The 1,153,433-nt window shown below is 40.0% G+C and overlaps 7 protein-coding genes and 2 long non-coding RNA genes across 25 annotated transcripts; 2 read left to right on the top strand and 7 right to left on the bottom strand.

Moving 5' to 3' along the window:
* Positions 1-244,721: 244,721 nt before the first annotated feature.
* On the bottom strand, positions 244,722-342,361 carry LOC148107400 (uncharacterized). 4 transcript variants are annotated; one of them, XR_015722430.1, is made up of 7 exons: positions 342,198-342,361; positions 301,252-301,411; positions 298,056-298,175; positions 277,965-278,077; positions 277,303-277,412; positions 274,282-274,349; positions 244,722-273,082 (listed from the first exon to the last, which is right to left on the bottom strand). It is a non-coding gene; the product is annotated as an uncharacterized LOC148107400 (long non-coding RNA). The 4 variants fall into 4 exon arrangements; XR_015722431.1 differs by lacking the exon at positions 342,198-342,361 and adding an exon at positions 305,560-305,690; XR_015722432.1 differs by lacking the exons at positions 298,056-298,175; positions 301,252-301,411; positions 342,198-342,361 and adding an exon at positions 282,202-282,314.
* Positions 282,477-349,324, top strand: PTER (phosphotriesterase related). 8 transcript variants are annotated; one of them, XM_045787755.2, is made up of 7 exons: positions 282,477-282,587; positions 284,622-284,762; positions 311,464-311,709; positions 315,722-316,192; positions 317,526-317,791; positions 342,585-342,725; positions 348,489-349,324. In XM_045787755.2, exons 4-7 carry the CDS (start codon positions 315,761-315,763, stop codon positions 348,697-348,699), a joined length of 1,050 nt encoding a protein of 349 aa, XP_045643711.2. In that variant the 5' UTR covers positions 282,477-282,587; positions 284,622-284,762; positions 311,464-311,709; positions 315,722-315,760; the 3' UTR covers positions 348,700-349,324. The 8 variants fall into 8 exon arrangements, with proteins under 8 accessions (XP_045643711.2, XP_087713788.1, XP_045643701.2 ...); XM_087857662.1 differs by lacking the exon at positions 311,464-311,709; XM_087857663.1 differs by lacking the exon at positions 311,464-311,709 and having other exon boundaries at positions 282,486-282,627.
* A 97-nt stretch (positions 349,325-349,421) lies between these two features.
* Positions 349,422-360,569, bottom strand: C1QL3 (complement C1q like 3). The gene is made up of 3 exons (XM_045787825.2): positions 360,469-360,569; positions 357,954-359,337; positions 349,422-352,137 (listed from the first exon to the last, which is right to left on the bottom strand). Exons 2-3 carry the CDS (start codon positions 358,539-358,541, stop codon positions 351,958-351,960), a joined length of 768 nt encoding a protein of 255 aa, XP_045643781.1. The 5' UTR covers positions 358,542-359,337; positions 360,469-360,569; the 3' UTR covers positions 349,422-351,957.
* A 50,894-nt stretch (positions 360,570-411,463) lies between these two features.
* On the bottom strand, positions 411,464-597,369 carry RSU1 (Ras suppressor protein 1). Of its 2 annotated transcripts, none has more exons than XM_045787797.2 (9): positions 597,210-597,369; positions 596,853-596,964; positions 562,721-562,771; positions 545,307-545,427; positions 537,834-537,952; positions 536,102-536,184; positions 535,715-535,829; positions 492,851-492,983; positions 411,464-412,078 (listed from the first exon to the last, which is right to left on the bottom strand). In XM_045787797.2, the coding sequence occupies exons 2-9, from the start codon at positions 596,959-596,961 to the stop codon at positions 411,976-411,978; spliced, it is 834 nt and encodes a 277-aa protein (XP_045643753.1). In that variant the 5' UTR covers positions 596,962-596,964; positions 597,210-597,369; the 3' UTR covers positions 411,464-411,975. The 2 variants fall into 2 exon arrangements, 1 of the variants encoding a protein (XP_045643753.1); XR_015722428.1 differs by lacking the exon at positions 411,464-412,078 and adding an exon at positions 515,569-515,728 and having other exon boundaries at positions 492,862-492,983.
* A 7,261-nt stretch (positions 597,370-604,630) lies between these two features.
* CUBN (cubilin) lies at positions 604,631-861,636 on the bottom strand. Its single transcript, XM_045787715.2, has 67 exons — positions 861,318-861,636; positions 860,797-860,926; positions 859,807-859,902; positions 859,202-859,240; positions 856,430-856,531; positions 855,661-855,764; positions 849,816-849,942; positions 848,696-848,858; positions 846,277-846,408; positions 845,074-845,169; positions 842,944-843,062; positions 842,565-842,751; positions 841,297-841,409; positions 838,467-838,701; positions 830,857-831,038; positions 828,865-829,027; positions 827,717-827,904; positions 809,851-809,995; positions 809,445-809,623; positions 806,789-806,954; positions 806,227-806,443; positions 803,644-803,774; positions 796,405-796,597; positions 794,926-795,086; positions 794,348-794,529; positions 793,443-793,599; positions 790,018-790,205; positions 771,671-771,821; positions 751,238-751,419; positions 745,579-745,753; positions 743,941-744,110; positions 724,932-725,091; positions 722,854-722,967; positions 721,099-721,209; positions 719,572-719,700; positions 718,432-718,564; positions 707,545-707,750; positions 706,442-706,626; positions 704,355-704,547; positions 697,924-698,121; positions 693,183-693,329; positions 690,861-691,051; positions 690,523-690,706; positions 686,528-686,702; positions 685,235-685,413; positions 683,820-684,029; positions 683,042-683,182; positions 682,225-682,406; positions 676,247-676,418; positions 674,985-675,191; positions 672,327-672,476; positions 670,431-670,552; positions 669,662-669,887; positions 667,793-667,980; positions 662,503-662,659; positions 660,184-660,333; positions 650,744-650,944; positions 648,172-648,301; positions 644,755-644,972; positions 626,635-626,843; positions 618,013-618,175; positions 617,242-617,447; positions 614,180-614,327; positions 613,090-613,271; positions 609,728-609,893; positions 607,772-608,007; positions 604,631-605,101 (listed from the first exon to the last, which is right to left on the bottom strand). Exons 1-67 carry the CDS (start codon positions 861,428-861,430, stop codon positions 604,994-604,996), a joined length of 10,863 nt encoding a protein of 3,620 aa, XP_045643671.2. The 5' UTR covers positions 861,431-861,636; the 3' UTR covers positions 604,631-604,993.
* An 11,421-nt stretch (positions 861,637-873,057) lies between these two features.
* Positions 873,058-935,964, bottom strand: TRDMT1 (tRNA aspartic acid methyltransferase 1). 6 transcript variants are annotated; one of them, XR_006777740.2, is made up of 12 exons: positions 935,205-935,356; positions 908,777-908,886; positions 895,403-895,479; positions 892,813-892,884; positions 892,136-892,201; positions 891,299-891,368; positions 889,594-889,677; positions 887,861-888,204; positions 885,788-885,845; positions 884,588-884,717; positions 879,124-879,274; positions 873,058-878,636 (listed from the first exon to the last, which is right to left on the bottom strand). XR_006777740.2 is itself a non-coding variant. In XM_087857658.1 (11 exons), exons 3-11 carry the CDS (start codon positions 895,438-895,440, stop codon positions 879,174-879,176), a joined length of 963 nt encoding a protein of 320 aa, XP_087713784.1. In that variant the 5' UTR covers positions 895,441-895,479; positions 908,777-908,886; positions 935,942-935,964; the 3' UTR covers positions 878,762-879,173. The 6 variants fall into 6 exon arrangements, 4 of the variants coding, with proteins under 4 accessions (XP_087713784.1, XP_045643607.1, XP_087713783.1 ...); XR_006777741.2 differs by having other exon boundaries at positions 873,058-878,598; XM_087857658.1 differs by lacking the exons at positions 873,058-878,636; positions 935,205-935,356 and adding an exon at positions 935,942-935,964 and having other exon boundaries at positions 878,762-879,274.
* Positions 935,965-936,628: 664 nt separating this feature from the next.
* LOC148107399 (uncharacterized) lies at positions 936,629-958,731 on the bottom strand. Its single transcript, XR_015722427.1, has 2 exons — positions 945,521-958,731; positions 936,629-944,955 (listed from the first exon to the last, which is right to left on the bottom strand). It is a non-coding gene; the product is annotated as an uncharacterized LOC148107399 (long non-coding RNA).
* Positions 958,732-959,193: 462 nt separating this feature from the next.
* VIM (vimentin) lies at positions 959,194-967,172 on the top strand. Its single transcript, XM_045787631.2, has 9 exons — positions 959,194-959,910; positions 960,574-960,634; positions 963,466-963,561; positions 963,648-963,809; positions 964,291-964,416; positions 964,774-964,994; positions 965,440-965,483; positions 965,883-965,968; positions 966,813-967,172. The coding sequence occupies exons 1-9, from the start codon at positions 959,348-959,350 to the stop codon at positions 966,852-966,854; spliced, it is 1,401 nt and encodes a 466-aa protein (XP_045643587.1). The 5' UTR covers positions 959,194-959,347; the 3' UTR covers positions 966,855-967,172.
* Positions 967,173-1,015,384: 48,212 nt separating this feature from the next.
* Positions 1,015,385-1,148,845, bottom strand: ST8SIA6 (ST8 alpha-N-acetyl-neuraminide alpha-2,8-sialyltransferase 6). The gene is made up of 8 exons (XM_045787618.2): positions 1,148,690-1,148,845; positions 1,148,120-1,148,218; positions 1,090,961-1,091,050; positions 1,060,905-1,060,991; positions 1,028,825-1,028,969; positions 1,025,024-1,025,136; positions 1,022,399-1,022,491; positions 1,015,385-1,020,798 (listed from the first exon to the last, which is right to left on the bottom strand). Exons 1-8 carry the CDS (start codon positions 1,148,788-1,148,790, stop codon positions 1,020,330-1,020,332), a joined length of 1,197 nt encoding a protein of 398 aa, XP_045643574.1. The 5' UTR covers positions 1,148,791-1,148,845; the 3' UTR covers positions 1,015,385-1,020,329.
* Between the last annotated feature and the right edge of the window lie 4,588 nt (positions 1,148,846-1,153,433).

Below are 1,153,433 nucleotides of genomic sequence, written 5' to 3'. Positions count from 1 at the left end.
CAAGTCCATAACGGTGGACTACCGGAATAAGACTAGAGCTTCTGGTGATAAATGGAGTTCTGAGACAATTTTTAGGAGGCCTAACATACTGCAAGTTATATAATGAATATTATTCAAGTTCCTGCATAAATAGATGGAATAGTTGCCCTGAACAACTGAAAGAATCCCTACGCTACCTGCCTGATTAATGGAATAAGGAATATTGTGGTAGAAAGGATAGTGGACTTATCCTTACCAGTCTCATACGTTTACCAAAATCGCGTTTAGTGTATTTCAGCAGGCCAGCACTAAACAACTAGAAAATGGGCATATATTTTTTAAAATGATATTTGTTAAGATGCTGTAGAAGTTGTAAGAATTTGGCTAATTAAAATTCCACAGGGAGCTCTTCTTGTTTGGGCTGATAATTGCTAGCCATCTCCTGCCCTGGAGGGATTTACTGATTCTAAGGGCAGGTGAGAATGCACTTGACCTAGGAAAAGGCACCCTGATGAGGAAAAGAGAAGCCAGCAGAGTTTTGACAGATGTGATGGATTGGAAGCTGGAAGACTCCCAAACAAGTGACAATTTTCACCATGCAATGTTAGCTAAATTCTGGGATTGTGCAAGACACAGAGGCGCAGCCAAGAAATCTTATATAGATAGAGTAAAATCTCCCGCAGTGCACAAGAAACAAGTCTTGCTATAGTAGGAAGTCTGACACAAATACACAGTGTTTCTCAAGACATTTGCCAGATCTTAAATTGGGTGGGATAGAAGCTGAAGAGCTAAACTCAAAATCTCCAGAGAATAGAACTGATTTTTATGTAAATTTTAGGGCTGAGGAGAAGAGACAAACCACAACCCAATCAAAAACCAAGGAGGGCCAATCCTGGAGAACAAGAATGAGCCACATTTGAACTCAATTTTATTAACTATCACAGAAGACAGGATGACTTAACCTGAAGATAATTTAATTGGAAATGTCCAAAACAGAAAAGAAACAGAAGTTAATAGAAAATATTCAAAACACGAAGGAAAAAAATAGAAAGAATAAAATAGAAATTAACAAACATGGAAATGAATTATCAGAAGCAGAAAAAAGAATGAGACAGAAGCAATACTAGAAGAGATAATTTTTTAAATTCCAATACTGATTAAAGATATCAACTCAAAAATTCAAAAAGCTACGGGAATAAAAAAAAAAAAAAGGATCAACATAGAGAAAACCATACGATGGTCAAACAAATGAAAACCAAGACCGAATGGAAAGTCTGAAACAGCCAGGGAACAAAAGACACATCTTCACAGGAGTAGCACTAAGATATTTATTTGGCTGCTTTCACAGCAGACCTATGGAAGCCAGAAGACAATATAACAATATCTTTAAAGTAGTGAAAAAAAAGTGCTGACCTAGAATTCTGTACCCACTGAAATATGCTCCCGAATTGCAACTGAAGCAAAGATGTGTTCCAAGACAATCGAGAGTGGAGAAACTTTATTTTTAGCAGACTCTCACTATAAGAAATACTTTAAGAAATTTTTGAAGTTAAAATAGTCCCAAATGGTAGCACAAACTGTAGAATCTAATGAGGTGAATGCAAGGTTTGCTCCTCCTTTTTCATGTAAAACATGTGCTGGTTCAAAAGCAGTAGCTCAGACCCTGAAAAGCTTAGAAGGAAGTTGTGCTTTGATTGCCTATTAATGGCTGTAAGGAGTCATAGTCAAGATCAAAGCCTCAGGAGGTCAACTGGGGTCTTGAAAAGGCAAGTATACCTAAGTATAAAGATGAACTTGGAATAGATTTACCTCCAGAAAGACTGAAAACCAACCTTGGTAATCAAGGAATCCTTGTTTGCCTTAAAGTGACATGCTTATACCTTAAATGCCTGCTTGAAACAAAACGAAGTCCTTTCTGAATAAAGATATCATTATCCAAAGTCTCAAATTATCTCTTCAAAGTTTCATTAATAATGAAGTTCCCTGGAATTCAGGAAAAGACAAATAGGCAAAGAAGATGATGAAAAATGATGAACTGGGGAAAAAACCCAGAGAATTGAAATAGACTCGGAAGAAATCCAAATATTGGAGTAATCAAGCACAGTTTTTTAAACAGTTATGAATTTCGTCAGGATTGAAAACTATAAAAAAAGAATCTGATGACAACCCTGAAACAGAACAATGTAACAAATTATGAGCTAAGTCAGTGAATTTAACAGCAGATGAGACATAGCCGACACACGGTTGGTGAATTGAATTACAGATATGAAGAAAACATTCAAACTGAAGCAGAGACAAAAGAACAAAAATACAAGAAAGAACATAAGAGATGTATGGCATATGTTTAAAATTTCTTAAAAGACATGAAATCGGAGTCCTAGGAAGGACGAGAGAGGGAAGAGGGCAGAATCAATACTTGAAGAGATGATGGCTTAGAATACCACAAAACTGACAGAAGATCCCCATAGGTTCAAGGAGCACTACAAACCACAAGTAGAATCAAACAGAAAAATCATTACCTATGCTTATCACATTAAAGTGTTGAAAGCAAGAGACATAGACACTTAAAAATTGCCAGGAGGAGGAGAAGCAGGATCTCTAAAGGATCAACATTAAGACAAAGCTCTTCTCAAGAGAAGCAGAAGATCCTATGAGTCTGCTAGGGCTGTCACGACAAAGTATCACGCACAGGATGGCTTCAACAGAAATTCATTTCCGCACAGTTTTGAAGGATAGAAATCCAAGATTAATGTGCCAGCAGGGTTGGTTCCTTCTGAAGCCTCTTTTCTAGGCTTGCACATGGCTGTCTTCTCTGATGAGGGAGTAAAAGGCTGGCTGAAGACAAAGCACAAAGTTGACACCCTGCAACCTCCCCCCACCCCCATTCCTGGGTGGGACCTGTGTGACATTCTTCCAGGGATCTCCCAACTATCTTAATGCTAACCCTAACCCTAACCTTGCCAGAGGGGAAAACAACCTTAACTTGACAATGGCAAGGCCTCTGGTGTCTCCTAGGTAACTTGTAGGTCAGTCCTCTTTAGCATATGAAAGTTCTTTTCAATCCCTTTCCTTACTTCCCCCCAACTCCCGAGTATATAATCACCACTTCTCCAGACCCTGATGCAGCAGCTCTTTCTGCCCACTGGTCCTGTCCCCGTGCTTTAATAAAATCACCTTTTTGCACCAAAGATGTCTCAAGAATTCTTTCTTGGCTATTGGCTTTGAACCGTAAAGTCTTTCTTACATCATTCTCTATGTTTTCCTATGTTCTTTCCTCAGTTTTTGTGTCCAAATTTCCTCTTCTTATAAGGGCATGAGTCATATAGGATTAAGGTCCAATCCATGACCTCATTTTTAATTTAATTTAAATTTTTTAAGGATTTTATTTATTTGAGAGAAACAGCACACATGAGAGCACACAGAGGGAGAGGGACAAGCCGACTCCATGTAGAGCATGGAGCCCAACACATGACTCCATCCCACCACTCTGAGATCATGACCTAAGCCGAAATCTGGAGTTGATGCTTAACTCACTGAGCCATCCAGGATTGCCCTCATGACCTCATTTTGACTTAATTACTTCTTTAAATACCATAGCTCTAAATAGAGTCACATTCTGAGGTACAGGGAGCTAGTGATGTGGGAAACAAAGGCAGAAGAAAAATTATGAAATTTCCTTACCACCTACAGCCCATTGACAAGTCCTGGAAACAGGCAGAGTGACATTCCTCTAGGGACTCAACTGCCTCGATGTTAATACTTTGCTAAGGGCAAAAGGCAATCCTAGCCTGACCCCCTCCCCCCACCTGGATCCTGTAAGTCTACTTTAACATATAAAAATTCCTTTGGGAACTTCCTTTATCTCTAACCTCCCCCCCCCCCAAATGCGTGTTGGCAATCATCCCCCAAGCATATGGCCCACCGATATACATCTGAAGGGTCTCATGACTAAGGTTTTATTAGACGGTAATAAATGACCTTTTCCCAACAATAGCCAGCCCCCTCAAGATCCTGGAAACCTTGCTTCCAAAAGTCCTTAGAGATTTATGCTATCCCTAACACCCTCCCAACTTGAGGGTATATAATGGGCCATTCCTCATGCCCCTGGTGCAGCTCTTTCTGCCCATGGGTCCTGTTTCTGTGCTTTAATAAACCACCATTTTGCACCAAGGGTGTCACAAGAATTCTTTCTTCATCGTCGGCTCTGGACTCCACCCCACCTCACCGATATCCCACAACCTCATCACTAGGACTTTAACCTACAAATTTGGGGTTGTAAACAATTCAGTCCATAATAAAGATAAAGGACAAAAGTTGAAAGAAAATAACTGCCCATCTAGAAGTATAATCCCCCCCCCAGTATCATTCAAAATTAAGGTAAAAATAAAGAACTTTCCAGAGAAAAATTGAAAAATTTAATCAGCAGCAGACTTATGATAAAATTCTAAAGGAGATCCTCAGGCAACAGCATCTACTCTTAAGGTACAGAGAAGAAGGGAGAAAAGAAGAGTAAAAGAAAGGATAAACAAGTGGTAAATCAAATAAATATTGACTGTAAAAGAACAATAATCTTGGCTTCCAGCATTCAAAATTTACGTAGAATTAAAACATGCATTAACAATAGCACAAAACAAAGCATGGTAAACAGAGTTCAAATGTTCCAAGGTCCTTCAATTACAAAAGAAGTCATGAAGTGTAAATTCCTATTATAGCTTAATCAGGTAAGCATGTTGTAATATTTAGAGTTACCATTAAACCAATCAATTGGGAGAGAGTAACAGAGATGCAGTTAAGATTTATGCATGTTTATATGTATAAAAATATATAGCAAGGGACTTTGTATATTCAAATAACTAACAATTTAAAAATGAAATTTTCAAAGGTCCCATTCATGATAGCATCAGACATCATCAAATATCTACAGATAAATATAGTAAAAGATGTCCTAGACCTCTCCATAGAAAACTTAAAATACTACTGAGAGAAATTAAAGATCTAAATAAATGGAAAGAAAAAAATTTCTTATACATACACATCCTATCTAAAAGGAAAAATTTATCATTGGATTTAATTAACTGAAGAGCTTTTCTTCTTCAAAAGACACCAGTAAAGGGGTAAAAGGGCATGCCACAGGGTATTAAAAGATATTTACAAGATGAACACCTGACAAATGACTCATATTCAGAATTAAAAAAAAAAATAAAAACTCCGTCAAATCACTAATAAAATGTTTGTCAATCTAAAAGGAAATTAATGAAGGACACAGCAGCCACTTCCCAATAGTGGATATCCAAGTGGCCATTAAATATATGGACAGGTGCTCAATCTTATGAGACAACAGAGAAATGTGAAAACCAGAAACCTAACCTATGGTATAACCCATTGGCATAGTGGATTATGGGGACGGGGAGAAGGGATTATGAAGGGAATGTGAAGGGCATTTGGAAGGATGAAAGCTTCTCTGCATTATCTATGTGGTGGCTATCCAACTATGCCCACTTTGTGATAATTCACTGAGCTCAACACTTATAATTTCTGCACTTTTGTATTATACTCCCAGGATAAGTTTATTGTCAAACTGTGAAAATGAATGAACTAGAGCTGCATTCACTAACATGACTAAATCTTAGTAATGTAACGAAGTGACAAGAGCAAGTCTCAGAAGACTATATAGCATATGATATTCCCTTTAAACATTCAAAAATGAGAAAAACTGCATTATTTAGGCCTATACATATGTGAGTAAAAGCACCCAAGTAACTAAGTAAGGAAATGAAAAGTACAAAAAAAAAAAAAAAAAAAACCAGAGAAAAAATGGCCATCTCTGGGGGATAAATAGATGATGAGATAGGGGAGTTTATGTAGGTTAAAAGTTATTTTTTTTTAAAGATTTATTTATTTATTTTGGGGGGAAGGGCAGAGGGAGAGAGAGTCTCAAGCAGACTCCCGGCTTAGCTTAGCGGAGCCCAATGCAGGCTCAACCTCACCACTGAAATCACAGCTTGAGCTAAAATCGAGTCTGATGCTCAACCCACTACACCAACCAGGTGCCCCTAGATGTAAGTTATTGATACTGAAATGTGTGCTGGGTATATGGATGTTTGTTATTAAAATGGATAAATAAAAATAGGCCAGAAATGAGTGCAATGACTAGAGGTGATGGGGTCATGAAAAAGGATTATGAGTTAATTTTATGCCTTTGTGAGCCAAACACTAAAAATGTTAAAAACCAAATACGGTTCAACTAATTCTGAAACTAGTCACTTGGAGAGCAAGAGTAGGCCAGATCATCATGAGAAAACTATCTTGCCGAAGTGTATTTAATAATATGGAACAGAGAAAATGCATTTGACCGAGGTATAGCTCAGGAATTCAATAGCACATTCATTAAAATAGAAAAATTATATAATCATGAAGTCCAAAGTAGAAAAAGCATTTGGTAAAATTCAATACCTATTTGCTATTTTTTAAAGTACTTACAAAGTGTAAATAGAGAAGTAAACTAATAAAAGACTTCAGGACTGCAAAGGAGGAATGAAACCTCTCTTCACTTTCAGACAATAAGATTATCTCAAAGATAATCTCCATACAAATTATTAAAACTTCTGGGACCATGATTCAACAGTTGGATATAAGATCAGTATTCAGAAATTTTATGAGCAACAGTCAGAACATGCAAATTAAAAAAAAAACCGATACTTTCAATTGCAATAAAAAATAAATTCAGAAATATATCTAGCAAGAGATATACAGTACCTTTTTGAAGAAATTGTAAAACTTCATTAATGGACTGTAATAATTTTTTTACTGCACAATATAACCACAAATTTAGCAGCTTAAAACATCAGTCATTTATTATCTCATAGGTCTGTAAGTAAAGAATAAAGGCATGCTAAGCTGACTTTTCTGCTTAGGGACTCATGTGGCCAAAGTCAAGGTATCAGTCAGGGTTGGCTTTTAGTTGGAGTTCCTAGGAAATAAACTACTTCCAAGCTAATCTCAGGTTCATGGTAGAAATGAGTTCCTTGTATCTGAGGGTTAAGCTTCCCGTTTTCCTACTGGCTGTTGTCTGTGGGGATGGCTCTAGCACTAGAATCTGCCTTTAGGTCCTTGCTCTGTGGCTCCTTCCATCTCAGTAATGAACCTCCCTTACACTGAATCCCTGGCAAGCCCTGAATCTCTGCGTTCCTTCTCTGCTACCAGCCAAAGAAAACTCTCTACTCTTAAAGGGCTCATGTGATCAGGTAAGGCACAACCAGGTAATTTCTCTACGTTAGCGTGAACTGAGTAACCTGAATTATATCTACACAATCCTTGTGTGTGTAAAAATAATAATCATCATCATCATCGTCATGGGGTTAAAGTCATTTCTGCCTGATATGGGGACCTTAACACAGAAAAATCGATGGAAAGATATACCATGTTTATAAAAATGGTGACTCAATATCAAAATGATTTTGTATTTGTGACTTGATTGAGATACAAATAACAGAAAATCTCCAAATAGAAGAAACTTACAGAAAAAACAAGCTATTTATTTGTATTTCTCTGGTTTTAATCATTTATATCTTTATCTCAATACCATTCTGTATTAATTGTTGTAGCTTTACAGTAAGTCTTGAAATTAGGAGTACAAATCCTCAAACCTTTTTCATTTCAAAATTGTTTTGGCTATTCTAGAAGAATCTTATAAGAATCTAGACTTTTTTAAATTTCTTTTTTAAATTTCCCTACTGCACCAGCTAGCAACTCCAGTAAATTTCAGATAGAAGGGGTGAGAGTAGAAGCTGTTGTCATATTCCAAATCTTAAGAAAATGCTAATCTTTCACCATTAAGCGGGATGTTAGCTGTAGGTTTCATATACTTTAATTATTTATAAGTCTCTTCTAGTCTAAGAGTCTTGTATGAATGGGTGTTAAATTTTATCAAAAGCTTTGTTAAAAATGTTTATTGAGAAGTGTTTTCTCTTTGTTTTGCTAATGTGGTCAATTACATTGATTGATATCTTGACTGTTAACCTTAATTTCTGGCATAAACCATACTTCTTCAAGATATATTACCCTTTCGATGTATTGCTGTATTCAATTTGCTAATTTTAAAGGATTTTTATATCTATTATTATGATCTATAATTGATCTGTAATTTTCTGATAATATTATTGTCAGATTTTGGCATGGGGATTATTTTGCTCTCAAAGCAAGTTGGGAGGCATTCCTCTTCTCTTTCTGAAAGTGTTTGTATAAGATGTGTATAATTTCTTAAATGCTTGATGAAATTTATCAATCTTCTGTATTTTTTTTAAAGATTTTATTTATTTATTTGACAGAGATAGAGACAGCCAGCGAGAGAGGGAACACAAGCAGGGGGAGTGGGAGAGGAAGAGGCAGGCTCATAGCAGAGGAGCCTGATGTGGGGCTCGATCCCACAACGCTGGGATCACGCCCTGAGCCGAAGGCAGACGCTTTAACCGCTGTGCCACCCAGGCGCCCCTCAATCTTCTGTATTTTACCAGGGTATGAGTACCTGTTAAAATTCTAGCTGGTTTCTCTTTGTCTCAACAAAGTTCTTCCACCCGTGGCAGGGATACTTCTTCCTCTGCCCATGCCCTGAGATTCTGCAAATATCCCAGCAATGGAAGCAGTCACTGGTCCCCCTGCTTACCAGTGAAATACCTCTCACTCCAGAATTTTGTTAGTTTAGACTTCTGTACATTCACAGCTTTTTTTTTTTTAACCTTTAAAGGAAAAAAAATGTGATATATATATATTTTTTAAGTTGCTCTGGTCCTTTCCTTTTGTTACTTCAGTAATGAGGACCTTTTGTGACCATACAGAACTTCAGAAACACAACTCCCTACTTTTTAATTTCAGGAACCTGATTGCCCAAAATTCTCTGGGCAATCAGATTTTAAGATTTAAGGGATATACTCTTGCTGTTTCAGATCCCGTTTGAAAGATAGGTACACATAGGTAGCCTAACACAGTGCTTATAAATTCAATCTCTAGAGTCCAACTACCTAGGTCCAAATTCAGGATCCATCACTTACTAGCTTGGGGCAAGGTACTTAAATTCCCCAAGCTTCATGTTTCTAGTTTATAGAATGAAGATAATAATAGTATTGCATGTGGTAAAAAACACAGTGAAAAAGACTAAGAACAATATACGACACAGAGAAAATAGTCAATAAATACAAACCAATTTATGAAAGACATTTGGTTAGACCTAAGATCAGATCTACCAAGCAGTGGTCCTAACTAACACTTGATTTCCTATGATTTATTGTCATTTTTGAATCGGTGAATCCATTCGATAATTTCTTAAATTTGTCATTGCTATTAAATGTGGGATTCAGTTTGAAGGTCATCTCTATGTGGCCTCCAACCTCATTTGGCCCTATTAGCCTGAGAGCTCTGTTAGGAATGGGGTTTAGAGTGACATGTGAAACTCAGTCTAGCAGTACCTTATAGTGACACTGTACTAAGTAAGACTGACATTCGGAGTGAGATGGCAGATTACCTCTGGTTGGACAGCTACCTACACTAATCCAAGCATCATAAGATTTCAAAGTAATGTTGCTTGCAGATATTTATTTTGAATTTCCTACATGGCTAATGATGAGGATATTACATTTGTTATTATAATTTTTTTTTAGTTGATAGCTATTCCTTCGAGCAAATGACCAATGTCAAACAAATCACTTGGCTGACTCAAAGGATATTGCTTCTATGAGGCATTTCAACTACCTGAGGCAGAGGAGAAAAGAATAGGATTAGGACCTAAAAGAGATTTGATGGCTATCATTTCCACAATAGGAATGTTGACAGGGGGAATAAATAACTTTTGGAGAGCAACTTGTTAAACTGGGTTAAAAGAAGGTCTGTACGGGCATGGCCGAGTCTGATGCCGCCTGCCAATCTGATTATATTTTATTACTCAGCTGAACTGTATTCTATGATTCAGTTTGTGGTTATCTAAAGGGGTCACAAGCTGCAGTAGCTCATATTTCCTGAACATATTTTGGCAGAAATTGTAGATTGTTTTAAGAGAATGCCAACTAGTGCGAGAGATAAAGACAAAGGGCTTCTTTATAGTAAACATTATCAAACCACAAACCAAGGAAAGGCAGGTAGCCTCCTCTGTGGGATTCCAGCGTACATTCAGGCACATCAGAGACAAAGAATGTCCTCTGTACTAGAAAACCTCACTTTACATCCACAAGACTTATGCTTATATACCAGAAAGCCCTGTCTTTGAATCCAGTTTCTCTGGGTAACTCCACATTATCTTGTTTTAAGCTCTCCATCCTTATTCAGTTTCAAGAGTCTCCCCTAGCTCTTCTCATCTTTCACTTTTAGTATATTCCTGAAATTATTAATTCAGATCTTTTATTTTTTCCTGCTACCTTATTCCCATTCTGATCTTACTGTTTTCCAATTCTTTGGCTTTTCTTTTCTGTCCCTAAGCAATTATAAGTCTCCCCCTGGGTTCACATATTTACCTATCTAGTCTAGATGTCATGCTTAGCCAATTTATTCACCTCCTCACTAGCACCATCTATCCTTCTTTTCCCTTAGTCTTTAGCAACAATTTTCCAATCTTGGGTCAAGCTAACTATTCTCCTAGTCTTTCCAATACTGAGGCTGCTTATGCAGCTGAGAAGTTTGGGGACACGGAAACGCACAACTACTGGTACCTAAAGTCTGCTGCAGAACCCCTGGTCGTTATTCTAAACTTTCAACATTCTTCTCAAGTTCTTCCACATCATATGGCCCTCATACCCTCTCATACTTACATATACTCTCAAAAATGATCTCTCTCCTCCCAAGGAAATTAAAAATGATCGGGATTCAGCAGTTTCAACTTAGAAATTGCCTCCACTGACTTATGCATGTGAGAAGTAATTTAGCAGTGTGATTTCGACCTGAGTCACGGTGGCAGCAATGTCTCCTGGTACCACTGGTTATGTGTGACCTTCAGCAGATTTGTAACCCTCTAATCGCTGGTTTCCTTACATATAAACTGATAAAAATAAAGGTACGTACTTTCAAGTAAGAAAGCACTTAGTATGATGCTTACCAGTTAGTGAGAACTCAGGAAATGTTCACTATAAAAATAATTTCTATTACATCTCTATCCTTCTCTATCTCACAGAGTTGTTCCTTGTTATGCCCAAGACTAGTTTCTCCATATTCTCATGTTTCTTTGATACCACCTTCCATCAGTTCTGTCTCTCTTATCCTGTATTTTTATTTTTCAATCTCTCAGCACATAAATTCATACACACAGAAACGTACACACAAACCCATACGCACACCGTGCAATCCTACATTCTGCTATGCAATCTTAGTTTTGACATCTTTTCTTTTCACAATTATACGTCTATAAAAATAGTTATCATTAACTTGACTTGTTCAACTCCTATTGCTCCACACACACACACACACACAAATGACATTTGACAAAGTAATCAATAACTTGCACGTTGTTAAGTCCATAGACATCTAATGCCACCTTCAGATGACCATTTACTGAATTTATGTGCCTAACATCGCGTGATGCAGTTTTGTGCCTATTTATACATTTAATACTTACAATAATGCTAAGAGGTAAGTGTCATGATTCTTATTCGGTATAGGATGAGAGAGAAGCTAAGGCGTGTCACCCTTCCAAGTGCACACCATTCACTAATCACTGTTCCTGCTTTCCATGGAGCTTACAGTTTGGAAAGGGAGACGGATTATAAACTGGTTAACAAACAGCTCTACTAACCCAATGGAGAGGAAAGCTCTCAGGAAAAATAGAGTTCTGTGACTGACAATGACAAGGGGAGACCTGTTGCAAAGGTCAGGAAGACCTCTCTGAGAAGATGCAGTGAAACTGTTACCTGAAGATTGGAACGTGTCTGGCAGGCAGGCAGAAGTGGAAGAGAGGTCCAGGGAAAGGAGAAGCCGTGTTTGAATCGAATGCCGTGACTGGACGAGAGCTTTGGGAGCTGGAGTTAGGTTTCGACTTTCTCTAATGACCTCAGGCAAGGTAGCCATCATCCTCTCCTTTGAGACTGTGTGTATCCATTCCTCTATTTTTCCACTACATCAAAAGCTACCTGAGAACAGGTGTGCAGCCTTAGCTCATGCTTAGCATACAATAAATGACAACAAGAAAGAAATGGTTATTGAACTAACTAGTGGCGATGTACTCTAATAGGTATTACCCACCTATTTTTTGGCAGGGAGACTGACAGCTTAGTCATTTCAAGCAGGGTCTTCCTATCCGATGTGGCCACTCTATGCTCCTCAGTGTGCTTTTACCTGGTTGGTCCAATGAGTTACGTGCAGTCAACTGCTAGAATCTACGTGATTAATGAGGCTTAGTGACTGAGACCTATATGCTATCTCAGCATAGTCTGAAGAGATCTCTCTTATTACAACCATTGGATTTTATATCAAATGGCCACCAATTAGCATCAAAGTTGGGCTGATGAAAATATTGAGAAATGCTAGATTTTTCTTGGGAGACTTATGAATATGCATGTTAGAAGCTGCTCTTCCTTCAGTGTGGCTTTCTGGAGAGAATACTAAGCTGGAAGGTCAAAGCCCTGAGTTTTATTCTTGGCTTCGCCACCCACTGCCTCAGTGACCTTGGACAAGTTGCTTAGCCACTCTGCAGGCAACTGTTTCCTTGTGGATAAAGATGTGAGTGATGATAGCTGAAACTGCCTTCCATATAGGGCAGTTGTGAAGATTAATGAGATTATTGTTTAGAAAGCACTCTGAACTCTCTGAAAGAAAGGTGCTGTATAAATACAGAGCGTTGTTATTGTTATTCAATAACATCTTTGCTGCAAATTCTCTGTATATTTCTTAAAAGCTGGGAAGGGTGGTCAAGTCAGAATGTATGGATTATTTCAGGCATGCACCTGTTTCCACCTCTGGTAAACTGTCCACTGAGTCTACCTCTATCCTATTTCTTACACGCATAGTCTTTCCTTGAAATAAAAAACAAACACAATTTTAAAAAATTCAAGTGGCTTTAGAGGAAATCATCTTTGGTTGTCATTTGTAGACCATTTGTAGGAACTTTTTAAGAGTGAAAGCCCAAGATCCTGATTTTCATGATAAGTTACTCAAGGGACAAGATACAGGTAATATTTTCTGATTAATAATGATTTCAATCTGGCCCTGCATCCACATTTCCCGAATCAGTAATTGAGCAACGAATGGGAAACCAAATTGCCTATTCTCCTTTATTTCTTCTCCCTGAGCTTGAAGGTCCTTTAGTGGAAGGGGCAACAGAAACAGAAGGGGAAAACAAGAGAGACAAAGATCCTACTCTCAATGATTAGATGGAATAATCAAGAATTGACTTTGCTGTGGTCAGACTTACTGAAAAAGTGAGACTGGCAGCCATTCCTTTCATTTGTCTCCATTGTACTTCAAATACTGTGTTCTTCAGAACTAGCTACTGTCTTAAATGTGATACCTTAATATTCAGAATGTGTGGAATGTGGGAAAATTGATGTTCCTCTGAGAATCTCAATCTTGCATTAGCAGGCTCTTTTGCATTTAATTTTGTCCCTTGTTTATATTAAAAGCAGAAGAGGTTTCTTTTGACATGAGAAATTTTAAAATGTATGTAGGTAAAGTCCTTTGGAGAGTTCTATTTTTCATCTGCTTATTAGGACCGATGGGAACAGCTCTTTTCTCAGATTTTAAAGTTCCAGATGATCCACAGTTGTTATAAGTGCATTGGCCTTATGGTGTATTTGTTTCTAGAAAAGAACGGGAACAAGTAATCTGCTAAATGCATGCAGTTGGAATTATTGTATAAGCTTTTGAAAACTACTGAGTATCCCCTAAGACATGTTAAAATTTAGGAAAGAATATGTTCAGCTGTCAAAAAATTTTTTTTGAGTTTGAGGAATCCAGCCAGAATTTGATAAAAAGAAAGCTAGAAAAATAATCCCATGTAACAAATTATTTTGTTTTTACTTTACATGGTTGCATGTCTTTCCCCCCCCCCCATGGCAGATTTATGTTTTTGAGGTTCCCTAAATGATATACGGCATACCGATGTATTAGAAAATAATATTATTATTCTTAAAATTTAGAAAATATGAGGTGTGATCTTTGTATCATTTCTATTTTAGACCAGTTTTTCCCTGAAGGAGAGAGGATGGGATTGATATATATTTCAATGACAATAAAAATGCACCAATCATGCTTGCATTTTAGATTGATAACAGAATACCGAAAGTAGTGTTTTTGAGACTTTGATAACAATGGGAGAGTTACAACCGGGACCCAGAATTTATAATTTGTCACTCCATGTACTCTTTCCAACACTCTGAAGCCCACTCTTTCTAGTAGGATCTGATCTAATGTTGAGAAAAAGAGGGAGGGAGAGGGAAAGGAAGGGACATGGGAAGGGAAGGAGGAGAGGAGGAAGGAGAACAAGGAGAGAAGAAGGAAGAGAAAGAAAGGAAAGAAAAACAGGCTGGGCTATTTTATTCTTCTACCAGTTTTGCCGTCAACATTAGAAAGGAGAAACCATTTGTTGTAGGCTGAAAATAGTTCCCCGATAATGTCCACATCTTAATCCCTAGGACCTATAAATATGTTGCCTTATATGGTAAAAGGGAATTGTTAAATGTGATTCAGTTAAGGATCTTGAGATGGGAAGATTATTCTGGATTATCCTGGTGGGTACAATGTAACCACAGCGTCATCATAAAAAGGTGGCATCTTAAGAGTCAGAGAGAGAAGATGACAGGAACAGAGGTCAGGAAGGAGAGAATATACTGTATTACTGGCTTTGACAATGAAAGAAGTGGCCATGAGCCAAGAAACTTGGGTGATCTCTAGAAGATGGAAAAGGAAAACACACACACACACACACACACACACACACACACACAACCCGGATTCTTCCCTGGAGTCTCCAGAAGGAACATGAATTTACTGACACCTTGATTTTAGCTCAATGAAAATGATTTTGGATTTCTGACCTCTGGAACCGTAAAATAATAAATCTGTGTTGCTTTAAGCCAGTAAGTTTGTGGCAATCTGTTACAGTGGCAAAAGGAAGCTAATACATCATTTTAAGGTGATCTAGCCAGTGTCATTCCTGCCTCAAAGTGAGTTAGTGAGCAATGTTTCAAGTGAACTGTGATCAGGGGGCAGAAATCTATACTTTGATCCTCATACTTTAGAGGAAAGCAGGATGCACTGCCCTAAAAAGTACCACCTAATGCCTAGAATTCTAAACGTTGGCCAACTTGCCCTAGTTCTGGAAGGAACCCACTATGCCTGGAAACTAAAAGGTGCTCGGGAAACACTAGACACACCTTCCCTCATTGCCCCAAACTTCTCAGATTAATATAAACGAAGAAACATTATACTGCTTTGTCAGTTCTCATCTTGGGATTTTAAATATGACTGATAAACGATGGTAGAATCCTAGAAAATAGCTCAATAGAAAGCAAGCATATTTAATAGAAAGGCATAATACAGTATGAGTAAACTGTGTGGGAGAATACATGTGATGGGGTGAGAGAAGCAGATGCTAAGGGAAAATACCTCTCACGAAAACATAAAGTATACATATAAAAAAGCACAAGTACAAATTTCTAAAATGTTTACTTAAAGACTCACAAAAACCAGTTTTTAATGATTCCCAAAGTATTCAGGTAGGCCTTATAATTATGTAAGGCATATATAATTATATATAGTATGATATATATTACAGTGCCTTGTAATTTTAGTAAATTTCCACTGAAAATAATATCCCTAATTGCTGAATTAAATTTTACATTGGTCCCCTGAGAACTTTGTGAAGGTGTTTCACTAATACTGTTTACAACCAGAAGGAATTTAGCATCGTACAGAAGAAAGAGCACAAGATTAACAAGCAGGAGGATTCCAGTTAAGAATAACATTTAGAGGGGCGCCTGGGTGGCGCAGTCGTTAAGCGTCTGCCTTCGGCTCAGGGTGTGATCCCGGCGTTCTGGGATCGAGCCCCACATCAGGCTTCTCTGCTGGGAGCCTGCTTCTTCCTCTCCCACTCCCCCTGCTTGTGTTCCCTCTCTCACTGGCTGTCTCTGTCAAATAAATAAAAAAAATCTTAAAAAAAAAATAAAAATAAAAAAATAATAACATTTAGAAAAAAATTCAACAATATTGTTGAGTTCTGGCCCTGTGTCTTTGGACAAGTCAACTTTTCTGAGCCTTGGTTTACTCGTCTCTAAATGAGGGTAGCAAATATCTCCTTCACAGGATGTTAAAAGGATTATAATAATGAATGCTTATAATCTTCCTTTTATTTTTTCATTTTTGTTTTTTTTAAGTAGGCTTCAAGCCCAGCATGGGGCTTGAACTTACTACTCTGAGATCGAGAGTCGTACGCTCTACCAATTTAGGGCAGCCTGGCACCCCAATCTACCTTTTAAAGTTGACCCAGAGGCCACTTAATTTTCCTTTTCAAAAACTTGAGAAGTCAACAGGGAGAATTTCACTAGATCACAATAAAATAAGCCAGATAGGCAGGAACAAGGATTTGAAATTAGACTAATTCTCTGAGTCAAGATAAGGGGAGCCAGGGAGAGGTGACCTGGCTGCAAATGCCCAAAGTCTGTATCATTTGAAATGCTAAACATTGCTTCCCAAGGGCCTCAACATTATGCCAGTCTCAGTCCAGGTAGGCAACATGGAATCCAAGCTGATAAAACAAGCTTAGAGATGTCCACAGGCAGGAAGAGAACGATGTAGAACTGATACCCATCAAGACAGGGTCGAGTCAGGACACAAGACAAAAACCAGGCAGTTTCCCAGAAAGAAAACTGAGAAACACAGACTAAGGCCAAATCGTACTTATAAGAACAGGGACATCTCAAGAGGAGTGAGGGTCCTGTTGGACCTTAGGAACTAGAGGGGAGTTTGTTTATATCAGGTTCAGAATAGCAGCAAGGGGATCTTAGATCAGGTAAAACCCTCCTGCCCCTGGCCAGGATTAGTCTAGACAACAGGGGAAAGAGTCTGGTCTGCAGGTGGTATCAAAGACAAATCACACTGGACAGAATTTAAAAAGCAACCCTTTATTCAAGACTATTGCAATAGGGGGGAGAGAGTAAACTGAATTCCACTGAACAAGAGGTGGGAGAGCTTTAAGCCCCGGGAAAGACTAGGGGAAAGTACTAAAGAATGTTAGTGGGGAGTTAAGGTCACCAAGATTTGCTAATTGGTGTTTATGGAAATCAAATGCTGGAAACAGTGTGCTGTTTTTCTTGAGGATTACATGTCAAAGGGAAGTCTCCCAGGTTTTTGAGAAAGATGTCCCTGGATTAAAACTGGCAAGAGGCTGGGAGACTTAGATCTCAAAGGGATAGAGAAAGAATTTACAGTCGCAACTTTCCTAAGTAAATGACAAAGAAAAGGGAGGCCAGGGGCTTATAGCCAGGAAGAAAGCTTGCCCCAAGTTTAGTCAAGCTGAGGAGAATGCTAGGGCTCTTTTAAATAGTAGAGAATGAACAGCTACAGCTATAGAACTTTTAAATATGGTTCCCTGAAGACCTGAATGATACCCAATGATAACATCCTAACATGGTGAATTAAAAAACAGAATGGCCTTTCCAGGGTCTGGTAGTCAGAGGCATAACAAAGACCAAACATAGAAATCTTGACTCTCTTTTGTTTTTTGTCCAAAGGACCACCCTATTACATCTTAAAGATTTTTTTTTAATTCCCAGGTCACATCATTCTAAGTGTAAAATGGGGCCACTTAACAATATTTCCTGGGCTTTATTTCTACAACTGTGAAACCCCTGGAGCACCTTTTATTCCCCTCAAAGTCTCTACTTCCTTCCCCGGGCTATTTGCAGGAACCCCTGGGGATCTGTTATTGTGTACTCAGAAAACAAATCCTCTGAGCTAGCAAGAGGTGCCTCCCGTTCTCTTTTGCTCCTGCTCTGATCCCCTTTGATGATCTGGCAGCTGAGCCCTTGCTGGAGGTCCCTGCCGAGGAAGGTCTGAGACAAGGTCATCCCTTGGTCCAGCCTCCACCACCATCAGGCACTGCCTCTGGCTGCTGCTGAGGTTATGGGTGACGGATAATGTCAAAAAAACCACAACACAAACAAAAACCTACGCAGACCCCAGCTCTCATTATAACTGGAGTCATGGTAGGAATCATGGGCTGGAGCCCACCGTGGGTCAAATCCCTGATGCCCCAAAGAACAGAATGCCTCACTTTCATTGTAATCCAAGGTGCTTTGGGCTTCCAATGACTGCAACGAGCTTGTGAGAAAACAGTTTATTCAGTTTATTCTGTTCGTTCTCCCCCTTCCAGGTCTCAAGGACACAGAGGTGGATGAATTGGCTTGGGAGGATACCAGTGACAAACAATGTACTATATTAAGGTTTACCCTGCTCTCCAATGGCTGAGACACCTTATAGAACCAAACTTAGTATGCAAGTCTCACTCTGCCATTAGGATGGGATCTCCCCCAAAAGGCTACTCAATTCTTACCCATATAAACATTTCCAGGGCCTGACCTGCCTGCCTTGTTTACCCAAACAAGCCTAACTGCCAGTGGTGTTCTCAGTCTACACCAGTGATGAGCCACTAGAGTTCAGGATAAATACAGGCCTCTCTTGTGTCATAACTGTTGACTACATGGTAAATTTTAATGCCTAGAGTTAAGTGGCAAGTTTCATTTTGGCGTTGTTCTATTTCGTTACGCAGATCATTTTACCTGGAAACATATAACTTTTCCATGGTACTCAATGTACCTATGATCATTTTTAATTCTGGGAGAAAAACAGTATGTCCCGTTGAGAGTTTCCTTTTTCTGAAGGTAATTTTTGCAGCAGGTTTGCCTACCACTCATTTAGAACCAAGCATCCTCTGCTCACACCTTTGTATTTTCTCAGAAGATTGGTTCTAATCAATCTGGGGAGGAGGAGAGAAACCTTCAAGACAGTTGACTGAAGAGCCCGGTGCCTTTCAGAGGGAAGTATTCAGTAGCTCATGGACAGTAAACGTTCCTCTTCAGATCTACTAGAATTTCTTTCCTTTAGACAGTTCAACTAGATTCTCACCCTTTTTAAAGTTCAGATCACCAGCCTGGGTCCGAGAATCACAGAGTTTTTTCAGTGTGTGGAAGAACATGTATTCTAAAAGTATATGCTTTTATTTTTAATCAAGCACCCTTTTTTTTAGTTGTCGTTAAGAATGAAACAAGTGCTTGAGGGCAAGTTAATTGTCTAATATTAATTTTCTGTAGAAGTTGAAAAGATTGTTGAAGATAACCCCTAGAGGATATGCCTGTTCATCAGGTATCCCCTAATGCCTCTAATAGCACCTGGGACATAGAAGGGTCTCAATAAATAAATAATAAATAAATAAATGACCAATAAAAGCATGGATAAGTGAACTTCAGGGTTTATGAAAAGATGCAACTGTCTTAATTTAATAAGATTCGTAGCCTGGGGTCAGCTCTGAGTTCCGTTTTGTTTCTGTACTTTATCAATCTGAAGCTGGTTAAATGTCATCTAGGACCTTACGTCTTTCAAACCCTTATCGTTTCTCAGTTTGCTGTGTAAAGTGCAAGTTTTGCACAAGTAAGCGCTAGGATTCCTGCAAGCTCTATAAGGCTAAAATTTTCAGTTTCAAGGCTTATAACTACTAATGACCAGAAATCAACAAATCTGTGCAATTTGAATCTCCCCTTGGGCAAAAAAAAAAAAAAAAAAAAAAAAAAGGCAGATTGCAAATTGCTTCAGGTCCACTAGGGGGCAGGTGCTGGGACACATCCCTGGTTAAGAATGACCAGAAATACAAAACAGTACCACGTGAGTTACTGTGGCACGGATACGCAAGCCGTGTGACGCTTCACCCTTGAACCTCACAAACATTTTACAAGGAGGAAATATTGAGCCTCTTTGGCCGGTATCAGAGGCTGTGGTATACTCTCGGCAAATGACTTGCCCGAAAGCACAGAAATTTCACCAAAAATGCCGTCTCAGACTCTAACATCCCGTCTCTTAGCTTTGAACAGTGACCCTCACTCAGCTGAATTACAGCACGATGGAGCCTGAAAGTTGTCGAGAAACCTAGACATGGTTTCACCCAACAGGTGCCGTAGACTGAGCCCCTCCCTCCTTCATTTTATCTCCCTCAACACAGTCAGCCACAGAGCGGCCTGAGGAGCCGAGCTGGAGGTGACCTTCATGGTGGCTTCCTTTGGAAGCACTCAGAAAGAATTTTTAAAATCAAAGAAGAAAACATCTTGAAAAAATTGGCTGCTGGTGGAACTGTCTCTTCCAAGTTGACATCATCAATCAACCAACAGTGTAGGAGACCTGTCAAATCCCAGCAGCATGAGGGACAAGAGAAATCGTCAGACACCTGAAAAATGGAGGACTGCTCCACAGCACAGCCAGAGCCGGTGGCTGTTACTGGGGGGAAACAATTTACTGGGGTGGGGGGCGGGGAAGGAGAGGGTGTTTGGTGGGGGAGGGGAACCCCATCAATTAAAATGTGCCTGATTCATAATTTTCTCTATTTCTCAGCAGAATAACTTTCTGCCCTGCCTTCTGCATTGTGCCCAGCTATCTCAAAATTCATTTTTCAGCTGTTATTCATACTTCAGTTGGGTGTTTCTGAATGTATTCTTCCTCACAGTAACTGTTGACAGGTCCAGCCCTGTAACCATCTGGCTCCTGAAGTAATGAGACCAAATGAAATGGAGCTTGAAGAAATTAACATTCTTTCCTTAATCTATTAATAACTGAAAAGTGTTGATTTTGGTGACAGCTAGATACTTTATTATGAGGCATATTGGTTAATTAAGAGCATCATGATGAAGGTTATAGGAATGCATATCCCTCCAGAAATACACATATTTTTAATAAGCATAATTTGATTCTTCTCACAGGCTCAAATAAAGTCAGTGAAAATGTTATGCACAAAGAAAATCTCAACAAAGGGTAAACAGACAATTGTGTATGTATGTACCATGATTATTGTTGTTTTATTATGTTAAGTGTGCCCGTGTGTATCAAATACCGCTGCTGTGCATCAGTAGAAGTTGCCAATAATTACAGGTCTTCCAACTCCATCCACCTACTGTCCCTTGATTCTTCTTCCCCCACCTATTTACTCTCAGATGATATTTACAGCTTTGTGGGGTCCTTATGGGGGTAAGGAGATCCTCCGATTTTGCCAAAGTTGAAAATGCATAGACTTTTGATATTTAGATCATGGATGATGAGATTTCCTTGCTCTGCTTTGATGTTTGCAAACATTTTCTTTATGCCCGTAAAAACTTTACCAAAAAGATACTTTACCGCACATAGAGCTGTCATTAATCACAGACTGCGTATTTCATCTTTTTCCCTCACCTTTCCCTCACATTGAGCTCAGAGAAGTTCTGGCTTCCCCTTGCTGCTGTGTTAACTTGCAGCCACAGTTAGTCTAAGAAGTTACCCCCAAATCTCATCAAGAAATTATTTTTTCGGTGTTTCCAGTCTTTGCTCAACTTTACTGTATCTATGTACGGACTTTTAAGGGAAGTCCAGTATCATTTTTATCCGTGACTGGTATTTCATTAAAAGAATACCAACAAGTAAATTCCCAAGGTTTCCTCTGCTAAGAATTAAATGATGTGTGTGTGCGCTCATGCGCGCGTGCGTGTGTGCGTGCGTGTGTGCGTGCGTGTGTGTGTGTGTGTGTGTGTTTCACGGCACAAGTTTGCTGCACTATCTCCTTCTTGTTCTCTCCCTCATTTTGCCATTGTCTTTCCACCAGCTAGACACACAGTCCCCAGGGAATAGGGGATTTTTCTCTCTTGCTATTTCTCTCCCAGGGCAGACCATCCAAGACTGAGTGGAAAAGTAACGTAAAGGTCTAGATAATTCAGGCAAAAACAGGGCATGTGTTTTCCTATTTTGGGCCTCAGTTACCCACTGTGGTTGTCAAAGCTGAAAAATTACTGAACCAGGACCAGACCTTTACTATAAATATTGACTTTCTAAAGAGCGAGATTGTACTTCCTCCTGGTTTTCCCATTCTCTTTGCTGGGTTCAGTCTCCCTTAGAGCTCTTCTCTCTTATTATCCGGACCCCTCCTCTCCCTTTTCTTCCCCGTCCTTTGTACTGTCGATGCCAGATGAGCGCCAGCACCTTTGTATGACTGCACTCTCAACATTAGACTCAGGAGGCCCGTGGGGAACACACGTCCTCATTCTGTGATAAGCATGTCAGTTAATCCCTGATGGGTGCTTAGTCCCGTTTGTTTTGAGAAGAAATTCTATTTTCCAAAATACAGTTAAATTGCATTATTAAGCAGAATAGTAGAATCAACTTTACATAGGCTATAGAGTACTTTGGCTGGCCTTCTAGAATCCCCAGCCAGAGCTCTGCATATCAGGATCACCAGGCTCGGGATTGGAAACAGATTCAAGGCCATTGTGAGGTCTGGCAGTCCTTATCTGCTGTGGCCACGGTGAGGTCTGATTCCCAACCAAGGGCAGAGGATTCTCTAACCTCGTACTCTCAGCTGCCAGCCAGAAAACTCGTAAGGCAAAGGCAAAAACCATGGTGGCTAGGTCAAGGTCATGCTTAGTATATCTCACACCCCCAATTGGAATACTGGTGCTCAATAGTTCTTTCAAAAGACTGGGGATAAGAAAAAATAAAGAAAAACTTTGTTGGAGGCACTCGACGGTGGCCACTGCGCAGGTCAGACCTTGCCTGCTCCCACGCCTCCCTCTGCTTCCCCTGCAACCATATCTGACAAACCCGGTTTGCCCGAGAGTGAGAAATTCGGTAAGTCAAAATGAAAGAAGACAGAAACACAAGAGAGAAATTCACTGCCTTCGAGAGACGACGGAACAGGAGAAGCAAGGAGAGGATAAGGAGGCGAGCGTCACCAATGCGCACTGTCCGTTCCACAAGCACTGCCTTCTCACTTAACTCGTTTAGCTGTTTAACTTTGTAAGATGCAAGGAGGTTGGATCAAGTTTAAATGACTGCTGCCCCTTTGCACATCAAAGAATGGAGTACTGTGGACCTACCAACGGGGAAGGCCACGCCAGCCTCTCCCATCTGCCTGTCTGGCTGGCAGGGAAGGAAAAGAACTTGCGCGTTGGTGAAGGAAGAAGCTGGGTGGGACGACCGTGAAATCGAGAGTAAAAACCAAGCTGGTCCCAGGTGTCCTACAGGCTGTAAAATGCAGTGTACTTAGAGTGCCACTTTTGTGGCTGTTGTTCAAATGATTTTAATTACTGGAATGCACAAGTTTTTAATATGCAAATAAAAAGTTTCAAAACCTGGGGCGGGAGGAACTTTGTTGGAGAAAGTTCTATCTAAATCAGTGACCCCGCCATTAATGACAGAGAGTGGAATAATAAAAAATATTCAGAATAATCCAAAGCTACACTTGTCTTTCTTTTAGTTGTGCTTTTAAATGGGTCCATCCGTCTCACACAAACACTGTTACTGACAGGGTATAAAAGTTCAACATCAGGCACAGCTCCCTGTCTGGGAGTCTTCCAGGCTTTTCCACCCTATTTTCCTACTACCGTCAGACAATAGCTACTTTAGACCTTCTTGGCTCTCTTATTTCTTAGCTTCCACCCTTCCTCCCAGCTGCTGCTTTCTGTCTTCAGTTCTCTGTCCTGACAATCCATTTAGACACCTGTCTCTGGTTTGAACCCTCAGTGTTACCTTTCAGTCAATATTTTCTGGTAGCACCCTAAGCACTTACAGCTAAGGGTAAGAAATGTTTCTGCTCTTGAATAAAACTTGAGAAGATTTATACCTACCCCACCGGGTAGTTGCCTCAGGTAGCAGTCCCTATGCATCTGCTTTAATTCCAGACTTAAAATATTACTTTACAGTTTGTCTAGATCTTCAAAACTAAAAAGAACCATGTAGCAAACATAAGGCTTTTATAGGACTTGCAGATGGCTTGGGACACGTGGTAAAACACCAATGTATTCCCGTAAATGTTTTCCTTATTCCTAAGGTGAAGTGGAAACACTAGATCACTTTGTTGTGTTACAGGTGAAACAGGGTCAATGGAAGTCTGCTAATATTAGGGTAGAAACCTAGACCCTTGCAGGAGATAAAAATAAGTTATGGTTAAGTCTATAAAATTTGCCAAATTCAAGCCAAGAAATTTGAGACCAACGAATTTAGAAAAAAAATGTATGACTATGGAACCACATGGATTTATTATGACTAGAGCCAAATAATTATTTGAGAATTAGAATAATACTCCTTAAACACGTTAAACATCACCAATGCTATCTATATCAGGCCTAAAAATAACTATTAGAACTATTTAGAACTTAGATAAGTTTAATTTTTTGTTCCACACTACGATTTGTATTTTTCTGAAAACATTTTGATCTTACTATGGAACAAAGAATATATCCCAATATTATAAATGTATAATTTGAGTTATAAAAAGCATAACATAGCCTTGGCAGGATACTAATTTACTCGATGGCCAGAATTTTTTTTCCTATTTTCCCCTTTTTATGAAGTAGAATATGTGATATATTCATTAATTCAAATCTGTTAGAGAGACTAACAGAATTAGGGGATGTATTTTAAATGACATCATATCACTTTTAAGTACTTGCTGTAAGTTATCTAAATAAGTAACATTAAGGTGAAATTATCCTTTTTTTCATGGTAAAGATTTTTCTATATATTATGAACAGCATAAGTGGAGAAAGTAATTTTTCCTCTCAGGAAACTATTCCCTGTAAGACCTTGGTTTACTCTAAGTTTACATGGTATACGCTTCTTTCACAAAGTTACATCAATGTCCAATGAATGAAGTACCATTATTTCCAGAGTCAATCAGGTTTTTGCTGTACCTAAAACCTTATGATGCATCAGAAACTTTGATTTTATTTCCCAAAGGAATGCCAGAAGTCTCACATTTTATACTAATATATACAAGCCTGTGTGTCAAGATTCAATCAGGGAAGCCAAGCTCCTATGAGTATCATAGCAGAAGAGATTTATTCTAAGAACAAGGCTGGACACAAATGTGGAGAAGCTGGGCGAATAGGAAGACCACTGTGCATCTACTCTGATGAATTCGTGTGAGGAGGCAGATGGGGCTTTGCTGAGGAATCTAGGAAGCCACGCAGGTCCAGATGCTGGGGTGGGGCCATGAGAGAGGCTTGTGGGGAGGTCCACTGCCACATTCAGAGGAAGGCTGTTGCCTCTGCATCTGTTGGAGTATGTGGGGGGTCACTGCTTGTTCAGAGGGGGAGGGAGGACGAGCTGGAATTGCCCACAGCTCGCTCTGTCAGGCTCTCAGACTACCTTCGAGCCTGCGAACCTACAGAACGAGGGGACTGCTACTCTCCTTCCATCTTCCAAATTTAATGTGAATTTCTCTTTTGTACCACAAACTCAGACACATACAATAAAGAGGATGCTGGGAAATGTAGTTCCGCTTAGCCTTGTTGTTACAATACAAACCACCACAGTCCATTTGGGTTACTGAACATTGTGTGAAGGGGGTGCAAAATCTGGGGGGGTGGGGTGGAAAATGCACAGCATACATAGCTCGTGTTTATAAGCAGGACATCATTTCGAAGGAGAGACCAAATGGCCCATGCAACAGTGTAAGGAGCCTTTCCACAAAGCACCAGAATAAATGCTACAGCCAAAAATTGAAAACGCCGAAAAAACGTTGTCTTAAAAAAGAATGTTTTTCATACCAGTTTCGTTTCTTACTCCCTTCTTCCATTCTCTTAACAGCTTTAAAAATTCTATGTAGGAAAAAAAGAAAAGGGCTACGCTATGCAGACAGGCATCTGAATAGCCTGTCTGATTTCATTCATTAGAACTAAAGAATTCATAAACTTTTATGATTTCAGAATAACCTTCACTATATCACATTTGCAGAACATATGCTCTGTGAGTAAATGTGAACCCATTTTGTTGAAAGAATAATGTCTTTTCTGAGTTCCAAACCTTTTCATTCGTATCCAAGAGAAACAGACTAAGAATCATAGAGTAAACTGCATTGAAATCTGTTCTATTTACCAGATGGGTAATTTCCGAGGCTCTCCCTTCTTAAAAGTACCTCCAGGGAGAGGCACATCCTTTGAGAGAGAAGCAGGAGAAAAAAGATCAGTTTGAATGATAATGAGGCTTGCAAGGAGAGACCTTTACCTTTTTCAATGGGACAGACAGCTTTTTTGATGTCAGTTTAGAACTCCCATTAGCCCTGATAGGAATTATAGGTTTATCAAGAGAAGAATATACCCCTATGGATTAGGTAGCAAAGGTCTCCCTCTTTGAGCTTCATTATTATTACAAAAGCCTCATTCATACAAGGCTAATGGGAGGTAGACACATGCTTCAGAGAATAGATCTCATGGGATGAAGTACCACTCAGCTAGTTTCTAATTCAGGCACATACAGAAAGAGAAAGATTGTTGCTGTGTTTTCATGTAAATTGGTCCCCCTTCTCCTATTCATCACCACCCCCCTCTCTTTCCATCCTCTTCCACCCTGGGAGAGCACACTGATGGGGTCCAGTCATGGTCTTAGGAAAGCCCCCTAGACCTGCCAGATACAGCATGTCTGTCCTGGGCTGTATGGATTATTCTCTGTTCCTAAGAAAATCAGACACAAAGATATATTTGTAGATCAGATCCTTGGAGTATAATGACCTCCTGGATGTTTCAATATTTGGACAACTCTTTGACAGAGTCAATAAGTCTTAGTATTATACTTTATTTGGATTGGGGAATTGGTTGACATTATTTATCACAATCTGGAAAGCAGTTTGGGAGCATTTCCAAACGACACCCAGGAGAATTAAAATGATTTCTTCGCTTTTGGGCCCTGAAGGGAGAGTTCAAAGTTACCAGCTCTTATGTAACCACAGTTCCAGGCACCTTGTAGGAAATGAAGGTGGGGAAATATTTTGGCACACTGAGAACTTGAGGATGGCAAGTTTACACCTTCTAGAAGGTTTTGCCAAGCAAAACTGTTTCTTTTTCCCCCCCCCTTCAATCTCAAAGTAAATGTCTCTGGTTTAAGTGATGCACAGTAATAGCAGAGAGGGATCAGCTGGAGAGCGCATATCAGAGAGACAGTCAGAACCCACAGAATTAATTGGGAGCACAGAGGCCTGAAACACCTGTACATAAAAAGAAAAACAAATATATGATTATTGGTGCAAAGATGCTAGCCTGTCTGACAGAGGATTTTACTAACTGGTCTATTAACTGTTGTGTCTGGTTGCACATTGTGCCCTGTTCTGTTTCTTTCTTTCTTTTTTTTTTTAAAGCTCCTTTATATTTTTGAGTCTGTTCTTTATAAGGCCATCAAAACAAAGGCACCTGATTTTAACAAATGATAGCCATAGCTCAGATTTGGGGGAAATCTCCTGGGTTTCTCTCTGAGCATGCATTCTCCGTCAAGAAAAAGCTATTTCCAAAGGTCAGAAAGGAGATGCATATTTATGTTACATCATTCATGTGTGTCTCTAACCATATAAATACTATAAATGTATTTTATGGGAAGACAGGGATTATCTTCTATTTAGCATTTTCCATTTTAGTAGCTTTCACTTTTACTAGTTGAATACTCATCGTGCTTCCTTTATTGGGGCTACATTCAACTTAATTCTTTTTGCAGACATAAAGCTAGCAGGGGCTTCAACAGGTCAGCAGAGCTGTGTCTTTTCTACTTATTCTTTTCAAATTAATATCACTCATGTTGAGCCTTAGGTGAGCTTCTTACAGTTCTAATCTCCATAGAGATGGGGACTAGTTGTAGGTCATAATTATAAATAATCTATCTTAAAGTCCTTGATTTGCTGAGAGAGGACTCCAACTACCTCCATATTGACCTCAGTCTGTAGTTTTTAACTGATTAAGTTCTTCTTTCCAACTTCTCTCTCAACTCAGGCAAAAAACCTGGCAGGCACAGCATCCGTGATGGGAACCAAAACTCACCCCTCAAGCGATAGGCACTGCCCTGAGCTAGCAAGACCCCACGGGACAGATCCCACAACAAAGATTCATCTGACCCTCACTGCCCCCCTGTAGGTACCCTCCAACTTCATCCCACGTTTTCCCTATATAAACCTGGAAGTATTTTTGGCACTCTGGAGACATTCTTTGAGATGCTAGACCACTGACTTCCCGGTGTTGGCTTCACTGAAATAAATTCCTTTTTTGTTTCACCCCAACTAATCTCTTTGCCTTTGGATTTTTGTCAACAGCGAGTGGCCAAACCTGATCTGTTTGGGACCCTGGGGCCAAGTGCTCTTGCACTCCTGTGTTGTGGCTACAGTACCATCTCCTCTTTAATCTACTATTTTTTTTTAAATTTTTGTCTAGAAGGCTGATTTCCAACCATCTTTCTAATTCTTCTTTAAATTCTCCACCAGGCCTTGGGACGCCTGAGTGGCTCAGTCAGTTACGCATCTGCCTTCAGCTCAGGTCATGATCCCAAGGTCCTGGGATCGAACCCTGCATTGAGCTCCCTCCTCAGCAGGGCGTCTGCTTCTCCCTCTCCCTCTGCCACCTTTTTACTATGTCCTCACATAGACTTTACTCTGTGTTTCTGAAGAGACAGGGCCCTCTGGTTTTTCTTCCTCTTCTTATAAGGACACAAGTTCCATTAGCCTAGGACACTGCCCTTGTGATTTCAGCTAACCTTACTTGCCTCCTTCAAGCTTTATCTCCAAATACAGTCACATTTGAGGTCAGGGCTTTAACATATGAATTTTGAGGGAATATAATTCAGTTCATAACATTATCTGTGTAGTTTCAAGACTATTCTCTTTGTGCCACTACCTAAGTCATGGACAAATGTGCCACAGATAAAGACTCTGGCTTGAATTACCATGACCCAAGCATGTCCTTGAATTATGGACAGAGAACTGACCGATATTTGTATAACTACAGAAATACTAAAAGATCAATTGACATAGAACTTTATCTGCGATTTTTATGTCTACTCTGTGGTTAACCACTAGAATAGTTTAAATTATGTTTGAGCAAATATACATTCCAAACTCTTCCTACTATGGGTAGAATGTGCTTCCCTGACCATTGAGTTTGCTTTGGCAATGAAACATTAGCAGTCATGATTTAAGTATAGGTTTGAAACATGTTTGTGAAGAGGGCCTTAGCTTCTCCTATTTCAGCCACTGCCATGAGAGGAACATGTTGGCCCAAAGAGGGTAGGAGACATGGGGAGCAACATACCTGGGCTCAACCTGCATCTTGGAACCAAGGCCAGCTGCTTGATCCAGTTTAGATCAACCAAATCCCACTGACTCCTATGTCCATAAATATTACATAAATGATAATTATGTGCCATTGAATTTGGAGGGGTCTTTTTTGGGGTGGGTGATAATGAACTAATCTAGATAGCAGCATCCTCAAGTGGGGTCCTTCTGTAAAAAATAATCCTAAAATAGGTGACATAGGATTGAGGTAGAGGTGGTGGGGAATGAAGAAATTACTATAAAAGACCAGATGAAAAGTGACAAAACCTTCTGAAAAAGTGGTCATCTATTATAGCAGTAAAACTTTGGTTAGAGTCACCAAAAATAACCTAGAAAATAGAAATTATACAGAATACACTCTTCTCATTGAGATTTTCAGACAAAAATCTTGAGTTGGGGGGCAGTTAACAGAAATGGCCAACTAAATATATTATCTAAGAAATAAGAGCCCTTCATTTGGGCTGGCAGAATTATTTTTCTCCAGTAGTGTTATCTCTTTCTGTATATTGGTATGTCACATTAAATACAAAGAGAAAGAAAAAGTGTGCCCTCTCCTCCAACTACATGTTTATATTTCTCCTGAAAATTTAAAACATTTGCAAACGAAACTCAAAATCAAGTGAAGAGGTCTAACTTGAGAGCCATATAAAACATTATGATCATAAAAATATACAACAGAAGTTACACAAAGTACTTTTGTGGTACTCTATTAAATAGAAATAAGATTCTGGACTCTCTTTCATCTTTCTCTGGAAAGATCCAGGAAACCATGGATTTATTCATCATGGTATCAGTGTTGGTGTTTTTGACAGATAATGAAAAGTTGCCATGAACCTTGAAGTAAAACATTCAAACTATGAGGAGTAACCAATACTATTAACAGGGAACTTGAAACTAAAGTAGGAGAGAACGGTTTTCTTAGGGTACTTTTCATGGCAATACGACTCAAACCCAAGACAGGAAAAGGGCCTATAAATGTGATTGCAGAATCACCACTCAATGTCTAAAATGCAGAAGATGTCATAATGTCTTTTGAAAATAAGAACGTTACCATAATCCTGGGAGAATGATTTAAAACATGGGGAAATAACGCAGAAACTATAAATCAGAAATATTAATAGTGGACTCCTGTACAGCTGTAGAACTATTCAACAGATGGTATGTGAGAACTTAAAAGAGAAAACAATCATTACTAGGGTTGGAAGCTGTGATGATAGAAATCATTTTACGCTTTTAAAAATACCATCTTTCACGAAATGGAGGAAATCTTTAATTACGAGGAACATCATGATTTTACGTGCTATTAAGAAAGAAAAACATTACCACTCGAACAATGACATGTCATCTATTTTAAGATTTATGTCCATTTCACATATGTTTAAGTGTGAGATAAATGTACACCCCAGAGTGGGAGAAATACGATGCCACTGTCTCTTCTCCAGGTGGCCATTTCTTGGGGGCTGCCAGAGGAACAAAGGAAGGCTAGATTAGGGGCAAGGGAATTTCTCCTTCTTGTTTTGCCTCCTATTTCCTGTTTCATTTCCAATTCTTTTGCATCCTCATTCCGGCAATACAAGTTCATTATCCTGGATTGGCATTTTGTTCCGGTAGCAGCCACTGTTTGCAGTACGCTGGTGCATAGCATTCATAACCAGCACGACTGCCCTCTCTCAGAGCCATCACCACCAGCCACGTGACACTCCTTTCTCAGAGGCCCTGGTGTCAGCTCCATGGGGCTCCCCTCTAGTAATTCCAATTCCATCTCTTTTTCTCTTTTTATCTCCCCTAGCCCTAGGGGTGATAGCTGATCCTACAGCTCCTACTCAGTGATACCTACGTGGTCAGTATTTAATGCCTACTGCATCCTCCAGTACCCAGTTAACAATAATATACATTAAGTTATCTGTTAAAAATAATTCACGTGGTTTCTGTCTACTGATTAGACACTGATCGATACAACATGTGTACATGCACATACAAATGATAGACGGAGAGAAAGAAACTGAAAAGGGAGAGAAATAAATGGGTACATTGTTGATCTGGACAGAGAATTCTGGTAGGTTATGGGGAAGGAGACTTCTATGCTGATTTAGTTTAAATGTCACCACACTGAACAAAATTGTAACACTGGAGCAGCAATAAAACAAGGGACAATCCTTTCTTAAAGCAGCCTCCGCTGGCCAAAAACTGGGTGTGTTTTTGATTAATGTAAATAACTACCCATGGATAATAAGTTGAGTATAATTATGTCCATGTTATGTTAAATGTCTACTACAAGGTGGCCAGTTAGAAAAAAAATCATATAGCAAATACCGTGGGTGTATATACCTGCTTTATTATTCTCATCCAAATTTGTGACTATGAAGTCTAGAATGAGAATGACTATTATTCCAGGATGGACCCCACTTGGACGAATTTCCTCTATAGCTTTCAATTAAAAATTACTAGGTATGCTAGAAGACAGATGCAATATGAAAATACTAGACAGGGAACAGACCCATAGGTGATGGGAAATAAACTTTACAACTATGATTTAAACATTCAAGAACATATACGAAAAGATGGACATTTTCAAAAAGAATGTGGAATATATAAAAAGTTATAATGTGGAAATCCTAGACTTGAAGAACAGGATTGAAATGAAGACTCTTATCTAATGGCTGGAATCAATAGCATATTAGACATAGAAGGAAGGTTTAGTGAACTGGAAGATAGGTCAGTGAAAAGAATTCAAATTGTAGCCTAGAAAGAAGAAAGGAAGGAAACATAAAGAAAAAGAAACATAAGTCACATATGAGATAAAGATAATGATTTAATATGTACATTAACAAAATCCTAGAAAGAGAGAAATAATGGAACATAAGAAATTATGGAAAGAATACTGAGGCCAAAATTTTCTCAAAACCATGAAAGCTATCATGTTACATAATCAAGGAGGGCCGCGAAATCAAAACAAGTAGAAAAGAAAAATGTAGACACATCAGGTCAAAATTGTACCCTCCACTCAGGAGGGAAGGAGGGCAGGAAGGAAGGCAGGGATGGAGAGAGGGAGGGAAGGAAAAGAAAAGAAGAAGAAAAAGAAAAGAAAAAGGAAAGAAAAGGAAATCTTATAAAGAGAAGATTTTGACAAAGAAGCAAAGGCAATACAATGGAAAAAAGACAGTCTTTTCAACAAATGGTGATGAATGACTTGGGATATCCATACACAAAAGGGAAAAACACAGACCTTACATCCTTCACAAAAATTATTTTGACATGGCTCATAGGCCCAAATGTAAGATGCAGAACTACAAAACTCCTAAAAAACAACAGGAGAAAATCTAGATGACCTTGGGTATGAGATGCAGTTTTAGATGTAAACACCAAAAACACAATCCGTGAAAGAAATAAGCTGGACTTAAAAATTTGCACTCTGCAAAAGACACCATTGAAAGAGTGAGAAATAAGGCACAGACTGAGAGAAACTATCTACAGAAGACACACCTGATAAAGGACTAGTATCCCGAAAATATAAAGAACCTTATGAACAATAAGAAAACAAACAACCCAATGAAACCATGTGGAGACCTGGGCACATACCTCCCCAAGAAGATACACAGACAGCAAGTAAGCATCTGAAAAGGCGCTCTGCAGCATATGCCATCAGGGAATCACAAATTAAAACAACGAGACACCACTACACACCTGTTAGAATGGCCAAAATCCAGAACACTGACAATACCAAGTGCTGGAGGGGATGGGCGCGAGAGGAGCTCTCGTTCACTGCTCTTGGGAAAGCCAAGACGTACAGCCACTGTGGAAGATGGTTTGGCAATTTCTTATAAAACTGATCATGACTAAATATTTTAACCACCTGTATGCAACCACATGAATATATCTCGCAGACACGCATGGAAGAAATGAGACACAAAAGAATAACAGCTGCCGGATTCCATTTACATCAAGTTCAAAAACAGGGAATACAAATCTATAACAATGGAAATTCTAACAGTGGTTACTTAGGGGCTATAATGACTGGGAGAAAACACAGAGATGCTCTGGGGTTACTAATGTTCTATATTGCGATTCGGGTAGTGGTGACGCTTTGTAAAATGTTACGGAGCTGCACATACCAGATCCATACACTTTTATGCACTTATACTAGGGGCATAGGGATGAAATCCTTCTGAAAGTGCTCAGTGCTATACAATTTGCTATACAATTTGGTTTATATTAGTTTTGTATTGTATTTGCACACATCGAAGTAATTTTAACTTTAGGAAGATCAAAAGATTATGCAGGGAAGAGAGGAAATACGTCAACTGTTAACAATAACAACATAGTCACAGGAAGTTAAAAAAATACTGATTTAAGCAAAACGGAAGTGTTTGTGTGTCAGTTTGGGGCATTTGTGTGTGTGTGTGTGTGTATCTTTTAACATAGGATAAGAGATAGTGATACACATGACATTTACAAATGTAGAGTTAAATTCCAGAAGATACAGCCCAAAGAGTTCTAATTTCTGCTTCACAGATAGTGGAGAAGGATGTAACAGAGTAGTGACTGACAAACATTTACTGTGAAGGACCACATGCTAAATATTTCAGCCTGTGTGGATCATATGGTCTCTATTACAACTAGTCATCTCCTTCCTTATAGTGGTAGTGAAGGCTAGTAGGAGTACGTGAAAGCTACTTTGGACAATACCGAAACAAATAGGCACAGACGCTGTGTTCCAACAAAGCTACATTTTACAAAAACAGCTAGAGAAAGTATTTTGCTGACCCCTGGGAAAAGAGGACTACTTTTCATTAGAATCACAATATTATTATTTAAAGATTAAGTTTCATGTTCCCTTGAGAATACAATTATTTCAAAGAAAAAAATCACACCATTAGCAAGTTCTTGATAGCCTTTATAGCAGAAGTCTTCAAATATTCTTCTCTGCTATCCCTTAAAATTATCTTGAAAACCTATGTATCCTTGGCATATTTTTTTAATGGTCATCTAAAAATCTTGACAAATCGAGACAAATGCTGCATAATCTCACTTATATGTAGACTCTCAAAAAGTTGAACTCATGAAAGCAGTGAGTGGAATGGCGTCTGCAGGGGCCAGGAGGAAGGGAAAATCAGAGTTGCTCATTGAATATAAATTTCCAGTTATGCAAGATGAGAAAGTTCTAGATATGTACCACACACCACTGTTCTCACAGTTTACCACACACTTAGCAATCTGTTCTGAGGGCATGTATCATGCTTAGGTGTTCTAACCACAATGAAAACAAAAATATATGTATCCAATGGACTTCAAATGTCGTAAGAATTTAATACCTAAATTTCAATTTAAAAAATTCATGGCTCTTTATTAGGAAAAACTTTACAGTATGATATTTTCTCCTTCATATTCTATTTTATCTCACTTTCCCTACATTTTTTCCTCTTGTAATATATTTTTATTCTTGGGTCCTGTGTTAATCTTATAAAATATACATCTGCTACAAAAATATGCATATACATTGAAATTTTATGTTTGTTAAATTTTATATTTGTTAAATAGGTCTCTAAATGTTCAAAAATAATTTTTCTGGATCGAGTTATGCAAATTATTAGTAACATATTGACATAATTAATACAATAAATATATTGCAAACTTAGTGATGTAAAGAAAGAGTAAAGTTGAATCATAAATCAATCTCTTGGTGAGATACTAGAGCTGTTTTTACTTCAATCAGTTCATATATTCGTGAACGAATATTATTTATTGCTGGAATGAGATGGGGCACAATAATGATGCTTTTTAATTCATTGTGTTTATTATTGTAAAGCCTGGGAGGACTTCATCTAAATAAGTAGGTAGGGAACGGAAGGAATTTTATAACCATGTTACTTAATTCTTCAAATTTTTCTTGAAGTATATGTTAAATATCAGATAGTGATATATCATCAAAATTACTTTTTAATGATGTATGAGCTGACAATTTGAATAGGTATTCCTTCAAATATTTTAGAAAGGAAGAAGTGGAAATGACCTGATTTACAAAAGCATTTGTTACTCAGTCAATAGAAGCTTTCCATTTTTTAACTTCTGGGAAGTATACCAAAGGCTTCACGAAGAGTTAGCAGTTATTAATCATGCCTGCTTGAGGCACTTTGCATAACCCAACAGATTCAGAAAGAGTTGGAAAAAATCTAAACATGGATTAATTAGTTCAGTACATCTTTGCTATAATGTTTTCTATTAAATGCCTTTATCATATGTCTAAGTAACTTTTTCAATCTAAATTTTGGAGCTGCAAAATAAGCCTTCAATTTGTGGGAAATTGGCTGGATACAATCTAACAGGCAAATCTAGTTCCATCAACAATTGGTCCAATCCAACTTCCAGAAAAAGTCTGAGTTGATTTTTTCAATTCGGATACATGTCTTAAGGTTCATATCAAGGAATGAGAACAAAAGGTCATACAAATTAAAATTGTCTAATATAATTTACTTATCTGCATCATACTCATTTGTAAAAAAAAGAAATTTTCTTCCTCATTTTAACATTCCTTAGTATAATCCAATATATTGTCTAGTTAAGATTATAATTTGTTTATGAAGTAACATATGGCATGCCTTCAGTAAATCTGGTTTAGCACGGATGCTTAGCACATGAGGATATTTAAGTAAAAATCACATTTTAAAGCTGAGATAACAAAATCAATATTCTGAAACATTATAATTGTACTCTCCCTCTTTTTTTTTTAAGATTTTATTTACTTATTTGCAAGAGAAAGCGAGCTGGAGTGTGTGTTGGGGGGGCAGAAGGAGAGGGAGAAGCAGACTCCCTGCTGAGCATGGAGCCCAACTGGGCTCGATTCCAGGACCCTGGGATCATGACCTGTGCTGAAGGTAGACGCTCAATGACTGAGCCACCCAGGTGCCCCAATTGTACTTTTCTTCAACATTCAATGAAGAGAAAAACTATTGCTAAAAAAAACCTGGTTGACTAGTTAGAATATAATTGTACTTTTTGTAATGAAGTGGATAATATCAAACATTTTGTAAAATGAAATAACTTGGTGATGGAGCACACTTCGAATATTTTACTATAGTATAATTTTTTGTACAATTCTTTTTCTTGTATAGTGTGTTGGTATTGTACGATCCTTTATCTGACTTGACAAAGTAAGTTTTAAGTTCTTTTTTAAATAACATGCATAGATTCTAAAGAAAGCATGTAAAATTTTATCCATGGGTTTTATTCAGAGTACCTGGAAATTTTTGATTGGCCCAGAACATAATTCAAATAACTTTTAATTGAACCAGTCTCATTAAGCTCCTTCAGATAAAGATCCATTTCTTTCCTGCTAATACCAAGACCCAGAAATAGAAATTGAAAATAACTTTTTTAAATGGTTATATTTAAATGTGCAGAAAACAAGCAATTCTCAGGTTTCCTTACTTCTTACTAGTGATATTTTTTTAAAAATTGGTTTTTTGCCTTGGCCTTTGTCGCTCCCTTAAACAAAAAGGCAAATTTCCTGTGACAATACAGAAGCAGAAACATCAGGGGTTTGCACAGAGATTTCCCAAGTCCAGGCCTTGGAAGGGCCCAAGCACTGTGTTCACATGGTCATTTTATTTTCATAAATGTGTAACTGTAAGATAGATTAGCCCTAACGGCTGCCTCTTTTCACTTAGACCCCCCCTTCCCTCCTCATTCCCTCCGTGCTAGAGTGCCCTCAGGCTTTTTGGATGAAGTGACTAAGAGAGAGTTGAGAGTACATTTATTTTGGGTTTAACAGGATATTTTTATTTCATTCGCTGTCATGTTAGTCACTACCATGTGCCCTGATTACCCTAGCTGTCCTAATAGAGAAGTCTTTCAGGAATACTCCCCTTATTGTGAATTGATGCGAACTTACAGACCCACCATGGGAACCTGTCTGATGAATCTTGCTACCAGAAATTTGTGGATAGTGTAGGAGAAACAAGACAGTATGGGGGAAGTTCTTCGGAATCTTACAGCTCACATATGAAACTTTATAGCGATTGTCCCACGTTTGACAACAATTCTGAATAGTCACCAAATAGTACCAATAACAAGTCCTAAAACTAACAGAAAACTTTCTAGGTTATCAAAACCAAGATAAAAATTTCCATCAATCATGCCAGACGAAAGACCAATTATCCTTCTATTGTGCCCACAGGAAATGACGTCAGCAAACTTAAATGAAGAGATGCTTAAAATACATGCAGGCAAAAAATGGAGGGAAAAAATGAGGGATATTTTCATTCAGTGGTTAAGAAAAATGTTATCTTTCTGAATTTTGTGTTATTTGTCACATTTGTCAGCATTTTCAAATTTGAAACAAATATATTGGATTGTTTTCTCATTCTTAATAAATCATCACTTATATACATAATTTGGTAATAGTAGTTTTTTATTCTTTTTCATAATAAGGCTCCCCCAATTTTATAAACTTCAATCCCCCAAACGTGGATGGCCCCTGTTCAAAGAGCAGTACATCCTTTTTCAATAATTGAGGAATGGAAGAGGTGCGATCATTAAACAAAAATTGCCATTATTCCCAGCACTCTCACACCACAAAATGATCAGCTTCAGAATATCCCAAGAAGGATGGAATAATCCACCTCTAATATTTTTTCAACAGAAATACGTGTGAGACGAGGGTAAGATTAGAAGGCTTATGATTTTATGGTGACTTGACTGATCATTAAAAGCAGATAGATTCTCCACAACGGTATCTTGAATTTTCTTTTTATTTGGCTCCCTGGTTTGTTAACACCTCCAGGAGAAGCATCATTGGAAGAAGATTCAGGAGGGGATAGGGGCAATCTCTCTTCTATAGATTAGGAGAAAGACTGCTGTAAAAGGGAATACAGGAGAGGAGGAAAGGGGACCCTATGTGACATTAGGAAGGAGGATGAATGCATGCTAAAAGACCTAGAAATTGGGGACTTTGAAGCCATGCTAACCAGTGAATCCTTTGGAAAGTCCATGAATAACTTTCTAGGGCAGTCATGCTCCAGTTCGAACTCCTCTACTTTATAATAGCAAGACTGGGGCTGTAGACACACGCTGGCCTCATTCATAAAGCCATGTGCTAGTCTCCAGTGTGACACCCAGTGGGCACTACATCAGTCCCTGCTCCCCCTTTCTGCCGGTCTCTAATTTATGTGTTCTTTCACTCTCTTCTCTCTCTGGCTTTCCCTTTCTTTCCCCACCGTTTGTCCTTCTGTTCAGCCCCTTGGTTCACATGCCTCTCATCCAGCCGCAAGCCTGCTTGCCTCTTCCTTTCGCCACACCACGATGCCTCCCACCTTCCCTCTTCCCCTTGCCTTCTTGCTCTTTTAAAGTTTTTCAGTGAGTGCAAATTTTTTTAGAGCGCTGTCAGGTTTACAGAAAGATCATACAGTGAGTTCCCATAAACTACTCTCCCCACCACAACACACAGAGTTTCTCCCATTAGTAATACCTTGCATTAGGACATTTGTCATAATTTATATACCAATATCGATACATCATTAACTAAAGTTCAGAGTTGACATTAGGGTTTACTCTTTATTTTGTATAGTTCTGTAAGTTTTGTTTTGTTTTGTTTTGTTTTTTTAAAGATTTTATTTATCTGTCAGAGAGAGAGAGAGCACAAGCAGGGGGAATGGCAGGCAGAGAGAGAAGCAGGCTCCCCACTGAGCAGAGAGCCTGATGCGAGGCTTGATCCCAGGACCCTAGGAACTTGACCTGAGCCTAAGGCAGACGCTTAACCAACTGAGCGACCCAGGCATCCCGGTTCTGTAAGTTTTGACGAATGTTATGTATCTACCATCATACGTAATAGTTTCACTGTCCTAAAAATCTCTTGTATACTACCTACTCATCACTCCCTCCCTTCCCCCCGAAATCACTTTTCCTTAGAAACATTACAACCCAAACCAAAATTGCCCTATGCAGCCATCAACAAAAAAGAAAATTTATTCATTCACTGCCTCGCATTCTTATAGATGTTTAATAACAATAATTCATATACCATTTATTTCATTTAATTATCACAATAGGTATAATTATCTCTACTTAGAAATAAATTATTGAGTCTCGGAAAGTCCAAATGACTTTCTCAAGCCTATGTGGCTAATTGAAGATGGACGTGAAAGGAGCCAATATCCATATTCCCTGGTGGTTGACCAGCGGCATCTTTACCACTTCTTAAAAATTCCTTTGCTTTATCAGAGATAATAGGTGTGTATTAAGGGGGTACTGGCTTGTGACTGCTAACTTCTGAGGATTCTCTCAGTCCCCATCTATGACTCATTTATCAGAACGTAGAACTTGAGTGCCTTTAAACAGATTTCAATAATGCATAGAAATACTTAATAACATCTATTCCAAAAAGCCCACTCTGAATGAACTTTCAAATATTCTATTTCATTGTCTACAGACTAGAATAATTTTTCTTATTCCCAACCTCCCCACACAGTATTTAGGGCTATCTTGCCCCTAGAGAAGTGTTAGTGTCATACATTTTAGCATCAACTTAACTTCAGCTAGATAACATCTCAGGATTTTCTGTTTCAACTGTCGTCTTTCAGTTATGTATTTTTATTTCAAGTTTTTCAAACATTCTGTACACTGCTTACACAAATGATAACTTTTAAAACCTGTGTAGAGACAGACTCAGCCATGGTTATGGTTTAGTTTTTATAAACACGCCCTGTGTGATGCAGAGAGCACAGTTTTGTTTGCGCTGACAGCTGTGTGTGAATATTTTTACTATTTTGAGAAGTGAACAGGTTGAAATTTTGGGTGTACAGGCAAGTTAGTACATTGTTATTGGCACAGTAGCACTTCCTTGCAGATTAATAATAGATTTTCTTCTTAATTCTAACTTTTCTCAGTGATACTACAGATCACGAAATATATAAGAATGTGTAAGTTCCAAATTTTTTCACTAAATGCAATCATGAAAAAAATTTTAAATCTTAATTAGTTAAGTGATTAGTCAAATTGGCAGGCAGCATTAAGGGTGGGATGATGCAGGAAATAATATTTGAGCCAGATTTTTATTCCCAGCTTTCTTTTTGTTGTAAGCCAGGCATCTTTAGGGGCTGCTGTTAATTTCTTCCAGTGATTAGTACATCAAAATGACAGCTACCATGTTGCTTACTGAATGTTATCAATCGGTTATTTTATCTTAAATTTCAAAATTATACCATGAAAACAATCCAGCGTGTCCTATTAGTCAAGGAACTGATTTTTTAAAAAATTATAGACTTTTCAGAGTAGCTTTAGCATTATAGAAGAGATTCCATATATACCCTTTGCCCACTCACCCCACCTCTAGACACCATTTCCCCTACGATTAGTATTGTGCATTAGTACAGTACATTTGTTACAACTGATAAACCAAATGTGATACATTTTTAGTTTCAATGAGGTTCACTCTTTATGTTGTACGTTTCTGTGGGTCTTGACAAATGCATATCATAGCATCATACAGAATACGTCCACGGCCCTAAAACCGCCCAGAGCTCCACCTATTCATCAATACTCCCTCACCCTGAATGCCTGGTGACCACCTATTTTTTTACTCTCTCTCTAGTTTTGCATTTTCCAGAACATCATACAGTTGATTATTCTCAAGGTAGCCTTTTCAGGCCAGCTTTTTTCACTCAGCAATATACATTTAATTTCCTCTATGTCTTTTGTGGCTTAAAAGTTTACTTGTTTGGGGGCACCTGGGTGACTCAGTCAGTTAAACGTCCGACTCTTGATTTTGGCTCAGACCATGATCTCAGGGTTGTGAGATGGAGCCCACATTGGAGTCTTTGCTCAGCGTGGAGCCTGCTTGGGATGCTCTCTCTGCCTCCCCCTCTGTCCCTCCCCAACCCTGCTTTCTCTCTCTCTTAAGAAAAAAAAAAAAAGTTTACCTGTGTTTATGGCTGAATACTATTCTATTGCATGAATACACCACAGATTTTCCATCCATTTACCACCTATTGAAGGACACTCGGCTTGATTTTATTGTTGGTAATTATAACTGCAATAAATATTTTTGGGATAATTAGTTGTAACAGCCTAAGTTTTCAACTCATTTAGGTAAATGCCCTGAAGTGCAATTACTGGATCCTATGTTAAGACTAGTTTAGATTTGTAAGAAGCTGCTACCCTGTCTTCTAAAATGACCATACATTTTACATTTTGACCAGCAGTGAATGAGTGTTCCTGTGGTTCCACACCCTCTCCAGCACTTGGGGGTGTCAGTTAAATGGTTTCTAACCATTTTAATGAGAACAGTGGTATCTCATGATCACTTTGATTTTTCTTTCCCTGATGACATAAGAGGTTAAGTATCTTTTCACACACTTACTTGCCATTGGCATATCTTCTTCAGCAAAGTGTCTGTTCTAGTCTTTTGCCTATTTTTGAATTGATTGTCTCACTGAATTTTGAGAGTTCTTTGCAGGGGCACCTGCCTGCCTCAGTTGGTAGAGCATGTGACTCTTGATCTTGGGGTCATGAGGTCAAGCCCCATATTGGGTGCACAGCTTACCTAAAAAAACTAAAAAAAAACCCAAAAAGTTCTTTGTGTAGTTTGGATAACAGTCTTTTAACAAATACATATTTTGTAAATATTTTCTCCCAGTCTATGACTTGTATTTCATTCTCTTAACAGTGTCTTTCACAGAGCAGAATTTTATAATTTTAATGTAGTATGACACCAGTTTTTTCTTTCATGCCTCCTGCTTTGGAAATTTTGCCAAGATTCCACTGCCAAACCCAAGGTTACTTAATTTTTTATTTTTTACTTTATCTTATGAACGTTTTATAATTTTGTATTTTATATTTAAGGATGATGAATTTTGAATTAATTTTTGTGAAAGGTATAAGGTCTGTGTATATATTTCTCTCTTTGTTTTTTTGCATGTGAATGAATGTTCAATTGTTATAGCATTATTCGTTGAACAGAATATCATTTTTTCCCCTGAACTATCTTTGCTCCTTTGTGAAAGATCACTTGATATCTTCATTTGGGTCCATTTCTGGGCTCTCTGTTCTGTTCCACTGATCTATTTGTCCGCTCTGGTAATTCCAAAATTTCTGCCATATCTGAGTCTGGTTACGACGCTTACCTTGTCCCTACTGACTTTGTTTGCATTTTATTTTGCTTTGTACTTTTTTGTTGAAAGATAGCCATCATGTATTGGATAAATGAAACTGAGGAAAAGAGGCTTTTAGAATGAGGTTTTATGTTTATTTGGCTGGGAGTTAGGTTGTGTTTACTGTTTCCAATGGTTGCAGGTGGTAGAGTCTATGATTTCCTTTACCATTCTTGTTTTTGTCTCACCTGTTGGCTTTGGGTTTCCCTGGAGGCCCCTTCTTAAACAGAGTCTGAGCCTGACAGTTCTTCCAGCTGCAAACCCCTGTTACTATACAGGAGCCCTGTTGATGTGGTGGGGAGGTGTATAGTCCATGGTCTACACCTATGATAAGGACTCATGCTTTCAGTGGACCCACACCTGTGGGCTGGGACCTTTACAAGTGCCTCCTGGGTCCCCACTCCCTGCTTCAGATCACACAAGAAGGCTAGAGGAGCTGAAGCCCCGTATTCCCTTTCCCCACATCAGCAGGCTCTGCCAAAACTCATGCTGGTTAGGCTCTGGTAGTGTACTTTTCTGAGGGGGCAGACCTTTCTAGGGAGAACAGTATGATCTGGATGTATTTCAAAATAATTACTTTTCCTCTACCTCGTTAGAAACAGAAGGGAATTTTTCTCTGAACTTCACCCTGAGATCCTAGTGGGGCTCCTAGGGATATAACTCATAAACGTGTGGGGGCCCTTCAAGCCTAGGATCCCAGGCATTTTTATCTCTCAAGCTGGTCCACACTCAATCTCCAAAAATGAATCAATTACTGTTTAAGTTTTCCTACCACCTGCTGACTCCTGGCAGTTTCGGCTCCCAGTTATCTGTGATCCTCACTGTCTGTCCATCTCTCCAGTTTTCAAGGCAGTGATCTGCCCTGTGATCTCAATTCTCTAACGGATCTAAGTCTTTCAGTTTGATGTTTAGTGTGTTCCACTCTTTTCTTATGAGGATGAGAATGACTTCTAAGCTCGTTACAGATCAGACTGGAAACCAGGAGTTGACTTTTTTTTTTTTTTAATCCCCATCAGTCATGGTGCCATTACAGAAAAAGGTTGCTAAAAATCAAAGATGCTCTATCACTGAGAAATCAAATTTTTGTGTCTTGGGGGTCATCATGGATCAAGGGTCCCCAGACTTTTCCAAGCCTAACAATTTTCTAGTATTAGTTTCTTAGGAGATAAGTTTGGGGACAACTGAGTCACATTAACCCCAAGACAGGAGATACTGACTTATAAAAGGGAAAGCTGACTTATGAAATAATAATTAGAAATGTAGCTGTCAGAATAGTCATGTATTTAGAGTACCTGACCTGAATGGATAGGTTACCATAGGAAAACCAATCATAAACTAGGTTAATGAACAAAGAAATAAGAAAGAAGGAGTTGTATATTCATTCTTATGGCATATTTCCAACAACTTCAACCATCATGAATTACCCATGCCCCTCTGAAGATACTTCTGTTCAGAGATGACCTATACTATCCATACTGGGTCATTTATACCAGAGTGCCACTCTCTACTCCCCATTAGTGTTGACATATTACTTAGACAATTTCTGAGCTTTACATTCCTTTTTCTGTGTTCAATACAGACTATTACCTGTTAAGGCAACATCAATTTTGATAAACTTAATTAAATAGCAGTTTATCTTATTTTCTCTTTAGTCATGGTTATAAAGTCTATGTCTTCAGGTAATATTTGGGACTCCTCTCTTTTATCGTGACCACATGAACTGATGAGTATTTATTGAGTGACTGGTATTTGCCAGGTGCTATGCAAGTAGCAAAGATGAGGTGGTAAGAGAGACCCATCACTGTCCTCAAAAGTCTACTGTTTACGAACCAATTCTTTAAGAAACTAATACATCTATTTTCTGCTGCCTCTTATTACCTTCAATTTTAAAAGATGACATTTTTTTTCACCAGGTATTATATTTATGGAAATATGTGCTATGTTTCCTAAGTACTGCCTTATTACTGAGGACCAATCCATGAATTCATATTCCTTTTATTGAGAAATGAAATTGTATAAATTGTAACCTTATTGTATAAACTAAATTGTAAAATTGCTTCATTTGTTGCATAAACGAAATTGTAAAATGAGGATAATGCCAAATCAGAGGTTGGCTTCTAGTCTCCCCAATGGGCAGAGGTTCTCATTCTTTTTCTTCTCAGTTATTAACTAATGAGTCATCTTGAAATCAAAATTATACTGGCCATGAAGTCCTCTAAAATAGAAATACACCAAAGCTGAAATAAATCATTGATCCAAGAGTCAGAGAAGTACTCCACCTCACTTTTGTAATTGATATTTGTAACATATTTGTTATAATTTGTTTCAATTTCTCTGCCAGGAATCATGATGTTAAGAACAGTAAGTAAAGGGTGTTACGATCTTCGCCTGATAGACACTAAGCATTACACTTTTTATTAATAGTGTCCTATTTTGCGAATCAATTTCTTACTTTCTTTAAAATTGAGATAAATGCTTATTGATGCAATATCCTTCTTTCTTTTTATACAAGAAAGGTTTAGAGTATACAGGACTCGGTAAATTTCCACAATTTACTATTTCCACAATTTGTCTAATAGAAATAAATGGTTATACAGGGTTCACTCTTAGGAGAAAATAATTTTTATAGACTTTCGTTTGGGCTAAGCTTCAACTTATTTTCAGGCAGTGAGTCACTCTGATTTGGAATGTTGTTGTATGTCCCAGGTGGGATGGTTGCCAAACCCCAGCTTAGGATAGCAAAGCAGTACCTTATTCACTCACCCAAAGCATAGGGCAATCGAAGTACAAATGCCATCAAAATTGGAATCTTTTCCCCAGCTTACAGTTGTTGTGGCTAAGTTCAGATTGCAGTGAGCAAAAGTGCCTGATATGATTTCAAAGGGCAATGAAGGAACAAACTAAGGGTCTGATACAACCCGTGATATAGTTCCCTCAATGAAAAAAAAAAATCTAGAGTAATACTGTCCAACAGAACTTACTACAATGATGGAAATGTTCCATATCTGTGCTGTTCAATGTGATAGTTACTAGACACATGGGGATAGAAAGTGTTTTTATTGTAGCTAGTACAACTAAGGAATTAAAATTTTAATATTCCATTTTAATTTATTTGAATTTAAATCTTACTGCTCCTTATTATTAGTGACTATAGTATTGAACAGATGTAGAGAGAAAATCATCACATATAATGGGATCAGATTTGTGGATAATAAAGTTACTGAAGAATTATTCAACAGAATGAGAAATTACATATAAGAGACTCTTGAAATGAGTAAAAATGGTTATGTATTTCCAAGTCAGCTAAGTTCAAATCTCAGTTCTATTACCTCCTGATTTTGTATAATTTTTTAGCTGATTATGTCTCCCTCAGCCTCACTGCCCTACTTGGTAAAACAAATTAATAAATATATAGTAATCAATAAACTCCTATTCAGGAAGTGTAGCATTTCCAAAATATTTTGCCCTTACTGAAAGAAAAGAAATAGTTGACACGTGCAGTTTCTAAAGACACTTTGAAGAGAAATTCATTATGAATAGTGATATAGCTATACAACACTTAATAAGTTCTCAGGATGTACCAACCACATGTATTATGTATTATCTTGTTTTACCCTCACAATAACTGTATGAATTGCATATTATTACTATTAGCTCTATTTTCCCCTGAGGATATCCAGACTGAGAGATCAAATAACATGTTCAAGGTCATATTGCTATTAAGTAGTAGAAACAGAATTTGAATTCAAGTCTCTTCAGGTCCCAAGAAAGTGTTCTTTGATGTGTGTGTTTGACTGACTTCACCCAGTAAAATAGTAGGATCTCTCCTACTACAAAATATCTAGATATCCCGGCAACCTCTCCCACTATGAAGTATCTAGAAAAGCTATGATATTCTGGCAACCCCTCCCACTATAAAATATCTAGAAAAGCTATAAAAAATACAACAAACCTCCTATTAAATGCGTACCTGAGCTTGCACAAATGTCAGAGAACTCCCCGAGGGAGGGGAGGGGAGGGGAGGGGAGGGGAGGGGAGGGGAGGCGAGGGGAGGAAGGAAGGAAGGAAGGAAGGAAGGAAGGAAGGAAGGAAGGGAGAGAGCGTGCGAAAGAAAGAGAGAGAGAGAGAAAGAAAGAGGTTAAAGCATAACTGGCAAGTGAAAAAGCAGCCCAGTGGTTTCTTAAGGATGAGACCCAGGGATGCCTGGGTGGCTCAGTCAGCTGAGCATCTGACTCTTGATTTTGGCTCAGGTCATGATCTTAGGGTTATGGGATAAAGCCCCTCATCAGGCTCTGCACTCAGCGTGGAGACTGCTTGTCCCTCTCCCTCTGCTCCTACCCCACCACACACAAATAAATAAATAAATAAATAAATAAAGCCTTAAAAAAAAAGATGATACCTAGAGTATAAGGAATCAAACTGGACTTCATTAAATTAAAACATTTCTTATTTCAAAGGACACTATCAAGAAAGTAAAGACAACTCACAAAATGGGAGAAAATATTTGCGAATTTTGTATCTGACAAAGGATTGTCTTAAAACTCAAAAATAAAGAGCCAATCCAATTAAAAAGCGGGCAAAGGTTTTGAATAGATATTTTCCCAAGGACAATATGCAAATGGCCAATAAGTATATGAAAAGATGCTCAATATCATTAGTCAATGGAAAATGCAAATCAAAACCACAATGAGACACTATCTCACACTCACGAGGATGGCAGTAATAAAAAAAACACTAAGAGTAAGCAAGGATGTGGAGAAATTTCTACTTTCATACATTGAAAATTAATGCAATAAATGTAAAGTGATAAAGCCACTTTGTAAAACAGCTTGGGGTTTCCTCAAAATGTTAAAGATAGAGCTTATAAAGATAGATGTGAACCAGAAATTCCACTCCTAGATATACATTCAAGAGAAATGAAAAAAATTACGCCCACACAAAAAATGGTAATGAACACGTATAGCAACGTTATTTACAATAGCTCCAAAGTGGAAACAATGCAAATGTCTATAAACTGATGAATGATAAAAACATATGTGGTGTGGTCACATAATGGAACATTATTCAGCCATAAAAAGGAGATACTGATACATGCTACAGCAGAGAAAAACCTTGAAAATATCATGCTAAGTGAAAGAAGTCAGACACAAAAGTTTTCAAGAACATGATTCATTTTATATGATATGTCCAGAAATCACAACTCCATAGAGACAGAAAGGAGACTAGTGGTTCTCAGGAGAAGAGGTGATAGCATATGAGTGCTGAAGAGCATGGGCTTCTTTTTAGGATGATGAAAATGTCTTAGAATTGCATGGTGGTGATGGTTGCACAGCCTTGTGAATATATTAAAATCTACTGAATTTTATACTATAAAGTAAGGGTTCAAAAGAAACAAGAGATACAACCTCAGGAAATCGGAACTGAAATGTTCGCATAAAGTCTGGGACATCAAAAGCGACGTTTTCATTAAAAGAGGGAACTATAAAATACATACATACTGTCACTACTTGTGTGGCCTGGAAGAGGTAAAGTCAAGAACTTAATTTTGGATTATGGTGCCATGGGAGCCTGACAGAAGGACATACATAAACTCTCAGGAAGAAAGCATCCATAAGCCAGGTGTCCCTGCATGTCCACAGATCGAGATAAACCAAACTTAAACTCCAAATCTAAAATGACTCAATACATAAAGGAGTTAACAATTTTGACTGAAAGTCTTTAGGAACAACCAAAGGCATAATTAGAACTCCAAGGATGTCAGGTATTGGGATTATCAGACATAAACATATTGACAATGACAAATTTAAAGAAATAGGTAATCTAAAAGTAGTACAAATAATAAGAACTATAAAAAGTGACCAACAAATGTGAGAAATACTTTCTAGAAATAAAAATATATATCATCATAAATTTTAAAAAAATAGTTGATAATTGGCAAGTTATAATTCTGAAGAAAAAATTTGTTAACTGAAAGACAATTATGGGGAAAAAGCTACTTAAATATAGCATAGAAAGATAAAGATATAGGAAGAAAGAGACAATTAAGGGATATGGAAGATGGAATGAGAAAAGATATACTATACATCTACTTGGAGTTCAATGGATGGTGGAAGAATGGCAAAGAAAACATATTAGTAGCTGAGAATTTTAAAAAACTGATGAGATTTAGGAAGCATAATTATTTTTTTAAAATAACCTTAACAAGTATAGAGAAAAAAAAGAAAGATTGCCTTCTGAGAAATGACAGAGACAGAACAGTTGCCTTAAGAGCATCTGTGAAAGTTCGAAGTGGCAGACTATTATCATCAAAACACTGAGTGAAAATACTGTCAAATCAAGAACTCTGCTCCATTCTCAAGGACAGATCATACGATATGATGGAAGTCTTAGCAAATTTAAGAAGGTTGAAATCAGGGGCCCCTGGGTGGCACAGCGGTTAAGCGTCTGCCTTCGGCTCAGGGCGTGATCCCGGCGTTATGGGATCGAGCCCCACATCAGGCTCCTCCGCTATGAGCCTGCTTCTTCCTCTCCCACTCCCCCTGCTTGTGTTCCCTCTCTCGCTGGCTGTCTCTATCTCTGTTGAATAAATAAATAAAATCTTAAAAAAAAAGAAGGTTGAAATCATACCAAGTATCTTTTCCAGCTTCAGTGGTAAGTAACTAGAAATCAACAGCATGAAGAGAGCTGTAAAATCTACAAATATGGGGAAATTAAACAACACTTATGAATAATAAACAGATCAAAGAAAACATCAAAAGGGAATTCAAAGAATATTTCAAGACAAAGGAAAATGGAAACACAACATACCAAAACATATGGGACACTTTGAAACGAGTTCTGAAAAGGAATTTTGTATAGTGATAAATGTATATATTGAGAAATTAGAAAGCTCACAAATAAATAATCCAACTTTATACCTCAAAGAATTAGAAAAAGAACAACAAATTAAGCCCAAAGTTAGCAGGAGAAGATAATAATAAAGATCAGGGTAGAAATAAATGAAATAAAGACCAGAAAAGCAACAAAAAAGAACAATGAAACTGAAACCTGGTTTTTCAAAAAGATAAACAAAACTGACATATCCTTGTGAAACTGTGAAAAAAATGAGAGAAGATTCAATAAATAAAATCAGAAATGAGAGAGAAGAAATGACAACTGGCACTACAGATAGATAGATAGATAGATAGATAGATAGATAGATAGATAGATAGATATGATCATAAGAAACTACTATGAACAATTAATTATACAACATAAACTACATAAACTAGAAGAAATAGGTACATCCCTAAATTACAGAACCTACCAAGACTAAATCAGGAAGAAATACCAAGGCTGAAAGACCAATAATGGTTAAGGAGATGCAATCAGTAATCGAAAACCACCCAACACAGCAAAAGCCCAAGATGGCCTCATTGGTTAATTCTACCAAACATTTAAAGAAAATTTAATGTTAATTCTTCTCAAACTCTTCCAAAAAATTTAAGAGGAGGGAACATTTCCAAACTTAGTCTATGAGGCCAGTATTACCCTGATATCAAAGCCAGATAAGAACACTACAAGAAGAGAAAACTATAGACCAATATCCCTGATGAACACAGATGCAAAAATTCTCAATACAGTATTAGCACACCAAATTCAAGAACTTCTGAAATGACTATTCACAATAATCAAGTGGGATTTGTCCCTGGGATGCAAGGATGGTTTAATATATGCAAATCAATAAATACAACACACAATTAATAAAATGAAAGCAAAATCAGATGATTACCTCCATAGTTGCAGAAAAGGCATTTGACAAAATATATCTTTCATAATAAAAACCCTCAATAGATTGGGTATACAAGAACATGTCTCAACATAATAAACACCAAATATGACAAACCCAAAGCTAACATTATACTCAATAGAAAAAAACTAAAAACTTTTCTTTAAGACCAGGATCAAGGGGGCGCCTGAGTGGCACAGCGGTTAAGCGTCTGCCTTCGGCTCAGGGCGTGATCCTGGCGTTATGGGATCGAGTCCCACATCAGGCTCCTCCGCTATGAGCCTGCTTCTTCCTCTCCCACTCCCCCTGCTTGTGTTCCCTCTCTCACTGGCTGTCTCTATCTCTGTCAAATAAATAAATAAAATCTTAAAAAAAAAAAAAACTCATTAAAAAAAAAAAAGACCAGGGTCAAGACTATAGAGTGCCCACTCTAACCATTCTTATTTAATATAGTGTACTTGAAGTCCAAGCTAAACCAATTAGGCAAGACAAATATATATATATATATATATATATATATATGTATGGCATCGAAATAGAAAGAGCAAATGTGTTGTTATTTGTAGATGACATGATCTTTTATACTGAAAATCTCAGAGATCCAACTAAAAAACTTGGATCTAATCAGTGATTTCAGTCAAGTTGCAGGATATAAAATAAACACACAAAACCTAGCTGTATATCCATACACTAAAAATGAAACATCAGAAATACAAGTTAAGAAAACTGTTTCTTCACAATAGCATCAAAAACAATAAGACACCCAGGAATAAATTAAACCAAGGAAGTGAAAGATCTGTACAATGAAAACAAGACTTTGTTGGAAGAAAGTGAAGAAGACACAAACAAATGGAAAGACGTCCTGTGTTCATGGATTGGGAAAGTTAACATTGTTAAAATGTTCCTGCAATCCAAAATCATCTATGGATTCAACATAATCCTTACCAATATTTCAATGGCATTTTTTACAGAAAGAGAAAAACAATCCCACAATTTATATAGAACTACCAAAGATCCTTCTGTAGTAATTCAAACAGTATGGTACTGGCACAAAAATAGTCACATAGACCAATGGAACAGAATTGAGAGCCCAGAATGAAACCCTCCATATATGGAAAAATACTATTTGTAAGGGAGCCAAGAACATCCAAAGGGGAAAAGACAGTCTCTTCAAAAAATGATACTGAAAACACTGGATAATCACATGAAGAACAGTGAAATCGGACATCTATTTTACAGCACTCAGAAAAATTAACTAGAAACGAACAAAGACTTGTACATAAGACCTGACACCATAAAACTTCTAGAAGAAAACTCAGGGAAGAAGCCTCTCGACATCAAATGACAACAACAAAAAATCAACAAATGAAACCAAAAAGCTTCTGCAAAGCAAAAGAAACAAACAACAAAATGAAAAGGCAACCTACAGAATGGGAGAAAATATTGCAAACCATGTATCTGATAAGGGGTTATATCAAATGCTTATTAAAAACTCACACAACTCAGTAACAAAAACAAAGCAAACAATTGGATTAGAAAATGGGCAGAGGAACTAAATAGACATTTTTCCAAAGAGGAAACAGCCAATAACACTAACCAAAAGTGCTCAACATCACTAATCATCAGGGAAATGAAAATTAAATCCACAATGAAATCTCCTCATCCCTGTTACAATGGTTATCATCAAAATAAGAAATAAGTGTTGGTGCGGATGTGGAGAAAAGGAAATCTTTGTGCACTGTTGGTGTGACTGTAAGCTGATCAGTCTGCTATGGAAAACAGTATGGAGATGCCTCAAAAAAGCAAAAATAGAACCACCAGAAATGATGATCCAGCAATCTTACTTCTCAGTGTGTGTCCAAAGGAAATGAAAATAGGTTATCGAAGAGATATATGCATTCTAATGGATATTACAGTATTATTCACGGTAGCCAAGACATGAAAACATCGTAAGTGTCTGTTAATAGATGAATAGCTAAAGGGGTATGTACTATCATGCTCGAGAGGAAAGGAAATCCTGCCATTTGCAACAAGGATACATATATCTGTGTTATATATGGATAGAGCTTATATGTAGTCTGTAGTTTGTATTATAAACCATGTTACAAACTTTACACTTGCTAAGAGAATAGATCTTAACTGTTCATATCACTAGACGAAGTGGTAATTACGTAATGCAATAGAGGTGTTAGCTAATGCTATGATGGCAACCGTATTACAATACAAATACACCAAGTTTTTTTTTTAAAAAAGAATTATGTTCCAGTTAAACTATCAAGCCAGAAAAATGGTGAATAAATATATATCAGCATACGAAAGCAGATTCACCACCAAGAAAACTTATTTAATAGAATTTCTAAAGTATGTATCTCAAAATTCCCAGAAGCAAGGTCTGAGATACAAAAAATAATGTACAGAAAAAACAAGAAAATTGCTAGACATTTAAGTAAATTAAAATAGAGACATCCACTAGTGGCTCTCCAGTTAATGCGGATTGATAGGAATTCAGGAAAGATTTTTCTGTTATCCCCAGAACTAAATTTTGTCCTCAATATTGACATCGGATACCCAGGATAGCCTGCGTGTTTTCAGCCATGCCAGTGTGTGTGTGTGTGTGAGTGTGTCTGTGTGTGCATATGTACACACATGCATGTTTCCAAAGGCTCATAAATGTCTGATAATATTTTCATTTAATTGACTGATTTCTTTGTTCATTTGCCAGAAACTTAATGAGATCATCTCGTTCTGAATGGGCAGTACTGGTTCTGCTTTGCACAAGATTCTATCTACTAGGTGGTATGGCCAGTGACAGATATTTCCAGGCCTCTGAAAATCAGATGATCCTAGGATTGTGGAATCAATTAGTCAGTCAAGCTTCAGAGATAATTGGAAACAAAGACTATATTCAAAGTCACAGCCTCTTTCTACTGAGGAATAGTCATTTCATTTTTAACATTAACTAATAATTACCATGAACCTGTCAGTTTTAAGACCATTAAATCCTAGACTTGCTATATAGGATATGTGGTCACTGCATTTACTTATTTTTTGTTTTAGTCCAGATTCCATGATTTTTTAATGGTTAATGATTTATTGATAAAATGAAAAGACTGACAGAAGAATCTCTTGACTGTTGGGTGGGGAAATCACCTTTCAAAATCCACAGAACTCATGATAAAGCAGATCCTAATGTGAATTAAGTTTTCTTTAAATTAGAGGTACTGCTCAGACTGCCTCTTCAAGGTGGACAGGAACAAAACAGATGATTAACTCAAGTAGAACTTTTAGCTTCTCAAAAATAAAAGTATATAACAAAAGGTTATGTTCTAATAATTATCCCAGTTCTGTGATGTAATTTTATTATTAATTTTTTATTTTTTTTAATATTATTTATTTGAGAAAGAGAGAGAGAGCGCGCAAGCAGGGGGAAAGGCAGGCAGAGGGAGAAACAGGCTCCCCACCGAGCAAAGAGCCCGATGCAGGACTCAATCCCGGGACCCTGAGATCATGACCTGAGCTGAAGGCAAGACGCTTAACCGACTGAGCCACCCAGGTGCCCCTCTGTGATATAATTTTAGATATGAAGTCAGAAATTTCATAAATTCTGCTATTGGCAAGACCACTTCCCACCATGAACGAATCAATCGATAAGCAAATAAGTAAATAATACAGGCAAAATTGACTGTTCCAAATAGTCAAACTCATTTCAAAGAAGTTTCCTTCTTACTAACTCGGGCTACTGCACTGCCTTCATGCACAGGGCATTCAGGATACATGGAAAACATTTATTTTTATTAGCCTTTCATTTAATTTCTTTTGGCAGTTGTGGTTTTTACAGCATAGACCGTATGACTAATTTATGTTTTCCTAATTGGACAGCTAAATATTCTTGTATATATTAGTTTTGCACAGTGCCTAGATGATTCCAGAGAACTCTAATAAACTAATTAAATAAACCAACACACAAGCCAATTTATGACTCATCCATCATTCATCTGCTACTGATTTCAATATCCACTCACATCCCTGGTGTGCATGAGTTAGCAGAGTATATAAGGAGAAAAATAACACTGTAATAATGCTTTGTATTAGACTTTCTGTGCTGGCTGATAATTAATATTAACAGGTTATATTTCCATTAGAGAAAAAGCTATACGATATGCTCAATGCCTTTCATTCCATATTTTGAGGTAGACAAATAGTTGAGTTACCAACTTACTGATAATGGTCTGTCAGCTTCTTTACGTCCTACCCAAGTTAGGGACAGCTGCGTTCAGTGGTCGGTAAGGAGCAGAGAAGACCCCATATCTTTTCTAATTTTTTGATTAGAGAGTGAGTTTGAAGGGAGAACAGTGTTCAGCCCCTCAGTAGCCTGAAAGCATAGGCATTTGCTTTCATTGATGCCTCTGTTGAAATAACGCAACTCTTGCAACAAACAACCAAATATTCCTCTTACCAGAATCTTAGTGGAAGATTCTGAAATATTTTACAAACGGGTACATTATACAAATATCAGAACACATATGAAATAAATTGATCAGGAAGTTTAATATTACTGTCCTGAATTTTTATAATTCTTCCTAAAACCTTAAACATGGCGATCTACTCAAAGTGTTTAAACATGCTTTAGTTTTACTTTGTAATCAACCGCATTCCAAAGAGTTATGCTAAAAATCGGAAGCTGAAAACCCTGGTGATTATTATCTAATACATAATCCCCAAGAATTAGAGAAAATGTAAAATTACCTACAAAAAATTATTGTAAACACCAATAGATAAAATTTGCTTCCTCTCCTTTGTTTGGTTTAAATATTTCCTTTTCCCAGAATTTCTGTAAACTGCCAAACTAGGTCGTAAACAAATTCAACAGTCTCTTATACGATGGGCAATCAGGGGAGTCTATATATTGCCATCTGCTGGTTGGTTTTCTGAGGTTTCATTATCCATCGAGGCTTTTGAAGGTCACGTTCAAAACACAAATCTCCACAAATAAACTTCATTGTACAAAGTGAGAAATAATCCGTTTTATTAATTTAGATTTCCAGATCACAGCTTGTAAATTGGAAGTATTTAGCCATGTCAATGGATATAGTAGCTTTATTAAGTGGCTTGTTAATCTCACCTCATTAATTATGGCTCTTAACTGTAAGTTGCTGTGTATTTGAGTAGCCAGACCAACGGTGAACAGACCAGGGGCAGGGGAAGAAAAAAAAAAAAGAACTGCTGGCTAGCACCTGTAGGGGGTGATACCACTTATATATCGTGAGGCATTTCAAAGTATTCTTGGCAGGTGTAACATAAACAGATTCTCAGCCTATGCCTGGGTGCTTGGCCATTGTAATTAAAGTTACATTATAAAAAGCTCCTGCTGTTTCCTTCTTCTGAAAAATGCTGACAGAGACTTCCTCCGACAACTATGACAATATTTCCAACACCTCGGCATTTGCTATTCCTATGGCTGCAAACAACACCGTCCGCCTTTCCATTAGTTACCATGCAAATTAGAGCAGTGAGATACAACCAGCATAATTGTGCATGAGACAGGACAGTGTGCTTTTGGGTCAGAGGGCAGCCTCTTCAGAGAGTGACCGGGGAAGGAAAGACCATTTGGTTTTTTAAATCCTCAAACGGAAAGCACTTCTCTGAGCTAGGAATGAACTCAAACTATAATATCACAGGTAAGGATCAAACAGAAAGAAGATTGCCAAAGCTTCCGAATGATACCAAAAGAGGTTAGGTAATTTTATTTCATTTTATAGAAATTTTAAGAATTTGGAAGAGAACTATGTGTCTGGAATGGCAAAGTACCTGGAAAAAGAGGAATAATTAAATGACTCTCTTAAGACTCGCAGTCGTCTAATTGTAAATGATAGATGCACGCGGTAACACTTCCGTACTCTGTACCTAAACTTAGTAGTTGTGAGAACTAAATACAGTGACAAAAGGTGACAGCTGCTTTACAGATCAAAAGACCAGCTTTCCCCATCGCTAAAAGACAATATTAGATACTGTTAAAAATAGTGCAGATGTGCTACTTATGGGAACATAAAACTAATAGCAAATATTGTAACCAGGAATAGGACAGGAAAGAACACTGAGAATTTGCTTTCATAATTCTGTCTCCCCTCCTCAGTCTTGACATGCCCGCTTTCCTAACCCTTAGGGAGGCTCTTTACAGCCTCATTTTAACTATGTGTTCACAAAATCTTGCATTAAAGGGAGTTGTCTTAAATTGTTAAGCATAAGGTACTTCCCCTCAGATTAAGTTGCTTTAAATAAAGAATGTTTTCCTTGTCACCGTGAGCACCAGGTGATGTACGCAATTGTTCAATTACTATACTCTACACTTGAAACTAACATAACACCGTACGTTAACTGGATTAATATAAAAACCTAAAAAGCCCCCCAAAAATAAAATTACAAGGAGCAGCAGCACAAAAGAGAATATTTCCCTTTTAATTATTTTAAAAACGCCTCATTCTTCATCCTTCCGTGCGCTTGTGAAATTCCTTTCAGTGGTCACGTGTTCATTTATTCCCACCAGTTTACTGGGCACCTATTCTCTGTGCCAGAGACATAGCAAGTACTGGATATAGAAAAACTGAACAAGTCAGACATAATTTCTCCCCTTATAAAATGTATTCTCGTGGGCAGTCAGATAATGAAGAATTAAACAAATTGATGAGTAAATATATAGCCGTGAAGATGAACAAACTTGTGGAACAAAAATATTGAACAGAGCTAATCTGGGATATTACAATTCAAAAATGTGTACATACAATCCTACAGTAAATAAGTAATATAGCCTTGCAGAAAAACATTGTGGATGCATATATGCACTTGAGCCTAAAGGGGGTGATCTTTAATGCTTAACCTCTGTGCATACATTTTCCCTTCTGTAAATTTAAGATAATTTTTGCACATATTTTATAACCAGAGTTATGTGACAGGAATATTCAGGATCATGACAAAAAAAAAAAAAAATCCAGGCTTAGCCTCCTGGAAGTTACCTACTTTGACCCTATAGACTTCTGACGTTGTCCTACCACCACATCTGGGTCCCTTTGTTGGAACCCAGAGGCCCCGTGATCATGGTGCTGTCTTGAAGGACTGTGTACCCTAACTTTGCATGGTGAAGGGAAGGCTAAAATTCTAGACATGACCAGAGAGACTTGCTATATAAAATGCCAATTGTTTGCAAGAGAAATGGAACTTCATACCCCATTAGTATGACTGGTATAAGGTGTGTACAGTCATGCCCCCTTGGGAAGACTGACGGGCAGAACCCACGCAGCGTGCTCAACCAAGCTGAACGTGTACATACCCAGTATGACCCACCAACTCTACTGATAGCAAAATACCCAACAGAAAGAGAATCTCTATTTTCAACAAAAGACATGTATTAGAATTTTCCCAGCAGCACTGTGTGTAACAGCCCGCAACCAGAAACCACCCAAATGTCCATCAATAGCCAAATGGATAAACTGTGGTATATCCATTCACAGGAGGCCGTACCACCCAGCAGCAAGGAAGAATGAAGTACAACCACGTGAAGAATATGGAGAAGCCTCACGGAGGTAATACTGAGCAAAGGAAACCAGGCACAAAAGAGTAAATATGGTAGGAGTCTACTTGCAGGAAGCAGAAAAGCAGGGAATAATGAACAATGGCAAGAGAACACAGAAAGGTGGTTATATTTGGGGGGTAGATGGGACTGGAGAAGAGAAAACTGGGGGCTTCCAGGTCACTACTATTTTTATTTCATTTGGGTGCTGACTACAGGAACATATTTGTACACTTATGCATAGCAGATATAAAAGTTTGTTGTACTTCAATTAAATATTTTTATAAAAAACAAAACCAGGAAATACTGAGAGGCTTCAGAATGCCTGGATGTCCCCCCTGTCTATCCTCAGAGTTAATACCTGTTGAGTCAGTCTCAATGCCATAGGAACTTGATTCCTTCCCCTGTATCCCCAGTCACCTATGAAAACCAGCCAGTTCTGGAATCATTGGCAAGTTTTTCTTTGCCATTGTCCTTCCCTTACCCTTACCATGCTTCATCCATTCACTTTAAAGTCAAACTGTGATAACGATTTGTGACTAAAGATCCATTATTTTAATTGACAAGTTTCCGTAGCAGATTGCAGTGTGTTACTATTTCTGAGCCTCGATGGGGAGACAGGAGGGCTTTGGGGGCTCTATTAATAGTAGTTTTAGAAATAGCAGGTGAGCCACTCTACTTCTCCTGGGAGATAAATAGTAACTTATGGCTGGAACAACTTTTGGGAATTGGGGGCCAGGGTGAGGTGCCAAGCCAAAAGAAATGGAATAAACCATTGCCTTAAAGTGTCTGCAAGGTTACTTAACATGGAAAACATTTCTCCTCTCTCTCCCCATAAGTCCCTTATTGATTTCCTAGGATTTTTCCCCATTCAATTTTCCTTCTCCCAGACTTAACTTCAAAATGTACTTCATGCCATCTCTTTACAGTCTAGTATGATATTCAAGAGGAACAGTCCCTCTGTTCTGTAATCTTTAGAAGCAGGACTAGCAGTATTCTTTCTATCCTAACAGTTCATACTTTGCATTACAATTTCACTTCTATTTACAAGGATTCCCTTAGGTAGCATGGTTAAGTTATGAATGGAGAAAACACCCTTTCAGGCTATTTTTCAAGCCATGGGTGTCCAACCCCCATCACTCCCTCTGCCTTCTCCATCCATTTTCCTGTTTTCTGTGGCATCATTAGAATGTTATGATTGAACTCCAGTTTCACTTGAGCTGGCAACCCGTGAAGTTGTTCCTTACGAGGCTAAACACCTGCCCAGGTATTTCCATGTTCCATTCTGCCTACGATGTTATAGGGTATAAAATATATGTGCCACTAAAGTTCTTGTTAATGAAAACAGCAATTTGACGGATGGAATGAGCAATCAGCAGTCACAGGGTTCCAGTATATCATTAGCTTTTCTGCTCTTTCTGGGGATAAAATTTAATCCAATTGGGGCAATTTGAATTAAGACTCATACCTGAACACGCTTCTTAATTCTAGGGTGTATTAAAGGCAGTGCTTTTGAGGACAGCCTAATATAAGGAAAAATATGTTCCCAGGTGAGTATTGATACAAACTATATCGATATAAGTCAAATTTTGGGACTAGGCTTTGGGGCCACCTGTGTCAACATGATTTAACCGTTTATTCCAGGGAGAAAAAAAATCTTAAATTAATATATTGTTTTGCTGCTTGCTTCAAGAAATTCTTGTGAACCAATTTGACCAGACTAACGGTTTGCTTCTGTCCCTATAGCTTTCCTATAGGGACAAAAGATGGCCAACTTGAACAAACAACTCACTTTTTGGTAAATAGTTTACTTATCAAGTCTTCCTATGAGACCCTCCCTTATTTTACTGTCTCCACAAATCCTAACTATTTATGTCACAAATCTGTCCAATCCCATTTTCCCCCCTCCTTGAAAGACTTGTCTTAATCCACTTGAGCTCAAACTTGAGTCATCTCCTGACTTCCTGCTTCTGGTATGCTCCTGAGACACTGTCATCCATCTACCCATCCACCCACCTATCTAGGTGCTATTCTTTCTTACTCTAGCAAATCTGAAAAACCTAGTCTTGCTTGATCATTAAGTTTTGCCACTTGGCTCTTTGGAAGACTATAGTCAACAAGCAGTAGAAAGGAAAGTTACTACTTATTATTAAGGCTGGGTTATCGATAATAATCATTGTATTGTAGCTACAGCAAATGCATGTTCAGTGAATTTGTTTCTTGCATATGTCTTCATCTTATTAGTCATAAATATTTTAGATGTTAAAATTTGCTAGATACATAAGCATCACCCAACTATTCAAATAGTTTGACAAAAAAGAAAATGTACTTTTTGATTCCACAGAAAGCATCCTAAGTCAAAATATTTGTGAAGGTGGGCCTTCATTAGCATGATTAATCAGACTTTGGTTACATGTTTCTTCAGGAAACTCCAGGTGCAACTTGGGGAAAATTTAAAGATGGTCTCCTGTCCTTATTCATGTCTACACATCACCCAAGAAGAGAATACTCAACTCTGATCTAATGTAATCATCTACTTGCTCATATATGTGATAATACTAGCGTACAAGAAGGGTTTTGAATACTTAATAGGATTATGATTGAAAAAGCAAATCTGCAAACATTAGCTCACTGAACAGTTATTTTGAGGGGTCTTACTCTGGTCTAGGACACTATGGCAGATTATTCTTGGAAAGAGTTATTTTTAAGAATTATCCTGCAGGTCTCCATAAACAACCTGATGGTTTGAGCACACAAATATTTGAATAGTACACCTGACATTTTACTACTTAGGACTCAGGAGAAATGTTATAGTAATATCTATATCACAATGTCAGATTTACCAAGAACTAAGTCCCCATTAAAATCTTTTGAAATGACTGAACTAAATATTTAGGCTCTCAAAAGAAGTTCTTGTGGTGATACTATGAAACCTTCTGCTATATTTTAAAGAGCTAAAACAATATCAATGCAAATTCAGTAAGGAAATCTGAAAAATGTCAGAATTAAAATGATAATATATATAGGAACGTTATTATATATATAGGAATATTCAGCCATCAAAAGTGAAAAAATCCTACCATTTGCAACAACATGGATGGACTCTGAAGGCATTATGCTAACCAAAATGTATGACAGAAAAAGACAAATACTGTATGATTCTACTTATATGTGAAAGCAAAACAGAACAAAGCACCAAACTCATAGAAATAGAGATCAGACTTGTGATTACCAAAAGCAGGGGTTGGAGGGAGGCAGAAATTAGAGGAAGGTGTCAAAAGGTACAAACTTCCACTTGTAAGATAAATAAGTAGTAGAGATGTAATATTCAACATAAGGACTGTAGCTAACACAGCTGTATGATACATGGGGAAGTTGTTAAGAAAGTAAACTCCAGGAGCTCTTATCACAAGAACAAATAATTTTCCTTCATTTTTCTTTCTTTTCTTTTATTGTATCTATATGAGACCATATTTCCCTAATGATTAGTGATGTTGAACATCTTTTCATGTACTTGTTGGCTTCTCACCTATCTTCTTTAGAGACATGCCTAGTCATTTTTTTTTTAAATTTTATTTATTTATTTGACAGAGATAGAGACAGCCAGTGAGAGAGGGAACACAAGCAGGGGGAGTGGGAGAGGAAGAAGCAGGCTTCCAGCAAAGGAGCCTGATGTGGGGCTCGATCCCAGAACACCGGGATCACGCCCTGAGCCAAAGGCAGATGCTTAACAACTGAGCCACCCAGGCGCCCCCAGTCATTTTTTTTAAATTGGGTTGCTGTTCTTTCTTTTTGTTGTTTTGTTTTGTTTTGCTGTTGAGTTTCAGGAGTTCTTCGTAAATTTTGAGCATTAACCTCTTCTCACATATATAGTTTGCAATTTTTTTTTCCAATTCTGTAGGTTGTCTTCTCATTTCATTGATGGTTTCTTTCACTGTGCAGAAGCTTTTTAGTTTGATGTAGTCCCACCTGCTTATTTTTTATTTTGCTGCTTGTGTTAGGTGTCATATCCAAAATATCATTAACAAGACCCATGTCAGGGAGCTTTGTTCCTATGTTTTCTTATATTTAAGTCTTTTATCCATTTGAAGTTAATTTTTGTGAATGGTGCAGTGAATAGAGAGTGCAGTGAATCTATAGATGACTTTTGGTAGTATCGACATTTTAACAATATTAAGTCTTGTATTCATTTGTGTCTTCAATTTCTTTCATCAATGTCTTGTAATTTTCACTATAGAGGTTTTTCATCTCTTTAGTTGTTTATTTCTTTTTTTATTATAATTATATTATGTTAGTCACCATACAGTAAAAAACATCCCTGGTTTTTGGTGTAAAGTTCGATGATTCATTAGTTGCGTATAACACCCAGCGCACCATGCAATACGTGCCCTCCTTACTACCCATCACCAGTCTATCCCATTCCCCCCCTCTTCCCCTCGGAAGCCTATTCTACTGTTTTCGATACTACTATAAATGGGATTATCTGTTTTTCAGAAATTTGTTAGTGTATAGAAACACTACTGGCTTTGTATGTTAATTTTGTATTCTACAACTTTCCTGAATTCATTGCCAAATTACTTTTTTTTCAAATCAAATTATTGACTTGCTTAGACAATTAAGAGCACCTTGCTTTGCCTGGAACATAAAGTTGCACTTTAACGGAGTCTACATGTTGGAAATAACTACAAACTCAAATATTCTTGATATATAAGTTGCTTCTACTAGTGCTGTTTTAGTAGTTACAAACTGATATTTTAAAAAATTCCAGTGAAGTTAACACACAGTGTTATACAAACTGATTTTTAATGAAAGAACACGAGCATTAAGAAACAAATGTGATAGTAATAAGTACCCACTTCAGTGTTCTAAAATGTTCTCATATGTATATCTTCTTCATTACCCTTAAAAGTACATACAAATAAGAAAGATCCTTCAAATATTTGCTTTTTCACAAGCACAGTTTCTGCATCCATAAATCATTGTTGCCTAGAGCTATTATTTCCTGAGGGATGAAAAAAATGGTGATTTTCTAACTTCATCCTATCTGAATTTATTAGTTATAATTCTTCTGTAAAGGAGAACATTCCTTAAAAACTCCTTGGTTAACATGAAATATACTTTTATATGATAGGCAGAATAAATCCTTGGTTATCTCTTCTTAATTATCATTTTTAATAATTATGAACTAATGGCTTATTATTTTTGTTGTGTTTTATCCCATTCCTAAAATTAATCTTTTTGATACTCAAATTGTTTCATCTTAGAAGTCCCTTGTTATTTGCTATGCCCTTTTTAAAATACATTTCTTGCAATAATTATATATATATATATATATATATATATAAACATATAACTTACTATTTAACTATTTTTAAATGTACAATCCAGTGGCATTAAGTACATTCATAATGTTGTGAGATCATCACTCCTATCCATTTCCAGAATATTTTCATCATTTCATCATTCAAGATATTTGTACCCATTAAACAATAATTTGCCATTGCCCCCTCCTTCAACATTTAGTAAATCCTTTTGAGTCTCATTTACTTCAATTAATATAAAATTTTTATGGTTCATGTATGTTTTAGCGTACATCCCAACTTTCAATCCTTTTTGAGGCTGAATAATATTCCACTGTATTGCTATGCAAATTTTTAAATTATTATTTACTCATCTGTTGACAGACCCATGGGTCATTTCCACACTTGGGCTATTGTAATTAACACTTCTATAAAAACTAGTGTACATTATTTGCTTTAATCCCCGATTTTAATCTTTTTGAAATACACCCAAGAGTAGAGCTACTGGATCATATGCTAGTTATGTTTAATTTTTGAGGAGCCATCTACTTGTTTTCCACAATAGCTGTACCGTTTTACATTCACACCAGCAATGCACTAGGGTTCCAGGTATTTCAAATTCTTGCCAACATTTTAATTTTCTTTTTTTACAAAGTCAACCTAAGAGGTGTGAACTAATATCTTGTTGTGGTTTTGATTTGCATTTCCCTAATAACTGGTTATTTTAAGCATCTGTATGCATATTGGTCATTGTACATCTTTGGAGAAATGTCTATTCAATCCCTTGACCATTTTTTAATTGGGTTGTTTTTCATTGTTGAGTTTGAGAGATTCACTATATATTCTGGATTTAATCTTGTACCAGATTTGTGACTTACAAATAATTTTTCCCATTCCATGGTTGTCTTTTTTCCTATTGATACTGTTGATTTTATGCACAAAATTTCAAACTTTTATTAAGTCCAATTTGTCTATTTTTTTGTTTTTGCCTGTGACTTTGGTACCATGCCTATGAAATCATTGCCAAATCAATGTCATGAAGCTTTGTCATTATGTTTTCCCTCTAAGAGCTTTACGATTCTAGCTCTTCCATTTAAGGGTTTGATCCATTTTGAGTTAGTTTTTGTGTATATTATTAGGTAAGGGCTCAAAGTCATTCTTTTACATGTAGACCTCTAGTTTTCCCAGCATCATTTGTTGAAAAGACTGTCCTTTCCCCCATTAAATGATTTTAGCGTTCTCATTGAAACCCATTTGACCATATAGGAAGAGTGTATTTCTGGGCTCTCTGATCTATTCCATCAATCTATATGCCAGTACCACATTGTTTTGGTTACTATAGCTTTGTAATAAATTTTGAGATCAGGAGTGTTAGATAACTAACTTTGTTCTTTTTCAAGATTATTTTGACTATTCAGGGTCCTTTGAGATTCCACAGAAAATTTAAGACGGGTGTTACTATTTCTGAAATTAGATTTTTTATATGTCTGGAATTTTTGTATTTCTGGAATCACAACATTGTTAGGAGTTTTAATAAAGATTACACTAGAGCTGTAAATTAGGTAGTATGAACATCTTGACAATATTAAGTTTTCTAATTCATAAAAATGGAATGTCTTCCCATTTATTTGTTTTCTTCAATTGCTTTCAGAATTTTTAATTTTTTTTTTAGTTTTCACTGCACAATCCTTTTTATGCCTCCATTAAGTTTATTCCCAAGTATTTTATAATTTTTGATACTATTATAAATACAATTATATTCTAAATTTCCTTTTTGGGTTGTTCATCGTTAGTGTATAGAAATGCATCTGATTTTTGTGTGTTGATTTTGAATCCTGCTACTTTGCTGAATTTGTTCATTAACTTTGTTTTTTTGGGTGTGAAATCCTTAGGGTTTTCTACATATAAGATCATGTCATCTTGTGAAAGGAGACAATTTTACCTCTTTCTTTCCAGTTTGGTCTTTTCTTTCTTTTTCCTAGTTGCTCTGGCTAGAAGTTCCAATACTATGTTGAACAGAAGTGGCAAAAACAGACATCTTTACCTCATTCCTGCCCTAAGTGGAAAATCTTTTTCCATCATCTTTCACCATTGAGTATGATGGTAGCTGTGAGTTTTTCATATATAACTTATATCATGTTGAGGAAGTTGCTTTTTATTCCTAGTTTATTGGGTGTTTGTGTCATGAAGGAGTGTAACATTTTTCAAATAATTTTTCTGCTTCAGTCGATATGATCAGGTGATTTTTTTTCCCTTCATTCTGTTAATGTAGATTACATTAAATGATTTCCATATGTTGAACATCCTTGTTTTCCAGGAATAAATTCCACTTGGTCTTGGTATATAGTTCTTTTAATATACTGAATTTGATTTGCTAGTATTTTGTCAATTATTTCTGTATTAGTGTTCACAAGGGATATTGGTCTAATATTGTATTTCAGATTTTTGCATCAGTATTTATAAGTAAAACTGATACCTAAAGTGTTTTTTTTTTATGCCAACTTTGTCAGGTTTTTACATCAGTAGTATTATTTTAGCCTCATAGAAAGACTTTGGAATTTTTCCTTATTTTCCTAAAAACCGATAACTTCATATATATACAAAAAAATCTTTTCTTTTACAGAACCATCAACTGTCTTTATATGTCTATCTCCATTATCTTTCATCCATATTTTTAAAAACTGTTTCCCATTTTCTCTTGCATTCTCAAAGTTTTAAAATTTATCCTCCACATCATTTAACTATGGTTTAATTCTTTACAGTTTCTATTTTTATGCCCTCTTGATTCTTTTATATTTACCACCTTCCTTTATCCCCATATTCTTTTCTTACCCCTATATTTTCCTTTTTATTGGTGTCTGCTTTTGAGCAAACTTCATTTGTTATCCCATTCTAAAACCTTACCATCTTAATTTCAAGTAATTATACCATAAATTTCAAGTGTTCTTAAATTTTATTGAGAACACTAAGCAGAGTTACTTTTGAAATTACTTATTTTCTTGTGATTATTTTTTTCTGAATTTATAATTATCCTATGTGTCGTTTTCATTTTTTTATATTGCAGAATGATTTCATAAGCTTGTATTTATTCACCTTAGACAAGAAGTCTTTCCTCGAAGAGGATTTGTCCATAAACAGGTTTAGCTGACTCTTTTGTTCCCTTTCACTATCTATAAAGATTTTCATCCGGAGAGGATTTTTTTTTAATGAACTTTTATAAATTATCATTACCAGTTTAGTGAATCAATATTTTGAGGAGAGTAGATAGAAAACTGGAGTCCATGGGTATCTTTGCAGTAAAACATTTAAGAAATAGAAAGGCAAAGAAAACACAACTGACTGAACAGTTAAACTGAACAGAAAACCACAACCTACAGTAAACTGTTCAAACACAACCCGTTTTTCCCTGCTTTACCTAATGTTTTAAATGATTTGATTACCTGCCAGAGGCAGTGCGTGTAGGTTTTCCCATTTTAAAGTTCCTGCCCACTTCTCCACGCTCTAGTCTTTGGAAGGAAGTCATTATACTGAGCCTAAATGAAGTAGAAAGTTCTCCTTGAGGACCATTTATCTATATGAATTATTTGGAATTCTTTTGCGTGGGAGATTCGTCTCTCTTTAGCTTATTTACTTACCCAATTATTTTATTTATATCCATATGGACTTGTGGGTATTTATTTTACACTTAGGGCTAAATTCAAATACTTTATTTATTTATCAAATTATTCTAGCTTTGGCAATAGGGAGTGCCTTCAGATAAGCTTGTCTCTGTGGCATGCCTCCACCATTGCAGGTTTTTTTTTTCTTAGTATATCCTTACTTTCTGGTACTACAAAATACTCCAGACTCATCTTGTGTATTCCCTGTCCTAGTCCTAGAATCAACCACTTCTTCAAGGAGCCCTGCCCCCTTTTACTGGAGAATGGTATCAGAAAGTGAGATCTGGATATGACCCATGCTCATTGTTACTGGGCCTCCAGATTATAGAGCAAGAAATACATATATGTACATTGAAACACAGTATATACATTTGTCTATAAATATTTCTACATGAACTTGTGTTTATATTAAGACAAACATGACTTCATACCAATGTCTCTAAGTCTAATCAGCTAGCGCACGGATCATTCTAGGCTTCTCCCCTTGGTTATCTGTAAATTCCCACTCCTGAGGTGTCTTTTTAATCATCATCTACTCCATGAAGGAATCATGCTTGATCTGTCCTGATGTTGCTGTCCGTCATGCGTCTAAGCGAAAGCATGATGACTTTCTACTTGGTGTGGTCACTGCTTAAATCCTAAGCCTTTGGTGCAGTTCCTTTCCATAGAAACTGATTGTTGGTGTTAATATGTTTCCAGCCTCTCCAGGAACCCACCCTTGTCTCCAAGCCCCAAAGAATGCTCACAGTAGAATTCTGTTAGAAAGTTCTCTATTGGGGGCGCCTGGGTGGCACAGCGGTTAAGCGTCTGCCTTCAGCTCAGGGCGTGATCCCGGCGTTATGGGATCGAGCCCCACATCAGGCTCCTCCACTATGAGCCTGCTTCTTCCTCTCCCACTCCCCCTGCTTGTGTTCCCTCTCTCGCTGGCTGTCTCTATCTCTGTCAAATAAATAAATAAAAAATCTTAAAAAAAAAAAAAGAAAAAAGAAAGTTCTCTATTGATTTCTGTGATGCTCTTCTAATTTCTCAGGAAAAATAGTCTCTTGGTGTTTTATCTGTGGTTCAACTTGTAGTTGAAGGGTTACCTCTGGGGATTATGTTGTTATCATAAGATAAGTCTACATATATCACATGTCATTAGGCTTAAAGCAGAATGGATTCACGTTGCTGGTTTTTGTGGGTTTTGTTTGTTTGTTTTTGTCTACAACGTCCAGATGCATGTAACCTCTGGGACGGGCTACATTAAGGGATCAGGAATATAGGAAGAATCCCCTCTGCAATGAACCAGCTTATAATTATCTTAAGTGAAAGGCAAATGCATGCTGTTGAAATATTAGTTCATTGACTCTGTAGGTGGGATAAGAAGGTTGGACACATTCCCAGATTTATTCTGGGAAGCTACATTCAAATTTCAATTCAATTCCTAGTTAATAAAGAGAAAAATGCATGTGAGGAAACTGTCCTACATTTCAACTTATATTATTGGTTGGATTTCTAGTTCTTGTTCCTTGTGTCTTTCTTTCAGTTAATCATAGCAGCGACTAGTTTCCTACTTCCTAAATCGCCTTTCTCTTTTTCTCAGCATATTATTACTTTTACCAGCTTTCTCTCATGCTTCTCTCATGAAGCTCTAACTCTACTTACCTATTTCTCACTTTCTGGGTTCTCTGATGAACAGGGCCTTTTTTCTATATCCTTAGAATTAATTCTTGTTAAGTAAGAATAACTCTGGTAGTCCCAAGGTGCAAGTGAGTAAGTACTCACCATTCCTACTGCCTCACTTAGTTTGGAAAGATTTTATGCTCCCTATTCCTCCGCTTTGTTGCAACACACCATGTGGCTTTTGCTAATGTTGAAGGTAACAATGTGTTTTTAATCTAATTTACTAATGTGGAACAGCTTTCTTCTGAATCACAGTGGTGTAACCATTGACAACCAGAGCTTTGGCTCATGTTGAGTGTGAGTGCGTAGGATCAGGAAATAAAATTTTCCAGTATCTCACTATCCCAATTTAATCTTTATCAATCTTAGTGAATTAATTAGCAAGTAGTAAGTGGTGCTATATCAGTAAATGTTTATGAACAATTATGTAGTTTCTTTGAATGCTTGTCGTCCAAAAGCCATGCCATCGAGTTCAACCAGGCTTTTATTGTTGCTCTCACTTACTTTATTGGATTATTTTTAGACATTCTTCTCCGCATCCTCCATTTCAGTCTCATGCTAACAACTGACATTATCCCTTATTCACCTAACACTCTTTTGTCTCCCCTCTAGATATATGCTCTTATGCTTCTTTTCAGGGGAGCGGTGTCTTACATTCTAAAGTGAATCTCCTCTATCTTCATTCTTTCTGTCATGAGACCCTCCTGGGGGCATCTACAGCATTTCTGTCTCCTCTCTTTTCTGCTTTAAAATAAGCTCAAGTCTCCTTTCATTTAGGAAAAAAACAAACAAAAAAACAAAAGCATGACTATTTTGTACTTTGAGGCTACCATCTTATTCTCCTTGTATTTGTTGTCAATCTCTTAAATCTTCGCTTTCCATATCCCACCACCCATTCTCGCTGGCATCCTGAAATCTGGCTTGCCTCCCCATCACTGGACCGATAATTCTTTGCAGAGGTCACCAATAGCCTTGTCATCAATCTCATGACATCCTGAGTGTTTATTATCTCTGTCTTGACATTGTCAGATTGAGCTTTTGAAATACTTTTCTTGGTTGGTTTTCATGACACAATAGTGCCTTGTTCCCTTTACTTCATTGTTTCCCCTTTTCCAATTTCTTTCTTTTTTTTTTTATCTCCCTACTCCCTAACTACAGTATTCTGAAAAATGGTCCTCATTAACTCTGCATTCTTTTATTTACACTGTCTTCTACATATAAACTCATCCACACTCCGCAGTTCAACCATGGTGATGATTTAAACTCCTTATCTGTAGGCAAGACCCATCTCCTGAATTTCAGCCTTGGATTACCTACTGGCCATTTTCAGTTGGTTGCACCTCTTCATCTCGAACTGAGAATCTCTAAATTAGAAGTAATTCTCTTTCTCTGGCCCCGAATTTGACTCATCTTCCTATTTCTGTATTTCTGATAATATTTTTATCATTATGCTTGATTCACAGGCTATCCAAAATGTCAGATTTTGTGTGTCTCCATTTCTCTTTCTGTCCATATCACTTAGATCTCTTCTTTTTCAGTCTTACAGTGTCTGCTATTGCTCATGACTTGGCTTACCGTGCCTGGTTTATTGTCTTAAACTCCTAAGCAAAAGCCGTCTTTTACAATTTCTCTTTGTATCAAAATGCGCTTGAAAACTGAGAAGATCCTAATTTTCTTAGAGTAACACTTTTATCCCAAAACAAGCTCTCCTCAAAAAGAATGCATGGTGTCTTTATGGCCTGCACAGGAAAACACCTAACTATAAAAGACTTTGAATAATGACAGATTAAAAAAAAATATGGGAAGATTTTTAGGGGTCTTTAGTTGGGAAGCTATGTAAAAATAATGAAGAATAAAAAAATTCATTTGCTTTAAGTGTATTTTGGTAGATGGGTTAGTTGGGTCGAGCCTGGAGGCAGGAATACCATTTGGAAGTTATTTTAATAATCCTCAAATGAAGTGATGGGTAAGGACTTAAAATGATATAGTGGACCAAACCAAGGAAGGAGAAATCATCTAGCATTAGAGATTGATGTACGGGTTGTGGGGATGACGGAAAGGAAAAAAAAAAAAAAAAAACTAGAAATAACTGCCAGTTTCAAGGATGGTGATATGTAAAACTGTGGGAAAATTAAATTTATAGGGAAGTAGGAAAATAGAACTGTATGGGGACAGAGAAAGTTTGTGATTTCCATTTTAAATATATAGTGCTATTGATACTCTCAAGTTATACGTCAAACAGACAACCTGAGCTATGTTAGGAACTTTTAAACATGGGATTCCTTCTCTGAGCAATTTTCATGGTTTTTCCTAAAAGGAAAGATCATAGAGCTATGCATATATGGGTAATAGTCCTTTAAGTCTGAAATGACAATCTGCCACTTTACGGCAAGTAGGCCCTACAGATTTCAATCATACATCAGGTTCAGAAAGAATAATCACACACAATAAATCATCAGAATTAAGATAAATATAAAAAAAAGATTCCTTTATGCATGACCATATTCCTATCTTGTTTCCTCTGGAGTCCATCAAGGAGGTGAGGAAAAGAGAGAAGCTGTTAATTCACTCTCATTATTTATGTTCCAAGAAGTGTCAGTTGATGTTTTTTGTCTGTATCATGTTCACACTGAACTACCATTTCCAACTGATAATTCATTTATTACTCCCCTGTTCACTTTATCTTTATTGGTATTGGGGTTTCAATCATGACTTTTTTTTTTTTTTAAAAGCAATGCTTTTGCTAAGAAACACACACACACTCCGATCACCATCACTTCCATGCAGAGCTGCGACTCTGGCTTTATGGACCCTTTCAAAATTACTTACTGTTTGATATGTAAAATTTCAGCAATTTTACACCTGCCCAACTCAAGCAGACTGGTTCCTATCTAGGCCTCAGAGAATTTCAGCCCAAGTGCTAGGCAAAGAAAATGATGACAAATGTGACAAAGGCACATAATAGAAAGTCAGAGTTGATGGGAAAAGAGTAACAGAACCCAGGCTCTTAGGCCAATATTACCCATCCCGCTGTACAGGACGCTCACAAGCAGAACCTGGGTCCTATGAGAGCAGTCCTCCAGTCTAGGACCCGCTTTAAGATAGGCTGAGACACATACGTGGTAACTTCAAGGCTTCAACATTTTCACTTCTAGGAAGTGAACTCCTTATTGGGAGTGGGACTCAGAAGCCTTCCAAGTGCCCAAATAGCTTCAGTAAGGCCATCACCTATCCCACTATTCAAAGTAGGGTTTCTATAAAAAATGTTTCTTTCTGGTCACCAACATTTGCCCAACTTCAGTGAAATGGCACAGAAAGTTGTTTGGAGACTGATATGCTCATGTCTATATGCGTAGATGTAGACATATGTGTTATCCCACACCTCGTACACAGTACTTTTTGCCTGCTTCAAGTCGTGGCTTTACTTCTTTAACATTCTATAGTCTGGTTTTTGACCATAGCTAGCTAGACTCTCTTGTATCTTACTGCAGATGAAGGATAATGACGCAAGAATCAATACGTCTCAACAGAAGTCACACTTCAATCTACACAAACTCATCCAAATATCCAAAGAGGAACAAACAATCTGGAAATGCCATCAGAGATTCAGCATAAGATACAATTGTTCCTATTTCTTTGCCCTGCCCTCAACAAGATTAAACATTGTGTACCCTCCGAACCTCCCTAACATTTTCCCTCACAGCAACTTGACTGTTCTTTGTCCCATCTTTCAGGATTCAACTAATACAGTAATATAATAACCCTAAGGTATTATTAGCTAATATTTACTTGATATTTTAACCTTTAAAAACTGTTAAGAGATCATAATGTCTCAATTAATGAAATCAATAATATATATATTTTTGGGTTATCACTAAAAATATGTAGGTACAAAGACCATAAATTCCTTTCAATTTACTCATATGCTCCTAATATATCAGTTTTGTAAATGGTATTGACCTTCTTAAAGAAACATCTTCTGACTGCATTGATTTTTTTTTCTATTATTTTTCTTTCTACTTGATTGGTATCTGCTCTGTTCTTTAAATATAGGTGGCCTCCTCCACCTACATGCGAGATTGTGCATTTGAAATGTTGTTTAAGTCTGTAGCTCACGCTTGCACCACCCAATACCTTTCTACTAGGCTAGCAGATAATGTGAACAAATACAAATATTAATATGAACACAAGTGTATGGATTAAAGTTCATCAGAGCAAGTCGGGTCTTGAGCCTCTCAGAACCCTCCAATCCACTTCACTTACCTTTTCCTCTAACAAACTGGGGAGCTTTCAGATATGCCCATGAAAGACAAACAGATCTCCTACCTCTTTTCGTAGAGGTTACGCAAAAAGTATTTCACTGTACCCAGATAAGAAAATGGGTTTCTGCACAATCTTTCCTGGGCCCATGTGACTGACTTTGTGAACTTTGCAGTGGAAGTGAAGGCGACACAGGATAAGCATGGTCTTACCTCACCCTTTGGACAGCCAACAGGATTTCAAATTATGGCAAGGTCTCTCCATGGTCAGGTTCACTGTGATTTCAAATGAAGTTGCACGTCTCTTTCCCTTCAAGTTGAATGAACAAAAAAAAAAAATGTCAACTTCCGATTATTACTCGGCATCTTTTAAAGAACAAGAACAAACATTAATTACATGCCAATTATGTGTCAGGTACGGCCTAACCAGATGCGTGATTTCCTCCAGTGCTCACTACTTTGGTGGGGGAGGTTGACTCATCGGGACCCACTTTCCATTGTCAAGGCAATTTGTGATCTCAGTAATTTAAAAGAAAAAGACCAATGTACCTAGAAATAACTCCGGAGGTTTATATTCTGTGAATAGCCAAAGAACTACATGGGAAGCTGTCAATGCAGATTTTAATAAGCCTTAGATACACCACAAAAACCCCTTCCTGTACCAAAGCATTACTCAGACCTTCTTTCCAATTTCAGCTCCTTGCCAAGACAACATCATAACCACCCACAGCATATGACAGGGGCTGGAGGGTTTACACCAGGAGAGACAGGTCAAGTCACCTGCCACTGCGCCATTTGTCTGCTATGGGAAAGATGCTGGATCTTCATGTTGTTATTTCTTAACATTTCTGACACTGTTTTACAAGACATTATAGCACCTGAGTCTCTCCCCAAAGCCCCCCTCAATTGATACAAATGTCCAGAACCACTAGATCCTACTTATTGAGTATCTGAAAGACAAAAAGAATTTTAAGACCAAATAGGAGTATAGACTACCAACAGAGGCCTTTATTGAAAGGATAAAGAAAAATAGAGGAACATACTATTGCTCAAACCAAAAAGGCAGGAATCCGAATTGTTGCTTAAACCCAGAACAGCAAAGATTCCAGACTCCCACTGCTTAAATGGGAAGTGCAAAATATACGCTCAACTCTGATGCAGGCCCTTGAAATCTACTTCAACTACTTTTACTATGACTGTAAATTCTTACTGTAATGATAAAAATTCATACAATTTATTTCTAAACCATCAAGTGGAATTTTGCCCTAAAGAATGAAAGCTCCATTTCTGGGTAAGGACTCTCTCTCAGTGAACACTTCATACAGAGTTTCACACTAAATTTCATTCTGAATTTCAGATTCATCTTGCATAAAATTTTTCTTAATGAGTCTCTTTCTTTTATTCCAAGTGCAAACCTTAGAATTCTTGCCTAAACCTCTGTTGTCTTTCTCCAGTAAGCACCACTATATACCTGGCATAACCTGATTTTAAATACTCATTTGACTCAGTAAGTGAGAACTCTGCAGAGGAAAATCTCACCAATTGCAGAAAATTTTTGCATTTTTCTTCTACTTCCTGTGGTATCTTTGAAAACGGTTTTCTTCTCTAGCTTAAGAAATGAATTTTTAGAAGAATGAGGACAGTTCCATGGACCTTTTATTTATATCATACATTTGCCCTGGGCTGGATATAAAGTGATAAGCTTTAGCTCTGTTTTCCCCTTTACAGAACTTTGGAATTGTTTCTTTTGGGGGGGAAAAAACAGATAAAACTCTGGAGCTTCTGTGTCTGGGGCCTATCCACAGGGGATATAAAATTTCAGGAACTGAGTATGAGAAGTTGCATTACATCCACTGTTCCAATCAAGGGAAGGTTATAAATGGCAGGTTTTCTGTGTTGTTGGGATTTGTGGATACATTTCTGTCCAGTTACATAAAATAATTTGTTAAAAATAAAGAGAATGTTGTTTATGGTTTTGATGGTTTAAAAAAACAATAGAAGCATACGTTGGAGAGTGAAATTCTACTCATGACATAATCAATGACCCTGAGATAATTGACTATTTCCCTAATGTCCTGAAGAGAGAAATCTAGGATCTCCAAGTGATATTTTTTCTCAATTTATCATATGCTTGATGAAATTAATATATGTCTGGGCATTATTAAAGAGATAATAGGATTATAGCTCTTACCAGGCCTCTCCCTTCACTGGGTAGGTGAAGACGACTATGGTTTCTCTGTGTCTCCAGTAACAAGAGTTTATTGAATGCTTTCTATAGAATATTGGGTAAGAACACTGTGAACCTCCCAGAGGCCCAGAGCATCACATTGACTCTTGGTGCCCAGCACCTAGCACAGTTTCTGACAAAAAGGACTACTTAAGGATTTTCTTTTAAACTGCTTTGCGATAACTGAGAAGACAAGTAGATTTCTCTCACTGAGTTTACTTCTGTGGATCAAGTCTTGCTGTTCCTATATTTAAAAGTGAGACTTGAGGTGCCTGGGTGGCTCTGTCGGTGAAGTGTCTGACTCTTGATTTTGGCTCAGGTCATGATCTCAAGGTCATGGGATGGAGTCCCACAGTGGGCTCCACACTCAGTGGGGAGTCTGCTTGAGATTCTCTCACTTCCTCTTCCCGTGCCCCTCCCCCGCTCACTTGCTATTTCAAATAAATACATCTTTAAAAAAATAATAAAAAGCAATAAACCTGAGCCTCTAGAAACTTAACTCTAAGTGGTTTGGGAACAGAACCAGATCAGACTTTTAAGACTACAACCAAGTTTTAAAGATCTTTCAAGAAAACAAACATGTTACTTGCTTTTTGGTAAATTAATGTATTTGAAGTGTCAACAGTAAACAAAATGAAGGGAGGAGGTAACATTTATCACTGATCTGGAAAGAAATCCAAGCGTTGAGCGTTGGTATCTCATTATCTCTTAAAATCTTTAATTTGTTTGTTTGTTTTGGCAAACAAGGGCACATTCATTAAATATCCAGGCTATCAAATTCCAGGGGCACTGGGTATTTCTTGAGAAATTTCAGGAGGTAGAGGGGGCAAGCTGATTAGACATTAAGTATCTTATTATACTGAAGACTTCCAAAGAGAAAGAAGTTGAGTATGGTAGCAATACACGGCACACATAAAGCAATACAAACACTCAGAAATGATCTAACACAACTCTGAGCCAAATCCCTTAAAATGACTTAAAGTCCTTGGCTTTTTTTAAATGATACATTTATTTAGATGATATTTATTTAGATTAATTAATTCATACAAGTAGCACAAAATTTTTAAAAGTTCAGTCTCCCTCACCTCCTTCTATTCCAGAAGTGACATCTCCTTCCCCAGTTTTTGTGGACCCTTCCAAAATATTTTACGCATACCTAAGCGCATTTACATATGTATACATATACATACAAATGTGGATATATATTTATCTTTAAAATTTCTTTAAAACCTAAAATATTTCATGTATACAGAAATTGCGTAATATAGTAGATAGCCTGTACTCAACACCTATATTTTTTTTAAAGCTGAACATTTTTGAGATTTTTGTTTCAAATACAATTTTTTAAAAGATTTTATTTATTTATTTGAGAGAGAGAGAGAGAGAGAGAGAGAGAACAAGCAGGGGGAGAGGTAGGCAGAGGGAAGGGAGAAGAAGGCTCCCCGCCAAGCAAAGAGCCAGACTTGGGACTCAATCCCAAGACCCTGGGGTCATGACCTGAGCCGAAGACGGACGCTTAACCGACTGAGCCACCCAGGCGTCCCTCAAATATAATTTTTTAATGAAATAGGATGCTGGAGATACAGCTGAATCCACCGATAACCTATTTTCTTTTCCTTCCCTGAGGTTAAAATTCCCTAAAATCAATGTATATGCATACTATGATGAAAGAGTAAGCCAAATACCTCTCCAGTCTGTTGCTGTACCGGATTATTATGATTTCCTGGCTGTTCTTTGCTGGTTTTAGCAAAGTATTACAAAAAAAAAAAAAAAAAAAAGGATGCGTTCAGGCAAGAATGGACTTTTTTCAAAGGCCAACTAAGAATTCTTTTTTTTTTTTTTTTTTTAAGATTTTATTTATTTATTTGACAGAGATAGAGACAGCCAGCGAGAGAGGAAACACAAGCAGGGGGAGTGGGAGAGGAAGAAGCAGGCTCATAGCGGAGGAGCCTGATGTGGGGCTCGATCCCACAACGCCGGGATCACGCCCTGAGCCGAAGGCAGACGCTTAACCGCTGTGCCACCCAGGTGCCCCCCAACTAAGAATTCTTAGTTGAACAGAAATAAAGCTGGGGCAAACATAAAATTAAGGGTGTTGTCTTCCCACCCAAGCTTAATGTTTTAGGTGATCTTAATCCAACACCATTATATTGAGGGGGAGGACAAGTAAAGCAAGTCTCTCTAGGAAGCTGGGGTTTGTGGAAGCTTTATGCCTGATTGAGGGGTATATTTTTACCACTGACAATGTTTAGAAATGCTGGGGTATACAGAAAATAAATAAGAGTCCAACTTTTGGTCTACCATTGTTTTTAAATTTTCTATACACAGTGCACCGCCTCATGACCTCTACCCTGGGCAGACATTCCCATTGCCTCCTCTCCTTTAGTGTGTCACTGGACCAAAAAGTCAGGAAATAAAAGAGGTAAGGTTTAAGTACCGCATCCATAAAGAACTTTGAATGTGGCTAATGAGACAAGATGTGGACAGGAAGTAAGCAGATACACCTTACAAAATTCTTCAAAGAATTGCACTTTCAAAAAATCCAAACTCTAACTTGCAAAATTCCATGATTGTTTCACCGGTGACGTCCCCAAGAATGGTTTAATCTTGAACACAAACACCCTCCTTAGATGTGTCCCAAGGTGAATAGACAAAACAGAAGCTCTTAGATGGTAAGACAGAGACCATTAAAAAAATAAACAAGGGAGCTACCCTACAAGAGAGTAGAAGCAGAGGTAGACAGATGCTCAAAGTAAGGAACATACTTCTCTGCCAGGGCAAGGAATGTCTCTGATTACTGAGCACCAATGTTTGGTAACTTCTATGGGTCACTGAATGGGGGGGGAGGGTTACTGTAGTTCTTCATTCTTGTATTCTGGGTGTGTCTATGTCATAATGTAGGAGGGTGCATGAGCAAAAACTTGTTTTCAGAAATTGCTAGACCATAGAAAGACACATCCAGACCTAATGGAGACCACCCCATCTAGCTGAGAAAATGTGGCCAGTTGTTTGCCGTACTGTCTGGAACTTTAAATGGTCTGTCTTGTGAGGATGGTGTTCTATGGGAGAGAAGAACTGTGTCTAGAGATATTTGGATGGCCAGTAGGAAAAAGTGACTCACCTTGTTGGTTGGTTGTCTCCCCAAATCCTTTCTAGTTTTCTTCCCAAGGTTATACCTGCCCAGTGAGAGGCTTCATTTCCCAGCTCTAATATAACTAAGGTTTTAGAATGCTAGCAGAAATGAGTAGAACTCCCTCTCACTTTCTTAAAAGGCAATGGCTATCCTATTCCTCTTTTTTCTCTCCCCAGCATTTTGTTTATGATCTCGCTCATGATCCAGCTTTGATCATACAGACGAGGACAGGAAGGGCAAACTAAATGACAGGAGTCTGAAGTCCTGGATGACAGATGTCTAACTGGACTGATCGCACTAACTGGACTGATCACACAGACTGCTCCATGTGAAAGCAATGAACTTTCATGGTATTTAAGCCACAGAATTTTAGGTTCTCACTGTTACAGCAGCTTGGTATTTACCCCAACCAGTGTAATACGCTTAGTTCCAGTTCATTCATTTTAACTGTCCTAGAATATACCCAAATATACTTATGTATTTCCTTATTTATGACCAGTTACAATATTCCTAGCGTTCAGCTCCTGCAACAAATGCAGCATTGAACACCTTTCTATGTCGAATGAGATTTTTCTAAGGCCATGTTGTCCAAGACAACAGTCACTAGCCTCATGCTTTAAGTGAATTTAAATTATTTAAATATTAAACATTAATTTTCTCACACTAGCCACATTTTAAGTACCCATTATCCATTTAGTCACTTACTGGGCTATGGCTACCACATTGAACAGCATGAATACAAAGCCATTTCTATCATCACAAAAAAATTCTTCTGAACAGCACTATTCAAGGACAAACGGAGTGGAAGGACTTCTAGGTTGCAGAATAAGCACATCATCGATGTTACTTGATAGCGTCAAATAACACGACAACATGATTAGGACAATTTATAGTAGTTCGTAAGAATTTCTGTTTGCTGACATCCTTACTTAAACTTTATATTCTCAAAAACTTTAACTTTTGCCATGCTAGAGGCTGTGACGGGTGCAGCTGAGGAATTCTCCTTGTTCTATATTGTCCATGACATTTACTCTATCTGTGCCCATTATTCTATTAGATGTCTAGGCATTTTCTTAAATATTCCAAGAGTTCTTGTTATATTCTGGATACTAATCCTTCTTGGTTGTATGATTTGCAAATATCTTTTCTTCATATGTGGCTTAGATTGCTTGCCAATTGCAACAGGTATGGATCTAAAGAGTATAATGCTAAGTGAGATGAGTCTGAGAAAGACAAATACTACATAAATTCACTCATGTGGAATTTAAGAAAAAAGACCAAAAACATCACACTCAGGGAAAACAGTGGTGGTTGCCAGAGGGGAGGTGGGTTGGGGGATGGGCGAAATAGGTGATAGGGATTAAGAGTACACTGATCATGATGCATACTGAGAAATGTATGGAATGGTTGAATGACTATATTGTACACCTGAAAGTAAGGTAACACTATATGTTAATTATACTGGAATTTAAAAGAATTAGAATTAAAAAAATACATGAAACTTTGTTACTGGTGTTTTGGCTTTGAACCAAAGAGGTTTATAATTTAAACATAATTGCATATCTCATTTTTCCCCTGTAGGTATGTTATTTCATTTCTTAATAAAATAATCCTACCTTATATCAAGTTAATAAAGATATTTTCATATAAAAAATTTGCTTTTAACATTGAGATCTTTATCTGAAAGTTTCTGTATCATGTTGAGTAGCAATTTAGTTTTAATTTCTATCATATCATTAATTGTCTAAATATCATGAATTAAATAATCCATGTTTTGCACTTTAACATGTAATGCCAATTCTATCACATGCCAAATTCCCTTATCTTCATGGGTCACTTGCACAGCTATCTATTCCACACCATTAGTCTAACTGTCTATTCTAGTAATAACATGATGTTTCATTTCTTAAAGCTTATTGAAATGAGATTATCTTAGATCATTTGAATAAGCCCTCATTGTAATCATGGATCCTAATTAGAGAGGCAGAAGGAAACTTGCACATGTATGCATGTGTGTGTGTGCGCGCGCGCGCACACACACATACACACACACACACACACACAAAGAAGAATGTGATATGAAGACAGAGCCAGATATTGGAGTGTCGCACCCACACGCCAAGGAATAACATGAAATAGGGAACGGATTCTCTCCCAGAGCGTACAGGAAAACAGCACTGTTAACACCTTGATTTCAGCCCAGTGATACTTCCAGACTCCAGAACTAAATTTTCTGCTCTTTTAAGCTGCGAATATTGCAATAATTTGTTACAGCTGCTACAGAAAACTAATTCAGATTTTGATATGTAGAAGAGATCCTTCTGGAATAAATAATCAAATATTTGGAAGTGGCTTTGGAATTGGATAATGGAAATGGATAATGGTACAGAATATTGTAGTGAATAGAAGGGGCCTCAATGGCCTTAAACAAACTGTTGATAAAATATGGGTGTTAAAGGAGCTGTTGGTGAAGACACAGAAGGAAATGAGAAGCACAGTAGTTAAAATCTATGTCATCTGAGAGAAAACAGATCATCATAAACAGAATGTTTGTAGACATACGAATGCTAAAAGCAGCGCTCGTGAAAATTCAGAAGGAAATAAGGAGTGTGTTATTGGAAAGAGGAAGAAAGATGATCCTTGTTTCAAAGTGGCAGAAAATTTAGCCAAAATGTGTTCTACCAAAAAGAAGTCCAAAGGTATGGTCAAACTTTTGTTAGTGCTGAAGACATTAGATACAGGACTCATGGATTACCTCAAACATCTCAACAGAAGCCAGGAATGGAGATGGGATTATCCATGAAAGATCTGTGAAGGTCCTTGTCTGGTGGTGTGAATGCCTGTGACATACACAGGGTTCCCTAGAGGAAAAAAAAAATAAGAAAAATATATATAAGGAATTTGTTCATGTGATAATATAGAATGGCAAGTCCAAAATCTGCAGGGTAGGTCAGCAGGAGAGAGACCCAGAATAAGTCTATGTTACATGTCAAGTCCCACATCCCTCTTCTGCAGAATTCCTTTTGCTCAGGGTGAAGGTCAGCCTTTTGGTCTTAGTCAAGACTTCATCTGATTAGACAAGGCCCACCCACATTATAGAGTGCAATCTGCTTCACTAATTTTTTTTTTAACTGAAGTAGCGTTGACATCTATTAATTTCAGGTGTATAACAGTGATTCAACAACTATATACATCACAAAACGCTCACCACGAGAAATATAATTACCATGCATCACTACACAGAGTTACTACAATATTATTGACTATATTCTCTATGCTATGCTTTTTATCCCCATCTTATTTTATAACTGGAAGTTTGTACTTCTTAACCCTTTCAACTATTTTGCCTATCCCCCTCCCCCTCTACCTCTGGCAACCCCTAGTTTGTTCTCTATGAATCTGTTTCTCTGTTGTTGTTTGTTTTGTTTTGTTAGATTCTACATTTAAATGAAGTCATATGGTATTTGTCTTTCTCCGTCTGACTTATTTCACTTAACATAATACACTCTAGCTAGATCTGTCCACGTCTGTTTCACTGATTTAAATGTTAATCTCATGCAAAAACACCCTCACAGAAAGACCCAGAATAATGTTTGACTAACTATCTGGGCATCATGGCCCAGCCAAGTTGACACATAAAATTAACCATCATAATATTATCCCAGAAGATAAAATCTGGACTAAAAGCAACAGACACAGGACAAAATGAAAGGAGGTTTTCAGACTCTCAATATTCAATAGGCTGGAAAATGGTTGATAAAAATACTAAGCAGCAAAGAAATGCTACCTTTCCAGAAAAAGGGAGGATGACTCTGAGAGCACAGCCTTGGGCTCAGAGGCTGAAGCTGCAGGTGCAGAGGCACAGACTAGAGTCTCAAGCCCCAGAGACTTGAAACCTAATGGAATTGCCCCCACCGGACTGAAAAATTGTCTAGGATTAGTGACCTCTTAAATCCTTCCATTTTCTACCTTTTGGAATGTATATGTTTATAATTAGTATGTTACGCTTGTCCCATCATTGTATTTTAAAAACAGGTAACTTGTTTTCTATTTTCACAAGTCCATTGGCGGAGGCAAATTCTGGACCAGGGTGGATCAGATCCAGAGTCTCACCCATCCCAGATTTAGATAATTCAAATGATGAGACTTGGGAGTGACGATAATTAGATGAAAGTTTGGGCTTCAGTTGATACTGCAATGGGCTCAGACTTTTGGCTACGTTGGGATTTCTCACATGGGAAGGACATGAATCTTTGAGGGCCAGAAAATGGTCCCCACAAAAGATGCTCACACTGTAACTACTGGAGCCTGTGAATGTTATCTTATTGGAAAAAAGGGTCTATGTCAATATGATTAGGTTAAAGGTCCTGAGAAAGGGAGGATTATCCACATGGTCCCTAAACACAATGCCACATTTTCTTGTTAGAGAAGACAGGGATATTTGAACACACACACACACACACACACACACAGAGAGAGAGAGAGAGAGAGAGAGAGAGAGAGAGGGAAGAGAACTCAAGTAAAGATGGCGGTAGAGAGCAGAGGAATACAGCCATAAGCCAAAGAAAGGGGGCAGGCAACAGGAAACATATTCTTACCTAAAGCCCCCCAGGAATACAGACTTGTCAACACTCTGATTTCAGCCCAGGGATACAGATTTTGATTTGTAACCTCCAGAACTCTGATAAAAATTTTTATTGTTTAAGCCAAAAACTGATAATTTGTTACTGAATCCATAGGAAACTAATAAATATATTCTTAGAATTTCATTGAATTTAGAAATTCATTTGTGGAGGACCATTTTTAAAATATCTCCCCATCTGCCAGCATGCGTTCACCCATCATTTTCTTTCATCTTCGCTTACATCCCTTTAGTTAAAATTTTTTCTTGCTAAAGGTCACGCACATCTGTAGTTTACGCTATTTCTAGGTTACTTACAGTATTTGTTGCTATTGTGAAGTGTATCCTTTTAGCATTATTATTACATTTTCTATTTATTACTCTTTGTGCCTACTGATTTTAGCATGTCAGTATTATATCCAATCTACTCTAAAAACTCACTTTTTTCTATTAGTTTATAGACTTTCCCGGATTTCCTATTTAGAGAAGCCCTTAATATGCAAATGACAAGATTTTAGGATTCTTTTAATTCTTCTATTTTTTTCTTTCTTCCTTAGGACTAGGACATTACCTAAGACTGCCATGACTTTGTGGAACAGCCATGGCAATAGAAAATATCCTGTTCCCCCATCCCCCCACCCCCGTTGCTTAAAGAGACCATTTCTGTTTCACCATGAAATATGATGTTTCTGTACCCTTATGATGGATACCTATTATCAATTAAGGGATTCTTTTTTTTTTTTTTTACTATGTTTACTAGGGAATTTTTTTCATGATTGGGTTGAGATTTATCAAATTATTTTTTCTACTTGGAAATGATTTAAGTTGTTATTTATTTATTTATTTATTTATTTTAGAGAAGGAAGGAGAGAGAGAAGGGGTGGGGAAGGGGCAGAGGGAGAGAGAGAGAGAGAGAATCTTAGGCACAAGATTCACACCCAGGCCTGAGCCCAAAACAGGGCTCAATCTCCTGACCCTGAGATCATGAACTGAGCTGAAATCAAGAGTCAGGTGCTTAACCAGCTGAGCCACCCAGGCAGCCCTCTGTGTATTTATTTACCCTGCTTGGGGTTCTCAGGAGTTCTTGAACTGTGGCCTGAGATCTTCCACCAGTTTGGAAAAATCCTTAACTATATAAGGTCTTCAACTGCTGCTTCTCTCTTCTCTCCTAGAGATTTCCCATACTCTAAATTTTCTCTACATATTCTCTACATCTTGTACCCATTATTCTATTATTTTCCATCAGATTTTCTATGCTTCATTCTTCATGTATTTTTGTAAGCTGTCATCTAGTTCACCAACTCTAATCTATCATTACAACCACTTAGCTCCATCCATTTAGTCAACCCATCATTCTGTTCTAGACTTTCCATTTTTTTTTTAAAGATTTTATTTGTCAGAGATCAAGAGAGTGAGAAAGTGAGAGCACACAAACAGAGTGGTAGGCAGAGAGAGAAGCAGGTTCCCCCCTGAGCAAGGAGCCCAATAGGGAGCTTGATCCCAGGACCCCAGGATCATGACTTGAGCTGAAGGCAGATGCTTAACTGACTGAGCCACCCAGGCGTCCCTAGACTTTCCATTTTTAATAAGTTCCAATTCTCTGTTCAAAATCTCAGTTTCTTATCTCTTTTAACAGCTACTCATTTAATCTTTTAAATATTAATTCTTTGAAAGAAAGAGAGAGCTTGCAAGTGTGTGGGGGGAGGGGCAATGGGAGAGGGAGAAGCAGACTCACCTATGAGCATGGAGCCCAACATGGGGCTCCATCTCAGGACGTTGAGATCATGACCTGAGCCGATATCAAGAGTTGGACACTTAACTGACTGGGTCGCCCAAGCACCGCTACTCATTTAATCTTTTATTTTTTTTAAAGACTTTATTTATTTATTTGACAGAGGTAGAGACAGCCAGCGAGAGAGGTAACACAAGCAGGGGGAATGGGAGAGGAAGAAGCAGGCTCCCAGTGGAGGAGCCTGATGTGGGGCTCGATCCCAGAACACCAGGATCACGCCCTGAGCCGAAGGCAGACGCTTAACGACTGAGCCACCCAGGCGCCTCTCATTTAATCTTTTAAAACATATTTTCCTGTCTCAATTTTTTTCAAAAATTGTAGGCTGTGTTCATCCTATTTTCTCTATTATTTAATGTCCTATATGTATTATTTCCTTTTTTTTACTTTCTTTGGGTTTACTGTACTATTTTATTAAAGTTTTGAGTTAAACACTTAGGGCATTCATTTTTTCCATCTTATTTTCTAATATAAATTTCCTAAATTTACTGTCTAAAATATTATACATGATTTGCTGTATAATATATTCTTTATTTCATTCTGACAGCTTTTATTTTTTTCTCAGATCTTCTAGTTCCAGGTTTTTAAATTTTCAAACATACGATGTTTCAGATATATTTTTATTAATTTCTAAATTATTTTTTTGCTATGGTCAATGTGTTCTAAATTACATTCTTTTCTATTGTTGAAATTTTGTTGATGGTCTAGCAGGTGATTATTTACCATAAAAGTCCTTTGTCCTTTAGAAGAATATATATTTATAGTGGAGGTTTTACATGAGTCTGTTGATGGTATTATCAGGTACTGGTTCATTAATAATTTTTGATGTCCCTGCCCTAAAAATTACTGGGACAGGTATGTTAAAATCTCTCGTTTTGATTTAGGTTTGTTTCCTGTGCTTTAAGGCTATGTCTTGATAGGCATACAAGATTATTTATAATGACTCCTTTATTTTTAAAATGTTTTTTGTTGTTCATTTTGTTTGGCTGTATTTTCTACTTTGCCCGATCTTAATAGCCCTGTACGTTATTACCCCTTTCTGCACGCACTGGCATCTTTTTCTATCTCTCTCTTTTTTTTATCCCTTTACTTTTTAAAATAAAAAAAAAGGCACATGCTGTTGAGAGAGATGCATCTAAATCTCTTTCTTTTGGTGAGTGAATCTGTGCACATTTACTGTGATCACTGATTTGGTTAAATTCATTTTGTGCCTTCTTTTTATCATATCTCTTCTCCCCCAGTTTGCTATGATAATGATTAAGTTCTCTGTCTGCCTTTGGTGAGATGCAACTTCACTGGGATGGGTCTCAATGTAGATTTCCATTTCAAGTCAGGGCGTTCTACGATTCTGTGAATCTCTGTCATTTTGTCTTTCCCCCACGAGTCTATTCTGTGTTTGGGGAACTCCTATCACTCAATCTTCCATAGCCCTCAACCATTTGTAAGGGCTGCATTCTGTATAATATCCTCCAATATACATCCCAATTTACCCATTCTTGTAAAATTGTATCTTATCCACATTGTGAAAGCTTCTTTTATTCAATGGCTCAATGAACATCCATTAATCTCTGTTATTTGCCAGTCTTGTCAATGTACTATATAGTCTATCACTGAGATTTGAGTTATACTTTCGTAATGTTCTGAACATTTTTAAAGCCCTTTTTCGTCTCAGACTGTTCTCTTTTCTCAAGTTCTTGGGATGTTAATCCTCTTTGTTTTCAAAGTGGCTATGTCTGAAGGAGTCCCCGATTTTTCGTGTTATGGGAATGTCCCAACAGAGTGGTTTTGCATATGCTTCTGTCAGCTGCCTCACAAAGTTCACTGGTCCAGCATCGTCTATATGTTTATTTCTTGGCTTGAAATTTCTGAACTCCAAGGTCACTATAAGTTCAAATTCCACACCTGCATATGCCACCTGTTTGGGGTTTCAACTATTAAGGCACTTCTGTATTTTTATCTACAATCTTAAATAAAGGCAAAATTTCTGATTCTCTAACTTTAAGATTATAATCTCCTAGCCCCAAAGAGGCACCAGTTCTAAGATTATTGAAGGGATATCATGCCCAGTTTATTGACTTGGGGGCTTAGGGCAATATTGCCTATCCTCGCATTGTCATTAAGACCTCAGACCCATGTCCTTAAAGCCCATTTCTATGTCCACTATTCCCACGAATCAAAGGAGCTTTCTTAGTGAGACTCCTAACCTGATTTCTATTCCATCTTAATTTCTAGCACCTGGGTTGGTTTTTTTTTTTTTTCTTTTTTGAGCTTGCTATGTATAGAAAGCAATTATGGTTACTATATTTTAGTCACCATTTCTATGTTTTGGAGTGAGAAAAGGGAGTCAGTTTTACCTAAATAGGCCTTGTTTTTTCTTATTCCTTACCATAGTCACTCATTGTTTTGTACCTTACTTTTTTCACTTAATAATCTTGTGATTATTCTCCATCAATAGCTCTAAGTTGCTCTTGTCTCTGAATCGCTGCACACTATCCCATTGTAATTATGTGGAAAATTTATGTAACTAGACACTATTTGCAATATTTTTAAACAAAACGTTTTCACTGCACAAGAAGTGGAAACGATAGAACATGGTTGCATGTTTCTAGCTCTTTTCCTTTCATGTGTAATTTTTATATCTAAGCATATGACTTGGTAACCCACACTATCATTTGAAAATACTGAGCACCCTTGAATATTCCATAAATGCCCTTCAGTAACTACCATGACCATCTCGTAATGTATTTAATTATTTAAATGTATCTTTGTATATTGAAGTCATTCCAAACTATTCACTAATATTAATAATGTCGTGATGCACATTATGACATGTAAATATTTTTAGGTCTATTACTGGCGATTTAGAATTACTGTAAGGGATAGTCAGTTCTAAGGTATAAATATTTTTTTCTTTTGATTCATACTACAAAATTGCCTTCTAAAATTGTATTCTAAATTGCTTAACGTCCCTCCAAAAGAGTATAAATGACTATTTCCTCATATCTTTTTCCATGTTTTCACATTTTTCAATTTTTGCTAAAATGGTGGGCAAAAAGTTGGCATTTCTTTGTTTTAATTTACATTTCTTTAGTGGAGCTAGGGATCTTTTCATATGTTTACTTTTGTTTCCTCGGTGAATTGCCTATTTATCCTTTTACCCATTTTTCTATTGGAATATTTTTTGTCATATTCATCATTTGGTTGCTTATACTACACCATATTTTCTGGAAGAGCACATAGGTGTTTCCTTATGAATTCTTGCATTCCTTAGAATATCTATTTTTATTATGTAGGATTGACAATTTGCTTGGTATGTAATTTCTTAGGTCCCATAGTGAAGCAAGACAAGTTCTTCCAGACTTCCCTGATTGGGCTTTTCCACTTGTCAGGCAATTGTGTGCTCCATGAATTCCCTCACAAAGTACACCCATTTGCACTTATAAACTGCCTTTGTGTCTTAAAATGCCAAGCTGATTAATGTAATTTTCAGTTCAGTCTTCACTTGGCCTGTGTAACTATGGATAAAGCCTGAAATGTGAGTGTCCCAAGCAGAGGAATCCTATCTTGGAGTAATTTTTCCTTCGTGATTGTTATCAAGTAAAACTGTTGAGCTGGTGCTCAAAATTTTGCCTGGGCCCCCATGGTGTCACTTCATACATCTTCACTGGAATGGTGCTTTGTCTACCTGTCATGATGTCCTCATGCACAACTAACTTTCCATTAGCCATCACCAAGAAAATCCATGCAACTTATCCGAAGTGGTAGACAAGATTTCATATCTTATATTCTGGTATCAACTTGCCCCCTGTGCCCCATGTCAGTGGGTATTAGTGGAGCTTTGCTATGACTTTTTTCCCCTTACCCTAAAACTGTACTGCTTTCTCTAGATGCTGAGAGGTCTAACATCTTACTTCACTGTGTCTCATTTGCACAATATCTCACAACAGTTACTAGAAATTTTTGACAGAGGACTGACACCTTTCTCATTTTCCCATCTTGGGTGCAGATTTTTCATTCTTTACTCCTTTGGTCATTTACTTAGAGATTTGAAAGGATGAAGTAGAATTCAGACAACTGAATTTCATCAGCTCACCAAGAAGCTCAGAGTTTGACTTTTTCAAGTAAAGTACTGTGACTTTCAAACGTGGATGTGTACAGAAATTACCAGAGGTAATTGTGTACAAAGGAGACCTCCAGAGATTCAGATTATCTCTAAGAGGCACCCAATAATCTTTATTTCTAATAAGAAACTCCCCTTCCAGGTGATTCCAATTTAGGCTCCACCACTCCTTTAGAAACCCCAATATAAACAAAAAAGGATTAAACCAGTGGTTTTTCCAAGCATGGGTCATAAATTGGTAAGGCATGCCTATAGATTAACTTCTCCTGGGAACTTGTTTGGAAAGTAAAATTCTAGGCTTCAACCCATGAGAAACTCTGGAGGTGGTGCCCAGTGATCTGTGCTTTAACAAGTCCTCCAGGAGTTTCTAATGCACGCTCAGTTCTAAGAACTGCTAAACTAGTAGGTGAGTCAGAAATCCCACCCACGTTCTAATCTGAGCTCTGTCTTTAGATAGCTCAGTGACCAGAGGAAAGTAATTCACTCTCTTTGGACCTCAACTTCTCTATTTAAAATATAAAGATGAGAGGCCAAGTATCTCCAAGAGTTTTGAAGACTTCATCTCAAACTATTCTGTAGTACCTTCTATGCTATATTGCATTCTTTATGAAATAAATTGTAGGTGATTGAGCCTTGAGTACTATTATTTATATTACATAGGGATGGCCCAGGATCCACCAGCAAATATTTTCACAGAGCTAATCAATCAAGTCCAGAACAATTTAAAAAACAGGTTTAAACGTTAACAATAATTCTGAATGTGGATTGCCTACAAATAGAGTAGTCCATTAGGAAATTGTTGCTTTTCTTTCCCCCTCAGGTTTTTTGTTTTTTTTTTAATATAAAAAGGCTGGGCTCCATTGGCGTATGGTTCACCAGCTCATTTTCTTCATCTGGCTCATTTGATCTTAATTACTAGGGTTAGTTCTTGAATTGCAGCAGCTTGTTTTAAGGAGCATATGGCAGAAGGTGCTAAGCACAGGCAGCAGACAATGTGTTACTAAAAGGAGAAGAAATTTTCCTTTACATAAGAAGCCATATGCAGTCCAAATTTATCCATACTGTATCACTGAAATGTGTATTTTAAAACTTCATGTATGATTTTTCACAGGTATTGGTTTCATCCTTTGCATATTCAACATAGACCCTGTAAAGAACATGCAAAGATTTTGAAAGAGTCCATTTCAAAACACTCCCAGATTGTTCCTGTGACTAACATTAGGGACCCCCTTCCACTGTCTCCTCTTGAAAGGTTTTGTTGAAAACCGAACACAGTCCTAGGGCATCCTTCTCCCCCACAGCATCATCACTCTTCGGGTCTCAAAAAGGTCCTGATGGGAAGGGGCTCCATCCTTGAAAACAACTAACTGTGAAAGTTGCCATATTCCTACTTTACAAGAAAGGAAAGCAGAGAGTTGGCTCTATTCTCTCTGTCTTGACTCCTTTGTCTCTCTCTGTGAGAGACAGTGGGTCTCTGGAGCTTCTCCCTTTTACGCCTTAGAGAACACCTGTGAAGCATCAAAGCCATGGAACGTGGCAGAGTGCCAGCCATCTGAATGTGGCCTTCTGCAAATTTTCTTTATCAACATACTTCTCCACTGCAGTCTTGTCTCAAACACTGCATCCCTTTCCCCTTCACCTGGCTTCATTTGCTGTCACCCTTACTCAGCAACAGACCTCTGAGGGCACACATTAGACACCCTGTCTTTACTGAGATTTTCTTTTCCAACAACTGCTCTGTCTCATAATCATCCTTGGAGCTTTAGATTCCCAACTGTGGCACCTCCAAAATCTAATTGCTTGGCACCACATTTCTGACATCACAGTCTGTTGCCATGGAAAGTGCCACTAATTCAGCATGATGACTTCCCTGCCAGAAGGAGAGGATGCACTGAGAGGGAGACAACATTTGTTTAAGCATAAATATCCTTGATATTTAGCAAAGAGGCAAGAGACTATATGGAAGACAACAGAGAAGGCAAAAATTCCAATTTATAGGAGGCTTTGAGTTCAGGGATCTTCTCTGGTAAAAGTCAGGCCTCAACTTGTGTGAGGTCTTCATGTTGTACAAGACCTTCAAGGTGATGATTTCTGTGACTTTGGGGTTCATTGGGAGTAATATTGGAATGTGAGAGCATTTAGAGTTTGAAAAGCAGAATGTCCCTTCAAATGCTACATCTGCTTTTTTGTGTTGCAATCAGAGGATTATCTTGGTGAAAAGATGAGCAGCAGCCATTCTAAATAGAATTGCTCATCTCAGCACAGCCCTTCCAATGAAGCCAGTTTACAGACAATTGAAGCTAGCTTCTCCCTCGCGCATTGCTGCTAAGATGCGGGCCCCCATCTCTGCCAGGAATAAACCCTCCTAATAATGTCTACTGTCGATTTTACAGAGTTTCCATGAACAGTTTTTGCAAGGGCCTTGCCAAAACTCAAAATCTGCTCTTATGGCATAGATATAACTTAAGAACACTGTGTCTTGAAACTTATGAAATTTATAGCTTGGTTTTTACCATGATCTAATGGTACACCTCATAATTTGTTACTTAGGATTCTGCATGAGAAAGCAAATTGGCATGCAGGTGCCTACCTCTCCTGTCCTTTTCCTAGATTCCTATGAAAATGGAATTTTTAAAAAGAACAACTGCATTCTTTGCTTGACATTAGATACTCCAGATCTACACCAAGAACACTGACAAATTTCTGCAGATGGAACCGGATGGAAGACTAGGACTATCCTGATCCTCTACTGTTGCATGAGAAGTAACAACATGCCCTAGAGACCCTACAGTGGAATTCTACCAACACCCCTGAAGTTCAGGCAAAGTTGTGCATGGGGTAGGCTATGGGTCAATTAGGAAGTTCCTCTTAGTCTCAGTAGGCATGGGAATGCACCAGGCACCACAGGACATACCTAATAGGAAGCCCAATGTGATGCTTACTCAATTTTCATTTGTGGTTGAGGTTCCTACTGACAAGTTATAGGGGCCCTGAGAGGCAAGTGGGTTGGGTGAAGACTATCAGCTGCTACATCAAATATGGCGGGGGGGGGGGGGGGCTTGAGCAGGGAGGGGAAACCCTTGCTTGCAAATCTCTTACTTCTCACTCTTTCTCACAAGTTGTTTGGATATCTGAGGGATAACACAACACAACAATAAGCCCACAGTTCCTCTCTCCCTTGGTCTACTAAGTCCAGAGTCTTTGAACAGGGGTCACAAATTCTGGGAGAAACCACATTGGGTGGAACACTAACCATGGATATATCTTCCCCAGTAAGGATTCAAGAAAAGTAATGGCTTATGTGAAAAAGACTCAAGTTCAAAGGCAGGGAACATGCTGAAGAATCAGCAGAAATGTCTTCTGGGAATTGGTTAATGCAGGAAACAAGAACAATTCAGAGGTATTCTAATTCTCTTTCTCAAGAAAATCAAGAAAGCATTTCATGTAATGTCAGGCAATGTAGAGGAATGGTTAAGAAGGGCTTTGAAAAGTTCAAATCACAGCTCTGCTACATATAAACTACTTAATACCATTGATTTATACTAAAACTATCTTGTCTCAATTTTCCCATTTGTAGAGTGGAGTGGTAATAGTATTTACCTGGGGGAGGTGGCCCAAGATGGCAATACAGGAAGACCCTGAACTCACCTCCTCCCCAGGACAGACTGAAACTCTACCTATATACAGAGCAATTCCTCCTGAAGAACAGGGCTGACTGAGTCACTTCTGCATAGCAAATGGTAGAGGGACCACATAAAGGGTAAAAAACAAACAAACAAACAAACAAAAAACAAAGAGACACAATAAAAATGTGAACACCATCCCTAATGTGGTGACCTGCAGTAGAGAGGAATATCACTGAGGGGTTCACAGGCAGACTCATCCATCTTGATGCACAGCAAAAAATCAGCAGTTAAGAGGACAATTAGACTATAAGTGAAGGAAATCTCTACTAACTATGGAGAATTCACTGAACGGGCAGGGAACTGATTGAGTTCTCTCTAGGTCAGAGGAACCCAAGCACCATTTTTTATGTTTCCCTTCCACCTTGATAGTGCAGATAGGAGCAGGATCCAGGCACATTTGCAGACCTGCTAGGGCCAGCCCAGCAAACCCTGGACCCTTGGCCCACTCCAGCCCCAGCTGTACCACCTGGGTGGCCCCAGCATGGCACACCCTAGGATCCCTCTGGGCAATGCCTACTCTAATTCCAGCCATCCACCAGGATAGCACTGGTGAAGGGCACTCTGAGACACCTCCAGCCCATGCCCATTCCACCCATTGCCATGCCACTAAAGTAGCCTAGGTACAGCAGCCCCAGGACAACACCCACCAGCCCCCACCAAAGTGGTCTTCAATAGAGCATGCTGCAAGACCCCAATGACATTTGCCTGACTTTAGCTGCCCCACCAAGGAATCCCAGGTGTTGTGCACCCTGGTACTCCCAAGACTGCACCTGTTCTACTTCCACAATCCCACCAGGGCAGCTCTGAGCTGTACCAATACCAGTTACTCCAGCAACAGGTATCGTAGGACCCTCTAGCCAGTGCCTACTCCAGTTCCAGCCATTCCATCAAGGCAACCCTGAGGGAGTACACCCTGGGACTGCCTGGCCCATGCCCACTTCAGCTCCAGCCAGCCTACCAAAGCCATTAGTCATGTGCAGTCTACACAGGCGATGTTCCTACACAAGGTTATTCATTCAACACTAGCATAGGTGGCTGTTGTGTTTAATTCACAGAAATAAACATAGGAATTAAAACAAAAAGAGGAGCCACAGGAATATGTTCCAAACAAAAAAACAAGATTAAACTCTGGTGGGCAAAGGACTATAAAATGGAGGCAAGTAATTTATCTGACAAGTGATTGAAAGTAATAGTCATAAAAGGGATGCCTGGGTGGCTCAGTCAGATAAATGTCTGCCTTTAGGGTCCTGGGATTGAGTCCCAAGTCAGGCTCCTTAAGCAGGGAGTCTGCTTTTCCTTCTCCCTCTGTCCTTCCCACCTGCTCATGCTTGCACTCTCTTGCACATGCTCTCTTTCTCTCTTTCAAACAAGCAAATAAAATCTTGAAAAAAAGAAAAAAGAGAAAGTCATAAAGATGCTTACCAAACTAGGGAGAAGAATGTAGGAATGCAATAAATAAATAAATAAATAAATAAAGAAGAAACATCAGAGCTGAAGAATATAAAAACTGAAATGAAAAATACATGAGGAGAAATCAACAGCATATTGAATATAGGGAAGAATGATTCAGAAATCAGGAAAATAGAATACTGGAAATCGCCCAATAAAACCAGCAAAAAGAAAAAAGAATTTTTAAACAGATAGCTTAAGAAATCTCTAGAACAACATCAGGTGGAGTAACATTTACATTATAGGGGCCTAGGAAGGAAAAGAGATAAAGAGGCAAAAGGCTTATTTAGAGAAATAATGGCTGCAAACATCCATAACCTGGGGAAGGCAACTGACATCCATGTTCAGAAAACCCAGAGAGTCCCAAGCAAGATGAATCCAAAGAGATCCACACCAAAACATATAATTAAAATGACAAAAATCAAAGATAAAGAATCTTAAAAACAGCCAGAGAAATACAAATAGTCCAATACAAGGGAAACCCCATAATACTCTAAGGCTTCAAGTGATTGGCAGGATATATTTAAAATGCCAAAAGGGAAAAACTTAAAATCAAAATTACTCTACCTAGCAAGATTATTATTCAGAATTAGAAGAGAGTTAAAGAGTTCCCAAACAAGAAAAAAACAAAAGAAGTTCATCACCACTAACCTAGTCTTACAAAAAAATGTTAGAGGGTGTTCTTAAAGCAGGAAAGAAGGGCATAACTAGAAATAAGAAAGTATATGAAAGAAAAAAATAACTGGTAAAGGCAAGTATAAAAGCAGAGTATTAGCTAATGAAAAAGCTAGCATGTAGGTTAAAAGACAAAAAAGAGTAAAATAAACTGTAACTAAAATAAGTACATGAGAGACAAAATTAAAAGATATATAATATATCATCAAAGCATAAAACATGAGGGGAGGGAGAGTAACAATGTAGTGCTTTTAGAATGCATTCAACCTTAAACAACTATCAGCTTAAAACAAGGCACTAAACAAATACATATATGTATATGTGTGTATAAATATATATATATGTCAATATATACGAACTTCATGGTAATTAGAAATAAAAATCTATAATAAATACACAAGAAAATGAAAAGAAAAAATAAATGAAAACATACCACTAAAGAAAACATCAAACCACAAAGGAAGAGACCAAGGAAAGACAAAAAGAGCAAACTACAAAAACAATCAGAGAACAATGAAAGTGGCAATTAGCGCATACCTATCAATAATTACTTTAAATGTAAATCGACTACATGCTCTATTCAAAAGATCTAGGGTGGCTGAAGGGAGAAAAGAAAAAAATCTATCTATATGCTGCCTACAAGAGACTCACTTCAGATCTAAAGACACATACAGAGTAAAACTGAAGGGATAGAAAAAGATATTCCATATAAATGGAAAAAAGAAAGCTGGACTATTACACAAAATAGATTATTAAAAAAATTGTAACAAAAAAAAAACAAAGAAGAGCATTACACAGTGATAAAGGGATCCATCCAACAAGAGGATGTAACAATGATAAATAACTGTGTACCCAACACAGGGGCAAATAAATATATAAATATAAACAGACAGAAAGAGAGAAATTGACAGCACTAAGAGTAGGGGATTTTAACACCTCACTTATATCAATGGACAGATCATCCAGACAGAAAGTCAACAAGGAAACACTGGCATTAAATGACACTTTAGACCAGATGGACTTCATAGATATACACAGAACATTCCATTTAAAAAAGAAAAAGAAAAAAGAAAAAGCAGAATATATGTTCTTTTGAAATGCAGATGGAACATTCCTCAGGAGAGATCACATGTTAGGCCATAAAACATGTCTCAATAAATTAAAGAACACTGAAGTCATATTAAACATCTTTTATGACAACCATGTTATGAAACTGGAAATCAATTACAAGAAGAAAAATAGAAAAAAAATACAGACAGAGGCTAAACACCAAAAGTCAATGGAGAAATCAAAGAGGAAATCAAAAAATACATGGAGACAAATGAAAATGGAACACAACATTCCCAAATCTATAAAACACCACAAAAACAATTTTAAGAAGGAAATTCACTGTGATACAGGCCTGTCTCAAGATATGCACAAAATCTCAAATAAACAACCTAACTGTACACTTAAAATAACTAGAAAAAGAAGGAGAAAGTCCCTAGTGGAAGTAAAAGAAATAGAAGCTTGAAAAGAAGCATCAGTGAAATTAAATGTTGTTTGAAAAACATCAACAAAATCAATAAACCTATAGCCAAACTCATCAAGAAAAAAAAGAGGGCACCAAAAAATGGGGGGGGGGGAAGAGAAGTTACAACTGACAATACCACAAAAATAAAAGTATTAAAAACAACTATTACAATTATATGCCAACAAATCAAAAAGCCTAGAAAAAAAACGGACAAACTCCTAGAAACACACAAACTTCCAAGACTAAATCAAGAAGATGAGAAAATCTGAATAGACTTTTACAAGTAATAAAATTAAATCTGTAATTTAAAAACTCCCAGGAAACCTAAGGCCAGGACCAGATGTCTTGACTGGTAAATTTAACCAAACATTTGAAAAGAGTTAGTACCTATCTTTCTTAAATTATTCAAAAAAAAAAAAAAATGAAGAGGAAAAAAATAGTACCAAACTCATTTTATGATAGAATTACCCTGATACCTAAACCAAAGACACACACATCAAAACAAAAACAAACAAAAAACCAAGCTGATATCTGTACTGAACATAATGTAAATATTTCAACAAAATAGTAGTGAACCAAATTCAACAATAAAGGGAGCATACACTCTAAGTGGAATTTATTCTTGAGATGCAAGGATGGTTCAACATTCACAAAACAATCAACATGATATACTACATTAATAAAACAGGATAAAAATCATATAATCATCTCGGCAATTGCAGGAAAAGCATCTGACAAACTTCAAAAGCCATTTATAGTAATAACTCTCAACAAAGTGGGTACAGAAGGGACATACCTTAACATAATAAAGATCAAACATAACAAACCTATACCTAATATCATACTTAAAAGTGAAAAACTGAAAGCTTTTTCTCTAAGCTCAAGAACAAGACAAAGATGCTCACAAGACAATCACAATTTTTAGTCAACATTATACTGAAAGTACTAAGTGATAGCAATTAGGCAAGAAAAAGAAATAAGAGGCAGACAAATTGGAAAGGAAGAAGTAAAACTGTCACTTCTTACAGAGGACATGATACTTTATATACAGAAACCCTAAAAACTCCACCGAAAAATTATTAGAATAAATGAATTAAAGTAGAAGACAAAATTAACATATAAATAGCTAATAAATAGCTAAATGAACACCAAATGGAGTAGAAATATTAAGTAAGTCTATGTTAAGAGCAGGTAGAAACTGAGATGCACGTCCTGAAGAATAAAGGGAAATAAATGTATACCATTAAAGATGGAGAAAATTTATTCTTTCAACTCTTATCAACTACCCAGTGAACATGGGGGACTATTTTGACTAGTGGATAGGAGGAAGAAGAAGAAACAACTAATGGGTTTTGGCAATATTATCATTCACAATTGAAGGAGAGGTCAAGAGTTTCCCAGACAAAACTCAAAGGAGTTCATCACCACCAAAGCAGCCCTACAAGAAATGTTGAAGAGAATTCTTTAAGTGCAAAGAAAAGGCCATAAATTGAAGAAAATTACAAAAGGAACTATTTCAAAAGTAAATGCCAACATAGAGTAAAGGTAGTAGACTAATTACTTACAAATCCAGTATGAAGGTGAAAACACAAAAGTAGCAAAACCAATTATATCTACAATAATTAGTCAAGGGACGAATTTTATTTTACACAAAATAAAAAGATGTAAAATATAATATCATATACATAAAACATGAAGGGGGTAAAAATTTACTGTTTAGAATGTGTTCAAACTTAAGCAACCATGAACTTAACATAGACTATTATACACATAAGATGTTACATATGGACCCAGTGGATCCACAAAATCAAAAATCTGTAAGAGATATACAAAAAATAAAAGGAATCTAAGCATAACAGTAAAGAAAGCCATCAAACCACAAGAGATGAGCGCAAAAGAAGAAATAAACGGAGAAGACCAACAAAAATATCCAGAAAACAATGACCAAAATAGTAGTAAGTACATACCTATCAATAATTACTTTAAATGTAAATGGACTAAATGCTCTAATCAAAAGATATAGGATGACTACGTAGATTAAGAAAAACCCAAAAAAACAAAAAATGTAAGACCCATACATATGTTTCCTATAGGAGAATCACTTCATACTCACAGCACATACAGAGTGAAGGGATGGAAAAAGATATCCCATGCAAATGAAAGTGAAAAAAAAAAAAGCCAGGTAGCAATACTTGGACAAATCAGATTTTAAAATGAAGATTCTAACAAGAGACAAATAAAAGCATTACACAATGATAAAGGAATCAATCCAACAATAGGATATAACAATTGTGGGTATATCTATGCACTCAACATAGGAGCACCTAGATACATAAAGATAATGTTAACAGATATAAAGGGAGAAACTTACAGTAACACAATAATCATAGGGAGTTTTAACGTCCCACTTACATCAATGGATAGATCATCCAGACAAGAAAATCAACATGGAAACAATGGTTTTGAATGACACATTAGACCAGATGAACCTAACAGATTTACACAGAAATTCCATCCTAAACCAGCAGAATACACATTCTTTTAAAGTGAAGATAAAACATCCTCCAAGACAGATCACATATTAGGCCACAAAACAGTTCTCAAATTTAAGAAGACAGAAACTTTATCAAGCATCTTTTCTGACCACAATAGCATAAAACCAGAAATCAATTACAAGACAAAAATGAAAAAACACAAACTTGTGGAGGATAAGCAGCATGCTATTAAATAATCAATGAATATATCAAAGAGGAAATTTAAAAATACATAGAGATAAATGAAAATGAAAACACAGCAGTCCAAAATCTTTGATACACAGCAAAAGCAGTTCTGAAAGGAAGTTTATAGCAATACAGGACTACCTCAAGAAATTAAAAAACCATGCAAATAAAAAATCTAACCTTATACCTAAAGAAAACCTTATACCTAGAAAAAGAAGAACAAACAGAACTCAAAGTTAGCAGAAAAAAAGAGGAGAATAAAGATTAGAGTGGAAATAAATGAAACAGAGACAGAAGGATGGAAGGAGGGAAGGGAAGGGAAAGAAAGGGAAGGAAAGGGAGAAATTATCAATAAAACCAAAAGCTGGGTCTTTGAAAACATAAGCAAAATTGGTAAACCTTTAATCAGACCAATCAAGAGAAACAGAGGACCAAAATAAATAAAATCATAAATGGAGAAGGAATAACTGACACTACAGAAATATAAAGAATTATAATACTATGAAAAATCATATGTCAACAAATTGGACAGCCTAGAAGAAATGGTTAAAACCTAGAAAAATTTCAACAGACCAGTTACTGATAACAAAATTAAATAGGTAATCAAAAAACTCCCAACAAACAAAGTCCAGAACAGATGGTATCCTACAAGTGAATTCTACTGAACATTTAAAGGCAAGTTAGTACCTTTCCTTCTCCGAGGATTTCAAAAAATTGAAGAGAAAGAAATGCTTCCACACTCATTCTATGAGACCAGCATTACTGATACCAAAACTAGATAAAGACACGATGATAAAACAAAACTACTGGCCAATATCCCTGAGGAACATAGAAACAAATATTCTCAACAAAATATTAGCAAACCAAATTCAACAATACATTAAGAAAATCATTCACTATGATCAAGTGGGATTTATTCCAGGGATGCAAGAATGCTTTAATATTCACAAAATCAATATGATACATCACAATAACAAGAAAATGGGTAAAAAACTGTAGCATCATATAAACAGATGCAGAGAAAGCATTTGACAAAATACACCTGTTCATGATAAAAACTTTCAATGAAGTGGGCCTAGAGGAAACATAATAAAGTCCATATATAAAAGAAAACAAAACCCCACAGTTAACATCATTCTCAGTGATGAAAACAGGAAGCTTTCCTTCTAAAATTAGGAACAAGAGGAATATAATCACTCTCAGCACTTTTATTCAATATAGTACTGGAAATCATAGGTGCAGTAATTGGGCAAAAAAAAAAAAATGGATGCAAATTGGTAGAAGTGAAACTGTCACTCTTTGTAGAAGACATGATACTATGCATAGAATACTCAAAAAACTTCACCAAAAAATCTATAAAAACTGATATGTGAATTCAGTAAAGCTGCAACCTTCACAATTTAGTTTGTTATTTAGTAAACTTACAAGATACCCAATACACAGAAACTTGTTGTGTTTCTATACTTTCATAACAAAGGTAGCAGAAAAAGAGATTAAGAAAGCAATCCCATTTATAATTGCACCACAGAGAATAAAAATCTAGGAATAAATTTAATCAAGGAGATAGAAGACCTATACTCTGAAAACCTTAAGACACTGATGAAAGAAATTTTAGAGAACACAAACAAACGGAAAGATCCTCCATGCTCATGGAATGGAACATCATTAAAATGTCCATACTACTCACAGGAATCTACAGATTCAAAGCAATCTCTACCAAAATACCAACAGCATTTTAACTGAACTAGAACAAATAGTCCTCAAATTTTACAGAATCACAAAAGAACTCAAATAGACAAAGCAATTTTGAGAAAGAAGGACAAAGCTAGAGATATTGCAATCTCAGATTTCAAGCTATAGTAATCAAAACAGCATGGTACTGGCACAAAAATAATCACAGAAATCAATACAACAGAATATAGAGCCCAGAAATAAACCCACACCTATGTGGTCAATTAATCTATGACACAGGAGGCAAGAATATACAAAGAGGAAAAGATCGTCTCTTTCACAAATGGTGTTGGGAAAATTGGATAGCTACATGCAAAAGACTAAAACTGGACCACTTTCTTACATCATACATAAAATAAACTCAAAATGGATCACAGACCTAAATGTTAAGACCTGAAAACATACAATTCCTAAAAGAAAACATAGGCAATAATCTCTTTGACAACAGCCTTAGCAACATATTTATGTATACATATCTTCAGGCAAGGGAAACAAAAGCAAAAATAAATTCCTGAAACTACACCAAAATAAAAACTTTTCAGAAGCAAACCATCAACAAACTGAAGAGATCCTATTGAATGGGACATGATATTTGCAAATGATATATCGGATAAGGCATTAATTTTCAAAATATGTGAAGAACTTATACAACTCAACAGAAAACAATAACAACAACAACAACAAAAACCCAATGTGATTAAACAATGGTCAGAGAACCTGAATTGACCTTAATTTTTCCAAAGAAGACATACAGATGACCAGCAGACACCTGGTAAGATGTTTAATATCACTAATCATCAGGGAAGTACAACTCAAAACCACAGTGAAATACCAAATGAGACATTACCTCAGTAAGAATAGCTAGAGTCAAAGCCAGAAGAAATAACATGTGTTGGTGAGGGTTTGGAGAAAATGGAACCTTCATACGCTTTTAGTAGGAATGTAAATTGATGCAACCATTGTGGGAAAACTTCACCTTTAAGGAATGAAGTTTCCTTAAAAAGTTAAATATAGAAATACCATACAATCGAATAATTCCATTACTGGTATTTACCCCCCAAAAACCAAAATGTTAATTCAAAAAGATAGAGTCATGCCTATGTTTATTGCAGCTTTATTTACAAAAGCCAACATATGGAAGCAACCCAAGTGTTCACTGACAGATGAATGGATAACGAAAATGTACTATCTGTACACACACACATACACACACACACACACACACACACACACACACACACACACGGAATATTACTCAGCCGTAAAAAATGAGATCTTGCCATTTGCAGCTGCACGGATGGACCTAGAGAATATCATACTAAAGGAAATAAGTCAGACAAAGGCAAATATTGTGTGATTTCACTTATATCTGGAATCTAAAAAACAAATAGACAAACAAAACAGACTCACAAATACAGAAACAAACTGGTGGTTGCCAGAGGATAGTAAGTGGGAGGATAGGCCAAATTGGTGAAGAGAACTAAGAGATATAAATTTCCAGTTATACAACTATATTTCAATAATAAGATATTTTTTTAAAAGCTAATTGGTTGGCTCAGTACATGGATACAAGCCACAAATACACAGCACCTCCTGTAAAGCTGTTGTCTCAATTGAGTGGTGGAATGGACTGTTGAGAGCGCAGTGAGATGCCATTTCAGAAACAATACCCTAAGAAGGGCACCAGGATGCGGTGTATACTCAAAATCAATGATTATTGCATGATTCTATGTCCCAGTAGGGAGAAAATATGGGTTGAAGAACAAAGGAGTGGAAGGAGTAGTCTGGCTTATCATCACTTCCAGTCACCCATTGAGAATTTGGACTTTGTGTCCACAGAATTCTGGCCTCTACAGATATAGAGGACCTAGTTCCGAAAGGGAGGCCCCGCTTCTCATACAAGTGACAGCAAGAGTATCACTGAGCTTTAAGCTATAGCAGCTACCTAGGTACTTTGGGCTTCTCCTGCCAAGGAATGATCTGGCAAGAAGATAAGTCAAAATCTTGACAGCAGTAACTGACTGGGATCATCAGAAGATCATTGATAAAACAAAGGAAAGGGTCTAAATATATCAGTAACAACAGTAATAGAAATAGGATAAATTTATCTGCTGAAAGGTTCTCAGGATAGATTTAAGAGCAAAAAAGGATATCTGCTGTTCTGAAGAGATACACCTAAATCAAAACTACAGCCAAAAGTTCAAATAAATAAATACTGGTAAGACAGGGAAATCGCTTCAATGGTTCAAATCTTCTGAAAAGATATCCAACTGAAAAGTAACAAAATGCCAAATGAAGCCTGACAAAGATACTGAAAGTTGTATTGCAGCATTCTCAAAAATCTAAGAAAAAAATACCCCGAGGATTAAAACAAAACAAAGCCACAAGATCATTAAACCAGACTGATAAAGGATCTTGGAAAACAATAATACTCAGAGTGAATGCCAGAATAAAATTGTAAGAATTCAGAGATTAGTGTGCAATGGGACAGAAGATGTGGCAATGAGCCCTTGCAAGGAATGTACGTGAACCGGATACCACTGCATAAAGCTGGGAACTTCCAAAGAAAGAAATTCACCTCCTATAAAGAAGCTGGACTAGGGGGTGGGGGAGTCTTCATGAGGGAAACAAGAACCTCTGTCTCTGACATAGTTCCAAAAGACAAGGAAGTTTCCTCTGAGAAGCTACAACCACTGGCTGTTCTCACATGCATCTAGTTTCATATTTATACTTCCTATAAGGTCCAGGATACCTCAAAGAGACTAACTAAAGTAGTCCTCAATATTTGAAAATCAATGTGATTCACCGTATTAACAGACTAAAGAAAAAATGTCGAGAGTGATTTTAATTTAGGAGAAACATTTGACAAAATTTGCATTATTTCAAGAAAAAGCTCTGAGAACCCTAGGAATAGAAATTACCTAACCTGATAAGAAACATTATCAAAAAAGTGACAGCTAACCTCAACCTTAATGGTGAAAGACTGAAGGCTTTCCCATAACAACATAAGGATGTTCTTATTCCTAACTCCTATTCGAGATTGTACTGGAATTTTAGATAGTGTAGTACAACATGATAAAAAGGCACCCACATTCAAAAGGAAGAAATAAAAAGTCTTTATTCATAGATGACATGACTTTCTATGTGGAAAATCCAAAACAATCTACAAAAAGCTTCCAAAACTAATAAGTGATTCATCAGGTTCTCAGGACAAAAGGTCAATATGGAAACAGTTTAGTGTAATTCTGTATACTGGCAATGAAAAAAATTAATTGAAAAAAATTTTAAGGTACCATTAAAATGTCACCACCCCCCCAGGGGAAAAAAAAACCATCTTAGGTATAAATATAACAAAATATGTGTAAAGTATGTATATTAAAAACTATAAAAATCCATTAAATAAATCAAAGATCCAAATAAATTAAGACATTAAGCATGTTCATGGAATGGAAAACTCAATATTATTAAGAAATTAAGTCTTTCCAAATTTATCGATGTATTCAGTGCAGTCTCAACAAAAAGACCAGCAGATTCCAAAATCTCTATGAAGTGGAAAAGTAACTAAAATAGCCAAAATGATTTGGAAATTTAAGGATAAAGTTTGAGGGCTCACACTTCGTGACTTCAATACTTAACTATAAAATTACAGTATACAAGACATTGTGAAATTGACAAACGGACACATAGATCCGTAGAACAACATAGAGTGTCCAAAAAATAAACCCACACAAATACAGTCAACTATTTTTTACAAAGTTACCAAAAACAATTAAATGAAGATAGTCTTTTCAATAAGTGATACTAAGGGGGGGGCCTGGGTGGCACAGCGGTTAAGCGTCTGCCTTCGGCTCAGGGCATGATCCCAGCGTTATGGGATCGAGCCCCACATCAGGCTCCTCCGCTATGAGCCTGCTTCTTCCTCTCCCACTCCCCCTGCTTGTGTTCCCTCTCTCGCTGGCTGTCTCTCTCTGTGTCAAATAAATAAATAAAATCTTTTAAAAAAATGAGTGATACTAAAAACAATGGATTTTCATATGCAAAAGAAAAAAATCAACCTCTGTCATATCTTATACAACAATTAACTCAAAACTGACCAAATGTAAAACATAGAAGTATAATCATTCTAGAAGAAAAATTCAGTGAAAATCTTGTCAACTTGGGTTTGGCGAAGGATTTTTAGATATAACACCTGAAACCATTTGTAAAAGAAAAATGTGGGAATTTGGACTATATTAAAATTTGGACTTTTCTTCATGTTGAGACTGAATAATCAAGCTATAGATGGGGAGAATATATCTGCAAATTACATTTATGATGAGGGACTTGTAGCCAGAATACATAAAGAACTGGCAGAACTCAACAATAAGAAACCAAACAATCTAATTCTTTTTTTTTTAAAGGTAACTTCTGCCAAGATTAAAAGTAGGAACAAGATGTATCTTCCCACAAGAAATTACCAAAAAAAAAAAAAAAGAAAGAAAGAAAAAGAAAAAGAAAGAGAAAAAGATATATGAAATAATGGTTTTCAAAACTTTGTATCTCAGTAAACAAAATACAGAAATTCCTAAGCAATGAAAACAAAGTGAGCCCTAGAATTGTCCCGCTTACACCTAAGAGTTTCCTGGCAGTAGTGCAGGGAAGGAGAACACAGGTGGAGCACATCAGACTCTTCGTTTGACATGTGCCAGACAATCCAGGGAGACAGAAGCACTTATGGTTTCCAGGACAGAGTACCAGAGAAGAAAGAGCTATACAGAAAAGAAACATAGAGGTGTGCATAGGGTCCCCCTTGAGTATTCTTCAGAGCGCTAATTAGTGAGTGTGCTAAAAGACACTCCTGGAGGCTGGGAGAAAAACCATCTACATGGATCAGAGTTAACAATAGAACTCACAGAAGATCTGGTTGGAATAGTGCCTGTTTCCGCAAGCCAGACTGGAAAACCTAATAATCCATGGGGCACTGAGTATAGTACTCAGATAGGTAATGCCTCAGTAGTAGAGAATTAGCCATAGACTAAATCAGCTGCTATGGTCTCATCTAATGAATCTTTAAACCAAGACCCAGAAGGATGGAGATGTTTCCAAGTAACTCAACTGCATGCCAGATATAATGTTCAAGTATTTTTATAGGAATACAAAAATATCAGCCCCCCCTCCAAAAATAAAATTCTCAATGTTATCATCCAATTAAAGTTTATCAAGCAAGTAAGAGTCAGGAAAATATGACCTGTAATGAGGAGAAAAATTAATCAATAGAAACCAACCCAGAACTGATATAGATGTTAGACTTATCATACGAGGACATTAAAAAATTATTATATCTATATTCCATATGTTCAAAGAGGAAAAAGCCATGATAAATATTCAAAATATTTAAGTATACATAAACATATACAGCAAAGATGACAAAAGTAGGAGAACATGTGATGAAAAACATGTGAAAAAATCTGAATTTAACACAAATTTCTAGAAAAAATAAGGCTTCTAAAATGGAATCAAGAGGAAGTAGAATACTTTTTGCCCATTATATCATAGTAGCTAAATGTGCAGACTCTGAACAAGATTACCTGAATTCAAATCCTGGTTCTACAACTGTACCTGTGTAATCCTGGACACCTTAAAATTTCTGTGCCTTGGTCTCTTCATTCTAAAATGTGGATGGTAAATAATACTTCACAGAGTTATTCTGAGAGGTTAAATGAGTCTGTAAGAGCTATGTAAGGACTAGGTCCTTAATAATATTATTATCGAAGTCATCATGCCTCTTACAAGGAACTCCATTTCTTGGTACAAAACCTAGAGAGGGGTACCTGGGTGGCTCAGTCGTTAAGCGTCTGCCTTCGGCTCAGGGCGTGATCCTGGTGTTATGGGATCGAGCCCCACATCAGGCTCCTCCACTGGGAGCCTGCTTCTTCCTCTTCCACTCCCCCTGCTTGTGTTCCTTCTCTCGCTGGCTGTCTCTCTCTCTGTCAAATAAATAAATAAAATCTTAAAAAAAAAAAAAAAAAACCTAGAGAAACTCACCTGTGTACCAGAAGACATGCAAATGAATATTCATTGCAGAACTGCTTTATATTTGTAAACATTTGGCAAGTACCTAAATCTCCATCAACATAAAAATGGATACATGAATAGAGATTACATTTACATAACCGTATGAGGCAGTACATTAAAATGAAAAAAAGAGCGGCAGCTATCGTCATAGAAAAGTCTTAAAAACAATGTGGGGTCAATGGAAAAAATAAGGTTCAGAAATATATATATGTAATATGATTCCATAATATCTAAATTCAGAAAATGCAAAATAACATGTATGTGAACTCATGTATACTGTGTAGTATAGAGAAATGTATAAGAAAGATGGACACAAAAATCAGAAAAGTGTTTACATTTAGGCTCAAGGGGAATGGGATAGTGGAAGGACACACAAGAAAGTTCAGCTATAGCTGTAAAACTTAGTTGTGGCATCTGTAGCAAACTATTACAATTTACTAAAACTTAGTGGTAGATATAGGGGTATATATTTTATGTAGTTCATTCTCTTTTTCTTGTGTTTTAAGTGTTTTGTGATAAAAACAATTTTCTGACTGGAAGGAACACTTGAGTAATAAAATGGAAAGAGGTCAAGAAGTACAAACAAAATTAGAGAGGAGACAGATATTTACACATACTTTGATGAAATTTTTGGAAATCAAGGATAAAAAATATTGGAACCATCCAGGCATAAAAAGTCTTACTAACTAAAGGGAAAAAATATCTTAGGAGACTACAAACAGCTCTGCAACACTTAATGGCAAAAGTCACAGGGCAGAGTCTAGGGAGTTTTGAAGAGAGACTGAGTACAAGAGCTTCATGCTCACATCAGTTGATTATATGTCAGGCAACAAGGATATTCTTAGTCATTGAAGGACTCAAATTATGCCTGAATTCTTCCTGAAGTATCTAGTGAAATACATTTCCGCTGACCAAGAAATCAATCCAAATAAGGATTAAAATAAGGTATAAAAAACTGAGGATGAACAATGTATGTAGTCTGTAAAACATAGTTAATCCCAAGTAACTGTTGACAAGACTTAATACATTATCAGTAGTAACATTTGACGAATGGATTCATGTTCCAAAAATGCAATAATCTTATAGGATCTAAACTCACAGTATGAATCAACAAAAAGTATAAAAATGGGAAGAGAGAGATAATGGAATTTGGAATTTCTTATATAGTAGGGAGAAAAGAGAAACTTTCATTTTCATCACTTGTAGTTTATTTTTCTTAATTTTTAATTCTCAGTAAATAGAATGACCTAAAATATAACCAAAATTTCTGGTTTCAACTCAAATATGTAAACATTTTGGAAGTCATTAATCCCATTCTTACAAGAAAAAGGTGGACAAACTCAAAGTTAATGCCTTTTCCTGTACCTATCAGAGAACTGAGTTTGTAAGTCAAACTGATGCCTTAAAATCTGGAAAGACAGGTGAATCCAGAATTGTAGCCCAGACCCGCCTAACTGGAACACAAGCCAGAGGAGTTAAAACTGGCAGGAACACTAAAATGGTCATTTGGAAGAATTGCTGAAGGCCGAGTGTTGACTAGCCCAAGTGTGAGAAACTCCTGGGAGCTGCAATCTTAGAGAAACATCCACATTTCCTGAGCTTTTCCTTGGGGAACCCCACCTGACAGGGAAGATCAGAAAAAGAGCCATTCATGGCTCTGGCAGGGGAAAACGAAGAGTAAATCTTATGAAATACGCCCTGAGTTTTCTCAAAAAGAATGACCTATTCTCCAGGAGGAAAGAACTTACCACAGCGCTGTTCAAGAGCCATGGGGGAAGGCACTGACCTCATTCCAGCCTCCTCTATCCCTCCTGTCTCACAGAAGGGAAATAGCAGTAATCTATATATTATGGGCTGAATTGTGTCCCCTCAAAATTTCTATGAAGTTCTAACCCCTAGTACCTCAGAATATGACTGATTTTGGAGGTAGGGTCTTTGAAGAGGTAATTAAGTTCAAATGAACTCAGTAGGCCCTAATTCAACAAGATTGGTTTTCCTATAAAACGAGATTAGGACAAAACACACACACAGAAGGAAGAGATAGGGAGACGAGAGCTAACTACAAGTCAAGGAGAGAGGCTTCACAAGAAACCAAGCCTGTAGACACCTTGGTCACCGATTTCTAGCCTTGAGAATTGTAAGAAAGCAAATTTCTGCTGTTTAAGCCCCCTAGTCTGTAGCACTTTGTTATGGCAGACTTAGCAAACTAATACACTACCCCAAAATTAATTCATTTTGGAAATCATAGGTCAGAGACATTGGCCAACTCAAAGATTGAGATTTAACTGGAAGATCATAGAATCCTCTCCTTATAACTTATCCCCACACCCACAATGACACAATTTAATAATAGTAGATTAGAGCCACAAGAGTTTTAAGAGAGTCTCTCGGAAGAAGAATACTTAGGGATCCCCAAAGTTAAAAGGGAAAAAAGGGACACTAAAGGAATTTGAAACTTTTAGTACATATACCTAAAGAGAGCATGAGATGAAACCCACCTCCTAACTAGAGGGACATAAACCTCACACTAGAAATCTATTTACCTCAAGTCCTATTACACAATACAGGTCCAGCTTTCAATCAAAAATTAAAAACATGCCAAAAGGCAAAAAACAAAACAAAACAAAAAAAACAATGTGAAGAGAAGAGGCAAACATCAGAGTCAGATTCAACTATGACACAAATTGTGGGATTATCAGGCAGCAAATTGAAAATGACTATGATTTATATGGTAAGGGCTCTAATAGAAAAAGCAGACAATAGGCAAAAACAGATAACATAAGCAAAGACATGGAAGTTTTGAGAAAAGAATCAAAAGGAATAATACTAGAAATTAAATACATTGTAGCTGAAATGAAAAATGTCTTTTATAGGGTTTCTGGCAGACTCAACAGGCTAAGGAAAGAATATGTGAGTTTGAGGATAGGTCAATAGAAACTTTGAGAACTGACATGCAGAGGGAATAAGAATGAAAGAATAGACTATTATATCTAAGAACATGGGACAATTTCAAAAGATGTAACATGTGCATAATTAGAATATTAGAAGAAAGACAGAATGGAGTAAAATAATGCTTGAAGTAATAATAGATGAGAATTTTCAAAAAGTAATGATGGACATCAAACCAGAGATCCAAATATAGTTTTAAAAAAACTATACCTAGAAAAAAAAAAAAAAACTATACCTAGGCATATTATATTGTAACTCCAGGAAACCAAAGACAAAAAAAAAATCTTGAAAGAAGCCTTTGCCTGTAGAGAACCATACACTTTGCCTATAGAGGAACAGAGTAAGATTTACAGAAGGTCTCTTATCAGAAATCATGTGAGCAAGAAGGAAGTGGAAGGAAATACTAAATGTATTGAAAGAAAAAAAGAGAAATGCTCAACTAGAATTTTAACAAAATTCTGTTTCAAAAGTGAAGGAAAAGCAAAGTCTTTCTCAGACAATCAGAAACAGAATTCACTACCAGCAGGCCCACCCTGCAGGAAATGGGAAGAGATTTTCTTCATGTAGGAGGAAAATTATATATATAATTTATATATATATAAATACATATGTATATATATAATATATATATAAATTATATATATAAATATATATTTATATATATGATACATATAAATATATATTTATATATATTATACATATTTATATATATTTTAATAATATATTAATTATATTGATTATATTTAATATATAATTATATACAATCACATAATAAATATAATTAATTATATTTAATAATAAATAATATATATTTATATTTCTATATTATATATATTTATATATATATATAAAATTTGGATATACATAAAAAGGAAGGCCATCAGAGAAGGAATAAAAGTAAAATAAAACCTTTTACTTTTCTTACTACTAATTGATATAAAATATAACTATTTAAAGTACTTATAGTAATTATGGATGGGGTTATTATAACATATTGGTAAGTGAAATGAATGATAGCATTGTCACAAGAAGCAGGAGAGAGGAACTAGTAATGCTCTATTAGAAGGCCCCTGCACTGCACTGAAACAACAGTGTCATCTGAAGGTGATCTTACATTAATTAAATTCAAATATTTTAAACTCTAGAGAAACCATTAAAAGTATACATTCTTAAAAGTGTGACTGATATGCTCAAAAAGGGGACAAAATAAGATCATACAGAATGCCCAAATAAAACCAGAGAAGGCAGAAAAGAAGCCTCTGGCAATAAATACAAAACAATTACAAACATAATCAGTACTAATTCAAATATAATAGTAATCATTTAAATATGAATGGTGTAAATAAGCTAAACAAAAGATGGACGCAGAAAAAGGAGAACCCTCTTACAGTGTTTTTGGGAATGCAAACTGGTGCAGCTACTCTGGAAAATACTATGGAGGTTCCTTAAATAGTTAGCAATAGAGCTACCCTACGAGACCCAGCAATTGTGCTACTTACTCAAAGGATTTAAAAATGCTAATTTGGCCTCTGGAGTTAAGATGGCGGAGGAGTAGGAGACACCTTTTTCAGCCGGTCCTCCGAGTCGAGCTGGATAGCTACCAGACCAGCCTAAACAACCACGGAACCAGCCTGAGACGCAGGAAGATGCATCTGGATCTCTACAAATGAACATCTCCAGCGCTGAGTATTGAGGTACGAAGCGGGGAGCCATGAAACTGTGCACAGATATCGGAAGATAAACAGAAAGGGGAGGGAGCCGCCGCGTTCGGGCGCCGGGAAGCTGTAGCCACTTGCACGGGAGAGCGGGCGGGGCTCGTGGACGGCACCTGCGAGAGAGCGGTCCGGGAGCTGAGTGCGCGCCACCAGGCATCTCGCGGAACACCGGAATCCCAGTGCGCTCACAGGATCCAGACTGAGACCGGGAGATCCGGGAGCGCGCGGGGCAGCTGGCGGCTGGCGGCGTTAGAAACACAAAGGACAGAGACGCGCTGGCCCTGGAAGTGAGGGCTGGGACGCCGGGTGTGGGGCGCACATCCCGGGACGCTGCAGGGTTGAGCAGCACCAACAGTAACAGAGTTAAAGTGGCCAGAACATTAGTAGAGAACGGGCCGCAATCCCTCTGTTCTGTGACAGAGGCTGAAATTTGGCCGCTGCTGCTCTGACCCTCAGAAGAGGCACAGCAAACCGCCAGGGAAAGCCGCCAGAGAACAAAAGCCTGGAAATACCGGCTCAGGGAATGCCCATCCCCATCCCCCCTCGCAGGGGACGCGGAGACTCTACCCAAACAGGGTTGCCTGGGTATCAGCGCGGCAGGCCCCTCCCCCAGAACACAGAAGGCAGGCTGAAAAATCAAGAAGCCCACAACCCGGGCGTCTGGGTGGCGCCATCATGGAGCGCCTGTTTTCGGCTTAGGGCGTGATCCCGGCGTTCCGGAAAGGAGTCCCTCATCGGGCTCCTCCACTGGGAGCCTGCTTCTTCCTCTCCCACTCCCCTGCTTCTGTTCCCTCTCTCGCTGGTTGGCTGCCACATAAATAAATAAATAAAATCTTTAAAGAAGAAGCCCACATCCCTAAGATCCCTATAAAACAAGGGGAACGGCCTGGGACCCAGTCAATAATTTGGGCTCTGGACAACCCCGCAACCTCTCCTCATCAGAATGACAAGAAGGAGAAGCCCCCCCCCCCCAGCAAAGACAAGAGAGTGAGTCTGTGGCCTCTGCCACAGAAATAATGGATATGGATGTAACCAAAGTATCAGAAATGGAATTCAGAGTAACAATGGTCAAAATGATGAGTAGAATTGAAAAAAACTATTAACGAAAAGGTTACTGAGAATATAGAATCCCTAAGGACAGAAATGAGAGCGAATCTGACAGAAATTAAAAATTCTATGAGCCAAATGCAGGCAAAACGAGAGGCTCTGACGGCCAGGGTCGCAGAAGCAGAGGAACGGGTTAGTGAATTGGAGGATGGGTTAATAGAGGAAAAAATGAAAATAGAAGATGGTCTTAAAAAAATCCACGCCCACGAATGTAGGTTACGGGAGATTACTGACTCAATGAAATGTTCCAATGTTAGAATCATCGGCATCCCCGAGGGGGTGGAGAAAAACAGAGGTCTAGAAGAGATATTTGAACAAATTGTAGCTGAAAACTTCCCTAATCTAGCGAGGGAAACAAACATTTGTGTCCAAGAGGCAGAGAGGACCCCTCCCAAGCTCAACCACAACAAACCTACGCCACGTCACGTCATAGTACAATTCGCAAATATTAGATGCAAGGATACAGTATTGAAAGCGGCCAGGGCAAAGAAATTTCTCAAGTACCAAGGCAAAGGCATCAGAATTACGTCAGACCTGTCTACACAGACCTGGAATGAGAGAAAGGGTTGGGGGAGCATATTTAAAGCTCTTTCAGAGAAAAACATGCAGCCAAGGATCCTTTATCCAGCAAGGCTGTCATTCAGAATTGATGGAGAAATAAAGACATTTCAGAATCGCCAGTCACTAACCAATTTCATAACCATGAAACCAGCCCTACAGGAGATATTACAGAGGGTTCTATAAAAAAAGGCCCCAAGAGTGATACAGAAAGTCACAGCCAATACAAAGACTTTACTGGCAACATGGCATCATTAAAATCATATCTCTCAGTACTCAGTCTTAATGTTAATGGCTTAAATGCTCCCATAAACGTCACAGGGTTGCAGACTGGATAAAAAGAAATGACCCATCCATTTGCTGTCTACAAGAGACTCATTTCAAACCCAAAGATGCATTCAGACTGAGAGTAAGGGGATGGAGTACCATCTTTCACGCAAATGGACCTCAAAAGAAAGCTGGGGTAGCAATTCTCATATCAGATAGATTGGATTTTAAACTACAGACTATAGTTAGAGACGCAGAAGGGCACTATATTATTCTTAAGGGAAGTATTCAACAAGTGGATATATATATATGCCCCCAACAGGGGAGCAGCAAGATACACAAGCCAACTCTTAACCAGAATAAAGAGACATATAAATAAAAATACATTAACAGTAGGGGACCTCAACACTCCACTATCAGAAATAGACAGAACACCCTGGCAAAAACTAAGCAAAGAATCAAAGGCTTTGAATGCCATACTCGACAAGTTGGACCTCATAGATATATATAGAACACTACACCCCAGAACCAAAGAATACTCATTCTATTCTAATGCCCATGGAACATTCTCAAGAATAGACCATGTTCTGGGACACAAAACAGGTCTCAACTGATACCAAAAGACTGAAATTATCCCCTGCATATTCTCAGACCACAACGCTCTGAAATTGGAATTCAACCACAAGGAAAAATTTTGAAGAAACTCAAACACTTGGAGACTAAGAACCATCCTGCTCAGGAATGACTCGTTAAACCAGGAAATCAAAAATCAAATTAAACAATTTATGGAGACCAACGAGAATGAAAATACAACAGTCCAAAACCTATGGGATACTGCAAAGGCAGTCCTAAGGGGGAAATACATAGCCATCCAAGCCTCACTCAAAAGAATAGAAAAATCTAAAATGCAGTTTTTATATTCTCACCTCAAGAAGCTGGAACAGAAACAGAGGGACAGGCCTAATCCACGCACGAGGAAGCAGTTGACCAAAATTAGAGCTGAAATCAATCAAGCAGAAACCAGAAGTACAGTAGAGCAGATCAACAGGACTAGAAGCTGGTTCTTTGAGAGAATCAATAAAATTGACAGACCACTGGCAACACTTATCCAAAAGAAAAGAGAAAGGACCCAGATTATTAAAATTATGAATGAAAAAGGAGAGGTCATGGGGCGCCTGGGTGGCACAGCGGTTAAGCGTCTGCCTTCGGCTCAGGGCGTGATCCCGGAGTTGCGGGATCGAGCCCTACATCAGGCTCCTCTGCTATAAGCCTGCTTCTTCCTCTCCCACTCCCCCTGCTTGTGTTCCCTCTCTCGCTCGCTGTCTCTATCTCTGTCAAATAAATAAATAAAATCTTAAAAAAAAAAAAAAAGAAAAAGGAGAGGTCACGACGAACACCATTGAAATTGGAAGGATTATTAGAAATTTTTATCAACAGCTATATGCCAATAAACTAAGCAATCTGGAAGAGATGGAATCCTTCCTGGAAACCTATAAACTACCAAGATTGAAACAGGAAGAAATTGATTTCTTAAACAGGCCAATTAATTATGAAGAAATTGAGTCAGTGATAAACAATCTTCCAAATAACAAAACTCCAGGCCCAGACGGTTTTCCTGGGGAATTCTACTAAACATTCAAAGAAGAAATAATACCCATTCTCCTAAAGCTATTTCAAAAAATAGAAACAGAAGGAAAGCTACCAAACTCATTCTATGAGGCCAATATTACCTTGATCCCCAAACCAGGCAAAGACCCCCTCAAAAAGGAGAATTACAGACCGATTTCCCTAATGAATATGGATGCCAAAATCCTCAACAAGATACTTGCTAATAGAATCCAACAGTACATTAAAAGGATTATCCATCACGATCAAGTGGGATTCATACCTGGGATGCAAGTGTGGTTCAATATTCGCAAATCAATCAGTGTGATACATCATATCAACAAGAAAAGACTCAGGAACTATATGATCCTCTCAATCGATGCCTAAGAAGCATTTGACAAAATACAGCATCCTTTCCTGATTAAAACGCTTCAGAGTGTAGGAATAAAAGGTAATTTCTCAATCTCATAAAAGCCATCTATGAAAAGCCTACTGCAAATATTATTCTCAATGGGGAAAAGCTGGAAGCCTTTCCCTTAAGATCAGGAACTCGACAAGGATGCCCACTCTCACCACTCTTATTCAACATAGTACTAGAAGTCCTTGCAACAGCAATCAGATGACAAAAAGGGGTCAAAGGTATTCAAATTGGCAAAGAAGAAGTCAAAATGTCTCTCTTTGCAGATGACATGATACTCTATATGGAAAACCCAAAAGAATCCACTCCCAAACTATTAGAAGTTATAGAGCAATTCAGTAACGTGGCGGGATACAAAATCAATGCTCAGAAATCAGTTGCATTTCTGTACACGAATAACGAGAATGAAGAAAGAGAAATTAGGGAATCCATCCCATTTACAATAGCACCAAAAACCATACGTTACCTTGGAATTAACTTAACCAGAGACGTAAAGGACCTATATTCTAGAAACTATAAATCACTCTTGAAAGACATTGAGGAAGACATAAAAAGATGGAAAGATATTCCATGCTCATGGATCGGAAGAATTAACATAGTTAAAATGTCCATGCTACCCAGAGTAATCTACACTTTCAATGCTATCCCGATCAAAATACCGAGGACATTTTTCAAAGAACTGGAACAAATAGTCCTTAAATTTGTATGGAAACAGAAAAGGCCCCGAATCTCCAAGGAACTGTTGAAAAGGAAAAACAAAGCTGGGGGCATCACAATGCCGTATTTCAAGGTGTACTACAAAGCTGTGATCACAAAGACAGCATGGTACTGGCACAAAAACAGACACATAGACCAATGGAACAGAATAGAGAGCCCAGAAATGGACCCTCGGCTCTTTGGGCAACTAATCTTTGATAAAGCAGGAAAAAACATCCAGTGGGAAAAAGACAGTCTCTTCAATAAATGGTGCTGGGAAAATTGGACAGCTACATGCAAAAGTATGAAACTTGACCACTCTCTCACACCATACACAAAGATAAACTCCAAATGGATGAAAGACCACGATGTGAGACAGGAATCCATCAAAATCCTAGAGGAGAGCATAGGCAGCAACCTCTACGACATCGGCCAAAGCAACATTTTTCATGACACATCTCCAAAGGCAAGAGAAAAAAAAGAAATAATGAACTTGTGGGACTTCATCAAGATAAAAAGCTTCTGCACAGCCAAGGAAACAGTCAAAAAAAACTAAGAGGCAGCCCACGGAATGAGAGAATATATTTGCAAATGACACTACAGATAAAAGACTGGTATCCAAGATCTACAAAGAACTTCTCAAACTCAATACACGAGAAACAAATAAATCAAAAAATGGGCAGAAGATATGAACAGACACTTTTCCAATGAAGACATACAAATGGCTAACAGACACATGAAAAAATGTTCAAAATCATTAGCCATCAGGGAAATTCAAATCAAAACCACACTAAGATACCATCTTACACCAGTTAGAATGGCAAAAATAGACAAGGCAAGAAACAACAATTGTTGGAGAGGATGTGGAGAAAGGGGATCCCTCCTACATTGTTGGTGGGAATGCAAGTTGGTACAGCCACTCTGGAAAACAGTGTGGAGGTCCCTTAAAAAGTTAAAAATTGAGCTACCCTATGATCCAGCCATTGCACTACTGGGTGTTTACCCCAAAGATACAGACGTAGTGAAGAGAAGGGCCATATGCACCCCAATGTTCATAGCAGCAATGTCCACAATAGCTAAATCGTGGAAGGAGCCGAGATGCCCTTCAACAGATGGCTGGATTAAGAAGTTGTGGTCCATATATACAATGGAATATTACTCAGCTATCAGAAAGAACGAGTTCTCAACATTTGCTGCAACATGGACAGCACTGGAGGAGATAATGCTAAGTGAAATAAGTCAAGCAGAGAAAGACAACTATCATATGATTTCTCTCATCTATGGAACATAAGAACTAGGATGATCGGTAGGGGAAGAAAGGGATAAAGAAAGGGGGGTTAATCAGAAGGGGGAATGAAACATGAGAGACTATGGACTATGAGAAACAAACTGAGGACCTCAGAGGGGAGGGGGGTGGGGGAATGGGATAGACTGGTGATGGGTAGTAAGGAGGGCATGTATTGCATGGTGCACTGGGTGTTATACACAACTAATGAATCATCGAGCCTTACATCGGAAACCGGGGACGTACTGTATGGTGATTAACATAATAAAAAATTAAAAAAAAATCTTTAAAAAAAATACTAATTAGAAGGGATACTTACACCCCCATGTTTATAACATCATTATCTACAATAGCCAAATTATGGAAAGAGCCCAAATGTTCAACAACTGATGAATGGTTAAAGAAGTTGTGTGTGTGTGTGTGTGTGTGTGTATTCATATATATGTACTTAGCCATCAAAAAGAATGAAATCTTGCCATTTGCAGTGAAACGGATGGAGCTAGAGAGTATTATGCTAAGTGAAATATCAGTCAGAGAAAGACAAATACCACATGATTTCACTCACATGTGGAATTTAAGAAACAAAACAAATGAACACGGGGGTTGGTGAAGACAGAGACAAACCAAGAAATAGACTCTTAACTATAGAAAACAACCTGACGGTTACCAGAGGGGAGGTGGGGGTGGAGGGGAAATGAGTGAAATAGGTGATAGGGTTTAAGGAGGACACTTGTCATGTTGTATGACAGCAGCAGATGTTGTATGTAAGTGTTAAACCATTCAATTCTATGCCTCAAACTAACATTACACTGTAGGTTAACTAACTGGAATTTAAATAAAATCTTGAAGAAAAAAAAAATCCAAGATGGAGATTCTGAGAGTAGTTTACAAAAAGAAAAGACAAAACTCTGTTACTTGTAAAAACAAAAACAAAAACAAAACAAAAACAAAGCCCACTTTAAACATGGACAGGCTTAGAGCAAAAGGAGAGCTACACCATGCTAACAGTAAAGAAAAGAAAGCTGAAGTAGCTATATTAATAGCTATATTAATTTCACACAAAGTAGATGTAGCAGTCCTAATCATGTATGCACCTAACAATAGAGGAACAACAGTGAAACAAAAACTGATAGAACTGAAAGAAGAAATAGACATATTCACTGTTATAGAGACTTCAGCACCTCCTGTCAGTACTTAATAGCTCAAACAAGGAAAAACCAATGAGGATATAGTTAAGCTAAACAGCACTATCAATCAACTTGAATTAACTGACAATTTCAGAATACTCCTTTCAAAAAAAAAAAAAGATCACTTCGCAGTGATCACTTCACAGTATATATATCAATATGTTGTACCCCTGAAACTAATATAATATTATGTCAATTATGTCTCAATAAAAAAGAAAGGGTAAGCAAACTAAAAAAAAAAAAAAAAAAAGGCAGAATGAATGCTCTTCTCAAGTTCTCATGGAACTACCACCAAGACAGACCACATTCAGGCCATACGACACACCTTAACAAACTTGAAAGAAAGAAATCATACAAAATATGTTCTCAGATCACAATGGAATAAAACTAGAAATCAGTAATAGATAGCTAGAAAATCTCCAGATATTTGAAAATAAAGAATATACTTCAAAATAAGACATGGATGAAAGAAGTCTCAAAAATAAAAATTTTGTAAACTAAATGGAAACTGAATGTAAATTACCAAATTTCTGAGATGTAGCAAAAGCAGTGGCGTGAAGGAAATGTATGGCATGAAACACATAGATTATAAAAAGAGTAACAACCTAATCAATAACCAAAACATCCACCTAGGGAAACTAAAGAAAGAAGAGCAATTTAGACATAAAGCAAACACAAGTAAAGAAATTACCACAATGAGAGAATATGGCAATAAAATTGAGAACAGGAAAATAATAAATCCAATAAAAATCAAACCTTATTTATTTAAGTGATCAATAAAATTGAAAAACTTTTAGCTAACAAAGAGAGCAAAGGTAAATCAGAATTGAAAGAGGGGCCAATGTTTACTAATCCCATGGACATTAAAAAGATAATAAAAAACTGTAAAAAACTTTACACCCACATATTTGATAATTTACATGAAATGGACTAATTTCTTGAGAGATGCAAACTAGCAAAACATACAAGGAGAAATAAATAACCTTAATACCCCTACATTTAGTAAAGACATTGAATCAGTAATTCTTAACCTTCAAAAAAGAAAAAAAAAAGACCAGGCCCAGATGGATTCATTGGTGATTTCTACTAAATATGTATGGAAGCAATTATACCAACTCGTCACCATATTTTCCAGAAAATAAAGGCAAAGAGAACATTTCTTAACTTACTCTATGAGTATGCTCTATGAGGCCAGCATTTCCCTAACACCAAAACCAGAGGGGGAAAAAAAAACATTACAAGAAAGGAAAACTACAGACTAATATCTTTTATGAACATATGCATAAAATTACCACAAATTATTAGTAAATAGAATCCAACAATGCATAAAAAGAATTTCATACCATGACCAAGTGTGATTTATTCTAGGTATACAATCTGGTTTAACAAAATCAATGTAATCCATTACATCAGCAGACTAAACAAGATAAATTATATGTTTCTATAAACTGACACAAAAAAATTTTACAAAACCAAACACCCATTCATGATTAAAAAAAACAAAAACTTTTAGCAAACTAGGAATAGAAAGAAACTTTCTCAGCTTGATAGAGAGTATCTAAAAGAAAATCTGCTAACATCAAACTTAGTGATGGAAATTGGATGCTTTCCCCCTAAGATGACAAATAACACAAGAAGTTTCCTCTCACCACTCCTATTCAACACTGTACTGGAAGACCTACTAGTGCAAAAAAATAAAAATAAAAGATACGCTAACTGGAAAGGAAGAAATAGAAGTATCTTTCTTCACAGATGACACAATTGTTTATGTAGAAAATCCAAAGAATCCACCACCCAAAAAAATCTCCTGGAACTAAGTGATTACAACATGGCTTCAGGGTACAAGGTTAATACACAAAATTCATTGGCTTTCCTACACACCTACCACAAATAATTGGAATTTGAAGTTAAAAACACAATACAATTTTAGTAGCCCCCAAAATGATTTATTTAGGTATGAATTTAACAAAAGATATATACAGATCAATAAGCAGAAAACCATAAAACTTAATAAAGACTTATGAAGACCTACATAAATAGATACTTTCTGCTCTTGGATTGAAAGACTTAGTATTGTAAGACATTTCTTTTTCCCAGCTTGACCTATAATTTTAACTTCAGCCCCAGCAAAATCCTAGCAGGCTCATTTGTAGATCTCAACAATTTGATCTAACATTTATTTGGAATATTGAGGACTTAGAGTGGCCAACACAGTCCTTGAAAAGAATGAGTTTAGAAGACTCACAATACTTGATTTCAAGATAGCTGTAAGTCTACAATAATCAAGACAGTGCTGTATTGGTGAAAGGATGGACATACGAATACATGCAACAGAATAGACTCACATGAACGCCATCAACTGATTTTTGAGAAAAGGAACAAAGGCCCTTTGATGGAGAAATAAGACTTTTAGACAAAGATACGAGAACAATTAGATGTCCATATGCAAAATAAATAAATAAATAAATAAATAAATAAATAAATAAATAAATCTAGGCACAAACCTTATATACATAATTAATTCCAAATGGATCACAGACCAAAATCTAGGATGCCAATCCATAAAACTTCAGGGAAAAAAAACATGGGAGAAAATCTACATGACCTTAGATTTGGTGATGCATTTAAAAATACAGCACCAATAGCATTTGGGGGAAAAAATAATGGATAGTAGAGATTGGGTTGCAGGCCTCTCATGGTTGCTGTGGGAGGTTACAGACAAGGGCAGGACGTAGGCTAGAATGCTACCGTGGTGATGGATCAGAGACATCTGTATTAGTTCATATCTAGCTTTATACAGACACAGATGGTCACATACAGAAATATTTGCAGATATGCGTACAGACGTAGGATAGTACGCACACCTATTTCCTTGCTCTGGCCACTGAGAGGGCCTTCGAAGAATAGCACGGTAATGATGAGCACACCTGGCAGGCAGATCTTGATGTCTAAAGACTGTACTCCAGTAAAATCACTATAAGGAACCCAGGCTCCTTGGAGAAACAGCTGGTTCAGACAGAGGCAGGAAGTGTACCAGATAACTCTAGAGCATTTTGTAATGCTGAGAAGTGAGAAAATACCAAGAAAGAAATGGCACCTACCATGATGTCCTGTGTCACAGGAGCCCAGTGAAGGAGTTCCCAATGGCCAAAGCTGGAACAATTTAGCAACCAAAAAAAAAAAAGTCAGTACAGGATTACAGCCCAAAGTATAAAATAAGTATCAATGGATTCATACTGATATGATTAAGAAATTAAGACAGTAGACAAACCACCTGTGCAGAAGAATTCAAAATAATTTCTGTAACTACTCCATTCTTAAGGAGGTACAGCCTAATTTCATACTTCTTATGTGTGGTCTGTGCATAGTGACTTCCTTTTTGAGTATAATATGGAAAGGAAGAAAGAGAAGAGTAGCAAAAATAGACAAACTCTACCTCAACCAAGTGATCAAAATTAACCTCAACAGTAATAAAACCTACTGATGGTACACATGCTCTATGTAACGTGATGAGAAGGCATTTCACTTCTGTGATCTCCCTCCACCAAACTCGTCTTGAGAAAAACAGCAGACAAATCTCGACTAAGGGACATTCTAGGCAATACCAGTACTCCTGAAAACTTTCAAGGTCGTCAAAAACAAGGAAAGTCAGAGAAACTGTCACAGCCGAAAGGAGCCTAAGCAAATACGGTTAATGAATGTAATGTGGTACCTTGGATGACATCCAAGAACAGAAAATGGACATTAGGGGAAAACCGAAGAAATCTGAATAAAATATGAGCTTTAGTTTATTTCTTAATGTGTCAATATTGATTCATTAATTGTGGCAATGTACCATACTAATGTAAGATGTTCATCACGGGGAAAACTAAGTATGGGATATATTGCAAGTCTCTACAGCATCTCAAATAATTCCATAAATCTAAAATTATTCAAAAATTGAAAATTTACAAATATATAAATATAAATATATAAAAGCGTGTTTTTTGTATTGTTTTTAAAAAATCTGGTAACATCCAATCTTGGCAAGGAACATTCTTATTTTGCTGGTGGGAATGTAAAACGGTACAACTTACTTTATACAGTCTTTTCACGCTTATGAAATTTTCCAGGAGTGAAGAAAACATAGGACTAGCAAAAGGCTAGTACAAGAATGTTCACAGCAACGTTACTCATAATAGCCAGAAGCTGGAAACAGTCAAATGTCCCTCAACAGGAAAATAAATAATTTATGGTATCTTCATACAACAGGAGATACTTAGCATTAAAAGATACTTAGCGTCTATCTCAAAAACATGGATGAATCTCAAGACCTCTGTTGAACAAAAGAAGACAGAAAAGAATATACACTGTAGGATTCCGTGTATATGGATTTCTAAAACAGGCAAAAGGACTCCACAGTGAAAGGATTCACAAAAGCTTTGAGGAGGTGTGGACTTAAAAAGGTCTAAGGGAAATTTCATGGGTAATAAAAATGTTCTACATCTTAATAGGGGTATAGGCTACATAAGTATATACATTGTTGAAATTCACTGAGATGTACACAGAATTTGTACATTTCACTCCATGTAAATTTTAACTTCAAAAGGAACTGTAAATACACGAGAAAAGCAATGTCAGTGTATCCATTTTGGTTAGTCCTTGAAATAATGACCCCCAACCATATTTTGATTGGCTCCTTAATGTTATACTTGCTTCCAAATATGGTTTATGATTTAGATTAAGTTGCAGATATTTTTAAAGATTTTATTTATTTATTTGACAGAGAGAGAGAGCACAAGCAGGGCGAGCAGAGGCAGAGGGAGAAGCAAATTCCCTGCTGAGCAAGGAGCTCGATGGGGGGTTTGATCCCAGGACCGTGGGTTCATGACCTGAGCCAAAGGTAGATACTTAACTGACTGAGCCACTCAGGCATCCTTAAGTTGCCAATTGAAAAAATAATTTAAAATTCAATAATTAGCATTTTTGGTTTTTGAAAGTTTAAAAAAATTTGTTTTGAGTACAGCTGATACACAATGTTATATTAGTTTCAGGTGTACAACATAGTGATTCTACTTCTCTATACATTATGCTATGCTCACGGCAAGTGTAGCTACCATCTGTCACCATACAACCGTATATTTAGCATGTTTAAATGTTTACTATGAATCATCACTGGAGCAAAACACCTATGAAAAAACAATTATTGCCCACTTCACAGATGAGTCAATTCGGGCTCAGAAAGAAAGGGGGACTTGTTCAAGATTACTCGGAAAGGAGAGGCATAAATCCCACTGACGACCGGTATCTTTGGGGTTTGTCCTTAACCCGATGGGGGGAGGGGGAGTAAAAGCCAAGGTTTATAATGTAATTGAATGCGAATTCAGCTGAGTTGCCAGGAGTTCAGGGCAAAACCAACATGAAAATGAGATGTGGAATTTTATTGCCTGAGAGAAGGAAGTAAGGTAGTTCACCAGGAGAAGCAAGTGTTTTTCTGACACCAGATTCAAAGAGGACTGTGGCACTCAGCCTGGAAGTCCTTGGGTAAGAGCCGGGGAACAGTATCATGCACAATGTATCGAGTAAGTAGCAGTTTTACAGAACAAGCAGACACGTCCTCCATCTGACCCTTTCTCACCCTGATGTTCCTTAAAAACTGAAAACGGGCTGCAAGTGTCTTGCTCGGCTCACAGCTTCATGGTTGGTATGGCCCACCGAGGAGCTCAGTTCCAACACATCCTATTTCATTCACTGTAGCCTGCGTTAATCAGCCTATTAGTAATCATGCTAATTGAACTATTTGTTGTGAGTTCAGTCTGATCTGCTACTGAGGAAAATAAACATCTTGGTTTATCCATGGCATGTGTTCTCAAGAAATGCTTCACTTAGCACCCAGCTGTAAATCTGAATAAAATTGAGAAGAGAAATTTCCACAGACAAATGTTTTGGCTAACTGTCTCCTATGGCATTTCAACTGAAATCTTCTCTTTAAAAAATATAGCTGCCATTTGAACCAATATTTCTTCAGTTTATTCCATTTCCAATTAGTGGCTCAGCTTTGCGTTGGCATTTCTGTTCTAGCAGCTGCGGTGAAATCAATGGGCCAAATGCTGCCTCCCCCCCCTTTTGCCTACATCGCCACTTCTACTGATACACACAGGCAGAGCGCAAGGACCAGGGGGCAAAAGCTGGCCCAGAATAGCTACTGTCCTTATCATTAATGCCTCAATGAGTCGATGACAGCAGAACTCAGTCAGATGTTTTCTGAAAGACATACATAACCGTGCTATGGCTCAAACGAAGGGTCTTAGAAGCGAAAGGGTTATTAAAAGCAACCACAAAACAGCAATCCGAGGGGGGGATATGCTTTCTTGCCTCCCGATATCAAGAAATCACATCTCATAATAAAGATAATCCTATTACAGGAAAATCTGAGGACTCCCTTTTTTAGAACACACATTGCATCTAGTTAGTAAGGATCTCTCAAGGAGAGACTCAGCGCCATGCTGGTCCTACAGGTGTTCATCAAAAGCAAGTTATTCTCCTTCTGCAGTGATGGTAGAAAGATTTGCAATGACTAGATTTTCAGAAGAAATGGAGTGAACTCCTCAAGAGCAAGGGTCACGGCTTTTGCCCAAGGGCTTGAGGCATTGTTCTGTCCCCCAGATGCCTTTCATTTCCATTTGAGAGTGTGAGGTTTATTTCAGAGCATTAAGTTAATGACTGCAGACTAATTCTAGTCTTGGGATGGAGGGAGATGACTGTATTTTCTCTTCAGATGGGAGGGTATATGACTCCTTACTGCAAGTAACCGCAGCCCTCCACACTGCACTGTCCAATATGGTAGCCAGCAGACAGATGTAGCTAAGTCAATTAAAATTTAAAATTAAAAAATTCAATTTCTTACTTGCACTAGTCACATTTTACATGCTTTGACAGCAAAAAATAGACGGTTTCCATCATCATTGCGAGTCTTATTGAATAACCCTACTCCACATAAATGAAAAGGCTCCTGAAGTCACTGCCATAGGTGATTCTGGTTGAATTCAAGATTGTCCCATTATAGAAGACCTTGATACATGATACAGTCTGACTGCAAACCCACTGATGCTTAATGGGGGTGAGCTCCTACTAGTCACAGTCCCAGCATGGCTATACGAGATCACATTCAAAAGCAGCAGTGTACTGGAGACCTGAATCTTGACCTCAGGAAGCTTACAACTCAAGACACTGCTCTCCCTCTCGCCTTTCTGTCCTCTCCCTTTGTCCATGTACATCTCCCTCGGTGTCACATGCCCTCCCTCTTTCTCTGATCTTTTGCCTTGCCTACTCATTAATGAAAGAACTCTAGGCTCATTTACGCCCTGGAAAATTAATGATTTAATATGAGAAGACTGGTTGCTAGGTTTGAAGACAGAAGTTTTGACACCCTAAGTCTGCTTCTCAATGACTTTTTGCATATTGTTATAAAAATATTTCCATTTCCCTTTGAGAACCAATGGCATCCACCAGGATACAGCGAAACTTTTGGGTATGCAGCCATGTCTTGCCAGACGGATGAACTGGTAACTGTCCGAGCTTATCAAAATGCTATTGTGATGTCAAGACAGCTGCAAGACTGTTTCCGGAAAGCCTAATTACAGTGGCTGGGAGACGAGCTTGAAAGGAGAAAATGCTGTCCCTAAGTAAGATAAGCAAATGGAACTTTACAAATGTATATTCTCGTCCTCCTTGTCTCCTCTGTTGCCAACAGGCAGCCAAAAAGCCAGCGGGGTTCTTTCAAAGGCTGTCTCTCCATTAGGACTTCAATGGCATCGGTGATAAAAGGTGAGACAGAAGGGCATGCAAAATGGAGCTGAATGCCACCCTGGAACCACGTTTATTATGCTGAGAACATACTTGTTGCTATGCTAATGGGAAAGGATTATATTTCTCTGACTATTTAAAATTTTCCAGCACAAATGAGGCAGTGTAGTGGGGCTGTTACATCACGTAGTTTCTCCAAGGGCTCATGGCTCCTCTCCATTTACACCTCCTCCTCTTGCACATGGCCCCCTTTCCTGGTGAGAAGACGCTTTTGCTTTTTACAAAGTGGTCTCATTTGCTTGGAAAACATCATGAGACTCACTTAGGATTCATAACAGCCAGATTTCATCAAGACTCCACAAAGGTAAAGATGTCTTGGCCATGTTCCAAATGTGTTCGAGTCCTCCTCCTTCTACCTCTCACGGCTCCATAGCTGCTCCACCAAAAACAGCAACAGAAAAGAAATGGACCATTCAGCTGAAAAGAAGCATCAGAGTTTAAAGGTTTGGTTTAGGTGGTTTTTTTTCCCTCCAAGTCAAATTGGGTTCCACTGTGTGGATAAGACAACAGCAGAGGAAGGTAAAGCCAGGGGGTAAGAAAGGGGAAGAAGAGATAAACTTGGGTTGGAGAAGTTTGTCCTTTAAGGGGGGTAAAGCTTAAAATCAATGGTTAACATACAGTGCCTCAAAGAAAGAGTAACTCAGAACCAAAATGTGTGCCTTTACACCCCCCTCCCCCAGTCTATGCACTTGTCTTCATTACTACGGACTAGCCTGACCTAAGCCAGCATCTTCCTGCAACTGGAGTCTACGATCTCCCAACCCGTCTGCTGGTACCGGCGCTCTTGCTTCGCTCCAATGAATTTATTCTCCTCCCTGTAGACAGAGTGATGTTTGAACTTCTGCTTAAGTATCTCTAATAGTCTGTAGTGCTTTTAACGTAAAGGCAACCTTCCTTAACGTGGTTTACAGGTTCTATAAATCCCAGCTCCTCCCCACCCCTCTGAGAAGTCCCAGCTCACACGGCTGTCATAGGCTTTCTCAGCCACAGGCTTCCCTCAGTGTCTCTCAAGTATCATACTTTCAGACGGTTTCCAGGTATTCTTATATACCTGTCTCCTCTGTCTGGAACCCTCTTTCTTCCTCTCTTTACCTGTGTAACCCCAATTTCACCTTCATTTCTCAGCCTGATAGATCTTCCCTGACCTTCACCAGAAAGCCTTCCCTACCCTAGCTGGGCAGGAAGACTTGAATATGGTCTGTGTTTTCCTTGTACTCTGCTTTTACCTTTGTAATTGTTACTGAGGTTTCATTTTCACATTCATTGTATGCATATTTAATGGATGCTTTTGCTTCCTTCCTAGCTTTGTGAGGTCAGGGAACAGGTCTTTCTTGCTCATAATTATATTCTTGGGACCATGCTGGCACCTGGCACTAAATGGCACCTCAAAATTATTTGAGGGACTAAGAAAGGAAGGAGGGAGGGACTTACCCAGACATAATACAATACATTCTCTGAAGGCATGGGACTGAGCCTATGACTGTTTGTGTTAACTTCTTGATAAATAATTGTTGCTTTTTCTAAAGCAGTTAGCAACGATTGATTGGCGCAGCAAAGGGTTGGGTACAGTAGGCAAGTTTCCTAGGTACTGCAAAGAAGACATCTAGGAGGAGAGAAGTACACATGTGAGGTGCAGTAGTGGAGATCTAGCCTGGATCTGTCTTTCCTTGATTCGGTGGCTTTCCTTGAGCCAGACTTAATGTGTTCTAAGACACATGGCCAAAGTCCATTGTAAACCCTTTCCTTTGAGGAACTGGACCTTGCTGAACTTGCTTTCATCAAACACTGGAGGCAAAACAATGGACCACTTGGCATCTGCCAAGCCCTCCAATCCCAAACCAAATCATACAAGTGTCACCAGGGAGCTTACTGAAGGGTCAGTTGGAGGGTGTTAAAAACCTTGTAAAAATTAGACAAAATAGGATGCTGACTCTATGGTCATTTTCCCAAATGTAGACATTTTTGTTCACCAACTACGGTCAGCTGTCTATAAAAGATCCTAACACACTGCCTGCTATGTTATTATTTCATGATAATTTTTATTCAATCTGGTGCATATTACATAACGGTATTCTGTTTAGTATTTGCTGAACCTAGTAGCACCTGCCCCAACATTCCTATTAGGTCAGCCTAGAGCTCCATCCAAATCCTAGTGTTCCCTTTGCAACATTCCACTTGTGGTTGGGGATGTGCTCTCCTGTGTATTATTGGAAGCTTCAGTGACCCCAAGTTCCTGATAAGACGGATGTTATCTTGTTCCGTCCAGACATTGTGCTAAATAGCACATTTCTGTATTGTCAAGTTGCTGTTTCTAAATTGTATGAGCCCAGCAAAGATCAACAAAATTTTAACTGACAATACTAAGTCCATTATTACTCTTCCTTAGTACAGCCCAGGGCTAAGGCAAAAAAAAAAAAATTATATATATATATATATATATATATATATATATATATATATATATATATATATATATATATATATAATGTAACAAAATTCATGTCTGTATGTTCCATTCTAATTCTGGCATTTAGCCATGAATATTGAATATTCATGAATACCGTTAAATAAAATTTTCTCTATCAGCTACATGCAAAAGAACGAAACTGGACCATTTCCTTACATCTTACACAAAAATGAACGCAAAATGGATTAAAGACCTAAACGTAAGACCTGAAACCCTAAAAATTCTAAAACGAAACAAGATACTCTTGAACATCAGTTTTAGCAGTGTTTTGTTTTTTTGTTTTTTTTTTTTACCTGTCTCAGGCAAGGGCAGCAAAAGCAAAACTAAGCAATCGTGGCTACATCAAACTAAAAAGCTTTTGCGGGGAAGGAAACTACCAGAAGGCAACTTATTGAATGGAGAAGATACTTGAAATGATCAATAAGGGGTTAATATCCAAAACATTCATTTATTTATTTATTTATTTATTTATTTATTTATTTATTTATTTATTTTTAAAGGATTTTATTTATTTATTTGACAGAGACAGCCAGCGAGAGAGGGAACACAAGCAGAAAAGCCTTATGTGGGGCTTGATCCCATAACGTCAGGATCACGTCCTGAGCCGAAGGCAGACGCTTAACGACTGTGCCACCCAGGCGCCCCAATATCCAAAACATTTAAAGATCTCATTCCATTCAATACCAAAAAAGCCCCACAAACAATTCGATTACACATGGGCAGAGAACCTGAACAGACATTTTTCCAAAGAAGACATACAGATGGTCAGCAGACACATGAAAAGATGCTCAATGTCACTCATCATCAGGGAAATGCAAATCCAAGTCACAATGAGATGTTACCTCAAACTTGTCAGAATAGCCAGTATCCAAAAGACAAGAAATACTGAGTGTTGGTGAGGATGTGGAGAAACAGGAACCGCTGAGTGCTGTTGGTGGGAATGTAAGTTGGGGCAGCCTCTATGGACAACAGTATGGAGGTTTCTCAGAAAACTAAAAATAGAGCTACCATACGATCCAGCAATTATACCCCTCAGTATTTACCCAAAGAAAAGAAAAAACACTAATTAAAAAATATATATGCAACCTATGTTCATTGCAGCAGCATTTACAATAGCCAAGATGTGGGAGCAACCTAAATGTCTATCAACAGATGAGTGGATAAAGAAGATGTGGCATGTGTGTGCAATGGCATATTATTCAACCATAATAAGAAATGAAATCTTGCCAGTTATAATATGAATGGACCTAGAAGGCATTATGGTAAGTGAAACAAGTCAAAGAAAGACAAATATCATATGATTTCACTTATACACGGAATCAAAACAAAACAAATGAACAAACAAAACAGAAATACTTACAGATAAAGGAAACTGGTGGTTGCCAGGGGATAGTGGGATGGGGGATGGGTGAAATAAAAGGGATTAAGAAGTATTAACTTGCAGTTATAAAAATAAATTACAGGGATGTAAAGTACAGCACAGGGAATATAGCCAATAATAGAGCAATAACTTCATATGGTGACAGATGAGAGCTACAATGATTGTGGAGGACATTCCATAATGTATATTAATGTCAAATTGCTATGTTGTACACCTGAAGGCAATATAATATTGTATGCCAACTGTACTCCAATAGAAAAAATTCTGGCACCCAGATATTGGATTTAACGAATGATTTTGTAAGTAAAGTTGTCCGAGTTAAGAAGGATGCTAATTTATTGTGTTCTTGATTTTTACTTAGCAATTTTATAAAAACATGAAAAAATAAAGGGATGTTCAGATTTGTTTCCATCATCCTTAGGTGGTTAATTATAGTATGAACACCATGATTTTCTATACTGAAATAGAAAAAAAAATCCTTAGAGACATGTTTAATCATTTGGATCTAGTAGTGCAGTGTTTGTTCATTCATTTTGAGTCCATTAGAGTGTAAATTAGATTTGATTTGCTTGCTCTGATTGGCTTAATTGCCCCAGTTACAGCTGAAGTACAAATAAAATTGTAATAAATTGAACAGATGTTTAACCTACTCTACCAAGATCTTTAATAGTCAATTCCAATTGCAATTTACATTCAGCAATTTAACAAGACCCTTAGGAAACGTATTTGATTATTAAAACAAGCTGTTTGTTTCTATGTGTGATGGAAACAAGACCATCGTGTCACATGTTTTGGCCTGATTCAATTCTTTTGTATTTAATTTTGTTTATCTCTTGTTAGGGGGAAACGCATGCGCGCACAAGTACACACACACACACACACACGCGCGCGCAGTGAAGGCATGGCTTCAGAAGTTAGTTCGCCAGCTTAAAAAAAAATGGACACCACAATTGAATTGATGCTAGAAATTTTACAACGTTATGAAATATTTTATAAAGAAAAAAATCCTATCACATTTTCCATAAGCATCTTCACCAATAGATTTTTTTTAATAGCCAATGGGAGAAACTCACCTTAAGTAAAGCATCAATTAGAAAACAAATAACCAATTCCATTATTTAGATTCAGCATGTCATTCATCCACAGCTCATGTAGAAATAAAAAACTACCCTTACAAAACACACATGTATTTCATTGTCTTCTACAAGGCTTTCACTTTAATTTAACGTGACCATTAAGATACTGTGTAACTTTTGTGTGATATGTTCTTAAGAATGCTTGGCAGAAACTGGCACATTGCAGCTCTTGTATTTCCTCAGAAAGGAATTCAGGATGGATTTTATGTCTAGTTCTATAAATTTATAATGGGAACTTCCAAAGAGATTTCCAGTTATTATACACTGAGGCCATGTTTTGGTAATAGGAAAGTTAGTTTACCAGGAGGATAAGCTTGTAGTATGGATAAAGAATCACTCAATCGAAAACCAAATAAACATTAAGAATCAGCTAATCCTGGAGCCAAAACTCAAATGCCTACAGGAATCAGGGAAACAGTCTGAATGAGTGAAGCTCCCAGTAGGCACAATGGTGAACTGAAAGGGCCCATCTTCTTTACAGGGATTGACACACTCAGCTCTAGCCAGTCACTGTGGTGACAGAATGTAAGCCAGGGATGACAGATTCTGAGTTTTCATGAAACATTCAGAATTCAGATTTTTGTAAAAACTCTCTTGATTAAAAAATCTGTTACTACCACAAACGTTTTTTGAAAATATTTTTCATGTTCAACAACAAGAATTTGTGAACCAAGCACATTCCCAGTTTATATAACGTTGTTTACTCATTGATCTATCTAATCCCAATATTTATAGTTGATGACAATAAGGCCCTGATAATTCAAGTGATCACGATCCCTTAATGGTTAAACTATAAACTAGAACCACTTCTTCAGTAAGTTACAAGTTCAAATCCTGATTATGGCCCAGTGTAGCTACACAACCTTGCACAAAGTACTTAATCTCTCAAATCCTCAGTTTTTCAATTAATAAAATAGAGGTAGTAATAGTATCTATAGCACAAACTTGTTGAGAGAATAAAGAGAGATAATACGAAAAGAGCACTTGGCAGAGTGCCTGTTATCTGGTAAGTACTCAATAAATGGAAATTATGATTACTGTCATTAGCATTATCATCCCAGATCTTTCTGAAAGAAAAAGGAAATAATCTTAATGATAAATCCCAATCTTATGGATAAGGCATTTTATTAAAAACACATTTCAGGGGCGCCTGGGTAGCTCAGCCATTAAGTATCTGCCTTTGGCTCAGGTCATGATCCCAGGGTCCTGGGATCGAGCCCCACATTGGGCTCCCTGCTTGGCGGGAAGCCTGCTTCTCCCTCTCACACTCCCCTTGCTTGTATTCCCTCTCTCGCTGTCTCTTTCTGTCAAATAAATAAATAAAAATCTTAAAAAAAAAACATTTCAGATAGAAAACCATAAAATTCCTATAGAAAACATAGGATAGAAATTTCTTGACATGGTTCTTGTCAATGACGTTTTGGATAGGACACCTAAAGCACAAGGCAACAAAATAAAAAACAAGTAGGACTACACCAAACTAAAAAGCTTCTGAATGACAAAGGAAATCATCAACAAAAAGAAAAGGCAACCTACCAAATAGGAGAAAATATCTGCAAATCAGATTATCTGATAAGGAGTTCATATCCAAAATATATAAAAATCTCATACAACTCAATAGGGAAAAAATGATTTAAAATGGGCAAAAGACCTGAATAGACATTTTTCCAAAGAAGATATATGAATGCTCCACAGGTATATGAAAAGGTCCTCAACATCACAAAGCATAAGGGGAAATGCAAATAAAAACTGCAACGAGATACCACCTTCATGCCTATTAGAATGACTATTTTCAAAAAGGTAAGTGACAACAAATATTGGTGAGGATGTAGAGAAAAGGTAAGCCTGTGTACTGTTGATGGGAATGTAAGTTGGTACAACCAACATAGAAAACTCAACAGAGGTTACTCAAAAAATTAAAAACAGAACATATGATCAAGCAATTCCATTCTGGGGAATATATTCAAAGGAAATGAAATACTGTGTCAAAGAGCTATGTGCACCCCCATGTTCATAGCAGCATTATTCACAAGAGCCAAGATATGGCAACAACCTAAGCATCCATCAACGGATGAATGGCTAAAAAACGTTGGTATGTATATGTAATGGAATATTATGCAACCATAAAAAAGGATATCCTGCCATTTGTGACAACATGGATGGACCCTAGGTCATTATGTTAAGTTAAATAAGCCAGAAAGACAAATATAGTATGATCTCACTTATAGGTGGAATCTAAAAAGTATATATATATAAAAAATAAAAAATAATAAATCCAAACTCATAGAAAAAGAGACCAGATTTGTGGTTACCAGAAGGGGCAGGAGAATCGGAAGAAGGTGGTCAAAGGCACAAACTTCCAGTTGTAAGTACTGGGGGTGGAATGTACACTATGTTGCCCACAGCTAATGCTGCTGTATGGTATATGTGACAGTTGTTAAGAGAGTAGAGCCTAAGAGTTCTCATCATAAGGAAACAAACATTTTTCTTTTTTCTTTTTTGTATCTATATGAGATGATGGATGTTAATAAACTTACTGTGGGAATCATTTCAGAATATATGGAGGTCAGATCATGATGCACCGTAAACTTTCACAGTGTTTTCTGTCAATTTTGTCTCAATAAAATGGGGAAAACGTACCTCAAATGTATCTCAGTCTCACTTCCAGGAGATTCGGGGGCCTTGACCAAGCAATACCTCCCCCACCCAACCCTCCACACCTTTGAAAAAGATCATAACAAAGAACTACTAATTCAGGGGGAAAATGTTTTTCTTACTAGGTGGTTGTGTTCACCATTATGAGGCAAAGTGAAAAGCAAAACACAAATAAAAAATCTTAAGCCAACTGTTTATTTGGAACCTGTTTAAATTAATCATGTCCTTTTATTCCATCTAATTCCACAGTGACATAACCCTTACAGAACCTGCCTTCGTTACAGAGGACTGTTTTTTTGATATCCACTATGTAAATATGACAATTTCTTGCCAATTTTTAAGCTACATGAAGCCCAGAAGTTATTTCCCAATTATACCATTCCAGTCAAAGGAAAGGAAAAATGATATGCTTCTAACTGGAATATCAAGTATGATCTTTTGGTTATTTTCCACATGATCAAAAAAGAGGAGATCTGAGTAAATGTGTACAAAATTTGCAAAAGGAGAAAAATACAGAGAATTTGGGATATTACACAGCAAAACTCTCTTCACTGAAAGCCCCGTAAAAAATTCAGCTGAGCATTAATCGCGGTGTGCCATAGTTAAAATAGATGAAAATTATGTACAGAGTTTAAATCTGTGTGAGTTTTAAAAAGAATTTTATGTTTTCTCATTAGAAGTGAAATATTTCTAAAAATTGCAGCACTTTTGCAAATAACATCCTACGCTTTAAAAAAAAATACTTTCTATGGCTTTGCAAGTAGTTCCCTTTGTTTGGTTTCACTATACAGTGAAAAGAGCCAATAACCTCATACGATGCGATTTTTGGCATGATCCTTGGCAGAGGAAGGCTCTGTTGACTTGCATTAATAAGGAAGCATACGTTCTCCTGGTAGCCCACAAGGAATAGTTAAAAAAAAAAAAAAAAAAAACAACTAAAGAGTTAAATCACACCCTGAGCAAGTAAGCTAGAAATTCACGAGATTTTTCCTAGCTCCCACATAAAAATTCCTTTAAGTAAAACTTGAATTATAAATGATACAGTTATTTTATAATACCAAGGGATGAAATTTTGGTGAAATGACTGAATTGGTCTCTTTTTTTCAGAAAAATGTGTCAGGAGCCCTCTCATACCTCAATTTCCATATTAGTGAAAAGATTGCCAAGAACCTTAAGATGCGATTTTTGGCATGATCCTTGACAGAGGAAGGCTCTGTTGACTTGCATTAATAAGGAAGCATACGTTCTCCTGGTAGCCCACAAGGAATAGTTAAAAAAAAATCAACTAAAGAGTTAAATCACACCCTGAGCAAGTAAGCTAGAAATTCACGAGATTTTTCCTAGCTCCCACATAAAAATTCCTTTAAGTAAAACTTGAATTATAAATGATACAGTTATTTTATAATACCAAGGGATGAAATTTTGGTGAAATGACTGAATTGGTCTCTTTTTTTTCAGAAAAATGTGTCAGGAGCCCTCTCATACCTCAATTTCCATATTAGTGAAAAGATTGCCAAGAACCATCTAATTGTGCTTAGTATTTTTGGCACCTTTCGTCTCTAGAATACACTACACAGATCCAGGACAGATCCAGGGGATGTGACCGTCTGTCTGCTAATAAGAGGATTCCACAAGGCCTTCTCTGTGGATTCAGGGCAAAAAAGTCTGGTACCTCCAGATCTTCCCAAACAGATCATCTGCTCTTTTCAGGTTAGCCACATGTATCTAGAAACCATTAATAAGTCCTTTTAAAAGGACTCTCTACCCTTTTGTTCCAAATGAGCTTTTAATCTATTTCCACCCTTCTTCTAACACTTCGTCTCCTACTTCAACTCCCGGAAATGTGGGAATTCAAGATGGACAGAAAACATTTTGCCTCTGTGGGAAAGGAGCCCGTTTGAAGATTTCCAGAGATCCTTCACCTTGACACTGACATAGTGCATACCTGCTCCCCTGGAGGCCCACCCAGATAACTACACGAAGTTGGGTCGTACATGGCAGGTGTCCTTACACCCATCTTTTAAGCCTGAAGTTCAATAGAAAAGACAACAAGGTGCAGTTATGAAGGTCTGGGCCTGAATTACTTGAAGGAGTGAATCATTACCCATGGATCAGAAAAGCATCCTAAAATGATCAGTTCCTTAGAAATTAAGGAACTACTTATACAGTCCTCCCAACTTAGGTCAATTTACAAAAAAAATCTCAAGTAGTTGTCGGCCTGCAGGAATTCCCAAAGCCTCTTGGAATGGAAACCTGTGGAGGCCAGTCCGTGTACAAGTCTACAAGCATTCACACACTAGAGTGGGCAGAGTGGTGGGGCCAGCTCTTATTCCTTAATGCAGCTATATACTGTGTTAGCCTATCAATAATGATGAATCTGCCACATGGAGAATAGGCCACATGGAGAATAGGTTTTAAAACAAATGAGAATGTTGTATTAGTTTCCTACTGCAGTTGTAACAAATTACCTCAAATTCAGTGGCTGAAAACAATACAAATTTATTATCTTAGAATTCTGCAGTCAAAAGTCTCATGGGGCTTAAAGTGTCAACAGGCCTGAATTTCTTGTGGAGACTATAAGCCTATAAGGAGTTATTAGCTGAATTGTGGTCCCCTAAATTTCCTATGTTGAAGCCCTAACCCTTTCCCATGTAGCTGTACTTGGAGATATTATCTTTCAGGAGATAATTAAGGTCAAATGAAGTCACAGAGGTGTGGCTCTGAGCTGATGGGACGTGACTTTATAAGAAGAGGAAGAGACACCAAAGATCTCTTTCCATGCATGCACAGAGCAATGATGAGAAAGCGGCTGTCTTAAGCCAAGAAGAGAGACTTCAACAGAAACCAGCCTTGCCAGTACCTTGATCTTGGACTTCTAACCTCCAGAACACTAAGAAAATAAATTTCCATTGTTTAAGCCACCAGCCAGTGGTAATTTGCTACGGCAGCCTGAGTGGACTCATACAAGGGGAGAATCTATTTCTATTTTCAGGCTTCAAGAGGCTGCCTGCATTCCTTGTCTCATGGTCCCTGCTGCCACCATCTTCAAATATCTCTGATGCTGACACTCCTGCCTCTGAGAACCCTTGTGATTCCATTGGGCCCATCCAGACAATCCAGGACCATCCATCCATTCAAGATCCTTCACTTAATCATAACTGCAAAGTCTTTTCCAGGTAAAGTAAAATATTCACAGGTGTAGGAGATGAGTATAAGGACATCTTCGGGGATTCATGATTCTGCTTACCATTAGGTGGAAATTCACAAACCAACTCTGCAAACTGGAAGTCTTCTTGCTGGTGCAGATCCCTGCCCGGTAAAAGTAAGCAAGGCTCTGAAGCCCTTTACCGTGAATGGAATGACTTTCAATCCAAGGCCAGTTCACTTCAGGCCAAATTTGGGGACGGGATCAAGATAAAATGCTTTAGGATATAAACTGACAAAGTCCCCAAGTGTTGCCCAGCCCTGAAAAACCTAGGCTGTGCCCACAGCGGGTCCATCCATTGGCTTGCTGAAGTGAAAGAGTAGCCTCTCAAGAAAAGGTCCTCTCTGTACATAGGACCTTCGATATTAAGAATAAGGTAAGTTAGTACATATAGATCCTTAGTCCTCAGATGAGAACCCAGCCTTAGCACATGACAAAAGACTGTTTGCTTTTAAAAACGTCTTGGTGGTGGCATTGCTTTTCCTCAAGTCTTTTGGAGTCACGTGAACCTCAGTGTTCACTAGTTCGGGGGTTAAATCCAGTTCTGCTACAGTTTAAATAATTGCATTTTCTTTACTGTTTGTCCTTAGATTCTATCTTCCAACTTAAGTTTATTTTCTCCCTTGAGCCATAATTTCTCTGCATCTCTTTTCATTATAAATTGCACAAAATAGGAACCATATTATGCTGTCATTCTCCTCCTGAAGTTATTTCAGTGCATATTTTTTTAATCAGTGGGATGGATTTGCAATAATTCACCACAGCTGGGCCCCCTTTTGCCTTCAAAAATCTATGTATTTGCTTCCTAGAGCTAGAGATGGAATTGATGGCCATGGGATAAAGATATATTAAGACTGAACTGTTACTTTGAGTCTCCTGCAAAATGCCCCACCCTTCTACACCACGGGTACGTATGGTTAGCTTCCAACTAGCCCAAATCTAGTTTTTCATGAATCCCAGCATTACCACAGTCCATACAGGCAGAGGAAGAGCCTCTTGAGAAGGAACTAGTCTTGGCACATAGGACTTTAAAGATCATGTGAACAACTTTTAAAAAGATATTTCCGAGGATCCTATTCAATGGAAAAGCTTTCCAGCACGTATTTTGAGCTAAACACATGCCATAGGCATATGCCCAAAGTAAAAAGCCCCGCAACAGTTAATAAAAACTCAAAACAGATTCCTTCTTTGATCTGTTTCAATTATCTGGCTTCCTCCATTCCTATGTTCCGCTAGAGAAATTATGTTTCTAGTCTTAAAATACCTCAAATGTGAATTTGAAAAGTATTTACCTTGCATTTTCCTTAGTTTGTGTAACATCTTCATTGAGATAAAATTCACAATCATAAAATTCGCTCATTTAAAACTACACCTCAGTGGTTTAAATATATTCACAAAATTGGGCGGCATCACCGTAATTTTAGATTTCGCCACCCCATATTATCAGCAGTGACTCTCCACTTCTCCATAATCCCTCAAGCTCTAGGCAACCACTAATCTATTTTCTGTCTATATATCTGGCTATTACTGACATTCTCTATAAATGCAATCATAAATATGTGAATTTTTTGTGACTGGTTGCCTTCATTTAGCATAACATTTTCAAGGTTCATCAGTATTTTATTATCCATTAGTACTTTATCCCTTTTTGTTGCCAAATAATATTTCATTGTATAGATTACACCACATTTCTTTTATCAGTAGATGGACGTTTTGGAAAATTTCTACTTTGGAGTTATTATGAATAAATGTTTCTGTGAATATTCATGTTTTATTCATTTTATTGTGGACATATGTTTTCATTTCTAGTGGCTATAGAACCACTAAGCATGAAATTGCTGGGTCATATATTAACTTTCTGTTTCACCTTTTGATGAACTGTCAGATTCTCTTCCAAATCATCTACATCATTTTATATTCCCATCAATTGTATTAGAGGTTCTTTCTCCCCAGCACTATTGTCTATCTTTTTGATTATAGCTATCCTAGTGGGTGTCAAGTAGTATTTCACTGTGGTTCTGATTCACATTTCCCTAATGACTACTGGTGTGCATTTTGCCAATGTGCTTACTGACCATATCTATTCAGATCCTTTGCCCATTTTTAATTAGGTTATTTGTCTTGTTACTGTCTTAAGAGTTTATATATATTCTAGATACAAGTCCCTTATTAAGTATATAATTTGCAAATATTTTCTGCCATTCTGTGGGTTGTTCTTTCACTTTTGTGACAGTGTCCTTTGAAGCACAAAACTTTTTCATTTTGATGAAGTCAAATTTATCAATTTTTCTTTTGTTCTTGAGCTTTTGGTGTCACATCTGAGAAACCATTGCCTAATTCAAGGTCATGAAGATATAGGTCTATCATTTCTTGTAAGATTTTTATAGTTTTAATTATTATCTATGGCATTTGACCCATTTTAGTTAATTTTTATGTTTAGTATGAGGTAGGGGTCCGACTTCATTCTTTTACATGTGACTATCCAGTTATACCAGCACCATTTGTTGAAAAAACTATTCTTCCTCCCATTAAATTCATCTTGCCACCCTCCTTAAAAATCAATAGATGGTAAACCTAAGAGTTTGTTTCTTGACTCAGTTCTGTTCCATCGATATATCAGTTTTTCCTTATGCCATAGTTAGTGTATGGATCTCTTTCACAGAAATCATAGTTCAGGGAAACAGTTAAGTATTTTAAACCAAGACTATCACCAATAAACAAAATAAACAAAAAATCCAGGCAGAATGTTTGCCAGGATCCCTACTTTACACAACAGTAAATGAGTTGGAAATATTAAATGACTGCCTGTACACTGAAAAGAGTGAAACTAAAGCAAGAAGTAGACTCAGTAATTGCTACATCCTGGCTACCTGGTCTACAGATAATGAAATATTGCCTGCATGTGAGTTATTTTTACCTAATCGTCATAGCAAATTCTCTTAGTCATTAAAATCAGTGCTTATCGTAAGTTAGGTAGAAATATTAAAACCAATACAGAATCTAAATTCAAACGTATAGGGAATAGTAAAAATTCGAGAGCGTATCATACTGAAAGGATCAAAATAACAAGCATTTATTATGAACCAGACATTCTACCTTCATTGCTGCATTTAATCATAATAATCCCATGATCCAGATAAAAGGAACTGCCCAATTTATAGGAGATAAAAGTAAAGGTAAAGTTTGTTTCTCAACATCATAGAGGTAGCTGTGGACAGGTTGGGATTTGAGCCTGGATTAGTCAAAACTCAAGAGAGTTGATAACAATTACACTTCGTTTTCAAGTCTCCAAATCCAAGGGCTCTATAATTGTTCAGCCTAATGGTTGAGACCCCACATGACACTGACAAGTGGATTTCTACTGTTATTTTAATCCAACGATCCTATCAAACTGTCGTTAATTATAGTGTATAGCAAATTAGCTAGGAAGATTAGAGCAAATTTCAAGTCTGGGTTCAACAAGGATTTATAGAGCTTCTGCACTGCTAGCTCACGGACAGTCCACCTAATCCAGCTATTGTTTCCCACCCACAGGAACTGATTCTCACAGGGATTACAGGACTCATTCAAAAGCTCAACATGCTACTTAGTGGTGAATCCCAGCATAGATTTCACATATTGCATTTTTTAACCTCTGACGCCACTGTACGAGGCATGTGTTATCAATTACTATTTGATATAATTCTGAGTCTCATGCTTTAGGATCTGAAACCTTCCAGTCTGTGCTTTCTTTTGAACTGTTCTTACTTGAAGGCACCTACCACAGACACTGATAGAACACTCACTGATCCAACCCTTGCTTTGGATGACCATTTTCAAACTTCTCAGCTCCAAAGTTCTTCTCTTCACCAGTCAGTGAAGCAGCTTTTGTCTTCTACTTTTTCCCCAACTACCATCCAAACCCAACCAATTTTCTGTGGCTTTCACGCTCAATGTGTGCTTGGTTCTTCTCTTTCATTGACAACCCTCCAGCCCAAACCCAAAAGGAAAATACCCGTAACGAAAGGTAACTCACCAAGTGGCCATCATCCTTCTTACATTCAAAATGACATATATGTATCTCGCTCTGCTTTTAGCTCTGAAAATCAAAGCCAATTTTTAAGCTTTATTCTAATAAATGTTACAATAGCCACTTTAACAAAGTTCTTTTTTGGAGTCATTTTGTTCTATTCAGTTTTTGGTAGACAAAGAAAAAGTGTCTTGCTGAAGAGTCTAGGTTTTTGTGCCTAAATAGGATATACATTTAAAAATCAAACAAAGTTCGTGGTATTTCTTTATCGATTCACAGAGATTCAAGAAAAACCCAAACTCTGTTATTTCTGCTTCTCTTGTAAACATAGTTAACTTATATTATTTTTTAATCATCAGCTTTCCTGTGGGGATATTATTTCCATCAAGTCACTTTTGTATCAGAATCAAAACACAGGACATAACAACTACTGTTAACTCAGATGTTCAGTTGTCTTTCCACAGTTCTGAACTTCATTCTAAAATCTTCTGCGTACCAGGTAATACCACTTTAAAAAGAAGCAAGCATTTTATTAAAGTGAGATTCCTACACATGGGGAACAACATGGTAAGCTGTGATCTGAGACGACAGTTGGTTTACTCTTACCATTTGATCACAAAATTTCTATGCCATCTGTGGGAAGCCACACAGGCAAATGTGTCATCACATCTAATAATGAAAAGAAAAAACAGACAGAACGTGCTGGAGAAACAGACTGCTTTAATTACCCCCTCACAATGCTCCTTGAGAATTTGGAAAAAAAGCATTGTGCAGACAAGTTCTTTATATAAAGAAGTAGCCAGTATTAAAGACTTTTAAAAAAAATTAGGGTGAATTGCCCTAATTCCAGCATGTCCAGTTGAGAGTGGAAAACAATGAATGGTCAAGGTTGAGGGGAAATCTTGTAAAGAGCAAACCTTCCAGGAAAATAAATAGTATGATTACTGTCTACAGTCCACTATTTATATGTTGAAATTTCAAAATTATATTCCTTTATCTAGAATATCTCCTTACTACAGTTCTACAGTGGGAGTACAGCAGAAGACTGCTCCAAGACACAGGGATCTGACATCTAATGGTGACATTCATTAGCTTCCAACAATCACCCTCTCTTCTTTCAAGCCTAGACCAGTGATCCATGTTGAAACAGGGTTCTGAATTTATCATACATTTTCTCAGAAACATAGGAGAGCACTGGGGTCTTTTCCTTTAAGACTAGGAGTTGTGTCCTGGGCAGGTAAAAAATAAAAGGGGGGGGGGATAGAGTGACTCATTGACTTGACCCTCATCAGTACAACTACTGTAACTCAAGACAATTATGATCACTTCCCCTTCTTCACTCTGAGATTGGTACAAGTTCTAATTCCCCAAGCAAAAAAGAACCATTTCATTTCTGCTCACTTTCCATTCAATTAGTGTTCACTTTCCATTTTATTTTTGTTCATGTTTACCCCAGTTGTCTTTATACTTCCACTAACCATCACTCCTACCTCTCACCAGTCCAGTGATGTCTATGCTCAGCAAGGGACAAATCTTCTCAAGACCACATTTCCAACTGACATTGGGACTGTGGTGTTGAAATGAACAAAGAGTTCCCAGTAGAACTGGGGACGTGACTAATGAGTGACCTCTGGACACAGTGACAGAAGTGCAGTCAGACGTTAGGCTTATAGCAAAGGTATTAGAGTGAAGCCTTGTGTCTCTGTGCCCTGGGAATTCATTCTCACACTAACTCACGTTGGCCCCCTCTGACACATTATCATTTATTCATTCAGTAACTATTTTTGAGCATCAACAACGAGCCAAGTTCTAGCAGCACTAGAGAAACAAAGACAGAAATGTTATGAATAAGTATCATTAACCACAAAAAGTCACAGTCTAGTTAAAGACAAATGTCAAACATTACAACACACACTTTTCCTAGCTTTATTCCCCATTTGTTACACTTTGAAAGCAATATATAGTACTACAAACGCCAACAAAGATGGTAACATGAAAATACGTATAAATATCAACAATGGCAAATGATATACAATTGTGTTTGAGTAGAAAATGTTTCCTGCTAGATCAGTACATTTTAAAAAATATTATGAAGCTATAACTTTTTCAAAAATACTGAGCACCTGCTAAGGGCCAGATGTAATCCTAGGTACCATGGATACAATAGTGCATGAGACAGAGAAGATCCCTGTCCCCCTGGAGTTTATATTCTGGTAAGTGAGATAGATAATAAATGATATTTTTTAAATAAAATGTATAGTATATAAGAGAGTGAAAAGTGCTGAGAAGAAACTAAACCATGGAAAGATGACCAGAGGAGAGATGGTAGGGCGTGTCTTACAATTTAAATCTGAGTGGTCAGGAAAGGCCTCGCTATAAATGTGACTTTTGAGTAAAGACCCGGAGTAAATGACTACGAATCGTGCAGCTATCTGGAAGAGAAACATCAATAACATTCAAACTAAGTACAGATAAATTTTGACTTGTTTTCCATTTAACACATGGCACAAGTGTTTCATTTTACTTTAAATTTCCCAAGAAAAAGCATTATCTGTCAACACATACATTTAATTATGACAAGTTTGGTTTGAGAACATATATTAAAATGCAATATAAAATTTAACTAAATGGTAAACACTCTTTAAAAAGGCAAAATTGTTTTCACCATCTTATACCCGGTAGTTTTGCATTTTGTGCTTTAAAAAAAAATAGGTTTCAGACTCCTATTTGCAAGTACATTTCTGTAAATAACATATTGTGAGTGGGGATAGTCTTAATTCCCAATAAATAAAAATCAGATTGGAAATAGTCATCGGTATAGCTTCTCCTTTTTAACATTGGATTTTGAAGTATTGGTTTTTGCTGAAAGCTCAATGTAAAACACTTGATCACATGAGTGTGATTAATGGCTCTAATAAAGTTTACGTTGAGGCAAATTTGTAGATGTCATATCATTTGCATCTCCCTATTAACTTATTGGATTTCAAAACCAGGTTTCTTTGTATTCCATATAATTTATCAAGCCTGTTATAGATTTAAATTAAACAATATACAGCCTATAGTAACAAAAGCACATAATTTAGAGTTGTATACTGGTTATTACCACAAGATGGGTGTAGAGTTTGACCAAATTCTAAAACATCCGAATTGGTCATGGTTACTAATCTTCAGGAATCATCAATCCTTGGAAACTTTCTAACGAATCAGTTTCAAAGGAAAGAAAAAGCTTAGATAATTATTTTACTGCTTGACAGCTTGAATGATTATTTTATTGCCAAATGGACACCATTACTCTCTTGAACACTCTGAACTGTCTGTGGTATTTGGGGAAACTTAAGTTGGGAAATACTGCAATTTGGCAACTTGGTCACAGAGAAAGAGCTCGAGTGGATGGGAATGCTCAGTCCAGTGGGGGCAGAGAGGGAGGACCCACACTCATTAAAGCCTTCTAAGAAGAGTTCCTCTGAACGTTAAGTAGCAAATAGGCAGTGGAAGAAGAGGAAAGAACTTCCACACAAAGACATAGAGACATAAAGAGGCTCAGTAAGTTTACAAATAGCCTGGGATTCAGTGTGATGAGGCCAGATGTAAAGGAAAGGAAGAAGTTGAGGGAAGAAGTCTGCAGACTAGAAGGGCCTTAAACAACACACAAAGAAGTTTGGACTTTCTCCTGAGCTATTGGGGAGCCATCTAAGTGTTTTATAATGGAGATAAAGTATTCTAATTAGCATGAGAGGTAGATCCTGGGGGTGTGGGGAGGGTAAGGACGAGATACGACTAGGACGTTGCTTTCATTCTGACACCTAGCCTAGAGGACTTACACAATTTCAGATGAAGAGAAACCTTGCTTAAGTAGTACCTTCTTCCTTCTCTTCCATTCTCTGGTATATTCCAATTAGAGGAATATTGTTCTCGTGCATTCTTGGTTGCAAATCACTAAACTTACCAGTATGAGACAGTAAGAGTAATTAGTTTTAAATATTTTGTGGACTGTTTTTTTTCCTAGGACTATTTTTTCCTAGAGAAGCCAGCCAGTGAGGTAGAGGTGAAGGACGATTTCCAGAGGCTTGGTGCTGAGTAGCCTATTCCAGGTAAATCATTAGTCAGGAGAAAACAGGTGGTCTAGAATTTCTAGAGGTACTAGAACAAGGAAAAAAAAAAGATACAAAGGCAAGAAATTGAGGAAGGTGGGAAATTAGGGCTGGATATGGTAAAATGGAAAGAATATAGGCCAAGAGTTTGGAATCTTGAGTTCTGGTTCTGGCCCCTAGTGGATGACAGCAACTATGAAGGCCCCGAGACTTTACCCTATGTGCAAGTTAACAAGTTAACCTCTCACAGTCTCAAGGAAGCTGCCGGAAGACACGAGACTTCTGGATCAGAGACAAAGGACGATGTGTTACTAACAGCAACACATACAGTATCATCTTCACCCCAGTTCCTCAACCCCCAGTTCCTGTGGGGCAATACAAAAGGCCCAAGGATACCTCTATGTGCTGACTTACGGGAGAGGGACCATGAGCTTAGCAAACTCCAGTCTTTTACATTGGGCAGCAAACAAATTGTCCAGCCTTTGCTCTGGAAGAAGACGTTGTCTGCCTGCCATTACAGTTCACTATACAGTATCCTTGAAAAGATGGTCTAAAACAAAAGACTCTGTCTGCAACACATGCAAAAATGCCAGATCCATGAAGAGTTGTCTCCCAACAGCATAACCCTAAATTCTTGGTCAGGTTATTTCTCTTTACTGTGCTTGTGTCCTTATCAATAAAATGAGGACATCATTACTCAATTCATGGGAGAGTCTGAAATAAAATATTATTGCAAACTCACAAAGAGCCAAAATGCTGAGTACTTAACTTTTTTTTTTTTTTTAAAGATTTTATTTATTTATTTGACAGAGATAGAGACAGCCAGCGAGAGAGGGAACACAAGCAGGGGGAGCGGGAGAGGAAGAAGCAGGCTCACAGCAGAGGAGCCTGATGTGGGGCTCGATCCCATAACGCTGGGATCACGCCCTGAGCCGAAGGCAGATGCTTAACCGCTGTGCCACCCAGGCGCCCCCTGAGTACTTAACTTTTTGATATGTTGTAGCATTTTCTGATAGCCCTGCTGAAAATGTGATTCTGCTACTATATATTGTACTAAAAATCCACAACTAATAAAAACACAGCTAATTCTAGTCCAATAAGACTGAAGGGTAACCTCTGAAATTGGAAAGATGTAGAAAGTTAACTAATGGTTTGTCTAATTTAGCAATTATACTTGCAGACACCTCTTCCATCTTCACAAATCCCTATTCCTAAAACATTCTTTGAACCTGCTCTTTTGTCTTCTTACTGGTTGCCTCAGTAGGTAATTTAAATATTTTATGAATGCTAACAAATAGGTTTTAAAAGTTTGTAAGTGTCATTAGGGAGTGAAATGAGATAATATAAATAACTGTCTGCAGGTATCCAGAGCATACCAAGCATTCAATAAATACTAGTTCTTTCCTTTTATAGTTCTAACATTCTAGGATTTGAGGGCACTGAGAATAAATCATACCAAATTTATTATTTTGTAATTAAAATCACAAAGTCATGTTGTTTCCTCGTAGTTTTAATATAATGACCATTTTCACTCTCTGCCATATATTTTCAGGATCAACATAATTTTGATTGCATCTACTGCTAAAAAATGGTATTTAAATGCCTCCATTAGCTAAAACACATTTGTAACTGGAGCATTACTTTTAATTATCTCCCATTTCATGTTCCTTTTCAGGAAGCCAGTTTCTCTCTCTCCCAAATCAGTCTATCACTTTAGTTTCAGAAATGGAGGGAGAGAAGACATAATTCTGGAAGAGGGTGGATACTATTTAGGGAATTAGCCCACCCAGGCCAAAAGAGGAAGGTAAAAATGTCTGCCCCTCCGTTCCAGTTGTTAGTAGGAAGAAAAAGAGCAACAGAGTTAAGAGTGGGATGCAGTCAGACACATGCTTGGGTATCTGCAGTGCAGGGCTGGGAAACCAGGCCTGAGGACATCAGTTACACCGCTTAAGGGCAACATGGAAGGCAGAGGACCTCTTTTCCAGTTCCCTCTTTGGTGGAAGCCTTGAAACAAAGGGCTCTGAGCTCATTTCAGATGGCCTCAACATACCCGAGTGGGCATGGCCAGAAAACATGAAGAAGGGGTTTGCTAATAGTTCTTTGTTTCTTGTGTGGCATGGGCATTTAGGCAAAAGGCAGAGAGGATGTTATGGAGCCCACCATGAGCAAGGTAGTCAGCTGTGGCTTTTGGGGTAGTCAGCATGACCCAGGGGCCCAATGATAGATATGGTGGTGACTCAAAGGAGTCTTCAAAACTGATGAAGGTTAACAGGAGGCTTAGTCATCAGGGAGTTTTTTCAAGTTCTGAGACCCTGAAAAACAATATATTGTGCATTTATACACCAAAGACGTCAATAACAGATATCAACAGATTACCTAGGATCAGGCCTTGCTGGGTAGAACCATAATGGAGCTAAGTTGACATTAGTTATCACACCCACCCACCTCTCCCAGTACCATTGTCTTGTGGTCCCTGCTTCATACTCTTGACTGCCATCTTGGAAAACAGCAAAGAGAATGTAGGAGAATCTGAAACACTGAAGAGTTGTCCTAAGAATGCTTAAACCCTTATATAGATAAAAATTATTTTGTCTTACTTGTTTTATATGAAACTAAACTGAGCTGTTCTGTTTTCTTCTCTATCCAACAGATAGCCACTTGACGAGAAAGATCGGTGTAAGTACATTTGTGACCCGACTACATATTTTCTGTGCTGTTCAAACACTTTCCATTATTACTGGGGGTGGAAGCAGTTAGAGAAGGCTCACAGCAACGGAGGCTCAGTCTTGAGTTTTGCTTTTTTTAGGATGTCAAACACCAGTATTGTGTTATTTTTTCATACAACGTCAACTATAATAGCTTTAGAGTGCAAAGTTACAACGTTAAATAAAAAGAACTATGAGTAGCTGTACAAATTGCTCATTAGAGTTGCTCACTTTTTTTTTAATGCCAGTAAAGCTCTGTAGACTAGAGAATAACCCAGAAAATGTACAAGTGATGTCCACAGCATGAAAAGACTGGTAAATACAGCCTTCAGCCTGTCAGGTAATAGCGTCAACCTCATCCAGATCAGGTAAGGAAAAACTGCATCTGACTTATGAGTAATGCAAAGCACGGCTCTTGGAAAAATGGAAAGGTTTGTAGTGATTTAGAACCTGGTCATTTGAAAACTTGATTATAAGGTAAAATATGCAGAAGCTCTAAGAAAGGTATAAAAATGTCATGCAAATAGGGGAGCAGTCAGGGAAGAGCTGCAATCAAATAAAATTTTCTCATAAGGTGCGCCATTTTATTTTCGTGCACTGAGAGACGGTCTATTGTGACAGTTAAGGGCACAGGTCCAGGTGCCAGCTTGCCTGGTCTCAAATCCTGCTCTTCCCCTTACTGACCTGCAAACAGTCACTCAACCTCACAGTGCCTGGGTTTGCTCCCTTGTACATGGGGATGATAAGAGTACTGGTTTCACTGGTTGTTGTTAATGTGTGTCAAGTGCTTACAAGAGTGCCTAGGACACAGACAACTATGTAAGTCTCAGCTGTCATTATCATAGTCAATAGCAGCATTATTAAAGGACACCACCTAGTGTGGGGTGCGGGGAGCGGGACTCCTGCCCTCCCAGAGCTCACAGTCTTAACAACTGGTGTAGATGATAGACTCAACAGCCTGGAATGTCTTCCAGTTAACAGATCAACAGGTTCTAACCAAAGTATGCATTGCACTTTAAATGTCAAGTGCAACATGTGTTGAGAACATTGGAAATTACTACAAAGTGGTTTTCAAATAGTCTTCTGAGAAGCCATGGGGTTTGAGTGTTGATTCTAAAGAGAGAGGGACAAGAGGGAGAGAAGGATGAGGGAAGGAGACAATGAAGCTTACTGTATCTTTTTCAAGATCAGTTGTCTTCTCAGAGATTGGCAATCAACCAATGAGGTGTATAAGTAACCAAATTGCAAGGGACATGTATATGTGTCTAAAAGTACTTGGAAAATTGAAAATCTTACCTAGCTTAAGAATTTTCCTTCTGCTCTCGCTACTAACGCAATTAACAAGCCATTTAGACCTTAAGAAAAATAACAAGTTCAAACTGACTCTTCTATTATTACAAATTCCTGAGATCCAATGTAATTATATTTGATCCAACAGCAATGGCCCAAAAATACATCTTTTGAGAGGTAGATCGGGGTATTCCATTTTCCAAAAGAAGAAAAATCAAATAATGGTGGTGATGTGAGTATGTAACAAACTTCTGTATCAAAACCTCTCATTTAAGTTCTCTTCCCGTAAGTTTTCTTCAGTGGTTGGTGCCTATTACTGATAACAAGTGGTAACAGAATGAAATCAATAAATAAGCAGTGAATCAAAGTTAATGAAAAGCCTGGTAACTGATTGAGCTTGGCTTATTTTCAGACACTTGGACTATGATTTTGTAGAGCATATTACATTGTTCGCTTTTTCTGGCAGAATTGCCCGTGTCCGTATGTGACGGAGTCCCCACACCCCATAACTTTCAGTAGTTCATGCATCTAAGGGAATCTGAAATCACCACGGGGCACGGTCTTAGAGCTTTAGTACAACCTAACAGAGAACCTAAATTTTCACGCCCAAGGGCTCTCGTGCCAAACCTGCAGGCTATTTGAGAAGCTGCTGGGTGATTAGCAACCATTAACATCAGCTGTGCTGTTTGTGATCCCTAGCGACTCATCCAGGGGGAACGGGACTGAGAACGCTACATCCAGAACATTGCGTCCTTAGTCTCCAAATGAACAGCAGTTCGATTTGACTGCAAAGCATAATGGAAGAATTAGGAAAAGCATTTTGCAGCTTTAGTTCCACGGAGCCTGTCCACCTTTCCGACACCCTTTTAATTATTAGGAAGGACCTACCACGACGTAGGAGAGATCACACGGCACGTCGGGAGGCAAGGCTAACTTCCCGAGACTGCTTTGTGACCTTGGGGGAATTACGAATCCATATTCCGTCGAGGGGGAGTTGATAAGAAGGCCTTTCCCAAACTTACTGGAGAGGAATTTGGGGAAGAAGGAGGAAGTTTTATCTATGCTAAAAATCTCCAGCCTCAGCAGCCTGTAACAAGAAAACGAGGTTATACTTGCTCCTTTCCAGAAATTTGCTCACCTCCAAGAGTTCCCACAGCTTTCTGGAGCATTTTCCAGGGAATCTTTCTCTTGTGTGCCTAGGAACCAGCCGCTCAAAGCTCTTCAGTTCCACTCCCTTGCTGTTGACTTGCGAGATATCCCCTCCACACTGCAAGGCTCCTGGTCTGTAATGCCCCAGCAGCAAAGCCCAGACCAACTTATGATTTTTACCACGAATTTCCCCTAGTCAGGGAATCATTAAAAGTGCCGAGAGAACCAGCTACTCCAACAGCCTACAGAACCAAACTGGCCTTGGGTGCTGTTTGGATCCCACTCATTGGTTCCAGCTGTCCTGCTTCTCTGAACTCGTTTCTTCTCCTTAACTAGGCATTAATGAGGGCCTCTTAAAGTGCCAATGTATAATTTATCTCTCAGAGCTTCCAGAAACTGGAAACCTTGAATGTATGCACTACGAAGTCAAACTAAATGGGATACATTATTCATAAATGCATTTTAAAGTATGAGAGAAAAAGAGAGGGAATTACAGGCCTATACCTATTTCTAAACAGTGTCCCACACATGATATGGTTTGAACATTCAGGAAACCTAAGGGACATTCACAATCCGGCTCAGTCTTCCTGTGAACTTCTGATCTTTACAGTCTTTCCAAGATCATAGCTGTGGAAATGGAGAGTCTGCCGTCTGAAAGTGCGGGAGTTATCTGGATCTCAAACTCAAGGCCAATTTACATGACACAAGCTGCAGCTTGAGTTTCAGAAAATGATATGGGATTAAGAAAAGATTTCAAATGTGTGAGATTTACTCACAACCCTTTTGCATTTTAGAATTTTTAACATTTTTCTTGTTTTATTGTCTGTCTCATATTAAACTCTAAACTCTTGGAAGAAAGAAAATACCACTATTTGCTTATTAATTTTAACCCAGAAATTAGGTCCATCACCTAGTTGGCACTCAAAAAAAAAAAAAGGTTACTGAAAAGACTAAGAGGGAGCTCAGTAAGCAAGGTGGTGGGTGGGCAAGCACCGGGCAGGTCCCCGTTCTGTGACCAGTCCACTCAGGTAACAAGATAGTGCCCGAGAGTGGAGAGACAGCTTGGGCAGGAGGAATTAGGAATTACAGAATGTTCTAGTCGAAAGGGATAGGAGATGAGCTTAGTGACTTTTTGGCACTCGCAAAGCCAGGTAGTAGCCAGTTTAGGGGAGAAGCGGGACTTCCTAACTCCTGGTTTTAAGTGCCATATTCTCTCAAGCAGTGGCTGCAAATGGAGGGATGCGAATGTCGGAATATGCTGGAGCTCCTGGCAATGGACTCGCCAGGCTTCTTGTACCTCCTATAGATAGATACAGTGGCCTCCTGTTCCAAAGACTCAATTTAAAGGACTGAAAAGAGGCAAAATTTGCAGAGTTGATCCCTGAGCTGACCAAAGGCAAGCGAGGTGTGGGGGGAAGACAGTGTCAGGGGGCTGGCCAAGAGGGAGTGCACCCAGGGGTGCAGTTGGTGGGTTGGCAGGGAGGACGGTGGGGGAAGGTTCTGGGCTTTGAGGAGCAGCACACACACAGAGGGAGTACTGTGCTGTGTTGTCACAGCGGCAGCTGGCGAGTGTGGGAGGGTGTAAAGAGATCACAGAGGGGGAGCTGTGGGAATCACGGCGGCAGTGAGAAGCCACTGTCCCCCTTCTTCAAGCTCTTGACTGCTCAGCAGGGTGGTGGGTCTCCAGGCCCTGGGAGTCTCCCTCACTCCCTCCACTGCGCCGGCTCCAGTCAAGAGCTCCGGGCCCTTTTTGTTAGGGCCAAGCGGATATTCCCGCTCCTCCCAGGTCAGAAGCTGGTCCTCTCAGGGGCCCTTCACCCCGTTTTCTCAGAAGTCTAACTCAGACATCTGTTCCCAATAGTGAATTTCTAACTCCAGAAGTCGAAAGGCTTCACACCCACTGCTGCTTCTAGTCTAACACTTGCTGCTTAACCTGAAGCTAGATAACTGTGCAGGAACAAGCACAGAACTTCCCTTATGTTTAAGAAAAATAAAAATCTGACACCAAGTCTAAAATGGAACAGTGAGCAAAGGGCGCATTTCCTCGGGCTTCGCGTACACGTGCCCGGCGACAGCATGACCCTGCTCGTTTAACCTTTAAGCTACGGTTTCAACTTGCAACGTGATTTGAAGCCACCTTTGCAGACCTGATGGTGACAATTTGGAAATGCAGCCAGATTCCGTGGTTACAAATAAGCTGCTTCTGGGCACGTGGCTCTCCCCTTGGACGTCTGCTCTCTTTTGTGATCTGCACCAGTACGATCGCTACGAGCACCTTGGATTTACCCGGCACGATTCTTCAGAAATACCTCAGGATGCTTTCCACAAACGTCATTTCTTTATTCTTTCAGGACTCTCATGGAAAAGATCCTTAGAGGCAGGCATTAAATAAGAAAACCATTCTTTCCTTCAAGAAAACTCTATTACCCATTTCCTATTTCAATGAGCTTCTCTTTGAATTTACACACATTCTTCTTCCCTTTCATGGCTGTGATTTTCCTCTTCGGTCTTCTACCTGCACTCACTGTCGTAAGCTTATTTGCTCTTGGACGGTCACTTTTTTGGTTCCCTGGATCTCACCATCACTACCCCTTTGCCGTGTTCTTCCCATTCTTTTCCTCTGCCTGAAGAGTATCTGGTGGCGAAGACTTCATCACATATTCTTCCCTCTGCTTTTTGTTGTTGTTGCCTTTTGTCTTCTTCCCTCCTGAAAGCCAACTTCTGAAAATAATGTAATTCCAAAGTGAGCTTCTGGACTAATTTTCAGCTTACTTGCTGGCCCCACATTTCAAACCTATGACCTTATTTCAGAAAAGCAAGCATAACTCCAGTAGGGATGGCACCCAGTTGCTTGGTATAATTTTTAAAATCAGACTTGAAACTGTTTGATGAGTCATATGTTGCACTACATGGATTAATGTTCTTTTTTTCTCTTTCTTTTTCATGCTCATCTCCAAATGCTTAGTGAGAATCATGCTGTGTAGGTAGCAGCAAGCGAGTTAATAACAAGTGTAGGGGATTTCCTGGCTCCAGAGAGGTTACAGTCTAGTCAGCTACATCCAAGCTCTGTGCAAGCACTATCAGTTTTTTCTTAATAAACACACATGCATCCATTCTTTGTATTCATGTGACAAAAAAACCCACAAAACCATGTGTTCACACCTACCGTATGCAAGGACAGTGCTCAAGTCTGGTAATGGGGTGGTAACCAAGCCATTCAGTCTTACTGTTTCCTCGTGGGGGACTAATCTAGTCACACTTTTAAATCTGAAACTACAAACTGAGAGAAGCACTCAAAAGGCAAGAGACAGGGCTCACTCTCGCAGATCATGGAACAAGGAGGCAAGACCTAAAACAGGAGCAAATCAGACAAAGTGTCACCAAAGAATAACACTGGACTATGATCAGTACGCTGTGCACTCGACCTCTAGAACTTACCCGTCTTCTAGTTGAAGTCTGTGCCCTTGAGCACTATTTGCCCTAAGCCCTGATGCCCCAGCCCCTGGTAATCACCTTCCTATTCTTTTTTTTTTTTTTTTTTAGATTCCACATATAAATGATATCACACGATATTTGTCTTTCTCTGTGTGTTTTATCTCACTAAGCACAATGCCCTCAAGGTCCATCCATTTTGTTGCAAGGGGTTGGCGCTCCTCCTTTCTCCCAGCGGAATACTGTTCCATAGTATACACACGCCACATTTGTATCCGATCACTTGTTGGAAGACAGAGGTTATTCCCATATCGTGACTCCTGTGGCCAATGCTGCAATAAATGTGGGAGCGCAGACGTTTTTTTGGCATCCTGTTTGCGGTTCTTTGGTTATATACCCAGGAGTGGGATTGCTGGAATCTATGGTAGTTGTATTTTTATATTTTGAAGAACCTCCATAGGGTTTTACATAGTGGCTGAATCAAGTTACATTCTTACTAATGGTGCACTAGTGTCGCCTTGTCTCCACATCCTTACCACAGTGTGTTGTCTCTTGTCTTCTTGATGAAATCCATTCTAACAGGAGAGGGCTGATAGCTCACTGTGGTTTTGATTTGCATTTCCCTGATGATTAGTAATGTTGAGCATCTTTTCATGTACCGGTTGGCCATTTGGATGTCTTTGGAAAAATGTCTATTCGTGATTTCTAAGAGACGAGATTGTAAATGTTCTCACCACAAAAAAAGAAATGATAATTATGTGATGTGATAAAGGCGTTAGCTAAAGCTATAGTGGTAATCATATTGCAATATATAAAAGTATCGAATCAACATGCTGTACACTTTAAACTTACACGATGTTATATGTAAGTTATAACTCAGTAAAAAGAGAAAGAATTACAGTTGACTTGAAATTTGTCAGAATGGGAAGGGGTTAAATAGGGAAGTGTAGGGGAGGAAAGTCCGGTCTGATAGAATGGCTCATATTTAAGTCCACGGTGTTAAGGGAAGTACTCTGACATTTTGAAGAGAAAAGGGTAGTATGTCTAGACATGGAGAGTTAAGATGATTAAGCTTAAGGGGCCAATCCGCAGAAGCAATGGAAAAGTTTTGTGGGGTTTTTTTGTTTTGTTTTTAGTTGTTGGGGTCTTGGGGTTAAATTATTTTTGCTGATGGGGCAGGTGTTTAATTGGTGGGGTGAGGTTTATATTTGGGAAACACCCTGGATGCAGTGTGGAGAAAACAGTCAAGGTGGTCTAAAATAAATAAGTGGGGATCTGTTCGAAATCTATTAGAAATCTACGAAAATAAGGAAAGTAACTTCATTAGGATGATTATAGTTGAGAGACAAACCATTGGATTACTGTTAGAAATGTGCAGAAGGTAAATTTGAGAACTTGGTAATGGATTGGACTTGAGAGTAAGAGAGAAGGAAGCATCAGGGATGGCATGTAAGTCTTAAGATTTCACAGTTAACAACCGGTGCCAGATTGGGGGAAATGGGAATATCACATGTTTTAATTTGAAGAGGCTGAATTGTTGTATTTTTTGAGATAACTAAGAGGAGATATAGAATTGACAGTTGGATGAAAGTGTCTAGAGTTCAGAGAAGTCTGGGATAGAGATATGGATGTAGAAGTCACCAGCATATAGATATGATTGAAGTTCAGCCCTTGTTGAGGTTCTCCAGGAGAGAGTATGTAGGGAGAAGAAAAGATAAACTATTACAAAATTTTGAGAATATACAACATTTAAAAATACAGAATTTGAAAAAAAAAATACTGGAAAAGACCATGTGGAGGGTCAAGGAGAAATGAGAAGGATATGCTTTCCTGAAAGCCAGGGTAAGAGAATTTTTCAAGAATAATGGAGTCCCCTGCCTCATAACATGTATAAGAATTAACTCAGAACATGTCTAGGACATAAATATCAGAGTTTAAAACTATAAACCTCTTAGAGGGGCGCCTGGGTGGCACAGCAGTTAAGCGTCTGCCTTCAACTCAGGGCGTGATCCCGGTGTTGTGGGATCGAGCCCCACATCAGGCTCCTCTGCTATGAGCCTGCTTCTTCCTCTCCCACTCCCCCTGCTTGTGTTCCCTCTCTCGCTGGCTATATCTATCTCTGTCGAATAAATAAATAAAATCTTAAAAAAAAAACAAAACTATAAACCTCTTAGAAGAAAACAGAGGAATATATCTTCATGATCTTGAATTAGGCTATAGTTTCTAGATAGGATAGAAAAAGCATGAGCAACAACAACAAAATAGATAAATGGAACACTATCAAAATTAAAAAATCTTATGCTTCAAAGGACACCATCCACAAAGTCAACCATTGAGTGTAAGAAATTTTCTACACATCATATATTTGGTAGGGAACTTACGTTTAGGATATATAAAGAATCTGTATAATAACAAAAACTAAATAACCTAATTAAAATGTGGCAAATAATCTAAATAGATTTTCTGCAAAGAAGTTTTACAAATGACCAATAAGCACATAAAAGAGTTCCAGCATTAGACATCAGGAAAATGCAAATCAAAACCGAAATGACAGGATACCTCCCAGCACCCAGCTCTAGCTGTGCCAACAAGGCAGCCTCAGCATGGCATGCCCTGAGACTCCTCCCAGACTGGGTCCATCCCAGCTGCCCTGCCAAGGCAGCAGTGGCACAGCATGTTCCAGGCTCCCCCTGCCTATGCCTGCTCCAACTCCAGCCATCCCACCAAAGTGGTCCCAACATCCTGGGACCCCACTGCCCATGTCCACCACAGGTCCAGCCAGCCTGCCAAGACTACCAGGTAAACACAGTCTATAATATTCTTAGTGGACATAGGTGCAAAAATCCTCAATAAAATATTAGCAAACCAAAGTCAACAAATCATTAAAAAGATCACTCACCACAATTAAGTTGGATTTACTTCAGGAATGCAAGGATGATTCAACATCTGCAAATCAAACAACATTAAATGAAGGATAAAAATCATGATTATCTCAATAGCTGCAGAAAAAGCATTTGGCAAAATTCAAGGTCCATTGTGATTAAAACTTTTGACAGAGTGAGTATAAAAGGAATGGACCTCAACATAATAAAGTCTGTATATAACTGGTGCACAGCTAACGTGATACTCAGTGTTGATAAGCTGAAAGCTTTTCCTCTAAGATTATAAATAAGTCCAGGTTGCCCGCTCATGTCACTTTTATTCAACATAGCATTAGAAGTCCCAGTCACAGCACTTAGGCAAGAAAAAGAAATAAAAGGCATCCAAATTCAAAAGAAGAAGTAAAATTGTTATTATTTGCAGATGACAGGGAACTATATATAGAAAACCTTAAAGACTGTACCAAACAACTGTTAGAATTAACAAGAGAATTTGGTCAAGTCACAGGATACAAAACATACAAAACCTGTTTGGATATCTATACCCTAATAACAAGCTATCAGAAAGAGAAAATAAGAAAATAATCCCATTTACAATTGCTTACATAAAAATTAAATACCTAAGAATAAATTTAACTTAGGAGGTGAAAGACCTGTACCCTGAAAATTATAAGACACCGATGAAGGACTGGAAGAATAAATATTGTTAAAATGTCCATATGACACAAAGCTATCTACAGATTCAATCAAATCCCCATCGAAATACCTTTTTTCACAGAACTAGAACAAAGAATCCTAACATTTGTATGGAACCACAAAAGAAGAACAAATCATCTTGAGAAACAAGAACAAACCTGGAAGTACCATATTCCCAAATTTTAAACTGTAGTACAAAGCTACAGTAATCAAAACATTATGGTACTGGCACAAAAACAGACACAGAGATCAATGGGATAGAGAGCCCAGACATAAATCCTTGCATGTATGGTCAGTTACTCTATGACAAAGGAGGCCAGAGTATACAATGGCAGAAAAAGTGTCTTCAATGAGTGGTATTGGGAGGACTGGACAGCAACAGTCAGAGTGAGGCTGGACCACGCTTACACCATATAAAAGGTGACTTCAGGGTGGATTGAAGACTTGATTATAGAACCTGGAACTGTGGGATTCCTGGAGAAAGGCATGGGTGGTGAGCTCTCTGACATCAGTGTGTACGATATTTTTTTGGACTCCTCTCCTCAGGTAAGGGAAACAGGAGCTAGGATGGGCAAGTGGGATCACATCAAACAGGGAAACTTTTGCACAGCAAAGGAGACCATAAATAAACAAGATGAGAAAGCAACCTACCGAATGTGAGAAGATATTTGCTGATCATGCATTTCATGAGGGGTTAATGCCCAAAATGTGTGAAGAATTTACACAACTTACTATCAAAGAAACAAAAACCCAATTTTAAAATGGGCAGGGGACTTGAATGGACATTCTTCCAGGGAGGAAATGCAGATCAAAGCCACAGTAACATATCACCTCACACCTGTCAGATTGGCTATTATCAGGGAGACAAAAGATAACAAGATTTGGTGAGGATGTAGAGAAAAGGGAACACTTGAGGAATGTGAATTGCTACAGCCACTCTTGAGGGTAATGCGGATTTCCTCAAAGAAATGGAAATAGACCTACCATATGACCCAGCAGTTCCTCTTCTGGGTGTTTATCCATAGAAAATGAAAACACAAATTTGAAGAGGTGTATGCACCCCACGTTCATTGCAGCATTGTTTACGATGTCTGCGATAGGGAAACAACTTACGTGTCCACTGATGGATGGATAAAGAAGATGCGGTGTATATATGCAGTGGAATGTTACTTAGCTATGGAAGGGAATAAAAATCTTGCCATTTGAAATAAGATGGATGGACATGGAGGGTATTGTGCTGGCTGAAATGGGCCAAAAACAAATACCATGTGATTTTACTTATATGTGGAATCTAAAAAAACCAAACAAATGAACAAACAAAACAAAACAGAAGCAGACTCCTAGATATGGGAAGCAATCTGTCAGCTGCCAGAGCGAGGAGAGGTTGGAGGATAGGCAAAGTGGATAAAGGGGATTAGGAGGTTATAAACTGCCGTTTATAAGAGGGATAAGTTATAGAGATGTAATGCACACCATGCGGGTATGTAGACCATAATATGATAACAACTTTGTAAAATGACAGATGGTAACTAGACATATCATGGTGATCATTTCATAATGTATAACCATATTTAATCTCTATGATGTACACCTATAAAGAGGAGAGAGCATGTCAATTATTCAATTTAAAAATTAAAAAATTTTTTAAAAACTGAAATGAGCTATCACTACACATCTATTAGGATGGCTAGAATCAAAAAGTCAGATAATCACACATATGGGCAAAGATGTGGAAAAATCAGAATTCTCATCCACTGTTGGTGGGGATGTAAAATGGTGTAGCCTCTTTGGGAAACATTCTGCAGTTCCTCTAATAGTTAAACACAGTGTTACCATATGGCTCAACAATTCCATTCCTAGATATAAACTCAAGAGAAATAAAAACATATGTCTACACAAAAACTTGTGCACAAATGTTTATAGCAGAATTATTCATAATAGCCAAAAAGTGGAAACAACCCAAATATCCATCAACTGATGAACAGACAAAAAAATGTGGTCTATCCTTGCAATGGAGTATTATTTGACAATAAAAAGGAATGAGGTATTGATATCGATGAGCCTCAAAAACAGTATGCTAAGTGGAAGAAGCCGGTCACAAAGGACCACATATAATATGGTTCCATTTACAGGAAATGTCCATAATGGGCAAATCCACAGGGACAGAAAGTAGGTTGGTCGTTGCCTGGGGTTGGCAGTTTGGGGATAAGTGGGGGTGACTGCTAAAGTCTAAAGTCTAAAATTGTTTTAGAACAATGTTCTAAATAGGAAATGTTCTAAAACTGATTGTAGTGATGTTTGCAAAACTCTTAGAAAATGCCAAAGAAACCACTGAATTTTACACTTTAAATGAGTGAATTGTATGGTATGTGAGTTACTTAGAAAATAAAGCTTTTAATTAATAAAAGAATAATGGAATCCTCAAGAAAGTTAAAAGTTTGCTAAGAAGACCAGTAGATAAACACGGTAAACTGCCCATTGACTCTTGGACACAGACATCAGTGATGACCTTACTGAGAGCTATTCTGGTTGCTAAATTGGTGGGGGTGTGGGATCCAGATTGAGTGAGTGGGATTACTGAGGAGAAGGTGAAAAACTGAATGCAACAAATACAAAAAGTGTTCATTCACGAAATTTGGCTGTTAATAAGAAACAGTGCTGGATGAAATGAGAGGTCAATAAGAGCAACGGAAGAGATGTGGGCATGTTTGATGTTGATGGGAATGATTCTGATGAGAGGGAACAGTTGATTAAGCAAGGTATAGAGAGGACAGTTGTATTGTCACTTTCCTAAAAGGAAGTATAGTATTGTTGCCACCAGGCTGCCAGGAAATAAAACCTGCCTCCACCAGTTACTAGCTGGGTTACCTTGGACAAGTTATACGATCACTCTGTGCCTTAGTTTCCTCATCTGAAGCATGGGAGCAATTATGGGATCAATTCCTAGGATTGTCAAGAGTATTATGAGTACAGTACTTTGAGCAAGACCTGGCATATGGGGAGCACATAGTGTTCACATGATCACGATTAGGAGCCAAAAGAGAGGTGGACAAACATGTCTTGGAAAGAAGGAGGGACACTCCTTCTAAAGCAACTGGAGTAAAGAAGAAAAAAAAGAAGAGGGCACATGTCAGTGGTGTGCATGATTAATTGTAGAAAATTTGATGATTATTTAAATGACAACTTCAATTCTTCCTGAAGAAGAGATGAAGCCAACTGATAAAAATGAGAAGCAGGTGTGTTTATGAGTTAGGATGGTGGGGCATACAGAGAGTGAGGCTGAGGTTGAGAATAGGTAGAAAGTTCGAAATGAGTGTCATGGATCAAAGGAGCAAGTTGACTAAATAAATGGAACAGGAATATTAGCCAGCATGTGAGACATGTTTTAAAAATCATGAATATTAATGGTACTTACCTGCCATTTGTTGCAACCTTCTCCAGCAAGGCTCAGCTGGTCATGTACAGACGAAGAAAAAGTAGTAGAGTTTTATGAGATAAGTAGTACAAAAGGAAATCGAGAGGCGTATTCACAACACTGTGGCCAAAAGGCCAGATCTAGGACTCTCTCTGATAAGGAAGGGAAGAACATCATAGTACAAGGCTGGCAAAGTGTCGAGGTCTCTCCGCTGATTGGGGGATCCACTAGACCGAAGAACAATCATAGTGGAAACAGCCTAACAAGAGGCCAGAAGAAGGGGGGACTGCTGTCCAGAAGTAGGGTGTCTGAATGGGTGGCTGTAGAGGTGGAGCAGTTCTGATGACAGAGCACGTAGTGTGACTACAGGAATAAGCGACCGCATGAAAGTGAGGGCCCTTGGAAATGACAATGACATGGAACTGAGGGACCCGGACGTTGGAAGGATCATCCACATGTTGGAGTCCTGCAGGCCTCTTCCCTATTTTCCCTCCTTTTCTTCCTCCCTTTTTTCCTTTTCCTTTCCTTTCCTTTTCTTTTTCAAAGAATGGTCAGAGAGCAGGAAACAAAAAGAAATTTAATCCACTTCCAGAATTTAGGATCCCAGGCAACCTTAAAGATGTTGGAAACAACCCCATGCAGATGGAGGTAAACATCCCCTCACCTCCATCTTAAGATATAGTTAATACATTTGGTGAATTTGGCTCCAATATCCACCTGTAATTCCATATTGCCTCTTTGTTATGCAGATTTTTATGTCTATTCTTGTCCTCCTTTCATTTTTGCATCAATTCCAATAGTAATTACAATGGTACTGTAAAGAGAGTTATCAGTATTTTGGTTTTCTTGTGTGTACTGTACTGACGTTACAGCTAGGAACAGATCCTGCATAATGGTCTACTGGATCTAGAAATGAAAATCTGGACTCCTAATCAAAAATAACTTGGATTTATATGGACTTTTCAACAAAAGAAAGAATTATCAGAATAAAGATCATTGGCTTAATGTTTTATGTGCAAATAAATCATTATTGTTAACTTGCTTATTATACCTAGTGTTTATTATTTGGCTCCGCTACTAGAAAATAAACATTACAAAGGCAGGAATCTTTGTCCACTTTCCTCATAGATATGTTCCAAGCAGTAATAAGAATATCTAACACATAGTAGTCACATAATAAATATTTGTTGAATGAACAAATAAGTTCTTCTAAGTAGCAATCAATTGTTAAGTCCCTGCCTTTGGCAATGCACTGAAATTGTCATGGGTGAACTAATGGTCTAATTGGAGAGACAGAACTTGCACACATAGAAGAGTATTAGAAAATTCACAAAACAACAAGGCAATCTACTTGAGCTTCACTCGATGAGAGTATGATGCAACTTGCCGGAGAAAGCAAGAAAAAGGAAGGGGTGAAATTTAGCCCAGTCATCTTTAGCTCAGGGGAGCAAAAATAAAGACCAGAGAAATAATGGAGCCGGTGCATACAGGTATAACGTATAGTGTAGTATAGCAGCTCCCAAAGTGCCATATGTCAATATTAAATCGTATGAGAACGATGGTCGGTCAAGTGAATCCATGAAATGATGTTAATGGGATTTCAAGTTTCTTCCAGGAAAGCCTAGCTATAGAAAGTTGTAAGAAATGGGAGTAAGAAGAAAGAAGACATGATACATAGGACCCTTGGGGAAATAAAGAGACCCACAAAATGGCAGCTTTCCCAGTCCTCCCCACCATGCATGCATTTTCAGCTTAGCTCAAACTTCCCCTCATTCATGATTTTCCTCTCATTTCCCTATGGTTAGGAACGTACTGTCTAGTTAAGGTGCTATAGCATACATATGGATAACCATGCAATACCCTTTGTATCAGTCTCAAGTCTGGTTACTATACAGACCTCAAATTACAAGAGGAAAAGTTTACCTACGTTCCATAAGAAGACAGCACACCCCTGCAGAAGCAGTTAGATACATGTTAATTTAGAAAACTAAGTTCTTAGGAGTGGCAACAGCAAGATGGTGGAATAGCTGTCATTCCCCCACAGAATCATCAATTTTGAAGACAACCCCCACAGATAAGAGTGCCTTTGTGGGATCCTGGGAGTCCAGTGGAGAAGCCCCAGGACCCTGTTAGAGCAAAAAGTCTGGGAATAGACACATTGAAGAGAGTAAGAATTACAGTTTAACGTTATCTGCATCACCATGTGTCTGGGCAGCACAGCTCAGGTCCAAGAGAGACCTCTTCAGACTGATTTCTCCCACATGGGAAAGTGAGAAAATGTGAATGAGTAACCTGATTTCCCCAGTGGTGTAGAATGCTGCTCAGGATACCCAGTTTTTTTCTGGAACAAGACAAGGATACCCACTCATGACACTTCTATTCAACATAATACTGGAAGTCCTAGTCAGAACAACTAGACAGAAGGGAGGGGGGGGGGAAGGAAGGAAGGAAGGAAGGAAGGAAGTTAGGAAGGAAGGAAGGAAGGAAGGAAGGAAGGAAGGAAGGAAGGAAGGAAGGAAGGAAGGAAGGAAGGAATAAAAGGCATCCAAATCAGAAAGTAAGTAAAATTTTCTCTGGAAATAACCTGATTTACACATAGAAAAAAACAAAACGCTCCACCAAAAAACTGTTAGAATTACTAAACAATTTCAGGAAAGTTGAGGATATGAAATCAACGTATAGGCATATATCAGTTTATTGCTCTTCAAAAATACTATTTTTTTCACAAACTGAAGTTTTGTAGTAACCCTATGTCTATCAAGTCTGTTGGCCCCATTTTTCTAACAACATTTGTTCACTTGATGTCTCTGTCACATTTTGGTAATTCTTGGAATATTTCAAACTTTTTCATTATTATATTTGAATTGCTGCAATCTCATGATAAAACTTTAATGGATGAGTTACTTCTAATGAATGAGCAAAGAAAGTGATGGGGTGAAATCTTGAGATGGAAGCTACTGTTGAAAATGCTGTGACGACTGTTGAAATGACGACAAATGATTCAGAATATTACATTAACTTAGTTGAAAGAGGTTCTACTGTGGGCAAAATGCTGGCAAACAGCATAACATGCTAGAGAAATTATGGGTGAAAGGAAGTCAATTGATGTAGCAAACTTCATTGTTGTCTGATTTTAAGAAATTGCCACAGCCGTCCCAGTATTTAGCAATCATTACCCTGATCAGTCAGTATCCATCAACACGAGGCAAGACCCTCCACTTAAAAAAGATTATGACTCACTGAAAGCTTGATGATGGTTAGCATTTTTTAGCAATAAAGTATTTTTTAATTAAGGTATATAGATTTTTCTAGACTGATGCTTTTGTGTACAAAGCATAAATAATACACTATAATATAGTATAAACCTAACTTTTATATACACTGTGAAACCAAAAGATTCATTTGACTTGCTTTATCATGATATTTGCTATGTTATAGTGGTGTGAAACCAAACTCACAATATCTTCAAGTTATGCCTGTACAAAAATCAGTTCTGCAGTTTTCCTAACATCATTTATTGAAGAGACTGTATATAAGTGGGTTTGTTTCTGGCTCTTAATTCTGTTCTGTGGTTCTACGTGTCTATTTTTTTGCCAGTATCATACTTTTTTGATTACTATAGCTTTGTAATATAGTTTGAAATCTGGGGTTATGATACTTCTAGCTTTGTTTTGTTTGTTTTTTTTTCAAGAATGTTTTGACTATTCAGTCTTTTGTGGTTCCATACAAATTTTAGGACTTTTTGTTGTAGTTCTGTGAAAAATGTTATTGGTATTTTTATAGGGATTTCACTGAATCTGTAGAATGCTTTGGGTAGTATGGACATTTTAGCATTAACTCTTCCAACCCATGAGCACAAAACACCTCCATTTGTGTCATCTGCAATTTCTTTCATCGACGTCTTATAATTTTCAGAGTACTGGTCTTTCACCTCCTTGGTTAAATTTATTCTTAGGTATTTTATTCTTTTTGATGCAATTGTAAATGGGACTGTTTTATTTTCCCTTTCTGCTATTTCATTATTAGTGTACAGAAATTCAACAGATTTATCTATATTGATTTTGTATCCTACAACTTTACTGAATTCATTTATCAGTTCTAGTGGGTTTCTTGGTGGAGTCTTTAGGGTTTTCTATATATCGTATCATGTCATCTGCAGTACTTCCAGTACTATGGTGAATAAAAGTAGTGAGAAAGGACATCCTTGTCTTGTTTTGGTCTTAGAGGGAAAGCTTTTACTTTTTCCCCAGTGAGTATGTTAGCTGTGGGTTTGTCATATATGGCTTTATTATGTTGAGATATATTTCTTGTATTGTTAAGAGTTTTTATCATGAATAAATCTTGAATTCTGTGAAAGGCTTTTTCTGCATCTATTGAGATAATCCTATTCCTCATTTAGTCAATGTGGTGCATCTTACTGATTTGTGTATATTGAACCATCCTTGCATCCCTGGAGTAAATCCCACTTGACTGTGGACAGCTGCATGAAAAAGAATGAAACTGGACTACTTTCCTACACCATACACAAAAATAAACTCAAAATTGATGAAAGACCTAATGTAAACCATGAAACCATAAATCTCCTTAAAGAAAACTTAGGCAATATGGGGTGCCTTGGTGGCTCAGTCTGTTAAGCATCCAACTCTTGATTTTGGCTCAAGTTGTGATGTCAGGATGTGAGATTGAGCCCTGCATTGGTCTCCATGCTGGGCAGGGAGCCTGCTTAATATTCTCTCCCCCTCTCCCTCTGCCCCAAACAACTTGTGCATGCATGCACACACATGCACTTTCTCTCTCTCAAAGAAAGAAGAAAAGAAAAGAAAAAAAGAAAGAAAGAAAGAAAGAAGAGAGAGAAAGGAAGGATGGAAGGAAGGGAGGAAGGAAGGAAGGAAGGAAGAAGGAAAGAAAACATATGCAGTAAAATCGTGGATGTCAGCCTTAGCAATATTTTTCTGGATATGTCTCCCTAGGCAAGGAAAACAAAAGGAAAAATAAACAATCAGGAATACATCAAACTAAAAAGCTTTTGTACAATGAAGGAAACCACCACCAAAACAGAAAGGCAATCTAGTGGATGGGAAAAGATATTTTCAAATGATATATTCGATAAGGAGTTAATACTCAAAATATATAAAGAACCCATAACTCAATAGCAATAATAACAATAATAATCTGATTTTTAAAAATGGTCAGAGGACCTGAATAGACATTTTTCCAAAGAAGACATATAGATGGCTAATTGGCTCATGAAAAGATGCTCAGTATCACTAATAATCAGGAAAATGCAAAACCAAACCGTCATAAAGTATCACCTCATACCTGTCAGAATGGCTAGTATCAAAAGATAAGAAATAACAAGTATTGGGGGTAATATGGAGAAAAAGGAACCCTGTGCACTGTTGGTGGGAATGCAAATTGGAACAGACACTGTGGAAAACAGTGGGGAGGTTCCTCAAAAAACTAAAAATAGAACTACCATATGATTTAACAATTACACTCTTGGGTACTTACCCAAAGAAAATGAAAATACTAATCTGAAAAGTTATCTGCACTCCATGTTCATTGCGGCATTTTTCCCATACTCAAGATATGGAAGCAACCCAAGTGTTCCTCTGTAGATGAATGGATAAAGAATTTGTGGCATATCTACACAATGATATATTATTGAGCCATAAAAAAGAATGAAATCTTCCCATTCTCAACAACATGGATGGACCTAGAGGGTACCATGCTAAGCGAAGTAAGTCAGACAGAGAAATCCAAACACCACATGATTTCATTTATATCTGAAATCTAAAAAGCAAACAAACAAACAAATAGCAACAACAAAGTAGAAACAGATTCATAAGTATAAAGAACTGATGGTTGCCAGAGGGGAACGGGGTGGAGGGATAGTCAAAACAAGTAAAGGGGATTAAGAGGTACAAACTTCCACTTATAAAATAAGTCATGGGGATGTAACGTACAGCATAGGGAAGATAGGTAATAATATTGTGGTCATTTTGTACAGTGACAGATGGCAACTACGCTTATCATGAAGAGCACTTTGTAATGTACATAATTGTCGATCACTATATTGTACACCTGAAACTAATATTTTGTGTCCACTAAGGCTCAATTTCAAAGGGTCAGATGTGTTTCTATATACTAACAACAACATGACAAATCAATTAAGCAAACAATCCCATTTACAAAAGCATCAAAAGAATAAAACACCTAGGAATAGATTTGACCAAGGAGCTCAGCCATCTGGATGATTCTTCTTCTGGATGATTCACTCATGGGGCAGCAGTCACCTGGCAGCCTACGAGTAGCCTAGATAAGGCTAGCTGGTCTAAGACCCTCCTTTATGTGTCTGATGATAGGTTCTGGCTGTTGGCTGGAAGCCTCCACTCTCTTCCATGTGGCCCTTCCTTCTCCTTTCAGTAGGCCAGCCCAGACTTCCTTACATGGTAGTGCTCAGGCAACATTCTACAAGAGTGAGGAGGGGAGCTGCACCACCTCTTAAACCCTAGGTTCTGGGGCTCACATGATGTCACTCCTGCCACATTCTCTTGGCTGCAGCAACTCAAAAGGCCAGCCCAAATTCAAGGAGAGGGGAAATAGACTGCAACCTTTGTGGGAAGAGCAGCAAAGTCACAGAGCAAAGAGCCCTGTGTACAGACATGGAGGATTATTGCATCCATCCTGGCAAGCAATCCATCAGAGATGTGTTAACTTCACTGTCTGACTGTTGGGTAGGATCCACTATTGCTACCCTGTGAGACCCAGGGCTGGTCAGAGTCACGTTTGCTCACTGTCTTTCTCACAGAGCCCTGTTTCTTTTCTGCTAAGTTCCTTTCTCAACTGGAGGTTACAGATTGGCAAATGTGATCACTATCTCCCCACCCTGGGAGCAGAGACCAGTTGTTTGTTTTTACTTGCTCTTTTATCACCAGCACTTACACTGTTCATATAACATAACGGTCACTGAATAAATTCTGTTGAATTTCTGAATAAATAAATGAATGAATGTCAAAGTTATGACAGTGGTAATACATAAGCTGTATTTTGAAGGATTGCTTTGATTGCATTAGCCGGAGAAGAGTCAGAGGAGTGTACTAATTCATATGAAAGAAACAATGTGCAGAACACTAAATGGCTAAGATTTCAACATGAATTCCATTCAAAATCTTTTAAAAATGATAATTGGGTACAATGATTTTAATACGTTAATGTACTAGAACGAACAGGAAGTTATTATAATAGAAAAAATTAAATAACCTCTTAAAACAGAAAATTATGAAGCATTAATGATAATTGCATACCTAAGAAAAGATATTAGTAACATACTATAATGCAATACATAACATACAAAATGAACAAGCTGAGATACACATTTTTAAACTACGAGCATATATCAAAAAGGGGATCTACCATATAAATAAAGAGGAATAAAATTATTCCATTAAAATATGTATTATGGAAAATATCTTTAGGAAATACATAAAGATCATCACAAATTATACCATTACATATTAACGTATTTGTAACAGCTATGTAAAAATCATAAATGTCAGCAACTAGGCAGACAGGAGCTCTGTTTCATAATTAGTCTGCATGTAATATGCAACTACAGAGAAAATATTTCAGGATATATGGAAAAAACAAACAAACAAATGCATATATTTCTCTTTTAAAGAAACTCTTATGAAGATTCTACCCAAAGAAATTCCAACAGAAAATCCCAATAACATTAAGAATATCTTTAGCTCCAAAAGATCTTGTCATGCTGGAATCTAAGAATAGAGCTATCAATAGATGTATGGAGATTTTTTCATCCTCAGAGGGAAATATGCTACACAAAGGAAAAAGAGATGTGACAATTTTATTGAAATCTGAAATCCTATTTACAACCAAATGGAAAATAAAAGTTTAGATTAATGGCACAGAAATTTCAAAATAATACTCTTAGAGATAGGTAAAAAATTGTTTTTAATTCCTTTTGGCTAGAATAAATAAGATCAGGGAAATAGTGTAAGCAGCATCTTTAAAATAACTACACACACACACCTGTATGTGCTCTAAGTTAATAAGAAGAGAAGAACTGGAAGCAGAACCATCTTTACCATCCATGGGACCCAGGGTACACTGAAAAATAGAGGCCCATATCATACATAGATATATTTGGAAGTTACAAATCATGGTAACAAACCATTAAATAAGTTATTTCTATCTATTTACCTTGACAAAGTTTCCATTTTGATTCTGGGATTCCTCTGAACTTCAGATCAGAACATGACCTACCTGTAACCTGCACCCTGGACTTTCCACTGCCAGCCCCATGGACACCACAGGCACCTCACATACAGGCAGGTCAGTGCCCCCGCTCAGCGGTCACATCCAGTCCATTCACATCCTCTCCAGGTACTATTTCCTGGCCACCCTTTGAGCCTAAGGGCATGCATTCCAAAAAAAGAACAGACGTGGGAAAGACATCTGCCTAGTTCCTGGAATCAGACATGGGGCAGACCAAGCAGACAACAGAACATGGACCGGAAGGAGGCTGTGCAGGATCAGAGGCGGGATCTGCCCCCAAGCCCCACACCAGCTTCCTGGACTCCTCACCTCATGAAAGGACATGCCACAGTTAAGGCCAGAGCAGGGCATTGTCTCGCCCAGTTCAAGGTGGAACTAAGCAAAAGGAAGGCTGGGTCGCCAATAAACACTATGGAATCATGCAAAGAATGTTCTTGATTCTCACTACACCCATTTTTCACTTGTGTTTTTTACTATTTAAACTTAATTTTAAGTCTTAGAATTTCTGAGTTTTAAAGTTTTAGTATGGAAAATGTCTGATAATCCAATCCAACTCAAAAATATTAATGGTAGAAGAGGCGCTAGTTGCCAAGGCTATAGAAGCGAATACATTCCTCCTGCTTCAAGGATGAGTAATTTGGCACACAGACTGTCACATACCTTCAATAAAATGTTGTAACAGCAACAGAATTCATGTGAAATAGCAAAACTACATGATGTTTCACCATTTGAATGTGACCTCAACTATGCCAGAGACTTTTCCATTTGTTTATTAATTTATATAAGCAGCTAAACTAATACCTGTCCAAAGCAGGTGGTCAATAAATATTTGTTGACTGAGTAAAGAAAGGAGAAAGAGTAAAGGCATCTGCTGTGTCTCAGGAACTTACATAAATCACAATGGCTATTATCTCTATTTTGCAGATAAGGACCTGGTGACACAAAGGGGTAATGTCCCTGAATCCCAAAAACTGGTAAAAGGCGGAGACCATTCTAGAATCCAGATATGACGTCAAAGCTCCTGCTCTTTCTACCTCATCCATATCAGACCCAATGCTCTCTTTCTATAATAATTATTTGTAGTATCTCCTTTACTGAAATTCACAGATAATATATATTTGCCTATACGAGTCCAGAAAAATGTGTGTAGTCTCCTGGTTGTAAAATAAAGAAGGAATAAAAGGAAGATAACTTATGATAAAATAAAACATACATAATAAAACAGACATCATAGACATAATATGATGCATTGTCCCTCTACCTAGGTTCTCCTTGACTGCAAAAATTCCAAGTGCAGAATGAGAGAGGTGACAGGTGCTGACGGCTCAAATATCACAACTGGCACTGCCACTGACTCAGTAATATTTCCAATAAAACAATGTGCAGTCTTCTCTCAATCTACATGGCAAGCCGAACTCTTGGAAGATGCACCGCGCATTAAAATTATGCAGAAATGCTGGACACAGAATACGTCTTTATTGTATGAAACCAGCTCCCACCCACTACATGCCAACAGTGCCTGCTATCCTCCAACGAAAACTCCTTGAAGATTTCCAGAATGCTCTCGAAGGCAGCACCACCTCCAGGGCACCACTGCTTTGCTGGTCCTCTGTAAAGAGCTACGAGAGCCCACAGAGAGAGGCTTTGACTCTACCTTGCCCAGTCTGGGCTGTGGAGGTCGTAAAGGTTTCACAGTGAAGGCAAAGTAGAAGCTGGGGCTTATCAGCCAAGGACTTCTCCAGGCTAAGACCCTGAGAGCACTTTCCAGAAGAAAACCTGCAGAAAAGGCTCAGGCAGACCTCCCACACGCCCAACCTTGTTGATCAGAAATAGAATACAATACAAAGCTCCAGGCTATCGTCAAGTTTTTGTGGGGGAAATGTAATTGTTAACTTGAATATATTTTAATGACGTCAGCAGCAGGAACGAGGGAAGTCACGCTCTTCCCCCAGAGCGGTACAAGGGTATTAGCAAGTGTATTCCGTATAAACAGTGTTCTCTAAGTCTCCTTCTACAGCTCTGCGATGATATAGTTCCTCGGTAACGGTATGAGCACCGAGCTTCCTAAGCTACAGATTTAGAAGGAGAAGCATGACTGACTATCCAGGAGGACTGTGGTTTTTCTCTGTGTGCTGGGTACTGTGTCTCTCATATTTCTGGAACACAGCCTCCGTTCTTTGACGCCTTGGGCATACCTTAATCATGATGCTATGCTTAATAAATGTCTCTGTTTGATTTGAAGTCTCATCTACTGTATTGAATCAACATAGCCCTGCCTTTGTGCCTGCATGTGTTGGAGATGCTGTTCAAGCAGCTGTCCAAATTAGCACACTTAGCTTCATTTCCTTCCTTGGGGGAATCCTGTAATTTTTCTTACTCTAGAGTTTTTAAAGAGGCCCTAATTGTTTATATTTCTTGTTGTGAATGAGTCCCTTGGAGCTGCTAACTAATGACTCATAATAAGTTGGACTAGATGATCTCAAAATTCCCTCCCGGTTCCAACATTCTATGATTTTATAAGTGGTCCATTAATTTCCCTAATTTCTCGAGAACTCAAATATCACAGGCAGAGATTGGGAATATAAAGTGATTCTTGGTGTACTGTCACATACTCGCACCATTTGAATACAAGTTACACTGGGAAGGGTGTTAAGGGACAAAGGAAGCACTTTAGGTTATTAGATCAGGGTAGTGTTTCAGAAGATTTCAGAGTAGGATTATCCATTAAACGTTTGGAGCAGGGAAGACCATCATTGGCAAAGAGGCGTAAGGAAGTTCTACTGGAAAAGCGAATGACCTAGAAGAGAAAAAGAGAGCACAAAGCAGAGACATTGGAGAGGTGAAGTTATAGATTTATGTAGCGGACATTGACATTTGAACTCCAAAAGTAACTTTGTTTCGGTCCTAGTAATTTACATGTAGACAAAGAAAACAAGCAAAATCCACTTCAGATTGTTTCCAACTCCCCGGTATTGGACTTGCTGCTAGTAAATGCATCAAAGACCCTGCCCCTGTCATCTTAGGAGAATTTGCCTGCTTTATAGAAGATGTCCATGTTTGGGGAGAGGCCCCATTTTCCACAATTTTGCCATTTTCTATTTTCATGAAACATATAAAGTGATCTAAGTTACTTTGATTTTTATTCTGGTTATTGGAAAATAGAACTATTTCCACCTATTTTTGTGTATATATGTATATATATAGTATATATACTAGTTATATTTATATTTGCTGGTTTCACAGAGCTATTCTATCCTCAATTCTGAGACCTTCATTTTTACCAGATCTTTCATTCCAAAGCAAATAAATAATGAAAATTTACATCTATTTTTTTTATTAGGACACTACTCTCTAGTGCATTGACCAATCCTCATTGGATTTCTATATTTCCTCATATCAGCTGCATTTCCAATTTTCCTTTTGCTATGTTCATCTTTTGTCCTGCATATTTCTGAGATTTCCTTAAATGAACATTGGCTCATTCTGTTTCATACTATGTCATTCACCTAAAACAATCTTCTTTTCCATGTCTTCATTATTTTTATAAGCATTCCATTTGGGGAGGTGCGTCTTATTGGCTCTCCCATTGGCTCTTTATTTCAAGATCAGCCACATCTCTTCTCAGTCCTTCTGTGCCACTAGTTTACTTAGGGAGTTTTTCTTTTTTTTAATTTTTTAAAAGATTTTATTTATTTATTTGAGAGAGAGTGTGTGTGTATGAGAGAGAGAGAGACAGAGAGCATGAGCTGGGGGGAAGGGGCAGAGGGAGAAGCAGGGAGCCCACGCCGGACTCATTCTCAGGACCCTGGATCGTGACCTGAGCCAAAGGCAGATGACCAACAACTGAGACACCCAGGTGCCCTTACTCTGGGAGTTTTTCATCTCATTTGCGTTTATGATGTTGTTTCCTTTTCAATAACCCCTTACTGACACCCCCCCGCCCTAATTCTCTCTCTGTTTCTATACACACACACACACACACACACACACACACACACACAGCACTGCCGCTGCATTTTTCTCTCTGCCAAATAGACTCAGGTCCATTTGCTCCCCCAACGTCCAATATGGAAATTCTTCCTTCTTACTCCAGTTCCCCAATTTAACTGTCATCTCTCCTCCTATCCTATAATCCAACTCCAGATACGCAGCTCTTCCTCCTGTCAAGAGATCATTTCGGTAGTGTTTATGAGAGCATTTTATTTCCCACTTGGGTGAAAACAAAACCCCCGAATCACAATTCAAAAATTAAGACACAAAATCGAGTAGAACGCACTTCTTCATTTAACAAGTATTTGCTGAGTCTAGCACTGACGTAACTCTGGCTTTGGGACAGAGAATTATCAGACTTGACACCTACCCTCAAGGAACTCTCTGCTTTCTTTTAAATCATAAAATCACAAACTGAACGCGATTGCTCTAAAATGTCTGAAATTGGGGAGCTTGAGGTCTGAGCTCTCTCTCTGTCTTACGAATGTTAAAGTATTTGAGACAGAGGAGACGTCCCTTGGCAAAAGGGAGTTTTCATTAAAGATGCAAATTGGTATTATGAATCCCTGAAGGAAGTCACTGCAGACTGAAAAGGAATGAAGTGAAATATATCCAAGTAGGATGGTATGGAGAAATAATGTAGCTTTTAGGAAAAAGCTAAAACGCAAACCAAACAGAGTATTTTTGAAGATAAAGCAACATACCCAGAATGTACTGATTTAAAACAAAAGGGAAGGGTCAGTAATTATAGATGAAGAGGCTTTGAGAACCCTATTTGCTGAAATCAGAGCAGCCAGCCATACCTCTTCAACGCCACTCCTCTCCAGTCTTCAGAGGCTCTGCCAAGGAGAAAATGTGTTCACTTGATTAGCCTCCAGGGGGCCAGTGCGACCTCTGAGAACTGCCAGTAATTTACCGTGATACCTGCCCTTCTTCCTACATGACCTCAATCCACACACAAACTCAAGTTTTACTAGTGAATTAGTTTCTGGAGAAGGAGGTAACATCATTGTTCAAACTGATAACTGCAAGGTCATTACTTGAGAGAGTCTAGACATGATTTCCAAAGTCTGTGGAATGGAACCCCATGAGCTCCCAGGCCAGAGCCCTGACCAGATCACAGATTAATAGGGTGTCTTGGAAGATAAAACACTTCCTGTCAAAGGAAGGTTTCAAGCAGATGGGAAATGATTGCTTGACAGGGACACTATTAAAGGCATTCAGGCCTCGCCTAAGAGGTTCAGTTAAATGACTTCCAGGGGAATTTGTAGAATTTTATTTCTTTCCTTGAAAGTTCGGTTTTTCTGACTTTATAGAATGAATCTAAGTAAGTTTATTAGATACTTATATACTCATAACTCATTTTGTCTGTGAAATGGGAATATAATAGTTATTTTATAGGTTGTTATGTGGATTAATGAGAAAAGTGCCTACTAGAGAGTTAATTATAGTCCATAATTGACATTTTCCTTGACTCTGATGTTTGCATAGTGATAATTTTAACATATATGAAGTAAATGATTATTCATGGAATAAAGCTGTGCTTCAGAAGAACTTTCAATACGATTCATTTGGTAGAACGCAGTTACATTTTATACCTGGCACGAAAAGCAGGCAAAACTGAAAATTGGCTATAAAGAGGGGATTTCTAGTAAAACACAGATCAAAGCTTACAGAAACGAAGTTTTCTTTTCCCAGCGTTCCCATGGCTCTGGGTTTCTTCTTGTTTTTGTTCCTGTTACGAAAAATTTGTTTCAATAAACCATCAATCATAAGATCTTATAGGAAGAATCTCGCAGTAAAAAGAAATCTGTGAGCGGAAGTACTATTGTTAACATTCTTTCACTGCAAGTGAGAAGATAGAAAATGCGGAATCCATGAAAAGAATCTGCAATATCAAAAAATTAGAACACTGCCCTGAGATAAAAAGAAAAAAGTACATTTGAAAGAATTATGACAGGAAATAGAAGCATACTGCATGTGATGTGTCCCTTCAAGAAAAAACAAAGCTGTGTTTATCAAATAAGAGATGAAATATTCAATGATGAGATAATTAGTAACGGGGACAGGGGGAAAAATGGTTGTGAAGCAGGTAGGAATAGAAAGGAAGCAGAATGAGACAAGGAAGAAATGTGATGTGAAGGACAAGCTTGAGTCACTAGGCTCCAATGCAGCAAAAAAGAACATTGAATTCTCTCTGAATCAATATCACACTTTTAATTATTACGACTTTAGAACAAGCTTTAATATCTGGTTCAGTTACTCATCTTTCCGTCTTCCTTTATAACACTGAGAAATATTTTCATATGTTCTTCCTTTTGAAAGGATTTTTCAAGATCTAACAAATGAAATCACCGCTCTGCTTTAATGCCAGCAACACACATATTAATTTGAAGAGAACTTGCATTGAGCCAATTTGGTAAATGTGTCCGTTTGTTTAAATCTTGTTTTTCATCCATTGACTAAATGGTATACCTTTTTTCATGTAAGTACAACACATTTTTATTAAATTTACACCTATGTATTGTAACTGTTTACCTAAATAAGGACCCTAAAACAACCCACTGGTAAAGGTGAAACACTGGGATTATATATGCTAATGTCAGAATGGTTTCACCTTTATAGTAAATGTCATTTTAGAAATTTTATCCAATAAACTAAGACTTCTAAACAACAGTGCAAGGAAAAGAAAAGCACTGCAAGTATAAATATTTAAAATGACAGAAAAATTTATAATGAGCGGATTCATGGAATTCTACTTTCAGGAAAATCAACTCAAACTTACTATAATAGAAGGGGTTTTTCCTAAGATGGTAAATTGCAATAGAATTAAATGAAATTATAAAGTACTTGGAACAGATAGCAATGTTCAGTCTTTGTTAGTTTTTAGTGATATTTCCTCTAGCTAGTAAAAAGTATGTTTATCTCCTAAACAATTGCATATTTGGAAGAATGCCTTGATAATGCTAAAATAGGAATTCACAGGCCATAGACTGCGCATGTTTTCAACCTGACCAGGTATTGACCAATGGCTTACTGGCTTACATTCCCACCAGTTCTTCATGTATTTTAAATAAATCAAGTTACACATTAATCAATCTTTAAGATCTTATTACTGCAAAAAGAGAGACACACCATTCTGCTACAGTAGTAGTTGAATACTTTAATAGAATTCTCTATTTATTATTTTAAAAGATTTTATTTATTTGAGAGAGAGAGGGTGAGAGAGAGGGATCACGAGCGGGAGGGGGGTGGTTAGAGGGAGAAGCAGACTCCCTGCTGAGCAAGGAGCCTGATGCAGGATCATGATCTGAGCCAAAGGCAGACGCTTAACCAACTGAGCCACAAAGGTGCCCTAGAATTCTCCATTTAAACATAACTTTTTAACAAAGAAGGGTATACTAACTCTTCTATCAGAGATGAAAATGTATCAGGGTCCAGCCTGACTCAATTGAAGGATAACTGAAAAACACTAAAACACATACATTTTCTGGTTGAGTCTTTTCCAACTCATTAATACTAGAACATATTGAGTTCTATATATTATTTATATAGTTCCATATATAAGACTATATATGGTCTTTTCTCATTTTATGTACTTTGTTCATTTACAAGCTCAGTGTAAACTGAAGATTAATGTTCAGAATTGCCATAACAATTGCGTGGGGAAAGAACATGTAGGAACAAAGAGGAGGGAATAACTTGTCAGGCAATGAAGAAGGGAGAATACCATTCCCATCAACATTTCAGTGAGGAAACCCTATATACTATACAGGCAATATAGAAATATGGAAAATGCTGACCTAGATGCTGATTAAAGCCTGGGCTAAGGAGTCCCGAACTTCGTACACAATTTAAGTAAGATACGAATCCCTTATCAAAAGCACAACAAATGGAAATGCAGTCTCTTTTCTGACAATGGAAGAAAATTCATCTCAGTGTCTTCCCTAAGACCTTTGGGTTTTCCTCTATAGCATCTCAGGATTGGAACGGATTAATGTGAAACCATACCTGCGACCCGCAGCACTTATATGGAGTTTCTAGGTTAGAAATCGCCTACACTTGAGTACAGAAGTGGAGCCAGCAGAATGGTGGTCTGGTGGGTGGCATGGGTGGCTGGTAAGGAAGAGCAGAGCCTGGGAGAAGGGGTCCAGGAACCTATGGTTAGGATGAGTAAACCATGTTTGGAAGAAAGTGCGAAGATAAATGTGGGCACGGCAGAGCTTCTCAGTTAATTAGAAGCACAGCCCAGGTCAGAACCTATGCCCCCAATTGCCCCTGCAATGCCTTTTTAGCTCCATGCTTGTAGTGAGGCTTAGTGAACGATTGGATACGGAGTCTGGGAAGAAATAAGAATCAACGATAATTCTGAGATTTGCGATTGGAAGAACCATGGTACTGCTCTCATATACTTATGACTATCAGGAGGTAGTCCTTCCTAGGGCTCCTTGGGGAGAAGGTTTAGCTCTCACTGGGGAGGGAGCAGGCTCAGATCTTAGAGAAGGGATTTGTCTGTGCCTGGGGCAAGCTGGCTTTCAAGTTTACATATCAGAGTGTAGGGATTGCTGGAAGGTTGGTGAGCGAGTATTGGTAAGCCCACAGAGAAGAAAGACACTGAATAATTAGACTGTTCTGTAAGAAGCAAACTCTGTGAAAAAAAAATGAGTGAAAAGTGCTGTTGAGAACATTATAGTGAATGTATAATATTTAATAAGAATGGTTATGTATAATTTCTGGGACATAAAGCAGTAATTTAGAACTTTTTTTTGTCCCAGCAAATAAATGTACTGCTATTAAAATATACTGTTGGATCATTAGCAGAAATCAATTATTACCTTGGCATAAGTAGCAGGGTGAGAACAAGTTAAAATTAACAGGCAGAATGTGATCCCATAAGAGCAAGCAGATAAGAACTGAGGTGGTTTAAACACATACGAGGCCCTTTCCTATCATTACTGCAAAGTAGCTGCCAAATTACTTAAACTCATCCAGCAAGAATGGTTCAAAGCATAATTGACAAGAAAAGTAGAGGGGAGGGGAGGGGAGGGACAAAGTAATTAGAAAGGAATCATTAGAAGGAAGTTTGGGAGGGTAATTATTTGAGGTATATTCAAGGTATCTAAATCAGATGTGTGATTAAAACCCAGAAAAGGTCCTTCAGATATCTCTGTGTAACGCAAGGACTCAGAAAGCAGCGAAGTCCCCTAGACTGTAGGAATCCAGTGAAGCTGGATTCAGCAGCAAGTACACATGTCAGGTGTCTATGGTCAGACCATGTTGGGTTGTCTCGGTGCTGAGAGGTTCAAAAAAAAGCTTCTATTGCCCTCTGGTCAGTGTCTAGCCCTATCTGTGAAGTTATGCTGACACAACAGCAATGAACCGAACTGCACGCTCACTTAGAGGCATGATCAGGAGTATACATGGAAATTAGTTACAAACACTTCTGGAATCTTTCAAAAGTTAGGAGGACTCAAGAGGGTCAGCTTTGTGAGTCATTAAAAACACCTATGAATCTAGTTACCCATGACAAATCCAAAGGCGAAATTAAATAATGATCCTTAATAGTTTGAAAATTAAATTAGATCCCAGGAAAGTGGGAAAAATGAAATGTTGGTCTCTTGAGATTAAATAAATATAATAAAAAATGGATTTTCCAATTTAATGTCTATCTCATAACTGTGTTAGAAAAATATCATTCGCTTCAAGAGAAAATAGTAAACTCAAGAAGGAATAAAAACAAATGGAACTTTATTAAATATTTCAATGGATTTTTAAATACTAAAATTTTTCAATTCACAAAAACTATGGTAACAGATCATAAATCAGATGAAAGGAACCCTAACTTGTGTGTACATAGGGGCAGAACTCACAAAATCAAGCCACATATATTTGCTTATAGAAGAGCATTCTAGAAAATTTCATCCTCGAAATACTGGAGCTCTGAACCAGATAGCACAAATGTCAGTAATTATTCTATGTTATATTGCTTTGAATCTTCTTTAAATTAATACCACTCAAACATGTTTCAGGGAATAGTGAATCTTTACATCCAAAAAAGTTGATAAGGATTTTAGAAATCAATGTATATTTTCTGTTTTCACTCTTCAAAAAAGACATATTACAGTATCTAATACCAGTGATTGGAATCTGTGACCAAAAAAATAAATAAAATAATAACAGAAGTCAACAAACAAAAATTTCATAAAAGGTTTTCTTTTGACTTTGAAATTAGCCATTCCCCAACACGCAGAGTGTGAATCAGGGGTCCTGTAGAAAGGATGCTTGAAACGTTATTTAGTAGTAGGCTTTTTTTTTTTTTTACGTCATGTTAGTCACCATACAGTACATCATTAGTTTTTGATGTAGTGTTCCATGATTCATTGTTTGCATATAACACCCAGTGCTCCATGCAATATGTGCCTTCCTTAATAACCATCACCGGGCTAACCCATCCTCCCACCCTCATACCCTCTGAAACCCTCAGTTTGTTTCCCGGAGTCCAGAGTCTCTCATGGTTCATTTCCCTCTCTGATTTCCCCCACTTCATTTTTCCTTTCCTTCTCCTAATGTCCTTCATGTTATTCCTTCTGTTTCACATGTAAGTGAAACCATATGATAATTGTCTTTCTCTGCTTGACTTATTTCACTTAGCATGATCCCCTCCAGTTCCAACAATGTCGATGCAAATGGTGGGTATTCATCCTTTCTGATGGCTGCGTAATATTCCATTGTATATATGGACCACATTTTCTTTATCCACTCATCTGTTGAAGGGTATCTTGGCTCCTTCCACAGTTTGGCTATTGTGGACACTGCTGCTATGAACATTGGGGTGCACATGCCCCTTCTTTTCACTACATCTGTATCTTTGAGGTAAATACCTAGTACTGCAATTGCTGGGTCATAGGGTAGCTCTATTCTTAACATCTTGAGGAACCTCCATATTGTTTTCTGGGCTGGCTGTACTAGCTTGCATTCCCACCAACAGTGTAAGAGGGTTCCCCTTTCTCTACATCCTTGCTGACACTTGTTGTTTCCTGTCTTGTTAGTTTTTGCCATTCTAACTGGTGAAAGGTAGTATCTTATTGTGATTTTGATTTGTATTTCCCTGATAGCTAGTGCAGTTGAGCATTTTTTCATGTGTCTGTTAGCCATTTGTATGCCTTTTTTGAGAAGTGTCTGTTCATGTCTTCTGCCCATTTTTTGACTGGCTTATTAGTTTTTGAGTGTTGAGTTTGAGAAATTCTTTATAGATCTTGGATATCAGCCCTTTATCTGTAATGTCATTTGCAAATATTTTCTCCCATTCTGTGGGCTACCTCTTAGTTGTGTTGACTGTAGTAGGCTTTTTAAAGATAGAAACCTGCATAAGCACTTCTACTTAAAGATGAAAGAAAAAGCATGATTCCAACAGTGACAGAACCTTTCTAAACTATTCTGAACATAACCACTCACCAGCTTATACCACAGAGTTTTCTTCAAGAGGTTAAAACACTGATCATTTCTGTGCCTTTGATAATCAGAATAGTATACTGAAGAACTGAGCCTATTGGGTCTTTTGAAATTTATGTTTAAAAAAATGAATATGGTTCAAATGAAACAGTTTGGTGGACAAGGGCTATATGGAAATAGCCATTAGGAAGTGGTGAAAATGAGACTCAAAATTAAATTGGTTCAATTCAGCAAATGTTTGTTAGCTTTATATGTAAAGCTAGAGAGGTGTTTTAAATGAGAAAGATAACAGAGATGAAAAAGACAAGTTTCTTTCTCTCAAAGTCTTCACAGCTTAGAGTTGAAGCCAGATATGTAAACTCTGTAACAGAGGCATAAACCACAGTGCTATAACAGACCTACAATCCTCAGAAGAGATGTCCGACTGACTAGGAGACCTTTAGGGAGAAGGAGAAGACCTCTAGGGGCAGTAAGATTTGAAGAAGCCCTTCAGTGGAAAGAGATGAGAGATAAAGGAAAGAGAAAAGGAAAGTGCAGGTGTGTTCTTGGAGTGGCAGGTATTCAAATAGGATGGACACAGAGGCATGGCAGGGGATAGAAGTCTGACCAGAGTGTGTGGGAATAATTGTGTAGGGCTATTAAGCTCTAAGCCAAGGGTTGGCACTTTGTTCTGTAGGCAACAAGGAGATAGCACAGTCTTTTGAGTAGAACAATATGATTAGATCTATATTTCAGGCCAAGCATTCACACAGCCATATGTGGAGTGGATGGCAGCCAGAAGTGACTGCCTCAGGAGGCCAGTTCCAGAGATTGTTGCAAGATTCTAGGTAGGGGATATGAAAGCAAGCAGGAACAGTCAGTGGGGTATGGCCAGAGGGAAAAGAAATGAGGCAATGGGTACAAAGTCAGATGACAAACTGAAATAATTGGACTTGTGATCCTATTAGCTTATAGGGATTAGAAGAAGGGGTAGAAGTAAACATGCCTGAAGTTACTGCCTTTACTTCTTATTTGGAAGTGATTTCATGCTTACAAAAGTTATAAAAATTAATTTAAAGAATGTTTATGGCTCCTCACCCAGATTGCCCAAATGTTACATTTTATCATTATTCCTTTTTCTTTCCCTCTCTCTCCCTCACACACATTGCTATATTATTTTTCTGGAAAAAAAAATAAACCCTTGACCTCTAAATGCTGAACGTATCTGAACTTCTGAGCTTCAAGGTATTAGAAAACTTATGACAACAGGAATCTAGAGTGTGAATATAGAAGGTCAGGATGGGCTGTGGACAATACAGTGCAAAAAGACTAGAAAGGAGCACAAAAAGGCCCTGAAAACACTTTCTCCTCATGTTTATTTCACCAGTGGGTGTTCCTGTCTCTGATTAGAAAGTTTATCCTTTTCTAGCAAGTGTACAACTCTGAAAGGACCTCAGTCAGAGCAGTGACTGAGATGGAGGGTTAGTTTAGCCAAATGCAATCTGGTGATCAGATATTGTAGCAGACCAAACTGGACCTTATACTAGATATCAGTCTTCTCCACAACTCTGAATCTTTCATTCAATCAGTCACTCAACAAATAGTTATTAAGGACTTAATATGTCAGGCACTTTTCCATACACTGGAAATTCAGCAGTGAACAAAACAAAAATCCCTTGCTCTAATGAAATTTATAAGCCTAGTGGGGAGAAAGAGACAATAAAGAAATAGATATGCATCATGAAATAATAAGGGCTATGAAGAACAATTGAGTTAGATTAAAAAATAGTAACAAACCAAGTTTAGGCAGCCACCTTAATTAGGAGGTCAGGAAGGGCTTTTCTGATAAAGTGGTATTTGGGCAGAGACTAAATAAAATCAGAGAGTGAACCACGTAGATATTCACATAAGGAGAGCAGAGGAACTGAGAGAACAATGGCACTGGACTAGGAGCATGTTTAGTAGGTCTTGGAAACATTAGAAAGACTTCTTTTAAATTGGATATATGCTTAAAGCAACCACCAAAACAACAAAATGAAGAATTACAATTAATTAGCTAACAGAGGGGATTAAATGAAACCATAACAAATCCTCGATCCCAAAGAAAGCAGAATCATGGGAAAAGGAAAAAATGAACAAATGGCACAAACAGAAAACAAACAGTAAGATGATAAGCTCAAGCATAATCACACCAATAATTACATCAAACATAAATGGTCTAAACCCCCAAGTAAAAGGTAGAGATTGTTGAGAGACAGAATCAAGGTAGTGCAGTAGCAAGTTCCTGAGCTCACTCCCATTCACAGATACACTAAACTACAATTACATATAGAACAACTACCTATGAGAACAAATTGAAGACTAGCAGAACAGACTTTACACAACTAAGGATATACAGGTAAATCTCAGAGATACTGTATTTTCATTCCAGACCACTGCAATAAAGCAAATGTCACAGTGAATTGAGTCAAATGAAGTTTTTGGTTTCCCAGTGTATATAAGAGTTATGTTTATACTATATTGTAGTCTATTGGGAGTGTAATAATATTATCGCTTAAAAAAAAGTATGTACATCCCTTAATTAAAAAATACTTTATTGCTAAAAATTGCTAGCCATTATCTAACCTTTCAACAAATTGTAATCAGTGAGCATAGATCATCACAACAAATATAATAATAATGAAAAATATTGAAGTATTGATAGAATTACCCAAATGCGACATAGAAACACAAAGTGAGCAACTGTCGAAAAAAAAAAAAAAAGATAATGACACCAACAGATTTGTTCCATGCAGCGTTGCCACAAACCTTCCGTTTACAAAAACAGTATCTGCAGGGGTACCTGGGTGGCTTAGTCAGTTATGCGTCCGCCTTTGGCTCAGGTCATGATCCCAGGGTCCTGGGATTGAGCCCCACATCATCCTCCCTACTAGGCAGGAAGCCCACTTCTCCTTCTTCCCCTCCTCCCCACTCATGCTCTCTCTCTCTCTCAAATAAATATTTTTTTAAAAAAGCAGTACCTGCCAAGTGCAATAAAGTACAGTAAAGTGAGGTTTGCCTATAAGTAAGAAGCCACATCAAGATGGATTGGAGGGATGGAAACATGGTTTAGTTAGAACCCACAACTCCAGCATGGGGTAACACATAAGCAGAAAGAATATCACAACCACAGAGGCGTTCCCATGAGAATAAAGGGTCTGAGCCCCACATTGGGCTTCCCTGCCTAGAAACACAAGCACCCATAACGTCTGACTTTGGACTTGTGTCTGGAAGAGCCAGAGGGCAATGGAAACCAAGACTTTGCTCTTAAAGGGTGCACACAGATCTCACTCACTATGAGTCCCAGTGCAGAGGCAGCAGTTTGAAAAGTGCCTGGGTTACAGATGAAAGAGATTCATTGACTAATTTTAGGGCATGTGCCACAGGGACAGAGATTTGTTGGAATGTTTTCCAGAGGCTGAAGTGCTGGTAGCCACCATTGTTTTTTTATACTCCTCTCTACCAAGCTGGCTCAATTGCTGGTAGAAGCCATTTCTGACATTCTCCATCTAATGTGCTAGCACTGCTCACCTTACCTCAACATTCCCTTCCAGATTTCCCAAACCAACCTGCCAACCTTTGCCAGGACCCCTCCCAGGCAACCTGCTCACCCCACCACACTCAGTGAGTGGCCTCAGCTTGCACCAAAGCAACCCAAAAGTGGTTCACTGCACTCTAGAGTGCTTGTGTCACTTGCAGCTGGGCCTGTCAGCCAGACAGGTGAGGGGTCAACCCTTCTCACCAGTGCACCTATAGCAGGCATGGCCAGGCTCACAGACAACCACACCAGGGGGCAGTCTTGCACATCGGTGAGTCCACACCAGCCCAATCACAATAGGGGGTACATGCAGGTCACACAGGGGACACCGCTGGGGAATCTGGCTTGGCTGACTTGGGGGTTTTGTTCTACTGGACCCCACAGGACAACTTTTACATAAGCCACTACTTCAAAACCAGGAGATGTAACTGATGTACCTAATACGTAGAAAGAAACACAGAGAGTCAGGCAAAATGCAGAAACAGAGGAATATGGTCCAAGTGAAAGAACAAGACAAACCTCAGAAAAAGAATTAGAAGGGAGATAAGCAATTGACCACATAAAGAGTTCACAGTTATGGTGATAATGGTACTCATCAGACTTGAGAGAAGAGTGGATGAACTCAGTGAGAACTTCAAAAAGAGGATACAAAATATTTAAAAAGAACCAGTTGGAGGTGAAGAATACAGTAACTGCAATGAAAACTACGTCAGAGGAATCAGCAGCAGATTAGATGATGCAGAAGAATGGATCAGCAATCTGGAAGACAAGGCAGAGGAAATCAGTCAGGTGGAACAGAAAAAGAAAAAAGAATTTAAGTAAATGAGAATAGTTTAAGGGGCCTCTGAGACAACATCAAGGATACTAACATCTGCATTATAGGGGTCCTAGAATGAAAAGAATTAGATAAGTGGATATAAAATCTATTTGAAGAAATAATAGCGAAAAACTTCTTTAACTTAACAAAGGAAACAGACGTCCAAGTCCAGGAAGCACAGAGTCCCAAATAAGGGGAAATCAAGAAGAGCTACACCAAGATACATTAAAATCAAAGTGTCAACATTAAAGATAAAGAGAGAATCTCAAAAGTGGCAAGAGAAAAACAGCTAGTTATGTACAAGGGACCTCCATAAGGCTATTGGCTTTTCAGCAGAAATTTTGCAGACCAGAAGAGAGTAGAAGGTATATTCAAAGTACTAAAAGGAAAAGACTTACAACCAAGAATACTCTACCCGGAAATGTTATCACTCCAACTCAAGAGAGATTAGTTCATCACTACCAAATTAGCCTTACAAGAAATGTTAAAGAGAATTCTTCAAATGAAAAAAAAAAAAAAAAGACCGTAACTAAAAGTGAGAAAATTATGAAAGGAAAAAATCTCATTGGTAAAGGTAAACATATAGTAAAGATAGTGGACCAACCACCTACATAGCCAGTATGAAGGTAAAAAGACAAATGTAGTAAAATAATATAGACCTACAATTACTCGTCAAGGGATACACAAAATAATAAGATGTAAAATATGATACCAAAAATACAAAAAGTGGAAAGGAAGTAAAAATGTACTGCTTTTAAAAAATGCTTAAACTTAAACAACCATCAACTTGAAATAGACTGCTATACATATAGCATGTTATATAGACCTCATGGTGAACAAAATATATATACCCCCCAAAAAAGCAAAATAAAGAGAAAAGAATATAAACATGACATTAAGAAGAGTCACCAATCACAAGGGAAGAAAGCAAGAGAAGAAAGGAGCAGAAAAGAACTACAAAAACATGGGGCGCCTGGGTGGCTCAGTCGTTAAGTGTCTGCCTTTGGCTCAGGGCATGCTCCCAGCATTCTGGGATCGAGCCCCGCATCAGGCTCCTCTGCTGGGACTCTGCTTCTTCCTCTCCCACTCCCCCTGCTTGTGTTCCCTCTCTCGCTGGCTGTCTCTCTCTCTGTCAAATAAATAAATAAAATCTTTTTAAAAAAAACTACAAAAACAACCAAGAAAAAAAATCAACAAAATGTCATATCTACATGCCATATATACATAAGTGCATATCTATCAATAATTACTTTAAATTTAAATGGACTAAATGCTCCAATCAAAAGACACAGGGTGACTGCATGGATGAAAATACAAGACCCATCTACATGCTGCCTACAAGAGACTCATTTCAGTTCTAATGATACATACATACTGAAAGTGAAGGTAGAGAAAATAGATACTCCATGCAAGTCTAAATGAAAAGGAAGCTGAAGTAGAAATATTTATATCAGTCAAAACAAACTTAAAACAAAGACTGTAATGAGAAAGAAGGGCATTATATGATTAATAATAAAAGAATCACTCCAGCAAGAGGATGTAGCACTTATTAATATCTAGGCATCCAACATAGGGACTTAATGCATACAGCAAATATTAACAGACATAAAGAGAGAAATGTTCAGTAATAAAGGCATGCTAGGGGACTTTAACACCCCTATATCATAGGATAGATCACCCAGACTGAAAACCACTAAGAATACTCAGCTTTAAATGACACATTGGAACAGATGGACTTAATGGAAATATACTAAGCATTCCATCCCCAAACAGCAGAATACAAATTCTTTTAAGTGCCCATGGAATGTTCTCCAGGATATATTACATGAAAATCAAAATATTGAATTCTCAATAAATTTAAGAAGACTAAAATCATATCAAACATCTTTTTTGATCACAACAGTATGAAACCAGAAATCAATCACAAGAAGAAAACTGGGGGGTAAAAAAACCTGTGCAGGGTAAGCAATATGATACTAAACAACCAAAGGATTAATGAAGAAATCAAAAAGCATTAAAAAATACCTTGAGACAAATCAAAATGGAAATACAACATTCCAAAATCTAGGGTCACAGCAAAAGCAATTCTAAGAAAGAAGTTTATAGCAATACAGGCTGACCTCAGGAAACTAGAAAAACCTCAAATAAATGATCTAAATTTATACCTAATGGATCTAGAAAAAGAACCAAGACCGAAGTTAGTAGAAGAAAGAAAATAATAAAGATCAATGAATAAATGAAACAGAGACTTAAAAAACACAATAGAAAAGATCAGTGAAACTAAAACTTGTTCTTTAAAAAGATAAAATTGATAAGCCTTTATCCAAACTTATTAAGAAAAAAAGGGTGGGCTCAATTGAATAGTCAGAAATGAAAGAAACTACAACCAATACCACAGAAATACAAAGGATTTTAAGAGACTAATATGAGTAATGATAGGTCAACAAATGGCTCAACCTAGAAGAAATGGATAAATTTCTAGAAATACACTATCTTCCAAGAATGAATAAAGAATTAGAGAATCTGAACAGACTGATTTACAAACAATGAACTTGAATTAGAAAAAAAAAAAACTGCCAACAAACAAAAGTCCAGGACCAGATGATCTCACAGATAAATTCACCAAAAATTTAAAGAAAAGCTAGAACCTATCCTTCTCCAAATATTCCAAAAAATTTAAGAGAAATAAATGCTTCCAAACTTATTCTATGAGACCAGCATTACACTGATACCAAACCAGACAAAAACAACACCTCCCCACACACAATTACAAACCAATATCCCTGATGAACAGAGATTCTCAACAAAATACTAGCAAACCAGAGCAAAAAATACACTAAAAGGATCATACACCATTACCAAATGGGATTTATTCTAGGAATGCAAGGATGGCTCAACATCCACAAATCATTCAGTGTGATACACCAATGAACACAAAGAAGGATAAAAATCATGTGATCATCTCAAAAGATGTGGAAAAATCATTTGATAAAACTCAACATACATTTATGATAAAACCTCACAATAAAGTGGGTATAGAGGGACTATATCTCAGTGTACTAAGGGCCATATGTGACAAGTCCAAAGATAAGATCATACTTAATGATGAAAAGCAAAAAAAGTTTTTTCTCTAAGATCAGGAGCAAAAAGGATGCCCACTCTCACCACTTCTCTTCAACATCATATTGGAAATCCTAGTCACAGCCATCAGGCAAGAAAGGAAATAAAAGCCATCCAAATTGGGAAGTAAGAAGTAAAACTTTCACTACTATCAAATGACATGATACAGTATATAGAAAATCCTAAAGCCTCCACCTGAAAATATTAGAGCTAATAAATAAATTAAGCAAAATTGCAGGATACAAAATTAATATATATAAATCTGTTGTATTTTTACACACTAATAATGAACAATCAGAAAGAGAACTGTAGAAAATCATCTTTCTATAATTGCATTAAAAAGAATATCTAGGAATAAATTTAACCAAAGAGGTGAAACACCTGTACTTTGAAAACTATAAGACACTGATGAAAGATATTGAAGATAACACAAATAAATGGACAGATATTCTACACTCATGGACTGGAAAAATATTGTTAAAATGTCCATATTACCCAAAGCAAACTATAGATTCAATACCTATCAAAATACCAATGGCATTTTTCACAGAACTAGAACAAAGAATCCTAACATTTATATGGAACCACAAAAGACCCCAAATAGCCAACACAATCTTGAGAAAGAACAAAGCTGCATGTATCATACTCCCTGATTTCAAACCATATACAATGCTATAGTAATCAAACCGGTATGGCACTGGCACAGAAACAGACACATAGATCAATGGAACAGACTACAGAGTCCAGAAGTAAACACGCCCTGACATGGTCAATTAATCTTCAACAAAGAAGACAAGAATATACAATGGGGAAAAGACAATCTCTTCAATAAGTGATGCTGGGAAAACTGGGCAGCTACATGCAAAAGAATGAAACTGGACCCTTTCATACACCATTTATAAAAATAAACTCAAAATGGTTTAAGGACTTAAATGTAAGACCAGAAACCATAAAACTCTTAGAAGAAAACATAGGCAATAAGTTCTTTCACATGGATCATAGCAACATTTTTTGGACTTCTGTCCTCAGGCAAGGGCAACTGTAGCAAAAATAAACAAAGGGAACTAAATCAAACTAAAAAGGTTTTTTGAAGGAAACCACCAACAAAATGAAAAGGCAACCTACCGTATGTGAGAAGATATTTGCAAATGATATAACCAATAAGGTCGTTATCTAAAATATATAAACCTATGTGATTCAGTATCAAAAAAAAAAACAACAAACAATCCAATTTGAAAAATGGGCAGAGGATCTGAATAGACATTCCTCCAAAGAAGACATCCAGATGTCCAACAGACATATTTAAAAAAATGCTTAACATCACTTATCATCAGGGAAGTGCAAATCAAAACCACCATAAGATATTATATCACATCTGCCAGTATGACTATTATCAAAAAGACAATAAATAACAAGTGCTGGCAAGGATGTGGAGAAAAGATAACCCTCATGCACTGTTTGCAAGAATGCAAAATGGTGCAGCTACTGTGGAAAAGAGTATGGAGTTACATCAAAAAATTAAAATAGAGGGGCATCTGGGTGGCTCAGTCAGTTAAACGTCTGTCTTCAGCTCAGGTCATGATTCCAGGGTCCTGGGATTGAACCCCACCTCAGGCTCCCTGCTTAGCTGGGGGGTGGGGGGATTGCTTCTCCCTCTCCCTCTGCTGCTCCCCCTGCTTGTGCTCTCTCACTCTTGCTCTCTCTTAAATAAATAATCTTTTAAAAAATTAAAATACAAATAAAATCCAGCAATTCTACTTCTGAATATTTATCCAAAGAAAGTGAAACCACTAGTTTGAAAAGATGTATGCACCCCTATATTTATGACAGCATTTTTACAATAGCCAATTATGGAAGAAACCTAAGGATCCATCAAAAATTAAGTGGATAAATATGTGATACACACACACACACACACACACACACACACACATATGATGTGTATACACATACACAAGAAAAAGAAAGCTGGAGTATCAGACAAAGTAGATTCCAGAATACAGTTTATCTTATGAGAGAAAGAGGATCATTTCATAGAGAGTAAAGGGTAAGGCATCATGTCATTGAAAAGACATAGTAATCCTAAATGTTTAGTCCTCTAACAACAGCTTCACAGCCCATGAAGCAAAAACTGATAGAACTGCAGGAAGAAATAGAGAAATTCATGATGTAATTATATATTTTAATATGCTTCTTTCAATAATTGTTTTAATAAGTATTGTGTTGAACAAAAACACAGTAGATTTGAACACCACCAACTAACTTATTATTTTTTTTCCTTAAATGTTTTATCTAAATTTCAGTTAACATACAATGCAATATTGGTTTCAGGAGTAGAGTTCAGTGATTCATCAAATACATATAAAACCCAGTGCTCAGCACGAGCTCCCTCCATCACTCATCTAGCCCATCCCTCACCCACCTCCCTCCATCAACCCTCAGTTTGTTTTCTATCTCTAAGAGTCTCTTATGGTTTGTTTCCCTCTCTTCCCGCCCCCCCATATATTCATCTGTATTGTTTCTTAAATTCCACATGAGTGAAGTCATATGGTATTTGTCTTTCTCTATTTCACTTAGCGTAATACACTCTAGTTCCATCCACATCATTGCAAATGGTAAGATTCCATTCTTTTTTATGGCTGAGTAATATTCTTTCACCACATCTTCTTTATCCATTCATCAGTCAATGGACATTTGGGCTCTTTCCTTAGTTTTGCTATTGTTGATAATGCTGCTATAAATATTGGAGTACATGTGCCCCTTCAAATCTTTATTTTTGTATCTTTTGGGTAAATACTTAGTAGGGCAATTGCTGGATCATAGGGTAGATCTATTTTTAACTTTTTGAGGAACCTCCATACTGTTTTCCAGAGTGGCTGTGCCAGTTTGCATTCCCACCAATAGTGCAAGAGGGTTCCCCTTTCTTCACATCCTTGCCAACATCAGTTGCTTCGTGTGTTGTTAATTTTAGCCATTTGACAGGTGTGAAGTGGTACCTCATTGTGGTTTTGATCTGTATTTCCCTGATGATGAGTGGTTGAGTATCTTTTCATGTGTCTGTTTGCCATCTGGGTGTCTTCTTTGGAAAAGTGTCTATTCGTGTCTTCTGCCCATTTGTTAACTGGGTCATTTGGTTTTGGGGTGTTGAGTTTGATAAGTTCTTTGTAGATTTTAGATACGAACCCTTTATCAGATATGTCATTTGCAAATATCTTCTCCCAGTCTGCAGGATGCCTTTTAGTTTTATTGATTGTTTCCTCTGCTGTGCCAAAGATTTTTATCTTGATGAAGTCCCAATAGTTGATTTTTGCTTTTGTTTCCCTTGCCTCTGGCATCATGTCTAGTAAGAAGTTGCTATTGCCAAGGTCAAAGAGATTGCTGCCTATCTTCTCCTCTAGGATTTTAATGGTTTCCTGTCTCATATTTTGGTCTTCCAACCACTTTGAACTTATTTTTGTGTATGGTATAAGAAAGTGGTCCAGTTTTCCCAACACCATTTGCTGAAGGGACTTTTTCCATTGGATATTCCTTCCTGCTTTGTCAAAGATTAGTTGACCATATAGTTGTGGGTCCATTTCTGGGTTCTCTATTCTGTTCCATTGATCTATGTGTCTATTTTTGTGCCAGTACTATACCAACTTGATGACTACAGCTTTGTAATATAGCTTGAAGTCTGGAATTGTAATGCCTCCAGCTTTGCTTCCCACCCCCCCCCCCCCAGAATTGCTTTGGCGATCCAGGTCTTTTGTATAAAATACAAATTTTAGGACTGTTTGTTCTATCTCTATGAAAAATGCTGGTGGTATTTTTTTTTTTAAGATTTTATTTATTTATTTGACAGCCAGCCAGCCAGCGAGAGAGGGAACACAAGCAGGGGGAGTGGGAGAGGAAGAAGCAGGCTCCCAGTGGAAGAGCCTGATGTGGGGCTCGATCCCAGGCCGTCGGGATCACGCCCTGAGCTGAAGGCAGACGCTTAACGACTGCGCTACCCACTGCTGGTGGTATTTTGACAGGAATTGCATTAAATGTTAGATTGCTTTGGGTAATATAGACATTTTAACAATGTTTGCTCTTTCAATCCATGAGCGTGGAATATTTCATCATTTCTTTGTGTCTTCTTCAATTTCTTTCATAAGTGTTCTATAGTTTTCAGAGTACAGATCTTTTACCTCTTTGTTTAGGCTTATTCCTACGTATCTTATGGTTTTTGGTGCAATTGTAAATGGGATTGATTCCTTGATTTCTTTTTCTGCTGCTTCATTATTGGTATATGGAAATGCAACATATTTCTGCTCATTGATTTTATACCCTGTGACTTTGCTGAATTCGTGTTTTCTGAATTCGTGGAGTCTATTGGGTTTTCTATGTAGAGTACCATGTCGTTTGCAAATAGTGAAAGTTTGACTTCTTCCTTGCCTATTTGGATTCTTTTTATTTCTTTTTGTTGTTTGGTTGCTGAGGCTAAGACTTCCAGTACTCTGTTAAATAGTAATGATAAGAGTGAACACCCACCCTGTTTTGTTCCTGACCATAGAAGAAAAGCTCTGAGTTTTTCCCCATTGAGGATGATTTTAGCGTGGGTCTTTCATATATGGCCTTTATGATGTTGAGGTATGCTAGCTCTATCCCTGCTTTGTTGAGGGTTCTTATCAAGAATAGATCCTGTATTTTGTCAAATGCTTTTTCTGCACCTTTTGAGAGGATCATATAGTTCCTATCTTTTCTTTTATTAATGTGGTATATCATGTTGATTGATTTGCAAATATTGAACCACCCCTGCAGCCCAGGAATAAATCCCACTTGATCGCAGTGAATGATTCTTTTAATGTACTGTTGGATTCAGTTTGCAAGTATCTTGTTGAGACCAAATAACTTGATTTAATTGACATTTAAGAGTACTCTATGCAAACACAGCATAATGCACATTCTTCTTGAGTGACACAAAACATTTACCAAAATTGGATACATACCTCATTTCCATCACTCCACGTAAGAGAATTCAATGATATACATGGTACATTCCTCACTCTGGCTCAGGGGGAGCCACATAACTTCTTATGTGTTCTATTTTTTTTTAATTTCATAGATAAAAACAAATACAACCACAAAATTCTTTAAACGGTTACAATTACAAAGTTCCCATTCTGTTAAAAAAAAACAAAACCTCTGTGGTCCAGACCAAACCTATAGATCAGTCCACACATCTTATTCTCCTTGTCTGCTTTGTTTGGTCAGCCAACCAAACTGAGCTCACTCTGCTTCTTCACTCTAAGGTGTGACAGTCACTCTTAAATCCTTAACTTCCTCTAAGTTAAACTCTGAGTTTGCCCTTTATTGCTATGCTTGAGGAATTTTCAGTATTCAGTCTTATGGAGTTCCAATAGTCACCATCCATTTGAAATAATCACATTTAACACCATCGAATTAGTGAAAATACCACCTAGATGTAGTGCTATCAGATTTAGGAAATAAGAATATAGAACAGATGCCCAGTTAAACAGTAAGTAATTTAAGTGTAGGTATGTTCCAAATATTGCATGGAGTCTATTATTTTAGGTGATCACCTGGAAATAGCAGTGAGGACCACATGGTAAGTTCTTAGGGTGGAGGATTAGAAAGCCATAGTGCCTGTATGTGGCAGGGAAGTGAGTAACTAGGGGATATAAAACAAAACCAACCAACAGGACAGAGGGATGACCAGAAGCACGGAACCAGAGCCACCGAGATGTGGCACAGGAATAGCCTCTGTGACTTTCCCCAAGAGGTAGCCATTTGGCCCCAGCATGAACACTGGTACAATTAGCTAGAGTGTAGCCCTTAAAGCCTACAAGCTACAGTGCTGTATTTGTCTTGAATCTTTCTTATGCTTTTACATGCAGTAATTAAAATAATGCTGCTACTGCTATTTTTATGGATGTATATTGCTCTGACTTTCAAAATGAAAGCTTTAATCTATAATCGCACACCAAGGCTCTTGAGCAAAGGATACAGTCTTTATTCATAAAACCATTCCCTCAAGTAACCACTCTGCATGGGTTAGATTAAGGGAGAGAGGAAAAAGGAGGGGGATAAAGGAGGAAGCAAGTGAGGAAATATGAATAAAATTGCTTTTGCTAATAATGAACTCGTAGTTCTAGGAGGCAAGGAAAATGGATATGCTTTAAGAATTCCACGGGGCTAAAGCAATCGTTATTTTTACATTTTCAACCTCTAATTTGAGATCTTTCTTATAAAAAGAATAAAGCCGTGCAGTCTTAGAATAGTAGTAGGCTTATATAGCATTGAGCACACTACATTGACTGCAACAACCGAACCTTTTGAAAACAGAGACACCAAAACACCATTTGGTCCTCTATCTTCAGACAGGACTGTCCTGATATCTCTCAGGCCAAAGAGAATTGATTCTAATTTGGGGGGCGGGACAGGAAAAACTCCTAGGGGAACAAGATCATATATCTTCTTCGCTTAATTATTTTGGTCTTTCCTGCCAAAATAGCCAGGCACGTTTTTTCTCATAACTCACCCCAATAACTCCTATTGTAGTTCAGGTTGACATTCTTTGAGATCTATTAATATATTCATTCCCTAGAGAGAAAGAAAAGCTAGCTACTATCTTCTGGACAGTCCTCATTCAGGCACCGAAGAATCCTGACTAAATAATTCCATCAGCCTTCTTCCAGATTTAATTATTTCAGGTCTTGTAACCTTTGTTAATAAGTCCTATTTTTCAAGTCTTTGTTCATTTTTAATCATTAGTTACACCATTGCATAAAGATCAGTGCATAAAGCCTTTGAAAAAGTGAAAAACTCAAATAATTCATTGCAACAAATGAAATGCTAATGCTGTTGCTATGGAGCAACGCTAGGTTCATTAGATGCCTTTGCTCGGCATACCATCTGCAGATCTCCTTCTTTTATCCCACCAGCCTTGGAACATTTTAAAGGGTGGAATGTGTCATAACCCATTTATTTTGACTAAATACCAGATCACATCTCTGTTTTCTATAAGACAAAATGAAGCTTGTCACACTTGGACTAATAGTTCTTAATGAGGATTATGTGCTTTATCATTATTTTTTAACATTCTCCTAAGAGAGACATTTTCAATTTGAGTAATTGTTTAATTAATGACTATAAAGCAACTTGATGAAACACAAATAGCATGTAGCACAAATTCTAAATAACGACGATTGCTATTTTGAGCCAAATGGGCTGCATTTTCATTGCACGAGGCATGTCAATAAAATACTTTCTTGTAAGCCTCAACAAGAATCTGGGCAAGTTTATGAAATAAAGCAAGCAAGTCAATGTGTCCTATTAGGCTTGTATTATTTACCTGTGTCTTCTCTCTTCACCTTCTGAACTGTGCCCTCCGACCCATTAGAGGCACTCAAAGCTCTTCTGCCCCTTCTGAGAGACAGGACTGCTCCGACTGCACACTTCATCACTCTCCTGTCATCACCCCATGCCTGAGATGGCCCAGCCTGGGTCAGTGACCCAGATATTTGCCAAATCTACCCCTCCTCTCATTTGTCCCCAAAGACTCTTCTCTGATGAATTTTGTATAACTACTCCAATAAATTTAGCAGCTCTAGCGACAAAAAAAAATCTCTAAAAGAAAAAACTACAGACTGAGAGAATAATGTCAATGATAGGGGGAGTATCCCTTGACCATTAATAGAAATATTTGGGGCCATGCTTTACTAACTCAACTCATGAATCCACAAATTCATCTGTATTTCCATCTTCTCCATTGTTTCAGCACACAATCCAGATATTACTTTAGCATTTTTTTCAGAGTGGACCGACATACAGATAGACAAATTTCTTCTTCCTTTTGCTAGAGGTACTGTATTGTTGATCCATCAACACTGAACTCACAGCCAACACGCTAACTCATGCCCAAATAAAGTATATCTAATACACATTTTTCTTTGTAAGGTATATCACAACCTTCTTACACTTAAGACCACTAGCACTTCAGCGTTATGTGTAGTGGCCATTTTATTTTATTTTATTTTTAAAGATTATATTTATTTGACAGAGAGCAAGAGAGCACAAGCACCGGGAGTGGTAAAGAGAGAGGGAGAAGCAGACTCCCCACTGAGCAGGGAGCCCAACATGGGGCTCGATCCCAGGACCCCGAGATCATGACCTGAGCCAAAGGCAGGAGCTCAACCGACTGGGCCACCCAGGCACCTCGCTTAGTGGCCTTTTTAAACAGCAAAATCACCAAAAAAACACACACTTTCTTGTGTTCTTGAGAACACACAGGCACAAAAATATGGAAATATTTGCCACTCAATAGACCATGAAAAGAACGCTTGTTTATAGTATGAGTGCTGAAACAGGAAGGGAGAATGTTACCTGGCTCAACCTCAGCTGGAGGGGAATGGGTGCATTAGGCAACTCACATTATTTGCAGCTCTGTGGTCTCAAAACCTCACAAGCACTGATTTTGGGGTAATATGCATCAAATATAATAAAATACTTAGGCATAGTTTAACCAAGAAGGTGATGGATCTGCATACCAAAAACTATCAAATATTGATGAGAGAAATTAAAGCAGACACGAATATATGGGAAGATACCCAGTGCTCATGGAGTAAAAGACTTAATATTGTTGGGGCACCTGGGTGACTCAGTCAGTTGAACATCCGACTCTTGATTTCGGCTCGGGTCATGATCTCAGGGTCCTGAGTTTGAGCCCCGTGCTGGGCTCCCCACTCAGTGGGAGTCTGCTTGAGGATTCTCTCTCCCTCTCCATCAGCCCCTCCTGCTGCTCACATTCTCTCTCTCTCTCTCTTTGTTAATAAATAAATAAATAAATCTTTTTTAAAAAGACAATATTGTTAAAACATCCATAACTACCCAAAAAATTCTACAGATTCAACACAATCTCTATTCAAATCCCAATGGCAGTTTTCACGGATACAGAAAAAACAATCTCAAAGCAATCTTGATCAAGAAAAAGAAAACTCAATCTCAAATTATATCACAAAGCTAACGTAATCAAAACAATGCGGTACTGGTATACAGATATATAGACAGATGAAACAGAATAGAAAGCCTAGAAATAAACATGTATAGACAGTCAACTAATTTTTGACCAGGGTGCCAAGAACGCACAATGGAGAAAAGATAGTCTTCTCAACAAATGGTGCTGGGGAAACTGGATTCCAGATGCAAAAGAATGAAATTGGACTTTTACCTTACGCCATACAAAAAAAAAAAAAAATCAATTCAAAATGGATCAAAGACTTGAACTCAAGACCTGAAACCATAAAACTCTTAGATGAAAACAGCGGAAATCTCCATAACAGTGGTGTTAGCAATGGATGTGGCACCAAAGCACAGAAGACAAAAGCAAAAATAAACATGTAGGACTACATCAAAATAAAAGGCCTCTGCATGTGAAAAGAAACAATCAGCAAAATGAAACAGCAACATGTAAAATGGGAGAAAATATTTGCAAACCACATATCTGAGAAGAGGTTAATATTCATAATACACAAGGAATTCATACAACTCTTTAACAAGAAAACCCAAATAGTCTGATTAAAAATGGACAAAGGATCAGAACAGACATTTCTCAAAAGACATACAAAGGGCAACAAGTGCATGAAAAGATACTCAACATCAGTAATCATCAGATAACTGTAAATCAAAATCACAATGAGATATTACCTCGCACCTATTAAGGTGGCCATTATTAAGAGAGGGAGAGAGAGAGATAACAAGTGTTAGCAAGGATGCAGGGTTAAAAGGAAACTGTTAGACATCGTTGGTAGGAATGTAAATTGGTACAGCCATTACAGAAAACACTATGGAGTTTCCTCAAAAAGTTGAAAATACAACAATATGAACCAGCAAACCCACTCCTGGGTATATATCCAAAGGATTGAAATCAGGATCTCTAAGAGATACCTGTAGTGCTATGCTTATTGCAGCATTGCTTATAATAGCCAAGATAGAGAAACAGCCTAAGTGTCCATCAATGGATGAATGAAATTGTGGTATATACGTACAACAGAATATTACTGAGCCTTAAAAAAGAAGGAAATCCTGCCATTTGCAACAACGTGAATGGACCTGGAGGACATTATATTCTGTGAAATAAGACAGAAAGACAAATTCGGTATGATCTCACTTTTATACAGAATCTAAAATTGACATTCCTAGAAGAAGAGAGAATGATGGCTGCCAGGGGCTGGGGAAATGAGGAGACGATGGATAAAAGGCAGGTTTCAGTGCTACAAGATAAGTAAGTTCTGGAGATTTACTCTACACTGCAGTTCTAATAGCTAACACAGTTGTATTATAGACTTAAAACTGCTAAGAAGGTATAGCCTATCTTGCACTAAAATAACAATGCAACAGTAATAATGATGATGGTGGGAGAAACTTTGGGAGGTAATGGATATGTTTCTGTCCCAGATGGCAGTGATGGTTTCACAGGTGTATACTTATCCCCAAACTTATCTAGGTGTATGCAGTAATATGAACAGCTTTTTATACATTAATCATACCTCAAAAATGGTTTAAAAATACAAATTAGTGAGTACACAAATTTAGAAATTGAGAATCCATGAATAATGAGAATTGACTATCTTACCTTCATTGTACAGACATGGAAACAGAATTAAATGGGGTAAATAATTTGCTTAAGGTTACCTCGCTGGGAAAAGAGTGGAAGTCCTCTTCTAAAACTTTCCGGATCCAAATCCTGTAGGCTATGATGCCACAGTGGCTTCCATAAGGGTTTCATCATCGTTACACTGTCCTATTGCATGACATCCTTTGCCTGGTCTTGGTGAAAAGTAACAAGAAGCATCGGATATCCCCAAGCTTTATATATCACGGAACGCTAATCTCATCACTTAGAGATATGTTCTAGCCCCTTTCTTCTCTGTGGCAGAGGAAACCTGTCTTCTGATGAATCTACATTCCTAACAGTAAGTTCAGAGCTGACGTTGCAATAAATTAAGGGTTTTGGAGTCACACATTTGATTTTTAAATCGGCTCTTCTCTATACTAGTTGTGTGACCCTAACGATCTCATGTATCCTCAGAACAGGAATTGTAATGCTGATTTCATAGGATTGTACTGAAGATGAAATCAGGTAGCTAGTGTAAGGAATCTAGCTCATAGTAAGTGCTTGAAAACTAGCATCTATTACTCTCCAGTATTTGTTCTGGGGCCTCCCGGAACCTATTCAACAAAGGGACTTCGTGTCACTTGGTTTCTGCTGCATAGAGGCTTTTAAAAATCAAAAGTGGAAACAACTGTCGCTTCTACCATAACTATGATCATAACAGCCACATTGCTCTGCAAAACCCTACAGCTCAGCTCTAGCTATGCCCCCCTCTTTGTCAAGGGCAATATAGATGTGAGATACATATATAGTAGCTCAAGGGGGGAGATTCCAATATTCCATCATCAAACAGGGCTTGAAAACAAACCCTAACCCCCTTAGAATTAAAGCTAAGTCTGCCATGAACAGTTGTTTCTAAACTTCCACCTCTTTAAAAAGCACTGTGTTTTGATTTTCAATTCTAGTTCAGAAATCACTCCATCTGGCCTGGCCAATCAGGATGCACAAGAAGCACCGAATTTAGTTTATTTTATTTATATATATAATACCAGAGGATGTGTTAATGTAAAAATGAAACCAGGTTTGCAATAATGCTGGAGAAAAGATGGAAAGATTTCATGAACATCTCTCTAAACCCAGAGGGTTTGGTCAAGATGGGAGACTCGGGTGACTTCAAAAGAAAGATCACAATAGCTTCTGAAGGTGATGCCTAAAAAAATTTTAATTCATGGCAGGCAAGGTTAAAAATAAGAATGACAATGCTGTTTTAAAGTATGAACCAACCACACCAGGAGAGGTACCTACGTCATCTGCTTTATCCATATACTCTGCGTAATGGAAAGATCATTTCGGGTTTCAATTGCCACTCTTTTACTTACTTTGTGACCTGTGAAAGTTATTTGATCTCACTGAGCCAACAGTTTTGTTTATAAAAATGGTGGCAATAATATCAGCCTCACATCACTGTTGCCAGAATTGAAGTTAGAAAAGATATGTGAAATTTCCTACAACAGAGGTCTTAATAAATCTCAATTTTGTTCTTTGAAAATGAAGAAACTGTTAACTGGCAATAAAGACTTGAGAGGAATTTTTTTCATCAAAATATTTCAACCATTTATTCAAGTTTTACTGACCTCTTCTGTGTGCCAGACAACATGCGAAATCCCCCAAGTCAGAAATCCTTGCGTTGTGTGTGTGTGTGTGTGTGTGTGTGTGTGTGCGCGCGTGCGTGCACGCAGGCAGGAGGGGAGTGGGTGTTGGTAGAGAAGGAATATGATACTCCGTGGATGTCTCTTCAGAGATGTATAAATCTTATCCTTTTATGTACCGTGCATTTGACATATTAGCAAGGACTCTACTCTTAAAATAATCCTAAAAGGGAATTAAATGTAATTTCTCCCATTAAACCTTTTCCCTCAACATTCAAAGCAGAAGCAACCACCTTATACTCTAAGTTCTTATTATACCTCACTTTTTCATTTAATAAGAATGAATGTACTCAGTTTTTCATTTGATAAATACTTACTGGCTTGTCCTATAGGTGAAACATGAAACAGACACCGTGAAGAAACAGTATAGCTCATATTACTTCCTGCCGCCATTCAGTAGGGTAATTAAGATATACACACCAATAAATATTTTAATTCTACAAAAGCAGTAAGTAGTGCCATGAAACAAGAAAGGGGAAAAGATCTCTTTTCAGCAGGAGCTAAGGAGACTTCTTGGAGGATGGGCTTTAAAGGATGGATGGTATTTTGATAAAGAGCACAAAATAAAACAGGAAAACACAAGTTCTTTTAGTTTCTGCAGAGACTAAATACGGCCCTGGGTTGTCCGTTATCTATTCATTTTCACATCTTATCTCCTCACCTACTTGACAGCCACAGAGACTGAATTTAACCTTCTGTTACTCCCACATCATACGACATACAAGGTCATATGTACATGTATCAAGTGGTTGAATTTGAGGTCCAGATTGTACTAGCTTACTGCAAAGAATACTGCAGGTAAGAATCTATTCTGCTTTCCAATATTTAGGGAAGGGAGCCCTACAATGCCTTCCAAGTCAAAGTATTTCTGTTAGGGTCCTACAGTTACCTCCAAATCCCAAAGGATTGAGTCACCAGTCATGACATGTCTGCATGCCAATACCGGAATATGTTTGTGTCAAACTTGTCATATGTGCCTCTTCTCATATTCTATATTCTTTGTGGCCTCTCCTTTCTCAAGCATGACAAGATGCTTCAAAGGGATCTTGTCCATCCCTGGCCAGGAGATGGAGTCCTGGGCTTTGATACAGGCAGTATCACTTACCTTCCTTGTTAGAATTTGCCCAGAGGGTCCAATTCAAACCCTGTTTCAGGGCTCACTTCATTTCTAAGGCAGTATCAAGTCATGAAGTTACTACAGTACTGAATTAGCATATGCTGTTGCAATTTTTTGGCATGAACACAGTTTTTATGTAGTTAGAAAAGGTTATTACTATGGTTTTTGGAAGGGAAAAATAAATGGTTGGGGAAATAGATATGATATCATTTTTTAAAAAAATATACATGTTCCAAATTCCCAGCACCTATCTCAGCACAGAAAATATGGCCCTGAATGTTAATGCATTTTGGACAAGGGCCCCAGCTCTCTGTGTCTCAGCAGTCTTAATGTCACATCCTCTAATTCATACATGATGTGTTAAGAGAACTGGAAAATACTTTTCACTTCTGGAGATACTCTAGGATTGTTTTTGTTTTATTATTTTCACACTATCACATTGCTTTTTTGGTTCCTACTGGGGAGCCTGGAGATGAAAACTGACTTCCAAGTCTTGAAAATCTTTTATTATGGAGTACAAACCAGTCAATTATTATTTCAATGGCATATTCTGGTTTTAAGCAAAGGTACAATGATCTCACTGAATAAATGCAGACCAACTTTCTAGCAAAGTCAATGTAGGTCAATAGGTAGGTTGCACAGGGAAACTCCATTGGTTAGAGTCAATGTAACTACCACTTCTGGTACCATAAAAACATCACCACAACTCTTGACTGTAATGTGTTACAGGTAGTATGGGAAAGATATTGGTACACTGTGGTCCTAAGTTTTGAAACTTTTCCACTGAAATCATAAATACATAACAGAAATTCTGGTCCTTCTTCAGAGGACTAAAATTTAAAATGCTTCCTCTACCCATGAAAATAATTACTGTCTGTCCGAGTTAGAAGAAAATTCAGAGTTTGGCTGGAATAATTCTTGCTTTCTCAAAGTCTCATGGCTTGTTGGTGATGGAGGAGCTCTCAGAATTCACACTTTCTAATTTAAAGTCCCTGAAGTCCTTGGTAATATTCTTTACCCTGCCTCTGTGTTTGTGTAGTGACAGAAGCGTAATGTTTGGTTTTATACAGTTCCAACCTCTTTATAATGTCAAGCTTTATCTATAGGCAGAATAATGGCCCCAAAGGAGTCAAATTCTCAGTCCCCAGAAACTGTAACATTATGTTAAATGACAAGGGCAGATTAAGGTTAGGAATTAAGGTTGGCAATCAGCTAGCCTCTGGCTTAGGAGAGTATCCTAGATTATCCAGGTGAGCCAATGAAACCACAAGTGTCCTTATAAATAAAAGAGGAAACCGAACAGTAGAGTCAGAGTGATGCTATGGGAGAAACATAGTGATGTTATGTTGGCTTTGAAAATGGAAGGAGGCCATGAACCAAAGAATGTGGCACCTTCTAGAGGCTGGACAGGACAAGAAAATAGTTTTTCTCCTAGAAATCTCAAAGGAACAGAGCCATGCTGACATGTTAACTTTAGCCCAATGAGACCCATTTTGTATTTTTTACCTCCAGAGCTCTAAGATAATAAATTTGTGTTGTTTTAAGTCACTTAAGTTTCTGGTAGTTTTTTTATAAGAGCGATAGGAAACTAATACACTGTTCAAGGCTATATTCTGTTCAATTTCCTTTTTAGCGTATAGAAAGGCACTAAATTTCCTTCCCCCTGCTAGGCACAGAGGGGAAAAACTCCCATCAATTATTTCCCCCAGCAAATGCTCTGTAGAGCTCAACAAGATTGGTACTTAAGATATAAGACCCATCTGACTCCATCAGTTCCTCAGTGTCTCTGCACCCACCCTAAGGAGCACAGCACCCAAATAAAGGGTACAAACCACTCTGTATCAGTCAGTGGTGTAACAGGGAACAGATGGCTCCTTCAAAAAGAGTAGCTGAAGAGAGCTTTATTAAAATGGTTATTTGCAAAAGGGTAGGCAGAGTTAAAAGTAGTAGTAAAGAGGAGATGATAAAACACACAAGGAGGAGAAATGGAGAGAAACCAAGCCTTGGACTAAAAGGGCAAAGGCATGGGAGCCATTCCCCAAACTCAGGGAGACCTAATGCTGTAGAGAGGATGGTCCAGCAGGAGCTGTACGCTCTATACACAAATGGAGCTCTTGCCAACCTCAGACCATGGAGAGAGGATGACAGGGGAATAAATACCTTGACCTTTCTTTCTTCCTACGCTCTCATGTCCTACTAGTTCCTCCCATTGGCTGAAACCTAACGGAAGTCTGAAGGCATGCAAGAGTGTTTGATGCAGTCAACAAAGGTCTACCCTCCAGGGCACAGACCTGAGAAGGAAGGGAGAGGCATGAATCTAGAAGACCAGAGAAACAGAACATCTACTTCCCAACTCAATAGACCCTTCTCCCCTTTTCCATGATATGAGAGGTCAAACAGGCTTGCTGTTATCTAGTGGAAAGATAATGTGTGAAGGACCAATGAAAAAAAATATTTCAGGAGCATTTAGATAAAGCTCTTTCCACTGTTATCAATAGATAGTATGATTTCAGAAAAAGTAAATAGTAACACAACTTCCTGAAGCTAAAAATATTTTTGGCACATTTGAGATTGGCTTAATAAAAGGGCACCACACTACACTCTCCTCAGAAACTGTTGGTCAGAATCACAAATGTCAAAGATAAGATGCTGGCTGGATGCACCATTAGTATGACCCAGCTCACCAGTTCTTACAGGGCTACAATTTATGGGATTATAATTTTTTGGCCGAGAAACAACAAAATATTTACTAAAATTTGTTTACTTGGCCTTCTGATGTGGTAGTAAGACAGATTTCCATGGACTTTTCTGTTATACTTACAGAAAATAAAAGATAGACAATGAACTCACCTAAGGACCAAGAATGAATCCAAGGAAGTAAGCTTAAGGCATTTACTAGCATTCTTAAACTGACTAGAATGCATTTACTCTTCCTAATAATAATAATAATAATAATAATAATAATAATAATTTAGATGTCTCTGTAGTCAAAAGTGCCATTGATCTAAAGAGACTACACAACTTCTGACCAGCATTACTGACCTGTATAAAGAGAAGTTCAAGAGGTGGGAATGTGAAATCAGTACACACAATACCATCATGCTGAAACATGAATCCTGGATTGTAGTTCTTTCCACTTCAGCTACTGGATGAAAGCAGGAAGCTCTGCTGTCTTCAGTCCCATCACTCATCCCTTCCTAAGTGCTAATAAACACAAGAGAGAAGCAGCATTAAGATCAGCATGAGCCCTGAAATCTTGGAGTTCTTTCATCATCCAGTGGCCATGGTGATGAGTGAAGTCATGTCTCGTAATGTGTGAACCCCCTGTGGGTTGCAGCCAGTGAAAATAGGTCATAAGCTTTGGGGCCTAGCAAGTTACCCTCCAGTTTTCCAGTAGTTATTCACGTCCTTGGTGTTAGAGGTTGGACATAGCCTAAGGTACATTTACACATAGTAGCAAAGGACCCTGTTCTGAGTGTGAAATTTGTGTAGGGGGTCACTGAGGACAGAAGCTGGCTTTGTATCAAACATATACAAAGAGCCAAGTTTACCCATATTCAGCTTCCTAATTATCATTTGTTTCCAAATCGGCTATTTTTTTTTTATTCTGCCTTTCCAAGTAGAAGAATCAACAATATTATCATATAAATGCTACTTCTAACATCACTAAATTTTCTTCAAACTTTGATTTGACAATTCCACAAGATTTTAAATAATATCCAATACTTTCTAGAATGCCTGCATTTCCCATTGCCAAAATATCTGGAGATGATACTCCTATCCAAATATACAGCAGAGTAAATAAGGCAGAAAAGAATGTTTTTGTATTTAATACATAAGGTGCTATTAACATTAATATGTTCTGAAGGCGTTTGGACCTTCACTTTCTCCCACACACTTTGGCATAATTTCAGATACAAAAACTTTTGACATTTAATCTACTTAGCAAAAATCTTAATTTCCTACTAAAGTGTTGGTAGTCATTAGTGCTATTCACACATATTTATAGTTTTCTTCAAAACGGGTACATGGCAGGCTACATGTCCCCCTTGAAGTCAGATAAAACCATCTGACTTACTTTAGCTACCGAAGAATGAGTAGAACTAACGTGTTTCAATTCTGGGCTGAAGTCTATGAAATGTATGCATGGTCTGCTTTATTTCCATCTCCCCACCAGAGGTAACAATCAGGGCCCCTGCTAATCTGAGATGAATGTGCAGAATGAGTAAGAACCATACTACAAGCACTCAGCCTACCTTCTCTGCTCTCTCTGGAAATGACTAAACCTTTCACAGAATCACACAAATGCCCACATGGCCTTAAGGTCTGAACACTCTATCACAGCTGTGCTATATTTCACAGCCCACACTGGCATTTAACATACTTGAGATTATTGGGGTTATTACCAAACGCAGCCATGCCTCTCCTGATAAAGATAACTTTAAACTTGCCACAATTTACGTCTCTCACAACGAAGGGTCAATTAAGAGTAGAGACAGTGTATTTGGGTGAAGGAAGCGTCTTGTCATCTTGTTCTGGTTGAAGCAGAGAATTCAGCACTTATCGCTTCTATGATCTAACAAAGCCACTTCGCTTGAACAATTTACTTTTCCCATCCGTGAAATGAGATAATAGTATGTCTTTGGCAGAATGCTATGAAGGCTAAATGAGATAACATCTCAAGGAACTAGCTCAGGATAAGGAGTAACCATCAATGTCTATTTTCTTCTTCCACTCTGATCTCTTCTGATAATGAAGTATCGGAAGAACTGACAAGACCAGGGGCGGACAAATTGTAACCAAGAGACCAAATCTGGCCTGTTTTTGTAAATAAGATTTTATGGGATCACTACCACATTCATTCATTTATGAGCTGTCTGTGGTTTTGCAGAGCTGAGTAGCTGTAACAGAGACTGAAGGGACCGCAAACCTTAAAATATTTACTATTTGGATTTTTTCAGAAAAAGTTGGCTGACCCCTGGACTAGATTCATTTATAACTTGGACAACTCAATTTCTCATACAAACCTAGTCCTGGACTAATTTTCCCAAGACAGGTCAATATTGTGTTGTGTACTAGTTGTAGGTTATGGAAGCTTGAGGTCAAATGATCGCTGCCTGGTGTGTGACATTACCCAAGATTTTACAGTGAGTCATGAAGCATACTAAAGGGCAACCAAAAAGGATGCTCTAAGTCTACTTTTTGAATGTCCTAAATAAGCACTTGTGTTTTCACTTAATAATTCATTTCACAAGTATGTGTTTAAATGCCAGCCATATGCCAATGAACTATGCTAAGCACTGAGGGTATGGAGATAATTAAGGTACAGTCTTGCAATCCAGAAGCTCCTAGTCTAGCAGAGTGGGAAATACTAAATAAAGAAGTAATTAATTAATTACAATTCAATGAGATAACAGCTAATAAATATATAAGTGTGCACACATAAGCAGACTGGAGCAAGGAGATGAAAGAAGGTGGTATCTGAGCAGAATATACCAGATTCCTTGACATAAAGTATCCCAGTGAGAATCTCTGCCTGTGAGCATGAGGAAGCAAACACTAGCTGGAGTGCCAAGGACACCAAGCAGACCCCAGTGTAGGGAGAGTGTGCACATTCAGAGATTTCAGATAGTACCTTGATCTGGATCCTATTCAGTTCCCCAGCTTTCATTCCTGGGGAATGTCTTGTGACATTTCTCTTGACCTCAGCGTTGGCGCCTTAATACCACCACCACAATTTATTCTTTGTTAGAACTGACTTGGTTCTTGTCTCCTAGATCTGGACTTGTCCAGAGCCACAGTGACTTTTCCATTTGGCTCAGAAACCTCACCTCAAGCTTTAGATCTTCTCTTACTGGCCTTGCTATGCTCACTCCCTTACTCACTTCTGACCTAGAGGTGCCAATACTTTGCCCTTCTCCTGATGTTACAATCCCAATTTGATTCTGTTGAGTGGAGTGTTATCGAAAAGAAGGATTTTTTTTTCCCAAGGAGAAAATACAGACAGTTCTTACAGTTCCATGGGACATAACATTTAAAATTACAGAGGTGTGAAAATGTAAGGTGTGTTTAGTTACCCAAATAAATCTGATATGGATAGTGTGTACTACAGAGCAAAGAATGACAGAAGATTAAATTAAAAAGTAGTCAAGATCCAGATTGTGGAGGACCTTGGAAATCACGTAAAGGAAAATGCCCTTCATTCTGTGGCTAGTCAAGAACCACTCTCAGATTTTAAACAGAGAGGCATATGATCATATTTGTGTCTTAAAATACTGCTCTGGAAGCAATATGGTATATGATTGCTAAGAAGAGCATAGAAGCTTTAGGAGAAAGAAAGCAGTTACCTACCAATTGTCATATGCCAGGTAAGAAATGAGAGCCTCACCTGAAAGAAGAGAAGAGAACGAATTTGAGATATATTTGAGAAGGAACTGCAGAATTGATGCGTCCCCGGATAGATGGTGAGGAGAAAAAAGCAGTCTAGAACAGTGCTTCTCAAACTACCTTAGTCAAGCTCAATTTATAGAATTCATAACCACTGAGGAGCAATACTTTCGTAAAACGAAACAAAAGAAAATGATCATGTGCTTGGATGTTGCAGAAATGTCAAACTGCTATAAAAGTTTCTAACGCTTACTTTCAATTTGTGTATTTATCATGCCACGGTGCAATCTGGGGTACAGACCACACTTTGAGTAGCACTGTGTTAGAAAGCCTCCAGGGTTTCTGGTTTGGATGACTAGATGGATAGAGTGGACGTTAGCCAAGTTAAGGAACAGAGGGAAAGTGGATTTAGAGGTTGAAGATGAGTTTCATTTTAGATATGTTATTCTTGATGTCCCAGTGGAACACAGATGGAGAAATCCATGAGGTTGCTGGCAATTCAGCTTGTATGCGTTTCACTTGTAGAGAATGTCTCACATATGGTAGGTATTTAGTAAGGTTTTTTTAAATGCATAAATGGAAGCAAACTTCCCATTTAATTGTCTGCAAGGTAAGTACACTGTGCCTATTAGAACAAGCAAGACAGGATATTGGAATAAATATCATCTAATGAGAGAATTCTAATAACAGACTTCTGTGATTACACCACCATCAGAAAATCTGAAAAAGAAGACCGTTAAAACAGTTCATGACATGAAAAGTTGACTTTCTGCACTAAGGAAAAATGGTAAAAGGCAGTCATTTTTTCCCCTCTACTTAATTTATTCATTATCAGTAGCATACTTCATGTGTCTACTACATGATGGTTGACGGGATCCAAGTTTACTGAAGAATCACAGAAGTTGGCCAAGTTGTTTTGGTAGAAGGTACAAATCTCAGTCCATGCAACTCAAGTGCATAAGGCGTGTCATGTTTTCTGTATGTGATATTACTTTCATTTGTAACCCATATTCTTCCGGGAGGAAAAGAATTAATCTGCCTTTTACCCAAAGTTGCATCTACATCACTGGGGTCCTATAGAGTGCTGGCATGGTGTGGGCTGTCAGACTGCTGGTGGTCAACACTGTCTGATCCCTCCCTGCCTACGTAGACTCAGTTACTTCAATGACCCTCATTCCTTGGGTCCCCATCACTGATCACAGCGTTCACTGCTGTGATACCCTTTGCTCTGACTTCACAATCTCTCGGCCATTGCTTAGCCCTCCTCTATGCTGGCCCTCTGGTCAGGGAACTTCATGGGACTGAGACCTCCCACTGCAGCTGTGCTTTTACATGCTTGAGAAATCATTCAACTGCTTCCTATACTGTCTTTGAAGGAATTCATTCAACAATCTCTACTGGCAAGTATCTTCTGAGCACCTATTTTGTTCCAGGCCCCTTTCTAGACTCTTGGAATACTTCAGTGAGGAAAATTGACTCAAACCTCTGGCTTCATGAAGTATGTGTTCTAGGATGAGGAAATAAATGATAAATAATAAGCATAATAAATAAGTCTAATATTACAGTATGTTTGAAGTTGGTTAAGTGCTAAAGCAGAGCAGGGTAAAGAAGATTTAGGAGAGCAGGCTAGGGGTTGTGGCTTGAAATTTTAAATAGGCTTGTCAGAATGGAACTCATTGAGAAGGCAATATGTGAGCAGAGAACAGAAGTGAAGAAATTCATCAAATGGTAGTTAGGGAAAGGGCATTCCAGGCAGAGGGAACAGCAGGCGCAAAGGCCTGGGGATAGGAGTAAGCCTGCTCAGGGAATAGCAGGGAGGTCTCTGTGGCACAGCAAGCAAGAGTGAGAAAAGCAAGAGACACATTCAGAAAGGGAATTGGATGGGCTTTTACTCTGGGTGAAATGGGGAATTCATGGAGAGTTTTGAGCCTAAGAGTGACATAATCTGACTTAGATCATAAAGGGACTACTCTGGCTGTTATGCTGAAAACACACTACAGGAGGAAGGTTGGAGCAAGGGGACCCATTTCAGTAGCAATGGAGGTGGGGAGAAGTTTTTGGATTCTGGATGTATTTTGAAGGTAGAGCCAACAGAATCTCTTATTGCATTGGATATAGGGTGTGAGAAGAAGATGAGTTGAAGATGATGTCAAGATTTTATCCTGAACAGAAGAGCATTGAATGACCATCAGCCTGGCAGGGCAAACTGTGGACAAAGAGCTTTGTTGAACAGTATCAGGCCCCACACTTTTGCTCTTAGGCCATGTTTCTACACACTGGTATTCCCATTGCTAAATCCAGTGTCTACCACTGGGTAAGCAGAAAAATAAATGCTGAGTGGGCAAATGAGTGAATGCATAATTAAATACATTTCCCACAGAGCAGGCAACCTGAGGTCCTGCTGCTTTCTTGGGTAGTACCCAGGAAGCACAGGGCAAAATTACTCTCTGCTTGCAAATTCCTAAAAACCATCTGAAGTTCTTTCACCCTGTTTCAGGGTGGTATGGGGGGAGAATACTGGGTCCATTCTCTGAGACACAACTCCCAGCTCCCTTGCTTCCATTCTAGCTATCCTTCTCCATCCACCAGTCCAGACAACTTTTATCTATTTGCAGGAAAAAAAAGGCTAATTGTATATATCTTCCACATCCAAATGTTTTATGCTTGGGTTTCAGCTTTGAAAACACCAGAGTTAAGAATCATAATCTCAGAGAACATGGCTGGTTCAGTCGGTAGAGCATATGACCTTTGATCTCGGGGTTGTAAGTTTGAGACTCATGTTGGCTGAAGAGATTACTTAAAAATAAAATCTTTAGGGGCACCTGGGTGGCTCAGTTGGTTAAGCGTCTGCCTTTGGCTCAGGTCATGATCCCAGGGTCCTGGATCACGTCCCGCACTGGGCTCTTTGCTCAGCAGGGAGGCTGCTTCTCCCTCTCCAGCTTCCGCTGCTTGTGTTCCCTCTCTCACTGTCTCTCTCTGTCAAATAAATAAAATAATCTTTAAAAACAAATAAAATAAAATCTTTAAAAACAAAAAGAATTGTACTCTTATTCTCTGAGTTTAATTCAATTGATCCAAATGTGGCAGGATAAATATTTTAATGTATTAACCAGTGGCATGGCACGGACTGAATTGGGAAAAGCGAAGAGGTTCAAGGGAATGCCAGGAATGAAATACACCAGTTAATACATCAAATATTATTTTGTTATTTTTTTGATCATTTAGATGAAACAGATTTGCCCCTAGAATAGTCTCCGTCTGCACAATCATCTTGTAATTGTTATCAGCTTGCCCATTGATCCAGAGTAAATTAGTCTGATGGTATTTAAGTAAAACAGATTCTGTTCACGAAATTATGCAAAATGTAACAATGTTGACACTGGTCATACTGTGCAAGCTAATAATTAGACATTGTGTATGTCATTTTCTGAACTTTCAGAGAGAACATTAAACAGCAAGGCATTTGTTAATGGTAGAACATTTCCAGGGGAAAATGGCTGGCAGGAGAATTGAGGGGCAGGGATCAACAGTGCACAGTAAGGACAGTGAATTGTGAAGGGGGCTGAGGAAAGAGCAGAGAAATAGATACTTCAACAACAGGACAGAGCATCCCCTACCTTGACATTCTGCCAGTGCTACCATCCCATCTAATTAATTCTTTTTTATAAGTTAATCTCTACCTCTTGCTTATGAAGATGCCATCTTCTTGTGCACTCATTAAATAACAACAGATTCTTTAACTCACGAGGGAGAGTTTCTGAAACCCTTGAAAATCGCAAATTTGTAAAGATCACCATAACATATCATGTTCTCTATACAGCGTAGTTTCGTCTAACTGCAAAAGTAGATGCAAATGACCCAGCTCTCACTTGATGATCAGCTTCTGTCCTGGCTGCAAACACTGAATCCATTTCACAAATCTCGCTTTTTATAATTTTCCTAAAGAACATATGGCTGGCTTGTTTCTATCAGAGCTTCTAGTCACCAAGGAATTTAACATTTCACTCTTAATCCAAAAGGTCTATTTTCTGGTGAAAAATGAATAATACTTTTCAGTCTCCTTCACCTTCCTTGTCATTCTAGAAGCAGTTTTTATTTCAGGCAACATTTTATAATATTTTCTTGCAGAAGAAAAATATTTTCATGTACACACAAGGTCATAAGTTGAGCCCCACCCCATACCCAATGCACACACCCTGGGCTGCACCCTGGCTTCTGGCCACATCAGTCTCTAAGAGAATGAGTCCTGTTCACCAACTTCTAGGATCAAATTAATCTCTCAGCAAACTGCAAATTATTTCATGTCATGAACTTATGCACTACCTGCAAAGAGATAAGCACAAATGTTAAATTTATGAAGACAAAGGTTTTACTCTTGTTTCCTTTGAAAATAGAGCAATTTATTTGAAGTGAGCTTATACGAAATCATGGTAGCACAGGCTAAATTTGAAGAGCTCTTCATTCATAGAATAAAAATCTAACATAATCTCTTAGGTACTATGAATCATGCAGAGATGATTCTCTTTTGGCCCCTGCCCCCAAAGAGCGTATAGTCTGCCTTGAAATTTAACCAGTCATTCAACAAATGTTTGTTTGAGCAGCCGCTATGTCCCAAACACTGTCATAGGTACTAGGCATATAGCAGTGAACAAGACAGGCACCACTCCTGCTCTACTGCAGGAAGATAAACAATTAATAAACAAACACACATATAAAATAGTAGGTAGTGATAAGTGCTAGGGTAAAAATATAGCAGGACATTGTAATCAAGAATGGCCAGAGAAGTTTCTTTAAATTAAATCAGAGATCAGGCCAACCATGGTCTGTGTCTATTCCTGCCTGCCGTCTTGTCTCTGTATGGCCCATGAGCTAAAAAGTTTTCACATTTCTAAATGCAAAAAAAGATCATTCATTTTACATGAGAACAGTTGCTCAAAGCATCGAAGGCATTGCCTCTTGGCTTGCAGAGCCTACGTGCTTCACTATCTGGCCCTTTATCAGAAAAAGTTTGCAGACCCCCAGATTAGGTGGCCTGGAGAGGACTTTCTGTGGAGGAGATGCTCAAACTGAGAACTGAATGGCAAGGAAGAGTCAGCCATGGAGGGATGTGGGAAGAAAAAATGCCAATACAAAGATCTCAAGGTGGAAATGGGATTGACATATTCCAAAAAGAAAAAGAAAGCAAATATAGCTGGAGGGTAGGCAATGGAAGAGTTCAAAGATAAAGGGGGGGGGGATGGGGAGCTACACAGTACAAACCAGGCCTGAGTGAACAGAGATAATTCAATTTAAAATACTCAAGGATTGGAAATGACAACCCTTGATGGCTGCATAATACTTCATCATGCTGATGTTTCCTGATTTATTTTGATTCTTTTCAGTGGATGGTATTTCAGCTATTTCCAGATTTCCAATTTATAGACCAAGTTTCTATAATAGCCCCATGTAAGTATCTTGACAAACTTTTGGAAGTAAATCAGTGAGGTAAATTCTTGGTAGTGGGTAAAATACCATAGACATTTGAAAATCCGATAGCAAAGTAGGTGTCATGGACAAGATTGGGAGAAGAGAAAGAGGAGGGCATTTGTAGTAAAAATGATGTGAGCAAAGGTTGGGAGTGGGAACTTCACTGACATGCATGAGACCGAGTGCCAACACTGGGTGGGCTGGAGCAAAGAAAGTGTAATTTAATTGGGAAAAGGATAACGTAGGTTTCTAGAACGTAGAGAAGATCCTGATATCCATGGATCCAGATAGAGTAGGATGGAGAACCATAATGCTTACATGTTCCCTGCTTCTGTGACTGATCTGAGAAAAAGAGGGAAGAAAACGTAGTTGTTCGTTTGGGTCTCCTGACACTTCTCTTAAGAGTTGTCTTATCTTCAGAAGTTGTGGACTGATGGTAGTGGGGGAAATGGAAGCTGCTCTGAGTAAAAGACCAAGTGGAAAGTGCTTAGATTGATTATGTAAATTTAAATGATGACCTTCCTTGACTCGTCTTCCTCAACTTCCACAGTTTGGCTCACATGTGTTGAGCTTCTATTGTGATGTGAAACTGAGATTTCCAAAGGGAGGAGGGAAAAATAAACGGAGCTGCTGCCCTCAGTGAGCTTCCAATCTAGTTGATTTCCCCAAGAAGAGTTAGAGGTTTCCTTCTTGGTGGGGTCTCAGCCCATCTGTACCCCTCTGTCACAGCACTTCTCACACACATTTTATAACTAATTATTCAGCAGATCACCCCCACTGTGAGAATCTGCAGCGTATTAATTCCATCTTACATATATCCTCAGTACCACATGTAGTTGTTGCTACCTACAAGGGGGAAGGTACGTATTGATTGAATACATGGACAAGCCAGTGATTAAATATGATCCCATTCTACGGAGGCCATAGGGGGGACACACACACACACACACACACACACACACACACACACACACACACTTGTTTCCTATCAATCTCTGGCTTTCAGGTGACAATAAAACCACCTGTCAACTCAGTTAATCCTGTACAGGTCAGGGGATGGGGGTGGGGATCAGCTCATTAAACTTGTCAAAGTGGATCACTCTCTCCATTTAAACTGCAATTCTAGTTTCACGAGAAGATAAATCTCTCTGGGCTCCAGATTCTCATCCTGAGAAGCCCCACGTGCAGTCGGAATAGCAAATGTTGGGGAGCCAGCCAGCCAGGACTCTGAATCTCGGCCCCACCATTACTTCAGGCAGCTTTCTCTGTGCCCCAGTTCTTAAGTAAAATGAGAATAAAAACATCAACATCACAGAGCTGTCTGGAATAAAAGAGAATATGATTAACTCAGAACCTAGAACATAGGAGATATTGAGTATCTACTTAGCATGGATGATTTTCATACTCAATATGTATGTCCTTCTCCATTTCCTAACTAGATTGGAAGCTCCTTGAAGGCAGAGCCCATGTATTTCAACTCTGTATCCTGCCTTGATTCATAGCACAGGGAAGATGGTAGCTACTCAGTAAATATTTGCTGAATGGTTTGAAGAAAGGATTTCAATAAGCTAAAGAGTTATTTGTACATTTCTTTTAGAAAATGGAATTTACTAATTATAAAACTAATGTATGATCATTGTAGGTAATTTTTTAAAATACAGAGAAGTATATAGAATTAAAATTGCTCATTATCCCAAATCAAGAAATGGAAATAATACCTGAAAATGTTTTCGTCTATTCACTTCCAGTCTTGTTCTTTTCCTATACACTTTATGTATGCACATGTTTTTCTTAAAAAAAAAAAAAATAGACTGGATATTGTCCCTATTGACTTGTAACCTGTTTTTATTTCTCTGCTTTGCAATGGATTATAAGTATTTTCAAATGACTCTGTTTTTTGAAAAACACGATTTTTAATGGGGTAATAATATTCTCTTGTACCATAAATCATTTACCATTGTCAACGGTTAGACATTTATGCTGTTTCTAATTTTTCACTATTTGAAATAATGCTAAGATGACTAACCTTGTACATAAATATTTAACCACATCTCTGATTATTCGGTGACATTTACACATTCCTGGGAGGCCATCTAGCATAGCAGTAAAAAAAAAAAAAATTCCAGATTCTGAAGACACCCCATCCTAGGTTAAAACCTGAGCTTTACTACTAACTACAGCTATGTATCCCGAGGCAGTTACTTAACCTTTCTGAGCCTCAAAAAACGTATAAAAGGAGAAGACATTCCCATATATGCTTATTTGTGAGTACAAGTTTACCATTGTGTGATATAATTAAATAGAGTGAATACATCACGTCTACACAGATTATGTCTATACATGTACTTCACATCAGCACGCCTATTCTTAGCGCAGTTGAAGCATAAGTTAGGTACACATTCCAGGGTTGTAGACGCTTTCTTTAATGTGACTACTGTTTATGTGTTCAAATAGATGAGTAAAGGTGAGAAACAAGTGGTGTATTTCACTGAGGGCTGTTAATTGAGTGATTTTGCTAATTAATATACTACATCCTAACTGTGACTAGATAGAGATGTTAATTGTCTTCTTTATTACAAAGATGGAGTTAATGCCAAGGATTTGAGACAAATAGCACTTAACCCCCGAACTCTGGATGAAGAGGGAGATGGATGTTTGCTTTTGATCATTCCAGTCTTTTCATGATCTGAATCAATAAGGACTCCTTATAGCTTTGAGTCATGGTTCTAATTAGTAGTTCTCCTGGTCCTGGTTTACAAAGTAAAATATAAATCAAGGATTATTTGTAAATTCCAACAAGCTTTCTGGGCTCACGCCATCTTCATAAAATAGTTTAAATGCCACCCGCTTGTTAAAAATGCTTTCTCTATGCCAAATATTTATACTAGCAAATTCAAATTACATTTGAAAGGAATGGGTATTTTAAAGCTATGGATGTATTACGTAATGCTATCACAAATAATGGGGTATATGATAAATAAGTTCATACCTAAATAGAGAAAATGTATTCATATATGTTAAGAACTTCAAAGCAAAAATTAATAGGAGAGTGTGATGATTATGAAAGGATCGTGTAGGTGGCATGTCTAATCCAGAAAAAAATATTCAGAGGAATTTTCACCCACAAAAATCCCTTGCTTTGCCAAGGTACAGAAATCAAAACACAGCAAAGTGAACATTGGCCCTGAGTTTTGCCCAAACATCTAAAATTTAAAAAAAAAAAATTAAAGGGAACATTTTATTCCAAAACTGTGAACTCCTTTAGATGAAATAGAGGAGTGTATACCATAGGTAGGGTCAGGTAGGAACCCATCCTTTGCCTGTGAAAGGTGGGTGAGATATTTGAATTGTAGATTAACAGTTCAGTTTAAGAATTGCCCATTCTCCATTCCAGGTATAACCACAGTGCCTACTCAGTGCGCTGCCTGAATGAGTCACTCATATTTGATTGGTTATTTGGTGTATTGTAGGGATCACCCAACCTCACTAGACCAGCAAGCTCATGGGAGAAGGGCCAGGTCATCTCCCTGCCTCTGTAGCTTCCGCATGTGGCACAGAGTACGTTCTCAGTGCATATATGTTGCATGAATGAATAAATGCATGAATGAGTTGGTGTGTGTCTTTCACCCTCCCTCCTGTTTAAGTCAGTGAGAAGAAACTTCTATTTCCTGTCTCTTGAAGTTTGCAGATTCAGGTTCCTAGTTTCTGAAATTGCTGCCTGTGTTTGCCCTAGTACCACCCCATTTTGTAATGGACCTGCAATCTGCTTCTGCAAAGGAGTCATGGAAGCGATCAAAATGATTGCTCAACAGTCACAAACGTTTTGTTGGTTTTTTTTAAACAATATTAGTGTGGCACAGTGTATTTGTAGTACCTGATACGACTATCACAATATTATATGTAAGTACACACACATGTCGTTGAACACCTACAACTTCACAACTCAATACAGACTGTCAGTACTTTATGTCTTTCTGGTATCCAAAGTGAAGACTAGGTTTCTACGGGATCTGAAACTCCTACAAATTACTGAGTGCTGCCCCCTCCCCAGGTGAGAGATTTTCTCATGAGCAGGCATTACATACCCACTCTTGCCTGATTTGTGGCTCTGGAGGCCAGGAGGCCTCAATTGCATGGAGGTTTAAGTCAGGAAGATTGAATGAGCTGGCTCCCCGGAATCCCTAGAGCTACACAAAGCCTAGAGGGAAGCTCCAGGCTCCTCTTTAAAAGAAATCCAAGCCACCACCACTTCAGCAGCAACATGTTTGCTTCACATTCTTTACAGTCTTTAAGCTCTTATACTGAGCAAGCAGAATAATGAATGTGAACCCTAGCACAATAAAAACTATCACACAAGCATAGGCATTTCATTTCTTCCCTTCTCGTGTCATAGAGACCCGCTTATTGTTATGATATCTTTCCGAATGTACTTTCATTGTCCAAAAAGTTATTTATAAATATCCACTGATTTTACTTTTTTTAAATTTTATCTGTTTGCAAAGAAACTGCAACATCGTATTAGTTTGAAGTAAGGACCTGATAGGAATCCTCCGCTTCAGCAGGGAGAGCAATGGTTTCTTGGACTCAGGGTGGTAGGGAGGGTTATTGGGTTTATTCTTATTTCTCATTTTAATGTTCACCATGAAATAGCATTTTGCAAAATCATTGTGTTCCTTGGTGTCTCAGTCTCATTACCTCTTAAATGAAAATGAGATTATTCTCCCTTGTGTCACAAGGGCAAGAGGGACTCTGGGAAGACTTAAACTGCCTCTAGAAAAGTCTCACAAAAGACTACTTTGTGCCTCTGAAAGGCACACTGTAGCCTCGTGGCCAACAAAGGTGCGGGACTGAACAGTACAGCAAATTAAACTCAAGTTTTTGCAACTATCCCACCTCCCACCCCTCACCTTCTCTCCAGTTTCAGAAATCTCTGGTTCTGTTGGCTCTATTTGATCCTAACGTTTAAGCTCTCAACTTCAGTTGATTACGTAGGGGGCTCTATAGCCTAGGCTTCAGTTAGCCAAGCCATGTTCAAATCCCTATTCCTCAAGGCTTAGCTTATGGTGTGACTAAACAGATAACCAATCAAAACCTCAGTTTCCTCATCTGTTAAATGAGGTTGCTCATACCCAGAGGAGTGTAGTGATTACTGAGTAAATGATAACAATATTAATGTCCCTCATCTAAGGGAGCTGGGCATAAATGATCTAAATACTGTTGGGATAATGAAGGGTAAATGGAAGGTATATTTTTCACTACCTGGGCCCATGGATATACAGGTATCCTACTTGAGTGGAAACAACTATATGATACAACAGTCCAAGTTAAAGTCAATAACAATGGAATAATAAAAACTGCAACCTATAACTAAAAGTAAGGGTCCTATTTTTTTTCTCCCCTACTTTTTAAATAGTCTGGACCACTATCAGCTACATGCTGAATATCTATATGCTATCCTGCTGCCATGGTAACTGTGATAGAGAAACAGAAAATGGTATAAGGGAGTTTCCCAAAAGGAGCAGATAAGGCTGATACACATCAAATAATTAGAAAAAAAAAAACATAGCACCTACAATAAGGTGGCTAAGACTCTAGAACAAACTATACTAGTTGGAAAGGACTTTTGGGTTTAAACTTGACCACAAATGGGCTCAGAGTGAACAAAAAAGGAGGAAGAGTATCTTTAGCAAAAAGAACATCATAACCAAAGATTTGGAGAGAAACAGCAACATGAAATATTTTGGGACATAGGTTGGAGGGGTGTGATGCTGACTGTATGTAGATTGAAGGTATGTTGCAAAGTTGTGGGGACCACGCCTAGATAAGTGGGCTAGCACAGCATCGTGCAGAGCACTGAATGCCTGCAATTGGTGCACCATTCATTAAGAATAGGAAGTGAGAGAATAAGCAAATGTTTTAAGAATTCCTCATATGCACAATGGGATAGCAGCAAAAGAGGCAGGAAGTGGGAACAGTCAGTTGTGGGGCTGCACTTTTCGCACTCATATCATAACTCTTTTATGCAGAAAAACAGTACCCCTAAGTTGGTCTTTAATTAATTTGGCCTTTTTACACCTGCACATCAGTGGAGCAAAGATAAACTAAATGCCTAATCTGGTTTAAGACACTGTCCTATCTAATAACCATCTACACAGTCCTTACATCTCTCACTGAATATCTCTTGGACGATGGCACTCAGTCTCTAAGATCATCTCCGTCTCCACTTGTTTTCTAAGACAATGTTCAAGTGTATGAAGGGAAGAGGGTGACCTCTGTGTGCCCGTGGACTTGGGGAAGAGGGAAAGGTCTTTGTGTTGGTCCTCTGGTGAGCACTGGTCTGCATCCACTGACCTCAGCCCTGAAGTCTTTTCCCTAAGATGTCACTTCCCCAGCTAGACTTGCAGCTGCAATCTGCCTTTTATACACCTTGTAATCTGATCTCTCTCAGTGTATCTAGAACTTGGGAAGACACCCCAGCTGACCTGACCTCATTTTTTATTTACTCCAGCCTCACACAGTGCCACACCATCCACCAATCTGCCTGCCTAGTGATCTGTCTCCAGCCTCTGCTGCCAGCCCCTCTCCCTGCCATGCTGTACCCAGTCGCAGGGTTTGAACCAGGCCAAAACTGAGAATACCTATGGATAGACTATGGAAAACATGAGAACACTAAAATGTAGATCCTCCCTCTGTCTAATATGTTGTGCCACCTAGTTTAATTCACTGTGGCTGCACTCCAGGTTGACACATGGCAGCTCTGCCTACTCCTGTCAGAACTTAAACTAGAGAAGAAAAAATCTGGACTTCAATTATTTTTTTGATGGGGAAACTTATAAAACTTTATTGTGTGACATTAAAGACTACCAGATAAATGGCACAGTATACCATATTCATGGATTGGGAGACAATACCATAATGGTATTATTGCTAAACTGTTTTATATGTAAAATGCAATCAAAATCCAAATATAGCAATTATTTTCTGAAACTTAGCAAGCTCATTCTAAAATTAAATCATCAATGAGATATTAATTAACACAATCAACAAATTAGCCAAAATTAAGATGTCTCACAGTAATAAATATTGGAGAAGGCATGGAGAAATGCAGTCTCTCAAACTCCACGGTGGCAGTGTTAATTGGCACAACCATTTCGGAAAATATTTTGGCCTTATCTACTACAAGTAGTAAATACATGTTGTGGGTTGAATTGCGTGTCCTAAAAAGATACATTCAAATCCTAACCCTGAGCATTTGTGAATGTGAACTTATTTGGAAATAGTGTCTTTGCAAATGTAATTAAGTTAAAATGAGGTCATACAGGATTAGAATGTCCCCTAATCCAACGGCTGATACCTATGTAATAGGAAGGAGAGAGGGTTTAGAGAAGAGGCAGAGACCCAGGCACCCCAGGAAGGTTATGTGAAAAAAGGGAAACAAGATCAAGGTTTCCGACGACCACCAGAAGCTAGAAGAGGCAAGGAAGGGTTCTTCCCTAGGGTCTTAAGGGGGAGCCTGGCCATGCTGACACCTTCATTTCAGACTTCTAATCTCCAGACTGTGAAGAAATAAATTTCTGTTGGCTTACATTGCCCAGTTTGTGGTACTTCATTATGGCAGCCACAGGAGACTCATACAATATGCACACCCTATGACCCAGCAACTCCACTCTTTGGATATACTGTATAGGATGTGTGTGTGTGTGTGTGTGTGTGTGTGTGTGTGTGTGTGTGTGGCATGTGTTACACATGTGTGTCATGTGTAAAATGATATTTATTGCAATTGTTCGTAACAGGATCAGACTGGAAACAACCCAAATGTTCATCAATACCAGATGGATAAATTTTATTCAGTCAACACTATGCATGGAGTGCTTACTAGACACTAAGCACTGTTCTAGTCCTTAGAATTTATATTCTAATTGGAGAAGACCGATGATAAAAAATATATAATTATGAATCAAATTATCTGATAGAAACAGATCAGAGCTGCAGAAATAAAAATGTACAATAAGGTAATGGGGATTGGAAGTACCAGGTTGGTGCAAATCTCAACATTACACCAGGAGTCAAGTGTTATGGATTGAATTGTGTCATCCCAAAATTCATACATTGAAGCTCTAATACCTAATGTCTCAGAACATGACTATATTTGGAGAGAGAGGCTTGAGAGAAAAAGCTTCCAATGAGGTCCTTAGGGCAAACCTTAATCCAAATGATTGGTGTCCTTATAAGAAAGGGAGGTTAGGACGCACAGAGAGACATCACGGACGTGCAGGCACAGAGAAAAGACCATGTGAGGACACAGTGACAAGTGACAATCTATAAGCCAAGAAGAAACCAAACCTGCTGACACCTTGATCTTGGACTTCTGGTCTCCAGTACCGTGAGAAAATGGTTCTGTTGTTGAAACGACTCAGTCTGCGGTATTATTTTATTACGGCAGCCCAAGCAAAACGATGCATCAGGTTAGGCCTCTCTAAGAAGATGAGATTTGCACAGATATTTGTAGGAGAATCTGAGGGAAGAATGTTCGAAGCAGAGGAAACAGCCACAATAAAGAATCCTGAATCAGAAGCTTGCCTTATGTATTTGAGGAGCAGCAAGGAAAGCAGGTGTACAAAGTGGGTTGGGGGACACTAGGAAGAGTTGAAGAAACAGAGGAATGAGAAACAGTAAGTAGGGCATAGCATACCATTATGAGGACTTTGGCTTTTGCTCTGAATGGGACAGGGAGCCATTTCAGGAGGCGATGGAGGAACAAGATGGCTCATAAACTGCTAAAGGCGATGGGCAACGCGCATTGTACAACCATTTTGGTCAGACTTAGATTTTAAAACAATCATCCTTTCCTTCCTCTTTCCCCCTCTTCCTGAACAAGTAGTCCAAAAGCCAGCAGGTAGCCCAAAGCAAGGGAGGCATTCGTACCTGCAGAATAGAGGGATGGGGCCATGGTGACCCAGAATGGGTGTCAGAGCCCAAATGAAGTGAAAAGGGCAGCCACAGGGGCAGGAAGCCTGCCCAGCACAGGGTGTCGGAGACCGAGCAGGGTGAGGAGGGCATCTATGTGGGGGACAGGCCTGACGAGGGTCCTGGAGCCCAAGCAGGAGGAGAACCACCACTGGGGAGACCCAGGATGAAGAATCAGAGTGTGAGGGTCTGTGGAAGGCACTTCTACAGTGAGGTGCTTTGGTGTGGGAATCAGAGCATCTGTGTGTGGGAGGCGTGGGGTGCAGCCCAGAAAGTGCTATTACAGCCCAAGTTGGGTGAGGAGGGTGTCTATGCTAGGGAGCGGGTGGTGGTGCAGATGGAAGAGTGGTTACAAATAGGGAAATATATTAGAAATAATGGGAGCCAAGTTTTTCATGGTTACAGAAGCGAGTTATAAATATGAAGGGGAGAAAATCGGAGTAAATCCTGTGGTGATGGAAGGTAATTGGTAAAAAACAAAACAAAAAACAAAAAACAGAAAAACCTCTTTCTTTTCAATACACACACACACACACACATACACACACATAAATACACTTATGAAAATAATCTGGATGTGGATATATGTGCATACGCAACCACACACACACACACACACACACACACACACACACACACACCACACACACACACACACACTCCCTAACTTTGTTCACAGACAGAACTGGAAAAAATTATACCCCAACAGAAATGAGCACTTTTAGCACCCAGATCACGGCTTCTAAATGCTGTATTTTACCATAAGGGAACTAGGGGTCCTTGGAGAAGTAGCTGATTCCAAACCCAGTGCAAGCAATGCATTTGATGCATCAGGGATACCCCCCTTGTACTAGAAATCACGTAAGTATTAAAAGAATATGTTAAAAGGACTCAGAAGTTAGCTTGAAGGGCTTGCCACCAGCCAAATATGTGGCAATGTGAGCATGATGATAATACAAATCAATTATAACTCATTAAATAAAATAGGAAATCATGGGATGCCTGGATAGCTCAGTCAGTTGAGTGTCTGCCTTTGGCTCAGGTCATGATCTCAGGGTCCTAGGATCGAGTCCTGCGTTGGGCTCTTTGCTCAGCAGGGAGCCTGCTTCTCTCTCTGCCTGCTGCTCTCCCTGCTTGTGCTCTCTCTCAATCTGACAAATAAATAAATAAAATCTTTTTTAAAAAATAGGAAATCATAAGTTCATACATTAAATTAAATAGCTGTAAAGTGTGATGATAAATGGGATATTTACACCGTTTCAAAGCACCTCCTCCCTGCAAAACTCTTGATAATTACAAACAGGAAAAGAGTACACACTACCAGCAGCTGAGATCATGTATCATCCGAGAGCACACAGCACTATTTCTATGATATCCTTGACCAAATGTATAATCTGAATCTAATCATGAGGAAACATCAGACACCCTAAACTGAGGGACTTTCTAAGAAATCACCTGCCTATAATCTTCAAAAGTGTTATGTGAGTCAAACACAAAGGAACTACTTCAGACTAAAGACTCTAAAAAAAGACAAGACAACTAAATACAACACACAATTCTGCTCCGAATCCTTTTGCCATAAAGGATATTGGACAACTGGCAAAATTTGAGTGAGGTCTGAGGACTAGATGGTTGTAATGTATCAGTTCTACTGGTGGTGTTAGGAGAGCATCCCCGTTTGTAGGAAATATATGCTACGGTACAGAAAGACAGCAACATACTTTCAAATGATTCAGGAAAAATGTCTTTGGTGCTGTTCTTTTTAAAAAAAAAAAGAAAAAAGATTTTATTTATTTATTTGTCAGAAAGAGAGAGCGCAAGCAGGGGAAGTGGCAGGCAGAGCAGGGAGAGGGAGAAGCAGGCTCCCCAATGAGCAAAGAGCCCTATGCGGGACTCAATCCCAGGACCCGGGATCATGACCTGAGCCAAAGGCAGACACTCCCTTTTGTACTGTTCTTGAACATTTCTATAAGTTTGTCGTTGTTTCAACTTTTTTTGCTCTTTTTAAGTTAAATTCAATTAATTAACATATAGTGTACTATTAGTTTCAGGGATAGAATTCAGTGATTCATCAGTTGCATAGAACACCCGGGGCTTATTCCGTCACGTGCCCTCCTTAACGCCCATCACCCAGTTACTCCATCTGCCTACCCCCCTCTCCAGCAACCCTCAGTTTGTTTCCTACCGTTAAGAGTCTCTTATGGTTTGTCTCCCTCTCTGATTTTGTCTTACTTTATTTTTCCCTCCCTTCCCCTATGATCATCTACTTTGTTTTTTAAATTCCACATGAGTGTAATCATATGATAATTGCCTTTCTCTAATTGACTTATTTTGCTTAGCATAATACCCTCAAAATTTTAAAACAATTAAAAATAAGAAGAACAGGTACTCAAACAAATACTTGCACACGAACATTCATAGCAGCACTATTCACAACAGCCAAATGCTAGAAACAAACCAAATGCCCATCGATAGATAAACTGAAAAATAAAATGTGGTGCGTACAATGGGATATTATTCAACCATAAACAGAAATGAAGTACTGATGCATGTTATACTTGGATGAAACTTGTAAATAGTGTAAGTGAAGAAAGTCACAACAGGTCACATATTGTATGACTCCAGTTATATAGAATACCCAGAATAGGCAAAACCATAGAGACAGAATGCAATTGGTGGTTGGCAGGGCGTGGAAGGAACAGGGAGGAGAGTGATTGTTTAACGGGTGTGCGGTTTTCTTTTGGAATGATAGAAATGTTTAAAAACAAAAAAGGTGGTAGTTACAGACCATCATGAATGTACTAAATGGCACGGACTTGTACACATTACAATGTGTTTTATGTTATCTTCATCCAAATAAAAAATATTAATCTCACTCTTAAAAAAAAAACGTCATTCCAACTGCTGTATTGAAAAAATTCTGTGTAGTGGGATATAAACATAAACTTGAGTTAGCACCCTAAGGCAGAAAGCCAGTTTAAGTGGTAGAAATAGAGGTGGTAATGGTTCCCTGGGTGATGCAGTCGGGGAAGTGTCCGACTCTTGATTTTGGCTCAGGTCATGATCTCAGGGTCATGAGATCAAGCCCCATGTTGGCTCCGGCTCAGTGCGGAGTTTTCTAAGTTTCTCTCTCCCTCTCCCTCTGCCCCTCCCTGTGCTCACTGCTTGTGTTCTCTCTCTTTCTCTAAAATAGAGAAATAAATCCTTAAGAAAGAAAGAAAGAAAGAAAGAAAGAAAGAAAGAAAGAAAGAAAGAAAGAAAGAAAGAAAGAAAGAAAAGAAATGGAGGTAGTAAGAAGTAGTTAGATTCTGAGTGTATTTGGAAGGTAGAGCCAACAGAAATTCTTTTGGGATTAGATGTGAGATGTGAAATATAGAAAGGAATCTCTAATAATTCTGAGGATTTTGGACTTAGCAAGTGAAAGAATATAGTTGCTTTCAATTAATATGGAAAGGTGGCAGCAGCAGCTGAATAATTAGAGTTTAGTTTTGATCAAGTTGAGTTTAAGGCGATTATAAGATAACTGAGTAGAGATTTGAATAGGCATTTGGATGTACAGTCTGGAATTTGAGAAATTCAGGCTATAGATATAAGATTTGATAGTTATTATTGTAGTGATATTTAAAACTGTTACAGAGGTTGAGAACATCAATGAAGACCCAGAAAAGAAGAGGAACAGGGACCGAACCCTAAGACACGTCCATATTCAAGGGTATTCCCATATTCAGGGAAGAGATGTTCACGAAAAGGTACTGAAGAGTTATTAACCAGTAAGAAGTATTAACCCCTGGAAAACCATGGGAATGTTGTCCTGGAAGCTATGTGAAGAAGGTATCAGGGAGGAATGTGTGATAATTTGTGTCAAATCCTGCTAATATCTCTCATAAAACGACAGAGATTTTTTAAGCTACATATTAGATGCAAACTAATTTGAGATTGTTATTGGTTTCTGAATGAAATTACCCTTTATCATTTTGAAATGTCTTTCTTTACTTCTGATAAGGCTCTTTATTTTGAATTATATTGTGTGATATTAACGTAGCCACATCAGCTTTTCTTATAGTGTTTGCATAGTATAACTTCTAAAATCATTTTACTTTTAACCTATCAGTGTCCTTTTATGTGAAGTGTGTCTTTTTTCTAAACAGGACATAGTTGGATCTTGCTTTGTTATTCAGACAAAACAGAAACCGACAACAGAGTATTCATTCCTTTTACATCTAATGCAATTCCTGTTATGATGTAAGTCTATGAGCTAACTAATCTCTAGCTGTCCCCTGTCCTTCGTTCAAACTTCTCTGCCTTCCTCTCAACAAAAATTTTATTTTTTTCATTTTAGTTTTTCTTTTTAACTATATACTTTTGCGTTTTATTCAGTGGTTACTCTTGACATTATTATATGTATATGCAACATTTTAGTTTACTTTGAATTGTTCAATTGCGTATAGGAACCTTACAAATTATAATTTCACTAACTCTGCCTATTCTTTGTGCTAGTTTTATCATGTATTTTACTTTTACATATTTTCCATATTTTACAAAGTACATCAATAGAAAATATTCAAAAACCTTCAAAATTACTTCTTATGTTACTCTTCATTTCTGTAGATCTATTCTTCAATTTGGGAATATTTCTCCTTTAACCTGACAATTTTTCTGTATTATTTCTTATAGTATTGGATCATCTCAACCTATGCTTGTTAGAAAACACCTCTATGTTAGTTTCATTAAAATGAAGTTTTATTTTTTTTCAAAAAGTTTATTTTTGCTGAGTAGAGAATTCTAGGTGAGCATAATTTTTACTCAGTACTCTAAAGAAGGCATGCCATTGTGTTCTTGCTTCCATTGTTTCTGACTAGAAGTCAATCTCATTTATTTGTTGTTCCCCTGAATGTAATGTGTCTTTTATCATTTAGCTGCTTTTAAGATTTTCTCTTATTCTTTGCTGTTCAACAATTTGACTATGATGTGCCAGGGTGTAGCTTTCCTTGTATTTTTCCACATTGGAGTTTGACAAACTTCTTTAATTTGTAGGTTGATATTTACCATCAATTTTAGGAAATTTTCAGCTATTCTCTCTTGAAATATTTATTCTGCCTCATTTTCTCTTTCTTCTCCCTTCAGGGGTTCCAATCGCAACTATTAGACCATTTGTAATTGTTCTTCATGTCACAAATGCTATTTTTTCTCCATTCTTTTTCACCTTCTATTTCAGTTTAGATCATTTCTATTCTTCTTCACATTTATTGGTCCTTTCTTTTGTTGTGTCCAGCTGGCCATTAAGCCTACCTGGTGAGTTTCTAACTTCAGATAATGCATTTTTCCGTCCTATATTGTCAGTTTGGTTCCTCCGTAGCATTTCACTGTTCTTCTAAAATTCTCCATCTTTTCATTGATTTTTTCCTATCTTTTCATGTATTTCCTTTAAAAGAATCATAATGGTTGAAGTCTTTAATCTGTTCATTGCAACATCTGAGTCATCCATGGGTCAGCTTCTTTTAACTATTTTTCCTCTTGGTTATTTTTTCATAATTGTTAGAATGTCTCATACTGTTTTTACTGTATGTCAGGTATTCTAATAAAAGAACTGTAGAAACTGGAGTAAGTAGCGTTTTCCATCGGAGAGGAAATGCACTTTCTTGTGCCTGGCAACTAGTGTGAGTAATTGATTACCTGGGTCCAAGCAGGAATAGCACTGGGTTGAAGCTGAGTTCCTCCATTAGTTTTGGTTCACTTCTGGTTTCAAATGTTTTGAAGGCAAGATCTGCTCCATGTGTATTGATCCCTTTCTGCTTTGTAGGTCCACCTTCAGCTTCCCAGGTCTACTTGTGCTGAGCAAAATGCTAGAAAGATGTACAATAAGCAGGAATTGGGAAGAACGAGCACTGAATTTGAGGTAGCTCCATGTTCCAATCTGTCACCAGATGGTTTAAAGTTCTGCTGGGCTCTCTTTACCCCAGAAAGTCCATCTCTCTATTGCAAACTCTGCTATATATAATTGACAGTTTGCCCCGGGGATGAAATTGGCTTTACTCACTTAGAAAAGGCTTGCCCTTTTCTGGAATGTATTTCCTTTAGATTTCTTTGTATCCATAGCTCTCTGCTAGCTTTAAAATATATTGAGATTTTATAGTTACTTATTCTATTACGGCAGGAGTAATGGTCTGTCATGTACTTTTCATCCTAGCTACAAGATAAATTTTTGACTTTTATCTTCTTATTTCACTTTCCTCCCTTTCTCTCCCAATTTCCTTCCCACAACCCAGGGAACAGAGGTGTTTTTATACACCCCCTTCTTTCCAATTTCAAATGGCTGCCTAAGCATTAATCACAAATACTCATATTTTCTATATATTTTGAGAGTATTCTATGACCCGAATTCCTGGTTTAGCAATTTATATGCCAAAATGCAGGGGGATTAGTGCCAAAAGATTTTAGTAAATTCTTTTTCAACTAAATAGATAGGCTTACAAGATAATTATCTTGACGGCAAAGTTGTACCTTGAATGTCAAAAGCTGACATTATTTCTATACCTGTAACAAATCCTAATCCCCAACTCCCACAACCAGGAGATGGATGTCCCAAGCCAATTAGGGTCAATTTCGTGGACTTGAGAAAGGAAAAAAGATTGGATTACATATTTAAAAGTATTAGTTCTGTACATTAGAATCTTATATAGAGCAATAACGATGAGAATTAAAAAGAGAGAGAGAGCAAATACAAAGGCTGCTTTAGTGGCAAATTCTTTAGGAAAGAGCAAACTTACTTTATTTCTTTTTTACAAAATATGAACTTTTATTTATAGTCGTACCTAGTTGAACTGTGTCCCCCCAAAATTCATGTCTACCAAGAAGCCCAGAACGTGACCTTCCTTGAAAAGAGATTCTTTGTAGACGTAACCAAGTTGAGATGAGGTCATACTAGATTAGGGTGGGCTCCAAATCCAATGACTGGTGTCCTTAGAAAGAGAGGGAGATTTGAAGGTGCACAAAGACACAGAGGAGACACACGGGGGAGAAGACCATGTAAAGAAGAAGGCAGAGATTGGAGTGATACAGATATAAGCCAAGGGATGCCAGGGATTGTCAGCAAAAATCAGAAGCTAGAAGAGAGACATGGAGCAGACTCTTCAGAGTCCTCAGAAGGAACCAACCCTGGCAACACCTTGATATTGCACTTCTAGACTTTAGAACTCTAAGAGAATAAATTTCTGTTTTTTAAGTCACCTGGCATATGGCAATTTGTTAAGGTAGTCCTAGCTTCCTAGGGCTTCTTTTCTTTTTTTCTGTCTGATATTGTTAATAACTTGCAGTATGGGGAAAGGATTATTTGTTTATTTGTTTAACACATGTATCTATAAAGAAGAATCAAATTTCTCACCGTGAAAACAAAAATAAATAAATAATAAAGAGTCAACGGTGATACCAAGGTGCTTGGCTGAAAGACTGGTGACAATAAGAAAATGTTTCAAAAATATCAGGTAAAGAAGACTGACAAATTAGCAGGTTGATGAATGCATCAGGCCTGAGAGGGCAACATGAAGTGAAGAAATTGCACATGTAGTTAAAAATAACAGAAATTCAAATTGCTACTAATTACAATGGTACCATTTATTAAGAACCACCCCGCACTCTGCTAATTACTTTACATCATCTAATTGGAAAAAAATCCTGTGTAGTAGATATTATGATCCCAATATTCAAATGAGAAAAACTGAAGCTCTGAAAGTTTAACTTGCATGCCACACAGGTAAGCGGTAACCCCCAGTTTTGAATTTCAAGTCCATAGCATTGCAAAACCTTGGCTCCAAATCTTAGCTTCTGTGCTCTACTATCTCATTTCGGGGGGGGGGGGACTTCTTTTTTTTCTGAGTATTGGTTGAGATGGAAATTTCAGACTCTTCTGATTTTCTTTGGACAGTATTATAAATGATTTATATGATCCTTCCCCAAATCTTTCCTGAAGCCATATCTGACTTGATATTTGCTTTTTAACTTCTAATTCTCTTACAGAAATAGGAACCTTTACTTATTATGGGGCATACCCAGAGTGCTTGACGGGTCCATTCTTAAAAATAATTACGCTGAGTGATGCTTCTCTGGGTAAGCTGATACTGACAAACTGATATAATCAAGCATTTATAACTCTATCTTTTCATCAGAGAAAACTTTTGCAAGAAAAAGCTGCAATATTGGAAGGCAAGGAAAGTCATTAATTAAAACTCAGTTGCAAAGCAGCGATTCCAAACAACCTACTAGTTTGGAAATCAGATATTCTCCCTAGTCAATTTTCTTATTTGGTCTGAAAAGGAAAAATATGGAGCTAGAAGAAGGGCTTACTTTGGATTCCTTTAAGTATTCTCATCTTTCTCAAAGCAGGAATGTCCTTTCAAGTTGTACAAATGACAAAATGCAATTATGTATCTTTTCACTGAGTGTGAGACCTTCTTATGTCTGCGGAGGATGTCCCCCCAGACGGCTGTCATGACTGATTGTCAGTCACAAGCCCTGCCTGCACTGATTCAGCGCCTCAATTGACCAGACATTGAAACCTGCCACCATCCAGCTCTGACAAAGGGAGATAAATGGCTGAGTGCAGTCAGTGCACTGATGATGCCAGTGCCAACAACATTTCCTCATTGCTTGAGTGGTATCATAGCACATTTAACAGGAGAGATGGCTGGAGATGGATCCCTTGTGCACTCACAGAGATAGAGCCTTCTAGATCAGAAATACCATTGGCAAATGTTAGAGTGTCCAATTATCTGGGGCGCTTTCTCCGGTGTTGCTATTGCCGTGATACCTAGGCAATTAAGCAATTCTATTGGCGTGGAGTTCTACCATCCTTCTTGTGCTTAAATAGATGACAGAATTGATTGTCTGAGGTCACACGTAAGGTCAGTACTCAACGATCACTACACAAATACTCGATGGTGTTTGTGATGAAGTCAAGTGAGGAACAAATTGAAGAGTACAAATCTCTTCTTGGCTTAGACTTTGAGACAGACTTCTAATGCAACCCTTCCTCTGGGAAGCACAGAAGGAGAAACACAGCTCCAGACAATTAAAATAAAAGTCACTGAATCTACAGTTATCTAAAAGTTAAAAATTAATTTTAAAAAGATAGTTCTGAGGCCCTGTTTCTGTCGGTGCTTGCTATATTGCTGTTTTGGTCATTTGAAACTGCTAATCAATACTTTATTTCACTTTTTGAATTCTTATCTGTTCATTTGACATTTATTGCTGTTGATGTTAAAGATGTTTGAGCAATAGTACATGGTTGGTCTGCTTTATGGTTATTTATATTTCTAAGAAATCACTATACTGTAAAAGCAGACAATGGCCACATAAAATGTTAGGTCAAAATGATATGGCTGGTTATTAACTGACTATTAATTCCTATCACATGCATTTTAATGTGCCCATGAATTAGTTAATGATTATAAGTGAAAGGTTTAGGATTAAGAAGAACACATTTTAAAAAGGCCACATCTTCCTATTATAATAGTACCACTAACTTTTGTTGAGTTTTATTTAGAATAAAATTCCTTCCATACCGATCATATAGGACACTTTCACCCGCATTAAGCAAAAGGCAACTTAGAATAGCATGAACAGTAAGGACATTCATCGCAATAGTTAAAGTCTAAAGGTAGGTCTTTTGAAGAGTTGACTAACTTGGTGGCTAGATGGTATCAGCGAAGACCCAACCTTTTCTTTTCTAAGGTGACGAACTTGTACCAGTTTGCCTGGGACAATCCTGGTTTTAGTATTTAAAGCTCAAAGTCCTGGAAACACCCTCAGTCCTGGACAAATGGGATGGTTGGTCACCCTATTAACCCCGCTGTCCTTAAAGTGTTAGTGTTAGTCCTCAGGCTGCACTCTTGTTCCTAAAAATGATTACATCAGCTCTAATTTTCCAAATGCATTCAGAGACAGAAAAGAACCAAGTCTATTTCTTTGCCTCTATATAAGAGCAAATGAACTCTTAGAACCTGTCCAACAGACTTCCCCAACATCCCGTCAGTCAAAACTGTATGACATCCCCTTTCTTCAACTGGCATTGGCAAAGGAAATGGAATTGGCACGATGGGCTTAACCTGATCAAGATTCAGCCCCTGGGACTGGGAAGCCATCTTCTCAAAACACAGTAATAAGGAAAGTAAGGAAGAAAGGAACAGGGTGCTGACGGATTTGGGTCGTGTCTGTGCAGCAGATATTACTGGATACCTGTGGATTTTATTTTTTCATTGATACCTGCCTCTCCACCCCTGTAGATTCCTCGAGGTAAGGAGACCCCTTCCATATCCACATTTTAGAATATTGGGGGAGGGAAGGAGTGGGACCTTCCTAGGGGATTCTAAGACTCCTTCTCTGCAATGTAGTTAGAAGCCATAGCAATGAAAGTTGGACCTCCGTGACTTCAGACGAGTGGTGCTAGTGTGTTTATTGTTGCCACATTCCAGGAAAATCAGACTCCAGCTTGAAGACCCTTTATAAATAAAGGATTGCTTATTTCTTTACATTGCACCCCCATATTTCCATAGTCAGTAGCATCATTACCTCTATCTATCATCAAGAGTTCGAAATGTCACCTCCTATAATCGTATCAGGGGCAGAGAAGCCATGTGGAGTGGGTGTGGGACAGGAGTCTTTCACATGATCTAGCGTTTCTTCAAGAAGCTACCTTAATGTTTGTATCACAGAAAGCTAGTCAATAAAAGGCTCACTAGTAGAACCATCAATTCATGTATAAAATATCCCTCAGTCGAAGGGAATGTTCTGCCTTTTCTTCCAGAGCCAGCAACACTCATTTAGAATTCATTTTCAATTTTTTCTCCAGATTCTCCATAGCCAAAACATTGGATTTGAGCCTCAATGCTTTTTAGCTGTAGCATTTCAAAAAGGTAGACTGAAGTAACATCTAAGTTACAGGTTAAAAAATTTTTTTTTAAACCAAAGGTGTCAAACATTAAAGTAAGCCATTTTTCTGCCTAAACTGGTAGATATCTTTGTGAGATTTAAAAATGACTAAAGTAACACCTCCAATGTTTTCAATGAACTGCAATACAATGACCCTGTTAGTTGCTTTTTCAGAATGTCTGTGCTGAGGGTTTCTGTCTACACTAATTCCCCCTCCACAGAGGACCTTATATGCCAGATCTGCCACATCACATCAACAGTAGCGAATGTCCTTTGCAAATGCAAATATTTGTAAAATATTCTCAGAGTAGGTGGGGACAGAGTTCGCAGACAGTTTCAAATAATTAAAGGGGCTCCATGTGCAAATGTCAAAATAGAAAAAAATTAAACAGAGAATGAGGCAAAGTGACAATACAAATGGCCAGATCTCCCTATTATCACTTGCTGTACATCTCACAAGACAGCTGATTCCCCGCTCTGTATGGGTTCCAGCATCCAGTGATTTATTGGGTAATTCAGCATTTGCCAGTATGTCTTGTGCTAATTAAATGCATCGCACTCTATTCAGAAATGTCACAATTGATTTGTCTTCTGCAAGCACTGACTTTATTTCAATCTTCTGAAAAAGATTTTATGAGCCCCAGATAACTTATCCTGGCACATTCATCTCCCAGGGTAGCTTCTGTGTGTGAGGGCAGTAAGAGCGGAAACCCTCCGTGAACATTCAATACAAATACGTTCGCAGACATCTTATTTATCTGTTATGTGCCATATTCTGAGAAATAGCATAGGTAGAGTAAAATTACACACCACCTCATTAGCCTATAAAAGCATTTAAACATGACAGAAGTTAATGTAAAATGATATTGGCGGATCTTATTGAATGATGTTAGATCCATCCCAAAAAGACGCACTTTGAAAGTGTGTTATTTATTACGAGGTGTTTACTTATTCATAAATTGATTTTGACTGAACTTAGCTATTAACTAACTCGCATACAAGAGGAAATCACATAAAGTCATTTCAGGGGCAAAGGAGAGAAAAGGAGAAAATGCAGTGTAGTGGAGTTTTTTAGGAGACGTAACACATCTCACACTCGTGTAGAATGACAAAGGTGGACCACTGACTGGTCGCCCTTAGTTAATTCCTGGTAGGTTTCCCCACCGCACTCCACCCTCTGGACCCAGATATAGCCTCCATGTTCAGTGTCTTCGTTAAGGAGGAACCGCCAGAAAAATATATGGCTTAGTCCAAAGGAAATAAAAATTCAGTCCCAAACAGTCATTGCTTATGAGTTAGTAATCTGTGCCACAGGAAAAGAAAGAAGACCATATATGTCTGATTGGAAAAGAACAATCACTGCATCTATGTGACAAGGAAAAGGTTACTCAAAGAAAAGACACTATCCCATCTTTAGCAAGAAAGTTTTAGAGGGCATTTTTCTGGAAATGAGTAACTCACTAGCTTGTATTATTCCATTTTTCTCCTTGTTTATATTAACATTTGGGTTTGGGTACAAAAATGCATGACTGAATAGTAAAAATATCAACTTTCAGAGTTCATTTTCTCTTCTAGTGAAGACAGTCTCTTTTTTTGAAACTAAATGTAATGCTACTCCTAAGGACAGAGCTCTTTAAGGGGTGCAAGTAGGTGAGCTACTGAAATGTCCATTGTCTTTTAGCTTCTATCTAATTTAGGTAAAGTTAAATCTAAGTGAGACTAATTAATTTATTCAGAGGTCCTTAGAATTAACCATTTTACCCAGCTTCTAAAATAGTGCAGCCAAATATTTTTAAGATTTTATTTATTTATTTATTTGAGAGAGAGAGAGAGAGCACACGCGTGCACACGCATGAGCAGGGAAAGGGCCAGAGGGAGAGGAAGAGAATCTCAAGAGGACTCTGCACTGAGGGCGCAACCAATGTGATGTGGGGCTAGATTTCATGACCCTGAGATCATGACCTCGGCCAAAACCAAGAGTTGGAGGCTTAACCGACTGAGCCTCCCAGGAGCCCCATATTTTGAAAGTCGCTCCATGAGATTGTGTTTCTAAATAGATAAAGTAAATCTGCAAATGACTACAGAGTGTTCTTCAACAAAAACACAATAGGAATGTATAATGCAGCAGTTTACCAACTAATTTCTTATGCTTTTAAACTTTAAGATACATAGTTGACTCTTGAAAAACATGGGGGTTAATGTCACCCACCCCACACCCAGTCAAAAATCTGCGTGTAACTTTTGGCTCACCTGAAACTTAACTCCTAATAGTCTATTGTTGGCTGGAAGACTTACTGATAATATAAACAGGTGACTGACACATATATCATATGTTAAATGTATTATATATTGTATTCTTACAGTAAAGTAAGCTAGAGAAAGAAATTTTTATTAAGAAAGTGAAAAGGAAGAGAAAATACATGTACAGTACTGTACTACATTTATCGAAAAAAATCTGCATATAAGTAGACCTGCGCAGTTCAAACCCATGTTGTTCAAGAGTCAACTGTACGATTCTTCTCATTGACTACAGTAGGAATTTGAGATGCAGATTCCTTAAGTGACGCTCCTTACAAGTATACAAAGAGCTGCAAAATGGCAGAACCAGAATCAAAAACAGCCTTCTATCTCCAAATTCTACCTCTTTCTATCGCAGCACATCGTAGTACAGTTGAACCTATGCTGCAGGGCACTATATAAAGAAAATGAGAACATTATCAATGAAGATGGATGGATTGACCCAAGTCTAAATCATTTGGTTTAATATCATATTTTCTTAAACACAGAACCATAGTGGATGTTCTGGTGTGCTGTCCAGGTCTCCCCTTCAGGATTGAGGTTCTCATTCCCCAGATGCTGGAAATGTTGGTGACTGGATTCTTAGCTCAGTCCCTCTCCAGGAACTGCCATTAGTCCAAGGTCATGTGCCCTTCCAGAGGGAAGTCCATACCCAATAACTGGCCCAGAGATGACTTATAAAGTCAACCACTTGCCTCGAGATGAGAAGACTCTGAAGACTATTTCAGTCATAGAAGTTCCTGTAGAAATTCCTGAGGCCTCAGAGATGACATGAACAAATGGAAAGATATTCCATGCTCATGGAGTAGAAGATTATTGTTAAAATGTTCATAGTATCTAAAGCAATCTACAGGTTCAATGCAATCTCTGTCAAAATACCAATAGCATTTTTCACAGACTAGAAAAAAGAATCCTAAAATTTGTATGGAACCACAAAACCTCCAAAGAGCCAAAACAGACTCAAGAAAGAAGAATAAAGCTAGAGGTATCCCAATCCCAGATTTCAAGATATACTTCAAAGCTATAATAATCAAAATACCATAGTAAGAGCACAAAAACAGTTACATAAATCAATAGAACTAAGATAGAGAGCTCCAAAATAAACCCATATTTATATGGTCAATTAATCTATGGCAAAGGGGTAAGAGTATACAATAGGGAAAAGACAACCTTTTCTTTTTTTTTTTTTTTTAAAGATTTTCTTTATTTATTCGACAGAGATAGAGACAGCCAGCGAGAGAGGGAACACAAGCAGGGGGAGTGGGAGAGGAAGAAGCAGGCTCATAGCAGAAGAGCCTGATGTGGGGCTCGATCCCAGATCGCCGGGATCACGCCCTGAGCCGAAGGCAGACGCTCAACCGCTGTGCCACCCAGGCGCCCCAAAAGACAACCTTTTCAATAAACGGTGCTGGGGAAAATGGACAGCTGCCTACAAAAGAATGAAACTGGACTGCTTTATTACACCATACACAAAAATAAACTCAAAATGGATTGAAAACCTATATATAAAACACAAAACCATAGAACTCCTAGAAGAAAACATAGGCAGTAGTCTCTTTGACATCAGACTTAGCAATATTTTTCTACTTGTGTCTCCTTGGGCAAAGGAAACAAAAGCATAAATAGACTATTAGGAATACACCAAAATAAAAAGCTTTTTCCCAGTGAGGGAAACCACCAACAAAACAAAAAAGCAACCCACTGAATGGGAGAAAATATTTAGAAATGATATATCCAACAAGGGGTTAATATCTAAATACATCAAGAACTTATACAACTTAACACCAAAAAACAATCCAATTAAAAAGTGGGCAGGGGACCTGAATAGGCATTTCTCCAAAGAAGGCATACAGATGCCCAACAGACACATGAAAAGATATTCAACATCACTCACCATCAGAGAAATGCAAATCAAAACCACAATGAGATATGACCTCACACATGTCAGCTATTATCAAAAAGACAAGAGGTGCCTGGCTGGCTCAGCTGGAGGAGCATGCAACTCTTGGTCTTGGGGTCATGAGTTCGAGCCCCTCATTGTGTGTAGAGATTACTTAAATAAATAAACTTACAAAAAAAAAAAAAAGACAAGAAAAGCAAGAGTTGTCAGGATGTGGAGAAAAAGGAACCCTTGGGGCACCTGGGTAGCGCAGTCGTTAAAGCGTCTGCCTTCGGCTCAGGGCGTGATCCTGGCATTCCGGGATCGAGTCCCACATCAGGCTCCTCCGCTGGGAGCCTGCTTCTTCCTCTCCCACTCCTCCTGCTGTGTTCCCTCTCTCACTGGCTGTCTCTCTGTCACATAAATAAATAAAATCTTAAAAAAAAAAAAAAAAGGAACCCTCATGCACTGTTGGTGGGAATGTAGCTTGGTGCAGACATTGTGGAAAACAGTATTGAAGTTCCTCAAAAAGTTAAAAATAGAACTACCATATGATCCAGTAATTCTGCCATGAGGTATATACCCAAAGAAAACAAAAATACTAATTTGAAAAGTTATATGCATACCTATGTTTCTTGCAGCATTATTTAAAATAGTCAAGATACGGAAGCAATTTAAACATCCATGCATAGAGATATGAATAAAGATTATACAGTGGAATGTTACTCAGCCATAAAAAAAGAATTAGATCTTGTATTTGAAATAACATGGATGGACCTAGAGGGTATTATGCTAAGTGAAATAAGTCAGGAAAAGACAAATACTATATGATTTTACTTATATGTGGAATCTAAAAAACAAAACAAACAAACAAACAGAGGCAAAAACAGATCCATAAATACAGAGGATAAACTGGTGGTTGCCAGAAGGGAGGAAGGGAGTAGGGATAAGCAGAAATGGATGAAGGGGAATGGAAGGTACAGGTTTCCAGTTATGAGTGAGTAAGTCAGGGGGATGAAAGGTACAGCACAGGGAATACAGTCAATGGTATTATAACAAAGTGTTGTATATTGACAGATGGTAGCTACACTTGTGAGCATACCATAATTATACACTTGTCACATCACTATGTTGTATGCCTGAAACTAATGTAACATTGTATGTCAACTATATTTCAATAATAGAAGAAAGGAAAATCACTGAGGTGTCTGTTGTAACTGCATCACATTCAGACTTCTCCATTGATCCAATTTGGCTTCCCTCACTCCTTCACAGGTAAGGTTTGTAATAAACCTCTGGCTATCTACTCTCCGCTTCAAGGCCTGTTTATGAGGGAATGTGACCTATGACAATAAGCATCAAATTGATCCCCAAAGTCATCAACAATTCTACATTTTGAATGCATACAAACTAGTGATGCAGATATAGGTTTTCAAAAGATCATTATTGCCAATCATTATTTCCCCACTTCCAGTCACATATAGTTTATACTTATTTTGTTAGCTTTATTTGTTCTAAAATTGCATAAATCATTATTTGCATTTTAGGTTCACAGGAAATAACACAACTCATACAGACTGTAATAGATTAAAAATGTAGGGGCGCCTGGGTGGCACAGCGGTTAAGTGTCTGCCTTCGGCTCAGGGCGTGATCCCGGTGTTACGGGATCGAGCCCCACATCAGGCTCCTCCGCTATGAGCCTGCTTCTTCCTCTCCCACTCCCCCTGCTTGTGTTCACTCTCTCGCTGGCTGTCTCTATCTCTGTCAAATAAATAAATAAAATCTTTAAAAAATAAAAATAAAAATAAAAATGTAAGTAGTTTTGAGAGCTTAAACATATGTTTTGGGGTATTTCCCATAAAAAGAGTACATGGTTTTAATCAGCTTATAAAAGTTATAAAATGTGAATTGAATAAACATACTTTTGTTGTTGTTGTTCTTACTCAGAATATCAAAATAAGGGTTTTCCAGAGTTTGGGGGAAATATGCAAATAAATATAAGAAAGCATCAAACTAAACTATCCAAGTAATGATAGAGTCAGGAAATAAAAAGCAGGTTATAAAAAAATTGAGTCTGCAAATAACAAATCTATAAAAAGTGATAGAGAGATAATCATCTAAGTAAGTTCCAAAAAAGCATTTGTGAAAATGTAGTACTCGTTAATGACAACAAAGAAACACCTAAAAAGTAAAAATAGAAGGGACTTCTCTAACCTGACAAAGAATGTCTCCCCAAAATCCATATTTAAGTGTGAAGTATTCAAGCTTTTCTCAAATTGAGAAAAAGACAGGGATGCCTGCTAATAATTCTACTTAAAGTCATATAGTTCTAACCAGTGTGATAAGGCAAGAAAAAAAAAGCCTAAGAATTAGAAAGCAAGAAATGTGTTCATTATTTGCAGTTAACACAATTTTTGCACATAGAAAATGCAAAGGAAAAAAACTATTAGAATTAGTAAATTCAGCAAAGTTGCTGGTTCCAAGGTCAGCATTTTTTTAAAGTTTCTGAAGATCAGCAACAAAAAAATGGAATTTTAAAAATTATACCATTTACAACAGCAAAACCAAACACACGGTAAGTTGGAGTTAAATGTATGCAAGGGTTTTGCAAGATTTCTACTCTGAAGACTATCAAACATTACAGGGAGAAATTGAACAAGATTTAAATAAGTAGATAAATATATTACATTTATGAATTATAAGAACAATATTAAAAAGATGTCATTTAATAAAGCTGAACATATACCTGCCCTATAACCCAGCAATTCCACTCAGATATTTACTCAAGAGTAATGAAAACAAATATCCACCAAAAAAAATCCAATTATGTTTATACCATCTTTATTCATAAAAGCCAAAATTGGAAATAACTCAAATTTCCATTAACAGCAGAATGGATAAACAAATTGTATTATGCTTATATATTAAAATATTGCTTAGCAATAAAAAGAGAACCATATATACTGTATATTGCGATTTATATAAAACTGTAGAAGGCAAAACTAATCTGTACTGTCAAAAGTACGTCGGTTTTTGTCTGAGGTTGAAGTAGGGAAGAAATAGACTGGAAAGGGGCACAGAGAACTTTTTGGTGTGATCAAAATGTTCTTTAACTTGATTGTTGAGGTAATTACACAGGTATATACTTTTTTTTCCAAAACTCAAACGTATACCTAAAATGGGTGTAATAAATTTTTTTTCAAAAGTCAAATTAAAAAAAAAAATCACTAGCTACAACCATATACAGAATGAGAACTCATTCTAAATAACTCGATGTATTCATAAGATATACAGCAATGGGCTATCACCAGGAACAAAGAGATTCCGCAAATTTTAGATGAATATTTTGAACTCCACATCAGGACTCCAACAAAAGACCTGACACATTCAGATAATTTGAGGCCAATTTAATAAGAGACTTAATTATTAAATAAAATAACTATTTCAAAGACATGGGCAGATAGAAAGAAACTGTAAGAGAAGGCGCAGGAATCCAGAGGGTTATCACCTCAAGACCAAAGGGACGAAGAGGGGAGTGGTTTTCAGGACAGAGAAGAGACTCTTATGGAGAGGTTTGCCTTGACTGGACCTTGAAGAGGGAGGTCACCAGCTAGAAAAAACCTGTAGGGATGTGCTGGGGGGGGGGAATAAATTCCCAGACTCACCCTCCTTCTTTTTTCCTGTCTTCTTCTAGCCCCCCTCTTTGCTGAACATGTCTAGAAGCCAGAAGGTAACAGAGCTCAGTAATGTTTGTACAGAGCATGGATGTGGAGAGGCGAATGGAATACATGTAGCATAACTTCCAAGTCCTCCAATCTTCTCACTGCCCCCCACTTTTTATGTGGTAGGTTAACAATGGGCCCAGGAATTTGAGTTTTTTAAAGCCATACAGGTGATCCTAATGACTAGGACATGCTTGGATCACTGCACAAAACTACCTCTCTGCATTGACCAGCAACACAACACATGTATAATGTGGGCAAGACTCAAATTTCATAAGACCACCTATAATTATACTCATTTTTTAATACTTATTTGTAGGTTCCATTCACTTCAGAATGTAAAAGGTACTGAATATTTATAATGCACACTTTCTGGGAGTCTGAAGAAACCAATAACACAGGCAAAAGACACTTCAATGACTATCAGAAAATTCAAGTACTGAAGCTGGGACACCTGGAAAGGTAGAATTGGGCTCCTCCTTCTCTGGGAGAAGGAACATACTCTCTGGGAGTTAAGGAGCTTACTACACAGGCCCTTACCCTTGACGATGCTTTCTGGAGGACAGCCCTGAAACAAAAAAAACACAAGAAACAGTAAAAAAAAAAAAAAAAAAAAAAAAAAAAAAAAAAAAAAAACAGCAATGTCAAGCTATTCAACTGTTGAAGAGATAAAATGATATAGTCATCAGATAGTCATGGGCAGGGATGTCTTCCAGAAAGGCAGCAGCTGCTGGGTGTAAGGAGTCAGTTTTGCTCAGTCATCCTTCACTTATTTTTGCCTGGGGAAGTGGGGTGTCCAGGAATAACTAAGACAAGTCAACTCACTTTCCCGGGTTGTTTAACTCTACCTTCTTCAACTCTGAGCCTTTCCATAGAACGAGAGAGGCCAAGAGGGAGGAGAGAAGGGCACTTGCTCTTAGGCGCTAGGCAGAAAAATTGAAGACCTTTCCCTGATGGCAAGTCACATGGCCTGCACTTAGGACTCTGCAGATTAATTTCACTGACAAAATAGAGTAAGGTGAGAAAAAGTCAGCAAAAATCAACATCAGCACAGACACAGTCACATTTTCACAGATGCATTTTTTTGGTAGTACAAAAATCTCTGTTTAAAGTACTTAAAAGGAAAAAAAAACACAGAACTGAAATTATAATATAAATTCTGTAAAGAATGCACTTTGAGTTTATTTTTATCTTGAATTCACGTAATAACAGTATGATGCATACCTCATATGAGAAGACAGTTACTAATGCACGGACAATGCTTCCTTTTTCGTTTAAATACCACAGTAAGTTGATGCATAACGTTTTTGTATAGGAATAGTACATAAATATGTCATCCCCCAAATGACACAAAATGTAAGCATGATTTTAGGTAAAATGACATTTTTTTAAGTGTTTCTAATTTTTCCCACAAGAAGACATCAATTCTTTTAGAAGAGTGGGTATTATTAATTCCATGCTCTAATTTCTTTTTGTTCTCTAGATCTGTGTTTGACATAGCTCGACTAGCAAAGGAGCTGGTTCTGTAGACAAAGGCTGGGAGATAAAGAGGGGCAGCCACAGAAATTTCTGAGATCAAGGAGCGTGAATATGGGACCGAAATTAACTGACTCAGAGGGATGCATGAGTCAGCGTCTAGGTAAGTGCAGAGGAAGTGATTTCTGTGTGTCCACAAAGGTCATTTCTAGAAGTCATCTCTAGAACTCAGGAAGGGAATGAAAGTTTATGTTTCCCTGTGGGTGCTCCACTCTGCTTTGGTAGAGACCTACCCCTAACGTTTGCAGGATGGGGGTTAAGAGGACAAAGGGAGACATAAATTTGTCTGAATATGTACATATTAAAAATCAGGTTAATAACTAGGAAATAAAATAGCTTCTACCACCTTAAGAAATATACCTTTGTAGTAACAAAAGGGAAAAACGCATATAAAGCTCTGGCTTTTATAACACTGAAAATCAATAAAATAGCGAATGACTAAATTTATTTCTGTATATATTGGGATATTTTGTGGATGCACCAGTGAGTAATAAGATAAAGACATATTACACATAAATTATCAATAATTCCATACAATTTTTCTAATTGTCCTTTCCACAAATCAATAATTACATTGTTATAATGAAGATATTCATATAATTTTTGTCAGTAAGCACCTTAAGAATTATTTGCTGTAGTGATTTTCAGTGATAAAATTTGAATGTTTTCATGAAAATGTAAATTAATGTAAATGTAAAATATACAAAAGCATTTTTCATATACTTTTTATTTATTTATTTTTTATTATGTTTGGTTAGCCACTGTATAGTACATCATTAGTTTTTGATGTACTGTTCAAGGATTCATTAGTTACATATAACACCCAGTGTTCATCACAACAGATGCCCTCCTTAATACCCATCACCCTGTTACCCTCTCCCCTCTGAAACCCTCAGTTTGTTTCCCCGGGTCCATAATCTCTCATGGTTTGTCTCCCCCTTCAGATGTCCCTTCCTTCCCCTATGGTCCTCCGTGCTTATGTTCCACATATGAGTGAAACCATGTGATAATCGTCTTTCTCTGCTTCACTTACTTCACTTAGCATAATCTCCTCAAGTTCCATCCATGTCAGTACAAATGGTGGGTATTCGACCTGCCTGATGGCTGAATAATATTCCATTGTGTACATGGACCACATCTTTTTTTATCCATTCATCTGTTGAAGGGCATCTTGGCTCCTTCTACAGTTTGGCTATTGTGGACATTGCTGCTATGACCATTGGGGCACACGTGCCCCTTTTTTTCACTACATCTATATCTTTGGTGTAAATACCCAGTAGTGCAATTGCTGAGTCATAGGGTAGTGCTATTTTTAACATCTTGAGGAACCTCCATATACTTTTTAAAATATATTTTTTCAATAACATTAATTAAAATAAAGGGAAAATATAGAATACATTAATGTATAGCAACTTTTTTAAAAAAGGTTTTATTTGTTTGAGAGAGAGAGTTAGAAAGCAAGCATGATCAGGGGAGCAGCAGGCAGAGGGAGAAGCAGGCTCCCTGCTGATCAAGGAGGCAGATGCGGGGCTCAATCCCAGGACCCTGGGATCATGACCTGAGTTGAAGGCAGACGCTTAACAACTGAACCACCCAGGTACCCCAATATAGCAACATTTTTAATGTGATCAATTTAACGGAAAGTCTTAAGTAAAATTATTTAAAAATTCATTTACTTATTGAAAATGTAAATCTCATTAAACATATTTATAAAAAATAAAACTATTTGTAATTTTAGGGTTCACTGTTCATCTAATTGCCATTGTAAAGAATTGGTACCATGCTTCACACACCTAGACTTACATATGTACAAATGTAAGAGTGCTCCAAACTATTTAATATCACAAAATGTACCTCTGTCAACACCTGCAACTATTGTGAATATTATAACACTTTGTGTGTAAATCCAAAATCAGGGATTAGAAAAGAAAGGAAAGCAGAAAACTAGGTTCTACTGGGAAATTACATTTATGTGAGAATCTATTCGATTCGTGCCATCTTAAAAGAAAGATTTGGTAATTTAACTAATTTGGCTTTCCTTTAATTAAGCATTTCTATTCAAAACCCACCTCCAGCCCCCAGCCCATTCTGCAACCCAAAATTCCAAAGTCAGGAAACCCACAGAACCTTGAGGGTGTTCAAGTGCTATCACCTTTCGTTTTGAGGTCAAAGAGCAGGAAATAGAAATAAACTTCCCCTGGGACCTGAAGGGTGTGAGTCACCACAGCTGATGTTTTGGATTATGGATGAGCTGTGCCCACGCTGAGCCCCAGCATTTACTCGTGGTAGGTATTTGGGTATTTGTGATTACATGGGGTCCCCTAAAGTTCAGGGCTGGAATTTAACTACAACCCCATTACAACCTTCTCCACACACACACACACACACACACACACACAGCAAAAAAAACTTAAACCGATTGGTTTCACTAAATACATAACTTATTTTTGTATGAGATGAGGGATTGGAGAAATATGGGAAGAGGGTGAAGGGTAACACAGTAGGAATGGTGGAGTCTGTGACAAACTAGAAAGATCATGCCTACCTAAAGGCATTTAAATTCAAAAGCTATTTGTAAACATTTTAGTGTAAATCTTGTGTTCTCAGCACACACACACAAATGGTAACTAAGTGAGGGATGGATATATAATTAACTTGACTATGGTAAGCATTTCACAATGAATACATTGAAATCGTCACCTCATATAGCTAAAAAAAAAAAACACTTGGTACAACCTAAACAGATACAATTTTTGTCAATCATACCTCAATAAAGCTGGGAAAACAAATTACCTGGCCAAATTGGGCTCTTGGCAGCCGGTTTGAAACCACCGTGATCCATCCTATGAGACTGTTACTGAATTATACAAAAGAATTTTCTAACAATAACAAATATGTATGTCACATATTTGATGTAATGTAAGATGTAATGCTTAGAGGTGCCAGGAAATAACTCCCATTTTCCTGTCTCAACAGAAAAAACACAATTCAACCAATATATATACTTCCAGAAAAAAATGGTGAATGTTTTTAATCACTCTGTAAATTTGAGTTTTCAAAGATACTACCCAGAGGCTATTACCTCTCATTGTCACTGCCCCGGAAATTCAGTAATGTTACTATCAGGTGGGCTATGATGCCCAGTTTATGACATCATATTCCAAACGGCTTAACAAAACTAACATAGGATCTTTTAAGTATCAACTCTCCTACAGGTAAGCTTACATAGAAGGCACTATCTAATATGATACATTATTTGGTTAAGATTTAAATAAATTTAACCGGGGATGTACTGTATGGTGACTAACATAATATAATAAAAAATCATTAAAAAAAAAAGATTTAAATAAATTTAAAAATATCCCTTTGGACTATTATCAATTTCTGCTTATATTGACCCTGCTTATATTTTCAGATTAGGAAAACATTCCTTTATTTACTCTAAAACTTCTTGATTCAAGGCTAATCAGTATTTAGCTTAGGCTAAATTTCACTTAGAGTAATGAAAAATGGTGCTTCCTGTACAGTCAGGACTGAGTTTTATCTATTACTTTTTTCCCCTAAATGTGGGAAGATCTTGAGTCATATCCTTGACTCCTAATAGGCATTCTAAACAATCAAGAGAATTTTTTCTAGATTTTAAACATACATAAAAGCAGAGCATGAATAATAACCCTCCCCCCAATAAAATATTTAGGAATGCTATGTGCTAAGCATCCTCCTAAAATGCTTTATTCATTTATTCCTCAGAACTGCCCTATAAAGCCTATGAAGTATTATCATCTTCATTTCACAGGCAAGAAGGACAAAGCAGAGTAGTTGACTTTCTTGTCCAAAGTCACATAGCTCGTAAGTGGCTTAACCAAGGCTCCAGACTATGCTAGATTTCAGAGCTCATTCTCCTTATCTTCCCCCTTTTGGCTTGCAGGACATAACCGTGTCTTTGATTTTCTACTCAAATAGCTTCCCTCCATTAACTCCATTTGTGTTTCAACTTTTTCTCCATTCAAATTATTCTTTTTGTCATTTTTAACTTGAGGACAATGTTTGATCCTATTTATCAAACCAGTATAGCCTCCTCTGATATAGATTGATTTTAAAAAAATGAACTTTTTCTACATCCTAACATTTGAGACATATTTCAATAGAAATTAACAAGGAATTTAAAGAGATATAAACATATTTCTCCACAGAGAAGAACTCATAACAATAGTTAATATCTCCTAAGATCAAGAAATGACTTGGAAGATTAATGGAATTAACTTTAAAAAGTGATGAAATTTTCATTAAGTAGAGATTCTCATAAGGTATAAAACAAACTTAAGTATGATTTAATGAATTATTAGAAGCAAAACTTCAGGGCTATCTGAAACTACCCTTAGTCCAAGAATCCTTTGACAAAGAACTAGAAAGGTACATTAAAAGAAAACATTTACTGAGGACTGCAAATGTCAAGGACCACTATAAAGTAATTTTTACTACATTGTTGATCCATTTTTTGGACCTGTACGTTACTTTCTGCAACTTGACTCAACCAGTGGTTTAACCCAGACCAAATGGTTGACTTTTACTTGAAAAGTAAATAATCATTTACAGAAGTTCTTGATTCAGAGATGACTCACTGGTGACTGCTGTCCATGAGCACTGTCCCGTATGGATGGACATCTGCTTCATGATTAACCTCTGCTATGGGCTCAGTTGACTTGGAGACTGAGCAAATGATTAATGAGTGAAGAATTTGTGTTTTTTTGTCTGCTACTTATAGTTTCAGCACCAAGGGAGAATGCTATGGCAACCAGAACATAGAGAAGTGGTGGCAGGATGTTGCTGAGCGATGACAAAAGCATTTTGCAGGAAGTACTAAAGCTATGGGAAAATGAGTATCAAATAGAAATTAAGTCTTAGGAAGGAAACAATAAAGATAAAATGAAAGGAGAGAAAAGAACTCAAGAAAGCTAGAACTTCAGGAGAAAGAATAAAACTTTACAGACATCAAACAAAATGAGAGAAACTTCTGGATAACCCAGAATAAGTAATAGCAATGAGATCCACAATTCAAAGAATTTTGAGGCCATCAACTAAAATTAGGTATTTTTCCAACCATATTTGTACAGGTGTGATTTGCTAACCAAATGTCATAAACCATCACCATCATCTTTCAGAAGCATCTAGTAAATGTCAATTGTGCATGACTGGTGAGGTTTTGTGTTTTTTGCAAGGAAAATTTCATATTCTTAGTTTTTACCTAGGATGTCACTTTGGTACATTAAGCGCACAATAATTTGCTAGTTGTTTTGTTAGACAAAGATTATTGTATATAGGAATATAGAATAGGAAGAAATAATCAGAAATAGTCCAAAATATATCCCTGAGTAGTTACTCAAATGAATGCTTCTTGGCAACATAAACAAAGACATACATAATCAAGATGGCATCAAGCAAAGTAGCCACTAAGTTTAACATGCTCACTGTGAGGGGAAATAGTGGGCTCTATGCTTATTTCTGGGGACCCTGAAGAGAGAAGGGCATTCAAGAGCATCTTAGCAATTGGGTGAAAGAGGAACAGCGCAGTGTCCTGGAGGAGAGGGGAGTTCGAAGCAGCGCATCAGCCAGCTGAAGTAGGTGAGTGAATGACCGACCCTCCACATATATACCTGTGATACGTGGCAGCCATGACTGGGGTCTGGGAAGATATTGGGGAAGATGGGGTAACACTGTATCACTGCAAAACTCCACAGGGGAGGAGGGGCTTTGGCATTGTGGATTAGAATCTTCCAGAACGTGATGCTCCTTTTCTTCGTTGACAATCTTATTTTCTTTTGGCATGGAAATCCCAGTAGGAGAAAAGCATTTGGACTTAGGGGTCAGCATAGTTGGGACTATTTCAGGTGAGCCCAGTTCATACTAAAGTTGGAATACCTAAGCAGAAAAGAATAGCAATCAAGGCACATGAAATCCTGTGACCCTCAAGGGCATTTGGCCTAAGCCAGAAGACCTTTAATACTAGTCTTAAAACCATTCTCCAGTTGGCTGTATGACCACTCAGGACAAGTCACTGATGACTCTTCCCTCAGGGCCTAAAAATACAACCTAGAACAGCATGCACAGAATGGCAGAGAAACTAACCAAGCGATCAAGCCTGTGTATCCCCCTAAGCTCTCATTAACAGCGTAAGTCTTCACCCAGAAATCACCATCAACAGCAGCAGGAGCTCCCAGAGCGCTGTGGTATTCAAACCCAAGAGGGATTTTCTGGTAGCAGAACAGGGTTGATTAGGTAATGTGTGCGTAGATGGGGGTAAAGTTCTTAAGGTTCAGAATGGTGCTCAGGAATGGCTAGTTCTCTGTGGCACAATCGCAGCCAGAATGGAGGAGGGAGGGAATGTGGCCTCCAGCTGGGCTGATGTCTAGTAATTGGTCTCTAAGAAGCAACAATTACTTTTCAGGTGTCCTGTCAATGAAGACCTAAATACATGCTGTACCCTAAAAATGTCCCAACTATTTGTTATCTGCAAATCCATTACTTGAAAATAGCCTCCAACTTTAGGCCCTAAAACATAAAGATTCACCTCCTTCCTGCTAAATGTCTAAAAAGGGAAGAAAAGGACAATGGAGCAGAATATGACTAACCCATCAGTCAGGTCACTTCCGAGACTATTTGTGCAGACCCTTTGTCCCCTCTCAGTCAGTATTAACTATACAGTCCAATTAAACCTAGTGCTGGTTGCCCACAGGGATTCCTTTCATACAAAAATGCAATTCTCTCCAAGATTCTCGGCATTACCTAATGGCCCGCATAGAATCAGTGTGATGGTCTCCGGCTGGTTCCCGGGCGACAAATTGATCACCATGGCAATAATCAGAGGCTCTCACCCTATAGAGGGGCAAGGTAAAATCCACGGCACCATAGGGGAAGCTTATCTGATTATCTCAGAAGGGCTGTCTCTTCAGAGGGGCTGCTACTGCCGGTCAGGCTGTGCTAGGCAGGCCTGTGGGGCCCATGCCAGAGTGTGGAATGAGGCATATGGCTGGAGATCGAAGGGGAAAACATGCCAACTTCGGATGCAGCCCAGCTGCCTCTGCTCAGGTGCTCTGGGTCTGTGAGTACTGTGAGTAAGACCTACTCAGCCCCAGGAAAGGGTACCGACGGATCCTTGCAGAACCACCACTGGACTCAAATCAGTCAACCACGTTGCTAGCAATACAGGAGGGGCACGATCCAGGAAAAACATGAGCCTATGAAAATAGGAAAGAGAGTAATGGGAGCCTAACTGTGATTATGAACTGTCAGATTTTATAATACTTTTGTTGAGACCCTAACGACAAAGGGAGGAACTATGCCTGAGTAGTTTTCCTTCTATATTGCCCCCAAATAGGTTTGTGACTTTTCTTTGAGACATCCTCTGACATGAATTAGCAATTACAGAGATATAGATGAGGAGAGGAACTATATAAGAAAATATATATCTGCATTGTATAATCTCTGTTGCATAATAAATACCCAGTGTGCCAAACAAGGCCAAAAATCCAGTTTGCTGCTCCTGTGTGAAGCTGGCGTGTTCGCACTGTACAACAGGCTGGGATAAAACCGTTCCAGGCAGAAGTTAATGTATGCACTGTAAGGCACATACATACTTCTCTTTATTACTCTACACATTGCAAGGCCTTCAAAGGATGTACTCACAAGTGTTACTTTCAGCGTTGAGAACAATCCAGGGACAGCTCTCTATAGATAATCAAGGGGGAAAAATATTTTCTAAGCGCTCATGGAAAGTTCCCACCCTTGGGAGGTCAGAGGCTGACACGGAGCCCCAGAAGACAGAAGGATGTGGACCAGCAGTCAGACTGCTTCTCCGGGAGAACTGCAGGCAATCCGTTCTGGCTGGAGAGACGGTCTTCCAGGACTTTAATGAGCTTACTGAAAATCACACTGAACCCCAACACCAAATGATTTCACAATTAGAAGTTGCAATTGTCTATTCTTTTACTTTTCTGTCATATTTTTGTACTGGGTGTGAATAGGTCCTTCAAACTCATTTTAACTAACCCCTTAAATAGACTGCAATTTAAGAATTTCAAGCATGCTGTAGCATATAGGATAAATCGTCTTTCATCTCTGTGAAAATACAATTCATCTTCTTTTTTTTTCTTGTTCCCCCAAACCACTATCTTGCGTTAAATTAATTTGTATAAAATGAGCGCGGATTTGACATGGTGTTTTGTAGAAGTTTTCTTTATTTTAAACTGCTGCCGTTTAAAATAATAGCAGCCTCTTCTTTGCTGTGATAGTAGTATAGATTTAACCTATTTACTTAATCTCTCAGTCTCAATTCCCTCAATCATGGAAGAAACTGAGATTTGTGTGTTTATCCCGTGGGTTCACGGTAAGGATTACAGGCTCAGCATGTAACAGTTTCTCAAAAAATGAGTTACCTCTCTTTCCTATTCACTAAAGAGCTTCTTGTCCCAACTTTATGTTAAATATCCTTAAATAATAAAATTCTATTTCAGTTCTATTTGCTATTTCATGAACATAAAGTGTAAAAAAAAAAAAAAGTAGTTTTTAAATCCCCAGACTCATAATGTAGTGAATCTTCCGGAAATTGATCAAAGGGACTGGGGCAGAACATACCCGTTTATAAACCTCATCAAAGACATAACTTTCTTCTAGATCAACCAAATGTTCTTTCTCACTTCAAATTTCTCCATTCTTCTTCACCCTCAATTCAAGGTATGTGGGGACATCCTAAAACAAGTTGCCACCAAAACCAACAGCAACCGGGAGCCATGGGCATCTTTCATGTGAAGAGGTCCATTGTTACATGGGGGTTATAACCTTTGGAGTGAGGGGGGTCTGGGTTCAAATCCCAGTTCTACTGTAGTTGGCTGGGTGATCCCTGGCAGGGTATTCAAACTAGCTGAGTCTCAGTTTCCTCAATTGTGCCATGAGTTAGACACATCTACCTCTTGGCATCGTTGGAGACCCAAGTGTATTTGCAGTGGAGCTACAGAAAGAGTGGGTCTCTTTGAGACTCCCTGCCTAATACTGTATTTGGACTTGTTATTCCTTTCCCTAAAGAAAACGTCTCAACTTCAGGCCCCAGAAATCTCGCATCTACCCTTGTACGATGATTAAACATAATAACTAAAAAATAAATAAAAGGTACTGGCCCATAGCAATTGTCCAATGAATTGTATTATTCTCACCAGATTCACAGGCCATATACTTGGATCTGGCATCAGATAAATGCAGAGAAGCCTACTACATAGTGGTATTGTTTGCAGGTTATACAAAGGTTAACCCTTCTTAAAATATGCCGCATTAAAGCCTGGTGAGATGCATGAACCAACCAAATGCAAGACATTTGGTTTCAACCTTAATATTAAACGTGTAACCATATTTCGTCTGTTAGAAAGTGAGGCTCTAAACAAAAGCATCACAGGATGGGTCAACTTAAACATCAAGAAAGAAGTGCAAAAGTCAAGAGCAAAGGATGCCATCTGCAAGCATCCCAAGGGGCAGGCTCCTGGAGGGTATGGGGGAGATAATGAACAAGAGCCAAGATTGACACTCTCCATGGACTTAGTAGACACTGTTTGTCCAAATACAGCTTGTCATCCATTCTACATTAGGACCATCTAAGGAACCTCAATGAAAACACAATTTTCTCCACCCTACGCCAGCCCACTGAATCAGGGTATCTGGAGGTGGGGCCCAGAATTCTACCCCCACCCAGGTGATTCTGACTTCCATTTAGTTTAAGAACCCCTGCTTATAATCGAACCTGGAACAACTGGTTGGGTATTTCTCAGGATTCCACATATGTTCCTGCCTGGCTCAAAAGAAGACCAATTTTCTATAATCCTTCCCTTCCACACATAGAGATGAGATCTGATTTGTACATTTTCTTACTTCATAGGTCTACTACAATTATAGATAAAGAGCATGCTATTCAGACGCATATGTCTCTTTTATCAGGATTTCAGCAAGATCAGGTGTGTCTTTAGATACCTGGGCGTAAGGTAGTTTAATGCTGGCTGAAATGTGGGTCTACCACACAGAGGGATACAATCCTCCTGCAGAAGGTGCATTAGCAGCCACTGAAAACTTGAAACCAAGTTCCCAGTGGAAAGACAAAATGCTTGCTCTCCGGCTCTGTCCTGGTCAAACTTGCGATTATTAACCTGGATGGAAATTTAGGAAGCATGCTTATACATATGCAGATTATGCAAAACATGGAAGGAACAAATGCTCAGAAAAGGATAACGATCAAAGTACAAAGTAATCCCAACAACAGGTTGGAATGAGAATCAAGAACAAAAAAGATCATACAGTCTCTGGAAACATGAATGAAAAGAAAAAACCACAACTGTTTCAGGAAGGTATCACTGATACAAGTTTTGTTTGAACCAGCAGTAAAATACTGTTCAATGCTCTTCCTGCTACTCTTACCCATACATTTTTTTTTCCAATTCTTTTTTTTTTTTTTAAGATTTTATTTATTTATTCGACAGAGATAGAGACAGCCAGAGAGAGAGGGAACACAAGCAGGGGGAGTGGGAGAGGAAGAAGCAGGCTCATAGCAGAGGAGCCTGATGTGGGGCTCGATCCCAGAACGCCGGGATCACGCCCTGAGCCGAAGGCAGACGCTTAACCGCTGTGCCACCCAGGCGCCCCTTTTTTCCCAATTCTTGGAAGAGAATGGTTCTACTCTATTCTGTGATGGTCAAACTGTATATATTATTTTGAAAAAGAGGCATTTCTAAGCATGACATTTTAAGAGAAGGCATTCTCAAATTATTATGCAGCCAAAAGGGGATTGTTAGCATGGGGAAGAGTCTACAAACTAACATAGACTCTCTGTGATAGTTTGGGGGAGTGGGGGAAGGGATTTGTCTTTCTTCAAATAATGGATTGTCTGTAGGCTTACACTGTTGGAGCTAGGCAAAACCCTGAGTATGTAGAAAACTGTAAGAAGGCGTATTAAGTTAACTATAAGACAATGAAACAGTTAAATAGTTCCAAAAATGTAATGGAGAGCTGATAATGGAAGTGCGCTCCCCAATGAGAAGGTCATCAAATACTAAGTAATGTCGTAGTCAGAATCGCTACAAAATAGATTCTTTCTACTGAGATTGTTGGGAAAGGGGAGTGACAAATCGGAAACGTTTTCAACTCCAAAGACAGATTTCTGTGCTTTGTTTTATCTTAGCTAGCTCGGGGTTCCAGCAGCAAGTTGAAGCAGAACACAGTGCAGAAATCAACCACAAGCAGAAAGGGAAAACCAAAAGGGGATGCAGACCCACAGCGAATGCGGATGGAGCACATACCCCGTGTCAAGTGCTATTCCAGGCACTTGGGGATGCAGCAGGGAAGAAACCCAACCCCACTCTCTGCCCTCATAGAGCATATATTCTACCAGGAGACAACTATGAGAGGGGTTTTGGCAATTTCCTCACTATAAGAACACAGCAAAAAGTGAAAGGGGATATGGGGAGTGAAAAGGAAGCAAAATTGTGTCAAGAAGGACTTATTTGAATGAATACTTTTCAGTCTAAATAAATCCCAAGACCGCTTATCCATGAAATCCCTCCATATTAAGATTTCACCGGCTTCTCCATTTTCTGGCCCCATCCCCCCTTTAAACATCCCCAAGTGACCACCTAACTCTATCAATATTGACTTCTTCACAGGAGGTCACCACCTACCAGATGTTACATCCATCACTGCAAACAGCTTCCCCTTGACATATTGATTGCTTCGTTTCTCTTGTCTTTTGGCCGGAACCTCCTTTCCAATTAATTTATTGTTGGTGCTGTTGGCGTGTGCATCCCTGATGTTCCTGAGACCAGACTATCCACCTGGATCATCTATTCAGCTGCTAAACTCACACAGGTGCTGCTGCCCATCTCTGACGAGCTGATCTGGAACACCAGCTCTGTTTCCCTTGCTTTAGGAAAACTTCGAACAACTTGCCAAATCTCAACTCCAACTGCGTCAGTTTACACTTGTCTAAGGTAGACTGTCCCTTCCTTGCCCACAGGCATCTGGCAGAGAACGCTCTAGTTCTGAGTCATACACAATCGGATCAACTCTCTCCTTTCTCTCTGCTTTTATTTCTGGTTTCTGCTCATTTCTGTTCACCTCCAAGAACAGAGTTGGGCTCTGGAGGTCAACCGGGGAAGGGGAGGGGGTGTTGGAGTTAATAACCTCGCAAGCCACTATGCACTGATCTCCAGTCTCCTCGTGCACTCATATTTCTCTCCCTGCAATTAGATGCTCAGCTATCTGCCAGGGCACCTCTTCCCAGACAGTCTCTGATTTGAACTATCTGAGGGCTCCTCATCAAGCTGTTATGGGAGACTAACAACCCACATAGCTCATGCTATGTACTCCAGTCTTGGTGAAGGGTGCCGCATGCTTGCCAAGCAATCAAACCAATACCTCAATCATAGAAGATTAATGTCCCTTTGCTTACATCCTTGAAGCAGAGAAATGGCTAATGTGATTCTCTCCTTCATAAAGGCTTCTATGCAGTAAGTGGCTGGGATTAAATTATACAATCACGTCATCTATCTGTTGGAAAGGCTGTCACTCTTACGCTGCATTTGCCAACTTGTCCCTTCAGCAGAGGGGCTCGGTACTGTGAGAAGTGGAAAAGGGAGCATTATGATGCCGGGTAATATAATTCTAAATACCATCAAGGCCATAAAATGGGAAGTAAGTGATAAATAATTTATATTTATCAGAATGACTGAATCTTATTAAAAGCGCAGCAATATGATATCCTTTCGTACAGCACAGACGCGGCTGGGGGAAGAGATCAGAATTTCAATGGTTTGCTCGAGTTGGTTTGAATTCCTGTTTTAAGTCCTGTGAACCTGGTGTGAACCTCATGATATTTTTTTCACCAGTCCCTAGAAAAGAGAGTTTGGTCTTATAAGCAGGGAGTGAGCAAGAGGAAAAAAGAAATCCAATTCAATAAGGCAGTTTGGAAAAGATAAGAAAATACGACAATAAGCAACAGGGCTAAAATGTTATCATTGTTTCTGTTCTTTTCTCCATTTCAACTCTCCCAACATAAAGCAGAAAAATCCACCCATTTTTTTTAAAGATTTTTAAAGTAATATTTACACCCAATGCTGGGCTCAAACTCACAACCCCGAGATCAAGAGGCACATGCTCTACTGACTGAGCCAGCCACGTGTCCCCCACCATTTATTTATCCTTAATTTATTTCTTCAGTCATTCATTCATTCCCCGTCAAACACCTAGAGTGTGTAAGATACTGTCTTAGGAACTGTGAAAGAACAAGGAAGAATAGATAGGATTCTCACCTTTAAGTCATCTACACTCAAATACAGCAGCCGGAACTTGGTTAAACTTTGGGAAGTGTAACTCCAGCTTTATAAAAGAAAACTGAGCATCTGTCCAAGTGAAATATTAATGAATTTTCTTTTTTCTTCATCTTCCTATTTTACTGGTATAGGTCTAAGGAGGAACTATTCCCACTTGAAAATGCTGTCCTGGGAACCATGTCCCTGGTTGGAAATGCAGACGTTCAAATCCCCTTTCATTTCTTAAATAGTATAATCAGAGAAAAGTCATTTCTCAAATGATCAATTAGACTTTACCCCAGTTTTTATGATGGACACAGAAATAACCAGTGATCAGAGCAGCATATCTTTCTGAAAACAAACATACTTCTACACACATGACCAAAACTTATGTTGTCTTTTTATGGCAGGATGCATCTCATATAAGCACAGCGTAAGGTATACATTCATATTCGGTAAATATCTGATGCTTGATTAGAAACATCGACCCCTTTTTTGCCTTTTCTGCTTAAGGGTCAGAGACGTGCTTCCAGCAAAATAACAGTGTAGTTCAGCGTGTGAGCGCTCCCCAGCCCCTGGCTATCCCTTCTTTTAGAGCAGGCTCGAAGAGTTTAGTTTTGGGTCCAAAAGAGTTTAGTCAATAAATTAGCACTAGGATCTGAATACACTTTTTGCAACATTTCTCCCCATCCCTGCTGCTGCAAGCTGCCCTTGGGGGGCAACTGAGTTGGGAAGACGGAGGGTCATAGCACAGCCTCCGGCTACTGAATTTCAGCAACAGTGAGCAGAGGGGCTGGGTTGGTCCCCTTTTCTGCAGCCATGACATTGAGAGCTTTGGGGCCTATGAGAGAAGGCCACATCACTTTACTACCACAGCAGGTTACAAGTGTATCCCCTGCCTCTCCACACACATGCTACCTCATTCTTTCTCCATAGCCCTGCTTGCACAGAACCTTGCTGTTACATCAGCCAGTGAGTTAGCAGGTTTCCCCACACTGCCCAGACACACCAAGCTCTTTGTGCCTCCGAGTCTGTTTTTGCAGACTTTCCTTCCTCACCCCTCTCCCGCCTCCAGAACACTAAAGTGATCTTTCAAAAGCCAGTGCAGGCACCAGCCCCCCAAGATCCTTTCTGTGTCCCACCCCACCTGAGAGGAAGGAACTCTTCCCCCAGTTAGCTTCCTATGGCGGCTGTAACAAATATGATATGTTCAGTGACTTACCGCAACCCAAACACCTTCTTAGCCGTTCTGGGGGTCAGAAGTCCTCAAATCAAGGTGTCAGTAGGTCTGTGTTCCTTCTGGAGACCACAGGGGACACTTGGTTTCCTTGCTTTGCTCATCTTCTGGAAGCAGCCGGCATTTCCTGGCTCATGACCTCTCCCTCAAATCACTCAGACCTCTGCTTCCCTCCCCTTCACAGACACTCCTGCCTCCCTCTTTCCCTCATTAAGACATTCAGATGACATTGGGCCCACCTGGCTAAATCCAGAATAAGCGCCCCATCTCAAGATCCTTAAATTAATCACACCTGCAGAGTGTCTTTGGCATGAAAGGTAACATATTCCCAGGTTCTCGGGATCAGGACATAGGCTGCTTTGGTGGAGGGTGCATTAGTCTTTCTACCACACCTCCTTTTGTTTTTGTTGGGTTTTTTTTTTAAGACTTTATTTATCTATTTCGAGAGCGAGCACATGCAGCGCCGGCGAGAGTGGGGGGAGGGGCAGAGGGCACGAGAGAATCCTAAGCAGACTCCACACCCAGCACAGAGCCTGAGGCGGGGTTGGATCTCACGACCCTGAGATCATGACCTGAGCCAAAATCAAGAGCCAGATGCTTCGTGGACTGAGCCCCCCAGGCGCCCCTACCACACCTCCTTTTGAAGCCCCATCCTCTTGTAAAATGTCCATGTCAGCCGCATGACACTCACATGTATTTTGTTTATAACAGCCACTCTAACAGGCTACTGTGTCACAGAAGATGCTACTTTAAGTTATTTCTCCAGTGCCAAGAATTCTGCTATGACTCAGCAGTTATTCAATAAATCCAAATGCATGTTTGCGGGAAAGAAACTCAGGGGGAAAAAAAAACCAGCAAGGACAACCTAACTATAAGGCTATTATTTGACAATAAAGTATAATAAATGAAGTTTTATATGCCAAAACCAATGGTTGGAAAAACCACCAAATTCAGCATTTTGACATAATGTTTCATAGATAATCTCAGAACTAAATCCAACTGGTCTAGATCAGGGGGTGGCAAACTATAGCCCGTGGCCCCCTGTTTTTGTAAATAAAGCTTCATTGGAATGCAGCTGTACCCATGTGTTTGCATATTGGCTGTGGCTGCTTTTGTGTTTCAGTGGCAGCGTTGGGGAGTCTCAACAGAGACTATAGGCCCTGCAAGACTAAAATATTTCCTCCTTGGCCCTTTACATAAACTGTTTGCTGACTCCTGGTCTAGAAAACGAAAAATCTTAAATCAGAATTTTGTCCCAGACAGGTTGGATGGACCATTCTGAAAGCTGAATTCACATACTCAACCCTCATGGCAGCCGAATGCCCAACTATTTAGCTGGGCTCCCTCTTACCTATTAGATGAGCGGGCTGATATTCTAATCCAGTTATGAAATTATAAAGCTGGCCAGCTGATTTATTCTGAATGTCTAAATGATAACTGAGATACAATAGTTGTGTGTCCAATTTTTTATGCAGTGATCAAACTTCAAACCTCCTAATTCCTTCCTTATGAATGTGGACCGAGTCATCTTGTCAGCACTTAACGTAAGTGACACCCCTAGAAAATTATTTCGGTGTTCAAGATGGGTTATTTTTACTTCCTACTTGCCTCTCTGAATGCATTCACGAATACTAGGGAGAAACGGTCTCTCAAATCTCCTAGTAGAAACTGACCTATTTGTAATGAGGATGAGAAGAAAAGTCAGGAAGTAAAAAAGTAAAAAAAAAAAAAAATCTGAAATATTAACAAAAGCCTTTTAACAAAAATGGCTTTGTAAGCTAAAAAAACAAAACCCAAAAACCAAAAAACCCCCAAAATAAAAGCCATTATTTTGATATTTCCATGAACTCAAAACATTTAGTATGTCTGGTCTGAGAGAAATAATTCTTGGTCAAATCATTTTGGCCATACCATTTTAAAACAATACCCTTTTAATTTTAAAAAAATGTGAGACTGGGGGCACCTGGGTAGCGCAGTGGTTAAGCGTCTGCCTTCGGCTCAGGGCGTGATCCCAGCGTTATGGGATCGAGCCCCACATCAGGCTCCTCTGCTATGAGCCTGCTTCTTCCTCTCCCACTCCCCCTGCTTGTGTTCCCTCTCTCGCTGGCCGTCTCTGTCAAATAAATAAATAAAATCTTATAAAAAAAATGTGAGACTGATGATGAGAAACCACAATTATAAAACTACTCACATTTAACCTATCTTCTAATTCCCAGGAATTGAAATTAAGAGCTTCGGGTCCCAATTTCAGTTTTGTCCCTGGACTTGCCATGTGAACTACAAGTCACATACATTTCTGTGGCCTCAATTTCCCCATATGTGAAATTATTCTAACAATATCTTCCTCGCTTAACTCACAGCACTGCTGTGATGATAAAATGTGATAATGTTTGTGAATTTGTGCAAGCACTATACCAGTGAAAGATATTATGATTTTCTGATTGTTGCCTTAATGTCTTCCCAAATTGTCTATGGCATTAAAAATGTTATGGTCATAAACATCTATAATAATGCTCCACTGTTGACTATGAAATTCTCCTTTGTGAATTCCATGGTTTAGATTTTATCTTGATGTAATAAACGAGCATAATTAACTTTTATAGTGTGCATTATTTGTGGGAATGTTTGAACACGGTAAGTATAGCCATCTATCTCAGCATTACACAAGGATTACCAAACTGAGAAGTGCTATCTTTAAAAATGGGATGATTTCATTTGGAGATTTGAGTTTGGTTTTATTGCTGAAATTAATAAAATGTTTCTGTTTAAAATGAAACTGTTTTCTTTCCAGCACTTCATATTCTTGCTTGGTTAAAGAAACAGCAATAACATGATTAGATGTCAGTAATTAAATATCTTTGTGGAACAGTATCTTAATAGCATATATTTAGAACACAGCCATACCAAAAACATTCAATTACATTGTTCCAGCTTTAATATTTAACAGCTTGTTTCTTAACTACCGTCCTTCTGGTGAACTGATGTTGACTACGTATAAAGGAAAGCAAGCAGCTTAGTGTCAAATTAAGAGAAGTAGAATATATTATAATGGTACTTTTTATGTTTTGCTATTCTAACATTCAGCCAAGTATAATGTTTTTATTTAATACATTTAACTATCAATTCATCTCTCTTATTTTTAGCAACAGGGGCCTTCAATTTCCCTAAGCAAAATGAAGGTTTAACCAGGGACCAAAGAAGGAAAACAAAACAAAACAAAACTTCATTTAAGCATCACGGGAAAACAAATATGTCAGAAGCAATACACAGTAACCCAGCACCCCCCACACCCAGATGCCAGAAACTAAAATGTGGAAATCCCTGAAAGTGGAGAAGAAAGTGACCTCATAGCTCTTTCTCAGAGATGGGAATAGCAAGAAAGCCAGGCTCTGGTCAGGAGCCCCTGTGTTCCTGTTCCTCTTTTACTTCATGTTAATAAATGGAATTATCCCTAATTTCTTCATGGTGCACTCTTTTTTAAAAGAACTCAACATTTTCCCAACATTTTAATTCTGATTCTAGTTTCACAACTCCTTACTGTAAGTCAGGGCTCGTTCTTTCCACTAAAAATTGATTACTCACTCAATATTGTTTAAGTAGGCTGACCTTCAACCCTCCATGAGGGTTGGGATGCGGCTCCTACGATGTCTAGGTCCCCGTAGGGATAAGGACCAGGATGGGTCTGAGAGCAAGATGTCCATCTCTCTGGTTGTGGGAGAATAAATAAACCAGTCTGTCTGAGAAGTCGCAACTATGTCTGGAGTGAAATCACAGGGGGTCCAAGTTCAGCGCCATCACTTTCTCCCTGTGGGACCCCGGGCAAGTCGCTAACTATCCAAATTGAAGTCTCTTACCTACGAGATGAGAGCTAATAATAGTATTTCCCTTCTGGAAATGTCCTAATGTGTAAGCCGAGCGGGCAGTTCGTGCTCAATAAATATTAGAGGAAGAGAGGTGAAACTCGGCTACAGAACAATGAAGCAGAGGGGCACATTATGCGGAGAGAGAGCTCCTGTCCGATTAGAGCAGGTCTTTCGCCGGTAGGGGGATGGGGAAGGAGACGGCACACACAAGAGCGACGCCACAGTACCTCCCTACCAGGTCTGGCGCCCTCAGATCCGCTTTGGTTCACGGGGTTACCCGGAAGTGAAAAGTTTCTGACTTCAGTGCCATGTACTTCCTCTTGACCTTTGATCCTTAAAAGAGTTTCCATGCTTTGCAGCCTTTTGAACTTCGTTATGACAATAACATTGGGGGCAGATCTGGAGCAAACCACGTCCTTTGCCAGCGAACGGTTGGACACCCATTGTCACGACCTCGCTTATTAGTGAGCGCTTGATAAATATTTATTGAAGGGCTAGCTGATTTTCCCGACAGGCTTGTAGCTGTTGCACTCCATTATCTGCGGGACATCAAGCACCTGCTCTAGTGATGGAGGAGGCCGGAGGGACTGCTTGTGTCCCTTCCGGCCGATGAGGACACGGAGGCCCCCAGTGACATGCCACCGGGTGACTCTGCTTTGTGAAGGCGGTGGGTTGTCTCAGGGAAAATGAGCCACACAGCCGAGAACGGCCCCTCCGTCTTCTGCTCTATTCTCCACCCAAGATCATAATCAATATCCTTTACCCTCAATGGCTATCAGGGGCTGACATGGAAAAAAACAAAAACAAGATAAAACTTTATTTCTGTTCCATCTTCAAGAACTCCAGAGGAGGGGATTTTGATAAGGAAGAGTGGCAAACATTCTCCGCGCCTTGGAGCTGAGCGAGGACAAACACTGCTTTCCTTCAATCTGTTAGGATGGGAACTAAAGCTCCGCCAAAGAAGCAATATTTCTATGAAATCCTCCCTGATCATTTCCACCAGGGTCTGCCCAGCTTAAAAGCCACACTATTTAAAAAGAAATAAGAGCGGGTATTGCTATGAATAATGTGAGCCTGTAAAGGGAAAAGCACGGGAGAATAAGTCAGAGAGATAGCATTAAAACGCCTTTTCATATTCTATACAGAAGAAACCTTATCTTAAAAAAAAAGACAGAAAGAGAGAAACCTGATGAATATATGAGCTGCTAATACTCTGCTCGATCTAAGATTCCATCTTAGAGGGAAAAGCAATGATTTCATTGTGGTGTTTTGAAAAGAAACCCACAGAGAATGAAGAGGAAGTGTCTCCACTTCAAGACTGGATAGTGTGATATCAGGTTCTGAGAAGTTGTCTCCTGTCACCAGCCAAAATAGCATCCCGGATTTCTATAGGATTCGACGAAAACAGAAGACGGGGTGCGAAGAAGCACTTTTTTTTTTAACCTCTGCTTTAAAAACAATGACAAGAGTGAGGATGTTCTCTCCATCATAGACAAAGCTGAGTGCTCTTTTTAAGTTAGTAGTTACTTCAAAGTCATGAGGGTCAAAGAACATCGAGAGGAGATAGATTACTGAAGACTTTCTGTCTGTAGCATAATAGCGAATCGGCTTTCAACCCATCAGAAATGAACAAGCTGAAAATTGCTTCATTCATTTTGAAATAATTTAAATCCTACTCATTGCACATAATTAAGTGAAAACAGTTGGCCTCACAAAGAAAGATCAATGCAATGAAATGGACCCTAGTGAAGCAATATTCTCCCACTCTGATACCTTCAAGTCACCCTGGCCTGGGTTTTCTAGCTATTGACATTTGGGGCCAGATCATTTTTTTGGGGGGGAGGGGGACTGTCCTGTGAAATTGTAGGATATTTAGCTGTATCCCTGGCCTCTAACCCCTAGATGCTAGTTCCACTGCCCCGAGTCGTGACAACCAAAAACGTCTCTAGACATCAACAAATGTTCCTAGGTGGGGCGAGGGGTGAATGCAAAATCACCACCAGTGCAGAAGTACAGCCCCCAACCCTACCTGGCTTCTCATTGATCTGCAGTCTGTCGTCCAGATACCCGATAAGACTCATCTGACATCATCACCAACTTCTCAGATACCTCGGGCCTCACCTCCAAATGTGTTAATCCATTCTATCATTGCCTTTTCACCCTTCACTTCCTCTTAGATGGTTCCTGTACAGACCATTTTGCTTTCCTAGGCACTGGGCTGATAATTCCACCAAGGTCTCTATCTAGAGGGCGTGGCCTAGGGAGAAAGGAGGGGAGTACCTGTTGCAAAGTCCGCTGGCCCAGGCTTCAAATCCTGCCTCTGCCACTTAGAAACTATGAGAACCTTTAGGCAAGTCTTTTTCTTTTCTGAGTCTTGGCTTTATATATTTATATATATATGAGAATAATTATATCTGCTCTATAGCAGTGTTGCTGATTAAATATTATATGTAAAGTCTCTGTCAGCATCTGGAGGTACTTATTTCATGATAGCTTATAAAATTGGAAATATATTGCTTAGACACCAAAGAAACAATTTGAGGCTAACAACAGGAGGTCCGTCGGAGCTGAAATAGTATTCAATCAACTAGGGCAAGAATCAAAATCAGCAGTACTGGGAATGAAGGGGTGGTCAGGAAATATAGGCAGAAATATAGGCGGATACAGATTACCCGGGCATTTGCCAAAAGGTTAATGATTATGATGGTCAGGGCCAGGAAATACCAAATTATAGCAAACCAAGATGGGAATAAAAATAGCTGGAGTTGAGAGAAAACACTGACCCGTGCCTAAATTAGACACAACTGCATCAAGGGGCAGATTGGCCATCAATCCTTTTTGTTTGTTTGTTTCATTGTAACTATTCCAGTCACATTGATGTTCTTGCTAGTTTTGAAATGGTTACCTGTTTGTAAAAGAACTATTTCCTTTATTTTTTTTTAAGATTTTATTTATTTATTTGGGAGAGAGAGACAGCCAGTGAGAGAGGGAACACACGCAGGGGGAGTGGGAGAGGAAGAAGCAGGCTCCCAGTGGAAGAGCCCGATGCGGGGCTCGATCCCAGAATGCTGGGATCACGCCCTGAGCCAAAGGCAGATGCTTAACGCCTGAGCTACCCAGGCGCCCCGAACTATTTCCTTTAGATTAATTTATACCTGCTCAGTGTTTATCTTACTGGTTCACCACTTCAAAATCAAAACAAGTTATTGATGAAATGTGACATTTCTATAGCACCTATTTTTGTAATACATGCAAAAAAAAAAAAGTGCCTGAAAATGCCTCAGTCACATATAGTCATTCCAGTCTATGTATTTTTTTAAAGACTTATTTATTTTAGAGAGACGGAGAGCACGGTGGGAAGGGGTAGAGCGAGAGGCAGAGAATCTTAAGCAGACTCCATGCTGAGCACGGAGCCTGACGTGGGGCTCCATCTCACAACCCCAAGATCGCGACCTGAGATCATGACCAGAGCAGAAACCAAGACTCAGATGTTTAACCGGCTGCTACACCCATGCACCCCCATTCCAGTCTATATTTTTAAATGGAAGATAAGTATTAAATACCCAACAGGAATTAGATTTCAGAAAAATAATACAAAATGCATCACATTGTTCAATCCATTTCTAAAATGGATTTCTTTATGTTTAGAAGAGTACACTAATGAAAATTAGATAGGTTTGGAAGATAAATGCATTTGCAATCTTCCCTTTAAATCCAATATCAGTATAAAATTTCACTGTTGCTTAATTAGGAGCTGAGAGAGTAGGCCAATATATCCTCTTATAACAACAGCTATGAGAGAAATTATTGCATAGCATCAAAATAATAAAGCACTAGCTGACAACTGCATTTTTCTATCAGAGGCATTCCTAATAGGGCTATACAATCACTATTAGACCAAGCCTCAGTGAGGACTGTCAGGAAAATTAAAACAGACAGGCACCTCTTTAAGGCACTTGGTACAATTTGTGACTTAATAGGGTCTTTCTTTGGGAGTCTGAAGAGAAATATAAGCAATTCCACCCAAATTTTCAGGTCTTATTTGTGTTAGAAATGTCAGCTGCTTTTCATCACGTTGATGATGGGGCCCTTTAATTTGACTTGCACATAAGCCTGGGCTCCTACAAGATCTTATCTTATTTCTCTATGCCCTTAACAGTTTCTCTGCTTTCATTTCGCACAGACAAATGGGCATCCGGTAATAACCCACCGAATTAGACGGTTCCTCAAGTCGGGATTCCACGCACATCTCTTCAGGCACGCGTCTTCAGCTGCTAAGTGTCTTCACATCCATTTTTAGGCGTCATGTATGTTAGCTCTGTTATATCCACTTTTACCACCCTATTTTTGAACAACTACAAAAAAGACCTTGCTTTATAAAAATTATGAATGGAGAAAACTTCTTTTCCATCTTAATAGAAGAGCAAACTTTTAAATTTTACCAGCAAATGCTACCTCTGTTTTAAATGTTTAGAACAACGATGAATTTCACTTTCATTGCATTGTCTATTCCATTTTTGAAAACAGTTTAGGGTGCATATCCAGACTGTGAAACTTTCCATAGCAACAAGATATAAGAAAGGATATGGCTTTCTTTTGCATTTTCTAGGATAAACAGCTATGAGCTACTCTGATTTTTGCCTTTTAAATGCATTTCCATAGCATTCACAGATAGAATAGGCCCCCATATTTATTGCGTGTCTCAAAAAAGGGCTGAGTAAATTATTTCTATTTTGTAACTACATCTTTAATTGTGATCTGTGTTAGATGCCGAATTTCAGGGAAGCAAAATTCTTGTGCTGTGCGCTTATATGAGAGATGAGATTATTTTCTTTACATGTAATCTGGGAATGGAGAAGTTAGACATGCTTCAGGAAGCCATTCTCTCTCCCTTGCCCTCTCCCTCCATCTCCCCTCTCCCCCACCACGCACACACAGCTACGTGATCTCCAGGACCTGAATCATCGCTGGGATTTAGTGAAGAAGGGAGTGCGGTAGGGTGGGTTTGTATGTTGGGGAACATGGTGGTCAAGGCTGGTGGCATTCAGCCTCGGGGGAAAGTTCACAAGATCTAAAATCTTGGGCCTGGTGCTGTTTTGTTTTCCCTACCTCAGAAGACATTTTATCTCCTATGAGCTGAGAATCCTGGCCAACTTCAGTAAAGGGGCATGATGACTAATTTAACATTTTCCAAAGCTGCAAAATCACTGATCTACCAGCAGGAGACTCCTGGGTTCAACAGTGTGGCCAAGAAATCCAGACTCAACATTCACACAAACGGGTGTTCTTTTGAAGAATAGTTCTTGCAAAGCAGTGCCTGGATAATGATATTTAAAAATGAATCATTGCATTTATGACCAAGGGGACGGGGAAGAATAAGCCATAATTTTTAATATTTGTGAATAAAAGAAACTTGCACTATTTAAATGGTAAGGAGCTAATAATAGCTGTAGAGGACGATGCTCTGGAAATCTGGCACCACATTTCTCTGCTTGCAGAAATGCATGCCTTACACAATCCATGTTTATACAGTTCTAGTTTACATTAGCAAAGGTACCTGTTACATATTTGTTGATGTTCTCTTACCTTGTGTTGTTGATGCTGTTCTGTTTTTACATGAAGAACTTCCAAAGTACAGGGTTCTGTTTTAGGTTTCTCATGAAAGATCTATTTACTTAAACATGGAAGTCTGTAAAGAAATCGAGTAACAGCACAGAAGCACACACAGTAGAGGAGACAAATTTACTATATGTCAAAATAGGATACGTTCCTGACTTATTTGTAATTGTTTTCATTAGAAACTGATTGGTTACAAAAGAATAATTATAACATGTGTATAAGATATGATGAGTTACAGTAAAATGGACGACCATGAAACCCCCACCCAGGATAAGAGATAAAGTGTTCTGGGCACCTCGGAGGGCTCCTATGTGCCACTCCATCACGTCATGGGGCTTCTCCCTAGGGAAAACCACTACCCTGAATTCGGGGTTGTCATTCCCTTGCTTTTCTTTGTAGTCTGGCATGTATGTTGATATGTTCAAACAATGTGCAGTTGAGTCTTGACTGTTTTGAGCTGATATAAATGGAATCCCTGAATTCTTCCGCAACTTCATTCTTTCCCCTTAATATTATTTCCTGAGATGCATCCAACTGGATGTGTATTTTATTCTTTTTCATTGCTGTATGGTATTTTTACATAATTTTTTTTTTAATGTAAGAAGGAAAATTGGCCATGAAGCATACAACTTCACTATTTGCTGTTTAAGGGAACTTCTACCTTCATTTCCATTTTCATCTTTTGGTTCGGCTTTATGCCGCCCCTGCAGAAGAAGAATGATATTTCGTTTATTAGTGCTCAAAGGGAATGAAGAGATTATTTGGCTCAATGGTGTATGAGGTACCTGAAACCCAGGTAAAGGAAGGGATCCTTCCAAGGTTACAAAACTGTCATGTCTTTGGGCATCTAGTTCTTGCCTACGTTTCACACCTCCTCAAAAGAAAGAGGGGCTCACCTCTGCCAATCTCTTGTACCTTCTCTTTCCTTCAGGAATAATTCATCAAGATACTGAAAGAGAGACTATGTCTAGACTCACTTCAAAGCGACCACAGGTCCTGATGTTGAGGAAAAAATAATACAAGGACTTGATTGTATAATGCATGTTGATACTCTTAAGCATTTGTTCCATTTTCTGCCATCTAGAAAATAGGCTCTTTGTGGACTGCAAAGTTTTCTTTTCCATTTGCAATAAGAGACACTAGTGAGAAAAAGTAAGTTGAAAAAAAATTAAGCAGCTCTCGAACTTTAGTATGTGCAAGAATCTTCTGGAAATTCAGATCCTGAGGCCACACTCAGAAACACTGATACAGAAGGACTACAGAAGGGTCTGGGAATCTTTGCTTTTGACCAGCACCCAGATGATTGACATGGTCATCCAGTAACCTTGAGAAAATATATAAAGGAAACGAGCTTGTGCACTGTATTGGAAAACAGGCTGCCAAGAACATCTTGGTTCCCATGAATAGAATGAAAAAAAATACAGAGAAGCAAAAAAGGAAATAATAGGAACAATTAGAAGCTTGATTTCAGCAAATGTACGGAAGGAGGATGGAGAATAGCGAGAGTGTAAAAAGGTATTATTTTCTTTTTTTTCTTAATTGAGGTATAATTGACATGTAACATGATATCAGTTTCAGGTGTACTATGTAACAATTTGATATTTGTATACATTGTGAAATGATCACCCAATAGGTCTCCTTAGCACCCATAACCACACATAGTTACAAAACTTTTTCCTGTGATGAGAAATTTTAAGATCTACTCTTTTAGCAACAGGCAAATATGCAATATAGTATTATTAATTATAGTAAACATGCCATACATCATATATTTTATAACTGGAAACATGCCATACATTTTATAACTGGAAATTTGTACCTTTTGACCACCTGCACCCATTTTGCCCACCCCCTACGCCACAGCTTCTAGCAACCACCCAATCTGTTTTCTGTGTTTATGAGCTCATTTTGTTTTATTTTTTTAGATTCCACATATAAGTGAGATCATATGGTATTTGTCTGTCTCATTTCACTTAGCATAATGCCCTCAAGTTCCATCCGTGTCGTTGCAAATGGCAAGATTTCCTTCTTTTTGCAGCTAAATAACATTTCATTTTATATATACCACATTTTCTTTATCCATTTATCTGTTGGTGGACACAGGCTGTTTCCATGTCTTGGTTCTTGGAAAGAATGCTGCAGTGGGGTGGGGGACTTCTGCAAGTCAGCAGTGTAGGAAGACCCTGAACTCACGCCCTCCCACAGACACACCAAATCCACAGCTCCGGCTCTGAAAAAGATCTGAAAACTAGATGAATTGCTTCTCCACAACAAAGGGTAGAAAGACCACATCCAGACCGGTAGGAGAGGCAGAGATATGGTCTTACCACAAACCCCAGCCCTGGAGTGGCAACATACAACAGGGTTTGGTGACCCACATCAGGTACCCCAACTCCTGGGATCTGCACTGGAGACATGAGCCCCCAAAATGTCTGGCTTGGAAAACCACCAGGCCTGATGTCCAGAGGACCCAGAGTACTGCAGAAAACTGAGATTCCCCTTGTAAGGGGCTCAAGTGAAGCCTCACTTGCCTCGAGACCCAGTGAAAAAAACAGCAGTTGGAAAAGCACCTAGACCATACGTGGAAGGTACTAGATGGATTGGTATGTGCTGGCATGGGGATGTGGTTTTGTCTTACCATGTCTTTCTAAATAGAATAGCTTATTTTCTTTTTTCTTTTCTTTTTTTTTTTAAGATTTTATTTATTTATTCGACAGAGATAGAAACAGCCAGCGAGAGAGGGAACACAAGCAGGGGGAGTGGGAGAGGAAGAAGCAGGCTCATAGCAGAGGAGCCTGATGTGGGGCTCGATCCCATAACGCCAGGATCATGCCCTGAGCCAAAGGCAGATGCTTAACCGCTGTGCCACCCAGGCGCCCCAGAATAGCTTACTTTCTTAGAACTTTCCCTTAAGAGCAATTTGAATTATAATGATAGTAACTTTATCTGCTTAGTATTTTTCTATTATAAAATACTTTCACATTATTATAACCCATGAAATTATACACCCAGTCTATAGTCCCTTTTACAGAGGGGTAAACTGAGACTCAGTGGAATTCCTTAAAGCTATCAGTTAGTTGAGTACTGTACATTTTTAAATTTATATTTCAAATTAAAATTTTTTAAACTACATTTTTAAAAATTAAGCATTTCTCTAATCCGCTTTCATGAGTAATGTTTGAAATCTCTGAGAAATATTTTTAAAAAATCATGTTAAAGCTAAGGAAATGGAGGGCGCCTGGGTGGCTCAGTTGGTTAAGCATCTGCCTTCGGCTCAGGCTGTGATCCCTCCGTCCTGGGATCGAGCCCCGCTAGGGTGCCCTGCTCAGTGGGGAGTCTGCTTCTCCCTCTCTGTCAGCCCCTCCCTCCCCCTGCTCTCCCCCGGCTTGTGCTCACTCTCTCTCTCAAATAAATAAATAAAATCTTACAAAAAATAAATAAAGCTAAGGAAATGTAGACAAATACACCTTTTTCATTGTTTTAGGACAAATATTAAGAATCTAGTGGTATGTCTTTTTCTCCAATTCTTGTTTGTTTTTAACTTGTTTTAGCTTTGGTCTGCTTTTGGAGAACAATATCTTCCCCTATAAATTCTCAAATGATGGCTTAAGGGACAAATCTTCCTTTTTTTTCCAGTAAATTCTTAGAGCATTATTTTCTTTACAAAGCCGTGCGTACCACTTACTTTTCAACAAGAAATCATGTATCCTACAGTAGTTTCCACTGATAGCATTTTGCTTCCTTGATGTCCCTCTTTCCAACGTCTCTCCAACTTAACTTACAGAGGAATGAAATGATTGAAGACATCTCCAAGAAGGTTCGGATTCACCAGGTGACGTGAATCCCCGAGGTAAAGACTTGGAGCACAGTCCAGAGTTGCTGATGGGATGGTACAAAGGGATCCTAAGTGAAAAGCAGTTCTGCTACTGCTCTGCCCAAGGTCGGGGAGAGATGTGCTGTCCTGCAGACGGCCTCTCCCCTCTCACCCCAAATAAGGCAGAGAAACTGCTCCCAATAAAAGCAAGCCTCTCCCAGGCAGGCAGACTTGGCCGGTTCTGCTCTAAAGTGGCAACTTGACTCCGTCAGAAGCAGCTTCGGCACCACCCACACGGCTTCTCCAGCAGAGCCGATGCCCGGCCGTGAAATGTCTGTCTCAGTTTTCTGCACGACGACAAGAATCGATCACTGGTCTTGCAGGATTTGATTTGGTGGGAATGACGCGCTTGCAGCAACGATCCTTAATATCACAGACTCCCTCCACCAGGTGAAGAGAAATGGTCAAAATAAGGCAAGAGGAATCAAAATAAGGCCTTTGTTTGTAGACAGAAATTACACTTTCTCTGTAGGAAGCAATATGCACTGCTCTTCTTGAACGAGCGGCTGAAGAGAACTTCAGCCTCAGCGATGACGTCAAGAACAGGTGAATGATTCGTTTACATAAACGTACAACCAGCACTGATCACACATGACAGTGAACTGGATAAGACAGCCAAATGCTCATAGGTGGAGGAGACAACGATAAGACAACTCTAAAGAGACTTTAGAAGAATTGAAAGACAATCGAACTCCGGAACACTCACTCAAGGTGCCACCACGGTATCTGAAATTCGCACCGTCGGACAAATCCCTACTTTGGAATACTGAAGCATATCTCTAAGTGTGTTCTCCATGGAGACTCAATAGTTGTTATACTAAGAAAAGAACACACACAGACAGATATGTTCGTTAGGGCTCCTAAATTTGGGGAAAATCTCAGGTTCAAACAAATGGCTCTCTCTACTTAGAACGTACCTGTGCTTGGAAAAACTACCAAGTGTTACGAATCTCCAATAATGGACTGTTACATATGAGGTTTTCCCAAACTTGACTGGCCATAGGCACCCTTTTTTAAAAATAATGTAACCTACTGAATTTTTAGGTTTTTTCTAAGATTAGAAAATGCATCTTTCCCTGATGACCCCCAGTAGTATGCAAATGTCCTACCAGATGGACAAGTCATGAACTCACTGTCATTCATGAATACTTGAGCATGGCTTCCCCCCCCATCAAAATAAGTAGCTTCAGAGAAGAGAAACTTGCAGCCACAAGGGATGTATGTTTGGGCGTGAAAGAGAATGAGTGCTACCTGGAGGGGGCTGGCGGGTTGAGGAGGGTTGCCTGGCAGGCAGACTCAAGTGCAGCAGACTAAGAATTACTCCCCCTCTCAGAGGGAGGAGAGAACCATAATGGGGAGTCCAGAGAACATGAGAGAATCACCAAACAGACCAGAATAGAAGTGAACAGGGAAAATGGAGAGAGGCATTAAAGGCAATTTTTGTTCATGGAAATCTTTTGGTTCAGACTGTGTTAACCAGGAGAAAAATTCACTATTTCTTATTTCCAGGGGGCAGCCAGCCGTTACAGCCCTCCCTGCTTCAGAGTCCCCCAAATGTCATTCTTTCTGCTGTCAAACATAAAGGAGTATGATTACGGTGTGCCAAATGGGGGAGGCCTCCAGCAATGCAAAGTTAATCCCTAACATGCAATAGAGTGTGACCCCCAGTGCTCTGAACACCAGATACATTCGAACTCCTCCCTTGTTTTATGGAAAATGGGTTCATTCCACTCTTTTAAACCATTACTCAGAACCACAGAGTTTTTATAAGGTTTCACTCATATGTTGAATTTAAGAAGCAAAACAAAGGAACAAAGGAGAAAAAAAGAGACAAACCAAAAAACAGACTCTTTATAGAGAAGAAACATGGTTACCAGAGGGGATGTTGTGGGGGGGGGGGGGTTAGGGAGACAGGTGACGGGGATCAAGGAAGGTCCCTGTTGTGATGAGCACCGGGTGATGTATGGAAGTGTTGAATCACTATACGGTACACCTGAAACTAATACAACACTGTATGTTAACTTCACCGGAATTAAAATTTTTTAAATAAAGATATAGGAAAAAAAACAAGGGCATGAGTTAAACGTGTATATATTGGAATAACGAGAAAAAAAAAACCCCGCAATTTTTAATTCTCTATTTAACATGTATTCCTGTGATGAGAGTTTTAGATTCTATTCCTAGGGATATTAATTTTGCTGCATGAGATATTAATTTCTCCTGCATGAGATATTAATTTCTCCTGCAAAGTGAAGTGTTAGTCAAGGCTTCTGAATTAATACATAAACACCATTCTTATTTTAAAATTAAAGTTCTCAGATATTGCAATGGATTAGGGATTCACTTGAACCTAAAAGCAACTTTTGCACATTGCCTCTCATTATAGCTGAATATGGTTCAAAAGTGGTGACAGACCTATTTTGGGAGATGAGCACGTCAGCACCATAATTCAATGAAGACACGATGGACTGTTACCTTGAACCGCATCCTTTCCCAACTGAAGGAAAAATGTGTCTTGCCACAGCAAGAGGGCTTTTTCCCTTCTTCCCACTTCAACTCATGTTTTCCACCTTAATACTCACATTCGATGAAATATTTTCATGTGAGGTTTCCACCGCCTGTCAAAAGGCTCAATCTGTCTGTTATGTGATGTGCTAAGATATTTGTACTTTATCAACTGTTAATTAGACCTGCAAGTTTTGTCTTTTTTTAAATTTAGTGCAGCTCTTGGCGTCTAGGCTTAGGTTAAAAGTGCAGGCTGACATAACTACTCTCCTTTTCACTTACCCCATGTTCTCTGAAGGCTGACAGAAATATTTGTTATGCTGATAAGTCAGGCTGTCCTGTTATCTGAAAGAGGAAAGAAGGCAAGCAAAAAAATTAGGGAAATAAACATTTCCATGACTTCACCCATGCCAGAGGAAAGTAATAATCCCACCTCTAAGAGCTCTGATATCTTATTCCTACATGATTTATTTTAAAATACTGAATGTCTGATGTTAAAAAAAAAAAAGTATGTTGTTTTCTATGAGCATAATCAATGATGTGAGTGAAGGGTAGCTTGTCCCTGATTAATCGCAAATCCTGCACCTTCCACCTTTTTTCCTCTTTACCTTTCTGTCTTCCCCCCCAACCCCCACCTAGTACAAAGTCATCTTCAAATAAGGCTGCCTGTGGATCACACATCTGAGCCACAGGAATGACTCAGGGCCGGTACATCTGTGAAGTCAAGTGTGAGCAAGGAAGAGTCAGACTAGGTTTCCATGCAATTCACAAGCAAGAAACAAGTCCCAGGCAAGATGAAGGGACTTCTAGCCACTCTGCTGATGAGGTAGAGGCATTTTATGGCACATTCTCAAGAGCACGTGGCTGCTTTTAAACAAAGCCCAGCACACACAGCGGTCCTGGGGCAGGCACATATTAACCAGAGGTATCTCCAGTGCCATCACTGAACACTGTTTCCAGAGCACACAACCGAAGGCACCTAGAAACGCACCAAGGTTTATGCTGCAACGTAAGACCGCCAACATGACGTGTCAGACCCATGATACTGAAGACCACTCCCATCAAAACAGTGAAGCAAGTTAGTTAACGTCATTGCCTTGGGTGTGTTTAAGCATAAATAACTCCAGCCGTTCCTTGCATGGTCTTCTCTATTCCACTCGCTGACAAAGCCACATGCCTTCCTATTTCAAATAATCATTGGCTCCAGGGCTCTAGTTACCAGGTTTCTTTCTGTTTAATGACCGGGTCAGGATGTTTAGTAGGGAGAGGCCAAGCAGAATGGAGATGGAGTCCCTACCATCGGTGGTATTCCTGGGACACCATGGAGCTGACCGAGGTCCAACATGACCTGTCTTGGAAGTGAGTCCTTCCCGGTGCCCCCAAGCTCAGGCTGTCCAGACCTGCCCCTGTCCTAATTCTAGCAGGGAACCCAGTGACGCCGGCACTAATGCTATCAACTTATGATACTCCTGGCATCATTTCCTCGTCCCACACCACACGGTTAGAAAGGGGGTGTTTGTGAGAAGTGTCACACAGTGTCTCACCAGAAATGCTTCGGATCCCTGATTGAGCAACAGGAGCGAGCCAGGGGGCCTTCCTCTTCACCCCAAATCTGCCAAGTACAATACAGACTTTCTCACAAATACATATTTCGTGACTTTGTTAAGCCTCTGTCTGTATATTCATGCTCTGAACATTATAGGATTTTGAGTATTAATGTTCAAATCGTCTTCTCGATATGCACCTGTTGCAGACATCATTCCTTGGGGAATTATAATCCCTTATTATAAGACTGAGACCAAGTCAACTTTATTCATTTGTTGTGGAATTTAGCTAGCATCCTATGTGCTTAATTCTGTTGTGAGAGAACTTTTATAAGTCATTTCTACCTTATTTTCTATGTCTCTGAGAAGTACAATCATTAGCTAATTTTCAAGACAAGCTAAATTTGGCAAAACTGTGTTAAGAAGTATGGCATTTGCTGTCACTTCGCAAGTCTGATTTATAACAGTAATATTTTCCCTACCCTTTGGAATCCTGCATCCAGGATATGGTGCCGTGGCAGTGCCTGAAATATTGAAATACTGGATATCTTAATAGTAGGAGAGTGGTTGTCTCTAGCAGGGGTAGGGGGTGGGGAGGTAATGAGACCAGAGAGGAAAGTGTGGGGCGTCTATGGTATTGGTAACCTTGGGTGGTGGGTTCACAGATGTTGATTTTATTATCAGGCTTTATATCACCTGTAACGTTCACTGAATATATTCTTCTGTATCAATTAAAAATATATGTGCCTGGGGCACCTGGTGGCTCAGTCGGTTAAGCATCCAACTCTTGATTTCAGCTCAGGTCATGATCTCAAGATCTTGAGCTCAAGCCCTGAGTTGGGCTCCGCACTGGGCACGAAGCCTGGCTAAGATTCTCTCTCCCTCCCCCTCTGCCCCTCCCCCACTTCTCTCTCTCTCTCTCTCTCTCTCTCTCTCCCTATCTCTCCCTCCCTCTCTAAAAAATAAGAAAAAAAAAATACCATGTGCCTGATATTCAAATAGGACTATCTGTTAAAGCGTCCACAAATTTATGCACCTTATGTTAAAAAAGATAGTTCTGTATTAAAATGACCACATCATCCTCACATCCTATTACCATGAAAACATCAGCATAATAAAATGCTCTATTTTAAGGGACTTTAAGAAAAAGAATGTCAAAATCTAATATAGATGTTTTCCTATTACATCAGTTACTATTAACACAAATTCTAACCTTAATCTCACACATATGCCACAATTATGGAGTGCTTTCTGACTCACTAGCTCTGTTTTTGTAACGTTAAGACCTTTCTCTGGGACCTCAGATTCTTTGAGTTAAGAGCGCTTTTGAGTTTGCTTATTTCTCAGCGGTCAGCGATTTTTAAAAATCCCAGCAAATGTCGTTTACCTCCTCCCGAGAGAAGAGAGTTGGATACTAGATTGTTTTAAGATCTTCTGACTCTAAACATCTGATTCTGTGACGATCCAGGGAAGCGCTAGCTTGCCTTTCCAGCTTCCCTGTTCTCTAAGCATCTGGTTCCTTCTTTATACAATTGAAGAAAAAGAAGAATGCATGGGATCCGGACTTATTTTGCTCCCTAACTTCTCACTTCTTTACTTTTCAATGGGAATCACCAGCCAACCACCTCCTACGTCATCCCATCTCTGCTACACACACACACACACACACACACACACACACACACAGCATATAAGGGGTCTGGCCTCATGGAGTCTCTGGCTTAGGTCCAATTTTGCTCCTGCCGATGTGTGCCAGTACTCATTCTCTTGTCAAGGTCGGAACAGCTAACGTTTCTTGATGCCTTTGCTATGTCCTGTGCTAAGCACTTAACTTGGATTACTGGGTCATTATTTCTTAGCATTTGGGTTTTGGAGTCAGCCAGTCCTAGATTTACATCTCAGGTTAGCCCTTTATCAGCTATGAACCCTTGAGCAAAAAGAATTCACATCTCTGAGCCTCAGTTTTCACATCCATAAAATGGGGGATTATATAAACATAAAATCTTAAAAATGGTGACAAAAGGCTACTGGAGTAGAGACTGGCACACAGACTGTCATAAATGTAAAAAATGTTATTTGCTGTTATTATTATTAGCGTTACTGCCAGCGCCATCACACTGACCAATATTCCCAAATCCTTGCTCCTAGGCTCCTCTCCTGCAGCTCTGATACTTGATTTTCTTGCCCCCAGCCTGCATGTCAAAGCCCTTCTCCTGACCTTCTGGACCCTGGGCTCGCCACAGGGGTGATTCCTTAGAGTGCTGCACCCTGAGGCCCACCTACGCAGTTTACTTTGTTCTACTGCTGTGTCTGACCTCTCTGTACTGAATCCCTCACCGCACCTCCTGCCAAGAACACTCCCCCGGTACCGTTCCAAATAAGACACACACAGAGCCCTCACCCTTAACCCACACACAATCCCTACAAAGGTGCAGGGTCTCTGCCATCCTCCACACACAAATTCCATCGCTGGTCCCAAGACAGCCCCTTCAATTCCCATCGCCGCCCAGCCGGAGGGAGCACGTATCAAATCTGCTAAGTCACGTGGCCGAGCCGAGCTGCCAGAGAGGCTGCAAAGTGGATCCGAAACAGGGTGGCCGTGAATCCTGGTGAATTATTAGTGCGAAAGCAAAGAAGCACAGATCTTTAGGACAGCCAGCAAGCTGCCCTAGGTGGGCCACAGTATTTTCATTTCCCATGACTCAGGGAAATTAAGTGGTCCCACAGCCCCAAAGTCAAGGAGCCAGGAATTGAAATCGGGGCTTTCAGACTCGGGAGCCACGTCTGAAGGTATCTGGTTCCCCACGTTCGCTGAGAACGTAGCTGCCTTGGCACCCCCTGTCAGGAGATGTGTCCCGGATTTCCACCCCCATCCTACCTGGAAGAGTGAAGCAAACTCTGCTCTTTGATTATTTTAGCCGCAACATGGTTTTTATATACCCTCCTATAATTTTAGATATCCCAGTGTAGCGTTACTTCTCTTAATATTTACGAGGTGACACGATCTAGCCAACTACTCACACAGATGAATTCTTTAAGAACTAAGGTTGCAAAGGCCGTATTCCTCACACCGTGCAAAATACTTCAAACCATGATTTCACCAGGTCTCTGAACAGCACTTTAAACTAATTCTGTGGGGAAACACACACACACACAATCAAAAACATATCTTGAAATGATAACAAGGAAATTATCCACACTCCTTAAAGAGAAAACAGTCAAATTATTTGAATTATAAATTCAAGCCACTGCTTTAACGTTTCCTTCAAGTCCACATTGCTTTTTTTTCCAACATGGAGACAACGACTATTTGGTATTCTTCATGGACACGTATGCCTGGGCTTACAGTTAATGAATAGCTTCCCTGCTGACTTTTTTGGGCTTAATTTCATTCTGTTTCACTCAGCTCTCAACACTGTATTTATTAGAGATCAATAATCGCATTATTGTGTGCTAACAGATGCCACTCACACTTAAATGATTCTCTCAAGGATTTGGGAAGCCATTTAATATTAGTTATTAATATTAGCTGGCTAAAGGTCAGTGGTTTTCAAGTGGCCTACGGAACCACCCCGTTCTCTTACCAGGACAAATACCATATTAATCAGGGTCGACTATCTGCTGTAACAAATGATCCCCACATCTCAGTGGCTTTAGACAATAAGAGTAAATTTTTCACTCACATTCTCTTAGAGTTAGGGTTGGTAGGGGGGCGTTCTGCTCCACATGGCCATTCAGATACAGTCTGCTTCTCTCCGATGGCTCCATCTTCCAGGTCCTAGGCATTCTCTCCGTCCTGGCCATGAATGGAGAAAGAGTGGAGGATGCTGGGTGGGTGGGAGGTTTTTGGATGGGCCCTTCTGGGTGTCACTTCTACCATATCCCATTGGCTGGCATGGACCACACGTGCCTGCAAGGGAGGCTGGGAGGTAGCAGAGCTATACGCCCAGGCAAAGGAGGAAATGGCTTTCGTGAGCACCTCGCCACCAAATAAAACTGAGTCTGTGTTACAAATACCGAAAGAAACTGCTAGGCAAGAACAAATACTAGGGAATTCAATTTAAAAGGTTTTTTTTTTAATTAATGATGATATAATTGAAAATTATGACCTCTTATGCATACTAGCCAATCTAGTGAGAGTAATAGGTGTTCTAAATTCAAGTTAACTTTTTACAAGTTATTTACAAGCAGCTGTCTAAGGTCGAAATTTTTTTATTATGGTAAAACGTTCGTAACATAAATTTTAACATTTTAACTGTTTTTTAAGTGTATAGTTCAACCACATTAAGTACACTCACACTGCTGGGCAACTGTCACCACTGTCCACCTCCACACATCGAAAGTCTGTACCCATAAACACTGAACTACTCCTCATTCTCCCTCCCCCCAGCCATCCCGGGACCACCATTCTACGTTGTGTCTTTATGAATTCGACCATTTGAGGCACCTCATATAAGTGAAATCATATAGCATGTGTCCTTTTGCATCTGGCTTATTTCACTTAGCATAACACCTTCAAAGTTCATCCATGCAGTAGCCTTATCAACGTTCCCTTTAAAGCTGAATAACACTCCATTGTAAGCATCCACCACATTTTGTTTATCCATTCATCCACCAATGAGCCCTTGGATTGTGGCCACCATATGACTATTGCGAATAATGCTGTTATGAACATGGGTGTACAAATATCTGTTCAAGTGCCTGCTTTCACCTTTTCTGGCTACACACCCAGAAGTGGAATTGCTGGATCATTTGGTAATTCTGTGTTTAACTTTTTGAGGAACTGCTCCACTGTTTTCCACAGTGCCTGTGAAAGTCATAATAGCTCTGCAGACAAACTTGTAATTGGCTTCAACAAAAGGTTGTCAATGACTCATTTGTAAAGGTACAGTCCCCATTAAAAAGTTTCCTGAACTGGGGGACTAGGTGTTTTCAACTAGCTCTTTAAGAACTAGACAAGTTTTAATTTCATTGTTCCTTTGTTTCTAAGTGAAGTAATAAAATATACTGATTAATTAGTTGTATTCTCTGGGATGGATAAAGAATAGGAATTTGATCAGAAAGCGTGTGTTGAAAGCTCTGTTCTAACCCTCTTGTGACATTGGTATCTAATAGATTTCCTGGAAATGATGGGACTAGTTTATCACACTATGACTAAGAATTAAACCAAGAAAATCTCTGCAGCGCTGTCAATTTTAACTTCCAATTAACAATTAAAACCTGACAGCCACACCATTTGCGAACTGATATCGTTGGTTGTGCTTTGTTTCTGTGGCTCATCTGATAATTATCTGGATTACTTCATATTTTGACCTCTTCAGATTTTTTTCCCCATACACTATTTTTGTGTAAATATTTAAAACAACTAACTAGAGTGATGAAAACCTGAGTGCTTTCCAGAAGTCTCATCCAAACAGTGAGGGGTTTTGGATGTTTGGTTTTGATATCATTCTCTCCGCCAATTTCGGGTTTCTGAGTACAGGTACTGTCAAAATTCAAAGATACTATAAAAATGAAAAGCAGGTACTGTGGAAATGAGAGCACATTTGAACTAAACCCTTCTCTGAGAGATTGATTTGGAAACCTTTGGTTCCTTAATAATATGATTTTTAACTTGGCTATTTCATCACAGGCGTATGGCAGTACATTGATATTCTAGGTTTCAAAAAATATCTCCAAGTTCCGCTTTTCCAGGACGAAAGGCTGAAAAATGAAGTTGGGCACAAGGTTTGATACCAGATTATCATTTTTGACAGCAGAACATCACAAAAGACCCCTTTCATCCACTCTTGTCTGCGTATCCCCAGGGCTAGTGGATACTGGGGGCCAGTACTGGAGAATGCTTATTTTAATTATTTTTCAATAAGATAGCACTTGGTGCTTAGCCAACAATAGCACTTAAATCACTTATGATGTGAAATGAAGTATACAGTATATCCTCTATGCCACCAACATCGTTCACTGTGGTTCACTGGATTTGCATGGATTTCTCTCCCCTTGTTTGTGCACATGTGCTCACAATAGTTTCATAAAGTTCCTGATATAAGACACTTATATTATTGGGGCACCTGGGTGGCACAGCGGTTGAGCGTCTGCCTTCGGCTCAGGGCGTGATCCCGGCGTTATGGGATCAAGCCCCACATCAGGCTCCTCCGCTATGAGCCTGCTTCTTCCTCTCCCACTCCCCCTGCTTGTGTTCCCTCTCTCGCTGGCTGTCTCTATCTCTGTCGAATAAATAAATAAAATCTTTAAAAAAAAAAAAAGAAACCTATATTATTAATTTGAAGTTTCTTTGAAGGTATTTCAAAGAGAAATAAAATCTAGACTAGTTTCTCTTTAACACTATCTTTCAAGGAGTCAAGCCAAAGAAAGTAGGAGCCTGCATGTGAAATATATCACAAATCCTGCAACAATGAATGCAATAAGAGGAGTGGAGAGTTTAGTAACTTCCATAAAAGAAGAGCTCACGTCATTTTTAAACATGGATCTTGTGTATAATGTCACATCTGGCAGCACAGACTACCAAGATGAAGAGCATTATAAATAATGGACTTTGAGGTCTCCCCTCAACAGCCATTGTCAGGTACACCTTTATATGGCTTCATGGTTGCAGCATGAACGAAGTGTTAGCCAGCACTGAAATCACTCTAGAAGCTTCCCTCGATCCAGCTAGTCATTACATAATCTCAGTATGAGCCCCAGTTATTCCTAGTGCTATCCAGCTCTCTCAATACTCACCCCTCCAGAGTTCTTAACCTCTGCATTTATTCTCGTCTCTCCTCCTCTTGGGCCCTATTTTTATCCCCTTCCGTGTTCCTAGGATTTGAGCAGCGACCATCCTTAAGGACCATTGCTCTCCTTCAGTTCTGTCTCCCTGCCTAGCCTTTACCAACCAACTTCTCATAGTTTTACCCTTCCTCATATATGTGCACACACACACAACATCATTTCCTTTTCTCTTCATTCTCTGACTTAAATAAATCGATTACCTAGCCTTCTATCAAAGTGCCCTGCTCTCAACTAAGAAGGTGTGGTGTACTGACATCGACCAAAATGGGTTCTAGTCCTGGCTGGGCACAAGGTACTTCTCTCTTGGGATCTGTTTTCTCATCTGGAATTGGAGGAGAAAATGATCCTACCACAAATAGGTTGTTCTAAAAATCAAGAAAGATAACATATATGCATCCCCTACAGTAGCGGAATTGGCCTCACGAAACACTATATATTCTTATTTATTATTATTAATTATTATTAAATGTTTACCTTCCTTTCAAATGGCACCTGGATATTCTTCCCATCTGAGTCCTCATCCTCTTTTTCCCAGAATTCAGGATAAAATGAATTGAATACATGTATTGCATGGTGCACTGGGTGTTATACGCAACTAATGAATCATCGAACTTTACATCAAAAACCAGGGATATACTGTATGGTGACTAACATAATATAATAAAAAATACGATTATAATAAAAAAATGAATTGAATACAGTGTAATACTTAAAGGAATTACTGTGTATTGACAACTGTTTCTAGCGTGGTTTTTATGACAGATGCACTCACTTTCACTAAGCCAGCTGCCACAGGCGGTGCTAAGGCCAGTTTAAAAACTATTCGGTACGGACTTTGTAAAGATGAGAAACCTCAGGCCCCGGGCCATGAAACAGTGGAGAAAAAAACCCAAAGTTGCTTTGTATTCAGAATGATGATCCAAGTCTTGTTTGAGATACTACATTGCCAGTGCACCCCTCTGATTAGTAATCCTTGGAGGAAACTAAAATCGCTACTAAAGCCTCCATGTTCCAGGCTTTTCTATAAGGCCTACAAGGCCTACTATCCTGGGAAAATGCAGCCGCTTCCTTTCCCCTTGGGGATTCCAGCCCCTAGTCCTTTTCCTCCCAGGGCATTTGGGGGGTACCTACAATAGACGCTTACACAGAGAAAGCGGGCTCCCAACTCAGCCGCTGATCGGATCCTGCGGGAACCAGCTCTTTCCCCACTCCAAGGTTAGGGCAGGCCACCTGCCAGACTGATTGCGGACTAGGCCTGGAGGCGGGCTGGGGCGGGTCCTGGCCCCGGCTGGGCGTGGCCTAGGGCCAGATGGGGCGTAGCAGGGGCCGCAGGGCGTGACCTAGGGCTGGGTGGGGCGTGGCCGGGTCCTGCGGAACTTGGACCAACGACCCCGGGGCGGGGAATAGACTAGGCCAGAAGGGGAAGTGGGAGGGGAGTGGGGAGACATTGAAGGCCTGCAAGCTGGCCCTGCTGAGGGTCCCGGGGGAGAAGGCGGCGCGCAGCGAGAGAAGGGAAGGTGCGCGGGAGCCGGAGCGGGCGCGGGAGCTGTGGGCAGGGTAGGAAGGCTGAGGTCCGCGGGGAGCCGCTGCGGCTGGGGTCCCGGCGGAGCCTTTCGCGCTAATCCCGGGGGTGGGGGGCCGCGGAAGTCCCCCTGGGGAAGGGAGGTTTAAAGCAGCCCGCTCTTTAGCAAGCTGCTGCGTTTCCCCAGATGCGCAGGGAAAGCTGCAAAGACGGGGATCGCGAGGCTCCACGAAGCCTAGGGGGCGGGCCTGGGCTTAGATGCAGCTAGTAGCCCCAAAGTGTAAAGTCCAGCGAAGCCTGTGTTGAAACCTGAGGCCGAGAGTCCCGCGCGCGGTGAGGCCCGAGGGCCTCGCGTGGCGCGAGCTCAGCGTTGCTCGACAGAAATGCTCCACAGTTGTCCGTCCGGCAGCTGCGCTGGGCTGGGGGCTTCTCTTCCATATTCGTCCTCATTTGATAAGCTTTGAAATCATACCTCTAAGCGTGGGCCTCGGCCTTGCCCTTTATTTTATCGTCTCCTTGTCTTTCTATCATAAAGATACTCCAAACACACTTAAGTGCGCCTGCCTTACGGGTAGGAACGCCGTATTTACAGCCGCAGTGTTGTGGTATTTGTGAAGACGCCTCAGGTGCAGTGACCCCTCCGAGAGGGACACATTTATAGAAGAGAGCTTCTGCCTTGTATAAAAACGTGTCCATTCGTCCTTAAATCACCGCCACAGTGGAGGAAACTGACAAGCATTTACTTCTATCCTGAAAGATCATCGCTTTCATTGTCAAATAGAATGAACGTCAGGGAGGAAGGAGCCCTGAGACTTACGACACCGCCTTGGCCAGTTACGTTTTATTTTGCATAGACAGCAGGGGTGTGCAGCAGTTATCCTAAAGTCCTGATGTAATTCCGGAAAGAACTAACCCCCTTTAAAAAGAAATCTCCATGCGCACTACAAAGAAAAAAGAGATCAAACAACTTGCACTGGATAGCAAGATAGCAACTTAATTTTAAAAAGGATAATTCGAACACAAAATTCACAGCGTGCTACTTTATGAAATTATGTTTTTCATTTGTGGAGGCTAGCTGTTGTCTTATTGTTATAAAAGTTATTAAAATATCTGTAATATAGATTTAGGGCATAAAATAGCAAAATGCATTTTATTTCCATTCCTTGATCTTAGAATCATAATAGGAATGCCCAAGCCCCCCCCATATATATTTATTTATTCCAGTTCGTAAAAGCGAATCGCCAGGGGTCTTCTTTGAGCTCTGTGCACCCTAACACTTCTCTATGACTGTGTTCTCGTGTTACAGAGGAGGAAGGTAAGGCACAGAAGGTTAAGCCACACGGCTGGAAAGCTTAGGGAAAGAATCCATGTCTTCTAACTCCAAAACCTGTGCCACCCTGTACTTCTGGTTTTCACAAGTCTGCCCCTGTCCAGCAGGAACTAAAGGTACACTGGTGGAGGGGGCAGGAAGCGAGGTGGCTGGCTTAAAGAACTCTGAGGACCCATGAGTGGAACCTAATTCTATTTCTGACTCCAGTTCTGTGACTTTGTACGAGTTTCTTGTCTTTTTTGGCACATAAAAGTAATTGCTCTCTAGGTCTCTACTAGATCGAAAAACCTATAGATCTGTGAAAACAAGGCTCTGCTTTTACCATTTAATGATATTTTTGGTCACACTTGGTGTCGAAATTACAGAGTGGGCAGGAAAGGTTGGTTTAGTCATTCAGTAAATGTGTAACGTATAGCTGGACACGCACTGGGGCTGCTACGATACAGAACAGGACAGGTGAGGATTCTAGCCTCTAGGAGTCTATATTCTCGTTGGAGGCACAGAGACCTCAGGAAACAAAGAAAGAACCAACAAACAAATTAATTAACCAACAACTACAAACTTTAAACAGAAGGCTGTGATAAGGGAAAATGGAGCGGGGGTGGGGGGCACTTTGCATGTGGTGGTGAAAAGGAGTCCTCACCAAGACCTTCTGATTTAGAAGGACGAGAAGGACCAAGTGATGTTCATTACTTTCAGTGGGACCTGCTCGGGCAAAGCAGCCATGAAGGAACTTGGCATTATCTAGAAATTGCCAGAACGTCTTTGTGACTGGAGCTGGGGCGATTGGTTCCAGATGAAGTTGGAAAGACAGGGCAGCACGAGATCCTGCAGGGCCTGGTAAGCTCTCTGGATTTTCATCCAACAGCAATGGGAAGCCACTGAAGGGTTGTGGGCAGGGGAGTGCCACGGAGGTGGCTATGATGTAGCCCAAACGAAAGATGGTGGTGGCTCAGGCTGGGGTAGTGGCGGTGGAGACGGGAATGTGGAATCTTCAAATGTCACTTTACCAGTGGGGCCTTCCCGACAACCACATTTAAAATAACATTCTAACACCCCCCGAACCCCCTGGCATTCCCGTCCTTCCATTCCTTTAGTTTTCCTGCATACAACGTGTTCCCATGTGACATACTATATATTTTGTTTATGCATTCTTTACTCCTTCCTATAAGAATGTCAGCTATGTGAGGTCGGGGTTGGCATGTTTTATTTATTGCTGTTTCTTCAGCCCCTGATCCTATGCCTTATGCAAAGTGGGCTCTTCATCCATTTTGTTGTAAGGATGGATTTGATAAATGCTTTGGATTTTGATTCTATAGAACTTGCTGATGAATGGGAGGCGGTAGTGAAAGATAAGGAGAAGCCAAGGATGATTCTCAAGATGCTGGCTCAGAAACTGGGCAGATGTAGATGTTAATTAAGAAGAAGAAGGCTAGGGAAAGAACACATTGGGAATTGGGGTAGGGGAGATGGAAAGTTCCATTTGGTGCATATTAGTCTGTGATGTGTGCATGAGTTATCTATTACTACACTTAAAAAAATTATCCTAAAATTTAGCTGATTGAAACAACAGCCATTCGTCATTTCAGTTTCTGTGGGTCTGGAATTTGGGCATGGCATCGTTGGGTTTGTTCTGGCTCGGGGGTCTCTCATAACGTAACAATCCATCAGCCAGGGCTGTGGTCATCTCAAGGCTTGACTGGAGCCATAAGTTCTGCTTCTTAGCTTCTTCACATGGCTGTTGACAGATATCGGCTGGCTGTTGGCCAGAGACTTTAGTTCTAACCATAGGGCCTCTCCGTAAGGCTACTCATGATGTGGCTCCCCCTCAGGGCAAATGTTTCAAGAGGGAAGAGAACCCAGGATAGAAGCCATTCTTTTTTTTTTTAAGAAAACCTGATCTCAGAAGTAGCATACTGCCACTTCTGTTGTTTGCTGTTGATTACACAAACCAGCCCTGGTGCAGTGTGTGTGTGTCTGTGTGTGTGTGTGTGTGTGTGTGTGTGCATGTGTATGTGAACAACACAGGGGTATGAATACCAGGAAGGATGGAGTCGTTGGGTGCCATTGTAGCATCAGCCTTACCACAAGGTCTCTGAGATGTCCCAGGGGAAATGTGCTACAGGCTGGTGGGTATATTATACTACAGCTCACGGGAGAGATCTGGGCTATAATTACTGGGGAGTCATTAATCATGATATATGAAGCTGTTGGAAGTGTATCACAGGACCCGAAGAGAATATAGGTAGAGAAGGGAGGAGGACCCTGGACCCAGTGCCCAAGAGCCCATCGTTTAGAGGTCAGTGGAGGAAGAGGCAGCAAAGGAGATGGCCAGAGAGGCGAGAGGAAAACCAGCACAACGTGTTCTGGGCGTGACTGAACTGAAGGACAGGTTTCACTGGACAAGTTTCCCTTCCCCACATAGGGCAGAAAATAGCTTGAAAATGGCTGAAGTGAAAAGAATTTCTGAAAAAATGCTATTTAATATAGTTTGAAGTGTGACCCAGATAAAAACAGAGAAAAGGAGAACACATATATGGGTTAGAACATTTAGAGTCTTGAGAAATCTATGTCTACATCCTCAGTGCCCTCTTGGTCTGGGAGTATAGTTGGTAGAGAGCCTCTGTGTGAGGATTTTAGAGGTTACTCTCGGAATGAAGCTTGAAGACAAAATAATGAACTATATAACATAGGAAGAACTACTGACCTCAGAAAATGCCCTTTCTTCCTTCCAAATGCTTCCTTCCAAAACCATATGGGGAGTCTTTCTCCTCAAATTTTTTTTTTTTTTTAAAGATTTTATTTATTTATTTGACAGAGAGAGAGGCAGCCAGTGAGAGAAGGAATACAAGCAGGGGGAGTGGGAGAGGAAGAATCAGGCTCCCAGCGGAGGAGCCTGATGTGGGACTCGATCCCAGGACTCTGGGATCATGCCCTGGGCCAAAGGCAGACGCTTAACGACTGAGCCACCCAGGCGCCCCTCCTCAAATGTCTTAATAGCCCAGTGAGCCATCCAGTAACAATGGGAAAATTAATTCCAGATTAAGTGGTGTCTGTGCTCAGTAGCCCTATGAACTCCACTGTTAATAGAAGGACCTACGATGGTTGAATATATTTTTCACACACCAAATGTTCTTTAGGGTGTATTTTCAGTAGTCCAAGTTTTTCTAAAAAGACTTTCATTTTTTAAAAAAGACTCTCATTCATAGACATCCTCCCTCACTTAAAAAAAAAAGGAAGAAGGAGAAAAATAAAATACCTGCTCCCACCTGACCACCTGGCCTACACTGGCTCTGTGGTTCTGAGTCCTCGTTCATGAAAGCAGCATCTGCCTGAGTCCACCTGCTTCTGCCTGCTCTGCATGGGAGTCTGTCTGTCCCCTTCCAGCGACATATGGCCATGTGACTTGCTTTGGCCAATGAAATGTAAGTGGAGTGACACGTCGCTTCCAGGTAGATGCTTTGAGAGCCAGTGAGAGAGGTCTGTCACACTTTCCTTCCCTCTGCCACAGTGGCCACCAATTTTCTAGATAGTGGCTGATCTGTCAGCTTGGATCATTACAAGAGGACACTGAGCAGCGCCCCCTGTCGACCTGTGTTAGACATGTAGTAAAAGCTAGAAATAAGCTTTTGTTGTGTTTGTGCCCCAAGATTTGGGGGTTAGTTTGTTACCACAGCATTACCTAGCCTGTCCTGACTAAGAGACTCGGGTGAGAGCTGAGCCACATGCATCCAGGGATTACTGATTTCCAGTTGACCAGACACAATGGAAGCCGAAGAGGGAAGGTGCTGTGGAAGGCTTGCTGTTCTGACTAACGCTCCCCTTGCTGTTGGGGAGACCGCAGGCATACTTGTTTCCATCATGCTCAACTCAGCTTCATGATTTTAATCAAAGGGGGCAAAATGGCATCTAAGTGTTTAGTTACACCCTGTAAGGGCAGCCGTTATTAAAATGTAAAATACAGAAAGGCTCAATGCCGGGCGCCTGGGTGGCTCAGTCAGGTAAGCGTCTGCCTTCGGCTCAGGTCATGATCCCGGGGTCCTGGGATCGAGCCCCACATCAGGCTCCATGCTCAGCGGGGTGTGTGCTTCTCCCTCTCCCTCTGCCTCTCACCCTGCTCGTGCTCACTCTCTCATGCTCTCTCTCTTAAATAAATAAATAGAATCTTAAAAAAAAAAAAATAGATGATTCTTCCCAAACGTGATTATCCGTGGTTGCATTTCAGAAATGATCTTGTCACCAAAGGACATTTGAAATGCATCATCCGTAAACATTTTTTAAAGCAGCTTTGATGATTTTAAATATGATTTCCTGGCTATCTTATTTTTGAGCTAGGAGCATCAGACCTAGGTTTTGCTCTCAATGTCCTAGAGGCAACGTGTTCACACGTCTACTCTGAGCTAAACAGAAGCAAAGCAGGGAACATTTTGCTTTGGGCAGAGCCAGGCTGCATTCTTAGGGATGTTGGCTATAAATCCATTTTCCCTAGAGGTTAACAATCAAAGTTCTCCCCCTCTCTTACTCAGACGAGTGATATGATGATGATAAATTGCTTGGACATGACTGCCCCAAGCACTAGTGTGATGAATTATGTTGTTGAGGGCATGACCACAGATTCTCCATTGTCAGTCTGCAACATTGAATATTGGCAGGATTCATAAATAGCCTTCTGCCAATTTTGGTCACCGCTTTGCATATTAAGTTCTCTGTTTTCACAGGTCATGGTTCTTAGTTCTTAATCAAGTCTGTCTTTCCCTGAATTCACTCAACTAATCAACCTTTTGTTTTTTTTCTCTTCCCTACACGCTAAATGGATGGGGTGTTCTCACAGTTGTGTTCAGTAAACATTGAGACTTTCTTCACAGAAACTGTTAAAATAGTAATTATTAGTCCTTTTCACTAAATCCAGAGTAATAACAGCTTATCTTGCAGTGGCTTAATTGGGTAATTATTTAGTGTTTGAAAAGCACTTTGAAGAGAATATTGGTAAATACTGTTGTGAATTTAATGCTCTTTTGTGTAATTCCAAGTCCACTGCAACCAAAAACTCCTTAGTATTACTGTGTAGTGACAATGATTTCTTAATACTGCTTACTATTTTCAAAATTACATATGTACTGATTTTTTATTTTTATTTTTATTTTTTTTGAGAGAGAGAGAGAGCCTAGGGAAGGGGCAGAGGGAGACGGAGAGAGGGAATCTTCAGCAGGCGGGGGACTCGATCTCACGACCCTGAGCTCATGACCTGGGCCAAAATCAAGAGTCAGACACTTAACCAACTGAGCCACCCAGGTACCCCCTGATTTTTGACATATTTAGAATATTTTCATAAACTCCTCAAGTTATCATGTTTATACCGTCACATTTCTACATGTCTTATCTATTATATTTGTTATATATCTGAAAAGTTCAGTGTTATTCGTCTTGCTCTCTAAGGTTTGGAGGAAATATGAAGTCCAGCCCCCAGTTCAGGGGTATTTCACATGATACATCTGCTACATCATCTGTGTGTGGTATCCGCTTAACTTTTCAGCAAGCTATCCTATTAAACCCTGACAAATAATTGAAATAAATAACTCTTCATCCATACTCAGCTGTCACCTGATTGTCATCAAAATTTGTCACAAAGCATTAGATTGACTTACACGTGCCTGGCCCGCTCTTTCAACAAATTTTCTACTCTGTAGACCCAGATCCCCCAGGTGTAATTAAAGGCCACCACTGTAGCTTGGATTAGCGACCTCCATTACTGATGCTATTAGTTTGCGAGGGTTGCTGTAACAAAATATTACCAGCTGGGTGACTTAGACGACACATATTTATTTTCTCACAATTCTGGAAGCCAAAAGACCAAAATCAAAGTGTTGGTAGATTTGGTCTCTTAGGAGGCCTCGTTTGGCTTGCCGGTGGCTGCCTTCTCCGTGTGTCCTCCCACGGTCTTCCCTGTGTCTATGTTGTGTGTGTCCTAATCTCTGCTCATAACTACATAGGATAGTCATATTGAATTAGGACCCACTTCCAAAACCCCATTTTAATGTAATTATCTCTTTAAAGCCTATGTCCATATCCAGTTACATGCTGAGGTACTGGAGGTTATGACTCCAACATATGAGGAGAGGGGAACATAATTCAGTCCATACTACCAAACTGTACTAATAATGGTCTGTGGCTACCATTTTTGGAGTTCTTTTCATTGATTATCAAATTTGAGCAACCAAGTGATGACTACAAGTCTTTCTTTGGAGGGTCTACTTGGCTTACAAACTTCTTAACACAGCTTGGAGAGCTTTCTGCTCGTGACTTAAAACAATGACGTCATTAGATAAAAATTGTAGCAACACGATTACGTGACTTCTATGTACTTGATTAAGCGGTTAACCAGAAAATGTACATAATTAAGTATACCTTGCCATCCGAACCACCACCATCCAAATATTTGTTAGAACTCACCAACGTTTTTCCTCAGAATTTCCTCTCTGACCCAACAACTTGCTAATGTTAGTCCGCATACTTGTGCCACCCAAAAGGGCAACAGGAGGTAGAGGACATTGTGGTCCTACAGCTCAGATCTCCCCGCTAGAGGGGAACGTCCTGTGCTCACGTTGTTAAATGTGTTGTACATTGTCGCCTTCGTGTCAACTGAAAATGTCTAAGAGAGATGATGAGCGTACGAAGCTAGAAGCTAGAAAAGCTCGTGCATTTGAAACAAATGTTGGGAATGTGAAAGCATCCGATACCTGAGTTTGACTGTCACCTGTCTTCATCTACCGTGGGTACCATAGTTGTTTCTGGAAAGCTTTACAGCGTGCATTCAGAATAGAGTAAGAGCGTTTTCTTAATTCCACACACACAAAAAAATGTCTTTTGCAGTTAATTAACTGCAAGGAATCCTTAGAAGATTGTTCTATGGGTCTATAAGAGTATGTTAGTAATATTTGGAATAACTGATTGGTGGTTTTGAATGAGTTGCGAAACATTAATTTTCCCCTTAAAAACTATTCTTATTGGAATCTATCGTTGAAGCTAGGTGATAGATACGTAGTGGTTCATTATACTATTCTCTCCACATATGCAAGCTTTTGAAAAGGCCCACATTAAAAAGTTTAAATGAAATAATTTTTTTTTAAAGAGAAATGAATGTAATCTATAACCTCCTGGCAATGCAAACTTCAGTACCCATCATGTTTTCAGGGAGAAATTACATTTGAATAATGAGGTATGCGTGCATAGGTAAGACAACACACGTGTAAGTAGAGTGTGGTTTTTATTCCCCATCGCTCCGTAGAAAAGTAGCATTGATACGCTTAACCAGGAAAGGCTACAAGAGTGTCTCTGCTAGTTCTGACCTAGATTATATGACACATTTTTATTTATCACTCCCTGGCGTATGGCATGTCTGTCACTTCATGAGTCTGCCTTTCTACCAGTCCTAGAGCTGCCCAGGCTGCATTTTCTCCAAGTTGAGTCTTTAACTTCAGATACTTTCCATTTACAGTTGCACAAATCCATTTCACACGTGCATTCAAGAAGAGGGCGCTGGCTTCCAATGCACCATGCCTGGCCAATGCCTTCTGCCTCGTACTTTCTATAAAAATGTCCTCTGCCACCGCAGGAAGGGGCTTTCCAGGTTGCCACTAGGCAAGAAAACATCTCTGCCTGAGTGTACTTTGAGGACTGTTACTCCAAAGCCCTGTCTCCGTCCTGTCACTGCCATTGCCCAGCCAACTTCCCGCAGCTTCCACAGGTAGGATTAGGGACTGTCCTAGACCTCTGTCTGGAGTCTCGCTCACAGTTCTGCATAAGTCAGAGACCTGACATTGATTCCCTTGGCTTCTGGGTTGCTTTGAACTTGCCTCCCCCCACCCCCACCACGTTCTCATTCAGAGACGTGCATCTTCAAGGTTTTCCTCTTTGTCCCGTATAAATACTTCGGAGCAGCTTAGCGTCTAAGAAGTAAAGAATCTGCTGTTTTTAGCACTGACATTACTGAGCCTTTGACCTTACAGCTGTATTTGATCTGGTGGGTGTTCGGGGGACAGGGGATAGAGAATGTTCCTGCAACCCGAGCTGCAGTGCCCCCTTTTCCCTTTTTGACATAATTCATTCTTCCCAAACATTATTTTTTTACTTTTTGTTTATCAGTATATTTCAGTGGAAAGATCAAAATATTTCAAGCTAAGAGATCCAGGTTTAAATGGTCTCTGTGAAGATTCTGTATAGTTCTATATATTGCCTATTGAATTTCATTTAATTGTTAGATTTAAAATAGATACAAGAACATATACAGTTTCCAGCATTGGGGACACTGCGTGGACCTTTGCTACTACTAATTCTTGCTACGGTGAAGTCAAAAGGATTAATTTCTAAATTCCTTTGCTTTTTGATAGACCAAATCAGAATTGTAAAAGGTTTTTTATATGGAATTTGCACAATGCATTATGTAGGGATGGTGTAGTTTTTTGTGAACCTGTTTTCACGTCTTTATTTTTATCTTTGTGTTAGAAATACCTGAGTAAAATAAGATTTCATTAATTATTCTTATATAATCTAATGATTTTATACCATTAGCAGAAAGGAAAGTTTCTTTATCTACATATTGTTTCTATACAAAGAATGATGTATTCGACTTCAGAGTTTTATTCTATTAAAATTGGAAAGCTTACTCAGTAGCTGTACCGTGTCTGACCACAATGTCTTGATCTATATTCTTGACACCATATATCACATTTATATCTTTAAATCAACATCATTTAAAATGATGTCAACAATTATAGGACCAACAAAAAGGTCTGAGAGTTATAATTGGATGACAGCTTTCTCTGCCTCATTAGAAGTCATGATTATATTTCTGATGATAGGAGGATGTTACCCCCAGAATAGGAGTTAGCTCTTTAATAGGCCAGAGAAAATAAATGTATTACAAGATATTGTAGAGATGTTAAATGCCTTTTAATTTTCACAAACTCAGCATAATATTCATCAGAATGAAAGAATTCATCACTTATTAATATTAATCAAATTTGTCAAATTTGATTCATTCTCCTATAATTTTTAAAGCATGCTTGCAGGGCGCTTGGGTGGCTCAGTCAGTTAAGCATCTGCCTTTGGCTCAGGTCATGATCTCAGGGTCCTGGGATTGAGCCCCTCATTGGGCTCCCTGTCCAGTGGGGAGTCTGCTTCTTCCTCTTCCATCGCCCCTCCACACCACTTGTGCTCTCTCTCAAATAAATAAACGAAATCTTAAAAAATAAAATAAAATAAAGCATGTTTGCTATGCACAGGTACCACCTTTTCTAATTACTTAATATTTTTTCTTTGAACTAACCCACTTTTTTACTTCAGCCTCCTCTTAAGCAATAATATCCATAAACTCAGAGGTTTACAACATTTACTGCTTTTTTCCTAAAATGCATTAAAATAAACACACTGTTTTCCAGAGTGGCTGTACCAACTTGCATTCCCACCAACAATGTAAGAGGGATCCCCTTTCTCCACATCCTTTCCAACAATTGTTGTTTCCTGCCTTGTCAATTTTTGCCATTCTAACTGGCATAAGATGGTATCTCAGTATGGTTTTGATTTGAATTTCCCTGATGGCTAATGATTTTGAACATTTTTTCATTTGTCTGTTAGCCATTTGTATGTCTTCATTAGAAAAGTTTCTCATTTCTTTTACAGAAATGTTCTGCCTGATTTTCTACGACCTTAATATCCCCATTTATCTAATGTCTAAACAAGATGAACTCATGGGGTGCCACTGCAGAGGTCGGTTAGAGGTCAATTACTGCCTTTTTGCCTAGAATCTTGGAATTTGTATCTGGAAGGAAATTTGGAGGTCACCTTGTTTAACTCCTTTGTTTTATCTGGGAGGAAACTGAGGCTTGCATGCTAAGTTTGCCAAAAGACACATTTTTGGTCATATCACCTTTTTGAAATCTTTATGCTACTGATGAAGGTCTAGCATTTCTCCCTGTCGGGGACATAGTGATATGTTCATAGGAGCATTCTGTGTCCCATCTCTGTGCCTTCTTCCATTTTTGAAATATAACAGTTCAGCATTAATGTTTGGAGGCACTCCAGATAGTAAATAGCTACTGACTGTTTGTATCAAATAAAAGATTAACCCTCTTGAACATGATCAGGACTGCTTTCTGTTGCCTTTCATACATTTGAATGAGAAAGGAAAACAAGGACATTTTTGTAAGCGGCATCAAGGTATATTTTGCAAAATAAATAAAATTTGTGTTCGTAGGGGGAGTGCATTTGGATTCAAACATCCCATCCTTGATTCTTGACTTTTCATCTGTATGTCTCATGACAAAGCAAATAATAATAAACACTGGTAATCAAAGGCAATAAAAGTAAATTTTGATAGGACTTCACAGTGGCAGATGTCACTGTGAAGAATGAGCCAGAAGAGCTTAATTACATAGGATGCCTCAACAAGAACTCAAGGAAGAATAGGGTAGCAGGTGTCATAGACTTTACCTATGAAATTAAAAATAACTTCTAAAGGAAGGGCAGCTAATTTTGTTTATGTAATAAGTTTAAATTGCTTCACAGCTTGTTGGTAGATGTGGTTTTGAGCACTTAGAGAGCAATCTTTACCCTCATTGTGTTCCAATTAAAAAAGCAGTATTACTTCTTTTCGGAAACGGAGCCACTGAGTAGTTCTGAGATCTCCCAGGACCATGCGGCTCAAGAAAAGGGAAATTAGCAAGCATTACTCCTCAGAATGCTGTCATCTACCAGAACAAGAAGGCAAGCAGGTCTTTCATAATCCAAGAGACGTTGCCAGTTGTGAATTCCTCCGCTGTTGATGCTATTGGAGCGGACGTATGCCCAGTCAGACCCACGGCAGCTCTGAAACCTGCGCGATCCTTCCAATCGTACTAATTTAGTCATGCATCCATTGTCAGCTCTTGCCACGCGGCTGCTATGGGACAGTCAGGGTGCCGATGGCTGGCTGTGACGTTGTTCTTGCCTAGACGCGGAGCAGAGAGGAGTCCTTGAGCGATAGGATCCTCCGTTTGCAATTCTCCCGTGGTGTCCCCAGACAGTACCAGAGGGTTAGAGGCCCCTCCCAGGCACGCAACACGCTGCCAGTCTCTGCAGCGTGTGCCATTTGTCACTGACACAACGGAGTCATTTTACACTGTGGCTTCAACCCAGGGAGAGTATGAGGGGCTGGGCAGTGCTTTTCTGAGCAGGCATTTCCTTCCTTGGGCCCTCGATCTGATGCTTTGGTAGACCATCTGTGCTTACTCGCTTTGCAATGACCCGAGTCCGGCCTCCCTCTCTCCACTCGAAGCGGGAGTGATGCATACAGAGGAGGCGCTCCCTGTCCCTAAGCTGTGCTTTCGGCTTGCTCCGTGGCTGGGACTGGGGCTGTGTCCGTGTCCACAACTGGTGACTAAGGTGGCCTTCCTTCTGCGCAGGCTCGGTGAGGATAAAGATGCCAGCCAGACTCTTGTGAGCCCTGATAACGTGCGCTCCGTTTCTGCCACACAATCCTTATGTTTAATAGGTTTAACCCTTAAAATAATCAACCATTTCTTCTCAACCTTGTGTGGTTTGCTCTCACAGTAATGCCAGTTACTTCCAAGTACTTTGTTTATCCTATTTACTTCTTTTTTTTTTTTTAAGATTTTATTTATTTATTTATTTATTAGAGAGAGAGAGTGTGAGAGCAGGAGAGGGGTTGGGTCAGAGGGAGAAGCAGACGCCCCACTGAGCCAGGAGCCCCACACGGGACTCGATCCTGGGACCCCAGGCTCCTGAGCTGAGCGGAAGGCAGATGCTTAAGTGACTGAGCCACCCCGGCGCCCCATCCTATCAGTATTCAATGTGCTGACCTATATGCCGCATATAACTTGTTGCAAACCTGATTAAATTGTAAACTCCTTGAGGACAGGGACTACGGCTCTTTCTTTCTCTAGCACAGAGAGGGGCTGACCTAGTGATGACTGTTAGAGTCCTAAGCAAACAAACAAGAAGAAAAACAGACCAAAACAAAAAACGTCCATGGTGCGAAGGGAGTCTCTTCAATGAAGGGTTGTGTCACAAACCTTAGTGCAAAATGCAGTGACCTTTGGAAAAGTGACATGCTTTCTTGCCGAGCATCATTTTTTTTTAAAGCTTTCATACCACAATTAATCTTATATGGTAATGCAGTGACGATGAGATGATTTCTCCGGAGAATCTATGCTAATACTATTAAAATGCTCTTACAATGTCAAAATGATTGCGGTGGAAGCATGTGGGGACTGTGCTTATGTGATTATGATATTATAGTGATGGGCGATTACCATAGGAAACTACTAATTCAACCCTGTAGGGACTTGCATTATGAAGCCATTATAACATGAGATTATAATGACACAATAACTTGCATGCACACTCGTGATGCGAAAACTAAAAGCTAATTTGAATGCGAGTAGTATTTCCATTAAATTGTAATTAAACACTGAAAGCAATGCTTATTTAAATTTAAGACGGAGACCTACCATCCAGAAATGGAAATCGTGGGTAAGGGATGCATGCCAGGTACAAGCTAAGGATGGGAGAAACATTCCCAACTCGGCCCTTCGGTCCTTCCTGGGTTTGGCAAGCTCACAGCAAAGTGGCCTCCCCAGGCTTTCTCTGTGTGTGCTGCCTCTCATTACCCAAAGCCACCATCAGGACATGGGGACCTCGGATCCAGCCACGTGTCTAGCAAGACCACTGCCTTGCATTGCAAGCCCTCCTGTTTCTGCCTCCTGTGGCCATCATAGTCCCTAACTGCCTCCACACAAGAGACCAGCAAATTTTTTTTCCATTAAAAGTAACCTCTTAAAAAAGGCAACAAAATTAATTCACATTCTAAAACAGATAAGCACAAAGGAGAAAAAGAAAAAAATATTTTAAAATTCCATCCCCTAGAAATGACCCGTATTAGTATCTGGCTATTTTCTTTCCGATTATTCTTTCTGTAAAGTAGATACATTTTCCTCTACAAAAATTTGTGTTATACAATGCTCTTCAAGGCTACTTATTCATTCTTTCTATCGCTCCCAGTTGCAAGATCTATTTTTTTATCCAAGAGAATCTGGTTGATAAGTTTTTGTTTGTCTCTTAAAGGTCAGCTTAGGCTAGATGATTTTACGTGTCACCCAGGAAACTATAGTTTACTGTTAGGGAACAGTACTCGGTAGGGTTTATGCTCTGCATATATCAGCCACAGGATGATTCTATAGTAAAATTTTCTGATTCTGTTAGCAACACTATAGGCAGTTTGTTAACACTTCTCTCTGTTAGAAGCGGGGCTCATTTTAGAAGTCAAAGATTCCTCGTTTATTCTCAACTAATAATTACTATCTGGCTTAGGTCATCATGAAGAAAGATGATGAAAAACTAGGAGCTACTGAACTTGTTAGAAATACCCCTGCATTAGCTTTTTCAGATGTTATAAGGACACAACAGCTAATACATACTCCCTCCTAATTACGACTAAAAGTGGTTATTACTCCTTGGTTTAAATGTAGTGCAGATAAGTTTTTGCTATTAAGTATTTCGTTTGCACTTAGATATGCTGTATGCTTTAGAGTTATTTTTATTACTACTTATTGCAACAACCAATTTAAGTAGGGAAGTCTAAATTACTGGAGCTCTTATTTTTATAATTAGGAAGAGGAAAGCGCCGTGCAATTAAATGGCTTGCTTGATGTCATCCAATCAACAGTGGAGTTGAGATAGGATTTTCTGGTCCTAGATAACTGTAGCTTCTTCCTTCGGCCAATGAGTGATGTTACCTCTGAATAGTACTTCCACACTAATGGACACAGGATAACATAATGTGATGTTTATAGTAAATATCTGCACGGTTAAAGAAAAGAAACACTTGCCTGACAACTTGGGAGACTGGTTCTAGTCTAGGCTGTCTGGCCTTCAAAAGATTAAGCATCAGTTTGCACCTGAAAATGAAGTCATCGAATTCGATAATCTCCATGGTCTCTTTCTGCTCAAAAATTCTGAGATCAAATTGCATTTAATATTAACCAAAATTTATATATGTTAATTAAAAATGTTTATAATATTTAATAAATTATTGATTTTACTTACTTTACAGCTATTAATCTAAATTCAAAACTGTACCTTATATAGAGGGGCCTGTGGCTCAGTCTGTCAAGTGTCTGACTGTTGATCTTGGCTCAGGTCTTGATCTAAGTGTCGTGAGTTCAAGCCCGGTGTTGGGCTCCACGGTGGGCATGGAGCCTACTTCAAAGCAAAACAAAAACACATACCTTATTTAGACACATTTCATAATTTGACGTGTTTTAGCAGACTTGTAATTTGACTTGAAAATGTTTTTTATTTAGGGAATTTACTGAAATTATTAAAGCTACAAAGATAAATCTATCCAAAGAAGAGATTAAAATTATAGTCCTTTGATACACTGGCAATATTGTTGAAATAGGTCAGAACTACAGTAAAAGGAAACTTTTGCTTGCATACTTGTAAATAAATACATAGATAAATACTTGTATTGGACAATATTTAAAAGACATGCTTTCTGTGAATTCTTAGGAAGCAGGTGACAGTAATGATTGAGATGCCAAATTAAAATATAGTGTTGGGGCACCTGCGTGGGTCAGTCGTTTAAGCGGGGGACTCTTGATTTCAGCTCAGGTCATGATCTCAAGGTCATGAGATCAAACACGTAGGTGGGCTCCCCGTTGGGTGTGGAGCCTGCTTAAGATTCTCTCTCTCCCTTTGTCCCTACGCCCCAGCCTGCTCATGCACGTGCGTGTACTTGCTCTCTTTAAAAATAAAAATAAAATAAATAAAAACAAAATAAACTTTAAAAAATATAGCACTAGGTAAATCTTTCTAAATCTTTTAAGGCACCTTATTTTTATGGGGAAAATACATAAGCAATTACATTCCCTTTATATTCAAATACAGATATGTGACTAGGGCTTGCTTAATTAAAAATGTGTTATTTGGCTATAGAGATTTTTCCTAATTTGGTAAGTCTTTTTATCTAGGGAATTAATTCCATTAGAGCACTTTTCTGTTCCGCTGCCATCTCAAAGATTGGGAAGGAGAGATTATTGCTCTATGACCCATGAAGTTATTAGATCTGCCCTTAATCCTATTGTAGTAAATGCACTTTCCGGAGTAGAAATAAGCCATTTGTTATTTTATTTTTAGTACAGCGAATACTAGTCTTTCCCAAAAAAGAGGTTTCTGTGTCAGGTGCCACACTTTTTTAGGACCAGGCAAAATCTGTCATCTCGCCTTCTTCCCTATTCCATTTAAAAAGTGTGTCTTTTAGAGACATTTTCCCCCCACTTGAGGGTCCACAAGTTCTCATCAAAATTTTTGATTTTGCCTTCTCAGTTTTATGAGAAACCAAACAATTTTAAGCATAGTCTGGATCAATATAACCATCTTACAACCAAATACTGCCATAGGATTTCATTATTCATATCTTCGTTTGTTTTTAAGACTTCAGTGATATGAAATTATTGCCTAAAACAACAGCATTTACCTTTTTCATGAATTTTTTTTTTTCAAACTGGGATCTCTGTTTTTCTGGGAGCCATGACTGCATTCTCTGGGACATCAGGAGGTGGTTAGATTGAGACAGCGGCGTCATGGTCTGGTAAAGTGGTGTGAGCCCTTTCAGTTCCTTTATTAGAAGTGGAGTTGGTTTATAAACAGGAGCCTAGATGATAACTATATGCATGTATGTTTTTCACCCTCTGACTTCTGAATCTATACGACTACCGTAAGGGTAGAACCAAGAGTCGGGACTTGCTCTGTTTTCTACTCTTTTCAATTTTTTCTAGCCCTGCAATTTGTACTGTGTTTTTAACCCAACCAGCTCTACTTCCAGGATTATCTCCTAAAGACCAGTGCCCACTCTTTTTTCCAGTGTTGCCTGGGGAAGCTTAGGGATATAGAGAAGGAAGGTACGGAAAGAACTTAGCCAAACTTCTGGTCAACTAGTCCATTAAAGCTAAGAGAGTGGACATGATGATAAATTGGGATCCTTGTCTTGTGTTCATTTGCAAGAAAGGGGCAATGTATATTCTCTTTGGTGCACATTTTAGGTATCTATTCATAAACGTTGGTTGGCTCTCAAAGGAGAAACCTCAGAGGTCACGGTTCTTGTACGATTTTTAAAGGTCTTCCAGCAAATGCTTATAGAGCCTACAGCTGTGTGTTTTGCCTTTAGTGAAAATGGAGGATAGCTCATCTTCCTTCTCGGAATAATAACTCCATTTCCTCATTGGTGAAATGGGAACAATAATAATAAAAGTGGGTTTCATCTAAAAGTAGGTCCTCTGGTCCAGTCTTCTAGTTGGATACTTTTCGATGACTCACCTTCTGCTGATCCCTTGCCAATTTCACAAAAACATTAGGAGATTTAATTAAAGTATGTACAGTGCCTGAAGCTCTTCAGAGAAACACACAGCATTAGTACTGTAGATAAGACTTTGGATAGTCCATAATCTCTTAAAGGGAATGAAACCAGCAATATAGAAAGCTAGGGCTTCAGTACAGTCAGAGTTTTATGAAGACCTTCCTACGATGTTAAATTAATCATGGTCATCATGTGGCTTCGAGAGTGCAGAGTTCAATTACTGTGAGCTTTCTAATTGCAAACAGTTTGATTTAGCGTTTCCCCATCAATAAATAACACATTTTGAGAGGTCGAAAAGTATTCAAGTCATACTGTTTACAGTCCACTTTTAAGATTTACGTTTTCTTTTACTGTTTTTTCAACATTGTGTTTTACAGTATGATTATGAAGAGTACTTTACACTGCTACCATGATAATACTTTTGTAAGCGAGAGGAGGGGGGAAAAAGAGAATGTTCTTCCAGGCTTCCTTTGCCCTGAAATGTTGTTCTCTGGCTCTTAAAATCCCCAAGGAACAATGAAATTTGCTTTAGTTTCCTAACTCCTCCCCTGGCCTCCTGTCTCCAGCATTCAGCCTATACTCACACTGCCCACTGAATTACCATCCTAACACAGACCTCCTTCTCTGGGCCCAGCGCATGCGCCGATGCTTTCACCGTGGACCTGCCGTGTGTCCTGTGTATGAGTCTCTGCAGACTGCTTACAAATCCCAAACAGGCCCTTCATCGCTCATGCCATTGCCTAAATGCCACCTCCTCCAGAAAGCCCTCCCAGTCCCTCCAGTACTGGTGAATGTTATCCAGAAGCATCTGCCCAGAACATTTGCTTTGTACCTCTTTTCCGACATTACTGCATTCACTTTACTATTATAGGTGTCTCACTAATATAGAAAAAATATCAACCCCCCTTGAATGCTCACCGTGTGCCAGGCACAGTGTTGGGGGCTCTTCAGCTTCCTGCAATCAGATTATTCCTTTTTCGTCTTCGTGTCTCATAGTATCCTCCTTTGGTCTTACTGGAGCCTTAGCAAGTATTTGCCACATGGAATTGGAATATCCTCAGGTGAAATTCCTGGGTGCCTGGAAAGCAAACGTCTTTACATTACCTTCCTATGCTTTGGAATTTAAAGTCCAAGCTCTCCCCTCAAAGAATGAATATTCTATATTCTATAGATAGCCACTATAGCAGTGGCTCTTCTTAGTGGTTCAAGGAGAGTAACAATAGCTGCTCACAAGCCTGTAAAGAGGCCAGGATGCTAAGGAAGATATCAGAGTGCTTTTGGCTGAACTTGGATTTCGTCAGCGTGGAATTGAAGGTGGACAGAACGAAAACCGTTCATCGGCTGAACAGACACTTATGAGCATTTACTTCTTGCCAGTTGTTCACGTGGCTCCTTTGGGACCTACTTGTCCGCGTGTGGGCGTGGAATTAGAGAAGTTACCAAAACAGAAGCTAGTTAGACCTATGCCTCTCCTTTTCATCAAGCATGGCATTTCTTATACAGTGGATCAGGTTTTGGAAATCACTAGAACAAGACAAGGTGGGCCAGCATCAGGCTCGCTCTCCTTGCTGTGACTCTCAGCCCCTCTGCTGCTTATTCTTTTTTACACCAAGCAGGAGAGGCCTGACAACGTGAAAGGACATACACGACATGGGTTCTTCGTAACTCTGAACTAGCCAAAGTCAGGACTCTTCTAAGCGGGTCTACGGTGGGGTCTTCAAAATAAGGGACCTGAGGTGATTTTGTGGGAGACACCTTCTAGATACATATTGATTCGTGTAACTGAAGAGCTCCCTTCAATTCACGGAAGGGTGTTTTAAAATTAAACTGCCTTAAAAAGAAATTAGTGTTGGAGAGTCGATACATTTAAAAAATTAGCCTTACGAGTCATCATCTGATTTTAGTCCTTGTAGAGGGACAGCTCCCGCTACGAATCACCTGTGCTAATTTTACCAAGTGCTTTTAGTTTTCTGATTTATGCTTCTACCAGTTTAAAGAGGAAATGTCTTTGAAGATAAAGTTGCTTGCTGTTGTATTTATGTGCTCAAGAATCTTACCCTGGGGCTCCTGGCGGGCTCAGTCAGTGGAGCGTGCAACTCTTGATCTCTGGGTTATAAGTTCGAGCCCCGCCCTGGGTGTAGAGATTACTTAAAAAAAAAAAAACTTAAAAAAAAAAAAAGAATCTTGCCCTTATTAATAAGGGAATGTTAAAACAAACAAACTTAGGTATTCCTATGTAGTACGGTGCTGGGTGCAGAAGAACTCGCTAAAATGGCATGTTCCCTATTCTCTGAGAGCTTGGCATGCAAAAATAAAGGGAAAGTTGTAAAAAACAAACATGGCTTCAGAATCCCAAGCCCAAAAACTTTTGGGAAACCATTTTCCATGCTTTTTAATAATACCTGCTTGTTTTGATTTAGGGAAATAATGTGATGTGCCCTAAAAGGGGTGTGCTATGATCTCAGTATTAGCTATATTCAGAAATTGATTAAATAAATATCCCAGGACAATTTTTTTAGCCCTTTGCCAACAACTGTTCACCTGTTCCTCCTTTCCGGTCCTTATTCTACTTAGATTTTATAATTTCTTTGCTCCTGCTTTAATTTTTTTTTCTTCACTTTATATGTTTTTTGTGCAAGTTCCCTCAAATCCTTTGCGGAAGAAGCCTGGCTCAAAATGAGCAAGCTTATGAATGTTAATTAAGTCCTAACTAGGGGCCAGGCACGGTGGGGGGCTGAGGCCTGGCAGAGGAGCCAAGGACTCTGCCCTCAAGGAGGTCAGAGTGTGAGGGAGGGACGTGAACCATTAAATTAAGAAGCGAGTTTCAAAGCAGAAGTCTGCGGGCTAGAAGAGAACCTAGAATCGGCAACAAGGAAGAACATCAAGGAAAGCTTCTCATGATGCCAAAAGCCCCATCATCAGTGCCTAGCAGCAGTCAGCCAGGACAGGAAAAGGGTGGAGTGGGTTGGGTTTGTAAGCTTAGGAAAAAGAGGCAGAGACACGTTCAAGGACCTCGAGACAGGTGTGAACATCCTGAGCCCAGAGAAGGGCAGGAGGGTGAACGCGGCCAGAACAGAGCGGCTTCACAGGGATCTATGGGTTCCAGGTGCAGATTTGTTTCTGAAGGTTCGAAGGATGACTCCGGGGGAGACCTATTTGAATCTGTATTTTAGAAAGAACACTCTGGGCATGCCTGGGTGGTTCAGTTGGTTAAGCATCTGCCTTTGGCTCCGGTTGTGATCCCAGTGTCCTGGGATCGAGCCCCACGTCGGGCTCCCCGCTCAGCAAGGAGCCTGCTTCTCCCTCTGCCTGCCGTTCCCCATGCTCGTGCTCTCTCTCTTTCTTATTCGGTGCTCTCTCTCAAATAAAAAAATAAAATCTTTATAAAAAAGGAAAGACAGAAAGACAGAGGCTTGGTGAAGGCGGAGCAGACTGGCAGGGAGACCAGGTCAGAAGCTGTCACAGAGGACAGGAGGCATGGACGAGCTATTAAAGTGGTGGTGTTAACTGCATTTAGAAACCGAGTCCCTGTGGGCGAGGTGGGAATCTGGGATGACACTTGGCTTAGTTGTTGTTGTTTTGTTTTACCTAGACAGTTGGAGAGACGTAGTGTCGGAGAGAGTGTAGAGAGACCTCTAAGTCCTGCCTGAGGACTACATATGCGCGGCACCTAGTAATCATCCATTTAGGGCTGCTATCATCGTGATCATAGGCTAAACTCATCGGATGAATTCTGATGGAACTCTCTAGGAAGTGCTGTTCAGGATCGGTATTTGGCATTCTCTAAGCAGACTCGTTCAAATGGCAGCTTTTCCGCTCTGTGACTCTGAGTGTCTTCACTTGTCCTGACCTCACCTTCCTCCTTCAGTATCAGCCCAGCAGCGTTTCAGTGGCAACCTGAGATCAGAGATATTAATTGCTTTGTGTGGGCCCGATGCGTGGTAGCAGCTCAGTAAATGACAACCTAGTGAATGAATGAAAGCATCACTGTTGCTTTGTGGCCTCCAAGTGAGGGTGCGGGTCTCTCACTGCGAGCACAGGGTCTACGCTCGGTGGGTAGCCAATACATGCTTATTGACTCTATAATAATAATACTATTTCATCTTTTTGATTGTCTTTCTCCTAACCGGCCAGAGGTTGTTAACCTTCTTTCAGAAAGATTCTTTTTATGGTTTTGTCCTTGTGTGGTTTATTTTTACTTAAACCTTATTTCGTTTGATCCCCCTTTTCACTTACAAACGACCCACATTTCATAATTTCTGACATTTTCCTATAAAATGTCTCCTTGGCAGTCCTCCATCTGCACGCCTAACCTCATACAAGAGTGTATTCAGTAGTGGGATCTTGGTCCTTGTGTGACTGGACTGCGATAAGAATTACTTAGAGTGCTGAACCTTTTCTAAAATTCTCATGGGGCTCCTGGACTTCAACTAGCAAAGATCAGTCCATTAAGGACTTGGTGAAACAGCTTGAACCACAGTCACTGCAAAGACATGTAATTTGATCAGAAATATTTGCACACGAGCCTATCAATTCTAGGCATGACTAGAAATTAGCAACTCTGTGATAATAAAGAAGAATTTGAAATAGCTCTTGAGTTCATGAAATCTTTGCCTGTCTGTGTGTTTCAGTTGGAGGATTCAAAATATATATTCTATTATTTTCCATGTAGCATTAGTATAAGCATTGGATAAGTTTATACCGGTGTCCTTGATCTTTTCCCATTTACTCCCTTTTACTGGTTATAAATGAAAATAGATAAATGTAAACAAACAAACAAACAAACAAACCCAGAAACTTGCCCTGGAAAATACATCAAATTGTAATGAAGAAAAAATGATCTATTTTGGCTCCTTCTACCACCCAAGGATACACATAACATTTTAGTATTTCGAGTTAAGCTCTACCTATATGTAGATAAAGGCACTCCCCATAAACTTTATAGTACTTACAATACGGTTTCGTATTTTGCTTTCTGAGAAGTTATAATAAGAGCATTTTCCTGAGTCATTAAATAGTCTTTGAAAGTAGAACTTGAACGTTTGCATAATGTTCCATTATACATGTAAACATTCCCATACTACGAGATATTTCGGTCGCTAGTCTCAATAATGCCATAATGAAATCTTTGTGCGTAAATATGTTTTGCATGTCTCTAAATATTTCCCTAAGACAGATCCCCAGCAACAAAGTAACATTTTCAGACTCTAGATACATACTGCTAACCTGCTTTCCAGAAAAGTGGAGCAAATTTGCACTTTGGCCAGTGGTGTTTCTCGGCTGGTCATGGGATCCCCACCCACTAGGATCTGTCTGATCTTTCACAAACCAGACGGGGCACTGGTTGGTCGGATTTGCTTTAACCGCCTCCCCAGTGGTTCTTTCTGTCCTATCCCCACAATGTGACTTTTGGACACTTTTAGGATAACTTGCCATTTAAAGGGGAAAGCTTTTTTTCCTGAAGGGTAAAGCTAGATTTCTACTCGTGAAAAATTTCAAATGGTTGTTTGATGCTTACAATGTTGCAAGTAAAGTTCCTTAAATATGGCACTCATTTTAAATGTTTTCATTATTTAGCACCGTTCACACAAAACTAAAATCAAGCATCCCTCTTCCCCACCATGTTTTGGGGCTTATCTACCAGCAGCAGTAATTCCAAATAAATATTCCAGTTAGTTGATACTTGGACATTTGGACAGCTCTTTGAAATTTGGGCAGTTTTCCATTATGGTGCGCCTTCTGAAAATCATTTTTTAAAAATACATCATGCTTTAGTTTTAGTTTGTAGACATGAGAATTTTATGTATGTAGCCACTGCTTTCCTCATTTGTCACTAAAACTGAATATTTTAAACTAGATGGCCACATTTGTTTGTATATAAAAGAAGACATAATTATTTGTAAGATATTCTAATCCAATGGGATTTGGGTATAGTTCTTCATTTGACTTGCCTGTTCCACTTGCAAACTTCAACCAAAAAACAAAAAAACAAAAAAAAAAAAAAAGAAAGAAAAGAAAATTCTTTTTTTTTTTTTTTTTTAAAGATTTTATTTATTTGACAGAGATAGAGACAGCCAGCGAGAGAGGGAACACAAGCAGGGGGAGTGGGAGAGGAAGAAGCAGGCTCATAGGGAGGAGCCTGATGCGGGGCTCGATCCCATAACGCCGGGATCACGCCCTGAGCCGAAGGCAGACGCCCAACCGCTGTGCCACTCAGGCGCCCCAGAAAAGAAAATTCTTAATATTATTGGAATTTTAGAGTTAATGGCAAATTTACTTTATTCATTTCAGAACAAAACTTCTGACTCCCTCATTCTTAAAAAAGCATTATTTTCTTTCTCTCTCCTCAGTTCAGTTCAGGTTCACAGATGAAAACCAAATGTGAGATACTATGTAAGCACAAGGGACACGTGCACACGTGCGCGCGCACACACACACACACACACACACACACACACACACAGAGAACATAGTGGAGCAGAGACAGATCCCTGACCAGATCAATGCAGTACAACATGACGGGTCTGCTGGAACACACTTTTGATCACCTTATGTGATATACTCACCAGGAGAGCCCCTCTCCAGTGAACAGGCTACTCAGCTAAACCACATTTGTGCTCTTAGGAACTGACCGTTCTCGACAACCTATTTCCATTCACGCATTCCTATTTCCCCATGCGAATTTCTTTGCCTGCCTCACATTTCAGCCTCTTTTTCTTCATGTCTGTCTGGTGGTTGTAAATATCGATAAATATCAAGAAATATGATGCAAGTAGATTGCAAAGTAAAACTGAAAACCTTAAAAAAAAAAGAGATGCGGTTGTTGTGAAGTTGATGAAAGTGATATTGGAGGAAAGCCCAGTGAGAATGTGACAAGTCAGGCCCTTAACAACAGAGGAGGAGAAACTGACAGAGATAGTAAATCAGGATAAGTGCTTCACAAAAGAATAGGTTGCATAACAGCTTCTTAATCGAGGACCCTGGTAAAAAATGATAAAGCCTTCAGAAATATTTTTACAAAAATAATCTTTTTCACCACTGGGGTGCAAAAGTCAAATAATGATGTCATATCACAAAATTTTGTCACCCCAAAATCCAACATTCAATTACTTCTTTATTCTAGAATTAGGACATGTTTATAATTATGACTTATTTTTTAAATGATGATTTATATTGATAATACTTATTTTATTTTCTAATTTGCAATCTTAATCAAGTCTCTGAATATAACTTGTTACTTGATGTTGGTCTCCGTATATTTTGGTTATCTACTGTTGTGTAACAAGCCTGCCCAAACCACAGGTTTCAAACAACCATTTTATTATGTCCCCATAATTCTGCTCCTTGGCCAGATTCTACTCAGTTGCCTGTAGCTGGGCTTATAGTCATGTGGGATCTCGGCAGGGTTAGAATGTTCAAGATGACTCACTCTTTCATCTAGTAACTTCTCAGGGACAGCTGCAAGGCTGAGCTCAGGAGGGATGCTGGGGTGACTGGCTCTCTCACTCCCCATGTGATCTGAGGGCCTCTCCTTCTCTACATGAGGGGTAGCCAGACTTCTCCCATCACAGTTCAGGTTTCTCTGAAGTATGAAAGCAGAAGCTACTTCCAAAAATTTGGGTCCCAAAGACATGGCGTCACTTCCGCCATATACTATTGGTTCAAGCGAGTCACGGGCCAGCTTGGCTTCCGCGTGGAAACGGTCTGCCCACAGATGTGAATATTGGAAGGCATGGTTCATTGAAAGCCGTCTGTGGATGCCAGCGAACACACCGTATTAAGCGCGTTCATTTAAAAAGGCATTTCCAATACTCGTTACCCATGGAAAATGAGGACCCCTATAGCTGCAATCGCTTCGGTGGGTCATTTCCAAAAGCCTAATGAGCTGTGATGTCAAGCGCAACAGTCAGTCTGCTTTTAAGAATCACAGGTCTCGAGTGAAGGAATTCATTTGTAAGCAGATTACAGCCTTGGTTTGATTCATAAACTTCAGCCCCTTATTGTTAGATTTATGAAAGAACAAGTTTAGGTGTATTTGCCTAGGGATACTCAGCAAATGTTTGGAAAATAATTTAACCTTTGGTGTATAATAATAATTTTGAACATTTGTATGGCTTCATAATTTAGGTAGTGCTTTTAGGTATCACCTTATTTGCTTTTCATTTCACATCTTACATGGTAGATCAGACAGATACGATTCAGTTTTCAAGTGAGGAAACGAGTAACTCATGGTAAATTTTAAATTTTTTAAAATGTTTAAATTTTTCAGTTACACAGGTAGAAAACATTGGAGCCAGAACGCCAAGTTCAGGGTTCTTTCCAACCAGTCATCCCTCCTAGAGTTCTTTTAAACTGAGAAGGATCTCAAATGGAAACCCATTCATTCTCTCTCCATGTACATGTGTGTATGTATTCATATGTATATAAACTGTACATTTAAAAAAATCTTAATAAGTAAAACCTTCACTGATAGTTAATGAATAAAATGGATAGGTAATGAATAAAATGGATAGGTAATGAATGAAATTCATTCTCATTTTATACATATATATATATATATATATATATATGCATGCACATGTATATAAAATATGCATTTTAAAGTACACCTTCATGGATAGATGAATATTCTTCACTAAATGATCTTTAGAAGGACATTATATCCATTTCAAGCTAAAGAATATTACAGAAGCATGAATGTCATCTGGAAGTCATCTGGTCCAACCCATTCATCTCACAGATGGGAAAAGAGGCTCAGAGTGGTTAAGTTACTTGCCCCAAATCACACAGCTATTTAGCAGAAGAGCTCTTGACTCTGCACCTACTATTCCTGCAACTGAACCAAGCCACCACAAGAACAGCCTTCCAAATGAAGTTGCGTGAGGAACATGATACTTTACATGTTTAAAACATTTACCTGCGATTCACCTGGAATTCAAAGGAACACAAACTGTAAGCTCTTTAAGTGACTAAAGGCAGTTAAGGACCAACTGTGCAATTTGCTGCAAATATTCTGCAAGATAGCCTAGTACTAAGAATCCATGGAAGAGAAGAGCTGAGAACTAACTTCAGTGTAGAGAGTTCCTTAAGAGGAAAAGGAAACTATAATCGTTGTATCCAATAACTTGCTACATGTTCTTCTGGGATTATGCTGGTAGCAAAATCAAGGAATTTACATCAAACAGTCTCACAGAAGTGAGTGTGGAAACTTTTTTTGAGAATGAGGGGTTGAGATGAGCTAAATCTTGTTTTTTCAAATGAAAAAAAAAAAAACCCATAAAGGTCAGTTCTGTAGACAGCATTTTGACAGCATTGCACTTGTCCCAGCTCCAATGTTACTGTGACAAGTAGTGAGTAATGTTGCTTTTTGACCTGAATAGAGATCCAGGGCTTCATTCCCTCTCCTTCCTCCTTTCCCTCCTTCTAACTCCCCTCCTCCTTTTTTCTATTAAGGAGAAAATGTTTTCAATTTGTTGATTGAACAGATACATTCCAGAAGCCTGTCGTAATATTAGTAGTATTTACCAAAGTCTTAGTGTATGTGACTTGAAGAGCTGACCAGTGAGCATGTGTTTGACCAAAGTGTCAATTTAAAAATGGGCCAAGGACCTGAATAGAAATTTTTCCAAAGAAGACATGCAGATGGCCAACAGATGCATGAAGAGATGCACAGTATCACTAATCATCAAGAAAAGGCAAACTGACATGATAATGAGATCCCCTTCACCTGCCACAATGGCTGTTATCAAAAAGACAAGAAATGACAAGTGTTGGCGAGAATGTGGAGCAAGGGGAACCCTTCCTCGCTGTTGGGTGGGAATGTAAGTTGATGCAGCCACTACGGAAAACAGCGTGGAGGTTCCTCAGACAATTAAAAATAAATATGTCATATGATCCAGCAATTACACTTGTAGGTGTTTCCCAAAGAAAATGAAAACACTAATTCAAAAAGACATATGCACCCCTATGTTTACTGCAGCCTTACTTACGCTAGCCAAGTTAGAGAAGCAACCCAAGTGTCCATCGATAGATGAATGGGTGAAGAAGATGTGGTACCATGGAATATGACTCAGCCATAAAAAACAAGGAAATCTTGCCATTTGCAAATAGATGGACCTAGAGGCCATTATGCTAAGTAAATAAGTCAGACAAAGACAAACACCATATGATTCCACTTATTCTGAAATCTAAAAAGACAAACAAAACCAGAAACGGACTCATAGATACAGAGAACAAACTGGTGGTTGCCAGAGGGGAGTCAGTGGGAGGATGGGCGAAATAGAAGGGGATTAACAGGTATGAATTTCTAGCTATAAATCCTTATGTTCAGCATAAGGAACACAGTAATAATGTCATAACCATATGGTGACAGGTAGTAAGTACACTTACGGCAAGCATTTCATAATGTATACAATTGTGGAACCACTAGATTGGACACCTAAAACTCATAATATTGTATGCCAACTGTACTTCGATTAAAAATAAAATTTTTTAAAAAAAAAGTCAATTAAGCTACAAGCTCCATCCCAACAGCTGAGCAGCCCAATGTGATTTCTGACTTGAATAATTACTGGACTGAACTGACTTATCATTTTATTTTTTTTAAAGATTTTATTTATTTGACAGAGAGAGACAGCTAGAGAGGGAACATAAGCAGGGGGAGTGGGAGAGGGAGAAGCAGACTTCCTGCTGAGCAGGGAGCCCGATGCAGGACTCGATCCCAGGACCCCGGGATCATGATCTGAGCCAAAGGCAGACGCTTAACGACAGAGATACCCAGGTGCCCCTGACCTATCATTTTAGATGAACTGTTCACATTATGTTGCTTGAGACCGGGAAGGCCTGAGCCAATGCAGGGGAAGGGACCTTTCCCAGGCGCACCCATCTGTGAATACCTTTTTCCAGAAGTGTCACTTCCTGGGTACATCTTCATCACCATCTTCATATTTGTTATTTGGAATTTGGAAATACGCTCAGATGTCTCTCCAACTTCCTTAAGTCAAATGGGGAAAAAAAGCAAAAAAAAAAAAAAAAAAAAGCTTGGGAATGAAACCCACCGTTTCCCTCTGAATACAAGAATCACGTTGTTCGTTTGTATCTCTGAGTGGTTTTGTTTTATTTATGTCACAGTGTGAAGAACTTGCTGGGTCTCATTATTGCTCTGTGTACCGAAGTGGTCGGATGTCTTCCTCTTTATGCCGGCATGGTTATTGATTTTTTGACAATGCATAACGTGAAAAGTCATAAATCTCCAAGCGGTAGAGCCCTAGAACCATACGTATCTGGACAAGTGGACATGTGCTGGGTGCGAGAAGGACATCCTGTGTCACCATTGTTCAGCCGGACCGATGCTGTCAGAGAGAAGACATATCACAGGTTGGAACCTGCACGTGATAGAAGTATTCAAACAAGATTTAAAAACTATGATGTGGTTTTAAAAATATTTGGGTCACAAATCAACTGTCAGTTCCAAGTGCAGTGTTTATAGAGTACTGCTGTGTGAGGCAGCCCGGAAAAAGAGAGAAGCGCCTGCGTATTTGCACCAGAGGGCACTTTTTTTCTTAGGAGCCCTTTATTTCGGGGGTACTTTTATAGCACCAGCAAGTCCAGTTAGAAACTTCCAGCATCTCTTACTGCTTCTGCTTTCTCACCATCTCCACCGGTGTCCTCTCAGTCCAAGCCACCACCTGATTTTTTTTCCAGGTTCTAGAAACAGCCTACTGGTCTCCGCAGGCACACTGGCCCCCCTTCATCCATTCTCCATGGGGCTGCTAGTTATTCCGTTCAGATCTTCTCCTGCATAAAACTCTGAAATGCTTTCCTGTTTTTGTTTTTGTTTTAATCAGGTAGGGTTTGATCAGGGAAAGAAAACAACTATGGGTGAAATGGAACAGCATTTATTATAGAGATGCAAACGTACGCAGTTCTGAAAATCAATTCACCCAACATCAACTTGCCAGTTTGACCGCTGCATCTAAAATTGCAAAGCAGGTACTTTCAGCCAGGTCCAGGACCAGGTGTGTCAGAGGCAGGGGCAGGAAAAGGGCATAAGTCTATGAAATCTGGAGGACACTCATTCGTATGTAAAATTTTCAGGAAGTCCTATCCTCTGAAATGTGAAATGTAACCGAAATGCATATTCAACTCGGGGAGACAGAAAAATCCTAAGTATAATGGCCTGAGTGAAATAACTGTGGCAAAATCTCGGGGAAACAACACAAAAATTGCCCCCCAAACTACTCACCCACCACCAAATCGCCAACAGTTTGGCAAATTTGCTCTATATTTTATAAAAGTTAATTTATACATGTATTTTCAAACATGACACATCCTACATATTGTCTCTGGTTTCCAGCTCAACCCTAGAGTACTGGTTCTCTTCTCTTGTCTTTTTTTTTCTTCTTTAAAGTGTGTGTTCTTTTCTGATTCTATCCCCATTGGGGTTAGAAGCATTGCTTCCTTTGACCAGGCTGTACCAGTCATGGCAGACTAGCCCCGGTGTCTCTGGCTGCTCAGATTTCACATCTGAAGCCAAACAGAGCTTTTGGCAACTGCATTTTTGGCTCCGCTGTCTCTTTTCCCACCACGTTCTGTTGCAGGTGTGTGCAGTGCAGAAGCGTCCCACGGATGCCCTGCAAAATGCCGGGAGCCTGCTTTTTTTGGTGCCGGTCTCTCCTGTCTGTACCCCGGCAGCTCTCAGTGTCCATTACCCTCCTCCGTACTCTGTGAACTCTTCACTCTATGGTGGAAGGCCAAGGGTAGCCCCTTGCCTGTACCTTGAGAAGAGAACAACTTTCAGGCCGAATGTGGGCGGAAGAGCCACACGGGAACGGCACGTAGCTGAGCTGGAACCATGAGCGCTATACACGTATTTTATTGGACTACAAGACACATTCCAGCTTAGAGCAATGTCCGCTACAGTTTCTTCTTTCATCCTTTCTTATCCTTTAAGTAAGGGTTACATTGTTTGTGATCATAGGAAGCAGCAACTCCTGCTGCCTGAGGAATTTCCCAGGAGAGATGACATTTCTTAAGTATTTTGTTATTTTGTGTTTTTTTTTCCCCACAGATTCGCAGGTTGTGAGCTTGAAACTTACTAACACTGCTCTTTCAAATCTGTATCAATTAACTATGCAGTTTGGGACTTTTCTAGTAAAAGTGCTAGTGTTGTTGTTGTTGCTGTTTTTCCTTTTTAAAAAATGAAAGCATAGTTGACATGCACTGGTAGTGACAGCGTTTTATCAGTTTATCCAAGGTTCTGGGCCCCATCAGCCAAAAGGAAGGAAAGAACAAATTAACCCATATGGAAGATTGAATCGATCATTAATGGAACTGTGATTTTTGTCAACAGAAAGAACTAGCTACGTATTCCTTGTTCTCAGTAACAGGGAATAAGGCATTGAACAGTGAGGTCCTGGACATCACCAAGGAAAATCATTGCCCTGTGCAGTGACTGGCAAGCACATAGTGGCTCTCTAAACAGACGGCGGCTTCTGTCACCTTGTGAATTATTTAGACGATGGAAGCTTGGCTTGCGGAAGAGCACTACCAACCAAAAACCAATGGCCATGCGAGCCACAGGTCCTACGGTTGTCTGTCAAACAGTCGAAATCAATTATTTACACATTATGGGCCAATGGATATCAAACCCCTCAGCTCCAGATAATTGCAGTGGATTCATGTCAAGCTGCCTTTGGCTCGGCGCTCCTTTTTCGCCATCCCTGGTCTCTTTTCACCTTGTCTCTTGAATGTACTACTGCGAATCGTCTTCTACCTGTTGCTCCCCCAAATGTAAGGAGACACTTCCTCTGAAAAAAAAAAAAAAAAAACAACCTAGGGAATGCATAGTGGTTCCTACTGCCAGCAGAACAGAGCTCTCATTTGCTAAGTGCCGTGTGCCAGACCTGAGGGAGCTTTGATACTTGGTAGCTCATTTCATTGAATTCCTGGGACAGCCCAGGAAATGTGTTTTTGTTATTCTAATTTAAAGATAAGAAAACTCCTGCTCAGAAGGTCAGGGAGTTCAGAATGTCTTTTTAAGGAACAGCTTGAGAGCTTCAGACGCCTTTTCTTTTACCTGGTTCCCAATTTGTCCCCATCCTCCAAATGTATGCGGCTAGCATTCCGTGTAGACCACTGTTTCTGGCAGGGGCTTCGCTCTTGGCCACGAAGGTGTTTGTCTTCACACTTTCAGTCGTGCCTTCTTCTTTCCAAGAGAATCCCTTCGTTTAGGAAACATACGGACGCATGAAAGCTCTGGAACTGGGGTTCTTGTTGTCAGTGATGGAAACTTGGTGAATACTTAGTATGTGTTACAAATGAAAAGAAATAGGATAAATAGAGAGGTTTTTACTCTTTGGAGACAGCAAATTTCAGTTTCAATAAATTATAGTCGCTTTCATTATATCAAAGGATTTTTGCTTCTTTTCAAGATTTATTTATTTGAGAGAGTGCACGCGCGCATACTCATGGGGGGCGGGGCAGAGGGAGAGAGAGAATCTTCAAGCCAACTCCCCCCTGAGCATGGAACCCCCACCTCCGACATGGGGCTCAATCCCAGGATCCCGAGATCATGACCTGAGCCGAAACCAAGAGTCAGACGCTTAACCAACTGTGCCACCCAGGCACCCCGGATTTTTGCTTTTAATGATTTTCGAAGTGTTTCTGGCTATGTGCCCTAGACAAAAGAAAACATCTAGAGCAAGAGAGGTTTTTATTCTTGTTTTTTTATTATTAAACCTAGGCGTGCCCTCCGCCAGTTGTTTTTTGGGGGAATAATCTGTGAAATCATCAAGGTCACAGATTTTTGTCCTATGTGTTTTTGTATCTACAATTTCTGGCACGTGATGGACCTTCAACAGAAGTTTGTTCACTTGGATAGTGAATGACTAACAATCAGTAGCCTCAGTATATTTAATTTATTTGAAAAATGACAAATGAAAAAATTCTGATACAAGGCTGGTTTTGATATAAGTTATTGATTATGAGGAGTTTTTTTTTTAAATGGAGATATTGTTGAATTAAGCAAGGAAGTATAGCCGTGACTAATGAGATAAAATTAAGCAAAAGGAAATTGTGAACTGAATACCAAGAAATATTTTCAGTAGATGAGGATGGGATTAAATCAGGCAAAGGAGTCACAGTGGAAGTGGCCGGGGGACGTTTAACACCATGCACGTCACTTAAGGCTGCAGTGAACGTCAACGATTTACTAAAGACTGACTCTGGCTTTGGCAGGGTGATAAGTGGGATCATATCTCTAGTTTCATTGATTCTCTTTCTTACACAGGTTTACATTCACAGTCTCCCATCCCGGATGGACAGAATTTATGTGTGTGTTAAATTTTCTGATTATTGTTTTCTTTTCTTTCTTTTTTTTTTTTTCCAGAAAACACTCTTTTCGGAGCATCTCCTGGTATCACCAGAAATGTCTTCCTTAAGTGGGAAAGTCCAAACGGTTTTGGGCCCCATGGAGCCCAGCAAACTGGGCCGTACTCTGACCCACGAACATCTGACGATGACCTTTGACTGCTGTTACTACCCCCCTCCTCCATGTCATGAAGCTACATCTCAGGAACCTATTATGATGAAAAACTTATTCTGGATTCAGAAAAACCCTTATTCCCATAAAGAGAATCTTTGGCTGAATCAGGAGACGGAAGCTGTAAGGGAAGAATTGTTGTATTTTAAAGCCAAAGGTGGAGGGGCTCTGGTGGAGAACACAACCGTTGGGATTAGCCGAGACGTGAAGACGCTGAAATGGCTTGCAGAAGAAACAGGCGTCCATATCATATCTGGAGCTGGGTTTTACGTGGAGGCCACTCACTCTCCAGAGACCAGAGCCATGTCAGTGGAGCAGGTGAGAAGCCCTGAGGACTTCGACAATATTTGCATGTAAATTCAGATAGGCCTGAACCTCAGACATTGGATTTTCCCTACGTGCCATCTTCATTGGGGAATGTCACTGACTCAGAGGTAGCTGGGCACGCTACAGAAATTTTCTAGCTAGCAAAGACATCTGCCAGTGGGGACCCAAATTAGGAACATTCCATCTCATAAAGAAAAAAGCGTCAAGGGAGGAGAGCTTAACCCACTAGTCACTGAAAAATCCCAAGTGTTAACGTTTAGATGTGGATATCTGGTATCCCTTCTCCACAGTGGTGCTATAGCCTGTTTGTAAACCTCATTTTCCCATTATAAACTTCAGTTATATAACCTCGATTTTCTTTCTGGATTTTATAATAACCAGCAATAAAAAATGCACCGTAGGGTGAGACTTGGCAGGCAGAGACTTGGCACACGGGCGAATATGTTTCCTTCTTTTACAAAACAAGGAGGGTGGAAGAAAACCCATTCCTGTTTTTGTTATATGATCTTAAGCAAGAATGGGCAGAGGGAAGGAAATCTTTCAGAAAGAAACAGAAAGAATTAGCCACAAAGCTTCTTTGCATATATATGTGCTCCCTTCTGAACAGGTCTGTTCGTGTTTATACATGTTTACCCTCTTGTCTATATTTATATGTGTCTTCCATTGCCTGCTCGCTAGGCAGACAACGTCAGCTGCAGTCTTTGCAACGATTCAGTTAATCATTACAATCTTTGTATTGCAAAACTTCATGGGCATCGTTTTCCAATCAGGCCTTTACCTTTTTATATGCTTATATTATTTGAAGACTATCCTGAAGTCAGCTGTTACACATTCTTCCAACCACTCTTTGTAGTAATATCCATATGAATCAAAAAATCATATGAGTTTTGTGTGCTGTGAATCTTCTGTGCTGTACGGGATTAAGGACTGCATAAATAAGGGAGAATTAAAGGATTCGTTGATACAGTTGATGTATATTCAAGGGTAGTCTTTTTATGTTCTAGATGCTTCTCAGGTTAAATTATAAATTTTTTTTTTCTCATCTGAATGTACTTTCATGAAGTCACATATTTTCCCCTATAGCTTCCTAAAGCCACACATTTCTTATTAAATAATCACAGTAAGATATTGAATCTTTGATTTAGAGTAACTTATTGAATTTGAGATTTGGCCTTTCTCATCGACTTGTATGAATTGAATGGATGGCAAATACATTTTTAAAAGAATGAATGACCGAATGAATAAATCCATTCACATACCGTGGTGACTCTGGGTTGATAAATTTCACAGTTTCTAAAACATTTTCTTTCTCACTCTTTCTTAGCTTACTGACGTTCTCATTAATGAAATTCTCCATGGAGCTGATGGAACGAGTATCAAGTGTGGCGTCATCGGAGAAATCGGTTGCTCCTGGCCTCTGGCTGAGAGCGAGAGGAAGGTTCTTCAAGCAACAGCTCATGCCCAGGCTCAGCTGGGCTGTCCTGTTATTATTCATCCCGGAAGGAATCCAAGTGCACCATTTCAGATTATCCGAGTGTTGCAAGAAGCAGGTGTGGACATCTCCAAAACAGTTATGTCCCACATCGATAGGTAAGCAGACGATCTCCAAAATCAGTCCAAGTCACCAGATGATTATGGATGATCAAATAAATAATATTAGATGAAGGAAATACTAATCACCTAGAGAAAACCACTAACCACCTGGATGACAGTATTTTACAACAGACATTAGTAAAAGTCGGTGCTGCCATTTCTGTGTCCTGACTCTGGGTCTGTTAGTGTTCTAGGTGTTTTGTGTAAATAATTTCTCTTAATTGACTTAACCCTTCATAACCCTTCCTAGTAACTGCCCCTGTGTACTTCACTTCTTTGCCTCAGGGTCTGATACCACAGTAGCTGCCCAGTCTAGATGCTCTGTATTTGTTGCTGGTTGGGAGTGATAAATTTATCTACAGATATAAAGGGAAGGGAAAGTGAATAGTTTCCCCCTGAGAAGAAAACCACAAACGTAAATATTCAAATTTGCTCTTCTGACTGGTGGTTTGAGTCATCTGAACTTGAAAAAATGTAATTATAAAACATAATACTGGGGCATAAGCCTGGGTGGCTCAGTCGGTGAGTGTCTCACTCTTGATTTAGGCTCAGGTCATGATCTTGGGGTCGTGAGATCAAGCCCTGCCTGGGGCTCCAGTCTCTACCCTGAGCCCGGAGTCTGTTTGAGATTCTCTCTCCCTCTCCTTCTGCCCCCCCCTCCCCTCCCCTGTCTCTCTCTCTCTCTCAAATAAGTAAATGAATCTTTAAAAATCATAATAGTAATGGGTATATTATTTGTTTGGTAGTATTCTTAGTTTCCCATGGCTACTATAATAAATTATAAGGAACTGGGTGGCTTAAAAGAAGAATTGCTTTCTCACAGCTCTGGAGGCCAGAGGTCTGAGATGAAGGTGTGGGCAGGGCTGCACTTCCTCCAAAGGCACTGGGGGGAACATCCCACCTTGCTTCTTCCATTGCCTGGTTGTTCCAGACATTCCTTGGCTTGTGGCTACATAACTTCAGTTTCTGCCTCTTTCTTTACATGGCCCCCTCCTGTCTGTCTGTGTCTTCTCCTCTTTTGTTTCTTAGAAGGACACATCATTAGATTTAATGCTGACCCAGATAACCCAGAATGATCTCATCTTGAGATCCTTAGCTCCACCACAACTGCAAAGACTCTCTTCCCAAATAGGGTCCCTTTCAGAGTTTCAGAGCGCTAACACATGGACATATCTTTTTGGAGTCCACCATTCAACCCCCAACACATTATATTAGATGTGTAGGGGCCCACAAAATAAGTGACTATCTGACCAGATGTTGGCTGCAGTTCATTTTATGAAGAAGCCTAACGTATTGCAAAGGCTAGACATTAGCCTTTAGATGAAATTAAGGAGTTAACACAGTACAAATGACACCTAATAATATATTACAATTACTTCTATCTGCATATTGGAATAAAGCCGTGTTAACAGACTGGTAGCTTCTCATTGTCACACCTGGCATTCTGCTACCAGTCCTACAGGATGTATTGATAAAATGCTTCTACTTAATAGAAATATTATAAAATCCTGTGCTAAAAAAGAAATTAAAAGTTATAACTGTGGCAGAATGAAGAAGCCGATATTAATGGAGAGACTGAGAACATCAAGGTAAAGACAGTTTTCCTGGCAACTGGATTGGTGTCAAGATCAATACATGGCTATTTTCAAGATCTTCTGGTTGTACTGATAAAGTAGAGGGATGCTTCTAGATCCCTGTCTTAGAGGTAGTGTGTCCTAGTATGAAGAATAGAGTCTTTGGACCCAGAGACTCCTGATTTTAAATCTTGACTCTACCATTTGCTGTGAGATCTAGGGTAAGTTCGTATGAATTTAAAATAATGTATTTGATAATGTTACCTTGTAGGATTTAGAACATATGCAACATCTTTAATCCAGAAGGATGATTCTTTTTTTTTTTCTTTTAAAGATTTATTTTATTATTTATTTGACAGAGATAGAGACAGCCAGCGAGAGAGGGAACACAAGCAGGGGGAGTGGGAGAGGAAGAAGCAGGCTCATAGCGGAGGAGCCAGATGTGGGGCTCGATCCCATAATGCCGGGATCACGCCCTGAGCCGAAGGCAGACGCTTAACCGCTGTGCCACCCAGGCGCCCCCAGAAGGATGATTCTTTAATACTTTTTAAATGGTGTGTCATGCAAATGAATAAGATAATATAATATTTTTAAATTTTATAAATATAATAATTATAATATTATAATAATATATTATAATATATTATAATATATAATATAGTATATATTATAATATATTATATTATAATATTATATATAATGTATAATATAAATATTATAAATTTTATAAATATTTCTTGGGTTTTTGAAAACATTGTATTCTGCGGTTATGCTCTCTATAGGTCCATTAGACTATAGTCACCATGTTCAAATATTCTATATTCCTGCTGACTTTGTCACTGCTCAATCTATTGGTTACAAAAAGAAGTATCTTAAAATCTATTATGATGGATTTTTAAATTTCTCACTGTACACATTTCAGTGTTTTCTTTATATATTTTGAAGCTACGCCATCACACGCATACAAGTTGTTTCACCTTCCTGGCGAACTAAAACTTATTTCAACATATATTGCACTGCTTTATCTCCAGTAATTTGAGCAATGCTTTTTGTTTTAAAGGCTGTTTTACCTGATATTGATGTGACTATCCTGATCTTTCTGTGTTAGTTTTATAACTTAGATGTGTCTTACACACACCCAGCATGTGGCTGGGTTTGGGTTTTATCTTGTCTTTTCTTCTATATGAAAACTTCAGTTTTTTTACTTTGACTAAGTTTACTAAAATGTTTGTTTCACTTTTTCTTTCTTTCTTAAGATTTTATTTCTTTATTTATTAATTAGAGAGAGAGAGAGCATGTGCGTGAGTTGGGGGAGGGGCAGTGGCAGAGACTCTCAAGCCAACTCCTAGATGAGCATGGAGCCCAAAGCAGGGCTCTATCTCATGACCCCAAGATCATGACCTGAGTCAAAACCAAGAGTAGGACACTTAACCAACTGAGCTATCCAGGCACCCCCTCCCTCACTTTTTCTTTTCGTCATAGCTAATATCATCCTTGATCGATTGATTTTTTTTCACCTTCTTATTTTATCTTTCCCCTTTAATACTTCGGAAGGTATCTATACTACTTCTATCCTATCCGTGGTTATAATAGAAAATGTAACATGTATATTTAACATATCAATTTTTAAATATAATAAATATTTTACCAACTTCCGGGTAATACAAAGATCTTAGAATCCTTCGACTTCAATCACTTACCATCTAACTTACATACTATTTTTCCCAGGATGTGTGTCTATTTTCTTTTTTTAATCCCACTGATTAGACATTATCTTACTATCATAAAACATTTAGATGGTCAATGTATATTTAGATTAGCTTTTCTGTTTGCTATTTTCTTTGCTCACCATTCCTCTTCATGCCAGCTCTTCATCCTTGAATTTCCTAAAGTACATCATTTGAAGTTCCTTCAGCGTGTGTCTGTTTTGGTAATAAACACTTAGTATATATGTATCTGAAAATGCCTTCATTCCTTTATTCGTAAGAGATAATTAAATAGAATAGGTAACTTATAATAATTAAAATAGATAATTCTCCTTAAGTTATTTTTTCTAAGTGCTTTAAAGAGATTCCATTTTCAACTGACATACGTTATTGCTGTTCATAAGTCAGCTGAACCTAGTTATGCTTCTTTGGAAGGAAGCTGCCTTTCTTTCTGTTTTTAACATCTTTGTCTCTGGGACTCTGTGTCTGCACTATGATCTATCTCAGTGTGAATTTCTTTTTATCATGTATGCTTGGGATTCCTGGATGTGAAGATGTATTTGTAATTTGTTTCTGGAAAACTTCAGCCATTGTCTCTTCAAATAGTGCTTCATCTGTATCTTCCTATTTTCATCATCAACGCCAGTTTGATATGTGTAGGGTCTGATTACCTGTCCTGCGGATCTCTTAACATCTCGCTCATATTTTCATCCATTGGCATATTGGACCTGTTTTCTTAAAGTTCTATCTGCCTATTTACTACTTCTCTTTCCAGCAAAATCAATCTGTTGCCTCATTTTATCAATGTGGTTTATAATATTAAGAACAGAAAACTTAAAACCATAGTCCTTTTATAAAAATTTCTATAAATTCTATTTGTTTACTTTTTTAAAAGATTTATTTGTTTATTTTAGAGAGAGAGTGAGTGAGTATGCATGGGGGGGGGTAGTGGCAGAGGGAGAGAATCTCAAGCAGACTCCCCACTGAGCGCGGACCCCTTCATGGGACTCCATCTCCATACCCATGAGATCATGACCTGAGCCTAAATCATGAGTTGGATGTTTAACTGACTGAGCCACTCAGGCACCCCTCTATTTGTTTACTTTTTTTTTTTTTTTAAGGTTTTTAACATGCTTCATTTTGGATATTTAGATTTAAGGTGTTGAAACCTACGTGGTTTTGTGGGAAGGAGACAGACCGGCAACGCATTATGGAAAATCTGGCTGTAATTGACAAGAGGCTCTCTAGCAAACCCATGGACATGTCATTTTGATGAGGGTGGGAGTTTCTCTTTTTTTAGAGAGAGAGAGTGCAAGTGAGAGCTAGCCTGGGGGAGGGGGAGAGGGGAGGGACAGAGAGAGAGGGAGAGAGAGATTCTTTAAGCAGGCTCCACACTCAGAGCATGGAGGCTGACATGGAGCTCTATCCCCCCTGAGATCATGACCTGAGCCGAAATCTAGAATTGGACACTTAACTGACTGAGCCACTCAGGTGCCCCTATTTGTTTACTTTTTAAAACTGCTTGGTTAATTTTGATCATTTCTTTTTCCTTCAGTATGTTTTCAATTCAATCTTTAAAAACATATTAAACATATAATATATACCTTGTGATTAACAAATCTAATTTCTAATGTCTTTTTCCCCCTGATATTTAGTTTGTTGGTTCTTCAGGCTCTCATTCATGTGAGGTTATTTTCGTGTTAAAAAAAAAAAAAAGGTTATTTTGATCTTGGATTCCTTGGAAATTATTACAAGTCCTAGGCTGGAGGATTTTTCCCCCTGTTCATTTGTGTGTTTGTTCTGTTTGTTTCTGGTAGGTAGTTAGGGGGCACTACCAGTCTGGGACAACTTTAAACTCAATTTTTAAAAATTAAAAAAAAATGTTTATTTATGGTAAAATAGTCATAATATAAAATTTACCATCTTACATCTATTGTGAAGTATAGGATTCAGTAGTGTTAAATGCATCCACGTTGCTGTGCAAGCAAACTCCGTAACTCTTCATCTTGCAAAACTGAAACTCTACTCACCGAACAATGGCTCCCTACTCCTCCTCTGCACCGACCAAGGCAACCAGCATCCTACTGTTCACCTCTGTAATCTGATGACTCTACGTACCTCATACAAGTGGAATCATACAGTATTTGGTTTTTTTGTGACTCTTAATTTTTTTTTAAGATTTATTTGAGAGAGCGAGAGAGTGAGCAGGAGGAAGAGGGAGAGAGAATCTGAAGCAGATTCCACACTGAGTGTAGAGCCCAATGTGGGACTCAATCTCACAACTGCGAGATCATGACCTGAGCCGAAACCAAGAGTCGGACGCTCACCCAACTGAACCACCCAGGCGCCCCTTTTCCTGGCGCTTTAAACTTTTGACTTGAGGGGTTTAGAACCACACAGGTTCTATGAATTCTGGCTCCTAAACTCAGTGAATGTAGGCTTGCAGCTTTCGATTCTTACTGGAGATGGTTTTTCTCAATCTGCTTCCCTTTCACCAGAAAACAAGACTGAGAAAGGCATATAATATCCAAAGACCCCCTCTGTGGACCAGGTGTTTACCTCCTCCGCCCCCATGGGTGTTGTCTGGGGTGAGGGAGCACTCCTTTATGTGCTGATGGGAACTGTGTCTCCAGTTTACCTCCTAATTATCCAGGCTGGGCTCTGTCTTTGGCCCATTAACCTACCCTCCACCCACCCGCCAGGCAAATGGACGCTCTAGGTCTCCCCTTACCTCTCACTTTCTCTGCTTTCTTTTTCTGCACCAGGAACAGGTCCTTAACTTCCCCACCAGCCTAACCAAGCATTTAAAAATATGATTTTTTCCCCTTTAATTTTATTCAGTATTTTACACGCACTATGTAGGAAAGGCTTTCTGTGAACATTTCGTCCACCCTACTGCTTGAACTGGGTCATAATGATTCTTAAAGAAGAATCTTTCTAATTCTCTTTACAGTTAGACATGTAGGTAAGTTAGAAGATTATGCTTGGCATTAATAGAAAGTAAGCTTTTGTTGGAAATTGTGAAATAAATCTTAATTCCAAGTACAGTAGTGTCCTACTTGCTCATAAAATCAAACAACATATATATTGTACACATATGTGTATTTTCTTTTAAATAACAAAGCTACATTCTCTGATTTTCAGTGGACACCTTTCCAGTGCCTCCCTCTAGAATGGCTCAGGATAGAATTGAGAGGTTAGCCTGACATCAGACAAATTCAGAGCATCCTAGGAAGTCCTGAGACTGTTCCTAGAGCAGCCCACCCATTCTGTACCTCCATTAGGGACAATGCAGGGTTCCAGTGCCCGAAAAAGAAATACATACAAGTAGGAACATTTCAGGGGAGAGGCAACTGGGCAAAATGGCTACAGAAAAAAAAAAGTGCATTTGGAAAAACAAGTGGAATAAAGTAACAGAGAAAAAAATAATAATCAGGGAGGCAGATGCAGGCAACTTTGGCTTTTTGATGTGGGTGTTCCCAGCAAGACAGTCGCCAGGCTGACGTGTGACTGGGTCAGCCTTTCACAGACTCGCAGAGGTCTGCTGGGCTGCACACACACTCTGATCTGTATTGAAAGGGCGAGGATTTCAGCTTTTATACTGGGGACAAACCACAAAAGGGCATATATTTCGTGCAACAAAATACACAGGCAGCACACAAAAAGTAGAGCGTTCTGAAAACAAGACCTCCAGGAAAACAAAACCGAACAAACAAAACACAGAGTCCCTCATTTCTCCTGCCATGCCTTTTAGGCATCCAGAGAAGGCTCTGAACCCACGAGCTGTCGTGGTGGCGAGGTGACAAGTCAAGACTTCAGCTCTGCCCTGCAGCTGCTTTGAGAACACTGGGCTCTCCACCAGGACCAACGCTCAGCCTTGAATACCTATCGGATTGGTGCATTTAGCCCCTTAAAGGCAGGACTTCTATCATTTGAGAATACAAAATAAAATCCTCCAGGATGTCCACAGTCACATTAAAGCAATGAAATATTTTGAAGGTATATAAATCTTCACTAGCATTCATGCGTAAGGCATTTTCTCTTAAAATACGTGTATACACACATACACACACACACACAAACACCACAGCAACAACAGCAAAACTGCTATCTACTGCTTGGGATGCTGAGAGGGAAGAGTTAATGAATGGCGGACACCTCAGGACACCTCTGAACCACATTGTTGTCATGTGACCATTTGTGACCTGCTTAAGGTCATTTACCTGGAGATAACAACCTTGACAAGATAAATCTGCTTCTGTGTCTAGGCCCTCCCCTAACCATCTGTTCTCTTTAAGAAATATGGGCCTGTGGACGTGCCTGGGGACGGCTGTGGATCTAGCCCTAGGGAACACTGCAGGGGGCTGCCCTTCACAGTTCTGGCCACCCAAAGTCAACGGTTATTGCAAAATAACACCAGCCCTTAGGTGTCCCTGTTTGGGCTTTCAATCCACAACGGCTTTATGCCTTTTAATCATTTATTATAATTTCAACTACCTGTTAAAACTCTCTCTACATTTCCAGTTGGCATGGACTCACAGCACGGTCTCTGCCCCGGTCGGATACAGGGCGTGTGTGGTTCAAGAAGATACCCCACGGAAGGTCTTTTCGCAATTCATCTCCAAGGAAATTTTATGCATCGTGTACTGGAGGGTAGCCGTGGGTATTTTTGTGACAATATGATTCTTTCGTTACCAGTGAAAGCTGGGTAAGATGACAGGGCTGGAAGGCATTGGGGCACTAACTATTTCCTGATTAAGTTTTGAGTCTCCGGGAGGACAAAAGACAGGTGCTATGCCTCCATCTTTTGTCTTCGTGGTTATCTAACAAAGCACAGGGCTTTGATGGAAAGCCAGGGCCTAGAGTTTGATGAGGGGCACAATAATAATTAGGCGCAGGAATATAGCCCACCTCTCTTGTTGAAAATTGCTCCCTGTGGAGGGAAGAAGACTTTGACCCAAGGGTTTTGAAAAAGAAGTGAGAACACCAGGGATGGGCTGATAACCCGTTTTATTCTCTACCTCTGATGAGTCATGCCAAATTCACCTATCTCTTTAAAGGGTACAATTTTGATAAGTTTTTTCATGCTTTTAATTAGATGAAGTAAGAGGGTGGAATATTACTTCATTCATTCATTTATTCATTCATTCAACAAATATTTATCAAGTGCGTCATGTAGCAGACACCAGGAGATAGCAGGGAACACAACACATTCTCTGCCTTCGAACTGATGCCTGAATTATAATTATGATGACTTTTAATCTTACAGTTGTCTTTGAAAAGCCACAAAAAAATTAGTATCTGGTGCCCCCGGAACTGCACACTTTTAATTCCTATGAATACTAGTGAATTAACATGAAATCACTCAAAATCAATTCCAGGCGAATGTTTGGCAAACTGAAACTGTTCAAAGCATGTACTTAAGTAGTATGGTAGGATTTTAAAGAAAGAACAATTGGTATGTCATGCACACGAAATGGTTTATAACATCTAGAATCCTGTGTCTACAATGCAGTATTTAACAGTTTATTATTAGTGTTATGCATATGCATGCATGATGTGCAAAAGTGGAGTATGCCTGAGAGAAACGAGGACACGTTGTGGAGTGTATACACTGTGCACATTATTTATAGTAAAGACAACTTATTTAGTCATATTGGCTCCGATCCGACCATGGAGTGAAAAACTCAAGAAATCAGTTCAGGCAACAAAGGAGAGTCCTGATAAGCAAGTGAGAATCTTTAAAGGAAAGTATGTACTTAGAACACTCCCTTTTTGGGGGGCGCCTGGGTGGCTCAGTCGTTGAGCGTCTGCCTTCGACTCAGGTCATGATTCCAGGGTCCTGGGATCGAGCCCCGCATCGGGCTCCCTGCTCGGCAGGAAGCCTGCTTCTCCCTCTCCCACTCCCCCTGCTTGTGTTCCCTCTCTCGCTGTCTCTCTCTCTCTGTGTCAAATAAATCAATAAAATCTTTGAAAAAAGGAACACTCCCTTTTTAAAATTTACTAATGTCCACTGACATGTCTTCTGCTATCGCTATGGCAGAGGATAGGAAAGAAAAACTAGAAAGAAAAAAAAATAGCCTAGATGCTTTTAAACATGTCATTATGGCCGCTTGTCTATAACTTGTCACACCGTGGCCAGATTTTATATAAAGATCTACGCTGGTTTGTAGAGAGTACTCACTCACAGAGAAACACAAACTCTGAATACATTTAAGGTTAAAATTGTGTGATGATATTGGCAGCAGCTTTTCCTCCATCAGTGCAACGTATATTCCTTCTGTGTATGTTCCATGCATGGGATGACAGACAAACGGGGTACTCGAGTCACACTGCTTAATTTCTGGTTCTGACACCAGCATTTTTGTGTGATCTTGAACAAAGTCACTTAAACTTCTGGTCCTTTGCTCATCTGTCAAAAGGGGTTAAGAAAAATTACTTCTAACCCTTAAACGTTATGTGGATTTCCCCCCCTGTTATTGTTGATCATGGATTTCCTTTATTTGTAGGACCTATTTAATAAGGAAAAAAAAAGAAGTCCAGACAGAGGTATGACAGACTGAAAGGTAGCAGAACTTCTTAAAATACAGAAAGAATGCCAAATAAAATGCAATTAAGTTATGCTGGTAATTGATATTTGTGAAGTACCCCAGGTTGTACTCTTTAACAGACACTTGCGCAGACCAGCCCACGTCGGGGCCAAAGAAGGCACTGGTCCGGTATCCTCTCCACCACATTATACCCACCCAAACCTTCTACCAGTAATTTTTTTTTTCTAAAGCAATTTTTCATGACTCTGACACCATTCCCATGAAATGTGACATTTTAACAAATACGATTGCCGTGTCTATGAGATTTATCTTCACTCTTCTCAATACCATCATTCCCTGAACTGTGTACCGCCTTACATGAAAAACGCAACCTCTTTTGTGCTATGTGGCAGCTGGAAAGTTCATATGGTAAAAAGCTCTTCCTAGGGTATATAAACTGTGAAATGTATTTTAAAATAAAGTTTTAATTACGCTTCACAATTCAGAGCCAACTTCTGGTTTTAGTCTAATTTAAACAAGGGTTTTTCTCTCTTGCAGCCATCTGTTCCTTTTGCGTAAGTCTACACTTAAGTCATAATATTGAAAGTGTGACATCATTCCTTCTATGATGTCATTAAACATCTCTGTAAGGTGGGGACCTGTGCAGTCAGGGAAGTGAATAATGTAGGAGGAAGATGCTTATTCAACTGTAGATAATGGTGAATACAATTAATACAGAACAACCTGAATTATTTTTTCTATTGCTTTTCATTCCCAGTTGTTTTCTCATGTTGAAAAGGCTGTTGCATTAAAGCAATGCCTTAATACAAAAAGATGAAGTGAAGACTTTAAAATGCTTACATATATGGAAGAAATGAGTGTGTTCGTGTGAATGCACCATTCTAATTGCAGGTCTGCCTTTGTGTGAAACCAAAGTTTCTGGGCAATATTTAATTGAAATAACAAGTTATACTTTGTAACCATAGGCAATGTTTAGACCACACATTATGAACCTGGGGGAGGCTGGAAAGATGACAGAGTAAGGGGACCCTAAGCTTGCCTTGTCTCACAGATACAGCAATAATGCATCAGCGTGAATAACCTAGAAAATGACCCGAAGCTATCAGAACAAACTCCACTGCTGAAAGCCGAGAAGAGGCCCCATCAAAGAGGGCACAAAAGGCAGAGACCGCAGCGTGGACAGTGGAGAGCGAAACGGGCTGGCTGTCCTTGGGGGATGGGGCAGCCCTGGGTGAGGAGAGAGGAATAGACTAATACCTGGGGGAGTCTGCACAGGGAAGACAAATCTCCAGAACATTTGGCTTTGAAAGCAAGACGGCCACATTTTGTGAGTTCTTACCAGAGCTTAACCAGAGGAACTTGAAACCTGGAATTTTAAAAACTGGACGGCTCAGTTCTGAGAAAGCCAAGAGGGGAATAGGAAGCTGAATTCCTGCCTTTAAAGAGACAGCACAACAAACAGCTCACAGAGATAGAGCCTAGAAGCAGAAGTTTGAAAAATGCCTGGAGTATGTGGGAGGGAAAGATACTTATTCATCTCAGAGCATGTCTGGAGGGGCAGAGATCATTGGAAGACCCCTTCAGGAACAAAAGAGCCGTCAGATGTCATCTCCCCACCTTGCCCCTCAGCATAAACACACAGCCACCTGTGGGAACCAGCAGGACACCGCCATCCACTGCCTAACTTGTTTACACCAAGCCCCACTCACCTAGGCTTCAGGGGATCTGCTCGGAGAGCCATGCCAAGACACATAGTAAAAATGGTAAAAAGTACTGATTTTTAAAAAATCTTAAAAGCAGCAAAAGGGGCACCTGTGTGGCTCAGTTGGTTAAGCTTCCAACTCTTGATTTCAGCTCAGGTCATGATCTCAGAGTCCTGAGATCGAGGCCCATGTCAGGCTCTGCTCAGTGGGGAGGAGTCTGCTTGAGATTCTCTCTCTCCCTCTGCCCCTCCCCCCTCCCTGAAATAAATAAATAAATCTTTTTTAAAAAGGCAGCAAAAGAAGACAGTTACATACAAGGGAAATCCCATAAGGCTATCAGCAGATTTTTCAACAGAAACTTTGTAAGCCAGAAAGGAATGGCGTGATCTCTTCAAAAAGCTGACAGGAAAAATTCTGCAGCCAAGAATACTCTTTCTAGCAAGGCTATCATTCAGAATAGAAGGAGAAATAAAGAGTTTCTCAAACAAGCAAAAGGTAAGGAGCTCATGACCACTAAACCAGCCCTACAAGGAACATAAAGGAGACTTTTTGAGTGGAAAAGAAAGACCATAAGTAAGAGTAACAAAAGTAGGAAACATAAAAGCAGTAAAAGTAAGTCTATCTGTAAAAATCAGTCAAGGAATTCACAAAATGAAAGGATGTAAAATATGACACCATATACCTAAAACGTGGGGTAGGAGGGAGAAGAGCAAAAAATGGGTTCAAACTGAAGTAACCATCAACTTAATGTAGACTGCTCTATGCAGAAGATGTTATATACAAACCTAATAGTAACCACAAATCAAAAACCGGTACTAGATATACAAAGACAAAGAAAGGAAACCAGCTAACCATTAGAGAGCAAGAGAAGAAAGGATCAGAGAAAATCTACAGCAACAGCCACAAAACAAGTAACAAAATGGCAATAAATACACATGTATCAATAATTACTTTGAATATAAATGACCTAAATGCTCCAATCAAAAGACATAGGGTGACAGAATGGATAAAAAACCCAAGATCCATCTATATGCTGCCTACAAGAGACTTATTTTAGACCTAAAGACACCTGCAGATTGAAAGTGAGGGGGTGGAGAAACGTCATGGAAATGGATGTCAAAAGAAAGCTGGCATAGCAATACTTATATTGGACAAAATAGACTTTAAAACAAAGACTGTAATAAGAGACAAAGAAGAGGGGCACCTAAGTGGCTCAGTCATTAAGCGTCTGCCTTCAGCTCAGGGCGTGATCCCGGCATTCTGGGATCGAGCCCCACATCAGGCTCCTCCGCTATGAGCCTGCTTCTTCCTCTCCCACTCCCCCTGCTTGTGTTCCCTCTCTCGCTGGCTGTCTCTATCTCTGTCAAATAAATAAATAAAATCTTAAAAAAAAAAGAAGAGAGAGAGACAAAGAAGAGTACTATCTAATAATAAAGGGGACAATCCAACAAGAAGATATAACAATTGTAAATACTCACGCATCCAACATGAAAGCACCCAATGCACAAAGCTATTATTACCGAATATAAAGGAAATAATCAATAGTAATGTACAATAATAGAAGGGGACCTTAACATCCTACTTACATCAATGGGCAGATCATCCAAACAGAAAATCAACAAGGAAACGATGGCTTTGAATGACACACTGGACCAGATGCATCTAACAGATACAGTCAGAACATTCTGTCCTAAAACAGCAGAAGACACATTCTTTTCAAGCGCACTGGAACATTCTCCAGAACAGATCACATATTAGGCCACAAAACAAGTCTCAACAAATTCAAAAAGGTTGAAGTCATACCATGCATCTTTTCTGACCACAATGCTGTGAAACTAGATCAACCAGAAGAAAATATCTGGAAAGAGTACAAATACGTGGAGGTTAAATAACATGCTACTAAACAATGAATGGGTCAACTAAGAAATTGAAGGAATAAAAAATTACATGGAAATGAAAATGAAAACACAACAGTCCAAACTCTTTGAGATGCGGCAAAAGCAGTTCTAAGAGGAGAGTATGTAACAATACATCTATCTCAAAAAGCAGGAGAAATCTCAATGAAGCAACCTAACCTTACACCTAAAGGAGCTAGAAAAAGAGGAACAAACAAAACATGAAACCAGCAGAAGGGAGGAAATAATAAAGATTAGAGCAGAAATAAATGACATTGAAACTAAAAAAGCAATAGAACAGATCAATGGAACCAGGAGCTGGTTCTTTGAAAAGATCAACAAAATTGATAAACCTCTAGCCAGACTCATCACAAAAATGGGCAGGGGAAGGAGGGAGAAAGGATTCAAATAAACAAAATCAGTAATGACAGGGGCAAAATCACTACCAACACCACAGAAATAAAATGATTGTAAGAGAATATTATGAAAAATTGTATGCCAACAAATTGGAAAACCTAGAAACATACAACCTACCAAAACTCAAACAGGAAAAAACAGAAAACTTTAACAGACCAATTACCAGCAATGAAATTGTATCATTAATCAAAAAATCATCAACAAATAAAAGTCCAGGACTGGATGGCCTCACAGGTGAATTCTACCAAACATTTAAAGAACAGTTAATACCTATTCTTCTCAAACTATTCCAAAAAAAAGTAGAAGAGGAAGAAAAACTTCCAAATTCATTCTATGGGGCCAGCATTACCCATAAACCAGATAAAGATACCACAACAGATGAGAACCACAGGACAATACCTCTGATGAACACAGATGCAAAAATGCTCAGCAAAAATATTAGGAAACTGAATCCAACATTTTTTTTAAAGATTTTATTTATTTATTTGACAGAGATAGAGACAGCCAGCGAGAGAGGGAACACAAGCAGGGGGAGTGGGAGAGGAAGAAGCAGGCTGACAGCAGAAGAGCCTGATGTGGGGCTCGATCCCATAATGCCAGGATCACGCCCTGAGCTGAAGGCAGACGCTTAACCGCTGTGCCACCCAGGCGCCCCTGAATCCAACATTTTAAGAAATCATTCACCACAATCACATGGAATTTATTCCTGGGATGCAAAGGTGGCTCAGTATTCCCAAATTAATCAATTTGATTTATCACATCAATAAGTAAAAGGACAAAAACTATATATGATCAGTTCAATAGATGCAGAAAAAGCATTTAACAAAGTGCAACATCCATTCATGATAAAAACCCTCAACAAAGTCGGGGCAGAGAGAACATACCTCAACATAAAAAGGCCTTATATGAAAACCCCACAGCTAGCATCATACTCACTGGGGAAAAACTGAGAGCTTTTCCCTTAAGTCAGGAATAAGACAAGGATGTCCCCTCCCACCACTTCTATTCAACATAGTACCAGATGTCCTTAGCCACAGCAATCAGACAACAAAAAGAAATAAAAGGTATCCAAATTGGTAAGGAAGAAGTAAAAGTATCACTATTTGCAAATGACATGATACTATATCTAGAAAACACTAAAGACTCCACCAAAAAACTACTAGAACTGATAAATGAATTCAGTAAGGTCGCAGGATACAAAATCAATATACAGAAATCCATAGCATTTCTATACAGTAATAATGAAGCAGCAGAAAGAGATATTAAGAAAACAATCCCATTTACAATAGCACCAAAAATAATAAAATACCTAGAAATAAACTTAGTCAAAGAGGTGAAAGACCTATACTCTGAAACTATAAAACACTGATGAGAGATATTGAAGACAACACAAATGGAAAGATATTCCATGATCATGGATTGCAAGAGCAAATATTGTTAAAATGTTCATACTACCCAAAGCAGTCTACAAAGTTAATGCAATCCCTATCATAATACCAACAGCATTTTTCACAGAACTAGAATAAGCAATTCTAAAATTTGTATGGAACCAAAAAAACCCTCAATAGCCAAAGCAATCTTGAAAAAGAAAAACAAAACTGGAGGCATCCCAATTCCAGATTTCATGTTGTATTACAAAGCTATAGTAATCAAAACAGTATGGTACTGGCACAAAAACAGACACATAGATCGTAGAACAGAATAGAAAGCCCAGAAATAAACCCATAATTATATGGTCAATTCATCTTTGACAAAGGATAAAAGAATATGCAATGGGAAAAAAAAAACAGTCTCTTTAACAAATGATGTTGGGAAAACTGGACAGCTACATGCAAAAGAATGAAACTGGACCACTTTCTTATACCATACATAAAAATAAACTCGAAATGGATTAAGGACCTAAATGTGAGACCTGAAACCATAAAAATCCTAGAAAAGAGCACAAGCAGTGATTTCTCTGACATTGGTCATAGCAACAACTTTCTAGATATGTGTCCTGAGACAAGGGAATAAAAGCAAAATTAAAACACTGGGACTACATCAAAATAAAAAGCTTCTGCACGGCAAAGGAAACAACCAGCAGAACTAAAAGACAATCTACTGAATGGATAAAGATATTTGCAAATGAGGTATCCGATAAAGAGTATCTAAAATATATAAAGAACTTACACAACTTACACACACACATGCACACACCCACAACAATCCAATTAAAAAATAGGCAGAAGGAATGAACGCACCGTTCTCCAAAGAAGACATCCAGTGGCCAACAGACACATGAAAAGAAGCTCAACATCACTGAACCATCAGGGAAATGCAAATCAAAATCACAATGAGATATCATCTCACCACTGTCAGAATAGCTAAAATCCAAAAAATCAAGAAACAACAAGTGTCGGTGACGATATGGAGAAAAAGGAACCCTCGTGCACTCTTGGTGGGAATGCAAACTGGTGCAGTCACTGTGGAACAAAGACTATGGAGTTTCCTCAAAAAATTAAAAATAAAACTACCCTACATTCCAAGAATCACACTGCTGGATATTTACCCAAAGAATACAAGAACACTAATTCGAAGGGATATATGCATCCCTATATTTGCGGCCATTATCTACAATAGCCAAACTATGGAAGCCGCCCAAGTGTCCATCAATAGATGAATGGATAAAAAAGTGGTATATATATAATAGGATATTATTCAGACATAAAAAAAGATCCCACAAAATCTTGCGATCTGCAACAACATGGGTGGATTTAATGCTATGTGAAATAAGCCAGTCAGAGAAAGACAAATACCATATGACTTCACTCATACGTGGATTTTAAGAAACAAAACAAACGATGGAAAAAAGAAGGGAGACACAAACCAAAGAAAGAGACTCTTAACTAGAGAACAAACAGATGGTCACCAGAGAGGAGGGAGATGGGGGGGATAAGCGAAATAGGTTAAGGGGATTAAGGACATACTTATCTTGTGAGCACGGAGTAATATATAGACCTGTTGAATCATTACATTGTACATCTGAAACTAATACAACCCTGTATGTTAACCACACTGGAATTAAAATTAAAAAAAAAAAACAACTTGCCTCATTCTACTTAGTTTCTATTTTGGCATTAAAAATAAATTAATTGAAATTGATCAATTAAGAATTTTTCAGATTTATAAGATGCAACTGCCATTAGCAATATAGGAATATACATGAATAGTGTTTTAGAATTATATTAATGTTGGATTTATTAAATTACAGCAATTTACATATTAATATCTTTGAAACATTAGATGATAAATATTTAAACATTCATAGGTTATTACATGGATGGTTAGTTCTACGTGAGGTTCGTAATTCTCCTAAGTAGTTGTTGAAACACTCCAACAAAGAATCCCACGTAATGCTATCTGTACAAATATCCATTCTTTTAAACTGAGGAATTCAGTGGGAAGAGAGACAAAGTTTTTTTTGGAATTACTCTGTGATAAATAATTTTAAAAATAACCAGTCTTTGAAATTCAACATCGTTTTTGATAAATCAGTTGTATATACATCCATTTATTATTGTATTTGTATGCCAACCCTAAAAAAATCACTTGGTCAAGCTCATTAGTTTTAGCATTGAATATGTCCTATGCTTCTCTCTGCATCAGGCCCTGAGCTAGTCTGATCTCACATTAGCGCTGCTAAATCATGGTGCTAAGTCTCTAGGCCCAGGAATTCAGATTGTAATGGCTGACGGATTACCGCACAGTCCCAGCGCAGTGATGGAAAGTACACTAAAATAGGAGGAGGGATACCTGGGGTTTTGATCACTTAAAAGATCTAAGCTTTAGTTTCTTCATCTATGCAATAATGATAATATGTGGCGTAATTATTTCACCAGTGGGTTGTGAGTTTCAGAATTGGCTCCTCCCATGCTCTTGGTATCATTTAATAACACCAACATCTAATCAACTGCCCAAGACAGGCCCTTGATTCTCCTTCTCCATCGCTGTCACTATGGGGATAGTGACTCATCACTTACTCTTCCTGCTGTTTGCCCTATTCTTGTCAAGGACAGCATTATTCACTCAGATGTTAAATTCCTCCCTTCCCTGCACCCTCACATGATGAAACCTGTCTACCTCACTAAGATCTCCAAATACGACCCCTCCTATCCAGTCCTCTGTTGTTAACTTAAGTCAGGCCCTCATCTGCCATTGGAACCACTATAATAGTCTCCACACAGGAATCGCTCCCTTAGCTTTGCCCAAGTGGCCACCATTTTGATCTTTCCAAAGAAAGATTATTCCTCGATCCTGATTTACAGCTCTTCAAGGACCCCTTCACCTTCAGCACAAAATCCGGACATCTTGGTCATGTGGTTTGCACCCATCCCTCCATTTCATCTCCCATTACCTCTAGCACACACACCAAATTTGGGCTAATGGCACACGGACTGTGACGCTGAGGGCCCTGTGCTCATTGTTCTTACATGCTTCTCACACAAGCTAGTCCCTCTGCTGTGAAGCCTCCATTCTCACTTATCTACTTGACAGAATCTTTCTTCAATCTGCAGCTCACGAGAGATTTTCTTGTTTACAAAGCTCTTCCTGAATGAGCCAAGCAGGGTCTGTTATCTCTTTCTCTGAGCGAGCCCAGTTCCTAGCAGTACTTTTATTATTATTTTTTTAAATATTTTTTTTATTATATTATATTAGTCACCATACAGTACATCCCTGGGTTTTTGATGTAAAGTTCGATGATTCATGAGTTGCGTATAACACCCAGTGCGCCATGCAATACGTGCGCTCCTTACTACCCATCACCGGCCTATCCCATTCCCCCCCCTCCCCTCTGAAGCCCGCAGTACTTTTATTATTACACTCGGTAGGTCTGTAAAACAATTATTTGTTTCCACCTCTCTTTTTTCTAATAGACACTGAACTTCTTGAAGGCTGGGACAGTGTAGTATTTGTCTTTGTTTATCCAGCTAATAGGTCATACATAAGTTGATGATCAATAATTTCTTTTTTTTTTTAAAGATTTTTTAAATTATTTATTTATTTGACAGAGATAGAGACAGCCAGCGAGAGAGGGAACACAGGCAGGGGGCGTGGGAGAGGAAGAAGCAGGCTCATAGCGGAGGAGCCTGATGTGGGGCTCAATCCCATAACGCCGGGATCACGCCCTGAGCCAAAGGCAGACGCCTAACCACTGTGCCACCCAGGCGCCCCGATGATCAATAATTTCTAGTACGTGGATGGACAGGCGAGTGGATGGATAGATGGATGGTTGATTCTACCCTCATGCACTTTAGCTCTGATAATCACAGCTTTATCTTCAGTGACAACAAGATTGTTTCTTTCTCTTTCTTTTTTTTTGTCTCTCAACAGGTGTTCTTCCATTTCATCCATCCCTCAACACCTGAACCCCACCAACCTTTCTCTGAATAGGCTTCTATTCAATAGACTCCACACAAATGAGTTACTCATTGTTCTTCCATAACACTTTGTGTTTAGTTGTACTAAAAAAAGCTTTCAACACTTTTAATTGCAATTATTAGATTAAATACCTATCTCCTTCCCTTAGACTTTACATTCCTTAAGACAGCAGCTCAAATTTCTTCCTCAGATCTGTATTCCCAGCAGAGGCTAGCACAAGGTAGGTGATAGTACAAGAGAGTAGGTGCTTGCTGAGTTAATTCATGACGGTGTGCCTGAATGTATGAAATGAAATCATGTATTTGAGAGTTCTTTGAAACTGGAAAGCCCAAGACAAATGTTAGATATTGTTATCATCTTGATCACGCCCACGAATCATATCCTTTCCTCTGCTCCTTACTTTCTACCTAGACAGCCCACAGACCTTCATCTAAATTATCACTTCACACAGACTCCTTGCTCCCACTCAGAATACATTTTGACATTAAACCAAACCCCTCAGCACTTGGATAAGATCTAGAATATAAAGAGGTTTGAAAAACAGAATCAACTCTCTTGTGATTTAGTACCAGCCTTAAAACGCTAGTAAATGATAACCGTATTCTGAAAAAGAAGATTGCCAGATCACTTTGGGTACCATTTTTTTTTTGGCTGATGGCAGTACGTTTGTCCTAAATTTGTGTCTGTTCTTATATAGAGAGAATTTGTTTATTAGTTAGGGAGCAAAAGTATAAAACATGCAACAGAAGAAATTGTGTGTGTGTGTGTGTGTGTGTGTGTGTGTGTGTGTGTGTGTGTGTATAACATGAATGACAAGAACAAATACTTGATACAAAAATTTCAACTTCTTCCCAGGAAATTCCAGGATATTTCACAAACGACATTGCAATCACTTCAACCACCTTGAAAAAGGGACTTTCTCCAGTGCGAAAGGCAGTAGCCTCTTTATATCTCAAAATCACCCTGTTAGGGCAAGATGTGAAAAATATTTACCTTAAAGGCTGGGGAAGATTGGAATAAGAAAAAAGATAATTTTCATGGATATAGAATATGGAATGAGCAGAACTGGCTGGAGTTGACACCTCAACTTATCTGAGAAGTGCTGTGAGATCACTGACGACTGGGAGGGGCAGGACCTCTGCTAATCCTCATGTGAAAGACGTCTGACCCAGTGCATTTTCCCATGGTACCATTCTGACATTTGGGGTCAATCCTTTCTCCCAGTGAAAGAAAGTCACTTGCATAAATGCAAGTTGAGTAGCACCTTGACAGTCCCTGGAAGTCGTCCAACTGAATGCCAGTTTAATGTGGGTAAGTCACCTTGTTAGACATTTACGGTGCAGGGTTGCTCAAAGATGTCTTTGTGGTGGGGTGCACTGCTCCATAGCTGGGTGCTGCTGAGAAGGAATGGGCTCGTTGAACATGGGTGATGCTCCCATCAAAGAAGGGGCAGAATGGCCCAAGAACATGGCTTCTGACTCAAACACTGGCTTTATTCTCGACCTGTCATTTTGGAAGTTGAGTTACTTAGCTTTTCTGAGTCTTAGTTTCCTCATCTGTGAAATGGGGATGATCATACCTTCCTCATACGGTTTTTGCAAGACTTAAATGAGATAGGGCTGTTTTAAATACCCGATGATTATTATGTGTTTATTTACTTATTTATTTTTTGCCTCCTCTATCTCTTCCATCCTACCCCCCATTAACATCTCATACCAACTCTGGGTTTTTTTCAGGACTTTCTTTTGAAAATTGTGTACGATCGCTGATGCTATTTTTTCCCCATGGATTTTGCACATCAGTAAGGAGAATGAAAGTGAATTCATTTCTCAGTTTCCTTCACACTAATGTTCAGTTATCCAGAGGGTGTCACATCACCAAATGTCAGTAAAAATAATAATATATAATGCATAATATATAGTATGTAATATATAGTGTATGATTTCATCTATCTATCTCCTGGCTTTTTAATGATAGCAAATCTGTCAACTTCGTTTTTTAACTGCATTTTCCAAATGTCCAAAATATCAGCTTTTGCTCCTCTTCTAAGAATTCTTCTCTCCATGTGACTATGAAATTTTTAAAAGGACCATTCCCCTCCACTGAGATAACACTCTTTTCTATGTGTTGTTCCACATAATTAGAATTCCCAGGGGTTACTTTCGAGACTTACACGTGCTGATGAATCTTATTAAACACGTTAGCCTTCCTCTAGAAAGATATCTTCATCTATGGTGATATTCTTCAGATGACACTGATAATACAGGAAGCATTTATATAAAATTGATATCTGGAGAATTAGATCCCTACATTCCCCGTTCCTCCCTCAGATGAGGCTGTTGTAAGCCCACACCAAAGGGATCACAGATAGCCTCTTGGGTCACTGCAAGGCCTTGGCTTTTTCTCTGAGGGAAATGGGATGTCACTGGTGAGTTTTGAGCACATGAGAGACTCGATCTGACTTAGTCGTGGTGACAGCACTTCCGTCACTATATTTGAATTTGTAGATTGTGTATTTGTAGTAGAACAAAGGCAGAAAAGCAAGGAGAGCAGTTGAGAAAGAGATGGTGGTGATTTGGACCAGGAAGGTAGCAGGGGAGGTGGTGACATGGCCACATTCTGGTCACATTTTGGAAGTTGAACCAAAAAGCTGTCCCAGTAGGCCAGATGTGTAGTGTGAGATGAGGAAAGCAGTCAAGGATGACTATAAGGTTTTTAGCCTGAGCAAATGGATAGATGGAGTTGCCATCAGCCAAGAGAGGGAAGGGTGTCAGAACAGCTGGTTAGGGTTAGCCCTCCCAAGATGAGGGCTCTAGCTTGAGACCTGTTAAGCTTGAGCTATTAGACATCCAAGTGGAGATGGCAAACAGGCAGTTAGATATGCAATTCTGGACTTCAGAAGAGAGGTGTAGTCTGGTGATAGAAGACCCTTTACATAAGCCCCTTCATATTTGTAAGGGGCTTAGAGCAATGTCAGAAAGATATTGCTAGTAAGAAAGTAAGCAATGGTCAAAATTAATACAATTCTTTCTCCTCCTCTAACCATGCCATTCGAATTGTCCGATATAACTGTAATGGTCAAATCCTGCCTACTCTTATGTATTTATACTCTGAGCTAACAAAGAAATTTACAAAGTATCCTTTCTTACTTTCCAGGTTTATCACTGCCTTGCCCCCATGCTACCTTTTGAAGGGAAATTCCCCATTGTTCAAGTGCATTTTGTGGGGAGGGAATTAAAGTTCGAAATAAAGATTAAAACAACATTATGTGTGCTGTAGTCAGTGTAATTCTGGAAAATGTCCTTTGAGCACAAAATGTTTGGCAGTAGGAGAAGTGATAGAGAATGATGGTTAAGATAGCTGATTCTAGCATTGAAATGAATTCATATTCCAACACATCACCTTGAATAAGTCTCTAATCTCTCACTTCTCCAATTCTCCATCTGTAAAACTGAGATCAGTGGGATTATGGAGACTATTAAATGGGGGTAATAGATATAAAGTGCTTAGCACAATGCTAGACATGGGTAAGTTCTTATAATTTTCAGCTATTATGATGATAAGCAACTTTACTTTTTGTTTTCAATTGTAACTAAGACTACAAATTTTCCTATGCCTTTTCATTTACCATAGACGTTTCATTGAATACCTATTTCCACATATCACTTAAAATTAACAAAACTTAGTCTCAAGGCATTAGGCCAAAGGAAGGAAAAAGATATTAGAAACAGAAATAGGAGTCTGATCCAACGTGTTATTGGCACCTTCACCCCCTGCTTGTCTCCTCACCCACCCCCAGCACCTTGCCCATCTTACTAATTAACGAACTGAAGGAACTGACTCAAAAGAAACACACTAAACCTCCCTCTTCCCTCGTATGTTATTTTAATTGTGTATATTTTGTTTTTAAGCATGGTTCTTTGGAGGAAAACACAATGTGTCTACTATAGAAAAACACATATTCTTTTAGGCAAGTAATTCTGGAAGCAAAAGACGGTCTCTAGGGTAAGAAGATGGAAAAGGAGTGGTATTAGCAGAAGATAGCACAGAACGAATGCACATTTTAGACTATAAAACAAAGATATTTTAGCTTCCCTGCCTAAAACAACAGTGTGCACTATCGGTTATGCTGAACTGTTGAATGGAATAAAACGAAACCAGCTACAATATGACCGCTCAGAGTGAAAGTCAATAGTCGCTCCTAGGTAGCATCCCAAGACAGCAGAAACCTCTCGCACTCATGACACACAGAAGCTTAATTGGTCCTCCTACGGTTTGGAAGAAAGGCCTTGAAAATACTTCTGACCTCTTTGAAGCAGATTTATAGACATATAATAGTGCTTTAATCCTTGCATCCTGGAATTGCCAAGGTAATAGAATATCCGTGGATAAAAGCCTAGTAAGACAATGATCATCTGATATTCCGACTCCGTGCCAGGCCAGTTTGGGATTTCAATCACTTCCGTTCTCTGCCTGAACTCCCTTCACACAATGTCTAGGGGGTATATTTTTCCTTCACATTTTTTCCATATTGTCTCCCTTCCTCCCTCCCTCCCTCCCTCCCTCCCTCCCTCCCTTCCTCCCTCCCTCCCTTCCTCCCTCCCTCCCTTCCTTCTTCCCTCCCTCCCTCCCTCCCTCCCCCTTCCTTCCTCCCATCCTTCCTCCCTTCCTTCCTTCTCTATGTGTTTGAATCTCTTCCATGGTAGTTTTGGGGTTAACTTCATGCATCCCCTTTTTACTTGTTATCGTCTAAATTTCTTGAGATCAGCTACTCTTGCTCTGGTCTCTGCTCCCCTGTCTGTAGCTGGTGCTTCTCTCATACACCTCTCCTTTCCTGTTCACTTATATAGTCTCACATCATTTAAACAGTGCTATTCTTACTATGATCTCTAGAAATGAGAAGACACCCATAAAAATTGTCATGAAATGATAAATCCTATTTAAAAACTAGGCACACCAGATCACAGATATCTGTAGGAGTGTTGCCCCTTGTTGAAAAGTTGCAATGATATTCACAAATGATGATATATCCCAATACGACATTGGAATTAATTTTGGACCCACTTTATGATCTTCACAAGAAAATCACCCTATTACCTTACCTTGGCTTCATATTTTACCCAGATTAGTATTACTCACCTAATTCTCCAGATTGATGCCAAATTCTCTTTGATAGCTTCCAGAGTTCATAGCCTTCCCGCTTCTATGAAGGATTTTCAAAAGAATATGGGACATATCCTGAAGACAAGTCTGAAGGAGAATTACAAAATGGTTTTTGAGTAATGGCAGCATACTTAAAATGTCTATAGTTCCCAAGTACTTTGGAAGGGAAAACTCCCTTTTAGATAAGGGTAAATTCCCTTATTTCTGCTAACAAATTGCATTTACTATGTTATAGTTACATCATAAGAGCCAACTCAAAAGTTCTGTCACTTTAATTATGTTTCGGTGCACTTAGAACTTTTAATCTGTATACGTGGAAGATATGCTCTTGATAATACAGCGTGTCTGTCTTATTGCCTCTAGGACTATACTTGATAAAAAGGAGCTACTAGAGTTTGCTCAACTTGGCTGTTACTTGGAATATGATCTCTTTGGGACCGAACTCCTTCATTACCAATTCAACCCGGATATTGACATGCCCAATGATAATAAAAGAATTAAAAGGTAAATACGAAATCTCTGATAGCATTCCCTTTTACCAGCCCCTCTTGATTCATATCTGGGTGGGTATTAGCAAAGATTCGGAAAACAGTATGCAGGCGGAACCAGAGACTTGCAGAAAAAAAGTATCAATGCTGTTGCAGGGAGAAAATCTCTATATATTATTTCAAGAAGCACATGAGTCATCCTAAGTAGGCAAAAGCTTAGCAGAGCCTTAGAAGTTCAGTGCAGATGGGCAGCTGACAAGAAACAGATAATACTTAACCCCTGCCATGACAATAAGAGTACAAAAATGTTTTCCTCTTTATATCCCTAACGAAGTAAGCTGTTTCTTTCCCGTGTTGCCCACACTGAAGTCCTAACCTCCTACAATGAATTTCTGAAACGCTTTATCAAAAATATTCACCACGGAGATGATTGAAACTTAAATGCTATAAGTAGAAATGTCGAAAGATCAAACATCATAGAAGATGTAACCCCTCAAAACTGTCCAAGCAGATAACTGTACGAGTCATTCTCTGCAACCAAGTGGAAAATTTCTGAAGTCAAGGGCGGATGGCTACCTGGTTTGTCTTGGTTACGTGGTGATGTGAACCCTGAATGCACGACGTTAGGGAATCTGAGAGGAGAAACAGATTTGGGATAACAAGGATGACTGGTTTGGGAATATCGAAGAGTTGCTCTCCACTGGAGCCACGGATAAGGGTGCAGGGCAGAGATCTGCACTCAGACATAAGTGTGGGCATCTTTGGTCTGTATGTCATGGTTGGCAGTGTGGGAACGAATGAGATCACTCAGAGAAGAGAATGAGGACAGAACCCCGGGGAACACTGATATTTAAGGAATGGACTCAGGAACAGTCACTCAAGGACAGATTGAAAAGTTTTCAAAGTGAGAAGAATATCAGGGAAATGTGTTGTGTTGGGAGTCGGTGCAGGAGAAAACTTCAAGCAGAAGGGCTTGGACACCTGACTGGTGGCAGGCATCAAGCAAGGTAAAGACTGAAAATTGTCCATTGGATTTCATAGTCTGGAGATTCTCTTGCACAAGCAGTAAGTGCAGTCTCCATAAACAAGGCTTGAGGAACGAGGAGGGGGTAAGGAAGAGGAGAGAGAATGTGGAGGGTACTCTTTCAAGAAGCTTGGTAGTAAAGGGAAGCAGGGGTGTAGGGTCAAAACAAGAAGCCATGACAGGATCAAGGGAAGGTTCTGTTAAGAGTTCAGCAATGTTTATGTGCCTGAGAGCAAAAGCAGAGAGACAGAGACCAAGACAAGAGACAAATTCCGGGAAGCAGTACTGATTTTACAGGGCTGTTATGGCATTTATATGAAATAAAGTATGCAGAGATTTTATGAGAGTGTCTGGTGCAGAATATGAAAATAGTCAATCGATGCTAACTTAAAACAATCTGGAGAGGAGCTACAGAGCAAGGCTTCTAAGGAGACAAACAGATGGAATCCGGGACGCAAACAGAAAGTTGGTTAAAAGGGATAAGGCGAGCAATGGGGTGAATGCAGAGAGATGTCATAGCGAGAACAGGAAACTGAGGACATATGGCAACACATGTTTGGTAGTGTCCCTGTGAAGTAGACATGGTTATCTTCTGAGAAGGAAGGAACAGATTCAGAGCAGGACCTAGTAGAAGAGGAGGAAGCCTGGAAATGGATGCTGAGGGAATGAGAGAGATACTGATGGGACGTGTCGCGTGTGAGACCCAGGCGAGATTCAAGATCATGACTGCACGACTGTACAGTGGTACAAATGCACACGACAGGGTGATTATTTCCACCCAACATGTTGTGTATTGTGGCAGTAAGACCAAGGAAGCTTTGAGGAGAAGCAGAAAATGTGAACAGTTAGAGAGACTGAGGGTAGGGATTCTGTCTTCAAAAATATGGCTGACAGGGGAATAGAGGTGGGGTTGAGTGAGGGTCACAAGGTCCAAGCTGGAGGAAAGAAGGTGCAGAAAAAAATGGGAAGATGTAAGAATAATATAGCAGAGGCAAATAACCGGAAGCTTGAGTGGGGGAATGGACACACAGGAGGTGAGTGAAAACATGGAGGGATGTAACTTGGGGTCAGAGTGGGAACCTGAAGATCGAGATTTCAGAGAGGAAGTAGTCTTCTGTGATGACAAGGACCAGAATGTGGTTATGGGTGCAGAACACTGTTTGGAATACGAGTAAAGAAAACGGACTCACTGAAGGGATGTCCAGAAACTGAGGCTCAAACAGCAATAGTAGGACATATACACACACGGGGGTTGAGGGAAAGATCTTGAGCCCATGGCCACAGTTGGGACAGCCCTCAGCTCCTACCCTGGGCAGTCAACCTTCATATCTGTGTGTCTTCTGCTGTCCCAAGGAGGTCACTCCTCCTTGACGGCCTCATTCACAGTGAAAGATGCTTCGAGTTTAATACGGTCGGGGAGAGCTCCATATAACTCTACCTATGTCAGGATGGAGATGTGCAGCCGCACGCGACAAAACTGACCTGACCAGTGAAGCGAGGTCTCCTAAAAATTTTTTTAAGCCACTGAAATCAGTTCTTTGATACACAGATTTATTGTGTCTTTTTTGTTTGTTCATTTTGTGTTATGATTTTAACTTACTTGCCCAGGAGCAGCAGTCAGTACAGGCAAACACATGTCCTGAGGACCCCTGTGTCCTACTGAGAGGTGAATATTCTCTGGAATTTCAAGTGGGCGGTATGGGACAGCTTTCTCATCTTTCATGATCTCAAAACCATGATTTCCAGAGGCATGCCCTCCATACATGTCTTACAATTCATCTCAGAAATGGGAAGTTCGCTTTTAGGACCTGCTTCCTTTTCCTAAGCCCCTTTGTGGCAGTGAGCTGTATCTTTTGTAGCTTTAGAAGGAACCCTATGCCATCCGTGAGGCTCCTGGACCTTGAATAAGAGAGAGAGGGACCTGCAGAGGGGGGTCTATGGAGGAGATACGGGGGGAAGGACAACCGACACCTCGTCTCATATTCCTTCTTAGCAACTTTTGGCTATTAATTCAACAACAAGAATTTCATTCTGGTCAGCTTTCCTTGAGCCAAATGTAAACATTCTAGATATATGGAAATACATCAACATTTATATGTAATATATGTGTGTTTATGTATATCTACATATGTATATCTACTTAACTGTCCTTAAATGAAAATCATGCATTAGGTCACTTGACTCAAGTACAGCTCACAGTAATTACTGAATGAACTTTCGGGAGGGGGTGTGCTCCGGTACCCCCCCTCGCGCCCCCGCCTTGGGCACCTGATTTTCATCATCCATTGGCAGTCCTTTTCCGAGCCTTAGTCATCTTACAGCTCTGAACTGCAAGAACATAGAAGCACGCTTCTGCCTACCTCTGGTTTTCAGCACCAGAAATTCTGTGTCTAACACCTGTTTTCAATCTTATGCTCCATTTCTCAAATCTTATTATATCTCTGCCTTTTCACACTTTGTAGTCTCTCTCTAATATTTGTTTGCAAAACACTAACTCATTTGTATTTCTATAATTACTGTCATATTTGTCTTCTCATCTACAGTGGTTCCTTCCTTCTGGCGGCATCTCTGGAACTACAGTTCTTCCATACAATGGCACAGCACGAGAGGGGAGCTTTTATTCTAAGAGTGGCCAAGTTAGGGCGCCTGGGTGGCTCAGGTGGTTAAGCGTCTGCCTTCGGTTCAGGGCGTGATCGCGGGGTCCTGAGATGGAGTCTCATGTCGGGCTCCCTGCTCATCGGGAAATCATCTTATCCCCCTCCCTCTGCTCCTCCCCTCTGCTCATGCTCTCTCTCTCTCTCTCTTTCAAATAAATAAATAAAATCTTTAAGGAAAAAAAAAAACTCTTAAAAAAAAAAAGGAGCGGCCAAGTTATACCCTGATAGTCGGAAAAATAGCTATGTTTGTAGCACCATGGCAGTATCTTTCTCATGAGGGAACTGGTCCTCCCATTCTGGACTTAACGAGTTCTAAGCGTTCTAATTTTTCAACACTCTTGCCTTACTACTTCACAATTCGATAACTCTGGGCTTCAAGTATGGCACGAGGCCACGTACAGGAATTTGTTTATCCATACGATATGCCTCTGTAGTAACGTGACATCATTTTTTTTTCTCAGACAAGGAAAAGGGACAAAAACTTTGGGAAATGCTCAGAAAGTAAATATAAGGGGAAAGCATACCCTAAAATTTCCGGGAACGTGATACTCCGTTTCAGTTGCGGAATCAAGATTTGTTACACTAAGTTTCAGCAATGCGTATGCATTCTGTCAAATCTTCCTCTTTCTTCATAAAGGATCATATAACTTTCTTAGAGCATTCCCTTAAAGACAGCTTGTTCCAAAAGTAACGTCAGATCAGACGTTACTTTTGGACGCTATACAAATTTTAAAGAGGTAAATATCCACGGCGGCACAAACAGAAGTCCAAGCCCTTATAGGACACGCGTGGGTACACGTGACATGAACACAGATTTCTAGACAAAAAGGCTCTGGGTGGCTCTTCTCTGGCACTTGCATTCCTCTGACCTACAAACACCAGCTCTCATCTTCAATTATAATTTTATTTTGAAACGTATGTTCTTGGAGGACAAGGCTTTGTGCTTGAGGTTTTCGCGTGGTGGCCCACAATTCGCTTATTTTAGTCGTTATTAAATATGACTCATGCACCAGGATGGCAAGAAATGTCATAGAAACAAAAAGGATACCTTTTAAATAATTAGCCCTTGAAAGAAGGTGCTGTCCAACCATCTAGATTCATTTGGGAATCCAGAGACTGACAAGACTGTATAGAGAATGCCAGAGAAGAGCCATTGTCTCCAAGTTGCACCTCCTGCCATCAGCGGCTCGTGGAAGTCACGACAGACAGTGCCCAGAGTCCAGACACACACAGATGGTAGCTGTCAGGAGGTGACTCACACTATAGATTACAGCGTTTAACAAAGCAAAGAGGATTAGATGTTTAGACAGAAATTGGAAAGCCATTCTCTAGGCAACTGGCTATAGATTTAAAGGAACAGCTCAATATTTATAACAATCTTGTTGAGATAGAAGGAACATAGAGTAAGTTGTCGTTGGTTGATTTAATTCAATGCTCCAAGACAACGACTAAGTCAAAATTCCCATAGACTTCAAAGGGCCCAATGCTCAAAGTACAGAGGTGCCTCTGCTGACCTTTTTAAAGTGGCCATCTAGCTGGTCATATGCCCATCACTTTCAAACCAACAGATTTTACCCCCAGAATGTTTTACTTGCACAAAGATTCCTTTTGTTTCCCTATTTTAATCACAAATTGCCATTGACTGTATTTGCTAGAAGAAACAAGAGAGAGCAAGAGACAGAGAGAGAGAGAGGGAATGGGATCTGGAAAATGGGTCCATTAAGAGAGGTATTTTAGAGCGGAGAGCTGGATACAAATCCAGAACCAAGTTACTTTGTGAAATGCCAAAGGGGCCGTTCATTCAGACTGGCACATCCTATCAGAAGCCGTTTTTCATGCAGCATTGCAGGCGTTGTCATAAATACCACAGGCTAGAAATTTCTGTGTGCATGGACTAAGGATCATGTTCCTACCAGGATGCAATACTAGCTTTATCATCACCGCGCAGTATTTATTAAGGGTCTCCCACTACCCGAGCCATAGCGGAAGGCAGTATTTCTACAGCAAGCACAATAGGTTTGTAAGTAAAACATTTAAAGCGCCCTGATCATTTTAAATGTGAGACCAATGCCATATAACGAGTTAACATTTTTCACAGGGTGCATCTTCTGGTGGATGAGGGCTATGAAGATCGAATTCTGATCGCGCATGACATACATACGAAGCATCGGCTAATGAAATACGGAGGTCACGGCTATTCTCATATACTTACCAACATTGTTCCTAAAATGTTGCTTAGAGGTATCACTGAGAATGCACTTGATAAGATACTAATAGAGAACCCGAAGCAATGGCTAACTTTCAAATAAGATGGTTGTTTATGAATTTACACTTTGAGTATAAAGCTTGCAAAGAACATTTTTCAGTGATTTCAAACCCACTGTGAGATATTAATCAGAGCTCTGTAGGACTAACGATGGGTCATTTCCTTTTTATGAGAATTAGGAGAGTTTTGCCTTCTCAGAAACCACTATTAGCTCTATACCTTTAGGAAGTTACTGACCTAATGAGCCCTATTGTTTTGCCTTCACAAAATAAATACAGAAAGATCCATTTCCAAACAGTAATTTACAGCCTGTATCGCCTTAGTGGAGTTTTGTTTTGTTTTGTTTTCTTGATCTATCAGCTGCACTACTTGAGAAAATTTAAAGTGTTTCTAGTTAAATTACCCCCTTCCGGAGCAATCTAATGTTTCTTGTAATATTGATGATCCTACTAATTATCCTGCTGTTCTTTAATTAATGCTTAATGAATAATATGGCACTTTAAAATAGCTTCAGCAGCAAGGGAAGTTAAATTTTGAGACTCCCCCCCCCCCGAAGGATACTGTAATACAATTACCAATTCACAACGGTAAAAAGATCGTGTACGCTTAATTATAAACTGTCTACCTTATCTATATTTACTGAAAATAAATCAGTTTTGTTGCCTGTGGCTTCCTGGTATCCATTTTTTGCTGTAAAACTGTGGTTTTAAAAAATTTGTATAAGGGAGCATGAACATATAATAATGAATTCTAAAACTTCAATCATAAAAGTCAAAATATATTACATAATATAGTTTAATGAATCATTACAGTTATAATAACAAAGGCCACAGTTTAATTAATAATATATAATGCAAAAAAAGAGAAATGTTTGCCTCATATATATTCCCTTCATTTCCTTTACCTTTTATTTGTTTTTTTCCTTGGGTCTAAACAGAGAAAATAATGCTTAGTTATCCGAAGAAAAGGTCAGCTCTATTAGAAATGACATTCTGATTCCACAGCCTACTCTTCAAAAGGTACCCAGCCCTGATGTTTGGTGTAAATAAAGCCTTTTTAAAACCTACAGAAGACGTGCACTGCTGTTTACAAATTAATCTTTTGGTTGATTCCTCATTATGCTCTTTGTTACCCCCCCCCCCCAAAATCTCCAAACCCTTGCTCCCAATCCCTCTTTGATAAATATATATTGTTTAAACAGATATAAATCCATTGCAACTCCTCTATGAGTTATCCAACATATTAGAAAGGCCAAACAGAATTAGTCACTATTCTTGATGAATGGGCTAAGTGTTTTTAATCATAAAAATCATGACAGTTACTCAGACCAAGGCATTTAAACCAAGCCAACAGCACCTTCAGATGGGAACACCGTGCGTAACTCTTTCGGAAAGTTGAGGTTTTCTAAATACAAGATATTTCTGTGGATCAAAGATGATCAAGTTTTCTGTGTGTCAGAACAGAAAGTACCCAAGACGAACAAGCCAGGAGAACAAACTAATTCCTTTAAATGAAAAAATCCAAATGTCCTTCACCAGTAAAACAAGCAGATTTTTAAATCCCTGTTTTTCGAATCTACTTGTTCAAAGAGTCTTCAAAGGCAACTGAGAAGGGGAACAGATTTTTCATTGTAATAGTGGAAGTTGTCTGATAGTTAGGATATATCCACATGCGTTGTTAATTCTTTTCTCAGATTAAAGAGATGGCTTTGGCAGTGTGTTTTAACCAGAGAGAAATGATTTGCCCTGCTCTCAGCATCTACTTTACTGTCAGCTTTAATCCGCCTGAGAAAACAGAAAAAAAAGGGATAATTCACACGCATATAATTCATAAACATTGCAAAAGAGAGCCACTTTGTTTCTGCAGTCCTAGTGGTAACAGTCTGCCACAGAACGCAGTGGAAGTATTGACTGGGATATGGTAATAAAGAAACCATAGGCTTAATTTACAGACGTGTGATGTAGAGGGCATTTTAACCTAATAAAATTTAATTTTCTGGGTAACTCTTAAAAGAGAAGTCGTTTAAATTATTTTGCTAGTCCATACACTTTTGTAATCCAAAATATATTTCGATCCAAAATAAGTCAAATAATTTATGCATGTTTGTGTTTATACAGACACATACTTTTTTTAAATTAAATTTTTGAGGCTATACAGCCACTGTGCCTATGGTTTGAAGCCATGAATATATTATTTTTGATCTAACGTGTGTGTGTGTGTGTGTGTGTGCGTGTATACACGCAAATACATGTATATGTAGCAGGTATTTGTATAAAATATATACACTTTGTTGTCTTATTGGTTATATGTGAAATTGTTCATTTTGAAATAACCTCAGGCCACGACTTGTAGTAACTATTTGAAGGCCTTACTTAGTGTCCCCTTGATGACTCATGCAGTAGCTCAAATTAAACCATTGTGCATTGGGCTATGAATAATCTTTGTTCCAAAGAAGGCAAAAGCCTCAGTCTGATTTAACACCAAAGAATAAATTTCTCTGACTTTCTAAGTAAATCTAAACGCATTCTATTGACAAAATGGACACACAGGGGATTTTCTAAATACCATACATAATTACACATTTTCACACTTAGAGGGTAATCCTATGATACAATTTCGATCTCTATTTTTAAAGACTATCACCAGAAAAGAGAGAAAAGAAAATTCGCAAGAAAAAGAAAATGTGAAAATGATCATAGGCTTGGGAATTCCCTCAAATCCAGAAAATTCCAGGTTAAGGCTTGAAGTTGAATCATTCCCAGGACTAGCTCTAAAGTTAACAAAAGTACAAGGCAAACAATTTCTTTGGGGACAAGCAGCATTATTTCAATCAGACCTTCTCCTGCAGGGTAAAATTATTCTCCCCACACTATGAATGGACTCCACGTATCATAATAAGCAGGTAAACTCACGAGAACCAAAGCTGACATATGGATAAAAGCAGCAAGATCACAGTACACCAAAGTATCATATATATTGGAGAAATAATTCAGCGTCTTAGATTTCTCTATAAAAATTTGTGATCTATATAGGACTTCATTCACATGGACACTAACGATAAGGAGGAGTATTTGCTTTGGCGGTAGTGGATAACACATCTGCTTATCTTGCTTTTAATTTTTTTTTTTTTTTACATAATGTTTCTGAGTATACAGATGTGAGTCAGGTAGCATTTGAATTCCCCACATATACACAACTGAGGTGCCCCGCAACCGGCATCCCCTGGGATCCTTGATTCACTGACGTTAGCCATACGAATCCAGTGTCCAAACTCAGAACAGCAAGCTTAGTTTCTGCGTTATCAGTCAGCGTAAATAATAAATCCAGAAAATGTGCTGTATTTGTTGTTATTTCCTCCGTGGGCTTTCCCGCCATCTAATTTGATGTAGACTTCGTCTCCTGGCTCCAAGTGAAGAACGACACTGTTACTGGCATAGTCGTAATTCTGATCCGCGTCTTGGGCAATGGCGCTAGCTCGCACCTACGTGAAACAAACAAGAATTAGATTCTGTAGGACAGAACTCGCGGGCTTTCCTCTGTGCCATTCGCAAGCATCAGAAGCCGACCTGTGCCATAACACGGAATTCAGCATGGGAGACTCTGCCTGGGCGGCGGGGCTCTAGGAGATCTTTGTAACAGTTTCAACTGCGTCGCCGGAAAGGAGGAGCAGAAAAGATTAGAAGGTGCTATCGTGAGAGTCATGCCAGCAGTCTTTTCCTACTGTGTGCCCTAAACAACGTACACCAAGCTAGTCTCTTCCTAAATCAGCACTTTTCTCATTCCTCGGATCTCTAGGCCTGATCACTTCTGGAAATGGAAATACGGGTAATTTTTTTGCATTTTAATTTAAGCCAATTAGCAATATTCTAAACAGCTGTTTATGAGGACAGAGGTTCAATCCAAACTTCAGCTGGCCCCCACGCTTATTAGAAAATGGAGATCCTTAGCAGTTGAGACTCAGAAATAACATGACTCCAACTCTACTATATAGCGAGAAAGAAAAAAAAAAGAGGAAAGCCTTTTGATTTGGGGCTTTTGAACTCTAACTCAGGTAAAGCCTTTTTTTTTTTTTTTTGCCAGAAACCTCATTTAAACATCACCCAAGTTTGCAGAGTTCCTTTTTTCTAATTGTGTCTTTTTATTACTTCCCTGTGATGTGTGTACTTAAAGAAATCATTTAATTTCAACATATCTAAAAGTTATAGGAGGAACGAAGCTTTGAGGCCTCTAAAATTTCTAAAATCTTTTAATGATCTGATTTATTACTCTTTTCCATTTAGGTGATTCTAAAAAAGTGTGGTTTGCTTTGAGGATGGAAGTTACCTATAATCCACTCGTGTTGAGCCTGTGATCTCATTAGTGGGTTGACAGACATTTGCAAACAGTCAAATTGCCTATCATTTCAAGTAATATGGACATTCTGTCACATCCTCAACTCAAATTAGGCTTCATATTCATTTAGCTGTATTTTGATTTCGCCTTGGAAAAAAATTTTCAATAGGCAGACCTGTGTTTGATTTATTTCAGTAAAGCATCTACTCTGTGGCTTGTTTCTATTCCACTATAATGGTATTTCCCCGAGTAACATAGCAAGTGATTTGGTGGTTTTGTAAACCTGCATTATGTAATGATGCATGACTTGGGGTACAATATGCTGGATTTTGTCACTTGGCAAAATGAGGCAAATGAGACATAAGTCAAGAATTTCCATGCATTTCTTTCAAAACTCAAATGATAGGTTTTCAAATTAAATTTTCATGTGGTATGTTCTCACATTAATGCTGAAATGTTAAAAAAGGAGAAGGCTCTTTGACACTGATGAACTTGTAAAGTAATTTGAGTAGTATTTTAAAAATTTCTTTCTGGATATCGTATAGCAAAAGGGGAAAGGGGCTTAAAGGATTTAGAATTGCTTAACACTGTGCTAAGTGACTCTAATATAGTGAAAGGAGTATACCATGCAATTAGGCTCTGAAACACTGACTCAAATGTATACACTAATTCAATGAGGCGATCTGTTTGGACCGTTAAGTAATAATACAATTTCATGTCATAATATTTCCTAGAAATTAATCATAAGTTTGTAAGAGTTGAGTGCTTTGATTCGTTAATTTCATCTAGTCATTAATTCCCTGGGAAAAAAATCTACAAGGAAGATAGCGTTGTTATGACCTCATCTTTTTTGTTTTTTTTTTTAACACGTGGACTTTTAATGGGTGAGAAAAATTAAAATACAAATTAGTAATTATCTATGTCAGTAATATGTTAATTAGCAATCCATAAATATACTTTTCGCTATTATTAATAAGCAGACACATTTTATTTAGTGCTTTAGGTGTTTAATATATGCTCTGTGGGTATTGTGTTTTAACACTGTTTTCTTTATAAAGGCATCTGGGAGCCAGTACTCAATTAAAATCCCTTGATTTAGAGACAATAGTCTTAAATATATATATAATGCAATTTTTATTCTACACGGTATAAGCAGAAATCCATGTCAATGTGACCATTTTTATTCTGTAGGTATGACCACAAAAACCTGCAAATGCATTAGTGTGATCGCACAGCCTGGAAGGTTACCTTTACAGTTTTTCACTTCTTTTGTTTTGTGATTGCTTTTTAATGAAAGTGATTCTCTTAAGATTTTAACCTATACTGTATCACGAGACTTTCCCAATTAACTAACTGCCATATGCCAGTGTACTTTGCGTGATTTTAGTATGCCTGCTCACCTGACCCTACTGTAAAGGTATAATGGAACTTGAAATTTCAAGCTCTAGTAATCGGCTCGGTGACTTCCAACAACCCTCCCTTTAAGCCATCAAACTACTGAGGAAGGTAATGCATCCCCCTTGGAGGCTATCTTCAGGTTCCTAAATGTACACGGATTTCAGCATTTTCTCCGGGAATATGATGCATCCTTTCCTTAGCCCAATATACCCATTTCTGCTTAAATGTACTCTAACATCTTTTCATATTATAAGTTAACTATTTAGATCCTGCTTGATCGGTAGTGCGTGTTTCACCGCTTTTAAAAAGATCGTATTAATTTGACATTTCATTACTCTCGCTAATAAATGAACATCAACCCACAAACTATTGTTTCCAACACAGCTCATGTTCATTGGTGCTATAATTAATTAATACATTCTTAGAAAAAAACCGGGTCTTTCATTATTTTATAGTTCTAATCTCGAGCCAGTTTTAGCTTTGATTACAGTGGCTTATTATAGTGGTATTACAGTGTCTGTATTCAAGTAGTAATTTTTGAATTCAGGTTTTTTCTGCTAAAGGTATACGAGCACATTAAAATTGTATTTCCTGTCTCTCTGTAAAGCCATTCGAGTCCAACTTTTACCTTTCATATGCACTGTCATGGGCTCTCAACAAATGGTATGATTAAATTTGGGTGGATGGTTTCATGGGGAATATGAGAACTGTGATCCTTTCAGTGGCGTGTTTGTGAGAATGCAGGCGCTTGTGCGGCTTTAGCATTATCTTATTAGGGAGGGTTTATCATTAGAGACAATATTTATGGTAACATTTGCTAATTTAATTAATTGCTACTGATGCTCTCATAATTTCATTTTCATTGTACTTCTGTGGAATCATAAACAAAAGGTTAAGTGGTGCATCAGGTTAATTTACTGGCCTTTGATGCTTCCATCTGTGATCCTGCATTCAACACAAAGCATAAATAAAATGGTTCTCAAACGGTTACGGTCCAGAGGCATTCCTCTATCCTAGAGTGAACTGCATTTTTAGTTTAATTTTTGTGCTTCTCAAATCCACTTAATCCATAGAACATTCCACTGACATGGATCTCTGAGTTTCTGTTTTATGAAAACAAATTAGGTCTGCTCAGGGGGGTAACTGCCATTCTAAGAAGTGATCAGACAAGAACATAACTGAAAATCACTGATAAACTATTTAATATTAATAAAATAAGCTTTATAAAATATTTCTCATTTGCAAGTATCTACAGATCAGACTTTACAAAATAGTTCCAGTCTAGGGATAAAATTCCTTAACGGTAATATTTTAATAGCCATTTTCCAAAATAGCCCATGCTGAAGTTGAAAATACATTGTTTGCTGTTACATATATTTTTCTGAATTACTTGTTGCACACCTTTTGAAGAAGTAACAGCTTAATAATGTCAATGGAGAGCTTTGTACATGATAAGGTCAGCTGTTTTGCCTTATTTTTTTCCTGATCCTCGGAGGATGTGCACGCTAGGATGATACAAAGGAACATTCGACTCTCCAAACAATGAAATAATTTTAAAAACAAAATGCACCTAGAACGTGTCTACAAAATGGTTTTCTTGGAATCGGTTCAATATACTTGGGCTCAGCAGTTGAGACAGCAACCTTGAAACTAATTTAAATGTATTATTCTCTGATTTTTTGTGCAATTGCAATTTCCAGATATTTAAAGATGGGAGTGTTTTCATTCAGTGGCTGATAAAACTTGAATATTATTCCATCTGAAGTACTACCTCTAAAATCAATCCTTCAGCCTGACGGTGTTTTCCAGACCTAACCTTTGAGTCAGAAGAGAGCCAATTTGTAAATAAACGGGTGCCTCCTCACTGTCTGCTAAGGGGCTGTTCAAAAACCATTTCGTAGAGGTGATACAACAGCTCTATTTCGGTACAGTGAGTCATGCTCTTTTTAGCCATTTACCTATAACTATCTCACTGCTCTGTAAATAATTTTTATTTATCTTAATATTATTTTTGTGCATAATAACTATAATAACAACCCTGTCAGTGCCTCCTGGTGGCCATTTTTCCTTTTTTTTTTTTTTTGGTTCTACCTGTCCTGTGGATCCTTGATTTATTTACTTCTAAATTTCTTTAGAAATGAGGGGTGGGAGGAGGGGGGAGGGACAGGATTTTTTGTCCTTTCTTTCTTATACATTTAGACTGTTTGTCTTTCACTTTTGAAAAAAAAAAAAACACAAAACTCTGATACTGAATTGGGTCTTTGGAAGAAATCCTGCCTTAATGCTGCTGAATAGAAATCTGGGTTATGACTGAAAAGGTCTGAATTCAAGGGGCGGGTGACCTGAAGCCCAGGAACCCTTGTTAAATCTAACTTGGCCATTCCCTGTGCCACCCAATTGGCAAAATCAAAGCCAGAGAACTCAGCCCAGGCTGCAAGTTACAAGGCCTCGCCCAGAGTGGGGTTGCTGATTCAGTGCGTGCCCCAGGTCCGATGACACTTTCGGGTAGTTACAAATACTATTTTCCTCTCTGACTAAGAGATCAGACACACTTTGGTTTGGCAGTGACTGCGAATTTCTCAAGCAAACGGTAAAGTGGCCCCAGCATAAAGCTGCAGACCCGTGGTCCGGGGGGCAGAGCTGACCAGCTCAGGAGAGCAAGTCCTAGTTGTCAGGGTAATGGGAGGCTAGTTCACAGTCAAGGCCAAGGCCACTACCTCAGGAGAAGGTTGGAAAGACCCTCACGCAGGTGGCCCGGGGGCTCCCTGGCGGTGAGGCCCATTGGCCGGCCGGCTCAGCCTCTCGCCCTCCTTGCCACCTGCCTGTGCCACCTCCTATTCCAGCCTGTGGAGTCTGGATTCTGTGTTTGGGTGCGCGTTTTGCTGAGTACACACAGGAGTCTCAACTTTCTCTTTTGTTATCAGCACTCATTACTTCTCCCCTTTCTTCCCCTTGGGCTGAAATCTAACCCGGAGTTTGTGCCTTGAATTTGACCGTATGCTTGTTTTCCCCATCTGGGACGCCGCAGGGGCCTTGCCACCGCGAGTCCCCGGTCCCTCTTCCGCCCTGGACGCGCCACACTTGGACCGTTCCTCGGCTCCCTTCTTTCTCCCGCGGGCCCCTTTGTCCCCCGAGTTTGTCACCCTGGCACGCCCATTTCCGGGCTCCCCCGGCCCCCCTATTCCAGGCAAAGCCTGAGAGCGACCCTACGCTGATGAGGATCCCACAAGCCGGGGGTCGCTTCCTGCTCCGGACTCCCTGGTGCACAAGCTGTCCAGGGGACCTAGTTCCCGGCTTCCCTACCCTCGAGGGTCGCGCTCACACTCTCGCACTCCGAGTGCAGGTCCTAGCTTGGGACCCGCCCTCTCCAGGCCTCCGGGCACCCGCTTTGGGTCCTGACCCCCGCCTCCCCAGGGAGTAACAGCGTCCCCACTGCTCCGTTCCCGGGAGCCGGGCTGCCGCACCCTTCCTCCGCGGGCTCCCACCCCCATTTCCGGGGTCTCCTCCCTCTTGCCTGTACCTTCCCGCGCTCCCTCCCCGCCCACCCGGCTGCCTGCCGGCACTCACCTGGTTGTTTTTGCAGAGATCAGCCCACATGCTGGTGCCGTCCCCTCCGCGCATCAGGACGTGGTAGGTGAAGAAGTAGATGCCCGGGATAGAGCAGGTGAACTTGCCCGTGGTGGGATCGTAGTGGTTACCGAGGTTGGTGACCACGTCGTCGAACTTGAGCACCTCGTAGCCTTCATGCTGCCGCTTGAGGCCGGCATAGAAGGCGATCTTGGGCACCGTGCTGTAGGTGGCGGCACTGATGGCCCCGGCCGCATTCAGGCCGGGCGCCCCGGGCGGGCCCGGCAGGCCTTGGCGGCCGGGCTCGCCCTTCTCGCCCGGAGGACCCACGGGACCCGGCGGCCCGGGCTCACCGGGGGGCCCACGCGGGCCCGCCTTCCCTGGCCTGCCGGCCTCGCCTTTGGGGCCCTGGATGAAGGTGGGCAGGGACTGCATGAGGCCGCGGTCAGGTGTGGCGGCGGTGCTGGGTGCCTTCGTGCCCCCATAGGGGTCGCAGACCATGCGGCAGGTGCCCAGCATCTCGTAGTGCGCCGACGTGCCGGCCGAGCTCACCAGCACCGGGATGAGGATGACCAGCAGCAGCACCATCACCACCCCCAGCGCCCCGGCGGCGATCAGGCGCCTCCTGCTGCCCACCAGCCGGCTCAGCGCGGGGCGATCCTCTTGTCTGCTTTTGGACAAAATTTTGAAGGTTGGGCGGGGACCTCCTCAGAGCCGAAAACAACCCCCTGCGAACCCCAACTCCCCTGGGCGGGCGCGCGCCGGTCGCTCCCCGCCTTCTCCCGCTCCTGCTCCCCCTGCTGAAGCTGCGGCTGGGGAGGGAGCTCGGACGCCAAGTGACTTGAGCTGAAGTCCCGGGCTGGGGGTGGGGGCTGGGGGAGGGGTGCGCAGGGCGCCCTCTCGCCTCCCGCGAGCCCCTTCGCACCTGTGGCTGCCGCTGGCGCTGACGCGGCCACCCGGAGGGCAGAGCCTGCCGCCGCCTCTCGTGCTGGCCCGGGCAGCTCACACTTTTATGCAGCCGCTGCCTGCGATCGACTTTTCCGTTTTTGCCGACTGCGCCAGTTCGCACCAACTTTCCGTCTGAAGTTGCCTTTTTCTGCCTCCTTCTTTTCTTCTTTCGCTTGCTCTGTTCGCCCTTCCACTGCCTTTCTCCCCCTCCTTTGCAACCACCACAACTCTAACAGACGCGCACCCCCAAGGACCGGCGCTGGCCGCGCGAGCTCGGGCCAGCCGCCCCCCGGGTGCGCGGAGCAGAGGCGGCGGGCACGGTCAGCTCGGCGAGGCTCCGGGCTGGAGCGGAGGAGCTAGTGAGCAGCGGCGAGCGCCTCACGGCCGGGAGCGGAGCGAGAGAGAGACTGAACGCAGAATTCTGCCTGGGTACCACCTGCCAGGAGAAGAGGAGGCTGACAAACGCGCGCCGGAGCAATTTATAGGCACCCAAGGCACAGAGGAAGGGGAGCCGCTTTGGCATCTCACTGCAGCATCTGCTCTGCTCATCCCACTCAGAGAGAGTTTGGCATTACTCTGACAATGTGGGATTTTTTTTCCCCCCAGCCTCTCTTTTTTTCCCTCTGCACATGGATGAACAGTGAGATCGTGAATACTCCCTTGCTGAACCCAGGTGATGGCAGCGCTGTCACTGGCCATACCTGGAGGGAGGGAGACAGATGTGCAGTCGTCTTGGGCACTCGAAGGTCACACCTAAGCCCTCTATTTCCTCACCACCGGCAGCGCCAGTTGGAGGCTGGAGGTGAAGGTTGAAAAGAGGGTGGTTCGGTTGACAGTATTTCTCTACTGGCTCACCCACAATCAACCGGTGCTTCAGGTGTTTTTTGAAATGCCACTTTTAACATAAGAAGGGCCCTTCAGAATTTTCCAGATGGCTTTTTTTTAACCTTATGGTTTTCCTCACCAGCCTTCTAAAATGAAATAAGATGTTATCCAGAGAACAGTAAGGTGCGTTGAAAAGCCAAAGGACGTTTCGAATGATTATGAATGAACAGGCCCACCACATAATGGGGTGGGGGTTGAGGGTTCTTTTAGCAAATGCTGCAGATGGTGAGTATATACTCTGTCCTCTACGTACAAGATTACAGTTCTAGCTACCATTGGCTACCAGATGGCTGCCACTGGAGCCATTGGACCCGAAGTTGCATTTACTTGCCCTACATGAATGAGAAATAATCACTTTTAAAATGTCTTTAAAAGTCTTAAGACAAACCAAGCAGCCTTTATAAAAGTACTGGGCAAGATCTTTTGCTAAGATATGAAAAGTGTCCTCTAGGCTTCACAGCACATTTCCTGCATGTACACTGAGGCATGGGGCAAAAAAGGATAAATATGAGAAAGAAGGGCCCCATTTGCAGTGGGAGAGCGGGAGAAGGAAAAGCCTGGTTTTGTAATATTAACGTAAAACCCCCAGAGTAGGTATTAAGCAAGTTATCCCACTAACAAATACATAAGACACACAAGAACAGCTTTAAATAAACAAGTGGAATTGATTTGTAAATCATACTTTTGCATTCAGGAGCACTGGATGTCAGTCAAACGCGGATGACATTTGCTTGTCAATACGGGGATGATGGCAGGGAAGATGGTGACTTATTATATCAGGGCGAGAATCTGAAATGAGAAGCAAGAACAAATAAGACTATAGCAAGCAAACAATAACATCCTGGGGTGATGATCAGAGGCCTGGGATCCTGCCTGTGGCCTCCACAGCACAAGCATTTCCTTGTCTGTCCCTTCTGCCTAACTTCCACCCCACGCCAATTTAGTTCTTTCTTTCCTTCTTCTCTGTTTCAAAACGAAATAAGGTCAAATGAGTAGGCAGAAGAAAACCAAGATTCATTGATTCTTTTAAGAGAAATGTCAGCAGCTCCTGTAGGTCTTTCCAGGAGAATCAAGAGTGAGGCCCGGGCTGGTGGGGCTCAGCCTGGCCCAGGTTTCCATATTTTCTCTCCCTCTGACTGCAAATGGACAAGAGCCCTTCCCATTCCTCAAACCTTTAACTTTTAGGGTGATCGTTTCAGAAATGTGTGTCTGGCTTGGGCATAAGACTTTGGTTTACAGGAGGTACCTTATTTTCATATATTTGAGCAGCAGACACATAGAAAGTTCTGCCCTGGCCACAATACCTATTTTCCTAACACCATGTGGATTGCTTCTCAAAAGTCCCCTTTCTTTTGGGGGACAAGATAGTAAAGGGTGGGAATGACCGTGAAGGTTAATGTATTACTCAAACTCTTCTCGAATGCACCAAGTTATCAAAATTCATAAGACCTCTTCATTGCTAAAGAGAGTCCAGTGGGGGATAAAAGGGGTTTTTTTAAAAGGTAGAGTTGAATAAGTAAATTAGAACCTTGAGATACACTTCCATTGAAGACTGCTCGTCTTACAGAGGAACCTAGTGAGGATACCATGAAATGGTAGAGTCGGAATGAATGCTAGAAAGCTCGTCCATATCTGCTTACTTTCGCAGACGGTAAGTGTGAGACACAGCTGTGAGCAGAAGTAAGGGCCACCCGGTGTCTGTGCTGCTACGCTCTCCTCTATGCCGCAATCTCAGACCTATGGGACTGGAGCTAGTAATGGAGGCGCTTCTCCTTCCACCATCTTTAATGCCAAAGCACAGCTTGGTTTTGCAAGTGAGGGCACCAACATCTTACAGGTCTGCTGAGATTTGGAAAAGTGCTCTGTAGGCATCATGCATGATGCAGGCAACATTTCCCAGGTCACATGGCTGACCTGTTTTTCCAGTGAGTGCCCAAACCCGGGTGGCGCATGGACAGTTGGCTTTTGAGTGAAGTCAGTTTACATTATTGATCTCCTCCCTTTTCTCTAGAGGTGTCCCACCATGTGCTTTGGGAGAAACTTGTTGGTTTTTTTGTTGTTGTTCAGGGATGACTGGGTGGTAGATGAACTAATGGCTGGCTGCTGCCACTTTCCACCGCTTGAATTTCTCAGAAGGTTCTCTGGAAAGTTACTCACGCTTCAGCCCTTATTCTGACAGTTTGAATAAGCCATCTGATACGGCATATTACTCATCATCTCTGTATGTATATAATAATAGAAAATGTGTCAATTAAAAAAAATATTTGATTCTCTTCAGTCCTCATCAGAGAAGTTTTCTCTCAAAGTTGATATTAATCTTGGAAGCAAGCCCTGGGATTTAATTCTCCCAATCATTTCTTGAGAAAACACTCGGCTCTATATTCCCATTTCCTTCTGCACCTGGGCCTTTGTGACCGTTCAGATCATAAAGTCCAACACAGAAACCCAAGATCTGGGTTGGAAGACGATCCCGTGATTTTCATCTTCCCGCATCATTTCTGTCTCTTTCGGAGAACCGAGCGGATCCGAAGCCACACAACTCCCACACAGACGTGCAGCGCCATCCATTAATCTTTATTGAGCGCCCACTGGCAGCACAGCCCTACACTGGGCTCTTACTAGGCAAACAAATCTTTAGTCATAAGAATGATTTCCAAATCCAGCAGTACTTAACCAGAAATAGCATTTATAAGAGGAAAATAACATGAGTTAACAAACCCAAGGACTATCTACAGAAATAGAGATAGAAAGAGTAAAAAAAAAAATCAGAGACTGGGCTCAGCTATTTACCTTTGATTCCTGGATCTCCAAATTATATTTCAGAACATACACTCTTTTGACTGAAGAGTTATAGGTTTCTAGCCAGAAAGGGTCTGCTTGGAGTAAGGTAGGGAAGTAGTATATCCTTATGACTTTGGAATCAGATGGGTCTTAATTTGGATCCTGGTTTCCTCATTTAGTTGCTATGAAAGTTACTTAATCTCCTTGAGGCTTAATTCCCTTTTCTCTAAAATGGGAATAACACTAATACCTAAATCATATGGCTGTTGTGAAGACTGAGCAAGTTAGTGCATATCATTATAATGATACCCAGCTCATAACCAGAGCCCAATAAATGTCAATGTCCACGGTCAGATGTTGTAGAAGTGTTGGGTAGTGCGGGGCATATGGGCTGGATGGTAGAGCACAGGCTTAGTAAAGGAAGCTAAAGTGTCAGACTTGAGACAACTGACATCAAATGGATACTAAATATCATAAATTTGGACAAAATTAGAACACCCAAGTTCTCCAGGAGGGTTGCCTGTGTGTACTATTGTATAATATAAAACAAAGTAAGACAAAACTCAACACAAGGATCACTTCACCCTTCTCCAAAGAAAAAAAATTTTATAGCAAAAATAATTTGAATTCACTGCAGTTTGACAGACCAAGATTTTGGATTTACAACCTAATAGGAAGCATTAAAGCATGTTTTCCCCTGCTCTGGAAAGTTCCCCAAGTCAACAAGTTGCAAGTGTACTTAAAAATCATTGAGATAGTTACTCAGGAACTATTACTGTGGATGATGATTCTCAAAAAAAGTGAATGAGAGAGGGCTGCTCTGAGTTAGCCAGAAGAGTAATCACTCTGAAGGACAACTAAGTCATAACCACATACAGCAGGGAATTTTCAACAAAAAACTCTCTATGGAGATAGTGAGTTGGAAAGCTAGCTTGGCAAGTCTCTTGTCAGAAAATTACTGAATGGTCAGAAGGCGATGGTAATTAGCACTTTACGTAAGGCTTGGTTACAATGTATGGCTTTAAGTTGGTCTCAAATTCTTGCCATATCAACAATACAAGGGCGAAATCTCTTGGATGGATAAGGTGTCTTATACTTGCTTTCCATGGGTGGAATGTTCAGTGCCTAAGACCATATTTGATGTAGAACTGAAGGAAAAGTTACCAAGAATGAAATCTAAGGGGTCAGCCAGTTCTCCCAAGGGACAGTCATAACTCAGTCATACAAGGAAGATGGGTGAATTAAAGAAACTAAACACAGCTGCCATTAGACCATAGGGAATTTCAAGCAGAAAATACATCCTAGGAACCCAGCCGTGAAGCTGTGTAGCACACAGACCAACCAAGCAGGCAGCAGTAAGAACTGGGGTAGTCTTATCGTTTTCTTTCTTTTAAAAATCTAAAGCATCATGAATCCTGAGAGGACTTACAGAGAACCACCGACAGAGCCAGACCCTGCCAAAGAGCAGCTGATACTCTAGAATATCCTAGAATCTTGCTCTAAGAGAAAGTGGGCTGGAGTTGATATGAATATCAAGGGAAAGTGCATTTGGCCCCACTCCTACAGAGTGTGACCCCAGAGCAACTCACTTCAAATGCGAACAATCCGTCCTGGGAATAAATACTGCATTCCTTGGGTATTTGTATGTGAATACACATAACAGCTTTTCCCTAATTCAGGCAACCTCTTGGGAAAAGTCTTAAACTATATAAAAATAGATACGATTTGAAACCATAATCCTAAAAATAAATTTCCGAGGTAGTTTAGATCCGTAATAAGCTGGAGGTGAAAAAAAATGAGGGAGTTGTATGTTTGAATGTAAGTGGTTGTATATTTCAACGTTTCCCATTGAAAGTAGTTGTAACCATTCACAATTTATTTTTTTAAAGATTTACTTATTTATTTAAGAGACAGCGAGCATGTGGGTGTGGAGGAGCAGAGAGAGAGGGAGAGAATCACAAGCAGACTCCCCCCACTGAGTGCAGAGCCTCATGCGGGGCTCAATCTCAGGACCCCAAGATCATGACCTGAGCCGAAATCAAGAGCTGGTTGCTTAACTGACTGAGCCACCCAGGCACCTGGTAACAATTCATAATTTTATTAATTACTTTATCTTTGGCTTTGGAAAGTGGAAAAAGTCAGTGAAAGTTGGTGCTACTTAGATGAGGTGGGTGTGTTTTTCTTTTGCTTAGAGAGTCCAAGATTCAAGCGGTAATCTTCTCACTCATCAATATCTGCAAAGGTTCTCTGGCTTCACTCAGGCTCTAAGACTCTTAGCACATGGTAATATTCCCAGTGTGAGCTGTTCCACAGATGCTAATCATTCTGAGTCTTTTAGCCTTTTATTGTCTGTTGCTGTCTTGTTTGGATCATTCCAGCAGGCTAGCAACTTCACAGGGGCAGGAGCAGAGGCAAAAAAGTTCATTTTATTACCAATGGCTGCTTTTATAAAAGAAAGTTCAAGACTATTTGCTAATTTGAGGATTCCCTGAACATGTCTATTATCCAGTAGCTGCCATCATGCATTTATATATTTATGTGTGTATATTTGCCATCATATATATATGATTTCTTTACATTTACTCTTAAGGATTTGTTTTTGTGGGTGGACAGAAGGTTTCAGTAGTTGGATAATGAGAGCCAGAAGTGGGCTACCCATGATGGATTCTCTAAGTTAAAGCTCCATAACATGATTTTGGCACCCCAGTACATAGGAACATTTGTTCTAGGATTACACAGACCACCGAAAGGCCCTCTTTGCCCATTTCCCCCAGGGCTGAGGGTGGTATGGTCTTTTTTACAAAAGGCCTTGGATAGAAAAAAAGAAAAAAAGAAGGAGCTAATTAAAAGGAATTTTAGACGTGTAGTTCTCAGATATAATCATGCATTAGGTCTAAACTCCATAATTAACTTTTCCTTCAGAAATTCAGAACAAGCTCAAAAGGCCCTAATCTAATGTTTTATCCAGTGTTTGACTGTACTAGTTAGAATGAATTCTCTGGATAAGTCACTTCTATTATCTTCTCAGTAATGTGTTCAATGTAATTCAATTGAACGGAGTTAAAACCACAAGAACTGGACTCTGCTGTCCATTTCCACCTCCTGAAGCCTCCCCCGTCACCAGACAGCTTCACGCTCGCATGTGCAATGATCTGCCTTCAGCACCTGCTCAGTGCGTCACCACTCTGCCCAGAAACTGTAACTTCCTCCTTGTCCGCATGGCAGGAAAGTCCAACTACTTAAGCTCAAAATGCCAGGCTCTTCGAAAATTGCCACAAGGCCTCTTTGCCTTCCCAGCGTTGATTTTCATACCCGGCCCCTTCGTTATCTATTCTCTGGTTATTGGTTAATCACACCGGAAGTGGTCATCAATCACACCGGAAGTGGTCATTAATCACGCCGGAAGTGGTCTTGTCATTTCTCACTTTGTCCTTGTCTTCTCCTCTACCCTGAAAACCAACTTCCTCCCTCTCCTCTTTCCTCCTGGGGATATTATCCCTTTTCCAAACCTCCTGCCCCTCAGCTCCAAAGCCGCCACCTTCATCCCTCCTCCTACTGACTCCCACCCCACACCCCTTCGCTTCCCCCTGCCTCCTTGGTTGCCTACAGAGCCGGTAGCAAGTACTTGTCTCACTGTGCTTCCCTCCTTCTGCTTTGCTGAGGTGTGGGAGTGGGGCTTCTCCCCTCCATCCCAGTCCTGTGCCTGAGAGAAATGCCAGGACTTTTCATCTTTGGGCCCTACCCCACCCACAGGCCCTAAAGACATGTTGACTGGGGGCTAAATGGGTTGTTTGTTGATTGGAATTGTTAAATTGGGATTGGACAGCATAGCTTTCAAAAGAACTTTGTAAGAATTAAGAAATCTGGATGTGGTGAACAAGACCGGACTGGAAATTGGATATTTCCAAGGACGAGACTTCCCTAAAAGCCTGGAAACACTTCAAAAGCCAAAAACGTTAGATTAAGAACCAGATTAGTACTAAATCTTTGTAAAAGAAGGAAAAATAAGGAGCTGAGAAATAATTTGTATAAGACTCAAAGTTAGAAATGGATTAAGGCTGGGGTGCCTGGGTGTCTCAGGTGGGTGGTTAAGGGTCCGACTCTTGATTTCAGCTTAGGTCCTGATCTCAGCATCCTGAGATTGAGCCCTGCATCTAGCTACGTGCTCAGTGGGGAGTCTGCTTCTCTCCCTCTCCCTCTGTGCCTTCCCAGCCCTCCACCACCCCTCCCCGGGCAAATAAATATTTTTAAAAAATGTATTAGGGCCTTAGATGGCATACCTAATATGTGTTCATCTCCCAGAAGGGATACTTGCAGGCCCGGTTCTAATAGTTAAAATCAGGGATTATATTTGCTTACTGTATCTTCAAAATGTCTCAGACCATGTGCATGGTGGGGAGCAAAAATTCACCTGTGATTACTGAAAGAACATGGATTCCTCAGGGATTCTGGCCCAAGAGGATGGCCATACGAAGCACCCAAACTATAGGCCCAGTGGATCTCCTATGGGGTTCTTCCCCTCATTTCTTTAAGGTTCATGGGAAGGTATCCTGCCTACTCTATCTACTAACAAGAAATGGAGGCAATGTATTCTAAAATACAGAATGATCATATTAATTCTTTTTAAACTTCACTGAGTTCCAAAGAAGTATTTGACATTTCTAACCAGAAAAACACAAAATAGCTCCTTAAAAATCAAAACAAGAGTAGTACAGTGAGGTGGCAGAAAGAAAGGCTGGAGACTAGGGAGAAAGAATAGCACATAAGTGTGACATCAAGGATGGCGGCTGCTGTATAGAAAATAGAATATTTCTGGGTTCCCCAGCAGCCAAGGCAAAAAGGGAAACCTCATGGATTATCTTCATTTTATGATTTATTAAAAGAAATAATTCAACATTCAGGGGAATGAGTTTTTTTTTAAATTATCAAACTCGAAGCATTTATTAAGCGAGAGGTATGAAACTGTATCATGAAAAACAGCCAAAGACAGCTTCCCAGAAAATGAAGAAATGTTCCTCAGTGAGAGACTGAAGCAGCCCAAATCTAATTCAGCTTACCAACCCTAATACATCTTGAAATTCATTCAAAGAAAGCTGACATGCTGAACAAGCAGCAAACAGTACTCCCAGAAAATACACAATTAGCAAGAGCAGAGTGAATGGGATGAAGAGCAGAGGGCGCAGTTCAAACCAGAAGGGGTGACGACTCATTTTCAAACAAAAATCAGAAGTGTAGTAAATGCTATCATTAGAGTGACGAAGCTCGGCGAAAACAAATGCAAATAAACTCCACATTTCTGTTTCTTTTTAGTATGTAATTTGAGGAGATCAGTCAAATGTGACGAGCTACAGAAAAAAGAAAAGTTGAACCATTTGGCAGATTTGTTCCTAAGTCATGCCTACCATATTTTGACCCGTGAATTACACAAATATAAAAGTGCTACTACTTATATTGTAAAAACACAACCGTGAGCAGATAGGAAGTTAACTAAATTACACCTAAGTGTTCAATTTGGAAAACAAAATGATTGCAGATACTGCCTGATAACAATATTCATAAACACCAGGAACTATTCATATAAAAGACTGCCAAGCCTATGCACCTCTGTGAATTGCAAGCACTGAGCTACTTACCGCAAATACAAAAATCACTTCTCTCCCTTCACTTTGAATTGGTAACTTATAATTAAGAGTATTTATGTCGACCCTAGTAATGCCTTAATGAAGCCTGTACTAAGCCACCGGATATTTACACATGATCTCTAAAATACAGACGCGTGTATGGAAGGTAAAAGCACCCCAGTACTCCCGACACAGCTGATGAATTTTCTGAAGATTTTGAGCATGCAGAATAGTAGGAATTTTAATGGTTTTCAGCTCCTCTTAGATCTACACACAAATATAGAAATATGTATTGTGAAATGCAAATGAACTTGAAATGGGTTCAGTGGATGGTAATGCCATCCCCATGATGGGTGCATTCATCCCCAGGACCAGAAACCACTCAAAAGGTAACAATCTCCCATCAGCAAAAAGATAAAAGGCAAACTGCTCTTACGAAGCGATAAACAGTACATAATACAAAGGGGGAAAATAAATACTCTTTCATGACACAAAAGGGAACAGAGCCAGGGAGATAAAAAATGCAAGAATAAATATAGGTGGTTTAAACTAGTAAAGGGGAATCTGAATGAGAGAGGAAAATGACTTGCTGATTTTCTTTCTTTGAGGGTGTTACAGACCGGCTTTCTCTGAATAACTCAAGCTTCAAATATGGCAGCTGTTTATGTTCAGCGTTTACGGTTCATCATGGTCACAGACAGACTTTGAAGCAATGTGAGCCTATCTAAAGAACTGGAATCCCTTTGAAATGACAATTACACTCTTATCAGGGCAACTGGAAATAAACAATGGGGAGGAAGGAGAGGAGCAGTGAAGAGTCACTATACAGGTGTCTGCCATTTCCTCTGACCAACTCCAAATGCACGGACATCCTTAGGGCTCTGGTGGCATGATAGACCGTGCTCCTTCATATTCATCAGGACTTGATGGATGTGTGCTATGAGTGGATTTCTGGGAGTAGAGCAACTCCAAATTAAAATCTTCACTGTTTTGTTGGCCTGGAGATTCATTTTTGCTGTCATCCACTCAATATACTCCTCCCTTTGTTTTCCGATTATTAATTTTGGAATCATTAGTGATTTAATTTTTTAACCACAACTGCAATTATTTTAATGATTCATTTGCGTAATATTTTTAAATTGAAAGTAGGAGAGAGTTCAATCTAAATTGAGTTCTCTGAAATGAAGTGGCCTCTTTATGGTAGATAGCATATTTTAAAGGGACTTGAAATCTTTGTGTGGAATTTAACTGCAATCATAGCGCTCAGTGTCATGGGATGATAGGGGCGTAGGTACGCTGACTTAAATAAAATGTACAAGATTCAAGTTGGAAAACTCTTTTGGGTAAACTATTCATGAAAGTGGAAAATTACAGGATTTTCCTCACTAACGCAAGTGTGGGCTTTGGCAAGATGTCATTATAGTTGATCTTGGCAATCAGAACTGGTTAAAGTAAATGTGGTTGCTTTGGAAGGGAGGGCCTTACGTTTGAGAGTTTCTTGTGTATTTTGTATGATTTTTCATAGTGATGAAGCAGCAAAAGAATAAAAATATTTATTAAGGTTGGGAAAGGATGGGGCAAAGAATCCAGTGAAACGAGCCTTCTTTCAGTTCCCAGATTATTCAGTTTTGTATAGAACAAGTTTCTATTGGGGGACTAGATATATTTTTAACAAAACATACCTTACCCCCTTTTATATCTGCCATAGTATCTATACCAGCACCTGGGCACTAAGCAAGCCCTCAGTAAATGTTTGTCAAAATAGGTAAAGGAAACCAACATGTTTGCTGCTTGCATCCTACAAAAAGTAAAGATGAAGCATACACAATGCTTACTGTGCAATGGAAGGTTCTGGATCAACCCCTAGAGAAATATCTTATTTATCCAGAAGAGTGCCCTGATAGAGGTGGCAGTTCCACTCACAGTGACTCTTCGGTATCATTGGGAAGACACCAGGATGGACATCATGTGGCCATTTTGTCCTTTCGCACCCTGTTGCCCTCTCTTCATCAGCTTCATTTGGCCGAGTAGACTCTTGTCTCAAAATGGGCCACTTGGCTTCTCTTTCCTGATCTTTGAGATACAGCACAGAAAGATGTGGAAATTGATATAGCTCCATAGAGGAAAGGCCCACAAAGGCCTACTGTCCAAGTCCTTGGAGCAGCCCTTTGTTCTTTCAACTCTCCTTCTGATCCTGTGGGATATTTGATATTTCCCAGTAAGACCCACCACCACCTTCCTATCCCATTTTTTAAACCTTATTTTACCAACTGTGGGTTTATGTTGCTTACACTGGAGAGAACCTTAATAAATACAACAGATTGGGCTTGAAGGAAGGATTAAGCTTTCTTCTATCCCAGCGCTGTCCAGTACAACGTTCTGTGACAGCAGAGATGTTCTGTCTACGTGCTGTCCAATAAGGTAGTCACCAGTTACATGGGGCTTCTGAGCACTTGAAATGTGGCTGGTGCTGGAGAAATGGAATTTTTAATTGTATTTAATTTTAATTGAGTTAAACTTAAGTAATCACAGGTGACTAGTGCCTAGGTATCGGATGGGGCAGCACGATGAGGGTGATCAGAATCCTTTTCCTCTGTTAATGGAGAGAACAAGAGAAACTGGACTTAAATTGAAGTAAAGAGGCTAAGCGTTGGCTGTAAGCAAAATATGAGAACACGATGATCAAGGAAGGTTCCTAGAACTCTCAGGCATGCTCAGAAGTGGCCATCAGAACAGAATGGTGAATTAGTTTGGGCTGCTGTAGCAAGGTATCAGACTGGGGGGCTTAGACAACAGAAATTGTTTGTCTCACTGTTCTGGAGGCTGGAAGACCAAGATGAACGCATCGGCAGGATTCTTCCTGCTGCATCCTCACATGGTCTTCCCTCGTGCACGTGTCTGCTTCCTACTCTCTTTCTCATAAGGACACCAGTCATATTGCATTAGGGTCCACCCCAATGACCTCATTTACCTTAATTACCTCTTTAAATACCCTGTCTCCAAATACCACCATATTCTGAGGCAGTTGGGAGTTAAGACTTCAAAGTATGAATTTTGGGAGGACACAGTCCTACCCATAACTAATGGTCTCGATGTGGATATGGCTGAGCGACAAAGGCATGATGAAAATCCCAACCGCTTGCCTGGCCAGGAGTTTGCCATCCCTTGAGCCTGGAGACCTGCTCAGCATTTCCAATCCAAGTTTGACTGCATTTTCTGCATTTTAATTGTAGCAGCAGATGAACTATAGATATGAGCATAGCTCTACTCCAGGTAACCATTTCCAGGGAGTTTAATGAGTGTGACTTATTTCATGTAACTTACAGATTTGCATGCTGATTTTGACTTGGTAGAGTCTTCCTTCGAAATTATCTCTAACTTTGAATTTCTCTTCCTCCAAGTGCTATCTGAGCAAGTCTTTAGGACCACATGCCAAGACCCTCCTAATAGCTTTCTGCATGATCCCCTGGCCTCCAGCTGGTCCCACTTCTCATTCATTCTACTTACTGAGTTTAGATTCTTTTTCCCAAGAGACTGTGTTCATCGTTCCTCCTATTTCCTGGAATCTTCAAAGGACTCTCAGCCTAGTTGTCTCAAGATAAATCCCAAATTCCTAACCTCAAGCTAAGTGTAATTTATCACCTCACTACACCCTGCGGATGACTCTGATTTCTACTACTACCGAAAAAACCTCCTCTGAGTCCCCCCAGATTTCCTCACTTCCTGCTGACATATCTCACACACACTCCATGCCTAACCCCTTGCTCTGTTACCCCATCTGGAATGTCTTCAAAGGCCTTACTATTTATTAAAATAAAGCTTGTATTCAAATTTTATTTCTTTGGAAATGTCTTCCCTGTCTAAAACAGTGTTCTATCCATCAAAACTCTATAATCCTGCTTTGATTTTCCTGATGGTGCTATTAGGGGCCTAAGTGTGTCTCCTAACACCAAGTCCATATGTTGAAGTCCTAACCCCCAGGACCTCAGATCATGACTGTATTTGGACATAGGATATTTAGAGATGTGATTCAGTTGAAATGAGGTGGGCCCTAGCCCAATGTAACTGTGTCCTTATAAGAGATTAAGACAGAGTGAAGGCCAAGTGAAGACACAGAGAGAAGTCAATCATCTGCAACGCCAGAAGAGAGGCCTGGGATCGATCCTACCCTCACGGCTCTCAGAAGAAACCAGCCTTGCCAACACCTTGATCTCAGATTTCCAGCCTCTAGAACTGTCAGAAAATTAATTTCTGTTTTCAAAGCCACTCAGATTGTGGTACTTCATAATGGCAGCCCTAGCAGACTCATACAGGTGTATATATCAGCACCTTTTGTTGTTGTTGTAGATTTCTCCCCACTAGAAAGTCAAGTTCATAAGGGCAGAAACTTAATTTTGTTCACTGCTATATCTCTGTATCTAGAGCAATGCCTGGTGTGTAGTAGGTGTTTAATACGTGGAGTTTAGAATACCAGTCCCTATGCTTGGCTCCACCAATCTCCGCCTAATTCTGTGGTTTAGCGAAGGAAGCCCACTTACCTACAGATAAAAACTACCTCCCCCAACCTAGCCTTTATCGGTAATAAAGGCAGCACTTGGGTCTCTGCTGGCTTTATATTATTTCTCAGTGGGTTTAGAACTTGGGCAAGGAGGGGGCAGCTAGTTACTAGTACCCTCACTCCCTAACGACCTGCAGTATTTTGTACATGGCAGGTACTCAATAAATATTTCATCCTAAAATGTCCTATTTGCATGTTGCCCGAAATTTCCATATGTGCATACTTTGCTTCCCAGCTTCTAGAGGGCAGGAGTTGTCTTCCGTGCCAGCAAATCTGCCCTTTTGTAGGAGGGGCTCCATAAATCTTTAATGGATGGATGATGAGTCCGCACACACTGGGGGGCTCTGAGGAGCGTCAGTGCAGCTCCCAGAAACTCCCCTTCACTGAGATTTCTCTCACTTCCAAAGCCTTCATCTCACTTCCTCAATGTACAGAACACAGAGGTGAAAGCCAGTGAGTGTGTACTGAGTCTCTCTCCTCTTTCCCTTGGTCACAGATCCTGGACCAGAGGTGGACACCGTGTCATGAAGATGACTTCTCCCAGGAACATGGCTTGAGACTGACACTCATGACAGCCTCTACGGGCTGCAACACTTGTGTTTTGTATACTTAGGTGATAGAAGGAGGGTGACTGGTGCTTTTGCGGCCCAGAGACGGAAAGGCAGTTCACGAAGAGAGCAAAGAAATATGTAGTCAGGAAGAGAAGAGCAGTGACAGGGAGCCTGAGGACTTTCCAGGATCTTCCTAAAGCCAACTTCCATTTTCTATCCTTCATTTCCATGGCACCTCTGTGTCCCCTGTCATCAATCCCCCCTTGTTTGTTTAAGCTGGTTTGAGTTTGTTTCTGTTGTTTGCAAAACAAAACACACAAAAAAGAGAACAAATACAAAACCCCCAACCATGAACTTATTCATTCCTGTGACAATTTTGGGGAAAAAAGAGGGGTCTTTCCCTTCAGGAAAAGAGGCACAAAAATCCCTGGCCCCCTCCCCTACCTCTCAAATCTCCCACTAAGGCCCATTTACTTCGGGTTAAGTGAAGAGCTGTTACCATGCATCGGCTAATGTACTGCGTTGGACAGCTTTTTTTTGCGATTCTTTCCAAACAGAAGAAAGTACACCTGTGCTCCAAAATCTACCAGGAACACTCAGTGTTTTTAAATCCATCTTTTTCTAAATTGCCTCATCAATTCTCGCTGCTCTCAGGATCACCTTTCTCAACTATACCAGCTGAGATCAACTCAGGTGCTTACCCTAACAGTTCCAAGATGTTAAATCTTAAATGCTAAACAAAGATTTTATGGGAAGAAGGGCATTCTTTTTTTTTTTTTTTTCCTTGTGTTTAAAGCTATGCTGTTCAACAGAAAAAGGTGGGGGGCAGAAATCCTTGCGTATGAAATGAAATCCAGATCGGGCCGAAAGGACCCAATTGTTGGAATCATCTTCGAGGATCCCGCTCATCTTCATTTGTATCCTACTGATAACTAGTCAGGAGGCTGCTGCAATTGATCAGGTCAGATGGAGGCTTGGACCAGGAGGCCTTGGAGGAAATGGGAGTAAGTGGTCAGGGAGGACTCAGTGAGAACAAGAACCCGGGGGCAGAAAAGGAACAAACAGATCACAGACACAGAAATAAAACCTAATAAGCAAGGATAAATTCTGTGAAGAGAATAAATGCAAGGGGATGGGACAGTGCTCTGTGGGCTCCCGTAGGTGATGCAGTCAGGAAGGACCTCCCTGAGGAGGTGACCTGTAAACTGAGAGCTGGAAAACCAGGGGAGGAAAAAAGAATCCAGGCTGAGGAAGCACAAAGCAAAAGCCCCTGCACTGTGAACCAGACTGACATGCTCTAGAACCACAAGGAAGGTCAGTGTGGCTGAAACAGAGTGAAGCCAGGGGCAGAGGAGGTCAGAGACACAGAAAGAGGGCAGCTCCTCATAGTATCTGGTAATGTGCAGCCATTAGAGGGGTCTTTTTTTGTTTTAATGTTTATATAGGATTTGTCCTTAAAAAAAATCAGTAGCCTTTTTTTAAAGAGTGGTTTTAGGTTTACCGAAACATAGAGCACAAAGCACGGAGTTCCTCTGTACCACCCCCCCCCCCCCCGGCCACATAGAGCTTCTCCTATAATTAACATCTTTGCCTCAGTGTGGTGAATTTGCTACAACCGATGAACCAATATCTACTATTAACTACAGTCCACAGCTTACATTAGGGGCCTCTCTCATTCAAGGGGCCTCCATGTAGGCAGGGGGATGGAATGGACATGGTCTGATTTACGATTCTGGAAGACCTGGGTTCACAAAGCTGTTGTTTTTGTTGAATTTTTCTTTCCCCCAGTTCACATGTTGAAATTCTAACTGCTAGTGCCTCAGACTGTGACTGTATTTGGAGACAGTCTTTACAGGGGCAGCTCAGGTAAAATGAAGTCATCAGGGTGGGTGCTATTGCAATGGAACTACTGTAGTGTCCTTATAAGAGAGGAGATTAGGACACGGACACCACAGAGGGGAGACGGTGTGAGAACACAGGGAGGAGACGGCCGTCTGCAAGCCAAGGAGAAAGGCCTCAGAAGAAAGAACCCTGCCCCCACCTTGAGCTTGGACTTCTAGCCTCTGGAACGGTGACATGGTAAATTTCTGTTGTTAAAGCCCCCCAAATCTATGGCACTTTGTTAGGGCAGCCCTAGCAAAGGAATATGGCTGTGAAGACATGCTTTATGAAAACCTGCTTGATTTCATTCAACCAAGTATTTTCCAACACTTAATACCAGAGCACCCCCTTTCTACTACCGACTACTGACCCTCTACAGACTAGCATTTTGGAGGTCCCACTTTGGGACACCCTGAACTAGGATATAGGTTTTCTGAGGGTGGGGACTTTGTTCTCGTCACTGCGATGTCCCTAGCACCTGCAATAGTGTCTGGAATTCAGTACATACTTGTTGAATACATGAACTCAGCACGTGACTTGATGCTGTTCCATGTACATATATCTCCTGTCCAAGTTCTACTTCAGATTCCCTTTATAAATCTTGGTTCCACTTGCCCTCAGGTTTAAGGTGAAATTTACTTCATAGTGGTCCTTCACTTTCTATGAACACTTCATAGGGCATCGGGGGCCACACCCTCCCAACCCAGTCCTATATTAATGCCTGTATATTCCACAGGATTGAAAGATGCCACACATTCCCTGATGTTTCCTTCTCATCTAAACTTTATAATTTTTCTATTTATATTTTCTCTAATGCTAAAAACAAAAAAAACTAAGTGAAAGGAACAGCCATAAGCAAACAGATAGGAATTTTTCCTGATCATTCGAACCAGGGAAGTCTCTAGGGACACCTGGGTCTCTAGGTGGTATGCACCAGGTAACTATATTCTCTGGAGATCTGTTTAATTGCTGGATGCTGATACAGTAGAAATACTCTATTCCTAGATATCAAGTCTAGTTAGTACCAAGTGAAAATGAAAAGTGGTCATCTTTGTCCTATAGAGGATTACGAGTACACTTATGAAATACGTAAGAATAACAACAATATCTATTCCAGGGATTAAACTAGGCTATTTATAGTAGTCTTTGGTTGTAAAAACTATAGCATTATCTGTGGTACCAGGATGATTTTGAAAGAAGGAACAGAGGCTCACTTCAGTAACTGAAGTAAAAGGGTGTGTATCATAAAAACATACACAAACCACTGGAAAGCAAGATGTCTTCAAAGGCTGGCTTGAATTTCTAGTGTCTATGTTCTCTCATAAACATCCATTCTTGTTTTCCCGATTTTCTCTGAGTGGGCTCTGCTCTCCTCTAAGTCCTAAATGATCATTTCATTATGTGTTCTCAGATTCTGGGGGCCCTAGTCTTCTTTGCTTAGTTGATGACTACAGTGACTCTGGGAAGGGTCCCTCATAGGAAGCCACCTCAGGTCATTAAATGGACTCATGGCCAGGCTGCCCATGACCATCTCCCAGGGCTCTGCAGGTAGGGGCTGCCCAAGGGCCATGTGCACACCACCGGTCCAGTCAGAGTCCACTATTTCAGAAGGAACACCTGGAGTGTCTGTGACCATGACAGGCTTGCCCATAATGCCTCACTTTTACATCCTGTTCACTTGAAGCCTGGATGCCACTAAAGCTCTACTTTAAGGCTCACAGTCTGAAATGGTTTTAAGGGCTGGACAGAAGCTACAGATCAAAATGATCATCTTTTTACGGGTTGTTTTCATATCCATAAACTTTATTTAGTTTACTTTGCGAATTGCATTTCATTTGCACATAGCTAGTATATGCAAAACCCAATCTTGTTTAAGAACTTCAAATATATCTTAACTTGGATGCAACCCCTTGAGGGCAATTTTTCAATACATCTCTTAACTGGTAACCGGAAGCCTGATAGCAAATATAAAATGTGACAGTAAATACGTGGCTCAAACACTACCAGGTAAATAACATTTTAAGAACCTGACAATGAAAACTGACGTGTCCATTTCCCTTGCCACCTACGTGAAGGCATGATGTTGGCTCTTGTGATGGGAGGAAGAGGCAGTTTCCAGCAACGGTGAGCATAACCCTCAGTCCCGCCATAGCTCTTTCGACTGAAGAAGGACACGCTGTCATTACACCTCAGATAAATGCCCTTGTCCCAGTCCCTTGGCTTCATCCAAAGGTAGGTAAGGGAGGAAAGACTGTCTCCTGAACAAGTTCTGAAGGTGCCAAAGATCATCTCAAAGAACCTAATTTATTTTCCAGCAACCTCTCATAAACCCAAGGGCTACATGGATCTCAGTAAAAATGAAAGTTACTGTACAAGCCAAAGCATTGGGATAAAAAAAAATTATAAAAACATTTAGTCATTAAAAAACATTAGATAGTACTTTATAGATATATAAATATCTCATAGAAAATCTTGGTTATTGGAAAGGAAAGAAGTGCCAAACCTGAAAATGGCAGCTTCTACCAAATGCGTGAAGAGGGAGAAAAGCTGGTTTGTTTCTCACAGTCTTTGTGAATCCTGTTTTCACTGGGAAAAGGCTGTCCTGTTTCTCCTTTCACTACACACTTCCCAGCACTGCAGCCAGATTTCTTTCAGAGGAATGAGGGGAGACTGGTGAGAAGCGAAGTATGAGTTTTCCAGACATTTGGTTGGCACCATGCTTTTTACAATGGGTGATATCACTTTGTATTTCCCCAGAACCCCAAATCATCTATTTAAAAAGAAAGGATGATAAAGACAGCAATCAAGTGGGGTTCTTCCCCCCAAAAGGATACCAATAACAAGTAGTTGTTTTACATTTTACCTTGATCTTTGATCATTGAACTTCGATTTTAAATGTCCGTTTTAATTTTCTAAAAAACAGCTCCTATAAACTAGGAGTCATGTTTTTGCCTCTTCTTTTCTTTCCTGTTCAGCCTGGATTCTTTTGGCACACATTTTTCTATTTCCCTTGGCTCGCGTGGCAACATATGCCAGCTACAGTGTTTCCTCCATACTTCCTGGTTGTCGGAAGCCATGTTGGTAGACAGCATCTTCGACCATCAGCGGGCTGTTCAGGGAAAGGGTTGCCGAAGGCAAAAAGTAAGCTCCCTCTGCCGGTTGTGGGCTGCCTCTGCAGAAATAAATGTCTGAATATCCATTCAGAGGCTGGCTCCTTCATCTGGCCCAGCCAGGAAAGCCTTTCTCACAATGGAGGTGAAGAGCATCAGGGAAATCAGGGACCTTGGAGAGCGCAATAGACAAATGCTGGAGTGCGACCCTCTGAGGATTCTCTCTGAGGCCTTACATGGAAAACTCAGGATCGTGGATGGTGTTAAATTATTAGTTTTATAACTCTGAAAGGGACAGATGGCAGACCTACCCTGAAATAGCTTTTTTGGAAAAGTAACACATGGTAAATTGCATTAATTGTAATAATCGCTTTTGACGCCTTGATAAAAACTGGCAAAGACCTTCAAAGATCTTCTAATCATGGCAAATTAGCACAGCTCCCCTTGGCAGTGACAAGAGCTCAAGTGAGATGGCTTTGGTTTCTGCTCAGAGGCTGTGGGACTGAACAGGGCATAGGAACCGCTGGCTCAGGAAAGAGATGGGCAGTCGAGGCACTGGGTATAGACAAGCTGGGGAACGATCTCGTCCCATTTGGGGCCGGGCGGTTGGTATTTCTTGTAGGCCCATATGTGGTTAATTTAATAACCACAGCACACGAGGATTTGGAGAAGTTCCTCCCTTCGCATCTACTGAAGGAGAGGGTTATGCGGGCGTCACAGTTTCCCTCCCTTCAAACTCAGAGGACGAGGAGGTGGAGGGCAAGATTTTCTACAGCGCATCTGTATCTTTCTTCTGCTACTGAACTAACCATGTAACTCAAGGAGAATTTCTATTACTTAGCAAAAGCTTTCCAATTTCCTCTTTTTCATTTCTTCCATGAAGACTTTTATGTCTGAGTCAAATTTCTGCTCTGTGCATGGAATTAGCCTTTGGGTATTTTCCATTATTTTAATCTCCCAGGAGTATCTGTGTCTTTTTTCTTCATTCACTCCTTACATATCCGAGAAACCTTTATGGAGGATGCCCTGGATATCAGGCACTCCACCAGTGTGGGCTACTTTAATGGCCCATGGGTTACAAAGGTTCCTTACAGCTGAGATTTTGTGTTCCACGTGTTATTTGAAGCATTTTTTAATATCGTTTAATCCTCACTGCACCCCTGTGAGGCTGTTATCATCATTCCTGTTTTGCCCGGGAGAAACTAGAGGCCCAGACCGATGAGGGGATTTTCTCAAAGTCACACAGCTCATCATGGCAGTCCACCTGCAGAACCTGGGTTGTTTGTGGTCTATACTTTCAACGACTAAGATTATGATGATGTGAGCGGACAAACCGGTAAGTAAGCAAAACAATTTTCATCCAGGACGTCAAGAGCCCTTCTCGACATACGCAAATTTTTTAGGGCAGGGTCAGCAAACTTCCTGTCATGGGTTAGATAATGAGTATGTAGGCGTGGCCTGTCCTACCATCTTGTTGCAACAGTTCAAGTCCACGGTCGGGGCAGGAAAGCAGCTGTAGACAATATGTAAACAAATGAGGTGGCTGTGTTCCCATAAAACTTTATAAAAACAGTGACAGGCTGGATTTGACCCACAAGAGTGTAGTGTGCCAACTTCCAGGCTCTGTGTTAGGGGACTACAAGGATCGAGTACCAACGCTGCCTGCAGGTAAGAGGTAGACATTTGACTCAAGCCTTGGCTGTCAGGCAACAGAGGAGGAGAAAGGCGTGCCCAGCAGACAGAAACATGTCTGAGAACTGGGCCATCTGCTGGAAAATGGATATTTGGGAAAGATGTGAAACTGTGAGTGACAAGAGGTGTATAAGGCAACGGTGGAGAACAAGTTTGGAGAGGAGGAGCTGAGCCTCTGTTAACAGTTTATTATCAAATCACAGCTTTCTAAAGTATGGTTTATTGTATAGTTTTGTGGGTTGTTTTACTGTGGGAACAACAGGTTTCTCTTCCCCTGATACAAGCTGGATACTTTCCTTTTAATTTGTAGCATGGAAAATGTCTCCATGTGCAACTTTGTCAGCAAAAGAGGAAGAAGAAAAATCAGAGGGTCTACCATCTACAGAAAGGTACACATGGTCCAAGAAACACGGTATCCCAGAGATGCCGGACTGACACATTCTAGGAGAGACTCACAAAGAAGATGAGGACAAATTTTCGTCTTTTGTTAAACCCTATGGGTATAATTTTGCCATTAGTCAAGATGGATGTTTCAGTGTGGAGACATGAGAAATCTTTGAAACACCAACGGCATAACAAGAATGCTGCGGGGAAACAAAGTTGATTCCATCCGTTTTCTTGGGCTGTAAGTCAGCTAAAGTTGCTTATGACAGCTTGCTGATGAAACATGATTTATAACGTTCACAGACACTTGTCCAAGTTATTAAGTTTATTAGAATTACCGCATAGGTCTGAAAGCTGTTGAGTATGGTGCTGGATTCTAGTCCCTAAAATCAAATGATCTTCCCAGGAGTCTGTCTGGGACAGCTCCTCCCAGCAGCTGAGTCTCTCTGTGGGGAGAAAAAGTGGGGGCTGGAAGACAGATCAGTTTCCCTTGAAACGTGCGTATGTCTGCTCTATGCAATCAGGGGATTCCCTTGATTTTAAGATTCCCCATCTGGAAAAAATAACTTCAAGTTTCAACTGAAGCCCTGAGTTCATGAGACGATATTCCTAAATTGGGTGCCAGGCCAAGATGCAAGTTTTCCCCAAAGAGAAAACCGAAAAGTATTACATGATTTTTAAGCCCCTACCCACATCTAAGTAATAAAAGGTATAAAAGAGAGCTCTTAGGGTGCCTGAAGCCTCGCTTCACCACACCCACTCAGGGGAGCAGGGTGGAAGGGCTATGCCCTGCACGTCAAGCCTAGCGAGCTTCATCAGGACTCCCCCGCCCCAACTAGAATGACACGGTGGGGCCCAGTGGACTGGTGCCTGGCTCCTGCTCTGAAAGTCTGGGAAGCAGGCTGTCCTGCTGAAGGAAGGCGGCTGAGTTGGGAATCACCCCGCCTGTGAGTTTGTCAGAGAGAAAGAACCCCCTGTGTCTCTTATAGGCCGGAAATGGGTTGTGTGGGAGAGAGGTGATATGTGATGGTCTTAATCCATTCTAAAATGGCCACATAGCCGATGAAGGGATGTGAGTAGTAAGAGGGTTGAGGTGAATCCAGATTCACAGAGGGTGAGGAAAGAGCCTCAGAGACCAGCGGGACGAGAGATGCATTCTCCCTCATCAAGGGACTCTGGGTGGGACAGCCTTGAAGATGCCTGGGAAGAACCTAGAGAAGCCTCCACGGGCAAGTGGTCGGCATCTGCCAGGCCTGAAAGCACCAAGTCAGCTGTGGTAGCCCCGAATCAGAACTCTCCCACCTTCCTTCCACCCTCACTTTGCGGGCCCTCCCTCCCCTCTGCTCCAATGGTGGGGTGTCAGGATGTGCACTTAGCAACATAGGGGAGAGGAGAAGATTAAAGTCAGGTGACAGAGCAGAAACCTTTCACACTATCTTCCCCAAAGTCAGCTTCTGGCCTCCATTGGGCCTGAGTTGGGAGAAGAAGGCCAAGTATCAACTCTGATCAACTTTAAAGTATTGATTCTTACACAAAACTGGACATTGGCATCACTATACTGACACGGTGTGTTATGACCTAAGAGTGCTGAGAAGTCATGAGGTCTGTTAACACTTTCATCCAAGATTAGCAATTAAGGAACCTCACCAAGGAAATTTAATCAAAGGGCAAATAAAATTGCCTTGATTCTGCATTTGTGCTGGCCCTTGACCTGACTGCCCCCAGGTCCATTTTTTCTGCCTTCTTCCACTTTATTCAGTATCTCCGAATTCCATGATGGCCGTCAGATCCCCAACCACTGGTGTATACACTCTATACTATCTCCTCCCCCTGAATGGGAGTGGATGCCGTCTTGTTGTAGGAGACTCTCCTGCCGGCTTGCAAGAAGGAAGTTACCATGCTGGGAGGGCCAGATGGCTAGCGCCTGAGTGTGACTTCAAGGGGCCTTTTTAAACTCCAAAGTGGGTGAGAAAACTCAGTCTTACAACCACAGGAGATGAATTGTGGCAACAACCTGAATGAGTGTGGAAGAGGACCAGAGCCTCAGGTAAGACCACAGCCCCAGCCAACACCTTGATTTCAACAAGCGAGACCCTTGGAAGACCCAACTAATCCATGCCTGGACTCTTTCCTAGGGAAAGGATGACATAATAAATATGTGTTGTTTTCAGCTTCTAAGTTTATGGTTACATCTTACACAGGTACAGAAAATTAAGAGAAGAGAGGTATACTTGTGGGAAGCTGGTGGCCTAGGCTCCCATGTCAGCTGGGCTCTGGCAGGGTTCAGTCAGTGGGAAGGGCTGAAGAGAGATGGAGGTACGGCTGGGGGTGTGTGGCAGGAAACCAGGGTGTCTTCCCAGTCTTCCTGCCACGCGTGGCCTCTGGGGTGGTCACTGCATTGCCTTAGTGGCTCTAGCTGCCATCAGGTGACCAGTCAGATCAGAACTGTCTTTGCCCAACCCACATCACCCCCTTTCTTTTTCTTTCTGATGGTAGAGATGTCAGAAACTGCTCTCAGCAAGAAGGAGAAGAGAAGTAGAAAAATCTAAGAGCAGGAATAGAGAAAAAGCTCATTACACCTTCCCCTGGCTGCAGGCTCCAGTTGTTCCACCTCTTCTCTCTGCCCCTCTTGCTCCCTGGTGTTGCTATTCCCTGGCTCACCTCAGCATGCGTACACCACTTGGCATCTCAGCAACTCCACACTTTGTTAACACACCCCCTGCTTCAAAGTCCCTCTTTTTAAAAAGAAACTCAAATGGTTTTTGATTCCTCATTAGACCCTGACTGATAAAGCACCCCATAAGTCACGTCTGTCTATCCATCCAACCTTGTGTATATACACACACACACACACACACACATAAATATATATGCATACATGTGAACCTTTTTTTTTTTTTTGTACAAGAATGAGCCAAAGCAGATTCAATGGATTGCCACCAAATGCTTTCAGGTTGGTAATAAATTTTGAAAAGAATACACTTTTTTGCATTTAGTAAAACTGTTGAAGGCTTTCACAGACAGATCTTTCATCTAACTGGGAATCCCAAGCCTAGCCTTGCCAACTAACCTATGGCATCACTAATCTTTGGGCGTCCTCAGTCTTCTGTACTAGAAGTTGAGCCAATTCCAGGGACTCCGAAGAAAAATTCCACCTCCTCTTCCCCCCGCCCCCCACCATCTTCTCATACCTCCAGTACGAAGTTGCATCACTGGCCTAAATCCACAAAGCCCAGAATTTGCAAGCCCTGGAACCAAGGACACCTGGAGTACCCTAGTCATTCAACAACATACTTCATCTAAAGTCAAATAATATGTTTCAGAAACCTACTCGTGGGGCGCCTGGGTGGCACAGCGGTTAAGCGTCTGCCTTCGGCTCAGGGCGTGATCCCGGCGTTCTGGGATCGAGCCCCACATCAGGCTCCTCTGCTATGAGCCTGCTTCTTCCTCTCCCACTCCCCCCTGCTTGTGTTCCCTCTCTCGCTGGCTGTCTCTCTCTCAAATAAATAAATAAAATCTTTTTTTAAAAAAAGAAAGAAACTTACTCGTTTGGTCATGCTGGCGAATTTGCTATGAAGTAGAGATACTTCCTCAAAGGGGTGAGTTCTTAGATCATTATTAAAATTTCAACTTTCTTGCCCCTTTTATGGCATGACATTTATGGCTTAAATTTACAAAAAAAACAAAACAAAAGGAAAGTTAAGAGGGGAAGGGACACTCAGACGCAAAGGCTCTGTGACAGAATAGAAACGAAGCTACTGCACCATCCCTTCAGTGTACTGAAACATTTGCACGTGTACTTAAAGTCCAGGCAGGGGCCTGGACTGTGGATTAGCGCTCCACATGAGCTCTCCATTTCTCGAGGTAAAACTGTTGCATGAACGCTGACTCAGTCTCTAGACCTACCCAGCTGTCTCGCCCACCAGTAGCCCAAAGGTAGCATCAAAGAAGGAAGAACGATTTATGCGATCTAACTCCCAATGGAGGATCAGTGTAGCCACCTCCCGCTGTGCACGTTTTATTTTATACCGGCGGTCCCACCAGCATGGTTAGGGAGAATCACTAAGCCTGGTGCATCAACCAGGTTCGCCATTACCCACCTTGCGCCGCAAAGAGATGCCCACGTGAGATGTTTGGTTACGAATCAACAGGCAGTGCAAAGCATTTGCCTTCTGACCTTTGATTTTGAACTCACAGTGATGCTGTGGACAGGAAAACCAACAACAATGGGTTCTCACGTGGGATGATTATTTCTGCAAGATGCTTTTGTTGACTTTTTGATGAATTCTTGTATCTGGAGCCAAGCTATGGTTGCCAATGATAAATGAGCAGAGTTCCGACATGAATGTTGGTTGACATTTTCGTTTACATTAATGAGTAAGACGAAAGTGGAACAACGGAGAAGACACATATTGGACTTTCACTCATTTGTCAATGACATGAGTGACTTCTTTGCTGAATCAGGTAATGATTCTTGAATACTAGAATACTGCCTCCATTTTCTGTGCTACACAATGGAATCGCTACAAACTCAACAAATGTTTAAATTTAATCTGTGGGGTTAACATTATCTGTGTCACTTTATTTTATTTTATTATTTTTTTGAAGATTTTATTTATTTATTCGACAGAGATAGAGACAGCCAGCAAGAGAGGGAACACAAGCAGGGGGAGTGGGAGAGGAAGAAGCAGGCTCCCAGCAGAGAAGCCCGATGTGGGGCTCGATCCCAGAACGCCGGGATCACGCCCTGAGCCGAAGGCAGACGCTTAACCGCTGTGCCACCCAGGCGCCCCTATCTGTGTCACTTTAAGTCTAGAAAATCAACACCACCATAAATCCAGCGCACATATGTGACGCTCACCGATTTCTGTGGTGTAAATCTCAGTTCATAAGCCTCAAGTGTCCGTCGCTAAGCTGGAAGCCTGTGGAGGGCAACACAGAGCCTCATCCGCTGTGCTTAATGCTGCAGCCCCAGGACTTCATACAGTTCATGGCACATGGCAGGTGCTCAAAAGAGTCTCACTGAAAGAATAAGAAAGTCCTCCCTGCCTTCCTTATTGTGAAATAAAGAGATAACAGAAGCTTCTCCCATTTGGGGAGTTATTTTATTAAAATTCCTTGTTTTGAAGAGTTTCTGGTTACTCTTGGTTCCCAATTTGTGACTGAGATCTGGCGATCCCAACAGAGACTCAAGGGGACCCTTCAGTACCTTTCCTTTCCTGGGTCAAGAACAGGGATGGTAGAAAGAAAGAAGTATGTATGAAGATCCAAATCACATTCCCTGCTCCTTTGTTCGGTATAAATTACTGGTTGAATGAGGACTTGTGTGATGATGAAGAGATTAGTGAGCTACTCTAAACTTGCCTTCTTCTTCGTATCTGTATCAGTTACAGTTTTTCTTTCCCCCTTACTATCTCCATTCTGGTCCTAAGTGAATATTGCCTCCTTCGGGTGTTTCCTGAAATACCACTCTGCTAGTAAAGTCTAGTAATAAATTACTATATATATTTTTTTCTCTAAAATACTCTACTTACTATATATGTTTACTTGTCCATTTTCTGCCTCCCCTCACCAGACTGTAAGTTCCATAAGGATAAGGATTAAAACAATTTTTTGGTCTGTTTTACTTATTGCTATATCTCGTTTAACGTCTCAATTAATATTTGTTAAATAAATGAACAACTATATTGAGCACCTATTTGGGGCTATAAACTGTGCTAGAAGATATGTCATCACTATCATAAGACAGACATGACTGTTATCCTTAAAATTTATATTGTCTAGGAAGACTATTAAACAAAAATCACACAACTAATCAATTAGTTATAATTTTATGTACTTTAGATAAAGGAAAAGTACAGGGGTATTACCTAATATTCAAGTTATGGAAAGCTTCACTTAAAAAACACTGATATTTAGGCCAAGGGCACTTGATCAACAGTCAAGAAGAATAGCGTCCAAAAGCTATGAGCAAGCTTGCAAGAGCTTAGGGTGCATAGTGCTGGAGCTCTTTTTGAACAAAGTTGCTTGGTGGCAAGATCCAGCCACTTGTGAACTAATAAAAATTAAACCTTTAGAAATAAGAAAGATACAATGGAAGAACTAGCCCAGAGCACTGAATCTATTTAAATAAAGGACTAAGAATAGATATAAATATACTGGGAATTATGGTTATGACCACAATGCAAATGTTACAAGCCTTGACAATATAAAAACGGTGATCCAACCACAAAAATAAGAAGAGGAAGGAGAAATCATAGGAAGAAAATCATAGAAGAAAATCACCTTTTGTAGCAAGGAGTAAGCAGATTCTGTTAACATCAAAATATGTAGTTAAAAAAAATCACAAAGCATTGCTTGTTTTCTTGAATTTTGAGAGATCTTTCTATATCCTGAGTACAGATCTTTTATCAGTTCTGTGCTTTGCAAATATCTTGTCCTAGTCTGTGGCTCGTATTTTCATTCTCTGTTAACCATGTCATTTGAAGGGCACAAGTTTCACATCTTAATAAAATTCAATTTATCACTGTAATAGCTTCAAGTTGGGAAGAAAAAAAAAAAAACCCAAGTGCCCATCCGCAGGTAATGATAAATTGTGGTCTGGACATCGCATGGAATACTATGCAGCAATAAAAGAAAAGAGACTGCTGACGTACACAGCAACAAAGAGCAATCTCAAAGTAATTACGCTGCGTGAAAGAAGGCAGACAAAAACGAGTACAGACTATGTTTACAGCTAAAGAAGATGCTAGAACATTCAAACCCATGGACGTGAGAGAAAACAGATCCCTTTGACTGGGGAAGGGCGGTAGAGAGGGTGAAGGGAAGGGATTTGCAAACGGTGCGCAGAAACCACAGAGGTGAAGACGATGCACGCTATCGTGAGTGTGGGCGTGCTTTCCTGGGTGTGTATGCACGTGCAACTTACCCAGCTGTACACTCAAGTGTGTGCCGATTGCTCTGTGTCAATTATAGCTCAACAAAGCTCTTACAAAACAATGCTTCTATTGTTATTCTGTGTTTTTATTAACTTTAGAGGGGTTTTCTAGGAAGTCATATTGGTTATGGCGAAAAAACCTTTACCTGCAGTTCAGCTCTTCTTTCAGTTTCTTTCTTTTTTTTTTTTAAATAAATTCAAACAAGTGTAAAACATTCTTTTTAAGATTTTATTTTATTATTATTTTTTAAGTCATCTCTACACCCAACGTGGGGCTTGAACTTACAACCTCGAGATCACGAGTCACATGCTCCACTGACCGTGCCAGCCAGGCACTCCAAATGTAAAACTTTTAGCTTAAAATACTATGTATAATATAGTATAATCCCATTGTAATAAAGATAAGAATCTATCCGGTCATTCGTGTAAAAACACACGTGAAGTGCATTTTCCTTATGCGTGCACGTGTATTATGTTATGTACAATATATATTGATATGTGTATGTGTGTATATATATACATACAAAATATGCATATATATGTATATGTGTATTTATATATATATAAACAAGTGTGAAATAAGGTTAAATGTGAACGACAGTTCTTTCTTAGCAGTGGGTTAATTTTTAAACATTATATTTTGAACTTCGCTGTATCGCTTGAGTTTATTTCAGGCATGTATATACTTTTTTTAGAAACATAATTATGATGCTATTATGAAGAGGAAGGGGGGTGAGGAGAGAGGTAGGAAGAGGGTTGACTGGACAGGAGAAGGAGCGTTTGCTGCCATGGGCGCACTCCAGGGAATAGCCCGGTTCACAAACACAAAATGGAGCGTGAGGGTGTGGCCAGAGCCGAGGTGAGGACGGAGAGAGATCCTGATTATGTAGGACCCTGCAGGCTGCTTCAAGGAGTGAGGACTTCATCTAAGTTTGAAGCAGGGAAGTATGCTGAGATTTGTAAAATGAAAGGATCACTCCTTTAAAAATCTACCCAGGTGGCTGCTGTTTTACAGAGGATTAGTAATGGAATATAATCATTGCTAGCAAACTTTAATTTAAAAGAAAAAAAAAAAGCCAGAACATATCAGCAGTTTCACCTAAAATGAGGTGAATTTTTTCAGTCCTACTTGACTGGTCTATGCAGTCAGCGTTTCCACCCTGACTGGCATCCGTGGCTCTGAAGTGGGTTCTGGTTTTTGCTTCTGGTTCTACCACCGTTGGGAGATGACACAGATATAATCAAATATGTGTTTTCCTGCACAACAGAAAAATTAGCCCTTGATTCGTTATAAAAGGTGAGTTCCTCATTTAAGACTGGTGGAGGGGAGGGGGTACAGGGGAGGGAGGGAGAGGAGAAGAAAGGAAGGTAGAAAGAACTGCAAAACTAAGGACAGCTGGCGGAACACATAATGGAGCCAAAGGCAGAAAAAGAGAGGAAAAAAAAGATAAAGGAAAGAAGGAAGGGTGGGAAGGTGGAGAAAGAAAAGAAACAAAATAAAATGGAAAGAATCAATACCAGCAGATGTGGGTTGATCCCTTCAGGCCCTGGGCTTGCTGTAATTATTTAGCTCAATGGGTTTGGGTGCCAGGAGGTGGACCCCAAAGGGCTTGGACCCGACCCATCACTGTGATCAATTAGTTTCACTGCATTCCCTGCTCTGCCTCAGCCACTTTTCTTCACCTCGGGTCATGTACGACCCTTTTTCACACCTCAGATTATTTTTCTATAAAATGGGAGCAGCGATATGTTTTTCTACCTCCCAGGACTGCTTTAAAAAATTTGCATAACTTATTTGAAGGAAGCCAGAATGTCAATATTTAAAATAGAATTCTCGATTCAGAGCTAATGTTTTGGCTTTTCTCAGTTTGTCAATAAACAGAGAGTCACTAAGGGACTACTTTTGTGTTTAAAAAGCTCTATTCGGAATTCAAAGCTGTGGAGGAGACAAGAGTAGGTGTTAAAAAGAGTCCCTTTTCATCAAAATTCACAACTTTTGGTCTTCAAATGACAATGTTAAGAAAATGAAAAAGCAAGCCACAGACCGCAGAAAATATTTGTCAGATACACACACACACACACACACACACACACACACACACACCTGGAGAATATATATATATACATGCACATATATATATATATACACACACCCACATATAAATATATGACAAGGGACTATATCTAAAAATATATATAAAGAACTTTTTTAAGATGAACAACCCAATTTTAAAAAGTGAGCTAAAGATATGAATAGAACTTCACAAGAAAAGATATATGTATGGCCAATAAGCACATGAAATGATGCTCAACATCATTAGTTATCACTCACAATTAGATATCACTATATACCCACTACAATAACCAAAATTAGGAAGACCTGCTAATAACAAATATTGACAAATATATGGAACAACTGGTGGTAGGGATATAAAATTGTTCAGCCCCTATTGAAAACAGTTTGACAGTTTCTTACGAAGTTAAAAATACACTTACTATGCATTCTACCATACTACTACTGTATTTTTTTTAAGATGTAAAACTTTTCTTTATTCATAGATGACATGATCTCCAATACAGGGAATCCTACAGTCTAAAAAAAAGTCACTAGAACTAATAAGTGAGTGTAACTACTATCGCATATTTATCCAGAGAAATAAAAACATATGTTCACACAAAGACTTACTCATGAACATATAAAGCAATTTCATTTATGATAACCAAAAAATAGAAACAATCTAAAGGTTCACCATCAAGTGAATGGAGAATGGATACACACATGCTACTTTCACATAATGGAATACTAACAAACAAATAAACAAGAAAGTAATGAATCCTGATACATGCAACAATGTGGATGAATTTCAAAAGCAGCATACTGAGTGAAAGAAGTCAGACACAAAATACCACACTCTGTAAGATTTGATTGATTTAAAACTCTAGAAAAGACAAATCCAATCTATAACGACAGAAAATAGTTTAGCAATTGCCTAGGGCTGAAGAGGAGGAGAGGTGACTGGCAGGAGATGAAAGAGAACTTTTGGGGTGATGAAAATGTCCTATACCTTGATTGTGGAGTATTTATATCAGTATATAAATTTGTCAAAACTTATTGAAATGTATTCTTGAAATGGGTGCATTTATATATATATATAAAGTACACCTCAAAAGTTGATTAACTTTGTAAAGACAAGAAACAAAGAATCCTTACACCAAAGGGCTTTCAGTCTAAGAAACACTGTATCCTTAGAGCACTTTATTCTAAATTATATCAGTTTGAGGAAGGGGAGAATTTTCTAGTGAGGGATCTTAAAGCCTGTTCTAATATTAACATACTTTCTATATTAATGCTACCATCAATCATATCTCAATCTACAAAATGACAACGATGCTAAGTAAATCAAGTAGCATACTAACTCCCTCTACTGACATCTTGACTATCCTTTATAATGTCATCTGCCTTCAAACAAATCAAATTTTGTCCTAAGAGGTACTATTCATAATATTTGTGCCATCAGTTTTACACTTACTGGCATACTGGCTAATAACAAGGTTTTTTAAGCTTAAGAGACTTCAGTGACATTTGAAAAATATCTGAGATGAGAAATACAGTAGATGAATAATTTCCTTAATCAGTATAATCTCCAACAAATTGATTATCACCGTTTATAACTGGTTAAAGGGGAAACTTTTAAAATCTTGGACTACTGTCAAAATAAATACGTTACAAGCGATCATTTATATTATAAAAAGAGAATTAATAATAAAAAGCTACTTTTTCATATCACTCCTCCTTAAATTATTTCCAATTACTGTCACTTATTCTTTTGTGGAATTTCTTGCCACTACCTTCCCATGACAAGTTTGAGCTCTGGTGTATCCACAGGGAACGGGGATTTTTGTGCTACTGCAGAGAGCGCTGGTTAAGCGAAATCACAGACTTCAGTTACCCAAGAATGACAACATTTCCTTGCTGCCTTAATCCTCACAGAATGTTTCTTTTCTGGTTCATCAAAGGACTGAAGGTGCTGATCAGAGCCCTGTCAAACAATGTGTGATGAAATGGTCCCCTTTCGTCCCAAGGTATAGTAGGTTGCAGTTGGGGGGGGGGGGAAGGGGGATGCAGGGACCTCACTTTCTCCTTTGTTTTTATTTGCAGCCATTAGGGAAAATGAATGATAAGGATAAACTGAAAGTCTTCTCGAATTAAGCAAACACCACAACCCCATTTGATGTGGAAAATAGGATTTTCGGTCAGGCATCTACCTCTTTTTGTATCATATTCAGTAACAGACTACATTCTTGCTTGAGCCACATTCGTGACTCCCTTAAAGCACACCAACAAGTTCATCTTGTTTGCTAGATGCTGGAGAAAGAGTTTTAATTTCACCCTCTGAACCTCCCTACAAAGTAGTCTCTGTGGTTATTTTTTCCATTTCGCATAAAAGAAAACTGAGATTCAGAGTGGTTATATAATTTCCCCCATGGACGCACAGCTAATAATTAGAGGAGGTAGGAGTCAAGTGTAATCTGTCCGACTCCAAAATCACCAACGCATGAGACTTTCTTACTGGGAAACTTGGTGGCTACTTATTCAGACATCAAGGACAGTCCGACCATGTTCAATGGGAGAGAGATTTTGCACAGAGAATATGAATAGACTCATACGAAATCTAAAAGTCAATCTGAGATATGGTTTTGACCTTGCAATATACTGCAAAGATATTAAAATAAATATAGGAGTTACATATATTCATCCTCCACTTAAACTCTACTAATTTATAAGGTTGATAAAATAAATTCATTATTTTAAGTCCTAATTAGTAAATATTTTGAAGGGTAGATTGGCAGCATCTAACAAAATTTAGACTGTATTTTTTAGACTCAGCATTTCTACTTCTAGGATCTGTCTTATGGTAAAACTTGCACTAGTATTGAAATATACATATATATGTACAAAACCATTATTTGCAAAGGTATTTATAGCAGCAAAAATTGAAATAATCCAAGAAGTCATCACTGGGGACTGGTTTAAAAAGTTTTGCTGCATTTATTCAATTGCATTACCACATAGGTTTAAAAGAAAGAGGTAGATTTACATGATGTGGGAGGTTATCCAAATATATTAGGTAGAAACATATGTTACATAACAATATGTATACTATTTTTGTGAAAGCAAGAACATATATATTTGTATATGAATAGAAAAATCTGGAAGGATACATGCTAATTGTTAAAAGTGGTTATCCCTATGGGAAAATATTGACAAGAAGGGAGGGGAATCTTTCGTTATCTTCGGAACTCCTAGATGTTTGCAATGACAGTGTGTGTGTGTGTTTAAATACAAGTATTTGAATTTATATTGCTCTTTACTTTTTATAATATATATATATATATATATATATATATATATATATATATACACACACACACACACATATATATATCCATTAAAACACCTGAATAGATCAAAATGTTAGCAATGGTTCTCTCTGGATGGTGGGGCTCAGATTTCCTTTTAATCTTGTGCTCTATATGTTTTTATACTTTAAAAATTTCCTTAATGAATATGTATTAATTTTATAATCATAATAAATTATTGAGTTCTGCTCTCTGGAATTTGGCTTCATCAGCCACCCCAAATGGTTAGCGTGAAAGTGTAGGATGTCCTTTACCTCATTAGGCAAAACAACACATTCTCCACATTGAGCCTGACAAAGCCCAGTGTTGTGGTTTACGGAGCATACATAGACACACTCTTAGGTCTCAGGTGGCTTGGCAATATTTGTTCGGGACTATGATCGTCTAATCAATCAACACAGACTTCTTAGGCATTTGCCGCACTCAGTAGGCAAGGTGCTGTGGGGGAATGCAGGACTGAGACATGGTGAAGAGAAGGATCGAACTGAGCAAGAAATACCCACACAAGAAACAGCAGACAATCTCCAACACACAATCTGAATGTTTAAACCATGGAGCACAGATCGACAAGCACTGTAGACATTAGGAGGAGTCACAAGAGGTGCAAGGGTTCGTGGCACTGTGGCCCAATTGCCTCATGTGACACATGACACGCACCAGCCTTGGGGAGCTAGCGGGTATTACTCGGCAGAGCGCAGACTGACTTCTGTTTCGTGCGCCCCTCCTACTACTTTCCTAATTGTGGTCCTAGTGACTTTTTGGGCCAGTTACTCTTTGTTGTGAGAGTCCGTCTTGGGCATTGCAGAATGTTTAGCAGCACTCCGGGGACCAACCCTCTACACGCCTGTCAAACTCTGCTTCCTACTTGTAACGGTCAATCATGCCATTGACAAAAATCACCCCCCCCCCGTCGGGAACCAGGCTGATCTTCAATAGATTACGAGAAAAGAAGGAGCATTTAAGACAGGGGATGAGATGGTCAAATACACTATCCATTTCGGGGGGATGCTCAGGAAATGAGGCAGTCTGAGGGAACTACGTGTATTAGTGACTCGTGGGAAACGTGGTTATGTAGGCAAAGTAGGATAAGACTCTGGAAATACAGATGTACCGAGACATCAAAGGAAATGTAAGGCCATTGTCAAGTGTGAATAGGGAAATGTCATGGTGAAATAATATTTAAGGGAGACTGGCTTGTGTGGGATATAAGGATAGATTTTACGGGGAACAGACTGGATTCAGGGAAACATGTTGTGAACAGATAACAATATGCTTGGCAGTTAAGGGAGCTGAATGGGGTGGTGCCAATAGTCACAGGAAGGGAAGGCAACAGAGTCAATATATCTTAAAGGGAATATGAACAGGACTTGGCCTGACATAGAAGGTGAAGAAGAGCAAAGAATCAAAGATGATGAAGTCTCTGATGTTGCGTGAGCATGAGGACGAGGCGAAAAGTGACAGATACGAAAGTCAACGAAGGAAGCCAACTTTCATTCATCAGTGATCTTGAGTGTTTTCATAAGTGGAAGAATTTGAAGCCACAATGAGACGTCCACACAGACATGACCACTAGACAAGTGGAGAAAGAGAGTAAGGATCCTCACTGTATATTTACCAGTCCCAAATGTGCAGATAGGATCCCAAAATGGTGAGACCAATCTTGCAGATGGCTTGTAGGTTTGCAAATCTCCTTTTTTTTTTTTTTTGCAAATATACATTACACAAAATGTAAAGAACCTGAACTCACAAACTTAAACCAAACCAAACCAAACCAAACAAACCACCTATGAGGCCCAGACCACAGGTACAAATGTTTCCAATGCTATTCATTTCTCATTTAGCCATTCCCTCCTGAAGAGCACATAGGATACAGGCTGAGAAGACGAGATGATTTCTCTCAGGAGTTCACTTTATGTCTTCAGATATCATCATCATCCACAGAGATTTACTTACTGCCAAATTAAACAGAACTATAGCAGGTTCTGAACAAAGATAATAATACAGATGTCGTCCCTGGCTTCTAGTCTTACTTACGCAAATAGGTCAAGTATTTACAGACTGAATAACAAATTCTAAACAATGCAGAAATAGGAAATATGCACACTCGGTGTAAGTTGAAAGCACTGGAGAGGGAGTGGTACTGGGGAGAGGATTCCGTAATCATTCAAAACAGTACCAAAGACAATGTGGTGTAAAAATGAGGGGGTCAGGGGGCCCCTGTCACCTCACCGAGTCACGGATTCACTCCATCATCTTCAGCAAATCAGTTCAATTGTGTCTATTAAATGCTACCGATATTATCTGTTTGAGGACACTTCATCTTTTTGCTTATTCAAAAACACTGATTGACTTTTACCTCCATATTCTGGTCCCTGTGGGTAGCTCTCGAAATGTAAAAATGAAAGCAACATAACCCTTACCTTCAGAGGAAGTTGGTAAACTAATATATGACAGGTGGGAATTGTATCAGTTTGGATGCTCTTGACTACAAGTAACAAAAGATCCAATGAAGTATGGCTTACATAGTAAAGATCTCTCTCTCACGTCAAAATTAAAAAAAAAAAAACCAAAAAACCTCAAAATAGAAGGTTCTAGGGTTGGTTAATTCAGTCAGCCAGTGTCATCAAGAAGGACCCAGGTATTTTCTGCCTTTCTACTCTGACATCCTCAGAATGTTGGCCTTAGTATTTAGGCTTGTCCTTATTCATGGATGCAAGTGGCTGCCACTGCCCCAGGCATCACATCCTGAGGCAACTGATATTGAAACTGTGAGGTCTAAGAGAAGCAGTGGATATACAAAGCACAGGTCCCGGCGCATAGAACTTGTTCAATGGATGTTAGCTATTATTATTTTTGGAATAATGTGTTTCCCAAGAAACTGCTTGTATTAGTTTGCTAATACAAACTCACAAAGTATCACACTGAGTACCTTAAATAAAAGGAGTTTATATCCCGGTTCTGGAGGCTAGCAGGTTGAAATCGAGCTGTCGGCAGGACTGGTTGTTGTGAAGGAAGGGTCTATGCCAACCTCCTTCCTTGGCTTGCAGACACCCACTTCTCTCTTGGTCTCTCCACATTAACTTTTCTTTTTTAAGTAGGCTCTATCCTAGCATGGAGCCCAACATGGGGCTTGAACTCACGACCCTGAGAGTGAGACCTGAGCTGAGATCAAGAGTCCAGCCGCTTAACCAACTGAGCCACCCTAGTGCCCCCACATTATCTTATTTCTCTGTGTGTCTTTCTCTTCAGTGGCATTCTTTTTATTAGGACACCAGTCACAGTAGATTAGGGGCTCATCCTATCTCAGTACTAACTGCATCTACAATGACCCAATTTCCAAATAAGCTCCATTTGGAGGTACAGGAGGTTAGGACTTCCACATATGATGTTCTGGGGGGAACATATCAATCCGTAATAGCGTTCATCAGTGTGCTTTTGTTTACGCGTCTTCCTTTACTGGTGCTTTACAACAGACCTGTCTTTTTAAAAGAGAGGAAATATTTCTTCTTCAAGAGAGAGGAAATAAGTGGGGAAATGGGAATTTGGCCAAGTGTTCCATGTATCAGATCTCCCTTCTAGTTAGCAAATTCTCCTTCCCTATGAGTGGATTTATTATCCACTCGGAGGTGAAAGCCAAAGTGGGAAATTTTCCATAAACTGAGCTCTTTTATAAAGACTTATGGTGTCTTCCCCTGGTTTTACTAATTTACTCTTTTCCCCTCCAACTTCATCTCACGTATTTCCTTGTTCTTTCTAAGAAAAACAAAAAAAAAATCCTGTTTTATTGATTTGCATTTCTTCCCCACATGGGGGAGAAACCCAATGGCCAAGAGACTGTGCCTAGAATGTAGACCACAGAGTGAAACAAAGCATAATACTTTTTTTTACCAATTTAGATATTCTCCTGGGTGTGGGAAGAATTGGTGAGCTATTAAAAGTTGAGTGAGTGTTCTCAGCTGCTTGAGGGAAACCCCGAGACCGTCTGCACGGTCTGTCCTTTCATCTGGGGCCATAGCAATCCTGTCCTTGGCCTGGAGGGAAGACGGATGGAAGAGAGCCCTGGGTTTCATTTCTGGAGAGAGGGAGAAGCTGAGAGGGGACCTAACAGGGACTCTCCCTCCTGCTTCTCGGCAGGATTGCGGGTTTCTTCATTACGCCAAGCTGAGAGGCAGTCTGGTCTCAGCTCCTTCCCCAACCCAGCCCCCTGCCTACCTCCCTCTTCCTTCCTCTTTCTTTTCCACCAGACCTACAAGTGTCTGCGAACCAGAGCTTTTTAATTTTGTCAATCGGAGCCACCCTGCCCAGAGCCGCTTCCGCTGGTGCATTCTCTGCACCTGCTTGGTGAAACAAAGGGTGGGCACTCGCCCTGTTTCTCAATTAAAACAGTCAGGTTGGCTAATTGTAATTACAGATGCCTTACTCACACTTACATAGGTACGATTTTAATTTCAAACTAAGCTGTCTTCTGAAAACCAAATTAAATACTTTTTCTTTCTTTTTTAATGCTTACCATTAATATTTTGTAAGGAGGAATGAAAAAAGTTTTAGCATCTCCAACAGTGTGTTCCATGAGTTTCCTGGTGGGAGGTGATAAAGGCATTTTTTTTAACTGACTAAAAATGGTTAGCCACAGCACCATGAAAATATCTCAGAATGTTTTAAAATGACAAAAAAAAAATTCTGTGACATGGAAATAGCAATTTAGAGGGGGTCCAGGGTTCGTTGGCAGCTCCGAATGGCTGATTTTAGTCTTCTCTGGACCTCCCTCATGATTTCCACACCAATTTCCATCTACATCAAAAAAACAAGCCTCCTGAGGTACAGAGGGGAAGAAGTATGGGACCATTTGTTATTTTGGACACAGATGATTCCAACTGAGGGAGGACATTAAAATGTTTCCAGAAACACAGCCTTTGAAATACAGCAATAGATTCACATCTATAACAGACTCTTCCATAATATAAACCCCCTCAATGGAGTGCAGAACCCTTTTGTGACTCTCTATGCCTCAGATCCCACCCCCTAGGCACCTTTTTAAGTCCTGGAATTTAGCTACAGCATTTACTGACGCTTAACAGTCACTTGCGCCACACGCAGATCGAGGCATAAAATTATGGTAGACAACATCATTCTAAAAACTTCTGCCATTTTCAACTTTCTGGAAATCCACTGCTTTGCTATATATTCCCGGAGGAGGATTAACACTGCACTTGTAAAGCGCTTTGCTTCCCTTAACAGGAGGATTGCGGGTGATGTGGCTGGAAACCAAAAATAATTTAACCTGATTTGCATGTCCAGAATGGAGGTGTGATGAAGCAGACTTCATTATTATTTACTGTTACTGCAAATAATACCAAATGAAAATGTGTCTCCCATGATGCCAGGTGCTAATTACTCAAGTTATTTTGTTAATATGCAGATTTTTCATGACCCTCTCTCTGCCACCCTTGTCTCTCCCCCAGTGTTATTCTAGTAGTGCTAGGCTTCTCGTGCCCACAAAGCAGCCTACTCAACAGTTTCCACTCGAACATCTTTCTAGATGCTTATTCATTCTGGTCGCTCCTTGTTTTTCATTTACTCAAGCTCCCCCTTACTTAGGAAGAGCTGCTCAGGGCTGGTAACCTTCTCCTGGAGGAGAGGGAGGGTGCCAAGGGCTGGAAGAGAGCTCAGGGGAGACAGAGCTAGAATAAGAGGCATTTCAGCTAGGTCTAATGTTTCGGCCATCCTGCGACAATGAAAAAAGCAATGAGCTCAGATAGCAAACCTATCACTGGGCACTACCATATTATGCTGGCATTACTTAAATTTAGGCGAGACAACACACAAAGATCCAGGCACGATTAGGCAGCTGGTAAAACGAGAGACGGTCCCCTGTGTCTTCTGTCTTTGTTACCACAGGAAGGAAATCTCGTCCCGACATAAACAGCTTGGCCTAGAGAGATCTGCTGACAGTATGTGTCTCTGTGAAGTTAGGTTAGATAGATTTTCTACTCAAATACAGTTCTGTACTTTAGGCGGTCTTCAAAATGTATACGAAACCACCAATTCCATTTCCCCAGCGCTTGACTGTACTTGATCTTTCTCTATTTTTCCAACCAAGCTCATCTTTGGAAGAGATTGGCTCACTGGGTTTGCTTTTTTGCTTTTGGGGCTTATCCCACCCCCCAGCCCCAACAAATCTCTGGGATTATCCAAATAAATACTATGTCAGATCATATTCCAGATATGGGGGCTTTTGCCACGTGGCCTTTGAGCCAGCTGTGATCTGACCTGTGGCGTTTACCTCCAGGTGCAGTGGTAGCACTGAGTTTTGTAGTAGGACGGAGTTAACTGCTATGTCATATTCTTAGGCTACTGAGGATTTGCCCTCGGTAACTCTAAGCACTGCCCACACATCAGAGTCCTAAGTCACTCCACCATGCTCTTTGGAAGAGGGCAGTGAGGGGCACTGATGTGTGGTGATTATGCAATTTTTGTGGACAGACCACATTAGCACATCTTCTGTCAGTTTGTGTCTAGTCTTCTCTTTCAGTATTTTATTTTATGATCCCTGAATTATGTCTGGACATCCAGATTCTTGTCCTGATTTGGCAGCTAATTTGCTGTAAAACTTGAATTTGTGGGGTCAATTGACTTCTCTGGGTTTCACTTTTCTCGTCTGCCAAATGTAGGGGTTGGACAAGATGGTCTCCAAAAACCTTGCCTGAATGAGCCCTCCAAGGTTCTCTGACAGCCTGTTTTCATGTTATGATCTTTTCTTTCTTTCTTTCTTTCTTTTTTTTTAACAGGAGGGGGCATGCAGATAAGATGACAATATTTTATTTCCCAAAAGCTTTGATCAAACTAAGTCGGCTGAGTAGGGAACTGGTATCTCTCCACTCTCGTCTCCATATAAAATGGCATAAGTTGCTAACTATATGCAAGGAAGCATTTCTTGAGAAAATGTGAAAATGTAAATGTGGTTAGAACTCTTTTACGATGCATACATATGATCTCTACTTTATGAAGTTGGTGATCCCTGTTCTCTTGCAGCCAGAAATCATCAAGAAAAAAAAAATTAATGAGCAGCTAGAAAGGCTGTGATGGTATGCTTTGAAGAGTACAATGGCAAAAAGTTATAATAGAAATATCATTAATTGATTGAGGGTGATGATTTGGTGCCTCTTGTTCTGGTGTCATGATATAGCCCTGAGTTGATGACAGTTTTGCCAAATGATGGTGCAATGGAAAACCTAATTTCTGCTAATTGCTCTTTATGGCAAACTAAAGTTATTTAAAAGTTAGTGGTCAAAACAATCAGGTTCAATACCACCTTCTCAACTTTGGGTTTCCTATTAAAGACTTTTTCAGAAGGGACACACCACTACCATGGAATAGAATGGCTGCCATTTTGCTAAGGCGAGCAAAATAAATACTGGTATTGTTAACCTTTGGTATCCACATAGCAAAGTGGCCTGACAAAGCTCATGACCCAGGTTCTGCTGTGCCAAGGCAGTCTGATACATCTATTTTCTACTTTTCCAAAGTGGTCTTCTAAATATCTACATCAGATTATATGAATTCTCTACTTCAAATCCTTCTATGGATTCCCTTTGGGCTCATAATGAAATACATACTCCATAAGACGGCTGAAAACCCCCAGTGTTTATTTACTGCTGTGTTTCTGGTGCTGGGACAGTACAAGGCCTATAGTATATATTTGATGAACATTTGCTGAATTAATGAAAATCCCTTGGGATCTGGTCCCTGTTCATCTCTTGTTCATCTCCAGCCACTGAGGCCTTCTTACAGTTTGAGAAATGTACCAAGTTCCTGTCCTGCACAAGGCTTCACCTTGAGCCCCCTTTCCTTCGTCTGGTTAAATTCTACCTTCTTCAAGATAAAACACCATTCTTTCAAGTTTTTGTTAATCTTTTTTTTTTTTTTAAAGATTTTATTTATTTATTTGACAGAGAGAGAGACAGCCAGCGAGAGAGGGAACACAGGCAGGGGGAGTGGGCCCTCCTAGCGGAGGAGCCTGATGTGGGGCTCGATCCCATAACGCCAGGATCACGCCCTGAGCCGAAGGCAGACGCTTAACGACTGAGCCACCCAGGTGCCCCAGGTTTTTGTTAATCTTATTTGGCCCCTTGTATTGTTCTTTCTTATAGCACCAAATTCTTCCATTTGAGAGGATTATCAAGTTTCTAATGATATAATTATTTGTATGACTATTAATTTATAATTTCTCCCATTAGACTAGATGATTAATTTCCAGGGATTGTGTCTGCATGAAAACTGTATATTCTATAACGAATACAGTCTATACATAATGCATGCTCCATAAATCCTTATTTAAAAAATTATTTTAGAGGAGCCATTGGCAGGTTAAAATTAAATTTTTATTTACTTATTCTAAATATCTAATACTTGTAGATAGTTTTTTAGACAGAGTATACAGTGGAAAGGAAGTCCCCAGTTTCTACCCCCAGAAGCGACCTCTGCTGTGTTTTATATAGATCTCCTTGCAGAGATAATCTGTGAGAATGAGCACGTATTCCACATATATCCAATAAATGTTCTTTGAGGAATGAATTAATGGATCACTTCTATTATCACAAACCCATTGTGAAAGTTTTTTAGGGGGCAACTGGATGAGAGCTTTTCATTCTGTGCATAAAACTACATAAAATAAGCCTCACCTAGGCAACAAAGAAAAAAATAATTTAGCCAGCTCAGAAAAAAACCTTTTTGTATTGATTCTTTTTGTCTTTGTTTATAACTCTGCATTAGAAAATAAGCATGAATACAGAATGTCACCCAACACCTATAAAGAAACGAGATTTCTTTAATGAGGTACCCAAAAAAGTTTTCCTTTCCTCAAAAGAGATAATGGTATTTTCGCCTTTTTTTTTTTGCAGCAGAAGCAGCCTGATGAACTAGGAATCGTTCACGTTCTTAACTGGGGAACTGGATGCACAGCAGGAATGAGGAACGGCGTCTCCCCAAGGCACTCCTGGGACGCGCAGTCCAGGCTGATACTAGACCCTCGGATGTTGGCCACACCGGTTCTGGGTCAGCCAACAATGGAATGAAAACCACACACAGCCCTGGTTTTGCTCTGGTTTCTCCATTCCCGTCAGCGGGGCAATCACTGCTGGCCTCACACTCTCTTCTGTGGTCCTCAGTGGCCTCTTCCAGAGAAGCCGCCCAGGTCTGTTCTGAGCTGGTTCCAGACGCCTACACTCATCTCCTAGGGCTGCTGTAGCAAGATGCCACCAACTCGGCACCTTAAACCAACAGGAATTCACTCTCTCACCGCTCTGGAGGCAGGAAGTCCAAAATCAAGGTGTCAGCAGGGCCACATGCCATCTGCATGTTCTAGGGAACATTCCTTCCTCGCCTTTTCCAGTGTCTGACGCAAGGCAAGGGACGCCGGCAATCCTCGGCATCCTTTGCCTTGCAGCTGTATCACTCCAATCTCTGCCTCCACTGTCACATGGCTTTTGCCCATGCATGTCCCCTCCAGCGTCATTACATGGCTTTTTCAGAAGGACATCACGGGATGGAGGGCACACCTACCTCATCTAGTAGGACTTCGTCTGAACTTAATTACATCCGCAAAGGCTGCACTTCCAAATACTGTCACATTGGAAAGTTCCAAGAAGACATGGATCTTTGGGGGGACACTCTACAATCCAGCTTAGCACCCAAGGCAGAGGACCTGTGACCAAGGGAAGCCGAGGCCAGCGCCCAACGCACGAACGTGGCGGCGCCCTCCAACCGCCGCTTCTTCCCAGCCCACGGAACCTGAGCTTCTTCATGTGTGGCCCCCGCACACCTACAATTGAAATTGCCACGCTCTCACAATGCTTATTTTTAGATCAAGTGTGGTTTTTACTGCCTTCCACCCAAATCTTTTCCATTGCTGATCCTTACAAAACGGCAACAGCAAAGCTCCATCCCACACTGGAGTTTTAAATGGTTGGACAAGCTTGGAGCTAAGACCTCGTCTCCAGGCAGGGCTTCCCCTGATGGAAACATTGGTCTCGCACTGCATTGTGATTTAAGAAGTGGCTCTTTGTTAAAATCCTGGTTGCACAAGTGACAAATACACCAGCCCACACAAGCAGCGAGACTGCCCGCCTGGGACGGCAGGGATATTCTGGGCGGTACTCCGGGGGAGTTATGAATGGATTGGGCTGCTTTCCCTACTTTCGATTGTTAGCCAGGGGAAGCTGCTTTCCTCCCGGGGCAGGAACGAGCTAGTTTTGCTGACGACACTCGTCCACAGAAAATACCAATTTCAGAGCGCCAGTGGGCAGTAGAAGCATCAAGAAGACGGCACCTCTGGAGACAGAAAGTTGGTCCTGTGAATGTGGACACTGGGATGCTCCCTGAGGTGGGAGAACGGAATCCCTGACGTCAAGGAGCTGTGTGTCCCGTCAGCCGTATAACCAACAGCTTGTTCTACTCTTCCACGAGGAGCTGATGTGACCCGGAAGTAGTAGGTAACGAGCAACTTTCCTAAGCAGACGCCTTTCCTGGTAACACTACATTCTTACCCAACCCTGTTTCCTTCATTCACTCCCGGTTCCTGGCCCTGCAACATTAGGAGAGGTATTGCCTGATTCTTCAGAATGTCCCTAAATATGCCATTATGACACATGACCTCTCCGTTTATAAAATTAGCATAAATGCTTCTGTGAAACAGCCGCAAGATGTTTGAACTATCCCGTGGAAATAGCATTCATTCGTCCAACGATATCCAAATGCCCAGTAGGCTCTACGTCCTCTGCTAGGTAGGAGGGCAACAGGGTGAATAAGGGGGGGGGGGTTATCCTCGGTCTCTGAGCTACAAAGGCGCAGGTGGTCTGATCATGCCAGGCCAAAACTGCTTGAAAATGAAACCCTAAGAAACTTGCCACCTATTTCAGGAGGGAATGCTCCTTGGATGGGCCATGGGAAAGAATCCCATTTGGAGTAAAATAGTTCCTCGTGGAATAGTTATGTGTGGAGTGCTGCTATTCTGGACGAGATAAGAAAAGGCCAGAGCTGTTCTCAGGAGTGGGGCTTATCTGTTTTGGTAAATACTTCTCTTGGCCATCAGAGAGGTGCTGTCACCTTCCTAAGCACCGAAAGCAGAGAGAGTGGAAACCAAAAGTCAGCATTTAGAGAAGTGGGATAATGTTCACTAACCTTGCTGTCATCACGTACTCACTTCAATGTGTTAATAAAATGAACATTTCAAGAAACCAAAAGCAGACATTCCAATTTGAGGGATGATGCAAAGGGAAACTGTTGCCTTTTTGAGAGACCAAGGGAGTCTTGCTTGACAGCAGAGCGGTAATGTCAGATGGAGAAACGGACGTCTGCTCTAGGAATGAAAAGAATTTTGTCCTACATCCTTGCTCCACCACTCACTGGCTTTTGGGCCTTTAGGAAAGCTCTCTCGTTTCTCTGAGGTCACCTTTCCTATAGAATGACAATAACCAATGAGTAAGAGTGGGGAAAAAAAAAAACCCACAAAACAACACAGTGCCTGAGACATGGAAGTCCATCAGGAAATAAGTGCTAAGAGTCACATAAAATAAATTCAGGAGGGCGCGCCTGGGTAGTGCAGTCGTTAAGCGTCTGCTTTCGGCTCAGGGCGTGATCCTGCCGTTCTGGGATCGAGCCCCACATCGGGCTCCTCCGCTGGGAGCCTGCTTCTTCCTCTCCCACTCCCCTGCTGTGTTCCCTCTCTCACTGGCTGTCTCTCTGTCACATAAATAAATAAAATCTTTAAAAATAAATAAATAAATAAATAAATAAATAAATAAATAAATAAATAAATAAATAAATTCAGGAGGAAACCAGGCAATGGCAACTTACTACATTCTATTATGTATGAAATGAGTATGAGGTAAGAGGCAATACCACATAATATTTATTTGCAGTACTACCACAAATCTGACATTTCTAAAGACCACAGGGGTCTCCTATTACTATGGATGGAACGACGAATGACACACATCCACATAAATGCATTTTATATATACGTATACACACACACATGTATACATATATGTGTATACACATAAAGAGCAATGACACACAGAATGTACATATGTACCCACACATACATAGTATAATCTTATGATATTTAGGATGAAGAAATCTACACATGAATGATCACAAAGTGTCCAGGATACAACAGAGACCAGTAGTACTTTGGCTGCTGGTTCTGCTGTCTTTCAACATCCCTTCCCAGAGAAGTGCATTCGGATGAACACCCCCAGGTTCTTTTGAAACTGACTCACATTGACCAGAGCGCTTGGATTTTGCTTTGGGGCCTTTCCTCTAGATGTCTTAACAGGTAAATTAAATGTAAAGGCGTGACAGGGATATAATGCCCTTCCGGTCCAAGCGGCTACAGAAGAAATCGATGGTTATTTGAAGAAGGTTTTAAATAATCGAGTATGCAACAGCTGGGTCATCACAAGAGAAACCAAAAGTTCAGGTAAAAGTTGGTTTGAACTTCTACAGGGTTGAATAAAGTCTCATCTATAAGTCTCACCTATAGGGTTCAGAGATTATTTTTCCCTTATGCAAATTTGAGAAAGTTAAATAAAATGGACTCAACTACAAAATAGAAAACTACAGGAATGCCTAAGATTATCCCCTTCCTTCTTCCTTAGTGTTAGCTTTACAGTATCCAAGTGACAATTGTACTGAATTCAATTAAACAAGCATTTACAGAGCTCCTAACGTATACCAGGCCTCGGGCTAAGTGCTGGAGATATAACAGTTCACGCAATAATCGGGGGACTTTTTTTGTGAGAAGCTACATAGTGAATGCATTTGGCTTTTGGGTCATACACGCTGGTACGAGTAGCACCAAAGCAGCCTCCTGGAGACTCCACTCTAGGGATGACAGAACATACATTCTGGCGCTTGAAAAAGGTGACAAACGAAATAAACTGCAATTTTAAAAAAAGATTTTATTTATTTGAGAGAGAGCAAGCGAGTGAAAGACGGTTAAGTGTGTGGGGGAAGGGCAGAGGGAGAGGGAGAAGCAGACTCCCCGCTGAGCAGGGAGCCTGCCCAGGGGATCATGACCTGAGCCAAAGGCAGATGCTTCAACAACTGAGCCACCCAAGTGTCCCCAAATAAATTGCAATTTAAAACAGGGTGATCAAGGTAGGCCTTATTGAGAAAGTGACTTTTTAGCAAAGATTTGAAGTTGGTGAAAGAGAACATTCTAGGAAAAGGACAGAAAGCACAAAAGCCCCAAAGTGAGAAGAGCCTGGAGGCCAGTGAGGCTGGAATAAAGCAAGTGAGACAAATAGAGGAGAAAAGGCAGATCACACACAGTCTTGCAGACCATGGTTACTGGAGACACCAGTGGAAGATCCTGGGCAGAACTTTGTTCTGATTTCTGTGTTAAAAGAATCACTGCTGAACAGAGATTATAAGAGAGCAAGAGCGAAAGCAGGGAGCCCAAATGGAGGATACTGTAATAATCCAGGGGAGAAGTCAGAGTACCTGGACCAGGGTGGGGGAAGATGGTGTGAAGTCTGCAAAGAGGAGGAAGCTCTCTCAAACTCATTTTACCAGGCCGGCGATACCCTGATAACAAGCCAGAAAGGAGACTACAAGAAAACTATAAGCCAGTATCTCTGGATGAATATGGGTGAAAAAATTCTCAATAAAATACTAGCACACTAAATTCAGCAGCACATTAGAAGGATCATTGACTGTCATCAAGTGGGATTTACCCTTGGGATGCAAGGATGGTTCAACATACACAAATCAACAAATATATCCTATTAATAGAATGAAAGAAAAAAAAAACATAATCATCTCAATAGACACAAAAAAGCATTTGACAAGATTCAACATCCAATCATGATAAAAGCTCTTAACAAATTAGAAATAGAAAGAACATACACAATAAAGGGCATATATGAAAAACCTACTCAATGGTCGAAGGTTAAAAGCTTTTTTTCTAAGGTTAAGAACAAGTCAAGTGTACCCACTCTTACCACTCACATTCAACATAGTACTGGAAATCCTAGACAGAGCAATCAGACAAAGAAAGAAAAGGCATCAATATTGAAAAGGAAGAAGTAAAACTGGCTCTCTTCATAGATGACATGGTGGTAAGGAGGGCACGTATTGCATGGTGCACTGGGTGTTATACGCAACTAATGAATCATCGAACCAGAAACCAGGGATGTACTGTATGGTGACTAACATAATAAAAAAACATTTAAAAAAAAAAACCCTAAAAACTCATCCAAAATACTGTTAGTGCTAATCAATGAATTCGGTAAGGTTGCAAGAAACAAAATTAACATGCAAAATCAGTAGTGTTTCTACACTCAAACAACAAATTTTCTGAAAAAAAAAAAAGAGAGATATTGATCTCATTTACAATAGCATCAAAAAGAATACCAAGGAATAAATTTAACTAAAGATATAGAAAATTTTGACCCTGAAAACTATAAGACATTGAAGAAAAAAATCAAAGAAGACACAGATAAATGTAAAGGTCTCATGTTCATGGACTGAAAGAATTTTTATTTAAGCTAAAATGTCCATACTCCCAAAAGCCATCTATAGAGTCAGTGCAATCCCTATCAGGATTCCAGTGACATTTTTTACAGAAGCAGAAAAAATCCTAAAATATAAATGGGACCACAAAAGGCTCCAATAGCTAAAGCAATCCTGAGAAAGCACAAAGGGGAAGGCGTCATATATCCTGATTTCAAGCTGTATCATGAAGCTATAATGATTACATAAAGCTATAGTCATCAAAACAGTATGGTACTGACGTAAAAACAGATACACAGACCAATGGGACGGAATCAAGAGCCCATAAATAAACCCACGCATATACGGTCAACTGGTATTTGACAAGGGAGCCAAGAACACCCAATAGGGAAGAGATGTTCTCTTTAGTAAATGGCGCTGGGAAAACTGGATATCCACATGTAAAAGAATAAAACTAGATCCGTATCTTAGACTACTCAAAAAGAATTAAAGACTTAAATGTAGGGCAAGAAACCTCAAAACTCCTAGAAGAAAATATAGGAAAACAGCTTCTTGACCTGGGCCTTGACAATGATTTTTTGGATATGATACCTAAAGCACGAGCCACAAAATTAAAAATATATAAGTGGAACTACATCAAACTGAAACACTTCTGCACAGCTTAAGAAAAATCAACAAAATGCGAAGACAACCTACAGAATGGGAAAAAAATATCTGCAAACTATATATCTGATAAGAGGTTAATATTCAAAATACATAAATAATTCATATAACTCAAGGGCAAAAAAAATTATCCAATTAAAAACTGGGCAAAGAACCTGAAGAGACATTTTTCTGAAGAAGATACACAAATGGCCAACAGACGAAAAGATGCTTGACATCACTAACCAGTAAAGAAATACAAATCAAAACCACAATATCATCTCCCACCTGTCAGGATAGCTATCACCAGAAAGGTAAGAGATAACAAACAATGCAAGGATGTGGAGAAAAGGAACCACCATGCACCGCTGGTGGGAATATAAGTTGGTGCAGCTCCCACGGAAAACAGTACAGAGGTTCCTCAAAAAAGTAAAAATGGAACTACCATCCATCAATTCTCCTTCTGCGAATGTATCCATAGAAAATGAAAACACTATGTTGAAGAGACAGCTACACACCCTTGGTCACAGCAGCATTACTTACAACAGCCAAGACATGAAAATAACCCAAGTGTCCACTGATAGGTAAAAGGACAGAGAAGATGCGGTGTCTATACGCAGGAATACTACTGTACGGAATATTACTCAGCCATAGAGAAGAAGAATCCTGCCATTTGTAACAACATGGATGGACCTCAAGGGCATTATGCTAGGTGAAATTAGTCCCAGAAAACATAAACACTTCATGATCTCATTTACTTGTAAAATCTAAAAAACAAAACCAAACAAAACTCCTAGAAAAAGAGATCAGACCTGAGGATACCAGGGGCAGGCGTGGGGAGACGGGATTGGAGGAAGACGGTCAAAAGGGACAAACTTCCACTCGTAAGATCACCAAGTCCTGGGGATGGAAGGTACAACATCACGGCTCCAGTTAACACTGCTGTATGGTATATTTGAAAGTTAAGAGAGTAAATCCTGAGTTCTCACCACAAGGAGAAAACATTTTTTTTTACTGATATGAAATGATAGATGTTAAATTACTGTGGTAATTGTTTCACAATATATGAGTCATATCACGATGCTGTACGCTTTAAAATTACACAGTGCTGTATGTCAATTATATCTCAGTAAAACTGGGTAATGAAAACCACCTTTTTTTTTTTCAAAAATTTTATTTATTTGACAGAGAGAGACAGCCAGCGAGAGAGGGAACACAAGCAGGGGGAGTGGGAGAGGAAGAAGAAGGCTCCTAGCAGAGGAGCCTGATGTGGGGCTCGATCCCAGAACGCTGGCATCACACCCTGAGCCGAACGAAGGCAGACGCCTAACGACTGCGCCACCCAGGTGCCCCATGAAAACTACCTTTTTGAACTGTGGATAAAATGTTAATCAGGGTACCAAGTCACCAAAAAGTGTACGAGAACATGCAAAAAACTCACTTCAGTGACCAAGAAAAAAAACACCCTGAGATTTTATATTATGCTTGAATTCAAATATATACTATTTTCTGGATTGCATAGTATATTTCATTTTGAAAACGAATACTTAATATTTTCAGATTACAAAAGCACACATGATCACTACAGAAAATTTAAAGTACAGAATAAGTATTTGAAATTAAAAAAAAATAGGCGAAGGGGATTAAGAGTACACTTATCCAGACAAGCACGGAGTAATGTACAGAATTGCTGAATCACTACATTGTACACCTGAAACTAACACAACACTACGTTAACTATATTGGAGTTAAGATTGAAAACTTAAAAAAAAATAATAAAAATTAGAAAAAATGAAAAAAAAAAGGTTAAAAACAATCTTAACCTTCCAAAGAGAGACAATTTATCAGCCATAAAATCCTGGTCCATTTAATTTTTCTGCACATACATATCACAAACACAATTTCCTTTTTACACAGCTAGGACCATATCATTTTTTAAATTTTACTTTTTTACTTAACTGGAGCATAGGATTATCTCCCTTTGCCCTTAGCTATTGTTCTGTAAGTTTTAACGTCTGGATAAAAGTTTGTCATGTGAACACACTGCCGCTAACCCTTCTTCCGTGGGTGGGCATTTGCTTTTCCCCATGTGTCCACTGTGTAAAAAAGCTATAAGGGCAATTTGCAAATACAGCTCCTTGTGTGCACGTCTGATAATGTCCTCAGGATAAATTCCTAGAAATAAAACTTCTGGGTCGGAGTACACAATTTCAAGGTTTTGCTACATACTGTCAAATTGCTACCACCTTCCTGGAGAGAAATTTATATTCCCAATAGCAGTGGATAAGAATGTTTATCTCATGTTCCTCCCCAGCACTAACTACAGTCTTAAAAAAATATTTGCACATTTCTCATTGTTACACATTTTTATTTTTGGTTTGATTTGTATTTTTTTGATTACTAGTGAGTTTGGACGTTTTTCCATGTTCCTTAGAGACAGTTCCTCTCCGTGAATTTTTGTGTATTGCCCATATTTCTATCGAGAGTGTTCATCTTCTAAAGAAATTATTCCGAAGAGTACATTGTGATACTTTTACTAATGCTTTGTTGCTAGTTCAATTTTAGACAAAGTCTTTGCAATCAACAACAGCAGAGGCATTGTTCTTCTTCCAGCAATTTCATGAGCTAAAAAAAAGAAACCACAACAATTTAAAAAATTCAGGCTGAGGCAAAGACGGCACCTAGAAAAATTGAGTCTACCCTAACCCCAAAGAGGAGACGGCACCGGGGAATTCCTTAGCCCACGGGAACGGTCTATCAGGAAGTTTTCCAGAAACAGTAAGTGTAGATCGTGATCAGTGGTGTTTCTGATTCAAATGCGAAGTCCATCTCCCACGTAAATCGGGATTTATTTTATTTTATTTTTTGGTTGTGTTTTGATTCTGGCTTTTTCCATGTCCCAGTGGTCCTGGTTCTTGGGGGCTCCACTGTGAAACTGGAGGGAGGCAAGACAGGAGTAGACACACCGCAATCCATCCGAGAGTGTTACGTCTTCACGCTCCTTTTGTTTCGAGACACTGGGTGTTGGCAGCCCTCATAGCGCCAGGATGCTGCTTGGGTTTATTTTCACTTACATCCGTATTACTGTGGGTAAGAACAAAGCTGCCTATCACAGATGCTACACAATTGGTTGTTGAATGACTCTGCAGCTGCAGTTTCTACCCTGGGGGTGGGGTGTGCACATTCGCACAACCGCGTTGGCACCGTCAGAGTCACGCAGAAGAATGCTCTGCTATGAGCAGATCTGCTGCAGTGACAAGAAACATACTTGAGTTTTTCTCTCTCCGTTTCACAACTTTTGTCTACCAGCCACTGGCAGAAGTCACCATTTCTTCAGCTAAGAAATGCTGCTTTGCCAAATCCTTTGGCAGAGTCTCCCAGAGATTTGTTTTTCTGCTCCTTCCTAATTTAGCAACAGTCTTCAAAGGGGGAAAAAAAAAACAACCTGACAAATCAATGCGGGAAGAAACCAACTCTGATTTAATTTTGCATTTCTTTCCTAAAACGTGTCAGAGTTTACCATCTACAACCAATACGATTCGGATGGGATCACTTGGGGGGAAAAATAAATAAACAAAGATGTGCATACCCTAAGATCAGACCGTGCTTTATTCAAGAAGCAACATGTGATACAAATTCAAGATTTTTATTAAAAATTATTTGTCACTTAACATAATATCTCGATGGTTACGGAAAGCTTTTAACAAAGCAAAATAATGAGTTATATGAATAAACAGAAGAGTGAACGGTGTTAACTGTGACATTTTAATGATCACGTGGTTTTAATTATTCTTTTGATAATATGCAACTTTGTGAACATCTATTCAAGGGACTGAACTCTGTGCCTACTATGGAATTTGCAGTTGAATTAGAGCTTTGTTTCCTGTCTTTGGCATTTTTAAGCAAACAAATGGAAATGGTTCTAAGAATTTATAAAAATCTACCACCTACCAAAAGCATTTAAAAGGTAAAGTGATAAGTGCTAGAAAGAGAAAAAAAACAACACACGCTCATGGTATTTATTTGTGGGATACAGTAACAGAACAGAAGTCAGAATGAGAGAAGCAACCAGAAGTTCAGCCCATGCCAACCCTTTATTTGTTCTTGGCTGTCAGGGGTTTCCGGCTGATCTTTTTCGATTTGTCATTATTTTTCTTCGGCGGTTCTGGGTTTGCTTGCATGTGTCTGCCGTAGAGGCTGCAAAGAGAGAGGGAGAAACGGTGAGATCCACCTTGCTAACACAGGACCAGCTTTCATTGGGAGGGCTTTAAAGAAGAGATTCATCTCCAGGAATGTTCAGGAAGCCAAAGAAAACTAAAAGATCACTTCTGCTTGGTCCGGGTCAGACATTTTATTTAAGACTGTAAAATTCTCTTACACACACACGTGCACACACAGAACACACTATGAGGTCAGTTCTGGATAAGGGTCCTGGAATTTCACACTCACTGGGCCGTGTGTGAAAACCCCAAAGGAAGAGGGACCTGGGGATTGTGTGAACCGGTGATGCTCAGCCCAGCTGTTCCAGAATGAAGCTTGAAGGGCTGTGCGTGTTGAAGCCGACAACGACAAAAACTGGGTCGAACTGAAGAGACAGAGTGTCCACTTAGTGAAAAGTGAACATCACGCCTGGCCGGCAAAGCCCGGGGGCTGGATAATGTGACAGAGAGCAATGGTGTCCAAGCCTGCTTGGGCTGCTCACCCGTGATTGATAGCGCTGGGATGGCGGCCACACATCAATGCCACATTAATAAGTACCGTTGATTAAATGTTGACAAAGTACCCTACAATTATAGTGGAAGGCATCCGGCGCAGAGCGAAGCTCGCTTGTGGCTGAGAGGATGGAACCCAACAGCAGATAGTAATTAATCGATAATTTATGAGTAATTCTGATTAAACAAAATTAAAAGCCAACCCTCAAATAAATACAGCTCAACTTTAACTTCCCTTATGGATATAACTGTGTCCCAGAGCGAGCCCGGTGTGCGTCTCCGTTCCTCCACAGCAAAGGCAATGCGTGATCTGCTTGCAGCAACTGCCCTGTGTCACCTGGATGGGGGAGGAGCCCGAGACTGACCTCCCGGTGCAAGGTGTCCCTTGTTCTAAAGTCCACTCAAGGAGTCGATACTCTCTTGACGCTTGCACCTTGCCGGGCAAACTGGTGGCACAGGCTGATGCTCTTGAGGTCACGGACACTGTGGTCGACTGGCCGATGGATGGACCTCGCACACAGAGTTGGCCAATTGATAGAGTAATTAGGGGTAAGTTGATAGGTGATAGTGTGGTCTTCTCCAGAGGCTTCCAAGTGTCTCCCTGGAAGGGCCACGAGCAGGTTCCACCAGCAGTGGCCATGAAGCTAGGTCTCTGCTCGCAAGGAACTCAGAATGCAGAGGCCGGAGCCGGCAGCACTGACCTACGAGCTGGAGGATGCACGTCCAGCCAGGGGATGGGAACGTCTCCAGGTAAAAGGGGGACCGTCTCCCGGGTTAAGGAGGGACCATGTGTCTCTTTGACAGGTAACATTACAGCCTGCAAGTTAGCTTTCAACTTCTGTAAAAATGAGCTTACAAGACTTTGCTCAGTCTCATGGAGAGGCCCAGTCGTGCCCAGCCTGCCAGTCAGTGAGCCGCCCTGTGTCGCCATAGGAGAAACACCTCTGACTATCACCTTACACCACACCCGGAGCTCTGCAGAGGTGATTCAGGAACTTGCCATGGCAAGACCGTCCTGTTATCTGGGGACCCCTCTCCCTCACCCCTGCAGCATCTCTCCTGGAGGCATCAAATGGGTTAAAGAAGGAGCCGAAGTAGACACCTCCCTTATTCCTCAGCTTTAGCAACACATACCCTGAAACATCCTTTTTCCTCTAGCGGGCCCGGCCCCTCCCCGCCTCCTATGACACAGCTTCCTTCATGTGAGCTCACAAAGCAGGGTGGCGTCCCCAGGGGCCGTTGTGCTCCAAGTCCTCTCCAAAGTCCTACAGTGTGTGCATTCCTAGCTTCCATCTGGCCTCATCTACCTCTCCTCGATTTCCCAAACCCTTACTTCTGGAAGGGGTAAAAACATCCCTGTTCTTACTCACAGACAGCATTCAACGTTAAGGGTTACAAAAGTCTGCAGAAGTACAGCTCCGTAGCGCATGAGCTGGGAAATCTGGCAAGAGCGACACAAAGGAGACGTCAGAGGAGGGAAGAGAAGATCTGACAAGGGCCTACGTGTCACATCCTGAAGCAGTATGAGCCGAGGTGGGCACAGAGGGCTTCCTGGAAGAAGTGGGGGTTTCGGTGGACCTGACCGTGGTAAACCAGCAAGGTCATCTCAGAGGGGAGTACAAAAGCTGTTTAGAACTCAGCAAGGCTCCTTTTGTTATGGAGGAACTAGAATGTTCCAATGTTCCAATGTCTGCCTTCTGTAGGGTCAGACCCCACTGTGCCTGGACCTCCTGGGGTCACACAGCAAGTCACTACATGGGGCCAGATCAGACAGCGCATTCGTGAGCTTGACATTGAAATCCTCCTTCTGCGACTTACTAGCTGTGGACTCTGGGCAAAGGGCTGGCATCCCCCCACATCCCTCGCTTGCTGTGCCTCAGCTTCTCCATCTGTAAAAAAATGATGCTGTATTCTGAGTATGGCAGCTTCAGTGGTTAAAATGAGCCCAGTATACCCGGTACGTCTCCTGGAAGTGGTCAGTGGGTGCTTGCTGAATAACACGCTGACATGGGGTTGTAGTTGGAGGGATTTAATAAAGATAATTCTATGATTACTTCTTTAGGGCTTTTTCCTTTGAAAAAAAAATAACATGGTATTTTCAATCAATGCCAAATCTCCAAGCATCTCTGGGAGAAAGGTTTTAATCCTCTTTGAAGAAAGCAACTAAGGCAGAGCTCAGTGCATGCCCCTACTTCCTCGCTGAGTCACTGGCAACACGGGGATGCTGCGGGGCCCTCCGCCCGGTCCCTGACTCCTCCCGCTGCGTGGGCAGACGACAGTGGCGCTTTACCGGTGGCCGTGTGCACATGCAGACACCACTGGGGCAGAGCAGGAATGACAAGCATCTTAGGGTCCGAAGTCTGGGGTTCCATTCTGGGCTCTACCAGGGATTAGCCATGAGGTTTCCATTTGGTAAGTCAGTGTGGTAGGCAGAATAATTCCCCCTCCCCTTGCAAAATACTGACATTCTGACCCCTGAAGCCTGTGAACACATTATATCATAAAGGGATTCTGTGGAGGTGATTAAGGATCGTGGGCTGGGAAGACAAGCTGCATTTTCCGGGTGGGCTCAGTGCAATCACAAGGGTCTTAATAAGAGGGAGGAAGGTCAGAGTCAGAGGGATTTGAACATGTTACACTGCTGGCTTTGAAGATGGAGGAGAGGGGCTCCCAGCAAGAAACGCAGGCAGCCTCCAGAAACTAGAAAGGCAAGGAAAGGGGTTCTCCCCTGGAGCCCCCAGCAGGATGTAACCCTGTGGACACCCTGATTTCAGACTTCTGACCTCCAGAGCTGTACGAGGGTGCGTGTGTTTTGTTTTCAGGCACCGAGTTCATGGTACTTTGTTATAACAACAGGGAACTTATGCAGCAAATGGACCTTTCTGGGCCTGATGGGGCAGCCTAGAAGTGAGGCGTCTGCTTATCTTCCGCAGAAGAAAAACGGGAGACTTTCTGGGGGCAGCAGGTCATTGAAAAGAAGGAAAAGTTAAACTAAGTTTCAAAAAGGACAAAGTATGCCCCAAAGTGTTTCCCCAAAGGAAAAATGGGTGCTGTTTCTACCAGAAGAAGAGGGAACAGGGGAGCAAGGTGTCTCCTCTCTACTCTAGTTGGACTGGATGGTCCCCACCCCCCTCTATTCTCCGATGCTAATTCTCTGATGCTAACACCCTAGCCCGTGTTTTGAATGTACCCAGGATTTCACTTCTAGAGCCAACTGAATGAGGCACGGAGAGGCCAATGCCATTGAAAGAAGTTTCCCAAAAGGAGGGGGCATGCCACGCCACCCAAGGCCACATGGGGAAGTGCCAGGGTTGGTGAGGAGGCACAGGGAACAAAGCAGGGAGCAGGACCCTGGTCCTTTATGGTGGTTTCGTGGGAAGGAATGGGTGGGTTTGTGCGAATTTAGGGATGGGCAGTTTGAATAATTTCTAGGCACTCAAGGCTATCAGGGTGGTCTCCAGTTGTATGGGATCTGGCCCTGGGGTGATTTAGGGCAGGGGAAATACTGGCTTGGTGTGTGTGAGTTCCCTGAAGCCTCAAGGTGGTCGAGGTGTTAGCTTTGGACTGGTTGGTTTATGTATCAAAAACAACCTGGCAGGGGCGCCTGGGTGGCACAGCGGTTAAGCGTCTGCCTTCGGCTCAGGGCGTGATCCCGGCGTTATGGGATCGAGCCCCACATCAGGCTCCTCTGCTATGAGCCTGCTTCTTCCTCTCCCACTCCCCTTGCTTGTGTTCCCTCTCTAGCTGACTGTCTCTATCTCTGTCGAATAAATAAATAAAATCTTAAAAAAATAAAAAAAACAACCTGGCAATGAAGTTGGTTGCTATCTCTAGGAATTAAGCTAGCCCTGCATAGGGCAGTCTCTCCCCAGCCAGCAAGACCTCCAAGATGTCAAAACAGCATAAAAGACAGAAAATAAGAAACATGACTAACGAATACAGTCACCGCCTTCAGGATGCCCTCTGTTCTCCTGACCCCATATCCGCCCCCCCACTCCCCACATGACATACTTGCCCCTCGGCCTTAGTGAAGACAGCTTCTCTGACTCTACCTGCTCCTTCCACCTCCTCCATCTGAGAAAATCCCAATCATCCCTTGGACCCTGGCACAAGGCACTTTCCAGACCAGCGTGTCTCCTTAGCACTCTGCTCAGGCAGCACCTGTCCTGCCCTCCTGGAGCCCACGGCACCCTGCCCTGGGGATCCCCAGACAATAGTCCTGGGGCTTCACTCCTGTCTGCTTTCCCACACCCTGCTCGCCCTCAATGACATGTGACTTTGGGCAAGTGGCTCATTTGCCACCCTTGAAGCCCGTATCTGCAACCTGAGGACAAACACTGCTAGCTACCTCGTAGGGCTTCGGTGAAGATAAACGGGACACGGGAAAGGTCTTGTCTGCACAGGGACACAGCAGACATTCCAGAATGGCAGTGGACACCTCTGACCTCTCGCACAGGTCCAAGACTCAGGCTAAGCTGGCTAGTTCCTTCCACCTGACATGTTGCCTTCGAGCACATACCAGAGCCAGGAATGCAATCTTGCCATCATGACCTTCAAAGGGAGGAGGCTTCCGGTCGGCACTGAAATCGGGCCCTGCCAGCTTGAGAGTGGTGACTAAGGGAGCCCCGCTCAAGGTCACTGACAGGGCAGCAGCCGCTGGGAGACAAGATGTTCAAGTCCTACAGAGGAGGGACCCGATGCCACAGAGTCGTAGAAACCTTCCTCTCCCCCAAGATCGGAGGTGGACAGAGGATAAGTGAAAGATGACGAAGGAGTGGGAAAAACCGACGAAAAACAATCCAAAGTGACAGGAGAGGTTCCATTACGCACAGGAGTCTGAGGAGGCTGCTTCCGTCACTGCAGAGACTCTCAAAGGCGGGTGCCTCCGGATGCCGTCTGCTGGGGGAGGTGAGCAAGCCAGCGTGTTCTCACCTGCGGGGGTGCGCCCTACTCCAAGCGCCACCCGCTGAGTTCCTGCCAACGACCCCCTCTGGAAGAATCCCTGTGAAATGGTTCCATGGCCGCCGGGGTCAGCTGACTGATCCCTTCAGACACATCCAGTTAAAGCAGCCTGCACGCTGGCCACCTGAAGCAACGGCACGCTACCGCCCATTGACGGCTGGGACTGCAGCAAAAAATTCCAGCTCGCCCGAATCGAATCAAGTTCGCAAGTCATCTCGAGGAGTGTGATACGCATGCGCTCCTAATACTAACGGCCACATTTTACTGAATATGGGCATTTTCATTGTGGGAAATAATCCACAGGAGGCTGATGGTTTCTTTTGGATCCCAGGCTCTCCTTCAGACCCTCTACCCGTTCAGGGCTGCAGCAGAAGACCACGGGGGCCCACCCCATTCCTTGTGAAAATGCCCTCTCTTGGCTGCAAGGCACCATCTTGGTTCCTAGTCTCTCCTTTGGACACTACTTCAGCCCTATGTTTCTGCTTTTATCTGTTTTCTCTTCCCTAGAAAGGACATCTAACTTACAGCTTCAGTGACCACCTCTGAGCAGCACCTCCCAGAACCCCTCCCCCCCCCAAGCCACCGCCATCTTTGGCCTTTCCCACTTGGATACCGAGCCCTTAAACCCAACCAAAGCACAGAACAGCTTCCCACCCTGACTTCCACAGGTCTGTCCCTCTAGTTCTCTAGACCTCGAGGATCAAAACACTGAAGTCATCTTGACATCTGCCTCTTTTTTTTGGTGACCAAGTAAATCAAATTGATTGGCGCTTCCTCTGAAATTCTTGGCCTGGGACCAGGGAAGTATCGGAAACTCCAAGCAGAGCTCTATGTGTTTTTATTCAGCGGGAGGAGAACACAACTTCATCTCTCTGTTCTCTAGCACACCTGAGCCAGGAAGGCTGGCCTGGAGGAAGGCAGTGCGGAGGACAGTCAAGATGGCCTGAGGGTGCGCTCTGCCACCTAGCACCTGACTAGCCTCAGAGTCCCCGCTCTTTCCATAATATGTTACCTCACTGGCAAATGGGAGTATGTGCACACTGTCTACCTCGCAAGTGCTCTGGCACTCAGACCGGCTTGGGCTCCTTTGTACGTTTGAAAAATAAAATGGTGCAAAATCAATCTGAGCCCTGGAATTAGCCCCGCCTGCCAGGCGGCACCCCTTTTGGTCTGTTTCTTGCTGATCTGCGTTCACTACTGTCTGGAATGCCTGCCTGGGTCCTCTTCTGCAATTCGGATCCCATCCCTATGTTTAGGCTTTTCAGAGCTTTCACCCCCTGCCCCAATCTCTGCCTTTACAAAACACTATGGGATTTATTAGGATTTCACCAATAAGTCCTTGATGATACATGGGTTCCTGCTCTTGGCATGGTATTCTGAAGTCTCGGCAGAGTGCTGCGATGACGACACATCAGTTATGGCCACCAGACATTCGGCCTTCACTGTCACAACAATCCAGGGAAGAAAAGGCTTTTCTTCATTTTTCGAAGGAGGACACTGAGGCTTAGCAAGTTTAGGCCCAGATCAAACCCAGGCAATTACTCCTAAGTTCAAACTCTTTTTTTTTTTTTTTTAAGATTTGATTTATTTGGGTTGCCTGGGTGGCTCAGTTGTTAAGTGTCTGCCTTCAGCTCAGGGCGTGATCCCAGGGTCCTGGGATCGAGCCCCACATCGGGCTTCCTGCTCCACTGCGAGCCTGCTTCTTCCTCTCCCACTCCCCCTGCTTGTGTTCCCTCTCTCACTGGCTGTCTCTCTCTGTCAAATAAATAAATAAAATCTTTAAAAAAAAAGATTTTATGTATTTGACACAGAAAGAGAGAATAAGCAGGGGGAGCTGCAGAAGGAAAGGGAGAAGCAGGCTCTCCACCGAGCAGGAAGCCCCGATGCAGGGCTCGATCCCAGGACCTTCGGATCATGACCTGAGCTGAAGTCAGATGCTTCACCAACTGGGCCACACAGGTGCCCCCCAAGTTTGAACTCTTAATGCACTAAATTATCTTGTCTCCCATCTTTTTTAGATTTCTCAGATTGGTCTTCTTAATAAGCCTGCCATTTTCTTGCGGGTGGGGACTGCAGAGTTCACTTCTTTTGTATTCTGTATACTCAAGGCACAGAAAGAAGCACATTGTGTGCTGTGTAAATATTGTGTTTCAGAATGCCAGGTATATGAGAGGTACAATATGCTGCTCTTAAGTCATTTGCTCATGTCATATGCCTCCCTCCTGTTGTTTTGGGTGTTTCCATGGAAAGTCCTTATACAGACCAAGAAAAGAACCAATTTGAAAATCCAAGTTATATGGCCGGTGACAATAATGGAGAGAAATAATTCTGTTTATAATCTGTAATCTTATGGTGGGATGCTAAATTTAAAATCTCCACAAATAAATCTGTGGACAAAGTGTGAAGCCTAGATTATTAATAAGCATTTTGCAATATCTTTATTTATCCTATCTAGCAGCTATGAGGGGCTGGTGACAGAACCTTAGCACAGAAATTGCTGAGTCTTAGAGAAGAAAAAAAAAATTAATAGTTACCATATTCCTGGGAGAAATCTCATTAATTCAAAAGGCAATGATTTTTCGAGATCAAACCTCCAAGAGATGGTTCCATGCAGCTCACTAACGGCAGTGGGTGCCTTTCCCGTTTTTCTCCATTACAACCCCTCGCTCCTCTGTATCCCCAACACACAGTCCAAAGCAAAGTATAAACATGCATTTTGAAAGCCATGGAAATAGCCAAAAGGAATGCGCAGATGGCCTAAGACAGATACTAGGCTATGCAAAAATATAAAATATAAAGCAGATTTTAAAATACCCCATACATTCTAGGCTCACTATCCGCCCCACTGGAGGGGAGAAATGAGGATTCTGGCGGAGCAAAGCTAACAATCTCATGCACAAAAGATGCTCAGGAAACTTCATCATCCTGTCTACTCTAATGATGCTTTTACTTAATAAAAATTCCCCGAGCAGTTGCAAGGATATTAGGCAAGGTCTTTGGTTATGTATCAGAGGTCCGAGCTGTCACCAGCAAGCATGCAGTTCAGGGGGTAGGTTCCCTGGGGAAGCAGCAAATCCAGCTTTCACGGAACACATGCCGAGAAAAATCGATAACTGCAACTTGCTTCCCTGCTTAAGCATTTAAGAAAATAGGTAATCCTTTTAAATTAAACTGTGAAGTGCTAAATGTTGCAATTTCCAGAATAAACTAAAAGGCAAGAGGAAAGCAGTCTAAGGGCGTTTGTAACTTTCCCAAACAAGCTTCCTTAATAGACTCCATACCTGGCCTGAATATTTTTTATGAAAAGAACTATTTTTTGATCTAGTACTTAGCATTTGCAGAGACTAAAATGGAGACATCCAAACATACATGCGTGTGTTGGTGATACACACTCAGATATACAAACTTAACCATAAATACAAGGGTGTGAGGAATTTTTTTTTTTTTTTTAAAGATTTTATTTATTTATCTGACAGAGACAGAGACAGCCAGCGAGAGAGGGAACACAAGCAGGGGGAGTGGGAGAGGAAGAAGCAGGCTCATAGCGGAGGAGCCTGATATGGGGCTCGATCCCGTAACGCCGGGATCACGCCCTGAGCCGAAGGCAGACGCTTAACCGCTGTGCCACCCAGGCGCCCCTGAGGAATTTTTTTTATATGTGCAATCAGCCCCCTTCCAAATTTACTCTTAAGAAACACTACTATTAAAATTCACTAAATTGAATCTGGCTTTCAAGCCACATAATAAAGTAATTCTCTAACAGATCCCTTAACAGAGACATCTGGATATTAATACAACATAACCATAAATTACTTGTTGAGATTATATAGCCTACTTTAAATCTCACATCCTGCCAAAAAGACTTGACTGGAGAGATTACTTCAATCGGGGCAAGAGTAAGGCACCACCCAAAGCCGTGAATTTAAAGGCAGTAAGACCATCCAGCTAGGTGTTCAATGAGGCCATTGACACAAAATGGATCAAAGCATCAACATGAAAAGTCACCCTGAATAAGAGCAGCTCAACTCCGAGGCCAGTGGGTCCTGACAGTAAGCTGACTGACGGTATTAACAAAGCTGGAGAGAGATTCTGCCCCTCACGAGTGTCTGTCTTGGTCAGCAGTACAAACAACAGGGTAAATGCTGGCAGTGGGCATCGAATCACCCCCCTACCCCCAGAAAGGTGATGAGGACCCAGGCTGGGAGTCCTGTGCATCTGCGCATGTCCTCCCAGCACCATGTCTCTAAGAAGAAGCAGAGAACACAAACACGGTCGGCTGCCCCAGCCCTTCTAACTCTGAGCTGCACCTGCCAGCTCTCTCCCCTCCACATTCCAGCCCTTAGCACATGGGCAAACATGTCAGGCCCCCGCACCCTTCCGAGGTTTGTGCTTGCTATTTATTCTGCCTGGAGTGTTCTTCTCGTGGAGAGAGACAGGCACGATCACCATCTCCATCTTACAGATGAGGGTGTGGACACCCAGAGAGATTTCATGCCTTGGAGGTGAACGGCCGTACTGCCTCGGCTTTAGTGTCAAAACCCGGCTCAGTCTGAAACCCTTCCCTTTGCCTGGGGGCACAATGACTAGTTCATACACTAGCCTGTGCTCAACTTGAGCCAACTAAAGAAAGACTTAGGATCCTTGCTCAAACTGTCGGGGAGAGAAGTTCTTTGTTTCCCATTTATTTCAGTGAGGAGCCCAGGTGTGCTGTCAGCTATGTTGACATCTTGTGAAGAGAGCCTGCCTGGGAGAGAAACCAGCCCCGACAAAGCAGAATTGAACGATGAAGAGGGATGGGGTCCAATGATATTGAGCCCTTACGTTATACCATGCCTGAAGTCTATTGTATTGCTGGATTATTTTTAGTATAAAATAACGAAACAATCCGCACTTCTCTTAGTTTTGTGTTTCTTGTCATCAAAAGGATGCTGAGTCCGACTGACACATCACTCTCGTCTAAGAGAGGTCCTTTTGCCCACGTTACCCATCTTTTAACCACATTCATTTCCTTCACACCAACAGTCACAATATATTTTATTTATTTGATTCCTTGCTCCTTCCTGACTACCTTCCCTAGCAGGCTAACTCCGAGAGAGCAAGAACGCCTTCTGTCTTGTTTGGTATCCTGTGTGGGACGCCATGGGCATGGCATGAACATTTGTTGACCGAATAGAAGCACACATCACTACACTTACTGGGATATATTGGAAGCATCTAACTCTGTGGACAGCCCCCCAACTGGATCATTAGTGCCTCTGAAACAGGGACTGTCTTAATCATTGTGTTTCTTCAGTGCCTGCAACCCACTGGTCACCCAATAAATATTCACTGGTAGGTTGCAAGACTATCTTAGCCAAGGCATCTATTTCCCAATGTCCTCAGTTCCGTGCTCTTCAAGTGACAATCGATCAGCTTCCCATCCAGAGCTGACTACCGGAAGAGCATGTGTCATGCAGGCCAAGGCAAGCGTTATGGAATCTTGGCTTGTACATCAGTTTCCTATGTGTTTTCCTCTGTTTCTGCAGGATTTCTGAGGTGGGAAGGCGGCCGGTGAGGCTGGAAGTGAGGAAACGCATCACTGCGCCATTCTGTGAGGCCTCCTGGGGGCCCAGTCTGTCATCCTCTTGTGGAGACTCTCTTTCACAGCACCGTGACCAGGGCTTTCCATAAATTCCTTTAAAGTACAGTGGGCTTCTAATGAATATTAATCCCATGTAATATTAGTAAGACCTCGTTGAAGACAATAATTGTTTTTAAAAGGGAATGAAAGTTAAAATGAACATTATAAAACCAGTGGGTTCTTTCCCTCTTTTTCCTTTGGACGAATTAAAAATCAGAATAAATTTTCATAATCATGGAAAGGTAAGAGTCTTTCTGGCCACACAAGGTTCCTTCATGAATGGCTTCAGGTTGTACACAACCCCTAACGTGGTGAAGCTAGTGACCACAATAGCAAAACTCATCTAGCACTCACTGTATGTTAGCATTTCTGCATGAAGCTTCTGTGGGCATTTTCCATCTATCAGCTCATTTAAACCTGAAGCAATATCCTATGAATGCAAGTAGCCGCGTGGCTGCAGATAGAAGAGTGATATTACAAATGAACAGCTAATGTCACAGGACTAGGAACATTAGTGCCTCAACAGCGAAGCTTTACTTTTTCTTTCTTCTGTTTTTCAGGTAAGGACAAATAGTAAAAGCATATTTAGAGGTTATTAATCTTCCTACCCCCCTCGTCTTCCTCTTTGTGGCTAACAATTGGGACTGTCTGTTCCTGAGACTGCTCCTTCCTCAGTTTCTCTCTGCCCAGGTGACTTGGTGATTTGATATGGCAAGGGACTCATGGCCAGGTCAGCGGAAAGCTAGCCATCTCTTTAAATTTAAGTACAAGCCTATAGGTTCCAGAGGCAGAACAAATAACACTTGAAACGGATTCAGAAGGCTTTGGAATTAATCTGGTATCTGGGTAATCTGCTCCCCTAGACAGAAGATGGGGTGTTTGGACCTACATAGGGGCGGTAACTGTCTGGACTGCATGCTGCCACACCCCTCATGGGAGGAGTGGGCGCTGCACGAGACGGTACCCAAACCTCGCCCAGCTGGAACCATCCGTCAGAGGTGGACATCTGAATGGAACTGGCTGACTTTACACGCGAAGCTTGTGTAAGCACTTTGCTTTTTTTTTTTTTTTTTTTTTTTTTTTTTTTTTAAAGATTTTATTTATTTATGTGACAGAGAGACAGCCAGCGAGAGAGGGAACACAGCAGGGGAGTGAGAGAGAGGAAGAAGCAGGCTCCCAGCAGAGGAGCCCGATGTGGGACTCGATCCCGGCATGCCGGGATCACGCCCTGAGCCGAAGGCAGACGCTTTAACGACTGCGCTACCCAGGCGCCCCCTAGCACTTTGCTTTTATTAACTTGTCTAACCCTCAAGGAAAATCACGTTAAATGAAACCTTACAGGGCTCACATCTCCAAGGTTCCTTTTATGTTCGGGTCAGATTAAGGCAAGATGCTTGCAATCTTAGACAGCATGGTATTATGTGCCCCTCTCCTCTGTGAGGTGAGCCATGTTCAACTCACAAAGAGATTAAAAACAACTTAAGAAAAACTTAAAAATAAAAACCAGAAAGCACCCATCTACATATAGGTGGACTTACGCACACAGTGCTTTCTCTAGGATGCTCTCTCGCACCAAGGGGACTTCAGGAAGCAGCAGCTACAGACCGGGAAACTCTATCCATTACTCTAGGCTCTTTCCCCGGCAAAGCGGAATCCCCCTGTCCTATAAACAGCTCTCTCTAAAGTGGAGAACCCCACTCCTGGAACATGGCCTGTCAAGTTGAACTGTGCTTTTCAGCCATTTCTGATACCAATCTTCGAACTACTGGTCAAGAGTCAGGAAAGGCTGCAGGAGGGGAGGAGACCAGCTTTTGGTGGCGAGGAAACAAAGTGGTATTTGGGAACAAGCCAACAACTGTTGAAAGAATAATGGAGACACCTATGGGAGCTCAGCAGGAGACAAGCCTTTAGATCCCACCCTTCTTTCGTTACACACTCATGTTTCTGAGTTTTGTGGAGAAAATATACCTCACAAAGGAATGGGGACCTTTAAAAAACTACTTTCAGTCTGACATATTTAGCAGATTGAATATATCTCATCCACTTCCTCCTAGATTTTGTAAATCAGATTTTTAAGAGTCTCAGGGAAATTTATGGTCTTCAAGTGCAAAAAGGTTAAAAACGAAGGTGTTTGTGAGCCTCTGCTTGATGTTAAAAAGCATCTCCTTGGAGGATCCATGCATCAGCCATCAATCTGAGTGGGGATCCTGGGACTGTATCAAGAAGAGGATGGGACTCTCCCTTGGGGCTCAAGCTTTCGTTGTTTGATGCCCCCAACAGGCCTTGTCGACTCAGAGCAAAACTGTGGCTGTGGGTGGGGAGGGAAGAGCTCACGCTTGTCACAACAGACCTCATCCAAGAACCTCAAGTGTTTCATCTAGGAATCGCACCCACAACACACTCCTGGAAGGTGCGAGAGCATTCTAAATACAGACAGTGAAAGTCAAAGCAGGAGGTGGAGAAGCCAGAGGACCAGGATATCTATGGAACACCACCCCGGGCTGCTCTTTTCTTCTGGTTTCCAAGATATGACATTGTGGTCATGACGGGGCCAACAGGATGACAGTTGGGTGAAAAATGAGAAAGAAATGCGTGCACAAGAGTTATTTCAAATACTAACAAACTGTGTCCTGCATCAATTGATTCACACAGACCTATGTTCTCAGGGAAAAATATTCATCCCCAAATAGCTGCTAATCAAGATTTCTGCCCAGTATATTTCCCCCCGGAACGGCCAAAGCCCCTCTGAGTCAGCAGTACTTGCTATACTGAATTACTACAGGGAGTTAATGTTTCCCCTCATCAATATTTCAGAAAGTATTTTTAAAATCTTATTTCTAAACACATATTAGTACTTCTAATTTGTAGAGACAAACTCCAGACTTTCACAGATCTACAGAATAGCTCTGTCCAAAACACAAAATATACAAATGTAACTCCCAATTTTCTAGTAGCCACATTAAGAAAGTAAAAGTAAACAAATGAAATCAACCTTCATATATTTTATTTAACCCAATATATCTAAAATATGATCATTTCAACATGTAATCAATATAAACACGATTAATAATCTACTTTATCCTTAATTTAAAGACAAGTGACTTAGGAAATATGTAAGTTTAATTTTTTTTTTTTTTTTGTAGTAAGTGTCTTTGAAATCCAGTGAGTATTTTCCAGCACATCCCAATCAGACACGCTGTAATTCGACAGCTCAGGAGCCGCATGCTGTTTGTGGTTCCATGATGCACAACAAATACAGACCCCGTGACCGCGGGGGAGTCGAGCCACTTCTTGCACTAGATCAAAGGCATTCTGAAAGCTGAGGGACTCTTTCTTGGCACTTTGTCTTTGCACATCAGAAAAAGGAAGGATGGACAGACCGACACACACACAATTTTTTTTAAAAAAGTAACCTCACTTAGCTAGAGGTTCTTCCACTATCTTTAACTATTTCTAATAATTCTCCGTATGAGCCTGAAAAAGTCTTTAGGCCAATACAAATGACTCCCAAAGCCCATGAACATTACTTGGTTGGAGAAAAGTACAGTCGGTCCTTCTGTTTCCCAAAAGCAAGAAAACAGAAATACAGCCATAGGAGCCTGAGGTCCACAACTCACAGCCAACCAGGTGGCACTCTCCACTACGACAGGCTCAAGAAGGAGCAGCTGTAGGCCATGTGTACTCACAGAGCTTTGCCATTTCCCAAGCAAGCTGGACTTCTGCACTCAGCTGTGCTCCTTGTGAGTGGCTAATACTAGTTCTAGATTCTGGCACGTCACCCTGCTCTGTCTCCCTGTTCATCTCTGACCTCTGGGCCGGGAAGTCTGGAGGGTGACCCACAGGGAGGGCTCTAGAAGCTCACTGCTGATGGTCACCAGGCAGGGCATCCCAATCGTGCCCATTATAAAGGAGAAAACTGGGTGCTTGAAAGAGACTGGGGACAAATAGTATATCTACAGGCTATCCCATGGCTAACAGTATTTTTAAATTCTCCATTCCTAACCAAAGTATTTTTTCCATACAACTTAGCAATAAGAAACTGAAACTAAAGGAAGGGTGGGATCCAAAGACTTGTCTACTACTGAGCTCCCAGAGACGCCTTCATTATTCTTTTGACAACTGTTGACTTGTTCCCAAAAGCCACTTTGCTTCTTTCCCTGCAATGACACAGTCCCTCACCCACTAGCCTCTCTGGGTTCCCTTGCTCTGCTTCTGCCTCCCATGTTACCTGGAGGCTGTCGCCTTTGCCTTTGGCTAACACTGTCGGTGACCCTCTCTTATGGGCAACACTTTACAGGGTTGACTTTGAAGCTGCCCACAATGAGCCACGTAACACTGGCTGAACACGCTGGTTCTGGACAGACCTAGCAGCTGTGCAGCTTGGACCGCTCCAAGCCTCAGTTCTGCAATCTACAAAACAGACCTACGCTGCCTACGGTTTTGAGGAATGAATGAGGAAATCATGCAAAAAGCCTATCACTGTGCCTAGCCACGCATTAAACACGAACTATTTTTGCATTAAACCACTCTGAGGACATGGTAGGTCAGTTCTGCAGGATTTCTAGCGAATGAAAAAGGAAGGGTCCAAGCCCTCATCTGATTTCCAAATCCAGCCAACTTTTCCAGAGAGAGAGAGATTGAGAGAGAGAGAGAGAGAGAGAGAGAGAGAGAAAGGGTGTCTTTCTCTGTGCTCAGCATCCATGTGGGAGTTAAAACGTCTGGCAGACTGTTAGACCTGGTTTTGAGGTTCATCTATAACAGGCGGCAGCTGGGTAACCGTGGCAAACTCACCTAACCTCTCTGAACACGCTTTCTCATCTGGAAGATGGGAATGAGAGCAACAGCACATACCTCACAGGGTCACTAGGAGGATGAAATAACAAAGTGTTTAGCAGGTACCGCACAGGTGCTCGGTAAACCGAGGCTGTTACACACACTGTGCTCTGGGCTGCGGCCGTCCGTTCTAACCCTGGTTGAAGCCAGAGCTGCAAAACGCTCTTGGGTTGTGTGCTGAAAGTTTTTACACAAAACACAGTTTCTTTCCAAAGAGATGTTTTTTTAAAGTGCTGTAACATGTATGCTTGAGGAAAACAGCAAATGGCAAAGAACATCAGGCGAGGATCTTAAATATAAAACTACTAACAAGCTGAGCTCAGTCAGTTAAGCGTCCGACTCTTGGTTTCGGCTCAGGTCATGATCTCCAGGTTGTGGGACCGAGCCTCACGTCCAGCTCCACGCTCAGTGCAGAGTCTACTTGGCATTCTCTCTCGTCCTCTGCCCCTTCCCCCCCTCCCACACTCTCTCTCAAATAAATAAATAAATCTTAAAAAAAAAAAAGGCTTAGTCACTTTCTGAGCCCAGTGTTCACTGAATATAACAGATAACCATGCTTGTCAAGGAGAATCATGGAGAATCCTCCTGCAAGAATGTTCATCGGCTTCTGCTCTGTCCACGGTTCTGAATGGGCGACTCTCCAGAACTAAGTGAAGAAATGAATAAGGGTATCGAGTACATGAGTACATCGCTGTCCTCCTCTTGCTCCAGCCCTCTCATTCACAGGCTGAGCTGTTCTCAGATCTATTCAGATGGGAACCACATTACGTAAGAGTCAATAATCTTTATGGTAACTCTGCAGTGAAAGTGTCATTTGTTGTAATGAACACTGATCATAAGTTAAGCCCCTAGCTACTCTCTCTGTTATTTTTCATTATACTGTTCCTTGCTCTGTTATATTTCAGGAGTACTGAGGGAATTCATCCAACTATGTTCGCTAGTCAGCTCTTCGTTACTCAGATTAGATTCTGCTAAGATGCAAAGAAGCAATTTGCAAACACACTGATTCTTAAGGAAATGCATCAGACGCCAGTTACGTGCTCTCCTCACCGATGCCAGCGGGCACCCGCCCCTCCCTGGTTATTTGTCCCCCTTAATTTGCTATTTTCCTCTCTATCTTCCACTCAATTCACAGTATGGTTCTCCGGGCCCAAATCCGAGAGACTATTAAAGTGTTTCTGGGTATTTTTTTTCCTCCAGTAATGACTCTTTGTTCAATTCGACACCCAGAATAATGTTTCCAAAATCATCATTGCCTTTCACATAGCTCTCACTTGCTAACACCACTCTGCTTACATTACAGTCATACCCCCTCCGGCTGCTTTAAAGGGTACTAACTCCAAAAGGCACACCAGCAAGGGAAAGCTGGAAGTTTTCCATTTCTTCAAAACCAGTATGAAAAATTCATTTTGCATGTTGGTATATTAAGCTTGAGAGTGGAATTTCCATATGCCGCTGTGCATCATCCTCTTGGACTTTCTTGCTTACAAGCAGGGTGGGAGTCCTCAGACAGACACGTCACTGCCATGCCTCAGAGGTCACCAGCACAAAGGCGTGGAGACCGCGTGGGCTGGATTTTTGGCCACCGACATTTGCGGGCTGTACCGCTCTGAGTCTGACGCTTCGGTCCATTCCCCTCTGAGACCGGGCATCTTCCCTGTTCATTAGGCCATTAGATTTCATCGTGTTTGCCATGATGCCCAAGAAGAATTTGAAACATTAAGGATAAAAAAAAAAAAAAGTGGCACCTGCAGGCACCAAAGTTCTGGGTTTGCCACCCTGGATATCTTTTTAGGGCGGACTTGGCTGGAAATGTTCCCTTTTTGAAGAAATGTAGCTCAATGAGCTGAAATGTATTCAGACAGGCAGGCTAGAGTAATGCCGTGTTCTCTTTTACTGTGCTGTTCTGATACACATCAGACAAAAGCTGAGAAGAAGCTTTGATTAAAATGTCTGCAGCTCTTTAAAAATATTAAAACCTTTTTTTCCCCAGACACGCTCCAGCGCTTCTGGTGAGGGCAGAAGGCTACCTTCGGATGCACGTGAAGATCACATGTACTGGGAACAGACGTCCCACAACCCCAGGCCAGGTCATACTCCTTGGGAATTCTGTAGTTGTGGGGAGAGTGTCCATAGAATCAAGGCCAAAAAAATAAGAGTTCAAGATATAGGTCAGGAGGTTAATTATTTTAAAGTTGAGATGAGCCATACGCACTCTAACATTATCAACGAGAAGGACAAAATTGGTGAACGAAGCTCCCCCGTACTTGAGGGAAATAATCACACTGAGTAGTTAATTAACCCAAATCTCAATTTCACATTAGGTGTAACACATGGAAACAGTAAACAAGCAAAAGCACCAGAAAATTTTAGCAGATATTAAATTAGGAAACAGCTAGCATTTGACAAGTACAACTATACTCACCGGAAGCTAAAAAGAAGGCTTGTGTACAATGGACCGGTTCATTTACACCCCATTCGAGAGGAACCACTATGGAATATATCGCCATACAGAACCTGCTGGAGCCTCACTTCGCTCCTATCTGAACAGGTATTCTCCGTGCCATCTAGGAGGGTTCGTTATGAGGACCGAGTGTCAGGTACTTGGCACCTGAACCTGGTTCTCCTCGAACATGCAGGGAACAGCTACTACCCAACGAATCCATTCAAAGCGCATCTATCTGTTATCACATGCTAAGACATTAAGAATGAATGGAAGCACATGGATGGAAGGGTGCTTCCATAAAAATAATACGTGACACAACATTCATGTCGTTTAAAACATGTTCTGTGCATGCTGCCGGCAAACCATTCCCGACTTGGCTTATGTAACCGGGCCAGCCATTTCTCTTCTTCACAGTCTTGCCAAGCTGGTCCCAGTTACAAGTCCTCACTAGGGAAAAGGTGATGGTGACATGGTCCATAATGAATTACCCTTCCATGACGGCAACATGAGGGGCCACTCCCACTGGAGTAAACGAATCCAGGCATGCGGCAAGGACCCTGCCCTTCTGTTTTGCAGGCAAGGCTTCAACTCATCCCAGATGCATTCATATTAAGAAATAGTAACGACACACAGAGGGAGCAGCCCCACTGCCTACTTTCCGTCGGTATGTACTTTGGCTGAATACCCCACGGAAGTATCCTCCGTGTTTTCTTCAACAAAAGTATCCTGCGTGTTTCCTACAGCAATTCAACTCTGAAAGACTGCTGGCCCCAGACACAGGGGCACACGAACATTTATCTGTAATGTGCCAAATATGGACGCTCCTTGGCTAGAATTGTAGAGAAAAAGTTAACTCTGACAGTAATCCCAACTACATCTGTCTTCATTTTTAACTTCCAAGTTTCATTTTTAAAAAGAAAAAGAAATACATTACAACCCATTTAGAAATCGGAACTGGGTTAAAAAGAAAACTGCCAGAAGTCTCCTACTTCAACATAATTTCTACTAGCATTTTTGTAAATTTAAGTTTTCATCCCAAGTATTTTTTTAAATAGTAATCATACTTTATGTTATAATTAGGTTTATACTTTTATTTATTTATTTAAGATTTTTTTCCTTTTGAGTAACCACTACACCCAACGTGGGGCTCGAACTCACAACCCTGAGATCGACAGTTGCAGGCTCTACTGAGAGCCAGCGGGGCGCCCCTAGGTTTATAACAGACTGTTACTGTGTATTTGCCACATAATCATAAACACAATCACTGACAGGCTACCTGTGAGTCCACACTGCATTTCAACATTAAGGCAAACATTTCTTTGTCTTGGGGACAGACTGCTTCCAATATTCCGGTTTAACAGAAGAGCTTCTTGAGGAGTGTGGTTTTGGGCAAGCCCTCTGACCTAGCTAAGCTTCAGTTTTTCTCAATGAAAAAAAAACAAAACAAAAACAAAAAGAGATCAGGACTTTACCAAAAACAGCAGGCAGAATTCCGGAAAATACTCTGTGAAAGAGTTTCTTAGTTGGGAAGAGGACTGTTCTGGATACCTGGATGTAGAGGAAAAGGCTGTGTATAAACTAGGACGGAGAGAGTTCACACACACACACACACAGGTGCAACCTGGATGGAAATTAGCACTCAGAAGAGATGTAAAACCTCCAAGTTCAATGGCATAGTGTGAGGAGAGAGAGAAGCATACCGCACTCAGCCCCTACAGAGGAGCCTACGTTAACAGAGAACAAGCCCTCGCCAGTGACCACGTCTCAAGCTCAGAGTTAAGGATTCTAGCCCGAGAGCTCTCCTTGGATCCTGTGAAAGAAGGGCTGGCTACTCAAAGAAGTCAGTGAAGTGGGGTGGAGACTTGAAGATTTCTGCACTGGGACGGCTGCACCTGCCACAGCGCCCGGTCAGGCACTTTCATGAAGGTGTCAGTTTACAGATTCAACTGAGCAATCTGAATTTCTAGGTATGAAATTAAGAGAAAGAATTGCAAATTGGACTACAATTCGAGCTTAAAAAAAAAAAAACACTGCAAAAATTAACACTCTGTCAGGCAAAGTCAAAAGAAAGCCCATTACAACTAAATCTTCATAAAATCCTTCTTCAATTGCTAGTGACTCAAGGAACCAGAATTCAATGGATATTAACACATCAATGTCAAAAGAGACTTAGGACGCAGGAACAGGGACAGAGATTTTGAGGTGCTTCCCATTAAGCCCCTTGTTCCAGGTGCCATTTTATTAAGGAGCTGAGTGGTCACGCCAGGAATACACAACGCACTGAGTCTCTGCTTCACCCACTGCCCCTGCCCTCTCGCTCAGGGTACCAGGAACCCGCAGGAGGCCACGCCTTAGTGCGTGTGCAGGTGTGAGCAGCTCCAAGGGCATCACTCTTGCAACCGCTGGTGGCCAGACTAGGCACTGAGGAGCTGGAGTGCGTGTGCCAGGGTGATGCCCGCGACTCCCCTTTCTGGTCGGACCGGCCTGCTTCCTTTCCTTCCTCCCCTGGGGCTGCCCAGGGCTCCGCAACCATTGGAAATCATCTAGACTTCTCCAGAGCCCAGCTGTAGCCATCCTATTTCTACCCAGGACTGTTGTCTGCCAGCTTGTCCTCAACCTTTTTGTGCACGCCACTGTAACTGGGGACACGATGCTCTCCCAGAGCTTACACTGGCTTCCCTGGGAGACCCCAGCAGAGGAGGGGCACTGCATAGTTTGAAAAAACTCCCTCCCACTGCACTGCCACCATCCAGTTCTACCTAGATACCACCTGGAGCATTTGACTTCACTGTCCTGACACCGGCTCTATGGTGGTGCATACTCCTCGAGCCAGCAGAGACCCCGAAGGCCAAGACAGTGTCTTATAAATCTCTGTCCACATAGCCTGGTCCCATACACACAAAGTATACTTAATACATAATTGCTAGTGGGCTGATTGATTAAAAGAGGCTCAGATTTACTCCCTTCCCAGGTTCCTAAGAAGAAATATACCATGAAACTGAAGGATACAGCTGGCTTCCTAATTAATATTAGGCACTTGACAGTTCTTAATTAAGAACTCTAAAATAAAGACCCACCTTTCTACCATGCCAAGTAGATACCACCTTCATTAGTATTTAAGAGCTGTAACCACAGCTTCATTTTTATGCTCTTTTCTCTGCCCTGCCAGATGGGAACATTAGCTGCATAGTATTTATTAATATAATAAACAAAGACAAGTGCAAAAGCTTGGGGAAAATTCAGGCAGAATTTGTCACTGTACTCCTTGAGCACAAGCTCTACGTGTAAGCGGAAGGAAGGCTTCTCTTGTCCCGCTTCCAAGAAGGAGACAAGAGGCTCCCTGCAGGAAGCAGCTCTCTGCCCCAGTCACCGCCTACAAAGAGCTTCTGTCCCCTGCGGGTCCAGTGTGGTGTCCGCAGGCCTGCCCCCACCCCCACCTATTTTCGTGACGCTCTGAGGGGCACTCTTCAAGGCTTGCCCGTCCAGACCTCCTGTGCTCTTGGAAAAGCCGGAATGTGGACTTTTTAAACTGGAAAAGATCTCGAAAGAGAAAAGGTACTGTCCCTTTCAAGATGGTCACACAGTCACTGTGGGCAGCAAAGCAGAGTTCCGGTGAGAACAGAGCCCCCAGTGCGTTCCGACTGGGAAGCACACGGCGTTTTCTAGCTCTGTGTGTCATCATCAGGGATGAACTGGTGAGCGCTCCTTTCTTCAAGCCCCTAAAGGGGGGAACCACTGAGCGACCCACATCCATGTCCTAGTATAACAGTGTCTGCTTTCACTCTCAGAAGCGTCCTCTTCTGGCCAATCAACTCTTTGGTCACCTTACTTCTCAGGTAATGAGAAAGTAAAAGGACGTCAAGAAGAGGTGGGCAAACAGTATTACAGGTTATCCCATGCCCCCTCCTCCTGACGGCCCAGTTCTAAGGAGTCGGGGCAGAAGCCTGCTCTTTGAAGTCAAAAATGAATGCGAAACCCAGTTTCTCACAGGCTGAGCAAACTTGGGGAAGAGGCTCAGACTCAAGCTTCCCAATTTGTGTGAAGGGAACAGACAGAATTACATGAACTTTGATCAGGCATCAAAACACCTGGACATAGGAGATAGTCAGCAGGGGGTTCTCACTAAAAGTCACGTTACAATTCTGAGAAATGACCCACAAAGCCTACATGTGTTTCAACAGGGGTTAAGTGCAAAGACTCTGGAGTCAAGGGGAACAGTCTAGATCCCAACTCTACTATTTCCTGGCTATGTGCCTTTGGGGAAACTACTGAGTTTCGGTTGTGAAAGAGCTGAAAAACAAGGTATCCTTCCCTCCTGGAGTGGCTATCGCCCCTTGGAGACTTTTTAGAAATCGGTGGGGGTGTTTGTGGCTGTCCTAATGACTGGAGGGCTATAGTGGCATTTACTGTATGAAGGTTTAGGATGCCATGTCTTTCGATAAAGCCAGACCTGCTACGTTTATAGAATGGTCTCCAGGGCTACAGAAGTTCTCTATGTCCACGGGACATTTGTGTGGGTGGAAACCCTAGAACCTAAATTTGTTTTATGTTGGAACACAAAGTATTTTCTGTCCAGTATCAATGTATACTCGACATTCCAGCAATGTAATTTTTGTGCAAATGGAGATGAAGCTGTATTTTGCTGTTTTTGGAGCTTTGCTAAGAATTGTTCACCATCTTGGAAAGTCACGTCACTAACATCGAGACCACTTCAAGCATCTGGGTAGCTAGTCTGTCACAACTCTATCAGCTGGCCGTCATAGCTGCCAAAGGCACAGAGAGGATTTCCATACACAGGTGCAAACATCTATTATTCCCCATCCTCTAGTGTAGACAGAAGTAAGCATTTATATTATTCAGTAAGAAACCATACTCCTTTTATTTCTCCATCATGTTACAGTTGGAAAATGAGCATGACTTCTTAAAAAACTACATGTGTAGGCTGTGTTACCTACAATCCTGTTTCAGGACTGCAGTGGCATGACCAAAACGATGATCACAAAAGGATTGGGAAGATTAGAGAAACACTGCTCTTCCTCGTAGGGGCTGCCGTGAAGTTAAATATGGTAACGGAATCAGGGCCTACCATGGAATAATTGCTCAAGAAACCTTAGCTACTTTTAATATCATTAATGTTACCAGCAGCCACCCTTTCCACCTAACTGCTGCTTGACTTACTGCTCCCAGAAAATGAAACTCACTTCCTGGCTCTCCAGCTACTCCATCCAGAGGTGAGCCCGGCAATGGTGAAGGGCGTTCTTCCCTGCATCACAGGGAGACTAATAACATATGGCAAGACGCCCAGAAGGGAGAGAGCCTTTTCCCAATAGCTCTGACACTCACAGAGGGTACTTCATTAGCCTGTCTATTACAAACCACTTAAGACACATATTTATTGACAGCAATCTGCCAATTGATTAAACATCTCAATATATGAAGCTGACTTTACATTAATTAGCATTTTGGAGAACACGATCCTAGAAGTTACGATGGATAGTTTTGGAAATCCTTGCAACACCTCATTTACTTTAACCTTCTGTAAAATACCAACACACTATAAAAACAAGGAGTTAGTGATAATCTTCCTCCCCATCAGAACACATTATGTACACACACGTATTAACACATTTACAGTCTCACATTTCACAGCAGATTCGATTTATTTATATAATCTGTTCATGTTTTGTACATAATACTTAATTTTTTCAATATAAATCTTAAAAAACCTCCCTGCAACACATCATATGACTGCCTCTAAATGGGCTAAGCCTCAATTTTCACTTGTTAGGCAGAATCCACTGGTGGCAAGAAATTTTACATTTTCTTGCACATTCTATAAAACTTTGTGCATTTACGAAACAGCCACACGAGACAGGTAGGAAAGGCATTCATTGCTGCCTGCTGTGTATTTGTTCTTAATGATAAATACGAGTAATTATTTTATACGACATATATGATTTTTCACTTTGGAGCTGTTTTATAAGAAATAACAAACTTTTAGGGGAAAAACAAAGGGGCACGGAGTCCCGCAATTAGCTCAAAATAATAACCTCAAGAACTCTGGTTTGTTGCTAAGTTTTAGCCACCTCTGTTTTTATTAATTCTTAGTTTCGACTAGTTGGACTTTACTGTTTGAACTCCCAAGCAACTGGGGATGGTTTTTTTCCCAAAGTAAAAACAAAAATGAAAAATCCCTTTCTTCCTCAACCTCAAGGTCCGTGGAAAACGATTTTTTCCTTTTACAGCTTCTCTTGCATGCAGGCCCCATTCATGCCTCCTGAGCGCCACGTTCTTCAGGACCTTACACATGTTCCTCAAATGCTTCACTCTTGGCCACGACACTATTAGCGTGGTCATGGTGACGTGACCCTCACCTGTGTTCCTCTGCCCCATGGCGCAGGGTTTGCTAGGGGTCCTGCCAGATGTGCAAAGCTCCCAAACTTCAGTGAGCACAGCAAGCACCTGGGGACTACGTACCTGTGCTGATATTGATTCGGTGGGTCTGGGGTGGGGCCCAAGATCCTGCATTTCTGACCAATTACTAGGTGAAGCCAGTGCTGCTGCTCAGGAGACTACACTCGAGTATCAAGGGGCCGGTGATCAGGTCATTGTTTTAATTAGTGAGGGTTTAAAACAGGACCCATTGGCCACACTGATCTAGGACCACAGTAGCCTCCGTGCATCGTGACATAAAATATTCAACAACGGGAAATAGGGCTACCTAAGTACAGGTCTTCAAAGCGACCACATTCAAAGGTTCCATATTATTCTACCCACCACGCACCACCTTCTTTGTGACAGGTGGTGTGGCTAGAAAGCTAATCAGAACATTATGCGAGTCATACAGAAGCTCTGGATTCAAACCCCATCTTACCATTCACTGCTGTGTCCCCCAGACAAGTTACCTCGTCTCTCTGGGTCTCTATCTCCCTATCTGCAAATAGGAACAGTACATACATCATAAGGGTACAAGGAAACAGAACCTCCCTCTTAAGGTTGTGAAGAATGAATGAGATCATGTCTGTTAGGCTGGACGCATCTAATCACTCACTAGATGACAGGTGTACTTAGAAATACTGCCTCTAACCTCAGCACAGATGATGGTATTTTTGAAATTTAACTTGTCCCAAACAGGAAAAAAAAAAATAGCTTTGTTTGGTTTCCTTTTCCATGTTAGCAACACAATTCTTAGACAAATTAAACTTTAAAATCCCTTTTTTCCTATTAAAATATAAAAAATACATAGTATGTATTACTCAAAAAAATGAGTATGGACTTTGTTTAACATGTTGTTTCACAGATGAGAAACTGGGGTGTGGATGGAGCAAATGAGTTGGCCAAGGTGACAGGTGGTTGGTGGCAGAAATGCGCTCAGAGCCTCCTCGAAGCCCAGGGGCCAGGCTCTTGTCGGTGTGACTGCCTCACCTACCCAAAGGCACCCACAAGGTCTCAAACAAGTTGAGAGGAGCCAACAGAGATACCCACCTTATTAAACTGCTGATGTATGTGCGTTTCCAATATTCGAAAACCAGGGTGTGTGAAATTATAATTCTTGCATCTGTTTAAAAAAGGAACATGCCCAGCTGGAAATCCAGCTCTTGGGCTGTATTAACTTGGCTTCTGCACCCCCTGGTAAGGACGCACAGTTGCCAGAAAGCACAGCTGGGAACTGAACCCGAGGGTGGGGCCCGTGATTTCTGCACAAGGATGGGCGTGGCTCCCAGCATTCTGAAATACCCCGCAAGTTTCTGTGAACCAGTGAGTGGACGAGCATGCGAATGATGAATGAAGACACTCATGAACCAATCCAGGTGCTCATGCTGTTGTCTGGGCCCCGAACTTCTTCCCCCTTCCGACAGAGCCAAACTGCCCATCTCTGCCTGTGCCAGGGGGAGCTCTGCGACAGCACAGCTCCCCGTGAGGGGAACTGGGACGGAGGGGCGGCTCTGAGTCTCTTTAAACACAGAGGGCTTTCCTCTCTGGCTCCTGAGAGGGAGAATTGAGGTCACTGAATTGCTGCGTGGTAAGAATTAAAATCATCAAGAAAAAAGGTGGAAAAGGCGAAGAGAAATGAGATTTAATGAGTATAATTCCCTTAGACTTCCCGTTCATCTTACGTGGCATTTATACCTTGGAAGAAAAAGTTTCAGGAACTTCAACTGAGAGTGTAAGTGGGGAAAAACTTCAGGGACTTTAAAATAGCCGCTTCTGGCACAGTCACGTCCTCAAGCACACCCTGTTCTGCCGTGGAACAAAGCAGTTTATTTTTATGCACCTGTCTTTGCCTCTGTGTATATTTTCTGTGCTAAGAGTGGTTCATGAGTGGGGACTCACTGTACTGTTGCTTCCCCAAGAAAAACCTAAAGGAAAGTTTATGTTTCTGCCAGACAACTTTATCTGATGATTACCGATTGTGATGCAAAATTAATTAGACATTTATTTTTTATATTGTCATTATAGATCGGCCACCAAATTTAAGCAGAAATTATGAGTCACTTTCCTTGAGGAGAAGACCCTCTTACAATCGATGCGACCTCCCAAGAGTATTTAGGGGTGTTCTTTGTTTATTTACTCGTTAGAGATTATTCAAGAATGTATGCTGGAAAACTGCCTATGTCATATCATAAGCCTCACTAAGAAAAGCCAGCCCATTCACGTACCTACACGAAATGATTAAAAAGTTTCCTGTTCTTATTTTCTCTACTTTCCCGACTAATACGTGATTGCCCTTTTACAATCTCCTAATAGGTTATCATCTCCTTCCAGAGATCAAGGGTCTGCTGGCCTCCTCCTTGCTTGTCCCCAGTGAGAGCCGGTGACCGCATCCACCATGCGTCACACAGCTCCATGAAGTACGCACCTGCCTTTCATGTCTAAACCTCATTAACGTAACTGAAGTTGAGAGAGAATGAAAGGATACCCAAAGCCCATCTTAGCATAGGCCGACCCCCAAAACATCCCTTTGTGAGCTGGGCAGCTTTGTTCCCAACATGACCCCACATTACAGGTGCGTTTCATGATTCTTTCTCCAGTGGTCATGATCCATTTAATTGAAAATAATTCTGCTAGAAAGATTTCACAAACCTGGGACACAGCGTGAAGTCAAATTGGATAACCAAACTTAGACGTTCTGAGCACACCTCCCCAAATGTCACCTCGAATTTAATCAGTGCCAGTTTTTGGCTTTGCATTGAGACATCCCATCTCCAACCCCTCTTTACCAGAAAGTAACAATTAATTAACCACTTCTTCAATCCTTTCCTCACAACCACGGGGTGAGTAGCTGTAGCTCAGATCCCAGTTAACTCAGGCAAAGCTGCTTGGCCTGATCGGCCTTGCTTTGAGTTGCCCCCCCTCCCCCCAAAAAGAAATCCTTTCATATTTTGTGGTTTTTTCATTTTACCACCACCAACAAACATCAACAGATTTGGGTGGAAGGGCCCAGAGGTTCCAATCATAATTAGCATCCAACTGTCTGCCAACAAACCATTTCTGATAATTAATTCGGCCATCACAGAGAAACCTGTCATGTTCCATGGGAGAAGATCAGAAGACAAGCTTTTGCATGAGCGCTGCAATGCCATGATCGGCGGGGGACAGTTCAGACCACATCTCTGGCGGGAAGAAATCAGAGCCCTGAGATGATTTAAGCCGCAAACAAGCCCAGGCACGCTGGCACTGGGTCCTGCCTGCACGGCGGGGAGCAGTCACTCTTCGGAGAGTGCGCGCTGGTCCAGCGGCGTGCACTGCTGGGGCCTCGGCCGGCCCCGTGTTTCCGTGAGCCTCACAATAAAAGGAAACACAGGAGGGTGATTTTTTTTTTTATTACCATAACTAAATAGCACTACCAACAGAGGATTTCTAGAACATCTTCTAATTCCAAAGGGTCTACCAATCCCTCAACAACAGCTAATTTTAGTTTTCCTTTAAAAGTGAAACAGTCATTCAAAGATCATGCTGTCCGGCCAGAAGACAAAGAGAAGTTCACAGGGTGAGGTAACTCAGAATCCCACCATCCTCGGTTTATTCCGCCAGGATACTACCACCCCATTATTTCCCTGAGTTATATCCATAGTGGGCCCAGAGGAACCCCTCCTTGACCCTACTTTCATGCCCCTAAAGAATGTATGCTTCCTGTTTCCCTCTCACTACCCCATACCTTGCAGAGATAGTCCAGCGCACAGGGGGGCACCCCCGAAATGTTTCAATTTCAAGTTTGGTTTGGATTGAGTCAAAGGGATGGGGGGACAAAGGAGCCCAAACTGACACTGGTGGGAAGTGTGACAGGGCGGGTGCTTCTGGAAGCCCGCCCAGAGAGGCACTGGAGCTCATCTAATTAGCTGCGGCCTTGACTGACAAGCTCTTCTGCGCCCTCTCTCAGCATGGGCTCTACCCCAAAAAGGGTGGGTGGGCAATTATTCAATGCTGTGTCTGTGCTGCTACTATTACATATCAAAGCCCGCACCAATCTTCATCTGGCCTTCTCATGACAACGTGAAAAACACACTCGCGTGATCTCCTTTCAAACACTTTTCCTTCTGTGTCCCCTCCCACACAAACAAAACCTGCGAAAAAACCACCACTGAATAATATACACCAGATTGAGAAAACCAGGTAAACCAAGTCAAGCCAATCGCTTTCTGAAACGTTATGAATAAACTGAAAACACAAAGTCTTTTCAATCTCTTTGATCCTGACTGCTCACTCTTCTCTTCATTGGGGGTAACCTGGACCTCCTTGGTTTATTAGTGATGTTAGATGTACCTGAAAAATAATAATAATAATAATAATAATAACCACCCCGAGAAGCCTTTTAAAATAAGTCCCTATGTAGGATTCAGAGGTACCTGCCATCCTGAGTGAAGGTGGGGAGAAAGCCAGCGAAGGACAATGCCGCTGGCGTCATGTCATAACCACAACCCAACGACAGATTCTCAACGAATTCTTTCTATGGCCCGCATCTTGGTTTTCTACTCTAACTCTTCTGTAAGAACCGTAAAGAATATAAATAAGTGCAGAAGCTCTTCTGCTCATGAAATTAAACCCCTCAAGTTTCCCTAGACACTAAGAATGCCGTGTGTCCCAGCACAGAACCGTCCACTGTTAGGCTGGAACCACCAGCTCCTTCAGACCAGACTTCTCACTGCACCTGCAAAGACACTTTGGACCAGATAACTCTGTTGTGTGGGACTGTCCGGTGCACAGTGGGATGCTGGGGAGCATCCCCCACACCGGATGTGGCAACAGCGACGTCTCCAGTAATTGTCAAATGTCCCTTGGGGAACAAAGTCTGCTCTGGTGGAAAATCACTGCTTTATCTTTACAAATACGTGGACTTTCAACAGCTATGAAGAATGTAAAGCCCAATGTGAGAAAGGAGTCATCTTCGTAGATCAGCGTAAAGATAAGTCAGGACCACTGAAGACATCATGGTCCCTGACTCGGGAGAAGAATGCTTGCTTGGGGCTTCCTCACACCACCAAGAAACAACACAAGTAAAACGCCTACTGTGTGCCGATCCATTCCCACCTAGAGAGAAACACAACCAGCCAGAGCTGCTGCCCCATGCTAGCTGTGCATACGCTTTTGCTTTTATTTTTTTTATAAGATTTTATTTATTTATTTGAGAGAGTGAGAGTGAGAAAGCACGAGAGGTGGGAGGGTCAGAGGGAGAAGCAGGCTCTCTGCTGAGCAAGGAGTCCGATGTGGGACATGATCCTGGGACTCTGGGATCATGACCTGAGCCGAAGGCAGATGCTTCACCGACTGAGCCACCCAGGCGCCCTGCTTTTGTTTTTAGATTCTTTCCTCACGTCATGGAAGAAAGGTCCCACGGCACTGGCTCGGTAAGGTGGTACCTTACGGGAACGTCCTGAAAAACACATGTGTTCTCTAGTAAATGTGCTGAGGTAGTGAGTTCCAGGTCACTCCAGGTATTTAAGCAGAGGCTAGAAGGCCAAGCAGGCCAGCGGTGTTGTGGAAGGTTCTCTGCATGCACCAAGAGTTTGGCCTGACCTCTAACGTTCAAATCCAAGATCCCCTATGAATGTCTTTTGATACTCAGACCCTTCGGAATCCCTTCTCAGAAAGCTGCGACAAGCAGGGGGCATTCGTCCTGCCCCGAGTAGATGAGGATCTCACAACCCCAGGACCCCCAGGAGGGGACAGGCACCAACTGGACATTTGCCTCTACAGCCAATCACAGCTTAGTCAAGATTCCTCACTGGCTTGGGGCAGTGTCCAATTCTCATTAACCTGAAAGACAAGTTACAGAAGTACGGGATCCCCACCACCAATTCTCCCCACCACCAATTCTCATTAACCTGAAAGACAAGTTACAGAAGTACGGGATCTCACGCTGATGTCCAATCTGTCTTTTCTAGCATCCTCTATTTATCAGACAGCTTCAACCATGTGAACCATGACTCTTCAGCCTTTGCTGAAGTGTACCTTTCACTGTGCAGAGCTGAAGGATGGGGACAGACAGCCAAGGCGGCTCGGAGATGGGTGCAGATCCATTTATGGACAAGACGGCAATGGGGCCCTCTCTCTCCTGTCACTGGCAGGACACAGAAAAAAAAGTTCTCTGCTCTTGGCTGGAGAGTGCCCAGGTGAGCAGAACCCCTGTCCAGGGGTCCCGCAGTAGTAACAGGGGCCAGTGTTGCATGGCTCCCATTTCAAAGCAAGCCCCAGCAACCACACAGTGCACGCGTAAGCTGTCTGTTCTTCAAGCCCCCAACTGCATCTCCCAACACATACGCCCTCATGAAAACAAAATGGGAGCCATCCACAGGTACACAACCGCTTAATATAAAATTCTGAGCTGAATTCTCTATCACCTTACCATGTGTTCTTTTAAAGAACATGTCACTTTCTCATGCAACTTGTGGGCTTCATATGAGCCGAATCCTTTTGCCTCTGCACCTTATGTTCGAGATTTTCTTCCCGTGTCCAGCACATGAAATGCAGCTCAACTCCCACAGAATAAAAATGTGCAGATATGTGGCTTTCTGTCTGTTTACAACCATGTGGTTGCGTTTCAGCAAAATCCGCAGAATGTGGGATCTGAAAGGGACCCTGGAGATGACCTACTTTGTTTCTTCCACGTAGCTTTTGGGGGAACGGAGTCTATAATAGCTCAGTGACTCCGCTAAGATTCAGTAATGACTAAGCCAAGACAATGAATTTCTACTACCTTGCACTTTCCATCTACTATAAGCTTATTTTCTACCCAACAGGGTGAAGCATGTGCCTGTTTACTTTTGCAGAACAGCCACTTCAGTAAACTGGCAGTTTCTTACCAAGTTAAATATATGTCTATTCCACGACCCAGTGATTCTGCTTCTAGGAACCTACCCAGGGGAAATGAAAACATATGTCCCTATAAAGACTTGTACAAAAAATGTTCATAGCAGCTGTATTCATAATAACCCCACACTGGAAACAATATTAACGTTCAATAATAGGTCAATGGATAAACAAATTGAGGTGTGTTTATACAACGGAATATTGGTTACTTTTGTAGATATACGGGGCAAGTCGTCCTGACACAGCAAGCTGAAAGAGGAAGGTTCAATTCTCTTGGATGACCCCCCAGGCCCCTTTGCCCTCCTGGCCATCTTGGTTCATCTCTTCAACACCTTTTTTCTCCCTCTGCTAGCCCACTTTATATCCTCTCCTCTCAAACCTCAAATACTATAATACTTCCTCATCCATCCTCCCTCCCAGCTGATCACCTTGCTCCCTATTTCACTGAGAACATGGAAACATTTCAAAGAGAAGTTCCACCCAGTCCCAACACCAGTTCTCCAACCTCCTGGGGCTTGCACCACACCTCATGCCTCCTGTCGTTCCTCGGCATGAACTGCCCGGACCCCTAGCCCAAGGCCAACCCCTCTAGTTGCGTTCCAGAGCCCCATGCCTTCTACCTACACATGACACTGCTCTAGCAACTGTCCCCTCTCCTACATCATTGATTTCCCGAGCTCTGCTAGCCATTCACATTAACACGAAAGACACTTTACTCCTGCCTGTCTTGACCCAACATTCTCCTCCAGCGATGGCCCATCCCTGCCTTCACTGGGAACAAACTCTCCAAAGATTTATCCGTGTTTAACTCAGGACTTCTCTGTGTTTAATTCCAAGCTAAGCTTCCTACTCCAACCCCTTTGTTACAAAACAAGCTCCCAGCTTTGATAAGACCTCGGTATTGTTAACTCCAAAGGGCAATCTCAATCTTATCTTACCCCAATTACCAATGGCAACAGGCAAAACTGATCAATTTCCACCTTCCTGAGACCATTAATTCGTGTGGTTTCTGGGATGACACTATGCTTTCTTAGCTCATTTTATGATTACTCCCTAGATGATCTCCTCCAGTGTCCCAACTATCAGTCAGACTACACGCCCTGGACACTCACGCTTGGATCTCCAGACAGATCACAGTCCGGTCTCCGGACTACGATGGTTACCTGCCAACGACACCCTTAACCCCTCCCAAGCTGCCCCTCTCTCGAATCCACTCCACTCCCACGATTCCATGGGGGAATGCCAATTTTACCCTTCCCATCCCATTTCCGATTCACCAGCAAGTTCTGTCATCCTCTCCCCTTCAAATAAACATCCAACGTGTTCCTCCTCAGTTCTCTCTCAGCCAACCCACCACCACCTCCTGCTCAGGTTCCTGCAATCGTCTCCAAACTGTTTTCTCTGCCTCCCTTGCCCCCGTCCCTCCGGGGACGAGTGATCCTTCTAAAAGATTAACCAGATCTTGTCACTCTTCTGCTCAAAACATACTCATGGCTTCCTGTCTCATTGAGAACAAAGGCCAAACTCTTGTCATCGCTGTCTTTTTGACCTCACAGTGGCCTCGCTGTGTCTTCTTGGGTGGGGACACCTGTGCCAACGCCCCACCACCACTGCTCTCCTCAATTTCTGCATATCCTTCTGGTCTCTGAGGCCTTTTGTGACACTTCCCACCCTCAGCCTCTTGTAGCCATCTAACATTTGGTTCACTGCGCGTCTCTCCCCACTAGAACGCAAACTTCACCAGGACAGGGATTGTATTTTATTCCCTGTTGGACCCAGGGCCAGTAATAGGCACCATAAATCCTGGTTGAGTGAATAAATGAATAACAAAAGAATACTATGCTTTGTATTGAGTGGAACACGTTCCTTCTACTTCCTGCAACTAAAGCATTATAAATAAATTACATTATCAACAAATTAGCTCGCTGGGACCATGAGAGCTCTGTTCTCCAAATCTCCGTAAGAGAATCAATAGCGCCGGATCAAACCATGAAGAAATTCAATCTTACCTCCACATGAAATCAAAATAGCACTTACGGTACGCAAAGTTACTTATTAATTCAATAAATATTTGCAAACATGCAACTGTGAGCATAAACTAGTTAAAGAGAAGAAATGAGGCAGCTGGAGCCAGAAGCAGGTTTCTTGTGGCACAGGCTGTCTACGTATCTGTGAAGCAAGGAATTTACTGTGACTTTCACTCCCTTTCTTCCCCTCCCCCCTTTATTTGAAGTTTAGACCAATCTGGAAAAGCTGAATGTGGGAAACATACAGATAATTACAGGGTTGCCTTAATATAAAGAAAAGCCATATTAGGCATTATCAATAACTGATAGCGAACAGTCAGAAGATACTATAAACACAACTAGAAAAACCACTGAAAATCACCACTCAGATCGACCGCACACCAAAGGTCATTCTCTGCAGTAAGTGACATGCACCCTCAAACAAAGAAGAGACCCTCCCAGCACAGAAAAGAGCTGGGCAGGAAGAATGAGAAAACCACAAAGAACAGTATCCAGATCACTAGAAATCTGAACAATTAAAGAATTTGGCACATCCTTTTTCTGACACTATTTCTCCCAGAGCGAAGGAGAAAAGCAAGCATAATCGGTTACATTTTTATGGTACTTCGCAGCTTGAAAATCACATGAACATACATTATTTCTTTCCTCCTGACAAAATTTGTGTTGTGGACACAACAGTGTAACTGAGGTTAAAAAGAAAACAGAAACAAAAACAGGCCTGAAACGGCGTCACTTAGGTTAAAGCCCTCGAGTCAGCAAAACAAGACTTAACACCCAACCTAACCACAGCTTCAACCTTCCAGGTATGTAACCTTTAACGAATTAATATAGAATTTCCTGGTCAATACTAGGAAATTTACTGATAGACCCCTTCTGCTCCCCTGAGGAGGGTCACTTTGCCTCAACAATGCATTCCTTGCTAATAAATTCTTTCCTCCTCCTCCTTCTTTTAATTCTCTCTCTGTGCCTTTAAAAGCTTTTTTTTTTTTTTTAAGGTTAGAAGAGCTCCTACCGTCTAACTTGCTAGATAGGATGCTGCCTGACTCACGAATGGTTTAATAAAACCAATTAGATTTTGAAATTTACTTGGCTGAATTTTGTTTAACTCTATATAATTTTGATATGTTTTATATACTTTTATTTATATACTTCATAGACAAACTGAGGGTAAGACACTCTTCCAAAACCACTTTCTAAGGTCAATAAAGTTTGGGAAATGCTGCACCCTCAATGCCCTCCCTGGAAATCAAAGATGAGCACGTGCATATCAGCAAATGGCTTTGCCCGAAGTTTTCCAGGCTTATTTGAACCTAACGCCCTTTTGTGGGCCTTGTAATATCCTTGCAACGTACACAGATCACCCTAGCCCGAAGATTCTCCACTATCACTTTGTGGCCTCAAAAGACTTTCCACAACTGAGGCCCCCAGTGGGTCTGTGATTTAAAATAAAATCTTGATGAAAATGACAAGCACAGCCCAGCCCCCTGCCTGCTGTAGTCAATCACTGAGTGTGAGTTTCCCGGCTTCTGTGTGAGGACAGGGGCCGGAGGTGTTCTCACAGGGCCTCCTCGAGAGGCAGCTTTGGATGGGAGGAGACTGTCCTTTCCCTGAGATGACAGTCGATGCCCAGAGGCGAGGATGCAGGGAGGCTTTGCTCCACTATGACACGCGTGCCGTTAAGATACGCGCAGCTCAGTGCAGACCATTTAATAGCTTCTGACGTGCACCGAAGCCGGGAGGCACCGGGGCGGAGGGGCAGTGTTGGGACAAGAGAATTCTCCAATACAGCACGAATCCAATCCCTTACGGTTTTCCACAACCGCAAGAATGGATGCAGACCTCACCGGATCATCATGCTTATTAAATACATGGGAAAGGATTGTGATTCATCTTCCCTCCTGTTTCTTAAATCACTTCGTGAAAGCCAGACTTGGCATCCACAAAAATGACATAATGCCATACGAAATGGTCTCATTATTAAAAGTACCCCTTTAATGTAAAATAATCTTGGACAGTTACTCGGTTGCGATCCTGCAGGACTCTGCTGCTGTTTATGAGTGCTAACGTATGGGGTAAATGATTTCTCTGATTTCACGCAAATGGAACTTCTGAACTCATTATGTATAAATTATTAAGTTATAAAACACGACTGCTAATAAAACTGTGGTTACAAGAAGTGTGATTAAAGTCACACGTGACTGTGACCTATTAAACAATAATGTACTAATTCATAAAGCTGTATGCAGCTTATCCAGTTCCTATAATTAAAATATGCTTCATCACTAATTGCCTTACCAACCCTTAAATTTCCCTGAAACTATTCGCAAATGGTGACAAAACAGCAGCTCTTGCTAGTAGACGTCTTCCGGTATTGGTAACTAAGAAAACCCTTGTAATAAAAAAACTTTTTACCTCTGTTATAATGCAATCCTATTGACTAGTCATAGATATATGGCTGGAAAATATTTTGGTAAAAGTAATGCGTGTTTAAAGGTAGGGGGGAAAAAAAAACACCCAGGCACAGAAATTGAGGGGAGTAACAATGTTTCACATATTTCTGCCACCATATTAACTAATACAGCAAAAAAGATCCTTGATATGTCATTGGCTGACTGATGCGTGCACAGAGCTGAGGCTCAGGCACGGAATTTTATTGCTGAAGACATTTTCATCTGCAGCCAAATCACCAGGGAAACACTTTGTCAAACAACTTCATTCTGCATGGAGACTTTGTGACAATATTGGCATCCTAAGAATTTGCTCGGGTTTTTCCTACTGCATCTACCTGTCTGTGCCCGGAAATATTTACAACAACACTGCAATTCATGCAGACGTTTGGTTTTAGCACCTAGAAACAACCTAGCCAGCTCATGTTTTACATCGCCAGAGAGTTTAAAGTAAGTGCTCTGGAGTTGTATGTTTTTAACATAAACGAGACAATATATTTTAGGAAAAATTCATAGCAAACCCCCATTTCATATTAATAGGAATGGATCTGGTATTGGGCATCTGTAAAGTTAGAAACTAAAGTTGCTTTCCAAGCAGCGAATCTTGGTGCCTGAGTTACACCGGAAAGTTAAAAAATTATTAAAGAGGGAAGGTGGGAGGAAGAGGAGGGGAGGAGAAGGAGAAGGAAGGGGAGGGAGGGGGAAGAACACAACACATAGCTTGGATTCTGGTTATTTTGAACTGCGCTTTTAATTTTAGATCCTGAATTTATCTTGCCTGCGACGAGAACACAATCCCTCAAAACAGCCCTGGACACTTCACCCTTCCTCCTATCCAATCATCACGTGAATACATGCTCCCAAATTCTTTCCCTAAAAAACTTTCTCAACCTCTCCTTCACCCCCTGGTCCCAGCTACCATTCAGGTCTCATTCCTAGGCCCCTGAGATGGCCCAGCAAGTGGTCTACTTCCACTGGCCCCTTCACTTGTAGTCTAAAGTGACCTTTCCAAAGCAAACTGGATCACACTCCCACCCACTCACACTTGCCATTTCTCTTCACTCTGGGATAAAACTCCTCAAACGGAGCTAGCAACTAGCATGGGGTGGTTTCTGCCCAGCACTGACTTCACCTGGGACTACTCTCTTTGCTACAAGCATAGTCAATTCCTCAAATGAACCTTGCCCTCTGCTGCCACAGGGCCTTTGCACGTGCATCTTTCACTGCCACAAACGCCCTTCCATGCTTGCTTTTTAGACTCCACTTACCCTTCTCATTCCTTCATTTGTTAGCTCCTGCCAGTTTTCAGTTTTGTTGGGCTATCAAGTCCTCTGGTACAAGCTCTTACAGCACAGTGTACTCTTCCTTTTCCATACTTACTACATTTTATAATACATATCTATTCATGAGACTGATTAGGGAGTGACTCCCCTATTGCACTGTATCCTTCATATGGGCAGGGGACATATCTGTCTTCACACACGAGTCCCTCAGCAGAGGGCCTATCGTGAATGTCGAACAGGTTCTCAATCAATGCCGCCGAAGCAAGGGAGCTGAACGATGGGTCCCTCACCGCATTAATATCAAGCAAGAAGACTTCTACTATCCTTCCCACCATTAAAATCGGGGCTCCGTAGAGCCACACAGGCAACCACCTGACAGGACGACCTGCCGCCAGCAAATTGTTTATACTATCAAGTTTTTCCCCTCAAAGTGGAGGGAAGAATTAAACAAGGCTACTTACACACACATACACACACTCCTATATATGGTTTGGGCTGTTGTGAACACATCTTCATTAAGACAGTCATAGAGCAAGGACTTGGGTCTGTGTAGAGTTGCTCAGTGTGATTTTAGTCTAACTTTTACTTCCTCGAACCTCTCACATATTACCTGGTGACAGAGAAGTACGCCGACATCCACTCTTTAATAAAGTTACAGAAAAGCAGACAGATATGCAAAGGCAGGCAGGTGGCGGGGGGGGGGGGGCGGGGAGCAAAGGACATGATAATAGGTGGTTTGGACTAGAGAATAATTCCGGAAGAGCCACAGAACAATCAGGTGCTGCTCTGTGGAGAGCCAGAGAACGGGAAAGAAACTGTTAGAAAAGGCAGAAACAACACCAACACCAACCAGCCTCTGACTATGAACTCTGGTTGACAACAGAATCTATGACCAGCCACAGCATCTGGGTCTCTTAACTCTTCTCAGCGATTCTTCACAGACTGTCTGCTGGGTGCTGAGGAAGAGCTGCTTTCTCTTGTCTTAAATTTTCTGGCCCTTAATTATATCCAGGATGGCATGCTTTCAAATAGTAATAAACAAAGAAACATCATGCCTGGCATTGGAGGGATATCGGCGTTATGCAAAATGAGATTATTCTTAAAACCCACTCTGTAACATTCTTTTCCATTCATACAGATAATCTCTTCAGGGACCCTGCAATAACAACTGATTACGTAAAAGCGCTGACCTTAAGCCTACTTCCAAAAGACTAACCACCACTAGCACAAAATCCTCGTAATTCGCCATTTTGAATTTACGTAGGATTCTTTGCTAGTCTCAAGATTTCAAATATTTATGCTTTTCTTTTCTTTTTAAAAGTTTCTGGGATATAATAAATGCACAGAAAAATCTCGTGCTTATTCTTTAAATAACAAGCCGAAACAAAAGTTCACCAATGTTCTAGAAGGTGAAAAGGTAAAAGGTTCTTTAGCCTGAGTGATATTTTCACAATGAAGGGATTTATACAAATAGGACGGCTATTCAGAGATACCAGCATGAAGGAGAATTAAGGATCTGCACAGAGCCGCTGTAGTGACGCACCGGAACACAGCAGGAGAAGCAAGTCCAGTAACATCTTGGCATGTGAATCATAGATTCATCGGGACAACATCAAACACATAACGATGATTTGTGGAAAAGGGTAACAGATGGGAGCTGTGACCGAGAAGAGAAATAGCATGATTGCCTTAAAAATGATGGGCACCCTTTACTTCAGAGTGGCTTTAGGGTGGACACCTGAAGATGCAAAAATTACGCTCATTATATGAAAAGTGGTAAATTCTTGTTACTTTACGCCACCTCCTTCCAAGAATTAAGGTGACAACTTCTGCATCATCGTTCACTCCCACCCAAATAATATCCAAGTGATCAAGACACGACATGATCTGTTTTGCTGACCCTGGTGCCGCCTCACTTAACCATGCGACCTTGGGCCAGTCACCGACCGTCTCTGCGCCTCGATTTCCAAATCTACATCATGGCGGTAAGCCTGACGGGGCTGTTTTTGTTTTTTTTTTTTTAAGATTTTATTTATTTATTTATTTGACAGAGACAGCCAGCGAGAGTGGGAACACAAGCAGGGGGAGTGGGAGAGGAAGAAGCAGGCTCCTAGTGGAGGAGCCTGATGTGGGGCTCGATCCCATAACGCCGGGATCACGCCCTGAGCCGAAGGCAGACGCTTAACCGCTGTGCCACCCAGGCGCCCCCTGACAGGGCTGTTTAGCTGAATTAGAAAACACAAGTGCAGCTCCTCACCTCTCACCTCCTGCCCCCCAAGCTGGGCCTCGCCCACCCCGCCCTCACTAAATACAACCTGCGGCAATTATCAACCACAGACCACTGCACGCCTGGGGGAAGACAACTTCAAGTTACATAGGAAGTTCATGTTTTCCAAGTGAGTTATCACCATAACAAGTATGTTTCTGGACGGTCTCACGGATCGGGATGTAAACACTGGCCTTTCCCGCTAAGGAGATTGTCACTACAGTGACAGCAACTGTAGTCCTACGATCAGGGCGTCCCTGCTGCCGGCGTCTCGGCCCCGGGCTTGCCATGTGCCGTCTTAGTCATTCCTCATGGCAGTCCTAGGATGTAGGGCCTATTTCCGGTTTTACATGCTACAACAAAGGCAGGGGCATGCAGGAGAAGTTAAAGGACGTGCTCAAGCAGTGACGCTAGTGACCAGACTCCGTGGGGCCCCGGGGCCCCAAGGCCTTGGGACTAACCACCACATGGAGTGCCGAGTTCCAGCCTGTGCATGCTAACAGGGTGTGCAGAAAGAAGAAAGGAGAAGGAATATTTATGGTAAACGGTAGAGTAATAGTCACAGCAGAAGGCACCAGGAAGACAAGTTTTCTCATGGCTAGTAATAGTGATTTTAAGCAAAAATATGTAATATACATTTAATTATATCTAAGAAAACACTAGTACAAGTCATTGAGCTTCAACTGCTTCACAGCATTTTTGTGATAGCCAGTTTCTCCATGAAAGCATTCCAGAAAATTCCCTGTTCCTGATCTCATTTTAACTACAGGAAAATAAAATCAAGGAAATTGTGTGTCAATATTTAATAGCACTGATTTCTCAGCATCCTCTTTCAGGGGGGAATAAAGCAAGGTTGGAAAGGTTCCCGAAGTTTCAAGACACAAATCTATTTCTCCTTAAGCCATCAAACGTCAGAACCAATTGGCAAAAACATGTTATATGGCTTTCTAAAATATCGTGTCAGAGTTGCAAATTTAGTAAACATAAATGAGGATTTGAGCTCGTCAGGGATGCTGAGAGTCACTTCTGTACATCTTTCAAAGACAATCTTGGAGTATCTTTAAGAGGCAGAAGTGTCCAGGGTGAGATTTAGTACAGAAGCTGATCTCTTTCTCCAAAACCATTATAAATGCTATCAGAAAGAGAATGAAAAACAAAACAAACCCTGAAAATAAACATATAATCAGGGAAAATAGTAACATATTTCATAAAAAAAATTGTCTATACATGCAAAAGACCTAGGGAGGTCATTTTGTATTTCCTAAATTTAAGATTACAAATCACATATTTTTCCAAAAGAAATCTTTTTTTTTTCCAGGTATCAATCAGGCATGAAAAGAAATGCTCACATGCATTCAAAAACAACAACAATAACAAAAGTGGCTTTTGGACCAAATGGACACAGCTCTTGTTCAGCGGCTTCGTGATATCTTGCCCCGTCTTAACGGATATGAGGAAGCACTTTCCCCAGTCATGAGAACTGTAGTTAAGGAGAAAGACACCAGCTAAGCCATGCTTCATGAAACCGTGGCCTCCAACATTTCGACGGTCAAGAATCAAGATCCATAAGGGCCACTGATGGCTCTTACTATGGTCAGGAGTTGTGTCTTTTTACCCTAGAGGCCCCTTCTTGCTCCAATGCCTGAGACAGAACTGTTCACAACATAACCAACACCGCCTCTGCCATGTTTTTTCCCTCTTGATCGAGCCCCTTCTTCCCAGAAGTAAAGTCTTCCACCCCTTATGTTCCCACTGTTCTCTGCCCACACCTCCTTCCATCGTAGCTCCCCAAAGACTTCATCTATTTGTTAACAAACGTTGTCCCTCCTTCTAGCCTGCATGCCGCCGCGGCAGGGCCCAAAGCTCTGCTCAGCTTCGGGAGTTAGGACGGACACGGCCCATGTTCGTAGACACTTCTGGGGAATAGTTTTACCAGGTACGATGGTAGCGAGCATCAATCTGTGAGATCCTGTAACTCACAACATGAAAGCCTGTGAGTGAGCACATGAAAACATGCTCGACACCACAGCCATTATGGAAATCCATCTAAAACTACAGTCCCATTTCACGTCCACTGGGATGGCTACAGTCAACAAGACACCTAACAGCATGCGACGGCCAGGACGTGGAGACACTGGAGCCCTCCCACGGTGCTGGTGGGAACGTAACATGGTGCATACCCTTTGGAGAACAGTCTGGACGCAGACCAGACGAATATACTTAAGTCACAGAATTGTACGCTCTGAATGGGTGAGTTGTATGGTTGGTGAATTATCCCTCAATGAAGCCAGTAAAGGAGCAACGGCACGTGAGCTCTTTGGCACCTGACTAGTCTTTGACCCTCACGTAAGCAGGAACTGGAATGGCCACTAAGCTAAGTACTTGCTTCTGACTGAGGTCTTCTCTGGATGACTCTCTTCTTCAGTCCCTCAAAGGCTGATCGTTTGGGGACACTAAGGTTAAAGACAGTGAAAACTCTCAAGGTCAGCTAATCTGCTTTTTCAGATGCTCGACCAATTTGCTGACTTTCTGGATATACTGCTTCTTGCTTTTCTCCTTCACGCTGCCTGTGAGATGTCAAAGCTTGTTACGGGCCTCTCTGACTGGAGCTACTTGGAGGAGTAGAAGCTGCAATCTCCAATTAGTCAAGTTTATAACTTGAGGAAGCAGGAAGGAGACAACAGGGAGGGGGGCAAGTATGCAGAGGACCAACACAAACAATAAACGTTCATCTTTTTTCTGAAATTAAATAAGAAATGCAATGATCCACTCTTAGACTTAAAAGCAATGGCTTGCAGAGAATTAACTGTACCTGGATTCGCTACAGAAGACTTACAACAAGAGTTTCCACGGTTACTGTTGAGAAGCAAGATACTGTTTTCTAATTACTAGTTTTGCTTAACCTAACTAGTAAAAACAGGGAACAATGGGGTAAAAAGTGTTGAGTCTGTCCCAGTCACAAAGTATAAAAGCATCAGTGATGACAAAGGACTTTTAGATTCCACATGAGGAGGTGGTACGCCCCTCTTCTTCTTTCCACTAGGGGTCCTATTAAATGAGATTCTTTCCTGAGGCTTTTAAATGGTTACGGGAAATCCATTTAAATATTTCTTTAAAAAAAAAAAATACCACAAGAACCTTATGAACCTCCTAAATCAAGACTTAAACAATCTCATTTTTATTTTTAATTTATTTTTTTGAACCATCAATGCAGCTTTAACTTAAAAAGCTTTTTCACTCAAATTTATTCATAAGCAAGACAAACACCCTAACAGAACGGAGATTAGAAGGGGTCCTTGTGAATCACGAAGGCACAATATTCAGCATGTGTGAAAACTGGGAATTAAATCACTCTCCTTCTCTGAGATAGGCATCTTATGCCTTCAGTATTCAAACAACTGGGATAACTTATTTATCCAAATCAATTAACAAAATTAAAAAGAAAAAGCACATTCAAAGGGAAGAATCTTATCAGTATTTAAAAAGAAGTACGGTACCTGAAAGAACCCAAGACAGAGCTTTGTAAATCCTAAGAGGTACTTAAAATCAGAGCTAATAAAAGAAGACAAAAACAAAAATTTTAACTTTGCTACACGGGAGAGGCACAAAAAGAAAGAAAACTAAATCACAGGCTTTGTTACCACTATCTTGCAAATCAGGACAGAAAAAATGCCAAGGAGAAGAATTATCCTCTCCTCTCTTCCCTACCAAGTTCTTCACAGGCAAGTGACTTTTGTAGGGGGAGTGGACAGACCACAACGGAATTCTTCACTGATCTCAGTATGAAAATCCTCGGCAGGAAAAAACCACAACTCTCTTCACAAATCATTAATGTTTGACTAGCAGCCCAATTTTACTGGAAATCACTCCATAATAAATGAATTTTTTTTTAAGACATAAGGACATTTATTGGGGGAAAAAAGCAAATAAACCCACTCACACACAGTGATAAAATAATTCCCCACATGACACCATCAAAAACTCTTACAGGATTTAACACCAGTTTTGGACTTCCGTTTACAAAACAAAACACATTCTGCTATGCTATCCAGAACTCTTTTCCAACTCCACTCCCTACGAAGGATGAATTAGGAAGTAGGCATTTCTCATCACCAAGTAACACACCTGTAGAGTGCTTTGTTAAATTACATGTATGCAATTATCTCATTCCGTGTGATAAGAGTTAACTTGCTCTTTCCCTCAGGCTCCATGTGTAATAATGGAATAACACTAATACCAAACTAAATTAGAATACGCAGGCATGTCCATTCTCTAAAAGCAGAGACCATCTCCTTCGCGCATTACGGTTATTTTAAAGATGCTCTGTATTTGCAGGCACATCGCAAGGTTGACAGGATAATAAGCAGGCTCGTAGTGTCTCATTAATCACCTTTCTGTTCCAATCGAGGTTTAAATAAAGATCGTACAGTAGCACAGTGAAGCACGACTTGAACAACGTTTTTCTTCCTCCTCACAATACTGACCTACTGTCCATGTTTACCCAACACGGCACACAGTAGGTGCTGCACAGATGTTCACTGCTGTCGATAACAATAATGATAAAGGTATCTTTTAAGTAGAGACTTAACAGACGGGTTCAGAAAAGAAAGAGGCATAATGGCAATGACTGAATTTAAATTAACCGAAAATCAGCAGGAAGTAGTAGTCCTGGAAAACTTTACGTTTTTATCTAAAAGAGAGCGAGCAGTGAATTTTTCATAATATATATTTCATTCGTGTTTTTAATATTTATAACTGACACATGATTTACGAACAAAAACTGTGAACTATGGAATTTATTTAGATTTGATTTACTCGAATCATCTTTATTAGATAAATTAATTTTTTATTGTCACATATCCAAGATGATCCCCCACACATGAATTTTTACTACGAACTAGTTTAAAAATTTAAATGCTATATGCGTCGAAGTTTTTACTACTGCACTATCCTGTTTCTTTTGATGTACTTACAAAATTTATTTTTCAAGCTTATGTCAAACAAGGCATATATGATTGCATCAGTGATCTACAATAGCCTCTTTATTCTTCTCTTTCTACGTTAAAAAGGTGTTCTATTCTTTCTAGGTTAAAAAGGTGCTCTGTGTTTAGTGATGAAACTTATTCATTTCTTTTGCCGACTTTTCATCTAAAATTTATTCGAGGAAGAGCCAGTTCAAATTTACATCATTTGAAGGAAAAATGCCAAATGCTCACCCTTCAAGATTTTTTTTTTTTTTTACCTTCCTTTAGCATAAGCAGATAAATTCTCCGTGTCACGGATGCTGAGTTTCCCTGCTATTTTTATTTTCTACTGACAGAATATTCAAAGCTGACAAATGTGGTAGGAACAGACATAGTTATTAAAAGCTTCAATTTACAGCAAATAGTGACAGTTTGCTTTTGCTGCTCATAAAGCAAAATCGAAGAGGTGTAAATACACGGGGAAGGTGGAGCCAACACACTTTAGATCTTTTAAAAATAGTTCCAATAAGCAATGCTCATTTGACATACTATTCTAAAAGTATTAGTTTAGTCATTGATTCAAAAAATAAAAACAGAATTACGGCTGGAGACTTTCAGTATTACTCGAGAAACTTTACTTATGGTTATCCTTTGTATATCTATGGAAGGCTTTTTAAAAAAATCACAGATAATTGACTTAAAATACAAGATGGAGAGTTCTGTACTAATTAGAGAATCATCATGTATATGCAGGAGGAAAGATATAAGGCAAATAAGCAAATATTTCCACTCCACAGGAACAGCTGGTTTGCCACTGAGTGGAATTTCCTACAACTGGCAACCACCTGGACTTTTAGTACATTTTACTAATTGTTGGGGAGAAAGACTCATGTACACAAGAACTATGTAAATTCTGAGTAATGGCAGGGGTCAGATAATGTCAGAGACAACACAGAAACGTTTGACATGGATCACTTCATAACCCTTAGGTGACCTCTTTGGAGGCTGAATCACAGTGGTGGTAAACCATAAAATATATTGCCAGTGGAATTTAGTAACGGCAAGAGAGACATTAGGGGGGAGAAAATCAGTAAAATTCATATAGAAAAAGCAAGTAAACTGTCTCCCATTCAAAAAGCACGTCATCAGCAAAAGGGATTAATGCAGAAAGTCTGTTCTGAGGCCGGGGAAGAGGCAGAGACAACCTGAGGAGGTGATGTCCCTGCCCCAAAGCAAGAAAATCAAGTCAGAATCAGGAGCAATAAACCATATCTGGAGGCAAGCTTTTGACAAACTTCCCAAGGTGATGGGAATGCTCTTTACCTTGACTGGGGTGCTCGATACGTGGATATAGTCATTTCTCAAAACTCGGGGAACTACATGCTTACGGTCTGTGTTATATGTACATAACTTCAATTCAAAAAAAAAAACCAACTTAGGTCTTCCAAACACGTATATATTTTATGGATCAGAAGCAAAATAAAGAGTCTTCTGTTAATTTTCAAAAAAAATAGAAAAATACGAAAGGGAGAACTGTGGAAATCTAGGGAACAAAATAGGAGTGGAGCAGAGAGACAAACCATTAAACTTTGAGTCACCAACGGGGAAAGAAAAAAGATCTTTCCAAAGACTCAAGTAGTGCTCACGGGAGCAAGTGAAAAAGGAGAAGGCATTACGCCTTATCTCCGTATAACCTGACATATTATGATCTATATTTAAGAAATAAGCGTTTGTTTAATAAACTAGGCTATGAATGGCATCTTCATTTCCAAGCCGGTGAGATACATTCACTGATGCACCTAAGGCTAACAGCTAGGACAGAGCCAGGATGCAAATAGATCTCCGACTCCTACACACAGCTCATCTCATAAAACAATACTCTGTGTGCATAGTGTGTGTGTGGTGTGTAAAACATAAAAATAAGAACCACTGTTAGCTTCATAGAGTAGTGATGAAGCTTTCCGCCTCGCCTCCACACAGGATGGGCGAGTATAAATGTGCTGGAAACTATGCGCGTGAACTAAAACAATCACAAGTTCTTTTTCTTAAATATTCATTCATTCAATGGTTTAAAAATCTGCAACATTATACTCGGGTATGCAAATATGTATCAGCTAAATGCTTAACAGCCTGAAGAGCTCTCTCTGACTAGATATGGTGAGTGTAATTTTATTCTCGTAGCCCAATTTTTATTATGATTTGATTGAAGTTAGTTGCACTCGATTTCAGAAGAGCAGGCAGAAGATAATGCCAGACTAGACTGCATTTTCTGTGGATTAGTTACTGATGTGCTTTTGGAAACCTTATAGGGAGTGGGAAAGAACGGTACTCTCGAAGGGAGGTCACAAAGGTTCACGGAGGCTCAAATAGGACACCAGAGCTGATGGGTGCCTTGGCTGGTCCTGGAAACAGTGTTCTCACATACCTCCTGCCCCCTCAGTCTTGGGTTCCTAAACACATAGATTCTGCGTCAGCAATGCCCTTCCTCCCATACGCCCTCTGGTAACGTCAGCCGCCCAGCCTCAGAGGGTCATAGCATGACCTTGAAGCACAAGTGGTTTGCCCTATGTGGCTCATTGTGCTTATTCCAAACTTCAAACACACACACCCCAAAATGAAGGAAATCCATCAGTATATATTTCAAAATCACAATGATCAAAATCATTGATACAACCCACATACACCTTTTCCTTCCTAAACAGAAACATACATTTTGCATCATTCCATAAAATGTGCGAAATCCATCTGATCATTAGTCGATGGATATTTGAGAATATAATATAGGGGTGAACGACCCGATTCAATGGGTGTCCTTAAAATTTTCTCTCACATGAAGTTTGTATCTTCTTCCATAGTGAGACATAGAAGACCACTCGTGGGATGATAAAGGCAAAAGCTTAAGAACTTGGGCTTGGGTCTCAGAGTCTGGTTCAAAGCTGGGCTCTGTCAGTCGGTAGCTGCATTACTGAGGGCAAAAGACTTAATTGGTCAATGCCTCAGTTTGCTGATCTATGAAGTGGGAATGATTATATTTTCCTTCAACTTCGTAAATTATCCTGAGGAATCATTAAGAAAACTTACACGAAGAGCTCAGCAGAGTATGTGGCATACATGCTCAAAAGTCCTATAATTATATAAAGTTTTGTAAATATGTATACAAAATAATGCATACATAACAACTAACAGTTATTTTGAATAGTGCTATAACAACAGAAATAGAGGAAGTATGTTTTTTCCTTAATACTGCTTTTATGAAATTTTATTAGAACATTTACACGTTGTTACTTAAAATGATAAATTAAGTTGCATGTAGTTAAGAGAAAAATCAGGAAGGACTGGAAAGCGAAGAGAAAGAGCAAACACCATGTGCAATCTTACCACTTGACAAAACTACTGATATTTAAAGTGTATCCTTCAAAGCTTTTTTTAAAAATACACATTTGCATGTAAATACAGGGATACAGTCCGCTTTTAAAATTTGTACTATATTATGAAAACTCTCCAAAGCCATTAGTCTTAATTAATTAAATGGCTGTCTAGCCTTCAGTCATACTCCTGCATCACGACTTCCCCAATCATAAGCTGTGGGGGCACTCTGGTATTTCCAATCACTGTTATTATAAATGAGGCTAAGTTTTTGTTTCCTTGGTTATTTTGTTAAGAGGCTTATAATCACATACAAAATAAGGCAAATAAGGCGAGCTAAAGAATCCCATTTCTTTCAAGGCTTTGGCCAGCAGCTGTCAGGTGGGGTTGTTAGGAAATTGATGTGTCTCAACAAGTGATTTCTTGGTAACTCCAGAATTCCTCTCCATCACACACCCTTGACCAACGGAGCATACACAGCATATGCCCAGTCATGTTCTTGAATTAATAGAGGTAAAACTGCAATGGCTTACACGACCTCACAGAACTGGCTTACGGTGTACTTCCATAAACACACTATGTAATGCAAAAAGAAAAGTGGCTCTGACAAATGACAAATTTTACTCACGGTTTTTACAGTAAAAATTCTTGGAAATAGGTTAATTTAAAAAAATCCTCATTTCTTGTACTACTTAATCAACAAAATTAGAATCAGCAGCAACAGAATGGGAGCCAGACATGTTAATACCCATCAATGTTTTTCAGTAGCATAAAAAATAGAAGAAACAAACAAACAATGTTTCAAGGAAAAACGTCCTTCGCTTTAAATCCTGGAACTATGCAAATACGATAGAGCTTCATATACTCGGGAAACGAGTTCTTTATTCCGCAGAGGTTTTTCTGTCAGTGTTACAAGCTAAAAACAAAATATGAATGACAAGTGCACATACTTAGCTGATGGAGAGTACAGAGTCCAACACTAACCACATTAATCTCTCATAGAGGTTATGTGACTTCCAGGCAGAAATATTGATTCAGACCTAGTCTCCTGCCACCAAGTTTGACAAGTATTCTAATCTGAGCTGGGAAATTTCTCCCCCAAATGGTAACTTTCAGTACTTCCTGGAGCTCGTCTGGCTAACCTGGTAACTAACTTGATTATCTAGTTTAATTCATGCATTAAGAACGTTTTAATAAACAGGCTGCTGGGTAACAAGAGTATATACACATGGACCTCAATGGATACTGAAAGGTGCTCAAAAACTAACAATTGAAAGAACTTGGCAACACTCTCCATGAAGTTATCCTAGGTTAGATTTTTAGCTTTGGGGCAGGGGGGTTGGGTCATGTTTTAATATTGCCACACACCTTAATCATGCTCAACAAGAACGGTTCAGTAAACAATTCTAGAACTTACTCTTCTCAATTAGATTTTTGTGCGTGCATGTATAACTGAGAGTTTGGAAAATTCTCATTCTTCCTCTCCCACAATTTCCTCCAGCTGCCCCAGGGTCACCCCCACAGATAGCTCTTGAACCCGTGGTCATCAAAGTCTGCAGTCCTCATTGGCCCACACCAAAGCACAGCGTGATTGTCCACTGGATTCCTCTTCTAGCGGATAATCGGGTTTTGTGCTATCATTTCTCTTCATCTCAAACACAAGTTTTAGTGGTTTATGCCTCCTTTTCCTTTCCTCTCATCACTGTGCATCTTGGGTTTTGACTGTTCATTTTGTATGTCCATTCGTCACTTCAATTACAACAGAAATAAAACCACAATATCTGTGAGAAGACTAGTCCTTAACATTCTCTTTTGAATTATCTAAACTTGGGAGCTGAGATTTAAACAACAACAGCAACAACAACAACAACAACAACACTGGTGTCATCTGGCATACTGTAGATCTTTCTCAGAAGATCTTTCTCCTTGAAAATATAAACCAAGTCTGTCCCCATGTTCAAGGCTTGACCAGAGAATATTTTGGCTTCAAAGATAACTCAGTGTTTATTAAGAAAGCAGAGTAACTTTTTGGTTAAGTCACTTTTCTCCTCACATGTGCTACAATGCAAGGAATGTCAGACTTTATTTGGCTGCCTGGGTCTTTGAAGGGAATGAGATGATAAGTACGTGAGAATCCCTGCTATTCTCATATCCTTCCCCACAAACAGTACCGTTCCAAATTTTGATCTTGCCAAACTGGTAGATATAACATGGCATCACTGTGGTTTTAATTTGCAGCGCTCTGATTACTAATGAGGCTGATGGTGTTTCCTGTTTCTTCACCGCTGATGTTTCCTCTTCATTGAAATGTTTATCTCTGACCTAGTATTATTTTATTCATATAATTTCTTTATCTGTTTTAGATACTAATCCAGCCTCAGTGGTACGTGCTGCAGATTACGTCTCCCCACTGTGGCTTGTCTCTTCAATTTGTTAAACACACCCTTTTGATAAAGTGAACATTTATTTTGGTATAGTTGAATTTATCAATTTTTATTCCCTTGCACAATTTGTGGGGTTTTTTTTGAGTCCGGTTAAGAAATCCTTCCTGGATTGTTGTTTTTGCTTTTTTTTTTTTTTTATTTCTGTGTTTCTCTTATTTTATGAAAAAGCTAATTTCAAATCTACATTAAACGAAGCTGAACACCAAGTCTTCGTGTAGGAAGCCTGGTGGTCTCGTTTATAAAAACCTGTGAGCACTGTCGTTAGGTCTTAAAGTTTCAGAAAGGATCCTTGGGATGGCTTTGCACTTGCATGTTTCAGTGCCAGAGCACAGGGACAGACCCTGTGACCGCCGCAAGGCCTTGGTCAGCCCCCAGAGTATCAAGTCACCTCCGCGGTCACCCTCAGCTAAAGAAAGTACATCCACAAACTTTCCATCCTGCGTTGCCTCGGATCTTAAATTTGCAGCCTCATCTTCAACAACAGTTTCTGTCACCATGTGTATGATACAGTCTGATACGCGTGCACCCACACATACAGCTAGAGAGCACTCAGCAACATCACCTTTGTTGCCAGTTTCTTCCTTCAACTCCCAGAGAGGATCTCTCTTGCTCACTCGTTTTTGTTGTTGTTGTTGTTGTTGTTGTTGTGGTTCATTGAAAATTCCATAGTTTTACTTTCAATAGTTGGTTTCGTGATTTAAAGATTCAAATATATAATCTACCTGGAACTGACTTTCTTTATATGTCACAATCTGGTTTCATTTTTCTTCCTCCACGTGTATAATCCTGTAACTGCATCGTTAATGAACAGTCACCTCCTCTTCCCACTGATCTGCAACATGCATGCTGTCATAGAGCACGTCTGCACGCATGCATGTGTTATGTATGGGTTTCCTACACGGTTCCAGCGGCTTCTTTGTCTACACTAATACCCTAATTCCACAGTCTTCATTACTCTAGGTTTATAACAGACCGTGGTCTCTGTAAGGCAAGACGTCCCAACTCTCCTCTTCTGGTTCTTCCTCAGGAAGGTCTTGGTTATTTTTGACCCTTTGCTTTTCCAAACAAGAAACCAGAACCAGCCTGTCAATTTGAATTATCTTTTCTCTCCGGTTGCTTTTAATGTCTCCTCTTTTGTCTTTGATACCCTGCTGTTCCACCATGATATGTCAAGATGTGTGCCTGTGGTGCCTGGTATACAGTGGGTTCCCTCTATATGAGCATTCCCAACGTTCAACATTTCTGGAAAATTCTGTCTTTAAACAAATGACCTCTCCGCTACCGGGAAATAAGAGGACTCACATTTCTGCATGTTCTGCGAGCACACGCGCTGACAGCTTTGGCTCTCAGATAACTTTACAAGGATGTTTGTAGAGCAAACAACCTTAGAAGATAGAGTCGCCCCCTCTGGAGCAGAGAGCAGATGTGTTTACTTTCCTGGAGATAAAAATAATGTCTCTCTCTGCTGGCCAAAGTGCAGATTTGCTTACAGTCCATTTTAAAAGACTGGGGTCCCTGGATGTGACTCAGAATTCCTGCATGACCCACTTGGCATCATCCCCATGTGATGCGGGGAGCGTGGGGAATGGGCTTGAACATACAGCTCAGGCTCTTAATGCGCTGTGAGTCATCAAGTCCTTTGTATCTGGCCCAGGAGTCTGCGTCTTCAGAGAGCATCTGTGAAATTGCAGCAAGCTTATTAAAATAAAAACAAAACTTTCGTTATTTATTACACTGTTATTATGATGAAGTTTCAAGGTCCTTCAATTCTTCACCACTCCCTTCATTTCCAATACTTTAACATTCGGAATTCCAAATTGACCTACGTCCCATCCTTTCCTACTCTTATCCCTACATCTGACTCTCGACCGTTTCTCACCTCCTCTGTCTCTCTGGGCTTCACCTTGGGGTGATGTCCTTCGTGATCTTCCAATCCATTCATTCTCTCTTCAGCTGCGTGCAAGCCTCTACTTCACCAACCTACTGAGTTTTTATTTCTGATGATTCTATTCTTTTTCTTGTAATTCTATTCGCTACCTTTTCAAATCTTCCTGAACATTTTTGATGGTCTCTTATTCGCGGCTCAATTTTTTCCTTTATGTACTTGCCGTGCACTTGTTTTATATTCAAAATCAGCATTCCAGTGTCCTTATGGCATGGGGGACCTAATCTGTTTACTGTTTTTGTTGACTTTGGTGACCTATGGCTTATGTTATTCCCCATTTGGTAATTCCTGGATTGCTCTGTTGAGTGTTTGGCATTTTCTACGGTAACCCTGCATACGCTGAATCTGGAGGAATTCTGAGGGAGCTGGACTGTTAATGCTTTCCTCCGCAGAGGACTTCATGATTATATCTAACGGGTGCCAGAGGGTTCTGCCCACCTGGACACTTGTTATTTAAATTTTTTAGGTTAGGGTTTCCATGACCCTGCAAGAATTAAAAACTTATACTCCAGACTCATCCCAAAAGAAGCCTGGAGTAGCAAACTGTCAGAGCAGGTGATGAATACAATGATTACTATTTTTCCTCTACTTAGAGCAACTTTGCCGTTGATGTTTTTGCTAACAGTTTTCCTCATCTGCTCCCTTTCCTGGTGAGCTCAACTTTTTTTCAGCTCTCACTTTCACTGAGGGTATACCTTCTGTGAATGTTCTAGCTCTGTGAGAGTGTTTCATGTTTGGCCTTCCAACATTACCCAGACCCCACACTTCCTGATCTCTTTTTGCCCAAGGCAGTGAAGCTGTGGCTTCCTTATGCAGGAACCGCCAGTAGGGCAATCCTGACCTTTTTACCACACCCTTTCGGTTTCCAATTACTATACAGACTTTTTGCCCCTTTGGAGATTTCCCTTATTCTCTTTCAAGTTCAACAAACATCTAAAAAGTCTTTTTCTCTGATTTATTCTGCATCTAGTCTTTCATGGTGAAAGGGCTTTCAGAATATCTGATTCCCATACACAATCATTTCCATGTTTTCTTTTTTGTCCACACAGCCAAAAAATGGGCAACTTTTCCATTTTGCAAGTGCCTTTTACAGATGCTTAAAATTAGCTGACCATACAAGGAGGCAAGAGAGATTCTGAAGTAACAGCTTTTCTGTAAACTAGAAAATATAGACCAAAAGCATTCTGCAGCAGTCATACGGCTGGTATAATTTGATACTGCATTTATCAGACTGACATTTGTATGTGCACAGGGTTAAGGCAAAGCATTTTCACTGACCATTCTACCACAGGTACCCATAGGTAGCACTTTTGACAAACATCGGTGAATTTTTTGAATGAATTTCTGATGGAACCAAAGACTAAAAAATCCTTGTGTTCCAATATTTAAGAGACATCATCAACTACTATCACATACTTGAAAGAGAAGCTACCTTAAATTTTTGTTGAATAATGTAATACAGCTTGGCGTCTTACTGATTCCACAAAGACTTCTCCATGTTCACTTTCCTAAAATTACACTGCTACTTTTTAAACCATCCTTCATGTATACATTCTAACCTGTCTTAACTCTTTTTTTTTTTAAGATTTTATTTATTTATTTGACAGCAGGGGAGAGAGAGCGAGAGAAAGCACTAGCAGGGGGAACAGCAGAGGGAGAGGGAGAAGCATGCTCCCCACTGAGCAGGGAACCTGACATGGGGCTCGATCCCAGGACCCTGAGATCATGACCTGAACTGAAGGCAGATGCTTAACCGACTGAGCCACCCAGGCGTCCCTAACCAGTCTTAACTCTTCATAGACTCTTGGGCATCTTAATTTTGGCAATTTTTTGTCACAGCTTTAAAAGTATATTTCTGGTTACTTGACAACATTTAAAAAATCGGAGAATACAGAGAAGAAGAATCAATAAATGCAAATCCTGTTGAAATTCTGTGTATGTTTAAGGCAAAGAAGCTTTCAGACTTCAATTAGTTAGACATTCTCTGATAGTTCATATGCTAATTCCTGCTAATTTTAATTAAAGAAAAAACTGGAAGCACTTTTTCTTGCCATTTTGAAATTAAAAGACAAAATAATCAAAGAAATCAAGCCGAAGACCATTCTGTGGAGTTAAAGATAAGATTAAATTTGATGATAATCCATGACTAAGATGCTGGCTGTGGTAATAATTTGGGGGGCATCTCTCAGCAATTCTTCAAAAACCCCTTTAAGTTTGAAAGGATGAAAGCATACTTACTCAGTACAAAAAAAAGAAAGGAGCCAGAAATCATGATACAGTGAAAAGCCCACTCATGTTCTGCGGACTATAGCTTGTGCTTCACGTGGCCCGGACACCTTTAAGTACCTGCCAGCCATCGCGCTCTGTGCCACGACGAGGCTAGCAGACATGTTCACTATCCTCCTGAAAACTTTAGTCAGGACGGTCCATTCAAAGTCACCCTATTCTAAACAAGGGGCACTATGTGTTCCCGTACAGCGGGAGGAGAGAATCATTTGTAACAGTCTAGCTGGTTCTGCCCCTTTTCATGCCCTCAGAGAGAAGAGTCTTTATCTTGGGAAGATGAAGGGATTGAAAATAAAGATGGATTACTATTTCAGGTTATAATTTGCTTATTTGGGGATCTACTTTCTTAAATGGAAAAAGCTGCAAGCTGCATCAAGACTCTTTGAACATTTTCCTCCTAATGCTCTTGATAATGGGTTAAAAATACTCTTCAATTAAGCCTCAACACCGCTCTGCAGAACCAGCGCAGGGCCATTAGCTCTCCCATCGTGCAGCTCGGGAGACTGGCGGGCCCGGGGCTACGCTGACAACCGGAAAGGTCACACGAATCGCCCCTTGCCGAGCGGAACAACCACCTGTGTCGTCAGCATGCAAAGGTCACGCGTTGGTCTTTCTTAGTCTCACACGTGGTCTCTGTGAAAATACAGAAGAAGGACCCACAAAGCGGTGTGCTGGGAGTCTTTTTACTTAGAGCACAATACAAAAATGCAGCTGAGCCCGAAGGAAGGCTGGCACCTAAGCCCACGCTGCTAACAAGATAAAATCACCTCTTCTCGTTTCCGCCTGTCATGAAGAGCTGGTCCCAGAGCCAGGGCAGGTAGGACCTCCAAGAAAAAGGACACCCAGGTGGGCAGTGGGGTCATTCTGCGAGGTGGTGGGCAGTGGGGCACTTTCGAAGAAGAGCAAGTTCAAGTACTACCCACCCCAGGAATCCCAAAACAGACGGGGGGTTAAATGTGCCTTCATGAACACTGTTTATGGTACAAACACTGACCTTTCCTTTACTGAGAATTTTATAGAACCCACTAAAATGTACCAGCTCAGAAGCATCTCATGCATCTCCTTTAACACATGACTCTGATTTATAAGGAAGAAAGGATTCATTTTCATGTTAGAAGTTTATGAGATCTCCAGGGAAATTCTCCACAACTTCACAGACATTCCCTTTTCCCAGGGCGATAGTGACTGTCCCATGGAGGCGTTCAGATAGAGCTGCTCACGCTTGCTGAACACAGCGCTAGCTCAGGGACAGTCAACTGTTTTCTCCATGACTCTTGGGTGTATGGAAAGCTATTTCTAGAGGATTAACCACCAGTAAGATGCCAAACCAAGAGGAGCGAAGAGATGTTATATACCGGATAAGAAGTCACATATATAAAACAATGACATCTAGGACAGGTTCAATGAATGTTCCTATGGATAAGCCAGTGTTTTAAAACAGATGGCACACTCGACTTTGAGCCAGAACACTTGGCTTGGAGTCTGCTATCCTAGCTGGGTAATCCTGGGGAGGTCAATGCACCTTTACAGCTGTGCTTTCCACCCATACAAATAGAGAGAGGATTAAACTAGATTGTCTGAGGCTTCTCTGAACTCTAGTATAATTAATATTCTAGTTTAAAAAGGTTTTATTCTTCTTTCCTAACGTCATCTTCTAAGTTTTTACCAATTTAGAGACATGTTACTGGAAATTAATATCTCTTTCTGCATATTCTTGCTAAAACCGTAGCCCACACTTCATGGCATTCCATGATATAGTATTATCATTAACACTATTTATTCATTGGCATTTATTATTTACTATGTGTCCAACACAGTTCCCAGTACTCTATGCATATTATCTCACAGAATCTTCTTTAACAACTCTATTAGGCAGACACTATTATTCAATTTTACAAAAGAGAAAATCAGTGCTCCAAAAGTTAAAGAAAATAAATAATAAGTGGTGCACTTAGGAGAAGAAATGAAGGCAGTCTGACTCCAGAACTCACCATCCCAACTACACTGTCACATTGACTGACCACAGCAACACACTACTCAACAAACTAAAACACAGTTCTCCTAAAATCTACATCAAGATTATGAACTTCTACTATTTCTCTACTATCCCAAAGAATTCACATCCTGTCCAAATTTTTAGGTAACAGGAATATTTTGATACCTAAAAATTGATGATACAATACCTTTTCATATTAAATAAAGAATTCTGTCTGAGATATATTCCCTAAAGGAAAAAAAACCTTATAATTTTCCTATGGAGATAAATGATTTCTTCTAAAGCTATGTAAAAGATCACATTAGGCAAAATAGAAATGATAAAATATGTATTTGGGAGATGCTGATACTGAAAATATTCCATGGATCATACTAAAATTTAGACAAATTCCTATTACCATGCCATGATAAAATGGACAAGATAATATATTAAATCAAGGAACAAGAACTCAACAGTTCATCTGGGCAGCTACACAGTTATGAATAATTTTAATAAATATGCAAAGCTGGTATTCTGCCACATAAAATAGCTAGTCAATTGTGAATCCGAAATATATTTTTAGACTATAATGTGTCTGTCCTTGGAATTAAATAATTGATTGTCACTATCATGAATACTACTATTCTTGATTTTAGGATATCTGCATTTTGTCTTGTGCTTTCTTAAGATTAATTCTGGTCTCCTCACCATTTTATCTGTGACTATTTTATAGATTAATTTTATAACTTGATTTTTATTCTACAGCTAGGTTCTTGCATACCAGAATACATTGCTGATCACTTGCCAAATGCATCTCTATACCCTAGAGATAACACTGCTGAACTAAGTTCAAGGATATGATTTGAAATAATAAATCCTATCTGCACCATACAAAATATATACAAGACGACATGGAATACATGTAGAAACAAATGCATCTTAAAGACCAACTCGCTGCCTGCTGTAATTGAATGAGGACATTAACAACGACACCTTCAAACTACATGTTAATTTGAAAATATTTATCTTAGCCTTTCCTAATGGTCCATGCCCAAGAGACTGGTTCAGATAGTTACATTAACTATCACAGTATCATAAAGACTCTGGATCTGTCTTGGTCTCAAGGATGAAACCAATAGTTAGCAAGGATGAAGCTTATACTTCAGCTATCTATCTAAGTTAAGAAATCAGCTCTGGAAAGAAATAAATTTCCCAGATTCACTTTTCTAACTATATTCAGTATAGGTAACAAAAAGAAGTAAGGAATAAAAGTTGAGAGCCTTAAATACCGGATGAGACTCTGTCTTGTGGTCTTAAGCTAAGTCAGCTCTAAGCCTGTTTATTATAATTAAAGCCACTCAGTTATTGAGTACTTACCAATGGACATGAACTAGTGTGCACCACGTGTGCATTCTCTCACAGTTCTTATGACTACAGTGCAGTGCAATTAGAACAAACAGTAGTGTAAAAATACAGTATAATTAACTCCACTGTATACATGAAAAAATATATGCAATGGGCCTGCTAGATGTTAGGCACTTAGAAGCTAAGCAAAAATGATGAACCAAAAGACACAGGATCCCAGCCCTCCCGAAGGTTACCAATACAGCGGGGGAAAAAATGTATTACATAATCCCACAAATAAACATAACATTACAAGAGCAATAAGTGCCAAGATAGGCACAAGGTATGCTGATAATAGTAAGTGTGCTGAGTTGAGCTCAGATGTGGAGTAAGACTGTGTTTGAATTCTGGCTCTAGCACATATACTTATATCCCTGGGCAAGTTTGCTAGTGCCCCATATTTCAATTTCTCTCTCTATAAAATGCAGATTATAGTACCTACCTCATAGAGTTATAACGATTAAATAGTAAGTGTCCAATGAACAGTTGTAGTTGCTTTCTGCTCTTGTAATTATTTGACCTTATAGAGGGGTGAGGGTAGTGATGAGGGTAGACTCCTCAGATAAAGGAATCAATGACCGGAATTAACCAGTCAGTGGGGCGGGATGGGTGCTGGGTAGGAGAAATATTTCAGGCACTTGAAAAGGTTCAATAAACACACTAAGATATTAACTAGCTAGGCTATCTTAGATCATTTAATCACTTGGGATTCAATTTCATCATCTGAAAAATAAAGAGGGGAAATTAGATAATCACTATGATTTCATGATCTTTATGCTTCTACAATATTTGAACACAGTAAACAAAACACTGGAAACAAACGTCAGCTGAACACATTTTACTCCTTTCCCTAGTTCTAAATGCAGCCAAAAAGGCCTTAGATGTAAATTTTAAGAACAGTCCCACTTTATCTCCTTTCTACTCCCCTTGTTCTGATCTCCCTCATTATTAACTTTCCTACATCTGTAAATAAAAGGAATCACACTGCAGTAACCTTGTTTTCCATCTGTGAAGGTGGTTCACATTTCTCTAACTATAATGTCAATTTTCTCTTTCAGGAAGATCATCCATCGACATGATTCCAGGCAGCTCTGTCTTATCAAAAGGACTGCTGTATATAAATATGGCTTGATGTTAACGTTTATGTTTACATTTACCACACTGCTGATGTAACATATATTTATGATCAAATTTTCCTCCTTAGTTGGCAGGCTAGTGTCTAATTAAAGGAGGGGTCCTTGGAAGACTCAGCCAGAAGAAAGATGAACTGTAGCTCCAGCCTAAATTGGATTCCTAAATTTTAGGACCATAAAACCACTTACCTAATAGATCTCTCTCCATTTAGGGTTATCCAGAAACCTCAAATTCAGGGTATATAAGACCAAACTCATCTTTAATTCCGTGCTGCCTTGTCTCCTCCCTGTCCTCCCATGTCTCCTCGGTCAGCACTGGTCAGCACCATGGATAGCTCCACAGGGACCTTTCAGCTCTAAACCGTGGACTGAAATGAATGAATCTTTTACGGCTTGAGCAGAAAAACCGGGGTGGAGGGCATGGGGTCTGAGCTATTTTTATTTTCTTTATTAAGGTAAATAATGTAATATAGAGCTTACCAGGCACTATCTCCACAACAATACTATGATACAGGCACTCATTATTCTTCATTCTATTTAAAATATTTTCAACTTTATTTGGAAAAATTTTATTTATACTCGAGAGTCGAGAGAATAATAAGTTCCATGTACCCACCCATCCAGCTTCAAATACTATCTACTCAGGGCATGTTCTATTTCATTCATTTTCACTTCTACTTCCCACCTTCCTACTCCACCACATTCTTCTGAAGCAAATGTGAGAAATTATATTAGTTCATTCATAAACATAAGTATACAATCACCAACTACGACCAAACCTAAAAATTCCTTAATATTATCAAATATCTAGTATTAAAATTTCCTGATTATCTAAAAAAAAAAAATCCAACTTTTTATACTTTGAATGAGATTTTCTAAAAACATGTAAATGTTTTAACAAACTCTAGTTATTCTTACTAATATCCAAACTGTCCTAGATTTGGCCAATGGGAGGCTCGCCTCTTCAACCAGGCATCTCGAGTTCTTCTGACACAGTCTTTGATAGCTTCCTGGCTTTCTAGATTGACAGGATATTACAGCTCAGTTATATATTCTCCTGATAAAGACCTGGAATTAGCCTTTTTATTTTTTTTAAGATCCCAGAGTTCTCTTAGTGGGAAATGGTATTTAAAGATAATAATCCAAAGCCAAGAGTGGTATTGCTAACTCTGTTGGTCATTTTTTTCTAGGTCTCTTTGGTGGACAAAGAAATATTTTTTTAAAGGTAAAAAATATCATGAGGTTTTACTCTTAATTTCCAATTCTAATTTATGATTGTAGGATTTAACTTCTCCAATTTTTATCTTCTTTCTCTTTTGCTGAAAATCGTATTCCCTGATGACATTAACATAATTACTCTTTGCTTTATACTATAATAAAGAATGTCAAAAACAATGAAAATGTTATTACTAATAATATATCTGAAAAAGGTATCATTTTTTCCAGTTCTTTCTGTCATTGGAGTTTAATCCAATAGAATGTAAAACCAAATCACTGTATTTTCAAGTCATTTAAAACTACTGAAATAGAACTATTACCAAAAGCACATAAAATATAAGTTCATGTAAGTTCATTTAACAAGAACTGAAAAATGAACAATCATGTACCCATCACTCAGGACGAGAATGAAAACAAGGTAGAGCCACTCTCCCTGAAATTCCCTCCCTTTCCACTAGAGTTAATCAGTACTCTGACTTTTGTAAGATTAAAAAAAGATCCAAATAATGAGATGGAAACTATAATGTATGAGATAATTATGGAATTTTAATTCAAAATAATAAAAAAGATCTAAAATGACACTCAGAGAGAAAACAGGATTAAACAAATGAACAGAATATAAGTTAGCTGTGGAACAACTATAAGAGGCTAAAACATGCATGAACAGAAAAGAAGAGGCAAGGCTAGGGGACAAGGACGAGGAGGGAGAGTGCTTGGTAAAAATACTTGTAAAAATAATGGCTGAAAATTTTTAGATTTGATAAAACCTGTAAACCCACAGATCCAATAAGCTCAGCAAACCCCAAGAACAAACAAAAGTGAGGAAAACCACACTAAGGAACATTAAAATCAAGCTGCTCAAAACCAGTGATAAAAAGACAATCTTAAAAGCAGCCAAGGGGTGGGGGGGACGGTTACATATACAGGAACATGAGAAATACAGCAGATTTCTAGTCAGGAATAATGCAAGAGAAAGACAGTGGAACAAAACCCTTTAAAGTACTGAGAGACAAAACCTGTCTATCCAAGATTCTATACCAGTGAAAATATCATTCAAAAAATAATGGGGAATAAAAGGTTTTCAAGGTATATGAAATGTAGAAGAATGCATAAATGGCAGGTCCACATGCCACGTAAGAAAAGCTACAGGAAGCCCTTCCGGAAAAAAAAAAAATCATACTAGATAGAAATACGGACCTATTCAAAGGAACGGAGGGCACAAAAAGTGGTAAATAAATAACAAAATGTAGAAGATGCTTTATTTCTATTTAGATTGCTATGAAGGATATTTCACTTATAAAAATAATAAAAGTGCAATGTGGAGTTCAGAACATTGGAAGTAAAATGAATGGCAACAGAAGCATAAAGCCTAGGATCTGAGAAATCAAAGCATATTACTGCAAAGTTTTCCTACTCTATGTGAAATGATATAATGTCACTGGGAAGGGTCAAAGATGTAAATTACAAACACTAAAGTAACCCTAAAATTAAAGAATAATATTAGATTACAGCTAACAAGGAACAAAAGAGACAAAATGATGTCCTAAAAAATATACAAGCCAAAGGCCCAAAAAAAATAAAAGTGGGGGAAAAAAACAGATGGAATAGGAAAAATAAATAAATAAATAAATTATATATATTATAAGGAAGAGATTCAAACCTATCTATATCACCAATCATGTTAAGTGTAAATGATTAACATACCCCAATTAAAAGACAGAGATTGCCAAACGGGATGAAAAAAATGGGTCCAAACTACATGCTGCCCATAAGAAAACCACTTTAAATATAAAGATATAAATAAGTTAAAAAAAAAAAAAAAGGAAAATGATATACCATGCTAACATTAATCAAAATAAAGATGGAGTAGCTACATTATTATTTGACAAACTCAATTTCTGGCTAAGGAATATAGTATGGCTAAAGAATTTCACTTCATAATGAAAAAGGAGTCGATTAATCAAGAGCACATGAACAATCCTAAATATTTATAAATCTAATAACAGAACCTGAAACTACATGAAGCAAAACTGATAGGATTGAAAAGAGAAATAGACAAATTCATAATTATAGTCTGAAACTTAACCCTTTTCTCCATAATTAACAGAACAAGTAGACAAGGATACAGAAAACTTAACACAATCAACCAATCTGCACCTAAATATGGTACAGAAAATACTGGATATCTATATGCAAAAATATGAACTTTCATCCATACCTCACTCCATATAAAAGATAACTCAAAATGCATCACAGACTTAAATGCAAAACCTAAAATTATAAATCTTCTGGACTAAAACAAAGGAGAAAATCTTATTAACTTAGATTAGGCAAAGAATACTTAGATACGACACCAAAAAGCCCAATCCATAAAAGCACAAATTGATAAACTGGACTTCAACAAAATTACGAGGTTTTATTCTTCAAAAGACACTGCTAAGAGAATAAAAAGACAAATCACAGAAAGGTAGAAAAGCTTGGCAAAACAAAGTACACAACCGATAAAGGATTTGTATCTAGAACATATAAAAAAATCTCAAAGCAATAAAATGAACTATTAAAAATGGACAGATTTGGGGGCGCCTGGGTGGCACAGCGGTTAAGCGTCTGCCTTCGGCTCAGGGCGTGATCCCGGCGTTATGGGATCGAGCCCCACATCAGGCTCCTCCGCTATGAGCCTGCTTCTTCCTCTCCCACTCCCCCTGCTTGTGTTCCCTCTCTCGCTGGCTGTCTCTATCTCTGTCGAATAAATAAATAAAATCTTTAAAAAAAAATGGACAGATTTGAACAAAAATTTCACTAAAGAAGATATAGGGATGGCTAAAGCTCAACAGCATTATTCATCACTATAATGGAACCTACTAGAATGGATAAAAGTGAAAAAAACTGGCCACAGCAAGGGTTGAGAAGGATAGGGAGCCACTGGAACACTGAGACGCTGCTGGTTGGTGGTATGATACAACCACTTTGAAAACAGTACGGCAGTTACTTAAGAAGGCAAATCTACACTTAACGTATTATTCATCCATTCCACTCCACATGGAAAGGGCACATGTCCAATCAAAGACTTGCACACAAAAGTTCATCAAAACTGTATTTGTAATAGCCCCAAACTGGAAACCACCCAAACACCCACCAATAGGGAGCTAGATAAATGAACTGCAGTATACCCACTTACTGGACTTCTAAGCAGTAAAAAGAAATGAACTGTTGCTTAATGCAACAACACCTCTCAGAATTGTGATGCTGAACGAAAGGAGCCCACTTAAAACAAAAGGGTACACACCCTATGTTTATACATAATACTTTACAAAACACCAACGTATAGTTAGGAAGATCAGTGGTTGCCTGGAGACGGGGTAAAAGGAGTGAGGGGCATGAGGGAAAGGTTAAGACAGGGGCACAAGCAAACTTCTGGGTATGACAAATACGTTCACTGTCCTGATTCCGGTGACTAATTTACAAGTATATAACCGTGTCAAAATGTATTAAATTATACACCTTACATATGTAGTTTATTGTATAACAACTGCTCTTCAAAAAAGACGTTAAATTTTTAAAAATCCAATTGGCCCAATGTCACAAAACTAGCAAAAGGTGCCTTCAGAGCCTGTGCTCACATGCACTGTCTCCCGCATGCCTCCTGGAGTGAGCTCATCCTGCTTGATGCTCTAAACCCTCCTCTTCCTAGGTTCCCTCCCAGGTAATACCAGGAGACATTTCACCATTTATTGACATTTCTTTTGGGGGGTATTTAGAAGCCCATTGAGTTCATGGAAATGCTTCTCTAGGGTCCCCAAGTTCCACTGGCACAAGTGTGCACCTCCAGACAGTGGCGAGGCCCTGAGCCCGGAGGCTGGGGGAACCTGGCTGCGGGTCTGTCAGCTGCTCTGAAGCCTCTAGTTCTTTTGTAACAGATGCAGCGACATTTATTTTCAAAAGCAGGAATTGGGGAATGATGTTATACAGTGGTTACGATTCTTTCATTCATTCATGCACTCTCTCTCTTTCTCTTTTTTGTGGTGCATGTAATTAAAACAACGTCACACTGTTGCCACATCTTAGGACAAACCCATAAAATGCCATCTTTTTGTCTTTGACACATTGTTAACAATAAAAATTTGATCAGGAGAATTTTGTTTGAAATATACAAAATTAATGCAAAGAAATTTAGTATCACACTTGGAAGCAGTGTGTTGACGAGATCCTTCTGTGTGCAGACAAGCCAAATATTTCTTGAAGCACACCACCCCTCCTCACCCTTGGTGGGCAGCTCCTGGGTTCAACAGGTCAGTGACACAGGTGAGGGAGCTAAGCTACTGCAGGATATGGCTGCTTCTCAATGCAGCTGATGAGGAGTCCTCTGGCTGTTCCCCCAAAGCTGAATGCCTAGTTAGGGATTTCCTATACCCTCCCACATCCAGGTTTTTAGGTTCAGGGACTGAGCTCTAAGTGGTTTCTCTGACTTGTGAACAAACCTTATTTTGAGGGCTGGGGGGGGGAGCTACTTCCCATTCCCTCCCCTCTGCTTTGCTATTTATTTCTAAGCAATGACTCTAGTTCAAAGCCTGCCAATTCACCTTCTACAGATTCTCTCACACCATCATGACGGAGGACAGCAGTCACATCTGCATCGTGGGGTGCTGCTCTGCGGCCAATAGCTAGGTTCCTCCCCCCCCCCCAAACCCACAGAGGTATTTGTGAGAGGATGGAGGCTGGCGGATTCAAAAACAGGAAGAAAAACAGGCTAATGGTCTGAGTCTAGGTCAATTACCCCCTTACCGGCTCTGCTTTTTTTTTTCCCCGTATTACCCTCTAAAATTCCATATGTGGGGTTTCTTTCAAAGCCTAGCTAAAAAGAGCTACTAGATTTGATGGAGAAGAGCTGGCTAGGGAAGGCTGCAGCCTTGGAAACATCACAGAAACATTTATGGTGATGGAAGCGACACTAATAATATCACGAAATCTTAGCAACTCAGACACGAGAAGAAAAAGGGAAACACTTAAAAATGTGTAATGGATGTGCGACAGAAGGCTTTTAAAAACGTTCCTCAAGCAGAAACGTGGAACCTGCAGGCTACAACGTATACGTGAAAGAACAACAACTCTCATTCATCAAGTATTCTGAGAGCTGAGCAGGGGCCAGGCACTGTCTGAGGCTCCTGGCGACACAGCAGTGCACAAAACAAAGTCCCAGCTCCTGGGGGAACCTCCATTCTGGAAGGGGATGGATAAAATACAGGCAGGAGTGGGTGGTGGGGTCTGCTTTAGACATAGCGGTAAGTGTTTTGTTGCAATGACATCTGAGCAAAAACTTGAATGGGATGGAGGACAAGCCAAATGTCATCTGGAAATTGAACATGAGAGTAAAACTATTTGTGTTAAAAGACAAATAAACAAAGAGGGAACACACATAACTTCAAAAGGTTGTGCTGGTACATTTTCCCTGCTTCACTGTTACCATCTCATAATGGAATGGGAGTCTGTCTAGAAACCAGGTGATCTACACCTTTGCATTACTGAGTGGCCTTCACTTTTGGTTCTTTAGTACAAAACCTAGAGGAAGTTACTATTTCTTTTTCTTTTTAGGTACTCTGGGGACAGTGACAAAATTCCCTAAACTTACACACTAAGCAATTAATTCCAGAACACGTGAGACCAGGGCCAGGAAGAAAAGGAAGACATGCCAATGCGCAATCGCCAGCCACGTAAACACATGCATGCTTTAGTGTGGATAACTTCCCAAAGGGGGAAGTGGATTAATAACTCCAATCATAGAGTAAAGCCAAAACAAACTTGATGATTCAGGTAAACTGGAACCATCAACCAGAATGCATGCTCCCTTGAATACAGGTAATTTTTCTGCTTTGTCACTGCAGTGGCAGGCAGATCTCATGTCACTCTAACCCTTCCTTGATGCGTGTTTGGAAAATACGTACTTCTGGCCCCTCAGTTTTTGCATGCTAATGTTATTTTCCACTTAAAAGAACCAAGACTCCTTGGAGAAAAGTCAGGGCTTTGTTGAGAACTATAACCTGGGACTGGAGCTACTAAGAAAACTAAGACACAAAGAAGAGATCACGGGGAAAACTTCGGAGGGATTGTACTAGCCAATCTGATTTCAGTCACTGATGAATGGTAGAGAGAGGCCTTGGAATAGGTATTAACTGACTAAAGTCCAACCGTGAAACAATGTGTAGCCCACAGTAGATGAATACACACCCACTGGACCAGAGAGGGTAGCTGGCGAAAAGATGAATTTGTGTTTCTTGGGCCAGAACCACGCACACAGGTGAACGTTAGATCAGAGTCAGGGTAGAAGGAGGAAGAAAGGCTTTCAGGGATGCTGTTTCGGGACACCTGAATGTTGTTGCCTGTGCCTTCAACCACGGGATGGGCTTGATTTAAAAACCAGAGAAGCCAAATGACTATGACTGTACCATGAAGCATCAAACATTAACGTACCTATGAGAATGTCAACATAATCTCAGGGCTGCTTCTTTTTCTTCCTAGATAGGACTCAAAAGCAACAAGGAGAATACAAGGTTAGTGTGCTTTTGAATAAGACAGATGGAGTTTGATTTCTGGCTCTACCCGTCGGGCAAACCCTGGTCATTTTACTTCATCTGCGACTCTCTGTCTTCTCATCTGAAAGCCAGGTGAATACCTACGTCTCATGGAGTCATGAAATTATGGGAGATGAAGCCTATAAGGAACCCCCTCAGGGCCTCAACCATAGCAGAAAGTCCGTGAATGTCAATTCTCTCTCCTCAGTGCAATGGAGGCAACTTCTCTCACTCATGAATCCACCTGGATGCTAGTCCATGAATAAAAGAAATGGAGGGAGGGGGAGGGGACTGGACTTGATCATGTTCTGAATTTTTCTAGTAGAAGCTGCTCAATTCAGCATTTCAACCACAGCAAAACCAAAGTCATTTTGTATAATGTATTCACATGGTGGTTTTGAAGGAGCATTTTCCCGCATGCCATTATTTCTTTTTCTAACCATGTTTCAGTATAAAAATAATAAAGAATACTTTCATTCAATCAACCTAATGACCAGTATTTTCCTTGTTGATCTTGGTAATTCAACTTATAAAGATAAAGCAGAAGTCTGCTTCAGAAAGCTAAAAAAAAAAAAAAATACACTTCTAAAATTTTAAGTATTTCAAAACAAAAATTGTTATTAACAAAATTTACATTCCTTAGGAATTATCTGGAATTTAGTTCCAAAAAATTTGCTAGTTGCAAGACATAGTCTATTAAAAGATCACCACTCACGCAGTTTCTATTGAGAATGCACAAGAACAGATTAAAAATGCTCATAATCTCACATAAACAGTCTGAAACACACACGTCATCTTAGCTTACAGCCAAAAATATTAAATGAGAGAGAGGAATTAAGACAAAAAAATCCATGTCTTTTGTATGGGAACCTGAAGCCCACCCTCATCCTCTGATACACAATGAACTCTTCCAACATCCCATTCTTCCTTTCAAACCCTCATGACCTTTCTAATATAAAAAGCCTTACTTCCAATCACTTAAACTCTGAGGTGGGAAAATACCCCTATTTAAAGATACTCAACACAAAAGTACATTTTCTTGTTTCTTCTTCCTTATTCTACTCTGTTACCTCTTTGTGAATGATTACCTTCTCCCATTTCACATTAGATGATGAAGGAAAAATGGATTGCTACAGATTCTTCCAAGGATACAGGAAAGCCTGATGCTGAGACATATTATAAAAAAACGTGTAAGATTTCACAATACTTAAGCCAAGAACTGGCATGATCACTGCATTAAGTGAGAACCTTCTTTCAAACTCTTATTTAGAGAGTCCCTTTCTAAGACTCAGGACCCTTCAGGAAGGTTTTGGGATTACTTGGTTAATGAATGGAGAACTGCCATCACAGGAGACAAAACTAATTTCAGGCATACATTCCTCAGACATACCGAGGGTTCAGGTCCAGACCTCCACCACGAAGCAAACATGTATTTATTTATTTCAATAAAGCGAGTCACATGAAGTTTTTGTTTTTCCAGCACATATAGAAGCTGTGTTGACATTACACTGTAGTTTATTAAGTGTGCTACAGTAGTATGTCCTAATAAATACATATTTTTCCTAAAAAATCCTGACCACCATGTGAGCTTTCATCTTTTGGCTGGCAGAGGGTCTTGTTCCAATGTTGATGGCTGCTGACCGGTCGATCAGGGTGGTGACTGCTCAATATTGCGGTGACTGTGGCAATTTTTTATAAGACAGCATTGGGGGCACCTGGGTGGCTCAGTCAGTTAAGCATCCGACTCGTGATTTTGGCTCCAGTCATGATCTCAGGGCCGTGAGATTGAGCCCTCTGTCGGGCTACGTGCTCAGCACTGAGTCTGCTGGGGATTCTCTCTCTCTCTCTGCTCCTCCCTCTACTCTATTTCAAATAAATACATAGAATCTTAAAAAAGATAGAGAAAGCAATGAAATTTGCCACCTCACCTGACTCCTTTCTCAAACAACTTCTCTGTGTCACGTGATGCTGTTTCAGCACTGTACCCAGAGAACTTTTTTCAAAAGTTAAGCCAATCCTCTCAAACCCTGCAACTGCTTTATCCACTAAGTTTATGTAATATTCTTTTTTTTTTTTAAAGATTTTTTTTTTTTAATTTATTTATTCGACAGAGATAGAGACAGCCAGCGAGAGAGTGAACACAAGCAGGGGGAGTGGGAGAGGAAGAAGCAGGCTCATAACGGAGGAGCCTGATGTGGGGCTCGATCCCATAACGCCGGGATCACACCCTGAGCCGAAGGCAGACGCTTAACCACTGTGCCACCCAGGTGCCCCTACTAAGTTTATGTAATATTCTTAATCCTGTTGTCCTTTCAACCATTTTTAGAGCATCTTCACTAGATTCCACCTCAAAAAACCACTTTCTTGGGGCACCTGGGTGGCTCAGTCGGTGAAGCATCTGCCTTCAGCTCAGGTCATGATCCCAGGGTCCTGGGATCCAGCCCCACATCAAGCTCCCCGCTCAGCGGGGAATCTGATTCTTACTGCCCTCCCCCACCCACTCCTGCTCTCTCGCTTACCTCTCTCTCTCTCTCAAATAAATAAATAAAATCTTAAAAAAAAAAAAAAAGAAAGAAACCACTATCTTTGCACACCCATAAGAAGCAAGTCCTCATCTGTTCAAGTTTTATCATGAGCTTGTAGCAATTCAGTGCCATCTCTAGGCTCCACTTCTACTTCTAGTTCTCTTGCTCTTTCCACCCCATCTGCAGCTATGTCTCAGGAATGGGAGGCCTGAGGAGCAGGAGAGACACAGGGCACTGGCCAGTCGGTGGAGCAACCAGAACACACAACGTCCACCCATGAAGTGTGTTGTCTTACACACAATTTGTGGTTCCCCAAAACAATTACACCTGTAACATCAAAGATCACTGATCACAGATCATGATCAGAAATATATTAGTAGTGAAAAAGCTTGAGATATTGTGAAAATTACCAAAACGTGACACAGAGACAAGAAGGGAACAAATGCTATTGGAAAAATGACTCCGAGAGACTAGCTCGACACAGGCCTGCCACAAACCTTCAGTGTGTAAAGAAAATGCATCATCTGAGATGCACGATGAAGCAAAGTGCAATAAAACGAGGTATGCCTATCTACGGCTACATTCTTTGTGGTTTCTTAACTTTAAGGGCCTTATAGGTTCTTCTTTGGTTTTTAAGCAATCTATTAAATAGTGAATACATGTACAAAACAGAACATTCAGCAGGTACCAAAGGGTAAACAGTGAGGACAATACGTCCTGCCCTCGAGCCTCTAGCCACCCAGTTTCCTTCTCTAGAGATAACCACCCATACCGGTATCCCGAGTCTCTCTCTAAAAGAGTCCAAACATTTGTGACACAATCACACCCTCCGGATACCATGAAACACTCCCTTGACAAAGAGAAGGCGCATAAAATCCCCACAGAGTCTGTGGATTCACAGAGACGAAGGGCTCACTTTCAAACACAGCTCATTGATTTGTGGTTAAAAAACGAGTTCGTTTCTAATACGGGAGTAGTGTGGTAAAAAAGAGATCTACACTAACAGTGAAAGACTACTGTGAAGACATCATCTTCACTCAATACTATATATTGAGAATGCATTTTAATGTTTTGGGTATTGCTTACCGGGCTCGGCAAAAACAAAAGAAACTGTAACTTGGTCCATGCTAGAGGCTGGCATGGTTTTTGTTTCTTCTTTTTTGATTTCTTTCAGAAATCAGGGCAACCTGTCAGAGTCTCCTCCGCGTGAGACAGGTCATTTATATAAGACTTCGAGGGCATGCCACACGCAAAGCCCAGGCTTGTAGGAATCTTGAGTGTTGCTCTCAAAAAGATTACAGCCTCTTAAGGGAGAGAAAACATGTACTCAGCTCCCTTCCCCCACCACATAAAGGTTAGTATTCACAGAAATAAATACTGTGTTGTAAAATGATAAACAGCGTCGGTAATGAGTTTAGCACAATGTCTGTCACACGGTCAATACTCAGTAAGTGATCACTATTATTATGAAAATTGCTACTAAGGAAAAGTAAAGTCTCTGAAGAAAGATGATAAAAGGGATTTGGAAAACATGGGTGACTGGGAAATATTCAGAAAAAAAGGTCTCTGAGGAAGAAGTATGTGATACTTGAAGAACACATGGGCTTTCAATAGGTAAATACGGGAAGAAGGAACATTCCGGGCAGAGAAAACAGCACTTCAGGAGATGTGCGGTGGGCAGCAGGTTGTATGTCTGCTGCGAAATAACCCAGCTTTGTCTTTCGGGTCTGTTCCCAGTGGATCGGTACAGAAGCTCCACCGCGGCCCCTCAGCCCTTCCTTGGCCCACTGCCATGATCCTTCCGTCCTGGACACTAGGGAGAGTCTGGCACGCTCAGGACAGAAAAGCTCCCCTCCAAACAGCTCGTTTCACACAATGGTGATCCAAGTCTTCTGTGATTCCTTCAGAATGGTGTCAGAAACAGTGCCAAGAACACAGCAGACATAAGCCTGAGTCTCATTTCTCAGAAGGTACACACGGAGCCCACTGTGTGGTTTCCCCACGCCGTTTCCAAGAGTTCAAGCTCAGCAATCTTGTCCCAAAGGAGAGGACTGAGTTTGCAAATTCTTAACTTTGGATGACAACTGTAACAGAATTCCAAAGAAAATGCAGATCCTACTTTAAAACGAATGCTACACGCTTCACCTTCGAACATGAGGTTTCCTACCTTCTGTCTACGTAGCATCCTCCTCTTACAGTTAGACCCAACAAAATATTCTACTGGAGAAAAACAAAGAGAAGACGTTTCACCTAAGAAGCTAACTATCACCCTGTGACCCTTCGCATGAAATTATAAGCGAGTTCTCTGATACGGGTTGTAAATATAACATGCAACTGACAAAAAGCACAGTCTTAAACGATCCTTTACATGCCACTTTCTCTACCCTATTAAGATGCTCGTTGTTTCTTTGATTTATCTGATAATAAATTTTTGATGACTGGTAAGTCTCATAAAATTGTTCTGGTGCTGACTGCACTGATTAATAAGTCTGAAGAATCGAAAAGTGTCAGGAATTCATGTGTATGAATAAGTTACTGCCAAACATATATTAGGTATTCCATAAAATATAGAATAAAAAGGTTGATCTGGTAATTTTATCTTGTATCCATTTTCCTATAACAATTTATATTCAGGGTCATCATCATCTTTCGTTGCCTTTAAAAAAAATATATCAATGAAGTAAGTCCACATGGGGGCAAATTCAGGAATTAAACTAAATTTTTAAAAAAGAATGAACTAATATAGACAATAAAACATGTTTCCCAGAAGAAAAAAATCGGAATGAGAAGCCATTGCTGGGGCAACTCTGGGATGATCTAGTTTGAATCACTCTCTTCGAGATGGGGAAGCCGAGCGTGGGTGTGAAGAGGCCATTTGCCACTGACAGAGCTGAGACCAGAGGCCCACCTCTAGAATCAGTACACACGCTAAGAACAGACTTATTTCCCTTCTTTTTCCTCAGAGCCTCTCTTCACAGTATGCCTGTGTCTCAATGCCACGGAGCATCGCGTGAAAATATGCTCTCCATCTCTGACATCTCTCTCTCTGCTGGGAGGGCAAACCAGCTTTATTACATGAGAACAGAATGCCCTGCCCTGTTATTCGTAGTCTCAATCTTGCCTGTTAAGGTAAGAAAGATGAAACAAAGTTATAAGGGCTCCAGATGTGGTAATTGGAACTCTGGGATGAGACAGGAAATCTCTGACCCTTTACTGAGTAACATGCCAGTAGCTACCACTCAGGACCACAAAGCCCCAGGGAGAAGATTCCATACCTACAAGAGTGGGTCCCATGGCATATGAAGCAGACAAGAGGCACAAAAGCCCTCTTTGTACCATCTTCCCTCTAGAAGATTCTTGTGGTCCAGCGGGTGGTGCTCTGTGTAACTCTCCCTTCTTGAATTCTCTAGCCAAATACGACAAAGCAGGGGGCTTTTTAGGTGCCTTTCCTTCCCAAGAGACCCTTAAATCTTAACCAGTTTCTGTTTTAACATGGTCCACTGTTAAAAGATCAGAAATAAAAACACTGACCCCTCTGCCAGGCGTAAAAGCCTATCCCATGTCCCTAAAATGAAACTGGAGTCCATCTGCATGCTTTGGAGGAACTTCTAACTTCAGAAGCCAAGCTTATTAGGAGAGGCATGGGGGCGGGGGATGGATCAAGTCTCACAGAGTCATTCAAACGTACTCGCTAATAAAGAAAACATGCCTACTGTGAAGCTATGGGGACTGTGGAGGAAAAGAGTAAAGAGGTGGAACACATGGACAGAGGGCTGAATGCTTTTTCTGGGCATCCGAGTGACAACAGTGTTACGGGTTGAACTGCACCCCTATCTGCACCCAAACTCAACTGCTGAAGCCTTAGCCCCCAGCACCTCAGAATGTCACCATATTGGTGTCCCTATAAAAATGGGAAATTTGAATGCAGACAGCAATGCACAAGCAAGGAAGATGATGTGAAGAGACACAGGGAGAAAATTGCCATCTGCAGGCCAAGCAGAAAGGCTTGGAATGGATCATTCCATCAGAAAAAAAACCAACCCCACCGACCCCTTGATCTCAGACTTCCAGCCTCTAAAACGGTAAGACAATAAATTTCTGCTGCATGGCTTAGACAGCCAAACTTGGACAAAATTAGGTATCAGCAGGAAGAAAAAGAAAAAGCCACGTGCTTACTTGGTAAACCTGACATATAAGACAACCAAAACCTCAACGATTATTTATTCTCTATACATTATCTAATCAGATGGAGAATCAAAAGTACGTACAATGTGAAGGTGGTTGAACAGCGTATGTTCCAAGTGAGACTACTTAAAAAGTGGAAATAGTATTTCTTGACTGAAAACTTTTTATACCACGAGTCTTCAAAATACATATAAAATAATATACAAACACAACAGGATAAAATATGAGAAGTTGTTTCCTTAATGGCTGGCAAATAAATTGGAACATCAACAGATGCCTATGAACGTAACTCACAGTTGAGCATTTTATCTGATAAAACTGATGGAAACTCCTTTCATAATACACATTCTAAGTCAGAATATTTGACGGTATATATGAACTCTGAACTGCCAAAAATTACCAAGAAAACCCCCTCAAAACTCTCTACTAATTCTCGACCATAATAAGAGACCAGATATCAATAAAAAGCCAGCATATAATAAGATATTACTGTGTAGAGAATAGAAGTCACAGGGGGTTTTTTTATGATAAAAGCACCACTTATTAATTTAGCTCTCAAATAAAAACTGTAAATGCAGGCAATAGCTCATCTTAGCTCGATGGAAAGCATCAAGCATTGAACTTTAAGATTACTGGGAGTTAAAAAAAATAAAAAGGTTGTCAATATGCAGGGCTGATCAATTTCATTTCATTGAGGAGGTCGATACTTAATAGCTCAATATGATTATATCAAGTGAGTCTCATCTAAGAATAGAACTCTTAATAGTGCCTGAAGAGGAAGTAACCTGACACATTTCCTTCTTCAAGCACAGGCTGAGTCTAGCCTATGTTGATTTTCTTCTTTCAAGTGGAACAAATTATCTATATTCTATTCACCTTAAATTGACACTGTAACAAATCACGCTGTATATTACAGTCCAGCTATACAAGACAGGCTCAATGCAAGCTTGACAGTGAACACACAAGTTGAGATAAGGGGTGGGGACGGAGGACATGGCTGCTCTTTAAAATCATATTACATAAAAGTGTGAGGTTCAGAATAAACACTCTTCTCCTTTTGATGCGGAAGTTGTGGGGTTTTTTCCCTTTATTCTAAATGTATTCACAACTTTTTAATGGTAAGTATACTAGTCACTGAATAAGATGCAGAAGGACTGACAGAGCTTCTGCTCATTGGTCAAACCTGACCGAGCCTGTCCCCACAGAGCTGGCAGGCCGGCACATGCTGAACGTGGATTTGTGAGGGAAGCTTCTCCAATCTCCATGTGTAGCCAAGTCAGAGTAAAAGACATTCCAGAATAGGTATAAGATGGGGCTTCCTAGATGCCTTTAGGAATACCAGGCAGCCCCCCAAAGCTGGTTTTTAAATGCTGGCAGGGTTCACCTTAGACCTTTATAGGTTGAGGGGGCAGAGGTCCCTACTGTGACTGCCCCGGAATCCAGGTGCACTGGCAATGTCAAACGGGAAGCATTTTCCATTAAAAAAACTGAACCATTTTGCATGAGCTATAAAATTATAGAAAAATAAAGTTTCAAGAGGCATATAAAAACTTCATGTATAGAAAAAATGGTGAACACGCACCAAGAAAATGGAAAAATACTAACGACCTCTGAAGTATACCTGAATAAAAGAGCTCAACAAGTTAACAGCAGAAAAGCAAAAACCTTTTAAATGTAAATTATGTTAAGCAATCTATCAAAAAAACTTGGAAGGGAGAAAAAATTGTTATGTACTCTTCCTTGCATGATCTGTTTTCCTCCTGCTACCTTAAGAAGGACGTATTAGTTTACCAGGGCAACGAACAGCTCACGGCAACACAGAGCAACAGGTGAGTGACTGTGTCAATGATCCACAGCTGACATTACTGTCTGGACTTATGTCTACTCAGTGGAATAGACACGTCTCAACTCCGTGTGCTGGCAACATACTATCTGGAGAAAAAGGAATGCTGCACAATTTTACCACTGAAAGTCAACATGAGATAAGGGATATGACACGATACCATCCAAAATACACTTTATGGGTTTCCCTTTCCTCTTTGCTATTTCTTAGCGATGTTAGGTAAATGCAACATATTTGCTATTTCTTAGCAATGTTAGGTAAATGCAACATATTTGCTATTTCTTAGCAATGTTAGGTAAATGCAACATATTTGCATGCAAATAGATCCAGAGATGTCAGAAGTTTGAATCATTTTTTTGTATTATGGAGGAAATGTGATAATACATTTATTAACTTAAGAAAGAACCAAAATATACATATGTAACATCTATAAAGGAAATTTAAATTACCAGGAACCCAATACACGGTCAACTTTTAAAAATAAAAACAATCTTTTATGTCCAAAGCTTTCGGAAAAAAAAGTTGGCTCTTCATTTTCATGTCTACTATAAAGAAATACTATTTTTCTCTGGCTTAATTTGAGCTATTTTCAGATACAGTAATGAAAGAAAAGTCTACATTTTTCTTGCCTTCCTGTGTCACTATGTAAAATTCACTAACTGCTAGAAAGGTCCTGGAAGTTTAACCCTCTCCTTCATCCTTCTGTGATATTTATAAAACCATCTGCTAGTTCTGTGTATCCATTTATACTTTAGCAGAAAATAGTAAGTTTCGGAGAGTTTTGTTAGATGGGATTTCCTTCCGGAAAGGGCTGTCTCAAAATGAACGACATCACCTACTAGGTTTGAAATGCTGCGGCCTTTTGGTAGACCAGACAGATCTGTCATTCAAGGGTCTTCTAGGTCACTGACGTGGCAGCCATTAGAGGATACGCTAGTGGTTTAATAAAAGCCCATTTACGTCCGCCACAGCCTGTACACAGGTTTGCACACAGCACAGAAAAAAGAAAACATTTCTTAGTTTGAACTGTGCAAGCAAAGTAAGTTCAGAGACGATAACCAACAGATAAAAGTGTTCCTCCTTACAAATCAAACAGGATGACTAATATTTTGCTAGATTCCTAGTGAAAAGAAATTGCCAGCATTTTTCTCATCACTGCCCACCATCCACCAAGTGTTGCTTTGTGAAAATGTTTCCACTAACTGGCATGAATAATCGTAGGGCCAGTCTTCACTCAAGATTAAAGAAGAAAATAAAAATGTGAGCATGGCACCTCCCCCTAGAGACAAAAGCAAGTCACAGGGCAGGAAGAACGACGAGGAAGCATCCTCTGAGTGACGCTGCTCTGGAAATGAGGCTGTAGGACAGCCATGCTTCGCAAATTGCAGCCTTCATGAGCATGCCTGTTTTCCGAATGCCTCTTTCAACCAACACATTTTCAGCTGAACATTTGTCAAACCTCTTCTTTTGTTAAGAGTTAACTTGTCAGCTTTTAAAATGGCTTGCAGTTCCTATCCACCTTCCTTGATGGAAATGTGAAAAGTGTGAGTTACTCCCTTTCACAAAGCATCTTGTCAAGGATCCTGACTCTAATCTGACTTCTCCTCCTGGGGGAAAAAATCTAACTCTGGAAACTTTAACAAGTGGTGACTATTTGATCATAATTCTGCTTCGCAGAAATCAAAGAGGGCACGCAAAGAGAAAACCACCACCAAATACAGAGTTAAGGGGTGACCAGATAGCTCGACCACAACCGGAAAATGCTAATGACCTTGTAGGGTTTGCTCCTCAGCAACACCACTGAGCAAATGACTGTACTTGAACAGAGGGGGTAACATGATGAATGGGTAATGCAAGGACACCAGCCAGTACGTTCCCTTTGCTGGACGTATGAGAAATGGACAAAGAGCAGTCCCCACCGGAGAAATGATGAGGAGGACAGGATGAATGCCCAAAGTATACTCAACACAACAAGCTCCTGAAACGACACCTCGACATGCTCTGGGCCACACCGACCCCCAGCTCCTCCTGCCCAGGAGCACAAGTTCCTAGCTTCACCTCGTTACATTATCTCAGAGCATTCTAATTCTCCCTGCACGCTGATTTCACTGCTTTGTTTCAAATGTCCACGTCCCCTTCCTGGAGTCCATGGGAGCCTGGAAGTCAGATCATCCATCTTCTCTGCCTGTCTCTGCTCTAGACCCAGAAGGCCTCTGAGGATGTGCTTGGAACACGAAGGTCGCTGTGAAAGTCGACCATGGGCGTGGATGAAAAGGAAACATGCCAGTAAGTACTTCACTGATCTCGCTTAGGTAACGAATCAGTTGGTTAGAAAAATGGAAAAAAGGGAAGGAGATTGATTCATCAGCAATTTAAGGGCCAAAGCAAAATTAAAATACGCTTTCATGGTAGTCTGAAGACCAATATATAAAAAAGGATTTTTTTATCGGAAGGGGTATACGCGGCTTATAGAGGAAGATGTAAGGGAGCGAAGAGTAGAAACTGCAGCTTTTAGAACAGAACACCTAAGATGAAGGTACTGAGTGTGAAATTGGCTTTTTCGGAAAACTGTGAGTTGAGCAGACAGTCTCCTTAGAAGTCATCACAGGCACAGCTTTCTGCTCCAAGGCCTCTGATCAGGAAGTCACTACTTAAAAAAATTAAAGAATGAAGTCGGGTTATAGTTACATGAAGCTCGTGTATACACACAGCTATAACCTTACATGTTACAACTCAGTGAAACATAACGGTGGCATTTTTGTGCAGGTATTTTTTTTTTTTTTTAAAAAGAGTAAGAGTCTGACTTAGTGTCTTACCTACGTAACAGTCCACGTGTTTGGCTAGTATGTTTGGTGACGGAGTGAGCACAGCGACTACAGGCAGATGGGTGAAGGACAGACAGCTGAAATAGAGAACGGCTAACACTCTTCGTCCCAAGGTGGAGAGAAGAGGAGAATTCTGAGGGAATCTGCCAGGGGCCCTGCCCTTGAGGAGGTCACGTCAAGTGTATCCTCCCTGCAGAGGCTCACGGACTCCTCTAAAAGCAGTGAACGGGGTACGAACTGGTCCCCCCTAAAAGGGGTCAACGACTCTCCTATGCTTACTTAAGCTTTTGAACGTTCATTTCACTGGGTAAAAGGTAACGTCATTCTCCATGAGGAAATCAAAAGGTAAGCTGGTAGGCAAATTGCTTAGCTCACTCTGATCCTCAAAACTAGGATGCTGATGAGAGAGAGAGCTATAGACAACAGATACGTTACTGATTAAAACGTCATGCCATATACTGCCTTTCAATTAACCGACCAATTAACTCAATGAAGGCAATGAACCCCACTCATCTGAAATCCTCACCATGTTCAAATAACCAAAAGTAGCTTATAATAGATAATAAATAGTGTATAATGGTGATTAGTTGTAATAATGACTAATAATGACTCCGAGGTAATACAATATCCATAAATTCACAACTTAATCTTTTAAAATGAAATTAGAATTAGAAGTGCTTTTATATGTAAATACGCTATGTTATAAATTAACGGATGATACAATAAAAGATCGTTAGCCAGAAGAAAAAAGACTATTTTTTCCCAGTTCTCAGTCCAAAAAAGCTTGCTTGTAGATTTTTCTGCATGTTAAAATGTATACAAGGATTTTCTAAAAAGATAACCTACAAACCAAGATCTATGGAGACTGCCATTTACTAACAAAAAAATTAGACATCCATCTAAAATTGACGATAGCAATGATTAACAATTTAAGAGGAACAAAATGAACAATAAGCTGCTAATTTGCAATTATATTTTCACACATTTTCATAATGAACTTAACTAATTTCCAAGGCTGAGCTATATTCATATTTAAAGAAACTACATATAATTGCACATAACTGTGGCTCATGAAACAATAAAACACATTTTATACTCCTCTCGTTTTACTCTTATAGGTAAGGCTTAAGATACATTGCAAATGTCACAGTATTATCTTAAAAGAAATCTAAACCACGCTTTCCGCTGCTTTCATAGATGAGGATATGCGATCATTTAAGCAATTCTAGTCTGTTTGGTTTTAACGTCATTGTTCTTCACAGCTTATCTTCTCTGGGATTCTGCCCCATGGAAATAGGACCAAAACAAGTACTGGATGTGCCCGGGAACCAGGAACATGGTATATGGGAGCAGGTCCAGAACCAGAGCCTGCCGTGTATAGACAGGGATTCTGCGCTGTTGGTTAATCCTGACCCACTGCCCCAGCATAGATTCAGCGAGGCCTGCGTTGAGTGGGGGGCATTGTTCTGATCCCCAAAACGTAAGCTCTTAACTAAACGTGACCTTTAATGATCCTCTAGCTCTTCTTGACTAGCTGGAATGTTAACTTCTCAAAGGCTGGGGCTGTACACAAAATCAGACAAAACCGGACTATGGGTTTGTTGTTTTTTTTTTTTTTTCCAAGTCTCTTCTATATTTGCTTAGAACTAGAGGAGACTAGATTTCAGTATTAAGGATCACGGAAGCATTGGGAAGAATGATCATTTCAATTTGGGGGCGGGGGTCGGATGAGGGGGAAATGACGTCAGAAGATACAACAATAGAGCAAGTAGGGGTGGAAGAGTTCCTGCAGACCCTGACGCAAGCAGGAACAAATAGGTGGGGACAGTTAGGTCTGGGCCTGGCTCCCCACAAGCTGTCCTTGACTCAGGGCAAGGACTTGAGGGATTTTGATGCTGTGACTTAAGCTAGCTGATTCCTCCTCTTTTTCTGCCTTTTCTTTTTCTCTTAGAGAGATTATCATCTTGCTAGAGTAAAAGCTTCTGAAGAATAGAATGATTCCCTAGTAGTCTCTCCTGATTCTATAAATAAACCGCTTAACAATTTTGTTCATAACATTTGTTATTTTTTGCATTCAAAGGAGAGAAAAGTATGTGCTGATCTTAATGTGTCTGGTGGATTTCGCTAGTGCCTTGAATATTCAACTAATTTAATACCTTAAAATTTTTCTAAACTAATGTCGTATAAATTCCCTTTGAAAATATCAATTAAAAATCATCTATAAAAAACAGAGACAATCACTACATGTGGTTAATAAAACATCTAAAAATACTATAAGCTAACTGCCACCAATATGACAATGTCATAGGATAGTTTTTATAAATGGTGTAATTACAAATACTATAAAATGACAGTCTACTATTTTAGAGAATCACAGTCTACTTACTATTTGTACGTCTCAGAACGGATATATTCAAAAACATGGGACACGCCAAGCTGGAACTGGTCGGCAATTGGGGTAACCCAGGGATTGTTCTCTGCTTTGAACACTTGCTTCTGTCCAGTTAAATCCAAGTTTCCTGAAATGATGGAAGGAAAGAGGAAAAGGTGAAGTTCATTTCATCCAACACAAATCAGGTCTAGGAAGCCTGCCCAGTAACCACAGCACAACCTCAAGTACCTTGTGGATCATTTGATTTGATTTTTTAAAAATATGTTACTTCAAGTCCTCACTGGCATGAAAGCAATGTTAGTCCTAGTACTCTGGCTAAAGACATTAGGAAAGAAGAGAGGGAGGGAGAAAGGGAGTGGGGGGACAAGGCAGAAAGGAAGTAAACTTGGAAGGAGGTCTTGCAAATGCTTTCTTTTTCTAGGTATTTGTTACAGAGAAGAAAACGACCCAACCAAGATTGAAAGAAACAATCATATCAGAACGTCCTGAAATTCTACTTGACAATGTACATCACCACTTGTCCAATCTGATCTAAACCCAATCCAATCAACACCACTATTCATCAAAGCAGAACATGAGTGAAGGAAGAATGCTACCCAAGTAAAATTGTTACTGCATTCCTCAGGTACCATGAGCACATCACAGAATCAGCACTACATGAAGCGCATTAACATGGTCATGCTAGAAGTTCACATCTGTATTGTCCTTATCAGTTGACCAATTACCTTTAAGAAAAGCACTTCTTCATTTGATTCTCCAGCAACCCCTAAGGTCAGTCATTGACATCACTTTATAGGTGAAGAAATGGAAACACGGCAAAATTAAGTAACATGTCCAAGATGGGAAAACTTAAGAATGGGGATGTGAACCCAAGGCTCTGACTCTAAATCTCGTATTGTTTCTAGAGTATCTGGGGAAACTATCAGGTTACACGTCCTAGATCAACCAAGGATGAGTTAAGGAAGGGGCATAAAAACCCAGTAAGTGCCACCCATCCGAATATCATCTGCTAGTAATCAGTTGCCTTTTTTTGTTTGCTTGGCATACTCAAAAATGGAAAAGGCTATGTGTGAAAGAGCTTCCCATCGCACACTTGCCTATGCAAGAGACGGGAACAGCACGGTTATGGAGCAGAGATGTATGCAGTTTACCTGGCAGGAGGCTCACCAAAGGCCTTGCCTTGTAAGCTCTACTGAGGAAGTCCATTTTCAGACCTCCAGTCTACAGGCCAAGGCTACGTAAACATAGACACCCAGCAACTATTCTTCCCAAGACACATCCAAAGAACCATGTTTGTCCTGTTTTGAAACTCTACTTGCCAATATTGTCATAAGTGATAACTCAAGACAAGGAGAACACATTCTGGGATGCAGGTGTACCCTGATGCATGTAATTTCCTAGCTGACCTGGGTTTTAGAAATGAACAAACATTTTTACTGGGAAAACGATGTAATATTTCTTCTTAAAAGAACTGAGAGTTTCAATCTGTCTCCTTTTTGTTAGATGAACTAGGGGAAAAAAAAAAAAGAAGAAGACCAATATAAAAGTGATTACAATTTAATAAAACGCTTTTAAAGAAAACTATTACCAAATATTACGAGTGAGTAATTCATCATGATCTTTCCAGAGCTACTTAGAATCTGTTAGTGTTAAGTACAAAAATTAGCAGATAAATTCCTCTCCAAGATTATCAATATTGTCAATTTCCTCATCTTAATGGTTAAACATCATTAGTCAGATATTAAATCATTTGGTAAATTAATGGGCTTTATTCTCTAAACCATGAGTCAGAAAACTGCCTAGGGCAAATGAAAATCCCAGAGCTGCACCAATTCTCTGCTGAGCTGGGTATCTTATAGGCACTGGGCTATTTGTCTGTATCTTCACTTGGGGAGGGCTTTTGGCTTTCCAAGAATAGAATTGATCTCTTGTTTCAAATCCTCTGTAACTCCTATCTTCTTCTAGGATCTTGTTTGCTATACTCCACGTCCCCATTCTCTCTTCCACATCATTCTCTTATTACTTTTTTCCCCAAGTTCCACTTTTCCTAAAAATGAGTACGTCTGAAAAAGCTTTCCATGTAAAAATTACTCTAAAAAGTTCTGTACTTCTTAAGTGTTCTGTGTTAAATGCACAGTGAATAGGTTGCCCACAGTTCTTAGGAAGCATGGTCATCGAGGGAAGGGCTCACAAGCCAGACATCAGTAACCATGGCGTAGCAGGTCACTAAGAAGTTGGGGGGTGAAGGCACCAGAAGAGGAACACCTCTCTTAAAACATTTGCCTAATAAACAAGCTATGCTTACATATCTTCCTGCCTCTAGGGCCTGCCCACCGATATCAGCATGAAATCAACTATGGAAAAAAACAAACAGAGACATTTGGAAAAATATATGTATTCCAAAGTGGCTAAGCAAAGGAGGAAGAGAAGCCATGAAAAGCATGAACTGCATAAGGAACCAAAGCAATTCCTAAGCAAAGGGATCTACTTGTTAGTGGCTACTCTGACCTAAAGATCCTTCCTCCCTGTTGCCCCAAATTTTTTATCCTACTGAGAAACAGAGTCTGAATTTCTAATGGGTATAATTTGATCTGATGAACATCCAGGACCACGAATTAACTCAACTGATTGCTTTCCTCTTAACCTTTGGTTCAGACTGGGATCACAGGGATACTGTTCTCTAGTTTGTGGAAGAAGAGCGGGGGGAGGAGGAGAGGGAAGTAGGAGCACTGAGCACTTCTCACCGCGCTGTATTTTCAGGGCCCTGGGTCAGTGTGAGAGCACTGTGGACCAGGGAAAGGCTCTAGGAAGGAGGACCCCCACACCCCCTCGCCGGCAATCCTCAGTTACTCTAACTTTGCTCAGGGACGATGTCCATGGGACGGTAAAGAAAGAGGACTCTCTTCCTTCCTGGGCTGTATCATAAGCTCCCTTCCACCAAGGTCCAAGAGTTGCCCCAAGAACGCAAAAAGTACAGGTATACTATGAGCAAAGCAAATTTTAATGGATCAGCTTTGAACCTGAGGTCCAGGTACATATTTCTGGGGAAAAGACGAGCCTGCTTTCTACCACCTACAACCTACATACCCACTTGGGAACGTACACAGCCTCTTGTTAACTTATTAACAGCCTCTTGTGAAGCCTGCGAGCCTTTTTAGTGGTAATCCTCTGAAAATCACGTACTCAAGTTCCATGCTCCCTGACTGCCACACGTGGAAGACAGAGCTAGGGGAATAATGCCAAGAAAGGTCAGCCGTGTTCTCTGGGCCCTTTTGTCTAAAGCCTCTAACCCCCTGGAGATCTGTCAATCCCTAGCAATGTCTCTATTTAAGTGCTGTCAATGGAGACAGAAGAGGCAGAGGGGACTGCGAATGACGGCTGCTAAGCAGAGCACGAAAGAGACACTGGATGCGGGCCAGACACACACGCTTTGGGGAAAATACATGTGAGAGTCGGGGTACCCACAAAGGACTACAGGATAGATCTTCACGAGCATTTCCATTTCCCTTCACACTCACCTGTGCATTCCAGCTGGAGAGGAAGAGGGCCCAGGTTAGCCTCCCCCACCCCCATTTGTTTATTTTCCTACGGAACGACGCTACTGAATCAGAGACCCAGGTCTTCCCAGGGCTACCAGGGATGGAGGTCACTCGAGAAGAGCGATTCAGGTTCCCTGGAGGAGAAAGCCCCCCCAAAACGACAGCTCTGTGGTCGAAGCTATGCTTGCTTTGTAACAAAGAACCATGAAGACCGTGTTCAGCGTCCACGGCCAACCTGAAAGCAGGCAACTCCTGCTGGTGACAGAGACGGAAATGGCACGAGCCAAGCCAGGCACGGACTCTTCAGCGTGATCACCGGGCTTGGCGTGATAGGACGTGCTTATTTTTGTTTTTCAACTTCAATTCACCGGCGCAGAATACAAGACTTGCCTCCGCGCGGCTGTAATCCTCCCAGCCAGCTCCCTGCCTCCGGCTTTCCGACCGCACGGCGCGCCGGGCCGGAATGCAGCAATTTCAGAAGGGGGTTAATATCATTAGAGTAAAGCTAGGCCATTATACTGTGTGAAAAGATGACACCCATCTCGTATCAGCCTAGCAACAAGTTACCCTTGCCTCGGCAAAGCTCATCTGTCAGCTGTCGGAGGTAGGTTCCCTTTTAAGTAATAACATGCAGGAAGCATCTCAGCCCGCTGTCAGTCAGGACGCAATCCCCCTCGCCACCGCACGCTTCAGCGCGTCTAGTTAGGCGCCCTCACCCAGCTCCTTTATTAGAAGCCGGAGCGGCGCTCTGGTGGTGTTCTAACAAGGATCAGGCAGCAGGATTAAGCACTGTGACAAAGAGGATCTAATAAGCTAGAAAGTGGTGCATCTGCAGACACGCTGGCTGGCTCGCAGACATAGATTCACTCTGCTCCCTCTTCAGTGGGAAGGCCCAGGCCACAGGGGAAGCCAGCCAGCACCGTGATTAGCGGTGACCCCCTGACCGATGTGGCTATGAAGATCATATATCACTCAGAGCTGTATTCTGCAATTGCAAATTGGATTTTCCATTTTATTACCTGCAAAAAGGACCACATATGCTTCTCTGCGGAGCCTCTGGTACAGTAAGCTTTGCCGTGCGCCCGTAATTTTGTAAATACTAAATCATGCAAAACAATCGTTCTCCTTGCTGCTTACAAATGGGGTCGAATGCAATAGGCAGTTGAGGCCCCATTAATAAACAAGGTCATTTTCACTTATGGAAATGGGTTATTTTCATAATCACCCTGTTAAGAATTCTTCCTGAGTACTCCAAATCCTGAAACATGTGGCCAGTAAACATTATTTATCATATATTAAGCAATCCAGAGGATCTGGGCAAATTTTTCACGTCATCAAAGCAGCCCTCCCTCCCTTTGTAATTCCAAAATATCACAGAGCGCTTTTTAAATTAATTCGCTCTCAAAGCCAGGTGCTCGCTCACCGAAATCTAAGGCCATGGTCTAACAAGGTAAAACTAGCAAACCGTGGCTGATTGGGTAGTCTATCATTAGGGTACCAGATTTGCCCACACGCAGGTAATTGATTTGCCGTGGAAGGGGTCTAGATGGGATATTATGACAGCTGAGAGATCACCTCTGCTCCTCGGTGAACGCACACACAGAAGAGAACCACAAATGACTCCAACACAAAATAAAAGCTACGTTTAGGGCCGCTCCATACATAAAGAGATATTCTACACATAAGTCTCTGTAATTCTTATTACTACATGCTACACCGTTAATTACAGAAGTCCATGATTACAGTTAACAACGGAAGATGGAAGGCTCCTACTTTCTCCCTTCTTTAGAAAGACACTTCACTGAGTGGAAAATGATCATAAGGATCATAAAATAATGCTGACACTGTAAGAGTAAATGTTTGTAGCAATAAAACACTGGAAACAAGCAGAATGTTCACCAACAGGTAAGCAGAGCAGTGTATGTTCCAGCCCTACAGTTATGAACATGAATGGAATAGATGTATTTACATGCATTGACCTAGAAAGAGGTCTACAGTATAATAATAATAAAAAAATAAGAGTATTCTAAGTTTGCTATGATTTAATTTTTGAAAAAAAAAACAAAAATCATATATATGCGCATGAGTGAATGTTTATGTGAAAAAGAAAGCGAAGAAGACACGCACATCCAATCGTTAACGTGGGTTTCCTCAAAGAGGGGACGTTAAGGCAGGACAGGGATTCGAACCCGCAGAACAAAGGGTAAGCTATTCATCGGCTCTTCCGAGAATTCCATGTGCTTACAAGTAAGGGTGATTTTTATAGTTAAAAAAGAACAAAGTGCGTTGAAAGGAAATGCCAAAAAGAAATCCAAACTACGTGCGGCACATTAATTAGCACAAAGGAGCGCATCTTTCTTAAAACAGCATCATCCTGACTGCAGTGCACACCAAGCTTATAGATGATGGTCTATGAAGCCCCAGGTCTGGGGCGGTTTCCCCTTCTGCGCATCATCAATGCAATCGGAGTAAGCTGGGACGTCTCACGACAGCTCTCAAATGTATTCTGGGGGGATTCGAGGCCACCCTGTCATCCTGGCAATTGTCTGCTTAGCCTTTCCGGCAACACATTTTTAAAACAGGCATTCTGTTCATTTAATACACCCAACGCCTTGCCGCTTTATGATACATACTTAAACCAACACTTGCTCTTCCGATCGAGTCAGGGGAAGAGTACAATTTAAATTAAAAAAAGAATAAAAATCATACCCTGCCAAGTGGCTCCAACGAGAGTGGCATCTGATTTATGTGTATGCCTGTGTTAAAGGGTTCAGAAGCCCTTTTCACCAACGAAGAAACACAGCATTTTACACGGGTTTCCCTCTGATGCTCTTCTTGGCCATCTGATGTCTGTGCTCCAGGGTCAGATGGAAATAAGGGGCCCTCGGTCCCTCGTAAATACGAGTGCCCACCAGCAGTGCAGAGGCAAGCCCAATGCACACCGCCATAGTTGCATTAATCTTGCGAGTCTCCTTCTAGGGATATTCAAGAAATAATTCATGTTTTAAACCTGCTGTTCACATAGGATTTCCCCATCATTCTTTCAAATGTGGAGGTAATCTCATGGTTGCTTGCCAGATTTCCCTTTTACTGTATAATGCTATCAGGTGTAGGCAAAAGCCCGGGAGATCTGGCCAGAAGACCTGGCCCCTGATCCTGAGTAACATTCATCAACTTTGTGGCCAAGACACTTGGGTAAATCTTCGGGCTTTTTTTTTTTTTTCTGAGCTTTGGTTTCCTCAGCTGCCCTGTGGGGATAATAGCACCAATTTGATAGGACTCTGGACAGCAGCCAAAAAGTGTATAAAATGGTTCTATAAACTGGAAGCCACTACATAAACGTAAAATATTCTTCTCATCATTATTATTTTAAGTGAGATCTGCAAAGGAGTGAAAACATATACGTCATTTCCTGCAAGACTGAAAGATCCCTACGCGGCCGCGGTCTGAGGCACCCTACTGGCGTCAGTTCCCAGAGTGCCCTGGGACATTCACTGTCCTCTCCACCCTCAGCCTCTCAAGTTCCCAGGTTCAGGACACCCTTCTGACCACATGGAAAGCTGGAAATGTCAACATCAAGGGAGCCTCAGTCTCCGTAGAGAATCCAGGAGAAGTCACTGATTAAGGCAACATAAACTAAAATAAACTTATGTTCGAAGATTAAGTTTCAGTATCATAACTTTTTATAGGATTGATAAAGTTATCCCAAACCAGTCTTAACCAGAGCTGTGTAAGAGAAACGTATATGGAATGGCCATGGTACTGATTTTAAAGCCATTTTTTCAGCCAGCTTAGCATTTACTTAACATTCTATCTCAGGTTCCCTCAACAATTTCCTCACTAGCAAGATTTTATATTAATAATATCATTATGTAATGGATTTGTGATACTACAGATAGAAACAATTTGTTGTTCTCTTCCTTGAAGGCCCTCTAGTTCCTAGTTACTCCCTAAAGCCCAAGGTACGTGGGGCCCATCATCACATCCACGTTGCCCAATTACTTTTGTTCCACAGAACACCTTTAGAAGAACTGCAACTCCCTTTCAATGAAACATATGAAGTCTTTAAGAGGTAAGGGGCAGGCCGTTTAAGAGGAGTAAATGTTAGAAATTCACACCCTCAACATGTAAGGGACAAAATCCAAGCCGTTTTCTCCCGTTCGCGCTTGTGAACACAAAAGTGTAAGTGAACGCAAAGACTAGAAGACATCAGACTATATCCTGTTCACTTGCAGTTTGTAAACACCCTCTTATCAAATTGGTACATATTCAAAAGGACTATAATTCCCAGGGTTGGCCAAGGTTCGAGGATTAGACGCTTCCCGACACGGCTGGTCTGAGGACAAAATGGCACCTCTTTATGGAAACGTAATTTGGCAATACGTATTAAGAGCTATAAAAATGTTCATACTGTTTGACCCAGTAATTCCATCCTAGGAATAAATTCATGCTAAGGAAAGGATCACAGATATCCCCAATGATTTATGAATACAAATTTTCAATGCAGTGTCGCTTATGTTCCTCCTCAACATCTGGAAACAACTCAAATGTCTAAGGGATTGGTTAATAAATTATAAGCACTCATATTATGTAGCCATATGATTAAAAATGTTTTCAAATAAAATTTAATGACACGGGGTAATGGTCATGACTTCATATTGAGCTGAACACAATAGGCTATAAAACTCATAGTATGGCATGTTTTTTTAAAAAGCATAAGTATTTACATGTATGCACAGGAAAAAGACTAGACAAAAATACAGCTAAGTAGGTACACACAACAATAAAGAAAAGAGAGGAGGGAAATACACTCAGAATCCTAACACTGGTCATTTCTGAATGGGAAGATCAAGAAAGGTACCCTTTTCTGTGTTTCTCAGATTTTCTAAAGCAGGGGTTCTCAAACTTGAGATTGCATCAAAATTTCCTGGAGGCCTTGTTAAAACTTAGGGAATTTTTGATTTAGTAAGACTTGGGAGACGCAAGAAACGACAAGTTGTTAGCGAGGATGTGGAGAAAAAGGAATCCTCGTGCACTGTTGATGGGAATGCAAACTGGTGCAGCCACTGAGGAAAACAGTATGGAGGGTCCTTAAAAAGTTAAAAGTAGAACTACCCTATGATCCCGTAATCACAGGACTGGGTATTTACCCAAAGAATACTAAAATGCTAGGTCAAAAAGATACACACACCCTTATGTTTATTGCAGCATGATTTTTAATAGCCAAGATACAGAAGCGGCCCAAGTGTCCACCAACAGATGAAGGGATAAAAAAGATGTGACATATATGTGTGTGTGTGTATAAAAATATATATTTATATACATATATATTTTTTATTTCATAAAAAAGAATGAAATCTTGCCGTTTATACCAACATGGATGGAGTCAGAGAGTATAATGCTAAGTGAAATCTGTCAGAGAAAGACAAATACCATATGATTTCACTCACATGTGGAATTTAAGAAACAAAACAAATGAACAAAGAAAAACAGAGACCAACCAAAAGGCCAACTTTTAACCATAAAGAACAAACAGATGGTTACCAGAGGAGAGGTAGGTGGGGGACAGGTGATATAGGTGAAGGGGATTAAGAGTACACACGTCAAGGTGAGCACTGAGTAATGTACAGAACTACTGAATCATCATGTTGACAGAAGTTTTTTAAATTTTAAAGAAAGCAGCAAAAAAACAAAATTAAATCTTGAGTATTGAACTCTGTTGAACTTTTAGACTAGAACTAGTTCTACTGAAGATGTCACAAATCAATGAATACTTACCATTATCATTATCTTTGTCATTGTAATTATAATCACTATTATTTCTTGAGCACACACCGGTACCAGACGTACCAGACATTGCTTCTGGATCTTTGAGCTTTGCATATGTTACTCTAAGCAGTCACTACAATCTTGCATGTAAAATACTATCATCTCATTTTAAAAAAAGCAACAACTAACACTCTAGGAAGTTAAGGTCACACGGCAGGCACAAGGCAGAGCGGGGATTCAAAGGCCAATTTATCTGGTTCTTGCAAAGCCCTCGGTCTTTCCAGGACAGGACACCCATCTCCTCCTACTGAAAAAGGTACTGAGTGAAGTAGTGTTGCAATAGTCAGTAACTTGGCAAGGTTCAAAGAGCCCCGGGAAGGCATATGCAGAAATACATCCCCTTACCTCCCTTATAGGTCCAGAATTCTATCATCAGAACATTATCTTAAGGGTTGAAAGCCTAGTTGCTGCCAGGTATTCTCTTTTTATATGAAAACACCCTGGCAGAGTAATGCATTAGGCTGACAGACTTTCATTAACAGGACAGAGTGAGTACTTTTAACAGGCAGCATGAATATAGACACACATACCCCTATTCACCCTTGTCAACCAACACCTGAAATGGTACGTTGAGGTTGCATGGGTTACAAATATTCCAACTGCAACGTTACTTAGATCAAGATCAAGATGTAAGTACAACTCCAGAGCCTGGTAAGGGAAGTTCGGAGGGCGTGAGGGGTCTCTGGGGATGGAGTCTTGAGCATATCTAGATTCCTATCAAATTTTACTTTCCAAATTACGTGAAAAGAGGAAATGACTGCTTAGATAACTTTACAGGACACAAAGGCCAAACAAATACAGACTGATTCAATCAGTGTGAATATGATCCCACCTTCTTAATAATAGTAATAATCTTAACAAACCCTCTCAAATGGCAACAACTTGTCTTTTTAATGGCTAACCTCAAAAATGGTTGCTTTTAGACCGGTGATGGGTAGTAAGGAGGGCACGTATTGCATGGTGCACTGGGTGTTATACGCAACTAATGAATCATCGAACTTTACATCGGAATCCAGGGATGTACTGTATGGTGAAATACACAATATAATAAAAAATTATTTAAAAAAAAAAAACAAAAAACGGTTGCTTTTAAAAAAAAAAAAAAGTATGGCGATTTTTCCGCCAATAGGACTAATACTGAAGTTTAAATGTCATTGTGATATATTACCAGGTACTTGCTCATATGAAGTATGAAACGAAATTAATTTTATTTTTTTATTTATATATGAATACCCTTGAATCCAACTTTATTAAAGGTTAAGTAAGGGATCAAGCTACTACACAGAACCTAAACTTAAGTTATATGTAAAAATGGCTTGTTTCGGCTTTGCTCCTCACTCTAGAGCTTACATTTTTATTACTTTGGTGCCATGTGTTACGCTCTCTGCAGAGGCTGTAGATGGTAAGAGTGCAGATATTATGTCATATAAAATATGTACTAAGATAATTAAGAATCAGGAGTGACACAAATGCTAAATCTACATGAAAAACTGCAACAACTGTAACTTAATTTCCAGTGAATTCGAAATTACGCTAAAAGAAATGCCAAATGTTTTTTAGGTAATGTACTAACTACCCATTTTAATGGGTTTTGATGAACTTACTTCTGCTTATTTTCAACTTTAACAGTAATAGCTCAGAACCAAGACGCAATGGAAAGAAAACCATAAATATCTTCAAGCAGGGTTTCCATGCGTGTAAATACACACACGCATGTACAGACCCACATACACACTCACCCTACCCCAGGATTTGAGAAATAAAAAAAAGTAAAAACTACATCTTATAGCAGAAAAACCATAGAGTTGGGGAATAAAAAAGTTCAAAACCAATAAGTTTCTATTTTTATAGATAACTCTGCACTTTCTTTCAGTATAAGTGACATAGGCAAATAAACATCCCAAACTAATATAAACAAGAGGACCTTACGGTCTGGTGCTAATCTAGAGCCAAGCAGAGGCCAAAGATATAAGCTAATGAGTATGTTTTAAAAATTTAACAATAAGGCTTAAGAAACAGGAAAGCGGGGGCGCCTGGGTGACACAGCGGTTGGGCGTCTGCCTTCGGCTCAGGGCGTGATCCCAGCGTTATGGGATCGAGCCCCATATCAGGCTCTCCTGCTACGAGCCTGCTTCTTCCTCTCCCACTCCCCCTGCTTGTGTTCCTTCTCTCGCTGGCTGTCTCTATCTCTGTCGAATAAATAAATAAATAAATAAAAATCTTTAAGAAACAGGAAAGCAAAATAATCACAACTCAAGGTAAAAAAAAAAAAAAAAAAAGTCTACCCCACTTCCCCAGGATCTACTTAGACAATTTACCATTCCTAACATAGGAAGAAAGTATTAACTATAAATAACAGAGAAAACGGAGATTCACCACAACTTAGGATTTGGGTGAGGATGACTGCATCATGAATTTGTTTCCAGTATTTTTGGAAAGCCAACTGTCTTGGGTTAAAAATATGAAATACTGCCACAGTTAACAAACAATAAAAAAGGAAAGTACTATGATACTCTACTCAGGGGAAAAAACAATCAACAAACACAAATATAAAATCGTTTTCAATGTGTGAAGGTGCTTCAGAGACTCAATTTATTTACAAAAAAATGAGCTCGAATTAGCTAAGTCCTGGCTTGACTCTGGCCACTGGCACTTTGAAACGATTCTTCTGTTACTGGTTTACATAGTGTGGTCAATCTCAAAACTCCAGCTTGCTACCATCAAATGTCAGACTAGCCTCACCCTCCTTAACTGTTATTATCATAAGAACGGTTATTAGGAAAAAAAGGGACATAGAATTCATGTGTTCTCAATGACAAGAGTTGTTTAAAACAAAATGAGAACTTTAAATAGTAAATCATCCACATGTGACCTTTTATACACTATTTGCATTTATTATTTTATTTATTTATTTATTTATTTTTAAGATTTTATTTACTTATTTGACAGAGATAGAGACAGCCAGCGAGAGAGGGAACACAAGCAGGGGGAGTGGGAGAGGAAGAAGCAGGCTCATAGCGGAGGAGCCTGATATGGGGCTCGATCCCACAACGCCGGGATCACGCCCTGAGCCGAAGGCAGACGCTTAACCGTTGTGCCACCCAGGCGCCCCTTATTATTTTATTTAATCTTCACAACCTAGAAATCTAAAAGAGATGTTCACAAGGGAAATTTTTTTTCTTGGTAGTTAATTTGATATCAGTGGATATAAACAATCGGTGTCCCATGGCTACATCAAGAGCCAGGTCTCTGTGTCCAGTAATGCAAATTTAAAATAGTGGATGCTCCCGTCTACGATAAACAAAGTAGGCTCCGCACAGCGGTCAGAATGGTGGCTGCCATTTTTAAACACGTGTTCTTTAAAAATGTTATCGTGCAAAATCCCTCACAGGACGTCCAGACTCACCTTGCATCAACAACGTGTGACTGACTTGGGATGACCACGGCCAAACGTGGCATGGCCTTTCTTGCTTCTACACCCACGTGCCTCCTCCCCTGTGCCTCCTGACAAAATGTAACTCACTCAACGTCACCTCTCCACAGAAATGATCCCTGTGATCTTTGTCTACCAGAGTCTATTTCTTTTGCAGTACTTATTACATTTTATAATTTTGTTTGCTTGGTGTTTTCCCTTTGGTCTATTCCTCCATCTCCACTGCACGTTCCATAGACTCAGAAGCAGTTATGAACAGTCTTGCTCCGTGTGTGCCTGGATCTGCTTGTAGCAGAGGTGGCTGTGTCTGTACGCCCATCGCGTAACCACACTGGAATTGTAATCAAAATGTTTCTGTTTTCCTCCCTATTAAAGAGGATGGGAATTTTGTCTAACTCGTTTTTCTTCTCCTGGTGTCTTAGGCGGATGGTGATGTACTTCTCAAATGGGATGACAGGTGGTGTCCCTGGAAGGGTGCCTTTCACACGACTTGGGACAAAGTTTGAAAGGCAACTACACGCTTGTTTATCTACACCTCATCCTTGCCTCACCACAGACAGTGACACATCTCCTCTGCCGCCCCGTTTGACGGTAGTGACGGACACTGGCGATGTCAGTGAGCAGGGCGTGGAAAGACAGCAGGGAAGCGGAGGGTAGCAAACTCTCAAAGGTGTGTCTGATCGGCAGACTATCATCAGTATTCACTCTCAGCGTGCACAATTCCATCTCACCCCAACACAGAGAGAAAACAAAACGTATGGTGTAAATGATAAACAATCTGAAAATGAGGAAAATGCTTTGTGTATTTACATACCACTGACTAGCCCGGGTGCCTTCTGTACATGATCTCAAAGGCCCCTGACAACTGAGAAGGGGCCTCCCAGTTAAGGAAAATGAGGTTTGGAAAGGATTCTGTTATTTCCTGAAGGCCACAGAGCCAGCAAACAGCAGCAATGAGATTCACGCCAAGGTCTGCTCCTTACGTGCCACGATGAGTTGTCAGAAAGGACCAGTTTGTCTGTGTGCTTACTCTTGCACCTTTTTTCTCTTCCCTTTTCAAGAAAAAATGACAGTGACAAAGGCAAACACTCTCTGAAGTGTGCTGGGGTCAGCGCAAAATGGCCAACTATGCCTAAAACAGCATGTAACCTCAGCTGTGATATAAAACATAGATATAAAATATTTCAGACAGCAAATAAATATATATATTAGAAATATATCCACAAATATAAGTACTAAACAAAAATCAAACAGAAAACAGAAATGCACAGATTCACCGAGTACAAACAGCAGAACGGCACAGATGATCATGATTTTACGATACGGAACAATACGTACGACACCAACAAGAACGTTTAGAGAATGAAAAAGTCCTGTGAATTTTACAGTTAATTCACATTCAGCAGAAAACCCTCTTTGCTTCTTGTTAAATATTATCTCATGTACCGGAGCTTCTCCTATTATTAAATCAACTACACCAAAAATAAATTACTCCGAGGAGCGTAACTCTCTTCACGTGCGTACATGTGCACACACATGACTTTAGACATCACGCAGGTTTCTGGAAGTTAGTTTATATGGCACTGCAGTGGTGTGCTAGGGCTGCCATCGAAAATACCACAGACTAGGTGCCTTATGCAACAGAAGGTTATTTTCTCACCGTGCTGGAGGCTGAAAGTCTAAGATCAAGGTGTCAGCAGATTTGGTTTTTCCTGAGGCCTCATTCCTTGGTTTGCAGATGGTCACCTTCTCACTGTGAGCTCACACATTTTATTCTATGGAGTATAACCCTGGTGTCTGTGTGTCCAAACTTCCTCTTCTTACAGACGCCAGTCGAACTGGACTAGAGCTCATCCTAAGGACCTGGGGGTCAGGGCTTCTTACACGAATCTTAGCAGGGACGTGGGGGGCTGGGGACCAGTTCTGCCTATAATAGCCGCTGTCTTTATTCTCCTGAGAGCCTAGTAACTGGAGGTGCACAAAGTCAGCCCTACATATCTGGTTTTGATTAATCAAGGTACTTATCCATTCACAAGCACTTGTTTAGTATAGTTTGTATCACAAAGATAAAGAAGAAACTGTTCCCAAGGGGCTCGTGGTCTAGTGGTTCAAATGAACACACACAACAGAGATCACGAGAACACAACAGGCCCTCGACCCACAGTGGAGATGGAAGCAGAGGTTAGGAATGACTCTGGGGGGTGATTCTTAACTGGATCTTAGTGAAGTCTCCAGGAAAGGGGGGAAGTCGCCAGGGACAAAAAGCAAAACAGGGAAGAAAGGAAGCTTTGTCTGGAGAGACAGGCAGGAGGCGCTAGGTCACCAAGAGCCTTCCTTGGCAGTCATGCTGAGGGCCTTGGGCTTCATCGGCAGGTGTTTAAAACAATGGCAGGTTTAAAGCAGGAAAGCCACAGCTCAGACCTCCACAGACGGCACAGGTCCGTCATTCTGTGCAAAACAGTAAACAGTCTTTGCCACAAAGGCACTCTGGTATGCGGCAGTGAGTCCCTAGCAGCTTCCCAAGCGATGTGCCAAGCGAATTTGTTACTACTACTGATAGCTGAATGATTATTATAAAGTGTTCTTTATTAATTAGGCTACATCCAAGACCAACTCTTTAACGTCAACATGTGCACACACTTGGGTGAGGAATGGGTGGGAAACAGCCAGGGTACCAGGAACTGCAACAGAAGAACAAGGCTCCGGCAATCCCTTTCCATATGCTTCCATTCAGATCCCAGATACATTTACTAAGACTGGACAAGTCACATATGCTCTTTGTATCTCAGCTGCAAGCTCTGCGAAGTGAGGAAAATGAGCATTTACCTCACAGGGTTACGAAGGGATTAGAACGGTTAACAAATGTAAAGCTTTCAGAACAGTGTCCAGCACACAGCAAGTACAACAGGAATATACTCTGTTACTACCACGGCGATTGCTACTACTCTACTGTTAAAGGAGAAAGACAGGAGATGAGCACTTATGATCTAGAAAATGGATTTGAAGAAGCATAAGAACTGATACCCAGGCTTTTCCGTGGCAAACACGTGAGTAATGGTCGTCACCAACTTCAACACGGTTCAGGAAGAGAACAGCGCAATTTCAAGCATGGCCAATGTGATGGCCTTGTGGGACATCAAAGTGGAAATACGGCCACTGGGCATCAGGGATACAGTCTGGAGTCTCAGACGAGACGATGAACCAGGTTGGGATCATGAAGGTGGAACTCACACGTAAAACAATTCACAATTAAAGTTAAGCGTCTTTGGGATGCCTGGCTGGCTCAGTCGGTTAAGCGTCTGCCTTTGGCTCAGGTCATGATTCCAGAGTCCTGGGATCAAATCCCTCATCAGGCTCCTTGCTCAGCAGGGAGCCTGCTTCTCCCTCTCCCTCTGCCTGCTTGTGCTCTCTCTTGCTCTCTTCTTCTCTGGCAAATTAAAATCTTTAATAAAAATAAAGTTAAGCATCGTCAAGACACAGGCCCATCTAACACTTACAGAAGGGTCAAAGAGACAATATTCCAGAAGACAGAGGTTAGGGGGAAAAAAAAATCAAGCTTTCTGAAGAGAACACTACTTGTATATAATTCAAACCACTATATTTTTATGTAAAATATTATGTAGCTTACTCCATAATTTGAGCTGGGGGAGTCAAGTTATGGCAATCTGACTTCATTACTCTTACTGGCATTTTTAACTATGGGTACCACTTGGTGGATCAGAAACAGAAGGGTACAATCTGACATGAAGGTTAAATTTCTCTTCCATTATACAATACCCAGTATTTTTTTCAACCTTTAGAAAAAAAAAAAAAAAACACTTCCTCTACGATGTTGCTGCCGCTTTAAATCTTTAAACTACATACATTTTTCAAAGAAGTGCTGCTCCTTTGTAAAAGTTATGGCTCTATCTTCAGGGGGCTGCCATGTTGGTACCAAATTACACACAGCAGAACAAAAAGGACCTCACTACAGTTCAGTGAAGCATAAGAGCAGGGGCTCCAATGGCACTTTCCAGATGCTATTTGATGATGAATGATAATATTAAGCTCCTACTTGAAGGCAACCTACAATAAGTCTCCATTCCCTGATATTAAAAACCTGTAAAGGAACATAAAGCTGGCCTCCTACTATAATTTACCCCCACTGGTTAAAGCACTCTTCTAAGCTAACCAGCCTCAACTAGCGCAGGACAGGAAAGAGACAGGTTGGCAAGAGGCTGGACTCAGGAGGGTGGGGGCCCAACGCCGGGTGAGGATGGAAAAGAAGGCCAGTGGAGAGGGCACCACAGGGACACTGTTTTCCCGGACTGGCCACTCTGCACCATCAGCCTTAGATTTCAAACGTACTTATTCAAATCTAAGGTAACTTAGGAGCCATCCAGTTAACTGGGATGGCGTGAAAACATTTCTCTGTGTTCCCCTTCCTTAAAATCCATCAAGGGAAAGGAGAGAATGAGCTCTTAAGTGCAACAAGTAAAATGTCACCACCTCATCTCACAAATTAGGATGAACGGTAGCTAAATTCTGGGAACTCTGAACCAAAAAGAGGGGGAACGCTGATAGTGGACATACGGCTCCTCAGAATTCAAACATGATAGAGACTTTTGTAACAGTCCTAAAAGCCCCATGAAACGCCCCTCTTGCGTGAAGTGCTGGTACGTCAGTGTGAGGGTCTGCTAGAAGACAAGGGGAGCAGTGAACAGTCCCAGAGGAACCCTGCTCCACGGCAAGCAGCCCAAGAGGAGCCGATGGGCGACGTGCAAACAAGCATCTTCACTCCCTGAGGAAGGAGGGAGCGGAGCAGCCCTGTGAGAGCCTCTGATTCCACTGCTGGTCCCCAAGGGGCAAGGTCGAAGAAGCGGGGGAGATTCTGCTTTAAGCAGCTATGTCGCTCAAATGAGAAATGGGACTGATGCCTGGATAACTCGCATCCTGGGAGCAGTGAAAACACGAAATCCAGCTTTAGGCAACAATATAGATGAATCTCAAAACATACTGTCAAGTGAAAGAAGCCAGAATACATACTGAGTCGTTCCCTTTATATAAAATTCGAAAACAGCAAAACTAATTAATAATATCACAAGTTAAGGCAGTGGTTACCCTGGGGCAGAAAGGAAGGCCTTGCACTGGATCAGAAGGAGGCCTGAGGCGGGACTTCTGAAATGCTGTGGGTCTTCTATTTCTTGACCTGTGTAGCTGTTGCTTGAGTTTATACAGGTGATAATTCACTAAACTATAAGCTTATGTCATATGGACTTTTATCTACGTGTGCGATGCTTTAATAAATACAATGGGGAGACAGGAGAGAGAAAGTACGTAATCCTACAGCTATCCTAAAAGAAAAAAACGAGTCACTCAGTAGGTGAAAAAAAAAATCAGACTGCCCTCTGCTGTCTCCCTAGCAACATTCAATGTCAAAAGACAAGGCCTACAAAGTTCTAGGAAAAAAGGTTACTCAAGATTTTTATACCCAGACAAATCATTTACCAAATGAGAAAGGCTGTCCATGTCAAGAGACTCACCCCACATCATGGTCACTGAAACCTAATTAATTAAGTTGCTGAGATTTTTAGTGAATTTTTTGACCTTTTTGAATGTTTTACTTACTTAAAATAATAAACATAAATTACTGTATAATAGCAATACAGTGTATTATTTTCCAAACTGAATGAGTTGGTACCAAAAAATGGTGTCCCTTTATTTTGTCCACCGCCATCCCTACTCCCACCAAAAAAAAAAAAAAAATTTTGTTTTGTACCAATTTAACGTACCTAGAAACACAGACCTCATTATCTCTACTCCGCATCTACGGGACCAAGTGAGCCACGAGGTTCAAGGAAGATCCGCAGCCTTCATGACAAAACAGGATCCTGCACAAGGAAAGGAACTGTACGGGATTTGACTGTTCTACAAACAGAGGGCATATTCTGATGGCTAAACCTGCTTTCTTGTTATCAAAACCAACACTCTGAACTCCAGAACATTTTCTCTAATAACTTACCTGGAGTTAACAAGGCAAGAGTTTCAAGCAACTAATTACTGCCTATCCCAACGCAGGCTGCCAGTTGGCGGTGTCCGCGGAGATGCCCACCAGTGACGGAGCAGGCTGCCACCCTCACCCCTGCAAGTGACAGCAGCCGCTGACTTGAGAGTCAACTCGTCTGCGAGGCGAGAGCGAAGACGTTGCGCCTGGCTGCATCTTTTGTAATAATTACGTGGAGGAGATAAGTGGAATAGAGACAAATGGACACGCATCCTCCCAAAGCACCCAATTCAATTAAACAAAAACAAACTCTACCTTTTCTGAGAGACATAAGTGTTTCTGGTAAATTCACAATCACCGTGAAGGCCAACTGAAGTTCACACATAAGCTAGCAAGAATTTTAGAAATCCTTTTCCTTAAACACAGCGGACGGCTGTTCAACTGCGGATTCCAGCTACAAACATCTGTGCAGGACAATCATAGAGCTGGAATTTCGAAGTTCACACGTCTCAAAAAGACACAGTATGTCTAACTCAGGCCACTGGTTGTGGCACAAGTTTCCAGACTCTTCGATACTCTTTAAGAGAACGTTTTGCATTTTTCACTCCAGAACCATACTGTGAACCAGGCCCTGAAATTTCCAGTGGTGAAATGAGTAAACCTTAACAGTGAAGTGATAAAATAAGGAAAATTTAAAAACAGTATTGAAGACACCTCTAGCCAAACGGCGTCGTGCTAATGACTTCTACTTTTAGATGACAAATCGTGCTATTTAAACAACCAAATTTCACTGCAGACATCCTTCAGAACAGGTACCAAGGCAACCACACTGATGCCAGGCTGTGGGGAGCTGCGGGGGGCTGCGGGGAACCGGGGGAGGGACAGAGCCTCGATATACTGATAAGGATCCAAAACGCCGCCACAAACTTGAAAAATTATCTGCGGAAAAACTAAAAACTGGACCTAATTCAACATCCATCTGGCATCTGTGAAAAAGAAATAACTTAGGACTCCCTGTCTTTAAAAACTTTGATATTTCAAAGCTGCAAGTAAGGAAGATTCGAGTCTTTTGAATGAGATTATTTTAAAGACATTCTGCGGTTGACATTTGAGTGATATTTCTGGACATGCCGTCTTTGGTTGATTACTCAGGTAAGGGCTATTGAGCTGGTATCCGGTAACTTACTCCTCGCAGAGCAGCTAAAAGCATGACATGGCTGCTGTCAAAATACATCATCAAACACTCCTCTTTCAAAATAGTTTCGTGTTAAAAACTGTTAGTCATAACACCAGTAAGGAGAAGGAGAGAAGCAAGCAATACAAACTTCATTTCTCCTCAATATGAATAACGAAAATCAAGTCAGACACACACCTACATCCGTCATCAAACGCAGACTCAAATCCCAGTGGAATAAGGTTCCTGAAGTCAACAGACACCATGCAGACCAGCAGGTTACATGATTCTGGAGGATGGGAGGTGGGTTCACCAAGAAGTGGGGTAAAATGAAATGGTGTGCACAAAGATAGTTGCATTATGAAGCTCATGTGTCCCTCACTATGTGTGACACGGAACAATGGCACCCAAGGATCTTCATGTCCCAATCCCCAGAACTTGTGAACGTCAGCTTATATGGCAAAAAGGACTCTGCAGATGTGATTAAGTTAAGGGTTGTAAAATGGCGAAGATCACCTGGGTGGGCCTGATGTTATTGTAGTGGTCCTGCTAGGAGCGATGGGGGAACAATCGGTGGGAGGACCCCAGACCAAAGAATGCAGCAAACACTAGAGGCCGAAAAAGGCAAGGAACTGGATTCTCCCCTGAGCCTCTTGAAGGACCCAGCTGTGCTAACACCTTGATTTTGGGCCCGTGAACTTGATCTCAGGTATCTGACCTCTAGAACCATAAGAGAATACGCTGGTGTTGTTTCAAGTCACTAAATTTCTGGCAAACTGCCAGAGTGCCAACAGGAAACGAACACACTGTGAAAAAATAATCCGGGTGCTCAACTACATTAGCTCCTTCAGCTATTCACATCACCTTTTTCAAAACGCCTCAATAGACGAGTCATAAAATGTCTCCGAAAATTGCTGCCTCCCTGTCACACAAAGTGAGAGTAACATAATACATTTTTACCTTGACATAGAAAATTTGCAAATTATGTTTTCATTCTTACAGAAGCTATAAAACAATATTAGCAATAGTATAAAAATAAATACACCCTCCATATCAGACCCGAAAAACAGGCATTCTTCCGTTAAACCTATTAACCTCCATGTTGCTCCCATTCTACCGGTTGTCTTCTGTGTGGTAGGAAGTTTCAGTCAACAAGAAAAACTATTGGCCAATCCCAAGCCCCTGGCTACTCCGACTGGCGAAGGGAGAGGTGGGGGACAGGAAGGCTGAAACACCAGTGGAAAACTGTCAGTTATGTGCTCACTGCTCTCCTCCCTACTCATCATGGCCATGAAGGAATAAAAAGGAGACGTGTGACATCATCAACACAAAGATACCATGACTCTCAGCGGCGGTCAAGTCAGGACTTCAGGTTAGGCAGGGGTTTCTCATAATTGTTTTAGAATGGCATTTGTTTCACTATTTATGCCAAAGATGGCTTGCAAAAACAGCTCTGCAACGATCCCCCTGGGCTCAGTCTTGCGACCTGCTTTGTGCAATGGGACTTAAGCAAATGCTAACCAAGCAGAGTTCTTGGCACGTGCTTGGCTGCCAGCCTCCCAGCCCCCACGCATGTGAGTGAGACCATCCTCGATCACCAAGCCCCGGCTGACCCCGGATCCCTGAGAAAGCCAAGTAAATACCAACTGAGACAGTCTGGAACAAGAGAAGTGGCAGCAAATAAAATGGCTCTGTTTTAATCCACTACGTCTGGGGACAGTTTGCTGTACAGTGAAAGCTAACGCGTATAGTTAATAAAGCTGACACAACTACATTGCAGAAATTTTGAAGAAAAAAAAAGAAAGACATAACCTTGAGTCCCAATATACAAAGATATTAGTCAAAAACTTTTTGATTAATTCATCTTCGTGTAGCTATGTAAACATACTCTATAATTAGAACCACACCGTAAATCCAACCTTATAGTGTGCTGTTATTAGCATTCCCCATGTCGTTTTATATTCCGTAATCTACCATAGTTCATTTAACCATTCTTTTACTGGACTTTAAGGTGGCTTCAAAATTTTCACTTTAAATACTGCTGCAAAATATACATACACACACACACACATATATATATATATTTGTATAAACTTTTGACTGAGTTCTGGATTAAATCTTGAGGAAAGATCCCCAGGAAGAAACATACAATAAAAAGTGGGGAGCTTCAACAGTGTCTGATACATACAGCTATGATACAGTCCGGGATGACATGCTAATTTACCCCCCAACAGCAATGTATGAAAATGTTCATTTCACCAAACCCTCACCATCACTCTACTATTCTATTTTAAAGTCTTTGTTAACCGATATACTAAAAAAAAATGGCAATTCGATTTAACCTGCGTTTCTCTGACTGCTAATAAGGGTGACCAGTTTTTCATTTGGTTCGCCACCCATTGTCTCTTGTGAAACATGTGTTCTTGTGTTAATTTTTCTTACCGAGAGACGGAAAGTACATGCCCTTTAATAGTAGTTAAGTTGATAGGGTGAGGTCAGGGCAGAGATTTTTTAAAGATTTATTTATTTGAGAGAGAATGAGAGAGGGAGAGAGGGAGTATGCAAGCAGGGGGAGGGGCAGAGGGAGAGAGAGAATCTCCAGCAGACTCCCTGCTGAGCACAGAGCCTAACACAGGGCTCAATTTCAGGACCCTGAGATCATGACCTGAGCCGAAATCAAGAGTCAGGTGCCTAACCATCTGAGTCACCCAGGTGCCCCCCTTTTCTTTTTTTTTTTTTTAAACATTTACTTACTTAAGAGAGAGAGAGAGAGAGAGTGAGCGCAGGGCAGATAGTTTTAACCCCAGGTCCAATGGTCATGTATACAAATTTTTTTTTTCCTGGAGAGAATCCACAGCTTTCATCAGCTTCCTTAAGTAGCACATGATCTCATAAACGCTGAGAACCAGCTGACCTAAATGGTAAAGAACAGCATTAGTAGGGTCCACTGCTGGGACGCTCACAATTGTGCAACCCGTCACAGAATGCATAACTAAATGAGAGGCAAGACAGGAGTTGTGTTCAGTGATGAAGGAAGGTATAGGAGGAGGTGAGAACGATGGCAAAATAATAGATTAAATGTGTATTTAAGTCAAGAAATTTAATAATTTAATACATATCACTGCATTCTTTTTTTTTTTAAGGCCAGCTAAACTCTCATCTCCACTTGCTACAGGCTGACCGACTGTCCTGCTATTACTGAAGCCCTAACCACCAATGGGATGGTATTTGGAAGCGAGGCCTTTGTCAAGTAATTAGGTGACATGGGCAGACCCCTCATGAAGGAGATTAGTGCCCTTATAAGAAGACACACAAGAAAGATAACCTCTCTCTCCACCCACATGAAGGCATGACAAGAAGGTGTCTTTACAAACCAGGAAGAGGGGCCTCACTGGAAACCAAATCGGCCGGCACCTTGATTTTAGACTTCCCAGCCTCCAGAACGGTGAGAAATTTCTTTTGGATAAGCCGCCTGGTCTATGACATTTTTTTAGACCATGTGAAGCCACGACAATCTTTGTCCGGGCTGTAGTCCTACTGCAGTCCTATTCGGGGTCCCAAGTGAAATGTTCTTTAACTATTCTTCAGGTTTCATTAGGTTATTGGCTCCAACAAAAACGAACTGTGTCTTTCACAAGGCTTGGGAAGATATTAAAGAACTCACGTTTGATAAGCATTTAATCCGTTCTTAATCACTGTCACAGAGCATACATAATGGTTAAAAGCATGAGGTCTGACTCTGTCAAGTTACCTCCTCTAGCCTTCGGCTCCCTCATCTGTAAAATGGGCAGAACAGTCACTCCACCTCATGGGGGGATACCTTAGTTAGGAATAACTATCTGACTTAGAAGACGTAAGTACTCATAAATGGCAGCTATTAGAATCATCACTATCGTTATTAGTGACACATTTTCAAGGTCATGCACTTACAAAAACTGCTCAATTTAAGACAATGAAATGCCAACTTACAAAAATCTTAGCAACACAGAACATTCTTTGTTGTTTCCAAGTTTTTGCTACAGTTCATGCAAGCCTGAGGTTATGATTTGACAGGACAAAATCTGCTAGGATGAGGTGAGAGAGCTGTGATACACTGAGGTTCAAAACATTGTTAGAAAGGATGCAAAGGCAGACCAGGAGATTTTTGTTAAAGAAGCAGGTGAATAGCTAAGGTTAAAAAAATAATAATTAATTTTTTTAATTTTTTTTATTATATTATGTTTGTCACCATACAGTATATCCCTGGTTTCTGATGTAAAGTTCGATGACTCATTAGTTGCGTATAACACCCAGTGCACCATTGCAATACGTGCCCTCCTTACTACCCATCACCGGCCTATCCCATTCCCCCACCCCCCTCCCCTCTGAAGCCCTCAGTTTGTTTCTCAGAGTCTATAGTCTCTCATGCTTCATTCCCCCTTCTGATTACCCCCCCTTTCTTTATCCCTTTCTTCCAAGTATACCGAGTGAGCAAAAGTTCTGCATTATCTATTAAAAGCATGAATGAAAAGAATAAACTTGATCTTCTGGTCACTGTCCTAGGAACATAGTCAGCGGAAGAATATTCTCCACATTGTTGTAAAGTTGGGCAACTCACTTTTCTGCATTCGTTTCCAGCAAATTATAGCTAGTGAAGTGTTCTGGATAGCAACTGCTTTTCCTTCGGTCAACTGAAATGACCAAACAATGAACCTTTGGCACCAACCATTGATCTTGCTAATTGCATCTGCCACTATATTTGCTTCTTTTGTTTCCAGTCAGTCCTCTTTTCCAACACCATTCCAACTGGTAAACAATCAGAACACACAAAGTGACAGATTTAGTGCTTCACTAGCAATTTATATAACTGACTGCAACGCTGTTGTTGTAGTGAATCATGATTTATTTGTCTCACATTGCAGCACATAACCTTTTTAAATGCAAGGGGAAAAGGCCAACACCTCCTTAAAGTTTATATATGACCATCTACCACTATATCCTATGAACTGGATTTGAAAGAGAGCTGACCACACGAGTGATGGATTTCTTTTCTTTTTCTGCAGCTATAACTTTATGCACAATCCATTCATGTATCCTGGGCTCAGTCAATGCTCTTTATTTGCATGTGACTCCGGGATATACATAAATGATGCCCAAACAGTTAGCTAACAGAACCTAGAATTGAAGGGTTAAAACAAGGAATACTTGGGGGGCGCCGGGGTGGCTCAGTCGTTATTAAGCATCTGCCTTTGGCTCAGGGTGTAATCCCAGAGCCCCGGGATCGAGCCCCACATCAGGCTCCTCTGCTGGGAGCCTGCTTCTTCGTCTCCCACTCCCCCTGCCTGTGTTCCCTCTCTCACTGGCTGTCTCTCTCTGTCAAATAAATAAAATCTTAAAAACAAAAACAAAAAGCCCAAGGAATACTGGGGTGGCAATTCCACATTTAAGGGTCCATGGATGGATGGGGGCATCTTAAATTCCCCAAGTTATATGTAACAAACTTCCTATGTGAAAATATACATTTTAGGGAGAGCAGCTCTAGAGGTTTCACTGGTTTCTCAAAGGGGTCGGTGATTCTTGAAAAGATTAAAAATGATGGCTTAAGGGAACTTGACTTATTGCTGCAAAATAAAAGGCATTAAAGGCGGATGCCTGGGTGGCTCAGCTGGTTAAGCACTGGACTCCTGACTGTGGCTCAGGTCATGATCCCAGGGGCTTGAGATCAAGCCCTGCATTGGGCTCTGTGCTGGGTACAGAGCCTGCTTAGATTCTCTCTCCCTCTCTCCCTCTGCCCCTCCTCCCCTCTCTGAGAAAAAAAAAAAAACCCTAAAGAAATAATATTAAAAATTGAAAAAATAAAAAGGGATTAGAGGCATAAATAAGCATATGAACAATGAAATATCAAAGGACATCAAGTTTTACACCAAGGTGGTAAATAAAGAGATGAGAGAAATAATTGGTGCTATGGGCCGAATTGTTTCTTCTCCCCTAAAATTCATGAAGTCTTAACTCCTAGTCCTCAGAATGGTACTGTATTTGAAGATAGGGTCTTTACAGATGTCATTTGGCTAGAATGAGGTTATTAGGGTGGGCCCTAATCCAATATGGCCAGTGTCCTTAGAGGAAGAGGAAATCTGAACACACAGAGTTATAGGTGTCTGTGTGCACAGAGGAACAACCATGAGGACGCAGAGAGAAGGCAGCCATCTATAAGCTAAGGAGAGACGTGTGGAACAGATCCTTCCCACACAGCCCTCAGAAGGAACCAATCCGACTGATATCATGATCTGGAACCTCTAGCCTCCCCAAGTGGGAGGAAATAAATTTCTGATGTTGAAGCTACCCACACTGTGGCACTTTTTATGGCAGCCTTCACAAATTTAATGGTCTTAACTGTAACACTGGGTTAAGAGAGAATTCAGAAAGCAGTTAAGACCAGGGCACTTGGGGGCGCCTTGGGGGCTCAGTCGGTTAAGCGTCTGCTTTCAGCTCAGGTCATGATCTCAGGGTCCTGGGATCGAGCCCCACATCAGGCTCTCTGCTTGGCGGGGAGCTTGCTTCTCCCTCTCCCTCTGCCCCCTCCTTGTTTGTGCTCTCTCTCTCTCTCTCTCTCTCAAATAAATGAATAAAATCTTAAAAAAAAAAAAAAAAAACAGGGCACTTGGCGGCCTCCATACAGCAGGTGACTCTTGATCTCAGGGTAGTGAGTCTGAGCCCCAAGTTGGGCACAGAGTTTACTTAATAAAAATGAATAAACAAATAAGCAAGCAGTTAAGACCAAGAGATTATTCTGGGGGTTAAAAACAGGGTAATATCAAGAATGAAAGGGGAAACAGTCTTGACATTTGTAAGTAATATGGAAGATGACAACCGTAATACTTCCAGGCCTGCTACAGCACCTAGCCAGTGAGTGCAAGGTTGAGAGGATAAACTGAGTAAAAATAACTTCTTGAGACTGTGTAAACAGGCAAGAAAGAGGCAGAAAAATAATTATATTCCATCTGTTCCCACTGAAAATTATCAAAAATTAATCCAGACTTCTGCTGCTAGCCATGATGAAGTAACCGGAAAAAATGTGTGATATAATTGCTTCTAGACACTGGGCAAGAAGCAGCGCCAGACTCATCCCTGAGAAAAGGGAAGTAAGTGTGCAGAACCCTATGATCAGCCTAACTTCCCCCTGGAAGCATTCCCAGTTAGCCATGCAGGAAGTGGGCGATCAAACAATATGGTGGCACTGCTGAGTGAAAGGAGAGAGATCAGAGTTTGCGGCTACTAAGGTAGTAGGAATTAGGCAGGCAGGATTGTAGAAACAAAGAAGCTATAAAGAAAAAGAGCTCCAGATAACTGCACAGGGGGTCCCGTGAGTCTTCGGCTGAATAATAACTGCTATGTCCAGGGCAAGGCTCCTCAAGGCTAAGAAAGAAAAAAAAGAAAAAAAGTAACAAGGGAAAAACTACAGAGGAGATAAATCCAAACAATGACTGGAGTGTGCACAGGGCTAGGAAGTACTCCATTTGGAGATCAGCCAGAGAGGAGGGACCTCACTGAACACTGTGGTCATTCAGCAGAGATCCCAGAGGTCTTAGGAAAGGACTAACTGAGCCCACAAATAAAGTCTAGCCTGGACCAACCCTAACCAAGGTTAAAAGGAGGTCTTGGAAAAAATCAAGCTGGTCACAAAGAAATTAACTGCTTCTTTAAATGAAACTCAACAATCTATAAAAGGAGACAATAATATCTACACATTCAAAAATAAATATTCATATCTACTATGACATTATAATAAAAAATACCAATAAATACTAATAAAATACTAATAAAGAAATAATGGCTAAAAATTTTTCTAATTTGATAATTATTGTAAATCCATATATCAAAAAATTTTTATAAAACCCTCAAGAAGTAGAAACAAAGGAAACCACAGGAAGGAAAATAATTAAACTGCTAAAAACCAATGATGAAGAGAAAATTTTAAGAGCAGTCATGGAAAAACAGACACATTACATAGAACAATGATAAAAATGGCACCAAAACAATGTAAAGTAGAAGACAACAGAACACTACCCCTTAAAGGGAATCTAAAATTTTATATCTAGAAAAAGATTCTTTAAAACGAAGGCAAAACAAAGATAATTCAGATGAAGAAAGCTGAGAGAATTTGTGGCCAAGTAATACAACAAGAAATACAAGAGGAAATTCGTCAGGATGAAAGGAGTACCAAATGGAAGCTCAGATCTATATCACGGGGTAAAAAGCACTAAAAATGGTATCTCTGGTCAGTAAATCCTAACAATTTTTTTCTTTTTTGTTAATTTATTTAAAAGACAGCTTACTTAAAAAAAAAGTATAACACTGTTACTTGAGGTTTTAACATATCAACCAATTTGACCTGACATTTATAGAACACTACAGATTATGGAACATTTTCATGTGTGTATGGAAAATTCATCAATTCAGACAATATGCTGGGCCATAAAACTAGTCTATAAACTTTTAAAGAAGGAGAATCATACAGATTATGATTTGTGATCATAATTAAATTATAAATCAATAACAAAATGATAGCCAAATCTTCAAAAACAAATAATCTCTAAATAACCCACATGCCAGGGCACCTAGGTGACTCAGTCAGTTAAGCGTCCAACTCTTGGTTTTGGCTCAGGTCATGATCTCATGGGATGAGATGGAGCCCTGCATCGGGCTCTATGCTCAGTGTGGAGTCTGCTTGAAATTCTATCCTTTTCTGTGCCCCTCTTCCCACTCATGCACATGCTCGCTTTCTCTAAAATAAAATCTTTAAATAACCCACACGCCAAAGAAGAAATTACAAGGCAATTGGAAAATATTTTTAAATGAATGATAGTTAAAATGCAAATGTGTGGGACATAGCTCAAACAACTATTAGAGAGAATATATTTCTATACATCTATAAATGCTCATATTAGGGAAGGAGAAAGACTGAAAATCAATGATCTAAGCTTTCCCCTAAAGAAATTAGAAAAATCAGAGCAAATTATTCTCAAAGTGAGGAGAAAAGCAAATCAATGAAATACAAAACAAAGAATAAAGGAATTCAATCAACACCACCATCAGTTATTTAAAAAGAGAAATAAAATTGATAAAGCCTAGCCAGACCAATTAAAACCAAAGAGAAGAAACACAAATTACTAGTATCACAAATAAAAATGGGGATATCATCATAGATGTTACAGACCAACTTAGAAGAAACACAAAATTACCAGCGCTCAAAGAAATAGAAAAACCTAAGGAGCCTTATATTTATGAAAACAAAATTATGAATTCATAATTCAAAACTTTTTCCACAAAGAAAACTCAAGACCCATAGGGCTTCACTAATGAATTCTTTCAAACACTTAAAAATATCAATTTTACAAATTGTACCAGAACAGGATATTGCTAATACAAAAAGTGTACAAAGATACTATATGAAAGGTAGAGACCAATATCTCTCATGAACTGAAGTGGAAAAATTTTCAAGAAAATATTAGCAAATCAAATCCAGAAATACATAAAAATAAAAATACAAAAAATGGAAACCATACAATTATCTCAATAGATGCAGAGAGAGCATTAAACAAAATCCAACACCATTTCATGATAAAATCATCCTACAAACAAGGAACAGAGGGCGCTTTCTACACCTGACAAAGGTCATCTACAAATAACTTACAGAAAACATACTTAATGGGGAAAGGTTGGAAGCTTTATGTCTAAGATAAGGAATAGGATAAAGATGTCTGCTCTTGTCACTTCTATTCAACCTTATGTTCTAGAGGTTGCAGTCAAAGCAATTAGGCAAGAAAATGAAATAAAAGGCATCTAAATTAGAAGGCAGGATGTATAACTATCTCTAATTGCAGATGACATGACCTTGTATAGAGAAAATTCTAAGGAATCCACTAAAAACTAAAACTAATAAATGAGTCCACCATCATTAGAGAACACAAGATCAATATAAAAATCAACTGTATTTTATATACTAGCAATGAACAATCTGAAAATAAAAAAATAATTTTATTTACAATAGCATCAAAAAGAATAAAATGTTTAGGAAATTTAACAAAGGAAGTGTAAATCATATACTCTGTAATTGACAAAATATTACTGAAAGAAATTAAAGAAGATTGAAATAAAAGACATTTTATTTTCTGTTCATGGATCTCAAATTCAATATGACAGCAAGACTCTCCAAAATAATCTACAGATTTGATGCAATCCTTATCAGAAGCCAGTTGGCTTCTTTGTAGAAATTGATAAGCTACTCCTTGAATTCATATGGGAAGTGAAGAGACTCAAAATAGCCAAAATAATCTTGTAAAAGAATAACAAAGTTGGAACTAATGTGTCCCAATTTCAGAACTTAATAAGCAGTAACAGTATTAAAGACAGTGTAGAACTTACATCGAATAGACATATAGATCAATGAGACAGCCTTGAGAGTCCAGAAATAAAATCATGTATTTATGGCCAAATCATTGTTAACAAGAGTGCCAAGACCACTCAATGAGGAAAATACCGTCTTTTCAACAAATGGTGCTGGGACAACTGGATAGCCACATGCAAAACAATGAACCTTTATTGGATCACATACAAAAATTAAACCGATCAAAAGGGATCAAAATTCTAAACATAAGAGCCAAACTTGGGGGAGACAGGGGAATTGTGGAATGATAGCTAATGGGTATAGAGTTTCTTTTCCAACTAATAAAAATGTTCTAAAACTGTGGTGATGGTGGTACAACTCTGAACATACTAAAAATGCTGAACTGTATACTTCAAATGTGTGTATTATATGGTATGTAAATTACATTTCAATAAAGCTTTTACTAAAAAAAAAAAAAAGATAATATAGTAATACCAAGTGGGCTTTAGTATAAAAATACGACACTGATTTAACATATGAACAATCAATATAATTCGCCACACTGGCAAATAAAGGAGATGTATTAGTTAACCACTGCTGTACAACATAGTACTCTAAAACTTGGAACTTATCACAAATAACATTTATTATCTTAACACTTTCCCAGGGTAGGAATCTGAGAGTGGCTTATCTGCATAGATCTGGATCAGGGTCTTTCAGGAAACAGCTGGGCTGCCAGTTTGGGGCTAGTCAATGACTGGGGCTGGATGATCCACTTCCAAATTCCCTCAATAAGGTTGTTTACAATATGACAACTGGCTTTCCCTAAGAGCAAGTGACTGTAGAGTTAAAGAGAGAAAGGGCACGAGAGCATACCCAAGATAGGAGCTGCAGTGTCTTTTATAATTTAGTCTCACAAGTGACATGTTGTTATTTTTACTGTATTCTATTGGTCACAAAGACCAATGGGAGCAGACTGCACAAGGGTATGAATACCAGGATACAGGGATCATTAGGAGACACCTGGAGGATGGCTACCAGAGGAGAAAAATCATATGATTACCTCAAGAGAGGCCAAAACAAAACAAAACAAAAAAACCCCAAAACCTTTTGGCAATATTTAATACCCATTCACAAGCTAGGAATAAAAGGAAACTTCCTCAACCTGATAAAAAAGTGTTTTCTAAAGATATAACTAGTATCCATTTAACAATGAACAATAATACTTTCCCCCTAAGATCAAGATAAGGCAAGAATATTCCTTCTCACTGCTTCTATTCCACATTGTAGTGAAGGTCCTAGCCACTGTAATAAGGCAAGAAAACAATAAAGAACAGTAATTGGAAAAAAAGAAATACAATGATCTTTTTGGGGAGACAAGATGATTACGTATATAGAAAATCTTAGGAAATATGCCACAAAGAAAAAAAAAAAAAGCAAAACAAATAAGCCAACAAAAACCCTACCAGACCTAGACTTATAAGGAAATGAAAAACTACAGGAACCAAGGTCAATTTACACAAAGCTGTTGTATTTTTAAGTGCTAGCAATAATGAAAAATGAAATTTAAAAAATTCCACTTACAATAGCATCAAAAACCTAAAATACTTAAGGATAAATTTAACAAAATATATGCAAGTAAAAACTATAACATTGCCAAGAGAAATTTTAAAAACCTAAACAAATGGAGAAATATATCATGTTCACAGATTGGAAGGCTCTATATTGTTAAGATGCAAATTCTCTCGAAATTGATCTGTCAGTTCAGTCAAATTCCAATGAAAACCCCAGCAGGATTCTAAAATGTATATACATGTACAAAGGATACAGACTAGCCAAAACAATTTTGAAAAAATAATTTACACTATGTGATTTCAAGACTTCTTCCAAAGCTACAGTCATCAAGGCAACATGGTACTGCTATGAAGGTACAACAAGGAAACATGCTATACCTACATTTATACAATAAATTAGCTTTTGACTAAGCACCAACGCAATTCTTTAGGAAAAAAAATGCTTTTCTACTCATGGTGCTAGAAACATTACTTGTATGGAAAAAAATGATCTCATACACAAAATTTGAGCTGATCACAGATCCAAGCCTACACGAAAGCAGGGTTTTTCTTTCCTCCCTCTCACCACCCACTGATACCTCCCAAGGGACTCAGAACTGCACATGACACAATGTTGGTGCTGAATAAGTATTTGGTGAATAAAAGAACTATGCATGAGAAAAACCACCTGCCATTGTAAAAATAAAAAGGAAGAGACCAGTGAGTGGGACAGTGAGAAAAACTGTCATGTGAGTTGTTGAGAGCTGAAGGTACCACCTCTGCTACTAGTCGGGAGGTGACAGTTCCAAGCAGAGAGAAAAGATCAAGAAGAACTAAGAAGCAGACATTGAGAGTAGCCCGTGTGTGAGAGAGAGGGGCCAGAGCAGCATACAAACATGGAGGCCAGAGCATCTGGCGTCTTACGGCTCAACAGGGCAGATTAAAGAATTCTAATCACAGAAGTGATGTAGTCCACTGTGTGATTTCATAAAAGCACCTTGAATGCTGTGTGAAGAATGGATTGGATGGAGAGAGGTAGGAAGCATGGAAAGCAGGAGGCTCTTGCAGCAACCCAGGTGAGAGGAGGGGGTGGCAGGCCCCTTGCAGCACAGGAGTTCAAGTGTAACACTAGGGCTGGCAATCTAACAGATCTGGGTATCGGTTATAATTTGTTTGTCGTTTTCAACTATTAGTTTCGTTGTTTCCTTCAAAGATTTACTTTCTGACTTCATTTAGTACTGTGCCCGAAACCCAAAAGCTTACAGGAATACACTGCAAGGAGCTGGCGGTCAGAATCTGACATGGTCAGGTAGATAGGGGCTGTCCAAGAAAAAGAGTCATTCTTCTTAGAATAGCAAATATAAAAACCAACAGAGAGGGTACTGGGCTCCATTCAAATCACAGAACATGTTGACAATGAGCATGGGGATGTTTGCTAATATTAGAAGGCATGTTACAGCCTAAAAGTTTACAGAAGTACAAACGCCACCCTCGGACTCTTTCGTGCAGCAGACAGCTGACTCACGGAATACTCAGTTAAAAATGGGAACAACTCGGAAAGGTCTAGATAAACATACATAGGCCGATCCATGATGAGTTATGGTAAGACACAGTTTCAGGGTCTATCACTCCATTTCTGGTGTTGCCAGCATAAAGGACACCACCCCCCACTTCACCCCTATCCCAGCCCTGACCCCCCAAAACACACTCACACATACAATGCCATTCAGGTCTAAGTTAGTATAACATGGCTTAATTTTTTTTTTAACACAGGACTAATATAATATCTAGGAGATGGCTTTGAGGGAAATGCTACATAAACGTAAGATATTATATAGGTATTCAGGTGATAAGAACTGTAGTTACAGATATGCCTCTGGAATTAAAAAAAAAAAAAAATGAAATCTAGAATCTCAGTACCGCCGGCATTTCTCCCAGGGCAAGAATACATTTAGTGTCCTATTAAATCAAAGAATGGTCCACTGCAAACAGTGGCATGCCTTAGCAGCTGGCGTTAACATAGATTGACGCACAAGTTCAATCACACTGAACCTGACGGTGGGCTTCCTGAAATTTATAATGCAGAATGGAAACGTTTTATGTGTTGTAACTTCCCACCCCTTTTAAGGCAATAACTCACCAGGCAGAAATATAATTCGCTGAGGATTTTTTAAAATCCACACTTAGAGCATTTTCTGGGGTTAAAAATTCACTGAAATAAAATATATAAAATGGAACTTGTTAAAAAATATCACGCAGGAGACTGACAGGAATCATTTTTGATTATCAACTAAGACCATGGGAATCAAAAAACAGGAAATATTTCTTGTGAAGTAGGTCGACAGAATATTAACACAGAAATAAAATATAAGAGCATGTAATAGACTTCCAGCCCAAACTGAAAGTTTGGTAAAGATTTTTCTAGTCCTGGCAGTTTCTTTATTTTTCACAGAATAAAAAGTAAGGCAACTGTTTGGAATCACCCTAATCTGTCATCTAACAATAAATGATTTTTTTAATTGGTTTACTATTGATACATTTATGGATATACTAGAGGAATACTTTTGGGGGGGGTTAGCTTCTTTAAAAAAAATTTTTTTTATTTGAGTATAGTTGACACACAAATGTTTCATGAATTTTCAGGTGTACAACACGGTGATTCAACATCTCTACACGTGATCCTCCCCACCCATGTGGCACCGTCTGTCCCCACACAACCCTATTGCGGTACCGCCGACTATATTCCCTATGCGGTGCCTTTTATCCCCATGACTTCTTCATCCCCCACCTGGAAGCCTGTATCTCCCGTCTCTCCACCCCCTTCCCTCTGGCAACCATCATTCTAGTCTGTGTAAATGATTCTACTTTTTGTTTATCTGCTTTGTTTTTTAGATTCCATGTGTGAGTGAAATCATATGGCATTTGTCTTTCTCAGTCTGACTTACTTCACTTAGCATAGTGCTCTCTCGCTCCATCCATGCTGTCACAAGTGGCATGATTTTCCTGGCTCTGATACCCCACCATACATATATACCACATCTTCTTTAGACGAATGCTTTTTTTTTTAAGATTTTATTTATTTATTTGACAGAGAGAGAGACAGCCGGCGAGAGAGGAAACACAGGCAGGAAGAGTGGGAGAGGACGAAGCAGGCTCCCAGCGGGAAAGCCCGATGTGGGGCTGGATCCCAGGACCCTGGGATCACGCCCTGAACCGAAGGCAGATGCTTAATGACTGAGCCACCCAGGCGCCCCTAGATGAATGCTTATTTTTGAAGTTGAAAGATAGGAACTAAAAATCTGATTTTGTCAGTATCAAGCCATGGAGCTTTGGACCAAGTCACAATCTTCCAACACACCTTTAAAAGGTGGACAATGAACTTTCCTTACCTACATTATAGAACCAAGATTAAAATCTATGAAACTATTTTGTAAATTATATTTTGTGTAAAAACAGAGGTATTTATGTAATTCTACCTAGCCTAAAAGTCACTTCAAAAACATGTTTACGATCAACTGCCAAATTTAATTTCGTACAAGTAGCACACTTCATAATTCCATAAAGAGAGCACTCACTGCTCTATTAAACTGGCTATCATGACGTCTGGCAACCTTTCCACAGACTATTATGTCTTTGGAGGTATGTATCTTTGTGAGGATTTAACCCAGAGAGCCTTTCCCCCCATAAAATGCTGTAATTTTATATTTTACTTTGTCTTAGAACAGACGTAAAGCAAAAGCAGCCGATGGGTGCCTGGGTGGTGCAGTCAGCTGAGCAGCCGACTCTCAGTTTCAGCTCAGGCTGTGATCTCAGGGTTGTGAGATCGAGCCCCACGTCGGGATCCGCGCTCAGTGAGGAGTCTGCTTCAGATCCTCCCTCCCTCTCCCTCTGCCCCTCCTACTCGTGCTCACTCTCTTCCTCTTAAATAAATAAAACTTAACCCCCCACCCCCAAAAAATGCAGCCAGTGGTCCTAGCCTTGGTTAGCCTGCTGTAGTTACTGTGGCAGGAGTCGGACCCACCTGCCAGTCTAAGTTGTGTAATTACAAGCTCATTATTAAAACCGTAACCCCGGATTGAATGGACGGCAGTGAAACCCTCACTTCCTGCCAGGCCTCTCGCACACCCGGAGTGTTTGCCATGTGGAGTTGCTCCATGGGCCTTCAGCCCCAGCTCCCTGCTCTGCCCGTCCCCCGACACCCCCTGCGCTGCTTCTCGCCATCCACACGGGAAGCTGATGTACAGCCATTCTTCTACCCACAGGAGAAACCAAGTCATCAGTGTGCCCTGGAGGCTCTGGCTTTCTGACGTTCTCGGTCATTCTTCCTCTCCAGGGGCTTCTCCCTGTCAAACGGGTGGGGCTTGGGCGACCGCGATGCTTAGACTGTTTGAGATGAGCCTGGTTTCAGAAAACCGGCCCGTGGGTAGTCAAGATTTGATAGTATAAAATCCACTGTGTGTGTGTGACACGTACACATATACACACACGCACCTGTGCACCTATGCTCACTGACCCAGTACTTACTGAGCGGTTGTACTTACTCCCGGCAGGGGGCTAAGTTCCAGACGCAGATTACTCTTCGATCTTCAGAACAACGCGATGACAAGGGACTACTGCAAACCCCGTCCCACACGAGGCGCAGAAGGTAGAATAACCACCTGTCCAAAGTCACAGAGCACGGAACCCTAGCCTGCTGAGGAAGAGGTTCGCCTCCATATTCTACTGTACACATTAAAACATGGGCTGTTGTTGCTGCTGTTGTTTTTAAACCTCTGGTTAAAATAACTGGGAAGTAACGGAGTAAACATAACACAAAAGACAAGAAACAAGACACTTACAATCTGGGATATGATTGACCAAAAAAGAATACTGCATTTCCTTCTCGCCTGCCTCCGTAAAGAAAGCATTTTTCTTTAGCTTCTCGACTCCCATAAATAAAAGGATTAAGAGGTGTAATACAAAGGATTTTTAGACTGGTATCTTCCCTCTTTTTTTTTTTTTTTAAGATTTTTATTTATTTATTTGACACAGCGACAGCCAGTGAGAGAGAGACAAGCAGGGGGAGTGGGAGAGGAAGAAGCAGGCTCCCAGCAGAAGAGCCTGATGTGGGGCTCGATCCCAGAATGCCGGGGTCACGCCCTGAGCCGAAGGCAGACGCTTAACGACGGAGCCACCCAGACGCCCCAAGGTACCTTCCCTCTTTCTTAATTCTGTTCATTCTACAGAATTATAATTGGAGGGAAATTCTCGCTTTCTGACATCACTGACTCTGAATGGAATGAGTACTGTTTCCATTCTTCACAAATAGGCTAGGAAGGGGTACATATGCTTCTCGTATTCCTGTAATAAAGAATACCATTGATTCCTGGCATACGAAGCAGGACGCTACGCCAGCCAGCCCCAGGTGTATGCAGCACTGCACACGTCCCCCCCACTGCTTAAATTGCTGTAGATACAGTTCCAACATCTAAACCACTTTGCTTTGTTGCATGCCTAGCTGACCAAGGTCCTTTCCTTCTCTAAAGGCAATTATCTGGGTGACAAATGCAGGAGAAGAGGTCCCAGGACTGTCTAGAAGCCAAGAAACCAGAAATGATTCCAGCAAGAGCAAGTCACTGAACCCTAGACAATGTAGCAGAGACCATGCAAAACCATACAATTCACATCTTCAGCTTGTAAGACAACAGCTCTCTCGTGTGCAAGAGAAAACGCAGAGTGGAAGACCGGACAGCTCAGAGAGCCACCAGCTCTGACATCACCGTGATGTCGTCCGCTCTGGTGCTCTGTCTGTTCGGAGGCCTGGTCGGGGCATGCGCCCTTCCTTCCTCCCTAGCAAGGGAGGTCTTGTTTCCTCTCCCCTCACTAATGCTTCCACTAAATAAAACTGGGTGAAACCTCACTTAGTCACATCGCTGTTCTTTTGAAGAGACTGACTATTGGCTGCAAATATGGGTCCCAAAGAGACCTTCGGATTCAGACAGGCTCAGAAGAAGATTTCAGCTGTGTCTATTTCCTGCTTTCACTGGCAGAATTAACTGCACATGTCAGGAAAAACTCTTGTCCTATGAAGCAAAGCACGTCCACTGACCTAGCACGGGGGAGCCACGGTGGGGCCAACTGGGGGAAGCCACAGTCCCTGTGCTAGCCACAGATACCTGCCTGGGAGCCAGGCCGACTCATCAAGGTCCCCAATCCTTCCGGCTTTAGTGTTTAGGAACTAGAGAGCTTCAAGGCTCTATCTCCTATGGTCACACCCAAGGAATCTCATCCACTCGGTGGCTTACGTTTATGTTGATAATGCCCCAAATTATATATTAGCCCAGACCTCTCTCCCAACTCCAGACCCCACTATCCAGGTGCCCTCTCGATGAGACATCCGAAAGTCAGCTCAAATTTAGGATACCCACAACTCGGCTTGTGAGTAGCTCCTCTCCTCCCCACGTCTCCCTCCATCCCTTCCCATTATCTTCCCCATGCTTTTAGCTTCCCAGGTCCAAAACCTCACAGTCAACCTCCACTCTCCCCCTCTCCCAGGTCATCACTAATTCCCGATCATTCTGCCTTTGAAACAGACCCAGAATATGACCATTATCGCCCTCTGGATGAACATAGAAGGGCCACCTTCCTTCTGGAGGCTTCAGAGAAAAATCCATTTCCTTGGTTTTTTTCAGTTTCTGGAGGCTGCCCACATTCCTTGGCTCAAGGCCACTTCCACGATGCATCACTCCAACCTCCTGACTCAGTCATGGCATCTTCGACTACTGTCTCTGACCCTCCTGCTTCCCTCTTCTAAAACTTGTATGATTACACTGGGCTCACCCTGATAATCCAGGATAATCTCTGCATCTCCAGATTCTGAAACACGTCGGCAAAGTCCTTTTGCCATGCAAGATGACAAATGCCCAGGTTCTGGTGAATGGGAAGAGGGCACTTTTGGGGGCTGTTATTCAGCCTGCCACACCACCTCACTCAGAGCAAAAACCCAAGTCCTTACAATGCCCACAAGTTCCCATGTGATCTAGTCCCCACTTCCTAACTGAGCTCACCTCTTCCAACCCTCTCCTTGCTCGCTGCATTCCAGCCATGTGAATCATGTTGTTACTCAACACCGGAACACCACAGGACCTTTGCACTCGCTGTTCCCACTGCCAGGAAAGCTCCCTCCCTCATTTAGGTCTCTGCTCAAATGACACCAGCTTAAGAGTGAGGCTTTCTCTGCTGACTCTGTATAACAGAGTAATATTTCATCCCCCCCATTGAGACACTCCCTTCCATGCTAATTTTTTTTCACAGAGCATTTATCATCTGATATGTTATCCATCCATCCATGCATCCATCCTCCCCCACGGAAGGATCACAGGGGTGTCTGTCCCTTGTCATATCTCCAAGAAATGAGCATGAAGCTGGGACCCAATAAACAGTTGATGAATAAGTGAATTTTACTTTACTAGAAAAATAAGTTCCTTGGAGACAAGACCTGGCCTAGAGTAGGAACTTAATAAATGTCTGAATGAATGAAAAAAATGAATGGGTGAATGACAGACCCAGTTTACATCTAATTACTATAAGTGTATGAACCAACATCAAATCAAGTGCATTACTGTTTAGGAATCAGGCACAACAGGTAAAGTAATTTACTCAAGGATTTGCAACAAAAGTAAAGTAATATAATTACATAGAAAAAATTCCAGGCAAGCCCCTGACTTTATTTCACTGTGTCCCTGAACATTTTAGACCTGACACATCAGAACTCATCTGGATTCCGTGCTTGGTTCAAATACTCTTAACCAACAAGGCTTTAAGTTGTTAAACTCCAAGCTTATTTTTAAAGAAAATTTCACAGAAATCCCAAAAGCACTTACTTCGCTTATTCTGATACATAAAATATGCCATACAGGGGAGGGATCATTATCCACACTCGACGACGCACCCAGGAGCAAACCTGCAGGCCAGGGGATGCCGTAGGGACAGAGAGAACCCACTTCAAGCTCACGGTCCCTAGCTCAGTCATCGGCCAGCCAGGGCAGCTCCAGAGGCTCACCTTAGCCATCGATGACAAGTCAAACCAGACATTCCCGCTGTGGCTGGACGGCTACGGGAGGGGGCAGGGCGGGGTGGGGGTGGAGAACCCCAGGGTCAACACAACCGCCTGGGATCAGCCTAGCCGAACAGCACCTGTGTCACGGAGGGCAGCTCTTCCGCACCTTGCAGTGTCATTACGGCCCTGCTGCTGACACACCAGCCCAGCAGGCCACACGACGGCCACGCGGGAGCAGCTGTTCTCCTGCTCACCTGGGGAAGTGAGCCAGCGCTGGGCTTTATTCACACTTGGAAACCGCTTCCTGGGAATCCTTTTGCGAATGGAAACGAGAACACCACAGTGGTTAGGAATCCTGACCCGGAGAACAGGTTGACGGGGTTCAAATCAAGCCTCTGTGACTCACTAGCCGTGCCCCGATGGATGGCCCTAAACTCTAGTCTTCTTACCTCTAAAAAGTCGACTTACGAGTCTTATGACAATTATGGGAGATAAAGCAAGAAAAGCTCTCGTCGTAACGCTTGGCCCAGGAGGCCTTAGTACACGCTGGCTACTATCATAGCTATCGTTATATTCCTATGTAGTATATTGTTCTTGATTCTAAAAAAAAAAAAAAATCGCCCTTCAAAAATAAAGACTACATCTGTCTTATCTTTGGTTTAGATTTGTAATAGCAACTCCCAGGGATTTATCATTTATTTCCAGCTAAGTATTTGCCTGCAATTAGGGAAAGCTGCCCCCAGGCAGATGTTGAGATTAAGCTTGCCTCGGTGTGGCTTAAAAAATTAAGTCACTGAGTGACTTTGTCCTCATTCTACTCTTGAATTAAAAAATGATACAATTTATTATTGGAAAGCTTAACAGAAATGTTAGATAGATATGACTAGATGCCATATTTAAATAGGATAAGCGATGTGAGTTAAGATTTCAAAACATGTCAGTACATAGGTAGGTGGTCACCAAGGATTATTTTTCTGACAAAGTATCATCTAATAGAAATCACTGATGAATGCCCTACATTGCCTCTTTGCCTGAAAAATGAAACAAAACAACAAAACACACTTTTAAAAAAATTTTTCTCCTAATCATAATAACCAAGGATGCACACCAGAAGCATAGAGTGAGTTTTTCCAAATTACATAAGAATTAGTCTTGAGGCGCTTGGGTGGCTCAGTCGGTGAAGCGTCCAACTCTTGATTTCAGCTACGGTTGTGATCTCAGGGTCGTGGATCAAGCCCCGAGTTGGGCTCAGCACAGAGTCTGCACGAGAGTCTCTCCTTCTCCCTCAACCCCTCTCCCTGCACAGTGCGCTCTCCCCCTCTTTCTCAGATAAATAAATAAACAAATAAATAAAATGTTAAAAAAAAAAAAGCCTCACACGTGGAGATTTTGCTTCAGCAGCTCAGGGAAGCAGCAGGTGGTTGCATCCTGCGAAGCCCCCCCCCCCCCCCGTATTACTAATGCTATCCCCTATGGCTAACAATCACTGTACAAACTCTTTCTTTTGACAGGGAGTTTGTTGCCTTAAAAACTTTTGCAGAGATTTTCTTCTTGATCCCCTAGCCTGTTCCTAAAGTAAGACGTGGCTACTCGTAACTCCAGGAAGAGAAGGTGCTGAGCTACTCTCAGCCCTTGAAATCAGTACCAATTCCTCCAGACATTTTACAACAACAAAGCTGCTGAAGGAGATCGGGTGGGGATGGGGCTGAACTTGACGTCTGTTCCATGAGATCATGTGAATGCTTTTCATTTAGACCAGCACTGCCCCACAGAGCATCCTGGCTGGCAGAAACGTTGCATAACTGCATTTTCCCCCAGGGCAGCCATGAGCCAGACGTGGCTACTGAGCCCTCAGAAGTGTGGCTTGTGGCTTCCATCACCGGATGCAATGCTCTGGACAGACATCAAACTCTGGCTGTGCGTGGCCATCCCAGCGCCTCGCTCTCTGAGGCCCTCATTCCATTAGCCCGTCCAGTACTCGTTCCTTGAGCACCCACCTGAAGCCCGGCACATGGCAGGCATGGGGGACGGAGCAGAAGCAAACACAAAACCCACCCTCCTCGCGTGGAGCTTACATTCTCATTTTTGATAACTGGCCTCTTTCAACCACCAGACTCATGTGAGGTACTTGCTCCAAGAACTCTGGGTTAAATGTGTTTTTTAAAATTACGCTCTTACGAAGCAGAAAAGCAAATATTCATAGTTTGAAGGACAATACAGTTCAATGGATTGGAGAAGTTAGAGGACACAGAGTCTGCAGGAGCAAAGAGAAGGAAACTCGGGAAACCTTTCCAGAGGGGCAGAGTAGCCTCAGCCATGGGATAACAGGTTTGAACGTTATTTCCGAGAGAGGTCCTACGCCCACCCCGGGCCAGGTGACTGAGCAGGCAGAGTGTCACGAGTCATCTGTCCCAGGAGCAGGACCAAGGGGGTCCCAGCTGGAACATATTTAACAACTGCCCCTGGAAATGGAGTCAGAGGAGAACCAAGTACATGACTAGCAAAGGCATTTTCACGCAGCTATAACAAATACTCTAGGTGGTGTAAGTTTTCAAAAAATTAAGAGATTAAGAAAAGTAAGAGTGATGGTTTGATTAGAAAATTTTTAAAAATCATCAGATGGCAAAAGAGGAGCCCTGGACAAGGCCGCTACTACTCATCTCGGGCTCTTTCCCCCCGACGCCGCGCAGGGGCCGAGCTGGCTGAGCCCTCCTCGCAGTTTCTCGGGCCCTGGGTGGGGTGTGGCTGCTGAACAGAGCAGCAGGACAGGTCAACCCGTAACAGCTGGACCCTGGGCAAGGACAAATGCTACCAGAAATGATCAGAAAGGGCACCTCGGTGGAGGGGGCCTGCCAAGAGGAGCAAGGGCCGTTTGGAATTGCCACATTTGGATCACTGCTATTAATTAAACCCCGAACTCAGATCATTCATCAGCAACCTTACCTAGTTCTGGGGGCAGAACGGTCAGGCGATTCCCCTGAATGTGGAGCTCCTTAAGCTGAGTGAGCTCCCCGATTTCTTTAGGCAGCGAGATCAGGTCGTTATCCCTAAGGCTGAGCTAAATATAAGAAAACAAGGAGTTGTCAAAACAGTGTTCACGTAAAGAGGCGCTCAACAGCAACTCTCGTCCTTTCCCGTGCCCTCTCTCCTTTGAAGGCTCAATCCCTTCAATTTATTTACAAGTGCCTGCAGATGAACCAGAAATAGTAGCAGGAGGAGTGGTGGATTCCCGCAAAACAAACCGTACTCCTGCTCAAATTGACTTGATTCCACTCCTACAAGGGCTGCAGAAGTGAATTGATTTTCTAAGAATTTAGATAAATTACTTACTATCTGCAACTTTGTGAGCTTCCCAATATCTGGCGGCAGGATTTCAAAATCGTTGTCACTTAGATAGAGTGCACGCAGGGTGGCTGCAAATTAAACAGCAATATATAAACAGGGTGGCACGGAATCCAACCATTTGAGGTCTGATCAATACAAGGGAGTCAGCTTTGATTAATAACCCCGGCTCGGTGGAAAGCCTGTGACACACCTAGGGCTCACAATAATAAGAAGCAGGTCAAACTTAGATTTACTGGCTTATTGTGGGGCTGGTGTGTTCAGGAAAACATCTATATCCAAGAGGACTGACACAATTAACAACTCTGGGCACCAGCAGTTTTTGGCACAGGGTTGCAAGACGCTTTCAAAAAAGGTAGCGATTTTTCTTCTATTATTTCCGATTCACATTTATGCTTTGCACCCAAAGGGGAACCAAGAAAACCAGTGTCACCTGTATCAATGCTGAGGGCAAAAGAGCTCTATCATTTAAATGCGACTCTGTTAAAAACAAATAACTAAAAGGCTTTCGGGTGAGGAAGACCATAAGCACAGTTCGTTGTTTTCGTAATCAGGCTAATTATTATTAATTCTTTCTCTAGCCTTAGCAACAAAAATAAATGAAGACAAAGCAGCTACCATGATGATACAGAGTTTAAAACTAGAGAAACCCTAACTTAGGTAGAATATCGGTGATAAAAATTTGTTCACAATATTACACAGTGATAATATGACTCCCAGATGATGGAACGAGAACATTCTAAGGCATCTTTTTGATCCCTAACCAAAAAAGGAGAAGTATAGTCAGATGTCTGTTTTGTTTGCTTACAGGTATGCAATTACATTCTAATGTTTTAAAATTCGACAGAACTCTATGTCAATATACACAACAAAATTTCCTTCATGGCCCAAGAAAATATTTTAGAATTGGCTTCATGTGCTTGAGAAAGTCTGGGAATGAGAATATGCATAAGGTTATAAATGAAATTTTGGAGACGAGCTCAGAAAATTCAGAATCGCTGGATGCCATACGTGTCACTATTTGGAGAAGCAGAACACTCATTTAAGGAAAGCAAATCTTTCCTAAATATTTTGTGAGCTCTCGGAAAAATCAGTTTTTCCTCGTTTTTTACGAGCATCTGTGGCAAGAAACTTGTTAGCATAGAATACAGGTGAAAAGATCAAGTGTGCTTATCTGTGACAAACTATTTCTTCATGTTTGATCTCATACTACAGACAAAATAGACCACATCAATCAGAGTACTTGTTAAAAGACTTAAAATAAGAATCCTGCTTGGAAATGTCAAAAAGTTCTGTTACGGAGGTTTATCAAGGGCTATTTTTATAAATAATTGGTGGGAATATCTTTGGGGCAATAGCTTACAAAGAGTTAACAGCAACATGGGAGGACACATATATTATCATATTTTTTTGGCATGCTCTTTAAAAAGAAAGTCAAGTTCTTTAGCTAAATGTGAGACTTGATCTCATTTAGGTACATCAGCTCTCTCCGGAAGTTAATATGACATTACTAAGTCCACTTGAGCGCAATGGTGTCAGGTAACCATATATCAAATATACATACTGCTGAGCTATGGAAGGATATTCAAAAGAAATGTGTGAAGAAAAAAATATATACGTCCAATAATTTCTCTTGGAGTTTGGGCCCTGGCAAATAAATTTCACTTTCAGAACGCAAAGTACCATTTTAAGGAGATTTATAGAATTAAAAGTTTCTTACTAAGGTAGAAGAAGTTTCCGGGAAGAGAATTTTCACTCAAGTTGTTGTAAGTCAAATCAAGGACCTCCAGAGCTGGGAGGGAGCCAAATCCTCGAGGCAAAGTGTTTAGTCTATTCATGCTGTGGTGGGGGAAAAAGAAAATCCAAGACGTCACACACCAAACATACGTTCACACAATACTCACATCACCTCTGTGTCGTGGGAGAGACTGAATGCTCAGAAGAGGCCATAATTCTGCCCTCACTTTATGTTCTTTTAACCAACACCGTAGTCAGAGAATCTCGATGATTACGAAACATTTAAAAATGTCTCCTTATTTTCTGCAATGGTGATGTTCAGTCATTGTGTTACCGAGAAACTTCAATCATCACCAAGTATCTGTCTTTCTAGAGAAGAACTTCCTCATGTGTGTAGCAATAATAATTCCTCAAAAGATACAGAGTAAGCTTTGTAGTTTTTAGACCATTGGCTTTATTTCATTTATTCCTCCCAATGGGAGGGGGAAAAAAAATCACTTTTTTGTTCTGCGACTACTAACGTCCAAAATGATCTCCAGTTACAACGGTGGTTGCCAGGGGCTGAGGGGGGCGGAAACAGGGAGTTGTTGTTTAATGGATATAGAGCCCGTTTTGCATGATGAGAAACTTCTGGAGATTGGCTGCCCAACAACGTGAATATACTTAATGCTACACAGTCGCACACTTAACAACGGTGAAGATGGTAAATTTTACGTCATGTGTATTTCACCATAACTGAAAATCAAAAAAATATATGTATGTATCTCCAATGAAATCTAAGGAAAATGTATTTTCTATTATTCTCTTATTTTCTTCAAGACCCTTCTTTACCTTTTTTTTTTTAAGATTTTATTTATTTATATGACAGAGAGAGAGAGCACAAGCAGGGGGAGAGGGAGAGGGGGAGAGGGAGAAGCAGGCTCCCCGCTGAGCAGGAAGCCAGGTGTGGGGCTGGATCCCAGGACCGTGGGATCATGACCTGAGCCGTAGGCAGATGCTTCACCGACTGAGCCACCCAGGCATCCCAAGACCCTTATTTTTCTTAATGTGGTGTTCTTTAAGCACACTTAAAAGAGGATTTAAAAAAAATTTTTTAAATCTAACATAAGCTGACAGATACTGAAAGGTCAGAGGGACTGTGATGCTAAAATAATTCAAGGCCTCGAGCCTCCTTATACTAGATACGATCCTGTCCACACCTGCCAACCACCCGCCAGCCAGGCCGCACAAGAAAGAACTGATGGCACAAGGGGAAACCAAGAGAAAAGTGATTTCTACCTCTTGGGTAGAAAAGTTATTGGTTAACTTTACACTTAATAAAATGGCCTCCATAGGGACACCTGGGTGGCTCAGTCGGTGAAGGATCTGCCTTCAGCTCAGGTCATGATCCCAGGGTCCTGGGATCGAGCCCCACATTTGGCTTCCTGCTCAGTGGGGAGCCTGCTTCTCCCTCTGCCTGCCACTCCCCCATTTATGCTCTCTCTCTCTGTCAAATAAATAAATAAACAAATCTTTAAAAAAATAAAAATAAAAATAAAATAACTTCCATGACCATTTGCTGTAATGACGACAACCGATATTTTCTACCAATTCACAATCTGTGAAGCACACTTATGTCAAGTATTCACCCGAGGCGCCAAAACTTCCGTGTACTATAGGCAGGACAGCGCTTACAACTATCTGTTTAATGCTGATGTGCATGAAGTGACAAGGACTTCTGATTCCCCCGATGAGCGTGACAGGTGTCTGAGACCACCTAGCACCTCACGGAGGCAAAGGCACCCCAATCTTGAGATTCCAATGTAAGGAGCTAAGTTGAAAAATAAAATAAAAAATAGTGGAAAAGGCGGAGAAATGGGTTTCTTTCTTTAAATACTGCTCTGTTACCCATTTTCGAAAATCACCAATCAAGGTTTTCTTTCCAAATACAGTAGCAGACGTTTGGCAGATAAGGTGCAGGAAAGCCCAGGTCAGCCTTCCTCAGAGGGAAGAGGCATCTCGGGGTGCTTCCAGCCACTCTGCAGCTGAGAGCGAGCCTGAGACTGTCTACCTCCTGGTGACAAGAACCTACTGAACTCAAGATTCTTTTTCTCCTTGAGTGACAAACCAATCCCCCCAATGCGTCAGGAATGCTGCAAAGCCCCCGTGCAGCCGGCAACAGGGACAGCAGGAAGCTCAGGAACCTGGCGGGCAGAGGCAGCCCTCACTTAAACAAATGCACACGAAGGTCCAAAAGTACTGCTGGCTGAGAACAAAGCAAGGAGCTGCAGGGACCACTGGCGGCTTCTCTGGGCACCAGCACAGGCGAGGTCTCCAACCACCTCCACCTGCACATATGGGACTGCTGCACCCGGGCCCCCCCGAGAGCCTCGGCGCTCCAGGCTCCCAGGAGAGGTCAGAGCAGAGGCAGGGGCAGAACAGAGCGAGGCGAGATGAGCAGTCCGGCTCTAGCGCGGCTAGCCGGGTGACCTTGGGGGAGTGAGTCAGCTTCTCTGAGACCCAGTTTCTTCAACTGTAAAATGAGGACAGCCATACCTTCCTAGCGGGATCGGCAGGAGGATGAGAGCTGAAAAATCTGAAGCACGTAGAAAGATGTGTGGCTCGCAAGTGGCTCTCAAGAAACAAGAGCCAGAACTACAATTATTTTTCAGGAAGTCATCGTTTGAGAGACATTGTGCGTCAGCCTCAAACAGGTAAGCTCACCCTGGGAGAAGACCATTGTGGGCAGCCTGAATTGTCAAGTGTGGTTTTCTTACCTGTGTCCTGCCAACTGACCCTCACATCACTTCCCGCGTTCGCAAAGTTGTTTATGCCTCATTCATGCCGTAATGGTATAAATTCTTTTGACTGCCTCTGAACATTTTTCCGGTGTGTCCTGGGGAAATGGGGAAGTGCCTGCATGTGATGTAGAAATTTGTAAAACCAGATAGTGGAAGGCTGGTCGGGGTCTTTTTTCCTTCTCTTTTTCAAAAGCTAGGAAGGCCCTTACTTAATGCTTCCCTTTCTGGAACGTTCTGATCTCCTGAGGTCCTCTCGCGCTCTTCTTGCTTCAACAAAACCTTCTTAGCTAAAGGTAATAATTTTTCTCATGTCCACAGTGACTTGCTCACACACTTAGCCGCCCCCCCCAAAAAAAAATCCTAATTTGTGAACACGTAACACCACACTTGGTGAAAGCTTCCAAGTTTCACGAGATGAGCTCCAGCATCTCCCCGGGTCAAAAATTATTCCAGAAGAGTTGGGCATGGTGCTTCTGCAGTCAGATTATCCCAGATACAACTACCGACAAGTAGCCGATGTGGCTTTATATTCTGTGGAAATTAACTCTGTAAAATGAACCATGTTTAAAGAATTAAAAATGTAATACAACTTTACTTATTCAGACGGCCTAAAAATCCTCTCAGGCCTTGCCATCATCAGAATAAACAGCAAATGCTATATATATAAAATTTTAAAAACAACTTCTGGTTGAGCATGCTGTCGAAATCTGCATATGTGTGGCCTAAACGCTTTGCTGTAGGGTCTCCTGTGTATATATACATAATTTTTAATTCCTGTAGAGTTAACAGTGTTATATTAGTTTCAGGTGTGCTATCTAGTGATTCCACAATTGCACACATGACCTGCCGCTCATCACGACAAGTGCCCTCCTTAATCCCCTTCACCTATCTCACCCAACCCCCCTCATTCTGCTCCCCTCTGGTAGCCATCAGTTTGTTCCCCATAGTTAAGAGTCTGTTTTGGGGTTGGTCTCTGTTTTCCTTTGTTCATTTGTTTTGCTTCTTAAATTCCACACATGAGTGAAATCCTATGGTAATTGCCTTTCTCTGACTTATTTCACTCAGCATCATACCCTCTAGATCCAGCCATGCTGTTGCAAATGGCAAGATTTCATTCTTTATGGCCGAGCAACATTCTATTGTGTATATATACACCACTTATTCTTCACTCATTTATCTACTGAGGGACACCTGGGTTACTTCCATAATTTGGATACGGTAGATAATGATGCCATGAACAGAGGGGTGCATATATCTTTTCAAATTAGTGTTGTAGTTTTCTTTGGGTAAATAACCAGCAGTGCGATTGCTGGATCATAGGGTAGTTCTATTTTTAATTTTCTGGGCAACCTCCCTACTATCTTCCTCAGCGGCTGCACCAGTTTGCATTCCCACCCACAGTGCACAAGGGTTCCTTTTTCTCCACATCCTCACCAACACTTCTGTTTCTTGTATTCTTTATTTTAGCCATTCTGACAGGTGTGAGGTGATAGCTCACTGTAGTTCTGAGTTGTATTTCCCTGATGGTTGAGTGACGTTGAGCATCTTTCCATGGGTCTGTTGGCTCTTCTGGATGTCTTCTTTGGAGAAATGTCTGTTCGTGTCTTCTGCCCATTTTTTAATTGGATTATTTGGGTTTTCAGTGTTGAATTTTTTGGTATCTCCCGTGTGTATATTTTTATTCAGGCTGCTTATTCTAAGGAGTCTTCTGTCTATCCCTTGCCTTGAACAGGGCTACGTAGGTGTCATTCTTTATGCCATTTGAGGACAGAAATACCCTTTATTGAAACTCATGTTCATTCCTCTCCCAGAGAACTAAGAATTTTTGTTCAAACTTTGACAACCCCATCTACACAGCTATGTAATTAAATACAGAAAGCTTGACACAATCAATAGAGTACCGAGAGCCAAAAATGCAAACAGCTCTGAAGACAACAAAGAGAGAACTAAGATGTGTTTGATAAAAAAAATAAAAAATAAAACTTTATAGCTCTGTCCTCCAACCCGACTGAACAACACCTGAGCTCATGATGTTCTTTCCACAACTGTCCCCGTCTTTATTTCCATTTCTCCCAGGACAGACCCCCAGGCATCACCCCATCCGTCAGCTACTGTCTTGTCAGTTTCATCTCCTGTATATTTTCCACATAAAACCCCTCCCCCGCCTTCACTGTCACGGCCCTAGTTCACCTGGCACGCTAATCTCCAGCATGCCTATGCGTCTCCTGACCTCTAGCACTACCTACCCCAACCCCCCTTCCACATGACCTTTCACACAAAAATCCAACCTTTTCTCATAGCTGCTAGTCCGCTGTAAAAACTCCTCCATGGTCAGCAGGACAAAAACAGAGCTCCTTTACCTGGCACACAAGGCCCTTCACTAGCCTTTGCCTTCCTGCCATTATGGACATGTGTTTACCATCTGTTTCCCTAACGTGATGTACACTCCATAAAGGCTGGGTGGCTGCTACCTAGGACAGGGCTTGGCCCACAGCTGGGAGCTCAGGAAGTACTCAGTAAATAAACAGCAGACATTCATGATTCTTCGTCGGGCCTCCCCTCTTACCTTACTGCTCCCTGCCTCACACTTTATACTCGGCAACCCTCAACGACCTGCCATTCCTGGAACGTGCAGTACTCTCAGCTTTTAATCCTGTCCTTCCTGCAGGCTGAGATGCCTTCCCTCTGCTTCTGAGTCTGGGAAATTCGATTTCCTGCATCAGGTTTCGGCTCAAATACTGCCCCCTACAGGAATCCTTCAGAGAACCTCACCTGTGGACTAATGCCCTTGTCCCTCTCCCCACTGCCTTGAGACAACCTGGGGCATGTCAGTGGCCCCCGCAGACCCTCACTGCTCCTCTACAGCCAGCTCTGCCCCCATACTTAAGGCCAGGGATTTCACCACTGAGCCCCAACACGAGAAGGTTCCTGACACAGATCAGGCGCTTATATAGTTCACGAAATAAATGAAATAATAAATAAAATGATGATGAATGATGATGATAATGACAGTGATAATAGCTAACATTTACATACTGCTTACTACCTGCCAGGTACTGCTCCTAGCGCCTTATATATAAATAACTTGTTAAATACATGAATCAACAAATTAAGAGTAAGAATTTATCAAGTTTTTTGTTAAGATTTTACTTATTTATGAGAGACAGAGAGCGCACGAGCATGAGCAGGGGGGAGGGGGGCAGAGAAAGAGGGAGAAGCACACTCCCCGCTGAGCAGGGAGCCCAATGCAGGCTCGATCCCAGGACCCTGGAATCATGACCTGAGCCAAAGGCAGACGCTTAACCCACTGAGCCACCCAGATGCCCCAAGAATGTATCTAGTTTTATACATCTAGTAAATACATCTAGTTTTAGCTTCTGGATTACATAGAAATTAAACATTAGGACTTAATAATTTTCAAAACAAAGATATAAACGAAGGATGCTTTCTTTTCTGCATTGCCAGATGGGTGTACAATCTCCATAATTGTAGGGGGAAAAAGCCATCTGATTTAAGTGACATTCCCCTCCCCCTTTAAGCTCTACTTCCCTTGACATCAGGAAAAAGAGTACTCATGGATCTTTCCAAGATTATCTCTTAACCAGAGTGAACGTAAAATGAGTGTCTAATCAAACTCCCCGTGGAAGGAACGAGCTTGACTAAAAATCATTCCATGAATAAGGTTTTTTTTGTGTGTGTGTGATTGCCTCCTATTAAATTGATAAATACCTGGCCAGCTTCTATCACTGCTCCGTGTAAATCACTAACTAAACTAGAGCATTTAATGGCTATCATTTAATGAATATATTGCTTCACACGGCAGATGAAGCACAAGTGGGCAGCTTCGTCCGACAGCTACAACTGTGGAGCTGGAATTCGGGAGCCAAGTTCTGGTGGCATCTGGGGTGTCTGATGGAAGGGCGTGGACCTGGATAACGGGGTTCTCCACCTAGCTCAGTCACGAAGCTCAGGGGCACCAGAAACGAGTCAACTGAAGCTCTCAGAAAGCTCTTGACCTCCTCTCCACGAAATGAAAGCAGTACTGCCCGCCCTCCCCCATAATCGTTCAGAGGGTCAAACACTGGCATGAGGACTTTGAAAACTGTAAAGTAATAGATGGTATTATTATTATTATTATTCGCTGCTGCCTGGTTCTGCCACCTCAGCTCAATCAAACCTCCTCTCTTCACCTCCGCATAAAGAAAGACAGAGGAGTCTAACCTCTGGACTATATGAAAGAACTGTAAGAGTCAATGAGGCAGTGTTCGGAAATGCACCCTCCCCCCCTCCACAGAAGGAAGGCACTTTTGTAAACGATTTCTACTTAATACAGAGTGAAAGAGCAACCCGATTACAACTGGTCCGAACAGTTAATGCTATGCAAATAAGTCCCTTCCCGGTCCATGTTAACCGAAATAAAATTTTGTTGGAAACAAAATATGATTTAAAAAAAAAAAAAAAAAGACTCCCTTATGGTACTGACAATTAGCTTTTCAATGACTTCTCAGATATGCACTAATGTAGGCCACTGAAAAGAGGTATTAAAACAATAAAACTTTTGTTAAAAACCTGCAACACCAAAAGAAACTGGAGGCCAGTCCTCCCCTTGGTGACAGTGTACGTGGTCCTCCTACGCCCACAGTCTGCCCCTTCCTTCCTCTTCCACCCATACTCACCCCAAGTTCAGGTGTTTGAGCTTCTGCAGGCTGCTGATCTGTGTGGGCAGCTCCTCAATCTGGTTATTAAAGAAGTTGAGCACTTCCAGATTCTTCAGTTCTGCTATGTTTGCTGGCACCGCTACGGACACAAAATTGCTGAGTGTGAATACGGAGCCCCGCTCCTCGCAAGGAATGCCAGCAACACATTTTGTTTTTCTTTCTCAGGAAAGAGAGATGAAGCTCGAATATGACCATCTGATTCACATCTATGTCTTATTTTTTTTTTGTAGGTTTTTCTTAGGTTGGTAACTCAGTAGAAATGAAAATGTTCCTTCAAAGTGCAAAAGAGAATTTCAGAGTGCCATAAACAGCCTGTGAGGGAGTATTTCCAAGCACAAATGCTTTTGTAATTGTCATACAACGTCTCATAAGTACGACTGTTTGCTTCCTTTGGGTTTTGGGGGGCTTGGGGGAAAGGGTTTTGTTTTGTTTTTTTTTTTGGTTTCTTTTTGTTTTTATTTTGGGTTTTTTTTTGCACCTCCACCAGAAGAAAGACTGCAAACTCCAGATCCTTCCCGGGTGATACATTCATCAAGCTGTTTCAATAGTCGGATATCTGAAGAGCTGTTCTCTTAACACTGCACTAAATCACAATATAAGTTCAACCTTAAATGATTAAATATTCAACCTATCTCATTTATGATTTTGGCTTCTGGCCTTTACACTTTGATCAATACACACACACACACACACACACACACACACACACACTTTACATCAGATTAGCAACAGATCAATGCACTGTTATTACACAGAAATATGAAAAACCAACTCAGCAGCATGGTATGAATACCAGCATACAGACCAAAGGTTAAAATAAACCAGTGAGGGCCTAAAAGAGTCTTCCTTCCCTGAAGTATATGCTTGCAAATACCAACGTAAAAGCCAAAGGTATCGTTACCTCCAAAGTACTAACTGTCCATTGGTTGCAGAGAGACTCCCAACAGATGATACTTTATCTGTCCCCGTCTCTGAGTTAGTCTTCTACAAACATTGGCCATCAGCTTGTCCATGGTTCATGTAAACTCTCACACCAAGATGACCCAGGCTACGGACACCACTGACATGGGCCTTGGGTCCAACACAAGGAAGTGTCATGTCTTATGTCAGTACATTTACTTCCTGTCCCAACGGCACCCTCGGGGGGGGGGGGGGGGGCGGGTGCTCCAGAAGACTGGAAAAAACTTTTGCTTCGAGCCACTACACAGGTATGCGTCAAATTCCAAACCGACATCGAAACTATGTCAGGAGTAGCCACTGCAAGAGCTACAGTGTAGAACTCCCAGCGGAACAAAAGTAAAGAGGAGAGGCACACTGTTCATTACAGTTCTGAGCCCTCAATTTTACCTTATAAAATGTCTAGGGCATCGGTGACCTGGCTTCTTTTAGAGGGAAGAAGGCTTGGTAAAAAAGGCAAGGGAAATGCTTTCACCGGAGGAAGGGATTGTGAAGAATATGAATCAGTCTGGATTCAGCACTTGGGAGGTGGCAATGGTCCAGATGGAAGATGAGCAAGGCGTGGATTAGTTACTGAAGTGGCGGGTCGGGGGCTGGAGATAAAAGGACAGGTTTTAATGGGAAAATTGAGGCAGCTGGAAATCACCTCCAGAAACTGTACTTTTGGACACCAACCCGACTGCATATGAGCCCTAGCTGTACGATTTGGCCTTAAAAGCACACTGCTAGGTGTGCAGTCAGTAACACACTCTCCAGCGAATGAGCAGTATTCATGAGGAGTAAATGAGCACAAAGAAATTCCTCCTGTCTGCTGAGTCTCTGGGTGCTGTCAGCTTACCTGTTCTCCCCGTGGAACTGGAAGTGTATGAGGCACAGCTCTAGAGATGACGACCGGCCTCCTCGGGGGGCCTCACCCTCTTCCCCCCGTTCACCCTCCAGCCCACTAAACTACTCTCACGGCATTCATCTGATTACTCTGAAGAGCAATAAGGAAAGTTACTGCAACCAGGAGAAAATGATGATCTCAATTTAGCCACAAACCAAGAAAAATGCAGCCAGAATTACGGCTGCTTTCCCAAAGTTACTTTGCCAATGCAATTAAATGCTGGTCTGAAGGTATCGCCTTTTTGACAGGATGAGAGATTATTTCACTCTCCTTGCTAAATCAGTCCAATTTAAGACCACAAATTATGCTAAATGTGATTTAGGGCTTTGTTTTGTGGACACAAACAATAACCCTACATTCAATTTACTAAACCTCTCCCAGCGTTTCGTATGCATGTGAATTTTGTGTTTAAGACTCCATTCAAGCTACAGGGGAAAAATATTACACAGCTCATATTCTCTCTCAACTACTGAACTCCCCCTACCAGACCATAGTAAAAATCAGAAGAAATTAACATTCAGACCTGACTGGATGGGATAACATTCACTCTTTCAACCAATATTTAGAGAACGCCTGTGATGTGTACAGAGCCCCACTTCTAACACTGAGCATTTCAACACTTCTGGGAGAAAGTAAGAAAGGCAAGCTATTTAAACAAAGTGAGTTACAGAAGAAGGAGTATCAGAGTCGATAAAGGGAACACAGGTCTAGTGTTTGGAAAAGAAACTAATTCTAATAAAACTGTCCATAAGAAAAGAAAGAACCAGTTAGTAAGATAAGCTGTGCAATAATGAAATTATATACAGATGTGACATGAACAAATTCAGCTGTTACGGAAAAAACGGGAGCAGTACGTCCCCAGTCAGAGGACTGGTGAAATTTTTCAAAGATCTCCACATGACGCATTTGCATGAAGTATTTTAAAACATAACTGAACAGTCAGCCTCAAGATATTCCTCATTACGCCTTGGCAACATTCCTTTTCATCAATCTGTCCCGTTTGTGACTGTGACCCCAGCTGTATACATCCACACAGTCTACAGACAACCAGGAGCCGAGCTCGCAAGGGAAACGGGGGCAGCGTGACGTGTGAACACAGGAGTCTGGGCTGCACGAGGACCCTTTCAAAGTCCTCTCCCACCTGCCTTTAGCATTCTATGATTCTCAAAAGAGCTGGATGACGAAAATCAATGATATGGATTTAAATAATGCAACAAATGGGGCCCTCAATTAGGAAGCTCAGTCATGTAGAACTTTGCTTATGACAGAGAATTTAGTATCATTTTCTGTCAAAAACGACTGCTTTAATTTTGACACTCTGGTTGCTACAGTTGAGAGAAAGGTCCCCAATCACTCTCAGGTGTCCTCTGGCTCCTAAATGCCACATTCTGCTTTTGTCGCAGGATCAGATGACCGCTGGGAGCCCTCTCGGTCCAGAGCAGAGGTGACAGAGATGGGGTCCTGCCACCCCTGGAGCTCTGGGCAGACACTGGTCTCACGTTACCTCCTGGCAGCTACAACAATTCAGACTGATGTGCCCCACAGGACCCTCTTTGCCTTCAAGGCCTCCCACCTCTAGAGCCTGAACGTGATTCTAGTTTCGTGGGAGAAGCGTGTGCCAGCCAGACTTAGCAATCAGCCCCTGCAGTTTGGGGACAGTCCCACAACAAGAAGCGCAATCCCTGGGCAGGCTCCTGAGTCTGGGCTAGAAGGGGACTTGGCTAATCTCCTACATTAACAGCCCTTGGAAAGCAGCTCCCTCCAGCGGGAAGCCTCAGCACGCACTCGCTGGACACACGGGACAGACCAGAGCGCTCCGGCTGTAAGAAACAACCGACCCAGTAACCAGCGACCGTCGCCTGCCTCCCCCAACAGAACATCAGTAAACGATTCTTACAGCAACAGCACCTTCACTTCAGGAGCATTTTGTCCTGGGATATCAAATTCACACTTGAACAACCAAGAACTTATTTTTAAACACCTATTCGTTTATCCACACAATGATAAGTAGCAGGGTCTGCTCTGGCGCTGGCCTGTCCAACGTGCAGTCGCCATGAAAAATTGTATGGTGGTTCCTCAGAAAAATTAAAACTAGAACTACCATATGACCCAGCAATTCCACTTCTGGGTACATACCCAAAGGAAATGAAACCACTGTCTGCAAGAAATATCTGCACCCATGTTCACTGCAGCATTAGTCACAACAGCAAAGACACCAGAAGTGGTGTTAAGTGTCCACCAACAGATGGATGGACAAGGAGAATGTAGTTTATGTATATACAGTGGAATATTACTCAGCCATAAAAAGGGAAACCCTATTTGCAAAATAGGGGTGGACCCTGAAGGCATTATGCTAAGTGAAATAAAACAGAAAAAGACAAGCCATGTAAAATCCTATTTATATGTAGAGGCTTAAAACATATAGATACAGACACAGACATACATACACACACACACACACACACACACACACACTCATAGGAAAAGAGATCAGATTTATGATTACCAGAGGTGGAGGATGGGGGCATGGTGAGGGAACTACAGGAAAGAGTTAAGACAGAAAAAAAAGAAAAAAGAAGTAAATTTAAATCTAGATTACTTGAAATTAAGTAAAATTAATAATTCAGTTTCTTGGTCACACAAGCCACATTTCAAGTGTTTAGTGGCTACCATATTGGATAACACAGATAGAAAACATTCCCTTCACTGCAGAAAGTTCTCGATCGTGCTGCTCTAGGTCAGGGAGTCACAAACTTTCGAGTACATCAGAATTACTGGAAGGCTTGTTAAAACACAGATTGGGGGGGACGCACACCTCAGAGTTTTTGATTCAGTAGGTTTAGGATGGGGCCCGAGCTTCTGCATTTCCAAGTTCCCAGTGGATACTGATGCTGCTGGTCCAGAGACCACTTTGGTGCAGAAAACTTAATTTACTGATGACATCAAAGTCGTGAGTCCAATTTATATGCCCGTTACCCCACACAATAATGCTGAGCAAGATTACCCAAATTAAGTCTTCTCTGTCACTTCAACAAGTTGAGACTTGGGGTTGATGAAAAGTGGCAAAAAACAACAACAAAACCAAAAAAGAACTCTGAATAGCTTCCACCCAACCTGGGGCCTGCAATCCAACCATTTCCCGTCAACTGCTTCCCCATGCAGCTGGCATCCGTCTCATTAGTTCAGATGAACGAACGAACGCGACAGGTCACACCGTCCCCGGGCACGGCTGGGCTGGCCCGAGTACACACAGACCCAGGCCCAAGAGGTAGGAATTTTTGCTTATCATTCAAGCTAACATAGTTAGAGCTCACACAGGCAGCTAATCAGCACATAAGCACCCTCAACACATCAACACCAAATACGAATGAAATCTCTAACATGGAGAGAGAGATTTTTTTTTCAGATTCCAATTTCGAGATGGAACACCCCTCCACAGGACCAGATGAAGAGGCATTAGGTGTAACTAAGCATATCTGTTACCATGACCTCATGGGCCTCCAATCACCAGCCTCCACCTTCTCAGAAGACCCCTGCCCCAAATCTTGCCCTTAAAAGTCCTCACCTGTCAGCTACTGGGGAATCTGGGGCTTTGGGGCATTAGCCCCCCGTTCTCCTGGGTGGCTGCACACCAACAGACAGCTTATCTTCCTGCGCTGCAAAAGCTCGGTGTCAGCTTTTACTGGCTGGATGTGCACTGGAGGGACAAACGCTCGTTTGGTCCCATTATACCCACACAGATCCTTACGGCGAAATGAGTTCGGAGTAGTATGAACAACGTTCAAGGAGAAAAAGTCCTGAATTCCCTAGTTCATCGAATTGAGTCACTTAGCAGCAACTTCATCGTGACCAAGGGTGGTCCCATGAAGAGATGCCCCTTGCTATGCTTCTGGCCGTTGAAACAGCGAGAAGTAAATGGAGGATGCTGGGTGGCCGTGACAGCACAGAGAGACCAGCTGGGATGCAGCCGATCTGGGGGCTTCTCGAGCAAAAGCATCTCGTGGCCCGAGGCAAAGAAACAAAATCGCGAAGACAGGCTCTGCGAGTAGCATCAGGCACCCTGCAAAACATAAGGACTGGCGCTCGGCGGCGTGCAGCCTACGGAAAGGCCGGCGGGTCACGCATTGGTCTTTGGAGCCATATGGTTCGCGCCGACAGCCAGGTCCTCTTCAGCGACAAAAGGGCAGTAAGAGACCATGCACCACGTTACCACCCACGGCTGCCGGGAAGCCAGAAGCTGCTCGCAACACATGTAGGTTTTCCTCATAAGCATGGGCATGAAATCCAGAGTCGTGAACCCTACCCACCACCTCCACCAAACTTCTGAGTAGTCAGAACTACGCTGTGCCTAACTGTTTTGCAAAAGCTTCCAGACTGGATTTTTTTAAATCCGGAGATGCCTGCAAAGAGGAGGCGCCAGGCTAAGGCATGAAGGCCAAGGGGATGCTGCCTGGGTGCCTCTTTGAAAAACTGAACTCATGGTTCAGCCATTGCCTCCATCGTGGGAAACCGGGGAGGGACTGCAAACCGCCCCAAGTGGACGAAGAGGGAGACTCAGAGTGGGTACCTACTGGGAACCACTGCCCATGGCAAGGGCGAACATGAGATCATGGCCCAGCGGTGGGCACGCTGCCCGCCTGGCAATGGGTGAAACGCTACAATCTCGTGCCCATTTCCAGACACACCTCAGTGCTACTGACCCACGGGCCACACAACATGTGAAGACACCACCATATGGGATAAGGTAAAGCAAAAAAAAATCAGCACTGCCTGCCCAAACCTGACATATTTATACTAAAAACAGGAGACTTGGTTGCCATAACAAATGAAGATGCTTGGTCAGACTTCTGTATGTTTCTGCTGCTTTCTAAGATTTCTTAAACAGAAAAGGATAAGGGAAGGTAGGAGATCGTTCAATGAGGCCAGTTATTAGATCCTTAAGATACAGTGCTACAACAAAGTTATGAGAAAAAGGATGAAAACCATGAGAATACATCCAAATAGTGGTGTGGTGAAAGCAAACATTTCTTTGCCCCAATATTGGATGAAAACAATACTGGATAACAACTGTCTCCCTATGGCCCGAGTGAGGCCAGGTGGGAAGACGCCAAAAGAACAGAAACTATGTGAGATATGCACCTGGGGCATTTCTGGTCAGAATAAAAGGACAGCCCCTTTAATACTCAATTATACCCGCTGGAGACATTAGTCTATTCCTTCCACAGAGGTGATGTCTAGACTCATTATATAGATGCCAATTTTTTCAGCAAATTAGGAATCATAGTCTTGAATGCCAGTTTAATGATTACCTGTAAAGCAGAATCTCTTTAGTCCTGCATACAAATAATTACGCTCTTCAGAATTTTATATGCAAAAAAGGTCATTTGTATTTATAGTGATTAATGACTTTTGTTTTCTGGCCCAAAACACGAGGTGGGTACTGAACTAATTATCTTAGCACGAGAACGTGAAGTTCAAAAGTATACTAATGATAACAAGGCTTTACAGACTTTATGGGATTTCCCCCAAAGCAGCTATTACAACAGTGAATTACAGTAGTTACGGGTTATTTAAAAACATAAAGTTTATGAAACAGTGAAGCAGATTCTCGTTTAAAAGGATCTCTATGTTCCTCAAGGTAAAAATTAAATACCAAAATAATCTAAACATCTACCCAATAAAGGCCAACGTCCCCCAAAACATTATTAGCTTTATAAATGGCATGAGCAATGATACAATCAGTTAAACAACAGTATTTACTCAGCACCCACACCTAGAGGTACGTACTTCTTGTATCTCATCATGGGCCTCCTTAAGATTCTGCAGCTTAAGTAATTTTACTAACCAAAAATATCCTGACTTAATTCACTGAAAAGAAGCAAAAAAAAAAAAAAAAAAAAAAAAAAAAAGACTCTACTCTTTCAGCAACAATGAGAATAATCAATTCCACAAAAATCAGGGGAAAAAGTTACAAGCAAGCATTAAGGCAGATTTTACAGTATCAAGTCAAACATGCAAAAATATATGTCCCTGGGCTATAAAAAATGTGTACGCAAGGCCAAACAAATCTCCCAAAAAGCTGACAAGCGTGGATTTCTGCCCCTCTGAGGCTGCAGAATTTACTTGATTTCGGAATCTTTTATTAACAGCCCGGAGAGAACCGAGGAATGGTCCACACAGTCTTGAACCCTGCATTCTTTCAGGAACATACCTTTGAAAGCACACTGGGGTGCTGAGGCACCTACCCAGGCAGCCAGGCAGTATGTCAATAACCAGCCCTAACCAGGGAGCTGGGTCAGAGAAGCAGCACGAAGAGGAAAGGCAGTGACATTCGATGGTCTGGGAGGAAGTGACATCTAGTGAAGGGCAAGCAGAGGGCAGAGGCTTCTCTGCAAAAAAATGCCTACGAAGTTTTGAGGCACAGTAAGAAGGAAGAGGAGAACATGAAAAACAAAAACAAAAATCACTTCAATCACTGCAGATAGCAAGCTCAGTGTCCTAGAAAGAGCTACCCAGGCTCTTAAATATCATTATAATGTATTATACACACACACACTCAATCCTCGATTATAAGCATGAAGAGAGAGACAGCAGAAAAGTCAAATTCACACACACACACACACACACACACACACACACACACACACGCTTTGCCAATAATTCACGTCTTCTTTTACGATAAAGAATGACTTCAGCCACAGGCCACACTGGGTTACTTCTCTTCTTTCCTCGTCTTGTACTTTAATGCTGAGGATGGGAGTAATTACATGAGGAAGAAATGGGCCAGGGGTCAATGGCCAGGACCAGAAAAATCCACACAATCCACAGAGGGCTTTTTGAACGCCCACTCTATGATAACAATTTTGCCTCTTAACCTTTAGAATTCTCCCTGCTTTTCTGTTTGAACAGGCAAAGTGTCACGGCCACGCTTCCTCCACTGAGCTCCTCGATTTACGTGGGTGGGATACGTGAACTGCACACGTACGTCCTTGACAAGACAGCAGGGCGATGGTGAGCACAGAAGCTTGGACCCCATGAAAAGCCCCCCACCTTCCAGCTCTGGTTACTTGACCACATCAGGCCTGTTGCTTCTACCAGATATAGAGGAGGGCGCCAAAATATGCCCTTCCTTTCATGCTCAAGTCATCATATACGTAAGGCTGGCCCTTCAGAGTCTAATATTAAACTCAGGACGGCCTTAATACTTGATTTTCCACATACTACAGATGGTGGGACAGGTGGGCTTTGTGGGGAAAGAGGAGAATTCCTCTCAACTTTTTGAAGGATGAGCAAGATTTGAAGAGGGTCAGGGACTGCAGGTAAGAATCGGGTGATCAGAGAAGAGTACATTTGGGCAGGAGAAAAAGGCTAAAGGAATAGCAAAAAATTAGACAAGAGGGTTCAGACGAAAACATCTAAAAAGGAAGTAGATGAGTTTGTTAACTAGTGGTCGGTCAAGCGCAGTGTTTTGTCTTATAAGCTGACTGGCAAACTGAAGAAAAACTAAAATGGGAATAAAGCATCTCCTAGGTTTTATGGAAACTGAAATACATAAATACTGTGAACGTTAATAAAGGGACACCTCACTCAAACGGATTTGGGAGGCCAGCAGAGGGAGCCCTCATGCTCAACCACTGGTGGTCAATTGCGGACCCAATAGGAAGAAATGGACGCTGTACACGGAAACTTTACTATCCCTGCAGGAGCAAGAAAGGCTTACCTCCTCACCCTAGCAACAGCCCAGCCAATAAGAGACAGTAACAACTTAGCCAATGAAAAGCCAGCATAATTCCAGCTCCCACTTTATTCCAATGGGCTTTTTGCTTATAACAGCAATCCCAACTTACCCCCTCCTCCACAAAGAAGCTCCCACTCTCTTTTCCAGACTTGCCCATGGTTTTGCCACAGCTTGCTTGTCCCAAAGTGCAATTCTCTGCTATTCCCAAGTAAACCCACTTTTGCTGGTAAAATAATGAAGTTTTATATTTACGGTTAACAATACACATGCATTCCACTCAAGATTACACATTCTTATTTAACGAAATGTAAATTTCAGCAGCTAAAGTAGGTGGAACTTTTGAACGTTTTTAAAAAGCTATCAAGAGTGTATTTCACATTGCAATGAATGTCATCTTTTCTAAAGTTTTGTACAAATTTCCAGCCAACATCTCTAAGAAATAGCACCAGTATATCTACCCCACAACTACAGTGTTATCTTTCCCCTACTCCAGGGTTCCTAAATATGGGTTATATGCACCCCTAAAGACTTCATGGATGGTTTTTATAGGATCCTCAAAACCTATGTGCATTTTTCTAGGAATCACTGACACAGTTTCACCCCATTAAAAAAGGCCAGTGAGTTACGAAGTGTTAACTTCTCCAAAAGAATGTATGCACCGAGGAACTGCACCTTTTAGAATATCCTCTCCCACCCTCCCCCACAGCACACCCACGAACGGACACACACATACACCCGCACACCACACACATTATTTAGGAAGAATAGTCAACAGATGATTCATATATACATTTTTTGCTATTAAATCAATTCTGTTTGAGAATTGTATTATAAATAGTAGAAGAAACACTTTTAAAGATCAGCTACCCTAGAGGGGCTAGTTATGATTTGGAAAGGGACAGGTTAAAAAAAAAAACCACGCCATTCTCTCCAAGCCCGCCACCATTCTGAAATTCTCCCAACTAAAGTCGTTCCATTTATAAATATACCGTGGCAGCGCCTGGTTTGTGCAATCGGTTAAGCATCCAACTCTTCTGATTTCGGCTCAGGTCATGATCTCAGGGTCATGGGACTGAATCCTGCATCTGGCTCCACACTGGGCATGGAGTCTGCTTAAGATTCTCTCTCCCTCTGGGGCGCCTGGGTGGCACAGCGGTTGAGCGTCTGCCTTCGGCTCAGGGCGTGATCCCAGAGTTAAGGGATCGAGCCCCACATCAGGCTCCTCCACTATGAGCCTGCTTCTTCCTCTCCCACTCCCCCTGCTTGTGTTCCCTCTCTCGCTGGCTGTCTCTATCTCTGTCGAATAAATAAATAAAATCTTAAAAAAAAAAAAAAAAGATTCCTAACCCCCCACCTCTCTCTTCCCCTCTGTAAATAAAAAATAATAATAAATAAAAAATACTGTGGAAGAATTAATACACTACAGTTTAGCTAGCTTCCTCTTGGCACAGAGCAAGACTCCAAGAAAAGAGATTCTAGAATAGGTAGATTTTGGTTGGTAGCACTGCATCAGTGGGCCAGAGACTCTGAGCGAAGGACACAATACCATCAAGAGACAGCTTCTCCAACTTCACCCACTGGTCTTGGCCTCTGCTGGTTCTGGATATGGGGCCAACAGAATCTTCCGTGAGATGATCTAGCAGGTTTCCTTACTAAACCAAAATAACAAACTCCCAACTGCGGGTAAATTTTTTTATGGTAACCTAACCACTGGTATCTGATACATACTGTCTAATTAATAGCTGCCAGACTCAAAAATACTATGTATATAGTTTTTCAAATCCAATCTTTCAAATGGTGGCATAGTAACAAACTGATAAATGTGCACTAATTAAAAAAATAAGCTATTGATCAAAGCCTCTGTATTATAGATACATTTACACTCTTTTAAAATGCAAACAGCAAGTTGTTTTGACATTGTCACAAGATAAATTCATGACACAGAGATGATTTACTTTGCATATTTCCCCTCAGTTTAATTTCATACAAGCCATGCACAGGAACTTTTGCATAAGGCATGACAAATAATCTATGAGAGAAGAACTAGAGACGGTAGAACACAAAGGTGCTGAACACTGGCCAAGGTCATTCTTAGGAGTTGGAACAGTTTATTTCTCTCATACATCTCAACAATCTATGAGCTCTGTAGAAAGGGGTTTAATTTATTATGCTTTTTAAAAAACTGCTTAATTTTCTTCATTATAATTAGATATGCATATTTTGAGAATGTCACATTTTCATGTGCAACATGCTCCTTAGTTCATTTATAACATTTATGGTAAATATCCCATCAAAATATATATATATATATATATATATATATATATATATACATCTACATAAAATTTTAAAATATTATATTAACTTTTTTTTTTTAAAGATTTTATTTATTTATTCGACAGGATAGAGACAGCCAGCGAGAGAGGGAACACAAGCAGGGGGAGTGGGAGAGGAAGAAGCAGGCTCATAGTGGAGGAGCCTGATGTGGGGCTCGATCCCATAACGCCGGGATCACGCCCTGAGCCGAAGGCAGACGCTTAACCGCTCTGCCACCCAGGCGCCCCTAAAATATTATATTAATTTCTATATATTTAGAACATTTTCTTTGATAAATTACTGAAATCGCTAATAAAAGAAAATCCTACCATTTCTTGTCCACTGTAATTTTGAATTCATACATAAGCTATAACTAATGGGAAATAGTCTGTTAAAAAAATAAAACACGCTTTGCCATAAAACTTAGGTTTACTGCCTGACTAGCCATTTCCGATACATTAAACGACAAGATACGGTCACATTAAGGCCTCAAACTGCATGCAAAACTCCTAAAACCTCAAGAAAAGGTTTTATACGACAGTTCAAAGTTCAAAGTATAAAACTGAACAGTTACATCCAGAGACCCACACTTATGAAAGGTTTACACAGAGCTGGCTGTGCAACGTTCACACAAAGCGAAATGATATCCTTCGTATTTTTTGCACAAAATGATGAATGCTTAATCCTCAAAATGCATGGGTCACAAAATGAAAAACATGACTATTATATTCAAGGTGCTGGCAATATCTGTGAGTGTGGCTGTAAAAATAAAATTGTTTTTAAAATTAAGAAAAGCTTCGCATTAAAAAATTATGCCTAGAAACTGTATTGTCACCAACTCAGAGTGTAATTCATTTCATAAGGCAGAACATCCTTCCCTTCACAGTGGCATTTAGTAAAAGAATCCATGTAAGTCCTCACAAAATGCACATTTCCCTGGGTTTTACATGGTTATTTTTTTATTAAAATCTGGTTACACGCATATATATTTTCAACTTTCTTCCACGGGAATAAAATCTTACATATCCCCAATACAAAATACTACAGAGGGCAATAAAATTCTTCTAATGTAAAGAAGTAAACTTTCTAAGTTGAGAAAGTAGCCATAATAAACTAAAAAATGGTACGTGAGACAGAATGATAATTATAGGAGCAAAAGAGAAAAACAATGTATATCCTTCTAGAGGGATCTAACTTAATAATGGCAAACTGCACCACATAAATAGCAACAGCAACATACCCTACTGGACAGAGCAGAATAGCTTGCAAAAAATTTAATCTCATAACACAAATTCGGTTTTTAATCTTTTCGCCAAAAGACCCAGGGAAAAAAAATATGTATCTCAACAGTGACCTCTAGTGGAGAAGCCTTAAAATGACAGTCTCAAAATGAAATTCTCTAAGACTGAAAACAAGCAGGAAAACATTTACAAAGCTAACACTCCCAAACCACCATAAAAACCAGGTATGAGCTTACGGAGCCAACTGAAAAGACTCAGAAAACACTGGCTTAAAAGGCAGAGTAATCACAAAGGCAAGCCCTGGAGCAGGAGGGCAGACACACCCGAAAACAGTCTTTGAAATCACTGCTATGTTCCCTTCTTTCAAAACACTGAGAGCAGCAAGCCCCTGGGTAGGTCATCTCTGCTCTGACTTCGCACGACTCATCACCTGCCAACCCATTAATCAACCTGTATTAACTGAGGGCCGAGGAGATGTTCACCAGGCTCTTGGTACTGCTGGAGGTGGGATACAAAAGAGCTTCAGCCAGGGCTCCTGACCTCAGGGAAATTATAATGCAATTAACTGCATGAAGAAATCAGTAAATAATGGGGGATCTTAAATATATAAAACTAACTTGAAATGAAGAGTAACAGGCACAGAAGCTGTCACAGCTAGAAGAACGAAAGGAGGCTTTATGGTGAAGGGACACTCAGCCGAGCCCATCAGGGTCACTGGGCGGAAGGAGCATCCATGGGTCATCCTGACACCAGCAGTCCCCACCTGCTCAGATGTACCTGAGGGGGGCCATCCCAACACATCACTCCTCACTATGAACGAGGAACACGACGTGGACATCAGTTCCCAGGACACAGGGTAATGCTTCTTCAGAGCCCTCAGTCCAGCACGTGTGACATTAGCCCCTGAGTAGGAAACAGCAGTGTGTGCTGGCCACATCTACTCAGGTCCCTCTACCAGTTAATCCCACAGGTCCAGTTTTTACACAGATTGCTTCACCTCCAGCCAGCTGTTTCCTCGCAGGACCTCCCTGCCATCTAGGGCTCCCTTCTGTCAATCGTTACTGCCTTCTGTAGACAATTCCTGGGAAGAAGCACCTGTGCTCGGCAACTGGTGTTAAAGAAAAAGAAGAACGGTCCCCACTTTCAAAAATGCTTCAGATCTATCTGGAGAGAGCGAGGATACATAAAGCAGGAGGAGGACAAGGACGTACTGCACAGGTGTGAAGGGTCCATGAACAACAGGAGTTTGGGGAAGAAAGATCTCCCATTGGCCAGGGCAGCTGGGGGGCCTCGAGGACAGGAGGAGGGGGCGAGGCCGCAAGGAGTGGAACGGAGGAGGCAAGGTGCAGAGGCAGGGCTGGGCGTGAGGAGAGACTGACGAATGTGTCTGCAGCAGCACAGGGGGAGGAAAAGCTGGCTGGGGGGGAGGGGCAGATCGGGGCAGCTTCTGAAAATCAGGAAACCGCACCTTCCACCAGATGTGTGCGTTATCTCAGGGTGAATGGTGTCTCAGACGGGACAGCCTGACTCTGCGAGAACCCCGTCTTTACTCTGAAACCACTCCTCCAGGGCCAGAAAGCACCTCTGCTGGGTTGCCAGTTAGCACCTGCCCATCAGAGCAGAGGGAAGAAGGAAAGATGCGTCTGCTGCTCTGCCTTCCGTCTACATAGCTCAGGGAGACGCACGCGTCTGGGAAAGTTGTTCCAGGCACAGCTATCCCCCCCCCCCCCCGCCCCGCCACTCTACCAAAGCCCATCCACAGGGCCCCAATCCCCCGGGGTTTAAATTTAAATAGTGCTGCTGCAGTAATGATAAACCCCTAATAGCGCCTGGCTTGACAATTTGGAAATATTTTTTATGAACTCAAATAGAGGAAGCTTGAAGGATTTCTGTTCACAGAATCTTGGGGAATTGAAGGATCATCTGCCCACTTCCGGCTTCCTGTGGCCTCCCTCCTACTAGGCTGAGAGGACGTGTCCACGTCAAAACCAACAGCAGGGAAAGGAAGCCCACTCGTTGCCATAGGGTCTGGATGGCTCCGCAGATCCTGACTCCAGTGCGTGGAGTCCCACGGTGTCCCCAAATCAAGGTCCCTGTCTGTGCCGGCTAGCCATTCATTCCCATTCATTCCGGGAGCACACAAGTGGAAATGTCAAACAACAGTGTAACTGGCGGACTAAGAGAAAAACACAAGTACTTTTTGCAAGACAAAAGCGGGGCTAAGGGGTTTAACTTCTGAGTGCCACCGGTTCTAATGCAGCATTGTCAGCCAGGCCCTATTAAAAACCACCGAAAGTGAAAGACACTGATTACCATACAAAGTGACAGGAGGGTGTGCTCCGCCACTTGCATTTAATGCATATTTATATTTCCATCAAATGGACATATTTACTATAAATACTTGAAAAACCATAGCGAAGTCATTCATTTAAATGCCAGAAAAATAGTAAAAGATGCTAATTTGACCTTAGTGGAACAGATCCGAGTGTCACTGACACGACTCACAAGGGCTTGAAACAGAAGTTACCAAGACTATTAATTAGAGTTTCCTGGATTAGGTCAAGAGTGTCTCAAATAGAAAAAGAAAAAAAAAAGAAATAAAAACAGGGAAGGAAGAAATTTGAAGTCTGAATTGATTCGCAGCCAACCTCTTCAGTAACAGCCACAATTTAACTCCGTTTTTATGCCTCTCTAAATTAATCTCCTGTTTATGTGCCTGGAGAAAGAAACTGATCCCCTGATCCCCGAGACTTCTATCTTTGTGGACATGTAAAAAAGAAATAAACGACGACTGAAAACTCTGAAAGGTTTTGTTTGTTTGTAAAGAGCAGACCTATTAGCGATGTAATAGGAATGCAGCATGTTCTGCTTCCTGTTTAAATGTACACTTTTTTCGCTCTGCTGATGATGCAAATCCAACCAGGGCAAGCTTGGCAATTAAGTATTTTTATGAACTGGCAATAGCTTCGGGGACTTCTGCTCACAAAATCTTGGGGAATTCAGGGATCATGCTGTCCACCTTTCAAGACAAACTGCAAATCCCCTCTAAACCGGGATTATGGCCTTGGTGGACAAAAGGATCCTTTGCTATAAAAACCATGAAACTGGCAGCACATTACCTGTTACAAAAATGATCACATGTGACGTGGAGCCTTCACTTTCAGGTTCTGTGACCACCGTTACTCAAACGTGACAATCAGGCCACTTTGCCTTGGCCTTACAAATAGGTGCTTTTGCTAAACATGAACTAAATCTGCCTGTTTCCCCGCACATGAAGGGGCCCTAACTGCCCTCCTAATTCTCAATAATCAGCAGCTCCGTGACATTGCCTCGAGCTGTATATAATGGACATACACACATAAATTCACGCGACACATCCCTCAACATGACATTCGGCTCAATTTCACGGGACTCAGAAGGCGCCCTAACAAATTTTTGCCACATGATTAGAAAATCACTCAAGTCTGCAGGAAATACGGCAAGCACAAAGAAGTGACAGTCAATTAGGAAAGAGAAAGGAGAGTGGGTTCCTGTCATTAAAATCTTTAAAGTCACAGCTCTAAGGATAAAATGGCCCATTATCACTCACAGGAGGCATTTTCATAAAAACAACTATCAGTTCTCCTGTATGTTAACAATGCCATGACACCACCCAGACCCCAGAGAATTCTTCTTGGGAACCAGACTCAAAAATGTGAAAAATGTAGATGCCAATTTACATAACTTACACAATTTGGGGGGGGGGGGTTCCCTCCTATCCGTCAGAGAAACAGAGCAACACTTAAATATTCTCCATTTGGGGAGGAAGTACAGAGAAAGCCAAGAACTCTTAGCCTAATATTTTTTTAATAAGTTTTTTTTCCCCCCATGAAACACTTGTTATCCACCTGGCAGTTGGGGTCACTGGAGCACTTACCAGCCCTGAAAGGAACCATTTCCTGAGAAGCAATGTCATGTTCTTCCCTCAGTTCACACGTGAGAAAAGAATTCTCCAAACAGAGCAAAGTAAAAAAAAAAAAAAAAAAAAAAAACACACAAAAACAAAACAGAACAAAGTACAAAATACAGGACAATATGCTCATATGCTCGTGTATCTCACTGTCACCAAAAAAGATTTTAGGTTTCTCCAAATAACATGTCATTAGCATCTTCAAAGGAAACAAAAGAATCAACGGTGTATCACAATATTACCTCCAAGTCAGAAACTGCGGAACCGACAGTAAAGTCAACTCACTTGTTAGCTTGTTGTGGCTGAGGACCAGTTGTGTGATGTGCGATAAGGAGACTGTAAAAGAAAAAAAAAAAACAAACACACACAGTCAGTAAATGTTCCCAAATTATCCCCACACTCTACAAGGTGAAGCACTGCATTATCTTCACAGGTTGAAATGTTAGCGCTCACGAAAATAGAAGGAAGGTTTCATGTAACGCTGTCTGTTAAATGTTACGCCAAATTAAGAAAAGTTATGCAATTAGCACGGCGAGTTAGAGCTAATGAGATTACTGTCACGGGATCAAACATTACAAGGGCCGGTTAGCTTTGCGTGGCGACCTGCTCCGCGGGCCTCGCCTCAACGATCCGTCTCTACAGCTAACGCGTGTCCGGAGCGTGGAGAGGCTCAGCGCCTCACTGGAACCAAAGGGAACAGCATGTGAAGACGGAGAGACCATGTCCCAGTAAACGGGGAGCACGTCACTTCACCTGTGCCCACCGGCAACCCAGAAAGTCTTCTACACGCTACCGACTAAGAGGAAAAAACTTTCCGCTCCAATTATTTTGATGTTTCAGAGCACCAGCAGATTGCTCGCCAGTTTCAAACAATCTCATGGAGGTTTCAACGGAACAAGCTCAGACTTGCTGAAAAAGATGGTTTTTCCAACTCTAAAGAAAGAAGATACACACAGATCCACAAGAAAGAAAAAAAACAAAAAGTCCAAGAAAAAAGCGACCTGCCTTCCATTTTGGGCTCTAAAACTTTGCGGGATGATCAGCATATGTTTTAAATAGTACGTTTTAAATACATATTTTATATATTAAACACAGTTAGCCATTCTTCCAATATTCTTTCTCTAAGAACATTATTATATTATGCAGCGGAGTTTTTTCCCTAAAGACGACACCCCAAAGATACAGACGTAGTGAAGAGAAGGGCCATGGATGCACCCCAATGTTCATAGCAGCATTGTCCACAATAGCCAAATCGTGGAGGGAGCCGAGATGCCCTTCAACAGATGACTGGATTAAGAAGATGTGGTCCATATATACAATGGAATATTACTCAGCCATCAGAAAGAACAATTTCACAACATTTGCAGCAACATGGACGGGACTGGAGGAGATTATGCTAAGTGAAATAAGTCAAGCAGAGAAAGACAATTATTATATGGTTTCACTCATTTATGAAACATAAGAAGTAGGAAGATTGGTAGGAGAAGGAAGGGAAGAATGAAGGGGGGTAAACAGAAGGGGGAATGAACCGTGAGAGACTATGGACTCTGGGAAACAAACTGAGGGCTTCAGAGCGGAGGGGGGTGGGGAACTGGGCTAGCCCGGTGATGGGTATTAGGGAGGGCACGTACTGCATGGTGCACTGGGTGTTATACGCAAGTAATGAATCATGGAACACTACATCAAAAACTAAGGATGTACTGTATGGTGACTAACATACCATAATAAAAAATTATTATATAAAAAAAAAGTCAGTTATACCAGCTTTAAAAAAAAAAAGAAGAAGAACTAAGAAGACAAAAGTTTTTCTCAAGAAGGGTCTTCATATTGGACCCCAGCACACTGGGAAGAAAACGAGAATATCACTCCTGACAATTTTTGAATATGTTTCTTTTTTTTTTTTTTTTCAACCATCACAAAGTTATAGAAAATTCAAAATGCAGTACAGAGACCTGTTTTCCTGCCCTGAACCTTCTGAGGTCACGTGCTGGCCTGACGTCCCACAAACTCAGGGTATTCCTAGGACGGCGTCCTCCGACAGAACCCCAGCATGGCCACCCAAGCCAAGAACTTCCCGTCACGTGTCATCACCACCTAGTCCTCCGCTCCCGCTCCAGTTTCACTGGATGCCCCAATCACCTCTTTTAGAAAAAACAATCGGGTCACGATCCCGTTGCATGCAGCTAGGGGGTCTCTTGGATCACCTCGTGTCTGCATTTCTCTTTCCTCGCCTTTCATGACCTTGGCAACTGTGGCCAAATGATTCTCTATTATGACCTCCATGCAGATCCGTCAATGCTTTCGTGGTTCGACTGAGGTTAAGCCTCTTTGGCAGGAATGTCTGGGAAACGCGGGGTTCTCCTCAACGCTTCCTGTCAGGTGGCACACAACTTCAGTCTGTCCTGTCGCTGACCATCTGTCCTTGATCACTGACGCTGCCAGGCTTCTCCACTGAAAATGCATTCTTTTCCCCTTTGCAATTAATAAGCATTTGGGGAGAAGGGGGGCTGAGGAAAGGAGGATACTCCTGTGCCACACGTGGCTCGGGACCCCCAACCACGGCAATCTCTACCCTCATGGTACGTTTCGCGATGTCTGGCAACAGTTTTGATTCTAACAACTACGGCCACTAGAAACCGAAACTTTCCTGAGGGGCTCACACTGTACTGTATGAGACAGCACTGGTCTGAAGCAGAGCCATCCTGAGGGGAGGGCGCCTGGGACGCCGCCTCCCACGCTCCGAGGCACGAGGCAGCCCACTCACTCCTCTGCAGGAATCTCCAGCAAGAAACAGTCCGGGTGCTTCTGGAAGGACAGTCGGGCAGAGCATAGTTTTAGCTCCTCAGGACGACCCAGTCCCAAATGCCAAGACGGTTGCTGTTGAGAAACTGCAATTTATTTCTGTATATCTGGATGGTTTTGTGGTTTCCTATGTCGGTCGGTGGGTTATCATCTAACGTTATCACGTATGTCGGTGTTCACACTGCCCGATCTGGCCGGAGGAAGCCCATCCACGCCGGCTGCTAGCCTTCTGACCGGCCCCCACTGCTCCCTGAGCACTTCGCCGCTTCCTGGCACAAGATAGTCAGGCTCATCTTGTCCTTTTTCAGCCACAGCCCTGAAATCACCATTTCTCTAATGAGCTCTGGTTCCTTTTTGTGGAAACTGGTATTTATAAGACAAAATCTGAGCACCAGATGTGCGCATTGCTATTTGGGGCTCAGTGTTCTCAGCTCCTCTCAGTGGACAGAGCTTGAGCGCACACACACACACACACAGACTGATTTCACTATATTATTGAAAACCCTGAGTTCACAACAGCATCTCCAACTCCAGTACATCACACGGTTTCATTCCAGTGTCTTCCCTCTCTGTATGTGGAACTCCCTTCTCTAACAGTGAGAACTCCGGCTTCCGTTAACCTCTAACCGACTTACTATGTAATCAATAACCCTATATAGAACTGCGAGAAATAGAGTCCTCTTACGGCCAGACTGAGACAGCTTCATGCTTATGTGCAGGGGCCCCCGGAAGTTTGGTGTGGACTCTTGGTCAAGATCAGGATGAGGAGGCTGGCTAGCGATGTGTGACGTTCAGCTTAAAGTTGAAGACACCCGGGACACCCCCAGGGCCAGCTTGTTGTCACTGTTTAGGGATGTGCAGATTGACGGCTTACACCTGGCTATGGGGCACAGGACCAGTCAGGCATGAAAGACATTGCTGGACGTTTCTGTCCAGGCTATCCTGAAACTCAACTCCTCACGCACGTCTTGACGGTTCATCATGTGGACAGCCAACATGTCCCGAGCAATGAAGGAAGGACTGGGGAGCAGCCCTGCTGAGCCTCTGAGGCCCCCAAGGCTCGCCCAGGCTTTCTTATGCCTGCTAAGCCAGATCCTGTGCCTTTAATAACTCCGTAAGTGAGTAGGCTCTGTGGAACGGAGTCCTTTCAACTCTCCAACTTCAAAGTTAATGCAGTAACCAATCTCCCCCACACCCCTCCCTCCTGCCGGGACACCCTCGCACTCTGATCAGACTCCCCTGCTCACCTGCCCCTCCACAGCAGCACCCTCCTTGCCCTGTTGGGCTGGGACCTCACAGGCCAGGCTCCCTGACCTGCACAGATGCTCGACTCACCCCACTCGGGTCCCCACCCCGGTTCTAGATCACCAGTGCTCCGAACCCTGACCACCTCCCTCTGTCCCACTCACTGGTCTTGGGACTGAACCATTAGGGAAAGAGAAGCACAAGGCAATAGGGAAGAAGAGCATTTTCGTGGTTTTCAACAGAGTCACAAAGGCTTCTCACACAATGTTTAAGATTTTAAACACTGAAGAAGATCTTGCACATTTTTATTTCTAAGAGTTAAGGTTCCTTGTCCACCAGTTAAGTGTTCCTCTATCTCTGAAGCAGACAGTGTGAGATGGAAGAAAAATATTTCAAAGAGCTACCCTCATACCACATCAGATGAAAAAAATTCATAGCTGTACCGGTTAAGATTACTGTCACCATCATGTGAGAGCAAGCCACAAGGTAACAGGGGTGCACACAACGGGGGTCTGTCTCTCACACACAGGTGATTCAGAGGTTCCTGGTATCTTGTTGGTCCCACCTCATGCTTCAACATGGCTGCCTGAGCTTCGCCATCGTGTCTGCATTCCCCTCAGAAAGACAGAAAAAAGAACACTTCCTCCTTCGGGATACTTTCAAGAAGTTGCACATGGTACTTCCACTTGCAATCAAGTAATCACCACTTTACAATCCAGTGAGGCCTCGCTGCAAGGGAGGCAGGGAAATGGAGTCTATATTCCAAGTGACCAGGTGCCAGCTAAAAAGTAGGGGTTTTATGATCAACGAAGATGGGGCAAACTGAAAGTGGCAGACAACTAGCAGCCTCACACACTAGCACACCACTCCCTCCGAGTGTCACAGACATCAATCTTGATCCCAAAAGAAAATGAAAAATCCTCTCATCTTGGTCTTAAGTTTTCCTAAAATATCACAACTAACTCATTAGAAAAAAACTTTTTGTTCTTTCTCCCAGCCACCATTCACAAAGAAAGATTTAATTAGGGAAAGCTGGTTCTTTTCCACCATTTCCTTGTGTCCCTTCGAGAAGAATTTGGTAGGAGAGAAAGTGACAAAGTTTCAAAGTTCTTTTTCTGTGTTAATAAAGAGAAATGCAGTTGTTGCCCCACCTGGTAATGCCGCGAGAATGCATCTGTCTTCCTCACTATTGCTACGGAGCTACATGTTAAAGTGGGTAAGAGGGAGAAAAAATTAGAGCAGTGAAGAAAAAGTTAATAAAAGATCTTTGAAAAAATATTTAGGGCAACAAAGGACTCCAGGCTGGGTCTGCGGGGAGGGCAGTTAACTTGGACAGAATCAAAATCACAGGCTCCAACACAAAGCCTGGCACAGGCAAAGACTGAGTTGCGACAAACGTATTTATACGACCCGCCACTCCCCTCCACTTGGCAATGGTGAGTTCATGGTGAGTCCTGTATGGAAACCGTGCTGTTAAAAAAGAAGGGAGAAAGTGTCTACCAAAATAGAATGGATTATTTAAAAGCACAAAAACTGCCATGGTCAAACGTGTTGGGAAAATGGAAGCAGGCTGCACCCACTGACCTGCCTTGCAAACCGTAATCACACCCTGGGAGATCTTCCACCGCGTGAATAACACACTTTCAAGAATGAGCAGCACCAGAGCAGTGAGAACAAACTGTTATTAAAATTCCTCAAGCCATATTAAACTATGCTTTGCGTAGGCATTTTCAAAGGAGATTACATTTCAAAAATCAACCAAAGAACTCAGAAGTGTGTTGACATACACAGTTAGAGGTTCCAGCGCCTTGGCTATCATTCTGCCTCCAGCCTTTAGAAATGGTCTTTGGGTGAACGCGGTTTCAGGCCGAAAAGAACAGCGGGAAACCACAGTGTTGGACAGGAAGTGTTTGTGAGGGAAGGAGGGACAGGGTGAGGTTGCTGGCACGGTAACACATGATTTATGACTGTTTGTTCTCTAGCCAAGAAGGGAATCAGCAGGAAAATGCTCAGAAAGGAACTGGTCGGTTCAATAATTTCACAAGCAGCATAATCAAGGACTCATTCGGGCATGCACCACACTCAGAATGCCAACAGGCTCTACCTTGGAAATTCTCTAAGAAGCGAGATCTACTGTACATCCCGGGGAACCTGGGAAAGTCTTGGAATATGCGGGCTGCCCCCAAAACTGTCCTGGCTTGGATGAGAAACTACAGTCACTCACTTGAGGGAACACAGAACATGCACCGAAACGCCCAGACGCAAGGCATGAAGGGAACGTGGACACAGGAGTAGTCTATCAGAAAGGACAGCGGGTAGTTCAGGAGATGTGACTTATCAAGGGGTGACATATCCAAAAATGCCTAAGGGCAGAGGGCACGCCACGCACGGACGCTGGACCAGCAGGACATGGAAACAGGCAGTTATGGACACAATCCCAGGCTTCCCTGAGCAAACAGATGGAAAACACGCAAAGTACAGGACTGGAGGGGACAGCCAGTATTTTAATGGAATAAATCCAGAAAACTCAGAGGACTAACTAAATATTCCTACAAAAGGAACCATAATTTCTAGATAACACATGGAAGTTGCTATTATTTAAAATCAGCTTGGTTTTTCCTTCTTTTCGGCATAAAGTGGGCAGCCTAAGAAAAAAAATGCATGATGAGGTCCAAGGCACCCTGAGATGACATTACAGACTTGTTTTCAAAATAACCTAACATATCACAATGATGGGGCACACCAGAAATTGTCTGTCCTATTTCCTATTTGGCAAATGAAAAAGCAAATAATTCCTCTGGTAGCACTTCAGAGGTTAAAAATAAATAAATAAAAATAAAAATAAAAAGTTCTAGCTCTGCAGAATGACATTTCCATCCAGAGGGGGGAAACACAGCCAAAGTGCACCAAGAAGAATGAGGCCCGAAAACACGCCACACCATGTGGGACTTGAAGGTGTCTGCGATCTTGCCTTGGGTCACAACTGGCCATCTCTGAGCACCAAGAGAAAGGTTCTGTAACTGGTCACAGAAACTGGACCATAAGTTCCAGTATCTCACAGACGGAGCCCCAAATGGAAACAGAGACATACTGCTATCAGCAGAAGGCAAATCGTTTATCCCTTTCGGACAGTTCTTGGGGTAGCAAAGATTGCCAAGTTAGAAGAACCACCGTACTTCTGGACAAAGAGGGCTGCCTGGTTTGGCAATTCCAGGGGTATGATTCAAATTCCGGGCAACGACAGATTCCATCACAAATAGTACCCTCTATTAATTCAGTTCCTCCCAAAGTTGTAGGCCAGAAAGAAGAATTGATTTGAAATTGAAATATAGGATGGTTCAAATGGTTTTTCCCCTCTGGCTCCCCAGTAGGCTAGCCACAGCCACAGCCCTAAATAACCCTGACTGGGAGACTCCCCGGGGATGTGGAAGCCGGCCAGATGTCAGCATCCGAAAGCAATGCTGACCTGTTTGGGTTTTGCGTCTCCATGATGCATGATTAAAATGCCTGCCCGTGTCGCACGGCTGAAATTATTTCACCCTTGGTGGTCAGAGACAGATTCAGATCTTCGTAAATATGCAGCTTTTGCCAATATATCAAAGTGAAGACAGAAAATAAAATGTTCGGTACCAAGATATAATACAAATACAGTCTTCATCAACACACCCAGAATCATAAAAACATTTTTCTTTTGAATATTGTTCATAACTTAAAACTTTTAAAAAATCGTCAGGATATGAAAGCTTTCCTTTCCTTCACAAGTAATTATTGCGGTGAGTTGAAAACTGTACTAGCAAGTTTCCGAAATCAGTTATTTGACCGAATTTTACTATTTGCAGATAAAGGGTCCAACAACCACAGTTAACTGCTCTTTCATTCAACAGAAAGCAATTTAATATATGTGACGGCTAAAAAAACAGGATACCTCTTTTGATACATAAATAAGAGCAGAGAAGTCATGTGTGCTGAGAAGCCCCATGAGCTGGTCACTGACCAGGTGCTTTGTGCTCACCAGGACATGAACTCCAAAGACACCAGACCCAAGCCACCATGATATTAAAAACGTGGAGCCGGGGCGCCTGGGTGGCTCGGTCGTTAAGCGTCTGCCTTCGGCTCAGGGCGTGATCCCAGCGTTCTGGGATCGAGCCCCCCATTGGACTCCCTGCTCCGGTGGGAGCCTGTTTCTTCCTCTCCCACTCCCCCTGCTTGTGTTCCCTCTCTCGCTGGCTGTCTCTCTCTGTCAAATAAATAAATAACATCTTAAAAAATAAAATAAAATAAATAAAAACATGGAGCCCACATCATTCCTGTTCAAACACATCACAGTCTCTCCCTCAGGAAAAAAGACAAAGAAAAATTATACTTCTGAAGATGCCCAGGAGAATCAGAGAGAAAGATGCAACAAACTCATTAATTGCTCCCGAGGTGTAAGCAGGACAGTATTAACAGATGCCTTGTCAATTAGGTCTGTTTTGCAAGACCGAACGTAGGCATTGTGACAGGGACAGAATAGGAGGGAGACACAGTTACTGCCCTCAACGAGATTACTCTGTAATAACAAGAGGATGCAATAAAACATTCTGACATGTCATGGAATTTAAGTGCCATCAAGGAGAGAAGCTGATTTGAAACTCCCATGAAAAGGGAAATAAAGCTTTTTCAGGCCTATACAAAGCTTCAAGGTCCACACTCAATTTTATTCTGTATCTACCGATCTTCCTTTGCTTTGCTTATCTGTACTAATTTTTCTAGCATAAACTATGTTATTTGTGTAACACAAGAAGGTGTATTTTTAGAAATCAGCTATAGAAGCCTAAAAATCAGCTTAAGCCCCTCATTATATAGACAAGGAAATGGTGGCCCAGAGCAGTGAACTGGTTTTTCTGCAGTTCCACAGACCACCAGAATCAAAACTGAGACTACGACGGAGTTTTCCAGACTCCAGCTGGAGCTGCTTCTTTCCAAACCAGGAAAATAACGTCCACACCAGGATGGGGCATTCTTTTCAAGACGGTGGAAATTCCAATCATAATAAAAAGCGTGGAAAACTCCACTGTATCTTGAATAAAAGATGACAGTTACATAAAGTGACTCAGAGCAAAGAATACCCAGATTCAAGCAGTGTGAGATCCAGACCCCGATTCCATGAGATCCTGAGAAAAATCACTGGAATTTTCTAGAGCACACAATTTCTCATCTTGAAAATGAAAGGCTGAATTAAATTATTTGATTCTGTGAAACAAAAGAGAAAAGGTAAGAATGAACTAGAATTTACGTAATGCCTACTGCATCAACATGCAATGCTGGGCACTTTATAGCTACTCGCTAGAATCAAAACCGTTAAAATAAGGGAATAACATTGCCAAATGCTTAAGACGTGACTGGTACTATACTAGGAACGTTACCACCTCATCCATTTCTCACAGTGACCTTTTATGGTTAGTACTATTATCTACCACCTCCCTCCTGATTTTAGATCAGAAAAACGAGGCACAGGGAGGTTAAGCAAACTTGCCACGATTTCAGAGCGAGGCAGCACAAACAACCCTTTAAAAGTTGTTTCCAGACTAAAAGCTGATTAATTCTCGCTCTGGTTTTTATTGGCCAAATAAAGCAAACGTATGTCAACAAACAGCCAACTGTACATTTTCGGACATCCAAAAGATAAAAAAGAGGCTTAATCCATAGGTTCATTTTTTACCAAAATGAAGAACGGCTAAAATCAACACCACAGGAACAACAGCTGTTGGCGAAGATGCGGAGAAAAAGGAACCCTCGTGCACTGCTGGTGGGAATGCAAACCGGTGCAGCCGCTGTGGACAACAGTATGGAGGGTCCTCAAAAGGTGAAAAATAGACCTACCCTGTGATCCAGGAATTGCACTACTAGGTATTTACCCAAAGAATACAAATAAATACTATTCGAAGGGATACAAGCAGTCCAATGATTACAGCAGCATCTACAAGAGCCAAGTGACGGAAACAGACGAAATGGCCATCGACTGATGAATGAATAAAGAAGATGTGGCGTACACATGCAATGGAAAATTGCTCAGTCATAAAAAAGAATGAAATCTTGCCATCTGCAAAGACATGGACGGATCCAGAGAGTATAATGCTAAGCAAAAAAACCTCAGAGAAAGACAAATACCATATGATCTCACGTGTCTGTGTAATTTGAGAAACAAAACAAATAAGCAAAGGGGAAAAAAAGAGAGAGAGGCAAACGAAGAAACAGACTCTTAACTATAGAGAACACACTGATGGTCACCAGCGGGGAGGTGGGTGGCAGGATGGAAGAAATAGGTGAAGGGGGTTAAGGAGGACACTTGTTGTAATGAGCACAAAGTGTTGTACTGAAGGGCTGAATCACTATATTGTACACCTGAAACTAATACTACACTGTATGTTGACTAACTGGAATTGAATTTTTTTTAAAAAAATGAAGACATGGACAGTATCGAATGTCCATGCTTTCCATTTCAGACAAGATGGTACATTCTCAACTTTCATGTATCCCTGCAGATAAATACGTAGGTAGAGCAGAGGTATTTTTTTTTCCTTCCCAGGGTCCAACAGTAGACATTTCTCTCTGGTTCCCCATTTCTCTGGTGGCCAGTGGTTCTCTGCTTCCACTGACATTTCTCCAACACGCACAGAGCAACTCTCTGACAATGACATGATAACTATGAGAACAGCCATTCCACAGCTAAAGCTACAAGGAAAAAGCCACATCAAGAAGGGAGAGGCAGGGACTCGGTCTGGTTGGGACCCACCACCCTGGCACAGCAACCCACAGGTGGGAGGGGTATTACAGACACAGAGGTCCTCCCCAAGAAGTGAGAAGTTCAAGACCCACATCAGACACCCCCTCCCTGGGCATCTGCACTGGGAAGACAAGTCCCCACAAAGTCTGGCTTTGCAAATCAGGAGTGCTTAACTCAGGGAGAGCCCTCCAGGGCTGCAGGAAACCAAGACTCAGTTCTTAAAGGAGTCACACACAAATTCACTTGCTCTAAGATCCAGCAAAGGAACAGCAGTTTAAAAAGTACCTGGGCCAAATGTGAAAAAGATTTATGACTACTTTTAGGGGGTATGCTGGAGAAACAGGGATCTAAAGGAACTTTCTCCAGGAATGGAAGCACTGGTGGTTGCCATTTTTCTTACTCTCCTGCTTAGCTGGCTGAGCACTGGTGGGCGCCATTTCTGACACTATCCATCTACCTTGCTGGCGCAACTTACTCTGCCTCGGGATTCCCCTACAGACCAGCCCCACCCAACCCTCCTGCCCCTGCAGGTACCCCTTCAAAATGGTTCCTAACCTGCCACACCCACCCAGCAAGTGACCTCTGTCTGACCCACTGCTCCACTCAACATGGCTGTCACTTGGGGCAGGGATCCCAACCACATCCACCCGTGGCCTCACAGCCAGCCACACTGGGAGCAAACCCCTAAACTGCATGCCCGCTGACAGTTATGGTCCACACATAACAGAAGGGCGCGGACAGCCCACACAGGGGACATCCGAGGAAATCCTGGTTCTGGTAACCAAAGGGACTGCACTTCTGTGCCCAACATGACATCTTCTGCAGAAGGTCACTCCTTCAAGACAGGGAGACATTAAGTGATCAACCTAGTACAGGGAAACAGAGTCAGACAAAATGAGGAGGCAGACGAATAATATGTTCCAAATGAAAGAATAACACAAAATCTTGGGAGAAAGAACTAGACGAAAGGAAGACAGCAATCTACTACAGAAAGAGTTCAAAATAATGGTCATAAAGAAAGCCATCAAACTCGGGACAAAAACGTATGCACACACTTTCTCACTTGAAGAAAAAGACAGAAAATATAAAAAAGAACCATTCAGAGCTGAAGAATACAGTCACTGAAATGAAAAATACAGCAGGGGGAATCAACAGCAGAATTGAGGATGCGAAAGCACAGATCAGTGACCTAGAAGGCAGGGTAGTGGAAATCACCCAAGCTGAACAGCAAAAAGAAAGAAAAATATTAAACAGAATAGTTTAAGAGACCTCTCTGTACAACACCATGCACAGAACGTTCCACTATACAGGTCCCCAAAGAAGTAGACAGAAAGAAAGGGAAAGAAAACTTATCTGAAGAGACATAGCTGAAAACTCCCCTAACCTAGTAAAGAAAAGAGACGTCCAGTCCCAGGGATCACAGACAGTCACAAACAAGATGAACCCAAAGAAACTCAGACCAAGACACATAATTAAAATGTCACAATTAAAAACAGAATTTTAAGAGCTACAGAGAGAAGCAAAAGGCTAAAAGGGAAACTATTAGGCCATCAGCTGATTTTTCAGCAGAAACTCAGCAGGCCAGAGAGAGTGGCATGATATAGTCAACGTGCTGAAAGGAAAAAAGAATATTCTGAATATGCTGAAAGGAAAAAGAATAGCTAAGAATATTCTATCTGGGGGCGCCTGGGTAGCGCAGTCGTTAAAGCGTCTGCCTTCGGCTCAGGGCGCGATCCCGGCGTACCGGGATCGAGTCCCACATCGGGCTCCTCCGCTGGGAGCCTGCTTCTTCCTCTCCCACTCCCCCTGCTGTGTTCCCTCTCTCGCTGGCTGTCTCTCTGTCACATAAATGAATAAATAAAATCTTTAAAAAAAAAAAAAAAAAAAAAAAGAATATTCTATCTGACAAGTTATCCTTCAGAATTAAAAGGAAGATAAAGAGTACCCCAGGAAAAACAAAAGTTAAAGGAGTTCATCACCACTAAACTAGTTTTACAAGAAATGTAAAAGGGATTTCATTAAGCAAAAAAGAAAAGGCCATAAACAGAATTAAGAAAATTATGAACGACAAAAGTCTGACTGGTAAAGCAAACCTATAATAAAGGCAATAGCTCAACCACATATAAAGCTTATGGTAAAAGAAGTTACAAAATCAACTATATCTATAATAATTAGTTAAGAGCACACAAAATTTTAAAATGGAAAATACGACATCAAAAACAAAATCTGAAAGCAGGGGTAAAAGCATAGTGCTTTTAGACTGTTCGAACTTACACCTCCATCAACCTAAAACACTTGGGGTGTATACATAGGGTGTTACATACAGACCTCATGGAAGCCACAAACCAAAACCTCTACTAGGTACACAAATAAATAGGAAAGAATTGAAACATAACGCTAAAGAAAGTCATCAACACACAAAGGAAGAGAGTAAGAGAATAAAGGAACAGAACTATGAAACCAAACAGAAAACAATGAACAAAATGGCAATAAGTACATACCTATCAGAAATTACCTTCAATGTAAAAAGACTAAATGCTCCAGTCAAAGACAAAGTGACTGAATGGATTAAAAAAAAAAAAAATGACCCACTGATATGCTGCCTACAAAAGACTCATTTAAGACCTAAAGACATGCACAAACTGAAAGGGATTGAAAAAGGATATTCCATTCAAATGGAAATGCAAAGAAAAGCATGGGTAGTAATACTTAGACAAAACAGACTCTAAAACAAAGACTGCAGCAAGACACAAAGTAGGGCATTACATAATGAGAAAGGGATGAATCCAACAAGAGAATATAACAACTGTAAATATCTAGGCACCCAACATGGCAACACCTAAATATATAAAGCAAATATTAACACATATAAAGGGAGAAATTGACAGCAATAATAGTAGGGGACTTTACCATCCTACTTACATCAGTGGATAGATCATCCAGACAGAAAATCAGTAAGGACATAGTGGCCTTACACAACACATTAGACCAGATGGACTTACCAGATACGTATAGAATAATCCATCCAAAACCAGCAGAATACACGTTCTTCTCAAGTGCACAAGGCACATCCTCCAGGACAGATCACATGTTAGGCCACAAAACAAGTGTCAATAAATTTAAGAAAACTGAAATTGTATCAAGATCCTTTCAAACCACAACAGTATAAAACTAGAAATCAATTAGAAGAAAAGAAGTGGAAAAAGCCAAACACATGGAGGCTAAACATGTTACAAAACAAAAAACAGGTCAACAAAGATATCAAAAAGGAAATCCAAAAATACCCCGACATAAATGAAAATGGAAACATTCCAAAAATCTATGGAACATAGCAAAAGCAGTTCTCAGAAAGAAGCTTACAGTAACACAGAGTACCTCAAGAAACAAGAAAAATCTCCAACAATCTAACCTTACACCGAAAAGAAACAGAAAAACAAGCAAAGCCCAAAGTTAGTAGAAGAAAATAAGAAGGATCAGAGGGGAAATAAAGGAAATAGCAACCAAAAAAATAGAAAAGATCAATAAAATGAAAAGCTGGTTTTTGAAAAGATTTTTAAAAAAATGATAAGCCTTTAGCCAGAGTCATCAAGACAAAAGAGAGAGAGGGTCCAAATAAATAAAATCAGAAATGAAAGAGAAGTCACAACCAACAGCACAGAAATACAAAGGATTATAAAAGTCTACTATGAACTAATATATGCCAACAATTAGTCAACCTAGAAGAAATGGATAAATTCCTAAAAATATACCATTTTCAAAGACTGAATTAAAAAGAAATAGAAAATCTGAACAGACCAATAACTAGGAACAAAATCGTACTGGTAATCAAAAAAAAAAAAAAAAAAAAAAAAACTCCCAAAAAGAAAAGTCCAGGATCAAACACTTCATAGGTAAATTCTATCAAACATTTAAAGAAGAGTTAATAACTATCCTTCTCAAACTATTCCAAAAAACTGAAGAGAAGAAATGCCTGCAAATTCATTTTACAAAGCCAGTATTACCGAAACCAAAGACACTACAGAAAAAGAAAATCACTAGCCAATAACCCTGATGAACACAGATCCAAAATCCTCAACCATGTGTTACCAAATCAAATTCAAAATACAGTAAACGGATCATACACCATGATCAAGTGAGATTCATTCCAGGCATGCAGGGATGGTTCAATATTTGCAAATTAACTGATACACATTAACAAAACAAAGGAAAAAAATCCTATCATCTCAACAGCCAAAGAAAAACCATTTACCAAAATTCAACATCCATTCATGATAAAGACTCAACAAAATGGAAATAGAGGCAACATATTTCAACATAATAAAGACCATAGATGATAAACCCACAGATAACATCATACTCAATGGTGAAAATCTTAAAAGTTTTTCTTCTAAGATCTGGAGCAAGACAAGGATGCCCACTCCCACCACTTTTATTTAACGTCGTATTGGAAGTCCCAGCCATAGTAATCATGCAAGAAAAAAATAAAAGGCATACAAATTTGGTGACGAAAAAGTAAAACTGTCACTACTTTCAGATGACATAACATAAATAAAGAACTCTAAAGACTAAACCAAAAAAACTATTAGAACAAATAAATTCAGTAATGTTGCAGGATACATAATATACACAAATCTGTTATATTTCTATACACTAATAATGATTAGAAGGAGAACTTCAAAAAACAATTCCATTTATAAAATTGCATCAAACAGAATACTAAGAAATACATTTAACCAAGAAGCTGAAAGATTGTACTCTGAAAACCGTAAGACAGTGATGCATACAAATAAATGGAAAGATATACCATGCTCATGTACATTAATTAAAATGTTCATTCTACCCAAAGTAATCTACAGATTCAACGCACTCCCTATGAAAAACAGAACGGCACTTTTAACAGAACTAAAACAAAGATCCAAAAATGTGTATGGAGCCATGAAAGACTCCAAAGAGCCAAAGTAATCATGAAAAGGAGGAACAATGCTGGAGTCATCATTCACCCAGATCTCACGCTATACTACAAAGCCACAGGGATCAAAACAGAATGGTACTGGCACGAAAACAGACAGCAAGAGCAACAGAACAGAATAGAAAGCCAAGAAATAAACTTATGCTTATATGGTCAAATAATTTACAACGAAGCAGACAAGAATATACAATGAAGAAGACAGTCTTTTCAATAAACAGTGTTGGGAAAAACTGAACATGCAAAAAAAAAAAATTAAACTGAACCACTTTCTTACACCACATAAAATAGATTCAAAATGAATTAAAGGCCTAAATGTAAGACATGAAACCATAAAACTCCTAAAATAAAACACAGTCAACTTTTAGATCTGTGTCCTCAGGCAAGGGCAACAAAAGCAAAAATAAACTATTGGGACTACATCAAACTTCTGCAAAAAGAAAGAAGCCATAAATAAAACAAAAGGCAAGCTACTGAATGGGAGAAGATATCTGCAAATGATATATCCAATAAGGGATATCCAAAATATATAAAGAAATGATATATCCAATAAGGGGTTGATATCCAAAATATATAAAGAATTCATACAACTCAACACTAAAAACAAACTATCTGTGAGGCACCTGGGTGGTTCCACCGGTTAAGCGTCTGCCTTCAGCTCAGGTCACGATCCCAGGATGCTGGGATCAAGCCCCATGTCGGGCTCCCTGCTCGGCAGAGAGTCTGCTTCTCCCTCTGCTGCTAGCCCTGCTTGTGTTCTCTCTCTCAAATAAATAAATAAAATCTTAAAACAAACAAAACAAAAAACCTCCAGGAAAGAAACCGTGCATCTTTATATCCAATAAAACTGACCTTTAAGTAAGAAGGGTCCAGACCTTACCTATCATGAACATGGGAAAAACCCTGGAAATATTCATTTTTTGGTCCTTCCTACAAAATCTATCAAGTATGAAGCTCAAGCAATCAAAATAACAAAGACACTGACTTGAGGACTGGTGTAAATGTGTACAGGTATAAAATATATAGATATCTGTATAACTAAGGGTAGATGACAGAGAGTTTATTTGAACTAACAGTTTAGATAGGGCCAAAGTATTAAAAACTAGGGAACCATCTCATAAAAATGATAGTTTTATCTGGTTTCCAGCTAGCATATAAAGAACATGGAAGTCATCACTCCCATCCTCACAACAAGAAAAACGTTGATTTAAACAGAAAATAGGCAACCCTTCTTCGATCCATTAGAGAACCGAGGTAACAGGGCAAACGCCATACTGGAAAACTGTAGAGATAGGTGGTCGAGAATCACAGCTTCCCAGCAGCAGGAACAACCACTAGCACCAGCAACTGGTAGGAACGCTTACAGGGTAGCTGACTCATTTCTGGAGAGTAAGCTATCAAATAGCTTGAGAGAGAAAAACTCCTGGGGACCCAGGCTCCAGGTTCTCAGGGTGAAAAATCAATGAGAAAAATCCCTTGTTGCTTCCTGCACAGGAAGGGAACACATAACAACCCAGAAGTGAGACCAAAGCATTCTGTTCTTCTTAAAAAAGAAGAAATGATTTACTGGACCCCAACCAACATGGGAGAAGGAAATATCCAACTCCAACCTCCTCTCACCTTCCTATTTCACCTAAGGAAAGAAAAATGCTGAAAAGCATTTTGGAAGGTCACAGCCCCCGAGCCCAAGCCTGGAAGGCTCCCCTCCCCACATCTCATCAATAGGGTTCCCACAAGATAAGATGACAGCTGGAAAACTACAGTGATCAGACACTACTAAGAAGGAGTCTCTAGGAAACCCAAAGACAACAGGAAAGACAAAAACAAGAATAATGGGGGAAATGCTAGCCTATGAGTCCTATACGTACAGCTAACAAACCTCAAAGTAAAGGCCTTTTACAACTCCGTTTCTTTTCCCTAAGGCATCACGTCTGACTTTCAACAAAATTACAAGGCACACTAAAAGGCAAAAACATAGTCTAAAGAGGCAAGGCAAGCAACAGAACCAGACTCAGGACAAAGATTTTGGAATTATCAGAATGGGGATAGAAGATAACTCTGATTGACATGTGAAGGCTTTCGTGGAAAATCAGCCAACATGTAAGAACACAACGGTACATAATATAAGCAGAAAGAAGGCAACTCTAAGAATCAAAAGAAAATGTTAGAAATCCAAACAGATCTGAAAAAGGTCTTTGATGAGCATATGAGCAGATCTGAGCCATGTGAGCTTAAAGATAAGTCAACACAAACTTGACAAACTGAAAAACAAAAAGAAAAAAGAATTAAAATACTGGAACAGAATATCTAAAAATTATGGGACAACTACTAAAGGTATTATATACACATAACAGGAATACCAGAGACAAATTTAAGAAAAAAAAAAAGAGGGAGAGAAAGGAACAGAAAAAATATCTCAAGTTCTAATGGCTGAGAATTTTCCAAATTTAATGATAGACCCAAACCACCAAATCAACATATACACCTTGAATATTTACCAAAAGTTAAGGATAGGATAATTGCCTATAAGCAGAATTACCAAAAACCCTACATCTAGGTATATCATATTCAAACCACAGAAAACCAAAGACAAAGATTAAACATTTAAAGAATCCAGAGAGAAAAAAAGACAAAACACTACCTATATATGAACAAGAATAAAAACTACATTGGCCTTCTCTTCAGAAACCATGCATGGAAGAAGAGAATAGAGTGAAATACTTCAGTGTTGAAGAAACAAACCCACCACCCACCAAGTCTACACCCAGCAAAATTATCCCTGACTTTCTCATACTAAGAAAAATTGAGGGAAACTGTTGCCAACGGACTTGCCTTGAGAAAAAATATTAAAAGAAGTTCTTCAGGGGGCGCCTGAGTGGCTCAGTCGGTTAAGCATGTGACTCTTGGTTCTGGCTCAGGTCATGATCTTGCTGTCGTGAGATCAAGCCCTGCCTCGTGCTGAGTGAGGAGTCTGCTTAAGATTCTCTCTCTCCCTCTGTCCCTTCACCCCTCCCACTCACGCATGCGTGCATGCACACTCTCTCTAAAAAAAGCTCTTCAGAGGCAAATGGTAAACATCAGATAAAGGTCAGAAACTCAAAACTACATAAAGAAAGAGAATTAGAAAAGGAATAAAAGTTATATAAAATTATTAACTAGTCACATAGAGAACAGTTTGTAATTATAGCAAACAATGTATTGGTTGATGATTGCTTATGGAGACATAAAATGAATGACAGCAATGTACTAAGAGACAAGAGGCAGGAATGAGGATACTACTCACTAAATCAAAAAGATATGTGCACCCCTATGTTTACTGCAGCATTATTAACAATAGTCAAGATATGGAAGCAATCTAAGTGTCCATCAAAGGACTAATGGATAAGGAAGACATGGTGTACATATATATACACACATACCCACCCCCTTGAATTATTACACAGCCATAAGAAAGGATGATGTTATGTCTTTTGAGACAACACGAATGGACCTAAAGTGTATTATGCTAAGTGAAATAAGTCAGACTGGGAAAGAGAAATCTTATATGATTCCACTTATAATAATAAATGAACAAACAAATAAAAAAAAAATCAGACTTATAAATACAGAAAACAAACTGATGGTTGCCAGAGGGTAAGCCGGGGGGGGGGGGGCAGGATTGGACAAAATGTGTGAAGGGAAGATACAGGCTTCCAGTTATGGAATGAATAAGTCACAGGAATAAAAGGCACATTGACTATAAGGAATATAGTCAATGATACTGTTAACAGTGATGTATCAGGACAGATAGTATCTACCTTGTGGTGAACACGGCATAATGTTTAACTTTGTCAAATCACTACATTGTATACTTGAAACTGATGTAACACTGTGTGTCAATGACACTCAAATCAATCGATCAATCATTCATTCATTCGTTAAATGACATTGTAAAAAAGAGACAGAGAGAGAGAGAGAATACTGCTTATGGTTCCTCTACAATGACACAGTATACTTGAAAGTAGATTTAAATTAGCTGTACAGTATACTGCAGACTCTTGGGCAACCACTAAAAAATTAAAAAGAAATATAACTGATATGCTGAGAGGTAAAAAAAAAAAAAAAAAAAAAAGAAAAGAAAAATGAAAAGATCTAATTCTCCACAAAAACCACAGAAAGCAGAAAAAGACAAAAAAGAACAAAGAACTATGATACCAGATAGAAAAGCTATAAATAAGATCAAAATTAATCCAATTATATTGATAATCACTTTAAATGTGAATGGTCTAAAATATACCAATTAAAAGATAGAGATGATCAGAGTAAATAAAAAATAAGATCTGATTATATAGTCTGAAATAAACCCACTTTAAATATGAAGCCACAGATCATTTAAAAGTAACAGCACAGAGAAAGATACACCATGCTAACACTTAAAAACAAAAAGGAAAAGCCAGTAGGCATATTAATTCCAGATAGACTTCAGAGGAAAGAATATTATCAAGGATGACTAGGGGATACATAATGATAAAGGGGTCACTGATCCAAGGAGACGTAACAATCCTCACTGTTCATGCACCTAACAACAGAGCATCAAAATACAGAACATAAATGCTAACAGAACTGCAAGGAGAAACAGGCAAATCAACTATGGTAGTTGGACACTTCAATACCCCTCTATCAGTAACTGACAGGTCCAACAGGCAGAGAAACTAAGCAACACCCGTCAGCTGTACCTAACTGACATTTGCAGAGCACTTCATCAGCAGAATACATCAACAATAGAGTACACATTCTTCTCATGCTCACAGGGAGCGTTCACCAAGAAAGACCACATTCTGGATCATACAACACACCTTAACAAATTTAAAATAACAGGAGCGCCTGGGTGGCTCAGTCAGTTAAGCGGCCGACTCTCGATCTCAGCTCAGGTCTTGATCTCTGGGTCGTTAGTTCAAGCCCTAAATTGGGCTCCATGCTGGGCCTCTGCCTACTTAACGAAAAACAAAAACAAAAACAAAACAGAAATCATATAATGTATGCTCTCAAACTACAATGAGGTTGAATTAAAAAATAGTAATAGAGGGGCGCCTTGGTGGCGCAGTCGTTAAGCGTCTGCCTTTGGCTCAGGGCGTGATCCCGGCGTTCTGGGATCGAGCCCCACATCAGGCTCCTCCGCCAGGAGCCTGCTTCTTCCTCTCCCACTCCCCCTGCTTGTGTCCCCTCTCTCGCTGGCTGTCTCTATGTCAAATAAATAAATAAAATCTTTAAAAAAAAATAGTAATAGAAAAATAGCCAGAAAACCCCAAAATATGTAGAGTTTAACAACATACTTCTAAATAATACATGAGTCAAAGAAGAAATCTCAAGAGAAATTTAAAATATTTTGAACTAAGAGAAAATGAACTACTACTTAGTACAGCCTTGATACATGTATCAGAAAAGAATGAACGTCTAAAACGAGTAATGTAAAGCTTACATTTTAGGAAACCAGAAAAATGAAAACAAATTCAATCCAAAGCACGCAGAAGAAGAGAGATAATAAATACTAGAGCAGGAACCAAGAAACTGAAAACAGGAAATCAACAGAGAAAATCAAGTTGGTTCTTTGAAAGATCAATAAAATTGATAAACCTGCAGCCAAGTTAGCTAGGAAAAAAAAAAAAAGAAGCACAAATTACTAATATCAGAAATAAAAGAAGGAAGGTCATCACTACTGATCCCATTCACGTTAAAAAGGACAATAAGGGATTATGAAGAACTCTATAACCACAATCTACAGATGCAATGTAATCCCAATTAAAATCACAGCAAACTCATTCTGTGGATGTCAATAAATTAAAGTTTATATGGAAAGGCAAAAGACCAGAATAGCCAATAAAATACGGAAGAAGAAAAGCAAACTCAGAAAACTGACACTCCCCTACTTCAACATTTACCATAAAGTCACTGTAATACAGACAGTACGTTACTGGTCAGAGAACAGAGTGATCAGTGGGGCAGAAGAGGGTCCAGAAACAGACACACGCGAATAGAGTCAACTGATCTTTCACAAAGGAGCAAAGGCAATTCAGTGGGAAAAAGGCCTCTCTTCAACAAGTGCTGCTTGAAGAACTAGACATCCACTCGCAAAACATGAGAAAAACAATCTAGACACGGAACTTACACCTTTCACAAAAATTAACTCAAAATTTATCACAGACCTAAAAGTAAGATGCAAGAACTTCAGACTTCTAGAACACAACACAGCGGAAAACCAAGGCGGCCCCAGATTTGGAAATGACTTTTTAGATACAACACTAAACATGCTGTCCCAAAACAAAAAGGTAGTGAGACTTCACGAAAATTTAGAACTTCTCCTTTGTGAAAGATAACGGTAAGAAACTGAAAAGAAAAAGCACGGACTGGGACAAAATTTTTGCAAAACGAATATCTGACATAGGACACCTAGCTAACATATACAAATAACTTTTAAAACTCAACAATCCGAAAATAACCCAATTTAAAAAAGGGCCAAAGAACTTAACAGACATGTCATCGAAGATACAAATGGCAAATAAGCGTGTGAAAATACTGCCTACATCCATGCCAAGAAGGAATCAGAAATTAAAACAATGAGATACCACCACACACCCATTAGAATGGTTAAAATCCAGAACACTGACACCACCAAATTCTGGCAGGGAGGAACAGAAAGAACCCTCACACATCACTTGAGGGAACACAAGATGATAGAGCCACTCCCGGAGACATTTTGTCAGTTTCTTATTAAACATACTCTTACCATATGAACTAACAGTTGTGCTCCTTGGTATTTACCCAAACAAGTTAAAAAACTATAACCACACAAAAATCTGTACATGGGTGTTTACAGCAGCTTTATTCATAACTGCCCAAACCTGGAAGCCACCAAGGTGTCCCGCAGTGGGAGAAGGGGTAAGTAAACTGTGGCACATCCAGACAATGGGGCATTATTCAATAATACAAAGATACGTGAAAAACGAATGAATAAAAACACAAAAAGCAGATGAGACCTGTAAATACAGAGAACACACTGACGGTTGCCAGAGGGAAGGGGAGTAGGAGATGGAGGCTTTCAGTTACAGAATAAGTCACGGGAATGAAAGGTACAGCACAGGGGGCACCTTGGGGGGCTCAGTCGGTTAAGCATCCGACTCTTGATTTAGGCTCAGGTCACGATCTCAGGGTTGTAAGATCGAGCCCCATGTCGGGCTCCACGCTGATAGTAGAGCCTGACTATGATTCTCTCTCTCAAGAAAAGGAAGGAAGGAAGGAAGGAAGGAAGGAAGGAAGGAAGGAAGGAAGGGAGGAAGGAAGGAAGAAAGAAATGAACGAACAACACTGGGAGTATGGTGTACGATACCGTAATAGTGTTGTATGGTGACAGATGGTAGCTACATTTGTAGTAAGGACAGCATAAGGAATACAGAAGTTGCAACGCTACGTTGTACACCTGAAGCTAATAAAACATCGTGTGTCAACTATACTCAAAAAAAATTCTAAATAATAAAAAGGTATGAGCCATCAAGCCAAGCCAAGACACAGAAGAACCTTAAATGCGCACCGGTAAGTGAAAGAAGGCTTTCTGTAAAGGTCACGTACCACAGGATCTCAACTACACGACATTCTGGAAAAAACAAAACTACAAGCCATAAAATTTCAGTGGTTGCCTGGGGTTTGCAGGGAGGTAATGACGGAGAGAGAGAAAAATAAGTAGAGCGCGGGGGATATTTAGGGCAGTGAAACCATCCTGTATGACGCTATGCATTTGTTAAAACGCACAGAATGTTACAACACAGAGGAAACACGGACTACAGTTAATAGTAATTTCCGGACACTGGTCCATCGATTTTAATAAATCACCACACCCATGTCAGATGTTAATGACAGGGGACCTGCTTTAAAAAATAAAGTCCGATAGAAACAAAAATGGGAGGGGAGAGTATATGCACAAAACAACGCTTTTCAGAAAGATCAGGGGGGGATCTTAGTACTGACAATTGTGTGTGACGTACCAAATCAGAAACTCCGAGCCATTCTAGTTCCCTCGTCATTTGTATCCCTGAGAATCAGCATTCTCAGCATGAAAGACACGCAACAGACGTGTAATGGGGAGGAAGGAAAAGCCTTGCCATCCTGCATTTGAATCAGAATTCATTAGATATTTTATCTTTAAAAACATGCTTTTCTCAGTGTGGGGGCCCCTCAAAAAGTTAAAAATTGAGCTACCCTATGATCCAGCAATTGCACTACTGGGTATTTACCCCAAAGATACAGACGTAGTGAAGAGAAGGGCCATATGCACCCCAATGTTCATAGCAGCATTGTCCACAATAACTAAACTCTGGAAGGAGCCGAGATGCCCTTCAACAGATGACTGGATTAAGAAGATGTGGTCCATATACACAGTGGAATATTACTCAGCTATCAGAATGAACGAGTTCTCAACATTTGCTGCAACATGGATGGCACTGGAGGAGATAATGCTAAGTGAAATAACTCAAGCAGAGAAAGACAATTATCATATGGTTTCACTCATTTGTGGAACATTAGGAATAGCAGGGAGATCGGTAGGAGAAGGAAGGGAAGAATGAAGGGGGGGGTAAACAGGAGGGGGAATGAACCAGGAGAGACTATGGACTCTGGGAAACAAACTGAGGGTTGGGGGGGCAGATGGGCTAGGCCGGTGATGGGTATTAAGGAGGGCACATACTGCATGGAGCACTGGGTCTTATACGCAAATAATGAACCATGGAACGCTACATCAAAAACAGGATGTACTGTATGGTGACTAATAAAAAATTTTTTAAAAAATTGTAAAAAACAACAACATGGTTTTCTTAGCCCTGTCCATTTAGAAAGTCCTAAAAAACACGAACGGCCCAGCAGTGAGGAGTACCCCTGGAGCCCAGATTGGGACTAAGGTATTTCCCACTAAGACAGACAAACAAAAACAGGGTTTCTTAGAGGACTGGCCGATTCCAGGTCTGCGGCCGGAATTTACAGACACATCGGGAAGAGCTTGGTACTGCAGATGGCAAGGAGGCTGTCAGAGACAGTCTTCCAAACAGAAAGACCACGTCAAGTGGATGGGAGAACCAACCAGAAGACGCTCCCACAGGCCAAAAACGAACAGGAGGAGTTTGAACAGTGACTGCAGAGCTACGGTGTGCAAGGACGCAAACTCAGCAGTTTAGGAAGCAAAACTTCTGACACTTGTTTCCACACTCAGAGCTTCTCCTTTAATCGGTCTGGGGTGCGGCCTAAGCATTAGGAAGTTTAAAAGTTCCCTAGGCGGGTCCAATTTGCCGCCAGCTGGCAAGCTAGTAGAGAAGGTATTGACCAAAAACAAGGGACTTCTCAGAGACGGGCTTGCGGTGCGAACGAGCCTTCTGGGAAGAGGGCAACATACGGAACAAGCACCTGGCCTGGCCAGCACGGGCTGTGCGATCGCATTCCCCATTAACAACATTCCCCCTTTGCCTGTCGCAGAAGTTTCGAGTCTTCCCCATTCTGGTGACTCCTGCCTTCCACTTTTAAAAGAATGTAAGAGCACATTCCAGACCCTGGAACAATTCCATTCCTGGGCCCATAACCTACAGAGATGATTATGTGTGCTCACCCAAAGACATGGGTTCGGAGGTTCAAAGCAGCACCATTCACAACTGCCCTCGTCTGGAAATGACGCAAGTGTCCCACAGCAGCGGAGTGAAGGAATGAACTGAGGCAGAACTCACAGGCGGGATCTGAACCAACTTCACGGCATGAATGAACTGCACGTGATGCTAAGCCAGAGAATCCTCTTTTCACATATAATCCTCTCTTCTCTAATGATGTACAGAAAGAGGCAAAACTACGCTTGCGGAGTCAGGACAGTGTTCGTCCTTGAGGGGATCATGAACGGGACGTGCCAGGCTTCCTGGGCTGGTAGGTTAAAAATGGGTCACGCTGTACCGTGACAGACGCGCTGACCCAAATGAATGTGTCAATAAACTGTCCCTGAAGTGGGTTTGTTTTTTTTTTTTAAGTGTGTGTAAGTGTTTGGGAAAGAAGATTCCTGTTTCCTTGGCCCAATCAGCACGAGTATGGGCCGGTCAGCATCCCGAACGCATTCCTACATCGATACAGAATTACGAGCCCACAGACAGCAGGTACCATGGCCTCTAGAACAGGACTGGACTGTCAGCACCCACGCAGTGTATGCTCGCTGAATTAGCTGTTTCATCTTTGTATGTACATGTGCCTGTCAAAAATGGTAGTGACATGAGGCCAGACAGCAGAGGCCAAGAACACAGTTTCTAAAGTCTGACTGCCTGGGTTCAAATCCTGGCTGTTTCTTATTAGCTGTGTGACTGGAAGCAAGTTTACTTTAGTTCAGCTATAAACTGAACGACAAGGAAGAGGACAACAATCATAATGAAACTGTGGGCTTAAAAGAAATAATCCACAAAGGGGCGGCTGGGTGGCTCAGTCGGTTAAGCGTCTGACTTCGGCTCAGGTCATGATCCCGGGGGCCTGGGATTGAGCCCCATGTGGGGCTCCCTGCTCAGCGGGGAGTCTGCTTGAGATTTTCTCTCTCTCCCTCTCCTGCTGCCCCTCCCTTGCTTGCACGTGCTCTCTCAAAAATAAATAAATCTAAAAAAAAAAAAAAAATCCCTAAAGAGAGCTTAGTACAATAACCTGCCACATGGTAAGCAATGTGTTTGCACATTTGTGTGTATTAATATACGATGTATATATAGCATATTTCAATTATATTATCAATTATTTTTACAGCTTCTGATAAAGAATGCACGAATGGAAGGATACAAATATATAAGAGGCTAAATAGGTATCTTCCTCATGACCTGAGGGCTTAAATAGTTACATCACTGAAAGAAATCAATTTACATAATTGCAAAACAACCATTCCTATACTGTGCTTGCAAAGCATGTTACCAGTGTCTGGTCTGAGAGGCCAAGACCCCTTCCCAACTACCTGGTGTGATGTGTGCCTTTCACTCGACTCAGTTCAGCTGTAAAATTATAAACTATTCTGAGTCCAGAGAAATAATTAACTGATATGAAGAGAAATATATTAAAAGGTTCTTACAAAATACAGGCAGATTATAACTAAAGTTAACATTTCATGTAATTCAGGTTTATTATAAGAACCAATATTTACCCGACAGAATGTCTCCGACGCCATACTTCACAGTGTTCTAAGCTAATACTCCGCTGGAGGACAGAAAAGATGAATTTGCATACAGTATAAAAAGATCTCCCATCTGATCATTAAATTCAGTTAGGAATAATGGTTTTTCAGAAAACCATAAGGAAGGGGAGAGACTCACATTGACTAGATAAAAAAGTAAGTTGCTTCTAGTGTTTTCCTCAACCATTCAAGTTCTGCAAAGCATGATCAACCTACGTTTCCAAGCTGGCAGGGCTGGCCGAATGACACGTTTTATTTGCCTAGTCCGGTGTCTATAAAGAATTCTAAAACTGAAGGCCTTGAGGTCAGGCCTGTGGCCCCAGTCGGCCCTGAAAATCACCACTCTCCCACATGCGAGCCAGCCCGTCGCACTGCAGCAGTGCAAACAACAGGGCACAGTGTTTGGAACAGAAGTGTCAGACACACTTCAGTGTGAACTCCGACTCCGCCACTACCTGGGGGATGCTGGGGCTCTAGAGAACTTTCTGCTTCCCCATCTGCAGAACACGGACAATGATCACGTGCACCGAACAGTGATATTATAAAAGCAAAAACAGCCCGCACCCCCACCGAAGCACTCACGCTATTTATCGTTCGGAACCTCTCATGTAGAGGTTATGAACTCAGCTGTGGCCCCCTAAACTTCGTATGCTGAAGCCCAACCCCCAGTGTCTCACCACGTCACAATGTGACCCGATGTGTGGAGACAAGACCTGAAACGAGGTGGTGAAGTTAAAATGAGGCCAGTAAAGTGGGCTGTAATCCAAGCGACTGTGTCCTTCTGAGAAGACGGAAGTGGACACGCAGAGAAGCAACAGGGCCACGCGTCCTGAGGAAAGACCACGTGAGGACACCTTGAGAGCCGAGGGGAGGGGCCTCAGGAGAAACCAGCCCTGCCAACGCTGTGGTCTTGGACTTCCAGCCTCCAGCACCGAGAGAAGTAAATGCCTGCTCTTTAAGCACCCCGGTCTGTGGTATTTTGTACGGAAGTCTCTAGCAGACTAAGAAAGTAGAGAATGTTACACCTTCCTGTGTCTTCCTGGCCTAACCAACACCTCAAATCCAAAATACTGTCTTACATTGTCAAGCCTCCCACTCTGGTGACATCTGCCCAAGGAGGGCCCTGCAGATTACATTTGTCCCTCATGTCTCATGGGACAAACACACTGACAGGTCAGCACATCTCCATTTGGAAGCCCGGGGCCTCCGGCAGGCCTCAGGCCGGCAAGGTGGTGATGAGACACGCCAGTACTAAAGATACTCCGGGTCAGAAGGAACCTGGCAGAGCTGAGGCTTCTTTGACTGTGAGCTTCATGCGTCAAGTACCATAAAAGGGGCTATCTTCACCCAAAGGAGGAGGCATGAGGAGAAAGGAAGCAACTGCCGAGGCAGCAGTGGATGAGAGGGCAGGAGTTGGGGTGCAGGCTCCTGAGGAGGCTCTGAGCAAAACACAGAGGCTTAACACTGACCCCTGCCGGCCAGACACCTGATCTCCACAGACTGCTCCTAGGCCACATCTTCATGCTCCTTTGCTTTAAAAAAATAAAAAAGAAACCAACCTGCACAAACTTGCTATCCGAGGAAGTGAACATGACGCAAAGAAATCATCTCTAGTTTTTGCTTGGTGACAGTGGACCTCATATATTGAGATCAAATTTCTTTGAACCAGGTTTATGTAAATTTATGGCAAGAGGAGGCAGGCTGTGGTTCCCAGCTATTATCCATACCGATTCTAGCATCGATTGTCACACGGAAGAGCTGGCGATAATGGCAAAGCCGTGGGTGTTGCTACAGTTTCTGATGATAAAAACCTACTTCAGATTCATTAGACAGCTTACAGTTCTCTTAACATAGCAAATATTAATTTATCAATGGGCAATTTAAAGATTCAATATGTAGGAAGTTCAGTTATTGGAGGATATATGGTATTTTACTTATTAGTTGAAAAAATGGCTAACATTTTTTAATGCCTGTCATTCTCAGAAGCCACAAGCACATCACAATTGAAATCCTGTGAAATGCCCTGTTGCCTCCCCAACCTGGACTCCCCCGTTGTCCAGGGCTCAGAATTTGCCGTGTGAGGCCACCATTTTCCTCCTGGCCCTGTCACACCAGACATGCCCACCCAACTTCCCGGGAATTCTCTAGCAGGTGAGGAATGAGGCACTGGGTGCCCAGACGTAATCAAACAGAGACAAGCAGGTGAAGGCCACGGAAAAAGCACCATTGCTGAGAATTCTAAAAACTAAAGAGACATGACTTTCCATTTTTTACACAGATAAAACAGATTTTTAAAATACCAGTAATAGTGAGTTATTAAGACTACTACATGCCATGCTATTGAATGAAAGTGTGTGTCCCATCCCAAAATTCATACACTGAAACCTAACACCCGTCTGTGATGGGATTAGGAGGTGGAGCCCTTGGGAGGTAACTAGGTCATAAGGGTGAAGCCCTCGGGATTGGGATTAGTGACATCTGAGAGAGGTCTCTTACCCCTTTCACCCTGTGAAGATGCTGAGGACAAAACGGTCTATGAGCCAGGAAGTAAGTCCTCACCAAATACTGAACCTGCCTGTGCCCTGATCTTGGATTTCTAGACTCCAGAAATGTAAGAAATAAATTTCTGTTACTTGTAAGCCGGCCAGTCTATGGTCCTGTTACAGGAGCCCAAGCGCACTGAGACAGGCCCGATGCCATACTAGCTACTTGAGAGATGACGACTCCCGGAATTCTATGAGGTAACTAATATTATTATTCCCATTGTATAGATGAGAAACGCGAGGCACTGAGAAGTGAAGTAATTTGCCCAAGGTTACACAACTGGGGGGGAAAAAAAAGCTGCTTACCAAAAAAGAGGCCATGGCTGACATGTCCTATCATGGCTGAAATGTCAAATGACTGGAAAAACAGTAAAAGCTCATTATTAGTTCAGTCACAGCAAAGGGGGGGGTCACAATTATTCATAATTTATTTCCTATCTGGAGGAGATATTTTCAGTTTTTACAGTGTCTTAAAATCAAAAATAGAACCCTAAGTAGTTTGTATCATGCTCCTGCTGGTTGTAACGGGCTTGCCGTCTGGAGAGCTGGGGTGGGATCTGCGAAGGGGAGTCCGCGGGTATTTCCCTCTCTGCTACACTTTCTAGCCTAGCTCATAACTCTTAACTGAGAGCAATCCTCCTTCAGTGAACTTTCTCCAAGCACCGGAACAAGTACAGAGGTAACAGAGGTGTGCACACCAGGCCAGGAAGAGCTACTTACACCAGGATGATGGGATGGGGGGGGGTTAAAATTAGCCCTGGGGGAACTTCTCGGAGGAGATGACCCAAGACTGGAGCCATGTGGCCGGACAGCTCATTCCTCCCTTCAACAAGCACTGACTGACAAGGGATGGAGGAGGCTGGCCGGGGGGAGAACTGGGACAAGAGCTTCCCAGGCCAAGACACCGCAGGTTCAAAAACTCAAAGGGGGGCATATCCGTGCAACTTAGAAAAATAAAAAAGGACCGGTCTTACTAAAGATCACAGCTAACACCACACGGGTCATCCCAGCCCCCTTGTCTTTCCTCAGAGACAGCGTGCATTGGTAAAAATTCTTAACAGGGTGACCACTTCCAGGTTTAACAGGGCTTCTGAAACGGCCCTTTCAGAAAACCCGTGATCATGTTAGTTGATTATTTTGCATGGTCCTTTAGAAAGACCACGGCCTCGAAGGCAGGTTATTTTTCTTTTTTATAATTTATCTGAAAGATAGTTTAGTCTAACCTGGGTGGGGGGGGGGGAGACCTGATAAAGGTCTGACCACCCAGAGGGCAATAAACTTGAAGAGATTAAAAAAAAAAAGTCACAAAAGACTTAAATAAAAGAAATGAAAAAAGTCTCCCTGGCTACTAATGGGATTCTCTGCTCCCACGAAGCTGATTACAGGAGCCTTCAAAAGCGGCTTCATCATCCAGGTGAGGACAGCCGCAGCGGGGCACAGCGCCGCCGTGAGATCTCTTCAATAAAGAGAACAAAATTGCTACCATTACTCTTGAAGCATTAAGGAGAAAGGGTGTGCAGATTTCACGCCGTGTGGGGGAAAAAAAATAAGAAGGAAAATAAAATGAGGGGTAATTTCAAAGAAACAGCAATCTAACTCTTCAAGAATCCTAGACGAAAGGGCCAAGTGCTCTAGGATCTATTAGGCCACCAGAGAAAACATCAACACAGGACACAGGGGTCTGACCCAGTCTCATCGGCCACGCTCTCCTTGGTGCACACCACCGGCTATGTCGGAACTGGTTACGGCTGAGGCTTGCCGGGCTCTATCCGGATGGTCCCATCAGAGTTAACATTCAGTACGTGCTCACTCAGGACCAGGCTCGCTGCTAAGCTCTAGAAATGCATCAGTGCCCTTAGCGCTGATCCGGTCCTAACAGGTGGGTAGGTACTTACACTCCCATTTGACGAAGAGGACTCGAGGCTCAGAAACGTTAAGCAGCTTCTCTAAAGTTACACAGAGCTACGCAGTAGATGGAGAATCTGAGTCCAGCCTATGCAAGTCCAAGGCCCCACTCGTCCGCACTGCCACTCAGGGTGGGATCTGACCACATCCAGAATCTGGCTCAATGGAAAACTGGAGAATCTGTCTGATGTCTGTCTCCAGCCTAGGACGTTCTCCCCATCAGAAAGCTTTCGCTACCTGAACTCCTGAACACATTTCTTCAAGGCCAGTTACTGTCTCAGAGGAAGTAAAGTCCTGTGTTTATATGACACAACTCTCCCAAGCAGAAAGACAGACAGTTCACATGCTTAGAATAAGAACAAAACTCCCATTCTTATCTTCAAAACTTAATTCTTATCTTTTGAGAAACTCAACAAAGTAAAGATAATGCAGGAAAGGCTTGAGACACAATAACCATTCTCTGTCCATGCGAGTGAATTGTTCCCTGCATTTAATCTACATACTAAGACACAAAACCTCATGTTTACAGTGAAAACTTAACTAGTAAAGAAAATAAGGGAATTCTTACGCTATAGTTTATGCAACCATGTCAAATATTTTAATATCTACGATGTCAAAATATATCCAGTATCATGTGCACAATAAATGAGCCCCAGTTGAGGAATGGGCTTCTGAAGGCATCCTGGAACCTTCCAGGCTCCACGAGTCCCGAGGTCTGGGAGTTACAGCAGGAAGCAGCCACTCTTTGGGTCTACACATACCACAGAGGCTGGAGAAGGTCGAATCTCTAAATTCACTTCCACCGAACTCCCCAAGAAGCAGCCTTGTTCTCCCTTAAGCTATTTCTGTGGGAGAATGGAAGAAAGATCTTGCTTTTCACCACCTAATACTACACCGGAAACATCTTTTTTCAGGAAGCAAGTGGCTATCTTTTCTTCTTCAGTACAAGGCAAGGCTTCAAAGAGATAACGCAAGTGAACCAAAATAGCTATGCCGCTCTCCCTACTTACAGATATTACATAAAGAATCCTCTTCCCAGCCGAGGGCCATGAAGGTTCTCCGCAGTGCTGAGGAGCAGAGAGCCAGGCCTCCGGCTTGCGCTCACCATCCTTTGTTACAGCAGAGCCCCCAGTGATCACCACAACCTAGACAGAGCTGGGCAGGTGCAGCGAAAGCACACGTTCGGTCCCAGACACAGCGGCTCTGCTGCCGCCACCAAGAAGCCATCACCACTTGAGAGAGGCCAACTCATCTCAAGACGCTGAGATGCTAACCCGTACACAAGCTAGAGCTCAGGGGCAGGGATCTTCCTAAGGGTTACCAAATGCCAACTGTCTTTGACTTCCCATCGCCTGTCCTTTCGCAGAGATGTTATCCAGAGCCCCAACCCCAATCTGTCCTGGGCACAAACCATGGGTTCCCAGGAAATTTGACTCTGCTCTCTCCATGCCTAACAAGCAATGCATCATCTTTTAGGGTCTCCTGGATATCTCCCCTCCTTCTCCAATGTCACGTCCTGGTCTGGATCTCATCAAGCCTCAGGCCTAATCCATCAGGCTTTCTTTCATCCCTCCAACATTTTGGAGCATCTGTGGTGTCCCAGGCACTTATATAAAGAAAGCAAATATGAGTAAAGCACGGCAACAGTCCCCCCAGTCCCCAGTGTGGACGAGAGACATCTAGATTAAGAACACATCACAATCCCGTGTAACAAGAGCCATGAAGCAAGACATATCGAACTTCAGAGAGGAGGGAATGACCGTATCAGCCTGACACGGACAGAGAAGGCTTCACATAGGCTACGGCATCCGGGCTGACTCCTGACAGATAAGTGAGGGGATGTAGGGGGAAGAGGAGAGGAAGGAAACAATACTTCTAAGGCACAAGGATCTGAAAGAGTGTGTCCTGGTTCAGGAAGACCAATCTGTTCAGTATGGTGGGGACAACAAAGGCATGGAAGGGATAGGAACTAAAGTAGGTTTTGGTCAGACTCAGAAAGGCTTTGCATAGTATGCCAAAGAACTGGGGGCATTACTCTTGGTAATGAACAACCAGAAGTGTTTAAGGGAGAAGGTCCAAACTGAAGCCACATTCAGGCTGAAGAAGTGTTTCAAATATTAGAATTAGTTGCCAATGTCTAAAATTAGTTGCAAATGTCTAAAAATTAGGAAAATTCATATCAAAATCTGGATTCTTGTTTTCTTAACAACAATAATTATGGCAGCACGAGGCCAACATCCCCAGGTGGTGACAATTGCTTGGATGGGAGTAGCAGGTGTAGCAGCCGCCCGTCTTCAGACGGGATAGCTATTACGAAGTTCATGACGATCCTCACCTGGCCCCCAAAAGACATCTGAGCAGCAATCTCTGGTTTAAAGGAGAGTTACACGGTAAGATATGTTGCAGAAAAATAACACTAGAAAGCAACAGAGTAAACCACGGGGTCGGCAAAACTGGAGGGAAGAGGCTAAGTTAGGGAGACATCACAGTAGCACAAGAAGGAGGGAACAAATGCCTCAACTAAGGAGAATAAAGAGCCAGAAAAGGGTAAGGAGTCACGAAAGGCTCAACATACTCTAGGCATAAGAACCGTTATCATGAACGTTTGTGTGGCAATTGTTCAAGGGTCAAAGACTATATTAGGAGAAAGGAAGCATGATTCAAAAGTGATTCTCAATTAAAAAGAAAGTGAGTATTAAGTCAACTATGTGGGAAATCCACCTAAATGCCAACAACTCGCATAGACCACAGTGAGGTCCAGCAACAACTGTCTGTGTGCTTCTTACCTGGACTCTCAGGTTCATCTTCCAATCGGAAAGAACATACCCTGATTGTAAACTTTCTGAGCTAAGCCCTCTCTCGACAAGCGATGCTTACAAGCGGGGCGTGGTACGTAAATCATTATGACCTCTCCTACCACGGCCAGCCGGCAGCTACTTGGAAAACTTACAAACCCTCCGGGTGCTGCAAGGGGAAGGCCCAGCCCCAGAACTTACACAAGCCGTTGACATCCAGCATGTTGGAGATGCCCCGGTCACTCATGTCCACTTCCGGCTGGTTCTTCTCCCGGCTCTCCTCCACCAACTTTTTCAGAGACTTGGACATATTCTGTACCAAACGACAACAACAAAGCACGTGGGCGACAGCCAGGGGGGTGCAGCGATAGAAAGGGGAGACGCCCAGGCCTGGCACTGTCCAGTTTTCTCCTAGCCTTGGCCGGTGGGCGTCAGCGGGCAGGGTCCGGGTGCAGGGAGGGGGAGGGGACGGGGCGGGGCAGGGCACTGGGAGGCGTCCGAGACCACTCCGGTGGCGCGCAGAGAAGCGAACCCAAGTGCGACGCCACACACACTCACCGCGGAGGGCAGCACCTAACAGGTTGGGCGAGGGAACCACAGGTTTCCGCAGGGCTCACTTTAGTGGCAAACGATGCACTCAGTCAGTGCAAAATGCGGACCGGAACGAGGAACACGCCCTGTCCCGGAGCTCGGCGCAGGCGCACACCCTGGGGCTCGCAGCTCCACGCCCCGCCCGCGACTGACCCTTCCCAAATTAGGAGAACAGTTCACTAGACGTGGCTCTAGGGTGAGGCTCCGCCCACTCTGGAATGTGTACCCCGCGGCTGGCCAATCACGTCCGTCATTTGGACTCGCGACTCCGCCCCACCCCGAGGTTTGTCCGTCCCTCTGCAATGCGCTCCTGTTGGCCATTCGGAGAGGACTGGGCTTGGCGCAAGCGCGCTAATTTTGGCGCAGGCTCAGTTCACGGGCCGAAGCGCGGAGAGCTGTGGGCGGAAGCGGGAAAGTTTGGGGCGGGACTGGGTAGTTAGAGGGTTGTAGCTGAACTTGGGAACTGGGGAGGAAAGCGAGAAGTTGTCTGTGTCCTGCTTCTTTAATTGTGGTTCAGTTTTCGGAAGTCGCTATCCTGAGTCCCGTCCCCACAGTCGTGCCTCTCGCTGCATCATGAGCGCCTCGAATATAAGAACTGCATCTGTATTCCCAGCGCCCAGCTGGGAGTCCCGGACTTGTGTGTCACGTGGAGGGGAATACACACAGATAAATGACTGCTCTTTTCTCATACTGCACTCAAAATTATGCCATATTTTAGTTTGCTTTCTATTAAAAGATGAATTTTTTATACAATCTTCATTGTTGGGGTTTTTTTTATTAGACTTTCTACCTGCTTTTCTTTTTCTTCCCGTAACTTCTTTATCTTATCTCTAAGAACATAGAGCTTTTCATTCCTCTCTGCTGCTTGAAATTAAGTGAATTTTTTTTTAAGATTTTATTTATATATTTATTTTTTGAGAGAGAGCATGCACAAGTAGGGGCGAGGGGCAGAGGGAGAAGCAGACTCCCGCCTGAGCAGGGAGCCAGCCTGGGGGGGCCTGGATCCCAGGACCCTGAGATCTTGACCTGAGCTGAAGGCAGCTGTTTAACAGAGTGAGTCACCCAGGCACCCCATCAATGAATTCTTCTTGAAGACTTTAGGAACCTACTAACTTTCTGCTCTAATTTAAACTAATTATTTCTGCTCTTCTAGCTGAGAGGTGATGGGTGGTTTCTTTCACTTGGTTCCTGGGTTTAAACTGACCTTTCTTTAATGCATCTTGCTGGAGTACGGCTCAAGTAAACTTCTCTAAAACGGTGTACAGGAGGCAAAAATTTTGAGTAGTTGTATGTTTTAAAATGTCCTTATTTTGCACACACCTTTATAATTTGCTTAGCATGGAATTTGAGGTTCAATATCAGTTTCTCAGGGCGCCTCGGTGGCTTAGTGGTTAAGCGTCTGCCTTTGGCTCAGGGCGTGATCCCAGGGTCTTGGGATAGAGCCTGCTCCCCCCTCTCCCACTCCCCCTGCTTGTGTTCCCTCTCTCGCTCTCTTTGTCAAATAAATAAATAAATAAAATATTTAAAAAACAAACAATATCAGTTTCTCTTTAATCTCAAAGGCATGCTTCCACTGACCTATGCTTCCGACGTTGATGTCCAGAAATGTGTCAGTCTCCTTTGCACGCCTTTGCGAGGAACTATTGCTTTCCCTTGGGAAGTATTTGTGATCTTTTGATTATTTACCATGTTCTGAAATAACACCATAGTATCTCCAATTTGGGGTCTTTCTGAATTTAACCTGTTTAGCACCCATCTGGCCCTTTTCAGCTGAAGATTCATTTCTCTCTTCCTCTCTGGAAATTGTTTCCGTTATTTCTTTGAAATTTCTTTACTGCCATTATCTCTGACTTAGCATGTTCAGGGAAAATGTTAGGCAGATGGCAACCTCCTGGGACAATTTCCTATAGTTATCTTTTTGCCCCCCTCATGTATTTTATTTATCTTCTTAACTTAATGTTTTGGGAGATATCCCAATGTTATCTTCCAAAACTTCTATTAAAATTTTAAAAAGCCAATACTTCAAAAAACCCCTTTCTTGTTTAATCGTACCAGGCTTTTTGTTTCATGAGTGCACTGTTCTCAGATATCTCTGAGGATAACAATTTTTAAATGTCTCTTCTGTTGATGGAATTGTGTACCTTGTGCCCTTTTCTGTAACTTGACCTAAATCTTTCCCATTCATACTGCTGTAATTCTTCCTGTCGAGTGAGTCTTGGTTGTTTTTTCATATTTGATCGTGAAGACCTGAGCTGATTTTTCTAGATAGCCAGTGTGGTTTTTTTCCTCTTCTATTTGTGATGTGTATTTGTTTCCCTCCTAGGTCAGCATGAATTTTCCTTGGGCTATTGGTTAAATTTCTTCAGAGGTGAGATCCCAATTTTTTGCCTGCTTGGAGTCACTAGGCTGCTTCTGCTGGTGGAGGGAAATGGTGAATTGCAAGCACCAACTAATACAGTTCTTGTACTTCGGGTCTCACCTCCTCATGCTGCACCTGCCAACCCCAGCCCCAGATAATGCCTGGAAAGTCCATTCCTAATTCTGTTGCACATCTGTCTTGAAATTGCTTTGGGCTGCAGTTTCTTTCCCGCTCCGCCCCCGTTTTATTTGTCAGTATGCTTTTATTCACTTCCTTTTTCCAGAAATTGATTTTCATTTCTTGATCATTCTCCTCTCATTCTCTTCACTCTTGCCAGTACAATTCTTAATAAAATGTGTCCCCAAGTTCCAGATTTTTATAACATGGAAATGGGGCCAGCTTCCTGGATATGTGACCTGTGCAGTAACACAAAGTTCCATGCTTAGCTGGGCCGCGCGCTTGGCTTCACGCTCTGCTGTCCCCACCTTGAAAAGTTTAAAGATTTTGGAACAAGGGCCTATGAATTTTCCTTTTGCACTGGGCCCTGCAAATCATGTAGCCAGTCCGGCATACAAAAGTTAATACTTATTAGAACTTAAATAGCTGACTCAGCTTCACTGCCAAGTGCTCTTTGCTTACCTACAGTCTCTGCTGTAATGCTTCCCATTGGGAGAAACGTACTACCCCCAGTGCCAGCCCACAGAGTGGGCCAATCAAAGATAGAGTATGGAAGATGCCCGGTCCACACGAGGCACACCAGATTATGACGATTAAAGTAAATTAAGTAAATTTACATAAATTACTGCCTGTATCATTAATTTCTAAAAATGCCTTTTTAGTCTCCAAACTGTGTATAAATTTATATATAGTTACCGAATTAAAATTTGAAAAGCAGATTTTTCATCAAATATCCAATAGTTGTCATATCATTTTTCTTCCAGTAACTTCCTTCTTTAAACTGATAACCATGGGGTGACCTGTGGTTCCAATAAGTAAAAAGCTTTTTCCATTAACATTATTTCATATAATCTCTAAGTTTTTACTAAACTGATAGCAATTACATTAAAAATTTTTCTAGGTCTTATAACAGTGTGAATCTTTTTAAATAACTTTGGGGGCACCTGGGTGGCACAGCGGTTAAGCGTCTGCCTTCGGCTCAGGGCGTGATCCTGGCGTTATGGGATCGAGCCCCACATCAGGCTCCTCCGCTATGAGCCTGCTTCTTCCTCTCCCACTCCCCCTGCTTGTGTTCCCTCTCTCGCTGGCTGTCTCTATCTCTGTTAAATAATAAATTTAAAAAAAATAAAAGAATAAATAAATAAATAACTTTGATAGGTCTATGAAAATAGTTTATAATAATAAGTTGACATATTTAATAAGTCATATTTCATAAGTTCATACTTAGCCCTTCAGGCTGAATGGAAGGCACACTCTTGGGTGGTTGCCAAGGTTAGAATCATAGCTCTGTCACTCAAGCTTTATATAAGTTTTCATACCTCATTTTTCTCAAGTGTAAAATGGGGGTGATGGTTCTTAGTATTCTCTTTCAGTGAGTGATACATGAGCATGACACCTGACATAGCATAAATGTTACATAGATATTAGTTCTAATTTTTCTTACTACAAGTAATATTGTTAGTATTCCCTTGGTAAATGTGTGGCAGATTTTTAACAAATTCCGTCCATTAAATGGAGTTGAAATAAATAGAAAATTATGGAAACTAGAACCCATATCCTGGGCATCTCCTAGCCCCAAACTGTCATTGGCCCCAACCATCCCCTAGAGCGTTCTTCACAAGAATGCCTGGAGTACCCGATATTCCACTGGGTCCAGAGAGAGCCTGTGGTGACCTCTTCCTGAGCTATCTCAAAGGTGACGCTGGCCAGTAATGGCTAGACTTACCCTTGAAGACTGAAAGGAATGAGATTTGTTTTTCCTGCTAAAGTTCAGTTTTTAGGGAGACAGAGAATCAAAAGGGAGAGAGATCAGGTGGCAGATGGAAGCCCGGCTCTCCCCAAACCCGGATTCCCAGACTACGAGCCGGTGGGATAGGTATTCCCAGAAGAACTGAACCAGGAGTCCTAGTAAAGCCACCTTCTAAGACAAGTGTTAGCCCTTTGGTTGCTGGATCATGGGGAGGCCGGGGGGACAAGGTGGTGTTGGAGTTTGTCTCTTGTCCTCACCCTACTCTTCTCAAATCGTGTCTAAAGTTCCCATTCTCACCTGGAATGGGATGGGCTTAGAAGGTGACCATGAGACTTTCTCAGTTCAGAATATTGGATCAGTTGTGAACAGGAGTAATTTCCCTTTCTGTACATTTGTGCTTGTTTGTTTTCCTTCAGACCCATGTGGAATATCACTTTCTGTTAACTTCCAACTAAGACTTCCCCTCACCCACCCATCAAACCCATTCATTTTACATTATAGCTTTTTGGATTCCACTTATGGCCTGAAAGCAGCATTTGGGTGTCTCTCCGTATTTAACAACCAGGACGTCTGCACCAGTGTGAGCTCGTTGATTGTTAGCTCTGTGCAGGGCCGATCGCTCACGGTGGAGCTTCATGATGATGCAATTTGGGAGCAAAGGAAATGATCACTTAGCCACTAGATTTGGGAAGCTGGCTTGATATAAATTTCCCCATTAAGAAATTGAGAATTTTGCCTCAGGAAACCAGACAAGATGGCCCTAGGAAATGGATTTTTTGAAGTAAGAAGACATCAGTTGATGTATGGCTGTCGTGTCTACCACTTTATCCTTGGTGTGCTTACTGCATGTCACATTGGAAATGTTCAATAAACACGTATAAATGAGTGAATTAAATTAAGGCAGAACCAGAGTAAATGAGATGGGTCTTATTAGTGAGAGATGACATGACCTTATATGTAAAAAAACTCTTAAGATTCCACTAAGAAAGAAAAAAAACCAGAACTAATAAATGAATTGGGTTAAGTAGCAGGATACAAAATCAATGTACAGAAATCAGTTGCATTTCTATTCACTAACCACAAACTATCTGAAAGAGAAGTTAAAAAGCAATCCCAATTATAATTACATCAAAACAATAAAATAGGAATAAATTCAGCCAACTAAAAACTGTAAGACGCTGATAAAAGAGATTGAAGAAGACACAAATAAATGGAAAGACAGCAGGGGCTCTCAGACCGGAAGAATTAACAGTGTGAAAACACATGTACTACCCGGAGTGATCTACAGGTTCAAAGCAATCCCAGTAAGAATTCCAATGGCATTTTTCTTAAAAATACAAAACCAATCCCCAAATTAGTTTGAAACCAGAAAAGATTCTGCATACCCAAAGCAATTCTGATAAAAAAGAGCAAAGCTGGAGGCATCACACTTCCTGAGTTCAAGCTATATTACAAAGCCATTGTAATCAAAACAGTATGGTATTGGCATAAAAACAGGCACATAGATCAGTGGAACAGAACAGAGAGCCCAGATATGAACTCCCATGTATATGGGCAACTAATTTTTGACAAGGGTACCGAAAACACACAATGGGGAAGGATCCCCCATTCTTCGATAAATGGTACTAGGGAAACTGGATAGCCACATGCAAAAGAATGAAACGGGACCCCTATCTTAAACTACTCAAAAACATTAACTCAAAATGGATCAAAGATTTAAATGTAAGAAACTGTAAAAACGCTAGAAGAAAATACAAGGGAAAATGTCCCTAACATCAGCCTTAGCAATGATTTCTTGGATAAGTCACCAAAAGCACAGGCAACAAAAACTAAAACAAACAAGTAAGGCCACATTAAACTAAAGAGCTTCTGCACAACAAAGGAAACCTTCAATAAACTGAAAAGACAGCCTCCAGAATGGGACAAATTACTTTTTTCCTGTTTTAAGAATTCCAATTTAAAAAATACATTATAATATTGACTATGCTTTCTTGAATTTGGTATACACACCTCCTGGATATTCTAATATGCCTCCTAGGAAAGCACATGTCTCTGACTGAAATTGACTCTTGTTGCTACCATTACTCTAATGATACAATCTGAGAGCAAATCCTCTTTCACTGTTTGGCAGCTGTTTACATTAATCTTGCCTCCAGATAAAATTCCTGTCATTTCATATGCTACTGTTAAACTTTCTCCATTTTCTATATCTTTGTGACTCATTTTTAGGTAAAAGAGCAAAATATTGTATCTCTGCCTATGAAATTTCATCTTGAGTTTTTGTCCATTGCTCTGCTTGTCAGGACCCTGTGGGTTGCATGGTCCTTGTCATCACATTCGCCATTCTTTCCAATAGGGAGTCAGCTATAAAGTGGATGTATCTGCCCATAACACAGAATTAAAGAAAGCAGGAATTTTATTTTTTTAAAGATTGTATTTATTTATTTGAGAGAGAGAGAACAAGCACGAGTGGGGGGAAGGGGCAGAGGAAGAAGGAGAAGCAGACTCCACCCTGAGTATGGAGCCCAAAGTGGGGCTCGATTCTAGGACCCTGAGATCGTGACCTGAGCCAAAGTCAGACACTTAACCACCTGAGCCACCCGGGTGCCCCAAGGAAGTAGGAATTGTAAAAGTGGGAACATTTTATTTATGTGGCTCTGTACTCTGTGCAGAAATAATTTTTCTGGCACGTGAGTATTTGAGTAAGATGAAGTAACACATTCCATACCTTTCACTCACTTGGCCCCATGTTGTTACTAAGACTTAACTTTGCATATTTAATATAGGCGCTCTTGCTTTGTTAAAGGCCACGGAAAAGTTTATAGAAGCATGACTAAGCTTTTGTGACTCTACAGACTGTGTTATGAAACTAGGAATAGACAGTGGTGGGACTGCCGGAAAAGAAAGTGCAGAGAAGTTAAGCCAGCACTGAACGAGGAGGGCCAGAATGCAAATTCAGGCAGCGTGGCTCTGGATGGAGTTCATATTCTGAAGGATTCGCGTAGTTCGTCCAAGTGTAAAAACTCAGCTGGAAAACTTACATGGGCCTGCTAGTGGAAGACTAAACTTTGATGAGTTACAAATTAATGCGGCATCATTGCGTACCGTTCAAGAATGTTTATTACCCCCATGTGACATTCCCAGGGAAAAGCATACTGTTTTATCATTAACTTTTGACAACTGAAGTCACATATGCCATCATTATTTCCAACTCTTTAAGGAATTTTTAAAAATGTTGAGCTCAAAGTGTTAGAAGTAAGGATGACATGCACAGCCAAGACTAAAGAAGCCACATTCGATACTTTTTTAAAAATGCACAGACATTGATTTCACACATACTTTGGTGAAAAAAAGTTCAGGTTATTCCCAGTGGGCCAGGCAAAACGCTGTATGAGGATGGCAGGCTTGTGTCCAATGTCACGTCTGATGGGCCCTGCAGTCACGCCAACACACCGCATGACGCAGTTAGCTGTCCCAAGTTAATCGGAACGCTGACGGACGTACCGCATACTCTGCGTGAAATTTTATGAAGACCCGATGCGAAGAGGCCATAAAGGGAGCTATGTTGGTGTCCTAAGATTGAAAAATAAAAGAAAGTAACAAATTATATTTTTCACAAATTTGAACATTTTGCTGGAAACGTTAGCCTAGTAAGAAAGTACTACACGAAGAAACTTTATAGAATTTACAGTAAACTTACACATTTTTCTAGAAGGAATCTTGCTAAGAATTAATATAGATGCCTTACAAAAGAATATTGCTGGTGGGGAGGAGGACTGAGGGGAAATGGGGATTCACTGCTAGTGGATACAGAGTTTCTCTTTGGGGTAATGAAATATCCTAGAATTGATTAATCTACTAAAAACTACTGAATGTACATTGTAAGAAAATGAATTGTTTGTGAATATTATACCTCAATGAATTTATCATTTAAAATTGAATTGGTTGTGAATATTATACTTCAATGAATATTGGTTTGTGGTTTGTGAATATTTTACTTCAATGAAATTATCATTAAAAATTGAATTTCCAATTCAACTTCTTACCGAAATCTTAATTTTTCTGATGGAAACACATACTTATTTTTTGCAACTGAAACAACCATATCAGTAAAGTCTACAACTTTCCCCTATTAGCATCTGTAGTTTCTATTTAGGATTTATTTTTGTATCCTTTCTGTCTGTAATAAATGGCACTGTGAAAATGGATATCCACATACAAAGGAATGAAACTACATCACACAGAAGTCAACTCAAAATGAGCTAAAGACCTGAGACCATGAAACTCCTAGAAGAACACATGGGCAGTAAGCTCCTTGATGTCAGTTTTGTCAATGATTTTTTGGACTTGATACCAAAGCAAAGGCAACAAAAGCAAATATAAACAAGAGGAACGACATCACACTAAAAAGCTCCTGGACAGCAAAGGAAACCATCAACAAAATGAAAAGGCAACCTACTGAGTGGGAGAAAATATTTGCAAATTGTGTGTCTGAGAAGGTGTTAACATTGAAAATATATAAAGAACTCACACAACTCAATAACAAAAACAAACAGTCCTATTAAAAAATGGGCAAAGGACCTGACTGGACGTTTTTCCAAAGAAGACAAACAGATGGCCAGCAAGCACATGAAAAGATGTTCAACGTTACTAATCATCAGAGAATGCAAATCAAAACCACAATGAGATATCCTTTCATACCTGTTAGAATGGCTATTATAAAAAATACAAGAAATAACAAGTGTTGCTGAGGATGTGGAGAAAAGGGGAATCTTCATGCACTGTTGGTGGGAATGTAAATTGCTGCGGCCACTGTGGAGAATAATACGGAGGTTCCTCAAAAAATTAAAAACAGGACAACCATATACCAGAAATTCTACTACTGGGAATTTATCCAAAGAAAATAAAAACACCATCTTGAAAAGATATCTGCACCCGTATGTTCACTGCAGCATTATTTATGATAGCCAAGATGCAGAAGCAATTTGTGTCCACCTATGGACAAACGGATAAATACATGGTATCTATATGTATATATGGTAATATAATAGTAAAGGGGTATTATCCAGCCATCAGGAAGGAAATCCTGCTGGCTGTGTCAACATGGAAGATCCTTGAAGTCATTATGCTAGGTGAAATAAGTGAGAGAAAGAAAGATAAATACTATATGATCTCACTTATTTGTGGAATCTAACAAAACAAAACAAAACTCTTAGATACAGAGAACTGATTGGAGTCCCTTAGGGGCAGGAGGTGGGAGTGGGTGAAATGGATGAAGGGTGTCTGTCAAAAGGTACAGACTCCCAGTTAGAACTAAGCCCTAGGGATGTACTGTATAGCATGGAGACTGTAGACAGTAACACTTCAGTGTAAATTTGAAAGTTTCTGAGGGAGTAGATCTTAAAAGTTCTCATCACAAAAAAACCCTCAAATTTATGTTATACACCTGGAACTAATATATTATATGTCAATTTTATCTCAATTTTAAAAAACCAAACAACTCTTTAGACATCTAGCTGTTGTAATCCCCTGTCCAGTTAATTAGAAAGCCTAGCTAAGTAAAGAGCAGAACAGTAGGAAACAGATATGCTCTCAGCAGTGGTCACATGTCCCTTCCTGGAAAGCCCTGCATCTCCTTTCATACAAAATGAGAGGACGGTGAAGGCAGATGCAAGCAATACTGAGTCACTGTCAGAACCCTCACTTGATGTTTAGGGATCTATGACATCAGCACTTTGTGAAAACAAACTACTAGTCACCAGATCCATCTTAAATCTCCCGTTTTATTTCTTCAAAAAAATCCTGCAATTTTCAACAAGAAGTAGATGAAATGGAACCAGGTGTCCAAATTGTCCATAGTTGCCTTCATGGAGACCACGATATGGGTATTCAACCCTGGGCAGCTCATTGAAATCACATACGGAGCTTTTAAAAGACAACGTACAGCGGCTCCTGTCCCAGAAATTCTGAGTCAGCAGGTGTGAACGGGCACTGGAAGTCTGCCCCGTGAAACACCTGCACAAGCCAATCTGATGGGGTGGAGTCTGGGAACTACTATTATTAATTTCACGCAAATCCCACTAGGTGGCACTCGTGCTCCCCAAATGGAAAGGAAAATCTGGAAGCTGCTGAAATCTGTAAAAGGCTTGTGCCCCGTACTTTGCATGGGTCTGCCTTTAAAAATGTATACTGTTATTACTTAAAAATAATGAATGGAAATTTTTAAATGTTTGTTTTACTCACTGCCCCACAATATGGTCCAGAGGACGGAGAATTGGCATCTGGTCCATTGTAGAGGATAAGGTAGTTCTGGACACAGTCTCCAGGATCATCAATGCTGATAAAGTAAAAGCTGACCGTGACAGGTCTTCCAGCGGGAGCGATGATGGCCCATTCGCAGTGAGTGTTGTTTGGGTAAGTGCCTGGATATCCGGGGCTGGTGAAGGAGCCGCTGTCTCCATAAAGAGTTCCACCACAGCCTGCAAGGAAACCAGAGCAGGACGTTTGATTGAACAAACTGGAAACCATCCCCTCGTGAGACAGTAAGATGGTGGCTATTTTCTCAAAATGCTGAGATCCTCGGCAAGAATAGAGGAGGCAGAAACCCCTTTCCTGCTCCTCTTGTGGGCCACATCCCTCCCACGCCCTCACCACCACCTCCTCCCACTCCCTCCCTCCCTCCACCATATCTTCTGTTCCTGTATCTCATGACCTTGGGACCATTTCTTCCAGGACCTTTCTTTGAAAACAGTGAGTTGAGAACACAGTGGGAAAACAAAGAACCTGATAAAGTAGCTATAGGAGATAATAATTAAATCGTTGTATTCTTTTGACAGTGTAGGGCTCTCCATATGCCCTCAGTTGATGACGATGGGAGTGAAGTAAAATTAGAAGTGAAATTCCAGGGCTGAACCCAAAGAGTGTCATTGTAGGTTTTGACAAAAATTATTTTATTGTATAAGTGACTTTCCCGAGCTTATAACAGTACTAAAACTGACATGCTCAGAGCCAGAACTTGGTGAGTATTGGTGTTAATTTGTGTATGAATGCTGTCGTGACTCAGACCGGATACCTGGGGACCCAGATACTCTGCTGCACAGGAAGAAACCACACCGTAGGATTAAAAGGCGCGGAGCTGGGTGTCTGACCCCTGGAGGTATAGTCCTGCTTCTACCACAATCTAGCGGTGCATTCTGGAAAACTCATTAACCTCGTGTTTTATTTCCTCCTCTGTAAAATTAGGGCACTGGAGAGCATCTGCAAGCATCTTTAGCTGCCAAGATTTAAATTATTTCTTGTCCCTCAGTCTACTGAAAATAAGTCATTGTTATCATTCTTATTTGGAAAGTTTTTAGATATTTCTAACTACCTAACCAGGACATCTCATAAAGATATTCCTCCTCTCTTGAGTTAAATATATTGACATGACTTAAATTTCCTTCAGTTATTTGATAAACTACCAACCAAACATGCAGGAAGTTACTTACTGCACTGAAAAAAGCAATTAACCTCCAAGATTGCCGAGAAATGACAGGTGCTGCAAGGGGAGAAGCTGCTTATTTATACCCGAGTATGTGTTAGTAACTTGGCTTTTGGTACACATGTGGTTTTTTTCTGAATTCTCAGAGAACTACCTTGATGATCAAACCAAAAGTTAAAAATATGACAAAATCAGAAATTATAAAGGAGTTTTAAAATCTGTATCTACACTTTATATGTATACATATATTTATATGTATATATATTATATTTCTACATATTACTAATACATTTATCTACCTGTGTATATAGATACATATAGATATATGCAATATGTAGAAATAATGAGTGAGAGTAGAATTTTATAAAGGATATCTGTACTCTCATTGTTAAAAAAAAATCCCTATCGGAAAAAATCAAGTATACAGATGACTAAGAAGGTATGGTCACTTTTTTAAAAAAATTATTTCTTTGTCAGAGAGAGAGCACAGGAAGGGAGAACTGCAGGCAGAGGGAGAAGCAGGCTCCCCGCTGGGCAAGGGGTCCCTTGCAGGGCTCAATCCCAGGACCCTGAGATCATATCCTGAGCCAAAGGCAGACGCTTAATCGACTGAGCCGCCAGGCGTCCCAGTATGGTCACTTTAAATTATCTTTTCTCATTAGACTCCCTTTGTTTTTCTTGCCTACATCAATTTCCCTTACAAAGTGCAAGTGTCTTACCAGAGGGTGATGAGGTCCAGAGAATTTCATATCCATGGCTGGAAGTCGCACTGTCGCTCTGAAACCGTAGGTATAGCTGGTTGTTTTGAGAGAAGATGGGATTTGGCAGCAGAGATCCACAGTACGTGCCAAGTAACGGTGAACTGCTATCACTTCCATTTCTTACCTGGAAAAGGGAGCCATTAATTACTACACCTAACCACAGTATTCTTTCTTCTCTGATTTTTCATTGCTACCCATTGACACATGAGACAATCTGAATGACAACCTCTGTTGGAAAAGCTTTGTCTTTTCATGTACTTAAGAATGAAGGGTTTTCTGAAAATACACCCAGAAGTCATGTTCTCTTGCAAAGGAGAGAAACATCCAATTTGTAGATCAAAAACCATTTGCATTTGAATTCAGAAATATCTGTGAATTTCAAAAAGATTGGAGGGGGATATTGCCTCCTCCGCTTCCAGTCACTTCTATTATGCTTTATTCATTAGACTGTGTGTGTGTTTTTTTCCTTTGAAAACTGCTTGGCTATGAAGGGGTTATGAAAAAAAAAAGCAACGTACAAAGTATAATAAAGTTCAAAACCAAAGGAATTTCGGGATGGGAAAGGGACACGACTCAATAAATCTATAAAATTGGACTGTTAGGTAATTTTAAAAACACAGTCTGAAGCTGAATAGATTTTTTTTTTAAATTCACTGCTTAGAGTAGACACACATAAAAACAGGAAATGAGTCAGCGCAGTGAACTCCACCACCTTCTGTCCTCAGAGCTCCTTCTGCATATTCTCAGCCATCCTACTCCGAGGAGGACTGTTGGAGTATTGAAGAAATGTTATCCAGGCAACGTAGAGCTGGAACCAGCTCGACATGTATGAATGGTGATTTTATTGTCACTTGTATTCAATACTTGGAAGTTCCTCCATTGCCTTTATAATTTCACTGTTTAACGTTCGGTTACTTGCTGGTTGTCTTAAGTCTTCAGAGGCACCATGGCTAGTCTTACTGGATGGTGTTGACCTAGAGCGAGATTGTTTTTAGGTTGATGGAGTAGCAGTGGGAGACAGTAGTGCCTTTCTGGTGCTTTTTGGATTATTCTTCTAAGTGGCCTTGCAGTGGACGGAGTCGCCAGTGAACCACCCGCAGACAGAGACAGCCGCCGTATTCGGGAATGCTGGAGGGCGAGACGTGCTACCACTCTATCTTAACTTTGGGTCTCTTTCCTCTGGGTCCTGTTTTAGAAAGCTCTGCTCTGAGAGAAGTATCTGAGGGCGTATCATTTCCAACTAGCATCCTCTCCATTTTTCTCTGCACAGGAGGAATGGGACAATGAGAGCAATAAACATCTCTGCGCCATTAGAGGACCCTGAAAAGGGAGGTGAAGGCACTAAAAACAATGCAGATTCCGAATGTGATCCAGAGCTTGGCTTTTGTGTGGTAGTAATATGGTGACAATCCTCACCAAGAAATGTCTGTTCCTGGCACAGTTAACATGAATGCAATGGTGAGTTTTGCACATATGGCTGCCAATAAACCACGCCAGTCTTCCCACCAAAAACCAGATGCGGCTGCACTTTACCGGCCCGACTTGTGGTTTCCTGTCTTTGCTGATTGGACAGGAAGTTTCAAACAAACTTCTGTGGAACAGGAAGGGCAGCTGGGAGGAGGAGTTCCCACCTCCAATGCTGGAGAGCTAGCCTGTGCGTCCCAGCATCCGGAGGAAAACGGCACGTGTTAACTCCAGTCACTACTGGTCAACCCAGGCTTGAACCAAGGTTAGCTGCGCTGTGACTCTCAACGAACGGGATTATTCTGGCCTTTCTCTGTATTCCCTCCTCTGATTCTATTTTACACTTTACGTAAGTGGTGAGGCACAAAGATCTGAGTTCAATGCCCTGATGGACACAAACAATACTGTCTTCCTCTCCTCCTTTCCTCCCTGCTATATCCATCACTCCCCACTTCCTACCATGACAAGTATCTGCCATGATAAAAGGCCCATGCTTCCTTGAAGTAGTCGTTAACGCTATGGATTAAGGATATTCGTTAACAAAAGATTTAGACTAATTCTGTAGGGGAGAGCTTTCCAGGATAATAAGACTCCAGAACAGATGTAGAGGAAACCATCTGGAAACCGTACTGAAGACTCTTGTGTACGTGAGACAAAGCCCATTTAGAGTGCTTCCGGCGAGGTTTACATTCAAAGTCCATCCACGGAGGAATTCAGTATCTTTGGCTATACAAGTCCTCGGTGACACTGCAGTTTACTGCCTAAGAATGAATACATTTCCAAAAGAGTTTGCAAAGGACACCCTAGTGAGCTCTGGGGTTCTCATGGGAAAATATAGGCACTGAGCTCCACACGGCGTCTGCCTCAGTTATGGGCCCATTCAGAACATCCTCCTGTGAGCGACAGTGTCACAGTTCTCGCTTATACAGTGTAGGTGGTGCGGAGCAGAAAGGACGCAGACGGCGCTCTTGTGGTGGGACTGGGGGCTCACAGAGGTGCAAGCGCTCTCAGAGTTGGCTCTGCTTCTTCCACACACTGGATGGTTCTCTCTGAAACCACACATTCCCTGCTTCGGGAAACTTCTCTGTCCCCAAACTAAATTAGGTGCTCCTAACCATGCTCACTCTGTTGTGTGCGAATTATTTCCTGCCTTTCCCATGGACTGTGAGCCTCCTGGGGCCCTGACTATGTCTTGTTCCCTATTGCATTCCAGTGCCGGGACCTAGAAAATGCTTGGTAAATATTTATGGCACAAAAGAGCAATGAACAAATTAAGAACAAGTAAGGGATCCATGATTAGAAGTAGCAGAGACAGAGGTGAAAAATCTTCAGTGATCCATCTTTTAAATAGTTCATTTATTGGGGCACCTGGGTGGCTTAGTCGGTTAAGTGTCTGCCTTCGGCCCAGGTCATGATCTCAGGGTCCTAGAATGGAGTCCCGTATTGGGCTCCTTGCTCAGCAGGGAGCCTGCTTCTCCCTCTCTCTCTGCCTGCTGCTCCCCTTGCTTGTGTTCTCCCCCTCTCTCTCTGTCAAATAAATAAATAAATAAAATCTTTAAAAAAATAAATGAACTATTCATTAATATTTATTCATTAATATTCATGAATAGTTCATTTATTTTTTTAAAGATTTTATTTATTCGAGAGAGAGAGGGTAAGCGAGAGAGAGCACAAGCCAGGGGAAGAGGCAGAGGGAGAGGGAGAAGCACACTCCCCACGCAGCAGGGAGTCCAATGCCGGGGCTCAATCCCAGGACCCCAGGATCATGACCTGAGCCGAAGGCAGATGCTTAACTGACTGAGCCACCCACGCACCCATTAAATAGCTCATTTATATGATACCCAAACATATGTTACCTCCAAGAAATCGTGTGTGCATTCTCTTGAGTCCTCGATGCCAAATGAATGAAAAAAGAGTGAAATGGTATGGTTTTGTGGAGCTGTGAGAATAACAGTGCAATCCAAGTTATTGTCATAATTATCTGGCCATCCAGGGCTCTTCAGACTGCCGAAAGCCTTGTTATATTCTCTGTTGCAACCTTAGAGGAAAAAAAAATTCACTATTAATGTATGCATCCCAATATTTCATGCTCTTTCAACCTGACAGAAAGAATTCAAAAAGATGATTAAATTTGAACAAACTTCAGAAAAAAGCTAAGCCAGCCCGTCTACTTCCCTTTGAGATAAGTGAGGTCAGAGGAAGCAAGGTACGGCACAGAGAGCAAATGCAACGCAGCGTCTCCTTAACATAAAACAGCCCCATGGGAAATATGAAATGTGAGCCTTCCCTTTGAAGAGGAACGGTCTAGCATTCTCTGCACTGTTCTGATCACACTGAAGTAGAGTGGGCTGACATCTAGACTTCTGCAGGCACAGAGTCTCTGCATCCGAGACAGACTTTTGTCTGAGGATTTCCATTTACACCCGCGGAGGAGTCACCTGTTCCGATAGAATTGGTAAATTGCTGTTCTTCATCATTTTGGGTAAAAATGGGTAAAACCACCCCAACTATTTCTGTTTCTTTTAATGAGAGGCAGCTTTGGTTTACATCAAGCTGGAAATGAACATCAAATGATGTTCTCTGGCAAGAAACTTCTTAGCTGTGATCATAATCAAATAACCCTTTCAGGACTTCTTGGTATTTACAGAATAACTTCCTAAGGTACAGTGAGGTCCCTATGCAGTCAAGTGGGTAACTAATAAAACATCGGGATATACTTAAATTAACTCCATGAACTTTGAAGAATATGCTGGCATTCTAAACATTTTAATTAGGATCATTCACTTTACCTCTTCAGAAGCCAGCTTTAGTAATTTGCTCAAGTGGGCCCGGCGTCTAGTCAAAATTCTTACCTCGCTGCGGGTGTGGTTTATGTGAACAGGCCCAAATTTACCCCCAGCAGCGGATTCTAGCAGGAATGATGACAGTGGTGGTTTCAGGGCTCACCTGCAATCTGATAGGTAAAACCCACTCTCGAGTTTCCGCTGAGAACTTCAGATTTGAAGGTGACAATTGCTGTGCTCCCAGAAGAATAGAACGTTGGTGCCGTCGAAGCGTTTCTTCCACAGACTGTAAGTCCCGGATTTGTGTGACTCTGAAATGAAATGGAGGCCACATCACACTAGAGTTGGTTTCAAAAGAGAATAGGCTGTAATGGAAACTAAACTGCAAATAAAAGTATGGCTTAAATACTCAGCCATGGAGGGGCGCCTGAGCGGCTCAGTCGGTTAAGTGTCTGCCTTCCGCTCTGTTCATGAACCCAGGGTCCTGGGATCGAGCCCCACATCGGGCTCCCTGCTCAGCGAGGAGTCTGCTTCGCCCTCTGATGTACCTCCCCCCACTCATGCTCTCTCTCTCTCCTCTCAAATAAACAAATAGAATCTTTAAAAAAAAAAAAAAATTCAGCCATTGAAACTGGTTACAGTGTTTGAAGCCCTCGGTAACCAGGGCTTGGAATCCACAAATGTCTCACACTCCCCAAGGGGCAGGAGGGAGAGGCCAAGTTTCTGCTGAAACCAGGAGACAGACACTGTGTGCAGACAAGACTTTTTCCCTCTCATGCAGCTTCACAGCCAAAGGCCTGTGCAGTTGGTCTGAGCACAGATCCAGGCTGACCGAGCTCAATACAGTTCCACTGGGTCTCCCCATCATCCTGAACTCCAGAAGCCTAACCCAGCACTGCTCCCAGCTCTCCCCACCCCTGAGCTCTTCTAACCGGACTTTGGCAACACTGGGAATCCCCCAAGGCAGCCCCTCGCTGCAATGAGTTCCCTGTTTCCCCTTCGTAAAACCTGGGCAACCATCCACCTCTCAAGATAGTAGGGTAATGAGGCCCAGTGCCTTCCCATCCTTGTATTGAAACCACTGGCACCAAAGGTAAGACATTTGCTGCCTCACACTCTTGGGCGCCTACTGACCAGCCTGTTTCCCACTCATGTTTACAAGCTCCTGGTGCTGATGTCTCCTGCTGCTGGTCCTTTCCTAACCTTGCCTTTGGCCCCCTCTGAACTTTGACTGCACTGTTAACCACCACTGCATACATCCATAGCCTTTCTACTTCGTGGCCTTGAGTGAAGCTTGGGTCTCCTGTAGCCTCCTGGTAGAGGCCACTCTTTTCCCATAGTCCATAATTCCTTGAGTAGGAATAGCGGTGGGGGCTGGGGTGTGTGTGTGGGGTTCTCCAGGTGGCTCCCTGCAGTACCTAGCCTTGCATCAAAGCCAGTTCTCCTCTGAGGGTCTCTACATCTGGCCTAAGATTCCTCTGACCCTTCTCACCATTCTCACTTTCCCTCTGGTGACTTTCCTTCATTAAAGACTGGTGTCTCAGCTCATCGTCGTCCCCTGCACCCCGCTTCCTTTCTCAACCCTCGGAGGTTTCAGTGTTTTTACAGATGACCCACTGAACACCCCAATCTGCGTTCCTTACTACCAGTGACTTTCCCCTCCACTCTCCGTGGTTGCCCAGGCCTGCCATTCACCATCATCACATGATCGTGGCATGAACTTCCAACTCGATCTCCCCCTCCTACTCTCGGACACCTGGAGAGTTCCAGTTTCTCCTGGTTATCAGTTTCTCCTGGTTATCAGTAAATTCCCTATCTTTCCTCCCAAACTACCCTCGCTGAAACCCTTTGTTCTTTCCTTTATTCACTCAGCCAAAGGACATTATTCATTCATGACAAATACTGGGTCTTCTTTGAGGCCCATCCAGCTGCTGTTATAACCCAGAGCTGCCTTGTGCCTTGCAAGTAGCATTTCCCTCCCCAGATGGGAGTCTGCCCCAATCCTCATCATCTCAGCTTCGGGAAGCAATGGGAAATTGAAAGAGCTTTAACCAAAGGGCTTTGTTCCACTTGGCTCTAAGCCCTTGCAGGAAGGGCACCACCAGGGAACAGGAATCTCATTCTGAAAACCACTGCCAACGGAATGGTTATCACCTTGCACCTTGGCCACAGTGGGGGCCTGGGCTATGTCTCAGTGCCTGGGCTTTCCAAAATTCAATAAATACAGTGTCTGCTCAGCCGCCAGCTCTTCTCAGACCTCTCCAATTGGAGTCAGCCAAACTGGATTTTTCTACCACCACCAAGATCCATGCGTAAACCAGGGGACTCTGGGTTTATAATAAGGAGGACCCCAAAAACTCGGGAAGGGATAAACTGGATCCTCCGCTATTGCCAGCCTGTGGGGGGTTGAATATGACACCCTGGGAATGACCCGGGGCAGATTAGCGGCTCCTCGAACTGCTGAAAGACAATTCAGGGATTCCTGGGGGGTTTTCCCAGGGATCCATCCCCAGTCATGACTCCACACTCTACACGGGCTCTGTGGATCATCTCATGACTCCCATTATTTCAGCTATTGACCCATGTAATGATGACACCCCACTCTTCGGGCCTTCTGTTAATATCACACATCTACATCCAACTGTCTCCTCAACGTCTTAGCCCATGGGCCATTCTCTCTCTCTCTTTTTAAAACCAAAACTGCTTTTTCTTTTTTTCTCTCTTATATGACTATGAATATAGTCCCATTGGACTGGTGCCAAATGGCCTCGTAACTGCTTTCCCTGTGTTCCACACTGACCGCTTCAGTGCATCCTATCCACAGATCCCCCCCGCTGCAGAAGTGTTTCCCTGAGCATGGTCCTTGGAGCACCAGGGGCAGAACAGTGAAGTTGTTCATCAAAAATTTAGATTAATATGTGCTATGTGGGGAAATCAGTATCGGAGGGTGGGGCCCTGGTGTATGCACTTTTATCTAGATACCCAGATGTTTCTTGTGCCCAAGGAAGTGTGAGAGCTCCCCACCTACAAGACCAAGTGCAAGTTTCTCAATGCCGAAATAGAGGGTTTGGGATATGGCTGTATATGTATGTGTATGTTTTGTATGTTAAGCTGGAGGCAAGTTTGAGAATTTGTTTCATTATGCCCTCATTATTTCAAGTGTTCTGCAAATACTGGTGAACAAAGGTCATTAGATGGGACTGCCCTGCGTCCTCTGATTGTTACCTCAGGCGAGTCCTGAAATTCCAAGTAATTCTGGGTGCAGTCTTGGGAGTGCAGCTGCAGGGCCCACACCGTTATCCTGACCTGCTGGCGTGGAGGAGCTTCCAGGACCCAAGTACACGCGGAAAATGGGATTTCTGGGTTTGACGAATTGGGTGAGGAAATACTCTGTGGGGTCCAGGTGGCATTATATGTCCCACCACAAGGCACTGGAAAAAGAGAACAGCTTGTTGGACAAATTTTATTCATGTTTCCACATATACACAATATTTAAAATGCAGCCTTCCCTACCCTTTCAGTCCAAAGAACTGTAGTGACATCATTCAATAAAGAAGGTAGGGTATTCTTCACTATGAATCATAGCAATTTAGGGGCGTCTGGGTGGCTCAGTCAGTTAAGCGGCTGCCTTCGGCTCAGGTCATGATCTCAGGTTCCTGGGACTGAGCCCCTCGGCGGGCTCCCTGCTCAGCAGGGAGTCAGATTCTCCCTCTACCCTCTGCCGCTCTCCCCCGACACCTGCTCATGCCCCCCCTCTTAAGTAAATCAATAAGATCTTAAAAAAAATAGAATCCTACCAAATTTGTATCACTGATGAAACAGAGTAGTTAACATGGTATTTAGTAACTGACACTGAGCTTACATAGGGATTAACACTGAGTTCAGTAATTAACATTGAGTTTAGTAATTAACATTGAGTGTAGATAGAAGCAAGGCATTATTTTTAGTGCATAAATACACATTTCATAAAACATAAAAATGTCTCCATTTACTCACTGTCCACAATGGTATACGTAGCATTAAATCCTTCCCTTTCTAAGGTTACGTCACTGACAAACTGAACCGTCAGGAAGTTACCAGAAGAGATAAAGGGAGCAGGTACAGTGGAACCGCAAAATGTTCCAGCCAAGTTGGCGTTTTCACTATCCCCGTCGTATAACTGAAAAGAAACATAGTTCATTCGTTTTCCATTACTCATAAGGAAGTTGCATATTTTACACTGAAATGGACGTGTGGAGTCACAACAGGTCATGATGGGGAAACTTACACTGATGTTGTTAGAGCAAGTTTTAACCTAGGAACAGCTGCTATTGAATCGATGCTATTATAATGATTTTCAGAAAAAACCTGGTATGATGCCTAGAAATCCTTTCCACTACAGAAGTCATATCTGATTTAAAATAACTGTGTCATTAGAGCCAGCAGATGCACTGTCCTCGGCCTGCATGGCCCTCACTGCCACACAGGTCAAGCCCCTGAGATCTTGTGCCTGGGTTCGCACCGCGGACTCCCTATGGAGCTCCCTGATTCCACTCTTTTTTTTTTTAAGATTTTATTTATTTATTTGACAGAGACAGCTGGCGAGAGAGGGAACACAAGCAGGGGGAGAGGGAGAGGAAGAAGCAGGCTCCTAGTGGAGGAGCCTGATGTGGGGCTCGATCCCAGAATGCTGGGATCACGCCCTGAGCTGAAGGCAGACGCTTAAGGACTGCGCCACCCAGGCGCCCCTCCCTGATTCCACTCTTGCCCCTCTTTAGCCTCTCCTCAACAGGTGAGTCATAGGATACAGTTAAAATTAAGTCAGACCAGGTCACTGCTTCCCAGCCGCTCAATAGAAAAACTAAAGCCATTACAGTGGCCTTCAAGGCCTGAGAGCATCTGCTCTCCATGCTACCCCTGGCTTTCCCCATCTGATACCTTACTGTCCCCCCATTGTTCTCTCTGCTCCTGGAGCAAACCAGGCTCACTCTGCTTCCCAGCTGTTGTGTTTGTGGTTGGCTCTGCTGGAACATTCCTCTCCTACACATCCATATCGTTCACTCTTCTTCGTTCCTTCAGGACTTTACTCAAACATCACTGAACCGCTAAAGCCATCCCTGACCACCCTCCTTAAAATGTGAACTCTCTCCCAATTCCCTTTCTGCCTTCCTGCTTCCTTCTTTCTTGGGAGCATGCATCATCTGCACATACTCCATCTATTACTTATATTATTGTCTTCTGCTCTGAAGACGACACTAATTCCATGGAAACACAGGCTGCTGGTCCGATCTGTGCACTGCTTTGTCCCCAGTTTTTAGAAGTGTCCGGCACACAAAGTCACCCAGTACATGTCTAATAAATGAGTAGTGCTTTGGTCCCTCTCTCCCACTGCCCACCCCACCGGAATTTATTCTCCCCAAGGCCTCCTGATGTCAAAAATTTGCTCGAGCCTAAGACATCAGTCATCCTCGATTCCTCTCTCCCTCCCCACTGACCCCACATCTATCCCGCTCAACCTTCAAAATCTTCCCCAGAGGGCTCTCCCCATTGCTATCACCATCATCCTCACCTTGGTTAGCATAACATCTTCCTAAGAGATCTGTGTCCACAGAGCAGCCACAGTCATCTCTGCGGCACTAACGCCCAAAGGTTTGCAAACTTAAATCACGCTCCTGCCCAGTGGATTCCACAGCACCTGAAGTGACACCCGAACTCTGTATGCTGGCCCGTAAGCCCCGCCCTGCTCTGGCCTAGGGCCTCTTCCCAGACCCCTCCACTGCCTTCTTCCCATACCTCCTCTGGCCAGGACCGTCTCCTCAAGCCCCCGCACTGGCTGCTCCTCCGGTGGGGAGCATTTCTCTCTCCCCAGCTCTTGAACTGGCCACTCCCCCTTGTCATGTGGTCTCAGATCGAACATCACCTCCTCAGAGAGCCCGACCCTACGGTAAGTTGCCGGGCCCCCAACATCTACTTTCTTATTACAATCAAAATGCATCTTATTTGTGGCTGATTTATTTTTTCTCATCTCTCTCCCAATAAAAATGTAAGTCCCCTGGGTGGGAAGACTGAGTATTCCTTGTGGTGTCACCAGCACCCAGAAAAACTCCCAGCTATAGGAACCTTCAACAGACACCTGTCAAAATCGTGGACACCTGATTTTCTTCCAAGCATATTGCCAGGAAACAGACTTCTCCTGCTGTCATCTTCACGGTATTTCTAAAACAAGGATGTGTGCATAGATCCAAACATTGAATTTATAACAGAACTACGGTGTGTTATAAACTTCGAAATAGCCATGACCACTGATATTATTCTAAAATGCTAGGAATATATAAAATAGTCATTTCAAAATAAACAGAAAAGTCAATTTACCACTAGGTGGCACTGACTCTCCTGCTTACACGGGATTGTAGTAAATTTAGAGCCGGAAGAGACTGGAGAGTTGGATAATCTCGTCGGATCTGTGTACGTTTTAGGTAATGTCCCTTTTCTGGTAAACAAGTTAAAACATGATAATGGCTGCCACCTGTATCATCAGATTCATACTAGCAAGCATTTTTATTTTTATTTATTTATATTTAGTTCATTTTTATTTTTATTCTCTGTCTCTGTGCTAGGTCCTGTATCTACAAGGATGTATATGGCACTTTCCATACATTCAAGACACTCATTGACACTAACTGGTGAGAGAGACCCATACATCTAATATGCATACACATTTATGTGTCAATTATATATAAAATTTTTAGAAGTGAGTACTACATTGAAGGATTTCAAGGCAATAAGAGAACCCAGATGATGGAGTCAGGAAAGATCTCAGATAGGCATTTGAAGAGGCGTTTAAAAGCAGGTAGAGACCTCCCAGACCTAGAGAGGAAGAAGGGCATCCCAGCCCAAAGAATGTGGTATAGACAGCCTCAGTAGAGTGTAAGAGGCATATGAGAGTCTCCACAACTCACTTGGGGTGCCTGGCATTAGGGGAGAGAATGCAGGTGGGACTGAGCAAGCACCCCGGGACACGACCGTGAAGTTCCTTACAACTGGCAAGAAAGACTTTGCGTCTTCTCCTGTAGGAGTTCTAGGACGTGATGTGGGTTCTGAATAGGTAACGGGTAAATGCGATGAACAGAAATTACATAGTGCCTGGCCTCCCGCTGCTGTTCGCATCAGTTCATTCACCGCCATGGGACCATTTCTTGTAATTGAGCTGAACTCGACAGCTGGTGGCCTGTGGACCACTGACACCGGCTTCTAGGCTCCTGCACAGCCAAGGCTGGTATTTCTCCACCTGCTCTCCCATCCTGATAATGCTAGACCCCCAAGATGGAAAGTAGCGGCAGGTTGTGCTACAGAAGGCACACCGTGCAATGCTGGGGATGGGGAATCACGCGGACTAGGATACAGATGGTGCCCTGAAGACCATGCCCTTAACACCCGCACAATCACACGTGGCTATATATTGCATTCCGCAGGGACCTGCCACCCGGCATAACTCCGTTAGGCCTGGAGCTTGGATTAGGTTCTAAGTTTTGCAGATAAGCGCTAAGAAGGATTTTGTGTTTTCTCAGCTGTGAACCCTCTGACAGTGGAGCATAGTAGAATCTACTTAAGATCCTGAAGGAATTGCTCATGTCAGCTGGGGGAAGATGGCCTCTGATGACAATGACTGTCAGGTCCTGCACTTTATCCAGCTGTTAATTTGTAGGAGAAAGTGGGGAAGGCCATGTTGGGATTTTACTTTCTATGAACTTTTAACGCAAAAGGGCATTAAGACAATAAGGGCAATATTGGACTTTAATTCTTTTCAAATATAACTTCATCATTTTTAGACATTAATTTCCTTAAGACTTTATCTTTTAATATCTCCTGGGAATGTGACCCCAGCAGGATTTCTATATTCTTATTTGGAGCATGCCTACACTGCCTTTTAGAGTATCTCCGTGAGTTCTTTGACTTTGTTGAGGAGACGCAGTTAAGGTCTGCCGGACATGCCTGGGTATAATTTCAGATGGAAGGAGAATAGAGAGTGGTTTTTCAGATTTAGGGTTGAACTCCAACCTATTTCAGAACTTTATGGGGAAAAATGTTCTATTGGTCCCAGTGGTCTCAGGAAGGACCACAAGAAGCAGTGATTACAATCAGCTCTGTAAATACTGGAGGTTTTATATTATTATTATTATTATTATTATTATGTATTTATTTAATCTCAATGTTCTTTTTCAGTGCCTGGAGCAGTGTCTGGAATATAGTAGGTACTCAAATAAATATTTACTGAACGAATGAATGAACAAACGAATGAATGGTAGGGACTAGCTCATGGAACCCAATGCCTTGATAGAATGCAGATCTCTTCCTAACACTGACTGCCCACAGACTGAATGGTTAAGCCCACTGGTCTAAGAGACACGTCCTCAGTGGGGGCAGGGTCACCTCCCAGAGAGGGTTTTGCAAGCGAGCCGTGTTTTTGGGGTCACCACGATAATTTGGGGCTATGACTGGCATTTAGTGTGTAGAACCACCGCAGAGCCCATCTGCAAAGTGAAGATTTATTCTGTCCCATGTAACTTTTCAAGGTCTGGCCAGACATTTGTGTAATAAAACTGCTCATTGCCGTGGGATCCCAGAACCTAAATGCGTTCTCTATAGAACACAAAAACATTTTGCATAGTTTTAATAGGCACCAAATTTCCAAGAATGCAATTACAGTGTAAGTGGAATGAAGACTGTACTTTGTTTTGTTGAGAACCATTTTTTTGAGTTTTTCCATTATTTTGGAAGTTCATATTGCAGACGGTGAGGTTATTGGCATTTGAGTTGCAAACACAGCCTATCCATATTAGTTTAAATTTGTACTTTCGCATTTGCCATGATCCCACTTAGAAGAATCTGACTACTTTATCACGTGGCATAATACAGTTGTAACAGAGCATTTATGTATCTAAGTCTGCACTATTTCATATACTCTCTTTTTATTCCTCCTTTTTATTGCATTTAGGACATTATATTATGTTTTTGAAACTATGTATATGGGTAGGCTATAGCACAGATGACCTTTACTTCAGATAGTCAAGGAAGCACCATAAATATGATACTGGCTATTCAAATGGGCACGGATTAGGTTGGCAAGATGCTGGGAAATGTTAGGAAGGAGCCATTTCCTTTCTACTAGTTCCATATTTCCCAGCAGAGGAATGTCAGTTAGAGCCACAGCGCTGAGCCCTTTCTGCCATTTCTCTCACTGCTCACCACAAGAGACAAGTGACTTAACGGCTGGCAGGCTGGTGGGTCAGGAAGCTGGGCATACACTACAGCCCTGCAAGTTCATCCTTTCCTCTTTCTCTCCAGGGGCCCCCCAACAGGTAGTGGGCTTCTGGGTTCCTACGAAATCCAGCTCAGCCAACCCATGGAGAAAGCCTTTCCTGAATCCCCAAATGACTCAGTTATACCTTCTTCTCTACTTTGGTTCTTTGTTCATATTTATTGTTTTTGTCTTGTTGTACAATAACTTACATGCTTACGTGTTGGCTTCCTCCGCTTTGCTGACAGCAACTTGGGGAACCCTATCTTTAACCCTCTGTTGCTATGCTGTGGGTGCCTGGCACATCATCACGCCATGTGACTCTGTATGGAATGGATGTGATGTTAATTTCAACAGAAATGCTCAGCGAAACACACAATCGTGCTGTACTGCCGTTATCGTAATAACTTTTCAAGTCGACCCTTTCAAAAACAGGGAGATATAATCATGAATGAATGGAATTGCCATTTTTTCACCGGTTATCGACCTACAGAACTGAATTAAATTAGCTTTTCTAAAAAGTGATTTGATTATAATATCTAAGAAACACGCTACGAGGAATCAAATGTCCCATTTATCACAGAGAATCGCTTTACTACAGATATCTCCAGGCTTCACATTCCAAGGACTGTTCTTTGATCTGCCAGTTTGGTAAAAGCTGGAAAAGTTGCCAGCATAGAGAAACTGCTTTCCCAAGAAGGAAAACAAGAGTAGATCTGAACAGAATTTCTTGAAAAATGGGGGGCGGGGAGGCATTTTATATTTAAGCTAGATAATAACTTCTTCTTTTTGATATTGGTATTTTTGTCCCAAATGACTTGAAGAAATTCAGAAAATTGCTAGTTGCTTTAATAACAGTATCAAATCACGCTCAGAAAAGGATGAGAATATCAATCAACCTTCCCCCTAGCAGGACCACACCCAAAACATCCTGCATGAATTTACTTTTATGGTAATTCTTCTGTAAATCAATTATTTTTAATGTTTTAAGAAAAAGTGATTCCCCAACCAGCCTGCCCGTCTGGCATTACACAAGGGTGGGGGGTGGGGAAAAGAATTTGTTTTTAAATCGCATTTCAGGCCCAGTGCTGCACACTGCGGCATACGTGAACTGTCTCCACAAAACAGCCTTCCAAAGTAGGTACGATTATGGGATTTTTTTTCATTTGTTTTTTATTAGATGCAGTGAGAAACAATCGGGGCGTGAGGAAATTTGTCTGGCGACAACGCTGGGTTAGAGTCCATACGACCTGCCTCTAGGGCGTATGACCCCCCTGTAAAGCCAGGGTCGCTCTCACACTTTCTTGAATAACTGCTTTGCTGCTGCTCTGGCCATTTGGCATCATTTTAGAAAAGAATTCCACCGGAGCCGAAATCCCTCGTTAGGTCCAATCTTTCAGGACTCCCTCTGATCTGGCTGCTGTGCCAATCAATACTTCGGTTAAAAACGGTTATCATTCAGTCTGATGAGTGTTTCCTTCACCTTCACCTTTCTTGGCCTCTAAATTTATAATTTGATAATACTAACCACCCACCCTTGGTGAGAGACGCTTCTCCCTTGACTTTTGTGATCCTCCACTATTCCTGGCTTTTATATTTTTTCCATGACTCGTCTGTTTCTCATCCTGCCTCTTTTGTCCCCTCTGGCTGCCTTGCTGCGGACCTTTCCCCAAATGGAGCGGAAGCCTGGCTTCTAGCTCCCTGCTCCCTTCCTGAAAGACAACAGTGATTCTTCTCACTGCAGAAGTGCTTTCTGTTCATGCTGCTCTCTTCTCCCTGGAGCCCCATCCATCCTCTGCCCACCTGCCTGCCCTGCTGTCCTCCAAACTGAACCCCCACCTTACAAAGCATGGTCTCCTCCCAACAGTACTGACATTCTCCTGCTCTCCTGGGCTTGGAGCTTATGACAGTATATAATTAAGTGCTCAATGCGTATTCCATCTATGGCTCTTCCTTCCTTTTTTTAAGAAAAATTCTTTAAAATTGAAGACAATTTTTAAACTTAAAAGTGCATCTTGCACTAGGCTTGACATCTCCATCTCTGTACCCTCCTTTTCTAAAAGTAACGTCTTCCTGGGGTCACCTCCAGACTCTCTGCTCACTACCCACCTGCAACGCTGATTTCATATTAGTTTTCCTTAAATACTTCCCTCATCATAGCACTCATTGGAAAACCTTCAATTCCTCCTTATTTTCAACTGCATAAAATCTGAGTTCATTAATTTGACTTCTCTTTTTTTCTTTCTTTCTCTTTCTTTCATCTTTCTTTCTTTTTTCTTTCTAGTTTGACTTTTCAAGACTCTTTGCGATCTGGGTACTTCTCCACCAATAAGATTAGGCAATCCTATTTCTTGCTGCATTTTGGAATATTCTGCTCCAGTAAAGTCAGTCCCTTCACTCTTTCAAGAACATTCATATGCCAACTGCTGTATCTCCCTTCTTTTGATGTGCACCTTGCCTGGAAAGCTTTCTCTCCTGACTTGAATAAGCTTTCCCTCACTCTATGAAGACTTTCTTCTTCATGCCAGATCATCATGAACTTTCCTCCTTTTTAAATTTGCACATTGCTTTGCGCCTCCATCCAATGCATTAGTTGGCACTTCAATACAGACTGTCCGGAACTGTTTATTGTTGATTTGCATGCATCACCCACTACTCTTACAATCAGATTGAAGCTCCTCATGGGCACAAATCTTGCCACACTGCCTGTCCCTCCCCCCACAAAGTGTAGTACTATACACTGGCTGATTCTATTAGAAGGTTTAATCTGAATTCAGGGGCGCCTGCCTGGCTCCGTTGGAGGAGCATGGAACTCTTGATCTCAGGTACAGAGATTACTTAAACAAAAGAAAAAAAAAATAGCTTTGAATTCATATGCCTTTACAGGTACAATAATTTAATATTAATGAATCATTAAAACTTGAGCAGAAAAGTTTCTTGACTTCCTTTTAATGGGACTTCAGAACTAAGCTATTTTCTATATCTACAGGTAATATGGAAAGTAAATATATAAACTTCATTTTAGGATTTGCCAAAGGTCTTTCAAGTATCTCTTTCCATACAACCCATCTTTCCATAGATCATCTCTTGACAAAGCATGGATGAACAGGGAATCTTAAAGCTAATGTTAGAAGCCACATACCACTTCTGAGTCATCTAGATTAAAGATTTGATATGAAGACAGAGCATCTGTAATAATAAATGTTGTATCCTTGAAGAATATGTCATTTTAAAAATTAGCAGTACTCAAAATTTTCATGACTCCCTGAATGGTATAACCAGGCACATATCACATCGAAGTCCCAGATGGAAGACTCCGTTAGGAAATAGAATAGCCTTACCTTTACATAATCATATATGCATCTTTGCAAAATACTTTGTGCCTCCAGAGCAAATGTGTTGAAGGTAAGTTTAATTAGCTTGTTTACGGGTGCGGTTATGAACCAGACACAGTTTAAATTCTTGTCATATCTTCCATTGGAGTCCGAGTCAGGAGAGGCAAAGGTATTATTCAAACCTGTCAGATAACCACCACATCCTTGCCGAGGCCCTGCATTAAAACAAAGACAGATCACTGCACAAACCAAAGAGAATGGATCTTAAATTTTACATGGAGGGTTAAAAAAATCACAGAGTTTCTATTTCGGTGACACTCGCACGCACGTTATCAGAAGAGGCACTGGCCTTCAGTGGGCTTATGTGAGTGTTGTTTCCGCTCACATTAGCCTTTTTGTTACTTATTTCCTTTCTGCTCCTGTGAGTCCCCCTTCGGTCCCCCTTCTAGTCACCTAGAAAAGTGGGGAACCACATTTAGTTTTATATACATTTTTAGAACCATTGATGGGATTTATTGAAGATTTTCTATCCTTGAAAAATACAGTTTTTTAGAAAATAAAGTGTTTTGCATAATAAAACCTATGGAAAACACGAACATATTTTACTTTTATGTTCTGCTTTTATGAACAATATCAGATTGAAAACTGAATTTATGAAGAATTTACCCAACACTCCAAGATAATCGGCTCCCAACAAACCTTTTATGTAAACGATCTATTAGAAAGAGGCTGAGGGCATTTAACCCTACACACATTTAACAAAACTGTCCAGTTTATATTAAAACACACTCTGTATTTGACTTTTTTTTTCAAAAAGAAAGGGAAGCTGAAAAAGAGCTTTATTGGGAAAAAAAATTCTACTTTGAAATTAAAACTTTGAGATTCATAATAAAAACAGAAAGGAGAGACAAAGAAACCCCTCAAGATGACAGAATGGTCAACTATGAAAAAAATATGAGACAAAGCCCTCCGAACATAGGACATAGTTTTGTTCATTTCACAGTCCAAGGCATTATTTCAGGAATGATGTGAGAAGAGTATAAAAGGAAGACAAACTTATCGATGATTTTGAAACCGTGAGCACGAACTATATTCAAAATAACCCTAGTAGGAATAGGGATTAAGTAAGTCCTCAAAGTAATGTTCCTAGAGCTACCATTCGGCACAAATATAGATCATTGTGAGTTCCAAAGTTAAATCTCACTGACATTGGACTTTCATTTATTTGTCTCATTGTTATTTATCTGTTAATGGCGAAAGGATTGCTTGCGACATTAGGGGGCGCTAAGATTTTGTCCTTGGAACTTGGCAGGAAATGGAAACAATGGCGGCCCGCCTCGCAGGCAAAGAGTCTCAAACTTGCTGCGTGGTTTTCAGGATAGGTGCATTATTTAGTAGGTCAGGCTGCCCTGTCCATAGCTTCAAAGATAAAACGAGAGATTATTTGCACAGTCAGATGTTTCCTGGAGCTGAAAAGCTTCCAAAGGCCCAGTCCCTGATAAATCCGCAGATGGTATGTAGGACAAAATTATTCTGAAACCAAAGCAATGCCCAGGGCTGAACCACATACTGCTAATGACTCTCCTCACATGAAAGAAGACTGCAAACTAAAGAAAGAACTAGAGTTTGCACAGCTTTTATATCCAGTGTGGACTGATCGTTACTTAAGAAAACCACTTAACCTGATTGACATGCAGAGCCGGGAAGAACAATGACACAAGGTATTAACGAATTGACAAATGTATTTATTTATTAAATATTGGGGTTTTTTTCTTCAAAAAAATTTTTTAAAGATTCATTTATTTCTTTCAGAGAGAGAGAGCCTGCAGGGGGTGAGGGGCAGAGGGAGAGAGAGAATCACAAGCAGAATACCCATTGAGTACAAAGCCTGATGCGGGGCTCAATCTCACAACCCCCAGATCACGACCTGAGCTGAAACCAAGAGTCAGACACTTAACCAAGCGAGCCATCCAGGCACCCCATTAAATACTGTTTTAATAGTCAAAGAAACATATTTAGTATTGAGGTGGGTAAAGATAAATGGTAGTCCAACAGCAGTGATAAGACATAGATAAATAATGATAATACCATTTAGAAAAAGAAAAAAAAAACAGGTATCATAAAAGAGGCAGGGAAGTGTTTTGAGTTTCGCAGGAAGGGAGAGACTACTTCAGGCTATGAGGATATAGAATGTCCAAGGAAGAGGTGACATTTGATTTGGGTCTTGAAGGATAAACAGGACAAGACCATGTAGAAATGGGATCAGTATTGGCAATTCCAGGCAGAAGGAACCTCATAACCAAAGATGCAGTGGACAAGAATTTACATTATACGCATAGGAAAGCATAATTCTGTTAGTGAACACTATAGAGTTCGTGAAGGACAAGAAGATTGGGAAACAGGATAGGCTGTTCTGCAGAGGGCCTCAACTGCCAGATCATAGAACTTGACCTTGAGACTTTACTCTAAATGGGTTAATGGGGATCCACCTGAAAGGTTTTCGATTAGAAGAGTGGTAGGGTCAGAATGCACTTTCTAAACAATTCTGATCTAAAAATGTATCTGGTAGCAGCATTACATGGAAGGTGTGGTACTGGAGGAGATAAAACCAGGAGAGAAGACATGGCCACAGTGTGGGCTGCGAGGGAAGTAAAGAGTTGGAGGTTTGTATACCGGAAACTGGTATTATTGGGTTTATTCTATGAATGCATCAGCTTTAAAAATTAAATGTTATTTTTAAAAGTTCAGACTATATTTATCACCACTTGTTTATTAACTGTTAGTAATAAATTAATAAGGGCAAAATGATGATTGTATTTGGGTACAGTAGCTCCAGTATACACACTTATTATTCAATAGTACTACTACTATCCCGATGTCATAAGGCAGACACACCCTCCCTCCAAGGAACCCAAAAGCAAGAACCCAAAGACTGTTGGTGTGTGCTGCCACAGACTGACTGGTAGACTGGGTGATTCTTAATTCTTCAGCCCCTCTCTTTGCAGTACATTAGAATGGACAGAGTATGCTTTTCTGTCCACTTGATGTTAGGCTTGGCCAAGTGACTGGTGTGAGGCCTCAGAATATTAATGGTTTTGAAGAAGGAAGAGGTTTTAAATGAGCTTTGTGTTTTTTTGGCTTGTGCACCCATGCTCCATCCACCAAGAGCTCATGTCCCAGGTAGGTGCTGATAGAAGAAAAAGTGGAATCATAGTGCAGACCTCAACCCAGTCTGAACTGTGAAACCAAGTGTAGTCAACCTGTAGCCCAGAAGAGGCAGACAGACCAGTCCGCCAACCCAGGAGTGATAAAAACAAATGCTAGAAGTATAAGCCACTACATTTTGGATGGTTTGTTATACAACATTACTGTGGCCATAGCTGATCAATACCCAAATAGCTTGTTTGAGTTAATAAACTATAATAGAGCACATTGCTTAATTCATAGAATATACACATGGAATAAAAAAAAGGAGAATTAACATTATCATCAGACAATCCTGGCCAAAATATTCACACATTTGAGGTAAGCATAACATTATGGTGAATGAATTATATAATTCATATTATATTTAAATAATATTATGAGTAATATGCTATTTGAGTGCATAGTCAAATAACTGACATAAGTATAACATTATATAAGTAAATCCCTTTCAGTGTCTGTTTGGTGCAGGAAATGGTTATAATTGCTCTAATCCCCCCACTTTAATATTTAACATAGGGCAACTGCTCTTTGCTTCTGCTCCCCCTACAGCAAATGGAGTCATAAATGTATGTCTTTAGGGAAATATAGAGATGAATATTAACAAAAGGAGGATCTTTTACCAAAAAGTGCTTTGCCATACTACTAGTTACATTTCTATATTTCAACAGTTACAGGATATATCAGAAAGAACCCTGTTATCCTGGAATAGTTTCATATACAGCACATTAATATTCATTTGCTATATTGATATTTTTATATTTCCCTCCTGCCCTTTCTAACCAATATCAACCCTTAACCTTGACATGTTTAGCACCATAAATCCATCATCTTCCTTGTTACTCCACACAGTCCACCATCCAGCAAACTCCCATCCATCAGCACTTCCTTCATCAGTCATGGTCTGTCATGACACTCCCCATGCCGGAGAACAAATGTCACTCTCACTGTCTTCCTTAAAATTGGAAACACTTCCTACAAAAGAGCTACTTCTTTAGAGAAAGAAAATGTTTGGCTAAGGAAACATTGGAAATAAAAACCTAGTAAGCAGTAAAATGTAGGTCGAGATCTACTGAATTAAAAATCAGTAACTGAATCCTAAATTATTTCCCTCCGATAATTCAACTTCAGAGTGCAGCTCAAGCCAATATAAATCTGACAAAGAAAAATAGTTCTATTATCTAAGAGAAAACATCTTGAAGCCTTTAGTGGAGACAGGTGCATTTCTAAATAGTTATCGTAAGAATGGACATTTTTGTGGCTGACGTTTTATTGAAGTCTTCTGAATAGGATCTCTGTCTGTCTCTAGACAATCACTACGTGGACCCATGGTAAACAGCAAGCCATCCTTACAGATAAAGACTGGCCTGACTTGAGGCATTTTCCCCAGTGAGCCGGCTGGAGCTTTAGCCTGTAGTCGAAGGAAGCCGATCAAAGCACAGGAAACAGAACATAAACCCATTTAAAGCTGGTGCTTTAGGGAAGTGGGGGTGCACCAGGGAAGCTTCCTTCCACCACACAGGACACAGGGCTAGAGCTCCATAATCCTTTCTCTGAATAAATCTTGCTGTGATCTTCAGAGCTGCATTATTCAATTGCCCTACAGCAGAGAATTCATTTTTAAAAATTCACCTAGGTTCCAGATGAACATGTTTTGTCTTTTTCTCTAAAAGCCAATTGGATTTATTTTTCTACTTTCTAACCTCAAAGATGTCTAACCTTTTAGGTTATATATATATATATGTTTATATATATATTTAGGTTATATATATGTAATATATATATATTGCTAGAAAAAATATATATGTATATATGCTAGAAAAATAACATGTTTATATATATATTTAGGTTATATATATGTAATATATATATATTGCTAGAAAAAATATATATGTATATATGCTAGAAAAATAACATAATGGGTTTTGTAACATGAATTGTGTGTTTTGTTCTTGTTTGTTTGTAGTAACATCACTCAATTTGACTCATTTAAAAAATCCTAATTTGAGACCCAGCCTAATTTAACTTAGATTGTGTATTTAGTCTGGTAATATTTGGGAAGCATAAAACGAAAATACTAAGAGAAAGGTAATTCCAGCAACTAATCAGTAGCTATAGTCACTAGAAAAAGAGCAATACAGTGTATAACAAACTTAGGAGAATTTTATCATTATCTTTTTACTAATTTTGCATTATTTAGGTATTACTTTATGTATGCATCATCAGTCCCAGGGCATTTCATTCGAATCATTCTCACTAAGTTTGAAATTTTAAAAATGATTTGCTAAGCCAATTAATATGATCGTATCAATCGATGCAGCAAAGGATTTAACAAGGTCCAACGAGCATTCATGATAAAACCTCTCAGCAAAATAGGAATAGAAAGGAATTTTCTCAACTTGATACAGAGGATCTACAAAAACCTACAGCTAACAGGATACTTAATGGTGAAAAACTAAATGTTTTCATCTTAAGATCAGAAACAAGGCAAGGATATTTTTTTCTCACCACTCCTACTCAACATAGTACGGGAATTCTTGCCAGTTAATACGCAAGAAAAAATATATATACAGGCTGGAGAGGAAGAAATAAAACTGCCATTATTTTCAGATGTAAAAAAAATCCCAAGGAATCTACATAAAAATTCCTAAAACTAGTAAGTGAGTTCAGCAGAACTCAAAATATAAAGACAATACACAAAAATCAGGCACATTTCTATATACTAATAATATGCATCTGGGAACTGGAATTAAAAATACAACTGCTACCCCTGAAACCAATATTACACTATCTGTTAACTAACCAGAATTTAAATAAAAAGTTAAAAAAGATAAAAGTAAAAATGGGTGTTAAATGCAACTAATGAAACATCGAACTTTACATCAAAAACCAGGGATGTACTGTATGGTGACTAACATAATATAATAAAAAAACATTGAAAAAAAAAAGTAAAAATGGAATTGTTCCAATGAAAATGAAATCCTTAGGTATGTGCTTCATGAAACATACAGGATCTGTGTGCTGAAAATTACAAAATGATGAAAAAAATCAGAGAAGACCTAACTAAATGAAGAGACATACATATTCATGGATTGGAAGACTTGACATAATAAAGATGTCAATTACTCCTAAACTGATGCATAGGTTTAATGCAATTCTTATCAAAACCCCAGCAAGATCTTTCTGTTTATATTAAAAAATACTTACTTCAAAATTTATATGGAAAAGTATAGGTCCTAGAATATTTAAAACCATCTTGACAAAGAAGAATAAAGTTGGAGCAATCATTCCACCTGATATTAAGGCTTCCTATAGAGCTATAGTAATCAAGACAGTATGATATTGGTGGAGAGTTAGACACATAGATCAATGGAATAGAATAGAAAACACAGAAATAGGGGCACCTGGGTGTCTCAGTTGTTTAAGTGTCTACCTTCAGATCAGGTTGTGATCTCAGGGTCCTGGGATCCAGACCCCCCCCCCACCCCGCCCCAATCAGGTTCCCTGCTCAGGGGGGAATCTGCTTCTCTCTCTCCCTCTGCCCCTCCCCCCTGTTCATGCTGTCACTTGCTTTCATATGAATAAGTAAAAAATCTTTTAAAAAAACCCACAGAAATAGACCCACACATATATGCTCAACTGATTTTTTTTTTTTTACAAAGCTGCAAACACAATTCAGTGGAGAAAGGAGAGTCTCCTCAACAAATATTGCTAGAGCAACTGGACATCGAGAGGCAAAAAAACCGACTTCAATCTAAACGTCAGACCTTAAACACAAATTAGCTCTAACTTGATAGACATAAATGAAAATAAAACCATAAAACTTTTAGAAGAAACCATAGCAAAAATCTTTAGGATAGGCAAAGAGTTCTTAGCCCTGACACCAAAAGCATGATATATAAGAAGGGAAATCGATAAATTGGATTTTATAAAAGTTAAACATCTTACTCTAAGAAAGGTCTTGTTCAGAGGATGAAAAGGCAAGTTATGAGCTGGGAGAAAATATTTGCAAACCACATATCTTAGAAAGACTACTATGAGGATATATATATAGAACTGCTAAAATGCAACAGTAGAAAAACAAATAATCCAATTAGAAAATAGACAAAAAATATGAATAGATATTTCACCAAAAAAGACATACACATGACAAAAAAAAAAAAAAAAAAGCACATAAAAATTGTTCACCATTAGGGAAATGCCAATTGAAACCACAGTGAGATACTAATATACACCTATCAGAATGGCGAAAATTAATCCACACATAAAGAGAGAGAGAGAGAGAGCTCACTATAGAGTACTGCACTCTACAATGGGATGATGGGGGATAGGGAGTGCCCCCAAAGTATGGGCACAGAGAAAGTGCTCTCTAATGACTTTCTAGCCAAAACATTAGAGATCAGATGAAAAAGGAAGAGTAACATCTTAAATCGCTGAATGAAAATAAATACCACACTGGAATTCTATATTCAGAGAAAATACCACAAAATTTAAGACAAACTAACACCATTGACAGAAAAACAAAAACCCAAAAAATTTTTTATCAGAAGATTTGCATCAAATAGTTCTTCAAAAAGAAAGAAATTGGTCCCATAAGGAGGCAGAGAAATTCAGGAAGAAAAAAAACACAATAGCAATGATAATACACATAATTACTAATTGCATAAAGCAATAAAAATGTTTTATGTTTAAAATACATGTAAAGTAAAAACATTGACATTAATAGCACAAAAGACAGGAAGTAGATAAATGGATCTAAAATGTTCTAAGGCCCTTACACTTATTATGAAGTGGTGAAAGGACTAATTTTAAATGAGATTCTAATGAGTCAAGGATGAATGTTGTAATCTCTAAGGTAATCGCTTAAAGAAGAGGAACAGAATGTATAAGCAATGATTTAAAAAGGAGAGTGACAGAAACCGATTAGTTCAAAACAAGCCAAGAAAAGATAGAGGAACGTAAGAACAGGTAGGACCAACATAAAACAAATAATACAATGGGTCTATATAAATCCAATAATGTTGGTGATTTCATTAGTTGAAAATATATGAAAATCTCAAAATGAAAGAGAAAGCAAAACAGAACCAAAATATGTTCTCGGGGTAGGAAAAGCCTGAAAGTGGCAAGGTTGAAAACTATACCAAGCAAACACAAACGAAAGCAAGCTAGGGAAGTGATACTGAATCAGAAAAAGTAGACATTAAGACAAGAAGTATTTTTTAAAAAATCGCATAATGATACAAGTCAGCTCGCCAGGAATATACAATAATTTTAAATGTGTATGTGCCACACTGCATTGCCTCAAGGTAAAAACAAGCAAAACTCTATCCCAGATCTTTCTACTAAGCTTCTAATTCTTATATCTGATGAACTGCGGAACATGAGCTGGATGTCTTAAATGCACCAAAATCTCCATACCCAAACCTGAAATTATTATATTCTCCTACAAAACCTGATCCTTTCCTGGTAATTTTGTATTTGAATAGTGGTATCACCAGAGAGCGTCATTACCTGTGTCCCATTGATTCTACAGTTTCTACATCTTTTATTTTCACACTGCGCTCATCATCTCCTGCCAAAACAGCTACAATACTTTCCTAATTCCTCCCTGCAGAAACTGCTGCCCTGACTTCAAAACATCAACCATACAGGTGTTAGAGTGTGCTCTTTAAAACGAACCTATTAGATCATAGTACTCTCCAGCTCAAAACAATTCATGGTTCCCCTCTGCCTGTGATACGGGCCCCTCCACACGTAGCTTCTGTCTATCTCTGCTGTCTCAGCTCCTATTGTTCTCCGCCTCATACCCCAAAGCATTACCAAATGACATGCTGGTCAGTCTGTAGCCTCTGAAAAGCGATGCACCTGCAACTTGGTACATGCTTTTCCTTCTCTGTAGAATGCTTTCCCAATGAATGCCTTTTCGTCCTTCCAAGTTACTACTATTTATGTCTGAAATATGTGACATGCTTAATGAGGCAGGGAAAGTTTTAATCTCACCACAACCCTATCAGGTAGGCACTATTAGTGTGCCCATTGCACAGACGAGATCCTCAAGATGTAGCGAGGAAAAGTGAAGTGTCCAAGGTCAAACCTGTTGGGACGGACAAGAACTGGGTTTGTTCCTAGGAAGTCTTTTTTTTTTTTTTAAGATTTTATTTATTTATTTGACAGAGACAGCCAGCGAGAGAGGAAACACAAGCAGGGGGAGTGGGAGAGGAAGAAGCAGGTTCCTAGCGGAGGAGCCTGATGTGGGGCTCGATCCCAGAACGCCGGGATCACGCCCTGAGCCGAAGGCAGACGCTTAACGACTGCGCCACTCAGGTGCCCCATGTTCCTAGAAGTCTTGCTCCAGAGCTTATACTCTTAACGATCGCACTGCAATTCAGGACTTACACTCTCTGTGCTGCTTTCTCTAACAATCCTGTGACGTCTTTACTCAACACCAAAGTACCACAGGTCCCCGCTTTTCTGCCTCCAATGTCCTTTGCACACACTTCTGCCAAAGAGCATTTATTACACCAAATTTACAATTACTTAATAACTCATCTACTTGAATGAACCTCTCAAGAATAAGGGACCTTGTTCAGTTCACCTTTGTATTTCAAATCCAAGGAGAAGTTCATTGCCTGCACAGCAAGTAGCTGGCGAATATTGTTGAATAAACAATGAAGGAATGAATAGAACATGTAAATCGTTCTTCGATGGATCTTTGCATCCAGCATACGTTTACAAGGGGAATTCCTGGAGTTAAATCTATTTCTTAATTTGTAAAGTTGTTGTTATATTACGCACACATTATGTCTATGTACATGGATGTATGTACTTACATATTTTTTTGACAAAACGACAGGTTTGTCCTATGGATTAACCTGTTTTTAAAGCTAAGTTAGTTGATTTTTGGCACCCATTTGATTGCCAAGAAAGAATTAGCAGGATAACAATAAAAATATCACTGAAAGATTCAAAACACTGCCTAAGAGGTAGTATTTTCATAGGAAAATGCTTCTTTAGCTAAAAATTTGCAATGATAAATGATGTTAGGTCTATTACTTAAGTAAATTTAATCTCTGAGTATTAGATTTCAGCAAGCAGAGCAAATTTAATCACTTGTAAAATACAGGATACATTAATGCGCCAGCTCCACTATCTAAAAGAAGTATGACTTACACTTCATACCTATCAGAATGGCTATTATCAAAAAGACAAGAAATGAAAGTGTTGGCAAGGACATGGAGAAAAGGCAACCTTCTTGCACTGTTGGTGGGAATGGAAATTAGTGCAGCCACCGTGGAAAACAGTAAATTTATCCAAAAGTTAAAAACAGAAATACCACACGATCCATCAATTCCATTTCTAGGTATTTATCTGAAGAAAATGACTACACTAATTTGAAAACACTTGAGCATTCCACTGTTCATTGCAACAGTATTTACAATAGCAAAGATATGGAATCAAAGTAAATGTCCGTAGATGGGTGAATGGATCAAGATGATGTTACATACATACATACATACAGAGATACATACATACATATATACACACGATGGAATATCATTCGGCCATAAAAAATGAAATCTTGCTATTAGCAACAAAATGGATAGATCTAGAAGGTATTATGCTAAGTGAAATAAGTCAGAGAAAGACAAATACCATATGTCTTCATTTACATGTTGCATCTAAAATCAAAATAAATGAACAAATGAAACAAAACAGACTTTCAGATACAGAGAGCAAATGAATGGTTACAGGTGTGGGGGAATTGGATGAAATAGGTGAAGGGGATTAAGAGGTACAATCTTTCATTTATAAAATAAGTAAGACTTTGGGATGTAATGCACAGCACAGGGAATATAGTCAATAATACTGTAATAACTTTGTATTATGACAGATGGTAGCTAGACTTATTGTGGTAACCATTTTATAATGTATGTAAATATTGAAACTCTATGTTGTACACCTGAAACTAATACAATATTTGTATGTCAATTATTCTTCAATAAAAAAATAAAAGAAGTATGACTTTATTTACTTAACACTGACAATTATAAAATCAAAAGTTATAAAAATTTTTTCAATGTTCTGTTTAGAGAAAGAAGCCTTAATAGCAACGTGCTCTTCAGTCATAAAATGGATTTTGATATAGAAGAGGTAGAATTCATAAAACCAGACCCAGATTCCCACAGCCTTTAAATAACAATTTAAACAGGGACACAGAACTATTCTTTTGTTCTTGCTGATATATTAGCTTATGCATTGTGCTATGGATATTTCAACTTTTGTTACTTTGGTGGAGACGAAGTGGAGACGGGGATTCATTTTGCAATTCTGCTCACGACTTGCTAAGTGACCTTGGAAAGTTACATAATGTCTTTGTGACTTAGTTGCCCAATTCACAAACTAATCTTTATAAGAGAGTACCAATCAGGATTATATCATAAAAATAAATGTCCAAATTCCTTCATTTTGTTAGAATCCTCTGGTGAGGGATTTTACTAAATTGGAAGCCATAATTTTGGAGGGTTTTATTTCTTATACAGAGATCTATTACCCTTACATTCCAAGGCAGTTATATTCCACTTAACTGTGCTAATTCTTTATCAATACGCCATGCAAAGCCAATAAAACATTTGCCTGATATTTATCAACATCAGGAAGATAATGTGATTTTATTGCATATATATTTTAGAATTATATTATTATGCATTACGAGCTATAATATGTATATATTATAGGTGTATTACATATATGTTACATATACATACATATTTCAAGTAAATATAAACATAATAGAAACACTATAGATATATGTATAAAATATGTTACACTATATATCTATATAAATGTATACACATTATCCAATATTTATATTATAAATAGAATATGGCATAGTATAATATAACTATAACTGTTTTATAATATAAAATTATGATACAAATATCAGTATTATAAATATAACAGGGACTGCTGGAGCTATACACACTATTTATGTAGTGATAGCATATGAGCAAATATACTATTTGGGGCTAGGTACAAATTGGAATGCTGGTACTAGAAAGGCAGTATCAAGGAGGAGATGCAAGTGGAGAAAAGCAGCTCTATCTAGGCCAAAGAGGAACTAAAGAAATGACCTGCCTTTCAGAAAATTCACCCCCAGGATCCGTCTTCGTCCCTGGCTATGTTTACTGACTGCCCCAGAGGTGATGGGGGCTGATTAAGAAAACAGTGAATCTGGAAGACAATCATACCTGGTCCAAAGCTTGGCTTGGCCTCTTACAAACACTTTGACCACAGACAAATTACTTAATGTCTTCTCTTCTTATTTCTTCCTTTGTAAAATGGGTTACTCCCTGTCTCATGGGCAGTTGTGAGGATTGGATGAGACCATCTAGGGAAAGCCGTTGTCCCACATCTGGCACATAGTGGACGCTCAGGGACAGGTGGTCACTATCATTATGCCCCGGGACTTTGTGATGTCTTCATTTGGGAGTGAGCAGAACGTACAGCTACCACACAAAATGAGTAGATTTTTCGTATATCATGATGACAAGAAGAATATAGTATCATGGCCCTGATGATGTTTCATTTCTAAACAACTGATTTACAACAAAAGAATTTTTTTTAAATGTTTATTGCTGAACAGAGATAGTTTGCATTTATGCTCCTGCAAACACTACATCAAAGTCAAGCTGATCTGAGTAAGGATAATAATTATTCTTATAGGGAACCTGTGGTTACAAATAATTTAACTCAAAACACCCGGTTTTGAGAACGTCTGAGACAAGACTAGATTCCATTTTGAGGAGGGCTGGTGTGGCTTAGGTTATGCAGGGTAATTACTTCCCAGCTCTTGTTTACCCGAATGTTTTCCAGTGTTATCTTCTGATTTACCACTAACTCAATTTTATCACTCAGTTGGGTCTCCATAATACCCGTCTGGTTTTATTTTCCCCCAACAACAGCCCTACTCTTCAAACCAGGCACAGGCCATTCTGATGTTGGAACATATTTTAATAAAAAACTTTCCTTTCCTTTTGCTGATCTGGAATTTTACTCCTGTCTACTTGCTTTTGTAAGGTTTTGGTGAAGTAAGCATTGTTGCTTTCTTTACCTTAGCCCCACATTCTCTGCTCAGCGAAAAACCCTTTTCAACAAAACCCACAAAGAAGAAACTGCAGATAACCTTGTCTTTGGCATCCTCTCTCAAGGGAAATCCAATCACCAGTGAAAGTTACAAGGCTTAAAAAGGGCGGAAATAAGCTCAGCCTAGTTTTCTGCAAATGGGTGTACAATTTCAGCTAATCTCATTCTCAGACTTCATCAGAGGGAGCAAATGACATTAAGAGAACAGACAAACACCATTGCTTTCGAGTAATACCCCCATTACTGCTAAACTGAGAATTACTTGAGCAGTGATTTATAAAATTATTCAAGTTATAACTCAACTCTCTTATTGCACTTACACTTTTAAAAGTAATATGGTTTGGCAGCTTTTATCAGGCTGTTAAGAAGCACATGGAAACATACACGTATCAGTATTCGGAGTCACTGAATGTTCTTAAGTTTATTCTTTTACCATCTAGCTACAGAATTTTAGAATGACTCTCAAAGTCCAAACATAACACCAAAACTGAAACTGAAAAAATAACTAGAAAACTAGAGTCTGATTTTGACATGTTGTTATATTTTTCTCCATCTGCTTTGACCATATTTTCCATCTTTGCAGCTGCAGACTCCCGTTGCCTTTGTCAGACTCCCCTTTCCTTCTCTTGTCCCCTCTTATCAACAAACTCAGTTTCAACTCCCTCAGCTTCCTCCCGCTGTTCCCAGGGTCTGCCTTTAGCATGTTAGAGAGACATTGTGCAGATGTTATGGCAGTGGGCAAAAATCCAGAGGCCAGACACACATGACCCAGAAGTTGAGTCTGATCCAGTATTCCCAATTATCTGAGGACAAAAGTGATCCAATTTCCTCTCCTGAGTCATCGCTGAATTATATGAACCATGATTGAGAAAGAGGTACATCCAGACGCAATACAATGTATAGTATATCAATCATATTATGTATAAGGGAATTCATTGTGAAGTAGGTAAAATGTGTCCACTTACCCTTTAATGCATTCACACAGCCTATTAATATTGATGGAGTCTCAGTTATGTGTTAGGCCTCTGCAAGGTGTTAGAATGTAATTAAAATTTAGCTTTTGATTTCAGATTCAGGTTATAAAACATACTTTCGGGTTTGCTGGTTAGATTTCAGTGCAAAGTGAGTAAGAATGAACAAAAAAATCATTACACCGTGGAGGAGTCCTGATGATAATGACCCTGGCTGTACATATACCTCGGCCCCATCTCAGAGAGAGGGTGGGGCAGGTCATGAGCCTTACAGAAGCCCAAGACCACAGCATTACCTTCTGATAATGTAACAGTCTTTCTCTTGGACGTCTAAGGAACTCTACAGGAATTAGCTACTTCATCCCCATCATATTCTTCAAAGAAAGTGATAATTTTTCAAATCGATCTTTTCTTAGCAGATAAAAATTGAGCTCAAACATGCTAAAGGACTTTACTAAAGCATCTTTTCAGGCAATGATGTAATGGGACAATTAGGTCATGGCCACCTGCTTTCCGGTCTACAGCCCCTCCCATCTGGGCACGTTCCCATCTTTGTGGAGCACAATTCATTTTGTTCTTGCTAAACATGTACTTTGGTGTTTTTGCCTTGGTCTCACAGCAAGGTCTGTGAATCTGACCATACTGCCACCTGACTTGTTCTCTACGTAGCACTTACCCAAGGAAGGGACAAGCAGTGGCCCTCATCCTCGGCACATGGACTGTGGACAACAGGGAGCTGGGAGCTTTAGTCACATGTCCAGTGTTTACAGCATTAGGTGAAGAGAACCCCTAGTCACTGATGTCCCCTTGTCCCTGATACTGCCATCTTCTCCAGGGTGATGTCATGTCCTTGTCCTTCTAGGACATGTCATCCTGAAGGGTCACTCTTTATTCTCTCCTTGGCTACTCACAGATCCAAGTGCCTACCAATCTCACACCTAATAGGCCAGGGTCAGTTCCTGACCCTGACACTTGCTGAAGTGTTATGAACACATTACTTTAAAAAACAAATGGCATTACCACGGTACTGATACACAAATCAATGTACTTTAAATCCCTGATCTAATCAAATATCTAGAAGTTTGGTGTCTAATGTGATGAGCGTGTCATGAATAAGACTGACCGAGCAGCACTCTGATATGAGACCAGGACAGTAAGAAGCAGCAAAGTTTAAAAACACGTTTGTAAGACTGAAATGCTTCACGAGACACACAGGTAAGCACAGTCATGGCCAAAGCAGCCCCTGGGGGTCAAGGAGGGTCAAAAACTCAGCTAACAGAAATCAATAGAATAAAGGGTACTTATAAATGTCAGTTCTGCATAAGAGAGCATTCCCATTTCAGCCAAATCCAGAGGACTGATGGCTTTTTAAACTTTATTAGATCCTTGATACCATGGACAATCAGACGAAAGCTCACTCTTGAGAAAACCACTGAGATAATTTCAGTTTCACAGATCCCTAATGCCCGGCATGATCGCTCTGCTGGTCATTTCCTCTCAGGATCAATTATTCATGGACGGCTGCTGGAGTGCAGGGGGAAAGAGGGGCAGGCAGATTCATGTTACAGTCAGATATTAGCCCCTGTGAAGGGCCTGCCTTGCTTTCTCTTTACCTTATATCCCTTGCATTATGGGTCATTAACATGGAAGTTCCATGAAAGGAGGAAATTCAATTTCCCTTCATATTAAGTAATTAGCAACAAACCACGGGATATTTGCCCCAAATTTGTTCTGACCCATTAGCAATCCAAATGAAGAAGGAGTTTACCTCACAATCACATAGTTACATGAGTGGGGCTCTCTAGTGACTTCTGAAAAATTGAAGCAGATGGATATAAAGTATTGTCAGTGTGTCATCTAAATGGCAAATCTGCAAAACTCTAGTGTGTTAGTCAAGATGAATGAAACTGGAATGTCACAGACTAAAATGGTCTCCTCTTCACGGTAATTATTTACTCTGTGAAAATACCGTTTTCCAAGCTGAACTGACGGTTTTGGATATCCACTGTCAAAAATTCATGTGACTGTTGAAAATGCACTGCCGGGTCCACACAGGCGCTCTCCCCTTTCTATGGGAAAGTGGGGTGGTTTTAAATGGATAAGAGAGATGTGAAAGGTGCCTCCTAGTGGCCAAGTCTAAGTAGTTGGGTTTTTTTTTTTTTAATCCAGATCTATAACTAAAAGAATTCAATCTACTCTTATTACTCTTTCCCCTACTTCCTGAGCACAAACAAAAAGACAAAACAAAAGTGAAAAGTTATGCAGAATGATCAGTAAACTTATATGTGTGGTCTTGAAGGCTTTGTGAGACCAATGCAATACAAAAAGGCAACAGCTAGATTTTCAGTTAAAAAAAAAAAATTACTGTTAATTACTCAGAATCACTTCTTAGATATTTTCAAGTGTCCAAGAGCATTTATAAAGATGAAAAAGAGGTGAAGTCGCCATCATGAAATGCAGTGATCGCACCACTCTGACAGCTAATGACATTCCATTTCTGTTCCTTGCATTTGAACCCTTCCTAGAATTGTGACCAGAAGAAAACAGCAATTGACCAAAAAAGCCCAGTGCTCATACGTGAACAATGCCTCTGACAATGTAAGATTTTTCCTTCTGTGCCACTTTAGTTCAGTAAAATCACAGTAGGTCCAAACGCCTTCTTTGTCGCTTAGAAGAATAATAATTAATGAGGCTAGGGAACTCTGACTGACTTACTCGGGAAGCTTCGTGCAGACGACAGTGGCAAGCACTTTAAGACGATTTCATGGTCGTGTGAGAATACATTAGGAAGAAGAAAAACAGCTTGAAAGCAGGTAGCAAGAGCAAATGCAAATATATGCATTTGATTCTAAAGTCTGTGCTAAAGGCAAGAACGTATGGGTTCTTTTGTGCAAAAAATCTCCAAAGGAAAATGAATTTTTCTTTCCAAATAGCCTCTGCATTTTGTATGTGACTTCACTTAGGCAAATTCTATTGAGGCAGTACTCCCTGTCTGCCCCTGAGACTTGCTTTCAAGTGACTGTTGATAATAGCTAAGTAGGAGAGGTGGCAAAGTGCTTTCTGATACTATTTGTCATGATGTCTGTGTTTTATTGGGAAGCCTTCACAACACAGATGTCTAATTGCTTCCCTCAAGACATGCACACAAAAAAACCAAACACATTAAATGTAAAGAAAGCCTAAGGTAAGCTTGGCTTTAGATCAGAGGGATGACGGTTACCTACAGCATTCTCCCTTCTCAGTTTCTCTGAGATTCTTATTTTCCTTCTGTTTCCATTCCCACTGTGTCAGTTTGAACCTTCAACATTTGCCATCCAGAATTCTGTAATGAGCTGCTTCTTCTCAAGGCAGAGGGTCCCTCTTACCCCAACCTTCCTCCACCCTGCTACCACTATCATCTTTCCAGAAGTCAAGTCTGGTCTGGCCGTGAGTTTTCACTTAAAATTCTCCCAAGGCTCTTCTTCATTTTAAGGATAAAGTCAACACAGGTCATGAGGCCTTCTTTCTTGATGGGGCCCTTGCCTGCTTTTAGGCTAAACTTCTGCCATTTCTATCAGTGATAAAATGAGGTTCAGGTCTCATTAGAGATGGGTGTGTAGACAGACTTTATCTTTGTGTACCAGAGAGGTATATTAGTTGAGTGTGTTTTTTAAATCAAAATATATCATATATAATTTTTAAAACCAAAACTTTATGTGACATATTCCTCGAAATTTAAATGAATGGCAACTTTAGTCAGGTGAAAAAAATAAGTTAAGCAGAAAAGTAACAGTCATGAAAAATAGATTTACATATCCCAAATTCTTACCCAGTGTCTCCCGGAAAGTTATTTTCCAACCTCTTGCTGTTTCAAATGAATCTGTCTTGAATACCAGAAGCAAACTATGATTGCTGCTCTTAATATTCGGTGGAAGCTCAGAACCACAGAATTTGCCAAGAAGGGGATCACTGATGTCAGAACCATCATAAATTGCCAGGTAGTCTTGGGAGCAGAAGGTAGAAGGAACCACATCAAAGTCACTAAACCTGTAGAATGAACCTTGTTAATAGTGATGTTCTCCATTTGGGTTTTCATTACATTATACATGTTCATTATACAGGAACATTATACATTCATTATACATGAAAACATGCATTCATTTACTTCTTATAAAAACAAAAACAAAACAAGATACAAAAAAAATAAGACAAATAGAGCCAGAACATCCATGCTTTACTTGATAGAAAATACTAGAAGCAATACGCTATTTTACCGATTTGATGGCTATAAGCAAAAATTCACATTTAAGATCATTATAGTTACAGGAACTTCACCATACATCCCCAGCTCTCTGCTTTCCTGACATTTGGGAGAACTGCCCTTCTGTGCACACTCTGAAGTTCTACATGGCCCTAAGACTTGCTTTGGCCATAGAACTATAAGCAGGAGTGACATGTATTACTTTTTGGAAGACATTTTTAAAAAATTACTACTCAGTCGGCCTTCCCACTGCACTGATGGATCATGGATTCAAATGTGGAAATGAAGCTTCCATCAGCCTGGGCTGCTAAGTGGCCAGGCCCACTTTGGACATACTTATACAGGTGAGAAATAAAGTTGTTAAGCTACTGTGCCTTGGGTGTATTTGTTACCACTTATAACTATCCTGACAGATACATCCTTAACTTTACTTTTACGCCCTGAGATAATACTTCAATCAAGGCCTCTGCTCTGTCATTTTAAGTTAACTATTCCCAAAGTTCCCAAACAAGAAAGGCTTTCTACATGGTTTATCTTTAGGGTTTTAGGATGGGTTTATTATAACTAATTTTTTCTTGAACTTGTTTGAATTATTTGTATCCTGCCCTCATTTTTATAGGTTCTTCTGCTTTCTCAGGCTTTTTTTTTCTTTTTGCTAGCAGCTACAATCAATAACATATAATACAGAATAATTTGTAGGGTGCCTGGGTGGCTCAGTCCGTTAAGTGAGTGACTCTTGATTTCGGCTGAGGTCATGATCTCAGGGTCGGGAGATCAGGCTCTGAGCTCAGCACGGAGTCTGCTTGTCCCTCTCCTTCTGCTCCTCCTTGCTCTCTCTCTCTCTCTCTCTCTCAAATAAATAAACAATCTTGAATACAGAATAATTTGAAAATACTAATTTGAAAATTCTTTTTAAGAGCCTTAAGAAAAAAAAGGATCCGTAACATTTTAAAAAAGGTTTAATTACTTCAATTTTTTCAAACTGACGATTAAGAACAAGATGAAAAATTCTTTATTTTCTTTAACCACATGTAATATTTAATGCTCTTGTAAAATAAGACGAGGGCAGGACAATAGCTAGATAATTTCCAAAAATACTACATCCATTTTTATTCTCCTTGGATAACACATTTATTTTCTATAACATGAATCCATAAAGAAAGATAAAGAGTTGAGTTTCTAAGAGGACTCCAAGCTGTTTTGGCTTTTTATTTTTCATCACTTTTCCAGAGCACAGAAGATATCTGGAAAAGCCCATTGATAGAAAAGCGTATGTTGCCAGTGTACTTTGAGAGCAATGGTAGAAGAATTCATGTTTTACTAATGTCTACAACTTCTGCAAAGCCTGGGATAATATCTGTTTCATAGAATGTAGGTTCTTAGAAAGAGTATAATAGATTTTCCAAACATGCTGAAATGAACTCTGACTATGATGAGTCCAGAGCCCATAGAGAAAATAGATGCATACGTTATCAACAGACACAGTATATATATCACTTATAATCCTACACATGTAGAAGCAAATACTATGCCACCAAGGCACATGACAAGAATGACCCCTTATGCTGCCATTCTAGGCAGGTGATCCCTTCACAGGCCTCCTGCTCTGGACCATCTGGCATTTTTTGTTTATTATTTTTGTCCCTCAGACTTAAAGGACTTTTTGGCCCTTGGGGCACAGCTTCCTTACAAATAGTCCCAGGGGGGTTCTGCAGATTTCTTCAAGGTCCAGCCTATAGACCACTTACTGTCTGGTACAGGAACCCAATCAGGCTGGATGAGACTTTTTTATAGTCCAAAGACTCATTTGACATGTGAGGTTCCTGGAGGCAAATTGCAGAGAGTATATGATTTTTAGGGATGAAAGCGATCACAACCAGTGGGGAAGTAAGTACAAGAGATCCTGGCCCATTGACCTTCTATAAAAGATTCTAGATTGCTCTGAACTACACCAACTTTCAGAGCTCTCTGCCATATGGTGTATATCACTGAAACATCAGAGTTACAAATACGTCATCTCAGATGAATGTGGTTTTGAATTTTATCACTGATAACTGGAGGTTAAATCTCTTAATCAGTCCTGTGGGGAGCAGGTAGGATTAGGGGAGAGTTACTGATGATGTAAGCAATATCATATAGCACCAGTTGAGAGGTGTTCTGATACATGACTAAAAATGTATTTCTTAAGTAGTCAGGAAATATTTGCCCTTCAAGAGATAGCATCGGAAAATATTAAGGACATGGCTTTGGGAGAAAATATGATGTGAATTCAGATTCTGACTCTTCATTTAATAGCATATCACATTGAGAAAGTAATTTGACCCATCAGAGCTTCAATTTTCTCATCAGTAAAATGGGTTTAATAATATACACCTCAGGGGCACCTGGGTGGCACAGCGGTTAAGCGTCTGCCTTCGGCTCAGGGCGTGATCCCGGCATTATGGGATCGAGCCCCACATCAGGCTCCTCTGCTATGAGCCTGCTTCTTCCTCTCCCACTCCCCCTGCTTGTGTTCCCTCTCTCACTGGCTGTCTCTATCTCTGTCAAATAAATAAATAAAATCTTAAAAAAAAATAATATATGCCTCATATAGCTGTTTAAAGAATGAAAGAAGAGAATTATGGAAAGTATCAATTAAAGTTCCTTGTGCACAATAAGCGCCCACCAAATGAAAACTACTTTTTCTTGCTGTTCCCAAGATAGGCTTATAATTTTACAACCCATTATAGGAAGCGCCTTTGAACTTGGAAAATTAAAACTCTCATTTTCACTGGTGAAGTGCCTGTTTTTCCCCTTAATCCCTATTGGCCTGCATGGCGGGCAGGACACCCATTTCCTGGATTTATATACTACCAAACAAGAACTTCACTCTCCCTCCCTCGAGGTTCCCTTGTATACCCCCTGCGAGAATCAGTGTTCTTTACTGCAAAGGAATATCCTTTCTGTAAATAGAGCCGAAGCGACTGTAAAACTTGTCTCACGTACTTGAGCTGAAGCACTCTGTCATCTCTACCGATGATGGTGTACGAACACTGGATGTTGTTAGGGTAGTCCGAATATGAGTAGGCAGGGCTCTTGATGACCCCAGTGGAGAAGTTGAACACTCCACCACAGGCTGCAAAAGAAGACAGAGAACAATTATTGCTCAGAGCGTGAAAAAATAATTTTGAGATATTCATTACTATTGTACCTTTTTCCCTAAGAGAGATACCAACCATTTGTCTTAAAGAACTTAAATCTCCCTTCGTTATTGTTTATAAATAATATTGATTTTTCCACTAAGGTCGGGGGAAGAGACAGTGAGGGAGTAGAAGCAGGAGAGAATATTTTCAGGCACATCCTGGAATGGAATAAGTCTCGGTCAAATTAATGACCAGAGTGAAAACAATGAGCAAGAACATTTCATGTGTTGGGGTGTAACTGCCCATTCCCTATATTTAACAGACAGGCTGAGAAGGATGACAGAAATAACTGGAAGCTGAGAAAAGGCACGCAGAATCCTAGGCGAGCTGTGAGCATCTGGGGCCAGGAAGGACTGCGATCTGGAAATCTGTAATATAGGTTAAATATCTTCCCTATAGCACCTCCTCTGTCAGGACAGAGTATTATAACATGAAGTGTTGGAAATAGTTTTTGGAACTTTCAAGTTTAATTCCCTTTGTGGGCTCAGATACATAGCTTTGGGGTCCTTTGTATTTCCATTTAGTTGTGAGCCTGGTAAGGACAATATTTGCCCAAATTTGTATTATTGGTCCTCAGCAAGCACAAGGAGGCTAGTCCCACTCCTTGCCCTGACTTCAGCAATCAATAGCCCAGAGCCGTTAGTTGTTTCTATTAGTCAGTAAAACTACAGTCATAAAACAACAATAAAACCCCATTATAAAAAATATAAAATTAGTATTATTTCCACTTGGCCTTACATATAAGGAGGATGAGACTATGTCACACACAACAATGGAAAGGGCCCCACTCATTGCAGTGAGGAAGGCTTCTGTTTATTTTATTTCATGATTGTAAAATTATGTTAGTATATTTTGATGATATTTCTATGGTTTATATGCTGTCAATGGACATATTTCATTTACATCTCTTAGAAACGATAAACAAATTGTGGCTGCCATTTAAGGTTGTTTGTTTGTTTATATTCCCTCAGGTAAGCCCACATTTCGAAGAAGGCTATTCTCTATACACCCATAAGTATTCATGTGGTCAGACCCCTGGGGACAACTGTAGTGAATTAAAAGTTAGATTTGTGTAGCCATTATTCTATTTCAGCTTACACACAATTATGTGGTCTCTGAAAGCTTATCAATGCCCAAGTAACTCCCAAATTTGTACCTTGTCAGGACTTGAGATCTTACTGTCAACACTCTTTAAATGGCACTCTCATAGTAGATAGGGTAAACCTTACATACAGTATTTTGGGAAAATGAGAGATTAAAGAGTAGAAGATCGTAAAGCAGCACGTAAGTCTTCAACACACCAGTGGTACCAAAAGAATAAAACAAACCGATGTTCTTTTTTATTCAACAAGACAACCCGGGGAAGGAACGCTCACTGTGCCCGAACCTATTCTGTTTGTGGCCACAGACCTGTGGAGCCACAGACAGTCACACTTTACAAATGGAGTCAAAGACTCAGATAATAGCTGATGTGAATGAATTGTAAAGGCCTTTTTCATGAGTAGATAGTTTCAAGTCTTCTCTGTGGATGGGAACAGTAATATATTTGAAAGAAAATGATTTAACTTTAGTAATGACTTTGGTCATATAAAGACAAAACAAAACAAAGCTTTTGCCAGATGTGTGTGCCCATTTCACTGAAACTGGGATGATGTGGTAAAAATGGCCCGTAAGCTAACCACGTTTATTGCAGGAGAGGAAAAGATGACTGAAAATAGGGAAATATAATCTTATGATTTTCAAATACACGATTAAATGGTCTACCGAGAATGAAAAGATCCTAGTAACTACAAAGGCTTTTGCTCAACCCATGACTTGTCCTCTCACTTTGCCTCTGAAATAGAAAAGTTGTATATTATAACATAGCTGAATATATTAATCTTTTCTTTTCCTTTAGACCTTGTGCTTCGTGTATATTATCAAAAAGTCTTTTCCTAACAGAAGATTATAAAGATATTTTCTTCTATTTTTTTCTTAATTTATAAAATACTGCTTTTTCATGTTAGCAAAGTGACTTGGAGAAATGAGACAGGCATCTGGATAGTCAGGCCAAAAACACACCTTTACGTAAAGTACTACCAACTAAAGACAGCAGGAATGTTCATTCCAACTTAAATGATGAACATAATCCCAGTCTTCAGCTTGATTTCCAGAGTATTTCTACCTCTAGTTCATGAAGAAGGTCCTCCCCATTTTTATTTTTTTTTTTTAAAGAAAATGCCTGAGTATTTTTGGACCATGCATCTATTTGATCATTCTTCCCCTTAAAGTGCCTCAGTCTTCAAGCTGGTGCTGTATGAATCACAATTAAAACTCCTTATGGGAATGGTTCAAGAAAAGAGTAAATTCCAGACTCTATCATTATGGCTACTCACGGGTGATCTTATAGTTAAACTTGAATCCGAGGTCTGTGGTGTGCGCATTAGAGTAGAAGTTGAGCAGCACAGGGCCTAGGATGGTGACAGGAGACAGGATCTCATCGCCACACACGGTGGCAAAAGGTGCGGAAGAGAAGTTGGAACCCCTGATAATGTGAACGCCATCACTGGCACAGCTTCCAGTTACGGCCGAGCGAGCTGGATGGAGCACAGAATGACCAGCATTAGAATCAGAAGCAACGCAAGTGATCAGTGCTATAAACATTCAGACACACACACAAAAATGTAATGAAGATTCGCGCGATTTACACAGAAATTAAAACGAAGAGTCGAGCTCTTTTGCTAAGCCGCTATTTAACTTGATGTCCTGATGAAACAGTGTTTACCCTAGTTATAAAAAAACTTCAGGTCTGAGAAAACAGGTAGAGCTTCACAATTGATAAATTCCACTTTCAAATAATCCAGACTTTTCTCCCTTTATAAAATGACTCTTTAATTCAGTGATTATAAACTGAGGACAGATTTGCCTGCCTGGGACATTTGGCTCTATGCGAAGACAGGATTTAGCTGTAAGTTGGGATGTGCTAGTGGCATGGAGTTGGCCCGGGAGGGGGGGGGGCAGGGGGGGCGGGAGTGTGCCACTAGACATGTTCTTGTGCTCAGGACCAGCCCACAGCTCCCCGTCCTCCCACCACCACAAAAATCACCCAGCCCAAAATGTCAACAGCACTGCTTTGGCAAAACCCTGCTTTCACTTAACACTTACATACAGATAAGGGACTCCTACCATGGAGAGAGAATTAGAAATTCCTTCATGTTTACTGAACAACATTTTAAAATGTTCACACAAACAACATTAGCTTAAGTTTAGTGACCATTAAATATCATCATTCTTTTGTCTTCTAATTATATATGTACACAAATACATACTCCGACCCATTCCAAAGAGAAATACAAAACAGATAAACAAAAAATTAAAAAGACTTATTATCCCTGCACCTTATGCAGCCACTTTTACAGGTTAATTACACTGTGGAAACATTAACTGGGGTCATACTGCACACGATCTTTTGTAACTTAATTTTTTATTAACATAAAATAACATAACCATGTATTTTATGTGATTATTCTTTTAAAACATTGAATTAAATGCATATATAAAATTCTAACATATAGAGGCACCATATTAAGTTCAATTAATCACCTATTACTTGCTAACTCTATCTTTTCCATCTTATTTTGATAAAAAATACTGTTGAAACAAACATTCTTATACATAGATATTTGCTGAGATTTCTCACTATTTCCATTAGGATATATTTTTAGAAGCTGAGTTACTAGTAGTAAGGTAAGATTCTTTTTCAGGTTTATCAAATGGCCCTTTGGAAAGGTGATATCAATTCACAGTGCCAGGATACTTGGGGTATCTGACATTTTCCCCAATTCTACATTTTCAGCCCCCTGGGAACAAACGTTGCCTCATTAACAATCACACCCCATTCAGCCCTCCCTCTTTACAGCTCTCTCAGCCCTCGGCAACCACTAACCTACTTTCAATCTTTATGGATTTGTCCATTCTGGGCATCTCACATAAAAAGAATCATATAATATGCAGTCTTTTGCGACTGGCACAATGTTTCTGAGGTCCATCCATGTTGTAGCATTCATCAGTACTTCCTTCCTTCCCAGGCTGAATAGTGTTCTGTTGTGTGGCTAGACCACAGTTTGTTTATCCATACAGCAGTTTACGGACACTTTGTTTGTTTCTACCTTTTGTCTCTTACGAATAATGTTGCAGTGTTCATGTACGAGGTTTTGTGTGGATATATGCATTCAGTTCTCTTGGGTACCTAAGTAGGACTGGAGTTGATGACTTATATGGTAACTATATGTTTAACATTGTGAGGACCTGACTATTTTCCAAAGAGACTGCACCATTTTACTGCCCCACCAGCACCACAGGAGGGTTCCAATTTCCCACTTCCTCACCAACACTTGTTATTGTCTGTCTGTCTTTATTTAGCTATCTTAGTGGGTATGAAGTGATGGCTCACTATGGTCTTAATTTGCATTTCCCTATGACTAATGATGCTAAGTATCTTTTCATGTGCTTATCGACCATTTGCATATCCTCTTTGAAGAAATGTCTGTTCAGATCATTTGCCATTTTAAAATTAGGTTATACATTTTTTACTGTTGAGTTGTAAGAGTTCTTTTATATTCTAGACACTAGCATGGGCATATATTTCTATTTCTCTTGGGTAAATACCTACGAGTGGAATTGTTGGGTCAGAAATTATAATTCTATGGATAACCATAATCACAGTCACTGTTATTATTTTTTTATAGAACCCCACTATCCTGAGTACTGTTGATGGATTGGTTGATTACTTCAAGATAGGATGTTGGACCCAATGTAGGCCAATCAGATGTGTTCAAACTGCAACTGAGTAAGAGGGAGTCAATACAAGAAGCCAGAGACGTTCAACTTGGAAAACATCAGCAGCTGTCCCCTGACATGTGAAGGAAACCAGGCTGTAGTAAGGGAAAATGAAGTTGTCATGCAGAAAGCAACAAAAAGATAAGGCAGAAGGAAAGAGAACATTCTGAAGGATTCTTGTTCCTGCTTTCACCTGTTCTGGAAGCCCATGACCCCTTCTTATTTTTAAACCTTCCATTGATGAGGTAAGATAACCCAGTATTCTTCTTAGAAACTCTGCTTTATATCAAAGCTAACCTAAAGATAATCTATCACTTTAACTGAAAGAATCTTGATGAATACATCTTCCTTTCTTACATAGCTAGACATTAAAAATTCCCTTCTGTTTTTTGGAGGTATTATCCTAGAGAAAATAGATCTTAGGAAGGCATTTGGCTCCTTAGCTAAGTTACTATCCAACATAAATCTTAAGTATCAATTCAAGATATATTTATGAAATTCACCTCAAAGATTTTCTTCATTTTGAAAATCCTGGAATAAAAATGCTTCTAATTGGGCATAAATCTCCAAGTTACAAATGTGAAAGACTTAACTTCAATGACCATACCATATAAATAGAAGCAATATGTTGTTGGAAAAATAGGACAAAAAAAATACATTAAACTCAGGTTCAAAGTTTGAATTCTGCCAAATTATGTACCTTAATTATAACCTCTGAACTTGTCTTCTAGCCATCAAAAGTTTTACTGGAATTTTAAAAATTTAGAGTAGGTGAGTTTGAGAATGAAAAAATATTATGCGTTAGCTATAAAAATATCCTTAGCTAGTAACAATATATAAAATTGTAACAGCAAAATCAGAGAATGAAAGGAAATATTGCTGATGCTAGATTAAAAGCTTGGTCCACTTTAATCAAATGGCTTGCTATGCAGATATCTGTTAAGTATTAGAGAGTTAGTTTTTAAGTTGTTGACCTAATGACATAGACTATCACAGTGGTGGTTGTCTTAGGAAATCATGGAAAGGTTGTGAACCATAAAAGTAAAGCATGTCATATATTTGATCATGTTTCCAAAATATAATCCAGTTCTAGAAAGTTCATGAGATAGTAGTGATATATCTATATCAACACAACCAAAACTTACTAAGTGTTTACGAAAGATCCGTATTCAACGATAAGGAAATTGGGCAGGAGAGAGGCAGAGGAAGTTGAGAGGGGATCTTTTTTTTCGTAGGAGGCAACAGAGTATCAAATCACTACACCAATCAAAACGATCTGCTCATTAGCACAGCCCGACTCAACAAATTGTAAAAGTTATGATACTTGGCAAGTTGGTTGATGGATTAAGGCATTCTTATACCCTTTCCAATAGTCATTTCTTTAAGGTAGGATGTCCTTCCAAATTTTATCCAGAGAAAGTCAAATATTACATAATACCAGAATTTATAAAATTACCTGAAGCCTAAGAACATATCAAGGTTTAGCATAAACAAGGTAATACGCAAGAAAATGAGACATAACTATGTCAATAGGCATAAAGTAACTTACACATATACATCTTTTTCTCAAGCTCTATTTACCATGTCACTGCATTAGAGCAAAGAGATCAGCCTGATTCTTCAATGACAAGATATTTGGTGTCAAAAACCACAGTCATCAGAAAATAATGATATTAAACCCTTTTCCATAATCATAGGGAGAACCTATTGAATACATGATCAAAATATACACAAAACTCTCAAGTAGAATATAGTTAAAATGCAACTAGCATGATTGCCTTCTAGGGAGAAAAAGGAACTTAGTCAAGGTTTGGAAAAGTTCTTCAAGGACAGAGATAAATATTAAAGCTGAGTTTATGACAGAGAGGTTAATAGTTATTAGACATACGAGAACCTGTCAAGAAGAGAAGTACCCTGAGATTGAATGATACATTTTCCTTGGACTAGAGCCCATGTCATGAGAAAAGGAACTCCAGTCATTCTTAATTCTATCTAAGTAATTTGATGTATATTTACTACTGACATCTCTGAGGTATAAAACTATCCTCCAGGATTTGTTTTTATGATTATTTTCCATCCTTCTAAAAAACTTTAAGAGATGTTTATTATTTGGAATGGGTAAGGCTCTATCCAGTGTATCGAAATATAATTTTTATCATATTTTCTAGACTTTATTATAGAGCAATGTCCAATTCTGAATTCCATCATGATTCTAAGAACTTGGAGAGAACTGAAAGGAAACCAAGGATGAGTAACTCAGCAAATAATATAAACTTGTGAAATATAGGTCCCGAGGGCAATTTTTCTTTAGAGCCATAGATAGAGAGACAGAGATATCAAAGAGGACTAAGAGATAGGGGGAAATCGTTTGGGCTGGAATATTTTAATATTGTAGATAAGATAAAGTCTTTTCAGTAAAGCAGCAAAGAGCTCTAGGGGAAGGTACAGGAATTAGGGGGCAGCAATACCTAAGTAACAGTAGCTTGGAGACTGGATTGCTCAATGGAGGAATGACTGAGTGGGACGGAGAAGCATGTGCCATTGCAGAACCAAGCTCCACAGGATATGCAGACCAAAGTCTTGTAACACAGGCAAACAAGGAATCCCACATAACTAAACTGTCTCCTCTAGTGCTTGGCCAATTTGAATAAATCATTAATAGGAACTATTTCAAAAGAAGTACTGCTTTCTGAGATAATAAATTGTGAAATGTGCCTACATTCTGATTTCTTTAGAAACAGTTAAATAAAGCAAGGAGAAGAAATGATAAGTAGCTGGGTAATGCCATTAAAAAAACCCAACAATTTAAGATTATATGGTGGGGGGGAATGTGAACTAAGGCAACTGACAAAACCTAATTCTTAGTGGGGAAAAGGGCAAAAGGAAAAATCTAAAGCTAAATTTTCTTTGCTTTTCCATTTTAGCTTTATATTAGGTGTAACCTGTAAACCAGGACTTCTGAGCAAATTTTTACAAAATCAGGCAAGTATTACAAAGGACTTCCCATCTGGCTGTTCTGTTAATCTAGCCCTATTTTTCCTGGGAGCTTCTGAGACCATCTCTAGAGGACAGTGAGTAAAAGCATTTGTCGTTCTGTCTCTCTCCACTCTCTGTGCTAAGGTGCTACTCTACTATTCAATTCTTATCAAAAGATACTCTGGATCTGAGAGAAACTGACTTTAGAATTTGCCTAGGCGTAGGATTTTGTAGTTAAGAATTTCTAAACTTTTCATTTTCACCAAGGTGAATCAATGTTATTACTGAATTTTAATGGCAGAAGAATCAAGATACAGAAGGCAATCACTTGCCATGGGATACCTCATCTGCTAAGTGCTTGATCTATAAAGTAAACAATAAAAATAAATGGCCTATAATCTTCCCAGCAACTTCAAGGCATCTATTCGAGCACATGAACAACAAAAACACAAAAATACACTTTTTGACTGTTCAATATTTGGGAAAATTAAGTAAGTCTTTCTTTAATAACCTCTGATTCCAAAATAAGGACAAACACTGACAGTTTCTCTCTTATGCTCTGTATTTAGTTTTTGTCTGTTTCTGGTATTTCATTTTTGACCAAAAGAAGCATTTTAAATTTGTCAATTCTCTATTCTATTTTAGAAATTTTGAAGCCACTTTTAAGAATACCAAAAGTCATTTCAATCTTGAGATGACATTCAGAAAGAAGCCAAAAAAATTGCCTTGTAAATGCTCAAATGGAAATTTCTTCCATGACTTTTAATTGATTTCATTGGAATTTTTATACTTCATTAGTGATTATGTAGAAAAGATGGGAAGTCAGTCATTCATACAATGACTAGTATTGGAATAATAATGATGAGAAGCTTTGGCCAACATAAAATATCATAACATACTTTAAGAGCAACTTACTTTAATGGAATGTAGGTCACTGAACCTTTGTAATCTCCCCATGGCGAAAACACCAGCGTGTAATTTGAATAATCAGTATGGTAGCCTGACTAGTAAAACCTTTCCTAAGCAGTTGTCAGTGTTTGGGGAGACACAACGTATGAACAAGTGTATGTCACCATTGTATTCTGCAGTCTGGGATAGCCCATCTTTTTCTTTCCAGATCTACATTTCATGTTAATGGCCCACCAAAAGAACAGATCTAGAACCCTCATCTCTGCCGAGGTCAACATTGGCCCTGCTGGCATGCTGGGCTCAGAAATGCTTAGACACGTGGGCAAAGTCTTTTAGAAATAGTTCCTATGGCCCAGAGCAGCTAGAAAGGCCAAGGCTCCTGCAAAAAACCTAGTTTTTCTTAGGGGCAATTTTCAGTCTTATTACAATATTCTGAACATGAATTCCTTAAGTTCACTTTAGAAGGGGTATAGAAGGTTATTTTTACCATAGGTAATAAATCTCTAGCTTGTTAATGATATTCAGTGAATGTCAGCATTGATCTGATTAGTGATAAGAACATAATTATAAGATAAGTTTGATTAATGTTGTCTTTTTTGAGAATCATCATAATCCAATTAATCTATAGCCAGAAATTGCTCACTTAAACATACTGCGTACCTGTAACACTGGAAATGTCACAAGACATTATCAGAAGGCTATCAACTTATTTAAAAAAAAGCAACTCTTCATTTGAGTAAGGGTTAGCCAATAACTTAATCTGGAAAAACCAAGCACCTATTGGCATGCAACATACGTAAGGGTGTGTCTGGAGATCCTGACTGGTGGCAGCAAAAATAACACAACAGTGGGCACTCTGATGAATGACAGTTCACAAAATAGGCTTCTACAAGCATGATTTGACTTTTATAACTACCATTTCATATTTTAAAAAATTAAAGTGATTGTGAGAGACAAAGTTTAATTTGCACAAAGTCCTGTGACTCGTCCATGGCTGACCTGGCGTCGAGACCCATCCTAAAATGCTGTGCTCTCTCCCACCACTCCCCACACCCAGTGTTCCAGAGTATGCTTGCTCCTTAATTCCACCTGGTCAACTGAACTCAGGAGCTACTGTTTGGGGTCAATATAGGTTCCTTTGTAATAATACATACACCATTGATATCGGCAGTGTTTATTGTGGCTATGTTGTATGGTACATTTACCAACGTCTCCTTTTTCAGTCTAAATGATACTGGCATATGACATTCTTGTGTTTATGTAATTTAATGAGAACAAATGTACAATCCGAGCCACATGCTTTCTTCCTGTTATTAAGATAACTTTTCCCTGATTAAAAAAGATAATAGAAGAGGTATAAAGAAAATACATATCACCTATAAATCTATGTACAGTGGTAACAATTCATAAAGTACTGCTTAATAGCCTTATGCATATGTTATTCTTAAATACAACATTGGGTCATTTTAGATTAACTGTTTTACCTTCCCCTAAAACTTTATATATTGTGAATGCATATTTGTATTACTAGAATTTTATGCTAGCAAAAGCTGAAAAGATATATTTCACTTCATATTCCATTTTTACAGTGACATACATCAACTCATGCTTGGCATTCTAGCAAACATATGTGCCAAAATTTACAACTTGTAGAGATGTAGGAAAAGGAGGTCATAGAGAAAGGATAATGTGAGAGAGGCTTTGTATAATTTATCAAGGTATGAGTACTGACATGTCATTCTTATTTTCATGAAACATAAATTTCCTGAATGCTAAACACTGTAGGCCATTTTGCTAACTGTAACTTTTCACTGGAAGGGAGACCAACCCAAACAGAAACAAATTTTGATTATGCAGAGGTAGCTTGACGAATTTACAGACTAAGTGTAATTCGGAAATGGAAAGTTAATTTGTAAAAAATATTAATATGACTGAATGGTTAAAAATACCCATCTTCGTAAAGAGATCTTTTTTCTAAACTGTGTCCCAGCAGCTACAAAACATCAAGTTGTGTCTATTGTGGTCAGAGCCAGCCCAAATAAACAGGCTTACTATCCCCTTTGCCAACAGCTCATTTCCTGGAATTGCAGGATGAACCCAAAGGGGCTCTTGTGGTTAGGGAGTTCACAATCCCTATGGGATTGTTGAAGATCAAAGACAGAAAGGAGATAAAAGGGATCCCATGGTAATATTGAATCAAACTAGAGTGCAAACATCTATTAATTATATTCATTTATTCACTCTTTCAACATTTATTCGAGCACCTACTTTGACTCAGTAAGATCGTTTCTCTTGCTAGTTAGTGTTTGGTGTGTACATGCATGTGGGTGTGTGTATGCACAAAGCACAAATGAATACATTAAAAACAATTATTAACATGTAATACTTTCCAGACTTTTTTTTTTTTTTAAGATTTTATTTATTTATTTGACAGAGATAGAGACAGCCAGCGAGAGAGGGAACACAAGCAGGGGTAGTGCGAGAGGAAGAAGCAGGCTCACAGCGGAGGAGCCTGATGTGGGGCTCGATCCCATAACGCCGGGATCATGCCCTGAGCCGAAGGCAGACGCTTAACCGCTGTGCCACCCAGGCGCCCCCAGACTTTTTTTTCTTTAAGCAATTTACGTGATGCTTGTGTTCTTAAAGCTCTTACGTTACTTCCTCACTTCTGGATGGAATATATAGAATGGTACATGTGTTCTTAAAACATTGGATGGAACCACGAGAGACTATGGATGGAATTTTAATCAAGTTTACATAAAAAATACTCTGTGACATTTTAAATATCTCCTCCAAATGGTGATTTTATACGACTCCTGCTTCATTTATCACTCATCCATTTATTAAGAATGAAATGCAGGGGCGCCAAGATGGCACAGTCCATCGAGCATCCATCTGACTCTTGATTTCAGCTCGGTTCATGATCTTGGGGTCATGAGATCGAGCCCCACATCAGGATATGTGCTCAGTGCAGAGTCTGTTTGAGATTCTCTCTAGCCCCTCCCTCTACCCTTCCTGCTCATGCTCTCTCTCTCTCTCTTGCTCTCTCTAAAACAAACAAATAGATCTTAAAAAAAAGAATCAATTATAATTTAGATACGAATAAACTTACCTTCCAAATGGAAAGACTCAAAAGTCAGGAGGACCAGGGACAAAGGATCAGCCTCTATCACATAGGTGCAATTCATGTTGTTGTCATATTGCTTTGGGTAGTTTGGAGAAAGGATGTAACCTGAAGGGTTTGTGAAATTACCTCCACATCCTACGTGGGAAGAAAAAGGCATTATCAGAACAACTGTTCTCACGTCTAGTATCTTCTTATCAGTGAGGGAAAGACTCAAGTTCTCTAGAGACATATTCCCCAAGATACTCCAAATGGAAGAAACAATAACTGAGGGGATGGAGCTCTGATTTTAAAATAAATATACATGCAAAATGAGAACATTCTATATGATTTAGAATATGCTGCAGAGTTTTGGGCTAAGTAGTAGAAATTTTACCACAAGTTCATCGCCGATCACTTAAGTTGAAGATAATATGGAAAGGAAAACTGAGCGACGACTGAATACGGCTCATGTAGGTAAAGAGATAAAACAGATGAAGTGATTTGTTTCTGATGAGTATCACTTAATGGGTTTTGGTTTTTGTTTTTAAGTAGGCTCCCTGCCCAATGTGGGGCCCGAACTCATGACGCAGAGATCAAGAGTTGCATGCTGTACTGACCTTGAGCCAGCCAGGCGCCTGCAACTTAATGGCTTTAAAATACCTTATAATAATATTAGAAAACTAGGTATGTTCATTATTATTGTAATCTGTCCATAAAAACAGTAACTGCTTTAAAAAATGTTGAATTTACTAATGCCAACTCTTATCAAATTCTCACATGAATGATTCCCTGGTGTCAGAAATACAGAATCATCCTCTTACTGATGTGGAGAACAAAGGCAAAAGAAATGTAGAAAAAAATGAAACTTCCTTCCAACTTGCAGCCCACTGACAAGTATTTGAGACAGAGTGACCTTCCTCCAGGAGCTCAGCGGCCTCAATGTTAATACTTTGCTAGACGCAAAAGGCAACCTTAGCTTGACATTAGCTGGCCCTCCGGGGATCCTGTAAATCTTCTTTAATATAGGAAAATCCATTTGGAAATATCCTTCATCTCTCCCCATCCCCCAAGATATATGTTAGCAATCATCCTCCAAGCATATGGCCCACTGATATAGACACCTGAAGGGTCTCATGACTAAGGTTTTACTAGATAGTAGTAAATGGCCCCTCAAGATCCTGGAAACCTTGCTTCCAAATTCCTTAGAGAATTCTGCTATGCCTAACTCCCTCCCAACTTGAAATGACATCATTGGTCACTCCTTACAACCTCAGTGCAGCTCTTTTCTGCCCACGGGTCCTATCCCCATGCTTTAATAGAACCACCCTTTTTCCACCAAAGACATCTCAAGAATTCTTTCTTGACCATTAGCTCCCAAACCCCAACATTTCACGTTATTACCACTAAAATGACATTTGTTTTCATAAAACCACTAACTAGTTAATCCACATCGCTGCCTGACCTATCACAGAGGAAAATACCAATATCCTTCTAAACTGATATCAGAACACGCAGTTATGGACACATACACACACACAGGAACCGAGCGAGGGAGGACCTGACATTAGGCCTGGGCTGGCCTTTCCTTCCTCCCTTTCCACCACCCTGTCCTTCATTGAAGTCTGAAACACCTAATCACTGCATCACTCACTCTAATTCCTTTCATTAGACTTTTTCCTAAACAGCAGTTTGCAAACAAGTGGCTACCCGACTGAATGCAGCCGACAGGCATCCATCATTGCTTCTCAGATGTGAAACTCACTATATTCCCCACTAATCTAGTCTGTGAGCAGTAACTGGAGAAGGAAGAGAAAATCCTGGAGAAAGTTGTTTCCAAAGTTTACTAACTTTGAGAATCGTCTGGGTGAGCGCAGACACATGGAAGGCCCCACCCATGGAAACTGTGGGTTCAGGTGGGTCGAGTGAGGCCTGACAATCAATCGGTGGGTTCTGAAAGCCCCAGTGATTTTGATGCAGGAGGTCGAGGTGCTGCTCACCGGGCACGCTGATCGCCTACTAATTACCGGCCTCCTAGGCTTCTGTCTAATTCTTGCCCACTCCGGGTTTTAGGCTTAGATTTAGTGTCCACCAGTGGCACTTGGGCCTTCTACGTCATCTCTCAATTGACCTCCCATTGAATTCGTTTCCACTCTCGCTGCTTTTTGAAGGAAGGGTGTACTCTCGGGATCAGGTGACTGGCCCACCCTCTCCCCCAGAACCCCTGGTTCCAGTCAACCCCGGTGCAGCACCCCCTCTTCTGAAAGCCTGCCTGTGGCAGCCTCACCCTCTCAAGGACCTCCCGCTTTGGTTTTGGGGGCTACTTACGGCTCACAAACGATGCAGAGAAGCCCTGAGCGGGGGTTTCCTGAGACTGGAACACAGCTGTGAACGCGTTTCTTGGTGTGAGGATGGAAGCGGGAGCCACATTCCCACAGCTCGTGGCTAACAGGGTTTTGTCGACTTCCTCAGTTCCTGCCCACACCTAGCAGAGCCATAAACATGACTTAATGCTTGAGGTTTTCCCCTGTCCACGGTTTAATGTGCTTAGGCTGGAAAATAATGGAACTCGGGTGTATATAGACCTAAACACAATAGTAATAAAATGCATGCAAATCGGTAATATTTTCTTTTGAGAATAGTGTTTTTAAGCGGCTTTTTAACAGCATCTCCCATTCTTGACACGTCCAAGGAGACTGTGTTTATTTTTGTGTCGCTAGGCAGTGATTTCCAAGAAAAATCAACTACCACTCGTCTTCCTCTTACTTTCTCCTACTTGGCCTGATCTAGCTAAGATTACTAGGTGTCACGGGAGGCAGAGCAGCGATGTGTGCTACTGTGAGGCTCACCCTTTGTTGCGGGTGGATGGCACATTGTGGGTTATAAGTGGATAACATTTACCAAGAAGAAGCCCATGGAAATCAATTTATTTGTAGAGCATGAGGAAAATGGACATGAATTCCAAGTAGACATGTAATTAGCATGAATTGGAATAAATCACAGAAGACTTCCTGGCAGTGCTCATTTCGAAGAAAGGATGAGATTTAGCCACGATGTGCTATTTACTAAAAACTGGTTAGCAACTCCCAAGTTGGACTTAGGCTGTCATTTAATTGGGCTGGCCACTGTAGAAGAGGTAACTCATATACCCATTTGCTGAGGAATAAACTGTGAGCATTAGAATTCCACATCAAGCCCATCCTAACCAGCCTAACCAGAGAGAAAAATCTGACTCACAGAATCACAAATTTAAATGCACAGTTCCAACTATGAAAGGAGCAGTACTGAAGCTACTGAGAGTACATTAACAGGGGGCTTTTCCTGGTCTGGGGAGGGTGTGCCTGTCCCCTGTGGCAGGAAGGGGCGGGCCTACTGCAAGGGACAGAGTGGAAACTGAGTCAGTAACGAGGGAGGTTGCAAAGTCCCTGCTAGCCTCTCCAGCCTCGGGACTTGTTAGAGATCTGACCACAGTCCTAAAATGGCCACCGGAAAACTTAGGGCTCTAGGATACTTGGTTTTTGGAAATCATTACAACCCGGAAAATAGGAGGAAAAGAGAGGATAGGATGCTGGGAGATCAGCCAGGACAATTCTGCAGTCGTTCAGGTGCGAGATCACGGCATCTAAAATGTGGAGTCCCTCAAGGAAAATACTGGTAGTAGGTAATACATATGCATTACTGGGGAACAGAGACCAGGTTTAACCAGGGAAGATCCACCTAGTTGAGTAAATCTCAACCAGGAATGTCTGGAGGCATTTTTGATGGCAATATTTGGTGTGGGGAGTGGCCCGGAGTGGGTAGGGGCCCGGAAACTCTAAACATCCTATAATGCACAGGACAAGCCCGATCCCCACCCCAACTAAGAATTATCTAGCTCAAGAAGATTAAATGGGTTTGGACCAGTTTTACTTGACTATTCAATATTTTCTTCACATCAAATTCTATGAAATTACTCATTTGAACATATTACTTTCAAGAATATTCCTCAAAGAAAGCAATAAAATAACAAGCCATTAAAAACATTTCTGCAGGCAGATCAGTCCATAGGAAGGGGTGTGAAATGGCACTGATTCGTAAAGCTGATTTACTATTTCTCGGTTCTTTAAAGCCGTATCATTTCCAATGATTTTCAAACACTGGATATCCAGCCGTTAGTTATATTACTGAAGTCAAATGATGTTTGTCACTCATTAGATATAGAAGGGGTCTGTCATGGGAGCTACTAAGAACAAAGGCACAGTTCTGCCAAATACCTAAAATCAAAAAAGTCTCAGGAAAGAAATACAAACTTCCAAATTTCTGTAATATCCCCTTTAAGTTGCCCCACCACCACCACCTTAACTATCCAGGAAAATAGTTTACAGAAATTTTCTATTCAGATTTTTAAGAATTATACATATGCCTTACTGGGAGATAGATATCTGCATACACTATTTTTACAACATTACTGAAAAGGCAAAGTGACAGCTAAAACTTTTAATAAAGAATCTCAAGTGTTTTAATTAAGGACTTCAAGAATGATCAAGCGCTTATACTTTCCTGAAGTCATTAATTATGGATCTGACATCCTACCTTTTGGTCGAGGAACATAAGTGTTGTAATGATAATAATGGTAAAGAGTTAGTCAATAGTCACTGCTGCCTTGTCAGTCAAGAGCTCTTTTCATTGCCTATATAACCCACGACTCACCAAAACCATATTTGACCTACAGAACGTCATCAAGTTGTCATTAAGTCAAAAACTTTCTGACTTATCTTCAGGTTTTGCATAAGTCAGCCTGCACATGATATTTTATCATTCAACTTTTTAAAAAACTATTGCTTATTAAGATACCTACGGATTCACATGCAGTTGTAAGGTATCATGTAGAGAAATCCCTTGTACACGTTCCCCAGTGTCCCCCAACATTGCCATCTTGCAAAATTATAGTATAATAACATAAGCAGGATGTTGGCGTTGATGCAGTCCACAGATTGTACTTAATTTCTCAGTTTTACTTGTACTCGTGCGCGTGAGTGTGTGTGTGTGTGTGTGTACTTAGTTATGTACCACCATGTTCAAGATGATGAAGAGGCCCAACACCATAAGGGTCCCCAGAGTTGCCCTTTTAAAATCATAAACAATTCACCCCACACCCCCATCTTTCTAACCTATGGCTGTCCTCCATTTCTAACTATTGTGATTTCAAAAATGTTATGTAAATGGAACAAGAGACTATGTAGCCTTTGGGTATTGGCTGTTTTCCCTTGGCGTGATTCCCTGGTGATTTATCCAAATGGTTGTTCTCTCAATGGTTGGTTTGTTTTTACTGAGGATTTGCATTCCCTGGTAGGTATGTGCTAGTTAGTTTAACCATTCACCCATTGAAGGACATGTGCACTGAATTCAATTTTGGGCTATTAACAAATAAAGCTGCTATCAACATTTGTATATGGATTTTTATGCCAGCATAATTTTCATTGCTCTGGGATAAATGTCTAAGAGGGCAATTGCTGGATCTTACGGCAAGTGCATATTTAGTTTTATAAGAAACTGCTGAACCATTTTCAGAGTGGTTGTACCATTTTACATTCCCACTAGCAATGAGTAAGTGATACAGCTTCTCCGCCACCTTGCCAGGATTTGATCTTGTCACTATTCTTTATTTTAGGCATTCTGATAGCTGTGTAGCAATCCCTGATTGTGGTTTTAATTCTCAGTTTTCCCAATGGCTAGTGATGTTGAACATCTTTCCATTGTCTATTTACCATCCACATATCCTTTTTGGTGAAATATCTGTTCAAATCTTTTCCCCATACTCTAGTTGGATTCTTTGTATTTTTACTGTTGGGTTTGACTGTTCTGTATATATTCTTGATCGTAGCCTATTGTCAGACAGGTGAGGTGGCTTGTACATCTTTTCTCCCAGTCTGTGGCTTGTCTTTCCATTCTCTTCACACAGGCTTTCACAAATCAAAAGATTTTTAATTTTGATGAAGTAAGAGTAATCAATTTTCCTTTTGTGGATTATTCTTTAGATGTTTAGTCTAAGAAATGTTCACTTATCTCTAGGTTTTGACAACTTTGGGCTATTTTTTTTTCCCTAAAAGCCTATAGCTGCATATCTTACATTTTAGGGTGTGGTCTATTTTGAGTTAATGTTTGTATAAGGTGAGAGGTTAAGGGTTGCTTGCTGGAGCTGGTCCCTCTTGTTGGTTCTGCCCTCTTCAGTGTCTCCTGGCAGAATCAGGAGGCTCAGCCTTGGCAGGAGAAGAGTACTTCCCAGGCCATTTAGTTTGGGCAGGGCTCCAAATGGATCCCACCTGCCAGTTGTGTTGGTTTTGCCAGATGTCAGAGGGATTCCCACCCGATCAAGAGGAGAAATGGGCCTAAGTAATTTTCAGATTCCATTTGTATGACTGATGAACTTGCAATGCTTTACATATGTCTATACATTTGAAGTTTACTCAGCACATGAGACAGAGTCCATGAGAGAGTTCATTTGCTTTGTGAGAAAAGCAATTAGGGAAAGTTGTATTAGATGTGTTCTGTTATACACATATTTTGTAAAAGTATGGGATTTTTATTTAACCAGTAAGCAGAGATCAGTTAGATATAAAACATAATTTGAAAGATGACATAAAATAATAACATCAACAGTAAAATGCCACTACTATTCATTAGGTGGTTTCACATTCCACATACTGAGCACTATTTGTGTTATTATCTCATATTACCTCTAATGTCTAAAACAGCCCTATTAAAGGACAAATTGTTCTCTTTATTTTATGGTTGAGAAATTAAATCCAAATGTTTAATTAACTCCCAAAGGAATATGCAGGTGGTAAATGCAAAAGATATGAATGGAGTCCAGGCTAATGTGACCTTAAGGCCAATGTCTTTTCCACTAAAAGATGGAAAGATCTCTTAGAGATATATAACATATGAGATTCAAATAGCATAATCAGAATGAATTTATCGTGCAGCCATCACAGTCATAAGTCAATGAAAAGTGAGGTCAGTGCCACATAAGCAGTATTTGTAATTTTAGAGAAAGAGAGCCTTACTGACTACCTCATTGCCATAATTTTACATGAATAAAATGTTCTTTTCAGCCTGTGGGCTCCTGAGGCCCACTAGCCACATGTCTAGCCTTCTGTAATTTTCATAGCATACTTTAAATGTTGCCTGTAACGCGGCCTTACATTCATTTTGTCCTTGAGTATCTATTAGAAAAGAAAAACAAAAAGAAAAAAGAAAGAAAGAAAGAAAGAAAGAAAGAAAGAAAGAAAGAAAGAAAGAAAGAAAGAACACAACAAAAAAAATCTGGCCTTCTCTCCTCAGTTTCCGCAGAAAGGAAGAACACTAAGCGTGCATGACAATTTAATAAGGCCAGAAAACAATCTCCTTAATTAAGTTACTTTGCCTACATACTAGCAAATGAAAAGTCACAGGGCAATATGTATGTTGTGGTTCAAATTTTAACTCTTAATAGTTGAGATTTCTCACATTTTTATATAAGAAATCCATAAAGAAAATTGCCATTTACTTACTTTGAGAGGCAATGAGTCATTTCTGGTCTAAATGTTTATGTTCACAAAACCAGCTCGTCTCCAATTAAATAACCAAGCGTGCTCACCTTCACAAAGCTGGTCTGACACCGTCCATCACCGCTGGGAATCAGGAAGTTGTTGTCAAAGCTGATCTCCAACTGTTGACTTTCGTGAGTAATGACTGTCCAGGAACATCTGCTGTTCTCAGGAAAAGTCTGAGGCCAGTGAGGGGATCTGATTGTGCCATTATCTGAATGAAGTATTCCCCCACAACCTGAGAAATTGTCATGGAAAAGTCATTAATTTGAGAGGAAAATAACCATTTTCGTAGCTCAAGACTTCCAAAGGAGATGCATTTCTATATGTGAGATTTTAGGTTTTCTCTTTTCTTACGTATGAGTCACTGGCCTTCGGGGCAGGTATACGACAAGAACTCTCAATAAACGTAAGGTCCCCGAATCCAGAGGAAGCTTCAGCTGTTATTGTTTTGTTATACTTATATTGAACTCACCCGAGGCCACTAATCCTTGCCATAAAGAGGATAGACTTCTATTCTGTTTTCAAACAATGGCAATATTTTTTACTCCCCTTGAAGCTATATAGTATTTGTGAACCAGCAATCCCAAGTTCTGTATTTTATTTCACCGTGAACACATGAGACTACAAGTCTACACTCATCTGTAATTTTACTCTAACATACAGGACTAGAGAAAATGATTTTGTGGAGGAGAAAATTCTTCCATTAAGCAATCTGGTTCGTTCATATTGAAACCCTGATGGATGAAAATAATTGACATAAATTAAAAGAAAGAAAATACCGATTTTATACTATTAAAATATGTACTTAAGAGATGACAAAAGGAAAAACATGAACTCAAAACAAAACGAAGTTAAATTAAAGAGTATTCCTGTATCTTTTGCTTTTAAGCCCTTGGAAAACCAATGGTGCACCTAAAACTCCTCTCTGACTTCAACAACAACGAGTGGTTTAATGAGAGCAAGTTTGACTCATTCCACAAAAACCTTCATAATAACTCAGGCTCTCCTAGAAAAAATTGCCCTGTGTGATACTGCAAGGCTTTAAAGTAATCCTGACTAAAGTATCCAATGCGAATTCTTTTTTTAAAAAAGATTTTATTTATTTATTTGAGAGAGAATGAGTGCACAAGCAGGGAGAGGGGCAGAGGGAGAGGAAGAAGCAAGCTCCCCGCTGGCAGAGCTCAATGCCAGGACCCTGGGATCCTGACCTGAGCCGAAGGCAGATGCTTAACCGACTGAGCCACCCAGGTGCCCCTCCAATGCAAATTTTATATTTTCTGGGAATTTCCATGAAGATCATATTTTATATGCACAAAAGCTACCCTTTTGAAATCAAATCTATTATACTTTGCCACATACAAAGCATCATTCTAAATCACAAGTCTGGTCACTTTGCTGCTCAAAACTCTTCAATGGCTCCCCATTACTCAAGGGACAGTTTAGAAGATAAGGCTCTTCATGATATGGACCATTTAATTTCCTGCTCTCAGCTTACCACTCAGCATTCTGCCTCCAAGTTCCAAATATTCTGAAACTACTTGTGATTCCAACACATATTTTCTATTATTTTTGATTCTCTGGTTATGCCATGCCCTTTTGCCTATGTAGGCAACATGGTGAAGTGTTAAGATCAGATTTCTGGGCCCCACTATCTTTATTCAAATCCTGACTCTACCAATTATTAGCTCCATGACTGTGAAAACTATCAACCCATTTGTCCCCAGTTTCCATCCACATAAAATGGAGAAAATATGTATGGCTATTGCATCTTCCTTACAAAGGTGCTACATGAGATGACTTGTATAAAGAGTCCGAGTTGAGTCTAACAGAGTAGATATAAAATGCATACTTATTACATTATCTAATAAATTTTAAAAGCATATCAATTTAAAAAGTGCAGAGAATGTTTCTTTTACCTAAAGTCTGTGTGTTCCACGTGGCATAAAATCCACCATTTTGCACCGAATGGTCCGAGTTAAAAATCACCACCAGCTGGTTGGAACCAGACTGGATTGTCCTGGGGTTTGAACTTCCACAGTACTGTCCTATTATGGGAGATCCAGGAGAACCACCGTTTCTGACAGTGACAGAGTCCCAAAGACAGGTTGCATGGGCTTCAATATCAAAGTCACTAAACGTAAGCTGCAGGAGAAAATGAGGTGCTCTGAGTTGTAAGTGAGATTAGCTACCTAAAGTTAGATAAGGTCCTCAGAAACCTTTTACTTTGTTTTAATTTATATAATTTTATATTAATGTCTTTGACTGTCCCCTGCCCTCCTCTCTTTTTCCTTACTGGGGGTTCTTTTGGAAATTTTGAGAGGGGATATTTCTCCCTGGAACTGGAGTCACTAGGGGGACCTTTTCAGTCCAGTGGGCTGGGATGCCAACTCATATCAAGAACATGATTATACTTCTCTCCTGGATGGGAATATCATATATATGTGTATACACACACACACACACACACACACACACACACACACACATACATCTTCTTCTTCTATGCTTGCAAAAGAGATTTCTTCAGTCACTGAATACTTGCAGATGTCTGTACTCTAATGAGATTTTGGGGAGAAAATGAACTGATCACAGAATCAAAACCTATTCTAATTGCTTGCTTATTTAAAGAACTCTGTTTCCACAGAGGACATGGCATTTTTGTTCTAGAACAAAGTCAGAACTCACAGTGATGGTATGGCCTTGAGGGGCTTCCAACAACCAGGAACAATGGGTCAAGCTGTCATAAGAGGCTGGATAGTTGGGGCTTGTGATCACTCCATTCTCACCCAGCTGTATTCCACCACAGTCTGAAATTAGATTTGTAAACTTCTAAATAAGATACAAGAAAACAAACAAAAAAAGCTCTGCAAAGCCAAAGGAAGTGGGTCTTACAGCCATCATACTTTATGATTTTAAAAAAGCAATCAATCAATAAATAGATGAAAGTATATAAAGGCAAAGTAAAACTGGGTGGAAGATAAGAAATAAACAGAATCTCATATAGTGTGAATTAAACAGAATCACACGGGGAAGACAGGATCATGTTTAGGACAAAGGAGAAGGAAGATAATCTGTACCAGAAATGGCGAATAATTCGATGTGCGTATAACTGACACTCTGACTAGGGACAAAGTAAATAACACTGCCTTTCTTGAAAAAAGAGACCAGTAAAAATAAATACAAGCTTGAAGAATATGATCCATACCATAACTAAAGAATTTGTCATTTGATGAGAAGCACTTATGTCTGTAGTCAACTATCAAAGTATACATTAGCATAGCAAGTTGAAGAACGGATATATCTTTACAGCATAAGATTGTCTGATTTTCCACATGAGTAATACTGTTTCTGAAGCCTAGCTCTCCTCTTTTAATCCAATAAAGAAAAATCAACTGGCAAGATGGTTAATCAATCTTATTCCCTCTCCCAATCAACTATTTGATTATAACAGAGAAATGTTAGATAAAACTACAACCAAAATATATATTGATTCATAGACAAACTTCATAGGAAAAAAAGAGAATTTCTAAAATCTAAAAAAAAAATAAGTATACTCAAATTCTGAGGGATAATCTTGAACTGAGAATATGTCAGTCTGAAAGGATGTAGAACCAAGATGTGGGCCCCAGAGGTCAAGATCTAAGGTCTTGATGGCCATGCAGAACTATGGCCTTGGACCCACACAAAAGGAAGGGCTGGAGTTGAGACTTTTACATAATGTTGAGACTCTAAAAGAACTGCCATATTAGTGAAAGGGACTAGAAAAATTCTGATGGCCCAGAGAAGCAGCAAAGAGCAGTGCTGTCTGTCTTGGACTGAATTTTCAGATACAAACTGAATGTCACAGATACATATCCAAAACAAAACATTAGCAAATAATGTCTCGTAGTATGTTCAAAACACACATCATAACCAAGTAGGGTTTATCCTGGAAATTATAGGATGGCTTAACAAGAGAAAAGTCTTTTAATATATAATTTATCATGTTAATACATTAAAAGGAGGAAAGGAGAATCATCTCAATAGATGGAGAGAAATCATTTGATAAAATCTTACATCCATTCAGAATAAAAAAAAACTGTACACTAACAATTGAAGGGACTTTCTTTAATCTGATAAGAAGTATTTATTGAAAACCCTAAGAGAAATCAATATATTTAACAATAAAGGGTCACAGGCTTTCACATGAGGTCATCCTTTCCATTTGACATGATGGTGGCCTAACCAGTGAAATAAGACAAGAAAAAGAAATGAAGTTTTGAAGCTGAAAGAAAAAAAATCATCATTGCAGAAAATATGATTGTTTATACAGAAAAACCAAAGATAATCTACAGATAAAATACCAAAATTAATAAAAGTATAGCAAAATCCCTGGGCTAGAGATCAATATATAAAAATTTGAAAATTCCTGGATATCAGCAACAACCAATTAGAAGATGTAATTTAGAATATCTCCTTGAGATTAGCAACAAAAAAATAGCTACCTAGAAGTGAATCTAACAAAATACATGTGAGATCTTTATGGAAAAGATTATTATCTATTATATTGCCAGAGTTTGAGAGCTTAATCACAAGTCTTACCTGTAAAAGAATACTCTGCATGGAATCCAACATGTTCTACACGTTCATTGGTGACGAAGTGTATCCACACCTGAGGATAAGGTGTAACCAGTGGCACTGTAGGTTTTGAAGGTCCACAAAGTCTCCACATCAGAGGCCCATCAGCATTACCTGAACAAAATAGCACACCAAATGCCATTATTTATATAGCTTTTGAGAAATATATTCAATGAATTCAGTAGGAACAAATAATAAAGAACATTTCAAGGTATTTACTGACACACATTGGAATTCTGATTTAACAGCAGATGTTTTACAACGTTACTTTCTATCTTCATCAACTGCAAAAGAAAGAGTCCCTCCAACAGAGTAAAAACAAACAAAAAAACAAACAAAAAACCCCCATGCTTTTTTAGTATAGGCATCTTTATTGTAGGTGCCATTTTGTTCCAATTTGTGTTTTCATAATTATTTCAGCATACCTAAACAGAGATACAATTAATTTAAAAAATATTTGGATGTGCCTTTTTTAAGGGAGTAAAAAATATAATGCCAACAGTGACAAAATATATCATCAAGATAAAAGTGATAATTATCTAAAATTTCAATGATTTCTTCACTGCACTTAATCAACTAAAATGAATAAGATATTCCGTACTTAGGCTAAGAACTATTGGATTTGGAGCTGAGTATTTTTATGACGATTACTTCTCACAGTAATTTGATTAACCTTTATGGAACACCTATGGAGCTCACAATTAATCTGTTCTGTATTTATTCTGTCAGACCAACATCGTTGATTTTATAAGTCAACAAAATATAGTACTTTAACTCTCTCTGAAATGGGGGAATAGGGAGAAGACTGCATTTAACTGACTGGAATTTGATATAGAGCTGCTCTGCTTAGTTCAATAAGCCAACGGTGTTTTGTTTTGCTTTGTTTTTTTATTGAAACTCAAGTTAGTTAACATACAGTGTAGTACTGGTTTCAGGAGTAGAATTTAGAGATTTAGCAGTTGCATATAATACCCAGTGCTCATCACATCAAGAGCCCTCCTTAATGCCCATCACCCATTTAGCCCAGCCCTCTACCCGCCTCCCCTCCAGCAACCCTGTTTGTTCTCTATAGTTAAGAGTCTCTTATGGTTTGCCTCCCTCTCCGCCATTATCTTATTTTCTTTTTCCTTCTCTTCCCCTATGTTCATCTGTTTTGTTCCTTAATTTCCACATATGAGTGAAATCATGACATTTGTCTCTCTCTGACTGACTTATTTCATTTAGCATAATATACTCTAGCTTCATCCACATTTTGCAAATGGCAAGATTTCATTCTTTTTGGTGGCCAAGTAATATTCCATCATATATGTACACTACATCTTTATCCATTCATTAGTCGACGGGCATTTTAAGCCAGTGGTTTTGAACCAGGTGGCAGTGGTGAGGGTTTATCAGAATCCAATGGAGAACATTCTCAAACTACAACTTCCATTTCCTTCATAAATCTTCTTTAGATTCATCTACTTAGGAGGGCCCAGATAATTTTCCTGCTGAGTCCCTTGGTCTGTGACCACAGACTTCATCAAATTCTCCTTGAAAATTCTGTCCACCATGTTCTCAAAGTCAGCATTGACTTCAGTAGCCTCCCTAGAACATTGTTACCAGCTCACTGTGTTAGTTTCTTCTGTTTTCAGCCTTCTTTAAAATAAAGTTTTGCAGTGACATGGAACTCAGTGAACCTTAAATAGCACAGATGATCTACCATGTTAGTTTACTTCTCTTTTTCAAACCAGGAAAAGAGTGCCAATGTAACAATGGAGGCAGTTTGATGGATCGCCCACGACTCAGGACTCAACTGCAAGGAAGACTAAAATGGATTCATCTTTCATGAAGGGAGATTTTAAAAAATTTTTAAGAGAACTATGGTTTACCAAGCACACCTCAGTCCATTTCTATCATGAAAACAAAGACAAACTTGACTCTTTGGGGGATAATTCCCCAAGTAGCTTCCACACACTTCTCCATCTGGTACATTGCAAGCTTCTTTTGATTTCTGAGTAGAATTCCTGTAAATTCAGGAAATCACCGATACAATTCTGACCATGCTAACTTCCAGTCCGTGAGGAAAGAAGTCTTGCGTAGTGAAAGATCATTGAGGGCCCACCTGTACTCATCAAGAGAACACAGACGGGCGGGGCGGGGGGGCGGCACCTGGGTGGTGCAGTCGGTTAATAGTCCGACTCTAAGTTTTGGCTCAGGTCATGATCTCAGGGACATGGGATGGAGCTGCCTGTCAAGCTCCGTGCTCAGCATGGAGTCTGCTTAGGATTCTCTCTCTGTCTCCCTCCCTCTCTCCCTCTGCCCCTCTCCTCCACGTGCTGTCTCACTCTCTCTCTCAAGTAAATAAATAAATCTTTTAAAACAATGAGAGAGAGAGAGAACACAGATAAGCTGAATCTCTCCTGGGTAAGGCTCACATTAAATGAAACACAGAGTCTCCTTGCAAACTCTGATCCATCTCGCTCACCGGTCACAGGACATGTTACCTCAGCTGGGTACACACAGAAAATATAGCTTTTTCTGACCAACGTTCTTTTGAATTCTGTGTAAATATATAGCCACTAAATATATAAGAAGAATACTGTGGACAAACAGGAGAACATCTTCCTTGATTGAACTCACCCACTCGGAACTCAAGGACATCAAACTGACAGTCTTGGTGACCTTCCAGGTAAAAATCCTCAAAATGAATGTAAATGGATGAATTTCCCTGATTTGGATTGCTGAGAGTCCATTCACAGTTTAAGTTTCTTGAGTAATTACTGATTCCATTATAGCCAGGAGAAGTAAAGTTTCCTTCAGGGGAATGTGTGAGGGGCCCACCGCACACTAAGAAAGCAAAAGGCAACAGAGAAAGTAAGAGTGAAATTCACAGGATAACAACATACGAGCAACCCAATAACAACTAAAATAACAACAGCAAGATTTTTATTGCTTTTGTGTTTTTTTTCTAGGTGAAGTTAAGATTGTGGGTGAAGGGCTGGCTCATGCATGCAGACTATGGAAGAAGTTTCTGTGAGTTTGGAAATATATATAAAAATAAACAACTTTATTTTCCTCTAGGGGAGATTAGGGGGATTTAGGGATTTGGCTATGCATCAGTTTCTCCTAACTTAAGCCTATTGTTCATTAATATTTAATTTAGAGAAATATCTAACCTACAGTGGTGGTCTAAGTGGCTTCTCATTAGCAATTCTCCACTTGACCCAAGAATTTAATTGGAGCAAACAGATAACACAACACCGAGTGCCAATGAACTTGCCCCTTTTCATATGGTAATGAATGTTCCTCTTATCAATGAAAGAACTTAAAGGTTTTTTAAATATTCAGTTCCACTCTTTCTAAAATTTAAAACTCTTAGGTAATAGCACCAAACCAGAAAATAAGAGAATATTTAGACCAGAAACGCTGTATCTTGCTTAATTTTTAAATACTCTGTATCAAATGTGAACCCTCATTCATTTACACTGGAAAAATATGTATACGGATGGATGACTAAGAAACAATAAAATCTGGCTATCTTTAATTAAATGAGTTACTTTTGGGGAGTCAGTTACCTTCTAAGTTGAAGGTCTCATTCAACACAAAATAATTGACCAAGGACTGCAGAATGGGCAACCAACATAATGGCAACATTGGATGGAATTGAGCCAGATTTCCCAACAGCATTTTTAAATGTTTTTAACTCACAATAGCAGCTTTCTGAAACCAGAGCATTTTTTTTTTCCTGTCTGTGATGGATTTTCTATCTAGTTATACATGTTTGCCTTATGCAGAAGATCCCAGGTGTAATTCTGATCTATGAAGGAAATAGATGGCTCCTGTGCTGTGGGTAGTAGCTGTGGGACACCCGCAGTGCCCACGATTACAACATCTTCCCTTACCTGCATCTTCGCTGGATGTGTAGGAAGCACTGAAGCCTCCATAGGGCCTCGATCCGTCAGTGAAAAACACGACTTTCATTGTATTGCCTGAAGATTTGATGGTGTTGCTTACGTTCACACTACTACACAGTTCCTCCAGCTGGGGTGAGTTACTTCTAATGCCATTGAGTATCTGTTGCAAAAACAGTTTAACCTTTAGTCACGCTGTCCATCTGACTGAGTGTTTCCTAGAAGATTATATTCACAGCCCCGATACACTTCCTTAGAAGGAAACTCTGTGCTAAAAGGAATTACTTAACAGTATGGGCTCTTCGCCCGGGGCCATAAGCCACTGTGTTACCCGAAGCACATTCTGTGGCCTCAGGGTCATTTCACTAAAATGAAAGTATTACAGTAGTGCCCTCCTGCCATGTGGTGACAAATGAAAAACTGCAGTCCTGTCTGCAGCTGGAAACCGTGCTCGAAATGGAAATTAGACCAACATGCTTACATCTTAGTTCAGAGAGTTCATCGATGGACCATTTTTCTTAACAATGTATCGGGACCTTTGATATTTGGAATGAAGCCTTAAATGTTAGTCTTTGATGACTCGAAGCATATAGTAACTCAAATATTTTTAAATGCCTTGAGAAGTAACTTTAAAAAAATCAATCTCAATATAATAGTTCTTTCCTAAGTACTTAGAGATCCAAAGCCTCAATTTTCTTATTAATTTGAATTTTAAAAAATGGGTTAGAGGCATGCTGTCTCCAAAATATTAATAATTCTAGTGATGCACATATTTATGATAGTTGCAAAGTGTTATTCGACTTCTGTGCAAAACCAAGGGAGTTTCAGGATGCCTGGTTGTTAACGTTTGGGAAAGATCCAGAAGTAACTAAAGAATAATTGACTGATTGAGTAGCTGATATTCCTCTTTTTTAAAAAGGATGTGAATCATCACGAAATAATCTAGAAATAATGATTCAGAGCCTAACATTAGGAGATATGGAGGAGAAGAATGCACTCCATAACAAAGATGTGAGCTTTTTAATTTGCTAAAATTGATCATGAAATTGAGCTCTGTGAGGGCTTCTGGTTTAAAGTGTCTTCTGACTCACAGGACCAGACACAGTGTTTCTATCACTTACTGAGCACCAACAAAATGCCAGACTCTGCTAATAGCCTACTTGCATTACTTTATTCAATTAGCACAGTACCCTCTCAGACACATAATATCATCCCTGTTTTCCAGAGTAAGACAGTAGAATTCAGAAAGGTTATGCAATTTGCTTCAGTTCAAAGAACTAGTGATAATAAAATTGGATTTAAAGCATCCCTCTGATTCCAAACCATGAAGTAATGTATAAGGAAACAGAAGATGACAAAATTTCAATAATACTGAAAACAGGAATGGGCAACATATTACCAGAATCAAAAGGGATTACCAGCAACTGCAGACTAATGGAACATGTCAGAAACCCTGATCAATGGCGGTTATCGTTGCACTAATGTCCACCCTGAGCTTAGAGTCACAATGACTAACAATTGTTCAGGCAGCCATTTATCACATGAACTCCTGTCTTTGAGGCAACCAAAGTGCTGTTTCCACTTTCCTCCTCCACTAGTGATTGTACTCAGAAACTACAACTCCCAGAAAACAATGGGACAGGAAGTAGGCATTTGAGATTCAGGACAAGCTCTGAAATTTGCTATATGCAGGAATAAAGTCAGGCACATATCTCATTGTAGTGCATGCTGGATGGTGTACCTTTGCCTCTTCTCCATCTGGACAGAGTCGATAAGCAGGTTTGGAGGAACTGTATGCTCAGGTGGCTGGATAAGGTATTAATCCAGAGGCAGTGCACTGAAGGCTGCCCTCACTCAACCTGTAGATCTCAGGAAGTTTCCCTTTGCCCTCCCTCCCTTCCTCTTTTCTCTTTTCCTTTCTTTTCTTTTTTTTCTTTTCTTCCTTTCCTTTCCTTTTCTTTTATCTCTCTCTCTTCCTGTCTGTCTCTTTCTTTCTGCCTCTCCTTCTCTTTTTCCTTCTTCTCTCTTTCTCCCCCCTCACCCCTGCTTTTTTGTGAGAAGTTCTCAAAGTGATAAAGTGTGGGCAAAGGGCAAGCCACATCCCCTTATTTACATCAGAGTGAAGAAGAAACAAAACAAACATTGGACCTATAAAAATATATCTCAAAGAAAAAGAATGTGGACATGATATTAAAGATTCATAAGAAATTAATTCTGAAAGTTATTGTTGGAGCTTTAGCCTCCCCAGGAGAAAAGTCCTGTAGATATGACATTTGTAGTTTCTCCTAATTAAGTGGTCAAGTCCCCCCAACCCAACGAAGACCATAAGTTGACAATTCCATGCACACAGAGCTTCCGAGCAGCATTTTAGTACTTCATTCTTAAATATGAATAAATAGCCAAGGGTCATTAGACATTTAAGGGTGTCTAATGTAAAAGACAGAGACCAATCAACATACGTAAATAGGAAACAGGAAATTGAAGGAAATGGACCTCAAAAGCAGCAACATAAAAATTCAAAATTATGATTACTATATTTATATACATATGGGAATATATCAAATACATATATTTTAATATACATAGTATATTCAAAAAACAATTGTAATATAAGGATAATTCCAGGTATACAACTTCTCAAAAACCTTATCGTCCATGCCCACTTCCTAATGGAGATACAAGAACATACGCCTCACCAAAAAAAGGAAATGAACCAAGACAGGATAATGCACATATCGCACACGTCATGGCGTCAGGTGTCCAGCCCAAGAGGGGAATGAAGGAGCGTGCAAAGTCGAGGGGGAAGGGAATGCCCTGCACGACAGCTGGCATCGGGCTTGCAGCTGATGGAAAAGGGCTCAAGGAAGGATATTGCTAAAGAAAATCAATGAACTGGTGGATGTGCTTTACTATACACGGTGGGGATGTAGCCCTGGAGTGAAAGCGTGTGGAAGAATCAGTGATATGTGCATAAAAAACTCAATGTAAAAAAGGACGTGATTATTGTTATTAATCAGAAAAACAAAAGCAAATGCTACCATAGCATACTACATGGCTATAGTTGTATAATCATAATAATGTAAACATTGAAGAGCAATTTAAACAAAATCTGTGACGTATGCATTTTGGGAGGAAGTTGGGGGAGTCTGAACTGTGCGTAACCCTGTGAGCATCTGTGGTGTGTGTGTGGTGGGGGTGGACTGTGAAGAGAGCTAAACCCTCATCTCCCATAGTTGCATGTGGAGAGATGATGTCTAAGACCAAAAAAAAAAAGTAGCAGAATAGGAATATTATTTTGAAATAATGACAGACACACCCTGAGAAGTAACTAAAAGAGCTGAAAGTAGATGCCTTTGGCACCTATGATTCAGAGATGGGAAAATGACAAGTAAGACGTGATCAAAATGTGTGGATAATGCTGTAAATTTTATTTTATTATTTGAGCTCTGAAACTATGACTGTTCATGTTATCTTTACTGTGGGGCATGTGAAAATTCTACTCGTAAGATTCCTCATAATCATTATATTCAATATAATCTCAATTATGGAAAGAATTTCAAAGGGAAATAAATGGTTGCATACATCAAAATTTTAGCAATGGGTAGGTAGAATTTCAAGTATTTTTTATATTTTTTATTTTTTGAACTCTCCAAAATCTGTTCAATAGGCACCCATTATGTTTATAATCAGAATAATAGATTAAAATTAGTGTGCAAATGAATTTATGCCACATTATTACAACTACATAATATATTCATTGCCAAGGAAGGATAAGAAAATGTATCAAAATATGGTATACTAGGAGTAGCTAATTTTTTCCTACTTCATGCTTCTCTATATATTTAATGGAGGGGTGCCTAGGTGGCTCAGTCAGTTAAGTATCCGACCCTTGGTTTCGGCTCAGGTCATGATCTCAGATACATATCTATAGATATAAATATAAATTTATATAGATATAAATAGATACAGATATAAATTTATATAGACATAAATATAGATATATAGAGATATATTCAGTAGAAAATAGAGGGAAAGTGTTCCCTTTAAAATAAGCAAGCTTAGTCCAAAATTCCCTGGCTTTCAAATAGAAGAAAGTACACAGGGTCCCATAGTTTTTAATACCTGATAAAAGACAACATTTCAGTCCTTCAGGTGTTAGAACTAGGGAGCAAAATCTGAAGTTTGAATATGGTCATTTTAAGGCAATACGAACTATTAGACTAACATACAAAGATGTTTTATATTTTTGAAATTCACTACCCAACAGGAGACAATTAAATTGAAAAAAAAGTATCTTATTTTTTTTTAAGATTTTATTAATTTATTCACACACACACACACACAGAGAGCTCGTGCACAAGCAAGGGGAGCAGCAGGCAGAGGGAGAAGCAGGCTCCCTGCTGAGCAAGAAGCCCTGTGCTGGGCTCCTTCTCAGGTCCCTAGAATCATGACCTGAGCTGAAGGCAGATGCTTAACCAAGTGAGCCACCCAGCTGTCCCAAAAGTGTCTTGTTTTTAAAAAAGGATAATGATAGTACTTCTATTCATTCAGTCAATAATTACTGTTTCTATTATGTGCCAGGCACTGGGTATTCAGCAGTGAATAAAACGCACAGCATGTCCTAATAGAGCGTACTTTCTGGTGGTGGGAGCAGACAATATACAGACAAACAAACAAATACATGGGGTGTCAGTTGGTGTGAAGTGCTGTGAAAGCAATAATGCAGGGAACAGGATGGGCCAGGATGGATTCTATTTAATGTAGGGTTTCAGGGATCAGGTCATTTTGAAGAGCCAGGAATGAAGAGAGAATGAAACAGGCAGCCATTGCGGAGGCACAGTCCAGAGGCCATGGGACAGGTCAGGTGGGTTATCAAACATCTTAGATTCAAGGACCCAAAAGGAAGTGAGTGAGTCTGGGTCACAGTAAGCAAAAGGGCAGGGGGGTTTTGAGACAAGATGCAGATACCCTAGGGCCCGTTGGGCCCCAGTAAAGATGGGATTTCCCTGTGAGTGAGATGAGAAGCCAATAGAGGATTTTCAAGGAGAGCAGCATGATGTGATTTGCATTTAAACCCATCACATTGGCTGCTGTGCTGAGAATGCAGGGACACAGGGTGGGAGTAAGGAGACCAGCCAGAAGTTATTAAATTAAGTCTAAGTGAGCGGTGGTGGTGGTAGCAGTGGATATGATAAGAAGTAATTAGATTCTGAATCTCTTTAAAAATACAGCCAGTGGGACTTGATTACGGATGTAACCTAAGGTGTGAGAGAAAAGACTCCAAAACAGACATCGATGCCTTTGACCCAAGCATCTGCACGTTTGGAATTGTTATTGACCGAGGTAACAAGGGCAGAGGAAAGGTTGAGTTGGGTAGAGAAATACATTAATATTAATGTATAATTAATCTAGTATATATAGCTCTCATTTCAGTGAACGATCTTCTTTCCCACCCATGGATCTCCCTTGCTTTCCTTTGTTAAGGGAAGCTAAGAATGCTGACAGCATCTCCCAAAGCATTTGACCTTGGCAACACTGAGGGCAGGCAGCCCATGCTCTCCCAAAGGAGTTGCTCAGCACCTCGGCAGAGAACAGTTAACTATGCAGGACCACTCAACTGCTTAGAACTGTTTGTTGGTGACTGTTCCATGATTCTAGTCCTATTCAACTACATGCTACCCACAGGCCATTTACCCACTTTTGCCATGTGTAATGATCATTTGCTCTTAAAATTTATCCCACCTATGACCCTGATGTACGTTGTGACAACGAATAGGCTCTTAAAACAGGTTTTACAAATAACAGGGCAGTTCACTGTGCTTTTGTTCTATCGAAAATACTTCAAATTTGTTTGAGGTACAGCTGCATGGATGGGAATATTCCCGACCTAGTTTTCTGACTATGATTTATAGGTCAATAAACTCCTTCAACAATGGAATGTAATATCCCCGACTGCACGGGACACTTACTGTCACACGCTCGCTGCTGCAGGATGGATGGGCTTCCAGACTCAGGTTGTTAAAAGTCAGGGTGATCCTCCTTCCTTCCTGCACTGTGATCCTCCACTCACAGACCCGGCCATGAAGATTTGGGTTCGGGTAGTTGGGAGAGGTAAATGTTCCCGTAGGACCCTGTAGATCCCCACCACACTCTGAAGGGGAAGAAACCCAAGAAAACTGCCAATCCAATCAAAATGATCCCTTCCACAAGAAGTGTTCCCTCAAGTATTTTCTCCGCTGTGCCACTGGACAAAATTATTGCTCTTATTTATCACTATGTGTATATGAGGACTTACAGAGAATGTTTGTATCCACTTCCTGTCTCTAATATTTAATATTTAATCCATGTTTCCACGGATGACAGTTCACTGGCAGCATTGTGTCATCATGGCCCAAGACGTATGGGGGACCAATCGATGGAGTAATCTCAAGAGTCAGAAGATTCAGAAGATTAACTATCCAGTTTCTTCAGATAAAATCTGTATTTCACCAATGTCAGGGTATTTGGAATGCTGATTCTGGCAGCTGTGGGGCTAATGCACTGGTTTTCTTAAGATGAGGAATGTGTACAGTTCTCGTCCCACAACATCTTCCAAAGCATTACTTCCTTTCTTTGGTAGCCTGTATCACAGCTGTGGTGGGACTGTTTGATGAACATCTGCCTCTCCACTAAAGTGTAAGGTCCAAGAGAGTAGGGGTCATTTTGGTTCAACAACTGTTGTAACACCAGTGCCTCGCATAGTGTCCAGCCGATCAATAATAGATAAATAGTTAACAGTGAACTTACCCTCCATGCTGGATTCAAACCGGAGTCTGAATCCTGAGGCAGTAAGAGAGCCATCTGTGACAAACCTCACCAAAGCGGTGTTGCTAGAAGTGTCTATGCTGTCCGGAATGGTATTTCCACAGTATCTGCCCAATAAACTTCCTGTGAGAGGCAAATAATCAAGTATGTCTATGTCCAGGTGATTGATTTCATTTCACCTCTACTTGAGGTATTCTACAAGTACAAAGAAAACAATAAAAGACAAGACCCTGCCCTCTCTGTTAAGAGAAGCAGGACAAACATGAATAAGATCGACATACTCATATAGATGACGATGTGTAACAAAAGCTGCAACCAATTAGGGCAAGGACATCTCAGCACAATGAGGGAGCTCATTCGGTTCAAGAGATGGTTCCAGGCAACAGAGTGAGGAGCGTCCAACTCCTGTGATTTCTAGATACGTTACCTTCTCTCTCCTTACCTGACAGGATGCCCCTCAAATAACTAACCGCATATGGCACTGGAAGGTCTCAACGGGAAGAGGATGCCTTCTCCGTGCACTGCTCTCTCAGTGTGATCTAAAAGGACAAGCTATATAACGACACCTGGGGCTCTGGTTGCCCACTGTGTGTGAGTAGGACTCCAGGGAGAGAAAAGGTGACACTGCTCAGAGCTGACTGCCCTTGCATGCAAAGAATAGATGTCGTTTTGCCTTTCTTGAAGAGAGGACACTTCAGAGGCTGAATGAGTACATGAGAAAATAAACATCCCCAAAAGACAGCAGACATATTGCACTGACCAGAGGTATGGCTTTCCCAGATCTCCACAAAGTCTTTTTCACAGCCAGAGGAATTCTGAAGGTTAAAGTCTTCAAAATGGATGGTGAGATAGTGTCCTGAGGGACCCTCGAGATGCCACTCGCAGAATAAATTGTCTCTATACGGAAGTGTTGGATATCCGCTGCTTTCAATGACACCACTTTGCCCTGTCACTCTTCCCCCACAGTGGGCTGCAGAAAAGAGCAATATTCTGTGATGAGATTTTTCTTTTCTTTTTTTTTTAAAAATTAACCAGCACATTCAAAAACTTTTAGGTGCCAATCGAATATTAATTAACATTTTAAAATTTTTGAAAATGTTTATTTAGTGTTCCCCTTATTCTTTGAAATCCACTATTGATGTAAAGAGAAACGATACCACAAGTCCAGGCCAATAATGGGAAACGGAAACTGAATGGCGTATTCCATAACATCGCATTAATCCTCCTGGGACACCATATAAGCTATTTGTTGCAAGGAAGTTTCCTTTCAAGAACCAACTGTTAGATTGGTAGGGGCTGCCTACTACCCTCTGTCTGTGATTCTGAAGACGGAGGGCCTGCTCAGCTGGAAGGGGTGCGGTGGTGCTTAGCGATACCTGCCCTTCCTGTTTTAACTGTCAAATGAATGTTTCATTGCAGTAACTGGTATCTCGGGCCTGGCAAATTACCACTCAATTCTTTCTTATCAACTGGATGTGATAGTTAGATTGAATTATACACAATTTGCCTCAGGCTACAAAACAACCTGTGGTATAGGTTTAATGTTGTTACTAGTAGGCTTTCCAACTTTTGACTGTATTAAATATGTTTGGTTAGTGTTCAGACCCACCAGATAGTAAATTCTATGTCACGGTGACCCTAATACAATAAATCTTCAGGATGCATGTGTATTGCTCATTTTTTAAAGTAAGGAAATCAAAACACTGAGGAGACATACTTGTTTTTATCTAGTGACTGATTTGGCACTAGAGACATAGGGTAAAACATTATCCATTGATGATGAGTTCAAAGTTACTGTTCTATATACAGTTATTTGCTTATATTTGAATAGTAAACCATTTTACTAGTTAAGGTGATACTATAGAGATTTCATGATAAAAGAAAGAAACAAAAATTTGATTTAACTGAATATGTCTTCACAAACAAGTTAGGAAAAAATACAAAATATTCAAGTTTACTAAAAAGAGTGGTTTAAAATGGAAAGCAAAATAAAATCTTAAATTGATAAACGACTTTTGTTTTAAACATTTACATTCCTTACTTATTTCTATCACTAAAACAATCATTACAATTATGCAGATAGAGACTTCTCTAAAAATGGTATGCTTTTTTTTAAGTTTTATTATAATTAGTCTGTCATAACTTTCTTATGAAATACAAAAAAAATGTTGTTACCTATAGCATACTTGATCTTGAACCCCACCTGAGTGGGGCTGTTGTCAGATCGGAATCTCAAATACATCACGTCTCCTGAGGACAACTGGCTGCTGGGCAAAGATCTCCCGCAAACCTTGGAAAGTACTGGTGCATTCGAATCAGCCCCATCTCGCAACTCAAGGTAATTGGATGTGCAGCTAAAGTGGAAAGAAGATTCCGTTTAACATACTTCACCAACTTTCTCCAAGAGCAATATTAATCATCATTCTTGTAGCAGAAGACACTACGACAATCACTGTAAGTGGTGTGTCGCTTGAGAATGCTACATGATATTTTTCTAACCATTATATGTTCTTTCGTTTGTAGTTCCAAAAGGCAGGTGTTACATGTACCACATCGAAGAATGCTTACTCGTCTTCCCTCCATATTCCATATTCATTTTACAAATATACAAGTCATTCTCAAATGAATGCCTAGGAATTTCAAAAAAACAGGTACTTTATTTCACATGATGAGAGGCCACATCTCACGTGCCCTGCCACCTAGACTGGTGGAGAATCCCAGCTGGAATGTTCTGTGTCCATAAAAGGGAGTGTGTGTTTACCCAGTATTTCTTAAGAAAGTCAAATAGCCACTTAATGTTCACTGAGTGGGACCGTGGCGTTAGATCGGGTGCCCATAAATAGTAAGCAAAAGCTCTTGTATCTAAGTTTGGTGCCAGACACATATTCTTGCAAATGTATACATGAAGAGAAAAAATTCAGGGTTTTTTTTCAGTCAGTATGGTTATTCTCTTTGTGTTCAACACAGTAAGGCTTACTCCCTGGTTTGTAATCCCTTAAGAATTCTCGATAAAGAGAGATGGGGAAATTGTATGGTATGGTACTTGCTTTAGTCCTTTCTCTGACACTGGTGACCCCTAGTGTCACATAACACGAATTTCCATTTGTTAAACAGGTATTTTATTATTTATGACATTGAGTGCGAGTCTGGGAAAATAAATATTCATCTACCAGAGACACTATATTTTTCCTGGGGGAGGAAGAACGGGTAACATAAATCTCAAACAGCCATCCTCTGTGTCTCTGGGAGGATGTGCGTGGCATCGGGAGAGACAATATCCGTGTACATAAACTGCTCAGCTAATGCGAGTGGCTGGCAGGCAATGTTTTCAGGCTCAAGGTGTAATGTATGTCCCTTCCCCATTTTTTAGATTTCCTGTGCTGAGAAAAGAAGAGAAATTATTCTCAAACATGACAGCTAGAGATTACTAACTCTGAGTGGGAGAAAAAGGAAATGGAAGTGACCTACTTGGGTGTTTCTTCAATATTGAATTGATCTTCAAACTGCAGCCTTATGAGCTTTCCAGGAGGAGCAGCTAGGAGCCAAGTGCAATCAGCGTGCTGGGGGTAATTGTCAGGGTGGCCGGGGGAGGTCACATACCCCGCAGAATCCATATCGTGGATGTAGATATTGCCCCCACAGGCTGGTGAGAAACACAGTTAAATCAATCGACAGTCTGGGAAAGAGGATGCAATGCCACTATTTTCTTTTCTTTTCTTTTTTTTTTTTTTTTGAACTATCGTATGTCTTTTTTTTTTTTTCAATTGAAATATAGTCGACACTCAATGTCACATTAGCTTCAGGTGTACAACGTAGTGATTTGACAAGCCTACATGATTTCACATATATGTGGAATCTAAAAAACACAAACAAATAAACACACAAAAAGCAGGAACAGACCCATAAATACAGAGAACACACTAGGAGTTGCCAAAGGGGAGGGGAGTGGGGGGATGGGCCAGATGGGTGAAGGGAAATGGGAGGTCCAGGCTTCCAGTTAGGGAAGGAATGAGTCATGGGGATAAAAGTACAATGTGGAGAATGCAGCCAACCCACCCTACTGTAAGAGCCTTGTACGGAGCAGGTGGTGGTCACAGCTGCGGTGGGCACAGCACCACGTCTAGACTGCCCGCTGGCATTTTTTAAAGTCTCTTTATCTGTATTTCCAACCTCCATTTCCTTTCATCTGAATTTATCCTCATTCTCTTTTTAGGCAAATAGACTCTGAATTTGCTATCAGGGGAGCTACCAAGTGTGTCACTTTTTAATTTGCCCCACAAAATGCTTATGGTGCACAGTGCATGTGGTGTAATATCATGGAAGCATTAATCCACATTCGCCACGTAGATAAGCACGTGAATGAAGTAGCGCTTGTAACTTCCCATTGACTGGGCAGTTCCGCAGAAAGCCGCGGAGCTGGGATCTTGATGTTTAAAAGACTAAGCAGATATGTATTTGCACAGCTCTGTGGGCACTCGCCCATTACGTTTCTTCAAGATTTAAATGCATTTGAAGAGCAAGAGATGACTGGCCTGAGTGAATTCATTAGCCAGTTTCTGGAAGAAGATAAATGAGCTTTTTACACTTCTTTTCTAAAACACCAAAGTATGTAAAAATACTTTCGTTTTATCAATAAACATTTTTTGCCAACCTCAGCAAACAATCCAGGCCAGAGTAACCTGGGAACTTACAATGCCAATGAAATGAACCTGATAAATTAATTAGCCTCACAGATACGTGGATCTGATAAACGCTCCTGACATTTATTTCTGCTGTCACCCAGTCACTTATGGACCTATCCTGAATTTTGCCATTACCCAAATGCTTCTCATCTCTGAATCCCTAAACTGTAGACTCCTCTGACTGCCTTTAACTCCCTTGCTCTTGGCCCTTCCTTTAGACTCACCTTACAAAAAAACCAATTTCAGGACTGTATGTGATTTAAACCATTTGCAGAAATCAATGCCTCCAAATGCGTGCTCTCCACTCCCAACACTGCAAGCAACTCTGCTTTCTCACAGAAATAGAACAGCTATGTAAGACTTGACTCTATGCCCTCAACCCTTATTCTCCCCACTTCTTCTTGAGCCTCAGAGCATGGCACTTCGAGTTCTCCTTTAGAGCGCGATGGAAGAAATCAGATGAGAACACTCCCTCAATTTGTTACCACCCTTAAGAAATTTATCTGCATCTCTGCCTCCTTTATCTTCCCCTGCACACTGTCTTCCTGTACATCGGGTCAGCCTCCCACTCCACTGTCTCCTAAGGGACCGTGCTCTATGGAGGCCCTCCCCTTACCCTGTGCTCACACTCTCTCTCCCTCCCTGTCCCCTCCTCTCCCCCTCTCTCCTCCTTGCTCCTGGCATCTTCGCACTCATCACATGCTCAAGTCAGTTATAGTCACATTCTCTGCTCTCACTGCCCTCTTTCCTCCTTCCCCCTTCACCTTTCAACCCCATCAAAGCACTCTTGTTGCCTCACAGTTGTGTACCCAAGCATCTTTTTCATCTTTATTTTATGTCCACAACATTTAACCTGGTTGATCACATCTCTCTCTTTCCATTTTTGTCCCCCAGCTGCTTGGACACCGAGCTCTCCTCCTCCTTTTAGCTCTCACACCATTCCTCCTTTGGTCCCTGGGTGCCTCTTTCTGTTTCCCAGACACTGGAAGTTTGTACCTCTTCATCCCCGTCACCTATTTCACCCATCCCCCAACCCCCTCCCTTCTGGCAACCACCAGTTTGTTCTCTATATTAAAGAGTCTGTTTGTTTGTTTTTTAGATTCCACATATATGTGAAATCATATGGTATTTGTCTTTCTATGACTGGTTTATTTCACTTAGAATAATCTCTAGGTCCATCCATGTTGTCACAATGGCAAGAGTTCACTCTGTTTCCAAGGCTGAATAATACACCATTGTGTACATATATATATATATATATATGTATGTATATATATATAATATATATACACCACATCTTCTTTACCCACTCATCTATCAATGGACAACAGGTTTTGAAATCAAAAGAACTTTAAGTCTATCTTCCTCTCCCACTCCCCTGCTTGTGTTCCCTCTCTTGCTGGCTGTTTCTATCTCTGTCGAATAAATAAATAAAATCTTTAAAAAAAAAAAAAGAACTTTAAGTCTAATCACAAAGGCAGAAAGATAAGGAGGAGGTAATGGCCATACCATTCTCATAGAAAAAGAGGGTCCACAAAGGAATAAAAAAATCCCCTTAGTATATCTGATTTACCACCAAATATTGGCTTTAAAAATGTAATTTAAGACTGTAACTCAAGACTCTATCATGGGAAAGTAGAGTTCTGTGGGATGAGCTGATATCTACTCAGTAGACACAAGGCACTGCTACTCTCTGAAGCCTCAGTGACCGGTGACATTCTGCCCACACAGGATTCAGCAGCTGAGCTCAGCAGAGAGATAGGGTGAGATAACAGACTCTTCACCTATAAAGTAATGGTGCTGGTATTCACAGAGCTGTCTTTCAGGGCTCTTTCCAAGTGCCAGAGCTGTATGTAGTGGGAAGTAACAGAAGTACATTCCCTGTGATCATGGAACCTGCTCAAGCTATTAGACGATTTCCTGTGTCATCATCTTCCAGAATAAAGAAATTATGCTGACATTTAAAAATCTCATATTTTAGAGACTATGCAGTAAAATATATGGTTTTATATAGATTAATATGTTTTTAAAAATATATTCAGGAATCTGGGATTGAGGTCATATGATTATCCTGAAATCCGTATTATCTAATTTGGGGGGAAGCAAAGATTTATTCTCTACTCACATTACTCTCTCTTTTGAAATTATGCTTATTTACTTATTTATTCAATTAAACATTACATAAAAATAAATGTCACAAAATTAAGTCATTACAGTAGAATTAAATATAATTTTAATCAAGTGTAATTAAGTAAAGGTAATTAAGTAAAGATCACCACTGTAATATATAATTAAAGGGTATAATAGAATCAGAGGAATATGTGTTCATTTTAAAAGAAAGCATACAAATGATGATAAAACAATGTAATTATCATTCTTACAATGTTTCCATAACTGAATGTAACTTATAATTAGACATTTTATAGTAGAAAGGACTAAGAAATTTCAGGGTATCCTTAAAATCAGTTTAATTTATCCTCATGGAGAATTTTACTTTGTTCATTCTCTTGGTAAGTAGGCTTGGAAAGAATCTAAGCCTCATTTTACTTATCTGTAGAATGGGAATGATATCAGCCTTAAAAAGTAGCCATGATGAGATACTGAATATATCAAGCACACAGTAAGTACCTGAAAACAGGTAGCTGTTCTTGTTAAATTACTTATTACTCTTAGTTTAGAAAAGAAAACTTAACATATTTTTTTCCTCGAAATCTATTTAAACAAGGAAGACCAAGCAACTGCAGGAAAAATACAGGCATTAGGCTCTGTGAAAATACTTACCTAAACTCTTTGCCTCATATTTGATCTTAAATCCTTGCCCTCCATTACTACCATCAGAAATAAACTGAACAAACATTTGATTATCTGAGGTGAACAGAGTGGACGAAGGATGACTGCCACAAAAATGACCATTTCCTCCATGGAGACCCAAGGGTGGAGAATAGATATCAGGTCCATTTTTCAGCTACGAACACAAATTAAAATTGCATAAATTCCTTCATATTGGAAGCGCCCAAGTCCCATCAATTTATGTCCCAGGAGAGAAGAATCATCATTTTCTTTTTTTTGAATGAAGACTGCAAAGATAGTAATTAGAAAAGGTAGCAAGCATGACCTACCACCAAGTAATCCCCCTGGCTGCAAGAAGAATCTCCATTTGGAATCCAGAAGGGCTGTTCAAAATGGACAGCAATGGTCAGACCACTCTGAACCAGGATGTGCCAAGAACAGTTGAGGTTGGGACTGTAGGTCTCCGGATACTGAGGGGATGTGATAATCCCTCTGTCTGCATGCAAATATCCACCACAACCTTTCCAAGAAGAAACAAAGGTAATTTACTTAAGTGATATTTACAATGGGATTTTTATACTTTTCTGTTTTTCTTGAGGATTTTTAAAGTGAAGGCAATAGAAATGTGGTTTGAAGTAACTGGGACCAAAGTATAAGAAATGATTAGCCCAACAAGCTTTTTTTGAGAACACGACAGGATACTCATTTTGTGGTTTTTCCTAAGATCAGGATACAGAAATAAGCAACAGAGACAAATTACTTTCAGAAGCTTACTTTATAGATGAGTAAGACATAACAATAAACACATAGATAATACGTGGGATGAGGATAAATCCTACAAAGAAAAGTGAATAGGGGGAGGGAGAATGGTATCGTATTGTCTGGGGAAGTTAGAGAAGGCCATTACAGTATCACCTGAACAGAGACCTGAGGAAATGAGAGGTCAAGCTGTATGGCTTTGTGAGAGAAGAGCATTCCAGTTCAGAAAACACTTGGTGTAAAGGCTTGAGTGGTACATTATGTAAGTCAGAATTAATGAGGCATAGTGAGTGATCCCAAAGGAAGTAGGGCTAGGTCATGCAGGAAACTGAAAGGACTTATTTTAGGTAAGAGAGGAAGATATTCAAGGGTTTTGAGCATCAGAATGGCATGATCTGACTTAGATTTTAAAAGCATCGCACTGTCTGCGATACCTGGACTGTAAGGGGGGGCAGGGAAACGCACAAGCAGGGTGTCCAATAAGGAGGTGACTGCCTGAGCCCGTGGAGAGATGATAGGGCCTGGACTAGGGGGTAGCAGGAGAAAGGTAGGAAGTGGTTGGGCTCTAGATATATTGGGAAGGTAGAATCATGGTGATTTGTTCATAGTTAGGATGCAGGCTGTGAGAGAAAGAGAAGGATCAAGAATGACATCAAGATTTTTGGCTCGAGCAACTAGAAAGAATGTACTTTCCATTTATTAAGATTTTAAAGAGTGTGGAATGAGCAGGTTTGGAGGGTGGAAGGGGGTGGGAACCAAGAGTTCAGGTTTCGCATGTTAAATTGGAAATACCTCCTAGACACGCAGCCATCTAGCATGTAGGTGTGCACACACGCACGTATATACATTTATGCGTGCACACATACATTTGTCATACACATGTACACGAGAGAGAGAGGTCAGGAGCTGAAGAAGAGAGTGGATGGAGGGAGCAGGCATTAATTTGCCAGTTGTCAGGGGCTGGGCAGCTCAACGAGGGAGTGCAGCGAGTTCACACAACTACTTAAATCACAGGTGGAAATTTATCTTAGGTCTGTCTAATTTCAAAGCCCATTCTCTTAAACCACTATGCAGCCTGCCTCCCTGAGCGTGAAGAAGATAATTTATCTTCCATTGTTCTCCAATCTCTAAAAGACATATATAATAGTGCAGGAAATATTAGATAAATTTTTAATGTCTATATCGAGAGTCTCCTTTAAAATTATGCTTTTTGGTTAAAAGCATGAGCGTCTTTCAATGTTCCATATTTCATGGACTACTTCTTTAATTTTAATCTTGTTGGGTTTAAAGTTATTACTGGACTTCCCATTTTATCAGGTTTTGAAAGTCTCGATCATACTGCACATGATCGCCTCCCACACATTGTGCACATTCTCTGACTCATCAAACTCATATTTCAAGAGAACTGAACTCTTCCAGCCAATCCTCCAATGAGTGATTTAAACCAAGAACTTTCTGAAGATATCTTCTATATTCCTTTGTTCACTTCTTAGATTGAAGATTACTCTGACTTACCGTTCCTTCGATGTGTTATGGATAAGTGCTCTCTACTTCTGTTCTAATTGAAGCCCTCAGCTAGGCTGAAAATTTTTTTAGAGATCTCATTCTTATGCCTACCAGGAACACACCACCTTTTGTGTGTGTGTGTTGTGGGGGGGAGGCCCCACTCAGAGACCCGAAGGCAGGGGATCCTTTTGTAGCACTCAACCACAGTTTTTTGGATCAGACTCACTACCTGACATAGGACAGCCATCCAGAGGCTGGGCAGAGACCCATGTGAAAAATAAGCAGAGCATATTAGGGAAAGAGAGAGAGGGAGATGATGAGGTGAGATGACATGATATTGATAAAAACAAAACAAAACAAATAAGAAAAAAATCTGAACATATTACTTTTGTGAAAGGACGCGTTAAAGCCCGCTCCGGTTACACTGAAGTCTGAGGTGAGCCGGAGGAACATGTACTCTCCAGTGGAGCGGATGGGTCCAGGGATCTCTCTGCCACAGAGAACTGCTAGCTGCGGGGCCAGGTTACTGTCTCCTACAGCAAAGAAAGGAAATGTCAGTGGCAAAATATGGTGTCTTCAGAATCTCCTCTACCATTCTTTGCAACCCAGACTAAGCAGCTCATACATTTTTCTCAGAACATCACCCTTCCTAGGAGATTATGAGATTCTCAAATACAAGGACACTCCAGGGGTTACATCACTCTGGCTCCAGCTCCTAATTGTGCTGTCTACCTTCTGCTTTACCCTTTATGTTAAAGTCTCCTTTGACAGTTCCCACTGTCTTTCTAAAAACTGGGTAACAGTTCTTCCTGGCGCTAAAACTCAAAATCAGGGTACATGGGGGTTGGAAAATGGCAGAGGAGCAGTGCCGACGTGTATGTTAGAGACTCAGCTAAATTACTCTGATCACTGAAGGTCAAATATCTGAAAGAGAAGAAAGATTGGTTCTTCAGCCTCAGATCCTACACTAATGTCGTAAGGTCATTTGCCAAGAGGTGTGCAACGTTTATATGACCTTCTCTCAGCTCCAGAGGGTTTTTTAGTTGTGACCGTTTTGTGGGTTTTTAGATTTTTCATTTGTTTGATGTTGTTTATTCTTTTTACTATTAAAAGAACACACTTACGTCCACCTGTATGGAGGATGAGAAAAGACAAGTTTCAGCAAGTGTGCCTTCCAGGGAGAGAGGCAAAGGACAACTGGTTCACCTCATGGTTCTTTTTCCTTTTTCCTACTCTTGGATATAAGCAACTTGGAACAAACACACAATCAAAGCCAGAGTGGAGCAAAGGAAATTATAGGATATTTGGATTCCTTGGCTGGGAAAATACATGGTTTTCTTCTCCCTCTAAGGAAAATGCTTAATAAACTTCAAGCTTATAAAAATCGAAAATAGACTATGAGACGTGAGGAAATGTGCCCCTGTAACACAGCCAGCAAAATGAACCCCTTTGACATTGATCACCACCTAAAACTCACTCATGATTAACTACTGCAGAAAACAGGGTATTGTCTGGGATTACAAATGCAATGGCATAGCTGTAAGGAGGAGATGCTTGAAAGGTATTTGCAGGGTTTCTGACCTCTGGAAATGTTTGTGTTTTTTATAATTCAAAGTTTCTCTCTCTAACTCCTTTTGCGCTTGCTATCTTTGCTGTGATATTTTGCTACACATTTTGCCCCAAATTGTTTTTGTTGACTTATTCTCTAATTGTCAAAATTACAAAATTTTGAAGTTTATTGTATGTTGTTATTTATATCATAGGTGCATATTTTCTCTCTTAGTGAGACGGGGTAAGGTCTACTGACTTTTATTTCTTTTCTAAACTTCACCTCAGACTGTCTGATGAAACAATGCTTATCTCTAAATAATTATTTATTGGTTACCTAACTGATGAGCTGGTAGATAACCCAATAACCACACGATGGTTTGTTTCTCTCCCCAGTATCCATAATAAGGTAGAAATACTGAGGTATTTCTAGAACCTTCCACAACTTCACCATGTGGATTATGGCAGGAATGAACCTGATCTTTAAGGAAAGGAGAAAATCAAAGGTAAAGAACCAGGGCTACAAGGTAGTCTGGTGATTCTCCTTCTAGTCAAGACTCCTCATTTTAAAGATGTGGAAACTGAGGCCAAGATTACCAATAGCTGACATTTATCAAGCAATTATTACCACTTTGAGTGGTAAATGTAACACCAGACTGTATGTTCACAATAACACTGTTAGGTAGATATTTTTATTATCTGAATTTTGTAAATGGGAAACAATCTTAGGGAAGATATAGAATTTGCACAAGGGCACAGAGTATAGAAGCCAATAAGGATTTAAAACCTTCACTAAATAACTCCAGATGCTCAAACTATGCTATATGTCTCTAGGATCATATACAAAGTACATAAATAATAAAAGGATTACTGATTTTTGGCACAATTATTTTTTTGCCTTTCTTCCCCTTTTTTTCTGTTTGTTTGTTTTTTTTTAACTTTTTCTAGGGCCAATGTAGTTTCACAGAACCTCAATTTGGGGGAATCTTAGGCATGTAAAATTTGTTGGTACGTGGTCTGGGAAAAATGGATTCAGTCTTGAACCATCACAATCCTGTAAAATGAATAAGCAGGTGGGAGAGTGACTCAGGTCTCCCAGGAAGGCTGCAGGGCCCTCTCTGGGGTGGCCCAGTAATGTCCACAACCAGCCTGGAACCAAGGGCCACAGGCCAAAGGCTTGTGATGACTGGCCAATGGCACAAGTGGCCTGTAAGTATTATTGCTGGTGGTCAATGGCTTTAGATATTTATTTGCTTCAGAATGTGATTTGCCCCTGCTACTCAGAAGCAAAAAAAAACAAAACAAAACAACAACAAACCACAAAACTGGCTGAACAAAGAACAAACAATTGGAGTGGGACTTGAAATTTTATTCTAAATGTAGACTAAACACTGTGCAAATGAACAAAATACCCACCAACTCCCACAGTTGGCACTCAATAGCTACTTCTTGAATGAGTAAAGAAACATATAAGGGACTAATGAGCCTATTCAGTACCTACTCATGTTGTGAATAAAAATCTCTTTGGATAGGTCACACTCCAATTTAAAACACTGCCATTGTTTTGGCATATAAGTCAATTTGCTGAGCTCCCAAGCTCGATGTCTCAGCAAGAACACTTCCAGTCTATAAAGAGTTCATGATGAAACCTATTTTAGAAATATATTTAGCAAAGTAAATTGAAATCTAAATTAAACAATTCTGAATTCCACATCTATAAAATGCCAGGACTTCCGCTGGGGACTTTTGCATGTATTATGTTCCCTGATATAACAACTCCAAGAAGTAGATATTGGTCTCTCTTTCACAGACAATAAAACAGAAGCGGAGCCACTTAGTATTTTGTGCAAGGTCACACAGAAGAAGAAAACAACTCTCAGGCTTCAGGCTTCTGAAGAATTGTTGGTGAAACAAAAAGCAACTCAATAGAAAGTGAATGTTAAAAGGTTAACCATAATTTACTTCATTACTGGAGTTACCTACTGAGGATATTTTTTAAAAAGTTTTACTAGATTCTCTTCACTCAGAATATGTGTGCAAGGACACACTCATATCATTACATGAAAAGTTTTAAATTTTAACATCCACAGGAATGCCTTGATGTGAGAAAAGATGATAATATCTCTGGGCAATATGCTAATAGCTGACGGTTGATAAAAAAGGGGGGGAAAGTTAAGATTTATCATCTCATCTCATTTGTATGGCTGATTTGAGTTTTGGCGCCCAGCCTCTATAGAAGGACAATAAAGCACCTCTGCCATCTTCTAACGGTACTTCATGAAAGTCTAGGGTTGAGGGGATAAGGGAGACAAGAGCTTGCATACTAGTAACCTATGGGAAAAAAGCAAACACATGTTTGTTTGGTCCACAAAAGGCTCTATAGTATTTTTCATTAATTTTCAAAATCTATCAATTGGGAAGTCCATAGAAAATTCTATATCTTTCGTATCTCTTAGAAAACAGGAAGCTAAATAACACTGAGCCTGCCTTCCTAGTAGCTGCCCCTTTAACTCTGTTCTCCAGTTTCACACTTCCCTAGTGATGTTCCCTGTTGTCTAGGTAGGCATGTGAGGTAGCAATGTCTGCATCATGGCAGGTAGTGGTGTTCAAACTTTAGGGACCATCATTACCACCTGGAGGCAGGGACAAGGGTCAGGCAAGTGAAGTACTTGTATCATGGGCAATATTCAAGGAGGGGCCAAAGACCTTAGAAATCAAGATAAATAATATTTTAGTGCAATATTTTAAAAATTAAAACTTAATGTAAAATGCTCAAACTATCAAAATTTTAAACCAAGGCAGAATCTGACTCTGCAGTTTGCATGATCCTCACCCTAAACACGGCCCTGCATGGAAGGCTTTTTAAATCACAGATCTAGGACCCATCCTGAGAGTTTTTATTTTAGTAGGTCTGAGTTGTGGCTGAAAGATTTGCATTTCTAACAAGTTCCCTGGTGACACCGTCTCTGTTGGTCTGGGTCTTGCCCTGTGAGAAACACCACTCCAGCCATGTGAATTGTGAAGCACAGTTTTGTACATATTGCATTTTAGCATTATGCTTATCCTCCACTCATTGCATAGCAACACCACACCTGTGCATAGAGGAAAAAGTGAAAAATGTTAGCCCTTAATTCTGCCTATTCTACCCAGAGATTCAGTAGACAAAGAGAATTGAATATATTGCAATTATATATACTTCTTCACACTTGGATCTTAGACCCATAGGTATAAAATATCAAAATTTATCTCCAAGGCCTTTCAACAAAAAAGCAACACCATCTGGAAACTTAGACCATTACTTCCTACGTAAGCCAAAGGTAGTGCTTTTTCTTAGGAGTGTAATCTGTCCCTGACATAGTACGTGCATTCCTCTGTTACAGGCAATTTTAATACTTTTCTTACATTTTTTAGCAATTGTAGCCAATTCTGCTATCAGGTGCCTTCATTGACCATAATACCTGGGAACTTCCATACAAAACTGATAGAGGCAGCAAACAAGTATTATCGTAACCGAACGTAACTAGATACGTGTTAGGGCTGAAACTTGGTAGTTTTTTGTTTTGTTTCAATGTTTCTCACCATCTCTTATCACAAGTTTGTCATAGTCGCATGTTCTGTGAGCTTCGATGTCCAGGGAAAGGATGTTGAGTTCCACAGTAGAATCTGGAGCCTGAATAAGCCACATACAGTCCACGTTGTTGCTGTAGCTTTCGGGCCAGCCTGGGGAGAAGAGAAAGACGGGCGCATCTCCTGTCCTCAGGAAGCCACCGCAAGCACCTATTGACGGAAAAAACAACATCTATGAAATAACTCTGATGGGAGAAAATCTAGCACGTTTATTTTACAGTGGCGGCCCTGAACCGAGAGGAAACAACCAATTAAAACAGAGTTCTCAAAGAAATCTACAAATATTTTATTAAACCTGCTGACTCACACAGCTGCGATTTCCCTTAATTTGACTTTTGTGTAAGAAAAACACACTTGATTCGCTTTTTTTACCATAGTTTTGCCACATGGCCCATTTATTGATTAGTGTCTGTTATCTGTTGAGTACAAAGTTAGTCCATGTAGAAGACCCTATTATGATTCTCTTGTTACTATTCTTCATGTTTCCTCTGGACTTCAATCTTCACTTTTTCAGCATAAATATTCACCATGTAATTTATATCTGGGCAACCTTGAAATAATTTTCAATTTGGTGAAAAGTATAACAACAGCCTTTATTTCTCACTCAGTTTGTTTAAAATTAGTTTTATTGATCTCATAAAACTAACCCTTTTAAAATATACAATTCAGTGGGTTTTAGTATATTCACAAAGTTCTGTAACCCTCATTGACCATTTTAGAACATTTTCACCATTCCAAGACACTTTAAACCCATTACCACTGATAGCTTGCTTGTTTTCCACTCTACCAGTCCATGGGAACCACGAATCAACTTTCTGTCTCTGTCTATGGCTTTGCCTGTTCTTGACATTTCATATAAATATAATCATACAATATGTGATTAGCTTTTGCAGCTAGCTTCATTCACTTAGCATGTTTTAAGGCTCATCCGTATTGCAGCAGGCATCACATCAGTACTTCCTTCATTTCCCTTCATTCACTCATTTCTTTGTTTTAAGGCTAATAGTACTCCACTCTATGGATAGACCACATTAAATTTTATCAACTGTTTGACATTTGGGTTGTTTCTGCTTTTTCACTATTATGAAAAATGCTTCTATGGACATTCAATGTATAAATTTTTGCGTGGAATATGTTTTCAATGCCATTAGGTATTTGACTAGGAATTTAATTGCTGGATCATATGATAACCCAGTGTTTCAATTCTTGAGGAACTACTAAACTGTTTTCCAAAATGGTTACACCTTTTTATATTTTTACCAGCAATACACAGGGTTCCAATTTCTCCACATCCTTGCCAACACTTGTTACTGTTTGTCTTATTGATTATAATCATCCTAGTGAGTGCTAAATATATATTTTCCAGTATACCACTTTAATTCACTTGTTCTTTTTTTTTACTATATATATTTTTAAGTTATTTTCTCAGTGGTTGTTCTAGGGATTACAATCAGCCTTTTAATTTGCAAAAATGTAGTTTGGATTAATATTAATTTAGTAGTTTGAATAGTATACAAAACTTTGCTCTAATATAATTCCATTCCAACCCTCCCATCCTTTGATGCTATTATTGTCATAAAGATTAGATATTTAAACATTACAACCCCATCAACATAGTTTTATAGTCATTTCTTGATGTAGTTGTCTTTATATCAGAAAGCAGAAGAAAAGATCTACAAACAAAAATACACTTACATTGTCTTCATATTTACTTATGCCCTTCTCTTACTGTTTAGTAGTACTGAAAACATGCTATGGTACTTTCATTTCAGCCTGAAGGCCTCCCACTAGAATTTCTTGTACAGTTGATCTGCTAGCAATAAAATCTCTGAACTTTCATTTATCTGGGAGTGTTTTAATTTCTACTTAGTTTGGAGGATACATTTGCTAGATATAGATTTTTAATCAACGATCTTTTTATTTCAGCACTTTGAATATGTCATTCCACTGCTTTCTGGCCTTCATGGTCTCTGATGAGAAGGGAGGTATTAATCTCATTGAGGACTCCTTTTACATGATAGGTCACTTTCTCTTGGTCCTTTGAAGATGACCCCTTTTTCTCAGATTTGATATTTTGTGATGTGTCTAGGTGTGGGTTTCAGTGAGTTTATCCTATTTGGAATTTACTGAACTTCTTGGATGTGTAGATTAATATTTTTTGTCAAATTTGGGAAGTATTCAGATACTATTTCTTCAAATATTCTTTGTTCTCCTTTCCCTCCTCTTCTGGGACTCTCATTGTACATATGTTAGTATAACTGATAATTTCTGAGGCTCTGAACAAATTTTTTCAGTCTTTTCTTTCTTTCTCACAGACAGGCTAATCTCAATTGACCTATCTTCAAGTTCACTGATTCTTTCTTCTGCCTGCTCAAATCTGTCCTCAAGCCTCTCCAGGGATTTTTCATTTCAATTATGATACATTTCAACTCCAGAATTTCTAGTAGGCTGAGTTTTTTTTTTTTTTCTTTTAATAATTTCTATCACTTTTTTGATATTTTCTCCTTGGTGATACATTATTCCCATATTTTCCTTTAGTTCTTTAGACATGGTTCCTTTTAACTATTTAACATATTTATGATAGCTAATTCAAAGTCTGTGTGTGTTGGGATATGCCTATAAGGCTCTAGCTGGCAGTTTACAACTCTGCCTTAGACTTTGCTTCCTGCTTACACAGATCCTCAAGATCATATAGAGGTAAGAGATTAGGGCCTTCTTGTGTCTTTTCTTGGACATGTGCACAGCCCTGCACATATGTGTGGCTTTCTGGATTCCCAGATAGATGTCAGAGTTTTCCAAAGCTCCCTATGGATATCTCACTCCCCACATTTTTCTTTTTACAGTTTTATTCAGTCTCTTGTTAGCTGCAGCTGGTATCACTGCCACATGCAATTGTGACATTAAATAATTGCCACTGATTGTTTTCCATAAACACACTGGGGATAGAGCTATTGGCACTGAGCAACCTCTGAGGCAGGTCAAATGAAGACAAGTCCTGAGAATGGAGCTCTCCTAGGAAGTTGCCAGATAGGTCAAACAATGGCAATTCCTTAGGAATAGGATGTTTCGGTAGCTCCAGACCTGTTCTACCCCTTTCAATACTTGTTAGGCTGCTAGTTTTCACAGCTACCAAAGTTGTGAGGATACTGAAAGGCAACTACAAAACTGAGACAAGGGGAGAGATGGAAATAGGGAGAATTATGATGCCAGAAAGTTGACTGTTTCACTGAGATTCAGCCATCATCCCTGAATAAACACTCTAGATTATAGCAAGCTTTGATTAATTTCCAGAGTTCTCAAAAGTTGATTTTGACAATGTTCTCATTGTTTTTACACAGGAATGGATTTTCAGAGATCCTTATTCCACCATTCCAGAGGTTTATGACTTTTATATCAGTACATGTTTGAATCTTACTAGGACCACCAGAAAGTGAGTGTAAACTTTTATAGGACTAGGTCTTAATTCCTTTATCCTATTACCACACAGGCTACAGAAGTAAAGAAAAAAGAGACAAATGAAAGCAATTTTCAAGTGAAAGATATGAATGTTACTCAGAGTCTTCAAATGTTAAGATTTTCCTCTATGTGAAATATTTCTTATCTTGAATTTATGAAAGGCAGTTGTCACACTAAATAAAATACTCATTTTTTCCTCATTTCCAAACACATGGTGAAATTACATTTCCTGGTACTTTTATGGTTGAATGAGATCATTTGACCAGTTTGAGCCAATGACTTATGAGCAAAATGACTTGTGTCCCTTTTAAGATGAGCACTTCTACACTGAGATATCCCAGGGCTCTCTGTCCTCCTGCCATGATCACAGTCAATGCCCTAGACAATGTCAGGTCCAGCAGCCTGGGCTATGGAGTGATACTGATGACAAGGCACCTAGTTAATCTAAAAGGAATGTGTAGCGCAAACCAGAAAGAAACTATTATTTTTCAGCAACTCAGAGTTTGGAACTGTTTGTTACTGCAGCATAACTAAATATGTCCTGACTGATATGCTGACTAATGTTTTCCTACTTGACATGTTTAATTTCCTTCAGATGATTCTAGCCCACATTAAGCTCAACTTCCTTTGCTTGCTTTTCTTCTGCCTGTACCACCTGCTTTGGCATTAAATAATTTAATTGCTATATTGTTATTTAAGTGACCTATGAATGCTTTGCTTTTCCCAATTATTTTTAAGCTCCTGGGGAGCTGAGATCATATCTTTGTTTCTTAGTCACCTTGATATATCTATAACAAATCCTCAATAAATGTTTATTGAATTAAACTAAATATATGTATGTGTAAGAAATGCTGAGGGTACAATGTTCAATATATTAATACATTCTAAAATGTTAAGCTTTTTTTTTTAGTTTTAATAAATCTTTCAGAATGTTCTAGATACCTAGTAAATCATAAAATTATCTTACCTTCTCACTTTCCTTTTCCCTTGTTCTTGATTGAGGAATATAAGATTTATGATATTGCATTTGCTTATCCACTTAAACCATATAATTACAGAGCAGAAGCACCAGAAGAGAATTTGTCATTTTTTGAGTACTAAATTATATTTGTTTATATAATATTTTGCACGAGTAAGTGATTCCTTTTCTAACTTGAGATTTGTGGATACAAAAAAAGCTTAACTCAAGTTTACTTATGAGAGCTTTCTGGAATTAAATGGATAGCTCTAAATTACATTTGACAATCTTGTTGATGATTCTTTGCTCTTAGATAAGTAGATTAATATTTTAGGAAACAAATTCATATTCAATGCTATGGAAGCATCTTGTAAGGGAGGTGAAAATAACATCTCAGAAGAGAATACTCCAGGGCCATTAAATAAAAACAAGTATGAATTATACCTTTACCAGTTTTCTTTGCCAATACAAATTCCCAAGAAGCTAGAAACAAATAGATTCTAATCTTTTAGGATCTGCGTAGTCTTAGAACAAGTTCAAAGTTTGAATATTCTTCAATGAGAACCTATGATAATGTGTCTCAGTTGGGTATAGCTGACCCTGGAACAATGAGGGGCTTAGGGGTGCCATCTCCCAGCACAGTCAAAAATCCATGTAACTTTTTTTTTAAGTAGGCTACATGCTCAATGTGGACTTGAGCTCATGACCCTGAGATTGAGTCATGTGCTCTACCAACTGAGCCAGTCAGGTGCCTCAAAAATCCATGTAACCTTGACTCCCCAAGAACTTAATTACTAATAGACTACTGTTGACCAGAAGTCTTATTGATGACATAGTCAATTAACACATATTTTGTATGTTATGTGTATTATATGCTGTATTCTTACAATAAAGTAAGCTAGAGAAAAGAAAATGCTAAGAAAATCACAAGGAAGAGAAAACATATTTACAGCACTGTACTGTGTTTACTGAAAAAAATTCTCATATAAGTGGATTTTTTAAAATCCCATGCAGTTTTAAACTTGTGTTGTTCAAAGGTCAACTGTATACCAAGGACTGATAATATCCTCCAAGAAATGTCTGTCAAACTTCTATGCCAACCCATAAAAGCCATTCAAAATTGTTTAAACAAATTATTAAGGAAAAATCAGTCTCCCCCAACTCTGCTTAATGAGGGAATTAAGGAGGTCTTAAACACAGTGAAATAAAAGTTTAACAATTAGGCTAATTTTACCATGAAACATGAAGGCTTGCAACCAACTAAGGAGAAAGTGAAGCATTTCTGAAGGTACATTTAAAATTAAATTTAGAGGAAACATAGGTACTTCTGTCTACTAGTTGATCCATAATGTTGTATGTGTGTATTTTATGTGTGGGAGCACATATAGTATTTACAAATCAAATTTTCAGAGATCTCTAAAGGGGTCTCTAGAAATTATAAGTAGGGGCACCTGGGTGGCTCAGTCAGTTAAGTGTCTAACTCTTGATTTCTGTTCAGGTCACGATCTCACGGTCATGAGATCGAGCCCTGCATTGGGCTCCATGCTGAGTGTGGACCCTGTTTCAGATTCTCTCTCTCTCTGCCCCTCCACCCTCCTTGTGTGCCCTCTCTCTCTAAAAAGAAGGAAGGAAGGAAGGAAGGAAGGAAGGAAGGAAGGAAGGAAGGAAGGAAGAAAGGAAGGAAGGAAAGAAAAGTTATAAGTAGAATGCCTCATGGATATCAAACCCCTAAATAAAATAAAAAATATAATGGGAAACGAGCATTTTTAAAAAGCACATGTACAGTTTTTACAAAATGCAGTATGTATGAAATTAAAAGAACACCTGTACGTATGGAGGAAGGGCTTTAGGGCTGTACTTATTCTTCTTAGTCATTCACGTGTTTGGCTTCTGTTATGGTAAGACCCTTAGAAAGACTAGCCCACACATATCAGCCCCTAAACTGAATTTCATTTATCACCAAACATACCTGTAGCAATAGTAGGTAAAGGTCCAACAGAGACATTCACTGCAAACCACTCCAGAAGGAATCCTTTCCCTGTGATTGAAGAGTCAGAAGAAAACTGAAATGTCAAAGAATTTCTAGAGGAGCTAAAAGTTGCGGTCTGGGTACCACAGTAAGTTCCAATCAGGCGGGAATGAACACCAAGGCCATCATAAATCTGCATGTAAAAAAAAAGAAAGAAAGAAAAAGAAAAACTGGTAATAAAGCACTGAATTTAGGCAATTACCTCTATTTTTCTTCATAAAAAAGAAAACCAAAGGTTGCCTTATGTTATTATAATTTCATCATTATGGGAAAAAATAAGTAAACATTATATATCAGTCCAAATACAAAGCACCATTAAATATAAAATATGATTGCAAAAAATGTAAGGTGTTTTAAAATAACTTTATCTTTGCTGCAGACTTGTGTTAATACACAAGCGCTATGTGATACAGCTCATTATTTGATTTACAGTAAAATTTGGGGGTGGAAAAGTAGGAATCAAGATGGTTGTACAACCATAGACATTACTGAATGCTTTGGGGCCTCAAAGAAAGGAATTAGAAAGAAAGGGAGAAAACAAGAAGAAAGAGGAAAGGTTTAATGAAAGTGGACAGGTAACTGAAAGCAGAATTAATGACAACAAAAGAATCACAACTTGCAAGTGATCACCACACATTCAAAGCACTCAATACATTTTTTCATTTGGTTTGAAATATTAAATTACCTATTTAGAGACACATTTTGATCATCACAAATAGAGCATGGAGCACATTTTTTTTTTAAAAGATTTTATTTATTTATTTGACAGAGATAGAGACAGCCAGCGAGAGAGGGAGCACAAGCAGGGGGAGTGGGAGAGGAAGAAGCAGGCTCATAGTGGAGGAGCCTGATGTGGGGCTCGATCCCGGAACGCCGGGATCACGCCCTGAGCCGAAGGCAGACGCTTAACCGATGTGCCACCCAGGCGCCCCTGGAGCACATTTTTTTTCAGCACATGTGGATGAATGCTATCCAACCACATTTCCTCTTTTCCTTCATCTTCTAAATAATTTGGAACAAGTTCATTATAATTGTTATAAATTTCTCTACTGAAGCTACTATATAAGCTAAGTTTTTCAGACTATGTAAATAATGATTTCCACACATAATGAGCATCTATTAGGTACTGAATTCTATGTGAGGCACTGTAGACCCAAGATGAATCCGATGGAATGGAATTCTGGTCTTTGAGAATCTGATAGAATAGTTAAACTCATAGAAGGAAAAAGTAGAATGATGGTTGCAGAGGATGGGAAGAGAGGGAAATAGGGAGATTTTGGTCAAAGGTTACAAATTTTTAGTTACGCAAGATGAATAATTTTGGAGATCTAATGTGCAGCAATGTGACTACAGCTAATACTGTAATAGGTAATACTGTGTGTATTTTATACTTGAAACTTGCTAAGAGGGTAAATCTTAAATATTCTCACCATGCACAAAAAAAATCCAAATGATAACCATGCAAGGTGGTAGATATATTAATTAGCTTGACTGTAGTGATTATTCACAATATATACATATATTTAAACATCAAGTTGTACATCTTATATATATATACACAATATTTATTTGTCAGATATACCTGAATAAAGCTGAGAAAAAAAAAAAAAGAATGTGGTAGTGTTTCTGAAATTGATGCAACAACCAATGTCTGAATGGCAATAACCACCACAATTATTTATTTATTTTTAAAATGATCCTTCAAACTTTTAACAAACTTTTAACATAAGAATACACAAGAAAATGGGATATAAGGTATAATAAATACTTAAGGTATAACACATGCATAGACAAAGCCCAATAGGTAAATTACAATGATGCTAAAGCAAACTTTGATACAGAATCCAAAGATAAAAAATATAATACCAGAATTACCTTTTCATCAGTAACCTAGAAGGGGTAATCATGATTTAGGGAAGACCATTTCATGTGATTTGCAAATGCTTCAATAGACAGTAACTTGGGTTTATTTTTGCAAATAGAAATTCACCAAAATTTATAAATATTGATTGTACTTAGAAACTTACCCTTAATTTGTCATAGTAGCAGCTAAGTGCTGCTTCAATGTCCATCTCCAAGATTCTACCATGGATAACTTGAGATGCATTCACATTTACTACCCATTGGTAATTAGAGTTGTGGGGGTAACGTCCAGGCCATAAGGGAGAGGCAACTTTCCCATGAGTTCCCACAATATTATCATTGCCAAATACTACGAGGGAAAACAGAGTAGTAAATCAGATGTACTTAGAACAGCTCTTTAATAAAATGAAAGAAACAAAGGGCAAGGGGTATTGAAAAGGATGGACTTTTAATTGACTGTGATTTCTATTCTGAACACTGAAGGAAATATTGCTTCCCTTTTGGTTTCTGTACTATCTATTAATTCCTTGGAGAACAGTGATTTTGTGAATGGAATTCCATCTCCTAAGAAGGTTGCATGGTGTGAAAAGAGGAGATAACTTCCCATGTGAAAAGGGGTTCCCAGCCCCCAGGAGACTTGAGGACATGCAATGGGGTATTACCAGGCTCCTTCTGTAATTTTTGTTTACCTATTTTACTTTGTGTTACAAAAGAATGGGGCATGTTTTTAAAAAATTGATAAGGGAAATTGACATATTGGAACCACATGAAGAATAGCTAATTATGAAAAAGTCACGTTAGAAAATAAAAATATTTAACATTTTATTCTACTAGAAGAAAACCTTGTTATATCTAAGCAGTTAATTCGATCCTAAAATAATACTAAATGTTTTGAATTTGACGAATATAGAGTTGATAAGAGCAAATGAAATACAGTTGATATCAATATACTAAACCTGAGCTATAATGCATTAGAAGGCTCTAAAAAATATCATACAAAAAGTTTAATATAACATTAGGTAGAAACTAAAGCTTAAAGAGAATACTAGAGCCATTGAGAATGCTCTCCCCTACTCTTAGAGGCCATTCATATGTAATTTAGTTTTTATAATAAATTTCAAAATTAAGAAATTCCACAAATATAATAAATCTAGGAGAACAGAGTTCAGGAATAGTTTTAACTTTGTGTGTTACTAAGAAATTTGTTATTGTTTCTAGTTCATAGGATGTTTTCTGGAAGACATTCAAGAAAAAAGAAGCAACTTACTTTTAGTAAATGTGGCTTGGAAGCCTGTGCCACTGCCTGAGCCATCTGAGACAAATCTGATCCACAGGATATGCCCAACAATGGATGAATAATTGAGGGGGAGGACATTTCCACAGTATCGTCCCACCAAGTGACCGGTGGCGTTTCCTTCGCGGACCTCCACAAAATCTCTACTACAGTCCTGAGAATCCTCCAACTGGAAAGTGCTAATTTGGGGGGGCGGAGGAGGGGGAGAGTTTAGGAAGATTAAATTGGTAGAATAAGCTTTGGCATTATCCTGAAACATCTGCTGGGTTAAACTGTTCTTTATAAAACTTTCTTTAACTTTAACTACAATAACTGAGTGAATTCAAAAAATTTCTTTCAGTCAAATTGTTGAAATCCTTATTCAAGAGCTACAAAGACAATTAATACGCTGACTTTGAGGAGTTTTCTTTCTAGGGGGAAAGATCGGGCATTCTAGAATACAGGAAAAAAAATATATCTTATAAGGCAGAATATCTTAAGTGCCCTCAGACCTGAAAGTGTTAGAAGATTTGGAGGCAGAGGTATCATATCTGATTGTGAGGCTCAGTACCAGCTTAATGGAGAGATTTATGAGATGGAAATGTAAACTGCAGCTGTATTCAAGGTACAGAAATGGTGAGCAGAGAATGCATGTTGATAAAATATTGATTGTACTTAGAAACTTACCCTTAATTTGTCATAGTAGCAGCTAAGTTATCTCTGTTACTATATTTAGTGGGCATATTTAGAAATCAGTGTGAGATCCAGTTTGGTTAGAACATTGAGTACTTTTAGGAAAACATTAGAAGACCTAGCCGAAGCAGTATGATGGGCTAATTTTGCCAGAGTTTAAGTGCCAGTCAAAGGTATCTATACTTAATTTCTGAAAAGACAGAATAAATATAGGATTTGTAAATATAAAGGCTACTGTTCAGAAATGTGGCCTATTCAACTTGTATTATATTCTGTTGTTATGAGACATGGGGGACTAAAGGATAGGAAATAATATCTATTTCATGATTGTCACTAGTAACATATAGAGTCTGGAACATGTAGGTGCTAAATGAATGCTTTCAGAACTTGGCCTTAATGTTTTATAAACTTGGATATATAAATATACAGTCAGTACAACCCAATCCACACTGCCAAGACAATTCAATGGGGAAAAGAAAGTCATTCTAACAGGTGGTGCTTCAGTAACTGAATATCCTTATGGAGGAAAAAAAACAAAAAAACAAAACCCTCAACCTTTGCCTCTCTCCATACACAGAAATAATTTAACATTCCTTATAGATGTAAACATAAGAGCTAGAAACATAAAGCTCCTAGAAGAAAACAGAGAATGTCTTTAAAACCTTGGGGAAGGCAAATATTTCTTAGATTGAATGCAAAAGGCATTAACCATAAGATTTAAAAAATTAACAAATTCGAGTTCATCAAAAATTAAAATTTCTCCTCGTTAAAGATGTGACTAAGAAAACGAATAGGCAAGTTACAGACTGTGCGGGGGGGGGGGGGAAGAGATAATTACAAAGCATATATCTAACAAGGGACTCGTATCTGGAATATAAAAGGAATTCCTACAAATAAACTATGAAAAAAACAAATAACCAAGTTAATAATGACAAAAGATTTGAACAGACTCTTAAAAGAAGTTGAGTGGGTAGCCAATGAGAATGTCCAAAGTACTCTGTCATGAGTCATCAGAACAATGGAAATTAAATACCACTGTAAGTTATCATTTCATACCCATCAGAATGGCTAAAATAAAAAAGACTGACAAGATCAAATGTTGGCAAGCGTACACAGCAACTAGAAGTCTCATATATTTCTGGGGGGCAATGTATACTGATGGGACCATTTTGAATAATTATTTGGCAGTTGCTTATGAAATGAAATACACATCCCATTAATGGTCCAGAAGTTCCTCTCCAAGGTAATTACCCAAGGGAAATAAAGAAAAGGATAGTAGTGATGGTTGCACAGAATTGTAAATGTATGTAATGCCACTGAATTGTATACATAAAAATAGGTAAAACACTATTTTTTTATATTATATATCTTTTACCATATTAAAAAGACACTTGAATTTTAAGTGGTAAAATTAGATCACCACAGATCTGCTTGAGAAAATTACCCTGCAGTAACATATAATGGCAATATAATATAACAATATAATAACTGGGGACAGCAGGAAAATATATTTTTGTTTTTAGGTATACTGAATCTAACAAAACGGTGTATTACCAAAGTAGAACTATTTGTTGGAGCTAATTTGTAGTTTGGACTTCAAAAGAGGCTCGGGGGCTGTACTTGGAAATCACCTACGTGTATATGATAAGAGCTGAAAGCACGGCGAGACTGGGGTTTAGAAATGAACATGTGGGAGGTAATTAATAGAGAGAAAGAGAAGAGATGACAGCAGAAGCTTAGGGGAACACCTGCATTTTGAGTATATTAAGAGGAAGAGGAAACAGAAACACAGGAGTAAGTGTGAAAAAGAGGATAAAAACAAGTTCAACGTCATGTCATAAAAGTCAAGAGAGAAAATGAAAGAGAGGGTGAAACTGAGTGATGATGAGTATCAAATAATGCACAGATCTGAGACTAAGAACAGGCTATAGGATTTGGTTGCTAAAAATAAATTAGTAACTTTTAAAGGAGCAGTTTCTGAGAGTCCCCTATAGAATTATTTTTCAAATATACTAAGGACTAAAACAGATGATTTTTGTGGTTTCCCATGAGATGGTGAATTACAATTATAGCAACAACAAAACAATAACAAACTTTCTATAACACCCAGTAATTTGAATTTACAAGTTCTCTACAATTATTCTTTTCAAGTTCCCATTAACATGTATTAAAATGTATCGATTTTGTTGGCCACAAATTAAGTCTCAGAAAATATTAAAACTATTAAAAAAACATGTTCTATGACCACTATAGAGTAAAATGAGAATATAGTAACAGAGATAACAAAAGGTCCCATAATTTGGAAACAAAATGTCTTTCCATATAAACCATGTGTTAAGTAAAAAGTTGTAATGGAAATTAGACTATATTTAGGACTGAATGAGAGTGAAAACATTGTGTATTAAAATTTATAAAGTGCAAAGTAATATTTAGAGGGAAATTAATTGCTTTAAGTGCCTATAAAAGAACAAATATTAAGAAAAATGAGTTAGGTGCCTAATCCTAAAAGTTAGAAAAACAAAGCAGGAAAAAAACGTAAAGGATGTAAAGAAACAACAAGACAACATCTGAAGTCAGTGAAATAGAAATGTAGGAAGTACGAGAAAAGATAAAAATATCAAAAGCTATTACTTTGACAAGACTAATAAAGTATAAACTGCTGATAAAACTGATCAGTAATAAAAGAAAGCTTAAATGAGCAATATAACTAATAAGAAAAGGACTTAATTTCAAATACATTTAAACCTTTTTAATTTTAATGATATCCATTAAAAACCTTATGCCAATAAATTTGAACTCTAAGCTTTCTATAAAATATAACTAGTTGGAGAAAAAATGAAAAAACTAAAAAAGTCCATTAAATCAAACAGAAATCAATATTTAAAGTTGTGCACAGATAACACAAAACCAAAATATGAGCCCAGAAAATTTCATAGGGGAACTCTACCAAAGCTTCAATAAATCAATGGCCCAACCTCAATCTTATGCAAACCACAAAAAAGATTAGAAAAGAGGGTGAGACTCCAGCCTTTTGAGGTTAGTATAATCTTGAGAGCAGAGCCAATCAAGGGAAGTCAAAGAAAGAAAAGCCTAGGTCAACCTAACAATATAGATGAGAAATCCAAAATAAAATATAAGCAAAATGGATCCATCAATTTGTAAAATATATAAATCTAATCAAATTGTACCAACGAAGGTTTAAGAATAGAAGATCAATAAGAAAATTCAACACACATACACATGAACATGCACGTGTACCCACAACTAACAGACAAAAATAGATGCAAAATATACTGGGAGAATCAAGACAATTGCAGAAAAAGCCTTTGATAAAACTCAACACCTGCTCATCATAAATTCTATTAGAAAATTAGGAATAGAAGGAAACTTTCTTAATGGGATAAGAAATGCCTACCAAACACTTACAGCAAGTATACTTAGAGGTAAAAATTTTAAAGCATTTCCTTCGAATCAGAAACAATACAGGGAGACTGCTCTCATCACTTTGTTCCACATTACGCTGAAGGGTTTTCCAGGGAAACAGACAAGAAAAAGAGGGAAAGGTTGTAAGGACTGGAAAAGAAGAGCTGTCAATTAATATTCAGGAAGGTTCATTCATTGATAAATATTTAATGTGTCAGGTTCTCTTCTAGGCACTAAAAATACAGCAGTAGAAAAGAGAAAAATATCTTTGTCATTCAAAAGTATACAATGGTTGCTGGGTAAGATACACAAAAATCAATAGAGTTTCCTTATATCTGCAAACAAAAGTTTAGAACTTAGAACTGCAACTTAGTCAACATTAACTCAACAAACAATTTTTACTGTCTTCTATATTGTCTCACACTGTCATGGGGTTTGGGGGTAGGACAATGAAGAACATAGAGAATATTCCTCCCTTTCAGGGTCTTCTATTTAAGAAGGAAAGATAGATAGTAAATAAGTAGACACATAATGAGGTACTCATCAGAGGAAAAAATAATTTAAGAGGGTGTTATCTTTGGTAAGGAGCCCAGGTTATATCTGTAAGTTTTAAATGGATGCCATTTTCAACAGCAACAACCAAAAAACGGTGTCTAACTATAAGACCTCTATTTAAAAAATGTGAAAGTTTACTATATGGAAAACCCAAAAGAATCCACTCCCAAACTATTAGAAGTTATAGAGCAATTCAGTAATGTGGCGGGATACAAAATCAATGCTCAGAAATCAGTTGCATTTCTATACACGAACAATGAGACTGAAGAAAGAAATTAGGGAATCCATTCCATTTACAATAGCACCAAAAACCATATGTTACCTTAGAATTAACTTAACCAGAGACGTAAAGGATCTATATTCTAGAAACTATAGACATTGAGGAAGACACAAAAAGATGGAAAAATATTCCATGCTCATGGATCAGAAGAATTAACATAGTTAAAATGTCCATGCTACTCAGAGCAATCTACACTTTCAATGCTATCCCGATCAAAATACCAATGACATTTTTCAAGGAACTGGAACAAATAGTCCTTAAATTTGTGTGGAACCAGAAAAGGCCCCGAATCGCCAAGGAACTGTTGAAAAGGAAAAACAAAGCTTCACATCACAATGCCGGATTTCGAGCTATACTACAAAGCTGTGATCACAAAGACAGCATGGTACTGGCACAAAAACAGACACATAGACAAATGGAACAGAGTAGAGAACCCAGAAATAGACCCTCGGCTGTTTGGGCAACTAATTTTTGACAAAGCAGGAAAAAACATCCAGTGGAAAAAACACAGTCTCTTCAATAAATGGTGCTGGGAAAATTGGACAGCTACATGCAAAAGAATGAAGCTTGACCACTCTCTCACATCATACACAAAGATAAACTCCAAATGGATGAAAGACCTCGATGTGAGACAAGAATCCATCAAAATCCTAGAGAAGAACATAGGCAGCAACCTCTACGACATCGGCCAAAGTAACCTTTTTCATGACAAAGGCAAGAGAAACAAAAAATAAAATGAACTTGTGGGACTTCATCAAGATAAAAAGCTTCTGCACAGCCAAGGAAACAGTCAAAAACACTAAGAGGCAGCCCACGGAATGGGAGAATATATTTGCAAATGACACTACAGATAAAAGACTGGTATCCAAGATCTACAAAGAACTTCTCAAACTCAATACGTGAGAAACAAATAAACAAATCATAAAATGGGCAGAAGATATGAACAGACACTTTTCCAATGAAGACATACAAATGGCTAACAGACACATGAAAAAATGTTCAAAATCATTAGTCATCAGGGAAATTCAAATCAAAACCACACTAAGATACCACCTTACACCAGTTAGAATGGCAAAAATTGACAAGGCAAGAAACAACAATTGCTGGAGAGGATGTGGAGAAAGGGGATACCTCCTACATTGTTGGTGGGAATGCAAGTTGGTACAGCCACTCTGGAAAACAGTGTGGAGGTCCCTTAAAAAGTTAAAAATTGAGCTACCCTATGACCCAGCCATTGCACTACTGGGTATTTACCCCAAAGATACAGACATAGTGAAGAGAAGGGCCATATGCACCCCAATGTTCATAACAGCATTGTCCACAATCGCTAAATCGTGGAAGGAACCGAGATGCCCTTCAACAGATGACTGGATTAAGAAGTTGTGGTCCATATATACAAAGGAATATTGCTCAGCTATCAGAAAGAACGAGTTCTCAACATTTGCTGCAACATGGATGGCACTGGAGGAGATAATGCTAAGTGAAAGCAGAGAAAGACAATTATCATATGATTTCTCTCATCTATGGAACATAAGAACTAGGAAGATCGGTAGGGGAAGAAAGGGATAAAGAAAGGGGGGGGTAATCAGAAGAGGGAATGAAGCATGAGAGACTATGGACTCTGAGAAACAAACTGAGGGCTTCAGAGGGGAGGGGCGTGAGGGAATGGGATGGGCTGGTGATGGGTAGTAAGGAGGGCACATATTGTATGGTGCACTGGCTGTTATATGCAACTAATGAATCATCGAACTTTACATCAGAAACCAGGGATGTACTGTGTGGTGACTAACATAATGTAATAAAAAAACATTTAAAAAATGTGAAAGTTTAACAAAACACATAAAAGAAGAACAAAATAAATGCACAGATATTCCAAACTCAAGAATATGAAGAGTCAATAAAGATCCTTCTAAAAATTAATGTATAAATTCAATGTAATTCCTGTCCAATCAGTAAGCATGATTCCATTTACATAAAGCATAAACTGGAAAGCAATACTAGGTAGTGTGTATGGAGACACAGATATAGATATATATACTACACATATTCTACATATATAATATAGTATACATTATAAAGTTATAAAAACATGGATGGAAGTGATATACATGCAATTCAAGATACAGGTTGACTCTGTGATGAACAAATAAGGGGGACTTTTGCTGCCCTGTAACATTTTATTAATTTTAAAGTTAACTTTTAAAGAAAAAAGTAATGTAATGGTTAAAAAAAAAAGTAGAGAAAGTGTATGCAAACTATTCTTTTTTTAGAAGTAACCGGAGGGAGTTTTTGCTGAGAAGAAGCAAGACAAGACAAAAAGAAGAAAGAATGACCTAGAAAGACTGTAGAGAAGAAACTGTCAGGGGGGAAAATGTCTCGAGAATAGAAAACTTACTTTTCTATTGTGTGTATCTTTCAGTCAATGTTCAACATTGTGTGTTGCAAGATATCACATGATAGTAAGTAGAGTGCTCTCCTGGGGCTCTATCTCAGCTAAAGGATGAGGATGACAGACCACCAGCCTGGAGGTTCTGAGCTCCTCAAGCCCCTCTATGGGATGAATGTTATCAGGCACACCTCCAAGCATTCACTGCCAATCGAAAGGCTAGAACAAACAAGTCAGATCTGCGCTACCATTGCTTCTCAAGCCAGATACTAGCATTGGTCAGTCTCTAGCCAGACAAATAGTGAGTCTGTGGCTCTCATAATCCCAACAAGGTGAGTTATTACAATATAGATTGTCTGTATCAATATTCTAGACACAGCTTTAGCAGCAAGCTATGATCAGTAACTGAGTAGCAGAAGAAATCAGGAAAAATCCACATCAAGCTAAGCAGACCATACGTTTGTCCTTACCCCCATTGTCTTCCTTGACAATTTACTCTTTTGTAATACCAAGTTTCTATCGACAGTCATTTCTGGCAAGCGACTGTTCTGAATCTGTCTTTAGGATGATGAATTAGCACTTAAATTCAGGCTCGGTTTTATTACCCATAACATTTTCAATAAGGAATTATGCTGAAATTGCTTTTTTTGGTTTGTTTTTGCTTCTCAGAAAGTAGGAAAGGAAGAGAGATCATTTGCCTCCACAGGTGATCTACATGAAATCAGATCTGAACTTTCTACTCAAAGTACAATATGTGGTCCAGCAACATCAACACCACCTGAGAGTTTGTTTAAAGGAAGAATCAGGACCCAACAACCAACTAAATCGGAATGTAGGTTTTAGCAAGATCCCACGTGATCCGTATATACACTTAAGTTTGGTCCAATGGTGCAGAAGATTACTAAGTGAAAGTCTCTTCTGTTTGAGTACCGCACTGGTATAATTCAGTGCCAAATCACAGAAAGGACATCTTATTAAAAACGAGAGTAGGATGATGCTTATAAGAATCAAATTAAACTTTTTAAAAAGTTTATTGTTTTCTTGGAAGTCTTTGTTTTAGGCCAGTACATTTTATAAGCAAATCTACCCTCTTTCCAAAGACTTTGGCTGAGATCTGTTAGTAAAAATATGATGTGGAACAAAAATAGTACAATCACTGTTTCTCATTATCTCATTTTGATCCTTGAATCAAGATCAATCACTTTTCGAAAAGCACTCTGCAAGCATAAAATATATTTTCTGTTAATCCATTTAAATATCTATGTTACAAAAAAAACCCTCCTTTTTAGATTCTATTTCTCCCCCCTCCTTTTTGTTACAGATTCAACCATAATTTCTCCAGTTTTTCTCCTTATTCAATTTCACCACAGTGTCCACAATCCAAACCCTGTGGTTTTGAACTTGACGTATTCCATATGCTTCTCATACAACCCAGGGGAATGTTTCCAAGCACCCATCTGGATACAGTTTAGACCAGGGCAGAAATAACTCACAGGCCTTGCCATAAAGCCCTTCTCATTATCCTCTACAAAAAGAGGAACATCTTGCATTCTACAAAATTTGTTTTAAAAATGAAACTCAAGCAAGTAACAGAAAATAATTAAAATTAACTTCTTATGAACAAGCAAGGAAAAAGCTGAGTCATTAAGATTTGTATATATGATAATTAGGATTTAGTCTCCATTAAGCAGTAAAATGAATGAAATGAGCTTTTGTGCTTATTTCCTATCTTCTAGACAGAGCTCAGCATCATCCATTTGGATTTAACCGTGAACTGCCACACAAGGTATTTTAGAAATGGCACAGTGAGATAATTTCACATTCACTGACCATCTGGTATGCATCACCCTTGTGCTATACATTTTACATTTAATATCCTAAACTCTAATGGTGGCCTTATATGTATATGATTATCCTGTATAGATGGAATGAATCTCTTTAGGTTTTAAATAAATAGCTTCTTGGCATTAATTTATTAGTAACTCATCAAGAAATGGGATGTCTGTCTTAAACATTCCCTGCACCTGGCCCGGTTCCTGTCCCCACTGAACGTCAGATTAGTCAACAGTGTGAATGTGGTGGAGAGTAAAAGGAAAAAGACCAGGAAAGAAGCCTTGTTATTTGGCAATTATGAGGCCTAGTAAGCCACGTGAAGGACTTTGGACTCTATCATAAGAACAATAATCCTGTTTTATTCATCATTATATAGAGAGCCTCTGGCCTGGGAGTCACATGTGCTGACTATGTGAGCACACAGTAGGGGCTTAAAAATACTTGTTGGATAAAGGAAGACATATATCAGGTAAAACTTATATACATAGATTTCTTCCCCTATAGAACTTTGAGCTTTTAGTAAAGACAAAGGCAAACAGAAACTTCTTTTCCATGTGGCAGCTTAACCTCGCTTTGCCTCTCAGGCACTCAGAGGGTGTCTTTGTGTTAACACAATGCCACTTGTACCCTGAAGAGGCACTGTCTGATTGATGGGCTGAAAGAAAGCAACTGCAGATGTTTGAACGTGGTCCACGAATGGGACTGTTCTTTCATTTTTAAAATCCTTTCTTAAATAAATAAATAAAAATAAAATCCTTTCTTGATGCATAGAATGGCATGTCTCAGAGAAGGAGCAAGATTTTTTTTTTTGACTAAACAGGCCAGTGTCCTCAAAATAATCCTCTCAATGGTTACAAGTTATCTATTCTATTTTTTCAAAAATGGAATTAGAATCCAAAATGATGCTCAATAATATGTGATATGATATAATAAGTAACCTTTAATTTAAAATGGCAATTTAAGTGCCAAAATTATTTCGCTCCTTATTTAAGTGTCTCCTACCAGTACAGTATATCACAGGTAACCTCTCTACTGATGAAAAATTCTCATGTCACTTATCCTGTGCTTTTCACTAACTACTTCTCGAAAAACACATTATTGTTGTTTAATTTAATCTAAGACCACACTGAATTTGGCAGGATTCTACTATTAAGTCCATAACCACAGTCCATATTCAAAGTCTTACAGTTCAATTAGGAACATACAAGTGATTTTACATACCAACCACTAAGTTCCTAAAAACTTCCAAAAGCATTTTTTTGGAAGTAGATGGTAAGGTGGACTGGGGTAGGGCTATGGTATACAGGGAAAGGAAGGCTTCATGGTGATGGGGATTTCTGCTGGAAGAAAGAATGTTAGTATTTCTCTGGAAGACTCTAAATGTGTCTAATTCAAAAGAAGATACATTTACTGTTCCCTGAAAATAAACATTCCACAAATTAATGCACCAGTAGCATAGGCATATCTTTCTCATAATGTTAAGCAGGGCTCTAGAATCATTCTCAAGAAAATTTTAATGCCATTTATAACCCAAACTATGACTAAACAGAGGAAATTTGGAAACAGACTTCCTAAAGTTCCCACCATGTTCTCTAACAGTTGCTTGGACACACATGCTGTTAGTTGTCCATTCTATTAGTAACTGTGCTTCCTTCCTGCAGACTCATTCACACTAAAACAATACACTATAAAAAAAAAAAAAAGGATTTACATAAAAGACAGCTGGAGCCGGTTGCCAGGGGAACTGACAATGTTCCAGACACACTCCACATTAGAGGGGTAAACTTCCGGGTAGCCAGGGCTGTTGAAGATGCCTTCAGCCATGTGGAAGGTTCCACCACAAGCTGGAAGAAAAGAGAAACAAAGTGAGTGTCAGAGCAGAGATCGAATGCAAGATACCGTAAGATGAAGGAGAAAGAACACGAGAGGAGCTGTTAGCAGCATCAAAGGATATCCTATTTCCTATTCCAATAAAAAAAAAAAAAATCCATGTCATATATCATAAGGAAAAGATTCTGAAGACTGAAAACTGTAAGCCACAGGACATGGTAGATCAGAAGGAACCTCGGCAGTTTCTCTTCCAAAGCCTTTTCTCACTGTGAACTGTAACTTTATGTAATAAAAGACATATTTTAATCCCAAAACCGCTCAGTATTTCTGCCCAGGATGATTTTCAACACTGGCCTTGAACAGAAGGCAGTATTCCAGCTTTTCCCTCTCAAGAGAACACTGAAATGCACACACAAATCTTTTAGGTGTCTTGTGCTTTTAACTGCTAATGACAAGAAAGCCGGCAGCTGACCAAGAGCACACCCCTGGCTGGCCAAGCCAGCACTGGGTGGCTCCTCTATCCCCTCCTGCCTACATGCCACCATCCATCCTGCCATCAGTGACAACACCCGGACCCGCCTGAGCCCAGTGGGGAGCCCAGGGAGATGGGAGAATAGCAGCTGTCCGTTCATAAGAGATGCCAATGGACACTGTCAGTCAGGGGTTGCCTTAACAGACGTGCCATGAAGAAGACCACTGATTGTTCCAAGGTCATCCCAACCAATTCTCCCTCTTCCCAGAGCTCACTGTTAGCAGCATGAGTCACAGTAGCCAAGGTATGGAAATACCCCAAGCGTCCGTCAGTAGATGAAGGGACAAGGAAGATGTGGTACACCGTTGACTACTATTAGAATTTATAACAAGCAGGTGAATCTAAATTGGAACACAGTAAGGTTAGTCACAGAGGTGATCTCAGGAAACTAGCTCCCGATTCTGAAGGTAGAACAGTCCCAAATAACCAACCAAGGATGTCTACCACGTTTCCCTTAACCTAGTAGCGCCATTTGCTACCTTATCTTACCTGACGATGAAGCAGCAAACGTAGCATGGAAACCTTCGGAATTCAATGTGGAATCAGAGACGAACCTCAGCGTCAGAGCACTGCTGAAGGAAGTGATGGGATGGGGCATGGAGGTGCCACAGTAGCGGCCTGAAAGAGATCAGGACAAGCAGAAGGAGCGTGACATGGCACAGGCTGTTACTTCCAGTAACCACAAGAGAACAAAGCAAAAAGAAGAGACCACTATTTGGAGACTTTAAATCAGGGTTGGTGTTTGAGACAATGCCTGAGAATTTAATATAAACAATAAATACATGCATAGGAGAGATGATTTATAAACATGTTGAAGAGCATTAGAGGGAGATGAGAAAAATGTAGTTTCGTGGCTCCTAATGTAACTAACGTTAAAATCTCCAGCACAGTAGGGTCCCAAAATGCACTAACACTTAAAAGCAATGTATTACAGCCAAAAAAAGAAAAAAAGAAAAAAAATGTGGATGTTGGAGCCAGAATACATGGGTTCAACTCCTAGCTCAGCCACTTGCTAGCTGCATGACCTGAGACAAGTCAAAAGACAAAGTGCTCTGTGCCTCAGTTTCCCCACTTGAGAAAAGAGACTATCAATAATAATGAAACCTCTATCACAAGGATATGAGGATTAACGGGGCGGGGGGGGGGGGAAGAGGGTTACTACTTATAAAGTTCTTAGAAGAGTACCCAGCACAAGTTAAGTGCTAAGTAAGTGTTTGTTAAATAACATACCCTCATTGTTGGTCAAGAGCTCACAGATAAATACGCCCAGCCATACAACCAGGAGTGCATAGAGCAGAAAGTACTCAAGTGCCCACTATCGTCTCAGGCACTGTGTTGGGCACTAGGAATAAAGTAACGAGCAAAGCAAAGTCCCTCCTTGGATGGAGCTTGTGCAGGATAAGAAACTTGCACGACAAAGTTCAAATATGAGTCACTCATGATAAAGTTTCAAAAAGCTGAGATCATTTTACTTGAAGATATTTCAGCAAGTAGATAGCAGCAATCTTTCATTTTACTGGGATGCTTTACAATCAGAATTCCAGTGTGTGTGTGGGGGGGGGCTTTGTTTTTTGCTTTGTTAATTTATTTATTATTTCATCCATCCATTCATTCATTCATGCATTCATTCATTCCTCTATTGCTTCCACTGAAGACAAAACCAGAAGAAACCCTCGATCTGAAAATAACAACTGGTCATATAGTAATGAGAAATTTCTCACAGAATGCTATTGAATGCTAGAATGGACAGCATTTCACTGCTTTCTGAAGCAATTGCAACTTTTAAATTAAAAGACAAATACATAAACCGTCCACGTCCTTGAAGATGAACAAGCTGTGTTTCTTGAGCCCCACATTACATCCTGCTTTCCTACCCTCTACTTATTTGTACTTGTCTTATGCTGCCCTTGGTCTCTACTGGAAATGTTCTAACCTTGAATGACACCATATGCACATGTCAATCAATAAATACAACCCAGTCAGGGCCGCAGATGCAAAGGAGCGAGCGCCACGTACCTCGGAGGGGTGCATCATCATGATCGCCATCCAAGACTTCTATAAAGTCTCGTGTGCACGTGGTGCTGCTTTCGAGTCCAAAGTGGTCAAAGGAGAGGGTAATGTGGTTGACTGTAGGAAAAGGAGAGGAGACTAGTAAAGTACTGGCAAACAAAACATCCAGGGAGAGAGATTCTACCTCTGATCATTTACTGTGCGGGTTCTCCAGCAGGGAGGCATCGCCTTTGGTTCCTCTGAAGAGTGACAGAATCAATGTTTTTTGAAAATGCCTGTATGGTTTGAAATGCTGATAGTGGTAAATAAGAGGGCCCTTGGGTATGTTCCTTCCATGGAGACCATGGGGAGTGTCTTGTTGGAATATATGGTCTTTACACCTCTTATACCAGCCATTGCTGGGTTCTTCTCGGAAGCATTTTTCTCCATAGATTAGTTCGCTGACTTGTAAATGAGACACTCTTAGCTCCCAGGCATGCAGAGCCTGGCTCTCTTCATTTCACTTGAGGGCCAGAGCCAGGGCCTAGAGGTTTGGAGTCATTTATGAAGAAAGCTTTGAATTCCTTGCAAGTGCCTGGGAGCATTTTTCTTTTGCTGTTCTTCCAGGGTCCCTAATCTTCAGAATAGGATCTTTTCCTATTAATGTCTTTGAACCAGTGAGATCTTTCATCTAAATGCTTTACGACTCATTAGAAATTATCCTTACATGCAAAACTGCTCAGCTCAAGGCAGGGGGCTTCTTTATCGAAGGCTTAGTTTCTGGCTGGCTGGCAACTTTCTTTGGCTAAGGATTACTTCACCAACCCCCAGATCATATGCATGTCAATAAAGACATTCTTTTGTTAACTTTCAACATCCCTAGGAGAAGTGGTAGGGAATATTTCAGTCAAATTCTTCATTTTTTTAGATTAGCTAATGGGGCCTCATTAGCGTAAGCGATTTGCTTATTGTCACAAAGGTCGTTGTAATTATAGAGCAGAGTAAAGAACTTAACGCCTTTCCTACATGATGACTGAAATCATAACTTTTTCCTGAAAAACTCAAGGAAACGCAAGACTCCTCTGAAACAGGATTCATATGGCCCCAGGGTCACCCTCTTTGCCAGGCCTCATTTTCTCTGTCTCTAAAGTGTGGACAGTAACACTTACAACCACGTTGTTACCAGGTCAAAAAATAAGATTCTATAATTTTTAAAAGAAAATAATGTAAGCACTTATGAAATGTTTCTTCCAGGCCTGTGCTAGAACTTTTTGTAATACGCGCATTGCACCAGAGACCAGGTTTTACAATTAACTTCCGCTCTGACCAAAGATCAATACACTCATGGCATTGCATTCCCAAACTATGAGTTATTAATTTTTTCAGTCTGTGGTTCTTATTATTCATTTGGTCATTTAGCAACTGTCCTGAATGTCTAGTACACTCAAGTCACAAGTGTCAAAAACTATTTATCAATTATTTTTGTTTACCCCCAATTTCGCATGCCTGTCAATACAGCAAGGTTATAGGGGTCTTTTTTCCCCTTTGTTAGGCCTTGAACCATCAGGTTTTTTTAAATGAAGAATAAACAGTAAAAATTACTTTTCTATCAGATTAGGAAATGCTTGTTCTCGTGCACATCGGGAATGGGGACTTCCATAAAAAGAAGAGGAAGGCCATCAATTGTTACCACCAAGGAGATAAGAGCATTAGTCATAGGCGGACTTTCCCACAGACACCATCCATCCCGGATTCCTTTTCTTTTTTATTTTTGTTACTTACAGGGAGGTTGAGCTTGAATTATCCAGCTGCAGTTCTGATTGTTTGGATACTTGGCGGGGAACAATGGGGAGGATATAGTATCAAATGAGTTGGTGAGGATGTAGCTTCCACAGGCTGCGAAATGCACAAACACACACACGTCATGTACTTTTGATTTCTACAGACTGTACAAAACAATGATTTGATGAGTAAAAACGTAAATGATTTTCTCCTATTTTTGAAATGCATGCCAAGGAAGTACTCCGCCAAGGAAGCTGCACATAAACCATGAGAAAGTCGAAATGCACTGCACGTTTATAACAATATTCTTCAATTGCAGGAAGTGGGGAGTGGCAGAGAACAACAGATTAAATGGCTATGAATTGCCTGAATCATTCACACGAAACTGTATCATTGATTCACTTATTCTGCCCACTCCTAAATTTTAGGTATAGGGATAACCTCCTTATGAGCAACTTCTTTTTTTTTTTTTTAGGAAAATAGTCAATTGAACAAGACTGCATAAGGATGGCTATGTATTATCAGAGAACCACAAAGCTTTGTGGCAGCGCAGAAAGGAGAGTCTATGGCCGGCTGGAGAGAATAAGGGGTGTCTCATGGATGGGATAGTAGCTGAAGGAGAAACTGGGGCTGGGGCAGAGTAGTCCAGAGAGCGAGCAGCCTGAGCTAAGACACAGAGGAGGGTCAGGCCTGCAACTACACAGACTTGGCTGAAGTGTGGCACTCTTTGAGGCTGTTGGAAGTGATGCTGGAAAAAAGACTGGGGCAGGTTCCAGGCCCTTAGGTAACATCTGAAGGAACTGGGGCTCCATTCCCTAGGCAGTGCAGAGCCAGGACAGATCAATGGAGGGCTCAAGGGCATGACCACAGTGGGGTTTTTGTGAGCTGACTCTGGAGGAAGATGGGGAAAGGGTGGATGAGTCGGAGAAGGCTTTATAATAATCCAGTGGAGACCCACTGGGGACATTGTTTACTATGAAGCAACCCATAAGTAACTAATTAAATGAAAAATGAAATGTGTTCAGAAAGTATTCTTTTCTTTGGAGAGTGACTAATTTATGCATTCTGTCTTGTTCCAAAGTCTACAATGCATCTTTGGGACACTTCGATCCAGAAACCAATTCTAGACAGGGGTCTTTACTACAGGATACAAGCAAACCCCAAACAGACTAAGTGACTAAATGGCCCACACTTCTTTGAAATAACAAGGACCAGCTGAGTAAAACTCAGAGGCACACTGAAGCCGATCAACAACTCCTCCCGCTCTGGGTTCCATCTCTGACAGCAGGATAAAGGGTCAGTCTCTAAGAATAGCCAGATGAAAGGCGATGGGTGAAAAGGTAGAGTAGGATGAACTGAGAAAGTAGTGATTTAAGAATGAAAACAATGGGGGCGCCTGGGTGGCACAGCAGTTAAGCGTCTGCCTTTGGCTCAGGGCGTGATCCCGGCGTTATGGGATCGAGCCCCACATCAGGCTCCTCCACTAGGAGCCTGCTTCTTCCTCTCCCACTCCCCCTGCTTGTGTTCCCTCTCTCGCTGGCTCTCTCTATCTCTGTCAAATAAATAAAATCTTAAAAAAAAAAAAAAGAAAACAATGGAAAACAACACTGATTCCTCAGGCAGACAATGGCAGGATTCAGAAATGAAGGCTTCCTGAGGGCTAGAATCTGACTCTATATTACAAGCAAGTCTTGTCATTGATGATGGAGTATCTCCTCCCAGCATAAAATCTTGGATAAATGCTAGATAGTTTATCTATGAATGAATGAATTTGGACACTTTTTTACAGTGACTCTAGTATTAACAATACTTTGAAGTATTCTTCTAAAAGCTTGCTTGAGAGATACACAGATCCAAAGGAAGTTAGCATCATCTGTTAGACAAGAGTAAATTTAAAGGATGAACAGCTGGAATAATTGCAAATGATAGTTCCTTTGTTCTATTTAAATTGTCATCTGTCAAGTAGAAAGCTGGACCAATTTCTGAGGCCTGGCCTCATTTCACTGTAGTACCAAGAAGGACCTTCAGAACAGATGGCTGGTGCCTCAAGGAGACACACAGATACACGAGGCACTTGCCTTGCCTGAAGTGAGCTCGGAAGCCCCTGCTCTGTCTGGAAGGGCCAGACTGAAATCGCAAAAAGAGGCTGTTTCCTGAAGAGGTGATGGGGTTAGCCAGCTGCTGTCTTCCACACACACGGGAAAGGCGGGTAGTTGTGGCGCTTAAACCATCATATGCCTACAAAGAAAGACAACAGGGAAAATAGTAATTCAGAACTTCAGATTTACATCTATGAGGCCCATAGTCCATGGGCTATCTACACATTGGTGAGCTAGTGGAAAACAACACATTCACTGGATCGTTATGTCACCATTACATCCCTGAATTGATTGATTGATTCGTTCATTCATTCGTTTATGATTTTATTTATTTTTTGAGAGAGACAGAGTGAGTGTATATACACACACACATACACACACACACATGAGCGGGGGGTGGGGGGGCAGAGGGAGAGAATCTTCAAGCCACCCAGGCACCCCATCCCCGGATATTTTTATAAATGCTATCACTTTCACAGCCCTCCTTCCTCCCCTGACCCCGATGCCTCACATCAAGGGCCATCCCCACAACATGAAATGTTTGATGCAAGAATGAATATAGGAACAAATAGTTGAGAAATAAGGAGGAGTAACCATTTGTTTTCAGAAACCCAACATTTGCTGGAACTTTTGGCTTTTCATAGGGTAGTGGTCAAGAAGGAAGAGGAATGGCAGAATTCTTTCAAATGATATAGTGATGTGAGCCTAACTTAGAAAATTATCTAATAAAAAAAGTATTAGGCTCTATGTCTGCCCAGTGCTATGTTGGGACTTAGCTGACCCTCCATAGGTACTAATGGAATAGAGTTGACATTACATGTACCCAAATCACTGTACTCGTTTGTGAAATTGAAGCTTGCTGATTTCCTCAGAACTCAGTGTGTCTGCTGTGAAGTTTTTGACACTCTTATGTGTAAATGCGGGGAGTGAGTTCCTTTTCTTTGGATGATAATAATAATGTCAACCATTCATTAAGTGCTTACATCTGCCAGAAACCGGTTTAGCCCTTCATATACACGATCCCATTTTCTCCTCCCCAAATGCCTTCCATTTTTAAGAAGAAGACAACTGCCACATAAAGAGCAAATTGTGTGGCCGACTTAACACAATTCTTAAGAGGGAGCAGGTCACGTTGAACCAGACAGCTAGATCCTAAAGTCCAGAACTGAAACTCTCATATTGTCTAACACAAGGTATCAATTAAGCAAGATAGATGCATCAACTGCTAACCACCAGAGTGGGATTAAATTATGAGGTTAGAATATGGCTGTTTCATTCAAGATAAATTGTCATTTATATTTCATAAGAAAGTCGTGGGAAAAAATAGAAAGTTCAGGGATTTGATACAAGGACGTTTCACACAAATTACTTTCAAATATCTAGAGATGATTATAATCAGTGTTCTCTTTAGCACATAAGTATGATTGGGAGGCAATGCTCAGTATAGTTCATATAAGCACATGAATCAAACATCAATAAGATGTTTAACTATCTACCAAGGGGCCAAAGCTTTCACAATAATGAATTTTAAAGAAATGTGGTTCTGAAACATCACTTCTCTCTTGTTTTGTTTTATTTAATGCTCAAACTTTAAATCTATATAACCAATAAATAAAACTTTAAAACTGATTTTTATTCTAATTAAAAAATTGATTCAAAACTCTGGGGCACCTGGTGGCTCAGTCGGTTAAGTGTCTGACTCTTGATCTCAGCTCAGGTCTTGACTTCAGTGTTGTGAGTTCAAGCCCCACACTGGTAGCTGGGCATTGAGCCTACTTAAAAAAATTTTATTTAAAACTCAATTACATTTTCATAACCAAGTCAAATTATAGTTTCCAATCTGGTATGACTGCTTCTTTTGAACACGTTGAACACCATCAATAGTACTCAAAACAACACATAAGTCATCATTACAAAACCTCTTACTACATTTATACTTCGACTTACTCTCAAATGTTACCACTTGGTTTAATCCAAGACTTTATTATTTCTATTCTTGGCTTTATACTTTCCTAAGGTTATATAGATATAACATCCTAAGATTGCAGTAATGTTATATTAATACTGTCTTGCTTTAAATACCTTCTAGAATGCCTCAGGAGTCTGAAGAATATACCAATTCACTCTTGGTCAGGACTACCTGCATAAATCTATTTGCTTCTCTCGTGGTGATTTGCTTGTTTACCACAGCATGTCTTATACTCTAGTGGAACACTGGGGTTCTGTGAGGTTTATAGACTCCCCCGCCAAAAAAACACCACCAACAGAAACAACACACACTCTGAGGATTTTTACAAGTCCATTTACTTACAAAAAGCAAGACTCTTCTAGTCCCCTTTATTCCTCCCCAAATTCAGAGACCTAGTGAGTAAGCAGGTATTGTTCCTTCCTTTTATAAATGGCTGGCAAAACAGTCAGGTAGAAAGGCTAGAAGGTTCACAGAGTCATATGAATGAGACATTGCCCTGGGGATTCTTCCAACGGGTACATCTTCCAGGGGGTCTCCTAGCTCCACCCCCCAACCCCAACCCTGGAATCAAAGGGCTTTGGTTGCCTTTCATATGCCTGGGGCATTGTTTTGCAGGAAACGGATCTGAGGCAGAAGGTTTCCAAATGTCCCTGAATCAAAATTATATACCAGTGACACCCCACCTTTGATTAGCATGTCGTAATTTTATAAGCACCATTACAAACATCCTAACCTAGTCCTCAACACCACGTGATTTTTTTTTTTTTAATGAAGAAAGCGAGACTTAACGAGTGTGCTAGCTATTAAATGTGTTGCCTCATCCAATATAAGCTAGTAACTCATCCAAGATCATACAGATAGTAAGGAGTAGAGTCAGGAACTTATTTCTTCTCTCCCCAAATTCTATGTTATATTGCGTCACTTCTCTTTAAAATGCTCGTGATAGTTATTAAGTTATATATACTTGTCACTTTACGAAAGTACAAGACCTCAGATTTTCGAAGAAACATTTGATTTTTTTGAACAATTTGGAATAGCAATTCTTTTGAGACTGTTCCTAACACTTGTAATACCAAATACATTTAAATTTTAATTAAAAAAATTATAAGAAAAAAACTGCAAGGGAGAAAATATGAGAAACCTTGCTCCCATTTATTTAAAATTCTAAAGTCATAAAAATTATCAATATATATTTTCTTTTACTTCCATTTAGTGCCCAAGGCAGAACTAGTAAATTATATTACTATTGGCTACACATACAACGTAGTTGCATAATTTATAGATTTATATAATTCTTATTTGAGTCTACCGCCAAAAGGTTTCTAGGCCTAAGAACTGGTTTTCTGATCTGTTGCTCCAGTGGTGAAAGTCAGAGAAATATACAAAAACAAAACCCCCCCAAACTGTACATTCTATTAACTGTTTTGTAGATGACACTGGCAAAATTTTGAAGTTGAATCCACAAAAGAGAAAGTGGCCACCATCCCTGAAATTTCCAACTACAGGGGCTCTAAAAACAAAGGCATATCTAGTTAAGTGGTAATTCCTACAAGAAGTTAATCAGTCTCTTTATAAAGTATCGAGTTTTGTCAAATTTCTAGACACCAACACACACATTCAAAATACCTAAACTTGGGGCACCTGGCACAGTCAGTTAAGTGACCAACCCTTGGTTTTGGCTCAGGTCTTGATCACAGGGTCATTATAAGAAATGTGTTGGGCTCTGTGCTCAGTGGGAAGTCTGCTTGAATATTCTCTCCTGCTGCCCCCTCCCCACTCCCTCTCTCTAAAATAAATAAATCTTTTTAAAAAAAATACCTTAAACATATTTATCACATGAAAATAGGAGACTTGTTAAAAGCGTAGAACCGGACACATAACAGAAAGTAAATGTTTGATGTATGGATGAGTAAATGAATTTCATATATAAGAGTATATGGCCTCTAAGAACAGAGGACTAGGAATGAGGGAAAGCCCAGAGTTAAGAAATAACTCTCATCTCTCTCATGGGTTGGAATGTATAAACACATAGCAGGCATGACCGTGGGTAAAAGAGGCTATTCACAGTGGGAAAGAGGTCAATTGGGGCTGCTTTCTGGGCAGGCTTTTTACATTCTGGGCCCAAATGGCAGGGGAGGAGTATCTGATTACAGGGCATGGGCCACACCACACGCACAGCTCCCCAGTGCCCTTCTCACTGCCAGCCTTTTGCCAGAACAGCAACGTGGGCAGAGGACTCAGACCTGTCCCCCAAGCCCACAGTATTCAGGACACATGACATTATGGTGCTATTGGGAGCCCTCCATACTCTATGCTCTACCCAGAATTTAGAACTGAGCCAAACATTTATGAATTTTAATTGTTGATGCTTTAATATCTTAAGGAGATTTGGGGAATATCAACCCTTTTTCAAAGGTAACATGTGCCAACTCCAGCATAAAGTGACATTGGGCTGGGGAGCCGTTCAGATACGAGACTAGCATCCTTTTATGATGCCATGTATAGAGGCCTGGGGTCAGAGTCCTAAGCACTGGTAATTTGAGAAAATAAAGGGAACTTTTGCCTTCCCAGATACTTACTGATGATGGAAATATGTGTGACTGACAGGAGTAGATAACTCATACTGTTCATCAGAATTAAATGAGTGCAAAGGTACAAAGTAATTACACTGCTTCCTGGCACAGAGTAAGTACTTGAGAGATATTAGTCTCTATTATGAAAGTGAGACAAAGAGGAAGCTAAACTGCTGTTTAAGAAATGAATAAAAGTAGGAAGCTATGGAAGCAAAAACAAAGAAAGGTCCAAGGGTGGGAGTTTGTCCAGCAATATGGATGAGGTTGGAGCCCGGGAGGGGCACAGAACCCCTGGATATTACCCAATGGGGACTGTGGGGGTGGGAGGTGGGGGCAACTTCTGATCTTGCTCCCAGTGATTCATGCCCTTGTGTAATCAATCACCTCCCTTTCCCCGAATGTGAGCTGGACCTAATGACTTGCTTCTAATAAACACATAAGGGCCAAAGAGATGGGATGTCACTTCCATGATTAGGTTACGAAAGATCGACTCTTCCATCTCGTCAGCTCTCTCTCTTGCTGGCCCTCTCTGAGGCAAGCTGCTGTGCTGTGAGACACCCAGAAGAGAGGCCCGCCTGGCGAGGAGCTGAGCGACGCCTCCAGCCCATTGTCTGCCATCCACCAAATCCACTGAATCCTGCCGACAACCACGTGCGTGAGCTCGGAAAGAGCCAGGTAAGCAGCACCCGCATTCCTAACTCACAGAAAGTAGCAACGCTGTTGTTTTAAGGCTTAGGTTTTGGGGAAATTTGTTATGCAGCAATAGATAACTAATGCAGGAGGTGTAAAATGAAGGAGTGAGGAAGGAATGAACAATGGAGTCTTCAGGATAAGGATGTCTAATATCACATCAGAACTTCGTTGCTATGCTGCCCTTTGCAGTAATCACCTGTCAGTCTCGAAATATTTAGTCGAAGTCTACCACACAAAAGAACCTCAAGTTTGTGGTATTTTGGATAAAGAAAGAAAAAAAATTGTAAATTCCAACATTCTCTTAACAAGGGAGAGAGAAATAGAGGGAAGGGCCACAAGAAACAAGAGAGAGGGCTTGAAATGTGAACAGTGGCAAGAGATGGCCATTGGGGTGACCTCCTCCCTTCTCTCCTCCCTTCTCTACACAGAAAATATTATGGAGAATAATGGGCTTCTAGACCTCTGAGTCTCCTTTTCCACACCTGGAGTGATCAACCACTGAAAACTACCAAAAGGAGCAAAAACTACTCATGAACTTAGTGACTTGGAGGTCACTGGAGGGTTAGTCAGGGCGTGATGATGGGCAGACACTAACTGAGTGGGCTGAGCTGTGTGTGCAAAGGGGAGAAATGAAGACAGAGTGACACCTTCACTTCCCGTTTAATAATTGGTTCTCCCAGGGATGGAGGGAGACGTCACTGAAGTAATATGTGCTGCCTGGCACATAAGAAACACTCAGGGAATCCAGTTACCCGTAGGGGGAATCCCACCATTTTCTTTCTTTGTTTCCTCCTCAGTTCTTTGGAAAGCAAGGCTATCACAAATTGTTCAAGAATTTATAGGATCCATTCACGTACCAGTTGAGTCAGCGATAACAAAGTACCCAGCCTAGTTTAGGAAAGGCAGTGATTTTAAATCTATGTTCCTCCCCAACTTCCCCAGGTCATGACCTCAGGGTCATGGGGTTAAGCCCTGCATGGGGCTCTGTGCTCAGTGCACAGTGCACAGTCTGCTTGGGACTCTCTCTCCTTCTCCCTCTGCCCGCTGCCCCCTTTAATAAAAAATTAAAAAAATTTTTAATGGGTGTTGATACCCATGGTTAGCTCTAACCACACTGTTCATGTTCTTTCAGTCGCATGACCTTTGTTGACAAGCTATGCACAGATTCTGACCCATCTGACATTTTCCATCGGAACAAGTAAGGCCCAGTGGGCGGCACACTAATCTTAGATTCAGAACACGTGGGAAGCACAGAAACCTCATGGTCAGAACACCTGGAAGCATTCTGTTCTTAGAGTCTGGACACCTGGACATGAGACCTGGGTCGACCTCTGGTATTTGTTTTCTTGCCAAGGCACTTTAGAAGCTTCTGGTTATCATTTCATCATCTTAAAAATGGAAGTAGAGAATTCTTACCTGCCTCATCATTATAAAGATCAAATAAGACAATGTGCTGAAAGTTTAGCGGAAATTATATAGTAGGAACGCAAAAGTGAGTTTCTCCAATTCATTACAGGAATTCTCATACATACATTTTGAGTGGAATTTGGCAACGTAGGGTAAATGTAAAAGTTAGTACTTTAACTTCAACGTGTCTCCCCTAGGGAAACTCTTGCATTATTGCATTCAGAAATTTGTGTAAGAATATCCATTGGTGGAAGTGTTACAACAGCCAAATACTGGAAGCAATGTGAATGTACATTAATGGTAGAATGGGTATGTGATTTGTGGTATACTCATGAAATGGAATATCGTATGGTGGCCAAAAGAATGCATTAGGTCTGGATGCATTACAACATAGATAAATGTTAAAAATGGAACTTTTTTGCAGAGAGCAAATGGAAGGATATTGTATTGTGTGGTATTATTTACATAAACCTTTAAAACATGCAAAATAATATTGTATACTGTATATGAAAAAGAATAAAAAAACGAAAAAGCATAAAAATAGCCATGGGAATAATAAACCCAAATTCTCATACATGGTTTCCTCCAAGATAAGAATAGGGAATAGTATCAGTGGGTGGGCTACCCATGAAACTTCACTGTCTCTTGAGTAATTCATTTCTTTGGGGAAAAAAAGAACTTGAAGCAGATACGGCAAAATATTACAACTTGGCAAGCCTGGACAGTAAAATAATTTTGTTCATTATATACATGCATTATACAGTCTATTCTATATACTCGAAATATTTCATAACAGAGTGTTCAGTTAAAAAAAGATCATTTATATCAAGGAAATAATAGGATATGTAGAGTAAGATTCACATATAAATATGCTCTTCATAGCTTTATTATAATAAAAAAAGTAGTAACCAAAGTGGTCAATAAGCTAGTGGTTAAATGAGGTCAAGTATATCCATATAATTGATCATCTACCCAAAGAAACTATTTTTAAGGAGAAACATATTAAATAATGGTAAGTGAAAAAAGTAGCTTACAAAATCAGGTGTGGTATTACCTTAACTATCGATGTTTACATGTGTGTAAGTGTGCATGTGTGTTTGGATAGGTATGTTTGTGTAGGAAATAAGCCAAAATGTTTAACAGTTTGCCCTTAAATTGCAATATTATGAATGGCATTAAATTTTTTTTCTTCTTTTCTGTATTTCAGAAATTTAATATGAGGAGCATGTAAAACCTTTAAATACCATATATATTTAAAATATTTAAGTGTGTGCCAGTCACACACGTAAATAAATGATTCCATACAAAGACAAGAAAATATGTTATTCCTCTGACAGTACCATAGTATCTAAGCCAGATGGGTACTAATGCCACTTAATCTGGCCTTTTGCTGCCTGACAGGAATGTAGTTAAACAGATATGGGTTCTGTTTTAAGATCTGCAAGACATTTGTCAGTTGGCTAATATCTCCAACTGTACCGCAGACCGCCTTCCAGGCTCTAGGCTTATCTATCCCATGGCATTCCAGACATCACTGCTTGGATGGCCCCATGAACCTTGAATGTCAATGTCTCAGACTGAAGTCATCTTCCCTCCCCGAATTCCTCCTTCACCCTCATTTCTTGCCTCAGACCTCTCCCATATCCCCCAAATCCAATGGATCTTTATGTTCTGTCAATTCTCTTTCCAAGGTCTCTCCTGGGTCCCTCCCACCACTCTCCCCACGGGGCCTCTTTTGGGTGTGGGACCTCATCACCTCTCACCCTGGTCACCATGGCAGCCTGAAGTTTTCCCTGCCTACACTTGTGTCTCCTCTAACGCGGGTTCCGAACAATCACCACTGCATTGCACTCTTTATAAAATGTAAAATGTGATACAAGAAAGCCGAGGTTCCCCATCCCATAAAATATTGCACCAGATAAAGACAAGCAACCACTGATGCTTTGCTTAGAATGAAAGAACAAGTGTCCAAACTGAATGCAGCACACAGCACCGAGCCCGAAGCCCCCTGCCCGCTGATCTGATTGGCACTCTGGCCGACTGAGTGACTCGTGATCGCCTCTCTGAAATCATCAGTACTCACAGCCCGAAGCATATGACTGAGGGGGGAAAATGAACATCACTTCCTCAGTAATGTTTGCATTTTCCTTTCCAGAAACTAGAATCTATTCCCTCAGATCATGTTGGAGAATAGGAAGTAGGAAAACATTTCTACTGCCTCTCTTCTTTTCTGGCTTTACGAAGTGGCATCTCACTCAGGGAGGAAATAAACCAACTAAATGTGTGGGTTAAAACCTATTACAAGCTGGAGTAAGAGGAAACGATTTTAATTCAAAAGCAAAACACACAGCATGTTTTATAATCCCCAAAGTAAGGCAGTGCTTGGCCCGAGCTTCAGAGTTGAGCTTTCCACACCAACAAATCGTGAATATATACGAATAGATATGTGTGTATGACTGTGCTCTTGCTTGCATTTTCTGCTCTACTACTTTTTTCCTTCTGGACTCATTTGTGAAATCTTCTGGAAGGTATTAAAATAACACACTCACGAGGTGATACAATTCACTGAGATGATGGAGTGGAGAATGTGTGAAAAAAAACTACAGTAGACACTAAGATTTTAAAGAGCATTCACGTAAGATAAAATGAGTCTCTTCATAACTAACGAGGACAGTTAGCAATGAACTTTGGAGTACGGATGCAGTTCTGTGTACCTACGGTTCAGTTTTTTAAAAGATAAGACCTTTAGAATAGAAGCAGTAGTAGTAGTAATAGAAAAATGAGAAGCAGCAATTATCATTTATCTGTACCAGACACTGTGCTAAATGCTTTACATTTCAAAAATTCAATTCTTCTTCCAATTCCATTTTACAATTGGTAAAATTGAGACTCAGAAAAGTGAACTTGTTCAAAGTCACACACTAGACAGTGAAGCGCTGGTATATGAATCCTGGCCGTGGGACATCTGAGCAATTATCACGAAACCAACCGAAAAGATAAAATCCAATTTTATTCATTGAGGATGGAATATTGAGAGATCGTGATTCTCTGAAGCTAAGCGGTATGTCTGTGATCTCCGAGAAAGATAACCATGGGAGCTCAGAAAATAGAATGGAGAGGTCTCATTTATGTAGGCCTGCAATGGAGCACCCTCAGTGGCATTTGAGAAAGTCTTCTTTGGGGCCCCCATGGAATTCAGAGCAGTTAGCACCTGTCATGCACTCCATCCCACTGAACATGCATGGGATTCCCAGCATGGCTAATTCAGCAGACTATGTAACGAAGGGCACAGTGTCCAGGCTCAATAAATAAGCCTAAAATTTATATCCCTGATTCCTAAACTTGGTTTTCTTCTTTGATTCAGATATAAATCCACGTCCTGTCCTTTTCTGGTCTAAAAAACCACAACCTGTCCGGTCTAGCATGGCCTCTTCTCTCACGTGGGCCTGGCTTAAATTTGATTTTCAACCCAGTCTTTATCTTTTATTTCATTTTTAACTCCTCGTAACACATGTCTACTGCTTTGGATTGCCTTAAAGATGATCAGGGGGAAGGATAAGATATTTGGGGTACGGAGAGATCGTTCACATTGGGGGGAAAAAGTCAATTTGGCGGATGAGAGTCTCTAAGACATCTTCATGCGCTACACGTGGTGGTGTAGCTGTTAGTGGGATTCCCATTTTGGAACAGGAACGGCTCCAAGATAGAGGAAATATTAAGTGATAGGGAGGGGGATCCCTTAGGAAAATATCCAAGCTGTTAAAGTCATAAGTGCATGTGAGGAAGGAAATGAAAATATTACTCATTATAGCAGCTTTTCTTGGGGGTGGGGGTGGGGGAGGAAGTGTGGGGTTCCTCTGTCGGTGATGTTTGCCAGCTCCACGCCTCTGAGATTAAACACCAGGTTAAATTCACAGCCGCGCATCTCACCTCAGGACTTTGTCACCCCTATTCCTTTGTTGTACATTATTGTACTTGGACTTCAATTTTTACCGATTATAACCTCTAGTAATTTGTCATTGTTGCAAGCTGTGACTCAAAGATTACTGAAAATGTTGATAGGAAAAGACATCCAAGAAGCTCATTTTGTTTTCACAAGTAAACAAGCATTTAGGGAGACTGTGAGCTGAAATGCAAACAAAACCAAACAAAGCCCGTGCCCACAGATGGAGAACTGTGGCTTCAAACTCAGTTCTGCTTTGCTTTGGGATGTAGGGTATTGGCACAGCTTTTGGTAACGAATTTGGCACTGGAAGGCAAAATGACTAGGCCGCTTATCAAAAGCAAGTCACAGAATAAAACATTTTAAAGAAATCATAGAAGATGGTCCTAGAGTAGCAAATGGAAACTAAACTTTCTGTGGGGAAAAGTGAGGGAGAAAGGGAAGAAAAGGAGGCAGGGAAAGACTGATTTTTGTCATGGATTTACTTGTAAAACAATAAATATTTAAAGAATTGCTCCCATTGTCTCTTTGAAGCACCGAGTTCTATTATTCCTGTGTCTATTTGCTCTGTTTTGGAAAAGATCAATGTTTTAAAAGAAAACACATCATCGGTAGTGTCTAAAAAAATAATAATAATAAAACAAAATATGGATTCTGTGTTCTGTGTTTGCCCTGTTCCGCCCTGTGCCTTACTGACAAATTTTGTGAACAACAGCGGACTCTGTGGCTTTGGGTGGGGGTAGGGGGTCTGGTCTTCTTCACTTCAAATCACACACTTTGTTTTCTTTCTCCTAGATCTGCACACAAAGCTTCAGAAAGAAAACAGTTACTCACCATGTGCCCCCCCTTTTTTTTGCCCTAGGCTCTGTTAGCCCTAATGTAGATTTTCTCCAAACCAGAGGCTGGATCTGGGCTCTGTTCTGCTTGCTTTTATCTGCTTCTGACTGATTCTCACAAGGCAGACATTCCATTGTGCTGAGCAAAGAGGATGCTGAAATCAGAGGGTGGGAGGCTCCAGGCCCCCGCTGGAGCTGCAGAACTGACCTCTCCCGCTCACACACTGAGCTACCGCCAGCATTTCTCAGAGATCGATAAGACCTTGCAGAGCTGCGTGAATTTAAGGCTTGGAAGAGAGACTCTAATTAAGCAATTAAACTGTCAGGCGGAGGTTACCTTAATACGCAGCCTTCGTGAAAGGCAACATAATGGAGCCATTTTCGTGCTGACCGTACGGAGTCATGCCCCACCAGCGGGTCCCACTGCTGCCTTAGCAAGAAATACTCACAATGTGTCATTCCAGAGAGCCTGAGGTTAATTACACCAGCCACTCGAAAGGGACTCAGTGGAAAGTGCAAACATATTACCAAATTAGTCGAAACCTGAGCGCCAGTTGAGTGAAATTTCTGATTAGCTCCCCACGATGCCATCACCATTTCAATAGAAGTCAGAAAATTCCATTTCTCTCTCTTTCTTCATTATAGCAGCATGAAATTCTAGAAAACAAGCTTCTGCGATGTTATCGAAGTTCTCATGTGGCTCAAAAGAGTGAGATTGTATATCAATAATTGTGCCAGGGAGTGAACTCAGCACAGCACATTCCCAAATGTGTCATCTGCAATTTTCCACTGAAGCACTGATTATTGCAGGAGTAGAAGCTACAAAATTCATTTATTCATGTATTCAGCCATGCATCTATTAGTAATTCCTGCACCAGATTGCTGCCTTTGGGATACAAAGACTACTGCTGTTGGTTATATGAAAGGGGATGGAGTCTGTACATTACTGTTTCATTTCAAAATGTTCATCCATTTCTTCTTCTTGCTAAATGTTCCCTTTAGTTCCACAAGGCCAAGAGAGATGGCTTGGGGTTCTCTGTGGGCTTACTCTGCCTCCACTTAGCACTGCTAGGAACCAGACCTGCTACAGGAAGAGCTCTTTTCTGCACAGCAAGTGGAGTGTGGAGATGACCTCCTACCTAAGGTCAATCCTGTGTCCCAGAGAGGAAACCAAAGCTTAGTGAGTCTATGCGAGTCTGACTGTGACCTCTGGAGTGAAACCATACGGACGTCACCAGACCCTCAGTGTCTGTTTCTTCACGTCCCACCTCGTGCTTCTCTTCCTACCCACAGACACAACTCCTAACCGGATCCTCTTTATCGGTGGGTTCGCCAGGCACTTGATTTTATAAATGAGCAAACTCAGTTCCCCCAGCCATGACAAGAGGGAGTGGTGGAGCCATGCCCAGACACTAGTGCCTAGCAGGATCTGGTGTGTAGCTGACACCAAGATTGAATGGGTGCACGGAGCCCACACCACCCGACTTCAAGGCAAAGACACCTTCCACCACGTATCTGGAATCCTAACACTCTTCCTTATGTTGATAAATGAAGTCTGGGTTCATCCGAAAGAGTTTTATTTTCTCCCCCTATTTTTTCAGTTGTCCTCTATTCTGCAATTCAGTTTCTTGCATGTACACTATAATTTTTATATTTTATCAGAATACTTACTCTTACTTTAGGCTTGCTTATGTTTTAGTGCCGGCCCTGCTATTAATTTTTACCTGGTCTTGATCCTGACCATCTAGACTTCAATGTTCTTATTTTTAAAATAAGAATACTACCAAAAGAATCAGCATATGACAGTAAATTATCTCTAATCTCTCCTCTTGCAACCTTAACATCCTATGTATCTATGTATTTTCGATTATTAGCCGTAATGTCTGTTAAAATTAATATTTCCACTTCTGATAATCCAAACTGTTGCAGGGGTTTTAAAAAACATGATTGCTGGTCTCATTCAGCCATAATTTACCTTGGTATTTAATAGTACACTTGAGCTCTATTAAAAATCCCATGAACACAAACATTATCTGGCAGCATCATTGGCAGCTGAATATTTGTCTCTTTGCTAATGACTCTGTCTAAGCAACAGGACCAAGAAATTAACTTGCATGCCTCCAGAATGAATGATTGGCTTTGTATGAACTTAAACTGCAGAGATGTTATGTAAGATATTGGACTGTAGGATCCGTTTCACATCCAGTGTCCACCTAGCTGTAAAGGATAGATGGCTGGCGCCTCAATGCTTGCCTTCATGAACCCCTGGACAACTAACTGTAACTTGGAGCCAAGCTTCCAGCCTCACCAGGACGCTGCCGGCCTCCCGTCCTATAACTGGGTCCACCTGGCAACCACACATAGGAGATCTCTACCCTAGTTTACCAGAATAGTCCTTCGTCACATTACTTTATCTATTTGTAAAGGTATAAATTGTACAAACAAAAATGACTTAGCTTATGTGTGATTTCTGTAATTTTCAATATAAATAAATTTGCAAATCAAAGAAAAACTATATATCTTGGGGTTAGCCATGTGTTTTAACTTCTCATCCTGAAAATATGAAATTTATAGGACTAAGCCATCTCCAGATTTCTGCCTTGAACATGACTTCATCATTTATCCCACTTATCTCATACATTCAGCAGCTCCTTTCCACCAGCACCATGCCTTCTCCACATGCTCAAGCTTCTCCATCATTAAAACAAACAAACAAAAAACAACTTTCCATTGGTCTTGCCTTACCTGTAGGTTATAGCCTTTTATCCCCTATACCATTCACTGCCATAAATCTAGGAAAAAGCTAAGAAGCTCCTGCCCCTCCTAACCCATTGTGATCTAGTGTCTTCCACTACTACCCATGCCCATCCTGCTCCTTACAAGGTCATCAAAGACTGAATCCTGTGGCCTTGCTTCAACCCCCTTCCTAGTTGATCAAATCTGCTGGATTTGATACCTTTGATCATCTGCTCTTAAAATTGGCTTCACTCTTCATTTCTATACTACCACTCTCTCTGGTTCTCCACCTACTTCTGAGTGTCTTTTCTTAGTCTTCTCTTCCTCTGTTCCTCCATTTGCTCCTTAAATGCTGTTATTTTCCAAAGAATTTACTTGGCCCTTTTCTCTTTAGAAAATGTGATTATAAGTGATCACACTTACTTCTGTGGCTTTAACAAATACCCAGATACAGAGAAATATCCTCAAATGTACACATACAGCTCAGATGCCATCCTGAACACTAAACTCCTATGTCACACTCTGTAAGGGCCATGGTGTAGACCTCTAAACTGAAAAGTTTCCTTATCAAACTCGTAGTATCTACCCCTTTACTCACTTACTTTGTAGAATCATCACTCACTTATTCTTCAAGTGAATAGATTTAACTCCCTCATCTCTATCACCCACCTCACCCTCTACCATGTAATTAGTCTCTAAATTTTGGTGAGTTCTCCACCATGAGTTCTCCAATACATCGCTTTCTTGCCACACCCAAGGTCACCGCCCAAGGTTTTTCCATAGCTTCCCAAACAGCCTTCCTGCTACTTTCTCTTTTGCTGCTAACCCAGTCCTCACTCGGCTGCCTGTTACCATTGTAAAATACAGTTTTGAGGTGTGATACTCTGTTTTACAGAAAACTTCCATTAACCCCATACTCTCTATAGGATAATGTCTGATTCAGAAAGCATGAGAGAGTTTGTCCAACCCTGCGGCCTCTCAGAATGTCTTCTATAGACTCTTGGTCTCTACATGCTCACCCACAGGTAGCTGCATTCCCGTACACCTTTTCTATTCCCACAGGTTTGTGCGTAGTCATATCTCTGTGCACAATTTCCCCTATTAGTTTCCCAAGGCCTTTTCTCTTGGCCTCACTACCACGAATTTTGTTGGTGAAATTCTGCACTCAAATGGCATCTCCAACGTGAAACCTTCCCTGGCTTCCAGATCCAAATGAATCACTCCTCCTGTTTTCTCATGATGATTACTACAGTTATGGAGTCCTAGGTACATGAGATGATAGGCCCTGTGCTATGAGAAAGGTTCCTAAGCAGGATCTTCTTTCACTGATGTCCTTGAGGCCCATGATCACAGATGGGGAACCCTGGATCTTCAGCCCATTGCTCCTTCTAGTATTCCATGCTCTCCATTCCCTCTCCCAGGGCTCATTGAACATGCCTCGTGGAGGGCACTCACCATCAGCATCATGATGGTTATGGCCAGCATGAATCAATACCTTTCTACATGAAAAGCAGGTCACTTACATCCTCTCAAATATCCCAACAAATCTGACACAGTTACTCTTATTTTCCCCATTTCACAGTTAAAGAAACCAAAGCTGAAAAGTTAACTTTCTCCAAGGCAACACAGCCTGAAAATGGCAAAATTCAGGCTCAGCCCCAGGTCTTCCCCACCACGGGGCGAGGCTTCTTAACTACGGCACCGTGAGGTTGCTGTGACTCACTTTTTATATCACAGTCTTGCTCAAGTGCTTTAGTGGCATCTGCTTCTGATCGCCCCATCTGCCCACTGGCAGGGACACTCCCACTATTCATACAGGAGCCCCTTTTTCCGACAACTTGTTTGGACCATTACATTTTATATTTTACCTCATCTGCCAGACTGAACTCCTCCCAGCACCTGTCTCTGGGTTTATTTTCCTGTCTCCATGCCTATGACCAGATCGTATTTGAGGCTTCACTTCCTCCTATCTGTTGCCTCCTGCTAAGTTTGTGAAGTCAAGCCCAGCTGCAGGCTGAGATATGGCAGTGTTAATAGCAAACCCTGTCTGTATATTTATATCTCATGTAGGTGGAAGGTTCTACTCATGAATACGGGAGGGGAAAAAATGCAGCCATGCTGGGCGTGCCTTTGACCTGGCTTTGTTTTGTTGATACACTTTCATGTATTGAATTCTATGGGTTATGGCCTTTACCAAAGAGAAGAGAAGATATTGCACCTGGCACCAAATGGTGTAGAATTGCCCACTTCAGGCAAATCTATGAGGTAAACAATTTGTTTCCGGCCCATCTGAACTTCTCTTGAAGACCCCTTTTCTGTTTCAGTGCTTTATTTCAACTTCATTCTTAAAGACTGTTTTAGGAGAGTACAGAGTCCCTGGTTGGTAGTTATTTTCTTTCTTTAGACTGAAGATGCCATTCCATTGTCTTTTCTCCTTCTAATTATCACTGTTGAAAAGTCGGGGTTCAGTCTGCCACTTCCTAAAAGGCAATCTGTTCCCCTACTCACTCCCCTGGCTGATTGTAACATTTTCCCTTTATCTTTAGTTTTTTTAGATTACTATATCTTTCTATTTATTTCTCTTTCTATATCTACTCGCTTAGTTGTTTGGGTTCCTTGGGATTCTTGTTTTTGTAAATGTGATGTCTTTAATCAGTTTTAGAAAGGCCTTAGTCCTTAGCTTTTCAAATCTTGCTTCTGTTCCATTTATCTCTCACTTTTCCTTCTGAGATTACAATTAAATGTATGTTCTATCTTTTATAAGCCTCCTCTATGTGTCTTAACCTCTCTTCTATCTTTTCCATCCTTTTGCTCCTCCATGCTTTTTCCCCAGATAGATTCTTCTGATTTACCTTCCAGTTCACTATTTCTCTCTTCATCTCTGTCTAAACTGTCTAAAATACCAACCAAACCCCACCAAAACTAAAACCAAAAATCCACTTTGACTAGATCTTAATTTAAGCTATTTATTTTATCCAGTTCTAAAAATTTTAATTGGTTCCCATTCATATTTGCAACATCACTTTTTATAGTTTGCAGTTCCTTACTGAGATTTTAAAGTTTGACTTTTATCTCCATGACCTTAGTAATCATAATTGTTTACCAATCTGCCATGTTAGTATATTTGTGTCCGTTGTCCGTTACTCATATTGTATCTCATTTATGTTATATTATCTCCTCAGATACATGCACAACTTTGGTAGTGTGCTGGTTATTGCCCATGAAAAATTATTAGTAGAAATGAGATCTAGGATGACTTTATCTCCCTTTGAAGAAGATTCTAAATTGCTTTTGTCAGATGTCCAAAGATATATTAACAGTACAGGGTGTTCTCTCATTATTCCATGGCTTCAGATTTTGGGGGCCACTCAGGTGACTCAAAGTTGGGATGCAGTCTCTGTGAAGGCTGTTTTACTTTCCTTTTACCTAGGATATGGGATGATTTGCCAGGACTTCCACCCTATTCTGTCTCGGAACTCAAACTTTGCTCCTTTTTGCCCTGAGAGGCTCACAGAGGTGCTGTTAACCCCTTCTGGATCAGCAAATGCCCTATAGGTAAAAGCTATCTCAAATACTAGACTCACATCTCTCAAATACTAACTCAGAAATTTCATACTATCTTGTGAGTTCTTTGCTACATTTAGGAAGGTGTTTTTTAATATCACCTAAAATGTTTAAATTGTCTTTGTCAGGAGAGTTGGTCTGAGTCACCATTATGGCAAGTGTATACTTTGCTATATACTTCACACAATGCTTTGCCAACTTAAACTCTGAAGATTCATTTAAAAGACTAATACATAGTCATAAATCAACTGATCTTTTAAGTAGATTACTGGTTTTATCTTGTAAAACAGTATTTGAAATCAGACCATTTGACTGAACTACTTTGAAAAATGTGAAACAACTTTTGAGTTTTCCTGAGTTAAATTTGGAGTTTAGCCAGTTGGAGTTTATATGAGAAACTGTCAGAAAACTAAAATAGAAAGTCTATTAGCCAAGAGAATCTGTTTTATATTTGAATGAAATGTCTCTAAATAACAAATGAAAGATGGAAAATCTTTGGTTAAAAAATCAGGTAACCAAAAAAAATCAAATGGAAAACAAAAAGGAAATCTTAAAATACATCCTCATTCACTCTTACATTAAGGATAAAGCATTAGTTTCAGGTTGAAGGTAGTGACAGAAACTTTGGTCATCTGACCAACTAATAGGCATCTCTCTTTCCTCCATCTCCATCTCCCAATTTATTCTGTCCTATCAGACATTGATTTGTTCAAGTAGCACATTGAGATATCCTGATCTCAAGAAAAGTAGAACCCATGAAAACTCCCAGAGGCTTAATAATAATTGATTTGAAGTAGTTATGATAAATTCATTCCATTAAAAGTTTCCTATTCTCTCTTGCAGCTAACTCTGACCAATGATATATGTAAGGGTACTTGTGTGAAAATTTTGCTTCCTTGATTAAAAAAATACAAAATAGAAGCAAACAGCTTTATTCCTTCTCCCTTTCTCTGCATCTGTACTCAGGCAGGATGTTCAGAGCTACTGCAGCCATTTTTTGACCATGAGGAAACAAACACTAAATGACAAATCAACACACTAAGGATGGTAAAATAGAAACTGAGTTGCTAAACTCAGACCAACTACCTCCTGATCTGTATTTAGGTAAAAAAGTAAATGTCCTTATATTTTAAGTTGTCAATGGTTGGGTTTCCCATGATTTGACACTGAAAATAGCCGTAACTAATGCATGTACTACATATGCTCACAAGGCAATGTTCTGACCCAGGTTTGACTAAAGACGGTGCTTGAAATTTGTGTCACCTACCGTAATACAAGAGTCCTGAGGTTCAAGGTCAAAATCAGTGAAGTTCAAAAGAACACGGTGATTTCTTTCCACCCGAATGACCCAGGAGCAGTCGGTATTACGCCTATAAGGACTGGGATAATTTGGAGAATGAATCTCTCCATTGGGAGCCTGGAAAATCCCACCACAACCTGTAAGTAGGAAACACAATTCAAAAATGAGAGGAATCCCTGATGCATAAAACTTTGCCCCATGACCTGGTAGCACAGAACAACATGCTGCTTTGTTCAACCACCTGTTTTATGTAGTTGATGCTAAACATTGTGCAGAACGGAATATCCACCAGTAATTCATTCATCCCAACAAAATGAAGAAGGATGACTAAGAAAATCCCTCAAATAATTTAAATATTGATGACAAAAGTAATTTTAAAAAAAATTTTAAATACTGAAAAATAAGTATAAATAAAATCATGTTCTCATAAAGCCACAAAATGGCTCTTCTTTGTTCTCTAAAAATATAATATACGGTAAGAATAACACATCTCCTAAGAATTTTGATAACTTAGTAGTGTATGTTTTTAATAATTTAATATCTGTCTTTTAAAATTTAATATTCTGGGCCTGGTATGGTTATTCAGTCTTTTTATTCCTATGATATTATCAAATACCTATCAATGTCTACCTCTATGAGTTATCCTATCTTGGAGTTATGATAATATAAACCTATAATAGAAAAATGTAGTATTATTTTCTAATAGCTGACAATCATTTTGGGTAATCTAAACACTATGTATATACATAATCATATATATAATCCTCATTAAATTCACGCATTATTAACTTTAGGAAAGCTCCAACACACTTACTATACCACCTTAAGTTTCCAAAAGTGGGGCCGAGGGGTAGCCTGGGGTCACATCTCTGCTTTGGCATTTCCTAGCTATGTGACTTTGGACAAGTACTAACTTCTCTAAGTTTCGATTTCCTCATTAGTAAGGTGAGGATTTGAAATTAACTTCCCTCATAGGGTGGTTGTGAGGGATGAAATGAGATCATGCTCATAGAACAGAAGAGATGCCTGGCACATGGTAAGCAGCCAGCAAACACGGCTTTATTAGTAGTTGTATAGGTTAACATCTACTCGAATATTTTTGTGCATTCATTTTTTTTTAATTTAAAAAAATCTGCAACAGGTAAATATTTTTAGATAACCTAAGATCCTGGGCAGAAAGTCACTGTATAATACACGGTAATTCCTTGGAATTCACAAATTTCACATTTACAGTTTGGGCATCCGCCAAGCATCCAAAGATCTATACCATGGCATGAAGTAACTTATCACTTTGCTGATGCCCAAATTTGAGGCCGGTGAATGGGCTCGAGGCCCTTAGAGGTTAAGTTAGTCTAACCAATCACCCCACTTCTGCTTTCACCATGTGCTTGCAACCTTGCATGCACTAGTTTTCACATATTTTAACCCTGGAAGTTGCATTCTATCACATTTTTGTCAGGAAAGAATAAATGCCAAAGCAGTATTTGCCATTTGAGGAGTCACAAAGGTGTCACTATGTTAGGTTTCATACTTCTCTCCCATCATTTCATAAACTTTATAAGGGTTCAGCTCGAGTATTTTGAGATGCTTCCTTGGTTCACTCACCTCCGGGGACTGCTCGCCATGAGGCATTGAAGCCTCTCCCATTTATAGAGCTGTCGGTCTTGAAGCGGATGGCTAGCTCGTCTCCAGTGCTGGAGACCTGCATGGGATTCTCAGATGATCTCTGGGCACACAACTGGGCTATTCGGGGAGAGTGGAAATCAGGGCCTCCATAGACCTAAGACGGGATGTAGAAAAAAGGACTGAAATGAAGAGATATATTTAAGCAATGACAGCCCTTCCCCTGACCTTGTTTTACCATGAGCTCTTGGATTCTATTATCATGAGAGACTGAAATCTCAGCCTTCCTGGGTGGGGATGAACTGTAAACTTGAGCTGGATTTTCAAAGGCACTCCCTCAGCCCTAGGAACACACAAATTCAACCACCCACAAAATGCCTGCTTATTCTATCAGTCAGAATTGTACAGCTGAACTGAAGAGATTATTCCAGAATCTTCCCTATCTCCCCTCTTCCTCTTTCCACATCTCCCTAGGATTTCCTGCTTTCTTTGGCAGAGGCATTGCCGATGAAACAGTATATCAAGTCTGATTGTCTAACTCTTCTAAGCACATGGGAATAGTCTTAGCATAAAGCCATTTTGTCTGTAAAAGTCGGTTCGCTGAAAGCTATCAATCTCCCCATTAGATTTTTCAGGATCTTCCACTTTGCAATTTGAATACATTATAAGATTAGGCATTTAATATAATATTTTGCTTCTTCAGAGAGAGTGAAAATATAACCTCTGTATCAGTGTGTTCTGTGGTATCCTTAAGAAGGGACGCCCCCAGATTCTCTCTGAACTTAATCCCAGAATCCCGCCAGCGGGAAAATGACCAAGAGCAGATGACTTCCTACGGGGAATTGCCCTGGACTCAGTCCAGTATCTGGACAGCTCCCTCTAAATCCATCTCAAGTGTCCTCAGGTCTCCTAGGTTCCTCTGATTTGCAACCATCTACCTGACCAGGACCCAGTGCCCCAGGGACACATTCCTCCCAGCAAGTGCCCCCCACCCCCACCCTGGGGTCTCAGAGTCACATCTTTCAGGCAGATGGGCTCAGCCCAGGGCAGGTCTCTAACTCCTCATGCACAGATTTCTCAGTTGGGGGGGTCAACAGGGGGTGTAGGAGAAGGGGGCAAGAAGGTTTAAGAATCAAACAAAAGGTATTGAACCCCTACCTCCAGGCCTTGCCAAACTCGAATTTGTAGCAGAAAGACCGTTTTTGGTGACAGTTTCCAGGCATAACGTTATCTGGGTCCTTCCCCCTCCCCCACACGTATATGCTCCTAATTCGGTGTTCCAGGGCGGAAGGGGAACCAGGAAAGCAGTGCCTGGGGAGATTGTGCGCAGGGCCCTCCCACTCCTGGCAACTGCGCAGCTCTCCCCCCTCCAAGTGCTCTCCCCATGCCTCCCGCCCCAGGCCCTCGCCCACCTTCAGGGCAGCTGTTGACTGATAGGGGGAATCACTCAAGTGTTCTCTGAGGGGAGAGAGGGAGAACAAGAAGCCTACTTTGGTGAGGCGTGTGTGTGACTTGAATCTATAATGATTTCTTTGTCTGATTAATTTCCCCCAGCCATGCGGGAAGGGCCAAAATGAATGAAACTGCTGTTCACAGAGGGCTGAGCACAAGGACTTTAATTGCAAAGGAATGAAGCAGGCGGATGGCTTCAAGCTTATTTTCATAGGAGGAGCTATGTTTGTGTGGCCCCCTAAGTCCCAACAAAAGCAGGACTTTCAGGAGCCCTGTGTGGCCCTTTACACGTACACATATGCAAATGGAAGGAGCAGACCGCTTCTGGTTTACGGTGTCCTTTCCCATGTTCAAGATTTGCCTGCCCCCTTCTTTGCCCAGAACCCAGTCCTCAGAGCAGGAAACTGACAGCATGTGCTCCCAATCAACCGAGCCCAGTAAACACCACATATTTGGAGAGAACACTGAGCACAGGCTTTAGTTCTGACAAAGAAAACTTGCACGTCGGCAAAATATTCTTTGTTTTCCCTGCTCGGGGTCCCCTTAAGATCACAAACATAAAGGGTATGAGGGTATGAGTCTGCTGGGCCTAGAAGCCTGCAGGAGAATCAACGCTGCCGCTTCAGACAATCTTTGCTTCCCATCTTACGGGGCTGGGCTTGTGACAGACCCTCGCAGAGACCAGGGGGAGTCAACTGCCCACACCAAGCAATTGTCTTGATTTATGGCCCCAAGGAGTGGATTTCCTTTACTGCTTTCTGCGGATTCAGGCTCCTTTCTCAAGAGACTGAAGTAAAACCAGCCAGAGTGTTTCCATGACCCAAACAATAGAACAGTACTTTTGGCTTCCCCAAAAAACACCAACAGTTTAACGCATGACTCTTCAAAAGAGGAAAAAGATGGAAAGAATTTCAGGGTGTGGTTCATTCGACTACAGCATATGACTAAACTTTGAGGGGAAAAAAACGGGTCTGATGATCAGAGATTAAAAAATGTGTTTTTAGCAAATGCTCAGGATATAGAACATTTCAAAGCCTATGGTTTTAATCTGTTTTGAACATTTCTTTCTGCTCTGTTAGCTCCATTTATTGTTACAATCAAGTCAGCATTCCAGGGTTATGAGTAACCAAACGGCTGTTGCTTAATGCAAGTGGCCACTTTCTGGACACTGATTTTTGCGGGGGAAAAAAATATCGGCTCCTGATAAAATCTAGTGAAAACCAGGTAAGCCCCATGCCTGGTGACAGAGAGGTCCTACGTGGCTGTGCTCAGAACAGGAAAGGATAATGCACAGGTGGGTCAAGAAAGCCGGTAGTGTCTCAAGGCCACAGAGCCACCCGGGGAACATTTTGAAACCTATTGCTGGCATGTTATCAGCAGCTATGGTATGAGGGATGGAAAAAATCATTTTATCATCAGTAGTGCCGATTTATGACAGCACTTTCCACCTGACAGGAGCACTTGCCAAGATGTCAAACAAGGTTTTTGAACAAAAAGTAAGGGGGTTACTCATTTCAGCCTTCAGAAGTAAGCTTTCCCAAAATATGTAAGGGGCTTGAAATATTTTCCCCAAACCCTGATTTTGATGGAACCTGGGAGAGCACATCGTCCTAACAATTTAAAAATAAGCCCCCAGGTGACCATAGCCTCTCCTCAGAGTACTTTCTGGGCAGGCACGGCACCTGCCTAAATGCAGGGACCCTGCCTTGTACCCCTGTTCCCTGAGCTGTTTGCCAGGAACAGCCCCAGTCTGCTTTCTCATGTAATGGGTGTGACAAAACCCTCAGCACAATGAACCCATTTACATTTTGCCAAGTGGGCAACAATCACATGGGCTTCGGAATATGAAAATGAAAGGTTAGGAACATTTCACATTGCTGTGGAAAAGTCCGCTGCCAACCCTTTGTAAGTGCTAGGGGGTTTTATGCCACCGAAAAACATCCTTGCTGGCCAGAAACACCGTTTGAACCTTCCACATGCGAGTGTTACTCCGACTCCTACTGTGAGCGTGAATTTCGCGAGCCACCTTGTTCTCTCTTCCTAAAAACCTTTCCTCTTCTGAGATGGAGTCATGACTTGGCAACAACCAGGACCGACATAAAGACAAGGGTAGAGGTTTTAACCCGACAACTTAACCAGCTCCGTCTCTGATTTCACTTACTGCAGCATTATCCTCCCCAGAGAGCCTGGAGCTGCTCAGTACAGTTCTGGAGTTCTGTGTCCACTCAGTGAGGGCATGGCTTGAGAACCCCATTTCTTTCCAGAGAAAGAAGTTGTTGGGATGCCTGGGTGGCTCAGTTGGTTAAACATCTGCCTTCGGCTCAGGTCATGATCCCAGGGTCCTGGGATTGAGCCCCGCATCAGGCTCCTCGCTCAGGTGGGAGCCTGCTTCTCCCTCTGCCTGCTGCTCCCCCTGCATGTTCTCTCTCTCTCTCTCTCTGACAAATAAATAAATAAAATCTTGAAAGAAAGAAAGAAAGAAAGAAAGAAAGAAAGAAAGAAAGAAAGAAAGGAAGGAAGGAAGGGAAAGAAGGGAAAGAAGGAAGGAAGAGTAGGAAGAGAAGGAAGGAAGGGAGGGAAGGGGAGGGAAAGGAAGAGAAGGAAGGGGGAAGGAAGGAAGGAAGGAAGGAAGGAAGGAAGGAAGGAAGGAAGGAAAGGAGGGAGGGAGGGAGGGAGGGAGGGAAAGAAAGTAGGAAAGGAGAGGGAGGGGAGGGGAGGGAAGGAGGGAAAGGAAGAGAAGGAAGGAAGGAAAGGAGAGGGAGGGAGGGAAAGAAGGAAGGAAAGGAGAGGAGAGGGAGGGGAGGGGGGGAAGGAAGGAAGGAAGGAAGGAAGGAAGGAAGGAAGGAAGGAAGGAAGGAAGGAAGGAAGAAAGGAAGGAAGGAAGAAAGAAAGGAAGGAAGGAAGAAAGAAAGGAAGGAAGGAAGAAAGAAAGAAAAAACGAACTTATTTTGTAATTAAATGAAGTTTTTAAGTGTTAAAGTTTCCTCTAAAGTCCATGCCGCTCACCTCAACACCTTGCGCACTGCCCATCACTATCTTTTTGTACTGGCTTACGTGGAGCATTGAGTAGTGGATGGATTCAGTGCTGAGCTCTTCCACTCACTGTCCTGGTGGTCATGGAAAAACCCATCGATATTTTGGCACCTCTGTTTTGACGATGGTAAAATGGGGACAAAATTCCCTTCTTCCTTCGCGGGATTATTTAACATTCAAATGGGAAAACGGATGTCAAAATCCCTTCGCAAACCACCAGCAATGTGCGTTATTATGGTGTGTCGATCAGAGATATATATGCTTTCCTTCATTCCACAAATATATACCAAGTGTTTTACTATTTGCCAAGTATTCTGCCGCAGGCATAGCAGTAAAGCAAAACCAAAACAAACAAATACCCGGCCCTTTGTGGGGCTGAAATTCTAGTAGCTACAGAACCCTTGTCATGAAGCGTTACAGCCATCTCCAGAGATAGGAGCTTCGTGTGTAGGAAGCCATTAAATTTGCAGACAGTTTCCAATCCTAATGACCAGATCCCTGATTCTAATAGATTCTCAAAGGTCATCTCAGTTATCTGAGGTAAACCCTGTGCAGTTGTGTTGCATTTTGCGCCCTGCACCATGTGGAATCCCCCTCGATGGCAGCTGCACCTGCGGTCTCACCCCCAAGACCACCCTTTCTTTACACCCTGCCGCCCCACTGCCTTTCCTAAGGGAGCTTTCTCAGACTGAAGTGTGGGGCAGTAACAATCCCGAGTGCAATCCATCAGTGGGGACAGGAATCGGGGGACCAGTGCCTCAGACTCACATCCTCCGAGGGGTGGTTCTGACGATCAGTCCTCATAGCACCTCCGAGGGTCCCAGTGGGATTAAGCCCAAGTGGCCCCCAGGGGCTCCCCTCACTGGCTCTTCCTCCTTCACCCTCCCTCCTGCTGTCCCCTCACTCCTGCTTCCTGGTACCATCTCCCAGTTAAATTGCCTGCCACCAAGTACTTCAGGCACTGCTTTTAAGGAAACCCAAACTGAGATATGAATCCCATTTGTTCATCATCATCACTCACAAAGAACTGATACTCATCGAAACGTCTGAACATAGAACACTGCTGGCCACTGGAAATAATTTAGGGAGTTTTTCAGAGTGATCTGCAATTCTACCGCAAATCTGCAATGTGCTGATAAACATTCTAAATTCCTACCTCCAGGACGTCAAAGTTGCACCTTGCATGATACTCCACATCAAAGTCGTGGATGGTGAGCTGAATGCTACTCCCAGGGGCTGTGGTAATGTACCAGATGCACTCCTTGTTGGGGGGATATGTGTTAGGGTATCCGGGGCTGCTGAAGGAGCCTGTGGTTCCAGACAACTCCCCACCGCAACCTGTTAAAACAGCAAGGCTCAGTCAGTTCAAAGTGGGCATTGACTACTGGGAAAAATTCAAAAATCGAACTAACCAAAAGATAATTGAAAATGTACAATGCCTAATTTAGGGGGAAAACTCATAAAGTTATAATGAAGTTATAATTAAGCAGTTATAAAACAATGAGAAAAAAATCATGGCTACAACTTATTAAATTTATTCTTAAAAAACACTGATTATTTCATTTGGTACAATAATTCTCAGTCCTTATTCTCACCACATCAAATCCTTGGTAATATTTTTTAAATGGCATTCTAATTTTTAGATTTTCTTCATTGTATTTAGGAAAAAATTTCAGAGTAGGAAAGGAAAATGAACTATGTGAACAGTGTTAGTGAATACCATGTCTCTCGGTCTTCAGTTTCCTTGTACGTAATACACTACTTCTAAGTCCTTATCAGATCTAAGATCTAGAATACTAAGGGCTAAAAATCATTACCTTTATATGACAGACTATAGGAAATTTTAAAAAATGTGATATGTCTATAGCAGCTTTATTCATAACTACCAGAACTTGGAAATAACCAAGATGTCCTTCGGTAGCTAAAAGCACAAATACATTGTGGTACATCCAGACAATGGAATATTATTCAACGCTAACAACAAAAGACCTATCAAGCCAGAAAAAGACATGGAGGAAATGTATATACATGTTCATAAATGAAAGAAACCAGTCTGAAAAGGCTCCTCACTACATGATTCCAAGTGCATGACATTCTTGAAAAGGCAAAATTACAGAGACAATAAAAAAGATAAATGGTTGCCAGGGGCTAGAGCAGAGAAGGGATAAAGAGGCTGAACACGGATTTTTAGGGTAGTAAAACTACCCTGTATGATACTATAATGGTGGATATATGTCATTATACATCTGTCAATCATAGAATGTACAATGCCAAGAGGGAACCCTAATGTAAACTATGGACTCTCGGTGATAATGAAGTGTCAATGTAGGTTTACCAATTATAACAAATGTCCCACTCTGGTTGGGGCTGAGCGGGGGCGGTGTTGATAATGGGAGAGGCTCTGCATATGTGGGGACAGGGGTAAATAAATGGGAACTCTACTTCCCACTCAATTTTACTGTGAACTTAAAACTCCTCTAAAAAATCAAGTCTGTTACAAACGAAAACAGTAAATGATACAGGTCCCGACCCAGAAAACTTATATCTAAACACCAACTAAACAAACAAAAACTGGATATATAAAACCCAAGCATGGAAAACCCAAACATGAGGCTTATGTTTTATGTGTATATATTATGCCCTAGAAAGTAATTAAGACAAATCATTACAAGAAACAAATATTGCACCATGTGGTATCTATTAAGAGAAACTGCCACTAAGTGCTTAGTTGTGCTTTACAGTTTTTTTTTTTCCTATTTGAATATGCATAATAACCACATGAAGCAGGTACTATTCTTGTCTGCATTTCTCAAGTGAGAACATCAATGCAAACAGAGGTCACGTGGCTTGCCCAAGGTCACCTGGCTTGTAAGTGGTGGAGGAGGACACCAACCCACTCTGACAGTGGTCAAGTACTTAATTACTGAATTCTACAGACTCCCGTAGGCTGTAGGAAATCAGAGATCTGAGAAGAGAGAGGCAGAGAAAACTTAGTGAAAGAAGTAAAATTTGAGGAAGGCTCAAATTTTTTGAAAGACAAAATTAGAAAAAAAATAGAAATAAATTTAGGGGAAAAAAAGATAAATCACTTTTTTTTTTTTTCCAATAGCAATCTTTGGTAATTAAAAAACATTGCTTGGGGTGCCTGGGTGGCTCAGTTGGTTAAGTGTCTGACTCCTGGTTTCCACTCAGTTCATGATCTCAAGGTCCTGAGGTCAAGTCCTGTCAGGGCTCCATGCTCAGTGGGGAGTCTGCTTGAGATTCTCTCTCTCCCTCTCCCCACCAGCGCATGTGCGTGGGAACACTCTCTCTCTCTCTCTCTCAAATAAATAATAAATAAAATCTTAGAAAAATAAACATTGCTTGCTCTGTCAACATACCTAAGTCACCTTTTCTATTTTTTCAGAATATTCTTTATTAGCTGGCAAAGTCTTCCAAGTAACTCCTCTTATTCTGCATTAAGACTTTCCGGGTTTAAAAAATGATAATACGTCCTCACTCCACAAATGCATGTGCATTGTCACATGAGTGCAATTAAACTGCTATGACTTCAAACAACCCCTAAAGCTGAGGTCACATCTGTCCACGCTCTACAAACATGCCTTGTACAGTGAGTTAGAAAAAGGTTTTACAAAGGTTCGGAAGAACTACTCCCCATATAGAATCTCCACTGAACTGAAAATGACTGAGGAGGATTCTAAGAAGAATCTTGATTTGGTAAAGAACTCGGATTCTAGCCCAATATGCCACTATCTTCTCGAGTTGCCAGTTTCCTCCTTCCATTTGAAAACCTGTGTTTTCAGACGTAAAGTGTGTCGCATGGGCAGTACCTTTCCTATGGCCTATGAAGTTCCTACCTTTATTTCTGGTTAAAGCCCCATGAAAAAGCTGTTTAAAATTAGCCGTGCTGATATTGTTTATAGACTGCGGTGGATGTTAAAAAAACAGGAATACCATGAAAGATTAGAAAATATTTTTCCTCCTAGAACAACACATGGAAAACATTCCTGAAGCCAAAATCAGCATGGTTTGTGCAGCCCCACTGCACAACCGCAGGGGGCGCCGGTCACAGTATATGCCATCAAATCGTGCCCCCTGGAGTCTTGTAACATAGTGACTCATATAAATCATCTGAAGATGCGGCACCTTCTACTAAAATACATCATAGGGAAGCAAAAGCATTTTGTTACTCTGCCCCCTTTTTTTCAATCTACATTTTCAGCTCCTATGGATCTTTATATCAGTTGTATCAGATTTTAAAAATCTAATGAAAAAAAGTCTCTGGAGTAGGATTACCTCATGGCCACATCATATAAAAGAGAACAAGGAGATGGGAGCTTGGATATCTCATCTCTGCATTTTTTTATTTCACTCCAGTTCACCAGACAAGCTAATTAAATTTTTTTTTTTATCGTAGTTGATTCATCTAAAAATCTGCATGACATTTTCCATTGTCTTTTCCAACGGTTTTAGGTTTCCTTGTAAATTCTTGAGAATAACAGGATACGAATACCCTTAAGCTGGTCAGTGTAAGCTGGAATGATAATATCAGAGTCTTGGCATTCAGTGCTGCTTTGAAAAATTACAGCGTTTATTTTATTTACCCACTTACAGCTCTGGAGGTCCACAGTGTACTTTTGCCTAAGATTTAAAACCAACATAAACAAGGTTTACAAAACACAAAGCCAAACTGTACTGTAAGGTATGTCGTGTTCTCTTCTCATCAATAGCACTTAAGTGTGTGTCTTTTAAGGAGAAATTCCATATTATTAAAAGTACCCTACTGGGGTGAAAAGACTGAGTGGTGAGAAGGAAAAGAAAGAAAGTGCTAGTACTTGAAAACTCTGAAGATGTCTGTCCTTTACTCCTTCGTGCACTCACTGCCTCTGAAGCTTAACATATCAAAAGGTAACAACTTCGATTTATAAGTTCAAGTCAAATGCAAAGAAGAATACATTCATGTAGTGGTATTTTATGGTAAAACTATAAAGTACTGGAAAATGAAGTTAATTCTGATCATTATGGTAGAAATTGCACACTGTCACTATATTTATATATTCTGAAAGAGAAATAACTTTCCAGGTCCCATTCATTCATTCAATATGTATTTATTGAGCATATACAATACTATAAGCAGTGTTCTAGCAGTCAGGCGTATTTAATGCCTCTGGAAAGAAATTCATTTATAGATCTAAAAAGTGCTCTCCCCACCTGCCCTTCTGTAAGTCATTAAACTCCTTTTGCTGTTCCTTCAATTTGCAAAGAGTAACTTCAGTAAGTTTTGATTTGGAAAAAACAGGGAATTCTATTTTATCCTTTATATGTTGATTGGTGGTAAGTTACAAATAAGAATAAATAAATGGTCATGTTGAGTTGCTAAAAGATATTGTAAAAATTGTTAGTTTTGACAGTATCGTGTTAGGATCACTCTCTTTTGGTACTTAATACCAGTCCACAGATGAGAGATTTTAATCAGCATCTAGCCAGTTATGCTTCACTCTCTGGGGTATCATCACTTTTTCCTCGATTTTGGTATTCTTTGACAAATGTGTAGACGGTATCAGGCAAAAGAAAATATGTCCAAATACACATTTTAAAAACTCAAAAAATGAATGATGTCTGTCTTTTTTTTTCCTATGCTCTCTTTTAGTGATAAGGGAAAACATATTCACAAAAAAATATGAAAATTTCTATTAACCAAAAAATTAAATACCAAAAAATTAAATATGTAATGAATTTATTTGACACTTTGTTTCATAAATTCAAACTATCATTCGGCTAACAGTGAAACATTAAAAAAGGAATTTGGAATTGTATAATTATGGATGAAAGTGAAAAATTAGAAAGTCACACCATGAGCTGAACTTTTTAAATTATAAATGAAAGCAAATGACAATTATAATTCACAACAAATAGTGGAGTTTTTAAAGAATGTATAATGTGAGTCTTCCAGATTTTATTTATGCATCATTTTCCACTTAATTAGCTCTGGAAAAGGGAGTCAGTTTCAATACCAGAAATGTGATTTAGAGCCATATCAATGCATACTAGCCCATCATCAATCAAAAGAAAAAGAAGGTAATCCAAAAGTCCCATTGTGTGTAATTCTGAAAAAGAGAGAACGTGTTCCAAATGCTGAAATGAATCAAAAGCTAAGTTTAATTCCGCCTCATCAACAATGTGTTACTCATATTGGATAGCATGGCTGTTGGTTTTACTATTTCTGCATCTCCTGTGATAGAAACAAGGTTTGTTTTTGTTTTGTTTTTAATAAAGATTGTGGAACTAAAAAATATACCTATTTGAGAAGGTGCTTCATCTCCGTAGTTGCTATCAGTGTTGCTAATATCCAATATTAAAAACTTTCTACATAAACAAGTATCCTCATTTTACTTTCTGTTAAATTTAAATTTGGGGAGAGGGAAAAACTTTTTTAAAAAATAAAAATAAATAAAAAATTAATTAATTAAAAATAAATAATAAATTGGGGCGTGTGGGTGGCTCAGTTGGTTAAGCATCTGACTCATGATTTCGGCTCAGGTCATGATGTCCGGTCATGGGACTGAGCCTGCATTGGGCTCTGTGCTGGGCATGGAGCCTGCTTAAGATTCTCTTTCCCTTTCCATGTACTCCTCCCCTCCCCAGCCTGCTCCCTCTCTTTCATTCTCTCTCTCTATTGAGAGATAAATAGATAATAAGATAAAATAAGATAAATTTGATGGGGGAGAACAGGAAGGGGAAAAAGTGTTTTGTTTACTGCACTATTTTGCTTGGTGTAGAGTTTAGGATTAGACAATCTCTTGTTAAAATACACTTTCTCCTAAATGAATCAGAGAAGGGAACGTCTTTTTAAATCCATCCACCCATTTTGGAGACAGAAACAACAAGACTTCTGGAAAATCGCAGGTGTCAACATCTCAGAGTAGAAACAACGATACAAGACACATGTGTGAATATTACAACTAACGAAACAGCTGAGAAAGCACACAGTTGTGTGTGGCTATGCAATAATCTAAAAATCATGTGGTGGTCAGTCGTGCCCGTGGCTTTGGGTGGGTGACGAGGGGGTCACAGGAAGGGGAAGGAAAGAGAGGTGGAGGCTGGATGAGGCTGGAAATGAAGAAGGTTACATTAACCAATCATTATCAGGAAATAACGTAGGAGGTGATGTTTAGACTTCCAGTATCCTCTCCATCATCATGTTACCTGTCCAGTCAAATGAATAATAAAATGTGAAAGAAATAGAGAAATTTTCTATAACTGGGCTTCAGGAATCTAAAACAGAGGACAGTGACTTAGGAAAGCATTTCAGGGGTTGCCGTAAGGAAAATGATTAAGTGAGGAAAAGACTAACCAAGGAGCATACAATGGAGTGAATAAAGTTTGAGAGAGACATTTTTGGAAGAAATAGAGAGAGTAGCTCTTTATAGCCAGTTGGTAAGAGATTTTCATGGAGGAGACAACGTAATTTCAGAGTTGCCTAATTTGCATGTTAGGTTGCAACACTTTTGAAAATATAATAATATTCCAAGTGCAGCACAGGCTGTGACATAAGACTAAATGGGTTCCAACCTTGGCTGTGTTACTACTTGCATAACTAATTTAACCTTTCTCATCCTCAATTTCTTCATCTGTAAAATGAAGCATTAATCCTTAACCCCACAGGGTTGTTGTACAGATTAAATGAAATAACCAAAGCAAGGTTTTTCATTAAGTTGTTCATTAAGCTACCGTAAAGATAGTTAGTTCATATTTGCATGGTAGCTCATAGTTTCTCAAACCGCTTTTAATAAACAGATTATTTTATTTGAAATTCCTAACAACTCTATGCAACAGTCAAGAATGATTGTATCAGGGGCGCCTGGGTGGCACAGCGGTTAAGCATCTGCCTTCGGCTCAGGGCGTGATCCCGGCGGTACGGGATCGAGCCCCACGTCAGGCTCCTCCACTATGAGCCTGCTTCTTCCTCTCCCACTCCCCCTGCTTGTGTTCCCTCTCTCACTGGCTGTCTCTATCTCTGTCAAATAAATAAATAAAATCTTTAAAAAAAAAAAAAAGAATGATCGTATCAGATTGTATCAGCTATCCCACTTAGGGACAAGCAAAGTGAGGCTCCAGAGGGCTGCTGGACTTGCAGCTCGCAGTGTGAATGCACATCTGGGGCCACGACCCCATCTCTGCCCAGCCCCCCAATCCCCTACTCCCAGTTCTGTGTTCTTTCCACTATGCCTTGTTGGGCACTTGAGCCCAAAGGCATGGAACGGCAGTGTTGAACACTGTCGTCATTACTGTTCTGTCCATTACTGAGGGGAACATCACCACAGCAACCTGAAAAAAATAAATAAAGCAAAATCCTTTTTCATTTAATGTGAGGCAAATCTGACAAAATCTAATATATTAATATCATTAGACAGCAGCTGAACTAGAATAGAATAAGGTCCTACAGAGAATCCCATGTTTTTCAGTTTTAATTAGTTAATCTTTATGAAACTTTTAGTACTGGTGACTGATAATCTATTTGATTCCTTTTCCTCCAAACTCCCAGTCATCAGCTGAAAGGAAGTGCTTACCTTATCAGCAGGAAGCACACTGAGCTACTGAACTCATAACAAGGAAGAGTGAAGAGCTGTTGCTGAACTTGCTTACTTGTGAAGATAATTTAAATCTTTTTTCGCAAAAGGACTTTGCTAATACTGTTTTTCCCCCTTGGTCTAAAACAAGCAAGTTATAAAATTTCAGAATGCACACACAAAATTAAGCATAATCTACGGATGTTCTCTCCTCAAGGTTTTGGGTTGTTGGTGTTGTTTTTAGATAAAAGAGTTCTAATAAAAGCAAACCAGCAAGGAAACAGCTAAATGGGATCACAGGCTCAAAGTTTTAAGTGTTTTCTGTATTTCCCTACAATTGCTCAAATGCAGTCTCTTCTTTACACGTGGCATTTTCTTGAAGCTATGTTCCATAGACCAACAGCACTGGGAGGGTTGCCAGCATGGAACTGGTGTGGTCAAAGCCCACCAGGGCTGGCAGAAAAGGAACAGAGAACAGACCCAAACAGGACATCTTCATATCCTTATCCTTTAACTTCCAGAGGAAACACCTGAGAAATCAGTGGTCAGTGTTAAAAAGGAGGTGAAAAGACAAACTACAGTAAAAGAATAAATTTTAAACACAATAAATCATGATGCTCATACATTTCATCAAAATGACTGATGCAGATTGTAATTGTTTTTCTATTATTCAAAATTAAAAATATTCTCTCCTATAATACCTTGAGAGGTGCCTCACTGCTTAGCCCAGTTTCCCTCTGACATGCTAGAGGGTGGCATGTGGAGGCAGTGGGGTTGCTGGAAGACATTGCCAATAAGGATTCTTCCAGTGAGGCAGGTATGATGCAAAATGGCAACTAGGAGCTCAGAAGTGGAGGATGATCCAACCCAAGGCAAGGCTGAACTATTTCCTGGAGTACAGAGGCCTCACTTCTGTTTCATTTATGAGATATGCAAATAATACAGGTAAAGCAATTTTGAACAGAGAAATTGAAGGATGGGGGTAGAAGGTGGAGGTAGAGAAAAATGTGAGCTCCCTAAAATGGCCAAAGTTGTCCAAAGGAGACTGTAGCATGTAGAAGAACCACGAAAAGTCAGCAATTTTACCTGTTAATTCTGATTTTACCAGTTTATTCCCCAACAGTCTAAAAGTAAATGCTGCTCTCGTGGGATGCAGGAGAAAGGCAAAGGGTAGGTATCTATCCTACTAAAAGAAAATAGGAAAATCAGATCACTAGACTCTTTGGAGACAAGGCCAAGGGTAGAACCCCCAGAATTCATCTGATTTCAAAGATATGATCTTATCTTAAGGATTTGCAGATTAATTTTCTGGGAGATTTGTGGGTTAGCACAAGCTAGAGCAATCACAGATGAAACCAGAGAAGGAGATCAGGTCATAAAAAGACCAAGGAATGAGAAATTCTCCAGAGAATAAAGAAAGAATTCAAAAGACAAAGCACAGTGACCCCAAAAGAGGAGAAAGTTGTCAAAAGCTACAGAAGCTCCTGTATTAGGGTGAATAGTGTCCCCTAGAAAGTACATCCACCTGGAATTTGTGAATGTGACTGTATTTGGATACAAGGTCTTTATATATGTTACCAGGTTAAGATGAGGTCACACTGGATTAGAGTGGGGCTGAAATCCAATACAATAGGTGTCCTCACAGGAAGAGGGACATCTGGACACAGACACACAGAAGGAAGAAAGCCACTGAGGATGGAGACAGAGATTGGAATTATGCATCTAGAAGGCAAAGAAAGCCAAGGGATTGCCAGCAACCAGCAGAAGCTAGAGGAGGTAAGGAAGGATTCTTCCCTAGAGCCTTTGGTGGAATGGCCCTGCTGACACCTGGATTTTGGACTTCTAGCCTTAGGAACTTTGAAAAAAAATTCTGTTGTTTCAAGCCCCCCAGTCTGTGGTATTTTGTTACAGTAACCCTAGGGAAACTAGTGGACCTCCATTCTTTTCTTGATAGACAGGGTGGCCAAACTTGCAGAAAGACACAAAACTACAGCCATTTTGAGTGTAATATCTGAAGGAGTAGGGGTGTGTAAGCTCTCCCTACTTCTTCTTGTGTTAATTACTTCCTATTTATCACACTGAGGTTGAGATAATGGTTGGTTGAGGAAAAGGTTAGAAGATGGAGAAAGTTGGTTTCAGTCTCTTTGGGCTGCTATGACAAAATACCACAGACTGAGTAGCTTATACACACCAGGAATTTATTTCTCAAAGTTCTGGAGGCTGGACGACTGAGCTCAGGGTGCCCACGTGGTTGGGTGAAGACCTTCTTTTCAGTCACAGACCTCATATGGCAGAGGGATCTCTCTCGGGCCTCTTTTATAAGGGCCTAATCCCAAAGCCCTCATCACCTCATCATCTCCCAAATGCCCCACCTCCTAATACCATCACCTTCGGGGTTAAGTTCAACACATGAGTTTTGGAGGGACACAAATATTCAGACTCAGCAAAGTCTATTGCTGAGAAAGCTACAGACAGACTTAGGGCTTGGTAGCACAAGAGGAGAAACGCAAACCCACGAATTAAGGATAATGATTTTTACACTGAGTCATCAGTAAGGGTTTAAAAAGTTTTCTCTTCCATGAGGACCTCATCCGAGGCCCAGACTTTGAGAAAATCACTTGTCTGACTGATTTCCATATAGCAATGGATATGGAGTAGGGTCATCTGTTTTCAATGGTAGGGACAAAAAGAGAGAGAAAGAATAAGGCCATACCATGAAGTTAATGACTTGGAAAATAGAGGTGAGGAGCTCAGAATCGATTCTGTCCATAGTTACAAAATGACTTTTAAATGACTATATAAGATGTCATAGAAATATTCAAAATTAAGCTTATCATAGCTATCTGACTCTCTGAGATATCCTGAAGCTGACTATTGAAGTATTTCACCTTAGTACACCACTAAAGAGAAATGAACCCAATGGAGCCATATTTGGGAACTTTTCACATAGTATAAATTTTAATTTCCTGTATATGATAGGATAACAATCTTTCATTTTGACCCAGAGAAGTATAGCCAATCGTGTCGTCTTTTCATTTTGATTAACTATGTCCTTTCTTTTCCTCATCTATTCATTCTGGCCAAATTAAACAATGGTTCCTCAGTAGCAATTCTTTGCTTATAATTCAGAGGTCAATCAATAACTCAATCTCTTTCTCTTCTGCATTTTTTAAATTATCTAAGAGTTCTGGACAAAACATATGAAAATAGTATAAAAATATCTTCCAAGGAAATGAAATGAGACCAAAGCAACTGGACTAATTTCCCCCTAAAAATACATGCCTAGTCCTACCTAAGGCTACTAAAAGGATTTTATGAAATCCCCCAAATAGGCAAAGATTGAGGAAATGTGTTCTCTTGGTGCGATTTCCAAGTTCAACACTCATACTTCTATTTTAAAGTATGCATTCTAATCCTGCTTTCTTTTGATTTAATTGTTTTGGCCCACAGTATCCTTACTGGGAAAGGCTCAAGAACACCCCCCGCCCTCGCATGGCCCTGCAGCACGCCCCACCACTGGTTCTTTTTCTCTCCATCCCCAACCCCCAACCTGTCCTCCAGAGCCAGGGTGCTGTCTACAAATGGACAGATGTGGGAGGGAGCACCTTGCCAATGGTCGTGTCCTCTAACCATCCAAGTTCTGTCCAAGCCTGAGCCACAGGATCATTTTTTGTGATGATACCATGGGTGCAGGCCTCTCAAGAGGCAAAAGACTGCAGGCATCCAGCCTGCAAGCTCATTTCCCTGGAGAGGGGCAAAACTTTCTCGGGCCGGGCTCCTAAAGGAACCCCATCGTGTGGTGCACTCTGTCCCCTTTTGTTGACCTCCAGTCAAGCCAATCTACTTTGGCGGCAGCTATCCTTTCACTCTTCACTGTAATAAAGCTCCTGTAAACTAGTTTGGTAACTAAAGCATGGTAACAGAGTAGATACCGCTGTGGTCTACCCCAGCTCAGAAACCTGGGATTCCATCAACCCTATATAGCAACTCCCAAAGAGGAGCACTTTATAAATGAGTAGCAGAGCAGATACTGTGTTGAAGGACAAACAACATTGGCTATTTTGAACTAGCTGTTTGCTAAGTAATGTGCTTCCCCCCATTATTGCTACTTGAACTTGAACAAAGGAGGAATTGTGTAATTCGGTGGGGAGACCTTGGAACCAGAATATTATTTACTTGGGAAAGACCGCATATGCTCATTTTCAAACATTCATTATCCTCAGTGGGAATTTAGTTACAAAATGACCTGCTATAAACTCTGACCATCTCTGCATTACAATATAGCTTAATCTCTTCTGCAATGAAAAGTTGTGAGGAAAACGTCCTTGCTTTTAGGCAGAGCGCAGCTCTTTAAACCAGAGGCTTTGGAGTTCTACACCACACCTTGGTTTTGTGTCCTGATTCTATCACTCATTGGATTTGTGAGTTTGGGGAGGTTATTTAACTTCTCTAAGACTCCTTCCTCAGTGTTCTTATCTGTAATGTGGGGATGATGATGCTTACGTCAGCGCATTATTGGACAAAACATGAGACAATATTTAAAGCACTAACCAAAGGGCTCAACACATGGTGAGTATCACCTTTTTAAGGTGATAATATCAACATTTTCAAAATAACATCAAACATCTTTAAAATAATTCCTTCACCAGCGATAATGAGATGTCAATTAACTTGATGCACCAAGCATTTAATCATATTTTCATTTACTTTCATTTTCATTTTCATTTCATTTCATTCACTCTTTATATGGCAGTTTATTTTTATCACAATTAATATCTTAAAATAAATTTAAAGTTACATTTAAGTACCAAAATCTCTATCAAGAAGCTTGTCAATAGTCTGTATGTATAACTAGGAGAAAAAAAATCAGGGACAAATGTATCAATGTCCTTACTTATATAGAGAATATAAAATTCTATTAAATATTCTAGAATGTAGGGGCGCCTGGGTGGCTCAGTTGTTAAGCATCTGCCTTTGGCTCAGGTCATGATCCCAGAGTCCTGGGATCGAGCCCCACATCAGGCTCCCTGCTCAGTGGGAAGCCTGTATCTCCCTCTCCCACTCCCCTTGCTTGTGTTCCCTCTCTCGCTGTCTCTCTCTCTGTCAAATAAATAAATAAAATCTTAAAAAGAAAAAATCTTCTGGAATGTAGTTCCTATCCTACCTCAGAGATTCACTCTTTGTCATGTGAGTCAAAGCCACGGAAGGCTGGCATTCGTTTCTCTGAGTACACAGGGGCACATGAAGAAATCAAGTCCTTGGATAAATAATGCCACAGACAAATATGGCAATATATAAGTGAATGTTCAAAAAGAGAAACCTCTGGGGGCAAAAATTAATGTTCTACCCCGAACATTGTGTTTGTTCTGCATTGGTTTAGTCATTTTTGGCTGCCACAAAATTTGAAACTGTGAAAAAAAAAAAAAGTGTGGTTTCTTTTTTTGGTGTTGAATGAAAGAGTGTGGAATCCCCTGGAAAGTATGTGCAATATCTATCAGGGATGTTGTTGCTAGGGAACAAGAACACAAATAGAAGATTCAAGAAAGCCCTTCATTTGGCCCAAATCTCAAGGACTATTAGAAATTGTGCAATATATGATTTGGGAAGGTCATGGTTGTTTGGGAGTTGCTTTTTTTTTTTTTCTTTTTATAACTGTTTCAAAGAGGAGCAATGGAAATAGAACTCAAACTTTTTCAAACAGTAGCAACATGGGAATTGGGATACAAGACTCCTAAAAGGCCCTCACTGGTTGCAAGACTTAGGGCCAACGGTAAATGAAGGTCAACTGTGTGTATGTGTATTTTCTGTTGTCAAGGAGGCTACTAATGTCAGGATTTAGCTTTCCCACTCATTCTGAAAGGTCTGCGTATGTTTAACGCTGCCTCTGATTACTAGGACCTTGCTGGAAAGGTTCTGAAGCCAATGCAAAGAGAGGTGCATGATTTTCTTAGTAAATTATTATCCCAATCTTACCAATGTGAGTTAATTTATAAACACATTGTTTCGAATTAGCATCCTCCATTAAGAGCTTCTTTGCAAAAAAGATATGTGAGAATTTGCCATAAATAAAAATCAAACACAATATCACAACGTAGAAATCTATGCTTTGGTTCTACACGAAGACTGTGTTCATTCAGTCTCCACGCTTCAAAGTTTGCTGTATCACAAAGACAAAAGTTCAAAATATCAAACAGGCTGAAGTGGCCAGAATAGGCAGGGTAGGATAAAACACGTATTAATGTGAGAGAAAGGCTAGTCAGTGTCTAGGGAAATAACTTTTAACTTAAACACAGCTAGTGTTTCTTAAAAGCTTCTCTTTTACTTAAATTTCTACCCAAATGGGACAGGATTTATCTTATATCACACTAAAGAATAGAACAATCACCGGAGTCCATGTTTTTACCCATTTGTCTTTACCAAGAGATTGTTTACCGACTTACAGAACAGAAGGCGCCTCGTTGATTGTCAGTGAGGCTACTTTAAAGGCAGACTGGGACAGGTGTTTTAACACTTCTCTCTCTGTGACATTATATTTATCACCGCCCAGCAGGAAGTGACTATGAAAGCAATTCGTCACCAGCAAGAGAACGGCCTCTGCGTGACATGAGGACCAGACGGCGTGATTCACAGCCCAGCCTTGTGAGCAAGGCCTGGATCTTTGCTGACCGCAATTCATAAAATCACTTTCCCTGCAAACATCCTACCTCCAGATTGTTGTGAATTTTTGCATCGTGCAGAGGCAAGGCTCAGGACAGACAACAGGAAATAAAATCCAAGTTCTTGCAATCATTCTGACCGATTGGTCTCTGACAACCTGTCCTGCCGCAACTCCCTCATTCTCTGGATTTCAGTGTTTCCCAACTGTTTGGTCATTATTGCCCTTCTAGGGAACCTTCCTAGATACATTTCCCCAAGTTCACTCCCATGGGATATTACCATTACACATATACTATATGTTATGTACAATACATATCTGTGCTTTATCCAGTAAGTACAAGATTTTTTTTCACTCTCCCAAGAACCAATTTTCATGCCCATGCCCTTGGGGTTGGCATTGAGAACATGTGCTCTAGCTGAAATCCTTGCCCATTACAAAATTTGGGTGCTACGTCCCAAGCCTCCCTGCTTCTACTTAGAGATGTCTCCCTCTCCCAGATATTTGTCTGACTGATCAATTCTTGTTCATTCTTTAAAACTCAGCTGCAGTATCAAAGCTGTCTGGAGAGACTCTCAGAGTCCCTCAGGCTATCCTCAATCTCCTCTGCTCCCACAGCATCATGGATTATCGACTTATTTCTATAGTTGGTTTATTTGTCTGTCTCCCCTACTGGATGACTAACTCCCTAAAGTCACGGATGCTGTCTCCTCTTCTCTGTTATGGGCTGAATTGTCTCTGCTAAAATTCATATAGTGATGCCTTAAGCCCCAGTACCTGGAATGTGATTATATTTGGACATAGGGCCATACAGAGGTGATTACGTCAAAATGAGGCCCCCTAGGGTAGGCCCGAATCCAATCTGACTGGTGCACTTTTACGAAGAGGAAATTGGGATACGTGAAGAGACACCAGGATGTGTGCTCACAGAGAAAAGGTCATCTGAGGACATACAGCAGGGAGGCTACTGTCCACAAGCAACCAGAGAGGCCTCAGGGGAAACCAAACTTGTCAACACCTTGATCTTGGACTTCAGGGCTCCAGAACAGTGAGAAATAAATTTCTGCTGTTTAAGCCAACCAGTCTGCTGCATGTTTTTATGGCTACCTGAGAAAACTAATACACTCCCTATATTCTCAACTCCAAGCCCAGAGGCTGGTAGTGGAAAAATACATATACTGGTTGGTTGGTTGGTTGGTTGGTTGGTTAGTTGGTTGGTAGGTTGAATGAATAAAAAACATGCTCTTGATAAATTCCTGCTTCCAGGGGCTATGGGCAATCACTATAACATGATGCACAATTCCAAATGATCTGTTCTGTGGAGAGCAGGCCCAGACCTCCCCCAAAGGGCCACGCTTACTCACCCTCACACCCGAAGAGGGATGAGCCAGCATTCGCATATAAGGCAAATGGATAATGTTATTACAAAAGATAAAACATTTTTCCTCATAGGGTGAACCTCTTACAAACCTCTAAGTCACAAAAGGAATAAAAATTACCAATGAGAAGGAATTCCCCTGAAAGACCAAAAGTAAACAGACTATTGAGAAAACCATGTGAGGAAAAGAGAAGTAGAGAGAAGGTCTAAGAGAAACATTGCTGACCTCATGGAGGTTCTTTGCCAGGGCTCTAAAAATATTTTTTTTGAAAGCCCTTTCATATGGTGCTACATGTCCATAAGTACTCAAGAAGGGACTGGCTCATGTTCAAACCAAACCAGCCACGGAGGATCTTGATAAGGTTTTTTAAATGTTCTCCCCATCCGACTTCCCTCAAGGCTTAAGAAATCTCATTAACGGCTAAAAAGAAGGCAAAATGGAACCAGCCCCCATTCAAGAGGCTGATGTCATCTATCTCCCCAAAGAAAAGGCCACACTTTCTTTTGTGAAAACCTAGGGTGACATCACCTCCCGATCACATGCCACTTAGCCCTTTCCCTACTATTCCCAGCTGAGGGGTTCTCTCCCTTTGCAAATGTCACTCTTTCACTCACAAAGCTACTTGACCTTGTTTGTATGCTGGATCCCACTGCCTGTGAAAGAGGGCCTCTGGGAGGGTCCGCCAGAAGAGGCGAGGGGTGTGCACCGCCAACCGGGAGGAAGGCCTCTATTCACACGGCTTGCAGAGAGTTTTATATTCCCTTCAACAATCCAGATGGAGGCCCCCGAAGCTGAATTCAGCCCCTGGACAATGCTGTCAACACTGAATACTGTGAACCGTTTAGCCAGGCAGGGCAACTGTGGCCATTTCTTTCTTTCCAGAGCGGGATTCTCTTTGATGGTTTGCATAAAGGCGAGGCAGTGTGGTTTAATCTCACATCTACAGAGCCTCTTTAAAAATGGGCCCACAAATAAAGCCTGATTGTACATCCATGTTCTCAGAGCAAATAGAAGATTTGTGCAGTTGACAAAGAAGTACATTTTGAAAACAGGCTTATTTATTAATTGGCAAAATAAATGAAGTGTGGGGCGGGGGGGGGGGGTGGATTCTCCCTCAGCAGCAATGCTCAGGAAATGATGCCAGAGTAGATTCTGAATTCTCAGTGAAGAGCTTTTTGGAGCTCTTACTGCACAGTTTGGAAAAGAGCTAGGGGGCAGGGGATGGGCACCTGAAATGAGATCTCTCGAATGAGAAGAGGCTACAGGTTTAAAGGTCCTTCCGTCTGGGCAGGGAAGGAAAAGCGGCATGAGTGCTCTAGTCAGGCTGCCTGTCCTGGGCCCTGGTCTGCCACCCTCACTCTGAGACCGAGGTCTGGTGGGTCTGTGCAGAGATGAGCTTCTTGAAATAACCTTCACCTACACACGCACATGTGTGCAAACACGTGTGCTCAACAATATGCCTATTATACTGTCACACTGAGACCAGGTTTTTAAAGTGTTTTGGATTTTGTCTTTGCTTGTTTTGTATTTATTCGTATTTTGTGTTTTAGTTTGTATTTTGAATCCTGCCACATGCCCTATGGCTTCAGGGCTTCAAGGTCCTGCTAGAACTGCTCTCTCTGAAACCTCAAGGATTTACATGAAAGAGAGGGTGTGGCCCCTATTCCCGCCTGAGCCCCTAACTGGGTGACCGGAAGGCTCTGGCTACAGCTCAGCTCTGCAGCCCCTCCAGCACTCCTCCGGCTGACCTTGGACCCCAGCCACGCTGTGTGTTGCGTGCCTCGTACTTACCCTGCTGTCTCCCACCACAGGACCTTCTTCTACTGGGAATCCTTTTCCTTCTATTTGCCTACGTAATTCCTGTTTATTCCTAGATTTTAGTTCAAAGGTCCTCTTCTCATGCAGGACTTCTCTGACCTCCTGTCTAGGTCAAATTCCCTTTCATGCGCTCCCGTGGACCTTATCACACTTTTGATTTTATGTTGACTTGTGAGCATATTGCTTGGAGGCTACTTCTCATAGACACCCGGTGGAGCTCTATAAAACCAGGAGCCAGGTCTGAGGGTGGGAGTCACACCCTGATCCCAGTCCTTGCACAATACCTGGCCCAAAACTGCTCCTCAGTCTCTGTGCAATGAACACATGAGTGACTGTGAAATCAGATTTATGTCTTCAGTTCATCTCTGCTGGGTAAGAAGTGGGCGAACCTCTTACATCAAAGACCTCTTTCCAGACCCTAGTCTTTACTGTTGGTCCCATTCCCCAGGCTCCCTCAAGTTAAAGACCAAGTCAAAATGCAGAGTAGAAACTCTGTGTACGTGAAGCACTGCATAACTATAGTACATGATAGTTAATTTTGCACAGATCTAGACCACTAACAATCCCCTTCCAGAAAGTTCTTTCCAAGTGTAATTTATATATAGTGGGCAGCACAGAGTTAAAAAAAAAAAAAAGGTTCAGTTCTGGTCCCATTTGGCAAAATTTTGTTGTACAACTCTGATTCCAAGCTTAGCAAGTTTTCAGCAATTGGGAGAAAGAGAATAGACAGAGAATGTCTTTGACCCTCCCAAAGAAAGACAGATTCCAAATAGAACTGGTAGAAAAAAATTTTCCCAAAAAAACCTCAGAGCTTTCAGCAGGGGATACAGCCATGTCTAGCATGTTGGTTGGAAGACTGCAGTGATACAGTAATCCAGTGTGGCCAATAATGGCCATGAAATCATACTCTTTAGTGTGGCCCTGCGGGTAGGATAGCTAGAACAGCCTGGAAGGGAGAGGAAGCAACCCACCTAGAAGCAAGGTATAACCAGCAACAGCAAAATCACTGCTCCTAAAACCCTCCATCCTAGATGCATGGCACAATTACTTAGGGAGATTTTTTAAATTAGCCATTGTCAAGGTCCCGTCGAGGATGAATTAAATCCTATCTCTGAAGGCTGAACCTGAGACATGGGTTCTCTTTACAACTCCCACGCAATTCCAATGTGTATCTACAGCTGAGGACCTCTTTCCAAGGCCCTGAGTCTCCACCTCCTGGTTAGCATTTCTTCATTTCCACCCTTCTGTCTCACATGAAAGCTTTCCTCCCCTCTGGATTGCTGAAGCAATAGGTTCTTTCCTACAGAAGCCCCAGCTCGTATCCTCCTGACATCACAAGGTTGAGGATATTATCCTGCTGTTAGTACAGTGAGCCCTTGGAGCACCTTAGAAGTTTTCTCTACTCTCTAGAGATGCTGTCTTTCTACCATTTTATGTCTCCAGTCTTAACATCTGCTCTCGCCTTGCTCTCTACAGACTAGCACCATCAGCATTTCCTGGGAGCTTTGAGAAATTCATTTAGGATTCATGGGCCTCACCTCAGGCGCCTCTATCAGACTCTGCATTTTAACATGCAGTGACTCACATGCACGTGAGAGTCTGAGAAACACTGTTCTGGAAAATATCTGCAGCCCTTGAAAATCTGGGTCATTTCTCAAGATGTTCCTGTGTCTTCTAGGTTTTTTCGCACTCTTCTCTGGTTGACTTAGAATCACGCCATTTCTGAATCACAGAATACTAGAGATGGACTGTATTACACAGATAAATCAATCCAGTCTCTTCACTTAACAAGTCAATAAGTTTACATTTCAAGGTTAAATCCACCCCCTCAGTGAAGAGAACAGGCCAGAACTCCCACAGGCTTAATTATCATAACTCGTTCACTTTGGGAATTCCTAATCTGTATTTCAAGCTATAAATAGCCTGTGGATTACCACTGAATATTTTTAAATACCGAAAGCCCCATATTTGTATTTTAACAGAAATACACCCAGTCTCCAGTTCATATTAACAGAACATCTAACACTCAAGTATACAATAAAGGTATTCACTTCTGTATAGTGCCAAGATTCATATAACAAACGGACTATGATTTTAACAACCCTCAAGAGTCAACCACAATCCACATTTATGTGTGCTCGCCTTGGGCTCAGCCCTGATTCGGACAGTAGGGCCACCATTTAGGTGTCTGTGTGTGATTCCCAGTATAATAGCCCAATTCCACTTCTCTTTCAAATTGACTGAAACAGACCAGTGAGCCCTAAGACCTTGGTTGAGAACTGCTACTATAATAGTCACAAGGACTGTATTTGTTAGTTGTGGATCCCTCTAGGAGAGTGGTTCTCAAACTTGAATCATGGGGAAGACTAGTTATGACACGGATTATCAGGCTTCCGTAGGTGTGGGATGGGGCCCAAGAATTTGCACTTCTAACAAGTCCCAGATGTTGTTGATGCTGCTCTTGGGGGACCACATTTTGGGAACCATTACTCTGGGGCCTACTCTCGTTAGACTGGGCCATGTGAGGTCAATCTACAAGTTTCGGAACTCTCGTTAAACATGAATGTTAATCCTCAGAGGAATGACTATCCCTACCTGCTTTCTAAACCTCCAGTTCATAGGGGGGTGCTGACATGCCCCGACTCCTTTTGGCAGGTACAACACATGCCCTGGCTGTGTGAGTTCTCTACTCCTGCTCCGCTCTCAGCCCAGTGCTTCCCCTTCCCCTTCTCTCGGAGTATCTCTCATCCTTGCCCTTTTATCCCCACCCCCACCATTCCTTCTCTGCTATGTCAGAATACGCCTCGAATCTCATTCCATTCCACTCCCCCTGGGAGACTCTAATGCCCCCTTGCAATTTGCTTGCCACACCCAGCTATAGATATTCCCCCCTAGAAACTTCCCTCTGCTCCCCTCCTTTCTCTTCTGCAATTTATTGTTGCAAAGACTTCAGCAGCTATCCACATCCCGTTCTCTCTTAACCCTACCAGGATTAACTCTCCCAGAGCCACCAATGTCTGAGGAAATTGTCCAAGGCCTAGTACCAGACTACTGCCCAAGTTCCATTATTCGTGGGTGGAATTATTTCCAAAGAGGCAATTGGGAAAGGAATAATTCTTAGTCAAACAGCAACGATCAAATACAACTAAGATCAGCACAGGGCTTACCGTGAATGAACCACTGCATCTGAAATCCTTTCTCATGGTGACCGACCCCATCGGTGTAGAACAGCACTTGAAGCTTGGAGCCTGTGGTGCTCCCTGCCAGTGGCATATCTGTTCCACAGTAGCGCCCGATCCGCTGGGAGCCGTCATAGAGCTGAAATCAAGGAGAAACTTCCCAATGTGAGAAACTTCACATGGCCAGTCCGATAAAAAGCCAAGTCTCCTCATGTAGCAAAAGCTGCTCCTTGGCTGAAAGGTTAAGGGTAAATCTGCCGAGGTAGTTTGAGCATAGGAGGCTTCACATAAGCATTAAAAATAGATGATTATATAGAGAGAGTTTTATGGGTGATGTCTAAGCCCAATAAAGCTGGAAATCCAAATACTACTGTTTGGTTTTAGGTCAGCCTTGCAAGTTCCTTCGAAAGTATAAATCCAGGCACAGAATAAGGAAGTGGTGGCCTGGGTGAGACGTGTTCACACATTTATGACACATGAGAGATGCTCAATGAATATTAGTCTTATAATTGTAAGATGTATACATTTTTAAATCAGTACTAACTCTAAAACCTTAGACATTTTAGAAAGCTATGTAAAAGGTAAATACAAAAATTAATCCCAGTGAAGATAACCACTCTTAATATTTTGTTAATACCAGAAGTTTGTCTTGCCAACATTTTTTTTCATTTGCTTATGTATGTACATATACACACATGTGTCCAGGTGTATATGTGTGTGTATAAATTCAGGCTACTTATTCGATTGTATTCCCGGTTTTTCTCTAAGCATGTCACTCAATAGTCTATGTAAACATTTTTAATGGTGGCATAAAATGCTACTAATACTCTGGTGTAGTTCATTGAGGACATTTCCAATTTTTTTCCCAGTGTGAGTATTTGTTTGATATATTCAATGTCCCTCAGGAAAGATTCCTGTAAGGGGAATGAATCAAAGACTATCATCTTTTATCACTTCGATATATATCATTAAATCTCTTACCAGAAAGTTTATACCAATGAAGCCCCCACTAGCACTTTACTGAAATGGGTCTTACAGGGGACCTTGGCAATTACGACTATGATATTTAAAGCTGGGGTTGATAGGGAAAATTTTTGGGTTTTGCAATTGTCTTAACTTATGTTACTTTGAGGTTGAAGGTTTTTTATGCTTATTAAGCATTTCTATCTCTTCCCTTGGCACTTTTCTGCTGAAGTCTTTGCCCACTTTCCCACTAAGCTCTTTGTACATCAGTCGGGCACCCTTTAACTGACTCATTAATTTCATCAGATGCATACCTCTAAACTAAAAAAAATAAGCTTCTCTGCCATAACTCTTCAATCAAGAAAGATAATGATAATCCGAAAAGATTGGCTCCTCGTGACTCAAGCCAGTGTATTTTCTTTTAATCCACTAATGTCTGCATTGCTGTCTTTGTTCTAGTTATCCTTGGAATGAACTGTCCATCACAATGAAATTGAAAATATCCAATTGTAGACTTGTGGACTTCCTTGATTATTCTCTTACAGAGTATACATATGTTAGAGTATGTGTGAGTGCATGTGTTTGCTCGTGTCTGTAAGTAAATGCATAATCTGGATTCAATACAATCCAAATTGACAAAATTATGATTATTTTAAAGATTTACTTATTTTATTTTAGAGAGAGAGAGAGCACTTGTGAGTGAGAGGAGGGGCAGAGGGAGAGGTAGAGACAGAGGTAGAAAAGCAGACTCCCTGCTGAGCACAGAGCCAGACCCAGGGCTGGATCGCTGGATCCCAGGATGCTGAGATAATGATGTGAGCCAAAATCAAGAATGGGATGCTTAACCAACCAAGCCATCCAGGCTCTCCAGCCAAATTATTTTTATTTACTGAAATGTTATGATATAAAATAGTGTCTGAAACATATTGATTGGAACATGGAAAACTTTATCATCAAATTCTACAAAACACACCCATGGAGCCTTCCCTAATCCCTATAGCCAGTCATAAATTAGTTTTCCTTTGAAACTCCTCTGCTTTTTATTTGTGCTTCTTTGTAGAAATGGTCACATTCCCTTATATTCTAGTTACGGGCATGTATGTCTTATCTCCCCTACCGATGATGAGTTTCCTTAGAGCCTGGACCACCTCTCCCTGTTTCCTCTGCCTCGTTCAGGCTTAGTCGAGGGCAGATTCCCAGTACATCTGGGAAACACAATGGTTTCCTCCACTACTGCATTTATTTCGGTGGGACTTAATCTGCACTCTTACTTGAATCCTGCATAGTTAGATACATACTAAGGTCTTACAGTCCTAAATTTCAGCATGTTCCTTTTAGGCAACAAAGAGTCTGGATCCTTTGTGGCTGTTCTGTAGATGGGCGGGTGGGGATTGGGCAGGGCCTTGTTCAGGGTCATAATAAATTACAGATTTCTAAAGCTTGGCCTGTCTCATTGAGTTCCCCAAACTAGCTGCTCATCAGGTATCCATGTTTGTGATATTTGAGGGAAGGTCAGCAGAGATTTACAGAGAGACACTCAGAAGTCTGTTATATAACTCACCCTTAGGTAGTAAACCTCAGCATTTTAAGCGAACGAATAAAGACGAAGTTTATTTCCAGGCTTATCACTTCAACTTCCTTTTGATTTTTTACTACTACCGCTGCTTTGAAGAGGTATATTTATTAGCACATATCTGTCTAGGTAGTTGGCAGAAGCCATAATGAGGGAGCAAAAATGAAGGAAAGAATAAAGCAACACAAAAAGAAAACGGGACAACAAAAGAATCCTTCCCTTCTGATGGCAGGTCCCCCCACCTGGCGGGGGGTGGAGGTGGGGGAGGAGGGCCAAGCTGCACTCTGTTTACTCCTAAATTACTGCTTTGCCCGTAGGGTATTGATCCCAGCTTCAGAGTTTTGTGGGGTTTTTTGTTTTGTTTGTTATTAAATCCAGTGTACCAATTCCAATTCAAAACTAATTAATACAGAAATAAACATACTGTTCCCAAGCAGAGGTATCATAAGCAAGAAACACTCTACTACTTTCCACTCCAGAAGGCTCATTCTTAACTTTCAGTTGTAGTTCAGTGATCAAAACTTTAATTATTTTAATCTTCATGCAACAAAATATGAGGTAAAATTTCTTTATAACCATAATCACTCTAAGCTTGATGGACCTTCTGAAATGGTTATAGTGGCATTTTGACGAACTGTCATTTAGATTCTATACAAGATCAGAAGCAATACAGTATTTTTGCCTCCCAAGCTCAGCAAGGTTAAGAAATCTGCCATTTTCACATGACTTGGAGGAGTTTTTTTTTTTTTCTTCCTTCCGGATAGGATTACCTCATTGAAGGAGAGCCCCTGAATCCCGGTCGCTCTTAAATAACACATTGTGAATGGGGTGGGGGGGTGGGGCGGGGGCAAAGGGAGCGGGTTTGGGGGGGAACACTGATGAATGACAATTAGTTTCTTTTTGCCTTTGGAGGGGAGAGAGTGATGCACTGAAATAAACAACAAATAGACATTGATGAAAATGCTTAAATATGTCAAATAAATGAATTAATTAGTGTAGAACAAAACCTCTACACAAAAACACCCCAACCTCCAATTTTATGTCCTTCTAAAGTTTACACTTAATTAAATCAGGGTGGGTTTTTTTTTTTGTTTGTTTATATTCACACAGACGGCTAACGTCACCTCTACAATTCGTTCCCGCGTAAATTTACCACACAAAAAAGAACAGTCATTTTTCAAAGTACACAAATACTGGTTGCCATGGAAACCAGTAGGTGCCTGCTGCTCCTGATTCTGTTTTCAGAGCAGAATGCTAACCACAGGACGTTCCAGCTGTGACTCATTGCAACTACTGGCAAGCATGCCTGCTTGGTCCTGCTAAGGGTATGATTTCCCTTGCTTTTAGAAAGCCTAAAGATCCCCTTGGTCTGAACAATACTCGAGCTTGGAAAACAGTCCACAAAAGGAAACTAGCAGAAATTAAGAAAAGAAAGATCGAGATTTGCACATTAAATATGCAGATCTAATTTGTATAACTGTATCGAGAAGTGGTTGTTTGTTTTTTAATACCTGAAATGCTGGGTTCACTTTCTGGTTGGCCATTAAATGCATCTTCGAATGTAAATATGTTGTATACATACAGCCTCCTGTGTAGAATCTTTCCAGTTATTCTCTTAAGGAGACTCTTCATTTAGGATTGATGTGGCTTAGGTCTCCCTACCCCCCACTGCACCCTGAAATATCTCAACCACTCTTAGGACACTCAAAGAGGAAGGAAATCTCTTGCTTAAGCCACATTTACCAACTTCTATCTACTTCCTTTGCATGGGTTTGATAATTTGGCGCACGCATAGTTTATGAGGCCAGCAGTGACTTCAGACCCCAGGTACAATATGAAATGACCCGTGGACCCCTTCTAACTACTAAGAACCACACATATAAGGCAGAAGACATAAAACTGAAGATATATCACTGACAGAGAGAGCTGAATTTTTCTAAGAGTCAGGGTTCTGTAGGTACTTCAGGAATCACTGAGTCAACTAATGTGTACCTCAACCTGTTCCCTCAATGGGAATCGACTTTAAGAACTGCAAGCACTCTCAGAACAGAAGTGTACCTTTCAAGGGCTTCTTTGCTGCTAAATTGTTTTATGATTTTGAAAATGTATGACTTTAATGAATGAAATTATAACCAGTTGTTTCATACACATGAGCATGGGATGTACAGAGGACTTCTTTTCTACACCCATTTGAGAATTACAGTGAGTAACAAATAAAACTCAGCCTTTCTATTCTAGATGGGCATCTAATTCATATTTTTTCTAATTCATACGTTTCCTTATTTCCTTGAAATTTTTCTGAAATAAAACTTTTTTATAGTGGATGACTAATGTTAAGAATTAAATATCATCCAAACAGAGAAATAAAATCAAGAGTCTCTTTGGGATGATATTATTAAAATATGGAGAAACTTTGGGAAAGTTTTTTTGGTCCATTTTCTATTATAAATCTTTAAAAACTTAAAAAAAATTATCCTTTAGAGTTTAACATGTATTGAAATAATTTGCCTGCCATGAGGGAGAATTCTGGGTGTAACAGAGAGTCTCCTCATATTTATAGAGAATGAAAATTCTAGTCGGTGTAAAGAACATAGCTAAAATTTCTGAGAACTACACTCAATGAGTTTATAGACTACCTTGCAAAGCCAGTGTCATTAACAGATTATATTCAACTGCAAGCAGGAAAGTAATTTCACTTGAGGAACATACTAGAGTATGTTCACTGTGATCAGGCTGTAGGTATACAGTCCAGTCCAGCTCTAAACTTTGCTTAGAATATAATCTCATGAAAATTACTTTCCCTTTCCTAGCTAAAATTCCTTATAAATTTGGCATCATAATAGTACTTATACGGTTGTTGTAAACAGCAAATGAGACAGACCACGTAATAGGTTCAGTGCAAGACCTGGCATATGGAATGTGCTCAAAATGTTACTTTAACTCTTGATCAGAGGCAAAGGGAACCAACATTTTTTTCCAAAGAAACCATTCTAGAAATCGCTTTGAGAGAAAAATATGATGGGTATAGAGAACTTGAGCTGACTCACATAAGACAATTCAGAGAAATCATCCCTGGCAGACCAGACAGGGAACCAGTGAATCAATGAATCACTTGTGAGGAGATGGACAGCCATTGCTTGCAGCATGTTGCTATGACAACGTGGTTCTGTGCAGACACTGAGCCCATTCCTCATGTGCGGGACGCATAGCCCATAGCAAATCATACTGTGGGGGACAGTGTAAGCATGGTGTGCGTGCTGGGGTGGAGGGAGATGGTGGATCATAACAGGATGGTGGCAAAGTGAGCATTAGGAAATCAGTCAAGGCTGCCCTGAGGACGTGGAGAAGGGAGGGACAAATGGTAGGGAAAGTGGCTCTGCACATGTATCTCTTGTTGCTGCCTCCTCTCCCGTGGCTGTCCAGCCATCCTGCAGCTCTAAAGGGGTGGGAACTGGTGAATTCTTGGGGCATTTCTTCAGATCCCCCCCCCCCAAACAACTGTAACGGGACCTATGAGAACTGCCTCATGAGAGTAGTTATTAGGAATGTTACTGCCAAAGTTTACACACAAATCTCCTGGGTAAACCTGGAACTTTCAGCATTTACTTTAAATCTGAAGGTCTTTGAAATGTTCCTCTAACAATAGCAGAAATTGCCAAACAAGATTCATAGAGTAGGGTAAAAGGCTCCCATTGTGGATGAGAAAAGCCTAAGGGGGTAATAGCTTAATCGAATTGTGGAGGGTAAATTAGGCAAATGTTAAAGATGAAAGCTAATAGACGGAGAGCGTGGTAGACTCTGGTTGGCTCCACGATGGCCCCAGGAGGCAGGGTCCTCCATCGGACACGGGCCGTGCACCGTGCTCTCTGATGCACAGGCACACATCTTCCCCACGGCACAGGAAAAGCCACGCTTCCATGTGCTCACAGGGTGGGGCAGGAACTATGAAATACCCGTCTAAAATTAAACAATTACTCATAATGCTGGGCTTTGCATGACAGCAAGAAACCCATCAAAGACCACATTCTGAGTTATTCTGTGTCACTCTGAATTAGATATCTGTCTCACACACAGATGAGATGGTGTTCTTACCATGTGGCAGCTCGGTGCTGTTCCCTCTTAATAGCGCATTGACATTTTTGTTTCTGCTTTCTGTATATTACTCACGTTAGAAGCCACAATGGCTGATTTGTTTTTTTCACTTTTTAAATCATTGTCTAATCACGGATGTGTGCAAAGATTTAACTATAAGAATGTTTATCTCAGCATTGGTTATAATAGTGGAAATTTGACAAAGATTCTAAATGTTCCGCATGAATAAGTGGCCATATTGGGATGATGGAATGTGCCATGTTGTAAATGATGTGGCATTATGAATAACATGGAAAAATATTCACAAGCTATTGTTACCTGGAAAAAAAGTCATTATAGGATAGTATGTACAGAATGATCCCCTCTGAATATTAAATTAAAATATATAAGGAGCAACTACAGGAAATGAATACCACCAAAAATTATTAGTAGGGATAGCGACGCCTGGGTGGCTCAGCCATTAAGCATTTACCTTCAGCTCAGATCATGATCCCAGGGTCCTGGGATCTAGCCCCGCATTGGGCTCCCTGCTTGGTGGGAAGCCTGCTTCTCCCTCTCCCATTCCCCTTGCTTGTGTGCCCTCTCTCGCTGTTTCTCTCTGTCAAATAAATAAATAAAATCTTTTTAAAAAATTATTAGTAGGGATATAATTTTGGTTATTTTTATTTTATCTAGGTTTTTCTATATTTTCCAAATGTTCTGTAATGGCTATGTATTCCTATGTGATCAGATAAGTTTATTTCTTCAAGCATTATCTTTGGGGACCTACTGACATAGCAATGTAGATATGCATTGGTAATGTTTTTCCATTCTCAAAATTCCATACCGTTTTAGGTTCTTAGCTACCCAGCTGGTCTACTAAAAATATTATACTGTCTATCTCTATTGTCTTTTATACACATCTCAAGATTATACGTGAGAATGAGTCCATTAAAATGTTATTATATAAGGTAATCTCTCTTCAGCATTAATTTAAAACCATATTTTGTCCCTAATGCTTCCTTTTTTTATCATAAGTAGGTTTTTATTATTAATTAGACTAATTCTTTATTTAAAAAGAATTCCTTCAGATGCCCAGGGACTGAAGACTTCTCACAAACACAAGTTCTGATAGTCACTGATGGAGCCCTAAATGCCTGATTCCCTCCCTAGTGGTAAGCGAGATGCACTGAAAGCCAAGCCTACTCTCCCGTGGGAACATGAACATTTAATTCCAAGAACCACAGCACTCTCTCTGCCAACTATACCGCCACAGCAAAACACTAAACATCTTTAAAAAATTATTCTGCCTCCTAAAAGCCTCACCATCTGTGAGAGGCGGACTCAGAAACAGGGAGAAATCTGCTTCATAGAACGAAAGGAATCATAGAACCAGGAGTTGGAAGGACCTAGGGTACTGCCATGCACTCTTCCCCAGTTGAGGGAAGAAGTGGGGGAAAGCCTATTAAATAAATAGTAAATGTAAGCACTGAAAGGTCAACACAGCATTTTTTAAAAAGTTTTTGAAACGCTGAAGTTGGACATCTTTCCTATTTTAAAAAGGAGACAATCAAGATAATTAACCGAAATCCACAACAATAATTCCTAATTCTAAAACTTAGCATTCTGAGCTCTGCATTCTTATTCAAGCCACGGGCCTGTTAAATGCTAGAAGGGACCCTCCATGCACTGGCTGCCTGTGGCCTGTGTGAGGAGAGAGCGAGGCGAGGACTACCAGGGAAGGAAGTGTGGATAGAGAGCAATTTCAAGTTTAGAGCCTCTGAGGTGATTTCTACTGTCTACAGGGTAGGGTGGAAATTATCTGTAGGTCTGATTATCATTCACCCTGATTCTGTCCTTCGTGTTTGAGAGACTATTCAGAGGGGAAACACACAGAGTTTCTTTTGAATCCAAGAGCAAAGGCTATCTTTTGAAGGCTGCTGTGTCTGCCTCATTAACTGCAGCAAATTAATGCAATCACATGAAAATTCTTCATTGTGAGGGATGGTCAGGAAAGATCAGCATTTCCTTTTGAGGAAAGGGATTTTGATTACACTGATACAAATATCTCTCCTTTTAATTTTTTATGATTAAAAAAAAACACACTTTACTTGGGCAACCCTGGAGTATTAAATTTCTTATAAAATGCTTCTTGTTACTCTTAATGCGAATATCAAGTATTTGGCTGAATGAATCAATAGATACACTTCATTCTAAACTTTTGAATCCAGATCACGATTAAGCATAATGCTAGGCTCATACTTGGTGTAGAGACATAAACTGAATTGTTTGGGGTATCGTTGTCACTTTTTATGAGTGTTTTTGCGTAGCAGTTATCCTCACAATTAAAATAGCTTATGTCTGAATTGTAAGCAAAATGCCAGGCATCCTAGAAGCGAACTTCCTCTGACAGACAGTGGCAGGAAGCATGACTCATCTGCCTGGGAAGTGTTTAAGGAGGTGCCGTGATGAAGAAAGTCAGCTCAGACCCTTTGCTGCTAAGACATAAAATCTCATCTGCTTTTCCCCAACTGGCAAATGGGATTTCAACCACCACGCTTCTTAGATTCAGATACAGAATCCCTGTGGCTTTTGTAAGAAAAGCCAGGAGACAGAAGTCCTGCTTTCATTAAAATGGGGCCAATCTCTGTTCTCCACAACTGGGAAGGCTGTTTTGGAAACTAAAGTTCTGCATTGGCTACAAAATGTTTTCGAGAGCAAAAATTAATCCGTCAAATTGTGTTTATGTTGAAATAATCATAAATAATGTTTATTAGCATTTAATAAATAATATTTATTAGCTGAATATTATTCTAAGCCCTTCATATGTGTTACCTAATTTTAAAATTCCCAGCAGCTCTATACAGCCGGTACCCTTATTATCCCCATTTTAGAGTTCTGGAAACTGAGGTATGTGGAAGTTTAATAATTAAACTCCCCTTACTGGATCTCCACCATCACTTTCACCTCCCTGCAATTTTCTCTCGAAGCCAGAGTTTTTAAAGGTGACAGTCTGAGCATACCGTTGCCCTGCTCAGGCTCCGGGAAGATCTCTTGCCTCTCGAAGGCGGTCCCTGAAACTCCTCCCGCACGCTCAGTGCTGCGCTACACTGCAGACTCCGGCCCGCCTGGCAGCCCCACGCTGGGCCTGGGCCACACCGGACTTCCCGCGCTTCTGACAAGGATTTTCTCCTCCAGGCGACTCAAGCCAGGCTCCTCTGAACCTTCTTCCTGACTAGGCCTCGACCTTTGCCTATAAAAATGCAGACTCTCGGCACATACGATTTCACCCACTCATTCCCCTTTACCCAAATTAAAAGACTTAAACACTAACGTAGTTTCTAACAAGATCACACCACTAGAAAGATCCCTGCCCCCGTTCAAGTGCCTGCCTGAGAAAGCTCAACGCTGCCAAGAGGATTTACGGTTTGTTCCAGCCAATACCTGAGGATAGGCCCCTGATCATCTTTCCTAGAACATTTACTAAGAAGGGCTTACAACAGTGATTCCTTCCTCTGCCCCTCTGAGAGGTGTGTGTGTCTCCTACAACTAAGGAGTGCCTTTCTCAAGGATCTGAGAAGCATGCCTTTGAAATGGAATCATCGGGAAGGATAGGACGCTCCTCTCCCAGTCTGTGTGGGAGGATAGAATCCGAGCTTCCATCACTGCTGGCCAGCACACTCGAATGGCCTCGCCACACTGACACTGACTAACCTTTTGTCATTTCTCACTTCCCTGACTGCTCCAGCTGCTGGTCTCCTCCCGATGCCCTAGTTCTCCCTTTAAAATGCCCAGCCACCTCTGTATAAACTGAAATGGAGTGCAGTTCATGCTGGATCCTACTGCAGGAGTGTATTACTGATTAAAATCTATCTTCGCCATGTTAACTAGTATCCAGCTTTATCTGTGACAGTTCCTCGACCACAGCTTCCCTTGGTGAAACTTTCAGCTTCTTTTGAACTTGTTAAGTTACTCTTCCTCAGGGAAGCTTTCTCTGACCCACAGATGAGCTCGGTCCTCCCGTTTCGTGTCTTTGGAGAACCGGATAATATTCCCTGATAGGACTTAACACAGCTTACCATTAAATTTGTATTGTGTGCTAAATTGATTACCACCTGCCTCCTCAGTGAAGACAAGGAAAACTCATGCGAAAACAGTTATATTTCCATAGTCTGTGGGTCGAAGATGTATTTGGATGACGAAACGAATGGATACGTGAATGAACAATGCATATTTAGGGTAGTAACAGCTTCAGGAAATGCCACAGCAAAAACAGAACAAAACAAAAAAACACTGTTTAACTGTGTTTAATTCAGCATTTCTCAAAACTTATCAGAATTTAGTTCTCTTTATTTGTGAAACATCTATCAAAATTTGTGGCAGAGTGAGTTCTGTGGTTTCCCCAAATGGACTTCCCCTTTGTCTGGGTTTCTGAATCACCATGTAGAAGGCAAGGAACACCAGCATGGGTCTCTAACATGATTGAGAAATAAACTTGTATTATATCAAGCATCTGAAAATTTATGAGTCCTGCATAACAACAGCTCGAGTTACCTTAACTAATCACAGTATCACACAGGCCTGATGGAAAATGCTGCTCAGGCTGCAGACTTAGAAAACATGAGTACAGGACCGGAAGCCTCTGTTTTGGTCCATTCTTTCATTTGAAATGCATGATTTTGTAATTGGAAGAGGACACGGGAGTGTAATAAATAATGATATAAACATCTGGTGGACAAGATGACATCAGAAGGAGGATTTGGCAAGAGATAAAATGAATCTTACGAAGACTAGAGGGAAATGCATTTGACAGAAGTCACTAGCATCACGAAGAGGAAGGCTTGCAAAGCGGAAGGCCTAGAAGGGTATACAGAATGGACTGGAAGATGATAGTGGCAAAGGTGCCAACTAAAGATGGGGGGAGAAAGCTGAGATTCCCAACATGAAAATCGCAAAGTAAATCTGGTATTTTTTACGTAATGAGATAAATATCATGACCGTATCACCGGGCCTTGGTGAGACAAAGACATGATTCGCCTATAGCAATGGAAAAGTGAGACTTATCAAAAAGGAAATCTTTAATAGTATTAAAATAGTTATGACTTCCCAGGAGAGAGCTTTGAAGGGAGGGTACAACATGCTGTCGGAGCAGAAGTGGACTGCAGACAGTGGTCTCAAGTGCTGGTCCGAGGGCTTGGGGGGTCTGTCTCTACTGAGATTCCCAGAGACTTTGATTAAGTAGGTCTGGGCTAAGCTCTAGGAATACGTTTTTCTAACAAGATCTCCAGGTGACTCCGGAATGCAGCCAGTTATAGGGGCTTCATCGTCCCCCATTGGCTTCTTCCTCAGTAGAGATTACAATTTTTTACAAGGGAAATATGTCAACACTAGTGCAGCACAAAGAGAGACGTGGGGGTGGCAAAGGGAGATAATTTCAACCATCTGGACATCTCTCAAATGTCTAACTGGGAAAAAAAAGCATGGCTTTTGATAAATTCTATAAATGTTCTCCTTTCTCAAAAAGTAAAGAAAATAGTGAAAAGAAGTACTAGTCTGGACTAATTCTGGACAGCAAAGAAGTGGTTGTTATTGCAGAACAAAACATTAGGAGACAGTGATCAATGTCCCTAGAGCCTGCGGTACTGGACATACCAGTCATGAGCCTAAGGTTTTAGGGAGTCAGACTTCAAAAGGAGATATAAGCCCATGGACCAAAACAATTAGCAATTAAAGAAAAAAGAGAAGCAACAGAGAATAGAAAGAAATTTAAGAAACATGACAAATTCCAATAAAATTAAATTCTATCCACAAAACTAGGACTAACTTTTGGGGCAACAAAAGGGGAAACCTCTGAAGAAATCAATTAAAAAGGAACCATGGGGCTATATAAAAGCTTTCTGACCATTTTATGAACACACAGACAAATTATCTACACTTTGGGAAAGAGCACAGTTAGGGAAAAAATGTGTTTGTTTTTCTTTTAAGCTGTGATTAGGGCAAATGAAAGATCAAAATATGGATGGATCAACACTTGCGGAAGAGAGCATAATGCGATAAAGGAAAAACAGAAACATGCCTAGTAGAATTTTGAAACTAGAAAAGACATTGACATCCAATTTGTAAGATCAAGGCAGGCAATTCCTTTAAATGAATTTTTTGGGCTTAAGTGAACTATATTCTGCAGTACTGAAAGGTACAGTCCTTACAGAACAAATTGTGTAATCTTGCTGAATTCATGAATGTTGAAGAAATGTTTTAGCATGCCAGCAGAGCCATACTCAAAGATTCTGCCTCTGCCCTCACACACCATCTATGAGCAATGATGGCCAGAGGCCTGGACTTCACTGCTCCTGGCCAGAGCCAGTCATACTGCCCAGAGGACCATCTATCCATAAGTGGGCTACACCCATGCCTTTGCTATCAGGCTCAAAAAGATGAGCCCCCTGTGCTGGGAATTTGTTCCCAAGGGGAGGCTCATTTGTTGCAAGAGCTTGGGGCAAATAGTCATGTGGAGTCATGGCTGGGGGGCCATACGGAAGCTAAAATGGTGAGGCTGTAGAAATGCAGAGGAGAGAGATGGGAATGGCATATACACATGCAAGGAAAAAACCACGAAGCTGACTTTGTTCCTGCTCTTTCCCAGTGTTTTGGTTTATCATGTGTGTCATGAGGCTTCTTACTTTCCTCAGAGTACAGCCCTTTCACAAAACTAATGGTACAGTTGGAGAGTGTACCTGCAACCAAGAGTATAAAGCACACAATGAAAAGTAAGAGAACAGCCAGAGGGCTCAAGGGAAGATGTTTCAACTTCCAAACTCTAGAAAAAAATTTTTCTGGAACCTCAGACTTGAATAAGATTGACAGTAATTTTTAGAAAAATTCTAAGTGGGACACTAAAAATAATTTGTCACAATGTAGCACAGAAAAGGTGATTATAATAGTAAATGACCAGTACTTATCTATGAAGAAGTGTGCTACAATAACATGGACTTCTGTCTGTGACAGTATCACCAGGATGGTCGATCCAAGGGCTCGTGGACGCTCCCTCACGTCACCTCTGCGGATGACAGAGAATTGTGAGTATGCACATAGAGGATGTGTGGTGTCATGGCTGAAAGCACTGGCCCAGCGCCACAGGGCCTGGTAGAAAGCCTGGCTTTGACGCCTCTAATGCCTGTGACTGGGAACAACCTGTATTTGCCTCAACTGTCTCACCTGTCAAATGGGATAATATTTCTTACATTACAGGGATGCTGTAACAATTACCTAGCAAATAATAAGTATTCAATAAAGATCAGCTATTGCCAAGTTGTGTGAATAGTGCTATCCCCAAAGTGTTAAATAATAGATCATTTTAGGGGTGTCTGGGTGGCTCAGTCGGTAGGCTGTCTGACTCTTGATTTTGGCTCAGGTCATGATCTCAGGGTCCTGGGATCGAGCCCTGTGTCAGTCTCCATGCTCAGCAGGAAATCTGCTTGAGGTTTTACTCTCTCCTCCCTCTGCCCCTCCCCTTGCTTACACACACTCTCTCTAAAATAAATAAATAAATCTTTTAAAAAATATTAGACCATTTTAACCAAAGAAACATACCATTTTGGAGTATTTGAAACAGGCACCATCTTGTCTGACATTTTTATCAATTATTTTTGAAGAAGTAATAGGTCAATGCCAGTAAGTCTATATGCAAATGAATAATGTGTCTACAGACCAAAGAATCAGGGTTTAGAAGGATCGTGATGTGTCTGAATTCTCAGGCAAAAGAGTCAAATATTACTAGGAATAATTTCCTATGTATGGCTATGAAGTCATTACAGTTCATGTAAAAGTGGCCTGGAGAAAGAAGTATTAATATAGTCCAACATTATGATTTGACTAACAATAAGCCCATATAACCTCAGCCTATGATACCAGAGGTACCTAAGCCAAATAATATAGTTCCAGCATACTTGGCCCTGGTTGGCTTCATTGAGTGTTGAATCCAAACCTGGGTCACATTTTAAGAGACATTGACATACAAGAGAAAAATCAAAGGAGGGTGTCCACTGAGAGCTTGCCTCATGAGGACCAGCTAGGGAAACGCAGGACGAGGACTAGAGAAAAGTAGCTCTGACTCCATGCTCTTCCCTCAAGAGAACTCAGCGAATTCATAGACTTAAACCTCCATCTACACTCACTCTCCGCCCTTTGTGCTCCTGCACACTGTGGTCTCACTCCTACTCCTGCTACCCCTCAAACACTGTTCTGCCCAGGGTCACGCTGATCTCCAAGGAACACTTCTTAACCCTGAGATCCCTCTTGATCCCCTGGGAGCCTCTCACCTTGTTGATCACTGTCACCTTCTATGATACTCTCTGCCCTTGGCATCTATGACACAACAGCCTCAGGGTTTTCCTCCTTGCTCTTCCCACAACACACGTGCTCCCAGTTGACCTAATACAGGCTCTGGCCTCCTGTACATCTCTGTGCTGATTTCTCCCAAATCTATCATTTTCATTTGTATACTATGTCATCTTTTAGAAGTCTCTTTTTCTGTGCGGAGACTCAGACTCAAAATGAAAATTAAACAGTTGAGGGGCGCCTGAGTAGCGCAGTCGTTAAAGCGTCTGCCTTCGGCTCAGGGCGTGATCCCGGCGTACTGGGATCGAGTCCCACATCGGGCTCCTCTGCTAGGAGCCTGCTTCTTCCTCTCCCACTCCCCCTGCTGTGTTCCCTCTCTCACTGGCTGTCTCTCTGTCACATAAATAAATAAAATCTTTAAAAAAAAAAAAAGAAAGAAAGAAAAGAAAATTAAACAGTTGAAATGCAGTTGTAGGATATGCAATGAATCCTTAAGGTTGACTTCCCACAATTACATGGGCAACATGGTCTTACTCCTTCAGGCAAGTGACCCTTCCTCCCATTGAATTTAATTTCCAAATCTGAAACATTTTGTTTTGCCCAGAGGACAAATAATAAAGGATAGATTCGCTTCCCAATGGGATCTCTACCAACCTGTACCCCTCAGCAAGGTTGGGCACAATGTCTGACCAGCACCTAATCAAGTCCTTTCATAATTTCAGCTTTATTAATTCAAAATAACTCAATTCTGGATGCAATAACAGTCATCAACTGGGACCTGGCTCAGTTACTTGAAAAACCCTTCAACTAGAAGTTATTAAAGTAATGGAAACTAGATTTTGTGTTTGTGGCTTTTCTCTTCTTAAGTAGTTATTTGTGCTTTAAAAATTTTCATCATAGACCAGCCATTGTAGCAACTGCTCTGGCCTTGCCCCTTGGCTTACAGAAACGGAAAAAATCTCCTCCCTCTGGCAGCAGTGTCATTCTTTGGAAGGCTTTGCTGAACTTTTGGTTCTCATTCTGTATTTTTTCTGCTTTCACCATCAGTGTTGCACAAAATAAATGGCATGCCTCTAACGTCATCTGTGAAGGGCCTCTCATGAGCTGCTCTGTGGTTGCTGGAATAAGTATTTTCATTTGACAGTTTTCAAACACTTCCAAAAAATTATCTGATGGGCCTTTTTGTTACCCTTCCATCCTCAACTAAGTCCAAAGAGGTGGAAACCAGTCCCTGGAAAAGTTCCATCTCATTTCCTCCCCCACTCTTTCTTCCAAAGCCTCCTGAAAGTCCAGGTCAAACACTTCCCCCCCTCTGCAGCTTTCTCTGTTGTACTGTCATCAAATCACTCTTATGATGCCTGGCGTATTGTTATACACTCAATGCTCTGCAAGGCCATGAGTTCTCTTTTGGTGTGTGTTCGAAGGGCTAGAACTGCAGTGAATGCATTGGAATTATACAAAAAGGCCAGTTTGGAATTCAGTTCTTTCTCATTAATTAACATCTCTCATTGGGCTGATGCTAAAATATGGCTGTGAGAGCCAACTTATCCTGAACTCACTGAATTCCTCTAAGATCCCAACTCTATAATCAATGCCTGGGTCACGAATTCAATAGGAGATGGTTCACACCTTCAAAAGGCTCACAGTCCAGTAGGGCATGTGGGTGCAATCACAACTGGCAAAAATGCAATAAGATAACTTGCTGTGTTTGTGGTATGAACAAGGGGCTTTGAAAGCAATTCTTCCATTTCCTCTAAAGAATGAACAAGATCTTCCCATGTGAAGAAAAGAAAAGGATGTTTATCCCAGGTAAATACAATGAGACAAGCATATCATTATTAAGCTTGCGAAGACCATCTGAACACTAGATCAAGAAAAATGGACTTTAAAACCATTGTCAAGTTTGTGCTTGTAAGTTTGATGTTGTGTCATATTTTCTTTGAATACTAGTAAATATCACTTTCTAATGGGTAAACCCTATGGCTACTATTTCTATAATATTGAACTTTTCTAAATACAGAGCAAGATTTCACCCAAAAAAAATTGTTCCTCAGAAACAAGAGACTCCATATATTCAGAACCTCCCAAGTCTCTCAAAGTATAGAAAGCTTTCTCATCTTCGTTTTTAAAAAACAAGAGGGCTATTTGGAAAAGATACTTTAACCTCAAACAGCCTCAATCAGTGCTAAGTTTTCTTAAAGAACTGGTAAAAAGAAGGTTAAGAAAATTTTACAAGTATAAAGGATTTTTTTCCTGAAGAATTTGTCCTTAAAGTTACAAGTGCTGGATGTGGGAAGTCTTTGCAAGCAAGATTTCTAAAAATCACTGATCACATTGAGAAGAAACCCACTAAGTCACTGTATTGTGGATAGGTGGCTTGGGCTACGGGAGATGTCCTAATGCTACCAGAGGGGGTACTCGTCACTTCAGAAAAGATTTTTAGTGAAAACACCATATGTGGATTCGGAAGTATTGTATATGTACAATGTAGACAAATTAAAAAATGGTATGTTAGATGGACTTAAAAAGTGATTTTATTAATGATGAGAACTTGATGTCAAAATATTTTAAGTGGTTTCAGTAAAATTGTCTTACGAAGCATAAAAGTGGAAACTATAATTTCTAAATTAATATAATAGCTTATAAACCATATAATTTTATAAATGAATGCATAATTACATTCATAAAGTAAGTAAAATAAGTGGCTGCTTAACTTTTCAATCTATAGCCCTAAAAAATCACTAATGCAAGTTAGCAAAAAAGCTTTTAGGAATAAAGTATCTTATTGTAAACATAGGAGATTACCTGATACTTTGGGCTACCTAGTTGTCAAGCAATTTTCATTGAATAGTATTGCATACAAAGAGTTGAATAAATGCTACAGGTGGTCATTATCAGAACAAATAGAAATTTCCGTTTTACTGAAAGAAAAATTAAGTGAAATGTACTTAAATTTTAAAATAAAAAGAATCAAAATCATGATTTCTAGTATCAGGCAAATTAGGTATTAAAGAAAGCCAGGTACCCAAACATTTTCTGGTCTCCTGTTTATAGAGAACAAACATAAAAACAAGTAACAAAAAATAGAAGTTATTCCTTTACTCCTGGATTATTTAAATAATATGAGGTCAATCAGTCCAGAAGTCACACTGAAAACTAAAAATATAGACAATTCTTTGTGTATATAATTTAGTGGATTAAATATCCTTAATATTAATATGATGCAGTGAAAGAGACACGAAATATGCCTGTTCAAATACCATGGGTAGTTGGCGTATTATAGATGCATAGAGCCACAGAGATTCAGTTCTACAGAGCACGATGATTTCTAGTTTGGCTTTCCTAACTTGATCTGAAAATGCAGTGATTTATTTAGCTTCAGAATACATACCTCTAAATAGTCTGTGGAGCAGTTTATGTGATTTTCCAACTCAAACGCTAAAAATGTGTAATTCACTGTGTTGCCAGTAGTTGCCTGGATGGTCCAGTTGCAACGCTGATTGTCAGAATAGGGACCTGGATAATGGATACTCTCTAAGATGCCATAGGTTTGGTTCACAATCACCACGTTCCTACATGCTGGAAAAAATAACCAGGATTAGTGAGAACCACTACAATATATGTTGTAGTTGCTCCAAGATGGGTGAGATTTTCCTTCAAGAAAATATCTAGATTAAAATATATACACAGTTTATAGATTATATTTGTATGTATTATGTTTATACATATGTATATATATAGTATATGTGTGTGTGTGTGTGTGTGTGTATAATAGTACAACATTCTTATAGTGAAAGGGTCTCCATTCAGAACAAATGTAAAATAATACTCACAGAGTGTCATGAAAATTGCCTATTAGGCATCAAATTCCTGTGACTTGGTGGAGAACAGACAAACTCAGCACTACCCAGAGAGCAGTTCGATTTGTTTACTTACAAAAGTGCATTAAATATTCCATGCTTTTGTTTTTCTAACTTTAACGTTTGGAAGGAACAGAAATCCTGACCTTTAAACTCGACAGTTTAAAAACACGAAGTTCTATGTGAATGCTAAAAACGAATAACAGCATGGCTTTGTTGAACATTCAAAAGTCAGCACGAAATTCACAATAAAGACTCCGTTATTCCTCTAGTTAGTCATCAGGAAGCACCAAATGAATGGGGGGAATGTAAAGGATTTGAAGAAGAAATGAACATCTTAAATTTTGAAAAAAAAGTCTTCCATCCACTGGTGGCATTTTCCTCAGCTGAGTTTGCAACAAAACTATACTAGGTACCTCGAGGTGTGGCTAGTCCCAGGAGTCAGTGCCAAATTCAACCCAAACTAAGGACTTGATTAAGCCTTGCCCATATTGTCTGTATGATGTGTGGTAAAAGAGAATGAGAAAATAAACATTATATTGAAAAAATGGTCTCTTGGGGTGCCTCGGTGGCTCAGTCGTTAAGCGTCTGCCTTCGGCTCAGGGCGTGATCCCGGAGTCCTGGGATCAAGCCCCACATCAGCCTCCTCCGCTGGGAGTCTGCTTCTCCCTCTCCCACTCCCCCTGCTTGTGTTCCCTCTCTCGCTGGCTGTCTCTCTCTGTCAAATAAATAAATAAAATCTTTAAAAAAAGAAAAAAGAAAAATTGGTCTCTGAAAAATGTGGTTCATATATGCATTTCTACTACCATACTCTTCCTGACAGGTGACTAGAACATCATATATACATATAAACATATACGTATATACATATACATATACACACACACATACATACAATCTTTGGTATCGAAAAGTATACCTTTGTAGCTCTTCAGACTCTTCCTTTGCTGGAGTGGGGGAATACTCAAACTATTTCTCTCTAGGCCACCTTTCTGTCCACAAAGGAATCCTAAAGGGTAATCCTGTGGTCTTAAATGCCTGTGAGCAGTTACAGCTATGAGGCCGAGAGGCAGTATGTGCCACAACGGCTACAAGTAAGAGCAGAGGAAAATATATTCCATTAAATCACATGGGTGGCTCACAGTGCTCAGAAATTCTTCTATCTGCAAACCTCCAATTTCATATGGCCAATGTTACAGAAAACCTCACTGGTTAGCTCTGATTTGGCCTTTGAGGACCTATATCCCATGTGCGCTAAGTTACTCCTTCAGTGTTCCAAAATGATGAGAGAAAAATAAAATAATCACAGGAATAAAAGAGAGAAATCCTTAACAAGCAATCTGACTATAACCAAGAAACAAATTAGCACAGCACTAATAAAATTAGAGAAATGATTATATGTTCAACCAAAAAGATATATCTCTGAGAGAAGTTAGGAGAGCTTTTCATATACTACGATGAACTTCTGAAGAATAAAGCATTCTACCATTAAAACTCAGTATTCAAAACTATCTAGAATTCAGCCTAACCCTCAAATGTAAGTGAATGTGAATATTTGCAAATTCACACATAGTCAAGGTCAAACATCAATACACTTTCAACTAATTCAAAGGGATTTTGTGTGTTCAGTTTATGATCTTGTGACTTTCAAATCTATTTTTAGGTAACTGTGTCAAAATATGGATAAATTTAGGAGTAGTGGGCAAGGAACTCGACTTTCAAAACCACAACTGTTTATTAAATAACATAAATTCAAGGAAGCCTTGTTTTCTTTAAATGTCCATTTCGAAACTAACATTAGAAAGTATTCAGTTCTAGGGGCGCCTGGGTGGCTCAGCTGTTGGGCAACCGACTCTTGATTTCAGCTCAGGTTGTGATCTCAGGGTCGTGAGATGGAGCCCTGCTTCTGCTCTGCACTGAGCATGGAGCCTGCTTGGGATTCTCTCTCTTCCTCTCCTTCTGCCCTGCCCCACCCTCCTCCGGCCACTTGCACGCGCAAGTTGAGTGTGTCCATACGTGTACTCTCTCTCTCTCAAAAAAAAAAAGTATTTAATTCTAGACCTAGAGGGAGCTTTCATGATAACCTTGTTTAATATCCTTTTTTAAGAGAAGAAATCATGCAACCTCAGAAGAGAAAAGTGATCTCAGAGATTAGGGGCCAGGACAAATCCCTGGGCCCCTTGACTCTTCGTACAATACTCCTTTAATTCTATCATGTGACCTCATAGGAAAGTAGATTTTAAAATGACATCTTTACAATGACCAGATTTTTCCGCAATAAAGAATGTGCTAGGGGCGCCTGGGTGGCTCAGTCAGTTGTGCCTCCAACTCTTGGTTTCGGCTTAGGTCATGATTTCAGAGTCCTGGGATCAGCTCCCCATGGGTCTCTGTGCTCAGCAGGAAGTTTGCTTCAGGATTCTCCCTCTCCCTGTGCCCCTCCGCGCACTTGCTCATCCTCTCTCTCTCTCTCACTCTAAAATAAATAAATAAATCTTAAAAAAAAAAAAAAAGAATGTGCTGATTTTACATCTGATTTGTAAGAATGTAGTTTCCCTTAATAAAAAGTAAGGCACCATTGGAGGTACAAGACCAAAAAAATAAAATAAAATAGTGTGAGAGATACTATGCACAATGGAATAATGTCTAATTAGAAGACTGTGATGTTTGATACAAATGAAAACCCACTCCGTTAACCTGCTATGCCGATCTTTAGCCGAACAGCAACTATCTCAGCATATTAAATACTCCATTTTGTACAGCTTACCACAAGCTGTAGTTATATGGCATTAAATTTAATGCTAAGCATTCTTCTCTCAAATAGAATTAAATCTTTCTCATAAAGAGCAAAGATTTATTTCAATTGCTCAAACCAATGGGTTACACTTATTTCCATTTGTTTCATTACAGGAGATTGAAGACCCACCAAAGGCACGGAGCAGCCAGCGTGCATACTTACTCTGCTGGTATCTGGCTAGGAAGCCACCTCCTTGTTGACCTTCATCTGTCCTGAATTTTAAAAACATGCTGTCTCCACTAGAACGGATGAGAGGCGGTTTTTCATTCCCACAAAGCTGACTTAGCAAATGAGCGCTGGTACTTGGGCCATCATATACCTTTAATGAAACATTTTAAATGTCAGATGATTGTGCCATAAACATTATCTAAAGGATTCTAATTCTTAAGAAGTGGGAAAATACACAACATAACAAAAGAAGAGCCGTGAATCAAAATATCTTTAAAAATTATGTTTAAATGTCTATAAACTTGGGTAGTGAACTTGGGCAATTTAGCCATGGCTATGTATAGTGGTAAGGGTGTAAACCCAGGCTGAAATCTGAAGATTAAAAAATGAAAGACTAATATGTATTTTTGAGACCATAGCTGTTTTCAGTAGTTCTCCTTGTTTTTGATTGCAGAGTTTATAATTTATGACATTCTAATATATTTTTTATTTAGATTTTTTTTTTAATGGACAAGGACAGGTTGCTGCTACTTATAAAGTCCTACCTGGATGACTTCAATTATATTATCTAATTCACCAATATAGTCCTCTCTATTGTTAATTTTCAAAGAATATAGAGAAATTACATAGATAGTAATTATGATAGATCTCATAATCCCTTTTGGGAGATTTTAACCATATCTTAACAGCCCATATTTGATATATTTTAAATACTTAGTGTACCAATCCGTTCAATAATCCATGCCATACTTAGAAGGCTAAGTCTTTTGTTTGAATTTTTTATGTGGATATTTTGTTTAAGTGTTCCCCTTCCCTGAATTTCAAAGATAAAAATAAACGCATGTATGTGTGTGGGTGAGATGGGAGCAGTGGAAGAAACGACTGGACTTCATACATACAGCCAGATAATCTGAAGTGCAGTTTGGGTGATGCTCCAAGTGAAAGTCTTCAAATTCCAGTTCAAATGGGCTGCCGTGGCTGGATTTCAACCACCAGTAGCATTCGGAGCTGTGGTAGTAAGGCATCGGGTAGTTGGGAGAAGTGAACACGCCAGTGGGAGTCGTGAGATTGCCCCCACAACCTACAGGAGAAAGAGATGAGATGACCCGTATTGTTTTCTTCATGGTAAAATGGAATTTTCTTATCCATATCTAACTGGGGTTATGGTTACTCTCCTTTATTGTAGAACAAAACTGCATCTCCAAAGAGTAGCCAGCCTATGTCAACATCCTTTCCTTTTCCTAACCAAGATGGCCAGCTTGAGGAAATATACCATGGAACCAGGACATTTCCCCTTATTCTGTCCTCGAAAACAAGACCAGCTGCTGCTAATTCAAATATTTGCAATGTTGAAGTTTAGTATAGACAGTAATGACAAAATACAGCTGGAAAAAACTGGCTGAGAACAGGGCAGTCTAAGAATCAAGAGACTTATCAGACTGGACTCTTCAAGAAAAAACAGCTCTTTGCCATTTACCTGTCAATGATCCATCCCAGGTAACTGAGAATCCAGGCCCTGAATCAAGGAAATCACTCTGAAATTGTAACCATAGTTTGTTACTGTGAGAGATGATTCTTGGAGGTGGATTTGAGCCACAGTATGTTCCCAGGGGAGGTGATCTTTCATAGCCTCCATCTCTGTGACAAATCATGGATGTGATCATTTATTGGTTATTGATAATATTACTGTATAAATATTTAATATTATTTGAACTTTAAGATTGCAAACAGATCAGTTTATGTCGGTCAACCTTTCTTAAAAATACTCTAAGTCACAATTTCTAGTTTTCAGTTTTTCACTTTATCAAATAGCGTTCGAATAGTTTAATAAGGAACATCATTTTTAGTTCACGTGACATTTTATATAACCAATTTCAAGCTGAGAGAAAGAGTTTAATCTTCTCCCTCTCAAACGAAGCATCTGGCAAACGAGTCAGAGAACACAGAGAGAATGAATATGTAGAAATTACATGGATACTATGTAATGGGATAAAGAAACCATAATTATTAACAGTACAAGCAAATGTTGCTTAATTTTACAGAGAAAATGAAATATTTTCCTCCTAATTTGAATTTTTCAAAATTTAATGTTATATTTGACATATTTAGGAAAATTTTTAAAATAATTCTTCCCCAAGAACTATTGGGGGTCTTATATCTACTTTGTAATCTGTAGCTTTTTCAAGCCTAAAAAAAGGTGGGGGGAATTCACTCAACATTAAAATCTAATGATTAATTATTGTAAATTAAGAAATTTATGTTATTTTGGCATAATATGATACAATTGTGCTTTATTATTTTAGTACCTCACTTTACATCATAGAATAAAATTTATTATAAAAAAGTATAATATTCTAGCCTTTCGAAAGGCCAAATAAAAAATTTAACCAAATACACACCAAGGTGATTAGCCTGATTTAATTCAATGTAGTGATCTGGGTAGAGAGCAATATATAAGTTAATGTACTCTAACTGCAAAGAAAGTAAAGAAAAAAGGGTCTCATGCTAAAATTTACAAGCCTAGACTTTCATTATTTGAACACAAAAATTTTGTAAAAACTTTAAGGTTATCTTACCATCATTTTTGTGATATAATTAAACCTACTGGACAATGAACAGTCTAAAATGAAACCTGATTTTCCATAAAGAAAGTAGGTTTTCAATAATTGCGAGTCTAATTTCAGAGTAGTAGTACATCTGTTTCATCTGTCCAAATAAAATTTAGAGTTTATTTTCAAATATTCTCAATAATCACATCAAAATAACCACTGAATCTTATGCAACTTTCTGTTTTTCTTCTGTTAAATCCAGCTCCACGTGGCAAGCTTTATATCTTGCAAGAAAGAGCACAACAGGCGGCTTTACAGAGAATTTCCATGTGTTTTCCTTGACCTTTCCAGGAAAGATTATGAATGAAAACCAATAATGAAAAAGGTGATGAAATAAAGGTGCTTACCTGATTTCCACAAAATCTCCTACACAGCGTCCACCAATGGCCTCTTCCAAAGAGAAATTTGTGAAGTGCAATGCAATCTGTTGGCTGGTTTCCACTGTGATCCTATAAATGCATTTCCAATTGTTGGGGTAATTACCAGGGAAGTTTGGAGAAGTAAAAGTCCCAGATTCTTCTGTATAGTCTTTTATGCATGCTGTGGAAAGAATGGAGCATAAGAGAGAAAACAGAAAATATCACGCTACATTTACAATATGTTCAGTAATATGTATTTCATTAATTTGTGCCAGTGTACTTGATTTTCAATAGGCCATTCTGGAATGTTGAAGAATGATTTCCTTTCAAAACAAGGATTTTTTTTTTTTAATCTCAAAGGCAAAAATAATTATTAATAGTAAACCTAAGCTATGTGGTAGAAATGGTTACACATATCATACCTTTTTAGATCTTGGAAGTGTTACAATTTTTTAATTCATGCACATTACCCTAAAATTAAACATTAGGCTCCGCCATGGAAATCATAGAGGGGTGCTAAAAATAATTCAGTTCTGTTCTCCTTTTCATAATCTTCCTTTAAAATGGGTTTCACCAAAGCATGCATTTATGAGAAATGACAAAGCAGGTACCTCAGCCATGTGAAGAATAGAAGGTAAGTGTCAGGAATCAGACTGATCTTGAATCAATGCCTAGCTCAAACATTGGCAACCTATGCAACCTTGGGCAAATTACTTCACCTCTCTGAGTCTCATCTCCCAAATGGGGATGGTATCTACCTTTGACTGTACATGTAAGTGTTTTGAAGGCTCCATACAAAGACAAGTCGAGTTCTCTAAAGCAAAGCCAATAAATAATTCAGCTATCCAATAAATAATAAATAAAACTAAAATAGAGAAATAAAAATTATTTTGAAGGTACATCTGCTATAAATATTAAATAGATTATTTAATATTAAAATTTGATTGTAGTTTTATGAGATTCACATGTCTGATTTTGTGGAGAGAAAAACAGTAGTTTTCTGAACTTACTGCATCTATTTCTGGTTAGAGGTTAGTAACTCTTCTTACCTAACACTGAAGTCTGTAGAAAGTTTATGTTCTCTTCCTTTCACAGTATAAATGGCTCCTTCCAGAATAATACTAATACTGAGATATATTAATGCTAGGCTTTGTTTTTCTCTTCTGCTTTGCAATAAAGCACAAATAATTAAAATTGGATATAGTTTCACAAAAGGAAATTCATGTGTTGCCTGATGTTTATTATATCTATACAAAATGTAAACATAAAAATGCCTTTTCATTCCTTTTTTTTTTTTTTTTTTTTAGAGAGAGAGACACTGCACATGCATGTGATCTTGCATGCAGGGTGGGGAGCTTGGGAGGCAGGATATGAGAGAGAGGGAGAGAGAATTGTAAACAGGCTCCACACTCAGCATGGAGCCCAATGTGGGGCTCAATCTCATAACCCTGAGATCATGACCTAAGCTGAAATCAAGAGTCAGACACTTAATTGACTGAGCCACCCAGGCACCCCTAAAAATGCCTCTTCTTTTTATCTCATGTTGCTAAAGGAAAACTCATATCCAATGGCAGTTTGCGTTTTATGATGGTCTAACACTTATAAAGAGATGAAGGAGAAAAATACATTTCTTTCATCCATTATATTCAACTGAACTAGCAATGGAAAAGCACATCTCTGAAGATCAAAAACAGCTATTAGCAGGCCTCACATCTCTCTCTTTCTGACCGCAACAACAACCAAAAAAAGTAAAGAAAGGAAAGAGAAAATATACAAATATCCTCTGTGAACCTTACAAAATCACAAAACTGTTTTTCTAAAAATGTATCTCTCCCTCCACTAAGCATTTTCAAATAAGTTTTAATAATGTAGCAGTTTGTTATCAACAAAAGGAAAATCCAAAACATAGATAATCTTTAAACCACAAAGCAGTGATGACATCAGTCCCATACGATCTGGGAGACAGGAAGAGGGTGAACAGATCCTGTGGACAGATGAACGTGTCACCTTGGGAGGCCCCAGATCACGGGTAACCACTCTACCTCCTCCCTGCTTTGCCACGGGTGATAACCTATGTGATTATCCAACTACATTAGGGATCAGTCCATAGGTGGTGCTTTCTGATTTCATTTATGAAACTTTCATGTCTGCATGAATCCATACGACCTCGGGCTTCCTGAAAATGTACTGAATAGTCAACCCAGCACCATCACCTGCTTTAACTGCCATATTTGGTTAACATTCTTCAAAGTGAAGACTTCAGAGAAGATAAAATTTCAGCTTCAGTTTCTTTTTTAGGAAACAAAAGGCTCTTCCTTAACCAAAATCTAACATGTTGCCACAATTCACTGCTAGGCAGTCACGGCCATGGCTTTTTCTTTCCCCTCATAAGTGGCTAATTGAATATGAATATAAGCTAACTCACCAATATAGCTGTTGTGAAATTGTACTTGGACCTCAGTAACTCCATTTTAAACCTGGAATAGTCATGGTGATTTGCAGCTATTATGTAATTTTCACATAGAATGTCTCATTTAATCTTCCCCAACTATGTGAAACAGCCACGTGTCACAATGTCCACTTTTTAGAGAGGTATAGATGAGGGATCTCAGGCTCCTGAAGGTTAAGTTCTGAACACTGCTTAGTTCAGACATGACAAAGATACAATTCAAACCCAAGTCCGCCCTTTCCCAAATCCTGTGCTCTTTAACAATCCCTGGTTTCTCCATGCAGGAAATGTCAATTTAGAAATGAAGGTGAGCAGAAGACTAGGAATGTCACAAATGTTTCATTTAGCACCTTCATTCTGAGGATGAAGAAATGTAATAAATTAAATAAGATAAATCTACTGAGCTGTGAAGTGGTAGGACACCCATATATACAAAACTAGGAGAACATACTGACCAACGAGAAAGCAAATCTTTAAAAGATCAATACACTAACCTTCCTGGAAGGAAAATATCTGAATATCTCATAGCAGAAAATACAGAGTTCAAGGTGGATGAAAAGAATGAGGGAGCTTGGTACTTCTCCAAGGTAGTATCAAGGCTGGCCTTCAACCAAAACTTATGACTTTAGCCATCAGCCTTGCGGTAGCATGGAAAATACTTTCCAACATGACCAGTTAAAGTCTAATTCCCCATTACATCTCACTCGTAAATCTATAGCAATTTACGTAGTAAGACTTAGCTTCCAGAATCTCTGAAAAGTTTTATTACAACCATTTGAAATTGATGAAAACCCACCCTAGACATACTTGAATCTGATTTCTGGGTGGGGCCCTGATACCTGAATCTGTTAGAAGAAAACCCCACCCAAGTCTCTTCTAAAACACTAGAGTTGGAGAACACTGCTCTTCAGACAGAAGTTTGAAAATAGAAACAGTATTCCCTATTCATTTCTTCTAAAGAAGCCCTCTTTTGCCCTTTTGGTAATCACTCAACTTCTCACTCTTAGATGCCTCTCCTGGGCTCATTCCGTGGTAACTGAGGAAATACAAACTATGAGGTAGGTGGGAACTCCTGGGAATGGGGAGGTTGGGAAAGCCCACTACCACCCACTTTTAACCCAAACTGATGTGGGTCTGACACTTGCTGACCATTTCCCCAGACAACTATAACCTCCCCCCCTTTTTTTGCAGAAAATATGAAAAAGTTCACTACAGTCCTTCCATTCTCTCAGAGTTGAATGTTACCAGCCACACCAAGTGCATTTAATCTGAAGCATTTCCTGTCCATCACATGGACAGGATGAAACAAATGGATTAGATGTTGGGACTGGATTGTTTTGGTTTGGCTTCTAAACCTACTAGCTGTACATTCTTGAGAGGACAAGTCAATGGTGTTCTTCACTCTGCCTCATTCAAAAAATAAGTAATTGAACCAGATTTGTGTTTTGAACTTTCTGACACACCATAAAAATACATTTACATCAATCATGCACACACATGGATATTGCAAACAGGTTTCATGAGGTGGCACCGATCTTTGTATGATAAACTGATACTTTCTATTCTTTTCTATTCTGTTCCATACTTTGAACAAATGCAGACAGCAACCTAGTAAGTTAACTTCATGACCCACTAATGAGGCATGAATGTTGCAATGTTTGAAAAACATTGGACTAAGCGTTATATGGGTTTTCATATAATATTAAAATAGAAAAGGCATCAAGTACATTCTCTATTCTTTTTTACACCTTTAAAGTCTCCTCTTGGTAAGATTATTTTAATGCATATGCAGGAGATGCTAATAGAATATAAAATTACAATTTTAAATTAGTAAAGTTAACTAGCTAATCAACTATGTTCTTTCAAAATTCAAATATTTTCTACTTTTAATAAGCAAACATTTAAAACCTAGTCTCATAATGTTACTAAAAAATTCTTCAGAATTTCTACCCAGAAACATTTACTGGTTAGTTTTTTGTTTCTATTTCCCCAGGCACATCTGGACGCAGGGAGAAACAGTGATGAGGGAGGGAGTCAAAGTAATGACCAGAAACTGATCTCTTTCCTCCCAAACACATATTTAGGAGCTGACATCATAGCCCCATGGCACGAAATACAGATGGAAAAGTAACTGGATTCAAGTCAGGAAATTTAACCTTTATCAGATAAAGACAGGAAAGTCTTCAGCAGAGAAACTCACACCTGCTGTGAACTAGAAATCACCAACCGAATATTGTCATTATTGTTCTGAAAATAACTTCTGCTAGAGCAATAAAATAGGATGAGGGCCAATGATTAAACTTCCATTGGGGTTTTTTTCTGAGACTGTTTTCTGCAGAAAATACAAAAAATACGGTGACATCTGAAAAGAAAGCATCCCCACAGCTCCTATTTCCAGGTGGGCAGCCCCCTAGGACTCAGGCTGCCTGGAGGGCTAGCCCACTGGCTGCCAGTTGCCGGCACAACCCCCACATCAGTCCCTCCCTGAACAGTCCTGTGGGGCCGCCCTCAACAATTCACGACAGCCAATCACTCATGTCCTGCCCAATGGGAAACTGAGACAGGCTCCAAAATGGTAAACTGAGTGTGCCATATGGCTTCCTGGGTCCGTCATCTGATTGCTATTTAGAATATTTGACTATTAGACCAATGAGTTCACCTAGCAAAGGACAGGAGCACAGTGGTCAGCCAGGCTTGGCCAAGAACGGAAAGCGAACACTCCCTTGTCTGTAATTCCAGCCCTGTCTGGACCTGACAGAAGCCAAAGTAATGACTATCACCCAGGGAGGCAGATCGAAGAGTCTTTTGAGTTTGCCATTTTGGGGTTCCCTTCTCTTTCTGTCAAATATCTTTTCTTGTGTTGTCTTTTATTTATTTATTTATTTACTTATTTATTTATTTGAGAGAGAGCGTGCGCATGCGTGTGAGCACACCAGCAGGGGAAGCGACAAAGTGAGAAGCAGACTCCCCGCTGTGCAGGGAGCCCGATGCGGGGCTCAATCCCAGGACCTGGAGATCATGACCTGAGCCAAAGGCAGACCCTTAACCGACTGAGCCACCGGGTGCCCCGTATTGTCTTTCTTTATCAGCTTGTTTTTCTTTCCAGTTTGCTTCTCTCCTTTTTCTCACCTTTCTTTTATTTGACCTGTATCTTATCTTTCTGCGAAACTTTTTTCAAAATCAAAATTTTTAATATCCTTCTGACAGATTATTTTGGTTGCTCTTGGCTCTTCCTGTGCTTGCTATTGCCTTATAAGCTAGTGTGGTATTAGTGGGGCTGTTGTAGTCATTACAGAGCTATGTCTTACTCTGCACATTGTTACAGAGATTTCCGTAATATTTTCGGCAGGCCTCACCAGCATGTATGTTATCTAACACATAGCCAGTTTATTCATGCAGCAAATTAAACTTGTGTTCATAGTTGATTAGAGCCAGAAGACATCACAAAGATTATCAAATCCAATTCCTTAATTTTACAGATGAGAAAATTGTGGCCCAAAGAGTTCAAGTGACTTGCTCCAAATCCTAATCTAATATTCAGTGTGGTTTGGGCCAAATATATGAGGCAGATAAAACTACAGAAGTATGGAAAATTGTGTGCACACTGCAATTTCTTAAAAAGCCAATTTTGGTCATTGGATGTTAAACACCTGGACAAAGTCCAGTGAGTACGTCAATCGTTTAACATAAACTATTGTAATTGCCGGGGATTCAATTTCCCATGTGCTTGAGCTGGATAATAAACTGTCTCCTGGAATGGGGCCCTCAGGACAGAAAAGAAAAAGAAAAGGAAATCACTTGCAGTCACAATTCTAGAGCAATCTAAGGCCATACTACCCAAACACAGAACTTGAACAACCAGAGAACAGCAGTTTTGCATGAAATAAAGCATAGTGGCCAGGTACTCTGAGAAGAAATAAATGAGAAATTGGGAAGGGATTCTGAGTGAAAGTTTTTTAAATTAATTAATTAATTTATTTATTTATGGGGGTGGGGGCTTAAAAAGATAAGCATCTAGGGAAATTTTTCTCTAATTTCTTAAAATTAGTATTCAATAACATAATATAATAAAAATATTATTATGAAAAAAAATTAGTATTCAGTCTCATAAATAACTTTTAATTTTGATAGAATTCTAAACTTGAAAAGTTGTAAGAACTAGCTCCCAAATTCTTTTTACCTAGATTTACTACTTATTTGTATTTTGCCCTCATTGCTCTATCTTTGCCTCTTTTTCTTTCTTTTTTTTTTAAAGATTATTTATTTATTTATTTATTTGACAGAGATAGAGACAGCCAGCGAGAGAGGGAACACAAACAGGGGGAGCGGGAGAGGAAGAAGCAGGCTCATAGCGGAAGAGCCTGATGTAGGGTTCGATCCCATAACGCCAGGATCACGCCCTGAGCTGAAGGCAGGCGCTTAACCGCTTTGCCACCCAGGCGCCGCTGCCTCTTTTTCTAACTTACTTATTCACTTATTATCAAAACCAACTGAGAATATTTTGGAGACATGGCATGTCTTTACCCCTAAAAACATCAATGTATCATTCCAAAAACAAAAACATTCTCTTACAGAACACTATCATGTTAATTAGAAAATTTAACATTGATACCATACTGTGGTCTGATTATTATTTTTAATAAGGAAGGCACTGAAGTCACTATACTCTTTTCTAAATTAGCTTTCATTATGTGCCACAGGTTTGGGGATGAAGTATTCTCATAGTACTATTTTCTAATGTAGTGAGTGAAACCAAGTATACAACGCTGTTCTGTTACCTGTTGATGCATCAGTTGCTCCATAGTTTATTAAAAAGCCTTCATAAGCAAGGTCAGAGTCAGCCACAAATACAAGCATTAATGAGTTGGTACTACTGGTAAGAGAGGGCGGGACTGATTTTCCACAATATCTGTTTGAAACCAAGAAACAACACAGATTTAAAAACTTTCGCTATACTTGAGTGATATATCAAAAATTAGGATGTGTAAAAATAAAAATAAAAAAAAATACCCCCTATTAACCTTTAAAAACAAATACATTTCAAGCACAAAGCATTTACAAATTTGCTGAAGGTCATCCTATTCATGATTACTTTCCTGAAATGGTTATATGTGTGTACCTAGCTGTGTGGCTTGTCATGCAGAAGAAGTTTAATGAAACAAGAAATTGCAAACTATACTGTCATTGTATAGCCTACTAATGAACTTATTAATAAAAACGTAATAAACTTACACAATAAAGGGAAAGCATATACCATAAACTCATGGAGCACAGACTCTAGAGTCAACTCCATCACTTGGAGGCATTATGACTTTGAGCAGATCACTCAACCTTGATGCTTCAGTTTTCCCAACTCTAAAATGGGGATCATGATAGCACCTACTTTATAGAATTGTTTTGAGAATTTTATGAGTTAATATACTGTATATAAGAGGCTTAGAAGAGTCCCTAGAATAGCGAGCCCTGTACAGGTGGACTGTATTATCTCTAAACAGTTGGCCTATGCAGAAGTAAAAGTCTGGTTACCAAGCCATGTTAAATTTTAGGTAAATAGAATTAATTTTACTCAGAAGAAGAAAGTTTTTAAAAATGGAAGATTAAGAGTAAGAGAAAAAATAAAGAGGGAGAATAACACTAGGAGATGAAATAAATTTAAGATAATAATGAATAAAGGGAAAATGTTTAAAATGGATGAGAAAAAAGAAAATGAAATTAAGAAGAAATGAAAAAGAAATCAAGAGAGTTCCATTTTCAACAAAGCTGTAATAACAGGGGCTGGATATAACCTTTCACCTGAAACAACTGAAAATCTGGTCTGGACAAAGATATGTAAAACAGTGGATCTCAAGATACTGGATATCAAGCAATGAAGGACAATGATTCTTCAGAGACAATAAATAAGTGAGTTTAAAAGCAGAACCGGAAATGATCGAGTTGTATCCAGGAACCTTAACACATTTCTAAAACAAAGTTCAACATATGTGGAATTTGAGAAACAAATGAGCAAAGGAAAAAAAGAGAGAGAGAGAGAGAGAGAAAGGGTGGGAGAAAGAGAGAGGGAGAGAGACAAACCAAGAAACAGACTCTTAATTATAACAAACAAACTGATGATTACCAGAAGGGAGAGGGAACAGGAGGATGGATTAAACAGGTGATGGGAGTGAAGGAGTACACTTCTGATGAGCACCAGGTGTTGTATGGAAGGGGTGAATCACTATATTGTACACCTGAAACTAATATTACACTGTATGTTCACTAACTGGAAATTAAATTCTTAAAAAACCCACAAAGCTCAAAAACACATATGGAAATGCAATAATGTCCAGTACACAAAAACACAAAATGGAAAATGTCTGGCGTCCTATCAATATTACCAGGCATTAAAAGGAGGAAAGTAGAACCCATGATGAGAAGAAAAAACTGATCAATCAGAACACACCAAGAAATGACACACATGACTGTATTAGCAGATAGAAGCATTAAAATAGTCCTAACTGTATCCCAGAGGTTTAAGAAGTTAAAGGAAAAAATTAATGTGTGAAGTAGAGACATGGAAGATATAAAAGATGGTACAAACTGAACTTCTAGAAATGAAAACTGTGACATCTAAGATGAAAAATACACTCGGTAAGATTTATAGCAGAATAGGCATTGCAGAAGTAAAGATTACACAGTAATCTTACTTGAATACACAGTAATAGAAACGTTCCAAAATGAAACACACAGAGAACAAAAACTCAAAATCAAATGAGCAGAGTTCATCAGTGAGCTGGGGGACAATATCAAATGGCTTAAGATACTTGTAATCAGAGTCCCCAAAGGGAAGAAGAGACAGAAAAATTATTTCAAGAAACAATGACAGAAAAATTTTCAATTTGATGAAATCCTAAGCCCTCAGATTCAAGAAGCTCAACAACAACAAAATTGTGCTAAGAAAAGCCAGACAAAAAAAAGAGTACGTACAGTATAATTCCATTTTTATACAATTCTAGAATATACAAACTGATTTATAGTGATAGAAAAGGTTGGTGGTTTCCTGGGGATGGGGATGAGGGACAGAAGTGAGGAATTATAATAGGAGTATTATATTTAATTATAATTACTGGATCAAATGTTTATATTATCTTGATTTTGGTAATGCTTTCATGGGTATATACATATGTCAAAACTTAATCACTGAAGAACAAGCTACAGAGTAGTCAGTAGTGATGTAGAAATGGTCATTGAGGAGCGAGCGTGTTGATCTCAACTGGTTTTTATACAACATGGTAGATTTTAATATCTTTCACTGCGATAGGAAAGCAAGAAAGCAGGAAGTCTCTTTGTGTTAAAAAAAATAAATAAAAACAAAATATTTTTACCTCCCAAGAGATGTGTTAGAACCAGTGTCATAAACTTCCAAATAGTCATTTGTGCAATTGTAATGAAACTCCAGATGAAACACCCTGAATATCAGATGAATCAGGTGGCCAGGTTGGACTAATATATGCCAGGTACAGTTGATGCCATGAGGGTAGATATTTGGATGGCCAGGACTTTGAATGATTCCTGTTGACTCTGTCAGAATTTTTCCACATGCTATTGAAATAAAAATAATAATTATTAGAAAAACTAACCAACAAGTTACCTGAAATTCAAAATAAAATAATCTGATCATAACCTCTTAAAAGCTGAAAAAGAAACATGTTTCTCATATGCCTCTTAAGATAACCTAGTTTTCCTCTTAGTAATAGAAATCAGTTAACTATTGATATATACTGATTAGGAAATATATTTTTTCTTTGCCTTTGAGTGTACTTTAAAATTTTTACAAGGTTGATAACTACAAATCTACAGTGTAGATGAATTTTCTATTAATAATTTATTTCTGCTGTTTACTTTCTCTGCCCAAAGGCAAAGTAGTAGAAAATGTCAGTATCTTACCCAAGTCTGCAGAACTGAATTCAGCCATGAAACCACGATTTTCAGTAGAAGAACTTTTCACAAATATGACATAAAGAAAATTGTACACAGATGTTATAAATGAAGGTATGTCTGTGCCACAATATTTTTTGTTTTCAGGAGAACCCAAAATAGAACTGCTACCAATCTAAGTAAAAAAACAAAAACAAAAACAAAAACCACCACGGTATATTCAAGTTTATTTTGTTAGATATTATTCTGGAAAACTGCTTCTTAAATTTAAATTCAATTAATTAACATATAATGTATTATTTGTTTCAGGGTACAGGTCTGTGATTCATCTGTCTTATATAATACCCAGTGCAACTGTTTTTAAGAATGATTATTTCTGAAAGATTTTATTAATGTCATAAAAATAAATTTTAGTCACCCCTAAAGAAACTCCACACCTATTAGCAGTCATTCCCCATTTCCCTCAAACCCCAGGCTCAGATATCCACACTGGACATTTCAAATAAATAAAGTCACACACTACATGATCTTGTGTGATTAGCTTCTTTCATTTAACCTGTTTTCAAAATTCATCCATGCAACATGTGTCACTTCTTCATTCCTTTTTAATGTCATATAATATTCCCCTGTATGGATATACCACCTGTTAATAATCCATTCATCAGTTGAAGGATATTTATATTGCTTCTACTTTTTGGCTACCAAGAATAATGATTGTAGTCATTTATGTACAAATTTTTGTGTAGACATATTTTCATTTCCTTTGGATATACATGTAGAAGTGGAATTGCCAGGTCAAATGATAAATGGTAATTACTGGATCAAATGTTTAACTTCTTGTGGAACTTGCAACTGTGTTCTGAAGTGGCTGTACCATTTGATATGCTCACTAGCAGTGAATAAGTGTAAGAAGTTTCCAATTTCTCTATATCCTTGCCAACACTCACTATATTGTGACTTTTGGATTATAGTCATCCTAGTGCTTATGAAGCAGTATCTCATTATGGTTTGATTTGTATTTCTCTGAAGATTAGTGATACTCAGCATCTTTCCATGTGCTTATTGGCTATTTGTGTATATTATTTGAAGAGATATGTATTTAGATTCTTTGTCCACTTTAAAAATTAGATTGTTTTTAATTTTGATGAAGTCCAATTTTTTATTTTTTCTTTTGTTGTTTTGCTCTTTGTGTCATATCTAGGAAGGCTTTGCCTAACCGAGGTCACAAATACTCCTGTTTTCTTCTAAAAGTTTCACTGTTTTAGCTCCCACACTTAGGTCTATGATTCATTTTTAATTAATTTCTGTGTATGGTGTAAGGAAAGAGTCTACTTCCACAATTTTGCATGTGGATATTCAGCACAATTTGCTGAAAATACTATTTTTTTCCCGTTGAAATGTCTTGGTGCCCCTTTCAAGAATCAGCTGGCCATAAAGGTATGGATTTTTTTCTATATTTTCAATTCTGTCCCATTATTCCACATTTTTATCCTTACTCAAATAACATACTGTCTTTATTACTGTAGCTTTGCTCTAAGTTTTAAAATGGGTTAAGTGTGAGTCTTCTAACTTGGTTCTTCTTTTCCCAAAATGCTTTGGTTATTCTGTCATTTCTAGATGAATTGTACAATCAGCTTGTGAATTTCTGCATAACACGCCAGCTGGGATTTTGAAAGGTCTTAAATGGAATCTTCACATATTTTGGGAGAGTCCCACCAACTGAAAACATCAAGTCTTCTAATCCATGAACATGGGATGTCTTTCCACTTATTTATGTCCTTAATCTCCTTCAACAATGCTTCAAGAATACAAGTTTTACATGTCTTTTTAAAGATATATTTCTTAATGTTTATTCTTTTTTATGCTATTGTAAATGGCATTGTCTCCCTGGTTTCATTTTCAAATTGTTCACTGCTAGTGAATAGAAACAGAAATGACTTTCATACCTGATCTTGTATCATGCAATTTGCTGAATATGTTTGTGTGTATGTAATCCTTCTAATAGTTTGTATGTATGTATGTGTGGATTCCTTATGATTTTCTATATATAAGATCATATTATCTGTGAAGAGTGATAGTTTTACTTCTTCCTTTTCATTCTGAATGCATTTTTTTTCCTTTCCTTGCTTAATTGCCCTAGCTAAAATCTCCAATATAACGTTGAATAGAAGTGATAAGAACAGAATCCTTGCCTTTTTCCTGATGATAAGGGCAAAAGATTTAATATTTCATCATTAAATATGATGTTAGTTGTGCACTTTTTATAGATGCTCTTTATCAAATTAAGGAAGTTCCCTTCTATTCCTAGTTTGTTGAGTGTTTTCATCATGAAAAGATGTTGGATTTTGGCAAAATGCTTTTTCTGCATCTATTGAGGTAATCACGTGGGAGGTTTATTCCTTTACTTTTTTTTACATTAGGTGATTTTTTAATGTATGCCAACCTTGCATTTCTGGGATAAATCCCACTTGGTCATGGTGTATATTCCTCTTTATATGCTGCTGAATTCAGTTAGCTAGTATTTTGTTGAGAATTTTTGCATCTATAGAGATATTGGTCTTTACAAACTAGTTTTGTTTCATGTAGCTGATCTGAGGATAATGTGACATAATATTTTTAATGATATTCAGCCAAATACAACTATTCAAAGATGTTTTACTCTTACCTCAATATAATCTGTATCACAGTGGGCAGAACTTTCAATTTCAAAGGCAGTAAAGTTGAGAATAACTACTTGGCTTTGGGGCTGGTGGATGGTCCACCTGCAGATCCTTTCTCCTGGATACACGTTAGGATAAAAAGGCGAGCGAATGACCCCTTCTCCAGTTAATTCTCCTCCACAAGCTGTAAACATGAAAATGATAGTAGTGTTTGTTCAGAGATAAATGATTCTTGCCTTCACTTTTATTGCAAAGTTGAGTTCTGCATAGGAATATAAAGGAATGTGATATTACTCTTAGAATTTTTTCCTTGCCACTAAAGGACATAAAATGACTAAATTATTTCAAGAAATTAAAATGTTACAATCAGAAAAATTAGACACTTAAAAATTAAGGCATAAATTTTCTTACCGACTTGATAAACAGCTCTGAAACTAGCTCTTACAACAGAAGCATCTATTTTAAGCCTGATCCAGATACTATTAGTAATGGATTTAATGTGAGAGAGGGTTTCACTGCCACAAACTTTTCCAAGTAAGGTTTGATCATCTCGAACCTAAATAGAAAAACAAAATAGATCTGTAACCCTAATCAACAAAATTACCTTGGCAATGGTGCATTATTTGGAGATGAGAAAATGGCAGATTCAGAATAAGTTATAATCTAATTTGGGTTACATTTGGGCATTTTTTCAGCACAATAAAGTAACACTAAATATTGATAACAAAATCTTAAGCCAAATAAAATCCAAAAGCAAAAGAATATTTAAAACATTTTCCTAATAATTTCTACAATGTGAAAGGGGAGATAAATTTACAATTTTGGAATATTTAGAAAACAGTAAAATATGAGAACATGATATATCAAAATATGCAAATTTCAGCCAAATCTGTAATCAAAGGAAGTCATAGACTAAACTGCTTTTATTATTGAAAGAGACAGAAAAGTAGATAACAGAAAGAGAATTTAAAGAGGCAACTTAAAAAATTGGAAAAAGTTATTAAAATGAGGGATGATAAAGTAAAACTAAAAGTAAAACCTAATAAATAAAATACAAAATAATGTTAAATTCAAGAATTGTATTTTGGGGTAGGTTGGGGGATAGGGATATTTAAGATATATCTTTGTCAATAAAGATAAAAGAAAATAAAGAGAAAACTAAAAAAAGAATAAACACAGATACACAAACTAAAAATGAGAAAAATGCTACAAATAAACAGATACTGATACATTCATTTCATATGAATGATAATTCTTTGTACAACTCTATGGTTGGAAATGGTTATTTCCAGAAAAAAATACAAATTACTAAAATTATCTCAAGGAGAAGGAAAATAAAATCTGAATAGACAATAAACCATGGATAAAATTGAAAACATTATGGAATAATTACTTCCCCCCCAAAACTCCCAGAAAATGCTCTACCTCGTCAATTATTTCAAACTTTCTTTAAGATTTTACTTAGGGGGAGCCAGAGATGCATGCACAAGTAGGAAGAGGGGCAGAGGGAGAGGGAGAGAGAGTCTCAAGCAGACTCTATGCTGAGCATGGAGCATGATGCAGGGCTCAATCTCATGCCTGAGATCATTACCTGAGCCAAAAGCAAGAGTCTGACACCTAACCAACTAATCCACCCAGATGCTCCAGTTACTTCAAACTTTAAGGAACAAATAATTGCCATAGGTAATTTGTTCTAAGGCACCCTGAAGCATGGAAGAATCTCCACTAATTTTTCTCAGAACTATCTTACTAAATTCCAACATAGATAATATAAATGAAACTATGGATCACAAATGAAACTATGGATTGATCTCACCTATTTATATAGATACGAAAATCTTTCTTTAAAAATATTTTATTTGACAGAGAGAGAGGGAGAACAAACATGGGGAGCAGCAGAGGGAGAGAGAGAAGCAGGCCCCCCACTGAGCAGGGAGCCCAATGAGGGGCTCCATCCCAGAACCCTGGGATCATGACCTGAGCCTAAGGCAGACACTTAACTGACTGAGCAACCCAGGTGTCCCTAGATACAAAAATCTTAAACACAGTTCTAGAAAAACAAACTTACTTCATCATTAGGCTTATAAACCAATCAAATATGAGATTTGAATAACGCAAGATTATTTGAAATTATAAATTGCACTCATCAATAGATTCAATGCAATAAACCCTGTATTTCCATAGATGTCAAAAAAAAATTGTCAGCATTCCTTTTTATTAAAAGCGAAACTCTTAGAAAGGAGCAAAAGAAGATTTCCTTCACACAATGAAGACCACCTGTTTTAAATCAACAGTCAACATCTTATAGGGGCCATGAGCACAGTCTATGGAGTCACACAGACCTGGCCAGAGCCCCTGCTCTTCTGAGCAAGTTACTAAATTTAAGCCTGGCTCATGGGGTTGTTGAAGCAAACAGATGAAACAATAGTGTGAATTACTCAGCAAAATGCCTAGTAATAAAAAATGTGAACTAAAGAAAAGCTATTGCAATTCTTGACATTTTGAAAGGTGAAACACTAGAGGTTTCTCACAAAATCAGGAATGATTCCATGAATATAGATACTACTCCTGTTATATAGAATTATTTTAGAAGATCAAGCTATCCAAATATTAATTCATTTTCTCAACTAACATTATCAAGGCATCAGTAAGTGCCAGGGCCTGTGTGGGCCAGTCACTGCTTGCAAGGACCCTACAAGCAAGCACATTTTCCCAAAAGCATGAGTGCCATGTTTGGGAAAGTACAGGGTGCTATATTATTACTTAACACAATGGTTCTCAATAGGTATCACAACTATACTTTTTTTTTTTTTAAGATTGTATTTATTTATTTGAGTGAGAGAGCACAAGTGCAGGGGGAGCAGCAGAAGGAGAGGGAGAAGTAGGCTCCCTGAGCAGGGAGTCCAATGTGGGGCTTGATCCCAGGACCTGGAGATCATGACCTGAGCTGAAGGCAGATGCCTAACCGACTGAGCCACCCATGTACCCCACGGCTAGACGTTTTGGAAATCTCTGAAGACATTTTTTGTTTTTGTTTTGTTTTAAGTGGATTAAGTTAGTTGATAACACAGTAGTGGTTAGGCACTATTGGCATTCAGTGGCTGGGGACCAAAGACACTAAACACCCTGAAATGTGAGAGATAGTCACACACAAAAATTCTCCTATACCCCATGTGACACTCATAGAAGGGACCGTTCTATTATCAAGTGTAAAATCTCGCTCTATTTTATAGGCTAAACCCAAAAATATTTTTCCCAATTTTAATACACACTGAATTTTCCAAGATTATAAGTAGAGTATAAATCAAAGGAAGTTTAGTGTTTTTTTTTTTTTCCTGGAAATCTGACAAGAGCTGGTATCCATTTCAGAAAATTTGTCACCAACCTACACAGCCACATCAGCCTGGATTTGTACTGTGGCATTCACAGTGAATCAAAGAGAAAACAGCTTAAGGCTTCGTTTTGTCTTCAAGTCTAGCTTGCCTGGGCTTATAACAAAATGCAGTAAATAAACATGTATATTTTTTACTTTATTTCTCCTAAATTTTATATTTCCAACTTTTTTTTTATATTATATGTGTATTGGGGTTATATCATCTTATGAATTTCATTTCAGAATACAGAAAGGGTGATATAAAAAGGCCTTGAAGGAAACTGACTTCACGCCAAAACCCGGAACTCAAACAGGGGATTATGGAATATCTATCAGTGGAAATGCCCTTTAAATTGAGACTTGAAGGATTATCCTTATCCAGGCCAAGGGACATGGGCAATAAAGGGAAGATTTTAAAAGTTCTGATACTCAAAGCTGGCAGGGATATGGTAACACAGTCGCTCCCATGCACAACTGGTAGAAACATATGGAAATTTCTGGGAAGTAATTTGACAGTATGTATCAGGAGTCTTCAAAATGTTCAGTTTTGGATCCAGTGACTTCACTCCTAACACTCTATCATGAGGAAATCATTCGAGATACAGGCAAAGACACACAAGGATTCACACTGAAGTTGCTCTATAATTACAAGAACTGAAAATATTCCAAGTGTCTAATAATAGGAGAGTGATTAAATAAATTAGGGTACAGCCATATGATCGAATCTTACACAGACCTTAAAAATCACATGCCTCTCCACTGACTCATACCAAACCAGTTTCTAAGAGCTGTAACACGAATTTCACAAATTGTCTTAAAGTTATGCTAAATATCTCTCTAACCAAACAGCAAATCTTTGAAGGAGGAGAAAATGTCTGTCATGCCTTTAACATCTAACACAGAACTTTACAAGTAGGTATTTGACAAAAGCTTGTTGATTCGTTAATCTTAAGGCATGGTATGATGGTTCAATTTTTGTTAGCGACACAAACATACTAGTTCTTGGAAACGAGGAAGCAGGAAACAGAGTAAGATATCACCTGCTCTCTGATCCTCCAGGGCTCCCCGCTCCTCTGCTAAGACTGTAGTCTCTCTTTTGTATTTTGCCCATTAGAAGATGACAAGAAGGAAGAAAAACAGCCAAATAGCATCAGAGCAAGCTAAAGCGGGCCATTCCCCAGGGCCTCACTAATGAAATTCAAGGATTTTAGCAAGGAGAAAGGCAGCTGCAGTCCAAATGTTTTAAGAGGAACTTATAGGGCTCAAGGGCCCTAAACCTAGAAGGTACAATTGATTTTGGCTACGTTTGTCTGTCTCTGTGGAAATGAAACCTTATTAAATCTGAAAGCCTGTATTCTCTCTGGATCCTGGACATGACAATACCTTAACCACAAATCCTTTGAAAGAGACAAATAAAGTTCATCAAAATGCTCTAAAGTGATCTCAAATATTGTTGCAGTCCATTCTGCATTCAATACGTAGGACTTGTGAATTTGCACCTCCCCCACAACAACAACAACCCCTTTTTCTTTTGTGCTTATGCACTAGGATAGACTGTATTATTTTTCCTAATTATTTACATCCCTCCCTGTAACGGGATTTAACATCTCTGCTCATTGCCATGTGACTTACAATGCCTCTCAATGAAGAATTAATACTTATTCTTCCCATTGACTGGGCTTGGCCCTAGGGTTTTGCTTTACCCAACATAATGTGAGCAGAGGTGGTATGCCATCTTCAGGGAGAAGCTTTGGGAGTCACTGAAGGATTCAACCATCTTTTACTTTCTTTTCTTACAAGATCAAGAGCCTGCGTCCCAGGGACAGATCGGACAGGGTGAGCAGATCAGCAGAACTGTCAGTGACCCAAAATCAACATGTTTACATGAGCAAAGAATAAATGTATACTGTTGTAACCCACAGACATTTTTTTGTTATTGTTTTTGATTTGTTGTATTGCGATTGACTGTTTGTCCTTAGAGTATAACCCACAGCAAGGTAATTTGTATTTAAACCTGGTTTATCTTAACAAGGAGTTTTTCTTAACACGTTAGGTAAAGCCATGCCATAGTCACTTATAAAGGCATGACATCAAATTCATTCTTTACACTGGATCACATTTGCAAAGAAATGACTAGAGCCAGTTCAGAATTCCAGTGTTCTGTGGATGAGGCCCAGATTTCTCATTGATTGCCTTATCTATTCAGCTACACTAACTGTCTCAGGCCCAGAGATGCAATATATAGCCTGTGACCCACGACTGTTAGCTTATGGAAAAACCTCAAATGGCTTCTGATTTTTGCATGCATCAGACTGAACTAGTTCTTGAAGAGAAACTACTCATTAAAACAACAACAACAAAAACAGAGTTCTTACAAAGGAACGATTTCCTGTAGAGAAAGCTAAAATAAACAGGGCTGAAAAACACAGTTCATATGAAATTTAAGTGTGAGCTCTAGAGCCCAGTCAGCAGCAGCATAATTCTTTGAGTTTATGGAGATTTATTTTCTCAATTCGGTCTCTAAGGCCACATTGGCACTTCCAGCTGGAATCCTCCTTCTCTTGACTCTTTGCATTGTTAACTCCTTCTCATCCTCAGACCCAAAATGTGCCATCCTTGGGGAAACTACCTCTGACTATTCGACTAATGTCACTAGCCCTGTTATTTTCTCCCAAAGAACTGTTCTTTCCTTCAAGATACATTTCCCAACCTGAAATTACACAGTTGAATTCTTGCTTGTTTAATATCTATTTTATATACCCATCCCCTAGCATAGGGCCTTACACCTAAGTTGTTTGATAAATATTTAGAGAATGATTAGACAAATAAATCGATGACCCCTTTTAATTGTTTTAAGAAGACTAATATTACTATTCCTATTACAGATTAGGGAAACTGAGGCTCACTGGTGTTAAATACCTTCCCCTTAATAACAGAGAGAGTTGAAGTCCTTTATCATGTTTCCCTGCAATATTGTGTTTATATCAGGGAGAACTGGCCATCCTCTTGATTCCTCTGAATAGCTTATAGCACTCTTGATAAATGCCCTTTCCTACAGCCTCTACGTCTCACTTGTCCCATTGGGTTTGTAGTCTCCCCATCAGCATGCAACTCCTTTACATACAGCAAGGATCTGTTCTGTAATTCCCTCACACCTCCACAACTAGACGGGGCTACCATCTCAGTCCTTTCCCTGGCTCCCACTACACCAACCAATATAATTATTTCACCTGAGCAATGGCATATTTTGCCACTCTGTTACAAAAGATCAGGATAACTGAGCAATTGTGGAAAGACTGTGTTGACAACAGAGCTAAGAAACTAACCGAATGTTTCTGATCTCTGCCAAAATTCCAAATCCAATATGCTAAAGAACGCCAACTATTGAACATCACTCCATTTCCCCTTTTTCCTGCCATCTCTAGAAAGATATTTCTCTCAACTAAAATTAATTTCAACATGTGCTTAACTGGAAATACTCCTCAGCCTATGTTGGTGTGTTTGCTTGCTGCAACTACATTCCAGTTTCAGTTGTCAGAGGTCTTATTGTTTCTCTGCCGTTGGGGTTTATTCTTAAGAACTATTCAGTGAGTCACGGCCATGAGACTATAACTCCATGTCCCCTTGAGGATAACAAGTATACTCAGGCAGACCAAAAGTCATAGCCCTCCTTCAATCCCAAGGCTGGAGCTGAATAGCTTCAATGCATAACAAAAGCAAAAGGAAATCTTTTGTGAATTTGATTCCATGTAAAGAGCTGTGGAGATGTAGGAATGCTGTGCAGGGCCAACTGGGAGGGGCGGGGTGGGGAGTCCCAGGAAGAGGAGAGGGAGGGAAGGTTCAGAGGGGAGACAGATCTCCAGTGTTTCTGCTTGTTGTACTCCCCACATTTCCAATTTTTTAGTTCCTTCTTTAAGATTTTGAAGATTTTACCTGGAAGTTGGGTTTCCTCATGTCTCACAGATTTTGATATCTCTCTAGCATTTTCTCTTTGTTATTTTCTACACTGTCTTTCATTTTCTATTTCCTTCCTTAACCCAGTAACTATTTAGGAGAGAGTTTATAAATTTCCAGGTATTTGGACAGTAAAAACAATTTATCAATAACCTCTAGTTTCATTACATTGTAAAGAGATCGGTGTGTGATTTTTTGTGAGTTTGCTTGGATTAGCAAGAAGTCATTTGTCTTTCAAAGACACTTGTAGAATAGGTACACATTCCCCATATTTCAGACACAAATTTAATGTAGCTCACTTTTCTACGCCATTTATTTTTGTTTGCTTTCCACTTCTAAGAAGGAACAACCTCCCCAGAAGCCTTCCTATACCCCCAGAAGGCACTTCTCCTTCCCCTTCCTATCAGTCTCTTATGTGGTTCCCCTTCCACTTACCAGAAGTCCTAGCCTGGAGAGGTCAGATGATTCAGGATTGGTCAAGGAGATTCTATTCATTTCTTTCTACATCCCATTTCAAGCCCTGACCTTAGCACCATATAGGCTTCTAAAATTATTATTCAGCTTACTACTTGGCTTCTCTGGGATTAAAAATTAAACTTTCATTACTTCTTTTCGTGTCCTTCACTTAGAGTTCTGAGGGCTTAAATCACTTATGAAATATTAACGAGAGGTGCTGCTTTTTATTCTGGAAAGATGCTTCTGCCCCATTCATTGATTTGTTCTATACAATTTAAAAGCTCTCTTAGACTATGGACTATGAGAAACAAACTGAGTGCTACAGAGGGGAGGGGTTGGGGGAATGGGATAGGCCGGTGATGGGTAGTAAGGAGGGCACATATTGCATGGTGCACTGGGTGTTATACACAACTAATGAATCATTGAGCCTTACATCGGAAACCGGGGATGTACTGTATGGTGACTAACATAATATAATAAAAAATCATTATAAAAAAAAAAAAGAGAAAAAAAAATAAAAGCTCTCTTAGACAAAAACAGATGAACTAACAGTTGATCTGTTCTTGCTATACTCATTCTTTTGTCACCAGCCACATCACATCAACCATGGGCAATGTGTGTTTCTAGAAGTAGAAAATTTAGTTGAGAGAGATATATAAATCCAAGAATCAATGAATAAATGTGTGCTTCTTGTTAAAAAAAGAAAAATATCGATATGCTACACTGGGTCTGGGCAATACCACATTTATTATCACCTGTAGTTAAATTTTATACTCAAATAAAATATTTACAGAGCTCTCTTACTGAGCAAAAAGTAAGTCTTTCAAAAGTATACTATACATGAAAAAGATATACTAAGCAATAATATCTTTATTTAAATTATCTTCATTTAAAGGATATATTCACAAGGCAACAAGACCATTGGAACCACATAATGAGCAGATCTAGGATTTTTAGAAGTGCATCTATTCATTCAAAAGAAAATTTCTTGTTATTATTCTCCCAGATCTTTCTAGAATTCCCTCTCTTGCTTTTTATTCTTTCCAAAATTTTGGGTGGTTGTTTCTTTCTTATAAATAGAGTTAGTAAATGGCAAAGTCATTGCTTTCTAAATCACCAATGTATCTGAAATACCATTACTCTTTTTTTTTTATTCCTTTGCTTAAATACTCACTTCTTAGGTATACCTTTTAAAAATGAATTCACCATTTCAAGGAGCAATATATTGAGTCATAATAATGCCATTTGAATTTGAGTGCATTCCAGAATCACTTTCTTCTATACCCACTGCCTGAAGGACATGAAAAGAAGTAGATATACTTAAATGGGGGGGGGAGGTAGTTCACAAATTATCCCAATAGATAGATATGATGTATTGGCAAGAAATTGATGGAAGTCAGCATATGTCTATCTAGAATCCCACGTAGGTACATCTAAATCCTATTCTGACAATAACTAAAGTGATCTTTGTGACCTCAATTTCCTTATTTGTAAAATTAAGGATTTAAATTAGATGACCTCTCAGGTCCTTGCTGTTGTGGAAATTCTGCAAATCGATTGTATTCCTTTAGGATGGTCAAGGACATAATAGAAAATCTTTTCAATTATTCAAATCACTATACATGTCCTGTCCTTCTAATAGAGCTCTTATATTTTCTCCATCAACAACCCCTGAGGGAAATTTGATCAAGACTTTATGGGTGTGCGTGCACATCAGAATGTCAATACTTTAATGGCCAACCATGGAAGGGTCTTACCCACTATCTCCAAACTGATAAGTTCAAGGCAGGAGTTGGATATTTGGCCTAGGAAAACCTTGCATTTTTATAATGCTTTTAATTCTTCAAGCTTCTTTTATCATTTGCTGCCTTGATTTACATTCACAAAGTTTGAAGGAACAGGTAGGGCATCTTGTAGAAGAAGGAACGGAAGCATCCAGATAAAATATTGTCCAAGGTTATACAGTCATCAAATGACTGGACAAAAAGAAGCACTTAGATAAATTAACTCCAATCCCATTCTGGCCACATAACATTCTCCCATTCTGTTCCACAAAATTAAATGTTTCAATGCTTTTTTATTATTTTTTAAGGATAACTTTTCACAATGATTCAGAGTTCACATAACTTCTTATTGAAATTCAATTAGAATGTAGTGCAAGGCCAGAGAGGGTATATCATTCCAGATGTTTTGATGACACCTTAGAGCCATAAGAACCCCATGGAGCACCTAATAGAAAGGTACTCAGATTTCCCTAAAAATTAGCATTACAGTTTTGCCTGAGAAAAGCATTGTGCCTGGTTCCATGTTCTAGTCCTGTGACCAGAGAGCCAGATATGGAATTTGGAAACCCACAAGAGCTTCTTTCCTGTGGAAGGTGAGCCAACTTTTGTGGTCATAGCTACACAATTGTGTTTCTGTTCTTATCAGAGAATAGTACAACTGAAACTAATTCAATTTCCTACTCCCCTACTCCCCAGACATGTAACCATGGACAAGTGACAACGTCTCTGGGCCTCAGTTTCCTCATATCAAAATAGGAATAATAATGGTTTTTGTGAAGATCAATGAATTAACTCATGGCAAGCATGTACCATAGCCAACAGACAATAGAAAGACAGTAATCATTATCTACTTAATTTATTACAGTATTTTTAAAGTCTTAGAATAGCACCTCGTGCATAGTAAGTACTAAGTGTGAGCTTTTTTTTTTTTTTTACTGTTTTTAAAGTAAAAAAAAAACAGATGTTGGAAATTTAATTTTTATTTACATAAAAATATCTAAAATTGTTCCATAGTGTAAAACATTAATGTATTTTATGGGATATTTTGGAAAACATAAACTGAATGAATATACACATTTACCTCACCATCTGAGACAAAAATCTCTGGATTAAAAAATAAATTGCTGAATCCAGAGAGGCAGTTCAAGATGATAGTATAGCAAGATCCTGAACTCACCTCTTCCTATGAACACAACAAATCTACAGCTATATATAGAAAAATTCCCCATGAAAAAGACCTCAAAACTACCTGAACAAGCTTCTCCACAACAAAGGATAAAAGGGCCACACCAAAATGGGAAGGAGAGGCAGAAATTCATTTGCTGATCTTAAAGCATCTACCAGAAGGGCAGGAACATATAGGGATTCCCTCTGGGGATGGAGACACTGGCAGGAACCATTTTTGGCATTTTCCTTCTAACCTGCTAGTGTTGGTAGGCATGCCCAGCCTTTATGTGCTATGCTCCATGACCCCATCTAAGCTGGCCAAGCAAGCACCCCACTCCTATGCACCACTACACTGCCGCCCATCAGCTAGGAAAGTACCCCACCCCCATGTGCCACTCCACCTTAACCTTGCCAATGATGACCTAGTGAGTGCCCCACCCCTGCATGTTGCTTCACAGTGGCACCACCAAAGCCAGCCAGCCAACACAGTCCACACAAAGAATGCCCTGTGAGCATCTGGTTCTGGTGGCCAAGGGGGATTAGGCCTTCATCCTTTGGGTCTGAAACAAATGAAGAAAATTCTTGGCAGGCTACCACCCTCAGGGTACTGCACAGACAGCAGACTGGAACACATTCCCAGTCGTGCTGTGAAAAAGTCCTATCTATCTGACATGGAGTTTTGGCCTGGTGAGCAGACTTGAGGAATATCACATATGTAGAGGCTATGGAAGTGCTCTCAGGAAGCATAGGCTGGGGGATACCATCTTTCTTATTTGATCTTGCTACAGCTCACCAATACCTCTCAGAAAAAAGTTCATACACTTGTCTGAAGCCTTGAAATTTGTAACTGTTGCTAAGCGAACACATCTAGATCACTTGGACTAGAGCCAGCAGTGTCTATAACTGAGGTTCCACAGGACTGTATATATTTGCATACCTTAAAAGCTGCTGCCTGAGGGTCTAGCTTGTAATTAGCCTGAAACTAGGTGCTGACTGGGATCCACCCCTCTGGAACACTCACAGGTCTTGGCACACCCTCAATACCTGGGACCTACCAAGAAAAAGTCAGGCTGCTTAGCCAATCACAAAGGTTTAAAAGACAACAAAGGCTTAGGGCAAGGTTAAATGATAAGGTTTATCTCCGAGCAAGATCACCCAACCAAGACTGGGAAAGATAACTGTTACACCTTATACATAGAAAGAAACACAGATAGATAAGCAAAATAAGGAGACAGAAGGATATGTTCCAAATGAAAGAACAAGATAAAACCCCAGAGGGGAAATACCTTAATAATAAAAAAAAAAAAGATAATTTACCTGATAAAGAGTTCAAAGTATGGTCCTCTGAAAAAGAATGAATGAACATAGTGAAAACTTCTACAAAGATATAGAAAATATGAGAAAGTACCAAACTGAAGCCACAGAAATGAAGACCACAATAATTGTTCTGAAATATATACTAGGAGGTTTCAACAGCAGATGAGGTTAAGACAGAATCAGTGAGCTGGAAGACAGGGCATGAGCTCATCCAAACAGAGCAGCAAAAAGAAAAAAAAATTAATAATAAAGATAGCTTAAGGAACATGTAGGATATCATCAAGCAGAATAACATTCATATTATAGCAGTTCCACAGGGAGGAGAGAGAAAGAGAAAGGAAAAGAACACTTATTTTCAGAAATAATGGCTGAAAAATCTCTAATCTGGGGATCCCTAACCAGATTCAGGAAGTCCAGAGATTTCCATAGAAAATGAGCTCAAAGAGACCCACGCCAAGGTACATTATAATTAAAATGTCAAAAATTAAAGATAAAGAGAGAATCTTAAAAGCAGCAAGAGAAAAACAACTTGTTATATACAAGAAAACCACCACAAGACTACTAGCAGATTTCTCAGCAGAAACTTTGCAAGCAACAATAAAGTGGCATGATATGTCCAAAGTGCTAAAAGCAAACAACTTCCAACCAAGAATACTCTACCCAGCAAGGTTATCATTCAAAATTGAAGGAATGATAAAGAGCTTTCCAAATAAAAGCTAAAGGAGTTCACTGACACTAAGCCAGTTTACAAGAAATATTAAAGGGACTTCTTTAAGCCAAAAAGAAAGGGCACTCATCAGTTACCAGAAAAAACTATGAAAGTAAAAACCTCACTGGTAAAGGTAAATATATAGTAAAGGTAGTAGATTAATCACTCATAAAGCTAGTAAGAAGATTAAAAGACAAAAATAATAAAAAGAATATAACTATGATAAATACTGAAGGGATATACCAAAAAAATATGTAAAATCAAAAACATAAAATGACATCAAAACATCAAAAACATAAAATGTAGTGGGGTAGTAAAAATGTTGAATTTTAGCATGTTTTCAAATTTAACTTGCTATCAACTTAAAATAGATTGTTATAAATATAAACTGATATATATAAGCCTCATGGTAACCACAAAGTAAAACCCTATACTAGATACACAAAAGATAATGAGAAAGGAATCTAAGCATAACACTGTAGAAAGTCATCAAACCACAAGGGAATAAACTAATAGAAGGAAAAAGGAACAGAGAAGAACTACAAAACACACAGAAAAATAAATAAATAAATAAATAAATAAATAAATAAATAAATAAATAAATAAAGTGGCAATTCGTATGTACTTACCAATAATTACTTTAAATGTAAATGTACTAAATTCTCCAATCAAAAGACATTGAGGGGCTGAATGCATTAAAAAAAAAAAAAAAACAAGACCCATCAATATGCTACCTACAAGATGTAAGGACACACATGGATTGCAAGTGAAGTGATGGAAAAAGATATTTCATACAAATGGAAACCAAACAAAAGCTGGGGTAGCTATACTAATATCAAACAAAATAGAGTTTAAAACAAAGGTTATTATAAAAGTCAAAGATGGGCATTACATGATAACAAAGGGATCAATCCAGTGCAAGATATTTGTAAGTATATATGTGGCCTACAGGGGAACACCTAAATATATAAAGCAAATATTAACAGACCTAAAGGGAAATACTTACAATAACAGAATAATAGTAGGAAACTTTCATACCCCATTTACATCAGTGGATAGATGACACAGACAGAAAACTAATACGGAACATCAACCTTAAATGACACATTATACCACATGGACTTATAAGATATATACAGAACATTCACCCCAAACATCAACACATACAGGTTACAGTCAGGTACACATGGAACATTCTCCAGGATGATTCATATGTTAGGGCACAAAACAAGTCTCAATAAATATAAGACTGAAATCATATCAAGCATCTCTTCCAGCCATGATGGCATGAAAATAGAAATCAATTATAAGAAGAAATCTTTAAAAATCACAAATATGTGGAGATTAAACAACCAATGAGTCAATGAACAAATCAAAGAATAGATTTTTTAAAATACCTTTAGTCAAAGGAAAATGTTAATCATACCAAAATCTATCAGATGCAACAAGAGCAGTTCTAGGAGGTAAGTTCATAGCGATACAAGCCTACCTCACAAAATAAGAAAAATCTCAAAAAAGTCACCGAAGAGTTTACACCTAAAGGAACTAGAAAAAGAAAAACAAATTACCTCCAAAATTAATAGAAAGTAGGAAATAATAAAGATCAGAGCGGAAATAAATGAAATACAGCTTAAAAACAGATCAGAAAAAAATCAATGAAACGAATGGTTGGTTCTTTGAAGAGAGAAACAAAATTGACAAACCTTTGGCTAGACTAACCAAGAAAAAAAAAAAGGCTCATATTAAACCAGAAATGAAAGAGGAGAAGTTACCACTGATACCACAGTAATACAAAGGATCATAAGAGACTATTATGAAAAATTATATAGCAAGAAATTGGTGAACCTAGAAGAAATGGATAAATTCCTAGAAACATACCCTCCTCCAAGACTGCATCATGAAGAAATAGAGAATCTGAATACACCAACTATTAATAAGGAGATTGAACCAGTAATTGAAAAACACCCAACAAACAAAAGTCCAAGCTTCACTAGTGAATTCTATCAAACATTCGAAGAAGATTTAATGCCTATCCACCTCAAACTCTTCCAAAAATTTGAAAAGTAAGCAATGTTTCCAAACTCATTTTCTGAGCCCAGCATTACCCTGAAAACCAAAACGAAAGAAGAACACCACAAAACAAAACAAAATACTCTAGGCCAATATTTCTGATGAACGTAGATGCAAAAATTCTCAACAAAATATCAGCAAACTGAATTCAACAATACATTTAAAGAATCATATCCCACAATCGAGTGGGATTTACTCCACAAATGCAAGGATGTTTTAGTATATGCAAATAAATCATTGTGATATACCACATTAACAAAATGAAGGATAAACATCATATGATCATCTCAATAGACACAGAAAAAAGCATCTGACTAAATCTGACACTTATTTATGATAAAAAAACTCTAAACGAAATGGGTATAGGTGGAATATACCTCAACATAATAAAGGCCATATATGACAAACCCACAGATAGCATATTCAGTGATGAAAAGCTGAAAGTTTTTCCCCTAAAATCAGGAACAAAACAGATGCCCACTCTTGCCACTTTCATTCAACATAGTATTGGAAGTCCTAGCTAGTGAATAAGCAGGAAAATGAAATAAAAGATATCCAGATTAGAAAGGAAGAAGTTAAATAGCCACTATTTGCAGAACACATGATTTTATATAGAGAAGATTCTATATGCTACACCAAAAAACTGTTAGAACTAATAACTTCAGTAAAGCTGTAGGGTGCAAAGTCAATATACAAAAATATGTTACATTTTTATACACTAACAACAAATTATCAGAAAGGGAAATTAAGAAAACAATTCCTGTTGCAATTGCATCAAAAAAGAATAAAATACTTAGGAAAAAATTCAACGAAGTAAAAGACCTATACATTGAAAACTATAAGACACTGATGAAGGAAATTGAAGAAGATACAAATAAACGGAAAGATATTTTGTGTTCATAGGTTGGAAGAATTAATATTGTTAATTGTCCAGTTACCTGAAGCAATCTACAGGTTCAATGCAACCTCTATCAAAATTCCAATGGCATTTTTCACAGAAAGAGAAGAAATGATCCCATGATTTGTAGGGAACCACAAAAGATTCTGTATAGCCAAAGCCATCCTGTGAAAGAACAAAGCTATAGGCATCATGCTCCCTGATTTCAAACTATACTACAAAGCTAGAGTAATCAAAACAGTATAGTATTGCAATAAAAACAGACTAAAAGATCAATGGAACTGAACAGAAAACCCAGAAATAAACCCAACTACATATGGTCAATTAATTTACAATGAAGGAGGCAAGAATATACAACAAGGAAAGGAAATCTCTTCAATAAATGGTGTTGAGAAAACTGAACAATCCCATGTAAAAGAATGGAACTAGATCACTATCTTATACCTCACACAATATTAACTCAAAATGGATTAAAGACTTGGTGAACAGACTAGAATAAAACGTATGAAGAAAGCTCTTTGACATTGGTCTCAGCAATAATTTTCTGGATCTGATTCCAGAAGCAATGGCAACAAAAGCAAAATGAACAAATGAGAAGACATCAAACTAAAAAGTTTCTGCAAAGTGAAGGAAACCAACAACACAACAAAAAGGCAGCCTAATGAATGGGAGAAGATATTTGCAAATCATACATCAAATAAATAGTTAACATCCAAAATATATAAAGAAATCATACAACTCAAGAGCAACAAAAAACAGTCCAACTAAAAAATGGGCAGAGGATCTGAGTAGACCTATTTCTGAAGAAAACATACAGATGGCCAACAGGCACATGACAAGATGCTCAACATCTCTAATACGAAGGTGATGCACATTAAACCATGGTGAGATATCACCTCAAACCTGTGGGAACAGCTATTATCAAAAAGACAAAAAACGACAAATGTTGGCAAAGATGTGGTAAAAAGGGAACCTTGTGCACTGTTGGTGGGGGTATAACCACTAATGAAAACTATATGAAAGTTCCTCAAAAAATTGAAAATAAAACTACAATATGATCCAGCAATTCCACTTCCTACTATATAAACAAAGAAAAGGAAATCACTAATTTAAAAAGACATATGCACCCCTATGCTCACTGCAGCATTATTTATAATACCCAAGATAGGGAAACAACCTATGTATCCATTGATCAATGAATGGATAAAGAAGATGTTGAATGTGTGTATATATAATGGAATATTACTCAGCTATAAAAAACCAAAATCTTGTCATTTGTGACAACATGGACAGACCTCATGAGTGTTATGCTACAAGCTTTCAGTCATAAAATAAACAAGTCATGGGATGTAATGTACAACACGGGGTCTATAATCAATAATTCTGTATTTCAAATTAAAAAGTTGCTATAAAAGTAAGTCTTAGAAGTTCTCATCACTAGAAAACAATTGTTACTTTGTATGGCTACAAGTCAGTAAGTACACTTAATGTGGTGATCATTTTGCAATGTATACAAATGTTGAGTCATAATGTTGTACACTTGAAACCAATGTAATGTGTATCTCAATTAAGCTAAATATTAATAAAAATTACTGTGGCGCCATGGTCAATGTATTTCATTTTTCAGTTAAGTCCAGATCTCACACTAAAATTCTTTGTTTCTCCACTATATATATCAAGGAGGAAAGAGGGCAAGAGGCTACATAGGTTTTTCCTGGAAAAATGAATTGGGTCTAACTCACATGAGCAAACAAAATTGTCAGTGCCTTCCCGAGTTTATATAAAGTGACTGCACCCAACAAAAAGTGTTTTGTCTCTCTTGCTCAACACTTTAATTTGTGGCTTGACCAATAATTAAGCAAAAGAAATACCAGGCCAGGCAAACAAAACTGCCTTTTTGTTTCAGATATTCTTCGTATTACAATCATCACACTTAAATCAGAGTTAAGGTTTCTTGAAAGAGAGCGAGCAGGGCTAATGAAAGAAAAAAACCTAAACTCCAAAACAAAAGTCATCCAATGCTTTACCTTAATTCTCTGCTACTGAATAGCTAGTTCACCTGGGCAAATCTTTTTACTTTTCTGGGCCGAGTTTCCTGGACCATCTATGAAAACTATGTCTTATTAGTAAATCTTGGTGCAGTCACCTCAGTTATTAAGGATCAGTTTCATAGCTTGTAATTTGGCATTATTATGAGCTCCTAGTCTCAGCTTTCATTTTTGTCCTTTGTTATTTCATTACCAATCTTCTGTTTCACCATCTATAGATCTATTTTTGGCAAATTCTTCCATACTCTCTAGAACAGTTGTTCTCAGACTCTAGCCTGAGTCAGAATGACAGAGGGAGGTCGGGGGCTTGTAAAAACACAGAATGCTCAGCACACCCCTAGAAGTTCTGACGCAGTAGGTCTGGGATAGGGTACAGAACTGTATTTCTAACAGCCAGATCACGCAGGGAATCCACACGCTGCTGGTCCTACAACCACTACACTATAGAATATAAAAATGTTGATTAACATCATGTAAGGGCCATGGAGTAGTCAAAGTTACCTCCATGTAACTCTGTGAACAGCCGCTCTGGTCTTCCAGCTCCACATGGGTGAAGTTGACCTGTATTTGTTCTCCCAGGGGCTGCGTTATAATATAGACGCACTGTCTGTTGTGAGTAAAAGGTCCAGACAAGTCAGAAGAGAGAAGACCCTCTGGGTCTGTGTAGTTTCCTCCACAATGCAGATCCGCTAAAGACAACAGGGAAGAGAAGGGAAAGGTCCTGTGAATGGCCATTCCTGTGACCCTCAGGCATCAGACAAAATTTTTAAAAACTGACACACATACGCACACAATCATATACCCATTTTATTCACCCTGTAAAGTCTTATGTCTCTAATTGTATTTTTAGTTTGACATGTGTTTGTGGGACATCCATGTAGTGCCTAAAGAAATAGATCCAGGGGCGCCTGGGTGGCACAGCGGTTAAGCGTCTGCCTTCAGCTCAGGGCGTGATCCCGGTGATCTGGGATCGAGCCCCACATCAGGCTCTTCTGCTATGAGCCTGCTTCTTCCTCTCCCACTCCCCCTGCTTGTGTTCCCTCTCTCGCTGGCTGTCTCTATCTCTGTCGAATAAATAAATAAAATCTTTAAAAAAAAAAAAAAAGAAATAGATCCAGACATGTGTGATCTAACTTCTCATCTAATATCCTCTTCTACAAATTGCTTTTTAAATACATGCTCTTCTTCATTCAAAATAGATTCAGGGCAGTTTATAAAACACATGTGACTAAATAAAATATATAACTAGAAAAAGGAATCTAATTAAAGGAATAATGAACATAGAATAGCAGGATGTGCTCAAGGGAAAGTTAACATGCACAGAAAATGGGTACCGACTCTACAGTCTACAGAAGGTTGGCTCTAGATTCAGCCTGAAGCCAGAGTAAATGAAGAAAGGGGACCTGTGAAAAGATGTTCATGGTTACTTTTCCTGGTATTGAGACCTGAAACGGTGTTTTTCCTGTGAATTCTCATCAGGGCCCAATGATGTATGTTAAGAACAAAAGCCCTAAAGTAGAAACCATACAGTATTTTATTGTTTATTGTTGGTTTGTTGGTTTGTTTTAAGGTGTCAGTATAGGCTACAGGCATAAAAGCACGGCAGTCCTTCACATTCATATGCCACTCCCAACGATCAGGTTACTTACACGGTGATGTTAAGTAGGTGACATGGAAGCCCTGGTCATTAATCTGGTTGTCAGAATGAAAATGAATTCTGGCAAAGGGACCTGTAGTCTGGAGTGGTGGGACAGAGAGAGTGGTGCAGAATTTCCCAAGAACAGGGTCCTGATACAAAGGACCATCTCGAATCTAAAACAAACAAAAAAATGAATCATTAAGCACAAAATGGTCAGATTTTGACAAACCCAGTCATTTTGTACATTAACTTCAGAAAATCTGTCATTTGAAACTGATGGCTCTCAGAGGTTTTCCCATCACATATATATCCAATACTCAGCTGGGGTTCACTAAAGGGTAGTCTGCTGCTCTCAGCATCCTTAATGCCTTATCTTCTGTCTAAATTTTAATTCCAAGGCTAGATGTATATTTTGAAATTTTCTCATGAACCTTTCTCAATGTTTTCTCTCCTCGGTTTTTTCTCCCCAGATGTTTGTTTTGAAATGATAAATTCCTAATAATTGAGAAGGAGAAAATGAACATATGCAAAGGAAATGGAAGAAGGAATACCAACAATGTCGACTGATTCACAACTTGGTCTAGGTATTCAGAAGGATCAGAGGTGGAAAGGAAGTGAAGTCAGGTTGACACAACATAGGGACAGTTTCATGTGTTTTAGAAATGCAATCCTAATAGTAACTAAGTACCATGATAATGACCATATGACCTGAGAAATCCTTTTTAATTGTTCGATTTTAATCTCTTAAATAATCATGTTAAACTCTCTGTAATTCTGTTGTAACTGCAAATCCTGTACTACATAGAACACCAAACATCAGTGAACAAAGTACTATTTTAACATGGCCAATTTGGTCCACTCAAATTCCTTTTTCTATCAGCAGCAAAGTTCTAGGACAGCATTACTTTATATATAACTTTATATTACTTTATATTTAACTATTTCCTTGAAATACTGTTGAGAAATGAGAGGCATTTCAATATTATCAGAATGATTGATACTTTCTATTATACATATATCCAGGAATTCTGTAGGAATGAAAAAAAAAGCCTCTAATTTTACTTTGATGGAACTCATTGAAATTAATTTCAAAAAAAATCCATGCTACTGTCAACATTTAAAAGATTATGTTGCTGAAATTTTCCAGGGAGAGGTAGATTTTTCCAGTCATTCCCAAAGGTTTCGAATCCATTACAACTGCTAAATTACTAATGACTTTAACTTGTGGAGATCCCTGTTTGACAGCTGCACCTTTCCATCCTTTATGAATAATTCCATAGCCCTCCATTCTTCTCTAATGGACTTGGAAAAGCATATTATCTTTTATCACTACTGCAAGGACTACTAAGATTTATGGTGACAAGACAGGAGCAACATAAGAACTCAATCTTCTCAATGATCCTTTCAGTCTACAAATGCAGAGCAACATTTCTGATATACCTATATGCTCATGGCCTTTGAATACAACAGCCTTTTTTTTCTGCTTCTGTATTTTAATCTTTTACTAATGGTAAGCAGGATAAGCACAGATTGACTTCTCTTCTCCCAGTGACCATTATCAATATATTCTAAGGTCACCCTCTAGCAATCCATTTCAACACAATTGTTATTATTTTTCTTCATGGAGCACTATAGTTAGCTTGTGAAGCAATGGGTCAGGTTACCATACACAACTGAAGCCTTGATTCTGCATTGGAAAAGATAACCATTACTGAGTGTTTCTTTTGTTAATGCTTCCATTCCCTCCTTAGGGGACTGGGCTTCCAGGAAATGACAGGGAACAGTAAGACACTCTATTTCCCAGGTTCAGATGAAACAGAAGAAGCAACAAGCTGGCACAATTAAGAATGAGAAATTAGCAAGACTTAAGATGTCAGGTGCCTATTGAAGAATATATCTAACTACTCCTAGGAAATTGTAGTCATCCACAGGTATCACCGAACCCTGGTTCCCTGAGTTCTAATCATATCATGATATGTTCTGCCTAAATATGATTGTTTACCTCAAGATAATCTTTGCTGCAATCATCATGGTGCTCCAGACTCAAGGTCCCAAAAGTAAATGTTATCAAGAAGCCAGGACTGGTTATTACTTTCCAGACACAATCTCTTCCGGGAGGATAGTTTCCAGGATATCCCGGAGACTTAATAGAACCATAAGTACCCATCAGTACACCTCCACACTCTAAAATAAGAGGAAAAAATAACTTTACACTTATATACAACTTATAATTTACGTAGAGTTATCACAGACTTTACTGCAAGAAAATAAGTTTTGTTGAAATAACTGTGTGCAGTTTGGGACGCCCTCATAAACTAAACAAGGCTTTTAGTTTCCCAGTTTGATACAGCTATAAATCTAGGAATATTAGCCGATAAATGAGTCACTCATGCATTGAGCTCTGTGCTTATCAGCTATTATGTGGTAATATGATTTTAAAATACAATGCTGGGGGTGCCTGGGTGGCTCAGTCGTTAAGCGTCTGCCTTTGGCTCAGGGCGTGATCCCGGCGTTATGGGATTGAGCCCCACATCAGGCTCCTCCGCTGGGAGCCTGCTTCTTCCTCTCCCACTCCCCCTGCTTGTGTTCCCTCTCTCGCTGGCTGTCTCTCTCTCTCTCTCTCTGTCAAATAAATAAATAAAATCTTTTAAAAAAAAATAAAATAAAATACAATGCTGAACTAAGATCATAGATACATTTTTTTCACTTTGAAAGAGATTAATTTCTGTATGACTTTTTTAAAGTTCTGGTTCTTATGGGGCGCCTGGGTGGCTCAGTCGTTAAGCCTCTGCCTTAGGCTAAGGGCGTGATCCAGGGTTCTGGGATCTGGGATTGAGCCCCACCTCAGGCTCCTCTGCTGGGAGCCTGCTTCTTCCTCTCCCACTCCCCCTGCTTGTGTTCCCTCTCTCGCTGACTGTCTCTATCTCTGTTAAATGAATAAATAAAATCTTTTTTTAAAAAAAAAGTTCCGGTTCTTAAAAAGTTCTTCTGAACTCTTAAAAAGTTCTGGAAGTTCTGTTTCCCCTATGTCTTTCAACAAACCAGATTAATTCATACATTAGAATAGTTAAGTGCTACATAATTTTCATTTGAGAATATTTTTAACACTATGATATAGTTAATTCTTCATTTTATAAGTGAATAAATTCAAATGTCTATGGAAGATTGAGCCACTTACCCTGCCCAGGAATGGAGTGAGGGAAAGGCAGGGCCAGGCTTTGTGACTACCACTCCATTAATTATGCCCCACCAACACCTAATGTTATATATCAGTGACTGAATGAATCTTTTCTTTATTAATATTCACATTTATTTAACAAAAACTCTGTGATGGCTTATAGGAAATACTATCCAACATCACTCATCATCAGGGAAATACAAATCAAAACCACAATGAGATACACCTCACACCTGTCAGAATGGCTAAAATTAACAACACAAGAAACAACAGGTGCTGGTGAGGATGTAGAGAGAGGGGAACCCTCTTGCACTGGGGGTGGAAATGCAAACTGGTACAGCCACTGTGGAAAATAATAAGGAGGTTCAACAAAAAGTTAAAAATAGAACTACCCAGTAATCCAGTAATTGCACTACTAGTTATTTACCCAAAGGGTATGAAAATACAAATTCAAAGGGGTACATGCACCTGATGTTTATAGCATCATTATCAACAATAGCCAAACTATGGAAAGAGCCCAAATGTCCATCAACTGATGAATGGATAAAGAAAATGTGGTATATATACACAATGGAATATTAGTCATCCAAAAGAATGAAATCTTGCCATTTGCAATGACATGGTAGAACTAGAGTGTATTATGCTAAGTGAAATAAGTCAGTCAGAGAAAGACAAATACCTTATGATTTCATTCATGTGGAATTTAAGAAATAAAACAGATGAACATATGGGAAGGGGAAAAAAAGAAAGAAAGAAAGAAAGAAAGAAAGAAAGAAAGAAAGAAAGAAAGAAAGAAAGAAAGAAAGAAAGAAAAGAGAGCACGGCAAACAAACCATAAAAGACTCCTAATGATAGAGAAAAAACTCAGGGTTGATGGAGGGAGGTGAGTGGGGGATGGGCTAGATGGGTGATGGGCATTAAGGAGGGCACTTGTGATGAGCACTGGGTGTTGTACGTAAGTGATGAATTAACTAAATTCTACTCCAGAAACCAATATTGCACTATATGTTAACTAACTAGAATTTAAATAAAAATTTTGAAAAAGAAATACTACTGTAAAGCTGAAAAATAGAGATGCTAAATAAAAATCTAGGCTGCAGTGAATATAAATTAGAAGAAAAATAAAATGAGGTGGTATTTCAAATATGCAGGATATACGACCATAAGCAAAGTAAAATGTTAATGGTGAGCTGGGGGGAAAAATTCAATATGTAACACAAAGAATTAACATCTCTAATATATGAAAAGCTTCTAAAAAAATAGAGACATAAACAAAGAGTTCACTGGTAAAAACTCAAATGTCCTTCATACGTGGAAAAGATGTTCAGTGTCACTCATAATAAGGGACATACAAATAAAAACTTTGCTGAGATACCATTCCTCGCCTCTCAGAATGATACATGTCCAGAATGCTGAAAACAAATGATCAGTGGTGTTGTGGAGAAATAGGCACTCTCATATATCGCTGATGGGAACACAAGGTAGTACAACTCTTACAAAAGAGATTATGGAAATGTCTAGCAAAACCATAGACATTTATTTTTTGACCAAGTAATCATACTTTTAGAAATCCACCCCCAAGATACATTGGCAAAAATGCAATAAGACAAATTCACAAGGACTTTGCTGCAGTACAATTTGGAATTCCAAAAGACTGGAAACAAGCCAAATACTCATCAAGAGAGACTGACTGAATAGACAATGAATAAGGTAGTATCCATGTAATGCACACTAAGCTCTAGTTATGGAGTAGTCTATAGGATATATCAAGTGAAAAGGCAAACTACAAAGCAGTGCATATTGTATGCTACCTTTTTTTTTAAAGGGGGAAATATGATCATATGTGATTATCTGCTTTTATTTTTTAAATGGAAGGATAAATCGAAACTAATAAAAATTGTTACCTTTGGGAGAAGAAAGGAAAAAGACAGAAGGTTAGACTTCTCCAAATTTACCATGAATTTTGATTTGGCTTTGGAACTATGAATATGTTTTACATAATTATGAAGCAAAATTCAATAAAAATGAAAACGTGAAAATCTTTAAAATCACAAGCAAAATGAAACAAAATGAAATAACTTTTGAACTAACAATTTAAACATGGAGAGTAGAAATATTCTAAGACGCTTTAAAACACTGTAAAGTTTGATTACAGAGCCTGAGTGAAACATATATTAAGTACAAAAAGAATATCCCAGGAATAGTAAATGGCTTTTGGTTATATTATTAGTAATAATATTGGTATTGTTTCTTTGAAAATTCATACAGTAGGATTAAGTACATAGGTAATATGTTAATGTCCTTGGGAACCCAGATTTTTCATGGAGTGAGAAGAGGTACAAATATACAATAAAAAACCTGTAATTTCAATATACTAATATAGTGGAAGATTACTAAGAATGCATAATATATTTTTTCTTTAAAACTAATAAAAATAGGGGTGCCCAGGTGGCTCAGTTGATTAGGTGTCTGACTCTTGATCTCAGCTCAGGTCTTGATCTCAGCGTCATGAGTTCAAGCCCCACACTGGGCTCCACACTGGGCTCCACTCTGGGCATGGAGCCTACTTAAAAAATAATTATATTAAAAAAATTTTCTAGTTCCTTCCACTGAAAGTTCTAGAGACTCTGTTCAACTAGTAGCAATAGCCACTCCTCGCACCCAGATTATAGAATCTAAACATCATTTCCCATTAGAGGAGTACTAACTCTTCAGAGAAATAATTGGTTCCAGTCCTAACATAATAAATATATAGGAAGAACCTGAAACATCTTTCAGAGCAGAAAGCAAACAAGTTTCCAAAGGTAACTGCAATTGGGTCAAAGAGGCTCAGAAACGAACTTGAAAGTTTTCCCGCTAGCCAAATATGGGACATTTTAACAAAAAAAAAATATCTAGAATGGATTATAATATATCAAATATGATAAAATATGAGTTCACATTTGGTACTAAAACCAAAACAAAATAAAAAGAGTAATAAGTAATTGTTCATTCTGCAGAAAGCTAGGAAATGAAGTCATTAATGTGATTACGGGAGAAAAACGGGGAAGAATCAAGCATTTATCCTAACTTTCCTAAATGATTTGTATGTGAGAGTAACGAAATATTTGCTATGGGAAAGTTCTGTTCCATTGAAGAAGTCCAGATAATAAATAAAAAAGAATTGATAAAATTCAACTGTCATCGTTTTGAAAGCCCCAATTAATCTAAACAATGAACCTATGGGTTGCTAAGACCATTAGAGAAAGGGCAAAAGAGAAGCTTTTTAATGGAAAGATCAACCTGAGAAAATCAAAACACTCTAATCAATGTTGCAGCCATTATAGGGAGGCAAACACACATTGAGTACCTCCTAACACGATTATTTTTGTCCCCCTAAACTTAAAACTGAATTTGATCAAACCATTCTAGCAAAATCTAGAATATGGGATAACCTACAAGACAAACAACAGTTTCTATAACAAGTAAATGTGAGCAATAGTTAATAGTTTTTAATAATAAGGAATTATTGTTTGTTTTAGTTTTTATTGTCTTCAGGCATTGAGAAGCGAACAGTGAAGGACTGTGATCCTTGAAGGGAGGGAAGCACAAGTGTAAGTCCCATGTTCACCCAAGTATATTCTCCCTGTGTGCATTTCCCAAACTGCAGTGCAGGGCAGTGAAGTCAAAGTAGCAGCAGTATTCTTGCGGGTGAAAGAAACAAAACTCAGAACATGGGGCTCCTAGAGTGGCTGGGATTTGGGAATGAGGTACTATAGAGAAGACAGCTGCATGGCCATAACAACCAAAAAATTTGTAAGAGTTTCCTTGGTCCCTTAGCTGAATCTTAAGCTGCATGTACACAGGGGAAGACTACATTTAAAAGTATAAGAGCTATGAGACAGTCAAAATCTCCACCATATGTATAATTTGAGTTCCAGAAGGAGAGGAGAAAGGAAAAATGACAGAAGCAGGGGAGGAAAACCATGTGATCATCTCAATAGATTTAGAAAAAGTATTTAATATATTTCAACAGCCATTCATGATAAAAACTCTTGACAAGCTAGGAATAAAAGGTGAGATGGTTTTAAAACATTCACAAAATTTTTGACACTTCTTCCATTGAGGTGCGGTCTGTGTCTCCTCCCCTTAAATCTGGGTGGGCTTATGAGTGCTTCAACCAGTAAAAAGTATGACAGAAATAACACAGAAATATGACTTCCAAGGATAGGTCCGAAAAAGCCATGCAGCACCTTCCTGGGTCTGTTGTAAGGCTTGCTCTAAGAAAAGCCAAGTGCCATGAAAGAAGTTCCACTACGCTAAGACCACCATCAGAGAGGGGCTACACGGAGGCACTCAAGTCAACAGCCTGGTTCAACTCTTATCCAAAAGCCAGCATCAACTGAGTGAGTCATCGTAGGTTTCCAGCCTAGTTGAGCCTGTAGATGACTACAGTTCCAGCCAACATCTGATTGTAACTGCTTGACAGATCAAATGATAATTGGGCCCTTTCCAAATTCCTGGTCCACAAAACCAGACACACAATAAAATGATTAATGTTCTACAACACTAAATTTGTGGGCAATTTGTTATACAGCAATAGTAATTTGGAGTGAACTTCCTTCGTCTGATAAGAGTTATCCACAAAAACTTACATCTAAAATATTATGCTCAATGGTTAAATACTGAACATTTTCCCCTATGAGGTTGGGAACAAGAAAATGATGCCCACTACACCACTTTTGTTCAGCATGGTACTGGATGCCCTAACCAGGCAATAGATAAGTTGAGGAAAAGAAAGAAATGATAGTTACAACGACTGGAAAGGAAGATGTTAAAAGGAAAACCACAGGCCCACAATACTGTCACTTAGGCCAAGTCCCCAAACATGGGCTTAATATCTAATCTAATTGCACTTTTAACCTCCCCTAGAAATGTAATCTTAACCTGTCAGTCAGGAATGTTTCACTTAGGGCCAATGAGTCTGCCACATGGGCTCTCTCCATCCCCCAAAGGAAGATGAGGTAATCTGCACAATTAGACCCCTCACTATTCCCCCTGAGGGAAGACCTTGCCTGGAATAATCTTTATTCTTTTGCTAATAATTTATTGCCCCACCCTCCTTCCTATAAAAACTTTTCATTTCATACAATGCCTCAGGGTTCCCCTCTGTTTGCTAGGTGGGATGCTGCCCCATTCATGTATTGTTTAATAAAACCAATTAGGTCTTAAATTTACTCTATTAAATTTTGTTTCTTAACAAAGAAAAACAGCCTTTACTCACAGATTACATAACTGTGTATGTAAAGAAATCCAAAAGAATCTACCAAAAAAAGCGATTAGAATCAATTAATGATTTTAGCAATGTAGCTGGATTCAAAATCAAATATTTTTTAAAATATATCATATTTCTATATACTAACAACACATAAAAATGACATTTTAGAAAAACAGTATCATTTTACATAGGATAAAATATCAAATATCTAGAAAAAAGCAACAAAATACGTGGAATAAATACTGTAATCTATAAATCATTGCTAAGATAAATTAAAAAGAGAGCTAAATAAATACAGAGATAGTCCATGTTCATAAATGGACAGGGTCAATATTTTTAAGAAGTCATATCTTCCCAAGTTAATTATAGATTCAGGACAATGCCAACAAAATCCCAGCAGAGTTTGGGGGGAAATTAACAAACTGATTCTAAAATTTATAGGAAAATATAAAGGATCTAGCATATTTTAAAAGAACCAAGTTATAGGATTTACACACCAGATTTCAAGCTTCAGTAGTTAAGCCAATGTGGCACAAGCAGAGAGAAATAGACCAATAGAAAAGCTGAGAAAGTCCAGAAACAGATGTACAGATTTATTGATGAATGAATTGGAGGGTCAGTGTAGTGTTCTATCTGCTTTTTTACCTGTTTAAAAATTGTATAGTAAAAAGCTAAATAAATAAATAAAGCTCCAAAAGACAAAACAACAACGAAATAATAATGTCGTCAACAACATCCCTGCAGTAATTTACCAGTAGAGTTTATAAGAATGCTGTTTGGGTAGTAAGGAGGGCACGTATTGCATGGTGCACTGGGTGTTATACGCAAGTAATGAATCATGGAACTTTACATCAAAAACTAGGGATGTACTGTATGGTGACTAACATAATATAAAAAAAATTTTATTACAAAAAAAAGAATGCTGTTTGGTAATTCATAAGGGACCCATTAAGATTCACGGTTTTTAATCTTTTTTTGTTCATCCAAATTTTGTTATCTCCAAACACAAAATGAAATTCTATTTCATTTTAGATTTATTTGATTTTAAAAGAATTATAAAAGTATGATATAATCCCTGGATCTCAAAACATTTAATATAATCCACAAGTCTAACACTAATGAAGAAAACTTAATAATCTTAAGATTTTGCTTGATTTTTCTTCATGTTTAAACGTACCTGGTTGCTCGGTTTCCCATCTTATTGTAAAGCCTCTCTCACTTCTGAAATGCTCAGAATGGAGATGAAAATAGAGGGCATTGTCGCTACTGAGGAGTTCATGAGGGAGAACGGAGCCACAGAATCTTCCCAGTTGGAATGCTGCAGAGGAATCTCCATCATGAACCTGAAGGAACTCGTGTGGACAATTGCTCACTGATTCTAACCGGAAAAAAGTGAAAGTGATACGCAGCACCTAAAAATGTAAAGGTCACAATATATTGTTTTTCATTTCCATATTAATTCTACAGCATTTCTTCCACTAATTAGGAAGCATTCATATTAAGTCACCTTTCAAGAGACATCTATAACTTCCCAATTATCCACAAATACATATGACAAATCTACATACTTAATAACTTGTGTTAAAAATTGCTTAAGCTTCAGCTAATATCAAAATATACCAAAAACCTTAACATTAATGAAATAGATTTTTAACAGCTTTATTGAGGTGTAATTGGTATACAAAGAACTGCACATATTAAATGTGTACGATTTGATTAGTTTTTGGACATACGCCAACACCTGTGATGCCATCACCACCATCAATGTAATAGGCATATCCAGCACCTCCCAGTGTGTCCTTATGTCTCTCTTTCTATTTTTCTTTTAGTGGTAAGACTACAACATGAGAGCCACTGTTTTAACAAACGTTGAAGGGCACCATACCATACTGTTAGAGGCACAGTGTTATACATCACATCTCTAGAACTTACACATCTTGCATAACTGAAACTTTTTACCCATTGAGTTGTTACTGAATGGGTTAATGAAATATATTTATCTAGATTTCATTAAACTGTCAAGTCCATTAAATAAAGGCACTTCAAATGTATAGTTGACAGTGCTTCCACATCAGTAAAATACATAGGATGTTTGAAAAATCTACCTTGAATTAAATGTAACTAAGATTACCATTCATAAGAATTTATACCCCGGTCACCTGAACAACCTGTAGTGTGTAGCATACCCACAAATGTTCACTGACCCCCCAGAGATGCTGATTCCTGAGGGTTCTCTGAACCTCTCAACAATATACTAACGGATTGACAACCTCAGGTGTAGACTGAGTAGGCATGGTGTATGTGTGTGTTAGGTCGGCAAGTCCTCAGTGGTTGGATATCATTAAGAGATGAGTAATACCAAGACTGAAGAATAGGGAAAAAGTAATCTGAAGGGTTCTGAGCATACAGGGAATCTAGCATAAACACAAAAATACATTTGCAAGTTAAAAGGTTGGAACATACAAATTTAAATATAATAATATAATTACGAAAATAAAAAAGATTTTGTATGGATAACATCACTTAAAAGAGCCGAACTACTAAAAGGAGGCTGTCGAATTTTATTTCCATTATGATCTAAAATCACAACAGCATTTAGCTAATGAGAAAGGGTATCAGGATATTTTTGAATTCCATGCTAGGGTATTTTTAAGATCTGCTACCCAACATTGCATCATTTTTGTCCTTGAAGCAATTTCAATAAAAATCAAATAAATGTTCATAAATTATCCTGATTTCTATAAAATTTCTACTATATTAGGTAAATTGTGGAGATAAGAAGTTATGAACTCAATAATCAAGAAAAACAGCATGATTTTTTTTTTTTACAAATCGATAATAAAAGTATTAAAATTTTTTCACAAAATGAGTTTTTTTGGAAGAAAAATGTTTTCAATGTCAGGAAATAGAATTCATGAACACTAAATGGGAGGAAGGAAATTCAGATAACATACTCACTGGGAAATCGATTTTGGAGTTGATGCTATTGTGGGGTCACCAGGCCCCAAAGAATCCTCCCGTCTCAAGGGAAAAAATGTGTTGTGACCGTTGTACAATGACCCCTGTAACATTACTTTGCTGGAAAAAGTTCACAGAATTTCAAGGGAAAATCTTATCTATTCAGACATACAAACTTCATTTTAATGAGTCTGGGAATTGGTTGAGAAATAGATATTTGGAAAAGTCTGAGTAATGAATGCTGGGGATAAAAGCACTAAAAACCTTGGGGTCAGATCTCAATTTGAAGAGCGTCTATGCAGCAGTACAGAATCACTGGAGTGGAACAGCCTGGGTTTGGGTCACGGTATGCCACTTACAAACCTTGTGACCTTGGACTAATTCCTCAGCTGCTCCAGGCTCCCTTTCCACAAATGTTAAATGAGAATAACAATTCTTATCTTTCAGGGTAGGGTTATGAGTTAAAATACAATGACACAATGTATGTAAAGCAATTAACACAGCACAATGGCACAGAGAAGGCTCTGATAAGAAAACCATCTTCATAGTCATCCCTTTTTGCTAAACAATCAACAGAACACTGAGTGGTCATCTTCAAACACTACTGTCTCAGGAACAACAGGACTTTACAAATTCCCGGGTTGCAGTCAGCCAATCCCTGCAGAGAATTATCTTTAAAGCACAAAGTGTGGACTTTGGAATCAGTCAAACTTGACTTTGAAATCCAGCTAGTCTAATTACCAGCTAAAAAGTGGTTTTAAAAAATTACTTAGCTTCTCTTCGTTTTCATTATTTCGTCTATAAAATGAGGATACTATCACCTATTTCAAAGAGTTAGGTTTGAGTAAGGTGCATAAAATAGTAAGTTTTGACATAAGTAAGGTTTGACAAAGGTGCATAAAACATCTATCCCAAAGCCTGATACCTAGTAGGTCCTCAATATATGATGGTTGGATTACCACTATATGCATTTTATGTAATATATACACAAATTACATATTCGTGTATATAAATGAAATGCACATTTGGGCAGGAGATGCGACATTTACCTTTCCCTCTTCAGTTCGGATAACCCAGAAGCAGTTGACGTCATGTACATAACCAACATCAGGGCCCATATAGCTGAAACTGCCACTCATCCCTGAGAGGGACCCTCCACAAACTGCAAAGGGAAAGAAGATGAATTCTGCTTTACAGAAACTGTGAAAAGGAAGAGGCTCGGCAACTCTAACCCTGCGGCTGAAATATTAGAGGAGTCCAAGTAATTAACACCAGAGACAAATGCCCTGCCACTCTTTTCTTCTCCCAGTGGCCTTTTTCCTCGGACACCCCCCTAAGTCCCACCTGTTGCTCGAAGTCCACTTGGTATGTCCTTGTCACCACCGTGAACCTCCCCTGTCTCTTTTGGTTTTGCCTGACTCCCATTCTCTCTGAGTCCTTGATCCTTGAGTTGACCCTACACAACTTAGCCCTTGTCTCTTCCCTGCCATTTTGTTGGACTAGTCTCCTCAAGCAGAAGATAAACAGATAATATGTAGAGATAGTATTTTATGCTTATTTCTCTATAGCATCTACCAGAGTCCTAAACACATAATGAAGTCTCAATAAATGTGTTGATTCCGAATCAAGAGTTATACGAGAGGGCTGGAGTAATCAGAAGAGGCTTGATGAAGGAGACTGAGACTTGAAGGTAAAGTACTCCTGAGGGACAGATACGTTTGGATGCAAAGCAAAAGAAGAATTTGGAGACATCTGGGGAGAAAAATATCCCAAATAAAGGAATGCAGCATGGTGGTACACGGGGTCAGGTGATAAGAAAAGATGTCTGGCTTGGAAAGGGAGTATTATTAGGGAACTAGTGAAAAATAAGGTTAATTGGATACGGTAAGGCCAAGGTATAGAGAATAATTGAAAAACAGTCCCAATCTTTATTTAACAGGGGGGCAATGGGGAGTGACTGTGTGTCCTAGAGCAGGAGACTGACATGATTTAGTGTAATACTACAGAGAAATGAAATGGCTGCTGTAGAGAAAAGTCTCCCTTACAGAACTATAATACCTTAGCATATTTTGTTTTCAGAACAGACATAGTAAAAATGGCAAATACTAATTTAATTCTTCCTTTGAAGGAAGATTCTTCTGGCTCAAACTGAGATAAATATTTACCTTGTAAATTCTAGACTACTGCTGCAAGGGAAGGCTTAGTTGTAAGCATTTGAGCCATTACACAAGGAAGCAGAAGAATCTCAGGCAGGACTCGCTAAGGGATGATCCTTCCAAGCTGTGAGCAACTGTGAGAGGAAAAATGCGGAGCGTACCTTGCTGGGGAATCTGACAGAGGAGTCCAGTCCAGAAACGTGTGCATTCACAACTGAAAGCATTAACGCCATCCACACAAGTCCCCCCATTCAAGCAGGGGTTGCTCAGACACTCGTTTATATTTTCCGTACAGTTGATGCCCGCCCAACCTGATTCACACTTACAGAGATAACCAGAGACTGTTTCCTAAGGAAAGAAAAACATAGCACCATAAAACAAATGAACAGATGATAAACATGAATCAACCCAAAAAACAAAGAAAATTAGTGTTACATGACGTATGTAGCAGGTGTTGAGCCACAAACATCTTCTGGTAGCCTAATTTGTAATAATTCATTGAAATGGTAGCTGCTAAGTAAAGAAGAATAAAGGACTCACAATGCACTGTCCATTTAAACAGGGGTGGCTCTGGCAAATATTACTGAGTTGCACACATCCATTTGGCCCATAACCATTTCCAGTGTACCCCGGGAGACAAGTGCAGAGAGGTAAGGAACCTGTTTAGAAATCAAAATGGAAGTATAAATACAGATCTCCTCAACTCAGACCCAGTAACAAAACTTGGGCTCTGTTGCCTAGATAAGAAGTTGCCAAAGTCAAGTCTGCATATCTCTCGGGGCAGAAATGCCAGGCATAAAGAGAAAATATTAGAATCTTTATCTATTTTTTAATCTTAAAAATAAGAAAGGCATTAACGCATTTCCAATACTTTATATACAAATTGGCACTGGTGCTGTCAGTCCATATGTCATGGTCTTGAGTTGTGTACAAATATGAGGTACACCAAGGGAAAGGGGAGTTTCTCATGGAGGGGCTGGCAGCAGAAAAGGGTATTCTCATGAAGATGGTATCTGTCACAAGCACTGCACCCGTATTGACTATAAATAGGTACTATTTTAATCCCCATTTACAGATGAGGACAAAACACAGAAAGATTAAGTGCCTTGACCAAGGGCACACAGCACAATATAGTGACACCAAGTAAAAAATCAAAATCGAACCAGTATTTTTCTAGAATCCACGTTCCTAACTACTTCAATATGCTGTTAATTATTTAATAGACATTTAATAGTCACAGTATATACATATATGTTATATATACATTATACACATACATATATATGCATAAGTATTTTTTTACATATGTGCATAGATATATCACGTCAGTAAAAATAAAAGTGGTATTTGAAAATAAGAGATATGATACATTATTCAATAAATGAAGTTGGAGCCATGCATTTGAACAAAAATATCAAGCTAAATATCTATTTGATGCTATAGATAAAAATAAATCGCCAAAAGATCAAATATCTTAATGTTAAAAATAAATGAAAGTACAAAAGAGCAAGCACTTGACTATTTTTAGGGTTCTGTAGGAAAGCCCTAATTCCAAGAGGAGAAAATCCTATAAGAAAAGATTTATCTTTTTGACTATATAGAAATTTTAAACTTCTAAATAGAGTAAGACAGATAATGACATAATATCCTTAGTACATAATGAAATTTTACAAATCAATGAGAAAGCTGATGAACAAAGGACATGAACACATAAAAAAAAAAATACAGCCAGTCAATACATAAAAAGTATTAATTATTGGGACACCTGGGTGGCTCAGGCAGTTAAGCATCTGTCTTCAGCTCAGGTCATGATCCCAGGATCCTAGGATCAAGCCCTGTGTCGGGCTCCCTGCTCAGTGGGGAGCCTGCTTCTCCCTCGCCCTCTGTCCCTCTCCCTTTGCTTGTGCACTCTCTCTTGCTCTCTCTAATAAATAAGATCCTTAAAAATAAAATAAAGTATTAATTATCAGTGATCAAAAATGAATTTTGATATGGTTGAAATTAAAATAATGGGAAGGCAATTTTTGCCTATAAAATTGACCAAAACGAAAAATAACAATAGAATCCATTATTGTCAAGAATGGAATACATGTATACTTTCATACACTGTTGTGAGTATAAACTGATACATTTCTCAGAGAAAATTTAGCAATACATATTTTTTAAATTATAGGAAGTGAAACTTCTCTTACACAACATTGCAGGCACTGTTGGTTATTGCCCTAGATCCATTTTTCCATTCTTTAGTAGTGAATTCTTTATTTTAACTGGGGGCATAAGCACCTGAAATAAACTACATTTCCCAGCCTCCCCTGCAGCCAAGGTTAGCAGCAGGGCTCAGTCCTGGCCAATGGAATTTGGAAAAAAAAGAGTCTTTAAAGGGAATTGACAGGTGGTCCTTCCTCCTTTTCTCCTTGCTGTTTTCTTTAATACAGTTATAAATCATTTATGTGGCTTATCTTGGGAAATAATTGCTAAATTAGGCCAGACCAGAGAACAGCCATAGTCTATTACATTAAAAAATCCAAATGTATAGTTTTAAAACAAGGATTACTTTTTGGTTAGAAGATCAAAATAAGAATTTTAAGGATAGGAGATTTTGTTTTTTAACTGTTGATTTGTTTTCGAGGGTTGTATTAAGATACCCCAAACCAGAGGGAGAGTCATCACCTAGAACTGAGGAACATGATGCTTCTGGGTGGCAGCCTCCATTATTGACCGAGCAGATGTCAATGAGCGTGCACACTCTTCCATCACCTTGGTACCCTGACGACAAGAGCAAGAGCAGGGCATAACAAACAACATTAAGAATACTGAAGAATCCCAATCCGAGAACCAAATATTATGAACCGGCCAACCAAAGATTTTCTAGCATCAGAACAGAAAAGGTAAATATAAAGCGTCATACACAAATTCCTATCATTAAGAAAAAATGACAAGAATTGGGAACCCGATTGCAGAAACAATGTTCTGGGTTGTTTCTAATGATAAAAATAAAAAATAAAAATAAAAAGATGAATGAAACTACTGGTAAACTTAGAAAGTGCTGATAGTAAGCAAATTGACATTTTCTAATTACAGTGCATTTAATGATCTGAGAGCTAAATTATTGTAGAAGTCCAAAGTACTGTTGTTTCACGTTAATAAAACATATAGTTTCAATATATCCCTTAGAACTCCATGAATTTCTTGGGTAGTCACTCAGTTTAGATCACAGAATAGCAGTGATAACTTCTGTCCAGAAGAGAAAGGAAAAGTACATGCATTATATGCTTACTAGTCTGCCCGTTATTTAGTTAACTTTATATGTAAAACATTTCATGACTACATTGTATTAATAAATTATTTGTGGGAACAATGGAGCTGTAGGTCTGAGATCCACAGAGAAAATGTTTCAAATTCTGCATTATCTCCCCAGGCTGTTTCACAATTTGTAAAGGTTTGTTGTCTTCCATTGATATTAAAAATATTTTTTATTGCTTTTCATAATATAACTTGAACTAACATGCCCTGAATCCATAAGTTAAATAAAACTTTTGGCACTACTCAGTGTATCTCCTTAGACAGGGTTGTATTTAAAATGGAGGACAAGCAGGGCGCCTGGGTGGCTCAGTTGGTGAAGCTCCCAACTCTCGATTTCGGCTCAGGTTATGATCTCAGGATCATGAGATCAAGCCCCACATTGTGTTTGGCACTGGGTGTGCAGCCTGCTTAAGATTCTCTCTCTCCCTCTCCCTCTGCCCCTCCCCCTTCCTCCCTCTTCCTCTCTTCTCTAAAAAAAATAAAATATAAAATAAAATAAAATGGAGCACAAGACCCTGTTTCCAAATGTATGTTTTGCCTGTAATGGTGTCAGGAAACTTGGTGCAGCACCTGGTGGACAGGCTTGACAGTGGTAAGACCCCAATGTATTCACACAGGTGACAGGTGGAGCCACAGAACAACCACCATTATTTATCTCACATTCATTGATATCTTGGCAACTGTATCCATTTCCTTGCCAGCCTAGAAAGATCAGAAGATTTGAAAAGTTAGCTCTATAGACAAGTTAACAACAAAGAAATGCAAATTGTCAATTCTGCTTCACCATAAGAAACCATAGATTAAAATGAGGTAGACTCTACCTTTCGGGTTAGCAAACATTGTCTTAAATTCTTAAAAAACAAATTCTGGCAAAGGGGTGGGCAAATGAGGTACTCTTAGATGTTGTTAGTCAGAAGTTTAATTAGTAAAACCTATTTGGAAGTGGATCTAGCAGTATTCATTAAAATTTTTTAAATATATACCTTCGGACCAACAATTCCACTTCTTAAAACCTTTTCTGCACTGATAGAACTGCCAGCACCTACAGATGTAGGTAAGCAGATGTCTGCTACAGAGTTGTTTAACAGGGGAAAAAGAATAAACCTCTCAATGATCACTAGCAGCACAGCTGAATCTATTACAACTCATCTATACCACTGAATATGAAAAGCTATTTTTAGTGACATGCACAGACACACTTAACCAAAAATTTTTCCCATATACACTTTAACTAATAATATAGAATTTTAGAATAATATGCAGAGTATGAGACCAATTTGGGTAAAATTTTTTTTTTAAACCTGCATATGTGTCTGCATGTTTGTATGAGCAAGGGAAAAGAAAGAAGAGAGAGAACAATTGTTAACAGTGGTTTCACTAGGAGGATCAGATTGAAGGTGAAGAAAGAGGGTCATTTTACTCTGGATATTTCTGTTTAAATCAATTGTTACAGTGAGTTTTATTAGTCTTATTCAAATGACTAAAATTATGAAAAGAACGTTTAAAACCTTCTAAATTTTTAAAATATTTCTTTTCTTTGATCTAAGTGGAGTCCTCTTCTAAAAATCTACCTATGAAATTATCGTATTTGTGAGTGAAGAATGCACAGAAGAGAGCTGGAAGGAAATATGCCCCAATGTCAGTGGCGGTCCTCTGAGTGATAAGACTATGGGCATTTTTGGCCATTTTATTTTCACCTTTTATAGTTTCTTTATATTTTATAAGCAGCATGTATTATTTTGAAATGCAGGGGGAAAATAACGTGATTAACAGGAAAACAAAAAGCTTTTGTTTCTCTTTTTTTTTCTCCAATAAAAAGAAGAATCCTATAGTTCAAATACTTTATTTTTTTGATTTCTAGTTTTTAAAGTCACTGTCACTGGCAAATTACTTTCAAGAATGTGGTTATTTGCAAATTTTAGTTGCCCCTGAGAACTAAGAGGGAAAATATTTTTATGTGTTTTTTCAATTTCTTCCTAGTTATACAAGATCTAAGGAGGTAACATGAAAGTCACTAAACCAAAAGTCACTAGAGGAAGCAACAGGTGTGTGGGTTCCTTGATGAGACAGCTCAATGAAGTATTCAGCAGCCCAGCTCAGAGCCACAGTCAGGCAGACCTAGGTTTGACTCGGGACTGCTTATTAGCTATGTGATCTTGGGGGAGTTATCTACCTTCTCCAAGCCTCATGGTCTTGTATTTTAAAGTGGAATAAAACTAAATGTTTCTTGATTTTTGTCATAGTTGCAAGAATTAAAAATTCCCTAGCACAGTGTCTCAATGAAGTTTCCATGAAATAATTATATTCTTATATGCTCCACCTTCTAACAACACACGAGCAGTGCCAACGGGCCTTATAGGCTCTCTGAGGTCTGGTTAATTGCCCCCCAGTGCACCCAGCACAGTGCTTTGCGCATAGTAGGCGCTCTACAAATATGCATTGATTGGATGATGATGATGATCTCATAGACTGAGAGATGTAGAGACTCACACCCAGGCAGCCTCTGAGCCCAGAGTCTATGTTTTCAGTGACTTGGCACGTGACCTGACCTGGAGATTCGGTCTCTGTGGGTCTGAGATGAAGCCAGACATCCCTATTTACAGCAAGACCACAGGGTCTCCCAGTGACACACCCAGGTGAGGACTACTGGACTCTAGCAGTGACACTAAGAGGTGAAATCATCTGCCCAAGTTTGCAAACATCTGGCCAGTAAGGGAGGTGGGGCTAGAACGAGCCCAAGTCAGCCTCTGGCCACAGCAAGCAGGTGCTTGACCCTGCCCCCCGCCCCCACCCCTCGCATTTGGCTCGGGCCCTCTGATTTCTGCTGCTGAATTATTACAGCAGGAAGATGGGCCTGCAGTGGGAGTTAGTGAAATGGGACATGAAGTGGGATTGGAAGGCTTTCTAGGAATGGTCGTCTTCGCTTTCGGCAGTGGAAGGAAATCTGTTCTGGCGCCTTGCCCAGCTGGGCATGGACAAGCCCCCATACCTGTCGGGCAGGCCCCGCAGTAGAAAGAGCCTGGTGTGTTGAAGCACTGCACGAGTGCTGAGCACGGTGCGTGCTGGAGGCTGCACTCATCTATGTCCAGCACGCAGGCCGAGCTGTTCAGCGGGGACGTCCACCCGGCCTCGCAGATGCAGCTGTACTTGGGCTGGCGGAACGACAAGAGTGTGAATCAAGGCCATCAAGAAAACGAGCAAGAAAAGCCTTTGAAAATCTCACCAAGCCCCCAACTGTTGCTCCTCCAGCGTTTGTTTCCATAAGGCCGATAGAGTGGCTTCTCTTTTTCTTCCCGTATGATTAAGCATTTAGACCAGACCACGCAAAAAGAGAAACATCTTTATTTTGGAGTAAGGAAAACCTATAATTTGCCCCAAAGATGCCAAGGAAAGAGCAACCACAATCAAGAACTGTAAGTCAATATAATTAAAGTCAATCCACTCAGCCTGCTGTGTTTTTAGAGGGAAAAACACCCATGGAGGCACAGACCTTGGAAAATCCGTTCTGTTTGTTTCCTTTTTGAAAGTCTCTCCTTCCCCTCCCACCCACTCCCTCCTCCCACCATCACTGGAAGGGAACCATTTTCCATCACATGGGTAGAAAAAAAAAAAATAGAACTAAAAATAAAGACCTGAAGGTCTCATACAAGGCCAAGCGGGCCTGGGCTGGGTGATTTTGAGGGTTAGGAGTCAAGGTTGTCAGGATCCAGAGCACAGGGGGCCACTCAGGGCGGGGCTCGGAGTCTGCAGGCCAGCAACAATCCAGACTCCTTAGGAGGGCATGTTGCCAGCAAGAGTGGGCCTTTGGTGTTTCCATGTCTCATCACTGTTACAACTCCTGAGACCACGAGAAGGTCACGCCTCACAGACAGATTTATGAAGGAGTAATAAAAATGGTAGTAATTTCTATAATCATATCACCTCTGCGTCCAGTCTTCTGTTCGTTTATGGACAACCCTCATCTTTTCCCTCACCTGCGCCCCGCTTTAGAGCAGGAAGTGACTTCCTCTCCGCAGCGCTGCCAGAGCTCTGCTCCTACACAGACGTGCGGGCAGAGGAACGAACAACCATGACTCCCTGCGAGGAGCCCCATTCTGCGAGGGACTCACCTGGCCAGCCTGCACGCGGACTAGATCCTCACAAATGCCGTGGACACAGAGCTCCTTGGAGCCCCTATCACAGTCATCATATCTGGAGGCACACTGGGGGCCATGTGTCTCAGGTGAGCAGAGACAACTGTTGGTGAGACAAGAGCATAACGTCAGGGCCAGTGCCTATTTCTTAGCATCAATTGAGAAAAATAATAATTCCAACTGTAAGTCAATGGTGTTCACATGGAATCATAAACCAGAAAACCAGATGTCCTGGCTGGAGACTTGGAAGAAAATTGAGTAAATGTGTTATCTCTAAAACACAGTCTGAAAAGGGGCACAACTCACTCTCTGGGCACGACTACCACCATAAATTCTTCTGGTATCAGGTCATCAAGCAGTGCTTTCAAAGGTCAGACATCCATAAACTACGGGGGATGGAGTTCATTCGGGATGGTAAAGGGAGAGATCAAGTCCATTCATCGTCCCTCCGACTGGACTCACCAGTAAGCAGAGGTGACCTTGACTGAGCTGATACTTTCCCAAATGTTCTCCAAGATTGTATAACCGCACAGGGGCAATGGTATTGCCACATCTCAGGGAATACAATAATTATTATCATATTACAAAGGGCACTACTTCTATCCATGAGAGATGTAGTTAACATAGTAACATTTCCTTCATGACCACAGTTTAACTGACAAGTGCAATTTTACATCATACCCAAGCTCGCAGTGGGTGTTTTATTATGAGAAAATTTCAGTTCAATAATAATCAAATGAGCAGAGCTGTTTTAAAGCTACTGCAATCCTTAAAACTGCCGAGTTAGCTTTCTACCTGTTCTGCAGCTTCAGAGGGAATGTGGAAGGCATGAGAACTGCGAGCTAGGGCGGGGAAGGGGGTGGAGGGTCGCAGAGCCTAAGCTTATTTATTTTCACATGTTTGAGCACTTCTGCTGGAGTGGAGAGCCAGGCCTGGAGGTCACCATTTGCCTGCCTTCAGCAGCGCTGGGCCTCACAGAAGCAGCTGACCATCAGGGAAAGGAGTCAGAGACAAGGAACAAGGAGGACCTGCATGGCCAGGAACTACTTTCTGAGTGTTCTGGAAAGGGGCCATTCTATAAGGTAAAGAAGCTCTTTTAACAATCCTTGTTGAGGCACAAGGAGCTCAGCTGATTTCGGAAGAGGAATAAAAATGTGTGACTGAGAGTGTGGGAGAGGAGAGTCTAGCTGTCTGAGAAGCAGCAAGAGCCACGCTCTAGGCACAGAACTGGGTGCACCCACGGAGGTCCCCGGAAACCGTTGCTGGGGTGGCATCTTTCCATGGCATCTTTCTTCTCCTTCTATAGTATATTCTATACTATACTATGTAGTATAGTATAGTACTACGAGTACTATATAGTAGTACTAAATATCTACTATTACTTTCACCTTGGGGTCTCAAGACATTCTCTAGCAGGAAGTGCTCAGGAAATTGTGTTTACCTTACCACTAAGGGCTTCACTATTGGAAAATGACTTGAGATTTGAGAGGAGATTCTGATTCCTCAACCTGCGGTTAAATCCTCTCTTTCTTCTCCTTCTTGCTTGGAGATGAGTGAATTTTCATCCTTCGCTTTCCTCTAAAGAACTACAAAGAATACGTCTTTCTTTTAAATGTAGCTTAATGTGAGAAACAGAGGGAGGAAAGCAGCCAAGTATACCACTAGCTTCCTTGCTATGATCCTCAAAGACAAGTATTAATCCCATTTTACTGGCAAGGCTCACATTTCCCAAGGCCACAGGATTAGGAATTGGCGGAAGATGAATTAAAACCTAGGTCTGTGTTACTCTTGTACCAGTGTTTTTCTATGTCACATTCCCATATTCTGAAAGGTAGTTAGTTGAAGACTTTTTTTTTTTTAATTTACTTAAGTAATCTCTACACTCAACAAGGGGCTCAAGGTCACTACCCCAAAATGAAAAGCCACATGCTCCTCCGACTGAGCTAACCAGGCACCCCAAAGACTTTACAATTTTATGTCTTTTTAACCTAACCATGTTTGCATGCAAAATATATTCCCAAGGCATCTGGATCTGTCCTTTAAAGAAAAAGAGTGATGAATTATATACCTCCCTGCAGAAGTCACCTTCATAATGACTTTCTATTTCTGGTTTGGTTCTGGCAGAACAAAACTGGGCTTTTCAATGTTCAAAAACACTGCAAATGCGTTTGGCAATTGAAAAAGGTCAAATACATGTTCATAGTCATAGTTTAACTTATGTTAGAGTCCATGGTTCAATATTAACATAACTGACTAACTGAAACAGGTAATAAGCTTAATACCTAACTACCAGTGAGCTAAAACCAGATTATCCTCATCGCTTAAGCTCTGCATGTCTTAAAAACCACCGGTGATGACAGTGGAAAGAAATAAAATAAAATATGCCAACCATCATTTTGCTCTTGGAGAAAAAAACAAACTACAAACTCAACTTTTTTTTTCTAGAAAGCCTTCTAGATCTGAGCCCAAAGAATATGATATATGCCGTCGAAAGTGGCAAATATGCACCCCAAGGTCTGTCTTAAATCCAAAGTAAGCAGGAGAAAAATATGCATCAATTCTTTAGACTAAAGAGGCAATAACAGCATCAGGAAGTGGTGAAATATTATCTGCTGACTGTGTGAAGCACTTAGGGGCAAGACCTCCCACCACAGGCATCAGTGGAACAGACAACGGTCTCCTTGCTCTAGTTTCATTACTCAAGAAAAAGTTTTTACCAGAAAGTTTCCTATGAAACAGGGCTTCCAATTAATTAGTGTCTGCACAGTGCTTTATCTTTCAAAGGTCTTTATAATTAGGAATTATTAATCCCTTTAAATAAAGACTCCTTTGTCTTCCCAAGTAAATGGGTTCCAAGAGTTAGAGGCTGAAGGCGGCCCCAAACCCAGAGCAAACCCTTTGTTGTGACCACATTTCTGCAGGTCCAGGTTGGTCAACAAGTGGCTCATTTTCCTTTAGCAAATGTCCATAGAAGTTTCTTGAAGGGGTTTCGAGCTTCAGGGAAGCTACTGATTAACAGGCATTTAATCTCACATAATTAATAGAACACAAGAAAGTATCTAAATGTTCTCTGTTTCATTACACATATTCCACAAAGCAAGCACTTAGTCCTATGCTCATGCGCCTTTTTCTATTTTCTGTTATTCCTCCAAAAAGTCTCCATCAAATGACTTAATTAGAGTGTTTAGCTCATAGATATCAATTGGAATTCATGGGGCTATCCTCATATCAAGAGGGGAAAAAAAGATTTAAATGTTCGTTCTTTTTTTATTTTTTTAAATGTTTTTTTTTATTATATTATGTTAGTCACCATACAGTACATCCCTGGTTTCTGATGCAAAGTTTGATGATTCATTAGTTGCATATAACACCCAGTGCACCATGCAATACATGCCCTCCTTACTACCCCTCACCAGTCTATCCCATTCCCCCATAAATGTTCGTTCTTACTGTCCTCCAGCAAATCTATGAAGGACACAGACTAGAAACCAAAACCATTTCCAGAGTCAGCACAAGTCCTTGGGTTGTTTTTCTGGTTTTTTTGGTTTTTGGGGTTTTTTTTACGGGAAGGTACAAAAGAGAATTCAATATTGCTCAAATAAAGTTGAATCTGCCATTTAGGCAGCTCCCAACAAATAAAAATGGTTCTCTCTTTCTCTTTCATGATTATACCTGGAAAAAAGAACTCTAATCTCTGACATGCAGCAAATAGTTACATTAATTTTTTTTTCTTTTCCATTTTGCAGGAGTAAAAATAATGTGCTTGGGGGAAACAAAAATCAATTTTGGCTGGATCTTTAAGTCCTATCCCACCTGCTGCACAATATTTGTTATTCTGTTGGCCTGCAAGACCCCAGAGGGCAGTGATGATAAAGGAAGACCAGGAGTGAGATCTCATCTCCAGGACATTCCTCGATATCAGCAAGGCAGGAAAGTGTTAGCGCTAGGAATTATTTTCCTCCAGTATCTCTGAGCAGCAATTCTCATTGATATGTGCCCATAAACAGAGATCAGGAGATAATGCTTTCAAGGGAATGAAAGACTGGACCTGCATTTTGGATCTAGCCCAAGCCTGAAGGCTCATAATAGCAGGCAGGGATCAGGGAGTTCATTAAAATGAGAAACAAAGTCCTGAAAGCAAAAGTCTCTTCAATAATATAATACTTAATTTAAGTCAGAGGTGATTGATTTGGGTTTTGCACAATGAGGAAGCTCATGAAAATATCTATCGGAAGTTTGAATGAATTCAGTTTGTGACTTGGAATGAGCAAAAATTTTTAAGATCAGATCAAAAGAACAAAAGGACCAATTATGTGAAAAAGAGAAGGATTGTGACTGCTTTCTGAGAAAACAGTGTGGTAACAGATGACAAGGAAATGACAAAATTACTGCACTCAGTTTTGCTGGAAAGAATAGAATGGATACTGTTACAAGGGAATGGGAGAACAAGATAGCAGAGACATTAGTAAGAAAGCAAATAATTGCTCTTTACTCCGGTGAGATTATATCCCTGTGTATTGAAAGAATTTGTTCATGTTATCACAGAATCAACTTTTTTACCTTTTAATAATCACAGAATATAGGAGACCAACCAGAAAATGGGGGAAGATAATGTCCAGCGTGTTTTTTTTAAGTGATTTTAAGGAACTATACAAAAGTAGGTTTGATGTTGATCTGGACTTAATTTTTTTTTAAAGATTTATTTATTTAAGAGAGAGAGAGAGAGGCAGAGCATGAGTGGATGAAGGGGCAAAGGGAGAGAGAGAAGTTCAAGCCGATTCCAGGCTGAGCATGGAGCCTGACGTGGGGCTTGATCTCATGACCCTGAGATCATGACCTGAGCCAAAACCAAGAGTTAGTCTTAACTGACTGAGCCACCCAGGGACCCCAGATTTGATTATTTTAAAAGCTGATGTGTCAGCCACTATAGCTTTAGTAACCAATACTCTTGCAGTTTGATGGCAACATGGAGGTGTTGGGATGCCTAGCTCAGCTTAGTAAGGAAAAGGAAGTTTTCTTGGAGAGGGTGATGGCTGAGCTGAGCAGGAAGACGCCATAGACAAGCCATTTGACAGAGTATGTCGGAAGAGAAGATAGGAGCTGTGTGATGATTGTGGTAAGGGGCCTCATGGCTAATTGAGGAAAAGCAGTGAGAGTTAAGTATGTGGGAAAAACCTCAATTTAGTCTCTCATCTTGTTACAGTTACCATTTGCCATAGCACTTGAATGAAGACATCTTCACTAACGCTATCAGCTCACTTCTCTAATGAATGGGTGCAGCATGGGCTCGCGGGTGTGCTGGGGTAGCCCTCTTCTGCTTAAGGCTCTTCAAGGACAGCCCCTTGAGTGTTCTGACTCTAATGCTTCGGCCCAATCTGTCCGCACTCTCTATGCCAGCCACCGGGGCCTTCTTCTGGTTCCTCAGGGACACCAGAGAAAGACTTTCTTCATGGGTAAGAGTTGAGGATGCACAAGCTTTTCTTCATTGAAACAAATAGCTATATGTCATCAAATAAGAGCCATATATTGCTCCAGGGGGTACCTATTGCTGGTAATACAGATAATTAATCATGGATGCTCTTAACTATGGGATGTTTTAGTCCTTCAAAAATATATCCTAATGAAAGAAGAAAGAAAGAAAGAAAGAAAGAAAGAAAGAAAGAAAGAAAGAAAGAAAGAAAGAAAGAAAGAAAGAAAGAAAGAAAAGAAAAGAAAGAAAAAAGAAGAGAAGAGAAGAGAAGAGAAGAGAAGAGAAGAGAAGAGAAGAGAAGAGAAAAGGAAAGAAAGGGAAAAAAGGAAAGAAAGAAAAGAGAAATATTACCTGTAACTCCCTGCTGTATTTCTACATGTGGCTCCATTCTGGCAGCCCAAGGGTGTTCCTGAGTAAATTTCACATTCATTCACATCAACTGAGCACAGAGGACCCTGTATTCATGTAAAGAACAAAGTCAGGTGCCACGGGCCGCAGAAGCAACTGGGGCCAATATTCATATGATATGCTCAGGGATTTATACATGCACAGTAAAGAAGTTTTCAGTCAAGTGAGATACAATCATACTAATACTAATACCCAGTTATCCTTCCTCTTGAACTCAGATTTGGCCTAAGGGAGCCAAAGAGCTCTTGGTAAAATCACACCAGTCACACAAGAAGAATCCTTATACTAACTAATCTTCATGTTACCATGAGGCTATGTCTGGGAATAGTCACTTAATTTTTTTTAAATGCACATGTCAGGAATATTTTCACCATTAACAGAAAAGGGCAAGAAAATTTACATGGCTATGTCAAGATTCATTTAGTACTTTCAGTGCTGAACAATTTAAATTGATGCTAGCCTAAATATCATGCCCTTCCACAGAGTTATGCAGTCAAGTGAACCCCTCCTTAAGACGGCTTGGTGTTCAGTGGGTTACGCAGCTGTGCTCACCATTGTTTGGATTTTGGCATACATGGTGTAATTCATCCTGATTCGGGAAACCACAGAATCCTAGAAACTTTGGATGGAGAATTAAATATGTCTGAGTGATTCCAAAGAAACCACTGACGCTGACTCACTGTCATTTTAAACAAAAGACCAAGTGGCTTACCTTCCACTGGGAGGGACAGATACAATAAAAGGAATCATGGAGATTGAGGCAGGTTCCCCCATTTTGGCAGGGATTGCTGCTGCAAACCTTTCTGTCAACTGTCTGAAACAAAGACAGGGCAGTGAGCAAGACCATCGTACTTTCAGCAGGCAGCAAAGAAAGGCATGTTTCGGGGCAGGTCCACGTGTGAAAGTACATTTTACCCCTAGTCAAGGGAGGGTCCTCCTCCAGACTTTAAATCAATTACTGAAGTTCTTCTTCAAATCAACTGTCATGGAAAAATCAACTCTCGTGGAAAAAACAGAGTGTTTTACATGATCGGTCCTATGCATTTTCCTTTACTATGGAATGAGGCACAAGGCGAGAAGATACTCAACCTATCTTTGGGAAAGCATTGTTCACCTGAGAAATAGACGCTGGTGGACAAGAGTAAAGATTTCAGATTGGGAATAATAATGGACAGTCCTATTGTACTGAGAAAACAAAATGGGAATTCTGGCTCTTTTGCTGCTATGCTTCTCTTTGGTACCTCCAGATAAGCATTTGAAATCTGATCATCTTTTGCTGCCACCCCTCCTGCCATGGGTTAAGATGACTGAACTCTTTTCACTCCAAGTAAGTCCCTTTGTTTGAGATGTGGGCTTAGATACATCCTCCACTCCTGTGCTCATGTGACTACTTTCAGACCAGAGTCACGAACAGACCTGCCTTTGTCTATACAACCTGGAGAATCTTACCATATGTCAACTAGTAGTTCCAATCTCATAAGCTTTGTAATGCCTTTGGGGGCAGAAAACTTCTTTAGAGAGGACAAGTGGTTATGCAAGAAAAGCTATTTTATTAACTTCACCTAATCGTAGTCTAATTCTCTGTTTTAAAAATTATAATGCGGCTACAAAATAAAATTTTAAAAAATTAAAATTAAAGTAGGGGTAAAATTATTCATGACTTTTTTTTTTTAATCCAGTGACTCACAGAGAAAGTCATGTCTGTTCCCTTCATTTTACAGGTGAAACAGAGCCAGAGGGTACCCAACTAAATAACTAAGCATCGTTGATTGCCAAACCCATCTCTCTTCTCCTTTGTCAAAAGCAAGGTGACCACGCATGCGGGGGGTCTCTTTCTGGACTCTGTTTTCTTCCACGATCTCATCCATCTTTGTGCCCTGTACCACAAATAGTCCTGTTTGTCAGAGGACATGACTATGAAAATTAACCACAAACTCATTAAAAGTTCTCTGGCACACAAAAGCAATGTTATCTGGTGTTTTAAAACTTGAAAGCCTATGAAGGCGCAGCAGCAAATGGAATCAGTAAGCAATCAGGAGGAAGATATTGGGGAATGATGGTGCTATGGTACCAGAGAGCACTTGCCCTATTGGAATGCATAAAAGGCACTTATATCCAAAAATCATTAAAAATTTCTTCCTGGGGGTAAGGGGAGGGGGAGTCTGGGGTCATCTGACCATGGCCTCCAGCTTTTGACTTTTGGTAGCAATAATGAAGCACCCTAGGAGACTGGAAGCTATAGTACTGTGCCTTGCTCCAGAGGTAGGGTTCCTTGCTTGTTTTCATTAATTCAACTACTCCCTAAAAAAGATGAAGGCTGAGAAGCAATTTAGTATTAAAGTCAGGAAAAGGCATACATACACGAACTTGCTCACCAAGTTTAAAACACCAAAACGGAGGACCACACTTGAAGCATAATCACAACAGATCCAGAATATGAGAACAGGGATTCTAAACCTGGAATCTCCTTTTTAATTTTAATATGGGGACATTCTGTGCATTTCTCTGGGTAAAATGTCATAGTTTCCACGAAAATCTTAAAATCTTAAAAACATCAGCCAACTTCAAAACAGATGAGAAGTCTAAAATTACAAGGACAAGTTTACAAGCATGTACTTATAAAGTTATGGAAGGTTTACTCTAAGAAACTGCTCAAATTTAATTACCAGGAAATATACTTTTAAGGAATTTTGAAATATTTTGTGGGATGTCTGGGTGGCTCCTAAGCATCTGCCTTCAGCTTAGGTCATGATCCCAGGGTCCTGGGATTGAGCCCTACATTGGGCTCCTCACTCAGTGAGGAGCCTGCTTCTCCCTCTCCCTCTGCCTGCCGCTCCCCCTGCTTGTGCTTGCTCTTTCTGTCCATGTGTCAAATAAATAAATAAAATCTGTAAAAAAAGAGAGAGAAATATTTTGTGAATACCCAAAGCCTCTGAGTTTAATGTTAGAGAAGATGCATGGCCTTTCTTTTTTCTTTTTTTAAGATTTATTTATTTTATTATTTATTTATTTATTTATTTATTTATTTTAGAAAGGAGATAGGGAGGGACAGAGGGAGAGGGAAAGAATCCTCAAGCAGACTCCCCACTGAGCACACAGCCCGACACAGGGTTCGATCCCAGGACCTCGAGATCATGACCTGAGCCAAAATTATGTCAGCTCAACTGACCAGCCACCCAGACACCCTGATGCATGGCCTTTTGATACTCAGTCCTAGATGCTGGAATCAGCAAGTTGGGGGTCACTAGCTGACAGGTGTAGTCCACATGCCCAGTGACCTGGGACTGGTTACCTTATCTGAGACTCAGGTTCCTCATCTGTATTCTGGGAAGCATAAACTGTGCTGAGAATTAAATTATGGGAAAAGGCAAAGTCCTTGATACGGATCATCCAACTGTCTCAAGATAAGAATGCGAGTCCCATCAATGATTCTAGCATATTTTCAGTGAAAGATGTCAGACAAAGTAGTAGTAATGGGACCTACCTGCTGTAAGCTTTGAAATTTTCTCTCCAGATCCACAAGCTAAGCAGTAGGGAAGAGAAGGCATCAGTTAGCATTTCACATGTGATATTGTCCCTTGGCATATCTTCCTAACACCCTCTGCTAAGGACTTGCTTTGTCTGTTCATTCCTTTTTTGTTGCTTTTGCCCTCTTCATTCCTCTTCTCTCCAGGCTTCCCTTCCTTCCTACTCCCTTCCATCATATAGATTTTTTTTTAAGGCATTTTTTAAAAAAGGAAGTACAACCCATTGATAAGTTGACTCATTGCTTCTCTGCACACAGAGACTCTGCACACAGGAAACTTTCATAAATGACGATGGTTCATCCACTGCACCAATAAGAAGGTTCTATCAGAATGTGGGCAAGACCTACTTATGCAATAAGCTCTTGTCACAGCATTACAACCTTCTGCCCATCACTACCTCTGCGTCCCCTATTAGACCTACATCATCTAACTAAAAAGTCCATAATTACAATGCTAAATTTCTAAAGGGGTGGAAAAGCTGGTATGCCTTCTGCAAAATGGTTACTTACAAAGTTGAATTAAGAAAACCCATTTATGCTAATGATGTGGACATCAGACTTACCTTAGAATTAAGCTGATGGACTTGACTGGAAATATTTTGAGGCAGACCGACTGCACTCCTTTTTAAATCTGTAATATCATCTTTGTTTTTCTGGATCTAATTTCAAAATGGAAAAGGAGGAGGAGAAGCCTAGTGAAAAAGTCATGTGTGTGTTACAGATGCAAAATTTTTTAAAGTTGAGTACTGTTCTATTTTAAGCACCAAGATCTTGCCCATTATTGTAAAAATCAAAACAATACCATGCATAATAAACATCGGACTAAAATAGCCATGGCATAATTCTATTTGCCCTTTTCAGTAACAACATATCAAGGTACTTTCCATGTGCACTTCTTCTCATAACGGTTGGGAGTGCTTGTTAAGAGGCCTGGCTTGGAAATCGGACTGCTTGGGCTCAGCCATTTCCTGGGTGTCCTTGGCCGACCCGCTGCACCGCTGCACATTTCTTTTACCTCCCTTACAGGTGAGGTGATAATAAAGCCAAGCTCATAGGACAGTTGTGGGGGTTCGCTGGGATAACACACAGCAAGCGCAGGGCACACTGGAGAGCCCCTAGGAAGTTCTAAATAGTGCTGGCTTCTAATGTTACCATTGATACACCAGTGTGAGACAGTAGCTAACGGACACTGAAAACACTCAGGAAGGCGAAGAATAATTGGCCAATTTTGTTCTCTGGCACAAGTAAACTGGTCACATCCAAACCTTTCTCTGGCCCCTCTCCTTCTCCTCTTGTGAAGGAGCCCCAGTACGACCCTGGAGGCCTTCTCTGGATTAGATGGATTAGAGGACATAAGCCCCCAGGATGAGCCACTTCCCACTAGAATTCCTCCTTCTGCCCATCATTAACCCTAGGGCATTGTTCTTTATAAGACTTACCTCACCTCCAGTTACGTTCCCAGAGCTAAAGATTTAAGGTATGGATTCATACAGACCTCTTGAATTAAACGACTGTATATACAAAATTACTTCGATATATTTCCATTGTATTACCTGATGTAAACATTCACCAAGGTCTTCCTCATTTAATTTGATTTTTCCCAGGGATCCAGTTCTAAATTCAATGTTATGAGCAGACCCAGCAAGAAACACTAAATTTCCCCTCTCTGCAGCCATCCGAGCCCTATATAAGTCAAACCAGAGAATGCATCAATAATTAGCACATGTAACTTTTAAACAACAACATTTCTCACTGAATATCTGCAGACTGCATACACCTTCACTCTGTGGTCGACTCAACCAAATTCTCCCTGCTCATCTGCCCTTTTTTCTCTGCAGATTTCCTAGAGATGGCTCTTAGCAATTGCATACTTGCCTTATTTGCAAAATGGTCAGTGAATAATTTAGGTAGAAGAAGATAATCCCATACATCAGTCCAAATGTTTTTCCCTATTTGTCTTGAACACCATTTTTTTCTTGAAGAAAAATTACACCTTTGCTTCTCTGGCTATTTGTGGAAACTAACGACCGCCTTCCCTCGACCCTCAGCAACAATAATCCATGTGTCTACTTACTGTTGGAGCTCAGTACTTCTCTTTTGTCTCTGAAGCTCAAGGCCTCCAGTTTCACCATTTGATTCAGCAAATGTCAACAAAATCAGCAAACTCCAAAGAAAAGATGAGGACATGTTCCTCGGCAACCCTCCTCCGCTGTCAGGAAGAGGGAAGCCACTCCAGCCGAGTGTGGGATTTAAGGGAAAGCAAAGCAGGCAGATGTACTTTGGCCTATGAAATATCCTGCAACTTTTCAGTTCTCTCTTCTTTGCCCTAGGCTAGGTTACTTTTCCTTCCCAAGGGATGTAAATGATCTTAGATCTTCAGTACTCTTCAACTTGTAAGAGGTCAAAATCTACCTTTAAGTGATGCACAACTTAATCATTATCTGTCTGACCTTTGAAATGGTAACAAACTGCTTTGGAAACATCCACTAAAACAATCTTTGCTTAAGAAGTAGCCACCTTTCAGCAAATGATACTAGAAAAACTGGTTATCCACATGGAGAACAATGAAATTGGACCCTTTAAGCCTTATACAAAAATTAACTCGAAATGAATCAAATATCTAAAAACAGGAACTAACACTTTAAAGAAGAAAACAAAGGGGGAAAGCTTCATGACACTGGATTTGGCAATTATTTTTTGGATATGACACCAAAAGCACAGGCAACAACAAAATAATGGATACACTGGACAACTTGAAAATGAAAAAACTTTTGTATACAGAAAGACACCATCAACACAGTGAAAAGACAACTCACAGAATGGGAAAAACTATTTACTAATTATATATATATGATATGAGGTGAATATCCAGAATACATAAAGAACTCCCATAACTCAACAACAATAAAAAATAATTCCTTTTTAAAATGGGCAAAGAAAATAGGCATTTTTTCCAAAGATGATGTACAAATTGTCCAAAAGCACATGAAAAATGCTCAATATCACTATTGGGAAATGTAAATCAAAACCACAATGAGATACCACTTCACACCCAGTAGGATGGTTACTATCAAAACAAACAAAAACCAGAAAATAACAAGTGTTGGTGAGGATGTGGAGAAACTGGAACCCTCGTGCACTCTTGGTGAGAAAGTAAAATGGTGCAGCCACTACAAAACAGTATAGCAGTTCCTTAAAAAATTAAACAGAATTACCATGGGATCCAGCAATTCCACATCTGGGTATACACCAAAAGAACTGAAAAAAAAAAAAAAAAAAACTCAAAGAGGTATTTGTACAGCCATGTTCACAGCAGCATTATTCACAATCGCCAAAATGTGGAAGCAATCGCAATGTCTGTTGACAGATATGAATAGACAAACAAAATGTGTTACAGGCACGCAGTGGAATATTATTCAGCCTTAACATGGAAGGAAATTCTGACACCTGCTGTAACATGGATAAACCATGAAAACATTATGCCTCATGAAATAAATCAGACACAAAAGGACACATACTGTATGCTTCCACTTACAGGAAGACCCTAAAGTAGTCAAACTCCCAGAGACAGAATGTAGCATGGTGGTTTCCTGGGCTGGGGGAAGGGAGGATGGGGAGTTCTTGTTTAATGGGTGCATCTTTCACTTTGGAAAGATGGAAAAAAGTTCTGGAGATGGATGGTGGTGATGGTTGCACAACCATGAGAAAGTATGTAATGTCACTGAACTTTAAAAATTTTTCAAATGAGGGGTGCCTGTGTGGCTCATTAGGTTAAGCGTCAAACTCTTGGTTTCCGCTCAGGTCATGATCTCCAGGTCCACACGTGGCACAGAGTCTGCTTAGGATTCTCTCTGCCTCTCCCCCTGTTCGCTAAATAAATAAATAAATAAATAAATAAATAAATAAATAAAATCTTTTTAAAAAGCTATTACAATTATAAATTTTATATGTTTTACAATTAAAAAAATTGAAACCAGAGTTAGAAAGATGGGATGGGAACTAGTTGCTATGGGAAACCCTTTGAAGAAATAAAAGGATGCTTTGCATGTAGACTCATTATTTTCAAAGATTTAGAAAAACAGGCTGTGGAAACTTGGAAGTGCCATCGAAAATTTTAGATAGTATCCACATAAAATTACCTCCTTAGATAAAGCAGTACAGTTTGATATGGAAAAATATAGCACCATTTTACACGTGTTCTATTAAAAAATAGCAACAAAAATAGCTGGCAAGATGCTGTTTACTTGAGGTGATACTGAGGTTAAGTAATGAGTTTTTTTGTTATGTTGTTGTTTTAAGAAATAGATGTAATGCAATAAATGGTATCTCCAGGTGAATATATTTCTTTAAAGTTACATTTGTCCAAGGTTTGTTTAAAAGCTTAACAACCTGGGGTGGGGATGGGGGAAATGCTTGACACTGTGAAATATTTGTCAACTTAGAACTGGACGAAATAGGATGGGGTAGAATCTTCCAACGCAAAGGACAATTCTACCCCTCTGAGCTATGAACGTAACTATTTTCATGATTATGTTTTCCTAAAGTACATACATGTACTCAGCAAATCTTTTTGTGCAACAGAAAAGGTCTCCAGCATGATCTCAATAAGAACTTCCTGTCTGATAGGATTTTCCTGTTTTACTAATGTGCTTATTATTAAACAAAGTAATTTCTTTGCTCCTAATCTAGGCATACAATTCCTAATTGTCCCTCACATGAGAAAAAAACAAGAAAGAAATATCCTTTCAAGGTCTGACTTTTGGTGAGTTGGGGAATTTTACCTCCAGCTCACCTACTCAACTCTAGCTGAGATCAATAGACAAGTCAGACCATCTGCTTATGATGACTTGGTGGAAGCCATATAAAAATCATTTGCTGTTTCCACAGCATTATCATGAATTCTGTTTACCTGCCTTATTTGGAATTTCTTCAGCAAAGAGAAATTTTAAAAGTCTTAGATTCCATGACCTTTGGATTTAGAAGGTGAATAATCACCCTTCTTCCCTCCCCCAAAGTAAACTTTCTACTGACCTGAAACCTTGTCTTTAATTGATGAGCAAATCTCCCATTTCCTCCCTAATCCAGAATGCATTCCACAAATACCCGGAGTGTGCCCTTTATGTATTAGCCCTTTACGCTACAAAATGACAGGAATATAAATGAAATACAGTGTATATTTTTCCGTTCAAAGTCATGTCTAGGGGACACCACGTGGTTGAAGGGTTATGAACATGGGGTCTGAAGCTCATTGATCCGGGTTCAAATTCCAGCCCCACCACTTCCTAACCATGTGGCCCTGTTTCCTCATCAGCCGAAAGATAATAACAGCACCGAAGGAGTATACAATGTTTAGCACATTTGGTCTCTGGCACATAAGCGCTCACTAAGCAGAAACTGTTATTACCATGTGAATAAATATCATAATACCTCTCCTTCCTCTTCTACCACTTGGGTTTGGGTTCATTAAAGCAAGAAATGATAAAAGAATTCACAGTTGATTTTAAAATCTTGGGTACAAGGAAAATCAGTGGGGTCTCAGCTCTCCTCTTTTGGAAGACGATTCCAGAACAGAGATATGCACTGGGGACTTTGAATGAGCTATAAGAAATCAGGGTTGTGTCACTCTCTCCAGATGTGTGTGTCAGTGAGCTGCTAATCAACAACTCATGACTTCTGCTCCCAGTCCTGCCTCACGGTCTCACTTCCCTACCTCTCTCTCCAGCTCCACAGCAATGCCTATGGAAGTCTCAACTCCTTTCTCTCCCTCCTTCACCCCTTATGAAACCAACAGAAAGCAGTTGTAAGAACCAGAACTGTCTTTTCCTTTCTTCCTCCTTTAACTTCTCCAAGATGTCTTTGTACAACCTGACTCCTTCTGTGCCGTCCACTTCACCTCTGTCTTCTATTCTGAATCCTGAGTCCCCACCCTTCTTAATAATTCCCAATACAATGCACAAATGAAAATCCTGTGGTGATCAAAAATGTACATGGGAGGAAATCCCGATACTAGAATTTCACATGAGGAAAATTGCTGGTTAAGAAGGGACACTGTAGTCAAAACACTGATAAGGACAAAAGAGAAGAAAGAAAATAAAGAAAAAAAGGAAAATACTGATAGGGAATAGAATTAACTCTGCCTAGGAAGAGCAATGCAGGCTTCCCTGGAGACCAGCTGAGTCCTACAGAACGAATACTTCTCCAGGCAAAGCAGTGGGATTGGGAATTTCAGACAGAGAAAATGGCCCATGTGAAGGTTTCTGGTTACAACAGAAGTCAACATGGCCAGGGCAGTGTGCGTTTGTGGGAGATGAAACTGCTAAAATAGACAAGAAGTCAGATCAAGAAGGACCTTGAAATGTCATTGTAATGAACTTAGGTTTTATTTTAAATAATGGAGAATTATGAGAATACTGTAGGCAGGAAATTAACATGGTCATGTTTGTGTTTGACAAGCATTCCTGCCAGAGCCCAGTCTCAGACCCAGAGTTAGAGAGGAGGTTGGAGTACAGTGAAAGAGATGTGAACTGGGAAGCCCCTCCTCACCCCCGTGAAGGCAGGGGCAGAGAGAGCAGGAAACAGGAAATGGTGAGAAATATTCAGGAAACGGGATCTACCAAAGTATTTGGGCAGTTAAGAGGTGGGGGTGGGTTGATGTTCAGGTTCCTTGTTTGAGAAATTGGAAGGATAGAGGTGTTGATAATTAAGAGAGAATAATCAGGGGAATGAGGTTTTGGGGAGAAGACCGTGAGTTCAGATTTGGCTGCACAGAGATCTGAGGGACACCTGCCACCCACCGCTGCCTCACGACCTCAGTCTCGAGTGGTTTAGTCATCGATGATGGGTGCAGGGAAGATCCGAGATGGACCAAACTACAACCTTGCTGCTCACGCCAAGTGTGGTCCATGGCCCCAGCACAGGCATCACCCAAGAGCTTGTCAGAAATGTAAGAATGTCAGGTTCATTCTCGGACTCACTGATTCTGCATTTTACAGAGACCCTCATTCCCCGCCCCAGGGCGGGAGGGCATCTTCGCTCAGGAAGAGAACCATACGGTGGCCAGGGGCTGCATCCCTATCTCCGTTTCTCTATTTTTCTGAGATCGATCTAATCTTTCACAACTTTCTTTTCTGTTTTCTACTTCATCTTTGATTCTACTTTGTGAAAAGTTCTTTGTATTTATCTTTTAAATTTTTTATTTAAAAAACTGTCCTATTTTTAAGTTCAAAACCCTTTCTTATTCTAGTTTCATGGTTGTAACAGCTCCTATTATTCAAAAAATACTATGGTTGCCCTTTGAAGCTTTCTTCTGTTTACTGCATGGTCTCTGCTTTCTCGAAGCTCTTTTTCTCTTATTTGCTTGTTGGGTGTTTCTATTCTGTGGCAGAGTTTTTCCTCGAATACCTATTGATCTTTATCTGTCCATTTACGTTTTAGAATAAAACATTAAAGAGTGGATGATAAGCTGTGTGTGCACAGATGGCACTCATAACTAGTAAGTTTTATCGTGGGGTGACAGAGTGGCAACCTGGCCATTCACTGGGGAACCCAAATGTTCATTTTGGAAGGTATTTCTCCCCTGTGGACATGCACTTTCTTCAGAAAACAAGTCCTCTAGTTTTCTACCTGGATGAGAAAAGTTTGTTGGAAATTTTACTGCTAAGTGTATAGACTTTATTTAGGCCTTGTTTTCCATTTTTTCTCCAAGAATTTGTACTCAGTACTACGTTAATATAATTCTGGTAACTGTTACTTTATATACCAAGGCTCATTTTCTTTCCTACTAGCTTCCTCCAAATTCCATTATTTTATAGTCTTAATAAGCATTTATTGCAGATATTATGACATCCTTAAAATTGAGAAAAATTCAAAAGAAATAAAGGCCATGACCTTCTGTGGTTTGCAATAAAGGTGTATGTACTTCTAGAGAGCTGTAACCGCACAACATTATAAAGATGGATATGACAACATGGGACCAATATGCTGTTAGGAAACCATGTACCAAACTGAAAAAGAGGTCCTCAACCCAGTCTGGACAGACTACAGACACAGTGGCTCTGTAGGTCTAGGAGGGTCATTTTAAGGAAAGGTGGCTGGGTAAAATTGGGGGCCTTAAGAGGCAGGTTGAAGGATTTTGATTGGACCTGCTCTTAAATATTGAGTGCAATAAAGCTGGTGTGGTATTTCTGGTAGGCCAGCTGAACTTACCTGGTGGAAGACTGGATCCGTGTGGGAGTGAGGAGAGGGTGGAAAAGCAGAGATGCTGTGGAGGAAGAATGTCAAGATTCTCACACCCTGTATCTAGCTCCCATCTCATTTTTATAGCTCCAATCTGGCTTTGGTGCTTTCCTTGGTCTCTTTTAATTTTCACAGCAGTTTAAAAGAGAACGCTGTAGAATTAATCTGTATTTTTCATCATTAATGGAAACACTGGTGAATATAATCATCCTTTATAACCTTTATGACACTGAACTCATTGTCTTTCTCAGGGACACAACATTGCTTAAAAGGTACATTTACATATGCCGGTTTTGTGATTTCCTACAAAATTTCAAGGCAATATGATATTGTTCCAATTGTCTATTCAATTTTCATGAAGGATTACATAAAATAATTATGGAAATTGGTGTAAGTTTAAAACCATTCATTTGCTCATTTTACAGGAAATGCATTACCTCCTAGGAAATTAGCACATCCACTACTGTGATGAACTGATCTCCGTGAATGCAGTGTGGTCTTGACTCAGGGAACATAATCCAGGCATTTGTTCTCCATGCTCATTACGACAATGATTGCAATTATCCTTGAGCAGAATGGAAAAGAATTATGAGTTAATCATTACCATTTGAATAATTCAGGTTTGGCAGAGATTTTCCTAAGAAGGTAGGTGTATACGTTATTGAGAGTTTGGAGGACTTTTCTGGGATTTTTTTCAAATTTTTTTTAAAGTATGATAATCCCTGTATAAACAGGGAGAATATAATCAGAAAATTCATATTCAGAGGAAGGAATGTAATACAGGACTAGGGTTTCAGATAAGGAGCACAGGGTTGCTAAGGACACATGTAGTCACACACATACCATCTACATGTTAAGATCATGTCACAGTTTCTAGAAAACATAAAATGTGGACTGGGGCTCTTGTGTCATTGTGGGACAGGAACTGGCCAAAGATGGGGCACACACCAGAGGAAACATAAATTGCTAGGATTAATGGCTCCTAAAGCCAGTGAGGAGACACAGAACAGCTTTCTCTACCTCCAAAAGCACTTGATACGAGGATTTCCGCACTTCCACTGGATTCATCTAATTTCCATGAAGCTGTGAAGCAGTGAAGTGAGGTTATCTTTGGGGAGTGCCATGGCTAAACCCTCCTGACATTTCCTTTGCAAGGTAACCTAAAAAGAACAAAATAAGTTTTCGACCTGACTCCTGGAATTCCCTGAACCAGGCAATGAAGTGCAAGATTCAGACACCGTGATTCATACCACAGTTAAAGGAAAATGCCAGATTGCAGGAACACGGACTGTGAGGGACTGAGAAGTGTAGGTGCCAAACAATTGCAACTTGTAGTGGATCCCATCTTTTGAAAAGGGAGAAATGCATTTCTGTAACAATATTTTGTGTATGATGGAGGAGGAGAGCAAGTGAGGTGAGCCTGTCCCCACTGAGCAGGGGCGGGGGGGAAAAGAAGAGTTTAGGGATATTTGGCACACTACAGAACTCTGCCTCTTGTACTTTTAATTGGAAAGCTACAAACAGGAGCAGCACACAGAAGCATCTTTATCTAGCAGTGGGAGGCTTTGCTTCACTGATGTGATTTATGATGGGAGGAGTGTTTTCACAAGGCTGATGCCTTACAAAGCACCACCATTCCCAAGGGATTCGTTAATTGAAGTGCCACACAGATCTGTGGGAAGACAGAAGGTGTTGTCATCAGGGCAGGAAGAAGGATGAGATGACCTCACCTCTCGGTCTTTTTCAGTGCCCCTATTCCAAGATCTGTAAAAACCGAAGCCTTTGTCCCTTTGTACTTTTTTTATACAGAAGCTTGGGCTATATTTATTATAGAAGTCCTGCTAAATCAAGCTTTGTCAACAATTCCTAGACTATGTTTATCGGAGGCATAAACAATCCTCTAGGAGTTACAATTCTGGTATTAAATACTTCTCCTATAAAACCTAATGTGTTTTTCTTATTTAAGTTGACTGATAGAATTATTCCAACAATTCCCCAAGTTGTCAAAGACCATAATGACTCTGCTATAAAACTCAGCATGCTCATATTCAAGTCAGATTAACTGGACAATTATTTATTAGGGTACCCACCATTTGTCAGCATCTGAGAGAGGTGCTGAGCAGTCAGAACAGGGTAAGATGCAGCCTCTGTCCTGAGGGGAAAACGTCTGGGGAGGAGACTGTATTATGTGCCATCAGAATGCAAAGGAAACAGAGACTTCGAAGCTAGTTTAAAATGATCAGACTCCATGGTAGAGACTCGGAATAGAGTACTGGTTTTGAATGAAAGAATGTTTTAACGATAAAAGAAATGTAACTATACTATCTTCAATTTGCAGAATATAAACAAGAAAACTTAGAATTCAATTACTCTAATGTAACCCTTATCTATTATTTTATTCCGATTGGAATAAAATACTTACAGATACTTACAGATGAATAATTTCAGTTATAAGCCTGGGATATACATGTATGAAATTGTCTTTTTGCACATGAACCTAATTCAATGTCGCCTCCTAGTCTCCTTGACAATAACTGTATTGTTATATAAAGTTATATATACTCATATTATTCATATACCAAATTTATATTCATATACCATAATGTTCACCCTACATAAGTGTACAATTAAATGCTTTTTAGTTTTTTCAGTTGTTCCATCATCACCACTAATCCCCGAACATTTTCATCACCTCAAAAAGAAACTCTGTACCTCTCAATTCCCCACTTCCCCCTTCCCCTGGAAATCACTAATCTGCCTTGCCGATTCTGACATTTTATATAAAATGGAATTATGTAATATGTCCTCTTTTGGGTCTGGCTTCTCTCACTTAGCATCGTTTCCAAGGTCCATCCACGTTTTAGCACGTGTCGGGACTTCATTCTTTTTATGGCTGAATCCAGCGTACAGATAGATACACTTCCTTTACTTGTCAGTTGGTAAACATAATAGTCCTTTCCACTTTTTGGCCATGATGCATAATGCTGCTGTGAACATTCATGTACAAGTCTGTGTGTGGATATATGTTTTCAGTTCTCTTGGGCACACACCTAAGAGTGGAATTGCTGGGTCATATGGTAACTCAAGTTTTTGAGGAACTGCCAAACTGTTTTTCAAAGGGGCTGCATCATTGCATAGCATTCTGATTGGTTTCCTAGTCACTTATTTCACTGTTGTCTCAGTAAAGGACATTTAATATGCTTCCAGTTTTTCTGTTTCATATTTTCATTTCTAAAGCCTTTTGTCCTTTTGAATTTTATCATTAGAGATTTCCCTTGTGGTTCTTGTTTGTACCATCATGTTTACTTTCAACCCACCTGCATTATTTAATTTGAAGTGAATTTCTTGTAAGTAGCATGTAATTAAAGTTTTTTCATCCACTCTGCCAATATTGTATTTTAATTAGCATATTTCCACCAATTATATTTAAAATAATTATTGATGTGGTAGAGCTTGTGTGTGTGCCATTTAATCATTTGTTTTCCGCTTGTTTCCTCCACTCCTTAGTCTTGTTTCCCTTTTCTTGCCTTCCAACTTGATTTATTTATGGTTATTTTGAGTGCATTTCTTTGTATAGTTTTTGCAGTGGTTGCTTTGGGTATTATGATATACATTTATGACTTATCACAGTCTCCTGGTATCAGCATTTTACCACTTCACAGGAAATGAAATCTCACTTCTATTTAGGTCCCTTTATCTTCCCTACTTTTTAAATATCATTGTCTTGAGCATCAGAGGAAATTACAATTTTGGGTCTCAATCATCAAATGTGATTCATAAAATTCACGAGGACCATATTTATTGTATGCATCCCTAATTCTAGTCTTTCCATTGTTCTTCCTTTCTGATGCTCCAAGATGCCTTTTATCATTTCATTTCTGTTTGAGGAACTTCCATTAGGCATTCTTTTGCAGTAGGTTTGCTAGCAACAAATACTTTCAGTTTTGCTTCATTTGAAAATATCATTATTTCTCCTTCATTCCTGCAAGATAGTTTGGAGGAGTATAGAATTTGCAGTGAATAGTTCTTTTCTTTCAGCACTTGAAAATGTTGTGCCATCTTTTTCTGGCCCGCATGGTTTCTGATGAAAATCTGCTGTCATTTAAATTGTGTTCCCCTCTAGTAATATGCCATTTTTCTCCAGCTACTTTTGATGTCTTTTTGTTTTCGTTTTCATGTTTAATTATGATGTATCTTTTGGATTTCTTTAAGTTTATCTTATTTGTGGTTCACTCAGCTTTTTGAACCTGCACAATTGTATCTTTAGCTAAATTTGAGACATTTCCGTCCATTATTTCTTTGTATATTCTCCTGGCTCTATTCTTTCTTTCTCCTTTACATCTGGGACTTCAAATACATGAATGTTAGCACTTTTGTTATTGTCCCACAGATCACTGAGGTTCATTTTCCCCCAATATTTCTTCTCTCTGTTATTCAGATTGTATAAACTCCATTGGTTTATTTTCAAGTCACTGATTTAATCTTCTGTCATTTCTACCATACCATTCTTAAAGATTTTTTTTGGTTATTATATTTTTCAGTTAAATAATCACCATTATTTCTTTTCCTAAAAATCGGGATATAATGCACACACCACAATGAATTTTTTTAACTTTTTAAAACTTTTTATGTTACCTATTTCTTTGCTGCGCTTTCTATTTTTTGTCCCAAGAGAATTTGTGATTATTTGTAGAGGCATTTTTATGATGGCTGTTTTAAAATCCTTGTCAGATAATTCCAGTATCTGGTTCATTTTGGTGGCATCATCAGTTGACTATCTTTTCTCATTCAGGTTGTGATTTTCTTGGTTCTTGGTATGACAAGTAATTTTAGATTGTATCCTGGATATTTTGTCTTTTATGTTAGGAGGCTCTGGGTCTTATTTTAATCTTTCATTTTAGCAAGTAGTCACTCTGTTTATGCTTAGCCTACTGACCCTGGCCTACTTTTTGGTTTGTGGTTCCAGTGGCGGTTTAATTTTCAGATCCTTTTGGTCTGGTTGGTTTATCTGGTACTCCTGGGGTTCCATGTGGTCCTTGATGGTGGGGGGAGAGGTTTTCCCCAGGCTAGGTCACCTGGCACCTATAGAGTGGGGTAAGGAGCCTCCTGTCCATGGTGATGAAAAAGCCTCCTGGACCAGGCCTTTTGTGGTAGGATCCCCTTGACAGTGCCCTCTGGCTGTCTAGTGTTCTCAGCAAGTGAGAGGAGTCTCAGGCCTTACAGAAAAGTCGAGTGCTTCCCCTGGACACTTCTCAGTGGGAAGCCCTACATATTGCCCTTGCTGGTGGTATCAGACTCATCTGGTGTTGGTCAACAGGACTCCAGTTCCATCTGGGGTAGGAATGAGCCATGCTGGGCTCCCATATCTTGTGAGGTTGGGAATCAGTTAAGACCAAACATGGGTCGCCTTCTCCTGCTGGGTGGGAGGTTGTAAGACATTCAGCAACCATGTTCCCCCTCCAGTCTTGGGATTACCCAGCTGGTTTGTTTTCCTCTTTCCACCTTTCAGAGTTCTCTTTCTGATGCCTCTTCTATTGTTTTATAGTCATACTTATCCAGAATTGATAACTGTACTTAGAAGGAGAAAAGAGAAATGAGCCTGCTCTTGTCCAGGCAAGAAGTGAGAATGCAATATTTTTAAAAATTTCTATCTGCACAACTTCCTCAAAAGATCAAGCCCTATCCTAGAATTGTTTTTTAAATCATGTGTTGCAAACTTGAGTAAATTTGGCTATTCCTCTGAGTATGGAGGAAGTGGCAGTAACATAAATAGTTCTCAGGAGAGTGACTTAAAGATACTGTTTAAATTCCACAGTGTGATGGCCTTTAGGCAGCTTCTATATTGATCCAGTATGGGGAATATAGTCACTCATTTAACAAGGGCTCATTATGGGCCAGGTACTATTTTAGTCCCTGGAAAGGTGAAAGCAGTGTGTGTGGGGGGGGGGAATTAAAAATCCCTACCCTCTTGGAAGTTTACATTCTCCAAAATATGGGATGTTTTTCACTTAAAATGATTTCAAATCATAGCAACTACCCAGCTCATTGTCTAATCATCCATAGTATTGGCTTTTCAAACAGCAAACTCAACTTAAATCTACTACACAAGGACTATCACATTCCATTAGGTATTTTCAATCGTGTGTGTGTGTGTGTGAAATGTTTAACTGTACTTGTGTAAGGAACTAGCTAAGTGAGTAGAATAACAAGTATCTGAGTAAAAATGATATTCATGCTAGATTAAATTCAGAAGGCTGAAAATTTGTTCAATGTCCACGTTTAGCCAGGCATACAAATCTGGTTGCAAATGGGCATGTACGTCTTGAGGTTTCAAAGTGACATTTTCTGTTTTCCTAACATGAATCATTGCTCAGGGAAGGCCTTCTTGGAAAGGCTACTTTATTAATGGAAGCTGATAAATGGAAATAGAGTGAGAAAGAAGGTGATGATGATCTTGGGTGATGGGGTTTAAACTTGAGAGACTGGGAGAGCATCAGTATCATGAAGAGAAAGACTGAAGTTATTCATGGGTGGAACTAATTTTTTTAAAAAATTTAAAGATTTTATTTCTTTTTGTATTTATTTATTTGAGAGAGAGAGAGCAGGGGAAGGAGCAGAGGGAGAGGAACAAGCAGACTCTATGCTGAGTGTGGAGCCTGACACAGGGCTCAATTATACAACCCTGAGATCACCTGAGCCAAAACCAAAAGTCAGACACTTAACTGACAGAGCGACCCAGGTGCCCCAAATGGGACTGATTTTTAAATGGAGGATGATTTACCTGTTTTCAAATATGCTAAGTCTGATGTGACAGGAAGATACTCAAGTTAAAGATGTCCCAGCATAAACTTTCTAGAATAAGACTTAAGAAAAATATTGGATCAGGAATTATCTGAGTATCCCGGACAAAAGAAGTTGTAGGAAAGGGTGAGACCTTAAAAAAATGGCTTGGATGGTAAAGGGTAAAGAGGACTGAGGACTGAATCTCCAGTAATGGATGAGTTCTGCACCAGACCCCCACTCTCCACTCTCTCTCTTAGACTCTTCAGGTGATCTCATCTGATTATAGAGCCAACTTGGCTAAATAAACATGTTGCCTACTTACACTCTTGTAATTTAAATCTGCACTGATATGAATAGACAAAAAGGTGCAAACAAAATAAAATACAGAGCAAATCCTTGAAGTAAACAATGGAACCGTGGTATGTACAAGCAACGAAATGAGAACATTCCAGAGCTATGAAGAAGAGTTCTACAGGAAAATTAACTTCTTATCTTCTAGTTTGGGAAAACTTCTATCTAGATTCGTATTCATAGGAAAAATAAATTTTTGAAAGCTTCAGGAATCAGGTATAGTGTACTTGAGGGAGAGCTGTGAGTATTGGATGTAGCTGAAGAAAGACTCAGAAAACAATGTGAGTACTTCAGGAATCAGAAGCCTACAAAGTTCTCCGCACATGTTCATATTTATTGAACAACAGTTTGGGTCATGGTTGCAAAAGATTTTGAAGAGCATGAGTATCTTAGTGTAAAATATTCTTAGAAGTCCTAAAGAGAGAAACAGAGACATAGAGGCTAGGAAAATAGGTTTTAAACAAAACAAAAAAACAAAAACTGAAGGTTAAAAATTTTAGTAGCAAAGTAAAGGAATGACAAGAGAGGAAAAATGGTGCTGACAAGTTGGGTGGTATAAACTGAAATGAGGAACATATCTGGGATTCTTACTGCCTTTTGATAAAACATGCAAAAGGACATTCCTAAAGGAAGTATTATAGGCATACTGAGATATTTTGGTATGATGAATGGAGGAAGAAGAGGCTGGACTGGATGTGGATCAAAAAAATAAATGAATATCAGGAAGTTGATAGTTGTACGCAGCACACTTTGACATTAGAAGTTGAGAGGAAGAGTTCTAGTATAGGCAGGTTCAAAGGCTGTCTTGAAAAATTACATAATGAGTTCAACCACAGGCTATGAGAAAACTGCTGAGACTATATGACCCTCACTCAAGTTCAAAGTCCAAAGCTATTTGTAAAGCAGTCTATAACCTGTGACCTAAAATAGTCATCGTTCCAAGCTGAGGACCAAATAATGAAAAGTTAGCCTTCTTTTCAATAACATAACTACTGGAGGAAAACACGCTTTAACTACTTTGTCTATATGTGCTCAAAGTTAGATCCTTATTATGCTAATTTGGCTTATTTGGGAACCTCCTGATTCTAAATTCTGATTTTATTTTATTTTTTAAGATTTTATTTATTGAGAGACAGCAAGAGCAGGGGGAGGAGCAGAGCGAGAGGGAGAAGCACACTCCCCACTGAGCAGGGAGCCAGACACAGGGCTCGATCCCAAGACCTGGAGATCATGACCTGAGCCGAAGGCAGATGCGTAACTATCTGAGCCACCCAGGCGCCCCTAAATTCTAATTTAAAGTATAAAGTTACCTCCCTCCCCCCAAAAAAGCACCCAGAGCCACTTCAGTTTGGATGCATCTGTCAGTATGTGCTTGAGGTTGGGCCGACACAGTAGTTGCTTCTTCATTCTGCACTGCTATCACTGGAATTAACCAGGCTTATGGGTCCTTAGCTTCATTTCTCCATCCTCAGAAACCTCCAGTTCAATAACTTCTGACCTGAACCATCTTGAGATTGAACCAGAAGGCAGATTGGGGTTTTTGTTAAGGAATCCTACTCACTACCCACAATTTTTTAAAAAGTGTTGTGTAGTCCTGACTTACATAACTTCCACTCCCAGTTCTGTCCCTTGAAAAGACTCTAATCTTGAGAAGGGGAGCAAGTGGGCTAGTAGTCATAGGTATTTTCTCACTTTTTATGGGCACTGCCCATGGTGCACGTCTAATTGAAGGGCCAAAACGAAACATGCAGGGTGCACTGAAGGTCAACTGATCCCATAGTAACAGGGTGATCCGTGCCCTCCCTGCTGTCACTTGGCTCTACTGCCCCTTAAGACTATGAAGCTCCAGCCCCCTCTCATATGATGACTACCCATCTCCTCCTCAAAAAAGTTTTCCAGTATGATTCATCTTGTTTGTATTAATTCATTTGGTTATCTCTTGTTCATTGTTTCTGGATCCAAAAAAGTTGCTAAAAGTATGAGTCAGGGTAATAACTTAAAATTATTTGGCAAGCAATTTGAAAGAGCACCAAAAGAAGTAATACAAAAAGGAGGATAAAAAATCAGTTTACTGTTAGAAATGGCAAAGATTTCATTGCATATAGTTCTTTCTAGAAGAAGAGGTTATAGTTTCCAAAATACTGCATAAATCAGTAAGTCCAAACATCAGAAAATAGGATTTCTAGAACAAATGTTAGGCATACTTATTACCAATAACATAGGGTAGGCATTCAATAAAATAACACTTTTAAGATTAATTTTGCATGTACATATAAACTATAAAAATCACACTGTTAAATATGTCTTCATTAAGGTGTGAGTTTTATGCTTGCTACTTTTTTATTTTCAAGGGCAAGAATCATCATATCCCCATGAATATATTTCAATAATTTAAAAAATTCACAAAGCAATATTCTGTCTTCTAGTTAGGAAGAAAACACTCTACAGAGCTTTCCTGGGTTTATAGTTGGTGCACTGGACTCAACACTTACTTTGTGTAACATTGCTCAATGGGCATAGGACACTATAATTATAGCTTAATCATAGTAAAACTCTGAACCCTTTTATTAGTAAGATTCTTTCAGCAGTGAAGAGAACCTAGTGAAAGTGTGCCAAAGTAATTTCAGATTGTTGTATACTAAAATTTCTGAGACTTATAATAAGGTTTGTCGTTAAACACCATACACAAAATGTAGATGTGATCATTGATACATATATGGCCTACAACTTCCCTATATCCATATTTATCTATGAGATTTTCTGAAAAAAATGGTGGTGGGGAATGAGTGTGTTTTTTGTTAAGTTGTAGTAAAATGCATATAACATAAAACTTGACCTTTTAACGACTGTTAAGTACACAGTTCGGTGGCAGTAAGCACATTTACACTGCTGTGCAACCATCACCACCATCTATCCCCAGAACTTTTGCACCACTCCAAACAGAAACTCTGTACCCAGTAAACACAAACTCCCATTCCCCAGGTGCCCCAAGCCCTGGTAATGCCTCGTCTACTTTCTGTCTCTATGAACATGATGCTTTCACATACCCCATATAAGCGGAATTACAGAAAATTTGTCCTCTTGTGCCTGGCTTATTTCACCAACCATAATATCCTCAAGGATCATCTATGTTGTTGTATGTGTCAGAACTTCTTTCCTCTCATGGTTCAATAATATTCCACTGGATGTATACACGTTTTGTTTATCCATTCATCCACTGATGGACACTTTGATTGTTTCCATTCTTTGGCCATTGTGAATAATGCCGAACATTAGTGTACAAATATCTGTTCAAGTCCTTACTTTCAATCCTTTTGGGTAAATACCCAGAAGTGGAATTGCCGGACCATATGGTAATTGTATGTTTATTTATTTTAAAGGAATCATCATCTGTTTTCTGCAGTAGCTGCACCATTTTATATTTCCACCAGCAGTGAACAGAGTTCCAATTTCTCCACATCAAAATGATTATCTTTTAAGAATAAAAATATCATTTTTATTTTGTGATACAATTGTCGGGTCTTACTTCAATTTTCTTCTTCTTGTCACTTGCTTTTGTCACTGAAATCAAAACCACAGGATTTATGATACAAGACAGTGATTAGAAACCCTAATTCCAAGAAGCCTACTGAGAGAGAAAGAGAAAGTTTAAAAAGCTAATTCACAGAACAGTCATATAAATTAGGGTCAGAGGGCAGAGTTTCCTCCCTAAAATCTGAATGTCATGCTACATCCTTAGAACATAATGGAAAATTTAACTTCCAAGAAGAAGCGGGAAGGAAGACAAAAGCAAGCTCTCATGATAGCAAACTGAAGGAAAGTTATTTACAAAAGAAGAAGGAACAATGAAGATTCCTGGTTCAGATGGAGGTAGAATTAAAGATAATCAGATAACGTATACCTACATCTTCTGTAGCTTCCAATGGAGAGGTAATCAAGAATTTAGGATTATTTTTCTGACATTTTCTTCAGACTGTTGTATAACCCTGAATGACCATAATTTGTTTTAAAATGTTATATGCATCTGTTTAGATACAATTAAGAAATGTTTAAAGGATTGGAATTAAGTAAAACATTCAATGTTTGAAACAGGCCAGAATTAGAATCATCGTTTTAGAATGAGGAATTAATCATCTAACAAAAAAATGATAGGATTCATAAAGCAATTTGTTTAATTAACATTTAAAAACATAATTATCTCAGGTTCACTATACTATGCCTGTCACAACACTTCATAAAATACTCATGTAGACATTCAAACTCCAAGGTTCTTAAATTTGTTGATATCGTAATATTAAAAAGAGAACACTTTACATGTATATTTAGCAATTTCGTATGAAAATATATTCTCCTAAAGCATAATAATAATTTCTGCTTTACAAAATACAGTAATACAAATTTAGGAAAAAAAACTGGCATTTTTATGATAAATCCAAATTTCTTTTTAAAGAGATAAAAATAGTTTAGTTGAATTTCATCAAAATCAACTCAAAACAGAATTTCAGAATTACCATCTGGATATGAAGAAATAATGTGACCATCTCTCAGAGTCATTTTTAAATTATTTGTATAGGATTTTGATTAGTTTAGCTACTACATGCACATTGAGACTATTTCCAAGTAGACGATAACGCTGTTTCACTGTTATCTTCTCAGGAAATCCTAGAAAAGAGAGATAACAATTTACAATACATTCATTTAAAATATTAACTTCCAGAGATAAAAGGATGATGTATCCTTTAGTAAGAACACAGTGGTCGTTCACATAAATAAGTCCCTAAGATTTCCATGAAATTCAATTAACAAATGAAAATCTAAAGCCAAAAACACAAGATTACATTGCCTATACAATGTGATATTATATCACGTATTATGCTCAGTGTACACATAAGTACACCCATAACATCCACGAAACTCATCAAAATCTGAATTGTAAAGCACTTTAGGAAAAGTAGTGGCTACCATTATTTCACAGTTGGTTTCCTTTACTTAATAACAGCTTTATGGAGATAAAATTCACCCTTTTAAAACGTACAATTCAGTCGTTTTTAGAATAGTCAGAGTTGTGCATACATCTCCACTATTTAATTCCAGAACATTTTTATTACTTCAAAAAGAAAGCTGGCTCACAGCTAACATCATACTTGAAAGTAAAAGGTTAAAAGTTTTCCTCTAAGATCAGGAACAAGACAAGGATGCCCACTCTTCCCACTTTTACTCAACATAGTACTGGAAGTCTGATCCAGAGCAATTAGGCAAAGAAAGAGATAACAGGCATCCAAAGTAGAAATGAAAAAGCAAAATTGACACAATTTGTTGATGACATGATTATATATATATAAAACCCCCAAAAACTCCACCAAAAACAACGTGTCAAAACTAATATATGAATTCAGTGAAGTTTCAGGATATAAAATTAATATTCAAAGATCTGTTGTGTTTCTACATACTGACAACAAACTATCAGAAAGAGAAATTAAGAAAACAATCCCATTTACAATTCTACCAAGAAGAATAAAATATCTAGGAATAAATTTAATCAAGGAGCTAAAAGATCTATACACTAAAAATTGTAAGACACTAATGAAAGAACTGAAAGAAGACACAAATGGAAAGATAGTCTGTGCTAGTGGATTGGAAGAATTATTAGTAAAACACCCACTACCCAAAGCAGTCTACATATTCAAGGCAATACCTATCAACATTCCAATGGCATTTTTGACAGAAGTGAAATACACAATCCTAGAATTCATATGGATTCACAAAGGACCCTAAATAGTCAAGGCAATCTGTGAAAGAACAAAGCTGGAAGTTCTGCTCTGATACAGAAAAATTAACTCAAAATGGATTAAAGACGAGAATGTAAGACCTGAAACCATCAACTCCTAAAGGAAAACACAGGCAGTGAAATAAGCTTCTTCACATCAGTCTTGGCGACAATTTTTTGGATCTGACTCCAAAGGCAAAGGCAAAAAAAGTAAAAATAAACAAGTGGGCCTACATTAAACTAAAAAGCTTTTGCACAACAAAGCAAAGAAAATTATCAACAAACTAAAAACACAATCTACCGAATGGGAGAAAATATTTGCAAATCATGTATCTGATAAGGGATTAATACACAAAATATATTGAGGGAATGTATATTGGTGCAGCCACTATGGAAAATAGTATGAAGGTTCCCCAACAAATTAAAAATAGAACTACTGTATGAGCCAATAATTTCACTTCTGGGTATTCATTGGCTAAAAATGAAAACTAATTTGAAAAGATATATTCACCCCACATTCATTGAAGCTTATTTATAATAGCCAGGATATGAAAACAACACACACACACACACACACACACACACACACACACACAGGAATAGTATTCAGTCATAAAAAAGAATGAAATCTGGCCATTTGCAACAATACAGATGGACCTTGAGGGCATTATACTATGTGAAGTAAGTCAGAGCAAAAAGGACAAATACTCAATGATCTCACTTTATGTGGAATCTAAGAAGCAAAGCAACATGATGTACCAATACTCCGTCGTCTTTATAGCTAAACATTCTTCTATCGCGTGCATATACCACACTTTATTTATCCATTTATCCACTGATAGACATTGGGTTGTTTCTACTTTTCAATTATGAATCATGCTGTTATAAACATTATGTACATATTTTTGTGTGGACATGTTTTCAGCTCTCTTGGATATATGCCTAGCGGTGAAAATGCTGACTTATACAGAAATTCCACATCTAACATTTGAGGAACTCCCAAACTGCTCTCCAAAGTAGCTGCACCATTTTATATTCCCACCATCAATGCATAAGGGATCTGATTTCTCCACACCTTTGTCAACACTGTTATTGTTTGTCTTTTTGTGACGTGGTATCTTCTTATGGTTTTGATTTACATTTCCCTAATAACTGCAGACATCTTTTCATGTGCTTACTCGCCATTTATCTATATTCTTCGAAAAATATCTATTCAAATCCTTCACCCATTTTTAATTGAATCATTTTCCTTTTTATTGTTGAGCTCTGAGAGTTCTTTATATATTCTGGATATAAGTCTCTCACAGTTGTTTTTTATATTGTTTCCACAAGTGCACTTTCTCATATTGGACTTTCATTTGCTATATTCTTTTTCCAAACAAAATGGCCCACAGATACAAAATTTGCTAGAACAAAGCCTTGCAAATAGCAACATGAAAGACTGTCCATGAAGTATACCACTATAAGGTTAGTTACAATTTTCATATTCCGTATCCTCTGGCATAGCAATTAAATAAAGGAAAAGCAATTTATTTAATTTAAATAATTAAAAACTATAAAGAAAAGCAAATTATATATATTTTTGAGGACAAGAAGGAAGAGTTGATTATGATAAAGTTGCTTCATCAACACTTGACATTATACTTACTGCAATAAAATAAGTGATTACATAATAAAATTATATTTGCAATTGAGCAAGATCATAAAATCGCTATTATAAAGATAATATGTCTTAGGCAAGCACATTAGTCATCTAAAAAATTATTTCATTCAAATTAGCCAGAGATACAAATAGATCTCAGAATTTTAGAATATTCCAGGTATGACCTTTTGTAATATTATGATTACATCACAGCATAAGAAAGGTTTGAAAGCAAACAAGTCAGACTTGTAAAAATTATATATATATATATATATATATATGCTTGTGCATTTTATATACAGATATAACTTTTTTAAATTAAAAGGTGACTTTTTAAAAACTTAGGTACATTAAAAAAATAATAATCTTCAAAAACAAAGAAACACAGCATTAACAAGGTCAAAATAGCAGCTTTCATTCTGTAAGTGTAGGTTAGTGGCCTCTTCCAAAGCTTGCTATCTCACGAATGCATGCCACTAGCCACAAAAAGAACCAGCACAAAACATATGAACGTATAAAGGGTCGATGCAAATCCATTGTTGACAGTGGACAAGCAGCTCAAACAATGCCCATTCCAGATTCAAAGTCAATCATGTTGGAAGCACACATAAAGGACAGTCTGTCACAGTGCTTTCAGTGGTGACATTAGTCAGGCCTGATTATACAAATATAGCACATATTTTAAAGAAGGTTAAGCAAGTAAAAAGGCTTTCTTGTATATATTATACATATATTTTCAGAGAACTGTGAAAAATCTTAATTTACCTATGTAAAATTTTTAAATGATAAAAAAACTACTTATGAAGTAAACGCTATGAAAGCAAATAAATGTCCATGATTTTTAAAAATAAAAGCTCACATTTGAATTTTATATTGTGTGTCAGATAGCGTGTAAGCATTTATGTTAACTCACTTAACAGTAACAGCGACCCTATGAAATTGGTGCTGTGATGACCCCCATACTACAGAGGTATAAACTAAAGCAGAGGGGTTAAGATGCTGCTAGGATTCAAACTCGCTCAGTCTGACTCTGGGCCCACGCTAAGTGTCAGTATTTCTGCAGTGACTACTACTGCTTAAAGAAATACGCACGCAAAACATAGGAATTAGTAATTAGATAGTAACTCTCTTCTCTCTTGAGTGCTATGGAAAGTACCTTTGATTGTTCTTCCAAAAAAAAAAAAAGTAAGCAAAAAGGCAGACTGGGAATTAAATTCCTGAGTCCAACTCTCAGCTCTTTATTTGTTTTATGATGTTCTCACTCATTTTGTGACATAGACTAAGACAAGGAAAGTTTGTGTTTTTCTTAAATAACACTCCCCAGGATATTTGTGACTGAATGAGATCACCAAGAAAAAGGCAGAGAGTTACAAAATAAACCTGGTTGCTGTGACTACACTCAGAGAGCCAAATACCAAGAGGACGGTCAAATTATACAGTTTATTCCCAATGTACAGAAGGATATGTTCCAAAACCTCATCTGTAAATCCATTATTTAGAATTTAAAACATGATCTATTTAACCCATTTTCTGTTTCCAAAATAGTACTGTATTAATATTACAACAATATTGGATTTAGAAAAGTTTGGCCTTTTCTGCATCCAAACCCCCAGAGTTATCAAAAATATATTTCCTCTTTGCGTAGTCCTGGAAGCACATTAGAAGGTCTGTCTTTCCCCCGTCACCACGAGCCAGGTACTGGCCACACACCCACCCCAGCCTACGAAACTGATAGCAATCAGTACCACGGAGAGCACAGGTGCCAGGAAGGAGAGATCAGGGATGGGGCAGGGCACTCTACAAGGCAAGGGCAATGTGTCCAATCTCTTAAGGGCAACAATCCCTGGATTTCCTGGACTGCAAAGGAGTTAGGACTGAGTCTTTCTCACTCTGCAACTGCATCTTCATTTTTGCTCTTGAGATTCCCTGCCTCGGACTCCATAATCTTTTGTCCATTCTGGCATATGTGTTCCTGAGTAACCCTTTCTTTCCATTAGGAAAACTTTCCTAGACCACCTCTCCACATTCTCTTTTCTCCACTTATAGGGAGGACAAAAGGTACATAACTGTTAAGTATGTGTCTCTGAAGAGAATAAATACAAATACACTCACCACCAAAAAAATAAATTAATTCCTTTACAATCTTTTAATTTCTTCATAAAAACGATAATTCTAAGTATTCTTTCACAAGACCTAGTGTGGGATTATTAGAACACGACTTCTGGAATCAAGAAAATAAAGCTGGAGACGGAAATGCTATTAAAAACCATTGTGGGGAGAGGTGAGAAATGGCAGATTTGGCCCTTCTTCCCTGAAAACAACTCGGGACCATTACTGGAGTAAAGGGAGAGAGCATGGAGGCTGAAGGGAATGGACTTACATTAAAAACAAAAGCAGAAAGATGAGGGAAGGAAAATGTCAAAAATGGCATGATCAGGAAAGGAAGAAGGTTTCTTACATCCATCTGTCTGGGCTAGGGTTTATTCATAAAATACACCTATGAGTCACTACTGAACTCTAGGACCTTTAATAAATGAAAACTGGGGTCTGCATGTACCCCACATACCAAACTCTGAAGGAAATCCAAGGAGATTTGCTATTTCTTTAGGAGTGAAATATCGAAGTTTAAGCATTAACAATTTTGTTATCTTTTCTTCTTGTGACAAATTGGTAAGGGATTTGTAGATATCCTCAATCTGTAAGAAAACAGCCAAGATAACTGATAAAGTAGAGTGCAAGTAGATTTGTTAAGTTAAGATCATCTCTTGTGAGATACTTTAAAAAGGATGAACATAATAGTGTGCTGTAATACCCGGTAGCAAAATGCACAGGGCAAAATGTCTCTTGCAATGAATTCTATAATTGGCTCATCAATGGCAAATTAACTTTGAAAATGAAACGTTAAAGCCTAATGTTGAACAAATCAGGAAACTTTCAGTTTACCTGTCATTTTTGATCCTTCAAAAATTAAATCATAAGAAATAAACAATGGCAATATGACATAAAAGAAATACAATGAAAGATACGAAAAAGAAATCTGATCAACAAATGAAATCTTTACAATGCTAACGAGTACATCATTAAAATGTTTACTGTTTATGATCAATTTCATCAAATTATTTTCTTAAAATGATAAAATACATTTGGTAAATATAAATTCTCAAATCCATTTGCCCCTAACAGGATTTTTATCATGGGTAAATTTTACTAATGGTAAGAGTTTAATTCAGTATAAAAGAAGATGACATGATTTCTCTTCAAAATTATTCAAAAGTATAAAATATTTTTGTAGCCTATCAAGCTTGCTTTCAACTATGATGCATGAAGAGTTTACAATTAAAGTATTAATCAAGAGCCTTGCTAAAATGTAGATTTCTTCCCCTGAAAGGCAGTTTTATAGTGTGTGACCCAAAGGAATATTAAGATATTAGTGCATAATTTTAAAGAACATTAACAATTGTATGCTGCATTTCAATTTACTCCTTGTGCAATAAAAAGAATACCAAAGGTGAAAATAAGAAAAGAGAAAGTGAAACAAAATATTCTTCATAGATAAACTAATCTAGCAACAAGAAACAAAAAGATTTATTCTACAGTAAAGAATTATATACATTACATTATGTATAATATATGTATATATGAGTAATATGTATATTCATTCCCAATTAAACATGTAAAATTATTTTAATATTCTCAAATTTTAAGTATTAAATAGATTTACTTAAAATAATTTTCAAATATTTTAGTTCTAAAGCATATACAATACCTGCACATCCTCAGTCGTCTGTAACACAGATCCTGTCCCTTCTATGTAGCTTCCATAACTGAAAAATTAACACGTGTATTATGCAGCATCTAATGTATTTGTTAATGTGAAATTTCTTAAATATTTCTTGAATGAATTAATCAATCTACATAGTTACATCCTTCTGAAATAGTCTGAAACACATAAATGTGCTCTGTAAGTGAAAAATTCCTGGGTGAAAGACATAAGATCATTCTATTCAAACTTCTCAGACACTAAACTTGGCATAGTGTTTTGAGTTGTGTAAAAACCACTTTGAATTATGCATTATTAATTATCATTACTTTGGATTATCAGTTTCTTAATGTTCATCACTAGAAAATTTATTAGGACCTTAAATCCAAATTCTATTCAATATCGGCATCCCTACCACATTAAACCAAATGCTATGTAGGTGAAAACAAATTGCTACTATTTTTTATAATGCCTGAACCATCATTTCTCCTTATGAACTGAACAGCCCACTCTCCAGTACTGTGACAAACACAGGCCCACTGAACATGCGTCTGCCTCTTACTGTGACACGGTGTTTTCACTCTTCTTCATACAACAAAGAGACCGTTGTATAAAAAATGGTATTAAAAGTATAAAAAGCTACAGAAATACAAGGTATTAGTAATATTTCTTCCCCTAAGATCACTGCCAAGCTAGCTGTTCAACGTACTATCACAATTTTTTCCCCAAACAGACCAATTTAAAATATAAAGACACACCAGGGAAAAGTACTTTTGCAAATCTGTTTTCTCATATTATCGTGTGTGTGTGTGTGTGTGTGTGTGTGCATGTTTATATTATCTACACTAAAACAGACTTTTATAGTAAGGCTTCCTTTATACCATCTTTATAATTACAAAAGAATTTCAAGGTTGTTTTTTATTACCAAACTGATAAGTCTTGTCTTATCATCCTTGGAAACAGACAACAGCTGAGTCAAGTCTTTTAAGGCAATGCAAAGTAATAAACCAGTTGCCCTGGAAGTACAAGATAAAATCAGAATAAATCTGGTATGGTTGTATCGGGACACAGCATGCATGAAAGCTAACTAGTAGGTGAAAAGAGAAAGCTTCAAGTTTCAAACAGTACACTTACTCATCAAATGAGGTTGAGTGGCATTAACAAAGCAGAGACAGGGAATCTTTCATAAAATTTTCTGGAGAGGCCTAATTTTCCCCTTCTTTGTAGGTTTTAAAAAATTGATGAAAAACATATTAACATTCAAAAAATAACCCAAAGGTAACCAATAAGAGATATTATATTATGTCACGATAATGGAAAAGTTCTTTATGTACTCATAAGTAATAATGTCCAGTGTATATTGTGTAATGAAAAAAGCACATAAAAGATACAGTATATTACCATTTACTTAAAAAGTGGGGTAAAATATACATGTATATTTAAATACACCCTCACACATAATACCTTCGGAAGATTAGACAGTAAATTGAAATTTCTGGTTGCATGTAAGGAGGAAAATTGGATGAGTAAGAGATAAACAGGGAAGGAGTCTCACGATCTTTGTACCTTCGAATTTTGAACCATAAAAATATATTACTTATTTTAAAAAACTGAATAAAATTTAAATATGCTTTAATGGGCACCAGATGATTTAACTTTATTTCTTGATATTAAAATTTAATTTCTTCTTATACATTGATCATGAGAGTGAACATAAATTTTTGAGGTCTGGTGTGCCATGAAAAGAAAGGTGTTAAAAAGTAGCCATTCGGTATCTACAGAAACCATGTTTCCACCAAGGGTAATTAAGCTCTTATGAAGGTCACCAAACAAACGGCATTGTGTTTTATGAGCACTTTTGTGGGTTGTGCACATAATGTTCTGCCAGAAGGAATTTTCACTCGTGCATTCTATTGGAACACGAAAGCAGGCAATTAAGGGCAAAAAAAAAAAAAAAAATCATTCTGGCAGAAACATTTTGTAAAATGCTCCTTGTTTTGAGAAGAACTGAAAGAAACAATAGTCATAAAAACCTGGCTATTTTGAATATCCCATTTAGAGTTTCTCTTTAAAACCTACCCTTTGGTAAAGCATGTGGACCTTCTGCAAGTGGGCTTAACAATGTCTAACAAAAGAGCGTATCGCAGCAATGATTTTGGCGGTAAAAAATACTGATTCACGTCAACATCATCTTCAAGAAAATCTTTTAGCATTTGCACAGAGAGATCACTGTCCTGGTGAAGTTTCCGGTCGATTTCTTCTACAGTTTCAAGCTTGAAAAGAATGGCCTCTTTTCCAGAACATTGTCTGCTCTTATCAACGCAAATATTTGGCTCAATTTTCTTTCTTTCAATTTTATTTTCTCCATCTATTGTATTTCTTTCTAGATGTTCAGATTCAGTTTTGGGGAACTCCATCAGTACCTGGCATTAAGTGAAAATACACAGCCTGTAAAAGCTTTATTAAAAATAAATAACAAATTAATAATGTCTAGTCAACATTATGCAAAAAATGTCTTTAGCCTTTATAGAGTTGTCATTAAAAACACAGGAATTCTGATTTACCTGTATGTATACAAATTATTATAAGTTTTTCATCATATAGCTATCATGTCATCAGGCTACAACTGATTTATTTCATGGAATTACTGCTTGCTGTATTTATTAATAAAAACATTCCACAAAGCAATAGGAAATATGCTGAATATAGATACAGAATCATATTTTTAAAAGAACTTTAGAAAGCAACATTAGTTATGGAATGAATAAGTCATGGGAACAAAAGGCACAGCATTAAAAAAAAAGAAAAGAAAGTAACATTAACATTCCCAGAAAATGTTCATTGGATCAAAGTTTGCCATACTCCTTCACTAAAAAAGAAAAACTGGAACACACCCATGAGCTAAAGGAAAACTAGTAATTAAAAAAGGGAAACCACTTTTTCCCCTGAAAGGTTATTTCTACTCGTTGAGTCCCATAGGAAAACCTTGTTTCTGCAAAACATGTAACCATAACGTCCTATGTTGTAAAAGAAAATCAGTTCCAGGAATTTTTAATGCTGATGTCTTTGTTACTATAGTTTACAACATTATTTTTGGAATTGATCACTATGGAAGAAGAGATGTATTGGTATTGTAGGGCAGGGGATCCAAATGACACGAATGACCCCCTATTAGTAGGACTTGACTTTTGAGTTCTTACCTGTGACTATTAAGGAGAACTTCACTGAACCACTAAAACTCTGTTTTCCACAGCAATTTTGATGGAAAGATGTACAGCTACTTGCATAATTAGAGAACCTATCTATAGAAATTGAACATTTTATCCTAGCCTGTACTAATCACTATATTTTAGTCAATTAAGGCTAAACAGCACTGACTTCAAAGAAAATGCAACCAATGTGTTAAAATAGTGTTAAGCCATTGTTAGGACAGTGTAATTGAATTTTATCAAAAACAATCAATGGCTTCTACTGGGGGTAAAATGACAGATACAAAATAGTCAATGGTCAAAAGGGAAATGATAGGGGAAAAGGAGGATAACAGCACTGATGATAGTTTTTTCAACTTATATTTTTTTCTAATAATGGAAGAAACGTTTTTTGTCTTGTTTAAAACAATAAAAACAGTACCAGGAAAGGAAAAAGCCCTAGGAAATAGACCTAGGTCATGGTCTATCTAATAGGCTCAGTAGGACACATAGAAGCTTCCACAAAGTAGTTCTTGAAATAAATTAGATGACTGAGATATACTTACAGTAGATTAATAACAATAATAATAATAATAATAATAATAATAATAATAATAATAATACCTGACCAGGGACTTGAAAAGGTAATGGTTCTGACTGAAGTTTTGCAATAAGGAAATATCGTAGCCTTGAATTTGGAATGCCAAGCTGGAGTAAAGCAGAGCAGTTAGTTACTATAAGGAAATTAAAGAGACCAGTATCAGCTGTTGCACCTAACAAAAAACCTCATACAGGTATGCATTTAGTTTCTGCCAGAAAAAATTCTGTTACTGATATGTAGAAGAGTGTGTAGCAAATTTTTAAACCTTTTAATACTTTGTAGCAAATTCTTAAACCTTTTAAATTGGTGCTTTGTACCTTTATTTGAATGAACAGAGATTGAATCTGATGAGTCATGTCTTTGAGTCACTTTCATTTTCTATTTCCCAGATAAGAAGTTATATAGACATTCTCACATTCATTATTAATAATGATCATAAAAAATAAAATTCAAATATAGCTATTGGCTATTTATTGCCTCACTTTATTAAAAAAGGAGGATGCACTAAATTTTAAAAGTTAGAAGGCAATAAATATGAAATAAACTTAATGAGATCAGACATAATGCCAATTTCCATAGTACATGTACATCTAATTTTTGAAATGGATTTTCTTTTAATTTCAGGGCAAATAACTGTATAATAGGCTAAAGATAATAAGAGGCTAACAAACACAATGATAAAAGAAAAAGCAGATCGTGATACTTGTAATATAAAAGATCTTCCAAATATAACCACTTACTTCAATTTCATATTCATGAAATAGAAGCAATGTTTGCATTTTAATTTAGTTTAAATTTAATTTTAATTCCAGTATAGTTAACATACAGTGTTATATTAGTTTCGGGTGTAGAATTTAGTTATTTGTCACATAGAACACCCCGTGCTCATCACAAGGGCACTCCTTAATCCCCATCCCCTGTTTAACCCATCCCCCACCCCCCTGGTAACCATCAGTTTGTTCTCCATAGTTAAAAGTCTGTTTTCTTGGTTTGTCTCTCTCTTTTTTTTCCTTTGCTCATTTGTTTTCTTTCTTAAATTCCACATATTAGTAAAATCATATGATATTTGTCTTTCTCTGACTGACCTATTTTTCTTAGCATTATACCCTCTAGCTCCATCCATGTCATTGAAAAATGGCAAGATTTCACAGTGTTTGCATTTTTAATGGTATGTCCCAAAAAAACTGATTAGAAAACTATCACATGTTCATTTTGTTTACCATTTTGGATGATTTTGAAGCATTTCCAAATCAGGAAATACCAAATGTCACAGATTTTCAAAATATACTATCCTTTATTTTCTGTGTGAAAAGAAATTTATATTCTTGGAACCCCTGGGTGGCACAGTCGGTTAAGTGTCTGCGTTCAGCTTAGGTAATGATCCCAGCGTCCCAGCCCCATGTGAGGCTCCTTGCTCAGCAGGGAGCCTGCTTCTCCCTCTGCCTGCCCTCCCCCCTGCTTGTGCTCTCTCTCTCTCTCTCTCTGTTAAATAAATAAAACCTTTAAAAAAAAAAAGAAAGAAATGTATATACTCTCTTCAAGCTACATATTTTCCATAAAATATGTATAAATAAATCTATATGCCTGTACAATATTCTTTATAAAGTAAGACCCATGCCTGAACAATTTCAAGATTTAAGTTTAATATTCAAAATAGAGCTATTCTTTTTACTGAGTCAAATTCCCTTTAGGAAAATTTATAGGAAAGTTGATAATTGTGGTACCTACAGAGGTTGGAGATAATAGAAATTCTTGGTACTGAAAACCGCAATTTTCTAATGTTTGTATTAACAGGTCTCTGAAAAAAAGAATAAGAAAAAAGAAAAGCTTTCACCCTGTAGTTGGAAATAGGGTTCTTATATAAAAAATTATACATAAAACTTCATTTTATGTGAAAACTGTATCTCCACCCAAGTTGTTTCGAAAGTGAATGATCCTAGTACGAAAAATTGTGAATGATCTTAATTATTAAGTCCAGTATCTGAGAAATTATATTTCTCAAAAAAAGATAGAGATGATTTCTATTATAAGTAAATAAAGCTGCCACTATAATTTATCCCGACGGGGGCTATATTCTATCCAGAGTTAGAATCACTAGTCCACTGATGATAAATTTGCTACTGGGATAGAACTCTATCTGTAGCAAATCGGATGGGCAAGCACTAATCAGACAGCAGCCAGTTCAAGGACATGGATACTTTCTGGCTGGGCTACCACCTGAAAGGGCTCTGATGGGCTTGCTTCTCCTAACTGCAGGACAGAAAATGCCTATCAACAGAACATTTCTTACTGAGAACATCCCTATTTCCAAAGAAAGAGGCAACAATATAAGCAGCTAAAATTGAGTGCTCATTCTGCAAAAATTCAAACATATCAAAATGGAAGAGAATCAGGTGAACCTAACTTTTTGAAACTTTATATTTAGTCAAAATCATTATTGATGAATAAAATATATAATATATGTAAAATGTCAGAATGTGTGGGTTTATTTTTAAGATCTTTATTTCACAATGGCTCTTACAATATACCAAGTCTGAGATGAACACAATGCAAATACATTTTTACCTTGTAGAAGATACTTCAAAGCCTTTAACATTTTCTAAAAGAATATATTTCGGTAATTTTTGTAACCTAAAACAAAAACAAAAACAAATGGAATTCTAAACATGTCATTACTAAGAGGTAAGAAGAAAATCCTCACTTGTGGGAGGTAATTTTCTGAACTCTCTCTTTTTATAAAAGGATATTATAGAGGATAGACACAACTTATATTTTATTCATTTTCCCCATAAAAATGGCATAGCTAATAAAGTTAACATTTGAAATCTTAATTTCCACTGAACTTTATCAGAAAACATGAGTTCACACAGAGGCTCTGAACTGCACAACTGAAAGGGCTGCCATTTATATAGAATGGCAGCTTCTAGGGTTCACACAAATTTCCAGGCCTTGGACAACAGCATCCACTAACATTAGAATCATTTGCATTAACACTGTAAGGAGAGGCAACAGAATTTAGCTATTAGATGTAATTCCCTGTCACTCACTATAGTGGCAACCACAGAATTGGCAAACATTTGCAGTTACTCTACCAGTCATGGCAGAAGAAGATAAATGACATGCACAGTATCCGAAGGCTGCATGTATAAGCTGCTAATCTCTATACAATGACAAATATCACATTCTTCCAGATCCAAAGTTTTAAATTTAAGGTAAGCTTGTACAAAAATCTAAGTTTTTACCTTGGGAGAATATCTAGAATATATAAGAGGCTATTCGTCCTTGGATCAGTCACATCACCTTGCAGGCCAATTCTGAAGAATAAAGAAGGTACAAATAAAATTCACCAAGAATCTTCCTTACAGGAAGATACCAAATCACTTTTAAAACATCAAAACTGAGAGAACTGAAATTAGTTGGTGTTCACAAAAAATATGATCATCTTTGTTGCTATAGAAAACAAAATGCATTTACTCAATTAAAATGAAAAAAGCCTTGCCTATTTAATAAATACGCTTATTATAAAACAATATGCCAAATGACTTACATTAGGGAAGAAGAACAAATAGTCAATAGAGAATAAAATTAATTACCCTCTTAAAATCACTTTGTTTAGGAAAGACACACAGACACACAGACACACAGACACACAGACACAGACACAGACACACACACACACACCTGGTTGATGACACCTTTTGCTCTTTCCCAGATGAGACAACAAAAGTTCAGATGAATGAGGTGGTTGGGTAGGGTGGCAACATAGAGTAATGGCACTGAAAAGTAATCACCATCTAAGCAGACCATAGTAGGTAAGACTAAAATAATTTTGTCCAATGTAAACAGTAGAGGCTTAACCTGAATGCTTGATTCTACAAGCAGGAATTACAACTTGGTTAGACTAACTAGGTCAGAACAGGACATGTAAACAGGCAATATCTGGACTAGCAATTAGATCTTACAAGTAAGATTCAATGTGATCAAGAATCAAGCAGAAATGAAGACTTGGACTGGGCCTGGGTAGTAGAAACAGGACCAGAGTTTAAGACTTCTTTACTTACTAGCTTCACTGCCTTAGATGAGTTACTTAATATCACGTGTCAGTTCCCTCATACCTTCCAGCAGGGCCAGAATCATCTGTGGCTCTGAGGGTCAGATGGACACTTAGTGGAGTTGAACAGATACCTCAGAAATCTTGGGGTCTTCTCAGTGTGTCCCTTTCCTCTCAGCGTTGCAATGATGACAGTATTACAGAATCAGTTACAGCTGCCATCAGCAGCTGGAGTTGGGCTGCTGGTAGTAGGGAAGACACAGGAGGCCCAGTGCTGTAATGGATGAGGCTACACAGTGCTGGGGCTGCATTCTGTTCGGTACCTCCTACTTACTGTAGTTAAACAGGCCATCTGCTTGCATATGTTTGGAGGCATCTTTACGTGGAATGCTCTCTGCCTTCTCTGATAAATTCCCAGTCTGCTTTCAGACACAGTTCAGATATTGCCTCTCAAAGAACTCCTGTTTTCTGGCATGCAGCAAGCCATTTTCTCCTCTGTGCTCTCACAGCACTTCCAGCATTCATTGATTATATAGCTTATATTACATTATATGATAATTATTTGTCAGTCATTCCCTTTGGCTATAAGCTCCTTGAGGATGGGAACTATAGTATCAAAAGCAACGTCTGGCTTATAAGTGCACAATAAGTCCGTGGGGAATTAATTTCCTAGAGAGTTGTTTAAATAAAGCAAAACAACATGTAAATTAAGCACGAGAATATTCATTTAAATTAGAATTGTTATTACATGTGCTATCTCACTTAAAATCATCTTATACATTTAAATAGGAATATATAAAATAACTGATAAATCCTGGCTCTGACATTTTCTAATTGTATGGCCTAAAAAAAGTTACTTAATCTTTCTATACCTCAGATTCTCACCTATAAGATGATGATAATATCCCATAGGCTTGTTAAATTAAATGGCATACTCCATGTAAGATGGAGGATTGTTATTATTTATTCTTTTTTAAAGATTTTATTTATTTATTTGACAGAGAGAGACAGCCAGTGAGAGAGGGAACACAAGCAGGGGGAGTGGGAGAGGAAGAAGCAGGCTCACAGCGGAGGAGCCTGATGTGGGGCTCGATCCCAGAACGCTGGGATCACGCCCTGAGCCGAAGGCAGACGCTTAACAACTGCACCACCTAGGTGCCCCAGTTACTATTATTTAAAATTAAAAATATCTAAATGAAGATGGGTTAGTCAAGATTTCATCTAAGATCTAATTCCCTGAAACACACAGCCAAATAAATACCACATAATAAAAAAACACGAATTGCAAAATAGCTATATAAAGTCAGAATTACTCAATGTACATTTAAATTCTGAGAAACATAAAATTCACAAATGCATTCTTGATTAGCTTTTAAATTTTACAATTAAGTAATTTGGGAATTGAATATTATGAAAATTTACTTTATTAATCAGTTAGAAAGATATTTCTGAATACTCATTAGTTTAATTAATTTAAGGTAACTTAGGTCAGAAATAAATATTGTATCGTAGGTAGGTATAAAAGAGGTCCCATACAGTCTCTACATATCTTCTATCGACCAAACTGCTTTGCTCATTTGGTAATAATTGCTATTTCCTTTATGATTAATGCTGAATTACAAATCTGAATACATAAAAGGAATTATTTATGAAAATTGTCAAAATTATGAAAATGCAGCTAATAGTCTTCAAAGTGTCCATGCTTGAAACTATGGTATAATTTGATTTAATGAATCTCTTGCAAGTACTCTTCCTCAACAGAGAAATATTTAAATACATACCTGGTGAATGGTTGACAGGGAGGGCTCATTAAAATCATATTGAAAGACAATTTGTCAAACTCTTCTACTGTAATGCCCTAAGGAACGAACATTGGGGGAAAAAAATATAAAAAGATGCACACAATAGGGAAGAAGGAAAAATGCTAACTAATTATAACTGAATATATCAGAAATTATAACCCTTAGCAGTTTTATTTATAATACTCAGAAGTTTATACAACACTTAACATTTTCCAAATTAACTTCAGTTAACCTAACTTCCCAAAGCAATCTTATGAAGGAAGTTGGAGGAGTAATTCAAAGCTCTGAAACCTAAGTGACTTCCCCCAAGACTCAGAGTTGGCTGAAGCAGAGCTGGAATGCTAACTTCCTGAATCCTAAGTGTTTCATGCCTCTTGACATCTCAAGTCTAACACTGCTGTGTTTTCTGGAGTCAAACATAGAGAACATTCTATAATTAATGAATTTTTAGCATAGGGTCAATGAAAATTTTTAACACCTCTCTATCAATAATATTTATTATTTAGGAAATGTGATATACTGACTAGCCACCATCCCTTCCATGTAGATCTCTGTTAAAATATCACCAGATGAAAAAAGGTCCCATTTTCAGATATCCACAATTATTATACTGTTTTACAATTGTGTGTAGTCAAAAAACTTCAAAAGGTAACAGATAATATTAATCAATATAACCTTTATTGGGTTAAGCAGTCGAAAAATATGCTATTTTGCTTCTATTTTATGTATCAGAAGATAAATACAGTACAGTGGTCCCTCCCTTATCTGTGGTTTCACTTTCCAGTTTCAGTCAACCCCAGTCAATCAGGGTCCAGAAAAGAAGATTCTCCTTCTGACTTATGGTCAGGTCATTAGTAGTCTAACCCTAACGTCACAATGCCTATGTCATTCACCTCACTTCATCTCCTCATGTAGGCATCTTGTCACCTCACACTATCACAAGAAGAAGGGTGAGTACAATATGATATTTTGAGAGAGAGAGAGAGACCGCAATCACATAATTTTTATTAAAGTATAGTTATAATTGTTATATTTTATCATTAGTTATTGTTGTTAATCTCTTACTGTGCCTAATTTATAAATTACGTTAATCATAGGTATGTATGTATAGGAATAAACATGGTATATATACAGGGTTCGGTACTATCTGAGGGTTCAGGCATCCATTGGGGGTCCTGGAATATATTCCCACGTGGATAAGGGGGTCTGCTGTACACAGAAACAAGTCATAGGTTTTCCAATTCTCATTAAGCACTTAGTGTATATGCTTAGCCAGAAACAAGCAACCAGACTAGAATCACAACTTTCCTAATTATGACACATTTCCAAGAAGTTCAAGGACATGAATAAGGCAGGACAAGCTTCATTCTGAGTTCCGTAAAGAGTGAATTAACCTCAGGAACACATCAATTCTCTCTATTGTATTAAAAGTTTGAATGTATGTGTCTATCATTTTTAAATCACAGGCTTTGAAGTAGTTTAAGGTGTATATGTAACATAAAAACAAAATTAAATATTGAAAAGTTCCTACAGCACCTCTGAATCCCTGGGATCTCAGGGAAACAATGTGCAAACCACGCCCTGACCAGTCTGTCAGGAAACACCAGGCAGAGCAGTGCGATCGGACAGCACATCACACTCAAGTTAGAGAGACTGTCAGCACAGGGCGACCGGGATAAGCAACTTACTGATTTCCTAACTGAATACGGGTTGATTAAAGCTATGTTTCTAAAACGAGAGTAAAAATGAAATAATCTTTTACATCGGGAGCATTGTATGTCTAGAATCTGAAAGAAGTAAGCAGAGTCACTGCCTCCAATACAGGCTGGCATAAAATTTACAATTTTAAAGGATTCTTCAAAATAGTGATCTTCTAAAAAAAAATCAAATGATAGTGCAGTTATACAAGAAATAATCAGTCAAACCATTCACGAGTTTATTTAACCTGGGATTCGACATAAATGTGTTGAAATTCAAGAAAGGAGTTATGGAGATACTCAAATTAACTTTAATAAGTTGATATTTGAAACCTAAAGGAACTCTATTCTTTTTCTATAATCGGCCATAGAAGTCATAAGAACACCTTTGCTTTCAGAGAACATTAGGTCAGCTCAGTGTGGCAGCACTGTTAATCACATGCTGATGAGCAGTTTTATTGGTCCTCCTACTAGCTCTATTATTTCTTTTTGCAGAAAGTCTCCTGACTGTGCTCAGACTTAACTGTCATTTAAACTTTAGGAAAAACTTCGTAGGTTAGAAAACAACTTTTGACAATTTCAGTAAATTTTACTTAATCTAAAGAGAACTGAAATTTGTACAATATTCAGCCATATTGCCAATTTTTTTTTTCAAATATCTTTTATTCCCCCCTGGGTCATGCAGATTGCTTGTTCCTTATTTCTCAGTGTTTGTAAGTTTCTTGTTGGTACTATAAATAGAAACTTTCTTCTATTATATTTTCTAACACGTCTTTGTTTATATATATAGTAAGCTATTGGTTATCATATTTTTGTAAACAGCCTCCTTCTTAAATGCACTAATTGTTCCTCATACTATTTTTAGGACAGTACATTTTTGTTTTCCAGGCCTACACCATTATTCTTTAGAATCCTCCTTAATGCTTATATGCTATTTCTCCTGCATGAGTACATTACCTAACAATCCACAACAACATTAAATAACAGTGCCAAAGGTAGACGTCCTTGTTTTATCCATTATTTTAGTGAGAATGCTTTTAAGGTTTTACCACGTAGCATGCTACTGGATTTGGAGATACACGTGCATGTTTGTGTTTAAATAGAAATATAAACACACATACACTACACACAAAGCCAGTAAACAACATACACTTCGGTAGTAGAATGCATTTGTCCTAATTGTACTGAAAGATTAAAACCAATTGGAAAACGCTGCATTTTGTCAAATATTTTCCAATACATAGTTTTGCTCTTTCCAGTTATTAGCGTGTTGAATAACAGTAACAGAATTCCTAAGTACTAAATTGTTATTATACTTCCCAAAACAAAATCCATTTTAGTTATGCTACATTGTTCTTTTGATGTGCTTCTGATTATTTGGTCATATTTTACTTAGAATTACCGAGTTTATATTCATAAGATAATGATTTTCCTATTTTGTGGCTCATAGTAGGTACCCAATATAAACTGAGTGGATATTTCCTACCATTTCCTGTTCTATGAACTCTGATGTTATCTTGTGCATAAATACAACAATCAGATCTTTCTTGAGGACTGTATTAATCATCATTATAAAGTAACTTTCTGTGATTCCTAAATGCTCTTGCCTTGAAATCCATTCTAACTAATACCTATTTTGAAACTATTATCCTTTGTCACCATTACCTGATATTTGTCCATTTTTTTAGCCACAACATGTTGTTCATTCAACCACGTTCAGAAAGTGATGCACCAACATTTCAGGGTATCTACTATATGCCAGGCATTGTGCTAAGTCTGTGACAACAATGAACCAACAGACAAGGTTTCTGCTCACGTGAAGTTTATATAGTAGTGACTAGTAATTCCTCATTTTCTACCTAGATGAATTACAGACTTTAGTTTTATTTTACTAGTTATTTTATACCCGAGGAGTCTTGCTCCTGGTTAAAACCCTCTCTGTGATTTTTCAGGCCTGACTGTGGGCAGTTACAAAGGCTTCATCCTGCCGGCCTTGAGGGGAAGCTGCCCTTCCCACTCCAGAAATGGAACACGGTCCGCACATGAGTCTCTGCGGGCCGTTGGGGTCAAGGATTCAGCGCCCTGGCCAGCACACGCTTCATGTGTTTGCATGTCAAGTTCTCTTTTATCTGAGGCCTTGGGCAGAGGGCCGCTGCACGCAGCTCTGCCAAGGCCTCCTTATGGGGGAAGGTGGTGGAAATCTGAAGACACCTCTCCCCATTCTGGCTGGTACTCAGCACTTCCCTTCCCAGCCCTCCTCCCTTACAACTCCCCCCAAGGCCAGGACTCCCCCGACAGTAAGCTGACCCCCACATCTGTGCTGACGTACCCGCTCTCCCCCAGTGTGCTGTGGCAAGGGGAAATGGAGCAGGGGCCCTGCTGTTTTCTTATTTTACAGATGTGCTTATACCGCCACAGTAAGTGATAAAGGCTTTACTCTTTCATTGTCTGGCTGCTTGAATAAGCAACTCTGTCTTTCCCAGCTCAGCTAAGCTCCTAACAGTAACATTAAATAATGTGCCAAAAATCCACAGCTTCACTTATCTTTCAAATAGACATATTTTTCTGAGTCTCACGTTCTCCTACATCAATCACATTATATCCACACTGCAAAGATTCACATTTTTACCCAGTTTTCTAACCATAATTTCTTTCTGAACATGGTAGCTTTATTCCTGGGTTCTCGAATTGGATTCTTCTCTTGCTTAGTTAGATTAAGTAAATGTGTCATTTTTTCAATAAGGGCCCACGAGTCCTACAGTTTATGAATTGTTGTAGGTTTTATTTTAGGAATTTCTTCCCTCTATTTCTGTTAATATTTTTGTTCCATTTATTTTATTGTCTTCCCCAGAGGTACTAATTATTTTTATTGCAGATCATTTTTGTCTTCGGTAGCTATCTTATTCTGCAACATCTGATTTGCATTTCTTTTCCGTTTTATTTTGCTTTCTTTTTCTCAAGCTCTATCCTTCATGATTCGGTTTGCAGCACTGTCCATTTTACTTTTTGCTATCCTGACACGACTTTCATTTCTATAATGGCTTTATTTTTCTCCTCTTTCTATTTTCCCTGACCCCTGATACTTTTCCAGCCCAATTACTGTCTTACCATTGCTTTTTGAGCTGGTGTATACATTTATTTGAGTTCTTGTTTTGAAGATGCCATGTTTTATTTAATCCCTGAAGCCCATGGAGGCATGTATGTTTGAAATTTTCTTCTGCTTCTTCACATAAATTTCTGTTGTATATTCTGTTTTTTGTTTACATTTCGTACCTTATTTTAGAAGTATAATATTAGTAGAGCCTCAAACTGGTTCCTTTCTCATTATTATTTATTTTTTAATGGAGGCCACTTGAATCGAGGAGTTTGCTGGAAGATGAGGTGAAATAGGAACTTTGTGGCCACACTGTTTCTGGGTAGGACCTGCACTAGCCTTTAACCGAACAGTACACCTCTGTTCTGAATCCATGATCTTGCATTCAGGGCGAGCAGGAAATCTGTCGAGGTTGCAAAGGCACTTTCAGCCCAGTGATTTGGATTTTTCAAATCTCTCTTCTCCTGACTTAGAACAAACAACTGCCAGGTGCATCTGGTCTTCTCCCTTGCCGTTCTCTCCTTCTTGATTCTGTTCAAGATATGTAGAGGTTTGCCTGTGATTTTGCCATCCTCATTCAGTTCTGTCCCATTTCCACTGCATTGGACACTATTCTTCATAGTTTTCTTTCTTGTTTTGGCTTATCTCTAAATCCTATTTTCATTAATGATGGTTTTCCATCCCCCTTTCCCTTCTTTTCTTATTTCTATTAGGAAAAGGAATAGAGTTTTAGAATAGAAGTAACTTTTTTCCTGCCACATTCGATCAGAAATCCCAAAGAAAACTGTTTACAAGTCCAATTTCTGCACTAATTGGTAAATTCTTAAAGACAAAGACTAGATTTTCATCATATCTGTGTTCTCCCCAAGGGCTCAATACCTTGCATGTAGTAAATGTTCAAATGGTCAATATATGTTGTTTTATAAAGTTTAAAATCCCTAGAGGGGCGCCTGGGTGGCACAGCGGTTAAGCGTCTGCCTTCGGCTCAGGGCGTGATCCCGGTGTTCTGGGATCGAGCCCCACATCAGGCTCCGCGGCTGGGAGCCTGCTTCTTCCCCTCCCACTCCCCCTGCTTGTGTTCCCTCTCTCACTGGCTGTCTCGATCTCTGTCAAATAAATAAATAAAATCTTAAAAAAAAAAAAAAATCCCTAGAGCTTCTCATTAGGCCTAAGTTTTCCATTAAATTTCTACCCGTTTTTAAAACATGACCTCAGCATAGCTCCTATATTTGACCTAGACATGATAACACTCTTTCTACATCAGGCTAAAAGGAATACCAAAGGAGAAATTGAAAGCCATAGGAAGGCAGACTCTTTTCTTACAGACAAACTTACAGATCTTTCATGTGAGCTGGAAGTACCTACCTCCATTCTTCCCTCTTCCAAGCCTTCTTATATGTGAATAGTTTATTTATTATCATCTATTAAAATTAACACCAAAATATAATTAGCACTAAAACAGGACAGAGTACCAGAAAGAAGGAAGCTACACAGAGAAAGAGATGCAGAAATCTGCATAGCATTCCCTTTGAGTGTCTTGTGCATATATCCGGTGAAATGCCATGAGGGAGGGCAAAGAACAACTTCTGGGAAAAGAACAATGACTGGGGAACTGTAGGCCAAAAAACTAGGTCACCCAGAGTAGGAAGATCTAGTTGAGTACTTGGGGTATTTTATCATTATTATTACTGAAGTGGAGTTGGCATACAATGTGATATTAGTTTCAGGTGTACAACACAGTGATTCAATGAGGGCTCATTTTTCTCCACATTCTCACCAACACTTATTATTTCTTGTCTTTTTGACATGAGCCATTCTAACAGCTGTGAGGTGATATTTCATTGTGGTTTTCATTTGCATTTCCCTGAGGATTAGTGAGGTTGAGCATCTTTTTATGTGCCCATGGGGTATTTAATAGAGATCTAAGAAAGTTCATATCTTAGTAGTGGGATTAGACTATCCTTACAGTAAAGGCTACTTAAGACCCATTTTTAAAAATGCTTAAAAATATACCCTGAATCAAGCTGATTTGCAATTAACTGCCTGTGAGAACAAAATCCAACAAACTAGAGAACTCAAAAATGTAAAACTTGCAATGCCAGGCTCCTAATAAAAAAAAATTACAAAAATGCTAAGAAACAAGAGAATGTGACCCATAACCCCATAACTGGGAAGGGGGTGGGGGCAGGGAGGTGGTGGTGGGGAAATCCATCAATAGAAACAGACCCAGCACTGAGAGAGATGATGGAATTAGCAAAGATTTTAAAATAGTCATTATTAATATCAATTTATTCAAAGACCTGAGGGAAAACAAAAACATGAAGAGACAAATTGAAGACATAAAAAAAAGAATTAATTGAAATTTCTAAAAATGAAAAAAATCTGAAACAAAAAGTTACACACTGAAGAAAAAAAAAATAACCTGAAGCTATAACAATACACTGTGCATCCAAAATGAAGCACACAGAGAAAAGGAGAGTAAAAATGAATACCCTCGGTGACCAGCAGAGCAACATGAAGGGATCTAATATACGTATAATTTGAAGTAAGGTGAAAATAGGGAACAGAGAAAATATTCGAATAATGACCAAAACCTTCCCAAATTTGATGAAAACTATACAAAGAAAAGCACAAGGCCCAAGCAGAATGAATAAAGAAAAATATACAAAAATAGATCAAAATAAAATTCCTGAAAACAAGTGATAAGGACAAAATCTTAATTGTAGCCAGACAAAGACATAATACATTAAGAGGAATCAGAAATCAGAAATTCAGCAAACCAGGTAACAATGGAAAGTGTTGAAAAAAATGTTTTAATTCATAGAAAATATGAACTTATGAAAACATCTTTCAAAAATGAATGCAACCAAGGATTCAATAAAAATTATATTTCACAATAAAGACAAAATAAAATACTTTTTCACTCAAAAAGAACGGACATAGGGATGCTTGGGTGGCTCAGTTGGTGAAGTGTCTGCCCTTGGCTCAGGTCATGATCTCAGCACATGACCTGGGATTGAGTCCTGCATCAGGCTCCTTGCTCAGTGGGGAGCCTGCTTCTTCCTCTGCCTGTCACTCCCCCTGTTGTGCTCTCTCTCTCTCTGACGCATAAATAAAATCTTAAAGAAAAAGAAAAAAAAAAAAAAAAAAGAACCGACATAATTTGTCCCCAGCCAAATGTACATGATAGGAAATGCTAAAGGATGTGTTTCAGCAAGAAAGAAAATTATATCACATGCAAATTTTGATTTAAAAAAAATGAACGGTGTTAAAAACAGACGATATGCAAATAAATATAAAATATTGCATGTCCTTTTTAACACTCTTTAATAAATATTTGACTAATCCAAAAACAGTAACAACATATTTGGAGTTTTAACACATGTAGCAGTAAAATGTATGACAAAAATAGCAAAATATACAGGAGAGTAAGATGGATGTATATTGTGGTAATTAACACATGAAGTGCTACAATGTCACTTTAAAGTGGGCTTCCATAAGTTAAAGATGCATATTGTAAACCCTAGAGTAACCACTAAGAAAATAAAACAGATATAAATAATAAGGTACACCTAATAGGCCACTTGCAGAGAATAATAAAATATTAATATATCAAAAGGCAGAAAAAGAGAAATAAGCAAAAAACAGATTGGAAAAATAGAAAACAAATAACAAGGTAGTAGAATTAAATCCAAAAATATTAATAACAAGCTTAAATGTAAATGGTACAAACACTCCAATTAAAAGGTAGATGCTGTGAGACTGAATAAAAAAGCAAGACCCAACTATACACTGTCTACTGCAAATCTAATTTAAATACAAAGGTTCAAATAGGATAAAATTTAAAGGATAGAAAAACATAATCATGTAAACATTAACTAGCTATATTATTATCAGGAAAGTAGACTTCAGAACCAGAAATACTTCCTGGGGTTAAAAACGGACATTTCAAGGAGCATTATCAAGAACAGCCAAACTGTGGAAAGAACCCAAGTGCCCAACAACTGATGAATGGATAAAGAAGATATCACACACACACACACACACACACACACACACACACACACTGGAATATTACTCAGCCATCAAGAAGAATGAAATCTTGCTCTTTGCAATGATGTGGATGGAGGTAGAGTGCATTATACTAAGCGAAATAAGTCAGTCAGAGAAAGACAAACAACATATGATTTCACTCATATGTGGAATTTAAGAAACAAAACAGATGAACATATGGGAGGGGGGAAAGGACAGAAAGGACAACAAACCATAAGAGACTCTTAATGACAGAGAACAAACTGAGGGTTAATGGAGGAGGTGGGCAGGAAATGAGCTAGATGGGTGATGGGTATTAAGGAGGTCACTTTTATGATAAGCACTGGGTGTTGTGATGAACCACTGAATTCTACTCCTGACACCAGTATTGCACTGTATGTTAACTAACTAGGATTTAAATAAAATCTGAAAAAAAGGGACATTTCATAATGATTAAGAGGTCACTCAATCAAAAAAATCATAAAGTGTAAACAATAACAGAGCTTCAAGATAAAACGCAGCAAAAACTGACAACACTGAAGGAAGAAAGAGAGACATTCATGACTGTAGTTGGAAATTACAGCACCCTTCTCTCAGCAACTGATAGAAAAAATCAGTAAGGATACAGAAAAATTGAACACCATTATCAACCAACTTGACCTGACATTTACAAAGCATTCCACCCCCCAAAAAAGAATATATTCTTTTTAATACCATATAGAACATTCACTAGACAAATTGAATTCTGGGCCATAAAACAAGTCTCAACAATTTAAAATAACTGAAATCATATGACCAAATAAAACAGAAATGAGAAATCAATAACAGAAAGATATCTAGAAAATATCATGAATATTTGGAAATTTAAACCCATACTTATAGATAACACATGGGCCAAAGGAGAAATCAGAAGGGAAATTGGAAAATATTTTGAACTATATGAAATCAACACAACATATGAAAATTTGTGGAATGTAGCCAAAACTTAGGAAAATTTATAGCATTAAATGTTTATATGAAAAAAGGAAAATAATCTCAAGTCAGTCATCTAAAGTCCCACTATAAGAAGTATTTTAAAAATGTAAATTAAATGCAAAGTAAGTGGAAAGAAATAATAAAGATGAGCAGAAATTAGTGAAATAGTAAAGAAATGGACAATAGATAATATCAATTGCACCCAAAGCTACTTACTTGAAAAGACCAATAAAATTGGTAAACTTCCAGGTTCACCAGCATTTTACAAATTACTAACATCAGAAATGACCTATGGTACATCACTACAGAGGTCACATATAGAAAAAGGATATAAGGAAATATGAAAAAAATCAATCCAATACATTTGACAAATTAGATAAAATAGATAATTTCTTCAAAGATCACAAATTTTTAAAACTAAATTTAAAAAAAAGGAAGCCTCACTAGTCTTATAGCAATTAAATAAAGTCCTAGTTTAAAACCTTCCCACAAAGAAAATTTCAGGCCCAGATGGCTTCATTAACTAAATTCTATCAAACATTTATAGATGAACTAATACTTGTTTGTCAAACTCTTCCAAAAAATTTAAGGTTAGTATAACCCTAATACTGAAACCATACTAAAACAGTGAGGAGAAATTACAAAACACCTAAGAAGCTAAATGTAAAATACTTAACAAAATACTAGCAAATTTAAACCAGCATTACAAAAAATAGATAATAGATCATGACCAAGTAGGATTTATCCCAGGAATGCAATACTGACTTAATATTCAGAAAAAGAAATTGATATAATCACCATATTAAAAGAATAAAAGGGGGGAATGATATAATCATGTCAAAAGATGTAAGAAAGATAGCATCTGACAAAATTAAAAACCCATTCATTATAAAAATCCTCAGAAAATGTAATAAAAGGAAATTTCCTCAACTTGATAAAATACATCTATAAAAAATCTACAGCTAACATCATCCCAAATGGTAAATGACTGAACACTCTGCCCCTAGGATGTGGAAGAAGGAAAGGATATCCAATGTAATCCTATTTAATTGACACTGTACAGAAGGTCCTAGACAATGCAATAAGACAAGAAAATAAGTCACACAGATTGGAAGGGAAAAGTAAAATTCTTTATTCTCAGACAATATGATTGCATATGTAGAAAAAATCCTAAAAAAAATCAAAGCTATCAGAATAAGTCAATATAACAAAGTCACAAGATACAAGGTCAAGGTCAATAAACAAAAATAAGTGTATCCTTATATGCTAGCAATAAACAATTAGTAAATGTATTTTTTAAAATACCACTTACAATAGCATCAAAAGCCACAAATATTTAGGGATAAATTAACATATGTGCAAGATTTGTACAACAAATATTACAAAATATTGCTGATATAAATTAAAGAATACCTAAATAAATGAAGAGAGATACCATGTTCATGGCCTGGAAGACTCAATTTTATTAAGATACCAATTCTTCTAAAACCAATCAGTGCGATTCCAATCAAAATATCTTTTTTTTTGGTAGAAATCGGCAGGGTTGTTCTGAAATTTACACAGAAATGTAAATGACAGTGTAGCCAAAATAATCTTGAAAAAAAAACCCCAGCAATTTGAGAACTTAACCTACTTGACTTCAATACATATTATAAAGCTACAATAATCCAAGGAGTGTGTTATTGGTGTAAGGAAAAACATATAGACACTTCTGAAGAGAGGGTCCAGAAATAGACACACATTTATGACCTATTTTTTTTTTTTTTTTTAGGTGTCAAGGAAATTGAGGAAAGTATAGTCATTTCAGAAAATGGTAGAAGAAAAAAGAAAAGAAAATGGTGCCAGGACAATGCTATCTGCATTTGGGAAAAATAAATAAGTAAATGACTGCTACTTCCAACACACACAAAAAGTAACTTTAAATGGGTCATAAACATAAATGGAGAAGCCAAAACTATAAAATTTCTAGATGAGGAGAAAATGGAGTAAACAGAAATTTTTTAGAACACACAGAAATGTGATCAAAAAACAAAGAAAGATAAGTAAGTTTTGCATTTTGATGAACACAAATGAATAGACAAATTACAGAACTGGAGAAAATCTTTGTTATACACATTTCTGACAGACAACTTGAATCCAGAAAACTTAAACAACTACTTACAATGAAATGATGATATTACAAACACAATAAATAATAAAAATTGGGCAAGAAATTTCATTACAGAAGAAGATACAGAAACAGCCAACAAGCACAAGAAAAGATGCTCAACATTACCAGCCATCAGGGAAATGCAAATTAGAATCATCACACACAAAAGAATCACAATAGCATGATAGGCTCACTAGAATGGCTAAAATTTTTTAAATTACCAATATCAAGTGCTGGTAAGGATGTGAAATGACTGAAACACTTCAACGTTGATTATGGGAATGTGAAATGGTAAAAACACTCTGGAAAACAGTATTTTCTCATAAAATTAAAGAAACCTACTATATGACCCAGCAATTCCAAGTATTCATCTACAAGAAATGAAAACAAAGGTCCACACAAAAACCTGTACATGAATGTTCACAGCAACATTTTTATATAGTCAAAATCTGGAAATAACCTAAATGTCTAACACCATGTGAATGAATGTGTATATTGTAGTACATAAAATCCACTGTATAGAATATTACTCAGCAATAATAACAAAGAACAGACTACTGATATGCACAACAACATGGGTGAATTCAAAAAACATTATGCTAAACGAAAAAGTTACACCCAGAAAAATTACACTCATGATTTTATTTGTGATATATTGGAAATGGAAAATTTAATCTGTAATGACAGAAAGGAGATCAGTCGCTGCCGGGGGTTGGGACACTAACCAACACTATAGGAGATGGATGTTCTAAGTCCTGATTGTGGTGGTTACACATTGGTAACATTAGTCAAAACTCAAACTACACACAAATGAGTGCAGTTTATTGTATGTAAATTATAACTTGAGAAATTTGTTGTAACGTTTTTCACAAGAAAACAGGAGAAAAACACAATTTCATATTGTTTTAAAAATAACAACATCAGTGTTAGATACTTGTGCAGAGTGAATCAATGTACTTTTACCTTTAATTTTGACAGGCTTGCTAAAATAAGAAGCATTCAATAAGTAATAGCCAGTGACTGCCTCTCTTGTTTTTACTCTGTTATACATATATATTGTGCATGACTATTGCTTGAAAGTAAAGAATTAAACAAAGTTTAATATCATTACAGAACCACGCATTTAAAAGTCAGGCATATTCTTACATTTCAATCCTTTGTCTCGGAGACCAAAATACTGACTTCTCTCATTCTCATTCTCTCAAACTGAAAATTAAAAATAAATAAGGGCAAAAAAGAACATGCCATCTTCTCATAGAATATAGAATGTTTCCCTTCTCCTAAACTCTTTCATTTAAATATGATTTATCCTCCAATGAAGGCGCCAGAAACCAGTATCTTACAGTGTTTTTCAATCACATTTTCCTTGCCATATACTTATTAAAGCAATAAGCAACCTTACTCACTTCGATTGTCTTGGCCAGTAACTGTGTGTGAGGAAAATTATACTTGTATACTTCGTTAGCGACAGTGTTCACATCAACGGCGGCCACCACTTGCGCAGGCACACAGCTTTCTGTAATGATAAGTGAATATCTTAAAATGTAAAGGCCTTAATATCAACTTGGTCACTTTACAGAGAAGTCAAAATCCAGAATTTTGTAGTACCTTTCCTCACTTCCTCAATTACCTAGCTAGATCTCAGATTTCCAACGGACAACCAGGCCAGGGAGTTATGAAATGGAATATTTGCATACTTCTGGTTCATCTCTCTAAATAGCATTCTGACGCTAAAAATAAGATTTAAATGTTTTAGTCATTATCTCTTTACATTTGTCTTCCTCACTCCATTTAGATATATACTTATGAGTTAAACAGAAAGTTTTCCTAAGTTAAAACAAACCAAAAATAGAAAAGGGAAGTATATTTTTAAAAACCGTATCACTTGGAACTCTATATGAATAAATTGACTACCATTTGCTCCTCACCTTCTAACATTAATACAAAGCTGCTTCCCATTATCACTGAAAATGCTTTTACATAAGTTTTAGAAGTTTGTAAACAACAGTTTTATTGAGATACAATTCACATACCCACAAAATTCACCTGCTTAAGGTTTAGGTAAGTTTTTAACTGAAATGAACAATTAATTGGTGTCCAAATATAAAAACTACATAGATTAAAAATTAAAAATCTTTAACAGACCAGGACAGAAAGGAGTAAAGGAAATAATTTCAAGAGCATGCCTTCATGGCCCTTCTCTCTAGCTGCTAAAAAAAAATAATAGTCAGGGGTGCTTGGGTGGCTCAGTCGGTTAAGCCTCCAGCCTCCCACTATTGATTTCAGCTTAGTTCATGATCTAGGTTGTGAGATCCAGCACCACCTTGGGCTCTGTGCTGGGCATGGAGCCTGCTTAAGATTCTCTTTCTTCCTCTCTCTCTACCCCTCCCCCACTCTCCCTCTCTAAAAAATAATAATAATAATTTTCAAAATGGTGTCAAAGAGTTTTACTCTAGTTCCAATGGCAGTCAAAATCTGAACTATGTAAACATGCATAGCTGCTATTATATTTTGCAATTACCACCCCCGTTGCACTTCTTACCCAAACACATACAAAAACAATGATGTATTTCCCTATCCCAAATCAGGAGAAAATGTGAAGTTTTAAAAATAAAAGTATTTAAGACTCCTTAGGAAAACCACCAGAAAAAAATTACAAAATTGCATAGTACCTCCAAATAGCTATTTCTTTAATAACCATTTGCTGTTAATAGTTAGCATAGGTACCAAATATCAAAAAACGACAAAAGAATTTAGATGTGAGGAGCTAGGGCTCTGGTAGGAGGTACCAGAAATAAAACTCAGTTCACAGAAGGTGGGGTAAAAAGGAAGGCTCACACACACTCAGAAAATACTCACAACTATACACTGAGGCCTAACAGAGATGATGTCCAAGACAAAACAAGGGCATAAATATCTCTAAGTAAATATTTGCTGAATGTCTGCTATGCTCAAGACACTCAGCTAGCACATTATCTCCCAGGTACTTTGCTACCTTGTAAGTAGGTCACTGGAAACTCTGAGGTCCAGTTAGTAATATCATAGGTAGCTGCCTCCAATGAGTTTAGAATCAATAGCTAGTTATTTGCCTTAGCATAAAGTTATAAATAACACCTTTGTCAAAGACATCAGAGAAATCTTAAATCAGGATCATAAATCAAGAAAGCTTTAAGCAGGGGCACCTGGGTGGCTCAGCTGGTTAAGTGTCTCCCTTCAGCTCGGGTCATGGTCTCAGGGTCCTGGGATGGAGCCCCACATCGGGCTCCCTGCTCAGTGGGGAGCCTGCTTCTCCCTCTCCCTTTGCCCCTCCCCTCTGCTCATGCTGTATCTCTCTCAAAAAAATAAAATCTTAAAAAAAAAAAAAAGGCGGCTTTTAAACAAATTAAAAAATTAGTATATAAGGATTATTTTGCAAAATCACAAACTTGTTATAATTCAGATCAAGAATTAAGTTACTACTAAGCATTGTAAGAGAGCTCAGAATTACAAAAACTTCACTGTAGTATTTTACTGTTTTGTTAAATAAGATATCTTGTTATTAGCATGATGAAGCCTGCTTGCATTTCCACGCTATATGCAGCAATCTGGGATTGCCTGGAGTTGGTTAATACAGCTTTTCTCTTTTTTCAGGCTGACTGACAATACACAGTGATGAGCAGAATCTGCACCACAATCAATAATTAACTTTATGTTCTTGTATCATGTGCCTGAAAGACATAAAAACTTACAAAAAGCAACTGCTAAATGAATGTTTTATGTGGCTACTCAAGAACCAATGAACCAAAAATTCTTTCTCAGAAAACAGATTTTAAAAGTCAGTAAGCAAAAGCACTGTTATTAATGCATTATTTTAGATTGTTATAAAATTAGGATCCACTGCATGCCCTAAAAAGTTATTTCTGTGGTGAGAAATGAATGTACTAAGATATTACTAACAATAATTCAACTTGCCTTTTCAAAACAGAATTGTTCTGGTGTGTTTCTAAGGAAAAAGTTAGTTTTATAAATAACAATTTTAAAAAGCAAACCTGGTGGTATGTAAGTGATGAATCACTGAATTCTACTCCAGAAACCAATATTGCACTCTATGTTAAATGACTAAAATTTAAATAAAATGAATAAATAAATAAATAAATAAGCAAAACTGTCAATTCTGTCGAAATCTGAAATTGAGATCCAAAGACAAATTGTCTTGGGGCGCCTGGGTGCGTGCCTTTGGCTCAGGGCGTGATCCCGAGGTTTCAGGATCGAGTCCCACATCGGGCTCCTCCGCTGGGAGCCTGCTTCTTCCTCTCCCACTCCCCCTGCTTGTGCTCCCTCTCTCGCTGGCTGTCTCTCTGTCACATAAATAAATAAAATCTTTAAAAAAACAAAACAAAACAAAAAAACAAAGACAAATTGTCTTGATATTTTCTACTGATACTTCAAATCTATATCCTCTAAAAATCTGTCAAGCCACATACACATATTTTGAAAATGTTTAACCAAAAATATCAAAGTGAATATAACTCAATAGAATTTTGCATAAGTGAGCTCTATTACTTAAATCATGCAGGAGAGGTAATTCTTGAAGGGGAGAGAGAACTGGGAAAACCCATCAGGATCTTTTAGTATTGTGGAGCGTAGGGATGTGTTTTCAGCACTATGATCTACTGCTTCACCTGGATGTTATTCATGGTATTTGCTATTACTCTGCATATTTATCAACAGGAAGCATGGATATAAAAGTTACAACACTCTAGTTAGAGAAATGCATATAAATGATGTTAAAAGTGTCAGATTGGATCTGCAAGGAAAAGACAAGGGGCATCATGCTCCTGTTTACAGGAGGACTGAATTTAAAAGGCAGATTTAGGGTACCAGGAGAGACCTTCTAGGGAGATGTAAGAAATGTCACCGACAATGCATGCATAATTCCTGCTCTCATGTATGTCTCTTACTGAAGTAGGCAAGAGTCTAACACACACACACACACACACACACACACACACACACACACATTTGAATAGCAATAATTTCCCTTCTTTTTCCGATCACTCTTTCTGGAAAAGTTGTAGGGAAGAACATTTGGTTGGTAGTAGTGAAAGAGTACAAGTTTATACACTACCTGCCTTTCCTAACCAAATGGATCAGAAAGTTTAATTGTGCATAGTTATTAAAGTGGGGAAAAATTCAATTTTTAAAAATGTAAATATAAAATTAACCAACCCATTTTGAAGTAAGGAAAGTAACTTATTTTTTTCTTCTTTTTCTTCTTTATCATTTATTTTCTGATTTGTGTGTCATACAAGTGAGTAATTACTTGAATGAGCTCATTATGATCACACCTGAGACACCTAGTCAGGTATGTTAACACTGACATCTAGTTGTGAAATGGAAGATCAGTGGAACATATCCCATGTCTATTTCCTTTCGTTCAAACTGACAGCTTAAGAATTAAAGTACTAAGCAAAAACAGATCTGAAGGATTCTGAATTTAAAATGATTGCTTAATGTTTTATCCCTATTGGCAAGGTATATTTCTTGTTCCCTTTGAAAGATTCTTGCTTTTCAAAACTTGCAAATAAATCATTTCTCTGAATTAAATTTAAAATAAGTTTCAAATTTTTCATAAAATTCATCTAATTTGCTTAGAAAATCTCCTTAAAAGATCAGCTAACAGCAAACAACAACAAAAAACTTACTTTGGGTCAAAACATAAACTAGATCATTGTTTCTAAGATCTAACTAAATACAAGAGCCTATCAACCAGAGAGTGGACAGGAACTGCTTGAGATCTGTGTACAGACCAGAGCTGGGAAAGTGGCACAAGAGAGAAAGGTACCAAATTAATATTTAAAAAGGACACACTGAATTTACATGGAAAGGAAAATAAAGATGCTATGCCAGATAATACACTGCAATTTGGAGAAGAGGAGCATTGCCTCCTCCACTTTGAGAAGGATCTTGAGAAAGAACTAAGGTGTAAGAAAGAAGAACATGATAGTTGTTTGTGCTGTCTGGCCTTTTTACTACTGGTTTGTTTCTACTATTGGTTTCTACTATTGAAAAATAAATATAATGGCTGGTACTCTAATCACCACGTTAGTCCATGAAGAGAAGGGCCACTTTACAGAGCTGGCAAAGCAAAGAATTGGAAGGAGTTGAGGTCCTAAAGGATTTCACAGAGTCACTGTAGCAGCTCTGGATTACTATGTCCAGATAACTTTTTTTTCTTTTTTAAGATTTATTTATTTTTTAGAGAGAGAGAGAGAGAAGGAGAGAATCTCAAGCAGACTCCCCACTGAGCACGGAGCCCTACACAGGGCTCCATCTCACGACCCTGAGATCATGACCTGAGCCGAAATCAAAAGTCGGACACTTAACCGAATGAGCCACCCAGTGACTTACTTTATGTGAGAAAGAAACAAACTTCTACCTTCTTTTAGTCACTATTATTTTGGATGTCTCTATTATTGACAGTTGAACTTAATGCTAACAGATGCAGGAACCTAATCCTAACAGTTCCTCAGTTGTTTAGACAGTGGGTATGTGTGTGTGTGTGTGTGTATGTGTATGTGGTGAGAAGAGAATTTCAGGTTCAATTCATGATTAGACCGGATCAATATAATTCAAAAAACATTTATTGAGTAATGTGTGCCAAGCATTCTGCTAGACCCACAGGGATGAATATATAAAGTTTATATTTATGGAGGTCAGGGGAGTTTTAAAATTAAAGCAACATTGTTTTTCTCTGAGATACAAGAATTCCTCCTTTATTTGTTTTTAAAGATTTTATTTATTTATTTGACACAGAGACAGCCAGTGAGAGAGACAGCCAGTGAGAGAGAGACAAGCAGGGGGAGTGGGAGAGGAAGAAGCAGGTTCCCAGCAGAGGAGCCTGATGTGGGGCTCGATCCCAGGACTCTGGGATCACGCCCTGAGCCGAAGGCAGACGCTTAACGACTGAGCCACCCAGGTGCCCCAAGAATTCCTCCTTTAATATAAAAGGTGATTCCCCCCAAATTTTCCTTATGAAGTGAATTTCTACCAAAAGCAAATACTTTCCTCATTATTTTAAAACTTTTATTATTAAAGCATAGTTGACATACAATATTAGCTTCAGGTGTATAACACAGTGATTCAACAACTCTGTACATTACTCAGTGCTCACCATGCTAAGTGTTGTCACCATTTGTCATCATATAATGTTATTTCTTCATTATATTTTAAAAGTCACATCTATGGTACTCTGAGTAGAAAACCTCTGGAGCTTTGATTTAAGAAAATATAAAAAAATTAGAAAACCAAGCAAAATCATATATTCAATAAACAACTCAAAAATCTATGAACAATATTAATAGGAATATCAGTACTAATAACACCACCATGATACACTCAAAATCTCAAAAGCAAAACCGCTGAAACTCTGGAACAATGATAATCAGCATCACCTATTTCCTAACCCCAGTAATCTCTTGCTAAATATTTTTGCACGGCAAGACTTCCTTAGATGATTTATCATAATACTGATTAGAAGGTGACATGAAGCTACCACTAAGGAAGCTCTGGTTTCCCTTTGGAATGATGGCTGGAGTGTTACCCAACAGCCTCTATGGTTCCTGACATAAAACAAAGGTCAAACTATGAATATTGATAATGATTACTAAAGAGAGGACAAAACCTTAACTTCTTAGGCTTTCATGCAACAGATCTTCTAATGATTACTAAGTGTTCATAAGCCCTTTTTATAAAAGGTGCTTGGAGTTTTAAAATGATTTATTGTCCTAAGATAAAGAAAAGTCTCCTTCCATCAAGATTTGATAAGTTTTAAGACTTGGAAAGTGATATTAGACTGCTTATTTTTAAATTCTTCATTTGTTTTTGTTTCTTATAGAAAGATAAACCTTCATTTGTTTTTGTTTCTTATAGAAAAGTCTGTATTTTAGAAACCTTATCAAGAAAGATGGTCAGTGTTCCATGGACATGTTTATTTATAAGCTACACGTATCAACATATGTAACAATGTCAATTGTTAAAAAAAAAAAAAAAAGCAATGATAGCATCAAATGCCCTTTTTTTCTGAACTCACATCAGTAAATTTGCCCTTACAGGGTTTCCCAGGATTCTTCCCAGGTTCTAATGAAATCATTCTACAGCTTCCAGGTCATCTGGTAGTTTACCACTGTCTTCCCATTAAAATCTAAACTTCTTAGCATGATCTGGACGCTGCATACCTGTCTAGCCTCCTCTTTTGACATTGTCCCTCGATTCCAATTCACTCTTCCAATTCATACCCACTACACTCATACACATACACTTTTTTCCCCAGGTAATACCCAACTACTTATCATGCCCCAGATGGGCCATAATTTCTCAATCCTAGTGCCTCTGTGTATAGTTAAAAAGCCTATCCTACCATGTCCAACCTCTGATACTCTCTCTCTTGTCCTAGATCATTCTTGTTGCTCCCTCAGGACTCACTCAGCCTAAGTATGACTCCTGCAGGAGGCTTTTACTGAGCCTGCTGGAGTGAAATGGGGGCCAGTCCGTCGGGGTGTCATCATGCTGGATAGTTCACACTATCATCACATTTATCCCAGGACACCACCTCTCACTAGACTGCATGATCTGATAGAGCCCAGGCCATAGCTTGCGTATCAGAGTACTCACAGAACCCAGACATTGCCATAACTGGCACCCACTTGGCCTCCAATAAACATCTTCTAACTGAATAGTATGAAAATGAGTAAATCTGATCTCTAAAACCAACTCCTGATTATTGTTCATTACCCTCTTCAGTGTTCTGTTGGCTCAGAACAAGATTAGCTTAAAAAGTCTTTAATAAGCCTGTACTTCTGTGTTCATCAATGCCTAAAAGAACAATTTTAAGTGGATTGTTTGACATTTAGGTCAAATGCTTACCTTGGCAACACAATGAAGTTTCCAGAATGGCCTACAGAATTCTATTTCTCTTACAAATATGTTAAATAATAGCACTAATAGTGCTACCGTCAGGCAATTATAAATACTTATTAAAGTGCCTATCATGTAGTAGGCATTCTGCTGGGTACTGAGAATACAAAATGAGTGGACATCTGTATTGTGATTTACCAGCATCCAGTACCCTTCTCTAGCAATAGTCCCAGAGTTTCTTTGGGGGATCTTACTGCACTCACTTTCTGTCAAGTGATTCAGATGCCCTCAACCCCCTACTCCTGGTCTCACTGAAAGCATGTGTCAAGCCCGAGCCAAAACTTCCAGAGTGGTTTCGGAGAGGGCAAACAACTCAAAATCAGCCAATGAGGCACAGTAAGAGGGAACACCTGACTTTTTCTTGGGCAACTAGGAAGAGATGCTTGACCTTTCTTAGAGTTTAACCATGGAGGGATGTAAGTTCAATGGCTACTACAGCCTTCTTGATGCAGTAAGGGGAGAGGGTATATAAAAACGCACCCACTGGGTGCCTGGATGGTTCAGTTGGTTAAGCCTCTGCCTTCGGCCCAGGTCATGATCCCGGAGTCTCAGGATCAAGGCCCCTGCTCAATGGGGAGTCGGCTTCTCCCTCTAGCTCTGCCCCTACCCGCTGCTGTCTGCTCTCTCTCAAATAAATAAAATCTTAAAAAAAAATGCACCCAATCCAGAAAGAACAAAACTGAGACAATCTGTCTCACAGAGAAAGAAAACTAGTTCCTGGTAACAGAATTTGAGCCCCTTGAAACTGTACCCCAAGCCTATATTTGATCTTAGTCATTACATGAGTATTTACAACTTTTACATAAACCAGTTTGGATTGTTTTCTGTTAACTTGGAAATAACAATTCTAATAGGTATTTAAGAGAACACACTTAAATATCACTTGTCACTATGAGGAAATGCATTTCAAATTCCAACTTGGCAAGCAGAACAACATGAACACCAAAAGCCTTGTGAATAAGAAATTAATTAACTACATATCCACAAAACAGAAACACTTCTCTTGATCAAATACTCCCCAAGTATCCTAAATTGAGGCAATATTTGCAGGAGTCCCAATGTGGGAGGCGAGGACTTCATTATAGGTCTAATTACTTCATCCCATACATGTATTGTAAATACAACAAATATGTAGACAGCCATCTGTAAGTTGGATCCCCAATGTCTTTTAAGGAGCATATAATATTTTCAGTTGAATGGTCTTATCAATTCTTTAAAAATTCAAGTTCTAAAAGTAAAAACAGTCAAAATAGAAATTTCAATTACAGGCAAAATACAGAATTTTATATGATCAGTTAGCATAAAATGATGCCGTACCTCACCAATAATGACAGAACTCCACACTAATCAGTTTAAGTTATCAGACTAGGAAGGTTTTATAAGATGAACACTATCTAGCATAAGCAGGAGTTCTAAAAAATGTGCCCTTCTTCACGTTGGTTGTAGTATACAGATTCAACTCTCCTATCATTAGTCCTCGCTCTTCCAATCGTGACAATTTATGCAAAGGAGACATTTGGACAATATAAGTGTAAGAATGCCATATTAAAAATGATACCCATATATATTAATGTGGAGTGATACAGATTTTTTAAATACAAAAAAAAAAAGTCACTATCCCATTAGGTAATAATCTAAGTTTTGTATAGTGTATGTGTATGTACCCATATTAAGAAAGAAAAAAACAGCAAATGTTGACAGGGGCTATCTCTTGGTGGTAGGGGGAATTTGGAGGTAATTTTTATTTCTTCCTTTAAACTTTTTTGGATTATTTGGTCTTTTTCTTAACAATAAGAATGGAATGCTTTTAAAATCAGTGAAAAGCAAACAAACATAAAACTATTTTTATCTTGGAACAAAAGAATTCAATATTTCTTTTGGTTGTGACCCTGAGAAATCACAAAGGGAAAGTATCAAGGACAGATAAGAAAGGTTTGGATACATTCTCAAAACATGCCCATTAGACTATAAGACCACACACACACACACACACACCCAGTAAACGGTTATAACTCAACACATTTTTTTGTCCCACCAACTCAGTAATAGCCAAGAAAATAAAAAATAAGAATTATACTACATTACTATAGTTCTTTAGAGATCAACAAGTATGGCATATGGCCAAAAATGTAATGAGATGAAAGCTACCTATTTACATACTTAGAATTCAAAGGATATAAATGTCTTCTCCATTTTCCCCATGACATTTAAGACCTTCCTCTTACTCTCCTAAAGGCACTACAGGTGATTAAAAACATTTATTTAAATGGTTTAAGAAGTAAGCAATACAAACACATGTGATCCAGCCTATTACAGGTTTAAACACCAAAGATTTTGTTTTACATAAATTTGCTTTAAATGAATGAGCATCTATGAATGGTTTATCACTATAAATACATCCAAACATTCTTTGTTGATATTTTCTTATAATTTAAAAGATGATAATTTCTTTTTTTTAGAGGTGATCATTTCTGATACACTCATGGAAGTCAATGAAGAAATGATATAAGCATTAGCACTCCTGATCTAATTAACTATGAATGAAAAAAAAGACTTGTAAAAATATAATTATGTTATCAATCATAAAGATCCCAAAAATTAAACTAAAAACTCCTCTCTAAATTTGTCCTGCCATTCCAAGTCCAGCTTTGCTTTATATATAGTAAATCTTTCCTTAAAGCTTATTATTTTCATCATTCTTGATTTCATTGAGTTTTAAACCCTATCCTGAATTTCTGCTATAGGCACTTCTAAAAGAATTAAGTTTAGGGGCACCTGGGTGGCTCAGTCAGTTAGGTGTCTGCCTGCCGTGGCTCAGGTCATAATCCCAGGGTTGGGCCCCACATCAGGCTCCCTGCTCAGCTGGGAGTCTGCTCCTCCCTCTCCCTCTGCCTCTCCCCCTGCTCATGCTCTCTCTCTCTCTTGATCAAGTAAAGAAAATATTTTTAAAAAATAAAAATAAAAATGAAAGAATTAAGTTTACAATTTTGCACTGAACCAGAAAGTAAAATCTGTCCTAAGACCTTCAATGATTTTATTCCTCATTTTCCTTTTCTGAGTCTCCTTCCGGCTATATATTTCTCTGCAAAACTTTTTCCATGGTATTCAACACATATTAGCTATCATTGGTTTTTTAATCAAGACTATCATAGGCACACCCTACAGAGATTCTTTATTCGGTGTGTGTATTCACAGGTTCTCAGAAAGATTTAGGATATGGATATCTAACTATCTAGCTCTTTCTCTGCTGTCTTTGAAGTTTAGCTCCACCATTTCCAGCTGTGTGACTAAGGCAAGTTACTTGACTTCACTAAGGATCATGTCTTTATCCGTAAAAGTGAGGGAATAGAGATAATAAAGTACCTATGTCATAAGGTTTTCTGAAGATTAAATTAACTAATATATATGAAGGTTACATTTGTGCTGACCATATAGTAATGACTCAATAAATTTTTGCTATGATTATTATCAAACGTCCACAGACCTTTTAAAATAAGAATAGCAAATGCTAGAAAGGACCGGTGTGACAGGAACCCTCACTGCAGGTGTACCAATGGAGGATTCAGAGTTCAAGAAAGCAGTTTGGTGTGTATCTAAAGCTTTCAAAACTGCTTGGACCTAACAATTTTATATTTGGGTACATATCTAAGGTGTGGTAGGCTCACTGTTCTCAGTGAACTCCTCCTGCCCTCACAGAAAAATTGTTCCTATCCTAATCCATGAAACCTGCAACAGTGTTACCTTACCTGGCAACAGATATGACTAAAGATTTTAAAAAGAGGAGATTATCCTACGTTATGCATGATAAGACCCAGTGTAATCACATGAAGGATGGAGGAGGGTTAGAGTCAGAGAAACAGATGAAAGAAGCAGAGGTCAGAGAGAAAGCCTGTAAGATGCTGCACTGCTGGCTTTGAAGATGGAGGAAGAAGTCACAAGCCAAGACATGCAGGTGACCTCTAGAAGCTGGAAAAGGCAAAGAAACACACCGTCCACTTGAGCTTCTAGAAGGAAACACCTCAGGCAAAACCTTGATTTTAAGACTTTTTTTTTTTTAAGATTTTATTTATTTGACAGAGAGAGAGACAGCCAGCGAGAGAAGGAACACAAGCAGGGGTAGTGGGAGAGGAAGAAGCAGGCTTCCCGCCGAGCGGGACCTCGGATTCGAGGTCCCTGGGATCACGCCCTGAGCTGAAGGCACTTAACAACGAGCCACCCAGGTGCCCCTGATTTTAAGACTTCTGACCTCCAGCATTATAAGATAATAAATGTGTGCTGCTTTAAGCCATTAAGTTTGTCGTAATGTGTTACAGAGGCATTAGGAATAACCAGTATGTAAGGCAATAACAGAGATGTGAAGAAAAGATGTATATGAAGGATAAATCCTATTTTACTTATAATAGTGAGAAATTATAAGCAACCTAAATGTCCTAAAATGTTGATTGCTTTGAACAAGTGGAACTTCCATAAAAAGGAATATCATACAACCATTAAAAACCAAGTTTACAAATATATTTAATAACGAGAAAAACTTCAAAATATTCTCAGTGAAAAAAGAAAGCTATAATTTATTTTAATGTTAATGAACACCTGTCAAATAAAGATTGAAAAGATATAATACAAATTCTCATCAGTGTTTGTCCCTGCATGAACAGCATGTATAACTTTTATTCTGAACTGTTCTTCTTCATTTGTGCTGCATCAGTATTTCCCAGTAAACCATAATCTCAAGAATATAGCTGTCTTGTTACTGCTGTATCCCCATTGTGCAGCAAAGTAACTGACACAGAAACCACTCAAAAATTACATGCTGAATGAATAAATGAGTATGTTTTCAGTATTTCCTAATGTTTTCCACCCTTGGGACTTCTGGGATTCCAGCAGAGTTATGGTTCCCATGTCCAAATAGTCCCCTTTCTTAATACAGTGAGAGATAAATCTTGGCAAATCCACTATGAATGCCTTGATGATTAATGTGTGCAATCATGCTGTTGGATTGGATGGATGGCAAACAGCTTAAAAGTGCAACATTACTCTATTAATCGGGTGAGATGACAAAGCATTTCCCAGTTTTTAAGCAAATGTATTATATAGTTAAAAATAAAAACAACAATATGTGTAAAAATATTTTTAACTATTCAGCTTCACTAGTAGTAAAAAATTAACAATTTCACATAGTAAACTATATAGTTTTAAATATTATATTGGCATATTTATGGTCACACAAACATTATTGGATGTAAACTGGTATATCCTTTTTAAAAAGTAACTTGAGGGGCTCCTAGGTGGTGCAGTCAGTTAAGCATCCAACTCTTGATTTTGGCTGAGGTCATGATCTCAGGGTCGTGAGATCGAGCCCCGCCCTCCCCAGTCGGGCTCTACGCTCAGCATGGAGTCTACTTCAGATTCTCTCTCCCTCTGCCTCTGCCCCTCCACCTTGTTCTCTCTCTCTCTCAAATAATTATATCTTTTAAAAAATAAATATAAAAAGTAACTTGACAATTATCATCAGTCTTTAAAATGTTCATGCTCTATAACTTACTCTCTCATTCAACAAATATTGAGCATCTACTATGCAACAAGCACCATTCTAGGTGCCAAAGGTATAACAGTGAACAAAACAGAATGAAACAAAAAAATCCCCACACTCATGGAGCCTACATTGTAGAAGGGGAGGCAGTCATTTTAAAACATAAGCAAGTAAGGGGCTCCTGAGTGGCTCAGTCGGGTAAGTGTCCAACTCTTGATTTCAGCTGAGGTCATGACCTCAGGGTCGTGAGATCAAGCCCCACATCAGGCTCTGTGGGGAGTCTGCTTGAAGATTCTCTCCTTCTCCTTCTGCCCCTCCCCCCCACTCACTTTCTCTCTCTTTCTAAAATAACTAAATCTTAAAAAAATATATAAACAAGTAAAATATTTAGTATGGTAGGCAGTAGTAAGTGCTGAGGGGAAGAATAAATCAGAAAGGAGGATAGGGAGGCAGAGCAGAGACAATAATTTTTGATAGTGGCCAGGGAAGCCCTGAGAAAGTGACATCTGAATAAAGACAAGGGACTAGTCATGTGTCTATCTGGGGGACAGCATTCCAGGCAGAGGAAACAGCAAGTGCAATGGCACTGAAGCAGGAATGTTCTTGGTGTGTTTAAGGACAGCAAGGAGCTCTCTATCCCTACTCCTCTCCCCAGGAGCTAACATTGATAACAGGACAATGTGCATCCTTGCTGGCCTTTTACTATGTCCAAACTCATATACGTGATACACAGACACACAGTCTCTATATATACAATATATATCCAAATATACATTGTATATTTGACAAATACAAGACAACTAGAATGAAAGTCAATACCCATTCTCAGCAAGAGAATATCCAAAATCAGATGTATGGTCATTTTCATTATATAGATGATGAAAAAGATACAGCTGAAATATTCAAATGACTTCATATTATATACTTTCTTAACTTAGTTATACAAATATATTTTAAATAGCACTATCTTATTATGTCCATCTAGAAATATTGCATTTTCCACTCGAATTTCATGGAATAATTTTATTTGACTTTCTCGCATGCATCTTTGAAAGATTCTCACAAGAATCTTTATCATCAATAGTCACTTTTTAAGTCATCGAACACAGTTTTCAAGAGCACAACTTCCCTTCAGTCAAAGTTACTTGAGAGTTAGCACTTTTTGAGTTCGTGAATGCGTGGAAACATTATACCAACCACAAATGCCCATTAACTATTTGTGATCTCCACAAAGTAACCCTTCCATATTACTCTGTAAAGTAATTTTCAGAAGGTTTGTTTACAATGATATCTAACCCCTGTAACTGCAACGTCATCCCTCTAAAACTTATTTCTAAATATTTAAATTCACCTGTATGGCTTTTCATCAATTCCATCAAGTGACCCTAATAAGCACCCAACACTGGTATTACCTTTTTCAGGCTAATGTAACTTATCTAAGCAACATTTTACTACTTTGCAGTCCAAAATATAGTAAACTGAGGAATATGAAGATCCTTCATTAAAACTAAAATATAAGGCTATATATTCTCTTTTTTGAAGTATAACTTGTTTGAGAAAAATGAATGTATTGTATTTAAGAATGTATGACAAATATGTCACTAAAGGCATATGTATATGTGTTTGGGCTTTGTTTTTTGGTTTTCTTTTAAACAATGGAATCATAGCCCTTTGATTTTTACAATCACAGGAGAGATGTAAAAGACGATCTCTTCACAGAAGCAGAACTCTGGATTTTAAGTAGGTTTTCCTTGCCAAATACTAAACATGCCAACCCACAAAACAATCTAGAAAATGATAGATTCACATCTTTTCCTCCAAGCCATGGTCACCAACATTCTGACATTTCAAAATTAACTGAGAGAAACCTCACTGGATGGAGAGCAAGGTACAGATAAATGGTCAGTATTGCGTCAAATCAATAAAGACTGCCATTAAGTCTAAATAGTCAAAGAATATAATTTAAACAATTGACTCAGCAACAATAACCACAAAGTAAATTGAAGCCACAGAAATAAAATGCGTTCTGAAGAAGCACAGAAATCACTCTGGTACTTTATCATCTAAATCCTAGGGTTTTCAGGAAAAATATAAGCAAGGCAAAACTACTTACTTAGTATCTCTAATTTGATCTATGAAAGTTCAAAGTATAACTAGATTGTATAACTATAAATTCTTTGTATTATGGGTTCTTTCTGGACCCAAATTCTCCAATAATTAAGGAATGTGCCAAAGCCTATGAGGGTCGTGTATATGCTAAAAGACTCAGCCACTTGTTTCTTAAATTAAGCCTCACTCATTAAGTACTAAGGGATTATTAGATTCACTATTGTGTTTGAACAAAAACACTAACGGATGCTAAAGAGCTCCTGTGACTGACTCTCTGATGGAGCTGTTTTACTTTAGTCCAGGGGGTTTTGCTCAGTTTGTCGTGATCTGAAGTCCTAGAATGAAAAGAATTAGTGGATAACCATAAAATCAACTATTGGTCCAGGTAAAGTAATGGTATTTACAGCATTTTTTTTTTTAAATCTCAAGTACATTCTACCTATTTTCCAAAACTGAGATGCAATTTTTTTTGCTTTTAGGCAGGGTGAGAGCTGATTGGCACTATTTCTGAAAAGCACTTTTTAGGGAATATTCCTGATAATCTTCCATGGGCAAAGCAAAGAGCCAAAAGAAATCCTAAAAAGGCTCTAGACACTGAATACCAAATTCTACGTGCAATCTTAATCTCCCTATTTTATGATAATAATCCTTCTGTAATTACTTACAGATTTACTATCACATATCAACCTCTCCTTTGCAATTTTCCATACAAGGAGGTAGTATTTCTTGAGAGGAATAAAAGAGTAAAAAATAAAACACTTGAACTTCATTATTTTCACCAAAGCTCATTTTAACATATGATTAAAATTCTATACTGAGTTAGAACCAACTTATTCCCAACACACTTGATTATTTTGAGGAAATTTCATGTTTTATCATACAGTACAAAAAAAATCTGTTATCTATTAAAATGTCACATATAATCATGCATACAAAAACCCTTCATGATTCTACTTACTTGGCCACTCTCCAACACACACACACACACACACACACACACACACACACACACACACGGACATGGACACATACATGCACATACATACACATTTATCTCCTACATGATACCTATGAACAGCCTTCAAAACACTCCCCATAGACCACACTTCGGGAAACACTGACTTAGCTCATCCTCCCAAAGAAAAATGGTCTTTGTGATTCAGACTTAATACCTAAGTTTAAACTTATCACAGTACAATGGTATCTACTTCGAGTTATACTATTTCATAGCAAACATGACCCTAGTTCACTTATTCACTTGTACATTCGTCCAACAAATATGTATAAGCAATGTTCTAGACAATGTCTATCTTATTATGGAACTTATATCCTAGTGGGGCGGGGGAGACAAACAATAAATAAATAAGTACATAATATGTCTAATAAGGAAAGTATTATGGGAAAAAAACAAAACAGAGTAAACCAGATAGTATAGAAGGGATTGGTTCTATTTTTATATAGGTTGGTTAGAGAATATCTCAATAGCAAAAACCTCAAGGAAACGAAGGAGCAGGCAGATACCTGGAAGAACTTTCTAGAACAGAAGGAAAAGATACTGCAAAGGCCTAGAGATGGGAGCATGCTTATTTTGTAAAAGGAACAGCAAGGAGACTGGTATTATAGACTGAATGTGCCCCCCAAAATTCTTATGTCGAAACTCTACCTCCCAATGTACTGGTATTATGAAATGGGGGCCTTTGGGAGGTAACTGGGATTAGAATTAGATGAAGTCATGAAGGTGGGTCCTGATGAATAGGATGAGTGCCCTTCTAAGAGTCATGAGAGAGCTCACCTCCTCTCTCTGCTCTCAGCCATGTGAAGACAAAGGCGAAGTCAGCACTCTGAAACCTGGAACAGGGCCCTCACCAGAATTCAACCACACTGTCATCCTGATCTCAAACTTCCCAGCCTCCAGAAGTCTGAGAAATAAATGTCTGTGGTTTATAAGCCACCCAGTCTATGGTACTCTGTTACAGCAGCACAAACCTACTATGACATCCAGCAAGGCTGGAATGAAGAAAGCAAGGGGACAGTCGCACAAGAAATGTGCTCAGGGAGGGAAAGGGGCTGGCTCTAGCCCAACTGGGGCTGGAGGACTTAAGATTTCACTGAGTGATATGAGAAACCTCTCGGAAGTTTTAATCAGAGGAATGACTTATCTAATGCATTTCTAAAGGATCACACTGACACTAGAGGAGTCAAAATAAACTAGAGGAGACAGAGAGAAGCCAGGAGACCAGTACAAAGGCTACTGCAATAATGCTTTGCCCAGGTTTCCTAAGAAAGAACCCAAGGCAAAGCTTAGCTACAGATGCTCTCTCTGGAAGGCAAAACCCCAAAGTAGCAAGAGGAAGGGGTAGTGAGGCAGGAAGGAGGGAAAGCATAAAAAAAGCAGTACGTTATTAAACTGGTCACAGCTTCACCAGAAAACACTCTCCACAGTGGCAGGAGGAGGGATGTATGGAAGGCTACAGAAGCCCTGCAGTAATGATACTATTTGGTCTAAAGCAACACTTGCCATTTCCCCACATGTACGTGAGCAGGGAGCAGTGGTATGGGGAGGGAGAGAGAGGGTGTATCTGCTGACTCCTTCCTCATCATGTCTCTTCCTGATCAGAAGTCATCCCATGAAGCACGTGTAGAACACTCCTGTGGTTCTCCTTTACTCACCCACTACTACATACTCACAGCACTTCTGACACCAGATGGATATCCACAGTTCACTTTAACTCCGACAAACCAAAGTTGGCCAAGACCCCTTAAGAGCTCAGACCCGTAAGACTGCTCCAAGTCTGACACCAACCGCAAGTAATACCTACACGCTCCGGGTAGCCTACAACTTCTGTTCCATTTGGCTGCAAATCAAAAGATCCTACAACCCCGTCTTGGATTCCATCATTTGCTAAAACAGCTCACAGAACTCACAGCAACACTTAAAGTCTGACAGTTTATTCTATAATAAAGGACACAGACCAACGGCCAGATGAAGAGCTACATAGGGCAATGTCTGGAAGAGTCCCGAGCACAGAAGCTTCTGTCCCCATGGAGCTGGGGTGCACCATCCTTATGACATTTGGATGTGCTTACCAACCCAGTTGTTCTCTGAACCCTATGCTTTTAGGATTTTTATGGAGGTTCCATCACATAAGCATGATCAACCATCAACTTAATCTCTAGCCCCTCTCCTTCCCAGACAGTAGGGGGTAGGGCTGAAAGTTCCTAATTACCCTCCATCTGTCTAGTAAGCAGCCCCCATCCTGAAGCAATCCAAGAGCAGATCAAGAGTTGCCTCATCAGAGCAAAAGACACTCCTGCCACCTAGAAAATTCCAAGGGATTTAAGAGCTCTGTGTCAGGAACCAGGGTCAAAGACCACATCTGAGAACAAAAGAGGCCCCTAGTGCTCTTATCACTTCGGAAATTATAAGGATTTTAGGAGCTCTGTGCCAGGAACTGGGGGCAGGGGCCAACATACGTGTATTTTCTATTACTGTGCAGGCCTGACTCTTGCTCTCCTCTCCACTTAGGGTTGTGTTATCCAACCCCTCCAGACAGCCGCTGGAGCCACATTTCAGTCCCGTCACTGGGGGTGGCCTGAGCATGTTATGAAGCATGGACTGGCAGTGTTACGGGATGAGGCAACAATAGCAGAGTTGGGGGACTACACTGAACAAGCAGCTCAGGGCCCAGGAGGCAGGTGGGGCCAAGTGAATCTGGGGTAGCACATAAATGAAGTCTGACAAAACAGGAGCAAGATTAGGGATGAGGTGGTAAAGATGAGGACAGAGAGGAATGATAGAATTATAAAGAGAGTTTGAAGGGGGATCCATGGAATTTGCTCAAGTGAGTAAAAGAGAATAAACACAGATGACTCCAAGACTTGGGGGTGGGCCCCTGGAAGAATGGAGACACCTGTCGCTGGGAGGAGGAAGGCTATAACAGCATTATGTTTTGAAGGGGTGAGGAGAACCAGGAGTTCAGTTTTGTACACTTCTAGAAAAAAACAGAGATAATGAGAACATTAACAAATCTGGCTTTATAGAAAAACTACAGAGAAGCTTACTTTGGAGCTGGTCAGTGCTGTCAGCATCATCAAAGGTGATGCACACTGGTCCATGTGTGGAGCCCTGGCACTTCTCATTCGCCCACTCACTGGTCACGGCACTTCTCCCACAGCTCCCTCAGCGCCCTCCCATTGCCCAGTAGGCATTTTCCAACACACGCTCTAAGGAACGTTATTTTACAGGATGCTAATAAGTGTGATCCCCTTCCCCACTCAAAAAAAAAAGGCATATTCATGGCTCAAATATATATGGGAAGTGTGGATTTAAACACACAGCACCTTTTTTGCAGGGCTTCTCACCACTTTTGGTATATTAATGTGTCCTGAGACTCTCATGGGATAATATCATACAAAGAGTTTCTGAAACTTATTTGACCATCAAAGCAAACTTATTAATACCCCTGAGAAGACTATTACATAGGATACCAGCCAGGAAATGGCAAGTAACCCAAGAATTCATTTTAGTCCTTAATTCACTTGGTTTGTAATACCCAATCATTCCTTGAAATCCTCTCCTCCCTTTATCTTCGTGACATGGTGTTCTTTTGGTTCTCCTTGCTAATTTTTCCTGCTCAGTTTCCCTCTGTGAATACTATTTCTCTACCCAGTCCCACAATGTCACTGTTCCACAGTATTCCATACTGTTGGTGCTCTTCTCTACACTCAACACATATACAGAAACAAATCTTTCTCTCTAATCCTATCGATCCCCCCTGACCAAAATGCATAAGCAGCTGCCTATTTGGCACTTCCATGGGTCATATGGACAACTCAAACTCTGTAACTCTAAAATGGATCCTATTATTTCTCCCCTACCTTGATTTAGGACTATCCCATTTGATAAATTACCCAAGTCAGAAATCTAGGTAACTAACACCCAAATGACTGCGAGGTTTTGCTGATTTTTAGATCCCACATATAACCTGAGCCATCTTCTCCATTCATCGACCCTGCCTAAATTCATTATCTCTGAACACTAATGTCCTAACTGTCCACCATGCCTCTATACCCTACTCCCCGCCACTACCATCTTATGGTCACACGGTACAATTTCTAGAACCTAATCGATAGGGTCTTTATATTTGCTAACTAGACCTAGGAGATAGAAATCCAAACACCTTATCAGGTTGTATGGCATTTCATGATTCAGTACCTCATAAACATCTACTTTTTTGTAGCACTTATATTGCAGTAATATTTTAATACCTGTAGATCTCCATGCTTATATAGACCAAGCTATTTCATGTCTGTGTATATACAGGAAGTTCCTTTCTGCCTGGTATAATCTTTCCTTTCTTGACTACCTGAAAAACTCTGTCATCTTCCAAAATCCTGCATGGAAAAAATATCGTAACAAAACTGAACAGCAAATCACTAATTATAAAAAAGAACATACCAATGACAACATGAACAAGTCACAAAATAAATACAAATAAGTATATGAAAATGTTCTACTTGCTAAGTAACATCAGCAGTATTACTTACACACTATATACTATGTACTAGCTCTGTGTATACAGTTTCATTAAATCCTCCTACCAAACCTGTTAGGTTAGTAGTAGTAATCCGATTTTATCAATAAGGACATCCCATACAATTAAGTGAGGAAAGCTAGTTACAAAACAACGTGGGGAAAAAGAAAAGGAGCTAAGATGTACCAAGACCTACACTATATTTCATACATCAACTGTTTCAGTTAACATTCACAACACCCTATAAGAAGGTATTACGGTATCCATCTCACAGATAGGGTATCCGGGCTCAGAAAGTCAAACAGCTTTCTAGTACTCACAAAGCTAATATCTGCCAGTTCTGCCTTACTCCTAAATAATGGTATTAATTCTATCACTCAGAGAAATAGATGCAGTAATTCCAAAATCACTGAATAGGAGGCCAGGGAAATGAACACAAAGTAGATCCAGGTTAGGAGATCTATTCCCTCATGGATGAGTAAGCTTTCTAGAGAATCAAGAGGCCAGAACAGAATTTTCTGCTCTCTTCATTGCCCTTCTCTTTTACCTCTTCATACATATTCATTCCATATCATCTTCTGTGGCTACAAATAATTCTTTCCTTCACTGATCTATTCCTGCGTAATTCAGATCTAGTCTGAAAGCTCTTTGACAACTTTGAATATTTAATCATCAGTTTCTTCTAAAGCCACTTTTAACATGTAATAACTTTCTATAACTTTACAGTTTTTGATAATAGCCGCCCACATTTACTGAGCATGTACCGCATTCCAAACACTATTGACATGCTTTATTTTTATTTATTTATAATATTCACACTTTCCCTTCCAGGTAAATACTATTATAGAAAAGGAAACTGAGGCACAGAAAGTTTAATTTTTGCCCAAGTTCACAAAGCTGGGAAGTACCAGGCCTTCCGACAATATAACTGTGCTCTTAACTGGGAGATGAAATGACCTCTCCCTGAAGCCGTCCCACATAAACACTGTCTGCCGTTACTGTGTCACAGTGCTACAAACATAATGATTTCAGACCAAGCTACTATGAAGACAAACCATCATATTTCCAATTATTCGACAGACCAAATGATTGTCAGAGGCAGTTTAAGTATCAAATATTAAAAGAATGAGATAACACTTGCAAAATCGAAAAACCGTGACATCTGAAAGATTCCTAAAAGCATTTGGCATGTGAGTGTATGTGTTCCCCCTACTGATGTTTCTTCCAAGTGAGTGGTTTCTATTCATTTTAAACTCCTCACCCATCATACTATCTCTTTACTTCTTCCATGGAAGGCAGAGTGACTTCTCTAATCAGCTAATTTGTGAAAAATAAACTAGGCACGCTTGCTCAGCTCCACCAGTCCTCCTCTTGGGGATAAGCTACCCACAGGTAACATGTGTTCTGCTTGCATCTCCAGCTGTGCCTAAAAGGTATGCTGCCTAATTGTCTGGTTGAATATTAGCTGACCCATCTGGTCCTCTCACTAAGCCAATCCTCCAACTCAGCCTTTATTAGTAATAAAAATCATACAAATTTGTATTTCCTATTTGCCTTACTCTTCTGTTTTCTTTCTCCCTATTCGGAATTATGAAGAGGGGTACTATTTACTGAGCCTCCAAAAGCCCCCATAGGTCATAATACAAATTAAACTGGTCCTCTACACATTAGGACAGGGTAAGTAATCTGATCTATGGATCATAGTAATACTCTGCAGTGAAGTAAGCATTTTCACCACAGAAAAGAGAGGTAATTCTATCATCCAATGGAAAGTGAGGGTTCTCGTTTGTTAAATATATAAAATCCAGCCTACATATTTCATCTTTGCATTTCAAGTTTGGAAAAAATAATCTAATAACTCTTATGGCTAATGAAAACAAAGGATACATATTTTCAAATGGGACAAATTTTTACCTCACTTCACTTTAAATCTAGCAACAAGTCATACAAGAATAACTATGGGAAAAGAGGCTTCTGAAGAGGTCATTTTAACAATCCCAAAGAAACTATATTTTAAAAAAAATTAAGCAGTTCAAATTCTAGCTCCTTACAACTGATGTTCCCAAAACATCCCCAGGTGACATTCAAATCTACATTTAATCATAATATACTTGCCTGATTCAATTAAAGCACACCTAATTACAAGGTGGTTTAGTAGGATCTCAAGTTGGCATATAAGTCATTGAGAAATAAAGATAAAAGAAATTCAGAAAATAAGGAGTGACAAATCGCTTGACATTTTAACAGAAAATATTAAGGCTGAATGATTCCTACTAAATATGATTGTTAAATGACTAAAACTCAAAATCAATACCTTAAAAGACCTTTAGAAATTATTTGGTGGGGGGCGCCTGGGTAGCACAGCGGTTAAGCGTCTGCCTTCGGCTCAGGGCGTGATCCCGGCGTTGTGGGATGGAGCCCGACATCAGGCTCCTCCGCTATGAGCCTGCTTCTTCCTCTCCCACTCCCCCTGCTTGTGTTCCCTCTCTCTCTGGCTGTCTCTATCTCTGTCAAATAAATAAATAAAATCTTAAAAAAAAAAAAAAATTATTTGGTGGGGCAGGCCTTTTACTTTTAAGGATGTCTCAGTAGTTAACCATATATATGATAGTAATCAGCTAGAGCTTTCTTTATTCACTACCTTACAACACATTTTACTCTTTCTCTGATATTATACTTTATGAGAAAAACAAAATCTTACGTGCTACCCATTTATATCCACAGGTGCCTTGCAGGCCCCACAAATATAAAACTCATGAAACTACTTCTACTGCTTTATGAAAGGAGTTACTTTCACTTGGAAGAATCTCATTACCCAAGACTTTATAGACTGTGCAGGCATAAATAATATCAAAAAAGGAGTAAGTGCTTCCTATACAGGGCAACATGTATTAAATAACGTGAAAGATATGTTATACTTGTGGCCATCTAGAATCTTTGCCCATGTTTTCTATGTTTGAAAATTCTGCCATATTTTGAGTCCCTTCTTTCCAAAGCAGAAGCCAGCAATCACTCTCCCAGCTTCCTTTGCTGGCAATGGGATCTAATGTCCACCAATCAACTGCATCCATATACTACTTTAATTCGGAAGTAGCAACATGAGGCAGCAAATGAAAAATCGATCATTTTTGTGACAGAAATGGTGGAAGCATCCACCCTTCAGAGGAAAACAGGGATGGCACTTCCCATATCTGGCCCCCAGCATCATAGGTGAAAGCTGTGATGTTAGTATGAAGCTCTGTGGGGGCAGGGCCCAGAGTGTGGTTTGAGCAGTGCTCCTGCTCACCTTACCTGTTTGTTGGGTGTCCTGTAGATTCTGTGAGCTTCCAAATGTCCTTTAATACACACACACACATTTTTCTGCTGAGGTTAGCTAGAGAATAGATTATTGGTTTGCAACTAAGAGTTTTGTATTATACAAAAATTGGGGCTGAGCAAACTGTGCTTTTATCAACATAATGGTAGAATGATTACTAACTCAATAATAAACTCAGCAGTCATCTACAGACAGCCAGTCCCCCTGTGCTAGAAGCTATACAGGAACAAAAAGGAAGGGAAAGGAAGGCAGCAGAGACCAGATCTCCTAGGCAGAGAAAGGCAGGACTGTGATTTGAATCTCAAAGGGAAGCCATTTAAGCAGGGAAGTGAGTGACATGATCCATTTCACTGTGCAAAACATTGTTCTCTTCCTATGTGGAGAAAGGGTGGAGCAGGAAAGCAAAGTAGAAACAGGGGAGCAATTGGGAAACTATTTTAATAAAGTTTAGATTCACGATGTAGCTGTGGCAACAGAAATATGTGTACAAATTCAGGTTGCACTGGCCCACAGGAGAGAAGATACTTAACTGTTTCATTAACCAAAAAAATGCAAGTTAAATTATATAATTTTCCCAATCAAATTAGCAAAAGTTAAAAATGGCTAATACAAGTCCTGATGAATAGTAGTTGAGAGAGGCACTCACAAACCTCTGAAAAGCAATTTGCTCTATTACCTATCAAGTCTTTAAAAAAGTATCATAATTTTTGACTTAATAACTAGCACATAGTCTCATATTGTTAAATGAATTAATTCAACTTTTAGAAAACACAGTTAAAGAGAAAATTAGGGTTTATGCTCAAGGCTGTAATTGTAGCACATTTATACTTGCAAAACATTGGGGTGTAATCTAATGTTCAACCCTTAGGGAATGGTTGAATTATAGCTTATGATAACAGTACTAACCAAACTTTAAAATCATGTTCATTAAGTGGTTTCAAGATAAGGGAAAATATGCTGACATTATAAAATCTTATAAAATTAACAAAGAACAAAAAGGACTAGCATTTCTTTCTTTTTTTTTTTTTTAAGTTTAATTTATTTATTTAAGTAATCTCTACACCCAACATGGGACTGGAACCCATGACCCTGAAATCAAGAGTCCCATGGTCTTCCGACTGAACCAGCCAGGCGCCCCTAGAATTTTCTTTTGTTTTCTTGCTGGTTAAGTTTTGATAAGAGAACTGAATGTGGAGAGCCAGCAAATGACTGGTAATAAAAATTTAATAATCACTACCCTAGTCTACAATCAAAACTCAATACATATGCTCAGAAAACTTATGTTCAGTTGATTATATATTGTCTGTCTTACACTATTAGTTTTTTGTTGCCCTTGGTACTAAAAAAAAAAAAAAAAAAAAGGAAGCAGGCAAGTTTCAGTGTTGTGGTTGTCATAGCAATTTAAGAATAAACACGCATGTTCAGAGTCTATTTGTCACTCTGTATCTCCAAGCACCTAGACCTAGACAGTAACTGGCACAGAACAGGAGCTCAAGAAATATTTTTGAGCGAACATCACCGAAAATAAACCTTTCAGTTCCAGCTTATCACCAAAGAAATTTAAAACCTCAAAATGAAAGAGGTACATAAAACAGTGATAGTAATAATTTATGTTTTGAATGGCTACAGTGTATGAGACACTATCAAACATTTTGCCCGCCTTATCTTTGATCTTCATAATAATCCTCTGAAAAATTTACTTTTCCCATTTTTAAACCAGGAAACAGGTTCAAAGTGTTAAGGAACTAACCCAAGGTCACAACTAAGTTTCAACTCAGCTTTTCTGGCGCCTAAATTTACCTAGACAAGACAGGCTGTTTCTTTTCCATGATCCGAAAGGAACAGGCTTATCGTCAACGCTCGCTCTCCCCAGTCATTTAGGCTTTCCTAACTTCTACCTGGCACTGTAGGTATCCCGGTGAAGATCCATTCCTCACCCGCCAAGCCCCCCAGCAACCTCCCCTCCCCGCCGCGACTTCCTCGAGGGTAAAGAAGCAGGTGTCCACGCCTCTAGGTGGCAGCCACACTTAGAACTGGGGACTAGCCCCAGCCAGGGGCTCGCCCATCCCCCTCCGCCGGTACCATCTTAGTTTGCCTTTCCAGCCTCGCCTCCCCGGATCAGGACTCACACACTGATTCCACACAAACCCCGCGCCCGCCCTCCGGACAAGCCTCGGGGCGGGAGGAAGGGAGTCTCCGCCCGGAGCCGCCAGGCGGGGACTGCGCGCTAGGGCGGTTTCCATGACAACCGAGCGCCCCCCCACCCCCCCCCCACACCCCGCGTTCCTGTCTCCGCCCCCGGCTCCTCGCCACTTGGCCCCGCCCCAGCGCCCAAGCTGGGACCAGCCCCAAGGCGCGAAAGGAGAGAGAGACGGGGTGTGCTCGCTCACCTCTCAGCGCCTGGTGCATGCCTCCAATGCCGCTATACAGCTCCAGGACGCGCAGGGGCTCCATGCCCACGACGCCGCCGCCGCCGCCTCCGAGCTAGGCCTGCCCGTTCCCATCTCGCTTCTTCCTCCGCCCGCCCTGCTCCCTCGCCTCTGGTTCCGCGGCTTTTCAGTTCCCCCTCTCCTGCCGCCCCGGCTCAGAGAGCCTCTAGCAACGTGGGGCCCCGGGACTGGCAGGGGTCAGCGAGGGGACAACGGGCACAAAACAATACGGCCTCCCAAGTGAATAGCAGCCTGATTTACGCTCCATCTACCTTCTAGAGTGCATTCAGGGGCCTTGGAAGGAAAAACGAGTCCGAAGCTCGGGAGAGGGGCGAAATCTACCTTTTGCCCCAAAGTGAATGAACACGCGTTACACGCCAGAAAAAGTCATTTTCCAGGCGTTACTGCTTTTCCGTCACTTGGAAGCCTGAAGTGCCCAGAACTTACTAGCGTTAGTTTTGAGCACGTACCACGTGCCTGGTGTTGTGCCTGTGCTGGGGTTACCGAGATAAATCAGCCTTCTGCCTCGAGCAGGTCCCAGAGTTGCAAGTACAGAAACCCGCGCCCATGCAGGGGAGCCCCGGTGCCTGCCAGGACAGAGAACGCCTGCTGTCACTGCTAGCGGGGTTCACTGCATCTTAGCTTGGAAAATAGCCCCAACACAGGATCTACTGTTACTATAATGTAGAAGTACTTACGCCCCTCGAAGTGCTAGGGCCGTGCTTCTCCAATACGCTCCAGGGACCAAGTTGTTCGAAGCTGGATCACAAAGTGAAAAATGGCCATAGGCACGAGAGGAAATGATCCCATTGTGTGGCGTCGTATTGTTCCCATTACCACCACACGTTAACTTGTGTTAGGAAAAATTGGGGAGTACCACTTGCTATAAGTTAATAACTGGTTTGTTAGAAACTTTGCACGTCTGCTAATGTAATACTAGAAACAAAAGTAGGGTCGCCCTACCTGGATTATGGAACTGATCCATTTTGATCAGTTGCCTATGAAATTTTTTCATTGTAAATGTGTATTGGCTTATAAATGTTTTGTTTTTATTGGTCACTTCCTTCACATAAGAATGGTGGCAGAAAGATAACAGAGAACAGAATCTTAGCCCTGGCATTGCCAGTGACTTTGCACTGAGCCTGGTTTCCCCTCATGCCTAATAAAAGGGAAGGAAGAAAGAGAAATGATTGCTGAGGGCCCGACAGCTCTAAGATTCTATAGCTGAATTCGTTTCTGCAAAAGTGAGTCCTGATTTGGCCACATGTTAATTATCTGCTCAAATTGAAATTATCTAGAAGACATTTTTAAAATCGGCTTTAAGCAAATGTACTCTTAAACCAACTCCATTTCTAGAAATCAAAGACACACTGACATCACATATATAATACATGAAACAAACTTTTCTGGTATTTATTATATAACATTAGTACAATAAATATATCAGTACATATATAGGGGGCTATACAGTCACGATGATTTATACCCAGTCAACAACCAACATATTAAATATACCTAGAATCTGTTCAGCATTAGTACTATAAATTGAAATAAATATGACCAAGGATCTTACTGTGTAGGGGAAAGACAGGCCAAAAATATGTGGAAGAGTTCATGGAAAATACCAATCTCCTGAGAGGAAGCGAGATAGACCCCCACCCCACACAGGCTGATTACAAACTGTTCACGCTGATACTTAAGGGTCTTCACAAGATAACCCCAGACCGACTTTTCTTTATGAACTTTGTTTCCTCCCATTCTTCACCTCTGCTACAAACTGAAATGGCCCGCATTCCCCTCCTTTGTGCCTCAGTTTCCCTGGTTATGTTCCTTGCTCTCATTCTTCGCATTGCCCAGAAATCCTAGCCTTCTTCCAGACGTAGTGCAACCTTCCTGCTAGGCTCCCAGGCTAGAAATCTCGACTTGTTTGATTCCCCGATCCATGCCCCACAGTGTTCTGAAATACAGACCCCATCTGTTCCTATCATGGAATCCTTTCAATTCTTCCCAGCCCAGTTCTTACCTTATACGCATTGTCTCTTTGCCTAGTATTTCCTCTGTAAGGCTTATCCCATGTGATAATCATTTCAAGAATGAAAACTTCCTCCATAATCATAATGTATGGCCATCTCCATGGGAGCATCTATAAATGTCAGGTCCCCCCAAATTACTTATACATTTGCCTCCAAACCCCGGCACAAGTTGCGTGAGCTGGGAATGCCACAATCAGGAGTAGTTGAGGAGGAAGTAAGGATGGGCACATACAGAGAACATGAAGATATATATTGATTATTCTTTCTCAAAGTGAATCCCAAATGTTCTTACAGAAGAAAAAAAAAACAGCTTTCTAATCTTATAGTTTCCCATAAAGTTATCCTCAATGACATGTCCAATAGAGTTTATATTCTAATCATAGACACTCAACACACTTTTTGAAAATACAAATATTTTTAGGATATTCAGTGTATTTTCCCTCAAAACACAGAAAATGCACTTGCAAAGAAACCCAAAATGCTAGTTAACACCTGGCACATACGAAGCATATCAGAAATAATTAGGAGCACAATGTAACACTAAGGGTGTATTAGAATAATACTAGCATGTCTCAGTGATTTCAGAGCTCATTGTATAACCTGAAATCTAACGATATTTTATTCTTCCTCTCCTGGCCATCATGTCACTGATCATTAATATCTAACAGAACTAAACAAAGTCTGCCAAATGTTTAAAATACTTTTGGCAATCATCTTTGAGTTTCCATGATCCAGGCCATTCTTTATTCCCCAGTGAAACGTGATGTGGATTCTTACACAGCCTTGCTGAAGGGAGAGAATACCCTGTTTATGCAAATTTGAATGATGAATAAATTGCATTCTGGTTTCACACAGAAAAAGAAGGGTCTTTATGAATTGCATGGAAAATAAAAAAGTAGTCATATGGGAATAAATTGGCAGTAAATGTCCTCAAGAGAGGAAATTATATTCAGAAGAAATTTGAATCAGAAAGGCCCTAAGAGTTCATCTACCACTCGTGAGCTCCCGCTTATTCTAGAAGGCCTTTTACCACCGTCCTGATGCACCAGCATGAGGCCTCAGCCGTGAGCTCCTCCTGGGCACAGCGTGCTTCACCGAGTGAGGTGTTTGTGGTGAAGAGCTTGAACTAGTAGAAAATGCTTCTCTATATCCCTCCAAATCCAGTTCCTTTTAGATTTGCCCTCCGTACTGATTTGGTTTGGAAGAACTGACCCTCTTGAATAATGAATTCCATTGTGGTTAAAACTGTGAGCCTGAGAGCCAGAGAGTGTAAATAGGAATCATAGATCTGCTGCCTGCTAGCTGTGTGACTTTGGGAAAGTCACTTACCCTCTCTGAGCCTACGCACACATCTAAAATGTGTAAGAATAGGACATGTGGTTACTACTAGGATTAAATGAGAACTTAAAGCATTTAGCCCCATGCTTGGCAAAATATATGTTTATAAACAGTATTCATCTAATGACATTCTCTCAGTGATGCATTCTCAGTCCCTTCAACTGTGTCCAATGGCATGATTCTGACCCCTGGAATTGCTCATGTTCCGGGTCTGTGATGCTAGTGTTAGGAGCCATAACTGAACACTGGGCCTTAAATGAGGTCAGGTCAGCAAGCTATACAGTAGTGCTTATGGCCACAGACCTCTAAGGGCCCCAGGGGAGTTTGTGGGAGGTGTCCAGGAGTAGTCTGGGCTGGGAGCAGTATGAATGAACGGCTGGATGTCTGCAAGCCATAGGCATGACTGAGGGGGTGCTGAGCCTAGAAGCATCGGCAGTAAGAAAAAAGACAGCAGCACACATAGCGCCTCACTCAGAACTCCCACAAAGACCAGGTGAATCTATAGGTCTGGCAATCTTAGGGGAAACTTGTAAGGGACCTCACCCCGTGCACAGGATGCCTGATTGCCATGACTGGGGGCAGAGTCAGGGGAAACCTACTAAAACCATCCCATCACTCATTGACTCCTTTATGTGCCAAGCACTGAAGAAATACTTAATTTAAAATGGTTTGATATGTAAAAATCTGTAACCTAAGCCATTTAAGTGCCAATAATAAAGAGCAACTTAACCTTCTATCCATGGAACATAAGACGATTTTACCAATTCTATTGATTCTCCAGCTACACTGTCCAATAGGATCACCACCAGCCACATCTACCGATTTAAGCTTAAATTAGCCTACTTAACATTGAAAACTCAGTTCATTAGTCCCACTAGGCAGGCTGCAAGGGTTCAATAGCCACGTGTGGCTGGTGGTTACAGCACTGCTCAACAGAGATAGGACATTTTCATCCTCATAGAAAGTTCTATTGGACACAGCTGCTTGAAAGTCAGTCTCTTGAGGTCATGACCTTAATGGGTAGCCCATCAATAAATGAACAGTGTTGAAGTGTGCAGCAAATGCTTAATTACTGTAGTTGGAACACTGATGTTAAATAAGGGCCCTGAAGACACAGAGTAAAAGGAACTCACACAAAAGCAAACCTTGCAGCCCAGTATTTCTCTTCTTCCTCGGGTGTCTGGTCACCTTGTTCACAGACTGTCACAAAAGAAAGGACACAGGAAACAGCAGGTGTGTTCTATTAATGGCATGACAAGCTTTCAAGAGAAAAAGAACAGATGGAAAATGATGAACTTCACGATGTCTTGAAGGAATGGTACTTTTCGTTTGTGAAGTATATTCTAGTGACTTCCGATTGTAAATATTATCTTACACTTACCTCAGAAGAAGAAAAAGAATAAATTCTTTTGTTTTTAAATTGGAACCATGAGGAAATTTAATTACAGATTTTTCTGTATTCCGGGCAGTTTGCCTTATAGCTTGCCGCCTCAAAGTACTCAGTCACGGATTTCGACGCTGATTTTTCTCTTCCAGATTTTTTCTGAAATTTCTCATTTAAAAATGCTTGGCAGTAAATTTTAAAGATTAGATTTTAGTTAAATTAAAGATTGTGGGATTGTCTACCTTTAAAATGGCTCTCCTACACCCATGGAAATTTAGAGCTGGAAGAAATCTTAAGGACTATTTCCCAGTGTTTTTCCAACTATTTTTAGATATAGAACCTTTTCTTCAAACAAAATCTCATCCAGAATCAGGGCAAAGGGTGAGGTAGAGCATGTGTGTGTGTGTGTGTGTGTGTGTGTGTGTGTGTGTGTGTGTTCTGTTGCTGAAGCATGGATAGTGGGGGGCACAGAAGAACACCAGATCATCTCCCCTACCCTCACCCACCCCCATAGCTACCTCGGAGCGACCCCAGGCAACACTGAGTTCACCCAATCTTAGTTTCACAGGTGAAGACACAGAGATTCCAAAAGTTGAGGTAACTTGCCCCCGTCCACAGCTAGATGGAGAACAGGGAATTTTTATTCAGGGGTCCTCCACAGGTCTTTCCAGGGCTGCCTATACCATAACTTAGCACAGAAGATACTTGGTAGGCTCAGCTGTCCCATGCCTGTTACACTCAGAGGGAAAGCCGACGGTCCAAACTAGAGCAGCCCCGGTTGCTAGAGTACGTTGCTTCCTGAGAACAGGTGGCCTGAGGAATGAAGGCGACTTTTGAGCTCAAAGAAGGTAAGCTGAACTGCTGTGGCAATGTGTTTTGTAAAGGTTAGACAAAAAGGTTAATTCTGCTTCACAGAAGGGAGACAACATCAAAGACTCATTACTAAAACTTATAATAGATTCTCAGCCCAGTTACGCCTACAAAGACACAAACGAGTCAATATGAATCCTGCCTCTAATACTTTCTTCATCTATGAAACAAGGGTGATATTTGCTAGCAATGTAACTGTCCATATTTAATTGCTAATTAATTGATATATATATAGAGAGAGAGAAAGAGAGACAGAGAAAGAGAAACTCGGTGATGTGCCTAGAATAATAAATACTGATTTCCTTCCCTATCTCAACAACTTCCTTATCTGAACAACTCATAATGGAAGATATAATCCATTCCTTTCTAACAATCACATACAGAGAATTATTTTCCTGGTATGTTTTCAAAAAGGGTGTAATACCAAGAGACTACTTTGCATATTCTCTAACAAGATGTCTTTCCTTATTGTTTTCTATTACAGCCTGCATTATTTCAGGTGGGAAAACAAGACCCATGATGGGAATAGAGGAGATAAAAATGAAAGAGAGCTGTTATTACTTTGCTCCTGTTCTCTGCTAATTCACTGAACATTCCGAAATGTTTGAGGTAACCAAATGCCCCTAACCAGATCCAGCAAGGCCAGAAAGAGGGAAACACACGTGCATGCACACGCACTCACACACACCCTACAGACACCACACGCATACACTCCATAAAACCCCTCATTCTTTTTACAGCCTTTTTTTTTTTTCATTGCTACAGTTGTCAGTACTGACAACTAAAATGCAGAGAAAAATCAAATAAAAGGATTTTTCACCCTACCCTTGCTAGTCAGGTACTAATCTAGATACCAAAAATATCAACTTAGGATCATTCTCGTAGGATCCAATAGTGATCGAAATAACAGAAATGTGACAACATTATTACTGGGTCTATTCACTCCATAAGAAAACAACACAACTTTGTATTTACTTAAAATTGTTGAAATTGACCTTACAATCTTTCGAAGTCACTCCAGTAAACATAACACAACACAAGTACCACTGATCCCCCCAGCCTTTCTATTCACACTGGGAATGCCCCAGACGCCATTAACCCTGATATTACAGGGCTACCCTGACTCTTGAAGATCAAGACTGTGTCTTTTATTACCATCTAAGGTAATCACTGCGAAGTTAAAATATAGTACAAGTCCCAAAGGATTTGTTCTATGTTTAGTCATTCGGAGAATACGGAGTGACCAAAATAGATTATATTTCAGTGGATGGCAAAGTATGTTTTAATAATAGGACAGTATCAATCATAAATGATAATGTACGCCTGTAAGTTTCAAAGAGCTTTATGAATGTTTAAAATGTTCATAAATCCATTTAGGCCCTATTAGTTTTTCTCTTTTAATATTCAGGGGTTTTTTGGTTGGTTTTTTTTTTTGTTTTGTTTTGTTTTTTTTACAAAAAAATCAAAAGAAGAACATCTCATGTGATTGGCTGCCCTGGCCATCCCACAGATCAGTATTATCCAGGTGAACAGATTTATTTACCAATCACAGAAGCACCTTTTAAAAGAAGAGAAATCAGGAGAGAGCAGCAATTTAAAAAATCTGGACGGTATCAAAGAATAAATGAAAGAAGAGAGCTGGTATATATTTTGAGGGGGAAAAAATCACATTAGGAGTTAAAAATCATTCTGGTTAACGAAGAATGTCAGGCGTCTGCATGGCCTATCTTTTTTTACTCCTTTTACTGCAGGGCTCACTCCAAGAATAGGGTGGGAAAAGAATGCAACCAAGAGCAGTATTTACGTGTCCTTGTAGAGTTCACAGTTTGAAAGCCCAAAAACTTTAGACTTCAGTTCCATCTTATTACTTGTTCCCTATAGAGGGGAGACATTATTCTCTGAAAAACAATTTTTTGATGATCACCAAAAGTGAAAGAGACCTAATAAACATAACATCAGAAATGCCCAGAGTATCGAAAACCCAATCCAACTGGAAGAGGACCATTCTTTCTCTTTTTTCACAACTAATAAAATATTTATGCCCATCGCACATAATCTGGAAAATAAAAAAATATATTTAAAAAGAAAATTTTAAAAACCACAAGAGACAACTATAGCTAACATTTTAGTATTTCTCTCTCTCGTCTTTGTACTAATTATATTTTACCATAATCATAATCTTATTGCATTTGTGTTTTATGCCCTGATTTTTTTTTCCATCTAACATTTTATCATGACCAGTTCTGCATTTCTATCAAAGGGATATATCACTTTTCACATATCATCTTCACCTTTTTCTGAATTTTCTAAATAACGCATGCAAATTTGGAGGGGTAAAGCAAATTACAAAAGTAAAAAAAAAAAATGATACGGCTTCCCAAAAAACCTTGATTCCACCCTCGTCCCTAAAAATCAGCCACTTTCAACGGTTTGCTGGATATCCTTCCTGTTAGTTGTTTCTGTAGTACATAAACAACCATAATTTCTTGTTCTAGTCTCTCCATATTGAACACTGAAGAGGATTCAGGTTTTTTGCTGTGTAAACAGTGCAATGAAATTCTTGCATGCGAATATTCAAATGCTCTGATGTTGTCATCAGCTAGAGTCTAGAACAGGAGGTTACTAGGTAAAAGATGTAATTATTACCTAAGTTCTTGATGCATTTCCAAAATGATTACGAGCCTATCAGCAGTGGCTGAGAATGCCCACCTGCTATATTCTCATGAACAAATGCTGTCATTTTAAACTTTGTCTAGCTTACAGGCCACAAAATTAGTGTGTTATTTTTATTTTCCCTTTTTTTTTATGAACATCGAGGATGAATTATCACATGTTTATGGGACATCTGTAATTTTTTCTTTTGTCAGTTATTTGCCATATTTGTCCTTTTGCTCCTGGGATAATACGAGTTCCTGACTGCATTACCACAATTTTATTTTTGTTGCTATAAAGCTGTCAACCACGTGTGTTGTAAAAACGCTTCCCAGCTCATCAGTTTCCACAGGATTTGGTTTATAATATTTTATGACATAAATGTATTTAATTTTCTGCAGTCAAATACACAGTTTTCCTGTGTGATTTATCCAATGTCTTCTTAAGCCTAGAAGTCCTATAGTTGGGGGAAAAATGAGCTAAATTCACCTGTATGTTCTTCTCTTCCTTTACATTTCATTTTTAAAATCTATTTTGATATACTATGCAAGGTGAGGTTTTAACCCAACTTTTCCCCAAATATCTAGATTCCCCTTCCACAGTGGTTTGTAATACTTCCTCGTTCACACACTATTTTCTAAGGTAGTATCACCCCGTGGGGGCTACCCCTTCTTGGGATATGTCTGCTCCTCCTGCTGGCAAGCCACACTAGCAAATACTGTAATACATTTTCACACCGACTAGGAACCTCCAGAAGTCCTCTTCTTTGGCAAACATTGCTTAGCTATTCCTTGCTGCTCTAAGCTCATTCTGAGATTTGCCCCAGATCTGGTTCCAGTTACCCTCCCAGCTTCATTTACTGGACGAGTGACAGACATTAGATGTTCCACACAGCTAGCTTTACAGAGTGTGATAGCGAGGGCAGTCTATACTCTTTAGAAGGGAGCTTTTTAAAGTTGCAAGTTCATCTGGATGCTTCCAACTTTTTTTTTTTTTTGTAATTTTTCAAAGTAAGCTCTACACCCAAGGTGCGGCTTGAACCCAAGATCGAGAGTTGCAAGCTCTTCTGCCTGAGCCAGCCAGGTGCCCCTTGATGCCTCCGGTTTAATAAAAACTTTGTAAACCTTGCAAACGCACACACACACACACACACACACGCACACACTTCGCTTTGTCCAAAGCAGTGCTCATTGTGTATTTCCCTCCTTTCCAGACCTCCTTCCAGCTTACCATCTCTGCATCCACTTCGATACACTGTGCAGTCTGTTCCACACTAAATCCTGTTTAAATTACAGTGTTGCACAAAATTTAGAAGAGTCTCTTTCTTTCTTTCCTTTTTGACTCCTGCCTCCATACCCTCAAATTGGCTCAAAGTTCACAGGTTCAGGTCATCTTCCCAAGTATCATCATCTCCTTTGAGCACATCCCCAGCTATCTGGAAAGAAAAGGAAAGAAAGAGACCAGGAGAACAGGGAAGACAAAGTGAGCGGAGAGGGAAGAAAAGAACACTAAGGTATAAGGCACCTGGCCTGGCCAACATTGTTCCCATATACTTATTTAAAAAGTCATCAAATAGAAAGTATTTCAAGAGAAAAAATAAAATATTCCTCTCGTTTTTCACAATTAGGAGCCAAAATACAGAACTTGCTTGTTAAAAAAATTCAGATTAGTGCAATGTTTTATGATGATAATGATTTATTTTTAACCATGGGCAATTGTAGTACAAAATTCTAATATTTTAGAAGTCCCCTGGGTGGATGGATGCATACATGGGCATTTAGTCATTATCTCAAGGTTTTACTATCCTAGCTCCACCAAATTGATATTAAGAGTTATTAGACAAATATACCTAACATACCTAATTTTGAAATTCCCAGCAATTTTTCAAAGGCCCATATAATTTTCACAATAGTACCCAGTATCTACAAAAATACCAAAAAAGGAGGCTTACATGACATTCCAAGTCCAAGTCCATATCCGTAGTGTACTTAGATACCCACCTCCAGAACTACTGCAAGGCAGTCACAGACATTTTGGGCCTGAGCTGAGAGCTGCTTCCACTTGTACACGTGCCCCCGTCTGTGAGCTTTCACATTAGAGAATGTTACGCCTGAAATGCAAAAATAATAATAATAATAATAATTTTAAAAAACTAAACACAACAGACATAACACATTTAATTTGTCTCAAGACAAGCTTATTTCAATACAAGTGGGAGTTTAGGAACACATTACAACTGATAAAAGTTAACAGTGTTCCAATTTCATCCGAACACCATTTTTAAACACGTTTTAGTACAATTACATGAGTCAGCCCCAACAATGATAATGGAAGTCAGGAATAATGTAAGTTAGTCACTTTAAAAAACAAAAAGCTGCCTATGAGGAAAAGATTAAATATGAACATCTGAGAAAAAAAAATACTCGCTCACATTGAAAGCTTTACTTTGGGATTACTTTGGGATCTGGGCAGTCGTGAGGGTCAAAGTGATCCTTTCCCCCTTTACCTTTAGTAGGAGTTAAAGTACAAGTTGCAACTGAGGCCACATTCCGGAGTGAAATATAACACTATAATGCAAAGTTTTCAAAGGAAGGGTTCCAGAAAGAGTTACGTAACTCTTACAAACATCTATCTACCCATGTTGAAGGTATAAATGAGTTGGAGATTATTGAAAAGGAAAGGGTTTTTTTTAAAGATTTATTTTATTTTAGAGAGGGAGAGAGAGAGGGAGAACACATGTGCAGGAGCACGGGGGGGTGGGGGAGGGAGAGAGGAAGCAGACTCCCCACTGAGTGGGAAGCCCAATGCAGGGCTTGATCTCACAACCCTGGGATCATGATCCTGAGCCAAAAGCAAAAGTTGGTCGCTTAACCGACTGAGCCACCCAGGTGCCTGGAAGAGGAAGGTTTTTGGAGAAAGTTGCCAGCATTCTCTGTGGATTGACCTTTTTCCCCAGAAGGTCTATGGAGCTGTTTGCTACTTACCTCAGGCCCAATGCAAAGAGTTTCAAAGGACCACCGTGGGAGTTTACAACTGTACCTATCCTCTATCCTCTGAGTTCTAGAAGGTAAAGTATTTCCCTTGGACCAGATCTGAGCCATACAAGGGAGAGCTTGCTGTTTTAGATCTTGTGGGAGGATGGGCCCCTGGAAAGAAGTTACCACAGCAAAAAGAAGCCAAGAGTATACTTCGGAATGACTTCTAGGGACTGTGGAAGACCAAATACAAAGGTGCCTCTGCATGTGAAGGGCGCTTTCAGAGAGTCATCTCAACGATGAGAAGTCCCCAGAAAAGCACCTGCTAGAAAAAGGGCCAGTTTTAAAGACAGGCCAAATGGAGACGTGTAAACTCTAGATCACCAACAGTACTTGTCAAGAAAGAACTTTCTTATCTCCCTCACCTCTTCTCAATGAGATCTAATCCTGAAGCAGCAAGAGACCTCAGTTAGCAAGGTGGGGAAGGAGGAGGAGAAGCACTCAGTAAAGAGAGACCCAGTACTCTCATTTCCTTGCATCCAGCACACTCAAGCCTGGAGACAGAAGACACGTAACTTAAAAGCAAGATTGAAATTTTGATTATTAGGTAGACATGCAGATTATAAATCACTATGATTAATTTTCTCTATTAGAAACAATCAGAGAATTGTTTAATTTAGTAAGAGTGACCAGCAAAGTCATGGGACCTGCTTGAATTTCCATTTGCAAAACGATCAGGGCATTGTACAAGCTGTCCCCTTGTCTTCTTATTTTCTCCCCTTGACTTTTCAGACACATTGCCCCTCTTCATCCTATAGTTTAATAACAACCCACATTACTGAGTGCTTCCCATGTGCCCCTCTACTATGTATTTTATGTACATTTCTCACTTCATCTTCATACACCTCTGCATTATTAACACCTCCTTTTTATACACAAGGAAACTGAAGCTTATCCATAACTTGGGAATTTACCCAGGTAGCCTGACTCCTGAATCTGTCATCTTTCCCTGAAAGAATGAGTGAAATGTAGTCTCTCGGTTCAAAGGATAAAAAATATCAGGCTTGCTTTCTTTAATAAAATATATGTGGATCTCCTTCGTTTCATGAGAAAATGAAAACATTCCACTGGAGAAGAATTAATAGAAAAGTAAACATAGCTATTTTTTGTAATCATAAAATCTGCTGACATACACGTTTATTCCAAACTCCTGGATGTCATTATGTCAACAATCCCAAAGCTTCCTCAACCCAGACATAAAACAACAACAATCCTAACAACAATATCTAAAATGTGTAATGTTTGACCTTTACAAGCTGCATTTTCATATTTTAATCTAATTTTTTTTCTCACGACAGTTCTTTCAGTAGGTATCACTGATGCTCTTTTTTTGTTGAGAAATCTAAGGTGAAAAGCTCTGAAAAACTGTGATTTACTTAACATCAAAAACTAATATACGACAGAGCCAGGACTAAAGGGGGTATGTGTCAAAGGGAAGTTGAAACAGCCACCCATCTTTATATCACCTTCTAAACCCCTCTTTACTGTCAATATCAATATTAATTATTCTTTATCCTTATGTTTCACATTTTTCAGTAATCAAATCACTTCATAAATCCTCTTACATACCCCGAATCTCTGACTTCATTCTGATGAGATCATTTGTGGCAAGTAACAAGGCATATGGTTTTCAGATGCAGGAACAGGGGCCTCGAGATGCAAATGAGTTGGTGAAGCCAATGGAACATGAGAGTCTTAAAGGGTTTTACAAACCTGAGTTGAATGTATGTCCTCATATAGAAAGGCATGCCTTTTCTCACAAGAGATTATTCGAGAATTTCAGAACCATGCCAATACATTTCACAAGACCCCGTCATCCGGATTGCCCTTCTCTGAGAACGCAAGGGTTCTTGCAAGCAATCAGTCCTCCTCATTAAATTCCAGACCCTTTATTTTTTTGAATTCTAAAGTTAAAACATTCTTTTCTATCTATTCTTCATTTCCTCATCAACAGACTCATAAACGGGACTCCCCACTCTCCAACCGCTATTTTTTTCATACTCTTCATGTCCACAAATACGAATAATTCACAAGCATAGTGGTTCTCAGACTTCAGCACTCCCCAGAATCATCTGGAAGTCTTATTAAAAACCAGATTGTTGTGCCTCTGCTCCAGAGTTCTGACCCGGTCAGCCTGGGGTGGGAACCGATAGCATTGCCAACAAACACCAGATGATGCTGATGTTGCTGGTCTGGGTACCACACTTTGAGAACCACTGGACTAGCCCTTCTCCCATGTTCCCTTAAAGGGGCCTCACAGAAAAGGTCTCGGCGGCTAAGGCTCATGAATGGCACCAATAGTACTCCATGCCCTGGCCTCACGCAGAAGGCTTCTCTCTGGAAGAAAAAGAAATGGTTGTCATGACTCATTGTCTTTTTCAAGCTTTTCCAGCCACAAAATTAAAAACAGAAAAGGGCTAAATTAAAAGCAAAATGAAAACAGCTACATTTTCTGGAGTTAGAACAAAAGATATAAAGGCGATCCAGGTGAGCCCTGTGCTGAATGCACTAAACGCTGGCATCGAGAAGGTTACCTGGCAAACCCAGAGCCTCTGGAACCAACCCCAAGAGCCCAATCACTTGGGCTTGGCTCCCAGTTTTCTTGCCAATAGTAAATTCTTCCATAATTCTCCAAACACATTATCGGCCTATCACTCTTTGAATTAACTCATTTCTTCTATAACTTCCCTGCTATTTTTTAACACAGAAAAATAGCAATTGTCAGTAAATACTATTAGAACATCAAGCAGGTAGACAGATAATCTGAAGAGAGAAGCTAGCAGAGGAGTTTCCTTTATTTATCACCTCCAGACAGCTCTCCGTGGATAATTCTAATACCACTTTTCGTCTTCTTGGGGAAAACTAAGGCATTTTAGGTTATGGTAAAAAGTCCTTTGGTGTGACCAGTATTTTCAATAGCAGTGTTGTTACATCAAATAACAAAAGGTAACTGACAAGAAACGTTGTTAATAGAAGACATAACATTTCTGCTTAGAAGATAAGCTTAGTTCTACATTTAATATAGCAATAAGGGCAAGAACTACTGACCTTTTACTCTGATCACCACGAGTCCATTAAATTTCAAAACATGGGCCAGCCAGTGAATAATATGCTACTAAGTAACAAACCCGTGCCATCCAAATGGAGCTTTTTCTGTCCCAGTCCAAAGAAAAAGGAAAACAGAAGTCTAATGGTAAGGTCACCAAATACACAGATTTTGAAAGAAGTCGTTCTGTATGAGCATGAGTCACCAAAGCGACTTCCTTAGTGATAAAAGTTGCCTAAGTAACCCAGATGCCTTCCTATGCTAAGAAGTACATGGGCCGTGCGTTGAGTTTCAAACCCACTAGTCATTTCCTTTACTTAATTGCTAACTGCTCTTCCCGGCTACATTTTGGGCCTGTGTTTTATGCAGTAACCCAGCAACTAGTTATTATGCTATATTTTATCAGGGAGAGCAAAACAGTAAACTTCACATTTCCATGGATTTCAGAGTAAAAGTCACCAAGGCACTGTGTCGTTAGCGGGGGGCGGGGGGGGCATTGCATTATGAAACTACTAAACTAGATCTCCATGTGGCAGCATGATCATGCAAGACTTAGAGACAAAAAGATTAAGCAGAGAAGAGAGAGGTAGATTCGGTGCCGTCTGAGTGCAAGAAAGATGCTTATTCGTTTCTGCCTCCTTAGCACACAGCTGGGAGCCTGGCACACAGTAGGACTCACAATACATTGACTGAAGAGGGTCACTGGTTCTCTCCAGAATAATCCAATCTACTAAGGAATTGGGCCATTACTAAGTTAGGATTTCATCAGGCTTTTTAAACTCTCGTGCCTTCTTTTCCCCTCAGATCTACAATGGGGTTGTGATTTGTTGTTCTTGCCCTTGTACACATGGGAAGTGCTTTCAGGAGGCTCTAGTTTAAAACAGAGCCGGTGTTGATGAGCATTACTTGGGAAAATCTGATACACAAAAGCAATGAGATGATTAGTGCACAAGAAATTTTTTAACTGGGTAGTAAGCTTATATGTATCCTCAGTAACACTGTTTAGTTTTGCCTTGAGAATCTTGGCTGTCTTGTAGTTGGCTGTATCTGTCATATCACAAAACTCTCCCACTATTTTTGGCCCGTGCAATGTTAGTACCCTAAACATTAATAAATCTCCCTAAAACTCAAACCAATAGAGAACGAGTAGAAGATGTTCTTACTTACAGAGGCGAAGTGTTTCAAACACGTTAGTTCTTTCTTTTCCCCTAGCAAAGGCGGCTGAGGATTCTCATTCACGTAACTGTGTGCAGGAGTCATATGCCATGACTATCAAATCATCCTGGTGGGTTGAGTCAGAATTCAGAAATGAGATCTCTACAGAAAACCCCTGAAATTGTCCACGGACATCTGGATGATTCATTAAGGGCACCATATTGTCTGAATCAAAAAAGGGTCCTGTTGCTGCATCAGAACAGGAAAAAAAAAAAGTCCAATGAGATAGACAGATGCCATGATAAGAATGCCAAAGAAAGCCGGGGATGTCACCAACAGTGGTACAAAAATACCACAACATGTGAGGTACTACTGTACAGTGAAGTTTCGAGTGTGGGACCTGGAGCCAAAAGTCCTGGGTTCAAATCCCAGGTCCGTTACATCCTGGCTGTGTGAGCTTGAGTAAGTTACTTAACTTCTCTGTGTCTCAATTTCTTCATATGCATAATAGGGCTATTGTGAGGATTAAATAAGTTAACACATGGCAAATAGGTTCACACTTGGCATACAGTAGGCACTCAATACATGCAAGGTCTCATTATGATTACCATTAGCTTTCCTATCGGGGCCAGAGTCCAATTTTAGTCATGATATCATGGTATGCCTGGTTATCATTATCATTGTTTAGAGCTCACAAATCATGGACTGTGAAAACCAACCCAGAGTCAGCAAAATGAAAACCGTGATCTTGACATGTGAATCACATGTGTCTAAACTCCTAAAGTTCTGGAGTTGACAGATGAATGCATTACAGTACTGTATCCAAACAATTTTTCACAATTTATGATACGGAGAAAACATATTTAATCTATATTAAGCTCAAGTTCCATAATATTTTTGTACTTACTCCATATACCCATATGAGTCACATTAGAGGGCATATTTCTAGGACTTAGCTAATGAGAAATATAAAACCTTACTCAGTATTTTAGAAATCACTGCAGTAGAATTATGGAGAGGGCTGCCAATCCCTTTATTCTGCTACAGTTAATTCAAAATGGTCTTTCTTAGTTATTTCTCATAATTGCAGTGAATTTTCTTAATCTTTAGCCTTGCGTAGGTCTATCATTATGCCATCTTACATTTCCTTCCATTTGCATTTAGGGTTACTTTGACTTACATGTTTAGTATTTTTCTGATACACTGCCTTTTGATTTTTATTTCTAACCTCTGCAGATCATAATGATCTTTGTCAGCAAACTCAAGAGCAAAGTTTGGTGGGGTATATTTTAAACACCGAGTTTATCAAACATAGCCGAAAGTAAATGTAATCAAGGTTCTGAAGAAATTAATTTCCGTGGCTAAATGAACGTGGTATACCAGAGCTAAAACAGCTCCATATTTTTTGAAAGATTGGTTAATTCATTAATCAGTTTGGAGATAAGTGGGACAGAGTTCTTTTATTAGTCCCCAATACACAGGAAAGACATTATGGCTATATATATAATCAATATAGTTTCATTCCAACTTTACAGGTTACCATAAAGAAACATCAGAATTTAAAGAAAAAACTTCCACCGTTGTTTAAAAGAAAACTGTGCTATTAAACAGTTATTTTCATTAGCCCCATTACCAAAATATCTCCTGAAAAAAACTTCCACCACTCAGGAACTAGGGGACCTCCTCAAGACAGGCAGAGTCCATTTCCAGGATGTCAATGCCCTTGGGCAAATTTTCTTGCAGTGGCATGACCTTCTCTATCCCAAAACATGGTAAAAACAACATTAGAGGCCACGAGTAAATACCTGCTTGTTTTCCTGTGGTAATCTCCCTTGGCCAATAACTAAACTCTGACGGTATCATTTAGGTCACTTTCAAATAAGGTCTGGTTTTTATAACTGGGCTGGTTTCATTTTGTGTTTTGCATCCAGTAAACCAATACTGAAAATCTAGCTTCACATCTGTCTAACATCAACTTGAAATTTTTTGCACTAGGTTTTCCCTCCATATGTTGATGAACATCTTTTTTTTTCCCTCCTACATACTGACCACCTACTCTTTCCTTTGTCACAGACTGTACATTTGACTTCGATGAAATTATAAATAATAAATAGCTCCACGGGAAACTACGATCTGCTTTTATTTCCCCCAAAAAGATTTAAAGAGATTTCCAGGAATTTGTCTTTAAGCTTTTTCTCTGAACTTTTAGAAACTGTTCTAGAAAATACTGAAGAAGTCCCCAATTTTACACCAACTCTGGAAACCAGACCATCTTAAGGCAGTTGGTATTAACTCATGTGAACAGTCTGGAAGCGCCATGCAACATGGAACTGCATGACCCAACTTATACCTCACCCACCTCATGAGGTTCCCTGTATATAGACCACAGAAGGGAAGGTGCTTCCGGGTAAGAGGGTTTGAATGAATTCTCTTTCACCCCAAATTAATTTCCCACCAAATATTTCTTTCTGTGTCCACCACATCCACTCTCTCAGTTCCTATCCAGAAAGCTCTGAGCTCTTTGACTTGCTTGTCTTCTGTCTGACTTCACTGCCTGGAACAATCATCCCCCTGTGTCATCACTGGACCCCTCCCCCCATTCACCTGATCTACTGCAAATGGCCCTCAAATCCGTCTCCTCAGTTCATCCCCCACAATATGCCAGAACAGTCTTCCTAAAGCACAGCCACAAGCATGTCTTTCTCCAGTCACAAATGGCAGCGAATTCCCACTGCCCACCACGTTAATTATAAACTCCTCTCCCTGGCATTTTATCCTCCAACGCATGGTCCCATATTAGCGTCCGATCTCCTTTCTCCCCTACGCCTGCTCCACCACCCAGCCACACTGGGATTCCTGCTCTTCCCTAAATGCCCCCTCCCCCAAACCCTGGCATCTGTGCCATGTTTGCTTGAACTATTTCATCAGTTTTGAACCTTCTTTCTCTACCATGATAAGCTATAAAAAGTGTACCCATTCCTCTAGTACCACCTCTTCTAAATATATTTTCTGGCCTCCCCCAAGTGGCTATGGATCGTTTTTCCACCTTGACGCACTAGTATTTCATTCATATCTCCGCCAGAGCACCGACCACGTTCCACCGTGCAGTACAGCCCTTCTGTACTGGAAGGAAACTTCTGTTTCCTTCACCATCTTTATTACAAATTGTAATTCCTTTGTTTGTTCCTTTACCTGAGTATTGTCTCTCTGAATCACATATGCGCACACACAACTCGACCCTCCGTTCCAAGAGCGCATGCCTTGTTCACTCCCCCACTCCCCAGTGTCCAGCGGGGTGCCTGGCACATGGTAAATATTCAATAAACGTACTCGGAGAAAGTGAATGCAACTTGTGGATCATAATGCCCTGAAGAGATTAAATGCAGTCACCCATAAAGGGACTAGCACAAAACTTGAACAGCATAGCACTGGAAATATTAGCCTCCTCCCTCCTTCTTTCCCTCCTTCCTTCTTCTATGAATTACTCATGCATCAATCCACACATTCAACAAATGTGCCAGGCTTCCCTAGGCACAGGAGGACAGGACAGTGAACAAAAGAGAAAAAACAAATCCCTGCCCTCATGGACCTTACATTCTTTTGGTTTTTATGGAGCTTACACCCTAACGAAGGAATGAGGGATTCGCTTTGGATCTCCGAGGAGTCATAAGAATGTAGTCATTAAGAAAAAGAGGTGGTGGCTCAAAGACAGACATGTTGGTGGAGGTAAGGAAAGCCTGGAGGAAGGGAAGCCAACTCCAGTATTGCAGGGCTGAGGCACCAAATGGTTTGCGACAGCAATGAAACCGAGGAGTGGACACAGGAGACGGTGAGCCAGGACGGCCCCTGGGTCTGAGTGGCCGAAGAGGAAGGAGTGGCCATGGCGATGAAGGTTTGTCGTCTTGGTAGTGTGCTGCTTGCCCTGAACAGACAGGAAAGTTGGGAGGGGAAGCCGCTGGGGTTGGTGGGTTTTAGGGTGTGAGATGAGCTATGTCCAATTTTGGAGATGATGCCTCTGTAGAGATGAAAAGAAATCTGGGTGAAAGGGTTTAACTCTCCAAGTAACAATTTAGGGAATAAGTGAAAACCAAACCCCCAGGCACCTGGGTGGCTCAGCTGGTTAAACATCTGCCTTCAGCTCAGGTCATGATCCTGGAGTCCTGGGATCGAGCCCCACGTAGGGCTCCCTGCTCAGTGGGGAGCCTGCTTCTCTCTTTCCTTCTGCCTCTCCCGCTGCTCTCTCTCTCTCAAATAAATAAATAAAATCTTTTTTTAAAAAAGTAAATCCCCTTCATATCTACTATGAATCACTGTTACGTCCTCTGATAACATAAAACGTGGTAGTCTAAGCATCTGCCAAACTCCATTCAGAGTCTGCCCCTTCGCAACAGAATCTGATAAGAAACCAGTCTCTTCAGTTACTGGAACACAGTAGGCCCTAAATAATACTTGCGAATGGAATTGGTTGACAGCGAGCAAAATTTCATTATCGAGGGAAGCAAAGGGAACAGAAAAGTGCATTTGGAGTCAGAAAGGCCTCAACTGAAATTCCTCCCTCCCCTCCCAGTCATCAGACCATAAGCAAATTGTGAGCCCATGTCTCAGACCCTTTCGCTGGCAAATAGGCAGTCACATGCACCTTGCAAGTTGCTATAAGAGCATTAAGTAAAATGCATGCAAACTTCCAGTTATCCAGTAGGCACAAAAATTAAAGCACTGGTGATATGAATGATTATTATTCTCTTTATGATCACGTCTTCTAGGTGTTGCCAATGCGTCTCACATCTCACTTTAAACACCTTCTCAATTCTCCCATTCCATCCAGGCCCTCCTGCTTGAAGCTGTTCCCTTGGTGTGGCCTCCTGCCAGCCAGCTGTCCTAAGGCCCCCACTGGCCGCTAAGCTCCTCCGCACACGGCTGGCCGCTCCGTCAGTTCAAATCACCCCATGCAACTGACATCGCCGCAGCTTGCAAATTCCAAAATCCCTGTTAGGACTTTAGAGTTGGTCATGTTTACGCCTGGCCTACAGGTCGGAGCACCGCGTCCTTACGTATACACGACCTGCGCCATCGCAGTGTCTCAAACGGCTTCGCGGTCCGGCATTTAAAAATACCTCCGAGCTAGGTTTTCACGGCATGCAAAAAAAAAAATAAATAAATAAACAGGGAAACCGAGAAAGCTAGGTCTCCATGCTGTTGACTCTCAAAGGGAACCAAGAACGTGGGGCACAGATAGAGCAGGATTAATGATCACACTCACAGATGTCCGGTCAGGCGTGGTGAATTCCGGCGCTGATGACTACTGCCCGGCGGCCGAGGCGCTGTGCTAGGCACACGCGGCTCTGAATGAAGTTACTCTGTCCAGAGTCTCGTGCGTTCTACATGCATGGGTAAGAGTGTTTTGTAACCTCCAGTTTTCTATTCTATAGTCCGCTGCTAGCTATGGCAATTTCTAATAGTAAGGACACCCTGGATACTGTGCGTGTGTGTGTGTGTGTGTGTGTGCACGTGTGCTGTGCAGCACGTGCTATGGATGGAATGTTTGTCCCACCCCACCCCCTGGCTCCAAATTCATGTCTTGGAATCCTAATCTCCAGCGCTTCCATATATGGAGCCTTTGGGGGCTAATTAGGTTTAGATGCGGTGTTGATGGTGGAGCCCCCATTAGGGGATTCGTGTACTTATTTGAAGAGACTGCAGTTAGCTCTGTCTGGCCCATCTGAGGACCCAGCGAGAAGGTGGCTGTCTGTACGCCAGCAAGCAGGCCCTTATCAGACACTGAATCTGCCGGCACCTTGATCTTGGACTTCCTGCCTCCAGAACTGTGGGAAACGAACATCTGTTGGTTAACCCACACAGTCCATGGTATTCTGTTACAGTACCTCTATGTTCAGTTACAGCAAGTGAACATACCACAGCCCTGCCCGACAATGCAGACTGCAGACAGGTTAGATAGGAGGAGGGACACCCCTGAGATGAGGCGAAAGGCCACAGTCCATCCCAGAGGAAGTCACCACAGCCCTGAGGAATTTGCTGTGGTCACCAGCAGAGCACTGCCACACCACACCAGAGCCTTGCCCCCATTTTCCGTGGTGAGTTAGTCAGCAAGCATCCCCTGACAGCACCACCTCATCGCCCTGGGATCAGCACTTTGAGTGGGAGTAGGGTCCATCCTCTCTTCCTCCCTCCCCATGGGGAGATGGCCTTTTTCTCATCCTAAAAATCCCAGGCACACTCACAATGGTAGCATTTGCTGAGCAGTGGCTTGAATGAAGAGCTCTCAGGGAGCAAGATGGCAACTTGCAGCACAAGCTAGTCTGCTAGGGCACAGAGCCCCAAGAATGCTCCCTGGGGGCGTCCCCGTAGTCCCACAGCACAGGAGAGAAGGAAGGAAACGCACAGTAGGGGAGCTGAGCAGCAAAGGCCCTGCAGCTTGACTTTGGCAGTGCCATTTGCCAAAGCTATCTGAAATGAGGTAAACAAAATATTGCCTAGACGAGGCTTGTACGAAGAAGCTAGGATAAACCCTTCATTTGGTTCTATACTATTTTTCTTAAATGCCAGGTAACACCCAGTACAACCCCCACACCCCCCACTCCAAAAAACAAAACAAAACAAACAAACAAACAAACAAAAAACAGAGGGAAGGATTTCTACCTTTTTTCTCTATAGATTTTTATGGTGGTGTTGGAGTCGGTCCATCTGGCACTTAATAGGTCTTCTACATACTCCAAACAACAACAACAACCCCACGATTTTTAAATTGCTCCTTAATCACAGTAAGACTGGCTTGCCTTTCCTCCCTTCATCTCCCTTTTGGGGGTGAACACTCTATTCTGCCTTTACTAATATTGCAACAAGAGCCCTTGAGTTGAGTGATTTACTCTAGATGGGTTTTGGTGCTGGAATCTGATACTCCCCGATGCCCCAGACCAGAAGTTTTTTGCTCTGTTTGTTCTGCGGACAGTTTTATCTCCTTCACTGGAAGACCAATTGCACTAATTCTTCTGGAAAAAAGGCCAAAAGGACCTGTGACATTTCCCAGACAAGTCACCAGAATCCTACAAGGTGCCTCGCTGAACCAAAATGAACACATAAATCTATTTCCCCCAAACAATCTGTCATTTGAGTTATATAATTTCATTAATCAAATCGGGGTTTTAAAGCAACACCTAATTAATTCTATAATTGGCACAGATTATACCTTTAATGACTTCCACTATAGCAGAAAAAACAGTGATCACTCGATTTGATTTTGAAACTACGGACGCTGGGTTTCCTCTTTCACCCAGAACTTTCAGATCATGTTAAAAGTCGGGTGTGGTTTCATGGGGGGGGGGCACTGAGAGGAGCCCAGAGGGAAGGTTGGGAGGGAACTTTGCAAGAAAACCCTTCCCCGAGTGCGTTCGTGGTGCTGGAGACCCGTGTTTGGCAGCTATCGGGGTCTGCAGAAGTTTCTTGCTGATGGGATGTCCTCACATTTGGAGCAAAACCAGGCTTTGGAGAGTCCGTAAGCACGTAGGGGCGCTCTAGTGTCCCCGGAGGCGAAACGCACAGAAGAAAGCTGAAGCCCCACTCGAAGTTAGGTAAAACTTAGAACAAACAGTACGCGCGCGGCCCGAGGAGACTCGAGTCCATCTCGTCTAGCGGTTCCCGAACCGCTAGGAGCCCTCAACCCCGGCGGACAGAGGGCTCAGTGACTCACAGACAGTGACTCAGTGACCCCACCCCTCTCCCCCGGGCTTTCCCCGGCCGCCGCCTCGAAGCTCGCGCCGTCCAAAGCCAGACGGAGCCCGTTAGGTCCCTGAACAGGAACCCCCAAGACAAGAGCTTGAAAAGATTCGTGGGCCAGAGTGGGCGGTGCGCCAGGCTGCGCTGGGCCCCAGCTCTGCGTCCTGGGCTGTGCACGCCCCCACCTCGCCCTCCAATCTCAGGCACTCTTTGTTTCTTTCTAGGCGCCTTCCGATCCTCTGGATCCCTTACCCGCCCCCCCCCTTCCTGCTTCTTGCCCGCGGGTCTCCCCACCCACACTCCCCTAGCTGACCACAGCCCTGCAGCCCAGCGCCCCTCCCACCCGCCCGCCTCCTCCCAGGACTCTTCGGCTCAGTGCCCGCGACCCCTCAGGTCCAGTCCCGGGCAGGGTCCCCCACCACCGTGCGACCCCGCCTTTTTTAGCAACCAGTGGGGAGCAGAGCTCAGACCATAATCAGGAAAGCCCCCGAAAGTCCCAGCCCAACCAAAAGTAACGGGACGGTGCCCAGTCCCGGGCTGCAGAGGAACGGGGAGGAAGGCTCGAGGGCGCCCCCGCCCCAACCCCCGCCCACCCTCCCCTTTTCTCGTCCGGTCCCCATTGGCTGGCGCGGTCTGCGGCTGGGATGGCAGTGGGAGGGGACCCTCTTTCCTAACGGGTTATAAAAACTGCGCCCTCGGAGGGGTCCGGTCCTCTGCCACTCTCGCTCCGGGATCCCCCGCGCCTGAGACGCAGCAGCGCTCCCACCGCCCACACCCACCGCGCCCTCGCTCGCCTGTCCTCCCCGAGCTGGTCCGTGCCGCCGCCGCCGCCGCCCAGCCCACCGCCACCCTCTGCAGCCATGTCCACCAGGTCTGTGTCCTCGTCCTCCTACCGCAGGATGTTCGGCGGCCCCGGCACAGGGAGCCGGCCGAGCTCCACACGGAGCTACGTGACCACGTCCACCCGCACCTACAGCCTGGGCAGCGCGTTGCGCCCCAGCACCAGCCGCAGCCTCTATGCCTCGTCCCCGGGCGGCGCGTACGCCACGCGCTCCTCCGCGGTGCGCCTGCGGAGCAGTGTGCCCGGCGTGCGCCTGCTGCAGGACTCGGTGGACTTCTCGCTGGCCGATGCCATCAACACCGAGTTCAAGAACACCCGCACCAACGAGAAAGTGGAGCTGCAGGAGCTGAATGACCGCTTCGCCAACTACATCGACAAGGTGCGCTTCCTGGAGCAGCAGAACAAGATCCTGCTGGCCGAGCTCGAGCAGCTCAAGGGCCAGGGCAAGTCGCGTCTGGGGGACCTCTACGAGGAGGAGATGCGGGAGCTGCGCCGGCAGGTGGACCAGCTCACCAACGACAAGGCCCGCGTCGAGGTGGAGCGCGACAACCTGGCCGAGGACATCATGCGGCTCCGGGAGAAGTAAGGCGGTGCCCACGCGGGGCTGCGGGAGGGAGGTAGAGGGGAACAGAGCCCCCCCCTCCCCCCCCGCGAGAAGCTGCCACACCCTTGGGGATGTGGCTGGGGCGGTGGCTGCCTGGGGGACAGCGGGGGAGCGGGGCTGTGGCTGCGGCGGCGCCCCGCCCTGAACGCAGACTTTGCAGTTAGCATTTCCCCTCCACCCCCACTGGTTGCCCAAGAACACCCCGCTTCAGGTTACAGATTTCTTAAAACTACCATTCTGTCTGCAGCCGAAGGTCCTTAAAAGCGATGAGCGCCATTTCCCCAAACTTTTAGAAAGTTTCCTGGCCCCTTCTGGCGGACTGCCAGCATGGGGCGGGAGGAGGGAAGAAAGGAGGGATGTGGCGGAAGCGAGACAAAGGGATTGCAGAGGTTCCTCGGGGGCGGGGGGGCGGCGTTCGCCTCGCAGGTTAGGGTGGCGACCGTGATCGCTTTTGCACGCTGCCGCCGAGGACTCGCTAAAACTTGCGGAGGGCAGCGCTTCTACAGGCCGCGGTCGTTGGCTGCCCGCAGAGGTGGCGCAGCAGCTCCGGTCTCGAGGCACAGCGACGTGGTGGTTGGGTGTGGCCGCCCCGCCCCTGGCGGGTTCCCAGTTCCCTTTTGGTTAATGTGCGACTGTTTCAGGTTGCAGGAGGAGATGCTTCAGAGAGAGGAAGCCGAGAGCACCCTGCAGTCTTTCAGACAGGTTTGTAGATTCTGTTCCCGCTTGCAGCCGCCGGACCCCGCCCGATCAACCCGGAGCAATTCTCGAAGTTACTTACCCCACGTCTAGATAGCGCAGAACTTCACGTCTGTGCTCAAAGCCCCCTAGTGGCAGAAAGAGCACAGGTTGGAGCTTCTGCCAGTGAAAACCCTTGAATGAGTGAAGCGGTTCCTTAGGACAGAAACAAAGTCTTTAACTTTTTACTTTGTTTCGAGATTTTTTTCCAAAGAAATTTTTTTTCCGTTTTCTTTTTGCAACACACTGACATTCTGATTCTGAACAGTTACAGCTTGATGTAGACTGAGGCTTGGTAAAGTCAAGTTGGCTAACTTTTACAAGGCCACGAAAAGCACAGTTACGTCCTGTGGTCTGAAATGTAAACGTATTGGAGGATAAGAAACTTAGTTTCACTGGATTTAAGCCGGCAAGTTCCTTTTCTGCTCTGCGAGTTCCATGTGGCATTAAAGTTATATGGAAGTATCACTAGGCACAACTATTTTGTGATCTAACAAGGGTGAGAAGGAGCCATCTGTCCCCTGGGCTGAAAGGTATTAATGGTTTCCACGGGCTTCACTATGGAATGTAGATACAGACATTCTGGCAAGTGTGGTGGCTCTGGACAGAAATAATAGGAGTCTTTGTGTTCCCAGAGAAGCTTTGCAACAGGCTACATTCTTACTGAATATGTAATGATGTAAGCACAGTTCTAATTGGACACAAGTATTTGCTAACATCCGTTATCTAATATCTGGCCCAGACTTGTGAAGTATGTGATGGGAAAAGTTCTTAAAGCCACAAACATACCTCACATTTTGAAAGGCCTTTCTTTATTTGGTTTCTTTATTCTTTAGCACTTTCTCTTTAAATGAAGAACGAAACTAAGGCCAAAGAACGGATTTTTAAGTAAAGGACTTTTTGCTCCAAAGTTAGATAGACTTAAAGGATTTTTAGTTTGAAATTGGAATTCAAAAGCGGGAAGAGCTGCCAGCATAGTTTTATTCTCCTGAGCACTTACTGGGATGCCTATCTGAGCTCTCAGATGAATAGTCTAGAATAACATTTTGAAGCAGAAATACATTCACCAAATTAAATTAAGCACTGCAATGCGTGGCCCATTTTAGTAACTGAGCATTTATGACCATTACGATCATCATATCTGTAATGTTTTCTGCAGAGTAGTGAGTTAATATAAATATAAATATATTTAGGGATTAGGAAAAATCCTCATCAAGGAAGTAGAAATGTCACGTTGAACTTTTTTGTAGAGGTAAGTTATCTTCCGCATCTTTTTTTTTAGGGTTTAACAAGCAGAAATGAATTTTTCCCAAGCCAGATTTTCTTTGTTATCACTCATTCCTCATTCACATTTCCATGAAGGTGAGAGAGGTCGCTCAACATTTTAAGGCTGTAATGCTATAAACTGTACTCCACATACAAGTGCTTATAAGATACGAGGTATAAAAATTCTCATAACATTTCCTTGAGGGGAAATAAAATCTTGGGGACATAGCAGTTTGTAAGTGATGGAAACACAAGGGAGTCAGAGTAGCAGGATTTCTGCATATAGTGTCATGGCACGTATTTTGACCAGTCATTCTGAAACAAGCTCAGTAACTAAATTTGCAAAGTGCTAAGTGTAAAGGATAGACACACCCTTGCAGGATGAGATGGGAGTTTTAAGCGAAAATTCTAGCAGATTCAGAAGCAAAGAAAATACAGTACAGAATTCCATTTCTTTTCCTTATGTGCCTGAACTGATCTTTGCCAGCGTACATCCTGAACTGGAGTTTAAATCTAGCCTCGCCACCTGAATGCTAAATGACTACATACTTGCTTTGCATTCTAAGGATACGTTTCCAAAAGATTTGAATAGAGGGGCACCTGGGTGGCTCAGTCAGTTAAGCCTCCAAGCCTCCTACTCTTGATCTCAGCTCAGGTCTTGACCTCAGTGTTGTTAGTTCAAGTCCCATCTTGGACTTCATGCTGGGCGTGGAGCCTACTTAAAAGAAAAATATTTGAATAGAGAATAAAAGAGCTCAGATATACACTAAAACTTTTGAAGCACAGATTTCTGTTTTATGTGTACTCAAGTATACACGAAGTGAAATCCAGTCAACCCTATTACATCATGTTATTTCATGACATTCTAAAAAAATATGATATCTTAAAAATGCAGTGACTTTGATTTTTCTAGGTTTAAAAAAATAATAAAATCAGTCAGGGAAAGACAAATACCATATGATTTCACTCATGTGGAATTTAAGAAATAAATCAGATGCACAAAGACAAATCAAAAACAGATTCTTAGCTACAGAGAGCAAACTGCGGGTGACCAGAGGGGAGGTGGGTGGGGGATGGGCGAAACAGGAGATGGGGATTAAGGGCATGCTCACTGACACACACTGAGTATTGTACGGTATTGTTGAATCACTGTATCGTACACACGACACTAGTATAACACTGTATGGTAGTTATACTGGAATTGAAATTTAAAAAATAATGAAAAACTTCACTCGCATGATGGAGATTCAGTGATGACTAACTGAGAGCAGTTTAACATTTATTTTTTTAAAATGCTGATTAGCACCTGAATACAATACAGTGGGTCAGAATTCAAACTTACTAATGAAGAGAAGAAAGTATAGTATAGTAGTGGGTGATTTACAGACTTATTCAAAGGTCATAAAAGTTGTCAACAACCTTTTCATAATAAAGACACTTGAGCTCATATGGTTAATTGAAAATGAACGAATGAGATAAGCCATTGCCTTCAGCACCCTCCCATCTGCCCTGTCTTTCCCTTTCCAAACCAGGATGTTGACAACGCTTCCTTGGCACGTCTTGACCTTGAGCGTAAAGTGGAATCCTTGCAAGAAGAGATTGCCTTTTTGAAGAAACTACATGATGAGGCAAGTGGAGGCACTTTTCGTGGATGAACATGGGTGAAGTTGCCCCGTCCTGGGCATGGCTGACCTTCTGTCTGTTCTTTCTGCAGGAAATCCAGGAGCTGCAGGCTCAGATTCAGGACCAGCATGTCCAAATCGATATGGATGTTTCCAAGCCTGACCTCACGGCTGCCCTGCGTGACGTTCGCCAGCAGTACGAGAGCGTGGCTGCCAAGAACCTTCAGGAGGCCGAGGAGTGGTACAAGTCCAAGGTATGCAACCAATCCGTGTGGCTCGTACCTGCCTGTGATCCCTGCATACCCTTTAGCTCCACTCAGGACGTTGGCTTGAACTTAACCTTGAACTTCTCGTTGAAGTTGTATTTGTTGCAATAGCCTCCCTATCCTCACACCTTCTTTCTGAACTCTACTTCAGAGGAAATCCCAACACCATGCCTGTGACCTCCACCCTTCTTGAGTGAGGGTCACATATTAAATTTCTACTCAAAAATATCAATGTCAGCATTCCGCCACTCTTCCTTTGCTGTTCAGAACAGAAATGTAGGCATAGTCTGGAGGATGCGGAGATTTGAACTTAGCATACAAAATTTGGTTTGGATTATGTGCTATTTATCTATTTATTTGTTTGCTTACCCTCTTGAAGCTTTCCCCTTTTTCCAGGCAAGGGAGACTCTTAGAGGCTCTGTGACCACGTCATGTGGGTGGTCCACATTTTGTCATTTCTTTCTGACAGTTTGCCGACCTCTCTGAGGCTGCTAACCGGAACAATGATGCCCTGCGCCAGGCGAAGCAGGAGTCAAATGAGTACCGGAGACAGGTGCAGTCCCTAACCTGCGAAGTGGACGCCCTCAAAGGGACTGTGAGTATCAGACCCCACTCCCCACTAAAAGAGGGACCATAACCCGCTTGCCTCATTCACATTGACCAAGCGAATGGTGCTCTCTGAACAAAACTTGAAATGAAGACAAATTTTTGTTTTCATCCAAAGAAAATGGATTGTCAAGGCAGATCCAAAGAGCACTTTGAGAGGTGAAGGTTTTAGCTTACACCCGTACTCTTGCTTCTAATACTTGATGCTTGTATCCTTCACCTGCAGTTGGCGTGCTCCCTGTTTTTGCCACTAGGGGAACAGATCGCAAACGGTCTGTTACATGTTCTGGGACTAGCTGGGGGTTTTCTGGGAAGTCACATCAGAAGCCTTTCTTCTGTCCTGCAGAACGAGTCTCTGGAACGCCAGATGCGTGAAATGGAAGAGAACTTTGCCGTCGAAGCTGCTAACTACCAAGACACTATTGGCCGCCTGCAGGATGAGATTCAGAACATGAAGGAGGAAATGGCCCGTCACCTTCGGGAATACCAGGACCTGCTGAATGTCAAGATGGCTCTCGACATTGAGATTGCCACCTACAGGAAGCTGCTGGAAGGCGAGGAGAGCAGGTGTGGCTCAAGGGCTTATGCACGGGAAAGCTGCCCTTTGTTAGGAATCACGCCCCTCACTTCACCTACATGTGTCGTCTCTTCATCTGTAGAACATTTCTTCAAGGGGGCTGCTGACCACTCTTTATAGATATGGAACCTTAGGTTTGGAAGATTTAGTAACTTGCCCTGGTCAGCGTTACTCAGTGGCAGAGCTGGGATTTGAACTCACAACCCTGCGAGTGCCCACGCTTTCCCACTCTGCGATGCTTGGAGAAAACGCTCAAAGTAAAAGATTTTAGATGTACTAGTGAGACCAGTCGTAGGTAAATGCTTCTGAGGCAAACCCCTCACTTAATGAACTACAAGAATAGTTTCTTATTCGATGAAAACAAGAAGTGGAATAAATCTGTTCCTTATTGTTTGTTTTCCAAAAATTTTACTGTTTTTCTTTGTGTCTTTCTAGGATTGCTCTGCCTCTTCCAAACTTTTCTTCCCTGAACCTGAGGGGTAAGCATTTGATGTCCCCTAATGAAAAATTTCAGCAGCTTGTAACCAGTCCGTTTATGATAAAGCATTAATTTGTTAAATGATTTTTGAAAATGCCGTATGAGATAAATTCCTATAAAACGTCCATAATTTTTTGAGCCAAGTATTGTTTTACGGTCTGTGGTGCCAGTTAAATTTCAGCTCCATGGACTTCTTCCTCTGGAGCATACACTGAAACAGTCCATCCTGATGCTACCGTGTTACCAGGCACTGGGCTTTCAAACAGGTCTTGAGTCTTGAGAATTATTTTGGAAGGAGTGTTTCCAACAATTATAAATAACGGTCATAATTCTTTGGGCAAAATAGTTACTTTTTTAAAATTTCATTTTACTCATTTTGGGCGTTTTTTTCTTTATTCAGAAACCAATCTGGATTCACTCCCTCTGGTTGACACTCACTCAAAAAGGACACTTCTGATTAAGACGGTTGAGACTAGAGATGGACAGGTTGGTATCTTTCAGTCCACACTGGCATAATCTCAGGCGGACATCGACAGCCTTGTGAATCAGCCGATAAGTCTGTCTCTCAGATAACACCTGGCTAATTGGGGAGGTTTTGGTTTCACTTGTGACCCCTCAAAAGAGAACAGGCCTCTTCTCCCGGCATGACACACAACCAACTATTTATTTAGCTCCTTACCATGAAGGGGAGATAGCGATCTTCCTATTGTCCAAAATGAGTGATTTTTTTCCTATGCTCCTTAATTTTAGATCAGAGTACAGCTTCTTTACTTTCTAGACTCACTCCACGAGATACTTCAGTAGACTCCCTCGGAATCAGGAATGTTTTGATCCTGGACATACGGCCTTCCCTGCTGACTGCCACCTGAGTCCTCTTAGGCCCTTTGACATAGTGCCAGGACATGCCGTGTTATCCGTTCATTTCTTGTTACTTTTCTACACCAGGAAAGAAATGGGCCGAAATCTATTGTAATCTTCATGGAAACTCCCCTTGCACATACACTTAAAATGTACTTGGCTGTACATTTTAGTCTGCCTTCATGGCTTTTAAGCTTTGCTCTAGGATTATTACATCCTTCATACAGTTTTAAGTTTTCTCTTTTAAGTGCTAACATTCCATAGGATACTTCTTTTGCGTGTAGGCAAAGAGCATCTTACACACGTATCTGTCCCTTCTAGCTGCGACCTTGGCCGTGCACAGCCAATGTAACTGCCTGTCTCCACCATCAATGATACCTACTTAGTATTTTCCTTTGTCATACTTAACGGGGTGATGTAACCTTCAACAGGTGTTCTATTTGATTCGAATTTTTGTTGTTGTTGTTAACAGGTTATCAATGAAACTTCTCAGCATCATGATGACCTTGAGTAAAGAGGGCACAGACTCCGTGCAGCATTTACTACCAGCAAGAATAAAAAAAGAAATCCGTATCATAAAGAAACAGCTTCCAAGTGCCTTTCTGCAGTTTTTCAGGAGCGCAAGCTAGATTTGGAATAGGAATAACCTCTAGTTCTTAAGAACCAACACTCTTAAAAGATTTAGGAAAAAGTTTACAACATAATCTAGTTTACGAAGAAAACTTGTGCTAGAATACTTTTTAAAAAGTATTTTTGAATACCATTAAAACTGCTTTTTTCCAACAAGTATCTGACCAACTTGTTTCTGCTTCAATAAATCTTTGGAAAAGTCTTTTGGTGTGTTAACTTATTGGCTACTATTGAACCAGTTCTCTAAATTTCAAGAGAACCTATGTGTCGGTGGAATATTTTTTTGGTCCAACTGGTGAATTTGCCACAAAAATCAAGTTTAGGTGAACTGGATAAATTCAACTTACTTCTGCTTGACATATCATTCTTAACTTTGGTCATTGTAGGTAGCCTTCACTTCTTTTCAATGAAGTTATTTAAATTTACAAAGAGATGACCTCTACTAAAATAACTTGTACAAAAATGATGGTAGGTCTTTTCATAAAATGAGCGGCAGGGGCCATGCCCATGTGTGATTTCAATTCTAACAAATAGACTTTCTAAAATTAAAGACTTTGGCTAAAGGGAACTTCTGGGGGCACACGCAGCAGGCAAAGTAGCCCAGAGTCCCCTGTGGGAGTTAGAAGAACATGGGGCACCGGCAGGGTAGAGAGGGGCTGCGGTGTCTTCAAAAGGGACAAGCCCATCAAGCTTGCAAAAGCTTGCAAGCAGTGAGAATGATACAGCCCTGAAAAGCTTCAGGCCTCTGGAGGAAGGATGTAGTTGAGGTAAATAGGGGAGGGAGGATATGGCCCGGAGGCCACAGAGTTGTAATGGTTGATAGTGTGTGTATTCTGACGGAAACTCCTTTGGGCAAAACCCTGGACTTCTCCACGTCCCAATTTCCTGTATAACTACTATCCCTTCTCCTCCAGGAAGGAGGTGGTAGGCGTTTGCCCCGTCATTTTTAGGTGCCCGCCTCTACCCCTCCTGAGTTGCTGAGGGGAGTGGTAGGTAGGTAATGCAAAGCCCCCCTAAGTGCCAGACACTAAGTTAAGTAACACTGGCTGCGATTGGCATCATTTTTGTCGTGCGGGCAGTGCAGGAGTGAAGAAAGGATGGGCTGCAGAAGTGACCCCTAGCGGGGGGCAGGGGGGTGACTTTACATCCTAGTTTGCCTGGGTGGGCTTGTTCTTGAAACATTACTTCGTAATAGTGCCCCCTTCAGGCTCATGGTTGTACTTGTTTGGACAATAGATTATATCTGGTCATCCTCCCCTCACTGTCATCTCACAGGAAAGGGTGTTTATCCTGAGAGCCCTTAAGTGTGCCTGCCCTACCCCCAACCCCCCTATTTGAACAGCTGGTGTGTTAAATGGTGCAATCAGCATTACCACAGCAAACATCCAACACTCAGGGCGCTAACAGACATTTTCTATTTGATTTTTGGTTTTGCTTTCTGTCCGTTGGCCATTCCTACCACCATCCCCACCAACCCTGTTTTTCCCACCTCCTCAGCCATTTCTACTCCACCTCTGGCTTGGGAGCATTATCCAGGGAAGATACAAGCTCCAGGTTGGTTTTCTTCAAACATGTGACCTTTTATTATTTAAAAAAAAAAAAAAAAATCAAGCTATGGTTTTTTGCCCAGGAGGAAAGGAACCAGGATAACAAGGAGTTCTTCCCCTAAACTTTGAGACTAGTGGGTTCCCCAGCCTTCAAAGTCCCTTACAGCTCTTTCTAAAATTACCTCCCCAACATGGCAAAGATGAGCCTCCCTATCTGTGACTGTCAGAAATTAGCCCTTCCTGAAAACCGTCGTAGGGTCTCACCTCATAGGAATTCAAATCTCGTTGAGTCTTTTTTATTTTTATCTTTAATTATACTTCTAGCGTTTTCCTTATCTTCCACTTTGAAAAACTAATAAAAAGAAACTATGTTCTTACCACCTATGGTGAAACAAAGATTAACGCTTGGTTCTTTTATATATAACATTAATCCAAGACTAAAGGAGATTAAAAAAAAAAAAAAAGAAAGTAAGAGACAGAGTGAAGGAAACAATGACATAAAGTGGTGGCTGGAGAAAGTTACCACGGGGACTGTGAGCTCCAGAGAAATAATGTGAAAATTGAGTCCAGCTCAGTTCTCTCACAGTAGTGACAGATGGAGGGGGTGGCGGGGAATGAGACAAATGTTGGACTTAGTTCCAACACACCTGAAGGAGGATTCACCTTCCCACGACCAGCCTCTGACAAAGGTACTGGGACAACGAAATCTTTCTTTTGCGGGTGTGAGGCAGAGGGGTGAATGCTGGGGGAAGGGGGATGGCAGGGAAGGGGAGGTAGGAGGACATGGGTTTCCTCTCCTGTTTTCCTGAAGAAAGCAAGGAAAAAGCAAACACTATGCCTGCAAGAAGGCTTTGTCTCCCACCCGCCAGGCTTCAGCTGAAGGAAAGGTCTGTATCAATCTCTTTCAGAGGCCATAACAAAATACCACAGCCTGGGGCTTAAACAAAAGAAACGTATTGCCTCACAGTTCTGGGGGCTGGAAGTTCAAGATGAAGGTGTTGGCAACGCTGGTTTGTTCTGAGGCTCCTCTCCTTAACTAATCTCTTCTTACAAGTAAACAAGTCACATTGAAATAAGGACCACCCGTATGACCTCATTATATCTTAATTACCTCTTGAAAGACCTTATCTCCAAATACAGTTACATTCTGAGGTACTAGGGTTATGACTTCATATGACTATGGGGCTGTGGAGGAGGGAACACAATTCCGCCCCTAACGGGATCACTGTGAAACATTTGGAGAACATTCTCCTTGACCATATTAGAAAGAAGTCTGTGATAGAGATTTTCAAAAGTGCTTAAGTTTACCAAGTCACTGGTGATTAATATACTGCTGAAAGATTTGTGGCCATTTGTGACTATTAAACTTCTCCACTGTTTTTAAAGTCCCTATTCACAATGAAAGCAGTTTCAGGTACATTCTTCAGAGACTTTCTACAAACAGCCATCAGGTAAGTCAGGCACTAGAGGAGGTGAACAGGCGGCTGTGGAAGGCCCTTGGGAGGGTCAACAGAACTAGTGAATAGGCTTTCCTCAGATGAAGATTTTCCACAATCCAGGGCCAGTATAAAGCTATATTCTCTTAGAAAGTTTAACTTTCCTCTGTGTATCAGGCACTGTGCTGGGTGCTGGCTGTACAAAGTCAGCTTCCTCACTGAGTTCAGAGCCTACCAGTCTAGAGAAGAAGCACAGTGCCATGGACTAAATATTGCTGTGCCCCCCCCAATTTCATAGGTTGAAATTCTGAACCCCAGTGTGATGGTATTAGGAAGTGGGGCCTTTGAGAGGTAATTAATTAATTAATTAATTTGGGGAGCTTGAGCCCTTATGGATAGGACTAGTGCTCTTGTGAAAAGACACAAGAGAGCTTGCTTTCCCTCTGCACTGCTACGTGAGAGACTATGTGAGGTTGATTTCTGCAAACCTGGAAGTGGGCTCTCACCAGACACCGGATCTGCTGTCACCTTATCTTAGACTTCCCAACCTCCAGAATTGTGAGATGCACATTATATGGTGTTCGTTATAGCAGCCCAAACTGACTAAGACAAACAGGAAATGTGTGTACGGGGAGTTGGATGCATTTTACTTCTCAAATGTTGCAAAGTAGCTGTATAGGTCACTTCAGTTCAATTCAGTTCTCCTTTCCTCAGCTGGAGCCAACATGGAGAAGGGTCAGGTTCTGTCCTTGGAGTTCAGACTGTGGACCCTAGTCCTGACACTGGTCATAATGCTGTGTGGGCCTCTGTCTCTCCAGAATATGAAAATTTTCCTATCTTCCCCTTTACCTTCTTGGTCATATGAACTGTAGTAATGTATATATACAAAATATATATTATATAAAATATATAAAATATATATAAAATATATATAATTATATAATATATATATACATATATATATATATATGTATATATATATTAACACACACATATTTGTATTTATTTAAAGGTCCTTGTCTGCTAATGTTAAGATGTGAATCACATGTGAATTTGTTTATATTGTCTGTTTTCTCTTTTGGTTTTTGATTGTTTGGTCCTGTCTTTGGTATACCTCATAATTTTTTTCTGGATGCTGAAAATTTTTAAATGAATACTTGTTTAGGCTCTGGGCAGCATTTTCATCCTCTAAAGAGGAAGAAAAGTTTTCTTTTTCTTTAACTTTTTTTAAAAGATTTATTTATTTATTTGAGAGAGAGAGAGAGAGAGATAGCATAAGTGGGACGGGCAGAGGAAGAGGGAGAGAGAATCTCAAGCAGACTCCATGTTGTGTGTGGAGCCTGACGTGGGATTTGATTCCAGGACCCTGAGATCATGACCTGAGCTGAAACCAATAGTCAGAGTCAGATGCTTAACTGACTGGACCATCCAGGTACCCCATGTTTTCTTTTTATAGGCAAATAGAGTACCAGTGGATCATCGTGATCTGGCAAGGGCTAATTTTAGCCTTTGTGAGGGCTGGTCTATTTTAACTTCATTATCTTAATACCGTTGTTACTTCTCAAGTGTGTCTCTAGGCCCTAGTGTGGGGGACATTTCTGTGTCTCAACTGTGTCAGAAACTGTGTTTATGAAAGCCCTTCCACACTGACAGATCTTAATTCTAGCCTCTGCTTCTCTAGCACTGTGCACGTGCTGAAATCTCTGCTCAATTTTTAGCCTCCCTGCCCCTGTTTCTGTTAGGTTTCTTGGTGTCTTGCCCTAAACCAACGTAGTGTATGAGATGGCCAACAACTGGAATGCATCTCTGTCTCCTCAACCCAATGGGAGTACCATTCTATGTTTCAGCTCTCTCCCTCATTTGGAAATTAGCCTCCTGGGAAAATAAGGTGAGTCTGGATTTTACCTTGGATACTTTCCTTCTCTTAAGGAGTATGGCCCTCAATCTCAACTGTGTTGGTTGCTTTCAAATACATTCAAACAGTTGTGTGTGCGCGCGCGCGCGTGTGTGCGTGTGTGTGTGTGTGTGTGTGTGTGTGTGTATTCCAGCTATTGTACTTGTTTCCATGAAGGGAGAGATACTCAAATTACCTATTGTAGCTATGAAACATGCAATCGCAAAACTCAGCAGTTTAAACCAACAGTATACAGTTTTCTAGATCAACTCAGCTCAGCTAGGGAGAGTTTACTTGGGATCATTCATGTAATTGCAGACAGTTGGTCACTGAGGCTGGGTCATCTGGAGACTCAACTGGATAGGACATACAGGATGGCATTTCATTATTATGCCTCTTGCCTCAGTGCTCCTTGGTTTCTTTCCCTATCCACATATGGTCTCAGAATCCAGGGCTTAGGCTTCTCACAGCACAGTAGCAGGACAGTTATATTCTTTATGGTGTGACTCACTGCTAAGAGGCAGGAAACAGAAATGTCCAGGTTTGATAAGGGCTGTGTCTGTAAGTAACAGCATAATTTCCGCTATAATCTATCAGTCAAATAAGTCACAGACACCATCCAAATTCAAGGGTGGAGAAATAGACTCTACCTTTTGGTGTGAGAGTGGCAAGGTCGCAATACAGAAGAACGTGTAGAATGAGGGATAGTGCTGTGGCCATCTTTCAAAAACATCATCAGCCACATAAGCCAGCTACTCTGTTGGGGTTTGAACAGGAAGTCCCAATCAAACTGAGCTCAAGAAGATAAAGAAAACTTGAGGTTTCTCTTGAAAGAAAATATCAAGAACAGATTGTCCTAACTATTGAGTTCTGCCAAATGTTTAAAGTACCACTCCCAAAACATCACAAACACCTCAAAATCATAAAAATAAAGGAATGTTTTCTAACTGATTATATGAAGACAAAGACAGGAAATAGGACATGACATTTGCAGATAACTTTATTCATGGATATAGATGCAAATATCCTAATGAAACATCAACAAACAACTTATGTTGGTTAAGTTTCTTTGAAAAGCCAAGACTGGATGGGCTGTACAAGAGATGTATTGTGCAGGATAAATGGAAAGACACAGGAGTGGAGATGGGACTGCCATTTGACCCATGCGCTGAACCCCAGCAACCAGAGGCTCCTCACTTCCTTCCCTGTCCTTGTAATGTGCAATCCGCTTGCCTTCCCTACTCCCAGAAGCTGCCTCAAGAGCATAGCCTTAAGAAAAGTGAGGTGGTGTTGAGACTATCTGACAGTATACCCAGTTAAGACTATACAAACATTTACAATTTGCCAGACAGATGTGGAGATCTACTCTTGTGGCCAAGACAAGCCTCGTATATAAGTTCCCTGGCTAATTAAAGCTGCCATCTACCAACCTACCAACCAGCCTCTTTCTTTGATCTCTCTCTGCCCGCCCTGTACAGGTGCTGGTTTCAGATTTCACTCAGTCAGCTGTAGGGACATTGCAAAGCAATGTAAGGGGAGAGGCCACCATTGTATACCCAAAGCTTTTTCTGTAGGCTTTTTGCAATATGGACCCAGAATTCTCTTTCTGGCCACCTTCTTGATGACCTTGAAGAAGTGCCTCCTTGAGAAAAGAGATGATGAGTGAATGGTTTTAATGTCCCTTTATGTCTTGCCGAAGACGAGTCCATACCTAATTGTTCAACAGCTACATGCACAAGAATGAAACTTGACCACTCTCTCACACCATACACAAGATAAACGCCAAATGGATGAAAGACCTTGATGGGAGACATGAATCCATCAAAATCCTAGAGGAGAACATAGGCAGCAACCTCTTTGACATCGGCCACAGCAACTTTTTTCATGACACATCTCCAAAGGCAAGAGAAACAAAAGAAAAAATGAACTTGTGGGACTTCATCAAGACAAAAAGCTTCTGCACAGCCAAGGAAACAGTCAAAAAAACTAAGAGGCAGCCCACGGAACGGGAGAAGATATTTGCAAATAACACTACAGATAAAAGATTAGTATCCAAGATCTACAAAGAACTTCTCAAATTCAATACCCAAGAAACAAATAATCAAATCACAGAGATATGAACAGACACTTTTCCAATAAAGACATACAAATGGCTAACAGGCACATGAAAAAATGTTCAAAATCATTAGCCATCAGGGAAATTCAAATTAAAACCACCTTGAGATACCACCTTATGCCGGTTAGAATGGCAAAAATGGACAAGGCAGGAAACAACAAATGTTGGAGAGGATGTGGAGAAAGGGGATCCCTCTTACATTGTTGGTGGGAATGCAAGTTGGTACAGCCACTCTGGAAAACAGTGTGGAGGTCCCTTAAAAAGTTAAAAATTGAGCTACCCTATGACCCAGCCATTGCACTACTGGGAATTTACCCCAAAGATACAGACGTAGTGAAGAGAAGGGCCATATGTACCCCAGTGTTCATAGCAGCATTGTCCACAATAGCTAAATCGTGGAAGGAACTGAGATGCCCTTCAACAGATGACTGGATTAAGAAGATGTGGTCCATATATACAATGAAATATTACTCAGCCATCAGAAAGAACGATTTCTCAACATTTGCTGCAACATGGATGGGACTGAAGGAGATTATGCTAAATGAAATAAGTCAAGCAGAGAAAGACAATTATCATATGGTTTCACTCATTTATGGAGCATAAGAAATAGCAGGGAGATCAGTAGGAGAAGGAAGGGAAGAATGAAGGGGGGATAAACAGAAGGGGGAACGAACCATGAGAGATTGTGGACTCTGGGAAACAGACTGAGGGCTTCAGAGGCGGGGGGGCTGGGGGAATGGGATAGGCCGGTGATGGGTATTAAGGAGGGCACATATTGCATGGAGCACTGGGTGTTATACGCAAGTAATGAATCATGGAACTTTACATCAAAATAGGGATGTACTGTATGGTGACTAACATAATATAATAAAAATTATTATTTAAAAAAATAAATAAAATAAAATAAAAATTTCAAAAAAAAATCCATGACCAAAATTAATTTTATATAAATATATAGTCTGACATTAACTCCAGAAACCTACATTATGTTTGATGGTCTCAAAAGCTTTTCTCTTCCCGTTCACTGTCTATTTCACCACAGCACAACAAATCCCATCTTTCAATTCCAATTAAATACAGGTAACATAAACTATCTCTGTATAATCTCATATGTGTAGGGTTATGGGCACAGTCAGATAATTGAATGTTCTCCTCACCACCTCCAGATAAACTCGCTTCCCCTGTGTGATTCACTGATCATAAATTGGTTTACTGCAAGAAATAAAAATGGATATGTGGAAGCTGTCTCCAGGTAGTAGACAGGATGAACTGCCCATGAAACAACGCAATCAGCTCCAGGCAGGATACGTTTCAAAATGTTTCTCCCTGTGGGGTTTGACAGAAACAGGCAATTTTTGTCCCCCTTGCCATGTGCTTCAGCAAATCATCCTGGCTGTTCTGAGTGGTCACCTTTCAAGCCCACGAGTTACCATTGGAGTTCTTTTGCTTCGAACTGACGGGGCAATGCTGAAGCAGAATGTCATCCGTGAAGTTCCAGGCTGTTCTATTTGAGAATTGGATACATTCAGACCTGTGCTGGCTTTCAGTACCATGGGGTAATGACATTTTTTTTTGGTTTGACCATAAAGTCCTCTTGACCATACTGTGTAGATAAGATTTTATAGGTTTCCACTCAAATCAATAAAGAACAAGTGAGATTTTGTGAGGGGAAGAACCATCTAAAATGGTTGATCAGAAAAACTACGAAGTCGCTATTCCAAAGCAACTCCGTGTTCACATGATTTGGCTAATGGCCCTTCTTTTAAATAGACTTCTGTGAATAAAGTTTGGGTTCATAAAATTGGAGTCTACCATAATGATACAAAGTTGAATTTCAAATAAGGCCAAAGCTTGAGAAGATGAAGTATAGCATTCAACCATCTGCCCAGAGGAGAGAGAGGCGTGCATTTAAGGACGGAGGATCCCCAGAGCTATCGCATGGCCCAGGGGTGGGCAGCCTTTCTTGATGTATTAATCAGATTCAGCAATAGCTAGACAGTCTTTGGGAAAGATACCCATGCAACTGGGCCCACATGTAGCTTCCAAGCTGCCATTGTGGTTGCTCCATTTATATGCCCATTGTTCCAGTCGCAGGCTGGTCAGTAACCATGGTTGGCTAATGTCAATTGGGCCGAATCATTTTGTCAACTTGGTTGCTCAGTGTCTCTTTTGTGTTGAGATGCTTTTTGGTAGGCATTGATATGTGCTACAAAAATCTTCACACCTTCCCAGCCCTCCTTGGGTCTAACTGTCCAGACCTTTTCTTTCTAGGCCCTTGGCCAGCCAGCTAGGCTATTGGTCTCAGCCTCTACAGTCAATGTGTTCTAGATCTGAACATTGGCTCAGTATGAGTCTGAGCAAGACATCACAACTTTTGATTGGGTGACTGCCTTCTGCTCCTCCATCCTTGCCTCCTTCCGGTTACAAAAATTAAGAGGGATCCCTTTGGCTATTTTGCTTATAAGGAAGCCAAAGTCTATTAACAATTTCCACAACTTCCTGTGGGTCAAGCCATGTTGGTTGCCCTTCCAACTTTGCCAGTCATTATGGTAACTGTGACTCGTTGGCTTCTAATGGTTAAGAGACCCCTTGTGGCCCCATCCTTTTTTAAAGGATATTTTATATTAAAGACCTGTTAACAAAGTCAGCTCTGCATCTGTCTCACCTACCATCAGTCCTGACCTGCAGAATTCATCCTACCTCCCTTACTCATCCTGCTCCCAACCATGTCTGTTCAGGTCTTCCATGAAGCAGAAGCCAAGACAGGTTTAGGCTGGTGGTAGCCTACTGGCGGCAGTGGTTAAGAAGCAAGACAGAGGTGGGTCCTGAGGTGTGATGGTCTGAGACAGAGAATCAGCAATGTTCCATAGCGGTTTTCTTTGTTTTTTTCTTTTTCATTTTTTTAATCTAAATTCAATTTATTAACCTATAATGTATTGTTGGTTTCAGAGGTAGAGTTCGGTGATGCATCAGTCTTATATAATACCCGGTGCTCATTACATCACATGCCCTCCTTAATGTCCATCACCCAGTTACTCCTTCCCTCTACCCCCCTCCCCTCCAGCAACCCTCAGTTTGTTTCCCGTGATTTTAATTTATTTTTATTTTTTAAAGATTTTTTATTTATTTATGTGACAGAGAGACAGCCAGCGAGAGAGGGAACACAAGCAGGGGAGTGGGAGAGGAAGAAGCAGGCTCCCAGCGGAGGAGCCCGATGTGGGACTCGATCCCGGAATGCCGGGATGTTTCCTATGATTAAGAGTCTCTTATGGTTTGTCTCCCTCTCTGGTTTCATCTTGTTTCATTTATTCCTCTCTTCCCTTATGATCCTCTATTTTGTTTCTTAAATTCCACATATCAGTGAGATCATAGGATAATTATCTTTCTCTGAATGACTTATTTCACTTAGTGTAATACCCTCTAGTTCCATCCACGTCATTGCAAATGGCAAGATTCCATTTTTGATGGCTGAGTAGTATTCCATCGTATATATATATATATACACTACATCTTCTTTATCCATTCATCTGTCGATGGACATCTGGGCTCTTTCCACAGTTTGACTATTGTGGACATGGCTGCATAGTGGGTTCTCTTGAGGGAAGTTCTGAACCTCCATGGCTACCTCACCCAGGACCACACAATAGTTCTTGTCAAAGAAGAACATTTCTTTAGACATAGCAGAATCTGCAGAGATTCTTCTGGTCCCCCAAGGAGAAGAAAGTATTCCATGATGAGCCTGAGGGGTGTCCACTACTTTTTCACTTTCTTGTTTTCTCAGACTGTGCCCTGACTGTAACTGTGTCTGAGGGAAGGACCCATTACTTAGCTTACCCATCTCGTGACAGCCTCTCTTTAGCTACATGGAAACCTTCTATAGTCTTGAAATAACCATTTTCCTTTAATATCATCTTCTTGAAGAGACTTCCCATGACTTTCTCCTTTAACTTTCTTTTCCTTTACCTTATTTTTCTCCAACATACTTATCACTGTCTATATAATGTTATTACCTACTTGAGTGTTTGTTTACTTGCTCATTTTTCCATGTCTCCTCTTAGAATATAAATTCCATGACAGGTGAGACCCCCATTGCCCTGTTCACAGCTGTATCTTCAGTATTCAGCACACACATGCCTGACACACACAGTATGTACTTCATATATGATTATTGAATGAGTACTTCGATGATTAGGCAGGTCAGCCTCCCCCACACAAATCTAAAACCAGCCCCTGGAGGAGGGAATGAGGACAGAGAAAAGATGTTTCTCTAATTCCACTATGGATACCTATATTACCAATATACCTCTTAAGGATCTTATAAATCAACCATTTCAATGCCCATTTTGCAGATGAGTAAACTGAGGTTCATAGACATAATACTCACAAAGCCACCCAGCTAAGAAATGATGGAGCTGAGAGTTGAATCCAGACCCAAATGGTATGCTCTCAACCACTATAGGATGCTAGTAAGAACAAGGACAACAAAACCCCCAAACCTGGCTTCTAAATTGATGTGCTCTTACAAACAATAACCTAGCTCCATCTCCAGACTTCTTGAGTGGAATGACTCTCACCATCAATCTACATAATTGCTAAATTACAAAACAGGCATCGTGAATAACCCTGAAGCGCTTCTAAATTTTCCAACTAACAACTGCTTACATCCTCCCCTGCAAAGTGAAGTAAAACTGTTTGTTAATCAGGCCTCAGGAGGGCTTAACTGTTCCACACAGAATATCAGAAATCTAGAGAACCATTAAGTCATTACCTAGTGCCAAATTGAATGCTACAGCGTATTTTTCTGGGATTTTAACCTGTCTAGCATCTAATGACTCAGAAAGTGTGTCTCTTATTTAATCTCTCTCAAGATTTGTTTCTCACCAAGAAGCTACTAATGACCTCCCTTGTCAGGGAAGTTAGTCCCTTCAGATACCTGTCAAATAATTTTATGTAGTTAATCTAAAGCAAAGGTAAAAAAAAAAAGTAGCAGAATGATCCTGGAAAGCAAACAAGAAAAAGCTCTCAGCTGGGAAGCGTCTAATTGTCATTAGCACCTGTACTGCTGGTGGGGGCATGAGAACACCACACAAATCAAACACCAGAGTCTAAAATCGAATTCACGTCAACTTAAATCCTAGTCTTCCATTAACCTGATAAATTATTCAGCCTTCTTACACATTTAAAAAAGCTCTGAAGCAGCCTCCAGAAAATATTTGTGTGTAAAATAGTATTTGAGAAATAAAGAAAGCCTTGGTAGAAGGCTACGGTCTTACCCAACCAACTCTGATAAAAGCACCCAAAGCGAGCTGTCTGTCCTGCGGATTTCTGAGTCACTTTCTTCAAAGGGCAATTCTTTCTGGATTGGCGTTTAGCAGGGTGGTGGGTGCTTAATTCCTGGTAAGTGGGGTCAGCTTGATTTCCCAGCCAGAGGTCTCGATGAAATCTGGCTTTAGGATCCTCAGATGTCTTTTCCCAACCTCTGCACAGACAGAGCTCGGGAGAAAATCCTTTGTTTGAATCTTTCCCTTAAAAGTGTATGTGTATATGTGTGTGTGTGTATGTGTGTGTGTGTGTGTGTGAGAGAGAGAGAGAGACAGAGAGACAGAGAGACAGAGAAACAGGGAGAAAGAGATACAGAAGATGGCTTTGGGGTCATTCACAGAAGATACCTGTCCAAGGACATTCCTCCAACCAAGTGAAAAGTGGAAGAAACCTCCGTCCATTCTTCAAAGACGGTTGATGGCTGGACGAAGAATGGGGAGGCAAAACCTCAGAGGTCATTGCGGTGTCCAAAGAAATACTGACATCTACTGGTGGGTCTAGAAGTCACAGGATTTAACCAAGGGCCACGTCAAACTGCATGGAATTGGAGGGATTAAAATCCAACAGACACAACTCAGAACGCTTTAAGTAAAAAGTGATTTTGTATGACCATGAAGACTATTTTTGAACATTTCTGGTATGTACTAGAGTCCTTTTACGGCAAGATGGGTAAATAATCATTGACTAAATCCCTACACCTGAGACACTGGCCAGCGAGAAGCCCAATCAAGGCAAGATTAAAACAAACCAAATTCCTTTCTAACCTTTTTGTGTTCCCAAAACATACCTCTTAAAAACAGTGCTTTAAAAAGCAGCAAGGACGACCGGAAGTAGTACCGCTTCATTGACAAATCCACCTGCGTTTCAATCTAGAAATCTCCATTTGGCTTTGTAATTTCTGCCAAATTACTTAATCTCTCTAAATCTCAAGTCTTCTCAACCGAAAAAAGAGGATTAAGAATACATTCCCCCAAGTGATAATTTGAGGTGATTAACACAAAATGCTCCGCGGAGTTGTTACCGTATTTAAAAAACAGGAGAGAAAACGGGTCCATTTGGTTCTTGATGACCGAGCTATGATTTAGGGGAGTGCCTCCCAAACTTTACTTTGCACACAAATCCCCAGGGAATCTTATTAAAATGAAGGTTCTGATGCAGTCAGTCAGGGACGGGTCTTACCTCGGAAATTTCTAGCAAGCACCCAGGTGAACCGGCCGCTCCTGAGGGACCTCCGTGAGTAGCAAGGATGTATGGGTCCACTGCCCTCTGGTGGTCAGGAGTGTGGCGATGGCCTCCGCCCACGGCCTTCTGCTCTGAGGGAATTTTGTACGGGAGGGTCAAGAGCTCTGAAAATCTCAGTCATTCCAATACACGGACGAAGAAAGCACAGGAAGGCTCTGCGCAAGGATGAATCTGTCGAAAAATGGAAACCCTCCTTCTCGAGCCTTTCTAATTGATGGATTCACCTTCTTCTGAGAGAGACGAGGTATTTGGGTTCTGAATCGAAACGACCCCCATAAGAGGGGTGCAGGGAAGGAGGGCACGTATTGCATGGTGCACTGGGTGTTATATGCAACTAATGAATCATCGAACGTTACATCAAAAACCAGGGATGTACTGTATGGTGACTAACATAATATAATAAAAAAATATTATTATAAAAAAAAAAAGAGGGGTGCAGGGAATGAAAGCCCAGCAGGGACTTTGTTCTGTTACAGCCCTGGGCTTTTGGCAGCCTCTGGCAACGGGGAGCAATTGAGATCATGGGCTTTGGAGTCACAGGGGAGAGTGCAGCTTGGCTTTGCCACCTGCCATCAGCTGGGTCTGGGGCAAGCTCATTAACCTGTCTAGGCCTTAGATTTCTCAGACGATGTGGGGAATGCTAAGCAAGATAACACAAAGAAGGCCTTAGCACACATACTGCTCAATAAATGATAGTATTATTATTGTTCTCATGACAAAACAGCCCAGTTCCCTTGGTTTTGTTGTTGTTTGTTTTGTTTTATTTTGTTTTTTTTAATCTAGTACTGCCACTTTCGGGGAAGGGTGTGTTAGAACAGGCAGGGGGACATCACAGTATCTGGTTTTGGAGGAAGCAAGATGTGGGTTCCAATCCTGGTTCCGCCACTAGCTGGGCTCACTCCGGGCGAAGATCTATAACATCTCTGGGTCCGTCTTCACAATAGGGGAATGATAACTGACTCCGAGGCGTGAGGATTAGAAGTGTTAGTTGTGCCGACTCCTACCAAAGCCCATGAAATCCGTTGCTATTAACACCAATGGCAAAAAACCCTGCGTTCGGGATCAGCCTTGAGTGCAAGAGCTCTTCATCCTCCTGACTTCTCTCCCTCCAGATGGTCCCCTACTTACAGTTCGACTGACGATTTTTGGCTTTAGGATGGTGCGAAAGCGAAACACATTCAGTAGACACTGTACTTCGAATTTTGAATTCGGATCTTTCCCCGGCGAGCGCTATGTGGGAGGGCCCTCTCTCCGGTGAGGCTGGGCAGCAGCGTGACCCACGGCTCCCAGCCGGCCGTCACGAGGGTATCCCACTGACCCACGTGCGGCCATTCTGCATCCGTACAACCATGGTGCTTTTCACTTTCAGTACGGTGTTCGATACCTTCCGTGAGCTCGTCAACCCTTTATTACAAAATGGGCTCTGTGCTGGATGACTTTGCCCAGCTGTGGGCTAATGGCGAGTGCTCTGAGCATGGTTAGGGGAGTCTGGGCTAAGCTCTGTCTGACGGTCAGTAGGTTAGGGTAGTAAAGGCATTTCAACTTAGGCTGTTTTCAACTTAGGACAGGCTTATCAGGACATGAGCACATCGTAATTGAGGAAGATCTGTAGGTACCCAGCATCTTAAACAGATCAATCCGTATCACTGGACTAGTGAGCTACAAAACGGAGGCAGGAATTGTGGTCCTATCTGTGGGTCACAGGGCAACTGTGAACATCGGGTTTTTATAACTCATGGTTATTGTAACCGATTAATTAATGTAACCAAAGAAATTGTATTTTACATTATTTTTAATCACATGTAATTTTTAAAAGTATAATGGAATGCTTTCTTTATGTATCATCACAATTATTCTGTACAGCAATGCCATAAAGTAGGAAGGATGGGTATATTTGCATTTTTTTGCAGATAAAGTAACAGAGGTTCAGAGAGATTAAGCAACTTGTCTAAGACCATGGAGTTGGCAAAAAAAAAAAAATCAGGTGTCTCAGAAATTGTAATAGAGATTTGTAGAGCAAAAAGTACTATGTAAGTGAGATAAATAAAAAATGCATCTGGTGGCTCAGTCGGTTAAGCGTCTGCCTTCAGCTCATGTCAAGATCCTGGGATCCTGGGATTGAGCCCCACATTGGGCTCTCTGCTCAGTGGGGAGCCTGCTTCTCCCTCTCCCTCTCTCCCTCCCTCCACTTCTGCATTCTCTCTCTCCCAAATAAATAAAATCTTTTTTAAAAAAATAAAAATAAAAAATGTCCCATGTTTTCATTCCTAAAATTGCAACCTCACATTTGAATGACTGTGACTTAAACAGCATAACGAATAGATAAAGCTGCTGTTTGTGGGCTCAGAAGACAAGGGTTCAATTCCCGACACTGCGACTTTCTGGGGGTGATGCTGGGCAAGCCACACTTTCCCAGAACCTCACTTTAACTATAAAAAGGCAGCTTTGAACAGATCATATCCATATTCTTTTCTTTTAATTGGGCATAAGTGTGGTGGTCACTACCAGAAGAAAAGAGAGAAGATGAAATGAAATATAATAATTTATATTCTCCATTATAGATAAGCTTGTCCTTGAATGTTGGGGGCATATGCCAGAGAGGGGTTGTCCAACATCCAAACCACCCTTTTACTAGCTCCCTTTTAGGAAATCTCTCATACTATGGACATTTTTCTACTGGAGTCACATGTCCAGATCTTTCCTCTCACTACTACCAGCTGTTGGGGAACCAAGACTCTGCTTGGACTTCAGGTCCTCAGTGAACGTTAGGAAAGCAGAGGGATGCAGGAGTCCATAGTCATGGCCTCATCACTGATGACTGTGGACCAGACAACAGTGTGACCTCATGTACGGTTCCCGCTGCCTGGTTTTCCCATGCTTCTGGGTGTTGCAGCTAGCTTCCAAGGCTGGTCCTCCAGCCCTCCTCGCATTCCTTTAAGTTCCCTTTACAGTGAAGATGGCCAGAGCTGGATTCTCTTGCTTGTCACTAAGACCCGGACTAACTGCCTGAGAGATTAGCACCCGTTTGCTCTTTATTCTTTGCTAAAGCTACTGCCAACACTCTGGTGAGGAGCTGAGCCAACACAATTCAAGCCATAGTTCATAATGGTGCGATGTACATGAGGACTAAGAAAGGCAGGGTAAGGAATTGAAAAGTAGTTATCCTTCCTTTAAAATGTTTAATTGGAATTTCACTTTACTCTCCATGAATCAGGCACTCATGTCCCTTTCTAAAAACGTACCGCGTTAATAAATGAAATTCTGCTGCATAAGATGTATTTCTGTACATGACTGGCACCTTGCGATACTGGGAGTGAGGCTGAAAAGCGCTATGTGCCTCGTAAATTTAGAACTGCATTTCCTAAATGTCAAGTGTTTATTACCTGGAAAAAAGAAAGGAAAAACAACTCTACATTTTAAAAACGTTCTGCGGCTTCCTTGATGAGACATTTTAAGGACCATTAGCTGTCTCAATAGAAATTGTATTTTAGAGAGGGGAAGAATGTGAAAGATTGTTCTCTAGTTTAAGATTATACCCTCTACCTTGCAATGAAGCTGTAAACTCAAGCAGGCATTTTGCACCCTGGTTATTCCAAGTCGTCTTTCTTTGCTCTCGCCTTTAAACCTCTTTCCTTGCTTGAAAGACAAACGTGTACAAAAGCATCCAACCAAGGGCCAGCCTCCAGTGAGACCTGAAGAAATGGGATTCCCTACCCTTCTTCTTCCACTTAACACACAGAGTGAATGTTGTGATTATGATTTAAGGGCTAAAAAAAGTTCATCTCTGGATTTCATGAATGTGACAGATCTTATACGTATCTTATGTGGTTCCTGGAAATGGATTTTGTCAGAAGGGAATGATCAGTTTGGAAAAAAAAATTTTTGCTCAAGATTTTCAGAAAGGATAATAAGATAAAGAAAAATATTGGTTTTTCCATCTCTGGCGAACTAGCAAACTGTTCTTCATCCGATTTCTTTTCCATCCTTTCTGCTTTAATTTAGGACCCTGGGGAACGTAAGCATCTAATTGTCAGGAGTTTGACTTCAGAGCATCCAGGTGTCAGAGAAGTTCAGCTGGTTTCTTGCATGATGGTTTATGCTAATGGATTCTTCAAGAAACTCTTTCATCAGTTACCTCCTTCATTTTTATTTTGTTTTGCTCTGTGGAATCTGGGGTGTAAGTAGGCTCCAAGCTAATATTTCCTAGAAATTAATGTCAAGATGTTAATTCCGTAAGATGCGTTTTCACAAGTAAAAAACAAAAACATCAAGGAGAGTCATCTCTAATGGATGCAGGCTTTGTTGTGAGAACACTCATGTCTAAGTAAACAATAATCCTTTTGGAAGAAGAAAGCAGTTTGAACCGGCTTCTCTTGACCCGACTTTTGTAGACCCACAGAGTTGATTCCAGAGTACTCCCTCTCAATCTCTGAAACTTTTCTTAAATTGGTGCTTGCCACGAGGAACCAGAAAGGCTTAGATTAATTGCCACTCAGCCAACATTTCTTACACGTATAATATGTGAAAGGCAACAGAATAGTGTGGGGAACTTGACAATGGTGATGCATGTTTTCAAAAAATACACAGTTTAACACAGGCAAAGTATGCATGCATCACAGCAAGCGAGAAAGAGATTAGCCTCAGGGGACAGGGAATCTCTTTACTGGGACTGTGGAGCACAAAAGGGCACAGCATTAGCCAGCTGCACTCCCAGAGGCAATGGTTCATCCCTGCATTGGGAGAAAGGGCAGACTCTTGAAGCAGGAGAATAGAGATGAGTCAACTGGTGGGGGACTTGTTCTCCAGTGGTCCACCACTAGAGGCTTAACCAGCTTAGCACCTGTGGTAGTTTAAAGGTCAGCAAATTGTGCCCTTATCTGTCCACATCAAGCTAATCTCTCAGGGGGCTTGTTGGCTCTCCTCAAGACAGCAAGCTGTGGCTTAAAGAATTTAAGATCTTCTGGAGGATCTCTGGTGTGAAGGCTTCCAGTTCCCGGACCATGCTGAAAGATGGAATAGAACCCTCTTGTATGATATAGCAGTACTCCTTTAGAGCAAATGCTTCTAGAAAGTTGAAGCTTCAGTCCTGTATCTACGGTAATTAATATAGTTTATCATTGCTGGCATTTTAAGTGGCTAGCTTAAAAACCCAACATGTGGAATAAATGAACTCTATGAGCCTCAAGGTCAGAAGTCTACAGTGGTCTTGGCTCTGCCATTCACCAGCTATAGGGCTGATGTGGGGGGTCACCGAACTTCACTGAGCTGCAGCTTTCCCTTCTGTAAAAAGGAGAAGGGCACCCCAGTGGGCTATATGAGGCAGTGATATAGGTAAAACCACCATGAAAACAACACTCCACTCACCAATCAATGTCTCATTTATTATTGACGACCAATAAAATGGGAAGAACAGACTCTGATGTATGATCCACTGAAGAGTGAAAACTCAGAAGGAAATTAATGGGGAATAAAGTTTTAAATAATCAAGGATGGAGAGATTTGCCCGTGCAGACAAACTTTTATGCTCCTTTCAAGTTCCATGTGATTGCGCTACATGAAGCCCCCCAGAAATGAGATAAAATGCATTTCTCTGGGGTGGTATATGGGAAGGGCAACGTTTCCTATCAAATGCACATGACAAAGCTGAGCAGCTTCGTTTCCAATCAGAGCACACTGCTGCTCTATTAGCTGGATTAATTAAAAAGCATTCTATGTCAAGACACTCCTAATATAAAAAAATGAAGCAAGCATGTTTTATTATCATGGTGCAGGGCTTATGGCATGGGTAGGGAAGGACCAATATGATTTCTTCTTTCATCAAGAATAAGAGTTTTGTTTTAACTGAGAAATAAAAACCATGTTACCATATAATCTATAGTTAGCATATCAAGAACCCCATAAAAACATTCAATGTTTTGAAAAAAGCTTTAAAGCCTACTGCCTAATAAACCCCATTGCCAGAAGATTAAATCCAAATTAGAGCATTATTCAGAAACCGCCTCAGTCAAAATAGCTGTTTCCTGCTTACCCTCAAAACCATCTAATTGTTCCCTTTACCTCGAGCTCCATTCGATTTATGATGATTTTTTCGCTTGAAGTTTGTAAAAAATGTTTTTCGAAGTTTGAGTCAGATGATCTTACAATTCCTTCCAACTCTTCATTTTGCAGATGGAGAAAGCCCTGTATCTTGATAGGACTCAAATTCCCACTCTATTTTGGAATTTTTAAAAGATTTTATTTATTTACTTGACAGAGAGAGAGCATGAGCGGGAGAGAGGCAGAGGGAGAAGGAGAAGCAGACTCCCCAGTGAGCAGGGACCCTGAAGCAAGGCTTGATCCCAGGACCCTGACATCATGACCCGAGCCAAAGCCAAATGTTTAACCGAGGTGCCCCAATTCCCACTCAATTTTGATCTCCCAAAAAGAGCCGAGTTGGAGATGATCGAATAGAAACAAAGTAAAATGACAACGTAACCTTGTTTACTTAGAAATGTAATCATTTTAATAACTTTTTTATTAAAGGAACACTTTTATCCTGTTCTTTAAAATTCATCCTAAAATTCATTCCATTCATCTCCCATTTAATGTTAAAACCATATTTTATGCTTATTTTTGTTGATTTTCAAATCTGAGGTCATACCCACTCATTGATTTAAAGGTAAAAGACAATTGGGGCGTCTGGGTTAGCTTAGTCAGTTCTGACCCTTGAGCTCAGCTCAGGTCTTGATCTTAGTGTCATGAGTTCAAGCCCTGCACTGGGCTCCATGATGGGCATGGAGACTACTTAAAATAAATAAATAAATAAATAAATAAATAAATAAATAAATAAATAAATAAATAAATAAATAAATAAATAAAAGACACAACCATCCCATTCTTGTTCCTTCCAGCTATCCTGAGCTGCAAATATAAAGATCTCAGGTTGATGGGTGTCTCAGATTTGGAGGTAAATTAGCACTGCGTATGACCGAAGTAATTTTGCTTCTGCGTGCTCAGCCATGGTGCACATGATTTCAGCAACAGAACCCTAAAATACCTATGACAGTCGAAGATCAAAGTTATGCAGTCCATTTACATTCTTGCATCACTTCAAATCCATTCAAAAGACCTTAAAAACTATGAAAGGTTGCCCTGTTTCTCTTACCACACAGGGTCACAATACTTCTAATATGCTAACTTCATTATAGGTTCCACTTTTATATACTTATTTCCTATTAGAGAAAAATGAGTCCTGAGGAAGATTCCTTGGAAGCTTGAAAAATGTCACTTTTCAGGACCTCATCCCCTAAACTTATATAAATGCCCTCAAGGGTGTTACTTACTGTCTTTTTATGCCAGATCGTTCCTGTGTGAATTACGGACTATGTTGTAGTTGTTGTTGCTTATTTTTCCCTAACTAAGCAATAACTACCCAAACCTCATGGGCTCTCCTGTGAAAATAAACCCTGGAAATGATATCTTTGAATTGATAAAGCGAAATGAATAAAAATAAGATGAAACATAATAAAGCAAGGGAAGTAAATGAAAGCTTTATTGAGAAATCAGATATATAGTCTACTCCCTTCTTGTTTTATTAGCATCTGAAATCTGATATGCATATTAATATCCATCAAGGAGTTCTCTGTGGTTGCAGGAAAACATTAGAAAATCAAAATATAGGACTCCAAATGTTGAAGCTATAGCAAGAAAAATCACAAGAAAAAAGAATCCATGACTAAAAAACAAAACAAAACAAAACAAAACTTTATCCCTATCATGTGCCAGGCAATATTTTAAGTGCTAGGCATACACGGTGAGCAAGACAAAGACCCTGCCCTCTATGGTCACATAATATTGCTAATATAAGCTCAACAAAATATTTCATTTTCACTTTTTCCTCTCTTAGACTATAGGTTCAAGAGAAAATTTGGAAAAATACACTTATGGAGGTGGGCAGAAAAAATACTCCAGTTCTCACAAATGAAGTACTAATCTCCTTCCTCTCCAGGAATGAAATCTTTTCTATTAACCACCTGGACCGGCATTACTCACCCTGGTTAGATGCTCATCTGTGAGGCTCCTGTGATTAACTGCAATTAATGAATTCATTGAGGGCCACGTGAAAGATGCTATCAGATGCTACAGCAGATGCAGTCAACGTGCGAGAGGACAGAACCCCCAGTTTTTAAGGCACTTGGAATTTACATCTCTGAAGAACAAACGAGCAAGTCTAGCGCAGATAAAGATACAAACCCCTAGTATCTTTCTGACTCATGTCAAGCAAACGGTCTGCTTTGTCGATGAATGATATATTTTGACTTGGTGTCTGTGTGCCTGGTCCATTGAAGGTAATCATGCCAGCACTTCATAACATTATGTCTCCAAAACGTTTCTCCCTGGACGCCATCTCTGCCTTCAGCTCCTTCCCCTTTCTGCCTTAAGAAAACTCCACTATGTTTTACTTTTCAAGCACCCGGGATGCTGTTGCTTTTTTCATTCCCTCCCCACTACCCAAACGGGGAAGGTTTCAACACAAAGTAGAGACTCAGGCAGAAAGCAACTCATTCTAAAACGTTCGCTCAACCCAATACTGCATTTTCTTTTTTTTTTTTTTAAAGATTTTATTTATTTATTCGACAGAGATAGAGACAGCCAGCGAGAGAGGAAACACAAGCAGGGGGAGTGGGAGAGGAAGAAGCAGGCTCACAGTGGAGGAGCCTGATGTGGGGCTCGATCCCAGAACGCCGAAGGCAGACACTTAACCGCTGTGCCACCCAGGGGCCCCCTGCATTTTCTTTAAATCTCGTCTCCTCTGTCTCCCCCAATGCGCATCTCCCTTCCACCCTCCCCACACTTCCAACAAAAAAGACAGAACATTTTCAGGATCCAAGGGACTCCTGAAATCACATCAAGGCCTCTTCAGGGGGTCTCAAGGAAAACCTGATGTTGGCTTTTAGACCGATTCTCAAAGGAAGAGAGAGCCCAGGGGGCAATCTCAGGGTTTGCCTCCATCAGAGCTGAAGGAGGCTAGCTTGTGTTGCTAAAAGAGAAAGGTGGTGGGTCTCTTCATCACTGACACCTTTAAAACATTAAAAAAAAAAAAAAAAAAAAAAGAAATTCCCCAAGCCCTTAGCCCAGCCTTCTCTAGGTAAGCTGTTTTCAATCTTGTCTTTTCAACTGGTCCTCATGATAGAGATGAGCTGTGCCCATAACCCACCTCACTCTCACGGTTACTTGGGAAACACAAATTCTGCGTGATAGTCGTAACCCTCTCTTTCCCAAAGAAAGCATGCCAGACCTGTTCCTAGGAATGGTCTTGAATCCACTCTGTTTTATTTTTGAGAAAGAAAATCATTGTGAACTTAGGCAATTTAACTGGTATGAGTTACAACTGAATCAGAATGGACCTTGCAGCTAATCTCAATATTTCTATTGAGAGCTACTACCTCGAATCAAGGGTTCAGCAAACTTCTGTGAAGGGCTAGATTGTAAATACTTTGGCCTTTGTGGATCATACAGACTTTGGGGTAACTATTTCACTCTGCCACTGAAGCATAATGTGCCCATCCATGATACCTAAATGAATGAGCGTGCTGTGTTGGAATAAGACTTCATTTACAGTAGCAAGCAGGCTGGATTGGGCCCCAGGACCCTAGTTTGTTGGCCCTGCCCCAACCAGCTCTTACCCCCTTTACAGTCTCTGACAGGATCCCGCCCCAGACTCTTGGCCCATCTCTGGTGACCTTCTCTCCTTTTATGCAATACACTATCCTCTCCCCTCCCAACAAGACTTCTCAATACATATTTTATTCTTTCTTGAACATTTGATGTGATTTTACTTATGTTACTTAAACAGCTGTGTTCCATCTGATATCCTGAAGCATATTCTTATGCCTTCTATTTTATTTCTGCCCATGCCAATACATAGTTTTGACAGAGAAGTACACTTCTTTCGTTAAATGAAAGTGTATTTCCTCCGTTAAAAAAAAAAGAGCACTACTGCATTTATAAATTTTCCAGTAGGCAGTAATTATTGCCAAAGAGAGCAAGGCTTCTAATTAACAAACAAATTCCAAATTCTAAATGGTGTGCCAGACTACTCAATTTTATCTGTTGCTTTTTAATTCCCTCACTAAAAGTCTCAGGCTTGCCTTTATCCCCATTGTCACTTCTTGTCTTTAGCCAGATCTTGGTTGTACTCTAGGTCATGTTAATTATCTCCACTAATTTGTGTGTTTACCTCAGTTAGAGGACCTCTTAGCCCACGGAGTTCAGGGAAAGTCAGAATCTCCATGACCCACAGTTCTACTGGCGTTACCTCCCAGGCAACAGACACAACACCTGACTATGGCTTCATTTGTTTCTCTGGTTTCGTTCTTTTCCCTCTTCCTCTCTCTCTCTCAGCCTGCAATCTCTGTATTTTTAACCCAATAGAACACTCAAAATTCAAACACAGAAGAATAGTAAGTACTGCAGTTTTGGTAGAGAATGAAATCCAGAGAGAAGGTGAAGGTATTGTGCTAGGGAATAGCAGGTACAAGGTTGAAAAGGTAGGTGATGAGGGGTTTAGTAAGATGGCACCTTGAGGGCCTTCCTGGTGTCCTCGCCTCTTAACTCCACCTGCTAGCTATTTCTGCGCAGCCTGGCATCTGTTGGCAGACCTGGAGGACACATGCAAAGTCTCTGTGCAGGCCAATAGGAGAAAGCTTAAGCAGGACTTTTCTCCTCTGGATGCCAGATCAACTGTGTTCGTTTCTTTGCTGCTGTAAATTATCACAGACTTAGTGATTATAGCAGCATTAAATGTATCGTCTTACAATTCCAGAAGTCAGAAGTCCCAAATGGGTGTCACTGGGCAAAAATGAAGTGGTCAGCAAGGTTGAATTCCTTTGGGAGGCTTTAGGGGAGAATGTGTTTCCATGTCTTCTCCAGCTTCTAGAGCCCACCAGCATTCCTTGGCTCATGGCCCCTTCCTCCATCTCAGAACATCACAACGGTGTCTTTAATCTTTATCTGACACTGACCTTCTTGCCTCCCTCTTTCACATATGAGAACTTTTATGTTAACACTGGGCCCATTGAGATAATCCCGTATCATCTCCCCATCTCAAGGTAAATTGATTAGCAGCCTTAATTCCCTCCACAGCCTTAATTCTCCCCTTGGGATATATAATAACAGATTCATAGGTTTGGGGATTAAAACATCTTTGACAGTCCACAACTATGCTTGCCGAATTCATGGAGTCTGGAGTTCAACAAATGAGAATTCTGGATGCATCCCTGAGCATATTCCATCAGATTTTCTGAATTTAAAACTAAAAAAAATTTTGACAAGATTTTAGACAGAAAATGTAGTTTACCACACACCCCTATCAGACTGGCATTAAATTCATCTGCAGAGTGAACATGGATGTGATGATGGACATCTGCAGACTTCTGGGGTAAAGAGCACCCTTGCAATACAAGAAACACGTATCCATCTAAGATATCATTCACTCACCCAGGAAGGTTAAAGATATTTGTTTATGAATACACAAGGATTCCTGAAATATATTCCATGAACCTCACCCAAGGACAATATTATTCAAGGCAAAACCTTTTAGCCAAACAACAAAATATTCATAACAGAGCTCAGAAGATAGAGAAAGATGGAAAGAGAAAACAGTGGTCAGTAAGGAGCCCTGAAATTTACAAATCATTAAATCTAAATGAAGAATGGTCGTATCTGAAGATTAGAAATCAGAGGCTTGGGGCGCCTGGGTGGCTTATTTGGTTAAGGATCTGCCATTGGCTCAGGTCATGATACTGGGATCCTGGGATGGAGCCCATATCGGACTCCGTGCTCAGCGGGGAGTCTGCTTCTTCCTCTCCCTCTGCCCCTCCCCCTGTTCATTCTCTCTCTCTCAAATAAACAAATACAATTAAAAAAAAAGAAATTAGAGGCTTTAGTGACAAAAATACAATTTACGGTTTTAATTGATGAGAAGCCGTGAGAGGAAAACTAGTGTTGATGACATAGGTCTTCAAGGGTTGTGTTGATATTGCTTTTCTTAGCAAGACAAGAGAACAATGAAAAGTATCTTCATCCTGGTGACACTGCAGTGCTCTAAACAAGCAAACGAACAAACAAACAAACAGTGCTAGAAACTACCTAGAAGGGTCCACAGTATTTGAGATTGGAGATTAAACTAACTCAGAGATGCTGTCCTTAAGTTTACTGACAGTTATAAGAAAAAGCAAGACTTGTTGAGAAATATAAGTATTTGACAATCCGGCCTGTAAATATAATGGTTTAACCACAAAGCTTGAAAACATTGTTATGGGAAATTGATCTTGTTCACTTCAGCTGTAAATTAACTCATCAGACTTGTGATAACCTACCACTCCGAATGTGAACTTTCTGGTCTTGTGAAAATGAATCCACCACACGGCACACTCTATTTTCTTTTTAACCAGTTCTCTTCCCAGCAGCTGTTCAATAGAATAGAACTAATTCAAGCTGCCTCTGGTCGATCTGATCGGGCATTCACAAAACAATTCACACTGTTAGCATAAAGTATCTGATGAAGCCGGTAACACATGGCCGAAGGCCTCAGGAATGCAAAAATACTCTGATCAGGCAGAATATTCTAAGGGTTCAAAGCTTATCTCCCAGAGTCAGCAAAGGGCCAATCCTGAAGACAGGTCTTCCCTGGCAATGTGCAGTCTGAGCAGCCAGACCTGCTGAGCTAGCACTTTCCTGCACATACACCAACATGACTACAGAAAACAAAACTGAAAAATGTAATGCTAGTTTAAAGAAATTAGAAACAAAATAAAAAAGACAAAGCAGCAGAAAAAGGAACTAAGATAACAAAAAGATATAGAAAAAAAAAAACCCTCAAAAATAGATGGGATGTATCCTAAAGCCAATTCTCCCAAAAGACCAATAAAATAGACAAATTCTCATGAGTGCAATGGAGAAAGAGAACCTACATTATAACTGGGGTCACAGAAATAAAGAGGATCATGACTATTATGAACAATTACAAACAAATTGGATAACATAGAAGAAATAGATAAATTCCTAGAAACATACAGCCTACACCAAGACTGAATCATGAAGAAATAGAAAACTTGAACAGACCAATAATCAGTAAGGAGACTGAATCAGTAATAAAAACAACCTGCCAACGAAGAAAAGACCAGACAGCTTCACTAGTGAATTCTACTAAACATTTAAAGAAAAATTAATACCAATACTTCTTAAACTCTTACCAAAAAATTGAAGAAGAGGGAACATTTCCAAACTCATTTTATGAGGCCAGCATTACTCTGACACCAAAACCACACAGACACTACAAGGAAAAAAAAAAAAACTACAGGCGAATATTCCTGATGATGAACATAGATGCAAAATCCTCAAAAAAATACTAGCAAAATGAATTCAACAGCACATTAAAAGGATCATACACCATGACCAATTGGGATTTGTCCCTGAGATGCAAAGATGGTTCAACATATGCAATCACTTAACAGATTGAAAGGTAAAAATCACATGGTCATCCACCTAGATATGCAGTAAAATCATCTGACAAAATTCAACATCCTTAAATGATAAAAACTCTCAATAAACTAGGTATAGAAAGAATGTACCTCAACACAATAAAGGCCATGTGAACAGCCTAAAGCTATTATCATACTCAGCAGTGAAAAACTGAAAGCTTTCCCTCTAAGATCTGGAACAAGTCGAGAATGCCCACTCTTGCTACTTCTGTTCAACATACTATTGGAAGTCCTAACCACAACAACTGGGAGGGGAAAAGGAATAAAAGGCATTGAAGTTGGAAAAAAGAAGTAAATTTATTTCTGTTTGTAGATCACATGATCATATATAGAGAGAGAAAATCCTAAAGACTCCACCAAAAAATAAATAAACAAAACTTAGAACTAAATAAACAGAGTAAAGTTGCAGGATACAAAATCAACATACAAAAATACACCAACAACAAACTATATGAAAAGGAAATTAAGAAAACAATTCCATCTATAATAGCATCAAAAAGAATAAAATACTTACGGATAAACTTAACGAAGGAGGTAAAAGTTTTAAACCATAACTACAAATCAGTGGTGAAAGAAACTGAAGAAGACAAATAAATGGAGAGACATCCTGTGTTTTGGACTAGAATACTTAATATTGTTAAAATGTCCATACCATGCAAAGTGATCTACAGATTAAATGCAATCTCTATTAAAATATCACTGGCATTTTTTAATAGAAAAAACAATCCTAAAATTCCTATGGAACCATAAAAGACTCCAACTAGCCAAAGCAATCTTGAGAAAGAACAAAACAGGAGGCATCACACTTCCTGATTTCAAAATATATTACAAAGCTATAGTAATTAAAGCAGTGTGACCAGAAACTAATATAACACTATATGTTAACTACACTGAAATTTAAAAAAATAAAGAAAAAATAAAAACAGTATGGTACTGGCATAAAAATAGACATAGATGCCAGTGGAACAGAATATAGAGCCCAGAAAAAAAGCCATGTATATTCAGTCAACTGATGTTTAACAACAGTGCCAAGAATACACAATGGAGAAGGCCGGTGTCTCAACCAATGGTGCTGGGATAATTGGAAATTCACGTGCAAAAAAATGAAATTCGATCCTTATCTTACACTATACACAAAAATCAACACAAAATGGATTAAAGACCCAAATGTAAGACCTTAAACTCTAATATTCCTAGATGAAAACAGGTGCAAAACTTCATGAAATTGGTCTTGGCAATGATTTCCTGGATACGACACCAAAGCAAAAGCAACAAAAACAAAATCAGGCATGTGGGACTACAGCAAAGTAAGACCTCTGCACAGCACAGGAAACAATCACCGGAGTGAAAAGACAACCTACGGAAAGGGAGAAAATATTTGCAAACCACATATTTGATAAGCGATTAATATCCCAGATATACGAGGAATTCCTACAAACTCAATAGCAAAAAACCAAATAGCCCACTTAAAAAAATGTGTAAAGGAATGAATAGACATTTCTTCCAAAGAAGACATACACCTGGCCAAAAGGCATCTGAAAAAATTCTCCACATCACTACTCCTCAGGGAAATGTAAATCAAAACCATAATAAGCAATCACCTCGCACCTGTTAGGATGGCTATTATTTTGCAAAGATAACAAAAAAAAAAAAAGAGAGAGAGAGAGAGAACAAATGTTGGTGAAGATGAGAAGGAATTGGAACCCTTGTAACATTCTCGTCGGGAATACAAAGTGGTATTGCTGCTATGGCAAGCAGTATGGTAGTTAAATTACAAATCCAACTACCATCTAATCCAGCAATCCCACTTTGGGGTGGTTATTCAAAAGACTTGAAACCTGTATCTCAAAGAGATATTAGTACCCTTGTGTTCATTGCAGCACTGATTCACACATAGGCAAGGTATGGAAACAAACCAAGTGTCCAGTGATGGAGGAATGGATGAAGACAATGTGGTATATACATACAACGGAATATTACTCAGCCTTCGAAAGAAGGAAATCCTGCCACACGCAACAACATGGATGCACCTGGAGCACATAATGCTAAGGGAAGTAGGCCAGTCATGGGAGGGCAAATACCACATGATCTAAAACAGTCAAACTCCTCCAAGCAGAAAGTCGATGGGTGGTTCCCAGCGGCTTGGGGGGCGAGGAATGTGTTGTTGTTCAATAGGTAGAAAGTTTCAGTTATGCAAATGAATACGTTCTAGAGCTCTGCTGCACAACCCAGTGCCAATAGTTAACGATGTTGTATTGTACACTGAAAAGTTTGCGAAGACAGTAGTTCTCAAGTTAAGTGTTTTTACTACAGAAAAGATGAGGTGGGGGTGAAAGGAAACTTGTGGACGCGATGAAGATGTTTATTACCCTGACAGTGGTGATGGTTTCAGAGGTGTATGTATATGTTCAAACTCATCAAATATACATTAAATATGTGCAGGTTTGGGGGAAATCAATTATACCACCATACAGCTGTTTTAAACATCAAATCAAGAGCTTCCAAGAAAAAGAAAGAAAGAGAACCAAGAGGTACAAAATTAGGACTAAGAAAGAAAACATGAAGAAAAGATAATGAAGATGAAGTAATTTTAAGAAAATGCTAGATATAATTCACAACAATCGAGTTCAAAACCTAAAGAAAATGTATATATTTTGAGTCAAATGTAAACTACCAACATTGATCCCAGAAGACGTGAATATCATAAATAAACAAAATACTACAGAAAGGGATGCAAAGATGATTAAAGATTTACCATAGAAGAGAGAGCAGCGCCTGATAGTGTCACAACTGAGTTCCAAAACTACGAAGCCAGATTCTGGTGGTATTTAAACAATTCTAGACTAGAAGGAAATATTAGAAGCTTCCAAAATCATTTTATGAAGCTATCTATTTAAAAACTGATAAAGGTGATGTAAAAAGAAAAAGAAACATCTTACATAAATATAACCAATCCTACATAAAGATAAACGCAAAACATTCTACTAGAAAATATAATCTGGCAAACTTTTCAAAGGAATAATATACTATAATCAAGCCAGATTTGTTTCATAAATTCATGGATGTTTTACTATTATAATATCTGTCAACATAATTCATTATATTAACAAATTAGAGGAGAAAAAGCATCTATCATGACAATGGATGATGAAAAGTTAGTTGAAAAAATAAAACAACTTAGTCTAATAAAATTCTAAATAACGTAGGAATAGAAGAGAACTATGTAAGTAAGATAAATTCTGTTTACAAAAAGCAACATGAAACATCATCCTAAATGATGTAGTGCTAAGGCCATTTTCATTAAAATCAGGAACAAGGTGAGGATACCCATTATTCATATTAATATGGAACGTTGCCTTAGAAGTCCTGATAAACAGAAAGATACCTGAAAAACAAATTGGTAATGTATCTTAAAAGAAGAGAGAAAGTTTTTTGCTGTTGGTAACACTGCATGCCTAGAAAACCCAAAACCCTCAATTGAAAAAAAAACCAACTATTAGCTTAATAAGGGAATTGGGTAAGGTGTATTGATATAAGAAAAATATACAAAAATCCCTATATAATTATGTCTATATCATCAAAACAGCTAAAAATTGAGGGAAAACTGCATTCACAATTGTATCAAAAGTTTAAAATATGTAGAATAAATTTATCCTAACAAAGAACCTATAATAAACACTACATCGTTTTATTGAAAGATGTAAAACTAAAACACAACAAACTAAAGATATCAGAAGACATGAAAATGTCACCTCTCCATTAATTTATAATTGCAATTCTCATGCGTATAATTTTTTATATTTAATTTAGATAAATAACCTAAAGCTTATATAAAAGAACAAGTGTTTGAGACTAGTTGAAAGATTATTAAAAGGAAGAGATGAAACTCGACAAAGTATTTTAAAGTTGTAATGAAAACGTTATTTGCATTTGATGAGAAAAACAGATCTGTGAAACAGAATAGATTTCCCATATAGATATATATCGCATGGGGTAGGATATATGGGAGTTTAATATAACATTCAATTCACTGGAGGGAGAAGATGAGTTAATAAATAGGACCGACGAAACTGGCTCTCCATAATTTTGGCCATGTGTCAGTTCTGGGTCGGTTTGGTCTCAGATTTATTCCTTGTCTTTCAGCTACTCTGGTTTGAATAGCAGGGGCTGAGACCTCCAGGCTGCATTTTCCTGTCTCCCTTGATGAATGGTCTGGCTGGGTTTCAGTCAGTGGTAGGCCTATCTGGAAATCAAGGGGGTATCTGGAAATCAAGGGGGTATCTGGAAATCAAGACGAAAGGAAAAAGACAAGGCATTTCCCTGCCTCCAGAGGCAACCCCCAGAGCAGTTGTGTCTTTTCTTCTTTGATGGCTTCAGCTCCTATGTGACAGGTCTTCTGGGGAATCAAGCTTCAATCAAGAAAATGTATCAACAGACAATTCCTAGAAGACAATACAAATGACTACCTTTTAGGCCATGTTCCCCTGGACACAGACTCAGAGACAAAGACTGAAGTATAAATGGCTTATTTGGCAGTGGGAAAGTAAGACAGGGAATTTAAGGAGCCAAAAAAATGTATACGATTAAGTAAATCACCATTTTTAGAAGCTGGAGCTTAATGTTGCTGGGGACATCTGGGCAAACATCATAGACCTGGACTTCAGAGATATCCTGCTCAAGTTATCTCATCAGTCACTGGTGGAGGGTGGCTTCCAGGGAACATGAATTCCCCAGCATTTTTGTTTGTCATGTGTATGGGCTGTGCGGATCCTAGCAGTCAAACAAAGCCCTCTCTCAAAGAAATGCAGGTGTTGGCGGCTGAAGGTCCAGCTGGCATTCACAGAGGTGAAGAGTGAGGAGATAAGTCAGGACATGAATATTATCTGCTACAACTATTAAACACAAAAATCTGCCCCATTGTCCTGGTAGACAAGAAAATGCAAATTAAAATAACAGATATCATTGGACCCCATAATATTGGCAACTACAAGGAGGAATAACAGACACCTACTGCTAGTGGCCCACAGGGGAATAGGTTTTCTTACGCTCAGTAGTAGAAATATGAATTGCTGCAATCTTTTGAAAAGCAATCTATAGTATCCATTAAAATTCAAAGTATGTGTGTATAAATTTGTGTATAGACATAATTTATATGTATATAAATAGTTTTAGCATTCCCAATCCTGGACTCCATCTTGGCCATCTCATAGAAATAAATGCCATAGTCTACAGGAATGTATGTTAGATTTTATTTATTTATTTGAGATTTTATTTATTTATTTGAGAGAGAGAGAGAGAGAGAGCGTGAGCACGCAAGAGAGCATGAGCAGGGGGAGAGGCAGAGGGAGAAGGAAAAGCAGACTCCCCTCTAGCTGGGAGCCCAACATGGGGCTGGGTCCCAAGATACTGAGACACTGAGATCATGACCTAAGCCAAAGCCAGACACTTAACGGACTGAGACACTCAGGTGCCCCATATGTTCAGGATTATTTTAAAGCAATCGTAGAGGTTTAACAAAAAAGTAAGTGCCCATCAATAGGGAAATGGTTAAAGACATACTGACACCTCCATACCATCTACCCTTGTGCAGCCATTTAAAAATGGTAGCAGGAGGATCAACTCAGAAGGATTCTCTCAGCGTGTTCAGTGTGAAAGGTAAGATCTGGGGACATGTGTATGATATCATTCTCCATTTAGCAAAAAACAAATTTAAACATTTGTGTATGTTTATAGAAAAGCATGGAGAATGGTACAGAAGATTATACAGCATGTTGTTATGACAGTGACCCAGCTGGTAGTGGGGAGAAATGGAACAATGCCAATATTTGGGAGGGAAGAAAGAGAGAGAGGGAGAAAGAGAGGAGGTGCCCATGACTTAACATTATTTAAACATGTGTGACATTTAAGTATTGATCTATACATGTATGGGTATAAATGGACTTTGGAAAGGAAAGTCTCCAGAATTAAATGGTGTAAGGTGATTTTAAGAGAGGGCTCTTCCTTACTTTTTCAGTATAAATTCTAATTCATATGTATTGTATACGTGTTATACGATCAGAATAAAACAAAAATGTTTTAGAAATAAAGGAAAAACAAATATATATGTCTATGTATTTCTATATAGTAATTTTACCATGCAGTAAATTTTACCTTCTTCTCTAAGCCAGAATGTCTCAAAAAAGACTAATTCTGTGAGGCATTTATTAGGCATAGCTGAATTAAGAACTCCCTGATGAAGGACATTTAGGAAACACCGAAATAAATGAAGTTGAAGGTCTTTCTTTGGGACTTTCAAAGACTCCCATGTGCTACTGTGCATGGTAAGTCCCCAGTGTAGGAGAAGGTGCAAAATGTTTGTTGGTCTTGTTTAACCACACAATTCCCTGACATTTTGGGAGAAAGGAGCACTTTGAGACTTTAGCAGTCCCTGGACCTTCTCTAGAAAAGGAAAAGCCATGGAGGTTTTCTGAGCAAGTGAGTAAATGTTTTAGGAAAATTAATGTGGAGTGATGTGCTAGACACTAATGGTTTCTCTTCTCAAAGACATAAATCCCAGCCTGGTAGCTGAATATTTCACAGGCTGAGATCATTACTGGAACATTTTTTCTTCACTTTGTCACTTGGCTGCCCCTAGTAATTTATGGAACTTCACAACCTTGTAGTTTCCTTATCTGTGGAATAGGGCGAGGAGGAGAAGAGAGGTTAATATAAACTAGCTGCTAGAATAATACCTGGTGGGAAGCACACATCCTGGAATCTCACTGATGAATTTTGCTATAACTGCTATTGAAATAAATAGAGCATCACTGGAACAGTCTTAATGAATGATATTAGCATTCATTATTATAAACCTTCATCTTTTTTTAAAAAAAGATTTATTTATTTATTTATTTTAGATAGAGAGAGAGAACAGGGGAGGGCAGAGGGAGAGGGAGAGAGAGAATCTCAAGTACACTCTGCACTGAGCGTGAAGCCTGATGTGGGGCTAGATTTCACCCCTTGAGATCATGACCTGAGCCAAAACCAAGAGTTGGATACTTAACTGACTGAGCCACCCAGGCACCCCATTTATAACTTAATTTTAAATATGCTGAAGACTTTATTATTACTAATATTTATCTCATAGAGGCCCAATGCAAAAAGTCCCTTATCTCTGTAAGGGATCCCTAATCCCTGCAAATGAATGGACTGATCTCTTTACTGAATCTTCAAAGTACTTTTAGCTTTAAATATCAGTTCTGGCCCTCCAGGAAACATGAAATTAGAAATACAAAAGATTTAGAAGGAGAATCACCTGTGAGAGGTAAGGAGGTGGGGGCAGGAGTTGGCAGAGACTTCAGACTGGGATGTGAGTCTGGTATCTGAAAGGAAAGGCAGGAGAACCGGATAGAACCTCAGACTCTAGGGCAGCTCTGTGAAAGTCTCACCAGGCGGGGGAGCCCTACAGCAAAGATGGTCTGTTAGAGTCCCACGTGGGGCAGGAATGGCTTTGCTCTAGGATCCCAACCCTCTGGTAGGTGGCTGGCCAGGGAGGGAGAACTCTGCAGTTCCATGAGAACTCTGCAGTGGGTCCCAAAGTCATGGCAGCTGCAGCCCATTAGCTAACTGCACTCCCCTGCCACAGATTCCTTCCAGAAGAAAGATCTATGCAGCGCACCATGGCCGACGCACTTCATTTTTCACATGCCATGTCTCGCTTGCAGTCTTTGTTCGAGTTATTAACTATGTATTTTACTTCCCTAACTAGCTTGTTAGGTTCTTGAGCTTAAGGTCCCCATCTGATTTATTCTTGGAAATGTGCCAAACTATGGCATACTTGGAAGGGCCGGGAGACTTGTAACATGAAACAAATCATCAGTAATTTATTTCTGCAGTAGTAATCATTTCTCTAATACATAATGCCTCATGGCGTGAAGTCAAGGCTTCCCAAGCTACTGCAATTATTCAGTTGGTTGCCCTTGGCACATTTTGAGTACAACAGTTTACTATCCTGACAGCACTTTCTTATTTATTCAGGAGTTCAAGTTTTCACCTGTTTCCCAAATACCTTTCCTTCTTTGAGAGCGGCAGGAGGTTAAGCGAGTCCAGTAATCTGTAGTAGTGTGGACTTAGTCCACACCACATTTCCAATCCACTCAGCACAGCATGCCATCTGACGCCATGCTTGTATGACATTCACTGGATACATTTACCAAATACACTGTGCACCTGGTAAGAGTTCAAGTTCGGTGTAGAGTTGCCACTGACTATAGAAGGCCACAAATACTCAATAAATATTTCTACTTCGAATAAACCAAATTCAACTCTTTCCTCTTCTGACATGCCAGGTACATTATACAAATAGGCAAAAATAGACTGCTGCTCTGTATCCCATAGGCAGGTCCAAATTCTCTTCAACAATGCTTTTGGGAAAAAAAAAAAAAAAACATGGGGTCAGCACTGCTGGGGTGTATTGTTGGTTTTTCCCTTTTATTTTATTATTATTTTTTTTTGGTTTTTCCCTTTTAAATCGAAATATAAACATTATTCTTTAATGACTAAGAGCTGCCACCTTGAAGACGTACAGAAAAAATGAAAAGGGTAAGAAGTCATAATTATTTTTTATAATCTTATGTCAGTGTTACTCACTCTGGTCCAATGGCTCTTCGTAGCACCTCTCTTACTGTTTTCCCAGGAACAGACTGAGCTAAAAACAACAGAAGGAGGCTACATGCATGCAAACATACATATATGCAGAGAAAGAAAGAGTTCCTTCGAGCTACTATATTTTGGAATGAGAGGAGCACCATTGGGATTAACATCTAGCCTGAGAAAGGAGGGAAGAACTACCTATTTCCTGAGCGCTATTTTATTTAAAAAGAAACACTTATTCTTTCATTTTCCCCAGTTGCTTGCATCGCATTATGAAATTATGAATCAATAAATATTTTTTAGCTCCCACTAAGTCATTTATAACACAGAGGACCCACTTCATAAAGGAGATCCAAGCTAGAATTTTTTAAATCGCCTACAATAAAGATCCCAGGAGCTGAAATTTATGAATACCGGAGGCTTTACAAGCCGAAGCCGGAGCAAGTGAGCCGAAGAATCTCTTCCATTGCACATTTATTCGAGGGTGTAAAATTCTCCCCACATCGCGGAGGTGAGAATTTCCCTCCCCTGTGAAACTAAACGGAATATCAAGCCCTGAGCGAAACAATGGATCCTCGGAAAGTTTTGAGAGTCAGAAGCGGCGGAGTCCCACTACCCTCCCAGTCACCATTCAGCCGTCGGAGAGCTTGGTTTAATCCTTAAAATGAGTCCCGTTATGACGATTTCAGGGGAAGCGGCGCCAATTTTTAGACCATCCAGAGTTTATGGCTCGTGAGTGGTGCTCTGTGTAGGGGAAAGGAGCAGCGGCCAGAGTAGAGCCGCGTCCACAGGGCCGTCTGCAGTCTGCATTCCACTAGACAACCTCTCCGTGTGTCCCCGGAGTGCCAGCCGCTCTCACCTCTCGGAAACGGCAGAGAAGAGAAGCTCACAGCAAATTGAAGAGAAGCTCACAGCAAATTGCCATTGCAGGTACCTGCAATTCCACCAAGCCTTCATTTCAGGAGAGGCGCAAATCGGATTTAGTCACCGCACGAGTCATTAGGGGAGAGCGGTGATTATGAAACTTGGGTCCCCTGAGAGCTTCGCTCAGCTTAAAAAAAAATAACAATCCTTCAAGAAAACATGACCATGCCTCCTTCCTGCATCCCCCAAGTGTTGGTTCTGCACCTGGTGAGTGAAGTCAAATAACACATTGGAGAAAATCTCCTGATGGCAAGATTGAGCTGTAGACCTGCGTGGCCTGCGACATTATCATTTCACCTCTCCTGCTGGGGTCTGATTGAAATGAGCTTCGGAGATTGCGGTGCGGTCCCTAGAGGGCCCTACAGGATAGTAAATCTCTATCACCAAGCCGCTGCGTGTGTGAGTTCGTGCTGATTTTATGGGACAGCCTGTTTCCATTTAGATGGGTTCAAGCAGCACGGAGCAGAATCGCTTCTTTCCTCTTGTCAGACTCCAAGCAGAACCATCTTTGAACAGAATCCTCCAGCCAGTACTCCTCTTACTCCTTTTGTTTTCCCAGAATCATAAAATCTGTTTCCTGACGACAACAAACATTTCACCCTCCGTTCACCTTCACTTCTCCTTGCAGAAAAGAAGTGTCTTAACTAGGAAAGCAGCTGGTTCAAAGCACGTTCCTTCATCTTGGTTATCAAGGAGGATTACAAGGTGCCCGCGGTGAATAACTAGCCTCCAGAGTGTCGTCTCACGAGGAACTAGACCATCTACTCAATGGGCCTCATGTTTCTGCCCATCAATGAATTAAACATTTTTTTTTGTATTTAATTTCTGGGAAGGCCAAATGGATTTTAGGGGAAAGTAAATGAAAAGCAAGACTTTGAAGTCTTACTTATTTCTTTGGTGTGTTCGTGTGGGAGAAATCCTACAGAAGATTGGTTCATTGAAAATTTATTAAAATCTCTAATAACAATTATTATGACAATGATTATGGCAATAAGGGCTTAACTATTCATTTAGGATTTATACACACCTGAACCCAGGTAATGAAAGTAGAAGGTGGTGATTCGAGGAACTGCTGATTGGTACTCTCAACAGTAAGCTGGGGAGCAAAATTCAACATCACGGGTTTGGGATCCCCGCAGATCCCAGTTGAAATCCTGCTGGCTTCTCCTCTTATTAACAGTTTGGCTACATTATTTATCTTCTCAGTGTTTCCTTCTTTTTAGAATGGTGGTTGAGGTATCTATCTTCTAGGGTGTCTGGCTGAGCCCACAATAGTGCCCTTTCTCTGAGTATTCCCCTCCTCAGACTAGGGCGGAAGTGGGTGCACTTTGGGTGATCGCCTGGAAAGGACGCTTGACCCAAACCGGGATCATCAGATTTCCTCCCTGAAAGTTGTCGCTGAGATGGAGTAGCTTACGCAGGGTCTCTGCTCGTGGCTGGAACTGGAGACGGGTAGAATGGGATGGGTAGTATGTGTGAAGAGAGGTGGAGGAAGACAGCAAAGAGAAAGGACTCTAGGAGCCAGATGTGGAAGTAAAAGCCAGTGTGGTTCAGAAACACGGGGCAGTGATTGAAGAAGTGGCTGTCTTGGATCTGAGGGCTTTCCATTCCTCGGCTGTGCTCACCTATGAGGCCAAATTGCACTTGAATGAAAAGGTACATTTTAGTAAATTTCCTTTTTTTGTTTTACACAGTGAATTTCCTGCAAATAGATACCAAATAACCAGAGTGCCTGGGGGGCTTCGGTGGGTTAAGCCTCAGACTCTTGATCTTAGCTTCTCGAACTCAGGGTAAGCCCCACCTTGGGCTCCATGCTGGGCATAGAACCTTCTTGGGGAAAAAAAATCAAAATAACTATGCCAACTACAGAAATAATTGTACCTGAGGATAAGGGCAATTGTGAATGTTAAATATGAGAGAAGTAAGATGGTAGTGCAGTTACATTCAGTAAAAAGGAGCTATTGTTATGAAGTCACTCTTCCTATGAGTACAATGAGAACACACAAAGAAGCCCAATATTACAGAGATTTTAAAGTATGTTAATGGAGGAAAAACAGTAAGTTGACAGAAAACATAATTGTTATAATTTATGCTAACATACTTTCCCAGTTACCCAGACAGGAAGTTTCTGGCCTCTTTCTCAGTTGCCCTGTTAATGGGCCACAGGATTCTTCCTTGGGTGTGTGTGTATGCGTCTGCTTGTGAATGTGCACACGCTGGGCATGCACGTGCATGTGTGTGTTTGTAGACAAAGATAATAAAATATCGTCATCACATATTGAATTCGTGATTACTATTATAGGGTCATTGAATATCAACTTATGAAAATTACATTAGATTTCATTACATGCTTATTCTATTTATACAATCATTAAATAAACTAGCAGTTACAAGCTATATTTATGAGCGCTAAAAGTGTCAAGAAACACTAAATAGTAGCATTTAATACTTTTAAAACATGTTTGGTCAGCGGCAGTCCTAGAAGAAACTTTTTTTTGGGGGGGGGGGTCTTACCTCTTCTAGCCTAGGGTCCAAAAGGAGGAGCTTTTCCACAATTCAAGTTACCAGATTTATGATCTCACTCTACTCCCTTCCATTTCTGTCTCAAATCCGCCCATTCTTCCCTGAACTCTTTTTATTTTAATGCTTTCCTAAATACAAGTGATAACAACTAATAGTCCTAAGGTGTTTCCCAAATTCTTGCCTTGAAGCTAGAGTTTCAGTGGCATTTGGTCAGCTTTCCTCTGCCAAATTTTATTATATATATTTGGCAAGAAAAACCCTCCTAGAAGGATGAGTTAGGGGTATTAACAAGAGAACTCTTCAACAAGGAGCATCACAGACTACCACAGAAATTCACGTCATTCTGAGAAAAGGACCTCACTCTGCCTGTCCGATGCCAATAAGATTTCCTCACTGTTTTGGAGCAGGGACTCGTCTGTGTGTCTCATTCTTCTCTTTTCTCTTTCAGAGATTTCATTACATTTCTGACCCTGAGGATGGGGGTGTGTGCAGATAACTCGTCTTTGAATTCATAGATTCCCAAAATGCTGAGCCGCATCTGAGCCTTAGGGAGAAGGCTGCTCATCGCCCAGAAACTCTGGTCTCTTAAGCTCGATTCAGTGACTGGGTGAGATTTTGGGTTGTCGTCCTGTGGGGAAAGAATATATTCTATGTGTGGAGAAAGCATGCAAAAAAATGTCTTATTTCCAGAGATTTCCAGCTGTTCATCCAAACCTGTTTCCTTTCCTTTCTCTACACACAGATGACGTTTCTTACCCTTCTGTAGGTATGGCCATGGGACTCTGCCAATGACATGGGAGTGCAAGTGTGAGGCACCATATTCAGATCTGGCCCATAAAAAGCACTCAGATCTGTACTCCTCCATGTTTGTTCTCTTTCTGTTGGATAGAATGTGAATGGACAAATTTTAGAAATCACACGTCGAAGACAGCAGAATGCGAAGTACAAGTCAGAGCCTCAGAATGACTGCTTGGAGGTTGACTCCCAATGAGAAACTCGTACTGAATTTACAAAAGTTAGAAATAAATATCAACACTGTCTGAAACACCCTGTATGTTGAGGTTTGTTGGCTATGCTTGCTAGCCCTATCCTAAGCTGCACTTTAATATTTCTAATTCATTTAACAACCTGATAAAATTTCCTGATAAAAGTAAATTTCAGAATTTTCCTGAAATGCAAATGGCAAGAGAGTTAAGTGTATCCTACCTAGCAACAGCCCATAAAATTAAATATCTGGAGACATTTATTAGACAACCGCTGTGTTTTAGAATTTATATTAATAAAGCACAGAGGCATGTTCAGCACGTCTTTATTATTCTGAAACATAAATACTAAAATATCAATAATAGGTACACAGTTCTAAGGAAATGATCAATAATGAACCAAATGCGTTTTTATAGCTCTTCAAGGATTTAAAAGCACACAGCATAGTCACTGAAATATCTTAATACTAGATTTATACTTTAATAGCAAGCATGAATGCATTAATTTTGCCTTTTTTGAATATTAATATTTTAAAAACCTAGCCATTCTAGTATAGCTTTGAAGCCAGCAACTATTAATTTACTTTGAAAAATACAATTCAATTATAGATTTCTAAAACCAGTGGGAAGTTACTATTAAAGAGTCCATTGCACTGTTAACAAAAAATGATGTAGAAACACAGGGTATCTACTAAAATCCCTCCATTCAGAAATAAAAAATAAAAGACAATCATTTATATAAGCCCCCCAAAAGTATAAGACACTTTACAATGTTGTTTTGATTAACTGCAATGTATAGAGCAGAGGAAGTCTCCTTAAATATATAATAGTGACTTTATTTCATTAGAAGTTACATTTGCTTATCATTAGCTTCTAGGATTTTCTAATACTGAAGAGACATAAAAAGAATTTATATGAGATAATCATCATCCTCATCCTCATCATCGTAACAGCAATGGCCGCAAGCACTGAATCCTTACGTACTTACCACTTTACGTGGATCTTCAATCTTCCGCATAGCCCTGTGGGTAGGTACTGTTAATGATGGCTGCACAACTCCAGGGGGCGCCATTCATATGTTGGTCTATATAATTGGTGCCTCTTGGAGTTGTAGAGTGCACAGCCTCCAATGCCATATGTGGCCGTCTTGATTTTTATTATTCTCGCATTAGAGACAAGAAAACTGAGGGTCATAAGGCGAGAGGAGAAAAAAAAATTAAAGAAAATGAAATCTATACCAGAGGCTTTCCTTGCTTTAGGAGTAGGATTAAAATTAATTCATTTTGAAAAGACAACGCTTGTGCTGCTGATAAGTATTAGAACAATGAAATTAAGTTTGGCAAGAGTCTATAACCCTTGCCTATTCCTGGGCCTCTGCCCTTAAATGAATGGTAAAACCGTCTACTAACCAGCAACCAGGCAGAGTTAGGGCCCCTCTTCTGCATTCCTCCAGCTCTCTGTGGATTTCTCTCTGATCACATCACTGCATTGTACTGTTACTCTTTAACATGCTAGTTCTCTCCCTGGAATCTGAGTTCCTTCCGGGGAAACTGTCTTGCATTTGTATCTCTAGAAACAAGCGCATGATAGACATTCTATTGGTTTTTGGAGAATTAATGAAAGGGACATCAGTTTTCATATACAACTGAATGCTAGATTTTTTTTTTAAAGATTTTATTTATTTGACAGAGAGAGAGACAGCCAGCAAGAGAGGGAACACAGGCAAGGGGAGTGGGAGAGGGAGAAGCAGGCTCTCAGCAAAGGAGCCCGATGTGGGGCTCGATCCCAGGGATCACGTCCTGAGCTGAAGGCAGATGTTTAACGACTGAGCCACCCAGGTGCCCCTGAATGCTAGATTTTTACAATTGGTTTTCTCTTGGTCACATTTGAGAACCAAAACCTCAACACATTTCAGCAATCAAGCTGAAAGGAAATGGGAGGAAAATGTTATTTGACAATCAAAGGCAGCTTTCTAAAAGAATTTCCTCATCGTGAAATCCCAGGAGTTGAACTATGGATGGCATTTGGCAAAAAAACAATATCACATGTCTCCTATGAAGACAATTTTTTTGGAAGACTTTATTTATTTGAGAGTGAGCGTGAGCAGGGGCAGGGGTAGAGGGAGAAGCAGACTCCCTGCTGAGCACAGGGACCGGTACTCGGGGCTTGATCCCTGGGATCAAGACCTGAGCCGAAGGCAGCCGCTTAACCAACTGAGCTACCCAGGTGCCCTCAGAGGAAGACAATTTTAACAGTAAGGAATAATATGTTCTCTTCTAGAGTTCCAATTGTTCGTTTCCTCAAGTTTGGACTAATTGAAGCTCTTAAATTATTTAATGTTGAAGAAAAAAATATTTATTTACAGTTTAGAGTCATCTACTTCCAAAAGTTTTTCAGGCAACTTAAAGAAATAATTAGCTGTATTTAAAATTATTTCAAGTAATATTTTGCTGTTAGAGTGTCCTTTTTCTGGTTCGTTTGTTCTTATCTTGGACAAAATGCTTTCCACTGGTTTGCTTTTTTTTTTTGGAATAAATAAAGAACTTCAGTGATGAGGACAATAAAAGCCAAAGAACACGAATCCCTAACACCTCTTCTGACACCTGGCAGACGGTGAAACAGAGGGAGGGAGTCATTCTCAGAAATTCGGTGGATCACATACAGAGAGGAGACTTTGGAAACTTAAAGAATAGTACGGCTTTAAGCCTTGAGATCTTAGACAGATGAAAAGCAAAACTAGAATATCACTGTCTACTCAGGAATCTATTATATGAAGTGTCTGAGGCAAGACAGCAGCGATGTTTAGTGTCAGAAATGTCATTTCCCACTGCTCATGATTAAACAAAAGGGCAATCTCCTAGGTCTCGGAGATTGACAAGTCGTACCTCCGAGTGTCTACTATCACACGTGCACTGCTACTGTCTATCTACTGAGGAACGTGAATTAAAAGTCAGATTTGTCACTGGCGATGGAATAATGCAGAGCGGGTGGTTTGCTTTTATCTTGCCTTGAAAAGGTGCCAGTGTGGAGAGATCACAAAATGCTAGCAGGTGCGTGGCTGAACTCAGGAAATTTTATGAAGTCAGGAAGGTCAGAATTCATTGGTTCCAACATGTGTTATGAAGAGGAAAGGAAAACTCCCTTAGAATACGCAGTGAGGCGCTTCCAGAGTTCCCTGCTCAAGGAAGTATTGAAGGCAGTCTCGACACTGTGCTGGAAGTCCGGGGCGTGAAGATGGGGGAACCATAAACTTTCTGGTCTTCACTCATAACCCTTAGGAAGTTTGCAACGAAATAAACAACCTTAAGGTTTTCCTAAGGTATACAGAAATCAGAGACTTTGGAAGACCCAAGGATTCTGTTTTTGTCTGAGTCACCACAGTAACTCATTGAATAATACTGTGGAAGAGGAGACCTGCTGACTATCATTTCTTACTCCGTTTCCTAATTTCTATCCAGAGGCCACACAGGCTGTTACGAAGCTGGCTCAAAATGTGTTATCATAATGAGAATTCTGTGAACTGTTTTCAGACTGCATTCATTGACAACTCAAAATAGCACTTGCTGGGTGACTACGAATATGCCAAAGGACAGCAAAAACTAGAAAACAAGATTCTCATGAACAAAATCGATGCACGGACTCAAAGGTTACATATGAAACTAACAGTCTTGTTCTTCGTCCAGATTAGGGAAACAACCTAGCACATCTGTTGGGAAGAAAATTTGCTTTCTGAAATCCCTTACTAATTATATTGCGCTGGTATAAGAGAATAACCTTGTTCTTACATTATGCAAACTAATTTTGGGTAAAGGACCCTGATATCTTCATTGTACCCTCAAATCAATAGTTGATTCTACAGAGGCATAGATCAGATACTCATTACACTGTTTTTGTTAATTTTCTGTAAGTTTGAAATATTTAAAAATAAAAAGTTTCTAAAAAATCTCCCAGCTTCCATTTCTCAGCTGCGTAATCTGGTTCAAGTTCCTTGCTGTTTTGAAACTTCAATGTTCTCGTCTACAAAATGAGAATAATACTGGTGACAACCTCAAAGAATTCAACGAAATAATCCAAAACTCAAAAGAAGCTAGTAATAATTTACGACAAATCTGAAAAATTATTTTCTACTTACGTCAGGTTTTGTAAATGCAAACCTTCTAAAGCAGCCTATTATTGAAGTGCTCTGTTTAATTATAAAGCAAGTATATACATCCAAAGATAGTTATTCAATGAAACTGAATGGACTGGGAATTTCCCTGAAGTTAAATTTTCTTCACAAACAGTGTAGAATTTTTAGCAGTTTCTCAAAAAACAGAAGAGAGACAAAAATACAGAAAACAAATGTTTCCTTCAGCTTTTCTAAAGGCAGTCAAAATGTTAATCATTATTTTTGTCATTTAGAGACAGTGAAGTCATTGGCTATTATCAATGTGTCATGGTGGTAGGAGAAATATTTATCAACAGAGAAAATAAATATCAACACCTCCTCTTGAGTAAGTAGATACCATCATTATAATTAGGACCAATGCCATTTTTCACACAATGGACTATTTTTCTGATCTTGAGAGCTATAATTACCCTAACAACTTCAATGTCTAACTTTAATTCTATTTGGAATATTTTGACAAACTGACAATAGTTAAATATGTTACAACCGTGAAAATGATAAGTTGCTTTTGCCTTTATTATATTGAACGTATTACTCTGTGAAGATATTCTGTGGGGCAGACACCTCGATCCATATTTCTTAGCATAGGAAAAGGAGATTAAATGTATTCACAGCCCCAAAAAGAAGCTGGTAATAGAACGGACGAAGGGAGGACTGGAGCTGACCACACAGCCTTCTAATCTGTGCCCTTTCAAGAGCTACTCATTCAGAAAACAAAATCCAGTCACTGTGGAGACAAAGGACATTCAAAATCCAAGCCAATCCTCATAACTTGTTCTCCAATGAGACGAGGTACCACTGTACTCATGCATCTCAAGAGAGGTGGGAACGTTACATCTCAGGCTAAGAGTGTTTAAAGCCCAAACTTTAAGCTTTTGACTGAGTTATATGGGACAGCCCCACTGAATCCTGTTTATGAAATTCTAATTTCAGAGGAACTGGGGATCACACGTATTTCGATGGATACTTCTGAGAATAAAAGGGTATAAACTTTGTGGACTGTGTGGGTAAAACAGGACATGAATGTTCGATAAACTATTGCCTTATTGATGCAAACTGGAAGGAAGCATTCTCTCCAGAGACGTTTATTACTAGACGACCAACCATTCCTCTATGACCAGAGCTAGCATGGTGCAGCTCATATACAGGGAATTTTATGATTCTCAGAAGAGCAACTTGGGTAAATACCTAGTGAGAAGGGTAGCATTCTGGGAAGCCATCAGCTTTGGGTACTTAAGAAAAAGTTGTTAAAATATCACTGTGTTTATTCAAAGATCAGTAAGCCCAGAAAGTCTACTATAAGGTAAAAGTCTTAATAGCTTATTTCTAAGACTTCACACAGGAGCAAACATTTCATTTCACATATTTGAAGAAAATTAATCAAGGCACTGTCTTACAAGTAAAACAAATAAGAGTATGGGATCCTACATATTACATTTTGATTACTACCAAAGAAGGATCAGTGCCCAAAATGAAAATGTAAAAGGCATCATTTCTATAAGAATTGCTTCTGGAGTTAATGCATTTAATATCTAGTCACTAATTTTATGGAAAAAAAAATTTAAAGGCCACATAGCATGTTTTCTCCATAATCAACAGGGAGGCACACTAAAAAGCTCATTATGGAAAAAAAAATTTAAAGGCCACATAGCATGTTTTCTCTATAATCAACAGGGAGGCACACCAAAAAGCTCAGGGTTTGCAAGAAAGACCATAAAATTTGGAGTCAGAACTGCTTGGGTTCAAACTCCAGTTCAATCCCTTAGTAGGTGAGTGACATGGAAAATTACTTATAGCAGTTACGGTTAGATATCTGCCCAACGTCTCTTCTTCCCTTCCTCCTTCTCAACAGAGCCCTAAATTTGTTCGGGTACACACTAATTCTCCTTGAAGCCTATTATCCCAGGGGTGGATTAATTGTAAAAGTTGGCTCCATATTTCCTTTGCCAATGACTGGTTTAGGAAAGTTCATGTGGCCAAGGTGAACCAACGTGAAAGAAGGAAATGTTTGATGGGGCTTTGGGAAGGGGTCTTTCTCCTTCTTCTAGGATAGCATCAAGAAGTGACTCTCTTGTCTTCTCTGGATAGGTACAGATGTACATTTGTGAGGCCTGTATGTGCTGCTTTTGTTCAACCACAAGGCTTAGGATGAAGTCAACACAAAGAGTAAAGCCTAACTATAACCCTTGCAGGGAAATGAAGTCAGAACCAAAGTTCTTAGGTTGCCCTGTTTTGGACTTCGGATCTGTGGCCAAGAATTCTACATAATTTAAGCCAGTTTGATGGAGCTTTCAATATTTTCAGCTGAAGTTACTCTTACCTTCCTGAGTCATTTTCTCATATGAGAAAATAAGATTGACAGCTACATTGCGGTCTTGCAAGAATTCATAATACACATAAAACATTATGCACAGTGCTTGGTGCAAAGGAGCTTTCAATAAACAGTATCAGGTTTGCTGGTTGCCTGGCACACTGAGTACTTGCTATTAACTTGGCTCAGAATGATCTTTGGCAAATCTTTAACAGCCTTGATTTCTGATTGCTCACATTTCCATATCAGATGAGATTGGTGAGATTAGTCTCCAAAGAATACTCTGTAACAGCTGAAGCAAGGATTTCAAATCTCTTTGAGGTCCTCAAAAGGCAAGGAACAAAATAATGCATTGGTATTTTATTGAATATCTCACACACACACACACACACACACACACACACACAAACACCTTAAAGCAAATAAAATAGAATCAGCCTGAGAAAAGAAATTAATCTATCCCATTAAATGCTCATTTCAAAAAGAACTCAGGAGAATACAACATATTGGAAACTTCCAAAATTAATTAAACTTTAAAGCGAATATAGTAAGATATATAAAAATGTATTGTGCAAGCTTGAATCATCATTCCTTAATTTAGAAAAGTTAAAATTTGGAACTTACCAAGAGGACTAAGACAACTAAAAAAATAAAAACCCAAAGTGATGAGGCTATAATTCTAAAATTTAAACATTTTAGATAATGTTATTTTTCTACACAGAGCAAAACATGCACAATGATAACACTAAAGAGAGAATAAAATATTGATGAAGCACACGAGCTTTAGGCATACAACCTGAATTTGAAACTCGGTTTTGACGCATGTATGCTATATAACCTTGGGCAAGTTTCTTAGCCTCTCTTAGCTGGTTTTCTCATATATAAAAATAGAGATAATAAAATCTACCCCATAGACTTGGGTTTAAATAAGATAAAATAATGTAAGCCAAGTTCTTGTACAGGTGCCAAGTGTACAGCAAGCACTTTATAAAATATTTTTACTATATTCTTACAACAAAATGAGTCCCACGGGATCCCACTGACTTCTGGTAGTCTATCACGGAACTTGGAGTTTAAAAAAAAAAAACAGTCTCAAATTTCAGATGGGCAAAGGAAATTTCTAGAAGATATTTCCAGCAACCCCAAGAAAAGACAGGTGACAAACACTACAAAAATCAAATCATAGGGGAATTTCTCCTTCTGGATAAGGTAGAGTAGCAGGGACTAGATTTAACCTCCTGTCTAAAACAAGTAAAAACTGACAAACGAAATATATGAAACAGTGGTTTGCAGACATTGAACACTAGGCAACTCAGGAAGGTAATCCTTGAGAAAAAGGACCCAGGCTAGTAGAGTCCCACAGTTGCCCTAGCTTACTGCTTAGATGGTTGCCAGGCCAAAGCACAGGGAGGGGGAGCTCAAGCAGAGTCCCGTGGTCTCTCCGAGTAGAATTAGGAGTCAGGGAATGCCCATGTAGATCCAGAGTGGAGAGGGCTTTATAGAGAGAAATCTCCTCTAGCCTTCAGCTGAGTATTGACCAGCATATGTAAGGAAAATGCCTAAATCTGGGGGAAAAAATCACCCAAAAGGAGCAGATAAAACAACTCCCCAAAGCTAAAGAGGATAGAATAATTCATGTTCTGCCCAGACAGAAAAGAAAATCTTGTAATTCATGGGGCTCTCAGTAGGACACTTGTAAGGGTATTGTCTCAGTCGGAGAAAAAATTTACCCTAGAGTAAGCACTGCTATGGTTTTAACTAACAAAGACTAAAAGTAAGCCTCGAAAAAGAATGAACTGTTTACAAGTCACTTTAATTTTGCCCAGAACAAATCTTCACATATTTTTAGGAACACTAAAATATTCAACAGCCACCAAAGTAAAATTCACAATATCTGGCATTCAGTAAAAAATTTCCAGACTTTCAAAGAATCAGGAAAATACAACTCATACTGAGGAGAAAAATCTAGCAGTGGAAACAGATTCAGGAATTACACAGATGACGGAATTAATTATAAAGGACACTGAAAGGGTTGTAAGTATATTCCACATGTTCAAGAAGGTAGAGGAGTGAACAAGCATGTTAAACGCAGACACAGAAGATATAAAAAAGCACAAATCGAACATCTACAATGTTTGAAATGAAAAACATATTGGATGGGATTGACACCAGATTAGACACTGGAAAAGAAAATATTAGTCGAGTTGAAGATATAGGAATAGAAACTATCCAAAAAGGAAAGAAAAAAAAGGAAGAACGAACAAATGAACAGAGAGTCAGTGATCTAGAGAACAAATTTCAAGAAGTTTCGTGTGGGCTAACTGGTGTCCCTGAAAAGGGAGAAGGAAGAGGGACAGAAAAAATATGTGAAAATAATATCTTTTCTCCATTATGTAAGCAATGTATCTTTATCATGTATCATTCACATTTTCCTGATAAAAAGAAGAATGCTCTTAGAAGACTGATGACCCAGGTAAGAGAAGATGGTCAAGAGAGCTATTCTTGTTCATCCATCTTCAGGAGGGGAATTGTGAGTTTCACTATGGAGTCAGGCTTTTGATGTCATAAGCAAAGAGAAATTACCCAGTGGATTTTTTAAAAATCAAAAATAAAGTAAGAATAAGTCTATTTCTTTACTATTTCTTCTTATTAGGTTACGTGCCTTAGCTATTACATGTGACTCTCTGCAACTCCTTCAGTGTTTACTGGCATAACAATGTATTTTCATGTCATGTTACATAAATAAAATGTTTTGAAAGTTGTAACTATACTACACATTGCATCTTAACTGTACTTCTAAAGTAGCTATTTAGGATGTGAGCAGATCTGTTATCTCTAAGATTTTCCAATTTTTCCAAAGTTTCCTGAAATTCATGGAATGATTTAGGATGCATGACATGATATAGTACTGAGCTGGTACATTTTTTTGTAAGCAAGAAGAAACCTAGCCTCAAACAGGTGTGATTTATGGCTTAATTCAGTATTCTATACACAGAAAGTCCTCCAAAAAAAAAAAGTCCTTGGCTGCTTACCTGGCTGAGAGCCCACATATTTACATGCAGAAGGAAATCTTCTTTCATGAGAGTCATGATCTATTTGCCTCTCTCTTTTGTGAGGAGAAAAAAAATCAGAGACTTCAAGGACTATTATACTGTATAATGCTAAACTCTAAGCAACTGTTCATTGAGTCCTTCCAGGGACAGCAGCAAGGGTTGTATGCTTAAATGAACATTTTTGCCTTACCCTCAGATTAAGATGAAAATTATTTTAGAATCTTGCTATTTGCTTACATTGCCCAGGGATGCTGAACAACAAGTAAAAAATAGAATCAAGCAAGCTAGTATTTCCCCTAGAAACTGGTGACATGTGGTATTTTGAGCTGGAGTCCCAACTAAAGTTTCATACTGTCTAGCACCAGTACTCAGACTTTCTGTTTTCAATGCCCGTGGATGCACTTCAAGTTTAAGAGCAGAAGATCAAATCCAATCCATCAACATTTAAGCAATACTCATTATGCCCACAGATTCTTCAGAGTGTCACAGTCAGATGTGGTGGATAATTATGAATCTGTAAGATGGAATTCATAGTTTTGATTTTTGTTTTAATCTTGGTGTAAAACTTGTAATAATTTACCATTCTAGAACAAAAAGAACTGTGGCTTATGATTTACAACTCAAATAGCTGGTATGTTATATTATCAAAACGTATATTCTATTGTATTTTAGAAAGTTTAAAAAATTCTCCTTTGGAACAAAAGGACATTATTGATACATCATAATGGGACATGTGGAAGGCTGTCCTCTGCCAAGGAGGAAATATTAGGATATGAACGAGGCCTCCCACAGATTTCACAACAGTCACAGATTAACTTGGTAAAGAGATACATAGAACGCACATGTTCTTCTCCACCAAAGACTTCTGGTTAACAGGTGACCCTGGCTGGGATTGTTGCAAAATTTCAACATTTTCTCTGCAACTCTTTTTTTCTACTGAACTTTTACTGGAACATGAGTATCACTAGGACACTGTTTCTTGATCTCACAGTGTTGGGGGAGATCGTTGAGAGGATATGACAGCAGTTGACCTGTGAGCTAGAACCCAGCAAATGGAGGCTCCTTACTCCCTCCCCTGTCCCTGGCATATGCATTCTATTTGCCTTCCCTGATTCCAGAAGCTGCCCCAAGGATGTACCCTTGAGACAGTGATGTGGTGTTGAGACCATCTGGACAATAACCATATCTGAACCCAGTTAAGACCTCTACATAAACTTTTAGGTTTACCGGACAAATGTGGAGATCTGCTAGTCTTGCAGCCCCCCCAAGACAATCTCATATGCAAGGTTCCCTGCTTATTCCAACTGCCACCTACCAAATCTGGAGTGGCCTACCTCTTTCTTTGGTCTCTCGCTGTGCTCCGTGTACAGGGAGTGGTTTTAGATTACACCTGGGAAGTTCCCGAGAAGTTTGTGAACCAACACAAACCATTTCGAATACTTCTGAAATCTGTTAACGGTGACATTAAAGATTCTATTTTGATATTCTAGAGAAAATTTCTGAAGTTAAAAGAGGAAGTTATAAGGGGAAAAACTTAAGTTCTGTCCTAATCATATATAATTTTTATTAAAACAACATATAAAATCTCCATATTGTATATTTGATGATTGATTTCAGTATATTCTATTATTTTTACTCTTTAATCATATATTTCCAATATCACCAAAAAGGAAAGTTTGTTTCTACTCTGCAGAAGACATTTTAAGGGAAGCATTTTACCAACTATAAAATATTAGAGTGTTCTATTTTTAATAACCCACCATTAGTAACATGATAGACATCACTAACACTGCTAGCAGAGTTTTAAAAACAAATTAAATCCATTAGTAGCAGTAGAAAACAGCCACTCATTCATCAGCACAGAAAGAAAGATAAATAAATTAGACTTCATGTAACTAAAAGCTTGCTCCTTTTGGATAACATTTATATATGAACTTTAAAGCAATTTATGGAGCTAATAGGTTTTACCTGCTATAGGAGAATAAAACGTGAACAAAGAATGGCATAAAAAAATGTCAGCCACAATGAAAGGAACGAGGCACTCTGCCAAAATTAGCGACTGACAGCAGAATGGTCTTAAAAGGGAACATTTAGTAAAACAATCATCCAGCTAAGGTAAGAATTCAGAATTATATTTGTAATTAATTCAGCATGCTGACAAGTCAGTTCCACCCCGATTTCTGCCCTCCTGGTGATGGTACAAAGACAAGCGGCCAAAGTAGGAACGTAGTTACTTAGCTAAGTCAAAGAACTTATTCAGTAGGTGAAGCGATGACCCATGTTAACAGGTATCATCATAATGAAGGGAGTGCTGTGAAAATGGTAATATTCAATACCACTGAAGCTTTATTTGATATTGATTTTTAAATTATTAGTCCTATTTCTCATGTAAATATACACCTTTCCTTATGAGAATTGACTGTTGGTTTGTTTTTAATCCTTACCGCTTTCCTGTGAAATCTGTCAGGTCGCTATGACTCCCGTTTCAGAGGTGGGCCCAAGACACTGTCCTCACGCATTACAACCTCTCCTCAAGGGACAGTTCTTGGGGCAAAGACCATGATTTACCTTCAAATATCCTCATTTTGGTGAATCAGAATCAAGGGGACCGCTTTTTTCCCCTACCATATTCCGTCTACCTAGAATACTATTTGTTAAAACCTTGCTCACTTTCTAGGTTTTATTCGGCAATTGCCTCTTCACTGAAATAGACTGAAATATTCCTGCCTGTGTTCCTCATAGTACTTTCTTCACAGCTGTCATAATAACATCTATCATACTGTATCATGGTTGGTCATACGCATATCCTTTTCCTCCTGCAGGACTCGGTCACCTTTAGGTCCCTCTCACAGAGCCTGCTACAGGGTCTGGCATGAAGTAGCTGTTTGACAACTTAAAAATAAATAAACAAATAAACTGAATGTGTGACCCCACAGACACCAGGTAAGAAAACCTGGGTATTGTAACTCTTCATGTTCTTAAAATAGATCCTATCAGTGGGAGTGGAAAAGGCTTACGAGTAAGGCAGGAAGTTAATATAAATTATAAAGAGTGATTTAAAAATGTAAATAAAGAAGGAAAACAGTTGGCCTAAATCCAGCTAGACACCTCATTGCAGCGAATGACCCTAGTGAAGGTAATCGGAAGCAGACACATTACCACCCCAAGAGGAGGATTTCATTCCTGAATCATAAAGGGTTAGCTGTATTATCTTAGATGCACTCTTTCGGACAGGAAGGAGGATGAGAAGGATATTATTGATAATACAGAGGCCTGCTGGAGAAAGAACCCCAATGAAAACTGGCAATTCAGCAGTTCTCTCCAGGAAGGGTCTTCAAAACAGCATGCCTCTTATTATCAGTCTGCTGAGAGGGGAAACGGCTGTTCTAGAGAGCAACAAGGAAATATTCATGGAATTCCTACCTTACGCCAAATCCTTTGCCAAGAGTTTTCATAGATTATTAGATAGAGTTAGATATCATGGTCCCCATTTTACACGGAGGGAAACTGAAGATTGGGACAACTGCATGAACTGCTGAGGTTGCAAGCTTAGTGGGGAGCTTTGATCGAACCAAGTTTCGGGGCTCTTCCTATCATGCCCTACACCCACTGCTTTTAGTGTTGGGAAATACCGTTACTCACCTACAGCATTCTATTAAAACTATTCCCATTTTAAGACACTATGCTTAGGCTATTTCACATTTGCTAAATTGTAATTTGAGGATTCCTTTCAAGTGAAGTTGGAGAATTTGTCTATATTCTTTAGGCATCTCATGGAAACCGCGTTTAGGTAAGTTGTTGTCGTAGTAATGATGGCTGACAGGTGTGTCTTTAACCGTTCTAGAGAAGGGCCAAAATCCGTACAGCTTCACGTGCTCACACAGCTCAACTGCCACGCTTGTGATCATCAAGCCAGAGGACAGGCGAAACTCCGTCACGCCTTCAGTTCTCCAGAAAAGGGCAAGATTTCTCAGGTACTTGGGATGGAAAAATAGAACCTTCTGTCTTGCACGAGACTCCTTTAGGGTGTCGTACACTTTGAAAGAGGCAATCGTGTTGGCCCTGAAAGAAAACGCTGGCAGAAGAAGGAATGCGTCTCCATAGGTTGCAATGTCCTCCAGAAATATTTCTTTCTTTTTCCTTAAGTTCCCATATCTGCCAAATTAAAAAAAAAATCATCATCATTATAATCAAAGTAGCAGTTTTGGTTACATAAGGCTGAATTTACCACTGGCCAAGCCATTGAACCATTTATATCACTGTTGTATATAGGAGACAAACCGTGGACTCAGTCCAAGTACAAGTAAGCTTCCTGTAAATATCAAGGCTAAGGTCTTCATCTCTCCTTCGTGGTGTCCCAAGGCTTTCATTTATATTTTCTTACCGGGCTGTATCCTTACTGGACACGTATTTCTTATATTATTTTATCTTCCAACTCAGTAATTTTTTTCTCTAAGGTAGCTTTTTGGTACAGAAATACCTTTCAAATTGATAATAACTGATGTTTTCCCAAACACAGGACACTCTTAAAATGCCTATACATTAAAAAAACTCATTGAGCTGTACACCTGTGATCCGTGTATCTTTTTGTATATGTGAATGTGATCACAAAATAAGTTTCCTTGAAAGAACCTAAAATACTTATATTCATACACACACACACACACACACACACACGCATTTTAAATTTCCCCTATGTATTGTGATAGCTCTGTGTGTTTGATTTAAATAATACTTTAGTAAATATACTAGTATGCATGATTTGGGATGCAGGGACAATATTTCACATTATCTTAAGAGACACTAGAACTATATGAGTATATACTTTAATTGTGTATTTTATTAATAATGATTATTAGTGAATTTTGATGAAAACAATGGAGTAGGGGTGCCTGGGTGGCTCAGTCGGTTAAGCATCTGCCTTTGGCTCAGGTCATGATCTCAGGATCCTGGGATCAAGTCCCATGTTGGGCTCCCAGCTCAGCAGGGAGACTGCTTCTCCCTCTCCCCTGCTCAAGCTCTCTCTCTCTCTCAAATAAATAAAATCTTAAAAAAAAAAAAAAACCCAATGGAGTTAAACTATGTACGGGATTTTTATTAACCAGGAACACTTTGTAGTGGCTACAATAAAAATTGTAATATAGGAATTATTTTTGGTAATAAACTATCCATAGTAAAAAAAAAAAAAAAAAATGGGGGGGGCAGGTTCTCCTGAGGCTCATTTTCCGAAGTTTCTAAATAAACTGTTTTATCAGGAAGCTGCTCCCAAGATAAAAGAGTAATGCTAAAATTCTGAAAGAAAATTCTCAAAAGTAACTTAACTATTGTTAGATGAAGAGATAAATCGGTTTTCACTTGATTAGTAATGTTCAGCTTATGACATTAGATGTACTATTGGTGGGGTGCCTGGCTGGCTCAGTGGTAGAGCGTACAACTCTTGATCTCAGGGCTGTAAGTTTGAGCCCCACATTGGGTGTAGAGATTACTTTAAAAAATAAAAATAAAGGGTTTAAAATAAATTAAAATGGTTTTCTTTAAAAAAAAAAAAAGAGAGGTACAATTGGTCATACCTCTTGTGAGCTACAATCTTGAGAGAAAGTAAAAAATTATGAATATATTCTTCTATCTCCTCCCCAAAAGTAATTCCAGCTGTACTGCAAATCATTTCAGCAACAAGATTAGTGTTCAAACTAAGAAACATGTTAAACAATAAAATAAATGTTCTCAAACAGTTATGTAAGTTGGAGGTACTTACTTTAGTTTTATGATACTGGGATTTACAGTCACAACATTGGTTTTACTGCCAACATCTTTACTAACATTTCCTGTGATTGGGGGAAGGTTACACCTGAAATTTGAAAAAAAAAAAGTATTCTCAAAATGCAACTTATACAAAAAGCTCATACATATACATGCACACATATGTCACTGTCATTTCACTGGAGAAAATCAAGGCTGTTAAGGAGTTCTGAATTGATCCAATTACCATTTAAAACTTTAATAAGTACTCAACTCTTAATTGGCACTTCAACATTGCATGAAATATACAAATTTGATAAATGCTTTCAATATTAAGACCCTTAAACATATCAAAACGAGAAATGACAATTACCTTGCCTAGCTTCTGAAGAGTTCATAATCCTTTTGTTAAAATTATTATTTCTATTGATTATATTCCCACAAGGGTTGATCATCAATTTACAGATTTTTAAGAAAAATTGAGGCATTGCAATTAAGGTGACAGAGTCTGCCAGAAGCAAAGACCATATTGAAAAAAAAACCCTTAAAATCTCCTGATTCCCACATGGATAGTTTTTCTAGCAAATTATGCTGTTAATAAATAAAACCCTAATGTTCCTATAATGATGTTTTCATATAAATGTTCTCTTTCTCTTTTGAGTACTAATTTGTTTTTAGTACTCAAAACAAATCAAGAATTGTAATTTTGAGTAATTATATTCCTTTCACAAAAAAGAGAAAGTTGGTTATGACTCCCCAAGTATTGTTTACAGAATTTCAAGTAGACCATTTCTTTAAAGCTACATACAAAGGGAGCATCACTGAGTGGGTCCTAAGGAAAGCTGTTTCAAGTTGACATGTTCTGCAGGGACTGAGGTTGAAACAGCATTCCACACTCTATGAAACATAAAATCAAATGGACCATGTACATCTCTCACTGGTAAAAAAAATATGTCAGAAAATAATTAGATACGGCACCTTGCAAAAAATAAAGATCAATCACAGATAATACAGAAATGCCCTCATTAATGGACATCCTGTAATAACTAATCTACTTTCTAATACAGTCCCATATGCTTTTTAAAATCAAAGGTGATTTCCAATAGAGTATCATAGGAGACTCCAAGGGGAAATACGGAGTGTCGTATACATACAGTGGTAGTTGGTAAAACCATTCATCACCTCTGTTGGTTCCTTCCCCACTTAACTAGTAGTTCCCAAACTTTTGAAATGAAAAGCAAACAATAATAAGCAGTCTCCAGACTATTATAAATCTCTGAACATGTATATCCAAAATGACTACACGCTTAACATTTAAATCAATTTCAATGCCCATGACCACATCTAAGCCCTCATTTGGCCTTTCAGCCTGGAAGACTCACTTCACAGGGAACTCTGTCTCAGAAACAGCCCTGGCAGCAAAAGTAGGATCTAGAACAGGCACGCTTACTGTAGAGTTCAAAAGAAGTAGCTGCTGAGATGTTTGTTTTTCTTTTTTAAACCTCAACTTGTATTTTGTGTAGTAAGGTAAAATGGATGGGTAGCTGTTATATTCCCCACAGATGGTTTGAGAGGTTTAAGTCTATAAAAAGTCTATTACAAGAAGAATTATTTAGCTTCATTATGGCTGTTTCATAGCGAGTGCTTTAACTCAATGGCTAAATCATTCAGGTATCGGTCATTTTAACACGAATCATGAGGAGCACGTTCAATGACCTGCTGGACTGTCGGGTCTATTGTTCTGTCATTACCTGTAGCATTGAAAACTTAAAATGAGATTCAAGTAAAGCAGTGGGATGGGGGAAGGGAGCTACTGACTGAAAATCCTGCCTTTTTAGTTGCTAAAAAAGGGCAGCATTACATCAATAAGGATCAAAGGCTCTCCTCTGATGTATGAAATCAGTGCCCCTGAAATAGGAAGAAACAGATTTCGACTTACTTTTTAAAAAGGTGCATTTCAATTGAAATCCATCCTCACAGGGATGAATCATCTTTCCATCATATTCTGAAAGTGCAGAAACTCTGAGCCTTGGCTTATCAGCACAGGCTCACGGAGAAACCGCTTTTGCTTCTGTTTGCAAGTTAGCTGCTACTGAGATACAAACACTTTAAAAGATCAGAATTTAGAAGCTCCACAATTTCTTTTTTCAATTTCAAGCCAGAAGACTAAACAATGATGTCGCATGGCAACACAGTGCTTAGGTCAGCATTTTCTTGAGTATTATCTGAGAACAAAAGTTTCTTGAAATGCTCTGTATGCACACACACACACACACACACACACACACTTTTTTTTCTTTTTTCCAGGTGAACCTGGGAAATGTTCTCCAGAGTCCTTCTGAGGGAGCCATGGTATCAATACACTGAAGGCTCTGACAAGTCCTGCAGTGAAGACCCTCTTTCACCATGATTTCAAGCAGAGTTTCTGCAAGTGCATAGCACCGTTTTATCCTTCTGGTATTAACATTCTGAGGAACTCGTGATCCATTTAACACTTCAGGAAATGCTACCTAGATAATTTGTAGACTTAAGCAACACAGCTCAAAGGTCAAAATTTACATGGAGTAGCTTTACAGCATCCCTTTAAAATATCCAAATGACCTTTGGTTTCAAGGAAACCAACCAATCTGACAGCTCTTACCTAAAAACAAAGTCGGATTTGTCTATTTCAGCTCCGCAAAGAGACTTATTCAGAATTCCCCCGTTTCCAACCACTGCACACTCATTGTAGGGGTACTCCATGAAAGGCTGAGACTAGCAGGAGAAAGTGAAAAACTATCACGAAATATCTCTAGTTTCAGAATCATAAACATCATCAGCTTAATTCGAGCAGCTTAAGTTTTTATCCATGCTAAGGAAAGAACAGCAAGGAAAGAAAACAGAGGTAGTGAAGCTACAGCATGTTGATCAGCCTATGACATAATAGAAAAATCCTGTAAACCTGCATTTCATTTCTCTTGAGAGGAATATCCAATGTATCATATACACTACAGTGTAATAATCTAAAATATAATACATTTGTTTATAAAATGTAACTCAATGTATCTTACATCACATAATTCAGCACATAACATTAGACCAGGCAAAATCCCACATTGGGCCTTTCCAACAAACAGGAAAGTTTGCAGCAAAATAGAGGAAATAAAGCAATTAGAAAGTATCACGAAATCCTCTCTTCTTGGGCATAAAATTAATAGCTAATTTAGTGGAAGTTCCCTATGCTTCTTAAACAGACCTTCGGGTTCAGTGATGACATGAGATTTATGCCTGACGTCTCTGCAAATGACCAGCCCCGGTGCTGCCGGGACACCTACTAACTCTGTGCTGACATATTTCAAATGAATTTCCAAGGCCCGAATCTTTTATATTTTCTCCAAGGACCCGACTTGTCTACCCCAGAAGATTTCCCCCTTTTCCCAAGTCTTTCCTGGTCTGAAACATAACTTCTCCATTCAACAGTGCACTTCTTTGCCGGTCACTTTCCCTGAAGTCATGCCATGACCCTGAGCAGCACCAAGGGGGCCCAGCTCAGACTCCACTGTGACATTGTCCTGATTCACCTCTTTTGTCTTTAGAATTTGAGGGGAGGTCCTCAAGGGCAGAGAGTGTGTTTATGACTTCTAGCTTCCCCTCATCTTTCACCATAGACCCTGCATGTTGTGACGCAGTGATGTTTCAGTAATGCTTGCTGGCCCAATGGCCTGCCCTGGAAAAAACCTCCAGTGCTGAGCTGGGACCCACTTGGACCAGGTTGTAGAGCCAACTAGGAAATATTCAGGAAATTTGTGAACTGCTGTGAAGCCACTGGTAAATGCGAATCGGCCACACGGGGGGTATGTACACCACTAAAACTGGCCCACGCTACGAATCAGGGCAGCCTACTGCCCAGAGCCAGTTTACCAGCACCAATGGCAACACCTCAGCGCCAGTGTGGTTCTGAGAAGCCCACAGGACTCCCGAATCCCTGTGACCGTCAGGTGCTCCTTAGGCTCCACCTGGGAGATGCCAACAAGCAGAGAGAGCATGTCTAGGTTTGTCTCTAACAATTAAGAATCATTTTTGTGCTTATTATACGAGAGACGCTGTTCCAAGGGCCTGACTTATTAACACATGTGATCCTTCTGAGCATTTTACAGACGGGAAATAAAAGCATGGGTTTAAGTAATGGCTAGCAAGTGTCAGAGCTGGGGTTCAAACCCCTGAAAGAGGTCGCGCTCTTCTTATCACATTCCCCAGCTTCTCACATTCAATGAATACAATGTTATTTTAATTATGTAGCATAGTTCTCTTTGTATCTGCAATGCCTGAAGTTAATGGTTCCCAAATACCTCAGGTGATTTCAACTCTGCTGGACTTCTAGCTTAAGAGGTCTTCAACCCGTGTTTACTAAATGGTGTCCTGATAAATCCTGAATTTTACAGACTGGATAGAATACAAATATACTCTTACGGGTATACGACAGAAAAGATGACTGAAGGAAACATGTCTTCAATTCAGCACTCAAAATAACACAAGTTTTCTCTGGTTTCTTGGTCAACTGGGGGGAAAAAGCCCATATGCCTGGGGATCTCATATTCAGTAAGAGTAACCTCTGAGTTACAAACTCCAATGTTTCCTAAAATAAAGCTCCTAAGAAAGTGGAAAACCTGTGCTATGTTGAGCAAGGCCTGCTCATTTCTCCCTCTGGTCGAAAACCAACTTTGTTTTCTTTCAAGTATCTTAGCAAAGTGTTTGGAGGAAATGACTTCAGGACATTCATCAAAAGTATCTATTGTGATCTGCGTGCCCCCCAGTTTTCTAGCAGAACAGAACAGGGAGGGTGGGGACGCAGGAAGCAGGGCGGGAAGGAGGCCAGCTCCCTTAGCTGCCTCCTCCACAGAGAGGGAGTGTTGAAGCAACACAGAAAAGTGGCCTTGTTTTGCAACTGTTACTGTACTGACTTCAGAACTACCTCCCCGCAGACCCCCCTGCCCCAATTTTGAAAAATCAGTGCAAATTTGGGAAATGGATGCTGTTGGTAATTGCATACAGAATTACCAAGCCCAGGTTATTCTTTTCAAGGTGCCAATTAGAAGCCAAAAAATCCCTCCTGCTCTGTTCTGGTTAGTCTAAAGCAAGGAAAACACTAGAAAAAAATTGCAAGGCTGAAAGAGTTGCTCATTGCGAAACTCTCCCAGGTCTTCTTTGATTAGGAATATAAATATTCTGTACTTATTATCTTTTTGATTATTGGTAATTTCAACGCATCATGAGGGCATTTTTAGAATGCTTTATGGGTGATTTTTGGTCCCCCTTTCCTTCCAGAAAATTTGTAATATTTTTCTCTATCATTTTCTATTCATTTTTCAATCATTCCCAGCCATTTAGTGTTCCTTTGAATTATAATAGTCAAAGAAAAACTGGAACAACTTACATGACCAATAAATTAGTTGAAAGAAGTCAAAGGTCCAACAAAAGGGAATTAATTGCAAGAACTGAATATTCTACGGTTGGTAAACTGCATATATAAGGTCATCCCGTTTTGACCATACTGACTTAGCTTAATTGCTTTTAATCAAATCATGAAAAGATGACCGAGAGTGTATGTTTATAAGCGATGGGATGTTCTTCATGACAAAAATTCTCCCCAAGTTTGGATTTATATAAAATAAGTTTCTTCTTGTAATGACACTATCATTACTCATTAGTTTATTTAATGAATGTGTAATGAATGCATATATGCACCGGGGAATGTTCTGGAGCTTGGGATACATCAATGAACATACCACACAGAAATCCTTGAATGTGTGGTTATGTTCACTGACCACAAATTCTTTTTTTTTTTTTTAAGATTTATTTATTTATTTTAGAGAGGGAGAGCACAGGAAGAGAGAGAGAGAATCTGAAGCCGACTCCTCCCTGAGCGTGGAGCCCGATGTGGGGCTCGATCTCACGACCCTGAGATCACGACCTGAGTTGAAACCAAAGTCGGATGCTTAACCGACTGCACCACCCAGGCGCTCCCACTCACCACAAATTCTTAACATCTTTACTTCCCAAAGATTAGCCACATAAACCCATGGTTCTTTGTGAAGGAATTGATTCAGTCACCAAAACTGACAACTGGAAGGATCTTATTCCAGGTGAAAAATGGTCCTCTTCCCAAGCCCCAGTAACTACTATGTAGAAAGCCCAAGGAGCTCATCTCATGCAAGGATGAGTCATGAAGACTCAAGGACTCAGAGAGCTTATCACGTAAGATACAAATACCATTCCCTGCAGAGCCACTTGCATTCAAAATTGCCTTTTTAAAATGGACCCCTATCACCATCGTTCACATCAGAACAACATATGGTATTTTAATTCTAAGTTAACGCCTCCATTAGTATAAGTTACAACATAACGTGGGAGAAAAGTCACCTGGAACGGTGACACAAATAAGCCACAACAAATCTTTACTCACCACTGGAAACATATTAAAAATGTTCTCTCTAATTAGGATTTCGTTTTTGCTTTCCACCTCATAACTCATGTTGGTCCCAGCTGGAGTGTTATTCTGAGAAACAATGAAGTTTTGAGCAGCATCACAACAGGACGCAAGTTTTGCTCTGTGAAGGGTAAGAATAAAAGTGAACCACGGAACGAGCTTAAGAAACCAGAAATAGAGGCTACAGTGGAAAATGCAAGAGGATTTTGCCATATTGACTTTCAGAAAGAAGAGAAATGGTTCGCAAAGATGACATTTTTATCTCTTGCCACCCTGACTGGACTGGATGGTGGAATGATAACCCAGCAGGATCAAAGAGCGGAGAATGTGAAACATACTTACGCTCAGGGAGGGACCCTCTCACCGACAGAAAACACTGAACATAATGGTTCACACATAAAAATGTCCTCCTAATGATAATGTTGTAACATTAAAGAGAAAAATGACAGGATATACTGCATTATTTTATAATAATTATAAAGTAGAGAAACTAAATTAAGAACAGTGCTACAAATTGTCACCAAAGCAACATGTAGTCATTTACTAGGGGACAAGTCCAATGAAAAGAAGACTCATTCAATACAGTGATCCGTCTCTAGCTTTACTGATATAATTCACGAGCACAAATTATTTATATGTAAGGTGTTCAACTTCACATTTTGCTGTGTTTATACATTGTGGAATAATCAGCAGCACAATCAAGCTAATTGACATATCCAACACCTCACATAATTTCCACTGTTTTCTTTTCTTTTCATTTGTGTGTGTGTGTGTGGGGGGGTGTTGTGTGGTGAGAATATTGATATTTACCCCTTTAGCAAATTTCAAGTATACAATATAGTATTGCTATCTACCCTCACACTGCTGTAAATTAACACAGGGAATTTCTGAGTGAAGTGAATTTAGAGTTGCCATTCCTTACAGAAAGAATGTAATTTAGTATCAAGCACTGTTTCAAAACTCTTACTGTGGAGTGAAACATTATTAATAGAGCGTAGACCCAGGTAGGTCCTTCCAGGGATCATCAAGGCTCGCCCCAACCACTGACGGGTCAATCTAGATCCACTCCGAATTTCTATTTTGTTTACATAATTCTCCAGGGACGCCGAATCCACAGCATCACTTCATAATTATTCCAGAGTTTAATCAACCTTGAAGTCAAGAGATCCTTCCATTTGCACAACTCAGCTATCTCTTAACTTAAATCCATTTCCCTTGTTCGTTTTTCATAGAATCTCTCCATAAGAATCCTTCATGTAATTGAAAATGGTAATAATCAAGGGGGAACGTGAACCTTATCAATCTGGAAGCATTGAGAAAAGTTCCTCTTCTCTCAGATTTTCCTCCTAAGACCAATTTTTCATTATTTTAGTCATCTTGTTCCACTTTAAACCTTTACTTATTTCTCCATAAAACTTAAAAATACCTATCAAACAGACTTTTAACTACAGAGAACAGAAGTTTGCTGGAAGGGAGGTGGGTGGGGGGATGGGTTAAATGGGTGATAGGGATTAAGGGGGGCACTTGTGATGAGCACTGGGTATTGTAAGTGGTAAATCACAAAATTCTTCTACTGAAACTAATATTACACTATATGTTAACTAACTGGAATTTAAATAAAAACTTAAAAAAGAAAAAAAAATATGTACCAAAGCTGGATCCAATTGTAGCACAAAGGACAGTGAATATTCAGTGAACATGGCTGACATGCTCGTTGCTGACATCCTAGATTCATAACTGGTCCTTCCCCATTTATTGGTTTTGGTCCTGACCTTGTTTGTACAAGTTCCTACTGAATTTCGTCTTTCTGAAAAAATACAACGCTCTAATCTCTCACGGTCATTTTGAATTATAGTCCAGTCTTCCCGAATTTCAATAATTCTCAGGGCATGAAAAGTCAGTGCTGTGATGTTATTTGTACCCTAAAATCAATATTTTCAACAATACTTATCAGTTAATTTATATCATTAAAATAGTACATTCTTCTTAATTGAATTCTATCACCTGCTTATTATCCCTCTTTGGATTTCAGAACCTACCGTGTCTTAAAGACAGTTCATGGAGATTCACAAAAGGAAAAATTGAAAATGGAATGACATGTAGTCAAAAACATGATACTAAGTAGTTTTTTAATTACAAATTTATCTCATAACAATTCAATGTGGCATATTTCAAATTCAGAAATCCTTATGTGTTTATCATTTTAAATGTCTCTTTTATGCAACACTTTGAACAAAGGTAATGGAATATATTCTCATTTACCTTTGACAAGTAGCTTGATTTCTCTAAGGGTATTCAGTATTTAAAAGACTATTGCATCACCAAAAAACACTAACTGCTGTGCCCTTTGTGTTTTTTTATATTACTAGTTTTTTATATTACTAATTTTTTCTGAAATTACATTCTTAACATTGTATTATAACATTTCCAAACCTACAGGAAAATGCGAAGAATTGGACGAGTATTTGAATAACTAACTACCAGGTAGATCTTACCATTAACTTTTTACATTTGCCTTACTGTGCGTCCATCAATCCATTTTTGTTGTGGTGGTGATTACAATTCAAGGTCAATACATAGATCAGTACACTTCAGTCCTGAACACCTCAACATGTATATCATCATTTTGTTTATACTTTTGGGTAGAATTTACATAAAATAAAATCATAAGCACATTTGAGGAGTTTTGAAAAAATGTACATACCCTTGTACTCCAATCTCCTATCAAGATACATACAGAATACTGCCAACCGCCTAGAGAATTCTCTCATGTCCCTTCCTAGCCTGTCCCCAGCCCTCCCCTACCTCTAGACGAGCATTTTTGTGATTAGTTTTTATCAAAGATTATCTTTGCCTGTTCTAGAATCCACATAAACAGAATCCTATAGTATGTATGCTTTTGTGTAAGACAACTTTCTCTCAGCATAAATGCTCTTACGATTCATCTGTGCTGCTGTGTGTATCAGTAGTCCACTCTTTTTCATTGCTGAGTAGTACTCCACTGTATGCATGTGTCAGAATTGGTTTAGACTGGGCGCCTGGGTGGCATAGCAGTTAAGCGTCTGCCTTCGGCTCAGGGCGTGATCCCAGCGTTATGGGATCGAGCCCCACATCAGGCTCCTCCGCTATGAGCCTGCTTCTTCCTCTCCCACTCCCCCTGCCTGTGTTCCCTCTCTCGCTGGCTGTCTCTATCTCTGTCAAATAAATAAATAAAATCTTAAAAAAAAAAAAGAATTGGTTTAGACATTGCCTTTGCACTTAAAAAAAAATCACTATCAAAAATCAATGTGAAACACCTTATCACTCATAATAGCCTCCCAGGAAAAATATCAGAATAATTATCCAACGGACTTTTTAAGGCTTTATATTCAGTGGCATAATTACAAATTTATGTTGTCACTTCCCAGCTCATCCATGTGGTAGACACCCCTGTAACAGCCAGTGTCTGTATCAAGCTGAGGTGCTTAATACAAACAGAACAAAATGGAATTTTATCTCTGGTATCCCATTTCCCATCATCCCTAAACAGAGTCGCTTCTGATCTTTGGTGACTCTAAAGTCAACTAGGTGTGTTCACAATAATGGGCACACAGAACACTTTCCCCCTTCTTGTGTAAAAAGAGCAGGAAACATTAAAATAAAAATGGACACTACTGGTATGTGATGGTTAACTTTACATGTCAATTTGGGCCAAGTTAATGCCAAGACAGCTGATAAAACACTATTTCTGGGTTTGTGAGGGTGTGTCCAGAAGAGATGAGCACTTGAATTGCTGGACCGAGTAAAGAAGGTCATCCTGTCCAGCGCAGGTGGGCATTGTCCAATCTGTTGATGGCCTAAGTACAAGAAAAGACGTGTGAAGGCAAATTGGCTCTCTGCTGGAGCTGGGACATCCAACTTGCCTTGTTGTTGGACACTGGTGCTCCTGGTTCTCAGATGTTCAGACTCAAATGAGAACTTACACTCCCACACCCTCTCCCCCAGTTCTTGGGCCCCTGTTACTTGGACTAGAACTCACACCATTGGGTTCTCTAGTTCTCAGGACTTCAGGTGTGGACTGGAATGACACCATCATCTTTCTTGGGTCTCCAATTTGCAGACAGCAGACAATGGGACTTCTCAGCTTCCGTAACTGTGTGAGCCAATCCCTCAAAATAAATCTCTTTCTATATCTCTAGATATATCCTATTGGTTCTGTTTCTCTAGAAAACCCCAATACAGATACTGGTACCAAGAAGGGGCGGGGAGTGCTGCTGCAACAAATATCTAAAAATGTACAAACGGTTAGGAACTGGATAGTGGGAAGACTTTTAAGGCTCATGCTAGAAAAGGCTTAGAGTTCCATGAACAGAATTTTAAAGGCGATTCTGTCAAGAGCTCAGGAAGAAAAGAGGAGAGCTGTAGACAAAGCTTCCATCTTCTTAGACAATAGCTAAGTAATCATAAGATAGATATATGGAAGTTACGCAAGGGCCATTCTGATGAGGTCTCAGATGGAAATGAGGAACATGTCACTATGAAAGGACAACGGAGAAAAGGCGATCCTTGTTATAAAGCGGCAAAGAACTTGGCTTTGAATTGTGTTTGAGCTCTAACATCTTGTGGAAGGTAGGGGCTGAAACTGGGTATTTAACTGAGGAGATTTCTAAGCAAAATATTGCGGGGGCAGCTTAGTTCCTCATGCCTGCTTATCGTAAATGCAAGAAGAGAGAGATGACTTGAAGACAGAATTATAGTCAAAAGGAAGCAGGACTTAAAGATCTGGAAAATTCTCAGCCCGTCCACATTGCAAAAAAAGAGAAAGCGTGTTCAGGAGAGAACAGTAAGAGTGTGGCCAAGCATCTGTTTGATAAGGAGATTAGTGTGGTTGTGAACCACAGACTTAATCAGCCACCCAGTAGGAAAACTACCAGTTGGAACTGAAGAGGAAGGAGACAGCAAGGAGCAAAGGAAGGCTGTTGGACTGAGATTTTACAGGATGGGACCATGGAGCTATTTGGCTGCAAACATGCACTGTTCTTCTAGATAAGTCAAGGATGAGCCCAAAGGTGATTCAGGCTATGAGGGATGTGTCCTTGGTTTCAAGAAGACTGCTTTCAATAGGCTAGATGGCCTCTGCTCAAAGCTGTGGGGGAGTGGGATCACTAGGGGACACAGTCCTTGCCCGCAGAGCATGGGGGCAGGACCCCACCCCAATGGGCCTGGAGGGCAGCACCCTGAGTGAGAGGATTATCTTGAGCTTGAGAGCTCATGATGTTTGTCTTGCTAAGTTTTGTACTTGCTTGGGACCTGTCATCCTCTCCTTTCCTAGTTCTCCCTCTTGGAATGGGAATGCCTATCCTATGTCTGTCCCACCAGAGTATTTAGGAAGCACTTGACTTGTCTGGTTTCACAGATTCACAGTTGGAGAGGAATTTTGCTTCAGGGTAAAATGTACCTCGAACTCATCCATATCTGATTTAGAGGATATTTAGAGGAGACTTTGGACTTTAGAGTTGATGTTGGAACTAGTAAAGACTTTGGGCGCTGTTGGGACAGAATGGATTCATTTTGCATATGAGAAGGACATGAATTTTGGGGGACTGTGGGCAGAATATCATGGATTAAACATTTGTGTTCTCTCTCAACTCCCGTGTAGACATACTAGCCACCTCCCCCCAACGTGATGGTGTTAGGATATGGGGCCTTTGGGAGGCGATGAGGGTTAAATGAGGTTATGATGGTGGAGCCCTTGTGATGGATGAGTGCCCGTCTAAGGGTCCTCGGAAAGCCTGCTTCCCCTCTCTGCGCTCTGCCACATGAGGACGCAGGAAGGCTCTCAGTGTGCAAGCAGGAAGAGAACCAGAACTCAACCTTGCTGGCACCCTGACCTCAGACTGCCAGCCTCCAGAACCAGGAGAAATAAATGTCTGCTGTTTACTAGCCACCTGGTCCATGGTACTTTGTTAGAACAGCCGAAACTGACTAAGACACTACAGAGCACGCTCTTACCAGGACACCTCCATTGTCTGTAATGTGTCGTTCCACATTCCGCAATAGTAAATAACCAGGTCAGCACGCACAAACCACACACGTGTAAAGCACCACACACGTCCCAGAGCATTTTCAGACCCATATGTCATCTGATTCCCATGGCCACCAGATTGCCGCAAAAGATGATTCCCATTTCAGAGATGAGAAAACTGGAGTTGAGAGAGGTTAAGTGACTTGACCAAGGCACCCAGGTTGTAAATGCCCCTGTCTTTTGACATTCAATTCTCTGCAATTTACACTAGAGTAGGTTGTAACTGGAGGGTAGTACTCTCATCTGAGCTTCTGCCTTCAGGATGCTTTCCATCACGGCACGACAACACAGTGCTTCCCACAATAATGTTGGTAGCACCTCACTGAAGACCCGCCCATTCACAACTCCAGGGCAGCAAGAAATTTACATATACATGCTTCAAACCTTACACGTAACTGAGGCGTTCAAGGCTCTTGTATTATGTGACATCCAGGGTCCCCCATGGGATCAAGGTCCAAGTGGTCCAAGCCAACGTGCCCCAGCGTCAAAGGGAAAAGAAAGCCCCGGCTTGATGATGATCTCACGCATGCTGTGTCGTACCTTCGGCAACTTCCTCCACGCAATCCAGTTTCCAAAAGCAAAGATACTCCCCTCTGTGCCCAGGAAAGAACCGGGTCACTTTGTACCACAGGAAGTTCCAGAACTGAAAAGAATTTACATACTTTCAAAAGTGCTTAACTCTCAAGAAGCAGGTTGGTCCTGACAGCATCGGGCTTAACACTTTTAGCCTTAACCTCTCAAGACGGTATCGGAAAATGTGCAAATCACCTTTGCATCACAGTTGGTCCAGCAGATACACTTCTGAGAAAGGGACTTTTCTTAAAATTGCAGAAATTCCTTTTTCTTTCACAGTGCAGGTACTGAGTGTCTCCCTGGAGTTTTATTGTTATTTTTTTGTTTGTTCATTTTGTTTTTCCTATTCGTTTCAGGTCTCGGGTCAAAATTCTTCTTCAGTTCTAACTGGGACGCTTCCTGGATTTCCATGAGATGTTAATGAGCGCCTCAGGCTGACCTTGCACGGGGCTCTAGAGTACTCTCTGAATACTAATAACCTAACTGCCCCAGCTCAGAGCTCGCTGGTTATCAAACTCCCCAAAACTCTTTAATAAGATGGGGGACAGGTAGGGTGAGACAGAGGGTACAGGCACTGTCTAAGTATTAATGAAGAGCTACCTTCCTCTGAGATTCATTCTCTAAGATTCTAATGAGGGTCTGAGGAAAAGGAGTTTTAAAACCTAAGTGCCTGCACAACTTCCAGAAACTTATTTGCCATCCTAATCGGTTCTCAAACAGTCACATTTCTTTTCCATCCCCCAAACCACAAGATGCTTGGGCCTGCCTCTTTCCTGTTGATGTCTCCCTTTTTTTGACCTTTCTTCTGTTCCTACCCTACCTCATATAATTCACTGATTGACCACTAATAACAATATCAAACATTTAGTGCATTCTCACTATGTGCTAAATGTTTCACATATAGTATCTCAGCAAGCCCTACAATAACCCGGCAAGACAGGTAGAGTTGATTCATTTTATAGTTGAGGACAGTCCAGGCTTATAAGAGGTAAGTAGGTCACATATCACGTATTCATTCCTATTTACTTAGCACCTACGTAGTTACTGAGATGCACTGTCTACACGCTGGTGAATAAAACCAACACAGTCTCTGTCTTCGTGGAGTATATGATCTAGGAAGGAAGGAATAAAAAAGCTTACAAGGGTACATTTGAAGGGTAGCAGGTTATGACACCTATCCCCAAACAGGCTGCCTTGAGCCGCAGACACTCGGCAAACAGCAAATGCAGGAGATTTTCTTTGAATTCCCCTTACGTGCCTGAAAGAGCTCAGCTGTCATAAATCCCCTGCTAGACAGTTCCACCAAGGAGGGAAGATAGATTCTTATCACAGGAGAGGAAGCTAGAAGTCAACACCACACTGTGCCATAACTTTGTCATCAACGATCACACCTCCCAACTAGTCTTCTAGGAGCTCTCACGTTTCCTCAAAATCATGTACTCTCCCCTAAGAGGCTTACCTCCCCCTGCTCCTTCCCCATGAGGACAGGATCTGGGCCTGAATTCTAAGTCACCTAGGGAGATACACAATTCTCCCTGGGTGTCTCGCATGGGGTCTACATGTCAATCAACATCTGTTTGTTTTTCTTGTTCATCTCTCTTGTATTACACACGTCTCAGCCAAGAACTCAGAATGGTAGAGGGGAAATCCTTTCTCCTCCCCTACAAATTAGAAAACAGTAAGTGGTAAAGCCAAGATTCAAACCTAGAATTCAAACCTTTATTATAAAGCCCACCTTTAGGCAATGGCCTACAAAGTGCAATGCTCCCAACAAAGGAATTGAGGGACATTAAGTAAGTAAAACGTGCTTGTTTGAACCGTCATATTTTACTAGCCAGTAAATTTCTCTAGAATCCTCAAGTTCATAATTGCAAGCACACTGTAAAAGAAGAAGTAGAGAGCACTACGGGATCAAAGGGCCTTTGATATCATGTAGCTGTTGATGTCACATGATGTGACATCCCGGCCCAGCCTTCACACACATTGTCATGCCCTAGTGACCACACTGGAGTCAGTGAGTCTGGGTGTTTGTGTGTGGGTCTGTGTGTGCAGCATTGAGATGTGGGGGCATAGGGAAGGTGGGAGAGAAAGAATAATTTGGTATGAGAGGTTCAGAATAAGTCATCCCTGGTCAGAGGCCTTTGAGGAATGAATAAGATTTACAGGATTTTTTTAATATATAGATTTATTTACTTGAGAGAGAGAGAGCGTGTGAGCAAAGAAAGGGCAGAGGGAGAGAGCGAGAGAAGCAGACTCCCTGCTGAGCACAGAACCTGACAAGGGGCTCCATCTAAGGACTCTAAGATCATGACCTGAGGCAAAATCGAAAGTCAGACACTTAACTTACTGAATCACCCAAGCACCCCTAAGATTTGCAGGTTTTGGACTTACTTGTGAGAACAGCAGTGTGTAGCAGCTTACTAAAATTCAAATGTGCTGTGAACAACATAATTACAAGAACCGTGGCTAGAAAAAGAGGGAGAGACGCACTGTACTCGTGATGCTCAAAACACACTCGGTGTGCCTGGGTCTGTTGTATAAGCTTTGCTTCAAAGGCACACTGAGAAGCCAGGGCCTGGCTGGAGGGAGCAGCCCTGCTGATGGAGGAACTGTAATTCATGACAGGTGAGAAACTAACAACATCCAGATTAAAGAAGGATAGATATGGGGGATTTAATAGGTGCCAATATTCTGTGGACTTAGAAGGAATCAGATTTAATTTGTTCAAGTGTATGATTCAGAATTAGGACCCATGCACAGAACAATCCAGCGCAGATTCACCAGGCACTCATCAGGCGACAGTCATGAGGATTATGATGGACAAACCATTATGTACAAACAGGAATAAGGCATGGATGGGCCCTGCCCTCTGGGACCTGACATGCATTAGGAGAGACAGACACCAAACAATAACTGGTATTTTGGTATCATTTCAATATCATACAGGTTGACAGAAGACGAGGTTATGAAAGGTGTACAGAGGAAGGCACTGAAGCTAAGCTGGGGGAAAGGGGAAGATGGCGTGAAGGTGTTAGTACAGTGCCCAGCACACAGGGAACACAGGGAACAGAGCTGTTTAATGAATGAATAAATCTGTGTGCGTGAGGACGGACAGCAGGGGCAGGAGGCCAGAGTGGGAGGCTGACTGGAGGTAACTGGGTGTCTATGACTACAGTTTGCTTAACTAGAGAGTAAAAGGGCCTCCCCCAAACAAGTGATTTTAGGGTGCAAAGGGTAGGGGTGGGATGGGGGAAGATGTGAGATCTACTTAATGGGTGAGAGAACATGGGTGAGGGACACACCAAGGTGGCCAGGAGACAAGACAGTGGCTCCACAAGAAATCGTGCCAAATTCAATGTCATGAAGATTTTCCCCTGTGTTCATCCAAGAATTTTATGGGTTTTGTCCTTAAGTTTAGGTCTTTGGTCCATTGTGTGTTAATTTTTTGTGTATGATGTGAGGAAAGGGTCCAACTTTTTTTCTATGCTCATGGATATTCAGGTTTTTTTCCATCATTTTTTGAACAGATTGTCCTTCCTCCATTGGATGGTCTTGGTACCCTTGTCCAAAATCACTTGGCCATATATATGAGGTTTATTTCGGGCTCTCTATTCTATTCTGTTTGTCTATATGGCTGCCCTTATACCCTGAACACAGTAAATGTGTTTTATACATTACATGTAATCCTCACAATATTCTTTTGAAGTAGAGATTCTTATTTTCATTTTATAATTGAGGAAACAACCTCAGAAAAATTAATTCCCCAAAGGAATCACAGCTAGTAAGTGGGAGACTGAGGATTGAAACCCATCTAATTCCAAACACTGGAAAGAAAATCAGTTCCTAGAAAGGCATTTCTCCCTGGGGAATTGATCCCAGACAGTTAATAGCACTGAAACCAAATAAACCGACAACTCTGCAGAGTTGGAAATCATGAAGAAATAAAAAATTAAAAAAAGACAGTGGTTCCATGACATGGTGTTCTTCTAGGTGTTCCTGAACTCTGTATGTTCCCACATGCAATTCCTTCATCTCACAAATATCTGTCAAGAGCATCCTGTGCTCCCAGCACCATGCTGGACCCTGGGAACAGGTCAAGGAATAAAAGAGACTCTGTCCCTTCCCTTGTCTTATGCTTGGGGATGGTACAGTTTAGAAGAGAGGCAGAAAATGGAAGAAGGGTTCCCAGCAAAGCAATAAAGGCAACGAACAGTTTGTCCACTATGTTCAAGAAGGAAAAACCCACCAAACCCCGGGAATCTCTTTTGTAGGAAGCATCACTGAACCACGTGGGAAGAAAATCCACAGGAGGTCGGAGGAGCAAAGAACAAGAGAAATACTGTATTCATAAGCTTCTAAATTTCTGAAGAAGAAAAAAAATTAACCCAGATAATATTTTTTAATTTTCAGTTTGTACATGATGGGTAACTGCAGAGGACAGGAGAAAGGCGAGAGAGAAAGCAAAGACCAAAACTGGAGGGAAACCAAGAAAACTAAACGAGACACACAGGGGTGCCCCAGTGGCGCAGTTGGTGAAGCGTCTGACTCTTGACTTTGGCTCTGATCATGATCTCAGGATCATGGGATCGAGCCCCACATCAGGCTCCATGCTGGGTGGGGAGTTTGCTTAAGATTCTCTCTCTCTCCCTCTGCCTCTGCCCCTCCCCCCACGTGCACCCTCCCTCTCTCTCTCTCTTAAATAAAAATAAAAGAGACATATTTAAGTGAAACAAAGAGGAAGAAAACCCCCAGAAAAGCAGAAGGGATGAGGACAGAGGTAAGAGACAGTCACACAAACAACCAGGATGGAAAGACCCATCAAATATCCAGAGAGAAATGCAAACATTGACATGATCTCACGGAAACACAGGCTTACGCAGACAGAACATTCGATGGAAAGAGCCGTAACACAGAGGTCCCGCTAGGGACATTAAAAACAAAACACGTAAGTTTGAGGCTCAGGCATGTTCGTGCATGAATCCTAACGCTAAACTCGTATGTGGCTCCTACGAGGTCCCAGACATTCTTCCAAGCTCTGCACATAGCAACTTAATCCATTCTCATTACAGCCCTATGAAGGCAACACTATTATCATCACAATTGTTCTCCTCATTTTCCAGATGTGGAAGCTGAGACACAGAGAGGCTAAGTTTTTTTGTCTGAGGTCACACAACTAGGACTCAGATTTGAACCCTAGTCAGTACCTGTGTGCTCTTTACCACTGCCCTACCCTTCCTCTAAATATTGCTTTGCACAACACAGATCAACCATAACAGGGACACACAGAGGGAAAAAGAGTCCTGAAACAGCCCATGGAGCCACCGTTGTAAGACCTACAGATAAACGCTCTGACCATCTTGGGAAAATACCTGCATCTTGAGACATTTTGTAAATTGTGATTAAATATTCAAACTGTGCTGAATCTTCATGACTATATGCATAAGAGAGCAACATAAAAGAGAAAACAGAATCCAAATCCTTCCCTTGGGGGACCAGCCCAAATGGATACAGGTTACAAGGCGAAGGGTGGTGAACTGCCGTTCACAGGGTCAAGGCCAAGGCTGAAAATTCTTGTCCAGGCAACCAGTTTCTTGGGGCTGGGAATGAAGACAGAGCTTTTAACAAGAAGAAAGGGTCTGACACTGAGGAGAGCAAATATGAACAGCAAGCACCAAGAGGGCAGAGGCAGGAATCAAGTTTAGGGAAATGGTACAGTGTTCAGGGTAAACTTATTTATTCATTCATTCATGTGTGCATTTATTCAGCAAATCAAGATCATAGTACTGTTCTCAGTACCAGGGATCTATTTAAAAAAAAAAAAAAAAGAAAAGTGAATGCCAATGGAGAGCTTGTGGTCCAATGGGAGAGAGACTGTAGCCAACAATTACATCACGCCCTCAGCCCTATGCACCGTGGGTAGGAGAGGTGAGGGGCTGGGGGAGGAAGGAACGAATGATGTGGAAGAACCCGGAAGGGTGACCCTGCAGCCCAATGGGAACTTCCTTTTGTGACAACAGGGTGGACCTTTGCGACTGACACGTTGCCAGTGTGAGGTATGGAGTCCACCCACTTGGGGTCTGGGCTCCTTGCTTACCTAGGGCTACATAAACCACAGAAACCTTAGGTGCTGCTCTGAGTGCAATAATCCACTTGCTTGAGTCCTTAGTCTTGTGTTGATGTTTTGCTGGTTCAATAATAAAGCAAAGTAAAAGCAGGTTTAACAGAATCCGATTGCATCTGCACACCAACCCAAGGACCTGCGCCAGCCCTCGAACAGGAGCATGCAGGAAGGCATGTGCTGGGCTGCCAGGGCTCAGCACCCCAGGAGAAGCAAAGCTTAAGCTGAAAGTCAAAAGATGAGAAGTCAGCCAGGCAAAGCAAGAGAAAGAGAGGGTAGGGGCGAAGAGTGTTTGAGAAACAGCGAAGAGGGAGTGTGAGAGCCTGTGGGAGAGAAAGAGCGAGCATGGAACATGCAAAAATCCTAAAAGAAATTCCATCTGGCTTGGGATACAAGGTACTAGGTGGGGACTGTGGAAACATATCATGAAAAGTCTTATAAACAAGGCAAAGTGAACGATTTGGCTTTCTTCCATGGGAAAGGGCAAGTCACTGCAGGCCTTACGTAAGGCAGTGACACTAGGACATAAGCATTTACAGCGTCCTTGAGGAGGACAGATTGGGGATCCGGACAAAGGTGATGGGATCAGGTGGGAGGATATGGTCATGGCCAGTGCTGTAGGTAGTCTCCAAAGATGGCTGCCACTGGCTCATCCTTGTGCTATAGGGACATGTTGCTCTTCACATCAAGAAGTGGAACCTAAGCTCCTCCCCTTGAACCTGGGCTGGCCATCTGACTACTCTGACCAAGAGAATGCTGCAGACATGGCGCCCTGGGACTCCTGAAGCAAGGTCCTAAATGGTCTGTGGCTTCTGCCTGGGTCTCTTGGAAAGTCCACTCTCTGAACACTTCCTGAGGGAATCCAGCCGTCACATTGTAAGAAGCTCGAGTCACATGCGGGGGCTCCTCTGAAGGTGCTGGAGATGGCAGGCCTCGCTGAACTCTTATGAAAGCCCGTGTCAAGCACCCGCTGTGGGAGTGAGCCACCTCAGCTGACTCCAGTGCCAGCCACCTCCCGACAGCGAGCGTATGGCCCTTGACCGAGAGCCCCCCAGGTAAGTCCAGTCAGCCCATGGAAACCAGAGAGACTATCAAGTCATTGTTTCCAGCCATCATAGGTTCTGGAGCAGCTGATGATGCAACAACAGATAACCAGAACACCAGTTAAGAGATAACTAGACAACAGTTAAAAGAGAGTAGCTCTACTAGTTAGGGCTCTCCAGAGAAACAGAACCACTAGTCTGTCTATCCATGTATCTACCTATGTATGTACATAACTATCTGTCTGTCTATCTATCTGTCTGTCTGTCTAAAGACATTTATTTCAAGGAATTGGCCCACACAATTGTGGAGGCTGCCAAGTCTATAACCTATAGGACAGGAGCCAGGCTGGCAATTTGGGCATGAGTGGAGACGGCAGGCTTGAAGCAGAATCTCTTCTTCCCTGGGAAACCTGTTTTTGCTCTTCAGGATATCAACGCACTGTATGAGGCCTGGCCACACGATCGAGGGTGATCTCCTTTACTTGAAGTCAACGGATCGGAGATGTTAACCATAGTCACAAGCTACCCTCGCCACAACACCCAGACCAGTGTTTGATTAAACAGCTGGACGCTGAAGCCTAGGCAAGTGGACACATAAAAGGAACTGCTGGGTAACTCAGATCAGAGTGGTGGTGGGGAACACAGAAAAGCAGATCGGCTGGAAACATACTTCGGAGGCGAAACTTGTGAAGTTGGCTGATTAACTGGAAAGGGGCAGAAAAGGACAAGACATCAAGGGTAACGTGCAAGTTTCTGATGCAGGCCGCTGGGAGAAGGGTGGTGCTTTCCCCGACACCGGGAGGGCCCCGGCCTTTCCCTAGTGAAGGGGCGACATTTCATTGTTTTCTTTCATCCTCAGGCTCATTAGGGGAAGATGGGATCACACTGCAGCCGTAGAACTGGTAGAATGAGTCTAGAAGTTAGATCGTGAAAAAGCAGGGATGCGAAGTCTGTGAAAACAGGAGAGACCTCCGAGCATCCAGCTGGCTTGCGATGCCCTTCCGGATGAGGGCAAAGCAGTGACCTGACGGACCTTTCAAGGCCCCTGCTAGGGTGCTCGTTGCATGACCAGCCCCTGCCTTTTTTAAATCGTCAGGGTTAAAGTCAATTGCGAATTACATAAGCGTGGAAAACACAAGTTCTAAAAATACAAAATCAACTGTTAAGATGAACATTAAGATTTCTGAATATATTTTACTTTGCAGACAAAAAAGAAAAAAAAATCTAGGTCACTGCCCTTATGGTTCCATGTGTGAGGAGAATGTAAAGAAGTCATTTAACCCAGACCTTCATTGACAGAATTTCTCCTTCTCTTTGGTCAGAGATTTTGAAGGGGAGAAAAAGGGAGGGTAAGAAACCTTTTTTTTCTTTTTTTTTCTGATATTGTCTGGCAACATAGTTAAGATCCTGAATGAATACTGAGAACCCCGGAAAACCGAGTTTTATCATCATCATGGGAATCTTACGTGTAAACACATTAACATGCTATTCTGTGGAACGCTTTCTCAGGAAAGCATTGTCAGTTTGTTTTGTTTACACCACCCCACTTTCTCTCCTAAAACGTCTCATGATTTCATCATCTCTCACTTACGAAGCCAAATCCTAATTGTATGATTCAGTGAAACGCAATGAATGGGTATCGCAAGGGCTCCTTCTGGGCTCAGGATAGGAGTCTCTGTCCTGAGCAGGTGGAAGGAGAGGGAAGAGGCCTAAGAGGCCCGCTCAGCTCACAGTCCTGTAAGGAGCCTGATTCAGATGCACGAATGGGCCCTAAGTGCTCCCGGAAAGCCACTAAAGGCCAGCCCACATCTCAGGCACCCTTCCAGGACGGCACTCACAGCTCAAGGTGGAATCCACCATCCACTTCAGCCGCAAACTCAGTTTCTGTTTCTGCCTGGCCTCGGGGAACTGTGCATTCATTTTCTTCCTTTTTTTGCAGCTTTTCCCCACATCCTGACTTTTCATCTCTGCCCTCTGGCTTCACCTGACAGATAAGAATTATCCAGTCCCACCCTGAGCTTGTCACCCTTATTCAGTCCCAATCGGGGGCTAAATAATCAGGAGGAAGGGCAGAATGTGTAACTCAGCTCTGCCTCTCATCAGGCTGATTAATTCTCAGGCAACTCAGAGTCATTCCTGGTGAGACATCAGAGGATGTTACCACGTTACTGAAGAGAGAGAGACCAGCCGCGGACTGTTCAGACAAAAGTAAGTCCTTTTCTGCTGCAAATAATACACAGGAAGATTATAACCTAGAAGGTGAAGCTTAATATTTTCTGCTCTGTGTGACCTATTTTCCATCATGAAAAGATCAAAGAAAGTTTGAATAGAATAAACTAAATAGGAAATGCTGGTCCTTATCAAACACATGGGATAATCCACATGAAATGCATCACAAGAGTGAAACTGAGGCTTAGAAATGTTTACATGTCTCCGTAGGCAGAGGACTGGAACTGGGACTATTCCAGCTTCATTGCTACTCGTGGACTTGTTATAGGTATTACGAATGGCAAAAGCGTAAGCTATTTTTAGTAGACTATTAATGGCAAGCTAGAAAGATATTAAACTAAAAGTAATAATAGCTATCATGTATTGAGACTTTAACATATAACAGACTCTGTATTTTGCATGTTGAATACCCCTAAAAACTCACAGAGGAAGGTGTTTTCTCCATTTTACTGATAAAGAGACACCGGCTGGGAGAACTGGATTAGCCTAAGAGTGATAGTGCTGATGCCACAAATAACAACCGGCTCTAATGCTTCCTGCCCAAGTGCCTTTAAGATAGTCTAGTGGGAACTCAGCCATTCACAGGGGAGACTGGATTTAAAGTAAAATGAAAGGCTATGGGAAACAAACAGGAAAGGTCAACGAGAAGGTGCATGGAGCCAGCCTAAAGCTGAGCGTGTGCTTCTGAGCTCAGAAGCCTGATGGCGTTTTCCAACCCCTACTTCCTATACTGAGCCTTGACCTATTCTTAGAACCTTCTAGAAAGCCTCTTGATTCCTCCTGGTGAAAATATTTTCCAAACATTATTTTGCCCTTTATAAAATACATGGATGACGGATTAGCCAGGTCTACAAAGTAATCACACACACAGAATGGAAACTCCTACTTGGGATCAGTGTTATGAAGGAGAACGCATTACAGGACCGACGGCAGCAATGACCTCATCAGCTTGTTCAGGGAAGGATCTTCCTGAGGAAGGGATGACTGACGGGGGAACTGAAAGGTGAGTACACTGGGGGAGGGAGGCAGGGGAGGTGCTGGAAGGGATGGTGTTGGAAGGACTCCGTGGCTGAAGGTACCTGTAAGGTAGTAAAGACCAACAAAAGTGGAACAAAATGGGTCAGAAGGAATATGGTGTGCAGTGCGGCTGGAGGAGTGGTAATGGGCCAGCAACACAGGGCCTTGAGGGAGTTCAGTTTTTGTTTTGAAAGCAATAAAAAGAAAAAATTACCAACAGATTTCAAACTGGTTGGGGCAGTGGTGGGCGTGGCAGAAGCAAGTTGTGACCACATACCCTAGCCCCATTCCAAAAACTCCATCTGGCTCTTGTGTAGACAGTGGGTGAGAAGGACACCGGCTGGTGCATGGTGACCAGGGTGCAGGTCGCGCAGCAGTCCACAGGAGGGGCAACGATGAAGCCCGCAGAGCGCACCCAGCCCCCATCAGCGCTGCAATGCCTGCCATGGGCCAGCAGGGGCTCCCACGTTCTAGCGGGAGATTCCTAAAATACAATCTGAACTTGAGGGTGGATTAGTAGGAGGATGAGGAGGAAGGAGTTGAGAAAACAAACAGAGTGGCACAGAAATCGAGTATGAGAATCTTTCAAGGAATGGGAATGGTCTAGAATGTCAGAAGATTGGTAAGAGATGAGAGGTCAAGCAAAATGGGAATGGAAATGCCTTCTGGGTTTAGCAGTGTGGGGTCGCTGCAGACCACAGGTGAAATGGGGTAGTTAAAGAGGTGGGTGGAAGGCAGAGGGAGTACAGACCACACTTTCCAGGGTTTGGAGGAGAAGCAGTCTTTCTGTGAGAAGGGAAATGAAAATAAAATCGAGATGGCTCACTAAAATACTGTGATTTTAGAATCAACTGGCTCACAATGAATGTAGGTTTCAAACTAAGAGAATAGTTTGTTTCATTAAAAATACAATGATATAAGAATTCCAGTGAATTACAGGGCTTCCAAAGGCATTAAAACATTCCATTTCAGCCCCAGCAGATCAGAAGAATTAAGGATTTCAAACAGACAGTCCATCTTTCTAGCAACATGTCTATATGTGAATTAAAATAGAGCTATCCATGAGATTGAACTCACTGCCCAGAGCACTGGGAGAAATTCCAGAAGCCCAGAGGGTATCTGCTATTAGTCGGTGTGATTATCAGACTGAAAAGTATGATGGGGGTACTGATAGTTACCCCTGGTTCAGCTGGACACTGAGCACACAGAGGATTTTTGTCTTCAAATCTCTGGCTCTCTTACAAAATGAGAAAGGTGCAATGGACTCTACATTTGGAATGAGAAAATCAGACATCAGTGGTTGTCCTTAATGAATCCAGTTAGATACAGAATAGAAGGCAAGGGGTTCAGAAAAACCCGTCCACTAATCGTTCACATCTTAACATGAATTGGTACATGACATTTCAGTGGAGACCTTGCACAGAGTAACTGGCGTTTTGAGGAAGGACCGGGGAGAAAAGATTTGGGAACATGGAAACTTGATACTACGCAGTGCGTCTGAACCCCAGAGGCACTGCACTGAGAAGCAAGAGAGAAGCAAAGAAGCTTTTACAACTATCAGAAAAGGGAGGTAGGGGGAAACCGGGGCCCCTGACACAGAGCAGAGGTTCAATACATTCTGAAATATATATGAAATGTAAAATGAATGAATGTTTCCCATACCTTGCCATTTTGCTGAAGGTTCATCCTAGCTATACCTCAACCCTCTCAAAGTGCTGCTTCATAACCTGGCAGCCAGAGAAAAATCCGATAGGATATGTGACCCAGTGTCCAATATGGGATCAATACGTGTCCAATATGGGATCAGGCTAAGGAGGAGAATAAATAAAGACGAAATTCAATCGGCAAGTCAGATGACTGAGTTTTTCTCTTATCAGCTACTGTGTGCACTGATATGTTTAAGCTGATGAAAGACCAGCCCATGTATTTGAGTAGAATATAAGAACCAAATCAAGGTAAGATCAAATATAAAAGAATCTGATTATCAAAGCCAATGACAGGAAGACAACCTGATGCTCAGAAGTAAAGGAGCGTTGTTGAAACACTGGAGAAATAACTATCTACTGGGACATTATACCAGAGTTTAAACTATGTAAAGAACCAACGAAGACCGTGTAAGCAGTGTAATAAGGAACAGAGGGTCTGAAAGTCAGGGAGGCCTAAAAGGATGCTTATCTGACTCGGGTTCAGAAAGTAATATAGTTGATATTGAGTACAACTTGAAAGATAAGTTCTGAAGTAAAATTTAGAAGATCGGTGAATCTTACATGGGTTTGATGCATTTCTACGGCAAGGTTTATATTCTGAAAACTAAGACAGGAACTACTCCCTAAATGTACAAGAGCCAGTTTCTATTATTAAATACAGCAGGTGTAATGACACGGTGTGGTTTTTGTCACTTCTCTAAATGTACGGGCATGCTGTATGGCATGACAAATAGAAGATGATATGACAGGATATTAACGGTGAAAAATGTTCCCGATGCAGAGGAAACGAGGAAAGAAGCTTTTTCAATCTGACAACTGACCCAAAACACCTATCATAAAGTACACACATCTTCTTAAATTAAAAAAAAAAATAAAATACGTATTGCTTTGAGCTGTCCTCACAGTCACCCTCTATGAATCATAAACAGCACGCATTTGAGGGGCATGAGGGGGAGGGGAACAGTGGCTCAGAAAAATGAATATGGTTTTGTATAATCAAAAGAACCCCCTAATAGAGAAGGATCCTCTTCTGTCCCCAAAATCTGTGCTACAAAACAAAATGCCTGGGATATAATACGTTCAGTAAATGAAAAAAAAAAAAAAAAAAGACTAAATGAAAAAAAAAAAAGTGTAAGCTCGTGACATGCTGACCAAAATAAAACATTAAGCATTGGGGCGCCTGGGTGGCACAGCGGTTAAGCGTCTGCCTTCGGCTCAGGGCGTGATCCCGGTGTTATGGGATCAAGCCCCACATCAGGCTCCTCCGCTGTGAGCCTGCTTCTTCCTCTCCCACTCCCTCTGCTTGTGTTCCCTCTCTCGCTGGCTGTCTCTATCTCTGTCGAATAAATAAATAAAGTCTTTAAAAAAAAAAAACATTAAGCATTGTTTTTGGAGAAATATTTCAGAAATTAGCTGGAAGCTTTGTTGGTTAAATTAAGTCCTACGACTTCTCAAAAAAAATTGGTTAATTTATCCATCTATTTATCTGAAGAATTTATACCCTTTCACAAAACCAAATCATTAAATGGCACTGTTACAGTCATGTAATTATCATTTAGTAAGAAAATAATATTACCATATGTGATATAAGGTGTGTAAGTTAACTTTGTTCATCATTCTATTTTTTCCAAGGAACTCAAATAAAAATGAAAGCAACACACTGGCTGATATTTTAGAAAACTCAATAAATCTGATACAACATCGAAACCTTTTCTTATATATCCCACACAAGATAAACAAAGGAGTAACTTTCAAGAAATTTTAATCTAATCAAACCGGAGGGGATAATTCCAGATTTAAGAAAATTGCTACCATGCGATAGTTATCTGTAACAAAGTAATCAGACACAAAATACCTGTTTTACAAGTAATTTGAAAAGCATCTCATTTGCATGAGTCTTAAAATAAAAGTGTGCATTTACATAATAGCATTGTTTTCTGCCACTACATTTTCAGTAAATATGTAACTGATAATATTCAGTCATTTTTGTTTCAAACTCACATTGATGAAACTCGGGGACGTTTAAAGAAATCAAAGGGTATTAGAGGATCCGAAAGAAACTAGAAACAAAATAACAGCAAATAATAGAATGAGTATTTACGGGGGGGGGGGGGGGAGAAAGGAAAGTAAAATGAAAATTCAGCACTATTACTTTGTGTACCTATTAGTTTTCCATAATTGATTACACAACTGAATACAGTTCTTTAAAGTAAGAAGACAATTCATGAAAGCTAATGCAGTAATTCCCATGCGAGTTCCCAGGGAATCTAAGACTAATTACTGAAGCTCAAAGGTCTTCTGCTGGGATAAAACCTGCCTACCAAAAGTTTCCAGAGCTTCACAAAGGAGTTTTCAAGGGTGAAGGAAACAAAGAGGAGTAGAGAGCATTTCATATCATGCCTAATTTAAATTTAAGCATCTTGGTAAGATTCTCCAATATGTGAGTATCTTGCTGAAGGAAATGAGTATCCATAAGTTTCTAAAAATGCGAGGGAGAGAATGTGAAGAGCAATAATTCCTCAAACTGAAATCCAGGTTCGATTTTCCACCATTTTATTATAGATGTGTCGGCTCGTGCTTGGGGGAAAAACTGTTAAGAGGAGAATCAACTGATTTTAAAAGCAGAAGGCAGACGGCTCCACATTCCTAACTTGTACAGCTATATGTAAATGAAATTAGATGCCAAGAGAAAAAGAGAAGGTAGGACATCTTCAATTTTTGCTTATGAAATCCCTCTTTAGGTTCAGGTATGATCTCCAGAAATGCCAATTCATAACTGAAACTGAGAATGTCCAGATGACAGGGAGGGACACATCTGCACTAGGGCCACACTGAAGCTTATGGTCATCACACTTACAGGGAAGATGAAACAAGCAATACAATCCCGAAGCCAACAGAGCCTCAGGTCTGGAAGTGTTCTTAGAAAGATTATAGTCCATTCTAGGGGTCCTAGACTCCTTGAAAAGCAGAGGGAAATCAGGAATCTTTTCCCCTAGAAACATGTACAAAATTTCAGCTACAGTTTCAAGAACTTCATAGAATCACTCACATGGACCTCGGATGTTTTTCTAAGAAAGGCAGAGAGAAGCCAGGGACTCGCACCCGAAGCTACACGTTCTTAGACTCAAGATGAAGTGCTGAGGGAGAAAAGGCTTAGAAATCGGTAAAAAGAGGACAAACACTGGCAAGTGGGGGGAAAATGCTGAGAAGACAGGTTTTTTGAAGGCCACATTTTTTTGGTTAAGTTTTTAAATCCAATATCGTTAACATACAGTGTTATATTCATTTCGGGTGTACAACATATCGATTCAATAATTCTATACATTACTCACTGCTACTCAAGATAAATTTACTCCTTAATCCTCATCACCTGTTTCACCTATGGCCCCCCTCTTGCCTCTCTTCTGGTAACCATCGGTTTATTCTCTATAGTTAAGGGTCTGTTTCAGAAGTTGTCTTTTTGTCTCCCTTTCTTTGTTTTGTTTCTTAAATTCCACATATGAGGGAAATCATATGGTATTTGTCCTTCTCTGACCGACTTATTTCACTTAGCATTATACTCTCCAGTTCCATCCACATAGTTGCAAATGGCAAGATTCCATTATTCTTTATAGATGAATAATATTGCATTTGCATATATATGTCTACCACTTCTTCTTTACCAATTCATCAGTTGATGGAGACTTGGGTTGCTTCCATAATTTGGCTATTGTGAAGAATGCTGCAATAACCACAGGGTTGTATATATCCTTTTGAATTAGTGTTTTCATATTCTTTGGTGTGATTACTGGATCACAAGGTAGTTCTATTTTTAACTTTTCAAGGAACCTCCTTACTGTATTTCACAGTGACTGTACCAGTTCAGATTCCCACCAACAGCGGGAGGGTTCTTTTTTCTAAACATCCTCTTGTATTTTTGATTTTAGCCATTTTGACAGGTGTGAGGTGATATCTCTGTAGTTTTGATTTGCATTTCCCTGGTGGTGACTGATGTTGAGCATCTTTTCATGTGTCTACTGGCCATCTGCATGTCTTCTTTGAAGAACTGTCTATTCATGTCTTCTGCCCCTTTTTTTAATTGGACTATTCATTTTTTGGGTCTTGCGTTGTATCAGCTCTTTATATATTTTGGATATTAACCCTTTATTGAATATGTCATTTGCAAATATCTTCTCTCATTTTGTAGGTTGCCTTTCAGTTTTGTTAATTATTTACTCTGCTGTGCACAAGCTTTTTATTTTGATGAAGTCCCAATAGTTTATTTTTTTATTTTGTTTCCTTTGCCTCAGGAGACATTATCTAAAAAGAAGTTGTGCAGTTGTTACAGCCACTGTCAAACAGGCTACTGCCTGTGTTCTCCTCTAGGATTTTTATGGTTTTAGGTCTCACATTTAGGTCTTTAATCCATTTTCAGTTTATTTTTGTGTATGGTGTAAGAAAGTGGTTCAGTTCATTCTTTTCCACATAGCTGTCCAGTTTTCCCAACACCATTTGTTTTTTTTTGTTTGTTTTGTTTTTAAAGATTTTATTTATTTATTCGACAGAGATAGAGACAGCCAGCGAGAGAGGGAACACAAGCAGGGGGAGTGGGAGAGAAAGAAGCAGGCTCACAGTGGAAGAGCCTGACATGGGGCTCGATCCCGTAATGCCGGGATCACGCCCTGAGCCGAAGGCAGACGCTTAACTGCTGTGCCACCCAGGCGCCCCCAACACCATTTGTTGAACAGACTTTTTCCCATTGCATATTCTTGCCTCTGTTGTCGAAGATTAACTGACCATATAGTTGTGGGTTCATTTCTGGGCTTTCTATCTTGTTCCATTGATCTCTGTGTCTATTTTTATGCCAGTACCATACTGTTTTGGTTACTACAGCTTTGTAGTATACCTTAAAATCTGGGATTGTGATACCTCCAGCTTTTTCTTTTTCAAGATTGTTTTGGCTATATAGGTTCTTTTGTGGTTCCATATAAATTTTAGGATTATTTATTCTGGTTCTATGAAAAATGCTCTTGGTATTTTGACAGGGATTGCATAGAATCTGTAGATTGCTTTGGGTAGTATGGTATTTTAACAATATTTGTTCTTCCAATCCATGAACATGGAATATCTTTCCATTTGCTTGTGTCATCTTCAATATCCTTCATCAGTGTTTTATAGTTTTCAGAGTATAGGTCTTTCACATATTTGATTAGGTTTATTCCCAGGTATTTTATTATTTTTGATGCAACTGTAAATGGAACTTGCTTAATTTCTCTTTCTGTTGTTTATTAATGTATAGAAATGCAACAGATTTCTGTACATTGATTTTGTATCCTGTGACCTCACTGAATTTGTTTACTAGTTCTGGTAGTTTTTTGGTAGAGTCTTTAGCATTTTCCATATATAGTATCATGTCATCTGCAAATAGTGAAAGGTTTACCTCTTCCAAATCAGTAAATCTAGATGCCTTTTTGGGGGGGGGGGTCTGACTGCTGTGGCTAGGACTTTCAGCACTACGTTGAATAAAAGTGGTGAGAGGGGACATTCTTGTCTTGTTCCTGACCTTGGAGGAAAAGCTCTCAGTTTTTTTACCATTGAGTATGATGTCTGCTGTGGGTTTTTCATACTTGGCCTTTATTATGTTGAGGTATGTTCCCTCTAAACTTATTTTGTTGTGGGTTTTTAACATGAATGGATGTTGTACTTTGTCACACGCTTTTTCTGCATCTACTGAAATGATCATATAGTTTTTATACTTTCTCTTATTGATGTGAGGTATCCTATCACATTGATTGATTTGCAAATATTGAATCACCCTTGCAACCCAGGAATAAATCCCACTTGATCGTGGTGAATGATGTCTTTTTAATGTACTGTTGGATTTGGTTTGCTAGTATTTTTTGAGGATTTTTGCATCTATATTCATCAGAGATATTGGCCTGTAGCTCTCTCTCTCTCTCTCTTTTTAGGGTTTTTATGTGATTTCAATATCAGGGTAATGCTGGCCTCATAGAGTGAATTTGGAAGTTTTCCTTCCTCTTCTATTTTTTAGAATACCTTGAGAAGAATAAGTATTAGCTTTTCCTTAAATGTTTGGTAGAATTCACCTGTGAAGCCATCTGGTCCTGACTTTTATTTATTGGAAGTTTTTGGATTACTGATTCAATTTCATTGCTGGTAATTGGTCTGTTCAAATTTTCTGTTTCTTCTGATTCTGTTCTGGGAGGTTATATATTTCTAGAAATTTAGCCAATTGTTGAGGTGCCTGGGTGGCTCAGTCATTAAGTGTCTGCCTTTGGCACAGGTCTTGATCCCACCCTGCACGGGGCTCCCTGCTCAGCAGGAAGCCTACTTCTCCCTCTCCCTCTGCCTGCTGCTCCCCCTACCTGAGCATTCTCTCTGTCAAATAAATAAAACAAAATCTTTATTTAAAAAACGAAATGCATCTAATTGTTCTAGGTTGTCTAATTTGTTGGCATATAATTTTTCATAATATTCTCTTACAATTCTTTGTATTTCTGTGGTGTGGTTGTTAATTTCTCCTCTTTCATTTCTGATTTTGTCTATTTGAGTCCTCTTTCCTTTTTTTCGTTTTTTTGTTTTATGAGTCTGGCTAAAAGTTTATCAGTTTTGTTGATCTTTTCAAAGAACCAGCTTCTGGTTTTATTGATCTGTTCTATTGCGTTGGTTTGCTTTAGTTTCTACTTCAGTTATTTCTGCTCTCCTTTTATTATTTCCTTCCTTCTAGTGCTTCTGGGTTTTGTTTGTTGTTCCTTTTCCAGCTCCTTTAGGTTTAAGGTTAGGTTGTTTGAGATTTCTCTTGCTTCTTACAGTAGGCCTGGAGTGCTATAAACTTCCCTCTTACAACAGCTTTTGCTGCATCCCAAAGATTTTGGACTGTTGTGTTTTCATTTTCATTTGTTTCTATGTATTTTTTAATTTCCTTTTTGATTTCTTGTTTGATCCATTCATTGTTTAGTAGCATGTTATTTAGCCTCCATGTATATGTCCTCTTTCCAGATTTATTCTTGTGGTTGATTTCTAGTTTCATAGCAATGTGCTCAGAAAAGATGCACGGTGTGACTTCGATCTTTCTGAATTTGTTGAGGCTTGTTTTGTGGCCTAATATGTGATCTCTTCTGGAGAATGTTCCACATGCTCTTGAAAAGAATGTGTATTCTACTGTTTTAGGATGGCATGTTCTGATTATATCTGTGAAATCCGTCTGCTCCAGTGTGTCATTCAAAGCTGTTTTCCTTGTTCATTTTCTGTTTGGATTATCTGTCAACTGATGTAAGTGGGGTGTTAAAGTCCCCTACTATTATTGTATTATTATCAATTACTTCCTCTATGTTTGTATCTGGGTGCTCCCCTAGATGTCCATCAACAGATGAATGGATAAAGAAGATGTGGTATATATATACAGTATGCTACCCAGTCATCAAAAAAAAAAAAAAAAAGGAAATCCTGCCATTTGCAACAATGTGGATGGAACTAGAGAGTATTATGCTAAGTGAAATAAGTCAATCAGAGAAAGACAGTTATCATATGATCTCCCTTATATGTGGAATTTAAAAAACAAAACAGGATCATAGGGGAAGGGAGGGAAAAATAAAAGAAGATGAAATCAGAGAGGAAGACAAACCATAAGGGACTCTTAACTATAGGAAACAATCTAAGGGTTGCTGGAGGGGAGGGAGTTGGGGGGAATGGGGTAACTGGGTGATGGGCATTAAGGAGGGCACTTGATGGAATGAGCACTGGGTGTTATATGCAACTGATGAATCACTGAATTCTACCTCTGAAACTAATCATACACTATATGTTAATTAATTGAAAAAATCATACAAATTGAAAAAAAGAAAGAAAGAAAGAAAGAAAGAAAGAAAGAAAGAAAGAAAGAAAGAAAGAAAGAAAGAAAGAAAAGCACACCATTTGGTGGCTGTGCAGCAAGACCTCTGAGAAGCTACAAAGAAGGAGCCACCAGAGAACTAAAGGAAAAATCAGAGCAATGAAAGCCAGGAGAAGACAATGCTCTGAGTCAGAGGGTTGGTCAACAGTATCAAATGCTTTTAAAGGTCTAAAGGATACTGAAAAAGGACACTAAAAGATTTGTGTGCTCCCATGTTGGATACAAACATACTTACAACTGTTACATCTTCTTGTTGGATTGTCCCCCTAATGATTATATAGTGTCGTTCTTTGTCTCTTGTTACAGTCTTTGTTTTAAAATCAATTTCTCCGATATAAGTATCGTTACCCTGGCTTTCTTTTCAAATCCATTTGCATGATAAATGCTTCCCCATCCCTTCACTTTCAATGTGCATGTGTCCTGGTCTGAAATGAGTCTCTTGTAGGCAGAATATAGATAGGTCTTGTTTTTCTACCTATTTCTTTACCCTATGCCTTTTGACTGGGGCATTTAGTCCATTTACATTCAAAGTAATTATTGATAGGTATGTATTTATTGCCGTTTTGTTACTTGCTTTATGATTGGCTTTCTTTAGTAACATACTTGGGATTCCTTTGTCTTTATTTTTTGTGTATCTATTACTCATTTTTGATTTTTGATTACAGTTCAGCTTGTATATAACATGTTCTGTATATGGCAGTCTATGTTAAGTTGATGGTCACTTATGTTTGAACCCATCCTTTACTCCTCTCTCCCCACACCAGGTATATGGTGTCACACTTTACATCCTTTTATTGTGTGAGTCCCTTGACTGATCTTTATGGATATAGTTCTTTTTATTGCTTTTATGCTTCCTACTTCCCTTACTCTTGCTTGTGGTCTTTCCTTTCCACTCCAAGAGTCCCCTCTAATATCTCTTGTAGGCCAGTTTAGTGGTCATAAATTCCTTTAACTTTCATTTGTCTGGGAAACTCTTTTATCTCTCCTTCTATTCTGAATGATAGCTTTGCTGGATAGAATATTCTTGGCTGCAGATTTTTTCCTGTTAGCACTCTGAATACATCATGCCACTCCCTTCCACCCAGGGCCACATTTCTTATAGACGCCAGCTCTGTGCTGCACTCACCTTTCCTCTTCAGTAGAGTCCAATTTCTCTTAACACTTATAGTAAGGATATTAAGGAAATGTCTTCTGCATCTGGCTGTCCCAGTGTCTGCTCCAACACAGCCTGCTCAATATGGGCTTATCTTCTCAAAAGTGATTTCCCTCTGAAGTCTGTCTGCTTTTCACTAGCACTACTATTATCCCTATCAAACAGACTCAAAAGCTCACATTTGTCTTCAATTCTCTTTTTCTTTTTCCATTTGAAGCCCAGGAATCAATAAGCAACCAAGTCCTGCCAATGCTTCTGTCATGTCTACTGCATCCATTTATTGGGTTCCCTTTTTGTAACAGGCACTGGAGGTACAAAGATAAATAAGACACACCATGCTGCCAAAGAGCTCACCGTCAAGTGTCTCTTCTTTGACATTTTTATAGCGACCACTGATATTCTAGATGGTCGTCATTCTCCAGTACCTTTTTAGAGCCAGTCCCTGACTGTTCTGGCTTTCTTCAGTCTATTCACTCCCTCCTAAGATCCCAATTCACACAACATTTGATACGTTCCCTAAAATAATAAATGCATCATGCAATACCCTTGCAAGGAATATCTCCATGGGGTTCTGGTGTCTACAGGAAATCTGTGGACTCTACTCAGATCATCAGAGCTCTGTGTGTCCTGGGCTCACCGCTGTCTACCTTCAGGTCTTCCCTTTAACCGAAGTACCTTTCAGTACAAGTTCCCTACTCCAGTGAAGCTGGTCCTGAAACTGATTGATGTTTACTCTGGGTCCCAAGACCCCCCCCCCCCCCCCGCCCCTGCCTTCTACTCATCCTCTGAGTCATGGTTCAGGTCCTGTCTCTTTCCACAAAATGTTTCAAGAAATTTTATATCCCACACTGACCATGCATAGATTATAGTATTTGTATAAATCACGCATTTTGACACTAAATCATAAGTACTAAGAGGTTTTTTTTTTTTGTCTTTCCAAAGTGACTATAATTTCTTTGAGGTTTGTGTTTTTCTTGTGTACTCTCAGGTCTCCATTCATTTGAAATACATTTATTGAGGTCCTACTTTTGTGCCCTGCACTGTACCAGGCTGAGGGGGTCTACTGTGTTTTAACATAGTAAATCGCTAAACAGATATTTGTTGATAAACAAAATTCATCCCCTCTGCTAGCAAGCAGCATATTTATTTAAGAAAAATAACTCTTAAAATCTGTCTTATTTTTAGATCATGTGGCCAAAGAAGTCCCATACTTCCCAATAGCCCCTCAGTGTCAACTGTTGGGAGTTTCAACAATCAGACTGGAGGTGGATTTGGAATATATTCACTTGCTCATATTCGTCAGAATTTAATGCACCTTTTGTAATTCCTGTTAAAAGGATATGATCACTTTTTAAGGGTCACATTTTGCTTTTCTTCAATTTGGTATAAAATGCTCACAAAGACAATGGAGAATTTGCCATCTTTAATAATAGGAGATGTTTCTATACTACCAGTTTTACAAATAAGCCAGAAACTCCCCAGATTTCACCAGCTGTATTAGTAAAAATTTAGGAAAGTGGGCAGCTTATTATTATTTAATTGCACAGACTTCTGTGGAGGGTGTACATAATTTAGTATACAAATATGCCCATAAAAAGAACATTACAATAAATACTCAAGTAAATAAATAAATGTCACCGTGGCTGTTCTCTTCTATGACAACAAACAATAAGTGTTACAGTCCCAGATGTTTATTTAAATTGGCCCTGGAGGGATAGATAGGCCATGGGTAATCAACATGGTTACTGATGGACTTTTTATACTGAGATGGTACTAAGGAGAAAATGGCCATTCTGTCTGCGTACCATCCATCTCGACGGCTTCAATGCAGCATAATTTGCCACAGTGACTCTCAAACAGCTTTGGGTTTGAAGAGACTCCTGATTTTTATCACAAAAAGAAAGAAAGAAAAAGAGGAAAAAAGAAGGAAAAAGCTTAAAAGAGGATTATGATTATTTTTTAATTGAACCAGACGCTGTGTGAAAATCTGCAGAGATCATGTACAGCTGAGAAGGAGGTTATCTTCTTCAAGAGAGGATTTGCTTTTGCTTCTATTGGACATCTGGGCTTAGGATAGATCTGAATCCCATTAAGGATGAACATGATTCAAATCTGGGCTTCACTCATTTAGAGAACTCATCTCTTCGAGGGATTGCTGGAAGCTCTGCTCAGCTTCTCTGCCTGTCAGCCATGCTTTTTATTCAGGAAGTTTATTGTGAGAAAAAGCAGCCTCAAATGCAGGGCTCACCTCCCTTGGCTTCCTTCTTCTTCTGGATTTTAGTCCTGAAAATTCTCCCTGCCTTGATAGCTTGCCAGTGCCCTCAAACAGTGCACTTTGCTTAGTGTACTTTGCTTATTTAGTATACTTTGTTTTTCTTGTATTATTTGCAGGAGGTCTGAGCTAAGGCAATTTCACAACTGGAAGGAGAAGCTCCTTTGCCCCTTGACCCCTGCACTGGTGACTGGTGTCACTACTCATTATGCTTTCTAGCTGATTATCTTGGACTAACCTTTAATAGCTCAATACTTCAATATCTCCCTCTTCCTCTTTTGTCGCTTCTACTCATGTAGAATAATCTCTCTAAAGCAGACTCTTTGGTCATTTGTTGACCCTGTGATCATTTAAGTTACAACAGCCCACGCAACTTTCTACCCAGTCTCCTGGTCACGGGGATCTCTCAAATCTAGTCTTGAGTAGGACTGTGTCTTAGTCCATCTGAGCTGCCATAACAGAAGAGTATCGACTGGAAAATATATAAACAACAGTTTGTTTTCACAGTTCTGCAGGCTGGAAAGTCCAAGATCAAGGTGCTGGCAGATCAGTTGTCTGGTGAGAGCCCACTTTCTGGTTCTCAGATGGCCATCTCTTGCTGTGTCCTCACACAGTGGAAGGGACAAGAGGGCAGTCTGGGATCTCTTACAAGGTCATCAGTTCCATTCATGAGGGCTCAGCCCTCATAAACTACACACCCCCAAAGGCTCCACCTCCAAACACTATCCCATTGGGAATTAGGTTTTTAATTTATGACTTTTGAGGGGACACATTCAGTCTATATCAGACTATGTAGCATAAAATATCCTGGAGGTTAAATACACAAGAATCCCTTTTCTTGCCCCGCACCCTGAAAGGTCAGTTAGGAAAGATGCTTAATGGTATCCTACAGGAAGTCAAGACATCCATGAGTCTACCCAACAGAGGGAAAATACTCACTTTGAGCTCTGACACAGTCAGGAAGTTCCTCTTTCATTCAATGGGAGCCAGCCTGAACCCCTCTCAAATTGGTGGCAGAATTAAAAGGCAGCTGGTCCAATGACCGGAGCATAAAGTGACCAAAGGTGGGACAGACAGAGCTGCAGCACTGTGTAAATAAGAGCTGCCTTCCCACAGTAAAGAAAGACAAGGAGCAGATACTTCTTAGAGAGTCTCTGGGGAAAGCGGGCTCTTTAAGAAGGTCTTCAAAAGACTTAAGGCTTAAGGTCTGAAAATCTGAACCAGTAAGGATAAAAACATGTTTCTGGACTGTAACATCATAAAATAACCCGACACTACAGAACATGGGCTAAGAGAAGCAGAGCAGTGTGGACCACGCAAGCATAGGGACACCTGGCCCGCTGCCCGGTACGACTGGGAGTAAGGGATCCCAGAGAAGTTTCCATGAACCCCTGTAGTGCGGTGTTGGGACACAAGTTCTTTCTGTCCTGGTGGGCTCCACATTATGCAAGGACAGGACAGCTCTATAATCATCAGCTGATAACCTGGTCTTGTTAGGTTGCCAGCTCCTCCCCAGGTTATTAGCTGTAATTAGCTGCAACTCACACACCTGAATGTGGCTGTTGTTTCAAAGCTAACAAGAAACACTGGAAGGGAAAACACAGAAAGGAGCACGGTTTTTGTTTGGAAGTGACAGGACCCTGGATGACATTTTCCCTCTATGTTTTCCAAATGTTTCCTAACGCGGTCATATTTTATTTACAAAATAAATAAACAGCAAATACAAATGGTATAAAGAAGAAGCAATGTGCTCTAAAATTTCTTTTTTCAACTTAAGATTTTTGTAATGAATCCCAATAACAGAAATAAATGTCTATATAAGAGATAGGGACAGAGTGCCATGTGCCTCAGGAGGGGGTCTGAGGATTAAATCAATCTGATTGTCAGCTGGCCCCTTCTACTTTCCTTAAAACAACATGTTGTTTCCCATACAAAGCAAAAACACAAGACATTTTTTAATCTCATAATATTTATGAAGAAATTTTTTTACCTAAAATTCTCATATTCTTCTTCTTGTCGTTTCCACGGACAGCTCTGTATATTTCTGATAATCTGAAGATAGTCACTCTCTAAATACCTAAAAGTCAAATGTCAGTAAAATTAGAAAACAGATCTCATATACTGTTGAACATACATATATGTGTCCTAAAGGACACTTTGAGAAACTGCTCATTTTAGCTCTCTAAATCTTTTCTGAAATAAGGTAATGTAGAAATAAGTTAATATCATACCCATTTTCAAACCGCTAGGAACATAAATTTGGAAAGAATTATGTTGATTTAGGAACGTGTAAATTGCACATATCATAAGTCAAGTCTAGTATTACAAATAAACCATGACAGCACCTCAATTCGCTTTCACATCTTACAGCCATTTCATTTTGCTATAACTCACTGACAGATACATTTTATAGATGTTTACCATAAATATATAGTTTATAATTTTTTATACTTCAAGTTGATTGATTTACCTTGGGATATATAGATAAAATTTCCCTAAAATAATCATCTTCAATTTTAATTCTGAATAATACACTAAAAAAAACAGATTAAGCTAAGTTAAGAGAGATGTGTATATATATATATATATATATATATATATATATATATATATATATGCATAAAAAATCCACAGGCTCAGCAGTACAGTTTTGCAGGATCCCAGTCCCCAGTAAATCTCCTTCTACCTGAAATTTCACCAGTAAGTATTAATTCCTTTAATCACAGAATAGCCTTTAGTCTTTAAGGTTATCATTTCAAATGCAAGTACTGGGGCCCCTGGATGGCTTAGCTGGTTAAGCATCTGCCTGCCTTCAGCTCAGGTCATGATCCCAGGGTCCTGGTATAGAGCCCTGCATCAGGCTCCCTGCTCAGTGGAGAGCCTGGTTCTCCCTCTCCCTTTGTCCTCCCCACCCCCCATAGCTTGTGATTTCTCTCTCTTCCTCTTTAATAAATAAAATTTTCTAAAACATTTAAAAAATAAAACAAAGTGCAAGTACCCCTTTGTGTGAAAAAAAAACCTTAAATTTTCTTTCAATTAATATCTTAGTCATTAGTTGCCTACTACTTGAGATGAAGGCTCTGCATTAAAGAGATGGAGTTTGTGTGGTGGGTGGAGAAGGGAGAGGACCATGAAAAATCCTGTCAGAAATCACTCCCGCATCTCCAAGCAGCAAAATTCAGAGCCTCCAAAACTTCACTCTGAAAGAGGTATTTGGGGGCACCTGGGTGGTGCAGTCATTAAGCGTCTGCCTTTGGCTCAGGGCGTGATCCCGGAGTCCTGGGATCGAGCCCCACATCAGGCTCCTCTGCTGAGAGCCTGCTTCTTCCTCTCCCACTCCCCCTGCCTGTGTTCCCTCTCTCACTGGCTGTCTCTGTCAAATATATAAATAAAATCTAAAAAAAAAAAAAAAAAGTGGAAGAAGTATTTGTTATAGGTGGGGAAGGTCATCAACCAAGCAACTCCTCTCCCTCTGAAGTTTACCTACCTTTTGGGTATCTCTGTCTTCAATGGTACCACCAAAAATAAAAAAAATATATATATATTTTTTTTCCTTGGCTGCTATTGGCCCAGCTAAGAAAATTTGAAAATCTTGAAAGACTGTTATATACTAAAGGAGAAGCAAAGCAAAAAGCTATCACAGGAGAGGTTAAAAAAAATAGTTTTACTTGTATAGAGGCTTCCAACCTTAACAGATTTACCTCATTCCCATGGGTCCTTAAGACTTGTCCTAGTATGCCAAGGAGTCTGAGAGATCTATATACTCTACTCCCAAAGCTTTGTCTAAATGTGACATTTCCTAGCTGGAGTAAATATTACCTGTCTCCACATGGTAGGAGAAACCCAGAGACTCTGCAAGACAGTGTTAAGCTCAAAAGAGAGAGAGACAGAGAGAGAGAGAGAGAGAGAGAGAGAGAAAGAAAGAAAGAAAGAAAGAAAGAAAGAAAGAAAGAAAAGAAAAGAAAAGAAAAGAAAAGAAAAAGAAAAAGATATACACATTAGCAACCCACCCAAGGCTCTCTCAATTTCTGGCTCTTCAGCAGAGACATGACACGGTGCCTATGCTCTCCTGTCTGAAGAGTCTTGTCTACCACCAAGGCATCATTTTTAGTCCTTTCATCATATTTAAAACAGAACACTATGTGTATCAGGGTCTATCAGGCAAAGTAACAAAAGAATTGCTATCTCACAAAGCTCAATGAAAGAGAGAATGAAGAGAGAAGCAAATAGAAATATCTTCTCATTAAATCAATGAGAATTGCAACTGTATTTGAAGTCATCAAGATAAAACATAACATAAAAAGTACAGTAAGTATGAAATTACTATCCTCTTCTAAAAACTAAATGTGTCAGAGTTTGAAGTTTTCTAGCCATTTATCAGGTGAAAAAGAAATTAATTTTTTCACGATGTATAACTAAGACAGTAGGATTAGTGAACTTGAAGACAGAGCAGTAGAAACTATTGAAAATGATACATAAAAGATTGAGTGAAAAAGTTAAAATCATGCAGCAATGAGATAACCTCGAATGGCCTACTATATAGGAAATTCTGACCCTAGAAAGACAGAAAAGACATGGTTTTTCCAAAAATTTATGATGGCAAATTTTCCAAATGAGAACTATAACCCATAGATCCAAAAAGCTCAACAAACTGAAAATACAAGAGACATTAAAACAGAAAAAGAAAAAAAAAAAAGAGGGGTGCCTGGGTGGCTCAGTCAGTTAAGCATCTGTCTTTGGCTCAGGTCATGATCCTGGGGTCCTGGGATTGAGCCCCATGTAGGGCTCCCTACTAAATGGGGAGTCTGCTTCTTCCTCTCCCTCTGTCCTCACCCCCCACTCATGTTCTCTCTCTCTCTCTCAAATAAATACATGAATAAATCTCTTTTTAAAAAGTAGAGAAAAGAAACATTACATACATAGAAACAAAGACACAGCAGACTTGTCAGAACCAATGCAAATCAGAAGGCATGGAACAATACCATTAAAATAAAGAACATCATTTAGGGGGATTGTCAACCTAGATTTCTACAGTCGGCAAACCTTTCAAACAATGAGGGCAAAACAGAGACTTTTTCAGACATACAAAGGCTGAAAGAATTCATACCAGCAAACCCGCAGTAAAAGGAATGCTAACAGAATCCTTCAGGTGGAAGAAAAGGAAACCAGAGAAATCTGGATCGATACAAAGTAACGAAGAACACTAGAAATGGTAAATATGTAAATATACACAAAAGACTTTTTCTTCTTTTTCTACATCTCTTTAATAAATGACTGTTTAAAGTAAATATAGTAATAATATATCAAGGAGTTTATAACATACGTAGAAATCAATGCCTTACAACTATAGAACGAAGGCCAGAAAGGGGAATGATATAAATCACTTTGAAAGCAGACTGCAATGACAAAAAGATATATACAGTTGACCTTTAAACAACACAGGGGTTAGTGCTCCCGACCCTCTGTGCAGTCAAAAATCCACATATAACTTTTGACTCTGAAAAAATGTAATTACCACTAGTCTACCATTGACCAGAAGCCTTACCAATAATATAAACAGCCAATTAAGACATATTTTGTATGTTAATTTGTATGTATTATATACTGTATTCTTACAATAGGGTAAGCTAGAGAAAAGACAAAGTTATTCAGAAAGTCATAAGAAAGAGAAAAAATACATTTATAGTACTATAGTATAAAAAATCCACGTATAAGTGGACCCATGCAGTTCAAACACATTTTGTTTAAGGGAAAACTGTACTGTTCACTTAAAGCAATCAGTAAAAATAAAGCCATAAAGAGTGATGATGTAATCATAAAATAACCAAAAGAAAGCAGGAAAAGGAAAAGGAACAATGGGGCAGGCAAACAGAAAATAACATGGTGGTAGATTTAAACCCAGCCATATGAATAGTCACATTTAATGTAAATAATGTAAACATATCAATTAAAAGGCAGAGAATGTCATCTTGGATTTTAAATAAGCAGGAACCAACCACATATTATTTACAAAATAAGCATTTCATATAAATAAACAAGTTAAAAGTAAAAAAGTGAGAAAAGATATACAATAATAGAATTAATTAAAACAAAGCTAGAGTGGCTATGTTCATATCAGACCGAGTAGTTTTTTGAGCAAGAAATATTACCATGAAAAAAATAGGGTGAGAGATGAAATTTATAAGAGAAAGAGATGGATGAAATAAAAAGCTGTTTTGTTTTAAAAATAAAGTTGAAAAACTTATTGTCACATTGCTCAGGTAAAAAACAGACACAAATGAACAAGATGAGACCAATGTCAGAGACGGCAGCACTAAGGGTCCTGCAGACATAAAAATATAATAACAACTTTATGCCAAAGAATTTGACAACTTGGACACAATGGACATATTTGTTGAATGACACAAACTACAAAGGTCTCTCAAGAAGAAATAGAGGTCAGAATCAGAGGCAGATGTAAGTAACCACAGAAAAGTGTTCAGAGAGATGCAACATTGCTAGCTTTGGAGGCGGAGTTAATATATAGAACAGTTCTGGTTCAAGATGGTGACACAGAAAGATCCTGAACTCACCTAAGACACAGAGTCTACAGCTACATATGCAACAATTTCCTCTTTAAAAAAACAAACAAAAAAAAAAAACAAACTAAACTAAAGCCTGGCTGAGTAACAACTACACATTGTGGGGTGCCTGGGTGGCTCAGTCGGTTGGGCGTCTGCCTTCAGCTCGGGTCATAATTCCAGAAGATAGAGCCCTGCATCAGGCTCTCTGTTCATCAGGGAGGCTGCTTTTCCCTCTGCCCCTCCCCCTGCTTGTGCTTTCTCTCTCTCTCTCAAATAGATGGATGGAATCTTTAAAAACAAACAAACAAACAACAACTACACATTGAGCAAACGAGAGGGAAACCACATCAAAGTAGGTAGGAAAGGCTGGGACACAATCTCACTATAAACCCCATCCCCAGTGCAGTGAGCCACAACTAGCAGGAACTCAAAACCCAAAGATTCTCCCTGAGGAGCAAAGGGTTTGAATCCCATGTTGTGCATTTCAACTTTCAAGACATACCCTTGACAATGAGCCCTTAAAACATCTAACTTTGAAAACCGGTGGGGCTCACATCACAAGACCCACAAAACTGAAGCAATCTGAGAAGCAGCTCTTCAAGTGCTTGTGTGCTTGGACTCAATGGCAGCTCAATGGCAGCTGACTGCCCCAGACTTAAAGTGAAGGAGGCTCACCTACTTATACAAAAGCACTGGGCTAAGGAGGCAGGCCTCTAATTTAACACACACATCTAGGAGCCTGCAGAACCATTCTTCAGGGATGGAGACTGATGGATGCCATCTTCATGCTCCCTCTGCTGTGCTCCAGAGCAGCAGCATACCCCAGAAGGAGCTTTCATACATCCGGTGCCCTGACTTCTGCAGCTGCCTCCTTGACTGCCCAGCTCTAGAAGCCAGGGGAGATTACAGTCCTGGTTCCATGGGACTGTAATAATAAGTGTAAGCCAGAAAGGAGCTCATATCCCTGTCTAGCACCCCAATTTTTGTGATTGCTATTAAGGGATACCTCCATGACCTGGTTCTGGTGACCAGAACTCATGGTCACTCATGGATCCCACAGGACTGTAACTAACAGAAAAAGAACTCATGGATCCCACAGGACTGTAACTAACAGAAAAAGAACTCATAAGCAGTGATTATCCTCAGGACACAACAAGAGGCAACAGGCCTAGGAACTTGGTCTTTAGTGAAGGAGACCTATTAGCTAATCATCATTAACTGTGACCTGAGAGGCAGGCTTCTAACTGAACATGCACCTGGGAGCTGAGTCCTCGAGGGCAGGGTACTGTATTCACACTCATACTTTGCTGTGCTCCAGAGTGCCAGCATCTTTTGGAGGGGAGCTTTCTGGTACCTGGTCTGGTACCAGGTTATTATTGTACCCTGGTTATTATGTCTGGTACCTCCGGTATTTGTGGCTGCCAGCCAGGTGACACCCTTGATCACCTGGCTCTGGTGACTGCAGGGGCTTGCCTTTCTGGGTCCCATGGGACTGTGGCTATCGGTCAGACAGTTCTTGGCAGGCTACCACCTGCAGGACACTGCACAGTGAACTGAAGCACACCACACACTCTTTCTGTGTAGGTGGCCTCTTTGAATGTCCTGGAGCTGTGGTCTCAGGGGCAGGCTTTAGACTTGGCACACACTTATGGCCTACGGAGATGGGCTTTCAAAGAATGTAGACTGTGGATGTCATCTTGGCACACTCTCTCTCTGCTCTGCTCTAGCTTGCCTGTGTCACCCAGAAAAGAGGTTTACATTCATCTGGGGCTTTGATTTTTGCTACTGCCATCCATGGGACACCTCCAGATCACCTGATTCTGGTGGCTGGCAGGGCTTAGGCTTACTGTCCCACAGGACCATATACATTTGTATACTTTAAAAAGCTGATGCCTGAGGTTCTGGTTTCCAGCGAGAATCTAGGTGCTGAGATCCTCCCCTTTGGGATGCTGACAAGTACTGGCACGTACTTAATTACTGGAGGCTATGAAAACTATAATAGTCTGCTTGGACAACCGAAAAGGTTTGAGATACAACCAAGAGCTGGGGCAGGGTTGAGTCACAAGGTTCATATCCTACACGAGGCCACTCCTTTAAGACTGGGCAAGGTGGTTGTTTCATCTACTTAAAAGAAATCAACAAAGAGTCAAGCAAAACTAAGAAAGAGAGGAATGTGTTCCACATGAAAAAGAACAACAAAACCTCGGGAAAAGACCTTAATGAAATGAAGAAAAGTAAACTACCTGATAAAAAATTGAAAGTAACAGTCATAAAGATGCTCACAGAACTGGGGAGATGAATGGATAAGCATAGCAAGAACTTCAAAAAAGAGAGAAAACGTAAGAAAGTACTAAATGGAAGTCACGTTGCTGCAGAATACAATAACTGGACTGAAAAATATATAAGAGGGATGGGGCGCCTAGGTAGCGCAGTCGTTAAAGCGTCTGCCTTCGGCTCAGGGCGTGATCCCGGCGTGCTGGGATCGAGTCCCACATCGGGCTCCTCCGCTGTGAGCCTGCTTCTTCCTCTCCCACTCCCCCTGCTGTGTCTCCTCTCTCGCTGGCTGTCTCTCTGTCACATAAATAAATAAAATCTTTAAAAAAAAATACATATAAGAGGGGTTCCACAACAGACTAGATGAAGCAGAAGAAAGGATCATTCAACTCAGAGACAAGGCGGTGGAACTCACCCAATCAGAGCAGCAAAAAGAAGAATTAAAAAAAAAAGTGAACACAGCTTAAGGGAACTATGCAACAACATCAAATGGACCACCGTTCATATCATTTGGCTCCCAGAAGGAAAAGAGAGAAAGGGGCAGAAATTTTATTAAAAAAAAAAATAATGGCTAAAAACTTCCCTAGCCCAGGGAATGAAACAGTCATACAGATGCAAGATGCCTGGAGACTTCCAAAAAAGAGGAACCTAAAGAAATCCATATCAAGACATATTATAATTGAAGTGTCAAACTTAGAGACAAGGAAAGAATATTAAAAGCAGCAAGACAGGAACAACTTATGTACAAGGGAACCTACATAAGACTAAAAGCAGATTTTTTAGCAGAAACTTTGCAGACCAGAAGAAGGTGGCATGATGCATTCAAAATGCTGAAAGAAAAAGAGCTTCCAACCAAAATTATTCTACCCAGCAAAGTTATCGTTCAGACTTGAAAAAGAGATAGAGTTTTATGGAAAAGCAAAAGCTAAAGGAGTTCATCACCATTAAATCAGCCTTAAAAGAAATGTTAAAGAGACGAAACATTGAAAAAAGGAGCATGAATTAGTAATAAGAGCAAAAAAGAGTAATAAATCTCACTGGAAAGGTAAGTATATGGTAAAGGTAGTAGATTAATCACTTAAGATAGTATGAAGGTTAAAAGACAGGAAAAAAAACTGTTTACAATAATAAAGGACACATAATATAAAAACATAAAATGATGTAAAACGTGACATCAGAAACATAAAATATGGAGGGAGGAGAGTAACAATATTGAGCTTCATAATGATATAGAACTTAAGTTGTTATCAACTTAATATAGACTTATAGACGTAAGTTTTGATAATAAGCCTCATGGTAACCATAAAACAAAAACCTACAATAAATACACAAAAGAGAAAGAGAAAGAATTAAAGCATACCACTAGAGGAAGTCATCAAACCACAAAGGAAGAGAGCTAAAGAAAGAAACAGAGAGAAACTATTAAAAACAGCCAGAAAATAATGAACAAAATGGCAGTAAGTACATACCTGCAAATAAATACTTTAAATGTTAATGGACTAAATTCTCCAATTAAAAGACATAGAATGGCTGAATGTATATATATTAAAAAAACACAAGAGCTATCTATCCGCTGTCTACAAGAGACTCACTTTAAAGGTAAGAAACCACACAGACTGAAAGTGAAAGGATGGAAAAAGGTATTCCATGCAAATGTAAACCAAAAGAAAGGCGGACTAGCTATGCTTATGTCAGACAAAGTGAACCGTAAAACAAAGACTGTAATAAGAGACAAACAAGAGCACATAATGATAAAGGGATGAATCCAAAAGAACACAAAACACTTCTAAATATTCATGCATTCAACACAGAAGCACCTAAATATATAAAGCAAATATTAAGGCACCTAATGGGAGAAATAAACAGCAATACAATAACAGCAGGGGACAACGGATAGATCATCCGGATAGAAAATCATTAAGGAAACATCAGTGTTAAATGACACATTAGACCAGATGGTCTTAAGAGAAATTTACAGAACATTCCATTCAAAAGCAGCAGAATATACATTCTTCTCAAGTACATATAGAACATTTTCCAAGATGGATAATGTTAGGCCAATAAACAAGTCTTAATAAATTTGATTCCTTCTTTGACCCACTGATTGTTCAGTAGCATACTGATTAATCACATATCTGTGAATTTTCCAGGGTTCTTCATGTAATCAATATCAAGTTTTATACAATTATGTTTAGAAAAGATGCTTAATATGATCATTTGTTCTAAACTTTTAAACCATTGGTAGCTTGATATTGGCCAAGGTGGGAGTATTTACACAACAGGCATTGGCAAATGCGACAAAATCAGGGCTTCCTCTTCCCTGAGCAAGTTGTTAAATATGAATGAATATGTGGCTGCTCCTACACTTCACCCCAATTGGACAACCTGTTGGCCTGGCTCAAAACTTCTCACTCCACACCCCCTACCCCAGTTTGAGCTATATGGAGGCCTGTCAAGAAGGCCAAGTGAGACTTGGCTGCCACACCTGACTCTTCAAGTAGGACTGATCCACAGTGGTCTCAAGCCTCAGGGAAACAAAACTTTGGATCACATTTGATCCAAATAGTAACTGCTATCTTAGATATTAAAGTTGATTTTATCCCCAAGATTTTGAGCAAATGCTTAAGAAAAAAAAGCACCTTATATTTTTACTTCAACTTCCTTGAAAAACAGAGTTTGTCTCATTTTGAAATGATTCTTGCCTTTCTATCAAGCTTAAGCTAGAACATTAAAATTACTATCTATTGCCAATTAGAATAAAGGTGCATTATAAAATATGTAGTGTCTTACATTTTTGTTTTAGTGACATACATCCCCCAACAAATTGTAGCTGGCTCCAATTTAACTTAATATTGAAAGATGTCAATCATAATGTATCTAATTTTACCAGGAAGTTAGCTGCATAGAAAGGCTTCTGACTTTACAGTCACTGATATTTAAAACTAAGTCAACACATTATAGCAGACCTACCTGTTACAAAGGAAGAAATGTTCCTGGCCATTTTATAATCAGAAGACAGTACTCAAGCTATTTACTTCTTGAGGTTGCTGTGTTTAGGGATGTTGCTGTTTTTGCATGTTGACTAAAAAAATGAAGCATTATCCTCTAACATTACAAAGGGAAAACTAAAGAATAAGAAATACTAAAAGAAGCATGTTTTTCTATATAATTGTCCTTTCCTACTGAAAAATAAATCCCCAACCAAGTTTTTTAGAAAATTAAAATAACCATCATGATTTGTCAAATGGGAGCATGGCTGGAGTGGAAAACCATCTGAGAAGGTAAAATCACACGTATGCCATAAATGTGGGCTAATTTATGGAAGAAATATATCTCTGTAAGCCTTTCCTCTGAAGTAAAATGCTCTAAATCACATTATACTTTCTGCAAATTTACATTGATAGTTCGTTCTCAGTTACAAAGGATAGCCCCCACTCCACAACCTTGAAAGACAGCTGTCCCAATGATATTGACCCATTTTTATGGATGGCATAACTAAAAATTCTAAGAAGATGAACAGCTTGCTCAATATCGTATTGTAAGTGGATGAGATAAGAATTAAACACATGACTTTTGATTCACAGTCTGGCCCTCTTTCCAATATATCACACTGCATCTCATCTATTTTCATAATGAAACTGAAATTAATCCCATCAGAAACATTTTCTGGTCCCAAGACATACAATAAATCATACTAAATAATGCAGCAAGTTATTTTCAGAAGAATAAATAATGTCTATTTAAATCATTACCAATAACACCCAAAATAAAATACAAATTATAAATAACATTTGAAATGACACTGAGTAAATGTATAAATGGAAAATATTCTTCTAGAAACTTCTCTTTGGAGATAAAGACCCACATGCGATGTCTAGTTTTATCTCAATTAAGATATAAATAGGGCTCCTTAAAAGCCCTATTAACTTCCAGTTAATTGATGTAATCATTAAATACTTACTGGGTACTTAATAGACCTCTAGAAGTTATCTTGAAGATATTCATCTATTAGTCCCATTTAAGCTGAGATACCGATTTAGTTTCCTATAACAACACTTCATGGTGAAAGCCAACTTTTTGTCTACGGAAATGTGTGGGGGAAACCCCAATAATATTAAGTCAGTATGTGTCGGTTTTTTGTTTTTGTTTTTGTTTTTTAGATTTTACTTATTTATTTTAGAGAGAGAGAACACATAAGTAGGCGTAGGGACAAAGGGAGAGAGAAAATCTCAAGCAGACTCCCCGCTGTGCAGGAAGCCCAACACAGGGCTTGATCTCATCACCCTAAAATCATGATGTGAGTTGAAATCTTAAGAGTCAGTCACTTAACCGATTGAGCCACCCAGGCACCCCTAAGTCTGTAGGTTTCTAAGTGGTGTTCTGTATAGATCAGTTTTTTGTAGCTAGTTTCTATCAAATCCTTGAAGAGCTCAGGTCTGCAAGAAACCAAATGCTGCAAATAAGTATACTGCTGTAAGATTTTCAGTTAATAAAGCTAATCATTTTTATGGGGCAAAAATTTTATAAAGAAATGCTGATGAATGTATGACAGCCAACAAAAAGAAGTATATAGGTCAATTGAGTTGAGCTATAAATAGTATAGATACGTTGTACTGATGTTTCATCCACTAAAGGCAGAAGAATTCAATTTACATGGTTTTCAACTCTATGTGATAGTAGCTTCTATTTCGAATGCTGTGGTTATTGTCAATTGGCATAGGAGAAAGGGATCTTAAACTTTTATTTTCTCCATACACTCCATACACAGACAAGTTAAATATTCTAAAAAGCCTCAGGAATTAATTCCTAAAAATGCCAATGTTCTTCTTCACGGCCCCAGTGAAATCTCCAAACTGCCATATGTGGAAAAGTCAGACATTGATTTTTTAGAAAAGAACACTAGGCAATTAACTTTTGGAGTTTCAATATTAATTACATGTGTAAGACACACACTAGGGAAGTCTACAACAGTGATTGACCTTAGACAACCAAGGGAATGGGGTGTCTATTTACAAAGGGGTGGGGCATGGCATGGCATAGGAAAAGCAACACAGATTGGTGAAGCCCACTGTAAGGCCAGCAACAGGGGTGGAGTAGGAAAGCTGTCACCACCTCACATTTATAGGCTGCCCGGAAAGAGCTGTAGTTGGAGGTACAGAAGAGGGCCACTGGACAGGGGGTGATGGCTTTTGACAGAGGATGTGTCGTCCCTAAACCAAGCCCATAGAGAGCATCTGGGGGAATAAATACTCCAAATTTTCTCTCCTCCCACTTTCCACTCTCCTTCCAATGATTTCCATAGACTAACCGTAACCAGAAGGCAAAGGTTATGAGAGTCCAACTAATACAGCCCAAGGAAGTCAGCCTTGTGGAGCATACAGCCAAGAATAAAAAGGGTAGAGATTAGATCTGGAAGGTTAAAAAGGAATTTTATAGCACAAATGAAAATTCATTCATGATGCTATTTTCAGAATTATTTTGGGGTACGTGAATTTACTTTGCTACTCTAGTTTGATATAATGCCCAAATCAAGCATTATCATAGCAAAACAAAAACCATAATCTTCAGTACCTCCTTCATGAACATCTGCAGCATGAAAACACATCACCAGGATAGAAAGAATGAATAAACAAAGAAGGAAGCTGCTATTTCCTCTCAAAACACAATCACAAGACTTCTGAAGATGAAAAAATGATGATCTACTTTTCAAGTTCATAGAAAGAAATCTCCAGACATATATGGGAATTGCCAAAGATGAAAATAACAATTTAGTGATTATATACTATCAATTTTGAGAAATAGGATTCCATATATTGCAAGGGATCAGGGATCTAAGAGAACCAATAAATTCAATGTCTCCATCTCTTGAAGAGTTCCATTCTATAGTTAAAATAAACAACAGTGAAGGAGCTAGCATGGGTAGTACACCTGGTAAGATTTTTAAGCCTTATGTGAATGACTATTAACCTGTCGCCTTTAAATTCTTCTGACTCACATAAGCAACCAGTCTGTATCTAGTATATACTTCTAAAGCACTTCTTTTATTTTCACATATTTACTCAGTAAATACCTATTGGGAATCTGCTACCTGCTATTGTTCTGGGGACTAATAATATAATAGTGAACAAAATAAGATAGTTTTTTAAAAAAATCTATATTCTCAAGAAATTTATATTGTAATAGGGATGACAGATAATAAACCAAATGTATGAGCTGAATTATGTTCCCCAAAATCCGTATGTTGAAACCCAACAACCAGTACCTTAGAACTGGATTGTAGCTGGAGATAAAGCCCTTACATGGGGGATTAAATTAAAACGAGGACATTAGGGTGGCCCTAATCCAATCTGACTGGTCTTCTTACCAGAAAAGGAAATTTGTATATACAGAGAGACACCAGCAGTGTAGCATGCACAGCGAAAAGACCACATGAGGACACAGCAAGAAGGTAGTTGTCTGCTAGCCAAGGAGAGAGGCCTCAAGAAACACCAAACCTGTTGACACCTTGATCTTGGACTTCCAGCTTCCAGAACTGTACAAAAATTCATTTCTGTTGTAAATTGAAGCCTCAGTGTGTGGCAATTTGTTATGACAGCCCTAGCAAACTAACACACCAAATCATATGCAAATCAATAGCATGTTGAAGAACTATGTACTCATTACCATGAAGAAAAATACTGCAGGAAAGGAGGGAAAGTGTGTGAAACAGGGTTGCAATTTATGTAGGGTGGTCAGGGATGACCTCACTGGGAGGTAAAAGTTAGGCAAAGACTTCAAGAAGTGATTAAGGGAAGCCATGCACATACAGGGGTGCGAGAAGAGCATTCTAGGCAAAAGGAATGACAAGTGCGAAGGCCAGAGGAAGAGGCAGACATGGTATGTTTGAGGAACAAGATGGACAGGGTGGCTGGAAATCACTCATACATGAGTCATGCAGGAATCCACTCATGGGTGGCAAGAGATTAGGTCAGAAAGGTAACAAGACATCTGATGATAGAAGCCTTGCTATTCCAAGTATGGACCTCAGACTATCAGTACTGCCATTACATGGTTAAAATTGTTAGAAACGCAGAATCTTACCGTATTGTAAGAATACAGTGTGTAATATATATAACATATAATATATGTGTTAACCAACTGTGTATGGTATCAGTAAGGCTTCTGGTCAATGGTAGTTGATTAGTAGCTAAGTTTTTGGGGACTCAAAAGTTATCTATGGATTTTCAACTGCACAGGGAGGGGGATCAGTGCTCCTGATCTCATGTTGTTCAAGGGTCAACTGTAATTCATATACCATATAATTCACCCACTTAAACAGTACAAACTATTCATTTTTAAAGAGTATTCACAGATATGTACAACCATCACTACAGTGATTTTAGAACATATTATCACCTCAAAATGAAATTTGGTACACTCTGGTTATCACCCCCTAAGACTCATAAATCTTGATATACTGGGTCTCTATTTTCATTCATCTTGAATTATTTTCTGACTTTGCTTTATATTACTTCAGGGACCCACCGCATGGTTAGAACAATTGTCTAATTTCCACATATTTATGAGTTTCTCAAATTTTTCCTGAATATTGATTTCAAATTTCATTACAGTGTAGTTGGATAACATACTTTGTATTAATTCTACCCTTTTAAATTGATTTGAGGTTTGTTTTATAGCCTAGCATATGATTTATCCTGAAGAATATTTTGTGTTGAGACGAATGTACAGTCTGTTGTTGTTGGGTGGTGTATTCAATAGAAGTCCGCCAGGTCTTGTTGATGTATAGTGTCATTCAAGTCTTCCATTTCCTTGTTGATATTCTGTCCGGTTGATCTATTCACTATTAAAAATAGGATGCTAAAGTCTCCAATTATTATTGAATTGTTCATTTCTTCCTTTATTTCTGTCAGGTTTTGCTCTGTGTATTTTGGTGATCTGTTATTAAGCTTACAATTATTAAATCTTCCTGATGAATTGATCTCTTTAGGATTATAGAGTCTTCTTTATTTCCATTAATATTTTTTCTTTTAAAAGTCTATTGTCTGATATCGGTTTAGCCACACCAGCTTTCTTGTGGCTGCTCTTTGCTTGCTATATATTTCTCCATCCTTTTACTTTCAATCTATTTGTAAATTTGAATCCAAACTGTATCTTCTGTAGATAGTATATGGTTGAATACTGTTTTTTAATCTGGTCTGATAATCTCTGCCTTTGGAATACATGCTTTAACCCATTCATATTTAATGTTTTCATTGATATAGTTAGACTTACCACTGTCATTTAACTCTGTTTTTATGTTTCATGTGTTTTTTTGTTCCTCTACTTCTTCTTTATAGCATTTTTCTGCCTTAAGTGAATATTTTATAAAGCAATGTTTTAATAAGTTTTAACTTTATCTTTTAGTGGTTGTTCTAGGGCTTACCATACACACCTTACCTTGTCAGAATCAGCTTCCAATTTATACTACCTTAACTGCACTGATATATAAAATATTACTTATAGTTTATATCTCTATTCCCTTTCCCCACCTTCTGTGGAAATTTTGTTATACAATATTACATTTATTCATGTTATAAACCCACCAGCACATTGTTATAATTATTACTTTACCATCTGTAATCATTTCCTTGGCCCAATAACAGCTTTGCTCCCTCTGACCTCCTTTGTGTTGTTGCTGGCAAATATAATACATGTCTGTGTGAGAAGTGCTTTTAAGGGCCTTGCAGGTTACTGTAATAATTTTGCCTTTAATTCTGAGTGAAATGGGAAGACACTGGGATAGAAAAGTGACTTGATCTGACTTACATTTTAAAAAGGTTTCTTCTGTATACTTTGTTGAGAATAGCCTCTTAGAGAGTGGGAGACCAACTAAAAGATGTTTGCCACAATCCAGTAGTGGAATAAAGATGGCTTGGACCAGGGTGGAATTGGTAGAATTAGGAAGAAATGATCAGCTTCTATAAATGATTTGAAGGTAGCCAATGAGATTTAATGACAGATAATGAGATGGATAAAAAGAGAGGACTCAAGAATAACTCTGAGCATTTAGGCCTAAGCACTGGAAGAATAGATTTGTCATGAACTGAGGCTGGGAAAAATGCTGGAGTACAAAGCATTTCCCTTTAGAAGAAAGTCTAGGAGATCCTGCCAGATGTCTAAGGTTTGAGATATCTTATAGACATCCCAGGGAAGTGTTGACTGGGCAAAGGAACATTTAAATCTGGGAAGAGGTTCAGGCAGGAAATATAAATTTGGAAATCATCAGTATGTACACGGTATTTAAATCCAAGAGATTAAATGTGGTCTTTGAGGGCTGAGCATGAAGAGAAATGAGGCCTACGGTCCAAGTTCTGGGGCATTCCAGTGTCAAAAGTGAGAGGAGATGAGAAATCTGCAAAAAGAATGAGAAGCCAGTGTATTCTGACTTTCTTAATATGTCTGACTTTCTTAACATACTGTGAGCTTCTAAAGAGAAATAATTTATTATCATCATGTTTCTTGTGCAAGAGTCCTCAACCACACATCCTTTGAAAATTGTTCAGCTCTAGGTTGAGAATAATTGTCACTGGACCTGTCTCAGTGCTGAGCACAAAGAAACTGTTGTGTGTTTCTGAAACTGAAAATTAATATGTGATTAGAACATAAAAACACCCAAAGGTTTCAGATATTAATTCTGAACTATGCCAATAATTAGCCATCAGCCATGCTCTTACCAAGAGAAGCCAGACTGATCCCAAACTTGCAATTAGGTTACCTGCTGTGCAAGATAATGCCACATTAATACTATTTACATTTCAGAAGCTTAAGTAAAATAAGCATCAAAAAGTGAAGAAAGTGTATAGTATTTTTGAGATTGATTGCTTTTGAGGGGCTGCTCATTATAAAGTCAAATGTTTTATATTATAAAAGTCTCACATTTGTGACTGTGAATCCTGCTCTCATTAAGAGTAATACCATAGAGTACTGAAAACAAAATAGTCAGAATTTCATCCAAATCCTACTTCTGCCATTTGTAACTGTCTGATGTGCTATAAGCCCTTTAAACCCTCTGGGCTCATTTCTTTCACTTGTGTAATTAGAATAATGAAACCTACTCTGAAAAAAATACTGCAAGGACTATAGATGCATTTAAATTACTTTGCATATAGAAGGCTCACAAAAGTCGGAGTTGTTAAATTATCACCGTTTAATAACTTTGGCAATAATAATAGTCATTATGATAAAATACAACAATCCAAAGGATTATGAATTGAATAGTACATTAGTTATCTATGGATATATAATAACTTACTCCAAAACTTGCTGACTTAAAAAAAATAATCAACATTTATTATTAAACAGTTTCCGAAGTCAGGAATTCATCAGCAGCTTAGCTGAGTGGTTTTGGCCCAGCAGTCCTCATTAAGTTGCAAAGTCAAGAGGTTGGTCAGGGCTGAAGGATCTACTTCTAAGAAGGCTCACCTCACATGACTGACAAGCTGGTGCTAGCTGTTGGCAGACCTTAGTTCCTTGCCACGTGGACCTTTCCATGTCCTCATGACATGGTAGCTGGCTTCTCCCAGAGCAAAAAATTGTAGATGAAAAGGCAGAACTATCAAATTCTTTTATGACCTGTCCTTGAAAGTCAGACTTTGTTATTTCTGCTGTACTGTTGCATTGTTAACTGGTTACATAGGGCAGCCCCCTTCAGTGAGGTAGGGTAAAGTGTGTGGATACCAGGAGAGAATCACTGGGTACCATTTTGGGAGTTTGTAAATTGTAAATAAACTATACTTTTAACACTACCAGCTATATTTTTGAAAATGTTGGACAAAAATAATAGATTTGCTTTCTTTCTCTGACCACTTCTAAAATTAGAAATAATCTCAATTAGCTCTTAATGCCCTTAAATAAGTTTGATTATTTTTATTGTCATTGTCTATTAAAGGTTCCTTGCAAATGACTAGTTATTTGAGCAAGTATAACGAAGCCTTCTGATGTGAATACATAATCAACATTGTAGCATAACTAGAAAGTCAGCATTTTAATTTTCCTCTGAGGGCAAATTCAGCTTTGTTTCCTCTGATAAATACTTACAATAAAACAACACACTATTTCAATCTTCAGCATGGCAAAAAAGATTTACTAAGCAACTCTTACCAAGTTTTAATTAAGGAATTCAGATTAGGATTATGCTAATTATTTTCCAGCATCCACAACCACACACACACACACACACACACACACACACACACACACACACACACACGATCTCTTATTTTCCCACTCTTTCATTAACTGGTTGTCTGACATTAAACAAGTCATTGTCCCACTGCTTAATCTTTAAATTGAGGCAATAGATTTTGTAGAAAAATAAGTCAAACACGTTTTTGGTAAGAACAGAAAAAAGTATATGGATTCAAAGAAGTTGAGACTATTCCTTCAATTTCTTAAACTGTGTGATTGTTATTTCTTATATACTCTCTGAGGTACAGAATGATGATTAAAACACCTTTTAATAGATCTGGCATAACTGTTTGGCATAAATGCAAAAAAAGTTTCACAGACTTCTTTCATAGCCTCGATATTAGCTCATCTGCCCGAACTTAAAATTTTATGTCAACAAACATAGCACTGCTTTAGTGACCAAGAGGAATTTCCTAAGATATTAAGAATGTACCATGTTGGTACAAATGCTGTTTTGTGTTCACTTCTTCTTTCTGATCTTCATACCAATGAAAGAAAAAAGTGCTAGATTTGGAGCCCTTAAATCTAATCTAAAAAGGCAAGTTAGGGGCGCCTGGGTAGCACAGCGGTTAAGCGTCTGCCTTCGGCTCAGGGCGTGATCCCGGCGATCTGGGATCGAGCCCCACATCAGGCTCTTCCGCTATGAGCCTGCTTCTTTCTCTCCCACTCCCCCTGCTTGTGTTCCCTCTCTCGCTGGCTGTCTCTATCTCTGTCAAATAAATAAATAAAATCTTTAAAAAATAAATAAATAAAAAGGCAAGTTAAAGGGTCAGAGGTGAAGAGACAAACATTTTAAGAAGCAATGAAAGCACCACAGATTTAAAGCAGAGTAGAAACCAGTCATATATCATCCTATGCCAAGAAAATCTTGCACATGACCAAAAACCATTTTTCCTGATAGACAACTTGAAACTTAGGAATACTTGCTTTGTTAGCAAGCTGTCAAGTGATACGCTCACATTCGGGTTTTTTGAGGTTTGATCTACCATAATTTATACCTCTTCTTTTCAAACTGCAATTCAGGTCATGTTGTACTCTCCAAGGTAATAAATAGTGAAGAACATTCTGGGCCAGTCTTCAACTCACTTTGCCATTCACCCTGCGAAACGGTGCTTTCTAACTAGCATTTTTATGGTGCCCCATTGAGATGATACCTTTCAGAAAATTCTATTGTTGTCAGTTATTTTAAATGGTACCACACGATACAGCTCATCAAATATACACACTCACCAAGTAGTGTAGGGTTTAAGTCACACTTAGCCCATGCAAGGAAGTGTTTTTCCAAATCTTAATTCTGAGAATTGGAATCTTATCCACCAAAAAAGTTCCAAACGCAACTGAATATTTCATGGCTCAGGGATGGCACAGGAAGTTGTAGGGCAATGGCTTGCATTCAGTTCCTGAAAAGATCTCTAAATCTCTCCTTTCAATAGAGACACTACATAAACTACTCAAGTGTTCAAAAGATGTAAGAGACTGCTGTCATTTTTTAAAATGTTTTCTTCTAATGTTAAGAAATATCTTAGAGGCCAAGGTCAATAGAATGATGAGAATAACAGAGCCACTTAATATATATGTGGCAGAAACTTCTGGTTGACCACCACTGATTGGTATTTCCTTTCTACAGCATATAATTGGAGCTGCAAGCAGTTTCCCAGCCAGGTACTGCAGACCTTGATGCCTACCATGTGCCAACTCCACTCACTGGTCAAAACTAGTTGCATGACCCCAAACATGGATGTGGGCCCACTTCCAGCCAATAAGATGTGACCAGAAGTGATGTCTGTCCCCTCCAAGCCATGGGTGCTTTCTCCATAGCATCTTGTTCAACCGCAAGCCTGGGATTGTCATTGGAGATGGCTACATCATAAGATGGAAGGAGCCAGAATCCCTGAGTCAATACTCAAAGGAAAGTTGCCTGATCAAGAAGGAGTATCTACATCGAACACTGTATAAAAGAGAATAAAATTTTGTGTCGCAGCGTTGCATTTTGGGAGGTTTTGTTAGAACAGTTTATCTACCCTAACTAAATGGGAGAAATATAAATGCATATTTTCTTGAGATCCAGGATCATCTGACAAAACGGAAGAGAAGTACAAAGAAAAAAAAAACAGTACAGCAACAGAGTCAGAAACACCTGAGAGGGAGAAAAATGAGTTCATTTCCTGGGTCAGCTGCTCTCAAGTTTCTTTCTTAGAAAAATCAGTTTGTCGGAAGCAAAGTAAACAAGACAGAAAGCTTGGATATTCATAAAAATCACTTTTTCTAAAAATATAAGCAGAAAACATTACATATAATCTTGCTATACTGAAAAACAGCAAGCTAGCCCTGATAAGATAGCTACATGGCATTTTTAGTACAGTATAATATTTCACCTGGGAAATAACCTGATGAGAATGACTGAGCTGAAGAAACCCAGAGAAATATTCAAGGGCAAAGGACGAGATAAGGAAAAATGGAGAAAACTAGAGATTCAAATTAAGAGAAAGAGAAAAATAACTATTGGTTTCAAAAGGAGTTTAAGTTTATGGATCTATGGCTAATTTTTTCAGAGCTACAAATTAAAAGTGGTAGACAAATGCTTTGAAGACCTAAGAAATATATTCATTCATTCACCAAATATTTACTGAGCAACTACTGTGATAGGCACAGAGACCTGTGATAGGCACTAGAGACAAAACCATGAAGATCTCTGGAGCTCAGTCTTTTTTTTTTTTAATTGGGGTATAAATGACATACAATATTATGCCAGTTTCAGGTGCACAACATAGCGATACAACACTTGTATACACTGAGAGATGATCACTACAATAAGTCTGGATACTATCTATCACACCAAATTAATATAATATTATTTGCTGTATTCCCCATACCATACACTTTTATCCTGTGTCTTATTTATTTTATAACTGAAACTTTGTACTTCTTGACACCTTCACCCATTTCAAACACTTCCTTAACCCCCCTCCCCTCTGGCAACCACCAGTCTGTTCTCTGTGTCTATGTCTCTGGGTTTTCTTCTGTTTTGTTTTTCATATACAAGTGAAATCATGTGGTATTTGTCTTTGTCTGACTTATTTTAGAGCATAATTCCCTTAAGGCCCATCCATGTTGTTGCAAATGGCAACATTTCATTCCTTTTTATAGCTGTGTAGTATCCAGTGTGAGTCAGTGTGTGTGTGTGTGTGTGTGTGTGTGTGTGTGTGTAACACATCTTTATCCATTCATTCATTGATGGACACTTAGGGTGTTTCCATGTCTTACCTACTAGAAATAATACTGTAAAGTACATAGAGGTACATGTATCTTTTAGAATTAGTGTTTTCATTTTCTTCACATACCCAATAGTGTAACTGCTCAATCATATGGTAATTCTATTTTTCATTTTTTGAAGAATCTCCATACTGTTTTCCATAGTGCCTGAATCAATATACATTCCCACCAATGGTGCACAAGGGTTCCCTTTTCTATGTATGTGGCCAATGTTTCTTTCTTGACTTTTTGATAATAGCCATTCTGACAGGTATAAGGTGATATCTCATTGTGGCTTTGATTTGCATTTTTCTGATTAGTGATGTTGAGCATCTTTTATTGCACCTGTTAGCCATCTCTATGTCTTTTTTGGAAAAATATCTATTCAGATCCTCTGACCATTTTAAAATTGGATTTTTTTTTGTTATTGAGCTATAAGAGTTCTTTATCTATTTTAGATATTAACCCTTATTGGATATATGATTTGCAAATATCTTCTACCATTCAATAGGCTGCCTTTTTATTTTGATGAGGACTTCCTTTGCTACACAGAAGCTTACTGTAGCCCCATTTCTTTATTTTTGCTTTTGTTTTTGTTGCTCTTAGAGTCAAATCCCAAAAAAACATTGCAAAGACTAATTTCAAAGGACTTACCACTTGTTTTCCTGTAGCAGTTTCGTGGTTTTGGGTCTTATATTCAAAACTTCAATCCATTTGAGTTCATTTGTGTGTGTGTGTGGTTTAAGATAGTATCCAGCTTCATTCTTATGTGTAAGCTGTCCAGTTTTCTCAACACCATTTGTTGAAGAGACAGTCCTTCCCCCATTGTATATTCTTGCCTTCTTTGTGGAAATTGATTGACTACATATACATGGATTTATTTCTGGGCTCTCTATTCTATTCCATTGATCTACATGTCTGTTTTTATGTCAAAACCATAATATTTTAATTGCTAAAGCTCTGTAGTATAGTTTGAAATCAGGGAGCTTGATACCTCAGGCTTTGTTATTCCGTCCCTAGATTGTTTTGACTATTTGTGGTCTTTTGTACTTCCATATAAATTCCAGAATTATTTGTTCTAGTTCTGTGAAAAATGCCACTGGAACTTTGATAAAAATTATGATGAATCCATACATTGCTTTGGGTAATACGGACATTTTAAATATTAACTTTTCCAATCCAGGGACATAAAATATCTTTCCACTTATTTTTGTCTTCTTCAATTTCTTTCATCAACGTCTTACAGTTTTCAGAGTATAGGACCTTCACCTCCATAGTTAAATTTATTCCTATGTATTTCACTCTTTTTGGTGCAATGGTAAATGGGACTATTTTCTTGGTATCTCTTTCTGGTTGTTCATTATTAGTGTATAGAAACACAAGAGATTTTTGTATATTAATCTCGTATCCTGCAACTTTACTGGATTTATTTATTAGTTCTAATAGTTTTTTGGTCAAGTCCTTAGTGTTTCCTATATTTAGTATCATGTCATCTGCAAACAGTGACAGTTTTAATTACCTCTTCCCTTCTAATTTAGATGCCTTCTATTTCTTTTTCTTGCCTAATTGCTGTGGCTAAAACTCACAATACTATGCTGAATAGAAGTGGGGAGAGTGGGCATCCTCGTCTTGTTACTGATCTTAGAGGAAAAGCTTTCAGGTTTTCACCCTTGAGTATGACAATAGCTGTGAATTTGTCATATATGGCCTTTGTTATGTTGAAGTACATTCTCTCTATAGCCTCTCTGCTATGAGTTTTTAACATAAATGGATGTTGAATTTTGTCAAAAGCTTTTCTTACATTTATTGAGATATGTGATTTTTCTTGTTCATTTTGTTAATATAGTGTATCACATTGATTGATTTGCTGATGCTGAACCATTCTTGCATCCCTGGAATAAATCCCACTTGATCATGGTGTATAATCCTCTTGATGTATTTCTGAATTTGGCTTGCTAATATTCTGTTGAGGACTTTTGCATCCAAGTGAATCAGGAATATTGCCTGTAATTTTCTTTTTTCTGTTTTGGGTTGTCCTTTCCTGGTCTGGTAATTAAGGTCTCATAAAATGAGTTTGGAAGTGTTCCCTCCTCCTCAATTTTTTGGAGGAGTCTGAAAAGAATATGTATTAAATCTTTGAATGTTTGGTAGAATTCGCCAGTGAAGCTGTCTGGTCCTGGACTTTTGCTGCAAGGTTTTTGTTTACTGATTCAATCTCTTTATTAGTGATTGGTATACACAGATTTTCTCTTTCCTCGTGATGCACTCTTGGAAGACTGTAAGCTTCTAAGAATTTATCCATTTCTTCTAGATTGTCCTGTTTGTTAGCATATAATCATTCACAGTAGTCTCTTAAAATCCTGTATATTTCTGTGGTATCAGTTGTAACTTCTCTTTAATTTCTGATCTTATTAGAACCTTCTCTCTTTGTTCTTGATGACACTACCTCAGGTTTGTCTTTTTTATCTTTTCAAAGAAACAGCTCTTGGTTTCATTGATCTTTTCTACTGTCTTTTTAGTCTCCATTTATTTCCAGTTTGATCTTTAATCATTTCCATCCTTCTATTAACTTTGGTCTTCATTTGTTCTTCTTTTTCTAGTTCCTTTACATGTAAAGTTCAATTGTTTGAGATTTCTCTTGTTTCTTGAAGTGGGCCTATTTTGCTATGAACTTCCCTCTTAGAACCACTTTTGCTGCATCCCATAGATTTTGGTACATCATATTTCTGCTTTTATTTCATTCCAGGTATTTTTTAAATTACTTCTTTGATTTCTTCTATGACCCAATAGTTGTTTAGTAACATGATTATCTCCACATATTTGTAGTTTTTGCAGTTTTATTCTTATAACTGATTTCACAGTTTCATACCTAGTTTCATACCACTGTGGTTGGAAAAGATGCTTGATATTATTTCAATCTTCTTGAGCTTACTGAGACCTGTTTTGTGTCCTGATATATAACCGATCCTGAAGAATGTTCCTGGTGCATCTGTGTAGAATGTGTATATTGCTGGTTTTGGATGGAATGTTCTGTATATATCTATTAAGTTCATCTAGTGTAATGTGTCATTTAAGGCCACTGTTTTCTTATCAGTTTTCTGTCTAGATGATCTATCCATTGATGTAAATGGGGTGCTAAATCCCATATTATTATTGTATTACTGTCAATTTCTCCATTTAGGTCTGTTAACATTTGCTTTATGTATTTTGGTGCTCTTATGTTGGGTGTATATATATTTATATATGTTCTATCTTGCTGGATTGACCCCTTCAGCATATGTAGTGCCTCTCTTTGTTTTTACTACAGCCTTTGTTGTAAAATCTACTTTGTCTGATATGAATATACCTATACCAGATTTCTTTGCATTGCCATTTGCATAAAATATCTTTTTCCATCCCTTCACTTTAAGTCTATGTGTCTTTCCTTCTGAAATGAGTCCCTTGTAGGCACTATATACATGTGTCTTTTTTTTTTTCTTATCCCTTCAACCACTCTATGTCTTTTGATTGGTGAATCTAAACCATTTACATTTAAAGTAATTATTGGTATGTTTTACTTATTGTCATTTTGTTCATTGTCTTCTAGTTGTTTTTGTGGTTCTTCTCCTCCCTTCTTTCTCTCTTTCTCTCTTCCCCTGTGCTTTGATGACTTTCTTTAGTGTCATGTCTAAATTCTTTTCTCATTTTCTTTTATATATTTACTATAATTTTTGTTTTGTGATTACCATTAGGTTCATATATATCATCTTATATATATAACATCTTATGTATATATCATCCTGTGTATATGTTTTAAAGTTGACAGCAACTTAAATTTGAATACACTCCAAAACTCTACATTTTTATTCCATCACCACCATGTTTTATGCTTTTGATGTCACATTTTACTTATTTTTATTTTATGTATCCCTTAACTAATTATTGTAGTTTTAGTTAACTTTTACTACATTTGTCTTTTAACCTTAATAGTTTTTTAAGTGATTAACCCACTACTTTCACAGTATATTTACTTTTTCCAGTGAGATTTTTACTTCTATGTTTTGTTATTAATTAGTGCCATTTCTTTTCAGCTTAAAAAAGTCCCTTTAACATTTCTTGCAAGGACACTTTAATAGTAGTAGGCCTTTAGCTTCCGCATTCTAGAAAACTCTACCTCTCCAATTCTGAATGATAACCTTGTTAGGTAGAGTATTCTTGGCTGGAAGATTTTTTTCTTTCAGCACTTTAAGTATGTCTTGCCACTCTCTTCTGGCCTGGCAAAATTTCTGCTGAGCAATCTGTTGATAGCCTTATGGGGTTTCGCTTGTACGTAACAATGTGAAATTGCTTTTCTCTTGCTTCTTTTAAGGTTTTCTCTTTAATTTTTGACATTTTAATTATAAATGTGTCTTGTTGTGAATCTCTTTGGACTCATCTTATTTTGGAATTTCTGCATTCTTAAACCTGGATGTCTGTTTCCTTCACCAGGTTAGGAAAATTATCAGCCATTATTTCTTCAAATAAGTCTTCTGCCCCTTTCTCTGTCTCTTTTCTTCTAGGACCCCTATAAGGTAAATGCTATTCCACTGCATGTTGTCCCATAGGTCTCTGAAGTTTTCTTCATTTCTTTCCGCTGCTCTGTCTGGGTGAATTCCATTGCTTTGTCCATCAGCTTGCTGATTCGCTCTTCCACTTCATCCATCTACTGTTGAACCCTTCTGGTCCCGCTAGTGTATTTTTCAGTTCAGTTATTCTATTTTTCCAACTCTGTGACTACTGTTTTGTACTTTCTCATATTTTCAGACTCTTTGTTGGAACTTCTCACTGTGTTCATCCCAAGTTCAGTGAGCAACTACGAAGACCATGACTTTGAATTCTTTATCAGGTAAATTACTTATCTCTATATCTTTACAGTCTTTTTCTGAGGTTTTGTCTTATTCATTCATTAGGAATATACTTCTCTGTTTCCTCAGTTTGTTTGACTCTCTGTGTGTTTGGTGTAGGTGAAGCAGCTACCTCTCCGTCTTGAAGAAGTGGCCTTGTGTAGGTGATGAACATTCTAGTTTGACCTTGCCCTAGCCCTTAGCTGTCTCTTGAGCCTTTGTGATTGTCTAAACCACAAACTTTATTCTTGATATGTCCCTGTTTTTAAAAGTGTGCTAAGAACTATGAGTGTTCCAAGGGGAGGAATCTCATTTAGCACTTAGTTTCATGCTGATTGGAAGCCAGACTCTCAGGCAGCAGCTTCTAAAGTGTGCAAATATATACACTCTTCTGGGGCCACAATCATAATCTCTGCTGGCCTCCAGACCAGGAGATCTAGAGGTGTCCTCTGGACAAGAGTGTAAAAATTGAGGCTCCAGATAAGTGTATAACCTCTTTTTTGGGAGGTTTCATCAAGCTCTAGTAAGGCCAAGGTGGTGCTCAAGGATAGTGTCTTCCTGCTTACATTCCCTGGGAGCACATCCTCAGCCTCCAGAAGTGTGGGAAATCTAAAGCCTGTCCCTCAGGCTGAAGGTCCAGGCTAGGTAATTAGTCCTTTCTCAGAGGAAGACAGGTTGTGTTTCAGTCTGCTGCTGTGAAGTTCCCTGGGCGTGTTCTTTGAATTGTTACCTTCCCAGGATGTTTAGGAACTCCAGCCCCATTGGCCACCATGACCAGGCAATCAAAGGGTATTCCCTGTGTGGACTGCACATGCCCACTGGACAGCTAGTGTCTGCATGCTTCCTGCCAGGGTGTGGGGCATGCTTGCTGACTTCAGAAAGGCAGCGGGAAAATGTTTTGTCAATGTGTGCCCCTGAGTTTCAGGAATAGTGGGACAGTGCCTTGTCTGTGAGTGCATACTGGCTTTTGGCTGGGTGCAGAAGAATACCATGACCATTCACACTCACCTGCTCCAGCCAGGGAGCAGGAAGACTGCTGCAACCACCCACACTCTCTGGCTTCAGCAAGGCAATGGGAGAGGGCTACGTCCATGGAGCTCAGAGTCTTAGACAGTAAGGAATTGTGATCCCAGAACCCTACCCTGCTGTCCCCCAAATGGCAACGGTTTAATTTTCTTTTATTTAAAAATATCCTAAAGACCAATAGAGAAAAAGCAGTTTCCCTCCCACTGTAACTGTGTCTTCCTAGATTCTATTTCAGCAAACTGAAAGGGAAAGATTGGCTGAAGAAAGAGAAAATTCTAAGTCTTCAACAGACCATGACAAAAACAGACTTAAATAATTATTTCTACGAAAATGAAATTACTTTTTATCACCACATATTGAATGGCTTTCCCGATTGTCCCCTGTAAGTCTATAATAGCACTGAGTCGCAGAACATACAATTCCTGACAATAGACGATACAACTGAAAAAACAGTCTCCTGTGTACAAAATAACACTTTCATAACAATGGGCAATTCATGCTTGCTCTCTCTAGACCTTTGCCAAACAGAATACCAGCGCGGGCTAATTATGTGAGCTAGTTGAAAATTGTGTGCGTAATGGAAATGCATCCCCCTAAAGAACAGCCAAGAAGAGGTCTCAGCACCAAATCCAAAACAATAGAAAAAAGTGCGAGAGCAAACATGAGGGCAGAGGCACAGACATTCTCATTAGCACACGGCAGCTAACCATTTTTGTTGATGCACGTAATAAAGTTGCTAAATTCTGTCCTTGAAAAAAAAAAAAAACCACCTTCCACGATTAAAGAATTTTCTCCCATGCTGACTCAAGTGCTTTGCTCCAACGTACAGCTATGGATCATCCTTACATTGAGGACTTTTGTCACTTCGGGGAGAAAAACAGTTCGCGTCAGGGAGAATGCTGAAGAAAGTCAAAGGCAACTTTCACATGTGCAGTCACGTGTCAGTCCTGGAGTCCCACCAGCTTGTCACAGGTGGAGCAAGGATCGATCTTTCCAAGCTCTACTTTTCACCTGTCACTGTGCCGTGTCTGACACAGGGATCCTGCAGTAGGTTTGGGATTCGGGATCCCTGTCCCCCCCACACCCAAAAAACAAAACAACAGCTACATGATCAAGAGATGTGCTGCACCACCCGTAATGTGTGAACTATTTTAAGTCCACCCCAAAATTCAATGAATTCATCACGCAAGGAGAGACGCATTTGCAAGAGCTTCTTCTAGCCAATCTATGGTAAGCAAGGGTCTTGGCAGGAATGAAGCCCACTCAATTGTGTCTTTTAAGAAGAGCTTCAAAAAGGGACTTTTTCAAAAGGCCTGGGCTGGATGTAGGGAAATTCGAGTACAATGTTAGGGGACTCTTAACAGTTATTGCCGAGCTCAAGAGTCCAGGGAGAGAATGAAAGCTGAGGGAAGGAGAGAAAGAGATGCCGAACAAAAGGCATGACTTTCATTCAAGATGCAGCACTTTCCTTTGGTCAAGGAGGTAGTTAACCTACAGCAACACCACAAAGAAAGATCCTTTTCCTTCCTCCCTCTTTCTGTTCTCCTTCTGGTGCTCCCCTCTGGCTCAAATCCAAAGAAAACTAGATGACCAAGCAGTAAGGAGTATACTGACAGAGTGCTTGTGGGTCAAATTCCAGGGCAAAGAAAGGCACAGACGAAACTAGTGAAGGGAGAGAAGTAGATCAGGTGTGGCAGATGGAAGGTACACCGCACAGTGGATTTCTCCAGAAAGCGCAGGGTCCATTGGTTGGAATTTAAGGAAAATAAAACCAAAATTTTATTAGGGCTATCCTTTTGTAATAAAATGAGCTAACATACAGAATTGGATGGTCAAACCAGATTAACTCAAATCAGAGATCTTACCCAGTTTCAGCCTTCCCTAACAATTTCAAGGATCTAGGCAGTCAAGTGGCTCAGACAAAGCAGAGATGCCCAGAATGTCAGGGGTGGTCGCCCTGGTACTGTCTCCCTGCACTGGACATGCACCTCTAGCCCAGAATAGCAGCTGAGATCTCGAAGTGAAAGCCATGGGGTTCCTTACACAACAGGAACAGTTATACTATAAAACATTTCCCTGTTATGCCCCCAAAGTTGGATAATCGACGTGTCCCTCTCCAGGGAGACCTGCCTTGCAGATCCTGGGTTCCACTGAGTATAATTAATACTAACTGCAACTTCGCTTAGTTCCTTTGAGGAAGATCACAGGTGTAAGCACAGGCCCCCCCATCCCACATGCACATCCTTCATTCAGCACTGTCAGAACCTGTTTTTCCAGGTACGTCAAGGCGGTACCACTCCCATCAGACTCTTAGGCCACCAGGGGCTCTTCTATGTGTGAAGCTTGGAGCTTTTAGATCTCCCTTCCTGGTATGAAGAAGATGGTATAGGGAACTCTCTAAAATACAGGATTGGAAGCAGATGGGGGTTGAGTAAGGGGAGTGGAAGGTGAACCACTGCTAGAACTAGGGGTAAATCTGCTAACCTTCCAGAACTATAAGCGATTCAATACAAGCGTACATTTTTCTAGGATAGCATCCAGAATGCTTCCAGGCTCCTCAAAAAGACTGAAGGCCTATAAACGTCTGGCCAGTAAAACCATACGGAGTTTTCAGTGAATAGGGATCCAGGGACAGATAAATTGAGTCCCTACTTCCAGGGTCTGACCCTGGTCTGCACTGTCCACCCCTCGTCCACCTTCCTCACCAGGGAGAGCTTCTCGGAGCCCAAGGCGAAGCCTGAGTGTGGACACAGTCTTATTTTCCAAAAGGTTTCAAAGTAAAATATTTTGAATGCAAAACACTTCTTTTAAAATTCAATTAAACGTAAAAAAGTAGAACTTACCTTTTTACTTTGCTAGATAAAGTCTGAAAGCCATCTTGCAGTCTTTTGCATGTTTCTGTCAGCTGGAGTGACTTCTCATTCAGATATGTGCTGTTCCATGAAAGAGATTTTAAAGAGATCGATTTAAAATGAGAGGTATAAGATAACGTTAACAACATGCAGATTTAATTGATATTAACAACATGCAGATTTAATTGATAAAGTGTGCGCAAATGAGGTTGGATTTTCATCCCATCACTGGATTTCTCCACGGAAAAGGAAATTGATAATTCTCACCTCTGACAGGTCTAAATTAAAAAAAAAAAAGTTTGCACTATAAAGTCAAACAGGAAGGAACTCTCTATGGAAGACTTCTATATTTTCAGGTTTTCATTTTTTGTTGCTAGTATTTATAGTAAACATATCATTGAACGGCTGTAATCACTCCATACATAAGCACTTTATTTTTAAGAGACGCCGTCTCTGGCGGGAAGCATGCAGACAAGAGAGATCAATACGTCTCTCCGAGAAGAAAGCACGGTACAGCTGGCCCTTGATTATTATAACAGCTATGATATAAGAGCTTCCCCTGCTGTTGTTTCATGAACTTGGGAAACTGGAGTTGGAAAGAAACCAAATCAAAAAGCAAGTTAGGAAAATGGATCATGGAGTCGGGCAGCCTCCCGAGCCTCGAAGACACACATGTGCTTCTTCATCTCACGCGAGACATCAGCTTCCCCGTCTCGAGTCTGACCTCATACCGCTATTGTCATGATATAAACATGATAGAGAAAACAACCTAAAGCACTTGGTACCTTGGCAAACACCATAAATCCTCAAAACAGTATCTGCTCTCACTTTCCTTAGACTCCAAAAACATGCACACAATTCTGACTTAGTGCTAAATGCATTTATTTAATCATCCTGGAGGTATTTGCTGAGAACCTAGTATGGGCTGGGGGCCAGGCACTGGACGCTTAGGTAAAACAGACATGGGTCCTTTCCCTGGTGGAGCATGCAGTCTGGTCAGGGAGAAAAACCTATTCCTCAAAGAACCACACAAATGAATACAGAATTATGAACTGTGATTGGGATCATTAAAACAGCAGTGGGTGCCACTGTGGCGTGTTAACGGGAAGACCTCTGCATCCTGAGGGGGGCTCTGAGACAGTGTTGTTCAGGTCGGAGACTGCAAGGATAATCTGAGGGAGCTAGGTGCACTTTGGGAGGTGGGGGGAAGGTTCCAGGCAGACAAAAAAGCAGGTGCAAAGGCCCCAGAACGGGGGGGCAGCCCAGAGCGTCTAAGGAACTGAAAGGAGTAGAAAGTAGGGGCCAGAGCGCACAGGCCTGCTAACGCATGTCAAGATTCCATCCTAATAACACGGGGGAGCAGAAGAGTCATGTGACCCTTACATACATTTTAAGCGCTTGGCTTTGCTGAGAAATGAAATGAGGGGAGGCAGGACTGCTGAAACAGTGAGCCGGTTACGAGAGAGAGGAAGGCAGTTTGTTTTCCTAGTCCTGCAACAATGGAACATGATGTGACAACACCCAGCCGCCAGGCACTTTATTACGGAACAGGGTCAGTGCCCTGCCTGGGAGATGCCCGCTGCACAGCTGGCTGGCTTTCCTGGGCAGCTGCGCTCCCTGCAATTTAGGCATCCAGACGGCTTCGGTCTCCTGTGGCACCTTCATTCCAACAACCTGCTTCCACACCCGCCATGGCAGGAGAAGAAAGCGCTGGGTGGCTCGAGCCCGTCTGCAGGCGTCAGCCTGGCCAGATACCAGGCGCAGGCCCAACCCGACTGCAAAGTGGGAGTCAGAAGCTGACAGACATGAGATCTGTTCTGTAGGTAAGACTGACAGGACTTCATAATAAATTGGATATAGGAAGCGAGGGAGCAAGAGGTGTGAAGGTAAAGATATACACAAGACAGCTTCATAATTAGTTCTCCGCTCTTCCTCAGAAACGCTTTCTGAAAACATTGTCCACAGAGCACCTAAAGGCTCACAAAAATCCTGCTTTATCCTGATCGGATTGTTTCCCCCCTTCCCGCCATCTCCTTCCTCCTTCTCCCTCCTCTGTCTTCAGGCCTGACCTTCTGTGCTTTCTGAATATATTATCGTACCTTCCAAGGATTTGTTTATTTCTAATTTGCTGTGTATTTTATTCAGGCAGCACCGTTAATGAAGTGAATTACCAAGCCAACAGTGCTTTGAATTATGATGGCTTTGCAATACTGAATTGTGCAACTGTGGCAAGCAGGCACCAATAGAATTTAGTGTCCTACAACTTTCCTTAAATTGGAGAGTATCTTTGTTAATAAAAAGAATGGTTTTGCTCAACTGAAATCACAGAAGATCCATGGAAAGCAAATAAGAGTATCTGGTGTAAAGTGAAGATGAGAGCATGAAGTCGTGGGGAAAAACATAGTCTGAGGTATCAGTAGGGACAGCCTTTAGGGTTTCCTTTTTAAAAATCTTTACTCAATAAAGTAGTTATAGGGATGCTACAGATAGAAATGTTTATGGCCCCCTAGAATTTGTATGTTGAAATTCTGACCTCCAAGGTGATGGCATGAGGAGGTGGGATGCTTGGGAGGTGATAAAGACATGATGGGGAGGTCATGAGTGCAATTAGTGCCTATATAAAATCAGCCTGGAAGTCCCCATCCCCTTCAGCTGTGTGAGGTTACAGTGAGAGAGGGTCACCTCTGAGGATGTGGGCCCTCACCAGATCTGCACATGCCGCCATCTTGGACTTCCAGCCTCCAGAACAGGGAAATGCATTTATGGTTGTTTATAAGCCACTCAATCTATGGTATTCTGTTCCAGCAGCCCTAATGGACTAAGACAAGGGGACACACAGGATGTGTACAGAAACACTTGGCACACAGAAGTCACTACCATCCATGTTAGGCTTTTACTCTCCTAACGCATCATTGTATTCCTTCCTCAAACCAGTCATGGTCATTAACGCAGGGGTCAGAAACTTGCCCACCCCTAGAAGCTACTTCACCATGAAAGGGACAGAAAGGGAAGCCCCTTGCCTTCTCTTGGTTTTCTGTTTCTCTCCAGTCTTTCATTCAGAGTCTTCATACTTTTCTTCCTTTCATCTAATGTCCTTAAAACATGTCAAGGAAAATAGTAAGATACTCAAATGCAGAATCCGTAAACTTCAGGCATTTGTCTACGTTAGGCATCTGATCAATATAGACCCTTTTCACTGCCCTCTAGAGAAGTCTCTCCACTCACACTGTTTTCAACTATGTTTGTTATTCAAAATGACAGAAGTACATATTAACAATGTAACTGTCATTTTTTTAATAAATCTTTTTTTTAGATTTGTTTGTCAGAGAGAGAGAGCACAAACAGGGAGAGCAGCAGGCAGAGAGAGGAGCCCGATGTAGAACTCGATCCCAGGACCCTGGGATTATGACCTGAGCCAAAGGCAGACGCTTAACCGACTGCACTGCCCAGGCATCCCTGTAACTACCATGTTTTCAAAATGCTTAAATACCTGAGACCCTGAGAGACACCAGGAGTCCCAGGAGATGTGGAGAGCATTAGGCCTTCGGGGGAGAAGGCAAGATGGCCTGGTTAGGTTAGCTCGTCAGACTTCTCTGCTATGCAAGTAAGTGAGAATTAGACATTGCTTGGATATGACTCTTTCAGAGGCTCACAAGGAGTTACCTCGTCTTGGGAGAGGAAAAGAAGAAATGCTGTCAGTTCTGATTTGAGAGAAGACATGACCTGTGGACGGACCCTATTTGAGAAGCTGGCACCCACCACCGATGAAGACCTTTGAGTCCTCCCTAACTTCTGATTTGGGGACATCTCCCAGACAGGTCAAAATAGAGAAAGTAGGAAATAATCAAGGTGCAAGTAGGAATTCTAAAGACCCGGAGTCAGAGGCAAGCTGGCGGAACAAGAGATTGCCACCAGGCAAGTGTGGGCTGATTTGTAACCCAGAAAGGATTCTTGGGGATCAGGTTGGAATGGCCAACAAAAGGACCAGGGGGCGGGGAAATCTTGAAATGGTCTGCAGCTACAGAGGTGTCTCACAGTCAGGCGGAAGTCCAGGATATCAATGGAGGGGAACCCCCCAAAACTAACTCAAGTTGGTGGTCTGAGCAGTTGGGTCTAGGGACAGAAAAAGCACAGGAATCAGGAGGGCTACCAGATAAGCTCTAATAACCAAATATTGTGGGACCAGACTCTCTTGGACTCAAAATAAGAGTTCTGTTTTTGTCAACTCTGAGACTTTTATTTTTTATTTCATTTCAATTTTCTGGTGAAGGCCCGTCTAAAATACTCTTACCAGAACTGGGTAAAGAAAAGGGTCCCCCAAGCTACACAGCTGGGAGTGCCCCGAAGACGAATCACAGAAGACACAGTGGCTACTCTCTTGGAGATGCACCAGAGAGGTCTCTCCTCCCAGACCAGAGAGCAGAGATGGTTCTAACTACCCAGCCAGTGCCTCCCCAACCACTCCATCATAAGAGCACAGTCTCTGCTCACAGGGTGCTGTGCAAGACGGCCCACCTGCTCATTTGTGACATTCATAGCATCTTCAGACTGCTCTCAATTCCCCACTCCCTTTGCATTCTGCTACTTCCCCCTTGCAAAGCTGCAGTAACACAGAAAGACAGCTTCAGGCATCATACATTGGTATACCTGACCCCTGAGGACCGCTGTAAAAAAAATCACACAGGTAGGTGCTTAGTGCCTTGATACATTCATGGTGTCCAATTTGCTTGGTCTTTGGTCCACCTTGATGATTCCATTACATGTCACCAGCTAACCTTCCCCTCCCATTTTCCTCAGTGGCTACCTATTCACCTTATCTGCCCCCCAAACTTCTTTAATCATGTGTCCTATCTCAGAAAAAAACGACGGCACCAGGTGTGAACTGATCTTAAGGGATCAGCCATCCTTACTTTCCATCTCAGAGGAGAAAACTCTCTCTGCCCAACAAAAGTATAATCCACCTGCCATCCCATCCCTCCCTGCCTCCTCTGAGATCTGGGCCCATCCCTTCATTTAGTTCCCTTTCACTCCCACGGTGCCCTCCTCCTCCTCATGCTCAATTCCCTATCAATTCAAGGTCGAAACCAAACAAAGCTCATTCTGCTATTCTCCTTTACCTATTGCCTTGTCTCTCAGATTGCACCCTGCTCCTGTCACTTTTCGTTTCCTACAAATCCACTAAGCCATTCTTGGAAAGCATCACCAAAGCCAGGGGATATTTTAGCCCTCCTACTTTACCTGCCAGTAGCTGAACTGCAGAACCCCCACTCTGCACCTGGTCCCCATCACAGTCCTCTCTCCCTGGTCTTCTACCCCTGTTACCCAAGGCTCTTCTTGTTCTGCCTGTGACTTTTATGTCACGGGCTGGTGTTCGGGGACAGCATTTCCCAGGACTTCCTCCAGATCTCTTGTCTTCTCAGCCTGCCTGTTTTCCCCAAACATCTCCACCAACCTCCCTTCCCTTCTGCTCCTTCCTCACTGGCCCCTGGGGGGCTGTTGCACGTGCCCATTTGATCCTGTCATTTCCCAGTGCAAAGCCCCCATGACCCGCACCACCCTCGGGACACGCTCCCCACTCCTTGACTGGATGTACAGAGCCATCTAGGACCCGGCCCCTAAGATTCCAGTCTCATTTTTCCCTGACAGTTTGCTAACTGCTAAACGGTACAAACTCCTCTTTCTCCATTTCTTGAAAATCTTGTATTATGGATTCTGACTGCTTTTATTATTTAATTATAGAATTTATTTGTTTGGTTCTGGCAAGCAAGCCTTCAGACACATTTTCATCACTTCACTGTGTCAGGGGGAAAAAAATCTTTAATAAGATTTGGGGGAAAACATACACAAAAACAAGCATTTCTGCTATCATTATCTGTGTGGCTGATCTGCTTTTTAGAAATGCTGTCTTTTTAAGTCAGTCTTGAGTTGAAAGTGATCACACAAAGCCACCTAGCAAAATTTCGCAGAATAGCGAGAAGCTTATGGACAACACAGCTCCTGCAAAAGGATAAAAATTAAGCCTCTGATGAGGCAAAGAGTATCTCTTTAAAACAACAACAACAACAAGTGATTCAATCCCTATGAGATACTGTCACCAGTACTTAGTGGGCATCCACAAGGACCTCTAAAACAGACTTTACGTCACCTTCTGAGCTTGACTTGTAATTCATGCCATCGTGCAATCGGTCCCCTGGAGAAGAGTAATCTGCCTGCAGGTGACTGAGGACTTTCAAGAACATCCAAATTCTATTTAAGGTGGCCATAAAGGGGGCAAAACTGGAGTGTGAATCTAAATGAAAAGCTTAAAACCTAATCAATGGTAGTCTCTGAAGAAACAATGTTTTAACAGATGGAGAATGCAGCCTAATAATGGAAAGCCCAAAACTAAGGGTTCTTCCACTGACTTCTCATGCTCCTTCCCCTCCTTCTGGGAAGAGGAGCCTATGGGCCAAGAGGGCCCCCTGACCACCTGCAGAATCCCCCCCCCCCCACAGAGAGGGGTAAGAGGTGATAGTGACCACTGGGACTCTGACTTGTTGAAGTCGGCAAGCAAAATTCTCCTTACAATGTGCCCCCTCTCACCCCATAGTTTCCCTCAGGGATAAAGGCAAGTACCCAACCCACTACAGAGTTTGATTATTCTCAGTTTGGTTAACCCAAGACTGCCTTTGAAACACCAGTCATACACAGAAACTGACAAAACCAGGTCTTGGTGCCTACAGAGCTGAGGGGCAGACGCTGGCCTGCCTGTTCGTTCAGCCGTTCGCCGTGGGGTCAATGGAGCCCAAAGCTTGTGCCACTGAGGATGGTGGCTACTGGAGACAGGACAGTGAACAGGACATTATCCCTGCCGCCTTTGAGTAAGGAATCCTGTGAGGAGGACAGACAGGGAAGCAAACGCTTGCCATGCCCACTTTGCAGAATGAATGCTGGCTAATCTCTATAATCATATTAATTTCAAGGAACCACGAATCTGTGTTTTGGGAGATGTCATTTAATTCAAAATAACAGAAAGTGCTTTGAAAATGACCACACAGAACTTCATTCTTTTATCCACGAACCCAGCAGCCAACTGAAATTGAAATTTCTACAAACAATCTCTGCTGGCTTGCTTTTACCTTAATGTTTGCCTGTCTCTGGTTACCCTTGACAAAGATTAATAAGGTAGCTCTCTACACTACTAAATCAGGAATCATAATGTATTCTGGCCCCCTACCATGGTTGAAAGATAGTTTTCAAAAAAGTACAATCATAAATCTCATATAGATATAAAATGAACACGTGTTAGAGATTTTATTCTATACACACAGAGAAAATCAGTTCAAAGGAGAATCCACAGTACAGACACATGTATAGATCAGGAATATTGAGATGAATCCGCAAATGGGGGCCAAACAGGTGGAGGGGGCGGGGAAGTCAATTGGACCTCTACCAGGTAGGACATAATTTGCATATTTATAGACAAGAGTGATTTTGCATTGCTGACTTCACTACAACTTACAGAGTGGCAAAATTGCTCCCAAGGGATCGGAATCAGATAACTCGGAGGTGTGTGATCTGAACAAGGCAAAGTTACCCACTGAAGTACAAAATTTTCCCTAGAGCATTAACAGTATCGCTGCCCATCACTACAATGTTGAAGGAAAGATCTGTAGGAATGAACCTAATAGACTCCCACTTCTGCTAAATTTCAGCCCCTCCACTCCCACAGCTTGCCCCAAGGGGAACAGGTGGGCCAGGCTCAGGTGTGAGGCCTTTGGGACAGATGGGGAAACACGGACTCACCTGCTAAGGTTGAAGTGATTTAGCAAAAGGACAAGTCTGATAGGGAAATTAATTAAAACTTCAAACCCAGATGAGCAACAGGAGGGGCAAAACAGAGATGAGAGAAGACAGGAGCCAATGGGAGCAAAATGGAAGACCAGTGAGAAGCACTGAAACATCCGTGTCTCATCTCGCTGTCCTCCAGAGGGAGATCCTTGGGGACTTGAGATAAACTCAAACGTGTAGGATCGGGGAGGACTTCGTCCACACTGCAGCGTTTCTAAGTATTTTCTTAACCCACCTCCAACACTATGTTCTTGCTCAATACAGCCAAAATGGTTTTGACTTTTCTTGAATGTGCTTTTGAGTTTGAAAGTCTTGGAGAAACTGAGTATACTTTTAATGCAAATATCCACATTCCCTGATGCAAAAATGCTGAGCTGCTCCTTGGTTAAGCATGAAGATCATAACAGCATCATCCACTGCATGGTCGCTAGGTGCCAGGTACTTTTGAAATACTTTATACGTGTGTCACCTTGTTTATTCCTTGCAATGAATATACAAAGTAGGCCCTTATGTCCATTTTACAGATGAGTAAAACAGAGCCCAGTAAGATGAAAGAATATACCTGAAATCTCTCTGCTAGTTAGAACTGGAGTGGGTTGGCTATGGTTTGAGCCCAGTCGCTATGGTTCTGTGTTCTTAACCACTATGCTCTTCTACTTCCACTAACAGGAGGGAAAACCTGTCCTTCAATGGAGAGCTAGTCACTGCCTATAGCAACACCCTTCTCCACCTCCAGATGACCTGATTCTGAATCTATGGGGGCTGATGAAGACCCTCTCCTTGACCTAACTCTAGTCAGATTCCTCTGAGCTTTTACAACTAGACCCCATCCTTGGGCATGTCCTTAAGAGTTCAATTTTAGCAAGAACTCTGCTAAGTCAGTTTAGCAAGAAACCTTCAACCTTCAGATGTGATCATCCGGAATATCTGACCAAATTCCTCACCCTTCACTGTCCCCCCAGCTGGTATCTGATCACCCTGGCCTACCTTCAGTGAGAATCCTGCCAGGTCGGTTCAGCCAGAATGCCCCCCTACCCTGATGCCTCCTCTTAGTAATTTTCCATCTACTAACCCCCACCCCCTCATGCCCCTGGGCTATAAATTCCCCCATTTCCTTGTGGTCCTCAGAGTTGAGCCCAATCTCTCTCCCCTACTTAAAACACTCCGTTGCAATGGTGCCCATACCTATCTCGATAGAACTGAATAAAGTCTGCCTTCCCATCTTAACATGGGTCATGAATAATTTTTTCTTTAACAGAGCTATTTTGCAATTCTATAAATTGTAGCTAGCTGACAGCAACGCAAAATAATTCTTGTCGATAGGCGTACAATGAATTATGTCCAGTGGAGAGACAACTCTTCCCCACGGTGGGAAAATTAGGTTTGCCTCCATTTGCACATTCATCTCAATATTCCTGATCTCGAAATGTTTGTTCCTTTGAACTGGTTGTTAACATCTTACCAGTTTCTTTACGGATGAGTTAAACAAAATATTTCAAAAGTGTTCATTTTCATATCTGTACGAGAGGCATGCTTTTACCTTTTTAATAAAACTATCTTTTTTTTTTTTTTATAAAACTAACTTCCAGCACTCTGAATGAGAGTGCTGAAGACATTTCCGAATTGAATAAACAGATTACCCTGATCAAGAAGGTAAACACTGGTGGCAAGCTAACCCTAGTTCAGATCCGTTGCACACTACATGCTTAGCTCCAAGAAAGTTATTTAACCCCTCTGTGCTTTCAGCTTCATGTGCAAAATGGAGATAATACTACCTCTTTGACAGATTTGATGCCGTTTGTAAGAGATAAGGCATGGACACATCAGCACAGTGGCTGGAACAGAGAGCTCACTTGAGAAGGGCTCAGCAGGAGTCCTCAAGGTGCTTGTCGCTATGGGGGGGGGGGGATACCCCTTGAAGCAACCCTTCTCAAACTACAATGTGCCTCTGACTCACCAATGAGATTTACTAAGATGCAGATTCTGGGTCAGGAGGTCTGGGATTGGGCCTAATCTGTATTTCCAAAATGCTCCCAGGTGATGCCAATCCTACTGGACTAAGCATCACACTTTGAGTAACAAAGTCTTAAAAGAACTTGATCATTGGTCAACCTCATCGTCGATCATCTACCCTGATAGCCTTGCATAATAGCCTAGTAAGACTTTTGAGAAATGTAGGACTGTCTTCCAGCCAGAAGCATTAGTGGGAAAAACAGTAAACAATTAGAAAAATTACCAGAGTAAAATGAGTTAAGTGACCGTGTCACTATCGAGTTTGTTGCTGTTTTTAGATTTTCAGATGAAAAGCTCAACAGAGGAAACAATGTAAGAGGAGATTTATGGTACTGAGAACATTTAACATAATCGCTTTCCTGAGTCCAGACGTGGCACTCATCTTCCCGGGAGCTCTGGAGAGAGAACACACAACTAGCCTCCGCTGTCACTAAAACCTCCGCTCAGCCCCACCAGCCCGTCAAACACAGCCCGCCCGGCTGGGGATTGTTCCAGCAAACTGGATGGTAATTGAAGGATATGGCCTTTTCTGAGAAAAGGCCAAAGGACACAAGTTGGAAATGCCTCCAAAATGTCAGTTAAAATCCATGTTTAAGTGTCCATATTAGCTATGCAATCCCTATCAAAGTTCTTCATCCCAACACCCCCCCAAAAAAAAGAAAAAAAAAAAGAAATTTCTCTGTCAACTAAGTATTTCCTCAATACAACAGAGAAGTGAATTCTGAGATAAAAATTTAAATGAGAAAATAACTTTTATCTATATTCCATGCTGAGCCTATAGCGGAGTTTGATGTACCCTATAGCCACTGAACAACATTTAAGGTTTTTTTTTGAGAGAGTGCTCCTTTGTAAGCAGAGGTCGGAGGTGGGGTATAAGGGCAGGGGCAGGTGGAGAGAGAGATCTTAAGCAGGCTCCATGCCCAATGCAGAGGCCAACACAGGGCTCCGTCCCACACACGATCCTGAGATCATGACCTGAGCCGAAATCAAGAGTCTGACGCTTAACCGACTGAGCCACCCAGGCACCGCCCCTGGATAACACATAAGAATTTAAAACTATGTAAATATTTGAACCATAACTACAATTTTAAAATAAGCTTAGTCATCAAAGAGCAAATATGGTCTTAGAACCTGTAAGTCCATAGTTCGTTTTTATATAATCGTATTTCATACTCATTTTCAGGCACACATTAGGGTCAAAACTAGGAAGATGATTCCATGCCGTCTTCTTTAAAAAACAAAATGAACAAAGTTAAACAGGGTGGTGCAATAGTTTCGGGTCATCGGAGCAAGGAAAAGTCAAAGCAACGCAAACTGTTGCCAAGACCCGTGACAGCGTGGAAAAGCTCCCTAATCAATGTGGAAGCTCCAGAGAAACTATATGCTATTAAAACATAAACAATCCAAAAGCCAGGCATTGGACACATTTCAGCAGTGAGCAAAAATCCTAATTCACTGGCTCTACATCCCTAAGTAGTGGATGGCCATCTACCCCGTAGAGGCTGTTTGTGTTTACTTGTGGAATGAAGGTTAGCATCAGAGCAGAAAGGAAATCAGAGCAAAAAATCCTTCATGAACCATGTCTACACATTTGGGGGGCACCTTAAGTATGAAATAAAGTGATATATGGTAATAAAATAGAAGTAGCCAGTGGAACATTTCTTCTCCCTGTGGCAATTCTATAAATGTGAAATGAGGCAAAGGCTGTGTCACAGAATAAGGATGATTTTCAAAATTCTGAGATTCCTCATGCAGTTGAACAGAAAGGATACTGGAAGCTCACTATGCATGAAGATTTTTTTTTTCTATGACCCATGTTTTGTAAGACAGTGATGAAAAAAATGATACACTAGAATTTGTTTAAAAAGCAACTTCTAGAATTTGCCCTTGCTTCGCTGCTAAACATTTCTACACCTGCCTTGACATGACTGTCTTCCCCATCTCTTAGAGGCCCCCTTTTATAAATCTGAAAAAATGGGCGAATGGATAAATGATACCTACATCCGAGGTACTGGGAGACTGTAACTCATTCTGGGGGGGGTGGATTCTAGAGTCATTCAGCCTGAAAAGTCAGAAAAAATGCTAAGACAAAAAAAAAAAATTAACAGGAAGAATTAGAACCAAAGAGGTGTTCTGATTAACCCCCAGGTAATTATAAGATTTAATTACCCAGAAGAACCCACTCCCTGTTCATTTTATTTGAGATTTTACCGTATTTAAAATGATTTGTCCAAATGTTCTTATTCATGCTGACTAAAAGTGTAAGAGAATTGGCTAACCGAATTGGCTGAGCTTAGGTAAACCGTAATTAGGAAGCCTTAGGAGAGTATCCTAAGAGACCTATCCATCTCAAAATGGAGCAATATGATTACAGATGAAATTCAACAAGGAAACAGCACAACATAATAATCCTTGAAAAGATGAAACACAATTACTAGAATGTGGTGTTGGGTTCTGAGCAGCATAGTCAATCACGTCTCATCTCATGCAACTCCAGAGCAATAACCCTAGTCAACACAACTCAACTCCCGATTACATTAAAGGCTATTCATCTCCTCTCTGCCAGTCACAATTTCCTATCTGATCAAATGTCCCGCTGTTATTTCACTTAAAATTGGGAATAATCTAGATCTAGTTCAATCAGAGTTCTTGGTTCTGGATATGGGTATTTTTTATTTTTTTATTTTTTGGTTTGGATGTTTGCTTTTTGCTTTGCTCTGTCGTGTTGGAACCTGGCAAACCCTACGTGCTCTTTTGGGACAGGCCCTCCTTCCCTGGATGGCTCAGGTTCTCCTTGAAAGCGCCTTTCCTCTGGAGGATATCCCTTCTTGCTCTTTAACTAATTCTTAGTCCCATTTCCTGCTCATCTGAAAAACTAGTCTCTGGGAGTAGGATCATACACGGTAATGGGTTCTAATGAGTTTTTAATGCATTGCACTTCACGATGAACATATTTGCATTAAAGAAAGAGGTTTCAAGGATGTTTTTCTGTCCTCCTGTACAGCCCCATTTGCAAAGAAAGCTCCCCTCTGGTGTAGGCTGAGCACTGCAATCACTTTGAGCCTCTGGAGGTGCTCCTGCCCTCGGGCCTCCGCAGTCCCCGCCTACCTCTACTCAAGTCTCAACTTCTCGCCCCACTCCCATTGGATAGATTTGCCTTTTCCAGTTTTCACCTTGGGGATCTCTCTGGGCCATGGGCAGCAATCACCGTGACCACCCTCACACCACTGACATCTGGCTCCCCTTGCGCTGGACAACATCTGCCCTCACCCTACCCCCAGCTCTGGCTTCCCAGAGCCTCACCACATCCCACCAACCCAACACTGGCCAAGCCAGCCCCAGCTCCTCTTGACTGGGGCTCAGAGAAATGAGTAATCCTATCAAAAGCCCTGAAGTAGGGATTCAGACTCTGAAACAGCCCCAAATGTTGGACATATGTTGGGCAGAGGAGTGCTTAAGCCATACCACAGGAGTCCCCATTCCTACATTAAGTGTCAAGCAAAAGGCCTCACAAGGTCATGCACAGGGAAACCAATTTGCTATGAATCCCTCACGTGAGCCTAGGGGATCCATCCACAGCTCCATCAAAGTGGCTGCACCAGTCTGGAACCACTGAAACATAGCCCTTTTAGGTACTTTGTCTACAAGAACTTTATAGGAATGGGTCTGTAATCAACATAAGTACATATTAACAAAAGAGAATCAAAGAGAAGTTGAGATAAAGGCACATAGAGTGCTAGCATTTTGTTATCTAACACAACTCTTTTTTCAATTCTATCAAAAATGGAATCTGTTCTATCTATTCTATTCATTGAATGCGTTTTTTTAAATTCAGAAATACAATATTCAGAATGATTGCTTTTATTACAGCTGTGGGTTTTTCCTTAGGCAATGAATGATTCCATCTAATTCAACTGCTTATTATCTTTTTTTTCTCAACTCTTGTATTTCTTTCCCAGTAATAACATATATTTTCTCAACTTTTAAAATCTCTTTATTAGACACAATTGAATGTAATTTGGGATTTACAAGTCTTATCACATTCTGATTCTGCCCGAGCAATTCTGAACACAGAAAGTACAGGCTGCATATAATTTCTTCAGAGTTCCTATAACATTTTGTTTGAGATTCGTGAAATAAAAATTATGGTTCTTTGACATCTTTTCCATCTAGTCATTGCTGGCATTAGGAAAACACCAGAAGTCTTTCTTGTCCAATGTCTGAAACTTCTCACTTACGGGGCTGTTTGAAATGGAAGTACTGACCACTTTCCCATGGGGTTTGGCCAAAGAGCTAGAACTAAGCAGAACCAGTCCTTTTTGATGCAATTATTCAGCCATTCATATATCTATTTTATGGGCTGTCATTTACATGTTATGATTCTGTTCCTGGGTGTGACAGCTATGGTGGGATGCCTTAAGGGAATCAAGATATGTTATACCTACTGCATTACCAATAACTCAAGCTGAAGTTTACCAAGTATTTCCGATTGATACTCAGAATAATACTGTGAAGTGAGTACTTCTATCACCAGTCTCATATACCAAATACAATTTCTTACTGCTAATTTATACATTCTATGTGTCCAGCTCACTTACGCTCACTTACGCTAGTATCCTCCCCGAAGTAATCCTTTAATTGTACAGAGACTTCCCTCCAATACACACACCTGCCTTCATTTCTTTCCATTCCCAACACATGCCCCCAAACATTCTGAGTCCCCTCACCTTTCTCTCCCTGCCTTGCCCTTGCCTGGAAAACTCAGAGCCCTGAAAATACCCAACCTCTGCCATCAGGACCCACCCAAGAGGCCAAATACTGCTGGAGAAAAAGCATGCATTCTGCTGAATGACTGCACTCTAAATTCGACTCTACGAACTGCAAATGGGCATTCAATGATATGTGGCAATCCTCCTGTTTCCCGAATAAATTTCAATCTCTCTCCAAATCGTTTCTTCATTTCTTCTCTTCTCTGTTCCCACGTCCCCCTCCCGACCTCTGTCCCTCCCTTCAGCAGATGGCCTTACCTCATATTCCACTGGGGGAACAGAAGCCCAAAGAGGGCAATGTGTTCGTACCCCTTCCACTACACCTGGAACCTCTGCGCTCCTGTGCCTCTGTGAGTCGCTTGAGCTGCCAGCACAAAATGCCACATCCTGAATGGCTTCACCAACAGGATGTTTTCACAGTTCCAGAAGCTCAAAGTCCAAGATCAAAGTGCCACTGGGGTTGGTTTCTTCTATACAACCAGTGTCCCTCTCTTCCCCGGGTCATTCTTGCAAGCATTCAAAGGTGTCCCTCCCTGACTCCACAATCCTCCTCCATCTCCCTTCAAAACAGTTCTCTAAAGCACTATATAAATCACTGCCTCCGCCTTAATTTTTTTCACTCATCAGACCGCTCAAATCTGCTTGCCTCCAAAGCTCCTCAACATCTCAACATGTTCCAAATTCAATGGGTGTTTCTTATTTTACTCAAATATTCTGCAACATTTCATCCAGGGCACCATACTCACCCCTGAAAATTCTCCTCTTACTGGAGCCATGATGGCACACTCTCCTGGGTCTTTCTCCTTGCTTCCACTCCTCTTTCAAACCTCTAGATCTTGGAATGCCCTAGAACTTGCTCCTGTATCTTCTGGCATCATCTCTTCTCTGGCTATTTCCAATGCTAAGTGATCTCACCCTATTTCCCAGCTTTGCCTGTCTTTCTGGCGGTGATACCCAAATTTATATGTGCAGCTCTGACCTCCCCCCTGATCTCCAGACTCATTTATACAGTCCAAGCGCCTATCTGACAGCTCCTCTTGGATGTCTAATAGTCTTGTCAAATGTAGCTTATCCAAAACATAACCCTTGACTTCCTCTCCCTCCTCCAGACTTTTCCATCTCAGAGGATGGCAACAAACTGCTCAAACCAAAACTTTTATCATCCTTGACTTCCCCCCCTTCCCTTATCTCCTACATCCAGTCCTTTGGCAAGTCTGCCTCAAATCCATCTACTTCTCTTCATCTCTACGTCTAGCTCTCCAGCCAAAGACACCTTACCTCTCCTCTGGACTCCAACCTCACCAGCCTGTCTGCTTTCCATTGTTGCCCCACTGTCATCCATTCTCTATGCAGCTACCAGAAGAATCTTTTAAAAACTTACATCATGTATTTTGTCTTTCCCTCACACAAAACCCCTCCGTGATTCCACCTATCATTAGAACAAAACTCAGAATCTTCACCAAGGCTTGCGTCTTATATTATCTGACTGACCAGACCTCTCTTCCTACTCTGGCCCCCACTCCCCTTGACCCCCCACTCTCTATGCTCCATTCTTTCTGCTTGGCAAAGAGGCCAAGTTCAGGGTCTATGTACCCACTGTACCCTCTGCCTTGAAAATTCTTTCTCCTCACTCAGGTCTTGACTCAAATGTAGGCCCCTCAAAGTGACTTTTCCTACTTCCTGTCTAAAGTAGACCCTCGCCAGTCTTCAGCACTGACTTTCTATTTCCTTCATACTGCTTATCACGGTAATCTCCAAAAGGGCAGAGCTTTGGTGTGCATGCTGTGCTCCCTGCTCTCTCTCCAGCAGCGAGCACACGCCTGCCATACAATGAAAACTCACTGAGAGAATGAAATTGGTTGTCACTCTCTCCCTCCTCCAGGATGCCAAAGGAAGCCCACAATTGCCTTCCCCAATCCTCCGTTTGTCCCCACACCATCTATCTCCTGAGGAGAGCTATCTCAGCCAGACTGGTCCTGGGCTCTTCGTTTATCAGAGTCAGAGAGTTGACAGAGAATTAATAGGGGAAGATAGAACCTGAAAGGCTTAGGAAGGGAAAGACTTGGAGAAATGGGCTGTCAGTCAAAAATAATAAAGAACAGAGGTCTGAGTGAGGAGGCGTGGGAGAAGGGGGAGGAAGCACCAGGAAGGGGAAAAAAAGTCCAGGTGCTCTAGACGTAAGCGAGAGAGTTCTTTCTGCACTTGTCCAATCTGAGTCTCTGGAGGGGATGGGAGAGAAACAACTGAGAAGAGAGCTGAGGATTCTGAGTTGAATCCCTTTTTATGTATTTCAGGAGAAAGGAAAATAAGAACGTAATGTTCTTTTTTCCACATTGTGTTGTGCTTCCTTAAATACCAGCCTGGAGTTGAACTACATGGGCCTGTGATTTCCATGAACTGCGTGACTGATCATGTGGCATGACCACAGTCATTCAGTTAACAGTGTGGCAAAGTGAGGAAGCCGGGCTTCCGCCTCCAGGGCTGGGGTTTCTGTGTCTGTGCCACCTCGGTCCCTCCTAAACAAGAGATGCGGTTAAATGCGTTTTTTGTTCCTCATCCACAATGTAGCCTCCTTTTGTTACCACTTTCCTTCTCAATGTTCCCCATAATTTAAGTCACACTCTCCAACTCATGGTTTCCAAAACATCTTTATCCCTCTTCCAAATATCGAAATAGCAACTGTTCCATTTTGTGCTTTCTATCACCTCTCCTCGTCTCTGTGATTCCTGAACCATTACCAGTAGTGGGGATCCAATTCCACGTGTAAAGAACACTTAGCTCCTGGCAGATCATCTGTCTACATCCGGAGAAGGGAATTATTTAACGCAACAAGGTGATCTCGGACCAGCTCTTCACCTGTCCTGGGCTCCCATTCTTCTTTACCGTGAGATGTTTCCTATTGGAAGATCATTGTTCTTGAAAGAAGTGGGAAATAACAGTGGAATAGAGTAGTTCTTATTTCCCCACCTTCAGGGAACAGTATACAGTTGGCCCCAAGCACGGAATATATATCCCTTTCTCATTTTTGCTGGGAATATGGCTATGGAAACACATCAGAGGTCATCAGAGGTCACCGTCTTCCAGCCTTCTCATGACCCTGCCCCCGTGTATCCCTGCAGGATGCCCTCCCTTTCTCCTCCCATCCGGTCTTCCTGATTCTGACATCCTGCAGTCATCCACGGGCTAAGCACACCTCCCAATTCTGTCGTTTGCATTTACATCTTCAGAATGTTATTTTTTAGTAGCTTTCCCACATGGCAACAGACACAGGCATGAGGTGATCAAATGATAACTATGACATAATTTTTAAAAATCATTATGTCAAAGACCGAGAACTCTGAAAGGCTTTGTAAAAGTGAGAGGATACTTTTCTATGATGGTGAAGTCATGGGAATGTTGACGCCACTGATGGTCATGCCCAGAACTCTCGCTGAGGGTCACCCCAAGAACACGTGTACTCTGATGAATACCTCTGCGAGCCAGTTTAAGTGCTTCCACTTTCGAGTGCTCATGTGGGTAGAGGACGCTATGGAATGCCACACAATCCCTCCTTTGGGACAGCAACCTTCATCCCCCCAGCTGCTGGGACTGGTGTCTGCTGAGGGCCCACCTGGATCCTTCCCCAGGAACCACGCTCAGGGGAAGGTCCGGCTCCTGCAAAATCACACTCCCTGGAAGGGAGATGCCTCCTAGGACTGATCAATGCCCTACGCTTCACCTCAATGCAGAGGGGCCAGCTTGCAGCCAAGGCCTCCATGGCAACTGCATTAGAATTCAATTCCTCCCACAGCTCCATTGTGCTTCCCTCACGCCCTCACCTGCGGGGTTCCTGAGACCACTTCCTAATAAACTCCCTGCACACAAATCTCCATCCCAGAGTCTACTTTTTGGGGAACCCAATGTCCAACAATCCCTAATACAATAGAAATCATGGAGTATGTACTTTAATTCACATGGGCTTCTAACTGGTATGAAAAAAAATCATATACATAAACTGTCCAGTTAACTAGAGCTGAATCAGCAAGATCCAAGAATTTAAAAGATGCATACAAAGTCAGAATAAGTCTTTATAAAAAAAAGATTTTATTTATTTATTTGAGAGCAAGAAAAGGGCAGAGGGACAGAGGCAGAGGGAGAAGCAGACTCCCAGCTGAGCGTAGAGCAATGCAGGGTTTGAACCCAGGACCCTGAGATCATGACCTGAGCTGAAGTCAGACACTTAACTGACTGAGTCATCCAGGTGCCCTAAGTTAGAACAAGTCTTAAATTGAATTTTATTTCCTTTCTGGGACATTTTCCATAAGTGTGACTGCCAGAGTATAAAACAAACAACCAAATAAACAAACAAAAAACCACTTTGGAAGAAATCTTATATGTGAAATGGTCAACTATTCTAGGGACACTGAGTGGCTCAGTCAGTTAAGCGTCCAACTCTTGATTTCAGCTCAGGTCACGATCTCAGGTTCGTGAGATCAAGCCCCATGCTGGGCTTCACACTCAGCACAGAGTCTGCTTGAGAGTCTCTCTCTCCCTCTCCCTCTGCCTGTTGTCCCACTCATGCTCACACACGTTCTCTCTCTCTCTAAAATAAATAAATCTTAAAAAAAAAAAAGAAATGGTCAACTATTCTAAAACTTTTGTGAATGATCATTTTTAACCTCCAGTCTGTCCCTGGGTTATCATTTTGCCCCACAAGTAGTGATTAAGAGTTTTTCTACGGGCCAGAATGTAGGCAGTCAGGAGCAATGACCAAGATTCAGAAAGACAAAATTTAGATATCGCTTTTTGTCCTCCTACAATACTGATCTCCTCTTTACCAAATGGTAGCCAACAGCTACTTCCACTATGAACAGCAGATAACGTACTATTCCATGGCAAACACAGCCGTCAATAATTCTGCCCCTCCCTCACCGCCATCCCCAGGCTCAAGTGAAAATGCATTGATGTCGTTATGGCTCTCGACACATTGATTAATCAGGTAATACACATTCTAAACACTTAGTGAAATGGACTGTAAAAAAACTATTTTACTGACTCTCAGGGGCAATGATTTATCTTCTCTCACTTTAATGGCAGTACTGTATCTATGTCTTTATAGTCAGTGGTACTTAAAAATCATCTGAAAACGCCTGGGCTTTGCGGATTCAACATCATTTAGAGTTCACCAAATTTGGCTAAAATTTTCAAAACAATTAAACGAGCAATACGAAGTGTGCTAAGACACAGAGACAGGATGATAGGAAATATGAGAAGCTGTTTCTTGATATGGACCAGCCAGGACGATGGACAGCGTTAATTTCACTTTGAACACGGCCGACTGGAAAATGATGAAAATCCCTTTCAACACAACAGGAAATAAATGGGCATGGAAGCAATTCTTAATAGAATACTGTTGCAATTCATTTGGCAGTACCAGAGCCAATAAGACACTCAGAGAGTGTTTGGTAACAAAAAATACGTGCCTGATATATTACGCAGCCAAATTAGCAAGTAATTAGGTAGAAATATTGAAACTGCACCAGAAGCAGCAGCGATCCCACAAATTCCAACTGTATGAAACAAGTAAGAGGAAGCTTGTGAACTGTCCTGAATTTACAATGGCTCGTTCCTGTTTTCCAAATCCTAATAATCATCTCCCCAGGGAAACCTTTACAAATCTTCCAGAGTGGGTCCCTTCGTTACATGTTTGCACAGCACCCAATTTCTTTTTTTCTTCATACAACTTGATATTGTCAGGTTCTGTGATTAATGTTTCCCTCCCCCAACTACACTGGCAGCTCTACGAGGGCCAGAGTCCCCAGGACTGGTTCCCTGCCTGCCTGGTGCTGTGTATGAGGCATGACAGGTGCACAAGTATCCTCTTTAAATGAATAAATGAGATTGTTGACACATCTGTGGTTTTTCTCCATTCTCCAGTCTCTTTTTGGTTGTTACATGCATTTCTCTAGACCCTGTGCCTTTCTCTTCTGTTACCACTCTAATGAGAATACAATAGCAGATAGCATCACTAGGACAATGTGACATTTACAGGAAAGGACATATTCATACTACTCCTCTGTTCTAGGCACATGAGAAGAGATCACTGTTCAAGTGCATCTGAGTACCCGTGATGGGTCCTGAAATATATAAGCAATAATCTTAAGGGAAATTTTATATCTTGGTCTGAAGTCATCTTCAGAACAATACTTCATATATTCTATCAAGTCCTTTATAGATAAGCAGAAATCACAGGTATTGAGTATTATATTATCATCCTAGGCACTAATTAACTCACAGCATGTACCAGTTATTTAAAAATTATGCAGCATCAAGAACAGAGATATAACCACCTCGCATAGGATTTTGTCCAGCTGTGGTCATTCTCACACTTCTCAGCTTTTGGCTTTGGAGCCACACTCCCTCCATCCATCCCACCTTGAACAACTTTGACAGCATTATTCCCAAGTTCTGCTTTTGCTGACACGTCACTGACGACACCATATTTCAACCCTGCCTGCACTCCCCAAATGGTGTGTACGCGTGAAGCCTGTCATCTATTAATGAATTTAAGATTTTGACCTTATTGTCAATTACAGAAGCAGAAAAATCGCCTTTCCCTTAGACATTTCAACAGGTCTTAAGAGATTTCCTCCCATTCCATTTATTCTTACTTATTTCATTATCTCCAGTTTTTACTTACAGATTGGTATACATCGAACATTGATCAAAATGTTTTCTGTTTTTCTTTTAGAAAGAGATAATATCTAAACATCACCAGTGTGGTGATCTAAAGAACTCCCTCACCTTATCACCAGTTACTTGAGATTCAAAGCTAGAGTAAGCACCTGGGAATGCAAACAGAGGGACTCTCAGAAATTACCTGAGTTACGGATCTGCACGGAAAAGCTCTGCTGGCAGGACGGGCTTGTGGAACTCAATGTGCTTGGTTGGTGGTCTTAGCTGGGGTTCCCCCAGAAGCAGACCCTGAGACAAGGATTCAGATGTGAAAAGCCTGCTGAAAAGAGGGCCTCGGGCAAGACGGGAGGAAAGTAGATACTGTGGCATAAGGCCCACAATTAAGGCCCCATCTCATGTGGGCCTTGACATCTGGGGAAAACCAGGAGGGCCCCGAATGGCCAAAGCCCAGGTTCCCCGCCCCGCTCTGCTCCCACAGATCAGGGCCCCAGACCAAAGAGTCCTCCTGGTCCCAGCACCAGACACAGTCTCTGTCTATCCCTCAGTAGTGGGCTTCAATTCTCCACCAGCCCACAGAATTAGCCAAACAAATCACATCCTCCTGCAAGAACCAACGGGCGCCTCACCCTCTTGATCCCACAAAGCGCGCCTCCCACAGCCCTGCGCTTCTGTTCCCAAGTGCGATCTCGGCGTGGCTCCGTGAGGCAGGCAGTGTCCTACTCCAAGGCTGTGAGTCTATGTAACTAATGAACTGCCGTTGGTCTTGATTATCCATGTCAGCGTCATGTGTCTGGACATCTCCAGAACCCTGTGGCAGGAATCCCTCCCGTACCAACGGGGCGAATAAGAGAAAATCAAAACAGATACAGAAGGAAATGTCTCTAATAAAACGTGCATTACCAAGCAGGTTACTACTATGGTTCCTCGGTAATTAAGACCCTCTGGAGAGTTCTCTGGGCCAGTGTAGAAATACCGTCCCTGTGTGGTAAAAGAGCTAACTCTCGTCAGACACCAGCTGAGGGGGTGCCGCTGGGAACATTCATTCTCCCACATGTCAGACATGCTGTAAGTGGGCAACGAGGCTCAGCCAGCCAGAGAGAGCCCTCAGGCAGAGATGCAGAGGCGAGCAGATGGGGCCGGTCTGCAAGCCGTACAGCTGTGAAGCCAGAAGGGATACGGACAGAGCCCTCCCTGCTACCGTGGGAAAGAGCAATGGTCCATTTTGCCAAAATCCTGCTAGTTCCCAAGTTTTTCCCCAAAATTCACTAATCCGCTCATAAAAAGACTCCATCTTTTAGTACAGATAAAGCTCTATGGATGGAAAGAGGATTATCTGTTTGCTTGTTTTTTAAAGATTTATTTATTTATTTATTTGAAGGAGAGAGAAAGAGAGCAAGTGAGCAGGGGGAGGGGCAGAGGGAGAGAATATCCAGCGGACTCCATACTGAGCACAGAGCCTGACCTAGGGCTTGATTGCACGACCCTAAGATCATGACCTGAGCCGAAATCAAGAGTTGGAGGGCATACTGATACAGGCAGAAGGAAGTCTTTCCTCCCCAAAATCCCTACTGAAACTCAGCGTTCAGCCCCCAAAGGAAGTTGTTCCCCAGCCATTATCGCAAGGGCCGGGCTTATCATTCATACAATTTTCATCTTCCAAATGCGTACTGAGTGCCTTCTGTGTGATATGTAACGTGCATTCTACAAGAGCGTATTCAGAACACAGTCTGACAGGTGTAAGAGGCTCTTGCAAGGGCCTACGTATGCAGGGAGATCCATCCCACATTTGAAATCCTACAATATCAGATCCATTCCTTCCTAGTGGGGCACAGCGTCTGGAAGTAGCTTCCAGTGACCTGTACTACACCTACTGAGTACCCCAATACTGCCCTAGAATCTTACAGAAGCACCTCAGTGGAAATTAATACATAACACTTATTGCCAAATGACAGACGGCTCCCTGCACACAACCACACGGGTATGATGTGGACAAGGAAATCTGCTGGTGAGGAATTTAGGGTATAAAATACGAGAAGCACAGATGAATCAGCATGAGCGGAGGTGCTTCCATGCAGAACCCGAAAAGCGAGTGGGAAACAGGAATGCGGAGAGGTGATGGGCGACCCATGGGAGCCCTGGGTGCTTGGAGCAAGAAAGGAAGGCTCTGGATGGTCTATTTCACAATTCTGCTTATAAATTGAGGGTGAGGCTGCCTGCCCACATGTGTATCTTCCTGCTGCCCATCCTTGTGGAGGCAAAGCCAGACACCTTCTAGGAGATCAGTCTAAAGGAAAGACAGACCCAAAGAGGAATGGAATGAGCAGGAAGGGTTTTCTCTATATGGGAGAAACAGCCTTCTCCTTGTACAAAGAGAAGAAACAAGGTCGTTTTGTTTATTGTCAATGTTTCGAGATATTGTTTTGACTTGATTTTCAGCTCTATTAACTTTTAGTATTATCCCTTCAAGTTTTTCTCACTTCCTGAGTGACTAAACCTCTCTGAATGCCCATTTCTTTAAATACTCTAACACAAATACTCCAACAGGTATTCCAGAGACGGCTGTGTTGATAGAGCAAACAGTACACATTAAATGTTGAGCTGGGCCCGTCTCCCTGTGGCTGTGAGCTGCCATCATCCCTGTCCTTTCCCTCCCATTCTTTCCCCCTCATTAGCAGTCATGATGACCGTTTTCTCTCTGGGAGTCCAGAGAGCATTATAAATCCTAATACTTTCATTCATTTATTCCACAAATATTTGTTTTTATTTGTGATATGACACTCAGTAAATGCCGCAGATACAAAAATGACAGGCAGCCCCTGCTCACACATAACTCTCTGTCTCCCCAGGGGATGGCAAATAAAGAGTCAATTTGCCAGAGTGTGATAATGAGCTATTCCAGAGAAACACAGAGGGAGAGAGTTAGAATCAGGAGGAAAGGCAGTTGGGAGCGACCCCAGGGGAGAAGCCGTTGAGCTAGATCTCCAGGGAAGAGCTAAGGCATCAGACAGGTAGACAAGGCAGCGAAAGACACAGCAAATGTGAGGGGCCGGAGAGGCAACAATGAAGGACGGGAAGGCAACAGTGAGTGACAGGAGCAGGACAGCCCAAACGCTGGCCTCATGGGAGGTCAAGGGAGACAACCATTCAGAGAAGAACGGAGTTGTCCAATCTGAGGAAGCAGGTAATACGGGGACAGGGTGCTCATTGGCTATGTCGCAGATAACCTCAGCACAAAGAGTCGCAGGGGCACAAGTCAGTCCGTGATAACTTGGGAAGGGAGACGGAGTTGAACATAAACACATCACATGGCTTTTGTGGCCTGCGCTGCAACCACCTCCCCCCACCTGCCCAGCACCTCCTGCTGTGTCGGGGGAGTCATGGTTCCACTACCGTAGCAAGGACAGACGTGTGCTGCTGCTGGCTTACAGCCAGTATTTGCAAAAAAAAAAAAAAAAAGGCTCTCTACATCCGTATTTCATATTCTGAAGTACATCTATTGCCCTTCCAGTTTAGGACACCTTACACATTTAATACAGACATTTTTTTTTCCCTTTAGAGATACATACACCATTACCACCGCTGACCCCACTACTGATACCTCCATACACTCCTGTGTGAGCATTCCACTTTGATCTGGACCTCACATTTTATGGTGTGGGGCTTCATTTAGCAACTTGTACTGTATTCCGGTACATTCGCCCCTCCTCTTCCAAGTATCCATATTCTTTATAACAGGTTAACACAAAACACTTGCTCAGTGTGACGGAGGGCTCCCCCTTGTGGCAGAGAGCGGATCAACAGCCCTAAAGCCATTTCGCAAAGCCCGTTTGCCTTCCCCTAGTACTCAGCTGGGAAAGCTAGAATGGTTATCTTTCTAGATTTCCTTGCAGTCAGGCTGGGCATGCGACAATTATGGCCCAAAAGATTAAGGCAGAAATCTCTGGGTAGGGATTTTCTTTCCAAGTGTACAGGCAACACCTCATTAGGAAAAAACTCTTTGCCCTCGGCTCTTCCCTCTTTCTCCCAATGGCAATGCAGACCATCCAGGGAGCGGCTGCCATCTGCGGACATGAGGATGAGAATCACACACACTGAGAATGATGGAGAGGACAGATTAAGGAACGCAGGACTCTGATGACACTGGGGAGCTGTTACACCAGTCTAATCTGCTACCTAAGCACTCTTGCTAGTAAGTGAGAAGCATAAACTTCTGTTACTTATTGCTAAAGATGGTTTACTCCTAGGTGAGTCACTCGTGGAAGCATCCAAAGCAGGCACTTGGTTGGTGGCCACTGTTCTGTACGGCTCCTTGAAACTGGAGAGCCCTCCCACCTCCATGCTACTCTGGAATGATCCACTGTTTGGCAGCTCCAAGTATAAACCTCATTGCTTGCTGCCTCTAGTACACCCACAGCTTCTGCCGGGAAGACCTCCTATCGGACACCCTGAAGTCTGATTTGATGGGTTTCTGGACACTCCTGATTCCTGGAACCCCGCCCCCCAAAAAAACCTCACAGAAGGACCCAGAAACTTGCCCGGGTAAGAAAGTACGAAGAAGCATGGGTCACACCTACAAAAGTGGGCATATCCCCCCAGCCCAGTAATATAATATACTGAAGGAGGGGACAAGTGGGGCAGGAGGAAGGGACAAGGAAAAGGTCTAACAGGGGACAGTGAAGAGCAGGCAGGGCCCTGAGGCCGGATCACGGGGAAGCAGCCTGAGAGTGCATGAGGAGGGTGTATGTTGAGATCAAGCACCAGGGAATACAAGGGCGGATGAGATGCCACAGGGCTCCTTTAGAAATGCATATTCCTGGGACCCAGCCTCAGGGACTCTGATGCCACAGGTCTGAAGTGGGGCCCAGAAATTCTCATTTTCAATGAGCACCTCAAGGGGTAATCATGCATGTGGTTTTCAGTTTTAAAACTCCGCTAAGGATTCTAACACCATGAGCCAGGGAAGGGAAGACTGGACTATGAGTTAGAGAAACTTGTTGAATAAGTAGCTTCTCTGGGCCTCAGCTGTAAAACGACTAAACAAATGGTTCTCAAACTCTTGCCATGGAACTCCCCCCCCCCTTTTTTTTTTTGCTTCCAAGATTTAATACAAATGCTGAATGTAGCAAATTAATGAAACAGATGCTTCTCTGACTGAAGCAGAGTGGGAAACCCCAAGTGCCACCTGACCCCCCTCGCCCTGCCATGTTCCTCTGAGGAAGCCTAAGGCTCTCAGCGTCTCTGGGCCAAGTGGCCTCCTGAGTTCATTCCAGGGAAGACATGTGACTTAACAGAATGCCACATAAATTAGGGGAAATCTTTGTGGTCCTTGTTCTGAAGGTCAAGTAGATTCCATCCTGAGATGGAGGACAAAGAAAAGAAAGTCAGGAGCATCTATCTTAAACCACATTTATAACCTTTACATAAAAGGATTTCTTCACAGTGCTGTTTTGAAGGTATTTTAAGCACATCACTTCAAGGTGTGACCAGAATAATGACACACTGATTTGAAAGTGGTCATTTTAGTAAAGCAATGGAAGTTTAAAGGGGGGGAGGGGATTGGTAATTGTGATTTCTTTTGATTTTGGAAAAAGACAGGCTGTCCAGGGTGCAATGAAGAAAGCATACACAGAAACCACAAAGCCCGCTGTAAAAACAGAAGAGAAATTCAGAAAGCCAGTGCTGAGACCCCTCCTGCCATAAAATCATCCCCAGAGGAAGGAGTCTTGGCTCAAGTCCCAAGTCTTACACCTGTTACCTGTGTGTCAGGCAAACCGTTTCAATTCTTTGTGCCATATTTTCTTCATTTATAACACAGGAATGAACTTGTTTATTCCACTTCCATTCCATGCGAGGTATTGTTCCAGCCTAAGGGCAACAGGCAAAGATCCCTGCCCATGTGACGTTTGAGCAAGAAGGGACAGGCAAGAATGGCGGGCGTGAAACAGATGTTGGGTCACAAGCTGAAACGTGGTACAGAGAACAACTGGGCAGGGAGAAGGTAACCAGAGAGGATAGGAAGTGGGGTGAAGAGGGACACCTCAGTGACACGACAACTTGGAAAAAGGCCTCCATGAAGGAAGGAACAAGTGGATATTTGAGGGTGAGGTTGGGGATCAGTGGTCTGAGAAAAGGCACTGGAGCATAGCATGTTCCAGAAACAGGCAGATGCTGTGGGCAGCTGGAGAACAGGGAGCAAGAGGAGACTTCAATGGGATGAAGTCAGAGAGGCAGTGGGGCCAGAGTTTATAATGACTCATAGGCCACTGAAAGGACTCTGGTTTTCGCTTTGAGCGAGACAGGAAGTTGCTAGAAGACAGTGATGTGATGGGGTTTAACATTTAGAAGGACCACTCAGCTCGTCATTTGGAGAATGTGAGACTCCCCTCTAGAAGGACACCAGTTTGGAGGCCATTACAACAGTCCAAGCGGGGGGGCAGATACATGTGTTTTTGCCCCACCGATGTGCCAGGATGTGAAGCACATAAAGATAAGTTTCGAAACGGTGCAGGCGTTTAAGGCTTATGATTATTGTCATTTTATGACCTTTATGCTAAAAACATGCTAGAGGGGAAAAACACAGCCAACAAATACAGTTTTGTATCCTGAGCTTGCAAGCGATGACGAAGACGCACTTTTCAGCTTGTCAAGGAATCACCACCAGATTGATGTCCTAGTTAGAGCCTGCATCATGGCCCAGGGAAGCCGAGGTGTGGGGCTGCGGACAGAGCGCATCCCAACCCGCCTGGCTTCACAGGACGCAGGAAACTAACAAACATTCAACTTCTGGAAACAAAATCTTCCACCTTTCCTCAACCGGACAGCACCACATTCCATATCAATTTGTCAAACATGCCCACACACATGCCGTTGCTTTACTAACTGCTAAACACCAAAGCAAAAATATCATCGGGCATCATTAACTTATGCCTACGTTAGATGAAGTTCTAAGATACAGCTGTGATACTCAACTATTAATAATCCAAGAGATTCGAATTAAAGAGATACCATTTTTACCCATCAGATACATGTCATTACACATTTGTCCAAACCCACAGAGTGTATAATGCCAAAAGGAAACCCTAATGTAAACTATGGACTCTGGGGGATGATAATGTGTCCATGCAGGTTCATCAATTGATACAAATGTCCCACTCTGGGGCGGGGGGATGTTGACAATGGGGAGGCTGTACCTTCCTCTCAATTTTGCTATGAATCTAAAACTGCTAAAAAGGAAATATTTAAGGAAAAAAAAAACACACAAGGAGAACAAAAAGGAGATGTAATCCCAATCCAGGATAAAGCACAGCTGTGAGCAACATTTACAAACTGTTGATAATATGAACTTAATATAGATTTAAAAATTAATAAAACTGTATTAGGAAGGTGCGAGGAATGAGGTGTGAAGAGGTGTGTGTGTGTATCTGTCTTTTGGGGTGGGGGATAGAGAATAAGGGGACTAATTCTATTTCTGCCATAAACAGACTTCAACATAAAATTAAATTTAAAAATTCAATTATAAAACTAAATTAAATAAACTTTGTAAATTAATTAAATTTTATAAATCAAGAAGCAGAAGTAGAAGCACATTATTAAGAAATATGGAAGTAAATAGAAAAATAGCTAATGGGGTTGAAAGTTATTACTGCAGGGGTGGGGGACAAAAAGACAGCAATTGCTAATTTTCATTATGTCTTTTAGTTCTAATAAATGACATTTACAGAGGTGCCAGGTTCTAACATGAATCTAAGCCGCATATATAACTTTTCTAGAAGAAAATACTTAATAAAACTCTTTGGCATTTTAACTATTTAATACACTACTTTGAAAACAACAAAAATTAACTTAAAAATAGGGCACAGTGGCTCTCAAATGATGTAATTTAATTACAGAACTTAGGTGCTTCTAAATTATAAAGTTCAAAGCTTACTGAGCACACACCATTCGTGATCTGCTACACCGCAGACAGACAGACAGACAGACACCATGGCATGAGGCAGCATTTGCTTTGAGAGTTCTCTGGTGAGACGAGATTCACTGTGGGACTCCCAGATCAGGTATTTCCTCCATGCCATGCTCTGATTAAACACAGAAGAGTAAATGTATGAACCGAGTGCATTACATTATCTCATTTAACCCTCCCACCACCTGGAGAGGCAGACATAGGCTGTCAGCGAGAAAGTGGGCAAAGGTTCCAAGGTCAGTTAGGATGGTGGCTAGGGACTGAATGCCTGTGTCCCCCCAAAACTCATATGCTGAAGCCCTAACGCCCAGTGTGGTGGATGAGGTCATGCCAGTGGGGCCCTGATCTGATGGGATTAGTGCCCTTATAAGAAAAGACGCCAATGAGCTCTCTGTCTCTGTTCCTCTATCTCTAGTTCTGTCTCTGTCTCTAGCTCTATCGCTGTCTGTCTCTGTCTCCACCTCCCTCTCTTTCTCTCTCTGCCGTGAGCGCACACAGCAAGAAGACAGCCATCTACAAGCCAGGAAGACAGCCTTGACCACACCCAACCATGGTGGCACCCAGTCTGTGGGATTTTGTTATGACAGCCTGACCACAGACCAATGGACTGAGCCAGGATGAGAATCTAGGTTCGTCTGACCCCACCCCACCTCATAAGCAGCTTTATCTCCTTGCTCAAAATAATCTATCACACACACACACACCCCTCATTCAGAGCTCCAGCCACTAGACAGTGACCACACCAGCACGCCAGAAATATCCTATGGAAGCCCATTGACACTTAGCTAGTCTCTCCCAGGCATCAGCTATGAGAAACCGAAGGAACTGCATGCACCTTGAGAAAACAGGGAATTTCCAGAACTATGCTAAGATCTGCCACCTCAACCTAGTTGGTGGGATTTTTTTCCATGAAAGTTGCCCTCCCACCTTACAAATAACACACATCAATTCAGGCAAACCTCATTAGATGATTCCTCAGAATGATCAACTTTAACTGGCTCACCGATTTTATTGATGTCTCTATGTTATGGGCAGAACTGTGTCCCCACTCACCCCCCAAATTCCCATGTCCTAACCCCAGTACCTCAGAATGTTGCCTGACTTGGGGATAAAGCATTTAAAGAGATCATTAAGTTAAAATGAGGCAATCAGGACACAGACATGCACACAGGGAAGACCACGTGAAGACACAGGGAGAAGACAGCCATCTACGTGCCCGGGAGCGAGGCCTAGAACAAACCCTTCCCTCACAGCCTCAGAAGGAACCACCCCGCCCACGCCTTGATTCAGATGTCTTGCTTCCAGAACTCAATTGTATAAAAATTAATGAGAAAATAAATTTCTGCTGTTTAAGCTCCCCAATCTGTGGTACTTTATTACAACAGGCACAGCAGATGCATGCAGTCCGTAAGTGCACACACATGCGACCTCACTCAGATTCTGTCCACCCCCCAATTCCACTCAGTCAGAAGACTCGAGGATTCAGACTTCTCGTGTTCCTCCTTACACTCCCATCCACTCCCATCACGGGGGTTTTAACTCAGGCGCAGCCTAGTTTCCCGCTGTGATGGCCTCCTAACTGGTTTCACAGCTCTTTCCCCTTTCTTTTCTAAAGATTGATTGATTGAGAGAGAGAGAGAGAGAGAGAGAGAGCACGAGCAGGAGGGGCAGAAGGAAAGGGAGAGAGATCTCAAGCAGACTCCTCGATGAGCACGGAGCCCTACATGGGGCTCTATCCCAGGACCCTGATCAGGATCATGACCTGCGCTGAGACCATGAGTCAGCCGCTTAACTGACTGAGCCACCCAAGCGCACCCTTTCCCCTTTCAATCCACCATCTGCACAGGCGGGATGTTCACAACAGACCCCATCCACGCAGACATAGACGCTGGGCGCGTGGTGCTAGGTAAGGTGCCCACTATGCAGGGGCCTGCTCAACCAGGTTGCCACCTCTGGTGTCCCTGGGAGGAGGGGCTGGGGCCAGGGCAGCCGCTCTCCCACTACTATCCTAGCGGGTATGGCCATCCCGGCTGAACCTCAGTCCTGCCTTACATATGCCCCAGAGTCAGCTTTCCAAATGACAAAGCTTAGTGCATCCCTCCCCCTGAAAGCCCTTCGGAGGGTCCCCTGCACTGTGTTACCTGGCAAGGTGCACACCTTTGCTCGGCAGTCACCGGTCCAGCATCCTCAACTCACGTCTCGGGCTCTGGCCACTCTGAACAGAGACTGGGCTTCACTAGTACATCTTGTTCATACGTTTCCAAGCCTTTGTACACGTCAGGAATGGCTGCCTCCCTCTGCCTATGGTGGAATTTCTACTTCTGCACCCTGCCCTGTCCGGCCTCCCTGGGGCTGCCCCCTGTCCTGGACACATTTCCATGACAACACTTGCACTGGATGGCCATCATGGGTGCCTGCTGCTCCCTCTCTAGGCTGGGGACTCCTCGAGAGCAGTGACAGACGCTTATTCAGGGCTGTCACCGATCCAGGACCTCTGGGTGACAAGCGTGGGGCCTCAGAAAATGCCTGGAAATTACAGGATTGATGTGCTTTGCCACAAACACTGAGCTGAACTTAGCAACTGCCTCCCTAAGGAAAGAAGTTTGTTTTTACCCAAATCAAATTAGACACCACCTGCATATCCACCCTCCTGGCACCCAGCTCGAAGATAAGAGCACAGGTTTCCCGCAGCATAAATATCCACTGAACGGATGAATGAAGCCATTAATAACCTTTGACTGTGTGCCGGGATCGGTACTGCCAGGAAGAATATTTCAAAAGAAAAGAAAATCACCTTTTTGAGTCAGGATAAAATCGTTTAGATACAGATATCTTTCTTTCTTAGGGAACTTGCTCTTAGTGAAATTCTTGGTGTGGTGGACGTGTGTTTGTGTTTCTTGGGCCTTACCTAACACACCGGACGACCTCCCCAAACGTGGCAACCAGTGTGGGAATGAAGAGAGAACGCAGCCTCCGCGGGCAGGACACACGCATGCGCACATATAACCTGCAGCCACACGCATGCGCACACATACCTGCGTGCACACGCACGCGCGCATCCAATAACGCCGAGGCGAGCTAAGCTGGGTGCGTTGGTTGATTCCAGTTTGGGTAAAGGAAATAATGGGGTTTCAGTGCACTTCCTCTGGCATGGTCTGCGGTTTGCCTGTAACCTGAGAGGCCTACTTTCTGGAGGTGGGCATCCGGAGAAAGCCGCAGCCCTAGAGGCTGGGCCCAGACCGCACAGACCCACACAGGGCCCACACAGACCGGGGCCGCTCTACTCCAGCCCCACCACGAGCCTTCCAGGCTGAGGAAAGCTGGGGGGTAGGGGGGCTTCCAGGCTGAGGAAAGCTGGGGGGTAGGGGGGGCTGTGTTCAAGAACGGCCTGGGGCCTGGATTAGCTCCCTGAAGTGCAGGCACGTGGGCCCACTGGGGTCCCACTGAGGCCTCCCTCTCCGGGCGTGGTCTCCTCTGCGTCCTCCTTGCTGCTGCACATCTGACTCCAGCAAGTCTGACTCTGTGATCTGAAGGAATTCAAAGCTCTCCCCTGGGCTGGTCCCCTGCCTTCCAGGGCTATGTAGGCTCTGGGGCTCTCACCCCCGCATGTCGCCGAGGCCGTCTATCCTTCCAGCAAGTCTCAGTCATTCGTGACCGCTCCCTGCCATTCTCTCCCACTGCCTCCTAAATGACCGGAAAGATACCTGCATTAACAGGGACACAGTGTGACTTACCCGTGTTTCTCCATCTGCAGGACAGCCTTGGAAGTGAGTCAGCTGCCCCTTTGAGCTGGGTGGCCTGGGACACCTGACTACACCCTCAGGGTCTTGGGTTCTCCTTTTGTACAACGGGAATATTAATAGTCCTGCAGAACAGGGCTGCTGTGAGAAACAAGTGAAGTCAGACTCATAAGGCTGCTAAGTCTGGCACATGGTAACAGCCCAGTAACTACCTGCTAAAGCTCCTGGATTTTGTTGAGCTTGACACAGTGCCCTATGCATCATTTGGGTGATTATTCTCTATATTAAATAAACAGCATTTCAAACCTGACTTGAACTATGTAGAAAACATAAAAAAAAAAAAAACATGTAGGAAATCTGTGTGTTAAGGGGGAACCTGTCACATTTTGCCTACTCCTCCCCATAACTATGTAGACTACCTAAGAAGACTTTTTAAATTTGGTGCTTTTCAGAAATACGTAAGTCCTCTGCATATCCCCAAAACACAGCACTTACATACTTCAGCCTTGTATATTTAACCCCCCTCCCACATATACACACACACTACATAAGCTTCCACAGCCCACAGAGGCCACACCCAAGTATTTCCTTACAAAATTTCCTGCACATAAAAAATTCAAGCGCACAATTCAATATTTAGTGACTTTATAGAGTTATAAAACCACCAGTTGCATCACGGCCAAGTTGCAGAATATTTTCGATCACCCCGAAGAGATCCCCATTCTTAATTTCTACCCCACCCCCACTCCATCAGGCAACCACTGATCTGCTGTTTACCTCTGTCTCAGATAGTATTCTGTGTCTGGCTTCTCTCCCTCAGCATGATGCTTTCTTCGGTGTTGCAGGGTGTTCCTATTTCATGCTTTTTTATTACTAGATAGCACTTCATGTATAGATACACCACATTTTGTTTACCCACTCACTAGCTGATGAATGTCTGGATTGTTTCCATTGTCTGGATATTATAAATAATGTTGCTATAAACATTCACGTACAAGTCATTTGCGTGACACATGTTTTTATTTATCTTGGGGTAGACATCTCAGAGTGAAATTCTTCTGGGTCCTATGACAAGTTTACGTTTCACTCTAAGAAACCTTCAAACACTTTTCCAAAGGACTTCCACTGATGATTGATTTAGGGCCAGCAACCTCTCAGACTCTCACCTGTGTCTTGACCAATCCTAATGGCGTCCTCTCCCCACCACCTCCACCCCAGTGTGCCCTCGGAGGCACCAGGTGAGCAGTGAAGCAGAGCTATCACCATTTGGCCTGCTGAAGCTCACCTCCTGAGGGAACATGGTTAATTAGAACACGAGAGCACCAAATACCTTTGTAGCTCCTCCTGCCCTTGCCTTGCTATAAAGATCCCGGTCTTTAGGGCTACAGAGGGACTCACGCTTGATGCCCGGAAGCTAAAGCCCAAATGCTCACCAGCCCTGAATGCTTTACCTCCTCACCTCCTAAGGATCACAAGGAAACTAATGAGCTCTTGAGTCAACATAAACGTCATCAGCAAAGATTAGGAATCCTCCATAGTTCTCTAGCATTTTAACAAATGCCCAAGAGTGACAAACCCAACAAGTGAGACTGAGACTCCTTGGGCAGGAAAGCTTATAAATATCATCAAGGGGATGACACATTCCCAGAGGGACACTTTTGGAGTGACAGATCTAGTTAATATATTTGATTCTGTCCCCATTTCTCCAGCATCACAGCCACCTTTGCATTCACCTTTGAGGTGTCCCCATGTCCCTGCACTAAATTACCGAGGGGGTACACCATCTCCACACCATTTATGCAGACAGCATCTTCACAGGCTTGCTCTGTTCTGAAGCACCCAGGTCTGGCCTTATACTGACAACATGCTACTGAAGGGAGAAACTCATGAAGCTACTGCACATCTGAAATGTGGTCCACACTCAGACTGACTGCAGTTGGGTCACTGCATCCCAAAAGATGAGGGGGCATCATTTGGTCCCCGGAAGACCACTCCATACCAGATCCAGTCAATAACCTATCCTAGCACTCTCAAACAAGCCCACACTACTTGCCTACTTAGCTTCTAGAAGCAATATCTTCCCCACCTACAGTTTTCATTAAAATCTATTAAGGCAATCGCAAGAAAATCAGCTAAATTTGAATGGTGACCACCCCAACAAATGGCCCTGGCAGCCACCCCAAATACCATCCAACTAATGCCACTAGTCCCATCTGATGATTCCTTTACTGTGGAATCCCTAGCTACTAATTCTCATGTTTTCTGGAATCTCCTTGCCCAGGTCCATGCATGCAAGACAGATCACCCCTTTCCTGGTCTTCTTTGCCATTTGCAGGGTCTCCAGTCCAGGAAAAAGGGAATTCACTTATATGGACCACAGCACCACCATCCCATGTGATGGAACCCACTGGAGAGCTGCTTCCATCCCATTGCCAATACACAGCTGATAAAGGATGGGACCCAAAGATTGGCCATTTTGGCACCAGAGGATTCCCTCAATAAGGGTATGTTCATTATCCATATTTTTACAGACCCTTGGGTAGTAGCTAATGGCCCCACTGTTTGGTCTCATCAATAGGCACAAAACGGATTTCACATTCAGGATTGTTTCCTATGGGGCCTTCCACATTGGGAATATATTTCTTCTTGCACCTTACATATTACAATTAAAGTCTCCCACATCTCAGCTAATACCAAAGGTCCCATGGAGAAGGCTCCTTGTAATGCTATAGCTGACCAGCTAGCTCACATTTCTTCAGGAAATTCATATAGCACCCCCATTCCCTTGGCTTAAAGGCCCAGTTGGTATGGACTTTCAACTCGTAAACATGGCATCCCTATGTCACTGGCTTTAGCTGAACCCCTAGCCTCCCAATGTGCTTTTTGTGCCCTGTTCTGTCCTGGCATCATGGGGATTCTTGGTATAAGAATCCGATGAGGATTATACCAAGAAGCCCCTTCACTCATTAGCAAATTGATTTTATTGGGCTGTTGCCCCAATGTGCAGGCACAAATCACTATGCCCTCACAATGATTAGCAATTATGTGGGCTCACTTTGGGCTTATTCTTTCTAGCATCCTACTGCTGACACCATTAAGTCTCACCAAAACTCTGTTAGTTCCATTTGGGCCCCACATAGGATCTACTCTGATCAGGATACATACCACTCATTCAGTGCAGGCATGGGTCTTACAACAAGGCATTATTGGGAATTTCCTTTTTCCTATTGTCCACAGGCAACAGCCCTAATAAAAGTCCTAATAAAGAGGCAAAATAGCCTACTCAAAGATGCTCTTAAAAGTACAAAATGGATAATGTTTCCAAATGGATCTCTCTTTTGTCTTCTGCCTTAGTTACCTTCAACTTCTGACTTGTAGGTCTTATGACATCCTACCAGACTGTAAGTAGGGTTCCTCTTCTCATTCTAGCCACAAAAGGGAACACTTCCCACCTACAGATCTGCAATACCCAAATAGAATTCCCCTTCCCACTTAACAACTCTCCATTCTGCCATCCGTTCTCAAACCTGGTGCCCACCTTGGGGCTGAGAATACAATGGGACCCACTGCAAATGCAGGCGCTAACACTCAAGCAGGCTATCTATATGCCAAAGCCTGCTGTCCCTCAGAATGACAGTTCTAAAGGTCTTGACTAATGAGAGGCCCATCCTCATAGAAAACAGAAGTCTTGGTGCCCTTTTTTAAACTCTAACTGTGGGTCTCATCACAATCTTTGGTGTAATAGACACATATTTAGTTATTTTCAATTGTGTAACACAGACTCAATACCTCCTCTAACTACGTGGACCTCAACGAAGAGAAAAAGATCTTAAATTAGTTCTCAGTGTCAACATTCTTAAATAGGTTGCCCACTCTGGCTCTACCCCATCATGGCAGTTAGAATGAGGGCTTACCGCAGGATTCAGGATTGCAATGCCCATGGCTCTCATAGTAATAGAAAATAAGAAATGACTCCACAACTCCCAGAGCCAAAAAGATACTATGTTTCAGTCATTCTTGTAATAATTTCTCAAATGTAAAACTTGGCCTCATGGTCTTAGGGTTATGAAGAGACTCATAAGGTGTCTACAAAACTCTTGTGTCCTCACCACTCGCTCTCTCTGTTCCAGAACTTTTCCTGGAGAGCCATCCTCCCCTTCTCCAACTTGGGACTACCCTGCTTCTGTGATTAATAAATGTTTCTTTGGTCATACCAAATGACTACCATCATAAGCTTCAATAGTAGAACCTACCCCTGGGAGGGGGGAGCTGCCCCCCATGCTGTGGTGAAGTTGCTACAAAGACCATTATAGGAGGTGTGGAAGGTTATCTCATGGGGCGCCTGGGTGGCTCAGCCACTCAGCGTGTGCCTTCGGCTCAGGTCATGATCCCAGGGTCCTGGGATGGAGCCCCACATCGGGCTCCCTGCTTGGCAGGAAGCCTGCTTCTCCCTCTCATACTCCCTTTGCTTGTGTTCCCTCTCTCGCTGTCTCTCTCTGTCAAATAAAAAAATAAAATCTTGAAAAAATAAAATGTCTATTCAAATCTTCTGCCCATTTTTAAATTGGGTTGTTTGTCTTGTTATTGAGTTATAAGAGTTCTTTATATATTCTGAATACAACTCTTTTACCAAATATATAATTCACAAGTATTCTCTCCTAGTCTGTGACTCATCTTTTCATATCTCAGTGGTGTATGTGGAAGCAGACAAGTTTTTAATTTTGATAAAGTATAAGTTATCAATTTTTCCTCTATTGATTACGCATTTCATGTTGTAATGTATAATCACATTTTTCCTGATCCGAGGCCATAAAAATTTTCTGTTTCCTTCTAGAAGGCTTACAGTGTTACCTCTTAAGTCTATGACCCATGTTGAGATAACTTTTTGTGTTTGGTGTGAGGTAAGAATCTAAACTCATCTTTTGACATGTAGAGATGTAATTACATGTAGAGACTATCCTCATTTTACAATCTGGAAGCCCCACCTCCAAATCCGTAAATTAATTTAAGTTTCATTTTACATGATTTGTCATGCTGAATAGAATTGCATTTATTTAAAAACAAACTTACCTGAAAGTCCACACTTGAAACTATCCCCAAACAGCAGCTCTATTCTTATTTTTATTCTTTTCAGAGCAAAGGTGATATAAAACAAGCTTTTAAATGTGATACATGTCTTACTGTCAACCACTCTTACGGAAAATGGAGGAAATCTTAACACTGTTCAAAATTTTGTAAAATCCAGATTTTTTTTCAGATTGTTAGAACTTTTTCTAAGAAACCAGCCCACAGTTTACATTCATTTGTAATTAACATACTAAATCATCAAATTTCTTATGTGGAAACTTCCTAGTTTAGAATCTTGGCTTAAAAGGATCTTCCAGCAGAAGCCCAGTATAAACCTGAGTAATGCTGAATTTTTGCTTTGAACATGCATTTCTTTAAATCACTATGTACTGAAATGTACATTTCTATAAAAAGTTTCCAATGCTCTGTGGCTTTAGAAAGAGTTTTCAAAACCCCACAAAAGCAGGGGTTCTAAGATGGAATATAGAAATATGTGATTAGCAGTGTCTAAATTTTTATTAGAAAAAGTTCTTCTAAGTACAAATATCATAAGGCAATGTCTGTTTATTAAAAATCTATGTTAATGTAAATTTTCCCTTTACAAAATGATTATAGATCTGAGTTTTCAATCCTCCAGGCTCAATCCATCCTTCTCTAATCACAAAATTTTATTTTATCTACTTACACACAAGCGCACAACTATAAAATCAGGTTTTATCACGGATATTTTACCATGTAAAACTCACTATGTGTCTCACAATGCAATATGATAAAGTATACCCCCCAAAACTTAATACTGTTATGTAGACAGGGCAAGAAGACTCAAATCCCAACATGTTGGGGTTCCAGATTATGGTGGGGATATCGTGGTGAAAGAAACAGTCAAGGCGCAGACCTCACTGAATGTCAATCCATTGTATGAGTAATATTCCCAGACAAGAAAACGTAAGTACTTTGGTAACCCCAAAATGAATGCGGACTGTTGGATGGATTGCCAACTCAAAAACACAAAGATCTGTCCACAAACTTAATGCGCAAATAGGAAAGCTATGCTGACAGATACAAACATAAAAAATATGGGTGGTTTCCCTGAAATAATAAAGTAGCAAATATATTATAAAATACATATCAAAGCATTAACATATACACTCTAAACACAAAGCATAGGGATCACACATTATATCCCACAGAATAAGGAAATGATGAGATATAATCTCTTAAAGAATACAGCTAGACCCTTGGACCACACAAAGGTTAGGGGCACCAAGCCCTGTGTACTCAAAAATCCATGTATAACGTTTGACTCTCCAAAAACGTAACTACTAATAGCCTAGTGTTGACCAGAAGTCTTACGGGTAACAGTCGAGTAACAGATATTTTGTATATGTGTTAGATACTGTGCAGAAATTAACAAACGGAAACCGCACTAGAATGGAGACAGGAGGCCGGCAGGGGGTGCTCTCATGCCCTACCACTCGCCCTCGATTGCAGACCCCCCCCCTCCCCCTGCACACACCACCCCCGACCTCCTCCCCAAGAAGAGATGGACCTTGCGCTTGGATACCACTTGACTAGCTCGCTGGAGGGGGAAGAAAGGCTTAACTCCTCCCATTGGCAACAGCCCAGCCAATGAGAGACCATCACAATTCAGCCAATCAAAAGCCACTGTACTTTCAGCTCCCAGTTTATTCCAACGGCCTTTTTGTTTATAAGAGCATTCCCAACTTCACCCTCTCTTCTACAGAAGGGCATTCTTCTTTTTTGTTCAGTGGACTTGCCTAAGGTTTGCCATGGCTTGCTTGTCCTTGATCACAATTCTCTGCTATTCCTGAATAAACCCATTTTTGCTGATAAAATAACGGATAGTTTTATTTTTAGGGTTACCAAATGTATTCTTACAGTACAGCAAGCTACAGAGAAGAAAATGTTCTCAAGAAAATCATAAGGAAGAGAAAATATATTTACAGTACTATACTGTATTTATCGAAAAAAAATCTGCACGTAAGTGGACCCACACAGTTCAAACCCATGCTATTCAAGGATCGACTGACTGTATATGGCACATTGAGCATATCCTCCAAGGCAGTGTGTAAAGGTATCACTGCATTCCAACTGAGATTCCAGTGAGAGATTTTAATCATTTTAAAAATGATTGGTCTTCACAACCTACAACTCCAATTTTCTAGAATACTAGTTTAAAAATTATATGTTAGAGAATCCTAGTGCATTAACAATAACTTACAACAATAACAAGATAATGGACATTATTTTACAATAATTTCAAAAGCACAGGTTATGCCCTATAAAATTGTCTTTAGAAATAATTATGCCCACGGATATGAATGTTCTCAAGAATTACTGACCGATTATCTTTAGTGTTTACAAATCATTCTTCGTACTTTGTGACACAAAGTTTTTCACATCTGAATGGGAGCAAATTTTGCCACTCCCAAGTTATGCCTCTGGCATATGGATTCTTTTAAGCTGGTTATTTTCAAGAAATGTCAGACTCAGGGGAAGCTCTGGAAACTGAATACAAGTTACCCATTTGCAAGAGACATTTACATTTACAAGGGAAATCTCCCTTTGTAAGGGTGTCTCCCTCCCTGTAGCAGGAAAAGAGGGGTAACTCAGTCTCTAGAAGCTCTTACCAACAGAGAAGGCAGCAACTTAAATCTGCCAACCACACCTTTGTTTAAGGTGCCTTTCCTGGTACCCTCTAATAACCGACTCCCCGCCCCCAACATCTTCTGTCTTTAGTTGAAGACAGTATTTAAAAGTATTGGTATTTAAGTGGCTATGGCCACTCTGGGGGGTTACTCAGTCTTTCTGGGTCTCTGCCATATACATGCTACCAAACTTTTGCTTTTATCCTGTTAATCTGCTGTATATCAATTTAATTATTTGACCAATCAAAAAACCTAGAAGGGAAGAAAGGAGAACTTTTCCACTGGTCTCTTTGAGAATATAGATAAGATAGATCTAGGTGTCTTTACAGAGACCAAGATGGAGTCACTCATGTCAAGCAGTGACAGAAAGCAGCCAAGGGCGTAACAGCTAAGACCAGATATCACGAAACCAACACAGGCTGGCAACACCCAGAACTGATCACCAGCAGAACCAGAAGGGGCCTGCAAAAGGCCCCAGACTGATTAAGCTCCTTTAAAAAGGGGAGGACTTTGGCAGCCCACTGTCAGACTCTCCAGACACTGACCCTTTCACGTCTGACCACACTGAAAAGGCAACTGCCACCAAAGGCTCTGTCCGATTGATCTCTGAACACAATCGAGATCGTCCACTGCTTGAACACAATAAGCAGGAGGCTCCGAGAGCTGACCGGGATCTCGCCACGTCTCATCCAACGTGCGCTCACGGACCGACTCCGTGCTTGGTTTGTGAAATTCTTACCCTTGTTGTACCTTCTTCGTTGTGCGCCGCAGAACTGTGCTTTGCTTTATGTGACGTGGATGAAGCCAGTTACATACATAGCAAAACGGAACCCTGAACCTGCTTTACGATCGTGTTAACCTTGCTTTATGACTGAATAAAGCTGACGTTGCGGAAGGACACAACTCACGTGTGGGCCTTCCTAGCCTGCTCGTGTCAGGCCTGCACTAGCTAACTTCCTAAGTGTGCACAGATAAATCCACAGCAATACTCATCTTCTTACTGGTAAAAGCAGCTGTAAATCCAGACATCACTGGGACGCAAGAACACTTCTCAAGTGTCCTCATGGCATTCAGTAGCTCTTTCAAGGGATTCTTTCTCTGTCCCCCCCAGAGAGAGGCTGCAGAAACGTTGCACCCTGAAACTGCCGAGCAGCTAATATTAGTGACTCTAAAAAGAATCAGCACACCTGGCCGAGAAGGAGATATATTTATTTCCTTTTCTTCTCTTTATGTCCCTCCTGCGGTGTGCAGGCCTCTCTTCCCTCTACTCCTCGGTTAATGCCTCATCTCCCAAAATGTTTGTGCTTCTCTATAATTCCTGAAGAAAAGCTTCATTCCTACCACCAGACCAGGGAGTCTGACAACTTCTGCTGCTTCACTTTCACCCCGAAGCCTGCCGGCTCAAGGAAACTGTCTACGGAGGGCACATTGAATTAATATACAAGGCCAGACGATGCTCCAGCAGCCCAGAGTGGTGTCGCAATGGAATCGCCCTCACTGGGACATCCATGCGTGAACAGTCCCGTCTGCGGCCTGCCTGTCACTTCTCCAGCCATGAAAAGAGGCACTCGGCCTCCTTGTGGAGAGAGGCCTGCAAAGGAAGTTGTGGAGTTATATGAGCCTCTAATAGGGCATAAAAGTCCACCCCCAGTGACCTCTGAAGTGACAGCTGGACAGTCGGACACCATTTCTTCCTGAAGGCCAGATCTTCTCATCCACCCACTCCACAAAGCCGGGGAAACAGCAGGACATTTCTGCGTGTCCCTTAGGCCCAGCCTGGCTTGCCTGCCCACGCGTCCATGAGCCCACGGCAGCCCAGCAGCACCTGCAGCCCATGTCTGGGACCGCTCCCTCCCCCCCGACAAGTGTGTCCTGCAGCTCTCACCGGACCTCAGGAACACCAGGACCGAGGTGATCCCCATCACAGCAGAAGCGGAGAACCCCCTGTAAGCCCGAAAAAGGAGGGCTCCAATGAAGACGCAGTTTTAAGAAGTAGAAAAAAAGAGACAGAATGCAAGATTTAAAGCCTCGTTTCAAATTATTTCAGATACCAGCCTCAAAGCAATTTTAAAGCGTACTGAATGTTTAAAGTCAGGACACGTACGGTATCATTACTCTTAAAAGCAAAGGAGTAAAGATACCAAAGGGAATTATATTGTTCTCAAAAATATAGTTCGATAGCCTTCATGTATGTGGAGGGTGGTGTGGAGAGGAAGGGGGTAAAAGAGAGTGAAAAGCCACTGTTGCGTTTAGCTATGTGGCCCTTTTAACAAGCTCTAGCTCACACTCGTCTTGAATTTCCGAAGCTCACAATTATGATCCCAGTGTGAATATACACGACAACAACAAAATGTCGAATAAAACATTATTACAACTTTCAGTATAAGACAGTAGAGAGTAAACAGCGCCTGATTCTCTCCCTTCCAGACTATTCACATTCTTAGAAAAGTACACGAGTCTGCACAAAACAACAACCACACATTTCGACGGCAACAGATGACTGCTTCAGAAATGTGTCAGATGCAGGGAAGAAGAGCTGTAACCAAGAGAGCATATGAAACCCCACGGAGAAATTACCAGCAGCTGATGCAACAGCAGGTCCAGGGAGAAAAAAATTAGGGTGGCTTTGACCTTGCTCCCACTGTCTGCCTTTCTTTACCTGAGCAGAGAGAGCCTGCCCCAACCAGAAAGTCAGGTGGCTGTTCTCCTGCAGGAAGGTAGCAGAGGCTGTCCAGGTGCTGCTGTGCCAAGTCCTCACTCACGGCTCCCTTTCTGCATTCTCCTGAGATTCTATCTATGCATAGTATATCATATCATATCATATCATATCATATCATATCATATTATATTACATTACATTATATCGTAAAACACTGGAGGAATGGAAGGGGACAGGAAAGGCAATTAGTCCTCATGCCCTGGGATATAAAGGGGGTGGCAGCTATGGGGAGAGCCCCACAGCCCCAGCCCTGGGTTCCAGGTGACATTTGTCATGCACCACTGCTGGCAGGAACAGAAGTCCAGGTCGATTAGGACAACCCAGGAATACATGCCCTTTCTGGCACTCATGAGATCAACACATGGGAGCAAGAGACAGATTTGAGGTCTGGTCTTTAAAAACTCAAATCGGTAAATTTACCTGCAGTTTACCACAATTTTTTTTAATTTGAATCCTAAAAATTCAGGTGTTTGTTGATAGGCTCTATGGCTCAGCCTCTCCTCTGGTGTGTGCTCTGAGAAGGGGAACGTTTCAGCCCCTGGTGGGAGCACAAGGAGTGGCTGATATGCACAAGGCTAGAGAGAGGCCTCTTCCTGCAGAGGTGTCTAAATTTAAAAGAAGCTAAAAAAAAAAAAAAACAAAAAAACCACATAAAACATGTTAAAAGATTCTCTGACAGGATTCCTCTGTGTTACAAGATCTTTGTCCCCTTAGTGCCCATGGTTCCTGGTCGCGGCACGTCCAAGAATGAAGAGGCAAACCAGACGAAGAGTGGTGGGCAGCAAGGCAAAGTTTATTGAGCAAGAGTACAAAGCTCCTGGACAGGGAGCGGGATCCAAGAGGGTTACCCTCAGGCCTTCTAAGTTTAGGGGATTTTATGAGCTCTTTTGCGAAACTATCTGAAGCAATCAGGGTATGCTGAGTCATGCCAGTCAGGGCTTTGGTCACGTATCTGTCTACCTATTAGGTTAATATCTCTGTGCTGATGGTCTTTTTTTGCTAACATCTGGGGGCTTGTGTCTTAACTGCCCTCTTGCCTGTGATACTAACAAATGCTTGGTGGTTAATTGTCTTGCTTTAGGATGTTTTGCAGAAGTCATTTCTGCAAGGGCTGCAAAGCAGAATGCCAGTGCGGTCCTGTCTACGCTACGGAACAGGAAGTCAGTGCTGTTTTCTGTTAGCTATCCTGACTCCATATTCTCTTGTCGGGGACCCTGGTCCTACTACCTAACTGTCCAACTAACTCCTAACATCTGGATGATGGGGGCAGAGTAGAAGACCGTAGGCTCGCCTCATCCCACGAACACAACTAGATAACTATCAAGTCATTCTGAATATCCCCCAAATCGGCCTGAAGTCTGACAGAATAAACTCCACAACGAAAGGGAGAGAAGAGGCCACATGAAGAAGGTAGGAAGTGTGGAGACATGGTTTAGGAGAGAAACGGACAGCGCGTGCCGCAGAGGGGAGGAGCCACTGTTGTGGAGAAGGGAGAGAGAGAGAGAGACACAGAGACAGAGAGACACAAAGGGGGATGGACAAGGAGAACATTTCCTCAAACCAATAGGTGAGGGAGAAAATGAGGAATGAATTTCGTGAGTTCCTGCAACCAATGTGGCTTCAAGCCTGGAGTGGTAAGGGTCGGTGGGCTTGGCTGGGCAGAGCCCCAAGGACCCTGCACTGGTCCTGGGGAGAAGGCAGACAAACAACCCAGGGGGCAGATGATCTGAAGGTTGCCTGGGGAACACAGTGTGGAGATTATACACTCTTGTCTCGGAGAACATCCCTGGGAGGCAACAAAGGAGCTAGCTGGCAGCATTTCCCTCCCTGCCCCTCAGCAGAAAGGCAGGAACACCTGTGGGAAACAACACAGTGCCAACACTGCTGCCTAACTTGCTTACACCCAGCCCCACACCCTTGCGCTCTGGCGGGACTGCCCTTCTCAGTCAAGCTTGCCTCAGGCCCAGCGTGGCAGGTGCCTTCCCCAGAAGACCAGCACAAACCCCAGCCCACACTACGTCTCCCGACCAGAGAATTCTGCAGGGCTTCAGTTCTAGTGAAAGTAGCATCAGGTCTCATTTCACAAGCGGACCAGAGCACACCTAATTAAAACTCACCACACTCAGGCCAAGGACCAAACACCGCCCATGGCAGGCCAGGAAAGCCTCTGCAGATGGCTGGCCCGAAGGACCGAGCAGCCAGAACACAACAGCAGAGAACACAGCACACACCGAAAACACCCCCTGAAGCGCCAGGCCCTGGATGCTTTATGACCTCTTCTTCATAAAGCCATTACTTTCAGGAACAACAACAACAACAAAAAAAACATAACTGGCTTTTCTACCAGAGAAGGCAGAGACTCAGACAAAACGCCAAGACGGAGGAATTCATTTCAAATGAAAGAACAGGTAAGGCCACGGTCAGAGATCTAAGCGAAACAGATAGAAGTAACGTGCCTGATGGAGAATTGAAAGCACCAATCATTAAGGATACTCGCTGGGCTTGAGAAAACAATAGAAAACATCAGGGAGACCCTTAACACAGAGATAAAAGAGTTAAAAAAGAATCAATCCGAAATGAAGAATGCAATAAATGAGATTGGAAACAGGATTAATGCAATGAACAGCAGATGGAAGAATCGCAGTAATGACTTTGTGACCTAGAAGACAAAATGATGGACATTAACGAAGCTGGACAAAAGAGAGAAAGAAGATTATGGAACACGAGAATAGACTTAGGGAACTCAGGGATCCATCAAGCATCATAACATTCATATCACAGGAGTCCCAGAAGAAGAAGAAGAGAGAGAAAAGGGGACAGAAAATTTATTTGAGCAAATAATAGCTGAAAACTTCCCTAATCTGGGGAAGGAAACAGACATCAGATCCAGGAGACACTGAGAACACTCAACAAAAGCAGACCAACACCAAGACATAGTGTTATTAAATTTGCAAAATATTGTGATAAAGAAAAAAAATCTTAAAAGCAGCAAGACAGGGGTGCCTGGGTGGTGCAGTCGGTTAAGTAGCCGACTCTTGACTTCGGCTCAGGTCGTGATCTCAGGGTCATGGGATCAAGGCCCATGTCAGGCTCCCTGATTGATTGATTTTTGGCTCAGGTCATGAGCTCAGGTCATGAGATTGAGCCCTGTGTTGGGCTCACACTGGGCGTGGAGCCTGCATAAGATTCTGTCTCTCTCCCTCTCCCTCCCCCACCCCTGCTGCCTTGAATGCACTCTCTCTCTAAAAAAATAAGAAAAAAAATTTTTTTAAATATATGGCAACAAAAGATAATGAAAATCCAACAGTTCAAAATCTTTGGGATGCAGCAAAAATGGTCCTGAGAGAGAAGTATATAGCAATACAGGCCTACCTCAAGAAGCAAGAAAAATCTCAAACAACCTACCTTTACACCTAAAGGAACTAAAAAAATAAATAAAAAACAAAGCAAAAAAAAAAAAAAAAAAAGCAAGTGAAGCCTAAAGCCAGTAGAAGGAAATAGTAAAGATCAGAGCAGAAATAAATGATATAGAAACTAAAAAACAATAGAACAGATCAATGAAACCAGGAGCTGGTTCTTTGAAAAAATTAGTAAAATTGATAAATCCCTAACCAGACTTATCAAAAAGAAAAGAGATTACAGTGACTGCGTGGCTCAGTTGGTTAAGCATCTGACTCCTGGTTTCAGCTCAGGTCATGATCGCAGGGCTGTGAGACTGAGCCCCACGTCGGGCTCCACACTGGGCATGGAGTCTGCCTAAGATTCTCTCTCTCCCTTGCTCTCTGCCCCTCTCCCACTCACATTATCCTCTCTCAAAGAAAGAAAGAAAGAAAGAAAGAAAGAAGGAAAGAAAGAAAGAAAGAAGGAAGGAAGGAAGGAAGGAAGGAAGGAAGGAAAGAAAGAAAGAAAGAAAGAAAGAAAGAAAGAAAGAAAGAAAGAAAGAAAGAAAGAAAGAAAAAAGGAAAGAAAAGAAAAAGGACCCAAATAAACAAAATCAAAAATGAGAGAGGAAAAATAACAACCAACACCACAGAAATACAATTATCAGAGATAAGAAAAACTATATACCAACAAATTGGACAAACTGGAAGAAATGGTTAAATTCACAGAGAAACATATAATCCACCAAAACCAAAACAAGAAGAAATAGAACAGACTGAAAACAAGCAAAGAAATTGAATCAGTAATAAAAAATCTCCCAACAAACAAAAGTCCAGGACCAGATGTCTTCACAGGAAAATTCTATCAAATATTTAAAGAAGAGTTAATATCTATTCTTCTCAAGCTATTCTAAAAAATTGAAAAGGAACAAAAACTTCCAAATTCATTCTATGAGGCCAGCATTACCCTGACACCAAAATCAAAGACTCCACTAAAAAGAAAACTACAGGCAATATCCCTGATAAAAATGGATGCAAGAAGTCTCAATAAAATACTACCAAACTGAACCCAAGAAGACATTAAAAGAATCATTCACCACAGTCAAGCGGCATTTATTCCTGGTTTGCAAGTATGGTTCAATATTCATAAATCAATCACCGTGATACACCACATTAAAAAAAGAAATGATAAAAACCACACCATCCTCTCAGTAGATATAGAAAAAGCATTTGACAAAGTACAACATCCATTCACGGTAAGAAACCTCAATATGTTCGGAGGGAACATATTTCAATATAATCAAGGCCATATAAGAAAAACTCACAGCTAATATCATCCCCAATGGGAAAAAACTGAGAACTTTCCCTCTATGGTCAGGAACCAGACAGGAATGCCCACACTCACCCATTATTGAACATAGTACTAGAAGTCCTAGCCACAGCAATCAGACAACAAAAAAGAAATAAAAGGCATCCAAATTGGCAAGGAAGAAGTAAAATTTTCACTATTTGCAGATGACATGATACTATATATAGAGAAAACCTGACAGACTCCACCAAAAAATTGCTAGATACACAAATTCAGTAAAGTCGCAGGATACAAGATCAATGTACAGAAATCTGTTTCATTTCTATACACCAATAACAAAGCAGCAGAAGGATAAATCAAGGAATCGATCCCATTTACAACTGCACCAAAAGTCACAAGATACCTAGGAATCAATGTAACCAAAGAGGTAAGAGAACTGTACTCTGAAAACCATAAAACACTGATGAAAGAAACTAAAGAAGATGCAAATAAATAGACATTCCATGCTCATGGGTTGGAAGAACAAATATTATTAAAATACTATACTACCCAAACCAATCTACACATTTAGTGCACTCCATATCAAAATACTAACAGCATTTTTCACAGAGCTAGTACAAAATTTGTATGTACAAAAGACCCCGAATAGCCAAAGCAGCCTTGAAAAAGAAAAGCAAGCTGGAGGCATCACAATTCCAGACATCAAGTTATATTACAAAGCTCTAGTGATCAAAACAGTATGGTATTGGCACAAAAAAAGACACACAGATCAACAGAACAGAATAGAAAACGCAGAAATGAACCCACACCTATATAGTGAATCTTTGACAAAGCAGGAAAGAACACCCAATGGGAAAAGGACAGTCTCTTTAACAAATGGTGTTGAGAAAACTGGACAGGAACATGCAAAAGAATGAAACTGGACTACTTTCTTACACCATACACAAAAACAAATTCAAAATAGAGTAAAGACATAAATGTGAGACATGGAACCATTAAAATCCTAAAGGAGAACACAGGCAGTAACCTCTCTAACATCGGCCGTAGCAACTTCTTTCTAGATATGTCTCCTGAGACAAGGGAAGCAAAATCAAAAATAAACATTAGAACTACATCAAAATAAAAAGCTTCTACACAATGAAAGAAACAATCACCAAAACTAAAAGGCAACCAATGGAATAAGAGAAATATTTGCAAATGACATATCTGATAAAGGGTTAATATCCAAAATATATAAAGAACTTATAAAACTCAACACCCTGGGACACCTGGGTGGCTCAGTTGATTAAGCATCTGCCTTCAGCTCAGGTCATGATCCCAGGGTCCTGGGATCAAGCCCCGCATTGGACTCCCTGCTCAGCGGGAAGCCTGCTTCTCTCTCTGCCTGCCACTGCCCCTGCTTGTATGCTCTCTCTGTCAAATAAATAAATAAAATCTTAAAAAAAAAACACAAAACTCGACACCCTAAAAACCAATAAAAAATGGACAGAAGCCACGAATAGACATTTTTCCAAAGAAGACATACAGCTGGTTAACAGACATGAAAAGATGTTCACTGATCGTCAGGTGATATATGGAAGTGCTGAATCACTAAATTGTACACCTGAAACTAACACTACACTGTATGTTACCTAACTGGAATTTAAATAAAAACTTAAAAAAAAAAAAAAGATTCTCTAACTTGGAAGGACACTGTTCTCAAGGTGTAAGGAAAAATTATACTTTTGAACAATATTTACTATAAGACACAGAAAAAATCTTTAGAAAGCATTTGCTTTGCATTCTCAATAAAATACAAGAAAACCTGAAGTAAGAAATGAAGGGTGAGGTGTTTTAAAAGCTTACTTAGATGCTTCCTAAGATGTAAACTGAAGGGATAACGTGCAGGCTGAGACGAGAAAAAAATTGTAAAGAATAAAAATGGAATAGATGTACTGTTTTAGACAGGGCAAAACAGACGACTGACACTACAGAAAAATCACTTAGAAATGTAGAGGACAGATCTGAGAGGCCATCCCAGAGGGCAGAGGGAAAAGACAAGGAGAAAACTGAAATCAGAAAAAGAAATAAAATTGTTGACATGGAAAGGCAGCGGTGGGGAAGAGGTTCAGCACTGGAAGACAGAAAATGAAGGATCGCTTCACAGAATACAACCAGAGTGTGTGGAACACATCACAGAATCCATGATAGGATACTAAACAGAATAAATAGAAAAATAGAATAACTGGGCCAGTGGATTAAAAAAGCTTACAGACAAAGTTAACCAAAAGAGGTCACTGAAAAGACACACTGCTATAAATTTAACAGCAAGAAAGAAAAGAAAGAACATTCCTCTCAGGGTCCGTAACGCAAAAAATCAAACAGGTTACTTTTGAGAAAATAAAAGTTAAGATTACTCTTATTTGTTTTTCAGGGCCCTAAAAAGCAGAAAATAGAAGAACAGAAATCTTACAAAAATTTTAAGACCCCCCCCAAAAAAAAAAGTGGAGTCATGATGCAACAATTCAGTACTTCTATGTGAAAAATAAGAATTGCATCCTTAAATATCTGAAGTTCCAGAAACACCATCATCCACCTTCCGAGGCTAAAATGTTTCAGGATTTATGCCAGCTGACCAAGAAAGCAATGGAAACAAAGACCTGAAGAAGTGGGGAGGGGCTCATTTACAGTGGCACTGAGCATTGAACAACAGAAAAGAGAACCTAAACAGTATTTCTAGATTTGTTTGGTTTTTTTTTGAGATTGTATTTATTTGAGAGACAGAGACTGAGCTTGAGAGTGAGTGGGGGGAGGGGCAGAGGAAAAGGGAGAAGCAGACTCCCTGCTGAGCTGAGCAGAGAGCCAGACAGGGGCTCCATCCCAGGACCCTGGGATCATGACCTGAGCCAAAGGCAGACAGACACTTAACTGAACGAGCCACCCAGGAGCCACAGTATTTCTAGATTTGTAAGCAAGAGCTTAATTCAAATTAAAAAAAAAAATTCTCAAAAGCAAAAGTACATGATAGAATAATAATAACTTAATAAAAGCTCACCCCTTTTGCCACATGCCAAAAGAAGTACTAGAAGGAGTAAAGGTTTAAATATTTAAAAATCCATTTAGGATGTACACTTATCTCAGCATCTCAAATACATTAGTAAATGAACTGTAAGTTTATCAATTCAGAAGCGGAATTGGGAAAGAAAAGTAGATATAAGTGACAGAATACAGAAAGGTTGAAAACTTGCACAGATTAAATAACCACAGACATAATTAAATGTTAACGAAATCAGAAAATCAATTTAAACGCACGGTAAAGAAAAGTTTCATACTTTTGATATTTATAAACCTCTTGTAAATCTGTAAGAAAGTAGTCTATCTTTTTTTAAGATTTTATTTAATTTATTTATTTTATTTATTTATTTGAGAGAAAGAGCATGTGTGCACACGCAAGCAGAAGGGGCAGAGGGAGAGAATCACAAGCAGGCTCCTCACAGAGCACCAGGAGCACGAGGCGGGATTCAATCTCAGGACCCTGAGATCATAACCTGAGCAGAAGCCAAGAGTTGGACGCTTAACTGACTGAGCCTCCCAGGCACCCCAGAAAATAGAGTATCTTGATAGAAAGATAGATAAGAGTATGAAGAGCCAACTTAGAAAGGAAAATTTAAAAATACCACGAAAATTAAACACACCAGTAAACAAGTAAATACAAATTAAGACATCAATAAAATATTATCTCTTGAGAATGAAAGTAAAAAAATGAAAAAGAATTCTAATACACAGAACTGTCAGGAGTTTGAGTCAATGGTCATTCTCATACTAACAGGAGTATAAATTAAAGCAACTATTGTTGTTGGACAAATCATAGCAACATTTTAAAATTTCATATTTCTTTGATCTGGCTCCGCCACTTCTATGAATTTATCTGAATAATCAAAAATATGTGCAAGGTATAAAGTTATTCATTTTAAAGTATAAATCAAAAGAAAAAATAATAAATAACCCAAATGTACAAAAGGCAAGAATAAATTATGGTAGATGCGCACAAACACTGTGTTCTAAAAATTATGTTGCAGAAAGAAAACTAATGACATGAAGAAAAGTTCAGATGTTGTTTAAAAACTTTTACTAACCCGTACCAAAATATGCACAGCAGAATTGCCAGATATGTGCATACGAAGTTATTGAAAATATGAATAGTACCCATGTTTAGGACATTGAAATAACAGGCAGTTTTCTTTTTCTGTGTTCATCTAAAAAACACGCAATAAAGTCTCCGCAGTAGCAGTCACTACGATAATGAGTTGGGATGTAACACAATGGACTTTTGATGTCTGCCCTCCGTGGAAGCCCAGGTTTCCAACAGGGAAAAGTCAAAGTTGTACTGCAGGGAGAAAGGGTCACAGAGAGCAGAAAGGCAGCTCACTCAGGAAAATGGCAGGTAAACCTCTTTAGGAAAGCAGAGAAGTAGAAGTATGGTCCCTACATCTCTGGAAAACTCAGTCTAGTCATCCCAGATGGGGCAATGAAATGGGCAACAACTACCAGCACATTCAAAACATAGCTGCTGCTATCTGGGAAATCCCAGTCGGCCACGGATCCTGAATTGTCACCATGGATGTTAAAGTCAGAATGGACACTGCCACTAACAGGCACCAAGCCACAGCCAGGACCTGGATACTTCCCTGGAGGGACCTGAGAATTCCAAGCCACCTAGCTACACGGACTTACTCCAGCCACGAGGTTAACATCACGATAGTCCAATCTCTCATTTCTAATGACTGAATATTTGAGAACTCACTTATGACATTATTGCAGATTTTACTGACTTCTTTTATAATCAAAAATGAAATTAACAGCAAGAAAGGATATTTGATTAATATTTTTTTTTAATTCCAACCACCTGGAAATTTAAAAGTACTCTCCTAAATCACTATGGAGAGAAACATTATTTAAAATTTTGGTGTAATTATAGGGGTACCTGACTGGCTCAGTCAGTAGAGCATGAAACTCTTGATCTCAGGCTTGTGAGTTTGAGCCCCATACTGAGTGCACTTCAAAAAAAAAATCTTTAAAAAAATTAATGTAATTATAAACAATTTAGCATATATTTTTTTTAAATCAGAGCACTATGTATCCAAACTTAAGGAACAGATCCAAAGCTGCATTCAAAGGAAAATTCATAGTAGTAAACATTCTGTAACAAAGAAAAACAAAAACAAAAACAAGACATTAAGTTGGAAAAAAGGAATAATTTTTAAAAGATGAACAACACAAAGGAAATAACAAGATGGAAAACATATCCGAATTGAGAAATAAACCCAAGAGCTGGTTGTATGAAAAACAAATCCATGACAGACTCTGACAAAGCCTATTTGAAAGAGAAAGCATCCATCGTAATGGGGTTATATTTTGAAAATTATTATTAAATTTTTCTCTTTTGTCTTTCTGACTTTGACATGACTTTTCCCTCAGTCATTTTAAAGCATGCTTTGGGGGTTCTGGAGAGATAAAGAAGACTTGTTACTGAAAAAAATGCAAAGAGAAAGAATTAGGTGATATTCAGCTTTAACCAAGCAAAACAAGATATGTTACAGTCCCGAGAAGAGATTTCCAAATTCTTCTCATTCTCCCTCTTTAGCAAATAACCACCTTACTTGGAAGACACAGCTTCTGGAGCTTTCTCAATCTTTTCACTCCTGGTCCCCATGAATTACCATTAAAGCTTAGGTTTGAATTAGGCTTGGAGGTTTAAGTCAGGACAAAAGAAAATATGAGGGACAAGGGTAGCCTGCACATTCCCAACTGGGAGCAGAGGTGGAAAGAAGACAGAGAAAGGAAGAGGAGAGGTCTGGCTTGGGGACAGGAAGGTAAGGGTAACCACAAGAGTAGAGGGAGGTTGGCCTTCTCCCCCAGCTAGGACTCTGAAAAGAGATCACCTCTTGGACAGCCTCCCATCCTGAAATTAACCTGGAGTAGGGTCACATGTACTTCATGGGGCAAGTAGAAGGAGGCCCTATATTTAATTTCCCGAACCAGCCTTGGTTCTTAGATGTTTAGATGGGTCTCAGAAATAGCTGGGAGACTGGCTATGGAGCTAGCTAGCCAGACCTGGGCGAGACAGCATCAGAGCAAATGTTGCAGAGTGACAACACAGGATAGGACTAAAACAGAATCTTCACCAGATCCCTGAGAGGTAGCATCAGGTGGGAGCTCAATGAGGGCGACAGAGTGGGGGGACCAATAAGGTAGACTACCCGAGGAAAAAGAATGAGCCACAAACTGCAGCTTTCCTACCTGGCTATCAGCAGGGTGGTACCCAGCCATCAGGTGGAAAATGGACAACATCACTCTGGAGATTAGAAGAGTCAAAGGATACCATGATCATGAACCCCAACTCTTAACCATACCAATACATCATGTAAGCCCTCCTCCCCCCTTATATCTGGGTGTCATCTTCAAGAAGAAATGGTGAATACAACATGAAACAATATGAAAAATGGAGCATCGGCTCCTAGAAAGAATAAATATTACCAGAAAGAGTTGCTTAAATTGTCACATCTGATTAAGCTTTAACCTGGAGACACACACGCGCACACACACCATCTTGCCCAGCACCTAAGAAAGACTACATGGCAGGGACATTAAGAGCGTGGGATTCTGGACCCACCTGGCCTGGGTCTGACTCCTGGGCCCACAATTCCCCAACCCTATGACTCTGGGCAATTTACTTCATTTCTCTGTGCCTCAGTTTCCTCCACTATAAAATGAAGATAATTATAGTTTCTCTTAGTAGTTCTAAGGATCAAGTGAGCTAATAAATGTAAAGTGCTCAGATCAATATCTGGCCCATAAAAACATTCACTAAGTGTTGGCTATCCTTACTGCTTTTAACATTACTATTATTACTTTTACCTATTACCTACAGTATGGGGCTCATGAAGGAAAGGTCAGATCAGCTACAGAAAAATTAAGAAATTATAATTTCTCGGGGTGCCTGGGTGGCACAGTCGCTTAAGTGTCCAACTCTTGGTTTTGGCTCAGGTCCTGACCTGGCTCAGGTCGTGGGATCGAGCCCCGCTTCAGGCTCTGAGTTCAGCAGGGAGTCTGCTTGAGAATTTTTCTCCCTCTTCCTCTGCCCCTCCCGCTCATGCTCTCTGTCTCTCTAAAATAAATAAATAAATCTTTAAAAGAAATTATAATTTCTCTACATAATCAAGTAGTATAGATTAAAATGTAGACCCCTGCTATATGAATAATTAAAATCATAAATGATAAAGGGGATATAAAATATATCAGAGAGGTTTTAAAAAAATAACAGAATGGTATAAAAAAATCTTTGAATCAGATTCAGAAAAACATATGAATTACCTATATTAGCTCAGGAAGTATGCAAAGTAGAAAAGAAGGATGCCAACAGAAGCTGAAAAATTCATCAAAGAATTACCTCAAAAAAGGCCTAGGACCAAGTAATTCAATTAGTGCATTCTTTCAAAATTTCCCCAAGGGGGCGAGGCCAAAATGAATAACAAACAGTACCAAGGCCTGGGAAAAGATGGAGTGCTCCCCAGATCACTGGAAAGCTATGCTATCTACAGTGTACAAACCTGCATCACATAAAACTAGAAGCCACTATTTTTCTCAAACGCTTTGTTACTCCAGGATTTCTTAGTGCCTCCAATACGCTGTAAAATCCTAATAGGAGGGCCGTGGGAGATTGCTCCTGCACTTCAAGATTTCTTCCAGGCTCCCCAAGACCCTTCTTAATGACTATGACACACAGGAGCCTGGGATCGTGCAATCAGAAGATTAAGAAGGTCCAAGAGCCAAGAATATACAGAAGGAAACAAAGAAAAAGGGATTCACAAGAGATAAGCAGAGGAGAAGAGACAGTACACAAAACCGCAGTAATAATAGCAATGCTGAGGCACAAAACAGCACATTCTTCTGGTGAAAATGTAAACCGAATCAACTCTTCCAGGAGGTAACTGGCCATATGTGTTTGGAACCTACAAGGTACATACTCTTCAACCTAATAACGTGACTTCAATCACTCCATCCTGGAGAATTCATTGAATAAGAAGATAAGGATTTACATACAAGGATGTACTTGATAGAATTATTAACAGCAAATAAAACAAAAACAAAACACGAAACCGTCTAAATGTCTAGAGCTACAGTTAAATAGATGGCATAGTCACATGATGAATTATCCAACAATTAAAAGCAATGTTTGGGAGTGGGGGATTAATGACATGTATTTGTCTCATTTTTTTAGGAAAAAAAGGTAGACCACAAACTACAAAGTATAATTTTAAGTATATTTTTAAAATATATATAGGTAGGAAAAACTACTAGAAGAATATAGACCAAACCCTTAATATGATCTGTGGGTGGTAGAGCTCAGAGTGAATATTTTTTAATACATTTCTCATATTACCTAACTTTCTGCAACAAGCATGTATTACTCTTATAACCAGAAGGAAAGATAAAAACCAAATAATTACTGCACATGGATAAATACTCCTATGAGTGAAAAAGAACAGTTTTAAGTCTCCATTCACTAAGGACAAAAACAGTCTCAACGCTGTGCACAGAATTCTCCCGAACGTGAATCTTACACGGGTGCACTGTAAAGCATCAAGACAAAAAGCAAACCAACCGAATCCCTCTACAGACAGGCTGTGCAGCCTCTCTTGGGGGTTTTCAGCACACGGTTACCGAGAAGGGGCCTCAGCACCCATTTCTGCAAAGTGCAGCTGTTTGAGTTATTTCCCCTGGTTCGAAGAACCTCCATATGGAGGTACAGGCTTCACAGGGGAGGTTGAGGCAGTGTGAGGACTTACACGCGCGCGCACACACACACACACACACACACACACACACACACCCCAACACACATTCAGACACCCAAACGCACTCAATCCTGCGGTCCCAGCCCGACAGCTCGAAGCGAGCCCTGCGGCTGCAGCCGCGCCCCATCCGCGCCCCGCAGGCGCGGAGCCCCCTCCCTCCCGCCGCCCCGCGCCGCGGGTACCTGTTCGTGGTGCGCGGTAGCTGGGTCGCCGGGCTCCGGAGCGTCCTCAGCGCGGCGGGCGTGCCGCGGATGGTGTCCCTGCTCTCCTCCACCAAGAACCTGCACCGCCAGGAAGAAAACTAAGTTGTTACACCTCGCTGGCAGGCTCGACAGCGCGCTCGCACCTGGCTCGCGCGCCCCGGCTCCCCAGGCAGCTCCGCAACCCCGGAGTTTGAAGACGCTTAGGGCGGGAAGGAAGGGAAAGCACGGACCAGAAGGGCGAGCCCGGGAGACGGCCGGGGACCCGACGGCAGGTCCTGCTCGGCAGCGACGCTCGCCGGAGCCCTCACAACCTTCTCCACCGCAGCCCCTGCCCATCCGGTCCCAGCGTCGCCCCTCGGTGACCCCCGCCCGGCCAGTCCTGCCTCCTGGACGCCCCCCTCCCGGCCCGCCCTCGTGCGACCGCCGCCCGTCGGCTTCCCTTCGCGGCGGCCCAAAGTCGGCGCCCCGAGTGGGGCGGCCGGGCGGCGGGGCAGCCCCGGGGGGACGCGCGGAAGGCGGGGGGCGGCCCGGGCGCCACGGGTGGGTTACCTGGAGCGGGCGGGCGAGTCGGTGGAGCACCAGAGCAGGCGCAGCAGCAGCAGCAGCAGCAGGCTGGCGAGCAGGGCGAGCAGCGCGCCCCCCGGCCGCATCCTGAGCCCCACGCACGGCCGCCGCCGCCGCCGCCGCTGCCCCGGCGAAGCGCAGCCCGGCCGGCCCGACTCGCAGCTCCCGCCGCCGCCGCAGCCACGCACACCTCCAGCGTTCAAAGGCGGCGGGGAGGGGCGACGACGGCGCGCGGCGCGGGCCCGCACTCCCGGGCGCCCCGGCCCAGCCTGCGCCGTGTGCGGGGGGCAGCGGGAGAAGGCGCGTGCCGGCTCTCGCCTTCTCGCGCCCAGCCCCGGACCGCGGAGCTCGGCGCTCGGGTTGGCAGTGACGATTCGCCGAGCTCGCCTCTCCTCTCCTCCCGGAGGCGCTCCCAGCTGCTGCGGGCTCTGGCCGCCGCCGCCGCCGCCGCTGCCGCCGCCGCCGCCGCGCGGGGTCACCTGAAGGTTGGGACTCGCGAGCTGGACTCGGTGCTGATTGGGCTCCAACTTTTGTGAGCCCTCGCCTCCTCCTGAGCGCCCGCGGGCCCTGCCTCGGAGCCCACGCAGCTCACTCAAGCACACCACAACTCCTTCCGCGTCCCCGCGGTGGAGAGCAAGGACTTGGAGGGGTGGCAGAGGAGAGAAGAAAGGGCCCACTTCAAAACTTTTAAAACTGTGTCGTCGCTCCGCTGGATCGCCCCACGCAAACGCTGCTAGGGGCTTGGTTTTGTCGGGTAGATCCTGGTACCCAAGAGAAGGAGTAACCGTCCCGTACTTAAACGCAGGTTCAGAGGCACAGAGAATGGATTTCCAGGAGCCAGGCAGTCTTGAAGGGTTGGCATACTACCCCCTGAAGGCCGAATTCGGCCCCAGCCTGTTTTTGTAAATAGTGTTTTTGGAACACCTGCATGCCCGTGCCTTCGTATTATCAATGGCTGTATGTACCTGTGTTACCTGTGACTGCTTTTGCGTTACAAGGGCGGGGTCGAGAGGTGGTGACAAAGATCATATGGCCACAAAGCCTAAAGTATTTATTTGTCCCTTTCCAGAAAAACTTAGCAGAGCCCTGGTCTAAATCATGTTGGTCTAGATCATATTAGTTAGATACTGGAAAATCATTCCTTGACAGCGTGATACGGTCTGGCTCTCCTCTTTCAGCCCCAAGCTCTGCTGTCCTCGTGCCTCAGGCACACTGCGCACGTCTCCTGCCGTGCAACCTCAGTTTTGCTCCTGACTCAACCCTTGAGGGAGCTCAGTAAACCATAAACCCAAAATTGTTACATGGGGGCTCATTAGTCCATTCACTCTACTTTAGTGCTTTGATTTGAGCTTTTTCCAAAAGCAACACCTGGACTCTGCCACCTTGCAAATACCTTGATAAGGTACTTCGGGAAGGCTTAACCTTTGGAAAGGCTTTAATGAGTTAGCTTTCCCAAGTGACAAAAGTATTTGTATTTCATTTGGAGTCTCCTAGAGGCATAAGGTCTTAACCTGAAAGACCCACGGGACAGCCTTTGGGCGAGCAAATTGGCCAGACAGCTCAATAAAGCCGTTGCCAGGGATTTTGTCACTGAAAAAATAACATCTATCAGGAAGAGAAATATGGGCTGCCTAGTTTCTTTCTACTAATCCTGCATTTACTCTAATTAAAAATATTTAGTTGAAAACAAACCAGAACTTTGCATGTAGTGGTAGATCATTAAATGTTTGGTCAATGAATAAAACACCTAGCAACGAATACTTTTCTTAAAAAGAAAAAGGAGGAAAATAAACTGAAAATAGGTGTGACTGGATATAGGATTTCCTTCCATAGCTCACTCTTGCTGTTAAAATATGTACAAATCAATAAAGAAAAAAATGCTCCTTTTACATATGGCTGACATTTTTAGGAATATGGCTGCTTTTCTGAGTAGGACATAATAAAGTAATACTATAGTCAGGTGGTGCTAAAATAAATAAAGCAACCCAGTTCTACATGTTTGAAAGTTAAGCATTCTGTTGGACAAGTAGAATACGGCACAATTATCTTGAAAATGAAAAGTTGTCTGGATTTGGGAGATAGTCTGAATTTTATTTCTCTTAGAGCAGAATTGTACAGACAACTCATACTGGAGATGGTTTGCAGAAAAAGAAAAGGGCATTATTGTATCAGCCAGGAAGCTGCAATTTCACCTAATTTACTAAAGTTTAATATTTCAGCACAGCTGGGCTCAAGGCAACAGCAGAAGAGTCAGCCTTGCACTGGGCTCCCTAAACACCCTTGCTGTAAATGAAGTTACTTTTTATCAAGCCAATGGCTATCAGCAGGGGACTCACAAAAGCCCATTTTAATTGGAAAACCAAGTGTAAATTTGCAATGGGAATTCTGAACCCAGTGTTAAAATTTGACAGTAGGGAACTTTACCACCAGCTTTGTAAATGAAGACTTGGGTTGATAAGTTATGAATTATCCTTCTTCTCCTTGAGAGATTAAAAAAAAAAAAAAACCTGACAAAAACATGAGTGCTTAAATATTATCAGCCACAGGACCCAAACTGGAAAACTGTGTATTTGGTAATTTACAATTAGCAGTTTGACCAACAACCTCAAAGATCCATTTTGGTCATTCGAGTAATCTGCTAAGGCCCAGAATCTAAACAGAAACTCTGGCTGATGTGTAGAAGTCTGAGCTGGTGTTTGAACCTATGAACCTATCTCACTCATCCAGTCTGCCCAGCATTTGCCTCTCATTTGCCTTTGTTATTCTTTGGTTAACACCGTGAGTGCCCTTACTTTCAGAAAATCACCATTAAAACCTGGTTGGAAAGTACTGACATATAAAAAATGTCCAAATAATTGAAAATCTTCCTGCAAGTTGGAGTTTCTCATTTTCAGTGGAAGTTTTTAAACATTTCCATGTGCACAGGCTTGGGGAATCATGAAGAAAAATCCCAAATATCAAGTGGCTACTGTATCCACTTGTACACATGAGTATAAACTCTCAGTATAGAGAAACGCAGAAAATTGGTAAACCCAAGAATCGTTTCCTTCATTTGGGTGACATTTTTATCTCCCTGATAGAAAGGGTGATTTCTGATGTCTTCAGGCTGCCTGATTGGTTTTAGTAATATTAGAGATTTGTGAAGACCAAAGAACAATAGCACATTCATAAATATTAAAGTATTCCTTGGGGGAGGAAATTCATAAGGATAGTATAACCAAGGCTACATATTTTCAATAAATCATAAGATACAAATAAAAGTAGAAATAACGTCCAGAAATCAACAACCTTGTATGAGAGGGAGCTATGTTTCCAAATGTTTTATTACAGATTTCTCCCACTGCTAATTGAATATTTAAAAAATTGATGCAATTCCATGCATAAAGTAGTTTTAACTTTAAAGATAGAACACCTAAGATGATATACAAATTTCACATAGGTCTTACACTTATAAGAAATCTAATCTGTGGCTTAACTAAAATTACAGAACAACCAAAAAAAAAGAGTTATGATTCACAGTGCAAAAAAATTTTTTAATGTATAAAACATTCAAACTTCAAAAATTCCTCTCTCTGAAATCCACTTAAAAGATCATCAAGGACCAAAAAGAGAAATGGAAACTATTTATCCTGGAACCGTAAAATGGCCACAATCCTATTCCACAAACTCTCAAGAATATCTACAAAAGGTGAACCAATTGGACAAGAACACCAAGTTCAAGGCTCATCGGCCCTATTTATGAACTTAAATTTGTGGGGTGGGAGGAATGGAAAAGTGTCTGAAGGCCTTACTGATGTACAATTTGGAAGAGCAAAGTCTGGGAGTAGGTCACATCAAAAATGAGTAGCGATTAGTTTAAATGGCCAGGGTTACAGAGCTAAAAGAGAGATGGTGACCAATATTTCTGTGTCCAGGGAACACAGCTTTCTAGCCAGAGGAATGATGACCTAGAGATAATGCTAATCTTGAAGAGAGAGGCTACAAAAAATTGATTAAAATCAATTTACCAAAGACAAATTAGTACCTAATCTATGTATTCAATAAACAAAAGGCCCTCAAGCCATTGGTTTTTATACTGAATTGGCCTCTCCCAGAGTATCCTACCTGATTCCACAGTTTGCAAGATCAGGCAGAACTCCAGCTGGTTCGACAGATGGGGGGTGGGGTTGCATGTGCAAAGATAATGTCCCCAAACCTGCCACGTTCTCTCCTCAATTTCTCTTTCCCACCACTTCATTGTGTACAACCTACACTATAAGCAGATAAATAACTAGACCAAAAAATATCCAATAGCAAGCCCTTCATGCAAAACTAAGTTTCAACAAGTAGGCAGATGAAAAGGAAACACTGCCAAAAATTTTCCATTCACCACATTCTTGGCAAGTAGCAGAAAAAATACAGGCATGATTTCTTTCAAAGATGAGTAAGCAAAAGGGGAAAAAAATGATACAAAATGTAAAAGGAAAGGAATGTAACCAATAAAAAGGAAAATGAAGACTATAGGCTGGAACAAGACTTACTCCAGGAAACAGCAGAAAATGTAAGCAACAATCACTTCATACTGCCCAGGAAATGAAACACAAACACTGTGATAGAAAAACCCAAAGAAGAAATAAGAACTGAAAGAAGAGATAGCAGAACAATCGTATGGAAAGTGAGCTGATGACAATAGAAAAAACACACAAACAGAAACCATACAGAACTTAAACCTTAGAAGCCAGAGCAGAAT

The sequence above is a fragment of the Ursus americanus genome, chromosome 31, assembly GCF_024610735.1.
Source record: "Ursus americanus isolate L20-20 chromosome 31, mUrsAme1.1.p, whole genome shotgun sequence".
NCBI lineage: Eukaryota > Metazoa > Chordata > Mammalia > Carnivora > Ursidae > Ursus > Ursus americanus.
The sequence above is the reverse complement of the archived record's forward strand: the minus strand, read 5'-3'. Positions and strand labels throughout refer to the sequence as shown.

Excerpts from the sequence above, each read along its gene's own strand:
- PTER (XM_087857662.1), top strand. The coding sequence starts at position 315,761 with ATGTCTTCCTTAAGTGGGAAAGTCCAAACGGTTTTGGGCCCCATGGAG. Across the intron at positions 317,792-342,584 it reads GTTATGTCCCACATCGATAG|GACTATACTTGATAAAAAGG; the intron begins GTAAGCAGACGA and ends TATTGCCTCTAG. Across the intron at positions 342,726-348,488 it reads GATAATAAAAGAATTAAAAG|GGTGCATCTTCTGGTGGATG; the intron begins GTAAATACGAAA and ends CATTTTTCACAG.
- C1QL3 (XM_045787825.2), bottom strand. The coding sequence starts at position 358,541 with ATGGTGCTGCTGCTGGTCATCCTCATCCCGGTGCTGGTGAGCTCGGCC. Across the intron at positions 352,138-357,953 it reads ATCTCTGCAAAAACAACCAG|GTGCGAGCTAGCGCCATTGC; the intron begins GTGAGTGCCGGC and ends TGTTTCACGTAG.
- RSU1 (XM_045787797.2), bottom strand. The coding sequence starts at position 596,961 with ATGTCCAAGTCTCTGAAAAAGTTGGTGGAGGAGAGCCGGGAGAAGAAC. Across the intron at positions 537,953-545,306 it reads CTCAAACACCTGAACTTGGG|CATGAATAGACTAAACACTT; the intron begins GTGAGTATGGGT and ends CCCCCACCACAG. Across the intron at positions 492,984-535,714 it reads CGTTCTGCCCCCAGAACTAG|GAAACTTGGATTTAACTGGA; the intron begins GTAAGGTTGCTG and ends CCATCATTTCAG.
- CUBN (XM_045787715.2), bottom strand. The coding sequence starts at position 861,430 with ATGTCCTCATCTTTTCTTTGGAGTTTGCTGATTTTGTTGACATTTGCT. Across the intron at positions 614,328-617,241 it reads AATTTCAGGACTCGCCTGAG|AGTCACACAAATCCGGGACT; the intron begins GTAACAATCAGA and ends ATTTCATTTCAG. Across the intron at positions 608,008-609,727 it reads CTGGACCTCATCACCCTCTG|GCTGTGGTGGAACTCTTTAT; the intron begins GTAAGACACTTG and ends GTTTCCTTGCAG.
- TRDMT1 (XM_045787651.2), bottom strand. The coding sequence starts at position 935,268 with ATGGAGCCCCTGCGCGTCCTGGAGCTGTATAGCGGCATTGGAGGCATG. Across the intron at positions 891,369-892,135 it reads TTTGAAGTATCTTCTACAAG|AGACCTGTTAATACAAACAT; the intron begins GTAAAAATGTAT and ends TCTTTTTTTCAG. Across the intron at positions 889,678-891,298 it reads TTCTATTATCTCCAACCTCT|CTTGGCATTCCAAATTCAAG; the intron begins GTAGGTACCACA and ends GCTTTACTCCAG.
- VIM (XM_045787631.2), top strand. The coding sequence starts at position 959,348 with ATGTCCACCAGGTCTGTGTCCTCGTCCTCCTACCGCAGGATGTTCGGC. Across the intron at positions 960,635-963,465 it reads CCCTGCAGTCTTTCAGACAG|GATGTTGACAACGCTTCCTT; the intron begins GTTTGTAGATTC and ends TTTCCAAACCAG. Across the intron at positions 963,562-963,647 it reads TGAAGAAACTACATGATGAG|GAAATCCAGGAGCTGCAGGC; the intron begins GCAAGTGGAGGC and ends TTCTTTCTGCAG.
- ST8SIA6 (XM_045787618.2), bottom strand. The coding sequence starts at position 1,148,790 with ATGCGGCCGGGGGGCGCGCTGCTCGCCCTGCTCGCCAGCCTGCTGCTG. Across the intron at positions 1,025,137-1,028,824 it reads TTTTTAATATGTTTCCAGTG|TCTCAGCCTTTCATGGAGTA; the intron begins GTGAGTAAAGAT and ends TTCTCCTGCTAG. Across the intron at positions 1,020,799-1,022,398 it reads CCCAGTATCATAAAACTAAA|ATATGGGAACTTAAGGAAAA; the intron begins GTAAGTACCTCC and ends TTAATTTGGCAG.